Here is a 1148593-nt window from a genome sequence, read left to right on the forward strand (position 1 = left end):
CTGCAAGTAAATTTGAGGTCAATGTTTTCTCGGATCCGGAATAAGTGCCTTGTGAAAGGTAAAAAATAACTGTCGAGTATCACACAAGTCTTCCGGATCAAATGAATGAAAAAAAAAATAAAAGACAACAGGATTTTATTTCACAAGGGGAAAAATGCCATCTTTCCTCAGGGCAATACAGGGTGTTTCAGAAGTAGTTTTACAATTTGGATCATGCATATTTCAGAGAGATAGGTGAAAAGGTGCAGTTTGCAACACGAAATTTACACAGATCTAAAGTTTTAGTAATTGTTTAATAGAGTTTGTGCACCATCTGTAGCACGCAGTATATCTAAGCGATACTCCAGTTCCCCTATGTCTTGCCTAATACGTCCTCATTCACGTGTGCAGTTGCTTCTCTGATGTGAGCTCGCAGTTCCTGCAGGCTCCTCGCTGGATTTGCATCCTTCACAAAGCCCCCAAAAAATAATTTATTGAGGTTTGTCTGGGAAACTTGGGGGTCCTTCCTTGCCATCCTGTGACCTGGGAATGTGTCATCCAAAGCCTTCCTGTCCATCGAGGGCCAATGAGGAGTGGCTGCAGCGTGTTGTCAGGCTGCAGTTCCTCGAGGTGCGGAAATGCAAACCTTTCCAATATATCCAGATACTCGAGGTTACAGGCATGAAGCTTCAGTTCTTTATGTAGCATACTGTGCACCGTGGTTGGCTGAAGCTGCAACTGTCGAGACGTTTGACGGTTTGATTTGCTTGGGCTCCGTATAAATATTTATTGCACCCGTTGCACATCTCCAACCTTCATTCTCAGACGCCCAGAACAAGTCCTCAAGTCCTTTTCATGACACTTCCAGTCTCCTTGAACCTCTTGTACCATAGTCTGATGGCCGAACGTGTTAGTTCCACTGTACCTGAGTATCAGGTTTGGTCTCTATCAACCACTCCACACACTGTACCACCTGCTGGGTGATGGGTGACAATTTCGCCAATAACTGATCTACAAAAACAAAGAATTTTATGACGCAAACTGTATCAGTCTACCCATCCCGGTTTCTGAAACACAAGCGATCAGAGTTGTAACGATTATTTCGGAACACTCTATGCAACTGTCCATAAAGGCGGTTTGTCGAAGAGGAAAACTGTAGGATATGAAGTATGAGTTCTAGGAAGATTTCTCTCGGTTACCAGATTTTTACCTACCACCCAGTGCGAAGAAGTTTCTTGCTGGAAAATGTTTAAGGTTTACCCATCTATGAACAATTTGCAGACCTCTCATTACCTAAGTTCGAGGATGAAATCCACCCGCTTGAAAGAAAATTTGGACTAAGTGCTTTGGCCTTAAAGAAGGATTGAATCGAAAAGTAAGTGCATATTTGACTAAAAAACGGTTGTTTTCTTTAAAGCAGCTAATTTTTTATCTTTTACTGGCAAAAAACATCAACAAGAATACTTTATTACCCAATTGATAGGAATACATCTCTCTTAAGATATCGTCTATCAAATGGCCTTCGTAAAAATTAAAAATTTCATTAGAGATTACTGCAGTGATGTAGCTGGAACCATCGTCGTCGCATTCTATGACATCGCGTTTGCAGGTGATTACCACCAGCACCGACGGCACTCATTTATACAGTTGTCAGAAATCGATGTCGTGGTGGCCAATGCAAAGAAGGAGCACTCGAAATAGCCTACTCATTATCTCACAATAACCGGATTCCAGAGCTCACTGATGGGGTGTCAAAGAAAGGAATGTTAGGGTTCAACTTCGTGAAATATCAAATTAAATCGTTATGCTATGAGCCGAGTGTTGCAGTTGCGAGCTAAAGGCCCCTCGACTTTTGCTGGATTGTGGATAACGGCACTGAAAACTATTCCGCTGAAGAAAAATATTTCTGCAGATAGCCTCACACTATCATCTAGTCTCTTTGTGTGGCGCGTGATTAAGTAATTGCGAGACGTATTACTTGTTTCCAAAGAATACTGGACACAGAAAACTGTTGGTAAAGTAGTGACTGCACAGAGCGCTCAAGGCCAGATCATACCGCGCTCATGTATCTGGTACTGCGCATCTTTTACTTCCTAGGGCAGAAAGGACGGCGTGAACCGCAAGACGCCTGGCAGAAAGAGACACGCACGCAAGCTAGCAGCGAAAGCGGCTTCACTCAGTGCGATGAAGATTGTCAACAACAGCTACTGCAACGCAAAAACAACTATTGTTGATCTCTCCCGTTCTCATTTCCAATCTTTGGCAGTAGCGGAGAGTATCGTACCTTGGAACTCTTTTCTTATTCCATTTTTAAATGATGGCGTAGAATATCGTCGACGTACCGTTGTGCTGTAAAGGTGCCGCAGATGATAGCCTAAGGGGGTGTGCTATGACAAAAATTGGCAGCCCAGATCATCATTCCTAGTTGTCGAGGCGTATGGGTGGCGAGAGTCAGTATGGTATCCCGCCGCTTTCCCGAGCGTCTCCAGACTCGTTTTCAGCCTATAATCTCATTGACTGGAGTATAATTGTCTTCAAAGGTGAGTCCCGCTTTGAACTGAACCCCGAGGACCAGTGAAGACGTGTGTGGAGACGCCCCAGACAGCGGTGGGATATCGACCTTACTGTTGCTCGCCATATGGCCCGACACCAGGAATGATGGTCTACGGTGTCATTTTATTTCACAACAGGACCCCTTTGGTTCTCATCCGCAGCACTCTTACAGCACGGAGGTGCGTCAACGATATTCTACGCGCCGTTTTGTTGCCCTTCATGGCAAGCCATCCTGGGCTTACACTACAGAAAGATAATATCCGCCTTCACCCAGCGAAAGTTTCTACTGTTGGTCTTTGTGCTTGCCAAACAATATTTTAATCACCAAGGTTGCCGGATCTCTCCCCAACTGACAACATCTGGAGCATTACGGTCACAGCCATCCAACCACCTCGCGATTTAGACGATCTAACCTACCAATTGGGGAGAATTTGGCACAATATTCCTCTGGAGGACGACAAATAACTCTATCATTCAGTGCCAAGCCGAATAAATGCTCGCATTACGGACAGAGATGGACCAACGCATTATTGACTGGCTCAATTTGTGAGGCTCTTTCTCTCAAATAAATCATTCCATTTTTCTGAAATTGTAATCATTTGTTTGTCTGTGCATGTACGTCACATCTATCTATTTCCTTCCCATTCGGATAATTTCTTCGTGGTGAGTCTTTTGATTTCGTCTTAGAGTGTATTTACAAAAGCTGCACAAAACGCAACTAATGTCTCACAATAACAAAAACAGTACAAAATGCCGGAAACTGCTTATGGCGGTCTCTAGTACGCATTCGTTCTAAAATCGGTCACTATACTGAAACACCGAGTAGAAAATGTCATGCGTTCTTAAGTGCAATATCCTCCAGGTACAATTCTCTCCTCTACTGAACTTGAGTCTAGCTGCTTTACAATTCTGTCATGCCTTTCAGCTTGTATAACTGTCAGTGGTTCGATTGTCTATTGTTTGTGCTCATCTCGTTATTGAAAAAATACACTTATTTCAAGGGGGAAGAAATTTTATCCTGTTAGTACATTATGTTAGACATCAAGTTAATATGTATTTGTTGGACTAAGCGTTGGTAGTTTCCCATCTGTTTTACTTTGGCTCATGCAATCTGATACTCTGTATTATATTATCTATAAAGGTGTTTAAAACTTGTGACGTACTCGTATTTACGTCCACGCAATCCTCATCCACTTTCCACTTCCACAGTTTTCTGCGCCAATATACTCTTCTGTGTGATTATTGTAATTTCGGAACATTCGGCACGAAAATCCCGAAAATTTAGATGAAACTTCTCACACAACAATGACTGTTTCTCGTCACTGACACGCAACTGGTAATTATTAATCACTTAAGCCACTTCAAACTCGAACGCTACTTTCAGGATAACTCATTATTACAATCTTTTCCTCTGGGTTCGTTGTTGATATTCTTCCTCATTTCACGTTTCTCCGGCTTACATGTCGTCGACATTAGTTTCAAATTATTTTTCATAAATGTTTCACTTAAGTCTGTTTCTTAAGCCTATTGTTGCCTCTACAAGGTTCAAATGTCTCACTAATTAGAGAAAAATACATGCGTGCTCGTATCCAAAATTTCCCGTTGTGACTACTACAAAGTCCAGTTCATGTTCATCTTCCAAAATATTTGGTCCCCTGTAGATAGTTAAAAAGAGCTTCGAGACTGGATTAATAAAAAAATGTGAAAAGCTGAGCTGGTAATTTTAATGCTTCAGGTGTTCCACAGTCTCCTCCCACTTGAGCACAACGCACAGAATGTTCTTATAGCCGTGCGAAACTGTCAGGAAAGTCTTTTTTTATGGGATGTTGTTCAACTCGCTCATCATATTAGCATGAATGTTGCGACGGGGCGGTAAATAATGTGCTTTGGCAAAATACTAGTATTTAGCACCGTTTCATGATGTTAACACTGTGTAAATGACTGGCCGTTTCACGAATGCAAATAAGCATGTCAGTCGACAACTTCATCAGTCCATACCTACTAAAGGTAGTACTAGGTTTCCTACTTCAGTTTCATTAAAAAAGGAAAGTAAACACACATGCGTATTTTTGTCTATACGTATTAGATTGTGTAAGGAAATATGTAAATCTTTTTGTAGGTAATGGAGATACCCGTGTATAAATTGACAAGAAATTGTTAAAATTAACAGGTCGTAAGAAAATTCTTGAAAGCAAGGAAGCGTTTTGGATCGCATTACACTACGCATCATGCGAGTATAAACGAGGAGTTAATTACAGTCTCTAGCGGGTACTGGTGTAAAAGTGTTTTGCCCCATTGAGTAATCTTTTACTTTCCCTCCCCAAACGAAGAATTAGGAAGTAAAGTACTGTTGATATTTATTAGGAACAGAAAATAAGCACAACACAGGATGTAGCGGTGGTATATAGCCGAAACTGATCAGTAATTGCGTTTTTTTGCTGCTTACAAGGCCATGTATGGAAGTGAAACATGGACGATAAATAGTTTGGACAAGAAGAGAATAGAAGCTTTAGAAATGTGGTGCTACAGAAGAATGCTGAAGATTAGATGGGAGATCACATAACTAATGAGGAAGTATTGAATAGGATTGGGGAGAAGAGAAGTTTGTGGCACAACTTGACTAGAACAAAGGATCGGTTGGTAGGACATGTTCTGAGGCATCAAGGGATCACCAGTTTAGTATTGGAGGGCAGCGTGGAGGGTAAAAATCGTAGAGGGAGACCAAGGGATGAATACACTAAGCAGATTCAGAACGATGCAGGTTGCAGTAGGTACTGGGAAATGAAGAAGCTTGCACAGGATAGAGTAGCATGGAGAGCTGCATCAAACCAGTCTCAGGACTGAAGACTACAACAACAACAACAATAAGATAACTTGTGCTAGGTGTAATTTAAGATATGGACAGAAGCTAAAGAAGAAGAAAGGCTAACAGGTGGACTTGCAGGAGGAATAAATGTCGCAGGTGGGAAACAGAATCTCCAAGATGCACATTTTGATACCTGGAAAGCACAGCAGATAAAGACGATAGGTTGATGTGGAGCACAGCCCTTTCGCGATTCACCTTCATTTCCCCGTGAACAAGGTGTGACATGTTTATTTCATTACGTTTCCCGCCTTTATGTGTACTTTAAGGAAATGTTTGTTTGCGGGATCTCATTCGAATGGGACACCCTGTATTTGCCAAGCATAGTTAAGTTTGATCGTTTTGATTACCTGGCGCAATTGAACAGTCGGGACGTGACATATTGGGATCGCGGCTCACTGTCATTTGGTAGTACGGCTGTGTAGATTACACCGTTGGCTTGAGATGGAAGACAGTACAGAATATTTCATCTGTGAGGGTGAAAAGCGTTAATTGATAAGGAACGTGGAGTATGAGGAATATTGATATTAACTGCAGAAAATTAAAGTGAAGGAGGTATTCATTTCTAAATTTTCATCGGACACTGGAGGCAAAAGTGCTTCAAAGAAGACGATTGGTCAGCGTAGTTGACAACAATGATTAACAAACTAGACATAGACAATATTTTCGTTTTTATGAAACGATGAAGCACAGAATAATATTTTGAAGAAGATTACCTCATATGCCATGGTAGATGTCCCTCTGTGCTGTTAAAGTAGTCTGAAAATTTGTCACGAACACTGTTATCATCTCTATGCGTTAGTGTTGGGTCTGTTGACACGTAATCATAATTGCCACGAGTTCTGGAAATCAGGGAATATCAGGGAATTTGAAATATGTCAGGAAATTTGAAAAAAACACTGGAAAAATCTCGTTTTTTGTCTCAGTAAGCGAAATGGTTTGTTTACTGAGATGTCATGCACTGTCACTGGCTGCGCACAGCTGAGTATGTGCACTGGTTCCCTGCTTCCTTTCCTACAATTCCCCTCAGCTTGCAGTCAGTGCTGCACCTGGCAGCTGCCGGCGAGACGCAGGTAGGCTTGAAGAGTGGTTTGTTTGCATCTGATATTCAGAGACCGTAGACGCAGCGGCCGGAGACGGCGGGTTGTGTGCATGAGTTGTGTCTGAATGATACAGTGAAAGTGTGTGTGCTTTTGTTTTCTGACAAAGGCTATGGCCGAAAATTTACTTGTGAGAATGTGATTGTCTTTTCTACGTTCCTGTCTGCGGTTCAGCGATCATCTTTACGTTGAGTTGCTACCTGTCCTCGTTATTATTGATTCTCAGAGTATTCGCGCAAGTTATCTGTTGCATGGATTGATCACCGCGGTCTCATTTCATCAACATGATTTCTGTGACACGTGAATAGCTGCCCATACGAGTAGACTTCCACGACGGGCCAAAACCGCAGGCCATTTCTGCGGGTATCTCTTAACGGGTCGGGCCTGCCTGTCAGAAGCCCATCGTTTCCCACTAGTGTGCAGGCCCTGCCCGTCGGATCGAGTCTCACCGATCAGCCCGCAGGTCGGGTCTGTTTGTGTGTGGCGCAATGCGGCGGATTTTCGTCATGGACCCACGACTGCGGTGCTCCTCGCAGGCCAGATGCCATGGCCAATGGATTTCAGTAAATGCGACTGTCTCATCGCAAGTACATTGTACGCTGCGGCGTTTTATAGACATTTTATTTATTCTATCACATTTTGGTACTTTGAAAGTAGTCCATAGATTAGAAAGTATGGTCAATTAGGAGAAGAAAATTGTGGCAGTCACAGGCGGTTTGTACGCTATGTACTCATATATTTCTCGTAAGAAAAATCTAAAATGAAATGATCGTGTGGCATTGATGGCCGGGAGGCCCCATCCGGGGAAGTTCGGCCACCGAGCCGCAAGTCTTCATTCAATATTCGTTGATCCATTATGGACCGCGGTACAACAGCTGGCATGTATTACTTGATGCAATAATTTACCAACAGCTGTATGTATTGCAAAAATTTATTTTATGAACTTCTTACGTGCTACCAGTTTCGGCATTACACAGTCTGTGTCGCCTGGCCACCAAGAGTTGTTGCATGACGATTTGATTCACGGATCCAATTATATGGCTCCTTCTGTGTATAGCGATTTTACGACTATGACGATTGGGGCCTGAAGATGGCATCAATGTAATGTCGAAACTGATAGCACGTAAGAAGGTCATAAAATAAATTTTTGCAATACATACGGCTGTTGGTAAATTATTGCATCAAGAAAAAGTCTTCAGTCAGGTGACACCACATTGGCTGATTTGCGTGTCGGTGGTCATGAAATGATGGTGACGGCAACACAACCCCCAGTCCACGAGCGGAGAAAATCTCCAGCCTGGCCGGGAATCGAACCCGCGCCCGCTATATGGTAGGTAAACAAGTTACCACTCAGTTAAGCATGCGGACACACAATATCACTAAAATAATAGACATAAAACGGTAATAACTGACAATAACGAACATAGCATTTCCATCATTTTATTGGCGGTCATTTATAGTGTTGGTTTACACAACTCTTCCTCGCCTCATACATTTCTTTCAAGAAGCGTACTTTTCTCTGAGGTTATTTCTAAAATCAATGAAGGTATTTTAAACCCTCATGCCACTCCAAAGAAATGCGTATTTTTGTCACCAAATGCGTTTCGTTTTATTGAAATAATATAACATCAGTGGTCTTAATGAAGCACATTTACCATTGGGCCTTCTTTCTCCATCTGAATACAGTTCATTGCAAAACATGTTGATGTTAGTACTTAAGATTGTTGCTCACACGTTTGGAGACACAGAAGTTCGTACTTTTTTTTGTTAACTTACGTCTTTATTCGCCCTTGAAATCTAAAAATTTGTCAGGGAAGAATGCTAAAACTTGTCTGGAAATCAGAGAGATATCAAGGAATTTCATTTGGGGAAACTTGTGGCAACCCTGGTCATACAAACCACTAGTAATTGACGTCTCTTTATGTTGTATCCGCCTCGATTATATAGAAAATTGTGCAATATACAGCATGTTTTTATCGTATCTTCAGCAAGCTCTGCAGACATATTCTTCAGCAAGAACGGCAAAACTACACTCAATATATCTTCCAATCTTACAGAGACTTTAGCTGGAAACTCTCTTTTTAACTGATAAGAAATTGCCTCCGTATAAACGCAGTAAGAAAGACAGCGTACTGAGATCCGAATCCTCAGCAATTACAGGAAGAAAGTAACCACAATCTTCATATAGATGCCTGATGCGAGGAAATTTAATTTAATTGTCGAGCAATGACTTCCTGAACACTGATGAATCTTACGATCTTGCATTTCCATTACGTCAATGAATATGAATCGTTAGCGGGTATCACACATGGCCAAGAACAATATCGAAAAAACGTTTTTGTTGTAATAAAGCAATCCACAGTCAGCTTGTTTGACGGCACGTACATGTTTACTATTTACAACCGACACACAGTTGGAGAAATTGGCAGTTAATAAAAGTAGGATTATTCTTCCTTCCACGAATGATGGTATCCAGGATTTACTTTCAAAATTTCTTCATTTTGGCTTCTTATTCAGTAAGAGAAGTAAATAATAGGCATCCTGCTCAACAGACTCCATGACGGAACCGAAATGCGATAGCGCGGCAACTCAAAGCGGTACAGCGCGAGAAGAAACGGACCGCTCCCCTTCACAGTAGCGCCGCACCGTGGGAAGGGTCTGCGCGCAGCAGAGACAAGCTCTCCGGTGACTTCGTGTGAAGCGAGCCTTAACCACGTTGTCTCTGTCATGCTGAGGTTTGAAGCCAACATGTAAAGGCCTCTGTAAATAATCAAACATGTTTGACAAAATCGCTCTTATCTAGCCATGGATGTGTCAAACATGTGCGTGCGCGTACCTAGAAATTTTGTCAATTTAACCTTTCTTTTTGAAGCAGGCGCTCTTCGGGTATGCTGTATTTTGGCACTAGTGGGAGTGGCTTTAAATGGACATAAATCATTTCTAACAGTGTCTCTGCCTTTGTGTTAAAGAGGAAGTAAAGAAGACGCTAGCCTGGAAATAGTTTAAAATGAGAGACAATTATACAACTGAAAACCTGTTAATGGAAATGTTACAGTCAGAATATGATGATTACGTCAACTTCATGTGGATGGAAAGTGAAACGTTTAATAACTTGTTTAATGTTACTTCGCCCTCACATTGAAAAAGAAGACACAAATATGCGAAAATTTATTCTCTTTTACTTGGTCCTGTAACGATAGTTCATTAAAATAACACAATGTGGGAACTTCGATTTCTTTCACTTCATTCCAATCTTGCTTGTATGTTATTATTTGCGTAAAACACTGATTTTGTTCATAACCTTTTCGTACGTAATACATGGCTGGGAAAGATGTGGTACCTCTTGCCATTTTTGCAACTGTCAGGGATACTTTGTTTTTATACTTGATCACAGTTTCCATAGTCGTGGAAACTCATTACACGGTTAGATAAATTGCCATAAAACAATTTTTCACTAAATATATTGGCGAAACGTGGACGCTAACACCGTCCGCCATTTTGGAAAAAACGACACTTTGTCAACGGAGTGAGTGATGGAATATTTTGTAAAATTTTTGGTTATTTATAGACGCAATCACGTTCTTGTGACTTTGTCATAAGAATGTGATTGAGTCTATAAACGTCCACCATCTTCTTATACGTTCCGTCACTCAAAATTTCCCACTAACACGTCAGACACGATCTGTGCTTGACCAACACGCCAAGCAGAACCGTACACGGTCAAATATTTGACAAACAAGTTACGTTTGACAATATATTTGATCGTTTACGGGGGCCTAAATGACGTGACGAATGGAATGAGGCCCAGTCACCGTTATTACGCGTCATACGAAATGGAACTGACACAATTTTTCTCTTCAGTAGGTGAAACGAATCATTATTTTAAGAACCGAGTGACATACAGTATTAGAATTTATTTATAAGTGTAACAATAATTAACGCAATATCTACGGAAATTCCAACATTATTGTGATATGTCCTGCGGGTGAAAAAGGAACAAAGAACGTTTGAAACACTCTATTTACAGTACTTCCTCAGTATGATTTTGTACAAGGCTCAGAGTTACATTGTCTTCTCTGAATTTCTCTTTTTTGCTACAATGTGCGTCATTTGGCTCACCACTTCCACAGGATTATAAGGCAAAACATATTTTTGACGGGAAATATGTATGTGATTTTTGAGCTTCAGCCACGAACTATTTAGAAAGGAAATATTTAGTTTTCAGATAATTCATTCCTTTAAAAAACATATAAATTATTTTATGTTATTGCAAGAACTTTCAACCGATTTCGTCTACCACACCAAATCGATTAAAATACTAATGATGCAGCTTACACTTCGTTTTCCGATGTAGCGGACACTTGTTATCGTCACCTTACAGTGAAAACCTCGTATCTTAGGAAACACAGGTTTTACATGGGGGAAAACTGTTTTTCAACGTATGTTATAAAATTTAATGCATTACAATTAGTATTACATTTATTATGTTGCTATTTTTCGCGCTTTTGGTCTCTATAATTTCATTTGAAAATCACCAATTTTAGTTCAACTTAATCGTTTGTAATAAAAACCACATTATTCAACGCGCTTTATGTGTGCACCCTAACAACAACTCACATTTGATTATTCTGAAAAATATTTGAATTACGAGTTTTTTATTCTAATAATATCTGATATAACTTTTTACTTGGTTTTTACATAATCTAATTTCAGCATTTTAGAGGTAAAGTGATCGGGATACTGATTAAAACATCTCATTGGCTTACTAATAGTTGAGATACGAGGTTTTCTACACAATAAAGCAATAAAAATATTTTTGATTTTTTTTTAGGAATGAGCTTTTCATTCTATGCTAGTGTTGTATAGTTCTGTGTATTGGCGGGTTCCTCAATTTTTTTCATGCCGAGGAAAAATAAAAAGAGTTCGTGATACGTCACATGGCTTCTGTTTCGTTCCGCTATCAGTAGCATGAAGTAACAAAACATTCAGGTGCATAGCTTTGTATTGTCGTTTGACGTAAAATTCGCTCTTTCCAAAGCAAAAGTCCAAACATTTCTTCATACTTTATCAGTGGGAAAACTGTTACGACTGAGATTACATAAAAATAACTTACGTGGATTGCGTCATGAACAGAAAAGAACAACTGTGCCATGAATATATCGTAAGTTTCGGCAGACTTTTTACGAGACAGAGCCGCTCGGAGTGGCCGGAAGGTTGGAGGCGTCATGCCACGGATTGCGCGGCCACTCTCGCGGGAGGTTCGAGTACTCCCTCGGACATGGGCGTCTGTGTTATTCTTAGAATTAAGTTAGTTTAAGTAGTATGTAAGTCTAGGGACCAATGACCTCAGCAGTTCACACACATTTGAACGAAACAGATTTGTACTGTCCTTTATAATTAAATTCGTAATGTCGATACACAGTTAAACACTCTCTAATAGAAGAACATTCGTATCTGTTCATTGATGGTACCGCTCCTTAGCGCCTGTGTAAAACTCATTGACTTGTTTTCGAATTTTACCTTCGTAAATTTTGGAATTACAAAACAAACTTACCTGTACCTGTGCAACAAAATATTATTTCCTTTCACATATTTTGTGAGCGTTCGAACTCTTAAAAAGCATTCGCCATGATAATCAAAAAAGCCTTTCTTAAAAGTACTTCAATAAAGAAAATGTAATGTTTAATCGATAAGCCGTCTATTGAGAAATTTCATCCAGTCAAGCAACCAAATTAAGGGGAAAATTTTTCGTGGACGCAAGTTTTTGTACAGTGGTATGGGGCAGTGTCGTGAGCAACATACTAAAAGTCCTGACCGGTGGGGCATGAACGTACGGTGGAGGGAGGAGGGGAGAGGGCATATAAAGGTCACTTTCGGAAGTCTAAAAATCGCAGATTATTAAAAGTAGTTTTTTAATGGCATAAAATTGGTGTTTATTGTTGAATGAAGTGTGTTAAGAACAAATATTAAATGTTTGTAAACACATCTAAGTGCACTAGAAGCATATTAAAGGGATAAATTGTGTTCCGGGCCTGCAACGAGGTGGAAAGGTGGGGCAGTTAAAAGCGCGACGGACGGTAGGTCGCGGGATTGTGGTCTTACACTTCCCTTCTTCACAGATCTGCATAAACAAAGAGCGTGCAGGCAGTCCCCATCCTCTCTACAGCACAAAACGCAACTGCAGGGTGTTTCACAAAGCTAAACCCACCCTTCCACAGCTCGCTTTATGAATCACTGGCGACGCAGTGTGCAGACAGGCCCAGGAGTGTTCATTTTCAACAAAGAGTGTTCAAATTCATTGTTCTTCAGTCCTAGGGTGGGGGATATTGACTCTTAATCATCCTGCGTTCATCAAATGTAGTGTTCTTCCAGAAAAGGCAACTTTACTCTTAGTGCTGCTCATTTTTCAGTTTTACAGACATTAGATCTCCCTAGCACTTCTTGTCTGGTTCCCTCATGTGATGATCTCGCGGTCGTGTTCTCGCTTCCCGAGCACGGACTCCCCGGTTGGATTCCCGGCGGGGTCAGGGATTTTCACCTGCCTCGAGATGACTGGGTGCTTGTGCTGTCCTCATCATTTCACCATCATTCATGAAAGTGGCGAGATTGGACTGAGCAAAGGTTGGGAATTTGTACGGGCGCTGATAACCGCGTAGTTGAGCGCTCCACAAACCAAACATCATCGTCTCTCATGTGAGTAGACAAAAAAACTTCATTGAGCCTGTGTTTGTATAGTGGAGTTATTTTTTTTTTCAAATCTTATGGGACTTAACTGCTAAGTTCATCAGTCCCTAAGTTTAATCAGGTGTATAGACATCAAAATATTTCTCGTCGTTTCATTAGGCATTTCAGTAAATATCATAAATTAAGCGCTCCACAGTGTTATCATAGGTTTTCAAGTTTGAGCATGTCGTATTTGCGATGCTGTCTACAAAGGAAAGTCAATAGCGAGGATAATGTCCCCTTTTTTTTTCTCCACCTGTGCCTCTGAAAGGCACACACTAATGGCTTTTTTCCAGGCGATTGTCGTGCACCTGGGTGCCCACGATGCATTACGTGAAGGTGGTCACTTAACTTTCTTACCGAAATATTTACGACAGCAGTAACAGTCTCATATAAAAATTTCACAGGTCGATAATTTGCGTTACAAATGTGTAGAAACAAAATCCTATCAATATAACAGAGTCCAAAAAATTTTTGGCGGCATTGTGATACATTCACGCATGTACACAAAATGGTGCAAATGGCTCTGAGCACTATGGGTCTTAACATCTATGGTCATCAGTCCCCTAGAACTTAGAACTGCTTAAACCTAACTAACCTAAGGACAGCACACAACACCCAGCCATCACGAGGCAGAGAAAATCCCTGACCCCGCCGGGAATCGAACCCGGGCGTGGGAAGCGAGAACGCTACCGCACGACCACGAGATGCGGGCATGTACACACATTGCATAACTCTTTAAAGTACGATTCTCAGCTTATAGATCATAAACGTACCTCAACAGCATAATACACATCGTCATCACAATAATAACATCATAACAGACAAATCACATCTCAGAATCTTCGCAGCTTCTTTCAATAATTTCAAGACCTTCAATAAGGCCATCTACCTCAAACGTACTTCAAAAATCATAATCCCTTACGAAATACATCATTCTAAGCTCTCATATTATCACAATGGTTCCGAAAAAATATGAACAGTTCACAAAGTACAGACAAAAATACAATTTCATAAGTGTGAAGTTATCCAACAGTGTAATTGCGTAAACATGTGTCACTGATGTAGTAAAAAAAATGTTTATCTCTCAGTTAAATGATCAGATAGCTGTGTAATTTGTGTGTTAGAGAAATATGGTACTGATGTGTAAAGTTGTATAAGCAAATACCATATTAGCTAGGGTCCCTTGTGCTTGCCAAACACATGGTACACAAAGTAAGCGTGTACCCCCCTGAGGATAAATGTAATTATACCCTCAGGTGTTACAGATTACAGCAATGGAATGAAATGTAGTGCAGAAAACTTTCTTTGTAATTCAAAAATCTTGAAAAATAAATGGTTTAAGTACAAAATTAATCACTCAAATGCGTGTCCTGTAGCGTTAAAGGTGCGTCTTGCTGTAAGATAATTCTGTGGAACTGTCGTAGTTATCGTCCTCTGTAAGCAAAGTTCTGCTGAAGTCAATGTACTTACCTCATCATAAACGAAAGTGAAATGCTTTGCGTATAGATATCGTAGTTATTACGTACCTTACTGTGATCAAGGAAGTACTATAATGTAACGTATTGTTGTGCTACGAAAAAGGCTATCTCATTGTAGTTATACCACAAAAGTTACTACTAAAACATGTTTTACTTTCCAGAATAATACAGAAAAACTGTGCAGATATAAAACAGATACAGCGCAAAAGCAATAATATAAATTGTGCCACTCATTAGTAGCGTCGTGATATAATCGTGTAGCTGTCAAAGAAACCTAATACTAAGTAATCGGTAATCTCACATAAAGTACTTTAAATAAAGAATGTCTTTTCAAGTAAACCAAAATGTTGCATTAAAATCTCATTAACAGTATATGTTCTAAGTATGTAAGCCGTATATTCGTTATGTAATCGTGCAACTAACAAAGAAGAATGTACAAATAACAACACTGTGTCGTCTGTTCACTATAACAATGCATTCGTAATTACTTGTCTAAGTTCCCTATGTTCTTGACTGGATAGTTAACATTAAAACATAGTTGCATGTTAACAGTTCGTAAGTGTGACAAAGAGTACCAGTAACGTGAAGTGAAAAATTTTATAGCAAAGACTAAGTTAAAAAGCAGATTATCATTCAAGAAACGGTTTTACATGTGAAATGTGGTGTAAACCTTTACTCTTCCTAGTACGCAGAGTTTCAACTTCAACGCAATTATCATGTAGTATACGTCGGATTCTGTAAGGTCCATTGTAAACTAGAAAGAATTTGTGGCTCAAGTGTTTCTGCTTATATGACAATGAATGAGCTTTAATGAGAACTTTCTGACCAATATATAATTTCTTTGGATTTGCTTTACCGTGTAGTTTTTTTCTTTTGTCTGCTGCAGATTCTATATTTTTAATAGCCAAATCAATTATGTCTTTGTGTCGAAGTTTACGTGTATTCGGGAAAGGTACAAGCTCTCTGATTCTGTTCGGTGGTTCTTCATTCTTCAGTACAACAGTAGGTGGTAAAGCAGTGGAGTCATGAGGCATTTCATTCAGCACGTTTTGAAATAAGTGTAAATATCTGCCCCAATGCTGATGCTTTCTGTGACAATAAAGTCTGCAAAGCTTATTGATTTCTTTAATAATCCGTTCAGATGGGTTACAATGTGGTGAGTACAATGAAATAAAAACAGGTTTGATTTTCTGGTGCCGGCCGGTGTGGCCGTGCGGTTTATACGCTTCAGTCTGGAACCGCGTGACCGCTATGGTCACAGGTTCGAATCCTAACTCGGGCATGGATGTGTGTGATGTCCTTAGGTTAGTTAGGTTTAATTAGTTCTAAGTTCTAGGCGACTGATGACCTCAGAAGTTAAGTCGCATAGTGCTCAGAACCATTTGAACCATTTTGATTTTATGGTTCCGAAGCACGCGTGACCAAACAGCAGATCTGAATTGCGGTCCATTATCTGAAATGACTTCAGCAACGTGGCCAACTTCACGTAAGGAATTTTTAACAAAGGCGTTGGATACAGACCGTCCAGTGGCTTTACGTAACGGAGTGAAAGAAACAAATTTTGAAGTAAGTTCAACAGCGACTAGAACGTACGAAAATCCATTCGATGTTCTGACAAGGGGTCCCAAGAGATCAACTGCAGCAAATTCTTTTAATTTAGAAGGAATGATAGGAAACAACGGAGCACGATGTGAGATAGTAGATGGTTTCGTCTTTTGACAAAGTTTGCAAATAGATAAGACTCTTCGAATTCTCTTTTCCATATTGTTAAAATAACAAGTCGTTCGAAGAATATAACATTTTCGTGGACCAAAATGTGCGTAGCTGAAATGAATGTACCAAATGAGCTTATTAACAAAATCGTCTGGAATGCAAAGTACCCATAGCTTGACATCAACAGTGCAGCGTTTGAAGAGTATGTTGTTTCTAACCAGATAATAATGCCGAATCTGAGTGTGCGTCTTTTCATGCCATTTACTTTTGATGTCTTTCCAAATCGTATCTTTATCTTGCTCATGAGCAATGTCCTTTAAAGATGTGGTGATGAAGTTTTCAAAGGCGACTTTCTGAATGTAAAGAATACTGAAATTTTTCTCGAGGTTGCCTTCTGTGTTACTTTTCTCAAGCCCAGCCGGTGCGCGTGACAGTGCGTCCGCAACAATGTTCTCCTTGCCGGGAATGTAGACTATTGTGAACTGGAATTCTTGCAGAAACAATGCCCAACGTTTTAACCTGTCATGATTTAATTTTGAAGACATAAGAAATTGTGATGCACGATGATACTGTATACTTTTACGTGCTTACCAGAAAGAAAGAAACGGAATTTGTTAAATGCCCAAACGATAGCTAAAGCTTCTAATTCAGTAACGGAATAATTTTTTTCAGATTTTGTTAGCACTCGGCTAGCAAAAGCAAAGGTTTTCTGAACAGTAGTGTCATTTTCTATGGCTTCTTGAAATAAATGGGCACCAAGACCGACTTTAGAAGAATCTGTGCTAAGGCAGAAATCTTGTGACAGATCTGGATGAGCTAGTATTGGCGCGTTAAGTAGGGATCCTTTTAAAGAATTGAATTCCAACTGTGCTTGTTCGTCCCAGTTCCAAATAGTATTTTTTCCAGTGAGAGAACAAAGTTTTGGTGTAACTAAAATTTACATATTCAGAAAACGACGGTAAAAATTTACGAGACCTAGAAAACTGCGGACTTGTTTTTTTGTGGATGGAACTGGAATGGCTCTGATTGCTTCTAACTTTTCTTCTTCTATCTGCTATCAGAATATCGTCCACATTTAAGGTGATGTGACGTTTTAAGAACTCAGGTAATATGGAGTTTAGCCCGCGAATGAATGCTGCCGAAGAAATGTTCAAACCAAAAGTAAGTTTCCGAAACTGATAACAAACGCCGAAACAAAGGAAAGCTGTGTATTTTCTACATTCTGGATGAAGTTCGATCTGATAAAAGCTGGATCTGAAATCAATAGAAGACAACACTTTTGCACCATTAAAATTTTGAAGAAGTTCTTCCATCGTTTGCGGCCTGTCTGTTTCAGGAATAATGATAGTATTGATTTGTCTCGAATCTAAGACAAGTCTGATCGATCCATTTTTCTTCTCAACAACATGTAAATTGTAATGGATTGTTGTATGAGCTTACTGCAGGCTCAATAATGCCCTCGTCGAGCATAGATTGTATTTCTGTTCTAACACGGTCCCTATAACATGCTGGAATTACGTATGATCTAACACAAAATGTAGTATGCTCACGAACACGAAATTGGTATTGAAATCCCTTGACTGTTCCTGTTTTGTGAGTAAAAACTGTGGAATGTGCTTGTAAAATCTCAAAAAGGTCTTGCCTATCAGTGTCATTACAATTCTCAATTGTTTGAATTTTATTCTGAATTAACTCATTAGTATCAAATATGTCGTCGATATCATCCCTGTCAGTACTTGCAGAGTGATTGTTAGTGTCTAGTTCCGTAGAAAATTCCGAACTGTTGTCTAACAGAAGGTAAAGCCGATTAATTTCCTCGTCATGGTTTGAGAGCCAATCTTCAAATTTCAAAGCTATTGACTTACCTTCTTTCTCTAAACTTATTTCAGCATCGTGAAAGTTTAAGATTGCTTTGTATTCATTCAAAAAGTCTACTCACAATATAATTTCCGTCGACAATAATGGAACAATAAGAAAGTTCATAGAGAAGCTATGGCTTTGACAAAAGAATTCTACGTTGGTTTGTTGGCGTACATCTACACTTTTTCCAGCGATCGCACCTTGCAATTTAATCTTACGTAACGGAAGTGTGGGGCAATCGTTCGATTTGTTGCATTTGCTAAAGGCTGTTTCACTAATTACTGAAATGGGACTGCCAGAGTCAAGTACTGCCGTAAATGTTACGTCATTTACTGTAATGTGAATCACAGGATATGCAATGTTGTTATGTTTTACGTCGTGTTCCTGGAGTAAGATGTCCCTAATGTCTTCCATTTTTACGTAATTACTAGCTAAGGCAGCTGCGTTGTCAGTTTCAGAAGTACGTTTTGTGGCTGCCAGTGGTATGAGTCATTGCCTATTGTCTCTTTGTTGGCGCGCGTCGTTATTGGGATTTGGAGACCTAACTTCCACAAATTCACCTTGTCGAGAGGGCCCCGCCCTGTTTGAATCCCGCCAGTGATGCAATTTAGACCTGTCGTTACGATCATATCGTCTGTCGTCATGTCGGTAGATTCCATAGTTTCTTTCTTGTCGGTCACATGGTGGAGAATTTCTCCCTGAATCGTAACTGCGCGCTGGACCGTTGCGTCTAAAGTTATTCTGTCTCCCTTGATAATAATTATTTTGGTTCCCATATTGTCTGTTTCTCTGATTGTCTCTGTGATAGTCACTCCCGCGGAGAGGTGATCTTTCCCTGTAATTATTACTACTCTGCCAACGGTTGTCATACTGGTGATGTCTGTTTTGGTCACGATTTGTGTTGTGAGAATAGCCTTGTCGTGTCCAGTTATTATTTCTTTCATCGCGGAATTGCGAAGGATGTGACCTGTAATTGTTGTGTTCCTGTTTTCGCGTTCCGCGATTGTCAGTGTCAATTTCTAATTCTTGTAAGAGTCCCTGAAAAGCTTCAATATCGTCTTTGCAACGTCCTGCCAAAATAATATGTCGTATATGTTCAGGTAATTTGATTAAGCCAATGCGGATGAGTTCTGAGGGGCTGTATGGGTTTGACAGGTACTGATTCATGTGCAACATGTCTTCAAAATATTTCACAAGACTGGAAAATTCAGATTGTTCGAAATGTTTCATCATTATGATGCTATGTTTTACTCGGTCTTGTGTAGCTTGAGACCAATATGCTGAGAGGAAGGCATGATAAAATTCTCCCTCGCTGTGGCAATCGTGAATGACCGATCGCATTCTTACAGCTGGTTCATTCTCTAAATAGCCACACATAAATTCTAATCTGTGCTCTAATGACCAGTTGGGGGGGGGGGGGGCGGGTAACAATGAGAGAATTGATTGAGCCACGCTTGTGAATGAATGTCGTTGCCAGAATTCTTAAATGTTTTGAATTTACTTGTAGTAATGTACAGCTTCTAGTCAAAATCATCGTGTCGGCGAGTAGCATATCGGTCATTGTTACGGCGTGTTGGCGGTTCCATCTCAAAATTCGGTGTACCTTGCCAATTTATTTCATAATTTCTGAAATGCCCTGTGTTATTATTTTGCAGCTTTTCCGTATTTCTAAGTCCCTCTTCCCGTGTTGGAGCCCAAGTGTCCTCTGAAATACGTAATTCTTGTATTACCTGTGTCTGCTGATCTTGTACTTCCCGGATTTCTCTTTGGTGTTGAATATTAATTTGATTCTGATTTTGTTTGAATTTCCTAATTTGTTCGTACTCTTCTGTGTCATTAAAGACTACCGGTGTTGCGTCATTCAGATTATCATCTACCTTCGTAGATAAATTATTTAGCTGATCCGAAAGTCCGACTACTTTCTCTGATAGTGAACTAATTTCCTCCATGTGTCTTTCTGAACCAATTTTCAGAGTATCTACTGTGTCCTTTAAGTTTTCCTGAGTTTTTGCAAGTTGCGTAACCGAATAGGTAGATGCAACTGAGTCAATTTTAGCTTGCAAGGTCTCATGATTTTCATGAACAATAGTTTGCAGTTCTTTTATGGTTGCTTCGTGATTCTGTAATGCATTTTCATGCCGCGAAAAAATAGGTTGAAAATGCTCACAAATTTGTGTTTTTACGTCATTACAGACTTTTTGACATTTCGATTCGATTTTATGTAACTCAGTAGTTAAAGCTTCACGTGTTTGTTCAAGTGTATGTTCCACTGAGTCTAAATGTTCCACTGAGTCTAACTTTTGAAGCTTTTGTTCCATTGTGTCTAATTTTGAAACTCTTGCTGTGTTTGTCTCTGATTTTGTTTCATTGTGTCTAACTGCTGCAGTGTTTGTCTCTGATTTTGTTTCATTTGCTGCATTAATTGCAATAATAATGTATTAGTGTCTGGAATCTGTTCCTCTATGCTTTTCGGCAGTGCATTTGCACCGGCAACATTTACATTTTGACGAGCAGAAAATGTGTCTTGACTTATTTGAGAAAATGGTGAGGACCCAAAATCTGAGTCTACAGTATTTGCAATATTGTGTTCTGTCGTTTCGGATTCCTGAGGCGAGCTGTTGCCGACCGATCGATCGATAATGCTTCCCTGTTCACTACTTGTTTCACTGTCTACACCATTATTTGCCGCCCGCTCCATTTCCCTATGCACAATTACCAAATTACTACTTTGAATGTCTGTTAATTCATTACACAGTGGTGCTTATAAGCTACGCTCGTCGTCACTATTATTTCTCAGTTTACTTTGGAGCCTAGTGTTACGTTTTTCACATGCCATTATTGTTACAATATTTCACTCGATAACACAGAAAAGCACAATTTGAAGAGCAAAAATAAGAGAACACATTAACATAGCACTGAAAAAAATATCTAGTTAATTGCAAGCGCAGCTGCGAAATACTTGGTGCAAATTTACATGCATGCCACAACTGTTTTACTGTACAACAATGAAAGACTGCAACTGCAAAGGAGATTCTCTCTACAATTAAGCGCTATCAATAAACTGACATAAGAAACGTCCCCTTTGAACAATTATACATGACTATCCTTAAACTGACAGCCCGCATCTCGTGGTCGTGCGGTAGCGTTCTCGCTTCCCACGCCCGGGTTCCCGGGTTCGATTCCCGGCGGGGTCAGGGATTTTCTCTGCCTCGTGATGGCTGGGTGTTGTGTGCTGTCCTTAGGTTAGTTAGGTTTAAGTAGTTCTAAGTTCTAGGGGACTTATGACCACAGCAGTTGAGTCCCATAGTGCTCAGAGCCATTTTTGAACCTTAAACTGACACACAATATTTTTTAGCGCAACGCAATCTGACTTTCAAAAATCCCTACAAAAGAATGGCCCTGACTAACATTAACCTATACGTTTCACAAATCACTTACCTCACAAAAATCTTGGTTACTCGAACTACTGCAAAACAGCGGGCGCCACTACTGCCAGCTAAATAAAAGATTCAAACTATGGAAGGCACTAACTACTGATAGGCATAGTTAGCAAATGAAATATTTTAATAGAGAACAAACAATGTATTTACCTTAATAGTCATCAAAAGTCATAATATATATAGTAGTTCATGACATCCAGTCTTACAAATTTCAAAACTCCGCCATTTCTCTCTCCACATCCACCACTGCTGGCGGCTCACCTCCAACTGCGCAACGCTACGCGCTGTTAACATCCAGCTGCCCAACACTACAATGGCAGACAACAATGCAAACTAGCCACAGACTGCACACAGCACAGCCAGTGATTTTCATACAGACCGCTACGTGGCGTTACCAATAAGAAAACCTAAACAGTCTACTTACAAAACATCAGCACAGCAATCTATTAAATCACTTTATGTTGTCTTACTGATATAACTGTCATATTTTGAGTAGGACTGCATCTATATCTGGATCCCGCTCCAGCTACTGCCGGGTCTGGGTGCTGATGAGTCCTCTTCATTAGGCTCGGTCCTCCCACCACTTTTCTTCCTCCACTTGCTGCCAGGTCAAGCCTCTCCTTTCCACAGATGTTCTCACTCCCGTTTTCCACCCTGTTCTTGGGCGTCCTCTAGGTCTTTTTCCATTCATCTTTAGTTCTTCCATAATTTTGTGAAGTCTCTGCCCACCACATCCTCTTCACACGTGCATACCATCTTAATCTCTTTTTTTTTCAATTTCTTCTCTCATACTTTCTTGTTTAAGGCCCCTTCTGATATCTACGTTCCTTACCCTGTCCGTTCTTGTTATTCCCTTAACTGCTCTGAGGAATTTCATTCCCCCTGCTTGCAGTCTGCTCCAGTCCCATTCTGTCATTGTCCATGTTTCTCATCCATAGGTGACAATAGGAAAGTAATAACTTTTAAAAATAACGAGTTTTGCTTATTCTGAAACTTCCTTATTCCAGATTAGGTGTTTTATTGTTTGGTAGAAATTGCCTCCCTTCTGTAACCTCCTATTAATTTCGTTGGATATTCTTCTATCACTAGATACTTTACTCCCTAAACAAGTGAAACTGTCTACCACTTTAACGGGTTCTCCATTCAAAGTAATATTTCCGCTGATCCCTTTGTCTCTTCCAAATACCATTACTTCACTCTTATCTTTATTTATTTTTAATCCATACCTTTTTATTATTTCCTTCCATGCAACAAGTTGTAACTGTACATCTACCTTTTTATTGCGCCATATTACCATACCATCTGCAAAAATCATCTTCCTGTCTTTTTCTTTTACTATATCTTTAACTGCCCTATTCATTCCCTCCATTACAACATTAAAAAGTGCAGTAGATAGAATACTTCCTTGTTTAAGTCCTTGTCTTATTTCGAAGTATTCAGAGTTTCCCAGTGATGTTCTAATTCTACAATTGTGTCCTTTATACACTGTCTTTATTACATTACTGTATCTATCTTCTATATTTATTTTCTTCATTTCTTCACAGAGTCTTTCCCTGTTAACTGAGTCATATGCCTTTTCTGTGTCTATAAAAACCATTATCATCCTTTCGTTGTACTCCCAACTTTTTTCCATCAGTTGACGGATAGAAAATATCAGATCGATTGTGCTTCTTCCTTTCCTAAACCCATTCTGTTCTTCACTCAGCTCCTTTTCTATCTTTTCACTTACTCGATTTAGTAAAATTCCTTCAAAAATCTTGGCTGTATGACTCATAAGGGTTATTCCTCTGTAGTTTTTACAAAGTCTTTTATTGCCTTTTTTGAAGATGGGAACAATATCTCCCCTTCTCCAATCGTCAGGTATTGTACTATTTCTCCACATGCTTGATAGTACTCTATATAGCCACTGCATTCCCACTGGACCTGCTGCTTTTATCATGTTCACTGATATTTCATCAAGTCCTGGGGCTTTCCCCCCATTCATCTTCCTCACAGCTATTTCCATTTCTTCCCGCGTAATTTGTCCTAGTTCTGCTTCCCAACTTCTCTCAATTTCTCCATTATTTCTTGTTTCCTCGTGTACCTGCTCCTCAGCGTTTCACAGTTTCTTAAAATGTTCTTTCCAGAGATCTTTTATATTCCCTGGATCTTGAATCACAGTACCATCCTCTGTTTCCATCTTTACTGGTACTTCAGAAGCCTTCCTTCTATTTTTCATCATTTTATAGAACATTTTCTTATTGCTCTTCACATCTTCTTCAAGTTTTTTTGTAAACTCTTCCCTTTTTCTTTGCTGTTGCCACTATTTCTTTGCATTTATTCTTTTCCTCGATATATCTTTTACGTTTCCCCATGCCCCATTTTTTTCTGACTGCTTGGTTTGTGGTATCATCCCAACAACTTGTCTGTCTTACTTTTTCCTTTCCAGATGTTCTACCACATACTATTTGTGCTGCTTCAACTAAAGTGTCTTTGAATAAACTCCATTCTTTTTCTACATCACAGAAAACTTCTTTTGGAAATTTGTGTGTGATTAATTCTCTATACTTCTCAGCACTTTCAGTCTCCTTCAGTTTCCAGTCCCGTATCCTCATCACTTCGACTGCATATGTCGTATTAATATTTCATCGCCTGTATCCACTCAAAATTTCAGTAAAGCACGGAAGTTTCCCTCTGAAGTCAATTCCATCTCCTGATTGCCTTCACCTAGTATCATCTCTGTATTCTGAACTCCGCATAACGTTATTGTTTTTCTAATTGGAATTAGTTGTTTTTCTTTTTTGTCCATTTTTCTCTTCCTACTCTCATCCATTCTTGTTAAAATGTCCGCTCGACCTCCCTTCAGTCACATGTAGGAAGTTCTGCCAGGCAGCCATATTCCTCTTCTGATACTCTTTCTCTCTGTGACTGCGTATAATTTCAATTGCTTTCTTACGCATTTTCATTGGTTCATCCAATAGTCTTCCTAATTTTACATCATTGTTGTCTCCTTCTGCCCTACTCAAGAGAACGTAAGCTTTACAAAATCCGCCACTTAAGTTGTTGCTGTAGGCCAGTCAAAAATTTTCCTCTAGCCGTTTCCTCTGGAACGATCGTATTTTGTTACCTTCTGCAACATGTTGGAAGTAAAATTTGGCTGAGGTACCCAAATGCAGTTTAATCACTGAAATATTTCTTCGAACGTCAACTGTCGACATCTGTTCAATGACCTATATCACGTTCGACCACAATAGTCTCGTCATCACATAAAGCGCTCATACTACAGAGGAATTTAGTAGAACGTGAATCCACAATCGCTGGAAGTGATGCCTCTTCCCCAACATTAATTCCACTTCTACCTTTTAAGCTTTTTTTTTTTTTAAAAAAAAAAAAAGAAGAGTGAAGTGTCTTTTGTCGCGTTAGATGCACTCATATCGTCTCCTGTTTAACGCACAGCGGGAAGCAGACAGAATAATGTATGCTTAAATCAATTGCTGAAGTGATCATGTTCATTCCACAAGTAATAGTTGCCAACCTTGTTTGATTAAATTGTACTGAATAGGAATAACAGTGCCTCTACTACAACCACCTACCGGCCGTAGTTGCAAATACATATATGCAAAATGAATACAGTGTTCCAACAAGCGCCGTTTTATGTTTTGTATGTGCCCCTCTGCCCCTCCCCCCTTCTAAATCCGTCATTGATTGGTACGATGTTTCATTATTTAAATCATGAATGCTATTTCTGCTAAAGATCGTCTCAAGCCTAAGTTAAGATTTTTAATAACAGGCGACAGCTATTCCAGCTTGCAATATTGTACTCGAATCTCCATTTACCATTTTACGCATCATTCCAGAAATATGTGAATCAATACATAAATCATCTAATGAGGAATTTATTAAGGTTAAGTAAGGTTATTTAGTGTAATTTACAGTACAAACAAGTACACTTATTTCACTTACGTACACCATGGGCACAAATGTCTTTTGATATCTCCATCTCATTCCACATCCTTTCTTTTTATATGTAAACTTTACACAGCAACTCCGAATGCAGCTAATTACTGTAGCTATTTCTTTATATGGTTCTAATAATTTGTTACGGTTTTTGTAGTCAGCGTGCTTTGTGTTATGAAGAATTTCATATTCTTGACACTTTGGAAAGACCACTGTAGGGCCAGCCACGCTCCAAATGTTCTTCGCTATTTCATAGCAGCCGGCCGATGTGCCCGAGCGGTTGTAGGCGCTTCAGTCTGGAACCGCGCGACCGCTACAGTCGCAGGTTCGAATCCTGCCTCGGTCATGGATGTGTGTGATGTCCTTAGGTTAGTTAGGTTTAAGTAGTTCTAAGTTCTAGGGAACTGATGACCTCAGATGTTAAGTCCCATAGTGCTCAGAGCCATTCGGACCATATTTCATAGCTTGAATGCACCAAAGCAAGCGAATTGGCATGTAAACAATGGTCCTCCCTCTATCTTTTATCAAAGGTCTTTATTAAAAGCTTGTCTGCTACACTGTCAAAGACTTGACCAAAGGGCTTTGATGAGTATTTATCGATGGCCTCAAACACTACATGGAGACGTCCCACAGATGTGTGCTCAGGCCTGTATTTATCGTTGGCCACGAGTCGGCTTTCGTCGAACACCCCCGCGTGTCCTGTACTATCTGCAAACTAGTTTCCAATAAGCATATTGCCTCTACTCTGACGACTAACCCTGGTACGCTGCTGTGTCTTCACCAATAGACTGCTTAGGCGTGAGCCGCATAATGGGCTTTCGAACATGCAAAAACATACCCAACTATATGGTGAAGCTAGCCGACACGGCACACTCCCGCCACTTGCTGAAAGTAAAGTTCCTCCTTCACGTGGCCGTGACAGCAGAAGTATACGAAACGTTGCAACTCCCCAAACAATGCCATCGCTGCCAGCGATTTAGTCACGCTGAAGCTGAAGCCCGTTGCCGAATATACGCGCGCAACGACGTAACGCAACACTGCACACAAGGCCAAACAGACCGACGCAAATGCGCTAACTGTAATGGGCCCCCATGTGACCAGTTACAAAGGGTACGAAGTATACAAAGAGACGCTGAGGCGCAAAAGCGCCAAAAACATCCAAACAATCGCCAGAACAGTTTCAAACCCCCCTCCCCCTGCGCACAGTGTGGAGCGGCGGCTCCGTTGTTGCAGTCGCTGGCACTAGCAATGAGGGAAGGGCAGCGGACCCTCAGCGCCCGCCACAGACTCATCCAACACCTTTTCAGAAAACACAATCCACTATACCTGCACTGGCTGCAACACAGACACCTTAGCACAATACAACCCCAACTCCTCTAGTCAAAGACCGACACACACACAACCACGGCAGATGCACTAACACAAGGGAAGCTCAAAACCCAGAGTAGGGGAAGGGACATCAACAACAGAAGAGGAAACACCACCACACCACAACAAACACACCAACAACAGGCTATCTACACACAATCACTCAGTCAAACATGCAGCGAAACCCTGACCCGCAGCACTCTCCCCCACCCCTCCTCACCACAGCGACAACACAGGCGCCACCACCAATGCTCAAGCTGGCCCATCCACACACCAGAATCAGAACTAGCAGCCAAAAACACACCCACTGCCTCACTGGCCAACACAAACAACATCCTAACAACACTTGGTGGAGTGGTGGAGTCACCGTTTGCCAATCATGCGTGGCTCAAAACCCTCGTGAGCCTCTTAAGCCTCGCCACCACACAGTGCACACAGCTCTTGGCAGCCACACCCAGTCAGTGCATGGCTGTAATACAAACTCCTCTCACAGCACGTATGGCACTTTTCCATGGATAATATACCACACCCACCCCATTACGCACCCTTACGTACCCTGACAAAGATCCTGTTTTGGAACGCCAATGAGATCTACAACAAAGTCCTGAACTAGATGCATTCATGGAGAGAAATGGCATCTGGATCACTCTTGTGAATAAGAAACTATTAAAACCACACAGACAGCTACGCATTTCAGGTTATTGCATCTATCGTACCGACTGATCAGGTGACAGGGTGACAGGCACCACAGCAATCATCATACACAAAGACTTTGAGCAAACGAACATAAAGCTCCCTGAGCTCGAAGAATACAGGGGCCAAATTCAATGGAGCATACTATGCACTGATGTCGCTATGCGATCTGCCACAGCACAGCAAGCATAACATGCAATATCAGCACATTACTCAGTATATCACTGCGAGACATCACTGCTGGAGGGCTTAACGCAAACCACCCACAATACTCTTCTCCAAAAAAAAAAAAAAAAAAAAAAAAAAAAAAACTGTACGAACATTCACTAGGCGGAAACTGCATCATACTAGGGCCAGATGTACTCACATTTGCGCCCATAAAGAGGTGACAGAAGACGGATGTCATAGACAGCTCTCACCAAGGTCATCACAAGCATACTATGCCGGCATAGTAGCTCAGTGTGTTGGGTCAGAGGGTTAGCTGCCCTCTGTAATAAGAAAACTGAGTTAATCGATTAACAACGAACTTAAAACGGATGTCTTACGACGTCCGCCCCGAGCAGATGCAACGAACAAATGCGACCAAAATGAGATTTTAAAAAAATAAAAAAAAATAAATAACCGGTTTAAGGCGCTGCAGTCATGGACTGTGCGGCTGGTCCCGGCGGAGGTTCGAGTCCTCCCTCAGGCATGGGTGTGTGTGTGTGTGTTTGTCCTTAGGATAATTTAGGTTAAGTTGTGTGTAAGCTTAGGGACCGATGACCTTAGCAGTTAAGTCCCATAAGATTTCACACACATTTGAACTTTTTTTTTCTTTGGTTTTTTTATTTTTTTTTTGAGAACGATATGACCTCCTACCACCTACCACTAATACTGCACAAGAAAGAGACACTGCAGAACATCGAACCTCATTGGATATTGAACCACAAGTATGTGAATTGTGCACTGTTGGAGGAAATGCTCGATAGTTGTTTTCCAGACATACATGAAGTTATGCACACAGAACAAATATATGTATCTGTTGAGGCACTCACTACTGCTGTGCAGGACGCAATGACTGACGTCATTCCACTTCCTACAGCACCACAACACTCAACAGCCCTGCCCCAAGAAATCCTGGGCTTCGTTTCAATGAGAAACCGTCTCAGGAGATACTGGCAGTGTAGGGGCCGCCCATTGTACAAACGGCACATTAACAGGCTCTATGGAGTTATAGGGAGAAAATACAAACATTTAAAACTATACAATGGGACCAGAAACTCGCCGGTATGGATATCACTCGACCTGGCATGTGGAATCTCACACGAGACTTCACCATGGAGAAACACTGCACGCCTAGGACCAGACAGCCCCGCATACTCTGCGGAGGAGAAGACAGAGCTCAAGGCCAGAACACTTTTTGCGTTCTTTTCACCGAATCTGGTTCCCTCAGACCATAATTCACACTTTAAATGGACCATGAAGTTACTCAACTTGTAGCCCAGCCTGCGCACCACGATATTGGACATGCTAGCACACACCAAATTGCATGGGCTACTAAGCACACCACAGCGAGAAAATCTCCTGGTCCCGATGGCATTCAAGACTGCGCACTCCAGGAGTTCACAGGTAAGGCCATAGAATACCTTACACACATCACAAATGCCATCCTGTGACACCAACACTCCCCTGCCTGTTGGAAGGCAGCCAAGGTCCTGATGTTGAGGAAGCCAGGTAAAGACCACTCCCTCCCACAAAATTACTGACCCATCAGCTTCCTAAGCTCGCTGAACTAGGCTGTTGAGAAGGCAACACTGAAACGTCTCACTAGGCATCGCATCAACAACACCCTGAGACTGGTGAGACTGGAGCAATTCGGCTTCAGCAATCACCTCTTTGCAACATAACAACTACTCCGTGTAGTAGAACGCATAATAAACGGCTACGACACCAACAAAGCAACAGGGGCTGTGTTCCTAGACATCGAAAACACCTTTGATCGTCTCTGGCGCAATGGCCTCATACGCAAACTTAGCGATGCTGGTTTCCCCAACGATCTGGTATGTCTCATACGTTCGTAGCACACTAACGGATGCTGACGTTTAGGGCAAAAAGTCAACACAACGTGGTATACAAGCTGAAATACCCCAAGGCAGCATCCTGGGCCCCCTCCTGTTTTACCTCTACATAAACGATCTACCAACTACACAAAATACAATGGTTGCCACCTGCGCAGGAAACACCGCCACCATAGCGCAATACTGGAAAGAATCAAACGTCAACTCACGGCTACAGACCTCCCTCAGAGTTGTCAAGCCTTGGTTGGAACGATGGCGTGTAAACGTCGACGAATGCGACGCAGTGCTGTTTCCTTGTAGACTGAAAGAACTATGCAAACATTTCAGACAAATAACATTAGACACACACCCAATACGTTTCCATGGGAAAGTCAGGTACTTACGCGTCTGAATGGACTGAAAACTACCATGGAATAACCATATACAATATGTCACCAACCAAGCACACGCGAGACTCAGACAACTGTACCCAATGCTGAACAGGCAAAATACACTGAATAGCCCATATACAAGACACCTGATGACATATGCAGCCACAGTCTGGGGATACACAGCTCCAACATGCCTGCGCCGCCTGTGGGCCATACAGAAGAATGTGCTACGTCAATGCTCCACAATACACACGCACTGTGGACCTTCAAAATTAATACCGTCTATAAACTCTCTCGGACGTATTAAAAAAAACTCGCCACACGACTATACAAGAACTCGAGACATTCTAACAACCCCTTCATCCTGAATCTGTGAAACTCTGACCACAACTATAGGTAGAAGCACAATCGACCAAACACACTCCTTAGTAGAGACACGTAACCACCTATGGCAAGCTAAGGCACACAAACAACGCAAATAACGGCGAACCAATTCATTACAGCAAAACTGTCAACGCCAGATGAATGACACAATCGCTCAGCCACCCACAGCAGGGAAACCAAATCTTGCACACTAAACAGAACGGAACTCACACAGCCTCCTACAATGTGCGATCGATTGTGTGAACAGTCGACCACTAGCTTTTACAGGGGTGCAGCTGCTGCAACTGGCTCATGACATATCGTCGGTACCCAGTGCAGCAGTACCTCGCTTCGATTCTGATTGATATTCCTATGACGAACCTATATATGACGCTGGTACTGAGCATTGCACGATACCGAATCATTAACCAACCTTACCCTTACATGATCTGTCACAGACAACAAGAAATCCCCTAGTGCTCTTAGTACGTGTCCAGAATGTCGCAGAGGTTTTCTCCCTTTGGCGCTTGCCTTGGCACTTATTTCCCTCTCGCCTTCATCACTTTTCGTCCACCTCTGTCACCTCGATGGGCCCATGATAGTGGGTAATCCTAACAAGACACGCGGACAGTATCATGGCCCTACATCCCGTGAACTCTTCGATTTGCAACTAACAAACAATACGGAGGTGACAGTAGATCTATTGAGATGGTCACTACTTCGATGTGGGTGTGGAGGAGCTCCAGTCTATATGAAAGCATGTCAGTAACACGTGCCTTCATCTACACACACTCCTCATCCTGACTCAACGCAACTTCAACCAACTCCCTCTCCCAGACAATGAGATAAGCATAGATATTTATCCCTCCTATCAATAACATTATCTTGGAACTCTTCCATTTGGTCGGTTTTTGCATATAAAAACACTATATGGGAATTGTGAGTCAGCCTTGATGCAAAACACTTTTTGTTGTTTGTTTACTTATTTATTCCCCAAACTAGTTTCAGCGAAAAATATCGGCATCATCAGTGGGTTCTTTAAATCTAAAACATGCGGAAAATAGCATAATATACTCAAAAAACAAACAGTAAAAATGTTATGATGTGTCAAAGTGCTTTGCATCAAGGCGGACTCACAATTCCGATATTGTTGTCCCTCCTACCAAGTTAAACTCTTCTCCACCTATCCCACTCAGCATCAGGACTCCTCTCTCCTTTTCCCTCTTCACTCACCCCTATCCCTTTTTCCTTGCACCACTACCCTCCCCACACACCATTACTCCTCCTGACCCTCTGTCTTTTCCACCATCTGTATTCCCACTACCCGCTTCACCTCCTGCTTATCATCTCCATAGTTTCCCCACCTAAAAAACAGACCCCTACGTCTTTACAAACAACCCCCAATCTCTGTGGAGCATGTTATCTCACAATACTATACAATACAACAGTGCACACTAAGTGCGAGTCCTTCAGATTTTAAGTGCAAGTGCAGTGCAGTGGTCGGTGTTTTTTTTTTTTTTTTTTTTTTTTTTTTGTCAGATTCGTTTCAAATTTCTGTGATGTGAAACTTCCTGGCAGATTTAATCTGCCAGGAAGTTTCATATCAGCGCACACTCCGCTGCAGAGTGAAAATCTCATTCTTCTGTGATGTGTTTTGAAGATGCATATATTTTCGTTTTTTTAACTGTCTTTGATTTTAATTTAAAATAGAACGACAGCCACAAGTTATGTTTATCATTCTATGTTTTTAATTAGTTTGGATAAAGAGCGGAAAGCACACTCAGTGCCAGTCCTTTTTCTTCAGACACGTTTCAACTTTCTGTGTTTTGAAAATGTGTATATTTTCGTTTTTTAGCTGACTGTCTTTGATTTTTAGTTTAAAATGGAACAACATCTGTAAATTTTGTTTCTCATTCTACGTTTTTTAATTAGCTTCGCTAAGGAGCGGAGTATTGTACCGCTGACAGCTCACTTCCGGTCCAAATAGGCCGTGGGGAATGAAATAACAATGAAGAAGTGGAAGAGCCGGCTTGTACGCAAGCAACATTTCGCGAGCCCTCGCTTCCGTGCAAGGCCTCCAGGAAATCAGAACGTAATTGAAATGGTACCTACTAAAGGTCTTAACATTGTCGTGTGCTATCGAGAGCTTGCATGTATTTAAACGCGCAGAGAAGAATTATTAACTCGTCTGAAATAGTTACTCGATCCCCATCGAAGACAGCTGCTGGCAGAGCAGTTCCTAGACGTTTTACCGCCCTAGGCGAGAACTGAAAACTAACGTCTCTTGTTTATTACTACCATCGGTCTCCCCGATAACCGCCCCCCCCCCCACCCCAACCCTCTAATCCACCACCTCCACCGACATCCAACGGCACAACAATGCAAATCTCCTATTACACTTTAAATCATTACACTAATGTGACTAGACGTACTCATTTTCTTGGGGCAGTCCTCAGTTTTCATGTTTTGTTCTCAGTTCCTTTCAAACTGATTGAGAACAACAAATGTCCTTAATACTTATTTTTTGTCCTCAATTTTTGAAATTTCGCAACAAACTGAAAAAGAATGAACGTGCTGGTTGTTTTAAATTACACTACTGGCCATTAAAATTGCTACACCAAGAAGAAATGCAGATGATAAACGGGTATTCATTGGACAGATATATTATACTAGAACTGACATGTGATTACATTTTCACGCAATTTGGGTGCATAGATCCTGAGAAATCAGTACCCAGAACAACTACCTCTGGCCGTAATAACGGCCTTGATACGCCTGGGCATTGAGTCAAACACAGCTTGGATGGCGTGTAGAGGTACAGCTGCCCATGCAGCTTCAACACGATAACACAGTTCATCAGGAGTAGTGACTGGTGTACTGTGACGTGCCAGTTGCTTGGCCACCATTGACCAGACATTTTCAATTGGTGAGATATCTGGAGAATGTGCTGGCCAGGGCAGCAGTCGAACATTTTCTGTATCCAGAAAGGCCCGTACAGGACTGCAACGTGCGGTCGTGCACTATCCTGCTGAAATGTAGGGTTTCGCAGGGATGCAGGGATCGAATGAAGGGTAGAGGCACGGGTCGTAACACATCTGAAATGTAACGTCCACTGTTCAAAGTGCCGTCAATGCGAAAAAGAGGTGACCGAGACGTGTAGCCAATGGCACCCCATACCATCACGCCGGGTGGTACGCCAGTATGGCGATGACGAATACACGCTTCCAATGTGCGTTCAACACGATGTCGCCAAACACGGATGCGACCATCATGATGCTGTAAACAGAACCTGGATTCATCCGAAAAAAATGACGTTTTGCCATTCGTGCACCCAGCTTCGTCGTTGAGTACACCATCGCAGACGCTCCTGTCTGTGAAGATGAAGGGTAACCGCAGCCACGGTCTCCGAGCTGGTAGTCCATGCTGCTACAAACGTCGTCGAAGTGTTGGTGCAGATGGTTGTTGTCTTGGAAACGTCCCCATCTGTTGACTCAGGGATCGAGACGTGGCTGCACGATCCGTTACAGCCATGCGGATATGATGCCTGTCATCTCTACTGCTAGCGATACGAGGCCGTTGGGATCCAGCACGGCATTCCGTATTACCCTCCTGAACCCACCGATTCCATATTCTGCTAACAGTCATTGGATCTCGACCAACGCGAGCAGCAATGTCGCGATACGATAAACCGCAATCGCGATAGGCTACAATCCGACCTTTATCAAAGTCGGAAACGTGATGGTACGCATTTCTCCTCCTTATACGAGGCATCACAACGTTTCACCAGGCAACGTCGGTCCACTGCTGTTTGTGTATGAGAAATCGGTTGGAAACATTCCTCATGTCAGCACGTTGTAGGTGTCGCCACCGGCGCCAACATTGTGCGAATGCTCTGAAAAGCTAAACATTTGCATATCACACCATCTTCTTCCTGTCTGTTAAATCTCGCGTCTATAGTACGTCATCTTCGTGGTGTAGAAATTTTAATGGCCAGTAATGTAGAACTCAGCTGAGTATAACGGTGCAACCTAATTTGGCATCAGTTACTTGCTTTATTTAACTGCAAGAAAATGGATTAGTAAAGGTGTGTAACTATTTTATAGTGCAAATGAATTTTTCTTTGAATTTTGAAATTGTGCTATGTTGATGGGAGACGTGTCGAAGCGTCAAACTATGTCATCTGGTTAATCGTGTTGTCATTTCGTTTCTGTTTCAATTGAAATATTTTTAGGATGAGGAATAAATCTTTTTCATCTTCCACTTTCTTGCGATTAAATAATGCCTTGTTTGCATTTTATATCGAGAATTTACGACTTTTATTAGCTGCGCCGGTGGCGCAGCCGTCTAAGCGATTGTCCTCTGTTCATTCGTCCGAGATGTCCCCGTGTTCGAATCCCGTGAGGCACGAATGTTGTGACGTACTGGCTCTTTCCCTTCCCTGGAGTCAGTGGCCCTAACTTAAGGGCGGGCCACTGCTTATAGTCCACTGAGTTGTTCACTGTGGTCGTTAAACCTCAAATAAAAACAACTTTCATTAAGTACATTTTTTCCTTAAACTGTTTGTTCAAGGAGAGGTAATCAATTTAGAACTTTCCGTTTTCTGTACAGCAAATTCTTGGCTTCAGATTTTTTCTTGTACAGTATTACAATTAAGTAACAGTACGGAATCAAAATTTAGTTCTGTTTTTCTGTGCGCTATGAGTAAGATGTAAAGTTGATCAGAATTAATGCTCTAACTGATAGTACTTTATTCTTATTTTATACTTATTTCACATGAAAAGTACCACTTAGATTCTTCGTAAGTTTTCATACAGTCTTTGCTAACCTTCGGCAAGCCAGCGCTCGACAGAGATGAACAACGATCATGTTTTTTTTTTTGTTTTTTTTTTTTTGTACTCAGTAACGGCTGCTCTAGTTTTTAAGTAGATGCAGGCAATGTGTTTACTTTCGTCAAAGAAAGTAAAGACTTATTAAGTAACTGTTCCGTATGCTTTTGAAAACAGTTCTGTGTTTTGGTTTAACCTCATTTGCTCAGTTTTTTTCGTTTTTTCATTTGAAACCTTTTTTTTGCCCCCTTCCGCCCCTAAAACTTTGCTGCCCATGTCGGCCTCCAAGTCCTGCCTGTAGTACGAACACCGACTCAAAGGAAGGCCTCGGCGCTTGTTCGTGACGTCACGTCAGCTAGGCACGGTGAACGCCAGGTCTGTTGCAGGCATACTCATAATGGTGGTGTCTCCCTCTCTGACACAGGAAAATGTGAAACTATTGGCGGTAGTTGACCAACACACATTGTTCTGAGAAATTTCTGCAATCAATTAATTGTGCAATTCATTACAGTTCTTAACAAATAGTGTACTCCTGAACTTAAATTTCCACCTGTTTTAAGGATTGACATACAAAAACAGCTTCATGGTCCAGCAGCAACAGAATTCGTGTTTCTTTACCTTATTTGTAAATCTGAGGATGTTACGTTTGTACTGGGTTGCTTTTAAGAGAAACTGTGAACATATTGTCGCTCTTCTTTAGGTATCTGGGTTGACTATGGGGTGAGGAGCACTGAATGTTAATGAAATATCTTGCGATTGTACACGTTGGGGGAGGGGGTGGGGGACAGAAGAAGAGGCAAAAGAGAGATACTTGTTTATCAAATAATTTTTTTTATCTTATAAAGTTTCTCCTTTCAGTTGCAAGAGGGAAATACTTATCTTTTCTAATGTGCATGTTTAAACAAGTTTAAGCTCAGCAGTATTTTCGATGTATGAAGCTATTTTGTTTCCTGTTTAGAATTCCTTTCGTTGAAAACGACTGTAATCTAATGACTGGCAACAGTTGGACATTTACACATGTAAATTAGTTCACATTTCCAGTGACGATGTCAAACGGAAATAAATAAATAAATAAAAGAAACGAGTTAATTATAAGGGGTGGGGTATGTTTCGATGGCAAAATGGATCAAGTAAATATAGTTACTTGAATGTAAAATTTCCGAAGCTTGCCATGGGGCAAAGCATCTTCTCATATTGATCTACGTTTGTTTCGACAGGATTCAGCAATACAGAACTATGATCTTCATTTGTAGCTTTACGATAGTAAGAAAATCTTTCATCTAAATAAAACTGCAGAATCCAAAACAATACCAAACATTTTTTCCAAAAATAAGAGATTTATAGTGATAAGCACGCCCAGGCATTTCTGCCTGCAACAGACCTGGGGTTCGCCGTGCCTAGCTGACGTGACGTCACCAACAAGCGCCGAGGCCTTCCTTTGAGTCGATGTTGGTAGTACAGGCCCTGGCTGCTGGCACTCGTGTGACGTGCTGTGACGTAAGCGCCACGGCCGGCCTTTCTCTTGGGCCTTGCTGACGACCGAGTCCCACGAGAAGTATATCTCGTTGTCCCAGGTAGTCACTGTGTGACGTCACCAGGATGCACGCAGGCCTGTGGTCCAGGTGGTGGTAGTGTATGTAGGCAACGCGGTCGAATGGGCAAGGCGAGATGCTGTCACCTACTGGCGCACGTGCACGTGCCGCGGCGCCCCGTGTGTTGTGTGCCGTGTCTGCTGCAGCAGGCCGAGGCAGTGGCGGCCTGTGGGAGGGGCAACAGGCAGCTGACGGCAGGCGGCCGCGTCTCGGGCCCAGCCGCCGCTTCGCGCCAGTGACGCCGTGGCAGCGGCAGTGGCAGTAGCGAGCGGCGACAGCTACCAGCAACCAGCATGATAGCCCTCAGCGACGCCAGCCAACCTGCACCTCCAGCCGAGCCCAGGCCCCCGTGAGTACTGCCGCTCTATTGCTTCGTGTTTTCACTTTACGGTTCGAGTCGTAAAGGCTCCGTATTTTCCGTCACGAATACCGGTAATTTTATGTCAGTTCTTACACCTGACAAGTATTTCGCCCTACATATACAAATCAAAGCGTGCCGCTGTGAAGCTTACGGGGTGAAGTCGAACTCCAGCGATAAACTTTCGAAAGTTGTTCGGAGCTATTTTCTGAGTATTTTGGCATGAGATACGTGTGCCTCCGGTGGCTCGTTACAGACTAATTGCATTCCGTTTGCCCTCTCACCTCCATTTATCTTGGCATCTGCATTGCGCTGAGAAAGTTTCGGCACAACAGTGAGAATGTCGACGGTATGCGCGCTTTGTCTCTCGTTTGGAAACAAACGTTATTCCATTCACTTACAGTAACTGCAGTTAATAAAAGTAATGCCCTCTTTAATCTTCGTCCCAAAGCTGGTATTCAGCAATGTTATGTTCTGCTGTTCGTTAAAAGTAATACTTTGCAGCATGGGTAAGTTTACTGTTGAAGAATTGGCCGATGTGCACCTAAGTGTTAACCAAGTGTTATGGAAGAATAGCACAACGACGCTAGGCTAAGAAGGCGACCGTACGAACTTCTCCTCGCCGATTTGATTCCTATCGACGGACTGTGTGGGGCACGACTAGGATTTCAACATATATAAATAGCAAGACGCAACTGTCAACAGTTTCTGAAAAAGTCAACTGTGAACATTTTGCGCTTGCTCACATACTTAACATGGACGCCACTAACCAAGGATTCCGCAGCCGACAGAGTAAATGCTTAATTTCATAAGCCCGAGGTCTGTAGATCGAATCTCGCTTCTCGTGCTCTTCTGTTTATTTCATTCCCACGTAATTCTAACAACAGCTATGCGTGGTACGCCGCGAAATTGTGTGATGGCCCAGAACCAGTTACGAATGTAACCCAAGGTTGTTTTGGAACCGTGCACATGCGAGGATTCTCTTTCATTATGAGTGCTGTATGCCGCAATAATTACTGTTTCCCATGTTTCTGTGATCAGTATCATCCCGATCCTTTCAATGCTCCAAAGGCTACACGCTATACTTGCCACACATGTAGATAAAATAATATAAACAAAATGACTATGTTGATTTGATTGAAAGTTCTTATGTATCCATTTTTTCAGTTCCATTTAGAAAGTTGTTTTTCCCTTTTTCGGGATAAAGATTACGAAAATAATAAATGAATAATTTAACGATGACAGTTAGCACAGTCATAATAATTATGTGAGAAGAAGAAAAGTGCAGGCAGGAATATTCGGTTCATGGTCCTCGCGATCCTGAAACTAACCACTTAACACGCTGGAGTGCAGACGTTTCGAGTACTAGCAACCAAACAATATATGTAAATACGCGTAAAATTTTCAAACACTATTTTCTTAAAACCGTTAACAGTTGCGTCTGATTGCTTACATATGTTGAAGTCGTAGTCGTGCCCTACACAACCTGTAAATATGAATCAAATCGATGACGGCAAGTTCGTACGATCCCCTTGTTATCTCTTCAAGTTGCGACGGCAACCACATTACAGCACTTTTGCATTTGTGTGAAAGTTGTTCTTTTACACTGTGTATTGTGCTGTACAGTTTGGTGGTTGCATATTGTAGACAATTTCCATTATTGTGCAGGTATTTCATAGGGGAAAAATAACTGGGGAAATAAAACCGAATAAATTATTATTACTGTGTGTTACGAGCAACTATAGACCATATGTTCCGTATACCAAATACATCCCTGGACAACTTCCGAATGGTCGGTGGAGATCGGGTTCACTGTATATCGCCTACCCCATGATGTACATCGTGTGTATTTCAAGTAGTGCGATATGACGCCGGTATCTTGTATAGCGTAGACGCTGCAAATCTTTAGCCACCAATTAAAAACTTCCTAATAAGGTTTTGGACAAGAAAGCACGAGAAGCATATAATTGTTCGCTATGTGGATAACCATCGCAACATTTTTATCAATAAAGATGCTGAAGCGACTACTCTACTTGTTAAACGGAACTATACGCTCTTTCTATGGAATTAGAGATCTCCTGCATGGCGCCAAAATATCTGTAGTGTGAGCATAGCATACTGCGTATGTCACCAACATCGAATGAAAAATGTCACGTGACGTCCGGTACAGCGTTGTTTGTTTACAATTTTCACTAAGGCCGAAACTTTAATATTAAACGCATTTGAGCTGTTTTTGTGCTTTTTTTTTATTATTAACAGCATTGCCGAATAACTCGTGCTTCTACGGATGCAAATTGAAGTATATGAAAGGATGGGCATCCACTTTACAAAGGTAAGTACCACAAAGTTAAGTCTGTGAGCACTGTATAACTTGGCGGCAAAAAAATCTGTTCTGTTTATCTGAATGCTCACAATGATACTTCTCTGCTTTAAGATCTGTTGCAAAGAAATTTTCAGTTATATCACTTTTATAAATGTTTGGAACAGAAACATGTGTAAAAAATTTTCTTCATCGAAACTTGAATCTATGTGCAAATGATGTACCAGGGTTTACTGTACCTGCAGCAATATTTCAGATTACTGAATGTCTTCGTGGTATTGTGTTCCGTCCAGCATACAGTGTATTTCAGGAGCGAACGGGATTGCCAATAGCTGATAGTATGATACCTATTGGTGGAAAATGGAATTTAAACGTAAGCTCTATGCTCAACAATTGTTTGAAAGAATCAGTAAGATACTAGAGAAGGAAGTTAATAAGTCGTTATTTGTGTTTTATCAGTTTCCCCTCGTAACTAATATTCTTTAATGTTATCTCAAACTGAAGGCAGGGCTAAATCCTCAGTTCCGATTCGAATACATGTGCGCAGGTTAAAACAGAAGTTAGACATAAGGTCCGTTTAGCAACTGTGCGTCTGCAAACGCGAACTGTAAAGTGAATTCAAGTCAGCGATAATAGTTTCGAATGCAACATATAAAAAAGACACTAAGGCAGCCAATAATTTAATGTCAACTGCATCATTTCCGCATCTACAGTTTCATGTAGCAGCTTTTCGGAAACTACTGACAACAGAGCACAAATTTTTCATTTTTCCTTCAACATAGTTCTTAATATTATCCGTTTCCATCTAAAACGCCCGCCATGTCTGAAGTATTCTCTAGCGTTGTTCTTATGAAGCAAATGATGTACGCCTATTATTCCTGATTATCTTAGTTGGATAGTGTCTCCAGTTACGACTAGGCTATATGTGTCAATGCTCAAAAGAACACATCGAAATGAGCAAATAGTCCCCTGTTTCGTATGACTTTGTACTTACTCCAAACCAACTTAGCATATGAAGAGTAACTCATATCTATCTTTCAATTTCTACGCCAGGAATGCTCTAGTTCTCCGGAACTCATCAGCTCCCTACGTGATCAATACCACACCGCCAGCCTTGCCCTCCAGATTGCGCACATTGTTTGTATCCGTTGTCACAATAATGGGAATCTACTGTGCGCTTGAATCGAATTCTTCAAAATAACACAAAATACGGAGGTGTTAAGCAATTCTTGGTTTACCACGGCGCGCGCACTGCGTAACCGCCGCTTGCTGCCATTCCGGAGTGGTTTCGGCTACCTGTTTCGCCTCCCATCTGGACGGCTCCTTTCGCAGAGATAGGCCAGGGATGCTTCCTTGAAAGCAGTCTGTTGTTCCGTTCGGTGAGAGATTCGCTGGGTAGTCGTAACGGCTGTTGTAAAACTAGATTCTTATTTTTTCAAGTTACTTTCGGCGCACTATTCCTGCCGAGTTTACGTATATACAAACTACGAATTCATGTCTACCAAAATAATTAAGACGTAATAATGGTTAAGAAACGAGCTTCGGTTTTCCATGCCTATTTACAAGCAACTGGGGCTACATTTTCAAGAAATGCGTTCCTAGGGTACATCTGCTCGGTGATTCCGCACTGAGATTTGTGCATTAAGTTTGGGGGTCTAGCTCGTAATTTGCGCATGAATCTTGGTTGCTTGCGTGTGTGTTGTTCGTGGCTATAGGCAAGCATCCTACCTTTTTTTTCCTTGCGTACAGCGTATGTTGCAGTACGGTCCCCACTAGCTACACTTTATATAACACTGTAAGCAAGCGTTGCCCGTCGTTAATGGCGTTACTTCATGTGCTTCTTTATAAGTTGCCTTCATGCAGAGGCGTCATATAAAGGGACGCAGAGAAGTGGCAGAAAAGTTTTGTTTAGAATACTCGGAACACAACAGTGATCATAGGTTTAATTGTTTTGTTGTTTTTCAAAGAGAAAATTAATCTGCGTCTTGATGACAAAATTACGAAAGAATAACGAACAAACAAATCCTCGTCATTTTGCATCTCAAATAGTTTCCAGTTGTACTACTGACCTTGCAACTACACACTTTGAATGGTCAGGCCATTACGGATGCTATGGCAAAGAATGAAAAAAGTTGGAGATACGTAAACAAACTGCGTTGTCTCAACAGTCTTAGAACACATCAGACATAACTATGTGACTTAGCAACGCTTGAAAACATGAGTGAAATGATCTGTGTGACACTTAAGTCGACAGAAGGTTGCCTCTGTTATTGAATTATAATTCACTGAGTTTTATGTGAAAAAGGCTGGATACGAAATTTAAAACTTTCAAGGCCCATAGAATGTTCTATGAAGTTTCGGGTGAACTTCTAGATGTCAGTATGTTGCTGCCACGATATTTCGGCTCAGAGTTCTCTGGTTAAGTGTATACTGGTTAAAGTGCACTAAACTCAATGTACTTTCATCAGCATAAACCTGAAGAAACCCAGAAGACATTCTGCCGAAATACCGTGGCAGCAAGTTACTGACATCCGGCTCGAAATTCTACTGAACAAGGCTTTACACGCTTCGCAGCTGAAAAAAAAACCTTTTCTGCAGTTTTTCTTTTACAATGAACTTGACACTCGTATATCCTGTAAATCTCGTCCAAAGAACTAAGTTTCAAACAGGTTAAGAGCAAATGAAAAAAGATATGAGCAAATCTTTGCCACTTCGCAGGTCACAAGCCCTGTTACAACAGTTATCCTAGAGCTCCAGTTTGTGTCAGGTGAAGTTAGGAATGTGCGAGGATGTACAATATCCTGTCAATGAATTTGATGTTTGGATTGTTAATTATGGGAAACACCAACAACTGAAATACATAGTGACTAGAAGTTGTAGTAGTTTCAATAATTACAGCGAAAAGTAGTAATTAAAAGAACATACGAGAATGTAATATACCTACGTTTTATGAAAATATTCTCGTGTACCTTGAATGTGAATTACGAAGTTGTAAGAAAATTGAGGCACAGTCTTACCTTTAAAACGCTGTCTCGCTAAAGGGGGTTAAAGTAATTGACAGTATTTAAATGTCCCCAGATGCTTATAAGACTAGACAGTGCTGACAGATTCCTTATTCGTGTAGGCCTCTACCATTATGAGAGTTCGGGGCAATGACTAGGAAATAGTCCGTGTTTTTGTACAGGCACTAAGTTCTACAACGTGCAGTAGAAAGTTTCCATGAAAAACGTAAGACACAGTGAAATCACCTTTCAATATGGTGTAAAAAAGCTTGGAATTGTGCGAGCAAAATGTTGACTTCCTAGTTCTACACAATGAAAAGAGAATAACGCAATGTACAGTCGGCACGGATTATCATAAATGTGTTCAGATGTTTACGATGAGCCACTGTGTCGCGCTTTCTGGGCCTCTAGGGAATACCGAGCTTTTTGAGTGTATACCGGTGAACGTCCAGCTCGGCAGCATTCCGGGATTCGGTTCTTGTGGTTCCGGCCAGCTTGCGGCGGCTGAGGCAGCGGCACTTTCTCCGTTATTCCCACACCAGAGGCGGGAGTGTTTTGTGGTCCGCTTCCTCTCAGCGCTGCCTGCATACGTGTGGCCGCCTCCCGCCACCAGCGGAAGGGTCACTGGGTAAGCCTCCGTCCACTACTCGCTTTCTTCTCGCAGCGTCACCGGGAACATTTATGCAAACACATGTTCTTGTTGTCTTCAGTCTGAAGAGTGGTTTGATGCAGTCATAGATACTACAGACCGATTAGAATTGTCAGTTGACACTTGAAGCGTTGGAGCTGGTTTCCTCCAATCAGCGCGCTCGACGTCACAACCGCACCGATCGCCGTTGCCAAACTGCACAAAAACTGGTCAGTTCACATCCAGTTCCTTGTCCAGCAGTCTTTGTAGATATATTTGGATCTAATGAAACACACGTCTCGTACACAGCAGTAACCAAACACTGCTGGAGATTTCCACAGACCATGCGAGTCGGCGTCATATGCACAGTTATCATAATCACAGAGATCGGCTTACATTAGATAAGCTTCGTACGGCATTTCGTGAAGGCAATTTTTTGAGGGTGCAATTTATCGTTGCGTTACGAATGTAAGTGCTTTTGCAATGATGTAGCGTAGCGCAAAACTAACATTTTAAAACTTCCTGGCAGATTAAAACTGTGTGCCGGACCGAGACTCGAACTCGGGACCTTTGCCTTTCGCGGGCAAGTGCTCTACCAGCTGTGAGGACGGGTCGTGAGTCGTGCTTGGGTTGCCGGCACGGTAGCTCAGCCTGTTCGGTCAGCGGGTTAGCTACCCTCTGTAATAAAAAAAAACTGAGTTAATGGATCAACAACGAACTTAAACGGATGTCTTACGACGTCCGCCCCGAGCAGATGCAACGAACAAAAAAAAAAAAAAAAAAAAAAGGTTGGTAGAGCACTTGCCCGCGAAAGGCAAAGGTCCCGAGTTCGAGTCTCGCTCCGGCACACAGTTTTAATCTGCCAGGAAGTTTCATATCAGCGCACACTCCGCTGCAGGGTGAAAATCTCATTCTGGTTAACATTTTAGCCTGACGTGTACAAGGTTGTTGGTTCGATCCTCGTCAACTGTGCCAGAATTTCTTTTATTTCTAAATCTAATCAAAAGATATTTTTATTTCGTTAATTGGTTTAAATGCAACCTATTCACTTTTCATAATCGTATTGTCTTTCATTTCCTTTCATTTTTCATCCTAACATTCTTTCTTCGTTTGGAATATGCCTGTGTCACCTATAAAATGCAACCAGGTGCCAACGAGTACCGATCACCTTTCGGTAACGCGGCGCTTTCTGTAGCCAGTGTGAGGACAGCTTCAGGTAACTGATATTTTTCAGTGTTGGGTTTGCTCGCAAAGGTTAGCTTTAATCGCCCTAAACAAAGAGATCGTGGCTTTAGTTCTGCCGCACATTGCTGACCGACGTTCTTGGGATATATTGCGCATCGCGAGGTTGTGATTAACGTGGGACATGAGTTTAAATTCAGAGCTACAAAACACGTCACGTGTCGTAGTTCACTCATTGGTCACTTAATCAGCAGTCGACAGTGCGTCTCCCATTTCCGACAAACCTGGCGGTGGCCACTTCCAATATTGCTTCGCGTTACAAATTAAGCTAATTTGTGACGTGACCCGCCGAGTTTGTGTGTCGCCCATAACCGAGCGGTAGCCGGCAGCCGATGTAGCAACACTATAGCAGCAAGTAACAGACGCCAGCTATCGAGTAATTTTAATCGGACTGTGGTCTACACTAAGGAAGCCTTTACATAGGTACTGTTTGAAACTGCTTGCAATGGTCAAGTCCTCGTCTCCCAATTACAGTTTTTATCTCCCCAACTCCCAATATTTCGCTCCATTACTAATCTGACGATTTCTTGATGCCTCATGAAGTATCTCATCAATCGATCGATTCTTGTAATCAAGGTGTGGCATAAAATTCTTTTGTCTATACCTGTTCAGCACCCCTTCATTTGTTATCGGGTGTACTCCTATAAGCTTCAGCATTCTTCTGTCGCACTACTCTTCTTGTCTGAGCTGTCTAATGTCTACGTTTCATTTTGGTATAAGGCGAGCCCCAGAGATATACCATCGGGTAAGACATCCTAACATTTAAATTTCTACTTGAAGTTAATGAAACCTTTAATTTTTGGAAATGCTTTTCTTGCTATTGACTGTCTGCATTTTATATCCTCTGTACTTCACGCTCTGCCAGCTATTTTATTGGCCAAATAGCAATATAAATCTATTACTTCTAGTGTTTCAATCCCTAATCTCATTCCTCAAGCACCACCTGATTTAATTTGACTACATTCTATTACCCTTGTTTTACTTTTTATGACCATCTTCTAATCCCTTTTCACGCCGCTATCCTATCCTTTCAAATGATATTCCGAGTCCTTTGACGTCTCACAGGATGTCAGTGTCATCAGAAAACGTCAGACTTTTTTATTTCTTCTACCTCGTCTTCAACTCTATTTCAAAATTTTTCCTTGATTTATTGTCCTACGTTCAAAGATAATTTTACTAACGGATTCTTCTCCTAATTCGTATCCGAACTACCAGAAGCATGACAGATTTCAAATTTTCATGGTCATTTTGCGAAACGTTTTGCTGGCGTGGGCCAAAGTTTCACTTTCTCCATCACTAATACTTTACGTTATTTTTGGATACTTCTCACTGTAAAACTGATTAATGTTTCATCCTGTTCCAGTCGCGTATGGAGCACGGGAGAACGAGTGCTTAAATGCATAGTGCACGCTGTAATTCGTCTAATGCCTTATGGCATTTCTGGAGACCAAAGATCTTTTCTGTTGGAGTCAACATGGGTTCTGAAAACGACTACGTGAAAGCTAACTCCCTCTATGCGCCCACGAAACACGGATAACAATAGATACTGGCGCTCATGTTGATGACATCCGGGACCTTTCGATAGCTACGCGCTGCCGCTCAGTGATCAAAGAACGAGTATCACACCAACTATCTGATTGGTTTGAACAGTTTCTAGCAAACAGAACAAAGTGTCATTGATCAAAGTGTCATTCTCAACACAGAGAAATCTTAAGACTTAAAAGTAACTTCAGGAATAGCCCACAGGAGTGTTACAGAACCATTACAGGCTGTGCTGCAACGCCAGAATCGTGCTACAGTGCTTTAAGAAGCGTGGCAGTGAACTCACGTTGATGCCTGGGCCATCAAATTCGCCTCGTCTGAACATGACGGAACACTTGCGGGACGCTATCGACCGCCAGCCCCACGCTCACGAACTACCGGCCAGTAATTTACGGAAGAGACAGCTGGTAACAATACCTCCAGAAACCTACCAAGGACTTGGAGAATCCATGCCACGCAGAATCACTGCTATGTTGTGCACAAACACATTTTTAAGCAAGTTGCCACAATGTTTTGGCTCATCATTGTACAGGTTGTAAAAAAAAAAAAAAATACTCGACAAGCTTTAGGGAAAGGTTCCTTACATCAAAATAAGAAAAATGCGCACCTTAACAGCTATGAGCACTCGTTCATCTTCGATAGTGTAAAATACACTTCTACCGAACAAGTGCTCATAAACTCTTAAGGTGTGCATTTTAGAGCCCATGTTTGCTAGACGTTTTTTCTTATATTGGTCCATATTACCTGCTCGAAAAATATGGAAAATAATGTCCTTGCAATTGTATCAAAGATGAGCAAGAGCTCTTAACTGTTAAGGTAGGAATTCTAGAACCCATGTTTACTAGAATTTTTTTCTCTCTTTGGCGTAATGAACCTGCCCCTAAAGCTTGTCGGTGTTTCTTTGTGAAGTTATCCCTTCAGGCCGTTGTGCAAGCAAATTCAAGCGGCCCGCCAGAGACGGTGTCGCCAAACGTGTGCTTTGATTGGTTAGGTAAAGCCGAACAAGAGACGAATACAGAAATTGGACATCGGACAGTAGTAACGATAGAACCCTAGCTAAAGGCTGAGCAGTATAGTGCGCCGTCATCTATGCTGTGAGAACAACTGACACTAATTGTATCTGGCGGGTTGCTTGGATTTGCGCACATAACGGCCTTATGGGCGAACTTCAACGGTAATTAACTCGGAACCGGCGCAACGTATCAAACGTTTTCGTAACTATTATTTCTCAGTATAAAATACTCGGGAACACCCTTCCCAGGAGGCACAGTGGCTAGCGCGCCTGCCTAGTAAGCAATAGACCTGCACTCGATTCTCAGCCCTGTTACAGATTTTCACTCGTCGCTTCAGTCTGTATTCATGAAATCATATCTGTATGAGAGTATAATCTCTGAATTTGTGTCATTTCATTTGTGAAATTGATATGTTGGGTTATTCTGTTAAGGGATATTTTCTGACGGTAAGTTATCGAACTTAATCGCAAATAAATAGTCATTTAGCAACTTCGTAGGGGTCGTGTGTTCTTTCTTAGAGTTAACGTTTTTCACGACAGACCCAAGTCGCACTGAGTAGGCTTCGTAGTCTGGTTTCGCTCTGTACGTTCTCATTTAAACACTACATTGACTTACAGCTCTAAATACATAAACTTCTTGCGCATGCTTATGTCCTGCTCAGCGCGAGCTATGGGAAATTTCCGTCTGAAGTTGATTTAAACCTGAAGGAATAGTTCTGGTTATGGAGTAGTCATGGATCCTTACTTTGACACTGTGGATAGCTGTGCAAATGTATCGGCCATAACAAGGAAACATCTTCTCTCTTCGCAGATTAACATGTGCATCGTGCGGCAGCAATGGCACTTAATATAAAATTGTACATAGTACTCACATATTTGACGTATCTGGCGTGCAAATGCGGCCCTTGGTGTGCGTTTCTTGTCGTTTATACGCATGTCAAACACAGTAGGTCGTTACGGCCACAAAATAACCGTAGAAAAATAAGACAAGTTTGTATAACACAGCTGTCAAAAAGGTTATATTTCCCGCGGGCACCATACTATTTTTTAACCACACTTGCCCTTAACTTTTCATGCTCGCGTAACCTAACGCACAACACAAACGGATCGAATTCGCACCGGGTCAACGCAGTTGCTCTGGTACACCGGTCAGGCTCAGTGGCTCCCACAATTCTTTTCTCTTAGGGTAAATACCGTGAAGATTCCCTTTCTCTGCCTCAGAAAAACGATGTACCTTTTCATCTCAGAGGAGCACTTGCAACTTACGTCCTAATTATTTTCTGGATGTATTCCAATCTCTGTCTCCCTCTACAATTTCCAGCCTCTGCAGCTCTCTCTGATATCATGGAAGCTATCCCATGATGTCTTATCAGGTGCCCTATCATCCTGTCCCTTCTTTCTCACCATTTTCCGTATATTCCTTTCAGTACTCCAAATTTTCAACATTCGTTTGTGTGGTGTCACCGCCAGACACCACACTTGCTAGGTGGTAGCCTTTAAATCGGCCGCGGTCCGTTAGTATACGTCGGACCCACGTGTCGCCACTATCAGTGATTGCAGACCGAGCGCCGCCACACGGCAGGTCTAGAGAGACTTCCTAGCACTCGCCCCAGTTGTACAGCCGACTTTGCTATCAATGGTTCACTGACAAATTACGCTCTCATTTGCCGAGACGATAGTTAGCATAGCCTTCAGCTACGTCATTTGCTACGACCTAGCAAGGCGCCATTATCATTTGCTATTTATCTTGTGAAGCATGTACCGTCAGACCGATGTTCACCAATTATGAATTAAAGTTAAGTATTCCAGTAGTTACTTACGTTCTTTGCTACTATAAATTCCCTTACCTGTTCCAGACCTCACGCCAGCCTGCGTGAGCTTAAACGCGTGCCTTTCGGCTACCTCACAGTGGATTGGCTGTCTTGCCAGTCCAAAACGGTTTGTGTTACAGCGTCTCAATTCTCTTCTGTTCCGGTTTTCTAACGGTCCTACCATACAACGACGTGCACCAAACGTACATCCTCAGAATATTTTCCTGAAATTAAGATCTACTGTATGTTTGAAATTAGTAGGCTTCTGTTGGCCAGGAATGTCCTCTTTGCCAACGCTATTCGCTTTTTATGTCCTCCTTGCTCCGTTCTTCATGGGTTATTTTGCTGCCAAGGTAGCAGAATTCCTCAACTTCATCTACTTCGTGATCGCCAATTCTGGTTTCTCGTTGTTCTCGTTTCTGCCACTTCTAATTACTTTCGTCTTTCTTTGATTTATTCTCAGTCCATATTCTGTACTCATTAGACTGTTCATTCCATCCAACAGAACCTGTAATACTTCACTTTCTCTGAGGACAGCAATGTTATCGCCGAATCTTGTCACTGATAGAATTTCACTCTGAATTTTAATCCAACTCGTGAACCTTTCTTCTTCTACCATCTCATCAGACAAACGTTCCCCTCGTGGACGACTACAGTGTACTCTTTCCACCTGACCGCTTTTTCCTCTGCTTTTAACAGTGGAATCCGCGTTGAACTTTTAATATAGCTGCTCTTGCTTTTAATTTTACCGAATGTCGTTTCGGCTTTTCTGCCTGCTGTGTCAGTCCTTCCGACAATAATTTCGTTTTCGATTTTTTCCTCAAGGGCAACTAACGATTATTGTGTTTGTCTTCAGCGTACTTGCCACATGAGAGAAATGAGGCCAAGAAAGTGTTAGACTTAAGAGCTGTGAAGCAATCTAGGCAAAACTGGTAATCTCCAGATTCTCGAGTTTGGATTCCGTTACGAACTAGAAAATCTGGACGCTATACGAGACTAGTTAAGAATGATTTTTGGGTTCTGCTTCTGAGACCCAGAATTACGTAATCCGCTATTTTTCGCCCTTTAGTTGCTTATAGAATGTTGTGTAGTTCTTAGTGTCACGCGTAGATTTATAAAAATTTATTCAACATCTCTGTTTAGGAACTTGTAGCATGCTGCAGTTGAAAAATAGGTCTTATAATTGAAATAAATGGTTGTAGCTTCTTCATAAGTTGCATTGAGAACTATCTTTTTCTTTTATTTCTTAGTGGTAACTAGTTTCGTACACCTGTATCCATTTTCAAAGCATCCGTGCTGTGTGACAAATACAAGCGTTGTTACATCGGCCATATACCGCTTTGATTACTGCAGGGGCAGTTTCTGTACATGGGATATCGCCTGTATTTGTCACACTTACAGCACGAATGGTTTGAAAATGGCTACAGGTGTCCGAGAAAAAAGAAAAAAAGATACTTCTTAATGCAGCTCATGACGAAGCTACAACCATTTATTTCAATCCCTGCTCAGATCGTAGAGGGACTTATTGTGTTCACCTAAATTTCGATCTAACGTTGCTAGATTTCAAGGCACATTCATTATGATTTGTCAGCTTGAATTATTACTATAAGCATCACAATATGATCTTTCATTATTCTTCGGAAACTCAACTGAGATGATACACTGCCATTACATTTTACAGGACTGGCATCGGTTTAGCCATTTTTACTACTTTTCCCTCGTCACAAGGCCCTAAGACTTGGGGAATTCAATGTCGCATAGCGTGAAGCTGTGTACTAGGTACGCGCCGAATATTAAGAGCGACCAGTCGACAGAAATATGACACATATACGCATCAGGGGAGTTGTGTGTGGCCAGCTGATGAGAGTTATCGCGTGATGAATCATGTTACTAGTGCGAGGCGACAAACCTAACTGGAGCACGTGGTAATGGAGCTGTTTCGTGCTTTTCAACGTCAAATTTTCTTCTGCCCATTCAAAAGCACAATTTCCTCTTAGATAAGAACCTGTAAGAAAACTAGAATGAAATTGTCGCATCACCACATTGCTTATATATACCGTGAATCAATGTAATGCATGCTCTTCCAGGCATGTCCGTACAAAATATTAGACGCACACTTAAAAAGAGCATACCATCCGTAGATGGTATACAAATTGTTCCAGCCGGTCATGTGACACTTCACAGCTGACGTAAGTCAAGGCAGAGAAGTGGTGTGAATGGGTCAGTCAGCTGTAAGGAAACGACACAGTAAGATGGGTCGATGTGCACACCTGACAGAAAGGCAGGAATTTCCGGGTGGTTAAAGTAAAGTGCAGCTACTGTTGGAGGTCCATTGTGGGCTGTAATTACTGTGCAGCAGCGAAACTTTCTAGATATGCCAATGCGTAAATGCGGAACCTATTTATGCTGGAAAAAAAGATTGGTTCCAGTTGTTGCTACCACAACCAAATCTGGCATTGTAAACTGTTTCTATGATGATGTGACATCCACATTGTCATTTGATAAGCCATAACGTGAGTGGACAGTATGGCGATCGAGAAGAGACACTGTACACTGTTCGTGGAACTGTTTTATGTGAACGGCAGCAAATAGAATGCTGCTTTGAAAGAGTATCGCTGACTAAAAGGTCTGAGGAGAGGCCCGATGTCATTAAATGGTTTAAAGAAGATTACAGTGAAATTTGAAAACGAGAGAGAGGTTGGTATGGTACCTGTAGGAGGGAGGCGTCCTGTCCCGGTGGATGTTATTGACGAGGTTGGTGCTGCTGTAACTGACCATGCAGCACGTGCCCGTCCCGTGGTCAACAGTACGGAAAGTTTTGCAGTCAATTTTACACTGGCACCGTAAAAGAACCTTCTATTTTACTCTGGCACCGTAAAACAACCTGACGGTGCGGCAACTGAAACCTCACGATAGGCAGCAACATTCTAAATTTACCCTTCGGTTCCTGGCAAGGATCGAACTTGATAGTGTGAAATGTTATGGGACTTAACTGCTAAGGTCATCAGTCCCTAAGCTTACATACTACTTAACCTAAATTATTCTAAGGACAAACACACACACACACACACACACCCATGCCCGAGGGAGGACTCGAACCTCCACCGGGACCAGCCGCACAGTCCATGACTGCAGCGCCCTAGACCGCTCGGCTAATGTTGATAGTGACGAGGTACATTTTACACTACAGGTTGCAGTGACTACACAGAACTACCGAAATCAGGGCAGTGTTAAACTTAGTCTTGTGCACGAACAGCCATTGCACTCACCGTATGTGACTGGTGTGGATTTACAAGCACGTTTATTCTCGGTCCGTTCCTCTTTGAAGAAAATTCACCCAGATGGCCTGTCAGGTGTTCCGTGACCGTGACGTCTGTACGCTATCAAGACCTTGTACATCATGTGATTCCTGATTTCGATGAGCGCAACTCTGTGGAAAACACTGTTTTCATGAAAGATGCAGCATCACCTGCAAGATCAATCGATCTTAACCCATGTGAGTTTTGATTCTGGGGATATCTAAAAGAACGCGTTTACCAGGAACACGTTCGGTCTCTGTCTGATCTGAAAACCAGTTTACAGGAACACGTTGTCCTGCACCACAGGAACTGTTGCGAGCAACTATTGGTGACGTCATTTTGCGGATTCGGCATCTCGTTGACGTCTCCGGTGGCCACATTGAACAAATTGCCAGCCGCGGTTAATTATAAAATCAACATTACGCCTCTCTCACTTGTTTGATCTTCGCTGCCCACGTCCCGTTCCTAATAAATTACACATGGAAAGATTTCTATAGGTCTTTCTTGCATTCACAGCGCTTGTCGGCCAAAACTGGAACTAATTTTGTCTAGGGTAAATAGATTCCGCATTAACGCATTAGAACTTCAACGAAGTTTCGCTATCGTACGACAATTACAGCCCACACTGGACCGCTGTGAGTAGCTATAATAGTTATAACCACCCGGTAGCTATGGTATTTGGACATGCCAGTGACCACGCTATGCATCAAGTTGGCTAATTTATTGGTATACCACTGTCCAATGGCGGTACAAAGGATGGTGTGACACTCGCAATTGTGACGTCAGGACATTGGTTGTAAAAGACATGGAGTGGAGACAAGTGTCACGCCGTGCCGGTGACAGATCCTCTCGAACTCGTCAGGAATTCTGTTGACAATTGTAACGCCCCAAGGACAGAAAACCCCAATTAACAAACTTTGTGGAAATTTAAAGTAGGGCAGTGAGTCATCTTGACAGTGACGGCAATTACTGACGATAAAATCTACACTGGTAATATTTTGATTAACACCTATATCATTCAAATACTGAGAACAGCACACAAAAAAAGGAGATAAAAGGAAAGGATTATCATAGATTCTTTATCAAATAACTATAGAATAAATTCAAAATCATATGAACCAAGGTTAAATCCATGAAAGTAATTCAGTCAAAGATAACATTTATCATGGAAGAGAGTTGTAGCCGCATCGAAAAGGAAATTCAATGCGACTACAATGCAACTCGGATACGGAAATGTTCAGTTAGTTGTTCTTGAGTCATTCTAGAGTACTTTTGCGATTGTTGTCCGGACGTAAACGCTATAGATTGTTTCTGTTTTGGAAGCTTGATAATTCGTGAGGTAGAGACTGAAGTATTACTCAGTCATTCGACTGATGAAAGTTAATCTTTGCCGTTCTCAACGCGACGGTATATTAAGACGAGTGTTAGACCACAATTGAGTGATATTGGTTTATCGCACTTAGCCTTCGTACTAATGAACAGTTACAAACTTTGAGAGCAATGGATCAATGACAGAAAAACATTTCATTGTCTTGAGTAGGACACAGTAAAACGAAGACACGAAGAAAAACAAGTACGCCGATTAATCAAAAGTTGTCGTCAGCGTCACGATTACTGAACTGAACAGAAGTTTATCTTGAATGACATATCGGTGTGCATATATTGTAGGGACAAACAATTAATTACAGAAACAACAATAAATTCTGTATCAAAAGATAAATCTTACTCTTTAAACATTTTAAGTGACTAAGTGAGTACATGAATAATGATTAGTTTAAACCAGTATTACGGCGTATTATTAAAGAAAAAAACCATTTACCCCAACTTAAGTTATCTCTGGAGTTACGTGGGCCGTTGTTAATAACTGGACGTAGCAACGGCATAGCAACGGAATGGTAGACAGCAAATTCCACCCTCGCTACGTATGATGTGAAAACGACCGTAATGTTGAAATCAAGAATGAAGATTTTATTTTATCACGGAACTAACCGGGCATAAAAATAAAAATAAACAATTGCAGTTTACCAGTTCGCACAAACTAAGAAGACTGTGCGGACAGATAACAGAATATTTCTGAACCACGCGAGGAGTTGTGTTCTCACGAGAGTTACAGGTGCTTTTCCAAATGTCTAACTATCACTTAAAATATATATTAAGCTATTAATTTCCTTTCCAGTTACATATCTGCAGTTCTGGACCACGCCGCAATAAACCCAAAACTAAATGAAGCAGCCTACCTGAATTTCTTCAGCTGAAGCTACTCGTGGTTACAGAGAGCTACCAAATGGAGGGATGTTGACCGCTACGCTGCACCCTCTGTTGGAAACAGTCCTAGACATTTTCTGTGGAACGAGATCGGTAGATTTAGCGAGTCAGTCGAGATGTGGTTAAGTACCTGTGTGTTCGTCAAACCTGGAACGAATGCATGCCACCCTGTGCACGCAACTCTGGTCACCTTGGAAGACGGAAGTATCCACTGCAAACTCATCATGAACATGTAGAAGAAAGGGCAACGTTGTCACTGAGGACGTTGAGATAAACATCTGGATCAGCTGACCCAAGTACGAAAAACATCCCCAAAAACGTCGAAAACAACTCCAGTCTCCCCTGCAGGTTGAACGCTTCATCGAACCGTCGATGCACTCTGTGCCGTGAATTATTTCAAAGGAGGCAAAATTGCAATTCGTCCGTCTATAGTGCACGCCTACTATCAGCCAAGTTCCGTTTCTGTATCGCACGACCCACTTAAAACGTGTACCACCATGTACTGATGTGAGCAATGGGATTTAGCGAGGTACCCTTCTCCAAATGTCCTTTGCATTCAAATTCTCTCGCAATGTTTACTGAGAAATTTGTTGACCACATGCACTGTGTGACGTCCTTTCCCTCCTCCTTCCCTCGAATTATTTTACTTTTTAAGATTTGTGTTAGAGTATATTCGTAAGTGTTAGTAGTTTCTTTATAAGTGCATACAAATCAGTCAGTTCCATGATAAGAAGCATAGACGTCGGCGAAAATGCGACCATACAGCGTGGTAAATAACTTGATGCGACAACTCACCGTTACCGTTCTCAGATCACTTATGAAATGACACGTGTGTACTCGTATGTTTGTGTGAATACATGTGCTCGTGCCAAGCAGTGTTTTGTTGAGGTCGTGTTCTCGTCGATGATTGCTCGACGTCCGTGTCACACTTTTACTAGCAATAGACGCATGCCCTCTCTCCCTGAGACACGGGTACAGACTTCGGAAATCGGAACATAAATTATTCGACTCCTCACCAAAACTTATACCTCATACGGCGGACGGCTTATTGTGAATGTTATCAGATACTTGTCAGAATTGAGCTGTACTTCATTGGAAGTATGTGCCAGTAAGAGGAATTTGTGCAGGCAGGTGTGAGAGTATAACAGTGGCAATAGTGTCACCTGAGGCGACGGAGCTGACAGATGGCTGCCTGCTTTGTCTGCCACAACAGGTACCTCCCACGCTGCTGCCTTGTACACGCAAACCGTTTGTAGCTGCAGAGCAGCAGCTAGCGGCAGAGACAGCGTATCAAATAGAATAACTTGCACTAGGCGGCCGGACAACCTCACACAGGTTCTCCCGGTCAGTAATGCCACACGATCATCTTTCGGACTGGCTGCATTCTGTAGTTTCTCATTGTACGTGCTCGCATGCTGCTGTCCAATTTGGTTTCTACGTCATTTCTTAATTACGAAGCTAAGAAATGTAAATACTTGGATATTTACATTCTATCGCTATTCTTAATGTGGAATTAATCTCTCATTGTGTTTTATACGACCGTGTTTTTTATGCGTTTCCCATTTCTCTCTACGGATCTTTCAACTTAGGAGACTTTAGTTTTACTGATATCACAGCGTATCGTGCAAAATGAGGCACATGCTAAATCACACTCCCTATAAGCATCTGCAGGTACGTATAAACCCCAAAAGCTATTGTACAACCCGTGGCAGAGGATACTTTGTACAGATATTAGCCTTTTACTGTCCTGTTCCATTAGGTTACTGAGCGAGGGAAATCTGACTAGATCTAAGTAAAAGTCTGCGGACACGCATTAGCAGACATTAGTAAGAATGGTTTGAAGTCCGCTGGAGACACTGTCAGTGAGGTGTCTGAATCTCTGTAGAGGGGTGTTATCTCATTTTTCCTCGACAGCCGAAACAGAGAAAGACGCTGTGTTCTGTAGCGATGTTCTAATTCACCCTAAAGATGTTCCGTCGGGTTCAGGTCGTGACCGTGAGCAGGTCAGTCCATTTCAGGAACGTTACTGTCCACAAACCATCGCCTCACGGACGCTCCTTTACGGCAGGGTGCATTGTCGTGCTGATACAGGCAGTCTTCGTCTCCGAACTGTTCCTTTACCGTACACAGAACACAGTGCTGTGAGAATGTGTTCACATCGTTCCACACTTAGCGCTTTCTTAACCTCAGTAAGAGCGACGAGACCCTAATCACGAAAACCACCACCATACAATGACACCAGCTCCTCCTCCGCACTTCAGTGTTGGCACTACATATGATGACAGGTAACGTGTCCCAGGCATTCGCCAAACTCTTTAAACCGCCTCAAGCGTCGCTTAGAACCGACTACTAAAATGTGTGGCATACATTCGTATGAGGAGTCGCTCGACCGTTGTACCCCATTCCTTTTAACTTCCTGTGCAAAGTCGTAACGCTAGTTGGAATGCACGTAGCACATATGATTGCTTCCAGCATTTTCATAATTTTTTACAACCACCCTCTGGAATTCTTGAAGAACAGTACATGACGTCTGCCTGGTTTTGGTTCAGTGAAGGTTGTTTCTTCCTTCACGATCACATCACCAACAATTGGCAGCGTCCGAAGGGTTGAAATGTCCCTGCTGGATTTGTTGCTCAGGTGACATCAAATGGTTACAACACGTTCGGAGCCATAGAGCTCTCCTAACCCGCTGCAGTCATGGACTGTGCGGCTGGTCCCGGCGGAGGTTCGAGTCCTCCCTTGGGCATGTGTGTGTGTGTGTGTGTGTGTGTGTGTGTGTGTGTGTGTGTGTGTGCGTGTGTGTGTGCGTGTGTTTGTCCTTAGAATAATTTAGTTAAGTAGTGTGTAAGCTTAGGGACTGATGACGTTAGCAATTAAGTCCCATAAGATTTCACACACAGTTGAACATTTTTTTTTTCTCCTAACCGACCCACTCTGTTGTTAAAGCATCTCTGCAGGCAACACAATACTCCCCGCCACTTTTCATACTGGCGGGTCCGTCTCTGGTCTAATGGGCAAATCTGTGTTACATACGGATGTCCGCACACTCTTGATCATCTCTGATACCTCTGTGCGCCGCCTAATATCGCTCTGTATTATGACCGCTATGCGAGAGACGCATAGTCTTCCTCGATGAAGAACGGTTGCGCTACAGCAATGTCGCCTTTCTTTCAAAGATACCCTTTTTTTAGCCCCCCCCCCCCCCCAGTAGCACGGCTATTACGGACCAAGCAAATTCGTTTACAGGTGTACCAGACTTTCCCAGATACTTCCAACAGATGGAACTCTTCCATTCACCTTCCCTAATGCGTCATGGATCCATTTCATGTTGCAGCTTTGTATCGCCAGTAAATAATTACACCATGTGACAGGATCCCGAAGTTTACCACTTATCTTGTAATCGCTTACTGCCGGGGCTCCTTTACCTTTATTGTTGGCATTATTTTGCATTTACCGACTTTTGGTACATGAAGTGAAAATTTTATCCAAGTGCTTGTTACTATCCCTCCGAACGTCCAGTGACAGTAAGCTGCAGCTCCGTCAGCGAATAAGCTTAGTGTTGCTGACGCTGCCTGATGAATCGTTTTTTTTATTTATAAAGTTAGTTGTCTTACTACGCTTCCTTGCGGCATACTCGATGTTACTGTGGTGTCTGTTGTAAACGTTTACGAAAGAACCACATTGGTACCCTACCCCGGTTTGTTTTATACATACATTTACGTACCATAAAATAGGGTGAATGGAAACAGTGTTCAACATTAAAAGAAAAAAAAAGAAAAATTAACTTCAAAATTATATGGGATTATCGGTTTCGTGTCTAATTTTAAACTTATAATTACTTTTGGGCCCTAATTCATGATTTTGTAGCAAAAAATATAAGAACTGCAAATTTGTTTTCCCCGTACTTAAATTAAAACAACACTGTTTAGACTGGTAGCTACAGATAAAGTTCGAAGTAAGCAAATTCAGTACCACATCCGGTCTTTGTCGTAGAGTAAAGAAAACATCAACTGAAATTCTTAATTCCCTCTTAGGCTGATTCACTTCCAACGTGCCGACCAGGGTGACCGAGCGGTTCTAGGCGCTACCGTCGGGAACCACGCAACCGCTGTGGTCGCAGGTTCGAATCCTGCCTCGGGCGTAGATGTTTGTGATGTCCTTAGGTTAGTTATGTTTAAGTAGTTCTAAGTTCTGGGGGACTGATGACCTTAGAAGTTAAGTCCCATAGTGCTCAGAGCCATTTTTTGAACTTCCAGCGTAGTGAAACAGATCTTTCACTGATATTGCCACTTGTCATCCGACACGATAACATAGAATCCTTTTGGAAGTCCTTTTCTATTCACCCCGTTTTACTATAATTTTATTGTGACATAGCAACACTGATCACTGCTGTAGCTAACATCCGACTGCGTGCCCCAGCGCGCATTTTTGCACGACACGAGCGACATTGTTCAGGATATCTTTTTCGTGTTTGTGCTTAAGTTACCTAACAGAAATAAAGCTCAGTTACGTGGATTTTTTTCTAGTACATCACATATGAAGTGTATATGCCATTCCATCTATAACTCCTTCCATCGCCGCGACAAGTGAATTCCCCGCTGTTTAGAGAGCGTACAGAATGGGACATGGTGGAGTTTGATAACAAGTAATATTTGCTGTTGAAAATGTGGCAGCGACAACAACGCAAGCCGGAGTTTCGTCACGGGGTGATCGCCCGCCGAGTATCTGCGCAGCGCTGGCAGACCGCGCCGCTTGCCGCAGCAGCGACTCAGCTCGGTTAAACAAACAGCAGTGCTGACTGAGGGCCGGCCTCGAGAGCCGTGCGGACAACGTCAGCGGCTGGGGCGCGGGCTGGACACTCGCGAACAACGGTACATCCCAGCACTCTGCACGGAGCGCCGCTGAAGGACTTTTCTCGCAAGGCTCCAAGGCTGCTGCTGGCTTCACGTGCTCATAGCATTGCCAGAGTTCAAAGCTGCTAGGTAAATCTGCGAGCACCGTACCAGAAAACCTTTCAGGTCATATGTATGTAGAACCATCGATAAAGGTACAAGTAACTTCTGGTGCTCCTAAAGAAAGTGATGATATTAAAAACTTTTAGATATGACGGAGAACAGTAAACGTATCAATTTGAGGTAACGGACCCTTTACCGAAAACGGCCGAGTCGCAAGTTCGTCTTTCGCTGGTCATAGGGGTTCAGTTAGTAATAGGACTCACCACTGAAGACAATTCTACTCCAGTCGACGCCGAAAACGTGTCTGGAGACGCAGAGGACAGCAGTAGGATACCGATCTGTCGCCTTCTATACGGCCCGACGACAAACAGGTGGTCTGGGGTGACACTTCATTTCATAGCAGGAGCCCTATGGTTGTAATCGGCGGCATCCTGACAGCACAGCGGTGCGTCGATGGTATTCTGCGCCACGTTTTGTTGCCCTTCGTGGCAAGCCATCCTGGACCCACATTTCAGCAAAATAACACCCGCCCGCACACGGCGAGAGTTTCTACTGCCTGTCTTCCTGCTTTCCAAACCCTACCTTGGCTAGCTCCCCAGTTCAGAACGTTGGAGCATTGTGAGCATGGCTCGCCAATCATCTCGGGATTTTGACCATCTAACGCACCAACTGGACGGTACTCGGCACGATATTCCTAACTAAAACATCCAACGACTCTGTTAATCAGTGACAACCTGAATAACTGCTTAATTAAGGGACGGAGGTGGACCAACACATTATTGACTTTCTCAATTTGTGAAACTCTTATACTGTGACAGTAGCGAAGATGAAAAAGTGTCCATGCCCCTTAAAGTATACACTTTAGAACTGTTGTTTTCTGGACACTCTTCTCGTGTTTTTTGTCCATGCTACCTCCCCCAAAAAATATGGGGACCAAACAGCTTACCGTAGAGGAGATGTGTTTCAAGGTACTGATGAACATGGGCTCGTAGCTTGTGGCGTTTGCATTTTAGAGAGTATGTTTACTGGATATGTTTTCCTTCTTTTCGTTCATACTATCAGCTCTGAAAGTTGCCTTCCATACAATCTTACCCCTCAGGGGCTCACCATTCGTCTGCTGAGTACGGGCTTGACGACCCCGTAGTTCCTGGACTGAGGACTGGTAAGCACCACCAGTCCAAAAAATGGTTCAAATGGCTCTGAGCACTATGGGACTCAACTGCTGTGGTCATAAGTCCCCTAGAACTTAGAACTACTTAAACCTAACTAACCTAAGGACAGCACACAACACCCAGCCATCACGAGGCAGAGAAAATCCCTGACCCCGCCGGGAATCGAACCCGGGAACCCGGGCGTGGGAAGCGAGAACGCTACCGCAGCCACCAGTCCCCTACCACGGTAAGCTCTGGTCATACTTCAGCGACTCCGTGCGGCGCAGCGGTGGAATTTTGTGTGTTTCGGAGAACGGGGGTCTTGACTTCACCACCGTCCGGTGTGGCCGAGCGGTTGTAGGCGCTTCAGTTTGGAACCAAGCGACCGCTACGGTCGCAGGTTTGAATCTTGCCTCGGGCATGGATGTGTGTGATGTCCTTAGGTTAGTTAGGTTTAAGTAGTTAAAAGTTCAAGGGGACTGTTGACCTCAGATGTTAAGTTCCTTAATGCTCAGAGCCATTTGAATCATTTGCATCTTGACTTCACCACCTGGACCGCGAGAAAGGTACACACCTCTATTAAAAAAAAGCCCTCAACGTCAAGGTGTACTCCATGCTGAGGAGGTGAATGGCTGTTGAGGAAAAACAGTCCATAGTAAGCAATCTCTGGGGCACCTGCCGCCCCCCAGTTGTATAAGGCATGCAGGGCTCTCCCTGGGTCGACGGTTGTTTCCCTAGCGTCTCATGGGATCCCTATGGAACTGCCTCATGAAACTACTACTCCTGGCAGTACGGGTGTACCATCAGGCAGTACCTACATCCACTCCTCAAAGAGAGCTCAGTTAGTCAGTCCTCCCGAAAAAAAGTCTCAGAATCATAGTAACAGGGCGTTAGTGTGCCGTAACATTTTCATTGTAATCAAGCGAGCAGGGGGAACCTTTGAGAAGATATCCCCCTTTCTATACTCATAAGGCATTGGAAGGTATTGCTGGGTCTCTCAAAAGTATCAAACGACTTCGTAATGGAACACTTTTAGTTGAAACTGCTAATTCCAACCAAATAGCTAAGCTTCTGGGATGTAAGGCCTCAGGTGACTACCCATTCGAGGTTGAGTTGCATAACACCCTTAACTTTAGTAAGAGAGTGTTTACCTGCTCTGATATAATGGAGGTGGATCCCGCAGAGTTACGTGAAGAATGGAAAAATATGGGAGTCACGGAACTGCAGAATTATGAGGAGAGTTAATGGCAAATTGGAAAAATGAGCAACATTTATTCTAACGTTTAGTACTCCAGAATTACCCGAAAATATCCTTGCAGGCTATATGTATCTTAAGGTTCGCCCATTTGTTCCTAACACCATGCAATGCTACAAAGATTACTATGGGATGTAACAGGAAGGTTATGTGTGGCAATTGTGGAGGCTCAGCTAACGAGTCAGGCACTTCTTCTATACTTCCTCCGAAATGTGTAAACTGCTCTGGGGACCACCCAGTGTGGAGCAGAAAGTGTGGGGTTTACAAGGAGAAAAGGGAAATTCAGGAGTCGAAAGTTAAGAGACGAATACCCTATGGTGAAGCTGAAAAAGCTTTCAAAGCTAAGCAACCACCAGTTTTTGCAACTTCTTTTGCATCAGCCCTTCAGACACCAATCACGAAGTGTGATGCCCCCACAGAAGCTGAGACCACAGATTCAAGTAAGAGCACATGCACTTGTCCATGTACCTGTGGATGAAAAGCTCCACTTGCAACTGATGTTCGGAAGCCGTCAGCAATAGGCCTACCACCCAGCCACATATCACTACTCCACATCAGAAGCCAACTAAGCCATCCCTGCAACCCAGGCAACCACCTCCTCCTGTCAGTAAAGAAACACATTCATCGAAAAGTAGTTCTAAGTCCAAGAAAGCGGTAGTTAAACCTTCGGATCGGCGATCTCGCTCCCTTTCTGATGGGGACTATGCTGTTGAGGATAGGACTTCCAATTGGAAGAATCAGAGTGCAAAAAACTGGCTAATGTTCCCCCTGGCCTCCTTGGTAAGTCACCACCTCCGAGGGAGAAAGAAAGTTGCAACCATCGCTAACTAATGGCTTCCACAGGGACTTCTGTGTTGCATTGGAATTTGAATGGATATCGCTCACATTCGGAAGAATTGCAGATATTGGTCCAGGATAAACCTTTGTGCATCTGCTTACAAGAAACTCATCTTAAAGTCACTGACACACCTGCATTACGGGGCTACCACACATGCAGGAAGGATGATACTACTGAAGACAGGGCTAAGGGTAGAGTGCTATTTTCCTTGATGACAGATGCCACTCCTCTCCTGTCCCTCTTACCATGACCATGCAAGCACCCTTTAATATCACAGTGTGTTCTTTGTACCTGCCCCTAATGATGCTTTGGATGAAGACGCACTGGCAGAACTCTTCTGGGCAATCCCATGCCCATTCCTCCTTGTGTGGGACTTGAATGCCCCCAGTGTGCTGTGGGGCTCGGCTACCACTTGCTCCAGGGGTCGGATGATCGAGCGACTCGTCCATTCTGAGAATATATGCCTTCTGAAAGCATGTCAGATGACACTTTTCTACAGCTACAGGGTATTTTTCAGCCACTGACCTTTGTTTTTGTTCCCCAGCTATTGCAGACTCAGTTCAGTGGGAAGTGGCTCCAGATTTACATTCTAGTGACAACTTCCCAGTGTGGATCCGTCTACCAACTAGGATGGTGCCCAACAGATCACTCAGGTGGACGATACAAAGGGCAAATCGGTTACAGTACAGTCGACAGGCTATTTTTGAACAAAAGGATTGTGCACAGGAGACGGTGGCCCATGCCGCTTGGTGAGATCCAAATGGCTGCCGCAGAGTTCATCCCCAGATCTGGTAACCACGTCAGACGATGTCCTACACCTTGGTGGAATGACGACTGTCGATTGGCAATCAGGGCCAGACAGACAGCTCTGCAAAACTTCAAACACTGTCCAGTTCCAGACAACCTTCATGCCTTCAGGTCTGCGAGAGCACATGTGAGGCAAGTGATCAAGGAACGGAAGAGGGTTTCCTGGAGAGAATTCGCGACTTCCATTAATCGGTCCACTTCCACTGTGCAAGTTTGGGAATCAATAAGATAGATTTCAGGCAAGGATAGTACATGTCCCCTTACGGCCTTGTCAAATAATAGGGTCTTGGTGGAAACGCCAGAAGACATGGCTCACGTTTTAGCTGAACACTTGTTTACAGCTACTACATCATCCAGACAAGCTCCCACTGTTCAGGTATTCCGTAGGACAGCAGAGAGGAGGAAGCTCAATTTCTTCTCGCATAATGCAGACACACTGCTCCAGGACCTGATGAGATACATTTTGCCATTCTTCATTATCTGTGCTGTGAAGTGAAAGGACAGCTCCCCTCTTGTTTGTCAGATATGGTTTATTGGACGGTACCCCACGACTTGGAAGGAGGCAATATTAATTCAGTTCTGGAAACCACACAAGGACCACAGCGCCCCTAACAGTTATGAGTATCACCTGTACCATTTGTCGGGGTAAGACTAATTGAACACATGGTCAACCGCCACCTTGTCTGGCTGCTAGAGTCTCGAGGTCACCTGGGCCACTCCCAGGGCAGTTTCAGGTGCTACCGTTCCACCCTTGACAACTTAATTCTCCTGGAGACAGCGATGCAGGAGTCATTCTTATGCCAAAATTATTTGGTTTGTGTGTTTTTTGACCTCAAGAAAGTGTATGACAGTACTTGGAGGTCCCCCTGCGGGTCAGGGGGTTAGATCAGGCCTGAGGTATCCCTACCTGTTGTAAGAGGCAACTAAAAGGAGTCTCACATTTTTCGGCCTTATAAGTTGAGATCCCATTTTATGGTTTGACCTTCCACTTTCCACATTCTACAGAAGTGTGGGCCATATGGGGAAGGACTCCTTACGTGGTGCATGAGCTATCCAGTGCCCTTAGATTCGATCTCCTGAACCTCTTGTCATGGCATTGCATCTCCACTTGCAATTCAAATATTTGGGTGAGGACACTTTTCAGGGTATGTCATCTTCTTCCATTGTCTCCTGCCCTTTTTCGCCCCGTGACAATACTGGATTTCTCTGCGCCCAGTATCCAGTATGGTAGCCAGTCCATTGTGGTGGGGCCATCATGTACCCATTTGGTGGTAGCCCCCTGACAACACAGGGATTGCACTGTTGATGCCTGAGCTGTAAACTCCCCACGTATGCCAAGGAGTAGATGGCTGTCTTCCTGGGGCATCAGGACTCCTGGCAATGGCCATCATGCCACATGGCCTTTGCCGTGGCTGAGTGACACCCACGGGGAGAGCCCCTGATCGGAGTTTGGCATCAGGGCAGATGGCCCCCAATGAAGTGGACTAAGTCATCTCTTGCTGGTGACTGTACAGCGCCAGCAGTCTCTAAGAAGGGCAATATCGAGCCCAATGCTGACAGATACGAACCTAAATCGTTTCCCTCTCTCACTACACCATGGGAGGAACATAAGGCTACAGAAAGATGAGAGCCATATTCGTCTCGATATTTAGTCTGTATCAGAATGGATGGGGACTCCTTTCTACCTATGAAGCCTCGATTTTTTGTTGAACACCTTGAGGTTAGGAATTGAAAGTGCTGTCCAAGATGAGAAGCGGTGCAGTCTTGATCCATACAGCATCCCCAGCCCAATCCTGGGCATAACTCGCTTGTGACCAGCTGGGTGATATTCCTATTTCTGTCAGTCCCCATAAAAGCCACAACATGGTCCAGGGAATTACTTTCCATCGCAGCCTCCTCTTGCAGTCTGACGACGAGCTCTGTGCCAATCTAAAATGGCGGGGGTGTTCATTTTATCTGGCGCGTTTACAGGAGATCCAAAGAAAAAAGGGCCACTACTGGTGCCTTCATCTTGGCCTTTGAGGGTGATTCATTGCCTAAAAAGGTCAAGGTGATGGTTTATCGCTGTGATGTTAAACCATGCGCCCCTCCTCCTAAGTGGTGCTTTAAGTGCTGGAAATTCAGCCACATGTCTTCCTGCTGCACTTCCAATGCAACATGTCGAGACTGCGGATGTTCACTGCATCCAGACACTCCCTGTGCACCTCCTCATACTTGTATCAACTCTATGGAGTGCAGCACTCCTCCTGCTCGCCAGACTGTACAGAATTCCAAAAGGAGTGGAAAATCATGGAGTACAGGACCTTGGACCAGTTGACTTTCAAAGAGGCTAAACGTAAATTTGAACGATTACACCCTGTTCAGTCGACATCCACATACACTGCAGCTACATTATTATCGTCATCACAAGCACCAGTCGTACCACTTTCTGTGCTATGAACAGTGGGGCCTCCTGAATACATCTGCCCCCCTTAGTCGTACGGGAAATCTCCTACTTTGGGAGCAAGGCCCCCGCAAACACAGAGAACACTGGTCCTCTCTCTTCCAGATGGAGAAGCAGCAGCCTCCTCTGGCTCCTCTCGTGCAGAAGGGGTCTCTTGGGACCCACTCTTCCAAGGTCTCCACTAATGCCACAGCAGAAACTCGCCATTGGCTAAACGAGCCAAAAGCTGCTGGACAAAGAGTTTCACAGTCTTCCTCTGTGCCTGAAGCTACTTCAGAGACGTCCTCCCAGAACACCCCTAATGAGAAGCGAGAGGGCGAGCAAATAAAAAAGTTTGCTAAGAAAAAGGACCCTCTGGTGGCCCCAGCACCACCACTCCCTACCAATCTTGCTTCTGCAAATGAGGTGGAGAACTCAGCATCCCCTGAGGACCTGGATCTCACTGACGCCTCATCCACAATAGGAATGGATACAATTACTCTATCGGTGGCAGTAGGTGACCCTGAGGCGCAACCTGCCTCCTTTCATGCTTCATGCCTTCCCAGCCTCATTGGAACTGCTGCAATTTTTTCCACCACCTGGCTGAGCTACAGCAACAGTTAAGATTTACACCTGCTTCTGCATTTCCCTCCAGGAAACCTGGTTCCCCGCAATGGGAACCCCTGCCCTCTGCAGCTATAAGAAATACTACAGGAACCGTAGCGACTATAATCGAGTGTCAGGTGGAGCTTGCGTTTATGTCCTGAACTCAGTCTGTAGTGACTCTATGCCCCTTCAAACCTCTCTTGAAGCTGTGGCTGTCAGAATAAGGACGACGCTGGAAATAACTGCAATGTATATCTTCCTACAGATAGTGCAGTATCCCTGAATGTATTAACTGCGCTGGTTGATCAACTCCCTAAACCTTTCCTACTTTTGGGAGATTTTAATGCCCACAGCCCCTTGTGGGGTGGCACTCTGCTTACTGGCCGAGATAGAGATGTCGAAACTTTCCTGTCTCAACTCGACATCTGCCTCTTAAATACTGAGGCCCCCACACATTTTAGTGTGGCTCATGGCACTTAACTCGGCCATTAATTTATCCCTCTGCAGCCCAGGATATCTCCCATCTGTCCACTGAAGAGCCCACGTTGACTTGTGTGGTAGTGACTACTTTGCCATTTTGTCACTCCCCCAGCACTATTCCACTGGACGTCCACCAAGATGGGCTGTAAACAAGGCAGACTGGGACTCTCTCACCTCAGCTGTCACCGTTGAATCCCCCCCACAATCGATGTGGTAGTTGAGTGGGTCAATAGAACGATTGTTTCTGCGGCGGAAAACACGATCCCTTGTTCTTTAGGGTGCCCCCGACGAAAGTCAGTACCTTGGTGGTCGCCAGAAATCGCTGACGCCATTAAAGAGCGTCGGCGGGCTGTACAGCGGCCACCACCCTAGAGCACCCAATAGATTTTCAACGGCTCCATGCCCTCGTTTGCCAGCTTATAGGAAGACGGAGAGGTGCGTATCGACCATTGGGTGCCTTACGTCACCTTCCCAAGTCTGGACAAAGACCAGACGTGTTTGTGGGTACCAGACCCCAACAAGTGTTACTGGCCTTAACATCAATAGCGTGTTACCTACCGACGCAAACGCAATTGCCGAGCACTTTGCTGAGCACTGTGCTCAAGCCTCCACGTCAGTGAATTATCCCTCAGCATTTCGCACCGTCAAACGGCGGATGGAAAGGAAAGCCTTCTCGTTCACTGAACATCACAGTGAACCCTATGATGCTCCATTTACAGAGTGGGAGTTTCTCAGCGTCCTTGCTCATTGCCCTAACACAGCTCCTGGGCCAGATCAGATCCACAGTCGGATAATTAAATATCTTTCGTCCGACTACAAGCGACATCTCCTCATCATCTTCAACCGGATCTGGTGCAATGGCGTCTTTCCATCGCAATGGCGGGAGAGCACCATCATTCCAGTGCTCAAACCCGGTAAAAACCCGCTTTATGTGGGTAGCTATCGGCCAATCATCCTCAACAGTGTTCTTTGTAAGCTGCTAGAACGTATGCTAAGTCGGCGGTTGTGTTGGGTCCTGTATTCACGGGTCCTACTGGCTCCATGCCAGGGCGGTTTCCGCCAGGGTCGCTCTATCGTTGATAATCTAGTTTCCCTCGAGTCTGCCATCCGAACAGCCTTTTCCAGACGCCAGCACCTGGTTGCCGTCTTTTTTGATTTACGAAAAGCTTGCAACACGACCTGGCGACATCATATCCTTGCCACATTAAATGAGTGGGGTCCAGGAGAATGGGGTCTCGCAGGGCTCTGTACTGAGTGTATCTCTATTTTTAGTGGCCATTAACGGTCTTGTAGCAGCTGTCGGGCCGTCGGTCTCACTTTCTCTGTATGTAAACGATTTCTGCAGTTCGTACTGCTCCTCCAGTACTAGTGTTGCCAAGCGGCGCCTACAGCAAGCCATCCACAAGGTGCTGTCATGGGCTGTAGCCCACGGCTTCCAGTTTTCAGCTGCGAAGTCGTGTCTGATGCACTTCTGTCGTTGTCATACCGTTAATCTGCATCCAGAACTTTACCTTAATGACGATCCACTCACTGCAGTGGAGACACATCGATTCTTAGGACTGGTTTTCAATGCCCGATTGACGTCGCTTCCTCATCTTCGTCAGCTGAAGTGGAAGCGCTGGCAGCACCTCAGTGCCCTCCGCTGCCTGAGCAACACCAACTGGGGTGCAGATCGCTCTACGCTGCTGCAGCTCTGCAGAGCCCTTGTTCAGTCTCGCCTTGACTATGGGAGTCAGGTTTATGGCTCGGCGGGGCCCTCAACGTTGCGTTTACTCGACCCACTGCACCACTGTGGCGTTCGACTAGCAACAGGAGCTTTTAGGACAAGCCCAGTGACCAGCGTCCTGGTGGAGGCCGGAGACCCGCCATTGAAGGTTAGGCGTGCACAAATGCTCGCCAGTTAAGTTGCACACATTCATAGTTATCCTGAACATCGAAATCACCGTCTCCTTTCCCCATCCACAGCGGTTCATCTCTCGCATTGGAGGCCCAGGTCACGGCTTTAAGATTGCAGTTCGTGTCCGATCTCTTCTGTCTGGAGTCCTTTACCACCTATACTCGAGGTCCATTCACGTACACCTCCATGCGGTACACCTAGGCCGAAGCTTCACCTGAACCTTTCACATGGTCCTAAGGACTCTGTTAACCATGCAGGTCTCTGCTGTCACTTCCTCTCGATGCATGAAGTGCGCGCATGAAGATACCACCGGGGATGTGCAGCCATGCCGATTCCGTTGCCGTGGACCGCTGCGGTAGGTTTCTCGGCTGACGATCCATGGCACGAACAGCCCGATCGAGGTGGACCACCAGATTCTCGGTTTGGTTTGAATCCGGAGAGTTCGGTGACCAAGAGAGCATGGGAAAGTTATCCTGGTGCTCTTCAGAGCACGCACGTATACTGCCAGCTGTGTGAGATCTTGCGTCTGCTGCTGATGTCATAGTTTCGTGGAAGAGCAAACTGCATGAAGGGATGGATATTTCCCTCAAGGATAGATGCATACTTTTGTTGATCCAGTGTGCCTTCCATAATGACGAGATTACCCATGGAACGTGCTCTGGCCTTCACCCTTTCGACGATTGTTGTGTGGTGTTTGCTTTCGGATGTTTCACGCCGTACACTCCAACAGCCATTGCCCGATGGAGCATAAAACGTGATTCGTCTCAAAAGGCCAACTGTCGCCACTCGGTGGAAGTCCAGGCGCGGTTTTGATGTGCAAATTCCAACCTTCATCGCCGATGAGCAGCTGTCAGCGTGGGTGCGTGAAACAACCGCCTGCTGCGGAGGTCCATCAGCAGCAACGTCCACTGAACGGCCATTGAGGAGACACTGTTGGTAGCGCCCTTGGTTGATCGGGGCGGTCAGGTGTCATCTGTGGCCAGCAGTACACCGCAGTTGCCTCACCGCCGGTTTTGGACAGTAGCACTTTGCCATGCACGGTATATGTGAACGACGGAGGCACGCGAACAGTTACCGAAATCAGCGTTTTGGGAAATGTTTCCATCGGTCGTCTGAAAGCCAGTGATCTGCTCTTTTGTACATCACATAAATCGCCTATTTCCGCATTACGACAAAGACTGCAATGTTTCCGCGTCCCACTGACGCACTTCATATACCCTGCACTGCAGGTGCTGCCGCCTGCTGTCTGTGAGTAGTTATTGCAAGTCGACGTCGAACTACGACGGTGCTCTCATTAATTTGACTGGACCATGTACTACCACTTAACCACGAGATCTAGGTTCTTAGATTCGGTGTGAATGACTCTCCTTTGCACACCTTTGCTTTGCTCCCGAAAAAACAACTAAGAAAAGGAGGCTACGAAGTGTGGTATTTACTTCAAATTTTGTACACCTTTAGTAGGCCATTAAAACAACGCAATGTACAAGTGGTAAGGTGTACTTCTCTGACAATTCCGAGAAAATCACAAGAGAAGTTTTACGCATCTGTTATATATCGGATTTATCTGTGCGCAGCTAGTCGTTATTAGAGTTCAGAGTGGTGAGGTGATTAGCGTCTGCCGGCCGTGGTGGCCGAGCGGTTCTAGGCGCTTCAGTCTGGAACAGCGCGACCGCTACAGTCGCAGGTTCGAATCCTGCCTCGAGCATGGATGTGTATGATGTCCTTAGGTTAGTTAGGTTTAAGTAGTGGGACTGATGACGTCAGATGTTTAGTCCCATATTGCTCAGAGCCATTAGCGTTGGAGCTTCGTAAGACGAACGCTTATGAGGCGATGGTTTGGCCCCCGCACACATTTTTGGTTTTTAATCTATATTTTTTCATCGCTGGTCATATTTAATTGGTATGACATTTGAGAGGTAATATAATCAAAAGAACACGTGTATTTGCATGAAGTAGTAGGTAATTTCATGTTATTTTGCTATTTACAATTTTTAATTAAATTTGATTGTTAGAACAAACAGATTTATAATTATCGACAAGTGAACGAAGAAACACGTAGTTTTCTCGAAAATGTATGCTTGTCGTTATTTGCGAAACCCTTTATACATGCAGTCTAGTAAGGTACCCATGACTACTTTTCACCTCGACGCTTCGAGCTGCAGTCACAGAGGGAGGCCCCATTCACCAGTTAACCTGCGTAGCGGTGAGAATTTGGTAATGTAGCAAGAACGAGTAATGTAGGTACAAATTTATTGAATATGACAGAATGTACACTTGCACTACAAAAATGAAGGTCTGAGCCCGTCGACTCATACACGTTCGTTTTACGAAGCCCGAACACTACCCACCTAACCACCATGACTCGCACAACTAGAACCTACGCACAGATACATCAGTTACGTAATAGATGCGTAAAATTTATCTTGCGATTTTCTCGGAATGGCCAGAGTAGTACACCTTACTACTTGCACATTATGTTGTGTACTAAAAGTATACAAAGTTTGAAGTAAATCCGTGATCAGAGCATCGTGGCCTCACCTTATAAGGGAGAAGATCAAACAGGACATAAGCAAATGTGTCACTGCTACAACCTAGAGAATACTCAGATCAATGAATACCGATTGGAGCTCTAGAATACAAGATACAGTCTTTTGTAATGATATTCGCGCAACACAATGAGGTTCACTGATCTGATTCTGTGACGTCATAGGCATATTCAAAGAGTTTTCCACTTTGTCCACATGAATATCTATGTAAAGACAGCTTTAAGAACTCCTAATTGAAATAATATACAAGTTGCTGGTATTTCGTCGTATGTGAAAGGCAGCGATATGTGAACTTCTTGACCATTAACATTATCGTTTCAACAAACAATAGTTTCAGCGTTAATTAAACATATGATACACCAATCCAAAAAGAGACTTCTCCTTCTTCCTCTTCTGTATCGTTTGATCGATGCCTATTGTTGCTGGCTGTATTATTTAATCTGGGTCTTATTTTCGAGTGTAGATAAAATACGCATTAGAATGTCTAAAAAATTTCGTGCATTATAACTACGCCATTTAAAAGACTTTTCATTGTCGACCAGAATAAAAAATAACTATTTGCAGTGAAAGTGAAATAGTTAAGTAGGAAACTTTTCGTTCGGTTCACGGTCATTTCAAAGGCCAATTTGTGGTAATTATCATTTAGAACCTCTAGCATTTATTTTCACGTTGTCCGAAAACATTTCTTAATAAAATTCTCCCGAAAGAAAAATTCGTTTCTTTTCACGGTCGTTGAAATACCAAACGAATTGTTTCAACCCTATATTTTTCGGTATTAAAGAAAGCATTTACGAATAAATCAGATATGTTTTGGCCCCAATCACCATCAGACAGAATTTCAGTAAATAATTTTACATGATGGTCAATGCTTTTGACTAACAGATTCTAAATTTAAAGTCTATTTCACTGCAATTATAGGCAACAATTGTTATACGTCTAGTCAACTTATGTGCAGGATCAATAACTTGCTATAAACAAACCTAGCTACTACAGAACTGCCCATGGCCGGACTAATAGGATGCAGAGGACGCGTTGTGTCTATGTTTCCCTTGTTATTTTGAGAAATGTCTGCGGTTATTCCACTCAGAATTTCGATGCTATAACACAAGCGTGCGGCGCGAAGGAACTGAATCGGACACTGTTTTCAGAGAGTGAGATCTGATCGCTGGTTTACTGGTATTGTGGACTGGCGGCTGAAGCATTCCTTGGTCCGCTCGCTTAGCTCCGCTTAAGGAGACGCTCAATCGATTACATCACGGGGACAGCTGCTATCGACAGCGGGCACGTTCTCTTCCGCCAGAATTTGTGCTCGAGAGGGAGATAATTTGAACCTGCTTGTAGATACAACTGTATACTGTGTGCGATATAAAAACTATCAGTTATCTTTCCTTCGCCTACATATAAAAAGCGTCAGGTTTACTTTTTTTAGTTTCATGACAACTGTATCGGAAGCGAAATATTATCGTACCTCACAAAGGCTGGCAGAATCTTACAATGCTCCATTTAGTGAGTGGGAATTTCGCAGTGCCCTCGCTGCTTGCCCTGATACCGCTCCTGGGCCAGATGGCATCCACTGTCAGATGCTGAAACACCTTTCAGTGGACTGCCAGCGGCGCCTTCTCGATCTTTACAACCGTCTTTGGGTCGAGGGGGAGTTTCCGTCGCAATGGCGGGAAGGCATTGTCATCCCCGTTTTGAAACCTGGAAAGAACCCTCTGGAGGTGGACAGCTACCGTCCCATTAGCCTCACCAACGTTCTTTGCAAGTTGCTTGAACGGATGGTGAGCCGGCGCTTGCATTGGGTACTGGAGTCTCGGGGCCTTCTGGCTCCATCTCAGGGTGGGTTCCGTAAAGGCCGCTCCGCCGCCGACAATCTGGTGAGCCTGGAGTCGGCCATCCGTACTGCCTTTTCCCGCCGTCAGCACCTGGTCGCTGTCTTTTTCGACATGCGGAAGGCGTACGATACGACGTGGCGTCATCACATTCTTTCTACGCTCCATGGATGGGGTCTTCGGGGTCCTCTGCCGATTTTTATCCGCAATTTTCTGTCGTGTCGTACCTTCCGCGTGCAAGTCGCCGCCTCGTATAGTGCCTCCCACGTCCAGGAGAACGGTGTGCCACAGGGCTCTGTTTTAAGTGTCTGTCTGTTTTTAATAGCCATTGACGGGCTTGCTGCGGCCGTGGGAAATTCTGTCTCCGCTTCCATGTATGCTGACGACTTCTGCCTTTATTACAGCTCTACTGGCATTGCAGCTGTTGAACGTCAGCTACAGGGCGCTATCCGTAAGGCGCAGTCTTGGGCTGTAGCGCATGGGTTTCAGTTTTCGGCAGCCAAGACCTGCGTTATGCATTTCTGCCGGTGCCGAACAGTCCATCCTGAGCCGCGGCTTTATCTTGCCGACGAACTCCTTGCTGTGGTGGAGACCCACAGGTTTTTGGGGGTGGTTTTCGATGCCCGGTTGACTTGGCTGCCTCATATCCGGCAGCTGAAACAGACGTGTTGGCGGCATCTAAACGCTCTGAGATGCTTGAGCAACACCCACTGGGGCGCCGACCGCTCTACACTGTTGCGGCTCTACCAGGCGTTAATCCAGTCCCGTCTGGATTATGGGAGCCTGGCTTATGGCTCAGCATCCCCATCTGCGTTACGGGTGCTGGACCCGATTCTCCACAGCGGGATACGCCTTGCCACTGGTGCTTTCCGCACCAGCCCTGTGGACAGCGTACTAGTGGAGGCAGGTGTACCTCCACTGCGGTTCCGACGCCAACGTTTGCTGGCCGCTTATGCTGCCCATGTTCTAAGCTCGCCCGGGCATCCAAACTATCGTCTCCTGTTCCCGCAGTCGGTCGTCCGTATGCCAGAACGTCGGCCCCGGTCTGGTTGTACAATAGCGGTCCGCGTCAAGGAGCTTCTCTCTGGGCTCCAGGGTTTCACTGTTCCACCTCCTTTCCGGGCTACTTTGCATACACCCCCATGGTGTATTCGTCGCCCTAGCCTTCGGCTCGACTTGGCACAGGGCCCTAAGGACTCAGTCCCTCAAGAGGCCTTCCGCCGCCGCTTTTATTCCATCCTGGCCACGTATCAGGGCTCTGGTGTTGTTTACACTGACGGTTCGATGGTTGCTGGTCGTGTCGGATATGCGCTCACTCTAGGGGACCTTTCCGAACAACGTTCCTTGCCGGATGGCTGCAGCGTTTACACTGCTGAACTGGTCGCCATCTTTCGTGCCCTAGAGTATATCCGCTCCTGCTCAGGTGAGTCCTTCGTTATCTGTAGCGATTCCCTGAGCGGTTTACGAGCTCTCGACCAGTGTTTCCCTCGTTCTCGTTTGGTGATGGCTATCCACGAGTCTCTGCATACTCCCGCCTGTTGCGGCCGCTCTGTGGTCTTTGTGTGGACCCCCGGTCATGTCGGTATCCCGGGTAACGAACATGTTGACCGCCTGGCGAAAGAGGCCACCAGTAAGCCATCTCTGGACGTTGGCCTCCCAGAGACTGATTTGCGGGCAGTCTTCCGCCGCAAAATCTTGGCGCTATGGGACGATGAATGGCGCGAACTGCCAATGCGCAATAAACTCCGTGCTGTCAAGGAGACGACGACTGTGTGGCGGTCATCCCTGCGAGCCACTCGCAGGGACTCAGTAGTTGTTTGCCGGCTCCGCATTGGCCACTCCCGGCTGACACACAGTTATTTACTGCGCCGGGAGGACCCTCCTCTATGTCGCTGTGGGGCAGCTTTGACAGTGGCCCACATTTTGCTGGCCTGCCCCCTTTTAGCAGTGGTCAGGCAGACATTTGCGCTGCCTGCTACGCTCCCTGCCCTTTTAACAGACGACTCCACTATGGCTGACTTAGTTTTACGTTTTATTCGGGCAGGGGGATTTTATCATTTACTCTGAGTGTTTCTGTTTTATTTTATTGTTTTGTGTTGATTCTGGCCTTTGGCCTATGGTTTTACACTGATTTTTTAATGTGTTTCTAAGCGGTTGGCCTTTCCTTTTTTATGTCTATGGTCGGCCAACCACCGTCACACTCTTTGTGGTTTTAGTTTTTGTCTTGTATTTGTCTCAGTATCTCTTGTTCTGTATCGTCTGTGATCTCTTCTGTTCCTCGTTTTTATTCTCTGTGGGTGTTCTTTGTCTTTGGAAAAAGGGACCGATGACCATGGCAGTCTGGTCCCTTTAATCCCCCAAACCAACCAACCACAAAGGCTGGTTTAATGAATAAAAACGATGAACAATAAACAGAAAACATGGACTACGCTACAGAAATTTTCCATAGAGCTAACGAGGGATCTGTGAAGGCAGCTTAGGAAGATACGGATGTAAACACGTTTTCTAACGTTAAGAACTGCTTTCCACATTAGTTCATTTCATTCATCGCTATTGCACATCTGGTTTACATCAATTACGGAACCGAGCGAGGTGGGGCCTGGTTAGCACACTGAACTCGCATTCGTGAGGACGAAAGTTCAAATCCCCGTCCAGCGATCCAGATTCATCTTTTCCGTGATTTCTTAAATCTCTGTAGGCAAATGTCAGGATGGCTCCTTTGACAAAGGGTACTGCCGATTTCCTTCCCCATCCTTTCGTAATACGAGCTTGTGCTCCGTCTTTAGTGACTGCCCTGCCGGCATCTCGTGGTCGAGCGGTAGCGTTCTCGCTTCCCACGCCCGGGTTCCCGGGTTCGATTCCCGGCGGGGACAGGAATTTTCTCTGCCTCGTGATGGCTGGGTGTTGTGTGCTGTCCTTAGGTTAGTTAGGTTTAAGTAGTTCTAAGTTCTAGGGGACTTATGACCACAGCAGTTGAGTCCCATAGTGCTCAGAGCCATTTGAACCATTTGACTGCCCTGACGACGGAACGTTAAACACTATAATCTTCCTTGCTTCACCGTTACGGGCAGTTATGTCCAGTCACATTAATGTGACCACTGCCTGTGCGTAATGTGACATTCGAAAGGGCGTGATCATTTGCTTTCGGGCCAAGATGGAAGCATGTACGAATCGGCTAAGTTTGTAAATTCTTCGCGTGCCGCCGTGGTAAAAGTATACCATGCATGGTAAAATGGCGCTATCCAAAATCGGCGCCGAGGTAACTATGGTGTGCCACGGGCTGTAGATGATAGGCATGAACGACGGCTGCGGAGCGAACAGACGTGCAACTGCTGAGCAGCTAACCAACCATGTCATCCAAGGGGCTACCAACAGTGTCTCTGCAGCAGGCGCTTGGCTCGTGCACCCTGACTGCTGTTCATCGACATCGAAGGCTGGAATCTCCACTCCAGTACCGAAACTGGAAGTCCACTGAGAAGCGACGGGTAACCTGTTTGGATAAATCACGTTTTATGCTCCATTGGACAAATGGCTGATGGCGCCTACTGCCCGAAACGTCTGAAAGCAACAATTGGAACGTTAAAGTATGGGGAATATTTTCATGGCATCCCGTCACTTTTGAAGGCACAGTAAACCAGCACAAGTATGTGTCCATGCTTGGGGTCCATGTCCACTCTAACAAGTAGTTTGTTTTTCCTCGGCACGATGGCATCTACCAGCAGGAGAATGCAACGTGTCACACAGCTCGCCGTGTACTTGCACGTTTCGAACAGCACCAGGATGAATTTACTGTACTCCCTAGGCCTCCAGACTCCACTTATTTAAACCCAATCAAGAATCTGTGGGACCACCTCGATAGAGCTGTTCGCGTCATGGAGCCTCGACCGTGAAACGTAGCGCAGGTGGCCGCGGAAATGTAGTCTGGATGGCTCCACATTCCTGTCTGTACCTTCCAGAATGTCACTGACTCTCTTCCTGCACGTCTAGCAGCGATCCGCGCTGCCAAATGTGGTTGTTAAAGTGTTAATGTGGTTGGACAGTCTATAAAAATATGCGCATTGGAGTCACATAATTCACAACTCAACTAACTTTAATTTCGTGTCTAGCAACTAGTGTTCAAAGTTACCGCTGCCAATGTCAAACAACGTGAAATGCAGCACCTTTTGTAATGTCTTTTTTCTGGACCTTAATTCTGACAAGAAGTCTGGAAGTCTAGCAATTTATTCAGTTGTCCGTGTCCACTAAAATCTCATAAACAACATATTTTTAACTGTCGCTATATGAAATAATATGAAACGTTGTCATTGGATAACCTAACACAAAGGGACTGAGCGAGCGAGCTGGCGCACTGGTTAGCACATCGGACTCTCAATCGGGAGGACGACGTTTCAGACCCGCATGCGGACATCTTGATTAAGGTTTTCCGTGGTTTCCCTATATCACTTCAGGCAAATTCCGGGATGGTTCCTTAGAAAGGGCACGGTCCACTTCTTTCCCTGTCCTCCCCTAGCCTGATGGGACCGATGACCTTGTTTTGTCCCTTTCCCCAAATCAACTAACCAACCAGGGTTAAGAGAAGGTAGCATCAAGTTGGATCAGAACGTCCTTAACAGGACGGTTGCAGATACGTTCTTAATAAACTAGTGCGAGCACTTTTGACGAAACTCCCTTAAAGAAGATTTGTGAAGAGAAATACATCTATTTTATGCAAGTTATCTGTGGAGAGAACTTGTAGAGCTACGATCAGTAATATCTTTGAGCGACAGCCGGCTGGAATCCCAGTTGTCGATAACCTGTCTTCCTGCTGGGATGTATCAATAAACGCGTCCTCCACGTGCTGATCGCTCCGTGCACTGCAGCGGGAAATTTTCTCATGTATTACGCCTGAATTGCCGTACTTATCAGGGGTAGATAGACACTGCATTCTTGGTATGTGGGAATTAGGTCCCCCGATCGCTCGTATTGCAGAAGCAACTGCCGTCTCAGACGTAACAGGTAAGTACAGACAGGAAGGCGAAAGACGCTTTTGTACTCAAACGACTCAGAAAATTTATGGCTGACTCGTCTCCCACATCCCTCGAAGACTCGAGAAAGTAGCCGGATCGTGGACTTCATATTAAAGATAAAAGAAGTGTCGTTTGTATTAAGACTAATCAGTCGTACTAGGTGTCTATAAGAAGGTTTCTTAGCGGTTTTCACATTAACTTTAGTCTGGCGTCTGCCGTTTCTATAAATAATTTTACGTGATAGTTTAAAGTTAAATAGCTCCGGTCGCATACCTCTAGATATGTTTTGGTTGTGACTGCAGTGATTTATGACCTCAGCCTAACTACACAAAATACATTATGTATGTTTGATGAACAGCTTTGAGCACGATCTCTCAATTTCTTCTTGAATTTTGCTACTGTTTCATGTCGATGGCAATTCCCTATACACAACAGTAATGTCTGCGAATAACTTCATCATTTATCTGACGATTAACTCATACAACTGTCGTATGCAGGAGGCTGCTTGCACCTCTGAAAGGGACTCCGCTTGTTAAAGACAACGTACTGAGTTCCATTTGCTATATTAATCATTACTGTCATTGTTTCGGTAGTTACAATGCGGGGATACATAGGTCGCCTTTCATAACTTAAAGGCCAAAACATTAACCTGAACTTAGATACTAGAACTGTCTGTGTCCCTTGGACGAACAGTCACTATTAGCGATTAAAAAGTTCCAACAGATGATATATTCAGCCGAGACGTATTTTATAATTCTACAACAAAATGACTTTATTTACAGCAGACTGTACCTTGTGTTCGAACTCTGACGCGTCATTCCACTTTCTACGTAGGGATCTTCCTGCTGTTAACAGACAGAATGAGGCTCTCGGGTAAAGGTCAAACGATGCAAGAAACCCAAATGATAAGCGTTCGGCCCCTACAAACGTTTGCACGTTTCTTACCAATTAACCTTGCCGCAATTTATGCAGAAGTCATACATTATGAAATCGGCACTCGCTTCATAGTGCAACAGCATGAGATACTTCATTATAATTGGTTCACAACATATCCCACCACAGTCTCGTATGCAGTAGGTCCTCTTTTGATGAGGTGTTACATGGTACCACGAATCAGTATCGGGTAATTTAACTGTCGGTTGATGCCCTTTCGTAAATTTTTCGCTGTTCACTTTTTGGAAAGCGACAACATCGCAGTGGTTCTCCACATAAACAGTGTGTCTTTGTAAAATTTTATAATGCTACTGCGTCCTACAGTAGGTTCCGAGAGTAACTTCCACGATCACTGGTGACTCATAGGTTGTAACGCCTTGTAAAATGCGGAACTAGCTACCGCAAAGTACGAAAAAACAAAGTCAGTCGATCCATCTACGGCGAACAGATTGCGTTGATAAGAAACAAGTTTAAATAGTTATAATCTGAGGTAGGATTTTTTAGGAGCGCATCTTTAACAAAAATCTTCATGGAGCTTGTTTACCAAGAAACCGTACAAAGAGTCAAGGAGAAAATGATTGAGATGTGGGAATCATTGTGGATGAAACCATAGACTCAATGGAACGATATGTTTTGAACATTTCAGTTTTTCTCTTAGCAGGGGAGAAAATGTCGTTAAAAATGTATGAGCTGCAGAAAGCCACTGCCAGTACAGTAATGCAACCAGTTACGGACTTTGCCAAAAACTCTGACCCCCCTGCGGGTTCGGGGATCAGAATAGGCCCGCGGTATTCCTGCCTGTCGTAAGAGGCGACTAAAAGGAGTCTCAAATGTTTCGGCCTTATGTGATGGTCCCCTCTCGGGTTTGACCTCCATCTTTCTAAATTATTCCGAAGAGCGAGCCAATTGGGGAAGGGCGCCTTACATGGTGCACTGTATCCGTCATGCAATTAGACCTTTAGCCGGATTGCTCGTCATTGCAATGGTGTCCTGCTCGTTTTCGATCTCTTGGGCGAGAATACGTCCCTGGGTGCGATTACCACGCTGCCCTCTGCAGTGTTTCTTTTAACTGCGACGACGACCTTGGACATTTTTGCACCTAAGATCCAGCACGGTAGCCAGTCCATTGTGGTGGGGCCGCCATGTACCCTCTTGGTTGTAGCCCCCTGACAACACAGGGATCGCTCTACTGCCTGCGCCGTTAACTCCCCACGTATGCCAAGGAGTAGATGCCTATCCTCCTGGGGTATCGGGACTCCCGGCAACGGCCATCCTGCCAGGTGGCCTTTGCTGTGGCTGGGTGGCGCCCGTGGGGAGGGCCCTTGGTCGGAGTAGGTGGCATCAGGGCGGATGACCCGCAATGAAGCGTGGTACATCATCTCTCGCTGGCGGCCAGCCGCCAGCAGTCTCTAAGCATTCTCGGGCTCAATTTAATGCTCAGAAGTACGATCCGAAAACGTTCCCCTCCCTGGCCACGCCGCGGGAAGAGCGTAAGTCCCAGGATGGAGGTAACAGTTATTCGCCCCGATTCTTAGTTTGTACGAGAGCTGATGGGGAGTCTTTTCTCTCCACAAAGCCTCAGTTCTTCATCGAGCATTTAGAGGACAAGTTTGGGGAGGTGGAGGGCTTGTCTAAAATGCGCTCTGGGTCAGTACTGATACAAACGGCATCCTCCGCCCAGTCACGCAGGTTACTTGCTTGTGACAAGTTGGGGGATGTTAACGTTACTATTACACCACATAAGAGTTTAAATATGGTCCAGGGTGTTATTTTCCATAGGGACCTCCTTTTGCAGTCTGATGACGAGCTGCGCGCCAACTTAGAACGTAGAGGTGTTCATTTCATCCGGCCCGTTCATCGGGGTCCGAGGGACAATCAGGTTGCTACCGGTGCCTTCATCTTGGCCTTCGAGGGTGATACGTTACCGGAAAAGGTCAAGGTGATGGTCTACGGTGCTTCAAGTGCTGGAAGTTCGGCCATATGTCTTCCCGCTGCACTTCCAGTCTCACATGTCGAGATTGCGGACGCCCATCTCATCCCAATACTCCATGTGCCCCGCCTCCCATCTGCGTCAACTGCGGGGAGCACCTTTCACCTTGCTCGCCTGACTGCAAAGTCTTTCAGAAAGAGCGCAAAATCATGGAATATAAGACCCTGGACCGGCTGACCTATACTGAGGCCAAAAGGAAATATGACAGACTCCATCCTGTGAGAATGACATCTTCTTATGCAGCTGCTACAACACCTGTGCTAGCCCCATCAGTTTCGAGACTTCCAGCCAGCTCGATAAGCAGTAAGACTCCTCCTGCCCCCTTGCCCGTGGGGGGCTCTACCCAACCGGTTGCTCCTGCACCACCTACCTCAGGAGCAACCTCCTCCCACCCGTCGGGGACGTCCGTCCCCGCTTCTCATCCGGAGAAGCGTCTAACTTCTTCAGCTACTCTCGCCCGTGAGAGTTCCCTTGGGACCCTCCCTTCCCTGGGTTCCACCAGCGGGAAGGATGACGGCCGCCAGTGGCATAAGTCCTCACCAGCGGCCGGGCGTAGGGCTTCACGATCCTCCTCTGTCCCAGAGACTGAATCGGTGAAGCCTTCCCAGCCGGTGAAACCCAAGGTTCAGCGAGAGAAGGCCAAGAAAAAGACCTCTAAGGCCAAAGAACTTGTGGTGGCACCAACCCCATCGCACCTTTCGCGCTCTGTGTCTGAGGATGAAGTCGAGATTCTAGCGTCCGCTGAGGACCTTGATCTCGCTGGTCCCTCAGACGCCATGGATGCCTCTCGTACGGGTACTGAATCGGTGGCAGTGAGTGAACAAGCGGCGTAAATTGCCTTCCCAGTCCTTTCACGCCTTTCTCAGCCATGGACAATATCATCCTCCAGTGGAACTGCGGCGGTTTTTTCCACCATCTAGCTGAGCTCCGCCAACTTATCAGCTTTCGCCCTTTCTTCTGCATTGCTCTCCAGGAAACTTGGTTTCCAGCAATGCGAACCCCCGCCCTCCGTGGCTATCGGGGTTATTTTAAGAACCGGGCTGCTTATGAAAGGGTGTCTGGTGGCGTCTGCATATATGTCCTTCACACTCTGCACAGCGAGTCTGTCCCTCTCCAGACGCCTTTAGAGGCTGTCGCTGTACGCGTGTGGACGCCACAGGCTGTTACCGTCTGCAGTCTTTACATTCCACCGGATGGTGATGTCTCGCAGCATGTCCTGGCTGCACTGGTCGCCCAATTGCCGCCACCTTTCTTGCTATTGGGCGACTTCAACGCCCATAACCCTCTGTGGGGTGGGTCAGTGGCCACAGGTCGAGGCGCCATCGTTGAGCATTTATTGTCGCAGCTCGATCTCTCGCTGTTAAATGATGGTGCCTTCACACACTTCAGTGTGGCGCATGGCACCTACTCCGCCATTGACCTTTCCATCTGTAGCCATAGCCTCTTACCGTCTGTCCAATGGAGTGTGCATGACGACCTGTGTGGTAGTGACCACTTTCCGCTCTTTTTGTCACTACCACAGCGTCACTCTTCTCATAGCCCTAGCAGATGGGCTATGAATAAGGCTGACTGGGATTTGTTCTCCTCCGCTGCATCTTTTGAGCATCTCTCTACTGATGACATTGATGCGGTGGTTCAATCGGTCACCACCGAAATCGTTACTGCCGCCGAATCTGCCATTCCCCGTTCTTCCGGGTCCCCTCGGCGGAAGGCTGTGCCTTGGTGGTCGCCTGAGATCGCTGAAGCGATTAAAGATCGCCGGCGGGCGCTCCAGCGTCACAGGCGACATCCCTCCTTAGCCCACCTTATCGCCTTCAAACGGCTGCGTGCGCGGGCCCGCCTCCTTATCCGCCAAGGCAAGAAGGAGTGCTGGGAGCGGTATGTGTCCACCATTGGCCTCCATGTCACTCCCTCGCAGGTCTGGGCCAAGATTCGACGCGTCTACGGCTATCGGACCCCTGCCAGCGTCCCTGCGCTCTCACTGAATGGAGCCGTTTGTACTGACTCCGACGTCATTGCAAATCGCTTAGCAGAGCATTTTGCTATGAGTTCCGCTTCTGCGAATTACCCCCAGGCCTTCCGCTCCATTAAAGAGCGGCTGGAACGTCGGAGTCTTTCGTTTCGCACCAACCACCCGGAATCTTACAATGCTCCATTCAGTGAGTGGGAATTTCGCAGTGCCCTAGCTGCTTGCCCTGATACCGCTCCTGGGCCAGATGGCATCCACTGTCAGATGCTGAAACACCTTTCAGTGGACTGCCAGCGGCGCCTTCTCGATCTTTACAACCGTCTTTGGGTCGAGGGGGAGTTTCCGTCGCAATGGCGGGAAGGCATTGTCATCCCCGTTTTGAAACCTGGACAGACCCCTCTGGAGGTGGACAGCTACCGTCCCATTAGCCTCACCAACGTTCTTTGTAAGTTGCTTGAACGGATGGTGAGCCGGCGCTTGCATTGGGTACTGGAGTCTCGGGGCCTTCTGGCTCCGTCTCAGGGTGGGTTCCGTAAAGGCCGCTCCGCCACCGACAATCTGGTGAGCCTGGAGTCGGCCATCCGTACTGCTTTTGCCCGCCGTCAGCACCTGGTCGCTGTCTTTTTCGACATGCGGAAGGCGTACAATATGACATGGCGTCATCACATTCTTTCTACGCTTCATGGATGGGGTCTTCGGGGTCCTCTGCCGATTTTTATCCGCAGTTTTCTGTCGTGTCGTACCTTCCGCGTGCAAGTCGCCGCCTCGTATAGTTCCTCCCACGTCCAGGAGAACGGTGTGCCACAGGGCTCTGTTTTAAGTGTCTGTCTGTTTTTAATAGCCATTAACGGGCTTGCTGCGGCCATGGGAAATTCTGTCTCCGTTTCCCTGTATGCTGACGACTTCTGCCTTTATTACAGCTCTACTGGCATTGCAGCTGTTGAACGTCAGCTACAGGGCGCTATCCGTAAGGCGCAGTCTTGGGCTGTAGCGCATGGGTTTCAGTTTTTGGCAGCCAAGACCCGCGTTATGCATTTCTGCCGGCGTCGAACAGTCCATCCTGAGCCGCGGCTTTATCTTGCCGACGAACTCCTTGCTGTGGTGGAGACCCACAGGTTTTGGGGGTGGTTTTCGATGCCCGGTTGACTTGGCTGTCTCATATCCGGCAGCTGAAACAGACGTGTCGGCGGCATCTAAACGCTCTGAGATGCTTGAGCCACACCGGCTGGAGCGCCGACCGCTCTACCCTGTTGCGGCTCTACCAGGCGTTAATCCAGTCCCGTCTGGATTATGGGAGCCTGGCTTATGGCTCAGCATCCCCATCTGCGTTACGGGTGCTGGACCCAATTCTCCACAGCGGGATACGCCTTGCCACTGGTGCTTTCCGCACCAGCCCTGTGGACAGTGTACTAGTGGAGGCAGGTGTACCTCCACTGCGGGTACGGCGCCAACAATTACTGGCTGCTTATGCTGCCCATGTTTTTAGTTTGCCCGGGCATCCAAATTACCGTGTCCTGTTCCCGCAGTCGGTCGTCCATCTGCCGGACCGTCGGCCCCGGTCGGGTTGTCCGATCGCCGTACGCGTCAAGGAGCTTCTCTGCGGGCTTGGGTTTTTCCCTGATCCGCCTCCTTTCCAGGCGCCTCTGCGTACACCCCCGTGGTGTGTTCCTCGCCCTTGCCTTCGGCTCGACTTGGCACAGGGCTCGAAGGACTCGGTCCCTCCAGAGGCCTTCCGCCGCTGCTTTTATTCCATCCTTGCCACGTATCAGGGCTCTGGAATTGTTTACACCGACGGTTCGATGGTTGCTGGTCGTGTCGGGTATGCGCTAACTCTAGGGGACCATTCCGAACAACGATCCTTGGCGGCTGGCTGCAGCGTTTACACTGCTGAGCTAGTCGCCATCTTTCGAGCCCTAGAGTATATCCGCTCCTGCTCAGGTGAGTCCTTCGTGATCTGTAGCGATTCCCTGAGCGGTTTACGAGCTCTCGACCAGTGTTTTCCTCGTTCTCGTCTGGTGATGGCTATCCATGAGTCCCTGCATACTCTTGCGCGTTGCGGCCGCTCTGTGGTCTTTGTGTGGACCCTCGGTCAGGTCTGTATCCCGGGCAATGAACATGTTGACCGCCTGGCGAAAGAGGCCACGTGTAAACCATCTCTGGATGTTGGCCTCCCAGAGACTGATTTGCGGGCAGTCCTCCGCCGAAAAGTTTTTGCGCTTTGGGACGCTGAATGGCGCGATCGGATTACACCCAATAAACTCCGTGCCATTAAGGAGACGACGACTGTGTGGTGGTCATCCCTGCCAGCCAACCGCAGGGACTCCGTCGTCCTTTGTCGGCTCCGCATTGGCCACTCCCGGCTAACACACAGTTATTTACTGCGCCGGGAGGACCCTCCTCTGTGTCGCTGTGGGGCAGCTTTGACAGTGGCCCACATTCTGTTGGCCTGCCCCCTTTTAGCTGTGGTCAGGCAGACATTTGCGCTGCCTGATACGCTCCCTGCCCTTTTAACAGACGACTCCACTATGGCTGACTTAGTTTTACGTTTTATTCGGGCAGGGGGATTTTATCATTTAATCTGAGTGTTTCTGTTTTATTTTATTGTTTTGTGTTGATTCTGGCCTTTGGCCTATGATTTTCAACAGATTTTTTTTTTTTTATGTGTTTCTAAGTGGTTGGCTTTTCCTTTTTTATTTCTATGGTCGGCCAACCACCGTCACACTCTGTGTGGTTTTAGTTCGTTTTGTCTTGTCCTTGTCTCAGTTTCTCTTGTTCTGTATCGTCTGTGATCTCTTCTGTTCCTCGTTTTTATTCTCTGTGAGTGTTCTTTGTCTTTGGAAAAAGGGACCGATGACCATAGCAGTCTGGTCCCTTTACTCCCCCAAACCAACCAACGAAAAACTCTGACCTACTGGCATCGAGTTTGAAAAACTTCTTCTGGTTACAGAACAGGCACCATACATGGTTTCAGCTGTTAATCAATTGAAACCTTTATTTCCTAAGTTGAAGCATGTGACTTGCTTGGTTCTTGCCGTTGACAGGGTTTTTAAATCCATAAGGAACGAATACAACATCGCAAATCAATTAATCTCTGCCCTGAAGAATATTCTACTGAAAGCTCCGATTCGTGTTGTTGCCTACAGGGAAACCACAGGCCTCCCGCTTCCAAATTTCCTGGTAATTACTCGCTGGGGATCTTGAATTGAGTGAGCTGATATGATGTGTGAGAATTTTGACAAAATTAGTGTTTGTGCCTTCTTTGGATCCATCCAACGCAGGAGCAGTTTCCAAAGGACAGCAACTTCTGTTATCGGAGAAAATACGTCTGTAAGCTATGATGTTCATTGTCCTTAAGCTACCTTCTGAAGAAGACGAATTTATATTTGTCGAAACCTAGGTAAAGAATTTCTTTATCCATTGCAACTGGTCGGCTGTTTATAATTTTATTACAGTACATTTCCTATACCTCGTTTAATTCTTCACGCTTGTAAAGGATTAGTTGTTCGCAACTTCGTACTGGAGGAGGATGGGTCACAGTGATGATAAAATCTTCCGTGTAGTTAAGTTACATAATCTTTTCTTCTTCTTCTTCTTGTTTACTGTTCGACCGCCGATCCCTCTGCTGGAATCTTCTTCAGGATTCTGCTGGTGTCACTCGATGGCTGAACACTGTCGAAAGACAGTGTCGTGTTCACTTATAATACTACTTTCCTGCACTTTTTGTTTGTTTTTTGTATTTTTTTGTTTTTTGCGAAGTGGAGTTACAGGGTAAAAATCTATCTTGCAGCTGCTCACGCTGGCCCTTCGTCATTGGATAAATACTGGAAGTAGATATTGACAGGGGAAGGCGGGGGGGGGGCGGGGTCGTACAAAGTACAATTGTTGCTGTGCCGCCTGGATTGTTCCCTGGAAGCGGTTTATCCTCCTTGGTCGCCGTGGCCGCGTGTTTACTTCCCGTGATAGCGGGTAGCCACGAAGACGGAAGCCGGCCGGTAACCGTCATCTCATTCTCATTCTTCGATATTTCGGCTGCTTCACGGACTTTCCTTCTATAAATATTACTTTCTCTGGCTAGCAAGAGTATCTCAGTGACATCCACAATTGGTCACATTCTTCTTGGAACTACGCTACCGCTGATTTTAGCTTTTGTCTTAAATGTGTGTAGCGTTCGTGCTATTTAAAGCTGTCATTTAATGTCCTTCCAGTTTCACCTATATATACATTGCCATAGCGACACGTCACTTCATACACTCCGTCCGTTTGTAGATAGGAAGAAATATACTGTTCAAAAGAGTTAGGGGTACACGGGTATCAAAGTCAGATACGTTAAATATATTTTGATGTAGGCGGTACCTGTGGTCTTACTGCATGGCTTGGTAGCTGCGCTTTCAATGTAGGCAATTATCTGTTGTCTGTGTTGTGCATTACAGTGTCAGGTGACCCGCTAGAAGTGAGTGAGTACTGGTTCAAATGGCTCTAAGCGCTATGGGACTTAACATCTGAGGTCATCAGTCCCCTAGACTTACAACTACTTAAACCTAACTACGGACATCACACACATCCATGCCAGAGGCAGGATTCGAACCTGCGACCGCAGTAGCAGCGCGGTTCCGGGCTAAAGCCCCTAGAACCGCTCGGTCATAGCGGCCGGCTGAGTACTGGTGTCCCAGTGTTTAGTGAGATAAACAGATAGCAGTTGTCATTTGTGAACGTCGTATTCAACCAAGCACATGCAGTGCGACATGTTAATGCAGTGCCAGTTGCAAGGGCGGTCTTTTTGATGGTCTTTCGGTCGTGTAACTGCAGATGCCAGTGCCACTCCGTCATCCATAGGTTGTGAACAGCCCCTGGGAAACCGGTCAGCACGCAAGTCGAGTTCGACAAGGCCGCCAATGCGTTGCAGCTTCGTATGGATACTGCCAAAGCACTGCAAGACGATCTCAGTAGGGCCGCTGTAGCCGCTGTGTCCGATCAGTCTGTAAAGAATAGGTTATGAGAAAGGACATTACGGCCCAAACGTCCTGTTCGAGTACCCCGCTTGACACGACAACATCTTGCAGCTTGTCTTCAGTTCTGCCGTTTCCATGTCAACTTGCAGCTTGGTCACTGGCGAAACGTACTTTTAGCAGAAGAGTCGAGATATCCTCTGACACATGGCGGTGGCCATGTTCATGTATGAAGATCCATAATGAACGGTACCTACCAAATGTTGTCCAGAAAATGGACCGATTTCCAAGGTACTGTAATGATGTGGGTAGGCTTCAGTGTTCATAGCCATACGGATCTTGTCTTTGTCCATGGTCGCTTATTGTCAGGGAGTACATCGAAAAGATCCTGTTGGAACATGTGGTGGCTGCTGCTTACGGTGGTGGCCATGAAATCCTTCTAATGCGGCCACCAGCAAGAGCTTCTTGCAAAGCCTAGACGTTGAAGAAATGGAATGGCCGGAGGTGAGTCTCGACTTAAACCCCATCGTGCTTACGTGGGACATGTTCGTGGTCGTGCCGTTCCACCACAGACTCCAAGAACTGTCATGGGCTTTCATTTACAGAACGGGAACGGATGCCAGAATGACGTCCACAGACTTGTGCGGAGCATGCCACGTAGGTGTCGGGCAGTGATAATCGCTCACGGAGGACATACACGTTATTGAGGCTCTGAGTCCACTGAAAAACACCCATGATGACGGGATGAATGATGTTTCATTTTGTTGTAGACACCTCTTGTACGTTTCAGTTTTTGTGTAAACGATCAATGATGTATTGATGTGTACCAAATTTGTGAAAGATAAAAGTATAATTGGGCAACATACCCAGTCTTCAATTATTGCTCAGTAGAGTATGTTAGACGCCCAAATTCATATTCCCGTGATTCTTTCGAGCAGTGTGTTTTATCGTGTGTTTATTGAAAAACACAGTCTTAAACAATTCTCCCTATCTACCTATGCGGTCGGTTACCGTTCCCAACTTGTAGCTTATGCTGAAATGCTCAGAAAATCTCCCTGAACAACCTAAAAGAAATTTGTCGTTGGACTTCGTGTTCATCCTTCACGTGTATGCACTGATCAGCTAGAACATTATGACCACCTACCTAATAGCCGGTATGGTCAACAATTGGCGACGCGTCGTGGCACTGAAGCAATGAGGCTTGTAGGCCGCTGGAGAGAGTTGGCACCACATCTGCACGCACAAGTTACCTAATTCCCGTAAATTCAGGGGAGGGTGGCAATAAGCTCTGATGCCACGTTGAATCACATCCCAGTTGGCTTTGATCAGGTTCAGATCTGGCGAGTTGAGGTGCCCAGCAATTGGAACTCTTCACTGTGTTCCTCGAAGCACTCCGTCACACTCCATGCCTTGTGACATGGCGCATTAGCTTGTTGAAAAATGCGACTGCCGTAGGGAAACATGGTCGTCGTGAAGGGGTGTATGTGGTCTGCAACTAGTTTCCGATGCTCCTTGGCCGTCATGAGCCCTTGCACGAGCTCGACGGGACCACTAGATGCCCACGTGAATGTTCTCCAGAGCATAATAGGGTCGCCGCCAGCTTGTCTCCGTCCTGCAGTACAGGTGTTGAGAATCTGTTCCCCTGGATAACGACGGATTCACGCCCTCCCAACGGCATGATGAGGAAGGTATCGGGATTCATCAGACCACGGAACGCTCTGCCACTGTTCCAACCTCCAGTGCCGATGGTCATGTGCCTATTTCAGTCGTAGTTGCTGTGGCACATGTATGGGTCATCTGCTGCGGAAGTCCATCATTAGGAGTGTTCGGTGCACAGTGTGCTCTGGCCAGCATTAAAATCTGATGTTAGTTCCGCCACATTTCGCCGCCTGTCCTGTTTTACTAGCCTAAGATGTCAGACACCTGTAATGAGGGGTAGCCGCTCAGCACCACGACCTCTGGACGTGGTTTCACCTTGGTTTCACCACACTTTGAAGACATCACAGCACTCTTCGAACACCCGACAAGTCGTCCAATTTCCGAAATGCCTCCGGGCTGCACAAACTGCCCTCGGTCAAGCTCAGATAGATCGCACGCCTACCCCATTCTACACATCGCGACAGCACGCTCGCTGATACTACATGCATCATGATTGTGTCTGACCAACAGTAATTCCACGTTATGTGACACTGCTGTCGCCTGGATTGGTTTATATCGATAGTAGGTCGGTGGTCATAATGTTCTGGCTGATCAGTGTATACGGCAGATAGAAGCACTATACCTCATGTCGGCGTCACTGGTGCACCTCGAGACATTCATCAGTTCTTGGAGAAACGTATAAACAGATGAACGTACCCGCACCAGGCTTCTCTAAAAAAAAAAAGAAATTGTTTTCTGTCCCAGCGTTTTCTGGAGATTTCCATTGGTTGCGAGGTAAATGTCCGAAATCAAATGCCTGTGTTCCATCGAACAGAGTCCTACAGCATTCAGAATTCTAAAAACAACTAGCGCTGCCCACATGAGTGAGCAAGGAAAAATAAAAACTATTTTTATAAAAGCAATGGACGTTAGTGTATCCTTCTCGACCACCTGTGAATTTCCCTCTTGAAATTGAGCAGTTACTGAGTAATAATGTATTTATGATGTATTCGATTTCTTACACCAATAACCTATGATTCTGTGAAAACACCTTCACATTAATGAAAAAGCCAGTAACATGCAATCACCAAAACTTAAAAAACACAAAGTAACGCAACGACCCTCGTGCGATACACGTACGCTGCGATGTGGTTGCCGCCGCTGCGAAAACAGCTCGGTTAGCTTCGTTAGCCCGCTATTTCATTGCATTCAGAAAACCATACTCGAAGTGCGTGTCGAATGGCTCTGAGCACTATGGGACTTAACATCTGTGGTCATCAGTTCCCTAGAACTTAGAACTACTTAAACCTAACTAACCTAAGGACATCACACACATCCATGCCAGAGGCAGGATTCGAACCTGCGACCGTAGCGGTCACGCGGTTCCAGACTGAAGCGCCTAGAACCGCAAGGCCACACCGGCCGGCAAGTGCGTGTCCCTTAACTCTCCATCAGCATACCTGTTCTTACTGCTGTGAATCATAGGAGTCTGCACCATTCACCAATGCTCTGGAGGTCATTCTGCAAATCGTTACTGTCTTCTGGCATTGTTGGTTTGTTATAGACAACCGTATCATCTGCGAACAGCCTTAAAAAGCATCCGACGCTTTCTGCTAGATCATTTATATGCATTATAAACAGTAACGGTCCCATCACACTTCTTTGGGGTACTCTGGAAATTATCTTTACATCTGTCGATTTCGTTCCGTTAAGAGCGGAGTGTTGACTTCTTTCTGCAAAGAAGTCTTGAATCCAACCGCAAATCTACTCCAATACTCGACACGCTTGTATTTTTTTTCATTAAACGTCAGTGTGGGACGGTTTCAAATGCCTTCCTGTAGTCAAGGAATACGACATCAATCTGAGCGCCATTGTCGATGGCGCTGTGGGTCTCATAGAGGTACAGAGCGAGCTGATTTTCGCAGGCTCTCTGTTTGTGGAATCTATGTAGACTTTCATAGAGATTTTCATTCTTCAAGAACGTCATAATTCTTGAGCGTAAAACATATTCCGTAATTCTACAACAGATTGACGTCAACGATATAGATACATAATTTTGTGCTACGGCGCTTCTTAAAAATGGGAATGACCTGCGCTTTTTTCCAGGCGCTAGGTGTCCTTTGTTGCTCAAGGGGTAAATTACTGCTAGAAGGAGAGAAAGTTCTTTCGCATAATCTTTGTAGATTCATATGTTTACGTCGTCTAGTCCTGACGCCTTCCCACTACTATGCGATTGTAGTTGTTTTTCTATTCCACGATCCGTTATCTCGGTATTCTGCTATTTCAAAGTTCGTACGACTATTGAAAGGCGGAACCGCGTTACGATCTTCCTCGATGAAATAATTTCGGAAGACCGAATTCGGTATTTCGGCTTTGTTTCTGTGTTCTTCCACTTCGGTGTCAGTATTATCACTGAGTGAATGAATATATGATTTTGACCCACTTACTGATTTTACATGCGGCCAAAACCTCTGACGGATTTTACTCAGATCGGTTGACAAAGTATTACTTCAAAGTCATTGAACGCTCTTATCATTGCTGTCCTTGGGACAGCAATCACACGAAATGCTTTGTAACGAAACACCCGAGACGGCTGGTCGCTTACATCGAACTGTCATTGTCGAAGACGTTACAGGGCTGCAGTCCCTTAAACCTCTTGAATACGCAGAAAGTTATCTGCGAATAATCAACGAAATTTTTTTCCTTGTAGTTCGGAGATCACCTTGTATATGCTCTTATTACTCTCGTTTAGAGCGCAGAGCTCGGTATGAGCAATTGCGCATCGTATCTTGGTGGAAAGAACATTTTCGCAACATTTCAGGAATAATAACGTAATATTTCCTTCTGTTCTTAACGGATTTTCAAAGCTGTCGGGAACCGCGCCACCTGTGTTTTTGACGTTTCCAGGACATAATGTAATATTTCGTCTCGTTCTTAATAGTTTTCAAACTTGTCGGCAAGCGCCAGCATCTGTGTTATTGACATTTCCAAAACATTGAAGCATCGCTGGTCCCTGAGCTCACTGCACAATTTGAAATTGTTTGATCAGGTGCAAGCAAACCGCGCAGCCAGCGATTTAACATCCAGAATCGTACCTAGTTCGCGGGAACCAGTTTGCTTCATTTTCTGGATAGCGGAAGGGTTACCGCACGTAAGCAGATTCTTAGGCTTCTGTTGCATGATTGCTTTGCTGCGAAGACAAACGGCAATATCGTCTACCCTTCTTTATACAGTCTTGTCCAGGAAACAAGTACAGTGAGAAAGCGCCTAAGGATTTTTACGCCTTGCCACTAGTTTTTAAATTATACGGAAGCTAAACCGCAGGTTCCTATGCAGCTGATGGAAGTGGTTAACCGTTAGCTTATCAGCCAAGGTGAAGGCTGCTGAAGCTCTCGTGGCCCGTTGCTAGCACATTTCTCTTTTAACTTATGTCCTCATATGATCATCCTGACAGAATAAATCTAACTTGTTGACCGATACTTCAGGCTGTGTAGGAACTTTATAGGAGCTGTGCTATTACGCAGAAGCAGTTCGGGGAAATTCCTGACAGTTTTCTCGCAAAACTACTAACCAGTGGCCTCAAGTTTGCAACGTCTCTCAGTTGTCAACACGTTGGTCCCGCGAAGTTCAACGAGAGGTGAAAGTTTCTATGCTTCACTACTCAAACAGGACGTAACATTGCAAGAAAGTACGCTTTTTTCGGAGCCTGATCAATGCACTTCCGTTAGTCATCGTTCCTGTCATTATCTAAGTAACCGCTCTTCCTTCCGTAACCCTTTATTGGAGGGTAGTAGTTGCTTTCCAAGCTTATTTTTGGGATAACTGTATGTTTCCCAAAGGAAGAAAATTTAGAGTTAAATGTGGAGCTATTTAGGTTACAATATCTCAGCTGGAATGCGGAAGGAAATCAGTGGTGTTCTGTTCGAAGCAGATATCAAAGTATTCTCTCAGTGACATTTAGGGAAACCATGGAAAAATAGATGTAGATGACTGAACTCGGATTTGAACGTCGCTGCAGGTGAAAAAATGGTTCAAATGGCTCTGAGCACTATGGGACTTAACTACTGAGGTCATCAGTGCCCTAGAACTTAGAACTACTTAAACCTAACTAACCTAAGGACGTCACACACATCCATGCCCGAGGCAGGATTCGAACCTGCGACCGCAGCAGCAGCGCGGTTCCGGACTGAAGCGCCTAGAACCGCTAGGCCACAGCTGCCGGCGCTGCAGATAAAAACTAGCCCATTGTGCTACTCTCTGCGCCACGTCGCTAACTGTGTACGATTCCCAATACAACAGACTCCGAACGAAAATGTGGCGTGCAAGATCTGTGATTTCGTAAGAGAGTGAGTTCGCGAGCTGTTAAATAAGCGAAAATTACGTTTATGTCCTTCGAGAAGGGACTGGTTGCTCCGAGGAGGAAACTTCGCGTAGTTCTGCGGGCGGCATCTTGTGACGTCGAGTAGGGCTTGCATCAGCGTGCGGGCGGAGTGTGGGAGTCAGCAGAGTACAGACCAGAGGGCGCGCTCGCGACCCCGCGAGGCACCCGCTGTACATGCCGCAGGCGACCCTGCAAGCAGCGCCAGGCGATTAATGGCTACACTGCCAGGCAAAAACACAAGGGGAGGAGGGAACTAAATGAAACTTCACGGCTCGAGAGGATACGTGAGGTTATTTCAGTAATTTCGAAATATTCAAATTTGCAGTTAGCAGTTTTCGACCACTTCCCAGTATGACGTTGCACCCAATCCGGTCTGGATGCATGCACTTTCTCTTTTGGGAAGGGTGCCGTATGATGCACTTTTGAGGCAAAGTGGCCCACAATTGTTCTAACTGGTCCTTGATGTCCTCGATACTGGCTGTGGAACGGAATTGCCGTCCGGGCTGGTTCAAATGGCTCTAAGCACTACGGGACAGAACATCTGATGTCATCAGTCCCGTAGACGTAGAACTGCTTAAACCTAACTAACCTAAGGACATCACACACATCCATGCCCGAGGCAGGATTCGAACCTGCGACCCTAGCGGTCGCTCGGCTCCAGACTGTTGCGCCTAGAAGCGTTCGGCCACTCCGGCCGGTCCTCCGAGCTGGTCCCACAAATGTTCTATCGGGGACAATATGGGGATCTTGCAGCCACAGAAATACCTCGACATCACACACTGTTCACGTCTCATGTGTCGAAGAGCATTATCCTTTTGAGCAATGGCACCGCGATATCGTCTCATTAGACGTGACACATGTGGACATAGGATGTGACATACCATTGTGCTCGCATGAGATGTAACATGAAAACACAGGTTGTGACATACGGTTGTGCCGTCAGTTCTCTCATTCACTATTATCCGTGACATTAACGATTGCCTCTCACACCACGTCGGTTGTGCCTCTCCAGACCATGGGTAGAATGAGACCTCTCCACAGATCGCCGCTATAATCGCCGACTATGTGCATCAGGGGTAGTGCAGAACCGGCATTCGTCGCTTGATACAATGTGACGCAATCAGCAGTCCATGCTGCTCGGCCACGGCACCACTGCAAACGCAGCCGCTTGTGTTGTGGTCGGAATGGCAGCCCAGACCCGCTGCTACTGGTCTCCGACCAGCTTTATAGGATTACACAGTGTTGCAAGGACTCCATTACTTATTCTCTAGTGGTAGCCGCGGGTGTGAACGTATTCATCCGGAACCTTGACAACGAGTATGCCTCCCCACAAGTTTCCGTGCAATATAACATCGGGTCACTGTCACTTCCGAATTCCTCACAAATCTATTGCTCGATCTGACGCGACCGCCAAATGTAGACCAACTGTCTCACATCAGCAGGCGACACATCCGTGTCCTTCACAGTGATCACCCAGTATATGACGCCGTTCACGTCATTAGGATGCCATAGCGTACCTGGTAACACAACATTAAACACGACCAAACCTAAAGCACTCTCGTGCCCATTCTACCGTTCACAGAGAATTACTGCTGTAATCATTTACATACCCGCCAATTGTGTGTGCATGTATACGAAGTTACATTGGTGTACGATCATGTCTTCTGGGTGCTTCACGTTTTTCTCAAGCACATATATTAAACCAATCATTTTCGTTCCTTTTCTACGGTATTCGCGAAGAACGGCTGACTGTACTCGAAACATCAGTTGAACGGAATGGATAGGTCCTTAAAACCTATTCAAAATGGACCTGGGTAAAATAACGGTAGTGTAATTTAGTCTAACTAAATCAGATGATACTGAGGGGATTTCATTAGGAAATTAGACGCTGAAAGCACTAAACCAGCAAAGTGACTGAAGAGGATAAAAGCGTAGCGGTTATAAAATGTAGACTGGCTATAGCAAGCAAAGGTTTCTTGATAAATACACAGACTGACAGCTATTAAACTACATAAAATAAAATCAATACATCTGAACGGTTCGCGTTAGGACGTTCAAACAGCACGGTTGGCCGCGGGGGTTGATGGGAATTAGTGTGCGGTGTATGATTTAGTTTAGCGACGAAGCCCACTTTCATTTGGTTGAGTTAGTCAATAAGCAAAACTGGCGCATTTGGTGGACTGAGAACACGCATTTCGCGATCGAGAAGTCGCTTCACCCTCAACGGGTGACTGTGTGGTGTGCAGTGTCCAGCCACAAAATAATCGGTGCGATATTCCTTAATGGCACGGCGACTACCGAACGGTACGTGAAGGTTTTGGAACGTTATTTCATCCCCACTATCCAGAGTAACTCCGATTTCGATGTGGTTCATGCAAGACGGAGCTCCACCCCATCGAAGCAGGATAGTGATTGGTGTCCTGGAGGAGCATTTTGGGCACCGCATTCTCGCCCTGGGGTAACCAGAGGTAGCTGACATGAGCTTCCATTGGTCGCCGTAATTTTGTGGGGCAAGGTGTACAGCAATAGCCCTAAAACCATTACTGAGCTGAAAACAGCCATTCAGGAAGCCATCAACAGCAGCGATGTTCCGACAGTTCAGAGCTCGTGCAGAATTTCGCTATTCGTCTGCGCCACATCATCGCCACAGATGGCAGGCATATCGAACATGTCATAACTTAAATCCGAATGTCTGTTGTGACGTTTACATGTTGAATAAAGTGTGTAACTAATTTAAGTTTTTTTCGTATAGTTCAATGATGATCCCTCTTTAAATTTAAATGTTAGAGTGTCTTTTCTGAAGAGTTTAACTTGATGTATAGCCTTATATTGAAGAGAAATATGGACGATGAAGAGAATAAAAGTGTTTGAAATGTAGTGCTACAGAAGAATCCTATTGATCAGAGGGGTTGATCGGTAACTGATGAAGAGGTAATGAATGAAATCTGGAGAAAAGAAAAGTGTAGCAGAACTTGACTAAAATAAAGTGTGTGTTGATGGTAAATGGTTTGAGGCACAAAAGATTTATTAATTTGATAGTGAAGGGAATGTTGGGGGGAGGAGGGAGACAGGGGTTAAAAATTGTGCAGAAAAAGGCTTGACGACAGTGAGTATGTTCATTAGACGTAGATTGCAATACTTCTGCATGTTTTCGTAGGTTTAGAATTTTCGAACTTAGAGCGTTAATTGAATATGGAAGAAAGTAATGTCTCTTGACTTACTTGGAAGGTTTCCCGCAGATTTTTTCAAAAAGAGCAGCTTTTCATGATGTAAAACATACTTGTTATTGTGTGTCATTGTTTCGAGATCCTCTCACGCCGACTAAACAAGTCCATTTCGAATCACGCAGCTTTCTTTATCTTCCGCTGATCTTTGTAAAGGTCTCAGATGATCAATCGTATTTTTCAGTTGCTCAGACAATAGTTCTGTAAGCCGCCCACTGCCCAAGTGAATTAGTCTTATTAAATCTTTTTGGCATCTGCATTTATTACTATATCATTATATCACTTTCTTTTAGCATGATCGTTTTTGTGCCATCCAGGCGCTATAGTGAGGGGAAGGGAGAGGTGGGACGCAATGTTTCAAGGGCTTACTGGCCTCTAAATCTTCGAACGCGGTAGACTCAAGAGTCAACGTTATTGTGACACTGTCCTCCTTCCCCTTACATGTTTTCTTCCAGGGATGCATTCGGCACTGACTCATTTTAATGGGTGACTCTGCGGGACAGCAACGCAAAGCGCAAGTGGAGGCTGTTTTGCAGCGAGAGAGTATTCGGCGAATCGACTGGCCTGCCCATTCACCCGACATTTTATTTTTAAACCTCATCGAGCACGTATGGGTTGCTTTGGGAAGACTTATAGCTGCACGTCCACATCCGTCAACAACCATCCAGCGCTGGTCAACCGCCCTCCTGGAGAACTGGAATGTCCTACCGCAGGAACTGGTTCAAATGGCTCTGAGCACTATGGGACTTAACTTCTGAGGTCATCAGTCCCCTAGAACGTAGAACTACTTAAACCTAACTAACCTAAAGACATCACACACATCCATGCCCGAGGCAAGATTCGAACCTGCGACCGTAGCGGTCGCGCGGTTCCAGACTGTTGCGCCTAGAATGGCTCGGCCACTCCGGCCGGCTACCGCAGGAGTTCCGTATTAACCTTGCAGCCAGCTTGGCAACACGTTGCAGAGCGTCCATTGCTGTCCGTGGTGATCACACAGTGTATTAAGAAATGAGCATTACATAGGGGATCATCATGAATCGAGGTGACTGCAGTGCAATTATTGTCTTTGCTCAAATGTTGTTCAAATGTGTCATTTGTGTTCGACTGACAGCGTATTTATTCCAATTACGTTCTGCACTATGCTGTAGCAGTTCTTTTTATGAATGGTTCGAGTTTTATCCAGCTATGCTACTTGGCACTAACACATCATTTGAAAGTTACTTTCGTCCTTTGCACACCAGTAGTTTTCTTACAATGCGACTTCTATACCTACATGGTATCCCTAATTGGCTACCTGCATGAGAAAATCTTCAGACGAGTTTAAGATTTGAAAAAATTCATTCTTTAGCCCTATAAATTTTAAAGTGTATGACAATCTAACAGTTACCCTTTTTGAAAGTAATCAGTAAAGATTAGAATTTTCCAAAAAGTTGCTTGTTAATTTTGTGTGTTTCACACTAGCTGATCATTTCAGAAAAGCATGTAAACGCGTGCTCTCTACTCAAACTGTTGTACTAATAAGTAATCTCTCGAGTAACTTCTGTATCATCTGCACAGTTTAGAGTGTAATTAAGCTCCATACTGCCACTGAAAGGCCACCTAGTTGAAAAATTACTGCTACATGTGCAATAAGTGAGATTAAGTAAACAGGCACACGCACACACACACACACACACACACACACACACACACACACACACACACACACACACCTGAAACCATGCATTGAAATTAATTGGATGAAACAGTGGTAAGTTCAATTGTACGGCTTAAGTGGAGGGATATTGCACTAAGTGATTCTACAACACTCGGTAAACAGATTTTCGTAACAGCAATTACCTTTGTGTGCGGCGGTTGAGTATACGTCGTAACCGCGGACTCACTTGTCTAGTCAGTCACGACCCCTGCTGCATTCTTAGACTTCTTAGACGCTCGTAAACTTCTACTCACCAAATGAATTACCTGTTTATGGTGATGTACATGTCAGCCCTGTTTGCGTGTCCTGGTGGTCTTACGAGGTCTTACTTAAACCAGAAGAGATCGTCACGCCCACACTAACTGGCGTCGCCACTAAGACTTTTGAGTCTGTGCCAGTTTATAAGCGTTAATACTAGTAGTCTTAAACGCAGCAAGTTAATTCCTTGTTTCAGAACCTCTCTATACACGTTATAGACAAAGGAATATTTATGACTACCTATCACATAAACGGTGTCGCCTCTATTTGCAGCAATGTCTGGATCTAAGCAGTGGACGCTTTCTCGCTGCACATTTAGTAAAATGATAGGAATTCCACCAGCTGATATATTTTCAATCTGGACTTGACATTACGTTTTTCATCGAGTGTTTATTGATAATGTGACACTTAAATCTGTTTCACGGGTACAAAAATGGTTCAAATGGCTCTGAGCACTATGGGACTCAACTGCTGAGGTCATTAGTCCCCTAGAACTTAGAACTAGTTAAACCTAACTAACCTAAGGACATCACAAACATCCATGGCCGAGGCAGGATTCGAACCTGCGACCGTAGCGGTCTTGCGGTTCCAGACTGCAGCGCCTTTAACGGCACGGCCACTTCGGCCGACTTTCACAGGTACATAAAGTGAAGTTGGTAACCACTATGAGAAAACAAAATGCGGTGATGCTATGATAAAATTTAAAACTGAAGAATGTAGCACTATTTTTTTCGTTTCGCTGATGTTAATAGTGTAGTGTAAACGTAATGTCTGTGAAGTGAACTTGTTGTAAGGGAGCTGCAAAATAAGAACCAAGAGGGAGTTCAGGTCAGAAAGCTGTCAGACTGACCAAAGTGAGGAAGCAAGGTAGCCATTAGACTATACGTTTCTTCCTCGTCTAGTGAGGAGGAAAACTATTCACAGAACACTCAGGCGGCTTTATGTCCTGGCTGTGACCTTCACCTTCAAACGTATTACATCATACTGAATTGTATTAACTAGTGTTCGTCGCATACGTGTTGACGATATCTGTGTAATCGTTTACTAGGACGGGGACGATAAACCTGCACAACACTGTCCGCTACGACAGAGAGAGAGAGAGAGAGAGAGAGAGAGAGAGAGAGAGAGAGAGAATCGCCCTTACAAGGACATGAGCGTTATCCAGCTAGCTGAGACTAGACGTTACAATAAGGACATGAGCTCTGTCCAGCTAGCCGAGACTAGACGCTACAACAGACTTCAGCCCAAACAACCACCGCTGAGCTGTGCTGGTGACTAGCCAAGACTTAAGTCATCGAGGAACGAACCAGGTTCCCCGAGGTCGCGCTCACAACAGCCTGCAATACAACACGTTTCACTTAAACTTCGCTTAACACAATACTAAGAGATTGGTCACATACATCAGCAACCTACTCGACGCACAGGATATGTCTACAGAATAGTTTCAAAGCGGTTAAACTGGAGGAGCAACAGTAATATTATCCACGATTCGAAGAAAACCTGCCGTCACTGCTGTGACCATTACAGAAATTAATGCTGCGCTGATCTTACAGGACAGAGTTCGTTCAAAAATATCGATTTGCTGTTGAAAGTACAAATACAGACTAAAAGCGTTTCAGAATAATATTGATCGGTACGCTAACGAAAGACTATATCTGCGTTAAGTAGTAAGTACTGACAAAATGGCTACTTTGCTTAAACCACTGACACACGAAACAAGTGAAAATAACAGCACGCAGGTGGATTTGACAAAGCGCTTCGTGATAGTTTTTTTTTATAGGAATGGATGGGGCGGGTTTCAATTTTAACATAGAATGTGAACGACAGTGTGGCTTGTCAGCTACAATGCCTGACATAAAAAGGTGATGCACCCAAAAGACAGCCATGCTGACGCGGGGTCGGAGGCTCCTTGCCGTGGTTCGTGAGACTCCCCTCCTCACCTGTCTGAGGTTCGAGTCCTCCCTCGATCATGGGCATGGATATGTGTGTGTGTTGTCCTTAGCGTAAGTTAGTTCAAGTTAGAGTAGTAGTATGTAAGCCTAAGGACCGATGACCTCATCAGTTTGGTCCCATAGGAACTTACCACAAATTTAAATTTAAAGTCTAAAAGACTTGGTCGGATGTCACTGTGACTTCGTACACACGAACACAGCGTTGGCAGTTGTGTAAATAATTAGAGTTGCAATTCGGTTTGACAGATCGGCTACCAGAGTGGGTTATTTTAGTTCGTGTTTAGTATTGTTACCGTACTTTTACGACTGGCTGGTTGAATCGTGCAATATCCTGATTTGTAGGGCATTTGGATATGACAGTAACCCGATGTTGGACTCCGTGGTATTTCACCTTGCTCCTGATGGTGTACGTCAAAAACATAAAGGCGTAACGCGTGCAGCTCGATAAAATTAGATTTATTCAGCTGCACACAGACAAGACTAACTTGACAATTATCAAAATAATATTAAGAGAAACTCCGTATCTCATGGCGGTGTCTTGCAGCGTGAAGGAAAAATATAGGGATAACCTCTGTAACTCTATTGGAAACAGCGCCGATCGCAATAAACTAGCAATAAAATATTATACAGAACATTCTTGGACGGTTAAAACCCCTTTTATTCATAAGTTGTGACCGGTTTCGACTAGATGTAGATCATTTTCGGACTACACTCTGTAACTGAGTACAACAGAATAGAGAGTAGCATGTAATGTAATAAACATTAAGTGGAATTTAATTTACACAATGTCATACCCAGTGATGACGTGTGGAGACGATGGCACGGAGCAGGAACTGTGGATACCGCCGTCTGATTTCGACTACTATGTGGCGATGGCATGGAATTAAATAGCAGAAGCTCTGCCCCTTGCCTGTCACCTTCATTGCGCCAGTGGCGTCCAGCCCCTGCCGATCTCATGATATGTGATTTTTATTTATTTAATTTTTTAGGGGTTTGTGAAGCATTCCTCCGGTGTTCCACCTCTTCCCATAGCGTCGGCTGAAATACACTCCTGGAAATTGAAATAAGAACACCGTGAATTCATTGTCCCAGGAAGGGGAAACTTTATTGACACATTCCTGGGGTCAGATACATCACATGATCACACTGACAGAACCACAGGCACATAGACACAGGCAACAGAGCATGCACAATGTCGGCACTAGTACAGTGTATATCCACCTTTCGCAGCAATGCAGGCTGCTATTCTCCCATGGAGACGATCGTAGAGATGCTGGATGTAGTCCTGTGGAACGGCTTGCCATGCCATTTCCACCTGGCGCCTCAGTTGGACCAGCGTTCGTGCTGGACGTGCAGACCGCGTGAGACGACGCTTCATCCAGTCCCAAACATGCTCAATGGGGGACAGATCCGGAGATCTTGCTGGCCAGGGTAGTTGACTCACACCTTCTAGAGCACGTTGGGTGGCACGGGATACATGCGGACGTGCATTGTCCTGTTGGAACGGCAAGTTCCCTTGCCGGTCTAGGAATGGTAGAACGATGGGTTCGATGACGGTTTGGATATACCGTGCACTATTCAGTGTCCCCTCGACGATCACCAGTGGTGTACGGCCAGTGTAGGAGATCGCTCCTCACACCATGATGCCGGGTGTTGGCCCTGTGTGGCTTGGTCGTATGCAGTCCTGATTGTGGCGCTCACCTGCACGGCGCCAAACACGCATACGACCATCATTGGCACCAAGGCAGAAGCGACTTTCATCGCTGAAGACGACACGTCTCCATTCGTCTCTCCATTCACGCCTGTCGCGACACCACTGGAGGCGGGCTGCACGATGTTGGGGCGTGTGCGGAAGACGGCCTAACGGTGTGCGGGACCGTAGCCCAACTTCATGGAGACGGTTGCGAATGGTCCTCGCCGATACCCCAGGAGCAACAGTGTCCCTAATTTGCTGGGAAGTGGCGGTGCGGTCCCCTACGGCACTGCGTAGGATCCTACGGTCTTGGCGTGCATCCGTGCGTCGCTGCGGTCCGGTCCCAGGTCGACGGGCACGTGCACCTTCCGCCGACCACTGGCGACAACATCGATGTACTGTGGAGACCTCACGCCCCACGTGTTGAGCAATTCGGCGGTACGTCCACCCGGCCTCCCGCATCCCCACTATACGCCCTCGCTCAAAGTCCGTCAACTGCACATACGGTTCACGTCGACGCTGTCGCGGCATGCTACCAGTGTTAAAGACTGCGATGGAGCTCCGTATGCCACGGCAAACTGGCTGACACTGACGGCGGCGGTGCACAAATGCTGCGCAGCTAGCGCCATTCGACGGCCAACACCGCGGTTCCTGGTGTGTCCGCTGTGCCGTGCGTGTGATCATTGCTTGTACAGCCCTCTCGCAGTGTCCGGAGCAAGTATGGTGGGTCTGACACACCGGTGTCAATGTGTTCTTTTTTCCATTTCCAGGAGTGTACTTCTCTTAGGCAACAATCAACAGCAGAAATATGTCGTAGTAAATACATGAAATTGTGCTGTACCATAAACTCATATTTATTCTGACTGGTTTCGGTCTTTGATCATCATACAGAGAGAAAGAGAAACGAAGCTTTCTCGTGTCATACATCCTGCAACGTGGGAGTAACATCTTTACTATAGTCACAATTATTGCGTACAATAGAATAACACAGCTTTCTCGTTTGCCACTGGATGGGCCACACCTTCTCGTTGTGAAGCTTTGTTATTGTGTTGTGCACAGCAATTGTGACTGTAATAAGGATATTAAACTCGTGTTGCAGGGTGTATGACATGTGAAAGCTTTGTTTTTCTTTCTGCCTGGATGATGGTCAAAGACCGAAAACTGTCAGAATAAATAAGAATTTACAAAATAGCGCTCTGTCATTCAAATTTGGGTGAGCTGCGACACCGCATGCCTGGAGCACTGAATGCCATAACTCATGACATGCTAAAGTATGGCAATAATTTGATTATCGTCTGGATGATTGATGTTCGTCCGCTGGGGAACACATTGAACCTTTGTCAAAGGCAAATGAAAACTTCTATCATAATCGTAATTGTAAAAGTACTCTAACACTGTATGTGCATGCTTGTTAAGGACACACCCTTGCAAAATCAGACGGTTCATTTGAAAATAAAAACTTAGTAGTTTAAGTTAAAAATTTTTCCTAAGTTTCTGTCGTCATTCTTGTAGGAGATATAGCCAGGTGAAATCGTATGGATCTTTTTGGAACACCGACCGTTCCTCTGCATGGGGGTGAAAAACTCAAGAAGCTTTTCTAATTCGATTAGTGCTCCGACACTGAAATCCATCCTCCTCCTTCCTTTACGTCCAGGCTCTTCTGTAACATCTACTGAACACACACTCATCACAGTCGACCTTCTGATACGCTGCCACGCATCAGACACTTCATTCACAATGCAGAGAATGCCAGCCTCTTCTAAGAACTAGACTAGGAAAGTATGCGGTAATCCCGCCTTGCACTCGCAGTATGGAACTTTCCTTTTCCTTTCCTGGAACGTAGGCCAACGCCAGAGTGACACGAACGTGAACGTCCAGCTCCTATTAAGGCGAAGCCGCGACAAGCGGGAATAGCGGAGTCCTCACTATGGACAGCTGTCAGAACGCAGTCGAGCCGCGCTCAATTGCGGCAAACACGAGAAGTGCCTGCTCGCAACCGGCAGAATTCTGCTCTTGTGATAGGTCGTACGTGGGCTGCTGCATAAGCATGTCAATATCGTAGTGAGACAAACTTCTTAATAAGAAATAGGCTTTCAGGCCCGTTGTCGGTTATGCTAAAAGTTCTTGGGCTTTGGTATCGCATAATTCATGTACAATCTTCTGATCCGATGTTTCGGCCTCCTCTCTGAGGCCTTCTTCCAAGAAGTGGCTGTATAGATGCCCCACAGTGTACAGCTAGGTTGTCCCACGAGACTTCAGTAGGAAGGCTGAAACGTTGAATCAGAAAATTCTACAAGAATTTCGAGGTATTAATACTCCAGAACACTTGACGCAAACTTGGAGTGCTTCAAACTGGCGACGGATCAGGAGAGTGTGTAATGTATCATCTGGTATACAGAATACAAATCTGTCAACGGTACTGGGGAATTATCGAATGAATGGGAAGGCACCACGCCAAAGACATGTATAACGAGGTTAAAAGAAATTATCTGGATTTTTTAGTAATTTATATCACTAGCGTTGTAGCAGGTTCTGTCACCAAATAAAAGGAGTACGTCATATTTGTTATGGCGATCTTCGTTATTTAAGAAGAGCATAATCTTCTCCGTTAGGACGAATAATACAATCTCGCGATTCACAAGCACTTTGACATGACATGGACACAATATAAAACCTGGACGGTTTCGTAATATTCATTGGGGTTGTTGGTCACTTTCGTGTGTATGAATAACAGTATGGATACCTAACGAGAGGATTAGGATACAGACTCCAGGAATCTCTAAGGGAATAATAATACTGTTTCACAGTTTACGTAATCAGTCGCGCAATAGAAATCACAAGAAACTTCTACTCGCTACTACAGGATAGGAAATCCTCATGATCAAAAATGAGAAATGTATAGTGGATGGAAGTTGGGTTCAAACGCTTCTGGCAAAATTACATTAAGTCTGATAAATTCCAAGTATTTGAAATACCTCCCTGCGTACAAGCATTCGTTTTGCTCAGGAAAATTGGTCCTATCGAAAGGAATTACTTTCTAACAGAAAACTATTGCTTTTGTTACATTTCGTGGTTGGTCACCACAATGGTAATATGGGGACAATGGTTATGTAATCATGACAAGATCAGTAAATAGCACACACGAATACAACTAATAAGTCACAGAGGATCAACTCTTTTGTGAGTACGTGCTTCGTACACATGGAGCCCCTTTCAGTACTCCATCCTTTTCCGTGCTACATGCCTGTCCTCCCACTATTCTTCCTCCCCTCCCTTGGGGATTGTCTTGTGTACACTCGGGAGACCAAAACTTGTGAAAGTGTCGGAAGACTTTGGTGAATTTCGGTTTTGTATTTCTCTCCGTTATTGTTTTGACTTCCCCTGCCCTTCCTCCGCTTCGGCGTTACAGGTCTACCTTTCTGTTTTTCTTCACCCTATGCGTGGCTGAACGCCGCCTTCGATGCGTACAGGTTGATTGGGTAATTCGTAACTCCCAGCACCTGGGTCGACAGGTAGGGACCGTGCATATCCTGGTAAAGGTCCAGGGAGGGCTGATTACCTGAGCTGTTACCTTCCCAGTTGACGGCTGGTCACTCTGCCTGTAGTTAGGGAGATGTGACCTGTGATTTGAACAATCACCTAAGATGGGTGTGCTCCCCTCTGTGGTGGCCCCTAGAAGGAAGGAGGCGCTGACAATCATGAGGGATTCACCTGTGATGAGTACATCAACTCCATCAACGCAACCTCCGTTTAATAAATGGAATTGAAATGAGGCGAAAAACACGACGAATATTCCAGTTGCGTGATATCGCGCACAGGACGAAGTCAGAACTTTTCAACGGTGAACCTGTTCGTCATTCAGAAAGTAGGCCCATTAATGCCCTGCACTCGCTTACACAATGAAACTTTGCTTCAAGAGATAGTTAGCGCCTTTCAAGCCCAAAAACTGCTTAAGGCTATGCTGCTGTATAGATACCATGTTCATGTAGAGACTCATACAACACTGAATTCTTCACGTGCTGCCATATGCACTTGGCTGCTTGACGGTGACTATGATGGATATACACGACATAATCTCTCTGATCAGGGCGTAGCCGCAGTTAATCGGGCTATGAAAAGGATTGGTGCAGAATTAGAGCCTACCTGCAACTTTTCTTAACATTTGATCGAGTGGAGCTCCCGTTGGAGATCAAAGCGGGCTATGAAATCATCATCAGACCCTGTATACCGAACCCAACGCATTGCTACTAATGTTAGCGCTATAATTATACTCGTATGTCCCGTAACTAAGCAGCCAAATGTCTATAGCAAGAATGTTCGTGAGGGAGATTGCCTGCCTCCTCCTCCCAGCTCCTCCTCCACTGGGAACCATGCAGCTTTGTCTCGCGAACGCCCTGTAACGCCGTTCAGGATTGGAGATCATCCTGACCAGGGGATATGACAAAAATTTTGGAATGCGTGTTGGAAAATGAGAGTTTTGCGTGTACCACAATAGCCTGAGCCATAGTTCCCTGGCATTCTAAGGATGGCAACAGAACGGAATGGGCCGGCCGGAGTGGCCGAGCGGTTCTAGGCGCTACAGTCTGGAACCGCACGACCGCTACGGTCGCAGGTTCGAATCCTGCCTCGGGCATGGATGTGTGTGATATCCGTAGGTTAGTTAGGTTTAAGTAGTTCTAAGTTCTAGGGGACTGATGACCTCAGACGTTAAGTCGCATAGTACTCAGAGCCATTTTAGAAGGGAATGGTTTAGGTTATGAAGGCATTCTGAATTGTTCAGCATTCGTTGATACACCACAGATGTAAGGGCGTTCTAGGGCCTAAGTCCCTGCATCTAGATCACAGGAGATGGACCTGAACGTCAGTGTTAGTTTCTCTCTCCTGGTCTTCAAATACTGTCTCCAAAGTAGTTGCTGCTCTCGTTTATAAACACAACTTCTCGGCAGCATCTGACAGGTGAATGGTGATGTTTGACGCGAGGCTGACGAGTAGCACCGTTTTCAGCAGCTTAGTTTCTGACAAAGGTTGATTACCGCAGCTACACTGGCCTGTCACATTAATGTGACCGCCTGTCAAAATCCTAAATAACCACCTTCTGCGGTGCGGACCGCCGCGATACGTGCAGGAAGAGTGTCAGTGAGTTTCTGGAAGGTAGCGCCAGGTATGTGGACCCACGTCGACTCCATTGTTATGGCCAGATGCGCTAGGTTTCACGGTTGAAGATCCATGGCTCGGACAGCCCGATCGAGGTGGCCAGGGCTTGCTGTTCTTCGAACCATACGCGTACGCTGCGAGCTGTGTGACACGTTGCATTGTCCTGCTGGTAGATACCATAGTGGACAGGAAAACCGAACTGCACGTAGGGGTGGACATGGTCACCGAGGATAGATGCAGCCTTGTATTGATCCAGTGTGCTTTCCAGAATGAAGGCATCAGCCAGGAAACGCTACGAAAACATTCCACTGACCATAACGCTCCGACGATTGTCGCAGGGAGTTTGCTTTGAGACGTTTCACGCTGTACGCGCCAACGGCCATGTGGCCGACGTGATTGACATGAAAAAGCCACCTATCGCAACTCAGTGGGCGTCCAGCTGCGGTACTGGCGTGCCAATTGCAGCTTCCGCCGCCGATGAACAGCAGTCAGCAAGTGTGCGTGATGAAGGTACCTGCTCCATAGACCTATACACAGCAACGTTCACTGAACACTCGTTGTGGAGACACTGTTTGTAGCCCCTTGGTTCATCCGGGCGGTCAGTTGCTCTACAGTTGCACATTTGTTCGCCCATATGAATCTCCCCAGCTGTAGTTCACCCTTGTCATTTATGGCCCGTGGTCCACCACAAATGCTTCGGTGTCAGTTTTGTATAGCGCCATTTTACCATGCACAGTATATTTTATTCACAGCGGCACGTGAATAGTTTACAAAGTTAGCCGTTTGATCATTAGCTTTCGGACCAAGGGTGGAAGATTTTCATACTATTCTGTACGTCAGATAAATCACTCCGTTTTCGCTTTATGTCAACGACTGCACCGTTTTCCGCGTTCTCCACAACACGCTTCATATACCTTCCACTTCTAGAGCTGCCACCTGCCTTCTGTGAGTGGTTATTGCTTGCTGACGTCGAACACTGTGGCAGTCACATTAATGTGGCTGTACCCTGTAATACTCTCGGCACAGCATTTGTTCTAATTGGTGCTGCGATGCTGGCCTTTGAAACTGCTACGTCATAAAGACGTCATGTGTTCTAAATGCTTGGATATGTAGATGATGCCAGCGCAACCACCCAAAGTAGGTAGGAATAACGCCATGGGTTCAAGAGGGACATACTCCATGTAGTATCTCAATGACCGCACGCGACTAGTGCCCAAGAGGATAGACATACTGTTCGCTCTACTGTGCGGGATTGTACAGCCAAGTTGCGTAGTTTGAATCAGGGAGAGAGCTTGTTTGCAGCAAGACGAGTATCCACACAGACAGCACAACCATGTCTGGAGCTCCATGACGTGTCAACACGACGAACATTGTTGTGGCCTCTACTGAAGTTGCAGCAGAGAGAAGTCGCGGCAGTGGTGCGCCCACGACACGACTATAGGAGAGTCATTGCATCATTTTGTCAGACGAATCTTCGTTATCCTGAAACATCATGTTGGATAAGTCCGTACTTAGAGGCTCCGAGGAGAGCGAATGTTGCCACATTGTATTCATCGCCATATTCGCCCAGCACCTGGAGTTATGGTACTGGGCACCATTGTGTTTACAATACGATGATCATCTCTGGTTCACATTGCCAATAATTTATGCAACGGCTGCTACATGTCTGACATCCTAAGCCCGGTTGGTGTGCGGTCATGACATAATCTTCCAACAAGATGCATGTTGCCCAAGCTGCCCTCACGTATCTACACTCTGTCTGGTCACTTGTTGCCGAGAGGCCAACCACGTCGGCTGGAAATTCTGGCATACAGTTGAAGCAGCATGAAGTGACGTACTCGTGCCTGTCATCCAATCTGAAATCGCCCCGATATCTGTAACGTATCGAGGAAGCATCAGAGAAAAAAGAAAATTTTCTTTCTTTCTTTTTTACGATAAACGTTATTATTTTGTAACCGCTTAATTTAAATTGTACATAGTAATAGGAACTAAGAAAACATAATATCTTTGAAGTCGAAAAACGGAAGTCGAAGACTACGCTATGTTCAATTTTTTTTTAGTTGCGTCTTTTGTCTTCACGAGTCGTTACTGGTATATGTTGAGCGAATCTGCCTTATTAACGCTCTGTAACAAAAATTCTACTTTTAAAGGGAAAATGTAAGAGCCTTTATGATTACAAAGTTATTCAACTGATTTCTTTATCAAGCCGACAGTAGAAAAGGATTTCTAGGCTACACGGGAACAACGCAAAATTCACTTTTGGCGGACTACGATTAATTTACAGAGACTGGAAGACAGCGGAATGAAGAGGTAAAATGTTGATCTTAGCTGTTTCCAGAAAAAAAACAGTTCTTATAATTAATGCAGATAGTACAACCCTTACAAATTTTAGCACTGTACAAAAATCTTTGTAGAGAGTTTTTTATTGTTCTTTCAGTTTTTGTAACGGACACATAAAAGGACTCAATGACTAACCTGGCTGCGTATATAGTTAAATGTTGCGCTATTTACCAGTCATTCAAGTGTTGGTAAGTAGAGCAACATTAAACTATATACGCAGCCGGATTAGTCACTGAGTCGTATAAACCAAAAAGAGAACTTTTTGTGGGAAGATTCTCAGAACAAAAGAGCATTCTCAGAAAAGGTTCTCGAATTCCTGTGAATAAAAAATTCGAAATATATTCTGCAACGATGGAGTTCTTCCTCACTACCTCTGCTCCACCTTCAGAAGGCTATTGCTGTGTGTCGTCTGCCACGTCCGGGACTGAACGTTTCATTCATCCCTCTCAATCAGGCAAAATATTCACTGTACAGATATGGAATTGGGATGAATGTATTCTGGAAGAGTTGCACTACGTTTCTATTGCACTTTAATCTGCATCGTAAATTATTAAGCCGACTACGGACAATTTACGGAAATGCATTTTAGACATGCGGGAGAAACGTTTTTCTTATTCAAGTTAGGTGAACACTTTATGCAAACGAAATCTTAAGAATACTTTACATTTTCATTTATTCCAAATCGGAACTCTTTGCGAGTTTTCTAACACGCAATATGACGCTCTCCTGTCAAGTATTTAAGCGGTCGCCCGTACAGTTTCGTTAGCAGAAACAGATCGCTAGGTTTGTAATAAACCAGTTCTTAATTTTTCTGATTCGCCTGCTTATTTCTAACATAACAAAATATATGATTTCTCCGTTGAGAGAACAAGATGATGAACTTCTGCAAACGTCAGTCAGACGCTTTTGTGATGTATACCTAAGGCTGCTTCTACACCAGCCTTAAAACCTGGGTCTGCTAAATAGCACATTTTCGCTTCTTTTGAAAGGTCGCTGCCTCTTCTTTCATGGTTTTCGATAAGGAAGTCCGCCAGTCAAATAATGTTTTTATTGCTAAACCTGTATAAACTTCTACAATTTCTCTCTACAGTATTTCTGCGGGCTACTATCTGTTTTGCCTTCCGAGCAACAGAAATTCTGTAATATTTACTAAAAGAACTTGGTATTACTTAATCTCAACAGAGGTTAATCACCTCGAAGTATTCTACAGAGTTCACTTCAAAAAACAGAAGATGTTCTCCACTTCCGAGAAACTTCTCTACTGTTAGTTGCACGAAATCGGACAATGTTCTTCGCCTTGAGCAACAGCACCCACCCTCTTACTCAAGCTGAGAACGTTCTCGGGTGCAGTGTACCCTCCGAGCCGCGTTACTCATGGGAACCTGAAAATATTCTCCGAAATTCCGAGAATAAAGTACATTCTCCGTTTTACCAATACGACCCATTGTTGCTGCTTGAGGTGGCTATTCAGTTTCGCTTCTGGTATAGTCCCAAACGCCCTACAGATTTCATCATATATGCTTCCCACTATATTGTACATCGATAATGACTGAATTTCGTTATTTTCTACCCTTCCTTGTAACTTTAATGGCCAAAGGTGTATATGTCACTGCTAGCGTGAACCACAATGACGAACAAGTGCACCTTTCTCGGACCACCGTCACATGTACACTGATGGGCAGCTCACACCTCAGTGTTACATAGATATTCGGAACGCGTTATCAGCATCCAGCGTCCTGAAAGACCCACCACAAGAATTCACTAAAACTGAATAAATTGTTCGAATAATGATCTATGTCATCCCAGCTCGTCCACAGTGATTGTGGGGCGAGGATAGGCTCAAACTGCCTGCATTTTACGGGCGTTACTTTTCGTTGTATTATCATTTGGGCTGTGGTTGAGATGGCTCGTCACAGGTGATAATTTTTGGAGCTTTAGATCAGCATACAGAACGAGTAACGCATATATAAATGAATAATTTATTTTGATAATTAAGTTAAATAAATTAAACTAGTCGAAGCATTTAGAAAAAGCTGTGAAGCTATTTACTCTGGGCGACGGTGAATGAAACACTAATAGATGACAATGTGGGACATGCAGTGACAGGATTATTTCTACTGTTGCCTAATCTATGAAATTCAGATACGACGAGGACGGTGATGGTGGTGGCGGTGATTATCATTCGTCAGATTTCGAAATCCCACATTTGTCAAAATATGAGCATATACCCGCACATTTAATCGATGCACTCTTGGCTGGTCCCGGCGGAGGTTCGAGTCCTCCCTTGGGCATGGGTGTGTTTGTGTTTGACCTTAGGATAATTTAGGTTAAGTAGTGTGTTAGCTTAGGGACTGATGACCTTAGCAGTTAAGTCCCATAAGATTTCACACACATTTGAACATTTTTTTTGGTGCACTCTTTTTTTCCGATACTGGATTCTCCCTTTGGCTTTGCTCTGTTATGACGATTCCCGTCAGGCACTGTAGTTGTCTCAAATCAAAACATTACAGCAAATCAAAAACACTATTCATCAAAACTACCTTCGTTGGTGATATCACTATTTTCCACAGCTGTGTCTATTGGCCGGCCGTGGTGGCCGAGCGGTTCTAGCCGCTCAGTCCGGAACCGCGCGACTGTTACGGTCGCAGGTTCGAATCCTGCCTCGGGCATGGATATGTGTGACGTCCTTAGGTTAGTTAGATTTAAGTAGTTCTAAGTTCTAGGGGACTGATGACCTCAGATGTTAAGTCCCATAGTGCTCAGAGCCATTTTAACCATTTTTGTGTCTATTGATTCGTCATTTCAAATGGCTCTGAGCGCTATGGGACTTAAATTCTAAGGTCATCAGTCCCCTAGAACTTAGAACTACTTAAACCTAACGACATCACACACATCCATGCCCGAGGCAGGATTCGAACCTGCGACCGTAGCGGCCGCGCGGTTCCAGACTGTAGCGCCTTTAACCGCTTGGCCACCGCGGCCGGCGATTCGTCATTTGCTGTTTCACTAGTTTCATCGTCCAAAGTATCTCTCTTGTTGTAGTAGTAGTCGTCAGACACTTTTTGGCGTGATATGCGGCCCTTATAGTTTTCAAAAGTCACAGCTGTAATACCTAATGAAACAGCATCAAAAGTAAAATGACCCTATAGTCTATCAAGAGTGGTTCTGGCTAGTAAAGCTGAGGTGCTAGGATTTTCCTGTGGTGGAAGTCTGGATGAGTTCGCCTCTGCCTTGTGAGGTCAACTGAAAAGCTACTAGGGTATAAAAGAAGCGAAACTGAGACGTACGTCACTGATGTAGCGTTACGTCAAAAGGCTTGCAGCAAGATAGTTGACACACAACACTTACTTATTAGCAGAAAAAAAATCATTTGTTATTTTCTCGGGGTACTTTAATCAGTTATGGATCTTATTCTTTGCATGGTTACAGATGAGTTCTATAATTTAGGTCTACGTGGTGTGACGGTAATAGGAACCATTTTCTTGCAAAATTTTGCCAAATAAAGAGGAGGAGGTTTTATTCCTTAAACACCGCCAAAATTTCCCTGGTCTTTATGTATTTTTAATTTTAATCTGTGCTTTTCTGCGTGATAGTCCGAAGTACTCCTATTACATAGATGAGAATAATTTGGCATAAACTTACTATCTGGAGAACGATCGTGATGCACATAATTTTTTATATAATTGTTTTGATAATACAGCTTTGTGAATAGAATTACCGGTTTCGGCCATGTGAATGCTATCTTTAGACCTTCTCATTCTGCTGCAATACAAAAAGTGAAAACATGTAAAAATGACGCGAGTGAAACTCGTGTTATTCATATGTGTTGTGACTTCAAGCATTGCAGCAGAATGATAGGTTCTAAAGATGACTTTTCCATGGCTGTAGGCGGTAAAACTATTCAAAAAGTTGTGCGATCAAGATAATTAAATTAAAGTTGTGTAGAGGAGAAGTGATCAAGGAAGGAAACCTCGCACAGTAACTAACCGTTGCCTGGTACTCTTCACACAGTGTCACTTGGCAACAGTTATTCACAGTGCAGTGTGTATGAATCTGCGATTCGTCTACGTAATCCAGGGCTTAAATATTTCGGCCGGAACGGCGTTCCGATACTTCCAAGTTTTTGTAAACTCGCTGGAATTAGTCGGCGCACTGAGAAGTCGACCTTTTTCCTGGCGCTCATGTCTCAGATCGACTTAGGCCTCCCTGATATTTAATGTTGTGGGCGGAGACAGAAGCTCCATCGCAAGTCAGAGCGATTAAAAGCTCTTTCAAAAAGTCATAGCCTAGAGCTAGTGAGTCTGCTTTAAAATTTCTTCCAAGGTGCCAGATGCTGCTATGTCATACGCCGAGCAGTTAGGATGCAACTATTTGAACGTTGCGGCTGGCAGCGGTTCAAAATGGTTCAAATGGCTCTGAGCACTATGGGACTTACTTGCTGTGGTCATCAGTCCCCTAGAACTTAGAACTACTTAAACCTAACTAACCTAAGGACATCACACACACCCATGCCCGAGGCAGGATTCGAACCTGCGACCGTAGCGGTCGCGCGGTTCCAGATTGTAGCGCCTAGAACCGCTCGGCCACTCTGGCCGGCGCAGTGGTTCAGAACATGACGTCATAGTCACGAAGACTACCGACTTGTGCCAAATGTATCGAGCAGAACTAGGGAGGAAAGCGACACTGCTACGGAGGCAGACGGAAGCACCTGCTGTTTATATTAAATCTTGTGGTTTTATTGTTTTGATTATAAGAAATTATGCTTTGAAAGCCGGAATTTCAAAACAATATTTTGTGAAAAATAATTTCTCATTGTAAATTTATCAAAGTTCACAAAATTCGAATCTTGTGATTTTTATGGTGGGAAGGGAAGGTAGAGGTTGGGGAGGGGGGGGGGATCGGTTATGTGATTGAAGAGGGGCGTTCAAGCTCCTAAACTTTTAAAAATTTTAAGCACTTAAATATACCACTGGCCCCTTCAATTCTGACTTAATTCTTTCTTTAAAGAATGTAACGTAATAAATGAATACCACCAGTTTGCTTTTGTTCTGCTAATAGTTGAGTCCTGCTTCACTCTGCATTGTGATCCTCTTTCTTTAACTTGCACGCCACTAATTTACCGAACTTCCCGTTCGCTAATATTTGCTTGCACCTTCTGAAGCCTCTACAATATTGTAGAACAAAAGCAAACTGGTGCTTCTCATTTATTATAATGTTGTTCTACCAAGAACCGACGGAAGATTCTGTTAAAATGTAACATAGTATGCTGTTTCTGCAAGTTTGTTCTCTCGTCCGCACATAATGACTCATTGGTTGTAGTACCTATTAAAATCAAAGCCCATAGATGGAACAGTTTTCCTCAGTGTCTCTTCGGCAGCCTTGAAATGCATTTCTGTGTGACACAGGCTGTGAAAGTTTATTTTAATAAGACCGGTATTACACTAACAAATTTCTTTGTCCAATATCTTTGTCAAAGATATTTGATAGTGTAATAGGGACTTTGTCAAATGTCGTCCAATATTTGATCAAATCTAGGGCGTCGCTGTATATTTGATCAAAGAAATCGCTTGTCTTCTGTTCACTGCAATGTGACATGTTACCACATGGAGCGCTAGCATCGCTGCAGCGTTTTGTCGTCTGTAGTGTTTCTATAACCATTGCTGGTAAATGCAATTGGTGTGTGCCGACAACTACAAAATTAATAGAGATGTCTGAAGCTGATGAGGCGCTTTACAACGTGAGGCACCCTGAATACAAAAATAGATTAAGAAGATTGGAGACCTAACATTACACAACATGACATAACATAACCGTCTCCTATAGCAAGAAATCGGAGTGTTACAGTGAGCCTGTCTTCTGAAGATGTAGCAGTTCTTAAGTGAATATTGTGCTTTGTGATAAGAGGATACATTTCATTGAGCACATACAGAGATGTATGCTCATCCATTCTTAAGTAATTTATGTACGACTTTACGTCTGCCACTGTAAGCTCACGTAACAAGTTTTGTTGAATGCTTTTATCGTGTCGTCGTAAAACCCACGGCTTCACCCAGATTAGATTAGTTTTTCGTTCCATAGATCCGTGCTGAGGAGATCCTCGTGGATGTGGAACATGTTGGTTTTTTTTAAAGCTGAAATAACAATACTAATAGTATGAATAAATACAATACATCATTTGTTTCTATTAAAAATTTCGCCAATGGAGTAGGAGTTGGCCACTAGTAAGTCTTTCAGGCTCCTTTTAAACTGATCTTCATTTCTAACTAAATTTTTTATGTTTGCTGGCAAATTATTGAAGATGAGTGTTCCTGAGTAGTGGACCCCTTTTTGAACTAAAGTAAGTGCTTTTAAGTCCTTGTGCAGATCCTTTTTGTTCCTGGTATTGTATATATGAACTGAGTTGTTTGCTGGAAAAAGAGATATATTATTTAGGACAAATTTCATTAAGGAGTAAATATACTGAGAGGCAGTAGTTAGTATACTGTTCTTTGAAGAGGTTTCTGCAGGACGTCCGTGAATTTACTCCACAAATAATACGTATTACACGCTTTTGGACTCTGAAAACTTTTGACTTCAAGACTTACCCCAAAATATTATCCCATATGACATTATGGAATGAAAGTAGGCAAAGTATGCAAGCTTCTTCATTTTATGTTGCCTATGTCTGCCAACACTCGAATTGCAAATACAGATTTGTTAAGGCGTTTCTGCAGTTCTGTGGTGTGCTCCTCCCAACTGAATTTATTATCAAGTTGTAATCCCAGGAATTTAAGACTGTCAACCTCGTATGTATGGTTCCTTTTTTTCCCCCCACTTCTTTTCCGTATGTGCACACAATGCAATTGCGGTACGTGCAACTGCTGCGGTTAATAACAAGTTGTTGTCAGCCATCTTGAACTTGGACGAAAAATTTGATGACAGCGTAATACCCCTTCTAGCGCTACGTCAAAGATCTTTGTCAAATATATTTGACGGAATATTTGATTACATCTTTGACCAAATCTTTGACAAAGAAATTTGATGGTGTAATACCGGCCTAATGACGTTTCCTTGTATTGTTGCCGATATTGTAAAAACTGCTGTCCAGTAAAGTAACAACGAATTTATCTATATCATCAGTGAAACATTTTTGCGTGTAATTTACTCTCCTTTATTGCTCACAGTTGAATCCTGCTTCACTCTGCATTGTGATTCTCTCTCTTTAACTTGCACGCCACTAATTTACCGAACTTCCCGTTCGCTAATATTTGCTTGCACCTTCCGTAGCCTTCTCAGTATGCAGCACTCACACACCTGCTCGTTCTCATTGCCAGTAAACTTAATGACGTTAACACAAAGTTGTCACAACTTCCCACGTAGATATTTTCCGCGATCGCTTTTCGTTCCTGCACAGCGTGGTAGCAACCCATGTTATCTTGAACTGAACTGCGACTACCTATGACCGTGACCAAGTTTTTACTACGGCAGGGTAGCCACTAACCAGTTATCTTCGTTGAGTAATAACTCTGGACGATACGCGCAGATGTCTCGTGTTTACGATCCCAAGGCAACACTCTTAGCGCGATAAATAGCGGCTAGATCGTGAGTGTCTGGCGCGTGGGACTCCCCCATCTCCAAGGTCGCGCAGAACTTTGCGTCTCCTGTGCGCCAAGCACGTACTGGGAGCACTTCGAATCCGAGAAGCGGCCGTCACCACAGACTCGGCTACTGTGTTGATGACAGGGATTGCCACGGCACAGTAAAATCATGAGATAACTTAATGGTAGACAAGAAATAGCGAGCAGCCATACGATGCTTGCTGTGGTGCACCAGAGCCACCGCGGCATACACGCAGTCCTTCTGACTGCTAGTCATGGGACGTACAAACAGCTCAAAAAAATTTTACTCCTCTCCTCCGCAAATTTTCGAATATGTGGGCTTTGATTCAAAAATCAGATGACTCTAAGCACTATAGGACTTGACATCTGTGGTCGTCAGTCCCCTAGAACTTGGAACTACTTAAACCTAACTAACCTAAGGACATCACAGACATCCATGCCCGAGGCAGGATTCGAACCTGCGGCCGTAGCAGCAGCGCGGCTCCTGACTGAAGCGCCCAGAACCGCTCGGCCACAGCGGCCGGCCGGGCTTTGATTCAAGGAAAACCTTATGAACTAAATAATTGGTCAGGTGCAAGTAGGATCGCGCACTGAACGTTCCGTACAAACTTAATTATGAATGTGGACGGTTCACCCATCCCGGGACTCGAGTCTCTCGACGAATTTTGCCTATTGTCGACGTTAATACTGACACGATATCGCTCCCGACTATTCCAAGACTTTCGAGAATGTTTCAATGTTAAGTTTTAAGTCGGATAAAACTGACAAAAATATTTTTTTCGAATAACATAATTACACATTTACAATTTCCGTTTTTTTTCCTTTTACTGTGAAACTTTCCTTCTTGCGAAATGTCTTGGTTCAGGGCCAACGGGAAGTAACCTATAGATTTTGACGAATGAGTTCGAGTATCAAAATATGTGACACAAATGGCCGTATCTTTTCATTGTATTCACTTAGAAGCTACAGTTTATTACGCAGCCAAGGGATCGTACACCTTAGTACAACATAAATCTCAACCTGGTGCATCCACTGGTTCCTGAGAAAGGGGGTTTTTGTTCAAAATGTTCAAATGTGTGTGAAGTCTTATGGGCTTAACTGCTAAGGTCATCAGTCCCTAAGCTTACGCACTACTTAACCTAAATTATCCTAAGGACAAACACACACACACCCATGCCCGAAGGAGGACTCGAACCTCCGCCGGGACCAGCCGCACAGTCCATGACTGCAGCGCCATAGACCGCTCGGCTATTCCTGCGCGGCAAAGGGAGTTTTTAACAGACCGACAGGCATACAAACGGACAAAAATTGAGTATACAAGGGTTCCGTTTTTGCCGATTGTCGTGCGGAAACCTAAAAATAGCTTTATTGTAAAATGAAAGCAAAGTAATTACCAAAATAACAGCAATCTGGTCGAAAGTACACATCTTCGTGCAACTGTGAAATCAAAATTTGCTGCTATATAACACGCAATATTGGTTAACAAGATGGTGCTCAAGTCTATCCCACTCTTCGACGGTGGCCTACCTGCCATCATCCCAGTGTGCGAGGTGTTCACTAGGTGGATGGGATGTGCTCACGCATATCGTCTTAACATACGAACCCATTTTCGAAATGCTGGCTGTAGCGCCAGTTGGATGAGGGTGCTTTGGTAATCGACATCCCTCGAATCACTCTCAGTACGTACTAAAAAACAACCGGCATCTGTACATGTTACTAGCCCCAAACATCACTGATCGTCCTCCACGCTGAACCAGGGCGAATGTCTGGCTGGGATGTTCGTTGTCACTTGGCCGCCACCAAATATTCGACCGTCAGACATCAGCCAAACCGTGCACCCGCTGGCGCTGACAACTCGACACTAATGACCTAAATTCCGTTCAAAATGTTCGCTTGCCCATCTTCACCGCACACCGGCGCGTTGGGAGGTTTGTAATGGACGTTTAGAGACCAAAAGGATCACATGGGGAACATTTTGTACTGTCCCAGTTGGCAGTCCTCCCACTCCTGACTAAAATAGAGCGCAGAATTCTGTTCCATTCTCTTCAGAGTACCTCCGAGCGATAATCTGCAGATAGCAATCACCAGTGGTGTTAGCGACAGGGTGTGACCACTCCGACGCAGATCTTCAGTGTTTTGTGTCTCACCATTACGGTTCAAAATTAAAATGACTCGGTGGGCAACTTCCCACGCAAACGAAATTTTTTGTCGTACTGTGACAGTGCGCACACCGTCACATCTTGAAATTACCCTGCGAGGCGTGTTGACAGACCCACAAACCGCGCTGCTCGTTTTTTACACAGTGGGTTCTACATAACCACATCACAACCCAGTTGAACCGTTCAGGTAGATGGTGAAAGCATTTTGTAAAGAGAATATACATATGCTATATAACGTAGCACCTGACACTCCTGCCATAATCTCTCATAGATGAGCGACGCAGAGAATTACTCTCCCATAACCTGCATCAGTTATTGCGTCGAGTCACTCCACAGGCGAATTTACCTTAAGCACATTGGAACACCACACTATCACTCTCGAATCACGTCGGAGTGGTGGAGACATGTTACTGGTTCGCACAGAAGAATGACACTTTCAAATAGTTTCTAGCTGCTGTGAACCCAGCTACAAAAAAGACAGTTGATTAATTGATCACCTTGAAAGTATATGAAAATATAAAGAAAACCACTCGCTTCGGTAAAAGCGACTTTGCTTTATACAAGCAAATTATAATCCACTCTAAAAATTATTAAAGGTCAATTGTGAAGACCATTAAACACTTAAAATAGATGACAATGATTGGAATTATTCATATTTATCTAAAAGCACGTTATGAAAGCCACTGTTAAATACACAGGATGGATTTTTTCACCATGTACAAACTCTAGGAATTGATCGATGAGAGGATAAGGAACAAAAAGGGTCTAATGAACTTCTGTCCGGAAGTGCATGGTTCCCATGTTAGAGATCATTTCTTCAGTCATACTTTGTTACAGAGACTGCGTCTAATACGCGCTGTACCATGCAGTCACAGTTACAGTATATGTGGTTTCCTCCTAGAGGGTGGTACTGTTTCTCATGCCCATGCCCTAGCGCCCTCTCCTGCCATAGTAACTGGGAATGTTGTGTCCGATTCACTTCTCGTGCTGACTCTTCTTGCAGTGGATGTGATACAGTGTTTTACACAATGTTTCCGTACTCGAATCGCGAGCTTGTCGACATGGTGTTTGCTTATGGAAAGGAAAATGCCAACGGGCGGCGGGCAACAAGGTGTATCAGAAGACCTATCCCCGCCAACAACCATAGCATTCAATGTTTGCAAAAGTGTTTCGCCGTTTGTCTGAGACGGGATCATTTCAGGAAGCAACAAATGATGGACGTACCCGAAATGTTCGGACACCGGTCTTGGAGGAAAATGTGATTTAACACCGTGGTAGGCGACCGCCATGTCAGTACCAGGCAGTTGGCCCACCAGTGCAGGGTAAGCCAGACGACCGTGTGGAACATTCTCCATGACAATTGTTACTACCCTTATCACTTATAGCATGTCCTGGGCTTACTAGCGATACACTTTCAACATCGTTCTACTGCCTTTGAATTTGTTCTAATTATGTTATCATGCTTTATCATGCGTTGGAACAATAACGTAATAAGAGTCCGTGCCGAATGGTAATACCTCCCAATTCTTTACGGGAAAACTTGTAAGGCTTTTTAAATAAAACAACCGTTGTTAACATTCCACATCTTTAGCTTCCTGCCTACTTAATTATTTCTCAACATAATCGTCCTAGCGACGAACACATCTCTGCAACAAGAGACCAGTTTGCTGATACCGCCACTGTAGAACGTTTGAATTTGCTGTCCGAGACGCAAAATAGCCTCTACTTGCACTGCTTCATCTGTATCAAAGTGAAGTCCTCGAAGGTGTTCAAGTTTTGGAAACAGACGAAAATCGGATGGGACCAAGCCGGGACTGTATGCAGGATAATCAATGACAGTTAACCCAACGTTTGTTTTCTTTAAGAGTTTACGCATAAAAAATTCAGAGACATTACTTTTCAGCATACCATGATATTTTCACGACACCTGACTCCGTAGCTGAGTGGTCAGTATAGATAGATGCCATGCGTGGGATCCCAGCTCGATTCCTGGGTCCGTGTGTCGACCACATACACTTCCATATGGCATCCACAAGACGCCAAATGACAAAGTATGGCACGGTGGTCGATAAACATTCCTTGGGGCTTTAGGACCTGGAAAAGAGCTCGTTTGCTTACACGGTGTTACGTGCTCAAGGTGAATTTTGTAATCGGATACTATCTGTTTATTCCGCTTTGCTCCATAACTGTATTTGATCTTTGACTTCGAAGGTTCACTACGGCGTTTAACTCTCATATGCTGCAGTCGAAGCATCTATACATTGTGCCGTGGTGTCAGACGCCCTGATATGTTTCTGAGCAACTCATCTGCACGCGGTTTGTATGCGTATCCACAATGAGAAAACAAATTTTCTATGGGCTCCATTACGTGAAACTATAGGTCAGGGAAGCAAGGTACACGTTTTACTTGGAAATTCCACGCCCTGTGTGGCCAAGCACTATTCTGCGTAAGTGGATCTGCCTGAATGAAGGTAGAGTTCTTCTATTACAGCACTGATGTAAGAGTTGCTCTTCAGATTGTCCGCAATGTGTGCAGAAATCGAGATAATGTGTTGTATCCAATTTCATCCCAATCATCACACTTGGAATTTGCCCAGCATGCTGCACATCTAAATCTGAATCTAAATTCAGCAAGCCGCCAAGCGGTATTTGAGGGAGAGTATTTCTGGCATCACTTCTCCTCCCTCCCCAGTCCAGTTCGCGAAGAAGGAATGTTGTTAAATCTTCGCTTTGCCATTTGTCATCACTCTTTTGGCTGGTTTGATGCAGCCAACGACATTCCTCCTTTATCAATTGCTTCATCTCTGAGTAACGCCTACACCCAACGTCATCGATATTTGTTGGATATACTCCAGTCTCTGTCTACCTCTAGAGCTTTTACGCTCTACAGCTCCCTCCAGTTATCCCCTAGCATCGTCACCCATGTTGTGGCATCCTATCCCTTTTCTATTGAGTGATTTCCACATATTCCATTTCTCGCCAACTTCGCGTCTCATTTCTTACTTTATCAGTTAGTTTCCAGCATCCTTCTTTAACACCGCACCTCAAAAGCTTCGATCTTCTTCTATTCTGGTTTTCACTTCCATACTATACTGAGCTCAGAGTACTGACCCCTTTAAATTTCCTTCTGAAGTTCATGCCTGTGTTTGATACCAACAAGGAACCCCCTATTTGCTCGTGCTAGTTAGCTTTTTATATCCCCCTTGCTTTGTCCATTATGGGTCATTATTCTTGCAATGTAGCAGAATTCCTGCACTTCGTCTGTCACGTGGCCTCCAATTCTGATGTTACCCTCATCGCTAACCTCATTTTTGCTACTCCTCGTTAGTTAGTCTTTCCTGTATTTACTCTGAATTCATATTCTCTGTTCATTAGATTGTTCATCCCATCCAAAAGGTCTTTTAATTCTTCCTAACTTTCACTCAGGGCAGCCACGTCATCAGTGAATCTTATTAGTGGTGCCATTTCACCCCGAACTTCAATCCCACTCCTGAACCTTCCTTTAAATTCCGTCATTGCCTCTTCGATGTACAGGTTAAAGAGTATGGGAGAAAATGACTTCTTACGTTACACCCTTTTTAATCAGAGCACTTCTGTCTTAGTAGGCTGTTCTTATTGTTATCTTTTGGTTCTTGTACTTATTGTGCATTACCGTCTTCCCTCCAGTACGTACCTCGAAACGCTTCTTTCGTCTTCGTGTCGGAGCTTCCGTGGCGTTGCATTAAGACACGGCCATAATCCACACACCCCTGCTGATGTGCGACGCGGGAGGCAAATCATGTGACGCACTGCTCTGCAGACGTAATAGGAAAAATGATTAATTCTCTGCGCTGCTACACTACCAATCATTCTAAATAAGGATCTCCAGCCTCGCCTTAACTCGCGAGGCGGGTTTAAACCTTTCACTTCTCCAAAGTCAGTAACAAAAGTTCTTTATCTACCTAACTACTTTCAGTAAAGATTCAGAGATCCGACCAGTGGATTGGAATATGGTCACCGCTAACAGTTCAATAAATTGCCCCCAAATGGTTTACCACAAATCCCCATCTATAACGGCCATAACAAAACAGGATTACAGTTCAGTGTCAGTGGGAAAATAGGAACACAAAAACAGCGAAAGAAATATAAGGTGTCTCAAAAATACTTTGGGGACAGGTTCCTTACATCAAATCTAGACAAAAAGGTCATACAAACGTACGTTCGAAAATCCTTCGTTTCCGAGCTAACAGTGAATGTTAAAAATTTAGGTGATCGGAACTCATCAGCACACAAACACATAATAATTGCCCGAAATGTAGTCTTGCTTCTAAACAAAAACGCTCTCGTCGAAATATGGACAGTCTCACCCTCTCAAGTACTCGCAAACTGTTTCGAATGGATTTGCAGGCTTCCAGGACACGTCGATGAAGAGTTTCTGCATCCGGATGGTCTGCTGCATAGAGCAGTTGTTTAAGGTACCCCCAGAAATAATGATCCAAAGGACTGAGGTATCTACCTATTCATCTATTCATCCTCCTCTAGTTATTCATCTGTCATGTTGGTTACCAGCCAGTGCATCTCGAATTCGGAGATTGAAATGTGGTGGAGCTCCATCATTCATAAACTACATGTTTCTTCTATTTTGCAGTGGCACATCTTCTAGTAGGTCCCGGAGAGTATTCTGAATAAAGTTCCTGTAGGCAGCTCCTACAAGACATGCTGAGAGAAAGTATGACCCTACCGGTCAGTCACCTACAATTTCAGCCCACACATTAATCGTAGACCGATGCTAATGTCTAACCCGTACCGCAGCATGAGGATAGCGATCAGACCATATGTCTTGGTTGTGGAAATTTGTTATTCTATCTCTTCCAAACGTTAAACAAAACAGAAGAGAGAAACAGTGGATTGGCAGTTAGCGCAACAAACCATCGGGAAAAGTTCTCTGTTGGTAGACGATCGGCAGGCGTAAGGCCCTTCACACATTACGATGGTATGGTTACATGAATTACTCTTGAAGTATCCTCCATGCTGAACTTGGCCACGTGTCTTGCGCTGATACCTGCCCGTAGAAGGCATTCTTTCTGGTCAGATGTACGAGGAACATGTAGCACCAAAGGTTGAGTGACTCGGCTCTCTTCGGTCCGGAAACGCCGTCTGATACAGCCGTGCCGTTTCGTGTCCATAATCATACGCGCGGTCGTACATGAAAATCATATCTGCCTGCTCACGAAATGAATATCCTACTACGTTTGAGTGGAACACTTTTAGTTAACTTATTACCTGTAGTATATGTACACAATGGACACGTTGAAGACAGTCGAATGACGAATGTAAGCTAGTTTGCACGGTAACACACCGCCATGTAGGATACAAAGAGTCAGACGGGTGCATAGATAAGTGGTGTTGCTGGGATGTACCGGGAAAGTCACTGAACGTCAGCTTTCATCAGTAACTCGAATACGAAGGGTTTTCGGACATACGTTTGTATGAGCTTTCCTTTTGGTTTTGTGTATGGATCCTGTCCCCAAAATTTGTAAAAGTATTTTTGAAACACGCTGTGTAATTTACTGGCTTCTACTAAACCCCACCAAGTCAATCTTGTTGAGCTATAACGCTAGCGTCTATTTAGCTACTGGCTTCGCGATCTGTCGCAAGCACTCTTGTCTAATCAGCACGTGCACGCTCACTTGAAAGCCACCCTTCCTAGAACGCTCGAAAGTTCGACTCAAAATCCACGTCACTGCACTGAAACGTACTTTCGGAACGTCTCAATTTTTAGTACTGCAAGAAATAACTGTTGTTCATCAAGTATAAAACTTTCCTGACTTGTAAACCGATACTCGCAGCGCAGAGGGCACACATCACCTATACCCTGAGAGCTGTCAGCCAATTTCTCGACTTCGCGAGCTCCAAAATGCATTCCAACTAATCAAATCGTGCTTCGCTTAATACGCCCTATGTAAGATAAAGCTTTGTGAAGGAACTTTTCTGTTTCTCTGCATGGATGTCTGAAAACATTATCATGGAAATCTGAAAGCTGTAAACCAACCATGTAGACTCTGGCAATAAGCCATTTAGGAGGATTAGGGAAAGACCAGCCAGTCACCTGGTTGGAGTATACCCCCTGCTCCCGGATACTGGTTTAACAAGACAGAAGAGCTACCTGTACAGCACACAGGCTCGGCCCGCGAATGATGTTACAACCTGTTTTTCTGAGACTTCCAATCTTCTTGTACCATTTTACGCTATCGAACATTTATTCTAGTTAGACAAATCCCATGAAAGTGCTATGTTTTTCTCGAGTCTTGCCTGTATTGTAAAGCAGAACGCCAGATCTCCCCTGGTACCTGTACCTTTCGTAAAGCCAAACTGGTAGTCATATAAACGCTGGGTGTGTGCTCTAATTTCTGTGCAATAATACAAGGTATGAGATAGCGGTCACCCCAGTAGCAGTCATGATTGTAAGCACACAAGTTGAACGCGACACTTCGGACGACAATACATTTTGCCACTCAGCACGCCAGCAATGGCATTCAATTGCTCGCAGCTAGCTGAGGTATTTGCAGTTTCTGGACAATGGACTGACGCAACGGCATGTGTGGCATCTGTCTAGCCCGCAGCAGACGCGTCGGGCCGCCGAAAGACATGTAGTAGTAGTAATCTTATTCATTCATAGATCTCTCTTTACGAATATACACTCCTGGAAATTGAAATAAGAACACCGTGAATTCATTGTCCCAGGAGGGGGAAACTTTATTGACACATTCCTGGGGTCAGATACATCACATGATCACACTGACAGAACCACAGGCACATAGACACAGGCAACAGAGCATGCACAAAGTCCGGCACTAGTACAGTGTATATCCACCTTCCGCAGCAATGCAGGCTGCTATTCTCCCATGGAGACGATCGTAGAGATGCTGGATGTAGTCCTGTGGAACGGCTTGCCATGCCATTTCCACCTGGCGCCTCAGTTGGACCAGCGTTCGTGCTGGACGTGCAGACCGCGTGAGACGACGCTTCATCCAGTCCCAAACATGCTCAATGTGGGACAGATCCGGAGATCTTGCTGGCCAGGGTAGTTGACTTACACCTTCTAGAGCACGTTGGGTGGCACGGGATACATGCGGACGTGCATTGTCCTGTTGGAACAGCAAGTTCCCTTGTCGGTCTAGGAATGGTAGAACGATGGGTTCGATGACGGTTTGGATGTACCGTGCACTATTCAGTGTCCCCTCGACGATCACCAGTGGAGTACGGCCAGTGTAGGAGATCGCTCCCCACACCATGATGCCGGGTGTTGGCCCTGTGTGCCTCGGTCGTATGCAGTCCTGATTGTGGCGCTCACCTGCACAGCGCCAAACACGCATACGACCATCATTGGCACCAAGGCAGAAGCGACTCTCATCGCTGAAGACGACACGTCTCAATTCGTCCCTCCATTCACGCCTGTCGCGACACCACTGGAGGCGGGCTGCACGATGTTGGGGCGTGAGCGGAAGACGGCCTAACGGTGTGCGGGACCGTAGCCCAGCTTCATGGAGACGGTTGCGAATGGTCCTCGCCGATACCCCAGGAGCAACAGTGTCCCTAATTTGCTGGGAAGTGGCGGTGCGGTCCCCTACGGCACTGCGTAGGATCCTACGGTCTTGGTGTGCATCCGTGCGTCGCTGCGGTCCGGTCCCAGGTCGACGGGCACGTGCACCTTCCGCCGACCACTGGCGACAACATCGATGTACTGTGGAGACCTCACGCCCCACGTGTTGAGCAATTCGGCGGTACGTCCACCCGGCCTCCCGCATGCCCACTATATGCCCTCGCTCAAAGTCCGTCAACTGCACATACGATTCACGTCCACGCTGTCGCGGCATGCTACCAGTGTTAAAGACTGCGATGGAGCTCCGTATGCCACGGCAAACTGGCTGACACTGATGGCGGCGGTGCACAAATGCTGCGCAGCTAGCGCCATTCGACGGCCAACACCGCGGTTCCTGGTGTGTCCGCTGTGCTGTGCGTGTGATCATTGCTTGTACAGCCCTCTCGCAGTGTCCGGAGCAAGTATGGTGGGTCTGACACACCGGTGTCAATGTGTTCTTTTTTCCATTTCCAGGAGTGTATATATACAAATCTTGGTATTACAATTTAAGAAAAACAACAGCAAAGTAATTCACATATACAGACACTTAAAGACTTGCAGACCTAGTAGACACGACAGGGACAAGTAATCGGCCGTGGCATTAAAGTAGGAACCATCCTGGCATTTGGCTGAAGAAATTTAGGGAAACCACGGAAAACCTAAACCAGGATGGCTGGAAGAAGATGAGTGTCTCTACCCTCCTGAATAGAAGGCAACTTTGTTCAGAACAGTGCTGCCTCATTCGATTTACCCCTAAAGTACAACGCTGCTTTACAAATAAGTTATTTAATAATGAAAAGGCTAGTTCTACGCTGTTCATTCGTTGCTCAAGCCCAGTCACCACACACACACACACACACACACACACACACACACACACACACACACACCAGACACAATACATACATTATCCATAAAACAATGCACGCTATCAGCTGGTATCAGGACAATTATATGCGCGGAGCTTAACATTTGCTAGCCTGTAAAACTGAGTCAGTATCCCTCTGTAACGAGTGAGATGTTGAGCTCAGCAAAAAGATGTGTTGTTGGTATTACAAATTGTATAGCTTTGGAAGTAACTTTTTAAGGAAATGGAGAAAAGGAGGGAAACAATGTACTTTGAAAGCGTTATGTGGCATGTTAAATGTTTAGTTATCATTATTATTTATTTGTGTCGAATTTTTCACAAAACCCCTAACCTGTGTTATCTAAGTAATTCTTCACTGTATAGTATGAATTACGTGAATGGTACTTTTTAACTGCCTTTTAAAAGAAGTTTTAGTAATTTCTTTAATCTCCTGTGGTAATTTACTGTACAGTTTTTCCGTGATAGAAAATGCTGTTTAGGTTTTATGTTTATTCTTCCGTGGTAAATGAAAGTTGATTCCAGATCTTGTCCCACTGTCACGGACAGAGCTGTTTGGGCAGTAATTGTCAATGCCATTTGTGATGTGAACACCTGATTGGCAAATGTATTCACACGGCGCAGCTAAAATCTCTAATGTTTCGAACAGATCTTTATAGTAAGCTCGACTACTATTTTTGGCTATTGTTGTTATTATGGTACTTTGTTCAGTTTGAAAATTGTGTTAATATTTTATGCATTTGTTTCCCAGAAACAATGCCGTAGTTACGAACTCAGTGTACACATGAACAGCACGCAAGAAAAAAGACACTGGCTGTTACATACTGATGACAAGACTAATGGCTTAACATACTGATGACATTGTCTTTTCAAGTACCTTTGTGTGTTCACACCTATTCAACAGAGAATCAATATTCATCCCTAGAAATTATGCATGTGTTAGACAGTCTGTAGAGGTGCCATCTAATTTAAGTGCCATTATCCTTCCTCGAACTGAAATTCATGACATTTCTTGTATTTTCAGTGACACTCTATTGCTTATTAACCAATTATAAATTTCCTTCAGAGTTTCATTTGCTTAGTCAGCAAGAAGTTCTCTTCTCAGGTACTACAATATTGACCGTCATCAGGAAACAGAATTTTCCCCTCATGACTAACACTGCTGAGAAAGTCATTGATGTATATCAGGAACAGTTTTGGTTCTATGTCGACAGCCAACGAGATGTGCCAACGTGGAGCCGGTGCACTCGGTTCCACAAACGTATCAATGTCGTAGACTTCGGTTCGCAGAAGGAATTCTGCTCGCTACATCCTCTTCTCCACACAAGTATGTACTCCTCAAGCTAGGTATTGGACTGTGCATGGTGGAGACGCACTGATGTTTGTGGCAATAGCAAGAGCTGCGCTAAATTTACCAAACTGAGCTTCGTCAGATCTACGTCCTCTTTCATCCAAGGATACCCATTTAAGTTCTCCGAGCTTTTCTGTTCCGCCGTATTGGACATATTGACATTTTAAGATCACAGCGGCGCGCCTCTGAATTCGTTCCCTGTCTGTTGTGATGCTTGCTTGATAAGCCGTGCAAACTCTGGAACAACACTCTAGAATTGGTGGCACTGCCATGATGTACGCGATTTCCTTTGCAGATGGACTTCGCTTCCTCATAAACATTCCAATAATCCTAGGTCTTCCAGTCCGATCCCTTAATACAGTTTTTATGTGTTCGTACGATTTTATATTGCTTCTTAGTATTGCCACTAAAGTTTACACGATATGATGGGCACAAGATGTTCACGGCTAATATTGTAATCTGGTATCATTGCGATCTTTCTCTTTGTTACAATCATTATTTTACCTACACTTGCGTCCGAAACTTAAGCATAATCATGAAAAGAGAACATGTTGCCTTATTAGGACGTCGGAATGATAACTCAACAAGCTACAGCTTAATCACGAGACATTTGGCATACAACAGTACCCGAAACATAACGTTAGAAAAGTTCTGATACATAAGATACTGTACACATTTGTAAGAAAATAACAACTGCGAAATCTCTTCAACAACAAAGTAAGCTGCTAATAGAGGATATGACTAACAGCCACACATGCTGCGCAGCAACCCGGCATGCCCTCTGCGACATCGTTGAAGAGCTCTCTCGGCAGTGAGCTGTGTGAAGGTGTGGAAGTGTCTTTGGTAGAGGCTGACGGGGTGCAATTCGCCTCCCTAATACATACCAGGCATGTCGTAGAGGACTCAGAATCGGGGACCACGCTGGCCAATCCATGCGACAGATTGTCTACGGCCAATCCATGCGACAGACCAATACACCTTCAAGAAATTCATCTACTAGGGCAGTTTGATGCGGAAGGAGTTATCGTCCATAAAGAGTAAGCATGCACAAATTGCATCTCCGAAAGAGCAAACATGTGGTAGTAATATCTCATCTGAGCGTTTACAGTATTCCTCCGACCACCAACGAACAAGTGCAGCTCTGTAAGACCATTCAGCATGACGCCCCCCACACCACGATGCAATCACTATCAAAACAGTCGTTTCCCACGATGTTCCTGGGATTGTATTGGCTGCCGGATTCTCTTCAGAGTAAGTGCGACAAGAATCATTTTGCAAACTGAAGCGGAATTCATCTGTAAATGGCACATCCTTTCATTCACTCATGGGCTAATTATGATGATGCCGACTCCACACTACAAGGGCCCGTCTCCGTGCTGGCAAATAGCCCTGCTGTTCCGAGCTTTCAATGCACAATTTGTGAGGAAATACCAGCTGCTAAGTTAGCTGCAAGCTGTGCAGCCACTCGTCTCGCTGGTGTAGTCCGATCGATTTCCTCGAGCAGTTGCAGCCAGATATTGGGCCTGCTGTGGGATGATTATTCTTGGTCGATCTTGAAGAGGCCTAAGACGAACACTTCTTGTGTCTCGAAACCCTCGCCAAAGCCTGGAAATGCACTTTGTGGCACACCTAAGGATGCTGAGTCTTCAGTTTCTGTCTGGTCTGCTTGCAGGAGGCAAACGGGATCCAAATGGCGTCTTTGTGGTATTAACGTTGTCAACTCCACCGGAGACTACACTCGACTCACTATGAACGGACAAACAAGACTGAGACATGAGTGGTCCCATGTACTGTTCGTGTTTACCCTTCGGTTACGACGCTATTCACAGCACGGAGTACTCCTTTTCTACGTAGAGCGAACAAGTAGAGTTCGTAGGTAAATATTTGTGATGTTCGGTGAGTACTCACCTTTTCTCTTTCATTTTCGTGTTTTCGAAATTATGCTTTTAAACTTTGGTCACTATTGCATATTTAAAGAAAGGTGCCGACCATTATACCAAGGTGAAATTTTGACAAAGCCTTTCTGTAATTCCTTACGTTCGTGGAACGGCGATATCTCCCTGCAGAAAGCGAAGGATCTTACAGTGCTGCTGATTCTATCTGGTCAGTCATTTATGTGTATTGAGAACTATTGTCAACAATCCTCAGTACATCTTCACACGAAGGCTGCGATAGTCCTCTGAACAAGATCTGGCATATGGTTCCCTAATGTTGCCAATTGAGCCACCGATCGGAATGGAGTCTTAGAGATCAGCAGTATTCATCTCCTTGCTCGCGCATCTCCCCATTTATAGAAAGTGTATAGGAAAGTCATCGACGACACGTAGCATATTGTGCGGTCCAACAAGCTGGTCATTTTTAAAGAGGGAACCTTGCCCAAGGCAATGTTATAGGCCCTTTGTTGTTCCTGATCTACATAAATTAATTAGGAGACAATCTGAGCTCTGTCTGCAGATGATGCCGTCATTTACCTTCATGTAAAGTCATCAGATGATCAAAACGAATTCCAAAATGATTCAGGAAAGATATCTGTATGGTACAAAAAGTGACGATTGACTCTAAATCATGAAATGTATGAAATCATCCACAAGCGCGATAAAAAGAATCCACTAAATTTCAATTACAACATGAGTCACACAAATCTAAATTGCTAATAACTTCACATGGATAATGTTGTGTGGAAAGCAAACCAAAAACTAAAATTCATTGCAGAACACTTGGAATATGTAACAGGCCTACTGAAGAGTCTACTTACACTAGGCTTGTCCGCCCTCTTCGGGAGTATTGCTGAGCGGTGTCGGATCAAAAAATGGTTAAAATTGCTCTAAGCACTATGGGACTTAACATCTGAGGTCATCAATCTCCTAGACTTAGAACTACTTAAACCTAACTAACCTAAGGACATCACACACTTCCATGCCCGAGGCAGGATTCGAACCTGCGATCGCAGCAACAGCGCGGTTCCGGACTGAAGCGCCTAGAACCGCTCGGCCACAGCGGCCGGCTGGTGTGGGATCCACATCAGCTAGGATTGATGGAGGACATCGAAAAAGTTCAAAGAAAGGCAGCACGTTTTGTATTATCGTGAAATAGGGTATGATACAAGAATTGGGGTGGCAGTCATTAGAACAAAGGAGTTTTTCGTTGCGGCGTGACCTCTCATGAAATGGCGATCACCAACTTACTCCTCAAAGTGTGAAAATATTTTGTTGGCGCCCACCTACATAATAAAATAAGAGAAAGCGCTCGCACGAAAACATTTAAGTGTTAGTTTTACCCGCGCGGTGTTAGAGAGTGGAAAGGCAGAGAAGTAGCTTAAAGGTAGTTCACTATGGATTGCAGAGAAGTCATGTAGATGTATTTATCCAGAAATACAAAGTTTCGACAATGTACGCGTCGTATCTTGAGAATAGTGGCGTCAAAGCGTCTTCGATGAACCTTGAAGTTCTAATTGTATTGCGAATAAATAGCCATCTGTATAAAGTCGACACAAGGACTGCGGAAGCCTTAATATTTTGAGTTGGGCGGTGAAATGATTATTTTCAAGGCGTAGTTCATATCTAGAAATTTGTATTAGGGCGCTGTGAAACGTCAGTTTAAAATTCTCAACAAACCCCTCCCCCTACGTCTACGAGATAATAATCCTTTTATACACCAAACCAAAATCATTCACAAAAAGTTATCTACATCATCCAAGTAAAACAAGAAATAAAGACAATTTTATGTTTCTTGCTCATCGATTGAAATTAGGTGTTCACACTAAACAACATGCCGATTTGGTATGAATATCTCCAACAGTGTTAACTTACGAACATTCTGAAGTTCAAAACTAGGTTTACTGAAAAAGAACTAAAACTAGGTACTGTGATACAGAAATGTTGCTACTCGATGTAAAAGTTCATGAAGGACGAACTAATAATGTGAGCTGGGAGTCACTTTTGCGTAAGTACTGTGCGACTATTCTCAGGAAATAATTATTTATTCATAGTGCTGCAACGTCTCATTAATTATAATTTTAATGCTATTGTTGACGTATCTTCTGTACCCTAACCAAATAGTTGAGTGTATGTTATTAGACGAATGAATCACCGCTCACCATGAGAGAATCAGACGTTACTGGTATCCCGGTCTAATCTTGCCAAGCTAGCAGCCAACGCCATCTGCTAGCAACTGCTTCGAACTATCGTAACCTGTTGTGGCGCACAGTACCGCGCTCTTTCTCAACATGCTGCCAGCGCCATCTGCTAACAACTGCTTGCAACTAGGTAGTACTGCGCGGCGCTACATTCCTGTCGAGGTTTGCGTAGGGCTTACGCCGAAAGCCTATACAGAATTAGCATTTTAATTAGAATAAAGGAGTAGCATTTTTGATCTGTAAAAACATTTTACAGGCAAAGGGAGAAATGTTCTCCTCTCCCTATTAAATGCAAGGTAATTATTTCGTTAACGAAATAACTAGCACTACTAATGTGTTCCCGGCGGGGTCAGGGATTTTCTCTGCCTCGTTTAAGTAGTTCTAAGTTCTAGGGGATTGATGACCATAGATGTTAAGTCCCATAGTGCTCAGAGCCATTTGAACTACTAATGTGCAGTGGCTGCCGTTAAACGTATTCAATAGAAGCCGAAAATGTGGTTTTGCTGCACTAACTGCAACTATCTCATGTGGTATAGCCTTATGGTCCTCTGAAGCCTCAAAGCTTCTGCGAAGATTCGTTATCCTGCCAAACATTAGACGCGTCTTGTAATGCAATACTTCATTATAAACTGAGAGAACCAGACAATTGCGTCATCAAAACTCTGTAGAACGAGGTCTCTAGTGCGATACCTCAGTTTTGTGGGACTTTCTCAACTGTTCCACTAATTATGCACCATGCACTCCCATCTGATCTGCCTCCTGTCCATAGTTCAACACGAGTTCTTAGTTCTACGCAATGACACAAGCGCTTCTTGGAAAAGGAATTTGCTGAGATTAAGCAACTACATGTAATTTTATCATTTTAGGAAAATGCGAAATGAAGACATGTAAGGAATTGATGTTTCGAAGCAACATTCATTTAAAGTGGAGAAGCTCTAGTCTTTGAACTTCGGTGCCACTGCAAAGCTGGAAAGAATCGGTACTAGGGCAAAAAGCCTTCGCGAATTTCGTTCCGTGTCTTCTGCTTGACAGTAAAGGCCGGTTCCCACTAGAGCGCGGCAGCGCGTCGTGCGGCAGCGGCAGCGGCAAGCGTTTTCCGCTTTGACGCGGCGGCTCGCGGAATTGGCGTTCCCATCTGGAAGCGGCAGATGCTAGCGGTAGCCAATGACGGACAGCCACTGAGGTACGGGGCAGGACCCACTGAAACGCGCGGTGCGTTTGATTAGCTATATCTTACACCTACATGAAGGAAAGACGAAGTTGGGTGAAGACATACCAATTTTTCATTTTCTGTACAATGTACTCTTTCACATATTTCATTATTCATGTTTTCTCATTTCACCATAAACAGATTTCATGACTACCGTTCACGATTGTTCACTATCTCCTAACACATTGAAACAATGTACGACAAAAGAGATTATTCAGATAGTTAAGCGAGACAAAAATTTAAAATGTGATACGGTAGCAGGTACACGAAAACAGTAAGAACACAAAGGCTAGGTGGAAGGGATGAAAGTGGAAGCCACCTGATAGAATTTCCCACAGAGCATAATGGAATCATCGCCAGCACCTTGCTTAAGAATCACGAAAGAATAATATATATTTGGAACAGTTTTCGAAACCAGATTTTAAATTGTAAGGCATTTCCTGGTGCAGACGCAAACCTGACTGAAGACTGTCAATAGCAAGAAAAGCGTTCTGAAAAAGAAAATTTGTTCACACCGAATATAAATGCTAATGGTTGGATACTATTTTACAAAGGTATTTGTGTGGAGTGCAGCCTCGTTTGTAAGTGAAACGTGGACGATGAACACTTCTGTCAAGAAGACAATGGACGCTTTCAAAACGTGGTGATTCATAAGAATGCTGAACTTTAGATACGAGGATCGTGTGACTAAAGAAGAGGTATGGAATTAAATAGAGGAGGAAGAGGAAATTACGGTACAACTTTGACGACAATAGGGGTTAGTTGACAGGGCGTATTGTGGGGCGTCAAAGAGTGAGGACAAAGGGGTTGGGTGATAGTATTCTGATAATAATCATCTGTTGAAATACTATTCTACTATTTTATCTATTAATGTAAGCAGTGAATTTACTCTTCCATGCACTCCTTAAAACATTTAAACCAAAACTGAAATCAGCTGAACACCAAATCTTTCAACCACTGTCTGACAACTACTGGATTCACTTTCAACTTTCTATAACTATCACTGGCTAGCCACACACACATACAGATATAAGGAGAACAAAAATAAACAAACATTAGTTTTCAGCATATAATTCTGCAGGTTGGCAACATGTACATAAACAAACCAGACAGGAAGGGACATGAGGTGAACACACTGTAGTTACGACTTTAAATCAGAGTTTTCGGTAAAACGTCTACTGCTAGTGACAGAAGAAAAAAGAGCGAACATGAAAATGTGCTTATGTTCCATAATCTAAGTTTTAGTTCAACCTCCAGCATGTGAGCAGATGAGGGGAAACGTATATGTCCGCCAAAAACTCAATTCACTGTAAGTAATCAGTCATTCACGTAAACAAAGATGTGAACTGTTTTATAATCTCCAAGTATCACAGATCAAAACAAAACTGAGTCATTCTAGATTCCACCGAAGATGCCTTAAAGTAAAAGGCGAAACGCGTCTTAAATCAGTAAAGTACACTGGATAAAGAAAAAAGAAAGGAAATAATCAATAGCTCTACATATTTAGTAAATTACATCTTATGACATACCAGCAAATTAGTTTCGGTTTAACTTCTCATTCGACATGCTATTAATGCCATTTAAAAAAATTCATCTATCCCTTCTGAAAAACTGTAGTTACTTTCATATCTTGGTAGATAAACAGATTTAGGATATTTATCATGCGACGAAATAGATGACTTTTCACATGTTATCGTTTGCAAAAAAAAAAAAAAAATTTCGATTTCTTGAACCGTTTACGAAATTTGCGGTTGATACAACCACATGGTTCACGACGAGCAGGACGAAGTACCGGTCGCGTCGCCGAGCAACCCGCGCGCGGTCACGGCATAGCCCGTCCGCCGACATATCAGACAATATCTCGAGAACGGTGATAGCTATCGATCTGCTCTCAGCTTTAAAAACAATTTCGATATGTTGACTAAATTTCATACGCAATAATGTATTACCTAAAATGAACTGTACGCAAAGTCCACGCAATGCGTTTTTACCTCTGCACACTCATTAAAATTTCGTGTAAAGGTTTACGTAAATGCGATACAGCAAGTAACCACGTCGAATAACGAAAAGAAATTCGGTCCTTTATCGAGAGAAGATATCAGGCTGTAACATGCCCAAGAATCAAATTTTTCTACCGAATAGTTTCCTTGGAATCGGATGATAAGTATTTCATAGCTGCCGCCGCGTCCGCGCCAGCGGTTCGGCGAAAGTTCGTGTGGCCCGGGAGTCCGTACCTGACGTCACGCTCAGCGCGTTCTGTGATTGGCGGCGCGCACCTGGAGCGCGGCACGCGGCAGCGGAAGCGGTTCGACATGGTCAAACCGCGACGCGGAGCCCGCCGCGCCTTGCCGCTGACGCCATTTCCATGGCAACCACGCCGCTGACGCGCCGTTTTGACGCGCGGCAGCCCTAGTGGGAACCGGCCTTAACTGCCTCGCAGACAGTCGCGTGAACGATATTCGCAGATATCAGCATTTGAGAGAGGATATGTGGTTGGCCTCAAAGAAGCCGACTGGAGTAATCGGCGAATCGCTCGACATTTGGATAGGAACGACGCCACTATTCGACGATGTTGGCAGGAATGGGTGAACCATGGCCGACAGCGGCGTCAAAAAGGAAGCGTTCCACCTAGACAGACGAAAGAACGTGAGGAACGAGCAGTCGTCAGAGAGGCTCTCAGAACCCGCATTCATCGTAGTCATCGATCCGACGTGCAACACATGGTTCAGAGACCACAGAGGCCATCAATGAGCGGCTCATAGGAAGGGGGCTGAGCTCACAGAGCCCTTTGCGCAGACTACCATTGAGCTCTACACACCAACAATCCCGTTTGCGTTGGTTTCGGGCGCATTTGGCCTGGAATCTCATTGACTGGAGTAGAATTGTTTTCAGTGATGAGTCCCGCTTCGAACTGAGCCCCGATGACTAGCGAGACGCTCCAGACAACTGTGGGATACCAACGTTTCCGTTGCCCGCGATAAGGCGCCACAACCAGGAGTGACGGTTTGGGGTGCCGTATCATATCATAGCAGGACCCTTTGGTTGTCACCGGCGGCCCCCTTAGAGCACAGCGGTACATCGACGATAATCTGCGCCGTCTTCTGTTGCCCTTCGTCACAAGCCATCCTGGGCTTTCATTTCAGCAAGATAATGCCAGCTCGCACACGGCAAGTTTTTCTACTCCTTGTCTTCGTACTTGCCAAACTCTGCCTCGACCAGCGAGGTCGCCGGATCTCTTCCCAATTAAGAACATGTAGAGCATTATGCACATGGCCCTCTAACGAGCTCAGGACATTGGAGGTCCTCCTGAGGCATATTGTGCCAAATTCTGTCCAACGGGCCCGTCAGATCGTCAGTGACGTATCAGTCCACCAGAGGGGACAAACGCGTTACTGAACTGCGTATTACAGCCACCGATTTCCGTCCCATTCGGATAATTCCTTCCTGGTACGGCCTTCCTTTTTTTCCTTAGAGCGTTTACACTTTTACCCATTAGAATTTCTTTATAATTTAGTTACTTGCTGGTGTATATAACAAAATATTTCGCACATTTCAGTTGCAACTCTTACTGTGCGTTACAAACATAGATGCTTTGCAAACAGACAACACGACCTCGAAAAAGAGGCACAGAATATTATACTTCATAAAGAACAAAAACTTAGCACCGATATCCTGTAACCACAATATCAGCGAGTCAGTTTTATCGATCAACTCATACAAATATCCGGGCGTAACAATCTGTACAGATATACACTATCTACTCAAAAGTATCCGGACACCTATTAGTAGACACCCTTTGGCTTTATGAAGACTTGAACCCTGCTGGAGACACCGTCAGTGAGGCGTCATTGTCTGTGGAAGAATGGCAGTCCATTCATCCTCAAGAGCCGAAACTAGAGCAGACAGTGATGTTGGACGCTGTGATCTGGAGCGAAGTCGAAGTTCTAAATCATCCAGAACGTGTCTCATCGGGCTCAAGTCGTGTTTCTGGACAGGCCAAACCGTTTCGGCAATGTTCCTGTCCGCAAACCATTGCTTCACAGACGCCACTTTATGAGGGGGTCCATTGTTACTCCGATACACTCATCGTCTTCAAACTGTACACAGTACACAGTGCTGCATTTAGTGTTTTCTTAAGCACAATGAGACTACATCCTAAGCATGAAAATCATCCCCATATTATAACACTACCTCCTCCAAAGTTCACTGGTGGCACTACACATGATGGCAGATAACGTTCTCCAGGCATTAGCCGAACACAAACCCATTCATCGGATTGCCATAGCTTGATTCATCACTTCCAATTACTCGTTTCCATTCATCCAGTATGTAATGGCGTCGCTCATTACACTGCCCCAACGACGCTTAGCACTGATCACAGAAATTTGTGGCTTACGACGAGCTGCTGGTCCGTTGTACTCCATTCCTATCCAACCCCCATAAAATTGTGTGCTCCTTTTCAACTTCGTAGCACATTTTGCTAACGGGACTGCTGATAGCACTTTGGAACTCTCTAGAATTTCCTTCCGTTGATTTCATGCGATGTTTTATAACCACCCTCCGCAATGCTCGGTAGGCCCTGGCCTCTGTTTCCACTTCACAATCACAGTCGAGTTGACCAGGTAAATCTGGCATGTAGCCGTTTGAAAATTAAAGAGAGATAAACTTAGAGATCCAAAAGTCTGCCGTGACGACAGAATCTCCATCTTTTCCGGCGAGGAGCTCACGAACGCACTTTAAATCCGCGTCTGCTTCCTGGCTCGCGAAGACAGACTTGAATGGCAGCAACGTTTGGAGGCGGCTCTCGAGTGCGAATCCCGAAAACGGCTCTCGAATGCGGATCTCGAGTTAAGAATCCTTGCGGAATCGGCGCCAGGCCGAGGAAACTCTGTTGGAACGAACAATTCTGGTCTGGCCCAAGCGCTGCCCTAAATATCACTCGACGCTAGGATAAAGCTGTTCCTGTTTCTTGTGGAAGAGAATGGATTCCAGTGGCCTACAGCCTTTGGCAGCACTTGGGTCGCCTCCTGGTGAACAGTCGGAGCAGGGCCGCCCATCTTCCGAAAAATTGTCTCCTGTGTGTTGGGCATCTTCGAAGCAGTGATGTGATATTGGTTGCTAGCACCGCAGGCCTTAAGCCTCGGTACAGCAGATTCACTAGTAGAGCACTAGGAAAACGTAGTGAGTCTACAAACGGATTATTTAGAAAAAAACTTGTAGGAGGCAGCCTAGAATATTGCTCAACTGACGGGACATATACCAAATAGGACTGACAGGGGATGTTGAACGTATTAAAAGGAGAACAGTACCAATAGCCGTATGTTCATTTGATTCACAGGGAAGCTTCACTAAGATTCTGAAAAACCTGATCTGGCAAAACTGGAAGATAGATGCCAACTACCGTGTGGAAGATTACATACAAAGTTTCAAGAAATGGTGTTAAATGGGTTGCCTAGTAATATATTACACAGCGCTCCTGTAGGTATTACAGAAACAAAATGTAATTAATTAAAGTGAGTGTCATTTCAGCTGCCATTCTTGGCACGCTACCTACAGTAATGAAAATGGAAAGAAACCTTAACAAGTGGTACAAAGGGTGTTTCGCACTGCCATGCACTCCACAGTGGTTTGCGGAGTGTAGATGCAAATGCAGAACAAGGCCATAGTAATTTAGTGATACCTTAAGTAAATCTTTCATGGCATGCTATAGAAGGAATGAGGTTCAATTTATCAGATAAACCATGGTTAGTTCATGTGTACCATCATAATAAGTTCTCAATGAAAGCCAGGTTTCTTGATGAATCAAATAAACCACCCATATTCAGCATATCATGTTAGCTGTAGGTTTGTGAAGTGCAGTTTTCTCTTCGGAAAGCCAGCCTGGTCTGAGATTACCTGCTGTTCAGCAACTATTGTCAGTCTCACATTCTAGTATTATCAGTTTGAAAATATTTTGGAAAACAGGAGCAGGCTTTCATAAAATCAAATTCATTGTGGATTGCACAATACACCGTGATACAAATATTTTCTGCAGATTAAAACTGTTTGCTGGAGTGATATTTGAACTCGGACCTTCTCTTTTCAAGGGCACTGTTGAAGCCAACTGAGCTATGCTGCCACAAATTTCATCCACCGTCGCAGCTTCAGTTCTGTCACTATCTATCCCTCACCTTAAAAAGTCTTGAGAAATACGAGAAGATAGATAGCTGAAAGTAATGGCAATAAAACCAGTAAAGCACGTCGTAAATCATGCCAGGATACCTCAGTTTTTCAAAGTATGGAACACAAAGAACTAGCCCCCCAGGGGGTCCACAACTCTTTTGTGGATACGTGCGTAGCAAGCACGAGACACCCGAGCTAATGTGGCCCTCCTTCCTTTCCGGGCTGCATACCTTCCTTTTCCGCATCCTTCTCTCTCCCCCATCTTCGCCCCTCCTCCCCTCACCTCTGGCTCTTTCCTTCCCTTTCTCCCCCTCTGGGAGTATGGTTTGTGCCTACGTCCGGAGACGGACGCTCGTAAATGTACCGCATTCTTCGCCTTCTCTGCTTGTATGTCTTCATTCTTCCTTTGTCCTTCTCTTTCCCTTACCTCTTCTCTTTACCCTTTTCTCCGCTGCGGCGTTTGAGATCTCTCCTCTTTCCTTTCCCTTTCTTTGTTTTTCCCTTTCTCTTTCTTCCTCCCTGTGCGTGTCTGAAGACCGACCCACGCATTTTTGTGCGTAGCCGGTGACGGGGTAACGCATAATTCCCCGCCCCGGGTAGACAGGTAGGACATGTACGTACCCCCTGGTAACGGCCAGGCCCAGGGAGGGGTAATTACCCGAGCTGATACCTTCCGAAAGTGCCGATTGGTCCCTCTGTCCGTTTGTCGGGAGGTGTGACCTGAGGTGTGAACAATCACCTAAGGCGGGAATGCCCTCAGAGAGGGCCCCCACAAGGGAGGAGCGCGCCATCTGAGACGCCGGTAATCATGGGGGATTCTTCCGCAATGGTTTCCTCACCTTCCACCATGTCTGCTCACAAGCGTAAGTTCACTGAGTCTCAGCCACAGAGAGTTCTTCCATCGTTGCCACAGTTCCTTGTTGTTTCTCGGTCTGACGAAGGTCACGACTTCTCCACGGTCACACCTTTCATTATTCAGAAAGGTGTCGACGCAACTGCAGGTCCTGTAAAGTCTTGTTCCAGATTACGGAATGGCACCCTGTTGTTAGAAACAGTCAGTGCCCTCCAGGCACAAAAATTGCTGTGTACTTCTCTGCTCCACACCTTCCCTGTCCGGGTTGAAGCGCACCGCACTTTAAATTCCTCGCGTGGAGTCGTTTATACACGCTCCCTCGATGGATTGTCCGACGAAGAAATTCAGCACTACCTGTCTGACCAGGGCGTAACGGCTGTTCATAGAGTTATGAAAAGGGTTGACACGAACATCATTCCAATCCGCACTGTCTTCTTGACATTTGACAATGTTCAACTCCCATCGAAAATCCAAGGAGGCTATGAGATAATTTCCGTTCGCCCTTACGTCCCAAACCCTACGCGTTGCTATCGGTGTCAGTGGTTCAATCACACCAGCCAGTCCTGTTCCAATCCGGCCAAATGTGTTACATGTGGCAAGGATGCCCATGAGGGTGCTTGTCCACCTCCATCCCCTCGCTGCATCAACTGTATGGGTGACCACGCTGCTTCCTCTCGTGATTGCCCCATTTTTAAGGACGAAAAGCTCATCCAGTAAATCAGAGTGAAGAAAAAGGTGTCGACCTTTGCTGCTCGAAAATTATTCGCCAGTCGACAGCCCACCGTGCCTCAGACAGGAAAATACAGCACTGTCCTTGCTTCTCCTCGACCAACCAAGGAGGCGGCCATGCAGACTTGCGACCTCACCTTTAGTGCCACGGTCGTCAGATCGTCCAGCGCAAAGATCGCCCGTTCAACCTCACCACTTTCGCCTGCCCACTCTCTGGCTCACCCTTCGTCAGGTTCTGCTAAATCTCGAGCCCAAAAGTCAGACACCAAGACTTCGAAAAAAGAGCGTACTCGTGAAGAGTTTTTACGTACCGCAACTTCACAACCATCGGTTCCTCCTTCATCTAAACATCATACTTCCAAGAAGGCTACAAAGAAACCCAGTTCCTCTCCTTCTCCGCCAAGGCGTGTCCCATCTACAGCACCACCTGGCGGAAATCGCCCTCGGCCGTCTTCTGTGTCGCCGAGGCGCACTGCTGGCGGCCGATCAACCGGCCGATCGCTGGTGGCAGGAGCTGCTCCTGACCAACCTATGGATCAGGATCTTCTGCTTTTGGCTGAATGCCGTTCCATGCTGTCGGTCGCAAGCTCTGAGCAGTCGTTGAGTTGACAGCGACCTTGGTCACATTCCTCCATTTTCTGTTCACCCTATGTCCATTATCCACTGGAATATCCGCAGTATTTGAGCCAATCGGGATGAATTGTCGATCCTCTTACGATCCTACTCGCCGGTCATCTTCTGTCTTCAGGAAACAAAGCTGCGTCCCCATGACCGCTTCGTTCTCCCTCATTTTCAGTCCGTCCGATATGATCTCCCCTCTGTTGAAGGCACTCCAGCACATGGAGGACTCATGATTCTTCTCCATGAAACTCTCCATTATCACCCAATCCATTTAAACACTTCCTTCCAAGCTGTCGCCGTCCGTCTTTCCCTTTCCGGATACACGTTCTCTCTTCGTACTGTATACATTCCATCGTCCACACCAATGGCACGAGCTGATCTCCTTCATCTTCTTGGTCAGCTTCCACCCCCCTATTTGCTGGTTGGGGACTTCAGTGCCCACCACCCGCTTTGGGGATCTCCACATCCTTGTCCACGTGGCTCACTATTGCTAGACGTCTTCCACCAAGCGGATCTAGTTTGCCTCAACACTGGGGTCCCTACATTTTTGTCTGCCTCCACGACAAATTTATCTCATTTGGACCTTGCGGTCGGTACTGTTCCGCTAGCTCGGCGCTTCGAATGGTTCGCCCTTGATGATACACACTCGAGTGACCACTTTCCATGTGTCCTTAGACTGCAGCCTCAACTGCCATATATGCGCCCGCGACGCTGGAAGTTTGCCCAAGCTGATTGGACACTTTTTTCGTCTCTAGCGACATTCGATGACCGTCACTTTCCCAGCGTCGACGATGAGGTCACACATATTACCGACGTTATTCTTACAGCTGTGGAACGTTCAATACCACGCACCTCCGAATTGCCCCGGCGCCCCCCAGTTCCTTGTGGGAACGAGGCATGCCGTGATGCAATACGTGAGCGGCGACGTGCTCTCCGCGTTTTCCGCCACCATCCTACTTTGGCCAACTGTATCCGCTATAAGCAGTTCCGTGCGCGATGCCGTTGTGTCATCCGCGATAGCAAGAAGGCAAGCTGGAAATTCTTTATTAGCTCATTTAACACCTTCACTCCCTCCTCGGAAGTTTGGAGTCGGCTTCGACGGTTCTCAGGCGCGCCTAGTTTCTCCCCGGTCTCTGGGCTCACTGTCGCGCATGATACATTAGTGGACCCCGTCGCAATTTCTAACTCGTTGGATCAGCACTTTGCTGAGATTTCGAGCTCTTCAAATTACCCGCCAGCGTTTCTCCCGAAGAAACGTGCAGCGGAAGTGCGACCTCTTGCTTTCTCCTCTCAAAATCGCGAAAGCTACAATACTGTTTTCTCCATGCAGGAACTCCAACAAGCACTCTCTTCTTCTCGCTCCTCCACCCCAGGACCGGATGGTATCCACGTCCAAATGTTGCTGCATTTATCAACCCATAGTCTGCGTTACCTCCTTCGCCTTTATAATCGAATTTGGACCGACAGTACTTTTCCCAGACGATGGCGGGAAGCTATCGTCGTTCCTGTTCCGAAACCTGGAAAGGACAAACATCTCCCCTCTCGCTATCGCCCCATTTCTCTCACGAGTAGTGTCTGTAAGGTTTTGGAGCGTATGGTGAATTACCGTTTAGCGTGGTGGCTGGAATCCCGCAGTCTTTTAACACCTGCCCAATGCGGATTCCGAAAGCATCGTTCTGCAGTTGACCATCTTGTTGCTCTCTCCACTTATATCATGAACAATTTTCTCCGGAAACGCCAAACAGTAGCAATATTTTTTGATTTGGAGAGAGCATACGATACCTGTTGGAGGACAGGCATCCTCCGCACACTGTTCTCTTGGGGCTTTCGAGGTCGGCTGCCCCTTTTTCTTCGCGAATTTATGGCAGAGCGCACATTTAGGGTGCGGGTGAACACTACTCTCTCCCGTACTTTCTCCCAAGAAAACCGGGTACCCCAGGGCTCCGTGCTGAGTGTTGTACTGTTTGTCATTGCCATAAATCCAATTATGGATTGTCTCCTTCCTGATGTCTCGGGCTCCCTCTTTGTGGACGATTTTGCGATCTACTACAGCTCTCAACGGACCAGCCTTCTTGAACGACGTCTTCAAGGATGTCTCGATCGCCTCCACTCTTGGAGCATCGAAACCGGCTTCCGTTTTTCTCCCAGTAAGACCGTTTGTGTTAATTTTTAGCGACGTAAGGAGTTTCTTCCGCCCTCCTTACATCTAGGTCCTGTCAACCTTTCGTTTTCAGACGTCGCTAAATTCTTGGGTCTTATGTTTGACAGAAAACTGTGCTGGTCCTCCCACGTTTCCTATCTTTCGGCTCGCTGTCTGCGATCCCTCAACACCCTCCGTGTCCTGAATGGTACCTCCTGGGGAGCGGACCGAGTGGTCCTTCTCCGCCTCTATCGCGCCTTAGTGCGCTCGAAATTGGACTGTGGAAGCATAGTCTACTCCTCTGCTCGGCCGTCTATTCTTCGGCGTCTCGACTCTATCCACCACCGAGGATTACATTTAGTGTCTGGAGCTTTTTACACCAGCCCTGTGGAAAGCCTTTATGCTGAGACTGCTGAACCTCCGCTGTCCAATCGGCGAGCAGTCCTTCTGAGTCGTTATGCTAGCCATCTGTCTTCCATGCCTGCTAATCCAGCCCATGACATTTTTTTCGACGCCTCCTTTGATGTAGGGTATGCAGGCCGCCCCTCCTCCCTACTACCACCGGGAGTCCGCTTCCGTCAACTGCTCCATTCTCTTTCCTTCCGCTTTCCTAAAACCTTCTTGACAACTTGAGATACAGCACCGCCTTGGCTCCGTCCCCGGATCTGCCTGCTCCGTGACCTTTGTCGATTTCCCAAGGATGGTACCCCTTCACTTGTTTATCGTCGGGCATTTGCTGCTCTATGTGTTCGGTTTATACTGCGGAGCTTTACGCTGTTCTCCAGGCTGTCCACTACATCCGCCGCCATCAGCGGATACAGTACGTTATCTGCTCAGATTCTCTCAGCTCTCTCCTCAGTCTCCAAGCTCTTTATCCTGTGCACCCTCTGGTCCACCGGATTCAGGACTGTCTGCACTTGCTCCACCTGGGGGGCGTCTCGGTGGCGTTCCTCCTGGCTCCCAGGACACGTTGGTATCTTTGGAAATGAGGCGGCCGACATTACGGCCAAGGCTGCAGTCTCTCTTCTTCGGCCAGCTATTCAATCGATTCCCTTCGCCGATCTACGGAGCGTTTTATGTCTTCGTGTTGTTCATTTAAGGCACGCGCATTGGTCGACACTTCCCCATAATAAATTGCGGGACGTGAAAGCTCTTCCTTGTGCTTGGACTCTTCCTCCCGAACGCGTCGTCGGGAGGAGGTAATTTTAACTAGACTCCGGATAGGGCACTGTCTTTTTAGCCATCGACATCTTTTAAGCGGCGATCCTCCCCCACTCTGTCCCCACTGCTCTCAGCTGTGGACGGTAAGACACCTTTTAATTGAGTGCCCCTATTTTAATCCGTTACGCTCCCGTCGATTTTAGCAGATGACACGCGCTCAGCCGACCGCGTTCTCAAGTTTATTAGTGCCAGTGAAATGACGTCAGTCATTTGAAGCTTTTTTTGGAGACAACCAACCCCTTTCTGTAGTGGATTTTTAAGCCTTCCTTCTGCTTTTAGTTTCTCCAATTTTATGACTTTCGTTCCCGTTGCTGCTGGTTTTCAATTTCGGTTTTTTACTGTTTCCTATGTCACGGACCGGGCGCTAATGACCATAGCAGTTTTGCGCCCTAAAAGCAAACCAAAACAAGCAAAACAAAGACCTAGGTTCGGATATCACTTCACCACAGAGATTACATCTATCGTGACAGGGGACAAACTGCTGCTGAGTGAAAGATTGAGCTGTCGTAATACACCTCTAGAGAATTTAGTCCTTGTTACAGCTTCCATTATAACTATTCATCTTTACAAAAGGATAAAAAATGCGTCGTTGCTCCAGGAGTTGTCTCCGTTAGTTGCTAGCATTCACTTTTGATGTATCTTTGACACATGTCAGGCAAAGTAAACAACGACAGAGACGTCGTTAACTCGTACACTGGTCTCATCATAATACGTAACATAATGCCAATCAGCTTCATGGGGCCTTTCAAAGAGCATAGACGATGAGAATATCAAATATCTCAGCTCGTTAACTCGGGACCTTGTGAGATCAAAGGCACCCTCCTACCCTCCCTTGCTCCGTCCCTCCCTCTGAAGAATCGCACTTTAATGTCGAGTCTAATAACCACCACCCTTACGTCTATAGGAGGAGACACCAGTTTTTGAATTGAGTGTGCCCGTTGTTTGTGTTTATGCCAGGAATACATACTGAAACGCAGATGCCATCCAAAAACTCGGAAAACTATTCCAATGGAGATGCTTAAACGTAAAAGGCGAAACGCGTCTGGAGCAAATAATAAACATTGTGGCGAGAAAAAGATGCTTCTTATTTACATAACAAATATTTCTGTGCTTGCTGTGGATGAACAGCGCGCAAATGAACTTGTTAATACACACTTTTGCTCAAATCATTTTACCTGAAGTACAACAGAACTGAAGTGGGCATCTTCAGGTGCTCCGCGATTGCGCATCGAATCCGCAAAAGTGGCTCTTCAAATAATTTATGTCCAAACGGTCGGACATTTAGACATGGATAGGCTGTGAGTGGAAAAATACGTCGGGACGCCTGATGCTGTTTCTCCAGTGGGGCACATGGCCTTTCTTTTCCGATCCGATCCGACCCGCCACTAATACCTCTCCTATGTCGCCAACGACCTCCCATCAGTGTACCACTTGCATCTAAGGTGTTCAGTTTTTATATTCCAATACTTAGCTTCCTGTACAGTTTTTAACCTCTTCTGCTCCCTCCAGTAGCATAAATATTTCCTGGAGTCTTAACAGATGCCACATCGTGCTATCTGTTCTTCTTGTCCTTGTTTACCACATACTTCTTTCCTCGCCGATTCTGCGGAGGACTCAGTCCACCTAATTTTCGATACTCTTCTGTAGCACCATACCTAAAACGTATCTAATATTTTCTTTCTTGTCAGTCAACCTAATTTTTAACATTCTTCTGTAGCACCATATCTAGAACGTTTCGTCTCTTCTTTCCCAGTTTACCCACAGTCCATGATCCACTTCCACACAACGCTGTGCTCCAGACTACATTCGTAGAAATTCCTTCCTCAAATTAAGGTCTATGTTTGATACCAGTTGACTTCTCTCGGCCAGGAATGCCCTCATTGCCTGTGCTACCCTTTCTTTTATGTCGTTCTTCGCTTTGTCCGTCGCGTGTTATTTTGCTTCCAAAGTAAAAGAATTCCTAAACTTCGTCTGATTCGTGGTCTTCAGCTTAGATATTAAGTTCTTTGCTATTCTCATTTTTGCTACTCCACATTACTTCCATCTTCCTTTCATTACTCTCAATCCATATTATGTGTTAGGTAGACAGTTCATTCCATTCACTGTGTTCTAAAATTCATCATCACTTTCACTGAGGATAGCAATGTCATCAGCGAATTTTAACATTGATACTCTTTCACCCGCCATTTTAATCCCACTGCTGAACACTACTTTTATTTCTTTCATTGCTTTTTCGTATCGACTGAATAGTAGGAGCGAAACAGTACATCTCCTTCTTACACGCTTTTTAATCCGAGCAGTTAGTTCTTGTTCTTCTTCCATCCCTATTTTTCGCTCTTGCTTTTCGTACATGTTGTGTATTACCCGTCTTTCTCTATAGCTTGCTCCTCTTGTTCTCAGAAGTTGAACATCTTGCACCGCTTGACGTTGTCGATTTCTTTTTCCAGATCGACAAATCCTATGAACGTGTCTTGATTTTTCTTACGTCTTGTTTCCATTACCCGGCGCATTGTCAGAACTGCCAACTTCGTCCCTTCATTTTTCCCGAAGCCAAACTGGTCGTCATCTTTAAGAGATCTTATTTTCGTCCAGTATTTTGCATTTTATTCATGTCAGCAACTTGGAGGAATGAACTGCTATGCTGACCACACACTATTTGTGCACTTACAGGGTGACAGTTACTGAACTATTTGAAATAAAATCGTCATAACATCTGAACGGTTTGCGTAAGGATGTTCAAAATGCAAGGTTGACTGCGGGGCATGATAGGAATTAGCATGGTTTGGTTTAGCGATGAAGCCCACTTTCATTTGGATGGTTTCGTCACTAAACAATATAGGCACTTGGGGACTGACAGTCCGCATTTCGCAATCGAGAAGTATCTTCACCCTCAAGGGGGGTGGGGACAGTGTTGTGTACAATGTCAGAAATGTTCAAATGTGCGCACGCACGCACCCATGCCCGAGGGAGGACTCGAACCTCCGGCGGGAGGGAGCCGCGCAATCCGTGACATGACGCCTCAAACCGCGAGGCTGAGCAATGACCCGTCACACAATAATCGGTGCGATATTACTTGATGGCATGGTCACTGCCGAACGGAACGTGAAGGTTTTGGAAAATGGTTTCATCTCCATTATCCAAAGTGATCCTGATTTCGACAAGCTGTGGTCCGTGCAAGACGGAGCTCGACTCCATCGAAGCAGGAGAGTGTTTGATGCCCTGGGGGAGCACTCTGGGGACAGCATTTTGGCTCTGGGGTACCCAGAGGCCACTGGCATGGGCCTCGATTGGCCACCATATTCTCCGGTACTGAACACGCACGACTCCTTTTTGTGGGACTATATTAAATACAAGGTGTCTTTAACCATTGCTAAGCTGAAAACAGACATTCAGGAGGTCATCGACAGCATCGATGCTCCGACACTTCAGCGGGTCAGGTAGAAGTTCGCTTTTCGTCTGCGCCACATCATCGCCAATGATGGCAGGCATCCCGAAAATGTCATAACCTAGTTCCGAATATCTGTAACGACGTTTACATGTTCAATGAAGTGTGTGCACGCCGTCGTTTGTAACTAATTTACTTTTTTTTCCATATAGTTCAGTAATTGTCACCCTGTACCTGCCCTTGCTACCGTCTGGATTGTCAGAATGGTGATCATCCGAGTCTCATAGATTCTACACATCAGCTTGAATATTCGTTTGGCTGCCACATCTCCCAACTATTTTAGAAATTGCAAATGAATGTTACCATTGCCTTCTGCTTTATTTGATTACAAGATTTCCTCAGATTCGTCAACTTCTGAATGTAGTTATTTATCCCCTACGTGTTCTAAATCGACTTCCATTTTTGCGTCTGTCACGTCAACGACAGGTCCTCTTGCTGGTAGAGGCTTTCAGTGTATTCTTTCCACCTGTCCGCTTCCTCCTCTCATTAGCAGCGGAATTCTTGCGCTCTTAATGTTGACACTTTTGCTTTTTATGTCACCAAAGGTTGTTTCGTCTCTTCTGCATACTGAATCCGTCCTGCTTGTCACATACGGGATACATCACAATTAATTGTGGAAACTGACATTGGTGAACATATACGATAGCAGAAGCAATAACGTTCCATTGAACTCTAATCCTCAAATGACAGATTTGCGGGGTAATTGAGAAGGTGTGGTTCCGATTCGCTACTGACTTCACTATGAAATTTACGGGTCAGAGCATTGAAACGATATATTTACAGAGAAATGGAAAAACTGGTAAAGGCCGACCTCGGTGAAGATCAGTTTGGGTCCAGAGAAATGTTGGAACATGTGACGCGTTGCTGACCCCAGGACTCATCTCAAAATATAGACGGAACAAAGGAAAACTCCGTTTGTGGATATAAAGGAAGATTTTTAACAATGCTGTCTGGTGCACATTCTTTAAAAATTTCGAAGGTAGCAGGAATAAAAGGCAGGGAGGGCAATGTTATCTGCTACTTATATAGAAAGCACGCTGTACTTGAGTCAGACGACACAAAATAGAGGCAGTAACTAAGAGGGGGGTGAGACAGGGTTGTAGTCGATCTCTGACAGTCAGTCTGCACACTGAGTAAGCTGTGATGGAAACAAGTGAGAGATCTGGAATAAGAATTAAAGTTCAGGAAGAGAATACTTTCAGTTATGCTGATGATGCTGCTGATGTGAAAGTTAAAGTGGCAAATAAAGGCAATCAGAGATGTACAAAAAAGTAGCACATAAATAATTTTATTTACAACTAAATGAGTACAAATGTTGCCTGAGTCTATACACATATTACAATCTTCTATTACTCCCTCTCCTCCTTCCACTTTTTCTAACACCTCCTTCACTTGCTCTATGTAGATCTCCTCTACCCTGTCTCTTTGTCCACTAAGTCTATGTCCCCACACTCTGTCCATCTCCTCCAATGCACATCTCTGCCTATCTCCTCCTGCCTCATCCCCCACTGTCCATCTGCTTCTCCTCCTTTGTCTGTCTGTTTCTCCCCCCCCCCCCCCCCTCTGTCGGTCTGCTGCTGCCCCCCTACTCTGTCCGCGATTAAAGTTAGTAATAAGGCGTAATACATTAAAACATCGAAGTTCACGCGGCAGTATTACTGCATGAGCAGCTAAAATGTACTACGCAAAAATTCTTTTTTCCTTTCACCATTTTGTGGGTGTTGTAAGTAAGGAAAAGTTTCGTTAAGATACGAAATTATGTGTAAAGTTTTCTGCAAGTCAGTTAGTGCTCTCATTCTCTGGATTGCTAAATTAACGGTATTCCCGCGTCGTGGGCCACACTGCTTTTTTACTTCGAAACCCACTCCTTTGACAAGTAGGTGGTCCTTACCGCCACGGCGGTTCTTTTCGGACATTAAGTGATGTGGGTATCAAGTCTGATTGAAATTGGTACAGTGGTTTAGGAGATGTGAGCATACAGATATACGTACATACATTTTTATAACATGTATGGATATGTACACTTCAGATAAAATGTAACTTGCTGTAGGTCCTTCTGTGGTGCTGAAATATACGTAATGATAGTAATGTCCTCGATTGAAAGAAATAGTATTGAAAGCTGATACAACCATATATCTCACTGCTTAATGGTGCCATGCTACGTCGATGTAATTACCTCACTGCAGCCTTACGTACTAATGTTGATATGAGTAAAAGATTTATTCTGAGTCTGGGAGCGAAGCTCTGAGAGCGGTCGCTTAAAAAGACGCACCAATATAGTGTGTAGAACTGCAAAAAGCTGTAAGCTGTACGTACAGGCATTGGACATTAAATTGTGATGTTTATAAATTTATATACATTTCGATGTTAGAATATGTAACATATGTGGGACTACGGTTCATGATAGAGCCAAACACCTGGAGTTATGCGGATTAAAATCCGTTAACTTGAACATTGGCAGTACTTTTAAAACTTACAATTGAGAACAAAAAAATCCTTCCCACACATTTGCTGAACTAAAATTTGGAATAACTTTAGCGACTTGTCATTGCAGTCGAAGTTGTTGCTCCTGAGTTAACATTCTAAAAAGTTTTATAAATTCCTGGATTGGACAAACAGGTCCTTGAGCTCAATACGTCTATCAGCTCGTGTTGGAAATAATGAGGTACCTGAGAGTCCAAAAGCGAGAAGGTCTGACAAATAAATCAAATATCAAATCATTCTTCGGAGAGAGAGTGTGTGTGTGTGTGTGTGTGTGTGTGTGTGTGTGAGAGAGAGAGAGAGAGAGAGAGAGAGAGAGAGAGAGAGAGAGAGAGAGAGAGAAAAGTTAAGTTGCCATCTGATTGGGCCTAAATTTCATACATGGCTCATCGATGCGGAATGTGGAACATGGGCGGGTACCAGCACAGTTTTCTGCTGATGTAAAAGAACATCATCCAATGCCCCAGTACAATCCAAGATGGATAGGTCAAGCAACACTCCCATCAGTACGGTTGTAGAACCGCGCCAATTAATTGTACAGTCTCGTCCAGGGGTGAATAAAAGAATTTGTAATTCGCTACAGAGACGAGTGCACTGTTACATTAAAAACCGAAGACAAGTCGTGGAACATCTCCTTTAGCAGGTAAGAGTGTACAGTGTATTCCAACACATAAGGTGCTGAAGTAGTCTTGTATTTCTTGTTAAAGCAAACCATGGGTGAAATTTGAGCTTAGTTAGTTTTAACATTTAATACAAAAATTTACATTTCAAATACATTTGAAATATAAACGTGTGAAAAAATGCTCCCATTGAAGCACAAAAAAAGAATACACTCGTTTTTAAAAGACCCTGACTGAAAAAAATTGGCTAGAAGCTGCCTCATTTTATTTGGTCAGTTTCGTTAAAAAATTTACCAAAAATTTTCCCTTGCGATCATATTCGCGCTCCTTTTAATATGCAACTCACCTTTCATTTCCACAAGCTCCCTAAATGTAACTCCCTTACACCCACTAGTCCGTCGCTGTAAGTCACTCATACCCATCCACTCCCAGTCGCCCACTCTCCCTCACTCATTCAGTCAGATCCATTGTCATTATCTCTCTCTCTCTCTCTCTCTCTCTCTCTCTCTCTCTCTCTCTCTCTCTCACTCACTCTCACTCTCTCTTACTGTCTGCTTCCTCAACGCCGTACTCTCCTTCGTTCTGCCCTACTTTCTCTTCTTACTCCCACTATCTCCATCTCGCCCTCTCTTACTGCTACTATCTATTCATTCCTTCCCACTGCTACTGTCCCTTCTCACTGGCACTATCTCTCTCTTCCTCGTTGTCATTGCCATCGAGTCTCTTTCTCATTATCACTGGCTGTCATCCACTTCTACTTTGTCATTCTTTTTATTCCTCTCCCGTTGGCACTGTCTGCTTCATTCTTTTCCTAAGCACTGTTCTGTGTCAGCTAGGTTCCATTGCCACGGTGTCTAACTTTTCCTCACACTGCAATTGTCTCCTTCGCTCTTTCTATACAACAGATACTTTCTACTGTAGCCCAATATTTATTACTATTCCGTCTCTTTGCCACTGCCACTCTCTTCTCTCAACATGAAACTCGAAATATGTTCGCATGCCAAAATTTTTGGGAAAAATCTTAAAGGTGCTGAGGCAGCTGGTACCCAATTTTTCAGTCATCTTTTAAACAGAAACATATTCGCCTTTTTGTGCTGGTTCCCTTCTTTCCCGTGCCACACCTGCCCATGTCGCTCATAAGAAAAGAATTTTATGGGTCAATAGAATTTTGATAGTTTACTTATGTGAAACTGAAATAATACAAAACGAATTTCACATCTGAGGCTGGACTTTTACGTGAACAAAAAAATTAGCATGTGCTTTAGTACTACAACATGGGGTTCCCGGAACCGTTCTTATGATAACTGAAACACTTCACAGCATACTTCTCTATACTACACTTTGTAAACTATGTTTTTGCCCCACTCCTGATGTTAGGTGCGTGTTTTAAGTGTACGTATAGGATAATTTTAAATCTATGTATGTCGGAAACGGATAAAGATACCAAGAAAACTTTTAAGATGGTTCGAGATCGGGAACTTAGGAATATATTGTAGAAACTTCAGCTGTTTACTGTACATAGCCGTCTTGGGAGCTGCTGCTCGGTTGTGGTACGAAAAAATGGTAAAAACCCTTTTTGTGGGTTTTCTAATGAACCGCCCATGAACTAATGGTGCTTCACCGTATATCACATAACATGCAAAAAGAAAGAACAGATTTGCTCCATTTGCCTAAGTAGGAGGAAGTTTGTAATATTCAAACTTTGACCCTGTAATGTAGGATAGTGACACTAAGGACGATTCTCGTGCTGGTTATACAAATGGTCCCTAGCTCAAGGGCTATACAAAACACTTGAGGCGCGGCGTTTGTGTTCCACATCAGGTAGAGTATGCTGTCGTATGCGAACCGTTACTGCAGCCGGTGGTGGCTAGACAATGGCAGTTAGCTAGCAAACGAATATTTACTGGAATGGTTTTGGGTCTATTATTGCATACTTTTATCCGTACCAGTTTTCGCTAGCAATTGTGATACATATTGAATATAAGATTGGTCGTGGCAATGAGGGTTGGGGAGCTTAAACCATTTCGTGCAGCTACGAGCTATCGTAGCTGGGTGCAAAACCCCAGATACTTTGTGTTTTTCGCACAAGAAAATATTCGAAACAATCAAGTCAGCGTCTTAGTGGTCGCGATTAAACTGCGTTTATATTTTCTATCAGCTTGAGAATAACAAATCTGTCGTGCCCTACATTGTGACACGACTACGAAATCGGTCCTGACTCGTAACATCACAGGGAGCACGCTTCGCACTTTATAGATAAATAGGTCAAGTTATTCTTGTGTGAATTTATTTCGGCTTTTTTATTTTCACTTTTATGACACTTGCATATTAGTAATCTTTTCGTCATTCCTAACCGACATCGTCCCTCTTGTTCTGAATAAGATAGTACACCTTCTTGCATGGAGTTGGAATACAAATCAGAGCTAGACGAGGTATAAGTTCTACACATAACTGCTACTCTGTCGTCTTGTGATACTGGATGCATATATGATCATTTTATCAACTATCTACTCATCGCATTGAAACATTTCAAATGACACCTGTACGGTCTGCGAAGGGTCTTTACAGGAGACAGAAGCTGTATTTTAACAGTGGCCAGTGAGAGACACCTCAAGAAAGGTGCTGTGCATTACCCCCCAAGATTATTCAAAGATGCGATTGCAGCAGCGGATTCTTATAACACCAATTTCCCCTTTCATAAATATAACACATGGAAATGGATTGCACAAGAAGTCGACATCCTTGCACAGCATACACGCAGGTAGAAAAAGAAAGTAAATTGTGCTGTCAGGATTCACCCTTCCCCGTAGCCGTGCCAGTTCTCCAGTAGTATGTTTGGAGCTGCGACTGTTATTACAGTAGATACTCTTATGCAAAATACTCTCTATGTTTTGACTTTGTTATACCAAAAGTATTGCGTTAAGAAATTTAAATTAAGGTGTAAATATATTAACAAAAGTAATGAACATATTAAACTACAGTGATCAATAAGACTAAAGAAGGAAAATTAATGTCATAGAAAAACTACACAAAATAGCGGTGAAAGCAGATCTCCAGCTATTTACATGGAAAATCTGCAGCAAAGTCGCAGGGAGGTTTCCTTCTAGATGGTATATGGTCCGATATTACAGGTGTCCTCTCTCAAATAGGCCGCCTCCGTGGGCGAACGGTCAGCGCGGCTGACTGTCATGCTGACGACGCGGGTTCGATTCCCGGTACTGCCTGGGACTGTTTCTTGGTGGGACGACTCAGTCTCGGGAGGCCAACTGAGGTGCTATTCGGCCGAGTAGTAGCGGTTCCAAGGTCAAGGAACCCGACAGCGACCGAGAGAGCGGTGTGCTGGCTACAGGCCCCTCCATACCGCATCCAGTGACGCCATTAGCAGAAGATGGCACGGCGGTTGGTCGGACCCGATTGGCCTGTCTAGAGCCAGAACGCGGAACTTTACCTTGCCATACCGCCCTCAAATACGTTACTTTTAGTCATTTTGCCATCCCGTTTGCACAGTAGTGCTAACTTAGAAAGAGCCATGATACTTCAAAACGCATTTGAAATTACTAAAACAAAACAGTAATATCGCTCAATGCGAAATGACCAGATGCGCTATATACAGGGTCTCTGAGCTATATGTATACAAAACATTTGTTTGTATTTCAGTACCTATTAAGGCTTACAACTTTAATATTTCTCCAACATTGTACACATAAGCTCACACCTTTTCATGCATGTCTGTGCCGTTTGTAGTTAGAGAGATATCGAAACAGTACTCCACTTCTCACCACATCTTCGTAACTATGACAAGTGTTATGGCCTCTGCTGTGTTGTAGAAACGTTGTCTCCTTTCTACCAGATCTCTAACCTTCATTCTGTGAATAATTTCGTTTATAAATTCCCATGTACCGCTATCCAGCAGAGTCAGATCGAGAGACGGTCGTGTTCAGGCAATGGGAGCCCGGCTTTCTAATCAGTCACTCAGGAAACGTGTCATGGAGGAGTGTGGTAATATCCCCGTGCACTTGGTCTCGCGGTTAAGGCGCTCAGTCCGGAACCGCGCGACTGCTACGGTCGCAGGTTCGAATCCTGCCTCGGGCATGGATGTGTGTGATGTCCTTAGGTTAGTTAGGTTTAAGTAGTTCTAAGTTCTAGGGGACTGATGACCTCAGCTGTTGAGTCCCATAGTGCTCAGAGCCATTTGAACCATCCCCGTGCACTTCTAGCGAATCCTTCGAGCACATGTTTCACGGGCTCTCCATTCACATGCGTTTTGAGATGTTTTCCTGCATCTGAAATCAAACTTCTTGTCTCGAAGAGTTCTGTCCCACTGACAAATGGATTTACGTGTGGGGAGACCCACGTTCCATTTTGGTCTTGCAGCCACTGAACACGTGCTACAGATGTTAATTCTAATCATTGCACACAGTGCACGTTCGTTCTGTCGTCCACATGTTGGCTGTCAGGAGTACGTGTGCATGATGCCCAGAAACCATATGTACACTTGCGTGCACATGGCCATACGAGTCTGCTGTTTGTGAAATGATGACGATCACATCTTGGAGAGTGTCTCTATCGCTGGCGTATTTAATAACAACATAAAATATCGACTTCTTTCGTTCATAACTGTTGGAGGGCCCTCTAAACTTGCAAATACTGAAAAACAGCGACGGAAAACGTTATGGCCCCACACAAGGTAATCAAATTTGAATGCAGAGGAGAACATTCGACTTAGATGTGCAAATGGATTAGTTCTGTATACCCGTGCACAAGAGACGCTTCAAATTCTATCATTATATTTATATAATGGACAACAATAAAATTCGTGAAAAGATTACTCAACATTGTCACTTCAAAACAGATCAAAAGCAGCTGCTTAGAAGAAAATAAAGAAGATTCACGAGACATGAACATCACAGGCGGAGACCTAATAAGCAGTCTAAAATTTTGAAAACTAGAATGGACCACTGATTCCTGGAAGAGTTCAAAACGATGACTGGAAAGAAATAACGAAAGAGAAACGTAGTGAATTCATGAAGAGGTTTTGGGAGTATAAGATCATCAAACCAGATAGCGTAGTCGTGGTCTTCTTTCCCAAGACTGGTTTGACACATCTCTTTATACCAGTCTTCATCTCTGAATAACTACTCAGATATATCAACTAGGCGGTTCTAGGCGCTACAGTATGGAACTGCGCCACCGCTACGGTCGCAGGTTCGAATCCTGCCTCGGGCATGGACGTGTGTGATGTCCTTAGGTTAATTAGGTTTAAGTGGTTGTAAGTTCTAGGGGGACTGATGACCTCAGAAGTTAAGTCCCATAGTGCTCAGAGCCATTTGAACCATATCAACTAGAACATGATTACTGTAGTCAAGTCTTCGTTTCACTCTACAATTTACACCCCCCCCCCCCCCCCCCCCGACTTCCTTCCATTACCATACTGACGATTTGTTGGTACCACAGCATACATCCTATCAACCGATTCCTTCTTTGAGTATTTCAGTCGTTTATCTCTAGTTGTATTCAGTACCTTCTTGTGAGTTTTCCGATGTAACCAACTAATCTTCAGCATTCTCTTGTAGCCTCACATTTCAAAATCTTCCATTCTCTATGCCCAGTACCATGTGAACGGCATCGACTATCTGAGAAAGTAATTTGCTGCCTATCTCTACCCATAGGTTGGGACACACTTCTTACGAGACTATGCCGGTTATTTATTTTTGAAACTTCCTGGTTCTTCTCGGGGTGACATGTTTTATAGGAAACCGCGCGAGGCTTTTTTTTTCTTTTTTCTTTTTTTTTTCAGGAAAAAAAAATTGACGAGGGATGCTACCTGCTGGGGCTTTCATATGTTTTAGGCGCGGTTTCTCGTGTATTTAACATCTTATATATCAGTAAGTTGTCTAAATATTTTTAAATTTTTAAAGTATATTTTGGACTTTTGGTGCATTAGACTGTTTACGGACTTCTGAATATTTTATCCGTCATAATTAGATATATTTTAGTCTTACCTTACAGGACAACCAACAGCGTTTTTTCAAATTCTGATCACGGCTGTTTCCTGCATGGGATAAGCGCGGCGTCCTGCGTGCTTAATACCATATTTGCAAGCAAGTAGTTGTTTGTTTTTTCTTGCTGGTCCAATTTTGCTAAATCGGAGTCGTGCCATTTATATGAAAGGTTGTATTTTTCTCGTAGACCAATTGAAAGATGCCTTGTGTAAGACGAAACGCGTCAGTGAAGGAGAAATAAAATAAAAAAAATTCAAGCCCAACTCACGACCAGTCCTTCAATTCTGCCAGGACTTGGTCACCTACCTTTCAAATTTCACAGAAGCTCTTCTGCGAATTTTGCAAATTTAGCGCTCCTGGGAGAAAGAATATTACGGAGACATGGCTTAGCCACAGCCGGGGGAATGTTTCCAGAATGAGATTTTCACTCTGCATCGGAGTCTACGCTGATATGAAACTTCCCGGCAGATTAAAACTGTGTTCCGCACCGAGACTCGAACGCGGGACTTCTGCCTTTCGCGCTCGGTGGAGCACTTGCGCGCGAAAGGCAGAAGTCCCGAGTCCGAGTCTCGGTCCGGCACACACTTTCAACCTGCCAGGAAGCTTCATATCAGCATACACTCCACTGCAGAGTGAATATCTCATTCCAAAAAATCCAGTTTTACAACCAAGGCTGTTCGTTCTCTTAAATTTTCTTCTTGTCTAAACTGTTTATCGTCCACATTTCACTTTCATACACTCCAGAAAAATACGTTAGGAAAGGTTTCCTAACTCTGAAAGTTATATTCGATGTTAACAAAGTTCTCTATTTTCAGAAACGGTTTTATATCCTCTTTACCCTAGTCATCGTCACTTATTTTTCTGACCGTATACCAACGTAACAAAAGTCATCTTCTACCTGTAGCGTCTCATTTTTCGCTGTAATTCCCTCATCTTCGTTTGATTTAATTCGTTTCCTTTCCTTTACAAAGACTACTACAGAGTGTAAAGGTACTGTTTAAGTGCGGTGAACGAAGAAGAAACGGCAAGCAGGCTATCCATGGTCCTTCTCATCTTAATCCTCACCAAAAACATGAAAGTCGTTATTAGGCCATAAAGAAGCAACTGCTGGAAAACAGTGACGGCAATACGACCTGCCCCTGCCTTAGCGGCAGCACTGATGATAGGACTGTTGCGCAGGAAGACTAGATGGAAGGGGCTCGCCATTTTCTTGGACACGTCCGTATCTTCTCGGGGCGAGTTTTAAGTCTTGAAGATACGTGCCATACGCTAGTTGCTAATCATTCTTCCATGTGTGTGTGTGAGATATTGTCATCCACTCCATCCGTGATCTGCTCCACCACCGCGGCGGGTGCGTGGGACGTACTTTAGGCTCTGTTACAATAAGTATTATTATTCCTGAGGGTCTTTGTTTCTAACAACTATACCTGTTGTCAAACCCAGATGCAACGAAAATCAATTTGTTTATAAAATTATATTATGCAAACAGTGTCGTCAAGCCAAACCATAGTACCACAACACCAGCAACTGAAAAGTACTATTATCTTTGTTTTCCCATCTCCATATTTTTGTCGACAAGTCTCCTTTAGCGCTGTATAGTGTTTCACACTGCACCGAAATAAGATTACAAAACCTCCAAATGTAGTTTTAACAACTGTGAGTGCAAACAAAGTGCAGTCAATCATCGGTCACCGATAAATATGGCGGAAATCATTTTACCCACTATCGCTACTTGTCTTTTTTTTTTATCCTACAGAAATAATATAACATGACGAGGAAGATGCTGTTCGGTACCAAGAAAAGGAACGTTGGATGTTGTCTCGTTGACGTCAAGTTCAGTAAAGGCATATATCTAGCTCATTTTTAAGATGAGTTAATGGTGTGTGGATGTGGGTGCGGCAAGTTTTTGGAGCCGTTCTAGTATTCATCTTAAGCGATTTAGGGAACGCTCGGAAACCTTTCGCCAAAATGGACGTTAGAATTCCGTCCATTCCAAATGAGTTGTGCTGTAGCTACTTCTCAACTCTCGGTTCTCGAATCAAGGTATCATCACTTCCCATTTCGGCAGGCCGCGGTGGTCTCGCGGTTAAGGCGCAAAGTCTGGAACCGCGCGACTGCTACGGTCGCAGGTTCGAATCCTGCCTCGGGCATGGATGTGTGTGATGTCCTTAGGTTAGTTAGGTTTAAGTAGTTCTAAGTTCTAAGGGACTGATGACCACAGATGTTAAGTCCCATAGTGCTCAGAGCCATTTGAACCATTTTTTGAACTTCCCATTTCACTGTGAACAGTATGGGGAGAACGAATAAAAGTTCAAAGACTGTTTACCAAGGCAAGCAACAGAAAACCTGTAAAGAAAGTTGCTCATAAATTATACTAAAACTTTGGATATTGTTTTTCCGTTGATAGAGACTACCTTCTGATATGTCTCAAACCAGTGACACTGACGTGAAATCAGTGTGCAGTTTGGCCAGTAAATGTCCTGCGTTTGCAGCGGAGCGTGGATACGAAAAGTAGTACTTCCATTATGCGAGACGGAAATCTACTGCTTCAGTACTTGAGATGTTGACCACTTACTTAAGAGTCCATTTAATGTCTTATTAATATTTGGAGTTTCATTGTTTGCATCTTCTGTTAATAAGACAAATTTGATGATAACTGTAAACATTCATATTTTGTGAAACATATTAACGGTAGTTTAAAGTGAAGCTGGTAAGACTGGTTTCCGAGCATGGGATATAATGAGTACAGTCACGATACTCTGAACTCGAGACTCTGGATAAAGTTTCCTATTTTTGATAGTTTACATTGCAGCCTTATAAATTCACAAGCGTACTTAAAAGATATTAAATTGCGCTTAATTTTCTTGCCTCAAACTTCGGAGGAATGTCCAAACAACGAATGGTAATTACCAGACTCACACATCACATCGCTGCTGTTGCCTTATTTAGCAGACCCAGGTAAGTATAATATGCTGTTTTACCGCATGTTCCTGTAGCTGGGAAACATTTAGTCTCTAGCATAGGTTCTTACACCGCACCTGCACGTCTTAGATGTGCACTTGTAGTACGTCTCAGATGTGGAGGAACTTTCAAACACTGTATGTAGATGTATCTGTGCTCCTTCTGGGATTTTCGACTGCTCTCAATCTTTATCTAGCGATATTACCATAGAAATAATTTTATAGTATCGTACGTATTGCGCTACGTGGAACATGAACACTTGCTGTTATAACAATAATCATAAAACACGGCAATTTCTGACAGACCCTTAAAATTGGGAAGGCCAGCGTTCACATTTATGATTTCAACTCTCCTCTCGGCGATGTTTTGTTCTTCTGCTGAGAATGAGTTTTAAATTACATGGTCACTTACGGTGTAAGGAGAAGATACGGCACGCCTCAAATCGTCGTTCAGCAATAAGGCAACGGGAACCTTGCTACACTGTTGCTTGTTTGCAGCCTTTCAACGATACATCACCGTGGACAGAAGAGGCTCGACGGCTCCCGACACCAGTCGGACAGAGATCTAAAAACGTGCAAAGAAAACAATGCCGCCAAAGGATAAGTCTCACAGCAGAAAATATCGGTAAGTACTTTTGACATTCAAATACTATAAGTTCCGTTGATCAAGAATTTGTTGTTTTTTGCTGTAATATTTATTTTGCAGGGTTGTAGCTTCGGTTTGGGATGTAATAGCTGCAGATCTTGGATAAATGACAACCTAATATCGAACCGCCCAGTCACTGACGTCGTCTTCAAAGCGATTGGTATGTAATACGCTTTAATTAGTTGCAAACTGTTAGAATAGTTTTATCTCAAGTAACAGGTGCATGGGGGGAGGGAGGAGTGACTGTGTAATGCACTTTACAAAATTCGGCACTGGTTCACCAAACTGACAGTTTCAGGCTATAGTTCAAACGTGAAGTGGACCTCAAAAACAAAGATCCTTCTATGCATTTTGAGTAATTGTTTTTTGGGACTAGAGGTTTTGTGAGTACTGTGTTATACACATCGTGCCCCACTAAAGAGCAAGCTTAGGTGACCCAGACGAGTTTTCATTAATTAACAAGGTATAGGATTTTTAACGATTTATTCCTAGGAACTGTAGCAGAAGAAAATACGAGAAACTGTGACGGTGACCAAAATGGTGAAAAGTAGCTCATTAACGAATTCTGCATACGACTGAAAGTATAAACCAGTAACATCACAGTTTACTGATGCTTTAGGACGCTTTCATCTTTAGTGTAACACGTTTGCAGCTTTACTGACCAACAGTATAAACAATTTGTTTGCATAGAGTATAAAGCCACAGGCCGTTCTTCCATCAAATGCATTTGTAGGTAAGTCAGAGAAATGATTATAATAAATAATGTTAATTTAAAGATTTTATGGCCGAAGATACTATTGCTCGCCGGTCAGAGAACGAAGGGAATTAACTTCGTTTTGTCTTCAGTTGAACGGTGATCTCTTAACAGTTTTTTGGGGGACAAATGTTTCTTAATAAAGGAGTAGGATCTGGGTAAAGACTTTTTTCTGAGCCTAAACTACTGAAATTTATTTCCTTACCTTTGCCGCCAAAATTTGGACTGGCAGAGAGTATCAGTCGCGCTTTAGTACACAAATACGCCGCTAGGTGCCACTGACGACTCGAAACGCTCAACATTAGAGGAGCAGTTTACGTCTTAATTTAATGCTCTTACAAGTTGAACATTATGATAGTTTGCTGAGAAAAGTTGGAGAATAATTAGAAAACTACAGGTTTGTTATTTATTTAAATTCTACGCGACTAATTCTTAGTTTTTTCGATGTTGGCAGTGACGTAGTTCGCACAATGAGCAGTAGAGGGCTCCTGGTTTCGCTGGCTGTTTCCAACGAATAAGAAGCTCAGAGATTCAAGCACTTGTGTGTTGTGGAGCTGTTCGGGCAGGTCGCGAACGTTAGCTGTGCGCGTCCGCAGTAGAGCTGAAGTTGCAATAGCGAATTTCCGATTTACACAATACGCGATTCGTGCCGGCGGTAGAGCGACTGTCTTTTACGTGATCGTTTCCTTTGCCTTGTTAGGCTTAAGCTAAGACATCCATTACTTGGTAAGTGTTCTGAAATAGCTTGTAGAATAACTGATAACTACTTCCAGATATGTTTATCCTTTGTTGTGATATAGGAAAATGTATTCTACAAATTTAAAAGTTTTGCCGTCTTTGAAATTTGGATGGTATAGGTGTCAGGAAACGACTTTTCGAGTTTGAAGTAAATACTAGTCGGATTGCTACCAGGTAAACTATAAACAGTTATTAGAAATTTAGGCTCATGAAAGACAGCAACATTTTTAATTCCATCTGTGTGTCTAAAGTTTTGATAAAGTGCTTGACGTCAGCATAGATGTTTTTTTATGTAACATTTCGTATACTGAAAAGCATGCTAAGCATGTTGCACAATCTAATAGTTGAATTTTTGTTGGCTGGTGTAATGATAGTGCAGATAAGCAGTCATTTAGGTTTTGAGAGCATGCTTTCAGATTACAGTACGTATAGTTCAACTTTTACTTTCTGGTTTGTTATATATATTTGCATTAGATATATAACGTTGTGCTTTAAATTTTTTCTTTGCGTGCCGCTTTCAGCTGTTGTCATGGAGGCACGCTTTTTGCTCGGAGTCACAGCATACCATTTCTCAACCAATATTTTTTTTTCTTTGTTAATGCTAGCTTTTCTGTTCTATTGCGAGAATAGCGGAAATAACAATAAGAAGAGACTGACAGCGTGCGCTTGACGTGCTACAATGCACGCTAGCACAGAATATACGCCGCACGTTTTGAGCTGAGAATATCCTGAACGGAGAGATAAGCATTGATAATGGAGGTTACCAGCCTTACTGCAGAAGTGTTGTGACGGTAGTTTCCATGGCGACGGTGACCTGGGAAGGCTGCCGCTCGATCGCAGTGACCAAGGCTGGGATGGGCGGCAGGCTTCTCTGAGAGCGGTACAAATGCTTTTTCTTTGAGCATGCTGCCTGGCCTTATTACGTTTTTGTCTGTGTTGTCTGGTTTCTCATATGCATTCCTTACTCTCAATAAACAAAAAAGCATCCTTGTACTTCCTTATCCCTTGTCAGCCTGTGAATCCAATACGATTTCAGGAGTTTAGAGGTCAAACTGTGATCTAAATTTTGGCCCCTGTGTCAGATAATACTGCATTTAGCCATAAGTATCAAGGGCTTGTTCCGGTGTCTTACCTTCTCAGAATATGCCTCAGAATTCCGGTCTCATTCATTCTCAGAGCATGTTCTTTCCATTTTATCTTCTTCTAAAACTGAGTGCCAAACAGGTAATGGAACCTGCCTTTTGCAAGGCAACTCGTTACCTGTTACACTACCCGAACATTCACGCAGTGCTAACCACGGCAATAAGAAGCCTGTGGTCACCTGCAGAAGCTTTCAGTCGGTGAGGTGGACATGTTTCGAGAGCGTAGTAGATATCACACTGCCTGGGAAATGCAGCTCCAGATTTGAGTATCAAGAATGGCGCATAGTTTGAACTTGTCGCTTACAATCTGGATAGACGCCCAAAAATAGCATAAAAATGGAAACTTTTCTGTAACTTCCTTCCTCTCCCGATACAGTTACTCTTGATTTTATCTACTCTACTGTGAAGAACTTTTCAAATGTTTGTATTTACATGGTCTTTTATACGTGGGGCCCAGCTCTTGTGAACCACATAATAATGTAGGGACTGTCATCATCTGTTAGAATTTAATTTGGGTCTTTTGCTCGCTCTCTCCTTGTAACAGGTTCTGCACCACTTTGTCAGGTAGGCATTAGTATTACTAAATACCTCTGGCGTCAGCATAAGTTACACACATTTCAGATACTGAAAATACGACAAGTAATAAAACAAATCCCAGTAAAATCACCAAATCGTGGCCGTTCATTTGTCACTTTTGAATATTTTTCCCATCTGTGCGAATTTTAATCGGAATTGCGGAGAGACGGGAAGATCAGTGCGAATTGTGACAGGTTGATGATGTACGCACGAAAGCATCAAGGTTGTGATTCACACATTGTAGTGGAAGTTCAGACAACCATCTGCACGACGTAGTCTGAAAGGCTGCTCTTCAAGTGTCGACAGCTTTCGTTATAGGCACATTCTTACGATCATGGTACACACCTCGAAACACTTGTTCTGTAAGCATCAAAATTATAAACTGCTAAAGAGAAACAATAACTGGTGTTTCATTCAACTATGCAGCCTTCGAAAACGAAAAAGAAGCAAATAGTGATGGTATCTCATATGTATGGGATATTTTCTTTCTTAGCTAATGAGGCTTGCTCTATGACAGCCAGATCACTAGGCAACTACCTTATTGACAAAAATATGCCAACAGAATGTGAATGGGAGGGGATGTGCAATTAATTCTGCGTGGTATTCGAAGAACATCGTTACCATTGACGGTCACACAAAGATTTCTTCGGTTCAAGACTTAAATTTACAATTTCAAATGGCCTATAATAGGGGCAGAAAATTTTGTATGTTATGAATATGAGAGTTATAGATCCGTAAGTCTGATGTTGTAATAGACTTTTAATATTTCCACGTTACCTATACTAATCGTTTCGCACATACTGACATAAACGTTATTTGTAAATTAATAATGCGATTTATCGTCTTCATTGTTTCCTCTCGCCTCTTGATTATCGCTTCTATGTTAATCTTCTTTCAGCGATAGTATTCTGCTACAAAACTGTTTTTGCTAATAACTGCTGTAAATTTCTCTTCATAAATTTCGAAAGATCCCTAATCTTGACAGCTTAAACTGAATTTTTATGGTGTATCAGTCCAGTATGACGGAAACATACACCAGAAAAAGCATTGCCGAGGTAACGAAAATATATGATGCCAACTAGAAGCAGGAACTGACTGAAGTACTTAAAAGTAATGACAGTGAGAAACATACATCCTGATTACAAGAGTAATGTAACTCTTTTGTTAAGTTTCATGTGTTGTGCAACCCAGTGATCTTATAAAAGTCCGATGAAAATTCTTACCGGAATTTAAATGACCCACCGCGACGTAGACTATTTTATTTTATGTATGTCGGATTCGTACGTTTCATCTGTCTTGAGCATGGTGGAGACTGCAAAAAATAGATTTTTTTTTCTAGGCTTGCAGCTTTCCGAACGTAACGGTCTTTACTTTTCTGTTGAGACCAGCGCGAGAAACCATTTGTAGAAAACTCTTCCACTATCACCACTTTTTTTTCATTCCATCCTCTAATACTGATAGTCAAAATGTTAGATCTCATTCAGGTTGCATTTACGTAGCTAAGGACATTTAAGTATTAGTCACAGAAGCAGCCGGAACAAGACTTTAGGTAAAGCCGTGGCTGTTTCCTTCTGCCATAATGACAAGCTGAAGTAGCATTTCTAGAATTAAAAGGATGTCAAAGTCCAAAACAGAGTGCAACGTAAATGGGGTCGAATCGCCTCTTTTAGTTTCCTTATGTGCCACTCTTCAGGACTATGCCCTGCACTTTTTATTAGTCCTTACATTCTGACGTAGTATGACTAGCACAGTTCGCCAGTCATCACACCATTTGCGACTTTATCATTAACGCTGCAGAAATGCGCTTTTTATGATGATGAACTGTGCGAGAAAGGAATGGGACGGGGTGCGGCTACACGCCCGTCGACACTGATGGCAGTTAGAGGTGAAATTCCTTAAAAGACTAAATAATTTAGTATAACTGTTTAGTAACGTCAGCGTTTTTAAAACGGTTGTAATGTTTACGTAGCATCCTGAATGTTTAAAAAAGCGATATTTCAGACCCTCTAAGATCTGTTGATGAAATAAATATTAACTACCGGTTTCGAACATAAAGTTAGCAACAGCCTACATGGCAACGTTCTTATTGTGGTGTCAAATAAAATAAAAGCAAACTTCAGTCACTTCCGTCAGTAGTAAAACGTTGCTGTTAACTATAATGCATTTTACCATTCAAGGCAGTTAACTCAGGAGGGCTTTTAATTTGTATGACCCAACAGTGAGAACATTACAACGTAGACTGCTGTAAATTATTTTGTTCCACCCGAAGGTAATCAGATGATAGAAACAAGCAACTAATAAAGTTTTATTTAATGATCAGCACTTGTCGGTTATAAACGACTTTTTGTAATACCTAAGAGTTCTAGGACAGCACCTGCTCAAAATACCTCTTCCATTGGCCCAGAAGACAGCAGATAGTCGGCGGATTGTCCTACAAGGTAAATTGGAAACGTCCGTTTGCTGTTAAACAGGCAGTACACCTCTAGTATACCGATTATTAACACAAAAATAGTGCATAATTTATAAAATCGTGGTGGTTAAGTGGATGGCAAAGCGCAACTACTTGCGTCGTTTTCTTGTACGTTCCCGAGTGAATGTGTATACGATGGGATTGAGCAATAGCCGATACCTGGTGCCACATTACGCTGCTCGGAAGTATTGCACCTACCGCTTAAAAGTTTGCTTCAGCCTTTATTTGCTTTTTGCTTTCATTTGTAATAATTAACTGTAGTATTTACGGCATTTGACACGATATTGCTGTGGTGTCAAGTGGGTTAACTGTGCTTTCATAGTGGACACTGAATCGGTGAAAACGTCTGAGTAGTTGTTACATTGCGGCAATATCGACTAGCTGCGAAATGCATGTGAACGAAAGCTCCTATCACTAAAGCCAATTGTTTGACTCTATTAGCACGATACCGCTTATTGTTTTCGGCACAAAAAACATAAGACGTTGTCTGGGAGTCGTAGTCTAACAATAACTAATTTTATGACCCCCCATATCTATCTCTCTCTCTCGCTCTCGCTCTCACACACACACACACACACACACACACACACACACACACTTGTTAATGTTTGCCTTCAGGTATTTTGAGCACAGACAGATTTAGGTTCCGCAGTAGCTCACTTTTCTTAAAAAGTACGAAGGAATTGATTGTAGAGCTGTAGATGGAACGATCAGTAACATTTTATGGACACAAAGGAAAATCTGTAAGGAGCTGAGGTACGGAAACTGAATCTTAGACTACCGATCCGCAGTGAATGTTACGGCGGCGCCGGCCGCGGTGGTCTTGCGATTCTAGGCGCTTCAGTCCGGAACCGCGCGACTGCTACGGTCGCAGGTTCGAATCCTGCCTCGGGCATGGATGTGTGTGATGTCCTTAGGTTAGTTAGGTTTAAGTAGTTCTAAGTTCTAGGGGACTGATGACATTAGATGTTAAGTCCCATAGTGCTCAGAGCCATTTTTTTGTTACGGCGGCACCTCTTTTTCTGTTGATATTTTTTTTACCGCGAATTGTGTTTACAAAACAAAATGACGTATCGTACCACAATTTGAAGGTACTAGATAACATCGTCTGAATGTGAAGGTGACACTAAAACTCTCAACGTATATTAACATTTGCTTGGCGGTGTAAGACGTGAGTGGCCTGTAGGCAGCATATCGAGGTGCAAGACCCGGAAACGGTCACGCGGCTTGCAAATCGTTAACACAGGTCACACGTGTCGATGCGCCCACGTACATTGTCCTGCGCTGTCGGCGCTCTCCAATACTCCAGCGCTTAGCGACACTCGAAACCTTCCACCAATCTGTGATGTCTGATTTAGTGAACAATTAGGGATTACAGTTATGAACAACATAAATTGCAACTATCAAATAGAAAATTCTGTGGGGAACACGAATTAAAGATTGCGATTTATTCGCAGAACATTCAGAAATTGCGACAAACCTGGCAGTCAGACTGGCTACTTCACGTTTGACTTTCTATTCTGGACTATTGCTGCGTAGTATGGGACGCTTAACAGAACGTTTGAAGAAGGGCAACTCGTTTTATACTTCCACGAAGTAGGGGAGAGAGTGTCAACGAATACGGTACGCGACCTGGTACGCTAATCGTTTAGTAGCTATGGTATTTTGCCTTACGGCAGGTCTTGTCATGGGTTAAGCCTCTTCCATTTTTGTCTGTCCGTAGCCAGTTTTTTCATTTCTGAATATTTGCCTCCTTTGATATTGTCCAGCATTTGATATTTTCTTTTTCCTCTTCCCCTTTTTCCCTCCACCATTCCTTCAATTCCTTCCTTCAATAAACAGTCCCTCCTCAAACAATGTCCAATCCAGTTCCATTTTCTCTTTCTGATGACCTTCAGCATGTTTTTTTTCTTCTCCAACTCTTATTAATACTTCTTCATTCCTTACTCGGTCTTCCTATTTCACTTTTCCATTCTTCTCCATACCCACATCTCTAGTGCCTCCAATCTTCTTTCATCTTCCTTCCTCAATGTCCAGGTCTCCGCACCATATAGTGCAACGCTCCAGATGTAACATTTGGCAAGTTTTTTCCTCAGATCTTTGTTTAGTGGTCCACAAAGTAATTTCTGTTTCGTCTTGAATCCTTCTTTTCCATTGCAATTCATTTCCTAATTTATGTTCAGCAATACATATCATCCATTATTACACTTACCAAGTCATTGAAGTTATTCACTTGCTCTATTTCCTCTCCCCTTATTTTCATACGCCATTTTTCCTCCTTTCCACCGATTACCATGCTTTCCGTTTTCTTCTTGTTAATCTTCATTCCATATTCTTCTAATTTTGTGTTTAGATCATCTAACATTTGTTCCATCTCTGTTGCACTCTCTGCAATCACCACCATGTCGTCTGCAAATCGTATACACTCCACTCTCCGACCCCCTATACAAACTCCTCTCCTTCCCTCAAAACTTTCACTAATAATTTCCTCGTTTAAATAACGGTGTTTTTCTAAAGCTAAAATATTTTGTTGACTTCCAAATGCTTCAAATGGCTCTGAGCACTATGGGACTTAACTTCTGAGGTCATCAGTCCCCTAGAACTTAGAACTACTTAAACCTAACTAACCTAAGGACATCACACACACCCATGCCCGAGGCAGGATTCGAACCTGCGACCGTAGCGGTCGCGCGGTTCCAAACTGTAGCGCCTAGAACCGCTCGGCCACCTCGGCCGGCTGTTGACTTCCCACCTATTTATGATGGAATGACTCTGGACACGAAATTAATCAGAACTTGCTCGGAAATATTTAGATGCTCATTTTCCCCATGTGCTACACGAGAGTGAAACGATATAGAAATAGACTGAAAGTGATTCTACGAACCCTCTGCCAAACACCTGATTGTGAACTGTGGTGTTATCATGTAGATGTAGATAGTGTTCTACTAATTTTTGACACGATTCAGGACGTTACAGACAGAACTCAAGAAGTTGTTAAAGGGGCGAAATCAACAGACGTAAAGGTAATTTACGGAGTACCCCACAATGTGTTACAGGATCGTTACTTTTTACAATACAAACTAATGATCTAGTGAAGAACGGCGTAGGCTCAATGAGGCAGTTCGTAGACGATGCTGTTATCGATACGAAGGTTGCAACGCCAGAAATCTGTAGCGAAATCTAGGAAGACCTGCAGAGTATTGAAAATTAATGCAGGACCTGCCTTCAAATAAATAAATGTAACTTATTGTGCATAAATAGGTCAAGGTATTAATTTCTGTTGGATTACGCTCTTAGCAGTATATCACTGGAAGCAGTGACAATCATAAAATACCTAGAGGTGACCGTCTGAAGCGTCCTAAAGTAAACCAAACAAACACCGACCGAACAAGCCTTGAAGGCCCAACGGTACCAATCGGCCGTCGTGTCATCCTCAGCCCTTAGGCGTCCCCGGATGCGGATACGGAGTGGCATGTTGGCAGCACACCGCTCTCCCAGCCGTTGTCAGTTTTCGTGACCGGAGCCGCTACTTCTCGATCAAGTAGCTCCTCAATTGGCCACACAAGGGCTGATTGTACCGCGCTTGCCAACAGCACTCTGCAGACCCAGACAATGACCCATCCAAGTGCTAGCGAAGCCCGACAACGCTGAACTTCGGTGATACGACGGGATCCGGTGTTACCACTGAGGCAAAGCCGTTTGGCTCCTAAAGTAAAACGGCCACATAAAAGTAGTTAGAGGAAAAGCAGATGCCAAGCTGAGAATCATTGGAGTAATCTTAAGGAAACCTAGTTTATGCACGAAAGAATTAGCTTACGAAACGCGTGTTCAGCCGATTTTTGAGTGCTGCGTGTCAGTCTGGGATAAGTAGAAGAGATAGAGAACATCCAACTAAGACTGGTACGTTTAGTCATTGTGCCGTTTAGTCGGTTCGAGAACATTACAGAGATGTTCAACAAATCCCAATGGCAGACTCTACAAGAAAGGGGATGTGCGTCATGAAGAGCTTACTGTTGACATTCCAAAAACTTACGTTACAAGGAAAGTCTCGCGAAGCGACCACGACGAGAATATAAAGTAAATTAGAGCTCGCTCTGATGTTAACGGCCGCTCGCAGATGGAACAGAGAAGGGGAAAAATGACGCTTGTGCCAGAATTGTCCTTCGCCACTTGCGAGATAGTCCATGTAGAGCTTATGCCGCTTTCGGATCAATGTTAGTTGCTGCAGACGGCACCAACCTTACCTCATCATGAACTGCATCCTCCGCAGCCTCACTCTTCTCCTTTTTTTCATTTTTTTAGTGTGTGCGGGTCAAAACAGTGAATAATAAAGCATAACATGGGAAGCTTAAAAAGAAGTGGAGAACGTTGAAAATAAACTCCATACAACTGTCTGTGTTAAAGTGAATTTGAAAAATTGCGCATCATTAAGCACGTAGCCCACGTGATGAATTTGATACAGTATCACCAACAGCAGTTCTTAAGTTCCACGGGATTTCCAGGCTCCCCGATAGTGATGCAGTGTTTTATGTAAATACGAATGTAATGTTTAATTATGTACTGAAACCAGTTAACACACTGAAAAGGTTCTTCGCTATATGGATACCAATTTTTCTTGTACTTAATGGAAATTCAGTAACGTCAAGCTTCACTGTTATCTCAAAGTGATGATCAAAAGCATGCGGGCCGCTGTAATTAGCGTTCCACAAATAAAGAATAAAGAAATATTTTATGGAGGTGGTGTGTACAGCTTTAATGGATGTTAAGAACCGCATTGCTCAATACACAGCTATAATGGTATATTTTATTATCTATTTCGCTGTAGGATCAGGCAGAATTGGGCATAATATTACAATATACAGCTAACATCAATGATGGGACAATGTACATCTTGTAACTGTTATTCCAATTAGGCAAATGCATAGCAGAGATGGTTTTTGACCCGATGATGGTCTAATACTAGACCGAAATCGACCATCTCTAATAAAATACACCGTTACAAGTGTGTACTGCATAATGCAGTTCTTAACAAGGGGTAAAGAGTTAATGGACCCAAATGAGGAATTTTGTGTTCTAAATACTGCAGTAGGTAGATGCGTACCAAAAATAAGTTTCACTGCTCCATGAACCATGAGAAATTAAGGCTTTTTAGTAGCATAAATATGTTCAAGCAGTGTGAGCAGAGAAACAAAACTAGCAAGTCTTTGTCGGTATCACTATTCACACGAAGAAAACGTCAATATATAAGAGTGAAAATCCAGCCACGACTCGGCTTTTCAGCGATAGCCTGTCAGGAAGATACACAATTTTTTCGAAATATTCCGCTTTTACGCCAGTGCAGCTTTTCGAACATTATTCTAGAGAACACTTTCCACGATCGCAGTGCGATTCTAGAGCTCTGCATAACACCCATCCACAGCTACGGCCAAACGGCTGTCGATGTGGAAATTCGAGGATTTCAGAAGCTCCCAGATCTCATGAGCAGGTAGGCTGTTCCAGCAAAACGACGTCAAATCCTCGAAACAATTTTGTGGAGAGGTGTATTGTCACGATAAAAGACCGCATCGTGCACATTCTTGGGTAGCTCTTCACGTGGAGATTCTTGAAGCGAATGCAGCGAGGTGAAGCAGTGGGGGAGACTCCTGGACACACCCACATTAAAGAGTTCAGCGATTCAAATCTGCTTCCGGCCATCCGTTTTTTCCTCTGTCGCTTCAGGCAAATGCCAGTTTCCTTCCCCGTACTTAGCTAGTCCTAGCTTGTGCGTCATCTATAACGCTGACGAGACACTAAACCCTAATCTTCCTTCTTTAGTATAAGAACGGCCACATTGGATTTTGCTGCCCATTTTTAACTATTTAAAATGAAGGAGCAAACTCTTCAATAAAACTTCATGCACATATAATTTCTGATGCGACAAAACTTCCAAAACAGTTTCATAAATGAACGATATTCCGGTTTACTTAAATGAACAAAATTCAGAGCATGCGAGTAATTTATTGCGCAGATAAATCGTAAGTTTGAGTTTTGCCTCTGTACCAACGAGGCAGTGTTTCATTGTATCAGTGCCATATCTGTAGCAAGACGTGTAATTTTTCAGCGTCGTTATATGTATAAAAACGCGTTAGTTCTTGTTGTTGCAGCTCCTCTCTCTCAGTAAACATCGTAATCGTGTGATCTTAGCAGCTTGGCCTTCAGGTAAAGTTCTAGAGAAAATGCGCAGAAGAATGAAAATGCTGTTAGGCTTTTTGGCGTACGAGGTTACAGAGGTGCCGCCTCATATTAAGACCCGAAGGTTCCTTAGCCTGCAATCTTCGCAGGGGAAACGAGATGCGTCGCTACTAATTTGGACAGCGCGCTGCAGCGAACCCAGAGAGAGGGTTCGGCTTGTGCGAGTGTAGCAGAGGCAAACTGTATGGGTGATGACTAAACTTTCTGATCCTTGCAGACAGAAAGATGAACACTGAGAGAAATTTGTGGAAATATAGTGAGTTTTGAGATAGAAGAGAAGCATTGTTTCACCGCGTTTTTCAAGTCTACTAAAATCCCGATATAGTTGCACTGGGTTTTTGTTCTTAAACTTACCTTGCCGTCTGATGAAACTGAAGGCAGCTTTAGTGATCTGATATTTATAAATATTTAATTTCGTATCACTTGTACATCTTTTGTGGCTTATGTAGCCTCAGTGGCTGGATACTTCTCGTCCCGTAATTGTTTTTGCACTCGATAGGCAGGAAATCGTGTCACCTGTGATTTGAAAACAATTTGGTTGTTTAGTGGCTGTTGTTTCATCTGAAATCGTTCCACTATACGACTTATTGTTTCTGTAGGAAACCGCTTCATCTCTCTAAACTCACGATTATTTCCCAGGTAGTAATCATTCGTCTGTTAATCGTACTAAATATATTGACCCGACGACTAATGCTTGTCATCCAGAAACGCATTTATGCTGAAATATATGCTAAGATAAATTTTCTGTTTCCTTAAGGGTTACTACTTGTCATATGACAATTCTTGGCCGAAAACTAAAATTGGTCAGGGTAAACCATGCTTAGACCAAAACATTTTTCAAGATTTTCGCTGAAATTAAGGAAGAGTTTAAATAAGTGCTGATACAGACAGTTAAGAGTAGTATTGGAGTGATAGTGACAAGTTAGCCAATTTTTTTTTCTGCGCTCTGACGGAGCACAGCTAGGACTATTAGGGACGTGGGAGCAAGTCATTGCCTCGACGGATGAGATTTACTTATTTAGTAATAGTTACAGTGTAGTTATTTCCGTGTAGATGTCGTCAACCAAAATGTTTGAAAACTGCGGTGCTTTACTAGGCGTGGTCATTTTGGGGGTGTTCTGCCATTTCCTTCCTCTGACCTTTCTGTCTACATCCATATTCTGCAAGCTAGCTTACGGCGTATGACGGAGGGAACTTCATATACCACTGTCGTTTCTCTTTTTACTGTTCTAGTCACAATTAGTACACTGGAAGAAAGATCTTTGGTAGGCCTCCGTGTGACTCGAATTTCTGATTTTATCATCATGGTTTTTTCGCGAGATATATAAAGCAATGTTTTTGTTGACCCTTGTAGGAATGTACGCTCTCTGAATTTTAACAGAAAGCCACACCGTGATGCTCAATGCCTCTCTTGTAACTTCTGCCACTGGAGTTGGATAAGCGTCTCAGTGACGCTATCGCGTTTACGCAACGAACCTCTAAAGAAACGCGCTTCTCTTCTTTGTGTCTTGGATGACGACTGCCTCAGACTAACGGGTAACGCTCATGTGACGGCCGAACGGGTATTTTGTAAGCTTCCTCCTTTGTGGGGTACACTTTCTAAGGATACCTCCAGTCTGTCTGATATTTGCCTTCCTGAAATTAGTTTTATGCTGGTTTCACTTGAAATCGCTCCCGAGTATTTAATGAAAATGACTGCTCCCAGTATTTGTTCTCCAATCGTGTAATCATACAACAACGGATATTTCTGCCCATTTTTTTCCCCACATCTATTCATTTTGAAAGGCAGCTGCCAATCCCTGCACGAAGCGTCGCCCCTCTGCAGCTCTTTTTGCGTGCCGCTTCAATTCTATGGCATTGTTACGCCTGTATATGCAACAGCATCAACGACGAACAGCCTCATGGCGCCTCCGAGATTACCCGCTAGTAGATCATTTATCTTCGAGCTGACGTACTCAACCTGGTATAGGAAACTTAAAATTTAACATAGACTTGAAACTACGGAACATCTTTATACTTTTCGCGTTAACACATTACAGAGACAGGTGGAAGAAGTGATCAATGACAGAAAAACTCGTAGGTCCGATCGGGGATTGAACTCCGCACTCTTGATTCGTAGTGTGGCAGTCACTGAGTCACCGAGCCACATTTCACAAATGTCCTGTAGTTGTTTGTGGTAAGAAGAGAGGGAAAACATCTGTCATCTACCATCTACCATCTGTCATCTACCACAGAATTCAAGTTCAGAGAGACTTTATGAATAGGGTAAAGATTCAGACACTAGAGATAATGCCAACGATGTAAAGCTGCTTGGAAGACCAATTTGTATCCGAAGTGGGACAGTGAAACTGCAGTCAACGAGAGAATACATGCTTCCCGCGTCATCACTCTTGATAGAAATTGTCCCGTTATTCAATACTAATCACAAATGATCACAAATCTGCGTAGAATATAATTCGTGATGATCTCGGCTATAGAACAGGCAGTAACCGATGGACACACGGCGGCTGTCGGACGATCACAAGCGTGCGCAGAACACTTATTAGGCGCACTTAGACCGTAATGCACGTCGAACTGTGACGTGAGAAGAGTCCATGGTGCAACATTATGAAGCACAGACAGTAAAGGTTAAGCGCACAGCATTTCCGGACAAGAAAAAAAAAATCAAGACATGTTCTTCCTATGGAAAATTTTACAGAGGTTGGGTTGGGATGGGTTGTTTGGGGAAGGAGACCAGACAGCGAGGTCATCGGTCTCATCGGATTAGGGAAGGACGGGGAAGGAAGTCGGCCGTGCTCTTTACAGATGTCTTTTGAGGTGTCCAGACCCTTAGTTTTGACCTTACAGAACGCCACGAGGCCAAAAAACAAAAAAAGAAGAATAAACACTTGCAACAGATAATTGCGCTCCCCTCCACGCGCAAACGCGGTCGCTCGTGCACACGCACAAATTTTATTATACCGCTAAAAGACACTCCTGGAATAAAAATATGAAAGATCCTCGAAAACAGACCAAGCCAAAAAACAAGTCGCACTTGAAATGCCAGCAAAGAGATTAGAGGGGACAAAATATCAAATAATTAAGAGAGCTGAGACAGATATTTTTGTCATTAGTCTCCCGACTGATTTGATGCAGCCTGCCATGAACTCATTTCCTGTGCCAACCTCTTCAGCTCAGAGTAGCACTTACATTCTACGTCCTGAATTATTTGCTGGTTGTATTCCAGTGTTCGTTTTCCTCTGCAGTTTTTACACTCTACAACTACCTCTAGGACCACCTTATTAGTGCTTTCCTTGTGTCCCTTTCTTCCATGGAGAACGGCCTCGTTTCTTATTTTAACAGTCCATTTCATTTTCAGCACCTGTCTGTAGCAGTACATCCGATTTTCCCACAGTCCACGATTCACTACCATATAATGTTGTGCTCCAAACGTTCATTCTCAGAATTTTCTTCTTCAAATTAAAGTCTATGTTTGATACTTTTCAAGTTCTTTCGGCCCAAGATGCTCACTTGGTTGTGCTTGTCTGCTTTTTATGTCCTTCTCGCTTCGTCCGTCAAGAGTTATTTTGCTTCCGAGGTAGCAGAATACGTTCATCTACTTCGTAGTCATCAATTTTGATGTTAAGCTTACCGCTATTCTCATTTCTACTGCATCTCGTTACTTTCTTCAGTCATAGATTTACTATCAGTTCGAATTCTGTACTCATTATACAGTTCATTCTATTCAACTGGTCCTGCAATTCTTCAGCTTTCACTGAGGATGACAGCGTCATCTGCGAATATTGTCACAGATATCCTTTCACACAGAATTGTGATCCCACCAATGAAACTTACTTTATTTGTGTCGTTGCTACTTCTATGTATAGACCGAACATTACCGCGGAAGACTGCATCGCTGATGTACACCCTTTTCAATCCGAACACTTCATTCTTGGTCTTCCAGTCTTGTTCCCTCTTGATTTATATATTGTACACTACCTGTCTTTCGCTGTTGCTCATTCTTATTTTTCTCGGGGTCTCAATCATCTTGCGTGATTTTATGTTGAAGCTGTCTTTAGTGCCATGACTTTTCATAAAGCCAAAGTGTTCGTCAAATAACAGGTCCTCCATTTTCCTTTCCATTCTTCTGTACATTATTCTTGTTAGCAGCAGCTGAGCGTTAAGTTAATTGTGCGATAGTTCTCGCACTTACCTGCGCTTGCTATCTTCGGAATTGCGTGGATGCTATTTTTTTTCTAAAAGTCCGATGGCACGTCACCACCCTCATAGTTCCTACACACCAGCTTGAAAAGCCGTTTTGTTGCCATTTCCCAAAGTGATTTTAGAAATTCTGACGGAGTGTTGTTTATCCCTTCCGCCTAATTTGATCTCAAGTTCTCCAAAGCTTTTTAAATTCTGACTGTAATAATTTCTCCGAAGGTTGTTTTGACTTTTCTATATGCTGAATCAGACCTTTCGACGATCATTTCTATGCCTCCACATTTTTCATGCAGCCATTTTGCTATGGCTTTCCTGCATGTCCTATTTATTTCATTCGTAAGTATGCTGTATTCAGATCTTTTCCTGGACGTTTATGTACTTCCCTCTTTCGTAGGTCGGTTGAGTTATTTCTTTCCTTACCCAAAGTTTCTTCGCAGTTACGTGCCATGTACCTATGTTTGTCTGTTCACATTCTGCGATTTCTCTTTTTAGAGATGTCCATTCGTTTCCAACAGTCATTTGTGGACTGATGACGGAGAGACCTACAACTCTGCTAGACCGTCAAGTAGTGTATACCAGACATTTATGCTCACGATTATGAGCATAACGTGGTTCAAATTTTAGATTTGAATCAAAGACCTCTATGGTCTCTAACACCGCTTTTGAATAGTTGCGGTTTTCATGTACTTTCCAGGCATTGACGTTAGAAAATCGCGGCCATTGGTACACGGCCGTGTCGAAAGTGAACAAAGGCGCTGCTCACAATCCAGAAGGTCCTTGGGGGACTAAGAGTACTGTTAACTCCAGCAGCAGCAAGCGACACAACAAAGGAACGGTGGCTCCCAGGTTAAGTGCTTTTGCCCTCCCTCACTGGCAGAGGCAGTGATTCATGCGTACCACCGATACTCTGCTCGACACTTGCGATATATCAGCTCACCTGAGCGTAGTCCACGACACACACACCCGCAGTCTCTGCATGTTTCGATACCCTTTATATTAAAGTGGCCCGCACATGACAGCAACTCCTACGAATGCTCTGGTAAATTACTATGGTAGCCTATCAAATGCGGCAAACACATTACGAACAGAACAGCACATATCTGAAACCGACCGCCCGTTAGTGAGCAATCACTCGCAGTATAAGAAATTTACGTCTCACCACCACAATGTGAGAATGGTTGTACAAAAGGCTAATCTGCACAGCTGGTGTTCCTACTACGTTCCGTGAGAAATGCAGAACGTCGAATCGAGAGTTGCACAGGGTGCCTGGGTGGAGTCAGTCTGCGAGGTACACATTACCGTTGTCTATTTTTTTTTTCCAGGAAGGAAAGTTAAAATTTAAGGTTCTGTCGAGGTAATTAGAAATGGGGGCACTACCTCAGTTCGCCATGAAATGTGTAGGGAATCAGATGACATTAGTCTTAGCATTCACTTGAAGAGATTCAGAAAAAGCACGAACAGTCAATCCTAGCTAGAACCTAGTATTTTATACTGCTCGGCAAACGTTCAACGGAGAGGCAAAATAAAAGCGTACTGCGTCTTGTAATGTTCTTAATACACATAACTATTTTAAGACAGTTGAATTTTTCACCTTATCTGTTACACAGATCAATCTTTTATACTGCAGGATCAGATGATTCGGCGCTATGCCATTTTCAAATGCTACTGCTATCGTTGTTATTTTACGAAGTCACACTGTGTGGTGTATACAAAAGTGCGTGCCATTTTTAATACGAAAGCTTGCTGAAAAGTCATGTTTCGATGTGAAAACTCTTAAAGCTTTCTAAATAAAAGGAACTTTATTAACATTCTATATATTTATTCTTCATATCTACATATTTATAAACATATTCACTCTGGCGAAGAACGAATTCGTTCCAACGAGAGACCAATTTGTCGATACCGTCACTGTAGAATGTTTGACTTTGTTGACGAAGCCACAACCTCACCTCTACTCGCATTGCTTCGTTACTATCAAAATGAAGTCCTCAAAGGTGTTCTTTAGGTTTTCGAAGTATACGAAAATCGATTAGGGCCAAGTCGGGAATGTATGGAGAGTGGTGGGTGACAGTGAACCCAAGGCGTTGGTTTATTGCAGATGTCGCACCTCTCGTGCGTGATCTGCCATTGTCAAGCTGACGACGGTACTCCATGTGTGGACTAACTCTCCGTATTCGAAACTCGATTACAGCACTCTGTTTCTCGTGTACCGACATAGCTACGTTAAACATCGTCATGTTTGTTGCATGCTGCAATTCTAAGCTCCCTAGCGATAGAGGACAGCAATTGAAGAATAAAGGTGTAGTGTGTGAGGCATGAGTTTTTCCCGGCGTATACAGTGATCGAATAACTTACGGGAACGCCGCAGGGGGACGTGACGTCGTCGACAATCGCCGATATTTCGACAGGTGCACACCCTGTCATTTTCAAGGAAAACTGCAGCAAGTAAGCCATGTGCAAATGAAATTAATACTTCTACGGCGGTTTGCAGTGAAACTACGGACCGATCTCACACACACACACACACACACACACACACCACACACCACACACAAAATCAGCGCCGCCATACAACTAAAGGTGACAGACGTCACGTGGTACGGATAGCGAACATTAATAACCAACAAGTGATGATGTAATAACTGTGACAAGGGAGCGAGCAGAATTCCACGTAGAATTCAAGCGAAAACATCCATCTCTATTTATAAGGTTACTTGCTAATTTAATTTTAACTGCTTGCTTAATAACACTATCCCAGTAGCTGGAAGTACGTGCGAAATTCTTTCACTGTCGATAACTCCTGACGTCGCTCATCTTTGTGTGGTGGCGCTAATGTTTACTCTCTCTCTCTCTGTGTGTGTGTGTGTGTGTGTGTGTGTGTGTGTGTGTGTGTGTGTGTGTGTTACCTTTCCGCAGTTGCATTGTAAACTGTGGTTTAAATTCACTTGCATACCGCTTAGTTGCTGCAGTTTTGCCTTGCAAATGACTTGATTCGCGTCTGTCGAAATATCGGCGATTGTAGACGACGTCACAGGGCTGCATTCTCGTTAGTTTTATGAACACGAATGTAGAATGTTACTAGCGTTTGTTCTATTCGTAAAGTGTCACGAGCTTGCAAATAGATTTGTAGACATTACTTTGAGCACGCGCTCGTACCTAACTGCTGGCGTAGTAAACGCGAGCGAGAACAACATACCACACTCGTCAACGATTTGAAGTAACATCACTGCCGAAGTGGCAGCTGATGAATATGGAACGCAGTTCTTATTCATGTCTACTACGACATCGGTTACTTATTAAAATGACACGGGTGCATATTTGCGTAGACCCACACAGGACGACAATAGACACTCCTGGAAATGGAAAAAAGAACACATTGACACCGGTGTGTCAGACCCACCATACTTGCTCCGGACACTGCGAGAGGGCTGTACAAGCAATAATCACACGCACGGCACAGCGGACACACCAGGAACCGCGGTGTTGGCCGTCGAATGGCGCTAGCTGCGCAGCATTTGTGCACCGCCGCCGTCAGTGTCAGCCAGTTTGCCGTGGCATACGGAGCTCCATCGCAGTCTTTAACACTGGTAGCATGCCGCGACAGCGTGGACGTGAACCGTATGTGCAGTTGACGGACTTTGAGCGAGGGCGTATAGTGGGCATGCGGGAGGCCAGGTGGACGTACCGCCGAATTGCTCAACACGTGGGGCGTGAGGTGTCCACAGTACATCGATGTTGTCGCCAGTGGTCGGCGGAAGGTGCACGTGCCCGTCGACCTGGGACCGGACCGCAGCGACGCACGGATGCACGCCAAGACCGTAGGCTCCTACGCAGTGCCGTAGGGGACCGCACCGCCACTTCCCAGCAAATTAGGGACACTGTTGCTCCTGGGGTATCGGCGAGGACCATTCGCAACCGTCTCCATGAAGCTGGGCTACGGTCCCGCACACCGTTAGGCCGTCTTCCGCTCACTCCCCAACATCGTGCAGCCCGCCTCCAGTGGTGTCGCGACAGGCGTGAATGGAGGGACGAATGGAGACGTGTCGTCTTCAGCGATGAGAGTCGCTTCTGCCTTGGTGCCAATGATGGTCGTATGCGTGTTTGGCGTCGTGCAGGTGAGCGCCACAATCAGGACTGCATACGACCGAGGCACACAGGGCCAACACCCGGCATCATGGTGTGGGGAGCGATCTCCTACACTGGCCGTACACCACTGGTGATCGCCGAGGGGACACTGAATAGTGCACGGTACATCCAAACCGTCATCGAACCCATCGTTCTACCATTCCTAGACCGGCAAGGGAACTTGCTGTTCCAACAGGACAATGCACGTCCGCATGTATCCCGTGCCACCCAACGTGCTCTAGAAGGTGTAAGTCGACTACCCTGGCCAGCAAGATCTCCGGATCTGTCCCCCATTGAGCATGTTTGGGACTGGATGAAGCGTCGTCTCACGCGGTCTGCACGTCCAGCACGAACGCTGGTCCAACTGAGGCGCCAGGTGGAAATGGCATGGCAAGCCGTTCCACAGGACTACATCCAGCATCTCAACGATCGTCTCCATGGGAGAATAGCAGCCTGCATTGCTGCGAAAGGTGGATATACACTGTACTAGTGCCGACATTGTGCATGCTCTGTTGCCTGTGTCTATGTGCCTGTGGTTCTGTCAGTGTGATCATGTGATGTATCTGACCCCAGGAATGTGTCAATAAAGTTTCCCCTTCCTGGGACAATGAATTCACGGTGTTCTTATTTCAATTTCCAGGAGTGTAAAATTACGGTGATAGCGATAGCGTTTGAAAATGTCACCGCGCCGAAATCAGCTGATCGCATAATATGCATGACACGCATGTGTAACAGCCAGGCTGGAGAATAGAATTTTCTTTTAATAAATTTGTAGTTGTCGTACCTATTATCAAAAATTACTTCTTACATTTATCAGACATATTATTTGCCCACTATGCTGTTCGGTACAGGAGATCACGGCATTTGAATTATCGTAAGGGATTACAAAAAACATTGACAAAATTTCCACGTGGCCACTCTCTTTAAATATGGATAAATGTATGTTAATGCCTATAACAAAGAGAGAGTGGGACAGTATCTGATTACAAGCTTATTGGTGAACATCTTGACCGTGTCACAGTACGTCGTATAAGTAGTTAGGAGTAATACTAAGAAATTATATGAAATGGGACTATTACATCAAGTTAGTACGAGGAAAGTTGAATCGGAGATATAGATTACTGGAAGGAATCTGGGAAGGTGCTGTATGTCTCTAAAAGAAATCGCACACAGGACTGTAGCGTCGACAGTATTACAGTATTGTTCCAGCATTAGGCGTCCTTATCAAGTAGGCGTTATGGGACAAATTGAGAGAGGGGCTACTAGGGTCGTAACAAAATGGTATAACCAAGATGAAAGTGAAACTGAAATGCTCGACCAGCTCATATGGTACTTCTTGGACGAAAGATGTCAGTCCAAAAGATTCGAGACTGGATTAATAAAAAAGAGAATTTTAGACAATGATTTTAATGCTCCACGTGTTTTACCAGGTGGTTATAAATAAACTGACTGTGTTCAGAGTGCTGCAGTGTATACAACACAAGACGGTGAAACATTATTCGTTAGTCGGGGTATTTGCAGAGTGTGTTGAAGGGAATAATAGTTCAACTTTCTGCTGCAGTTACTTCTGTAAGCAGTCAGAATGTGGTGTCGGTGCAGGGAAAAGGGAGGAACGATGAAACAAATAACGGTGGTCCTGGCGCGCGTATTAGGATACGGCCAACAAGTTACAACATGTGTTCAGCATGGTCTCCTGACTCAGGAACATGTTGCATCTCGAACACGCCATGGTTGACAGTTGCTTGCAGCATATCCGGTGTAATCAGAGCGGTATTTCATTGTATACTGTGTTTCGGATCAGGAAGAGCCCGAGTACGTCCCTAATAGGCAAGGTCTTTATGATATCTCCACAACCAGAAGTCACATGATTTAGGTTGGCTGATCTGGAAGGCCCCATATCTTAAAATTGGCTAGAGATGATGTGGTCATTACTGAAGGTTTCTCGAAGCAAATCGTTCACCTTAACCCGACATGCTGTGTTGCCCCATCTTGCGTGAAAACAGTATTGTGAACACAGTTGCGTTCTTTCAAAGGTAAAATCGTGATGCACAAGGATGTCTAGCTGTCACTATAGCTACGCCTAACAGGCCTGCGAGGTGTCATGTCCTCGAAGAAAAACGAACCGAGAACGGAGGAACTTGTGAAACCACATCTCAGTCACATAAGCTGAGTGCAGTGGGTGTTCCTGCACAACATGTGGAGGAGTAGAACCGTATATGCGATCGTTCTGTGCAGAATAACATGCGCTTCGTCCATCCAAAGAGTGCGCTACATGCCATAGATTTCCATGCGTGCCAAAAAAAGTCACTTCTTTATAGCTTGTCTTGAGGCTTTATTTGCGGTGCACTTTGAATCTTAGCGATACCAATGTAAAATACGCCGCAAAATCTCTTGAACTGTTGATCAGGGTGAAGAGAATTTCTGTGACTTAGCTCGAGCACTGACTGTAGAATTTGAGACATTTGCTCTTATAGCTGCAGCAACTTCAACTACTACCAAGGAAATGGGCCTCCTCCCTCTCCTTGCTGAATACCTAATTCACTTGTTCCTTCAAATTTCTTTACCATATTTTTGAGCATTTATTGACATGAGGCCTTTTCACAGCCGTTTCTGTCAGCGATATTCTCACAATGCAGCGCTACTATTACAGCCATTCTGAAAAAACAACTTTACCAGCAGAGCACAGTCTTTCTTCTCAATAGCCATTGTGTTTTGCACGGAAAGCTTGACCTTCTTAAACCTTTAGACAAAGAATCACTTCACAAAAGAAAACAACACGCGTCACAAAGCGACAAGTAACATATTGATATCAAAATAGGAAACAATTCACCTTCTGACTGTTTACTACGCCATATTTTCACTTTGTGGCAGAAGGTGGAACCATTATGATTAATGAACGTACTTACGATGTTTCAGCTCTTGCGGTGTATGTAGCCCGCACTACAGCTCTCCGAACACATTCAGTTTATCTTGGGTATTAATAACCGCTTCAGCTGTATGTAGTCCTATATTACTGGTTCACTACCGGTTTCGTGGCACTTCATGGTTTTTCACTCTAGCCCAAAATTAGGTCTTAATAGTTTCCATTTATTTGCTTCTTACCAATAGAACCTTATGGTACGAATTGTGTAGGACCCATCCACTATATAGGAATCTAACTGTTTTTATTCTAGAACATACCGTCTGTTAGCGTTGTTTTGTTTTGACGGACAACGAATGTTGGGTAGAAAGATTCCGAGCTCTACCGCTCTAATGTTTGTCATGTGAGTACTAACATTTTGATGGTCTCATGTAATTTTTTTACATTTTTTAAAAAATAGAATATTAAAATAATTTACAATAGCATTGTATGTCTCAGGGTTGTTTTTCCTTCTGGATTTTTGGTATACAGATATTCACCTAAAGATGTGGCTTTTAGTGCCACGAAACCGGTAGTGTAGTGATCCAATAATATAGGACTGCATACAGATGAAGCGGTTATTAATACCCAAGCTGTGGTTGCCCCACCTACAAAGTTGTCTGCCCTTAGAACAGCACAAGCGTACGCACCAACAGCTAGTTCTGAGAGAAATGCGATTAACATTTCACTAAAGGGCGTATGCGCCAAAAGCTAGTTTTGGAGAACAATGCGATCAAAGGTTTACTGCACTTTATTAAGAGAATAGACAAAGACATTAAGAAGTTTTCAGATGTGAACTTATAAAGTAAGATTGTTAAATGTTTTTTGACAGATATTGCAGGTTGCATAATACTAATATCATCATCATTGTTACTTGCCTAAAGGTGCATTCTTGCGTGTGATAGCCGAAACGCTTTTCCTGCGACGTTAACATTTTGCAAGAAATGATCTAAAATTAATGACTAGTGCTAGTATTAAAGGACACGCAATAAAACATAATGAATAAACCAATGAATGTGAAGAAATTCGTAACCATATTTAAGTGTAGTGCACCAAAGACAACTAAGTACTGGTCCAGGTTGGGTTGTGCTGTGAGGAACTATGAGTATGTCAGTTAACTCAGTGTCCTCATCCACTGCTGCCTATTCTTCTCCCTCTGGTGTGTGGTGTGTTTTCTTGATCAGTAAATGTACTTGTGAACTATGCATGATGAAGTGAGCGAAGATCTGCAAGTTTGGTTCAAATGGCTCTGAGCACTATGGGACTCAACATCTTAGGTCATAAGTCCCTTAGAACTTAGAACTACTTAAACCCAACCAACCTAAGGACATCACACACACCCATGCCCGAGGCAGGATTCGAACCTGCGACCGTAGCAGTCCCGCAGTTCCGGACTGCAGCGCCAGAACCGCACGGCCACCGCGGCCGGCTCTGCAAGTTTGTCTGGTGAAATAACGACAAGTTTAGTGTACTTATTCGGTAGGCTGACTGTAGAAAGATTGAAATTATGATCGTAGCTCTTCAAACGTCCTTTTTGCAGTTGAACTTGGTAAGGTTCTCGCCTGTATGTACGGTTAATGCCAAATCCCATTTTGTAATTGTTGGAGAAAACAAAAACTCTTCTCTATGAAAACTTGGTTCCCGGAACTTGCCGCTTCGTTATGTGCTGTTGCGAAATTCCTCCATCTTTTAAATGGTCTCTCGTTACCATAATCACATCAAAATAATTCTGCACTCTGCAAATTATTGTTTGTTGGCCATACTGAATCCCGGCAAATACTTCTCCTAAAATACAATTCTGTATTCCCAAAACCAAGATAAGAGTGGCCAGGAACTATGAAGACATGTTCAGTTGTTGAGAAGCGGTATGCATGGATGTATCTGAAACATGTCACAATCATGTTCATGCTTTTGTTCTCGCCATTACAGTTATCGCTGAAAATACATAATGTCTTTACTTCTGGTGATATTTTACTTTCAGTGTGGTGCATGAGGCAACTTGCAGTTTCAGCAGAGCCTCCTTTCCCAGTACTTTCATTGCAAAATTACATTGAAACTGTTCTGTCCTGTATACTGTGGATACCAAATATAAGGGCATAATTTCCTCTTGTAAAATTGGATTCCACAATTTGAGTGTGGGGTTGCATGTCTAGGGCAAGAGCAGCAACTGCTAGATCTTTATCAGGCATTTGTTTGAACAGTGTTTGCGTCATCATAGCCCTGCATTCATGCAAACTCTTCCGGTTTTAATTCTGTTGTTTGTTGGGAATCGATGTCTTGTCTCAGTGTCTCCAGTTGTCGCTTTTTGTCACAGTAGCCGCAGGAGTAGTAAATCCAAGATTAAATTCTGTGTCAAAGATGTGACGGTAAAATGACTAGACTATCATCAGCATGGTTTTCAACAATAGTCACAGTAAGCCTCGTACATATTGGAAATATTTAAATCAGAGGTTAAGTTTCTCCTGTGGACTTAAAGCTCAACTGTAGTGGCTGGGTAAGACAGGGAAACTGTTAATATGTGCCTTTACTTTGTCTTTGTTTGAATCAGGTATTCTTAATGTCTTTTCCTGATTCACACGATGATATACGTCAGTGGTTACAGTTCCTGTAACATTGTCACGAGCAGTACGCAGTCGATTTTCACTCATACCTTGTGCGTCGCCAAAAGCAACTGCGCAGGCGTTGTAATTATTATTTCCAAGAATCACTTCATAATCTACTGTGCGTAATCTACGAGAAGAGCTGTCTTTTACAAGCGATATTTTTACATCCACACGTGTAATTAGTTTATTTAAATAACTATTCTGCATGTAGCAATCCCTACGTCCGAAAGTGTTTGAAATATTTCATCCATTTTATCTTGACCCAGTTTCTCAAAGCAACCATACCGATATGCAGGCCCTAGTTCTTTGGCCTTTTGTTATCACACTTACGTATTCTTTACCTGTATTTCTCTTCTACTTGGCCACGTTCATTTTCCATTGGAGTTGCTGTTCGCAGAGGTTTCTAGGATGGCTTGCATGACGAGACGTAGAGTAGAATCACGGTCTGTATCACTCGTTGTACTTAACAAAAGTACATCATGACGCTAAATACACGAAAGGTTTGTTGAATGGTATCATCATTACACATTATCACTTTCGATGCACGATACTACATGCACTCATTAAAACTGTGCTATTCTTGCAATTCAACTCCAGCCGGTCAGGTTGTTGTCAAATGGTGAGTTCGTGCATGTCCAAGGCTTATCTTCCACTCACATTTAGGCGGATACTCTTCTGCTATTCGGCAGATACCCATTCTGCACATTCTCCTTCCGTGCCATGTAAGAAACTTAGATGGTTCATATTAATAAACACACGTCCCGTCACCCGTGACTGATTTTTGCAGAAAAGAACTTTCCGAGATTTTCTTTACAATTAAGTCGCCACAGGGCTCCAGGGGTCGTTTAGTTCGGGAGTGAAGATGTACACACACGTTTTTCTTTTTCCAGATGTTCCGGAGAATGTCTTCAACACTTGATTTAGAGATACTCAGTTCGATACTCCATTGCGACATGACATAACTACGTAGACACACTACGATCACACGCCCGCTACTTGTCACTGTCTGCTCAGAACTAACTGATCGAAGTCATATTATAGTTTACGGTTTTGACCTCAAGTGACCACCACAGTTACTGAGCTGACATTGCTTATACGCTAAGAATAATATCAGTCTCCGATTGGGCGTTGTAGATGTCGGGATAAATTTGGAGCTCCTGTGTCCGCGTCCTAGTCAGCGCATCTGACTGCCACGCAGTGGGCTCGGGTTCGATTCCCGCTCGGGTCGGATATTTTCTCCGCTGAGGGACTGGGTGTTGTGTTGTCCTCATCATTTCATCATCATCATCATCGACACACAAGTCGCCCGATGTGGCGCAAACTGAAACGACTTGCACCTTTCCAGTTGAACTTCCCCAGGTGCGGACTCCCGGCCATCAATGCCATACGATCAGGTGACCAGTACTCGAAAAAGACTGTGCGTCCATTATGCTGCCACAGTCGTCTGTTTCGCGTAGTGATCATGAGAATAAGAGAAATTAGGGCACAGACACAGGCAAATAAACAGTTATTTTTCCTTCGCTGAGTACGTGAATGGAATGCGGAGTACGTTATGTAGATGTAGATCCAGATGGTTAGTTAGTGATTTCCTCTTCTCCGAATTTGTGTCCGGGTTTGCAACTTTCGCGTCACGCGGTTCTGAAGTGTATCAAGGACCGATGCGAGTCCCGTTGAGCAAATCTGTTATTAATCCGGGTGCCGGTATTGGGTAAGGAGAAGTGGGCGTCGGCTTTCTAGGAAACGCGACGCCGCACCGGCGTTAGTCATCGTTACGGTCTGCGGAGGAGCGGGCGGCTGATTGAGTCGCCCGCAGGCGAAAGCTGCTGCGGCTGGCCTCGGCGGCGCGCAAGCCGAGCTGTCTGTGGGCGAGGTGGCGTTGATCCCTGTTTAACTGCAACACTCAAGCGTCAGGGCGTCGCAAGAGTAGATCGGTTTGTGCTTGTTCCCATACCTTTCTTTTTTCCGGAGCCACATTTCCGGTATGATAAATATTTTTCATGTAGACGATACCTGTGGCCTTATTGCACGGCTTGAGACCTTCGCTTTGAATGTAGGGAACAGTTAACATTGTTCGTTAGCTATTGGTTGTGTTATGCATTACTGTGTCAGGTGAGACCTCAGAAGGAAGTGAGCACTGGTGTCCCAGGGTTTTGTAGGGAGGTACACAGATGGCAGTCGCTACTTGTGGGCCGGACGAAGTGGCCGTGCGGTTAAAGGCGCTGCAGTCTGGAACCGCAAGACCGCTACGGTCGCAGGTTCGAATCTTGCCTCGGGCATGGATGTTTGTGATGTCCTTAGGTTAGTTAGGTTTAACTAGTTCTAAGTTCTAGGGGACTAATGACCTCAGCAGTTGAGTCCCATAGTGCTCAGAGCCATTTTTGAGCTACTTGTGGACGTTGTGTTTAATGAAGCACATGCAATTGGAAGGCTGAATGCAGTGCAAGATTCAGGGGCGGTCTGTCTGATAAAAAAAGGACGGACTTGCAGTCGTGTTGCTGCAGATGTTAATGCCTCTCCGTGTGTCGTTCATAGGTTGTGGACACGCTACAGCGAGACAGGTCATTAGACAAGGCGAGTTGGACAAGGTCGCCGACGCGTTAAAACCTCATGTGGAGGCTGATAATTGGCCATCTCTGCGTTGCGATTTAGGATATTGCCAGAGCAGTGCAAAACGATTTCAGAAGGGCCACTGGAGCCGTTACAGTCCGATCAGACTGTAATGAAAAGGTTGTAAGAAAGGATCTTACCACCCAGACGTCCCGTGGGAGTAACCCGCTTGACGTGACATCTTGCAGCTCGCCTTGATTTCTGCCGTTCCCATGTCAACTGGCAACTTCATCACTGGCGCAGATGAGTCCAGATATCTTCTAAAGCAAGGTGATGGCTGTGTTCGTATGGGAAGACCCGTGGTGAGCGGTGTCTGGCAAATGTTGGCCAGGAAACCGACAGATTTCCAAGGCTCTGTGATGTTTCGGGGAGACTTCAGTGTTGACAGCCCAACGGATCTTGTCGTTGTCCATGGTCGCTCTGTCGTCAGGCAGTACATAGAGCTGATCCTGTTGGAACATGTGCTGGCTGCTGCATACGGCGGTGGCCCTGAAATCGTTCTAATGCCAGGGCCCATGTGGAGGGCGTCAGCAGGGATGTCTTGCGAAACCTGGACATTAAAGTAATGGAATGGCCGGCGGTGACTCGCGATCTAAGCCCCATTGTGCATTTGTGGGACATGCTTGGCAGATTATAACCACAGGGCGACCTCCATATACTTACACGGAGTATGCCACATAGGTGTCAGGCAGTGTCAAACGCTCACGGAGGGCTTACGCCTTATCGTAGCTCTCGAAGTGCAATGAAAAACATCCAGATTGACGGTATTAATGATTTTTTTTCCACCTTGTTTTCAACATCTGTCGGACGTTTCAGTTCTTTTTATGCAAACTATCGAGGATTTCTGATGTTTTGTCAAGTATTTAAGTTGTGAGGATAAAAGTATAATTTCGCAACGTACCCAGGCCTCAATTGTTGCCCAACGGAGTATGGCAGACAAAGTCAGGTTCTTCCACTTATTTTCAATAGTGTACTTTGTCGGGAGAGCTTACGTGTTGAAACACAGAGTAATGCTTCCGAGGTGTACAGTGCTTTACAGTAACAGCATAGTAAGAGTGTGGCTAAGCAACGGTGCAGGGGTAGTTAGAAGGTGTGTGGTTTGCAACGGGCCGGCCATTAACATCGGGATGCTAAGCACTGCGGGGGCTCCGCACGGGGCGCCTAATGCCGTCTCGAAGTCCGACCTCCTTCTTTGTAGGGCGACGTAGGGGCGCCCAGTTGTTTAGAGAAAGCCTGGCGACGCTTTTGGCAGCGTTTCCTCGTAGGGGAGCAATACGTGACAGCGCACACGCCCTAACCTATTCCATAAGCGGGACTGCTGCCGCCTCCACACACCCAGTGTGCAATAGACTGGATCCAACAACAATCTCATCTACGTATAGGGTGCGTAATAATTTAAAGCGAAAACGGGCGTGGGTGAAAGCATACAATAATAGAACCAAAAACTTCCCATTGAGCTCAAATTTCACCCTTGGCCTACCTTCAGCACTTTACACGTAACAATTTACTGTATACTCAGACTATTAAGAGACGTTATACGAGACATTGTAATTGTGAGAGATTTTTATATATTTTTAGAAAAAGTATAGTTGAAAAAATTTTACAGGATATTATCGATACACTTGTTGAATATTTTCCATTTACTCGCCATCCCGTTCAGTGCATGTGGTGAGCCGTGGCACAAGCTTCTTTATGTCCTCCTCGAAGAACTCACTCGCTTCCTTATCCTACTTCGTCACCTCTTTGTGCAACTGCTTGTCGGTTGAAAATTTAATTCCATTCGTGTGTGCCTTCAGGGAGGTGAAAAGATGATAATCTGAAGGCGCAAAGTCAGGGGAATATTGGGGTGGTTCAAAAATCAAACAACCAAATAAGTCCAAGAGCGCCTTGGTGGAAAAGGCTGTGTGAGAACGGGTTTGTCGTGCAACAAGCGGTCCTCTCGTCGGCATTCCCCTCCTTTTGTTCTGAATGCTTCTTTTGAATTCTTTCCTTCAATTCTCAGTGCTCCGTTGGGGTCGTTTCTGGGGTTTCATAATATCGTTGTGCATTGATGGTCTCCATTTGAGACAGAAAATCGATCAAAATGATTCTTTTTCCGCCCCAAAACACTGAGGCCATGATTTTTTTTGCCCGAAATTGTGGTTATGAATTTTTTGCCGATGGAGAATTGGTGTCACGCCACCATGTATTTTCTTTCTGTTCGTCTCAGGTGTGTAATGAGCTACGCACGTTTCATCTCCAGTCACAATAGAGCTAAGAAAATCCTCACCTTATAATTCAAGTTGTTGAAGAAACTCGCGGGCGCTATTGACCCGAATTTTCGTGTTCTGCGCTATCAGCTTTTTTGGGACCTATCATGCGCACAGTTTACGATATCCCAGCTTTTCTGTGAATGTCTCGTGTAATGGAGTTCTGTAGAGTTTTCCAAAACATAGCAGAAATTTCATCCACTGTCAATCGGCGGTCTTCACGAACAGTTTCTTTGACATACTAGAAGACAGCCCCCCCCAAAAGTACGGTACGGGAACACGCAAAGAACTGATCTCTTGTGACACTTGAGTGTTGCAGCTGGACAAGGATCAGTTGCGGTTTGCACCAACTCATCAGTCAGAATGGAAGATCCTTCACTCCTATTTTCGCTATGTCATCTGTTCTGCCTCCAGTAAAATCCGTACACCACGTAAACAACTCGTACTGTTCGTAACACTTACTCCGTAAACCGTTTTGATTCGCGAAATAATTTCTGTTGGTGTTACCCTTCCGCGAGTAGGAAACGTATCACAGCACGTGACTCGCACTCGGCTGGATTCCTTGCCGACGTCTTTCACGCAACTGGACACTACAACGTGAGTTTACGTATTACCGTGTTCTCACAATGCTCGTTCTTGTCAGGGGGTCCGCCGCTACCACCAACAACGAACAAGAAACCACAGCCTGTTATGGTCACAGTGCACTTAGTTTCTGAACATGCCTCATACAACGATTCGTCCTCGCATTTGGATGCGATATTGTGCTCTTCTCTGCAATTTCTTTACAATATCGCAGGACCATCCCGTAAATCTTGACAAGGCTGTACAAATCGTAGCTCCGGTTCCTAAACCTTATCAATGGGAGTGCTACGCGTTTCACGAGTCCATACTGAAAAATCCAGAGCATTAAGGTCAGGTGTTCTTGGAGGGTAAGGTACGGGCTCAGCGCGACCTATCCATCTTGGACCACATTGGCGCGTTAATTTTTAATTCGCCTGATTAGCGTAGACGGCTGCCATTCGCAGGTCCCGGGTTCGACACCCGGTACTGCGAAGCATTTTTAGTTGTTGGGAAAACTGGTACAGGTTGCAGTCAGCCTCGTGATGCCAGTTGAGAAACTACTAGAAGGAGAAATAGTGGCTCCACGGTCTGGGAAGCTGGCAAAACGTACAGAAGAGAGGTGTGATGACCATATGCCTCTCGATACTGGTCGACATCCCCTGGGCATTCAAGGCACTGGAGAGGAGATGCCTTCTTACATCAATACAAAAATTTGCCTGTGCCCCGTTACGTATGTAACACATTTCCAAATCATAATTTGGGCCTAATTATATGGGGACTTCATCGATAAACTTACTTTCAAATTTATGTATACTAATTAGAACGATATTTCATACGGGTAAGCAAGCACATATTCGCAATTACCTCGCAGATGCTCACTTGCAGATCCGTGTTTGCTGGAACATTTCTACTTCTGTTCTAGTTTAATTTCATTCGTGTCAGCTTTCGCTATTAATTATGATACAGCCTGTAGAATCTGCAAACGCCTCTGCGGCGTATACCAGTATTATTTTCGTCGTATTCCAGTATTATTTTCCGCTGCTCCCCCGTTTCTATTTGTGAACACTCTCTATCTCGAAGCCAAAATTTACGGTTTTTTAATTTCTGGGCCTTTACCCGAAATGTGTGAGCAAGTAATGTTTTATGGCTTGTTTTGGCATATCCGCTCTCCGAATGTTTCGAGTAAGCTATTACGTGATATAACTTTACGGTCGCGTCGCCCATTGGAATTTGTTGAACTTGTATGTTCGTCACAGATCGTCAACTCCTCAGAAACCTCTCTTATTCTGTTAATCAATATTGATAAGGGTCTCAGATAGACAAAAAGTTATCAGACATCCTTTATGGATGATTTCCCCTTTCTTAAATTTCTTCCAGTAAATATGTATATCCCGGAGACAGTAGTTCTCGATGACCCTATTGCAGACATTTCAGCAGTGTATTGTACAGGGCAGACTTCGTTGTTGACATTGGTTTACTGACCGCCTGCAAGCGTTAAGGTTAGCGCTCCTGTAATTTTTATCAGCTTTTTAGCTTTGAAACTTTTTGATACGTGTCCGTTTCGCGTCTCAGATTATGATTTCCAGCGATCTTTGTTTCATCTGCGCAGATTTTACAGATCACACCTATTGGCGACAATTTTTTAGCAACGTGGTTTGCATGCGGGTGTCGCAGTGCAGTCGCCAAGAATACATAATAGGAAACAGATGATTCGGTACAGTGGATCTAGACCGTCCAGTACGTATCAAGTTAACAGAGACAACCTGATTTCTGAACGAATGGCTCTTGTCCCCCAGAACTGTTACCGACGGAAGAAATAAAGCAAATGAAAGGAAATGATCGTAAACAGGATATTAATGGCTAATATCATACAGACGTTTACTATTGCTTGCTTTAAGAGTTGAAGGTCCTCTAGTAGGCGTTGCGCGTCATACTGCCCACATTATCGTTTGTTCAAAAAATGGCTCGGAGCACTATGGGACTTAACATCTGTGGTCATCAGTCCCCTAGAACTTAGAACTACTTAAACCTAACCAACCTAAGGACATCACATACATCCATGCCCGAGGCAGGATTCGAACCTGCGACCGTAGCAGTCCCGCGGTTCCGGACTGAGCGCCTAGAACTGCTAGACCACCTCGGCAGGCCCATTATCGTTTGTACTGACACGTTTATCGTTTGGTTTCGTGAAGAAGACAGCAAACATTACTCGACTTTGCGTTTCTCGTCAATATAAAATTTTCAGTAAAATACATCCAACTTTGGTTCAGAGCCTCGCAGACGCTTTTGTTTCTGTTTATAAGGAAGAAATCAACAGTATTCATGTTTTTCCTGTTTCCGTCGAGTAGCCCTATGTAGCCTACTGTCTTTTAGCCTATTGTCTTTTAGCCGCTGTTTAGGTCTTCCATTCATTTCTCGTTTAACATTCCGTTAAATTCGCAGTTAGCGTTGTAGCGCTTGTAACTAGAAACTTCCTAGGGCTTTTAGAACTATGTTTTGATCAATGTTTCGAGTCTTTTCTTACTACTGCGGAAAGAGAAGGCTAATTCACTTAACAGCCGAATATCCTCTCGTAAACATAGGAACTAATAGATGCCACTGTTGCTAATTCTAATGAATACAGTTGGCTTATGAAAGGAAGAGTTGACATCGGGATTGTTAAATATGGCGAAAGATATTGGAAGAGTCTGTCTTAGCACTGTTAAAGAAAACACGCACACATTTCCTTGAAGTGGAACCATGAAAAACCAATAACAATACGGCCGGAGAGGAAATTACCACCGCCCGTCTCGAATACGGACCCAATGACGTCAACACGGTGTGTTTCCTCTCGTTTCAGATCATTAGAGATGACCATAACTATGCGAAAAGGAAAGGAAATATCAAATGTATTCCACGCAAGCCGCATCACTATTTGGTGGAGGGGACTTCAGGGAACACTGTTTCCCCCCCTTCCTAGTTTCATTCGCCGATGGCGCGTGGGGAGAATGACTGACGATAGGCCTCCGTATCATGAGCGCCAAGTGACTTCTTTGTCTAGTCGTAGTCATTTCGCGAGATCTATGTGGGAGGAAGCAACATGGTGCTCGACTCCGAACGTACACGGTCCCAGAATTTCGGTAGTAAATCTCTGTAATACAGATCGTCTCTTGTTGCGTCTGCCATCGGATTTCGCTGAGCATCTCTGTAAGGCTCTTAGTTATACCTTTTCTCTCTCTCTCTCTCTCTCTCTCTCTCTCTCTCTCTCTCTCTCTCTCTCTCCCCCCCCCCCCCTTCCCCCCTATTATTTCAACATAGTGTTTAGAATAATAAACAATTCTCAAGAGTCAGTTGAACTAGTGTTTTGTAAGCCACTTAGTTCTTGCATGAATGACTTTTCCTTAAGGTTCCCTCCGTGAATATGAGCCGTGCTTCTGCTTTTCGTGCCAGCACCTCAACAGATACATGCTTGAACATTAACACAGGTGTTACTGACCACGAACGGCACTAGTGCAATGTTCTCAAAACGTAGGACGTGTAGTAGTCGTCAGAACGCTGTTCTATGTGGCATATAGTGCATTATGTCGGTGCTAAGTGAATTCGGACGTGAGCAAATTGGTGGTGCTCTCGTAACCAAGGTATCCTAAGCGTTCGGTGTTTAAAAAAGCAGATTTACACCGCATACAAGGAAAGCTGGAAAACATTGTCCTCTAAGTCACAACGTTGACGAAAGTGGGTGCCGGGCGATCAAGATGGGCGGTCATTGAAGAGGTTTGTGACGAGAAATGAGAGGACGACAGCTGCAAAAGTTACTGCATAACTGAATGTATGAAACCTGTCAGCACCAATACAACACGAAGAGAGCTCCATAAGCAGGGAATTGCTGGGCAAACTAGAATTCCAAAACCACTCATAAACGTTGCAATTATCCGTAAGAGGAAAACACGGTGCCGAAGCCATAAAACATCAACTCTGCAGCGACGAAAGAAAGTCATTTTCTCGGATGAGTCTTGTTTCCAACTTATGTCCGAGTTTACGTTCCAAGAGTGAAATATGGCTGGAATTCGGTGATGATTTGGGCGAACATATCGTGGTATTAAATGGGCCCAATCGTTTTTATGTAAGGTTAGATTATTGCCAAGGTTTATATATGCTCATTTTGGCTCATCAGTTCCATCCCAGGGTACAGTGTTTGATCCCCAAACGTGATGTTGTGTTCCAAGGCGACAGGATTCCCGTTCACAAGGCTTGCATGGTCCATGACTGCTTTTGTGAGCACGAGGATGAGCTGTGCACTGTCCCATCTCTCCTGGCCAACATTCGCCAGATCTCAGTATTATTGAGCCTTTTTGGTCAACTTTGGAGAGAATGCGTGATCGCTACACACCTCCATCATCGATACCTGAGCTTGCCACTATTTTGCAGGAATAATTGCATAAGATTCCCTTAAAAACCATACAGGACCTGTATTTATCCATCCAGAGCTGATTTGAATGCCAATGACTTACCTATCTCGCATTAGGTATGGTAATATGGTTTGTGTTTTTGCCCACCCTGCTCGGGTACGACGTTTGTACTGCGTTGATACGTGTCCTAAACAGAGGCTACCCACTAAATGCGAAGCACTGATGCAGATTTTACGCGTTTCGAAGGACGAATACATATTAATTTTGAATAAAATACTATCTGTGGAATGTCAGCATGGGTTAACAATAACAATAAACGAATATAAGGGAAGTTTCGGAGTCATGTGGCCTGACCACGATGTCCTCTGCTTAACGATACAGGCTTCTCTCCCCTGCCGCAGTCAGATTTCGACATAGACCCCCCCCCCCCCCCAGTCCTATTTAAACTAGCTGCAATTCGACATCTAATGGGCTGGTCTGCTTCCGCCAATATATAATATATAAACCGCCAATGGGAGCTCCCACTGTGTTGTCAGTTTCACTGCGCAAAGCATTATCTTCGCCGGTTCTCAGAAGCCTGGCCATTGACTTGGTTAGGGACACTATAAAAATCAGTAGCATACGTTAATTACAGAATTTTTACATGATTTTTGCAAGAGATACACGCTTTAAAATTAATACCTGTGACGAGTTAGAAGCAGGCTATGTTGGGAGGGGGGAGGGAGAGGCAGGGAGGGGGGGGGGGAGGGAGAGGCAGGGACGGGGAGGAACATGCAGCAGTTGCTGGAAACTTGTACAAGCAAAAGCAATGCGATTCGCAACTTTGAAAACAGATGTTGGCGAACGAGATAGTCTGGTAATCAACGAAATGAAAGTATTTCAGTGAGGTCAACAGTTTTGGAGAAATGGTGAGATAAGTTTGAAGATGTTTCGCTGAAAGAAAAATATCACGTGTTTTAAAAGAATTTCGTTGGCCCTAATTAAAAATAGAGGTGTGACCTTTTAGAGACATTACAGAAGTTTATACCGTACATGATTTTTGTACAAGACAATGTCCTTAAAGCGATTTTCTGTCGTCTTGAAGCGCTGTTGCTTCTGGGTGCAGATAGTGCAACGTCGTATCTTTGAAGATTAAAATGTCAGATGCCAATTATAGTGCAGCAGCAAGCGCACATTTCTGTGTAGCGGCTGTGGGCTGGGGTTGGGGTGACATGTCGGGAAGGCATTGTGTTTGCGCGAGACTGGGCTTCTAGGTCGAGGTGCGAATGTAGGTGAAGAGGCGACCCGGGTGGAGCAGCCGCCGTGTTCCGTTGTGTCACGACCACCAAGAGCCCTCCCTTCGATTTGTACCTTCGGTAGTATGAAGCGACTGTCATGTTGTACTTCGGCAGATCTACTACTAGTCGCTAAAGGGTTGTGGCGATCAGTAATACCTCTGTCGATCTGTTGTTAATGATGTAGCTGTCTTGTTAAATAAGAAGCATTTTCTTGATGGCTGCTTCTGTGGTCTAGTTATTAGCATTACTGGCTTATGACGGGGAGATCACTGATTTGACTACCAAAAACCACCTCAGTATTTTTTTCTGTGGTGAAAAATTGTGGAACGGAATACATCTAGTCTTGTGAGGCTAAATAAAGATCTTCTTGATCAAATAAGCAGCGAAACTGACATGTAAGCCGCTGAAGTGACATCAACTCGAAAAGATAAGAGCCAGACGACATTTATACTTCCTTGATGTTCTGCAAAATACATAGTGTTCTGGTTATATATATGTAATAACTTGAGGGGCAATTGAGATAATTATTGGTAGTTTGTTTCTACAAATATGGTAGCTCAGAAAGTTTTCTGCATTTGCTCGCGGCACCGCGCGCGCATTCGCGTAACTGCTTCGTTCACTTAAACGCTGGTCAGTAGCCATGTGGAGCATAACAGAAGGTCTTCTGTGTGCTTTCTCTCGCGGAGCTAAAGTCCATTACTCAGGTACAACGTAATATTCGGCGTGAGCATGGAATGCGAACAACTGAAGACATTCCCACGTAAAAAATCAAGAAATGTTTGCTTTTGATATCGGGCCACCATGCCAAGCACGCAGTTCCTCCCAGCGGAGCCCGCCTAAGTCAAGCAAGCAAGTGTACCAGACATCAGTTCGTGATCTACCAGATCTGCCTCATCACATTTGTGCAGCTACCGGAGATGTTACGCCTGCAGTGCTGCAAAACATTTCGAGAGAATTGGAATAGAGATCAGATGTCTGTCGCGCCAGCAGTGGTGCCCATATCGACGAGTATTAGGCCTGTAAGAAATAGCCTGACGGCTTGGCCGATGGCAGGTGTGATTGCTTGCGAATGGGGGCTAGGACCCCGGAATTAGTAGCAATTTTTTTAAATGAAATAATAATAAAAGTTTATTAAACACACAGTTAATTCAACACCCGGCCAGAGAGTCGCCGCTTCCGGTATTCGGGCAGGTGCGCCGGCCCCGGATCGAACCATCCGGCGGATCAACGACGAAGGTCTGCGTGCTGGCATACTTGTATGTAGTTTTCAGGCGGTTTCCCACATTCCAGTAGGCGAATACCGGGCTGGTACCCAAGTACCACTCACGTACACAGTTCCCAAAAATTTCGAAAACGTCCGCACACCTTCACGTGGATACACTATACACAGACAGTTCGGATACACATATTCCGTCCCGGCAGGGTGAGAGGGTTTGGAGGGGGGGGGGTGATAACGGGATAGCGACTGGACGCACATGAGGCCATCCCTTAAATCAACCAACTGACCCCGCGTAGTTGCGGGCAAAGCCTCGTTCGTCCGGCTGCTGCTTCTCTCTTCCCAGATCCTGATGCACTTTGTTGTTGCGTCTTGATTTTGATAGGAGAAAACGTATACCAAAAAGTATCTGTGAGCGCAATTCGGGGTCCGCGCCGTAGATTTTCCTTGAAAACGTCAGAATAAATTCACAACTGTTTTGTATTAATCTATAATGTCAGTTTATGGATGTCCATCTTCAGCTGATGTTATTTATTACCTGTGGTGGTACTCTTTCTGGCTCAAATGGCTCTGAGGACTATAGGACTTAACATCTGTGGTCATCAGTCCCCTAGAACTTAGAACTACTTAAACCTAACTAACCTAAGGACAGCACAAACATCCATGCCCGAGGCAGGATTCGAACCTGCGGCCGTAGCAGTCGCGCGGTTCCGGACTGCGCGCCTAGAACCGCTAGACCACCGCGGCCGGTGGTACTCTTTCTCATATAATCTGTAATTTGTCAGTCTCTTGTCCGCCTCAATAGCTGAGTCGCCAGCATGGCAGAATAACGGTACATACAGGTAATTCGTAACAAAAACACGCCTGTGCTGGTACGGTGACGTCATAGGGAAACAAATAGTGGGCGACAAATGCATATAGACATGATATACCCTTTGAGGGCTCAGCCATTCGTTATGTATTATTAGTCTGGTAGTTATTAGCGACTCAAATCTGAAGGTATTGTGTCACACAAGAAAGTTCGAAAGATGGGCGAATAGACGTTTTCACGTCCATAAAAGCAGTGTAGCTGTGGAACTTTGTGGTCCTCGGTCGAAGTGATGGACGGAAGGGGTGGTGGGGAGGAAGGGGCTTGTTAAAGACACTGTAAGAGGTAGGCTCCATTCCCCCCCCCCCCCCCCCCCCCCCAATCCTTAAACGGCATCTCCCGCCTGAGCCGCCGTAGTGAATCACGCGGCGCTCGCCTTGGGCATTGGTGAGGCGCCCCCGCAACCAGTTCCCTCTCGTCTTCCCGTCCCTGGCGGCCGCAGCGCCGCGACCTGTTCCCGTTCACACCAGACTCGCAGCGCCGCTTGCCGCGTGCACGCCGCCGCCTGGCTAACTGGCTCGTGTTTCTGTTTGCCTGCTGTGCACGGCTCGCCTCACCTCGCGTCTCCACTTGGCACTCTCAGCGACTCCGCTGGCCGACATGCCGACTGGGCTAGGGGCGTCCTACAGGTCGCTATCCGACGACGTGTACAAGACGACGACTGTGGCCGAGAACAGGTTCAGCGTGCTAGAGTCTGTGAAGAAGGCGTTCAGCCTGGCGGGCGCGGGTTCGGGCCCGCGCCGCTCCGAGCCGCTGCTGTCCGCACAGGTGCACGGCCAGCCGCAGCCGCACGCCGCCGCGCAGCACGCCAGGTAACCCACACTCTCTTTCTCTCCTACTAACTAGCCAAGAACGCGCGCCTCCGGTACAAGTAAGTATTCCTGTTTGTGGCATCACACGCGAAACCCTTGTCAACTTCCTCGTTGCCATAGTTCTCATCAGCTGCTTTAATAGCTATAGTTCGGTTTAAATTAGTCGGCTCGACTGCTTCCGCCACTAGTTACCAGTGATAGAAGCAGAAGGAACTTTATGTGTGCCCCAGGGAAGCATGTTGGGACTCTTCTTGCTGATGCTGTAAATTAATGACGGTAATACTTGTAACCTCAGACATTCCGGTTATGATGCAATTGTCTACAGAGTGATCAAAAAGTCCCATTTGCATGTCCACATATTAATAGAAGGTCGCATTGTATCAATGTGGGATCATGACAGAGGACAAATTTGAGATGGTATGACTATTGTTTATTCCTGAGAGTATGTGTGTGCACCATCGTTTTAATAAGAGTACGATTTTCTTCCGTGTACAATGGGAAATTCTCCTGAACATTGTTGGCGTCATTACAGTAAATGCATGTCCAAACAGTCATTGAGATAGTCTCAATGGCTATAGCATACTTGGCTGGTGCTCTGTCCTGCTGGAACCATTTGCGAACGATCGGCCCAGATCTTGCAGGTGTGAAATAAACTAATCACTTAAGGTGGTGCAGTACCCCAGTGTGTCTCACAGTACCGTCAAATAAGAACCTACCAAATGAGTTGCAGACATTGCAGCATAGATCATGACATGTGGTAGATTGTGTTCAAGCTCTTCATAAATGTGTTTTATTTACTCCAGAAATAAATTTCTCGCTTAAGCACTTTGATAAATTTCACACTTGTCTGAGAAAAACACTTTCCCCCTGGAAGTGAGGGTTGTAAAGACATTGAGCATTCGCCCCCAATCCTGATAACATTTTTGCACGTTATCACTCACTTCGTCTACAAAGGTTTAAATGCCTTAAACTTCAAATCATTCTTCATATGTTTTTTTTTTTTATAATGTCCAATATGGAGCTTCCAATTCCTGTTACCTCTTACAAATGAACTTTAGGTGAACATTTGATAGATACTGCAGCCTCTACACATGTTTCAGTTGTGTTTGTGGTCATCGTGAGCGAGGCTTGTCTTTTATGTAACCAGATGCAACGAGCTATTTCGCCCACCGTAAAACTGTTGGCTCTTCTTGGAAAGCTGTAAAACTTAACAGTAAAATGATGTTCAATATCTGTCATTGATTTTTCTGTGTGGGATCATTAGTGAGCCCATGTGCTCATTACAATATGTTCCTCCATGGTGTATGTTGTTTCTTATTGTTGAAGGTGCTGATTTACATAAATCCCTCTTCAGTTGTAAATTTCTTTATTCTCACATGACCGGTTTTGGACTGTTATAAACCCATCCTCCGGTGTTGTAGCTGTGTTGTAGTCCCCGAGCGCCGCATGTACCAGGCGCGGTGTGCTGCCTATATGCGCAGAACAGGGAGTCATATTGGGCATAGAGGCTTTGTGATCACTCTGCATAACGAAGTAGTGAACGCCGTGCAAGTATCCACTTTAATTTCGATAAGATTTGAAAGTGATACAAAAATTGACAGCTTGTTTAGAATATATAGAAATGTAAAATCGTGCACATTACAAAAGAAAAAAAAATTCAGTATCCTATGACTACATCAATTACATACAGTTCGTGCAAGTGAACTCTTGTAATACCTGAGTGTGACAATACATAGAGGTATGAAAGGGAATGTTCCCATCAGCTAAACTGGAACTAAGACAAGTGGTAGGCATTTCATTTTTCCAGTATCCTGCCTGTCAGTGTACAAAGGAGAATGCTTGTGTATCACTCATGTGTCCATCTTAAAATATTTTTAAATTGTATGAAACATACACCACATATCAATTACAGCAAATTTTGAATGTGCACATGAATGACGACAGGTTTCTTTGACTCGCAGGAGAGTGCCAACTCTGGTTTTTCAAAATTTTTGTGACACTCTTGCTATTTATGTAGACACTAACTATCCCATGAAAGTCCAATTAAAAAGTTTAACAATCAGTATTAGGTGAAAAATCCAAGACCTATTCTTCAGCTAACTGCATATAGCCCCCATAAGAATCATGAAGACAAGATTAGACTAAATGGCAGATATTTATTAATTTACCATAGACAAAGATACGTTCACTATAAAGTGCTTGTGTATTACAGATGAATTTACGTACTGTTTCAGGTCTTCGTAGTCCATTCCATATGAGAGAATTCACTTTATTGTGGTCAGCCTTTCATTTGATGTTGCAACTTCTCTTGTAATTTTACTCCATTTTTAAATAGATGTTGGTGTGAAAGATACTTGGTTTAAATAAGCAACACCTAGTATTTCATGCATTATCACTTCACAAAAACCCGTAGATATCTTCAACTACTTATATTTTATAAGATATTACCTTCATATGTTGGCACCATTGATGTGTGAAACTTGCTGTTTCTCTTTTCAAGTACCCAATGACTTCCTTGTAGTTAAACACATTCCATAGTTCATCAGCACAGTGACTAAAGTACATTTTAACTAATTGTAGTTACGTGCAAAAGTCTGATTTGCCGTATAGGTCCTTACTTAATCATCAGTCCATGGCAATCTTCCTATGGCAGAAAGTTAGAGCTGAACAGCTTACTAAGTGTGCAGTAGATGCCATTTCATAACACACTTAGGCACTGAAACTAATTCCTTACCCCTATGAGGTACTTTGATGAGTGTTAGTGTGAGCAAGCTACCATCTACATATCCACAAATTAGCCACTGCTAGTTGAAATCCAGTTGTATGCCACTAAGCAAAGACTTCAGTCTGACAGAAGCTGCATGAAAACTATTAAGTCAGGATGAATGGACAAGTCTTCCTTCTGTGTGACATATAACTTTGTTCACAGACAATTATGCTACCACTTTCTACATCTATATTCGGCAAACCACTGTGAGGTGCATGTCCAAGGGTACATCCCATTGTACCAGTTAATAGTGTTTCTTCCCGTTCCATTCATGTAGGGAGCATGGTAAAAATGACTGTTTGAATGCCCCTGTGCTTATAATAATTATTCTAACCTCATGATCCCTGTGTGAGTGATTCTTAGGGGCTGTAGTGTATTCCTTGTCATCCTTTAAAGCTGGTTCCTGAAACTTTAATTGACTTTCTCAGGATAGTTTCTGTATCTTAGTCTTCCAGTTCAGTCACTTCAGTGTCTCTCTGCGCTCTCCCATGGGCCAAACAAATGTGTAACCATTCATGCTGTCCCTCTGTATACATGTCAAATGTCCCATATTAGTCCTATTTGGTATGAGTCCCACAAACTTGAGCAATATTCTAGAACTGGTTGCAAAAGCGATTTGTAAGCAGTATCTTTTGTTGACTGGTTTATTGGTAGAGTAGTGGGGAAGCGCAATCAAAGTCTACCACCTGCTTTACCCATAACTGATCCTGTGGGATCATTCCATTTCATATCCTTACAAAATGTTACACCCAGTTATTTGTACAAGATTGGTTTGAAAAGTTCTCAGAACAGAATAGGAAAAAATTACGTACGTCACTGAAACATTTATTTTTCAATGTAGTCTCCTTGTAGATTGGTTCAACAATGTTCCAGTGCCTTGATCCCATCTGGAAAAAGTTTCCCCCAGGCCTGCAAAATAGTTGTCAGCTACAGCTATCAATTCTTCGGGGAAGTGAACCTTCGTCCACAAAGAAAAATTTTCAGTTTTGGGAAGAGATGGAAGTCTGACGGAGCCATATCAAGTGAATAAGGTGGGTGTGGCAAAAATTCATACCTTAATTCATGTAATTTTGCCACGGCGACGGCATCTGTGCAAGCGCACGGTGAGTCGCGGCACCCACTTGCAGATAATTTTTTCATTTCTAATTCTTCAGATAAAATGTGATATACCCTATCAGATGACATCTGGCAAGCATGAGCAATTTCATGCACTTTCAATTGGTGATCATCCATGACAATTTTGTGCACTTTTGTAATGATTTCTGGAGTAGTGACACATCTTGGCTGACCACTGCATGGATCACCAAATTTAAACTCATTTGTCCGCTTGGAAATAACTGAATATGGAGGAGTGGAGGAGAAGAGACCCCCCCCCCCCCCCCCCCCAGTGTATTCTGGAAATTTGCATAAATATCCTTTGCTTTCATACCTTTCTTTATGACGTACTTAATCATTGCTCGGATCTCTCCCCCCCCCCCCCCCCCCCCCATCTTCACAAATCACTACGCGTAATTGACAACAGAGCCACATCATTGCCACAGCTCTCTTCAAAGAGCAATGACATGGCACGTGTTTACAGGCAACAGTCTAATGAGTATCATGTGAACAACTCGTTGCGCTAGCACTGACCTCTTGTGATGATGCCGAGAAAGTTTTAAACCACCCTTGTATGAGTTAGTCGAATCCAGCATTGTCTCATTGATAGGGTAGTATGTTTTTTCATTTTATGAAGTGCACAATTTTACATTTCTGAATGTTTAAAGCAAATTGCCACCAGTCTTTGCAGCACTTTATAATATTTCAAAGATCTGACTAAATATTTGTGCAGCTTCTTTCAGACAGTACTTCATCATAGATAACTGCATCTATTGCAGAAAGTCTGAGGTTACTGTTAATATTGTCTGCAAGGTCATTAACATAAAACATGGACAGCGAGGGGTCCAAAACACTAACCTGGGGCACAGTCATCTGATGATGACTGTCCATCCAAAAATAGCATGCTGCATCCTCCCTACCAAAAAGTTCTCAATCCAGTTACAAATTTCACTTGGTACCCCATATGATAATAATTTTGACAATAACCATTGGTGTAGTACTGACTCAGATGCTGTTCAACCAAGAAATCGTGCATCTACCTGACAGCTGTGATCCAAAGCTTTCAGCATGCCTTGTGAGAAAAGTGCGAACTGGGTTTCACATGATAGATGTTTTCGGAATCGATGCTGGTTGACACTGAGGATGTTGTTCTGTTCAAGATACCTCATTATGTTTGAACTCATAATATAAGATTCTACAAAAAATCAGTGTCGAGGGTATAGGACAGTAGTTTTGTTGATCACTTCTGCTGCCCTTCTTGTAGACGTGTGTGACCTGTGTTTTCTTCCAATAACTGGGCACAGGTTTTTTTTTGTGTTTTGGAGATCTATGATAGAATATAGATATAAATGGGACTAACTCAGCAGCAAATTCAGTGTAGAATCTGATATGAATTCCATAGGGGCCTCGAGGTTTGTTCAGTTTTAATGATTTCAGTTGTTTCTCAACACCACTGACACTAACACTTATTTAATTCAGCTTCTCAGTGGAATGTTTTTGATTGCTTTATCCTTTAATTTCTATGAAATGTAGGTCAGTTAGCACTGCTCTGAGCACCATTTGTTTCATATCTAGGATTTTATTTGCTTCGCTTGATGGGTGACTTCTAATTTTCTGAACCATATGAAGTTTGTGCTTTTCATTGCATAAGTAACAATTGTGCACTTGGAAGGAATGTCATCTCTTACTGGAATAAGTCATTCTGTATATGCCCATAGCTTCGCAATTACATTTCCTCTCCACTTCTCTTTTAGTGTCAATAAGTTTGCGTTGAACAGTGAGTCTGAAGTTCCTTTCTCTCCAGTTTCTCTTCCTAATTATGAAGAGTTTGATAAAATTTACAAAACCAACTTGCATGTGAAAACAGCTGTTCTGTAAACCTAATTGGTGTAGTAAGATCATATCATGTTTCTAGCTGGCCAAATACAAAATGTTAATATCTGTACGTAATTTGAACTTCAGTAGTTAATTCATTGTGTAACTGACATGGTGCCTTGTTAAAATAAGTTGGCCAGTACACTTTTAACTTGTTTACAGTATTCTGCTTTCCTTTGACGTTAGCTATATGTTGAAGATACAAATTGGCACTTGATAGCTGTTAGTTAAGGGTCATTACCACATGCAGGCCAAAACTGAGTCCCCTAAACAAATTCTTGTTTACTAATTTCTTAAGTACTCTTGAGCTAGTATCATTATCGAATTATTTTTTATCAGATGAAGTGTTAGACTGTAGTTTTTGCAAGTAAAAGTCTCAAACCTTTCTTCCGTGGCCACATGCAGTAATAGCAAGTTGTCCAACTGTTGTGCATTGACAAGTTTTAACACTGAAATGGGGCACCATTAAATGAAGTACAGTTTTCTTCAGTGAATGTTATTTTAGACATAATGTTTGTATTTAACTCACCCCATCTATAGTGTGGATTAGTGTTGTTTGAATTCAATTCTTATTTCACCATGTAGGCATGTTTTCTTTAAGTGTATCTGTCTACTGATGTATTTTCCTTTGACAGTTCACACAAATAAATCCTGGTACACTGCTTTACTTCTATCTAAACTTCCTCCCATGATGCAAAGACAACATGAAATCAGTTCTTACCTTCATTGATCTCTGAATCATTCTCTGAAAAGAAGTATGTATATAGTTTATATAGTGTCACTTAACATTTCCTGTTGTAGTTTGCAGTCCCTAACAACTCAAATGATTGATGATTTGACATTCATCTTAGTGGGAAAAACTATGAACAGTGTTTGTGTATGTGCTAGCTGGTGTCATCTGACTTTGGTCAGTCACTCTTACTCTCGAAATATTCTCACCTGTTGAAGTCCATGTGAATCAGGGATGTGGCCTTCACTGAGATTCTGAACCTGCCTCAAAATTGTAACAAAGATTAGAAAGTTAAGGTTTTTATGTCTGCTTCGTCTAGGAGGGTTATTAAGAAATTGTGCAATAGCATCAAATTTTAAGAGTTAACATGGCATTCATACCAGTGCAGAATAGTCACTCGTCCTGTTATCGTATAATCATGGGTCTTACCACCTCATAGATACACACCATTGAAATTAATTTTCAGTGCAAGTATCAAAAGAACTATTTTTCTCCTTAGGGATAGATGTAATTGTATTTTTGTATAAAGTGCATTGAATGACGAGGCGGCATTGCTGAACAGCTATGATTTCTATTATTTGTTCATATTCATATAAAAATAACAGTTTCTTTTCTAATTCTTCCTTAATTTCATTGCTACTAATGATTGGAAGAACCAATACCCATTACTCTTCCAGGTTTGGTATATGTTAGTACGCTAAGCTGTAGAAGGCCTTAATGCTTGATATCATATTGTATTCAGTCATGCTGTTGTTACACGTACTTTATCTAATGCAGTTATTCTGCTTTTTATGCATGGAGTTTTCTTGCTGATTATCATTAAACTTGTTATTTAGAGAGATTACTTTGAAGTGACTTTATATCTAAATAGTAATATTGTAGTGTTAAGTTTTCATGCCTGAGGATTCCTAATCTGTGATAAAGAATTTGTATAACAACAGCTACAAATTATCAGAAAATGGAAATTGACCTTAATTATTTGTCTCTGTTGGCTGAAGTTAATCTGATGGGATTGTGGAACCATGCTATCACCAAGAGAGGAATCCTTAGATACTGAATTTAGTGTTTTTCGCTGATTAGTAGTACTGGCCCCTAGTTTGAATGCAGCACTAGTTTGAGACGTTAAGTTTCAAAGGTTACCCTCCCATGGAAGTGAGGTATGCTTTGGCTCCACTGCTGTTTGTCACACACTATGGTTTGATTTTAGGGACCGCAAAATGCCGGCATCTACATCGGCTGAGGAGACAGCACTGCTGGGGTAAGGAACATGCACTTTGTGTTAAGTGTATCATGGTGGTGGTTTTAAAGGGACCGGTTGAAAGTTCCATCGGTTTGCAGATCTGTAATACTGTACTGGCACCTATTAAACATATTCAAGTGTTTATTTTCTGTTATTTGCATCAGTTACATACACATTGTTCATCGTTCCACTATGTACTTTCTGTACATCAGTATTATCAAAACAATCTTTCGAACTCAGAAACACCATAGTTTCAAATTGAATAAGCATTAAGGATGTCTACTCACAAGGAAACTTAGAATAAGATAATTAGCTTGCCTTATGACACTAAGAAGGAAATTATCTGCATTCGATTTCTTTTTCTGAAGAGAAGATTGATTTTAGTAGTAGGACTCTAATTTTAGAGAACCATTTTCTTCAAATCTTTCTTTCATAGTACTTCATTGTAGCATGGACACTAACTAACATAAATTATTTAGATCTTCATTGCTCAACTACCTTTGTAAATATTCCACAGGGAGGCTCATAAATAAGTATAATCATAAAATGCATGTCATCTACTCAAATTTTCATTATGGGTCATTCAGCATGTTATGCAACATACTGGTAGCGGGCTTCTTGTTAGTCCTTACATGTTTGAACACCTATTTTTTTATTTATATAAAACATAAGTCCTCTTTTTACTTTCACATGTACTGAATTTGTTTTTCTTTGTATTTTAGTTAAATATAGTGAGGAGAATGATGACCGCTGTTATCATATGCCACCAGAGGAGAATTGCCAGTTCTTTGGGAAATTTTAAACTTCTACAGTGAATGTTACCAAACAAGAGACAAACATGTAAAGACTGATGAGAATCTCACTGCACTAGTAAGGTTTGCCCAATTCATTGCGAGTTTTTGGACAATAAAGGCTTCCTCTCAGTTAGGAAACCTTGGAGTAACTGCCTATGTTGTTGTCTTCGCAGACTGACTGAAACTTCATGTTGACCCTGGTGTCTCTGAAAGTATTTTTGTATCTTCATTAGGAATTGTTTTTGTGTTTTCTGTAGTTCCTGGTATATTTTATGGAAAAGATCTGTATCACTGGTTATATTAACTGGAATAAAGATCTGCATATATAGCAATTTTTTCAACAGCTGGAGGTACACAAATAACATGTGATAAGATTATGTACTTTGAATTTTAAATAATAGTGTTTGAGTATAACAGTCTGTTCAATTGTCTTAAACAGTTACGGAGAGCATTTCTGTATATTACTTTGTGTTATGTGTGTTTTATCTACTATACAGGTTTTTTTTATTTTTATATTTAACAATTTGTAGCCTAAGTTAATTGCTGTATGATGAGATATGATGGAAACGTGGACATTTTGAGCTACACAGTGCAAATTTGTGCTGGAACATGGCTCTTATGAGATGGAAAGGATACTGTGCTTTATCTACTAAAATAAATGAGGATGATACTATATTTGTTATATAAAAATTATCAGTGTCATTGGCTGCCCAGTTTTCACATATCTAGTTACACTCTTATAAAATTACCTGTTGTTAATTTATATCACTTCTCAATGATATTTTTTGCAATTGTTTTCCTAATTCATTAGCAAATTCTCTTAATGAAAAAAATTCAAATATACCTGCTGTCTTTTATTTATATTGTGAAACTGGAGGTTAATTTGATTGAGAATAAATAATAACTTGTGAAATGGAAATTGGGCTATTTGAAAATGTTAGGAAGACGACTGTTAAAGCAAATTTGAATTTTTTTTATATGTCATTTGATCCACTAAAATGTGGAAGTTTGATTTGTGATGAAGTGTCTTACTTTTTTTTAAATGATGCCTGTTTCAAGAGCTGGGTGATAACTTGATTGTATTGGTGAACATTAGTTTGATTTTTAATGCAGCCCGGTGAATTGTGCGTATTTGAAGCTTAGCACGAAAGTAAGCTGATATCATGGGATCTAAGTGCTACTTAGCACTAACTTGAGTAATAATATTTATAGTAATTCAGTATTACTGTCATGTTCATTATCATATACTGCCTGAAAGTATGATTTTCTTTGCTTCATATTGAAGCAATGAATTGACTGAATGTTTCTTATTGAAGTGAAATATTTCTGCTCAACACGGAATTTATTTTGAAATTTTGCTATCCTTTTATTGTATACGTTACACATTGACATGTAGTTCTGCATTTTTTACTGTTAACAAAGAAAGCATTGAATTTTAGATTACAGAATGCAATACTGTGACAAGCTGACCAAATGATTTTTTTAAAAAAAGAAGTTTTTTAGTTATATCATATGCTGTTTTATGCCAGCATGTACTTTATTAAATAAGTGAGCTGAAGGATAATATGTTTATTTGCGAATTTGTTCATCTGAGAATACAGTTTATCAGACATCGATGTTTTTGTACTGTCTTCTAACTTATTTCTGCACCCCAGCTCCAAAAATTGGTATAAAAACAGTGTTACTAATCCTGTTGTGTTCTTATCAGCAGGGTGTATTATGTTCCACATGCCAATCTATCAAAAATAAATTTTACAGAAATAATTTTGACTTCATTTATTATTTGATAATGAACATCACAAAGTAAAATTCAATTCTTACGTTTAAAAGTGATAACTATGAGCTGGCTCAGCTTATTGTCATCAAGGAAAGATGTAAATTTTAATGAAAGTACCAGCAAAACTTTTCTGTGTGTTCAGAGACTCATTATATAGTACACCACCTCTTTTGCTTCTCATTTAAATAGTCAAACTGACACAATCTTAAGAGTGCCATTGTAAATGAAACTTGAAGAAAACCCAGCTTATTGAAAAGTTTCTTGAATATTGCACTTCCATATTCTTGCACATAAAAATAATACAAAGCAGTCTAAAGATCAGTTGCTAGTTCACTACCAGAGACAGAGACTACATAATTAACATATGTTGAAATTATAGAGCTACAGGGGATTTGAAATACTCAAGAATAAAGAAATGTCCTTTGCCATTGTATTTGGCTAATGACAACTCTTCGTTCTACTTCGAGCTTAATTTATATATTTTTCTGTGGAACCAATAGCATTCAGCCCTTTGCTGTGCTTGTTTGCCTCAGCATAGAGTAATGTTATGTTGAGTAGGTACATTTTAAGCATTCATCTGCTGCTAACTTCACTAAAATGTAACTATTTCAGTTAACTCCTGTTACATTTTTTAGTTGTTTTTATTTTAGAATGATGTATATGTCTGCTTGATGATGAGACTTTCTTGAGCAGTAAATGCCGCAATTTCTTATTACTTAAGTCCTACAAATGGATTACATTATTTATGCACAAGAGGACATGAATTTTTACTTGAGTATGCAATCATTTCCATTTAAGTCTTTACCTTGTGTTCGTTAAATACAAAGTGATTATAAACACATTTGTTACATATATGTAATAGATGAAAAACTGTCTAAAGCTGTACTACACAATCAGTGTTCCATCAAACCTTGAGATTTTGCTGATCACTAAGTGGAGCTCATGGTAAACAACATAAAATAAATTAAAAAAAAAAATATTTTGTGAAGGAAAAGGAAATAATAAAAGTCAAAACTTCTTTTACTGGAAAACTAGCCTGACAAGAAATTATAATTTACTGTTGCAGGATCTGGAAGAAAAAAAAAAAAAAAAAAAAAAAAAAAAAGAAAAAAAAAAGAAAAAAAAACACATGCATTTAGTTTGCAGCGGCCATTAAAATTACGGGATACATATAGGATTCCATCAGGACGGTAACCAAAAGACGTTTGTGAATCATGATCTAAAATATTGTAGTTACCACATTTTTGTGAAGTAGACAAAAAAAGGTAGCATCATAGACCAGATAAAGTAGAATCAATCTACAAACATCCAGCATATGATGAGCTTGCTGTGCTGTTGATGTAGCTATTGCAGAGCCTGAAGCTCTGAGAAACTAGTCAGCACCTACTATCTGTAAATGACAGATGTGTTGGCACAAAGAAGCTTTCTGTGTCAGCAATTACCTCAGTTTACTAAAGTTGTGGCTGTTCTTAAGTAAAAGCTGTGGTATCCAAATTGGCGTATTTCCTCTACCATCTTTCCAATGCTATATTCCAACAAGACAGTTTGAAACAAAATTTCTCTGGAAATCTGCCATTTTTCCACCACAGTATTACCTAATAGTTCACTACCTTCTTATTTCAGAGGTATTTTACCATCATATTATGACTTATAAGTGTCTAATGAAATGCAGCATCAGTAACATGGGGATTAAGCCTTAGGCATGTGACCATTTCCATTTGTATGCTCATAGCTCTTATTGAATCTGAAGGTAGTTTTGCAACATATCAGTTTTTGCCATTAATGTGGTTTTTATGTAATAGTTGATTGCATCTTGCACATGGATGTGTAGCTTCCCTCATATATCATCTTTGTGCAGTAGCCGGCCGTGGTGGCTGAGTGGTTCTAGGCGCTTAAGTCCGAAACCGCGCGGCCGCTACAGTCGCAGGTTCGAATCCTGCCTCGGGCATGGATGTGTGTGATGTTGTTAGGTTAGTCAGGTTTAAGTAGTTCTAAGTTCTAGGGGACTGATGACCTCTGAAGTTAAGTCCCATAGTGCTCAGAGCCATTTGAACCAATTTGTGCAGTATGAGAAATGTTATTTATAATGCAAAGACAATGATCACAGCAGCTACATCGAGCTTTGGAAGAAAGTACTGTAGGCTATACTCAAGCTGATAATTAGAGAATGAGTGGACGACAAAGCAACAAAAGTCCTAGTGTATCGGTATTAAGATGACTACAAAGGTAGTTATAGAGGTGTTAAAATGTGTAAGTGCAAATATTTTTTGTTGGTAACTGAGGACATATTAGTGAACAACATTACATCAGTATTTATTTCAGTTGCGTACTAATAGTTATAGCTATTAAAAGTAGTATGTTTTCAGGTTGTTTAGTGCTTCCAGGTACATGTGCCACAAGCAAGCCACAAAAGTTTTCCGCTGATCACGCATGTGAAATGGGTGGTCTATACTGATAGTAGAACCCACTTTGCAGTGCAGCTATGAATACACAGAGAGAGATTTGGTAGTAAGTTATATGATGTGTCTTTACACACACACACACACACACACACACACACACACACACACACACACACAGAGAGAGAGAGAGAGAGAGAGAGAGAGAGAGAGAGAGAGAGAGACAACTAACACCTAACACGCTGAAGTGGGTACATACAATTATCGTAATTGCGACTTACCAAGATGAATTTTTTGCAGCAGGGCTGGAGGAATGTGAAATTCAATGTTAAGTGATGGATGTCCTCATCTTCATCTGAGATATAATTGAACATTTTCAGTATTACTGAATTGGTGGAAATGTGGTATGTAATATAGTGTGTTTGCAAGGGTACATTTGGTGACAGCTAATACAATGAAGAAGAAAAAATCTGGAAGACCAAGTACTGATGTAGAAAGAGTACATTTTCAGTTGCAAAAACAATTTCTTAAGTGCAGAAGAGAAAAGATCAGGAAAACTTAAGTGCCAGGCTGTCAGTTTCACCTTGTTCTAACAGATTAAAGTGATGCTCTACACACCTTCTTCCCATACTGACCATAAAACGTTTGTGACTGAAGACAACCTCCTAAACCAAAAAAACAAGACACTTACTTAACTGTCTTCATGCTAGTTGCTATAACTTTGTCTGAGATGTTCCCTGTGAAAACAGAGTATTTTTATGTACTTGGAAAGCATGACTATGAAAGTGAAAGTGAAAACTACAAATCACCCTTCACCGTAAATTTAAATGGATTTATGATAGGCTCTGAAGTGTAAAGGAAACCACTTCCTTATAGGGAATAAAGTAAGATCCTTAAAGAAATTGGAAATACCTATGAGAAATATTCAAGCTGCTCTTCCAGGAATTTCCATAGTAGGAAATTCTGAAGAGTTGGCATGTTCTCATAGATTTCTTCATTAACTCTAAAATTCTAATACCAAGAAATTAGTTTCATTTTAGAGGAAGCAATAGCACAAGATAAAGTATGTGGGAAGAAGTGGCAGCGGTATTGTCAAAAGAACTCTGCTGATATTAGGAGGGTATGTCCCAGGAACACCCACAAGAAACCTAAAGATAGCAGTTCACACCCTCTCATTTCCCCATGCTGGCATAATGTTTCCATATCTAGTGACAAAGTACAACAATCATGTTCTCCCTCTACTGCTTCACACAGTTGAGTGACATCTGCATCTTTACTTCACAAGTTCTCGTGCAGTGCATATAAAAAAGGCACATAATGTAACAGATTTGTCTCCCACCCCCCCACCTCATCATCTATTTCATTGATTGATGGTGTGCAGGAGAGAGGACTGTTGGTACCTGTCCATGAGAGTTTTTCATTGTTGTCATTATGGCAGACTGGAGGAAGCAGTATGTGTATTGGTGCATAGTCACTCAGAATTTCATGAGTAAGGCTTTCTGCATTGCTTACGGTCTCTCTTGAAATGCCTTACAGTGCAGTTTTTTGGGTGTTTCCAAGCCACTGTCCTCCTTGTGATGAGTCTAGTCACAGACCACAGAAATATCACTCAAGAACTGATCAGATGAGGTAGTGACTCAGAAGAAACTTCTTTAGAGCATTAATTACACTTCCTCAGAATTATTCCAGTTCAATTGTGGGGAAGGTGGAGGCAAGAAAAAGATTGATTTATTTAACAGGGAAAAAGGCCAGAGAGTCATGCGATTTGAGATTTTATTTTTAAAGCTAGTTTTGGCAATTCAAAAGTGTTGTTATTGGCATAGTGGAACAATCAGTATCTGCATGTAATGAATGCTCAAGCTGAGTCTTAGAAGAAAGCACTTGAAATATGACTTCATGACATCCACGAACTGACGGCTCAAGTATGCCAATATGGATTCATATGGGGCCTGAAGATGACATATTCAGATGCTGAAACTGGTTGTGAAATTACAATAAAGTAACTACTCAAATCACATGGCTGTATCTTGATTTTCTTTGTTAAATATTTGACCAGTTGCTGACTTGGGTTCACAATGAATCAACAGAGATCAGACTGATGTATGTGGGCACTAAACTTCAAATCCATGCTTTAGGAAGGTTGCAACACCAGAACACTGCAGTGAAATTCAGGAAGAGACACTGAGGACTGACAGTTAGTATAGGGACTGACAGGTGACTATTACCATAAATAAATGTGACTTACTGTGCATACATAGGTGAAGAGATCCACTACTGTTGACTATTGGCAGCAAATCAATGCAAACATTAACTACACTTAAACATCTAGGAATAACTGTCCAGAGTGACCTAGCTTGCAATGATCATATAAAAGTAATTGTAGAGAAAGCAAATACCAGACAGATTCACTGGGGGAATCTTAAACAAACTGATCCATGAAAGAAGTGGCTTGCAGAACACTTTTCAGGTGAGTCTTGAGTACTGCTCGTAAACTGGTACTCTTCCCACATTGGATTAATAGGAGACAAAAAGAAGCTCCAACAGCACAGCATTTTTAAGTTAATGCAAATGCGAGAGCATTAGAGATGCTCCACAAGCTCTAGTGGCAGACACTAAGAGTTGTATTGTGCATTACTGAGGGTTGACTTGAGATTCTGACAGCATACACCACAGAAAGATTAGGACAACGTATTATTTCCTCTCGTGTACATCCTGCGACATGACCACGACAAGAAAATCGGAGAAATTAGAAGCTATAGGGAATGCCATACGGAAGGGGCTTACAGAGTAGGAAGTGGAAGCAGATACTTGAAGGCCGTGACTGTTGAATAGGAAGAACCGTTTGTGAACGGCAACTTCCCCGCCGAGAGAATGCACGGCTTCACCCACAAGGAAGCGTGTGAAGTATCCGGCTGGACTGCTTTTGTGAGCCCGTTGGCTGCAGAGCGTCCCCTTGCCGTCTCTCACGTTTGCCGTTACCTGGCGGCGAGAAGCCAGAAGGCACTGCTAACGGGCGGGGATGCACCGTTACCGATGTCCGCGCGTACACGGTGTGTGTGGGCGTAATACTCGTCTGCCGCGGATTTCCTGTTAGCTACGTCTGCTTCTCCGTGTTGAGACAGTGTTTCACAAAGTTAGCAATTGTCCCATACTGGATGTAGCCCTCTCAAAATAGGGGACTAATTATTCGCTATTTTGCAAAACGGTGGCCGGGAGGCAGTAAAGCCGTTCCCACACTGGACGAGGCGGTTAACAATAACGTGGAAGCGGACGGGAAATCCAACTTCACGAGACACAGCGCCCGTGTCACATGTGACTTGCTAGAAAACACTTTGGGAGACCAATCCCGAGGATAGCTCGGGCCACAACGTTGTGTTAAAAAGATTGCGCCCGAATACAGGCCGGCCCGCGATTTTCTCGATATGCGGGCTACCCATTGCTCGAAAACTTGGAAGGGGGATCGTGAATTGTGCTCGGGAGACCACTTGCTATCGAGAGAAAAGTCTCTGGTTCGGGTCCCCGTCTGATGCAGTTTTAATCAGCCAGGAAGTTTCATTTCAATGTTATTTTATCGACGCTACGTCTTATTGAACTCCTTGGCTGTCAATCCATTTAAAGACTGTTGAGGGAGATTGCATATTAAAAGAAGACACCTAAGCAGTTCAGTGGCGTGCTGCTCGGTAGGTTCGATCAACAAGCGAGTATTACGGGAACGCTCTGCGAACTCAAATGAGGATCTTTTTAGGAGGAGGAGGAGGAGGAGGAAGATATTTTCGCGAAACACGGTTGAGAAAGTTTCAAGTACCGACATCTGCATCGGACTGCAGGAACGATTCTACCATCACCAAAGTACATCTCGTGTAAGGCCTGCAGAGACAAGTTAAGAGAAACCACATCTCGTACGGAATCATGTAGATTGTCTTTTTTTCCTCGCTTCATTTGCGAGAAGAACAGGAGCGGAAAGACTAACAGTAGTACAAGTTACCCATCACTGTGCGTCGTATGGTGGCTTGCGGAGTATGTATTTCAGATATTTTACGAGATTTTTGTAGAAGATACAGACATGCATGCGATTTTCCATTGCCACGGAGCACTGCGGTGGTGCTTGCAAACAGTACTTGTCGCAGAAATGTCGCAACTTTGGACTTTAAACGTCAGATACCAACTAATTTAAATCTGACTGTAACGCAGTGTTCGCCGATGTTGACGTACCTGCCGTAAGTGAAGCCAGGTGCGGCCATATTCACACAACCATTTGCCAACAAAGCATCGCAGTCTGACGGCCAGCATCAGTCGGCAGATGCTCTTCTACTGACAATCGAACCTCCGCTCAGAGGAGCAAGAATACGCTTACTATTTGAATCTGTGTGTGTCAGCCTTGAGATGGGTACGGGTTCCTCAAGTGTGAGAACACGTGGAAGGCTGGGACTGATTTTAAATCCTGAAACGAAACATAGCTTTGCTTACGGCCTGAGACGTTTTTCTGTTTTGTTACACAACATTTCAGTTTCTCAACTGAATTAATATATTTGATTAAAACAACTTTTGAAAAAAATCACAGAAAGAGTGAATATTTTATAGGGGTTATATCATTTCATTTAAAAGTGATAACTTGTATGTTAATAGTAATTTTCACTTGCACCACAAGCGCAAATTTGTTGTTTTATAGTGTACTAGCTACAGCAAAGAAATTTCAGGTAACAGTGAAAAGCGAGAATGTCAGGACACGTACACATTTGAACAGAACAGGTCTCTGTGTGTTTCGTAATTCAAATAAACTAGTTGCGTAGTATTTAAAAAAAGGAGCAGGGCTCAAATTCTCATCAGACCATCCAAGACTGCCCCTTGGTTTCCCTAAATCTCTCGATGGTATGATGGAGTGTTTCCAATGAAAAATCCACAGCCGGTTTCCTTTCCAATTCTAACTTGTGCGTCGTCTGTGATGAGCTGGTCGTTGTCAGGACGATAACACCTCTCCCCTTTTCTTCGTCCTTTATTATTAACAATGAGTAAATGTCCGCCTCCGTAGCGCAGCGGTAGCATTACCACCTAAAACGCAAGGGGGTCCGGGTTTGATTCCCGACAGGGACTGGATGTTGTGAGTCCCTCATCATTTTTATAATCATTGACACGCAAGTCGCCGAAGTGGTGTCAACTAAAAAGATTTGCAATACGGCGGCCAAACCCCGAAGGGAATATCCCGACCAATAAATGCCATACGATCATTTCATTTGCAGCGAGCAAATAAGATACTGCCGACACGATGGTGGAAATAGTGTCGCACAATTCTTTCGGATACAACAACCTATTTTTCTGATGACACAAGTTATATTATTCTACAGAAATTAAGTTGATCAAATAACTAACGGGGATATAGGACGTTACCCGGCTGCATTTCCTGGTGTTATTTGAACATTTGATATGCTGGAAGAAGCCCAAGTTTAACAGAAGTTGGTAAGACGAGAGTTTGACAGTATGGGAAAAAAGTTTATCGCGGGCAGGAACTTAGCTGAAAAAATCTCGGTATCACTGTCCAGACGAATCACAACAAAATTAGAAATTTCAACCCAATAATGGAAGTGGTCATTAAAGGCATGAATTTTTATTCTAATTTGACAAAGCAAGAGTGACGAAGGTATTTTGCACAAGATTTTGAGAGGCTCACTGCTTAAATTCGTAGCGGTCTGACAAAGTTCGGCCGATCACGGAAAACTGTCGAGGAAGGTATTTGATGATGGAAATGTAGTCAAGATTTTGAACTTAATTCTGGAGAGGAAAAAAGAAAGAAAGAAAGAAAATTGTCCATCGTGAGTTGTAATACTAACACCCGTGTTTTGCAGCGAAACATCACACATGGAGCGCAATATTAAGTAGTTGTTTCTCAGAACAAATGCATCATAGGCTAGGCAATATAGTCACCCGCCTTCACCATCGTCCATGGTGTAAAATACGTGGTATTGTCGAAATGGCATAGGCAGATGATAAGCTTATTATGTAGTCAGTTACGCCCATGTAGTCACCGTTATGACACTTGGTCGCAAGTCCCCTGGATAACGGTCGTACGTCGAGTACAGGAAGTGCTGGTTCCAATGCACATCGCAATTCCAGCCGACGGCCGTGGCGGGTAACAACTTGTGGCTTTTGGACGCCTTGGCGAGATTTAAAGTTCATTTATAGTAGTACCGGTTGCTGTTTACAAGATCGCTAACTGCAGATACCACACTTTAGGGTACTATTTTAGACATTCGTATCGTGTGACACAATCAGCGTCGCACTTACAAGAAACACAATTTTGCTGTCCCTTTTAGTCTCAATACTAAAGGTATTCGCCGCGCGCTTCGAAGCGAAAAAATGGAGCTCAATAACTGGGTGCAGAATGATGAACGCGTAGGTTCCCAACGCTAGCAACACTCCGAGAAAGCCACGCCTTCAGATCTGTTGCACTTTTTTTTAATTTTCACAAAATAGCAATGACATTCTAAGTAAGTCCTTTCAACATGTTTCAGAAGGGGCAGCAATATCTGAGGTGATTATAGAACTAAAAAAATGGCTCTGAGCACTATGGTACTTAACATCTATGGTCATCAGTCCCCTAGAACTACTTAAACCTAACTAACCTAAGGACATCACACAACACCCAGCCATCACGAGGCAGAGAAAATCCCTGACCCCGCCGGGAATCGAACCCGGGAACCCGGGCGTGGGAAGCGAGAACGCTACCGCACGACCACGAGATGCGGGCGATTATAGAACTCCCCAACTCCCATGTCAGCGAAATCATGTGATACCAAGCGTGCTATGCACATTTAAAACATAAGACTGTATTTCACCAACTTCAACTAGTGCACAGAAACGTCAAGATCCCGAGCGTTATGGTGCAGCACTTCAAGCAGTGGACCCAAATTTATTTAAAGAACTAGGCTCAAAACCTCTTGATCAGCTCTTTCTTTACAGCGAGTGCCAGAATGGTTTCGTAAAAAAAGTGCTAATTACCACTGCAGTCGAGCCTTACCAACTAAACTAGTCCTGGTTCTCTAATGAAATCGATGTACGATATCTTGAACTCTTTACTTTATTTGCATTAAATTTGCTCTGGAGCCGCAGAAAGAACCGTCACATGTACCTCTTAGCGTTGTTATTGAATCTGTTGTCACGTTGTGGATGAAAGATATGGGCGCTACTAGACTTTCTCTGTATACTAAATTTGCTTTCGTCTTGGAAGACGTTATGCATCACTGTAGTATACTGGTTGAACATTCTGTTCCGTTTTGAAACAGAGCGTAGCAATTTTCGTGTCTAGTTTTTGTCAGAGACTGCTTCACAAAAATACTATCGTTCAACTGAACTGTTGCGTGAAGAACGGAACAGTGGAATTGCCTAGGTGAAAGAGCTGTTCTGTGAATAGATTTGATCAGCGACGAGTTGTGGGTACGAAGGTGTTCAGGGGTCATAAATGAGAAACACTGCAATAATGTATCCCTTATCCTTGCGATAACATGAAGAGTAAAGCCAGCAATCAGGAATATTCTGAAAACGTGTAGTGACGTCCCACGTAGCTATCCCAAAGAGCAGTACTAAAGAGAACTTTTATGAGAATGCAGTCGATGGCTTACCTCGTTCCCCTTCCGCGATAAGACCGCAAGTACACTGATAGCAGCATTCCTTTAACACGCCTAAACAGTGTCTTAAATAAGGTACTGTGGGAGTGCATTCCTTGCACTTTTAGTAGAGGTCGCGCAGCTGTAATTCGTATGATGTTTCCGAAACACTCCTAACACTTCCTAGACTGGACTACCCAATGTTGCGTCTGACTGTCTTAGCCTGTACTGCAGCAGTATAACAAGAATTTCACGGTTATCTAACTACACAACTTCATTTATCGATGCATTACTCCTAATATAGATATCGTTTCAGAGGCACAATGGCAAGCGTACTTCAAATTGCGGTCCTACTGCGTTGTTTGTGTTGACTGATCGATCGAGATCACTTCAAAAGAATCGGAGTATGCTTCCTCCGGTGTGTCCTTGGGCTGTTCGACACGGCACATATATTCAGGCAGAGGGAAAGGTTCAAATCCATGTCCGACTACCTTGGTTTCCTACATGACGAGTATCAGGATAGTGTCTTTTTACACGCTGCAGGCGGGCATTAGCAGTTTGCTGATATTTACGCTTATTATCTTCAATAGCGAATAAATTGTTTTTTCATTATCAGAAACAAAACGCGTTTTCGATACCTAATTTATCTTTAAAAATAGGTGACTTAGTTCAAGACCAATGTAAGCACAGAATTAGAACTTGCAGTCTTATCTTCAGAAACTACGAAATACATTGGACTTGTCTTGAGTTTTCATTCTAGCAAAATACACTATGACATTGAAGTAGGCAATGAGATGCAGTCGAGTTAAAAATTTGTAAGCTAATAACGAATAATTGACTCGTATCTGGGTCCGAATGTCCCTAGTTTCTCACAATCCCATTTTGCATAGGACGGTACCCGCGGAAGACTTCCACATACTTGTTGGTAGTGAGAACTGTTTTATTGAATTGGGAGGTTCCGGTGTAGGGTGAGTACATTTCAGCCAGCATCTGAATTTCGAAACTATTGTTAACCTAGCAGCACGAATCTCACCACATTTGTACGTAATGGGAAATCTGACGATCAACCTATTTTCGGACGTGTTCTTGTTCCGACAATCTAACTACATAGGTCTAAACGGCGACTGCTTCTACGTCACACATGGTCTTGAAGGATTAAGAAGTTAGGAACAAGAGATAAGCAAAAACACACAGCAAATAATGATGCGACACTCAAATTAAAAAAAAAAATTGAAAACAAATTTTTGTTTTAGTATTATTTTTAATTTTTCGGCTTTTTAACTATTTGCAGTTATGAGGTTAGTTTGACTTACGAAAGGGGTTGCGATCTTGCAGCAAATATAGGAGTCGCCTTAAACAAATTTCATCTATTTCATTACCGGTTTCGAGCGACGAAGCTGATAATGGTATGGTGTGGGTTCTTATACATAGATGTAAGGCACTTGTTGGAGATAGTCTGTACTTTAACTGAGGCGACAAAGAAATATTTTGATCTGCAATTGTCAGGTACAAAATGCAGGCCGAAAGACTGATGACATTCAGTAAATAATTAATGTCTAGCTATTTTTCACATGCTTGAAGGTGTACTAAAATAGTTTGTGTCACTTCAGGCTAAATATTGAGGCCCTTCCACATGTGTAACAACAAAAATGCGAGCCAGCTAGTGAGTTTTGTTACGCGAAATCGGCAAAGAATGCTTAATGTTGTTTTACTATTTTATCATTTGTTTATTGAAATCAAAAACGTCACAGGAATAAAATTCATTTTAAGTTACACAACTTTGGATATGAAACTGGAAGACGCATTTTAGGAACGTGTATTGGCTTCTTTAAAATTATAAGCGGCGTATTAATATATAAGGTGAATCCATGATGATGATACAGACGTTTATGGATAATGGAGTGGATGAATTTATCAGTGTGAGTGAAGGGAACTTTGTCCGGAAGCGACATAGTCAAAAGTTGTAAGCGAAAATCATTCTGATACATATGACAGTCGACCTCTGCTACTGCAGACTCTTTGCTTTTCCATATTTTGGAAGGAGGTAGTATGGACCAAAATAGAAAAAAAAGTCTAGGAACCATCGGCTTTAAAATGCCTTCCTTAAGACCTGTGAGCACTTGTTCAGTAGAGGATATGTTTCACTGTAGTAACACTGAACAAGTGCTCAGTTCTGAAGGTATGCTCTTTAGAGCCCCTGTTTATTGGCCTTTTTTGTGTATACTACTTTCTTTCAAAATATGGGAAGCAAAAGGGGTTGCCGTTGCAGACATCCACTGTCAGAAGTATCAGAAAGATTTTCGCTTACAACTTCCGACTCGGGCGTTTCCGGACCAGAGTCCCTCACCTCGAATTGACAAATTTACCGTTCTACATCATGCCTGAAAGTTTGTAACATTGTGCAATCACTCTGTACATGTGGTTAATTGCTGTCCATGTTGGTGCTCTTCTTATTTCTCTGAAGAAACCAATGTCGACACCATTCGCCGGTTTAAGAGAAACGTGAATATTGTGTAGGAAAAGGTCCAGATAGCAGCCAGGATGTGACAGCAATCGTGATAATCCCTATGTACGGGTGTTGCAAGGGTCCCTAGTGTAAATTTGGCACAGAGTTGAACTTCAGCATTTAATGTCCGACAAAGACAGGAGATTGAAGGAAAGCCAGTGAAGGAATAATATGCACGGATCAGGATAAAAAAGTAGTTGACAGCTGTTTGTATACTGCTGTGCTTTCTGTACTGTTAACAATCTGGGAATCAGCTCTATTACGACTACTGTTCTGTTCGCCGTTGCCATCTCTCTCCGCTACCTCGACTGATGGTTACCAGTAATTGGAGCCTCTAATATTTTCTTTGTTTCCTGTGTTTCTCTGTTAGATATTTTTATTTTACGCACCATAATGTCCGAAGTTGCACAATTGTTTAGTTCAATCTCGACATGATCTCCAAGGGGCGTATAGATTGGTATCTTGCTGTAAATGTTAAAAAACGAAAAATTTTGCACTTCATGAAACGTAAAGAAGTACTATGCTATCACTACAATACAAATGAGTCAATATACAATTATCTGGCTGTAACAATTTGTAGGGATATCAAATAGAACGAGCGTAGGCTCCTTATAAGTAAAGCAGTTCGCAGACTTTGGTTCATTGATGGGACACACAGGAAATGAAGACAGTCTACAAAGGAGATTTCTTACAAAACGCTGCTTAGGCTCATCCTAGGATATACTGAAAACACACAAAGAAGGGGAGCACGAATAGTTAGATCTTTGTTTTCACCCATAGGAGTGTGTCACGGAGATTAAAATCATGAACTGACAGAGGGTTCAAGATAGGCAGCTGTGCCCAAAAAGTCGAACCATCTTTGTGTGCAGGTAGTGTCTGTAGACAGTCTAGCGATTATGTATATAGACAATTGAAAGACATTTTTGTGTACAGACACGCGTTTGCAATAAAATCGCAGAACCTTTGTCTCTTGTTTGAAATGAGAGACATGAGGCAATTCGTAATATTGCGGAACATTTCGTAGTGTGGGCGTGTTGGTAGACGTGGCACCTAGTTATTCTCTTTGCGCCATGGAAAACGCTCTGTTGGTTTTTTACTATTTTTTTATTAAAAAAACATAAATTATCACGATATGGCCAACGGAGGAAGTGTTGTAGCTGAAGATTTCCGCACGGCACCATGTTTGAAGTCAGTAATGTCGGCATACAACAGGAAATGTCCTTGACAGACTAAGAGACTGACTCATCATCGCCCAACCCAAACCGCTAAGGGTAGAAACTGGAAATTTGGAGAGGGTGTTGATCTTACGCTGTAGGCGTCGTTTAGGAAGGGATTTTTCGAAATTACATTCCGAAGGGGGTGAAAAGGGGACGAAATTTTTTATGAAAATATTACATTAAAACATTTAAGGGTATATCTATGAATATTGGTATCTGGTTTCTTAAAAAAATGTTTTAGGAGATGAACGTTTTTATTACGACGTAAAGTCAAGCGCCGGCTCGCCAGTTGAGAACGACAAAGCAGAGTAGCCAATTGTACGCTGACCGACCTCCCTTCCAGATAGACAACGTAGCGGCCCCTATGTGAAGAGGACATAAGCACCGCGCCTGACTGGTGGGGCCCCAGTTCAAGAGCAGCTTCAAGAATAGCGACTTGCATAGCAGCGTCAATGTTAGGCACTGCGATAGCTGTATAGGAAAGACTTGTCAGTTAGAAGTCTGCAGTCACTGCAAAGACTGATTATTTCGTATGTCGCCATTTGCTTGCGACACATCTGTGTAATTGCCAAAGTTAAGTATTGTATTTGGTTAATTGTAATATAACTCATTAATATGAGTTGTTTGATGGTTTGTCTAGCGAACCGATTACGCAGGATTCCTAGACACTACAGTTTTTATGATAATATCTCCTCAAGAACCCAATAACCAGGGTTTAATAAGACATCCGATGTTAGCCAGCTATCAGAATTCTTTTTGGTCGGGAGTACATTAGGAAAATCATGCTTCTAAGGCCTTAATTAGCTTCAAAAGTTGAGATGATTACCATTTGCGATCAGCATAAAAATTCGATTAAATACAAATGGCTATACAGTCTAGGCGAGTGAAGCAGCGGGAGCTAATCTAGTTCCGTATATAAAAGCAGCATCAAAAAGAAGTTGGTTATCCAAGAGCTGGGCAAAAATATACGCACCATTGAGTCATGCTGAAAAAACTTGCTGTCTTCTGCTTCCAAATCCTAAAGTAAATTACAGACTTTATCTAGGCCCCTCCACAAATAGTTTACGTTTGCACAAAAGCCTCCTCTGTCAATTTCTTTTCTTGTCCATTATTATCACTGTAGAAGCCGCAGTCGCAACAAGGTCTGCCGTGTTAGCAAATTTCGAGGAACAAGGCATTCAAGTGTGTACAGGGAACAATGTATCTAGAATGCTTATGAATATTTCCTAGCAACATACCCTATAGACATTCTCTCTACAATGTATATATAGACATGCAAGTGTGTACTTGTCTTAAAGTTCGCGAAGACGGGATTAGACTAATTACAGCGTGCAGAGAGCCTTTAATCATGACATTTCCCGCAGTCTATACGCGAATGGAATGGAAGCAGCCATAATAAGTGGTGTAAAGGGAAGACCCCTGTGCCATGTGATTCACGGTGGTGTCCAGAGTATAGCTGCAAAATGAAACCGCCTAGGAAAGTGGTGTACTGCGTGCTAACGTAACGGCGAACAGACGACATAGCCCCCGTACCATACTCAGCTCTCAATGACAGTTACTCTGGTCTGGGTCCAGCAGGTTAGTCCAGGCGATGGGCAGTGGACCTTTGGAGGCAGCTGCCACAGCAAAACCGCTGTCGGCAGGTCGAGACCTGCCGCTAGTAGTGCAAATCGCTGCACGCCTGCGCGCCGTAGGAGGGCCCGACGTCACGTGGCTCGTATTCCGGAACACCTTGGTTTAAGGCCTTTCTGCACGAGCAGGTGCGGTTCCAGAGTTCGCTTGTGCTGCAGGTCTCGGTCTGTTCGTGACTTAGGGCGCTGTTCATCATTTTCATCTATGGCATCTGTTAGAGGAGGGGCTATGGAAGTGACGCCTACATCCCTCCCGAGCTTTTTGCCGCTGTTCAGTGTGTACGCTACTTCCACAGTAGATTATCCGTGCCCGCAGTGCCCTTTCTCACCCCCCCCCCCCCCCCGCCTCCCCCAAATAACCTTGTCATTACCTAAAGTTTTAACATGCCACTGAGTGAGGATACCTAGGATTTTAATCATACTTACAGTAACACTGTGTTAATACAATTACGTATTTCCGTCAGTGTTTAATACATCACTATAATACAACGTCGAAGTAATTAACTTTAGAAAAATACATCATTTTAAAAGTGTTCATCTTAAAATTTAACACGCACCTGTTCGTGTGCCATGCAGTTGATATAAGAATTGTAATAGCAACGCGCGACCGCTACGGTCGCAGGTTCGAATCCTGCCTCGGGCATGGATGTGAGTGATGTCCTTAGGTTTAAGTAGTTCTAAGTTCTAGGGGACTGATGACCAAAGTAGTTAAGTCCCATAGTGCTCAGAGCCATCTGTAATAGCAACCAATTTTCAAATTATAACACGGCATAAATCGAGGTAGATACTCAGGATTATCAGCACTGCATTAAGCACTAAGTTTGTGAGTACAGGTCTGCAGTCTGTGGCTATGCTAGTCTATCAATGGGGAGAGAGCTACTTCGTTTCCGCCTTCGAAAAGGTAAACGTTTCTGTTATTATTTTATTAGTGGACGAACAGTCCCCTCGGTATATTTCATTATTCAGTTTCCTCGGGGAGTTATATGCCGCATTTGCTATTGGCACAAAGTACGGTTAACCCGTGCATGGACATTTTCGGGTGGCTGGAATTGTTCTGTGCAGGCGGTCAGTCTGCAAGCTCATCCACATAAGCCTACCCCTGAGGAACGCTACCACGAACTAGAATTTCTTGGCGTTTTCAAGACCCTTAGGTCTTATTCATAGTAAGCTGGGTAAAAAGTTTGGGAAATGAAAAGAAATACCAAATAATTTAGAAAATTGTTCTTTGCGGGAGCTCAAGACACCCAATGACCCTCCACTTGGATTCCCGCCTGTAGACGAGCGATTTTCTTGAACTATTGGACTACTAGTGACAAGTAGCGCCCCAGGCGTATTATTCCTATAACGCGACTCGCTTATGGCGAATGATCACCTTTGTTTGCACGTCGACATCGGAACTGCGTCCTTTCTGAGTGCTGTGCAGTTTGTAGTTTGAATGTAGGGATTGTGCTTCTTACAAAGAGTCCGAATATAGCTGGCATAAATAGGCAGTAAGGGCGGTTGCCTAATGATTACAGGGTTACAGAACAATCACTGTTGCCGGCCGGAGTGGCCGAGCGGTTCTAGGCGCTACTGTCTGGAACCGCGCGATCGCTACGGTCGCAGGTTCGAATCCTGCCTCGGGCATGGATGTGTGCGATGTCCTTAGGTTAGTTAGGTTTAAGTAGTTCTAAGTTCTAGGGGACTGATGACCTCAGAAGTTGAGTCCCATAGTGCTCAGAGCCATTTGAACCAATCACTGTAAGCAGCAACATCCATAAAATATCCAGGAGTATGCGTGCGGAGCGATTTACAGTGGAACGACCACATAAACCAATTCGCAGGTAATGCAGTTACGAGACTAAGATTTCAAGAATCGTTAGGAAATTCAGTGCCCGCGAACAAATGAGCTAGGTTACTAAACTCTCGTTCGACCAGTACTTGACTGGTATTCGCCAGCATGGGATGTGCAGCAGATTGGACAGACAGAGGAAATAGAGAATATCCAAAGAATAGCAGCGCATTTTCATTACAGTTTCGTTTTCGAAGTGCGAAAGGTTTACGGAGATGCTGAGCTATCTCCAGTGGCAGGAACCACAACAAATACGTTCTGCTTCACGATGTGCTTCACTATTAGAATTCCAACAGCGTGGAGAGTCGTAGAAGAGTCAATAGACATATTTCTTCCTCTTACATATATCTCGCAAAAAGCCCATAAAGATAAAATTAGAGATATTCGAGTTCACAAGGAGGCCTACCAGCACTCGCTTTTCCGCGAACCAAGAAAAGTGGGAACTGACACTGGTACACAAAGTACCTTCGGCTACACACGGTACATTGTCTTAGGAAGCATAGATGTAGATAAAAAAGAGATTCTTTAAATTCCCACAATTTCGCGAATTGCAATCAAGAACTTATTATAACTTCCTTAAATATGCGTTTCTCCCGTGGTGACATCTCAATGAAGGTCCTTTGATAACAACGGAAAGCGTGATAATGAAGCGGTGCTTCGGAAATGACACTGTCGAAGTAATACGCGCTGTCGGGAAGACAGTAGTCGTATTTGATGATTAAGTTTTCCATTCTTTCACCGTCTCACTTTTGCCAAGAACAGCCACCATGGTCAGCATGAAAATAATAGTGTCTGTTAATCACCAAAGCAAATTCGTAGTGAATGTTTTAGACTAATGTTGTATGATAGGTTCTGCTGAGAACTGGAAAAAAAAGGAAAAGTGTCGTCCAAACGTTGCTTGTGAAAATGTACGCAAACAAACGAAGATATATTTAGATGGCAGTTTGTCCCTTTTCACTTTTGCGTTTGTGTATTGTTTTCTTTCCAAGTATCAAATAAGACCCAGAACGTATGTTATCGGATGACGCAATGGTCCTCTGTGTCTGGGCATGCGGAGTCTTCAGCATACTCAGGATTCAGTTACTCATTAATGTTACTGATCCACATGCGACGTGGTTACCGGCTGACTTAAGCTGGCTTAAGCTGGCTTGTGACGCACACCCACCACGAAAAGTCGCCTTGGCCAGAAAGTCGTTGGTAAAAAATCGTAGACGCGTAAGCTATCTCGTCCAGGTCTCTAGCAGTTTCGCTATCGGCAGCTGGGAAGGTACGTTGGAGCCTTGGCATTTGCCAGACTGACGCCAGACTGCGAACTTCGGGGTGCCGTTTCAGGCGCTGCTCACCAGCGACCTTGTTAACTGCTGGAGCTCGGGTTCCAGAGCGGTCGGCCTCCAGCGCTCACCGGGCGCAAGGGGAACAGGACTTCCGCCGTTCTGAGTCAGCGCGTGCGCTTTCTGCTGCCGCCCTGCCGTATTACCTCACCCCCTCACGTCATCCACGCGTCACTCGCCGCTAACCATTTGTTACCGGCTCCTGCGCGAGGCTGCTGTCAAATGCTGCACAGATTCAGAACGGCATGATTTGCCATTCTACCCTTGGTGTAGCTCTGCGTTACTCTTGGTCTTCTTACGCAATTGGTGTCAGCACAGCATTCGCATGTACAGGCACTGCAATGTTCTCAGCATCTCTTCTCTACATTTATAAACTGAAAGTGCTTGCTCGCGCCTGTCCGTATATCCAGGCTACTGTCAAGAACTTCTGCAGGGATTTTGATCCGATTTTGACTAATAGGTACACTGATTTACAAGGAAGGTTTCCGTCATGACTCGAGAGAGCACCAGTGTCTGACAATAAATCATGAGTGAACCGGGAACCTGTAAAAGTGTGTACTAATTTTTTCCAGCATGTATTATCATCCATGCACATTTTACACAGATTTATGAGTTTAATTGGAAATCACAAGTCTTTCATTACATTTTACAGGCTTTGCGTGTGGATGGAATCATAAAATTTCATAAAATCGATGAACAAGTAATATATGTTTTGTCTGTATTCCAATTTTTTTTTCATTTTTTGTTTTGATTGCAAATCTTTTGTCAGTAGTGGGTCTATTTCTGTGAAAGCCATTTTGACAATCCTCCGATTGTATTTTTTCGGCCTTGTTTCAAGTGGTTTAGCAATAACAGAAAAACATTTTGTGGGCTGTGTTAACTATTGATACCTCCGTATAATTTCTGAAGTCTTCGCTGTCTCCTTTTTTTATGTGTCAGGACTATTAACGATTCTTTCCATTCTGTTGGTACAGTTTCAGTTTTCCAGACTGCCTGTGTCACTTGAAACAATAATCTATTTCAGTATCTAAACTGGAATTCCATCAGTCAGCCGGCCGAAGTGGCCGTGCGGTTAAAGGCGCTGCAGTCTGGAACCGCAAGACCGCTACGGTCGCAGGTTCGAATCCTGTCTCGGGCATGGATGTTTGTGATGTCCTTAGGTTAGTTAGGTTTAACTAGTTCTAAGTTCTAGGGGACTAATGACCTCAGCAGTTGAGTCCCATAGTGCTCAGAGCCATTTGAACCATTCCATCAGTCCTAGTTGCCTTGCTACTTTTTTATATACTTTCCTATACCTCTTCATATTCCGGTTCCGGAATTTCGTTCTTATTAGGGCTGCTACTGAAATCTGTAATTTGTAATTGGTGAGTCTCGATCAGAACTGATCAGTAGATTGTCAAAGTATTCCTTGCATGATGATAAAATTTTTCATGGTTCAGTAATAATATTGCCATCCTTATCCTTCATCACCTTAGATTTGTAATTAAAACATCTTTTGTTGACTGTGCCATCCTTTTTCCGAATGAAAGTTTATCCATTATGGATGTGGGACACTGTAACGCATGATGAATAATTGTTTTCAGACATTATTGCAGCTAGTCGCCTTTTGTAATTCTTCCATTTTTATTTTCTTCAAAATTGAAGATTTACGAAAGGCTACTATCTGTAGTAATTTATCGAAACCTTTATTTCCTGAATGTTATTATTTTGATGATATTCGTGAGTAGATTACTAATCGTTTCTTTTTCTTGCCATTTATTTTATTAGACTGTTTTTGTGCTTCCCGAAAGGTAACTTCTATTTCAGGATTCTTATTTGCGTGTAATCATTTCCTACGTGAATTCACAACCTTTCCTTCAGCTTCCTCACATTCCTCATCAACCATTTCTTCCTGCCGTTTTTTATTCTCTGTAGGTCATTACCCGCAACTGTGAATATGATTTCTTTTTATTTTCTCTTACTCATAATACGCCATTTCATGGTTTTCTCCCGTGCTACCTCAAATCTATTTCAGACTTCAAATTTGTATTTTAGTATTTCTTTTATTCCTATTACATTATTACCTTTTCCAGATCAAATTGGATTACGTTTCGAAGTCTAATTTTCGTTTTAGGTGCTGTTTTCAACTTGATTCTCATTGCACAGGGTGTACCAAAAAGAATCATCCTATTTGGCACGTCTATATTGCTGAAACTAATAAACATATACAATGAATTTTGTTTTTTGAGGAACGGGAAACTCAAAAAGATTTTTTTCATACCTTTTCATAGGTGTTCAATATACTCCCCTTGAGATGCACGGCATATGTCAATGCGGTATTTAAATTGTCCTCACACTGCAACGAGCATGTCTTGAGTTACAGCTTCCACAGCTGCTGTTATGCGATATCTCAGTTCATTCATTGTTGTTGATAACGGAGACTCATAAATAGTATTTTATGAACCCCCACAAGAAATTGTGACATAGTCAGGCCTGGTGACAATGTAGGCCAGTAATGTAAAGCTGAATCGTTTGATCCAGTGCGACCGATGCATCGTTCAGTAGACCTTTGATTTAAAAATTTCGTCACTTCCAGATACCAGTGTGGCAGTGCCCCATCTTGTTGGTAAATGAAGTCGTTTGAATCAGTTTCCAACTGTGGGAAAAGAAACAAAGTTCTCAAGCATATCGAGATATGTGCTACCTGTAACAATGTTCTCAAAGAAAAAAAGAAGAGTCCGTACACCTTTTCCCATGAAACTGCACAAAACACATTAAATTTTGGAGAAGGCCTCTCATGCTGTACAATTTCATGTGGTTGTTCCGTACCCCATATTTTCATATTATGACTGTTCACTTTTCCATTTACATGGAATGTTGCCTCGTCACTAAACACTAAGCGTGGAAGAAAACTGTCATCCTCCATCTTGGCAAGAACGAAATTACAGAACTCCACACGTTGTTGTTTTGTCACCTTCACGAAGAGCTTGCAGTAGCTAAATTTTGTATTGTTCCATGTATAAACGTCGACGCAACACTCGCCAGATGGACATCGGAACCATATTGAGCTGTCGAGCTGCACGGCGAACGGATTTCTGCTTACTCCTTGTGAAACTATGTTCGACGTCTGTCACACTCTCGGGGACGGTCCGGCGATTTGCCTTTACACTAACAACCTGTTTCTCGGAATTATTCATGCCTTTGTACTCGCGCTGAACAGTTATTACTGACCCGCACAACACAAAACGTAGAGCGCAAAACGCTTTCTGTTGTCCTCACACCATTTTTACTAGAACTGAAGTGGGCGCACACTCCTGCTACCTAGCGGGAACCACGTAAAACTCGAGAGTTTGCTCTTTCCAACAGTACGTTGTTCACGCACATACCTCAAATAACATAATAGTTATGATTTTTTTTAATCGGACGATTCTTTTTGACACACCCTGTACTTATTACCAGACTATCTGTTATACGCGGCTGCGCTCACGTATCAGTATGTTTCGATCAATGGTGATGAATAAATTAGCTACTGTACGTGCAATAACATCAGCTGCCTTCGCGTGACTGCCTGTTTGGGTAAGGATAGCTTGTGATGTGCGCACCGTTCTCTCCGTGCCGAGCGGTGCGTACAGACGGGCAAGGGCAGGAGCGCGCATCTATGCATCGCACTATTGAAGTAGCAGCTACAGATTATACAACTTTTACATTATGCAATAAATAGTGTGGAAGTATAGATTAAACACAGTGCAGATTGTGTAAGCATTGTATTCATTACTTTAAATCGTATCACCTAGCACATGTCAACCAATAAAGCAGATTCACAAATATGATAAAGTTCAAAAGTCAAAGTGTAAATAGCTTTTTCAAGGATACATATTTTACGTAGTACGCGTAATATTCTTCAAATGAATAAGTATCTTGTACTACACAGTTCCTAAAGCAACGTATATTCTTCCTCAGGATTTAAGCTTTCTCCATACCAAAGTTCATCATAATCGATTCAGCGGGTCTGCTTTGAAAATATAACAGGCAAAGTTACTATCGCATTTATAATGTTAGTATGGATAAAACTTTCTGTTACGATATCTTTTTTTTACCGTGATCTCACCTGTACGGTGGCGCAAGTTATGCCCAAGTTACCTGTAAAATTGGTATAGTGGTTTTGGAGAAACATATTCAAACAGAGAAACAGACAGAACTGGCATTTTTGCAGATTTATTTTAGTGTAGATTTTGGGCTGACCTAATTTACGCTCCCCGGAATGATCTACATCTCTAATAGCCTTTTAGTGTCTGTTGTCTATGAGAATGTGCTCAATTTGATTTATTGTTGTCTTATCACTTGAATTCCAAATTTCTTTTGTGTATGTTTGTGAGGGAAAGTAGTGTTGCTAAAATCATGCCCGTTGATGTAGCACAGTTATTTATCAATGTAGAAACAGACAGAACTGTCATTTTTGCAGATTTATTTTAGTGTAGATTTTGGGCTAACCTAATTTACACTCCCCGGAATGATCTACATCTCTAATAGCCTTTTAGTGTCTGTTATCTATGAGAATGTGCTCAATTTGATTTATTGTTGTCTTATCGCTTGAATTCCAGATTTCTTTTGTGTATGTTTGTGAGGGAAAGTAGTGTTGCTAAAATCATGTCCGTTGATGTAGCACAGTTATTTATCAATGTAGCCGGCCGAGGTGGCCGAGCGGTTCTAGGCGCTACAGTCTGGAACCGTGCGACCGCTACGGTCGCCGGTTCGAATCCTGCCTCGGGAATGGATGTGTGTGATGTCCTTAGGTTAGTTAGGTTTAAGTAGTTCTAAGTTCTAGGGGACTGATGACCTCAGAAGTTAAGTCCCATAGTGCTCAGAGCCATTTGAACCATTTATCAATGCAATGACTTTTTTATTACTTTTCTCACGTATAATTCCATTACCAACAATCCTTTTCTTCTTCTTTTGCATTAAAATTCCATTTTACTATCGTGAGATGGTGTTTTGGTATTTTGTTCCTTAAGTTTGACTGGTTTTCGTAGAAATTCTTTAATGCTTCATCTTCGTCATTAGTTGGTGTATGACAGTTTGTTTGTTAGTCACATGTTGAACCACTTGAACCTTACCTTAAGATAGCAGAATGTTTCGTCAGCTTCTTCAGAGGATATTGCTGTGGACAGAAAATCATTTCGTACGCAGAAGGCTGCTCAAATGCTGTGGGAATACAAATTATTTACAGATTACAAGTGAAAGGAAACGCAATGGCTTGAAAACAGTTTTAGTATTAATTCAAAGACCATTTTTTTCTCTCTTGCTTGCGGTGGTATGTACATTTTCTTATTTCAGTGTGAAATGGTTAACGAGGGGCAAATTTGGAGGCTGCAGGGGCCATCAACCTCGTAGGGTTTGGTCTAAAGGCTATTTAACGTTCGTGACATGCAACTCTCATAGGTGTCTTCTGTATCAACACTGCTTCGAGAGAACGTTAGAACAATGATTCAAATGCGTCTAGCATTAGATGGATAACTGAATTGTCAGTAAGTCTTGGTTCAGGAACTAAGATACCATTTGATTGGATAAACGTAGAAAACTACATGGGCAGTGTTGTCTTACTGGTATGCCGTATGTTACTGGGGTGCATACAAGCCATTCTCGTGCGGGCAAGATCAAGTTAACACACGACTCTTGAGTTCTTCACAACATGCCACTTCGTCTTCTATGATTTATTGCTCCTCATTCGAATTGTTCGTTGTTACCAATATTTTGTGTCAGCTAACACAAGTTTCGCTGTTGTATTAGTTAACATACACTAATCAGCCAGAACATTATGACCATCTACCCAATAGCCAGTAAGTCCACCTTTTGGACCGATAACAGCGGCGACGCGTCGTGACATGGAAGCAGTGAGGCCTTGGTAGGTCGCTGGAGGGAGCTGGCACCACATCTACACATACATGTTGTCTAATTCCCGCAAATTCCGGGGAGGGGGCCGATGAGCTCTGACGCCACATTTAATCACATCCCAGATGTGTTTGATCGGGTTGAGATTTGGTGAGTTGGGGGGCTAGCCACTGTGTTCCTCGAACCACTCCATCACTCCCCTGGCCTTGTGACATGGCGCATTATCTTGTTGAAAAATGCCACTGACGTCGGAAACATGATCGTCATGAAGGGGTGTACGTGGTATGGAACCAGTGTACGATACTCTTTGGCCGTCATGGTGCCTTGAAACATAGTGGAGACCCCGCCAGGTTGTCTCTGTCCCACAGTACAGGTGTCAAGGAAATATTCCCCTGGAAGACGACGGATTCGCGCTCTCCCATCAACATGATGGTTTCGGGATTCACCAGACCATGCAACGCACTGCCACCGCGTCAACGTCCAGTGCCGATACTCACGTGTCCATTTCAGTTGTAGTTGCCAATGTCGTGGTGTTGACATTGGCACGTGCGTGAATCATTGGATGCGGAGGGCCATAGTTAGGAGTGTTTGGCGCAGTGTGTGTGTCCAGATGCACTTGTAGTCTGCCCAGCATTAATGTTTGATGGTAGTTCCGCCACAGTTCGTCATCCGCCCTGTTTTAGCAATCTGCCCCGCCTTCGATGTCCGACGTCTCGACGTGGTTTCACATTGGTTTCACCAAGTGCTGAAGACACTCACCACAGCACTCCTCGAACATCCAACAAGTCGTGCAGTTTCCGAAATGCTCGTGCCGAGCCTATGGAGCACCACAGTCTGCTCTCGATCAAACTTAGATAGATCGCTCGCCTTCCCCATTCTACACAAGGACAACACGTTCACTGACACTACATGCACACATGTGTGTCTGACTAGCAGTCATTCCTCACCGGGAGACGTTTCTATCACCTGGACGGGATTATGTCGATAGTAGGTCGATGGTCATAATGTTCTGGCTGATAAGTGTATCTTACGATGACGGTGGTGCCACATGTTTCGGCAGGAAAGGAAGACTATTGTTTTAGGTTCTGTCGACGACGGGATCAGTGTGGACGGAGAAGAGCTTGGGATTGTGTAAGGATGGGTACGTTAATCGGCCGTGCCCTTTCAGATGTACCATACCGGCATCTGCCTTCAGCAGTTTACGAAAACCTAAATCTGGATGGCGGATCATGGATTTGAACCGACATCTTCCCACATACAAGTTCATAGCACTGCGACCCCTCGCTGTGTGATGTGGTTGGATCTAACCTTAAGTGTTCCTCTTTCTGGTAGTACTGTCTGAGGCACGTTGTATGTGAGCCTAGTGTTTAAATGTGTAGCTGTTTTCATAAGGATGACACGATCGACGTGTTTTGGACTGTACGTTTCTTGCAAGTAGTACGTGGGTCTTATTTTGAGGTGATGCCACCAGATCTTGTTAGAAGCCTTTCAGGGAAGAATGATGCTAAAGATCATCGTGTCCTCAGTAATGTTAAAGTTCTAAGACATAAGGCGTTTGGCTTTAAATGTTATTGCTATAGAAAAGTGTTTTTTTTTTAAATCAACTTTATCTTAGAATTTCATGTCCACTGATAAGCTATAATAGGACGAAATCTGAGAATTAGCTTGTGTTTCTGTGGAATCGGCCCAAAACTTTTTTAGGGTCGGGAATAATTCTAGCAGAATCAAAATACAGTTACAATTTACTGTCTAGAAATATTAATTTTTGTGCATTCGAGCGCCGGCAGGTTCACCTAAAAACACACATTTGAAAGGAATAAAGCACGATTGGTTGTTGGTTCTACTGGAACTGCAGCGTTGGGAAACATCCGCAATATATTGACTAAACTGCGTCCGGCCTGCGTGGTGAGTTAGTACTCTCTGCTATTCCAGTAATCATATCGAAAAACAGTTCTAGCGAATTTCTGCAAGCTCATGAAGAGGCACTGACTTTTCAAGGAAGGCAAGATGACTGAAACAATTTTTGTTCAGGGAAGGGAAATGCTTTCAAGTTAGCGTTGTTACTGCTCGTACAGTGTGTTTACATTTGACTCAGTTCTACGGTCATAACCATGAACATTACCTGCTCTTGACAGCCGACTGGAGGCATTCGTGGCGTTTATTATCTGACGTTGTGTTCAGACCAGCTGAGGCTGTTGTGTTGGTGAGTGAGTAGATAAATGGTCTCTGCGGCTGGCATATCTGTGCAATCACGAGCTGAGGCGAGAGCTCCACTTCTACATCTACTTAACACCGCTGTTGCCTACCACCAACCTTCGACCTCGAAAATGGTATCTCATTTCTATCTGAAAATGAGTTTCGTGAATAGTCATTGTAATGCCTTTTAAGTGTGCATTTCCGAGAGTAATACCACCGGAAACAGTCCCTTACTTCTTCATAAACCTTCAGGCCGTCGCCTTGTTTCGCTCGTTTTCCTTGCTCATAGTTTTAACAGTCTGTTAACTTCGGAAAGTACATATATTATGCTACAAAATAAAGTTTCCGTAGCATCTATCAAACGATATGGAAAAACGTTTGTTTTCTTTTAATTCGAGGGAATCTATAAGTCTTCTACATTATGTGGAATTTTGTCTCCGTCGCCAGATTCCCTATTTCATTCAACAGATTGAACACCATGCAAGAATAACATGCAACAAACAGAAAAGCTCAGTACTTTCTCGTAGTGAAAGCGATGTTGAAGTCTCTAATAAGGCGGTTCAAATGAAACTTTTTTGTCGAGCCCTGTCAGCTATATAATTGCAAGATTAATGATTTTATATCTCACAGTGAGAAAATCTTTATTCTTAAACGAAATTATCGGTCCTGCGGAAACCTAGCTAGTCTCCTACTCGTATCACTTGAAAGGAAGGATCCCATCATTTTCATGCCTGAGACTTTACAAATGGTATCGTCATCTGGATTTTCGTTTCGGAATGTTCTTCTTCTGCAAAAGAAGTGCGTTCGAAAGTGGAAAATTACTCGGAGGTAGTGAACAAAAGAAAAATCTTAACTTTCACAAAAAAAATACTTTGTTTACCGTTCCCAGAAATCTAATCCTATCCCTGGACTTAATATGACGACGTCTTTTCATAGATTCAGTGGGTACATCACTTTTAACTAATAAAGACAAATTGAGAAACTGGAAGGGGGATTTCAGGAAGACCAAATACATTATTGGTGAACTATGAATTTCGTACGTTGTAGGCAGCCGTATTTTATACTGATTCTAAAGCTTTCATCCATCCATCCATCCATCCATCCATCCAGCCAGCCAGCCAGCCAGCCAGCCAGCCAGCCAGCCAGCCCTTCTTAGCCTCTAGCCGTTATGTGAACTCATGAGGAAGAGAGGTATTAGCTAGAGCCGTCTGAGATTTTCCTCCACCTCTGACTATAGGCAAACGAGATTGTGGTATCATTTTTTCTGTGTGCAACTGACTGTCTCAATTTCATACAGATTTGTGTTTATGTAACTGAGAAGCGTGACGAAAGTTGGTGGATGGTTCTTTTCGCGAGGCCACGTCGGATTTCTTTTCCAGCCCAGCCATTAAAAGCAGCTTCCTCGTGAGAAAAGCCAAGCAGTAGATACGTCCTTATCAAAACAATTAAGATCCAGATTTACTGCAAAAAATAGGGAATCTTAAATTTCCGTTAAATGTACACTCCCTAGAGTGTAGCATGAGACATTATGCAGTTGAGACGACTGGTTCTGTAGTAATGTGGGAGACGATTTGCTTCTCTTCCTTTTGAATGTTGCTGTGGAGGAATACTCCATCCACACTCTTTGAACTATTACAAAACAGAAAGTAACGATAGAAATACGTTTAGTAATACTGTGATCTAACGCTAAGTTATTAAATAGCCAGGAAGTTACGGCCACGACAGTGTTAGATCGCTGCCTCTTCTCCTCACGTCCCTGGCTTCATATCTTTCTCCTTTGTCCCCTTTCTGTTTCGTCTTTGTCCACCTCTTCCTCTCCGTAGCATTTACTCATCTTGACCATCAAGCTTGTTTTAGTCACTGTAGCTCACTATTCCTTAGTTGTAACACATCATGAACGTAGATGTACTTAAGTGTATTCTGTAGCAACAGACACACAATCAAAATTCACATAAAATATGTGCGTGTCATTTGTTTTCATACAGTTACAACATTAATTTCGGCGAACGCACAACTAATGTCTATGGGACTGTCGTGCGAGGACTCCTTGTTCGTTACACCTGTCTGCCATAAAATGGGCTTGATTGTAGTGTCATTATGCAACGTGAGATATGTTTGGGCAATAAAAACTTTCATCAGGAAAGACAATGTTCGTAATAACAACAATGGAGGCGAAAGGCTCAGCAGTACTATAGTATGGTCAGTACAATAGTATTGTCTCCTTTTGTATTTCCTGATTGTTTTCTCCGCGTGGAAGGCAAATGGAAACGCTATCTTCCTGCGCATACATTAGCACCTCAAATGGGCTTCTACGGAAGTTGCGCTAAGTGAAGTTGTGTCACGACCAGAACTAGGATCAGGTTGAGAGAGCAGTTCGTCGCCACTTGCCATTTGGCGGCCGGTCAGACGCGCCGCCGCCTCCGCCACTGCGCGCCACGGCTCGTTGGTTCAGGGCCGGGCCGCAGGCCACTGAACGGGCCGCGACTTGCATCCCGGCTCTGGCGTCATCCAGGCCGGCAGCCTGGCCCTCACTCACGGCGCCCCGCATTTGCTGTCTGCCTTCGATTTACTGTCATGTGCGCTACGGTCAAACGTTTCTCTCGTCGTCGGTCCGAACTGTCCTGGCCGACTGCCACCGCCAACTTCGAGTTTAGTGCTTTTTGCCGCGAAAGGTCGCACACGTCTTGTCAGTTCGAACTGCTTTTCAAACTGAAACAGTGGCATATTAGACACTTCGTAAAGCGGCTCCACGTGGGATGTGCGACAGACAGTCGGTACATACAGCACATAACGACGAATAGAAAGAAAAATTTCGTAAATTCTCGTTTATCGACATACCTACACTGACGTGACAGAAGTCATTGGATAGTGATAAGCACGTATACAGATGGGGGTTGTGTCGCAACACAAGGTGTAACCGTGCAGTGCATTGGTGGAGCTGTCGTTCGTACTCAGGTGAACCTGAGGTAAACCTGTGGACAGGATTCCGACGTGATTGTGGTCGCATGACATATTCTTGGAATGTGGTTCGTCAATGCAACTAAATGAAACCTTGTTTTCATAGTGCCACTCGCGTCCCCCCCCCCCTTTTTTTTATTTGCCAGTCACTTTCAGTGGCGATTTACAATCTTATGTACTTACAAGGGGAGGCCAGGATGGGATCACAGATTTACTTTGTACACCTAAATAGTCTATTACAACAACATAATGTGCACGTAATAAGGTGCACTAATCTGGCAATTTCCAGAAATTATAAACAGAAGCTTTATGCGTCTATTATTTAACGTACGTATCCGTGCGTAGATACTGGATGTTAGGAGTTCGTGGTGGTCAAGTGGTTAGCGTTCGTGGTTCCGTAAGACGAATATGTATGAGACAACGGTTCGACCCCCGCTCAAACCTTGATTTTTGTAGTACAGGTATAAATGCTGTGATATTCAAAAAATTTGCACCTACCCTACTCGTTCTTGGTACATTAGCAACTTCTCACCTCTGTGCAGGTTAACTGCCAAATGGGGCACGCCTCTTTGTCTGCAGTTGAAGCGTCGAGGTGCAAAGTAGTTCCGGACCTGGATAAGGGATTTCGCAAATCGCGACAGGCATACCTGCGACAGGCATACCTTTTCAGGAAAACTCTATGCGTTTCTTCATTTACTTATCAACAATTATAAATATGTTTATTCTAATAATTAAATTAAATTTAATTAAAAATAGTAAGTAGTCAAATAACATGAAGTTCACTAAACTTCATGCAAATAAGTGGTTTTGAAAAAATATAGATTAAGAATTAAGTCTGAGCGGGACTCAAAGTGTCGCCTCATACACGTTCGTCTGACGTAGCTCGAACGCTAACCAACTTGTTACAGCATCTACGCACAGAGACCGAGCGAGGTGGCGCAGTGGCTAGCACACTGGACTCGCATTCGGGAGGACTTCGGAACAATCCCTCGTCCGGCCATCCTGATTTAGGTTTTCCGTGATTTCCCTAAATCGCTCCAGGCAAATTCCGGAATGGCTCCTTTGAAAGGGCACGGCCGACTTCCTTCCTCTCCTTCCCTAATCCGATGAGACCGATGACCTCGCTGGCTAGTCTCCTCCCCCAAGAACAAGATCTACGCACAGATACATTCTTACTTAACAGATGCGTAAAACTTCTATTGCTATTTTCTTGCCAGAGTGGTGCATCTTATTACTTCCACATTATCTTGTATCAATGGCCTACTAAAGGTGTAAAAAGTTTGAAGTAAATCTGTGATAGCAATGTCGTGGTCTCCCATTGTTTGTTGGTTGTACGCACCCAGGATGCCCGATTTTTACCGTTTTACGAGCACCTCACTTCCACTGTTCTCTCAAGATTTATGTATATTTTTCTTCTTTTTTGAAGACGCAGGACAATGGAATCTTTTTTAATTACAAACATAGCATTCACTGCTTCCTCCTTCATATGTACAGGAGCGTCCCTTTCAAACCTCCCACATTTCAAAGTCTCAGGAAAAAAAACCTACTGTAGAGGTAATGGAATTGCACCATTTGCTAAAGCATCTCAAAGATTTATATAACGATCGTCAGCACACGTCTTCGTAACACGAAGAAGCAAGTCTTATGTGACAGTTTACAAATAGCCTCTAGGTGTTCAGATACGCTGACCCATTCACTCTGTTTTCTGCAAAGAAGAACGGTCTAATAATCCTGTCGTACATTAGCCCGCACCAGACATTCAGTTTAGGGCTATAACGAACACGTTCAGTGATAACGTGCACATGCTGCTGGCCCCAGTGGCCTGCGGCCCGGCCCTGAACCAACGAGCCGTGGCGCGCAGTGGCGGAGGCGGCGGCGCGTCTGACCGGCCGCCAAATGGCGTTTTCCGAACATCATGCCGATTAACCGTTCCTGCATTTTCCGAACATCATGCCGATTAACCGTTCCTGATATATGGAAGGTTGCCTCACCTTTCCAGGAAGGTGGCATTCATGCCAGTACGCTGCAGCATGTCCGTAGCAAATGGTTGTCGTCATGGTTTGTCGTTCGGCATCAGATGTTGTAGAATCTGCGCTTTGTAAGCATACAAACGAAGACGCTGGCGTACTGCACGATGCTTTGTTGCTCGTGGTACATTAAGTTACCTTGATAGGTGCCGTATTGGTTTAAAGTGGCCTTCTGAGAAACGCTTGTCTTGTTTCTTCCCTGTCTCTACCGAAACTAGGACGTGTACTACCAAAATGTTTCTGAAGACTTCCATTTGCCAGAAAATTTCACATCAGGTGAAACATATGCATACGACTTACGATAATTTCTTTGCACAGTAATCGGCGATTTTGTTCCTACAAAGCACACTACTACTTGCGTGCGCTTTACTTCGTGCGATCACGCTGGATTCTCGCGACAATAATTGGCACGTCAGACGTCGGAACGTAAATTCTTTGAGATGCTCTTTCATATTGGCGCCGATGTCGACCTGTATTGTTTAAACTTGTTTCGAAGAGCTATCAAGTGCCCCGTCCGTAAGAATAGCTCCAGTTTCACACAGGATTTTTTTTTTCCGCTTCTTCACAACCGAGCACCAGAATTCCTTAGTTAGGGACAGACCCACCGTCAGTTTTCAAAAAAAAAAAAAAAAACTGTTACCTGCAGTTAATTTCAAAATGTCTTCGCTCAGGTGAATTGCCTAACTAGAGGCAGGGTTCTGCGTCGTTCTAATAGCTCCTCTTCTTGCTCTGCGCAGTGCAGTCTTGGAGTTGTTATAATTTGCAACGAAATGTAAACTTTTAATTTCCAAATTGTGAAATGGCTCTTTAAAAAAATGTCGTTTCTTCGCGGACTCGTTCCTTACAATTTCAGTCTGCACACCTGTTTCGTCAGGTGGGCAAGGACGTTTCTGTTCAGCCATCATTCTGCCATTTGCAATGTTTAAATGGCCTCTGCCCATACTCGGCTCGTATACTCATCACGTTTTCTGTGCACCCGGTAACGATGACCATCCCTGAGAAGACACGACTTCCCTTTCGTTGTTGTAATTATTTCCGTTATTCACAATATCTAGATCTCAAGTACCGTACGAAACTGCACGGAAACGAAGCCTGTAAGTGGTGACGGTGACAGTACATCCGCTCCTGGCGAACGACTGGCGTATATCAGCAGTGGGGAAGTTTCTAGTTGGAAGCAATACGGTAAAAAAAAAAACAGTTAGGAGCAAGTGCCAGGGTACCTGCAGCACCTGCAATCGGGTCGGAAACGCCACGGTCCAAGTCCAAGTAGGTAGTTCGGATTGGTAATGGATGAGAAGGGAACAGTTTATTTCCTTTTTCGGAGGAAGAGTCCCAGCATTCGCTCTAATCGACTGTGGGAAACCACGGAGTGCTTAAATGAGGATGGCCGGATGACGATACAAACACCATTCTTTCCAATTGAGAGCTTAGTGTACTGACCACTGTTCCACCTACAAGCCAGTCGACGCTAAGAGACGGAGCACTATCGTAAGTCCGGCAAGGACGGCTGTAGCTTTTATTTGAAGATACCAGCCTGACATTTGCTTAGTGCTTTATGTAAAACCTGTAGAATGATGGGCTCCTTGATTGAAATGGGAGAGTCCAGTATCTTAACATTGTATAACCTTGCTCAGCCCGAAATATTGCACCTTTTCACTGTACGAAAAATTACAAAGGCTCATGTTCATTGATAACATTCGATTTGTTTGTTTGTTTGTTCACGTATTAGCCTCGTGAAGTAGTATGCTACGGAAAAGATTTTTTTTCCAGTTCAGATACGGTAAACTCGAGTCTTCCCTTTGACACACACACACCAAAGTGTTGCATTCCGATAAAACGGAATCGCGTAATCGCACAGCTATTTACCCTACAACACGCGTACACACGGAAGTGAGTCTTAGTTTTGGCGGCTGATCACTTCTGAGAGTTCCTAGTCCCAGGACAGTGCCTGAGTTACTGTGCCAGTGATAACACCATCGTTTTCTACAACCAAAGGCATAACCTACAGTGTTGCGCCCGCTTTGAGACTACGTTTGCTGCTCTGTAAGCCGCACGGCATCGTTTTGGCGAATGGTAAGCGCTAATGACATTAGCGTTGGCGGTTAACACCTCACCGACACGCGCGCTGTTTGGAAACCACTATTTGTGCTCGCTAGGGGCAAGGGGCGTGTAAAATATAACGCAGTCTTTGTTTAGAGTAGTCGAAGCGTTCACCGAAAGTGAGCCGCGAAACATTCACAAAAACTGAAATAAAATATTAGAACTTCGGCTCAGCCTTCATCTTCTCGTAGTCACACTGTTTCGCCTTTCGCAGCAAACAAAAGCGCAAAGTGTAGTTAAACGCGCTGGGAAAAAAGAAGAATCGTGAAACGTTAGAATGACTCCGAACGTTATTATGGCTCGCCACACGTTGGGAGGCGCTAAAATGTGTTTGTTGCCTGCAATTGTGGCATTATGATGACGCCCCTGCTAACATGTCTTGCCAGGCTGGTTTACTTCAAGGAAATGAAAATAAAATAAATACTCGTATAGTATGATTGGCTGGAAATCCCTCAACATCTGCCTCGTGCAAGTCTTTCAATTGCACGTCATTTCGACCATCGTGCCCCTAACCTAATGCAGTGTGCATACAATTCTGAAAGAGAGGTGATAGGAATATCATACGGAAATATGGATTGTCTGATAATGAAATACTTAAGTTCACAAGTACATTTATTGATTAATTGGAAGCATAAACAGAGTGACTAAATCCTCTCAGGAAAACAAAAACAGACCGGTTTCTCATAGAGCAAATTTCTCCTTCTTTATTGGCGCCGTTACAGCAATGTCCTAGTATCATTTAATCAGCCGAATAATTTCCTACAAAACCATCTGCTGGATTCTGAGGTTAATAATCAGTCGTAGGAATATTTTGTTTCCAAACAGGGTTATTTTTAATCACCAGAAAACTACTGCAAAATCCGGAGAGACCTGCAGTGGATGGGTCATCATGTGATGGGGCACCTGGTAACATAACCTGTACAGAAACAAATATGAAATAACACTTGTAATTCGGTGGAAGTCCTCGGTATAGTGCCTTGTACCCACAGGACTGATGGCAAGCATTAAGAGTTAACAGCAAGGGAGAGTTTTACAAGCACAACAAGGGAAAAGTTACAAGGCAGGCAGGCAGCACCAGAGCACGACAACAGGCTTACATAAAATGTCAGATGCTTCAAGTCGCCTAGATGCATGCCGTATTGGGACTTACGTGGGGTTCTTTTCAGCTGGTGGCGCGTCCCTCCACTCAGCTTCCGAAAAACAGAGTGCAATTAGAGCTAATGAGATGGCGAAGGCCCTTCGACATTACGCCAAGTCCGGGCTGGCGGGGTCGACGAGGAAATTGATCAGAGCTCTGATGCAGATGTTCCGAAAGGAGAGTCGTGGCATTTAGAGCAGAAAGTACAGATACGACAGGCAAGTCGTAGTGGACGTGGAGAGACGGCAGTATTGGTAGAAACAGCCGGTGTTAATAGCCAAGCAGGGCTGAGCAGTGTTATCTGCAGTCGTTCGGAACAGTATATGGAGTTCTAGCTGGGCAGCTGACGTGTCGTCAGTGCAGACGCAGATGCGGTTAGTAGTGACAGTTTCTTTTCATAGACGGAACGGTGCTAGTTAGTCATCGTAAATGTGCAGAGACTTGGTCTTTCGTGGATTCAGCTCATTTAAAGCAAATATATACTAGGTTGACGGTATTTTCTGAATAGAGTCAGAAGTTGTAAAACACTCAGTGTTCCTCATTCTGTACGAATTCCAATTCTGACCTTTTGTAATAAAGAAATTTTAACGACATAATCACGTCAAGACTCGCTCTCACTTAGACCAACCTGTTATTTCTCTTTCTCCCTGAACCCTGTCACCCAATTATTCTTAAGCAGTGGCCGGATGTTCCAATGCTAACAGGTAGTTATAGAGAGGAAAGCTGAAAAATCTAATGGCAAACTGTACGATTTGTGACTTTTCAGTGTGGGCGTACGGAAAGCTTTGTACTTTCAGTGAACAAATATTATTTTAGTGGCTTTCCTGGAAGAGAAACGTTAAACAGCCTACTGCTTTCCCTTAGTTACGTCCTCTGAAGGACAGCAATGAGGAAATTACAGGAATTAGCAGAGACTATGTTCTAAGTTCTCAGCCCTGCCTTGCGATTTCGTCTGACCCAACGGTCCACAGATAGAAAACTCTAGTCTGTTTGATACGATAAATTATTCAGTACATCAATATTTTAAATGCCAATGTTCCAGCTTTTTCTGAATTCAATACACCGCCGATTGCACTGATTTTGGTTTCCGGAACAACTACACACTCAGAATAAAACATATCGTTCAGTTATTCGACTAACTCTTTCGGCTTTTGTGTTTCTTCCTTTACATGTGTGGAAATATTACACTACTGGCCATTAAAATAGCTACACCACGAAGATGACGTGCTACAGACGCGAAATTTAACCGACAGGAAGATGATGCTGTGATATGCAAATGATTAGCTTTTCAGAGCATTCACACAAGGCTGGCGCCGGTGGCGACTCCTACAACGTGCTGACATGACGAACGTTTTCAACCGATTTCTCATACACAGACAGCAGTTGACCGACGTTGCCTGGTGAAACTATGTTGAGATGCCTCGTGTAAGGAGGAGGAATGCGTACCGTCACGTTTCCGACTTTGATAAAGGTCGGATTGTGGCCTATCCGTGGTCGTGCGGTAGCGTTCTCGCTTCCCACGCCCGGGTTCCCGGGTTCGATTCCCGGCGGGGTCAGGGATTTTCTCTGCCTCGTGATGGCTGGGTGTTGTGTGATGTCCTTAGGTTAGTTAGGTTTAAGTAGTTCTGAGTTCTAGGGGACTGATGACCATGGATGTTAAGTCCCATAGTGCACAGAGCTATTTGAACCGTTTTGTAGCCTATCGCGATTGCGGTTTATCGTATCGCGACATTGCTGCTCGCGTTGGTCGAGATCCAATGACTGTTAGCAGAATATGGAATCTTTGGGTTCAGGAGGGTAATACGGAACGCCGTGCTGTATCCCAACGGCATCGTATCACTGGCAGTCGAGATGACAGGCATCTTATCCGCATGGCTGTGACGGATCGTGCAGCCACGTCTCGATCCCTGAGTCAACAGATGGGGACGTTTGCAAGACAACAACCATCTGCACGAATAGTTCGACGACGTTTGCAGCAGCATGGACTATTAGCTCGGAGACCGTGACTGCGGTTACCCTTGACGCTGCATCACAGACAGGAGCGCCTACGATGGTGTACTCAACGACGAACCTGGTTGCAGGAATGGCAAAACGTCATTTGTTCGGATGAATCCAGGTTCTGTTTACAGCATCATGATGGTCGCATCCGTGTTTGGCGACATCGCGGTGAGCGCACATTGGAAGCGTGTATTCGCCATCGCCATACTGGCATATCACCCAGCGTGATGGTATGGGGTGCCATTGGTTACACGTCTCGGTCACCTCTTGTTCGCATTGACGGCATTTTGAAAAGTGGACGTTACATTTCAGATGTGTTACGACCGGTGGCTCTACCCTTCGTTCGATCCCTGCGAAACCCTACATTTCAGCAGGATAATGCACGACCGCATGTTGCAGGTCCTGTACGGGCCTTTCTGGATACAGAAAATGTTCGGCTGCTGCCGTGGCCAGCACATTCTCCAGATCTCTCACCATATGAAAACGCCTGGTCAATGGTATCCGAGCAACTGGCTCGTCACAATACGCCAGTCACTACTCTTGATCATCTGTGGTATCGTGTTGAAGCTGCGTGGGCAGCTGTACCTGTACACGCCATCCAAGCTCTGTTTGACTCAATGCCCAGGCGAATCAAGGCCGTTATTACGGCCAGAGGTGGTTGTTGTGGGTACTGATTTCTCAGGATCTATGCACCCAAACTGCGTGAAAATGTAATCAGATGTCAGTTCTAGTATAATATATTTGTCCAATGAATACCCGTTTATCATTTGCATTTCTTCTTGGTGTAGCAATGTTAATGGCCAGTAGTGCGCTGTGGTTGCCTGCCTTATCTTTTCTAAGTCGGTCAGTAATATGCCTCCAGGAATGAGCTAGAAAAATATTGACACTATTAATTTACGAGAAGGTGTCAAACTCAACCCAATTTTCTCTTGTCTATTGACCCAGATACGATGACAATCCTTTCAGCTGTAGATCAGCGTCTTCAGACGCAATTATGAGACGCTGTCAAGATGCTGTTAAGGCCGCGGAATGTACGTAACGGCATTTAAGTAATAATTTAAAAAATGCGACTCACAACCGGAGTTCAGTTTTACGAATACATTTTTTCCAAACTTTATTTAACATTTTAACACTTTGACAACACATCGTGTATCAGAACATATCAGGAAGCAAAAGTCATTTTATAAACAGTTATATACTCTGCAACACATTCATGTTTAAGTTTTCAATACGGAGATCTGTCAGAAATAGTGAATTGTTTGCACGTGGGTACGATGAGTCATAAATCGTTCAAATTAACTTCTCCTGGAGATATTCTATGAAACTGCCCTGTATCCACCTAGTAATGTACACAAAAACTGCTTCACGCTAAAGATAGGATACAAATTTCATAGAGAATGTTAGATTAAACTGGTGTTGAAGTTTAGGATTCGAAAAATTTGGTAATAGGAAACAATGAAGTCTTACAGTAAACGAAAAGAATTGCCATGTCGATGCAACGTAAAACAACTTATTGGAGTATTGGAGCAAACTTCCCTCCTATCTGCGTACAAGACAGTGTTTGTGATGGACTGATTAACTCTTTCAGAACTGAATTTTTTTCTGGGGGAAGGAAAATTTTTCTTTGTGTGGTAATGCTCTCAGATGTTTTTTTTAGTGATTTTAGATGCAAGATTTATTCAAAAATACGTACCCGCTTTCAAAAGATACGTTGTACACTTGACTTCATTTTATAGATTAGAATAAATAATTGCGAAGTATTCTCTGTTGTAATAAACAGTAAAATGATCATTCAACAATTGCCATGCAAAGTAACAATAACAATATTCAAATGCATAGTGGAATATAGCAAATCAACCACATCCGTGAATTGTGATCGTCGCGAGCTGCTGCGCTCTGCTGCATTAACGTGTTGATTATTTTTGTAGTGATGCCCAACAGTTTGCAGCACTTGCGGATGATGAAAAGATTGCACATTCACAAATGTGTACCTCAGGTTTCCATTGGTAAAAAATACTTCTGTTGCAGCTGAGACATAGTAAAATTTAACCCACATAATTGTAGCGACAGGGTCTGACAGCGTTCAGTAGTTTCTACCAGCTTTTAAAGAAAGGATAGACCGTCTGAGACAAATTTTTATTTGAGGCTGCTGTTGATATCGGACCCAAACGCCAGGGGCTTAGTTCCCGAACACTTTTAGAATTTTTGCCTGTCATTTATCACTTCTTTCATCTCCGGTAATGTTTGTTGATGTGGAAGATGCCGAATTGCACCATGGTTCGGAGTGCACCTCCCTATAATTGGTTGGGTGAGTTACAAAATACTATCTGCAGTGGAACCACAGCTAGTAAAGCGACGTGGCGTTTTTTTTTTCCGGTGACTGCATTTTGTGCAGTTCATCTCGATCTTTCTTTCAGCTTTTCTAATAATACCGATGAAATAATTGAACTAACAGAATGGCAGACCTTCCGTCCCTCGTTTTCTTCGTGTAAGGGGAGACGTATCCGATGGTCTTGTAACGGGTTGCACAGGAAGTGTCCGCGCTGTCTGTTAGCGGCCTACTCAAGGACGACGGTCCGCTATCCCGCCGACGCACTGCGAGTCACAGCACTGCGTGAAGACAGTGTCGTCTTAATAATGGCTCTGCGACATGGACCCCGTATTTACGAACTGTATGTTCTAAGAGCAATAACGCTTTGATTCGCATGCAAAGGGGGGCTTCGCAGACTCCTTCTCAATACTAGCAGTGCTTAAAAGGTCGGTCGCTCCCGTTAGTACAACAGCAAAAATAAGCAATATAAATATTCAAATCAAATGGACCATCTCACACTATTTAGATAGTCTACTTGTTACATCGTACATATCGTCAGTCCAGATTCATGAGCACTGCGACTGTGTCGTCAATGGACGATAATTCTTGAAGACGTGGCAAATACTAGCGATTTATTCGCTTGAAACTATTGTTTCGATTATACAGCTTTCAGACCTCAACTGGTTCGTGGTCATACGATTGCTTTTTCTGTACATTACATCGTAAAGCACTCAGGTGGTGGCAAAACGTGGAGCGAAGTCCTAGAAGCAAGATGGATGTCCAAAAGTCGATATTAGCCTCAAATAAAAATGCACCAACAAGATCAACTTTTTGAATCACCGAGGATAAGCCGTATACGAAAAATACCGTGTGCTATTCGGACGCTGTTTACGCACACAATGCGGAAAAATACTGAAAACATTGCGATTGCTTGGTTTTTATGGTAGAAATATCACATTCTCTTCCTTGTCTCTTAATAGTATGTAACTGTGAATTTATTGTTACGTTTTTCTTTATCGTTCAGTGTTGGAAAGTAACAACAATTGTAGCTTAGCAAATGTGTGTATCGTGCTTCCTTATGTACAGAGTGCCTTGTTTCAGCTTGAGTGTTAGTTATGTACTATTCAAAACGGAAGAAAGATGAGGATTTTAATTGGAATATTCAGTTCAGAGAAACTGCAGGAATTCAGGAAGACCCGCAAAGGATTGCACCAAGGATGTGGCAGTAGACCTTCAGCATAAATAGCTCTAACCTACTGCGCGCAAATGGGCGGAAAGACTCTTTGGCCGGCCCGAGTGGCAGAGCGGTTCTAGGCGCTACAGTCTAGAACCGCGCGACCGCTACGGCCGCAGGTTCGAATCGTGCCTCGGGCATGGATGTGTGTGATGTCCTTGGGTTAGTTAGGTTTAAGTAGTTCTAAATTCTAGGGACTGATGACCTCAGCAGTTAAGTCCCACAGCGCTCAGAGCCATTTGAACCATTTTGAAAGACTCTTTATCGTGTATCAGACCGTTGCGCTCAAATACTGGAAACTACAATCGTACAGTAGTTTCGAGCATCCGAGCAGAGCGATCTGAAGTCCAACGTTGTCGAAGAACAGTACCGGATGTACTGAAAAGGGTCATCCTTTTTTGAGTCATCAGTATTCTGACTGGTTTGATGCGGCCCGCCACCAATTCTTTCCCTGCGTTAGCCTCATCTTACAGTAGCAGTTGCAATCTACATCCTCAGTTATTTGCTGAATGTATTCGAGTCTGTCCTCCTCTACAGTTTTTACCCTCTACAGCTCCCTCTAATACCATGCAACTTATTCCGTGATTGATGTCGTAACAGATGTCCTATGCAAGTTGCTCCGTGATCGATGTAACAGATGTCCTATCACCCTGTCCTCCTCCTTGTCAGTGTTTTCCATACATTCCTTGCCTCGCCGATTCTGTGTAGAACGTTCTCATTCCTTACGTTATCAGTCCACGTAGTATTCCAACATTCCTCTGTCCTCAGTTTTCTTTTCCATTCTACCGTATATTACTCTTGTCAGCAAGTTAGATGCATGAGATGTTAAGCTGATTGTGCGATGATTCTCGCACTTGTCAGCTTTTGCAGTCTTCGGAATTGTATGGATGATGTTTTCCGAAAGTCAGATGGTATATCGCCAGACTCATACATTCTACACACCAATGCGAACAGTAGTTTTGTTGCCACTCCCTCAGTGATTTTAGAAACTCTGATGGAGTGTTGTCTTTCCCTTTTGCCTTATTTGACCTTAAGTTTTCCAAAGCTCGTTTAAATTCTAATACTGGATCCCCTGTCTCTTTTATATCGACTCCTGTTTCTTCTTGTATCACACCAGACAAATCTTCCCCCTCACGGAGGCCGTCAGTATATTCTTTCCACCTCTCCGCTGTCTCCTCTGAATTTAACAGTCGAATTCCCATTGCACTCTTAATGTTACCACCCTTGCTTTGAATTTCATCGAAGGTTGTTTTGACTTTCCTATATGCTGAGTCAGTCCTTTCGACAATCATTCATTTCTTTTTCGATTTCTTCGCATTTTTCATGCGGGCATTTCGTCTTAGCTTCCGTGCTCTACCTGTTTATTTCATACCTCAGCGACTTGTACTTCTGTATTCCTGAATTTCCCCGAACGTTTTTGTACTTTCTTCTTTCATCGATCAACTGAAGTATTATCCATGGTTTCTTCGCAGTTATGTTCTTTGTACCTATATTTTTTGTTCCAACTTCTATGATTGCCGTTTTTAGAGATGTCCATTCCTCTTCAACTGAACTGCCTGTGGAGTTATTCCTTATCGCAGTATATGTAGCTTTAGAGAACTTCAGGCGTATCTCCCCACTCCTTAGTACTTCCGTATCCGACTTATTTGCGTATTGATTCCTCCTCACTAATCTCTTAAAATATGATTCAAATGGCTCTGAGCACTATGAGACTTAACATCTATGGTCATCAGCCCCCTAGAACTTAGAACTACTTAAACCTAACTAACCTAAGGACAGCACACAACACCCAGCCGTCACGAGGCAGAGAAAATCCCTGACCCCGCCGGGAATCTAACCCGGGAACCCGGGCGTGGGAAGCGAGAACGCTACCGCACGACCACGAGATGCGGGCACTAATCTCTTAAACTTCAGTATACTCTTCATCACTTCTAAATTGTGATCTGTGTCTGTATCCGCTTCTTGGTATGCCTTAGAATCGAGTATCTGATATCCGCCTGACCGTGATGTAATCTAACTGAAATCTTCCCGTATCATCCAGCCTTTCTTAAGTCTACCTCCTCCTCTTGCGATTCTTCAACAGGGTATTCGCTATTACTAGCTGAAATTTATTGCAGAACTCAGTTAGCCTTTCTCCTCTCTCATTCCTAGTACCAAGCCCATATTCTGCCGTAATCCTTTCTTGTTGCTGTTTTGTTGAAAACTGACATTCTGAGCCCGTGGCTGAGAGCAAAATATAGGTTGACTCTTATAGAGAAGACAACAGCAACCAGCAACTTTTTACAATGCTATTTATTTTTGTATTTAAATAGCGCCTTTACCGGTTTCGAACTGAAAGGTTCATCTTCAGACGGCTAGTTCACATTAAGATTACATTAGCTTTCACTTTTTGTTTTCCCAAGTGATGAAATTTCCTTGGGTGCTGGTGTCGTTGGAAAAACCGCGCCATTACGTTCCAGTGCTGACTGTTTGTAATCATGCAGCAGCGAAGGTTGTATGATGCACTTTTTTAAGTATATGTTTAAAAATAATCTGAAGCACCTCTCACACACCAAGAAGTTTCACCACATAGAAGTATGTACACAAAGATGGCGTTTCGCTGTACATGGAACTATACAGGAGAGAAGGAAGCAGTTTTATTTGTAAAATTAAAGCAATAACAGTCCTCGGTCGCAGAAATTAAGTCTTTTGACCTAGGTTTCGGCACTACTGTGAATGCCTTCATCAGAAGTAAAACATTCAAACTGGCCTACAACGTAAGTACAAAAATTATGGGAATTTTTTTTATATAAGTACTGACTAACAGTACAAGAAAGGAACTATTTCCATGTCACGTATAAAATAAATATAGACCAGTTTGAATGATTTACTTCTCATGAAGGCACTCATAGTAGTTCTGAAACCTAGGTCAAAAGACTTAATTTCTGCGAACTTTACTTTGTGAACGGTCGCTGACTACGGAGCCATGTTTGAAACTTTTTAAGTTCTGCTAGTGTACTGTGGACCATAATAATGATTTCCTTCTCTCCTATATAGTTCAATGTAGAGCGAAACCGAAAACCACTTTACACTACAGCCCTGCATTAGTACGAAATCATGGTGAACATATTTTAAATCGACGGGAATAGTTTTTATTGCTGATAAACATCCTAAAAACAATACTCGTTGGAGAAAATATGCGCCATTGTCACAAATAGTTGTAGGGTAGCCTGGTTGTGTTAATTAACAATACAAGGTAACGGCACGGCGTACAAACTGCCAGAGCGCGGAAAAGTTCGGCCAATTACAAAGCGATAATATTTTGACTCAGTGGCTTCCTTCTGGACGTGTAGCTAACTACGAGAGTTTGTGCGCGTGAAAACACAGTTCGACTTACTGTGTGCATTTCGATGTGACAAATGGTTCAAATGGTTCAAATGGCTCTGAGCACTATGGGACTCAACTGCTGAGGTCATTAGTCCCCTAGAACTTAGAACTAGTTAAACCTAACTAACCTAAGGACATCAGAAACATCCATGCCCGAGGCAGGATTCGAATCTGCGACCGTAGCGGTCTTGCGGTTCCAGACTGCAGCGCCTTTAACCGCACGGCCACTTCGGCCGGCTCGATGTGACAGTTTGGAGTATATGCCTACTGGCTACGGTGGCAACCATCATTATTTTCAATAAACAGGGTTTCTGAAATTGAGCCTTTAACTCCCTGAGACTCAATTACCCCATCCTGTCTCCAATTCCCAACTAACTCGATGGATCCCTGTTATCACGAGAGCGTCACAGTGAGTAACGTACCGGCTCAGTCTGTCTGTGAGTGTAAACCTTCCCCACCTTTTCTTGTAGAAAAATACACTTATAGATACTTGCACGAGTTCTTCCAACATGTAAAGAATCCCGCATATTATAAGTATTGAATGACACTGACGAGACCAGCTTGAAGCTTCTCCTTTCTTCAGAAATTGTTTTTAATTGTTATATTTTTGTAATGAAAGTAGAGGAAGAAGAAATAAAAGCTTTGAAGTTTGCCAATGGCATTATAATTCTGTCAGACGCGGTAAGGACTTGGAAGAGCATTTGAACGGAATAGACACTGTGTTGAAAGGCGGATATAAGATGAACGTTAACAAAAGCAAAACAAGGGCAATGGAATCTAATGGAATTAAATCAGGCGACGTTGAATAAATTAGATTGGGTAACGAGACGCTTAAAGTAGTAGAGTTTTGCTATTTGGGCAGCAATATAACTAACGATGTCCGAAGCAGGAAGGATATAAAATGTAGACTGGCAGTGGCAAGAAAAGCGTTATTGAGGAAGAGTAATTTGTTAACATCAAATACAGTTTATTAAGTGTTAGGAAGTCTCTTCTGACGATATGTGCTTGGAGTGTAGCCTTGTATGAAAGTGAAACGTGGACGATAAACAGTTCCGACACATGCTGAGACATCAAGGGATCGCCAGTTTAGTACTGGAGGCAAGTGTCGGTTGTAAAAATCGTAGAGGGACACCAAGAGATGAATACAGTAAGGAGATTCAAAAGAATTTTGGTTACAGTAGTTATTCAGAGATGAAGAGACTTGCACAGGACAGAGTAGCCTGGAGAGCTGCATCAAACCAGTCTTCGGAATGAACGTCGTAACCCAACATATTTCCGTAATTACGATTTGTTACATACGAAGTAAGCACATACGGCTTTGCATTGTAATGACAATGGTTACTAACAGTACTAACGATAATAATAAAAATGATCGAGTACTTTTGTAGCTGTCGTCAGCCACAGATTGTAAATTGCTGCATCCAATTTGGAAATTTATCCGGGTACTATTATGCGTGTACGGGGAGTGTTGTAGTTTTTGTAGTCGTGCGCTTAATTTGTTAAATATAGCTCGTAGTGAGGAGCGAGAGGAGAGTACCGCTAGGTGACTGAAAAGTCGGTGTGTAGGCTGCGACTGTGGAGGGCCGCAGAGCGTATCAGAGAGCGGACTGCTCGGCCGGCGGTGGTGAGCTACCTTACTGGGTCCGCGAATCAATAGTAGCGCCTTAATAATAGCTACGCTGTCTGCGGGAAACTACGACTGCGGCTACCTTCCGTGGTAGTGCTTGGCAGTGCCCGGCGCCGACAGTTACCAATACTCTTCAGCCGTTGTCTTGCTGGAGGCTGGCGTCTTCCCCATTTCGGAGAAAGTTCTGCGCATTGACCGTTCCGTTTTACGGTTACCAGTTCTTATGTTTCGCCTATTCCGTTATCCTCCCCAGTCTTCATTATGTCTTTAGCTGTAGCCCAAAGCTACATTAGCACTGAATACACGCGGTTCTTGCAATCTGAAATCTTAATGAATCTCTTGTTGTGTTTCATTTACTTTAACTGTCAGTACTTACGTCGAACATCACATTTGGCTTTCCATTATAATGGCGACGATTATTAATAGTAGCAACGACAATAATAACAATGATCGAGTACTTATGTTGTTGTCGTCAGCCACAGATTGTAAATTACGGACTCATGAGCCCCTCAGCGTTCGAATTTGGACGCTGTCCACTTCTCTTGCGGGAGCTCACAGCGCTGTTGGAAATTGTAATAAATGCGTTAGATCAAGAATCGGTAAGTTCCAAGAGTACACGGGGGATACAACGGAGCAGAGGTTAGCGTCATGGACTCACATTGCGGAAGAGCGGGCTTCAAATACTTGTACGGCCTTCCTCCATCCGCTCCCCATGGGTTCCCTGAATCACATAAGGTTAATAACGGGATGTTCGTCTTCATCCTTTTCAGTTCGACACTCTGCTCCACATCTGCTTAACTTCTAAATCGACGAGATGTAACTGCTGATCTTCCTTTATTCCTCCTCTTGTTTCTTAAACACAATCTAGCATTCTTGCAGATTCTGCGTGGAATGCCTTACATTTAGGCGTCAGAAGACATTCAGCCATTTCAGTCGTGAATGCTCTGTCTAACTAGTTGCGAGTAGTTGGCTCTACTTGTGAATCTCTGATAATGCATCGAGGACAATGCGACAGCAACCGGGCATGAACTACCCGAATTATGAAAATTGAACCAACATCGGTATTGCAATTCAGCTCCGTTTATTCAAAACATGCTACCAGTTTCGGCACACACATTCAAACACACACACACACACACACACACACACACACACACACACACACACACACAAAAGCGATGTCTTCGGGCCCCAAGCGTAATCTGCCATAAACGTACCAACCACAATGACAAACACCAATGGAATCTACAACTGAAACAGAACAACTTATTAAGCATGTGCAACTAACAGTCTAGTGCAGCGAAGTCGCTTTTACTTGTCGAAACTGGTAGCATGTTTTGAATAACCGACGTCTGCACTACAATACAGATATTGGTTTCAGTTTTCATTAAACAGGTAATTCCAGTTGTGAATGGCGCTGCGGCCTATGTACCATCCTCCTGACCCCAAAACACTACTGTCTCAACGTTTTTCTTCATACCGCCATCAGTGTAAAAATGTGCTTTCTGCTCCTGTTTCTGATAACTGGCTGACAGGCACTTGAAAGCGATGATAAAGTTGTTCGCTAACGACGAATTAATTATTACTGATAGTGCAATCGCTCTCCGTAAAGTAATTCGTGATTAAAGTGTAGCTGCGAAGAATTGCGGCTGATAAATTCGACGCACGCAGTCTATTACTATTCTCGTCATCAATCGATACTTTAACGCGGAGACCTGAACATCTGGTGGCGTATTACCAATTCGTACCCCAACTCTGTCTTGTACCTCTTGACTCTTAATTGTGATGCTAGACTGGAAGCTGGCATTACTCCAGCTGGACCTGTTTCATTAAGAGTAAGATTCTGGTCTCGTATGCGGAAGGAGCGGTGTGCCATTGCCCATTATGTGTCCACTTTAAGTTTTTCTAGTGGTTTCCATAAACCATTCAAGATTCGTGATAAACTGCGTCCACATCTATACTCTGCGAGCCACCTTACGGTGTGTGGGGGCGGGTACTTCGTTTACCAGTGTCACTCGCCCCCTCCTCCCCTCCCGTTATCCTGTTCCGGTCGCGGATGGTTCGCGAGAAAAACAATAGCTCTTAAGCCTCCATGTGAACTGTTATCTCCCTAATCCTACCGTTATGGTCTTTTTAGTGATATGAACGTAGGAAAAGCGGTATACTGGTTGACTCTGCTAGGAACGTATTCTACAGAATTTTAACACTAAATCACACCCTGATGTGATCGGCCGGCCGATATTAATCTGCTTCTTTCTCGCAGTTGAATTAGTACATTCTGTAAAGATTTTAATGCCGAAGGGTTGTTCCTTCCTCCTTTCCTTTCTTCATTTTCTTTCGTGTTTTAACAGCTCTCCGTAAGTTTGTGTTTACGAAGGGTCTGTAACATTTAAGAGCAATGTTTTGTTTCAGTGGATTGCCGAAGTCCCTTGTAATTGTACAAAGCTATATGTGTACTGCAGATGTTCTTCAGTTGGATGAAATCACTTCAATAATAATTACTTGATCGTTAGCATACAGTTTTTCTATCAGATAATTAACAGTGTATCAAGCTTTTTTTTTCTATCTTACATTGTGACGGACGCGAATCTTTCAGATACCTGGCGCTGAGTGTAATGCTCGCCGCGTCCAGAGTGACTCTGACCTGCATCTGACCGCTGGGCTGGGTGGTGCTAAGTGGCGAGCACCCCAGGGACCTCAGCCAGCATAGAAATGAAATAATCGAATGACTCTATTGACCCTCGTCTATAATCGTTCGGCCGCTTTTGAAGTCTTTCTGTTTGGCACCACTTCGGCGACATGCGGTTCGATGAGGATGGGATGAAATGGCGAGGTCAGCACAAACACCCAGTCGCCGGGCGAAGAAAATCTCCGACCTGGCTATCAAGGGACAGCGACGCTAATCACTAGACCACCAGCTGTGGACAGCCAGTATAGACTTGGTTCAAGTTTTCGCATACCCGATGTTTTCAAGCAGGGGACTCATTAGCTCCGCCAGTTCTGTATTAATGTCTCCATACACCTTTTGGAAGCGTAAATAGATTTCAGTTGTTGGAATATGTTCACCAGCGAATAATTCAGTGGAACGTTTGTTTTATACTCACCTCGGTGTCACACGCCGTTTTTGGATAACTCCCCCGCTGGTTTTATCTTTTATAGAACGATACAAACAAGACAGTAGCGGAAAGACTTAAAGATTACTGTTGTTCCGACATGAACTGGTTCGGACACTCAAAGAAGGAAAAAAATGAAGGTGCATTGGATTCGGTGTTTGCTACCTTGTGTTATCGAGCACTAGCTCGGAAAACACACAAAATCTTCGCCGTATAAGAAGAGGTGGTGCGGGTTGTTTGCGATAGGAGGCTCTTCAGAGGCTTGAGAGGGGGTGGGAGGATATGGCGCCTGGCAGAGGCGACACAGGAAGCGGCGGCGACGGCGGCGGCTGCGTGGGCGGCAGCGGTGACGGCGCAGGAAGCGGCGGTCAGCCACCGGCCGGACACGTGCGCCGGACTCCCCTCCCCGCCACAGCACACCGCAGCCACACTTAGCTGGCTGGCTACACAATAGACGCGACTCCACCTTTCACGAACCGTCTCGTGTTCTTGTGTGTAAGGCGCGCAATAATACCGACTGGTTTCCAGCCATGTATCTGGTGAACTTTGGCACAAAAACTATGTAACGAAGCTGAAGAGTCGCCAGACGCATTTTCTCTCGTGTTCCGGCAGTTATTTTCAATTTCGTTCTTGCAACATGCATCTCGACAGCGTAAACAAATACTGCTTTTCAAATCCTTAAAGCGACGGCCACTACCAATGAAAAACGTCAATTTCTTTTCCGTCAAACAAAATAGTTTAAAAAACGGCATTTTACGCGCTCATTCGATTGAACGGTGTCAAATTAGTCTAGAGCGATATTCTGTTTAGATATATGTATTAACAGGGGCCCGCATCTCGTGGTCGTGCGGTAGCGTTCTCGCTTCCCACGCTCGGGTTCCCGGGTTCGATTCCCGGCGGGGTCAGGGATTTTCTCTGCCTCGTGATGGCTGGGTGTTGTGTGATGTCCTTAGGTTAGTTAGGTTTAAGTAGTTCTAAGTTCTAGGGGACTGATGACCATAGATGTTAAGTCCCATAGTGCTCAGAGCCATTTGAACCATTTATTAACAGGGACAGTGAAACATAGTAAAATCTTAGTTCGCCACGTTTTCGTTGCCCGATTTCCCCGTCTCGTGTGCCACCCTGGCCAGCGCACTGGCTGCTTCGGTCGTGCAGCAGCGCTACTCAGTCGCTGCAGCATTTTGGTTACTTTTCTTGTTTTTCTGTCACTGTAAAAACGTGTCGATGAACCAGGTATCGCACTAGACTAATTTTGGACCGCGCTATCAGATGGGCACGTAAAATTCCACTTTAAAAACTAGATCTCGCATGAAATATGCGATGACCAGTATTTGTTGGGGCCGATTCGATCTACACAAAGCAAAAATTCCATGGCAAATATCTGCCGAAACACCAGAAAAAATTAGCCTGACGACTGTTAGGAGAGAGAGAACAGATAACTTGCTAGGTTCTACAGTGGCTGCAGCACAAATAAAAAATTAATTAGTCGAGGCAATGAATATCAAAAAATGGCTCTAAGCACTATGGGACTTAAAGATCTGAGGTCATCAGTCCCCTAGACTTAGAACTACTTAAACCCAACTAACCTAAGGACATCACACACATCCATGCCCGAGGCAGGATTCGAACCTGCGACCGTAGCAATCGCGCGGTTGCGGACTGAAGCGCCTAGAACCGCTCGACCACAGCGGCCGGCAATGAATATCAATTGCCACTATGCATATAGATTTTTTTTATTTTATTCAGTCAGCCACGCAGAACAAAGTACATAAACATATTGTGCAAAACTATGGTACAGCGAGGGTTATTTCAGCGTAGAGAAACACACGAGAGAATTTCCCATTGCAAGAGCAGTAAAGAAGGTTCACCATATGTCCCCACAAGTATTTATACCAGTCCTTGATGTGGCTATGTCCCAACTTATTTGCAAAAGAAAAGGGAATTAGAATGTATGGAAAGAGACTCACTGACTTGGGGCAGCCGCAGTGGTACAAGTCCATTTTGGAAAATGAAGAAAGCCCCAGAACAGTTGCTTAATCTACTGCCTTTTATTGGATACAAGATCGGTTTAGGAACAGTATCAGTTCCATCTGAGAAGGGACAACAAGCGTTTTCCCTTTGTCATTACAGATGACTGTGGCATCATTATTATAGGTTTTTTATTAAGTGACTTAAGTGTTTACCGTTCTCCCCCTCAGTTAGTTCTAAACATTGTGGACGGAGATTAAAGAAATTAAAGACCTGGCAATTCCAGATCAGCTCTGGCAATGCATTTGACTGATAACCAGCATCAGCTGCAGCATGTTAGCCATAACTTAACACTGCTAAAAAAGGTCGGATACAGAACATTCTGGAAGAAACTGAAATCTTGAGTTCATTCCCATCCTCTCGATCTAATCAATGAACGAACAGACTTGTGTCGCAAAAATATTTTAGTTAACTATGATAGTATCCAGGTAAATTAAGGTGTCCGTATAACGTAATATTTGCCCTTGTTTAATTAAACGTACAACTCCTCTCTCAACGTTGTGATGGTTTCTCGCCCTTTCTGCTGTAACTCCCCGCTTTTCCACGTTAAACAATTGACCAGTCTCATGTTTGTTTCGTAGCGCTCCTGCGCTTGGGTTGCCGGCTTCAGTACTCATGATTAGTATTTACTTTCTTTCTTTTCTTTCGCTTACGCTATAGTCCCGCAGCGATCGCAGGGTCGGAGCGGTTACAACGGATTTGGCAATGTTAGTTTTTAGGGATGGCCGGATGCCCTTTCTGCCGGCGTCATGGTTAGTATTTACTATTACATAGTTTTCCTGTTTGTGTTCCCGAGCGCACAGCATGGGGAAGTGCTGTTATGGAATTTTTGTAAATAGTTCCATGCAATATGTGATTCTCCCCTCCCCCCCCCCCTCCATTTTTATTGCATTTTACGTGTTTTATTATTTTGGTAACTTTTGGTGTCCGATCGTGGTGTCTGTTTTATCGGATTGTTTTAGGTCTCTTTCACTCTTAACGCACTGGACTCGCATTCGGGAGGACGACGGTTCAATCCCGCGTCCGGCCATCCTGATTTAGGTTTTCCGTGATTTACCTAAATCGCTCCAGGCAAATGCCGGGATGGTTCCTTTGAAAGGGCACGGCCGACTTCGTTCCCCGTCCTTCCCTAATCTGATGAGACCGATGACATCACTGTTTGGTCTCTTCCCCCAAACAACCCCCCCCCCCCCCCCTACCCGCCTCCCCCTCACTCTTCACACGGAACTATTGGTTCCATGACATCATTGGTGTGAGGATGACCTCAGATGATTAAGGGCTTTTGGCTGTAAGTAACGTCGTACTCTCGCTGTTTTAATTTGTTTTAATTTTGAAACTTTAGCCGCGTAGTCCTCGCCTGATGTTTCGGACTTGAAGATCCCCTCCCTTTCGCGTGTAACGGAGCATTGTTACTGTTGCAGTTTACACCAGACGATCGAACCGTAACTTTTCCGAAACCGTGCGTGTACCCAATACAAGGCTGTGGCTTAAGAAACTCTTTTGTGGTTTTCTTCATTTTTCAAAACGAACTTTGCCTTCGATTCAAACGAGATTTGCCTTCGATATAGCACTCCTAACCCAACGTGTGATAGAATAACAATCCTGTATAAAGGATTTGTCAGCTGGTTGCGAAAAAGTGCGCTTTGAGATAAATCTGACCAAAAGAAATGTCATACACAACAAGTGAGTAACTGCAAGATAAACAACATTGAACAACAAAATGTTAACGAATATATTTATCCGGGGAAGTTAGCTAGTATGCAAGAAGACTTAAAACTCGGGTAGGTAGGAGGCATCACGAAAGAAACGCAACCGTTTTTAAATCTAACATTTCGAAAAACGTAAGATTGTTTCGAACAGTTCGTTCTTCCCGTACTAGCAAACGGCGATAAAACATGGATTTTACACGAGTTTTTCAAAAGAAAGTCCGCTGCTCGTGGTCTCGCGGTAGCGTTCTCGCTTCCCGAGCAGGGGGTCCCGGGTTCGATTCCCGGCGAGGTCAGGGATTTTTCCCTGCCTCGAGATGACTAGATGTTGTTATGTCGTCTTCATCATCATCATCATAATTCATCCCCATTGCGGTCGGAGGAAGGCAATGGCAAACCACCTCCACTAGAACCTTGCCTAGTACGGCGGTGTGGGTCTCCCGCATCGTTCCCCTACACTCTGTCACGGAGTAAGGGACTTCATCATCATTTCAAAAGAAAACTTCCGACAGCTGAGGGAATTATGGAGAGGTCACTCGTTAGGGCTCACGAAGGAAGATAGGAAAAGAAGTGAAGACGTAAGACCAATAACAGGAGTTCTGGACGTCGAAAGGGTAAAGGCTCTGAAATGCAAATGGGCAAGACGTATCCCACGAAGAAACGACGGAAGATGGACAACGGCAGTACTAAAGCCCCAGAAAAAGACAGAAACCACAAGGTAAACAAACAGGCCGCTAGAATAAAGAATTGAAGAAAGTTGCTGGATTCAACTGGCAGGAGACAGAGAGACATTGAAGCAACGATTGACATTGTATATTTTAGCTTAAGATTAAAGGGGCTACACCTTGTTCTGGTTGATTAGCTGAAGTGTGTGAACTGTGCGTAAACACCCGGTGCCTCATACCTCCGGAAACGTACCAACGACTCGTCGGATCCATGTCACGCTGAGCTGCTGCTGTACTGCGTTCCAAAGATGTGCGTGTGTGTGTGCGTGTGCGTGTGTGTGTGTGGTGTCGGTGGGTGCATAGATGAGTGCTTATGAACAGTGTGCCAGCACCAGCATTGTACTCTTGCAGATCTCCGGCTATCCTGTTTTATAGAGCGAGCAAGACTCCGACCTCCACATTCTGTGATCAGGCACGGACGTTCAGCACCTTGTCGCTCACAAACGCTCACGACAGTAATACGCGAACAGCTGACCAGCTTCGGCGTTGCTATGCGCCGCCCCATGACTATCCTCTCTTTTTTTACGTTTATGTAAGTGGGTTTTTCCCTTTGCGGCCCGTATCGTTGCCAGAATGATTGTTTATCCGTCTTTACCCCGCTTTTACACTTTCCTTACCGCGCCTGCAACGCCCCCAGGCGGGCCGATCTCGTGGTGGGCTGTGGTTGTGAAGTTTTTCCTCATCGGGGTATTCCCACTCACCATACACCAACGCAATTTATTGCCCATAAATAGACTGCGTTATAATGTGGTTGCACTATTGCCGAACAGTCATTGGAAGCAGTCGCATCAATTAAATATCTGGGAGTATGCGGCCGGAGTGATTTAACTAAGTTGAGGAATCCTTGATGCCTCATGATGTGCCCTATGAACCAATGCCTTCCTTTAGTCAATTTGTTCAGAATTTCTTTTCTCCCCAAATCGATCCAATACCCCTTCATTGGATATCCGATCCAGACGTCTAATCTTCAGCTTTTCCTTTGGCGACGGGTAACCATGTCTCCAATACAGGGTACAATTTCTTCAGTGCTGCCATGTCGTAACATCATGCCTGCTTTAATGATACTTTAACCGAAGCCGGTGACCAGAAATTAAGTAAACTACGCGGTTTGTTTTAAGAATACAATACTATATTAAGCCGAAAAGTATTGAGTAAAAAAAAATATTAATTCGCATACCCCTTCCTTGTACACGCTACATACTTGTGTTATTCCATCCTGTTATGCCCCTTAAGTCACGGGCTTCATTACTATGTTGGTAGTAAACGCGCTTTCTCCGTACTAGAATTAACTACAATGTCCCAGTACCGACATATTAACCTAAGAAGTTTCTGCACTTCATACCCTTGCGCCTTGTTACCAGCAGGTATTTACGCGACGCGACTGCCGTAACTGCAGTTGGTGCTCGTCAGGTGTGCTCTATCCGTAAGTAAGGCTGCCAGTTGGTCGAGGACCAGCTTGGAGAACGTCGGCAGCGGCAGAGGGCGGGCCGTGTCTCGCAGCATCGATCCCTGTGGGAGCGGCAGCGGCAGCGGCGCGCCCGCTGGTTGTCTGCCAACTCCCACCCTCACCGAAACTCCAGCTGTCTGCCTTCTGAGTTCGCAGCTGATCTTCCTGTCTGCGCGTCCACATTCCGAAAGTTACTCGGCAACGCCGACCGCCATCGGCATCCGTCGTCTTATTTTTATTTTGTTCTCAAGGAAAAACAGTGTCAGCTTACGTTTTAACATTAAATTAGTCATATTCGAAAGGATCCCAAGGCCAGTGATATCTGGCATGTGGAAAGAAGTCAAAGACGTACATTGTATTCAAATGAAGTACTGTACAGTGAAATGACTTAACGTAAGGTTAATGTATTACACTACATTTTGGAAAAAAAAAAAGAAAAAAAAAAAAGAAAGAAAGAAATACACGTACAAGCGCGCTCACACACACACACACACACACACACACACACACAGTCCGGACTTGGCTCTGTCTGATTTTTACCTCTTTGATCGTCTGAAGGCCCACCTGCGCGGTAAAACATTTGATAGTGACAAAGACCTTATTTCCTGTGTCAAGTGATGGTGTAAAAGTCAATCCCCAGAATTTTACCAAAATGCATTTACATCATGGAAAGAACGTTGGGCCAGATGCGTCTCAGCTGACAGAGGCTACGTTGAGTAGGCTCAATGTACAGCTAAATGTTCCAAGTATGTTCACAAAAAAAATTCATTTTCCTCCTGCAAAGCCGGCCGAGGTGGCCAAGCTGTTCTAGGCACGTCATACTGGAGCCGCGCGACCGCTACGGTCGCAGGTTCGAATCCTGCCTCGGGCGTGGATGTGTGTGATGTCCTTAGGTTAGTTAGGTTTAAATAGTTCTAATTTCTAGGGGACTGATGACCTCAGCAGTTAAGTCCCATACTGCGCAGAGCCATTTTTGAACCTCCTGCAAAAAATAACAAAATTAGAGACGACTGTGCAAAACGTTTTGAACGCCCTTTGTAGTTTCGTCGCGCGTTCTGTGTATTCCAAAACATCCTCCCTTGCGCCCTCAATAACACGTGACAATATGTAAAATTGTGTGCAAGACATTAACAACAATGATGCTGAAATTGCAAGTAATGTGTAGCGCATGTAATGGAGGTAAAAACAACACCGCTTGTTTTGCTCTCAGTTCCTATAGCAGGCGTGGACTGGTTGTGAGTTCATCGATCATGACCTTGGGGAATTTCAGACTAATGAAATAACGGATCCATGACTGGCGAAGATGGAGGTACCATGAATGTACTTTGTGAAACAAATTATTGTACTCAACTTCTAAAAGACCACGCTATAACAGCTTATCTCTACTTGGTCATGTTGAGGCAGTGGTTACAGGTCAAATGCAAGAGGATTTGATAAATTCTAATTTGAACAGGTCGGTGTTTTTGTGCGTACAACAATGCCGATCTGCGTAAGCTATGAACTTGACAAATGGTTCAAATGGCTCTGAGCACTATGGGACTCAACTGCTGAGGTCATTAGTCCCCTAGAACTTAGAACTAGTTAAACCTAACTAACCTAAGGACATCACAGACATCCATGCCCGAGGCAGGATTCGAACCTGCGACCGTAGCGGTCTTGCGGTTCCAGACTGCAGCGCCTTTAACCGCACGGCCACTTCGGCCGGCTATGAACTTGACACATTGCAGACGGGTGTAGAAATTTCATACATTGGTTTCCACTATGTTCATATCTGACCTCATGTATCTTTTGTTCAGATCTTACCTTATGTATCATTGCCAAATATCCTTAAATATTTGGTATCTCATGCTAATTAGTACTCGAGATAGTGGGAGGGAGAGGGGGCGGCACATTTGGAGCGCGAGCAGCACAGTATGTTAAGAAAGGTAGAACGTGAACTTGCTTATTACGTGGACTTTTTTTGAGTTATGTAGTTTCCACCTCCAAATGTGTGCTAGAATGCAAGAGGGAGGTAACCCACAAATTGTTAAAATAAATTATTGACTAGTTGTACACTCATAAATTTATTATCCCACAATATGTGAATAATTATTGCTCACCCTTACTCTTCCACTCAAGAGAAGAAAGATCTTGAAATAGGTCTGAATCGCAATAAAACTCAAAATATCTCAGTTACTTGTCTATGTGGATTAACTCCCTCTCGCATTGTATACTCAGATGTTTTAAGCAAATGGAAAAGATATCTCGGGATTTCCTTTCAGAACGACATGTACATGAAGTTAATATAGTCTGCAGTTCTTACAGTACAAAATATTTCAGTATAACGGAAAACCAGCCAGAGTTGCAAATTTCATTTTTTTATTTACTTGATGGTTAGTTTCGGGCCGGTGCCGATTTTCAAATAATCCTACAGGACCGAAAACCAAATTTACAATCTTGTGCAATACGGGTATTACCAAATTTCTTAAGCTCACACCAAGAATACACAACGTATTGTATCAAGATTTGCGTACCAGATAGTCAAAATGGTATTTCAAGAAATATAAGAACTATGTCAAAAATATATACGTATTATAAAATGTATTTTTGAAAATGCAGTTAAGACTAACTCGTGCATAAATCTTGAAATGATATGTTCTGTACTTTTGGCGTGTGCTTAAAAATTTGGTAATACCTGTATTGTACATGATTGTAAATTTGGTTCTCTGTCCTTTTAGGATGATTTAAAAATGGGTCCCGGCCCGAAATTAATCATCAAGTAAATAAAAAAATTGAAATTTGTAACTTTGGATGGTTTTCCCTTGTACTGATTAACAGAAGTTGCTGAGCTGCAATTATTCCTGCATGCTGGAAGTTCGTAAAGTATTTCATTTGTTCCAGGATTGTAGCAGTAGTTTGCGTATACGCTTTGCTGAAAAGAACTGAATTTTTGACGCTCAATTTTTTGCTTGACTGGAAAGCGTATGCCGGTAAAACTCTGTCACAAGGAATGAACAAACTTTTCACAAACTGAGCAGCTCTTGCTTTTTGTTGACCTAGATTCCGAATGTGAACTGATTCAATCAGGTGAACAGCGAATGGCGAACATGATTTGCACGAGTGTGTTTGTTGTTACATACGTAGGTACACTGCACTGCATAGGAACCGTTTTAGTGAGCGACAGTTGACGGTTACCTTTATCGTAAAAAAAATAAAATAAAGAAGGCAATACTTTCGTATTACTAGTATATAGAGGCAATAGTTGATGTGATCGACTGCAACGATTTATATTCAATTTTGTAATCAGTCGGTGTCGCCAAAAGTCCCAGTCCTTTGTGTTTGGGAATATCTGCCAGTAAATGCACGGTTTTTGTCCTTTACGTGACGGAAGTGGTGGGAGTGGCTGAGCGGAAGTTGGGGAAGCTTGGGTTGGTGGTGGATGCCGAAATTAGTATTTATTTGCATATCTTGCTACCTTCGTCGGTGCATTGTACCTCCTGATATGCTTTGGCCGTTCCTAATTGTGCCACACTTTGCGGAACGCTGTGACGTTTAATGAGGGCACGCCGACTCAACGAAGGATGGCATATAAGCAAGACAAAGGGAACTTTTGTTTTGTTTTCAGCTTTATATTATAGGGAACGTGCTCTATAACTTGTAATCTCAAGCCCTCTGGGAAACTAGCCGTTGCACTCTTTCCCGTTGTATTTTTGGCGAAATTAACGCTTAAAATTATGCTGATTTACGTGATTTCCTGGCACTGTGCTGTGAAGTAGACGCTACTCTAACACGAGAAGGAAATGATCAAAGTAAGTATACAGTGGTTCTCACTATTATGAAAAGGTATTGATGTCTGATGCCGTCAGATCAAAAATACGTGTATGAAAAGAGAAAAATAATTTATTGCGTTAATTGGTCTTCAAGGTCTACAGCAGAAAACAAAAGAAAAAATTACACTGCAGGAGGAAAATAAAGACAGCTACACACTATAAATAAATTAAAACGGAACAAAAATACGTAAAGCACAATAAAAGGCGTCAGTCAATCACAACTGAGGAGCTATCTATTGCAAATGGTTGTCCGTCGTTGCCGATCTCTACCTTCATCTTCTGCTGCTGTCAGCTCCACTTGTCTCAGGATTGTTAATACTCGATCCTTCCACCGCGTGCTTAGACGTCCCCATTTGCGTTTTCCAGCAGTTTGGGAATGGAGGACTCTGTATGGGAGGGATCCATCACCTCGAAGGATGTGACCAACCCACTGTAGCCTCTTCTGCCCCAATATTCGGCCAATGTGCGGCTTTCCAAACCGCTGGTACAGGTTTTCTTTCGTTCTTCGTTCCCTTTTACATCCAACAGTATTGTAGACGGGTCCACAGGGTCCCGAAGGCAGAGATTGCTTCTTCAGTTATTGCTGATGTCGCCCAAGTTCACAACCATGTAAGTATCAGACGTACTAGGATAATGTACAACTGAATCTTATTGTCCTTTGATATCAGACGTGACTTGAAACAACTGTTATACTAAAGAATTTGCGATTAGCGTGTGTTATTCATTGATACATCTCTTTCGTTATTTGACTTTTTTTTAGTCAGTATGGATGTCTGTTACTTGAATTCTTGAACTCGTTCGAAGGTATCGATTTCAACAACAGTGCATGGAAGGAGAGGTTGACGACGCGATGCAACGAGATATCTTATCATCATTCACCATCAGCCCAGTTTTATTTGCATTGTGGCAAAGTATCAGCGCATACTTGCTCAAGGGTGTCGCCAAAAATCACAATATCGTCAGCAGATGCCACGATTGTGTCTGCTCCTACCATCTCCATTTCTCTAATTCGACCAGTGTCACGGCTTACTTTTCCCAAGGCCAAGATGAATAGTATTGGCGCCAGTGGATCTCCTTGTCTCAATCCATTTCGAATACTGATTGGTGGAGACAGTTGGTTGCCAAAGTTAGTCGGATGTATTCGATAGGAGTCAAAATCCTCTAATGTTTTCCATTACATGCAGCGGTCAGTGTTGTCATAAGCTTGTCGAAAATCAATGAAGATGAGGCGTAATTCCATATCGAACTCGTAGAATTTTGCTATCAGCTGTCTCAATTTAAATATGTGTACAAGAGTCAACCACCCAAAGACGATGCCACAGTGATAGATATAGTGGTCCAAATGGCTCTGAGCACTATGGGACTTAACTTCTGAGGTCATCAGTCCCCTGGAACTTAAAACTACTTAAACCTAACTAACCTAAGGACATCACACACATCCATGCCCGAGGCAGGATTCGAACCTGCGACCGTAGCGGTGGCGCGGTTCCAGACTGTAGCGCCCAGAACCGCTCGGTCACTCCGGCCGGCCTAGATATAGTGATAGCCACATTATTGTATAATATAGATGAAAAGACAATGAAGAGTGAAGAGTGAAGCTGAGTACTAGACACACCCAAACTCGTGCGCTTACTGGACAAACTCCGGCGAGTTCGTCACTAATTTGTGTCATCTTATGGCCGTTATTTGGAAAATGTTGTTCGGCTCGAAGCCTTCTTTTCTGAATGTGACCTCAGTATCAGGCAGTCTTTCTCCACTCTGTGTTTATGTTAACAGTAGATATACTCTCGGATGCACTGTATTGTTAGGAAAAGTTTATTGTGCCTCCCGCTACAGAGTCTTGATTATCTGAGGTTGTCCGTGGATAGTGTCCCGTTTTTTTAAATTAACCTTCAAGTTCAGAACGAGATTTTTCCTACTTTTTACAAAACTTCACGCATTTCAAGTCTTGTAAATGTCTACCCCATTGCAATATGAATAAATTTAAATAACTTGTTTATTATTACAATAAGCGTCATGATGGCTCGTTGGATAACACAGGGAGTGCCAGAACCTACGAGTTTTGTACAAGGGGCATCTGTAAAGTTCAGTGAATGACACCCTAATAATAAAAAAAAAACATATAAGTAAAATACCTCTATTTCCTTCAAGGCAAACTCCACTTCCCACTATACATTTTTGACAACTTTTTATGAAGCTTTCGGACTCTAGTCAGCCTAGATTTCTTTTAGGAGCAATATCATCATCAGTCTGTGGGTATGCGGTATGTATGCAAACCACAGTTCCGTTCAGGATTCGGTTGACTTTGCGATAGTATTAATAGTCAGCAAGCACGAAATCTAGGTAGTGCGGTGGTTGTTAGAGAATAGAGCAGAGTTTAGCCAAACTGGTAGCGCACACGGATCATAGCGTGCTGGCAGAAGTAGCGTAGCAGACACCATTTCCCAGTGACGTACAACTCTGGCAGAAGAAGTAGTATGTGTAGGTAAGAGACGCGTAGTAGCGACGTTATCGATGCACGCTCCTAGAATTGAGCGTTCACAGCACAGGCACAAGGTCCCGGTTGATCTTTCCGTTCCTGCTTGAAATTACAATTGGTGTGTATCTACATACATACGTATTCCGCAACCAAACAGTACATGATACCAATAGTATCAGTTTTGTGTCATTCTTTCATTTATTGAGCTAAGGAAAAAATATTTGTCTGTATGCATCTGTACTACCCCCCCCCCCCCCCCCCCGTCCCCCACCCTCCTTTACCGAGCGCGGTGGCGCAGTGGTTAGCACACTGGACTCGCATTCGGGAGGACGACGGTTCAATCCCGTCTCCGGCCATCCTGATTTAGGTTTTCCGTGATTTCCCTAAATCGTTTCAGGCAAATGCTGGGATGGTTCCTTTGAAAGGGCACGGCCGATTTCCTTCCCCATCCTTCCCTAACCCGAGCTTGCGCTCCGTCTCTAATGACCTCGTTGTCGACGGGACGTTAAACACCACTAACCTAACCTAACCCACCCTCCTTTATCTCTGTTATTTTATACTCCCTCGAGCCACATGCGAAATGTACGATGGTGTCAGGAAATTCTCTTCCTCGACTTCATGTGTGTTTAGAAAGTACAAAGTTGTCTTTCTTCTCCGGGCATCTTTTCTGCCATTTTGTATGGGCCATGCCAACCTGTTACGATCAAACAAGCACGCCTCCGAACTTATTCGATTCTTCTTGTCGTGCCTACTTTATAAGGGCACTAAAAGCTGAATGAACAGCGTCCTTAATGCGATTCCCTTTACAGATGCACTGCAGTTACCCAGAACCCTTCCAGTAATCTTGTCTTCTGTTCGCCTTCCCTATTACTGGTTTTACGTGTTCATCCCATTTATTACAGGTGCTTAGTATTATCAATAAGTATTTAAATGAAATGACGTGCTCAGAGGTTCGCTACTAATCTAGTGACCGGATGCTATCGAGGTTTTTCTCTTTGCTATCGGCATTTATTTCATTTATCCGTGTTTAAATGAGTGTTTCCGTACTTTACACCAATCGGAACATTTTCCAAGTATTTTGGTATTTGCATATGATAATACAACAACGATACTTTTGCTCCATAAAATAGCATCAACAGCGAAAAATCTGATAGTGCTGCTGATCCTATCAGATAAATCGTTTACATATGAGAAGGAAGTAGAGGTCCTGTTACGCTTCCGTGGGGTACACTCGACGTCACATTCGTTTGTACTGAGCATTCCCACTCCTAGGTGCTACTAGTTACAGTGTCCTCTAGCCAGTTACTGTAACTGAGGCGATACTTGGTACGGTCACATCCCGGTCAGCAGTCTACCGTGTGGTACGGTGTCAAACGTCTTTCGAAAATTTAGGAAGACGGAATCCACCCGTTCCTGTGTGTCTACTGTTCGCATGAATGAGGCACGATGTGTTTCATAAGAGTGGTTGTTCTTGAATCCTTGCTTATCTTTTGCGAAATATTTCTTTTCCTCTGAGAACGTCTCAGTGTTTGAGTTTAGAGTGTGCTTACGTCGTCTTATTGAATTTTTAAGGTGGTTGTGATGCGAGGAAACTAGTGGACACCATTCATCTGAAACCACATGTGCCAATGAAATCACGAGAAATTTCCGCACTGTTGCCTTCTACACATCAGCTGATTTTAAAATAGTGGTGAGGAACAGGAGCGGATCTTGCTCTTGCCATAATCTTAGTGAATAATGGTGCTAACACAACCCTTACTGACACCCAATTCTTATGATTCACTGGTTTTCTGCCATTATCTGCCACATTGCGTCAGTGTTGTATGGCGTTATCGTTGTTAGCAGTCCACCCGAACGTGCGTCATTGTACACTTCGGCGGTGGCGCACTATTTGAAAGTAGCCAGTGTGTCTTGATGGTAGAAAAAATTTTCAGCGCAACTATCTGACCGACATGGGGAAATGAATTGGCAGCCTACGCTTTCTCATTCCCATTACGACAAAGTCGTGGGTTAAATTCCAAAACTCTCCACTGTGTCTCTTGAAGTGAAGCGATGTGACACTGTTGACAGCGATTCGTCCGCCTAGTTAATCTAACCTATCCACTCCCCCCCCCCTCCCCCCTCCCCACCAACTCTACCCCACACGTCCCAAAAAAAATTTGTTACTCGAGAAAAGTAGGCTATGGTACGGCTCCCCGCTTCACCCTCTCCCACCGGTTATCTTCTTCATCATCATCATCAGCAGCAGCAGCAGCAGCAGCAGCAGCGCTTTACTTTTTATACATAAAGTGATTGAACAAGTTCTAAAAACGTTGTATACTTACACCTTCAGTTCCACATTCTTGCACCAATACCGCACTCGTCTTCGTCGGAGCCTCTAGTAGTTGATATCCAAATTTTATAAACATACGTTGCTCTCTGCCTTAGCTTGTAACTTGTATCCAAATTTTATATTCATACGTTGCTCCAAAGCACAGTGGCAACAATCTTCACAGTGCCGTCTGTTCGCAGCACTTTTGCTTCTGCTTAGTATATTCTATGTTAGCTCACACTTTTAGCCATTTCTCAAGGCACCTGCACATGTACACGTTGTTCAATATTTTTTCGTACTTCTTTTTGATGGCGCGATGACATAACAATCCATAGATGAACTTTGTAGATTCATTTTCGTGTTGGAGCTTGTAAAACTGTTTTCACTTCAGTTAAAACTTTCGTGTTGAGAAACCATAGTGAATAGGATTTTTTGTCGCCAGCTTGCCTGTATCTAACCTTTCCCAGTGATCATATCAGTGAAAAACGACCTACAGTGTAACGTGGCCGGCCGTTGTGGCCGAACGGTTCTTCAATCCGGAACCGCGCCGCTGCTCCGGTCGCAGATTCGAACCCTGCCTCGGGCATGGATGTGTGGGCTGCCCTAGATTGGTTAGGTTTAAGTAGTTCTAAGTCTAGGGGACTGATGACCTCAGATGTTAAGTCCCATAGTGCTAAGAACCACTTGAACCATTTTTAAGTGTAACGTGAAATCCGAACGGGTAAATGCTAGAGTGAAAGAGGCCCGAAAAATTTTCGTGGTTCGACCGGGGTTCGAGCCCACGACCTGTCTGAGACAAGTCACGCGTTTTACCACGAGATCACCAGACCCGACACTGACTGTGAATACGATTCCTATCTCACTACAGGACCTACCGTAAAGATTCGGATCGCATACTGTCAACTGGAGCTCAGTATCATATAGTCAGATCACTATAACCTGACCCCGCTTCTCATAATGACATGTGTTCTTGGAGACATGCATGTAGACATCAGATAAATAAAGTTTCTCCAGTCTTAGCCGGCCGTGGTGGCAGAGCGGCTCTAGGCGCTTCAGTCGGGAATCGCGCGACTGCTACGGTCGCAGGTTCGAATCCTGTCTCGGGCATGGATGTGTGTGCTGTCCTTAGGTTAGTTAGGTTTAAGTAGTTGTAAGTTCTAGGGGACTGATAACCTCAGATGTTAAGTCCCATAGTGCTCAGAGCCTTTTGAACCATTTTTATCTCCAGCGAGTCGGATACATGCCACTAGGGAAGTTGCAAGCGCACGGTAGCAGGGCAGGGCTCGTCGACTTCCTGCCAGTTCCGTAACACGGCGCACTGCAATGAATGCGGTGCAGAACAATGCCTGTTGTCTAATAGGAAACTGTGCTCGGAGCGATACCTCTACGAACAATGGTATCGCAGAACGCTTAATTTTCAGTCCAATGATAGCATGCCGGAAAATATACGTCAGATCATAGCTTCCTGTTTGATTATCGACGTTTGTTACCTCCTCGACTTACAGTAATACCTTGACTGTCTTAGTTTTTTGTAATTTTTCTCGTGTACGCTGTAACAAAGTTGTATTTCTTTCCTTCAGTACCGTGAGGTATTTCCATAACGAGTGCATTGTCTTACAGGTTTATTATTCATCTCGTCGGTGTATTCGGTACTTGAAGAGTAAACTCATTTATCTGTTTTTTCTTTGTATTTTTTTGTTTTTTGTTCTTCCAGGAAATATTTTTTGTGCGATATGACACAGTGGGAAAACAAGAAGTATATGTATAGTCATATTAGGGAGACAAGGACCGCGACTCAAATCCCCGACAGCCCGTTGAAATGTACGTTTTCCTTAACTATTTATGTTCACGTATGGCAAATAACGAGATGGTTCCTTTGAAAATGACACATCCGTTTTCGTTCTCCTCCCTTTGCCAATCGGAAGTCATGCTCCTGTATTATGATCTCGTCGATAACCGGATGTTAAACCTTAATCTTACTGGTTTCTAAGTAATTACTTTTAACTGTTTACCCTAGTCTCAGTTTTTGATGAGTTAACATAATAATAAAATGTGATTTAAATGTTGATGTAATTTGACAGGTGACGTGGCAGCTTTTGAGATTCGTAGCTGAAGATGATTAAGCTCTTTGGTATCAGTTGATAGAGATCCAGTCATGTTTCCGATTATTTTTCAACACGTCATGATGCTATGAGTGTTCTATACCCTGTCTGGAATCTTCAACAACTGACGTGAACTTCTGGTGCTGTAATAAAATCGACTTACACGTGATGAAGGACAAACGTATATCATTGTTACGTGAGTAATAAGATGCCCCTGGAAAACATGTATCAAGAAATAACTTACACTACTTACCGAACAGGAATCTGTACCTAAAAGAAGATACTGGGAATCACGACGCAACGCCTATTAAGTTTTCGTCGCCCTACATACATGATCGGAGGAGGAGATTGTTTGAGGTTAATGTCCTGTCGCTGTAGAGGTCATTACTTTCTGAGAACAGGCTCTGATTAGACAAGGATGGAGCTGGAAATAAGCTGTTTCCTTTTCAAATGGATACAGTTCGGCGTAAATGTGAAATTAAGCTACATTGCAAGCAGGGAAGAAATGAAATAATAATGGAGGATCCATAAAGTTTTGTTTCCATATGCACCTTGTATCTTAGCCAAACAGACGCCCTCAAGCTTTTTAGAATGTACAGTCGTTGCAAGCGCACTATTTTTCTAAGGTGTACAGACTAGGCATACTACTTCTTCTGAGGATCTACAGTTCATTGTGAACGTTTGCTTCTTCAGCTACTTTCCGTCAATAAAACATTCTCGGGTTTCAAGCCTCGTCAAGTGGTTTACTGCCCACTAGCTTTCGGCAGAGATCTCCTCCGCCATTATCAAGTGGATGACTGTCGTGTGGTTGTCATTGCCGTGCTTATATAGCCGCGCCGTCGCTCGTGACGTCACTGGTGCTCGGTCCCGCACCATATATGGTAATGTTTTGGCCGCGCAACCGCCAGGCCCGCTTCAACTCCCTGAACACCGGATCCCACGCAGTACTCAGCTGCAATCCACCGTCTCTATTGAAGGTGTCAGAAATTATAATCTCTATGGCCTCGCTTATCACGCTATCCCAAAAGCCATTAGTCCGTTTAATAATAGACGTCTCATCGAATGCCATTCGGTGTCCGTTTTCCAGAGCATGTTCTGCTACAGCTGACTTTTCGGGATAGCGCCGACGGTAACACCTTTCATGTTCTATGCGGCGCAGTTCAATAGTGCAGACAGTCTGGCCGACATAGAACTGCCCACATCCTCACGGTATCCTGTAAATTCCTGGTGTTCTGAGGCCTGCATCGTCTTTCACAGATTTCATTAGTAGCCGGATCTTTGCCGGAGGCGCCCGGGTTCCCGGGTTCGATTCCCGGCGGGGTCAGGGATTTTCTCTGCCTCGTGATGGCTGGGTGTTGTGTGATGTCCTTAGGTTAGTTAGGTTTAAGTAGTTCTAAGTTCTAGGGGACTGATGACCATAGATGTTAAGTCCCATAGTGCTCAGAGCCATTTGAGCCATTTTTTGCCGGAGGCCTGAACATTGTGTCTATTTTATGTCTCTTCAGGGGCCGACTAATCTTCCCTGTTGTCGAACCACAAAACGGTAAGAATGCAACCTGCTTGGTGTCTTCTTCAGAGGTCTTCTTCCTTGGAGGCTTGGATGACATTGCTTGTGAGATCTGTTTGTTGTTGTAACCGTTTTCCTTAAAAACTTTGCGTAAATGGCTCAATTCTCTCTGCAAGTTTTCAGCGTCTGAGACGGTTTCAGCTCGATGTACTAAGGTCCTCATACCTGACTGTTTCTGTGCTGGGTGATGGAAGCTGGTGGCGTGCAGATACCGATCCGTGTGGATAGGCTTGCGGTAAACGCTATGACCTAGAGACCCATTGGGTTTACGGCGGACAAGCACTTCCAAGAACGGCAGGGAACCCTCCTTCTCTACTTCCATTGTGAAGTTGATGTGGTCGAAGATGCTGTTGAATTGCTCCAGGAACTCTTGTAACTTTTCTTGTCCATGTGGCCAAATGACGAAGGTATCGTCGACGTAGCAATAAAAACAGCTCGGCTTTGCAGGGTAAACAGTGAAAATTTTATAATTTTTGGTTATATATTTCATCCTCAGGTCATACAGATGGTATTATAACAATTTTCAACTGGTTACCAAGTCATTATCAGATGATCTAAATGCGTTACGTAGTAACTCCTCACTTGAACAGGCCTGGAGAGGCGCTCATTGCATACCTCTCCGGGCCCCTTCAGATGAAGAGCTACTGTGTAATGTTTTCAAATCATCTGATGGTAACTTGTTAGTAAATCAAAATCGGTTATTATACCATTTGTGTTAACTGAGGCTGCAATATTCGAAGAGCGTTCAGTAATTAATGCAACACATTTTTTCAGGAATCAGGTTGGTTTCAATCAGAATTCAAGTATACCATACTATTTCCCATTCTTTTGGCTACTCACTCCAGTTTTTCGATATAATGTTCGTTCATTGCGACGGCCTTACACCATCTTCCTGGGAGGGCCTGCGTGCGCGCTGGTACCACTCTACTGGTCGACATCGGAGCCATCGCCTTGCTGCATCTATAACCTGCCCATCGTATACGTACTGTTTCCCGCACAGTGCATCCTTCATTGGGCCTCACAGATGGGAGTCGGAAGATGTGAGATCTGGGCCGTAGGGCGGATGATGAAGAACAGTCCAATGAAGTTTTGTGGGGTCCTCTCGGGTCCGCAGACTTGTGTGAGGCCTCACATTCTCATGGAGAAGGAGAAGTTCGTTCGCATTTTCGTGGCAGCGAACACGCTGCACTCGTTTCCTGAATTTCCTGGGGATAGCACTGCAGGAGGTACAGCTCTGTGCGGTCGGCCGGAACGCGGGAGATCGCTTAGGTTTGAGCGACCTTGTTGTTATGATGATAGCACCTCGTCCGACGACTCGACGTGCTTTCGTTCTCAGCCTCGTCTCCTTACATACTATGTCAGAACATAGGCTCTGATTTTCCGTCAAGAGAAACTCGATGACAGCTCTCTGCTCGGTACGCACCTCGGTTACAGACGCCATTTTGAAGGCTACGTATGGCGTCGCCACCTATCGAGGATTCGTTAAGCTAAAGGGGCTTAACCGAGAATATCCTATGAATATTTTCCACCGAAAGTGGCCGAGAAAAAAATTTGTTGATTCACTTATTGAATGCTCCTCGTATAATTTGAAAAAAAAGAAGTTATTGTTATATCTGCAGAACGTTAGATCACTTGTGTGAACTCGTGGAGGTGCAAGGCTTACAACTGCACTGTTTAGCTTATTTGTGCAGGGAAGGCAGAAGGCAACAGCAGGGAGACGTCACACAGGATGAAGCCGCGCACCACAGCGCGCAGCCAAACGTAAGCATTCCATTGGCTTCTGCAACCCACAAACACTAATGACCCGCCACTCGAGTTCCCAGTGCTACCGCTTCCAGTGCGCCTCATCTCCCTTCCTTCTTCAACGCCCGGGGGGAAATAACAGCACACGGCTGTCTCCTAGAGCGACTTTCACACTTTCTTGGTACCACAGTTTAATGTCGAGTCCGCCTCATCCGTAAAGTCGGTTCCTTAAACACGACCGTACAGCTCAGAAGTAGAGAAGTGCTTGATTTTAAACGTCTCGCCGGGTAAACGCATTTGAGGTAAGATCAGCAGTTTCGAAACGTGGGCTTGCAGGATGTGGCTCACATCAGCGAAAAGACAGCGCTCTGTGAAAGAAGCACACTGATTCCTGGAAGATTGCGAGTTCTCATTCGTGTTTGTTTTGGTCGCCTGCGTTTGACTTTGCGATAAGAGCAGATAGCGCGTTATCAGCTGCATAGCCAATTACTCCGGGACCAGCTGCCTCTGTAGTACGCTAGCAGGAGCTCCAGATTGCTGTTGCACTGCCGCTTCCTTAAAGTTTATTTTAGTGCTGCTTGGGAAAGATGCATGGGAGAGGAGACTGGGGATGGTCGACGCGTTTGCTTTTTTACGCAACATGCGGGAGTGGTTTGGAATGTTACTAGCGTGCGAGGAAGACGTGCGAGATAGCAGAAGAGTAATTAGGCGCCCGTCTCGTTATCGACGAAAATTCCTCGAGACTCAGACTGAACCGAAGAGTTTAATTTGCGTGTGGTTTGCTTGGATCACTGAAGATGGTATGGACGAATAAGGGAATAAGGAAGATTGCGGTTTAACGTCCCGTCGACGATGAGGGCATTAGGGCCGTCCACAAGCTCGAGTTGGTAAAAGATGAAAAAGGAAATAGGCTGTTTCATTTTAAAAGGGATCATCCCGATCATTGCCTAAGACGATTTAGGAAAACCACGAAAATAAGTCTGAATGTTCAAACGGGAATTCTAACCGCCGCCAACTCGAGTGTGAAGCAAGTATTTGAACACTGCGCTACCTCGCTTGGTAGTGAATCAAGTTGATCATCAATCCTTTTCGCGCGTTCCATCAATCATAAATGACCTCCAGTGTGTTGAGCTTCAGCGCGTTCCATTCTTGGCTACAGAAATTTACGAGAACCGAGCTGATATTACTCTCAAGCGGAAGAAAGGCAAGAAATGGGAAAAAGTAGTCTGCAGTCGCTAACACCGTTGTAGCCGTGTGAGTACAGTGTGGGAATCTCGCGTTGACATTGTAGGCAAGGCCGTAGTGGAGACGATTATGCATCGTCTTCTTCGAACGGTCTGAATACGTACTTGCAGGGAAGCAGATATTGAGGCACGACCCGGCGTTCGATTCTCTGAATTTACAGGCATTCCAAACTTATGGAAATACAGACGGATATCGTCCTTGACACTCCCAAAAACATACTTTTTCATATTATGTGCATTTTGCTGCCACCTACCGCCAGGTAATCCATATCAGCGACCTCAGCAGTCATTAGACACCGTGAGAGAGCAGAATGGGGGGCTCCACGGAACTCACTGACTTCGAATGTGGTTAGGTGATTGGGTGTCATATGTTTCATACGTCCGTATGCGAGTTTCCCACACTCCTAAACATCCCTAGGTCCACTGTTTCCGATGTGATATTGAAGCGGAAACGTGGAGACGTAAAGCACAAAAGCGTACAGGCCGACCTCGTCCGTTGACTGACGGAGACCGCCGACGGTTGAAGAGGGTCGTAATGTGTAATAGGCAGACACCTATTCAGACTATCACGCAGGAATTCCAAACTGCATCAGAATCCACTGTAAGTACTGTGACAGTCAGGAGGGACGTGAGAAAACTTGAATTTCATTGTCGAGCGGCTGCTCATAAGGAGCACATGTCGTCGGTAAATGCCAAAAGACGCCTCGACTGGTATAAGGAGCGTAAACATTGGACGATTGAACTGTGGAAAAACGTTGTGTGGAGTGACGAATCATGGTACACAACGTGGCGATCCGATGGCAGGGTGTGGGTATGGCGAATGCCCGGTGAACGTCATTTGCCAGCGTCTGTAGTCCCAACAGTAAATTTCGGAGGCGGTGGTGTTATGGTGTGGTAGTATTTTTCATGGAGGGGACTTGCCACCCCTTGTTGTTTTGCGAGGCACTATCACAGCACAGGCCTACATTGATGTTTTAAGCACCTTCTTGCTTCCCACTGTTGAAGAGCAATTCGGGGATGGCGATTGCATCATTCAACACGGTCGACCACCTGTTAATAATTCACGGCCTGTTGCGAAGTGGTTACAGGACAGTAACATCCCTGTAATGGACTAGCCTGCAAGGAGTCCTGACCTGAATCCTATAGAACACCTCTGGGATGTTTTGGCAGGCCTCACCGACCGACATCGATACCTCTCCTCAGTGCAGCACTCCGTGAAGAATGAGCTGTCATTCCCCGACAAAACCTTCCAACACTTGACTGAACGAGTGCCTGCGAGAGTGGAAGCTGTCATCAAGGCTAAGGGTGGGCCAACACCATATTGAATTCCAGCATTACCGATGGGGGGCGCCACAAACTTGTAAGTCATTTTCAGCCAGGTGTCCTGATACTTTTGATCACATAGTGTATGAAATGTTCACGTAAAAGAAAAATGTCGCTGTTCATTGGCTCACATTCCTGTTGCCTAAGAGATGATATGGTGTTTGGTGCCAATTATCGAGCTACTTCATGCTTCTTTTATGCATATGTAGCAAGTTGGGCTAAAAGAAAATCACTGTTAAAATAAATACTTTCTTGCTATCACGACTGCACTTCAGGACAGCTCTCAGCGGAAAGATACCGAGCAGTGACGGGAGAACATACTGGTTTCAACAATTGATGGGCCAGTCAATCGTTAGAATGAAACTCGTCTCTGCAGTGACGTCAGTTATGTGATAGTTTCCCACGCACTCCTCTGATTTCAATGACTTCACTTAACTCGAGATAAGAGCCTCATCTCTGAGGTTACGTCAGTTACATGAATGCTTTCACTCTGTGTCTAGGTAGGAGTGAGTTTACTTACATACTTATGCAGCGTTTTCGACTACACATAAGCAATGACTAGTGTTACCAACCTTATAGAGACAAATAACTTTTCTTATTTCAAGAAGAGATAAAAAAAAGCATATTTGTAAAAATGAAGTATTTTCAAAATTTATGTGTTTCTTTACTTCAGACCTCAACAATGAATTATTGGTTGGATTTAAAAGATAAGTTGTAAACTTAAATTTATGTTGAAATAAATGAACAATTTCTTTTTCAATTTAAATTTACCGAAGCTATATGTCTCTCTTACCGCCAGTTTGCGCTTATGCCGCTAATCCTGTTTCGATAAATGCTGAACTGACGTGAACACAAAGCATATACGATGCATTTTGTTTCATTGTATTGTGACTTAATCACTTGATTCGTAAGCATAGGCTGCCACTTTTTCGCGATAAAGGTATGTCATCATTTGTTAATTTTCTTTGCATGGGTAACCAGCCCAAACATTCGCCGAGACGAGTGTAGGGAAACACTCTAAAAAGCGTATTCAGACTGACAGCAGAACCGACAAAAAGACTGCAGGCTCTTTGATCTGAAAGAATGAATAATTCAATCAATATGCAAAACTCCAACAGGCCGTAGCTGTTGTTTTCATTCCCTTGCTTCCACAGACGTGTTTCACTCGAAAGAACTGAATGACTAATAATCGAACTGGTGTACGAGTATGAAACTACAATCGACTGTTTTCATTCTGCTGTTCCGACGGACTGGTTTAACTCAAAAGAATTAATGACTAATTAAACCCGATACGTGAAACTACCAGCGACTGAATCTGTTTTCTAACAACCTACTGAATCGAATGTTTTCATTCAGCTGTTCTCATCACTACCTCCAAACATGCGCTGATTGCGTCCAGAAAGTATAGAAAACGGCAAAAACCTTTTTTTTCACATTCTGGCATTGTGAGAATGACTAATATATAGAAGAGTATTAATTTGCTTGTTTGTTTGTAATTCATACAAATCCACAGTTTTTTTCCGATCTTAACAAAATTTTGCACACTTTACCTTCAAGAGAAGAGGCAGATCAATCTCTACGTAAGATTTATTAATCGGATTTAAAACATATATGCATGTAATCTAGAAAGAGGAAAGGCTGTTACCAAAAAATCTATAAGTTCTTGGCCGATTTACTTCAAATTCCTACATTAATGTGAAACAATGAAGAAGAATATTAATGACAATTAAATGCCTAACAAACTAAATATATCGTGGTAAAATGACCGTAATTCCTATCGCGAGAATAAATTATAGAGGCAACACCTCATCAGAAACTTCCAGAACCTGACAGAAACGTGATTGCAAACTGTCATTTATTGATTAGTTGTTGTTGTTAAATATGGCATATACCCTGTAAGATATTTCAGTCCGTGTTTCACAAGTAATTACAGTGACATACAAATGCCGAGGCAAGTTGTGGATATAGTGCCAAAACAAAAGTCCTAGATCGCGGGCCGATCAAAAGATCGGACAGAGCCCGAGATTTCCAGACCTTTCGAAGAGTTCGAGTCGTGCTCAAACACAGCCCTACTTCAAATAGTGAAAACTGAGCTGAAACAATAGGAGACGAATTCTTCAAAAACACAATGAGATACTTATCGCAAAATGTAACAACAGATGGCACAATTAATTATCTTTTCACATATGTGAAGACGTATTTATTCGTAGCATTCCCTTGACACAGTGTAAGCCGATAGCAATTTCCCATGCCGCTATCGTTCCCTATGCGTATCAACAAGGTACAGGGCCAATCACTTTGTGTGGCACACATTGAACATCCCGGGCAACGCCAGGCACTGTAGCTATTTAATCATAAAGCTAAATCTAGTCATATATCCTTGACATTGTCAAGCTAGGGAGCGATCTAATGCAGAAACGGAAGAACAAACAGCCTTTACTGTGATAATCATTTTCAGCAAACTACGTTGCCATCATCAGATCTTCTGCACTACATTTCACTGAATCTTGACCAAATGCATCTTATATCGTTATCATATCACATAACGATGTTTCATGAACGTGTGAATAACAGTATATCAGCAAATGGAGTATCAAATAATTACATAAAACAACGTACATATTGCACTGTTTATACAAGCTCATGTTTGTACAGTGGCAGAATGAAGACTCCATTCTGCTAATATATGAACATGGGCTTGTATAATCAGTTCTCATGTTCATGAAATATCGTTCTGTGATACAATGCGATATAAGATGCATTTGGTCAATATTCGGTGAAACGTAGTGCAGAAAATCCAATGATGGCAACGTAGTTTCTTGTTATTTCTTGTTACCTGTCATCACAGTAAAGGCTGTACGATAGCGATTTTGACCGTTTCAAGTTGTACTTCTGTTTCTGCTAAATTTAGTTCTTGTTTATGAAAAACGATTATCCCGTTCTACTCATTAGGGAGAATTCTAGATAGCCCATGACGCAATGGTTACAATCACGCTCGGAATGCGGAAAGCGCTCAGAACTCCAGGTGGAAACTGCTGAGGCACAACTGGTATTAGATCTTCAGAGTCTCTGGAGGTACTGTCTGCTAAAAGTTAAAAATATTATTGTAATGCTATAGTGAAAGCCCTTATTTTCAAGGCATAGATGAAACGAGAGAGAGCTGCGCATAACCATTTAAATGCTAGTTTGGGGGGGGGGGGGGGGGGGGGAGGGGGGGGGAGACTGAGCCAACCGAATAGCGACGTATCTTCTACCGTGTGGGGTCGCTAGTTAGGTAAATGTTTAACTGCAGTGTAAAAGAATTAGGTCCTGCGACTCTGCCATGCCGTTAGTAAAACAGCTGCACTGCGCGTCAAAATGTCCGGTAGATGTGCTGTCGGTTGACGGGAGAACCCTCGGGCATGGGTGTGTGTGTGTTTCTCCTTAGGATAATTTAGGTTAAGTAGCGTGTAAGCTTAGGGACTGATGACCTGAGGAGTTAAGTCCCATAAGATTTCACACACATTTGAACATTTTTTGACGGGAGAACGGCATTTTGGCGCGCAGTATTACTAATGGCATGGCAGAGTCGCAGGTCCTAATTCTTTTACACTGCGGCTAAAGTGGTGCCGTGACCAGGATCCGCGATAACCCAGGCGACATAAAAACATAGAATGATTGACATACAGAAGGTAACAAAACAAAGAATAAACCCAGTGCCTGTGGCGGCGCGCACGAACTACTGACGCACGCGCGAAAAGTTTGACGCGCGCGCGCGATTGTTAGACCGCTGCGGGTCGCTACACGTATATGTTGTCTTTCTGCGTAAGTTGACTTTTGCTTTCCTGGTTGGGGTAGGTCCCTGAGGGTTTAAACTGCCACACATGACTGCCTCTCGTTTCATTTGTGTCTTGAAAAAGACTGGATGTAAGTTATTTGAACATTCAGTACTTTCGGAGAAGCTCAGTTTCATATTCATAAGGCTGGTGAACTTTTTTTTGTCTTGCTGTCTCTTGGCGAGTGATATAACTTAATATCGTCGGTTGTCCTCCACGATTCGGATACGCCGTAACTTGCCGGACTTGTGACAGAAGTGCGTTCGACGGCTGTCTGCTGGTGTTGAGTTGGACAGATCTGGCGCGTCCTTCCTGTGTTCAGCTTACGTAACTCTGCGAGCTACGGGCGCATTTGTTTACATAATGCTTGCGTAACTGGAACAAGCAGTATATTTTCCCTCCGCGCCCGCGATTGCGATGTTAACAGGTAGAAGTGCCGGTGCTGCAGTAACTCTGTGCTTTCGCCAGTCCTTTGAAGACGTTCCGTGCTGCCGCAGAGACCACAGAACGGTGCTGTGCTCCTGTTGTCTTGTAGGACATTCGGAGCCGTCCTCGCTATGCTCCGGAAACTTCCAGCGCTCAACCCACGTAGAGCTGTTTTGTTGCATGCGAACAGTCTGGGCCCTGGGCTAAATCTACTGTGGCTGCTCCAATACTTTCTGCCTCTGTGACAATGATGTTCGGTCTCGCATTTTCCTCCGTGTCATCTAACTTTTAGCAGGGTATTCACCAAGTCTGGAGCAATGTAGCTACAGGAAGAGAATATTCATAATTTTTTCCTTATGATTATTTCGTCAAGGAGGGACGTAAGATACTATTCAAATAACTACCCTACTGATACATCGTACAACTGCTTGCACTAGCCTAATTATATGTTGCTCCACGACTATCCTAATTATATGCTGCTCGGTTCAAAATGGTTCACATGGCTCTGAGCACTATGCGACTTCACTTCTGAGGTCATCAGTCGCCTAGAACTTAAAACTAATTAAACCTAACCTAAGGACATCACACACATCCATGCCCGAGGCAGGATTCGAACCTGCGACCGTAGTGGTCGCTCGGTTCCAGACTGTAGCGCCTAGAACCGCTCGGCCACTCCGGCCGGCTCACAATCTACTTTGGGCAACCCTTAAGCATGAAACTCAATATACTATAGCCACTATAAATATGATAGACAACAAATTATAGGCAACTAACATGGTGAAGGGACAGACAGGCAGATAGCCAATACGACAGGTTACTTTTTTTATTGTGATGTTGTTCCTAGTTAGGCGCACGTGGCAAAGGCTGGAACGATTTATTTTATTTTTGACTTGGACATAGCTTTTCTGGTTTCTGACCTTTCCTTTTTCGCAATGTAATTTTACGGTTTATCAAAATTTCATTCTTAGGTACATTGACCTAGTTTTCGACACCTACTAACAGTTATTTGCAACCGGTTGGCTTTATAATTCTATGTTGAAATTAATATACGGTTGCTGAGTAACAGCCATGTGTAAAAGTATAATATTTCTCTATTTACTAATGACTGTCAATACTACGGCCTCACAAGAAGTGATGAATACAATTCTCGTATTCCTGTCTCAAACATAAATACACCCTCTCGTCTTCCATCTTATTCCGCTGACTGTGGTCTCTCTCTCTCTCTCTCTCTCTCTCTCTCTCTCTCTCTCTCTCTCTCTCTCTCTCTCTCTCTCTCTCCATCTCGTGCTATCCGCCCCCCCCCCCCCTCTCCCCACTAAGCCCATTCCCACATCGCACTTACTGTCACTTTGCAGTAGGTTGTGTTTCATTTCAGTTATCATCATCTTCATAGCAAACATTCGTAGTCGAGTAGGTTTGTCTTCCAATCATCGGAGAGTCCGGACGTGACTGTACAATTCAGTGCGAGAGGTACACAGTTTGCCGCATTGATGACTGGCGTTCCTAGGTGGAGTATCGTCTATTCTTTCATTTAATCTCAATATTTGCTATCCTTTTCTGCTGTTTCCTTGAAAAGAAGTGCCCCCGATGGACTAGTGATTTCCAGGATGAACGGTCAAGGGCTGAGGACTCCCAATTGTTAACACTAATGTGACACATCTTCATGTTATCTTAAACTGATGTTTAAATTGTTTCCTCAGGCCTCCGACACATCGTTTGCCCCCTGTTAACTCAGAGTAAAACACTTGTTTGTGAGTGCTATTATTGAGCTTACGGGCTAGAAGTCTTGCTCATCGTAACTGGCACTTAAAAATCATCACTTGTATACCAGTTGTATATTCAAGGATGCTGGCAATGGCGCGTCGATCTTGCTGTATTGTACACAGAATCCTCCTCAGGCATCCTGCTGTTGATAATGTTCGAGCTTTCTGAAGTGCCATCTGTAACAGATCCAGGCTTTAGATCTATGAAGCAATGTGGGAATTAAAACTGAATTGTATAAAAGTTCCCGGGCACATAGGGAGTCGCGAAAGCGAACTGGCTGATGCGGCTGCCAAGGAGGCTTGCTTCCTGCCACCTCCTGCTCGCTGTTCAGTCCCCATGTTGGCCGTCACTTCAGCTTCACTTGTGACCAGGAAGGCCAAGTGTTGATGGGAGACTCAGTGGCTGGAACTAAGGGGTGATAAACTACGCTCCGTAAAACCGTCAGCGCGAGCGTGGTTTACAACCTTCCGCCCGCGACGGCCTGAAGAAGTAGCCCTTACACGACTTACAGTAGGATATTGCCTGTTAACACATGCCTTCGTCTTCTGTCGCGAGGAACCCCGAGTATGTCACAGATGCGGGACACAGCTATGAGTACGACATATTTGAGTGTGTTTTATATGACAACCTGAGGGTTGATCTGGTTCTCCAACAGATCTGTCCTCTATTTTAACTCATAACGAGGCGAGTGATGTTAGTGTTTATTCTGCCGTGTCACGTCGGTATTTTATTACGGGCTTGTCTGAAGCTCACCTTATCGGGGTTTCTTCCAATTCTTGTGGGGGAATGAAACTTAATTTCCCGCTGTAGTGTTGTTTTTAATAGATTTTCACCGCGCCCGTCGGTACAACATAAACGGAAGGGCGCTCGTGATCTCGCTGTTAGCGCCCTCAACCACAAAACATCATGACTTGTATACGAGGAACTGTGTTTTAGCACTGACATCGTGGTTGTGAATAATCTCGCAAAGGATGGTAAAGTTCGATTATTTTTGTATTGAGTATCCAAATAGTTTCACTTGTGAGAGGATACTGACCTGGTATGGAAAGGTGTTAGTCACTTGAAGAGGCACTCCGCCGATGGTGACACTGATATTTCTTTGTCCTATCTAAGGTGCTTTTGGATGAAGACTCTGTGATTTGCTGGTATTCGGTTTGAGAACAATTTTTTTTTGTAGACTGCAGGAAACGCATTCAGGATTAACACTATTTTTTCCTCCGACTGAGCTACAACCATATAATCAGCAGCATACTGTAACTCAACGAATGCTGCAGAAAACTACTTTCAGACGGCTCAGATTAAACAGTTTCTCATCCATTGTCTTATTTAACTGTATTCCTTGTGGAAGATCATCTTTGCCTATCTACGTGACGTACGAGGAAAATAACACGGGGATAATCACGCATACTTAATGAACGCCGGTGTTAAAAATGGAATGAATCACCAACGGAGTCGTCATGTGTGCATAAACTAAAATAATATGATGTTAATACTTGATTATAGTCTCACCAAGTATAAATTACACACTATGCAATAGAAGCTGTAAATTATAACGAGTGTTTTGAGTCACTCTGTATGTTAAAAGTATGTGAAATCTTGTGTTGATTATGTACGGGTGTCAACCAAAAATTGTTAACTGGCACTCGACTACGTATTTCTTTATTTTATTTCGTCAATCTATGTAAACGGAAATAATACGAAATTCAGTACTACATCGCGTTACTGTAACATAGGTTAAATATGTTTCATTTGAGTCATGTAGTACTGCCATAAACATACTATATCGTTTCAGATGTAAGGGAGAAAGTGAAACTTTTTCTCTAACGCAGAAAAAGAATGTTGTGTGGTCAGACACCGGTAATATGTTACAGTACTTTTGTCTCGGTAATCCCGACTGAGGCAGTACTCTCGTAAGGCAGACAGCTGCGTCGTTCTGCTACTGTTAGGTGAAAAATGAAGTAGTAGCTCTGAAACGCATTTGGACAGAAATGTTCTTAATCTCTATATATAAAAGGCTATGTCCCGACTGACTGACTGACTCATTCATTCACCCATCATCGCCCCGCACAAACAACTATGGATAGAAGCTTGAAATTTGCAGAGGATGTTGATCGTTCAAGAAAGTTTTCCGATATTTCACCCCTACATGTGTGAAACGGGCGATGAAATGTTATAAGAAAATATTTCACTGTGAAAGCATTTTTAGAGCTAAATCTTTGAAAATTGGTATTTGGCTTCTGTTCGAAATTGAAAAATACATGTTTCACTGTTTTTGAAAATTCAACACCTAAGGGGGTGAAACACGGCCATATTGACTCCCTGACACATCATTGCCCAGTCCAAACCTCTAAGGATAGAAACTTGAAATTTGGAGATGTTGTTCTTATACTGTAGGCATTGTTGAAGAAGGGATTGTTGGAAATTCTGTGCCTAAGGCGGTGAAATAGGGGATGAAAGGCTGTTTGAAATTTTAAAACAATTTTGAAGTTAGAGCTACAAAAATTGGTATTTGGTTTCTCAGTCAGAAATAAAAAGAAATACGTTTAGGTAACCACTAATGGAGTATAATAGTGGGTAAGCGTCTATTTGAAAATAAATCATTATTAAAGAACCACTAAAAGCATTTTAAAAGCTACACCTAAGAAAATTAGTATTTTACTTCTCGGTTAGAAATAAAAGAATACGTGTTTCACTATTTTTCGAAATTCAACCCCTAAAGAGTGAAATAGGGGACGAAAATTTTTAAGAAAACATTTCGTTATGTTAAAAAAGTTCCAAAGCTGAATCTTCGAAAATTGTTGTTTCACTTCTCTGTTATATATAAATAAATATCAGAATCGGTTTTTGGACAGAAGTGGATTCGGAAAGACTATGCTTCCACGTCCTTAGCTAGCATGACTACCTTAGAAGGTGTTGTAGTTTGTGAAGAACATAAAAATTCGATTAAAGAAAAACAAAAAAACTCGCTGCAGACCATCCAATCTACGCGAGCGAAGCAGCGGGTGCTAAGATAGTCAATACATGGCTAACTTATAAATAGAGATGAACAACAATGCGCGCCTCAAGGCAATCCGTTGTTCTTAAATATTAGAACCCCCGCCCCGTTCCGTTTCCTTGCTCCCGCGCCTCTTTTGTTTTATCGAGGCATCCTCATCTTGCCTGTAATATGGGAAGCATTCGACATCAAAGGTTCTCTTGCACGGGATCGCAAACATGACTATGTATCTTTTCATCGCGTAGCCGCCCCTTTTCCTCGTTTCACACACACACACACACACACACACACACACAATCTTCCGGAACCGCAGTGCCGCCACGCGCGCTCCGTCTACGGCGGCCATCGATCCGGAGGTTGGTGACGTCACGGCGAGGGCTCCGTGAGTCACGCGCCCGGCCCGGCTGGCGCGCAGCCAGAGAGAGCCCAGGCGTGCCTGGAGTACTCCACGGGCTGCTGGAAGCCACGGCGCGTCAGCTGGCGAGCCCCGCGGCTGTCACACTCTCCGCCATTCATATGTGCATAGCTGCACTCCCTTCCCACGGTGTACGTTTACAAGCTAAACGTCACGGTATGCCTTTGTACCGACCGTACGCCCACCGGAGAAAATACTGGTAACCTCTTTTAAAAGGCTGGTCACTATGAAGTGCTGTGCATGCTTAGAACTGGCAACAACCCGCCATGTGACCCGCCACCGCTGATGTTAAGTCGTAGCAGTCAAGTAATATGTTCGTGCCAGTCGGTTGTATGGAATCATTGGAGTAAGATGGCAGTCCCCCCATGAACCATGGGGGAGGCTTGCGTGCCTCAGCGATACAGATGGCCATAACGTAGGAGCAACCACAACGGAGGGGTATCTGTTGAGAGGCCAGACAAACATGTGGTTCCTGGAGAGGGACAGCAGCCATTTCAGTAGTTGCAGGGGCAACAGTCTGGATGATTGACTGAGCTGGCCTTGTAACACTAACCGAAACGGCCTTGCTGTGCTGGTACTGCGAACGGCTGAAAGCAAGGGGAAACTACAGCCGAAATTTTGCCCGAGGGCATGCAGCTTTACTGTATGGTTAATGATGATGGCGTCCTCTTGGGTAAAATATTTCGGAGGTACCCCCATTCAGATCTCCGGCCGGGGACTACTCAAGAAGACGTCGTTATCAGGAGAAAGAAAACTGGCGTTCTATGGATCGGAGCGTGGAATGCCAGATCCCTTAATCGGGCAGGTAGGTTAGAAAATTTAAAAAGGGAAATGGATAGGTTAAAGTTAGATATAGTGGGAATTAGTGAAGTTCGGTGGCAGTAAGAACAAGACTTCTGGTCAGGTGAATACCGGGTTATAAATACAAAATCAAATAGGGGTAATGCAGGAGTAGGTTTAATAATGAATAAAAAAATAGGAGTGCGGGTAAGCTACTACAAACAGCATAGTGAACGCATTATTGTGGCCAAGATAGACACGAAGCCCATGCCTATTACAGTAGTACAAGTTTATATGCCAACTAGCTCTGCGGCTGACGAAGAGATTGATGAAATGTATGATGAGATAAAAGAAATTATTCAGGTAGTGAAGGGAGACGAAGATTTAATAGTCATGGGTGACTAGAATTCGAGAGTAGGAAAAGGGAGAGAAAGAATCGTAGTAGGTGAATATGGATTGGGGGTAAGAAATGAAAGAGGAAGCCGTCTGGTAGAATTTTGCATAGAGCATAACTTAATCACAGCTAACACTTGGTTCAAGAATCATAAAAGAAGGTTGTATACATGGAAGAATCCTGGAGGTACTAGAAGATATCAGATAGATTATATAATGGTAAGACGGAGATTTAGGAACCAGATTTTAAATTGTAGGACATTTCCAGGGGCAGATGTGGACTCTGACCACAATCTATTGGTTATGAACTGTAGATTAAAACTGACGAAACTGCAAAACAGGTGGGAATTTAAGGAGATGGGACCTGGATAAACCGACGAAACCAGAGGTTGTACAGAGTTTCAGGGAGAGAACAATTGACAGAAATGGGGGAAAGAAATACAGTAGAAGAAGAATGGGTAGCTCTGAGGCATGAAGTAGTAGTGAAGGCAGCAGAGGATCAAGTACGTAAAAAGACGAGGTCTAGTAGAAATCCATGGATAACAGAAAAATATTGAATTTAGTTAATGAAAGGAGAAAATATAAAAACGCAGTAAATGAAGCAGGCAAAAAGGAATACAAACGTCTCAAAAATGAGAAAGATAGGAAGTGCAAAATGGCTAAGCAGGGATGGCTAGAGGACAAATGTAAGGAGTAGAGGCTTATCTCACTAGGGGTAAGACAGATACTGCCTAAAGGAAAATTAAAGAGACCTTTGGAGAAAACAGAGCCACTTGCATGAATATCAAGAGCTCATATGGAAACCAAGTTATAAGCAAAGAACGGAAAGCAGGAAGGAGTATATAGAGGGTCTATACAAGAGCGACGTACTTGAGGACAATATTATGGAAATGGAAGAGGATGTAGATGAAGATGAAATGGGAGATATGATACTACGTGAAGTGTTTGACAGAGCACTGAAAGACCTGAGTCGAAACAAGGCCCCGGGAGTATACAACATTCCATTAGAACTACTGACAGCCTTGGGAGAGCCGATCCTGACACAGGGACCAATGACCGTAGCAGTTTGGTCCCTTTAACCCCACAAACCAACCAACTGGTCCTGACAAAACTCTACCATCTGGTGAGCAAGATGTATGAGACAGGCGAACTACCCTCAGACTTCAAGAAGAATATAATTCCAATGCCAAGGAAAGCAGGTGTTGGCTGATGTGAAAATTACCGAACTATCAGTTTAATAAGTCACAGCTGCAAAAAACTAACACGAATTCTTTACAGACGAATGGAAAAACTGGTAGAAGCCGACCTCGGGGAAGATCAGTTTGGATTCCGTAGAAATGTTGGAACACGTGAGGCAATACTGACCCAACGACTTATCTTAGAAAATAGATTAAGGAAAGGCAAACCTGGGGGAATTAGATCAGGAAATGAGACACTTAAAGTAGTAAAGGAATTTTGCTATTTGGGGAGCAAAATAACTGATGATGGTCGAAGTAGAGCGGATATCAAATGTATACTGGCAATGGCAAGGAAAGCGCTTCTGAAGAAGAGAAATTTGTTAACAACGAGTATAGATTGAAGTGTCAGGAAGTCGTTTCTGAAAGTATTTGTGTGGAGTGTAGCCAAGTATGGAAGTGAAACATGGACGATAAATAGTTTGGACAAGAAGAGAATAGAAGCTTTCTAAATGTGATGCTACAGAAGAATGCTGAAGATTAGATGGGTAGATCACATAATTAATGAGGGGGTACTGAATAGAATTGGGGAGTAGAGGAGTTTGTTGCACAACTTAACAAGAAGAAGGGACCGGTCGGTAGGACATGTTCTGAGGGATAAGGGATCACAAATTTAGCATTGGAGGGCAGCGTGGAGGGTAAAAATCGTAGAGGGAGGCCAAGAGATGAATACACTAAGCAGATTCAGAAGGATGTAAGTTGCAATAAGTACTGGGAGATCAAGAAACTTGCACAGGATAGAGTAGCATGGAGAGCTGCATCAAACCAGTCTCAGGACTGAAGACCACAACAACAACAACAGTCTACATCGTCCACTCACATTAACCTATTAATTACCAATTTTTTCTTCAATCTACATTTATTTCTAGGTTGCATTATTGACACGCAGACTGTGAAACGGACTGTGAAATAAGAAAAAAAGAAACTTGAAGAAATCTCTATATTTTAAGCGATCCATATTTCAGTCTCTTTTTACACCTTCATTTATTTTTTGTGCCAAAGAACAAAGGATTATATATGGAGCCCCACATTGCACACAGGGCATTGTTTCTATGAATTTTCTTGCAAATTTCACATTTCCTTTGTGACCCCAATGTCCAGCGTTCAATCACGTGCCCTGTTCAAGACGTCCTGGTTTCAAATGGAACACGTGAAGTGGATGGATGTCTTCGGGTATGATGGATGTCCTGGATCAGAAACAGCATAAGACTGAGCACTAAATGGCCTTGTCAGTATCCTTCTGAAGTAGAGCAGTGGAGTATGATCATTCGTGAGGTAGTAGATGACGTTAAGAGTTCATCGCCCTTAGTTTGAATCCCAAAACTCACTGGTTTCCCGCAAATGAATTGTTTTAAATAATGGTGTCCGTAATATCGAACCATACATTTATCAACGCTTAGGCTATGCAAAAAAAAAAGAAAAAACTTGAAATTTCACTAAATTCGTATTCAGCAAATCCATCTTGGACGAATTTTAAAAAGCTTATGCCTTTCGTCAGGTAGTATTCTGTTCAGGTGTGTGTTGTTATTGAAATGAAGGTGGCGCTGATTTTCTAGATATCTATTGCGGCTCATACACTGTCGTACGCACCTTATATCAAAATCCTCTTTTTCACTCCAGTATGCCTGTTGGATCATACCTGTGATTATTTTCCTGTGTATAATACTGGACGTTTCCAATGTAAATGAGGGTCAGTTCTTGTTCATCAAAACAATTCTTCACAGCAATCGACTGCCGACTTTACTGTTAGTGCTGCTACCAAATGGCATTGGAGCTTTCCAGTTTCTGCTAGATCGTCATGGGTTTTACTGTAGGTTGCTTCTTCTGCTTTTGAATTAGCAGTGATATTAGCTTTCATTTTTTTCTTGAGGTGGACTGCGCCCTCATCCTCACTTTAGTATGTACTTCCAAGGTACTTGGAACATCAGCTGGAAGACTATCTTGAAATATATTTTCGTCGACACCATCACTGTCAGGCATCTACTACTCCCTCACCATCAGGAGGCATGAAATTGAGGGCGATTTACAATGTCTTAAATTTCCGGTATAGAAAGTGCTTTACAGTGACTCATTGTGCCTGGGGAGAAAAGAAAAACCAAACGTTGTTTTAGGCCGAACTAGGCAAGAGCCCCAAATATGGATCTCTCATAGGAAAATAAAACAGCCTTTGGAAATAAACAATCGATCAACATAAAACCATTACAGGAGATGCCAGTACACACATTCCCACAGTTATTTACATATTAATACAAGTTACGCTGTTTTGAAATTGTTCAACATTTGTAAAGCTCAGAAACTTCTTCCTCACTCAAACAATCCTAGCAATCAATGCACAAGCCTGATAAACGTCTAGACAACAATACAAGATAGTAACAATAAGAGTTTAACCAACATAATTACGAATGCAGAATTTTCATTACAAAGACAAATCTCCAAATGGGGATCATGACAGTTAATGGGTTAATGTGACCAACTGTCAAAGGCCTGAATAACCAACTTTTGCAACAAGGACCACTGCGATCGTGCAGGGTGCAGGAAAAGAGTCGTGAGGTTCTGGAAGGTACTGACAGGTATATGAAGCCGTGGCCATCTGCACCAGCTTTCTCGGCTAGCGATGCGATCCATGGCGCGTACACCCTGATCGCGATTTCTGACAGATCCTCGACTGGATCTAAATCCGGGGAGTTTGGTGGCCAGGGGAGTACGGTACACTCACGCTGCCGCTCTCCGAACCACATATGTGCACTGCGAGCTGTGTGAGACGTTGAATAGTTCTGCTGGTGCATGCCATCGTGACAAGAAAAAACAAACTGTTTGTAGGGGTGGACATGGTCTTCAGGGATAGATCCATACTCGTGTTGTTCCATTGTGCCTTCCAGAGTGACGATATCACCCAGGGAATGCCACCAAAACATTTCCCACACCATAATACTTCCTTCTTCGGCCTAGACGCTTCCGACGATTGTTACAGGCTGTTTGCTTTCAGACGTCACTGTCCAAAGGGGCATAAAACGTGAGTCGTCTGAAAGGACCAGCTGTGGCCACTCAGTGGACGTTCCGTTGCGGTATTGGCGTGCAAACAGCCTTCGTAGCCGATGAACAGCAATCAGCAGGGGTGCATTAACAAGGCAGGCGCCTGCTGAGGAGGCCAGTACGAGCAACCTTCACTGAGGACACGCTGTAGGTAGCCCCTTGCTTCATCTGGACGGTCAGTAGCTCAATAGTTGCACGTCTATCCGCGCGTGCACTTCTCCGTAGCCGTCGTTCACCGATGTTATCTACGGCCCGTGGTACATCACAGTTGCCTCGGCGCTGGTGCGTCAGCATATACAGGGTGTTACAAAAAGGTACGGCCAAACTTTCAGGAAACATTCCTCACACACAAACAAAGAAAAGATGTTATGTGGGCGTGTGTCCGGAAACGCTTAATTTCCATGTTAGAGCTCATTTTAGTTTCGTCAGTATGTACTGTACTTCCTCGATTCACCGCCAGTTGGCCCAATTGAAGGAAGGTAATGTTGACTTCGGTGCTTGTGTTGACATGCGACTCATTGCTCTACAGTACTACCATCAAGCACATCAGTACGTAGCATCAACAGGTTAGTGTTCATCACGAACGTGGTTTTGCAACCAGTGCAATGTTTACAAATGCGGAATTGGCAGAAGCCCATTTGATGTATGGATTAGCACGGGGCAATAGCCGTGGCGCGGTACATTTGTATCGAGACAGATTTCTAGAACGAAGGTGTCCCGACAGGAAGACGTTCGAAGCAATTGATCGGCGTCTTAGGGAACACGGAACATTTCAGCCTATGACTCGCGACTGGGGAAGACCTAGAACGACGAGGACACCTGCAATGGACGAGGCAGTTCTTCGTGCAGTTGACGATAACCCTAATGTCAGCGTCAGAGAAGTTGCTGCTGTACAAGGTAATGTTTACCACGTCACTGTATGGAGAGTGCTACGGGAGAACCAGTTGTTTCCGTACCATGTACAGCGTGTGCAGGCACTACCAGCAGCTGATTGGCCTCCACGGGTACACTTCTGCGAATGGTTCATCCAACAATGTGTCAATCCTCATTTCAGTGCAAATGTTCTGTTGCTGTGTGTTTCCATTCCATGATTAATATGATTTGAAGAGATGTAATAAAATGAGCTCTAACATGGAAAGTAAGTGTTTCCGGACACATGTCCACGTAACATATTTTCTTTCTTTGTGTGTGAGGAATGTTTCCTGAAAGTTTGGCTGTACTTTTTTGTAACACCCTGTAGAAAAGTCAAAACAGCCCTCGGTGAAAGGAAGGGTGGTAACATTAAGAGTGCAATGGTAATTCCACAGTTAAACGCAGAGGAGAGAGCAGATAGGTGGAAAGAGCTCATTGAAGGCTTCGAGGAGGGCGAAGACTTGTCTGACGACGTGATAGAAGAAGAAACAGGGGTCGATGGGGAAAAGGTAGGGGATCCAGTGTTAGAATCAGAATTTAAAAGCGCATTGAACGATTTACGATCGAATGAAGCAGAAGGGAAAGATAACATTCCACCAGAATTTCTAAATTCATTGGGGGAAGTGGCGACAAAATCTCTATTCAAGTTGGTGTGTAGAACGTATCGCGATATACCATTTGACTTTCGGATAAACATCATCCACACAAATTAAAACTGTGTGCCTGACCGAGCCTAGAACTGTAAAGTTTCGAAAGTAGGAGGCGAGGTACTGGCAGAAGTAACGCTGTGAGGAAAGGGCGTCAGTCGTGCTTGGGTAGCTCAGATGGTAGAGCACTTGCCCGCAAAAGGCAAAGGTCCCGAGTTCGAGTCTCGGACCGGCACACAGTTTTAATCTGCCAGGAAGTTTCATATCAGCGCACACTCCGCTGCAGAGTGAAAATCTCATTCTGGAATCATCCACACAGATTGTAAGAGCTGGCAATTGCGTGCATTGTCACACAAACAGCTTAACAGCTCATGCATCCGGCCGGCCGTTGTGGCCGAGCGGTTCTAGGCGCTCAGTCTGGAACTGCGCGACCGCTACGGTCGCAGGTTCGAATCCTGCCTCGGGCATGGATGTGTGTGATGTCCTTAGGTCAGTCAGTTCTAAGTTCTAGGGGACTGATGACCTCAGATGTTAACTCTCACAGTGCTTAGAGCCATTTGAACCATTTGAGCTCATGCATCCAAGTTTCTGACAATAATATACAGAAGAATGGAAAAGAAAATTGAGGATCTGTTAAATGACGATCACTTTGGCTTCAGGAAAGTTAAAGACATGCCGGAGAGGCACTCCTGATGTTGCGGTTGATAATGGAAGCAAGACTAAAGAAAGATCAAGACTTTTCATCGGAATTGTCGACTTCGAAAAAGCGTTCGACAATGTAAAATTGGGCAAGAAGTTCGGAATTCTGATAAAAATTGGGGTGGTGTATAGGGAAAGGCGAGTACTATACAATATGTACAAGAGCCAAGAGGGAAAAATAAGAGTGGAAGACTAAGAACGAAGCGCTCGGATTAAAAAGGGTGTAAGACAGGAAAGCTCCTGCTGTTCTATGTATATGTCGAAGAAACAATGATGGAAATAAAAGAAAGATTTAAGAGTGGGATTAAAATTAAAAGTGAAAGGATATCAAAATAAGATTCGCTGTCATAAGTGAAAGTGAAAAATTGCTGGATCTACCGAATGGAATGAACAGTCTAATGAGTACAGAACATGGATTGAGAGTATATCGAAGAATAATGAAAGTATAAGAAGTAGCAGAAATGAAAACAGCGAGAAATATAACATCAGGATTTATCATCATGAAATAGATGAAGTTAAAGAATTATTCTACCTAGGTAGCAAAATAACCCATGACGGACGGAGCAAGGACATCAAAAGCATACTAGCACTGACAAAACGGGCGTTCCTGGCCAAGAGAAGTCTACTAGTATCAATCATTGGTTTTAATTTGAGGAAGAAATTTCTGAGAGTGTACCTTTGGAGCGTAGCGGTGTGGTAATGAAATATGGACTGTGGGGAAATCGGAACAGAAGAGAATCGAAGTATTTGAGATGTGGTGCTACAAAAGAATGTTGAAAAGAAGGTGGACTGATAAAGAAGGAATGAGGAGGTTATCCGGAGAATCGGTGAGGGAAGGAATATATGGAAAACACTGACAAGAAGAAGGGAAAGGATTGTAGGACATCTGTTACATCATCACGCAAAAAGTTCTACGGTAGCGGAGGGAGCTGTAGAGGGTAAAAACTGTAGAGGAAGACAGAGATTGGGATACATCCAGCAGATAATTGGTGGCATAGTTCGCAAGTGCTGCCCTGAGCAGAAGAGGTTGGTACAGGATAGGAATTCGTGGCGGGCCGCATGAAACCAGTCAGAAGACTGGTGACTCAAAAACAGTTAATTATCAGCGGGGATCAAGTGAAACTAGCAATAAAATGCAGAACAGTTATTATTTTCCGTGTGAGAATCAAACTACATGCAACATTAAAACGGTTACATATCTTAAGAAAGGCAAAATATGAGGAGAAGAAAACGTACATACTTCTGGACCAGAATTTGGCAACCTCAAGAACTCTAATTGTAGTGTTCGTTAATTTTGCTATGGTACTCTAAAGTGTGTACTAGTGACACTGTAAGAAGTGAGGTAAAGTCTACGAAGCCCCACATTTACAAAACAAAGCTCCACACTCAGTCCCCATCACTGGAGGCTAGTTTAGCTCTGTCTGACTTCAGACCTGATTCAGTTCCGTGTTTTCATATAGTTTATCGTTCTGGCCATGAGGGAGTGCTTATTCTGCTAACGTTTCTATTTCAAGATGCTGGGTAGTCGCCTTTGCTGTGATGGCGCTGTGAGTGCGTCAGTCCTGTTAAGAAAACTTCTCAACTTAAGTCGTGGACGTGCTTAGGATAAGAAATAAACGGAGGATGAACTCCAGATGTTGTTATTTTGGTATTTCCTTTCTGGCTATTCTTTCTCGTCGAATGCCAGGAGAGACTCTAGCGAGATAATACAACTTCTCCAGAGGAGTGGGTCAAGTTGCTTCTGGCAACCACTGTCAGCTTGATGTTCCCACATTGCTGCTTAAAAAACAAGGCGTGATCCAATGTAATATGAAAGTATTTTGCAGCTGTGGTGTGTTCCTGTGCCTTCCTTCACATATAACTCGGGAATCCATAACATCTCGAAAATCGTTTGAGGTATCTAAAGAAATTTGGCAACAAGTGACATTACGCAAGGTGTACGGTATTTTCATATGTGTTTAAGAGTTGGAATTTTTTATCTTCCCAGAAATTAATGCAAAACCGTCTAGGTTCCCGGAATGGTATCACTTTTTAGGGCGTTGAAGAGCATCTGAGAAGAGGATTTCAGTGATATAATTTCCTTTAATTTTCAGAATGAATCTTCCACTCTGCAGCGGAGTGTGCGGTGTTTTCAAACTTCCTGGCAGATCTAACTTGGTGTTGGTCTGGGATTCGAACCCAGAACCTTAGCTACTGCGAACAATGCTCTACCCGACTAAACTATCTAGGCCCGTCGTAGCTATACTTCCGCCATAACCCTTGTCCAATCCTTCAAACGTAACAGAAATTTTCGTGAATACCTTGCGGAACTTCCACGTCTGGAAGAAAGCATACTGCGGGGAAATAGCTTATCTGCCAGGAAGCTTCAGCCTTCATTAGTGTTTGCGGTTTAAGACGAAAGCAACCGGCTCAGCAACTTTTTCCTATGTTTCATTGACAGTGGAGGTGAACTGCGCGTAGCCTAGGCGCTTCTGCCTCGCATTTAACACACTTGGTCGAAAAGCGCGAGGGACTCATGAATAGCGATGTTGGTGTGTGTATGGAAAGTGCTTCCGATGACTGGCATGTGCTGCAAATTGCCTGCCACCTAACCTACTTTTCACTCACTCACTCACTGCACATACGGCTATTTCATAGATGACTGTGCCTTTGTACGCACCTTAAACAGGAAGAGATGAGACAACGCTAGATCGAACGTCCATATATGTACTGCGCTAATGGCGGACTCGTGCCCTCTGACGTGGCATCTCAGGCGCGTAACAGAATGTTGTACTTAGTCAGGAATTAGTCACGTCGCAGATGACCAGTGGAACAGGTGAATGACTAAGTCCTGGTCGCTGTATGTGTCATTGACAGTCAGACAGATTTCCGATGCTAGACCAAGCTTCCTGCAAGTGTAAAAGATTTTTACCCTAGGAAACAACAATAAGCGATTAATTCCTGCAGATTCTTTTATTTAAACAGTGTTTCGCGTTGGAAAAAAGCCGTCCACAGGCGGTTACTACAGGTTCATCAGTGAACGAATCTTGTCCTGTTGTTTTTGGTTTCCGAACCCTTATGCATGGTCACTTTCATTAGGTTTTCCCCTCTTACAATGACGTTTTCTTCTGAGGGCATCACAGTTTCAGCTTGAGATCAGATAATTACGTATGGTCTTTTTTTTCTCCATGTTCTAAACTGGTCGTTGTGTTTCTTGGAGCAAAAATTTTTAACTCAGTTTCTGACTCGTAACTCTTTAGAAGTGTAGTTTCTTACATGATGTCTATATTCAAAATTTGTCTCAAAATGTCTGGCGTCAATGAAAAAGCGTCTCTGTAAGTAGCTGTGTAGCGGCGCGCCTTCCGTACCCGGCTATCCGAGCGGGTGAATCAAACAGAGCACACAAGGCGTTTGAGAACCTGTGACGCTACCTTTATCTCGAGAAAGGCGTAGCGAGTCGTTGGGAGCAGCCAATTCGATCAGGTTTCGTGGAGTTACGACGTGGCGCAATACCAAGCCAACGACCACATAAATTTCATAGCAGGCGGCGCAAATGTCAGTCTGTGTCTTCGGCGGAATACTGTGAAAATGTCGCCCAGAAAAGGTTACGACTTCTTGGCAACCACTGTAAATTGTCTTAGGTTGAGAATCCACAAGTAAGAAATACAGAAAGTTTCGCGGTTCGCCTTTTCAGTTTACACAAAAGGAAGAAAGTTAATTACATTGCAAGTAATGTAACTCGTATCTTTGAAACGTCTGGAAAAATAAAGCTACCTATTCTGTAATAATTCTGCGTAAAAGGAAAGTACTGCGATAGAAAATCCAAAAGCCGATTCGAGCACCCCAGTAGTTTACGAGGCATTGTTTTATTGGAGGAGTGCTATTGCTTTCCTCCGATAAGCAAACTGACCTTACATACGGTTATAGAAAGCGCACTTCAGCGTCGAATTTCAAAAATGGTTCAAATGGCTCTGAGCACTATGGGACTCAACTGCTGAGGTCATTAGTCCCCTAGAACTTAGAACTAGTTAAACCTAACTAACCTAAGGACATCACAAACATCCATGCCCGAGGCAGGATTCGAACCTGCGACCGTAGCGGTCTTGCGGCTCCAGACTGCAGCGCCTTTAACCGCACGGCCACTTCCGCCGGCTCGTCGAATTTCAACCAGTGTGCAGATTCGGATTTTTGATATATATAGAGACAGAGAGAGAGAGATGGCGGTAGTATCGCGTACACAAGGTGCAAAAGGATAGTGCAATGCGGCGTTGTCATTTCTACTCAGGTGATTCATGTGAAAAGCTATCCGACGTGAATATGGTTGCACAACAGGAGTTAGCAGACTTAGAACGCGGAATGGTAGTTGGAACTAGACGCTTCGGACATTCCATTTCGGAAATCGTTAGGGAATTCAGCATTCTGAGATCCATAGTGTCTTAAGAGTGTGCCGAGAATACCAAATTCCAGGCATTAACTTTCACTGCGGACAACGCACGGGCGGACAAACTTCACTTAACGACCGAGAGCAGCGGCGTTTGCGTAGAATTGTCAACCCTAACAGACAAGCAACACTGCGTGGCAGAAATGAATGTGGGATGTACGACGGACGTATCCGTTAGAACAGTGCGCGAAATTTGGCATTAATAGCCTGTGGCAGCAGACGACCAACGAGAGTGCTTTGCTGACAGCACATCACTTGCAGTGCCTCTCCTGGGCAAGTGACCGTGTCGGTTGGACCCTAGACGACTGAAAAACCGTGCCTGATCAGATTAGTCCCTATTTCATTTGGTAAGAGCTGATGATAGGGTTCTAGTGTGGGGCAGACCCCACGAAGCGATGGACCCAAGTTGTCGACAAGGCACTGTGCAAGTGGGTGGTAGCTCCGTAATGGTGTGGGCTGTGTTTACGTGGAATGTACTGGGTGTTCTGGTCCAGCTGAACCAATTATTGACAGGAAATGGTTATGTTCGGCTACTTGCAGATCATTTTTTTTTTTTGTTCCCAAACAACGATTGAACTTTTATGTATGAGAAGGCGCCATGTCACGAGGCCACTATTGTTCGCGATTGGTTTGAAGGACAGTCTGGACAGATCGAGCGAATGGTTTTGCTACCGCCATAGCCCCATATGAATCTTATCGAACAATTAGGGGACATAATCGAGAGACATAATCGCGCACAAAATCCTGCACCGGCAGCATTTTCGCAATTATGGCCGGATATAGACGCAGCGTGGTTCAATATTTCTGCAGGGCCTTCCAACGATGGTCGAGATGCTGCACTATGCCGGCTAAAAGCGATCCGACACATTATTAGGAGCTGTCTCAAGACTTTTGTCACCAGGGAAAATTGCTACAAGTGTAGGAAACAGCCTAACACTGACATGCAATGAGCAGTAGTATTACGAAGTAAGATGTACGGAATTTGATTTATGGGGGATTCGTAAAATTCTGGGTGTCTCAAAAAGATTCAACCTATTTCATAAGACTAAATTTTCTACATGGGTTGTTGTTGTTATGGTCTTCAGTCCTGAGACTGGTTTGATGCAGCTCTCCATGCTACTCTATCCTGTGCAAGTTTCTTCATCTCCCAGTACCTACTGCAACCTACATCCTTCTGAATCTGCTTGGTGTATTCATCTCTTGGTCTCCCTCTACGATTTTTACCCCCTACGCTGCCCTCCAATACTAAATTGGTGATCCCTTGATGCCTCAGAACATGTCCTACCAACCGATCCCTTCTTCTGGTCAAGTTGTGCCACAAACTTCTCTTCTCCCCAATCCTATTCAATACTTCCTCATTAGTTATGTGATCTACCCATCTAATCTTCAGCATTCTTCTGTAGCACCACATTTCAAAAGCTTTTATTCTCTTCTTGTCCAAACTATTTATCGTCCATGTTTCACTTCCGTACATGGCTACACTCTATACAAATACTTTCAGAAACGACTTCCTGGCACTTAAATCTACACTCGATGTTAACAAATTTCTCTTCTTCACAAAGGCTTTCCTTGCCATTGCCAGTCTACATTTTATATCCTCTCTACTTAGACCATCATCAGTTATTTTGCTCCCCAAATAGCAAAACTCCCCTACTACTTTAAGTGTCTCATTTCCTAATCTAAGTCCCTCCGCATCACCCGACTTAATTCGACTACGTTACATTGTCCTCGTTTTGCTTTTGTTGATGTTCATCTTATATCCTCCTTTCAAGACACTGTTCATTCCGTTCAACTGCTCTTGCAAGTTCTTTGCTGTCTCTAACAGAATTACAATGTCATCGGCGAACCTCAAAGTTCTCCATGGATTTTAATACCTACTCCGAATTTTTCTTTCGTTTACTTTACTGCTTGCTCAATACACAGATCGAATAGCATTGGGGAGAGGCTACAACCCTGTCTCACTCCCTTCCCAACCACTGCTTCCCTTTCATGCCCCTCGACTTTTATAACTACCATCTGGTTTTTGTACAAATTGTAAATAGCCTTTCGCTCCCTGTATTTTACCCCTGCCGCCTTTAGCATTTGAAAGAGAGTATTCCAGTCAACATTGTCAAAAGCTTTCTCTAAGTCTACAAATGCTAGAAACGTAGGTTTGCTTTTCCTTAATCTGTCTTCTAAGATAAGTCGTAGGGTCAGTATTGCCTCACGTGTTCCAACATTTCTATGGAATCCAAACTGATCTTCCCCGAGGTCGGCTTCTACCAGTTTTTCCATTCGTCTGTAAAGAATTCGCGTTAGTATTTTGCAGCTGTAACTTATTAAACTGATAGTTCGGTAATTTTCTCATTTGTCAACACCTGATTTCTTTGGGATTGGAATTATTATATTCTTCTTGAAGTCTGAGGATATTTCGCTTGTCTCATACATCTTGCTCACCAGATGGTAGAGTTTTGTCAGGACTGGCTCTCCCAAGTCCGTCACTAGAATGCAGTCTACTACCGGGGCCTTGTTTCGACTCAGGTCTTTCAGTGCTGTGTCAAACTCTTCACGCAGTATCGTATCTCCCATTTCATCTTCATCTACATCCTCTTCCATTTCCATACTATTGTCCTCAAGTACATCGCCCTTGTATAGACCCTCTATATACTCCTTCCACCTTTCTGCTTTCCCTTCTTTCCTTAGAACTGGGTTTCCATCTGAGCTCTTGATATTCATACAAGTGGCTCTCTTTTCTCCAAAGGTGTCTTTAATTTTCCTGTAGGCAGTATCTATCTTACCCCTAGTGAGATAAGCCTCCAGATCCTTGCATTCGTCATCTAGCCATCCCTGCTTAGTCATTTTGCACTTCCTGTCGATGTTATTTTTGAGACGTCTGTATTCCTTTTTGTAAAAATACAAATCTGTGGTGAATTTTGTCCTAGACATCGAAACTAAAAGCTTGTCTTGAACCACTGTAAGCTGCCAGTTCTTGCAGTTGTCACTAGCAGATTCCGTGGTGCAGCTTCTTCGCTTGCTCTATTATTGAAATCACGTACATGGATATGTTGGAGATTTGCCTTTCTTCTTAGTAGCGAGATTATGCCGAAACCACCGCACTGGAGCCTGCATGTAAGGTTCTGAACATTGAGCTGCCTAGAACGCATAGGCCGTAAGAGGAGCACAGATCCAGCATTATACCACTGGTCTCCAAGGTCGTCTGTTCTCACGGTTTGCGATTTCTTTTTGTCGAGGTTTGTAAACACTTTCCTGCCCCCTATCCTTTCAGGAACTGCAACGCCGCAGCAGCAGCAGCAGCAGTAGAGCAGGGAATGTAGTAATTGTAGACATATTCTCAAACATATGGGACGAGTAAGAATATCATCTGCAAAATGAGACGGTTCTTCTGGAAATAAAAATTTTGTAGTCGTATACCTAAGGTAATCCCAAGTTTCTATCTTCATTCGTCTGGAAAATGAAAAGACAAGGTGCAGTCAGGAACCCCACAAGTAAGTGCGATAGGACCACAGTAATTCTCGATATACGTAAGTGATCTGACGGCCAAGGTGAGCAGCAATGATGCTGTGGTGTAACGGAAGGTGTCGCCGTTCAGTGATTGTAGGAAGGTACAAGATGACTTATACAGAATTTCAAACTGGTGTGTTGAATGGTACCTAGCACTAAACGTATAGTAATGTAAGTTAATGCGAATTAGGACGAGAAACAATCCCGCGGCCTTCCACTACGTTAGTAGTGTGCTACTTCACACAGCCATGTCTCTTAAATATGCAGATATAACGCTGCAAAGCGATATGAAATAGAACGAGCACATAGAGAGGATAGTAGGGAAAGCGAATGGTTGACTTCGATTTATTGGGAAAATTTTTGGAAAGGGTGGTTCGCCTGTAAAAGCGACCGCGTTTAGAACACTAGTGCGGCCCATTCTTGAGTACTGTTAGAGTGTCTGGGATTTCCAGCAAATCAGAGGCGGGCTGCTACATTTGTTACCGGGGGTTCGATCAATACACGAGTGTTACGGAGATGGCTCGTGAACTCAAATGAGAATCCCTGGAAGCAAGGCTACTTTCTTTTCGCGGAACACTATTGAGATAATTTAAAGAACCGGAATTTGAAGTTTACGGCGGAACGATTCTAATGCCGCCAGCGTACATTTCGCCTAAGGACCATGAAGACAAGATAAGGGTCTCATATAGAGTCATACAAACAGTTGTCTTTCCTTCGCTCTGTTTGCGAGTGGAAAAGGGAGGGAAATAACTGGTAGTGGTATAACGTACCCGCCGCCACGCACTGTGCTTTGGTTTGCAGAGTAAGTAGATGTGAATGAAGAAGTCTTGTGTAAATGGATGATTCTGTCTGATACGCCCTGCAGAACGCCTAAAAGCCTATAGTGCAGTCTCCATTGTTTTCGGGTATTTTAAAATTCCGCCTAGGACATTGCCAACAGTGTTGTAAGCTTAAAATCTGATATATCGAGGATCTTGGAGGGAAAATAAAAAAAATATTTTCGATCTCTGTCTATTCATTTGGAACTTTCTGACATTACAAAGAAGACAGAAACGACGACTACATAGTGAAGAAATTATTGGGAAAAACCTGATGCTTCATATTACTGCTTGTGATACAGTCATTGATTCAACTGACCGTTTACTACATGTCCACTGTATTTCGGTCATAAGGCAGCTTCGTATGTCCAACGCACGTGGGTTATTACTTCTTTCGTCCCTTTTGTCAAACAAGATTGCTGTAGCAAGTTGCGGTTTCTCAACTGTCCTGTTAGTAACTCCGTCTTGACCTCAACATTATGTTCTTGATCTGCTAGCCAGGCAGGACGATGAGCTGCGACCTTGCGCCTCGCATAACAGCTTTCTAAGCACTGCCGTCACAGCTGGAATCGATCTGTTAACGCCCTGGATCATAGCTCCGCCATTCCAACGCGCGTTTGCTACGTGTTACAGGCTGTTGACGTCTAGCGCAGTGGCACATGTTTGCTTGTCTGAGCGAGAGGCTAATGGTTGTCTGGAGAAGGTTAAGCGATGCGTTGCATCCTGGCGCTATCGTTGATAGTCTCTCATTTGTGACGACTCGAGTTCAGAACCCGGTCCGGTCTATAGAGTTACGTTGCCGCGGTGCCGCTATAGTGCTTAAGACAATTTCCGAGACGGTCCATTTCCTTCTACATTACGGACTTTTTCTCTGTGTCTAAGGACCTCGCTATAGACGGGACGCTACCAATACATCTACAATCTGCCAACCATCCGGCGTGTACTTCGGCGATCGAGAAGAACGGCCGTTCAAATGAATTAAAATTATTCTTTTTTGCGACCTGAGAGTGGTGAAGAAGCAGTCTGTTGCCTTGAAATGTACGCCAAAAACTGACGCACGGTGCCTCTCTTTAGCGCCTGTCATTGTATTTACTGGATTTTGTTCACGCTATTTGCTTTTTGCAATGCTCTGTGTAAGACAGAGTATTTGTTTATTTTTTAATATTTTTCTTACAGGTCTTATTGCTTCTTACTCTTCGCATTCGTCTTACTTGCTCTGTTCTCGTCTGGATCTTCTCTTATCATGAACAGTAGTACTGCATTAGAATTTCTCTCTGATCAAAAAGTCATGCTTCAAACATGTGACTTTATTGCTCGTAATATGACGCGTTTCGGATTTAGCCGTCTTCAGATATGCAGGAGCAACATACTGCACGTAGATTCGAAGTCTACAAGATGTGTGCTTACGATCGTTACGCACACATCTTATAACCTTTGTGTATACGTACAACGTCTTGCTCCTAGATATCTGCAGATGGCTAAGTCCGAAACGCGTCATATTACGAGCAATAAAGTCCGTCTATGTTTGAAGCATGACTTATTGATTAGCGACCAATCCGGCTTTTTGCTCATTTCCAACATGGTTGCCTGCTTCCTAAGCAACTTTATGTCGCAAGTGTATTGCTTCTCTATCATCTCTTATTCTTTCGTGGTCTCAGAATAATGAAAAACACTGAAGAATAGTTCCAACGACAGTTTTGTAAGTTGATTTTTATAAGGGTGAATTACAATCTCTCAGAATTTTTCCAGTGAATCTTAGCCAGGCATTTGTTTTTCTAAAACTACTTTTACGTCGTCGTTCTGCTATAAATCGCACAATTCGCACACTCGTAGGTATTTGATGTTTGTGATTCTTTCCAGCCATAGGCCGCCAATCACAGAGTTGCATATTTACGCGCAAGATGTTAAATTTTCTTATGTTAAGGTTCAACTATCAGTCCCTGCACCAAAGGTCGATCTTCTGCAGGTCTTCCCGTATTTATGTTCAGTATTACAGCGTTACAATTAGACTATACACTACAACTTCATGGATCTTATGATGCTATCCCTCAGATAATTCAAGTGTATCGTCAACAGTGATGGTTCTCTAATAGTCCATCGTGGGTACTTCAGAAATTACCATCACAACTCGAAGTGTTAGCTCTGGTGTGCTCCCTTAAATTTCTCAATTCTTCTGCAGGCGATTAGATTCCCTCAATTCCATAGACTCTGTCCTTCTCACTAGAGCCCTTGCTGCTGCTTCTGGTGATCGTGCTCCTTGGCCATAGATCGCTTGTTACTTGGTCTTATTACTCGATTTATGTATTTTCGGCGTTTTTAATATTTTGTTGTTGCTGTTGTGGTAATAATAGTTTTCAGTCTGAAGACAGGTTTGATGCAGATCTCTGCACTAGTCTATTATGTACAAGCCCCCTCATCTCCGAATATCTACTGCAATTTGCAACCATTCGAACCTGCTTGGCCGCGCGGGGTAGCCGAGCGGTCTTGGGCGCCATATCACGGTCCATGGGGCTTCCGCCGTCGGAGGTTCAAAGTGGTTCAAATGGCTCTGAGCACTATAGTACTTAACATCTGTGGTCATCAGTCCCCTAGAACTTAGAACTACTTAAACCTAACTAACCTAAGGATATCACACACATCCATGCCCGAGGCAGGATTCGAACCTGCGACCGTAGCGGCCGCGCGGCTCCAGACTGAGCGCCTAGAACCGCTGGACGTCGGAGGTTCGAGTCCTCCCTCGGGAATGAGTGTTATCCTTAGCGTAAGTTAGTTTAAGTTGGATTAAGTAATGTGTAAGCTGGTTGGCTCTGAGCACTATGGGACTCAACTTCTGAGGTCATTAGTCCCCTAGAACTTAGAACTAGTTAAACCCAACTAACCTAAGGACATCACACACATCCATGCCCGAGGCAGGATTCGAACCTGCGACCGTAGCGGTCTCGCGGTTCCAGACTGCAGCGCCTAGAACCGCACGGCCACTTCGGCCGGCAATGTGTAAGCTTAGGGACCGATGCCCTCAGCAGTTTGGTCCCATAAGACCTTACCACAAATTTCCAATTGAACCTACTTACTGTAGTCAGGCCTTCGTCTCCATCTACAATTTTTCCTCTGCCCCTTTCCCAACACAAATTTCCCTCCATTACTAGCTTGACGATTCCTTGCTCCCTCTGGATATGTTCTATCAACTTGCCTCTTCTTTTAGTTAACTTATGACATAAATTAGTTTTGTTCTCAAGTGGATTCCGTGCACCTTCATTGGTTGACCGATCTACATCAATACTCCGCAAACCACCATTCTGGGTATGGCGTAGGGTAATTCTGATATAAACAATTGACCAGCGGTTCCTCCTTTCCCTATTCCACTCGCGAATGGCGCATGAGAAGAATGATGGCCAAGCCCGTTCTAAGCCACTTTTTTCGTGGATGTGTTACATTTCCTTAAGATTTTTCCTGTGAATCTCAGTCTAGCATCAGCTTTTCCTACTATTTGTATTATGAGGTCAGTCCGGTTAAGATCGTTCTAGACCGTTATTCCTAGATATTTTACGTTGGACACTGTTCCCAGTAATTTGTCATCAATAGTGTAGTTGAACAGTAGTGGATTTCTTTTCCTGTATATACGCCTCAACCGCCAGACCCCGCACCATTTATCAATGCTCTGTAGGTCGTTTTACGTATCTATAGCATTATTTTATAGCGTCGCATTGGAAAAGCTTTTATACTGATTAACATTAAAGTTTCATATACATGTAATGTTACAGATCAGACAGATACTTTCAGATAAGCTTTCGTAACACTAAAATTTGTATGTAATGTTAACGAATTTCTCTTTATCAGCAAGTGTCATTCTTGCTATTGTCAGTCTCCGTTTTATGTCCTCTCTATTTCTGCCGTCGTATGTTATTTTGCTGCCCAAATAACAAAATTCATCTACTCATTTCCGAATTTAATCGCCTCAGCATCGTCTGATTTAATTGTGCAACTTTAAATTAGCCATGTTTCACCTTCAGTGATGCTTGCATCTTGTATAGTACAAATTTTCGCTCGTTAATGCTCAAGACACTTTGTTGAGCTCAGAAGTTTCTACACTATTTAGTTCGAGTAATCATTCACTCCTTGGGAATGCGAAGTTATACACCAGACCAGTTCCTGTTCGATGACGTAATGGCGCAAGCATGCGGGTCCCTCATGTAGAGAAGCGTTTCTAGTATACAAATGACACAAGGCCACATGCTCCGCTGCACACAAGTAGATACGTAAAAAAGGCGATGTCAGTCATGATACCAACAGTACTTCCGCGTCTGTGGTGGACAGGAACAGTAGGCGATATTTTAATTTGACTACCTCTCTTTATTGCAAGATAACGGGTCAGCTGCACTAAATTTATTTAAAAATTCCTGAAATACCAAACTATATCCCACTTTACGTCAGTCGAAATGTGTGTTTTGCCTGATGGCATGTAGCGACATGTTAATCCCTTAACCAGAAACGGCGGAGCGAACGTTATTATAACCAATTGGCGTATATAGCCTGCGCGTTATTCAGACTTGCATTTGATAGCTTCTTTGAAGCAGCCTCATGTCAGTGTTGCACCCCCTCCTGACCACGCCACAAGAGAGCGTGAAACAGGAGGGCTGATAAAGAATAAAAACCCTTTCCAACTTCGGATCTTATTTCGTCGAATGTTTTTGGATGGCTTCTAGAGGTTCCACCCTGTATGCCGGAGCAAAAATTGCAAAATGGTTCAAATGGCTCTGAGCACTATGGGACTTCTGAGGTCATCAGTCCCCTAGAACTTAGAACTACTTAAACCTAACTAACCTAAGGACATCACACAAACACCCATGCCCGAGGCAGGACTCGAACCTGCGACCGTAGCGTCGTGCGGTTCCAGACTGTAGCGCCTAGAACCGCGCGGCCACCCCGGCCGGCGCAAAAATTGCAGTCGCACTTCATTACGAAGAGGTCAGATCACGTCTGTTGGGACTGCAGCTCCGCGGTGTCCTTAAGAGTAGGTTTGAATTATTCGGGAGGTGTCAGCAGCGTCGAACGTTGCGAAGAACATTGTCCTGTTGATCATCGAACATCAAATCGTCGTTTGCGACGGTGAAATCTGTGGGAATGATCGTCCCAAGGGACACGATTATTTCATTTACGGCCTTTATGCTACCCCCTGAGGCCTTTTCGTCTGTTCTGAGCGGTGGTGTGTCGGAAATGTTTTCTTCGGCCATCCATAAGAAAACCGCGTGACTTTAACGCTGGGTGTCGCGGTTCTGGCCTCCATCACAGAGGTGTGAAAAGAACGGGTGAGCTGTGGGTGAGAGGGGGTATGACTACCTTATCAACTTGTGATAGGTCCGCGATGGCGTTGGACACAATTGTGGCGAAATTTGGTGCCAACGTGATGTCGTCGGCCAGCCTTACAACTGATACGAGCCTCTGAGCCGTGGCATTATTTTCGCATGACACCCTGCTGTTGGAAGCGTCGCCGAGTCTGATGGTGACGTCGCTGGACGCCACGCTTTTGCACCAGTACAGAGGAAAGTTTTTGGCACCTTTGGACCACATTTCAAACTTGTGAATCACAATGGGAGGAATGTTCGGCTTTTCGGAAAAGTGTTTTTTTTCTCTTTTTTGCGCTGTGTAGATTATGATAAAGTTACTGATTACACGTTAAGTAACACTGAAGCTCCAAAGGTATTGGTCTAGGCATGCGTATGGAAATATAGCGATATGTAAACGGGCAGAATACGGCACTGCGATCAGCAACGCCTACATAAGACGAATGTCTGGCGCAGTTGTTAGATCGATCACTACTCCTAAAATGGCAGGTTATCGAGATTTAAGTGAGCTTGAACGTGATGTTATAGTCGGCGCACGAGCTATGGGGCACGACATCTTCGAGGTAGCGATTAAGTGGGGATTTTCCCGTACGACCATTTCACGAGTGTACCGTGAGTATCAGAAATCCGGTAAAACATCAAATCTCCGCCATCGCTGCGGCCGGAGAAATATCCTGCAAGAACGGGACCAACGACGACTGAAGAGAATCGTTCAACGTGACAGGTTCAACGTGACAGAAGCGCAACCCTTCCGCATATTTCTGTAGTTTTCAATGCTGTGCCACCAGCGAGTGCCAGCGTGCGAACCATTCAACGAAACGTCAGTGATATGGGCTTCTGGAGCCAAAGGCCGACTCGTGTACCCTGAATGACAGCGCGACACAAAGCTTTACGCCTCGCCAGGGCCCGTCAGCACCGACATTGGTCTGTTGATGACCGCAAACATGTTGCCTGGTCTGATCAGTCTCGTTTCAAATTTTATCGAGCGGATGGACGTGTAGGGGTATGGAGACAACCTCATGAATCCATGGACCCTGCATGTCACCTGGGGACTGTTCAAGCTGGTGGAGGCTCTGTAATGGAGTGGGGCGTGTGCAGTTGGAGTGATATGGGACCCTTGATACGTCTAGATACGACTCTTTCCGATGACACATACGTAAGCATCCTGTCTGATCACCTGCATCCATATCCTGTCTGATCACCTGCATCCATTCATGCCCATTGTGCATTCCGACGGACTTGGGAAATTCCACCAGAACAATAGAACATCCCACATGTCCATAATTGCTACAGAGTTGCTCCAGGAACACACTTCTGACTTTAAACACTTCCGCTGGCCGCCAAAATCCCCGACATGAACCCGACATGAACATCATGCGTGCTCGCGGAGACCCTACACGATGTTAGGCAGGTGTACCAGTTTCTTTGGCTCTTCAGTGTATAAAGAAACAATTGGAATAACGTAAATCTGCATTTTTAGTGATATCTCTTATCAGTGTGTGATGTGGGTATCACATTTTAAAAATCACTCTATGTAACATTCATTTTTATCATCTGGAAACACTGAAACTACTTTGAGGGAAACTGAACTTTCAGACTACCCCCTAGAATGCTATGTCTCAAAAACTAGTTGTGACTATAGAAAGATGTTTCTTTCGTTTCGGAAATACAATGGCTTTTTGAAGACGTCTGCATTCCTGTGGTCCCAGGCAACTTTTGTGTAAACCGTTAAGTGATCCGCTAAGAACAGCCTGGGCAGTCAAGTGTGGTTTCTGGCAAGATTCCTACACTTGCTAAGTAGTCAAATGCTGGCAGCTCGGTATGTTTTCGTCTGCCTTGTTTCTAGGCACCTGTCAACTGGGTGCAATGGTACATAGTATCTGACTTGCGAGTTATTGTTGATTTGGATTACGTTGCCTTTGAAAGTGACGTAAGGTTCAGACTTTGGAACTACACTGAGTTATATGTAATGTATACGCATTTTTTATTAAAATTGAAAGACATATTACGTGATATTTTAAAACAGGTTATACATATTACAGCTTTCGTTTGTCATATTATATAGTCCTTTTGTTTTGTTTTTATCTGTAAGATTTGACAGGGAGTTAATATTTTTTTTTAAATGACAGATAATTTGAGGTTGAAATATAAATAATTCTGTTATTTTAAGAAGAATGTAAAAAGATGATAGGACAGATGTGAGATTTCTTAGTGCCATCACCGATTGTGACTGGCGGTGAATACATTGGAATGGTCTGTTTGAGCTATTGCCTGTCAGTCATATAAAAATATTTTATAGTTAGTAGCAGAGAAATTGTACACTAAGATCAGGTATTCATACATGTGAAGCATCGGATGTTTTCTTGATTAGAATGGCAGCATTTTACACTACATTTTATCTAGTATTCGCTATCCTTAACTATTATTTGGCTGATTATGTCAGAGCATTTTGGCTTGCTATGACAGATTAATAATTCTAGGTATCTTATTTGCTATTACTTCTCATCCTCCTCCTGCTCCTCGTTCTCCTTCTTATCAACTTTAGTGTCACTGTTGTCGCTGTCCCCTCTTTGGAGATTGTTGTTACGTTGCATATAGGTATGTCTGTTACATGTTGTTTTTGGAATACTGTCTGTTAATGTATTTAACTTGCACATTGTTTCTTGGTCTATTATTGCTGTATATATACAAGGTGCTTCAGAACTCATGTTACACACTTTTAAAGGTTGTGGAGGTGACATAGTAGATCAAGTTCTATATAGGAACCCATGTCAAGAAACGGTTCGTTTTCATGTTACGAGAAAAACAAGAGCTAGATGTCTCTAACGCAGTTCGCCTGTTATGGTATACGGCCCACTTTCATGAATGGTACGACAATACGACGTGCCGGCCGCGGTGGTCTCGCGGTTAAGGCGCTCAGTCTGGAACCGCGCGACTGCTACGGTCGCAAGTTCGAATCCTGCCTCGGGCATGGATGTGTGTGATGTCCTTAGGTTAGTTAGGTTTAAGTAGTTCTAAGTTCTAGGGGACTGATGACCACAGAAGTTAAGTCCCATAGTGTTCAGAGCCATTTGAACCATTTTTGAACAATACGACGTCACGCGGTGCCCTCTGTTTCCATCTGCCTTGACTTCGTGTTTTCCGGTAATGCATCAGTTGACACTACAGTGACTAACACTGCAGTGACAGGATGCCTGAGTGCACGTTCGCTGAAATCATCGATATGTTGTTAATTTACGATGAAGCTCGGCGTAATGGAAGAGAAGATCAATATCTCTGCCACGAGTAAATTTCAAATCGTGTGTCCCAGTCTCATTCTGTGTTTATCATAATAGAACAACGGCTGCGGGGAAGCGGGAAATTCACTAGCGGTAGGGCAAACTATGGTGCTCCAAGAAGGCGGCCCACAGTCTTTATAAGAACGGAAAGTTGAAGAGAACTCATCGACGAGTACTCAGCCCATTGCATGTGACAAGCAAGTGTCCCACTCGTGTGTCTGCCGTGTTCTGCGTGAAGAGCACCTCCACGCATATCACCACCAGAATGTAAACGCCGTGCTCCCGGAAAATTTTTCTGGCACCTGTCAGGTTCTACACTCGGTTTTTACACCGTTATATGAATTTTCCTCAGTTTCCTAGGCGAATTTCGTTCACCGAAGAAGCGCGTTTCAACAGGGAAGACGATTTGAACGCTGCAAATATTCACATTTGGGATCACGAAAACCCCAAAACCACGTGTACACAAAAGATTTCAGCACACTTTCGGCATCAATGTGTGGGCAGGTATCTGCAATGGTCGTGTGAGTGGGCCATATATCCCTCCTCCCTACTTAACGCGTGTCAGGTACTTGATATTCCTGCAACAAGTAATAGCAGAGTTTTTGGAGGATGTGCCACCGGACATTCGGCAAGAAAAAGTTGTGGTTCCAGCAGGATGGCGCGGTATTACATTTCGCTGTTCGCGTTTGACACCAGCTGAACGTAGGCTACAGGGACAGATGGATCGGTTGTGGTGGACCACCTGCTAGCCCACCTAGATTCTCAGATATAACCCCTTTCGACTTTTTCTTGTGGGGCCATGCGAAGAGCCTTCTTTACGCCGCGCAGGGTAGCCGTGCGGTCTATAGGGTCTTGTCACGGTTCGCGCGGCTCCCCCCCCCCCCCCCCCCCTCCCTCCCGGTCGGAGGTTCGAGTCTCCTCCCTCGGGCATGAGTGTGTTCGTCCTTAGCGTAAGTTAGATTAAGTAATGCATGAGCCTAGGGACCGATGACCCCAGCACTTTGGTCCCATAGTCCTTACCACAACTTTCCAACTTTCTTCTTTACGAGATACCTGTCCAGGCCGAGGAAGATATGGTTGCATGGATCGTGGCAGCGACAGAAGTGATTAAGCATATGCGAACTTACTGCGCAGATACACTGTGTGCACCGAACACGGTGGTCGTCAAATTCAACAACTTCTTCGTCTAAATCATCGTATGCTGTATTTTCTCCATACCTAATTTCATCTGCAGCATCTTTGCGAAACATTGTCCTTATACTATTACTCTTATTAACATTAAAAACGTTTCCTCGTTCCGCCATTTCAATATCGTCCACTGGTCCTGGATATAAAGTTCCTCCGTCGTACTGTATTGAACCATGTTGTCCCGTGCTTAAATACTCATTTAACCAAGACATTGTGCTGACTAAATAAATGTTACTAGCTTCTGCATTTATATACGTAACAGCAACATCTGTCACTGCATGCCGCGAATGGCTGTGACCGATTACGCGCGATTTCTTTCTGTCGCCAACCTTATGCTGGCGTGGGTGCTTGCCCAGATAGCCGGCTTGAAAAGCCAACTATCTCAGCACCACAGCCACAGGCGCCATGGCGACCTTGGGACCAAAGGACCCGGGGGGGGGGGGGGGGGGGGGGGAGATCGAGTGTATGGTCAACATGAATCATGACGCACTTGCGGCCGCACATGTGCGTCGATTCGTTGGCGGCAGAAAGAAATCGCGCGTAATCGGTCACAGACATTTGCGCCATGCACTATATAAAGGGGTATGTTAGGGTCTTAGGAACCATGTCTTCTGACAACTTACTGATCATTGCGTCTACCTCTGACCACATATACATATACATAGGGGCGATATCTGTACGTCTTGTTTGCCTTGCAACACGGAAACAAAGCATTTCCGGACATAGTTTCCCCACGGAAAGCTTGATCTGCTAAGTCCCCTCTACAGCCTCTAGAACTGGGTAACATGAATTGTGAAATACCCTGTATGTAGTTCTGCCTATAGATCGCATGTTGCCCGCAGAAGATAGTGTGTTCTGGGAACCTTCTTCCCCGCAAATGCATGTATATGTCAAGCTGTTTCAATGCGCGGTACAAGGTGCATGTCCAGTTAAGAATGTGCCATACGGCGACGGGGATTGTATGTTTCATTCTCAACCGCTCCACTGAGATGCAATGCAGTTTCCGTTATGTATATGCGGAATGTGTAAAAGTGCAGTAAAACATAGTGAGCAGCGAGACAGAAATCAGCTGCGAGTGACGACGTATAGGGTGGCGGGTTTTGGGGTGGTGGCTGCAGACGGCACTGCGCGGCATTGATTGGCACGCGTGCGCTTACGGCCGCGATTGAGGTTAGGTCAGGCGTTGCCGGCGCCACCTTGGCCTGGAAACCCGCGCCGACTCCAGCCGTAGCGTCACTGCCGGTACGCACTCTACGGACCCGTTTCGTCAGATGTGCGCATTTGCATAACTCTCACTCGCTTATTTGAAATTAGTGCTGGTCACCAAATTCCCCGTACCGCTATGTATAACGCTGTTTACCTGTAATGCAGAATCGCATATTCTGCGAATGGATGTTTTCAGTAGCAGTTACGCAGTAAACCGAAATATAAAGTTTGCGTCATACTACCAAGTGTGTCGTTCCGCAGTAGCTTTCGGCGTTTCACCACGCCCAAGTCTCTCGGAGAGGGCTGAAATAGTATATGATAACTCCATCCCATGTGCAGACAAAAATTACGCCACGAATATGTGTTTATAAAAAGTCATAGTCTTCAGAGTTTAGCTGTAGAAAATAAATTATCTCTTTCTGACTGTTTCTAATTAGCTAATTTGTAGACTCGAAAGTCAAAATGCTTGATGTAAAGGAAGTAACACTACAGAGCGCACTTTTGCAAATCTAGTCCAAAAAAATCGCATAGTTTAGCATAAAACTTTTCGTGTTACTATTATGCCAATGGACTACTCGCTGAGGTGCCAAAGTTATGGGGGAAGTCCCCTGCATAAATATTCAGCTATGCTTCCTCTGCAGCCGTCCACAATTGCGGAAGTGTTGCCGGTGCTGAATTTTGTGCGCGAACTGACCTCCGAGATGAAACTTCCTCACAGATTAAAACTGAGACTCGAGTCTCGGTCCGGCACACAATTTTAATCTGCCAGGAAGTTTCATATCAGCGCACACTACGCTGCAGAGGAAAATCTCATTCTGGACCTCTGAAATCCTCGATGCGATTCATGTCGGGCGATCTGGGTGGCCAAATCATTATTCGCTCGAATTTTCCAGAATGTTTTCCAACCAATCGCGAACAGATGTGGCGCGTTGACATGGCGCATTGTCATCCATAAAAATTCCGTATTTGTTTGGGAACGTGAGGACCAAGAATGGATAAAAATGGTCTCCAAATAGCCGAAGACAATTATTTCTAGTCAGTGATCGGTAAAGTTGGACCAGAGGACCCAGTACGCTCCAAGTAGACACAGTCCACACCATTATGGAGCCACCACCGGCTTGCACTGTACCTTGTCGACAGCTTCGTGGCGTCTGCGCCACACTGGAACCCTACCATCAGCTCTTACCAACTGAAATCGGGACTCATCTGACCAGGCCACGGTTTTCTACTCGTCTAGCGTCCAACCGTTATGGTTGGAGACGCGCTGCAGCCGGTGTCTGCTAACAGCAAAGGCACTGCCGTCGGTCGTCTGCAGCCACAGCCCATCAACATCAGTTCCGCGACGAATACGTTTTTCTGCGGTTATTTCACGCAGGGCTGCTTGGCTGTTGGCACTGACAACTCTACGCAAACGCTGCTGCCCTCGGTCGTTACGCGATGTCCATCGGCCACTGCGTTGTCCATGGTGAGAGGTAATGCTTGAAATCTGTTATTCTCAGCACACTCTTGACACTGTGGATCTCGGAATATTGAATTTGGTAACGATGTCCAAATGGAATGCCCAACTACCTTTCCGCCTTTAAAGTTTGTTAATTCCCATTGTGCGGCCATAATCGGGCACTTTTCACATGACTCACCTGAGTACAAATACTGCCATTTAATACTTCGTGTACACGATACTACCATCCTCTGTACATGTGCACATCACTCTCCCACGACTGACGTCACTGCTGAGAGTAACCAGTAACTGTGGCTCTATGAAGTAGTAAGATATTCTCAAACAGCATGCAGACTCGTATTTGACAAAATTCTTCAATCTCTTAATTGTCTACCGGCATCACCTCTTTCGGTCAATTCATCTTTATTGCAACGTTTATAATAAGATAAAGTAATCCTTTGTTACTTGTTATTTCCTGTTTCCTTCTTTGTACTTACATTGCGTAAAATGATGCAGAGTCATTTTTCATTGTATTGACTGTTTACACCTGCATCATCACCAAACATTTGTACTAGTATATGCACGGGGTCGTCGAAAACATGCAACATGCGAATAATATTAGATGAATTGACCGTTCAAACTGGTGACAGCAATATAAAATAAAGTGAATTCATGGATATAGCGCCTAGTAGCGGTATCACTACAACTTACCGTAACATTTCTTGAATTTTTCCAAAGTACCTGTTTTTATTGATGTGGTCTTCAGACAGAAAATTGTTTGTCCGAGCAAAACGCTAATCTTTTCTACGCAAGTCTCTTCATCTCTGCATAACCACTGCAACCTAACTTCATTTGAGCTTGAGGCGATGCAGTACCGCCTCATTAGATACTCGACTAGCTACACTTATCTTCAGCATTCTTCTGTAACACAAGAATTCAAAAGTTTCTGTTCTCTTCTTGTCTGAAATTTTTTTAGCTCACATTTCACTTCCTTACAAGGTTACAAACACACAGCGAAATTTAAAATCGATCCATATTAACAAAATCCCCAAAAAACAAAATTTTCTTCGGGCCAGTGAAAGAGACAGATGCAGATTTTAAGATTGGTGCTTACAATGTGAGGCCACGACGTTGGGATCACGGATTTACTTCAACCCTTGTACACTTTTAGTAGGCCATTAAAACAACATAGTGTGCAAGTAGTAAAGTATACTAATCTGGCAATTCCGAAAAAATCGCAAGAGAAGTTTTGCGCTTGTATGATGTACTTGATGTGTCAGTGCGAAGTTGGTGGCTGTAGAAAGCCATTGTGGTTAAAAAACGGTTATCGTTTGCGCTTCGCAAGAGTGTCGTGGACGGGGCGACGGTTCGAATCCCGCATTTTGTTCGTCAATGGTCACATTATTTATTTTATATGACATTTTCATGAAGTTGTAGTGAATTTCATATGTTATTTGATTATTTAATATTTTTTTTACCAAACTGCTGAGGTCTTCGGTCCCTAGGCTAACACACTACTTAAACCAACTTACGCTAAGGACAACACACACACACACACACACACACACACACACACACACACACATGCCCGAGGGAGGGCTCGAACCTCCGACGGCGGGAGGCGCGCGAACCGTGGCAAGGCGCCCTAGACCGCACGGCTACACCGCACGGCTTACTATTTGTAATTAAATTTTCAAGGAAGAAGGAAAAATATATGATAAAAACAAATAATGAATAACGATGCGAATGACGTTATTCACAATCAGTAATTTAGTAAGTCACAATGTGCCAGATCACATGAGTAATGTACAATTACTCGTCGGATGTGCTGTCGGCATAATACGTTACGGGGTGGTATTGTCATACAGACATGGAAAACATAAATTGGAACTTCATGTAGACACAAGTGTTTTATTTCATTATATTATCTCTCGTATGTTACGTAAATTAAATAACATGGCAGTGATGGAAAAAAATACATTAATAATTAAGTTTGAGCGGGAGTCGAACTGTTGCCTGATACACGTCCGTCTTACGGAGCTCGAACGCTAATCACGTGACCGCCATTAACTCCGATGTCTAGCACCCACGCTCAGGTACGTAATCCACGTAACAGACGCGTTAAACTTCCGTTGCGATTTTCTCGGAATTGCTGGAGTAGTGCACCTTAATACTTCTACATTATGATGTTTTAATGGCGTACTAAGGGAGTACAACGTGTGAAGTAAATCTGTGATACTAACGTCGTGGTCTGTCGTTGTATTTCCCTCACGAAACATTAACCATATCGGTATCGCTGTTGAAGTGTCACTTTTAATGTAATGCATTAAATGTACCAGCAGCACTGTAGCGTCACAGTTAATTTCTGCGGTGTCCGGAAAGTGGAACCCCAGATCACATAAGAAACTTCCGTGATCTGGGATGGAACATTTCCGCGGAGGCAAGCGACTTTTCAAGGCAGCGGCAGTCCGGTACTCCACATGTCCTCCTGTCTCCTCAGCGGTCCCGTTCCGCTCTCTTCCGCGAGCGTTTTCCAGGTAGCTGGAAGCTCGCTCCGGAATGTGGACAGCGCCACCGGCCGGACCGTACGGCACGCACGGCTGTTCCCCGCGTGCCCGCGCGCTGCACATCGGCCGACGAGCGCAGCCGTCCCACGGCGACGCGACAGCCTGCTCACTGACCTAGACCAGCGCTTTGCCCGACAGGGAAGTCCGCCTCAGACGCTAATGGAGGAGCTAATCACCTTGACCCGTATGAGAATCCGCCTCTCCGTTGTAGTCTCTGCTGCCACTCAAATTTGGTATCTCGTTTCCGGTCCTGGAATTCTCGTAAGAAACACAACAACCTGCATGTTAGAGGCCGGGGTCGTCAAGCTAACAATGTCGTAACGTGTGAGAAGGGGACCACGCGAAATGGTCAGCACCTGTACCGTCCAAAGTTAAGGCATATGCAGGGCTTGGCTGGAAATAAAGTGACTGAAGTGAAGGTGGCCGAGTGATTAGGAAAAATAACATTTCTGTCAGCGGGTGGGTCGGGCAAGGTTCAATAGTTCAAATGGCTCTGAGCACTATGCGACTTAACTTCTGAGGTCATCAGTCGCCTAGAACTTAGAACTACTTAAACCTAACTAACCTAAGGACATCACACACATCCATGCCCGAGGCAGGATTCGAACCTGCGACCGTAGTGGTCGCTCGGCTCCAGACTATAGCGCCTGGAACCGCACGGCCACACCGGCCGGCGGTCGGGCAAGGCCTGACCCATTTACGTTGATGTAGTGTCCCAGGTAGCGGTTGGCATTAATGGCTCACCTCCTTCCCGACCGGCTCCAAAAACTATGTTTTTCTTTTTAATAGCTCGGCCATCTGGAACTCCCACTTCTGCCACTTTCATTTCTGGCGAAGCCCTGCATACACCTTAACTTTGGACGATATCGGTGCTGGCTAGTAGGCGGGTCACTTGTGACTGATTTGATGCGGCACACCACGAGTTTCTATCCTGTACCAACCTTTTCATGTCAGAGCAGTACTTGCAACCTACCTCCTCCATTATTTGCTGGAGGTATCCGGAGTAGACAACATTCCATTGGAACTACTGACGGCCTTGGGAGAGCCAGTCCTGACAAAACTCTACCATCTGGTGAGGAAGATGTATGAAACAGGCGAAATACCTCAGACTTCAAGAAGAATATAATAATTCCAATCCCAAAGAAAGCAGGTGTTGACAGATGTGAAAATTACCGAACAATCAGTTTAATAAACCACAGCTGCAAAATACTAACACGAATTCTTTACAGACGAATGGAAAAACTGGTAGAAGCCGACCTCGGGGAAGATCAGTTTGGACTCCGTTGAAATACTGGAACAGGTGAGGCAATACTGACCCTACGACTTATCTTAGAAGAAAGATTAAGGAAAGGCAAACCTACGTTTCTAGCATTTGTAGACTTAGAGAAAGCTTTTGACAATGTTGACTGGAATACTCTCTTTCAAATTCTAAAGGTGGCAGGGGTAAAATACAGGGAGCGAAAGGCTATTTACAATTTGTACAGAAACCATATGGCAGTTACAAGAGTCGAGGGACGTGAAAGGGAAGCAGTGGTTGGGAAGGGAGTAAGACAGGGTTGTAGCCTCTCCCCGATGTTATTCAATCTGTATATTGAGCAAGCAGTAAAGGAAACAAAAGAAAAATTCGGAGTAGGTATTAAAATCCATGTAGAAGAAATAAAAACTTTGAGGTTCGCCGATGACATTGTAATTCTATCAGAGACAGCAAAGGACTTGGAAGAGCAGTTGAATGGAATGGACAGTGTCTTGAAAGGAGGATATAAGATGAACATCAACAAAAGCAAAACGAGGATAATGGAATGTAGTCGAATTAAGTCGGGTGATGCTGAGGGTATTAGATTAGGAAATGAGACACTTAAAGTAGTAAAGAAGTTTTGCTATTTGGGGAGCAAAATAACTGATGATGGTCGAAGTAGAGAGGATATAAAATGTAGACTGGCAATGGGAAGGAAAGCGTTTCTGAAGAAGAGAAATTTGTTTATATCGAGTATAGATTTAAGTGTCAGGAAGTCATTTCTGAAAGTATTTGTATGGAGTGTAGCCATGTACGGAAGTGCTTTTGAAATGTGGCGCTACAAAAGAATGCTGAAGAATTGATGGGTAGATCACATAACTAATGAGGAAGTATTGAATAGGATTGGGGAGAAGAGAAGTTTGTGGCACAACTTGACCAGAAGAAGGGATTGGTTGGTAGGACATGTTCTGAGGCATCAAGGGATCACCAATTTAGTATTGGAGGGCAGCGTAGGGGGTAAAAATCGTAGAGGGAGACCAAGAGATGAATACACCAAGCAGATTCAGAAAGATGTAGGTTGCAGTAGGTACTGGGAGATGAAGAAGCTTGCACAGGATAGAGTAGCATGGAGAGCTGCATCAAACCAGTCTCAGGACTGAAGACCACAACAACAACAATTCCAATCTCTGCCCCACTCTATAGTTTTTAGCCTCGATAGCTCCCCCTACTGCCACGGAAGTTATTCCGTGATGTCGTAACAGATATCCTACCACCTGCCTCTTCTTGTCAGTGTTTCCTCGCCGATTCTGCGTAGAGCCTCCTCATTCCTTACCTTCACCAAATTTTCAAGATTCTTCTGTAGCACCACATCTCAAATTGTTCGAGTCTCCTCTGTTCAGGTTTTCCCACAGTCCATGTTTCATGCTGTGCTCCAAAGGTACATTCTCAGAAATTTCTTCCTCAAATTAAGGCCAATGTTTGATACTAGTAGACCTCTTGGCCACAAATGTCTTTTCTGCCAGTACTAGTCTGCTAGCTCCGTCCATCAAGGGTTATTTTGCTACCTAGGTGGCAGAAATCCTTAACATCATCTACTTCGTGATCACCAATGTCTTCTCTTTTCTGCTACTTCTCATTACTTTCATGTTCCTTCGATTCACCCTCAACCCATATTCTGTACACATTAGACTGTTCATTCCATTGAACTGGTACTGTAATTCTTTTCCCCTCTCACTGCGGATAGCAATGTAATCAGCGAATCTTACTTGTGATAACCTTTCACTTTGAATTTTGATTCCACTCTTGAACCTTTCATTTACTCCCTGCATTGCTTCTTCGGCGTATGGATTGAGCAGATGGGGCGAAAGAGTACATCCCTTTCTTAAACTCTTTTTAATCCGAGCACTTTGTTCTTGGTCTTCCACTCTTAATATTCCCACTTGGCTCTTGTACCTACTGTATACTACTTGTCTTTTGCTATAGCTTACCACTGTTTTCTCTCAGAATCTCGAACATCTTGCACGATTTTACATTGTCGAACGCTTTTTCGACATCGAGAAATCATGTGAACTTGGAGGATCGCGCGGTAATTAGTTTTCTCTACGAGTGGTATTGTCACAGATGTGTCCCGCGAATGCACACGGCTAAAGAAGTCATCTGGCAGTGTGACGCGGGGTTTTGATGTGTCCCGGACTTCAGACATTTACCTACAAACGAACAAAAAATTAAGTTTATTTTTTCTAGGTGATAGTCAAATTTTGACTACATTGCGTACATGACATGCTTTTGTAAGTAAAATTATTTCGTCGCAAACCACGATGTCAAGCGGTTTAACCTTTTAAAATTGCTAAAAAAAAGAAAACTGACTGTGTCATAGCACTCGCAGAACATGTTTGGGCGATTGTAAAACGAAATGTTTTGATTAACGTAAACGTTTATTGTCGATAATACTTGAAACTCGTGTGACATTGCCGCGCAGCTAACTCTTACTTGCCGCTATTACTTATCAGAACGATAGTTAGTTATGTACGTTCATTGTTTGGCTCTTACGCACCTAGTGTGGGCTGCGTGACTAGGAAGGCCGGTATGCGGCAGTGAAAAAGACTGTGTACGCTCGGGGCATTTTTTCCCCGTGAGCGGGCCGGCTCGAGTTCCCACGCATCTTCAGCTCTGCTCGCGCGATCGTGCCAACTCCGTCAGTTACGCAGGCTGGCGGGCTGTCAGCATTTCTTTTATGTTGTGCATCGCACGCGCAAGCGAGAAGCCGCAGGGAGCAGACGCTGCTCCAGTTAGTTCCCATTAAATGTCGCGCTTTAACGCTACGTCATGTGAATCGGACCTACGTTGTAGCAGGTACTAAACAATGCAGCAATGCTCCTTGTTTATGTACCGGGTGATCAAAAAGTCAGTATAAATTTGAAAACTGAATAAATCACGGAATAATGTAGATAGAGAGGTAAAAATTGACACCCTTACTTGGAATGACATGGGGTTTTATTAGAACAAAAAAAATACGAAAGTTAAAAAAATGTCCGACAGATGGCGCTTCATCTGATCAGAATAGCAATAATTAGCATAACAAAGTAAGACAAAGCAAAGATGATGTTCTTTATAGGAAATGCTCAATATGTCCACCATCCGTGATGACTGGGTGTTGTGTGATGTCCTTAGGTTAGTTAGGTTTCAGTAGTTCTAAGTTCTAGGGGACTGATGACCATAGATGGTAAGTCCCATAGTGCTCGGAGCCATTTGAACCATTTTTTTGTCCACCATCATTCCTCAACAATAGCTGTAGTCGAGGAATAATGTTGTGAACAGCACTGTAAAGCATGTCCGGAGTTACGGGGAGGCATTGGCGTCGGATGTTGTCTTTCAGCATCCCTATAGATGTCGGTCGATCACGATACACTTGCGACTTCAGGTAACCCCAAAGCCAATAATCGCACGGACCGAGGTCTGGGGACCTGGGAGGCCAAGCATGACGAAAGTGGCAGCTGAGCACACGATCATCACCAAACGACGCACGCCAGAGATCTTTCACGCGTCTAGCAATATGGGGTGAAGCGCCATCTGCATAAACATCGTACGTTCCAGCAGGTGTTTATCAGCCAGGCTGGGGATGATGCGATTCTGTAACATATCGGCGTACCTCTCACCCGTCACGGTAGCAGTTACAAAACCAGAATCACTCATTTCCTCGAAGAAAAAAGGCCCGATAACGGTAGATGTGGTAAATCCAACCCATACCGTGACTTTCTCTTCGTGCAATGGAGTTTCCACGACAGTTCTAGGATTTTCGGTAGCCCAAATTCTGCAATTGTTGGCGTTGACAGACCCTTAGCGCGTGAAATGAGCTTCGTCGGTCCACAACACGTTACTCAACCAATCGTCTACTTCCGCCATCTTTTGAAACGCCCACACCGCAAATGCCCGCCGCTTCACTAAATCGTCAGGTAACATTTCACGATGCCGATGGATTTTGTACGGATAGCATCGGAGGGTACGCCTAAGTGCCAACCAAACAGTAGTGTATGGAATGCCGATGCGACGTGCGACTGCACGAGCGCTTACTTCCCCGTGCGCCGGCCGGGGTGGCCGAGCGGTTCTAGGCGCTACAGTCTGGAATCGCGCGACCGCTACGGTCGCAGGTTCGAATCCTGCCTCGGGCATGGATGTGTGTGATGTACTTAGGTTAGTTAGGTTTAAGTAGTTCTAAGTTCTAGGGGACTGATGACCATTTACTTCCCCGTTCATAGACGAACCCGCTACAGTCTCCATTTCTTCCTAAACTGTCTCAGCAGCATTACGCCTTGTGCTCGGTCGGCCACAACGGGGTCTATCGTCTAAACAACCCGTGGTTTCGAACTTCGAAATCATTCTCGCCACAGCTGCATTTGTCAACGGACCTTACCCGTTCGAATCCCCTTCCTATGGCGATAGGATCGTAACGCTGAACTAGCACATTCCCCATTCTGATAATGCAGCTTCACTAAAAGCGCCTTTTCAGGTAACGTCAACATGCTGCGACTGCTGGCGCATCTGATTCTCTCTCTCATTACAGCTTCTTTTATACGTGATTGTCATGCGCAGTCACTGACATTTTGCTGTCCAGCGCCATCTGTCGGACATTTAGTGAACTTTTTTTTTGTTCTAATAAAACCCCTTGTCATTCCAAGCATGTGTGTCAATTTTTACCTCTCTACCTACATTATTCAGTGGTTTATTAAGTTTTGAAATTTATACTGACTTTTTGATCACGCAGTATTTATTTTATGTGTCCAGCACATTAAATCATTACAATTGTGTGTGTGTATTGTGTATTAAACAGGGGACTTAGAAACGACGGACAGGCTTCGTCCCGCCGTAGCCCTCAGTGGTTCACAACCCCACAACAGGCCACAGCAGTCCACCCACCGCACCGCCGCTCCACACCGAACGCAGGCAGGGTTATTGTACGGTTCGGTCCCCAGTGGACATCCCCCTCCTCCCCCCCCCCCCCCCCCCCCCCCTCATCCTCCTGCCCGGGAACGTTTCATACCAGAAGAGTGTAACCCCAAATGTTTGCGTGGTAGAGTAATTATTGTGCACACGTACGCGGAGACAATGCTTGCGCAGCAATTGCCAACATAGTGTAACTGAGGCAGAATAAGGGGAACCAGCCCGCATTCGCCGAGGTAGATGGAAAACCGCCTTAAAAACCATCCACAGGCTGACCTCGATACTAATCCACCGGGAAGATTCGTGCCGGGCACGGGCACGCCTTCCCGTTCGAGAAGCAGCGCAGCTAGCCGGGTGGGCAATTATTACAATACTGTAAGAGTGTTAATAATAGAGATAAACTACCTGCAAAGTATCAGTTACTGAGAAAATTCATTAAATACTGACGGAAAGTAATAACAATAAAAATACAGAGATTAATGTGTACAATACTTTCTGAACTATAGACAGGAAGATAAAAGAATTAGCCAGGGCGCGAGTAAGACTGAAATGTTCAAATGTGTGTGAAATCTTATGGGACTTAACTGCTAAGGTCATCAGTCCCTAAGCTTACACACTACTTAACCTAAATTATCCTAAGGACACACACACACACCCATGCCCGAGGGAGGACTCGAACCTCCGCCACAACGAGCCGCACAGTCCACGACTGCGGCGCCTTACACCGCTCGGCTAATCCCGCGCGGCGCGAGTAAGACTCGTGCACTGGAGGGTTACGTACAAACTTAATTATGTGTACACACAGTTCATCTATTCTTGACCATTTTTGCCTGTTATCAGCATTGATACTGGCGATATATCGGTCCCAGGGATTCCCAGATTTCCAAGAATATTTTAAATCCAGTGATATACATCAGACATAAATACATGCAGTAGGCAGGCGACTGTTGTTATAATAATCAGCAAGTCTCCATTCAGGCTGAGTTACCAAGTAAAAGTCAAACATCAGGCAAGGAATGGCTTTATTGCTTATATGAGGCGTTTCGGAATTTATCCATCATCAGATATCCAGCAGCTGCGTTTCAGGTTGGACGTAAAACATAAAATTGCAGACTGTTCCACTTGAAATGCCATACCTACGTGCAGTAATCGCCCCTGGATATATGGATCAATTTTGGAACGCGTCATATAAACAACGAAGTCATTTCTTGCCTGATGTTTGACTTTTGCCATTGCGACCCAATCAGCCTGAATTCAGAACTATTCATTCTTTTAATTTCAAGTTTGATGTCGGATAGTAAATGACAAAAGAAACATTTTTGTATGATGTAATTACAACTTAACCATTTTCGGATCTTTTCCCTTACTTGTTCTGTGAAATCTTGCCTCTTGCGAAATTTCGAGATTGTTGATCAAACTCAAAAGTTTGTGATGAGTTAGTTTTTCGAGTATTAAAATATGTGACATAAATGGCCGCATCTTTTCACTGCACTGACTTAAACGCTTCACTTTTTTACACCACGGAAGCATCATAGACCTCGGTACGTGACGTAAAGTTCAACCTGATGCTCTACCCTTTCCTAAGAAAAAGGGTTTTTAACAATCGGACAGACAGACGACCAACAAAGCGATGCTAACGGGTTCTGTTTTCACCGATTGACGCATGGAACCCTAAAAAACCAGCAAATGATTGTCTTCCCCCAGTATTCGGGGTTTTTGACTGCTGCTTCTTTAGCTGCAGAAAGATCACCAGTAGTACAGTTATCCGACACGTTTCTGCAGACAAGCAAATGTTGATCCTGCAGATTACCAAACTGACAAATTCCATCATGATTGCTGAAGCCGCATTTCCTAACGTTGACTTTGCTTCGTCGCAGTCCAGTTCTGAGTCTGTTCAGCGCCTTCCATGTCACTGAGGTGTGTTGTGTGCCTCCGGCTGATTCCTGCTTGACATTTGTTCGGTGTGCCTCGCCAAAGTTCCACTCGGCTGGAGATGGAGCGAGTTGTGTGCATGAAACTCTTTCTTTATCTGTCTTGGTTGTTGAGGAGGTGGAGGCTGTTTGGCATGTACAGAATTTTGCCAGACTGGTGCAGAATATTCTGATACGGCGAAACATAGTGTCAGAGCAGAAGTTCGAAGCACATTTAGTTGACCGCCCCTGTTGGATACTGTAAGTTTATGAACTGTGTGATACTTTGAGCTTCATTTTTTTCGCGGTGGGTTTGAATGTAGGGGAACGGTACATCTTTACCCGAAAGTATATGGGACCGTCGCAGCGGAATAGTTGTTCTCTTCTACAAGTTAGGTTCAGTTTTCTTTTAGCAAAGTTCCTGGTAAGCATCATTAATGCAGACACGAGACTCCGCGAATAACTGAAAAAAGGATAATCCAAAATACACATATTTGCCGAAAAATGCTACATACTGTGTTTACGAAACATGCAACATGTTACATTTGAAAGCCTACTGCATTCCTTTCGCGTTAAAAGCCGAAGACTGACCACTTTTTACGGTATTACCCTTAAATGTACTGTATTTCGTATCCTTTGCTTCCAGCTCATTTTCGGGAAATAATCTTCCAGTTTTTCTGTTTCTGTTTTTGATCCATTCTGTCTGATGATGGTTCTCATTTTCCATAGAGTGAAAACATCATTTTAGTCTACATTTTTTGTCATATATACTCTAATAACAGATGAACGTATTTCAGTGGCTCGGTGGCGTGGCATCGCCTCTTATGCGGCCTCTTACTCTACCAAATAAACTTTGCACATTATATGTTTCCAGAACTACAGTTTGATAGTAATGAAGCAATGCAAGCAGAGGTGAGGTTGTGGCTCCGTCAACAAACATTCTTCGTGACAGTGTCAACAGAGTGGTCTCTCCTTGGGAGAAATGTGTTTGTCGCCTGGCTGGTTACATCGGGAAATAAATATATAGACATGAAGAATAAAGATGTAGAATGTTAACAACGTTTGTCTTACAAATCAGTTGGCATTTGAAACCGATCGGACTGGGCTGACCCAACCACCAGCAGTGCACCAATGGGGGCACGGTATTGTCTGCTCCCACTGTGATATGATCATCATCGCTGCGCGAAACACTGTGATGTCAATTAGTTCGTGAAGCGGAAGTTTCACCTATTCAAGAAAGACCTTCACTACAGCCTTAATAAAACTAGGAACAGATTTTTGACATTATAAGAGACGTTATGGAGATCTATACCAAACGTGAAATTAATTTTTTTTCATGTGATTTTTTGTAGGGGATGGACTGCCAAACAATTTTCTATCGCCACAGAGAGAGAAGCACCGTGGTGGCTGCCCGCAGACAGTAGGCTACGTGTTGTGCCAACGTCACAACTTCGGAGTCTAAATGTTAGGTGATAACTAATTTAAATCGTACTATGGGTGCAAATCACCTGTGTAAAATAAAGAAGTTTCATTACATTACACATAATATCTTTTATTTAATGAAAACGGGTGTACATAAACGCTAATTTGTGGGCGGTGAAGAGTGTATTGTACAAATTAAATAATTTAATATGTATTCTTTTTATGTAGAAATGGTGACATTTCGAGGTAAACGTTGTAGACTTACTGTTTTCTTTCTTTAAATAAGTGAACACGAAGGAATCATTAGCGAAGGAATAAAGAGAATGGACAACATGTAGCTGTCCTCATAAGTGTTCTCTTCGGTGAACTCCTAAGTTTTAAAGTAAACTTGACCTTCAGCATTTAAATGCGTGTCAAGTAGAAGGAAAAGCTTTTGGACTATGTAGCAATGTGTGTGTTCAGGGCAGCCGCTTAATTAGAACGCGACCTCGTTTAGGAAGTAGCGTCGCGTTAGGTGGAAGTGCCCGGCGGCCAGACAAAGGGATCTCGCCGAGCAGTTTGCTGTAATTTGCTCGTCTCGAGCGAAGTTTTGCATCCTCTTTGTACCACGTACTAGTTGGATCTTTTTTTCCCCTCTTCTTATTTTCAACCTCAACAAGAACGCTGAGGAGCTAGAAGTTTGCTCACGATGTTAGAGGCACTACTAAGCGACGGCAACAAAAACCCATCTCGGCAAAGAAGTAGACGTTGAGTTTTAGAAGACAGATGTCGCGTTTCTGCCGATACTTAAAAAGACGACACGATCTATAGTTCAGCCAAATTACTATCTATCTAGGATTCATTCAGAAACTACAAAGTCAAATGTTTACACACGATTCCACAATCTCACGGTGATGTGATTGTAAAATGTTATTAAAATTTAAGCCGCGTCGCATAATTTAAAGGGTACGATATTTCAACAAAATTCTTACATGTCGGTTTTCAGATGACAGTCAAACTGTGGCAAACACCGTCCTTATGTAGGCCTAAAGTCTTGACAGCTTTAATAAGGTCACCGCGTAGTCGTCTTATAAGGCCATACAACGGTCGCGCGTCTGCAGCTCATGCATTCACTTTATCATGGGAACGCTTGCTCCCAACAACACAATGTCAAAATTTCTCTCAGGTGCGTGTAAAGAGAAAATCTCATGTTTTGTCAGAGAGAAAGCGTTGATACCAGTGACTTTTTAGTTGGCAGAATAATTTGGCTTTTTACAGTGGGCGTATATTTTCCGTTCAAATGCCCGAACACGAAATACGCACCATCCTTTTCAGTTTTATTTATTTGGTGTTTTTGCTATGTGGCAGTCAAACGCCAAACGAAACTCGTACACAGTTGGAGAACATTTACAGAGAGCCTGTTCCTTCATTTTCATTGACTAACGTATGGATAGATCACAGTGCTCCATATGGACTTCTAAAAAATGAAACTACACAGGGTTTAGTCATACCATAAGAAAGAATAGGTTGTTGTTGTTGTGGTCTTCAGTCCTGAGACTGGTTTGACGCAGTTCTCCATGCTACCCTATCCTGTGCAAGTTTCTTCATCTCCCAGTACCTACATCCTTCTGAATCTGCTTAGTGTATTCATCTCTTGGTCTCCCTCTACGATTTTTACCCTCCACGCTGCCTTCCAATGCTAAATTTGTGATCCCTTGATTCCTCAGAACATGTCCTACCAACCGGTCCCTTCTTCTCGTCAAGTTGTGCCACAAACTCCTCTTCTCCCCAATTCTATTCAATACTTCCTCATTAGTTATGTGATCTACCCATCTAATCTTCAGCATTCTTCTGTAGCACCACATTTCGAAAGCTTCTATTCTCTTCCTGTCCAAACTATTTATCGTCCATGTTTAACTTCCATACATGGCTACACTCCATACAAATACTTTCAGAAACGACTTCCTGACACTTAAATCTATACTCGATGTTAACAAATTTCTCTTCTTCAAAAACGCTTTTCTTGCCATTGCCAGTCTACATTTTATATCTTCTCTACTTCGACCATCAGCAGTTATTTTACTCCCCAAATAGCAAAACTCCTTTACTACTTTAAGTGTCTCATTTCCTAATCTAATTCCCTCAGCATCACCCGACTTAATTCGACTACATTCCATTATCCTCGTTTTGCTTTTGTTGATGTTCATCTTATACCCTCCTTTCAAGACACTGTCCATTCCGTTCAACTGCTCTTCCAAGTCCTTTGTTGTCTCTGACAGAATTACAAAATAGGTATATTTTACATGAAACGTTTCAAGTACCCGATCTCTTTGTGGATCTGAGTGCTGCATATTTCGAACTGTGACCGAAGAAAAGTACAAAAACCAATTCCTCAGCAGTGGTAGAAAGATCTGAAAACAATTTAAATAATTTTATTATGTTTGTGAGAGACGATTCCACAGATCACATCATAAAAGAAACAGGAATTCAAGCTGTAATTGGAAACAGCCGGCTCTTCACCAGGAAAGACGAAGCCGATGAAAATACTAGGAAAGAAGCTCGTGCTTGTACAAGGAAAAAATAATCTTTCATGGGTACAATGTCGGTGCTCACGAGGGACCCTTGGCAAGTACGCATAGTTGTGCATACTAGCGTGTGGCACCATGTAACGTCCATCCGTTTCTAAAACGGGCGATTAAAAAGTTTCCATTCGAAGACCACATGTCGGTTCCTATACACTGAGGTGGCAAAGGTCATGGAATACCTCCTTATATCGTGTCGGACCTCCTTTTGCCCGGTGTACTGCATCAACTCGACGTGGCATGGACTCAACAAGTCGTTGGAAGTCCCCTGCAGAAATATTAAGTCACGCTGCCTGCATAGCAGACCATAATTTCTAAAGTGTCGTCGGCGCACGATTTTGTTCACGAACTGGCCTGTCGATTATGTCCCATAATTGTTCGATGTATTTATGTCAGGCGATCTGGGTGATCAAATCATTCTCTCGAATTGTCCAGAATGTTCTCCGCATCAGCCACGAACAGTTGTGACCAGATGACATTGCTCAATTTCATCCACAAAAATATTCGTTGAATGGGTTCAAATGGTCTCTAAATAACCAGGACTCAGTCCATTCTATGTAAACACAGCCCAAACCATTACGGAACCACCGGCGGCCTGCACAGTGCCTTGTTGACGACTTGGGTCCATGACTTCGTGGCTTCTGCATTAATGGTTCAAATGGCTCTGAGCACTATGGGACTTAACATCTGTGGTCATCAGTGCCCTAGAACTTAGAACTACTTAAACCTAACTAACCTAAGGACATCACACAACACCCAGTCATCACGAGGCAGAGAAAATCCTTGATCCCGCCGGGAATCGAATCCGGGAACCCGGGCGTGGGAAGCGAGAACGCTACCGCACGACCACGAGCTGTGGGCAGTAGTAGCAAATTCCTGGGCTACACTCGTCACACTTCGCCCTTCTTAAAGTTTCCCAACGTTTCTTCCTCGTGCGAAGTCATCCAAATGTAGCTCTGGGCCATCATGTAATGAAGTCCACCACCGCAGTGTGCAGTAACTGTTCGTTGACTGACACAACACACTTTTACCGTTCCTTCAACTGTCTCGTGTTCCAGGGTTCAAATGGTTCAAATGGCTCTGAGCACTATGGGACTTAACATCTATGGTCATCAGTCCCCTAGAACTTAGAACTACTTAAACCTAACTAACCTAAGGACAGCACACAACACCCAGCCATCACGAGGCAGAGAAAATCCCTGACCCCGCCGGGAATCGAACCCGGGAACCCGGGCATGGGAAGCGAGAACGCTACCGCACGACCACGAGATGCGGGCGGTCGTTAAGTGAAGACCGTCTGCCGTTGCGTTGTCCCTGCTGAGAAGTAATGCCTGAAACATGGTAATCTAATTACACTCTTCACTTGTATCTCAGTATATTGAATTTCATAACGATTTTCGAAATGGAAAGTCCTATGCCTTCCGCGTTCAAAGTCTGTTATTTTCCGTCGTGTGGCCATAATCACATCGAAAGTCTATTCATACGAAACGCATGCGTACAAATGACAGCTCCGCCAATGCACTGCTCTTTTATACCTTTTGTAGGTGATACTGCTGCCATCTATATAAGTGAACGTCGTTATCCCGCGTAGTTAGTCACGACAGTGTATACCCGCATTAGAGGCGCGCTGGGTTGCATACACGCTCCAGCAACGCTCTCAAAAGGAAACGTTTTGATCGCCATTTTATGTCTATAGACATTTGAATTAGAAACGGTTAGATTTCAATGAATATAAATTATTCCATACCTAGATGGACCCCAGGAACGCACTCAGGTTTGCAGTATGCGCACTGGAGAAAATTTGAAGTAAGCGTGTTGAAATTAAATGGCACGTCGTCCAAAAAAAGGGTGTTTGTTACTTATAACATGTAGACTACTGCTCACAGTTTACGTTATGTGCATATGTCTCACGTGTAGTACACGAAAATGGGTAACATACTTTGGCAGTCGATAGCGATTACAGTGTGACACAGTGGTGTTCCGTCTGTGTTAATCTTTCAGGTAATCCTTAGAATGTCAGTTTAGCTGCACTTGAGCGGGATTTCTTACCACGGCATCTCGCCATGCTCCGTTAACGAACACAGACTGCGTTGTAAGATCTCCGAACGACTCGGATGCGGGTCTTCCAATTCCACCGTCACGTTTTCGCCTCATACTCGAGGGTATACGCCATAATTTCCATTGACTCAGTGGTTGAAACCCAAGGCTCTGTTTCGAGATTAACGATTTTAGAGTTCCAATCTGACTATCCTGAATTATACTTAACACGTTTTCTTTTGATCATGTCATCAGATGGTGGGATAGTTTACAGAACCAGAACATAGTTAACCCTCTTGACAATCAACTTCCTTTACAATTCTCATCCAGTTTACTCGTCAGCTTCGTCTCCAGTGACACAGGTGTCGATAGAAGGTTCCAAAATGGTTCAAATGGCTCTGAGCACTATGGGACTTAACATCTGAGGTCATCAAACCCCTAGAACTTAGAACTACTTAAACCTAACTAACCTAAGGACATCACACACATCCATGCCCGAGGCACGATTCGAACCTGCGACAGTAGCGGTCTCGCGGTTCCAGACTGAAGCGCCTAGAACCGCTCGGCCACACAAGCTGGCTAGAACGTTCCCTCGTGCGACCTCGTCTGCCAGAAATACGATGTCACACAGATCATTATTGAGCCGACGTCAATCTTTTACTCAGCAGTTGTCATTGTGAGAGCTGGCGATTTGACTTTGGACAGGGAGTTCGAGTTGCTTGACGGGATGTCTCGTCTGCCTTGTCAACGGGCCTGCTGGAGACGGATCGTTGAACACAATTTACGCATAAGAATCGAGAATGGTCCAAGTGTCATTCTGCAGTGCCGAGAGGACATCGGCATCTATTTTGTTAACGACTGGTTCCGTTGATTTGTTCTGAGGATTGTGAATTTGGCTTCCTTCTATTTTTTGTTTTGTTTCGAAGCGCTGTCGCCGCATCGAACTACGTGTTGCTATCTCTGTCGATAATCCCTCCAAAATCATAACCAGCGCGAAAAATCTGTACGTCTTGTCACTCGTGGATAGGCAGACAAGACAGAGAATGGCAGACAGCGACGGCCTCAGAGATCATTTTTACATTGTTAGTGTTAAGTATATTGTGTGCGGCGCACTTGTCTTCTCCAAATGTGGCCCAGGTAAGCTAAAAGGTTGGACACCCCTGAGTAGAGGATCAGTTTGCTAGTTTTCGGTCACGCTGTTCACAGAGTATCGCCTTCAGTTTCCGCGAGTGTAATTTTGACGGTGGGAATGAGTTGGCAAGAGATCCGCCTCTGTCGAACACCCCCGCGACTGGTGAGCCTGCGTCTTCTGTGTCCGCGCACGCGAGCAGTGTTTACTCAAGTCTCGCGCTCTGCTGCAATCTTCACTGTTGCTCCAAAGGTCGGCGCGGCACAATGTGAGAGCGGAGGGCAGGATGCTTTTTACGACGCTTCGTCTCCAGACGCTGCTCGGGGAACACCGACGGCATAATCGTGGAGCACATCCCAGTGGTATCAATCGTTGCACAGGTTTAGAGTGGAACATTCCCGCAGAATTTTGCTGCCAAACTGAGCTACGGAAATGATACTTTCTCACAGCTAATTAGCTTCTAAGTGTGGGGGTCCACATTCATGTACAATTTTTTAAAGGACACCATATTTGCCGTTGGCCGTAGAAATTCACAACTACAATTTCGGCCTGAGGGCCATTTTCAAGTTGTACTGCAAAAGATTTTGCTTCAGCACATGTCATATACATACATGCCTTGGTCAAAAGTAAGTCTTCTTACACGTGTAAACAATTTGTTAGTACATTTATTTGTAGCAATTTATGTGAAGGATGTTAACGTCGTCAAAAGGCTTACCTTTGGCCATGACATGTATGCATGTCGGAGGATTTTAAAGTATGGCGTATGCTGAAGCGAAATCTTTTGCAGTACGACGTAAAAATGGCCCAAACGCTGAAATTACAATTGTGAATTTCTACAGTCAACGACCAATATGATGTCCTTCAAAAACCTGTATCACTACGTTTAGAGATTTCTGCGACTAAACAAGAGGCGTTTCGAGCGCTCTTCAGTTGCCTATAAGCATCCGAGGGACATGCTTCATCGGTGAAGATACTGCTCTCGCATTCGGTGGGTTCGAATCCCTGCCCGACCAGCCAGATTAATGTTCCCGTAGATTTCCAAAATCGCTTAAAGCAAATTTATGAATGTTTCTTTTCAAAAGGACACGGCCGATTTCCTTCTTTACTCTTCGCTAACTAGAGTTTATTCGGCACTTTAAAGCGTAATCTTGCTTCTTACGGTGCAGGCCCTTTTCCACCGAAACGATACTTCTATATTTTGTCGTGTGATATGCCTTTTGCCGGCCGTTGTGGCCAAGCGGTTCTAGGCGCTTCACTCCGGAACCGCGCGTGGCTGCTACAGTCGCAGGTTCGAATCCCGCCTCGGGCATGGATGTGTGCGATGTCCTTGGGTTGGTCAGGTTTAAGTAGTTCTAGGTCTAGGGAACTGATGACCTCAGAAGTTAACTCCCATAGTGCTTAGAGCCATTTGAACCATTTGATATGCCTTTCAAGGAAAAGGGCGGACAAAATCGTGCACTTTACATTGCCTGAAACTCAGAAAACGAATTCCGCTTCAGAATTTCAGTTAGAAACATGAATAAGAACTGACAGCGTTGAAAAAAAAATCTCTTTAAAACTGAACATTTTTTGTATATAAAGCTTTTCTTGCGTCGTTTGGACGATAGCATCAGAATATCTCTTCCAGACGCTGACGATCTGAACGGTCCTTTAGCAAAGAAAACGGAAGGTCTAGAAATTGGACGTGCCACAGTTTTAAGCTGGGTATTTTACTTACAGGTGTCTGTCTGTTTCTGAGGCTATCTAGTGAGTACAGATCGATTTATCGGTAAGGCGACCTGTTGCCGTTGCGGATTTATATAATTAACAGATAGTAGCTGGTGTGGATATAGTGGAAGGAGGCATCAGTAGCACCAAGAGAAATATTATATCGGAATGTGAAGCAGTAGGGAACTTGAACGGCTGTGCTACATTGAATATTGTTGTACTCGAGTTGGTATGCCTTCATGTTCCTCCGACATAGGAAATCGCTCATGTAGCTTGTTGCAATGGGGCCACAAGTCGAGTGTGGAATCCGAAACAAATCAAAACTTGATATTTTCCGCATGACGCGTTGCATGGATAGGAGACACGAAGAATGGTCGGAAAATTGTAAGTCTTCCGTGAGATAGGTGCCTGCACACTGCAGTGTGACTTGCAGAGCCAAAAGCCGCAGGATGTCGCATAGCACATTTTATTTAAAATTTCTTCATAGGATCCAGCTGCATACAGAAGCTGGACTGATCATGATATCTGTTCTCTAAGGGAAATGTTTAACCAATTTCGTGCTCAAAGCACTGGCTATTAATGTTATTATCGCGTGTGAATTCGATGTACAAGAATATACACTACTCTGCCAAATTTGAGGACGAGATAGATAAAGTAACATAGTGCATTAACAAGTCCGAGGAAATGAATAACATGGCCAAGAGACAACATTTGGATGACTTCACACGGGGGAGAATCATCGGTAAATTGGAAAAAGTACGAAGTGTGATGAATGTAGCCCAGCAGTTTGGCGCTGCTCACAGCACGTGTATGGAGAACGTTCCGAACTACAGGCACTGCTGCTTCAAGGAGAGATGGCGATCGACAACGGTCAACTACAGCAGCAGATGACCGCTAAATTGTGCAACAGGCAAGAAGGGACCCACTTCAAACAACGCGTGCAATTGCAATCACATTTAACAGGACTACAAAGCAATGAGTCTCACGCTCTACAGTGGCTCGGCGACTGATCTATAGCGACACGGCAACTGCATGGCCGAAGTCTCTTTACCCGACGACCAGTACCTTGTGTTCCGTTGGCAACAGCACACCGGCGGTACCGTTTGCGCTGATGCCGAATACACAGCAACCAAACGAACGAGGTGTGAGGTCGTGCTGTCTTCTCTGCTGAGAACAGATTCTGGACCTATCCTCATGTGGTCAGAGGTGTGAAAACGTAATGCACCCACGAACATTGGTTTTAGTGGTCTGGGCGTTATAGTATGAAGAGGGATAAGGTTGCATGGGCGTACTGACCTCGAGACATCGAACACTATACTCTTAGCGGTCAACGTTACTTTGTACACCGTCCCCATATGCGTCTTTTCATGGGTGCATTCGGACCTGACTTCAATTTCATGGATCACAATGCACGGTCGCTTCGAACAACGTAGGTGCAGGAGCTCTTAGAACGAGAGAATGTTCGGAGAATGTAGTGGCCTGCTCATTCACCTCTTCTAAATCCCATTGGACGCGTATGGAATGCGTTGGGAAGACAAATTGCAGCGCGTCCATATGCACCAACGCCTATTCACCAGTTGTCAACCGCACTAGTCGAGGAATGGAACGCCCTTCCACAAGAACTCCTCACCAACTTTGCTGCCAGCGTGGGAGCACGTTGCAGAGTGTGCACTTCCGTCACACACGCCGTTAAAAACCACGCCCCGCATTTTGTAATGTCCAGGGGACCAACATAAATCGCGTATTTCTTTCAGTTATCTTCTGTACTATGCTGTAGCAATTCTTTCTATTAAAATGCTAGTCAGTCTTGATCGCAAGGATCTAGTAAACATTAATAATCACACGCCAGCATGGTAACTGGTTTAGATTTTATCAAAAATCAGCTTTAGACCGTGTCTAATCAGAGGTGAAGAGAGGCGACGGCTGGGTCATTGGCAAGTGTGTGACAGCACTGGAAGATGCTTCAAATTACATCGAGCTGTGTTTGGCAGTGACACATCATTCGAAAGTCTCTTTCGTTCTTAAGTTTTGCACACAACTGTGTTGTTATTGCTGTTGTTAATGCAACTCTCCATGCAAGTCTGCCCCGTGCCAGTCTCTCTTCATCTCACCCAGCCGGAGTGGCCGAGCGGTTCTAGGCGCTACAGTCTGGAACCGCGCGACCGCTACGGTCGCAGGTTCGAATCCTGCCTCGGGCATGGATGTGTGTGTGTTATCCTTAGGTTAATTAGGTTTAAGTAGTTCTGAGTTCTAGGGGACTGATGACCTCAGGAGTTAAGTCCCATGGTGCTCAGAGCCATTTCTCATCTCAGCGTAGCTGCTTCAACGAAAATTTGTTTGAACCTGCTTATTGTGTTCATGTCTTCGTCTCCATCTTCAGATTTTACTACCACAATCACAATCCTTTCAATTACCGAATTGACTATAATGTTTCAGAAAGTGTCCTGTTGGACTATCACTTCTTTTAGTGAGGTTCTGCGAAATTTTTGTCATCTGATGTCTGCATTGCCGTAGGAAAGTTTATAACTATAAATTTCCTGTTATTTAAAAACAATGGATATTTTACATGTCCTTTTATAAAGTTGGCACAAATTACTTGAGAAAATTTTTTGTGTGAGTTGTCAAAGAAAGAAATGAACAGTGACGTATCTCTCGTAGAACGAAATTAAATGAAAAAAATGTCCAGTTTTGAGGTTAACAACTTTTTTCAAATAAGACTCAGACTTTTTAGAGTACTAAATTATCGATATCCTGTATACGATGTATTGTCAGCGTCTATGTCATTCACGCGATGTGTCGTAAAGTCTGTATATCGATACTGCAGAATGTTTTCCCATTTCTAATAGTAAATAAACTGTACAGATCGAATACACACTGTATTTAAGTTGTGTTAGTGTAATGTAATGAAAGTGTGGACATTTTAACATAGTAACGAGAATAAAATGCCTAAATTATGCTACCAAGAACCTATAAATCCCAATAATAATATTATAGTTGTATTACTGTAGATGGACACAGTAATAAACACAACAGCCTGCCAGTTTATTAACAGAAATGCGTGTTATGGAACCGATCTGTCGTGGGCCCCCTCTGCGTGCCTTTCTTACGGTGTACATGCGGGCAGTCAGCTGTCGGGCTCGGTACAATGGTACGGCTGGGACCCCGCGCCAGCAGATCGCGTCAGCTGCCTGCTCGTACCTATTGGTACAGAGCGGAGCCTGGAATCTTAGTAAACATCCAGTAACCAGACGCCGCTGGCTGAGTCCGGCACGCGCCGGTTAACACTTTCGCCTGGAGGGAGACTTTCCGCCGTCGTGGTCACCTTCCGCGTCCTTTGCGCGTCTTGCAGACTATCCAGCTGCTGCCACTAGCAGCCAACAGCTGCCGCGTTACTGCCTTGTATTCTGCCAAACTGCTGTCATTGTTGGGCCCACTCAGTCCATTAACTCCCACGGTACTGTCAGCGGCTACGATTGTCCTTCCTGTTGAAGGGACGCGGCAGTGACTTGCCGGTTTGAAAAGACGGTGCATTGAAACCTCGTCCTCTTCTTACCTGTCATGCACCCAAAGTCGTAAGACATGGCCGCTAATATTAACGGAAACGAATTATTGATAGAATCACATTAATAGAACCATTCAGCATTCTAAGTAATTGTATCTCAAGTGGAAGAGTGAATGAGGTGGCCCAGTGGTTAAGTTAGTGGACCAGCATTCAGGAGGAGATTGGTTCAGATTCTTTCCTGGACATCCTGATTTAGGTTTACCGTGATTTACATGGTGGATGAAGATGAATTCCGCGATCATTCGTCTGAAATGGACACTACGGATTTCCATCCCCATCGCTGTCGCATCCGAGCTAATGCTTCGCCTCTGACGACATCTTCACGGGTAGGACAAAAGGGCAATCTTAACTTTCTTCCCTTCGTAATTAAAAAGGTTTAATCGTGATTTTGATATTTGTGTTAAACATTGCCCATCCCTAGGTATGGGGGGAATCCAGAAGGCTCACATATCCAGATAAATACAATATGTCCAGAATTGTAAACTATAATACAACGTCTTTGCAGTCACAGGATTTCCACCAATAGGCTTTGGGAGACGTTATGACTCTTTTACAAGAAACGTGACAATCCAAGAACCATCATTTCCATGCAATTGGAGACAAATCCCATTTTAATGCTAATAGAAGATGGCTGGCATGTTAACCAGTACCTGAAGAAGGATCGCAGCAGTAATAGGCAACCAAACGTAAAGCAAAAATCACACACTAAATAAAATGGACGGGAGAACCAGAAGGTTGTGGATCAACACAGTCAGAACACACTGAAGAAAAGCCTGTAACAAATTCTCAGGGAATGCTTCGTTAAAAAGAACTACTACGACTGATAAAGTTATGAGATTTTCATTTATTATCGCTGCTATTGAAATGGGTAGAGGGAAGTGTATATTTACCAGATTTCGTAGAATGGAACAGCGTCCTCACAGTAAATCCGTGTTTAAATAACGTTCAATTTTGTAAGTACGTAATAGCACAAATGACAATATTACTGGCATTATGAAAATAAGAGTCAAGATTGTTGAGGCATCAGGAATGTAGAAATCGCAAATATGCCCTATAGTGCACTCTGCATGGCGATATTTCGACAAGTACTCATTCAAAGGGTACGTACAGTGTTGCAAGCGATATTTTGACTCCATTAAAGCTCTCACGACGTTTCAAGCAACATTACGTTCTCACAGAAGTCGTCCAAGCGAAAAGACTTCCTGAACTGGAGCATTTCTGAGGAAAGTGTACGGTACATTCTTCTTAAAGGCGCGAGGAAAGTGTACACTTTTCTTAAATGCGCAGGGGTACAATCGAAAATATTTTGGCCAATTACTGTATTTATATCGCAGAATGTGAGTCATGTTGCAGAAATTAATCAGTATGTCATCTGGATGCTCTGAAGTGTAATACTTAATTGATTTAGTTTGTTTATTTTTTGACTAACATGTTGTTGTTACCTTACTAGAGTAAATTTTACGCTGTCAGTACATGTAAACTACATCTACAACTACCAGTGTCATTTCCCCGTTGCCTCTCCTGTCGACGAATGGTGCGTGCGAGGAATTACTGCCGGTAAGCTCCCACATCAGCTAATTTTTCTGATTCCTTCCGTCGGGATCATTTCGCAAGAAGTACGCAGGAGGACATAGTATGTTGTCCGACTCTTCTTGGAACATACGCTCCCCGCATTCTGACAATAAACGGATACACAATGCCTCTCTTGTATCGTCTGCCACTGGTGTTTGTTGGGCGCAACGCTCTGACAATTACGGTAAGAATCCGTGAAGAAACACACCACTGCTCGTTGGATCTTCTCTATCACATTTATTAAACAGGCGCGGGTTCAGGATCCAGTTCTGGGATGTTGTTCTCACAGTTTCTTACTGTCCCTGCCTGCTCCCCTCCGAAATTTAATTAGTTTTCACCCCCACTTCTAACGTGCTATGATAATAACAGTAAAATATATGAAATATTTTAATTACCAGAAAAATATTTTAATGTAATAATAAATATTTGTCATCATCAGTGAATAGTTCACGAGTGAACTGACGACGAGCAAGCAGAGATGCGCATGTGGCCACCCACTGATTTTTGTAATTTTGGCTTAGAGCATTTCCTTACCCATACAAGCGATCTTTGAATCTTCCCCAGATGTAAACGTCGCACAATGTCAGAATAGTTACAGTCCATCACGCATTTGTCAGTTCTCGAGTACAGTAATGTGGACCATTGTGGATTAATGCATTTAAACGATCTTCATCAAACCCAGAAGGTGTTCCTGAACGTGGGGGTCACTGTTGTCAAAACGAGCCTCCTTAAAACGAGAAAAGCGTTTCCTTGCCGTGCTCTGTCTAACGGCATTTTCCCCGCACACGACAAAATTGTTTCTGGTTGCTTCCGCTGCTGTCACCCCTCTTCTGAACTCAGACAGATGAATACGTCGGAAATGTTCCGATTTCTCCACGTGGCGAATCATTTTCTATCGTCCACAGCTGCACTTACTGTCTCCAGATGACACAATGAAAACATATAACCATGAATGCATTACGTAGCTAATGAGCTGCAAACGGTAAATTGTTTAATAGTGTTTATTAATTTGAAAGAAACTCTAAATTGTTCCTATTTTATAGGTACCATCAAATAAGCTCGCTCGATTAGCCGTCCGGTCTAACGCACAGCTTTCCGGGCGGGAAGGCGTGCCAGTCCCCGACACGAATCCACTCGGCGAATTAGTGTCTGAGGTACGGTGTGCCGGCCAGTCTGTGGATGGTTCTGGAGGCGGTTTTCCATCTGCCTCGGAGAATGCGACCTAGTTCCCCATATTCCGCCTCCGTTACACTACGTCGGCGATTGCTGAGCAAAAACTTTCTCCACGTACGCGTCCACCATAATTACTCACCCACGCAAACATTGTGTTTACAATCGTCTGGTGTGAGACGTTCCCGGAGGGTCCACTGGGGGCTGAACCGTACAATAACCCTGGGTTCGGTTTGGGGCGGCGGTGGGGTTAGTGGACTCCCGTAGCCTGTTGTGGAGTTGTGAACCACTGAGAGATGCGGCGTGAACGAAGCCTCTCCGTCGTGTCTAGGTCCCCAGTTCCATGCAATACCATACAATCCTGCCCTAAACGTACCCAGTAATTACTAGAATTTCTTGCCAGTTCAGAGACAGTGTTCATGCTACTTTAATCTTCGAAACTTAGCTGTGAAACCTGAAAACTGATATATGAAAAAAATAATCCACATATTTGAATGTCTTTTATATGCGGGGGGAGGGGGGAGAAGGGGGGCCCGCTTACAACAGGTATGACACCCCTACACTTTCCCTTTTGGATCGGTGCCTGCTTTTAAACAAACCTGGTTACCTCTGCGGCGAACATGGGTCTCAGCTTATCAGCGGCTGTGGCCCGCGTTTATGTATAAATCCCAAAGGCGAATCGCCGCGTGCGTCCCGCAGGCTCAGGTGAGCGCTGCGTCCCTGTGGCGTCGTATCGCGTTACGTGCAGTGGACGCACTGTGCCGAACCACGTTTCCGCTTCCGCCGACCCCGGAACTCGGTCACCACCGCAGTTCCTGACTTCCTGCTACTCCCTCACCCTGCCACATAACCACCGACAGCTCATCCGCGCTTGGAGCCTGTGAGTGGACCACCGTCGTGTGCTCTTACTAATGTTGTGATCCATAAAGTTTGGTCAGAGGCCATGACCGACGAGGGGTTTATGTTGTGGATGCTTTACTGCTGTTAGAAAGAAGCTATATAACAGTTTGTTCTCTGTGCTCTCCATCTTTTGAGGGTGCGCTGAGAAATACTGAAGAGCCAAAAAAACTGCTACACCTGCCTGATATTATATAGGACCCCCGCGAGCACGCAGAAGTGCCGCAATACGACGTGGCTTGGACTCGTCTAAAGTCCGACGTAGTGCTGGAGGGAACTGACACCATGAATCCTGCAACGCTGTCCATAAATCCGTAAGAGTACGAGGGGGTGGAAAAATCTTCTGAACAGCACGTTGCAAGGCATCCTAGATACGCTCAATAATGTTAGTGTATGGCGAGTTTGGTGGGCAGCGGAAGTGTTTAAACTCAGAAGAGTGTTCCTGGAGCCACTCTGTAGCAATCCTGGACGTGTAGGGTGTTGCATTGTCGTGCTGGAATTGCACAAGACCGTCGGAATGCACAATGGACCCGAATGCAGGTGATCAGACAGGATGCTTACGTGTCACCGGAAAGTCGTATCTAGACGTATCAGAGGTCCCATATCACTCCAACTGCACACGCCACACACCATTACAGAGCCTCCACCAGCTTGGACAGTCCGCTGCTGACATGCAGTGTCCATGGATTCAATAGGTTGACTCGTCCCAGCAGGCAACATGTTTCCAGTCATCAACAGTCCAATGTCGGTGTTGAAGGGCCCTGGCGAGGTGTAAAGCTTCGTGTCGTGCATTCATCAGGGGTGCAGAAGTGGGCCTTCGGCTCCGAAAGGCCATATCGATGATGTTTCGTTGAATGTTTCGCACGCTGACATTTGCTGATGGCTCAGCACTGAAATCTACAGCAATTTTCGGAAGGGTTGCACTTCTGTCACGTTGAACGATTCTCTTCAGCCGTCATTGGCCCCGTTATTGCAGGATCTTTTCCTGGCTGCAGCGATTTCGGAGATTTGATATTTTTCCGGATTCCTGATATTCACGGTACACTAGTGAAATGGTCGTAAGGGAAAATCCCCACTTCATCGCTACCTCGGAGATGCTGTGTCCGATCGCTCGTGCGCCGACTATAACACCACGTTCATACTCACTTAAATCTTGGTAACCTACCGTTGTAGCAGCAATAAGCGATTTAACAACTGCGGCAGACTCTTGCTGTCTTGCCGACCGCAGCACCGTATTTTTCCTGTTTACACATCTCTGTAATTGAATACGCATGCCTATACGTTTCTTTGGCGCTTCAGTGTAATACATCCGCTCGTGACTTTCTCAAACATCCTAACCAGCAGCATGCTCCAAATTTTGTAAGTTATTCCGAGGACTGGGGCAATCGCAAAGTTCTCATCACCGTATGAGAAATTAAAGCAAATGCTGCCGTATCTCTGAGGTACTGTGGACTCTGTGGACTACTGCTATCTCTAGGGGGCAGAAATGAAAACAAGGCAAGTGGGAAAAAAATATCAAAAATGTTCACTGTTTGTAAAGTAATCTCCATAAATGTTAATCCATTTACCACAGTATGAGTCCAGACGGTCAATGCTTTCGTGGAAAAATGTTTGCTGTTACCTACAGTATCATTATTGTACATGGGCGTGCACCTCTTCGCTCGAAGCAAATCGACTGCTACGATTGTTATAACTTTATAGAGGTAACTGCGCACAACGGTCAGAAATTTGAAGTAAAGAATCTTGTGCCTTCGGCTGTACATGTGCAACTTTATTTCTCAACCTATTTCACTTATTACATGTTCACGGGAGGAAAAGCTGTACAGAGAAAAATCAAAACGATGTTAACTTAAGTAGAGCGTGATCATATGTTCTTTATAAGTAAATGTCCTGATGAAGTTGTTTGTATGCACTTCATCTTGACATATATGGTGTTGCTGTTGTGGCCTTTAGCCCAGAGACTGGTTTGATGCAGCTGTCCGTGCTACTCTATCCTGTGCAAGCTTCTTCATCTCCAAGTGCCTACTCAACGTACATCCTTCTGAATCTGATTAGAGTATTCATCTCCCTCTACGATTTTTACCCTCCACACTGCCCTCCAATACTAAATTGGTGATCCCTTGATGCCGCAGAACATGTCCTACCGACCGATCCCTTCTTCTAGTCAAGTTGTGCCACAAATTCCTCTTCTCCTCAATTCTATTCAGTATCTCCTCATTAGTTACGTGATCTACCCATCTGATCTTCAACATTCTTAAAAAAAATGGTTCAAATGGCTCTGAGCACTATGGGAATCAACTGCTGTGGTCATCAGTCCCCTAGAGCTTAGAACTACTTAAACCTAACTAACCTAAGGACATCACACACATCCATGCCCGAGGCAGGATTCGAACCTGCGACCGTAGCAGTCGCACGGTCCCGGACTGCGCGCCTAGAACCGCGTGACCACCGCGGCCGGCTCAGCATTCTTCGAAAGCTTCTATTCTCTTCTTGTCTAAACTATTCATCGTCCATGTTTCACTTCCATACATGGCTACACTCCATACAAAAACTTTCAGACAAGACTTCCCGACACTTAAATCTATATTCGATGTTCAAATTTATCTTCTTCAGAAACGCTTTCGTTGCCATTGCCAGTCTACATTTTATATCCTCTCTACTTCGACCATCATCAGTTATTTTGCTCCCCAAATAGAAGAACTCATCTACTACTTTATGTGTCTCTTTTGCTAACATAATTCCCTTAGCACCACCTGATTTAATTCGACTACATTCCATTATCCTAGTTTTGCTTTTGTTGATGTTCATCTTATATCCTCCTTTCAAGACACTGTCCATTCCGTTCAACTGCTCTTCCAGTTCCTTTGCTGTCTCTGACATTTATTTATATGTAACATATTATCAGGCCCTATTTCATGTTAACGTCGTTTCGACTTTTCACTCTACTGCTTTTCCACCAGTGATGATGCTTGTAATAAGTGAAACCGGTTGAGAAAATGAAGATGCACATGTACCGCTGAAGGCACAGCTTTACGTATTAAAAAAGAATGGCACGAGTGTCTCCTTCCAGGGCTCAAAAAATATGGAAATGGCATGGGGAGAGATCGGAACTGTATAAATATGTGTGTTTCTCAGCAAAACTAATACAGTGTAGTCGAAACAACAGCACGCCAACTCCGGTAAAGTCATGATGACCTTTTTCTCTGACTGCAAGGGCTCGCTGCTCATAAACTTTCTGCAACACGACGGCACAGTTAACGCCTGGGTACAATCATGGTTCCGTAGGCAATCGCAAACATTTTTCCGTGGAGACATTGACCGTCTTGTCGCACAGTGGGATAAATGTATTAACTGGCAATTACTTTTGAAATAATAAACAGTTTACGTACTTTTAGTGTTCCGTACCTCAGTCGATAAAAACGGCACCCTTATAGGATCACTTCGTCGTCCATCTGTGTGTCTCTCTCTGTCTGTGTGACTGACTGACTATCAGAAACCCTTTTTCACAGCAACGGATAGACGTATCAAGTTGACACTTGTCACATACTGAGGTCTATAGTCAGAACAACCAAAAGATGTGGTCATTTATGTTACATATTTTGATACTTTCAGTGTGTCAACAAAACCTATAGGGTACTTCCCGTTGGCATACTTACATGAAATTTATCAGAAAGCAAGGGCTTGCAGTACGCCAAAAGAAAAAATCGGAACACTGTTAATTGGTAATTATGTTACACGAAAAAAACATTGGTCATTTCTTGTCAGGCTGCCGGTCTGTCCGTCCGTCTGTTAAGACGCCTTTTTTTTTCAGGAACGGCTGGACTCATCAAGATGAGATTTATGTCACATACCGACATGTATGGTTCTTTGGTGGTTAGCTTCTAAGTCAAAGCGAGCAAAAGATACGTCCGTTTATGTCAAGTATTTTGATACTCGCAAACTCACTCATTAAAACCTGTTGACGCAGAATCATGGAATTGGGCAAGAATTCACAATACAACTAAGGGAAAAGAATCAGATAAGTGTTAATTTGTAATTACATCACACGAAAAAATACTTCTTTTGTCATCTGTTATCCGAATCCAGACTCGAAACTGTAACATTCTCGAAAGTCATGGAATCCCTGGGACCGATATCTTACGACTATTAATGTCAAAAAAATGGTTCAAATGGCTCTGAGCACTATGGGAATTAACTTCTGAGGTCATCAGTCCCCTAGAACTTAGAACTACTTAAACCTAACTAACCTAAGGGCATCACACACATCCATGCCCGAGGCAGGATTCGAACCTGCGACCGTAGCGGTCTCGCGGTTCCAGACTGTAGCGCCTAGAACCGCTCGGCCACACCGGCCGGCTATTAATGTCAATAACAGGCAAAAATAGTCAAGTTTGTACGGAACCCTCAGTGCGGGGGTCCTACTCACACCTGGCCAAGTGTTTTTCCATTGGACTCCTCCTGATACCCAAGACTGACGAGAACATGACCAGCTTTACATTCTATAGTGTTCAGAACCCTGTGTTTGAATCGCACATCTCAAGTCGATGCTACACTTCAGCAAGAGGACCATAATGTATGAGGCGTTGTGGAGGTTTGCATTATCACCTCAGAAAAACATCACGTCTTTGTGATGTCTTGTCTTTCAAACGCTGGACTTGTGTTGCTTGCTACAGACACCTCACCTGTGCCTGCTGCAGGGTACAGACGTGCCGGCATTGAAAAACGCTTAGACGCTTCCCCGGAGCACTGTTCTTATGACAGCGGTTGTTTCTTTTCTCGGGCATAATGGTGGCGGTGGCGGAACGGCTCAGCGCGCTGACGTCACCGCTGCACGCGCGGCCTTCGGCGGCGGCGCTGCTCAGATTTGTATGTGTGGGGAGGTCGCCGCTCGATCGCCGTCCTTGGCCAGCCATTGAGCCGCGCGCTGCCTTTTAACGTGAAACACCGGTTACACATCAACAGTCCGACGCGACGTCACAGATAAGCAAAATGTGTCAGCTGTCACGAGAGTGGAAGGAAAACCATATCCGATCACCCAGAAAGCGTCGCATTGCATTCACTGTGAAATTAAAATAACAGTTTATCATCTGGTCAGGACGCGGGGGGAAGAGTAAGGCCTAACGATCAAATTCTAAAAAGAGTGCTGGTGTTGATATATTCATACTAACATAATCTATGTCTCACGTTACTTCTCTTCTGACATAGCGTCTGCTCTACCCTTCTACACCCATCTTTGTTTATGTTCATGACCAAATATTCTGTGCCTTGGTACTATCTTCTCTGAAAGGTTTGAGTTCTAGAACACTACTATCTCCTGCAAACGCTAATCGGATGTCAATTGATGGTGGCTTAATAAGCGGAAAACCGGTTCGACATAAACATATGTAAGTAAAGCAAAGTACAAGTTCTTTCCTTTTCAACGTTATAAAAAAGGAAATAAGATTTAGCGAATAGAAGTAATCTTTAAAACGCTACGGTTGCAGATATAAGTGTAACTATAAATTGAGAGGAGTGTCGTAAGTGATAATGCGTTATAAAAGATCCAATTTTTCATAAGGATTAAGCCGGCTGCGGTGGCCGAGCGGTTCTAGGCGCTTCAGTCTGGAACCGCGCGACTGCTACTGTCGGAGGTTCGAATCCTGCCTCGGGCATGGATGTTTGTGATGTCCTTAGGTTAGTTAGGTTTAAGTAGTTCTAAGTTCTAGGGGACTGATGACCTCAGATGTAAAGTCCCATAGTGCTCAGAGCCATTTTCCACTATTTACAACAATCTGCCAACGCTGGGGTAACTTTTCGATTCCATAACCGTAGAAATCACATGGTTTTGAGGCGAAGAACTCCTCTAGCCATGTTCGGAGCGGATTTTCATCCGGAAAGGAAAGCTCTTGAAGGATGGTCGACAGAGATCGGAAAAACTGAAAGTCCGAGGGCGCAAAATCAGACGATTAAGACGGGTGCGGAATGGCTACCCAATCCGACACCCCTGTGGTGTTTTTTTTTAGTCATTCTGCAAGAATGCGGACGGGCGTTTATCGTGGAGTCGTGGAGTAGCCTCACTTCACACAGTCTTCCTGCCGTTGTTCTTTAATTAAAGCTACGGTCGCAGGTTCGAATCCTGCCTCGGGCATGGATGTTTGTGATGTCCTTAGGTTAGTTAGGTTTAACTAGTTCTAAGTTCTAGGGGACTAATGACCGCAGCAGTTGAGTCCCATAGTGCTCAGAGCCCAGCCATTTTTCTTTAATTAAATCTGGAAGACATCTCAGTTCTTGACAGTGAATGTGAGCATGATGGCTACACCTCGGGGAAGCAATTCGTATTACACCACACCGTCGCTGTTCCACCAGATGTTTAACATTATCTTTTGTGGATGCACGCAGGTCTTTCTGCGGGTGTTGCTGCTTTGTTTGGGCGCAACCACTCCTTTCGTTTCCTTACGTTAGCATAAAGATACCATTTCTCATCACCAGTAACGACATAGAATAGCAATGGTCGCTGTTGTTCACGAGCCCATTGTTGACGAGCAAGCAGAGATGCTTACATGTCCGCCCACTGATTTTTGTGATTTTGGCTTAGAACATGCAGTTCCCATACACGCGATGGAAACTTCCCCATTGCAAGTAAATGTCGCACGATGTCGGGATGACTACAGTTCATCACATTTGCCAGTTCTCGAGTACAGTGATGTGGATCATTGTGGATTAATGCGTGGAAACGATCTTTATCAAACACAGAGGGTCGACCTGCACGTGGAGAGTCACTACTGTCGAAACGACTCCTGAAAACGTGAAAACTGTTTTCTTGCCGTGCTCTGTCCAATGGCGTTATCCCCGTACATGCCGCCAATGTTTCTGGCTGCCTCCGCTGCTGTCACCCCTGTATTGAACTTGACAGGAGAATCCGTCGGAAATATTCTGATTTCTCTCTCCACTTGGCAATCCATTTTCTAGCGTCCACAGCTGCACTCACTATCTCCTGATGACACAATGACAACATATTAACTCAAATAGTAACAGTGAACGACAAATAAAAGACTACAATCGATAAAAAAAGCGGTAGTAATCGTAATACCAACATGCAAAGCAAACACGCTTCGAAATTGTGCACCAACGAAATATTCTTGTGCAAACTGATTTTATTTCCCATGGTCTTTCGATTATAGATGAAATTTGATGATATCCCTGATAAATCTGAAAGAAAGACAACATATTCCAAGCACATATTTGTTGATTGACAACTATATCGATATTGTCGTGTATTTGGTCACTGGCCACTACGGGATATAGTTTTACTGGACAAAGACAACGTGATTTTATGCAGATTTTATACAGATGACCATTGGCAGAAATTAAAATGTAAGATCACAATTGTCCTAAATACATTTATTTTTTCTTTTTTGTGTGTTTTTGTATGTACTCGGTGGATTTACTTGTTTATTGTTATTTTAAGATTAGATAGGAGTTGTCAGCTTATGGTTTTAATGGAGGTAACTGAAAACTTTCTGTACTAACTATGCATATAAAAGATGTTTAAAAATGTGTATGTGCTATATTTTGATGCCCGCACAAAGATGTACAGTCTAAAAGCCACCAGTTGTAGACTCTTCAATCTAGCGTATATCTCTGTTCTTGCTTAGGTTTATTTTCTGGAGTGACTGCAAGGAAGTACGCACATCAAAAAAAGTAGTGCATCTCCTCGGTTCCCAGAACTCCTCAAGATAGAAATTGACTGTGGATATTGTATCGCAGACGCAGTCCCTTTGACCGTTCAGAGATGTCATTAAACCCGCCGAAAGATGTAAACAACCATGCATGAGCAGCGCTTATTAGACGGATGGGGTCCGACAGCCGATCAGTTCCAGTCATTTCACCACGAAGAAGGTACACGGCTGGTGTGGTCTGTAGTTATACCATGCCTAGATGGTCAATACCGCGGTTCAATCGAGTCCACATGGTTACTTTGTGCCACGAAGGGCTCTCAACAAGGGAAGTGTCCAATCGTCTCTGAGTGAAACGAAGCGATGTTGTTCATACATGGAGGAATAGAGACAGTAACTGTCGATGACCTACCTCGCTCAGCCCCCCCCCCCCCCCCAAAGTGCTACTACTGCAGTGGATGACCGCTACCTACGGTTTGTGGCTATGAGGAACGCTGACAGCAACGTCACCATGTTGAATGATGGTTTTCGTGCAGCTACAGGACGTCGTGTTACTCAAACTGTGCGCAATAGGCTGCATGATGCGCAACTTCATTCCCGACGTCCATGGCGAGGTCCATCTTCGCAACAACGACACCATGCAGCGTGGTGCAGATGGACCCAAAACATGCCGACTGGACCACTCAGGATTGGCATCACGTTCTCTTCACCGATGAGTTTCGCATATGCCTTCCACCAGACAATCGTCGGAGACGTGTTTGGATGCAACACGGTTAGGCTGAACACCTTAGACATGCTGTGCAGGGAGTGCAGCGAGGTTCCCTGCTGTTCTGGGGTGGCATTATGTGGGGCCGACGTACGCCGCTGGTGGTCATGGAAGGCGCCGTAACGGCTGTGCGATACGTGAATGCCATCCTCCGACCGATAGTGCAACCATATCGGCAGCATATTGGCGAGGCATTCGTCTTCGTGGACGACAATTCGCGCCCCCATCGTGCACATCTTGTGAATGACTTCCTTCAGGATAACGACATCGCTCGATATGAGTGCCCAGCATATTCTCCAGACATGAACCCTATCGAAAATGCCTGGAATAGATTGAAAAGGGCTGTTTATGGACGACGTGATCCACCAACCACTTTTAGGGATCTATGCCGAATCGCCTCTGAGGAGTGGGACAATCTGGACCAACAGTGCCTTGATAAACTTGTGGATAGTATGTCACGACTAATACAGGCATGCATCAATGCAAGAGGACGTGCTATTGGATATTAGAGGTTCCGGTGTGTACAGCATTCTGGACCACCACCTCTGAAGGTCTCGCTGTATGGTGGTACAACATGCAACATGCAATGTTTTCATTAGCCATAAAAAGCGCGGAAATGATGTTTGTGTTGATCTCTGTTCCAATTTGCTGCACAGGTTTCGGAACTCTCGTAACCGAGGTGATGCAAAACTTTTTTTGATGTGTGTAGTATTCAGCTGGGTATCTTTTTGTATTTCACGACAAGTTCGTCTTATTCTACAGTTTCGTTGCGAGATATCTAGACTCAGAAGGATCTAAGTGCTGTCCCAATATGATCCGTGTCCAAAAAGTGCAAGCTTTTTTCTTTAAAAGAAAATAACGCGTTTCAAACCCTGGAAGTTTAATTATACATATAATCTTAAGTGAGCATAATATTTCCCTTATTAAAAATCTGTATATTTTTAAGGAGCTAGACAGAACACAAAGTTTTTTTTTTTTAGTACTAGATACGGCTATGTTGCAAATGGTAACTAAACATACACAGTTTTTTTAAATCCATAAACATCGGCGTGTACTCAGTTTGTCGCTCGTAGAGCGTGCAGGCGATACTCGTGTATTTCTCTCCTTGTCTTTGCCAACATCTGTTCGGTTACTGCCTCTACAGCGTCACGTGCCGCAAGAGTTTGCGCACCAAGAAATACTGAACACTTTATCCTTAACGTGACCCCGCAAGAAAATAGAGAGGGGTTGAACGTGGTGACCATAATGTTGGAGCGTCTCCACCGATCCTTATGGTTGGTTGGTTGTTTTGGGGGAAGAGACCAAACAGCGAGGTCATCGGTCTCATCGGATTAGGGAAGGACGGGGAAGGAAGTCGGCCGTGCCCTTTCAAAGGAATCATCCCGGCATTTGCTTGGAGCGATTTAGGGAAATCACGGAAAACCTACATGAGGATGGCCGGACGCGGGATTGAACCGTCGTCCTCCCGATCCTTCTGTCCGTAGAGGTTTAATCCAAGAACTGGTGTACAAGCAACCCCCATTGTGACGGTGCATCATCTTGTTGAAAAGCTACCCATGGTAACGAGAGAGAGAGAGAAAGAGAGAGAGAGAGAGAGAGAGAGAGAGAGAATAAATGAAATGGTGGGAGTGTTCAGCCGGCCGGAGTGGCCGAGCGGTTATAGGCGCTTCAGTCTGAAACCGCGCGACCGCTACGATCGCAGGTTCGAATCCTGCCTCGGGCATGGATGTGTGTGATGTCCTTAGGTTAGTTAGGTTTAAGTAGTTCTAAGTTCTAGGGGACTGATGACCTCAGTTGTTAAGTCCCATAGTGCTCAGAGCCATTTGAACCATTTTTTTGGGGAGTGTTCATATACCAAGATGTGTATGCATAAAATCTTCATGAGTTAAGCTAACGTTGCAACAAATAGTACAGGTGTATCTGAAATATTTCCTAAAAATTATTATTATTATTAGTATTGTAAGCAGGGAAAGGCTGTATGCTCACCCTGTATATTGGAGTGTCATCAGCAGAATGTGCAGCTAGATGAACGAGGAATGTTCACATGAACTAACGGTGGCAACATGGCATCGCCCATTGACCTGTTGTACGAAGTATGTCTGTGGGATACTAAAGAATCCAGCCTATTGCCTTTGTTGTAAGATGTGTACTGTTTAAGTTTGTTGGCTGTCGCAGACGCAGGCACTTACTATAAAATTCTTCTGTGTTGTAGACCGCGTAGTGCTGTGAAACGTCCCGACATTTCGGATTCCATTGCGCGCCGCCTTCGTGACGATTCTAAATACTCCAATGAAGGCCACTTGTAATGGTGCCCTAAACGATGGTACATTTTACGACACGACGCAGACACCAACACAGAAGAAGCTTACGGAGATTTATTGTGTGTTGGTAACAATTACCTTAATTTTTGACACGCGAGAAAGCTAGTGGTAAACGCTGGCACGTTCAACCACACCATTGGTCCTGGCGCTATTAGAAAGTATCCTCTACCATTGAATCTTGTCCGGGGCGTCTGTAGCGATTTGGACAAGTTAAAGCGATTCTGGCATGAATGGGCGCTCTGCCAGCCCAGCCCGTCTCCTGTCTGTATTCAGGTCCACGCATTTGGCAGACGCTCCAGCGGTCACACGTAGATGTTATCGCGACGGTGGCGCCGCAACGACAATCCGCTATTGTGCGACAAAACTTGTAACACCCGTGACTGATGGCCCGTGTCCAATGACGGAAGCGTTAACTTCTGTGGGATACGTCATGATAATGACATCAGAATCTGAGTTCGTACTGTGATGCGTTACGTATCTCGCAAGCCCCATCGTTTTTCCTGCACTACACGATACCTCAATCACGTGAAAAAGACGATGTCTAATATACTTGCAGTAATAAGTATAGAGACAACCACTTTCTTCGTAATGGAACTCTATTCGAGGGTTCCAAACTGTAAATGAATGGAAATTTATAACAAATAAAATAAAAAATCGCATCTTACAGTAATTCGATAATTATCGGTACATAATCAGTGGCGCCAAAGTTGCTGTATGAAATCTTGAGTACTTTCTTTGTGTGTCAACCATGTATCACACTTTTTGATCAAAAAAAGTATCCGGACACCCTACTGCGATCGTATATTTTACGAGGTTCTAGGGTTACGTGCATAAGGGGACGACACTCCATCCATGGAAAAGCACACCCACACCGTAGCGCCACCGCCTCCAGACTTCACTGTTATCACTATACTTGATGGCAGGTAACTTTCTCCAGGCATTCGCCCAACACACGCCATTATATCGGATTGCCGAAGGGAATAGCGTGATTTGTCACTCCGAATCACTCGTTTCCACTCATCCACAGACCAGTTGCGTTTCCCTTTACACCACCTCAAGAGTCGCTTAGCTCTGACCACAGAAATGTGTGGGTAACGAAGTGCTGCTCGACCACTGTTAGCTATTCTTTTGAAGACCTTACGCACCGTCACTGAGCCGGTTGGTCTGCTGGTAGCGTTTTGGAACTCGCGAGTTATTACTTGCCTTGATTTCCTGCGATTTTCTACAACCACCCTTCGCATTGCTCGACGGTTCCTCTCCGTCAGCAAATGAGGTCTTGCAGGGGTCTCGGTTTAGCTGTGGTTTCCAAAAGGTTGGAATGTCGCTGATCGATGTGTTGCTTGTATAACATGCAAAGGCTTGTCCTCGTTCCTAGTCAGTGAGCTCTCCTGACGGACCATTCAAGGTGCATGTTCTGCAAGCACCTCCTTGTAGTGTAAAATTCACAACGATAGAATAAAAGCGTTTGCCCTCGGGTCTGGTAATCGCTACTCCGAGTCTCGTTTCAGCCATTATTTTTTTCATTTTTGTCATTCAATTGAATTTAAGTGTAAAATTAATCTGATATATGCTAATTAACACTTATCTAATCGGCATGTTTATGAAAAGACAACGTCTTCGTGTTTCGAGACGTTGTTTCTAGTTACATATCACACACAACAAACTAGTTTTCAATGCAAATATAAATTCTTAATTACCACCGTTCTGTAAAAGGTTGTTGATAAAGTTTGTTTCAGTTGCAGAAAACATTATAAATTAGTTTTTTATCTTCATGTATTTTACTTTTCACTGAAATGCGCGTAGAACATACACCTTCGTTTAAAAATTTATTGCGGGTAGGTATCGAACCCGGGCCACCGATTTGTCGAGCAAGTACTCTACCGTAGCGTCATGCTGCCTGCCCAAATATCGATATTACTTTAGGACGTTTAAGGCAATCGTTAAAATTCAAAGTCGATTTTCTCGAGAATTTTTGACAGTTGCATCGAACTGCTTCGTGTGATTGTCATTAGGATTCCGATCTTCACGTATCATAGTACAAAAAATTTCAAAAATCCGATTGCCTTGTGCTCTCCTTGTCGGTTTAGTATCCATTACTGTGTGATAATTTTTATCCTGGAGGTATGGAACACCTTCTATGTAACGAACAGGTAGCGAAGGACAAAACGAAGACTGGTGTTTAACGTCTTGTCGAAGACGAGATCAGTAGATATGAAGCACAAGCAAATGTGTCCTGTCAAAGTATCCGTCGTAGCATTCGCGTAAAGCAATACAAGGGAATTGCCTAAATATGGATGGCCAGGTGGGGATTTGATGAGCCGTCCTGGCGAATACGGTTAACTTCAATGAAATCCTCTCGGATCTTTTGTCGCGTCAGTCCGCTAAGTTTCGGAGGGCGTGTTCTCTGCTTCCATCTCCTGACGAGGTGCCAGAGTCCCTCTCTCTCTCTTTCTCTCTCTCTCTCTCTCTCTCTCTCTCTCTCTCTCTCTCTCTCTGGTACTATTCGTTCTCCACTACTAAAGGTAAAGCAGGCTGTTCCAGGGACTTTTCAGCCAAATACCAAATCAATTCTTTGTTGGTCAGAGGGAATCTCAGTTGGGAATATTTGGGAGAGCATTTACAGTTTCGGTATTGCCCTACAATCAAAGGAAATCTCCCGAAAACATTGGTCAGAAACAGGTGGTAGAAACTATTTTTAATTTCTGGGACGATATGTTCAAATGGTTCAAATGGCTCTGAGCACTATGGGACTTAACTACTGTGGTCATCAGTCCCCTAGAACTTAGAACTACTTCAACCTAACTAACCTAAGGACGTCACACACATCCATGCCCGAGGCAGGATTCGAACCTGCGACCGTAGCAGTCGCGCGGTTCCAGACTGCGCGCCTAGAACGTAAGACTCTTCACTTGGAGCACATAGACATAATGTTAGGAGTTAAAGTTCGGCTTAAGATGTGAAATACACTGGTGTCCTATTTAAGACGATACTGTCGTCTCAGTCGTTGATCACGAACTGAACTAAGCATTCCTCTTCTCGGTTGTATCTCGGCGGCACTGCGAAACTGAGAGAGGGCGTGGCTTCGCCGTCGCCTCTCATTCGTCGTTGCAGTATGCAGCGAGACGACATTATCTTCTGTAGTATCAATGCGAAGTGCTGACTTACGGCACCGTGATCTTTGGACGCTACCACAATGAGTGCGGCAGTCAGTGTGTTACATTCTCGCAACGGCCGTCTCGGAACTATGTAAACGTATCAGCGCTGCGTTAACGTGGCCGGCGCACCTAATCGCTTTCAACAGCTGCCTCACACAATTTAAATTGCTGTCGCTCCCGTCTTATAGTTCCTAATGAAGATTGCCAGTCAACATCGCCATCAAACCCCTGTCGCGATTAACGAGACTCGGTGTAACTTGTATTCGGTTGCCTCCTTAATAACACAATTCCATAAACCATTTGCTGGGCACAAAACAGTCGTATTTCAAAACAGAAAGTGTAATCCTCCGTTAAGCAGTACTCGTGTAGTGCTGGTTTTCCTTCCTGGCCGAGTCTTGCGCTGCTCGTACCAAACCCCAGCAAGGACAGTGACACAACTGAAAAACGCAGTACATGCGAAAACTCGCACTCAAGACCCAATTTTATAAAATTTATATTGAAATAGTATAAGCATAGTCTAATATGACTGTGGTAAGCTACCTTTAAATTTCAAGTAAGTATTGTTGGCAATGAATCCCTTTTTTCGTGCACATTGGAACACTTCATATGTATTTTTTATTGACGTAAAGTAAAGATGCCGTTTTCCGACTTTTACTTTTTTTGCCGGGATGTGTCGTGCTCAGAGAAACGCACGGAGACGTAACGCTGTATCTGTCCTACATATGACTTTCTGCACTGGCAAGGAATCCCATACACTTCAGATGTTTCAAGGCCTACGTTATCTTTCACGTTGCCCAAGAGATACCTTACTTTGCAGGTGATCGGAAGACAGGCGTGATTCTGTCTTGTCTGGAGCTTGGCCCGTTCTTGGTGATGCTACGGTAGGACTGCGATTCTCTGACCCTTTCTTTGCTCTCGTTTCTGCATCTCCAGTGACTGCATTACGACGCGGACTGAGAGGCTCCGAAACTCCACGAGAAAATGAAAGGTGATAACACGCCGTCCGAAACGTCGCGGACAAGGTGCACATTGACGCGACAAGAAACCTGAAAATATTTTATTGCGTTTTCATGCTAAGAGAGCATTTGCACGAAACCACTTAGCTCAGTATACAAAGTTGGCGCTCCGTGTGAAGTGGCTACGAAGGCAACAAGACGTTAAGTTCCAGATTACTATCCTTCCTTCGATGCTAGCGCAGTACTGCGTGTCTAAGACGTCTGCCCTTCCCAATGTGGTTGTAAAGCGCCCCAGACACACGAGGAGGATCCCACCGACCCGTCGCATGGGCGACCGATCGCTTCGTCAGTCGCTCTTGTGGGGAAATCGCAGCGGTCGGTTCGCTGATGGTCGATCACAAGGAAATCCTAGGCAGTCTGATAGATCGTAAGCAATTCGTGCTTGCAATGTAGCTTCCTGGTCGTTTAGCAGCGATAAGTGGCAATATGTTTGCGACTCGTGTCTCCAATTATTAAGCTTGGCTGTACATTTCTGTTTCGTTTCATTTTTCCCACTTTGAATAAGAACTTGGCTTTAGAATCTTTTTTGTACAGGGACCGAAAACTGCTCCGAGAAGTGGATGTCGGAGTTGTCATTTACATTAAAAAGTAATATAAAATACTGTACACACTTAGTTTTGCAATGATTAGGACTTAGAAGCTTGTGCTAGAAGGAAGTTCATAGTAAAAGTAGCGATACGGTGGGCTCCATCTAACGATATTGAGTTATTTACGAAATAATTGGACGCATTATAAAGTTTTTAACTTGTAAACGGAATGGCATAGGTAATGTTAAAAGGACATTTGAATTTAAATGTTCAGGGCAAATCTATTATACAGCTATACTCAAGTCCTTTGTCATTTCATCTAATCTAACTCTTCCCCACACTATTTATAAAAAGAGTTATTGTATTAGCACACAGCAAAGATGTACACAACCACTTGGCATCAGTGAAAAATGTAATTATTCTCGAAGTACCCTCAAGTCCCAAGATATACGCTTCAAAACAAGTTTAATCAATTATGATTCTCGTTTGTTTTTAAACAAGTATTATTCGTGGCGATTCGGAAATCAACTGCAGCTGCTAAACATAGCTGTTAATTTTTCGTAGCAGAACTTCTGGACATAGTGGTGTTCTAAATGCCGATTGAAATTGCTTGTCCAATCGCTCGTGTGTGGGTTGTTGAGGCGACTGCGCAGCACTGGCCCACCGTCTGCGCGAGCGACCCGCTGTTGTTGGCTCGGCTGGCGGTGCGTTTCCGGACTACGAAGCGCGCGCCAGCTGTTTGTGTAGTCGTCTTGCGCGTCTCCCGCTGCCAGCCCACCGCACACGACTCTTCTGGAACAGGCGACAACCGCGCCACAGACTTCCTTCTTCACTCTGACGCCAGACTGACTTTTGCTGGCATCGCGCTGTTTCCCACGATTTGACTACTTGTCGAATCGATTTCCGGTCAGAATATTCATCTGTGCAAATCTCTGAAGACCTCTTATTTTCTGTCTTTTAGTACTCATTGGACCATAATGCTGAGTTTTCTTTTTAAGTGACTTTTTGTGCACCTATATGGCGATGAACAGACCTGCACGGGGTAAAGTAACGTGGAGCGCTGTATCAAACTAATCTACGTATTGACAACTACAGTAAGAACCGTATCCTGAGGTCGGATAGAAATATGGAAACACGGCGAGAAATGCATGCTTGAACGTAAATGCAGATGCTAGCCAATCCTGCAGGTTGCGTTGTTGTATTTGACTACGAGCGGCACCGCTGCAGTGTCCTCAATACGTTGAAAATGGTTCAAATGGCTCTGAGCACTAAGGGACTTAACTGCTGAGGTCATCAGTCCCCTAGAACTTAGAACTACTTAAACCTAACTAACCTAAGGACATCACACACATCCATGCCCGAGGCAGGATTCGAACCTGCGACCGTAGCGGTCGCGCGGTTCCAGACTGTAGCGCCTAGAACCGCTCGGACACCCCAGCCGGCTCAATACGTTGCAAGTGTCAGTCGTGGTCAGAACAGTGTTCTGTATAGTTCTGTGTGAATTAGTCGGAGTTAAGTGACTTCGGACGTGGGAAAATTGTTGGTGGTTGTATCGTGAGTGCTTCCGTAACCAAGTTTGCAAAACTGTTCGGTGTTTCAAAAGGCACAGCGAAGATAAATACCGCATACAGGGAAAGCGGGAAAAAATCCAAGTCATAAAACGAGCGAAGTTGTGTGTTGAGTGATCGTGACGGATGGTCATTGTAGAGGATTGTAACGAAAAATAAGAGGCCGACAGCTGCAAAAGTCACAGCGGAACTGAATGTCGTACTGAGCTCGAGAAGCAGGGAACTACAAGGTGTGCTGAAATCGAAAACCACTCACCAGCAATGTAAATGTCCGTAACAGAAAAAAGTGTTGCCGAAGCCATGAAACCTGAACTATGTACAAGTGGAAAGAAATCATTTGGTCGGATGGAATGAAATGAAATGTGAAATGAAATGAAGTGACATGTGCGGCTGGGGCCTCCCGTCGGGTAGTCTTTTTAGTTGACGCCAGTTCGGCGATTTGCGTGTCGATGAAGATGATATGATGATGAAAACGACACAACACTCTGTCCCCGAGCGGAGAAAATCTCCGACCCAGCCGGGAATCGAACCCGGGCTCCTTGCATGGCGGTCTGCCGCACTGACCACTCAGCTATCGAGGCGGAAATTTGGTTGGATGAGTCTTGTTGTGCACTTTTTCCAATTGATGGTCGAGTTTACGCTCCAAGAGCGAAACATGGTGGGTATTCAGTGATGTTTTGGGGAGCGATATCGCGGTATATTCTATAGTCCCCATGGTTACTCTGCAAGGTCACATTACTGCTAACGATTATGTGACCAATTTTTGAGATCAGGTCCATCCCGTGGTGCAGTGTTTGTTCCCCAATGGGGATGCTGCGTTCCTCGACAACAAGGTCCCTGTTCAAATAACGCGCACCGACCAGGACTGGTTTCGTGAGCTGGAAGATGAACTGCTGCTCGCCATCAGTCACCAGACTTTAGTATTATTGAGCCTTTGTGTTCTACATTGGAGAGGAGTCGTGTGCTCGCTATCCACCTCCATCATCGTTACCTGAACTTGCCATTATATTGCAGGAAGAATGGTGTAACATTCCCTTGAAAAAGATATAGCCCCTATATTCATCATTTCGAGACGACTGGAAGCTGTTTTGAATGTCAACGGGTTTCCTATACTGTATTAGGCATGGTAATGTGTTGTGTTTTTATATTTTCCATATTTCTGTTCAGCCTTTGTTCTTCTATGGGCATTAGTTTTTTCCGTCCACGTATACACTTCGTGAACGTTTTCAAAATACATGACAGAGAAGATGGTTACTCTCTTACCTTGTGCGTGTGATCATCACACGAATATACGAAGGAGGTAGTAGAAATGTTTCACAAATTATTTAAGACAATAATATATTGTTATCGTTATTTAACATGTAACACATGAATGTGAAGAATGTTATGCACAAATTGCGTTTCGAGAGGCAAGCTTCCATCATCTGGCTGTTTGCGTTCACTCCAACATACAGACGCATTTAAAAAGAGGCACAAAATAGTCATGAAATAAAATAAAAATATTTGAGCATGAAGTCCTCGTTTTACTTAAAAATCGGCAACAACTGATACTCTGTTTTTCTTCTTCATACTACGGGCTACACTCCAAAGTGCTTCTGTCTTATTGTGGTAACGCCGATCGCATCTGCTTCACATCAGCTGCCTTTCCGTTCACTCGCTAGTTCTGTAAACACCTGTACCGCTCCAACTGACTACACTGAGCCATCAACAGTTCCGCTGTATTCCAGAGATGTTACAGGACTCATCAAGAAACAATACACCAATAGTCATCTACGCTAACTGCTCACGTGCATTGTATTACTGCAAAACGCTTGAATCTATTGAGGAATATGTTACCGCTGCCTTCCGTTTGTATTTTAAGCACTTTATCAAATCTATTTCGGCGAATTGCTGTTTCTAGTTCTTCCAGTACAAGTAAACTAGAACAAGTGGGAGCAGCTAAATAAGATACAACGTGCATCATGTGACGCGAGTTATATAAAACAGACAAGAAAAAAGTTTTCCAGCAGGTACAAAGTGCTACATACACTAAAAGACTGGGCAATTACGGTAAATCTATAGCAGCTAGACACATACACAAGTGACTCGCTAAAAGGCACTAAAGAGGATGTAGTGGTGATGCGCATAACAAAGAAAGAAAGGAAGCTTGACATACATGAAGAACTTGATGTATCCAAATGAGCCGCTGAATAAAGTAACTGCCGGCTGCTGTGGCCGAACGGTTCTAGGCGCTTCAGTCCGGAACCGCGCTGCTGCTACGGTCGCAGCTTCGAATCCTGCCTCGGGCATGGATGTGTGTGATGTCCTTAGGTTAGTTAGGTTTAAGTAGTTCTAAGCCTAGGGGACTGATGACCTCAGATGTTAAGTCCCAGTGCTTGGAGCCGTTTGAACCATTTGAATAAAGTAGCTGCGCGACGACCATGTATTCCTTTCTCAAAAAATCATTGTGCAGAAGATATGCCACATACGCGTAATTTGACACCGTCCAGCATGATACGTCGATGGTCGTCCTAAAAAACCCTACAATACGATCTTGTATCAAAACAGGGATCTCAGAGCGTGTAATCCTACACCAACATTCGATATGGCACTGCCACTATTCGAGCGCCTTGAAAAGGGAAAAGAAAAACGTTGTATTTGAAGACATAACATCCTATTTCGAGGACGTAGACGTTTCTCCTCAATAAACGTTTCATGAGGAACAGTGAGTGCCTGACTGGAAAGCTACACGAATGGAAATATGTGAGTGCGGTTCAGAATGTGACTTCCCAGTGCGATGGAACTAGCGTATCCTTGTTTCCACCGGTAGTGCGTCCGTGTGACCGTGTTTCCGGTAGCGGTCATAACGCACAGATTTCACGCTTTGCATGTCTATGTCGGCTTCCGTCCTGCGGGACGCCGTATCATTACTAGTGGTATTTCCTTGTGTACTCTGCCCTCTCCATGCCGGTCTCGCCTAGCGCCTTCTCTTGTATTATTGTGAGTGGCTGTTCTCCTTAGCACAGAGAAGGCAGACATCGGGAGTAACGCACTGAATGTTACTGTGGGTCCCTTTGCAATGTGCCGCTAGCTACGTGCCAATGTACTGTCAACAACAGTGTAGACGCTGCGGAGCATCACCAGTGTCAGTGACTGCAATGCTGTCGCCCTGTACAGGACGATGATGTGCATCAGGACTCGCTGAATCTAATCGGGTTTGTATGCGCTATACTTGCCGCGGCTTATGCGCCACCTCGCCTTGATCTCAAGTTATGTCCTCGATAATTGATCAGGTTACGGATTGGCAAGCGGAAATTGGTAGTCGTGGTTGTGGACACGTTGTGTATGAGTTTAAAGGCTTTTTCGGGCGGTTTGCTTACTTTAGCATAGCCCCAAGATATCGAAGCATTTTCTTATGTATGATGGACGCCATCAAGACTTCGAGCGGAATTGGCGCGTCTAGGAAACCCCCTCTCGACACGAGAAGTTAATTTTCTTCTTAGTGTTTACTGTTTGCAGCGCTGTGTTTGTCCTCTGTTCTAGTTGATTTGTCACCTGCACACATATTGCTACCATGCAATGGATGCGATTACATGGATTAATAGAAAGAATAGCCTTTTTGCAGCTTTTACGATTCTTTTGATTTATCTTTGCGGGAATGGTGGGGCAAAGGTCAAGAAAAAGAGATCTTTTCTCGAGGAATGCATAGTTTTACCAAGAGTGAAGATATTTCACATTATATTTGTTCCATGCCAACGAGTTTGAGCATCGCATTATTTGACAATGTTTTGAGTAGCGATGTATATATAGAATCTTTTCATCCGAGTGCATTGCAAGGTCTCACAAGAGCTGTTTATCAGTGCTTCACGGGAAATGCAGAATCAGCTGCATTTTCGGGGCTCCCTTGATGGTCCCACGGTGAACTTAACGATGCCGGTAGTTAAAAAAAGTAGCACTGTTCTCACCACGTTTTTTTTTTTTATTTTTTTTTTTTTTATTTCGCAGCAGGACACTCCGCAAGGTATGGACCTGTTAGTCCTGATAACCGACCCGCACAATTACTTCTGGGTAGATTTGAACAACGCCATATCGGCACCCCAATAGATCGCCTTTTTTTTCTTTTTTTCATGTGGAAGTGAACGTACTGCGGTCAAAAACATCTGATCGTCTGACCTTTGCATTTGTCTGCCGCACGCGCAACTGCCATACCACTATTGCTAGATAGAAACAGACATGGCGTCATTTCGTTATCGCAAGCTAGACTGAGTTTGCTGAAAGCAAAAAACGCAGAAGGTGCTCATGAATTGTAAAAAATAAGATCGAGTTACGTTGCACAGTGGTTACGACATTGAAATCATACTCGTGGGGTGTAGGGTTCAAATCTCCGTCCAGTTGTGCAGATTTCAGTTTTCCATGGTTTTCCTAAATTACTCCTTGCGAATGTGGGGGTTATTGTCGTGATTTGACCTCTCTACGGAGTTCTTTACTTGCGTTTCATCCAAGCGCTTCGTCACCAACAACTACGCTGTCGACGGGGTGTCAATCGCTAAAGCTTTGTTCACATCGGAGCGAACACGAACGAACGAGAATTCCCTCTGGTGTGAACGGTAGACGACTGCGTCTGAACAGCATTCAGTCATGTCCGGTTCGCATTCCCTGGTGTTCGCTTGTTTTCCGCTGATTGTCGGTCATGCAGCGAACCGTCAAAAGAAGGTAGCGTCTCTCCGCTTCGAACACGGAGAGCATTCGTCTGCCGTTTTTACGTGAGACCTACTTTTATTGTTACTGTGTGTTGTTTGAATGACTGAAGTGAACGTAACGTTGTTGATAGAAGAGTGTGCATCGTAGATGCTGTGGGATCCACACCACACCGGAAGAAAAAGAATTGTGTAGATAATGACCGAAACACTCACAGATCCAACAGGAGACGCGAGAAAGACAAGAATTCATTAGATGCTTTCATCAAGTAGAAAAGTAGTCGATAAACACGTTCTTTTATATCTTTTTGTTAAAAACAAACAGCACGATATATTTCCTTGAGAGTAGACAAATAAGGATGTGTGTCTACTTTACGGAGAAAATTGAAAATATACGAAAGACCTGATCATTCTTATTCCGTACGTTCAAGGTAGCTGTAATTACATGACTAACGCATTACTGTTAATTCAGGGAAATTTGATGTAATATCCGAATAGATAAATTCGTTTTTCCACTATTACGCTCTTATCCTTCTAATGGACTATAAACCGTAGCAGAGTTTAATAAGTAACCTGTTTGACAGGTGTGTGTGTAAGAAACTGGTACAACTGCCTAATATCGCGTAGGGCCTCGGCGAGCACGCAGAAGTGTCGCAACACGACGTGGCATGCATTCGACTAATCTCTGAAGTAGTGTTGGAGTGAAATGACACCCTGAATCCTGCAGGGCTGTCCATAAATCCGTAAGAGTACGAGGGGATGGAAATCTCTTCTGAACAGCACATTGCAAGGCATCCCAGATATGCTCAATAAAGTTCATATCTGGGGAGATTGGTGGCCATCGGAAGTGTTTAAACTCAGAAGAGTGTTCCTGGAGCCACTCTGTAGCAATTCCGGACATGTGGAGTGTCGCATTGTCCTGCTGTAATTCCCCAAGAATGCACAACGGACATGAATGGATGCAGCTGATAAGACAGGTTGCTTTTGTACGTGTCACCTGTCAGAGTCGTATCTACACGTGTCAGGGGTCCCATTTCACTCCAACTGCACACATCCCACACCATTACAGAGCCTCCGCCAGCTTGAAAAGTCCCCTCCAGACATGCAGTGTCCATGGATCCATGAGGTTGTCTTCATCCCCGCACACGTCCATCTGCTAGATACAATCTGAAACTAAACTCGTCCGAGGCAACACGTTTCCAGTCATCAACAGTCCATTTTCGAGTTGATGGGCCTAGGCGAGGCGTAAAGCTTTGTGTCGTGCAGTGTTCAAGGCTACACGAGTGGGCCTTCGGCTCCGAAAGCCCACATCGATGATCTTTCGTTGAATGGTTCGCACACTGACACTTGTCGATGGCCCAGCATTGAAATCTGCAGCAAATTGGGAATGCGTTGCACTTCTGTCACGTTGAACGATTCTCTTCAGTCGTCGTTGGTCCCGTTCTTGCAGAAACTTTTCCCGCCGCAGCGATATCGTAGATTTAATGCTTTACCGGATTCCTGATATTCACGGTACACTCGTGAAATGGTCGTACAGGTAAAACCCCACATTATTGCTACCTTATTGCTACCTAGGAGATGGAGTGTCCCATCGCTCATGCGCTATGTCCCATTGCTCATGCGCTAACACCACTTCAAATTCATTTAAATCTTGGAACCAGCCATTGTAGCAGCAGTAACCAATGTAACAACTGCGCCAGACACACACACACACACACACACACACACACACACACACACACACACACACAGAGAGAGAGAGAGAGAGAGAGAGAGAGAGAGAGAGAGAGAGCGCATTACACGTAGTTTATTGACACCATCTTCCTAATATTTACCTTAATAAAATCCTGGAAGTACTTTGCAGAGTCACTGTGCAGACATCAGGAACTCTCTGAGATGCCGCAGCTGTTGAAATGTGAAACAATTATTAATGTAAATGTCTAGAGTTGCTAATAACCAGCGCGGTCACGAGGCTCGGGTGTTCTGGTTTTCAATTTCCTTATTTGTAATGAAAAACCAGCGAAAAGCATCAGCCGACGTATGTATGTGTGAAGTATTGGAGTACTGCCTAGGAAGCCAGGAGATTTAGATCGCTGTGCACCACCCGCACGCGCTTGACACCTGCCGTAAGGACACGTAGGTTCATATTTTCCTACGCTTCCTTCCTCCCTCAAAAACAGCGCGCTGGCCATGTAAAAATCATACCTGGACATGTAAGTTTAGCATTGTGGCGATAACTAGTGTCGTATCGAGTGAAACCTGAGTGACGATTATTAATGCCACAAAAACAATAACGCAGCTTTCGTAGGACTGGTTTTCCATGATCCTGCTCTCTTCCGTTCTCTCAGGTGAAACGCTTTTCGCCGGTACGAGTGAATTGTAGTGATCACTGGCGAATTGTCTGCGAATGCTTGTTCACTTGCGTTCAGATACATTCATTTTTGATGTAAACCAGGCTTAACCTTCAGTCCACAGAAAAGCAGTTCGACGCCAGTAATTGTTTCAGTAGCACAGGTGCCTTCTTTTGAGATAAAAAGAGAATAACATGAGTGACCAAAGAAATATGCAGTTAATAACTTTACTGTGGTGTTCATATTTTCGCAAAAAACAAAATGAATGAATGAATGGATGACAAAGATTTTGCTCAAATACCGGAAACAGAAGTTCAGAACGAAATTTGATATTCACAACGCTGACATTCAAAATGTTTGTATAGCTGTAATAAGATTATTGTAAGGGAGACTTGTCGATAGAAACTTAGCATATATATTGGAGAAAAATAATTTTGAATACGCGTGTGACGGTAGCGAAAAATGATTCTTTAAATGCTACTTGAAGCGTAATCTACTTTTTACGGTATTACAGTTCGTCTCATTTACATAATATTGGCTCTATACATTTTTAAAAAGTCCGCATGTGAAACATTGCCGTGTTCGGGCAGGTAATATTTCACGAAATGGCCGCGCATAAATTAACTAAGGCTTTGGTAGTAGGAAACTATCACCATATTTCACGCTACTCGTGAGCACATAATTACCGTCTGGTTTCCTTCCGGGAGCAAATTCTCCCTCGAGGTCCCAGTATAGTTTATAGAAAAGATGTAAAGAAGACAGTTGAGAGATTCATATCAAATAAATAACAAGAGAGGGGTCCGTCCGCACTCAACATACACCTTCCCTATACATCCTGCTGCTATAATTCGAATGAAAACAATAGCTAAACCACAAACAAATGAAAACTGTCACGCTTACCTTTAGACTACCAGACTTGTTAAAATCACAAACTCATTCTGCTCGCACACATCAGAGATGCTGCTACACCGATGTTTTGATGTTTCTTGAAGCATCCGTGACTGAAGCTTAGTTGTGCGATGGTAGGTCTGAAACTGCTTGAGCATCTCCATATGCGAAAGAGTGCTCATATACCTGTGAGTAAGCTTTTCCCCTAATTCTGGAAGACTCTTTCCGCTGTGTGTTCCATACTTCCCTGACTGAAGCTCAAACTCTTCGAGGGATCTCGGTAGCTGTCACTGCACAACGAGTAATGCCTCCTTAGCCAGAACATGCATAATGTCGGCACACAAACGAGCGATCATTATGCATACTACAAGGGGGAAAGCGCCGATAAATTCGATAATACGACGGTCGATTTTGCTACTTGTTGTCAAGAATAAATTTAAACACGACACATGTCTATCAGCTCTGCCGTTAGAATAGGTGACTTTGACTAAACCATTACTTTTCATTTGCTTTCAGTGATACAGTCCCAGAAAATGCATCATTAATCGATTAGCGATGTATCGGTGTGTATAGACCTGACACTTCTGCAATTAGAGCAAAAGGTTGCTATGTTTCTGCGACTGACTCCGTAAAAAGAAATGGTTTCCAGTGAGATTTCCGACTGGCAGGCTATGCGCTGATAGCTGATACCACAGCAGTGTGTTCTCTGGGCAGATCTGATTCTCATGAAGTAAGAGTCTGTAGTTGTGAACTTCCTCACTAGCGGGAGAAGGGATCTGTTCAGACAATATTCCGAAGTCAAAGAAACGTCGTTTAGCTCTCGAATGTTCGCTAAAACGTATCTTCTGTAAACTGCGTTTGTTTCTCAAAAATGGTTCTGAGCACTATGGGACTTAACAGCTGAGGTCTTCAGTCCCCTAGAACTCAGAACTACTTAAACCTAACTAACCTAAGGACATCACACACATCCATGCCCGAGACAGGATTCGAACCTGCGACGGTAGCGGTCGCGTGGTTCCAGACTGTAGCGCCTACAACCGCTCGGCCACCCCGGCCGGCGTTTGTTTCTCTATAAATATCATTCTTATGGTTAGTGAGTAGCAGCACGACACTATCAACTGAATCTTCCGTTACATCTGAGAAGGATTTGTGACAATTCGCTCTTATAATGAGCTTTAAAGCTCTACAGTGCCTATCCTTTACCTCCTTAAGACTACCAGAGCGATGATTAGATTTTGTGGTTTCAAAAACGCTCGTGGAAGCTCTCTGAAAAACGTCGGAACTAGTATAATCGCTTTGAAGTCCCTTAATACCCTCCTGTTTCCTCATTCTGACAGCAAAAACGCCTGTTAAAGTGACACACTGTGCTTTGCTTTTGTTTACTCTCGAACGCAAAGCCCGAAAACACAGAGCGAAATTCATTGGAGTAACCGTAAATGTTTGATAATGTGATGTGTGATGCTTATCGAGGATACGCATGGAGTCCTAAGCTGATATTGACGGCAGGTTGTTGGTCTCGCTATTAATAGTCGTTTTCAGCACAGTCGAGCACGAACGCGGGTGCATCGTGTGCGCATTGATCTGCGTACGTCAAGTCATCCCGCTGCTCTGAATGTCGCTACCTCTTCCTATTTTTGTTGTGCTTGTGACAGGGATAAAGGTGAGAAAAAGGTCCTTTATGTGTTTAACTTCCGGCTTGCGTCTCTGTCAATGGACGAAGTCTGTGCACAAATACTTTTAGAATTCTGGAGGTGGACAGTGTGTTAACTGTGAACAACATTTCAAAATTTCCTGTTGTCAGCTTCTAGCGTTAACAGGTGTAACATGAAGTCACTGAAGAGGTACGCTCGCTAATTTGAAGGTGGTATCTGTGCTATAATGGACGCTATAAAAATACACGGATGTCACAGGATGTGTTGTGACTACTTTCTTACTGACGCTTTTCGATTTGTACATCATCAAATTAATCAAGGTCAAGGAGAATACGTCGTACATAGATACGGAGCTATGTATCGTATCCATAAGATAGAGCAAAACTACATTGTCTTAATAGATACATGAAACCATACATTTTTATGACGTGTTCTTCTTAACCTTTATTAATTTAATGATGAAACGAGTCATTAAACAAGTAGTCACCACAGAACATGTGACTGCCATGTATTTTTATAGCGTCCCTTATGAACACTGATACAACAAATGGTTCAAATGGCTCTGGGCACTATGGGACTCAACTGCTGAGGTCATTAGTCCCCTAGAACTTAGAACTAGTTAATTCTAACTAACCTAAGGACATCACACACATCCATGCCCGAGGCAGGATTCGAACCTGCGACCGTAGCGGTCTCGCGGTTCCAGACTGCAGCGCCAGAACCGCGCGGCCACTTCGGCCGGCACTGATACAACATTCAAACTTCTGTTGTACGAGGGGGCGTTCAATACGTATGCAACACATGTTTTTCTGAAAGCAGATTCATTTTATTCAGGATTTCAATACACAGTATTATTCCTCACTCTTTTGGCTACAAAACTCTATTTTTCAGTATAATCTTCGTTCAATGCGGAGGTCTTACGCCACCTTTCTGGGGGATCCTGTATGCCCGCATGGGACTACTCTGCTTGTCGACGTCGCAGCCAACATCTTGCTGCATCAATAACCAAATCATTATCCGCGTACTGCTTTCCGCGGAGTGCGTCCTTCTTTGGGCCAAACAGACGGAAGTCGAAAGGTGCGGGATCGGACAGGTTCACGCGACCTTGTTGCGATGATGACAGACTCCTTGCCCAGCGACAAACTTTGCTTTTGTTAACTGGCACGTGTCAGTAGACATTCTGCTAGCGCTTATGGGTATCGGCTATGTTGTGGCTATCCGCCAAAAGAAACTCAGTGATAACGCTCTGCCTGGAACGAATCTCCATTAGAGACGCTATCCTGAAGCTACATATAGCGCCGCCACCTATCGGAACTTCATGGAACTATAGGGGCTGAAGGGAGAATATTCCACGATGTCCCACAACAAAGTCCGCTTATTTCCAATCGAAACTGGTCGAGAAAAAAATCGGCTGCATTACTTATTGAGCGCCCCTCTTAATAAGGTTTCTTTAAAATTGCAAATGCCAACAACAACCTCTGGATCATTTAGTAGAGGACGTACATAGTGCAGGAGAAGGCTCAGGACACAAGATAAAATATTTGCTCCTACAGTACTAATACTTTTGAAAATGTGCCACCACATGGTTGGTCGTTGTCATTGTCGTTGCTAAAATATGGTTGTAAAACAAAACATTACCATGCCTAATACGGTATAGATAACATGTCATCTGTCGTTTTCCGTTACAAGGAGATCAGGGGCGAAAGGAGGAATAGTTTTACTCTGGCCACACTTGCTGCTAGTCAATATCTAAAACATGTTCTGTCTTAGTTCAAACTGATACTGTATTGATTCTTTATGTATCGAGAGTGAATGTTTTCGGTTAGTGAATGTCGTAATTTTTTTCCCTGTATAGGGTGGGGGGGGGGGGTGGAGGAGATAGGGAGGAGAAAGCCGCACACTGTGGACTCCTGTGCTTCCTTGTGAGGTTTCAAGCGCCAACAAAAGAGCCACTTGCACCATTACACATTTTATCTTCATTGTGACTGCTCATGTCCATAAACGGCACATAGCTACAGAAACTGTTAGTAAGTACACACAACGTAATGGAAAAGAATGGCCTATAAGGTCGTGCCATTCAAACCCGATGTGCCAATGAAAAAAGTTAAAGATAAAGAATACCTGATGGCACTTTAATATACCGGGTGGTTATAATTAAATTAGCTACTGACGGAGGTCAAGTGATGGCTGTAATTATCATATGACAGCGAAACTTGGTAGATATTCTAATGCGGTAATGCGGAACCGATTTACACTGGAAAAAAAATGGTTTCAATTTTGGCCACGAGATACAAATTTGGCGCTGTCAATGCAAAGGAAGACCTTTGGGAATGTTTCCACGTGTGATGAATTAGGGGCGGGATGAGTGAGAAAGGCGTAATGTTGATTTTATTATTAACAGCCGCTTGCACAATTTGTTCATATCAGCACCGGAGACGTCGATGACATGCTGCATCCGTAAAACAACTTGATTAACGGTTGCTCGCAGCAGTTCCGGTGGAATCTGAGCAAAGTGTTCCTGCATATTGGTCTTCAGCTCGAACAGAGCCCGAACGTGTCCCCAGTAAACGCGTTCGTTTAGATATATCCACAGCTGAAGGTCACATGGCTTCAGATGAGGTGATCTTGCAGGCCTTGCATCTGGAAAACCATCTGGAGATAACACGTGCGTGGTATGTTGCTTTAAGCAGATCTTTCATTGGGCGAGCGACATTAGGTGCTGCCCATCTTGTAATAAAACAGTGGTTTTCACACAGCTGCGCTCTTCCAAAGCAGGAATCACACGCTGTACAAGGAAGTCTCGGTAACGTGCAGGCCTCACAGTGCACCTGGCAGCACCACTGCGTGTTTTCTCTTCACAGAGGAACAGACCAGAATAAAGGTACATGTGAATCCACGCCACACAGTCACATAAACGGGGAATGCAGTGGCTCTTCGTGCATATCACGCCGTTTAACAGCACCCCAAATTCGGCAGTTCTGCCAAATTAGACAGTTCTGTGAATTCACTGCATGCTGAAGTATAAAATGTGCCTCATCACTCCATCAAATATTGCCCGACCACATATCAACAACTTCGATCCGCTGCTCTCCGCCATCTGGATCTTGTGCGGGTACCAGTGTAAAAAAGACCCAAAACTTTCCGTACTGTCGACGATGGGATTGACAATTCTCGTGGCACTATCCTGGTCACGTGCCGTGTGGGCAGTTACAGCAACAGCAGCTTCGTCAATAACTTCGGGGTAGGGCGTCTTCATCTTCTAGGTGCCACACCAAGCTCACCCGCGTTTTCGAATTTCATTATCGTCTTCTTTATACCATTTCACGACATCGGGCTACTCCTCAGACCTTTCAGTCGGTGAGACTCTCTCAATGGGGCACTGTAACAACACCGACTCAAAGGAAGGCCTCGGCGCTTGTTGGTGACGTCACGTCAGCTAGGCACGGCGAACGCCAGGCCTGTTGCAGGCAGAAACGCCTGGCCCAATCCCCTTACAATGAACTTGTTTATTTATTTATTTATTTATTTTCGTTTGACATCGTCACTGGAAAAGTGAACTAATTTACATGTGTAAATGTCCAACTGTTGCCAGTCATTAGATTACAGTCGTTTTCAATGAAAAAAATTCTAAACAGGAAACAAAATAGCTTCATACAACGAAAATACTGCTAAGCTTAAACTTTTTTGAACATGCACATTAGAAAAGATAAATATTCCCCTCTTGCACCTGAAAGGAGAAACTTTATAAGGTAAAAAAATGTTATTTGATAAAACAAGTATCCCTCTCTTTCCTCTTCTTCTGTCCCCCACCCCCTCCCCCAACGTGTACAATCGCAAGATATTTCATTAACATTCAGTACTCCTCGCCGCATAGTCAACCAAGATAGCTAAAGAAGAGCACCAATATGTTCACAGTTTCTTGTAAAATCAACCCAGTACAAACGTAACTTCCTCAGACTTACGAATAAGATAAAGAAGCACGAATTCTGTTGCTGCTGGACCATGAAGTTGTTTTTGTATGTCAATCCTTAAAACAGGTGGAAATTTAAGTTCAGGAGTACACTATTCGTTAAGAAGTGTAATGAATTGCACAATTAATTGATTGCAGAAATCTCTCAGAACAATGTGTGTTGGTCAACTACCGCCAATAATTTCACATTTTCTTGTGTCAGAGAGGGAGACACCACGATTGTGAGTATGCCTGCAACAGACCTGGCGTTCACCGTGCCTAGCTGACGTGACGTCACGAACAAGTGCCGAGGCCTTCCTTTGAGTCGGTGTTAACTGTAATCGCTGCCATTGCCGGCCGGGGTGGACGAGCGGTTCTAGGCGCTACAGTCTGGAACTGCGCGACTGCTACGGTCGCAGGTTCGAATCCTGCCTCGGGCATGGATGTGTGTGATGTCCTTAGGTTAGTTAGGTTTAAGTAGTTCTAAGTTCTAGGGGACTGATGACCGTAGAAGTTAAGTCCCATAGTGCTCAGAGCCATTTTTTTCGCTGCCATTCACATAAACTATTTACACTGACAGAAGACGATCTCTCTCCTCGATAGCTATACTGTTCTCTCATGATATTGCTTGTCAAATGACTTCGTCGATACATACCATCATACAGTCCGCGGCTTGTGGTCTTGCGGTAGCGTTTTCGCTTCCCGCGCGCGAGGTCCCGGGTTCGATTCCTGGCGGGGTCAAGGATTTTCTCTGTCTCGAGATGACTGGGTGTTGTGTGTCTTTCATCATCCTCAGTCACTCGCAAGTCGCCGTAGTGGCGATAAAGAACTTGTGGAGCGGCGGCGGAACCGCCCCGCGAGGGGTCTCCCGGCCACCAATCCCATACGCGCATTATTATACCATCATACAAACAGTGTACAGCGCCAGATTTGCACCTGCTTTCCAAAACTGGAACTTTTTTTCCACCGTAAATCGGTTTCATATTAACGCGTTGTCACATATAACAAGTTTCGCTGCCCACGATAATGACCGCTCACACTGGTCCTCCCTGAGTAGCTGCACTTTACATATAACCACCTGATATCTCTCAGGTTTACTAGACGTGATTGGCTAGTGGTGTGCTTTAGGCTGTTACTATCTAACTCACTAGCAAACGTAGTTGTATGCGAGTCCCACTCCTCACAAACTAAGGCAGCGTGGAAAAAAATACTTTTAATAGATGCCAATTATATTGCTTAAAGTAATTTACATCCCTGTTACAACAAGTGGTTCCTTATTACCACGAAATACTGACTGCTGTCGACAGACGATCCCAAATTAATTCCATATTGCTAGATTTCCAAGAGCTTTTGAGAACATTTCTCACAAGCGGCTTCTAATCAAATTGCATGTCTATGGAGTATCGTCTCAGTTGTGTAATTGGACTCGTGATTTCCTGTCACAAAGGTAACACTTCGTAGTAATTGACGAGAAGTGACGTTTGGCGTTCGCAAAGGAAATGATATTGGTCCTGTTCTTAATCTTCGCAATCGATTTAGGAGACAATCTGTGCAGACCTCTCCGATTGTTTGCAGATGATGTTATTGTTTACCGTCTAATAATGCCATCAAAAGGTCAAAACGGATTGTAAAATGATTAACACAAAATATCTGTAGGGTAGGAGACTAGGAAGTTGACCATAAATAATGAAAAATTTGAGGCCGTCTGCAAAAGTACTAAAAAATTTGTTAAGTTTTGGTTACATCACGAATTACACAAATTTAAATGTGGTCGATTCAACTAAATACGTGGACGTGCTGAAAAGTAATGCCTCCTGAATTTTTTGTGTGAAAACTTTTAAAACTTCTAAAATAAAACAAACGCTGTTAACATTCTACATCCTTTATCTTCATGCCTACATATTTACTTCTCAGCATAATCATTCTGGCCTCGCTACGGTCGCAGGTTCGAATCCTGCCTCGGGCATGGATGTTTGTGATGTCCTTAGGTTAGTTAGGTTTAACTAGTTCTAAGTTCTAGGGGACTAATAACCTCAGCAGTTGAGTCCCATAGTGCTCAGAGCCATTTGAACCATTTGAACCATTCTGGCGACGAAAACATTTCTCCGAACGAGAGACCAGTTTCCCGATACCGTCACTGTAGAATGTGTTTGCCTTTGTTGACGGAGCAACCACCTCACCTCTGCTCGCACCGCTTCTTCAGTATGAAAGTGAAGTCCTCGAAAGCGTTCTTTAACTTTTGGGAACAGATGAAAATCGGATAGACCCAACCATGAATTCTTCGAATTCGAAACTCGATTACAGGGCATAGTTACGTTAAACTCCGTCATGTTACACGCTACAGTTCGGAACCCTATAGCAGCGCAGGACTGCTATTATGTAGATATGAAGAATAAAGGTGTAGAATGTTAAAACAGTTGTTGAATTTAAAGAGCCTTAAGAGTTTTGACATACAACATTTGGAGGCATTACTTTTCAGCAAGCCTTCGTACTTTTAGAGATTACGATTACGAACAGTTTAAATTGGAAACAGCATACAGAAAATGCTATAGGGAAAACGAACTAAAGACTGCGTTATATTGGCAGAGCATTTCGAAGATGCAATAAGTCTACTAGAGAGAGTGGATGCAAGGTACATGGAAAAAGGAGGTAAACAATTCCGGTCCCTGGCGAACAATAAATTCGCAGACGTCTTTGGCGCGTTGACGTCATATTGAAGAATGTCATGGATGTGCGTTCAGCTTAACACGGCAGTCATGGTGTGCATCAGTGTCAAGCATGGCCGGAGGTCACTATTCCTGAGCCGCGCCATAATGCGTTAATACTGCTCGAAAGACGAAAAACGTTGTCATGAGTTCCGTAAAGGTGAGCACTTGAAAAGTGAATGGATAGTTCGGTGCAGACGCGCGAACAAAGTGAATGTGAAAAATGCATGTATGTCTTCAGTTCATTTTCGGCCTGAAGATTATGAAGGAGATTTGAGAAACGAACTTCTAGAGTTATCTTTGAGAAAAAATACCCAGCGTAAATATTCCTGACGTCATGGGGAAGAAATTACGGAAAGCAGGATGCAAGCGAAAAGGTGAGAAGTCAGCATCTAAATAACACTCAAAATAATTATTAATAAAAACTTATCTTAAAATAAACCCTTTCACATGAATTTAATGTTTTTTTTTTCACGCAGTACTGGACCACTCCACGATAGTGAACGACTCTCAACATTATGCTGCTCAGGTTTATTAGCTTTGGACTGGAAGTGCTAGGCTTCCGTGTCATGTTATGGAGAACTGCCGCACGGTATGGCATCCTTAGAAGATTCAATTGATGGACATTGAAAAAAATTGTAAAAGATGAGGTCGTTTTGTATTACCGTGAAGTAGGGAAGAGAGTGTCACAGATATGACACTCGAGTTTGTATGTCAGTCATTAAAACAAAGGCGTTTTTCGTTGCGGCGAATTCTTTTCATTAAGTTTCAATCTCCGAATTTCTCCTCCGAATGCGAAAATATTTTGGTGACCTAGCAACGGTAGGGAGAAATGACCGTTCTCATAAAATAAGAGAAATCAGTGCTCACGAGGGAAGATTTGGGTGTTCATTTTTCGCACGTGCTATCCGCTAATGGAACAGTCGGGAAATAGTCTGAAGAGGTTCGATGAACGCTCTGCAGATTAGTCATGTAGATGTATGTTTGGGAGTAGTGACTATTCGGCTCGGAGGGATGCGCAGCCTCATCACTTAGCTGTTGCGACGGCACGCCTGACGGTGCCATCGCCGTCACATTAAGTCCGGGACGACAAAGCATCGTCATCAGCGACGCGAGGAGCGAGTGGTGATAGCGGGGGTGTCGTAATGAGCTCGGCGAGGCTTTGTGGCCGAGCATCGGCCGGCAGCCGGCAGCAGCTGGCGGCGGCGTATCGACCGCCGAGGAGGCGGCTGCCGGCAGCTGCGAGATGGGCGGGGCCGCGGCCGCAGTAGGCCGTGGGCGCGGCGCTCTGTCTGTCTTCCAGTGATTACACCCAGCCGGTACCGGCGACTCGCGAAACGTTTCCGCTTAGTGCCGAAGGACGCACAGAGTAGGTAGCCAAGTGGCGAAGGGGGATAATACGAGGGCTATCCGGAAAGGGACCACTAATGTTGCCCACTCTTTATACCTACATCATTAAACGGCTGACCCGAGGCACGGAACCAGATGCAGGCTGCCTGTGTGACGGCTTCCGAGAGCAAGAAAAATGTGATTTTCCATATTTAAAATTTCTTCCATTCCATCGTTGCGGCTGATACACCAACCAGTGTAAGATTTGAGATAAAAATACAGTATTGGTTGATGAGGCTTTCATTTTGAAATTTCAGTGACTCATTTCACCTGTCGTAGGCATCTTCAGATTATAGAAACTGCTCACGGCGCCTTAGGGTATTGATACCTGGACAGGCGTTGGGAATTTACAACTTTTTTGTGTTCTGATAGCATTTTAACGATGTATTCGCATCATGTAATCTTTTCACAGACGACGTGCGCTGTGGCCAGTTTCCGTAATTTGAAGATGCCTACCAAAGTCGAAGCGCGTCATCGAAATTTGAAAACGAAAACCTCTGCAACCAAGACGGTATCTTTACCATTTCCATCTTTCATACAGTTCTTAACCTAATTTAAAAATTTAGAATTCTGTTCTACTGTTTTAAGAGCTGTCTACATATGCATCTGTGTGATGACTCTGCAATTCACAATTAAGTCCTGGCACAGGGTTTATGGAACCACCTTCAAGCTACTTCTCTACCGTTCCACTCTCCAACAGCGAGCGGGATAAACCAACAAAATCTTTCCGTGAGACCTCTGATTTCTCTTATTTTATAATGATGGCCATTTCTCCTTGTGTAGGTAGTCCCCAACAAAATATTTTCAAACTATGAGGAGAAGGTGGGTGATTAAAATCTCCTGAGAACGTTCTGCCGCAGCCTTGCTTTTAATGACTGCCACCCCAGCTCGCGTACCTTCTCCGTGCTACTCTCTCCATATTTCGCAATAATACAAAACGAACTGCCCTTCTTTGAACTGTATCGATGTCCTCTGTCGAACCTATCAGACGTGGATCCTACACTGCGCAGTAATATTCCAGAAGAAGACCTAAAAGCGTAGTGTAGTCAGTCTCTTTAGTAGACCTGTTGTATTTTCTAAGCATTCTGCCAACAAATCGCAGTCTATGGCTTGCTTTCCCCACAAAATTATCCGCGTGATAGTCCCAATTTAAGTTATTCGTAATTGTATTCCCGAAGTATTTACTTGAGTTTACAAACTTTAAATTTGCGTTATTTATCGTGCAACTGAAATTTAGCAGATTCCTTTTAGTACACATGTGGATGACTTCAAAATTTTTTTTTATTTTTTTGGAGTCACTTGGCACTCTCCGCACCATAGAAATATCTGATCTAAATCACTTTGCAATTGGTTTTTATCATCTGATTTATGAGATGGTAAATGATTGCAACATCTGGAAACAACCTAAGAAGGCTGCTCAGATTGTATTGTAAGTAGTTCACATAGGCCAGGAATAGTAGTGGCCCTGCAAAATTTCTTGAGAAACGCCACATATCACTTCTGTTTTACTCGATGATTTCTGTCCTTTACTACGAACTGTGACCTTTCTGGCAGAAAATCACGAATTCATTCGCACAGCAGAGACGATACTCTATATTGTCGCAAATTATTTAGAAGTCGATTGTAAGCAAGTGTGTCAAAATCCTTCTGGAACTCTGGAATCAATTTGATATCCGCTGTCAGCAGCACTCATTACGTAATGTGAGTAAAGAGCTGAGTTTAACAAGGACGGTTATTTTCTGAATCCGTGCTATTTGCCAATAAATCGTTTTCTTCGAGGTGCATCGTAATGTTCGAGGTCAGTATATGTCCGAAAATCCTACTGCAAATCGATGTTACCGATATGGGTCTGTAATTCAGCAGATTACACCTATTACTGGTGCGACCTAAGGAACTTTCCAGTGTTTAGGTACGGATTTTTCGGCGTACGAGCTACAGTCTTACGTTAAAGGTTTAACACATTAAGTATTAGTTAGAAACTGTGTATATGTTTTGAGACAACGTAACTCACAGCGCGCAAATATCCAGGCTATATCATCCCGTATTTGAGAATCAGAGCACTTTGCGATCTCCAACAAAGTTTTATATCCTTTCGTGATCTTTTCTCACTGAAACCCCCTTAAAACGATGAAAAGAAGAAAAGTTTATAGCTTACTACATTGTCGCTGTTCATGCAGTAAAACTGCAACTTGAGGCATAACATTTTAATTTGTTACTGTTTTTTTACCAACTGTATGTGCAACACAGTCTGCAGACAGTACCCAAATATACCTCTGAATGTATCTGCAAAATTATACCGTTATATGCCACGTAGTTCGGAAAGTACGACTTTTATACGTGGGAGTTTGTTTTTTAAAGAACCGGGTGTTGAGGTTTTACTTGTATGAGACTACTGCCTGAATGAATACATGACGGAGTTGAATCGAACAATTCTGTCTTTGACAAAATAAAAGACACAATACATCGAAACACAGAAATGAAAGTTACTGAAAGTTTAGTAGTAATGATTACGATTTATTTAGGAAAAATAGCGTATTAGAATGAAGTTATTTCTTTACGTTTCTACTCTGCATGTTTATTGAAAATAATAAAAAAATACTGTCACTAACATAATGATCCAATATACTACCAAGGATAATAAAATAGTGAAGTCAGTGCCTTTTAGGAGGAGGAGGAGATTAGTGTTTAACGTCCCGTCGACAACGAGGTCATTAGAGACGGAGCGCAAGCTCGGGTTAGGGAAGGAAGGGGAAGGAAATCGGCCGTGCCCTTTCAAAGGAACCATCCCGGCATTTGCCTGAAGCGATTTAGGGAAATCACGGAAAACCTAAATCAGGTTGGCCGGAGACGGGATTGAACCGTCGTCCTCCCGAATGCGAGTCCAGTGCAGTGCCTTTTAGAATTCTTACCATAATATAATATTTTGTTGTTGTTCTCCGAAGGAAGTACTTGAGAATTTACGAATCCAGAAACATAAGGCCCCAGTAAGCCAATATCGATTATTTTTGGGAGGTGCATATGACGCCTGAAGGTGACATATTGAATTTCCGGAACTGGTTGCGAAAATTAAAATAAAATAACCTCTCAATTGCACTGCTGTTTGGCGAATTTCTTTGTTCAATATTAATTTTGGTCTTCCCTCATCAGATCGAAATCAGCGACCAAAGGTATATTTTCATGGCAGACATTTAAAGTACCCGCAGTGTGTCTCTTATGTAGCAAGCACATACTGCTAGACCAGAGACATAATGTACAAATCCTTCCCTCGTTGCTGTTGTTGTTGTTGTTGTTGTTGTTTCTCAGTCCGAAGACTTGTTTCATTCAGCTCTCCACGTCAATACCGGCGCAAAGCCTCTCCATCTTTGAATGACTATGGAAACTTTTATACATTTGAACCTGGTTACTGTATTCATCTCTTGATCTCCCTCTGCTGTTTGTAACCCTTCGCTCTCGCATCTCACACTCACACTTCGCTCCACTATCAAACTGATGATTCCTTGATGCCTCATAATGTCTCCCATTATCCGTTCCTTACTTTAGAAAACTGTGACAAAAATTTCCGATTTACTTTCAGCCCGATTCGATTCAGTACCTCCTCATTAATTACGCGATACCCGTCTTAATCCTTAGCATTTTTCTATAGAACTACATTTCAACAGTTTCTGTTCTCTTCTTGTCTGACCTGTCTATCGTCCATGTTTCACTTTCCTACAAGGTTACACTCAGTACAAATATCTACAGAAAAGACTTTCTAACACCTAAATTCATATTCGATGCTAACAAATTCCTCTTTTTCAGAAATGTCTTCGTTGCTGTAGCCAGTCTACATTTTATATCCTCTACACTTCGGCCATCATTTATTTTGCTGCCCAAATAGCATAACTCATCTAAAACTTTTAGTGTCTCATTTCCTAACCAAATTCATTATTAATTCCCACAGAATTACTTGATCTGATTCCACTTTCACTTAAAGCACCCGTTCTCAAACTTTTTTGGCTACTGAACTCTTTTGAAGTGCTGAATATTTTACACAGCCCTAAAATAAGCAAAATCTAGTTTTATGTTCATTCTTTAATTATAATCATTTAATGAAAGTGCTACAAAAATTGTTACAGTATACACTACTGATTTCTGCAATATCCACACACTAACGCAATACACAAAATAGCACTGTATTGACTCCACTGTAAATTGATAAACTTGATTCCATTTAATTGAAGGTATGAGGTCATTTTTATTTTTGACCAGTTATTTAATATCCGCCTTGATAGAAGAGAGCTGAAGACGCATGTCGAGTTGAGCATCCATTCTACTGCGGTATTTTGTCTTTGTAGCTGCGTGTGCTGAGAGTCCCGGTCACACAAGTATGTTGCTGAGAACGCGAGAACAGTCAGAGCCTGTGTGTCAAGTTGTGGATATTCATCACGAAACCAGCACCAAAAATGATAAAGTGACTTTGTTTTGAACAATGATTCGACGCTTGAATCTGACGGCATTCCTCAAATGAATTCATAGGTTTCGTTTGAAATATTTTCTGGCTTCTATAAATTCAGTACAAAAGGATTAAGCCAACGCTTCATTCTATTTTAGAAAATCAACAGTTTAATTTTACAATATTATAAACATGGAATAATATCGCCATAAGATATTGAAATTTACAACTGGAGTCAATAACAAACACTAATCGAATACGCTACAGTCCGAGAACGCTACACTTCGTTATTCCAGAAATAAAATAATGTATTAGTTACGTCACATTTATTGGAAAAATCTTGAAACTACACCTTTGAATTGCTTCTCTCCATAGTCACCATTCAGATTTAAGCATTTGTCATAAATTGTCACGAGATGACAGATCGCTTCTGCATAGAATTCTGCAGCCAGCCCTTGTCAGTATCGTGTCCTTCGTCGCATTCAAAGCACAAGGAGTGAAGTCACACTCTTGTGTGCACGAAGAGGTGGCAGTCACGTTGAGCCAAGTCCTGACCGTGGTGCGGATGTTCCTATTTGAAGTGACGCAACAATTTGTATATTTGCCGGGCAGTGTAGAGCGGAGCGGTGTCGCACTAAGCACGACGCCAGTAGTCGAGCGGCCGCGTAGATTGTTCTAAATGGCTCCTCTCCGTTTTCTTCCATGTCTCACAATATGCTTCAGATTTGATTTTCCTGATTCGTTACATATAATCGACAATTAGCGTCTCTAAAAACGGTAGACATAACCTCCCTGGCTAACAGTCACGTTATTGTTGGTTCGTTTGCTAACGCGGTGAGGTCTACTGCCTCGCCCTCCCCCCTGCCCCTGCCTCCAAAAAAGGAAAAACATGACTCTTAGCCAGGAAGATTATATCCACCGTTTCTAGCTGCTTAACTGAAATTGATAGAAAATTGATTTAAGTTGATTTGTACACAATTGATTTAAACTGCTTTGTACACAGTTGATTTAAATACGTAAGATACATGAACGAAAAAAGTGCCTTCTTTAAAAAAAATTGTAACTCTTTGCTGTAACTCACTGGAAAGTAAAAGCTGAAGGAGATAGTACTGTGATTGTATAGAACTGTACACTGAGGTGACAGAAGTCATGAGACGCTTCCCAATATCGTACTGGACCTCCTTTTCCCCGACACAGAGCAGTATCTCGACGTGGCATGGCCTCAATAAGTCGTTGGACGTCCCCTGCACAAATATTGGGTCATTCGACCTCTATAGCCACCCGTAATTGCGAAATTATCGCCGGGGCAGGAACTGACCTCTCGATTACATCCTTAAAATGTTCGATGTGTTTCACTTCGGACGATCTGGGTAGCCAGATCGTTCAGTCGAATTGTCAGGAATGTCCTACGAACCAGTCGCGAACAACAGTGGCCCGGTGATTTGCAGCATTGTCATCCATAAAAAATCCATCGTTTATTGGGAACATGAAGTCCATGAATGGTTGCAAATGGCCTCCATGCAGCCGAAAATAACCATGTCCAGCCAGTGATCGATCCATTGCATTCCATGTAAACACATACCACATCATTATGGAACCGTCACCAGCTTGCACAGTTCCTTGTTGACAACTTGAGTCTATGGCTTCGTGGGATCTGCGCTACGCTCCAATCCTACCACCAGCTCTTTCCAACTGAAAATTGGATTGATCCGACAGGGCCACGGTTTGCCAGTCGTCTAGGGTCCAACCAGTACTGTACTGCAGTGCCCGTTTTATTCCGATTTACGATGCGAGGTTCCTTCGGACATGCAAGCGACTTTCGTAAAATATCTCCCCTGTACAGGAATATATTGTACATAATGGATGTAAGAGTACAGGCTGTAGATACATTGTTAACTACAAATGGAAGTTTGCGTCTGGCCGTGAGTCGTGCTCGGACAGCCAAATGGTAACGCGACCGCTCGCGATAAGCAGTAAATCTGGGTTCGAGCCCCGGTCCGGCACAAATTTTCACTGTCGTCATTCCCTTATACGGCTGATGGTTATCCATATTCGCAACTGTGAATAAATTTAACGTATATATTGTGGTAACGAGCCCAGGAGAGGCGCTGCAGGTGATGTCGTGCTGCTAGCAAAGACACTCGCATCGGTCGTCTTCTGTCATAGCCCATTAACGCCAAATTTCGCCGCACTGTCGTAACGGATATGTAAATCGCACATCCCACACTGATTTCGGCAGTTATTTCAGGCAGCTTAGCTTGTCTGTTACTGAAGGACGCCGGCCACTGTGTTGTCCGTAGTGAGAGGTAATGTATGAAAGTTGGTGATCTCGGCACTCTCTTGACACCGTCTATCTCGGAATACTGAATTCCCTAACGATTTCCGAAATGGAATGTCCCATGCGTCTAGCTTCAACTACCAGTTCGCGTTCAAAGTCTGTTAATTCCCATGTTGCTGCCAACCAGGTTGGAAACCTTTTCACATGAAACACTTGAGTAAAAAAAAAAACAGCTTCGCCAATGCACTGCCCCCTGCCCTTTTATACCTTGTATACACGATACTGTCGCCATCTGCATATGTGCTTATTGCTATCCCATGACTTCTGCCACCTCAGTGAATACACACGGACATTGTAACCATCAATGACGTATCCATGCCTCGACTGGCTAATATGACTATATAATATTTGTCTCCCCGTGCGGGAACCACATATTGCGCGAGCATAAGTGTTATGACTACGTAACACATGGGAGTTTGGCTCGGTCCTGGAGGCGCACTTAGATACCCGAAGTGGTTACCGCTCGCAAGATAATCGGGGATCGAGTTTTGGCCCGGAACAAATTTTCAAATGTCGCAAGTAGCTGACGTCAGTGCATAGTCGCAGAATAGGAATGTATATAGTAATAAATAAACTATGCCCACAAGTACCCAGAAAGCAACGTTTACCTATCTAAATAAATATTCCTTTCACTAATTATTTTGAAAGTTACCGATACATGAATGAAACATTTTATCTGTGGTTATTTCGTGGCGTGACTGCTCGGAAGGCAGCAGTGGCAGCTGGGCTACCTGCAGCTGATCGGACGCTGCCGATATTTCACGGCCCAGGGGACATGCGTCTTTGTCCGGGAGCATGCGACAGCCACGCCAGGGAACGCATTGTGTGCTGCCTTCGGAGATCCGTTGTGTCCACTTGGCCGGTAATGGGCACAGCTGCAGACAAATTGTAAAGTCTGCGCTTTCCAGTACTCGTTTTTCACGACGAACGACTGTAGTGACATTACTGATTACGTGTGTGTGTGTGTGTGTGTGTGTGTGTGTGTGTGTGTGTGTGTGTGTGTATGCGCCTCTGTATGAGACTAGTCTTTATTTGTATACCCTTTCATGAACGCGTACGCTAGTAAACATTGCAGAGATAAATTACTCGTTGTTAGAGCTGCAGCTAAGAAACGAGAACTAATCGCCTGTTTATTACTACTTTCACTATACTGGGTAATTCAAGTTTACTATGCCAATTACAAGTGGCTGTAGCTACGCTGCCTGACAGAAAACGTGAAATACCCAGAGGACATGGTCCGATGTCAATGTTAAGTATCTAAACGTACGTACTATCGGCAGGTATGTAAATGGTAAGAGCTGCAATTCTCTGTGAAGGCAGAATGGCCACCAGAGTGCATTAGACGTGCTCGCGATTAGTGTTTTTACCATGCTTGGCAGGGTGTGAACCGTGTCAGATGTTGGGTGATGGTCGACAGGGTGGCTGAGCGGTTCTAGGTGCTACAGTCTGGAACCGCGCGACCGCTACGGTCGCAGGTTCGAATGCTGCCTCGGGCATGGATGTGTGTGATGTCCTTAGGTTAGTTAGGTTGAAGTAGTTCTAAGTTCTAGGGGACTGATGATCTCATAAGTTAAGTTCCATAGTGCTCAGAGCCATTTGAACCATTTTTGTTGGGTGATACACGTACTCATGTGAGACAGTTATCAGCAGCTAAATACTTTGAAAGAGACCTTACTGTGGCTATTCATTGGGCTGGCTGGTCGAATCGTGCTATAAGCAGATTTGTAGCGCATTCTGATGTTACAATGCTCCGATGCTGGACTGCATGGGAACGTGAGGACAGGGATATTTGCCGTCAAGTTTCTGATCTACAAAGTCTGACCACAGCAAGGCGGGATCGCCGTAATGTGCACCATGCTCATCGTAATCCCTTCACATCCATCCTTGGCATCCTTGAACATCTAATGGAATTTCTACACCACTCGTCGGGGACTAGCAGCAGTCAGACTAACAGAATTAGCGACGCTGACGCAGTAACACAAATGGCTGCTTTTGAAGTGATGCCGTGACCGGAAAGAATGGACAGCTGAGTAATGGTGTCGCATTGTGTCCAGAGATGAGTCGGGATTCTGCACTACTGCGGATGACCATCGTGGGTATGACGGCGACCTGGGGGCAAGTCCGATTCTTCAAATCTTTTGGAGGTGCACAGTGGTGTTACGCGTGTCGTCATGGTGTGGAGAGCCAATGGGTATGAATTCATACTGGCTGGCAGTCATTAGGGAAGACTACGTCACAGGCAGCCTGCATCTCCATGTTTTGCCTCACATGCGGCAGTATCGTGGCGCCATTTCTTTTCCAGGACAATGCTCGTCCACATATGGCACGTGTCGTTATGAACTGTGTACGTGGTTTTCAGGTTCTCCCGTGGTCAGCTATATCCTTAGATCTGTTCCCAATAGAAAATGTGTGGGACGAGCTCGAACATCATCTCTGTAGCTGTGCCAGTACCCACGGTCTCAAGGACCAGTTACAACAGTCGTCGACCATCTTGACTGAAGGGAGGATATGACGACTGTATAACACTCTCATCAACTGAATCGGAGCATGCATCCAGTGCATAATACTGATAGGTGGGCTCATAATGCCAAGTTCTTTGTAAATTTGTCTCGATTTTGTAATTACTGAAATAACGTCACATCTCCTTTCCACACATGAAATTTCGTTTTTTTTATACCAACGAGTGTGTGCCGTATGCCGACTCTGTCTGGTGTCAGGTGTTTCAAAATGAGACTGGAGTGCCGTACGTGGCCACAAGGTTTCTATGGGCTCCAGTTGATTGAATTTGCACTGAGGTATGTTTCGTAACGAGGGGCCATAACCGTACAAAAAAAAAAAAAAAAAAAAAAAAAAAAAAAAAAAAAAAAAAAAAAAGAAATGCTGTGTTGGAAAATGATTTGGAGCATTGTATAGTGCTCAGCTTCAGTTCCGAATAGGAACAGTCGAAAACATAAAGACAAAATAAAAATAAAAATTAAATGGCTTAGGATGTTAAAAGATCTGCTTGGAGAAATGGGGTTTCGAGGTCAGGAGGAGGTTACGCTATCTGTCGGGGTGAATTTGTGTTTGTCGGTGCGGCCGCAGCGCGGCGCCGGCCGCGCTAGCTCTCGTGCGCCCTCTGTGTGTCGCAGAACGGCCTGGGTCGATACCCAGCCGGTGTAGCGCGGCGCGGCGCGGCGCGGTGGGCCAGCATGGCCGGCTACCTGCGGCGCCTGCTGCGTCAGGTGGGCACCGCGCTGCGCAGGTAAGTGCGGAGCACATGTCAGCAGCGGTCAGCGGCAGGACGAGCCCGCTGACACCTCCCTGCTGTGCCGCCTGGCTGCTGACCTCACCTCGACCGCAGCCTCCGGAAGTATCTGTCGGTCGCCGCCTCAGTGGTCCATCTACCTGTCATCGATTCGCTTCCCACTCCCTTCGGTCCGCTTCCAGCAATAAAATTGTTTGTGAACTCGCTGCGGCGTGTGGTACGGCAGCTAACACCACTCGTGGTGAAAATATTGTGTGTACTTCATTCTTAGTTTCCTCTCACCCAATCTACACCTTTCTCCTTTTCACATCTCGCCGCTGCCTCGGTAAATGTCAATGGCAGCTCTCTGTCGCAAATACGTCAGCTGTTTCTCACATAATGGAGGGCACCAAACCTTCGAACTCGTCAGTTTGTTTTTAACCTCCACGCGCGCTCCCGCTTTCGCGAACAGCAAAGATTCTAGTCACTAACGTGCGACACATCGTTGCCTTACGCCATAGTGTAGCCCCTCCCGCTAGTCAGCAACTTCCGCAGCTGCACTACGTTCATTAACGTATGTCGTTCGGATTTTGCGCTTAGTGTCTTTCAAAGTTCCTATCGTCTCCAGCTAAGAAAATTTAATAATAATTAAGCATATTGTCAAGTGTGTATAATGTGTAGAATATACAGATTGTCGAATACTACCATTTCTTTCGCCTTTAATTCAATGTAAATCATTTTTTTGAACAGAATTGGACTTAAACTGGAAATAGCGCGGCCATATTTTTATTCTTGTTTAGCTTTTCCATGATGTTCTTAAAATTGTTTCGGTAAAAAAACTGCACACTTTTCCTGTCAGTTCTTAATATTTGGGCGCAAAGATTGCCAATTACTTTAAACATTAATTAATGTAAATTTGTGCAGTTCACAAAACGAAAAAAATAGTATCCTGTTACTACAGTATCAATGAGTCACAGGTGGAATCAGTGAACTTGCATCATTAGCTGGTGTGACGATTTCTAGGGACGTGAAGTGGAGTGATTACATAGCACAGTCGTAGTCAAAGCAGGTGGCAGACTTCGATCCGTTGCTAGGATACTTGGAAAATGCAATCGGTCCACAAAGGAAATTGCTTACAAAACATTCGCGCGACCCATCATAATAATACTGCTGCACTGTTTGTGACCCATAAGACCATAAGGCGATACTGATATACAAAGAAGGGCAGCATCTGTGCTCACAAGCATGTTTCACCCATGCGAGAACGTCCCTCTGAACTAGCAGACACTTGAAAGTAGACGGCAACTAGCTCACAAAGGCAGCACTTTTGAAGTGTTTCGCAAAACTAAAGTTTTTTTGCAAAATTGGCCCTTATCATCATAGTAAGCACCAAATAAAAGAAGAAATTGGCAAAAAGTAAACAATTAATCGATTTAGCGAGGTTTTTTCACTTACGAATATAATTTCAATATTTTGCACAGAATTTAACTGTATTCTAATAGTAAGCAACGAATACAGGAAGAAAATGGCAAAACATGAACAATAAATTGTTTTAAGGAAATGATTTCACTTTGGAACCACTGGGACATACAGTTTTCAACCACCCATGGTTTCAAGAGATATATTTGAAAGCAGTTACGCATATTTCCTGGATACAATCCCACACCTGAAACTTCCATCAACTCTCAATTCCTAAAACAAACTATAATCCTAAATAACAAGTAAAAATTTCTGCAAAATATAATAAATTTGCGTCGAAAGTACATACTGTACCCTGTGGTTTCATTTCGAAACTATTCGTAGATGCTGTAGTACAAACTCAAATGTATGTTACAATAACTTAAGTATACTTACGTCCACTGTGTATGATGTTCTCAGTATGATCACCATATAAAAAAAAGAAAGACATCGTGTGACACTCTCCTACAATCACGTAGCTCGGTCTTCGCGTCGACTGTCCGACTGTTGCTTTGAATGATGTAAGTGAATGCTGCAGTGCAGTACATTGGTGGAAGTACCTCAGGGTACCACTAGATGTCTCTGTCTTGCAATGGTATCGCTGGTTTCATGCGAAACGCAGTGATGCTTCCGTACTTCCCTCCCCCGTAAGAACAAAAGATAAAATGATGGCTTGAAGCAGAAACCAATCATACTCAAAGTGTTAAGTGACGACTCTAAGAATATACTACGACCCCCAACATATCTGTCCCCTAGCGACCGCTTAGACAAGGGAAGACTAATTTTAGCACTAGCAGAGGCATTTAAGACGATCACTGATCCAGCGCGCCGTACGTGATTGGAACGGAAAGAAAAATGCTACAATGGGCAGTACCCTTTGCCATTTACGTTTCCAGAATTTAGATGCAGAATCAGTTCATGCACGTCCAAGATGGTTCCATCAACGAGGTCAACAATTCTCATCACTGTTGTACCATCCAAGTTAACTTTCCATCTGTAACAACCCAGTTTTTGAAGGAATTTTGAATGCTAACCTTCTTCCCTTCATTTGAAGGTGACTGCAGTATAAAATATTGCTATCCAACTTGTTTTTGTATATAATCTGTACGACGCATTTCTTCTTATGTGGTACGCCGTGATTCTAAAAACGAAATACATTATCACCGACAAGTATTTTTCATGACTTACGACTTTCGATGCGTGCAAACACAAGTAGCTTCGACACATCAAAAGCTGTGGTATTAGCATCCAGTTCCTCAGTCTTTTCTGAACTGGCTTAAAGTGTGAAATTGTTAGGACAGCGGCTATGACACTAAGCTACAAGTCTTCTGTTTGTGGTTGTGGCGTACCTGTGCTGTGTTGTTTCTTATTATATGTGACAGCAGGTGGCTGCTTCCTGAAATAAATAAGCCTTTTCCATCATTCTGCAATGCAGAAGGCGACTGGGTAGTAATTGTTGGTCTCATGTTTATAGTGGATTTAGACCAGGTGAGCAACATGAAAACGTTGTCTCTACAGCCGCAGAATCCACTGTCGAGGATGATCAGTTTGTAATGCTGCTATGTTACAAATACGAGCACATCTCCAGTTATACATATTCCTTTTGCCAGTTAAACGTATCGTCTGCTGTTCCAGGCGTCGCAAAACACTGTTCCACGCTGATAAATTATTTCAGGTATACACATCCTCTTTCGGGTAGTAAGGTGGAATGGCAATCGTTGGCTTCGCGTGTTAGCCGTGTGGTCACAGGCACCGTGCTACGGTTCGCGCTGCTCCCCACGTCGGAGGTTCGAGTCCTCCCTCGGGCATGTGTGTGTGTGTGTGTGTGTGTGTGTGTGTGTGTGTGTGTGTTTTGTCCTTAGTGTAAGTTAGTTTAAGTTAGATTAAGTAGTGTAAGCCTAGGAACCGATGACGTCAGCAGTTTGGTTCCATAGGAATTTACCACCACCACCACCACCACCACCACTGCTATCGTTGATTTACTTATCCAGTGGTTTCCGAGGTAATTGGCGGAGTGTTTAGCACACTGTACTCATATTCGGTAAGAACGTCAGTAATTTTTCTGCCCAAATGGCGAATTTATTACACTTGATCTTCTTTTTTATCACTTAGGGTATGCAACAGGAGACACCTGACTGAGTAGAAAAAGATACCCACTGAATAATTTGTTCTTAGTTCTTAAAAACAGCGTGCAATAGCATGTGAATTTCATTAACTTGCACATTAACAAAATATTATTGAGTAACATCAGAACAACACTATTCTAGTTCAGTTAGATGCAGAATTTTGCTGATGTTGGCTGACAAGTGATGTCGTTTAGCGTTAATGGTCGCAGGAAGTCTGGGAACCACTGGTATCGGCATGTGAGTGCTTAGTCTCCAACTTGTAGACCAATAGGAGGCGATAGGTATTGGCCGGAAGCCGCATTTGTGTGTGCTCCATGACTTGCAAACCCTGCCGCCTAGTTTCCAGCGGAAATCTGTCGTGTGCATGAGCATCTGACAAATCTGGTGAATATCCGTCAGAATCTGGATACAATGAGTACTTGAATGGCGCGAAGTTGTTTGTCATATTCTCGCAAGTCATATCTCAGACAAAGTAACAATGACGACGTATCTAGAGAAGGCAGACCACGGGGGAAATGATGGCGGAGGGACTGGGGCGGGAGGGGGGGGGGGGGGGGAGACAGACATTATCGTTATATTATCTCGCAGTTAACCGTATAACTGCTTTCTGTCAGCTGGCCCTGGCAGCAATAAACACAGTAGCTGGTGCTCTAACGGACGCTACTGAATGGAAGTATTACGTAACGGAGAGTGTGATCCCACCAGATAAACTCTCAAGAGTCTGTGCTTGAACGTACGGGGAAACTCGTGAGGTGTAACAAGTCAGTTGGATACGCGCGCAATGTAACACACACTTGTGGGTTTGCATTAAGTGAAGCGACAGTGCTCGATCGCCTTTAGAGATAACTGGGGCCAGAGCGTGCCCTACATCTGGTTTCATGTAAAAATTATTTTATACATGGTGACTGTAGGCTAATTCAAAGATAGTCAGTCATTCACAATGTATTTTATTTTGAAATATTGTCGAAATAGCTCAATTTTTAAATAAACATCATTACTTAAATAATGATTTCTATGGATGATTCGTGCCCAAATAAGCCATATACATTTTGTTGACGTCATCCAGTAAGTAAATCTTCCATAGTATAAATAAGAACGGCGAACTTCGTGTTGATCACAAGATTGACTCTTGGACTCACATACCGCTGCAGTAAAGAAGAAAAAAACCTTTCAAACGGACCTCTTGAAAGACGAAAAAAGTAAACTACAATAACAACTAAATTTTAAAAAAAGCGAATTAGATACGTGATGCGAACAATTTGAAAATTGTATTAAGAAGTGAAGTTTCAACAAACGGGTGAAATGGACGAAATTTTCGTTTATTTCCCCTCAGATTTGCTGGAAGCACAACACAGTTTAAACAGAAAAGAGAGAAATGAAGTTCTCTCGAATGAAGTTTTTGTCAAAACTCGAAGAGCTGTGTATTATTTGAACGTGGTGAGATGTCTGCGCTAAATGACTGCAGGCAGCGTTCTTTAGCACAGGTCTGTTCCATCAACTTACTTCTGTTAGTGTTAGGCGGGTATAACATTTCTACCAATAGTAGTTGCGATGAGTGTGATCTCTTACAGGCACGGAAATAAATGTATGGAAATCCGCCGGCGGTTGGGAAGAAGATCGTCCGGCATTCTGTCCTGCTTGTTTCCTTGGTTTCTGTAGTACAATGACATAGTTAGTAGGGAAGCAAAGAAGAGTTCTTTCAGCTTTGAGAAATATCATCCAGGTCTCCCCCTATCCCATGACTGTTGCTAAGAGCCTTTGGTTATCAAAAGTGGTAACGGAAGTTGAGGATTGGAATAGCAAAGGAAAGTCTTCCTTTTGTCATTATTGGCCTACAGATAGGATCTAGACTGAGGAGTGCCGGTTATGCAACGGAATCCTGAGATATACTAGTCAGGAAGAGCGGTTGCCGTCGTGAGGCAATTGCGTTCGTAATGGAGGCAGAGGCCCGTAACTAGTGCAAATCTGTTCCACCAGGGACGCGGAGCTGCTCCAGGGGAGTCCTTGGCTTGTCACTGCGCAAGGGACAATGGCTGTTGTTGGCAGTCACCGTCTGTTATGCTACTCCCTTACCATTCTCCTTCCGTTTAGGGGCTGCAGACATTAGGCTCTCTCATACACCAAGTAATGATCGTAATGCCTAATTGTTTCACATTGTACATGACTAAAATAAAGATTCCCATAGTTTGCATGAACAATTTCTCTTCGTAATTAAACGTGCTTTGACTGATGATAGGTACTAACCATGAAAGCAGTTAGCTAAACGAAACTTTGCCAGCGAAAATATTTATCGCCATTTTCAAGAGTGACACAGCTTACACCTGCGACAAGTGTCGAATGTTGAGCCTCTCAGGTTTCCTTTTCAGTGCAGCACGAACCACTTCAGTCCCTTCGAACTGTTATAGACAGTTGTTAATAAGTTGGAGGAAGATGAGTGTTCCCTCCACTGCTGAACTGCACTGCATGTGACATTTGCAAATGTGGGTGGCACAGCGGCATGACCAGTCTGCAGGATAAGCGTAAGCGCTTGAGCGGATCGTCCGCCCCCCCCCCCCCCCTCCCGCCGCCCCCATTCCTCCCCCCTCCACCACCACCCAACATGGAAAGAAAAAAATCTTTGCAAAGTGAACTCGCGTTATGCCATACTAAACAGACAGATATATTAATTTAGTGTAAGTTTGCAGAAGACCAGGACGTGTAACGGATATCGACTAGTAGCAAGTGTGCCTAGAGGCAGTTGTCATGAAATGTCATAACTATTTCGTTATTCCAGGATGAGTTTTCACATCTCAGCGGAGTGGCGCTGATTTGATACTTCCTGGATGATCAAAACTGTGTGTCAGATCTTTGCAAATGTCTCAAGTTAAGAGTCCGAAGTCCAGCGCAAAATTTTAATATGCCAGAAAGTTATATTATAGCAAAAATAAAATGAGTTACCACGCATCCTCCCAGCCACGCTATTGGACAAAAAATGGTTCAAATGGCTCTAAGCACTATGGGACTTAACATCTGAGGTCATCAGTCCCCTAGACTTAGAACTACTTAGACCTAACTAACCTAAGGACATCACACACATCCATACCCGAGGCAGGATTCGAACCTGCGACCGTAGCAGCAGCACGGTTCCGGACTGAAGCGCCTAAAATCGCTCGGCCACAGCGGCCGGCTGCTATTGGACACAAGTAATGGGAACTTTTCCAAGTCTAATAGTTATGAATGATCTTTATGCAATGCAAAAAAGGTGGAACTGCATGATTGTAGTGATATTTCTGCATCGTTATTCAAAGAATTTCGTTTTAACTGGAGATTGTGGCTATAGGCCGATATTCAGTAACCGTAGCTATTGGTAAGCCCTAGATACTAAAACTCCCAGACGTTGATAAAACGAGTGAAAATATACCTGGCCGAGTTTAGTTTGCTTTGAAGACAGAATATTAAATACCAATGTTTTTTCTACAGCGATACTCTTCGACTAATGAATAAATTTGCGTGGAAGGATGAGGCTAAATTTCAGAGCTACAGCTTCAGTACAATCCTTCACGTATTACTCTTCTGTTGCCATACCGTCTCTGCTATCGTTTTTCGTAGCTCTGGTAACTCTTATCACACTTTAACACGTAAACGGGTGTTGGTGTTCATGAAACATTCGTGTAGATAACCTACAGAGGAGCAATTGTGTGACCCTACACAGTCGTAATCCAAACTGTTGGGAAGTTCCTCGAGGAGGAGGAGGAGGAAGAAATTAGTGTTTAACGTCCCGTCGACAACGAGATCATTAGAGACGGAGCACGAGCTCGGATTAGGAAAGGATGGGGAAGGAAATCGGCCGTGCCCATTCAAAGGAACCATCCTGGCATTTGCCAGAAGTGATCTAGGGAAATCAGGATGACCGGAAGCGGGATTGAACCGTCGTCCTCCCGAATGCGAGTCCAGTGTGCTAACCATTGTGCCACCTCGCTCGGTGCTCGAGGTGGAGTACATACATCTACATCTACATTTATACTCCGCAAGCCACCCAACGGTGTGTGGCGGAGGGCACTTTACGTGCCACTGTCATTACCTCCCTTTCCTGTTCCAGTCGCGTATGGTTCGCGGGAAGAACGACTGTCTGAAAGCCTCCGTGCGCGCTCGAATCTCTCTAATTTTACATTCTTGATCTCCTCGGGAGTAGGGGGAAGCAATATATTCGATACCTCATCCAGAAACGCACCCTCTCGAAACCTGGCGAGCAAGCTACACCGCGATGCAGAGCGCCTCTCTTGCAGAGTCTGCCACTTGAGTTTATTAAACATCTCCGTAACGCTATCACGGTTACCAAATAACCCTGTGACGAAACGCGCCGCTCTTCTTTGGATCTTCTCTATCTCCTCCGTCAGACCGATCTGGTACGGATCCCACACTGATGAGCAATACTCAAGTATAGGTCGAACGAGTGTTTTGTAAGCCACCTCCTTTGTTGATGGACTCCATTTTCTAAGCACTCTCCCAATGAATCTCAACCTGGTACCCGCCTTACCAACAATTAATTTTATATGATCATTCCACTTCAAATCGTTCCGCACGCATACTCCCAGATATTTTACAGAAGTAACTGCTACCAGTGTTTGTTCCGCTATCATATAGTCATACAATAAAGGATCCTTCTTTCTATGTATTCGCAGAAAGAAGGATCCTTGGATAGAGCTGCACTGTAATCATATTTACCATAAAAGAAACAAAAAAAATCAGTGAAGTTTGTTATCATGAGGTAATATCAGGAACTACTACTCAGTTTTCCCATGGTAAGGAAATATGCTGTCCGGATCATAACGAATACTGAACTACAATTTCCTTACATAACGATGTGCATACCTTGCCGCGAAGCTAAACGGAATCTCCGCCACTACTTGCCACTGTTACCAACAGTTACTTCCGAAAGCGCTTACGCGGCTAACATGAAACTTCTGTACGGCAAACGCCTGTCATTCCTTCCCGAATTTGTTTCAGGCAGACGTCACTCAGACACCAAGCGATGTGGCGAACTGCTTTACATGTTAATACAGGGATCTGCCTTGACAACTTAAGTTTCAGGTACACCGTCCAACTCACGTTTTTCGGCCTTTACTGTCTTCAGAATAGCGTTCAAAAAAGACATCGAAATACTGTATCTCGTCACGTTTCTGTGTATTAATGTCCCTTTTAAACGGTATTCTGATGGTAGCCACTGCCGAAATGCGTATTGTTGTGTTTGTATGTAATAAAAGTGATCGAGACTAACATTGTACTAATGAATGCTAATCGAAGACTCGTAGTCGTGTTTCATTTCCTTTATTAGTTTGCGACATGCGACTTAATCGGGGGGTAGCGAGGTACGAATCTGCAGTTGTGATAGTGGCACTGAATCTACTACTCCGTGGCTACTATGTACAATGAAGCTGAGCAGGAAAACAATCCAGTACGTAGCTTACATGTAATCAGCTACACAACCATTGCTGACATTCAGATGTATACATAAATACTGGAAAAAACGTTTGGCAGAAAATAGCCAGTGATGTTAGTAAGGAGTTAGTTTATTGGGACATTTTTAATAAACTGTGGTTCATCTCTACATAAGGCCGCTAGTAAAACACTTGCGCAACCCATTCTTCAGTACTGCTCTAGTGTTTGGAATCCCCACCAGGTCGGACTGAAGGAAGACGTCGAAGGAATTCAGAGACGGGCTGCAACTTTGCGACCAGTAGGTTCGGTCAGCACTCGAGTTTTACGAGATGCATCGTGAATTCAAACAGTAATCCCTGTTGGGAAGAGGACGTTGTTTCCGCGAAACACTACTGAGAAAATTTAGTGAATCAGCATTTGAAGTTGACTGCGGGACGAGTCTACTGCCGCCAACCTACGTGTCGCGTCAGGACCACGAAGATTAAGAGAAATTAGGGCTCGTACAGAGGGAATAAGAATGGAAGAGCAAGAAGGAAGTGCGATTAAAAGGGTGTAAGACAGGGATGTAGTCTTTTGCACCTACTGTTCCTTCTACACATCGAAGAAGCAGTGACACAAATAAGAACAACATTCAAGACTGGGATTAAAATTCAAGGTGAAAGGACATCAATGATAAGATTCGCTGATGACATTGCTGTCCTCGGTAAAGGTGAAGAAGAATTACAGGATCTGTTGAATGGAATGAACAGTCTGTTGAGTACAGTATATGGATTGAAAGTACATCGCAGAAAGACGAAAGTAATGAGAAATAGCGAGAAACTTCACATCGTAATTGGGAATCAAGAAGTAGATGACGTTAAGGAATTCCGCAACCTAGGCAGCAAAATAACCCATGACGGACGGAGCAACGAGGACATAAAAAGCAGACTAGCACTGGCGTTTCTGTGCAGGAGAAGTCTACTAGTATCAAACGCTGGCCTCAATTTGAGAAAGAAATATCTGGGAATGTACGTTTGGAGCACAGCATTGTATGGTAGTGAAACATGGAGTGCGGGAAAACCGGAACAGAAGAGAATCGAAGCACTTGAGATGTGGTGCTATGAAAGAATGTTGACAACTAGGTGGACTAATAAGGTGAGGAATGAGGAAGTTCTACGTAGGAACACTGACAATAAAAATGGACAGACTGGATAATAGGGCATCTGTTACGGTATTAGGGAACAACTCCCATGGTACTGAGGGAGCTGTAGAAGGTAAAAACTGTAGAGGAAGACAGAGGTTGGGATACATCCAACATCCAGCACATAACTGAGGATGTACGTTGCAAGTGCTACTCTGAAATGAAAAGATTGGCACAGGAGAGGAATTCGTGGCGGGCTGCATCAAACAAGTTAGAAGACTGCTGACTCAGAAAACATAACCATATAGATAGTCGTTTTTCTCTCACTCTTTTCGCTATTGGAACAGGAAACGAAATGAATAGTAGTGGAAAAGGTACCCTGCGCCATACCCCATAAGGTGGCTGGCGGAGTATGTATGTAGATGTAGAAATATTAATATTGCTTGGCTGGGTTTCAGTCACATAAATTTTTTTTAGAGGCAAAATCGACATCTTTAACCGTTATAATTATTATTTATCAAAACCAATTAAAATTTTTACATGTGCCGAAGCACGAAATTTTCCCTTTGTGTCACTTGAATACGGTTAAAGTCCGAAAGCAATTGTGGATTTTTATAAATCTGTGATTTTATTGGTGAAAGAAGAAGAAGAAGAAGATGTATTTAAAATGGTTATAAATATTGCATATAGCAGCGAGAGCTGATAGTAAGTCGAATATCATATTTATTCAGTACAGCCACGAAGCTTGGTACAGTGATTAAAAAAGTTACATAGAATTCAAATGGAAAGATAGCTTCCGCTGGGGTCTGCTATTTGGAGTTCGTAGCCGTGCGGAGCAGGGTGGTGCACACTAGTGTGTGTGTGGGGTGGGGGGGTCGGTGGCGGCGGCGGCGATGTTACCTTGCTGAGCACGAGGAGAGGCGAGGAGAGCCGCTCGTTAGGCCCTTGTAAGGCCGCCGCAGGCCTCCGCGCGTGCCGGTACCAATACCTTACCGAAACTTCCGTCAACGTCACCGTTCTACGTTAGATCTGGGCTTTCCCCAAAGCATAGGACATTTAGACGTGTTTACACATGACTCACGATGCGAGTGGAGATTTCTAATTAAATGTATTGAAGAATTCGTCGTAAATGTGTGTGGCTGCTGAGCTGTCAGCTCAAAAGTAGCTCTGAGCACTATGGGACTTAACATCTATGGTCATCAGTCCCCTAGAACTTAGAACTACTTAAACCTAACTAACCTAAGGACATCACACAACACCCAGTCATCACGAGGCAGGGAAAATCCCTGACCCCGCCGGGAATCGAACCCGGGCGCGGGAAGCGAGAACGCTACCGCACGACCACGAGCTGCGGACTGAGCTGTCAGCTGCACTAACAACTGCAAAAGTGGTTTTCGTATATTTAGATTTCCATGTGATCACAAACGAAAAAAAAGAAAGAAAGATGGGCCATAAATTGCCGGAGAGGCAGCAGGGAACCGGGAACCAATACCTGGCGCTCGGTGGTGTATTGCGAGTATATGTTAATCATAGTCCGCCTCCGGTAGCTGAGTGGTCAGCGCCACCGAATGTCAATCCTAAGGGCCCGGGTTCGATTCCCGGCTGGTCGGAAATTTTCTCCGCTCAGGAACTGGGTGTGCTGTTGATCTAATCATCATCATCATCTCATCCCCATCGACGCGCAAGTCGCCGAAGTGGCGTCAAATCGAAAGACTTCCACCAGGCGAAAGGTCTACCCGACGGGAGGCCCTAGTCACACGACATTATTATTAAAATAGTTATAAACATGTAACCAACTGTACACAATTTCCTTTCTTGCCCCAGTTGAAAACTGTACTGAAGCAGTTCGTCTCAAAATTTTTCGATTCCTGAGATATTTCCATAACTGACAAAGTGGAGAGGTATATTTATTGTGATGAATTTATACGTCGTTATCATGAACATACATACGCGAACTGAATAATACTTAATCGCATTTCGTGTATAGGTACTTTTGGACGAGTGATAATTAAGATTTTTAATAGCGAATTGGTCATTGAGGTTTTACTAAATCTCAATAAGCTACAAAGTTTCTGTCTCATTTTTCTGTTAATGATAAAGACATTCAACAAAAGTGTGAAAGTAGTGATTGAGGTGAGGGAGTCCTCAGACCTCCCTGCTAGGCGAGAACTAAATTAACGTAATTACCAAAAAGGTAATATAAAATGTTAGTGTTGTGTAATATGCTCCCATGAACGTATGAATAGGGTTGAGTTCATGCGTCGTACAATTCCTCCTCTGTACAAAAAAACTGTCGCATTTCTCAAAGTACCTACTTATGATTAAAAAGTAAACACTGTCACAAATGCCTAAATACGGGCAAAATGTAATAAACAGGCGCAGGTTGTTACTGCATAACACCAATATTTGAAGCCATTGGTACCGAGTTATTAAATTTAACGTTCAGAAACTACCACACAAGACCTGAGCCTACATTTCTACAGGCGTGCAATATTACATTTCAATTCTTCTGTTATATGACGAGGGCATACCGAGTATCTCTATGCACATTAATTACTGTTCTGTACACCTCATGCCTCCAACATCAAATACTTTATACGAAGTATTGTAATAAGTTTCGCTAATAGGTGAACCACCCACAAGATAAACTTTGCCGAATCCTCAGAGTTGGGGAAAACATGGAGGACGATTCAGCCCATTACGCAGGAGCTCTAGCTCTAAGCCTTTTAAAATTAGGCTATGGCCCGCTTCAATGTGACCAAGGTATCGTTTCTGATGAGAGATATTCAAAATTTCCAGGTAATTACTCTACTGGTCATTAAAATTCCATTACCGTAAGGATAACAAATGATGAAATTTTATTTATTGTTGTACTCAGTATAGTAGCAAAAATGCATGATTCCATTTGCTACTGATTTCGTAGTATGAACGATGCGAAATTAAGTTCACTGCCATCTCTGGCATAAACAACGGCTTTAACCCAGCTGGTCATCGAGTCGAACAAAGGGTGGATGACAGATACGGTTTTATCTTATGCCGAGCTGCTTGAATTGTGTGCCACAGTTCGTCACTCAGTAGCGAGAATCTCTGACGCGTGGTTTTCAATGGTTGAGGGATGTGGAGACAGATCAGGACAGCACGGCCAGGCTTTCATGTCACAATAGGTTGACAGAGGCGGCCTAATTCCTAGCTACAACATTTGCCCCGGACGCCGTCGTCCATCGGTACGCTACTGTTGACGAGGGTGAATACAGTCCGTGTTATTCCGGTATCCGACTCGTGTTGCTTCGGTTTCGCTGTACTGTTGTGGGGCTTTCCAGATGTTGCGCAGGAGTTGCGCGGCGCTCGCTGTGAACGAGAGCAGCCGTGCTGATGAGCCGCTTCCCGCCGCGGTGTGGCCACGCGCGACGTGGCTCGAGTGGAACGGATGGCGTGCTGCGCCTCCAGACCTCCACTCCTACACCTAAGCTCTTCCTCTCAGCCGCTCGTCATAGCCGAGACGCCAGCGACTCCATCCGTGCTTCGATGTTGTCTAGTCAGGCAGGGCGCGGCATAAACTGAATACTAATCCCGTCGAGGCAGGTAACATTGCGCACTCAGTAGTAATACATTCGAAGGAAGTCCGTTTATTGAGCTAGGGTTCAAGCTCCACCATACTCAGACCTACTTGTCTCCAAGCATTCTCAGTGTCGGAATACAGCGCCGTCTAAGGTCTGCAAATCAATCCAAAGTGCTTAAATTTTGGTGGCTGTGGACAGCCGAAAACTTATGTATGTATATGGTGTGCTCAGAAACTTCCGACACTGACTTTATTCTTGGCTGTCCAAGTAGGCTGGAATGTGGTAGAGGGAATCCCGGAGGGAAATATTTAGGAATGGGGTTGCAGTGCCAACATTTACCTGTCTACCGAGGAAAACCTACCGAACACCATGGTCGAAACGGGGGGAGTGAAATTATTCTATTTTATTTATGACACAATACTATCCATTCTCCCATAAAAAATTAGTGGATGGATGCATCTGTGTTGTTGCTGTTTTGCTGGTATCCATTACATAAAAAACACTAGATGACTACACTATACATGTACCTCTCCCTGTGTTCAGTAGCACTCTCTAGACCAGGAGTAGTTGCCATCTACGACATAGTGATAAAAATAACTAAACAAAAGTAATTTATATGTACAGGGTGTAATATATTTGTAAGTGCAGATATTTCTGTTGGTGATTGAGAACGGCATACCAAACAACATTACATCAGTACTTGCATCATTTTCAATTATAGCTTTTAAAAGTGGTATGTTTTTACGTTGGATGGTACCTCCAAAGACGAGTGGCAAGAGCAAGCCATTAATGCTTATTTTTCCCCTGGGCAGCAGGTCAGGTGTTGAAGTGTTGACATGTGGAAGCAAAACGGTTAGTGTATACTGACAGGCGCAGTCCACTTAGTGATACAGTTATGACCATGCAGAAAACATCAGATCATAAAGCTTGTGACGTGTTTGTGGGAAGACTGTTCCACTCATAGAAAAACAACAAACACACTGATGTGTGTTCATGTTAAGTAAGGTACACATATAAAAATGTTTTCTTTTATACCCGTTACATCCAGTATACCGCATGTTCACAACAGTTTATATATATTCACAGAAAAATGTAACAACAATTAATGATCTATGATAGCAATGTTTATGGTTTGCTAGCAATAATTATTCTATTACTGTCGTAAAACTTGAATCTACACACTCAATGTTATTACATTATCTGCTCAACACCTTAATTAGTATTGGCATTCTTAGTCCACATTTTATTAAATGTGTACTAGGAAGATAATTCTATGGCGAAATGTTCGAAAACCAATGAAGGACCAATAATAATAGTAATAATAATAATAATAATAATTATTATTATTATTATTATTATTATTATTATTATTATTCTACAGGCGTCATCGACGACTACTGAGGCCGCTGGCGGCAAGCAAATAATCAAAGATCATATTTTGTCTGACAACATCAGAGATCATACGCTACATAGCATACATGATTGTGATTCCTACGAATCTTGATAAGCTAGCTGACAGAAATTGTTTATGCAGCTCTCTAAATTATAGTATAATAACATGATTAAAAGAGTGATACAGCAGAATGTAAATCATTAGCGCTAAAAGAAATTAGAGTGTCTTGTCTCCTCGTAATTTCAAGCAAACCTACCAGTAATAATCGTGTATAAGATGACACTCTTCCACATGTGTCAAATGAAGTGTTGAATACAAAGAACACATTCGCATAAAAGAGGGTGTCTTTTACGAAATTATTTTAAATAACACGTGCTGTCCTTTATGACACTAATCGTACATTACTTGTAGAGAAAGTATGAACATTGTAAATTGCGTTATAAAACTTTAAGGCGCGTATAGCGATGTATCCATTCACTCCAAGGTGCACGGATGGCAAGAAACTACTATGAAGTTTTTATCGCTAAAACTTCATTTAAATACATTGCTCTTTGTGATGCACTAGAATACTTATGTATAACCTACAAGCATTGTGGGTATAAAATGCCTATTGCAGTACACATTTTGCTGTTGACCGTGCTAACATTTTAACCGACGTAGTTTCTTTACTTTCTCTGTCCCACTGTCGTGCGTACGTGTCGTTTGTATGCGCTGTGAAAATGTATGGAACGTTTCTGTGTAGAGTGTTTTATGTGCGCGGAAACAGAAACAGAACGCGGATAAACTGGCCACTCCTGTCTGTAAATATTGCCCTTAGTCGCTTCTGCGAAATTTATAGGACGCTCTTGTTTCACACATACGTCATACATATAAAACATCACTTCTCTGCGACACGCGTTTTGCTGTCCATTTCCTCCCCTTATACTTTCAGCTTGGTATCCTCTGAAGAATATTTTCTTGTGTGGCCGCTGTTTGCCGTTTTTAAGAGTCACATATATTCGGCATCAGACGTTTTATCTGTCGACTGTTATGGAAATGAGCGTTTGGCGTCATTGGCCGGGAGGCCCCTTACGGGGCAGGTCCGGGCGCCTTGGTGCAGGTCTTATTACATTGGACGCCACATTGGGCGACCTGCGCGCCGGATGGGGATGAAATGATGATGAAGACAACACAACACCCAGTCCCTGAGCGGAGAAAATCCCCGACCCAGCCGGGAATCAAACCCGGGCCCGTAGGACGGCAATCCGTCACGCTGACCTTTCAGCTACCGGAACGGACTATCGGCTGTTATGATATGTTCACACTGAAAGTGCTGTCTAATCCCCGCCTAGCGCTGATCTCTGTGACCGGTGGGTTGGGCAGCGCAGCCGCCGGTTCCTGTATCAGATTCGATGCGATGTATGGCGTCAATACCAGTAACTAAAATTGTATAGATACCTCGATGTTATCGGAAGAAAAGTATCTGTACCGTAAATATCGCAAGATACTGTTTACCCTTTTTATTGGTATTTTTAGCCTTTGTTTAGCAAAAATCTTATTTAGGATGAAAGAGAAAATTTGCAAATTACGCTATGTTCTCATGAATCATAATGAGTATAAAATGAGAAAAGCTTAAACATTAAAGTGTATGTATTGCAAACACAAACAAAAATATGACGCCTAGATGTATTTCATGCTGCTATCACGTGTTATTATTACAAATGGCTCTGAGCACTATGGGACTCAACTGCTGAGGTCATTAGTCCCCTAGAACTTAGAACTAGTTAAACCTAACTAACCTAAGGACATCACAAACATCCATGCCCGAGGCAGGATTCGAACCTGCGACCGTAGCGGTCTTGCGGTTCCAGACTGCAGCGCCTTTAACCGCACGGCCACTTCGGCCGGCTGTTATTATTACAAGCAAAACTATCTTTGTAATGAAAAGTTAGTTTCCTTTCTGCCTAGAACTTTTATCTTTGTCCTTTCAGTACTTAAACCACTTTTCCAAGGTAGCGTGTACATATTTAATTAAAATACCAGATTTCAGTAACCTATATTATTATCATTATGGTCTGCACATGGCATGTAGTTTGTATTGCAATCCATGTTTACTTTATGCTATGCGTATGCTGTATAGATAACTTCATCAAATTAGTATCGAAAAATTATGATTCTCCGACCACATCATCCTGTATTTTCAATACTGATGCTGATGATGTCATGGTGGATCCTCGAATATCACATACCTGAGGAATCCACCATGACATTAACACCGCCCTCGCTTGTATACACTCGATGTCTCTTGATAGTCCAAATGGTCTCCCACACAACTTGCGCAGTATTTCATCACGTGTCGTAAAACTGAGGTATACGTACCAGTGGCTTTCGTAAACGAACTGCAGCTTCTCAGTATCCTTCTAATGAATCGAAATCTGCTATTTTCTTCAGTTGTAACTGACAGTTTTGAACATAGCTATTCTTTGAGCAACCGTATATAAGTATCAGGAGAGAAATAACACTACCAAGCGGTTGCAAATAATTGTTTAATACACTGACCTAGGCTTCGACACCTGTAAGGATGTCTTCATGAGAATGAAAATTTAAAAGCCGTATTAAGTTACATGGCGAGAAGGCAACAGTCAAAGTTTAGAGCTGGCATGCTCATTTGAAAAATTAAAAATGTTCCAGCCTTTGGTACGTACACGTTGCAAAGAGCAATATCAAACTGACACAATATTCTACGATGGTTGGACGAATGTTTTGTAAGCAGTCTCCTTAGTAGACTAATTCCGCTTCCATGCATCCCGCCAATCAACTGAAGTCTGCCACCTACGACTGAGCATGTGTAATTGTCGCATTTCATATTCCTACATACTGTCACACCCAGTTGTTTGTATGATACATACTGAATTTGTATGAGTTGGTTGATTTCTATTGTGACTCGTTAGATACTACGTTTCTTCGTTTTGTAAAATTAATAGTTTTACATTTCTGAACATTTAGAGTACGTTGCCGATTTTTACATCTCTTTAAAATCTTATCAAGGTCTGCCTAAATACTTATGCAGCTTTTGTGAGCTGGCACTTCATTATAGATGGCTGCACCATCTGCAAAAAATCTGAGTTTACTTGTAACAAAACATGAAGAGTAAGTGTCCCAACACATTATATGACACTCTAGTTAGCAGATGAAACAGCAAACAAACTTGTAAACAAGCCAGATAAGCGGTACAGTCTCGACGAGGAACTCAGTTTTTACATAGCCGACCTTGCGCAGTTACTTTTTAGTGAAGCATGAAGGAATGCCATAGTTAAAAGTCGACGTGTGGTTATTAGAGACGGGCGCAAGCAGAAATGAACAATTATGAGGAAAGAGGGGGGGAGGTGAGTTGTCCTCGCTCCCACCTGGAATTTATCTGAAGTGGTTTAGGGAAATTTTACTAGGGTCTGCTGGAAAATATCTTCGAATTTTTAATGGAAAACTCTTAAAGTTTTTTAAAAATAAAACAAACTATAGTAACATTCTATATCTTTATTATTCTTGTCTATATACTTATTTCTCAACGTGGCCACCTGGCGACAAACAGATTATTTCAGCGACAGACCAATTTATTGATACTGTAATTGTACAACGTTCGACTTTTTTCACGGAGCCACAACCTCTCCTCAGCTTGCGGCGCTCAAGTCCAGTCCTCGAAGGTGTTCTTTAAATTTTGGACACAAGAAGAAAATCAGATGGGGCGAAATCGGGACTGTATGGAGGATGAACGATGACAGTGAACCCAGACCGTGGGATAGTTGTGGACATCGCAGTGCTCGCGTGTGGTCTGGCAGCATCACGACGCTCCATGTGAGTAGGAACTCTTCGATCTCGAAACTCGATTACAGCAAGCTGTTTCTCAAGCCCCGACATAGCTACGTTACACGCCGCCATGTTACACGTTACAATTCGGAGCGCTCTAGCGACAGAGGACTGCAAATAAGTAGGCATGAAGAATAAAGATATAGAATGATGATAGCGTTTGTTTTGTTTTAAAATCTTTAAGATTTTTCGGATAAAAAATTCGGAGGCATTACTTTTCAGCATGCTCTCGTAAGAAACGAAAATCAGGATGGACGGACAGAATCTGAATCCAACCCCTTCCCACGTACTGGTTTCGCCGAAAAATCTAGCCAACGAAAATCAGGATAGGCGGACAGTTTCTGAATCCAGAAATTGCAGCACACTGGGTGACCCACAACGATGAGAATCTGTTGGTCTTCATTGAGTCAGTGCGGTCTAATATAGCTAATTTGACCATCTAGTAAAATAGTCAGCGTGTGTGGTCTTGTGCCGTAACAGCGTACGCTTATTTAGTCAATTAATAGATGGTATTTTAACGGCACATCTATGAACAGCACCCTCGCCATTGGTGGTTCCAGGAAAGACGGCTGGCTAGTAAATTCCTTTGAAGATCAGGTAGGCGCAGATCCCTTCTCGGCCAATGCGTCTTTTGTGGCACCGCAGGTATGTGGGAAGGGCGGCCGCTGCAGGCAGTCGGTGGAGACGGCGCTCTGTATGGTACGTCCGCGGCTGCCAGCGAGCGCAGCACAGTCCGCGCTTCCTTCACAACACAAGCCGGCGCTGATACACGTGCTTGACAGTTTAAAGCAGATTCACGTAATTAATTGTTAACAACGGCGTTTCTCTTACACTTACGGCAATGGAAAATGTGACTCCATGAAGCACCAATTTGATATTTAATAACATTGGTGAATGTGGGCACCACATAACGACTATTAAATCATCAAACATTCATTCTTTTCGGAACAGATGTCCATCATCAGTATCAGAAGTGTTGCCCCCTTGGGCACCATTACACCGTAGTATTCATAATAGCACGGGAATTATGACTGTCATATTCAGGAATTTCTTTCCGTGCTTGAAAAGCATGTTGTCTTAGTTCTTGCAGATTGCTAATGGAGGCTCGTATGAAAGTAAAAACCTTCCTCACCGCATCCCAGACATGACAAATGGTTTACAAATCAGGGAACCAGGCAGGAGGGTCTTGGATCCAGCATTCCTGTACGCGTTTGTTATGTGAACTGCACGTGAAGTCTTGCTTTATTCAGCTGGAATATGTCATTTGGTACCTTGGTCATGAACGGTATGACAACAGGCTTTGCTGTTCTTGCCATACCCTAGTGAGAATTCAGCCTCCCTTGAACAATTACAAAATCAACCATGTTGTTATATGCAACAGCTCTTCAACAGCACGACTCCATTTGGATAAGTATGGGCCTGGAGAATCTTTGTTTCCAGTGACATTACATAAGGTGGTGTACGGGCACGTTGGTGTCGACGTGAGCGTCACGTACAGAAGTGAGACTCATCGCAAAACAATACAAAGCGGTTCTACTATATGCAAGTGTCTGTCGCCCGTAGTATGGTTTCAGCGCTACACGGCGGATGGAAACTGAAGACCTCAACCACTTCCGACCGAGCGAGGTGGCGCAGTGGTTAGCACACTGGACTCGCATTCGGGAGGTCGACGGTTCAAACCGGCATTCGGCCATCCTGATTTAGGTATCCCGTGATTCCCCTAAATCGCTTCACGCAAATGCTGGGATGGTTCATTTGAAAGGGCACGGCCATCCTTCCCTAATCGTATGGTACCGATGACCTCTCTATTTGGTGCCATCCCCCGAATCAACCAATCACTTCCGAGTAACTGTTCCCTAAAGTTTGTGGCGACACTCTGCCGGCAACTGCAGCCAGAATTTCAAATTTCTCCTCCATCTGTTCGTCAGAACCAGTTTAACATTCCTATGGTCTTTTCGTAGCGCTGTCCTCCTGAAAGGACCACTGCTTACTCATTGTGGCATACTGATGCTCTCAGTCCGTCTCGTCATCACTCTTTCTGTAGTAATTGCAGAACAGCCAACCAACTGTGTGTGCAATCTGTCGGTGTGATGCTCCCATGCCCCTCATCCCATGATTCCAACTCCCCCAGGTGCCGATACCTCTGAACATGCTATGTAGCCATCCTTACCTGGCAAGTCGCGGAAACGTTAGACGCACCCAGTAGCCACTATGTATTCACACAATTCTTCATTTCCACGAATGTTTTTTTTATTAGGCTCATGGGATTCATGTTGTAATACTTTACATTTCCGACACCGTGTTAGTGGCAAAAATCAACGAAACAAAATGTAAATTCGCCATCCTATTGGCTCTTTCGTCTCCCTGCACATAATGAAATTCTCACTAGTAAGTTTTGCCCACGAGAAACTACGAAAAACGATTAGAATGCAGCTTAGTGCTATCACTTGGTGCTCTATATGTTTAGTCACCATATTCTGTTCTTAACAACACCATGAACAAATAGTTCCTTATCATAGTGTGTTTTCTAATACGACGTATGTTTCCACTGTAAGGGCATGCAGGAAAACTTAGAGATCTGCGTTGGAGTAGGTCATTGTAGAAACCCGTGCCAGACTTTTGCCAGTCACATCCGTGCCCCCCTCTCTCTCTCTCTCTCTCTCTCTCTCTCTCTCTCTCTCTCTCCCCCTCCCTCCCTCCCTCCCTCCCCCTCCCCCTCCCTCTCCCTCTTCCCGTGTCCCACCACCCGCACCTACTGTATCTGAAGCGCTGAATAGTCACATGTCCATGCAGCAAAAGTTGAGTAATGGAACAGAATTCCAGTTTTCATTCTGCGAGAATTGTGTGGTTGTGCGTGCAGCTGAGAAACATCAGAAAGGTTCTTAGTACGGCCTTAAAGTTAATTTCAAGAATATGGCGACACTCTTTCAGCTTTACTGAGAACAAGTCTGTTCTTGATTCCATTTTGGGAAGTTTAATGAGCTTTCACTGTGTAACACGCGTTACTATAGATATCTGTTAAGCAAACTGCGTAACGAGGTGTTGTTGCGTCAGATAAAATGTAATTTAACAAGAAAATTTAAAAAAAAATACGCAAAGCATTAATGGATTGTGTTACGTTTATCTTTTACACTAATTTTGGTATGTATATTCTTATAAATAGCGTTCTTCCTTTAAGTCTTCCTGCTGATTAACTTAAGCTTAAATTTGTCGCTTGGTGTTTCAGCGGGTGTCGGGCTACAAATCTGGAAGTTCAAGGCTTGGTCTGTGGGCAGTCCTAAGAGTTCTGCTGGTGCCTTAGCTGAATAGATCGCGTTTTTTCTTAAAATTTAATGTAGTTCTATAACGTGCGTTTGAAGCTAAGAATATATGTGGATAACTAATATACTGTAATTTGGTCTCGTGGGCGTATTCTTTTCACATATGGCATATAATTTCATGGAATGATTTTTTTTCTTTTTTTTCTTTTTTTTTACCAGCAAGAAACATCGTATTTGTACTTTTTAGTTAAGCAGCAGTTTTATCCGATTTTCGCTTAAGGATTCGGAGACAGTGAAGGCATAAACTGTTTCCATCTTCGTCTCCAGTTATACCCTCTAACTGGGACGTTCAGGAAAAGGCTGCAGGACTCCAAACTCGCCGTGTTGAACCTGTTTCCCCGGCCTGCCTTGCCATTGTGGGTAATGTAAACTGGACACTATATACGAGTAAATGCCTGACTTTTTCCACCAAAATAGTTTTCACCACGAGAATCATAGGCGGCCGCAGTGGAGTACTTGCCTTGTCGTGGAATCTGAAAACAGTTTTTTTTTTTTTTAATTCATTACACAATTCCTATGAATTAATAGCAGTGGGTTGTCTCAGAGTCTACTAAACGGCAGAATTAACATTGCCAAGCACGACCGGAAATATAGTGGCTTTAGGAATTACTACACGGGGTGTTTCACAGTTCCTATTACATGCTTCTAGGTGCAACTTAATAGCTGAAGTTCTGATGAGTGGTCCATGTCCGGAAATGTACAGTTTTGGTATAAAATAAGCTTGAAGATCGGATCGCTTTCAAATATTCCGTTTCACGGTAGGCACATCGTTGGTCCCTGTTGTCATTATGACGTGACATACCATTTTGGTCTGACTACAACAATGGCTGCGAAAAACTGGTAGGTTGGTAAGTAGGAGGGTTGACAGTGGTGTTCCATGGACGCGCCGCTCTCTTGAATTTGTGGAGGACGTCCCTCGCCGCGTAGAGGAGAATCCGAAGACGAGTACTCGAACCATTGGCTATACCGTGGGCTCCCGTTGAGTGCACTGGTCAGAGTTCACCGTTCTTGCTGTGTGCGTACCGTGAAGCAGGAGATTTAAAAGTGATTCCACCTTTATCCTATATGCAAGCAATATGAATTGCTTATCAAATCTTTGTCTCCTGAGTCCCCTCTACAACCTGCAGAAGCTCGTTATAGGAATTTTGAAACAACCTGTTTGTTCCCCCCGCCCCCCCCCCCCCCCCCACGAGAAATATTGTCATTATTTCGTACAAAGTCGGTATCGGCGCACTACTACAGTCAAAATGATTGTAGACCGTTACGAAACCGATCCGAAATAGCGTCCTCAGTCTTTTCTGCGTCACTCCGTCGTACAGCACTTACCGAAGTGCAGGAAGGGCTGGTCCAACGGCTATATGCGAACACTCTTAGCGCAACATACTAAAGGGATGTATATCAGTTATTAGAGATACAATAACTTCTACACTGAAGCGCCAGACAATGTGGTACAGGCATGCGTATTCAGACACAGAGAGATGTAAACAGGCAGAATACGGCGCTGCGGTCGGCAACGCCTATAGAAGACTAAGTGGCGTTACTGCTGCTACAACGGCAGATTACCAATACTTAAGTGAGTTTGTACGTGGTGTTACAGTCGGCGCACGAGTGATGGCACACACCATCTCCGAGGTAACGATGAAGTGGGGATTTTCCTGTTCGACCATTTCAAGAGCGTACCGTGAATATCAGAAATCCTGCAAGTCATCAAATCTCCGAAATCGCTGCGGCCGCAAAAAGATCCTGCAAGAACGGAACCAATGACGACTGAAGACAATCGTTCAACGTAACAAAAGTGCAACCCTTTCGCAAATTGCTGCAGATTTCAATGCCGGGCCATCAACAGTAGACAGCGTGCGAAACATTCAACGAAACATCATCGATATGAGCTTTCGCAGCCGAAGGCGCACTCGTGTACCCTTGATGACCGGACGACACGAAGCTTTACGCCTCACCTGGGTCCGTCAGCACCGACATTGGACTGTTGATGACTAGAAACATGTTGCCCGGTCGGCCGAGTCTCGTTTCAAATTGTATCGAGCGGACGGACCTGTACGGGCATGGAGACAACCTCACGAATCCATGGACACTGCATGTCAGCAGGAGGCTATTTAGTCTGGCGGAGACTCTATAAGGGTGTGGGGTGTGTGCAGTTTGAGTGAAATGGGGCCCCTGATACGTCTAGACACGACTCTGACAGTTGACACCTAGGTTAGCATCCTGTCTGAGCACCTGCATCCATTCGTTTTCATTGTGCTTTCCGACGGACTTGGGCAATTCCACCAGGGCACTGCGACACCCGACACGTCCAGAATTGCTACAAAGTGGATCCAGGAACTCTTCTGAGTTTAAGCACTTCCGCTGGCCACCAAACTCTCGAGACCTGAACATTATTGAGCATATCTGGGATGCCTTGCAATGTGCTGTTCAGAAGAGATCTCCACCCTCTCGTACTCTTACGGATTTATGGACAGTCCTGCAGGATTCATGGTGTAATTTCCCTCAGCACTACTTCAGACATTAGTCGAATGCGTGTCACGTCGTGTTGCGGCACTTCTGCCTTCTCGCGAGGACCCTACACGATATTAGGCACGTGTACCAGTTTGTCTGGCTCCTCAGTGCATGTGTACTTCTCGACGACCATACGATACGTTTTCCCCCTCTTGCGAAAAGTTCTGTGGACGCCCATGCCATTGATTCCATTTTAATGTTAAGTAGGCCTCATGTTTGAATTAATCTTTTCGTGAACTAAACTTGTTATTATTTGTAATCAATATTTCAATAATAATAATAATAATATGTGCAGGTTTAGCACCGTATTTCCCTCACGAAATGCTCTAGTACAGACACTGTTAGTAAATTACGGAGTCAATCCGTGGACCAGCCGAGAGTCGATCCGCTGGACAGGTATTTGTAGCCTGACACTTGGCCCCTGGAGATGTGAGTTGTGGAGGTGTGGTGTGATGTGGTGTGGACGTGTGGCGGGTACCTGCTGCAGGGCGCTGCCGGGTGAGGCGTCGGGCGACGAGGGCGCGGCGGGGTCCCCGGCGGGGCTGAGGCTGCAGCAGCCCGAGGTGCGGCTGGCCGTGCCGCGCGCGCTGCCCTCCTCCTCCTCTGAGTCCTCCAGGTCGTCCGCCTCCTGGCAGGACAGCCCGCCGCTGCCCAAAAGGTGCCTGCACGCCTCCTACCCTCTCCTCGCTGCAACGCCGAGGCGACTGCCATTATTATAAGCACACCACACAAAAAACTGGTCAACCTGCAAGATCTCCTCACTAACCGAACCGCCGTATGTCTTCCTCCGAACATACTCGGTTCAGAAAATGGTGAGAGGAGCTGTACAGTTACAATGGTCTTGCCTTTTCACCCGAGACTGCGAGGAAACGATAAAGCTTTCTGGGATTACCTTCGCGAAACGATGCACAACACTTCTTCCTACCTGTTCTGTGCAGTATCTACTCTCGTTGCTGTCGTGCTGCACAGCAGTTATTTTACCACACAGGAAATCTTCTGGTCTTGAAAAGTTCTGACTGTGCGGCTATGATTGTATGTGGAGAATAAGTAACGCAGTGCCGGAAAAAATGCAACACTCTTTAAGGAGAAGGTCATTTTATTGACAATTGAGGTGACAAGTAGTTCATAATTGTAGGACTATGTGATAACAGATTCATAACAAATTAAGCAACCTGTCACAGTAAAGGATGCCTAAGTAGTCGCATAAATACACCGTGCAAATGATCGTGAAGGTGCCGAATGGCATCCTGTAACAGACTGCTCCAAGCACCTTGCTCCTTTTGTTGAAAAATCTGGCACTGGGTCTTTTCAGTCCTCGACAAGCAGTAAGTTTCCGCTTCGTCGTGTCAGTTGACGACAGATGTGGTGAGTTGCTCGTCACGGCAGTTGTATACTACGGAGAGCGCGTTGCGTCGCAGCAGCCGTGTGTGAACGTGCGATGTCCCGCTAAAAAAGCACGTCTCCTTCCTCTTGGTAGCACGGTGAGAACAACCTGGTTAGCGTACGCCGGTTACTTCATCCTGCAGAAACGCTAAATGTGACCGTGAGTTGTAACTAATTGCCTTCCACACCATGAAGCCCGGGATGGAACCTGCGTGTCGTGAGAGAATGCACTCTGGAGTAGCGGCTCACCTGGTCTACGCCACACACGTCTTCATCCAGATATCTCGCACACAGACAGAGCCTACCCTCATCACTGAAAACAACAGAACGACTACTCTCTAGTCAACTCTTTCACGTTTTGGGGGTGTCGTGGTGTGAGTGATAGCCTGCCCAGAGGCACGTGTGATCTTAATCGTGCTGTTAGCAGGCAGTTCCCAATGGCCCCTAATGATAGAGTATGTGCTACATGTGTCCAGATTTTGTCCCTGGATGAGGCTCGGTCGACTACCTCTGCTCGCACAATACTTCGGTCTTCACGTGTGTCTGTAATACTTAAATGGCCAGAACCTGCTCGATAAGTGTGAGAATGTTCCACAGACCACACCTCCTATACATTGTGTCCAACATGAGCAGCAATCTCTCGATACGTCCACCCAGCTTTCCCCGTGTCCACAGTGCGAATCCTTTCAAATGGCTGAACTTATTCAACAGGAGCACATCCTCGTCGGTGCGGAATAGTTGTATCCTAGATTGGATGTGGCATATAATTTTCACCTCTAAACTCAGCACAGCTACCGCCGGCTGAGTCACAACAGAGGGTGCATAGACGGGCTTCCCGAGCTCTCATCTCGTCGCCGATGACCGTGAAAAATGAATTATTAACACAACGCCCTCTCAGTATCCATCTACTATACCCTGGTACCTCAGAACAGAGTCCTTTAGGGTCTTGTATTTTTTCCCGGCATTGTGGCGGTCAGTGCACTCCATGCCTTGTATCATTTGAAAAGATACAAAACAGGAATTAGTCGGAACAGACTGCACAACTCCAGCCACCCTCTGCCCAGTTACGGTGTTGTTTGGTCTGTTGAAAAAGTTACAGATTCATGTGCCGCTGTGAACATTGTTTGTTTGCGAGATACCCGGCGCCGAATGACGATTTCTTCACAGTTTCCTCTCACATACTCTTTAAGAGAGACCTGCTTTCGCTGACAGCAGCGGTTTCTGTAAGGTTTGTAACCAGTGCTTACTGACAAGGCGTAACAGTTGTCACTGTCGCTTAGAATCTTTTTACGGCCACCGTTCTTGCGCCGTGTTACATTGCAGTGAGCGGTACACCATCGCTTGCAGACACGGTTGGCACTTCCCGTTGACACACCGAATAATTGAGGAACTTCATTCGCTGTATGGTCATAGGCGTATCCAAGTGCCTTAACTACTTTCGGTTATTCTGTCACACCTTCAGATCGACGGGTCTTACTGCTCTGACTGTATACAACCGATTGGTACATACACGCCACACCACTGTCATGTGTTACGTCACATCATTGCCTCGTAGCAGCTCTACTCCCCCGCAACGCGACCAGTGTGCAGCTTTGATGAGATGATTAATGTTTTGTCCAGTGAACAATATCAGATGTAGAATGAAACAAGCTGTCAATAAAATTATGAGTAGTAATATTGTATAAGTACTGTTTTACATATTTGTGAGAAATACCTAGAATATGGCCCAAGTGGACTACTGTGTATTCACGCATATTGTTGGAAAAAAGCTTGCACGCTAATGGATTAAGAGAAGGCAAGAAAAACAAATTTGTATCACCAGCAGTTTGAACTCAAGATCGCTAAAGATAAATTAATGGCACTGTTACTGCGTTGATGTACACACCAAAAGTAAAGTATGACGTGTCAGGCTGAAAAGTTTAAATCTTTTATTTCTTGAAGATGGTAAAATTTTGTCGTTCTGTTGATTCAGTGTGTGCAAGCATATGTTTGTATGTTGTTTTCTAGCTTCCTGCGACGTCCCTTTACAGTCGCCTGCATCACGCTTTAACACTCTTCGCCTCTCTACAGCTTCCTTGTCTTTTGTTATCTGCGTTCAGAGATTCTATTCTGAGCACTGTGGTGTTTTACTCCCGGTTTTACTGTAGCAGTCTGTAGTGGTTCGGCAATTTTATAGAAGTGTTTCCTTATTCATTTCTTATTTGTTTCGCATGATTTTATGTATTTCAAAAGAGAATGTGGAGGGTGATTAGAACAACAGAACTCTCTATTATAGGCGTAGAGATGTAGCAAAGATTGCGTTTATGTGTGACCTTGTTTAAGTGTGACGACTGATGCATGCGAAATGTGTCTTACAGCGTGAGCACATCAGCTTCCATACGCATTACCGTTAATCGAGGAAAAGGAGTGTATCTTGGCCAAGGAGATGGTGCAGGAAATTAAAAAGTTCGTTCTTCTGGGAAGCGAGTGTAAGCAAATACAAGTTTTTAAGCTTTCCTTAAACTACATTTCTATTACGTGCACCGGTTACTTCAGGATGAATTTCTAAAATCACACATAAATGATACCAGTATCGCTAAGGCACATCGACATTCTCCTTATCGAGGCTCTGTTTTTGTAACTCTCCGTGACTTATGATCTCCAGGCTATTTTCGTGTAGCATTGTCTTTGGTCAACGTTCAGATGATGTCTATGGCAAGGATGTTACAGTAACAAAATTGTGACAAAATGCGTAAATAAACCTAGAGTTCGTTACCGTACGACGCTAGCAAAAGACAGGCATGTGGTAAAGGTTTCTTTCACAAACTACATGCATTTTACTAGCTGACAGCATGTGAGGATGTCAATTTACGAGTATCTTACAGAATATACCGCCTTGTGAATGATAGTATCTAGTGTCTTCAAATCGAATGAATTCAGTTGGGAGTACAAAGAGAACGCTGTCTTGCGAACACCCTCACAACGCTTCGAGCATAATTAGAGGTGTGCAGCGAAAGTCAAGGCCGAAAACTACGGACCGCCTCGGTAACGGCTCCCCGTTGAGTAATTGGCGCAGCGGGTTACGAGGTAACAACACGACTGTAGAGCACTGACGCGAAGTTTGGCGTCAACCAGTGGTTTCGACAGTATTCTGAGCAGTGAAATCTCTGCAGGTAGGAGACATATTATAAAAGGTTTTCATTCACTTCTCCTAAAGGGAGAAAACGTTCGTAGGAGGGTTGCCTCCTGGTGACAATGTGTGAAGGAAAGCTTTGCTTCTACAACTGCGAAGTTATTTCTGTCTCTGCCTTATATTCCTTCTTCGTTCTCGTGACGACACACAGAAGCATCAGACAGTGATCCAAGTGCACAGAATGATATAATTAATTGCTTGCACTGGAGATCCCCGGCCTTGCTATTTCTATATTCAAAAAAATACGCTCTAGGCTAGAAAATGCGTTCTTGATTCTCTGAAAATTTTTATTATTTACGAGAAAGTAGCTGAAACTGGGCACCTACACCCAATACATTGCGAAATTAGATCACAGGTATCTCCGTATTGGATCAGTGGCAACTGGCTAAAAAATACGGCTTTACGAAATCCAGTTCCTGCTCTCATCTCTGTTACCGAATGAAAGGTGGGAAAGGAAATCTAAGGTTGTAGCACTATATTTAAAATACGAATCGAAAATTCTAATAGAAGAGTTAACGAAATTATGTGTAAAAAATATTAGTTTTCGTCGTTTAATTATTTAAAAGATAGTTCACGAGCACGGGTGCTTTGAATGTCATTTTTCAGGGAAAAGCGGAGTAATAATTTTCTGTAAAGAACAATTACTGCCTTAGAGTCGTTCACGACATCATCAAAGGTGGCTGGAAAAGTTTTGCACGTTCAAAAGTGCGTCAATCGTTGGTAAAGCAAGTGCATCGTATTCTAGTCACGTTTTAAACATAAAGTTCTTGTATCCCTTGCGGAAGCCGTGCGCAGTAAAAACTATAATTGCTGCAGCGTTCACACTGTGAAAGAAAGACTGTATGAAAGCTAACCATACCAGACCAAATGTTTTCTGGTTCGTGATCGTGAAGCATACAATATGTTTCACAGAGTGGAGTTTACGGTGCTAATCTCTCACTCTATTATGTTATACTTAACTCTCTCTTTACTTCCTTCGTGTGGTTTTACTCGTAACTTTACATGTGATAAATTACTGTTGTACTTTGTGTGTGTGTGTGTGTGTGTGTGTGTGTGTGTGTGTGTGTGTGTGTTTGCGTTTACTGGATGACGAGCAACAATTGAACAATTGGACGTGAGAAGCATTGTGAGTTTTACATATTCTGTATAATAGTTATGATCCGTACAGCAGTTGGGGTAACCTTTGCATTGATGTAACTTGGAACAGTGTCAGGCAAGCTAACACACTTAGCTTGTCCTCAGACATCACTTTGGTTGTCACCTACTCAAGGGCCTTACTTAGTGGTGCTAGTAGCAGTAAACGGTGTTTTTAAGACCCATTCATACTGTTTTGACGATTTCAAATTTGAATAGCACACAAACCAATCGTGAAACCAAGCTGAATATTTTACAAGGCTCAACATTTATTCAAGTTTACTTATGCAATATTACATCGGACATATGACGATCATTCGCGGCTACAGAATACTCCAGGCGTTTCAGCCAGTTTTTGAACGCATCTTTCATAACTGTTGGAGGAATTCTGGAAATTTCATCGTGAATTCGATCTTTTAACTGTTACAAGCTTCCCTGCTCGTCGGAGTACGCTCTCGTGTCTAAATAATCATATAGGTAAAAGTATGGCGCGGTTAAATCGGGCGAGCGAGGCGGTCATTCGATACAAGCGCGTTTGGAAATTATGCGGTGCGGATAATAATGCAGATCACACCGGATTACGCTATGAATGGATGCCGGTGAGGTGATCAGCGTTTGGACACGTTTTCATAAAGAACGACGTTACCGGTAAACTGGTACGCTCACGTTCGAAGTTCTCGAGAGTTCGGACTGTTTTCCGAGGGCCGGTTGACTTTGGAATAGATGCACTGGCTGATCCATGGAAGTTTCTTACCCAATTCAGTATTGTTCTACCAGCAGGAGCCAACGTCCTTGCCGCAGTGGCAACACCGGTTCCTGTCAAACCACCGAAGTTAAGCGCTGTCGGGCTGGGCTGGCACTTGGATGCGTGACCATCCGGTCTGTCGAGCGCTGTTAGCAAGTCGGGTGCACTCTGCCCTTGTGAGGCAAACTGAGGCGCTACTTGATTGAGAAGTAGCGGCTCCGGTTTCTTAAACTGAGATACGGCCGGGAGAACGGTGTGCTGACCACATGCCCCTCCATATCCGCATCCAGTGATGCTTGTGGGCTGAGGATGATACGGCGGCCGGTCGGTACCGTTGGGCCTTCCGAGGCGTGGTTGGACGGAGTTTAGTTTTCTACCAGAACTAGGTACCGCGGCTGAATCTTGAAATACGTACGAAAGGCACATTGCACGCGCACGGCTGATTCGCCGTAGCGAAAATAGCATTCCATCGGAACGCACGATGTCGGTTCGACTAGCACATGATTACTGACCTGTATAGGGGGTGAAACGTGGCGCCCCGATCTGCTAATAGACGGCGCCACTGTCGCTGTATTTTGTTTGTAGCCCGCGTTATTCAAACTCGAAATCACCAAAACATTGTGAAACACGCTGTATGTTGGTAGACTCGCCTACAGAAATCTTTGATCTCTGTCATCAGTTGTGGTAGACCGGAGCGAGAGCGCCAGTGCGTCACAAACGGACGTCTGATACGGTCGATCAGTGGCACAGTGAGGAGACGCGGTGTGTGAAAGACTGCCGTAGTGAACGCGGCCGTTCTGCTGTGTGTTGCAGCACGATGCCGTCGGACAGCATGGACGACATCGAGCTGCGCAGCATCCAGCTGCAGTTCCCGAGCGCGCGCTCGCTGTCGCAGGAGGACGCGGGCTGCGTGGAGGAGCGCGTGCCCACCGGCCAGGGCGACGTGCTGGTGGCCGTGCGCGGCCGCCGCGGCCGCCCTGCCATCCTCACCTACCACGACCTCGGCCTCAACCGTGAGTACACCAGGCTGCCGGTCACACGTTTCCGCACTATCTGATCAAAACTATCCAGACACCTACAGGTTGGACATTAATATGGAGCAAGCAAACACAGAAAACATTTTGAGTTACCATACTTGTAGAAGCAAACCGCCAATAAATATCTCGTTTACGTCTCAAGTTATTACGTTTTATATTATTATATGTTTAACCCGAACATGTAAGAATGAAGCAATTGCTTTCCCTTCGGACGCAGCCTGGCGTGGAGAGAAGCCGTGGGTCAGGAGAGGTCGCAGTCTGCCCTGACTGTGTTCATGGCGTCAGAGGCAATTTTTGTATTAATCGAGGCATCCTGGTAAAAAAGTTGAGGTAAATCAGTCAATGAATGTATGCGAACGAAGCTTCCATGTTTTATGATGTACCGGGTGATCAAAAAGTCAATATAAATTTGAAAACTGAATAAATCACGGAATAATGTAGATAGAGAGGTACAAATTGCAACACATGCTTGGAATGACATGGGGTTTTATTAGAACCAAAAAAATACAAATATTAAAAAAGTGTCTGACAGATGGCACTTCATCTGGTTAGAATAGCAATAATTAGGATAACAAAGTAAGACAAAGCAAAGATGATGTTCTTTACAGAAAATGCTCAATATGTCCACCATCATTCCCCAACAATAGCTGTGGTCGAGGAATAATGTTGTGAACAGCACTGTAAAGCATGTCCGGAGTCATGGTCGTCGGATGTTGTCTTTCAGCATCCCTAGAGATGTCGGTCGATCACGGTACACTTGCGACTTCAGGTGACACCGAAGTCAATAATCGCACGGACTGAGGTCTGGGGGACCTGGGAGGCCAAGCATGACGACAGTTGCGGCTGAGCACACGTTCATCACCAAACGACGCGCGCAAGAGATCTTTTTACGCGTCTAGCAATACTTTGTCTTTTTTTATCATCTAATAAAACCCCATGTCATTCCAAGCATGTGTGTCAATTTTCACCTCTCTGTCTACGTTATTCCGTGGTTTATTAAGTTTTCAAATTTTTGATCACCCGGTATATAGTTGTGTATAAAGAAAAGGAAAAATATTTTTTCACGTATCTTGTCACAACAAAGATACATACACGAATCTGACAAAATCCGTCCTGTGCACAAGCATGCAACAACTACGCGCAGCAAACAGACAAATTACCAACTGTGTAAGCATTCACTTGAGCACGAACAACTGCTACAGTTCCGCACTGCATTGATAATGACCTGACAGGTCGAAATCTGATCTGCGTTGTGAAATTTAAATGTCATATTAAAGCAACTTAATTCTACGACTGATTGCTGCTCTATCTAACCCAAATTACCAAAAATCTTCGATTAATACAAAAATGTCCTTTGGCGCCTCTAGCACGGTCAGGACGGCTGCGACCTCACCTGACGCGCGGTTTCTCTCCACGCCAGTCTGCGTCAGACTGCTCTCAACAACCGTTCGCTCGCTACCACTCGCGGTAGTAATATCTCAGACTCAGAGTTAGTATATGCGCGCAACAGCAAAATCTATAGCCAACTTTTCAAAAAAAGGTATGTACGTCCAACTTTCAGCGCCATGTTGTGAAGCTAAGTAATGTTGATTGCAGTTATTGGTTATAATAACATCTGAATGCGACATTAGCAGTTATTTTAATAAAGAAAGCGGTTTTATAGTGCCATCTGCAGGCATGTAAATAGAGTACTTTACAATTTTGTTGTTGTAAATGTCTGGTCAGTTTCAGTTACCGTTTACACAAGATAATTATGAGACAATTCGTATCTTTCAGTCACTACGAGTAAAAGAAGGAAAAAAGTTATATCAATGAAAAGTTTTCAGGGTCGATTTTAGTAGGCTTTTCGTCTTTACGCCTACTACTCCGACGAGGCGATTTTGTGAACTGATCCTTTGTGACTGAAGTTCAGTGATCAGGCGTCAGTTTCCTAAAGCATCACGACACAAAAGTCACCTTTGGAGATTATAAGATTTCATATCGCTGTGAAGCATAAAACAGATTTAGGCTATTAACACAGCCTCCGATAAATAAATTTGTCACATAAAATCGTTGTAATCGCTACGTCACTAGTTCTGTGCCCACTAGTAGCAAAGATTTTTTTTTTAATTCCATGAAAAAACGTTATTTTAATTAAAATGTGATTCAGTATACGCTAATTAACATTTTCATTTTATATTAAATATAAAATTAAAATAAAATACTTTTCTTTAAATTCTGACCTTACCATAACACCACGGCCTCCGAATTTCACTGTTGGCACTACACAAGCTGGCAGATGACGTTCACCGGGCATTCGCCACACCTACACCCTGCCACCGGATCGCCACATTTTGTTACGCTCCTTACACCAGGGGAGGCATCGTTTGGCACTTACCTGCGTGATGTGTGCCTTATGAGCGGCCGCTCGACCATGAAATCCAAGTTTTCTCACCTACCGGCTGTCATATTAATTGATGTGCCTCTTGATGAAGTTTGGAATTCCTTTGTGGTGGTCTGGATAGATGTTTGCCTATTACAGTTTACGACCCTCTTCGACTGTCGGCAGTCTCTGTCAGTCAACAGACGTGGTCGGCCTGTACGCTTTTGTGCTGTACGTGTCCCTTCACGTTCCCACTTCACTATCACATCTGAAACAGTGGACCTAGGGATGTTTAGGAGTGTGGAAATCTCGCGTACAGACATATGACAGATGTGATACCCAATCACCTGACCACGTTCGAAGTCCGAAAGTTCTGCGGAGAGCCCGTCCTGCCCTCTCACGATGTCTAATGACCACTGAGGTCGCTGATATTGAGTAGTAGGTGGCAGCACAATGCACCTAATATGAAAAACGTATATTTTTGGGTGTGTCCGAATACTTCTGATCACATAGTGTATTTTGAAATCCTGTGTTTAACTGCACGCAAATTGAATTTTTCTTCTTCCTCTCCATCATACCTGTACGTCAATTTGATGTTACAAAGATAATTTACTCTATAGTCAATCATAAGGCCACAGTAGACTTCTTTCGAAAAATAAGTGCACTTTATACTTTGAAGAAGTCTAATTAAATGACGACTCTTCGACGTGAATAGAAGAATGGTGTTCTCTAGAGATAGTGTTCAAGGTTAGTTTAAAATGCGTATCAGAAAAGAAAGATGACAGAAAATAAGAAAATCTCTAGGCTCCGCTAGCGTAGCTTAGCGAATGTCTGAAGGCATTTTTAAGTGCGACGGGACTGTCAGTTCTATAGATCTAAATATACTGCATATGATCAGATCCAAGTTGAGTAATACAGGACTACGTGTCCAGGCACCTAGCACGGCCTCTGCAGCACTGCTCATCGTATCTTGATGTCTTTAGTACAGAAACCTCACAAGATCCAAAGGATGATGCATGGTGAGTGGTTTCTTCTCAATTGATGTGTTGCTGCTATTTTAGTTATCATTTCATGTAACAAAAAAAAATTGAAGAAGATTGATCACGAGTAGCTCAGAAGTACCAATGTGTTATATCGTTAAGGTTCTTCCTCGTTAAAAAACGTCCGAGTTGCTTTGTGAACGAACAAACCAACTCCAGAGATGCTCTATATCTAGAGCTTTCGTCTCACTGCCCAAACCACTTCACAGTGATTCGATTCGGTACTTCGCACCGATATCAGCGATTTCTTAGAGGGAGTGAGAGAAAAGAGACTGTCTATATTCCTCTATACGCACTCTCATTGTCTTTCATCTTAATCTCACAATCTGTTCGCGATGCGTGCGATGTAAGCAGTCGAAACGTTCCTCTCATGGAATATCAGTTCTGCATATTTAACGAAAAGGATTTGATGAGAACAGCGCCATCTTTCTTCTAGCGATTCCCGTTTGTCTGAAATTACATTTACATAAATCCCCCAAAGTCAGATTTCATAAACCGATTTCCCAGTACCATTTCTGGTTGGTCATGTAAACATGGCAATATCGATTCTGGAAATGGGATTCAAGTTCCGGATTTCCTCTTCCACAATCGATTTTCGCTTCTGTGTAAACACACAACTGTTTTTGAAACGTGCTTAGTTTGCAGGTTACGTCTTGTTTTAAAACTTTTCGGCTAGTGTAGACGAGTGACTTTTTGCGCAGTGGAGGAGAAGTAGAAGTATTATACTGAGCATGAAGTTTTCTACCTTTGATGTTTACTTGAGGAGGAACCGCCATGGTGTTTACTAAATCAAAAACTGGAACAGCTGATTTCCAGAGGCCGTTTGTGTGCAACAACTGACGACCGGAAAACCGACATTTGAACGGTACAGCACACCGTTTCAGGCCTTACCATGTAAACACAACAGCGAAAAACTGCTTCCGAAATTCTGTTTTCGTCTTCCGGAAGCTGTCCCTCATGTAATCGTAGCATGAGAAACACTGTAACATCTTTGTATTTGACTCACTTCAATTTTTTAGCATACTTCTAGCTCATCATGTAAAGTGATATAATTTCGCCCTAGGTAATAGCACACGAAACAGTTATACAATAGTATATTAATACAATATTTTTATGTATATACTGTATAAAGCGACACACCGTCAGAATGTAGAGAAAGAATTACGTAAGACGTAACACCCCTTTTATTTCGTGTACAGTTACACATATCAAAAATCGGTTTTCGGCAAATATGAGAGCGCCGAGGGGCACGTATGGTTTTGTTTGGTTAATGTTTTTAGCACTGGTATCAATGGAGATATTGAAGCAAGTACGTTTTTTAAATGGCTCAGTGTACTTTTTTATAATAACTGCTTTCGACTAACTGTCAATAGCCATTGCCATAGACGAACTCAATTAGTACCTCTCATGCATTGGCTATTGACAGTCTTGTGGCGCCCCGGTAGGCGTGATGTGTTATGTTATGGGAACGATGTTTTGGCGAATTGTGATGCACACGCATCAAAAAAAGTTTTGCATCGCCTGGGTTCAGAGAGTTCCGGAACCTGTATAGAGAATTGGAATAGAGATCAACATAAACATCATTTCAGCCCTTTTTACTGCTCACGAAAACCACACATTGCATATTGTACCACCATACAGCGAGACGTTCAGAGGTGGTGGTCCAAATTGCTGTACGCACCGGTAACCTCCAATACCCAGTAGCACGTCCTCTTGCAGTGAGCATGCCTGTATTAGTTGTGGCATACTATCCACAAGTTCATCAAGGCACTGTTGGTCCAGATTGTCCCGCTCCTCTACGGCTATTTGGCGTAGATCCTTTAGAGTGGTTGGAGGGTCACGTCGTCCATAAACAGCCCTTTTCAATCTATCCCAGGCATGTTTGATAGGGTTAATGTCTGGAGAAGATGCTGGCCACTCTAGTCGAGCGATGTCGTTATCCTGTAGGAAGTCATTCACAAGATGTGCACGATGGGGCCGCTAGTTGTCGTCCATGCTGACATATGCCTCACCGATATGCTGCCGATATGGTTGTACTATCGGTCGGTGGATGGCAATCATGTATCGTACAGCCGTTACTGCGCCTTCCATGACCACCAGCGGCGTACATCGGCCCCACATAATGCCACCCCGAAACAGCAGGGAACCTCCGCCTTGCTGCACTCAGTTGGATAGTGTGTCTAAGGCGTCCAGCCTGACCGGATTGCCTCCAAACGCGTCTCCGGTGATTGTCTGGTTGAAGACGTATGCGACACTCATCGGTGAAGAGAACGTGATGCCAATCCTGAGCGGTCCATTCGGCATGTTGTTGGGCCCATCTTTACCGCGCTGCATGGTGTCGTGGTTGCAAAGATGGACCTAGCCGTGGACGTCTGGAGTAAGTTGCGCATCATGCAGCCTATTGCGCTCAGTTTGAGTCGTAACACGACGTCCTGTGGCTCCACGAAAAGCATTATTTAACATTCAGGATTACTCCGAGCCATAATCCGTAGGTAGCGGTCATCCACTGCGTTAGTAGCCCTTGGGCGGCCTGAGCGAGGAATGTCATCGACAGTACCTGTCTCTGTGTATCTCCTCCATGTCCGAACAACATCGCTTCGTTTCACACCGAGACGCCTGGACAATTCCCTTGTTGAGAGCCCTTCCTGGCACAAAGTAACAATTTCGGACGCGATCGAACCACGGTATTGGCCGTCTAGGTCTGGTTGAACTACAGGCAACATGAGCCGTGTGCCTCCTTCCTGGTGGAATGAGTGGAACTGATCGGCTCTCGGACCCCCTCCGTCTAATAGGCGCTGCTCATGCATGGCTGTTTACATATTTGGACGGGTTTAATGACATCTCTGAACAGTCAAAGGGACTGTATCTGTGATGCAATATCGACAGTCAACGCTGTCTTCAGGAGTTCTGAGAACCGGCGTGATGCAAAACTTTTTTTGATGTTTGTACATAGTAATTTTAATTTTGACGTGCCGACGTATCACTTATTTCTTTTTTTAGGTACCTGGAAATTCAATGGGGAGATTTTACGCGTAGATGGCACAAGCTGTTTGTAATAAATAACCTTTATGAAAATGTGTATATGACAACTAGTTTTACCGAAACCGGTTACCTACAATAAGTTTTTATAGCGATTTCGGCTATTTAGTTCTTGTTCTCCTAAGCAATTTCTCATCCGCTTTTTTGGGTATTTCCCGATATTTTCGACCCCATGTGTCTTGTCTCAGTGTCACATATGTCGCTGTGAAGGTTTTTAAACGTTAATAAGAATCACCCCGTATAAAATCCGCCCCTCCTAGCATGAAATATATTTTACGGTGGATGCGTTCCAGGATACGTAGTTAAATGTAGTGCAGATATTATAACAGTAATTTGGACAATTGAGTTAAGACAGGATCTGGAAACACAGTTCTTAATGGAATTAGTGTCATTTGTAAAATGGTAATAGCAATGTTTTCATTTTTAAAACATGTTGAGGCTGTGTACCCTTCACAAAAATGAAATCTAATAGATTTTATATACCTTTTTTCTTTTAATTCTTCTCGGATACTCGTACAGCAGCGGTTGAGTATGCGATGTCTAATGATTTATAACTCAATAACTTCTTATAATTAACTTAATCAGTCTTAATTAAATTTAACTACGTCAGCTTAATTGTGCAGTTCGATACGACTCTAAACCACTTGCGTTCGCTTGTTTCTAATGGCCGATTCGAACTTCCTCTCAAAAAGTGGATGCAGATCGACTTGCTTTACGTGGGGGAAAAAAAGGAGACAGACACATATGTAAATCTGAGCCTCATTTGTGACTTTGTGTAACATCACTTCGTTCCTACTCGTGGAATTACTACTTTAATATTTTATTTAAAAACTTACGACATAACATCTACCCACAATGGGTGACAAAAACATACGAGATGTTACACTTAACCATTTTGCAGGATGCTCTGGAGTTTCTGCAATTTCCATTCCCAACAGTTATGCGGTAGAAGTGAAGGAGTTGAGCGATAACCCTCAGATTTTCAAGTCTAAGTTGAAATTAAAAAATGGTTGAAATAGCTCTGAGCACTATGGGACTTAACATCTGAGGTCATCAGCCCCTAGAACTTAGAACTACTTAAACCTATCTAACCTAAGGACATCACACACATCCATGCCCGACGCAGGATTCTAACACGCGACCGCTAAGTTGAAAGGCTTACGAATGGCAGTCTCCCTTTTTTCCCACACGAGATTACCTTGCCTTGGTTAAAGGGCTTTTCTCGTTATGTGTAACAGATTTGTAGGAGGCCGTTCTGAAAAGTAATGCTTCAGAATTTTTCGTATGAAACTCTTAAAGCTTTTTAAACTAAACAAACGCTGTTAATATTCTTTATCTTCATTCTTCATGTCTACATTTTTATTTCTGAATGTAGTCACCATGACGACTAATACATTTCTCCGAGAGAATGGTTTGTTGATACCGTCGCTGTAGAATGTTTGGCTTTTGTGGCGGAGCCGTAACCTCATCTCTGCTTGAAACATTTCGTCACTGTGAAAGTGAAGCCCTCGAAGGTGTTGTTTAAGTTTTGGAGAGATGTGAAAATCGGATGGAGCAAAGTCGGAACTGTACGCAGGATGGTGGATGACAGTGAGACACTGTTGCAGATGTTGTAGCGATTGTATGTGGTCTGGCATTATCGTGCTGAAAGACAGGGTGCACAATCTGTAGACGGACTCTTCGAAGTCGTGGTTTCAGTTTTCTGAAGGATTACAGCACGTTGTTTCTCACGCATCGACATAGTCACGTTACACAGTGCCGCGTTACACGCTGCAGTTGGGAGCTCTGTAGCGGCATAGGGCTGCATATACGTAGACATGAAGAATGAAGATGTAGATTGCTAATAAGGTTTGTTTTATTTAAAAAGTTGTTACTGTCACTGCCGTTGTCAAGCATGCAACACAAGAGGAACATACACGATAAGCACACACAGCTGTCGAAACTTTTCAAGCTAATGTAATTATAAAGACACTGTCGAGCGTGACACACAAGCTGTAAAAGCGGCCACAGAGCTCAGGAAGAAATTAAGAGACACGGATGGTGTGTAAGTTGCGCCACATTCTTATCGCTCACGGTGAATAAACTCTACTGTGCGCCTCTTCATGTATGGCGAGCCTGTGCGTAATACGGCTAGCTACCGAAAAGGATTTAGACCAAAAAACAAAACTTTCGAAGTGCGCCATCAACTACGCAAGGAAAGAAATCAATCCACATCATTTTTGTCGTATTTTCTTCGCCATTATTGAGCACATAAAATTGCTCTGTATTAATTTGCACTTTAGTCGGAAGCCCTTCGCATACTCACATACATAGACGGTCGTCATTTCAAAGAAAGGAAGGACGATTTTACGGTTGGTGGTAACCAGCGTTGCCAGTGACGTCGACTTCTTTCGGGCGCAGTTACAACCATAGGAACATCCTACTAGCAGGCAACCCGCAATGTATGAGAGTCAGCGGCATTGCGCTAGGCTGGTACTATCAAATTTCTTTGACAACAAAGTTGCTTTGTCAAATACATTTGACGCAGTGTAATAGGGAACTTCTGTGAAACGTTGCCTTTCGTCAAATTTATTTGACCAAATGAAACCACAAGTTTACTGTTACCAGTCAATGTTCGCATTTAAAGTTATTTGACCAAATCTAGCGATCGCCTTCCGTTTACTGCAAGCGGTTGGCATGTGAAAGGACACACTGTGAAACCATTGCGTGCTGTAAATACTGTATATAGTGAAGAAACATTCAAAATGCAAAGGAGGTCGTATTTCGGAACTTACTGTCATGCTATAAATAGGGAAGCACATTTTATAATCTGTCATTCGGATCTGAAGAGGCTTGCACAGGATAGAACAGCACGGAGAACTTCATCAAACCAGTGTTCGGACTGAAGACAAAAACAACAACAACAATCTGGAGTGAAATATTTTTTTTCCTTTTTTAGGCAGGGAGATGGAAATCCACTTTCTTTCTTCGAAACAAATTAGCATGGTCTGCACAGACAGATTTTTATATAAGAAATCAAAATCAGGAAAGATGTAAGGCAAATTCATTGACACCACTGATGTTTATTTGTTCTCTGAAAAAGAAACTAAAGAATTATTGCTGTATGTCAAAGACAGAAAATTAGCACAGTATGATTCATTGATAATGCAGCAGTGACAGCAATCGAGTTATGTGCTGAACATAATGGATAACGTCCTTGCTATAGGTTAATGTATGCCAATAAAGGAGAAAGCGTCACAGGTAGAGGACTAAATCTTGCAGCTGGGAAAGAGAAACATGATACGTACGTGCAAGGCATAGAAGCTAGGACAAGGCCAAAAAGTTTTTTATAAGAATAAATAGCAAGTAACATCTAAGAACAGCCGCGTGGTCTAGGGCGTCTTGCCATTGTTCGCCCAGCTCCCCCTGTCGGAGGTTCGAGTCCTCCCTCCGGCATGAGTGTGTGTGTTGTCCTTAGTGTAAGTTAGTTTAAGGTAGATTAACTAGTGTGTAAGCCTAGGAACCGATGACCTCAGCAGTTTGGTCCCATAGGAACGTACCACAAAATCTAATAATATAAAAATCATGCCTAGTTTTGAATGTATTAAAATGAGTCCGAAGTCGGTAAAGAAATTCGCGAATTGAACTACAATTGGCGTAAACCATCAGAAAGCAGTCGGAAAGCACATGGACATACTCATAATCAGTTGGGTTTGAACTTAAAACACATCATATCACAGCTCATGATGCGTTTAAAACTCGGCGGCTGTGAACTGCATACAATACATTGAACTCAGATTTTATTATTTTGTTATTATGTTAACATTAACAGGAGGAGGGTATTAGTTTAACTGCTTTTTGTATTTGTGTTGAAAAAATGACTGCCTCGTTTAGAGACCGAGAACTGTGAAACTAACAGCAATAACAATAGTAATTTTTCAGTTAATATCATGCGTTTCTTCTGTTTACACATGCCAGCCATTGTGAAGGAACTGTGACAAAATATTTGATGACAGTGTAATATCCCTTTTTACACGACGTCCAAGATCTTAATCAAAGAAATTTGATGAATATTCGGTCAAATTTCTTCGTTATGGAACTCTGACAGTGTAATCCTGATCTTAAAGCATCCCTTGATGATGGGAGCACGTTTGCCATTTAGTTCTGCTCTTTGTAAAAGTCCATGGTCTATAGATTTCTGGATAAGTCGTGCTACCGTTTACCATTTTAACATTGAAATGCAGTAGCGAAAAATGAATTACGAGCTCCCTGGGGCAATGGCCCCGTATTATACAAATTTCGTCTACATAATCAACAGCTGATAAACCTATGGACATTCTGTTTCGCACAACAATGTAGATTGTTTCCCTTATACCTGGATCCGCAGCACTCGAATATCTGTTAAAAAAGACTTCAGGGTTCCCCTGTGTGCGTCTCATTTGAATAAAATGTTTTATAAAATGTGATCGAAATTGGCCAATAGTTTCAAATAGTTTGTTTTATTCAAATAAGATTGCTTCAGCGTAACCATTAGGTAATTTAAACAACCATCTCAGGCACCTTCTACCTACAAAGCTATGCTGCAATCATCCAGAGAGATGATAAGAGAGGAAAAGGATGTAGAAACTTCCTGTCAGATTGAAACTGTGACCCAGAGCCATGGGGGGATAACAGTCGGCAAGGGCGTTGACGGCCGAGTGCAAAGCCCCAGGTTTGACACCCGGTCTGACACACAATTTAAACCTGTCAGGAAGTTTCAAACAGCGCACACTCCGCTGTCAAAGCGAAAAACTAATTCTGGGGAGCATCAGTTGTCAATTGAGAAGGAAGTGTATTTTCGGTAATGCAGGATGGAACCTTCCATAATGTCATGTACAAGCTAAACGGCTTGGTGGTCACATTGTGCATGGAAAATGTTGAGCACCTTGGAGACAGCGTTACCAAATTCCACAGTATATAAGGCATCGTACAATTGAAAGACAACATCCCCACGAGTTAATGGAGACGGTAACAGCATGGACTAGACAATATTCTGGATGTATCGTGCACTACGCAGTCTCCCTGTAACACCACCATAGTTGCACGAGTATAGTAGGCTACAGCTCTCAATTCTATGATCCCTGTATTTGTTCAAGCATTTGGTTGCCTGATGCACTTTCTCCTTGCTGATGTTACAATCATAGACGAGTATCAATGACGTCAAGACAGATCGTGCTTTCTTCAACGAAAGCAACTTCGCGCAATTCATCCCTCTTTCTGCATCTACAGCCATGCTCCACAAGCCACCTTTCAGTCTGTAGCTAGGGATTATGGTACAACTATAGTTTATTCCCCTTTGTGCTCCAATCGCGAGTGAGGTGCGGGGAAGAGCGATTGTCAGTAGACCGCCTTACGAGTTCTGAATTCTCCGATTTTTCCCGTCGTGGCAATTCCGCGGAAAGTGCGTGAGAGGAAGCAATATTTGAATGACATCATTTTCGCTTTTAACTGTAACGGGTTTTATTGCTATTTCGCCTAATGTGCCATTGCCAAGTTTAAGATGCGAAATTACAACATAGTAATAGCTTAAAAAGAACAACGACCTTGCAGGGCTGCTTCCTCTAATGGTAATAGTCAATGACCTGAGTATATCTGTATTATTTACGAGCAGGTTTAAGTGAGTCAACGTGGGGCACAGATAACGTCTTGACTGACTTCAGCCTGCTTGTAAATAACATAAATCTATTAATGTCTTTGATAACGGCCATTGTCTCTGTTACCATCACGAGTGACACAGCCTTTGAAGAGCGTTGTTATTTTAATCTATTTCTGTACCATAATTTGAGGTTTTAACCTGTTTCTATAACATCAAATTTTACACTTGGCAGTGGCTCCTAGGAAATAATTGCAATAAAAACTGTTAATGCTGGATTGGTTACACTAAGTAGCTCGCACTGGCGGCGTCTGAATCAAATGTTAGCACCACTCAGTTAAGTCTTAAAGAAGAATGTGGAGCATTCGAATAATCTGTACTATTACTACTACGGAAAAATTTAAGCTCATAAACGCTGTCGGAACAAAATATTCCAGAATGGAATCGACAGCAGACCATTATGGACACTATATTGTAGAGGGAGGTCACGGACTAAAAACAGTAAGCGGGTTGAAATGGATGTGGTCCGCAGCTCGTGGTCTCGCGGTCGCGTTGGCGGTCGCATTCTCGCTTCCCGAGCACGGGGTCCCGGGTTCGATTCCCGGCGGGGTCAGGGATTTTCACCTGCCTCATCATTTCATCATCATTCATGAAAGTGGCGAGATTGGACTGAGCATAGGTTGAGGATTTGTACGGGTGCTGATAACCGTGCAATTGAGCGCCCCACAAACCACACAGCATCATCATCATCATCATCATCAAATGGATTAGGTTGCAGTAATTCAGTATTTATGCAGAGATGAAGAGGCTTGGACGGTATACGCCTGAATAGAGAACCGCATTGGACCGATCTTCCGGCTGCAGACAAAAGTAACAACAGTAGTCTCTATAGTAATAGGACGGAAAATAGCTGCACCAAGCTGAAACGCATCATTTATCTCACGGCAAACTTGTCTTCAACAAACTAAAACACTGCGTGTCCCTGACGAGTGAGTGTGTGCGCACGAGGGGCACAGGAGATCCCAGAAAGAGCACACGTCACTGCAAGACGATCCGAGCCCAGGATAGGCCCATCGAGCCGTTACCGCTGATGTGATGAGGCGGACTGATGGCCTCAATCGGGAAGACCGACGAATCACGGAGGATGAAACTCTTGTTCGGGTAGGCATTTGCCGTGTCTCTGTGCATGCCATCATCAAAGACCACTTACACTGTCGCAAAATTTACGCGCATTGGGTGCCGCGTCACCAAACAGAGGCACAAAAGACGGACAGAACGGCAGGTGTGAGTCATCTGCTGCGGTAGCACGAGGAAGCGCTTGCCTTTTTGACCCATATTGTCACAGGGGACGAAACGTGGTGTCACTATTTCGAGTCGGAGGGCAAACGGCAGAGCCAACAGCGGAAACATCCCACGTCTCCCAAGCCAAAGAAATCCAAATCAGTTTTTTTACACACAAGTTACGGCAAGATCGTGATGACCTCCTCCTTCGACTCCAGGGGCCCTCTGTTCGTGGAATTACTCGAGCGTAGGACCACAATCAATGAAGACACTTTGCAGAAACTGTGACTCACCATAAACTCAAAACACACAGGAATGCTGTCGGGCGAAACCGTTTTGTTGCGCCATTACGCCCGCCCCCACACTGCCAATCGGACGAAGGGTACGCCTCAGCGATTTGCTTGAGAAACACAACAGCGTCCCCCGTGCAGGCGGGATCTTTCACCAGTCATTTTCACATCTTTGACGTCCTGAGGAAAGACGCTTGGACGTCGGTTTCAGCCGGACGAGGAAGGGGAAGGCTGGTTGCGGTTGTGAAGCAGTCGGCAGCCGACCGCGTTCTACGAAACAGGAATTGATCATCTTGTCTTCCAGTGGAACAAAAGTCTTAATGCGTATGGTGATTGCTTTTGAGTGGAACCATTCCACAGACCCGTTTTGACGTGTGTTCAGTTTTCATTTGAGTGCCCGTCATACAAGTACACCAACGTAAATGCTACTCCTGTACGTTTTTGAACAGGTTTGACGGTTGACTGTTTGACCGGTGTGCATATTCTTAGTGTTTGTCATTTGTTTACTGTCAGTTCGATCAAGTGGATGAGTTACGTTAAGCTGGATTCGGACACTGTGTGCTAGTACAGCATTGTCAAAGTCAATTTTGTGTTACATTATTTTTAAAGTCGTGTTTACGTGAGTCGTACATTGTGATACTTTTTGAACTGGTCTACGGAAGAGTAAGTGGGACACAAAGAAAAAATATTGCGCGCTATTTAAAAAAAGAAGTATGCTATCAATATTTTCGTAACGAGCAAAACAGTCATCGTGGTTAATGTGCCTCTGGTAACTAAACTAGATTTCATTGTTTCTGGACAAAAAGCTGTTTTCGGTGGTCAAGGTCCGCTCTTTTTTTTTTTAAACACACACACACACACACACACACACACACACACACACACACACACAGACAGACACAGACATACACCACGAAGGAATTACCCGAATAGGACGGAAATCGGTTAATGTGATGTGGATTTACGGACAAACAAATGATTACAGTTCCAGAAGAATATGGTGTTTTATTCAATAGAAGAAGCATCACACATTGAGCAACTCAATAACGCGTTGGTCCATCTCTGGCCCTAATGCAAGCAGTTATTCGGCTTGGCATTGATTAATAGAGTTGTTGGATGTCTTCCTGAGGGACACCTGCAAAGCTCTCTCCAGTAAGCGCGTTAGGTCGTCGAAAACCCGAGCTAGTTGGAGGGCCCAGCCCATAATGCCCCAAACGTTTCAATTTTGGAGAGATCTAGCGACCTTGCTTTCGCTCAAAGGTAAGCCTAGGGCGGCTTGCCATGAAGGCCAACAAATCGGGGTGTATAATATCGACGACGTACCACTGTGCAGTGGGGGTGCCGCGGATCACAATGCTATGCAATGAAGTGGTACCCCAGAACATCACTCCTGGTTGTCGGGCCGTATGGCGGACGACAGTGCGCCGCGCGGGACTAGCCGAGCGGTCTAGGGCGCTGCAGTCATGGACTGTGCGGCTGGTCCCGGCGGAGGTTCGAGTCCTCCCTCGGCATGGGTGTGTCTGTGTGTGTGTGTGTGTTTGTCCTTAGGATAATTCAGGTTAAGTAGTGTGTAAGCTTAGGGACTGATGACCTTAGCAGTTAAGTCCCATAAGATTTCACACACATTTTTTTGACGACAGTGCGGCTGGTATCACAGCACTGTCCGGGGCGTCTCCAGATATATCTTCGCTGCTCATCGGGGCTCAATTCGAAGGGAAGCTCATCTCTGAAGACAATTCTACTCTTGTAAAATGTCAAAATCCCAGACAGAATGTGACCGACACCACCGCAAACGGGCTTGTTGGCGTGCAGAGACCAGCGGTAGTCGGCGGAAGGGGCGCCATGAGCTCAGCCCATCTTTCTATGAGCCACCTATTAACGGTCCTTGTGGTCATTGAAGCACCAGTTGCACGTAGGATCAGTGATATTGATGAATTTGGGCCTCCGAGTAGCTCTAACGATTGCTCGGTCCTGACGTTCTGTCGTCTCTTTAGATCGATTTTACACCCCGGTATCGACAATTACCCTGCTTGCTGTCCTTTCCGTCTGTATAGTGAAACTGCGCTGCAGCTTCACACATTTATCCATCCGCAGCTAAAGTTTACAATTTTGCGTTTTCTGTCGATATCTGAATTAATATTAATTTGTCACCGATTTATATAGTCCGTGTGTGTGTGTGTGTGTGTGTGTGTGTGTGTGTGTGTGTGTGTGTGTGTGTGTGTGTGAGAGAGATAGAGAGAGAGAGAGAGAGAGAGAGAGAGAGAGAGAGAGAGAGAGAGAGAGAGTTGGAGTGTGTTTTTCACAATCTAAATGTGACGATCTTTTTCGTATGCTTCTGAAGATTTCTTCCCTCCAGGAAAGATGAGAGGAATTCTATTTGACAGGAAGAATAACTCCAGTCACAAAGACGGTCCAGTATTCTGCATAGGCTAAGCCACTAATTTGTTCACTAGGCCAATGCATAACTGAGGCGGTGCTTTCCGGAAGTCAAGGAAGACATCACTACCTACTGCGATGTGGATGTATTGGACAAAAGGCGGCGAGCTCCGTTTCTAATTCTTGCAGAGGAAATTTCAGGTCACCAAAGTGGACGAACTACGCAAACATGAAGCGGTTCCATAATTCTACACTAAGTTGTCGTTAGTAGTATAGGCTTATAGTTATGGAGGTCTGCTCAATGACCCTTATTGAAAACGACAGTTATCTACCTCTCTCTCCAATCTATTGGACTCTTTGTCCCCAAAGCAACCTAAGATAACTGTTCCTAGAAAAGTAGCACTTTCTTTTGAGTACATTTATCCCATCAGTCCAGTGAACTTTCCCCTAATTGAGCGATTTTACTTTTACTTGTTTTCCTATTCCGCAGTCATGTCTATATTGATGTCCCTGCGGCAAATGAAAATGGAAAACAAGGGGCATTATTCTTCAGTGAGAGAATTTCGCAAAACATAATTTAGTACTTCTCATCTCTCTGGCGTCGTGATGTGGCACTATGTCGTTCCCCTACCACAGCGGCGACAGTATCGAAACGCAACAACAATGGGGCCACCTGCTGCACAGACCGTGCGTTATGACTAACTCACACAAACCTTCAGCTGAAGATATGAATTATAAAGTGCAAGAGAATAAATGTGTGAATTAATAGTACACGAATTCGAATATCGTAGAGTGTTTTACACTGATACGGTAAACACGACGACTGGAGAGAATTTTAAGTAGTGGTTTGTGGCGTGACACCATTCGCGGGTCCCTAAAGGGAGCTGGGTATTTTCGCGCGTATGATGAGCGACTGAGACGATAGATGACTTCGTTCTCTTGACTGACCTTCTGTAAGATCTTAGAGATCTGCGTCAGTTCCCTAGGTAAAATGGTGAATTCTAATTGATAAAACTTTTCACATTACTCTCCTTGGGCTCATTTTCTCATATTTATTTGTCAATGTGACTTCAGCTTTGTTTAATTTTTTGTGTTAGCTATTGTACACGGCGCGAAAGCTGCGTGTGCTGCCGTTGCTGCAACGCGAAAAATTTTCCGTTGGCTGGGAGGGCAAGGGCCGTCAGTCAGAAAGTGAACCGCCCGTACATCAGCTGCCAATCGTTTCCCTCAATTGGCGTCGAGGACGCTCTTCGGGCTGTGCCCTCAGTGCCGGCCATCGCCCAAACTTCTGCCGCCGCCCGTGCAATAGTTCCTCTCTGCTCTGCGGCATCCGAGTCGCGCAAATTTTCGTTAACTCATTGCTTTAACTGCGAAAATATTCTCGACACTAGCGGAATGAAATATAGGGTGATTAATCAAACTTTCAAAACGCTGTAGAAATAACACCACTGGTCAGAATGACGTCAAATTGCAAAGGAATGTTATCGGAGAAGGGTGAAAAGACGAGGCAGAAAAAAAGAGTGAAAATTGATCAATACATGGCGCTGTATGTGTCACAGCATGTAAATGAAAACACCTGTCATGCGCAAGGCCCATTGAAGTTGGTATAAACACGCCGGGTACACGGCTTTTCCTCCTTTCGCGTCTGGGACGTTCGCCATGATTGTCTCAATGCAGGATCGCGCTCTGCTTATAAAGCAGTATTACAAGAATGATAACTGTGCACACGTCGCGCTGCAGAAGTTCCGGACACTGAAGGATGTGAAAAAGGCGTTGGTCCGATGACTGCCGTCAGTCTGGAGAAAGTGATTCGGAATTTCGAAAAGACGGGTTTTTTGGTGAGCAACCTGGTAGAGGTGGCGGAAACGAATTGATTCTACCTCGGTGGGAGCAGTGGCCACAGCAATGCAGGAGTAGACGAGTGGTGGCGTGCAAACGTGTAGTGCACGGAGAATTGCCCGAACATTGGACATACCCTGAGTACGGTGTTTGCGCAACCATTTCATTCCAACTCTCCGACGGCGTGGATGTGTGGATGGGATCATTTTTATGCAAGATGGCGCACCTCCGCACATGGCAAATCCAGTTAAGCAGCTGCTGAAGTGCCATGCTAGAATTATGAGCCGCCATTTCCCTACAGCCTGGCCGTCCCGATCATCTGATCTTAATCCGTGTGACTTCTGGCTGTGGGGCTATCTGAGAGATGTTGTGTTCAGTGTTCCGATTGCAAACTTAGCTGCATTGAAGACACACACTGCGCAACACATTCTGAACGTGGCACCGGAAACATTCGATCAATTGTGGAACATGCTGTTTATCGATTTCTACTTGTTACAGAAAACGGTGGACAGCATACTATAACATGTTTTGCGCGAGTCACATGGAAATTAATAATCCGATTTGATTTTGATTGATGCTTTTTATGCAGTTTTTGGCCTCAGGACATTTAAAAAACGATGTGAGTGACGTTTTTTTACACGGTTTTTGGCCTCAGGACACTTAAAAACCAGTTTTTCCCATCCCATTTGATATGACTTGCCGTTGTGGATGGGCTTACGTAGCTAACAGTATCACACCTGTGTTAAATTGTGATGCATATAGCGCCATCTATTGCTACAGTTTGTAACTATTTTTTTTCTGCCATACGTTTTCCCCTTTCTCCGACAATATTCCGTTGCAATTTGACGTCATTCTGACCTGTGGTGTTATTTCTACAGCGGTTTGAAAGTTTAACTTTAATTATAATCATTATAATAATTGGGTGATTCAGCTGCTCCTGTCGATGTCGTTTTATGCAACCCGCAATGTCGTAGCTGCCTTTCATAAACCACGCGCGAGATTTTAATATTCTGTAACTCGCTATACGCAAACTCTTACTCTTGCAGAAAAAATGAACAGGACCTTTTTGAAGGAAATTTAATATAGTTAAATTTTATACTCGAATGAGTTGTCGCTAGAGGGCACGGGGTTTCGATTTATTAAAGAAAAAACGTACAAAAGTGACCTTAAACGCACATCTACCCTCACACTCTACCCTCACCAGTCAGGATTTCTATTATGTTATTCGTGGCACCCGCTCCTACCACTGTACAAAAATGTCCGACAACGCGTATTATTTCCGACATTCAATCTTTTTTGGCCTCTATTGACAGAGTTATTACATCACCAGCATTGTTGGCTATTTCGTTAACATTATTAATTTAAACGTGCCCTCAAGGATAACGAACTAAAGACGACTTTTGTAAACGTTACACTAAAATTAATTAGGTTGACAGTTCGATCCAAACTTAATCCTTACAAGCACATTAGTTTCGTAGTCAATAGGCCTCGCGTATACAACAATGTAATTGTTTATTTTATGCTGTTAAAATTCAGAAAATAGGTAAAGTTTAGACTAACGCCAATTTTAAAACATGTAAGTGCTCGATTAAGCCCGTGGCGTAATAAGACCATTAAACGAAGAGCAGAAAAAGGTCGAATGTGGAAAAAATTCGTACAGTCGTATATATTTGTACAGTGACAGGAGGGAGTGTCACGCACATCATGCTACGTATCCTGACCGATGGGGACTGAGTGTGGGAGTGGAGGTGTGTGACGGTCACTTCCGTACATTTTACTTGAATAATTCGAAAGTTACAGCCTCTAGCATAAACGTATCCCAGTACAAAATTTAGCTACATAAAATTCCGTACAAAAAAAGTCCAGTTCTTTTTTTCTGTAGGACTAATACTAGTAATTTGCGTGTAGCGAGCGAGAGAATATCATAAGGTCGCACTTGGTTTATGAAAGCCAGCTATAACATCGCGGATTGCATAAAACTACAGCATAGGGGGAGCTGAATTACCCTGTACAATACCTTTTTTTTTTTTTTTTTTTTTCCAGGGACCATACCGTGCGTGACATTATTCATCTCTTTGTTCCACACGTATTTTATTTGACTGTCAGTGGCCTGAAATATGTTTGCCGTTATGTGAAACACTGTATTTACAGCTATTTTACAACATATCTAAGGTACCGATACCTGGTGATGCAAGAAGTATGGTTCACCAGCATTCGGAAGGTAAAGAGAGGAGAAATGTTGTCGAACACCCGCGGTGTCTCGCGGAGTGAAGTTCTGAGGTGTGTTGATGTCAATACGTCGGTCGTAAGGGAACGTGAAGTCCTTATCCTTCAGAGCTATCAACAGTGGAATGGGCTACATGTCGACGTTAGGTTTTAGCCTTTCCCTTTCGTCCATTACCAGCACTATAATCATCAGCGGCAATTTAAAAATAATGTCACATTTCGCAAATTCTAACCAGTCATCCACTCTGTGCGGTTACACACCTAACGTGTCATCCGTAGATCTGAAGAGGGCGATGCTAATGTATCTCCACCAGGACGTAGCCAGATGAACAATACGGGACAGCCTGTATTGTCAGCACATACAGTAATAAACGGGAACATTCAATCAGATGAGTTCTGTTTCAAAAATGTTACAGGTATGTACTTCATTTCTACATAATTTTAATGGTGCGATGCTCGTCGATACAGGATGTGGCTTCCTCAGAATCAGGACAGGTACGAATGAGCAGTCGTTATCGGAAGTCACTCACTCTGGCAGGAGATTTCTGTCGGATTATCATGGTGATACTTTCAGCCAGATGCCGATAGCAGTGCTCAACACATCGCTAGACGTGGTGATTAAAAATGTGTGCCGGCCATTAAGGAGAACCGGGAGCTGTACTGTAATTTTGATCCTGCAGCCATTATGAAACACAAAGGGATTAACGATATTAGCTGCCAGTGGGCGTTATTTTAAAAGGGGAAAGGTAAAAATATGTGTCGGATTGGAATTCAAACCCGCGTCTCCTGCTTGCTAGGAAGATGCGCTGACCATTGCACCATCCGGACTGAGTGGTCATCGCAACTGCACGGACTGCCCTAGCACGCCTCCTGTCAGACGCAAATTCTCAACTTAGCCACACACTACTGACGTAGTGCCGCTTGCCCATTATCCTCATTATTCCCGGTCCAACACAAATTTTCAAATTACTGATCACTTCAGTGCGGGTGCACACCACACTCAAACTCTTAACGGAAATCGGCTAAATACCGCGAGTAATGAGGACAATGGGCAAGTGCAGAGTGAGATTTTCACTCTGCAGCTGAGTGTGCGCTGATATGAAACTTCATGACAGATTAAAACTGTGTGCCGGACCGAGACTCGAACTCGGGACCTTTGCCTTTCGTGGGCAACAGCTCTACCATCTGAGCTACCCAAGCACGACTCACGTCCCGTCCTCACAGCTTTATAGCTGCTCAGATGGGTAGGTCAGATGGTAGAGCACTTGCTCGCGAAAGGCAAGGGTCCCGGGTTCAAGTCTCTAACCGGCACATAGTTTTAATCTGTCAGGAAGTTTCATATCAGCGCACACTCCGCCGCAGAGTGAAAATATCATTCTGAAAACATCCCCCAGGCTAGGCTTAAGCCATGTCTTCGCAATATCCTTTCTTCCAGTTCTGCAAGGTTCGCAGGAGAACTTCTGTGAAGTTTGGAAGGTAGGAGACGAGGTACTGGAAGATGTAAAGCTGTGAGGACGGGGCGTGAGTCGTGCTTGGGTAGCTCAGATGGTACGGCACTTGCCCGCGAGAGACAAAGGTCCCGAGCTCGAGCCTCGGTCCGGCACACAGCTTTAATCTGCCAGGAAGTTTCAGTGGGCAAGTGGAATTACACCAGTAGTGTGTGGGTAAGTCGAGAATTTGAGACTGACGGGAGGCATGGGAGGACAGTTCGTTCAGTTGTGATGACCACTGTGTCCGGATGGCGCAGTGGTCAGCGCATCTGCGTGGTAAGTAGGAGACGAAGTACTTAGTTGTGATTTTGCACTTACCCACTGTCAGAGTTTCACCACCGAGAACTACCACACTTCCTGCATCTGTATATTTTAGCAGCACCTCCAGTCTCCTATGTAGGCTATTTATTGGCTCTAATTCAGCCGCTACTGGACCATAGTAATATGCTGCGTTATCAACAGAGAATGAGCCCGTCAGACGTCTTCTTGCCTTAGCAGCCCGTGCCAGAATCTTCCAACATACTGTTTCTTGCTGTCGCTAGTGTACAGTCAACAATTAGGGATACCTGGCGAACCAGATATTGTCAATATTTAGTAAGCGCAGCCCTCTCATAACAAGTTGACAAATATTTTGCAGGACATGACCGTTCAAAATAAATATAACGTTTACAAATACCTGCAACACGTTAAATGCACTGCGATACATTGATAAGAAAGACTGAGAATGGAGAAGAAAGTTCAATTTCTTTTACATACTTTGTAGGTGTTCGACATGATTCCCCATGGTTACACGGACATCTAAGCGATAATCCATTACATGCCATACATTCTAAAGCGTATGTAGGGTCACCGACGCGAACGCATTCGGAATGAGTATTTTGAGTACTGGAATTATTTTATGAAGAGGAGAAACATGCACAAGGTCATTCACATAACCCCAGAAAATGATATCTGTGGGTGTCAGATCCAGCGATATCATATCCAGTACAACCGATCTAACAGTTTGGAGGTTCTTAGTTACTTACTCCTTGGCGCTGCAGCCCCATGTGGGGCCTTGACCTCCTGGACAGTTTCCGCTCACTCTTCTCTGTTGGCTGTCTTGGATCTTCATCTAACTACCATTCTTCTCAAGTCCTCCTCCACTTGTCTAGCCACCTGCTCCTTCGTCTGCCCCTTATACGGCGTCCACCTTGTTTTCCTGTGAAAACTTTCTTCATTGTGCTGCTCTCCACCATTCTTTCTACGTCTCCCAAGCAACATATTCTATTACCCTTTATTTCTGTCACGATATCTGGTTTGTTGTACAACTCTCTGATCTCCTTATTATTTCTGATTCGCCAAAAACCCCTATCATTCACTGGCCCGAAAATTTTCCTAGTATCTTCCTTTCCCATCTCTGTAGCAACTCCTCATCATTTTGCGTCATTGTCCAACTCTCTGAGCCATACATCACCACAGGTCTCACTACTGTACGATACACTGTCAGCTTCAGATTCCTATTCCTCTCCATATCTTTCTAATTGTTCAAGCTTTCCTTCCAGGTCCTGTTTCCTCCAGGATAACAAGTCAATATCATCTGCATATGCAAGATCCTGCGTCACTCTATTAAACAGTGTTCCCCAAGGGTTGCCCCTTTGTGTCTTTCGCATTACCCTCTCCAAGATGAAATTAAACAGAATAGTGGAGAGTACATCAACCTGTCGTAATCCTTGGTTAACTTAAAATGCCTTTGATAAAGTGCCCTCAGCTGTGCTTTACATACTGTTGTTCTCAAAGTCATTTGGACCAGTCTAATTAGTTTGTTCGGCAGCTCCTGCGTCTTGCATTGCCTTCCAGAGTTGATCCCGTTTGATACTATCATAAGCTTGTTTGAAATCAATGAACAGCTGGTGGACATCGATGTTATAACATTATTCCAGGATCTGTCTGATGGTAAAAATCTGATCAATAGTGGATCTATTAGTTCTTAAACCACGCTGGTAGTATCCTACTGTTCTACATACGTACTGAGTCACCACACCATGATTTTTCCTAATACTTAATATGCTTTACAGAGCAGTGCAATTCCTTTATAATTTGCACAGTCAGCTTTGTCATGTTTCTTATTTATAAGTCAGAGTATAGCTGTATTCTACTGTTCCGGCATATTTTCTTTTCGCCATATTTCCACTCTAATCTCATGCAAAACCCTTATTAGTTTTTCTCACCATATTTTATCATTTCTCCTGTAGTACTGCCTTCTCCCGGAACTTTATTGCTTTTAATTGTATTGATACTAATTTTAACTTCTTCCAGTGTACGTTCGTCGACAGTTTCCCCGTACTCTTCTTCTCTGTTTACTTCCTGCTCCACCTCTTCTACCATAGCAGCATCTACTCCACCTACGTTTTCCGATTCTGTATGCAATAGTTCACTAAAATACTCCACGCATCTGTCTAAAATCTGATCTTTTCCTCCAATCAGATTTCCCTCCTTATCTTTACAGAAAACTGCTGTGGGTTGGAAACATTTCTTTACATCTTTCATCTGCATGTAGAATTTCCTTGTTTCCTTAGCAGTCTCTCTCTCTTCTAATTCATCAATCTACCGTTTTTCGAATTCTCTCTTTTTCCTCCTACATTCCTTATCTGCTTCCTTTCTCTGCTCCTCTGCAGCATTCTTTTTCTTGCCTCATTCCTTTCTTCTGTCTTCCTCCTATAGTCTTCATCAAAACTTGGGTTCCCAATCGCTTCTTTTTACCCAGTAAAGCTTCAGCTGTCTCCTGTATTACACCTTTGATTGTCTCCCATCTTTCTTCAATACCCTCTCCTGCCCGATTTTCTGCTTCATTAAGTCTATTTGCCAAAATAGTTTTATACTGTTGTACTGTATTTTTATCATTTCTTAACATAGCATCATCAAACATTGACACAATAGATTTCTTGGTCTGCGTGTAACTGGCTATCCTCTGTCTGTATTTGATTCTAACCAAATAGTGATCACTATCTCCATCTGCACCACGATTACGCTTCTAATATATCTGAAGTATGTCGTCGCCGCGCGGGATTAGCCGAGCGGTCTCAGGCGCTGCAGTCATGGACTGTGCGGCTGGTATCGGCGGAGGTTCGAGTCCTCCCTCGGGCATGGGTGTGTGTGTTTGTCCTTAGGATAACTTAGGTTAAGTAGCGTGTAAGCTTAGGGAGTGATGACCTTAGCAGTTAAGTCTCACAAGATTTCACACGCTGTTTTTTTAAGTATGTTGTCTATCCATGTCCAGTTCAACTGATCTTACAGTCTGGAAGAAGTTGATCTAAAAATGTGCGGACTTCGCCACTTCAATGCAGGGGTGATCGATCTTGCTGAAAGTCGTAATCGGCGAAATACATATCAACTGTGGTATCGCCCATTGCTCAATCATGTTGTTGTGGTTTTCAATCCTGAGACTGGTTTGATGCAGCTCTCCATGCTACTATATCCTGTGCAAGCTTCTTCATCTCCCAGTACCTACTGCAGCCTACATCCTTCTGAATCTGCTTAGTGTATTCATCTCTTGGTCTCCCTCTATGATTTTTACCCTCCACGCTGCCCTCCAGTACCAAATTGGTAATCCCTTGATGCCTCAGAACATGTCCTACCAACCGATCCCTTCTTCTAGACAATTTGTGCCACAAACTCCTCTTCTCCCCAATTCTATTCAATACCTCCTCATCAGTTGTGTGATCTACCCATCTAATCCTCAGCATTCTTCTGTAGCATCACATTTCGAAAGCTTCTATTCTCTTCTTGTCTAAACTATTTACCGTCCATGTTTCACTCCCATACATGGCTACACTCCATACAAATACTTTCAGAAACGACTTCCTGACACTTAAATCAATACTCGATGTTAAAAAATGTCTCTTCTTCAGAAACGCTTTCCTTGCCGTTGCCAGTCTACATTTTATACCCTCTCTACTTCGACCATTATCAGTTATTTTGCTCCCCAAATAGAAAAACTCCTTTACTACTTTAAGTGCCTCATTTCCTAATCTGGTTCCCTTAGCATCACCCGACTTAATTCGACTACGTTCCATTATCCTCGTTTTGCTTTTGTTGATGTTCATATCCAAGTAAATTTTTGTGGAAACGCGTTGTTCAGTGAAGGAAAAATGAATCGTACAGTTCTTGTGCCAACATCGCGCGGAACACATTAAATTTCCATGAGTCACGCTCTAATTCATTTACAGACGAAGGCTTTTCTGTATTCCATATTCAAATGTTGGGCCGGTTAACCTTGCCGCTGACGTCGAAGTTTGACTCATCGCTAAGAATGAGACGTGCACCAAGTGTTTCATTCTCCATGGGTTCCAGCATTGTTGGAAGATAATTTTTAAGTTTGACGTGGTCTTCATATTCCAGTTCATGTAAAATTTGAATTACTTGCTGTATCATTCTCTGCTTCGTTTTCAGAATACGAAAAACAGTTGTTTGCGGCATATACTGCTTCCTAATGGATTCGTCCATCGTTTTCTGTGGATTACGTTCAAACGAAAGGCGATTTCTTTCAAGGTTTCGTACTGATACACGTGGCTGGCCGGTACTTTTCCTTTGTACAAACAACCTGTTTCTTCGAATGTTGCTGGCTTCCGGAAGTACTTGACTGTATCGCTGACGAAATTTTCTCTTCACTGTGAAGACAAAAAGACAGTTGTTAATCTCTAAAACTCGGCAGTCCTTTTATACGGGATCCGTCATTTTCACTCATGATACGAAACTTTTCAGTACAGAGCGAAGTTGCGCAGTGGTTAGCGCACTGGACTCGTATTCGGGAGGACGACGGTTCAAACCCGCGTCCGGCCATCCTGGTTTAGATTTTCCGTGATTTCCCCAAATCGTTTCAGAAAAATGCAGGGATGGTTTCTTTGAAAGGGCACGACCGACTTCCTTCCCCATCCTTCCCTAATCCGATGGGAACGATGACCTCGTTGTAACTTTCTTTCACATTATCTGTCATTCTTATAGGTGAATCGCAGTGCATTAAACAGTTATAGATATTTGTAATCGTTATATTTATTTTGAATTGCCCTGAATGTTCTTTTACGTGACACTACATATTAAACTGTGTGCGTTATGATGACAAACAGCAAATAAAGCACGATCGTTTACAGTTTCATATCCTAATAATGGAAATACATTCCTTCAGTTACAGATTATGTTCATGAAATTGAACACAAGTAGTTAAAACAAGCCATTGAAAGGTGGCACGATCTACTGACACTCTGCACATAGATTGCACGTACCGAGATGATGAACAAAGGCACTGTAGTGAAATGAGGAAAAAATACCGATCATTAAGTACAAGCAATTAGTATAATTACTGAGACGTTACAAATGGAGAAATTCCGAAGAAAGTGCACATACCTAAATGGGTATTACGTCAAAAAAAAGTGCTTTCTTCACGGTAAACACTCGGTCTTTCACTGCAGATTGAAAATTTTTACCTTTCTGGCTTTGGTACATAGGGCGTTGCAATAGCATTTCCAGGAGTGGTCCAACCATCGTAGTATATAGACTTCTTGACGTTCTCCTAAGGTAATAACGGCACAATTGCGTAATTAATGTCACAGTCCTTTACTTGAACTGTCGCTCTCCAATTCGTCAAGTGCGTCATCTCCAGTACCTCACTATCGACAAACGCTAATTTTTCTCAACATGGAGGTCATTTTAGAATGATAGCAACCTAATTATAGACGAAGTTAGAAAATGAAATAAATCGACTCTTACCTTGCCTTGTTTAAGTAACTATACCGATATCTATTTTAGTGGTTTAGTAAAACAAAACTCCACGTAGGAGTATCAATAATATTTCATATACCGAGCCAATTTACGCATCCTTCTCCGTAGTACAAATAGAAGTGTACCGCTATGTTTTCACATGACGGTTGTACATCACCACATTCCAAACGAACTCCACTCCAAGTATTTGCGTGAAAGTCGCGATCGACATTGCCGACAAGGTTTTTGCTTCGATAACTATTGTGGGAGAGTATGTGAGAAGAAAATGTTTGCGGAGGGCAGTGTGGAGGGTAAAAATCGTAGAGGGAGACCAAGAGATGAATACACTAAGCAGATTCAGAAGGATGTAGGTTGCAGTAGGTACTGGGAGATGAAGGAGCTTGCACAGGATAGATTAGCATGGAGAGCAGCATCAAACCAGTCTCAGGACTGAAGACCACAACAACAACAACAACAACAACAACATCGTGAATGTCATCTTTTGCGAGTGCAACTAAAATCTTATTTAGACCATAAATGTTACAGTTTATTTTAAAGCATCTTCAGTGGAGAGATTTTTTTTTTTTTTTTTTAATTTCCTGTTTCGTTCCTAATGCTCTTCTGCACGCAAGTGTTCGATTATAGTACACTGCACGTCACCCACGACATGAAAACGGAAATATACTCCGTATGAGTGAAGTTATTCTGCTAAAATTGAATATTTATGTGAAAAATAACTGATCGCAGAAAATGCTTTAAAATAAAGCGAAACATGTAAGGTCTTTAAGACCTTTATTACACACACAAAAGAAGTTTACTATTTATATTATTTACAAAACTAAATGTTCTTGATTTACTGTATTTGCAAGTTAAAATGTTCCGTCGTTTCTCGGAATCACCAACAATGTAGCTACTTCTAGATTGCAAGATATATATGTAAAATATTCAGAGTACAAAGATAGTTATTTTACTATAATTTTAGTTGATGTTCACAAAATAACCTTCTATCGTTTTATTATAGCTGTGTGAGTATACAGGATGCCCCAAAAGTCAGGACCGGGCTAAGTATCACGAAAATGGCAAGCGTCAGAAACGGGGTGGATCCGGATGTAAGCAGAGGGGGTGGGGGAAACCTTTTTTGAGACCTGCGAGAACGTCCGCCATCTTGGTATCCGCTATATTGGATTCAGCTCACATTTATTGAATGGGAGGGGATAATATGACACATTCTTTACTGGCAGAATTTGACGAGAAATACAGTGGCGAAGTCTGTTTTACAATACCTTTCATAGGTAAAAGTTATTTGGCATTTGTTACAACGTAATTCATTATGAATCACGACACGAATGGCGTGCAACACATTCCAGAACGAAGTGCACTTTAGAGAATGTGTTGCACATGCTGTCCAGGTACTTGAGACATTTCCGTATCCTTCGGTGAAAGTTTGCACGGACACGACGTAACACAGGACAGTACTACAGGCCTCGGTAATCAATTGTTCCAGATGCTGCACATCAAGAATCTGCACGGAATACGCCACGGATTTCAGGAACTCCACAGGTAGAAATCTATGGCGGGGGTTGAGGGAGGCGCAGCTCAGATGAACCCCCCCCTGCGGGTCCGGGGGTTAGAATAGGCCCGAGGTATTCCTGCCTGTCGTAAGAGGCGACTAAAAGGAGTCCCTCCCCCTCAAGGGGGTAGTTAGCGCCTGCGTCCGGAGACGGACGGTTCCACTACCTATATTTGTGGTCATTTTGGTTTTTCACTTCTTCTCGTTTCTTCCTTCCTTTGGTTGGTTCCTTTCTTTGTTCTTCTCCATATCACTGTCTTCCTTACTCTTTCCCTTGCCTTCTTCTCCTTGCCTTCTTCTCCTTGCTTTCTCTGGTCTCCGCCTCGGCGATTGAGACAGTCTGTCCTCTCTCTCTTCTTTCTCCTCTTCTTCCTTCCTCCCTGTGCGCGCCTGAAGGCCGACCCACGCGTTCGCACGCGTAGCCGGTGACGGGGTAACGCGTAATTCCCCGCCCTGGGTAGACAAGTAAGGCACGCACGTACCCCCTGGTAAAGGCCAGGCCCAGGGAGGGGTGATTGCCTGACCATGCCGATTGGTCCCTCCGTCTGTTTCTCGGGAAGTGTGACCTGAGGTGTCAACATTCACCTAAGGCGGGAGTGCCCTCTGAGAGGGTCCCCACAAGGAAGGAGCGCGCCATCGGAGACGCTGGCAATCATGGGGGATTCCTCCGCAATGGATTTCTCTTCTTCTTCTCTCTCGACTTCTGCCCACAAACGGAAACTTGACCAGCCACCAGTGACAAAAGTACTACCGCCTGCCCCACAGTTCCTCGTCGTTTCTCGATCTGAGGACGGAAAGGATTTTTCCTCTGTCAACCCTTTCGTTATCCAGAAGGGCGTAGATGCCATAGCTGGAACTGTTAAGTCTTGTACCAGGTTGCGTAATGGTACCTTGTTACTAGAAACTGAGAGCGCCTTTCAGGCACAAAAACTGCTTCGAGCCACACTCCTGTACACGTTCCCTGTCTGGGTGGAGGCTCACTGAACTTTGAATTCGTCTCGTGGTGTGGTTTATACTAGATCACTCGACGGATTGACTGACGAGATGATTCAGTCTTTCCTCGCTGAGCAGGGCGTGACGGCTGTCCATAGGGTCATGAAAAAGGTCAACAATGACCTTGTACCGACCCGGACACTTTTCTTGACCTTTGATAGTGTTAAGCTGCCATCGCGAATCAAAGCGGGCTACGAGGTTATTTCTGTTCGCCCCTATGTCCCGACACCTACGCGCTGCTACCAGTGTCAGCGTTTTAATCACACTCGCCAGTCTTGTTCCAATGCGGCTAAATGTGTCACTTGTGGCAGGGATGCCCATGAGGGTGACTGTCCACCTCCGTCTCCTCATTGTGTGAACTGTCAGGGTGACCATGCAGCGTCCTCCCGCGACTGTCCCATCTATAAGGAAGAACGCTGTATCCAAGAAATTCGGGTCAAAGAGAAAGTGTCCACCTCGGCTGCTCGCAAGCTATTTGCTAGTAGGAAGCCCACGCTGCTCCCAGCGGGGAAATACAGTACTGTCCTCGCCTCTCCTCGGACTACCAGGGAGGTGACAACCCAGACGTGCGATCTGACCTTCAGCACCACGGTCGTCCGTTCGGCCAGTGCTAAGATCGCGCGGTCGACGTCTCCTCTTCCTCCCGTCACCCCACAGACACAAGCCCCTTCATCAGCTTCTGCCACGACGAAGACCCAGAAGTCAGATGCACGGGCCTTCAAGAAGGAACCGTCCCGTGCAGACTTCCTACGTACCTCGAACTCCCAGCCATCGACCAGTACTTCCACCAAACGACCTTCCAAGAAGGCTCAAAGGAAGCACAGTTCTCCTTCTCCGCCACGGGGCTTTTCTTCTCCTGCGCCACCCAGCGGTTGCCGCCCCAGGCCGTCATCCGTTTCGCCTGGCCGCACCGCTGGTAGCTGACCAACTGGCCGTTCACCGGCGGAGGAAGCTCCCCCTCCCGGCCATCTTACCAAGATGGCCGATGAACCTATAGAACCAATGGACGATGACTGTCCGCCTACTGATAGCGGCGGCAGTGCTCGCTCGAAGCCGGGCCCTCAGCGGCCTTCGAGGTGACCCCTTCTTTCATCTTCCTTTTCTTCTTGCGATGGCACTTATTCACTGGAATATTCGCAGCATTCGCTCCAACGGAGACGACTTGAAGTTGCTGCTCCGCTTGCACCGTCCGCTCGTCGTAGCCCTCCAGGAAACGAAGCTACGCCCATGCGATCAAATTGCCTTGGCACACTACACCTCTGTGCGTTTTGACCTACCCCCTGTGGTAGGTATTCCGGCTCATGGAGGGGTTATGTTGCTGGTCCAGGATGATATTTACTACGATCCCATCACATTGCACACCGGCCTGCAGGCAGTTGCCATCCGAATTACTCTCCCCACTTTTACATTTTCCATTTGTACCGTTTACACTCCATCGTCGTCTGCCGTTACCAGGGCAGACATGATGCAAATTATTGCTCAGCTACCTGCACCATTTTTGTTAACTGGAGACTTCAATGCCCACCATCCCCTTTGGGGCTCTCCAGCATCCTGCATGAGGGGCTCCCTGTTAGCAGACCTTTTCAACCAGCTCAATCTTGTCTGCCTCAATACTGGCGCCCCTACTTTTCTTCCGGACACATCTCACACCTATTTCCATTTAGACCTCTCTATATGTGCTACCCAACTTGCACACCGGTTTGAGTGGTATGCACTTTCTGATACATATTCGAGCGACCGCTTCCCGTGTGTTATCCATCTCTTGCAGCATACCCCCTCTCCGTGCTCATCTAGTTGGAACATCTCAAAAGCAGACTGGGGGCTCTTCCCTTCCAGGGCGACCTTTCAGGATCAAACCTTCACGAGCTGCGATAGTCGCACACCTCACGGAAGTCATTCTCACTGCTGCTGAATATTCCATCCCTCACCCTACTTCTTCTCCACGTCGCGTACCGGTCCCCTGGTGGACCGCGGCATGTAGAGACGCTTTACGTGCTCGTCGACGTGCTTTACGCACCTTTAAACGCCACCCTACAGTGGCGAATTGTATCAATTATAAACGATTACGTGCACAGTGTCGTCGTATTATTAAAGAAAGCAAGAAAGCCAGCTGGGCTGCTTTCACAAGCACCTTCAACAGTTTTACTTTTTCTTCTGTTGTCTGGGGTAGCCTGCGCCGTTTATCTGGCACTAAGGTCCACTCACCAGTTTCTGGCTTGACGGTCGCGAATGACGTCCTTGTGGCCCTTGAGGATGTCTCCAATGCCTTCGCCCGCTTTTTCGCAGAGGTTTCGAGCTCCGCTCATTACCACCCTGCCTTCCTCCCCCGAAAACAGGCAGAGGAGGCTAAGCCACCTAACTTCTGCTCCTCGAATCGTGAAAGTTATAATGCCCCATTCACCATGCGGGAACTCGAAAACGCACTTGCCCGGTCACGGTCCTCCGTTCCAGGGCCTGATTCTATTCATATTCAGACGCTGAAGAACCTTTCTCCTGCGGGTGAAGGTTTCCTTCTTCGTACTTATAATCGCATCTGGATTGAGGGACATGTTCCCGCATGCTGGCGCGAGTCCCTACTTACCAATGTACAATGTGGATTTCGTAGGCGCCGCTCTGCTGTTGACCATCTGGTTACCTTGTCGACCTTCATTATGAATAACTTCTTGCGGAAGCGCCCGACCGCGGCTGTGTTCTTTGATTTGGAGAAGGCTTACGACACCTGTTGGAGGGCAGGCATTCTCCGCACCATGCATACATGGGGCCTTCGCCGTCGCCTCCCTCTTTTTATTCGTTCCTTTTTAATGGATCGACAGTTCAGGGTACGTGTGGGTTCTGTCCTGTCAGACACCTTTCGCCAGGAGAATGGGGTGCCACAGGGCTCAGTTTTGAGCGTCGCTCTCTTCGCCATAGCGATCAATCCAATAATGGGTTGCCTCCCAGCTGAAGTATCAGGCTCCCTTTTCGTGGACGATTTTACCATCTATTGCAGCGCGCAGCGTACATGTTTCCTGGAGCGCTGTCTTCAGCGTTCTCTTGACCGTCTTTACTCCTGGAGTGTCGCCAATGGCTTCCGTTTTTCTGCCGAGAAGACGGTCTGTATTAACTTCTGGCGCTACAAAGAGTTTCTCCCACCGTCCTTACGACTCGGTCCCGTTGCTCTCCCATTCGTGGAGACAACAAAATTTTTAGGTATTACATTTGACAGGAAACTTAGCTGGTCTCCACATGTGTCATATTTGGCTGCCCGTTGTACCCGTTCTCTAAATGTCCTCCGCGTTCTCAGTGGTATATCGTGGGGAGCGGATCGAACCGTCCTACTTCGCCTATATCGGTCGATCGTCCGCTCCAAGCTGGATTATGGGAGCTTCGTATACTCCTCTGCACGGCCATCCATCTTACGCCGCCTCAACTCCGTACAACATCGGGGTTTACGTCTTGCGATCGGAGCGTTTTATACTAGTCCCGTCGAGAGTCTTCATGCTGAAGCTGGTGAATTGCCACTCACCTACCGGCGCGATATACTGCTTTGTCGGTATGCCTGTCGGCTACTGTCAATGCCCGACCACCCGTCTTATCGTTCCTTTTTTGACGACTCTCTCGACCATCAATACGGGTTGTATGTCTCTGCCCTGCTACCCCCTGGAGTTCGCTTCCGTCGCCTCCTTCAACACCTTGATTTTTCACTCCCTGCAACCTTTCGAGTGGGCGAGAGCCACACGCCACCTTGGCTCCAGTCTCTGGTTCGCGTTCACCTTAACCTCAGCTCGCTCCCAAAGGAGGTTACCCCCGGTTCGGTATACCACTCCCGTTTTGTCGAACTTCGTTCGAAGTTCATTAATATGACCTTCATTTATACAGATGGCTCTAAGACCAATGACGGGGTCGGGTGTTCTTTTATTGTCGGGGCACAAAGTTTCAAGTACCAGCTCCATGGCCATTGTTCGGTCTTCACAGCTGAGCTCTTTGCCCTCTACCAGGCTGTTCTTTACATCTGCCGCCACCGACATTCTGCTTGTCATCTGCTCCGATTCCCTGAGCGCACTCCAGAGCCTCAGTGATCCGTATCCGGTTCACCCTTTCGTGCACCGGGTCCAACGCTCTCTTCAGCAGCTGGTGGACGACGGTTCTCCGGTTAGCTTTATGTGGATTCCTGGCCATGTCGGTATCCCTGGGAACGAAGCTGCAGATGCCGCGGCCAAGGCTGCGGTCCTCCAGCCTCGGACAGCTTCTTGTTGTGTCCCTTCATCAGATTGTAGCAGGGTCCTTTGTCGGCGCATTTTATCGCTGTGGCATGCCGATTGGGCTGCATTTACGGACAACAAGCTTCGGGCCTTGAAACCTCTTCCCGCGGCTTGGCCGTCCTCCTCACGCCCTTCTCGGCGGGAGGAGGTCGTTTTGGCCCGGTTACGAATTGGCCACTGCCGGTTCAGCCATCGCCATCTGCTGACGGCTGCGCCGGCGCCGTTCTGCCCATGTGGGCAATTGCTGACGGTCCGCCACATTTTAACGTCCTGTCCGGATTTTAACACACTGCGTCTTGATCTTGGCCTGCCATGTACTGTAGGTGCCATTTGAGCGGATGACCCACGAGCAGCTGCTCGCGTTCTTCGTTTTATCAACTTGACAAACCCCTCTAACGACATTTGATTATGCTGTTTTTTTAATCCTGTGCCTGTCAGTCTGTCTTTTATCGTGTTTTCCCTTTTAGTTGCTGTTTTAAACTTGTGCCTCGCGGTGCATTCCTAACGTAGACTGGGCGCTAATGACCGTTGAAGTTGTGCGCCCTAAAACCACAAAAAAAAAAAAAACAGATGAACGTGGAGGCCACTCCACGGGACCACGACGCCCACCACAACAACCGAGGAACTACGTTTCAAGTCATCCCCATACTCAGGCACCATAATGGAGTAGCGCCCCAGCCTGGTGAAAGTACGAAGGGAATGTCATATCCCCGTTGAGAACCATAGACATTACCACTTCATCCAGCATCTCCAGACAGATCGCAGTATTGAGGATTCCTGTCAGAAAGTTAGGGCCAATGAGACGCATTCCCCAAATGCCGCACAATTCCATCACTTTGCACGGCTTTGAGCCTTACAGGGAGACATCCACTTGGGTTGTCTAATGACCAGTATCGCAAGTTTGGCTTGTTGACCTGCCCAGTGAAGTCAAAATTCGCCTCATCAATAAAGAGTATGTTGTAAGCAATATCATGATCGGTGGCGTGTTGTGTTAACATCCACTCACAAAACTGCACCCTCCACTCAGGTTCGTCTTCCGCCAGATGTTGTTGGAGTTGCATTTTGAATGCATGCCACTGCTGTCGCTGTAGGATTCGAAGTATACTGCACCATGCCTTTGGGCGAGTCGCCTGACACCTAGGACGAGACTCGTGGCCACTGCTACTGGTGTTGCCGTAGTCGCAGCTTTATCAGTTGCTGTGCGGGGACGTCCAGTATGGGGATTATCTGCCACAGATCCCATTCCTTGACACTTTGTGATCAATTTCCTTATGGCACTTGCCGTGACGGATGCTCTGCCAGGGTGTCAGTGGTTGAAGTTCCTGGTAGTTGCCGTGGAACTTCGGCCACCAGATAACAGAATTATTTCGATCCTCTTTTTTTTGTGTCAGTGGCATGTTCTCCTTCATATTAATGACACATTTGTAACGACAGGAGCAAAACTTGATCAGGTTTGAGCATGCTGTATGACAAATTACACATGTTACAACAAATCATGTGTAACTTTTTACCTATCAAAGATATTGCAAAACGGACTTCACCGCTGTATTTCTCGTCAAATTCTACCCTTAAAACAGGCATCACATGACCCCCTTCCATTAAAGAAATGTGAGATGAATCCAATATAAGGGATACCAAGATGATAGACTGCTCTCGCAGGTTACCCAAAAAGTTTCCTCCGATCCCCTTTGCTTACATCTATTCACCCCGTTCCAGCCTCTTCCCATTTTCGTGATATGTAGCCGGGTTCCGAATTTTGGGACACCATCTATATGAAAGGATTTACTGCAGTAATAGTAGTCATCAGTCCAAAGAGTAGTTTGGTACAGTCTCTGTGCTAATTTGTCTTGTGCATGTCTTTTCATATCTGCATAGCTGCTGCACCCTACGACCATTCGAAACTGCTTGCTGTTTGCAAGCCTTTGTCTCCCTCTACAATTTTTAACCCCCACTCTTGCCACCGTTACTAAATTAATTACCTTGATATCTCAGGTTGTAATAAACATATCTCTTCCTTTGTCAGTTTTTGCCATAAAGCTCTTTTTTCCACAGTTCGTGTGTATATCTCTTCATAAACTACTCATCTATCCTTCTAAACTTCTGCATTATTCTGTAGCACCTCATTGCCAAAGGTTTAATGTTCTTCTTGTCTGTACTACTTATCTTCCACGCTTCGCATCTACATAAGGGTTCCTCTTCTCCTCTTGTGTGGCGGTTGCCAACAAAATACTTTGGACTTTTCCTGTTCATGACCTTCTCCAATATATCATCGCGATATGTAGATATATAAAGGAAAATGATTAAGTTCGCTGGTGTGCGAAACTGTAACTGTCGCATGATCTGTCACTGCCAAATAACACATCTCGATGAAATTTGGACCGTACGTAGAAAGAGAACTCCTACAGCATACTGCTGAATGTAACTCAAAGAAATACACTATGAGACGAGTAGAAATGACACTTTTATTCAAAGACATTAATACAGTGAAGACAGCGTGATTTATGTTGGTCTCCTGGACATTACAAAAGACGGGACACATGCTTAGCAGGGTGTGTGATAAGTACGGACAGCAATGTATGCTTTGCAACGTGCTCCGATTCTGACCATAAGATTGGTAAGCAGTTCTTATGGATGGCGTTCCATTTATCCGGCAGTGCGGTTGTCAACTGCTGGATGGTCGCTGGTGCGTCTGAACGTGTTGCAGTATGTCAGCGCAGTGCACTCCACACATGATCGATGGGGTTTAAGTTGGGAGACCGGGCAGGTTAGTTCCTTCCACCGAGTAGCCCCTCGTTCCAAGAGTTCCTCCGCCTGTGCTGTTCGACGTGGTCTTCCACTGTCATCCATAAGTCAGGGCCGAATGAACCCCGAAAAATATGGACATGAGGCAGAAGTGCTGTATCGGAATGTCGTTGATCGGTAAGAGTTCCGTGTTTAATGATTTGGAGGTCAGTACGTCCGTGCAATATTATGCCTCTCCACACCATAACACCTGTACCGCCAAAACGATCATGTTAGACAATGTTCCTGGGAGCATTACGTCTTCCCCCCTCTCGCCATATCAGAGTATGCCGAAAATGATAATTCAGACTGAATTGGCTTTCATCCGAGAAGAACATGCGATCCCACTCCTCGATGGTCCAGTCCACAGAAAACAACGTACTGGTCTCCGGACAAAGAGCCCACTACCGTGCCGTCACCGTGCCACTGTGGAGCGTGAAATTGCGAGCCTTGCAGTCCTATTGAATGCGGTGGCAAACACACCCGCTGTTTGACGTGGGTCCCATCTGAGCAGTAGCAAAAAAAAAAAAAAAAAAAAAAAAAAAAAAAAAAAAAAAAAAAAAAAAAGGTTCAAATGGCTCTGAGCACTATGGGACTTAACATCTATGGTCATCAGTCCCCTAGAACTTAGAACTACTTAAACCTAACTAACCTAAGGACATCACACAACACCCAGTCATCACGAGGCAGAGAAAATCCTTGATCCCGCCGAGAATCGAACCCGGGCGTGTGAAGCGAAAACGCTACCGCACGACCACGAGCTGCGGACAGTAGTAGCAAATTCCTGGGCTACACTCGTCACACTTCGCCCTTCTTAAAGTTTCCCAACGTTTCATCCTCGTGCGAAGTCATCCAAATGTAGTCTCTGGGCCATCATATAATGAAGTCCACCACCGCAGTGTACAGTAACTGTTCGTTGACTGACACAACACACTTTTACCGTTCCTTCAACTGTCTCGTGTTCCAGGGTTCAAATGGCTCTGAGCACTATGGGACTTAACAGCTATGGTCATCAGTCCCCTAGAACTTAGAACTACTTAAACCTAACTAACCTAAGGACATCACACACATCCATGCCCGAGGCAGGATTCGAACCTGCGACCGTAGCAGTCGCGCGGCTCCAGACTGAGCGCCTAGAACCGCTAGACCACCGCGGCCGGCGTGTTCCAGGGCCATCCCCATTTGGCGCTATAGTCACAGCTCCCTGTGTACGAGTAGGAGACATCTGGCAACATGCTACCACACTCTCATAGATTTTCACCAAAATAGTTAATATGTTATGTTGATTTGTATATGTCGTCCCTAAGTTCTGCACAGCCGTGTACGTAATGTAATAGTGTGCGTAATGTTACTCTTCTCTCGTTGAGCTGTTTTTGGCCAAGGTGAAGGAGGACATTATGACGATTAAGTACCATTAACCCTGTCTGCAGCTCGTGGTCGTGCGGTAGCGTTCTCGCTTCCCGCGCCCGGGTTCCCGGGTTCCCGGGTTCGATTCCCGGCTGGATCTGGGATTTTCTCTGCCTCCTGATGACTGGGTGTTGTGTGATGTCCTTAGGTTAGTTAGGTTTAAGTAGTTCTAAGTTCTAGGGGACTGATGACCATAGATGTTGAGTCCCATAGTGCTCAGAGCCATTTGAACCATTTGATTATCATTAACCATAAACTCAGCTTTCATCATTACTGACAACGTTTGAAAAAAGTTTGGGTCGTCTTGAAGCAGTTCCCAGGAGTCTTCCACGCGATGTTTGCTTCGGCTAGTGTCGACGCAGTCGTGGCACAAACTTCGCTGCTGTCTTTGCCCTGTTCAACTACTCTAACAGAATACGTTTGCACGTGCCATAAACTATTCCCGAGGTCTTGCAGAGGTCTTTGATGATATATCTACGATCTTACAGAATCAGATTCCTCACTTTCTGAACATTTTCTGGTGTGATACCTGTTGACGGCTGACCAGAACGGTCTTCATTTTCTCAACGTCCGTCCTTTTTGAAACGCTTATATCAGTCTTTAAGTTTGTGTCCGACCTAAAGCGTTGTCTCCCAAAGATTGCAACAACATCTGGCGCATTTCTGCAGCAGGTTCTCCAGATTCAAAACGAAATTGTATAGAGACACAAACGTTCTTTCAGGTCCCTCTTAGCAAAAGGGCGTTCTCGCAGAAACAACGACACTGAAATATGCCAAGCTGTAACTAGCCGAACCAATCAGCTCGCAGGCACTTGCCGCATTGATCCAAGAAGGATGTAGCGCTTTACCGTGTATTGGTAACCATATGCTCGCAAAATTCAAATTTCGAAAACCTTAGGATACCGTCTCGTATACGTATTTACACACATACTCCACAAGCCACCGTACGGTGTGTGGCAGAGGTTACCTAGTACCATTACTAGCCATTTCCTTTCCTGTTCCACTCGCTAATAGGGTGAGGGAAAAATGAGTGTCTGTATGCGTCCGTATGACTCCTCATTCCCCGTATCTTTTCGTCGTGATCCTTACGCAAATTGTGTATTGGCGACAGTAGTATCGTTCTGCAATCAGCTGCAAACGCCGGTTCTCTAAATTTTCTCAGTAGTGTTCCTCGAAAAGAACGCCGCCTTCCCTCCCGGGATTCCCATCCGAGTTCACGAAACACGTCCGTAATACTAGCGTGTTGTTCGAACCTACCGGCAACAACTCTAGCAGCCCGCCTCTGAATTGATTCGACCTGGTGCGGATCCCAAACACTCGAACAGTACTCCAGAATAGGTCGCATTAGCATCCTATATGCGGTATTCTTTACAGATGAATGACACTATCCCAAAATTCTAACAATGAACCGATGTTGACCATTCGCCTACCCTACCACAGTCCTCACATGTTATCACTTTGCCATCTTACGCCCAGATATTTAAACGACGTTACTGTGTCAAGCTGGACACTACAAGTGCAGTATCCCAACATTACGGGTTTGTTTTTCCTGTTCATCTGCATAAGCTTACATTTTTCTAGACCTAGAGCTAGCTACCATTCATCACACCAACTAGATAATTTGACCAAGTCGTACTTTTACATCTGACGATTTCGACCGGTCTGGGACGACACGTTTAGTTGTTTTTGTGTCTGGTTGCAGATGTGTCGAGCTTCCAGGCGTTCTTCAACTTCAGCGAGATGCGGGCGCTGCTGGACAGCTTCTGCGTGTACCACGTGAACGCGCCGGGCCAGGAGGAGGGCGCCGCCACGCTGGCCGAGGAGTGAGTAGGCAGTCCGCAGTCGCAGCCGCAGCGTAGCAGAGCGCCCTAGTCTGCCCTTCCGTTACAGACGAAAGCTGCGGCGTAAAGCAGACCCCTCCCCCACGTTGTCTGTGATGTGTTATTATTTAAAATGTAAGCGCAGGTCATAAGTATAGGATGAAACTTCCCAGCAGATTAAAGCTGCATTTCGGACTCTTAACTCGGGACCTTTGCATTTCGCGAGCACACGTTCCACCGACTGAGATATCCAAGCTCGGTGGAGTGATTCACGAGGGAGCTTTGAGTGCATAATTTACAAATATTTCGTGTCAATTAGCAGAGCTATGATAAAATGAAGTCCTGTTCCTGTGAAAACGGTGCCTTTGTCATCTAGCCGTGACAGGCATATGGCCGCCCAGTTAACGTGCTGACAGTCTGTGCCAACGACACGAACAGCATCTGTAACGTTTCAAAGCAAAATAATGCTCGTAACTGATGTAGGATTGCACTTGTATTATTTCTGATAAGGTTCTGATATCCCATAAAACACGCACTGAAGCGTTCCACAGAACAACTAGAAATTTTCGTAACAACAGTAGTCCTACTGCCATCTGTACCATTTTCTTCTCAGGAGACTTTTGTCAAATCTTTCTATTTATTGCAACAGGGACGATAGCAGACTAAGTGAATGTATTTTCAGGTACCAGTTAGTATAAAATGTTAATGTAAATCCAAAATTGGAAAAAAATGAAAAATTACTATAGCAAATGTCTTCTTACACAAAAATTTAAACTTAAAACTTTTTATTAAAACATTGTCAGTTTTTGTGCCACAGATGATACTTGAACCAGGCTCTCTTTGCTTCGAAGGCAGGTGTGCAAGCCATTACACCACTATAGCAGTATAGGTAACGCCCCTGCACAGACTATATTATTCTAATTCCCTCCCTAACACAAAACTTCACATCTTCAGCTTATTTTTCCCTTCTTCAATCGTCACTATTGACGAGTGAGAGCATTGGACTAAGGTAGTCTGTGCAGCTATGTCACCTATACTGCTACGGCGGTGTAATGCCTAGCACACCTGCTTGGTAAGCAAGGAGAGCCTGGTGCAAGTCCCAGCCGTGGCACAAATTTTTAATTCATTTCTTCAGCTTCTATCATTATCTTACATATATTGAGACTCAAATGTCTCAACGAAAATTTAATTATGTCAGACCTATAAACCATTCTCGAAAGTCTTGGAATTCCTGGGACTGATATCATGCCAGTATCGATATCGATGTCATGTCGATATCGACAAAAGGCATAAATCGCCCGGATTCTTGATTCACAGGATGGGTGAACTATCTATAGCCGGCCGCGGTGGACGAGCGGTTCTAGGCGCTTCAGTCCGGACCCGCGCGACTGCTACGGTCGCCGGTTCGAATCCTGCCTCGGGCATGGATGTGTGTGATGTCCTTAGGTTAATTAGATTTAAGTAGTTCTAAATTCTAGGGACTGATGACCTCAGCAGTTAAGTCCCATAGTGCTCAGAGCCATTTGACCCAACTATCTATACAAATAATTAAGTTTGTACAGAACGCTCCGTTCGTGAGTACTACTCTCACTTATCTTCACTACTCTTCACAGTAGGCAAAGATCCCGAGTTCGAGTCTCGATCCGGCACATAGTTTTGATCTTCCAGGAAGTTTCACTCTTCACAGTACTTAACTGTATCTGTTTTCAGTATATGAGATCTACCTGGACTTGGTTCAGCTTCGATTGTTCCTTCCCGTTTCCACTTCACATCACCAAAAGTCGGCTTGGGCAGATTTAAAGTGGTTGAATTGTTCCCAATGGATTTGTTACTCCATCCATTTGTTACGACATCCAGCATTTAGTCCACGTTCGAAGTCACTGAGTCATCTTGACTGATCCACGTTGCTAATGACAACAAAATACTCCGTGCCCCCTTTATATACCGGTGGGTCTGCCTCTCGTGATACCTAGTGGTCAGGTTAGCATTACATGGGGGTATCCACATACTTCTTATTGGACAGTGTACACTGTTGGACATTAGAACTGCAACACCATGAACGATAGAAAATACGAAATTGTATTTACAGTGCTAAAACAATATAGTGGGAAGGATGCACATATAAATTCGTAGGTGGTTTAAGGGTGTACGAGGTGCGAAATTTAGTACGTAATGCTGCCACCCATGGCAACGATAACAGTTCTAACCCGGCTGGGCATTGAGTCATATTGAAGGTAGGTGATGGTTACTGGTATGTAATTCCAGGCTGCTTCAACTTCTCACCAGGAGTTCATTAATGATAGTGGCTGGCGTGTGGAGACATGCCATTCTCTCGGCAAGCAATGGTCAAATGTTTTCAATGAGTGGATGATCTGGAGAACATGCTGGCCAGGGGTCAAACTCCCTCTGTATAGAGTAAGTCAGGGCAACATGAATAATGCACTGATGAGCCAAAACATTATGACCACCTGCTTAATAGCTTGTTTCTCTGTCTTTGGAACGAAATGCATCACATTCTGCGTATCAGGGATCCAACAGCATGTTGGTAGGTTTGCAGAGTTATGTGGCGTTATATGTCAACGCTCAGGTCACGTAATGTGCGTAAATGTCAGGCCGCTGATTTTCGTATGTCACAGAGACCTCGAAGATCGCCACTGTCCTTAAAACGTCGGAAATTTAACGACTGCTGTCCAAATGACCGCTTATGATCCAGAGGTGATTGTGTTGTGTACCCAATGACTCTCCAGGTGCTGGGCCCGTACGACGATAACGAAAATGTAGCTGTGTTCGCTCTCGTTCACATGCCGATACGTCCGTCGTCATACTTGGCCCTGAACTGTTACTCGTCTGAAGGGACAACGTGTTGTCGTTGGGCGTACCTCTGTCGGCTCGCCTCTCTCTGCTGCCGCCAAAGGCGCAAAAATAATAGCCGTGCTGATAGTCTCACATGTTCCAGATGTTTCGCCCTCGCCGTGTGGATACTTGTCATCCTGCAAAGATTCAAGACACGTCACGTAGCCATTCGTTCCTGCACATCCGAGCCAATAATTTTTGTTCTCGCGGACGCTGTTCGCATGGGGTCCGTGAGTTGCTGCGTGACATCTCCATCATATTGCGCCTGCCACCTAACCGTGTGTGGCGGAGGGTACCTCAGATACCACTTACTGATCCTCTCCTTCCCAGTTCGACTCGCGAATGGCACGTGGAAAGAGTGGTTATTGCTAAGCCCCGTAGTAACTATTAATTTCTCGAATTTTCTCGTCGTGATCGTTTCGTGGAGTGTATGTGGGAGGAAGTAATATGTTATCCGACTCCTTCCGGAAAGTGTTCACTCGAAATTTCAGTAGTAGATATCTCCGTTATGCACAACGCTTCTCGTGTAACGTCTGCGACTGGAGTTTGTTGAGCATCTCTGTAACGCTTTCGAGCCCACTGAATAAACTTGTGACGAAACGCGCTGCCCTCCGTTGGATCTTCTATCAGTCCTACCTAGTAGGATCCCAGACTGATGAACAGCACTCTAGAATAGGTTGAACAAGCGCCTTGTAAGCCACTTCCTTCGCGCGTCAACAAAATTTCCATAAGATTCTTCCTATGAATCTCAGTGTTGCATCTTCTTTCCTTACGTGATCATCCCACTTTAAGGTCGCTCTGGATATTTACTCCTGGACATTTTACGATAGATATTGTTTCTAGCAACTTGTCATCAGTGGTGTAGTTGTACAGAGGTTGATTTCTTTTCCTATGTGTGCACAGCATGTTACATTTATTTACGTTCAGGGTCATTGCAAGTACCAGATTTCCCTCGGAATTTGTTTATCCACTGCCACGTGTTTCCCTTTATAATAATTAGATTTGCTGCCATGGTAGCAACAGTTTCTAGGCATTCTACCAGTATAAAACAATACGAAGTTTCAAAAACACATCTCGTCTTCTCAAACGACCGACTCATTAAAACAGCTAATTGTGTTCCCGCTAGTTCTGCGGTAAGGCGTTTATTTATCACGAATGCAGTGACTGTAGTGTTTACCAGCAGGAAATGTGTTACATATCAACCCTTGAAACGTCCAAGTAGTATTAAGTAATACATTTGACGTGCAAAGTGTCTATTACAAGAATACTGCACTACAGTAACTGCTGTATATATCTGCAAGAAAACGCCTAGCCTTGTACAAGCTGTACCGCGGAAGCTGACGATAGTCAGCGCACTCCTCCCTGTACTTCCCCGTCAGCAGAATATTCGTTGTTGTCGCTGTTCCAAATTTTTGTTCTTAATTGTAGTTTAAGTAGCTGTTCCATTATTTATAGCTTACAACCTGTATGCATACACGCCCGAAGATGAAGACAATAGTCTCGAAATTTGTCACCATGTATTAAATGGAATGTAACGCGAAAACGAGGTAACTGGCTGCTGTAGAATACAAATGAATAAAGCTAGTGAAATGTCATACATTGAACTATCTGTTTGTGACTGAAGGGTGTGAGCTAGACAAGCGTCCGGTACCAATCGGTAGAATTATAACTGAGGAAGCCATTCCAGATTGACCATCGTTATGCAATTTCTTCAGTGACGCTGCGCCAAGTCTCCGTTCTTTCTGGCGACCTTGCTGCGGAGGTGGCAGTGACCTTGTTCTTCAACTCCCCCGCGCCCCCCTCCCTCCCCTGCACCACCGCCTCCCACAACTACCGTACAAAGGAGAAAAACTCCCATCGATATCCGGTTCAAAAATTGCTGGGAAAACACGTTACACGGCGAGCTCCACTAAACCTGTGACGTAGTAGACTAATACGCTGCCCGTATCCACAGTTACTACTAAACCGACATTGCGGTTACTGGTAGTCTATGTGTAGTGAGAGAAATAATAAAGGGGCGCCGGCTGCGGTGGCCGTGCGGTTCTAAGCGCTTCAGTCCGGAACTCCGCGACTGCTACGGTCGCAGGTTCGAATCCTGCCTCGGGCATGGATGTGTGTGATGTCCTTAGGTTAGTTAGGTTTAACTAGTTCTAAGTTCTAGGGGACTGATGACCTCAGATGTTAAGTCCCGTAGTGCTCAGAGCCATTTGAACCAATAAAGGGGCATTTCCCTATCGCCCATACTTCTTTATTTTTCGCTGACTCGACTTTTCAAATTACATCTCTGCTCATCTTCAGGAGCGAAACTGCAGTAAGATAATATTGGTCATATTTTCATCATGTAGTATTTCTCAATCAGTATAACTTCGATAATCACTAATAGTCATAAAATCACCAAGGAGAAATTGGTCTTCTTTATTCGTTTCTGCCTGTTGGAGACAATGATATTCCTACCGTCTGGTAACCTCGTGCCTGCGGCATTTGTTCCCGGGATTGTTCTTTCTTCAACTCTGACCACGTTTCTCCAGTTTTTTCATTTATTTTTAACTGGAAACCTGAGTATTCTAGCTGTTCCGTAGTAAGTGATCCACTTTCTTAGGTGCCCTCACATTTGATCCTCATCTGTCGTATGTCTGTTTCTACTTTGTTAAAACAAGTTCCCGTCGTTTTCTTATCCAGACAGCTAGTAAAAGCCTGTTACGATAGTGGCAATGCGTTCATTGGAGCCACGTATCCATTTAAGACTGCAGGCCTCGTGCACAGCGTGCCCACTGTCTTTTGGATACGTGTGTTGCTCATGACTGTCTTCTGTACCGAGCAGTGCTTTGATGTGGAGCCATGATTTTCTTTACAATCCTTTTTGCTTTGCTGTGCGTGAAAACGATACTCATAACGGTTCTGTTCTCGGATTTAACGTTGTAAAATGTCTTAATTGGAGTATTCGCATAATTATTCATATTTAAGAGATGTGGAAGAATATTGTAAGCGATCCACGTTCACAACAACCGGGCGCGGACTCACCTAATACAATGCCTTTGCTGACAGACATGAGAACTCCCCAGTTTTCGTATTAGGTATCATAATTCCTCGTTAACGTATAAATCTTTGTGATTCATTAATCTGAGATAGCAAAAAATTGCCGTACGATAATGCAGTACGATGCAGCAGCCTAGCTGCTGTTTTTAACATTTTGTTTTATTGTAGTCTTTGACACTGTTCGTTGTGATTATACTCCAAAAAGACATTGGCGCATTTTGATCGAATCGGTCGATAGCACTTAATACCAAATTTGTTTGCGTTGCCTGTTTAACGCGAATCACTTATATCAAAATATCCATAGCGACTGGTACAGTACACGGTCATACTCGAACCTAACAGTCGAGAGATTTCTGTGGCGGTATACCTTGTTAAAGTTATTATCAAATCGGTACAATACTACGTATCCATCGAATCTGCCCACGCCCCACTTTGCAGTAAGTACAGGGGGTGGACAAAAATATGGAAACACAAAATACTCCGTGCATAATACGGTGTAGGAAAACAATTGGCTTTCAAAAAAGCTTCCAGTCGTCTCAGAATGGATAAATAGGGGTCCTCTGTGGTTTTCAAGATAATTTTATACCATTCTTCTTGCCAAATAGTGGCAACTTCAGGTAACGGTGGTTGAAGTGGATAGCGATACGCATCGTTCTCTGCAAAGTAGACTACAAAAGCTCAATAATAGTTAGGTGTAATGAGAGTGGTAGCCAGGCGAAAAGCGACAGTTCATCGTGGTGCTCACGAAACCAGTCCTGGGCGATGGGAGCTGTGTGGAGGGGGCCCAACTGTCATGGAACAGAGCATCACCATAGCGGAGCAAACATTGTACCATAGGACGGACCTGATTAGCCGAAATGGCCACGTAATCCTTGGCAGTAATGCAGTTTTGCAGAGTAAGCAGAGGGCCCAAGAAATACCACGATAAGGTTGCCCACAATATCACCGAACCCTTGCCATATTTCCCTCTTGGCACGCAACTCGGCCAGAAGTTGGAACCAGTGTGAAACAAGACTTATCCGACCAAATGACATTCTGCCATTGCTCCAGAGCGCAGGTGTTATGGCCTCCTCACCACGTTTTCATGTCGTAGGCATTTACATCACTGATGAATAGGTTTGGAATTCCAGCTCGCCATGCAATTCCGTGGATATGAAGTTCTTTTCGTGTTGTTTCGGTGCTGTCAGAGCTCGCGAGTCCGACGATACACAGTTCTTCAGTGAGTTTTGCGACTGTCATCCTCTCATTTCTCGTCACAGTTCTCCTCAGTGACCGTCCGTCACACACTCAACACACACTTTTGTCTGCGTTGTGACTTAGCAGATGATGTTTTTCCGCTGTATGCGGTATACATCTTCGGCAAGTTGGCTCTTTGAAACATGTCCGCAGCTCGTGGTCTAGTGGCTAGCGTTGCTGCCTCTGGATCACGGGGCCCCGGGTTCGATTCCAGGCTGGGTTGGGGATTTTCTCTGCCCGGGGTTTTGGTATTTGTGTTGTCCTCATCATTTCATCATCCTCATTCGTGACAGTAGGTAGATTGAACTGTGTGTGTTAAAAAAAAAAAAACTGGACTGTGTAAGAATTGGAACTTTGTACGGGCGATGATGATCGCGCAGTTGAGCACCCCACAAACCAGTCATCATCATCTTTGAAACAACAAACGGTTCGGCTATCTTGGTTGCGAATGCACTCTCCATATGAGCACCAACAATTCGTTAACATTCGAATTCCTTTAGCTCATAATGCAAACAGAACACTGTTTTGACCACGACCGATACTTGCAACATTGCACAGGAGCCGTTCGTGGTTAAATACAACGCAGCCTGTGGACTTTACTAGAATCTGCATTATGTTCAAGCATGAATTTCTCGCGGTGTTTCGATATTTTTGTCCAGTCCTTGTATGTTGCATGTACTGCCCAAGCTTAGTCGCCAGTTAAGACTGACCGCGCTGACAATCCACACGCATCCCTCGAAGTACAGCTGGCTGAGTCAAAAAGCAAGTAGACAATGCAGGCTTCCGCACTCATGGTCGATGAGACAGTACAGGCATAAAATTAAATTTGTTAAATGTTAACATTAAATAGACAGTCAGAAAAGTGAAGGGGTTAATTTTTTTAAAGCAATAAAATGAAGGTGGCGGCTGTATGTACCGAGTTCCATTATAACAAGAGTATTAATAATGGAGTTTTCGATTTAAAAAAAGCACAAATATGTCAATCGTCTCAGTGGGGCAAAACTTTTTTGAGCAGTTCATTACTTTTTAGCCATCTTTATGTGAAAATTAGAGAAATTAAGACGCACAAGCACTTGTTCTTTCTGCATAGTATTGCCATTTTGTCTTCAGCCTAAAGAGCGGTTCGATGCAGCTCTGTACATAGTGTATCCTGTGCAAGTTTCTTCAGCTCTGCGTGACTACTTCACCTTACATCCGTTTAAAACTGCTTTCCATGGTCAGTCCATGGTTTCCCTCTTCGAATTTACTCCACACACTTTCTTCCATTACCAAACTGACGATTCTTTGATTTCTCAGGATGTGGCATGTCAATCTCTCCCTTCTTTTAGTCAGCGTTATTTGTTATCCGATCTACCCTTCTAATTTTCTGCATTCGTCTGTAGCACAATATTTCAGAAGCTCCTACTTTCTTCTTGTTTGAACTGTTTGTTGTCCACTTTCGCATCGATTCAACTCTATACTCTAAAGAAATACCTTCAGAAAGTAGTTTCTAACATTTCAATTTATATTCAAAGTAGCGCCTCACGACATACAGGTATCTACGACCGAATGATTTGTCTGTCGTAGAGATAATAAATTATAAGCACAAATATTCCTCGCGAATCGTCCTACCCATCTTGAGATTATCTTTCACATACAGAAAGAAAAATGCGGCAAGAGACTTTAATTTATGATATGCAGTATTATTAAGAAATTTCCCTTTTTCAAGTACACATTCATGTTAGTCACTCTGCACTTCATATCCTGTCTACTTCATCCGTCGTCAGTTATTTTGCTGCCCTAGTTGTGAAGCACATCTATTTACCATTCGCGATTGTTATCGGAGAGAGAACCACTTTTCTTGGTTAACTCATATAGACTAATCGCAGTTGACGTCACCCGATAGAAAATGGACAAAAAGATACAGGGACATTATACAGATTCCACCAAATACTGTAAGAAGGCTTTCATAGCTCAGATGTAAGTGTAAGAAATGTTTAACTGCGGGATTTGCACGGAGTGGTCCGTACGCGGAAGCACCTTCCACGACTTTGCAAGCTGTCCCAAAAACATACAGCTGCAGTCTTTCCGCGCGAGTCGATGGTGGGGTTTCGTTCAACGGATACTGTAATCATTTCTGCTCATCACATGATCTGCAGTTAAATTTAATGCGCTATGCGGCTGGACACTTCGCATCCTGCCATTGCTGGCGCCATGCCGAGAAGGCAGAATCTGCTGTGGTATCTCGGGAGATATTAATGGTGACGACTACATCCATTTTTGAAAACTCGACCCGTTTGAGATAGTGTTTAAAGAGCCAACCGAGGTAGATGTAGACATTCGTGCTAATCAACTGCTTGGAGGAACACAAATATGGATGAGCTGCTCATCAACCCGCAATGTCTACGACATTGTAAGTCAAAGTCTGCTACTGGCTGGACCAGACTCCAGCGCATGATCGAGTCCTAGAAAGACAGACTGACTGCGAAAAGATTATACTCACTTGCAGTGTCTGGTAGCACGTGACTAAGATGTGAACTTGTCACGTTGATCCTAGAGGGGTTGGATAAAAATATAGAGACAGCGAGAAACACTTGCTTGAACATAACAGCAGATGCTAGCCAAGCCTGCAGATTATGCTGTTATATTTGACCATGAACGGCACCTGTGCAGTGTCCTGAATATGTTGCAATGTGTCAGTCGTGATCAGAACAGTATTCTACATAACTGTGAGCGCATTATGTTGCAACTAACTGAATTCGAACGTTGGCAATTTGTTGATGCTCATACGGTGGGGGCTTCCATAACTGAAGTGGCCTAAGTGTTCGGTGTTTCAAGAGACACCATATCGAAGATTCATACCGCATACAGGGAAAGCAAAAAACATCATCCGCTAAGCGACAACGTAGACGAAATTGGTGTTGAGTGATCGTGACGGATGGTCGTTGAAAAGGATTGTGGCGCAAAATAAGAAGACAGCAGTTGCAGAAGTCACTGCAAAACTGAATATCGCACTTTCAAATCCTCTCAGCACCAAAACAACCAAAGACATCTCAGGAAGCGAGGAACTCAAGGGTGAGGGAATTCCAAAACCACTCATCAATGATGCGAATGCCCCATAACAGGAAAACATGATGCGGAAGCCATAAAACCAGGGCTAAGGAGCAATGAAAGAGTGTGATTTCATTGTACAAGTCTTGTTTCTCATTGTTTCCAACTTCTGGCCGAGTTTACGTCCCAAGCACGATACATGGCTGGAGTTTGGTGGTGATTTGAGCAGCCATATCGTGGCATTCCTTGGGCCCCAAGGTTATTCTGCTAGGCCAAGGATTATGTGACCATTTTGGTTGATCACGCCTATCCAATGGTTGTTCCCCAGTGGTGATGCTGTGTTCCAAGGTAACAGGCCCAGTTCACAAAGCTCACATCACCCAGGACTTTATTTTGTGAGCATGAGGATGAATTGTCACATTGACCGTGTACACCACAGTTACCAGATCTCAGTATTATTGAGCCTTTGTGGTCTACATTCAAGAGAAGGGTAGTGATCGTTATCCTTCCATCATCAGTACAAGACTGTAATGCTATTTTGCAGGAGAAAAGGTATAATATTCCTCTGAGAGTCATACAGGACCTGTATTTAACCATTGCAAGATGATTGGAAACAGTTTTGAATGCTGGCGAGTTTCTTACACTGCATTAGGCATGGTAATGTGTTCTGTTTTTGGTGTTTCCATATTTTTGCCCAGTCCCTGTAAGCTCTGAGGTTCAAAAATTCGCAGGGTGATTCCGACTGCTATGAACATAGTTCTGCCAACATTTAGCATCTTTTGTGTGTCTGGCCAAACTCTTCGGGCTCTGGTAGCCTTCAGTACCATTGACATTTTTGACTTGTGGGATGAATGTAGGTCAGTATACTGATCCAGGGGAGCTGAACATTGGGGGCAGTCCACTGAAGAAATTCAGGCAATGGGTGTAGTCCGGTGCTCACTAGCATGCTACAGAAGGATGCCTGAAGCACAATTAAGAGAGATAGGCACAGTGCTTTAGTTATTACCTCATAAAAATTAGACTGCCGCAATGAAATGTGTCATGTTAGTTTCTCAATATTCACCCTTCAGTAAGACAGTTTTGTCTCAATGATAAGACACTTTGGTTGTAGAGGTCTGCATTTTGTCTGTGTGGGAAATGTTCCCCTTCAAAAATCATCTCCTCATCATTCTGGAAATGCCTGCCATGCAATGGTACTTCATCTGAAGAGAGGCAGAATAAGATGGGGGAATTGTTGTGGAACAAAAACATCCCCTCCAACAGCTTCCGGCAATGATTCGCCTTGACGACCTCGCTTACCACATTCTTTGTAATGGTATGCCCCTTATATTATATGCTAGCACCAGATCATTGCAGACCCAAAAATATTGTCACGTTGCCTGACAATGGTTGGATCATCACCTTCTTTGGCAATAGTGAAGCCACATACTTCCAGTGCTTGCTTTGCTCCTTTCACTCAATTTGTGCTGGGACTGGATTCCTATCTTGTGATGGCATCTGACTTCAAGTTGGATTACTGAAAGGTCTACTTCTCATCTTGTCTACAACTACGTATGTATTCTGCAAACCACTGTGAGGCACATGGGAGAGGCTATGTCCCATTATACCAGTTATTATAGTTTCTTCCTGTTCCATTCAAATATGGAACATGGGTTCAAAATGGTTCAAATGACTCTGAGAACTATGGGACTTCTAAGGTCATCAGTCCCCTAGAACTTAGAACTACTTAAACCTAGCTAACCTAAGGACGTCACACACATCCATGCCCAAGACAGGATTCAAACCTGTGACTGTAGCGGTTGCGCGGTTCCAGACTGTAGCGCCTAGAACCGTTCGGCGACTCTGGCCGGCAGAACATGGGAAGTATGGTTGTTTGAGCACCTCTGTGCGTGCAGTAATTATTCTAATTTTATCCCCACGATTCATATGTGAGCTATACAGAGGGAGTTGTAGTATGTTCCTAGAGTCATCATTTAAAGCCAGTTCTTGAAACTTTGTTAACAGACATTCTTGGGATAGTTTACACCCATCTACAAGAGTCTTCCAGTTCAGTGCCTTCAATATCTCTGTGACACTCTCTGATGCATTAAACAAACCTGTGACATTCGTGCTGTCTGTCTCCACATACATTCAATATTCCTTGTTAGTCCTATCTGGTACGGGTCTCACACACTTGAGCAATATTCTAGAACTGGTCGCATGAGTGATTTATTAGCAATCTCCTTTGCAGACTTATTGCACTTCCCCAATGTCCTACCAATTAACTGAGGTCTACCACCAGCTTTTCCCACAACAACCTGTATGATCATTCCACTTTATATCCCAACAAAGTGTTACACCCAGGTGTTTGTATGAGCTAGCTGATTACAACAGTGACTCTTTGATATTACAGTCTTAGGATACTACACTTTTTTGTTTTGTGAAGTGCAAAATTTTACATTTCTGAACATTTTGAGCAAGTTGCCACTCTCTGCACCACATTGAAATCTTATCAAGAGCTGACTGAATATTTATGCAGCTTCTTTCAGATAGTACTTCATTATGGATAACTCCATCATCTGCAAAAAGCCTGATTTTACTATTAATATTGTCTGCAAGGTCATTAATATACAATACAAACAGCAAGGGCACCAACACACTCAAAGTTACTTCTACATCTGTTGATGACTCTCCATCCAAGATAACATGCAGTGTCCTCCTTACCATAAAGTTCTTAATCCAGTCACAAATTTCACTTGATGCCCCACGTGATTGCATTTTTGACGATAAGTGTAGGTGCAGTACTGAATCAAATGCTTTGCAGAAATCAAGAAATACTGCATCTACCAGGCTGCCTTCACCCAAAGCTATCAGTATGTCATTGAGAAAAGTGCAAGTTGGGTTTCACATGATCAATATTTTCTAAATACATGTTGGTTAGCATTAAGGAGGTCAGAATATTCAAGGTACCTCATTATATCTGAGCTCAGAGTATATTCTAAGATTATAAATCAAATTCATGTCAAGGATATTGAATGGTGGTGTTGTGGATCACTTCTACTACCCTCCTTGTAGACAGGTGTGACATGTGCCTTTTTCAAAGAACTGGGCACAGTTTTTTGTCCTAGGGATCTACAATATCATATAGTTAGAAGAGAGGCTGACTCAGCCACAAATTCAGTGTAGAATCTGACAGGGAATCAATAAGGGCCTGCAGAACTTAGTTCAATTTTAACAATATCACCTGTTTGTCAATACCAGTGACACAAATACTTATTTCATTCAACTTTTCAGTGGTAAGAGAATTAAACTGTGGCAATTATGTTTGGTTTTCCTTTGTAAAGGAATATTTGAAAATGGAGTTCAGCATTTCAACTTTTGGTTTGCTACCCTCAATTTCAGTTTGTCTCGTTTGCTAGGGACTTGACACTAACTTTGGTGCCACTAACAGCCTTTACGTATGATCAGAGTTTCTTTGGGCTCTAAGGATGTTGATTCACACTGCTCATTATAAACAATCAGATCTATTTATATCAGATGGTTTATCAATGGTTGATCCACACCTATGTACAATGTTACCACACAGCCTAGGTCGACAACAGTTAATTACGTGTGACCTCTACCATGATACGGGGACAAGAAGATTAGAAAGAAACATAGATTAGTTCAGGTCTCAGCATTTGTTCCTAAACAAGCTAAATGAGATATTTGCAAATGTATTGGGAAAAATGTTCCTGATGCAGCTGAAGACCTCTTTAACTAATATAATGCAAGTTGTAACTAATAGTAGTTGCCACATGGGATGTTTCAGTGAAAAAGGCAATTGTTAAGGTACTTTTGGATACTATGAAGCTGGGCAACTTTAGACATTTTTTGCACTTTTTGTAACATAACCTTATTCAAATATACAATGTGATGTTTAATTTCCATGTATATGGACTTTTATAAGCTTTATCCTTTAATTTTAATGAGTTTTTATTTGCAATGAGGCATTCTGAATATGGAATAATAATTGCCACTGTGTTAACCCCTTCCCATCTCCCGAAGACCACAACAGCATTGTGACCTGAAGTCTTAAGGTTAAATGTATCTATCAGAAAGATGGGCTGACCTAGTGTTCCTTTATGACAAACAGTTATAAGTATTTTACAAATTTGACCAGTATTTTGACTTTTGTTATATGCATATACAGAAAAACACTTGTCACAAAGTTTACTGATTTACTGGGAACTATAATTACCTGACATACTCAGTGCTGTAGGAGATGATCTTGTAGTCTTCTTTATGAAAACTTTTTATTTGCCAAGATTGCAAGGTTAGATACATTGATTACTAGTTTTGCCCAGTTAAGTGCCATTCTTCAGATCACATAATAGAAAGCAGTGTCTGCATCGACTACTGAAATAAGTTGTTTTATCACAATCACATTTACAATACCAAACTCAATAATTGTGGTCACATTATATATGTATAAATGCATTGTGCACCATTTCATTTTGCACAGTGAAAAAATATGTAGGAATATATATTGTAACCCCAATTTTTGAGTTTGGAATTTTAAACACAATTGTGCAAAGTGTTTTGATTTAGTAATACATGTAGACACTGCTTTCTGTTGTTATCTGAAGATGTCAATTTAGCTGGTCAAAACTAGCAATCAATACAGCCACCCTTTTCCTGGGAAATAAAAAGGTTTCCCAAAGAAGACTTCAGTATTTTGTGATATTTGTTTCTCTGATAGTCTTAAAATACAAATAATTTAGGCCTATCCTTATTGAAAACCAATGGCCTTGCCACATTGGTAACACTGGTTCCTGTCAGGTAACCAAAGTTAAGCGCTATCAGGCTTGGCTAGCAGTTGGATGGGTCATTGTCCAGGTCTGCTGAGTGCTGTTGACGAGTGGGGTGCACTCAACCTTTGTGAGACCAATTGAGGAGCTACAGTTGAGAAGTAGCGGCACCGGTGATGAAAACTGACAACAGCCAGGAGAGCAATGTGCTGACCACCTGCCACTCGATACCCGCATCCAGTGATGCATAAGCTGAGGATGACATGGCAGCTAGTTGGTACCATTGGGCCTTAAAGGCCTGTTCAGATAGTTTTTTTGTTTGTATCCTCATTGAAACAAAATAAGAATGAAAAGAACTAAACTGTATCAAGCAAGATAATTAAACAAAACCTTTATGTACTTATTTATGTATCTGTTCTGTGGAAACATATGAGGAAAAAATGGATCATAAGACTTACATGTAACATAATATTGTCTAAGCAAGGTAATTTATTCAAACAAGTAGACACTCACATGCAACATGATAAAAAAACAAGTCATAATACATTCAACAAAGTGTTCTGATCAGCTGTTATATTTAGAAAGAAACTTATAATGGAAAATAAAGCATTTTCGTTTTTACTAAACCATTTACAAATGAAAATAATTTTGTTAACGATACTTGTTTTCTATAGTTTCAGTTATCACACTTTTTGCTACTGGTATGTGTGCTGTAAGAAAGTTACCTCTGAAATATATCAAAATAACTTTTATGCTTTCAATGTGCTTAAGGAAATGTTTGTAAAATTTAACTCTTATACATATCTAAAAAGAAAGATGATGAAACTTACCAAACAAAAGCGCTGGCAGGTCGATAGACACACTAACAAACACAAACATACACACAAAATTCTAGCTTTCGCAACCAATGGTTGCCTCGTCAGGAAAGAGGGAAGGAGAAGGAAAGACAAAAGGATATGGGTTTTAAGGGAGAGGGTAAGGAGTCATTCCAATCCCGGGAGCGGAAAGACTTACCTTAGGGGGAAAAAAGGACAGGTATACACTCGCACACACACACATATCCATCCACACATACACAGACACAAGCAGACATTTTTACATTAACTCTTATACAGAATGATCTGCACATTTCACTTATGTGTATCAATTTACCTTCATTTAGTCAGTTCTTCAAAATTATCTACAGTAGCAGTAAGTTTCCAACTGTTTTATCACTGGCAATGAAATGGCTTTATGACGAGTTTAAGTCTAATGTACATACTTGTAGTTTTCATCACTAGTGGGAGAACTATGCAAGAACACATTGTAGCAGAGCTATATGTTGAATGGTGACCCAAATTATAGTAGATAGGGATAAAAAGCTGGAGAACATTGTTGTCAGTACATCAGTACATCAGTTACCAGGTTTCACAGAACTGGTACATCAAAAGGTGTTGTTTATATGAAGAAATCAAAAGAAAAGAAAACCTCTAGTGGAACAAGGTAACTATTAGAGAGAAGGCGAGAGTTTCAAATAACCTACAGTAATAACTTGATGTAATATGTTAAACTAAACTATTTGGAAATGTCTCCAAGAGAATGCAAGGAAAAAGGAATGAAAATTTAATAGGAGAGATAATTATAAGAGTATGAAATAACCAAACAGAAACTTAGGTGTGATGGATACTGCATATTAGCATTTAAGATCATAGGTAGAATGGTATCCAACAATAGAGATGAAATTACATAAGAATGCTAAGCTTTCTTTAACGTCCATATGGGTCAAGAGATGCATTAGATATACAGGCAATTCATAATAACAACAATGACATTCTGTGGGTAATGTCAGTTGAGCTGTATCAAGCAAACTATGTAGAAAAGGTCTTCAGTGGAAGACAATTTTCAAACACTGTAATAACACTACAGTTGTTTTGATGCTCACTAAAGGAGAAAGACAAAACAAATTACAGGATGTACCAAACATATACTGGGAAACTTCAAGGGTTTATTGACTGGCTTGAGAAACAAACTGAAAATGTGAAACCATCTCCAGAAACATTAGCTGATGACATTGTTGTGTGCAGGAAAGTATTGTCATTGCATGATCATAATGAATTACAGAAGTGACTTAGACAAAATTTTCAGTAGGTGTAATGAATGGGAGGTGTCTTCAAATGCACGTAATTGTAAGATAATGTCTAACAAAGAGAAATAATCTGGTGGAAACTGATTACTAAATAAGTGGTGAACATCTTGAGCAGGAAACATCATATACGTACACAGGCTAACAAAAAAAAATTGAAGTGTTGTAACCATGACTAGACTGGTCGCAGCGTTGCTGAGAATGAAAGCATGGTGGGACCAAATGGAAGCAGCTCATGAACAAACAAAACAAATGGGAAAGAATGGACAAGAACAATGATGGACAACCGAGCAAGACCTTACAAGCAACAACACACAAGAAGCAACAGGGTCACAAGCAAAAAACTCTCAAATCCACAATGTCCACTCGTACATGGAAACAAAGTAAAGTAAACATGTTGTCTGTAGGCAAGATGTTGATAGATTCACGCAAATATCAGACTGCCTCACTGGGTGAGAGGCAGGCACTTAAATACATGATAGGGTATGTCATTATTGGCTGCTGGAACCACGTGCTCCACTGTGGCACCCTCACATTATATGCGCATGAAGCCACAGGTTATGACGCGACGGCTGCAGAGACCTCTAGTGGTAATCGAGGTCCATGTCATCTTGCACGAATTTGAAACCCATGGCGCTCGGTACCAGATCAAGCACCCAGAGTATATGGTCAGATCTCGGTGCAACTTCATATACATACACACCATCCCTGAATGTGTAAATGAAAAGAGTTACAATTCTCTGTGACAGGTAGAATAGCAACCAGAGTGTATTAGTGTTGTAAGCAGACATGATAGCATGTATAAAGGATCTGAATAGTATCAGATGTTGAGTAATTATTGTGAAGGACATGGAGATGCTGCCTATTCATGTGAGACAGTGTTATCAGTACTCTGACAGAGTTTGGAAGGGAGGTCATTGTAGGTCTCCATTTAGCTTGCTGGTCAAATCATGCAATATGAAAATTTGAAGGGCATTTGGATGTGGCAGTGGCCCGATGTTGGACTGAGGGCAGGCACACTCGTCGTCAAGTTTCCGGTCAACCACATTTGAGCACCGCGAGGGAAGCTCACCCTATTGTGAACCAAGCACATTGTAATCCCGTCACATATGCAACTGCCAACGAAGAACAAGTAATGGACTCCCTGCTCATTCTACATCATCTCTCACCGTTTGTTGGAGACTAGCAGCAACCAGCCTAGGAAATAACCATCTCATGCATAAGTTGCTGTTGACATCACACAACAAATGGCAGCTTTTGGATTGGTTCTGTGAATGGGAAGCATGGACTGCTGATGAATGACGTCACATTGTGTTCAGTAATGAATCATGCTCCTGCAATATCCCAGATGACCATCATCAGGTGAGCTGGGGAGAAGTCCCATTTGTTGACTGTTTTGGAGAGACACAGCGATGTTACTTCTGGCATCATGATGTAGGGAGCCATTAGGTGTGTGACTGAAGGTCATGGCTGGCAGTGACTGTGGGAACTCTTGAAAGCACAATAATGCTACACATACATCCTGTGTCCTGATGTGTTATCTCCAGTGCTTAATTTCTCAAATTTTAGATATCAGAATGCACCTCTCCCACCATTTCCAACTTCTCTTCTGGGCGCTTCATGTTTTATGTCTGGCAGTGTGTTTAAAGTAACATTAAGACGCAATGTGAAATGGGATGATCACATAAAATCAGTATTAGGGGAGGCGAGTGGAAGACAGACGTGTTGGAAGGGTTCTGAGAAAATTCAGTGCATCTGCAAAGAAAATCACAGACACAATGCTGGTGTGATCAGTTCTGCAGTGTCTAGTGTCTGAAGTTGTTGTCAAGTAGGCATGACAATAGACATTGAATGAATTCAGAGATGTGCTGCTCAGATTGTAATAGATCCATGTAGTCTATACAGAAATGCTGGGGGAATTTAAATGGATATCATTGGAAAAAAGACGACATATCTCTGATGGTAGTACATAGAGTAAATTTAAAGAACACACATTCAGAGAAGAGTGGGCAACTGTTATGCTGTATCCGACAAACATCTCGCATAGGGGTCACGGGAACAAGAGAGACTAGTTTGTATACAGAGGCATATAGATACACATTTTTCCCTCACTCAATACGCAGATGAAATAGGAAAGAAAACTTATAATATCAATATGATGTACCCTCCACAATGCACATATAGTAGCTTGTGGAGCACACGTATTGATGTGCATGTTATCAAACAATGCTAGAAAGCATCAAAGTTACTGTGGAAAATGCTTACTGCTAGGCCAACTTTTTGGCACTCAATGTGAGTTGTAACACTGACACCACAGATTACCATGTAGGTTGACTCCTCTGCTGTCATGGTGCTTAGCAGACTATACAGTATTGTTGTGACAGGTGTCAAATCATTATATGCCATCTGACATCCTGAGTAATACAAAATGGTTGATGCTTTTGTGGTCACTTTTTGACAAATTGAGTATTGGCTTTTGTCTCGGGATCTTTGGATGACATTGTTTAATGATTTCTCTAGCCCAAGTGGCTAGCATTGTTGAAGATTCACCCCCATTGTTGGTGACAGAATGGAGTTGAGCACACTTCCAGAGATTATTCATACCTGCTGTGCCATTGTCTAAAGGCTTTTCCCTGATGATTACCACTGTGCTTCTTCGTTGAGGAAAACCACACTGATCACTGTACAACCACAATTTTGGTTACCTTAAAACTCTTAACTGTGTAAAAAATTTCAAGCTTTTACTTAATGCTTGAAATTGGCTACTATTAGTCATGTACTGTCATTGAAGAAGAAAGATTAGGGTCTTTTCTTTCATTCATTCACTCACTCACTCACTCACTCACTCACTCATTCATTCATTCATACACTTATTTTGCCATTGCAATACATATACTCCTTGGGAAATGACCAGAGGAACTCCCTCAGATGTGAGTGTGACAGGTACATAAAATCTCCAACTGTGGACTTGATACAAACCTGCCACAATTAATGGAGGATAAATCTCTGACAATGTCAGCCACGTGTGCTGGTGAAAAATCAGAAACATCATTTAACAAACATTGTTCAAAGATCCCAAGACAAAAGCCAAGAGGTCATACAACATCCTGCATATTGTCAAGTCCATTACAAGGAATCTGACATATAGTTCATCACATTTCCATTTTTTAAAAGAAGGATGATAGTGAATTAACATTTGCTTGGAGTAAGTCATCATAAACTTGACTGTTACAAACATGAGAAGCTGCATTGAGTGACAACATTCATTCACAAAACTTGCAAATGCTGCCTTCTTACCTAGGTGAGGATTGTCGAGTAAGTGGTACAGTGTTCGGACACTGACCCTACATTCAGGAGGATGGTATTTCAAACAGTATAGGTACTTTTCTCAGGGTAGGAGTTTTATTATTAATTTACTGAATTAAATCTAGATGGCATAAGTGTAATTTGCTTTAAGCACCATTGTGACAGTTTATTGTTAATGCAGAGTAATTGTTAAGTTCCTATAATTCCCTTGTCTTTCGTTAATGTATACCTTGACTCGTTCCCCATCACTGAACATTCTATTTTTTGATGGCATCTGCAAATCATGATGAATGAATAACCAATGAATGAATGAATTAATTAGAGAAAGAAAAGACCATAATCTCCTTTCTTCAATGATGGTCCACAGCCAACAGGAGTTGACTCACAATCTGGTCAAGTCAGGTCTCAATCTCCCTTTAAATCTTAAGAATTTTTATGCACTCAACATTGTGACTGTACAATAGTTGGTTTGTTTCTCACCTTTGATTATTCACACTGGTTCATTACATTCTTCAAAAAGTTACCTGGCGCAGCTCTCGGCACTGGTCTATCCTGTGCAGGCCTCTTCAGTTTTGCCTAATCAGTGCAATATACATCCATTTGAACTTGCTTCCTGTAATCAGTCCTTTGTCTCCCTCTACAATTTTTAACCCCACTACCAAACTAATTCTTTGATGCCTAAGATGCGTCCCATCAACCAGTCTCTTCTTTTAGCCATGTTGCAGCATACATTTCTTTCCTTGCAGATTCAGTTCAGTTCCTCATCGTTACTAAGCTGTCCATCCAATCTTCAGCTTTTTTCTGTAGCTCAATGTTTCTGAAGCTTCTGTTCTCTTCGTGTCTGAACCAATTATCATCCATGTTCTTTTCTTTATAAGTCTACACACTCTGAACCATTTATTGTCCATTTTCATTCTGTTCTAGTCTACACTCCAGTCAAATACTTTCAAAACCATTTTTTAACACTTAAATTTATATTTTCAGAAGGTACATATCATCTCTACTTCATCCATCATCAGTTACTTGCTGGCCAAATACTCAAACTATCTACTACTACTTTTCTGTTTCACTCCCTAATATAATTCCCTCTGTATCACTAAATTTTATTTGACTACATTCCATTATCTAAAATAAACCTTCCATTTAGTGCCACAATCTGACAGATCACTTGTAACCTAATTTGTAAACAAAAACTCGCTGTGTCAAGCATTAGCTCCAAAACTGCTAGCAAAGTATTTACACTGGATTCAAAATTTCCACAAGTGTCGCAATATGCTCGGATTTAGGGAAAACCCACTCCTCAGTTCAAATCTGCCAACAAAGGAAGTAGCCCTGCTCCTGTGTGGCTTTGCAGGTCTCCCAAAACTCAACTGATGCTCAACACTAATATTGGTGACTTCAGTGTCTTTCACCATTAATAAAATGTTCTGGGCTATTATGCTGTGATCAAATGGAATGTAACATCTTATCTCCATCTGTGGCAGATATTTTCAAGGGGATTGTATCTTCTTATGTCTGATTCACACCATGGTTTGCTGATGACTGCAGCAAAATTCCTTTACATGTGCTTCTGTACTGTGACGTGACATCACATGTTCTGAATACCATAGTACAATTGGGAATTCAGTTTTAATATCACATTCAAAATAACGATCTGGAGGCTGCAATGCCCCACATTTTGATATCTGGAGTTGCTCCTATTCATCACTGCCTGATACACTCTGGCAATTGTGGCTATCCTGCTTGATGCTGCACTTTCATTCACAGATAACAACTACCTCCTCTCTGATGCTGTCATGACTACACATTCATACCTCTATTGACAGCAATTACTTCACCATTGGAGATGAGCTGCAGAGTAAGTAACCTCCCCTCCCCTTGTATCTTTTTAGTTTGTGGCACTCAGACTTGGTTAAGGGATGCTTAGCAGACAGAACATGATTCATTGCAAAATCTAACATTGTTGTCTAAAACAAAAACATGTCTCTTTATTTTATGGAGCTAAAAATTCCTAAAATTTTGGTGGAAAAATCGTGCCTTGAAAGCCTAACAGGACTTACTATTTTACTTTGTTTATTGATTTGATCAGTAACACACTTCCTAGCAATGTGTAGAGCCAAACATTCTCATATTATCAGTTAAATTTTATATCCACTATCACACTGAAGTTTGACATTGGTGTATTACTTTTCCAAATTTATCTTTCACACTATGACAGTCCACATTAGCCTTTATACCTGTCGGGCGCTGATGACCTCGATGTTGAGTGCCCATAAACCCCAACACACACACACACACACACACTTTATACCTGTCCAGACTTGTCTTGTGAGTAGATGATACTGAATAAGGATGAGGATACTGTTTTGCACATTCTTTTCAAGTAAACTAAATAATCATTCACTATGGCTCTTTCATTTGATTCCATTACAAACTTTTCAAATAACTTTTGTGTGGCTCAACAGCTTGTAACCTCTCTGCACAAAACCCAAACAACTCTTACCGTGCATTCAGGTGCGTGTCTTGACAACCTATTACACAGGTACCCCTCTATGGTTTTGGTGTGATTCATAGCATTTGAGCATTGCTGAGTGCAATGGCAAGACTATATCACTATGTCCCTGCCAGAAAGAGGCATGCTCAGTTCCCAAAGCTCCAAAGAACCAGTGATGCTTAAGGGGTACAGTTTACTATGTCATACTGCTGTCAATTGTAGAATCCCTTACAATTGGTGACATGTACAAGAAAGTTTGATGAACAGTTATGTCTGATGCCTGCACATCAGTCCACAGTATTGTGTAAAGTGATTAAAAATTTTGCAAGTGACTCACCTTGAGAATGGCTGTACGGTTGTCAGCTGAATTAATAATATCACAGCTGTACACACGAAAAATAATGGAACAGTACCCTTGCTTGATGCCTAGGTGGTGACAAACACTTCCTTATGACCCTAGCTGACAATTGTTGCAAGATATCAAATGAACAGAGATACAAAAGTAAATTAAAACAGTAACATACCAGCCACTTGATCTACATACTATGTAAATATTTGTGTACTAGGTTTTCAAATCTTTATTAGCAATTGATAAATCAATTACCATTGCAAATACCTTATACAATAATTTGAAGAAAGGGGAAAGTGAAATTACAGTGGCCACAATCATGCTCAGATGTATGTAGTCAGCAGCATGTGAAAATATAGGCCATATTTCCGCTGAAAAAGTTTTGTTTCAGTAAAATGAAAGCCATATGGTACCAAAAAAGGCTTGTCAACACTTCAGTTGATGGAATGCAGCTGAAGTACAGAAATAACAATGCACTTTTTGTGCAAGCTGTTGGGGTGGCCGGCACTTGGATGGGTGACCATCCAGGCCACCAATGCACTATTGCCATTTTTCGGGGTGCACTCAGCCTCATGATGCCAATTAACGAACTACTCGACCGAATAGCAGTGGCTCCGGTCAAAGAAAATCATCATAATGACTGGGGGGAGCAATGTGCTGACCACATGCCCCTCCTATCCACATCCTCAGCTGAGGATGACGCGGCGGTCAGATGGTCCCAATGGGCCACTTGTGGCCCGAAGACAGAGTGCTTTTGTGCAACAAAGGGCAGGTTCCATTTAAGTGCAGTAGTGTTAAAACTCTAACTGTTTTATAACTGATTTAATACCTGTAGACACCATATTTTGAAAGAATCTTAACATAGTCATATGTTGTGTAAATGTCAGGACTGTTATGGACAAACAGAAAGAGAAGTGGCTGTATGCATCAAACGACTCAAATGACAAAATAATCGTGTGAGTTGTTTGTTCTTCCATAACTCATTTGAAAATACAGCTCACTGTTGTTAATAGGCATGTGTTATATGTGCGACATGAATTTAGTGTCTCACAATAATTAAAAAATGTATTTATGTACCTTTGTGTTTCAGTTATGTATACCCAACAATGGATGAACTAGCAGAGCAGCTAAACTTCGTGATGTCACACTTTGGCCTAAAGTCATTCATTGGTTTTGGTGTTGGTGCTGGAGCCAATGTACTATGCAGGTTTGCCCTGAATCACCCTGAAAAGGTTAGTTCATCAATATTTCTCAGAATACTAGTTATGTATTGTATTTTCATAGATAAAATGTTTTATTGGTGTTGTAATATCGCAGTTCTCAGTAAATCGTAACTGTCCAGATACTCTCTTAATAATGCATGCTGATATTTTATATTTATTGGGTGTGTCTGTGTGAATTCCAGAAAAAATAGGGCAGAAGATGATACTTCAAATACAAAATAGAGTTTTAATGGAAACACGTAACAAAAATCTAACCATTTTTGAAGTTTGTTAGTTTCACAGTTTATTTCCTACTTCTTTCCTACTGTCATTGTATGTCTCGCAGCTTTTCTCCCAGAGAGATTTCATTCTGAAATTTACATGGTTTGTATAGGAAGTGAATATTTCTAATAAAAATAAAATAAAAAATAATTTGCCCCATTGCTCTCAATGTTTTTTCCTCTTCTGTCTTAATAATATGTCAAAATTTTCCTTATACTAATTGCACTATAACTGTGTACAAAAAGTTAAATCAGAGACAGACTCTGACGAATGCTTGGATACAGAATTGAACAGCACAATTACCACACTTACGTTAAGTGACTGCATGCACCATGATGTGGATGTTTTGTGTACTCTATTTAAATGGTTCTGTAAGGCAATGGCTTCTCCTGTTCTTTTCCTTAATGCTGCACAATAAGTGATTTGTGTGATATTGAGAATGAAAAGTGAACTCTTGAAAATAGTTGTATCCTAAATAAATGATGTAATGTTGGTTGTTTGGAAATAATTAGTATCAAGCTCCTGATTTTCACTTAATTGTAAAACTAAATAAATATCTGGATGAAATGAGTTCTGCAGATGACAATAAAGTTTAAGAGTTGGTGTCAAAGTGGCTGAAAGTACGATTGTGACACTAATGCAATATTGACAGAAATCAAATGTTTCCAATGGGAACATAAAAAAATATTTTCTTTACTTCCAGTATCAACTTGGCAGAAAGCCTTTGGAGATAGAATAGTGTGACATACATTATTAGTTCAACTCTATACACAAAGGCAATGTGCTCATTTTATGAAAGGAACAAAATGCACGGGGGAAGTGTTGTCAGATAATTAAATGGTCTTGGAAAGTAATAATATGGGCATGATATATATGGTTACCCCCCATGAACCATGGACCTTGCTGTTGGTGTGGAGGCTTGTGTGCCTCAACGATGCAGACAGCCGTACCGTAGGTGCAACCACAACGGAGGGGTATCTGTTGAGAGGCCAGACAAACGTGTGGTTCCTGAAGAGGGGCAGCAGCCTTTTCAGTAGTTGCAGTCTGGATGATTGACTGATCTGGCCCTGTAACACTAACCAAAACAGCCTTGCTGTTGTGGTACTGTGAACGGCTGAAAGCAAGGGGAAACTACAACCGTAATTTTTCCCGAGGGCTTGCAGCTTTACTGTATGATTAAATGATGATGGCGTCCTCTTGAGTAAAATATTCCGGAGGTAAAAATAGTCCCCCATTTGGATCTCAGGGCGGGAACTACTCAAGAGGATGTCATAATCAAGTGAAAGAAAACTGGCGTTCTATGGATCGGAGTGTGGAATGTCAGATCCCTTAATCGGGCAGGTAGGTTAGAAAATTTAAAAAGGGAAATGGATAGGTTGAAGTGAAATATAGTGGGAATTAGTGAAGTTTGGTGGCAGGAGGAACAAGACTTTTGGTCAGGTGAATACAGGGTTATAAATACAAAATCAAATAGGGGTAATGCAGGAGTAGGTTTAATAATGAACAAAAAAAATAGGAGTGCAAGTAAGCTACTACAAACAGCATAGTGAACAAATTGTTGTGACCAAGATAGACACGAAGCCCACACCTACTACACTAGTATAAGTTTGTATGCCAACTAGCTCTGCAGATGATGAAGAAATTGATGAAATGTATGATGAGATAAAAGAAATTATTCAGATAGTGAAGGGAGACGAAAATTTAATAGTCATGGGTGACTGGAATTCGACAGTAGGAAAAGGAAGAGAAGAAAACATAGTAGGTGAATATGGATTGGGGCTCAGAAATGAAAGAGGAAGCCACCTGGTGGAATTTTGCACAAAGCATAACTTAATCATAGCTAACACTTGGTTCAGGAAACATGAAAGAAGGTTGTATACATGGAAGAACCCTGGAGATACTAAAAGGTTTCAGATAGATTATATAATGGTGAGACAGAGATTTAGGAACCAGATTTAAATTGTAAGACATTTCCAGGGGCAGATGTGGACTCTGACCACAATCTATCGGTTATGAACTGTAGATTAAAACTGAAGAAACTGCAAAAAGCTGGGAATTTAAGGAGAGGGGACCTGGATAAACTGAAAGAACCAGAGGTTGTACAGAGTTTCAGGGAGAGCAGAAGGGAACAATTGACAGGAATGGGGGAAAGAAATACAGTAGAAGAAGAATGGGTAGCTTTGAGGAATGAAATAGTGAAGGCAGCAGAGGATCAAGTAGGTAGAAACACGAGGGCTAGTAGAAATCCCTGGGTAACAGAAGAGATACTGAATTTAATTGATGAAAGGAGAAAATACAAAAATGCAGTAAGTGAAGCAGGCAAAAAGGAATACAAACGTCTCAAAAATGAGATCGACGGGAAGTGCAAAATGGCTAAGTAGGGATGGCTAGAGGACAAATGTAAGGATGTAGAGGCTTATCTCATGAGGGTTAAGATAGATACTGCCTACCTTTGGAGAAAAGAGATGGAAACCCAGTTCTAAGCAAGGAAGGGAAAGCAGAAAGGTGGAAGGAGTACATAGAGGGTCTATACAGGGGCAATGTTCTTGAGGACAATATTATGGAAATGGAAGAGGAGGTAGATGAAGATGAAATGGGAGATATGTTACTGCGTGAAGAGTTTGACAGAGCACTGAAAGACCTAAGTCGAAACAAGGCCCCAGGAGTAGACAACATTCCATTAGAACTACTAACAGCCTTGGGAGAGCCAGGCCTAACAAAACTCTACCATCTGGTGAGCAAGATGTATGAGACAGGCAAAATTCCCTCAGACTTCAAGAAGAATATAGTAATTACAATCCCAAAGAAAGCAGGTGTTGACAGATGTGAAAATTACCAAACTATCAGTTTAATAAGTCACAGCTGCAAAATACTAACGCAAATTCTTTACAGATGAATGGAAAAACTGGTAGAAGGTGACCTCGGGGAAGATCAGTTTGGATTCCATAGAAATGTTGGAACACGTGAGGCAATACTGACCCTACGACTTATCTTAGAAGAAAGATTAAGGAAGGGCAAACCTACATTTCTAGCATTTGCAGACTTAGAGAAAGCTTTTGACAACGTTGAATGGAATACTCTCTTTCAAATTCTGAAGGTGGCAGGGGTCAAATACAGGGAGCAAAAGGCTACGTGCAATTTGTACAGAAACCAGATGGCAGCTATAAGAGTCAAGGGACATGAAAGGGAAGCAGTGGTTGGGAAGGGAGTGAGACAGGGTTGTAGCCTCTCCCCAATGCTATTCGATCTGTGTATTGAGCAAGCAGTAAAGGAAACAAAAGAAAAGTTCAGAGTAGGTATTAAAATCCATGGAGAAGAAATAAAAACTTTGAGGTTTGCCAATGACATTGTAATTCTGTCAGAGACAGCAAAGAACTTGGTAGAGCAGTTGAATGGAATGGACAGTGTCTTGAAAGGAGGGTATAAGATGAACATCAACAAAAGCAAAACAAGGATAATGGAATGTAGTCGAATTAAATCAGGTGATGCTGAGGGAATTAGATTAGGAAATGAGACACTTAAAGTAGTAAAGGAGTTTTGCTATTTGGGGTGCAAAATAACTGATGATGGTCGAAGTAGAGGGGATATAAAATGTAGACTGGCAATGGCAAGGAAAGCGTTTCTGAAGAAGAGAAATTTGTTAACATCGAGTATTGATTTAAGTGTCAGGAAGTCGTTTCTGAAAGTATTTATCTGGAGTGTAGCCATGTATGGAAGTGAAACATGGACAATAAATAGTTTAGACAAGAAGAGAATAGAAGATTTCGAAATGTGGTGCTACAGAAGAATGCTGAAGATTAGATGGGTAGATCACGTAACTAATGAGGAGGTATTGAATAGAATTGGGGAGAAGAGGAATTTGTGGCACAACTTGACTAGAAGAAGGGATCGGTTGGTAGGACATGTTCTGAGGCATCAAGGGATCACCAATTTGGTACTGGAGGGCAGCGTGGAGGGTAAAAATTGTAGAGGGAGACCAAGAGATGAATACACTAAGCAGATTCAGAAGGATGTAGGCTGCAGTAGGTACTGGGAGATGATGAAGCTTGCACAGGATAGAGTAGCATGGAGAGCTGCATCAAACCAGTCTCAGGACTCAAAACCACAACAACAACAACAACAACATATATGGTTAGAGCTCAATCAATCCAAAACCCAAGGGGTACTAGTTGTTCATTCTAGGGTAATTAGCCCAAAATATCAGTAAACTTTACCATCTTTAATCCTAAATGAGGCAAATATCATCTTCTCTCATTCAGCAAAGAGTTTAGGAGTAATAACAGATGAAAATTTAAATTTGACTGAGCACGAACACAGAGATTTCCATAGCCTCTGTCTTCTCAACTGTCTTATCAACAAACACTGCCCCTCATACCTTTCCTTGGCCTTAAGGCTCTTACCTGAACAACGTGGCAGAAACACCCATCCAGTCAAAGCAAAATTCTTTGTGTCCCACTCAATCATTCAGCCACTTTCTTGAAATCTTTCTCAGTAGCAGGTTCCTGATTCTGGAGTGATCTCCCACTTTTTATTAGTGAATTGAATAATATCTCCAGGATCAGAAGACATTTAATGACATGTCTACTAAAGCAACAATAGGGATTACCAATGCTCCTCTATGCATTCATCAACCATGTATATCCTTCTCTCCAACCAGATACCTCTCTTCCTAGTGCTGTTAGCTGGTGCACTCTTCGTAAATTTAATTTCGCAAGGAATTGCTACACTATATCAGAAAAAATCTATCTTGTACATCTGTAAATTCTTCTTATATCTGCCACTATCATCATTGTTATTATTGACATTATTGTTGTCATCATCATCATCATCATCATCATCATCATCACCACCACCATCATCATCATCATAATTACTACTACTACTACTACTACTACTACTATATTGTCATTATTACTGGCAGTATCTGCTGCAATACAAGTGTTGCCACTATTAATTTTACTAGTTCATTGTCAATATTATTTACTCACATTGCCACTTCTGGCACTCAAATAATTTTAACACTATTTTTAATATTAATTTTTTTTTTTAGGAAACTGTGATGTAAAGAAGGTGCTGTATGTGTGAAACCCTGGTCTGATGTAAGGGAAAGCCTTATGGCCCTAATTAGATCAGGTTAAATAAATAAATGAGTAAAAACACAATTAAGGAAGAGGAAACAGGCTTGAAATGCATACAGCACAAAATAAATAATGATTAAGAAAATGGTTCAAATGGCTATGAGCACTATGGGACTTAACTTCTAAGGTCATCAATCCCTAGAACTTAGAACTACTTAAACCTAACTAACCTAAGGACATCACACACATCCATGCCCGAGGCAGGATTCGAACCTGCGACCATAGTGGTCGCATGGTTCCAGACTGTAGCACCTAGAACCGCTCGGCCACCCTGGCCAGCAAATAATGATTAGGAGAATACAGTCTGGTTATTAAGAGAAAAATAGTTTTAGAGGTATGAAATTTTCACTCTGCAGTGGAGTGTGTGCTGTTATGAAACTTCCTGGCAGATTACAACTGTGTGCCAGACAGAGACTTGAACTTTGAGACCTTTGCCTTTTGTGGGCAAATGCTCTACTAGCTGAGTACCCCAAGGCACGACTCACGACCTGCCCTCGCAGCTCTAATTCCGCCAGTACCTTGTCTGCTGTAAATGGTGAATCTCTTTTGTTGTATCTTGTTTCATTACAAATCCCTGAAGGGGTAGAGAACCCCTTCCGAATTGTACAGGACAGAGTGTAATTCATTACATAATTTTCATACAACTTGAGAAGTGATTTTCCCTGATTCCAGTATGTCTCTCATTTATCTGGTTGTAGCATTACATGGCTGATTGCAATGAGACAATACTCATTTATATAAAAATGGCAATTTTTGAGTTTTGCCCCCCCCCCCTCCCCCCACATAAATTTCTGTGGATGCCCATGCCTGTAGATTCTCCTTCTTGATGGTATCTACAGAATATTACAAATGAATGAGTGAGACATTATTAATGGTATTTTTAGATTTTGGAAGTAAATAGGAGATAAAAGGAAACTTGGATAGTAAAGTAGAGATTGAATGAGTGTGCAGCAAATTTAGTGCAACAGATAAAAATAGTAAACTATGACATTTATTGTGAAACACTTAGTATTCTACTTGTCATTTCACCCAAACACCAGTTATGTGACACTAAAAAGATAATCTGAGTGCCTTGTATAGTCTTTTCTTTTAACCAAGTATACATTCAAACATATAAATGTCTGTGTTCACATATCCATCAGCCTTCCCACTTCCTACATTCTCTATTGTTATTGGACCTTTATGTTCATACTTTCTCATTTTTACAGGTGGAAGCACTTTGTTTGGTTAATTGTGTATCGACACAAGCAGGCTGGATTGAATGGGGGTATCAAAAACTGAATGCTCGTCATCTTCGCTCAAAAGGAATGACACAGGGTGTACTTGATTACCTTATGTGGCATCACTTTGGAAGAGTAAGTTCATCATTCTAAAGGATAGTGTTGCATTTATTATAAATCAAAATAAAGTAGCTGCAACCAAGAAAAAGAGTAATCTATTCATCCAAAAGACAAATCATTTGTTATAATTACAGATTGGTATGAATTCAAAGTAGTATAAACTGGCAGGCTCGATGATGTTAGTGTAGTGCTTTCATTTACAAATGTGTTGCAAAGGTGGAAGTTAGTAACCAACAGTTACTCTTCCATTTACTTTTTGTAAATCAGGCTGCACTGCAGTACAGATTCTATGTACGCTGAATAAAATGATCACTGACAGTTAAAAAAACACCAGTGGCATTATTCCTTTCTCAGGTAGTGATTATATTAATGCAACAATGACTGTTACTGGGAGTAGGCAGTACATTACAAAAAGATACAAATTATAATGTTGAGATGCTTCAGAAATATAATGGTATTATTATGCCAACTTAGATTGCACATAATTATGTGAATCAGATTGAATATTTGCTGTTACTTCATACAACCGGTGTACCAACAAAGAATTTTATAATGTGGGAAATGAATATGTGTAAAGTATTCTTTAATAACTCAGGGAAGCTGTACAAAAATATATCTGTTGTCTCATATAGTTCTCCCAGTTTTTAATTATTAATTACCAAATACATTACCAATGCTAAGAAAATTTTGTAAGTTATATAGAATCACCAATTTTAAACATGTAAAACTAGAGTTACTGTTGAGTTATTATTAGTTGATTGCTAAGTATTCAAACTATCAAGTTGCTTGTGCTATAACTTCCAAGTGCTATACAAATAAGGTTCGCCATGAGTCTGTATTTTTGCCACTATTCTTATCACACTGGACCATCTAAAGCTCAATTGTCAAATTTATGTACCTCATATCCCAAATTAAGTTCTAGGCTACATTAATTTCTCAAAAGAAAATTTAATCCAGCCTTTTGGATTGCTGTGCTTGTTACATTAGTGAAACAAGAAGAAATAATTGCTTTCATTGCTTTAAAAATTCAGAGTGGGAATAAAAGTGTTAAGTATAATGACAGGGATATAACACACAGGACTTCCAGACATTATATAAATACAATACCATAATTTAATGGAAAACCCTCTATGTACACCCCAAGGGAGGGGGAGAAAAAGATAGACAGAGAGAGAGCTATAGATTAGTTGTTAGTTTAATGACTATAATAGAATATGTGTAACATATCTTACCTTTGTGCGGTGTAGTAGCAAAAAAAGTGATTAATTTTAAAATTTCAGGGCACAGAAGAACGTAATCATGACTTGACGCAAGTATATCGTAGTTACTTTGAACATCGTGTCAACCCTGTGAACTTGGCATTGTTCATTGATAGCTACATTCGCCGCACAGACCTCAACATTGTACGTGAACTTGACCCAGCTCGCAAGAAGGAGACGCGCACACTGTCAATGCCTGTCATGAACATCACAGGTGCTCTTTCACCCCATGTGGAAGACACTGTCACACTTAATGGAAGACTGGATCCAACTAATTCCTCTTGGATGAAGGTAATCACTCTGTACCATCACATATTTTGTGGAAGACATTAACATTGGTAGTTAATAGTTTGATGCTAAAGTATAGCCTACAATATAACGATAGATACTCTTTAATGCTTTATTCATTAATTTAATTTTGCATACAATACACATACATCAGTAGCCTGAAATAAATTGCTGGGAACATAAATGTCACACTACTTGTGTACACACGCAAAGAGAGAAAACGTCATCTCAGAAAAGTCCTGTTACTATATTCTAGACAGACAAGTTTATAAGCATTGCCTGCATAAAACTCCCATTCATCTTTAATTCTAATTCTTATGTCCTATCCCACCACTGTCCTGCCCCTCTCATCTTACCAGCATTAAAATTTCTGGGATCAATTAAAATCAAACAATTCTTTTATTTTTCATATAATTGAGTGTGCCTAGAAGTGAACTCTCTTGTACCTGGTGATACTTTCTTCATATCAGAGTTTCAGTTTTCAAGTCTCAGAATGACTTAAATCATAACCCACCCTGTCCAGGGTTAAAGAGAAAAATAATTTATCAAATAGGCCTATTGACCTAGTCAACATGAGACTCGGTGATCATCACTGTGCTTTCATTAAAACTGCTACAGTCTAGGTTGCTTAACCTCACTCTGCTCACACTCAGCGTGCCAGAAATCTGCACACATATTCTGATACAAACTATCTTGTTGCAAGGTATACCTATACACAAGATACAGTTCACTAATAGACATTCTATAATTGGGAAGTCACTGTAGTGTTGTCTGCATGATTACAATAATAATCACAATTCTTGGGCTAATAAGGATGGTGTTCCCAAAGCTAACTTACATGACTCATTCTATTACTGTAATAATAATTTACGATTTCCAGATAATAATTTTACAACACTGGTAGTCAGAAATTTTTATCATAATTTATTTTATATGAGGCACTGTGAACCATAAGGGTCCAAAGCACAGACGCAAGTTTTGAGAAAAAATAGATTTTTCTGAAAATCAAACTTGTAGACAAACTGCCGGTCTCAAGGTCTGACTTGTTTTTTAATCATGTCCCAACATTCTATATTTCCCAAGAGAAAATAGTGTACCCACTTTTTGTTATGAAATATTAATTAACATTTAGTGTTATGTGTATTATTAATGTTAATCACAAAATTTCTATTTATAAATTAGTGATAATAGTGTTTTTGACAGCTGTGAAGTGTGTAATTAATGTGAAACTAAAATCACAATATAAGAACAGATATTAAATGCACCGTACACACAATTATGATCTGTTCTAACACTTCATGGGCCTCATTATCACCAATTTCATTAAGTATGTTTTGTGCATGAAGTTTAGATAAAACTGCCAAAATACCTCCAATTACAAAGTACTACTTCATGCATGTTGTAGACACTAAATTATGTTGGAAACCTTAGATAACAAATGAGTAGCACAGAGCAACAAAATTATTCTTTGTGCTTTGGGCCCATATCAAAGTGAATATCAGAGAAATCGGTGAGACACCTTTCCATTTGTATGTACGATATGGGCCTACAGCATAGGCAAAACTGGCTTGCCATATGATTAACAGATGCTACATCCTCAAATTTGACGATGGTGTGCTTTACACCCTTGTGATTCTCAGCACCTCATATAATATTCTGTCTTGCTGTAACTAATGCTTTTTTATGATTGGACTTAGCATTCCTCTGCTCACTAACCTATTATTCTGATTTCTTCTCCAAGCTTCTACAATGAAGCCAGTTCTTTGTGTGTAATTATCCAGCTAATAATAAAACATTCTGTGTTACTTTGAACTTATTTGATTACATCATACTTACATGTAAATTGAAATTTTTACTATTAAATGTAGTTGTTAAAAGTTCTCATTCCTGTCATCACCATCTACATCTTTACTTTTTGGGAGTAAAATAGCATGACTATTTATTCATCATTTTCAGTTGTCCAAGAAAATTTATGTAATTAATTTATGTAACTGATTACAGCAGAGTAAGTTTGCTTTATATCTATACACTCAAACTTTATCATTGTTGAGAAACACTTTTGAAACACACTTAAGTGCTTTGTAGTCATATATGCTCCTGAATGTATGTAGTCTTTCATTGTTTGGCTGCTTATCTTATAGCGAGCAGAGCATTCCACCACATTTTTCTTCATAGATTTGTTGTAACTGGATTATTATTTGAACATGCCTTTGACTATGCTCATGAACTTCATTAAGATTAAACTTATCATTTCAAGATTTTATATTTATTAGTAGAATAATGTAATGCAATTTGCTTTATGATAATTATAAATTTTACTACCATTTTGGAAATGCTTATTTAAAATCACCACACTTCATCCTATTTCTGCTACAGAACTTCATATACTTGCAATATTAATGGGGATGCAACAGAAAATTATTTTTATCTGACTGCCACAAGTCTGAGCCCATAAGTTGAATTAGTAGTTAAAAGTGGTTTTGTAACTGTATTTGATACGAGTTCCACACACTTGAGCAGTATTCTAGGATGAACAGCATGATTGTTTTGTAAGCAATCTCTTTTGTAGGCTACTGCTTTTCTCCCAACATCTTACTAGTGAACCAAAGTTGCCACATGCTTTACCCACGATTGAGCCTATATGATCATTACTATTTCATATTCCCACAAACTGTTCACCCAGATATTTATACAAGTTGACTGATTACAAGAGTCACTCATTTATGTTGTAGTCATACTAAATTTTTTTTTTTTTTTGTGAAGTGTCACAGTTTGATTTATCTGAACACTTAAAACAAGTTGGGAATCTTTGTATCACTTCCATATGTTTCCAAGATCTGACTGGACATGTATGCAGCTTTTTTCAGGTACTACATTATTATAGCTAACTGCATCATCTCAAAAATTCTTAAATTGTTGTTAATATTTCCTATCAGACCATTAATGTATAATATGAACAGAAAGGGTTCCAACACATTTCCCTGGGTATGCCTGAAATTACTCCTGCATCTTATGTGACTATCTATCCAAGATAACTTACTGCATCCTCTCTAGTAAGAAATCTGAAAATCAATTGCAAATTTTGTTTGATGCCTTTTACAGTTTTCATTTTGTCAATAAGTGCTGACATGTAACTGGGTCAAGGGTCAAATGTTTTTTGGAAGTCAAGGAATACTGAATGCATCTGATTACTTTCATTCTTGGCTTTTAGAATGTCGTGTGAGGAAAGCACGAGTTTGGTTTGAAATGACCGACATTTTCAGAGTCTGTGCTAGTTAGCATGGAAGAGGAACCCCATTGATTAACTCTACATAGTGCTTTGCTGCACCATTGCTGAAGAGTAATTACCATCATTATCATGTTACAGCTGCCTCCAAATCTGAAAAGTCTCTTATATTTTGCATGTACTTGCCATATTTCATAGCTAACTTTTAGAAAAGATGCAAATATGAATGGCATCCTAATTTCACTTATTTATTCATTGCTAGTTATCCTTTACAGTCAGGTGTCACACAAGCTTGAATCTGACAATATAGTGCAACTTTCTTTCTCATGATGCTTTGTAAAATGAACTGTCATGAACATGGGGTTGTCCTTCACATTGGGGGAGGGGAATTAGATGGAAGAGTGAATCAATGAATGAATTGAATTTGGTGGCCAATGATTCTGAAGTGTTAATATTTCTGCAACTAATGAATTTCATTTACACCATTATTCTTATTTGCCTTTTTTATTTATATGTGGAGTCATGAATGATGATGGTTGAGATAAGCCTTGTTATGTGCATCTACATTGTGCATTCTTTAACAGCCATTGAGCATTCAGTAGGGTTCAGAGTGTTCTGCTGTGAATGTTGCAGCCAATATGAGAATTAAATGGGATTGTAGCAAATTATTTAGTAAATTTTTGTTACATTTGTTGTGAGTTGTCACTGATGTTAGTGGTAAGCGACAAATTCTATGTAAGCAAATGAAAGACATAATGTGCAGAATGCAAGCCTCCTTAAAAAGTGCAAAGCACATGTAACACCTACCACATTTGTTACTTGTAACCAGCAACACTACAATCCCCATCAGTGTCTCGATCTGGGTGAACTGCCATCATTCATGAGTTGGACAGTGGTAATGCTAAAGATCAATTTTTTTTACCCCTGAGTTGCTCTCTTGCTTTGCATGTGTTCGACTTTTTCAAAATAATAAACCAAAGGATTTTAGAGAATTATCAGGCTAATAAATTATTTTATAAACATCAGACAATTTTTGTTAAAGACTATTTTTATATGAAACAAATCAGAAAAAAGATAGAAAGATCTATTTATCAGACAGCTCTAGGCATACAAACAAACAAAAATATAGCAGTAAGGCTTGTGTTTTGAATCAGTTGTTGCTTGCCTGACAGAAGATGGGACTGGAATGGAAGCTTAAGTCCTTGTCCCACTAACCTAAGTCAGTTCTGTGTTTAATTGCTGAAGAGTAGAATTTCATCTAGCATTGAACCTCCACTTTTTCAGCTTGTTTGTGGTTAAAAAATTGGGCATTTTCTATCAATTTTTTGTTTCTGTGTTAGTTTACTACAATTTTTCAAGCATAACTTTTCTAAGCTTATTTGGCTGTAATTTAATTTTTGTGATGCTTATTTTTGAAGATGAATTGGCAAATAAATTCATTGCACTCTTCAGTCACTGTTATGTGATCTAAATTTAGCATACTAAGAGTCAGTAGAATGACGTATTTAGATATCATGTGTAGTCTCCTGCTACCACAGAAGTGAGAAACTTTGAGTAACCCTCAAATATGTACTTCAGTGACAACATTACATTTGTTCTCTTCTATGTTGACAGATACAAGACTGTGGAATGGTGTTAGAAGAACAACCGGGGAAGGTCAGTGAAGCATTCCGTCTGTTCCTTCAGGGGCAGGGATATGGTAAGTGATGGGAGCAAATTTCACACCCATTAACCTTCAGCTAGTCAAAATACCTTTATGGACTACCTTTATTTTTTAAATGTAAACTTTGTGAATCCTCAGAATCCAGATCTTTGTTTGTTCCTTAGTTCTTTCTGCCTGTCAGCTGAAGTTTACACACAGTTCGTATGTGAACAGTGTGTATATCAGCCTGAGATCTTGTATACCAAAAGAATTTATTATCATGGCAGTCATTTGGTGTGACAGTCAAATAACAATATTCTGCTATGAGAAATTATAAAATTATCTGTGTCCTCAGAATACTCGAAATTGCAGTCACAGAAAATAATAATACTGAGAGCTATAAATTTGAAACTTAACTGCAACAGAGAGGGTGAAAGTGGAATATTATTGTTTTATGTAGTGAGACTAAAAAAAGTAATGTCATACAATTATAAAAAGACCCTAAATCATAGTGCAGCTTCTAGTCTGTTTATACAAAATAAACTGAATGCTAGTACTCCAGAGGCAAAAAATATTTAAATTAAAGCACTTACCAACAAACTGTCAGGAACTCACTAATGGTGAAGAAGACATTATTCTCAGTCACACACCATAAACAAGTTTCAGATGGAAAAATCAAACTGACAAATATAGTATAGAGATGAACATGTACTGTTAGAAATTTAATTCATTTACAATTTTCTGTCTGCATTTACCAGCTGCAGCATTTAACAGCCAGTAATTATCGAAATGACTAACACAAAGTAGAGAAACATGTCTGAAATATGTTATTTCCCACATTAAAGTGAAAATGTACGTATTATACATATATCATCACTGAGACAACCCTTATTTAAAGTTAACTTACACTGATATTGATTTTAAATTTAGAAACATTATTATTAATTTTTTTTAAAATTCAACCTGTTTCATCCCCTGTTATGAACCTGCTTCCTGAAGTATACTGAACTGCTCCCTTCACATGGTAGTCATTTCTTTAACAATGATACATTCATTTAAATTTCTGCTTTGCTAAGATCAGAAACGTCAGTAACAATATTTGCATTTGCATACCTCAGGCTTTTTTCTCTTAAAATTTCACTTCTAAAAATCATGAAAAGTTGTCACATGTCAGTCCTTTTTACAGTAAGGCTCTTTCTCTTGATACAGGCAAATAGCAAACCTTTTGATCACATTTCTGGAAATTCTATTGTGATAATTTTCTTCTGTTTCTCTTTGTGAATATTCATATTATGTTATTCTCTATGTTTGCTTGAGTTGCTACTGTTTCTTGCTGGATATGTGTTACAGCTTGACAGTTGCCTCTTTCACAATAAGAATAACAAATAGGCTATGTCATTTTTTGCCATATGTTTTGGTCTTATTCCTCATTTAGTAGTCTCAGTGTCTGCAGTTGCAGGAACATTGCAGTTTCTCTTCCTTTTGCCTTATCGTTTAATTTCTTTCTTTACATAGTTACTTTAAGGAAGCAGAAGTCTTTTCTCTAGATTCAGGTATTGAATAGTACTGTACGTTGTAATTGTCTCTTCCACTTTTCCCTCCTCCTTTCCTCGTGCCTTCTTACTGGCGTTGATACAGCTTGTATACCTTTCAGAGGAGCTATGACCATATCTGTTCATGTTACAATTAAAACTTGTTTATTGAGTTGCTTCAGTGCTGTTGAAAATTTAAAATTTTTATTCTGATCCTATATTATGTAATGATAGTGTGTTTGAAACTGGGAAGTTCCTTGTGTACTGATTACACTTAATTCTTCAGATCTGTTTACATAAAATGTAAATTTTGGAATGAGTAACTGTTTTTATATTTATGTAATAATTTAAACAGTTATATAAGGTGTAATATTTAAGAATGCACTGATTTTTGCATTTAACACTACAGTGGAGCCAACATTATATAGAATATTCTAAATATGTAAGTAACTGATACACTATTATTTAGTAATTTCTATTTTGTTTAAGTGCAAGTACTTTGTAGCATGCAAAACTGATATGTATTGTGTAAAGGATATGTTTGTAATGGCAAGCTGCTTTCAATAAAATATTAATAAATCTTAATCTTCTAATTCACAGCATTACTGGTACTTGTGCTCTGTTTAGTTAGGTTCCATAATGCTGGTTTTACAATGGAAGTGAATCACTTATTTCTTGAGCATGAGAGAAGGTCCTCAGTATCTTCTAAAATGGTATTATCTCTCTCTTGCCTTGTGAATCTGTGTTGTTCTTTGTGAATGAGAAATAATAAGGATATTCATGTTAACTTCTTAAAATAAATTCCAGACTACCCATACAAATGAATATAGTATACAATGTATAATTATTTCTATTACAATCTTTTCTTGAAGGTTCTTTTTTAATAGTAGTAAAAAGAGTGTTGATGTGTAGAAACATAACAAGTGTGATTTATACTACATTAATGAATGATACTACATTAATGAATGAATGGTAGACCATAGATGTTGCTCTGAATTGCCACATTCTGAACTGCTTCATGAGAAAGTAAATATGCAGCCTATGAAAATAAATCGCTGAAAAGAAAGGTGAAAGAATATAATCAGTGGGTTACAGCAATTATCAGTATGCAGAAGGAATAAAAAATTCCTAGGAGTATTGAAGACAATGTTTTGAAAATGCATTTTGTGCAATAAACTCCCTTCTTGGGTCCTTATATGGGTTTCAATGCAACATTTGCACCATTATCAATTTCTGTTATGTTTTCCCTTCATGGGTGCTTATATGGGTTTCAATGTGCCATTTGCACCACTATCAATTTCTGTTATATTTTCTGGGTATTTTGAGGTAAGAGATCCATGCTCTCTGATGGTTCATTATAGAGTAACTGCATTTCATTTGATTTCTTACCTTAATTATTATGTCTGTATTGCAACAAAAATATTTGCACAATGCGTCAAAGGTCAGTAGTATGCGCTCTGTCTCTTGTTTAGAAAAAGACTTGTTTCATTCATTCACAGTACTTCCTGTTGACAACAGCTATGACCACTTTACTTGTCACCTTTAGGGTTACATTCAGTACGCCTGAGTATGCAGGGTTAGTTGATACACAGCAATGTGGGTAGGTCTGCTGCTCAAGACACAGCTGATATACACCTTGTGTATGGCTTCACTGAATGCAACTGAAGATCAGTGCAACAAAGTTATACTGAGCTGATCACAAAGAAATGGCAATGACATCTTAGTGCTTTTACATCTGTACCTAGGCACCTTTAAGAAAATAGACACTTTTGTATTGCTTTCTCACTGTTACAATGGCATTTTCGAAGAAAAATTGTAACTGGGATAATAAACCAATTGAATTATCATTGCACTATTACTCTGTATTGAGCCACCAAAATGCTCAGAAAAGTTTCCTGAACAAACTTCGAAATTTTATCAGTAGTGTTAGGGTTTATCCTGTGACACATCAGTAAATTGCTCGTATACTCATAATTAAGTGAATTCCTCTACAGAGCATGAATAACACCTTTTGTTCACAGTGTTATCTGCATACAATTGAATCTTTTCTACAAGGCTACAAGTCCTGGTTCATATTATTTGTAAAGTTCCTCAGTTTTTGATTCCAGTTTTGCTCACTAGAACATCAGGAATGTATATATTGTCTGATTTATGCAATTTCTGTTTGAAGTGCAGCGATTTAGTGTTGATGTGACTGTGGTAGCACTTTATAATTTGAAGAGCACTGCGATGAAGTAAATATTTATATTGATTAAAATGTGGGAAGCACTCTTCTTTTAGCCCAGTATTTGCTTTGTAATGGTACACTGAAGCACAGTTATTGTCAGGCACATTCGAATATGTGTTTGTTCATCTTACAGAGATGAATGATTAATCACACATATTAAGATACATCAAATTTAATATAGACTAGTGTATAGTGTATTGTATTAAGCCCAATACTTCTGAAGTTATAGTGGCAGGAATATGTGATATGTGATAAAGAAAACTGTAAGAGAGATTATTGAAGACTGAGAAGATCACCTCAAAAAACTTTCATTGATTGAGATTTGCAAGACAGTTTTTCACAAACCATTTAAATAAACATTCAGGAAGCAAACAATTAGGTCACTGCTGCAATGTATTCATGGAAACATCCAACTGATGAAGCCAGTGCTATTGTGAATAACATACTGTAACTTGAGCCGTTACCAATAGTAGCAAACTATTGTTGTTTGGGAGAGGGGGAACAGGACAGAAGGTTGACATTAAATCTGATAGTCATATTAGTGCACATAAAGAAGGTCTTTATAAGGCAAATTTATGGACAAATGATCAACTGAAAATCTGCTGTTTCCCAATAAAAATGCAGCTTTATGGGGAAGAATACAGTGTATTCATTCAGATGGATTTGGATTGAAGGACACTGAGATCACTTTCAGTGTCGTCCATATCCAACTCAATTACCCAGTTCAAAAGTTGTTTATCTGTGCTAGTCTTGTTTCAAAACTGAAAGTATTATCCTTACTTTTGGAAAGAATTTGATTCTCTGGTTCATGAAACAATGCTTATGAGTTTTGTGACACATCTTTCATGAAACTTCATTTGTCCTGTTTATTATTGTTCTCATCTCCCTTAACTGGGTTACTGATCTATGCTTACAGCAGGTCATGGCCAGTAATTGTGCTGCTTGTCACCTCTTCCCACATCTGACTAAGCAATCAGTTGAACATCAGTGTGCATGTTATCATATGAGAGACGCAGTCAGAATGAATTTTCATTTCACAGCCGAGTGTGCACTGATCTGAAAATTCCTGGCATATTAATGCTGTGTTCTGGATAGGGACTCAAACCTGGGAGGTTTGCCTTTTGTAATCAAGTACTCTACTGATTGATCCATCCTGTGTGACTTATGACCTGCTCACACCTGTTTACTTGTATCAGTACTCCTCTCTTACCTTCCAAACTTCTCAGATGTTCTGCATCTACAGTAGAGCTTGAAAACTTGTAATATTTATGTTGTGACACAGAATGTAATTTTGCTGATAATTAGACAAGTTGCTCCTGTATCAGTTACAATAAGATCTGAAGATGGTTCTTGTTGAATTAAAATCAACCATTTTAAAAATGAAAGCAATGTAGAGGGCAATAAAATCTGTTGTATAAAAGTGATTACAGATTTTCTCTGAAGACTAAAACGTCAATTTTTGCGAAGTTTGTATTTTATATCCTTTCTAGTTTCAGATACCTTCAGTTATTTTGCTGCCCACATATCAAAACTCATCTACTATTTCCTAATCTAATTCCCTCAGTATCGCCTGATTTAATTTGAACACATTCTATTACCTGTCTTTTACTTGTGTTGATGTTCATCAAATGACCTCTTTCTGAGACACTACCCACCTGTTCAACTGTTGTACCATGTCCTTAGCCATCTGTGACAGAATTACAATGTCACCTGCAAATCTCAAATGTTTTAATTTCTTCTCCTTGAACTCGAATTCCCTTTCCAGATTTCTCCTTGGTTTCTTCATAGCTTGCTCAATGAGAAGAATGAATAACATTGGAGATAGGTTACCTCTCATTCAAATGATGATGAATGTGAACCAGCATGTTTATTGTGACATTGCAAGTCAAACCTACTTATGATGCTATTTTTGAGATCCAAGACTGAAAAATACAATAAAAGAGTTTAATTTACAAGTTGGTCATTGTGTTCACCTTAGGCAGTATGCCTAGCCGACTGATACACAATACATTCAATTTGGGATGTATGACACTTTCCATGTAATTGAGTGAGGTGGTGCAGATTGTAAGGCATAAAAGTCATGTTTAGGAGAACGGGGGTTCAACTCTCTAGGGTTTCCTGCATTTTCCAGAAATCACTTCATGGGAACAAGTGAGAATTAAAATAAATAAATAACAACAAAAAAATTAAAAAAAAGAAAAGTCAGCTATTTCCTGTAACTTTTTTGTTGAATCCAAGCTCTGTGTCTAATAAGTGTGTTAATATATATTTCTTACATTTTTCTTCCACTCTGTATGTCATGTGTACTCATATAACAATATTCCTTTTCTAGTCATTCACAACATTGAATGTGAATTACCTTTGTGGCTTTTGTGTCAAATTCATGGCTTTTGTAAGTCATGTTCTGATGCAGATCCACTCTAACTAAAATTTAAGTTCTGTCATTTTCTTGCATTCTAAAATCTGTTTGACTGAATTAAGGTCCCTATCATCTAATTGGAGCTTGATGACTTCTTATGGAAGCTCTCATTTCAACAATTTAGTTAGTTTTATTCCTCTTATACCTCTCCCCTCATATCCTCTCATACAGTCTTAGGTGTAATGTTGGTGGCACTTTTGCATTTGAATAGAACAAGGGACTAACCAATTCCCAACCTGACTGTTGCATGAAAAAGGTTTACTACTGTGTTCCAACTTTTCTCAGTCTTTCATAAAAGATTAAAAGCAACATACACAAACAATAACTTGAGTAGTATCTTAGTAACAGAGCATATGTTGACAGACAATATAAATCATTCATATATGTTAGTAAAGAAATGTTTTCCATGGGAATTACATTGCTTCTGTCAGGTATAGTGTTATGCCTATTGCAGAATACCGATATTGCGTAATATATATACTATCTCATCTTAAGTATCCAGACACCCCTATCTAATGTAAAATTCACTGCTACATGTCATGAAATGTGAACCTGCCAGTATAAAAGGAGATGGGAAGTACTGTGTCATCAGTAGAGAAGCTGTAACAACAGGAGAGCTTAGTGACTTCGAATGTGGAGCAGTCATTGGATGTGACTAGAGAAACAAATCCATGAGGGACACTTCAGCCTTTCTAAAACTACCCAAGTCAACTCTGTTGGTGATGTAATTATGAAATAGAAATGTGAAGGAATAACCGCATCTAAACTTAGTAGACCTTGTGTACTGATGGACAGGGACAGTTGAGCATTATGGTGGGTGGTTGTAAAAAGAAATCAGCAGAAGGAATCAATTGTGAGTTGCAAAGCACTACCGGCAGGTGAGCTAGCACTATGACTCTGCATAGTAAGGAGAAAGAATGAATTTACAATGGTCGAACAGCTCCTCATAAGTCACTAGTCACTGCTAAGCAATGCTTGAAGTGGTGTAAAGAGTGATACCACTGGACAGTGAGTGACTGATAACAAGTGATTAGGAGTGATGACTCACCCTGTATCCTATGACAGTCTGATGGAAAGCTTCAGGTCTGGAGAATTCATGGAGAATGTTATGTGCCATTGTGTATAGTGCCAACAGTGGAGTTCAGAGGAGGCGGTGTTACAGTATGGTGGTGGTTTTAGTGGCTTGGGTGTTGTCCTCTTATTGCACTTACAAACCACAATGCTAAATTCAGAAAGAAATGAATTCATTTTACAGCATTGTGTGCTGCATACAGTATAGGAACAGCTTGGAGATGATGATTGTATAAGCATGATAATGCACCCTGTCATAATGCAGTATCTGTGAGGCAAATGATTTATGGCAATAACATTCCTGAGATGGACTGGCTTGTCCAGAGTCTTAACCTTTGTGATGAATTAGACAGTCAACTTTGCTCCAGATGCCAGCAATCAACATCACTACTTTCTCTGGTTTTGGCTCTTGAGGAAGAATGGGCTGCCATTCCTCTGTAGACACTCAGACACCTCACTGAAAGTGTCCCTAACAGAATTCAAGCTGTCTTAAAAGCCAAAGGGTGGATAAATCCCACATTAATATCCACTAATAGGTGTGTGCATACTTTGGAGGAGGAAGTGTAAAATATTTTTCATTAATTGTCTAAGTGCATAAAACAATATTTTTTATGGTTTAGGATTATAAAACAGTGAGACCTTAAGTACAACTTTTAATAAAGAAGCAAGTGTTACGTGCAGACCTTTTCATATGTTGTCTTTCCAAATAGCATAATGCTAACAACGTGTAAAAAACAGTGTACTGAAGCTTTTGGAAGTGCTATGTTCTTTCATAGAAATAAGTGCAGATATTGTACAGAGTAAGTTATAAAGTCCATTGACCAATATACACTCCTGGAAATTGAAATAAGAACACCGTGAATTCATTGTCCCAGGAAGGGGAAACTTTATTGACACATTCCTGGGGTCGGATACATCACATGATCACACTGACAGAACCACAGGCACATAGACACAGGCAACAGAGCATGCACAATGTCGGCACTAGTACAGTGTATATCCACCTTTCGCAGCAATGCGGGCTGCTATTCTCCCATGGAGACGATCGTAGAGATGCTGGATGTAGTCCTGTGGAACGGCTTGCCATGCCATTTCCACCTGGCGCCTCAGTTGGACCAGCGTTCGTGCTGGACGTGCAGACCGCGTGAGACGACGCTTCATCCAGTCCCAAACATGCTCAATGGGGGACAGATCCGGAGATCTTGCTGACCAGGGTAGTTGACTTACACCTTCTAGAGCACGTTGGGTGGCACAGGATACATGCGGACGTGCATTGTCCTGTTGGAACAGCAAGTTCCCTTGCCGGTCTAGGAATGGTAGAACGATGGGTTCGATGACAGTTTGGATGTACCGTGCACTATTCAGTGTCCCCTCGACGATCACCAGTAGTGTACGGCCAGTGTAGGAGATCGCTCCCCACACCATGATGCCGGGTGTTGGCCCTGTGTGCCTCGGTCGTATGCAGTCCTAATTGTGGCGCTCACCTGCACGGCGCCAAACACGCATACGACCATCATTGGCACCAAGGCAGAAGCGACTCTCATCGCTGAAGACGACACGTCTCCATTCGTCCCTCCATTCACGCCTGTCGCGACACCACTGGAGGCGGGCTGCACGATGTTGGGGCTTGAGCGGAAGACGGCCTAACGGTGTGCGGGACCGTAGCCCAGCTTCATGGAGACGGTTGCGAATGGTCCTCGCCGATACCCCAGGAGCAACAGTGTCCCTAATTTGCTGGGAAGTGGCGGTGCGGTCCCCTACGGCACTGCGTAGGATCCTACGGTCTTGGCGTGCATCCGTGCGTCGCTGCGGTCCGGTCCCAGGTCGACGGGCACGTGCACCTTCCGCCGACCACTGGCGACAACATCGATGTACTGTGGAGACCTCACGCCCCACGTGCTGAGCAATTCGGCGGTACGTCCACCCGGCCTCCCGCATGCCCACTATACGCCCTCGCTCAAAGTCCGTCAACTGCACATACGGTTCACGTCCACGCTGTCGCGGCATGCTACCAGTGTTAAAGACTGCGATGGAGCTCCGTATGCCACGGCAAACTGGCTGACACTGACGGCGGCGGTGCAGAAATGCTGCGCAGCTAGCGCCGTTCGACGGCCAACACCGCGGTTCCTGGTGTGTCCGCTGTGCCGTGCGTGTGATCATTGCTTGTACAGCCCTCTCGCAGTGTCCGGATCAAGTATGGTGGGTCTGACACACCGGTGTCAATGTGTTCTTTTTTCCATTTCCAGGAGTGTATCCTTAATTCTACCCTGTGCATGGACATAAATGGCTCAGAACCACTTTCACACCAATATATCTGTGACTGTGTGAGGACTTGGATGCAAGGAGACAAGGGATTGAAGGAATTTCCTGCGAAATAGAAACAAAGCAATAACCAAAATAAAGACACCATGTTTCAAAGTGTACATTTGTGAAATCAAAATCTGCTGTTGGGTAACCTTCAGTACCTCATTACTCCATACTTGCACCCTTTTTGGCATGCTGTTTGCAAGGTGGTTGAAATATACTGCTCAAACCTATATCACTGTTTGATGGCAGTCATTTTGAAATCAGCCTATGTATGCCAATGACACCTACAACAATGCACTGAATGTTCCAGCTGGTCCGCAGTGTGATCAGTTGGTTTCAAGTCAGCAGATAGCACAGGCCTTGCAATCCCAATGACTAAGGCCTCCTGGAGAAGGGTGTTCATGAAGTGGATGGATTGTTCTTGAGCATTATTATTTTGAAAGATGAATCCATCTCCAAAATAATGTTTTTGTGGCTGGACAAGAAATTGTGGGATTCAGTTCTGATACCCCACAGGCACAAATTACCATAGATCGTGACAAAAGAAGTTTGACATCTGTACATGATAGCATGATGGCTGACTCACCTCCCTGATGATCCCTCAGTACTGCATGCCTGAGATGGACATTGGTATCGGACTGACGCCACACTCTTCTATGACAAATCCTACAGTCACTGATGAAGAGAATCCAATGCTGTTAATCCATGTTGCCAATCTTTCCCATGCACCACAGTGCTGGAAGGTTTGTACTATTTTTCGTAAATGCCTACTGACCAAATTAGTCATGTGCAGAGGGTTGCATACATTCTGGGTCAACACCATCCTCACAGTTGCCTCCAAAATGGCAATATGCAGTTTTTCTGCATTCTCCTCAAAATGCCTGCAAGGTGTATTTTGTATATAGTGGTCATCAGCTGGTGTTGTTAACCATGGGTCATCACTAATAGACAAAAGCTTTGTCACTTTGTGTCTCATGATAGCGGCTTCATGCCTGAATGATGTTGCTGCACTGAACACCAGTTTGGTGAGCAGCTTCCCCTACTGACAACTGTTCTTTCCAAAAATGACAATTTGATCATGGTCTAAGCTTCAAATCACTTTTTGAGGTATTTTGATAGACAGAATTGTGTGCAAAAAATTCATTGTCCTCTCTACAATTGGACATAGTGTGCACTGCTGAACTGCATTGTGAATTTAGGTTTATTTATATCTGTGTTTCATAGGTGACTGTAGGCAGCAATTTCATGTGGACAGAAGAGAACTGAGAAAGAAGTTTCTGATGAAAAAACCAAAACTATGCAAGCCATGAAGGCCATGTAAAATTTTGAGTTGCTTGTTTGCCTTTCAGAGGCGAGTACAGTGAAAAGAAAATACTAAGTTTCAGGTTCTGGTCTGATACATGATTTTAATGTGGTACGAGGCTCGTATGCTTTTCAAACTCTCTTTTCTGTTTTGCTATTATATAATCAAATTTTAATTTTGTTGCTTTAGTTTATATCTGATTATTTTGAATTTCAGTAATAGCCATTGTGATAGTAGTGTTGCATATGAAATAATTTATAACAGTTTTCTTTGTGTATTTCTTGATCAGTTCTCCATCCCTGAAGGTTCTACTTCATCTACATCTACATCGATACTCTGCAAATCACATTTAAGTGCTTCGCAGAGGTTTCGTCAAACCACCTTCACAATTCTCTGTTATTCCAATCTCGTACAGTGTACGGAAAGAACGAACCCCTATATCTTTCTGTATGAGCTCTGATTTCCCTGATTTTATTGTGGTGATCATTTCTCCCTATGTACGTTGGTGTCAACAAAATATTTTCGCATTTGGAGGAGAAAGTTGGTGATCGGAATTTCATGAGAAGATTCCAATAAAATGCAGCCTTTAGTTAGCCTTCCCCACAACATTTTCTGTGTGTTCCTTCCTTCATGCTGGGATAAATGAATACTAATAAATCTCAAAAGTTCAGAAAATATTCTACTTTTTTTCAGAGCTTATTGGTCTCATTTTCTTGTAATATCAGTATATGGTTTCATTTAATGTTTTGCCATTTGGCAAACCTTTCTGTGTACATGATTAGCTACATGAAAATTTGAAATTTTTTGCAGGAACATTCATTCAATCACTGATCATGTGCATGATACAGGTTTTGATACGTATACAATGATAACATTTTTTGTTAAAAATGAGGCATTATATTTATATTTTATATTTAGTTTTCAATGTTTGGTTTAGTAGACCACAATATTATAGTATTTGATGATGTGTTGCAATGAAAAATTCAATAAGCATTACAGAACTGGCATATGTAGTAGGGGAACTATACTTGTTACAGTAAGATGTCTATACAATCATTTCATCATTTTATGATCTCCCCCCCACTCCCACCCCTCCTTTCCCTCATCCACTCCCTCCACAATTTGGGCAATCCCCATGCAGTGTTCCAGATTTTAGTTTCTCTAAATCTGTCAAGTACTGCCAGGATAGTTCCTTTGGAAAGGGCTTCATTGATTTCTTTCCATATATCTGTTAAATCAAAGTTTGTGCTGTGTCACTAATAACCTATTCATCTGAATGACTTACAGGAAATGATATTCATAATATATGTCCACAAGTGCATTGAATGGTTGCTGATCATTTATGAGCACTTTTTGAAGTGGCATTGAACAGCAATGTGAAATAGTCATTTAGATGTGATATCAGTAGTGTGAAAATCTTAAGTTTTTTATAGTGTTTCAACACACCCAATTACTTCTCTGTTATACATACTGAAACTAATGGAAGAACAGCATGGGGAAAAATTAAAATCAACACCCTCCTGCAGCAGATTGATGGATGATGTATCAAAACATGTAACAGATGACCGCCCCCGGTAGCTGAGTGGTCAGTGTGACAGAATGTCAATCCAAAGGACCCAGGTTTGATTCCTGGCTGGGTTGGAGATTTTATCCACTCAGGGACTGGGTGTTGTGTTGTCCTGATCACCATCATTTCATCCCCATTGATGTGCAAGTCGCCAAAGTGGAGTCAAATCGAAAGACTTGCACCTGACTAACAGTCTACCCAACGGGATGCCCTAGTCACATGGCTATTCATTTCATGTAACAGATCACAAAATTGCACTAGTCCTTGAACTTTCACTCTGTTTCCAATCTAAGTACACACAATTCTACATGGACACAGACAGATACTGAGAAAACACTCACAGCTGCAGAAACTCTCAGAAAGTGTCAACACAGCTGCTGAAAGAGAGGGAGAGGGAGAGGGAGGGAGGGAGGGAGGGGGGGGGGGAGAGAGAGAGAGAGAGAGAGAGAGAGAGAGAGAGAGAGAGAGAGAGAGAGAGAGGGAGAGAGAGAGAGAGATCATGAATATGGAGTGTGTGGGAGGTGGGGAGGGGAGGAAGATGGCTGTGACAGTGTATACTCAGGCTGGGAAAAAGAACAAGAGTTTAAATAGCTAGAGTCACTATCAAATAATTTTGTGCATGTGTGTGTATGCACAATTCATAAACAGTAGTATTTGTTTTACTCCAGGGATTTTCACTATATACATACTGTCAGCCATTCATGGTAGTGTGTGGGACTAAGGTCATCAGTCCCTAAGCTTACACACTACTTAACCTAAGTTATCCTAAGGACAAACACACACACCCACGCCCGAGGGAGGACGCGAACCTCCGCCGGAACGAGTCGCACAGTCTGTGACTGCAGCGCCTTAGACCGCTCGGCTAATTCCGCGTGGCTCCATGGTAGTAGTCATTCCTAAGTCTATAAGGGGAATCTAAAAAGGAGCTCTTAGGAATTCAAAATGTGGTTTAGGGCAGACATGCGCGATGTTTGATGATCCATGGGATGGATTCAGGTACTCACCTAAGCTCGTGGGTTGCCTTATCATGTGATGCGGCAGCTAGAACTATAGTATTCCATGATATTAATTTTCATGGAGTAACACATTGATATGAATGGCACCTCTTTCCTGACATATCACCCCAACAAATTATGCCTCAAAACATGTGTTTTTAAGAGTACATTTATTTTATATTCATTTATTTATTTATTTATCATGAATATTGTTTCTTTCCTTATGACAAAATCAACAAACAGCTAGCACAGAACTTTATGTGTGAACTGTCAACAGATAACTGGTTCATTCACAAAGTTGTGGCCTGTGCTGCCATTGTTTAAATTGGAACCTTTTGTCACCTACTAGCAATGTTTGCAATCTATCAGTGTGTAGCATAGGCATAAGAAGTAAGCAGTAAATAATGTGTGTTTTGTCAGCAGTGATCCAGGGGCAAAAAATACTTCTTCCCACACCTCTTCACAGTAGTGAGCTGTTTCCCCCATTCTCCACATGCATGTGAGCTTGTTGTTCAAATCCAATGACAGTAAAATGGCATTGCACACATGCAGAGTAAGCAAAACTCTCACATGCTTGTGTCATTAGCTGAAAACCCAAGGCGAGCTGAGAATGAGTGGAAATATTTGAAAATGCATCCCTGGTGAAGTACAGAACTAGCACCAGGCACGCTCTGCTAAATTTCTTCCTTGGTCTCTTAATGATCCTGTACAACAATACACTGTGTATATATTAAATATGCCTGTACACAGGAAGCTCACACTCCATGTAAGTAAAAATTGTTCATTGTTGTTTTCATTTCACTTCAGCTTTTTATAGAATATTATTTGCTGAATATGGAGTGGGCACCAACTTTTGATTTTATTTGATAATCTATCATCAGTTTTTAGGTGACATGGATGCTAAATAACTGCAGTAATATTAAAAATTACATTACTGGGGATTCCAGTCTGAATAATTTTAAGCACTCAATCTCAACCTTTCACTTGCAAAGTGATGATCGCATAATGTATAAAAAAGAAAAAGAAAAAGTAGAGGAACTTGATAAACCATTAGTAAGTCACAAAAAATTCCTGTCATTGTAAGATGAAATAAAATTGTTGAAATCTTGAGAAGAATGAGGGTTAGTCAGACAGACAAGTAATGAAAGTGGTAAAATAAGTATAGGCAAGTTTATGTTTAAAAAATTATAATCTGAGGTTGCAGCTCATTGACACTGCAGTTGATCACATTTGATGATTAGACAGTGAGAAAAGGAAAGAAAATTGTAAGTTTTATGTTCATGCAAGATACAAGGGAGCTTTTGCCACCCCCACCCTCCCTCCCCAGTCAGAATCTGTAGTACAGAATTTAGAATTTTTATCCATTACAGAATTCTCAGGCACTTCTAGAGATGAGCAGATAACCATCAAATCTCTGGGATATAATTAGATTTTTTGTGTCATTTATAAAATTTAGTTCTTGTGACATTACATGTTTCAAAAATGACCAATCATTTACATAAATTTAATTCCTATAGATGGCCATGGATACAACAGACTCTTCCAGCTAAAAGAAAGGGAAGATGACTTAGAAGAATTTCTGAATGTAGCCCTTCTTCTTCTGCTGCTGCTTATCTATCAATGGATGTTGGCAACAACATGTTGCATCTTTCTTTTGTGAACTGCAGTACGTAATAGCTGGTCTACACTTCGTAGTCCTGTCCACTGCTTTATATTGTCCAACCATGATGTTCTTCTTCACCCTTGTCTTCTTTCTCCTTCCATTTTTCCTTCTATTATTAACTGCAGAAAGCATATATTTGGTGTTCCATACTATATGTCTTAGGTATGCAGTTTTTCTTCTTTTAAGCACTGTCAACATTTCTCGGTGCTTGTTCATGCTTTCCAGTACTTCAGTGTTGGTTATTCTTGCAGTCCACGGTATTTTAAGCATCCTGTGATAAATCCACATTTCAAAGGCCTCTAATGTCTTCATTGTTGTCCTTCAGAGCCATGTAGGAGCACAGGCGAGATGTAGCATTTTACAAGTCAGTCTCTACGGTTTAGGTCTAGGTCTGTGCTTGTAAGAATATTCTTAAATTTTATTTTGAAGTCTGTTTGCCAGTCTTCACAAAGCTAGGTTCCAAGGTATTTGAACTTGTTGACTCTTTGTATAATAGACCCTCGAAATCATACATTTGTATCTTTAAATGAGCCTGACTCTCATGTGACAATCATAAAATTAGTCTTTTTGACATTAATGTTTAGACCTAGAGTACTGCTGTAATTTGCTACTATGATGATGACTTGTTGAAGGTCATCTAAATTATCAGCTATCAATACCGTGTCATCAGCATAGTGAAAGTTGTTGATATACATTCCGTTAACCTTTATGCCTTTTTCTACTTCATCAAGTGCCTCCTGAAAAATATTCTCAGAGTATAAGTTAAATAACAAGGGTGACATTATACATCCTTGTCAGACTCCTATACATATATTGACCATATCTGTGCCCTCATTATCAAATTTAACCTGTGCTGTCTGATTCCAATATAAATTCTCTATACAGTGGATATCTTTCTCATCTATATCAATTCTTTTGAGAATTTCCACGAGTATATGATATTGTACTCTATCAAATCCTTTTCTGTAGTCAATAAAACGGAAGTATACATTTTTACCCTGATCATAGCAGTTTTGTACTAGAACTTGTATTGTGACTATTGCTTCTCTTGTACCTAAACCTTTCCTAAATCCAAACTGTGTCTCACTAATGAATTTCTCACATTTTTCATATAACCATTGATGGATGGCTCTCAGAAATAGTTTCAGAGAATGGCTCATAAGACTAATGAGTCTGTGATCTTCATATTTTCTCACATTCCTCTTCTTTGGTAAGAGAATGAAAGTTGATAATAGCCATTCATCAGGGTAATGAATAAAGTGTCGTAAATTTTGTTAAACAATTTGTGTAAGACTTTGATACCTTCTTCATCAAGGAGTTTAATAAGTTTGATTGGAATTTCGTCAGGCCCTGTGGCTTTATTGATTTTTGAGTTTTTGATGGCATTCTCGATTTCTTCTTTCATGATTGGAAATCCTGTTAAATTATTGTTTGTAGAAATCTCAAAATTTGGTCTATCATCTGAAAAGAGGTTCTTAGTGTAGTCTTCTGGTATCTCTCTCTTCTCAATATTTTTGGTTAGTAAGGAGATGTTTTTTCTTCTCTACATCCCAGCAGTTTCTTTTAACTTTTTATGTAAGTTAAAATCGTCATGTGCAGCTTGCAAGCTTTCAATTTCTTCACATTCATGTTGTAGCAATTCATTTTTTGCTGTTCTGATCTTTGATCTTACGAGTTTCTGGATATTATTGTACTTAGTTTGATCTAACTGGGCTTTATACCTTTGCCATTCATCCATCAATGGAAGAATTTCATCATCATCCATTTCTGTTTTTGATCTCTTGTTTTATGTCCTATTGTTTCTCGAGCAGTGGTTAGCATAATGTTTTTCGTTTCTTTCCATACTCTGGTTCTGTTTTCTTGGTTAGTTAGAGGTTTCATTGTCACTGTTTTATAGTTGATGTCCTTGCTAACTTCACTTCTTAGTTGAGGCTGTTTGAGTTGGTTTTTTGCATTTTACAAGGTTTTTTTAAAAAAAAGAGAAAAGAGAGAGAGAAGCTACTAGTAGTTTATGGTCAGATGGAACATCTGCTCCAGGATAAGTGGATGCTCTTGTAACTGAAGTTCCAAAATGCTTATTAATTAGACTATATTTTATATGGTTATGGACTATGTTGTCTTTGTTGTCAGCTGGAGATTTCCGTGTATAAGGTCGTCATGGTGGTAATTTGAACCATGTATTAGTGACTTTCATGTTTCCTTCTTGGCAGAATTGTAGCAGATGATCACCTCTCTTGTTTCGTGTTCCTAAACCAAAAGGACATACGAGGTCCTCACATCTGCCATTTCTCGGCTTGGAATTGAAATCTCCCATTTTTATATTAATTTTGTGATGTTTTGTAAGGGCAGACACTTCTCTGACATGGTCATAGAAAGAGTCCACTTCTTGTTCATCTGCATCTGCAATTGGAGCATATACTTGAATAATATTGAGGTTAACGGGTTTGGCACTGAGTTTTAACAAGGCAACTCTATCGAAAAGTGACACAAAATCCGTAATGCTCTTGGAATAGCGCTCTGAACAATAATGCCCACTTCTCTTCTATGATTTCAGTCCTGATTCCCAGAATAAAATACAGGGCGTTTCAAAAAGAAAGAGCAGATTTCAAACATTTATTTCTCAAAAACTACAAATGATAGAAACACAATTCCAACGGTCCTTCACTCAATATGAGTACCAAATGTTACACAACAAATATCAAAACTGTACCTCAATATGAGCACCATTTGTTACACGACAAATATCAAACCGGTATCTCATTTCTTGCCACACACGACGCAACTGGTCTTTAGTTACCGAATTCACGGCCGCAACAATTCGATGTCGTACCTCTTGAAGAGTAGCGGGCATAGGTGGGACATAAACACAGTCCTTTATGTACCCCCACAAATAAAAATCGCAGGGAGTAAGGTCTGGTGACCTGGGAGGCCACAGACGATGACATTGATCTTGTGCTCCTGCTCTTCCAATCCACCGTCCTGGAATGGTGTTATTTAGGTACCGTCGTACAGGTTCAGAGAAGTGTGGTGGGGCGCCATCTTGCATGAAGATGAAGTGATTTGAATCTTCCTGAAGTTGAGGAAATAGCCAGTTTTCTAACATGTCCAGGTAAATGGTTCCTGTGATAGTTTTCTCCATGAAAAAGAAAGGTCCATAAACTTTGTTTACCGAAATTGCACAAAAGACGTTAACCTTTGGTGAGTCTCTTTCATGTTGAATAACGTCCCTCGGAGTTTCACTCGCCCAAATTCGTACGTTATGCCGATTAACTTTACCAGAAATGTGAAACGTTGATTCATCTGAAAAAATTAATCGTTCGGCAAAATTGTCCTCTTCCATGTCCTGTAGAATTGCAGTTGAAAATTCGAACCTTTTGTTGTGGTCGTCAGGACGCAATGCTTCCAATAACTGCAGTTTGTACGGCTTCATGTGCAGACGGTTACTCAGAACGCGCCATACCGTTGTTTTAGACATGTTTAGTTCGTGACTTGCCCGTGCCGTGGATTTTCTAGGGCTCCTTTCGTAAGCTGCACGGACACGCTCGACATTTTCATCCGATGTGCGTGGACGACCCGTGCTTTTTCGCTTGCAGATGCAACCATCTTCTACGAATCTGTGATGCCACTCATAAATTTGCTTATGACGAGGCGGCTGTTTGTTGAATTGACGGCGGAATGCACGTTGCACACCAACAATGGACTCTAACTTTGCAAATTGCAGCACACAAAATGATCGTTCCTGTGGTGTCGTCGCCATTTTCCTACAAACAAACGCCAGCGCCACTGCGGATTTGCATGGAACTTCTGCGCGGACCATTGACAAACTTTGAACCTTTCTCTGACAAGAAACGTTTGAATTGTGTTTCTATCATTTGTAGTTTTTGAGAAATAAATGTTTGAAATCTGCTCTTTCTTTTTGAAACGCCCTGTACTGTACATCCAGCTGTAGAACACATTCCACTGTCAGGCCACCAAGTTTCTGCTATACCAAGAATATCAATACTTAGTTGTGTCATTTCTTGGATAACATTTGCTAATTTTCCTGCTTCATATATACTTCAAACAATTCAGCTCCAATATTAATTTTCTTCCTTGTGTTCGTCTTTAACATGGATCCATTCAGAACTGTTCCCCCCAGAGATCCGACTGGGGAACTATTTAAAACTCCGGAACATTTAGGAATGAATGTATCCTTCCAGGTGGTTCTCTAGTAATTCTGTCAGCATGGTATTCTGTTGCCTTCCGCCAAAATGTCAGCCACTCCTAACTTGGAGACAGATGCTGTTAGCAGCCGCCCACTGTGGATCAGATGCTGCTGAGCCTGTTGGTCTGCAAGAAGTATTTGATTTCCCTCCTACCACCTACATCTGGAAGGCATTCCCCTATCTGCCACCCGGGGACGCACCCTCCAGGGGTTACAGGCTACCCCATGGCGAATTTAGCACAGATTTTGTATTAAGGATACATACTGACCAATCAAACAAGCTGAAAAACAGGTACAAATGAAAATGAGCAAATTGTTAAACCAAGGCAAGACATAGCAGAAGTATTGAAAGAATTGTGCTATTGAGGAAACCAGATTTTTCATTATAGCCAAAGCAAGGAAAACATCTGAAACAGAGTGGAATTAGTGAAGAAAGCATTTTTTCAACAGGAGAGCTGTACAAGCATTAAAAGTTGACATGGAATTGAGATAAATCCTTTGGGATGGTACTTGCAGTGAAACACAAGGTGGAAATGAACTATGGACCATGGAAAAATAAAGAAGAAACCAGAACTACGTGAAATACAGTGCTGTAACAAGTTGTTAAAAATTAACAGATAAAATGCAAAATAAAGAGGAACCAGAATACACATCAGTGAAAGAAGTGTGTGTAAATCTTTATCAGAGGAAAAGATGTGTTGTGGGATATGGTCTAAGACATTACAGCATAGTTAATTGAGATTGGAAGGTATTGTATGAGTAAACAAGGACTGGAATATTTAAAACAGATTTAAGTGGAACTGAGTGTAGCAAATGTTTTGAACTGAAAAGACTAACACTGCATAGGAAAAGATGAATAATATTGAAAAGTTCTGTTAAAGACAGAACTATAAAAGAACTAATTGCTTGCATGATATCCTATAATGAAACTGTAACCTGCAAAAATAAATAATTGTGTGTGACTCAATGGCCTCATGCAAATCTTCCTATTGGATGCCATTTTGGTGCCTTGCATGTCCCTAACCATGGTAGGTTAGGGACATGAAGTCACCAAAGTGGCATCCAATAGAAAGATTTGCATCAGGCCATTGAGTCAGGAAAAGGGACCTACAATTTAACATGGAATCCAAACCACATGTTGTTTCTGGCAGCTCCTCACACTGTTGAAAGGCGAAGGCTAGGTTAAAAGAAAAACTGAGAATCCATGGTGTGACTGAGATTCAATCCAGTGACCTCTCGGTTTGCAGGCATGTTGATTTACCAATAGACCACCAACCAATATACTGTAACCTGTAACTTATGAGATTTGTAAAACGGCTATTAATAACCACTGTGAATTAATCCTTTACCATTTCAAAGGCAGAATACTTCCAATTTTAGAAAGTTTCTACTATAAACTCAGTATCTGACATCAAGAAGAGCTGCTGCAAATGTTTTATGACTTGTAGAACTAGTGCTTCGTAGCTGAAGAAGCTTCTGAAATTATTACATTATAAAGTTTTAAGCATAATTAGGTTTATTGAGTTATTAATGTGGTTGTTAACTGTACAGTGTGGAAGATTTTTCTGTTCCATTGGAAAGTATAAAGGCATTTCTAAATTATTTTTATGTATTCTGTGAAGCTGGTATCCAACTGAACTCATCAAATCTAGAGGCCAAGGAGAGATGGAAGTACTACATTTGTACAATATTGTCTATGAGGGACCTGAGCAGCTAGATTACTTCACAGAAAACATTGATGGTGCCAATGCTAAAGAAAACTAATGCCACACAAAGTATAGAATATAGGTCAATGTGTTTGATATCTCATTCTACTAAGAATAATGAGTAGACAGTTGCAACTTAAAAATGATAGAGAACTGGCAGAAGAACAATTCAGCTACAGAACAAGCAAAGGTACAGGAAATGCTGCTGGATTGATTAATTGGGAGAAGATACCTAGAACAGGTAGAGAAGTTTGTGGAGTTCTAGTTGACTTGAAAAAAATCTTTTATAGAGTTTGGTGGGAAAACTTTTAGATATCCAGAAGAAGATTCATGTTAACAGGAAAGAAAAGAGACTGATAGGTAATCTATATGTGGCACAACAAGTACAAGTAAGAGTAGGAGATAAGATGACATAAGGCTTTAAAATTGGAAGGGAGCTCTTTCGCATACTCTGCTCACATATGAGGTCTGTTCAAAAAATTCCAGAACATTCGTGATTTCATACCAAGGGTGTGTTGAAGTGAATACAGTCAGCATCCCTGCACATGCTCTTGTTTAATATGTAACTGCAGGAAGTTTCATTGTTCTCTGTCTGTTAGTTATTGTTCATTGTGGTATTGAGTAGAATGTCGTGCCACACAGTTTGAGAATTTCGAGATGGCAGAGAGAGAGAGGAGCAATGCGTCTGCATTAAATTTTGCATGAAACTCAATAAAGAATTTACAGAAATGCACCAAATGATGCAGGAAGACTATGGTGATGAGTGCTTAAGCCATACCCAGTGTTATGAATGGTTCACATGGTTTAAAAATGGCCAGATGGAAGTTAAAGATGACCCTCATTCAGGACACCCTTTGACATGTATTGAAGATGCTCATGTCAGGGATGTCAATCACAGACTGACTGTCTGGAACACATCATGTTGCCTCCAAGTTCCTCCCAAGGCTCATGAGTCAAGACCAGAAATATCTTCACCTTGCAATCTGTGAAGAGCTTTTGGATCGCAGAAAGATATGTTCCTTTAGAGAGTCATGACTGGTCATCAGATGTGGAGTCTACGGTTATGATGTTGAGACCAAGGTTCAATCTTCATAGCAGGTCAGGAAAGGTTCTCCAAGACAGAAAAAAGCTCCAGGTCAGGTCAAATGTCAAAGTTTTCTTTGACTTTTGGGTGATTAGTTCATCATGAATTCATGCCACAGGGACAAAATGTTGATCAGTGGTACTATTAGGATGCATTGCGACACCTGCAAGAAAATGTGAGAAGGAAATTACCTGAAATGTGGTGAGACAATTCATGACTCTTGCATCATGATAATGCACCTGCACAATCATCCCTGTTTGAGCGTGACTGTCACACAGAAAACAAAATCACTGTGGTACCCCATCCTCCGTACTCTCCAGACCTGGCCCTTGCAGACTTTTTTTTATTTCCAAAGTTGAAAACCCCATTGAAAAGACAAAGCTTTGCAACAATAGACAAGATGAAAGAAAATTCGCAGACGGAGCTTCGCGCGATCCAGCGGGAAACATGCCGAGACTGCTTCCAGAAATGTAAATAGCATTGGGAGCAGTGTATCAGTTGTGGAGGAGAGTACTTTGAAGGAGACCATGCACAATAAGTAAAAGGTAAGTGCAGAAAAAATTTATGGAAAAAGTTCCAGAATATTTTGAACAGACCTTGTATATTTCGATAATTTAGTTAAAAACCGCTTCCAACAAAAGAGTGTCTGACAGCTGCAGAGAGGATAATCAGATGTTTCAGATTTGCTGTGGCATGGTATAACTAAGTGAAAATGGAAAGGCAGTTAACAATATGTTAAAAGAATGGACCTCAGCAATAAGAAATATGGAATGAAGATAAATATGAAAACAGCCAAGACAATGTTTTTTTTCCTTTGTTTTTTTCAAAGCAATCAAGGAAGATAAAAATGAAAACTTGTGATGAGTCATTGGATCAAATCTAGAAGTACAGGTACCTGTGATGATAAATAGTGAGTAACATGACATGTAAGCAGGATATATAAAAACATGGATAGCTACTGCAAAAGAAAAGTTTTACAGGAGGAGAAGTACTGTCTGTGGTCCATGAAATAAACAGTTAAGAAAACAATTAATTAAATGTTTTGTGTGGAGTGTTTCCCTCTATGATGCCAAAACATGAACACTCTGAAGGAGATATGAGAAATGCTTAGAGGCTTTTGAGATGTCAGTTTGGACAATAATGAGTGTGAAACAGACAGATAAAATAAAGGATAAGGTAGTTTTACACAGGGTGAATCAGAAAAGCAAATACTGGGAACAATTATGAGGAGGAAAAGAGATTGGATTAGATAGTAGATGACAAGAAGTCACATAATGAAGTATTTAGTAGAAGGAATGGTGACTGGGAAGAGGAGCAAAGAAAAAAGAATATCCCAGATAACTGACAACACAGTATAACTGCATCACATACAACTATGGAAAGGATGGCGTGAATATGAAAGGATTAGAGAATACTGAACTTGCAGTGACAGACCCGCCTAATGGGCAGAACACAATGTCATCATATCATAGCTGAAGATACATGTTGAAGTACCTGTAGTTATCAATAGATAAGTTTGGAAATGCAACAGTAAAATACCTTGTTCATTAATGAAGAGACTATTTTATGAGTTACAAGCTACTATTCTAAGTTTTGCATATACCAATGCTAGAATGGTTCCTTGCAAGAAGGGTCTTCCATTTAATTTGGACAATAGATTCCTTGTCAGTGACTGTGATGATGAAATTGAATCAGAGTACTGGATTACCAATAAAAAATGGAGAACCCTTCAGCATACTTATGTAGCACACAGTATGTATTAGCACATTACTGCAAAGCTTTAAAGTTTTTATGAAGAGTTTCTTTGGTTATGGGATTACTTACAGTATTTTGTGAGCATTTTTTTCAAAGTTAAAATTCTTTTAGCTCTAGGGATTCTACTGAACAATGTTACTCTGTATGGCAGTACTGAAAGTACCCAGTATTGAATACTATTTGGGTGTTTACGACCCCCAGAAGGTCAGATTAAAAAAAGACAGCAAAGCAATTCAAGGGTGGGCTGCTGGATTTATTATCAGTAGATTCGATCAACAAGCAAGCATTAAGGTGATGCTTCATGAAATCAAGTGGGAGATACTGGAGGGAGAATGACATTCCTTTCAGAGGATACTGTTGAGAAAATTTAGATAATCAGCATTTGAAGCTGATTGCACAATGATTCCACTGTTGCCATTTTATATCTCATGTAAGGACCATGGAGATAGGATAAGAGAAATTAGGGCTTGTACGAAGATATATAGACAGTTGTTTTTCCCCTGCTCCATTTGCGAATGGAACAGGAAACAGAATGGCTAGTAGTGATTCAGGGTACTCTCCGCCAGACTCTATATAGTGGCTTGTGGAGTACATATGTATATGTAGATGTAGATGCTATGTACATGGACATTCACTTCCAGTCTGCTGCAAATAGTAATGTAAGTGACCGTATGTGACAGTCCTTTGATGTGTCAAAAATAGTAGTTATGAATCAGTATCTCCGTGTAATTGACCAGTTACATCTAGGAGCATTTAAATTAATTTCTTATCTTTCTTTCAAGGGTACTGACATAGTATGATTTAAATAAAAAGAATTGAGTTGAGTTAAAAGGGTCTCGAATTGTGACAACTTCAAAGTGCAGTTGAATACATGCACTGTGTGGCAGCTTTTGTGTTTAGCTCCTACTAAAACTAAACAGTTGCATAAACTCTTTATCTTAAATAGTAACAAAAAAGCTACATTTAATAGCATGAATTCACTGGATATCTCTCCTCCGTGGCTCAAATTCAGTGACATGCATAATTATGTGTGTTTCAGTGAAGATATCAACACAGCTTTCTTTCATAAGGGATATTTGCCCATTCTTCCAGCATATCAAGCTCAGAAGCTTCTTTTTTCTCTGTTTGTATGTCAAGTTTGTATTTTTCAAATATTTCACCAGTACTGCCAACACACCAGAATGTTATGAGCTGAACTGTAGTGTATTGTGCCTTTTTCCCCTGGAATGGCTCTCAGCTTTTTTTCTTCAACAGTACCAGAACTCTTTCACTCCATTCCATGAACATAAATGTGAATAGGTGGTGAGTAATATGAAATACAAACCTGTTGTTAGTTTGCTTTCTTTGTCTGTTATCCCTGTATACACCCACTTTGTTCCAATGTTAGGTGGTAGTTATAAATGTGTTAAGCTTGCTTCAGCTCATCACTCATATTGCTACTGAGCATTTTTTTAGCTGCTGAGTCTGTAATCCAAAGCTTTACTGCCTAATAACTACAAAATGTTTAAGTTTCTAACATTTGACTGTTATTTTGCATTTTAGTTTCAGTTTAGTTGTAAATTTGCTTAACAATGATCTTGCATCTTTTGATAGTTGCATAATGTAGATTTATGATTTCTCATATTATTTTGTGTTGACCACTTTTTTTTTGTTTCCTCTCTCGTTTAAGCTGTGAGACTATCCCGGAAGACTTCTTCAGCACAGCCTGCAGGTAAATGTAATTAGCAAATGATGTGTCTGACCAAGCCAAGATAATACCACTTGGGGACACAACGTAAGTGACTGTTATACTGATTGTTTGACCATGCATGATACTCATGACCAGACTTATTGGTGTGAAAATTGATTGAAGTGATCAGTAATAAACACAGATAAATGTTGTCATAAGTAATTCAAATAATAATCCAGATGGCAGGAACACTGTTTGGTTGTTGGTGCAGTCGCAAAAAATTGTATTCATGATGCCCTTTGTCAGGAATTGGGACATGAATCATAATCAGAGAATATGCATGAATCCACAAGTTATTCAAAATTTCCAAATATAAGTTCATTAAGATTTCCGATTATAAGTTCATTAAAATGTTGTAATGAAAAAAAAGAAAGAATATAGTGTAATCAAGAGTAGGGAAACTATAGTGAAACCAAGAGACACAATAAATGGGAAGAATGCCAATACATGATGACATAAGAGGAGTTAGCAGAAAATACGACAAATAATATTTTTGGGAGTTCTTACTGAAAACATATCTGTCAACAACATATTAATAGAAAGAGTATGGAGAATAATATTGCCACAGAATAGATATGTCAAATGATTGAAAATATTGGGAGGAATAGGCTCCTCTGATATAAAAGACTTTCACTTGATCAGGCCAGACTATATGTTGCTTGCATTGTGTGCTGTATAAGAGAAGCATTGTAATTTCCAACATTTTGATTTGCACCAAACTATACTATTATGAGCTGACTTGGTGAAGCTAGTGGTACAAACCATTCTCATAAGCTTTACTGTCAGCAACTCATTATTTTGACATATTTCACCTGCCAGCCTGGGTAACTACAGTCAGAGCTCTACAGTTCTTCTTAAGCCCTCCATTTATGGCAACAATCAATATATAAATTCATTCTTTAGAGAACTTCCTTGATTTCTTTGGATGCAACATTATAAGCAGACTTGAAGAGCCCATGTATGTGGTGTACTTGTAAGCATGTTCTATGACAACCATGTCTTTATACGATAATGTCCTAACTGTGCTGGTAGTTTTCTGTTTTCTAGAAATAATTTTTACATTCATGAAAGGTAATAACACAATTTGCAGAAGAAAAAAGAATGCTTTTCATGTTTGTCTGATTTCTCAAAATTGCTAAGATAAGTGTGGAACTTCAGTTTTGAATGGGTGAGGTCCATTAAGTCTGGGAGTCATGACCTATGGATATTATCTGTAACAACAGTGTGTAAGTAAATGTTCTAACATTTGAGTTTACCACTGCAATTTGGGTTACTTAACATTCTGCTGTTGCAATCCTGCTCCTCCACAACAACATTGCTTTCAAAGCAGCAAGCACAACAAAAAGACAATGAGGCACTTAAACAATGAGTCATTACACAAACAGAGTTTCAAATGGCATTATCAAACCAGTGACCTTCATCACAGGCATTGGATTACAGCTTTTGAAAGGGAATTAAGTTAACTGAGATGTAATGTATCTTTTTTGTTTCTTATGGGTCTCAATTAAGGGTTTGAGGCAGTAGTTAGTAGATCCAAATTCTGTTGTTCTTCTCAATATACCTGAATGATGATATTAATTATAAGCACATTTGAAGGATATGAGTGACAGTGACCAATAGTGAGCTGCATAGTAACAAACTGGTTATCAAAATCATTGACACTGTAAGCAATAATGAAAGTTCCAGCAACAGTTCACATACTGTTGATATTTTTTGTTGATTTCATGTGTTTAAATTTATCTGTAGGAAACCAATCCATTTTTACTCACTTTTGCCATACCTTCCTTGATCTTTCATATTTTGTGTTTACTGTAATTTGAAGTACAGCATGGAAAATAAAAGAGAGAATACTGACAATCACTTGGTGTTCCTGCCACAAAGGTTGAAGGGTAGCTATAATTTACTATAGCTGTGTGTTGATGGGTGATACTTTTCTTTTTCACTTTATTGCATTTAATTTTAATGTAGCTGCTCATGAAGTAGAATGCTATAGTCACTCTTATGCTTTAGTGTGATAGTTCACAGTTTCATTGCTTTAAATGGATTTGAAAGAATCCCTTTCCTTTTAATAGCACATCCTTGTAGTAGTATTGGCTTATTATTTTACTTCTGCTACAAAATAGCTCATTCGTGTTGTAATTAATAATAAGTTTCCTTATCTTAACAAAAGCTTGCAACTACTTTGTGTATATGTGTGTTTTCTTTAGAAAGTAATATTTGTGTGTACAAAATGTTTAGAATTATTGAGATATGTAGTTATACATAAAATAGACATGAAATTCTCTCTCTCTCTCTCTCTCTCTCTCTCTCTCTCTATCTCTCTATCTCTCTATCTCTCTATCTATCTATCTATCAATCAATCAATGTTCACCTATTAATTTCAGAGGAGTCACTAAATCATCTCAGTGGCAAATCATGAGCGTTTTTTAGTTATTATTTGGGAGAAATTGTAGTAATTGAGATGTTTTTTAATAATTATTGTACAAATATTATGATATCAATAACCCCATCATTTTGCAACTCCTTGCATCGAACAGAAATTTTGGTTGATGAGAAAACTGTTAAAATTATGGAGACAGAATGGCTGGCCAGTACTTATTTTCAAGAGACAAAAAGCCTAGTTTTGTTGATAGGTAAATTTAAAGCAGGAGATAGTAATGGCAACTTTTGTAACTTCTATGTTCCTTCTTCAGGGAGAAAAGAAAGAGTAGTTCAAGAATCTTGACAAAAAAAGAGGAGGTCACTCAAGTCCCAGTTTGAGAGCAGCACAGATGTTGTCCCTTTCAATCTAGGGGCAGGTTACTCAGACACTAGGTTGAGAGGGGCAGCATTTGGTCCCCCCCCCCCCCCCCCCCGCCCCTCCCCCCCCCCCATCTGCCCCCTTCTCACACCTCTCCAACCTTCCATAAACAATGCCTTTTTCTGAGGAATGAATATACACCAGACATTCCAAAAGCTAGATTTACTGTTTTCTACAGTAAGTGTTTTTATCATTTTGTCAGCAGTACTATGAATTTTGTTTTATGAAGATAAGTACCAGCTAGTCATTTTACAGTTTCTGTGAATATACAGACAACTGATTTTTCAAGTTTTTTATGAGGGGCAGTCAAATGAAAATTGAACACTAGCCACAACAGGATCGTGGAATGGTTCCGTTTAAGATATAATCACCATATGGTTAAGACGTTTATCTGATTTGGAGATGAGACAATCAATTCCTGTTTCATAGAATGCGGTCAGCTGCTAATGGACCTACAACACCACCCACTCTTGCACCTCCTCATCTGTCTCAAACTGACATCCACGCATGTCTTTCTTCAGGTCACCAGAGGTGAGAAAATCACATGGCGAAAGATCCAAGCTGCATGGAGGATGCTGCAGAGTTTCCCAATCAAATCGCTGAAGCATAGCCTTCTTCCAATCGCCAGTGTTGAGGGCAGGCATTATCGTGTGCAAGGATGGTTTCATCCAATACATTCCTAGGTGATTTGACTTTATGGGACATCTCAGTTTCAGCAATGTTTCTTCATAACACTGTGCATTGATTCTGGTTCCTTGCTCAAGGATCTTGATGAGCAGAGGGCATCTGCAATTAAAAAAGGAGGTTGTCATGAACTTACTGGAACTGATGTGAATAGCTTTGGATTTCTTTGGCTTGGGAGATGTGGGTTGCGTTTGTCGCTTGCCCTCGGGCTGTCAGAGTGCTGTTGGACAGAATCGTCCTGTTGCATGATAACTTCCACCCCCACACTGCAAATCAGATGGAAGGTTATGCTTCAGTGATTTGACAGGGAAGCACTGCAACATCCTCTGTACAACACTGATCATTTACTGTATGATTTTCACATCTTTAGTGACCTCAAGAAAGACCTTCATGGACATCAGTTTCAGACAGACAAGGAAGTGCAAAGTGGATAGGCTTGTGGACCCATCAGCAACTGACCACATTCTACAAAACAAGAATTGATCATCTCGTCTCCCAGTAGTATAAATATATTAATTTGTGTGGTGATTACTTTTGAATGGGACTAATCCATGGTCCCATTGTGCGAGTGTTCGGTTTTCATTTTACTATCCCATATAAGCTATTAATTATGATGATCAGTTTAGGACTTTTTCTCTTCAGTTGTTTTACATAAAATTTCTGTATCATATCTTTTATGAAGAGAAAAAATATGTTTACATAAGGGGGGAACTGAATAGTTTGAACAATTTTTGTAAACATTTTTGGAATACAGTGATCAATTAATTGTTATATTTAGATTAAAGTTCAGTCTTGATCACGTTATGTCTGTTTTAATACAGACATAACGTGATCAAGACTGAACTTTAATCTAAAAATAATGAATAGTTTGACTTTAATGACTGATGGATGGAATTTTAGATGCCAGTGAAGTCAGTTTTGCTTCACATAGATCATGAAAGAGATGTTTACATCAGAAGTTTAGGAATTTGATGGTTCACTGACTTAATGCCTAGTAGTCTGCAAACATTGAATCTCTTATTCACAAAGGTTTATGTAGGACATTACAATGAGGTGACAGAAGTCATGGGATACCTCATAAGATCGTGTCGGACTTCATTTTTCCAGCATAGTGCAGCAACTCAACGTGGCAAGGACTCAACAAGTCATTGGAAGTCTCTGCAGAAATATTGAGCCATGCTGCCTCTATAGCCATCCATAATTGTGAAAGTGATGGCAGTACAGGATATTGTGCACAAACTGGCCTCTCGATTATTTCCCATAAATATTCGATGGGATTCAAGTTGGGTGATCTGGGTGGGCAAACTATTTGCTTGAATTGTCCAGAATGTTCTTCAAACCAACTGCAAACAATTGTGGCCCAGTGATGTGGCAGACTAGCATCCATAAAAATTCCATTGTTGTTTGGCAACATGAAGTCCACAAGTGGCTGGAAATAGTCTCCAAGTAGCTGAACATAAATATTTTCAGGCAGTGATTGTTTCAGTTGGACCACTCCATGTAAACAAAGCTTGCCACCATTATGGCGCCACCACCAGCTTGTACAGTGCCTTGTTGACAATTAGAGTTCATGGCTTGATGGGATCAATGCCACACTTGAACTCTACCAACCACTCTTACAAACTGAAATTGGAGCTCATCTGACCAGGCCACAGTTTTCCTGTCACCTAAGGTCCAACTGATAGAGTCCCAAGCCCAGGAGAGCTGCTGCGGACGTTGTCATGCTGTTAGAAAAGCCATTCGTGTCAGTCGTCTGCTACCACAGCCCATTAACACCAGATTTTGCTGCACTGTCCTAAAAGACACTTTGTCATATGTTCCACATTGATTGCTTGCAGTTATTCCACACAGTGTTGCTTGTCTGTTAGTCCTGACAACTTTATGCAAACACTGCTCCTCTCGGTCATTAGGTGAAGGCCGTTGGGCACTGTGTTGTCCATGGTGACAGCTAATGCCTGAAATGAAGCATTCTCGACACACACTTGATGCTGTGGATTTGGGAATACTCAATTCCCTAATGATTTCTGGAATGGAAGGTCCATATGTCTAGCTCCAACTACCATCCTGTGTTCAGTCTGCTAATTCCTGTCCTGTGGCCATAATCACACCAGAAACCTTTTCACAGGATTATCTGAGTACAAATAACAGCTCCACCAATGTGCGGCACTGTTGCACCTTGCACATCTGACACTACCATCACCTGTGCATATCACTATCCCATGAATTTTTCACCCTTGTGTATTTGTAGCAACCTCAAAAATGTACCAAATTAAATTGAATTCAAAAAGTAATGGCTGATGGCTTGCTTTGTTGTGTGAATATCTAAATAATCTAGAAATAATAGTTGTATAATATTTAACACTGTATCATCCATTTAGAGTAGAGACAGTACATTTCAGAATAAACGTTTCTTCTTCAGTAACTCTCTCTTCTCTTTATCTATTTTTCTGCCTCATAATTGATTTTTGGTACTTCAAAAAATTACTTGTTGCAGGCAACTTTTTCATTTCTCTCTATTTTTAATATACTTCTTTCCTTTTGAGATTCATGTGTAGGAATAAAATTGGATTAATTATAAACTAGAAGAAAAATTTACTTAGTCCATTACAAAAATTAAAGAAAGAACTGTTGTTGTCTACTTCATGTATAAGAAACCTTCTGCAGTGCTTTTTGTATTGGGGTCTACAGAACTACAACCAGCTTTCATTCTTATAATAGACTCAGACTTAAATGGAAATTCTTTGCTTGGTTTTGGCTCATTATATTTCAGTAAGGTTCAAAATTTGAATCAAGTAGCATCTGAGAAAAAGTAAGAAAATGAAACAAATGCTAGAAGATAGTTTTCAAATTTTGGCTAAATTTAGCTTGCTCCAGACTGATATACTCGTATGCAATTAAAATCATTGTGCAGATAATGAATGCCACAGGTATTAGATACTTGTAAAGTGGATTGTAGCTGGCACAAATCTTCAGATTGCTCTGACATTGAAGCTGAGTCAGTTGTTCCATGTCAATATAAAATTTCAGCTACAAATTAAGTCATGGTCACATGCGTGCTAAAAACTAAAGGAAAAACATTTCTAAATGATTAATGGAAAATCTCATATAAAGATGTGAAACAAATACTAACAAAGAGATAGAAGGGCTGGCCAGTACTTACCTCAGCTCAGTACAGCTGATAGATACACACAAAACAGAACCAAAAATTTATGTTCCTAGCTTTCCGAACAAATGTTCCTTCATCAGGGAGGAGAGAGGGGAAAGAAAGGGAAGAAGGGAAAGTAGATTCAGTTACTCACAACCCAGGTTATGTAGCAACAGGGAAAGGAAAACAGGGAGGGTAGCAAGGATGGAGGCATGGTTGTCAGAGGGAAACCAAAGATATTCTACTGTAAGTACTGTGCCAGCTTCAAACCAAAGAGGATGCATACAGAAGTAAAGAGGTATATAGTATAAAGATAAACACAACTATGTAGGATGAAAAGATGTGTGAATGGCTAAAGAGGAAAGGGAAAGAGGAGAAGACTGAAGAGTAAATGGGAGTGAGGTGGTTTAACGTAGGTTCAGTCCAGGGGGATGGCGGGATGAAAGGATGTGTTGGAGTGCAAGTTCCCATCTCCGCAGTTCAGAGGGACTGGTGTTGGGTGGGAGAAGCCAAATGGCACATACAGTGTAGCAGGTTCCTAGGCCCCTAGAATTATGCTGGAGGGCATGCTCTGCTACTGGGTATTGGACATCTCCTAGGCGGACAGTTCGTCTGTGTCCGTTCATGCGCTCAGCCAGTTTAGTTGTTGTCATACCGATGTAAAAGGCGGTGCAGTGCAGGCATGTCAGTTGATAAATGACATGTGTAGTTTCAAATGTGGCCCTGCCTTGAATTGGCAGATACTTTTGCCACGAATACCTAGGCTGTAGGGAAGGGAGCGTTTGATGTGGAATGGATGGCAGCTATCAAAGTGAAGGTACTGTTGTTTGTTTGTGGGTTTGATATGGACAGAGGTGTGGATGTGAGCTTCAACAAGATGAAGGTCAACATCCAGGAAGGTGGCTTGGGTTTTGGAGAACGACCAGGTGAAATTCAGATTCGAAAAGGAGTTGAGGTTATGGAGGAAATTAAGGAGTGTTTCTTCACCATGAGTCCAGACCACAAAGATGTCATCAATAAACCTATACAAGGCCAGGGGAAGCAGCTGTTGGGTCTTCAGGAAAGCCTCCTCCATGCGGCCCATGAAGAGGTTGGCATAGGACAGAGCCATCCTGGTTCCCATGGCCGTTCCCCTGATTTGTTTGTAGGTCTGGCCTTCAAAAGTGAAGTAATTATGGGTGAGGATGAAGCTGGTAAGTGTGATAAGGAACGAGGTTTTTGGAAGATCTTTGGTTGGGCGTTGGGAAAGGTAGTGCTCAAGGGCAGAGAGACCATGGGTATGTGGGATGTTTGTGTAAAGGGATGTAGCATCTATGGTGACAAGAAAGGTTTCAGGTGGGAGAGGAGTGGGAATGGATTTGAGGCGTTCTAGGAAGTGGTTTGTGTCTTTGATGTAGGATGGGAGTCTGCGGGTGATAGGTTGGAGGTGTTGGTCTACCAGAGCTGAGATACGTTCTGTTGGGGCTTTGAAGCCTGCCACAATGGGACGGCCAGGATGGTTCTCTTTGTGGATTTTGGGTAATAGGTAGAAGGTAGGGGTACGTGGCTCAGGTGGAGTGAGTAAGTCTATGGAAGCCGTTGTGGGGCCTTGTGAGGGACCTTGGATTTTTAGGATTTTCTGCAGCTCAGTCTGGATGGAGGGAATGGGATCCTGGGTAACAGCTTTGTAGATTGAGGTGTCGGAGAGTTGACGCAGTCCTTCTGCCACATACTCCACACAGTCAAGTACGATAGTTGTGGAGCCTTTATCCGCCGGGAAGATGAGACACATGATCACACTTACCAACTTCATCCTCACCCATAATTACTTCACTTTTGAAGGCCAGACCTACAAACAAATCAGGGGAACGGCCATGGGAACCAGGATGGCTCCGTCCTATGCCAACCTCTTCATGGGCCGCATGGAGGAGGCTTTCCTGAAGACCCAACAGCTGCTTCCCCTGGCCTGGTATAGGTTTATAGATGACACCTTTGTGGTCTGGACTCATGGTGAAGAAACACTCCTTAATTTCCTCCATAACCTCAACTCCTTTTCGAATCTGAATTTCACCTGGTCCTTCTTCAAAACCCAAGCCACCTTCCTGGATGTTGACCTTCATCTTGTTGAAGCTCACATCCACACCTCTGTCCATATCAAACCCACAAACAAACAACAGTACCTTCACTTTGATAGCTGCCATCCATTCCACATCAAACGCTCCCTTCCCTACAGCCTAGGTATTCGTGGCAAAAGTATCTGCTCCAGTGACGAATCCCTCAACAATTACACCAATAACCTAACCAGTGCTTTCCTATCCCGCAACTATTCTGCAGACCTCGTCCACAAACAGATCTCCCGAGCAATACATTCCTCCCCGTCCAACAACAACGTTCCTATCCCCAGACCACACAGAAGCATCCCCCTTGTCACCCAATATTATCCTGGCCTCGAAAACATCAACAAATTACTCCGCCAGGGATATGACTTTCTCAAGTCAACCCCTGAAATGAGATCATCCCTTGACAAAATTCTCCCCACACCACCCAGAGTTGCCTTTTGTCACCCCCCTAACCTCTGTAACATCCTTTTAAACCCTACAATATTCCCAGACTACCTTCTCTACCCAGTGGTTCCTACCCCGCTGCAAAACATGCCCCATGCATCCCCCCACAACCACCTACTCCAGCCCCGTTACTGGTAAAACATACACAATTCAAGGCAGGGCCACATGTGAAACTACACATGTCATTTATCAACTGACATGCCTGCACTGCACAGCCTTTTACATCGGCATGACAACAACTAAACTGGCTGAGCGCATGAATGGACACAGACGAACTGTCCGCCTAGGAGATGTCCAATACCCAGTAGCAGAGCATGCCCTCCAGCATAATTCTAGGGACCTAGGAACCTGCTACACTGTATGTGCCATTTGGCTTCTCCCACCCAACACCAGTCCCTCTGAACTGCGGAGATGGAAACTTGCACTCCAACACATCCTTTCATCCCGCCATCCCCCTGGACTGAACCTACATTAAACCACCTCACTCCCATTTACTCTTCAGTCTTCTCCTCTTTCCCTTTCCTCTTTAGCCATTCATGCATCTTTTCATTCTACATAGTTGTGTTTATCTTTATGGCTTCCCTCTGACAACCATGCCTCCATCCTTGCTACCCTCCCTGTTTTCCTTTCCCTGTTGCTACATAACCTGGGTTGTGAGTAACTGAATCTACTTTCCCTTCTTCCCTTTCTTTCCCCTCTCTCCTCCCTGATGAAGGAACATTTGTTCCGAAAGCTAGGAACATAAATTTTTGGTTCTGTTTTGTGTGTATCTATCGGCTGTACTGAGCTGAGGTAAGTACTGGCCAGGCCCTCTATCTCTTTGTTAGTATTGGAAAAACATTTCTTCCTTTCCTGAAATATATTCCCCAGACATTGATGTTCTGTTCTCACCTGTCATCAATGTCTCTGTAAACTATCTTGAGGATAAAGCTCTGTATTGGTACCATTATATGGAGACTGCAGTTGGCTGTATGTTGAGGACAATTTGCACCATTTTCTCTTGTAGCTCCATTCAACGTGTTCACATGTTAATTTCATTATTTCAGTAATTCCTGCACAATATCTTTGCACTGTGTCATGACCGAAGGTAAGCAAACAGTATGAACAATAGATTGCATATATTTGAATTTCTGTGTAATAAACAAGACACCATATCTTAAGGCCATAAGAAAGACTGACTATGGGGACGATTGACTGAACTGGCCTTGTAGCATCAACTAAAACAGCCAAGCTGTGCTGGTGCTGTGAATGGCTGAAAGCAAGAGGAAACTATAGCAAAAATTTTTCCAAGAGCATGCCGCTCTACTGTGTAGTTAAATGATGATGGCACCATCTTGGATAAAATGTTCCAAGGGTAAAATAGCCCCCCATTTGGATCTCCAGGTGGGGACTACTATGGAGGATATAGTCATCAGGAGAAACAAAACTAGCAATCTACAGATTGGAGTGTGGAATGTTAGAACCCTTAATCAGATAGGTGGGTTAGAAAATTTAAAAAGAGGTACATATAGGTTGAAGTTAGACATAGCAGGGATTAGTGAAATTTGGTAGCTGCAGGAGAAACAGGACTTCTGGTCAGGTGAGTACATGGTTATCAGTACAAAATCAAATAGGAGTAATGCAGGAGTGGATTTAATAATGAATAAGGAAACAGGAATGTGTTTAAGCTAATATGAACAGTGTAGTGAATGCATTATCATAGCTAAGATATATATGAAGCCCATGCCTACCACAATAGTACAAGTTTATACGCCAACCACCTCTGCAGATGATGAAGAGGTTGAAGAAATGTATGATGAGATAAAAGAAATTATTGAAATAGTTAAAGGAGATGAAAGGAATTTAATTGTGATGGGGGAATGGAATCCAGTAGTATGAAAAGGAGGGGAAGGAAAAATAGCAGATGAATATGGCCTAGGGGAAAGGAATGCAAGAGGAAACTGCCTGGTAGAATTTTGCGCAGAGCATAATTGAATCATCGCTAACACTTGGTTTGAGATATATAAAAGAAATTTGTGTGTGAGGGAGAGGTTAGAGACACTGGAAGTTTTCAGATTGATTGAATAATGGTAAGACAGAGATTTAGGATCCAGATTTTAAATTGTAAGACATTTCTAGGGGCAAATGTGGACTCTTACCACAATTTATTGGTTGTGAACTGTAGATTAAAACTGAAAAAAAAAAACTGGAAAAAGGTATGAAATTAAGGAGATAAGATCTGCATAATTTGAAAGAATCAGAGGTTGCTGAGAGTTTCAGAGGGAGTGTAGGGCAATAGTTAACTAGAGCAGGGGAAAGAAATACAGTAGAAGACAAAGGGCAGTTTTAAGAAATGAAATAGAGAAGGCAGCAGAGCATCAAATAGGTTAAAAGATATGGTGTAGTAGAAAACCTTGGATAACACAAGAGATACTGAATTTAAGTGATGAAAGGAGAAAATATAAAAAATGCAGCAAGTGAAGCAGGCAAAAGGAAATACAAATGTTTAAAAACTGAGATTGACGGAAAGTGCAAAATGGCTAAGCAGGAACAGCAAGAGGATAAATGTAAGGATATAGAAACACATATCATGAAGGGAAGTATAGATACCACCTATAGGAGAATTAAAGAGTCCTTTGGAGAAAAGAGAAGCAGCTGTAAGAATATCAAAGGCTCAGGTGGAAAACCAGTCTTGAGCAAAGAAGGGGAAGATGGAAGGAGTACATGTAGAGTCTATACAAGGGAGATAAACTTCAAGGCAATATTATATAAAGGGAAGTGGATGTAGAGAGAGATGAGAAGGGAGATATGGTACTGTGAGAAAAATTTGATAGAGCTCTGAAAGATATAAGTCAAAACAAGGCCCCAGGAGTAGACAATATTTCATCAGAACTACTAATAGCCTTTGGAGAGACAGCCATCACAAAACTCTTCCATCTGGTGTACAAGATGTATGAGATAGGCAAAATACCCTCTGACTTAAAAAAGAATTTAATAATTCCAATTCCAAAGAAAGCAGTTGCTGACAGGTGTGAAAATTACCAAACTAGCAATTTAATAAGTCATGCTTACAAAATACTAACATGAGTTCCTTACAGAAGAATGGAAAAACTGGTAGAAGCCAATCTTGGCGAAGATCAGTTTAGATTCTGGAGGAATGTAGGAACATGCAAGGCAATACTGACCATACGACTTATCTTAGAAGATAGATTAAGGAAAGGCAAACCTATGTTTATAGCATTTGTAGACTTGGAGGAAGCTTTTGGCAATGTTGACTGGAATACCCACTTTGAAATTCTGAAGGTAACAGAGGTAAAATACAGGGAGTGAAAGGCTATTTACAAGTTGTACAGACACCAGAGAACAGTTGTAAGACTCCAGCTGCATGAAAGAGAAGTAGTGGTTGAGTAGGGAGTGAGACAGGGTTTTAGCCTATCCTTGATGTTATTCAATGTGTACATTGAACAAGCAGTAAAGGAAACTAAAGAAATTTTTTTGAGTAGGAGTAGAAGTTAAGAGAGAAGAAATAAAAACCTCAAGGTTTGCTGATTACTCTGTAATTCTGTCATTGACAGCAAAGGACTTGGAAGAGCAGTTAAATGAAACGGACATTTTCCTGAAAGGAGGAGATAAGTTGAACATCAAGAAAAGCAAAACAATGATAATGGAATGTAGTCAGTTTAAATTGTGTGATTAGATTAGAATTAGGAATTAGATTAGGAAATGAGACACTTAAAGTGGTAGATGAGTATTGCTATTTGGGCAGCAAAATAACTAATGATGGCTGAAGTACAGAGGATAAAGAATGCAGACTGGCAGTGGTAAGAAAAGCATTTCTGAAGAAGCGAAATTTGTTAACATCAAATATATATTTAACTGTTAGGAAGTCTTTTCTGAAAGTATTTGTTTGGAGTGTAGCCATGCGTGGAAGTGAAACATGGATGGTGAACAGTTTAGACAAAAAAAAAAAGCCTTTGAAATGTGGTGCTACAGGAGAATGTTGAAGATTAAATGGATAGACCACATAACTAATGAGGAGGTACTGAATAAAATTAGGGAGACAAGAAATTTACTGTGCAACGTCAACAAAAGAAGAGCTCAGTTGATAGGACACATTCTGAGACATCAAGGGACCAGCAATTTAGTATTGGAGGGAAGTAGGGGGAGGGGGGGGGGGAGGAAGGGGTAAAAATCATAGAGAGAGACAGAGAGATGAATACAGCAACCAGATTCAGAAGTATGTAGGTTGCAGTAGTTATTCAGAGATGATGAAGCTTGCACAGGATATAGTAGCATTGAGAGCTGCATCAAACCAGTCTTTGGACTGAACCCCAACAGCAGCAGCAGCAACAACAGCAACAACAACAATAACACTCACACACACACGCACACACACACACACACACACACACACACACACACACACACACACACACACAGGGCCATACACCTGTGCTGATGTCACATCCAATATTATTGTAAATGCCAAAGGACCCGGGTTCGATTCCTGGTACTATGAAGAATTTTTCCTTGGTGGCAGAGTTGGTATTTAATGCATTCAGCCTTATAATGTCAATTGAGAAGCTATTTGAATGAGACGTAGCAGTTCTGCAGTCTGCAAAGTTGGCAGTATGGGTGGGAAAGTGGTTTGTTGACCCCATGGCATTCCATACCATATCAGCATGATGCTGCAAATTAGAGGATGACAAAGTGACCCGTCAACATCCCTTGGACTTTGCTGGCATGAACAAGGGGCTTGTAATAACATTAGTATTGCATCACAAAAGAATTAATAAACAGTCTCAAGAAAGAAGCCATAGCATTCCATGACCATAAACTTGGTAAAGCACATAATCCACTGTTTGGTACACAAGAACGAAAAGAATAAAACTTATTCCATGCAACTTAAGTAGAGATGAAAGTGGATCATGAGAGTTAACTATACATTTATGATACCATTAATGGGACAGTGGATGTTAGCATCATCCTAGCCATGAATTGGTTGTTTCACATTTGTCCCAGTCAAAGAAATGACAAAAAAATCGCTGCTCATACATTTCTTTGAGGAAAGAACATTCTGAACTCTTTTCACAGATGTTGGCTATAGAGTTGTGTCCTTGACCTCTTCCTCTCTTTGACACGTTCCCCTTTATCTTTGTCTCCCCTTGGTCTCCAAACAAGTGGGTGCCTCATGGGGTCTGAGTGACGTGAAAATTTCATGTTCTTTCTCTTGTGTCTATTGGCAGTACTACATGTTATTTTCTTCCAAATGATATGTGTGTAAGTAAAATCAGTATTGAAAACAGACACCACTGAATGTGGATTGAATTGGGAAACAAGACATTCAGACTTAGCCTACAGCTTTTAAGTTTAGAAAAGCTTCATGCTTGGATATGAAATAGACAGAAAATGAAATGGGTGACATGTCTCACTGGCAAAGAAATGGAAATATCTGTCAGAATATGATCAGTTAGGTCCTAATAATCTATTCCTATGATCCTGTTGTTATTTCAGTTCATCTCCATTGCCATATGTTATACACTTTCTTACATCAACCCATCAAATTATTAAAGACAGTTACCGTTAAGTGATCACTTAGCAAGAACAGAGTCTTTGTTTCATATTGCCTACCAAGAATGAATTTTGATACAAACATTGTATGGAAATGAAAAATATTCCCAACAGAATTAAGTGGAAATAGAGAATGATCTAATAAATAAATTTTATTTGAAGAGAGGAATGACAATTAAATTCCGAAATGAGATGAGGAAATAAGACATTTGGAATCAAGATAAAAAGAATGAGAAATAATAATAAAAAAAGAAGCAGAGCTCCAATCCATTATCTGTTTATAACGACATGTTTTCTACATGATCCAGCAACATAAGCCACAAGTTTCTAACCCTGATGTGGTATATACACTACTGGGCATTAAAATTGCTACACCTAGAAGAAATGCAGATGATAAACAGGTATTCATTGGACAAATATATTATACTAGAACTGACATGTGACTACATTTCCATGCAATTTGGGTGCATAGATCTTGAGAAATCAGTACCCAGAACAACCACCTCTGGCCATAATAACGGCCTTGATACGCTTGGGCATTGAGTCAAACAGAGCTTGGATGGCATGTACAGGTACAGCTGCCAATGCACCTTCAACACGATACCACAGTTCATCAAGAGTAGTGACTGGCGTATTGTAATGAGCCAGTTGCTCGGCCACCATTGACCAGGCGTTTTCAATTGGTGAGAGATGTGAAGAATGTGCTGGCCAGGGCAGCAGTTGAACATTTTCTGTATCTAGAAAGGCCCGTACAGGAACTGCAACATGCGGTCGTGCATTATCCTGCTGAAATGTAGGGTTTCGCAGGGATCGAATGAAAGGTAGAGCCACGGGTTGTAACACGTCTGAAATGTAACGTCCACTGTTCAAAGTGCCGTCAATAGATGTGTAACCAATGGCACCCGGTACCATCATGCCGGGTGATACGCCAATATGGCGATGATGAATACATGCTTCCAATGTGCATTCACCGTGATGTCACCAAGCACAGATGCGACCATCATGATGCTGTAAACAGAACCTGGATTCATCTGAAAAAATGACGTTTTGCCATTCGTGCACCCAGGTTTGTCGTTGAGTACACCATCGCAGGCGCTCCTGTCTGTGATGCAGTGTCAAGGGTGACCGCAGCCATGGTCTCCGAGCTGATATGCCATGCTGTTGCAAATGTTGTCGAACTGTTTGTGCAGATGGTTGTTGTCTTGCAAATGTCCCCATCTGTAAACTCAGGGATCGAGACGTGGCTGCACGATCCATTACAGCCATGCAGAAAAGATGCCTGTCATCAAGACTACTAGTGATACGAGGCCATTGGGAGCCAGCACAGCATTCCATATTACCCTCCTGAACCCACAGATTCCATATTCTGCTAACAGTCATTGGATCTCGACCAACGCGAGGAGCAATGTCGTGATACGATAAACTGCAATTGTGATAGGCTACAATCCGCCCTTTATCAAAGTCGGAGACATGATGGTACGCATTTCTCCTCCTTACATGAGGCATCACAACAATGTTTCACCAGGCAATGCTGGTCAACTGCTGTTTGTGTATGGGAAATCGGTTGGAAACTTTCCTCATGTCAGCACGTTGTAGGTGTCGCCACCAGTGCCAACCTTGTGTGGATGCTCTCAAAAGCTAATCATTTGCATATCACAGCATCTTCTTCCTGTTGGTTTAAATTTTTCATCTGTAGCATGTCATCTTCGTGATGTAGCACTTTTAATGGCCAGTAATGTATTAAGAACAATATCTAGAAGTCATGTAAAATTGAAAATAACCTATGACAGTACTGGAACAACGTTAAATATAAACTAATGTTACATGAAGGATGTGATTCAGAATGTGTCACTGCAAGTGACAAAATAACATTGAGAAAAATGAATGAATGTATATATCTCCGATACACCTGCACTTATCGCACTGAAGCATATAGTTTCTCTGTGGTAAAAAGGAAACCTGAAAAGTATGTTTCGATCAAAAGAAGCAGCACTGGGATAGCAAGGAATATAGTAGAGTTAAGAAAATCAACTGCAAGGCTCTACAGTTCCAGTTAGGAGAGAACAGCAAATAAATATTACTAATAAGTGGCACAAAAAAAAGCAAAAAAAATCAGAAAATCGCACTCACTTTCAGTTTACAGTAGCACTCATTTTCTTGTATTAAGTACTCTCTCTCCCACCCCCCAACACCCCCCCCCCTCTCTCTCTCTCTCTCTCTCTCTCTCTCTCTCTCTCTCTCTCTGCCCCCAAACCTCCCCCCACCTCACCACCACCACCACCACCACCACCACCACCACCCTCTTTGGTGATACCGATAATTTAAGAATGGTTATTTAGGCAGACAAAAGTGAGAGGAGGAAATGACATCTACACCTGCATCGAACAATTGTGAAATCCATGTCAGAGGATACTTGCATCGTACCAGTTATTATGGGTTCTTCTTGTTACATTCACGTATGGTGTGTGGGAAGAGACTGACTGTGTAAATATCTCTGTGCACACTGTAATTAATCCAATCTTGTCCTCATGATCCCTATGGCAGTGATATGTGGAGGAATGATCATTTGAAGCCAGTTCTTGAAACTTTGTGTGTAGGCATTATTGGGGAAGTTCACGTCTACACTCTTGTGTCTGCCAGTTCAGTTTCTTCAGCATCTCTGTGACACTCGCCTATGAGTCACACAAACGTTCGACCATTCATGCTATCCTCCTCTGTATACATTCAATATCCCCCATTTGTCCTATTTGGTATGGCACCCACACACTATAGCAGTATCGTAGAATGACTTTGAATTTTGAGCAATCTCCTTTGTTGCATTTTCCTAGTATTCTACCAATAGACCAGACACTGCTACCTACTTTACCTGTGACTGAGGCTGTGTGATTGTTCCATTTCCTATCCGTAAAAAGTGTCACATCCGCGTATTTGAATGGGTTAACCAATTTCAACACGTAGATACTCTCTCATAGAATATATGTTTTTCATTTTGTGAAGTGAAGTGGACAGTTTTACATTTTCGAACATTTAAAATAAGTTACTAATTGTTGCACTACCTTGAAATCTTATCCAGATCTGACTGAATATTTGTGCAGCATTTTTCAGACAGTACTTCACTATAGATGACTGCTTCATCTGTGATAAGTCATAGGTGAGTATTAATAGTATGACTGGGTTCACTGTTAGGGTATATGAAGTGATCCTCAGCAGCAAAAGCAAAGTACAAATAGTTCTGTAACAATAATGAATCCTCTGTGTAAAATAAATGATAAATAGAGAGAAGGAAGTGAGGTAGTTTGGGAAAGGTTGCAGGGGAGGGGGGGGGGGGGGGGGGTAATTTTTGGTGATATGGTGCGCTCAGCATGCTCAGTTTTTTGCAGTTCCCAACAAACAATTTGGTTATGGCCGTCTGGTTAGCAGTCATACACGCAAACAAAACAGTACAGCGGATATACAACATGGTTTCTTTTATCCTTGGCCCTACCTCTGATCATATACTTAAGCTCAAAGTAAGTGTGATTTTCTGTTCTATAATGTGTATGTGTGTGCCAACCATTACTCTTCTATCAGGAGGTGGATGCTTTTATGAGCTGTTGTTTCAATCTTGGAATTTCCATTATGATGAACTCTCTCTCTCTCTCTCTCTCTCTCTCTCTCTCTCTCTCTCTCTCTCTCTCTCTCTCTCTCTCTCTCTATCCTCTATTCCCCCCCTCCCCCCCCCCCCTCCTCTCCATCTCTATATTTATAATGTATTTTTAGTAGATTGAACATATACACTAGGTGAAGGCAGAAGCTTCTACGACCACAAATGACAATTATTGCTTGACTGATACATGGTGTTAATTGTAATTACAGGAAGTTCAATTTAACTTTCTCCCATTTCCTTTGTTTCCAGACAGGAAGTTAATGATAAAAATTACATTTCATGTTATGTAATTCTGTCGGAGGATACAAAATAGCTTTTGCACCTAGGAAAAGTCAGTAGGTAAACATAAAATTCATGCATGTGATAATCAATCATGATAAAAACAATAGTAAATTATAAAGCTATCAAAGAAACACAGCACTTTTGGCATAAAATATTTGAAAAGTTACAAGAAGTACAAATAGATTATGTAAACACATAAAACTGCTACCAGTTACATTTTTTGAAATAGTTATTTATTATTCCACGAGCTGGTTTTCAGATCCTCTCAGGCTCAACTTCAGAGGGCTTTCCAGAAGTTCCACATTTATGCTGATGAATTAAAGCATGTTTCATCTTCTTGTCACAGAGCTAGCACCCAGCATTATGCCTTGAATAGATATGTAATTCTGGAGAACTGTCTGAAGATGAGACTGAAAAAGTTTGAAAACTGTTTCATGGAATAATAAATAACTATTTCAAAAAAATTGACTGGATGCAGTTTTGCGTACTTAAATTGAATAAACAGTCACCTGTTATAAAACATCCGTAATGGATAAACATAACAAATAAATTAGTCAGTATGCTAGGATAACAAATCAAAAAGATATTGACTGCTTAAGTCATGATTAAGACTGGATGATGAATATGAAAAGAAGCAAAATGTAGGGAAAACTGATGTTTTATGAATGATCAGAAACTTTGTTGTTAGTGATAGACCACAAGCTAGGACTGGACAATGATAGGCCACAAAATTGGCAATGACCATTTCAAAGGAATCAATCCACCATTCTCCTAAACTGATTTAGGAAAACCATAAAAAACACAAATTAGAATAATCAGATATGGATTTGAGCACCACTCCTGATCAGATATGGATTTGAGCACCACTCCTTCCAAATGTGAGTCCAGAGCCTTAACCACAGCTGCAGTCAGGATTTGAGTTCAACCTTTATAAAACTATCTTGAAGATACTAAGTATTGATGGAGGGGGGGGGGGGGGGCGGGGGTTTATTTGCAGTCTGTAGTACTTTACATCACCGAATGGACAAAGTAGCATGATTCTGGTATGGGTACAAATAAGTATCATCAACAATACCAGTTGCTGTAACTGCAGACACTTCTAATGGCAGACTCTCGTTCACAAAGCTGTAGAGAATGAAGTCATACTTTCTTCAGCACACTCCATGCATGGAAAAGACAACCTGGAATTTTCAAGCTGCCTTTGTTGTGCATCAAACTGCTGTATCTATTTGTCATACCATTATAGCCCCTGGCCTTTTAGTTGACTTGAAGCGATGTAATATGCATAACACGCCTATCTTCTTTGATTTTATGTCACGATGTACAGTTTGTACAGATTTTGTTAAACATTAATTTTGTAACAGCAGTATTATTTTGTTGATGTGTATCTCATCATTTTGTAAGAAAGGTTAAGTTCATGTGTAATCCAAACAACTAAAAAGTCTGTTGATGTCAACATGTTACTAACCTACATAAAAAACTGTATTATTTTAGATACAAAAAAAAAGAAAAAAGTACTTAATATACCACAACTGTAGTGAAACATGTTTGCGCAATAAACAAAACAAAAAATAGTATTCTTGTAAGAATTTTAATTTCCATATAATTTCTGCAAGCATGTGAACAGAACTTAAAATATGATTATGATGTAGCAGATTGACATGAATTTTTTCATTGAGACATTGAACTGTAATTTTTTTTTCCAGTTGTGATTATGGTATTATTATATTCCCAATGAATTTCATGATGAAGGTGTATTTTAATGAGGAAGAGAAGGTTTCTCTTCAAGCTCACATTGACAAACTGTAGAGTTCATTTTTCATCATCATCTTCATTTCATCAAACTAGCTTGATATAGATTGTAGTTATCCAAACAAAAGGACTTTTCACACTGATTAATAAGCATTCAGCTAAAATTAATCTAACGTTTTTTGACAGCTTTCAAATTTCTTCTGTCTTTCAGTGGACGCAGTGACTTAATAAACTAAACCAACTGTAGTGCCATTTGTTTTTTGTACTGAGACACATAATATGTGTAATTGTATGCATTGATTATGTTGCTTTGTTACTCAAAGACTTCTTGGAGCTATTTTAAAATTCATTAGATTTTAGTAATTTCAACCAACGTATAGCCACTTTTGTTGTAAACAAATAATTGACATAAGTTTCAAGTCCAATTGAAAAAAGGGGGGGGGGGGGGGGGGGAGAGACGTGTCCACCAGAACACTGCACTATGACTTCACTTTATTCAACAAGTAGTTTCAGTAGAAATACCATCATCTGATCAAATGTAATTGAGTGTGAACACTTGTCATCAAGTGAACCATTACACTTTACAAGCATTTGTATATGTATCTGTGTAACAGGTATAGTGTATGAAAGTTGTGAATTTTACATTGAATAGTTTCACTTTAAAAAAACTAAAATACGTTACTGTTACCTGCAGTTTATAATCATCTTTTTAATGATGTAGCTCTTTTTATTTCTGTGTTTGCCAAGAAAAAGCTGGAAAGAAATTCTGCCATATGCAAGACACCATTGTACAGTTTTGTTTTTACCTAGACATGTTTCAGCACTCTGTGTTCTCTTAGTGGGATTTTTGATCATTTTCTTCCTGAAGAAAATTATTGTTACATGTTAACCTCTTCTATATAGGTTTTATAAAATTTTTACATTTGCAAAAGGAGTGATTATGAAGTATCAAATATTCTACATTAGCCTACATATAGTATACGGTTAACAGATATGTCACGGAGTTCAGACATTGTAATTTATACCTTTACATTTTGCTTATAACATTTGGCCTTCAACCAAATTAGCAAACCTGGCAGTGCTTCACAATAGCTGAATATGTACAGGCATTGGATATGTGGCCGGATGTCCTGCCCCTTCCCACTCTCTTTGACCATCTCCTCCTTCCCTCTCCATCTGTTCATATCACCCCCCACCCACCCCCCACCTCACCAACCACGGTCCATTTTCTCTCCCACCCTCTCATTCATCTGAGTCTTGTTTATTGTTATAGCCAATGGAACCTGTGTTGGGAATTGAAGTCACTTAAAATAAATGGGTAAATTGGTTGTGTTCATTTGTATTGGGGCATAAGAGACCTGTCCTGCTGCTAGATCTGTTAGGTTAGTAATTTCACTGACAATATTTCACAGTTTTCATCTGCAGAAGGTTAAAATTATAAAGATTTGGATAATTCAGGTTCCATAGTAGCATTCTATTCACATGCCCATATGCCAGAAATACAAATTTCCCATTTTCTTTTAAAACTGACTGCAAGGAAGAAAACAGGGCAGTACATAGTTGTGTATACAATTTTTGTTTAAAATTACTTGTAAGAAGAAAAAATACACTGATGAGCCAAAACATTATGACCACTGCCCACTGCAATGCACTGGCGGCATTTGGGCACGTGGGCTGGAAACAAAAGTATGTAAGTGGAGCAGAACGGACCGGGGATCAGCCTAATGAAGATATGGGCTGCAAATGAGAAAATCCATTGAGATAAGCAACTTTGACAAAGGGCAGATTATTATTATGCAGAGCCTGTGAATGAGTATCTCAAAGATGGCAAACCTGGTTGAATGTTCATGTGCTACTGTCTATGGAAAGAGGTAGGAGAAATTACTATTGGGTACTAAATGGTAGGGTGTCACCAACGCTCCATAGAACATGAGGTTCAGAAACTTGTCTGCTGTGTAAGGTGGGATAGGTGGTGATCTGGGGCATCTCTGCCAAAATGAGCATAATGCTGGTGCACGCACAAGTGTTTCAGAGCACACCATTTATCATACATTGTTGTACATGGAGCTCTGCAGCGGATCACCCCTACATATTCACATATTGACCCAACATCATCAATTACGATTGCAGTGAGCACGGGACCATCGGGATTTGACCATCAGTCAATGGAAATGTGTTGGCTCTTTGGGTGAAACACATTTTTGCTACACTAGGTCATTGGTCGTTTCCACAAACACCACCATTTAGGTGAGCGGTAGCTTGAAATGTGCAGCACACCATGGAAGCAGGCTGGTGGGAGCGGTATTATGATATGGGAGACATTTTCCTGCACTTGCATAGGACCTGTGTTAATAATCAAAGACATTCTGACAGCTGCAAACCATGTGCATTGCTCCATACTTGATGACTTCCCCAAAGGCGATATCATCTTTCCGCAGTATAATTGTCCATGTCTCGAACCAGGACCATGGTACAGTGGTCTGAGGAGCATTACAGTGAACTCAAATTCATGTCTCAGTGACCAAATTCACTTGATGTAAATCCTATGGAATCCCTCCGAGTCACTGTCGGGTGCCATCAGCACGTATGAAAATCAGCAGTCTGTTATTTGAATGAATTTCACAACCTGTGCACAGACATCTACCGCCACATACTTCCACAAACCTACCAACAAATTGTTGGATCCCTAATACGCAGAATCAGTGATGTATTTTGTTCCAGAGATGGAAAAATAAACAGTTAAGCAGGTGTTCATTATGTTTTGGCTCATCAGTGTCTACGTGGGAGAAACAATTTGTCTAATTTTTTAAATGCCCTGCTATCGTAGTTAAAACGGACTATGGGAAAGACAAAGAAACTGCTTATTTTCACAGTATGGCATAGCCAACTTTTACAGAAAACCTGTGTATTGTTGTTTTTAAAAAATATATATATAGCTTATATCAGTCTGAATGTGTATTACAGTTTTATGTAAAAATCTGCAGTAAGGCACTCAAGAAATTCTATCTCTCTCTCTGTACATGCTACCATAATGTAAAGTACAGTCTTCATTTAACATTGCTACCAAAAATCTCAAAAAGTATTTGACTGAATACTTCATATTTTTACATCATTCTCTACTACACTCACTCACTTATGTACAATATATATTAAAAATATATATTGCCTGTGTCCACTTGAACATTTAGCAGAGTATGAAATAAAAATCTGAAGTAAATAGGTCAAGCACTTTTTGAGACTTTTTTTAACAATGTTAAATGACGACTTGCCTTTTTATAGTAGTAGTATAGATTTGGTAGTAATATGGATACATCTTTGTTTACATTGCAAACGTCAAAACATTTTCTATTTTTTTAAATTTTTTATTATTCTTGTGTTTAGAAAGCATTTTGTTATTTGCAGTTGACAAGCTGTAAAATTTATAGTAAATATAAAGCTACCTGCACACACAGCCAGTAGTGTTGAAAGAGATACATAAACAACTGTTTTTCAATGTTATTTCCAAATTTAACATAAGACCAACACCTATAAGCAAAGTGTAAATGTACAACATATAATGCTTCAACTCAGTGTTGGATGTCTGTACTACATGTAAACTAATGTAAAATATTGGACACCTAATAATCACTCCTTTTGCAAGTGCAAGTTCTTTTGAGCACAAAATCCATACAATCTACACAAGAGATTAACATGTAACCATAATTTTTCAGAAAGAAAATACACAGAAATCCAACTGAAAATAGGAGAAATTGCTGAAACATGTTTGGGTAATAACAAAGCTATAAAATGGTATCTGCATGCGGCAGAATTTCTCTTAGTTTACATGTATTATGTAGGCTCCTTGCTGCCAAACAAAAAATTTCTAATTGTTGCAGCTTTAACATTCATTTTGAGCCACATGGCAGTGTATTGTGTAGTGCCAAGTGGCATACATTCTATGTGTAAGTTACAATAATGTATTTTGACTTTTAAAGATAAAAGCGTTTATTTTTAAGTTCACAAATTTCATAAATTTTACCAGTTGTGCAGGTACATGTATAAATGCTTGTAATATGTACGGATTGTCCTTGATAGCTAATTTGACCAGATGAAGACCTTGTTATTGAAAGCAGTTATCAAATAAAGTCAAGTCATATTGCAGCTTCCTGGTGGGGTTTTCCTTTTTCAAATAAAATTTTTGGTTATATTTTGTACTGGGTGTAAAACTTTGCTTCTGCTGTTTTTTTCCCAACATCTGAGGCTTTAATGAAACAAATTGGTTACACATGTATCAATCAAAGTATTTCCCACCATTGGCCCTTTTGAGCAGTGTACGAATCCCACGTTAAAAAAAAAAAATTGTTGATCTTTTGAAGCGATCCAAAAATCGATCCAATTTGTGACTGCTTCATGAAATCGGAAGTGTTGGTCAGCCAGGCCTTGCGCCATTGATCTAAACAGGTGATAGTCAGAGGGAGCACTGTCTGGAGAATATGGTGCGTGGGGTAGGACAACCCGTTTTAATGTTTACAAGTATGTTTTGACCTCTTTTGCAATGTGTGGCTGAGCGTTGTCGTGCTGCAAAATCACTTTATCATCCTCTCGCTATATTGTGGCCATTTGTCTTTTAATGCTCTGCTCAAACACATTAATTGCATTCAATAATGGGCACCTGTGATTGTTTCACTTGGTTTTAACACTAGTGCACAAAGCCGAGCTGGTCCCAGCAAATGCAGAGCATGATCTTGGAGCCGTGAATATTCGGTTTGGCCGTCAACGTGGAAGCATAGCCGCGATATCCCCATGAGTTTTTGCATTTAGGGTTATTGTAATGAACCTATTTTTCATCCCCAGGCACAATGCAATGCAGAAATCCCTTCTGTTGTTGCCTTTGAAGCAACTGTTCACAAACACACAAACGCCATTCAACTTCTCTTGGTATCAGCTCACACGGGACCCAAGTTCCTTCTTTCTGAATCATGCCCATAGCCTTGAGACGTTTTGAAATGGCTTGCTGTGTCGCCCCCACTAATCATGCCAATCTTCTTGAGTCTGACACGAATCTTCACTCAGCAATGTCTCCAATTCTGTATCTTCGAAAACTTTCTCTCTTCGACCACTGTGTCGGTCTACGACATTAAAATCACTGTCATTGAAGTGTTGAAACCATCCAAGAGACATTCTTTCACTAATAGCGTCCTTACCATATGTACTCAAGATCATTCAATGAGACTCAGCCGCTGTTTTCTGCATATTGAAACAAAACAGTAACACCTCCTGCAAATAACGAGAATTAGGCTCGTAAACCGACATTTTCAATCAACAACAACTTTATGATTCAGACGTAAATCGACTAATGTTTGAATGAGGTTATGTTGACCAAGGTCCAAGCTAACTGCCTGACATCTGCGATCTATTTCTTTCCACCGCTACTTACCGCTGTCGCCACCTGTCGGCAAACGGTGGAAGCAAGTTGTACACCTTGTAACATTTCCAAATTTTACAGCAGAGTCTGTGGTACTATGCATGGCATCTGAGAAGCACACACGTAAGAGCGTCCTTAAGCCTGCTGTTTTCACTTACCCAATTGCCTCAGTTAACTTTCACCAATAGGTAACCTACTTCATTAGTTGATGTACTTGTTATAGTTTATCACCCACAAGTTGACATACAGCAACTTAAAATTAATTTACATTGTCAATAGACATTGACGTTTAAATGTTTTAAAAAGATAAGCCAATGCCAGATCAGTTAACTACAAATTATTTGGAGTGAGTTCCTTCTGACAGAGAGCAAAATAGTGATTAAGTTCTGTTGTTACAGGTTATTTGTCTTGAGCTGACTGCAATGTAATTAAAAAGAATTACACCAGACATGTTTCACTTCTATTTATAAAGCACCTTCTGTGGCAGTCTGTAAATTGGATACAAACGTTTGTACATTTATTATTTAATTCTTTTAGGTTAAAAACAGTGTTTTCTTTATGAAGGTAGTCTGTAAGCTACTTACGGTGTTTCGTTACATAGTCTGCACCTTCCCCTCTTGCTAGCAGTGGTTGATATCAACAGGCTTCACTTCACATCTGCAGTTTTTTGCATTTTGTGTTATTTCCTGCACTGCACTATTTACAATTGACTTTCTTAACTGTTTTTCATTCATCATTATGCCTATTCATTTGTTTTCGTTCACGTTGTGAGTGTTGTCAACCGATGAAATGATTTTGTGTGTGTGTGAGAGAGAGAGAGAGAGAGAGAGAGAGAGAGAGCGAGAGAGAGAGAGAGAGAGTGAGAGTTAGTGAAATTGTCTTGTATGTAGAGAGAGAAGTGAGAGGGTGTCTTTTTTTTTTTCTTCCCAAGGGGGGTGGGGGTGGGAAGAACAACAGGGATGGCCTGGACAGTGATTATGGGGTAGACCTGGGAGAAAATGGTAGTGGGAAATGGAGCCTGTGGTTATATTTGTACATTTAATGTTATATTAAGTGGTCAATTAGTTTAAAGAATGTGTGCTCCCTCTTACCCACTTGCAAGATACATGTTGAAAATCTTATCAGAAAACTACAAATTACAAAAAGACAGGACTATAAGAAACACCACACAATTGATTCAGTATATAAAAGACATACAAGTTCCAGACACAGCCACCCTCCTATCATTTGATGTTTAGAATATGTATTCCAATATAACAAAAACTGAAACAATAAACACAGTACATTTCCACATGAATACATCAAAGAAACATCAGACTTCTAGAGCTAATAACAGGACAGAACTATTTTCAGTTCAATAATAAATTCTATTTACAAAGTGAAGGATTACCAGAGGGATCTCCAGTGTCTGTAACCATAGCAAACATATTTATGAACCACGTAGAACAGATTATATTTAACAAAATAGTGCCAAATAGGTACAACATCCTATACAGGATGATATCTTGTGCTTGATAGATGAACCAAACACACTGGACTCGCATTCGGGAGGACGACGGTTCAATCCCGTCTCCGGCCATCCTGATTTAGGTTTTCCGTGATTTCCCTAAATATTTTCAGACAAATGCCGGGATGGTTCCTTTGAAAGGGCACGGCCGATTTCCTTCCCAATCCTTCCCTAACCCGAGCTTGCGCTCCGTCTCTAATGACCTCGTTGTCGACGAGACGTTAAACACAAACCACCACCACCATGAACCAAACAATAAAATTGACCAGTTACATACAGACATAAATTCTGTTCATGATAAGATACATTTTACAATAAAGAGAGAGCAAAATAGCCGGTTAAATTTCTTGGACATCACCATAAATATTCAAAACAACTGACACACATTTGCCATATACCGAAAACCGACAACAACAAACACAATTATACACGAGACATCACAACACCCCAATTCTCAAAAACAGGCAGTACTTAGATACATGCTCCACAGGCTAAACACAGTACCATTGGATACAGGCAATTACAAAAAAGAAATGAATACTATAATAAAAATAGCCACAAACAATGGATACAAAGAGAACTTATTAACAAAGCTGAACAATAAAATCAAGAAACAGAAAAGAACTAACACCCAACTGCCACAAACACATGGACAAAATCACACATAAAGAAATACACTAAATACAAGAATAGAAACAGCACAAAGTGTGAAAGAAACAGAAAGTAAAAGATGGTACACAATGACATACAATCACAAATACACAACAGAATATCCAATATTTTCAAAAGACAATGCAGAAAAATAGCACACCAAACCAACAACTCCATTCAGAAATACTTCCCAAAATCAATAGGAAAAACTGATCTGTATCAGAAATCAGGAATATACCAACTGAAATTCAATATATGTGATGGAAGATACATAGGTCAAACCAGGAGGACATTTGACACGTGATTTTTTTTTAAAAAAACATTTAAGAGCATGGAAGTATAGGACAAATCATTCAACATTTGCAGAACACTTACACCAACACCAACATAAAATTACAACCAGAGAGATAAACATGGAAATCATAAGGGTAAACAACAACAAAAACACCTCCTCACCTTACAAGAAAACTACCACATCCAAAAAACCATAACAGAAAAGACAATTTATCTCTCTCTCTCTCTCTCTCTCTCTCTCTCTCACACACACACACACACACAACCACACACACACACACACACACACACACACAAATTGTTTCTTAGGTTGGTAACACTCACAACATGAACGAAAACAAATGAATAGGGATAAACACTGAAGCAGTGATGAAACAGTTAAGAAAGTCAATTATAAATAGTGCAGTGCAGGAAATAACACAAAATGCAAAAAACTGCAGATGTGAAATGAAGCCTGTCAACATTAACCACTGCTAGCAAGTGGGGAAGGTGCAGACTATTTAAAGAAACACCGTAAGTAGCTTACAGACTAACTTTATAAAGAAAACACTGTTTTTAACCTAAAAGAATCAAAAAATAAATGTACAAACATATGTATCCAATTTACAGATTGCCACAGAAAATGCTTCAAAATGCGTCTGGTGAAATTCTTTTTAATTACATCGCAGTCAGCTCAAGACAGAAACTATAATAACAGATGTTAACAGCTGCTGCGGAAGATGGCCACACAAACAAATGTATAAGTGATTAAAGTACAACTAGAAAAGTTTGAAACACAAAATGCTGTAGGAACTGCTGTTGACATGAACAGTATGCCAGTACATGAACAGTATGCCAGTGTAATCATATTGTAGCCAAGAAAATGTTCACAGCAATTATTTCATTAAGAATATAAAAACACATTATAAAGACAAGTTTGACTGCCAAACAGCAAAGTGCATAATTGACACCTCACTGAAATGTGAAAGCAATATGATGTAGAGAAGGTGTTGAACATTCCTAAGGAATAAATAGGATGATAGATTCAACAGGAACTCTTAACATTTTAACTCATGGAAGTATAAGGCTTCTCCAAGGTGGTGGCTCAGATACTCTTATTCACTGTGTTTGATGGGGAAGAAACTGATTCCATAACTGCTTCAGTGTGTGTATATCTTTGTGCCCACACGTGTGCATGCGTATGACTACTTTTTTTGCCCTGCTGTACTAAAATTTTTAGATTGAGTGTAATAGCTGATGTAGTGTCTCATTCTGTTTCAGTTGCACCCTTGACTGAGAACAAAATGGCCACCTATCGGCAGGTATCCCTCGAGCGATTAGATTTAGCTAGCAAATTGCAAAATCAAGTGCAGGTTAACAGTCCTGTCTGGTCAGCCTCTGCCATAAACATAACTGAGAATCCAATATCTGAGGCAGTAGTGTGTTGAAATAGATAGGGAAAGCATGAAGTTTACCACTATTGTTAAGCAGAATCTTTTTTGTTATTTTATACCACTAGTGGCAAATTAGTTCGATAACTTTTGACTCCAGATTCTGTACGAGTCATCAAAGGCACAATGGAAAAAAAAAAAACCATAACTTCAGGTAACTTGGAGCACAAATCTCTCGTATGTTACACCTCAAACCTGGAGTTATGATTTCAGAATAGTATTGATGGTAACTGTCTCATCTTTTTTTTTAATATTTGTGTGTATTTACCCGCTTCTGTCATATTTTTGCTAGTACTTAAGTTACACTCAGAATTTTAATAGTATAGTTAAGTGTACTGTTATTAATTTTTGCCAGTGTAACTTTATGTGCAAAAGTTGCTTTGACTGTAGTTTAGTTAGATATGTGTGTGCAGTGCAGACACATTCTGTTTCCTGTAACTACAACTGTGTAACAGAGCCAGAGCTTTTATTGTGCTGGGCATTTTTAAGATAACACAAATCTGTATAATCAGTGCCTCATTTAATTTCGGCAGCCATGTAGTCTTAGACTAGGTTGCACTACCAAATGTGATACAAATTACTGAGCTAAATTCATGGAATAGTGTAGAATTAAGAACACAATTAGGACATACGTATAGTGGAAAATTTGAGATACACTGCTATTGACAGACATTACTTGTAGTATTTCTAGATCAGAGGCAGGCACTTCAGATTAATTACAGAGTGCCTAAGAAAGCAAGTTTGTCACTATATTAAGTGTAGATGGAAAGCTAGCAGTGAAAACAAAAAGGAAAATTTATAATACATGTAGTGCAGGCCAGAGTACTGCTTTTGTTATGATACTGCAGGAAATATATTTTAATGAAATTTTGTAAAGATGCAATGTTGACAATGGACATATGTACAGAATTTACAAAAAAGTGTAATATTTGTGCAGTTTGTAAATAGAAAATTATATAAAATATTTTGTTTTGTAGGTGTAGATAGTTGTATTGTGTGTTAGTATTTTCATTTTTTTAAATTTTTGTTTCTTGCATTAGAATTCTCTAGCCGATACAAAATGTTTGATGGTATTATTTGTTAACTTTCTCTTGCTCAAAATATACAGGTAACTTCCAATTTGTTTAAAGTAGTATTACATTTGAAAATAAATGTTATCCTTCTGGAACCCAAGTGAATTATTTTTCATAGCTCTATTTGCTTATAGATCCTTTTGCTAGCTTCCTGTCGATTACAGTCATCTTTTCTGGTTTTTATTTGCAAAGGGTTTCAGAAAAAGCAGCAGAACAACATGCAAGGTATGATTATCCATTTTGGTTTGTAACGCACCAGTGAAATTTATTTTTAAAATTGTAACGTACTCTACAAAAAGAGTGGGAGTTCATTTTCTCTTGGATAAGGAAATATTTCTATGCTAAATGACCTTTTCCACCTCATACACTGGAGTGAGCGAGGGGTATCTTAAATTTCAGCTTAATCATATATGAAACTTTTACCCAAAAACACACTTGTTCGCCTGGTGTGCAATAAACTGGGCGCTAGAACTTGAGGTAATGAATTCAACAGATAAAGCTGTTAATGATTCTTGTCACTATTTTCTTTCAATAACCGACCTAGTATTGCAATTTCTTTACAGTTGCATCTGTGGTGTAAGGATGGTCAGCACAATTTTGATAACTGGAAGAATGCTGTGTTGATTGAAACCTTGGTACAACTAATCATTGTTTCAAAAATTATGTCAGATTTGGTTCTTTTTACTCAATGTTGCAACCAGTCCCATTCCTTCACCATACCTGATATATTGGCAATGTTTTACTGGTGTCAATAGTGGAAACACAACTGTATATGCATAAATGAAGTTTTCAGTCCTCTTAACATGTCAAATTAGAGTAAAAACTTGAGCTGCTTGATGATTAGTCTACCTCCATAAGGAGCAACTGTCTGTCATGACTGCATGTGTATGGGATAATAAATTTTATTGAAAACAATACATTAAGAATTTGTCTTTGTGTTTCTTTACCTTTCCCACCAGTAATGAGCACTAATAAATTATAGTAATTTTCTAGGAACAAAACAAACAACAGTACAAAAATACTGTATACACAATTGTTTCCACTAATACAACACTAATTATTATAATACAGTCAATCAAGAAGGACACAGCCATGTTTTTTCAGTGTAGATGCACAGATTACTAGACGACTGCAACACCTACATCTCTTTGAGAAACAACTGCAACACCAGGAATAAACCACAATAAATTAAGTTAGTATATGGTATATAATGGTTATGTTGTAACACATAACTTTGGTAAAGTGATGGACTATCCAACATCTACCTGACCAGTGGATGATGATCATGACAGATGAAATAACTTATTAGTTAAGTAGTTTAGAACCACAAACTGTTGGAAGTTTTTCAGTAGTTTGTGCATGTAAGCTAGTATGTGCATTTTACTGTGCATTGCAATACCTGCTGGTTTGCCATTTATTCTTTGTTTCGATGTCTTGGCTTGGAGAAGTAAGCCATGCCACTGAATAAAAAGCGTGCTGTGACATCACCGAGGACAAGAGAAGAAGACACAGTTAGTATTCAGTTGTTATATTTTGAGCTGTGAAGCTCACATTTATAGTGAGGTTGAGAGATTGTGGTGTCCCTTATAAAGAGATGTTAATCTGAAGAATCATTGTATTTGAAGCCAAAATATAAATTCCATCTACTGTACAAATGTTGTATTCATTTTTAAAACTCCGTATTATTGTAAACCAAGGACTTCCAGTGCCTGTGGTAGAATTTGGAAACCAAGTCAGAGCTTTTCAAGATTGGCAGTCGTAAAGAAATAAAAAGGTGCACTAACCTAATGTTCATAAGTTATAGCTCACAAACAAATTAGACATTTACATTGAAAGGAAAATGTGTGGCACAAAGAAATGAATATATTAACAGAGCAATAAAGCAATTGTATGTTCTGAAAGACATTCTAGTTAGCTTCTCTCAGAGTTCAGATGCCATGTTCTTTTGTCATAACAGAAGTATTACGTATAAACTGCTGATTCGTCAAATCTCTCATACATTCAGAGGCACGCTACGGAAGAAGTGTAGTGACAAGTTTTAACACACACATCATCCTGTTGAAATAACCCCAAATACATCGAAGCAAATGATACTGCTTGAATATCCTCCCTAAAATCCCAGTTAATGGCTAGAGTGTGGAACAGCTGTGATAATTTCCGATACTTAGTAGTAGTGCCTCAAACACTTATGACACACTTTCATGCTGGATAATGTATTTGGGAAGATGGAATTCAAAGTTATAAATGCCTTGTGCAATCTTGGTTATTACTATAGTTCAAAATGTAGATATATTAATTGAGAAAGACTTTTTGGCAAGTGGGATGCCACCGTATTTAATGAAAAGCTTAATGTATTTGAAGAAAACTAATCCGGTATCAACAGTATGATGTGCAAAGATATACATGTTTGCAATTCTTGGTGTAAAAGGCACCAGCAAATAGCAGTGGTTTACAACTGCACACTTGTAGCAGTACACCAACACACTGCATGGATCTATGGGGTATTCCTACCATTCAGTTGAGGTATCTTGTCAGTCATTTTTGACGACAAATTCTTTGGTCCATAGGTGTATTTTTGTTGACAATGCAGTATCTCTACAAACTGTAATGTCATGATATAGGCAATGCGAATGTATGGAAGCCAAGTATTTTCCTATCTTCAGACACTTCAGTCTGGTCACTTGGTACCATGTGGGAGCACATTGATCAGCCAGAACAGTGTGACCATCTATCTAACAATCGGTATGTCCACCTTTCGCATGAATAACAGCAGCAAGGTGTCGTGGCACGGAAGCAGTGGGGCCTCGGTAGGTTGCTGGAGGGATACACTGGCCTTGTGAAATGGTGGATTATCTTGTTGAAAAATGACACTGTCGTCTTGAAACACGATCGTGATGAAGGTCATGAAGGGGTGAACGTGATCTGCAATCAGTGTATGATACTCCTTGGCTGTCATGGTGCCTTACACGAGCTCCACTGGATCCGTGGATGCCCACCTGAATGTTCCCCAGAATGTAATGGAGCTACCACCAGCTTGTCTCCATGCCACAGCATAGGTGTAAGGAGCTGTTCCCATGGAAGAGGACAGATTCACATTCTACCATGATGAAAGTATCAGGACTTACCAGACCGTGTAATCCTCTGCCACTATGCCAACATCCAGTGCTGATCGGCTGCCCATTTCAGTTGCAGTTGACGATGTCACAGTGTTAACATGGGCATAAGCCTGGGTCGTTGGCTATGGAAGCCCATCGTTCGGTATAGGTACTCTGCGCTCAGACACATTTGTACTCTGTCCAGTACTAAAGTCTGATGTTAGTTTTGCCACAGTTCACTGCCTGTCCTGTTTTACCAGTTTGCCCAGCCTACAATGTCTGACATCTGTAATGGGAGGTGGTGCTGTCCCATGACATCTTAACGTAGTTTCACCTTGATTTTGCCAAATGTTGAAGACACCATAGCACTTCTCGAACACCTGACAAGTCGTGCGGTTTTCAAAATGTCATGCTGATCCTTCGCGTCATCATAATCTGCCACCGATCAAACTTGGACAGATCACGTGCCTTCCCATTATACACATGACAGCAAGCTCACTGATACTACATGCACCATGCTTGCGTCTTCCTTAACATTTACTCCTCGCCAGGTGAAGCTTCTATCGCCTGGATGGGTTTATGCTGAAAAGTCGGTCGTCATGTTCTGGCTGATCAGTGTATCTCCAAAGTCCACTGCATTCAGTATTTACCTACACCTTTTCAAATCTTTTGTATTTCAGTAGGAAATTTACACACATTTCAAGCTAATAGTTTGGGCACTTCTGAAGAGAAAACAGCTATGCCTCCAATGGAAAAAAAAACTAATTATTTAAAATATTTACATCATACATAGGCTCTTGCAATTAATTGTTTGAAAAATGGTACGTCTGAGACCTGCATTTTTTTTTTACCTCCAGTATTAGTATACAATTACACCTCGCTCTTTACGACCATACAATTTAGAAAAGGACCTTCCTTGAATATGAACTAGCAAAGCTGTCTTGATCTCTTAATATTATGTTTCAACTCGATAGGATCATATTCAGAATATTTGATTTCTTCAGAAAGTAGACTTTTTGATAATTTAATAGATACATGGTATTCAGGTTAGTTGCAATCATAAGAAGATTCGTGTACCTGTTGTATATCTGGAACCAGGGATAATCATTTACTTGGTGGCAATTCATTACTTAGATTTCTCAGGTTTTCTTTGAGAGTATTACTCTTGGTTTGTGAGGTAATGGGAGAGTTGTGGCGCCTACAAAATATTCTAAGTTCAGAGTTGGTGTGGCCGCGGCTCATCAGCGGCCGCATGGTGCCGAGCATCGGCCGAAGCAAGAGGGGTAGCCCCAGCGTGCGGTTCAGGCCAACCACGTGGGTAGGAATTCCATGTTGACGCTGTGACGACGACTGTGCTTTGTGTTGATGAAGGAGACTTGTATGCCGGGAGTGCCAAAGATGGCAGACTTTATGAAACCATAACAGCAGACATTTCACAGCTCATGTAGAAATTAATAGTAGCCACAGGAATCACGATACCTTAAAGAGAAACACATACATTACCATTATTTGCACGAAGTTTCTGATGGTGTAATCAGATTTTCAATATCTTTATTCATTCAAAGTTTAGTATCTGACTGTAAATTATACAAGTAACACCCAACAACGAATTTCCAAAATCTAAGCAGTTCATCCGATTTTGTTGATCGACGTGTGTTTAGAAAGCTATTAGTGTAAACCTAAATTGGTATGAATTGCAGGCATGTAACTTGAATAGTACACGAGTATTGGAGGTCAAAGTGGCTGATTACTATTGATTGCGTGAGGCCATAAGCACTCCACAGTTACATGAAAAAATGGTAACAGCATGCTTATTTATATTTATTCGTCTGTCTGTGTTTGTATCCGATATATACTACTCATGAAGAAATTGGTCAAATATTGATTCTGTTTTAGAAAGAACAGAGGCATAGGCTACCACCCCACTTTTATTTCTATTCCTTTGATATATGTTTATTTGATTTGTTTCTGGATTTTGTAATGTGTGTTAGAGCGTGTTTATGGTCCAGCCTTAGGAATATTTATTTAATTTCAAGTTATTTAAATGTAAATGTAGTAGTTTGTATGTGTTTCAATATGTTTGTGAGTATGCATTGGCTTGAAGAAACAGCGGGAGCACTCTAGCCAATCACAGCACTCGTTAATGGGGAGACTGGATGGAAGTGGGGGTGGAGTACTAAACTGTCGCAGAGGACACAGGGGAGTGCTGGATGGATGGTCGCGGGAATTACATGGAGAGTGGGGCAGCTTGCATGTGGTTGCAGGAGACAGAAATATTTCATAGTGCTGACTTGTGAGATTTCCGTGGCTTCTGCAGTGAAGGCGTAGTATGCGTTTAGGAGTGAATATCTCGCGAGCTATGTTGTTGTTCATAACTAATAACGTGAAGTAGGAACCTATTGTTTCCCCATTATTCAACTTATATTTTGTTTAATTGCTGGACCATCAACACCAGTAAGTGTTTTGCAGTAATAAACGGCATTCTTAAACATATTTCTGCTATCATACTCATCATTTAAAGTTGTTAAAAATAGTACCTGCAGGTTTTATTTAATTGGAATCTTTTATTTACAAATTTCTATGTCACATTCAAAATTCGCAACTACAGAGTGAAAGGAACCTTAGACCATTCGATTCATGTGTATATTCATATTTTATACCAATATAATGGAAGGAAACATTCCACGTGGGAAAAATTATATATAAAAACAAAGATGAGGTGACTTACCGAACAAAAGCGCTGGCAGGTCGATAGACACACAAACAAACACAAACATACACACAAAATTCAAGCTTTCGCAACAAACTGTTGCCTCATCAGGAAAGAGGGAAGGAGAGGGGAAGACGAAAGGAAGTGGGTTTTAAAGGAGAGGGTAAGGAGTCATTCCAATCCCGGGAGCGGAAAGACTTACCTTAGGGGGAAAAAAGGACAGGTATACACTCGCACACACGCACATATCCATCCACACATACAGACACAAGCAGACAATACAAGATGTCTGCTTGTGTCTGTATGTGTGGATGGATATGTGCGTGTGTGCGAGTGTATACCTGTCCTTTTTTCCCCCTAAGGTAAGTCTTTCCGCTCCCGGGATTGGAATGACTCCTTACCCTCTCCTTTAAAACCCACTTCCTTTCGTCTTCCCCTCTCCTTCCCTCTTTCCTGATGAGGCAGCAGTTTGTTGCGAAAGCTTGAATTTTGTGTGTATGTTTGTGTGTCTATCGACCTGCCAGCGCTTTTGTTCGGTAAGTCACCTCATCTTTGTTTTTATTCATATTTTATACTGTAGATTCAGCAGTATTTGGCTTGTAATGCGGCAACTACATATCCCTGCCTCTAAACAACGAAACCAGCCAAAACTTTCAATATTTCAACTCTGAGTCAGGGCACATAGTTGAGGGCCACTCATCGCATTTCATTTTTTTGAAAGCCCACAGGTTCTCTTTTTAATGAAATTTAATGTATTTAAAGCTTTGGGTGTATATTGTCTCAATATCAATCTGAATCTTCAATAAATCAATTAGACCTCAAATAAGAGAAATTCTTTTGCATGTAAATATTGCCTAGGTGTCGTCATTTATTAGCTTGAAGGATACAGAAATTTACACTCGCAAATTGCACTTAAAAAATCAGTGCGTATTTTTTAGATTAAGACTGACAAGGAAATCCACAACTTCAAAATGACATTACACATATTAATTATTCAATTATTTTATTAGTATTACAATTAAATTTTTACAAAGATTTGGCGTCAGATGTCAGCAACATTGAACGTGGGATCTTCTTGCAATTGCTCTCTGCCACAAATGTGTTGGTGGCCACAGCAGAAATGCTGCTGTCTAAATGTTTCATCTTTTGTATGCTCTGTGAAGAATATGTTTCTACACAAATAAAATATAATGTATATTAAAGTGATGTAACATGTATTTTATAATTACCATTAGCTCTTCTCACTTGTCATTGCTTTGACAGATGGAAATAAACTGCAACTGCCGATAAATTTTGTTGCTATTTATAATTTAAAGAACACCTGTAACACTAATTTAAAAAAGATGAATTTTATTGTGCCATACGGGTTTTACCTTTATTTTTTTGAAAGTCATTATCAGTGACAAGGTTTCTATGTGCTGCTCTACATGAGTGCTCCCTTTGCTGGTTTTTGCTTCCAGCCTTACAAATTTTCTCTCTCTCTCTCTCTCTCTCTCTCTCTCTCTCTCTCTCTCTCTCTCACACACACACACACACACACCACTGAGAATACAAACATATATTCCCTTCATGTCATGTTTTGAGTTTGATTTAAAACTTGCATGTGATTGATATGAAGTTCTGACACAGACACAACAGATCGCTGATACAAATACATAGATCTGAGAATGATAAAGAAAGATCAAAGCAGATCACTTGTTAAGAAAATGTGCAACTGAGACTGAATAATAAATGAGAATTGCTTTAAATATTGATAAAATTGCTGTTCTCTCATGGTAAACATGTCAGTTATAGTCAAAATAAATGAATGTTTTACCACTTTCAAATGTACTAGTGTGGCAAAAGGAATATCGGGCTCTGACGCTCACCTTTGTGGGTTTGTATCTGCAGATGCTCAGCTGCCAACATCTTTCACAAAGCTCAAGGTCTCAAGTTGAGTGATACAAATAACCTCCTGCACAATTTTTTACAATTGCAATCAGTGTTCCGAAAGAGTGTCATATCAAATCAGGATATCTCTATAACACATTACCTTTGTATGCTGATACACCACAGAAAGAGGACAGGGATCTAATAAAATAACCTTTCCCTCTTACACGAGATGTATACCTCTATTAGGGGCTGTGACGGACAATTCACAGACCTCTCAAATTCTGCGCTGGACTGGTAAACACTAAGACACAGCAAAGAAACTGTGTACTGATCATCAGTTGTCCACTTGTATCCTTCGGCTAAAGAAATGTGAGCAGTTTTTATTTCCAGAGACGATTCAGTGCACAGGTGCTAGTCAATCAAACAGGGGAAACACGGCAGATGATTTAATTGAGATGTGATATTGCATTCACATAATGGATTGAATCAACATTGTTCTTAACTTTGTTTTCAATGTGAGCCTTCATTGACAGACTACCACCAGTTTGAATGGTAACCCATCTGATTAAAATCACTGCAGAACCTTTTTTTCCACCACAATGAAACAGTATTATGTTTTGGCTGCACAAGTGCATCGTGTAAACTATTTTACTCAATAAAAACTTTTAAAGCATCTTCTTACCAACAATTGTAAGCGTCACTTAGTTTAAAAACAGCAACATGAGAAAGCCTGGGTGCAGATCATAATCTCTGTCTGCAACCTGTCTTGCTCAGAGTATTGTGAGGGAATCGAATTCACAATTTTTGTGACAATACTCATAAGCACCATTTTCAAAAATATGTCCACAAAGCACCTGCTGGTGCACAATACAATGATACTTGAAGAAGGGCAGGAAAGGTCAGTCATTTGCACCCAAGGTAACAAATCCTTTGTCTTTACTTACCAAAGAAGGTGCTCCATCAGTAGTAACAGACACACGTTTCTGAATTGGCAAACCCTTTTCAGGAAGATCAAAATTGTAAGCACAGCTTCTGTTAAACTGAAATTTGAAAATATCATTCTTACAAAAATCATCACATTCCTTAACAACTGTGCCATCATCAAATGGTTTTGCATGTTCCATCAGCACTTCTGATATATGAAATAATGTTTTGTTTGATGAAAGACTTTTTTCTACAGGCTTCACAAGAAACTATTACTGTGATGGTAATTTACTTTTAAGGTCAGAAAGTTTCTTCGTCCTCAATTCACTACCAATAGCTGCTTCTGATTCGAAGTCTTCATGACTGTTCTAAATGAATTTCTATATTTCACTTTTTTGGTGTGGTTAAAGTAACATTACATATCGACCAGATAAACATATCTTCATGTAATGTGACAAAACTGTTCTTCCCGTCTTCCCATTCACAATGGAAGTGGGACTTTTCTGGTGTTTAACTTCACTCATTTTTCACAAATACATTAAAAACAGCTCATCAAAACAGAATTTGGACAAAGATTTTGTAAGATTGACTCATAAAGCCATGGGCTGAGCATTCCTGCTCTACACAAAGGAAACTTATTGTATCATGATACCTTTGTTTAATTGTTACAGTGAACTCCCAGACTAAATTGGCCAATGTGAAATACTGATTTCTCATTGGTTTCCTTTAATTTTTACAGAGCTTAGTCTTGTATATTGATAAACTGTATTCTATGAGCGAAAAAAGTAACCATCCTTAAACAGTTTTGAACAAAAGTAAGTATGATCATTTTCTGAGAAAAGAGATACAGATACATGTTATTACTTCAGCTCAAATGGGGTATGTAGATCATGAGAAGAAAAAAATAAGAAAACAGGAAAAAGTTGTATTCATACGGAGCTAATGACACAAACTGATGATTCGGCAAGGCAACGTGAAATTTTCTATATGGTGAGGCAAGTAGTGAGTGAGAGCAATCATAATTATCAATAGCTTCTATATCCAAGTTCATATTAAACTGAAGACTTTGCAAAAGAATGGCAGACTCACCTATTGAGTGCATGAATAAACATGTAAACTTGCAATGCTTCACTTGAGGTTGCAAATTGCACCAATCCATTTTCTATTGAATTACATTTTTATGGAAGTCGTTATTTTCTGAGTGTTTGTTGGCAACTGAAAATACTTTGTCTATTTCAAAATACATAAACTGTTGATCAACCATAAAAATGTGTAAATTATGAAATCACTTACATCATCTCCAGTACACTTTCAAAAGAACCTCAAAGTTAATTCCAATGCCCTAGTGATATGTGCTGATTTACAATTATCAGTACTACTTTTTCGCGTCAAAATATAAAACTGTATTAATGTGCATGAAAACAAAGATACAACACGAGTGAAACAATTTATTTTTAAGACGGTTCTAAGACAACATACTACTAAACAAGATTTATCTGGGCTTCTGACAAAAACTGGAATATCTTTATAGTGAAGTTTGGATTAAACTTTTCTGCTGCATCACACAGGCATAATAATATTGACACCTCTGAAAAGTGAGAAAACCTTTATTAGAAGTTACAGTTCGTATCCAACATCGAATGCACAAATAGGAGACACACAGAAGTCGCAGGGATACGTACCTGTTTCACCACAAAAATCTCAAGAACTGAGGACTCTTCCTCGGTTGACATAATTGTGTAGCGTGTCCCTTAAAATACTGCACTGAGGTGCAATTACATTCAGATCAGTGGACTGAGGGTTAAAAGTGACAGTGTATTTTGTCATTGTGTTATTTAAAGTAATCTCAGTTACTTTCAGAGATGTGAATGAAAGCATTATTGTCTTGGTAGACACATCATTCACCAGTGAGTACAATGGGCACCACTGAGATGAGTATTGTCCTAAATAGTGACAACCTCATCTTGTAACCTTACACGAACCAAGACTGCAATGCAACATTATGACCCACAGTCTCACTGACCCCCAATCGTTATTTACAGCAGAAAGGAGACAGGCATCATGACAGGCTTCTGCTGGCATTCTCTGAATGTAAACACATCCACTGGACAGTTTGTGCAGCCGGTTTATGTGCTTGTGTGCCTTATTGTTTCAAAGTAGTGTGTGGTACAGTCAATTGTTTCATAATACACAATTTCGTTTATTAAAAAATTAATTATTTTTGTAACATAAACACTATGTCTTGTCATAAAATAATTTAATATTATACAATGTAACAAAGTGGAGATATAACAACACACATGAACAGTTTATGAAGAAATAATTAAAGCTCATCTTCATTTAGTAACATGTTTGGAATTCCTTGATTTATTGGAAACTTCCTCCCTGATTCAGGGCAGATCAATTCTCCATTGATTATTTCAACCTGAAAGAAAAAAAAAATTAGTTCTCAGTTATAAATACAACAAAAATGAGAATATAAGATTATCAAGACAGATTATCTGATGATGGCCTACAAATTAGAGGAGAACGAAAAAAATGTACAATGGAATATGCAGAAATGAAAGCAATGCAAATACCTGGAACTACTTCGTAAGCCACTGAGATGGCCCTTATACGTCTAGTATGTGTATGCGGCAAAGAAACAATTTCACCTGGATGATTAGCTCATGACAAACAAAGCACAATGTTTGACAGGATGGGAAATAAAATAAGTTGTGTCTTTTCTACAGAACCATCCTGGGATTTGCCTTAATACGTATAGGAAAACACAAAAGAACCTAAATTTGGATGCTAGAATTGGGACTTTAAACCCACTCCTTCCAACTCAAAAAGGTCACAGCTCCTTGCTTACGAACTACCTAGGTTCAAACTTAACCACATGGCAACGGAAGGGAAAAATCCATTTAGTACCCAGTAACGGATATGCAAGGTTTTAACCACTTAATCTTCTTTAACATGTAATCCATTCACAAAATAGTTCAAATATTGTAAGTGGTATTCTAACATTCAGAATCATAGCAGACCCCCTAACAAATCAAAATTTTTATTTAATAAATATTTTTCAACAAGGAACAATTTCATTACAAAATTAGTTCACTAAATTTTGAACAGGTCTGGTCACTGATTACCCGACAGTAACAGAGACAATGGACAATAAAAGGCATGCTCTAATCACAAAATATTGGGTTGATACATAAGTCTGTAGCATTTTCCGCAAGTTTCATAAACACAACATGTACACACAACTGTGGCTTTAGTCTTCAATAATATATTTTCCTTCACCACTAACAACGGTCTGACAATGTTCGGGAACTTTTCGATCCTGCAGCTGTAGAAATTATGTGATTTTGAGATGAAGAACTTGTTGAGCCACATTCAGAGCACATTTTCATCCAGAAAGGACGTTCCTTGGAGATTACTCAAAAGAGAGTGGAATATGTGAAAATCAGAGGATGCAAGATCAGGTGAATAACATGGGTCCAGAATGACTTCCCAACCCAATTCCTGTGTAACATTTTCTGTTGGGCTAACAGAATGCAGGCAGATGATATCGTGGAGTACCATCACTTCAGGCAGTCTTCCTGGTCATTATTCTTGGATTGTGTCTGCAAGACATCACAGTTGTTGACAATAAATTTCAAGAATGATGGTTATAGTTCGGGGAAGCAATTTGTAGCACACCACACCATTGCTGTTCCACCAGATGCATACCATTATCTTCTGTGAAATGCGCAGGTCGAATTACAGGAAGTTGCTGCTTTGTTTGGTATCAAACATTCCTTCCTTTTCCTTACATTAAGATGAAGCCACCATTTCTCATCACCAGTAATGATACAGGTAGGAATGGTTGGTGTTGTTCACAAACCAAATGATGACGAACAAGTAGAGATGCACATATGGCCACCCGCTGGTTTTTATGAACTTGGCTTAGAACCCTGCTGTGTCTAGCACTCTCTGTCTCCTATTTGGGGTACCATGAACTCCACCAGAAGCCATCATCTTCACATCACTCATTGCATTCAAGTGTTCCTATAGTAAGTATTTCTCAAGATGCTGCACATCAAGCCACACCACAGATCTCAGGAGACTGGCAGTGAGAATACATTGATATTGCATAGTGCTACTAATCTTAGCAGCTAGCCAGTTGTTGTATCTTATACCCACTAGCAAGCGAACCAGGTTTTATAAAGGACAATTCAGTTATTGATGTATCACAGCACCACACAAGCACTCATAGTATCCCTGAAGTTATGTATACAAAGATTTCAACTTGTACAAATTGTAAATTAACGTGTTAATATTTTATTCTTTTTATAGATGTTACCTCAAACTACAGACAACACATAACATAGGTGAGCGGAGGGGAGGACTGCCAAGAGGGAGCTCCATGCACACATGCAACAGGGGTAGGGTTGGAAGTCCTGGCACAGAGTCTCTAATAGAAGCCCACTTGGTCGGTCTATTTTTGGGTAAATCGTAAACATTCTGAACTGTGGGCTGTAAAACAGAGTCTAATGTCGATGTTTAGGTGTCTGGTTGATTGTGACCACACAGCCAAGAATTCCTGTCATCTGATCCTCAGTGTTGGGATACTAGCTTCCATCAGGAGGCTGTCTATGGGGCTTGTATGGCATGTGCCAGTTCCAAACTGCACACTACTGTGTTGAACTGGGTTTAAGCAGCTCAGTACCAACAGTGATGCGATTTCCATAAAGATTTCATCCAAAATCTAGGTGAGATAATATCAAAGCTTTGTAAACTCCCAGAAGAACTGTCAATCTGTTCTCCAAGAGGTGCTGCTGAAAAACCTGAGGGCATTAAGTTCACTCATGCAATTTGCTTTTAGCTGGCATATGTACGGTAACCATGTGTACTATTATCAAATAAAGGGGCAAAAAATTTGCAATTTTCAAAGACTTCAGGTAACTGATTACCTAGGTAAAGTTCTGGGTGAGTCAACAAAGGTGCACAGGGCAAGTTTTTGTAGGAGAAAATTAATGCCCATGATTCAGTGCACAGCTTTCCACTTTCTGTAATCTCCCTGAAGTTGGTGATCTATGATGCACAATAATAAAGAAGTGCAATATAGGCTAAGAAGATCAAAATACACTGAGGGTGAGACCACAGATCACACTGCCACTGACTGCCTTGAAGAGGTGACACTCAAAACTGATCCCTGAGGTACTCCATTTTCCTGTACACACTAGTTGTTGAGGGCTGAACCTACCTGGATCTGGAACAATTAGAGGGATAGGAAATTCTAGATAACAATTGCTAGGCAATTCTGGAAACACCATTCATGCAGCACAGACAGGATGTAATGGCACTAGGTGGTATCATACACCTTCAGGAAATCAAAGAACGCATTGATCAGGTGTTGGTGATGCATGAAATAGCTGCACACTGCAGATTCCAGATGTATCAGTTGATTTGTGGTGGATCAGAGCACCTGAAAGACACTTTGAAATTTAACTACAAGTCCTCTGGCTACCAGACTCAACAGTCATCAGTTACTCATTATTTCAAATAATTTACACAACCCAGTCATTAAGGAGACTGGCCAAGATCGAGTCAAAATTTGCAATTTTTTTTCCAGGTTTCAGGATAGGAATAATAATACTCGCTCACCACTGGAAGGGGACTCCCCATCTCACCATGAGTGGAAAATTCGAGGAAGTGTTTTATGGTGTCAAGGTTTTTAAGTATTTGACTGTGGATTTTATCACAGCCAGGAGCTGTGTCTCGACACTCTGCTAAAGGACTGCAGCACTCCCATTCACTAAACAAAACACTGTATTGTCATGTCCTGGAATAGGACCAATCACCAACTCTGGACGAAGGTGTGGTCTGAATGATGCAATCAGGACATTGATGACAATGTGGGCTGCGGTCTATGAAGTTACTTTTAAAGGAGTGAAAGGGAAGAAAATCTCCTTGGATGCTTAGCAGAGGTGATTTTGCAGTGGAGAGGGGAGGTTGTTGGCTTCATATGAAGTGAATAAGGGTGCGAACACTTGAGGATTCAGTTTAAGAACAATTTTTACTTTCCAATAGTTCAGCCTTATCTGGAGAGATGTCTTACAGTGTCTTCATATCTTTGCAAATCAATGAGTACACATTAACATGGTACATGTTAATCCATTCCAGCAATTCCCTTTCCTTGAGTTCTGCCTTCTCCTATCAGAGACGAGCGCTCTGCTTGCAACTCATTCCGACAATACAGAATAAATATTTCAAGCACAATTGGAGACAAGTTCGAGTTGGTGCTTGTTGTTCTTTCTGTTCCAACACACAGAAAATGTCAATTATTACCCACTGCTACTACTAGTGAAACTCTATGGAGCTTGTTCTTCATCAACAGGCAGAAAACTTAGGATGAAAATGTTGCTGGATACTTATTGTAAACTCGGTTGCTCTCCCTAGAATGTGTACGTACTTCTTGTGATTTTTTTTATCACAGCAGCATCAAAGTGTCACTCTGAGGTTCAGCTGTAGTACCTCTTCTTCTGGTTCCTGGTAGTGACTGTCTTGTGTCCTGCACTGGCTGTTTGTACACTTGTTTTTCAAGGACTTTCGTGTGACTTTCTCCCATAGAGATGTTTTCCCTGACTCTTCTGATGGTCTTCCTAAAGATTCTTCCAGAACCTTCCACAGGTTTCTCAAACTTTTAGGCTGTATTCCAGCATCACCTAGATGACCAAGGCTGTTGTCCTCGCCATTACTGCACTGCAACTTTCTCAGCAGGTTGTCAACAAATTTGACTTCATATGGAGCCCTGGCCCACTTTCTGATATCTGACTCACATCATGCCTTGTCTGGTGTCTTAAATATTACTCTTAATAAATAATCTTTATCAGGTTTAGCACTACAACTGACGTTAATGTTAATGAAAGCCATTTCAGCTCTACAAGGGGATATGCCAAAAGATTTAGCACAAGCTCAGAAATTTTTTTTATTTACAACATAACTGATACAACTTTTCAAACACTCTCTAAGAGCACTTACACATTCTTCCAGCCTTTGAAACCACTTCAAAAATGTTTCAGTCCAAGCTTCTTCAGAGTAGTAACTTAAGAGCGTTGCCATATGTGGTGTTAGCCTCTTCACTGGATGGAAAATGCTGCCCATGATTTTTTCCTTTGTCTTTGGGAGCAAGAAGAAGTCACACAGAGCCAGGCCACGTGATGGGGGTGGGTGCAGCAACACTTGCACTTTTATCTTCTCCAAGACATCCATCGTTCTGGCAGTCGTGTGGGCTGATACGTTGTCGTGATGCAGAAGGTGCTTAACCTTCTATTTTTGGTGCTGTGACCACCACGTGGCAATGACTTTTGGCAGCAATCTTTAGTCGCATACCACTCAGTATTGATTGTGCAACAGGTGTCTCAAGGTCACAGGTGTAAGATGATCCACCTTTGTGAAGAAAGTGGGCACCATCATCTTTCCAGAGCTCTAATGTCTGAACTTTTGTGAGTGGTCCCTCACCTGGAAAGCACCATACTGAAGACTGCCTCTTAATTTTTGGGTCATACTGGTACATCCGTGGATCATCACCTGTGACAATATTGAGAGTCTTTGGACTGCCCTTTGTCGAATTCTTTTAAGCATAAAACACCAATCCGTTCTTGGGTGTTTTGGGCTTCTGTCAGGGAATATGGCTCAATGGACCCTTCTCTTGTTTAGGCTTAAATGACAGTTTGCACCACAGTTGATCCAGTATTTAGGATTCCTTCAGTGTCACGAAATGCAAGATGTGGATCACTTTACATCATTTTTCTCACAGCATTAAAGTTTTTTTGGGGGGTCAATGCCATTGTTATGTGACCAGAACAAGGTTCATCATCAAGAGACTGGTGACCCCCTTGAAAATTCATGAACCCAAGTTCCAACAATTGTTCCAGAAGGGGAAGACTGAGCATCAAAAACACATACCATAGAAGAGTGGCATTCTTCTGCAGTTAACTTTGTGATCACTGCACAAAACCTGTGGCGTGACAGATCCATGATGCACCGTGTCTGACTCAGCACTGCCTGCTTCTCCACTCGCCATTCACATATGGTTTGAAATCCATTGTGGGGGAACTGTCGCAAACCCTTCATGATTGAAAAACAATGTTCTTTCAAACTGAAATAATCCCATTCTTGTTAGACTTCTGATGTAAGAGTTATTAAAACCATTTGGAACAGCCCTCATATCATTATACTTTTATTGTGTTTAGATTAGTTTCATCATTTTACATCTTCAGGTTGCCCATTTTAGTTTGGTCCATTGAACTGCCTGAGCAGGCAAAACGAGCAGCTCTTGCAGTTCAACAGCCAAGATGAACTCGCAACCTGGAGATGTTCAGTGAATGAAACTGGTTGTAAAACAATAAATCTATAACAATATGTCTAAGGTGGTTTTCATTAATAATTCACTATTAATAAAACTTTCTCTCCTTTGCTCATAACCATGCCACTTCTTACATTAACAAAATTATTTAGCCATGACAGTATGATTTAAGACCTTATGCATGCAAGGGTAAGTAGTTTTGATTTTCCAGGAGTTTCTGGACCATACTGACCAGAACAGCAGAGCCTTGTTTCAATTTTGATTTTTCCTTTTCGTCTCCGTGAGGTTTCAGTTTCTGCAAGAATTTTCATATCTTGACTTCTGGGCCAGGAAACACACATTCTTTTCTAAGGCAACCCTTGGCTCTTTCTGCTAATGGTTAGTGGCAGATTGTTTGTCCATTTCACCCTGAGATGGGGCACATTGGCAGATGTCCTCTTCCCTGGTTATACCAGGAGAGAAAGAGGCATCTCTGGCTGTGTCATTGGGGTACTTTCCACTGGTGCCGTGGGTCTGAGGGTGGTGGTGTCCTTTAACTCAACTGAGAATCATGTGGCTAGGTCCATGAGCTGCTGTTTGAGAGCATGCTGTCACTGTGCTAGGAGTGGTTTTTGTCAATGTTTGTGTAGCTCAATGTCATGCTGATTGTGTGAAGTTGTTCAAACTTTTTCTTTGCATCTTGGTATGACAGCCATTATACTCTGTTAATACCTGCATTTTCTTCTTCCTCCTCGAAACTAAACGTGTTAGCGAATGAGGAATAGGGAGGGTGAGGGTGTTTGTGTGTTGTTCTGGGCAGTTTATGCATATAAACCATAACCCATGATCTTAACTTTCTCACGTAGAACATTTCCATTGAAGGCACAAATGAAAGCTCAAGTTGGTTGGTTGGTTTAAAAGAGGGGGGAAGGGACAAAACTACGAGGTCATCGGTCCCTTGTTCCTAATAAAACAATGCCACAAGTGTTACAATAAAACAAACTAGACATATAACACCAAACAAAAAGAAAGGAAACACCACAAATGAAGGAAAGGCAAGGAACACTAAAAGAAACAAAAAGAGGACAAGAAAACAGACACCAGAAACAGAAGAGAATAAAACAAGAAAGCAGATTACAGTGGCTGGCCGACCATGAGAATTAAAAGGAAAAGCCAGCCACTCTGCAACACATTAAAACCTCCACCCTAAAAGAACTAGGGTGGAGGACACAGAGGGACAAAGGACATGCGCTAAAACTTAGATCAAATGATAAAACCCACCCTCCGAACAAAACGTAAAACTAAATCAGCCAATAAGGCGTTGTCAGATAAAATGAGCGGCAATGAGTCTGGTAACCCAAGATTACATCGCTGGGCAGTCAAACTGGGACAGTGTACCAGAATATGGGCCACTGTCAACTGGGCACAGCACCAACACTGAGGCAGGTCCTCACGGTGCAAGAGGTAACCGTCGGTTGCCCAATCATAGCCAATGCGGAGCTGGCAGAGGACAACTGATTCCCAGTGAGAGGCCCACATGGAAGACTTCCACACATTCATAGTCTCCTTTATGACACGCAGTTTGCTGTGCGTACTGTTTTGCCATTGTCTCTTGAAACCGAAAAACGCTGCGGCGTAAGTCAGAACGCAGGTCAGGTTCAGAGATACCCATCTCCAGAAGTGATGTCCACTTAGCCTGTTTGGTCAGCCTGCGGCAAAGTTCATTGTTTGGGATGCCATCGTGTCCTGGGGTCCACGAAAACAACACTGAACGATGGGACGGGTCCAGGGCATAGATGGACTCCTAGATGGATGGCACCAAAGAATGACGAGGGTAGCACTGGTTGATAGCTGTAGACTGCTCAAGGAGTCAGTACACACAACAAACGATTCCCCGGGGCATGAACGGATGTGTTCAAGAGCACGAGATATAGCCACCAGCTCGGCGGTGAAAACACTGAAGCCATCGGGCAAGGAATGCTGTTCAATATGTCCTCCACGGACATACACAAAGCAAATGTGAGCATCAGCCATCGAGTAGTTGATGTAAACCACTTCGTGGCCTCTGTACTTCTCAAGAATCGGGAGGAAGTAGCAGCGGAGAGTCGCGGGGTTAACTGAGTCCTTAGGGTCACGAGAAAAAAGGTCCAGGCGAAGCTGTGGCCTTGGTGTACACCATGGAGGTGTACGTGAATGGACCTCAAGTATAGGTGGTAAAGGCAAAGACTCCAGTTCAGAAAGAAGGGATCGGACATGAACTGCAATTGGAAGCCCTGACCTGGGCTGCCAAAGCGGGAGATGAATGGCCGTGGGTGTGAAAAGGAGACAGTGATTTGGATGCGCAGGAGAACTATGAATGTGCGTTATGTAACTGGCCAGCAGATGTGCATGCCTAACCTGCAATGGAGGCACTCCAGCTTCCACAAGGATGCTAGTAACCGGACTCGTCCTGAAAGCTCCTGTCACTAGGCGAACACCGCAGTGGTGCACTATGTCGAGTAAACAAAACGCTGAGGGCTGCGCCGAACCATACACCACATTCCCATAGTCAAGGCGGGATTTAACAAGGGCTCTGTAGAGCTGCAGCAGCTTAGAGTGATCTGCACCCCAATTGGTGTTGCTCAGGCAGCGGAGGGTATTGAGGTGCAGCACTTCCGCTTAAGCTGACAAAGGTAAAGAAGCCAAGTCAATCGGGCATCGAAAACCAGCCCTAAGAATCGATATGTCTCCACTACAGTGAGTGGATCGTCATTAAGGTAAAGTTCTGGTTCTGGATGAACAGTACGATGCCAAGAGAAGTGTGTAAAAGTGCGGCCGAAAACTGGAAACCGTGGGCTAGAGCCCATGACTGTGCCTTGTGGATGGCTCCCTGTAGGCACTACTCAACAACACAAGTACTGGAGGAGCAGCACGAAATGCAGTAAACGTCTGCATACAGAGAAGGTGAGACAGACGGCCCTACAGCTACTGCTAGACCATTAATGGCCACTGAAAATAGAGATACACTCAATACAGAGCCCTGTGGGACTCCATTCTCATGGGTATTGGGGGTGGGGGACTATGGGAGGCACCAACTTGGACACGGAACGCACGAAGCGACAGGAAATTCAGGATAAAAATCGGGAGTGAGCCTTAGAGACCCCACTCATATAATGTGGCAAGGATATGATGTCACTAGGTCATCTCAAACTTTTCCTAAATAAAAAAATACGGTAACCATGTGTTGGCATCTGGTAAATGCTGTTCGGATGGCAGACTCAAGGGACACAAGATTATCAGTGGTAGAGCGACCCTGGCGGAAGCCGCCCTGACATGGAGCTAGTAGGCCACATGAATCTAGGACCCAACAAAACCGCAGACACACCATACATTCCCGCAGATTACATAGAACGTTAGTGAGGCTGATGAGCCGATAGCTATCCACAACAAGTGGATTTTTACCGGGTTTGAGTACCGGAATGATGATGCTCTCCCACCACTGTTATAGAAAGAGGTCATCGCACAAGATCTGGTTGAAGATCACGAGGAGATGTTTGTAGTCAGGTGAGAGATGTTTCATCATCTGACTGTGGATCCAATCTAGCCCAGGAGCTGTGTTGGGGCAATGTGCAAATGCACTGAGGAGCTCCCACTCTGTAAATGGGAGGTTATTGGGTTCACTGTGGCGTGTAGCGAATGAGAGGATTTTCCTTTCCATCCACCATTTGAGGGTGCGAAAGGCTGGGAGGTAATTCTCCGACACAGAGGTTCGAGCATAGTGCTCAGCAATCGCATTTGTGTCGTTAGGTTATGTTAACACCGGGAAAACCTGTTGGGGTCTGGTACCCGAAAACATGTTTGATCTTTGCCCAGACTTGGGAAGGTGACATATGGCACCCAATGGTCGAGACATATCTCTCCCAGCATTCCTGCTTCCATCATTTGATAAGTTGGCGAATGTGAGTACAGAGCTGTTTAAAGGCTATGGAGTACTCCAGGGAAGGGTGCCACTTATGTCGCTGTAGAGCTCACTGAGGCTCCTTAATTGCTTCAGCAACTTCCAGCGACCATCAAGGGTCTGTCTTTAACCAAGGGCACCCTAAAGAGTGCTCTCCAGTGTATAAATGGGAGAAGTTCTGGGCTGCAAATCAATGGCCGAATAACTATCTCGAGCCACACTGAAATGTGTGGTGGCCCCAGTATTTAAGAGGCAGAGGTTGGACTGAGACAGTACAGTTTTGAAATCTCTGCTTCGGCCAGTAAGCACAGTGCCACCCCACAAGGGGTTATGGGCGTTAAAATCTCCCAAAAGTAGAAAAGGCTTAGGGAGTTGATCAATCAGTGCAGCTAATACATTCAAGGATACTACACCATCTGGAGGAAGATATACATTGCAGGCAGTTATTTCCTGTGTCATCCTTATTCTGACAGCCACAGCTTCAAGAGGGATTTGAAGGGGCACAGTTTCACTACAGACTGTGTTTAAGACATAAACACGAACTCCACCTGACACTCTATTATAGTCACTATGGTTCCTGTAATATCCCTTATAGCTGCAGAGGGCAGGGGCCCGCATTGCCGGGAACCAGGTTTCCTGGAGGGCAATGCATGAAGCAGATGTAAAGCTCAACAGTTGGCAGTGGAAAAAACTGCCGCAATTCCACTGGAGGATGACGTCTTCATTAGACTGGGAAGGCATGGAACATTCAATGAGGCAGTTTACGCCTCGGGGTCACCTGCTGCCACCAACTTTTTGCCTGAGCAGTCTACATCCACTTTGTCTGAGGGTTCGGAGTGATCTAGGTCCTCAGCGGACGCCAGAATCTCCACCTCATCCACAGACGCAGAGCTTGGAGGTAGTGGTGGTGTGGGTGCCACCACAATTCCCTTTGTCTTGGGGACCTTCTTTTTGAATTTCTCTCGCTGTTCCTTGGGTTTCCCTAGCTTGGAGGACTTCACTGATTCAGTCTCTGGGATTGAGGATGAGCGTGAAGCCCTATGCTCAGCTGCTTTTGGGCACTACAGTCACTGACGGGCGTCTTATTTCCCACTAGCAGAAACAAGGGAAGGGAGTGACCCAAGGGACCCCTTCCTAGCGAGAGCAGCCAAAGAAGTTGTACACTTCTCTGGCTTAGAAGTGGGGACGGACATCCTTGATGTTTGGGAGGGTGTTGGTCCTGAAGTAGGTGGTGCAAGAGCTACAGGGAGGGAAGTGACCTCCATCATCAAGGGGGCAGGTGTAGTCTTCCAGGTCTGAGAGGTGACTGCGGTTGGCGGAGCTGATGGGGCTAGAACTGTTGTAGCGGCGGCGTAAGATGATGTCATGCGTACAGGATGTAGACATTCAGATTTCCTCTTAGCCTCAGTGTAGGTCAGTCAGTCCAGGGTCTTGTACTCCATGATTTTCCTTTCTTTCTCGAGAACCCTACAATCTGGCGAGCAAGGCGAATGGTGCTCTCCACAGTTGACACAGATGGGAGGCGGGACACATGGAGTATCGGGATGTGATGGGCATCCACAATCTCGACATGTGATGCTGGAAATATAGTGGGAAGACATAGGACCAAACTTCCAACATTTAAAGTACCACATTGGGGGAGGGATACAGGGTTTTACATCATGATGGTAGACCATCACCTTGACCATGTCGGGTAATGTACCACCCTCGAAGGCCAAGATGAAGGCACTGGTGGCAACCTGATTATACCTCGAGCCCCGGTGGACATGCCGAATGAAATGTACACCTCACCGTTCTAAACTGGCGTGCAGCACATTGTCGGACTGCAAAAAACAGTCCCTGTGAAATATGATACCCTGGACCATATTTAAACTCTTATGGGGTGTGATGGTTACAGAAACATTCCCCAGCTTGTCACAAGCGAGTAAAGCCCGTGACTGGGCAGAGGATGCTGTTTTGATCAAGACTGACCCAGCTCTCATTTTGGACAAGCTCTCCACCTCCCCAAACTTGTCATCTAAATGTTCAACAAAACAATGAGCCTTCATCATGATGACAGATTCCGCATCAGCTCTTGAACATACAAGGAACTGGGGTGAGGAAGAGCCGCTGTCATCCTTAGCATGATGTTCCTCACATTGTGTGGCCAGTGAGGGGAATGATTTGGGGTCATACTTCTGTGCATGAATTGAGCCCGTGAACGCTTAGAGACTGCTGGTGTTTGACCACCAACAAGAGATGATGTACTACACTTCATCGCGTGTCATCTGTCCTGATGCCACCCACTCCAACCAGGGGCCCTCCCCACGGGTGCCACCCAGCCGCAGCAAAAGCCACCTGGCAGGATGGCCATTGTCGGGGGTCTCAATGCCCCAGGGGGATGGGCATCTACCCCTTGGCAACCCGGGTACATGACAGCCCACCACAATGGACTGGTTACCATGCTGGATATGAGGCGCAACCAAGCGAAGAAGTCCATTGTCATCGTCAGTGTAGAAAATGATACTGCACAGTTGATGGTAAAATATGCACCCAGGAGGGTGACCTCACCCAACGGTTGGAGAATGAGCAGAAGTGCAGATCCACGTCGAAGAATGATGCGATAGGTCTCAGCACATGATGCACCATGTAAGGCGCCCTATCCTAACTGGCTTGCTCTTTGGGAAAATTTTGAAAAATGGAGGTCAAACCCTTCAAGGGACCATCACAAAGGCCAAAACGTGTGGCACTCCTTTTAGTTGCCTCTTACGACAGGCAGGAATGCCTCAGGCCTATTCTAACCCCCGGACCTGCAGGGGGTGAAAGCTCAAGTGGCCAACTTATTAAGCTTAGAGCCTCTCTGAATTTTGAGGACGAGTTTTACTCCACACTACTCTAGGTTAGCATGTAGTTCATCTGTTTGTATTGACAGATTTCAATGGAAGGAGGAGAGATGGTAACTGCTTTATCCTCAAGCTTGTCACAGGCCAGATGTGCCTGTGATTGGTTAGCATTCAAAGCTTTGATCAAGAGAGATCCATTTCCCATTTTCTCTACTGCAGTGGCTTTTCCAAATGTGCCCTCAATATTTTCAGAAAAACAATGGCTTCTTTCTTTTCCCAAAAGATTCTGGAGCACACCAAGAATTAACTGATCCGTGTTTCCATGTCTCCTTGCCTGATCCTCAACCCATGGGGTGGCCAAAGGTGGAATGTCATGGAACTTTATACCTCTCTATTGAAATCCTGATTTGTAACTGCTGAGATGGTCATGTTTGCACAGATGTTTTATTACAAATTGTCCATCCTGATGCTATTCTGAAGGCTCTCCCCAATGGCACCATTCTGGCACAGCAAAGGCTACATGGCACAGTAGCCATCACCTGGAGTCCTGAATCGGACACACAACTAATCCTTGCCATACATGGGGAACTCGACAGTATAATTCTCACATTGTCTGGTGGCTACAAACGTAAGGGTACATGAAGAGTCACCCATGATAAACTGGCTACCACACTATTTCAGGTGCAAATGTAAATCCAATTAAATAGCAAGTGCTGGGAATCACAGTACACAATGAACAGATTACACACCACATAACGCCTCCTTTTCTGAGGCACTTGCTCTTCTGCAGAATTTAGAGAAGTTGAGGTCAAACACCAGAAGGTGACCATAACTAATCAAGCCAAACATGTTGAGGGAAAGGTTGTGATGTGAGCTAAAACTGACAGTCAGCCTGATGAACACCGTGTCATCAACGTGAACACTTGAATAGGTACAAGATGCCTTCTAGTTGCCTTTTACATTGGGCAAGAGTTATCACAGGTCTGTTCCAGTCTCCAACACCACAATGGGTATTCTGTGAAGGTGGTGGTGGTTGTTGGGATGTTTAAGGGGGACTAAACAGCGAAGGTCATCAGTCCCCCATTCCCAAAAACAGGCGAGCCGAAAATCGGCAAAGCAGGTAAAAACCAAAGGGGGGGGGGGGGGGGGGGGGGGGGGGGGGGGGGGGGGGGGAAAGGGGTGGGGAGGAGACGCCCCCCAGGCGCTAAAAGAACACAAATGCAGCAACAAACACTACAGACAAGAAGAGTACAGAGGAACACCAGACAGAAAGGAACAGAAGAAAATAAGACGGCCGGAGACTGGTTGACTGACCACAAGGGAAAGAGTCAACCATCCGACGACACACCAAAACAGCAACAAATACTGAGAGACATGAGGACAAAAGACACAGAAAGGGAAAGGTGCAGGACCGCCCTAAATGGAACCATAAAAAGGACTGCCACGGATAAAATTTAAAACTTTGTCAGCCATGGAGGCATCGTCACATAAAACCAAAGGGAAAGTGCCCGGGAGATTAAAAGACTGCCGGAGGGTGCGCAGTCGGGGACACTCCAGCAAAATGTGGGCGACCGTCAGCCGGAACCCACACCAACACAGGGGGGGGATCCTCCTGACGCAAAAGATGACCGTGCGTCACGTAGGTATGGCCTATGTGCAGCCGACACAGGATGACAGAGTCCCTGCGAGAAGCCCGCAGGGAGGAGCGCCACACATCGGTCATCTCCTTGACAGCCCGCAGTTTATTCGGGGATGTCATGCCACGCCACTCAGCAGTCCACATCCCAAGCACCTTACGGCGCAACACCAGCTGCTGATCACGAGCCGTGAGGCCGATTTCCAAAGCTGGGGCGTCGATCGCCCCTTTGGCCAGCCTGTCGACACGTTCGTTCCCCGGGATGCCAACGTGACCTGGCATCCAAATAAAGACCACCGAACGACCAGAGTGGGTAATGGCGAAAACAGACTCCTGAATAGAGGACACCAGAGGAGAAGAGGTATAGCAGCGGTTGATGGCCTGGAGGCTGCTCAGGGAGTCACTGCAGATGACGATGGACGTACCTGAGCAGGAACGCATATGCTCAAGAGCGCGCAATATGGCCACCAGCTCTGCAGTAAAAATACTGCAGCCAGCCGGCAAGGAGCGCTGTTCAACATGGGCAGCGCGAGCAAAAGCGTAGGCAGTGCGACCATCAACCAGAGAACCATCAGTGTAGACAGTCTCTCAGCCCGAAAAGGAGGCGAGGAGCGCAAGAAAATGGTGACGGAGGGCCACAGGCGGAACCGAGTCCTTGGGTCCCTGTGCCAAGTCCAGACGGACGGACGGCCGGGGCAAACACCAGGGAGGCGTAGGTGCATGGACCCGGAAGGGAGGCAGAAGAGGGAATGACCCCAGTTCCAACAGCAGGGACTGGACGCGGACAGCTATGGAAAGCCCAGACCTAGGTCGCCGTTCGGGCAGATGGAGGACCATGGTAGGGAAAAGCAGGCGACGATTGGGATGGCCCGGCGAGCAATGCACGTGGACAGCATAGTCGGCGAGCAGTCGATGGCGGCGAATCCGCAGCGGGGGAACCCCGGCCTCCACCAGTAGACTATCCACGGGGCTCGTACGAAAAGCGCCAGTTGCAAGCCGAACCCCACAGTGGTGTATGGGGTCTAACAACTTCAACACTGAGGGTGATGCAGACCCATAGGCCAGGCTCCCATAATCAAGCCTTGACTGCACAAGGGCTCTGTATAATCGCAACAGTGTGCAGCGATCCGCACCCCAAGAGGTGTGGCTCAGGCAGCGGAGTGTGTTGAGGTGCCGCCAGCACTTTGGCTTCAGCTGAGTAATATGAGGAACCCATGTGAGCCGGGCATCAAAGACGAGTCCTAAGAAGCGGCAAGTGTCCACCACGTCAAGCAGGTGGCCGTCGAGGTAAAGTTCAGGATGAGGGTGGACCGTCCGACGCCTGCAGAAGTGCTTAACTCGAGTCTTGGCTGCAGAGAACTGAAAACCATGAATCAGAGCTCATGATGATGCCTTGCGGACGGCTACTTGCAGCCTGCGTTCGGCGACTCCCGTAGTTGTGGAGCGAAATGAGATGCAGAAGTCGTCGGCATACAAAGAAGGAGACACCGACAACCCCACGGCTGCAGCCAGACCATTAATGGGCACTAGAAATAAGGAGACGCTCAACACCGAGCCCTGCGGGACCCCATTTTCCTGTATATAAGATGAACTAGAGGCGGCACCCACTTGCACCCGGAAAGAGCGGCGCAATAAAAAGGTTTGAAGAAAAGCCGGGAGCTGACCACAAAGACCCCACTCATGTAACGTAGCAAGGATGTGATGCCTCCATGTGGTGTCATACGCCTTCCGCAGATAAAAAAAGACAGCAACGAGGTGCTGACGTCGGGCAAAGGCCGGACGGATAGCAGATTCCAGCCGCACCAAATTGTCCGCTGCAGACCGGCCCCAACGGAAGCCACCCTGGGATGGAGCGAGGAGACCGCGCGACTCAAGGATCCAACACAAACGCCGCCCCACCATACGTTCGAGCAATTTGCACAAAAAGTTGGTGAGGGTAATGGGACGATAGCTGTCCACCGCCAGTGGGTCCGCACCGGGTTTCAAGATGGGGACAATAAGACCCTCTCGCCATTGCGACGGGAACACGCCCTCGCTCCAAATGCGGTTAAAGATGGTGAGGATGTGTCTCTGGCAGTCCCTGGAGAGATACTTCAGCATCTGTGCGTGGATGCAGTCTGGTCCTGGTGCTGTATCAGGGCAATCGGCGAGGGCAGCGAGGAATTCCCTCTCGCTGAAAGGAGCATTGTATTTTTCAGAACGACGTGTGTGGAATGATAACGGCGTCTGCTTGGCTCGCTCCTTGAGAGAGCGAAAGGCGGGGGGATAAGTTGCAGTCGCAGAGCTCTTAGCAAAGTGCGCAGCAAGGTGTTCAGCAATGGCGGCAGCGTCCGTGCAGACAGCGCCGTCCAAGGAGATCCCAGGGACACCCATAGGGGTCTGGTATCCATAAATCCGCCAGATCCGGGACCACAGGATGGAGCGAGGGGGAGACACGGGAGCCCAAGGATGAGACATACCTCTCCCAGCACTCCTGCTTACGCCGTGTAATAAGACGACGAGCCAAGGCACAGAGCCTCTTAAAGGCGATGAGGGTCTCTAGAGACGGGTGCTGCCTATGACGCTGAAGGGCCCGCCTACGGTCGCGAATAGCCTCAGCGATCTCCGGCGACCACCGGGGTACAGCCTTCCTCCAAGGGAGTCCAGAAGAGCGGGGGATGGCAGCCTCGGCCGCCGAAATGACTGACGTGGTTACGACACGGACCACCTCGTCAATGTCACCCTGTGGGGGAGACTCAATGGTTGCAGCGGAAGTAAAAGCCGGCCAGTCAGCCCTGGGGAGAGCCCAGCGGGGCAGGCGCCCAGAAGAATGACACTGGGGCAGTGACAAATAGATGGGAAAATGGTCACTACCACACAGGATAGGATGCACTCTCCAGTGGAGGGATGGGACAAGTCCAGGGCTGCAAAGAGAGAGATCGATGGCCGAGAATGAGCCATGGGCCACACTGAAATGCGTGGGAGCACCGGTGTTCAAAAGGCTAAGGTCGAGCTGAGCCAACAAATGCTCCACGGCACGACCGCGGTCATCGGAGACAGTCCCACCCCATAGAGGGTTGTGGGCATTGAAATTGCCCAGCAACAAGAAAGGTGGCGGCAATTGGGCTATCAGAGCAGCCAGGACGTGCTGCGCGACGGCACCATCCGGTGGAAGGTAAAGACTGCAGACGGTAACAGCCTGTGGCGTCCACTCCCAAACAGCGACAGCCTCTAAAGCTGTTTGTAGAGGAACAAACTCGCTGTGAAGAGAGTTAAGGACATATATGCAGACGCCACCAGACACCCTTTCATAAGCTGCCCGGTTCTTATAATAACCCCGATAGCCACGGAGGGCGGGAGTTCGCATTGCGGGAAACCAACTTTCCTGAAGGGCAATGCAGAAGAAAGGGTGAAGGCTGATAAGTTGGCGGAGCTAAGCTAGATGGTGGAAGAAACCGCTGCAGTTCCACTGGAGGATGGTGTTGGCCATGGATGGGAAAGGCGTGAAGGGACTGGGGAGGCAGATTACGCCTCCTGGGCCCCTGCTGCTACTGAGTCACCACCTGTACAACAGCCATCCATTGCGTCCGAGGGACTGGCAAGATCCAGGTTCTCAGCGGACGCCAGAATCCCCACCTCATCTTCAGATGCAGAGTGAGAAGGTTGCGGTGGGACAGGTGCCACCGCAATGTCTGTATGCTTGGGAGCCTTTTTCTTGGTCTGCTTTGCGCGCTGTGCCTTAGGTGGTTCTGGCTGGGAGGGCCGCACCGGGTCAGTCTCAGGGACTGAAGACGACCGTGACGCCCTACGACCAGCGACCGGTGGTTGTTTCAGAAACTTGCGGGTGTCTGCTGTGCCGCTGGTCGGAACTTGTGAAGCGAGGTCCCCAAGGGACCCCTTTCTTGCGAGAGTAGCCGAAGAAGTCTTACGCTTCTCCGGCTGGGAAGGGGGAATTGATGTCCCCGATTGTTGGGGGGGGGGGGGGGGGGTGTTGCTCCTGAAGTAGATGGAGCAGGAGCAACAGGTTGTGAAGTGCCCCCCACAAGCAAGGGGGCTGGTGGATGCTGACCGATCTTAGAGCCGAGTCGTGATGATGGAAGAACCGTCGATGCAGCAGCGGCGTAGGTTGACGTCATTGCCACAGGATGGAGCCGCTCGTATTTCCGTCTAGCCTCGGGGTAGGTCAGGCAGTCCAGGGTCTTATACTCCATTATCTTCCTTTCTTTCTGGAATATCCTACAGTCCGGCGAGCAGGGGGAATGGTGTTCTCCGCAGTTAACACAGATAGGAGGCGGGGCACATGGAGTATCAGGATGCGAAGGACGTCCACAATCCCGACACGTGATGCTGGAAGTACAGCGAGATGACATGTGCCCGATCTTCCAGCATTTAAAACACCGCATCGGAGGAGGGATATATGGCTTCACATCACAACGGAAAACCATCACCTTAACCTTTTCGTGTAAGACATCACCCTCAAAGGCCAAGATGAAGGCACCTGATTATGACCCCGATGGACGCGCCGGACGAAGTGAACACCTCGTCGTTCGAGGTTGGTGCGTTAATTCATCGTCGGACTGCAGAAGAAGATCCCTGTGGAAGATAATACCCTGGACCATGTTGAGACTCTTATGCGGCGTGATGCTAACTGAAACATCCCCCAACTTGTCACAATTGAGCAACATCCGGGACTGGGCAGAGGATGCCGTTTTGATGAGCACAGAACCAGAGCGCATCTTGGACAAGCCCTCCACCTCCCCAAACTTGTCCTCTAAATGCTCCACAAAAAACTGGGGCTTGGTTGACATAAACGATTCCCCATCAACTCGCGTATACACAAGGAACCGGGGTGAATATTCTCCACTGCCTTCTTTTGCCAAACGTTCCTCCCATGGAGTGGCCAGGGAGGGAAATGATCATGGTTCGTATTTCCTGCCGTTGAGGTTAGACCTCGATCGCTTAGAGACTGCTGGTGGAGGCCCACCAGCGAGAGATGATGTACCACACTTCATTGCGGGTCATCTGCCCTGATGCCACCTACTCCGACCAAGGGCCCTCCCCACGGGCGCCACCCAGCCGCAGCAATAGCCACCTGGCAGGATGGCCATTGCCGGGAGTCCTGATGCCCCAGAGAGATGGGCATCTACTCCTTGGCATACGTGGGGAGTTAACGGCGCAGGCATCAGTAGAGCGATCCCTGTGTTGTCAGGGGGCTACAACCAACAGGGTACATGGCGGCCCCACCACAACGGACTGGCTACCGTGCTGGATCTTAGGTGCCATAAAGTCCAACGTTGTCGTCGCAGTTAAAAGCAACACTGCAGAGCGCAGCGTGGTAATCGTACCCAAGAGATGGAAAACGAGAGGGACACAATTGCAACGACGAAAAAGCCGGCTAAAGGTCTCAATGCACGACGGATACAGTGCACCATGTAAGGCGCCCTTCCCCAATTGGCTCGCTCTTCGGAATAATTTAGAAAGATGGAGGTCAAACCCGAGAGGGGACCATCACATAAGGCCGAAACATTTTAGACTCCTTTTAGCCACCTCTTACGACAGGCAGGAATACCGCGGGCCTATTCTAACCCCCGAACCCGCAGGGGGAAATTCTGTGAAAAAGAAACCCATATATCCCAAAGTAATGTCTATTGTTCTTTATTTTTGCACATGTAGATGCTTCATTTGTAATGCATCTCTTGAACGTAAGCTCTGACCTCACCACTGATCTCTCTCTGAATTTAACAAGTCTCAAAAGAGAATTTTCCTTTTTCTACAAAAATGTGCTATTTCATTTTAGCAACCAATACGGAATGAGAGCAGAATTAATATTTAATTTGCGCTCTGCCATTTGGAAATGGCTTCACATGGTTTAAAAAAGGCAATTTCATGCCCAGATAATGCCTTCGAGTTTCTTGTCATTTATGTAGACAACTCCCATTCTGCATGTGAAACTATATAACAGCAGAACTGCAGCAAATGACTACATAATGTAGCATTGGGTATGGTGTAATAGTTTTAACATGACTAACTGGGGTAAAAGGAATTATGATTCATCTGAGGAGATACTCCACCTAATGAGATACTCATGTCTTAATGCATTTTCAGGGAACTTCAACATCTTGAGTAGTATTCTTTAGGGAGTTTCTGATAACTTCTTAACAGCTCATTTTTTCCCACGAAAGAATAAACACAAAAATGAAAACAGCTGTCGATGGCTAGAGGTCTCCGGTGAGTGTCATTGATATAGAGGAGTCTTTTATTGGGCTGAAATCTAGAATAAAGACGGTACCAGCAAGGGTGTTGTTTTCTCTACAGCACACAGGTTGGAGAGGGGGAGATTAGTGTTTAACATCCCATCGACACCGAGGACATTGGACATGGAGCACAAGCTTTCATTAGGAAAGGATGGGGAAGGAAATCGGCCACACCCTTTCAAAGGAACCATCCCAACATTTCCCTGAAGCGATTTAGGGAAATCACGGAAAACCTAAATCAGGATGGCGGGCACGGGTTTGAACCAATACAAGTCCAGTGTGTTAACCACTGTGCCACCTCACTCAGTGGCACACAGGTCGGCAAGATCAGTTTTGCGTAGGCATCGATAGGGCAGTTTTAGGCAACCAACATGAGGAAAAAATTACGTAGTTTGAGCACCAACATTAAATCATTTAATGTTATTCATGATTTCTTTACATTTTCTCAATCACAGCTTCAATATTCTTTACTACCCTTTCAAAAGAACACTGTTATGACAGACTGATATTTAGCATAACCCATCATCTAGGTTAGGCTGAACCATGATATGCTTGTGAAATGATGAAACCAATGAATGTCAGACTAGGACAAGGAGCTAAACATTTACTGAACAGTTCAATTACTTATTCAGAAGAAAGTCAACAATCACAGGTGAAGTGCAACTCACTTTACTCTGTTTCGGTATTTAACCATACATCAAAAGGTACATCTTTATTTTTATTGTTATGGCAATTACCTTGCTTAATTTTGTGATTATGATAACTGGTTTTTAACATGCTGGACACTGTGTCTTTATACCAACATCCAGAAAGTCTTGGAGAGTGGTTGGTGGATGCTGACATGATGCAACCTGTCTCCCAAATGCATCTCAGACATACTCTATGAGATTCAAATTGGGAAAGCGAGCAGGCCACACCTTGCATGCAATATCTTCCATTTACAAAAAAACATCAATTACCCGTGCTCTATGAGGTCGAGCATTACGGTCCATCGATACGAAGTTTGGGCCCACAGCACCCTGCAACAACTGTGCATGAAATCCCAAAACCTCCTCACGGTACCTGGTGGCAGTTAAATCTTGCCGATTTACCCATACAATTTCATGAAGAGGTGTTTGATTGGTCAACATAATCCCTGGTTACACCATCAGGGATCCACCTAAATATCAGTCTCTTTCCACAATATTTGGGTCCCGAAATCATGTTCCATGTGCCATCCAGATGCAAATCCATCAACAATCACACTCCAGACCAAATCGGGACTCATCTGTGAAAAGAACATTGGCCCACTGTTCGACCGTCCAGGTAGCATGTTGACTGCTCCATTCTAGATGTTCCCTTCAGTGAAGACATGCCAGAGTAAACAGACAGCATGTCTCCAACAATAAAGGCCACTATGCAGGAACCTTCTGTACACCTTTTGCCTCAGTACAACATGTCCAGGGGATGATGCGAGGTTAAATGCCAGTTGCAGTGGAGTACTAAGGCAGTACTGTCGTGCCCTTGCAGACAAATAACAGTCCACTCTTTCTGATGTCACACATGTTTGGCCCTGTCCTGGTCTCCGGGATACAGTTTCAGTCTCTGTAATATTCCTATGGCCCTCCAGCAGAGAGTCTGTAGGCATCTCCTCTGTGCCCTACTGCACTGTCTGTGGCTGCGTACACAGCAGATTTTGGATGTGGGACTACCCTACAAACACTACCCTGCTTGATAGGCGCTCTGAAGTCATTGCTGGCGTGGTTGTCCGTTGATCGGAATGCCATCTTCCATGCAGAACATGATTGTAACGGCTTATCCTGACACTTTGTATGACTATATTGTGAATTGGACACAGGATGGGGAAATAGCAGTCTGTTGCTTTAATTTTGGACACCAGTGTATTTTCCTTTTGACAAGTAGTCACCACAATCTCTTAACATAGCAAAAAGTGTGTGAGCATTACCTCATTAACAACTGATTAAACAGGAACCAAATTATTTTATAGAAAAAAATATCAGTTATTTGGATTCAGAACAATAGTTGTGTTTTTCTCTGTTCTTTCCCCTTTCTCCATGAATCAGTGTTCCTGACACTTTGTATGACTATATTGTGAATTGGACACAGGATGGGGAAATAGCAGTTTGCTGCTTTAATTTTGGACACCAGTGTATTTTCCTTTTGACAAGTAGTCACTACAATCTCTTAATATAGCAAAAAGTGCGTGACCATTACCTCATTAACAACTGATTAAACAGGAACCAAATTATTTTATAGAAAAAATTATCAGTTATTTGGATTCAGAACAATAGTTGTGTTTTTTTCTGTTCTTTCCCCTTTCTCCATGAATCAGTGTATTGCCAGTTAATTCATCACTAAAAACCATTGTAATCTAAGAAACATTTGCAAACTAGTAACACTACTACACTAAATATTTTATAAGTAGCATAAATAAAAGGAACTTCAGCACATTTTTGTACAGAAAACTTCAACTGACCTTTATTTTATGCTCTATTTTAAATTGCTGATGTGTCGTTTATCACTGGCTTAGAAAGTCTACAACTTTTACAATACATACCTCCAATAAAACATGGTGTACTTTTTTCAAAAATTCTTCATTATTTTCAAAATCCTCAATTAAAGTCTGTGGTAAGTCCCCTGCATGCCCAATCTGGAAAATGAAAATTATAGCCACTTGCAATATACTGCAAACTGTATTAATAGGATGAAACACGAACTAAATTTAAAAATTATTATCTTTAGTCCAAGTAATGTCAAGACTAGTTTGATGTTTGAAAGGAAAGGTGATCATCCTGCAGGCCTAGAAAGGGACATATAATGCAGCAGTTACTCTGGTCAGTCTTAAGTACTAGTATTACTAACAGTGAAAATATTATCATTATCCAAATAATTTACAAGTGTTATGTTTCCTACAAACAACTGTGAAATTCAAAGTGTGTCTTAACTGTAAATATTGCTACTTACCGTAAAGAAGGTATGTTAAGTTGAGGACAAGCACAATTGAAAAAGTTACATTACGTTTTCGGTCACAGACTTCATCGGTTGGTTGGTTGGTTGGTTGGTTTAAAAGAGGGGGAAAGGGACTGAAGTAAAGGTCATCGGTCCCTTGCTCCGAAGGAAACAATGGCACAAGGGTGAAAATAAGACAATTAGACTTACAACACAAAACAGAATGAAATGAAAAACCACAATGACTGACGGGCAACAAACACTTAAATGGACAGAAGGGGAGAAGAAAACCACAAAGACACAAGAAACAGGCAGAAGAGGTTAAAACAAGAAATCAGATTACCATGGCTGGCTGACAACGAGGATAAAAAAGGAAAAGCCAGGCACTCAGCAACACATTAAAACCTCCACCCTGAAAGCACTAGGGTGGAGGACACACAGGGACAAAGGACATGTGATAAAACTTAGGGCAAATGATAAAACTCACCCTCACAAATAAAATGTGAAACTAAAGCTGTTGCTGAGGTATTGTCGCCAAACACCGAAGGTAGGGTGCTGGGAAAGTTAAAAGGCCACCACACAGCGGCTAAAAGTGTGCACTCCAGCAAGAGATGGGTGACTGTCATTTGTGAGCCACAGCAACACTGAGGTGGGTACTCATGACAGAGGAGATAAACATGCGTCAGCCACGTATGGCCAATGCAGAGCCGACAGAGAACCACAGAGTCCCTGCGGGAGGTGTGCACGGAGGTCTTCCACACATTCGTAGTTTCCTTAATGGCAAGCAGCTTGTCATGCATACTTAGGTTATGCCATTCTGTCTACCAAAGCCGCAAATCCTTGTGGTGTAATACTGAACGCAGGACAGTTTCAGCAAAGCCGATCTCCATAAGCAGTTTCCGTGTAGCCTGTTTGGCCAGCCTGTCAGCTAGTTCGTTAACTGGGATTCTGAAATGACGTGGGGTCCAGACAAACACCACTGAACGACTGGACAATTCCAGGGCATACATGGACTCCTGGATGGTCGCTACCAAAGGGTGACGAGGGTAGCATTAGTCGATAGCTTGTAGGCTGCTCAAGGGGTCAGTACACAGGAGAAATGGCTCACCTGGACATGAACAGATGTGCTCAAGAACACAAGATATGGCTGCCAGCTCTACATTGAAAACACTGCAGCCATCTGGCAAGGAGTACTGTTCTATAGGTCCTCCAGGAACATAGACAAAGCCAACATGACTATCAGCCATTGGTGTAAACTACTACATGGCCCCAGTACATGTCGAGAATCGAGAGGAAGTGACAGTGGTGAGTCATATGGTTAACAGAGTCCTTAGGGCCATGTGAAAGGTCCAGGAGAAGCAGTGGCATAGGTGTACACCATGGAGGTGTTCGTGAATGAACCTCAAGTATAGGTGGTAAAGGCAAGGACTCCAGTTCAGAAAGAAGGGATCGGACATGAACTGAACTGCAATATTTTTTTTTTTTTTTTTTTTTTTAGGGCGCACAACTTCAACGGTCATTAGCGCCCAGACTACGTTAGGAATGCACCGCGAGGCACAAGTTTAAAACAGCAACTAAAAGGGAAAACACGATAAAAGATCGACAGGCATAGGATTAAAAAAAAACAGCATAATTAAATGTCCTTAGACAGGTTGGTCAATTTGATAAAATGAAGAACGGGAGCAGCTGCTCCTGGGTCATCCACTAAAATGGCATCGAGAGTACATGGCAGGCCAGGATCAAGACGCAGTGTGTTAAAATCCGGACAGGACGTTAAAATGTGGCGGACCATCAGCAAGTGCCCACATGGGCAGAACGGCGCCGGCGCAGCCGTCAGCAGATGGCGATGGCTGAACCGGCAGTGTCCAATTCGTAACCGGGCCAAAACTACCTCCTCCCGCCGAGAGGGGCGTGAGGAGGATGTCCAAGCCGCGGGAAGAGGTTTCAAGTCCCGAAGCTTGTTGTCCATAAGTGCAGCCCAATCGGCATGCCACAGCAATAAAATGCGCCGACAAATGACCCTGCTACAATCTGATGAAGGAACACAACAAGGAGCTGTCCGAGGCTGGAGGACCGCAGCCTTGGCCGCGGCATCTGCAGCTTCGTTCCCAGGGATACCGACATGGCCAGGAACCCACATAAAGCTAACTGGAGAACCATCGTCCACCAGCTGCTGAAGAGAGCGTTGGATCCGGTGCACGAAAGGGTGAACCGGATACGGATCACTGAGGCTCTGGATGGCGCTCAGGGAATCAGAGCAGATGACATAAGCAGAATGTCGGTGGCGGCAGATGTAAAGAACAGCCTGGTAGAGGGCAAAGAGCTCAGCTGTGAAGATCGAACAATGGCCATGGAGCCGGTATTTGAAACTTTGTGCCCCGACAATAAAAGAACAACCAACCCCGTCATTGGTCTTAGAGCCATCTGTATAAATGAAGGTCATATTAATGAACTTCGAATGAAGTTCGACAAAACGGGAGCCGTATACCGAACTGGGGATAACCTCCTTTGGGAGAGAGCTGAGGTCAAGGTGAACGCGAACCTGAGCCTGGAGCCAAGGTGGCGTGCGGCTCTCGCCAACTCTAAAGGTTGCAGGGAGTGAAAAATCAAGGTGTTGAAGGAGGCGACGAAAGCGAACTCCAGGGGGAAGCAGGGCAGAGACATTCAACCCATATTGACGATCGAGGGAGTCGCCAAAAAAGGAACGATAAGACGGGTGGTCGGGCATTGACAGTAGCCGACAGGCATACCGACAAAGCAGTATATCGCGCCGGTAGGGCAGTGGCAATTCACCGGCTTCAGCATGAAGACTCTCGATGGGACTAGTATAAAATGCTCCGATCGCAAGACGTAAACCCCGATGTTGTATGGAGTTGAGGCGGCGTAAGATGGACGGCCGTGCAGAGGAGTATACGAAGCTCTCGTAATCCAGCTTGGAGCGGACGATCGACCGATATAGGTGAAGTAGGACGGTTCAATCCGCTCCCCACGATATACCACTGAGAACACGGAGGACATTTAGAGAACGGGTACAATGGGCAGCCAAATAAGACACATGTGGAGACCAGCTAATTTTCCTGACAAATGTAAGACCTAAAAATTTTGTTGTCTCCACGAATGGGAGAGCAACGGGACCGAGTCGTAAGGACGGTGGGAGAAACTCTTTGTAGCGCCAGAAGTTAATACAGACCGTCTTCTCGGCAGAAAAACGGAAGCCATTAGTGACACTCCAGGAGTAAAGATGGTCAAGAGAACGCTGAAGACAGCGCTCCAGGAAACATGTACACTGCGCGCTGCAATAGATGGTAAAATTGTCAACGAAAAGGGAGCCTGATACATCAGCTGGGAGGCAATCCGTTATTGGATTGATTGCTACGGCGAAGAGAGCGACGCTCAAAACTGAGCCCTGTGGCACCCCATTCTCCTGGCGAAAGGTGTCCGACAGGACAGAACCCACACGTACCCTGAACTGTCGATCCATTAAAAAGGAACGAATAAAAAGAGGGAGGCGACCGCGAAGGCCCCATGTATGCATGGTGCGGAGAATACCCGCCCTCCAACAGGTGTCGTAAGCCTTCTCCAAATCAAAGAACACAGCCGCGGGTGGGCACTTCCGCAAGAAGTTATTCATAATGAAGGTTGACAAGGTAACCAGATGGTCAACAGCAGAGCGGCGCCTACGAAATCCACATTGTACATTGGTAAGTAGGCGCCGAGATTCGAGCAGCCAAACCAAACGAGAGTGAACCATGCGCTCCATCACCTTACAGACACAGCTGGTAAGCGAGATGGGTCGATAATTGGAAGGCAAGTGCTTGTCCTTCCCCGGCTTAGGAATCGGTACAACAATAGACTCGCGCCAGCATGCGGGAACATGTCCCTCAATCCAGATGCGATTATAAGTACAAAGAAGGAAACCTTTACCCGCAGGAGAAAGGTTCTTCAGCATCTAAATATGAATAGAATCAGGCCCTGGAGCGGAGGACCGTGACCGGGCAAGTGCATTTTCGAGTTCCCGCATGGTGAAAGGGGGCATTATAACTTTCACAATTCGAGGAGCGGAAGTTAGGTGGCCTAGCCTCCTCTGCCTGTTTTCAGGGGAGGAAGGCAGGGTGGTAATGAGCGGAGCTCGAAACCTCTGCGAAAAAGGGGCCGAAGGCATTGGAGATATCCTCAGGGGCCACAAGGACGTCATTCGCGACCGTCAAGCCAGAAACTGGTGAGTGGACCTTAGTGCCAGATAAACGGCGCAGGCTACCCCAGATAACAGAAGGAGTAAAACTGTTGAAGGTGCTTGTGAAAGCAGCCCAGCTGGCTTTCTTGCTTTCTTTAATAATACGACGGCACTGCGCACGTAATCGTTTATAATTGATACAATTCGCCACTGTAGGGTGGCGTTTAAAGGTGCGTAAAGCACGTCGACGAGCACGTAAAGCGTCTCTACACGCTGCGGTCCACCAGGGGATCGGTACGCGACGTGGAGAAGTAGTGGTGTGAGGGATGGAATATTCAGCAGCAGTGAGAATGACTTCTGTGAGGTGTGCGACCTGACTATCGCAGCTTGTGAAGGTTTGATCCTGAAAGGTCGCCCTGGAAGAGAAGAGCCCCCATTCAGCTTTGGAGATGTTCCAACTAGCTGAGCACGGAGAGGGGGTATGATGCAGGAGATGGATGACACACGGGAAGTGGTCGCTCGAATATGTATCAGAAAGGGCATACCACTCAAACCGGCGTGCAAGTTGGGTAGTACATATAGAGAGGTCTAAATGTGTGAGATGTGTCCGAAAGAAAAGTAGGGGCGCCAGTATTGAGGCAGACAAGATTGAGCTGGTTGAAAAGGTCTGCTAACAGGGAGCCCCTCGGGCAGGATGCTGGAGAGCCCCAAAGGGGATGGTGGGCATTGAAGTCTCCAGTTAACAAAAATGGTGCAGGTAGCTGAGCAATAATTTGCATCATGTCTGCCCTGGTAACGGCAGACGACGATGGAGTGTAAACGGTACAAATAGAAAATGTAAAAGTGGGGAGAGTAATTCGGATGGCAACTGCCTGCAGGCCTGTGTGCAATGTGATGGGATTGTAGTAAATATCATCCCGGACCAGCAACATAACCCCTCCATGAGCCGGAATACCTACCACAGGGGGTAGGTCTAAACTCATAGAGGTGTAGTGTGCCAAGGCAATGTGATCGCATGGGCGGAGCTTCGTTTCCTGGAGGGCTACGACGAGCGGACGGTGCAAGCGGAGCAGCAACTTCAAGTCCTCTCGGTTGGAGCGAATGCTGCGAATATTCCAGTGAATAAGTGCCATCGTGAGAAGAAAAGGAAGATGAAAGAAGGGGTCACCTCGAAGGCCGCTGAGGGCCTGGCTTCGAGCGAGTACTGCCGCCGCTATCAGTAGGCGGACACTCATCGTCCATCGGTTCTATAGGTTCATTGGCCATCTTGTTAAGATGGCCGGGAGGAGCAGCTTCCTCCGCCGGTGAACGGCCAGATGTTCGGCTACCAGCGGTGCGACCAGGCGAAACGGATGACGGCCTGGGGCGGCAACTGCTGGGTGGCGCAGGAGAAGAAATGCGCCGTGGAGGAGAAGGAGAACTGTGCTTCCTATGAGCCTTCTTGGAAGGTCTTTTAGTGGAAGTACTGGTCAACGGCTGGGAGTGCGAGGTACGTACGAAGTCTGCACGGGACGGTTCCTTCTTGAAGGCCCGTGCATCTGATTTCTGGGTCTTCGTCTTGGCAGAAGCCGATGAAGGTGCTTGTGTTGGAGGGGTGACGGGAGGAAGAGGAGATGTCGACTGCGCGATCTTAGCACTGGCCGAGCGGACGACCGTGGTGCCGAAGGTCAGATCGCATGTCTGCGTCGCCAGCTCCCTGGTAGTCCGAGGAGAGGCGAGGACAGTACTGTACTTTCCCGCTGGGAGCAGCGCGGGCTTCCTACTAGCAAATAGCTTGCGAGCAGCCGAGGTGGACACTTTCTCTTTGACCCGAATTTCTTGGATACAGCGTTCTTCCTTGTAGATGGGACAGTCGCGGGAGGACGCTGCATGGTCACCCTGACAGTTCACACAACGAGAAGACGGAGTTGGACAGTCACCCTCATGGGCATCCCTGCCACAAGTGACTCATTTAGCTGCATTGGAACAAGACTGGCGAGTGTAATTAAAACCCTGACACTGGTAGCAGCGCATAGGTGTCGGGACATAAGGGCGAACAGAAATAACCTCGTAGCCCGCTTTGATACGTGACGGCAGCTGAACACTGTCAAAGGTCAAGAAAAGTGTCCAGGTCGGTACAAGGTCATTGTTGACCTTTTTCATGACCCTATGGACAGCCATCATGCCCTGCTCAGCGAGGAAAGACTGAAACTCCTCGTCAGCCAATCCGTCAAGTGATCGAGTATAGACCACACCACGAGACGAATTCAAAGTGCGGTGAGCCTCCACCCGGACAGGGAACGTATACAGGAGTGTGGCCCGAAGCAGTTTTTGTGCCTGAAAGGCGCTCTCAGTTTCTAGTAATAAGGTACCGTTACGCAACCTGGTACAAGATTTGACAGATCCGGCTATGGCATCTACGCCCTTCTGGATAACGAAAGGGTTGACAGAGGAAAAATCCTTTCCGTCCTCAGATCGAGAAACGACGAGGAACTGTGGGGCAGGCGGTAGTACTTTTGTCACTGGTGGCTGGTCAAGTTTCCGTTTTTGGGCAGAAGTCGAGAGAGATGGAGTGAAATCCATTGCGGAGGAATCCCCCATGATTGCCAGCGTCTCCGATGGCGCGCTCCTTTCTTGTGGGGACCCTCTCAGAGGGCACTCCCGCCTTAGGTGAATGATTACACCTCAGGTCACACCTCCCGAGAAACAGACGGAGGGACCAATCGGCATGGTCAGAAGGTATCAGCTCAGGCAATCACCCCTCCCTGGGCCTGGCCTTTACCAGGGGGTACGTGCGTGCCTTACATGTCTACCCAGGGCGGGGAATTACGCGTTACCCCGTCACCGGCTACGCGTGCGAACGCGTGGGTCGGCCTTCAGGCGCGCACAGGGAGGAAGGAAGAAGAGGAAAAAGAAGAGAGAGAGAGAGAGGGAGAGAGAGAACAGACTGTCTCAAACGCCGAGGTGGAGACCAGAGTAGGCAAGGAGAAGAAGGCAATGAAAAGGCAAGGAGAAGAAGACAAGGGAAAGAGTAAGGAAGACAGTGAGATGGAGAAGAGCAAAGAAAGGAACCAACCAAAGGAAGGAAGAAACGAGAAGTGAAAAAGCAAAATGACCGCAAATAGAGGTCGTGGAACCGTCCGTCTCCGGACGCAGGTGCTAACTACCCCCTTGAGGGGGAGGGACTCCTTTTAGTCGCCTCTTACGACAGGCAGGAATACCTCGGGCCTATTCTAATCCCCGGACCCGCAGGGGGGGAACTGCAATTGGAAGCCCTGACCTGGGCCGCTGATGTGGAAGATAAACCGTCGTGGGTGGGAAAGAGAGACGGTAATTCGGATGCGAAGGAGAACTAAGAACGTGTGCAACGTAACTGGAGAGCAATTGCGCACTCCTAACCTGCAATGGAGGGAATCCGTCGTCCACCAGGAAGCTGGTCACCGGACTCATCCTAAAAAGCTCCTGCCGCTTGGTGAACACCACAGTGGCGCACTGGGTTGAGTAAACACAAAGCTGAGGGCACCACAAAACCATAAACCAGACTCCCATATGCAAGGTGGGATTGAACAAGGGCTCTGCATAGCTGCAGCGTAGAGTGATCTGCACTCCAGTTGGAGTTGCTCAGGCAGCGGAGGGCACTGAGGTGCTGCCACCACTTCCGCTTAAGCCGACGAAGGTGATGAAGCCAAGTCTTTCGGGCATTGAAAACCAGCCCTAAGAGCTGATATGTCTCCACTACAGTGAGTGGATCGCCATTAAGGTAAAGTTCTGGTTCTGTATGAACGGTATGACACCGACAGAAGTGCATAAAACACAACTTTGCGGACGAAAACTGGAAACCGTGGGCTAGAGCCCATGACTGCACCTATGGATGGCTCCCTGTAGGTGCCGCTCAACAACACCAGTACGGGTGGAGCAGCATGAAATACAGAAATCTGTCTGTATACAGAGAAGGTGAGACAGACGGCCCTACAGCTCCTGCTAGACCATTAATGGCCACTGAAAATAGAGATACACTCAATACAGAGCCCTGTGGGACCCCATTTACCTGGATATGGGGAAACTACGGAAGGCAACAACTTGGACACGGTAAGTATGAAGCGACAGGAAATTTTTGATAAAAATGAGGAGCAGACCATGGAGACCCCACTCGTATAATGTGGCATGGATATGATGTCGCCAGATCATGTCATACTCTTTTTGTAAATCAGAAAAGACGGCAACAAGGTGTTGGCACTGGAATGATGGTGCTCTCCTGCCATTGCAATGGAAAGACGCCATCGCACAAGATCTGGTTGAAGATGACTAGGAGATGTTTGTAGTCAGGTGAGAGATGTTTCATCATCTGACTGTGGATCCAATCTGGCCCAGGAGCTGTGTTGGAGCAACGTGCAAATGCACTGAGGAGCTCCCATTCTGTAAATGGGGGGTTATGGGGTTCACTGTGGCGTGTAGCGAATGAGAGGATTTTCCTTTCCATCCACCATTTGAGGGTGCGAAAGGCTGGGAGGTAATTCTCTGACACAGAGGCTCGAGCATAGTGCTCAGCAATCGCATTTGTGTCGTTAGGTTATGTTAACGCCGGGAAAACCTGTTGGGGTCTGGTACCCGAAAACATGTTTGATCTTTGCCCAGACTTGGGAAGGTGACATATGGCACCCAATGGTCGAGACATATCTCTCCCAGCATTCCTGCTTCCATCATTTGATAAGTTGGCAAATGTGAGTACGGAGCTGTTTAAAGGCTATGAAGTGCTCCAGGGAAGGGTGCCACTTATGTCGCTGTAGAGCTCACCAAGGCTCCTTAATTGCTTCAGCAACTTCCGGGACCATCAAGGGTCTGTCTTCAACCATGGGCACCCTAAAGAGTGTTCTCCAGTGTATAAATGGGGGAAGTCCTGGGCTGCAAATCAACGGCTCGAGCATATTGCCCAGAAATCGTGTGTGTCGGCAGATAACATGCCATTGACGTTAATGCCAGGGACACCTGTCGAGGTTTGTTAAACGAAAAGATGTCTGATCTTCACCCACACTTGGGAAGCTGACGTATGGTTGAGATGAATCTCGACCAACGCTCCTGTTTCTGTCTTTTGATAAGCTGGCGAACGCGGGCACGGAGCCGCTTAAAGGCTATGGGGTGCTCCAGGAAGGGATACTACTTATGCCACCGTAGAGCTCGCCAACATTCCTCAATTGTCTCAGTGAGTTCCAGTGACCACAAAGGGACCATCTTTCGCCGAAGGGCACAATAAAGAGTGAGGGATCACATTTTCCACCTCAGTAGAAATTGTTGTAGTCACCTGCTCAACCATCACATCGATGTTACCATGTGGGGGTGAGTGAAGGGTGACCGCGGAGGTAAAAGTTTCCCTGTCTGCCTTGTATAAAGCCCATCTGGACAGGCGCCCATGGGCATGAGGCCGGGGCAGTGACAGGAAGAAGATGGAAAGTGGTCACTACCATACAAGTAATCATGTGCTCTCCAGTGGATAGGTGAGAGAAGTCCTCGATTGCAAATGGATAAATCAATGGCCGAGTAACTACCTCGAGCCACAATGAAATGTGTGGTGGCCCCAGTATTCAAGAGGCAGAGGTCGAACTGAAACAGTAAAGTTTTGAAATCTCTGCCTCAGCCAGTAAGAACAGTGGCACCCAACAAGGGGTTAGGGGCGCTAAAATCTCCCAAAAGTAGAAAAGGCTTAGGGAGTTGATCAATCAGTGCAGCTAATACATTCAAGGATACTACACCATCTGGAGGAAGATATACATAGCAGGCAGTTATTTCCTGCGTCATCCTTATTCTGACAGCCACATCTTGAAGAGGAGTTTGAAGGGGCACAGTTTCACTACAGACTGAGTTTAAGACATAAACACAAACTCCACCTGACACTCAATTATAGTTACTATGGTTCCTGTAGTATCCCTTATAGCCGCAGAGGGCAGGGGTTCGCATTGCTGGGAACCAGGTTTCATGGAGGGCAATGCAGGAAGCAGGTGTAAACCTTAACAGTTGCTGTAGCTCAGCTAGGCGGTGGAAAAAGCCGCCGCAAATCCACTGGAGGATGACATCATCGTGAGACTTGGAAGGCATGGAATATTCCATGAGGCAGTTTATGCCTCAGGGTCACCTGCTCCCAGTGACTTAATGCTTGAGCAGTCTATATTCATTTTGTCTGAGAGTCCAGCGAGATCTAGGTCCTCAGCGGATGCCAGAATTGCCACCTTTTTCCCAGACACAGAGCTTATAGGTAGCAGTTGTGTGGGTGCCACTACAATTTTCTTGGTCTTAGGGATCTTCTCTTTGGACTTTTCTTGCTGTTCCTTGGGTTTCTCTGGCTGGGAGGGCTTCACTGATGCCGTCTCCGGGACTGAGGATGAAGCCCTATGCTCAGCTGCTTTTGGGCACTACAGTCACTGACGGGCATCTTATTTCCCACTAGCAGAAACCTGGGAAGGGATTGACCCAAGGGACCCCTTCTCGGTGAGAGGAGCCAAAGGAGACTTACGCTTCTCCAGCTGAGAAGTGAGGACTGGTGTCCCTGATGGTTGGCGAGGGGGAGGGGGGGGGGAGAGGGGAGGGGCAGTGCTCCCAAGGTAGGTGGTGCGGGAGCAACATCAGGGGAAGAGTCCCCCCCCCCCCCCCCCCCATCAAGGATGCAGGTGTAGCCTTCTGGCTCTGAGAGCCGACTGGATAAATGAGAAGGTCATAGCTACAGGATGTAGGCGTGCATATTTTCTCTTAGCATCAATGTAGGTCAGTCGGTCCATTTTATTGTATTCCATGGTTTTATTCTCTTTCTGTAAAATCCTGCTGTCTGGCGAGCAAGGTGAATGATGCTCTCTGCTGTTGACACAGATGGGAGGCGGGCCACACGGAGTATTGGGATGTGATGGACGTCCACAATCTCGACAAGTGACGCTAGAACTACAGCGGGAAGACATATGGCCGAACTTCCAGCAGTTAAAGCACAGCATTGGGTGAGGGGTATATGGCTTGACATCACAGCAGTAGACCGTCACCTTGACCTTCTCGGGTAAGGTGTCACCCTCGAAGGCCAAGATGAAGGCACCTGTGGCAACTTTATTATCCCTCAGACCTCAATGGATGCGCCGGACGAAATGAACACCTTGCCGCTCTAAAGTGGTGTGCAGCTCGTCGTCAGACTGCAAAAGAAGGTCCCTGTGGAATATAATACCCTGGACCATATTTAAGCTCTTATGTGGTGTGTTGGTAACAGAGACATCCCCCAACTTGTTACAAGGGAGAAAAGCCCGTCACTGGGCAGAGGATGCTGTTTTTATCAAGACTGACCCAGAACGCATTTTAGACAAGCCCTCCACTTCCCCAAACTTGTTCTCTAAATGTTCTATAAAAAAATTGTGGTTCCACCGAAACAAAGGAGTCCTCATGATGTCTTGTGCATACAAGGTACCGGGGTGAATAAGGTTTGCTGCCATCCTTAGCCTGGCATTACTCCCATGGTGTGGCCAGGGAGGGGAATGATTTAGGGTCATACTTTCTTGCATTGAACTGAGACTTGGAATGCTTAGTGACTGCTGGTGTTTGATCACCAGCAAGTGATGACATGGTACACTTCATCGCACATCATCTGCCCTGATGGCACCCACTCCGACCAGGGGCCCTCCCCATGGGCCCCAACCAGCCGCAGCAAAAGGCACCTGGCAGGATGGCCTTCGCCGAGAGTCCCAATGCCCCAGGGTGACGAGCATCTACTCCTTGGCATACACAGGGAGTTAATGGCGCAGGCATCAGCAGAGCGATCCCTGTGTTGTCAGGGGACTACAACCAACTGGGTACATGGCGGCCCCAGCACAACGGACTGGCTACTGTGCTGGATATGAGGGGCAAAGAAGTCCATGGTCATCGTCGGCACAAAAAGTGACATTGCATAGTGCATGGTGGAAAATGTACCCAGGAAGGTGTCCTCACCCAAGAGATGGAGATCGAGCTGGACTGCAGTGCAATGACAAGAAAGTGGGTTGAAGATCTGAAGGCACAATGGATACTATGCACCATGCAAGGCGCCCTTCCCCATTTGGCTCAGTCTTTGGGAAAATTTTGAAAAATGGAGGTCAAACCCTACAGGGGACCATCACATAAAGGCCGAAAAGTGAGTGACTCCTTTTAGTTGCCTCTTACAACAGGCAGGAATACCCTGGGCCTATTCTAATCCCCGGACCCGCAGGGGGGACTTCATCAGTTAAAGAGGGCCTGGAGTTGGGCAGTCACATGTGTATGATGTGTGCTTTCTTGTGTGTATGAATGGCTTGTGTGTGTCATTTACTGACAAAGGCTGTGGCCCAAAGCTTTATGTAAGTGTCCTTTAATTGTCCTTGTCTGCAATTTAAAATGTCTTCTTTACGCTAAGTGGCAACCTGTCTTTCCCTGCATTTGCATGTAACTGCAATTTTTTTTAAGAGCAAATTCCACAGGCACTGGAATCCAACTGTGTGAACTTCAGCAGGACACTAAATTTTTATTCCTACTGTTGGTTTTTTTATTTTAGTATTTAGCAACACTCCTAGAACCAATTACAAACAGGTAGTTCTGTCACTGAACAACATCATCACAAGTTGTAGGCAACAACTATCAAGTAGCAGGTTGTAATGAACACCACATGATTCAGTTCACCTTTCAGCAAGTAACCAAGTGTGTGTTATGAGATACAAGCAGGAGTCGAATTTAACCCTCAACTACTACGGACTGCCTCTCTACGATTTTTTGTCTTATGACATTTCACACACCCCGGAGATGCAAGATGGCCTCTTCTGTGTACCTTCCTATTACATGGCAAGCTACAAGTGTCATAACTCTTGCATTGTTGCTGCTCTGTTTCTTATTTATAGGTCTTGAAAGGTCTCACAGATGTACCATAGTGTTTGTGTAGTAGTTCTGTTGCATGCTACTGTTTCTCCGTAGTGGGGAAAGCTGGATCTTCTATGAAACGTGTTTTTTGTAGGACAGAGGTGTATGTTCAAGAACATCTCAGTGAATCCTTTGGTGAAGACTTTGACGACAATGATAATGACCCTAAATTTGAGATATTTAGTGATAACGACACTAATTCAGAGCAGGACACTGAAACTGGCGAAGATGTGACGGCACATGATGATGGGGTCATTCCACGTCATATCATGCAGGTCATGTCACCCATCACTTCAGATTGTCATGAAACTTTGCACATTTGGTTATATTTATAACATAAGAACTTCTGCAAAATCTTTTTGCTCTCAGAGTAAAACATTTTTTTATATTTAATTTTATGTGTAGTGATATTCTGATAACTGGACTCTGCAAGAATGTCAATGCAAAATGGTACTTATCTACATAAATGCCCTTAACTCAGGTGTTTATGAAGCTTTTGATTTGAATTTTTTTTTCACAAGTTAAGAGAAGCACATACTTAATAGGCATGTAATTATTTACGCAGTAAAGTTACAAAGAACAATACAAAAAATTAATGTGTGTCACTTTCCAATTTCCCGAAAAAGTACACGCACATTGAAGGATTCTTATATCACATTTCTCCAGTGTGGTGGGAACTTATAATTAGTCTTACATAAACCCAAGAAAGTACACATTGTAATAAAATTATTAATAGGTTGTCTATGAATGGACTCACAAAAAATTTGAACTCACAATACTTTGTGTTGCAAAGAAAATAATAATAATAAATATCATCCATACCTGACGCCCACTGCTTTAGACTTTCACGAAGCTTTTTCTACTTGTTGCTTTCTGCATTGCGAAAGTCAGCACAATATTTCTGCTTGAACGTCATGTAGTTTGAGGGGGAAAAAATGGAATTTTTTTACAAATGTAAATGCCGCAACTGAAATTTGTCATTTGGATTGCATTACTTCAGACAAAAACAATAAAAATTATTATTATTATAATAGAAAGTATCTTATTTTCAACACATTACTGCCATATTTCCTCAAATGTCACAGAAGGGATGTATCTTTATTGGGAAAAAATATAATAACTATTCTTATGAGAATACAAAAATCAACTTAAGCTGTTATGGTGCAAACAATGATTTTTAAATATGTAGAACACTTGCTGACAGCTGATACATCATTTATTTTTATCAAAACTATGAAATTATTAGAAAAAAATGGTGCACCATGAGTTTTGATAGATATTGGATGTTCATTGAACATATGTCACATCATTGTTCAGAAGATCATTCAAATCAGATTATGTAAACTGACAACCTATGGTAAGACTGCCTCGTGAAAGTACAAAGCTAAAAGTTACAACTTCAATTGAAACATTTTCACTACACAGGTTAACTTTATTTAGAGTGTCAAATTAGCATCTTTAAACAACAATTATTCTAACAACACTAATGTTAATTTAAAGTGTACATTTTCAGCAGTGAGGATTCCTGAAACTATCAATGAAACTTCTTAACATCTCTGTTTTTAGTCCATTGTGACAAATTATATTGTGTTAACTTCATATCTTTTTCATTGGAGCAACACATTCTGCCTAATGATGTTGACTTAGGTACGCCAACAGCACATAAAGTGTTTTCCAAAGGCACATAACTAGACTCTTCCTTCTCAGGCCAAAAGAATGACACTGCTGGTCCAGGTGGGTGCAAAAAAAGTAGTTCAATGTCTCCATCACAGACATTTCTGACAAAGGCAAAGTACCATCTGTCATCATATACAGCTGCTACAAAATAATATTTTTGAAGATGAGTGCATGTCCATCGTAGGGCATTTGCACTGAATGAAAGGGGGGGGGGGGGGGGGGAAATCAAGGAAGGCGAAGTTACTCTTCTGATCTCTAAAAGAATCACATGAATGTGGGTAAGTGGGTTGTAATGGTGAAAATTCCTGGTACCAGGTATTGTGCAGGTTGTCGAAAATCTCTTCCAGGTTTTTGTATAGGAAATCTACATTGATTTTCTCAAAATAAATTGTCAAATTTGCAGAAATCAAACACCAGATGCAGTTGTTATTTGTCCACCACCAGCTAGTTGAAGACTAGCTCTTCTTAATATACATTTTATAGTTCCTCCCAAACGATCATAGAGGAAATTACCGTGGCTAGTAGCAAAAAAGAAATGCTCAGCATAAATAGAAAAATCGTTTCTGTGCTCTCACATATTTTTAAAGCTTTTTCTATTCTCACACTGAGCAGCACATCTATCAGTGAAATAATGCACTTTCTTTACTTGTGGGCAACGCTTTGCAAGCCACTTAACCATTTCTTTCTGAACAGCATTTACAAATCCTACATAATGTTCCATATCATCAATTATAAAGCAGTGGTTCACTATTGCCAATTTACTTTCTTCATTTACCACGTAAACACACACGGAATGTATTGCACAGCTGCTTCTTGTCCAGTGGTAACTCAATTTCATTCTGAATTACTAAACTGTAGTTTTCAGCAAAGTCCATTAACAGAATTACCGTACATTTTCCGGGGTTAGAATTTCTTTCAATTTTTTCCAATGATTTTGACTGACAGATACAAATGAGTGTGGTTCAAGTGCCTGTAATTTTTTTACCAATAAGTATACATGCTCACCAACAGTTGCACACTGCTTCACTTATTCTGACCAATGATCTGTGTTTATCCACTGGCTGAACTAAATTTCACCACCATCTTTGTAAGCTAATTTTGTTTTAATAGTTCTGACACTGAATGAGTGCTGGCAGCACCAGCTAAAGTACACCATAATTTAGAAAGACTAATGTTAATGTTTGGATTCTCCCATTTAGAACAAGAGTTCAGTTCTCTTAAGTTGCAAAGGAAGTGTTGTTTTTGCATATATACATTCTTCTGAAAGCCAACTGTCTTTTCCTCCCGTAACATTAAAGTATATTCATCATTTTGGTAACAATCAGTGACAATCTTTTACACTTCATCAGCAATAACTTTCCCCCTTTTTGTTTAGGGATTGATAGGATACCTATTTCTGTTTTGTTTCCTTACTTGTCAAACCACATACTCACTACCACTGAATTCTGACATGGTTTTCTTTTGGCCAAGAGGGTGGGGTTGAAGTTAAAATTTGAATTTTTTTTAGGTACTCTTACATTAGGCATTTTTTCTTTCATTAACAATATCATGGCATCAAAATCTTTGGTTTCTTAGCAATTTTATGATCAAATTTTTCTTCTCTACAGTCAGAATCTTCAATACTGCAAACTAATGCCCAGTACACTTTTTTTCCAAAACATGCTTCACTTTTTCTACCCTCTTTTTGCCACAAGAAGCCTTCCTGTGATTTGTAACGGAGTAAAGTTCTAAGGGAGACCACACTAAATCATGCAAAGATTTATTTGCATCCTTAGCACTTTGACTTTTTAGTACTTATTCTTGAAATGTCACCTCTGGGTCAAAAATGGTTTAAATGACTCTGAGCACTATGGGACTTAACATCTGTGGTCATCAGTCCCCTAAACTTAGAACTACTTAAACCTAACTAACCTAAGGACATCACACACATCCATGCCCAAGGCAGGATTCGAACCTGCGACCGTAGCAGTCGCACGGTTCCGGACTGAGCGCCTTAACCGCGAGACCACTGCGGCCGGCACCTCTGGGTCATCTGCATCACTCATTTCTATCACTGATGTCAGTTTTCTGTCCACAAATCTTACTATGTGCACACTTTTTGGCCTGGTTTTACACAACAAAGACAAGCAAACTGACCTCGAAGATATTTCAACTGTTGTTCTTGAAAGGATCACAAGAAATTCTTTGACGACTTTCAAAAACTTAAGTAATAGTACATACGATGTCCACATGCAGCACCACTTTCTTGATCTCATGGAAAGCTTACAATGGATCGCAGCAATATCAAATCTCATTGGTCTTAACTTAGCTCTTCTATTTTTTGTAGAGTTTATACAAAGGTATAGCTTGTCAAATGATATGGTGTTTATAGTCCTTTCCAACAGTGCATGAATTCACATTTTCCACTGCAATTATCTGAACACTAATTCACTAAAAACATACCTTATACAATGATTGGTGCCGCACCACAAACAGTTATAATCTATCTCTCAAAAATTCAACGAGGAACCGAGACCAAATAGACTAATTGTTGCATGTAACTTATTCTCAACAATGAATTTCAGCAATTGTTGCATTGTTTTCAGGCCTATAAAGGTTTCAAACAAGCTACTGCTGCCTAAGAACTTTTTTTATCACTATGAGCAGTTGATTGGGTCAACACATTAATCACATATATTTTAGTCTTTAAAATATTACTGAATTAGTCAAGTGAAAGGAAATAAATTTCCACTAATGTTAACTTGTCTGCCTAGAATGAGTTATTCTTAAATATATGCTAATGTGATACCCCTGCATCTGAGGCAGTGTGAAAGTGAATAGATGAACTTCCTTACAATGACCCTTTTCCATTACAGCAAAAAATATTTTGATTTAATCTGTGTATGTCCATTAGTAGAAAACCCATTAAAATTTGTATTTTATTAGAAAGCTTACAATCTAGGGGTTCTTTGAGACCAAAATCAGGTTCCCTGCAGGTTGGAGAAAAATGATATAAGCATTTTCCCACATTCTCGGAATTTTTCTGAAATCAAAAATTGACATATACTAATATATTTTTTTTAAAACTATCTTTGTACCTTTACTGCTTCAATAACTGGATACCTATTAATTATATACCTTACTTCTGGGGGAGGGGGGGGGGGGGGGGGAATTTGAAAGCTTCATAAACACCTGAGTTATGGGCATTTATGTAGATAAGTACCATTTTGCATTGACATTCTTTCAAAGCCCAGTTACTACATTTAAAATTCGATAAAAAATAAAGTTATAGTTTGAGACCAAAAAAATTTTGCACGTGTTCCTGTGTCGTAAGCATGAGCAAACGAGCAAAGTTTTGTGAATATCTGAGGTAGAAGGTTACAAATCCTTGAATTACTGTGTGTTTTGACATGTAATGACCAGATGGAGAATTTACTTCTTCAGTAAGAACAGATGTTTTCACTGGGAGGAACAGCAGACACCACCTAACGTAAGAACAAGGCACCGCAATATTGACTTGCAGCTTCCTGGGCTGTGACAGTCTGCAAAAAGTCTTTGAGAAAAGCCTTTGGTTTTGCATGTATGGAAACTGTTCGTCACCAAAGATATTCTAGACGAAATCATTCTATGGACAAAAATACCTGAACTTAGAGGACAGTATACAAATGATTGTTCCATATCTACAAGGAGCTGATGCTATTGAATTGAACATGCTAATTGGCCTATTAGAGTATTCAGCCATTTTCAGATTAGGGAACAAATCGGTTAACAGCTTGGTTGAAACCGATGGAACAGGCAGAGATGTTTTCATGCAGTGTTAGTAAATACAATTATGATCAGAATGGGAGAAAGAAGGTAGACAAGTCCGCAACAATTTCACAAATTTGTGTGTTTCAGGTGTGTTCAGAAAATATACGCCAAAGAAACGGGCAAAATTCGGGTTGAAGATTCAGTGCTTGACTGATGATCATACAATTTACTTGTATAATGTGCACATTTATTCCTGAAAAGACAGTAATGGTCACATCCTTTGTATAAGAAAGGTCGCAGTATCCCACACAGGTTGTTCTTCGACTAGTGAAACCCACTGAACACACATGGAGAAATATTACAGGTGACAGCTGGTATCCGTCAGTAGAACTAGCCAATGAACCACAGAAAAAAGGCCTCACATACATCAGTACGGTGAAAATAAAAAAAATAAAAAAAAAAAAAAGAGATACCTCAGCAGCTTCTACCTAATAAGAAACAAGATGTGAAGACAACTGTTTATGGTTTTACAGGAGACATGACAGTGATTTCCTTCATACCCAAGAAGTCCAAAGCTGCAATACTGTTTTTTTTCTGTGCACCATGCAACAAACAATGATCCTGAATCAGAAAAACCTGAGCTCATCCTGTTTTATAACACAAGAAAATCTGGTGCGGACTGTCTCCACCAGAGGTGTGCACCTTATTCATCAAGTTACCCCCAAGAAGTTGGGCTTTGGTCATTTTTTTCACATTAGTGGATGCTGCTTGTGGTGTGAATTCTTATGTGATACATGAAGATTATCCAAAGCCAAAAGTAATGACAAGACTGATCGCCAGGAAGACTCAAGCAAGAGATCTTTCTGAGTCTCGTATGAAACAGACTTTTTATTCAGCACTTGCGACGAGAGGTGAGTGACAATATTAGAAGTATAATTTGCATACAAAATGTGCTTCAGACATCGAAAAAACAGACGCAGGGACTCATTATACTTGGTAAGTAGCTCTTACACTTTCTCTTGAAAGTAAAATATGGCAAAGTTTCTCTCTTTATTGAATTATGGAGCGCAATAGTCACTCTATATTGAAATGACAAGCACTAAACTCGAAACTTACTTTGATTACAATTACTCATAAAGGAATCGTTTTTTCCAACTATTTATATTGCAATTCTGTAATCTCTCTCTGATGATAATCTGTGAGTGAGTAGAGAGCTAACTATCTAGGCTTACTGTTATTTTTGTAACACACAAATTAAGAATATTCTGCAAATTTTGTTGTGTTTTATGCATATAAATGTTTTAGATCCTGCATTGTTTAAAAACATATAAATTTCCACACAATCTACTTCTAATAAGTGTAATGACGACGGGATGTCATGAAAAAAATATTCAACGGTTTCGTACATAGTACATAAAAAGTTGGTCTGAGAGGCTCTCCATAGTACCTATATTCCTACAACGTCCGTAGTAGTTAATGGTTAAAGATAACATAATGTATATAAATTTAATTGGTGTTCGGCTTATGAGAGTACTTACGCTGTCGGCTGCATGCCACAGCGTATTCCAGTCCAACTTCGGTATGAGCCGGGTCACAAATTCTGAATTAAATTCAGATTCTAGAATTTTAATGTCCTTAGCCTTGAACGAAGAAAATTTTGTTGTGAGCTGATCAAATATCCACACAATTAAGTATTCAAAAGCTGTCATTTAAATTACGATAGATTAACTTACCACTATTCCGAGAGGATAACCTACAGTTACGCCTTTCATACACCGCGATGTCAACAAGTTATGAGTTAATAGCTTCATTTTCAGAGCCTGCAAGGCTGTTTATAACAGTTTCACAAACAAATAAAAGGAAATAAAAAGCAGCTCTCTAGTCGAGAGACAATACAACACCCCACGTGCAGAATTCTCTCGGCCTGTCACTGGATATTGGATTCAAAATACAAATGTTGTCACTCCGATATTTCTTATGTTAAGGTCTTTGAAATATTATCGATCTTCGTGTGAAAGATAGTCATCCGCCGCCAACGGCAATGACAGTAGTATCTTTGCATCTGTCAGTGTCGCCAGAGATGTAGACCAATGTTTTCGCGTAGGAGTCTGTGCTGCATAACAAATGTGTTTTGTTGAAATGTCATGTAATCATATGTGAGTGTTATTTTCAAAAACTGTAATTCAGCTTTATGTGGAAGGATTTTCACTGCTTGCGATAATTGTTGCATACTTGATTTTATAACATGACAGCAGAACAATGAATTATTAAGTGCATTATTACTGCAGTCATTGGGTTACTAAATAAAAAAGAAAATATGGCACAGAGTAGCTCCAGTGGCACGTCGTCTAGGCGGCACGGGAGGAGCGATCACGATACAGCATCATTAACATCAAGCAGATATGCCGACGCCGAATGGGAAGCCAAGGAGGTACGTATTCTTGTCAACTGCTGCATGGTACAGTACAACAGTACATGATGAAGTTGACGGTTTAGCCTCATTTATTTTTGCATTTAAAGGCATTACGGCAGAGAGAATTGGAGGAAGCAAGAGCTCGCGCAACCCAGATGGAAAAGACGATGAGATGGTGGTCTGATTGTACTGCAAACTGGAGAGAAAAATGGAGCAAGGTACATAAAATATAATATTTTTTGCTAGTATTGTATTGGAAACTATCTGCTCAACATGCATCTACTGTAATTATGATTTACCTGGAAAAAGAGCTAGTATTGTTCAAGTAGGTGTTTCATATAGTATTTTCCTATCACGTTTGAAAAGAGTATGAAACAGTACATTGGTACTTCGATGGAAATGTCAACAAGTCAACGTGGACTAGTTCTTCGTGTTAATGTGTTAGGTTCAGGAACCCAGACATCTAAGAATTGTTTCCTTACAAGCTAAGCAAGGAAGTAGGATAGGTATTCATATACAGAAAAATCAGCTTGTGTTTCTAGAATATACTGCATAGTGTATTGTACTGCTTTCCTAGTCTACTCATAGTTCCGTAAATGAGTTCCCAGACTCATCTCTGTATGACAGTGCTAAGAGACTGGCAGGCGGTTCTGCTTTGATGAAGATTACTTTATGATGTGGTGTGAGATGCAGATTTTCTACTTGCCAATGTAGGCTTAGTATCTATGTGTCATGTAAATCAGATCAGTTAGACAAATTCTGAAAAATTGGTAACTCATACATAAATATGTCTTTAGGATGACTCAATTAATGAAATGAAATGTCAACCCATTGCTCCTCAGTTTGGACCTGATTAGAGACCTTCTGTTTTTGAAACTTTGCTCCTGAACATTTCCTTTTCCATTACTCATGCTTGCCATATGTTGTTTCATTGTAAGTCTTTCTTGACTATTGAATTCAAGTGTTTGTGGACTGATTTTTTTCCCCATAAATATTTAAGTCTTGCTGTTCGTCAATTGTCATATTTCCAAAGTTTCCTCTTCGTCAGCATTTCTGACTTTTCTATGTTCTGATAAATTTTGTTATTCCTTTTTAATTTAAAAAATTCTGAATTTATATGGAGGATGTAATATATTCCTTGCATAAATTTTCATTCTAATACTTAAGCATTCACGAGCGTAGACGATAGGCATTCAGATTTCACCAGCGTGTTTTAGTACTTTATTTTAATATACATCTACATTGTCAAATTGGTTGATATTCCATGTGACTAAGTATCTTGTATATCACCTATGTGTGTGTATTAACTGTCACCTAACCAAGCACTATTAATGCAGCTTTAATGAAACTGGTTTGAAAATGAACTTGGGAATTTGATATTAGTTGCCAGTGTGATAAAACACAACTATGACAGAATTACAACAAAGAATTTATTATCGAAGTTGTTGGTGCTGTCCCAACATCATGTTGGAAATACACATTCTTCGTGATTCTTAACTAGCCATTGTGGTCCATAAAATTTTTGTTCCAAATTATCACAATTTGTTCCAAGATGCTATTGAAAAGGAGTGTATTTATTTTGAAGTGTCAAATGCCCTACCCATAAATTTTGAGGTTTAAGTTTTTCAACTTAAACTTGACTCCACACATACAGATGACTTTTCTCAGGTTTCTGTGTCAACAGAGTCAAAACCTTTTATACAGTTAATGAATGTTACTATATCTGGAGTATGTATATATTACAAATTGTGGACGTCAGTTTGAAAATCTCTTCGAAGCAGGATGTACACTATCTAAACACACACACCTAAACACACAGTGATATCCATTTAGTTGTTTGTCATGTACAAATACCTTGTTCAATAATAACGGAAACAATCAGTTATTGACAAATTGGAGAGAGAAAAAAATCTACTCACCAAGCAGCAGCAGAACACACACATAAAAGATGGTTGTAATTGGCAAGCTTGTGTGGCCAGTGGCTCCTTCTTCAGGCAGAAGGGTTGAAGGGGAAGGAAAAAGGGTGAAGGAACAGGACTGGAGAGGTCTAGGAAAAAGGGGTAGATTTCAGGAAAGTCACCCAGAAACGTGAGTCAGGGGAGACTTACCCTACGGTGTGAGAAGGAAAGACTGATTGTTGGGGACTGTATCGGACAAGATTTGAATGCCTGAGACTGCTTTTCTCTTGTGCATGATGTTTAAGCAGTAATATCTGTCTGCATATTACCGTGTCTTCCACCTTTAAGCTCTCAGATTTTCAAATCTCATCCTATGGAGTCCCCGACAATCATGCATTCCCTCTCATCCTGTAAGGTAAGTCACCCCTGACTCACAGTTCTGGGTGACTTTCCCGAAATACACCCCTTTTTCCTAGACATGTCCAGTCCTTTTCCTTCACACCTCTTCCTTCCCCTTCAATGCTTCTCCTGAAAGAGCAGCACCTGGCTCCAAAAGCTTGCCAATTACAACAGTCTTTTATGTGTGTGTTCTGCTACTGCTTGGTGAGTAGATTTTTTATGTATCCAATTAAATAATTTTGTTCAATAATGTTGAGAAGGCTATGTTTTCTTAAATTTCTTTTAAGATTATTTGTATATCTTCAACAATTTTTCATATAGACTATTTTAAAATTTCACCTGTTAAAAGAGTCTTCCTCACTGTTTTTTATTGCTTTCCTAATTTATGATTTTGTTCTCGACAGTTCAGAAGGTCTTTGAAATGTTTTGCAGAAGTACTTCACAGTTCTTGGGGATGTGTGTGGTCAGTTTTGCCATTTAGATCACTGAAGCAAAAACTTGGTGCTTGAAGGCTATTTATGTTGTTCTTGAAGGTCTGACAGACATTTTGTGTGTTATTTTTTGTGTGATCGTCCTGTATCTTCGCTAGGTGTGATTTTTGGAAAATATACTTTTTGTTTCTTTTATTTGTAGCTTAAATAGCTCATAATGTTAACTCCTTGAGAACATTTCCATTTTTTCCATTCTTTTTGTTACTAGTATCTCACAGATGTCATTCTGTCAGCTCTTTTCTTTAGTTTCAGCTGATACATTACATTATTATTTTTAAATAATTTTTGTCATGTTGTTACAAAAGATCATATTTAAACATTGAGTTAATAATTAAATCACTAAAGACCAAGAACTCTCATGGATATGACGGGGTATCTAGCGGAATACTGAAGTATTGTTCTATGTATGTTAGCCCAGTACTTAGCCATATCTGTAACTTTTCCTTTAGGAGTGGTCGGTTTCCTGACCGATTAAACTACTCGATAGTGAAGCCACTTTATAAAAAGGGAGACAGGGATAATGTTGACAATTCTAGACCTATTTCTATGCCATCGGTGTTTGCTAAAGTTATCGAAAGGGTTGTATATACAAGGTTACTGGAGCATTTAAATTCACATAATTTGCTGTCAAATGTACAGTTTGGTTTTAGAAATGGTTTAACAACTGAAAATGCTATATTCTCTTTTCTCTGTGAGGTTTTGGACAGATTAAATAAAAGGTTGTGAGCGCTAGGTGTTTTCTTTAATTTAACAAAGGCTTTTGACTGTGTTGACCACAAAATATTACTGCAGAAGTTGGACCATTATGGAGTAAGGGCAGTAGTTTACAATTGTTTCACTTCTTACTTTAAGAACAGAAAGCAGAAGGTGATTCTCCACAATATTGAGAGTGGTAGTGATGTTCAGTCCCAATGGGGCACTGTTAAGTGGGCCGTTCCCCAAGGGTCGGTGCTGGGGCCACTGCTGTTTCTTATTTATATAAATGATATGCTTTCTATTATTACAGGTGATTTAAAAATATTTCTGTTTGCTGATGACACCAGCTTGGTAGTGAAGGATCTTGTGTGTAATATTGAAACAGTATCAAATGATGTAGTTCATGAAATAAGTTTGTGTCTTGTGGAAAATAATTTGATGCTAAATCACAGTAAGACCCAGTTTTTACAGTTTCTAACGCACAATTCAACAAGAACCGATATTTTGATCAGACAGAATGGGCATATTATAAGCGAGATGGATCAGTTCAAGTTCCTAGGTGTTCGGATAGATAGTAAGCTGTTGTGGAAAGCCCATGTTCAGGATCTTGTTCAGAAACTAAATGCTGCTTTATTTACCATTAGAACAGTATCTGAAATAAGTGACAGTACAACATGAAAAGTAGTCTACTTCGCATATTTTCATATGCTTATGTCATATGGTATTATTTTTTGGGGTAATTCTTCTGATTCGAAAAGGGTATTTTTGGCTCAAAAATGGGCTGTTCGACCTATGTGTGGTGTAAGTTCGAGAACCTCTTGTCGACCCTATTCAATAGTCTGGGAATTCTGACATTGCCCTCACAGTATATATTTTCTTTAATGTCGTTTGTTGTTAGCAATATTAGCTTATTCCCAAGAGTTAGCAGCTTTCACTCAGTTAATACTAGGCAGAAATCAAATCTACATGTGGAATGCACTTCCTTGACTCTTGTGCAGAAAGGAGTGCAGTATTCTGCTGCATCCATTTTCTATAAGCTACCACAAGAACTCAAAAATCTTAGCAGCAGCCCAAACACTTTTAAGTCTAAACTGAAGAGTTTCCTCATGGCTACTCCTTCTATTCTGTCGAGGAGCTCCTGGAAGAGCTGAAAAATTAAGCAAATTCCAGTGTTACATTGTTGATTTTCTTTATTTAAACTTACGATTTGTTGCCTGAATATGCTACTTATATTTCATTTTATCTGTTTCTACTATCGTGTTATAATTTCATGTATTGACTCGTTCCGTGACCATGGAGACTTCTCCTTAATTTGGTCCCACGGAACAATAAATAAATAAATAAAATAAAATGATGAAGGATGAAGAGGACGTGGTAATAATTGTCAACATTTATTTGAAGATTCTGAATCAGAGATTAATTTTCTTTGACCTGAGGGAAATTGTATCTTAAGGAGAGAGAGTTCGGCACAGTGAGGTCGATCGCATTTCAGTAATATCCACAGTTAGTTATATGTTCCAGTGATCATTTACCCTATTTATCATAATTTCATGGACCAAGTCAATTTCCAGGCCTGTTGGATGCACAAAATAGAAAAACATAGATGTGGAAAGTATTTGCACTCGGGAAAGTTTTAATTAGACATCTACCTAGTGGAACATGGCATCCCCTTTTTGCCATAGTGATAGTAAGGGTTACTTCAAACACAAAAAGTGATGGAGAGCCATCCTGATCTATGATTGCTGAGCCACCACCTGTAACTCGTGGAGCCCTCAGAGGGCGTACAACTCCTCTGTGAGTACATCACTGGTGAATACAGGGTCACAAGACTATGCAATATTGTTTCCCTTTCCCTGTTGCAACTAACTTCTGATTGTCCTTTACACTCCCCATGGGGATTCAGTCAGTGATGATTGGGTACAGGCATAGCAAATCTGGTATTCTTGAGCTGCGAGCTGGTAAACGCTATCAGTCTGTTATTACCATAATCTCTTGCATGTTTCAGTGACCATTGTACAGGACATGATGCCTCAATGTGAACGACTCAGGTAATGACCCTGGTCGGAGCAGGAATTTTCCAACTTTTTTTTAAGAAAATTCGGGGATTTGAAGTAACTTAGAGAGTACTCTGCTGCATTGGCTCCTTACTTAGCTTGCATTTATCGCGAATCTCTTGCCCAACATAAAGTCTCGAGCGACTGGAAAAAACCGCAGGTGATGCCTGTATATAAGAAGGGTAGAATCACGGATCCTCAAAATTACAAACCAATATCCTCAACATCGGTTTGTTGCAGGATTCTCGAACATATTCTCAGTTCGAATATAATGAATTTCCTTGAGACAGTGAAGTTGCTGTCCATACATCAGCATGGCTTTAGAAAGCATCGCTCCTGTGAAACGTAACTCGCCCTTTTTTCACATGATATCTTTTGAACCATGGATGAAGGGTATCAGACGGATGCCATATTCCTTGACTTCCGGAAAGTGTTTGACTCGGTGCCCCACTGCAGACTCCTAACTAAGGTACAAGCATATGGGATTGGTTCCCAAGTATGTGAGTGGCTCGGAGACTTGTTAAATAATAGAACCCAGTATATTGTCCTCGATGGTGAGTGTTCATCGGAGGTAGGGTATCATCTGGAGTGCCCCAGGGAAGTGTGGTAGGTCCGCTGTTGTTTTCTATCTACATAAATGATCTTTTGGGTAGGGTGGATAGCAATGTGCAGCTGTTTGCCGATGATGCTGTGGTGTATGGGAAGGCGTCGTCGTTGAGTGACTGTAGGAGGATACAAGATGACTTGGACAGGATTTGTGACTGGTGTAAAGAATGCAGTTAACTCTAAATATAAATAAATGTAAATTAATGCAGATGAATAGGAAAAAGAATCCCGTAATGTTTGAATACTCCATTAGTAGTGTAGCGCTCGACACAGTCACATTGATTAAATATTTGGGCATAACATTGCAGAGCAATATGAAGTGGGATAAGCATGTAATGGCAGTTGTGGGGAAGGCGGATAGTCGTCTTCGGTTCATTGGTAGAATTTTGGGAAGATATGGTTCATCCATCTGTGAAGGAGTCCGCTTATAAAACACTAATATGACGCATTCTTGAGTACGGCTCGAGCGTTTGGGATCCCTATCAGGTTGGTTTGAGGGAGGACAGAAGCAATTCAAAGGCGGGCTGCTAGATTTGTTACTGGTAGGTTTGATCATCACGCGAGTGTTACGGAAATGCTTCAGGAACTCTGGTGGGAGTCTCTGGAGGAAAGGAGGTGTTCTTTTCGTGAATTGCTACTGATGAAATTTAGAGAACCAGCATTTAAGGCTGACTGCAGTACAATTTTACAAAGATAAGATAAGAGAGATTTGGGCTCGTACAGAGGCATATAGACAGTCATTTTTCCCTTGTTCTGTTTGGGAGTGGAACAGGGAGAGAAGATGCTAGTTGTGGTACAAGGTACCCTCCGCCACGCACCGTATGGTGGATTGCGGAGTATGTATGTAGATGTAGTAGACTTGCACATACGTAGACAGAAAGAGAACATAAGGCCCTGGAACCACCTGTTTTTTCAATTTATTGTGCTGTACTCTGAGAAAAGCTTTAGTCACAGTCAGTGCTCCCACATAAACAGAAGTAATACATATATGCAGTTGTAATGGTGTTGAGGAGACTGCAGAGGGGAGGTGGTTCTCTGCTGGGGGTGGATGGAAGCATAGACGATGAAGGCAGCCAAATGTTGATGTAGTTCAATATTGTTAAAAGTAAACAAATGTAGTACAACACACCCACGCTAAACAGACAGAAAGCAGTGGGCAATGATTGCCGCATCCAAGATCAGTAATGTGAATGTGCTGCTTTCAGCATTTATCGAGGAGGCAGTCCGGTAGTGAGCGGCCGTCTGCTGCTGAGTCAGGGTGGCGAGATCATGTCCCAGCTTGGGTGGCCAGAGTAAAGCAAGCTGGTAATGAACCTAGTAGGTGATAGCGGTGGTATCCAGATGACAAACCCTGTGCTGATGGCTGGTCCATTGTCTGATGACATTAGGAGTGGCAAAAAGTTGGGACGACCTCAGTTCATGCTTCAGGCCGTGAGGTGATGGCAGAGTTCTCATGCAGATGGGGACAAAATGAAGGCAATTTGATGCTCATCTCATAAGGGAGGATCACTGGTTTGCAGGCTGGCTGCATTTATGATAGCTGGGTCAGAAGAGTGTCTACATCCACAAGCCACCTTATAGTGTCTGCAGGGTTGTCATAATTTCTGGAAATCCGGGAATATCAGGAAATTTGAAACATGTCAGGGAAATGTGAAAAAAAAAACTGGAAAAAAACTTATTTTTGTCTCAGTAGATGAAATGGTTTGTTTACTGATATGTCACGAATTGTCACTGGCTGGGCACAACTGAGTACGTGCACTGCTTCCCTGTTCCCTCAGTCTTATTGCTTGTGCCCTTCTTACCATTCCCCTCAGTTTGCAGTCAGTGCTGTCACCAATTCTTGTTGCTAACCTAACAACTGCCGACGAGAGGCAGGGAGGCATGAGGAGTGATTTGTTTTGATCCAATTGTCAAAGACTATTGACGCATGTGGAGATTACGGTCATGTGTGCATGAGTTGTGTCTGAGTGATTATGTGGAAGTGTTGTGCTCTCGTTTTCTGACAAAGGCTATTGCCGAAAACTTAGTTGTGAGAGTGTGATAGTTTTTTCTACGTGCCTGTCTGTGGCTCAGCAACTATCTTTATGGTGAGTTGCTACCTATCTTCATTATTTTTCTTTGACATTTGTATTATGTAAGTTATATTCTCATCAACTAGGCAGAAACAAATTATATTGAGCAATTTTAACAAATGTTGAGCTTACAGTTCGCTGTAACCTTAGAGAAATCTTTACGTATTATGTTCCTTATATTATTTTTAAAAAAAGCGTTAACAACTGTATACCAATAAGATTGTAACAATGAGAAGTCTTTGCTGTTAGATTTAGAACCATCTGACCCAACTTACCTTTCAAGGTCAAGGTGGTGGGTTGCTCTGTACTGTTAATGAAATAAATACATAAATGTTCTCATTAGTATTGGTTCTCAGAGTATTCGCACAAGTTATCTGTTGTTTGGATTGATCACCACTGTCTCATTTTATCAACATGGTGCTTGTGACACGTGAATAACTGGCCACGTCCAGTGGACTTCCACAACAGGCCAAAACTGCAGTCCATTTCTGTGGGTATCTCTTAACGGATCGGGCCAGCCAATCTGAAGCCCGTCATTTCCCACTAATGTGCATGCCCTGCCCATCAGATCTAGTGCACCAATCTGCCCACAGGCTGGGTCTGTCTGTGTGTTGCATAATGTGGCAGATTTTCATCATGGAACCAGGACTGTGGTGTTCCTCTGCAAGCCAGAGGCCACAGATGATTGATTTCAGGAATTGTTACTGTCTTACCACAAGTACATTGTACAGTGTGGTGTTTTATAGACATTTTATATATTGTAGTACATTGTGGCACTTTGAAAGTAGTCCATAAATCAGAAAGTATGGAAGATAAGAAGAAGAAAATTGTGGCAGTTGTTGGCAGTTTGTATGCTGTGTACTTATATATTTCTTGAAAGAAAAATCACACAATGCCTGTTTAGTGAAATGATCATGTGGCATTGACAGCCAGGATGCCCCATCCAGGGAAATTTGGCCACCGGGTTGCAAGTCTTCATTCAGGAGACACAACAATGGCTGATTTACGTGTCGGTGATCATGAAATAATGATGAGGACAGCACAACACACAGTCCACAAGTGGAGAAAATCTCCAATCCAGCTAGGATTCGAATCTGGGCCCACTATATGGTAGGCAAACACGTTACCACTTAGCTAAGCAGGCGGACACACAATATGATGAAAATAATAGGCATAACACAGTGTGTAATAACTGACAATGATGAACATAGTAGAACCAACATTTTATGGGCAGTCACCTATACTGTTGGTTTACACATCTCTTTCCCACCTTATACATTTCGTGCAGGAGACCTACTTTTCTCTGAGATTATTTCTGAAATCAATGAAGTATTTTAAATCTGTCTTGCGACGTCAAGGGAATGCATATTTTTGTCACCAGATGTGTTTTATTTTATTGAAATAAAATAATATCTGTGGTTTTAGTGAAACACACGTACCACTTGGCTTGCTTTTCCATCTAAATAGTTTATTAAAAAAGATTTTGATGTTACTACATAAGATTTGTGCTCATACTTTTATAAATACGGAATTCCTTACATTTTTTATCATGTTATGTATTTATTCACCCTTGAGATCTTTATCTTACCTGGAAATCAGGGAAATATCGGGGAATTTGACTTGGGGAAACTTGTGGCAATCCTGGTCTTGCAGAGGGTACTTTGTGTACCTGTCACTTTCCCCTTTCCCTGTTCCAGTAGCATGTGACTTTTGGGAAGAAAGATTCCTGGTGAGCCTCCATGTGGACTTGAATCTCTTTAATTTTATCATTGTTGTCTTTTCATGACATATATGTAGGAGGAAACAGTATATTGGTTGATGCTTCTAGGAATGTACATTCTCAGAAATTTAACAGTAGACCCTGCCATGATGCAGAATGCCTCTTATTAAGAATCTGCCACTGAATTTGACTGAGAATCTTCATGACCCTTTTGTACTTATGAATAAACCTTTAAGAAAACATACTGCTCCTCTTTTGACCTTCTCTATTTCCTTGATCGATCCTATGTGCCACGGATCACAGACTGATGAGCAGTACTCCAGTATTGGTTGAACGTGTGTTTTGTAAGTTTATTCCTTTGTTGATTAGGAATAAAACAAATGCAATGTAAGATTATTCAACTAAGATAAGTAATGAACTATAGACAAATTACAACAGTTGTACACAAAGGAAAATAACTGAACAATAAACTTTGGTTATTATTCCAAACACATAGCTGAACAAAATAATCTGGCAGCCCTGCAGCCAGGCAACTAGCGCGAGTTTTCATGTTCTTGTAAAGATAAGTCATTTTAGATTATAATAATATTAATTTATTACTGATTATGTGATAAATAGGTGTATTACTGTGCTTTTTAAGCGTACCATTAAAGGTTTCATTTTTCTTTAAGTAATATAGCAGAAAATGGGAAAATATTGTACAGTCGGGTTATGGTCGTATTTTCTGTTTACGTTTTGCTGCAGAAAATCTATAGATTTCCGTTTAATTGTTCTTCGCTCTCTCCAGCAATTTAACTGTAGTGTACCTCTTCATTATTTAACTCAAATTTCCGGAAAGTAGTGTGAAGTGTAAGTTGTTGTTTCAGAAACTTTGCACTGTTGTTTTTGTTTACATACAGTTGCATGTAGGCCAAATTTGAGGAGCCATATTTTCGTTTTTATCTGTAATTTAACTGACTTGTTCTTAGTAAATTATTACGTTTATCATATGTGAAAAGTGCTTGACTTGCCATAGAATTGTTAGATCGGGGCTTTAGTGTGACAGGTGCTGTAGTTTTTTCCATGTGGGTGACTGTAGTGGCTTGGGAGTAGGGGAAGTGAATGAGACTCATCAGTGGTTTTGTGGGATATGTAGAAGAGATGGGAAGATACTATAACAGGAGGGGAAAATTGCTGCCATTCAGAATGAGTTAGACAAAGCCAGGGGAGATCTTGACAGGTTAAGGAGGGAGAAGGGTAAAGAGAGGTGGGAAGTGGCAACAGGAGGAACAGGCCTAGAGCTTTGTTTGACAGCTTCGTGGTGAATGTGGAAAATAGATTTGACCTGATGCTTCAGTTAGAAGCTGGTGAGCCTCAAGCAGCTGCAGGTGTAGGCAGGACACAGCAATCTTTCAGCAGCAAATTGAAAAGTAAGAATGTAGGGAAATCATTAAAGAGAAAGAAAGTGTTGTTGTTACGTAGTTCCCATGGAAGAGGTGTTGGCTAACTTTTGCAGGGTGAACTAGGATCAGAATACCAGGTGTCCAATTTTTTTAAACCTCGTGCTGGTGCAGAGCAGGTGACAGAGGATTTAGGATTACTTTGCACAGATTTCACTAAGGAAGACACTGTGGTTATAGTGGGTGGGCCAGGTAATAGTATTGACAAAGATCCTGGGTGCAGTATAGAGTTTGACCTGGCAAAGATTTCATTGGCATCGAAGCATACCTGTGTTGAGTTTGTATCTGTTCTTGGGCGCCATGACTGACCTCATTTGAACTCTTCTGTCAGGAGAGTTAATTTGGAGTTGGAACAGCTGCTTTTGTCTGGTGCAGGTTCCTGTTGATTCTCTCAATAGGTGGGTTTATACTAAGCATGGCCTTCACCTCGAAAGGAAAGGGAAGGGTAAACTGCCTGGGAAAATAGCAGGAAAGTTGTAGCGGGGAAGCACTGTCATGAGTGATTAAATACTAGTGCTTATAGGGTTCAGAAAAGACCCTATTTTAGGTTATGGAGGACAGAAATAAACCAAATTTAAGAGAGATTAGGATTGAGACAAACCTAGCTTATTTCATCAGGATAAACAGCTGTTGGTTAAGAATTTTCAGCAATCAGCAGAAATTTCAACTCTACACAATCTTAACTCAATCAATGTGAAATGTCAGTTACTTTTATTACAAGGACTGAGGAATAAAATTAATGAATCTATTATTTGCATAGATGAATTAGAGTCCTCCAACCCAGCTGACATAATCTGCCTCTATAAACATCACATGACCACTGGTATAGAACTTTTAAGTGTTACAGAATTTATGTTAGCATCTCACTTTTATAGAACAGAAATGGAGAAAAGAGGAGTTGCCACATTCATCAGGAACTGTCATAAATTTAAGAACATCGACATTCACAAATTTTGCTTAGAACAGCATGTGCAACATAAGTAGAACTCCGTAAAAAAATCCTTCATAATATTAAGTGTACATCGAGCACCTGCAAGTAATTTTAATCTGTTCATAAACCACCTTTGAGCTATACTCACCCATTTAACAACCAAAAACAAAGAAATAGTGGTTGCTGGTGACTTCACTGTGGATATCCTCAAAGACTCTCCCAATGAGAACTTATTTGTGTTATTAACACTATCATTCAACTTAATTCCCAGTATAAAGTTCCCAACTAGGGTAGCCAATTGCTTACAAACAGCCATTGATAATATCTTAATAGAAAAGTCCGATGAACAAAATTATATTACAAAACCAACAATCAATGGCCTCTAGGACCATAACCTTCTGTTATATGTTAGTACTGAACAGGATATAAAATATGTTAAATCTGAACTCAAGAGGGTAATCAATAAGCCAAAAATTGAGCATTTTAGGACACCCCTCAGAGACATTCACTGGAGTGATGTTTACAGTGCTCACAGCATGAATGAAAAATGTAACACTTTTGCTAATAAAGTGCTTACTTTATTTGAACACTGTCTCTCCCCCCCCCCCCCCCCCCCCCCCAAAACTAACCAAGGTTAGAGCAAAGTCTACAAAGAAGTCATGGATTACTCAAGGAATAGAGGTGTCTTGTAAAACAAAAAGAAAACTGTATCTGGCAATCCAAAACAGTTCTGATGTTGATGCTACAGCTCATTACAAGAAATACTGCAAAATATTAAAGATTATTATATGGACATCAAAGCAAATATATAACAAAGAAAAGATAGTCATATCAGATAACAAAATAAAGACAATATGGGATGTAGTGAAGGACGAGACCGGTAGAACCAGACATGAAGATGGGCAAATAGTATTAAGAGTAAATGATACATTGGTGACAGATGTGTATAGTGTTGCAGAACTTTTTAACAAACATTTTTTAACTGTTACTGAAAAGATGGGTTTCTCAGGTTCTGTAGATGCTGCCACGGGATACCTCAGACCATACATTTCAAGTAACTTCCATAATATGAATGCCCTCACTACCCCAGCAGAAGTAATGTCCATCATAAACTCTTATGATGAAATATCAACAAAGTTAATTAAAGAATGTGATTCTGAGTTAAGTAACATATTAAGCTATCTGTGTAACCAGTCATTTATCAGTGGAATATTTCCTGAATGGTTGAAATATGTTGAAGTTAAGCCACTGTTTAAGAAGGGAGATAAAGAAATAGTGTCCAATTTCACATTTGCCAGAATTCTCAAAAATTGTAGAAAAGGTAATGTACAATCAGCTTTATAACCATCTTATCACAAATAACATACTGTCAGAGCCACAGTTCGGATTTCCAAAGGTTTCTGATATTGAGAAGGCTATCTACACTTATAGTGAAAATGTACTTAATTCACTAGACAAAAAATTACAGGCAACTGGTATACTTTGTGATCTGTCAAAGGCATTTGGCTGTATAAATCACAGTATCCTTTTAAGTAAATTAGAATATTATGGTGTAACAGAAAATGGTGCAAAATTGTTCAAATCTTATATCTCTGGCAGGAAACAAAGGGTGTTATTAGGAAAGAGACATGTATTATGCTATCAGGCATCATCCAACTGGGAGCTAATTACATGTGGGGTCCCACAAGGTTTCATCTTAGGGCCCTTACTTTTCTTGTGTATATCAATGATCTTCCATCAGTAACATTACCAGATGCCAAGTTTGTTTTGTTTGCCAATGATACAAACATTGCAATAAATAGCAAATCAAGTGTAGTCTTAGAATGAGCCGGCCGGGGTGGCTGAGTGGTTCTAGGCGCTACAGTCTGGAACCGCACGACTGCTACGGTCGCAGGTTCGAATCCTGCCTCGGGCATGGATGTGTGTGATGTCCTTAGGTTAGTTATGTTTAAGTGGTTCTAAGTTCTAGTGGACTGATGACCTCAGAAGTTAAGTCCTGTAGTGCTCAGAGCCATTTGAACCAATCTTAGAAAGATTGGCTAATAGAATATTTGTGGACGTTAATCACTGGTTTCTAGCTCATTCTTTGTCACTAAACTTTGAAAAAACACAGTACATCCAGTTCAGAACTTGCAAGGAGTGTCCCATGAGTATATGCGTAACATATGATGACAAGCAGATAGAAGAAGTGGACAGTGTTAAATTCTTGGGATTACAGCTTGATAATGAATTCAACTGGGAGGAGCACACCACAGAACTGCTGAAGCGTCTAAACAAATCCCTATTTGCAATGCGAATTCTGTCAGATGTAGGAGATATAAAATGAAAAAGCTGGCATACTATGCTTATTTTCACTCCATAATTCCATATGGGATTATTTTTTGGGGTAAGTCATCAAGCCAAGCCAAAGTCTTCCAGGCACTAAAACGTGCAATAAGAGTTATATGTGGTGTGAACTCAAGAACATCCTGCAGAGGCCTGTTTAGGGAACTAGGGATACTAACCACTGCTTCCCAATATACACTCCTGGAAATGGAAAAAAGAACACATTGACGCCGGTGTGTCAGACCCACCATACTTGCTCCGGACACTGCGAGAGGGCTGTACAAGCAATGATCACACGCACGGCACAGCGGACACACCAGGAACCGCGGTGTTGGCCGTCGAATGGCGCTAGCTGCGCAGCATTTGTGCACCGCCGCCGTCAGTGTCAGCCAGTTTGCCGTGGCATACGGAGCTCCATCGCAGTCTTTAACACTGGTAGCATGCCGCGACAACGTGGACGTGAACCGTATGTGCAGTTGACGGACTTTGAGCGAGGGTGTATAGTGGGCATGCGGGAGGCCGGGTGGACGTACTGCCGAATTGCTCAACACGTGGGGCGTGAGGTCTCCACAGTACATCGATGTTGTCGCCAGTGGTCGGCGGAAGGTGCACGTGCCCGTCGACCTGGGACCGGACCGCAGCGACGCACGGATGCACGCCAAGACCGTAGGATCCTACGCAGTGCCGTAGGGGACCGCACCGCCACTTCCCAGCAAATTAGGGACACTGTTGCTCCTGGGGTATCGGCGAGGACCATTCGCAACCGTCTCCATGAAGCTGGGCTACGGTCCCGCACACCGTTAGGCCGTCTTCCGCTCACGCCCCAACATCGTGCAGCCCGCCTCCAGTGGTGTCGCGACAGGCGTGAATGGAGGGACGAATGGAGACGTGTCGTCTTCAGCGATGAGAGTCGCTTCTGCCTTGGTGCCAATGATGGTCGTATGCGTGTTTGGCGCCGTGCAGGTGAGCGCCACAATCAGGACTGCATACGACCGAGGCACACAGGGCCAACACCCGGCATCATGGTGTGGGGAGCGATCTCCTACACTGGCCGTACAACACTGGTGATCGTCGAGGGGACACTGAATAGTGCACGGTACATCCAAACCGTCATCGAACCCATCGTTCTACCATTCCTAGACCGGCAAGGGAACTTGCTGTTCCAACAGGACAATGCACGTCCGCATGTATCCCGTGCCACCCAACGTGCTCTAGAAGGTGTAAGTCAACTACCCTGGCCAGCAAGATCTCCGGATCTGTCCCCCATTGAGCATGTTTGGGACTGGATGAAGCGTCGTCTCACGCGGTCTGCACGTCCAGCACGAACGCTGGTCCAACTGAGGCGCCAGGTGGAAATGGCATGGCAAGCCGTTCCACAGGACTACATCCAGCATCTCTACGATCGTCTCCATGGGAGAATAGCAGCCTGCATTGCTGCGAAAGGTGGATATACACTGTACTAGTGCCGACATTGTGCATGCTCTGTTGCCTGTGTCTATGTGCCTGTGGTTCTGTCAGTGTGATCATGTGATGTATTTGACCCCAGGAATGTGTCAATAAAGTTTCCCCTTCCTGGGACAATGAATTCACGGTGTTCTTATTTCAATTTCCAGGAGTGTATTTATTCCCTAACTAAATTTGCCATTAAAAATATATCACTTTTTCAAACCAACAGCTCAGTTCATGGAATCAATACTAGAAATAAGAATAATCTTCACAAGGGTTTAAAGTATCTTACTCTTGTACAAAAAGGTGTGCATTGTTCAGGAACACACATTTTCAATAACTTGCCAGCAGCCATAAAAAGCATAACAACGAATGAAATTCAGTTTAAGATAAGCCTAAAGGATTTATTGGTGGCCAACTCCGCCTACTCCATTGATGAATTTCTTAGTAGATCCAACTGATTGTGTCTGTGTGTGATATATAAAGTACAATGTTCTGTTATATGTTTATTACCTTGCAAATAAAAAAAAATCAAATTTTAAATTCTGTGCATTAATGTGATATTAGTAAATGAGTGTTGTAAAATGATCCTTTCATATAGTGTGAATAAAAAAATTAAAAAAAAAATCATTCCACTTGGGACCTGTGGAAGATACATCAGCTTATTTGTTTTAGTTGTAAATATTTGTCATGTATTATTTTTTTCTGACATGTTCTGCATCCTACAGGACCACCTCGCTATGGATCAATAGGAACGAAAGTAAATCTAATCTAATCAAATGGACTAAATTTTCCAAAGATTCTTCCATTGTGCCTTAGTCTGGTATCTGTCTTACCTTTGATTAATTTCCTGTGGTCATTGCACATCAGACTACTCCGTATGCATCCTTCTAGACATGTGGGTGTAACTGCTTGCAGTGATTGTTCTCCAATCATGTAATCATTCAGCAAATGGTCTTCCTGTCTATATATTCACAATATGTTACTTTTGTTTATGGAGACAGTCAACTGCCTCTCACCACACCAAATGTAGATCCTCTGCAGGTCTTCCTGCATTTCACTACAGTTTTCTAGTGTTGAGACTTCTCTGTATACAACAGCATCATCCACAAAAAGTGTCATGGAATATCCAGTGTTATCTACTATGTTGCAAAGTAATTGCCCTATAGCACTCCCTTGGGGTATGCTTCTCTCTCCATTCAAAATCACCTGCTCTGTTCTGTTTAATATAAAATCTTCAAACCAACCACATACTTGGTCTACTATTGCACATACTTGCATTTGTTTTGCTAGGCAATAGTGCGGAAGTTGAGACACAAGGCACCTACTTGGATGCTTGTATCTACTGCTTTCTTGGTCTCAATGGCAAACAGAGTGGGCTGAGTATCACACAATAGTTATTTTTGGAACCCATGTTAATTTCTACAGAGGTGGTTTTCAATCTCCAGAAACGTCACTGTGAACAAGCTTAAAACATGTTCCAAAATTCTAGTACGCGCTATCAAAGATGTAGGCCTATTGTTCGACAACGGTTCTTGAAACTGGAAATACTGTGTGATTTTTTCCAATCATTAGGAGTGGTTTGCTCTTTTAGAGGCCTATGGTACACTGCTCCTAGAAGAGGAGCAAGATCTTTAACATACACTCTGTAGAATCAAATTAGTATCCTCTGAGGTCCTGTGACCTTTCCTCTGTTGAGAGATTTCAGTTGCTTTTCTATCCCTTGGCCATTTATTTCGGTATTGTCATTTTGTAATTCAGTGTGAATATTTAAAGGGGGGGCGGGGGGACTACAGTGTGATTTTCCTGTGTGAAAAAGTTTTGGAGAGAAACATTTAGTATTTTGGCCTTTCCTGTGTCATCTCCTGTTTCAAGGCCATTGTGGTCATAGTGTGGCTCGTTATTGTAAGGAAGCCCTCGGGAAAATTACGTCTTTGTGGCGATTTCAAGGCCACCATTAATTCCCAATTGGTGGTGGACACCTATCCTTTGCCTCGTGCTGATGAATTGTTCTCCTCCGTGGCGGGAGGCCAATATTTTTCGAAAATCGATCTGTCGGAGGCTTATCATCAGATACCACTTGATGAGGACTCCAAACGGTTGGCGGTCATCAACAACCCGTTTAGCCTTTACCAATACCAGCGGTTGGCCTTTGGAGTATCCAGTGCCCCGGTGATATTCCAGCGTTATCTTGAGCATGTCACGTCGACAATTCCTCATTGTATTGATTACCTGGATGACATAATTGTCACAGGCCGCAGCATGAAGGAACACTTGCACAACCTTCGCACCCTCTTTCTCAAATTCAGGTCTGTGGGCTTGGGTTGCAACCTGCATAAGTCAACCTTCTTTCAACCATCCGTTGAGTATGTGGGCTACACCATCTCTCGGCACGGTATCCAGCCACTAGGCAGTTTGGTCCAAGGTATCGTCAACCTTCCTCGGCCCGCTTCGCTGAAAGAGTTACAAGCTTTTTTAGGCAAGATAGCCTATTACCACCGGTTCATTCCCAGGGCTTCCACTATAGCCCACCCCCTGTATTGCCTTCTGCACAAGGGTGTTCCTTTTGATTGGTCGCCTGCATGCGAGTGAGCGTTCACCTCGTTGAAGGGCCTCCTCATGTCAGCCCCTTGTTTGGCTACTTTTGATCCTCATAAGCCGTTGGTCCTGGCTACAGATGCTTCGCAGTATGGGGTGGGGGCGGTCATGGCCCATCGCAACGCAGATGGTTCCGAGCAACCACTGGCGTTTGCGTCTAAAACGCTTAGTCCCACGCAGGCCCATTACTCCCAGGTGGAAAAAGAGGCTTTGGCCATTGTCTACGCTGTTACCAAGTTTCACCCTTTCTTGTATGGCACGAAGTTTCAGTTAATCACTGACCATAAGCCGCTAATATCGTTATTTGGCCCCGCCTCTCAGATTCCGGATAGGGCGGCCCACAGACTACAGCGCTGGGCCTTGTTCCTCTCTAAGTACCATTATGACATTCATTTTCGCCCTGCAGGACAGCATGCCAACGCTCTTTCCCGTCTTCCGGTGGGCCCGGATCCTACGTTCGATCGAGAGATTGTGTGTTTTCATTTGGATGAGGTGTCCCACCAAGCAGTTGATGGCTTCCCGATCACTAGTTCTCGAGTTGCCAGGGAAACGGCAGCTGACCCGGTTCTCCGGCAGGTAGTTCGCCTCATTCAGCAGGGGTGGTCATCCCGCCCTCCGGGCCGGGCCTCGGACCCTCTTCGTAATTATTTTCTTCTACGGGACCGCCTCTCGGTCTTGGAAGGCGTTCTCCTTCTGACTACCGATGATACACCTCCTCGCGTGGTTGTTGCTGCAAGTTTACGATGGGAGGTCCTCACGTTATTCCATGCGGGGCACTGGGGTGTTTCCCGTACTAAAACCTTGGGTCGCAGAAATGTGTACTGGCCCGGTATTGACAGAGAAATTGAGCACTTGGTGGCCGCCTGTTCCCAGTGTGCGAGCCAACAAGCATCTCCCAGGGGAGCGTTCTCTTCATGGCCGCCGGCAACCCAAGCATGGGAACGTGTTCACATCGATTTTGCGGGCCCGTTTCTCAATGGTTTTTGGCTCATTGTCATTGATGCTTATTCCCGATTCCCATATGTGGTTCGCTGCTCCTCAACCACTTCAGAAGTTGCAATCCAGCCACTAGCAAAAATCTTTTCTGTGGAAGGTCTGCCAATCACCCTGGTCTCGGACAATGGACCGCAGTTTATTTTGCAGACCTTCCAGGATTTTTGTAGGCGCTTCGGTATTCGGCATGTTTGCTCTCCCCCCTTCCATCCACAATCGAATGGGGAAGCCGAGCGCATGGTGCGCACATTTAAGACGCAGATGAAAAAGTATGTGCACGAATTTCCTGCGGAGGAAGCATTGACGTTTTTCTTGACGGCATATCGGACCACACCAATGGGAGAACGCAGCCCCACAGAGCTCCTCCATGGGCGTCAACCTAGGACTCTGCTGCACCTCCTCCGGCCTGGTCCTCGCCAGTCTTCACAAAACGGAGTATGTCGGTCTGGGCCCGTGGGTTTGGTCGCAATCCACGTTGGATACCAGCGGTGGTCCTGCACCGAAATGGCCGCCGGCTCTATACCTTGCAGGCGGGGACCGGGTGGTATGTCGTCACCAAAATCAGCTACGTCCGCGTTCGGGCACCCACCCTCCGCTCTCTAGGACACCAGCTTCCCCATTGCCGGCACCTGTGTTGGTTTCACAGGGGCCGTTGCCTCCTCTCCTCGCTGTGCCTCTGCCGCACTGCGATGGTTCTCAGCCTTGGCAGCCTCCAGTAGCTCCAGCACCGGCATCGCCATCGTTCGAGATGCCCCAGCGAGAGCCGGCCCCCCTAGCAGGCCCGGTTTTTCAGGAGGTTGGTTCACCTGTGGTCGTCCCTTCCCCTTCGTCCCCGCCACTGGGTCTTGCCCCTCCCGGGGTGGAACAGGATCCGGAGTTCGACAGCTTGTCGCCCGTTCTGTCCCGGGCTCCGGTTGTGGGACGACGGGGGCCTCTTCGTGTGGGTCACTTCCAGCTGTATTCGAAGGTTCCGCCTCGAGGGTTGGCAGATCCCCTCGACTCCGGCCATCCAATGGATGTGGAGGTCATCGCTCCTGCCCGACGCTCCACCTACCGACGCAGTGGATCACAGTGGCTTCACCCCCCGAAGGAGGAGGAGTGTAGTAGCCACCAGAAAGATAGCGGGAGGCGCACATTGGCACGGCGTGTCACGGACGGTAGTTGCCGTAAGTAGAGTCCCGTCCACCAGAGGGCACGTGAGAATTCGGACGCGACCTCTGCCGGCATGACAACAACAACAACAACTCCGGCAGCAAGGGCTGTGCCCAGTCAGTTAACATCGGGCATGCCTAGGACACAGTCCCGATCTAATCTAGGTGAAGTGCGACGTAAACGTGAACATTGTTACTACATATATCCTTAAAAATCCACAAGTGCATGCCAGACATACTCCACTGACCTGGTAGCCGCTTCTTGTGTTTGTGTGTATGCCTGTTAATGGGGGCCTGTTAGTGGGGGTCTTCCATTTCTCCACCTGTTGGCAGAGGTCAAGGAATCCATGTTATGCATGTTGGCAATCTCATGGCAGCAACTGACCCATGCAGTCGTCAGTATGTAACCCAACCATGCCAATGGCATGCTTGGTTGGCCCGGGGTCATATATGTGGTCAAAGAGGCTCTGCTAATGCAGAAGACAAGTACTACTACATACTTCTGTGACATTTGAACTTCCTGAAGACTGACCATTGGCCACAGATTGTGGTAGCTATTGAGGAAACTGCTGGTGCAATGAAATGCTGTGTCAGGTCATTGCCACGGGCGCCGACTTTCCAAAATTTCTGTGGATACGTACAGTGACAGAATGTAGCATATGTTTTTCTGCAGAGTCTCGATATTTTTTTAAAAAATTATTACCTTTCATTTATAATCTCTTATGAACACTGCCTATGTCACAAAGATCAGTGCTGTGATAAAGTAAACATACAGGTACTATAAGCGTACAATGAGACTGCCCTAGCTCACTCGATAACACAGCTGACTTCAGAGGAACAGAAATGGGGTTCAAATGTAGTTGCATGAGCCCACTGACCCAGGGTCGTGTAATGTATGCGACATTTGAAAACTGAGAAAATTTTTGCTTGGTGAAGGGCTTTTGCTCCACGCACTCTCTTCTTTATTAATGTGGTAACACCCCTTCGGTCTACAATATAAGCTCCCACATTCTTCAAAGCCATCATCTCAACAAACAAAATGGTAACAATCCAGATTCCCTTAAAACCGTACAAGTTTATCTAAAATAATAATAATAATAATTGAGATAATCTGTAACGTTCAGCTTACTTGTATCTCGGATTATTCTTTATTACTGCTCGAAACTGGCGAGTAGATATTTTAAAACAATTGTTGACGAATGGAGTGGGCATATTGTAGCGTGTCACTTGTAAGGAAACATGAAAGCAAGCTGAAAAGACAGGATTCCATTCGCAGTATAGTGAAACTGTTATTGTGGGGAGTGCCTTTGACTTGGCTGAAGAAGTCAAGGAATGAGGGAGTGTGTTGCTTGGTTGCCTTTGCACAAAGACATCTGAAACAAACAGATATGTTTTGGAGGTAAGAAATTTTACCTTCCATCTCAGTGTTTCAGTATTTCATTACTTTTTTGATAAAGGCAAGTGAGAAATATTATTTTATTTTGTTTTTATCAATCTAAAAATGCTGTGGATGCAGCAAACCCACATGATTATTTATATGGGTACTCAGCCCTGGCGCACACACATAGTCAACACCGGGCTCCTGTCTGAACCTGTTCCATTATATTTCCTCCTTAGTAGGAGTAATGTGAACTACCATTTTCCTGTTTCAGAAACTGGCTGTAACAGAAGCATTAATATATTTACAATTGTTTACACTTTGCATCCTCGTGCTCGAGCCTGGAATAACCTTTCTCGAGTGACCTACTCCTTTTGCTCTCCTTTTTCCTATATTTACACTATTTTCCCCATGTTACTCCTATGAGGTGCAGGCACAGAGTCTTTAGGTCCTGTTTTGCACTACCCCACTTCAATTCTTTGTGGCTGAGTTGCCTCTTCACTGGTTCTGTCACTTCTGGTATGGACCCACATGTTGTTGGACAATAAGGGTGGGATTCAGAAACTCTATGCTTGAGAGAGCAGTAAACACTACCTATTATCACTAGAACTACCCAAGCAGTTGATGGGGTAGTTCCTACGGCAATGAGTTTGTGACTGTATTCGACACGATATTTTTTCACACAGTTGAGAAGGCATTCCATTATCTCACAGTCATTTAGTGTGCCCATCATCTGATCCAGGAAGGGGAGAAGAGTCAGGTCTATTTAGGTAGATTTGATTTTCTGTGGGTAGGAACTCGAAGAGTAAGTCCTGTGGGTGTATAAATTTGTTGTCATTAATCAACAACCCTTGCCTCTGCAGTTAAGTCACTGTGCACCACCAAAATGACCTTGTTGTCCTGCAAATGATGACAAATGGATTTCTTCCCGAGAATAGCCATTGTTGCCCTGTCCTTTGAAAGTAGTTGATTCTACTTATTATTACCTCTATAGGCCACACACTTTCAGGCATTTCAGAACAGAGCAGGGTGAGCTTGCCTTACCCAGAGGCTGTATATACATGTTTTGTGAGGCAGGCAGTGACTTGCTCAGTTCAGCTCTCTAGTAATTCCTTGATGGGGAGAAGGACATGGGACTTCCCATCAGATGCTAGCAATAGTACTTTTGTGTAGCCTTAAACACAAAAATTTCTGCAGAACTTCTGCCGCTTCATAACTAGACAACGGGCTCGACATCATCACCATGAAGATGCTTCTTACTTTCACATACCCCTTTATCTTGCGCTTGAAGACTGGAGTTGGGGTTGTTACCCTTTGTTCTCAGTTAATCGGTTCTAGGTTGGATCTGGACTGTACACTATTGGAAGAGGAAATCTACTGTTAGTTTGCCTGTCCACTTCGTGATCTAAGGTCATAGTGATGGATTGAAGTAGCTGTAGGGGTGTCCCACTTCACTTATCTGACCTTACCTTTCCTTTCTTTTTCCCCAACCATGCCTTTTCTTAAGTTAAAGTGTAACAGGTTTTGCTAGTTCTGTGGATTTCGAAACAAACTTTCCACAATAATTGGTGAGGGCTAAAAATACCACAAGTCAGTTCATACACCATCTCTGCCTATAATATGGCCTAAATAGCGAACATTTAACACAAAATGACACTTCTCTTAGCTAAGCATCAAACACACTGCAAATAAAAACATCTCGTGAATGTACCATGTGCCCTTGGATGTCTGTGGAAAATACAGTGATGCTTCCCACATATACCACGCATTCTTTCAGTTTCAGACCCCATAGTATCCTGTTTAATAGGTGCTGACAAGTTGCCAATGCATTTTTCAAATCAGATGGCATCTGATGGTACTGATACGGACCAGATGGAAATGTAAACACTGTCTTGGGTCAATTCTCAGGTGATATCTCTTAACTCATGGTACCCACATCACAGATCCATAGTTGTGCAATAATAGCCCTTCCCTAGCTTGTCCAAGATCTCTGTGATCTTAGGCATTGGGTAAAAATTCATGACTGTCCATTGATTTGAATTTCTGTAGTCACAATGAAACCTATAAGCTGTATTGCCATCTGAGGGCGTTTTGGAACAAAGACTACTGGCAATCCCCAAGGACTCATACAGTCTTCTGTAATTGCATCATGAAATTTCAAGTTGTAGATGGTGTGGAAGCCAAACCAGTTTTTTTTTGTTTTGTATTCAGGTGGTTCATTCCCAGAGGGAAAACTGTGCTGCATCAGTGATGCAACTGGCAGTGGTACAGGAGGATTAAATAATTCTGCGTAATCTTATAATAATCTCTTCATACCCTCCTTATCATGTCCTTCCAAATGTGTGACATCTTCTCCCTTGATGCGGCTATGACAGGACACTGTCCAAGCTTTGAATATTCTGCACTGAAATCCGTATTTGAATCATCTTCCTCTGACACTTCCAAATTAGCTATCAGTGCTTTATGTGATAGCTTAACTTCTTCTGGATTAAAATTGTCTACACAGATGGGCACCACTTGGCCTCCTCCTATTTCTCATACGTAGAATAAACTACATCTTATAAAACATTGTGCTTGATCCAATTCTTCATTTTCTGAAAGGAGCTCAGCCACACACAAGAAATTAACTGGTGGATCAGCTCCACCCAAATCAGCTTCTCTGTACCTTTCAGTATTACATTTTGCAAGTCGACCTTAAGGGACCATGTAAACAGTTTGGATTCTTGCCTTTTGTCTGTTGATGTGCTTTGTGGCAGCAGCCATAAAAAATGAGATGTAACTGTCTCCCATCCATTTCTACTATGTACCAATCTAGATTGCTTTAGCATGATATTTAATCAGAAATCCAGCCCAAATATTATGATATAGCAACTGCCAAATCTAGGAAGTACTTGTGTACAAGTCCAGAAGACTTTTTGTGCTGCTTGAAGACCCAACTGCGAAACCCGACATTGCTATATAAAGCGGGTGAACATAACCCCCACCTACGCCACATAGCTATGCCACATAGCTTACAATAGGATTGCTTCAGATTTATTACACCAATTACACCCTAACCTGACTTACCACAGATACCTGTGATCTCACTCCAAATAAAAACTTGCACAATTTTCCTCTTACCCAGCCAATTAGACAAAAGTCTGCCACTGATTCTGCACTGGGATGTCCTGTGCTCAAATTTACTTGAAGTGCTACACAGTGTATACGTTGCCTCCATCCTATTTATGGCTGGAGCGTGAGCTTTACCCTGAGTCCACCTTCCTGGACATTCCTCATTGGTGTGTCCAACCTGCTTACATCTTTGATGTTGTGGTTCCTTATAATACCACTGTATTTTTCTATTTCGACTTGGTCACCACACCAGTCTCAGCCAAAGCTGCCGTAGTGGCTACTGCTTCATTTGGAGTTCTTGTGAACTTCTTGAGCACCTTTTCCTACATTTCAATTGGTAGACCATGCAAAAATGCATCAAGCGCCCTTTGTTCAGCTTTATGCAAAATGGCCGTATTGGCACTGTCATCATAAGTCAACTCATATGTGTTAATATTGGTCTTCCTGATATGATCTGCAAAGGCTTCCATTGATTCCCCTTGTTTTTAAACTATGCCATTATGCAGCTCCCAATAATATCTAGATGTATTTTTCCTTTAGTAACACTACTAATCATACCCATGAGTCCACAAAGGGGTAAATATCCCATAACTTCTCATGTCACATCACAAAAACCTTAGCATTCCCTGCTAACTATAAGTGAGCCACACTTAACAACCGCTCATCATTCCAGTTCCCTAAATTTGCAGCTATATGCAAAAAAATCTAGGAAAACAAGAATATCTTCTCCAGATTTACCAGAAAATGGTACTAACACCTGAGACAGTTATTAGGACTTGACCATTCCCTCCTTTTCTCCTGTAACCATTGTATTTCTCTGTGTAATTCCACATTATTAACTAGCACCTGAGCTACCTGGTCCAGCAAATGCTGAATTGCTTCCTTGGTTGACATTTTTTCATTCCCATACATTTTGTGTATCTAGTAAAATCACAACCATACGATATACCCAAGCACAAAAGAAAGGAACAGCAAAAAAAAAAAAACCACTATACAGGCCATAAAACTTAAAGTTGGCACTTACTTGTGTTTCTGTACTGAACACTGCTGCTGCTGAATCATTCCCATTGCTGCCCTCAGTTGGTAAACCATTTCAATCTCCCAACATATCTTCTTCTGACCACTCCATCCTCCTCCTGATGTGAAACATAATAGTTTTGGGGCGAGTGGTGTGGGTGAGTGGTTCTTTGCTAGAGGTGGGTGGAGGCATGGATGACGAAGGTAGCCAAATGTTGTCAAAGTTCTTTATTATTATCCATAAACAGACGTAGTGCACCAAGCCCGTAGTAAGCAGACGACAGGCATTAGGTGATGAAACCTGCACCCAGGCACAGTGTGTGGACGTACATCTACATCTACATGATTACTCTGCAATTCACATTTAAGTGCTTGGCAGAGGGTTCATCAAACCACAGTCATACTTTCTCTCTACCATTCCACTCCCGAACGGCATGCGGGAAAAACGAACACCTAAACCTTTCTGTTCGAGCTCTGATTTCTCTTATTTTATTTTGATGATCATTCATACCTATGTAGGTTGGGCTCAACAAAATATTTTCACATTCGGAATAGAAAGTTGGTGACTGAAATTTCGTAATTAGATCTCGCCGCGATGAAAAACGTCTTTGCTTTAATGACTTACATCCCAACTCGCGTATCATATCTGCCACACTCTCTCCCCTGTTACATGATAATACAAAACGAGCTGCCCTTTTTTGCACCCTTTCGATGTCCTCCGTCAATCCCTCCTGGTAAGGATCCTACACTGCACAGCAATATTCTAACAGAGGACGAACAAGTGTAGTGTAAGCTGTCTCTTTAGTAGACTTGTTGCATCTTCTAAGTCTCCTGCCAATGAAACGCAACCTTTGGCTCGCCTTCCCCACAATGTTATCAATGTGGTCTTTCCAACAGAAGTTGTTCGTAATTTTAACACCCAGGTACTTAGTTGAATTGACAGCATTGAGAATTGTACTATTTATCGAGTAATCAAATTCCGACGGATTTCTTTTGGAATTCATGTGGATCACCTCACACTTCTCGTTATTTAGCATCAAGTGCCACCTGCCACGCCATACAGCAATCTTTTCTAAATCGCTTTGTGCAACTGATATTGGTCTTCGGATGACCTTACTAGACGGTAAATTATAGCATCATCTGCGAACAACCTAAGAGAACTGCTCAGATTGTCACCCAGGTCATTTATATAGATCAGGAACAGCAGAGTCTATTACTACTAAGTGCGACCTTCCTGATAGGAAATCACGAATCCAGTCGCACAGCTGAGACGATACCCCATAGGCCCGCAGCTTGATTAGATGTTGCTTGTGAGGAACGGTGTCAAAAGCTTTCTGGAAATCTAGAAATACAGAATCAACTTGAGATCCCCTGTCGATAGCAGCCATTACTTCGTGCGAATAAAGAGCTAGCTGCGTTGCACAAGAATGATGTTTTCTGGAACCGTGCTGATTAAGTATCAATAGATCGTTCCCTTCGAGGTGATTCATAATGTTTGAATACAGTATATGCTCCAAAACGCTACTGCAAACCGACGTCAATGATATAGGTCTGTAGTTCGATGGATTACTCCTACTACCCTTCTTAAACACTGGTGCGACCTGCGCAATTTTCCAATATGTAGGTACACATCTATCGGTGAGCGAGCGGTTGTATATGATTGCTAAGTAGGGAGCTATTGTATCAGTGTAATCTGAAAGGAACCTAATCGGTATACAATCTGGACCTGAAGACTTGCCCGTATCAAGCGATATGAGTTGCTTCGCAACCCCTAAGGTATCTACTTCTAAGAAACTCATGCTAGAAGCTGTTCGTGTTTCAAATTCTGGAATATTCCATTCGTCTTCCCAGGTAAATGAATTTCGGAAAACTGTGTTCAATAACTCCGCTTTAGCGGCACAGTCATCGGTAACAGTACAATCGGCACTGCGCAGCGAAGGTATTGACTGCGTCTTGCCGCTTGTGTACTTTACATATGAACAGAATTTCTTCGGATTTTCTACCAAATTTCAAGACAATGATTCGTTGTGGAACCTATTAAAGGCATCTCGCATTGAAGTCTGTGCCAAATTTCGCGCGTCTGTAAATTTTAGCCAATCTTCGGGATTTCGCGTTCATCCGAACTTGGCATGCTTTTTCCGTTGCCTCTGCAACAGCGTTCGGACTTGTTTTGTGTACCATGGGGGATCAGTTCCATCTCTTACCAATTTATGAGGTATGAATCTCTTAATTGCTGTTGCTGCTATATCTTTGAATTTGAGCCACATCTCGTCTACATTTGCATAGTCAGTTCAGAAGGAATGGAGATTGTCTCTTAGGAAGGCTTCTAGTGACACTTTATCCACTTTTTTAAATAAAATTATTTTGCGTTTGGTTCTGGTGAAGTTGGAAGAAACGGTATTGAGCCTAGCTACAACGATCTTGTCATCACTAATTCCTGTATCAGTCATGATGCTCTCTATTAGCTCTGGATTGTTTGTGGCTAAGAGGTCAAGTGTGTTTTCGCAACCATTTACAATTTGCATGGGTTCGTGGACTAACTGCTCGAAATAATTTTAGGACAATCTCGGAAGATGTTTTCTGCCTACCACCGGTTTTGAACAAGTATTTTTTGCCAACATATCGAGGGAAGGTTGAAGTCCCCACCAACTATAACCGTATGAGTGGGGTATTTATTTATTACGAGACTCAAATTTTCTCTGAACTGTTCAGCAACTATATCACGGAGTCTGGGGGTTGATAGAAGGAGCCAATTATTAACTTAATTTGGCTGTTAAGTGTAACCTCCACCCATACCAATTCGCACGGAGTGTCTACTTCGACTTCACTACAAGATAAACTACTACTGACAGACACAAACAAATTCTGCCTAATCTATCTTTCCTGAACACCGTCTGAGACTTCGTAAAAATTTCTGCAGAACTTATTTCAGCCTTTAGCCAGCTTTCTGTACCTATAACGATTTCAGCTTCTGCGCTTTCTATTAGCGCTTGAAGCTCAGGGACTTTCCCAGCACAACTACAACATTTACAACTACAATTCCGACTGTTCCTTGATCCAAGCACGTCCTGTATTTGCCATGCACCCTTTGAGATTGCAGCCCACCCTGTACTTTCCTGAGGCCTTCTAACCTAAAAAACCGCCCAGTCCATGCCACACAGCCTCCGCTACCCGTGTAGCCGCCAGCTGAGTGTAGTGAACTCCTGACCTATTCAGCGGAACCCGAAACTTCACCACCCTATGGCGCAAGTGAAGGAATCTGCAGCCAACACAGTCGCAAAACCGTCTGAGCCTCTGATTCAGACCCTCCACCTGGCTCTGCACCAAAGGTCCGCAGTCGGTTCTGTCAACGATGCTGCAGATGGTGAGCTCTGCCTTCATCTCGTAAGCAAGACCGGCAGCTTTCACCAAATCAGATAGCCGCTGGAATCCAGAGAGAGTTTCCTCAGATCCAAAGCGACACACGTCATTAGTGCCGACATTTGCCACCACCTGCAGCTGGCTGCACTCTGTGCTCTTCATGGCATCCGGAAGGACCCTTTCCACATCAGGAATGACACCACCCGGAATGGACACGGAGTGCACACTGGATATCTTCCCCTCCTTAGCCGCCATGTCCCTAAGGGGCCCCATTACGCATCTAACATTGGAGCTCCCAACTACCAATAAGCCCACCCTCTGCAATTGCCCGGACCTTGAAGGCTGAGAATCATCCTCTGAAACAGGGCAGGCAGCTGCATCTGCGCTTCTCAGGGAGGCAGCCTGGTAGTGGGCAGCCAGCTGCTGCTGAGTCTTGACAGCATGACAGTGTCCGAGCTCGGTTGACCGGGACAAAGCAGACCAGTGGCCATCCTATTGGGTAACAGCAGTGATGTCCGGATGACGAACCCTGGACTGTCAGCTGGAATGCAGTGGCGTTGCATCTCAGTGACATATCTTGGACCATGAGGCTGTGGCAGAATTCCTAGCCAGTGGTCTTGTGAAGATGGCAGCAGAGTGAAGGCAACCTGATGGCTAGGCAGAGACAACATTTAACTACAAAGCTAAATGCACAGAGCAGTTCAACTTTACACAAACAGCTTACATCGCAACAACAAAAGGCGAAATCTACACCCAAAAGCACTCGGAATCCAAAGAAACATTACATGAAACCATCAGTTAGAAGGAAGTTAGCTTGAACCAATGAAGCCAACTTTTAAATGGAATTGGATACATATGTTGAAGAGAGATGTACTACTACTCCATTCACTGTCCAACATGTCAACAAAAATGGGGATAAAGAAACCCTCTGATTACTGACTCCTTCCTGCAATGGAATGTGAAAGGTTTTGGAACATATATGGGAGAAGTAAAGATTTAAATACAGGATAACCCTTTGAGCAAGTTTGTATAAGAGATGCATCTCAAGCTTGTAGACAACCTTTTATCTGTCTTCACCATCAACAGAAAGAATGATGTAGGTGGTGACTTACACTAGGATGAAGTGATGGTTCCATGACACATGGCATGTATTGTGGAGATACTGCCATTCTATACATTTTACCCTCAACAATCACTTTCAAACAGTAGCTGTTCACGTTTCCACACCATTAACAATAACTATGCGTTCTCTGTTAGCTCGCACCTTATGAACATGTCTTTGAGACCCTCATCCAGTAGCTCTCGCATCACTTTCTCCTCCTTTGAAATTTCAGTGTGCTCACATACAGTGGGGCTCTACACACAGTTTTTGCTAGAGGTCAAGTAGATACAAATTTACCTGCATCTACCTGTACCTTAGGTAATTGGGCTCTTTTTGAGTCTAGCCGCACATATCTGCTTTCATGCCCAGCAGCTGACTTGCTGCAAATAATAATCTGTAGCTGTGAACCTGCAATCAAATATTGTTTGCATTGTCTAGAATTGCGAACAAATAAAATAATTAAAAATTTTAAATGAAAGATACATGAATAATTAATAGAAAAGCTCTATAACAATGTCTGAAGTTGATACAGACAATATTGGAGAATTATGTTGAATAATGTTTATCAATTGGGACATCTCAAATAAATGGAAAGTGGTCCTGTGATCACCAGTTATAACATTGACAGAAATTGTGTTAAGTGCATTACAAGAATGGCAACAAAATCCCCAAGCTAAACAGTCATCCAAGACATGCAAAAAACTAAGTCCATTTCATGAACACAATACATGAAATATCTGCCTGCTCAAAATTCTTCAGAGTTCAGCATGGCAGTTTACTTATTAAGACATGAGAAATAGCAAATAGGAACTCGTACTCTGTCTATTCTCAGGTCTGTAATGCTAGCGGAAAAGCTAAGGTTCAGCACTAGGGGCACATTCAGAACTCGCAAAAGCTAAAGCCCTTTTGAAAGTTAAAGTATTTTAGCAGCTGTTCACTGCCCTAAATGTATCACCTTTCTGGCCACCCTGACAAAAGTGTCTTCAGTCATTCCCTTGAGCACACCACTCCAAAAGTGTCTGTTTGCACTGTACTCCAACAGTGTCCTGCCACTGCCTACTTCTCCATGGGCTGAAGGCCACTCCCACCAGAAATATATTGTTCTTATGCTATACAGACAAGATTTAAGTTGACCATTTTCTGCTCTAAACTAATGTATTATAACAATATTTAAATAAAATAATGTTGTAAATGTTTGGTCACATGCACACCATTACAATAAATGCAAATAATAGTTTGTTCATAAATAAACAAGCCAGGATTCCTGTGCATATGCCCTCACATTAAATAATAATAAAGTGCCTGCATATTAGAAGTGTCTTTTAACCTAACACATGCAACTGACCGTTTTTAAATTACAATGACTGTTAATATAAATTGTAATCAACATTTAAATATAGTTAATGCCAAAAATAATAACATATTCCATAAATAACTACACAGGTGTAAGAAGATATGAGGTTTTCATGCTGTATTCAGTGCCTTAAACCCTTAAATTTCTGTTGATTTGCTGCACACACTATGCCAGCAGCCAGTGTCCAAATTCACTGCTCTGTGTTTTACGCATTTCCGCCAAATGTTGTTCAACATTGTACCTGCGTGACCAGTATTGGCCACTTGGCAGGACCAGATACCCTGAGCCTGGGCTCTGGGGCCACCTTGTAGTGTTCAGCCACGCAGACCAATTCATTTTACCCCCTTCCAATTCTATGCAGCTGAATAACTCAGCTACATATACATAATCTTACGTAGTTGGAAGCTTTCTCTTGTCAAATGTTGTCTGTCTGCCTCCTCAGTACATAGAAAGCGTCACATTTTAATACTGCAGGTGGAACTTCCACAGGCTGTCGACACTTGCTCTCCCTCACTAGTTAATACTACCTTTCGTGAAGTGACAGAGAACTTGCACTCTGGTGAGCATTATCCCATATGGATCCACCTGCCAGATATACGTCAGCACCTGCCACCAAACCACGCACACGGATGTTAAACAAAGCCAATGTGGTGCTTTACAGCAACCTGGGTGTATTCCAACATCAGTCCAGCATCCTCAGTACATGGATATCATCACATTTTGGTACTGCAGGTGGATCACCCACAGGCAGTGACCTGTCACTTTTCTCTCCAACAGTAGTTAATACTATTCTTTGAGAAGTGTTGGAGGACTTGCAAGCTGGTGAGCATTTTGCCATATGGACCTACCAGCCAGATGTACATCAGTATTGCTGCCAAACGACATATATGGAACACAGAAAGATGAACAACACCCATTATATCCATTGTTGTGTCCAAATCCAAAGAGAGAGAGAGAGAGAGAGAGAGGGAGGGAGGGAGGGAGAGAGAGAGAGAGAAATTAGTCTTATGTTTCACTTGTGTTTCCACTTTGTGTGCCATTTCTTCAGTGTGACTGCAAATTGTTCTCTATGAAAGAACAGGGGTGGGCAAACATGCTGTTGCAGATGCGAGTGCCCACATCACTTGCCTGCGAGTACTGTCAGCTAGCAGTTCCCTCTACACCTCTCTGCTAACATTGGTTGTTTGTTACTGACGCACGCTGCAGGATGGTCCTGTTTACTTCATGTCATTAGCATTGTCGGTGTCGAGGGATCTTTGGCTTTCGTGGTAGCCACAAATTAGTGAGAGGAAAATGGTTGAGGAGGAATTAAGATCCACAGAATGAAGATTGATCAAATCCTTACATTTCAAACAACAATGGCAAGAAGATTAATTTTTTATTGAAACTCAACTCAACTCTCAGTGTCTGTTTCGTAATGCTAGTTTATTGGTATGGAAAAAGTAGAATGTGAAGTGCCATTTTCAACTTCTTCATGAGCAATTCATGATCATTTTGGATACTGAGGAGTGGAAGGCCATATTTCTCAAGCTAAAACATGAAAGAGAGAAAGAAGTAAGTTCATATTCATATATGTCATTTCTTCAAAATGTTTCTATTATTTATAAAGCATTATATGGTTTTGCCCTTGATTTTATCTCTCCCTTGTACCATATTTACGGGAAGAGAAGGTCATATTTGCCAATAATGTTTACCAAGCAAGAAAATTTGTCATCAGTCATAGTTGTACCATGCATTGGCACTAAATCAAGGAGTTCCTTCATTAAGTTGAACTCAGTGTCAACACTTCTCGCAAATACAGCATCCACAGTAATGGTACACTCAGAGTAAGCTATCACATAGCTGTCTTAAAATAGCCAAATCGGTATGTCACTTGAGTGATAAAGAATTTGCTAAAGTGTGCTTTGTTGGTGCTGCAGCGATCTTGTGTCCAGTGACTCTTATGGTTTTTGAAACAGTTCCTCTTTTGTAGAGAAAAATTTGCAGTCACATGAAAGAAAATGGCAAGCAAAGTGGAAACACAAGTGAAAGATAAGACTGAAGATTTTTTTTCCTCTCTTTTTGATTTTGGACGCAATATAACTACAGCTGATGACAAATTTTCTTGCTCGAGAAACATAATTGAAAAATATTACCTTTTTTGGGGAAAGCTTTCATTGATTGTAATAGGTGGAGCTCCTGTGATGATTGGTCAATAGTCAGGTTTTAGTTGCTTTGATGAGGAACAAGGTGAAAGAAGGTGGTACCCAGCAGGGTATACTTGCAATACACTGCATCCTACATCACATTAATCTGCTGGCAAAACGTGCCAAAATAAGGGCCATTATGGACATTGTTGTGAAAACAGTTAATGAACTGATTTTGCACTCTCTGGGACATCGGCAGTTTAAATCCTTCCCGACAGGCTGGGTTGTGATTATAGTGGCATGCCTTATTTTTGTGAAGGATGCTGGTTGTGTCAAGGTGTTTTGTTTTAGAAAATTTTTCTCAACTTGTTTAGACATGCAAAGCTTTATGAGACTAGATGGCTCATAAAGCATGCACACTAGCCTAAATTTGTTTGCTTTTCTTGATGACAGAGTTGTTATAAGCTAATCGTTATTACTTAGTTAAAATGCAACAGAATCTCACTAGGAAACCAACTGTTTCAAAAAAAGTAGAAAGTAAGAGGAACGTTATGTTGCTAGGTAGCAGCCATGGAAGAGATGTGGGCCAGATTTTGCAGGAAAAATTAGGTGACAGGTACCAGGTCACAAACTTTTTCAAGCCAAGTGCATGTCTTAGCCAGGTGGTAGAGGATATAGGTTCCTTGTGCAAGGGTTTCTCAAAGCAGGATCATGTGATGATAGTGGGTGGAGTGGGAAACAGTATTGATAGGGATCTGGGTACAGTATTGAGTGTGGCCTGGTGAAAATAGCCTCTGCAACGACCCATACCAATGTTGGGCTGGTGCCTGCTTTCGTGCAGCATGATCAGCCCCAGTTGAACCGCTCTGTCAGGAGGGTAAATATGGAGTTGGATCAGTTGCGTAGGGTGGCCACTCTGACAAACATTGGATTGTGGTTCCTATCGAGGCTACTGATAGTGGTGATTTCATAAGGCATGGCTTACACCTCAATAGGAAAGGGAAGGGTAAACTGGCAGGGTTGTTAGCGAAATCCATAACGGGGGACACTAGTACGCATGAATGTACCTCTTTTTTAGACTAATATCACTGTCTAATGAGAAGTTCAGGCAGGTAGGTGCTAAAGAGGTCCAAAACTCACAAGATTCTCACAACAGTAAAGTAAATAATAATGTTACCATATTTAACTAAAATATTGGTGAATTAAAGAAAAAAGTAGACTCACACAAAAGTAAAGTAAAAAATAATGTTACCATTTTTCACCAAAATATTCCAGGATTGAAGAATAAAGTAGATGAGCTGGTTTGTTTAGATGACATTGAATCTGATAATGAATAGATATATTATGCCTGTCTGAGCATCACATTGTGTCTGATATGGAAAAGCATCTATGAGTAGAGAGAATAAGGTGAGAGGTGGAGTTGCCATATATGTCAAAAGTTATCACTGTGTAAAAAAGCTTAGATACAAAAAAGTTTTGTCTAGAGCAACATATAGCAACATGTAGAAGCATGTGCCTTTCAACTTAAACTGAAGGAGGGCTCTTTTATAAGTGTAACAGTATATATGTCCCCTTCAGGAAACTTTCATTTATTCCTGGAAAACTTGGATGCCTTGTTGTGCCCTCTGTCACATAGGGGAAAGCAAATTATTGTTTGTGGGGACTTCAATGTTGATTCACTGAAAGAGTGTAATAGGAAGAATGACCTGGAAGTCTTGCTCGGTTCTTTCAATTTGACATCCGTCATTAATTTTCCTACTCGGGTAGTGAGGGACAGCACCACATTGATAGATAACACTTTTATAGACTAAGATAAGTTTAAAAACATAAATTCTTGTCCTGTTGAGAATGGCTTTTCTGATCATGGTGCTCAGCTTATTACAGTATATGATATAGCTCCATTCAGTAATTCAAAACTACCCTCCAAAGCTGTGCATTCAATTAATGACTCAACAATTAGAAATTTCAGGAAAAATCTTCAGCAGCTAGACTGGGGTGAGGTGTACAAGAAACCCGATGCTAATTTAAAATATAACTTATTTCATGATACACTTGTAAGAGAATTTGAAAACTGTTTCCCCAAGAATGTAGTTAAATCTAATTATAAGAAACCATGCAAAAAACCTTGGCTTACTAAAGGAATAAAAATATCTTGTAACCACAAAAGGGAACTGTATCTAACAACAAGAAAGAGTAATGACCCAGAAAAAGTCAAATATTATAAAAACTACTGTGCTACATTAAGAAAGGTTATTAAAAAGTCCAGAAGCATGTACATCATGTCTGAGATTAACACCTCTGATAACAAAATCAAAACAATTTGGGATATTATTACAAGGGAGACAGGGCAACCAAGAGTACAGGATGGCAGCATTACCATCAATGTGAATGGAAACTTGACAAACAACAAGAAGGAAGTCGAGAACATTTTGAATAATCATTTTTTAAATGTTGTAGAGAAAATAGGATCTAAATGTTCATTAGAAGAAGAAGGCAGTTAATGGAATAGGCCGTACCCACACAATTTGACATAATTGAAATTCCACCCACCTCTCCTTCTGAAATTAGGAAGATAATAAACTCTCTCAAGAATGAAAGCTCACATGGAATTGATGGCATTTCCAGCAGGATAATAAAAGCTTGTTCCCAAGAGATAAGTGGGATTCTTAGCCACATATGTAGTAGCTCTCTGAAGCAGGGTATTTTCCCAGATAGACTGAAGTATGCCATTGTTAAACCACTGCCTTAAAAATGGGATATGCCTGATGTCAACAACTACCGCCCAATCTCTTCTGACTGCCTTATCCAAAATTCTTGAAACAGTAATGTATTGTACAGTAGCTTCTCATCTTTGTAAAAATAAAGTTTTAACAAAATGTCAGTTTGGTTTCCAGAAAGATTTTTCGACATAAAATGCTATATATACTTTCACTAATGAAATATTAAATGCTCTGAGTAATCGGAAGTCACCCGTTGGGATTTTTTGTGATCTCTCAAGGGCTTTCAGTTGTGTAAATCATGGAATACTTCAGGATAAGCTCAAGTACTGTGGTATGAATGGGACAGTGCTCAAATGGTTTAAACCATACCTAACTGGTAGAGTGACGAAAGTTGAAATAAGCAGTTTGCAGAATATGCAAAAAACTGGTGATTTCTCAAACTGGGGAACAATCAAGAATGGGGTGCCGCAAGGTTCGGTCTTGGGTCCTCTGCTGTTCTTAATATATATTAATGACTTACCATTCTATATTCACGAAGATGCAAAGCTGGTACTTTTTGCCAATGATACAACTATAACTATCACACCCAACAGACAAGAATTAACTGATGAAATTGTAAAATATGTTTTTCAGAAAATCATTAAGTGGTTCTCTGCAAATGGGGTCTCATTAAACAGTGACAAAACACAATAAGGACGGGTATACACTCGCGCACACACACACATATCCATCCATGTGTGTGTGTGTGTGTGTGTGTGTGTGTGTGTGTGTGTGTGTATATATATATATATATATATATATATATATATATATATATATATATATATATATATATATATATAAACATAATAGAGGGAAACATTCCACGTGGGAAAAATATATCTAAAAAGAAAGATGATGAAACTTACCAAACAAAAGCGCTGGCAGGTCGATAGACACACAAACAAACACAAACATAGTGACAGGATAGTAGATGGACCAAGTAAGTCCTTTTGGAGATACATAAATAAGGAGAAGATGATCTAATGGACGGCAGGTAGATCTCATTCGAAAACATGGAATCGTACAGCTAAAGACCGTAGAGCATAGTGAAGTCTGGATGGATTATGACTGAGGTTCCACAGTGCTCCTCGCCTGTCCTGCCGTGGAACTTTGGCTCGGAAGGGGGTAAATTATGCTGCCACAAAAGTCTTTGGTCACATACCTAATAGCATCAAAAGTCTTGCAGATAGTCATATAGCATTTAAAAGGAAATTAAAAGAATTTCTGAATGGCAACTCCTTCTACTCATTAGATTAATTTTTGAATATAGTAAGTGGGTAATTTCCCCACCCCCCACCCAAAAAAAAAAAAAAAAAAAAAAAATTAAGTGTAATGTAATATATTGTATAGACACCTTTTATTAACCTGACATGTTCCACATCATTTCGAAGTGTCATATTCATGATCTATGGAACAATTACTAATCTAATCTCTAATCTAATCTAATCTGTTCATTCAGTGGCTCTTTTGTGCAACACGAGATTGGTCTCTTAGGGGTAAACTTCTGAAAATACTATGCACATGTCATATTGTGTCATAAGTATTTATTGCATTGTCATACTTCAATAATTATTATGATAAGCAATGAATACTAATGTGACTATAAACTCTAGCATCAGGTGTCGATCATGTACTATTGGCAGTCTTCAATTCTGTTCACCGGTAAGAGAACTCGAGCTGTATGTGCATAGTGCTCTCATGGCGATACCAATATTAATGCCTATGTTCCACGGCAGGACAGGCGAGGAGCACTGTGGAACCTCAGTCATAATCCATCCAGACTTCACTATGCTCTACGGTCTTTAGCTGTACGATTCCATGTTTTCGAATGAGATCTACCTGCCGTCCATTAGATCATCTTCTCCTTATTTATGTATCTCCAAAAGGACTTACTTGGTCCATCTACTATCCTGTCACTATGCTACTGGTCCTGCCCACCCCCATTTCCAGTACAGTTATCTTCCAGTGCAGTCTGTTCCTCTTCGTTTTTCCTGCCTCTCCTGCTTATTCCTAACATGTATCTCTCCATTCCTCATTGTGAAACACTTATGTTTTCAAATGCTTTTGTCTCTAAAATTTCATGTCTTACAACAGAATTTTGTAATGTGTTACTCTCGACTGAGGACACCCTATCCTAGGTATTAGGCAACATAGGCACTGGGGCCATGAGGAGCAGGAATATGTAAACAGTAAGTGATCTCCACCTGTTTATTCCCAACTATAGGTTACAGTAATATGCTCACTGCACCAACTGCCATCATTGTGCCTATAATTTTATATAACATTGTCAGAGAACAGCAATCGTATTGTGATAAAATTATTTAAAAGCAGTCTTGATCATAGCTAATGTTAACTTCTGACCAGTTTCGGCCTTTTAATTATGAGCCATCATCAGAATTTGCACTGTAATAACAAAAGTAACATTTCTATATTATATAGAGAAGCCAGTGTTGTAAAAGTATACTCTAAAACGATTTATCATCACCAATCTGGATGACAGCGATGGTGCCTGACCCGCTGTGGATGCCTCAGTTACTATAACTGATGCTGATGGCTAAGCAGCCACGAATTATATAGAGTAGAGAGAGGGCACTCCAGAGCTTAAGGAATCACCATCAGACAACAGGGAATGATGTACACATCGTTTTGAGTCTTCATTCTTAAATATTTATCTTATAAATTTAAATAATCAAGAAGTGAATTTATATTCATTGATTGTTCACAATCTATATCACAGCCAACCTCATAAAATGCATGACAATCTAGTGTAATTCATTAACGGAGGTACAGAGTATCATCTAGATGAAATAATTAGCATTATAAGATCATTAGTTCTATAGCTACTGCTATTCATACATATTGAAACCAAGTGTATGGAATATTAATATGAAAATTATACATATTGATTTATTTGTGTTAGTAGTCAGTTATCTAAAGTCTTAAAAATCACTAGAAAAACTAAATGCATTGTTGTATATGTGTGCCATCTCTTAGCACCTGTAATAACTTACTAGGATGCCCTTTCCATGGGTACTTCCAGGTTGATGTGTCTCTCAGTTGTCAAAGATGTACTTGGCACTTGTATAACACTGGAGGTAGAGATCACTTGGCAAAAACAAAAGGAGCATTGTTTACAGAAGTGGCACCAGTTTAGTCACATTGTGTTATTGTAGATAATCTGCTATACATCACTGTTCACAAGAGAAAACAATTATGGTACAAATAATTTAGAAACATTTGGAGCTTAGAATAAAGATACATCTTAAGAAGAGCAGTAAAAATGTGGAAATTATGTACATATGTCATTTTTGAAATCATTGAAGTTTTGGTATTATAAATTAATATTTCTGCTTCTGTCACACATTTTATATCAGGAGAGAGTCACAACTATTGTAAGATTTCTCATCTCGCAGTGTAGCCTCAGCTGTCAGAGGCTGCAGTTTGTGTGAGGTGCATTTGTGTGTGTGTGTGTGTGTGTGTGTGTGTGTGTGTGTGTGTGTGTCATCTATTTTCGACAAAGGCCTTGTTGGCCAAAAGCTTATATAGTGACAGTCTTTTTCTTGTGCCTATCTGCGACTCAGCATCTCCGCTATATGGTGAGTAGCAACTTTTCTTTTCATAATGTTGTCCAGGTTGGATTTTCCACTGTTTATTTTAATGGAAAATACCAGAAACTAGTTATGCTGATGACATTGTATTGTCTGGACATAGGTCTAAGAATCAAAACCAAACCAATGTATAATTATACTAAAAACAGTAAATTAACAACAAAGTCATAGAGCCAGCTGGTGAGTTTTTGTTTTTGGAAGTGTTGAATAGTTCCTGTTTCTCCAACTGCTCAGCCAATAAAAAAGTTCCTTTTTTCATCCTGCCGTCTCAGCATCAGTGCACATTGTCTCCCTGGATCTTTTTCTGAAGCTTATCAATTTGTGCATCAACTCAGAGGTTTTGAACTGATGTGTTGAACTGGAGGGCTAGTCCCACAACATCAATGTTGCTGCTCCTTTGAGTACGAACTTACAAATGATTCCACAGGTTATAGTTACCACGGCCTAGTTGAACTTTTGTTTTTCTGTTAGCAGACAAGAAATCAAATCCAAGTACACCATTTTAGTGTGTTACCTTACTTGAAACTATATGTACTCTGACTGTCTATTTGTCTTGGCCTAAACACATTTCTATGTCAGCTTCTACATTGGTATGTAGCTTTCCATTGTTTAACCCTTTCATCTGTGCAATACCACATTAGTGAGGTCTCTGCTCCTGTGTCAATAAGTAGGCTGATTTTTCTTCCACAATCTTTAAGATTTAATTTTTGCTGGAACTAACAGTATCTAATACTGTCTCTGGCAGGGGTTGTGTGGTGTGGTGGCCTGTATGTCCTTGTACTCATTTCACTATCTGCTAAATTTTCTGTTGCTAGCATTATTTTTCTGTTCTTGTGGACAGTCGCTCAGTATGTTATTCTGTGTCCTGCAACTGTAGTGGATTGGTTTCTCATTACAGTTCTTACTTTTGTGATCAAGCTTGTTACTTCTGTAACATTTTACAGTTGTGTTGAATACATTTTGCTCTTGTTGTCAAATTTCATTCGGCAGTCTTAATGCTTCCACAAAGCCAACAGCTGTGTCTGCTGCTTCCTGAGAAATTTGTCAATCTGATTGCCTCGCTCCGTACAACCTATGGATGAATGTGTCCACATGTCTGGTCCAATTCAAAAAGATGAATTTGATTCTAAATATTGTCTTCTACCAGCTGGTATGTTTGAGTGTTAATGTTTTGATTCTGTTGGCTTATTGCTTAATAGATTCATCCTGCTGTATACACAGACTATAAAGATGCTTTCTGTAGAATATAATTGCATTCTTGTGTTTAAATCTCTGAACAACTATCTTTTGAACTCATTATTATGGTCTGATTTCACACAAGAGAGCTCAGCTATATCTTGTGCTTTTTTTTTAACTTATCAGAGTTAACGTGGCAGCCCCTTTGAGTTTCCAAAACAAGGCTTTCACATCCTCATCAGATTTTCTGCTGAACAGTGGAACTGATTACAGTAACAAGAACTTCTTTATTGGGCCAACAGTGCACAAGTTATCTTTGGTTGAGTCAGTCAGCGTGCAACACTTAATTTTGTCTGTTTTCACCTACCGAATCTGTCTTTGTAATTTGTTTATAACAATTTGGAGATTGATCATATTACTCTGACTGGATTTTGCCATTTTGACTGATGTATGATGACAAATCACTCAAGCACAGGAACCAGATTTTGACTGATCAGCCTGAATGCCAACATTGGATGGCTCTACGGTGTCAGATTATGTCCAGCCTGTTGTTGCTGTGGTTTGTGCTGTCCGCTATTTTGCCATCTTTGTAGCAGGAACTTGGCACTCCATATAAGTACACATTTTGGTGTGCCTCCTCAGGACTGTAGGATTTCCAGAATTCGTTACATGCTGACGCCACTTCAATAATCTATTATTCTTGGCTGAGGCCATCAGTTGCTAGTTATTTGGGCAACATAGATGTTGGTTCCCTGAGGAACAGAAATACATAAACACTAAGTAAGTTTCACCAATTTATTTCCAGATACAGGTTGCATAACGTGTATGCCATTCCAACCCATCGTCAGTGTGTCATTTTGCCCTGGTCTGAATAATTACTGACTTACGAAGACTCATGTCTGTGAACTGAAATAGACTGACACTTTGTCTGATCTTTGGACTGTTAAACATAGTTTCCATTGACAATTTACCATGTGCAGGCAATGAGCAACTGACCTGTGAAAGCATTTTTCAGCAGGCAACCACCTGTATTAACCCAAGTTGTTGGACAGCATTTCGGAGACAGTAGCAGCTAGGGGTGTCCTCATGAGTTCCTGGGTGCATGTCTTTTGAACTTACACTTTTAAATTACTCATTTTGGACATATTGAGAACATCATTTTGAAAATTCAGAACAAATTTTTGAAAGTTCTGTTTAAATAACCAAAAAGTCCTCCACATATTGTTTTACTCTTCCCTTTATCTCTTTTGCTGTCCATCCAGAAGTGGTATTAAAAAAAAAAGAAAAAAAAAGGCTGGCGCTATGACTTTGTCGTTAGTTGTTCATATTTTTATATATTTTTATTATAATTATACATTAGTTTATTTTCGATTTTTAGACCATGTCCAGACTAGCTCTGTTAATAGACAGTACAGTGTCATCAGCATAACTAGTTTCTGGTGTTTTTCATTAAAACAGTGGAAGAGAGAGACTGTCAAAATATAAGCTTTTGGCCACCAAGGCCTTGGCAAAAATAGACGAGACACACACACACACACACACACACACACACACAACCGCAGCCTCTGGCAGCTGAGGCCACACTGCAAGCAACAGCAGCAGTGCATGTTGGGAGTGGCAACTAGGTGGGGGCGGGGAGGGGGAGGGATATCAGGGTAGGGATGGCGGACAGTTAAGTACTGCTTCGGAGTGCACAAGGATGAGCTGCATAGGGCCAGCTAGTTGCAGACGGGAGGTTAGACAGTGGGCAGGGGAGAGGTTATGGGGGGGGGGGGGTGGGGGGGGGGGGTGCAGAAAACGAGAGAAGTAAAAAGACTGGATGTGTTGGTGGAATAAGGGCTGTGTAGTGCTGTAATGGGAACAGGGAAGGGGATGGATGGATGGATGAGAAAAATGACTAACGAAGGTTGAGGCCTGGAGGGTTACAGGACGATAGCATGTATTGTATGGAGGGCTCCCATCTGCGCAGTTCAGAAAAGTTGGTGTTGGTGAGAAGGATCTGCATGGCACAGGCTGTGAAGCAGTCATTGAAATGTAGGATGTTGGGTTGGGCAGCATGCTCAGCAACATGGTGGTCCACTTCTGTATTGGCCACAGTTTGTCGGTGGCTATTCATGCAGACAGCCAGCTTGTTGGTTGTCATGCCCACATAGAATGCAGCATAGTGGTTGCAGCTTAACTTGTAGATTACATGGTCGGTTTCACAGGTAGCCCTGGCTCCGATGGGATGGGTGATGTTTGTGACCATACTGGAGTAGGTGGTGGTGGGAGGATGTATGGAACAGCTCTTGCATCTAGGCATGTTACAGGGATATGAACCATCAGGTAAGGGGTTGGGAGCAAGGGTTGTGAAGAGATGGACGAGTATATCATGTAGTTTTGGTGGACAGCAGAATACCACTGTGGGAGGGGTGGGAAGGATAGTGGGCAGGATATTTCCATTTCAGGACATGATGAGAGGTCGTCGATACCCTGGCAGTGAATGTAATTCAGTTGCTCTAGTCCTGGGTGGTACTGAGCTACAAGGGGAATGCTCCTGTCAGACTGTGAGACTTTGAGAGGCTGTGTCAAACTGGAAAGATACGGCACATGAGATCTATTTCTGTACAAGGTTGGGAGGATAATTACAGTCTGTGAAGGCCTCAATAAGACCCTCGGTATATTTTGAGAGGGACTGCTTGTCACTGCAGATGCGACAATTACAGGTAGCTACGCTGTATGGAAGGGACTTCTTGGTATGGAATGGGTGGCAGCTGTTGAAGTGGGGAGGTATTGTATATGGTTAGTAGGTTTGATATGGACATAGGTACTGATGTAGCCATCACTGAGGTGGAGGTCAACATCTAGGAAGGTGATTTGTTGGGCTGAGTAGGGCCAGGTGAAGAAAATGGTGAAGAGGCTGTTGAGGTTGTGGAGGAATGTAGATAGAGTGTCCTCACCCTCGATCCAGATTGCAAAGATGCCATCAGTGAATCTGAACCGGGTGAGGGGTAGAGGATTCTGAGTGCTTAGGGAGGATTCCTGTAAATGGCCCATGAATAGGTTAGCATAGGATGGTGCCATGTGGGCGCTCATAGCTGTGCCCCAGATTTGTTTCTAGGTAATGCTTTTAAAGGAGAAGTAATTGTGGGTGAGGATATAGTTGATCGTGGTGACTAGGAAGGAGGTTGTTAATTTGGAATTCATCGGGCATTGGGAAAGGTAGTGTTCAACAGTGGTAAGGCCATGGGCATTAGGGATGTTAGCGTAAAGGAAGGTGGCATCAGCGGTGACAAGCAGTGTGGTAAAGCAACAGGAACTGTGGAGAGTTGGTGGAGGAAATGATTGGTATCTTTTTTATAAGAGCATAGGTTCATGGTAATAGGCTGAAGGTGTTGGTCTACGAGAGCAGAGGTTCTCTCAGTGGGGGCACAATGGAGTGTCCTGGGTTGTTGGGTTTTCGGACTTTAGGAAACATGTAAAAGGTAGGAGTGCGGGAAGTGGTAGGGGTGAGCAAAGAGATGGACTCCAGGGAGAGGTTCTGAGATAGGCCTAAGGATTTGACGAGATACTGGAGATCCTGCTGGATTTCTGGAATGGGGTCACTGTGGCAAGGTTTGTAAGTAGAGGTATCTGACAGCTGGTGGAGTCCTTCTGCCAGGCAATCCTTGCCGTTGAAAACAACGATGGTAGAGCCTTTGTCTGCAGGTAAGATCATAAGGTCAGGACCAGTTTTTAGATAGTGGACTGTGGTTATTTCAGTGAATGTAAGGTTAGTTTGTGTGTTGAGGGATTTGGGGAATGATGGTGAGACAAGGTCGAGGTTAAGAAATTCTGGAAAGTTAATAGGGGGTGATTTGTGGGCAGTGGAGGTGGATCACAGTTGGCTGGAGGAGTGAACTGAGTCAGGCAGGGTTCATCATTGGTCTTTGGTTGAGTCTGATTGTAGGGTTGGTGGGGAAAAAGTGTTTCCACTGTAGGGACCGAGAGAAGGTCTTTAACAAGTCCTACATGATTGAATTTGGGAGTGGGGCAAAAGGTGAGGCCTTTGGAAAGGACTGATGTTTCTGTGGGGCTAAGGCTTCGGGAAAAAAAGGTCCATGACTGTGTTTCGGCTCTCTTTTCCCCCACCCAGTTGCCACTCCTATCATGCACTGCTGCTGTTGCTTCCAGTGTGGCCTAAGCTGCCAAAGTCGTGTGTGTGAGTTGCATTTACATGCGCGCATTTGTGTGTGTGTGTGTGTGTGTGTGTGTGTGTGTGTGTGTGTGTGTGTGTGTGTCGTTTGTTTTCAACAAAGGCCTTCTTGGCTGAAACCTTATATTGTGACAGTCTTTTGTCATGCCTATCTGCAACTCAGCATTTCCATTAAAGCAGATTTATTTCAGATTATGGATTTCTGGGGCAGCTGAATACTTTTTGTAGTGTGAAATCTCATGTATTTTTTAATCTGAATTTTCTGTTCTGATAAGTTAATTGCAGTATATATTCTTTATTTATTAAAATCGGTTGGATGCATGCTTTGTTTTCAAGACCTGTTTGAATGAATTGTGTTAAAATTGATTTAAAAAGCTATCTTTAAATCTGTGAATCCCAAGCAAAGTGATAATTCTTATGAATTGCCCCAAAAATACAGAGATATAAAATGGCTGGTCAGTACTTACCTCCAAGAGGCAAAATTCCAATTCAGCTTATAGATACATTTAAAGACAGAAAAATTATTACCTAGCTTTGGAACTATTAGTCATTCGTTGTGGAGGAAAGAGGGATAGGTTTGGGGAGGTTGGAAAGGAGAGGCAGATTATTAATATCTCAGATTGTGAGGGGATGAATTTTGACAGCTGTCACGCTACTGACACTAAACACGCCCTTCCCTACAACCTAGGCCCCTGTAGTAAACATATCTGCTCCAGTACCGAACTCCTCAACATTTATGCTAACAGATGTTGAGGATGTGACAAATAGGAGTGTCACTTGCAAAAAACTCGGAAGCACTATCATTAATCCCTGAAACGTGGTTTTCTCTCCCTGATGTCCTTCCCATATCACTCATGGTCACTTTCTTTGCCCTCCTAACCTCTGTAACATCCTTGTGAAATCATATGACATTCACAGACTGTTATCCTTACCGATTGGTTCCTACTCTATGCATCATGCAGATCTCCACTATCACTTAGCCCACCTCCACTGCTAGTAAATGCTATAATATTAAAGGCAGTGCAACGTTTGAAACTACACATGTTGTTTACTAACTAACCTGTGTCCACTGCATGGTGTTGTACACTCATGCTCATAACTGAAGGACAATTGCAGAATGTGGTGCCACACAACATGGCACTACACAAAACTGGCACTAATAGCATAGGCACATAGGGAACACACATGACACAGATCTGTAAGTCCATAGTATTGGTGATAAATTGAGAAAACCGTCCCCACACACATGTGCTACGAAACGCCACTGTTTCCTGTGCATGTACCTCGACGTCAATATGGGATATGGTCACCATGCACACGTACACAGGCCGCACAACGGGTTGGCGTATTCTGGATCAGGTGGTTGAGCAGCTGCTTGGGTATAGCCTCCCATTCTTGCACCAGTGCCTGTCGGAGCTCCTGAAGTGTCGTAGGGTTTGAAGACGTGCAACGATACGTCAACCGAGAGCATCCCAGACGTGCTAGATGGGGTTTAGGTGTTGAGAACAGGTAGGCCACTCCATTTTCCTGATATCTTCTGTTTCAAGGTACTCCTCCACGATGGCAACTCGGTGGGGCCGTGCGTTGTCATCCATCAGGAGGAACGTGGGACCCACTGCACCCCTGGAAAGGTGGACATACTGGTGCAAAATGGTGTCCCGATACACCTGACCTGTTACAGTTCCTCTGTCAAAGACATGCAGGGATGTACGTGCACCAGTCATATAATCCCACCCCACACCATCAAACCACGACCTCCATACAGGTCCCTTTCAAGGACATTGAGGGATTGGTATCTGGTTCCTGGTTCACACCAGATGAAAACCCAGCGAGAATCAATGTTCAGACTATACCTGGTCTCATCCGTGAACATAGCCTGGGACCACTGTTCCAATGACCATGTACTGTGTTCTTGACACCAGGCTTTACAGGCTCTCCTGTGACCAGGGCCCAGTGGAATGCACCTTGCAGGTCTCCGGGCGAATAAACCATGTCTGTTCAGTCATTTGTAGACTGTGTGTCTGGAGACAACTGTTCCAGTGGCTGTGGTAAGGTTCCGAGAAAGGCTACCTGCCGTGCTCCATGGCCGTCTGCGGGCACTGATGGTGAGATATCGGTCTCCTTGTGGTGTTGTACACTGTGGACTTCCCGTACTGTAGCGCCTAGACACATTTCCTGTCTGCTGGAATCGTTCCCATAATCTTGAGATCACACTTTGTGCCACACAGAGGGCCCATGCTACGACCTTCTGTGTTTGACCAGCCTCTAGTCGCCCTAGTATTCTACCCATCATAATGTCATCAATATGTGTTCTTTGGGCCATTTTCAACACACAGTCACCATTAGCACATCTGAAAATGTCTGCACACTTACTCGCTGCACCGTACTCTGACATGCACTGAACATATCTGCGTTTGTGGACTGCTGCCAGTGCCACCGTGCGATGACCGCAGGTCAAATGCACCGCATAGTCATACCTCGAGGTGATTTAAACCCGCAAACCACCCACCAGAGCATTGTTTCACCATGTATCAGCATTATCCTTAATTTATGAGCATGAGTGTATATAGGAGTGAGAGGAAAAATTGACTGAGCTTATGAATCTTCACAGAAGAACTGTCTGCCTTAGGGACGCTTGGATACTCAGCTTGCTCTACAGGACGATTGCAGGGGTCTGAGTGCATGCATCAAACTTAGGATCTCCTCAGTGTTAGTAATATGCTCTCCAGCTATATTATCGCTTCCCTTCACCATCCTGAACTCAACTTCTGCTAACAACCCTCTCTCCCTTCTATCCCCACTTGTTTCATTGGTAGTATTTCTTTACTTTCTCAGTTTCTGCTTCATTTCCAACCTTCCATACATCTTTTTTACTGTTTTGTGAGTGTGGTTTCAGTTGCCTCAGACTGCAGTTGTGTGTTTGCGCGCGCGCGCGCGCGTGTGTGTGTGTGTGTGTGTGTGTGTGTGTGTGTGTGTGTGTGTTGCTGACAAATGCCTTAATGACTGAAAGTTTTAATTGTGAGAGTATTTTTGTTGTGCCTATCTGCGACTCAGCATCTCCGCTATATGGTGAGTAGCAGCTTTACTCATAATATTATTTTTTACTCTTTTTCTACTTTCTTCTCATTGCTTATTTGCACTATTCTTTCCACATCTCATTTCAATTCTTCTTAATCTCAGTCCTTAATCTAAGTCCTATTGCCATCTCCGCTCATTTCAATTTAGAGTTGGTTCCCTCTCGACTTGAAATCTGAGTAACCTACCCTGAAGAAAGTGCTAACAGTTCCGAAAGCTCGGTAATAGTTTTTTCTCTTTTTAAATGTATCTGCTGGCAGTAGTAGAATTCTATCTCTTGCAATTTTTGTCTGTCTTTGTGTGTTTACAGTTTTCTGTAGTAAAATCGTGCTTTGATTATATTAATTACTCCATTCTGTAGTATTTTTTATCACTGTTGTGCTATTTCACAATTTTGTCATTATGTCAAGAAAGGCTCATATCAGAATGACTTACAAGAACATATTAGGCATATGTCATTTTGTACAATATATGGGTCTTGTTTTTGCAGTAATTTTCTTATGTTATGATGTTCAGGTACGTAATGAACGTAACAAAGCCAGAGAAGAATCGAAACAGTTGAGGATACGACTAGAAGCAGCAATGAAAGATGCTGGAACCTGCAGGAGGGAGCGCCAAGAACTAGAAACAGAAAATGAGCGGCTAAGGCAAGAGTTAGAACAAGCACACATGTTACTACTGAAGGGAGCAGGGAAATCAGGCAGTGCATGGGCACCAAATAGTAATTTGCCAGGTATTGTAATTTTCCAGATTTTACCAATTACTTCAAACATACATTTCTGTTTCCATGGTTAAGTGATTTTATATCCGTGTCAAGTGACAATGATATTCTACTACCCTGATTTGAAATTGAGCAGTGCCAAGAATTATCTTACCATTAATAAAATTTCTTCAAAAGAATTATTTGAACTTCTAGCAGCTGTGAATTATCTTTATTTTTTGAGTTTGTTGTTAATATCATTGAGTATTGTCTTTATTGTTTCATGAGTGCTTCACTGTCTGTTATTGCAATGACAAACTTTCATGCTTTCATTTAAAGAGTCCATCTACCAGACACTGTGGATTGCAGAGTAGTCATGCAGTTGTTGGATGTTGTTTGCAGGAGGAAGAAGTCTGTTGATTGTAATGTCAAGAGTGTATAAATATGTAATTTGTGTCAAGTGTGAAATTATTGGTAAAAGTCAAAACTTCACATCTCCATTGAGAAAACAGCAGAACTAAATTAATGTACACTACTGCTACCATTTTTATGCCAACTCTGTATAAGACTTTTAACTGTTTTTTTTCCCCTCTTAAAATGATTATGTCAGTGTAAGAACAATGTAATGAGTAAAGGCAGACATTCACTTAGATACATCTCAATATTACTGGTATTAGTAGGTATCAATACTTACATTTCAATACCTATTTTATCAGTATTGACACCAAGTTTTCATTAATTTTATATCATTATAAAAAGTTTCAAAGGATCAGTATTGGAAGTATCAAATGGTGTCTAGGAAAGTATTTACCTTTCACTACTAGTTTCATGAGACTTAAAAGGTTAGCAGTAAGTATCATAGCATACATGAATCGCAAATGCTATTGTGAAATATATATACAATGCGAAGTCTGTGATATATCGATACCAGTGACATTAAGTAAGTATCTATCTATAACTTTGAAATGTCCTTTGAGGATTGATTTTGTACTTGATTTGGTTCATAAGAATATGGCGTAGTTCCAGTATTTAGCCTTGTAATTACATTGAGTGCTTTTATATTGGAATTTTTTTTTTTTTTTTTGTAATGAGGGCTTTTGTCCTTAAAATACTTGCAATGATGTACTGTGATAGTTGCATATATGGGATCATAAAATTTGTCAAGGCCAGTGTTTTGTTTGCAGTTTAAATATTTGTCATTAATTCCTTATATTTATAGTTGACATTACACCCAAGTTGGTCTCTGAAAACTTCCTTATTTTTGTGTTGCATTTTAAATAACTCATTTTGCATTCGAGAAAAGCTTTAAAGTACTCGAGCAATCACTACCTCACAGTACTGTCTGTATTGATATTTTGTTGAAGTATCATTGTCATGTTGATACAATTTTAGGTACTGGTATTGTCAACCACAATCAAACTATGGTTAAGTGTAAAATTGATGACTCAGTCAAGCATCTGACTAAGTGATAAAATAGCTTTCTGTTTATATCCCAGAAGATATTAGATATCCAGTTCTGTGCTCACAGGAGTGTGTGTGTGTGTGTGTGTGTGTGTGTGTGTGTGTGTGTGTGTGTGAGGTTTTGTGCAGGAATTTGTGTACTATTGCTGGAAAAAGAGCCAGTGCTTGAAAGCTAGTGTGAATGCTGTTTTTTGTTACGTGTTACTGTGCTCTACGCATCAATCTGTTATAGCCGAGTCATTGCCTCTCCCTCTTTTACGTATTGCTCCATCCAGGTATTTCTGTTATATAAAGAACATTTATTAGCTTGCAGTTTTTTTTTTTTTTTTTTTTTTTTTTTTTTTTGCTGTGATCTTACTTTTAACATCATGACAACTCAGTGTTTTAAATTTCATTAACCATTCCCATACTGCACTTAACACACATGACAGCATTCCCTATAACTGAAAATGCAGTGTAGGGATGGATGTGTAATAATCATTCATTATAATCATCAGCATGTGAATTTGAATTTAAAAATGTATTCAAGCATGAGACTACCACCATACCAGTGTTTGACTGCTGCGCAAACTCACCAGTGAGAGACATAGCAATTAACACTACTTCAAGCAAACAATGCACTAGGCCTTTCCCAGATTATATTTGTCGTGAGTCCATTGCTCAGTGATTAATCCTATATGGCTGTAAGAGTACAGATTACTCCTACAAAAAGGATAAAAGACCAGATGCACAGAATTAAACCTGGGTCATAATAACAAATTGATTGACAGTATTTGTTTAAAGGACATCTACCATAGCAACAACCAATCAAGGAATGTGTTTGGTCACACCTTCTGTTCTGTTCAGCATTGTCATATCCCTCCTGTATCTCAAATGCTGGGTACCACAGCTTTAGACCAGTAATGTAACAATGTGTGTTTTTTTTTCCTTCTTTATGTTGCTTATCTATATAGCATGTTTATTTTATGAGATGTTTATTTTATGAGACAGAATGTAGGAAATTAGTTGTGAAGTTAGCAGGAAATTGGTAAGTCTAAGCCAACTAAACTCATAGATGGGGGAATGTGAAGTAGACAGAACTGAAGTGCACAGCTATTGCTGCCATTGTGTACATCAGCCAATCCGAACTGCCAACATTGCCCCTTCCGTGCTTCGTTGTCAATCAGTTTGTTGTTTGAAGTATACAGACCATACCAGTGATGCCCATTTGTTGCAAAATCCTAGAGCATATTCTTAGCGCAAACATTTTAATGTTCCTGTAGGAAAACTAACTCATTTCAAAGAACTAGCACGGATTCAAGAGCAACCACTCATGTGAAATACAACTTGTTTTTATTCATACACATCTTGCAAGCAACACAGAGAGGTAGACTTGTAGGTTCTATCTTGCTAGATTCCAGAGGCATTTGACTTATATCCCATTATCATCCAGTGACCAGTATAATCATACAGAGTATATCTGCCTATATGAGATTAGCTTGGGAAATCTTTGACTAATAGAACACAGTGCTGTTTATCAGATGGTACAATAGTAATGTCTGTTGTATACCAAGGAAGAGTAGTGGGACCTCCAGTATTTTCCGTAAACTTAAACAATTTGTCAGACAAGATCAGCAGTACTACAAAATTGTTTGTTGACGATGCAGATGTGCACAGGAAATTACTGCCGTTGGACAATCTGGAGGAATTGCAAAAAGACTTAGACATAAATTTCCGCTTTGTGCAATGAATGATAGCCCACTTCAACTGTGGACAAGTGTAGGATAATTCCTGTGACAAAGAGAAAGAACTTTATGGTTATGAGATTTGTGAGACAGATTGAGCCTGCCACATCATCTAAGAATTTATAGGTAATACTAAGAAGTGATATAAAATGGGATGGTCATGTAAAATCATTATTAGGGAAGGCAAATGGAATGGATTTGTTGGAAGGTTTCCAATAATGTGTTGTGTGTATAAAGAAAATCACATACAAGGTGCTAGTGCATCCACTTCTAGAATATTTATCCAGTGTTTGGAGTCCTTATCATGACAGTTGGCATTAAATTAATTCAGATGTGCACTGCTAGGATCTTAACAGGTCGGTACATCCCATACAGAAGTGTAAGAGGAACGCTCAGGGAACTTAAATGGGGATCATTGGAAGAAAGATGACATAGTTCTCATGAAACCATAGTTCTCTTGAAATCCTGTCGGGTTAACTTGCCTCATGAAGGGCTTGTGAGAAAAAGAAGAGAGAGATTAGGATGCCTACAGAGGCATTTAGTCATCCTTTTTTCCCTTGCTCAATATCAAATGGATTAGGAATGAAAGTAAATAATATTGGTATGGTGTACCTCCACCATTCAGTGTTTGGTGGTTTGCGGAATATGTATCCAGATATAGCTCAACATGGTTGACATTAGTGGCCATTTCTCAACTCACCCCTTCAATTCTCTTGGCCGTAGCCTCTGCTATTGCTTGTTGTATTCCTATGTCTACCCTTGTTCCCATTTCCTGCCCTTTCAAACGTTCCCTCTTCCAAAGACTTCATACTTCTCTTTGTTCTAATGCTAGTCCTCTTCCACTATATTTTCTAAGAGATCTCATTCTACCATCATCCCTTTTCCCTTCCTACCAATTCAAAAATGCCCTCACCTTTAATCTTGTGAGCAGAGGGACCAAGAGAAAAAGTTTGTTGGCTTTACTCATTCTGTTGTTCGTATTCTGCTTCAGATGCTGCACTGTCAGATTTATTTGAGTGTATCTTGTTTCAGATTATGGTTTTCACAGTTGTTAATTTGTGCCTAGCATTAAACCTTTGTTTTGTATTTCTGTATTTCTCAAAACCAGCCGATGACCATGAAGCAGAGGAGTATGTTCTTCCTCGGCACACTACAGAACTGTGCCATGCAGGAGTGGTGGGGCGTGAAAATGCAGTTGATGGAGATGCTCAAGATCCAGCAGCTGTATCAACAGGATTGTCAGCATCTGATGCAGCCTTGGGTGATATGGACCCCACAGCAGCCCTAGGACCACGTGACCCTGCAGCAGATGGTGGAGAAGATCTGGATCGTGATCATGACTGCATGTTGCAGAAGATGTCTATGCTACAGCTTAGATTAGATGAGGCTTCAAAGACTATACAGATTGAGAGAGAGTAAGTAACTAAAAATATTATGAACTTTGTACATTTGAAATTTTTTTCAGTTAGCCATAATATCAGAAATATTGATAACACTTTAATCACTCACATTCTTCAACCAAACGTATTTTCCTGAAAACTGTGTCATAGTCATTTCATTCAGAAAATACAATATCTGTATTGTTTCATATGTTTCAGCAATGCCAAAATATGAACATTATATCCTAAGTATAGTTTGCCTTTATTCAGTAGAGTTCTTTAATGAACACGTAGTAAGTCACACCTGCTTTGTTCTGTGATCGCGAGTTACAGATCTCCAAAGAAACTAACAGTATAAAGATGTTGCAAGGCAAACCAGTTGTTATCCATACAACAGCAATGAATTTGATGCAACAGTGGGGCACACAAGAAGAATATAGAAGATCTGTAATTTAGAAATCGATGTTAGATAAATAAGAATACAGAAGATCTGTAATTTAGAAATTGATGTTAGATACATAAAGACCCCCCCATGAACCATGGACCTTGCCGTTGGTGGGGAGGCTTGCGTGCCTCAGCGTTACAGATAGCCGTACCGTAGGTGCAACCACAACGGAGGGGTATCTGTTGAGAGGCCAGACAAACATGTGGTTCCTGAAGAGGGGCAGCAGCCTTTTCAGTAGTTGCAAGGGCAACAGTCTGGATGATTGACTGATTTGGCCTTGTAACAATAACCAAAACGGCCTTGCTGTGCTGGTACTGCGAACGGCTGAAAACAAGGGGAAACTACGGCCGTAATTTTTCCCGTTAGCATGCAGCTTTACTGTATGATTAAATGATGATGGCGTCCTCTTGGGTAAAATATTCTGGAGGTAAAATAGTCCCCCATTCGGATCTCCGGGTGGGTACTACTCAAGAGGATGTCGTTATCAGGAGAAAGAAAACTGGCGATCTACGGATCGGAGCGTGGAATGTCAGATCCCTTAATCGGGCAGGTAGGTTAGAAAATTTAAAAAGGGAAATGGATAGGTTAAAGTTAGATATAGTGGGAATTAGAAAGTTCGGAGGCAGGAGGAACAAGACTTCTGGTCAGGTGACTACAGGGTTATAAACACAAAGTCAAATAGGGGTAATGCAGGAGTAGGTTTAATAATGAATAGGAAAATAGGAATGCGGGTAAGCTACTACAAACAGCATAGTGAACGCATTATTGTGGCCAAGATAGATAAGAAGCCCACACCTACTACAGTAGTACAAATTTATATGCCAACTAGCTCTGCAGATGACGAAGAAATTGAAGAAATGTATGATGAAATAAAAGAAATTATTCAGATAGTGAAGGGAGACGAAAATTTAATAGTCATGGGTGACTGGAATTCGAGTGTAGGAAAAGGGAGAGAAGGAAACGTAGTAGGTGAATATGGATTGGGGCTAAAAAATGAAAGAGGAAGCCGCCTGGTAGAATTTTGCACAGAGCACAACTTAATCATAGCTAACACTTGGTTTAAGAATCATGATAGAAGGTTGTATACATGGAAGAACCCTGGAGATACTAAAAGGTATCAGATAGATTATATAATGGTAAGACAAAGATTTAGGAACCAGGTTTTAAATTTTAAGACATTTCCAGGGGCAGATGTGGACTCTGACCACAATGTATTGGTTATGACCTGTAGATTAAAACTGAAGAAACTGCAAAAAGGTGGGAATTTAAGGAGATGGGACCTGGATAAACTGAAAGAACCAGAGGTTGTACAGAGTTTCAGGGAGAGCATAAGGGAACAATTGACAGGAACGGAGGAAAGAAATACAATAGAAGAAGAATGGGTAGCTTTGAGGGATGAAATAGTGAAGGCAGCAGAGGATCAAGTAGGTAAAAAGACGAGGGCTAGTAGAAATCCTTGGGTAACACAAGAAATATTGAATTTAATTGATGAAAGGAGAAAATATAAAAATGCAGTAAATGAAGCAGGCAAAAAGGAATACAAATGTCTCAAAAACGAGATCGACAGGAAGTGCAAAATGGCTAAGCAGGGATGGCTAGAGGACAAATGTAAGGATGTAGAGGCTTATCTCACTAGGGGTAAGATAGATACTGCCTATAGGAAAATTAAAGAGACATTTGGAGATAAGAGAACCACTTGTATGAACATCAAGAGTTCAGATGGACACCCAGTTCTGAGCAAAGAAGGGAAAGCAGAAGGGTGGAAGAAGTATATAGAGGGTCTATACAAGGGCGATGTACTTGAGGACAATATTATGGAAATGAAAGAGGATGTAGATGAAGATGAAATGGGAGATATGATACTGCGTGAAGAGTTTGACAGAGCACTGAAAGACCTGAGTCGAAACAAGGCCCCGGGAGTAGACAACATTCCATTAGAACTACTGACAGTCTTGGGAGAGCCAGTCCTGACAAAACTCTACCATCTGGTGAGCAAGATGTATGAAACAGGCGAAATACCCTCAGACTTCAAGAAGAATATAATAATACCAATCCCAAAGAAAGCAGGTGTTGACAGATGTGAAAATTACCGAACAATCAGTTTAATAAGCCACAGCTGCAAAATACTAACACGAATTCTTTACAGACGAATGGAAAAACTAGTAGAAGCCGACCTCGGGGAAGATCAGTTTGGATTCCGTAGAAATACTGGAACACATGAGGCAATACTGACTTTACGACTTATCTTAGAAGAAAGATTAAGGAAAGGCAAACCTACGTTTCTAGCATTTGTAGACTTAGAGAAAGCTTTTGACAATGTTGATTGGAATACTCTCTTTCAAATTCTAAAGGTGGCAGGGGTAAAATACAGGGAGCGAAAGGCTATTTACAATTTGTACAGAAACCAGATATCAGTTATAAGAGTCGAGGGACATGAAAGGGAAGCAGTGGTTGGGAAGGGAGTAAGACAGGGTTGTAGCCTCACCCCGGTGTTATTCAATCTGTATGTTGAGCAAGCAGTAAAGGAAACAAAAGAAAAATTCGGAGTAGGTATTAAAATCCATGGAGAAGAAATAAAAACTTTGAGGTTCGCCGATGACATTGTAATTCTGTCAGAGACAGCAGAGGACTTGGAAGAGCAGTTGAACGGAATGGACAGTGTCTTGAAGGGAGGATATAAGATGAACATCAACAAAAGCAAAACAAGGATAATGGAATGTAGTCGAATTAAGTCGGGTGATGTTGAGGGTATTAGATTAGGAAATGAGACACTTAAAATAGTAAAGGAGTTTTGCTATTTGGGGAGCAAAATAACTGATGATGGTCGAAGTAGAGAGGATATAAAATGTAGACTGGCAATGGCAAGGAAAGCGTTTCTGAAGAAGAGAAATTTTTTAACTTCGAGTTTAGATTTAAGTGTCAGGAAGTCATTTCTGAAAGTTTTTGTATGGAGTGTAGCCATGTATGGAAGTGAAACGTGGACGGTAAATAGTTTGGACAAGAAGAGAATAGAAGCTTTCGAAATGTGGTGCTACAGAAGAATGCTGAAGGTTAGATGGGTAGATCACATAACTAATGAGGAAGTATTGAATAGGATTGGGGAGAAGAGAAGCTTGTGGCACAACTTGACCAGTAGAAGGGATCGGTTGGTAGGACTTGTTCTGAGGCATCAAGGGATCACCAATTTAGTATTGGAGGGCAGTGTGGAGGGTAAAAATCGTAGGGGGAGACCAAGAGATGAATACACTAAGCAGATTCAGAAGGATGTAGGTTGCAGTAGGTACTGGGAGATGAAGAAGCTTGCACAGGATAGAGTAGCATGGAGAGCTGCATCAAACCAGTCTCAGGACTGAAGACCACAACAACAACAACAACAACAACAACAACATACATAAAGACAAGGAAACGAACCAATAGAGAGAGTAAAAAACCACTCAGGAATATGAAACTGAAGTGAGACAGAGGCTAGTGAAAAGAAGAGGGACGTTGCTTTATAACCCTCATTTGAGAAGCAACACGAGATGGTAAAATAGCAATGAGCATATAGTAGATAACATACAGATCGTATGATATGTTCTACATGAGACACGTCAAGTTTAGCAAAAATACAATGTCTAATGATTTACAGAAATTCTTTTTACACTATTTCAAGAATAATGCCAATAAATTTTGTTGTACACAAATAACACTGCAATATTAGCTATAGATTTTTGTTGTTCATAGTGTCAGAATGTCTTCCATGAATTCTTCAATGATGTAGTAACATTTCTCTATTAAAATATTTTGTAGTAAACTTTTCAGTGAACCAAGGTCCATTGTTAATATGTTTCTTCCTTTTAATTTGTTGTATATTTTTAGTCCCATGTACAGTGGTGTCTGAGTATAAAGCTTTAAGTGATGTGAAGGAAATTTGAAGTTTTCCTTGTGACAAGTACCATAGCTATGCTTAAAATGGAACTTTTCAAGATTATATTGATTATTATATACAAAAATAAAAATTTCAAAAATTTACTATTAATTGAAGTAATTGTTAATATTTTTAATTTCTTGAACAAAGGGTGACATGACTCATTTTTGTGGGCAGCACACATGTTTCTAATGATTTTTCTGAAGAATTAGTAGCCTTGTACTGCGTCTAGAGTTTCCCCAGAAAATTATCCAGTGCCAAATAACATATTCAAAGTAACTGTGGTAGACTGTCTTTCTTGTGTCCATATGAGTGGAAGCAGATAAAATAAACATTGCAAAAGCTACAGAATTTAATTTATTTGCCAGGAAGTCTATATGTGTCTTCCAGTTAAAACTTTTATCAAGGTTTAGGCCCAAGAATTTCACATGGTTCACTTCTGTCATCAGTTGATTATTATGGGCTATTTGCACAGGACATATTGGTGACGATTTAGAGACAAAATGCATTTAGCTTTGGTCCATTTTTATGGAACCAGGATTGCAGTTTGCCCAGAACATTTTCTATACTATCTGGAATCTTCTCTGTTGTCTCATTTTCTATCAGGACTGATGTTTCATCTGCAAACAAGACTGAATGAGCATCAATATTTAATGGTAAATCATTTATATACAACAAGAAAAGGTAAGGACCCAGCATTGAACGCTGCAGAACACCTTGGGAAATTATTTTCCATTCGGAGTAGTATTTAACTGAATTTGATGTTAAAATAACTCTTTGTGTCCTTTCTGTCAGATAAAAGTTGAACCACTGTAATGCAGTATCTTCGATCCCATAGCTCTTCATTTTGTGAATTAATAATGAGAGGTTCACCAAGTAAAGGCTTTTATTAGATCACAGAATATTCCTGAGACTTTCGTATCCTGGTCTTGTGATGAGCTTATTTTTACTGTAAATTCTCTGATGGCATTTATAGTGCTCTTTCCTCTTTGAAAACCAAAGTGATTTTTAAAAATAATGTCATTTACTGTAAGGAAATTTTCTAGTTGTTTTGCCACAAGTTTTTCAAATATTTTAGAAAAAACAGGAAGGAGGGAGATAGGCCAGTAGTTTCCCATCTTTTACTGTGTTGCATTTGCAAATTTCTTCCATTTGGTTCCTTGGACTCAATCCAGTTACTCGAAACAGTTTTTGTATCTTGTTATGCGTGGTCGCTGTGGCAACTCAAAATATCTTCTTCCCATTTCCGTCTTGAAATTCCCGTTTTCTTCAAGTCCTGTCCCTTAGTTCACTATGTCCTAACGTTTTGACAACACAAGAAGTGGTGCAAAACTGGATTGCATTTACAATTCACTCCTCACTCTCACCAGTTGACTTCCGTGATGTGTGTAGTCAGTCCTCTTCTCTGGATCTCCCAAAAACTTCTTCTCCGAAGACGATTGCTGGTTATAGGAATTTATTTGACTATTTCTCTACTCTTGAAATAATTGGGTACTCTCAGAATACTTTCAGTTCAACTACGATATATTTTTAACTTTCACAGGAAACAACTTTACCACTTCTCGTACAATCATTTAAACTTCTGCAAATCAACTTAGTCATCAAACATTAGACTCAGTTAAACACTTTCATAATTGCATTGGCTTGACAACCAAATAATTTGTGAATATCACATGCGTCTTGCCTTGTTCAGAACTAAGACATGAATTAAGTTAAAAGTCTGTATTCAGTTGTTCGTTTTTCTTTTTTATAATAATCACAATTCACTAACACAGCAAAGAATAGCATATAACTACTCTGTGTTCTTTCACACAGCATCTGTGGTGCTAGTGGCAAACACTTGTCGTCGTCGGTGGACCGCCACTCTTATAGCCTTCTCATAACAAATTTCCAACCTGCACGCAGAAACAGGTGGCACAGTAGATACACTTCCACTCTACCACTTATATTTAAAATATCGTGTGTTTGAGATGGTAGAAGGATCAGTGGTTCTAGAATTTACGCAGAAATTCTTGAAGCACTACAACCCATGTTCAAAGGACTGGTTTACAATAAGTCAGTGGGTGTGAAATAATGTGGCATACCACCTTGATTACCATGGAAGGTATTCCGTCCCATCCATCTGAAGTTTTGTTTTTTAATGATAATATTATGTCTTCCACATCTTTCTGAGTTTTTTTAAAACAAATGTTTTGTATGTCATCTCTCTGCCTGAAAATAACATTGTCCTGATGGGCTATCAAGTCTACATCAGATTTTGCTATATTGACAAAGAAATCATTGAAGCAGTTTGACATTTGAACATGATTTACAATAGTATCACCCTGAAACCTAATTTGAGAAATTTCTTGACTTTTAACATTGACTCCCAACTCTGATTTCACAACAGACCAGACTGCCTTTGTTTTATTTCTTTCTTTGTTTATGAATATCACTTTTTTGAATGTAGCCTTATAGCACTTAACAAAAGTCACAAAATTTGGGGTTCTATTTACTTTGAGCTTATTGTGCAGCTGTCTTTTTCTGGCACTTGAAATTTTTATGCCTGGGGTAATCCAATTTCACTTATTCCTGACTCTATTTTGATAAGTTTTTGGGGGAAATAGTTCATTGAATACACCCAAGAAACAATTTAGAAATTTATCAAATTTTTTGTTGCTTGAATCACAGTAGTCTAAAGGCTAGCTTATAACACTTAACTTATCACAAAATAACTCTAAATTTTCTTTGCTAAAATTCCTTCTTATATACGATTCAGATTTTAGTTTCTCTGTTTTGGGGAGCTCTACAAACAAAGCCGAGTGATCAGATATCCCTAGATCTAGGCAAAACTTCCTTGTATCATCAAACTGATAATTTGTAATAATATTACCTATACACGTTGCTGAATGGAAGTTTTCTCTAGCACGCATAGTAAAGTTTAACTTGAAACCAGATTTTTTGATTAAATCACGAAATTTTTCAATGACACTGCTTTCAATTACTGTATTTAAGTTGAAGTCTCCTGCAATCACAATCTTTTTCTTGCTTTCTTTTTTTAAGTTTAACTAAGAGATATTGAAATTTTTCTAAGAACAACTTAGTAGCAGAACTCCCAGGAATTCTGTAAATTGATATTATCACACTATTTAAATCGCACAGCTCTACACAGCAGCTTCCAAAAATACATGCTTCATTTAGATAACTAAAACCTTCTTTCACTTTAAAGTTTAAGGAGGCATCCTGTAAGATACAGGAGTCTCCACGAGATTTGTTTTTTCTACAAAAGCTGCTGGCAAGTTTGAAACTACTAATTTTATTTAGAATGTCTACGCATTCTTTTGTGAGCCAGTGTTGATTTATGCAGACTACCTTTATGTTTGCCAGTTCATAAAGTATAACTTACAGTTCATCAATTTTAGAATAACCTAGATTTGGACATTTTTCTGTTAAACCGTTTATATTTAGATGCATCAAGATAGAATTTTTGGGTTTGTTTATAATCTGAAGAGCCTCACTTGTTCCATTATGTTTATAGTTTCCATTTTGGATCACCACTTTTGCTTTCTCACCACTTTCGAAAGTTTTCAGTTTCCCTTGCTTTTAATGATTCTGCGGATGTCTACGACCATTTTGCTGAAAGTCATTGAACCTAACCTATCCAAGTGTACCCCTTCCTTTCCCAGTCACTTACTACTTACAAATTTATTTGAGTCTACAAAAATTGCACCCAGCTTGTCGCAGTGTTCCCTGATTCCAATGTTTATCTTATTTATGTATGTATCGCTTACTGACCTTCTGTGTAAAATTGCACTACGACAGTTTTTGAATTTGCAAACACACTTTTTGCTGAGCGATCAAGTTCTGTGTTTCACTGATCATTTCTTCCTCACTGCTGTTCTGGATGGAATTTGTTCCAACACACCTTCGTATTTGTACTTTTAAACCATTTCCGCTTTCAGTTTCAAATTTAGAATATTTTGAAAGTGTCTGCTGATCTGATGCAATCGGATTCCAGGACGAACATCAATTTCACAGCCTGGAGCTGTAACATTTTTCAGTATGGACTCACCAACAACAAGAAAGTCCATTTTTTTCAGTCGGTTTTGCTGCGGCACTTCCACTTTTGTCCTTTTTGTAGATCACTGTTTCCCATTTATATTTGTTTACAGATAGTCGGGTGGGTGGGTTTTCTACATTGTTTTTGATCACATTTCGCACACCATGTGTGTTTTGCAGGTTTTGTTTCGTACTTGGCTGGTGTTTTCCAGAAGCCCTGGATTCTGTTTCGCTTATTTCCGTTTGATGGATATCTCACACACAAAAATGTTTTTCTTCGGTTAATGTATCATTTTCTTTCTTTGTAGTCAGTAATTTAGTTTTCAATGCTGCAGTATCCTTATGTAGCTTCTTTATAATTTTATTTTTTGTATCTTCTTCAATTCCCATTTCATGTGCATAGGCCTGTTTTTCCCATATTAATCTATCTTTTTCTTTTTTTATAGTCATTATTTTGGTATTTAATGCCTCAATGTCCTTTTGCAGCAACCTTATAAATTCATTTTTTGAGTCCACTGTACTTACAAGATCGGGTTTTTCGACTCGTAAACAAACGTAGCATGTCCATGGAATATCACCACTGATGAATTTTAGGTTCACTTTCATGCATTTTTTGTGCAACCAGTAATTGCACTTGACACACAATATACCCTTCATCACTCGCTTTTCACATTCTCTACACGAAAAACTGTTTGTTTTTGACGAGAGCGAAGTATTACTACACTTTCCTATCGGCGCCATCTTGGTGGCTCAAAGACTTCTTGCTCACCCTCAAAAAGATCAGATGTTATGTAGTATACATACATAGGTGACAATATGTGACATAACTGCAGTCAAGTATTTAGAAGCACCAGTGCACAGTAATTTAAGGTAGAGCAACCACATAATCAAGTTTCTGAAGCCTTTACTAAACAGATATTCATTGAAAGAGTTGTGAAAAACTGTAATTAATCCACTTACAAGAACTTTGGTCTTTTCATATCTGGGTCAGTATTTATTAGTAGAATTAATAGGAGAAATAGGGAAAATTCAAAGGAGAAATGCATAATTTACCACAGATTTATTTACTCAGTACAAGAGCATCATATAAATGGCCAACAGTCTCCAGCAAGCAACACTTCAGGAGAGATATTAATGTAAAGAGAACACATAATCCAAGACAAGTTCGATATATACTACTCTTTCTCACATATGTTGACAATGACTGTAAGTAAGTCATGCTTAGTTGATTAAGCACTGACATTTATTCTTGCACACCATTTTCAAATAGATTAGAAAGAAGGTGAAATGGCAATTGTTCGTTGTTGGGGTCTTCGGTCCGAATATTTGTTTGATGTAGCTCTCTCCATGCTACTCCATCCTGTGCAAGCCTCTTTATTTCTGAATAACTGCTACAACTTACATCCTTCTAAATCTGCTTACTGTTTTCAACTCTTGGTTTTCCTCTGTGATTGTTATCCCCCACACTTCCCTCCAGTACGAAATTGGCAATCCTTTGATGTCTCAGAATGTGTCCTATCAAGCAATCCATTCTTTTAGTCAGGTTGTGCTGCGAATTTCTTATCTCCCCAATTCTATTCGATAGTTCCTAATTAGTTACATGATCTATCCATCTAATCTTCAGCATTCTTCTGTAACACCACATTTCAAAAGCTTCTACCCTTTTCATGTCTAAACTGTTAATCATTCACGTTTCACTTCCATACATGGCTAAACTCCACATAAATAGCTCCAGAAAGGGCTTCCTGACACTTATGTCTGTTAGCACAATGGACTTGCATACAGGACAATGACAGTTCAAACCCATGTCTGGCCATCTCGATTTAGGTTTTGCGTGATTTCCCAAATCGGTCCAGGCAAATGCCTGGATGGTTCCTTTGAAAGGACACTACTGACTTCCTTCCTCATCCTTCCTTAATCCAATGGGACTGATGACCTTGCTGTTTGGTCCCCTCCCCCAAGCTGATCCACCAACCAACACTTAAGTTTGTATTCAGTGTTAACAAATTCAGAAGCATTTTTCTAGCCATTGCCATTCGTCACTTTATATCATCTTTACTTTGGCTTTCATCAGTTATTTTGCTGCCCAAATAGCAAAACTCGTCTACTGCTTTAAGTGTCTCCTTTCCAAATGTAATTCACTCAGCATCATCAGATTTAATTGAACTACAGTTTATTATCCTTATTTGGCTTTTGTTGATGTTCATCTTATATCCTTTCAAGACACTGCCATTCTTTTGAACTGTTCTTCCAAGTACTTCGTGGTCTCTGACAGAATTACAATGTCATTGGCAGATCTCAAAGTTTTTATTTCTTGTCCCTGAACTTTAATCCCTACTCCAAAATTTTCTTTGGTATCCTTTACTGCTTGATCAGGGTACAGTTGGAATAACGCTAGGGATAGACTACAATCTTGTCTCACGCCCTTCTCAAACACCTCTTTCTTTTCATTATGTGCCATTTTGGTTCACTTTGTGCTGTCTGTTGGATTGTAGGTGTAGATTTATTTCAAGTTCCTTTTCTTTCTGGATCCCTGTGTTCCAAGTAAATTCCCTGGCCATTCACAAATTGTATGACATTTCTTAGTTATTTTACTTTCACTGTGATCCACTTTGCTTTCCAGGAATTTCCTGTTTATGATGGCAAACATCAACTTACCAATAGCCATTGAATTTTATGCTTCCTGAAATGTTAGGTGAAGGAAGCCAAGACAGGTCTTACATTTTGTGATGGGTGATCATACCACAAAACTGCAAATGTGTAGTTACGTTGCTAGATAGATCACATATTTTCATTTTCTTGGTTTCATTTCCTTAACTAAAAGTGAAACATTATTTTGCTTTGCTGCAAATAGTTCACCGATTTCTAATGCCCCCCCCCCCCCCCCCCCCCACCACCACTTCTGTAGTGGACCTCTTCCATGAAGGAAAATCTATGGTAGTGTCAGCGGTTGTACGCTGAGCCTTCCCAGTCAACTACAGAGACAAACAACTGTATGAGTATAACCGAGAGTATCATTCAAGTGACCTGTTTTTCTGTCTTCCTTTTCTGTTTGTGAAGTTGTTCTGAATATTTTCAAAAGTGGAGGATTACATCACCTTAATGTTATATAAGAACAGCGAGAAACTTAACATCAGGATTGGTGATCACGAAGTAGATGAAGTTCGGGAATACTGCTAAGTGTCAAAATAACTCATGACGGACAGAGCAAAGACGATGCTAGGACATCTATTAAGACATCATGGAATAACTTCCATGGTACTACAGGAAGTCGGTAGAGGAAGTCAGAGATTGGAATTCATCCAGCAAATATTTCAGGATGTAGGTTGCGAATGCCACGCTGAGATGAAGAGTTGGCACAGGAGAGGAATTCATGGTGGGTTGCATCAAACCAGTCAGAAGACTGTTGACTCAAACACTGTATAGTGTTTTCTCCAGGAACAGAGATTCAGTACTAGAACACAAAGAACATCACCCTTAAAAAAATACCTGCATGTCAGTCCAGACTTCCAGGAAGTATGGTCCACTTCTGGCTTAGATTATATCAGTGCAAAGATATGCTTATTAAATTGTGTACACTCACCATATAGCAGAGGCGTTGAGAAGCAGATAGGCACAGCAAAAAGACTGAGTGTGGGTACTGTTGCCCGAGACTGCAGTCATGTGTATGTAAATTGCTTTTGTGTGTGTGTGTGTGTGTGTGTGTGTGTGTGTGTGTGTGTGTGTGTGTGTGTGTGTGTGTGAGGGTGCGGGTGCGCGTGCGGGTGCGCGTGCGCGTGCCGTCTATTTTTGACAAATGCCTTATGCACCAAAAGCTTTATTTGTGACAGTCTTCTTCCTTTTCATTATATTGTTACATTCTGTCCTGGATTTTCCATTGTTTGATTAAATTGTGTACACTTTTACAAGTGTATGTATCGAGTCTGTTTAATTCTCTTGGTAAATGTATTGGCATTAATGATGTTATGTGTCACTGTGAACAACAAGCCTATTTCTTAATTTTGTATATCTTCTATAAAGAGGAATAATTGCACAATAATTTTCATATTAAGCGGTGTTGCATGATAGTTTTTGAATGGTGGAAGTCCACTAAAGAGAAAAATAGGAGTTTGAAACTAAAGCAAATAAATCAATGTACCATAGTTCCATTAATTATGTAGAGAATTTTTTTTCTGTTTCAGAGAAAAAGGAGCACTGCAACGAGCTTTGGACAGGTTACGCGGAGATCTGGCTGGTGAGACAAGGGTGCAAGACGGTGGTATAGCAGGACGACTTGCGCTCCTTAGAGCAGAGGTAAGTAGCATTCATATTTAATACTTAATGCAGACTTACTGTATTCCAACCGAGAACAACATTCAATTGAAACTTCCTGACAGATTAAAACTGTGTGCTGGACTGAGACTCAAACTCTGGACCTTTACCTTTCGCAGGCAAGTGCTCTACCATCTGAGCTACCCAAGCCCCATGAGTACAGGGCGTGAGTTGTGCTTGGGTAGCTCAGATGGTAGAGCACTTGCCCACAAAAGGCAAAGGCCCTCAGTCTGGCACACAGTTTTAATCTGCCAGGAAGTTTCATATCAGTGCACACTCTGCTGCAGAATCAAAATCTCATTCTGGAAACATTCAATTGAATGTACTCGCTGTGTTGCAGAATATTATTATTATTAAATGATGTAGAAGTATTACTTGTCATTGCGACTAGTGTGTGTTGATGGTCCTCTAGTGTGTCATACAGTTATCTCGGCTACACAGAAGTGGATTCCTACCACCACAGATTCTTATACACTGTTAGCTATTAACATTACAACACCAGGAATCTTATTAAATAACAAAATTTTACCTGTTATCGATGTACAATATAGCAGGAAGATTATGTGATTAAATTGCTAGTTGACCGGGTGATACACAGGATGAAAAATTTAGTGCACAGAGCTGCCATCTCTAGTAGCAACAGTAGTTGTTGACCGGCGAGGCATTTAGTTGAACTGAGCATGAATGATACTTACTGGTACATTTACTTCAACTCTCTGTCAGAGTTCGTCAGTCATAGTGGTGCCAACCAGTCTCTCAGCAACACATGCTCAGATGTTTTCAATGTGTTTGAGATCTGGAGACTGTTTTTCCCAGGGCAACAGTCTGACAACTTCTGTATCGAGGCAAGTCAGGACAGCAGGGGCAGCATAAGTATTGCATAATCTTGTCAAGAGATAACATCACAGTGACCTTGAGGTAGAGCACAGCTGTTGAAATTTTGGAAATGTAAAGGGTGCTGCCTAAATTAGCAACTGTGAAAACGAGAGGTGATCGTATTGTGTACCCAACAGCACCCCATACCCGTAAGCCATTTGCTGGGGCTGTATGGTGGTGATGAGTGCAATCTTGGCAGCATTTGTTCTTTGTATACAGAACTGGAACTCAATGAAAAGACTCTAGTGACACTCCTGCAAGTCGTTGGGCACACTACTGTTATCAGGCCTCTCTCTGATGCTGTTCCGAGGGAAGCCACTACAATGCTCACTGTGCATACATTGTTGCACTGTCTGCCTGGCTGCTTGCCTTGCTGAAAATGAAACCATTTCCTGGCTCAGGGTATTTGATGTGGCTGTACAATTCTGCACAGTTGAGTAACTAGTATATGTGTCCTCTTGATTGCTAGTCATGTGAGCTGTTGAAATCCTGTGTAACAATGAGTATGCTCCACCTGAACCCATCAAGTCCATATCTTCATGGCAGTCATGGAGTACCAGTCAATACGAGTAGCAGTGTTGCAGGACAATAAATCATAGTCTCGATAGGCCACAATCGTGCTACTGTTGTATTCAATGGTGCTGGTAGATGTTTCCCCTGTAACACAGTGCATAACACAGTTTTGTTAAAAACCAGTGACATTTGAATGTCATTGTTATGAAAAGGATAGATTACTACTCACCATATAGCAGAGATATGTGGTGAGGGTAAGGAGGAGGGGGGGGGGGGGATAGCAGGTATGGGGGTGGGGAATGGTAAAGTACTGCTTGTGGGAGTCCACAGAGACAAGGTGGAGAGAGGATAGGGCAGCTAGGTACAGTTGTGAGGCTAGATGGTGGATAGGAGGGGAAGGGGGAGGGAGGAGGATTAAGGGAGTGGAAAAGGAGAGAAGTAAAAATATAAGACTGTGTAGTGCTGGAGTGGGAGCATGGAAGTGGATGAAGAACAGTGAATAACAAAAGGGAACAGAGACCAAAATTACATAAACGAAATTACCCTCCCAACCTTGTGCAGAAACAGATCTCCCTTGCCTTATCCCTCCAGTCACCCACCACCTCCCAAAGTCCCACCGTCCAGTCACAGAACAGCATACCCCTTGTGACTCAGTACCACCCAGGACTTGAGCAACTGAATCACATTCTCCATCAGGGTTTTGGCTACCTCTAGTCGTGCCCTGAAATGAGGAATGTCCTACCCACTATCCATCCCACTCCTCCAACAGCGGTATTCCGCCGCCACCAAAGCTACACAATATCCCTATCTATCCCCATTCCACCCCTGCTCCCAACCACCTTGCCTCGTGACTCTTATCCCTGTAACAGACCTAGATGCAAGAACTGATTTATCCTCCTACCACCACCTACCCCAGTTTGGTCGCAATAATCACCTGTTCCATCAAATGCAGGGCTACCTGTGAAACTAGCCACATGATTTACAAGCTAAACCAGCAGACCCCGTGCTGTGTTCTATGTGGGCAAGATGACCAACAAGCTGTCTGTCTTCACGAATGGCCGCCGATAAACTGTGGCCGGGAAACAGCTGGACTACCCAGTTGCTGAACTCGCTACCCACCACAGTGTTCTTCACTTCAGTGACTGCTTCACAGCCTGTGCCGTCTGAATCCTTTTTTGCCGACACCAGCTTTTCTGAACTGCACAGGTGGGAACTCTCCCTGCATTTCTGTAACCCCCACCCCTCGCTCTCAGCGTACGTTAATCACTGGTTACTGTCCTTCGTCCCATTCTCTGTCCCCACTCCAGCACTACACAGTCTTCTAGTGCACCAACACACCCAAAGTCTTCTTACTTCTCTCCTTTTCTGCTCCCTCCGCCACCCATATCGCCCTACATCTTAACTTCCCAACTGTACCTAGCTGCCCTATGCTCTCCCCATCTTGTCCCTGTATGCTCCTACAAGCAGCACTTTACTATGCCCCACCTCTAATCTGCTACCTCTCCCCCTCCCCACCCCAGCATCTTCCTTACCCCCACCACCCAGGCTGCTTCTCCCTACATGCACAGTTGCTCGCAGCCTGGCCTCAGTAGCCAGAGACAGTGGTCACATGTGTCTGTGTTTTTTGTCAACTCCACAGAAGGAGGTCTTTTGATCAAAAGCTTACTTGTTTAACAGTCTTTTTGTTGTGCCTGTCTGTGACTCAGCATCTCCACTGCATGATGAGTAGCAATGTATCCTTTTCATAATATTGCCATTATTCCATCCTGGGATTTCAACATTTGAATGTGTTTTCTGAATGAGACCTGCTGCATAATCTTTCCTGATATACAAAATGCTGATGGTGTTACAATTATCTGCCTCGTCCAGTTGTGCTGAAATGCTAATCATTTGCATATTCAAGCATGTAGCATAATTCATGCCAATTTGATGTTTGTTTTCTGCCAGTTTCATTGTTTTGCAATTTTGATGGCTGGCACTCTATGTACTTTATTATCCTTGTTTAATACCATTTTTGCTGTCTTTGAATACCAATATCCAACCACACAAACTACAGTAGAAGGCTGATATAACGCAGTTGTTGGGGGGGACATGTTTCACTCCTGAGTTATAGCGTACCTGCGGTATGTCGAGAGGAAGACACGTAATGACAAACTGTGCATGGAAAGTTTGGAAGAACTCATAAAGCAGTATTATACATACTGTACTATATTGTATTTAAATTTAAAGAACATTAGAAGTAAAACATTTCAGAAACTTACCAAACAAGTTACAGCAATTAGATAATCAAGCATACTGTAACAGAGTTTCAATTCTGTATATAAAGTACACTATCAAATACAATATGATAATTTACAACACTGCCTGCAAGCTACAGTATGTCATTATTATGCTGTTTCTGGTGGGTTATTTCACACAGTTTCTGTAATTCACATTGTTTTCTGCTCATCAGGTGCAATAATTCAGTTTGGTTTGGTTCACTTTGTTGTTTCTTCCACATAATCACTTTATTTCTACGGTAGTCTCCAATAGTTCACGTGTACTGACAATGTCATCTGTACCTTCTTCTTCAGCTTCATCATCCTCAATTACTTCACTACTCTCATTTCAGACAGGATCAATAATGTCCTTGTCATCAATAATCTCTGAAATCAGTTCTTTGTTGTCAGCGACTACGCAACGGTTCAAGGATTTGAGATCAGTATTGCATCACATGCAACTGGATGTCACTGCTGTTAAAATCTATGTTACTACAACATTCATCTGTCGCATTTTCTTCAATAGAGCACTTGTTCCAGCAATTCCTTGTAGTGGTTGGACCAGTGCTTTGCCATGCAAGGCCTACTAAATACACAATATTTGTTAAGATTTACAGATTTCAAGAACATTTTGATTTTGTCATCTGGCTTTACTATTGAAGTGAACAGTTTGTGGTGATAATGAACCTGAAATTCATGTATAATGCCCTGATACAGTGGCTGAATTAATGCCATCATGTTTTTTGATAAAAACAAAGTTTTTATTTTTCCATCTCTTGATTGATATGCATCAGCAGGTGGATGAGCTGGACATACCAGCATCACTTTCAGTTCTACAAAACTTGTGATTGTCCCTTCTGGTACACCACAGTCGCATGATACATGTGCTTTAGTTTCACCATTCTTCACACAGTCAATAATTTTTAATTTAAAACTCACAAAATATGCTTTCCGTTTCTGTGACATCATAACAAGCAGGCAGAAATCTGGACAGTGAATGAATAATTTATGGTCAACATGGGTACGCTCATTTCTATTATTGCCAAGCACTGCTGCACTTCATTGACTGCATCAATAGTGAGGGGTGTATCAAAAGCTTCTGTCTAGCAACAACCCTAATTTGTTAGTAAGACAAAGCAAAGATTGAGTTTAAGGTTGCAGTAGTAAACCATACTGCAAAAAGGCTACTTGCAGACTATAATAACATTTTTTCAAGTTTATAAAATATGCTGAGAGTGCAAAAATAATTCAGAAATGACATTTTATTTTGGGAGACATACTTTGTACCACTTTATATCCAAATCCACGGTATTTCGGTCTGCGGTATTTTTGGCTTCTACTGTATTAGTGTTTGATCTTTCATAATGACACACACCTTTAATTTCTTAGTTTCATCTCAGGGCTAGTGTTCACAATGCTGGTATTTTTGCCAGGAGGAGATTATCTGGTGTCTTTGAAGTACAAAATCATTCTGCTGCAGGTGCTATCGAAGTTTTATGCCGATGTAAGAAGTTCCTGGGGTGCTGATTTTGTTGGTGTTTCACAGAAACTGTTTCTGAAATATGACTGAGATTACAGTTTTGTGGTCCACTCTTAATATGATACATCTTCTTCATAGCGGAAAAATGCTGCATTCGTTTAATTTTAATATAATACTTATATATGATTTGACCATCAGCAGCTGTGTGAAATATTAGTCCAAATTATTCACTGAATGCAAACTTCATGTTATCAACTGCTGTGGGCATAGCTATACTACACAATTGTGATATATGAAAATTTGTGCTGGACCAGGGCTCGAACCCAAATTTCCCACTTACTGGAAGTGCCTACCTGAACCATTCTGGCTGTTCATGCACACACCCCGGCCAGATCCAAACCATCATATGTCACTGCATGCTTCTTTATATCTTAGTCTCATGTATGTCTCCTTTCAAGCTCACAGCAGTATTTCATTCCTACTAATGGAGAATGACACTATCACAAGGAATCAAGACCATTTCTATCTTTGTGCACACCGTCTCTGATTATGATACTAACTTATGTGTGGGAATCAAGCAATGTTGCTAGCTTAAAGCGAGACATATGTAAGACTACCATATGAGGAAATGGACAGTGACATATGGAGGTTTAGATTGGGCCAGGGAGTGTGCACAAATAGCCAAAATGGTTCAGATGACCGATCACTACAAGCAGAAAAACCAAGTTAAAGTCGTAGTTGGTAGATCCCCTCACTTTACTAAACTTCCTGAAGTGTCTCAGTCTTGCTAGTGAGTCTGTAGAAGATCGTATGAGAAACATACAGTACGACTGGCCTGCTTTTCCATCTGATATTTGCAGTGCTTAAGGCAATCCATCCTTGAGTTATCTTATTGAGTTGTCACATAGGATTTGCTCTGCCTGTTTAGCCATGAAGCTCGTGTGTTTGGTTTCCCTTGCAGAAGCTATAGCAGCTCCATCGAATTCTCTGGGAAGTGTAGTTCTACACCCTGTAATTCTAAGTGACAATAGGGGTAGCTGTGTTACTTGAAACACGTCTGTGAATGCCATTATGAAGTGTTTATTTGTGAAAACACTAAACTGATCATGATGAAACAACATGTCACTTATTAAATCAAAAACTAGCAATTTTTGAGGGCATGGTTTTAACTGCAGAACTCGCTCGGGAGGCTCGGTATTGGCGACTGGCAAGTATGGCACTCAGTCAAGATCTTGTACTTACAGTTGTGAAACATTGTAGCTGTTTGTACAGATTCATTAGCTTAAACATTATTCATGTGTTTACTGAAACGACTGATTTCTTGTGTAGTAGTATTGGTGTAAGAAAGTGCTTAGGACTGGTAGGCACCTCGTTATGCCTGTAGTGGAAAAAGTGGCTTTTATTTGCAAATAGATGTGTACACACACTGAAATAGATGAATGTCCTAACCAAGCTGAACATCCAGAATATTTTCCAGTCACTGCTATGTAACATACAAGCTCTTGAGGCTCTTCACAGGAGCTTCACTCAGTAGTAATGGTCCACATGAAGACTGCTGAAAACATAAAGAAATGTGCTTACTTTGTAAGTATTTTTTATAATAAATTTGTACCTCTACTTCCGATTATTGATGTTTCCAGGAGCATCTGTGTATGTAGTTTTGATAGAAAGTAACAAGAAAATAGGATCTTAGACTTTTAGTAAAACTTGTGTTATACAGCTGTTTCTCATAATGGAGTTTAAAAATCTATATCATTAGATTGTTTGAGTGTAGATATATCTTTTTCTCCTGCAACAGGTTATGTTTTACCCCCAATTCAATAATTCATTGAGGTGAGAAATATTTGGATCCACATTGTGAACACATTTTGATTTTATGTACTATTTTGTAAAAGAATCAAAGCAACGTGATATTTTCATTACCCCCCACTATCCCCCATTTGGAAAGTGTGATGATTACAGTTTCTTTCCCTTTTATGAATGGTTTACCATAGTGCTTTTCTCAAATGATTAACTAATATACCTGTAGTGGAATGTCATTTGCACTGGGATTATTACTTTAAAGAAAAATAAAATTTTATGCAGCTCGAACGCATGCAGGCAGAAAATTCTGCTGAATGGAGAAGAAGTGAAAGCCTGGAGACTGAGAAACTTGCCTTGGAGAGAGAGAACAAAAAGCTACGAGCTGAACTTCGTGATGCAAATGAGCGACTTGAACGTATGCAGCGCAATGTTGCAGCAGGCCGTTTGCCTTTGCCTTCATCATCAGTTGTGGAAACAGAACTGCGTGAAGATCTTGCTGACAGAGTTAAGGTAATCTAACTTTTTCTTTATATTGATGTGGTGAAATCCCAGATTTTGATCTCTCTAAGAATCAACAAAACACATTTTGGTATTTTTATACATACTTTGTATTGTATAAAATAAATGTTTGTTTGTGCATGTGTTTTCTGAACTCAAACTGGTCCCTCCCCCCTCCATATCAGAGTCAAAAATAAAAAGCAGGTACAAACAGTAAATGAGTTCACTGAACTAAGGTAAGATAAGATACAGTTCTGCGTTGTGGCCCCAGACGGGCCATTCCCGGCGGGGTCAGGGATTTTCTCTGCCTCGTGATGACTGGGTGTTGTGTGGTGTCCTTAGGTTAGTTAGGTTTAAGTAGTTCTAAGTTCTAGGGGACTGATGACCTCAGATGTTAAGTCCCATAGTGCTCAGAGCCATTTGAACCAGACAGGCCACTCGGACCCAACCAACCACTCTTGTCATCCTCTTGCATTGGCATTATTGGATGCATATGTAGGGGTATTTGGTCAGCTCACTGTTGTTGGGTTTCTTGACTTTGGAACCGCTACTGATCAATCGAGTATCTCCTCTGTTGACCTCATGAGGCTGATGACACCCCGTATCAGCCCTCCAACAGAGGAATTGAACCTGGATCCTCCACACGGCAGACAGGCATGCTGACTGCTCAGCTTCGGAGGCGGACTCACAGATGTGAGGACAATATTGAAAATAGTGGAATATGGCAAATATTATTTCACATGTCACAGTTTTTGCTTTTCACATAATCTATGGAAAAACACTTTTGCACCAACCTCGTGACTAATTTTTTTTCGATCAGACCTGTCTCTCATTACTCTTTTAACTACAGGATTTGTGGCATACAGTCACCTGTGTAATGGAGGTAAAAGTAATTCTGCTTTCTTAGTGTAGTTCAGTAGTATGTGCTGTGCTTGAATTGTGAATGGGTCAGTGTCACTTATTTACACTCTTCAGTCTGTCTCCACACCGCAAAGAGTCATTTCAAGCTTGGACCAAGCTTGCATTGTAATTTTGTGGTAAGAAGTATTGTCAGAATGGGAAGTTGCCACTCAGTGTGTATACTCTACAATGATACTATTCAGACATAAGGTTGCTATTGTAAAACCACAAAAATTTTAGGTCTGCCTTTTAATGGTCACCTGCAGTGAACACCACCAACAGATAAATGACACCTACATATTGTCGCTTGAATGTTCCATGAGGAGAATACAACTGAAATGCGAACTTGCATTTTTGGTGCAACTGGGAGGCTTTGTTGATCCAGACAGTATGCAACTGTGTCCACACAGTCAGTTTGGCCCCTAGGCATATGTTAATGTTAATAACAGTAATACAGCCCTGCCAGCAATGAAGTGTGCAAAGAAGGTGGGCAAAAGAACACCTGGAATGAAACTCAGATCAGTAGTGTATGGTTCTCTTCACTGAGAAGTGTAAGATTTGTTGGACACATGATGATCATCCGAAGAAGCATGGGGAGGGTACCAGGTACCAATGCATGATGCAGACATGCATTCTGAAGCCTTGAGGAGAACATAGGTTAGTCATGTTGTGGGCCAGTAAAATGTATGTATGTCACACGTCACTTGTTGCAATTGAGGATACCCTTTTACACTGGAAGTGAGTAGTGGGACAGACTTCAGCAGCAACATCTTGACCACCTTCTGGACATTGTGCAAAAGGGGATACAAGCAAGTCACAATCTGTGGGGTGGAGTTAGATAATAATTTCAAAAATGTGAATTTTGAAAAAGACTTTCTTGTGGCAGTTATTGTTTTGCTTTTATTTCGAAGGAAAATTATTTAATTTAGTTTCATAAGGTTTATCCTTTCATTCTCTTCTCCCCTTGAAAACTGCTGCCTCACACCGGTTCATAGATATACAGGTGATGCAAAACTTTCTTGGTCAGATTGCTCATTTTCTTTGCCCATACTTAATCAGAACCATTACTTTTATGCTGACCAAATACCCCTACATATGCGAACAAAAGTAATAAATTATTGACAGTATAATGTAAATGGATAATAAAAAAAATCTACACTCCAAGTGGTGGTGTGGAAACAGATGCACAAAAGGTTTTAACTTTTACATGCTTTCGGAGCCAGCAGCTCCTTCTGGCAGAAGAGATGAAGAGGAAGGGAGAGGGGTGAAGAAAAAGGACTGGATAGGTTTAGAGAAATTAGTGCAGTTCAGGAAAGTCACCCAGAACCCTGGGTCAGGGGGGGACTTACCAGATGGGTTGAGAAGAAAAGACTGATTTTTGGGGACTGCACCAGAGGAGATTTGAAAATCCAGAGCTTAAAGGTGGAAGACAGGGTAATATGCAAGACAGAGATTACTAGTAAAACATTGAGCATGAGTTAATAAGAGTGAAAAGGTAAGTGCATTGCCTGTAACAGATGTGGAAGGGGGATGGCAAATAATAGGCAGGTCAGAAAATGAGTGAAGAAAGGAGCAGGTACTGTGAAGAAATGTTGAGACGGAAGGAATTAACATAAATTAAGGCTGGGTGGGTGGAGAGAACCAAAGACATGTTGTAGTTTCAGTTACCACCTGTAGAGTTCTGGGAAACGGGTGTCTGGGGAAGAATCCAAATGGCATGTGTGGTGAAACAGGCACTGAGGTCATGACTGTCATGTTGCATAGCATGCTCTGCAACAGGACATTGCCTCTGTACTCGCTATGCCCATTAATGCACATTAATCCCAACTGATAACTGGTTCTTAGTCATGCCGATGTAAAAGGCTGAAAAGTGTTTATATAACAGCTGGTATATGACGTGTCATCGTACATGTGGCTCTCGCTTTGATAGTATATGTTTTGCCAGTAACAGAGCTGGTGGTAAGAGGGTGCATAGGGCAAGTCTTGCAGTGGGGGCAGTCACAGGGGTAAGAGCCATAGGGTAGTGAGATGGGTGCAGAAGGAGCATAGGGTCTCACAAGGATATTGCGGGGATTGGAAGATATTCTAGGTATGGCGGGCAAAATCTCAGTCACAATTGTTCTCATTTCTGGGCATAATTTTAGGAAGTCATGGCCTTATTAAGGTAGCTGATGAATACATTCAAGACCAGGATTATACTGGGTGACAAGTGATGTGCTCCAAAGTTGTTTTTTGAAGGGATCAGCAGTATCAGAATTGGATTTGATGGCCTGGGAAATCTGCTTGTGAACTAGGCTGTTCGGATAATTATGTCCAGTGAAGGCTGAAGTGAGAGTGGTGGTGTATTGCTGTAAAGAGCCTGCAGCCGAACAAATGAGTTTGCCTCGAATGCCAAGGCTGTATGGGAGGGAACATTCGACATGGAAAGGATGGCAATTGTCAAAATGTAAGTACTGTTGTTTGTTAGTAGGTTTGACATGAACAGAAGTGTGCAGCTGGCCTTCAGTGGGGATGAGATCAGCACCTGCAACCCATAGTACAAAGACTTCCCTCCTATATTAAACATACCAACCATTTCCTAGATCATCTGAAATCCATGAATGTCCCACTCCCACCACACACCTTGCTTGTCGCGACTGGTGCCGCCTCCCTCTATACCAACATCCATCACATACATGGTCTGTCTGAGTCTAAACATTTTCTCAGTCAATGCCCACCTGATTCGAAACCTATGATATTCTTCTTGCTCACCTTAATCAACTTCATGTTTGAGGAGAAGACATTCAAACAGATGAGGGGTACAACCACAGGAACTAGGATGGCTCCTTCCTGTGCCAACCTTTTCATGGGTCACTTGGAGGAGGCTTTCCTGGATCCATAAGCCTTCAGCCCCTGCTTTGATTTAGACACATTGATGACATCTTTGCAGTATGGACTCAAGGTGAGGCTGACCTGTTAAAATCCCTAGAATCTCTAAATATCTTCTCCCAATTAAATTCCACATGGTCCTATTCTGGATCTCCCATGCCACTTTCTTTGATATTGATCTCATCCTCAACTACACACTTCCATCCGCACCAAACCTACTAACAAACAACAGTACATACATTTTGACAGTTGCCATCCTTTCCATGTCATCCTTTCCATGTTCCCTCCCATACAGCCTTGGCGTTTGAGGAAAATGTATTTGTTTGAATGCACTCTTTACAGCAATAAACCACCATTCTCACTTCAGCCTTCGCAGGATGTAATTATACCAATAACCCAGTTCAAAAGCAGATTTTCCCAGGCCATCACATCCAATCCTGGTACTGCTGATACCCCCAAAAAACAACTTTGGAGCACACCACTTCGTAAAATCATGCTCTGAAATGAGATCAATTCTGTCTGAGATTTTGCCCATCACACCCAGAATAGCTTTTCATTGCCTCCCAATCTTCGCAATATCCTTGTGAGACCCTATGCTGCTCCTGCACCCATCTCCCTGCCCTATGGTTCCTACCCCTGCAACCATCCCCACTGCAATACTTGCCCCATGCACCCTCCTGCCACCATCTATTCCAGCCCTGTAACTGGCAAAATATATACTATCAAAGGGGGAGCCACATGTGAAACAACATGTCGTATACCAGCTGTTAAGTAAACATTGTTCAGCCTTTTACATCGGCGTGACTACCACCCAGTTATCAGTCAGGATGTATGGGCATAGATGGAGGGCAACATATAATATCCTGTTGCAGAGCATGCTGTACAACATGACATCATGATCTCAGTGCCTATTTTACCACACATGCCATGTGGGTTCTTCCCCCAGACACCAATTTCTCATAACTACACAGATGGGAACTAATAATACAACATATCCTTGCTTCTTGCCACCCATCTAGCCTTAATTTACATTAATTCCTTCCATCTCACCATTTCTTCACAGTAACTACTCCTTTCTTCACTCCAGTTTAGTTTTCTACATCTTTCATTTTTTGAGCCCTCTGTTTTATTTGCTATCCCCCCTTCCACCTCTGTTACATGCAATGCACTTAGCTTTTACTCTTATTAATTCATGCACAATGTTTTAATAGTAATCTCTGTCTTGCATATTACTCCGTCTTCCATGTTTAAGCTCTCAGGTTTTCAAATCTCATTCAGTGCAGTCTCCAGCAATCAGTCTTTCCTTCTCATCCTGTCTGGGAAGTCTTTGCTGACCCGGGTTCTGGGTGATTTTTCTGAACCGCACCTCTTTCCCTAAACCTCTCCAGTCCTTTTCCTTCACCCCTCTTCCTTTCCCTTCAACTCTTCTGTCAGAAGAAGGAGCCTCTGACTCCAAGAGCATGTAAAAGTTAAACCTCTTTTGTGTGTGTGTGTGTGTGTGTGTGTGTGTGTGTGTGTGTGTGTGTGTGTGTGTGTGTGTATGGTGAGTAGATTCTTTTATCCATCCATTGACATTGTTTACATAGTTGATATAGTTCATACAAGACTGAAGCTTCTAATCAAAATATGAAGAGCAGAGCAAATGATATGGAAATTTCATTTCCTTAGTATCATTCTGGGGCTTTTGAGTTAGTTCAGAATGAGGAACTTTACATGTGTAGACTACTTTAAGTGATTAACACTGTAGGGAAATACTGAGGTAAAAGCGGGTGGCACACACTAAATGGAAAAAGGAAAAATGCAAGCAAGACACAGGAAGAGGAAAAATTAATGAATGAGACAGCTGTAAAGAGGCCTGTATTAAACAGTTTAATAGTTTTGGAAATGACGGTGATAAAGTATATGTACTGTAGTGTGATTCCGTGATATGGGAATATCTGTTTATATGTTTGTGATCATCACACATTGTAAAAACATTGTTTCATAGACAATATTGGTCTGGACATGTTATGTGAGGTGAGGTGATAAAATGAGGTAATTTGATAATTAAATAATGTTAAACTGAAATCCAGTGGTTGAGTAGGTAAGTTGATAAGGAAATTGTATTAAGATTTCACTGATTTAGGTAAAATAATCTTATCTTTTTATGTAGATGTAGTGAAATAATAGATTGACCTCTTTAAGGAAAAAAAAAAAAAAATTAAATATTTTTCGCACATGCTTTGTGCTGTGTAAAATAAATGTACGTATGTGTGTTTTCTGAACTTGACTGTTTTTCGTTCATAACAGAGATGGTCAATTATCAAGTCTAAGAATATGTAGAACAATGTATGAGCAATAGGCGATAAATAGTGTGAGAAGATGGTGTACACTTAGGACCAGCTTTGCTCTCACATGTTTGGTCAGAAAGACCAATGTTGCAGCAGGGAAATTCAAGACATCATATGACAGTGCAAAATTTTGCTTTGCCGTACTGTATGCACTCATCATCATTGTCTTTTAGTTTCCAGCCACTGGCTGGATCTATTTGAAACATAAGCCTCTCCAGCTTTTCCTGTCCTCTCATCATGTTTCCCTCGCCATTCTGTCTCAGTCCTCTCCTCTCTTCTACACACATTATTTCACCCCGATACTCTATGCCTCTGTCTATCAGCCTTTAAGTCTCTTGCCTTCTATTGTTGTTTCATGAGTCACTGTATAATAATGCTTTATTAAATGATATTTTTAAAAATTTCCATAGTTTATGATCAGATCCAACACATCATAAAACAGTGTCATCTGATATAAATCAAGTTACAAGCCACTTCAAATTGAGCTGTCAACATTCCAAGCAATTCCTCAAAAGGCTGGTGTGCAACAAAAGTAAGACACAATGCCTAAAGTGTGGAGTAAATTTAGCCAATCTGAATACAAATTTCAACATGTTTTGGCCACATTAATAAGAAGTCAGGGCTAATAACCACTATACGCTAAAAGAACACAATTCATTGTGAGGATGAGTAAAAGATGTAATCTATCCAAAATCAGGCTTCACTGGATCAGAGAAGCAATGAAGTGATCAATAGGGAAGATGCGTCAATCTGCTTGCTGATCAGTTAAAACTCCTATGAATAGCCAGACTCACCAAAATTACATGATCATAATTTGCTACTGAAAGTGTTCAATGATACCTAAATCGACATGAAAAGAAAATTTATGAAAGTGGCAAAATTTGAAGGAAGGGCACAGAAATTTCCACTGCTGATTGTGAATGCCAGAAAGACAATTACTTTATTTGGAATCATTCAAATTGAACACTGGCGAAAATAAATCAGCTTTGTCAAATCTGGTGAGCAACACGAATTTACATAAAACTATCAAAGAAGCTTATGAAAATGTGGAGCATTATGAAGGCAGTGAGAAAATTTATCAACTTGGTATGTGAAGGCATTGATCGCAATGAAAGTTTGTTGTATTTATATTGGATTGTGGTATGCAAATAAAGTAAGTTGCATGTCAGTTTTATCTGCGTAACTAAATTGTTTATAAAGGTTTTTAAAATGTTCGTATAAATGAATAAACTGAATACCGTACATGGAGGTCTATAATGAGTATGATGCTCCACTTTCAACAGTTAAAAAAAAGGAATGGCTGAATTCAAATATACAGGGTTATTACAAATGATTGAAGCGATTTCACAGCTCTACAATAACTTTATTATTTGAGATATTTACACAATGCTTTGCACCCACATACAAAAACTCAAAAAGTTTTTTTAGGCATTCACAAATGTTCGATATGTGCCCCTTTAGTGATTCGGCAGACATCAAGCCAATAATCAAGTTCCTCCCACACTCGGCGCAGCATGTCCCCATCAATGAGTTCGAAAGCATCGTTGATGCGAGCTCGCAGTTCTGGCACGTTTCTTGGTAGAGGAGGTTTAAACACTGAATCTTTCACATAACCCCACAGAAAGAAATCACATGGGGTTAAGTTGGGAGAGCGTGGAGGCCATGACATGAATTGCTGATCATGATCTCCACCACGACCGATCCATCGGTTTTCCAATCTCCTGTTTAAGAAATGCCGAACATCATGATGGAAGTGCGGTGGAGCACCATCCTGTTGAAAGATGAAGTCGGCGCTGTCGGTCTCCAGTTCTGGCATGAGCCAATTTTCCGCGGGCTACGCGTGAAACTTGCCCGCACGCGTTCAACCGTTTCTTCGCTCACTGCAGGCCGACCCGTTGATTTCCCCTTACAGAGGCATCCAGAAGCTTTAAACTGCGCATACCATCGCCGAATGGAGTTAGCTGTTGGTGGATCTTCATTGAACTTCGTCCTGAAGTGTTGTCGCACTGTTATGACTGACTGATGTGAGTGCATTTCAAGCACGACATACGCTTTCTCGGCTCCTGTCGCCATTTTGTCTCACTGCGCTCTCGAGCGCTCTGACAGCAGAAACCTGAAGCGTGGCTTCAGCCGAATAAAACTTTATGAGTTTTTCTACGTATCTGTAGTGTGTCGTGACCATATGTCAATGATTGGAGCTACAGTGAATTTATGAAATCGCTTCAATCATTTGTAATAGCCCTGTAATTGTACTAATCGGGAAGGTACTCCATGTGAAAGACAACTCAAAGGTGCAACCATAGATGAAAATATATTTAAAATTCACAATATAGCATTTGGTGATAAACAGTTTAAAGGACCAAATAACTAATGTTATTGGCATATCAAAGGAAGGGATACATTACATTTTGTATGATAAATTTGTTGAATGCTGACCAACGGCAAATGTAAGAAAGAATTCTTGAGGGTTTGATGTATAAACTGCTGGAGCATCCACTCTATTCGATGAGCTTGGCAACCTTTGTTGTAATCTGTTCCCACATATAAACAAATTTTTCGGTGTAAATTCTTTTGAGTTCGATGCGGAGGTTATGGCAGCTGTAGATGAGATTTTTGCAAACTTTTCACAATCACTTCAGTGATTGAATCCATTGACTGGAAAAATGTTGGATGAACAGAATTGATCTAATGATTGACTATTTGAAAATATGTGTATTTTTTGCCAGAGGAGAAAAAAACAATGCTATTCAAAGAACTTTTCTACTTGCACAGGGCCACAACAATTTTTTTCTGGCCATCTGCACTCATGAATAAAGTCAAATTGGAAACTGGCAGGTTTACTGAACAAGGCGTACAGAAGCATGTAAAAATTATTGTGCTTCTCCAGTCATATCTGTACCAAATGCAGATAGATCCATTCTTATTTCTCATGTTTCTGAGAGTTTGGTTTCAAGATCTGTACATATGTTTCAGAGGCTTGTGACTGACAAATTTGTCAAAAGTCATTTTATTGAATGTTGTGCAAAGAATTAGGAAACCTAACCGTTGTCAATAATTCAAATTTCGGTAACTTCCATTTACCATTGCCAGTGCTCCTGCTACTTATCAGCTATTTCTGAAACAGATTACACATGCCATACTTGGAAGCTCTAATGATACGAGTAATGCCCTAATCACAGCCACAAATCCAGAGCAAAATAAAATAATGTGGACTAGATTTTGCAATAAAAATGCATAATTTTTTAAATGTAGTATAATGTGTAGACTGTATCATTGATGCAAATTGGATAAACCAGATATCAATGTGAGAGCTATCAAAAAAACCTTCCTCTTTCGGAAAATATTGAAATATTGTACTCATTTATTTTAAAAGCATAAATTGGAAAACAAGATATCAGTGTGAGAACTATCAGAAAACTTTCCTCATTTCGAAAATGCCAAAATATTGGAATCATTTATTTGAAAAGTACAATTATACTTGAAGTTCATTGATAAATGTAATCAAATATTCAGATTGCTGAGACATTTCAGAAAGAAAAATATGAAATTTAAATCGAAAAAACTTTCAACAGTGTGTTTTTCAGAAGCTGAAAAATGAAATTAACAACTGAATGAAATTAGGTATTCACTGAAAAATCCAGGATGGAACGTAACAGTATTATGAAAAGAAAAGTTGCTGCTCACCTTATATCAGAGATGCTGAGTCGTAGATAGTCACAACAAAGACCATGATGGCCAAAAGCTTATATTTTGATAGTCTTTTTGTAGTGCCTATCTGCAACTGAGCATCTCCGCTATATGGTGAGTAGCAACTTTCCTTTTCATAATATTGTTAGGTATTAATTGACGTAGATCAAATTGTGGTATTGGCCACTAATGCCTCATTTCATGACATTGGGGCTGTTGTTGCATAAATAGAAACAGATTGAAAATGAAGTTTTTGTCAGTAATTTGTGGGGCAAAAAACCACACCAAATCTTATGCTGTACAAAACTTAAGGTTATCACAGATTATATATGCCACTGATTTCCATATTTCATCAAGAGAACCAATTTCCCAGTGTACTAGATGAGAACTCAAAACCAGAACCTTGACTTTTGTGGGTGATGCACAAGGGCATTTCATTTGGAAGGCAAGGTTCTGGATTTGTGTCTCAGGTTGTCACACAGTGTTATTCTGTTAGGAAGTTACATAGGATGAGACACAAGCTGAAAGATTAATTCTAGTAACAACCTCTAGGGCAGGGATAGGCATGAGAGTTGCCTACTTCACTGGAAAGGTCAGTGCCAGGGAGAGCATGGCATTTTCTCAGCCTGTCTGTGTCAGAGCAGAACCTTCCCAGTGACTCCATCTGTGCTGCACATCACAGGTGGGAAACACACATCTATTTCGACCTACAGAATTAGTGTACTAAGTTGTGAAATGTTCAGACACATGTTTACAGACATGATCACATATAAAATACATGCATGAAATAATAAGAAAAGAACACAAACATTTCACTTAATCTTACACAGAAGTGTGAAGTTCAAAGCAGGTCTACTACATGTGAAAAAGAAAGAAACACTTTTTTACATGAATCAAGTTTTTAAAATTAATATTATTTTTTGTGAACTTCTCGTTGTTTGGACTGGAAGTACTGAACGCCAGATGGGGTGCCCCAATCAGGTGAACATAAGTATGACTACACCTAAGTTTTGATTTCATTAATTTCATTACTGGGAAAAGAAAAGAAAAAAAGCTTTCACATACACTTATTTCATTCTGAACATACTGCAGACTTGTGCAGCATTTTAAACAACCATAGGAACTGAGCATGAAGAACATTCTCATAGAAGATATCCAAATTTTCTGCTGTGTGAAGCTTCTCCCTCTCCTCTGATTGCAATGACAGTCAGTGAGTTGTTGCAGTATTTTAGAAGATGCCTTTACAATGTCCATTGCAGAAGTAATTGCAAAAATATTAAAATCAAGTTAAAATTGATTAAGGCCATGGCTCCATTGCTAAAGTTTTCTTTTGGAACAGCTAGCACAGTAACAAGTCCATTGAAATGTTCGATCTGTGTCCCCTTTACAATATTCATTCCACTTACAATTAGACTAACATTTATAAAGTGCACACCCTAATATCCTGAAAGTTTCTTTGTCTTCAACACAAACTTGTAGAGGAAACATGAACTAATTATCCAAGTACTTGACATTATTTTGGTTTCAGGAGAAAATTATACTGTTGCACTTGCTTGGTCAGTTCAGTAAGAGCTAATACCAACTGACAGTCATAAAACTCCTTAACTGATTTTCCTTTCATGTCCATGAATAGTGCCATATCTTCACCCTTGTTGAAAATACATTGGAAAATATCATCTCTTCTCAACAGCTTACTTCAGAGAAAGAAGGTACATTGTCATATCCACAGTCACTTTCTTCCAGGAAATATTTAAAAGGCCAGAGTATCAAGCCATGCAATCTGGGTCACAGGGTGTCCCAAGAGCAATAGTCAACATTCAGGGATATGACAGGAACAGTTACTAGAAAGGCAAAAAAGGCTAGTAAACATGGACTCTAAAATGCATACTGTAAGAGCTATGAGCACTTGTTCATCTTTGCTACCGTGAAACATGTCTCTTCTGCTGAACTCTTAAAGTGTGCGTTTTAGGGCCCATGGTTACAAGATTTTTTTGCTTCAAATGGTCATTCTTGTCATATCCCTGAATACTGACCAGTCCTCTTGGGACACTCTGTATTATTTGTGATTTACAACAATATATTTTGCTAGAGATTATTGTGATATAGAATGCAGTGTATTGCTGGTATTTTCTGCTGTGTACTAATGTGTTTCATCTTTTTTCCTCTCCAAAGAAATGACATCAGACTGATGACCAGTGATTGCCGAAGCTCCACCCATTAATGATAAACAGAAGTTTTTCCTAGCAAATGTCGTACTTGTAAATTATGTTTCTAAGCAAGGAAATATTCCATTAGTTGTAATTGTGTCATGCATTGGGACCAGATTAAGTTTTCCTCTGTGTTGAATTCAGTGTGAGAACTCTTAGAAACATGGCAAGGTGAGCAACATGTTACACCATGCTTCCAGTCAAAAACAAAAGGGCTTTTAATTCCTGTCTTTCAACTAAACTTCCACATTGTTCATCATTTATTCCATAAGTCAACACACCGCTCCCATTGAAAGAGGAAGTATTTCGAAAAGAGGAATTTTCACTGTGCATAAAATTTTTGCGACAGTCACAAAGCATTATTTCAAATTCTATTAAACATTTTTGGAACAGTGATCAAAAATTTTAAAATTTTTCTTTTTAAAATTCAGTCTTGATCACATCATGTATGTTACAAGAACATAGGTGACCGGTTTCGGTCATGTCACATGATCATCACCAGACCCATGGCATCCTTCGAAGATGGTAGGTGGAGCACACTTCTCAGCTGCTGTGATGTCAACTGGTCCAGTTCGAATGGTGCCATGGGTCTGATGATGGTCATGTGATATGACCGAAGCCGGTCACCTATATTCTTGTAACATACATGGTGTGATCAAGCCTGAATTTTAAAAAGAAAAATTTTGTTATTTCAAAAATTCTCAGTCACTGATGGGCCTACTGCTTTTGCTGTTTTTATTTATTTTATTTCATTTCATGTTCCGTAGATCCTGGTAGCGAGTGAATCGCAAGGATATAGAATGTGTCAGATTCTACATAGTTCAAATATAATGTGTATAAATACAATAAAAAGATACATTGTAAATAAAAATCAACTAAACAACAGCACAATCAATTAACAGAAAATTGTGTTTCACATGTTAAGGATGAGTAATATATTTATGATATGGAATGTGTCGTATTGTACACAGTTGAAATATATCTTGCATAAATAAAAGATAAAATGTAAATAAGATATCAGCTAAACAACTGCACATTCAGTTAATAGAACATTCTTGTTTCACATGTTAAGGATGTGTAATATATACAGGAGTCAAGATAAACTAAATATCCAAAGGAAATTGTGGGCTTTCATAGACAAAAAATGAATGTGGTGTGGCCCTCAACTACGTACCCTGAGACTCAGAGTTGAAATATTAAAAGTTTTGACTGGTTTCATTGTCTAGGGGCTGGGATACGTAGTTGCATTACAGGCCAAATACTGCGGAGTCTACTGTATACAATATGAATATACACATGAATCGAATAGTCGAAGGTTGCTATTACTCGGCAATTGCGAATTTTGAATGAATAGACAATTATAAACAAAAGATTGCAATTAAATAAAATCTGCAGGGGCTGTTCTTAATGACTTGAAATGGTGAGTACGATAGTAGACGTACCTATAAGAATGCCGTTTATTACTACAAAACACTTATTGGTGTCGATGGTCCAGCAATTAAGTAAAATATAAGTTGAATGACAGGGAAACAATAGATTCCTACTGCACGTAATTAGTTATGAACAACAACATAGCTCGTGAGATATTCACTTCTAAACGCATACTACGTCTTCACTGCAGAAGCCACAGAAATCTCAAAAGTGCACAAGTTGGCACTACGAAATATGCTCCACTCTCCAAGTCTTGCCAGCAACTGCCCGTCGCACCTCCTTGTCCAGCGCTCCCCCGTGGCCTCTGCTGTACAGTCTCTCGCGCTACACTGTTCAAACTGCCTCGTGTCCTCTCCGGAAACGACGCTCCTCTCCAACCTCCATACATCTCTCCACATGTCTTTTTTGGAAATGATTGTTGTGATCAGCTAGAGTGCTCCCACTCTGTCTCCAAGCCAACGCACACTCAGAAACATAATGAAACACATTTGAAATACTGGATTTACATTTAAATAACTTGAAAGTAAATAAATATTCCTATGGCGGGACCATAAACACGCTCTAACACACATTATTAAGCACATAAACAAATCAAATAAACATATATCAAAGGAATAGAAACAAAAGGTGGGCCAATAGCCTAATGTCTCTGTGATTTCTAAAACACAGTAAATATTTGACCAGTTTCTTCATGAATAGTATATATCAGATATAAACAAAGACATAGATGAATAAATATATTTATAAGCATGCTGCTACCGTTTTTTCATGTAACTGTGGGGTACTTATGGCCTGACGTGATTGATAGTAATTGGCCACTTTGACCTCCAATAACTCATGTACTATTCAAGTTACATGCCTGTAATTTATACCAATTTAGGTTCACACTAATAGCTTTCTAAAGCCATGTCGAACGACAAATTTGGATGAACCGTTTAGATTTTGAAAATTCGTTGCTGGGTGTTACTTGTATAATTTACAGTCAGATACTAAACTTTAAACTAATAAAGATATTGAAAATCTGATTACACCATCAAAATTGTCGTGCAAATAATGGTAATGTACACGTTTCTTTTTAAGTTATCATGATTCATCTGGCTACTATTAATTTCTATACGAACTGTGAAATGTCTGCCATTATGGTTTCACAAAGTCTGCCATCTTTGGCACCCCCTGCATGTCTCCTTCATCGACACAGCGTCACTGTGGAATTCCCAACCATATGGCCGATGGACCATGTGGTCCAGCCATTGTGCAGCATCACCCGGTTGCTAACGAGCCGCGGCTTGCCGAGCAGCCCCAGTGGCGGCCACCGATTCTGAACTTAGAATATTTTCAGGGCGCCACAACTCGCCCGTTACCTCACAAAATACAGGAATACCAATAATAACTGTCACACGCCTATGATAATACTCAAAATAAAATAAATTATACTAAGTTTATAACACTTACAAATATAGTGATTATATACTTTTTCTTTCACATATTCGTCAATTGTATAAAAAGATTTCTCTATCAAGTACTCCTTGAGAGTTTGTTTGAATGCTGGCAACCTTTTGTGAAGGCATTTGATGTGTGGTGGGAGAGCATTAAACAGCTTAATGCTGGAGTAACAAGTTCCGTTTTGAACCATAGTGAGGCTTTTTGGTTCAATGTGCAGACTGTTATTGGTTGTTGTGTTGTAGTCATGAAATTGGCTGTTATCTTTGTAGATAGAAGGGTTTTTACAGACAAAGGTCTACAAGGAAAAGATATATTGTGAGGAGGTGGTAAGGATGCCCATCTTTCAAAACAAGGGCCTGCAAGAGTGCCTTTGATGGACATCACTCTTTTTTTTTTTGGTGCAGTGAAAATTTTCTCTGTGAGAGGTTGGTTCCCCCAGAATATAATAGCATATGGCAGTAATGAATGAAAATATCCGAAGTACAAAGCCTTGATGGTGCCTTCTTCAGCCACTGAAGCAGTAACCCGTAGTGCAAAATATGCTGAGCTAAGTGTTTTATAAAGATGAAGAATGTGTACTTACCAGTTACATTTGCTGTCTATATAAGCACCCAGGAATTTTGTAACCTCAGCTTTTTGTATTTCTTGATCTCTGCACTTATGTTAATTTCTTCCAGATTTCTTTGTGGAGTATGGAATCTCATATAAAGGGTTTTATCTGTATTGAGTGAGAGACCATTTGAAGAAAACCAGTTTACAATATCATTGAAAACTTTATTTGTAATTGTTCAAGATTGTTGTCTGTAAAATAGTCAATTAGAATTGTAGTATCATTTGCAAAAAAAGTAAATTTACTGTTTGTATCAGAAAAAAAGTAGGAGATAATTAACAAAGATGAGAAATAGTAGTGGACCCATTACAGAGCCTTGTGGCACACCACAACTTACTGAGCCCCACTCAGATGAGGCAGGTTCTCTGGATGAGCCATTCAGCATTACAGTCTGCTTTCGGTCCTTTACGTATGATTGGAGCCACGAACCAATGGTACCACCCAAACCATAATATTCTGTCTTTTTCAGAAGGATTAGATGGTTACACAATCAAAGGCTTTTTTTTGAGAGGCCACAAAAAATTCTTACTGGAGACATTTTTTTGTTCATGGCTTCCAGAACTTGGTTGGTGAAACAGAATACTGCTTGTTCTGTAATATATGGTTCAAATGGCTCTGAGCCCTATGGGACTTAACATCTGAGGTCATCAGTCCCCTAGAACTTAGAACTACTTAAACCTAAGGACATCACACACATCCATGCCCGAAGCAAGATTCGAACCAGCGACCGTAGCGGTTGCGCGGTTCCAGACTGAAGCGCCTAGAACCGCTCGGCCATACTGGCCGGCGCTTGTTCTGTGAAAGACTGTTTTGACAGTTATGTGATCACTCCGTTTTGTTGCAACACCATTATGCATTGTATGATTTTCTTCCTTTAAGTAGGAGGAGGAGGTAAATTTGGAGACAAAACCATGTTATGAAGTGAAGTGTTGATAGTCAAGGTGGCCAAATAAGACAATCAGACTTCTGCAAAAAGGTAACACATTTATAAATATATTTACAATATGTTGATTTAATAATTGAGACATAGATAACTTGAAATGCTGTAGGATCCTCTGTGGTGATGAGTCATATAAAATTAGAGTAAAGCTCTTGACAGAAACGAATAGTCTTGAATGTTGATGCGATCAGGTAAGTCACTGGTAACTAATAATGCTTAATAGTGTCATGCTAATCTATGTAGTTTCCTCACTGCAGTCCTCTGCACTGAGGTTGATAATTCTGTAGAGTCACTGAGTCTGGGGTGAAGGTCTGAGTTCAGCTGTTAAAAAAGACATGCTGGCGAGTCAGAGGTACAGGCAGTGGGGTCACATCAGTTGAGCATCTACCGGAATATATGTGTGTGTGTGTGTGTGTGTGTGTGTGTGTGTGTGTGTGTGTGTGTGTGTCGCTTGATGATAGAGAGCAGTGGAAGAGTGAGCTCACTCAACAGTGTGCTGCTGGCAAGCACTGCGACTATTTGGTAGTGCTTAAATTTTCACATTTTCCCAGCCCTGCCATAGCATATGGGGAAGACATTTCTCCACCATATTCTTTATTCTCTCAGCCTTGCCATAGGGTATGGGTAAAACATTTCTCCGCCTTATTCTTTCCTCCATGAGTGTCAGTCTTTCAGGGAATGCAGAAGAGTTTCTGATGAGTTTGGAATATTGAAGATGGTTATTGACATTCTGAAAATGTGAGGTAGGTTCTGAGGCGCTCACGGATAATAAATTAGTATGAGCATTAGCTGCAAAAGATGAGTTTTTGGGATCAAGTCCCATTCAATTTCAAGCAGTTTTAACTTATCCAAATGTTTCATTATAGTGCACATGTCAGATGTCACTGTAGAATCAAAAGAGTCATTCTAGAAACATCATTATACTGTAGCTGAGCCATTTCTCTGCATGTTCTTTTTCAAAGAGTAGTAGTCCAACAAGGTACATATTAGAAATACTGTGGAGTCTGGAAAGTAAGAGATGTTTACTAGGAGCTGAAAGCTGTGAGTTACATCTGAGTAGTCAGTTGGTAAGAACATTGCCCATGAAAGGTAAGATTCTGGGCTTAAATACTTGTCCATCTCAAAGTTTTAATCAATCAGATATCGGTATAATAGCTCACACTCCACTAATGAGTGAGAGCAGGTTCTAGGCAAGACAGTGTAGGACCTACATACGTGGGCAATAATTTTTTTGGTGTTACAATTATAATATTTTTACTGACCCATAGTGCCATGGTGGTCTAGTGGTGGAGCACTAGACTCCAGCCGTGGAGATCTTGCGCACAATCTTGGACAGGAACAAGGAATTTTCCTTGTCCCATTTATTCTAGGATAGCTCCAGGTTCACTCAGCCTGCTATCACATTTAGTGTTTGTGGTGGTCTTTCCTAGGGGAAGAGGGGAGGGCGTGGGTGAAAGACAGCCAGGATAATTGGCTCACAATCATTGCCCTCCTCGTGCCACAGTGGAAAAAAAAGGTTGCAGAGTACCTGCAGTCAGGCCAGAAGCCTGTTCATGGATTGAGCACCACAGACTTCACTCATGCTGACCCATAGCTAAATGTACGAGCCTGAGGAATCATGTTTCCACAAAGATGGAAAAAAGAAATAAGTGAAATGTTCATATCGTTTCCTGTTGGCTTCAGTAAAATTCATCGAGCCATGACTAAGAATGGATTCATTGAAGCTGGCGTTGGGTGAGGTCAAATTTAAATGATTTACCAGAAATCAAGAAGTTTTTACAATAAGCTGCAGTCACTACCATTCATGGTTTGTTATTGTGACTGACATTTCGTGAAAGCGTTTATACTAAGAATGCACAGAAATAATATTTTGAATAGACAGCATAGTTGCCATTTAGGAATAGATTAAATGAAGCAAATGGACATATAATATTGTGGACAGCCAAAAATAGACAAAAAAATTCAGCAAATGGTTTCACAGTATAAACCATTAAATTAAGTTCACCATGGCATTTTCATGTTTCGCTGAAAGCAGTGGCAACCATGGGAAAGACTTCACGTTGGTTATGGTGGACCGCTATGGGACTTATCAGGACTTGTAAGTTTTGATGTAAATCGATGATTTTCATACATAATGGAGATGTCATAAATAACTTCTTAATCCAAGTTATTTGAATTGCAGAAAATGTTAACCATGGAATGACTCTCCTAAATATTGCTTTCTATTGACACACAATTCACACTAAAGTCTTAAAAGAATTTTATAGCCTAAATGGCATGCGACATTTGATTGCAGTTCATTTTCAGTCAGCTTCAGTGAAGGAAGGTGAAAGATTTGTTTTTATTTTCAAATAAACCACAGAAAAATAGTAACAGGTGGAGAGAGTAAGAGAAATACCTCGCAGAATATGCTGTCTGTTCAAACAATTCTGAATCCAATAACTGTAAAGTCCACAGTTGAATTATTACACACAACAACCAAGAATTTGTTTATCACATGTTGTATCGCCAAAGAATGAAGATAAGTAAAAAAAGAAAAAAGGCTGTACTTCAGAGTTCAGCTTGATTATCCCATTCATACTAAAATCTGTCTATGAGGACTGTGTAAAATGATATCAGTGGTTGCAGCACACGCTGATGATAATCTTTTACAGTTTCCTATTTTCCTTCTTCCTTCTTATCACTTCACCAGAGAAAGACTATACATAATGTACTTACTAGTTGCCTTCACATTTTTTATGGACTCTATAAGATATGTATAAGGTGTACAATATGTTTTTCCTTTTTCTAGGAGCTGACTGAACTGAAACAGGCACACTCAAAGCTAAAAAAGGTATTTCAAGAAAAGTCAACAGAACTTGCACATGCAGCAAGACGGGCAGAACAGTACGAGGCAGAAGTAAAGAGACTGCGTGCTCGTGTTGAGGAAGTGAAAAGGGAACTAACAGCAGCAGAGGATGAAGTTGATGCTGCCTCAAACAGCATACGGTAAGTTACAGTTTGATTGTCTTTTCGGCACACACTTGCCCATTTTATGTGGATGAACAAGCCTCTGTCTCTCTCTCTCTCTCTCTCTCTCTCTCTCTCTCTCTCTCTCACACACACACACACACACACACATGCACATGCGCAAACACACACACTTTTTCATTTTATTCTGACGAAAGCGATGTGAAATCTCTTGTTTGAATACATTTTTGTGTTGTACAAGACATCATTGATTTTAAAAGGCTGTGTCTATTCATTTTTATCTGAATACCCACCTTAAACATGGAGACAGTTACTTGATAAGCAAACCTCTTTGCCTTTACACATGTCTGCCTGTGTCTGTATATGTGCGGATGGATATGTGTGTGTGTGTGTGAGTGTATACCTGTCCTTTTTTCCCCCTAAGGTAAGTCTTTCCGCTCCCAGGATTGGAATGACTCCTTACCCTCTCCCTTAAAACCCACATCCTTTCGTCTTTCCCTCTCCTTCCCTCTTTCCTGATGAAGCAGCCTTGGGTTGTGAAAGCTTGAAATTTGTGTGTGTGTTTGTGTGTTTTTTATTGTGTCTATCTACCAGCGCTTTCTCGTTTGGTAAGTCACAGCATCTTTGTTTTTTAATATATTTTTCCCACTTGGAATGTTTCTTTCTATTATATTTATATGGATATAGTTGTTTTGATATTAACAGTTTCATAGCCAAATTAGACATTGTAATGCTTCAGTCAGTTACCGTATTTGTAAGTAAATATAAAAAAGAATGCCAAAGTATCTACATCTAAATTGACATCTACACTCTCCAAGCCACCATGAGGTGCATGGCAGAGGGTACGCACCATCGTACCAGTTATTAGGGCTTCTTCCCATTCCATTCACATATGGAGCACGAGAAGAATGATTGTTTGAATGTGTCTGTGCAAGCAGTAATTATTCTAATCTTATCTTCACGATCCCTGTATGAGCAATATGTAGAGGGTTGCAGTATATTCCTAGAGTCACCATTTAAAGCTGGTTCTTGGAACTTTGTTAATAGACCTTCTTGGGATTGTTAATGTCTATCTTTTTAGAGTATTCCAGTCAGTTCCATTAGCATCGCTCTGACGATTTCGCAAGAATTTAACACATCTGTTACCATTTGTGCTGCCGTTGTCTGTATACATTCCATATACACTGTTAATCCTATCTGGAATGGGTCCCAAACAGTTGAGCAATATTCTAGAACTGGTATCATGTGTGATTTGTCAGCAATCTCCTTTTTAGAATGATTGCACTTTCCCAGTATTCTACCAATAAAGCATGAACATTCCATTTGATATCCCTACAAAAAGGTTACACGCAGGTATTTGTATGAGTTGGCCGATTCCAGCAGTGACATGTTGATATTATAGTCATTGGATACTACATTTTTTGCTTTGTGAATGGCAAAATTTTACATTCCTGAAGATTTAAAGCAAGTTTCCAATCTCTACACCACTTTGAAATCTTATCAAAATCTGACTGAATATCTGGGAACTCCTTTCAGATAGAACTGCAATATAGATAACTGGTGGAACTCCTTTCAGATAGAACTTCAATATAGATAACTGCATTATCTGCAAAAAGCTTGATGTTGCTCTTAATATCGTCTGCAAAGTCGGTAATATTCAACATGAACAACAAGGGTCTCAATACACTTCCCTGGGGCACACTCGAAGTTACTTCTATATCTGAGGATGACTCTTCATCCGAGATAACATGTTGCATCCTCCCTACCAAAAAGGCCTCAATCAAATCACAAATTTCAGTTGATACCCCATATGATCGTACTTTTGACAAATGAGCATAGGTGTGATACTGTGTCTGGTGCTTTTCGGAAACCAAGAAATAGAGCAGCTACCTGATTGCTTTGATGTGAAGATTTCATTATGTCATGTGAGAAAAATGCGAGTTGGGTTTCACATGATTGATATTTTCGAAATCCTTGCTGGTTGGCATTGAAGAGGTCATTCTGTTCAAGATACCTCATTATGTTTGAACTCAGAATACATTCTAATATTCCACAACAAATCCATGTCAAGGATACTGGACGGTAGTTCTGTGGATCATTTAAACAACCCTTCTTGTACACTGGTGTGACCTGCAAGAGGGATTTATAACAGATTATATTTGGAAGGCGGTCTAACTCAGCCTCAAATTCAGTATAGACTCAGACAGGGGTTCCATTGGGCCCTGGAGCTTTGTTCAATTTTAATGATTTCAGCTGTTTCTCAACACCACTGGCACTAATACTGATTTCATTCATCTTTTTAGTGGTGCAAGGATTAAACAGGGGCAACTCTCGTAGATTTTCCTTCATAAAGGAAGATTTGGAAATGGAGTCAAGCATTTCAGCTTTTGTTTGCCACCCTCAATTTCATTTCCTGTCTCATCCAATAGGGACTGGACACTAACTTTGGTGCCACTTACATATGACCAGAATTTCTTTAGGTTCTGTGAAAGATCACGTGACAATATTCTGCTGTGGTAGTCATTGAAGGCTTCACGCATTGTTCTCTTGATAACCAACCACGTCTCATTCAGTATCTCTCTATATGTTGCCCTACGCTTTGGTTTAATGTCTGTTTCTTTAGAAATTTCTTTACAGTGACTGTAGACCATGGAGGTTCCCTCCCATTATGAAATGTTCGGTATATATCTATCCAGGGCATGGTCAACTATTTTTTTAAACTGGAGCCTGAGTTCCTCTACATGCTCCTGCCCTGTGTTGAAAGTTTCAAGTTCCTCATTGAGACATGACACAACTGACTTTTTATCTAGTTTATTGAACATGTATATCTTTCTGCTTGTTTTAGTTGTCCTTTGTACTTTGGTGATCATTGTTGCCACAACTGCATTATAGTCACTGTTACCAGTTTTGATGTGGACATCCACAAAGAGGTCAGTTGTATTTGTTGCCATTAGATTCAGTATATTTCCGTCATGAGTGGGGTTTGTAACTATTTGTTCTAGTAGTTTTCATAGGAGGCATTTTGTAAAGTTTCACAGGATGTTTTATCACTCTCGCTGCTAACAGAAGTGCAATTTTCTCAATTAATTGTTAGATGATCAAAGTATCCACCAATGATTTCAGTATGACTGGGAACTTAAGTACAAGTGAACTGAGGTTTCTCTAAATTTTCGGTTACATCAGGAGATGCGCCTGGTGGGCAATAGAAGGATCCAATTACCCTTTTATACATACCCCTGATACTGGGCCTTGCCCAAACAATCTCCCATGCAGGTTCAATCTCTACCTCGATGGATTTGAGTTTCTAGGCTGGTGTGACAAATATGCCATCTCCATTTCCCATTTGCCTATCCTTTCCATATGCACTTAAATTTTCCCCAAAAATCTCACTGCTATAATTTCAGGTTTTTAACCAGCTTTCTGTATCAAGTATTATGTGAGATTTACTGCTTTCTGTGGGAACTTCAAACTCTGACACTTTGTTGTGAATACTTTGCCAGTTTACCATTAGGATTTTAATACTCTGACCTGTGGAGACTATTATTTTGATCGTTATGTGGATTGTACGGATAGTCACTTCATCTAAAAAAAACCTTGTGTGTGTGCATCCCATACACTGTCAGCTACCTGAGTGGCAGCTTCTGGTGTGTAGTGCACACCGGATCAATTTAGGGAGACCCTACAGTTCTCAACCATATGGCGCAAGTTCAGGAAGTCACAGTCTAGCCTGTCACAGAACTTTCAAAGTTTGTCGTTCAGTCCTTCCTTTTTGACTTAGAACCAAAGCGTCACATTCAGTTCAGGGGACAATGCTGTTTAGATTAGATTAGATTAGATTAGATTAGATTAGATTAATACTAGTTCCATGGATCATGAATACGATATTTCGTAATGATGTGGAACGAGTCGAATTTTCCAATACATGACATAAATTGTGAGATTTGTTGAAACTCCATGCGCAAGGCTAGTCTTCTCAACCTTATCTGCCAGTCGCTGGGATTACTCGAGAATGACCTTGGTGCCCAGACGACAGTCGTCATTTGTTCGAATGTGCCCTACAATCTGCAGGTACTGGAATAGCCTCTTTAGTGTGTTAAATGAGGCCCCTAGACATACATAATGAGTGCACCTGCTGTCCTTTCCTGTCCCTTGCTGCCATTTCTGTAAGGGGTACCATCATTAACCATACATTTGAACTGCCGACAATTAATAGACCGGTACTCAATTTGTTTGCCTCCTCCTGACACTGGATGAAACAGATTTTCCCAAAACAGGTGAAATGAGTTCCACTGGCTCAGTTTCAGTGAAAGACAGGACTTCAAACTTGTTGGTAGGGAGGATCGGTACAACACCCTTAGTCCTCACTGGTCCCCATCCACCCTGTACAGGATGCATAGATCTGCCACTGACCTGCCACCCACCATCAAGTGGACAACTAATGACAGATTCTGTAGTTTCTGCAGAGGAGACAAGATCCACGGGAGAGGCTAGTATTCTGGTCCAGGTATCATAGACACGCAACTCATAGGAGCTCTTCCAAAACACAGATTTGCAGCAGCTACCAATCGTTTGAAAGTAGCCAGGGTGATTTCCAGCTGCTCATGAATGTCAACCAACTTATCCCATATTCAAGAACAGCATTCACAATGGGGCTGCATTTTTGCTGGTGCAATATTGTATAAGACAGTGAACAAGTAACTTTAAATTAAGCCCACTGATTATCTTTTAATCTGTTGAGCTAAAATGTTGCTAGATCCCTATAAGAACTGAAGCAAATACACATTTTTATTAAAACAACAACAAAAAAACTATGTGGTAAAAACTACTAGTTTACTAAAATGTTTTGAGGCTAATTATAGTTGTTTTCTCACACAAAAACAGAGTTAATTTATGGTAAATGCAGATAATATGTAGGGCTATTTTTCTTTAAAGGGAAAGTAGATGTAATGCAATATGTTTGTTTGAAAATCTGCTACAGTGACTAAATCGTAGGTCCTGATTTGTTACAAATTGCTCGTAGATTATGAAAGGGACAATGGTAGCTTCCAAAAATTCTCAAAAATACATGTTTATTGGTGTTGATATACAATAAAGTTCAGGGGTGATGTAGTTTTTGGCAGAACTGTGAGCCACAAACACTGATTTGCTTTGAAACAAATTACGTATCCAAAATACTCGAACCAGTAACTTATGGAAATATAGTTTTGTAACCGTCCAAAAGTTCTCAAAACTATCTATTTCTCATACAATTGTGCAGTGAAATTAGAGAATGATTGTTTTGAATGAGGATAGGCCTACTGTTCTCAAAAATTTTAAAAGAGCACAATTAAGTTTAATCCTACAATTAATGATAACTGTATGATGAGTTTATTGTGGCACATGTGAATGTTCAAATTTTCGCAGTATATCACAGTACAAATGGATATTGATACAATCAATGAAAGATTATGTTTTGTTTTGAAAGCAGCTGTCTGTCCGTTTAGTAAGCCAGCCAGTCAGGCTCCAGCTTACAATTGATATACAACTACAGAACGGCAAGTTAAGTGGTTATCTTTTTTATGACTTACTCGTAGTATATTTATTAAATTTTGTGTGTGTTTTTCTGTTATGACATTTAATCTCTCGTGTTTGTAAATGTAAATTCATTCACTCTGTAACGCAGTAGTTACTCACTGAACAGCCAGCTACATAGCTTATTAAGCATCAGCCTCAATTGATGACACACCATGAGGGTAGCAGGTCACATATCTAGACTTCTGTCTGCTTTTGTTGTTAACCTCTTCAGTCAGTCTTCCAAGAATGGCTATGATGAGTGCTTTATTTGTGCGGACATAGGAGGAGCTGGCCGCAGTTCGCGAACAGCTGAATGGAGTTTTGGCTACAGTAGTCACCTTAAGGCTGCTGCTTCGAGGGTGTAGTGGTGGCGGAGTACGTGATATTTCACATGGGCCACCTCAAGTGTCACTTGTTTTGCCCATGGTCTCTGCTTCCGAGTTCCGAGGCACCTCCTGGTGCACCCGATGCAGTGAATTCTCCCTCACAACAGGGTGAGTGGCAGGTGGTAACGCATTCACGTCCCTCGAGGTGGAGGGCCAATGTGGAGAATGGACACGACCTCGCCCATTCACCCTGTAAGTGGACAGGTCAGCAGGATCCGAGCAGGTACATGTGGAGAGGGGTTTACTAGTTATTGGGGGCTCCAATGTTAGGTGCGTTATGGACGCCCTTAAGCAGATAGCATTCAGGGCTGGAAAGAAAGCCCATGTACACTCAGTACATCTGCCGGGGGGTGCTCATCCGAGATGTGGAGGCAGCCTTTACAGTGGCTATCAAGCATGCAGGGTGCAGTCATCTGTGAGTTGTGGCTCACATCGGCACTGACGATGCCTGTCACATGGGTTCTGAGGCCATCCTCAGTTTGTACAGGAGGCTGGTGAAAGTGGTTAAGATGAAGGTGGTTAAGACTGCTGGCCTCACACACAGGGTGTAAGCAGAGCTCACAATTTGCAGCATCATTCCCAGAGTTGATCAGGGTCCTTCGGTTTGGAGCCGAGTGAAGGGTCTCAACCAAAGGCTTCATCAACTCTGTGACGCTCTTGGCTGCAGATTTCTAGACCTGTGTTATTGTGTGGGGATTTGGTGGACTCCCCTTGATAGATCAAGAGTGCAGTACACAAAGATAGCAGTTACTCAGGTAGCAGATTACTTGTGGTGTGCACATGAGAATTTTTTAGGCTGGGCAATAGATTGAGGTGCTCTGATGAACACTCGCCAGCCAATATACAGCAAGGGAAGTCAAACAGCATTCAGAATAATGACAATTCGACTGCCATATTTTAGCAGTAAATAGTCGAAGTATTCATAATAAAGTTCCGGAATTACAGCCCACCTGGAAAGTTCTTGTGCTCAAGATATTCTTGGGACCGAGAGCTGGCTGAAATCCGAAGTGAAAAGCTCTGAGATATTTAGCAAGTTATGGAATGTGTACTGGAAAGACAGATCAGAGATCGTAGTAGAGGGAGTGTTCATTGCAGCTGACAAAATTATCATCTCTAGTGAGGTCAAAGTTTAGTGTGACAGTGAAGTTATCCGGTCATGTATAACAGGTGTAGATGAAACCAAATTAATTGTTGGATGTTTTTACTGACCACCCAACTCTGCTGTGACAGTTCTCAAAAGTATAGGATCAATCACGTGTAAATACCAGATCATGCCATACTAGCTGGAGGTGACTTTAACTTACCAAGATACACTGAGATGTTGATGGATTCATTGTAAGGGTACAGACAGACAGTCATGCAAAATACTTTTGAACGCATTTCCTGAGAAGTGTCTTGAGCAGCTAGCTTGGCAGCCCTCACACATTGGAAATATCTTAGACCTTGTAGCTACAAATAGGCCAGACCTCATTGACAGTGTCAGTATAGCTACGGTGATTAGCACTGTGATGTCACTATAGCAGCTATGGTTACGAAAGCTAATAAATCAGTCAAGAGGGCTAGGAGAGCATTTCTGCTAGATAAGAGTAGATAATCAGTTATTGCGAGGGTAATTCCAAAAGGAAGGTCTCCTATTTTTATTATAAGTACACAGACCTGTTTATTTCTACAATGGTTTACATCAGTTTACAGCTTGAACATTTAGCTATGTATCGGCATAATCACCATTTCTGTCAATGCATTTTTGTAGATGGTGTGACAGTTTTTGTATGCCCATGTCATACCAGCTTGCCGCCTTGCTGTTCGGAAAGTTGTTGCTTGGTCTCAGGTGTAAAGTGGTATGCCAAGGTTTCGTCACCCTTGACAATTAAGTCCAGAAAGATGTCCTGTTCGGCTGCAAGGCAATGAAGAAATGTGCGGGAAGCATCAACTCGTTGCTCAACTCATTGCGGTAGTTCAATGTTTCCGTTAAAATTCTGTGAATGGTGCTTCGGGAGACCCCAGGAACCAACGTGCAGAGATCTTCCAGGGTGATTCGCTGATCTTCATGCATGCTTTGCTCAACCTTCAGCACTGTCTCATCAGAAACTGAAGGTCTCCCGCTTCTTTGTTCATCGTAGGTTTCGGTCCAACCTGCTGCAAACACTCTACACCACTTTTGAACATTTTTGACATCCATGCACAACTCACCATACACTTTCATCAATTGGCAAAGGATTTCAATCAGCGCTGTGCCCTTTGCTTTCAAAAACCGAATAACTGCTTGCAATTCGCACTTGGCGGTAACATCCAACGGGAGCTCCATTCTCAACAGCTGCCAAACCAAGACTGAGCGCCTCAGCGCGACGTGCGCATGTTTACACACAGCGCATGAAGCACTCTTCATAACAGTGTGACCAACTGCCACACAAACAGAGTTCTGTACTTATAAAAAAATAGCAGACCTTACTTTTGGCATTACCCTCGTAGTATTTCACTTAGACAGTGAATTGTCATCGATTAGTTCCAGTAAGATGGATGTAGAGAAATTATTGGCAAATTGTAAGCAGGTTGTAAATCGTGGTCTGCCAAGTTATGTGGCTAGTAAGTGGATAAAGGATGGAAGAGACTCACCGTGGTTTAATAATGAAATTCTGAGGATGCTGAGGAAGCAGAGGCTGTTGCACTCTTGGTTCAAAAGGGAATGCACAAATGATAACAAGCGAAGGTTAGTAGAGATTCGGGTGTCTGTGAAAAGATTTATCTGCAAAGCGCACAACATTTACCACCGTCACACCTTAACCAAAGATCTGGCGGAAAACCCAAGGAAATTCTGGTCTTATGTAAAGTTGCTAAGTGGGTCTAAGGATTCCATTAAGTCCCTTGTTGACCAGTCTGGTGTGGTAGTTAAGGATGCAAAAGGACAGCCAAAGATTTAAATTTCACATTCAAGAAGTCGTTCACATTGGAGATTCATACAAAAATAGCATTATTTGAGCATTGGACAGACTCCCATTTGGACAACATAGTAATCAGCATCCCTGGTGTAGAGAAACAACTGAAAGATTTGAAAGTAAATAAATCACTAGGTCCAGATGGAATCCCAGCTCAATTTCACAGAGAGTACCCTATGGCATTGGCCCCTTACCTGCATTGTTTTTATCATGAATCTCTCACCCAGCACAAAGTCCCAAGCAGCTGGAAAACGCCGCAGGTGACTTAGTATATAAGAAGGCTAAAAGAACAGACCCACAAAACTACAGACCAAACTTCTGTTTGCTGCAGAATCCTTGAACGTATTCTCAGTTCAAATATAATATATTTTCTTGAGACTGAGAAATTTATGTCCACAAATCAGTATCTTTTAGAAAGCATTGCTTGTGCGAAACTCAGATTGCCCTTTTCTCACATGATATACTGTGAACAACGGGTGAAAGGCAACAGGCGGATTCCATATTTATAGATTTCCGGAAAGCATTTGACATGGTGCCTATTATAAGCTGTTAACAAAAGTACAAGCATATGAAATAAGTTCAAAGATATACAAGTGGCCCGAAGAGTTCCTAAGTAATAGAACCCAGTACGTTGTCCTCAATAGTGAGTGAGTATTGGAGACAAGGGTAAGGGTGTTGTCAGGAGTGCCCCAGATAAGTTTGATAGGACAGCTATTGTTCTCTATATACATAAATGATTTGGCAGACAGCGTGGGCAGCAATCTGCAGTTGTTTGCTGATGATGGTGTGGTGTACAGTAAGGTGTCGAAGTTGAGTGACTGAAGGAAGATACAAGACGACTTAGATAAAATTTACAGTTGGTGTGATGAATGGCAGCTAGCCCAAAATTGGAAAACTGTAAGTTAATGTAGATTAGTAGGAAGATCAAACCCATAATGTTGAGATGCAGTATTATTAATGTCGTGCTTGACGCAATCAAATCATTTAAATATCTAGACGTAATGTTACAAGGTGATAAGAGATGGAATAAGCGTGTGAGAACTGTGGTAGGAAAGGCGAATGGTTGACTTCGATTTATTGGAAGAATTTTAGAAAAAAAGAGTGGTTCACTTGTAAAGGAGACCGCACATTGAGTACTGCTCGGGTGTTTGGGATCTGTACCAAGCCTGGTTGAAGGAAAACATCGAAGCAATTCAAAGGCGGGCAGCTACTTTTTTTTGCGGTAGGTTTGACCAACACGTAAGTGTTACAGAGACGCTTCGGCAACTCAAATGGGAATCCCTGGAGGGAAGGTGACATTCTTTTCGAGAAACTCTATTAAGAAAATTTAGAGCACTGGCATTTGAAGTCAACTGCCACATGATTCTATTGATGCCAACACGCATTGCGCGTAGCTTTTCCCTCACTCTGTTTGCAAGTGGAACAGGAAAGAAAATGACTAGTAACGGTACAGGGTACCCCACGCCATGCTCTGTGTGGTGGCTTGCCAGAGTATCTATGTAGATGTAGATATAGATGTAGATGTAGATGTAGAAATAACGTGAACATTAAAATATGTGTATCTGAAATTTTAAAAGGGCACACAATCTTGTACACGCAGTCTCACAAAACGAAAATTCCAGAGTTGGCCATCATATATAAATAAATGTGCTTATTGCACGGATTTTTCATTTAGGTGATTTGTGCACACTTCTACATCTACATCTACATCTACATTGATACTCCGCAAGCCACCCAACGGTGTGTGGCGGAGGGCACTTTACGTGCCACTGTCATTACCTCCCTTTCCTGTTCCAGTCGCGTATGGTTCGCGGGAAGAACGACTGTCTGAAAGCCTCCGTGCGTGCTCTAATCTCTCTAATTTTACATTCGTGATCTCCTCGGGAGGTATAAGTAGGGGGAAGCAATATATTCGATACCTCATCCAGAAACGCACCGTCTCGAAACCTGGCGAGCAAGCTACAACGCGATGCAGAGCGCCTCTCTTGCAGAGTCTGCCACTTGAGTTTATTAAACATCTCCGTAACGCTATCACGGTTACCAAATAACCCTGTGACGAAACGCGCCGCTCTTCTTTGGATCTTCTCTATCTCCTCCGTCAGACCGATCTGGTACGGATCCCACACTGATGAGCAATACTCAAGTATAGGTCGAACGAGTGTTTTGTAAGCCACCTCCTTTGTTGATGGACTCCATTTTCTAAGCACTCTCCCAATGAATCTCAACCTGGTACTCGCCTTACAGGAACAAGTAGAGACGCTGCAGGTACAACTTGAACATTTACACTCCAGGTGTGTAATATGTTATGCTATGATTAAAAAGCTAATCTTGTTAGTATGTATTTGTTCATTTCGTTTGTTTCTGAATGTAAAAGAACTGACTGATTTCCCTATTCCCTACTTTCCCCTACTCCTTCCTCTCCCACCTCTTCCCTTCTACATTGACGTCTCAGAAGAACAACACTGTAATGTGAGTTTATCTTAATCAAAATTGCTAAAATGTGCAGCACCACCAAAGCACATCTTTTGTCTGTTGCAGCTAACAGTAGCAGCTGTTGTAAAATTTTAGATTGCCAGATTTCTTGTACTAGTCTTTCTTTATCCATGTATTTTAGATGTTTGTTTATTGTTTTTATTTCCAAAATTAGGGCATAAGTGACTTAAGTGGGTGATAACATCATCATTCTGTACAGAAGTTTTTGAATTACTTATTATTGTATTGTTTGGGTTTGGGATAGTATGTTTGCTTTTTCTTGTAGAAGTACCACTAGTAATTCATAATCCTTATTCTAAATATTCCAATAACTTTGAATAATATTGTTCAATACTGGAAGAATCAATTCAGCTCGTGTGTAGCTTTCTCAGTACATTGACATTCAGATGCTTGAAAATTACATAATTTGTTCATACAACTACTTTTTTTTCTAGAAAACTCCAGAGAGCAAATGATGAATTACAGGAACAAGTAGAGACGCTGCAGGTACAACTTGAACATTTACACTCCAGGTGTGTAATATGTTATGCTATGATTAAAAAGCTAATCTTGTTAGTATGTATTTGTTCATTTCGTTTGTTTCTGAATGTAAAAGAACTGACTGATTTCCCTATTCCCTACTTTCCCCTACTCCTTCCTCTCCCACCTCTTCCCTTCAACTTCCTCCTGCCCCCTTTTTTCATGTGTGTGTGTGTGTGTGTGTGTGTGTGTGTGTGTGTGTGTGTGTGTGTGTGTGTGTTTGTTTGTTTTCTCAACAGTAGTTAAAGCAGATTGATTTGACAAAAGACACATATTGATCATATTATTTAGTTGGCAGGTGAACTTAAGAAAAATGTTTCTTCAGATGAGAAATGCTCACTGGAAAGAGAAAAATGTTTCCTTCAAAATTGTCAAGCTGAGCTCAATGTATGGTTTCTCAAGTCTGTCAAGCTAATTAAGAAGAAGGCTTCTTTTAGAATGAGATTTTCACTCTGCAGTGGAGTGTGCCCTGATATGAAACTTCCTCGCAGATTAAAACTGTGTGCCGGACCGAGACTCGAACTCGGGACCTATGCCTTTCGCGGGCAAGTGCTCTGAGCTACCCAAGCACGTCTCACGCCCCATCCTCACAGTTTGGAAGGTAGGAGATGAGAGACTGGCAGAAGTAAAGCTGTGAGGACGGGGCGCGAGTCGTGCTTGGGTAGCTCAGTTGGTAGAGCACTTGCCCGCGAAAGGCAAAGGTCCCGAGTTCGAGTCTTGGTCCGGCACACAGTTTCAATCTGCCGCGAAGTTTCAAGGCTTCTTTTGTTTGAAGAGATATCTGAAGTTATTCAAAACACTTTTCTGAAAATCATAAAAAGCATATAATTTAGGAAACTGTTGATGACTGAAATATATTTCCTGAGATTCAAAGCTGTCATCATGGCAAAGTTACTGCAGGACTGGTAAAATAAGTAGACAGTTTTCATCTTCAGTAACTGTACCAGTAGACTGCCATGTCATACCTATTAATATTGTCTGCTAGGTGACTGGTGTGTGAGAAGTGTCCGATAAGTAAGTTTCCCTGTTTTACACATTACTCAGTTTATCATGTTGAAATAATTTTATTGCCATCATTCAATATTTTTGTTGCTTATGTATATAGTCACCATGTTTTTGCAAGCATTTTTGGTAACATGACAAGCTTTTCCAAACCAGTGTTGTACCAGATCAGTTCCTTTGTTCTTAATCCAGCTGACAGACCCAGGTCTCATCTCCAGTGACAAGTCATTTCAAGAACAGATCTCTGCTTTTCTGATGCATTTCCAGAAACATTCTGGTTGACTCCATCTGTTGCTGCTTGGCAGATTAACTGTTCTTGATTCCTCAGAATGAGTCATATCATCCTATCCCTTTTCATCAGTCTTAACCAAGGATTTGTGTTTGGCCTTGTCTTTTGCCTTGTTATTCCTCAGCTGTCTTGACTATTTCGTCTCTTAAAATTACCTGTTCAGCATCTGTTGTATTTCTTTCACATATTCACTCAGTTGTTTCCTAATGTTTCAGTTCTGATTCTCAACAATATCAAGTCATTGTGACATACCCAGATCCCATCTTAATTTCTTACTTTTATGTGGTTTTTTATTAAAAAAAATAAAAATAATAATCAGCAGTTTGTAACATTGTTTGAGTCCACAGCTGTGCCTGGGAATACAGGGTGTATCAAAAGGAATCATCCAGTTTAAAAAAATTGTAACTGTTGTGTGAACAATGTACTGTTGGAAAGAGCAAACTCTTGAGCTTTACATGGTTCCCTCTAGGTAACAGCAGTGGCACCCACTTCAGTTCTAATAAAAATGGTGTCGGGTCAACAGAAAGCATTTTGTGTTTTATGTTTTGCACAGTGCGGGCCATTAATAACTGTAGCATGACCTCCGTACCAGATATGGTGCGGATTCTCCTACAGCACAGAGCATTAGACAATGGCATGAACAATTCCGAGAAACAGATTTTTTGTGTAAAGGCAAATCACTGAGCAGTCACTGAGGATCTAACACGAAAGTCGAACGCATCCACCATATTTTCGCAAGGAGTCCATAGATATCTGTTTGCCTTGCAGCTCGACAGTTCAACTTGCCCCGATGTCTGTCAGGCATGTGTTGTGTTGATGTGTACACATGAAACCATGCAAAGTTCAGCTACTGTAAGCTCTTCATGAAGATGACAAACAACAATGTGTGGACTTCTGTAATTTTGTTCTTCGCCAGGTGGAGGATGACTATTTTCTTCCATTCTTAGTGTTTAGTGATAAGACAACATTCCATTTAAATGGAAAGGTGAACCGTCATAATGTGAGAATATGGGGTACGGAACAACCACATGAAGCTGTACAACATGAGAGGGACTCTCCAAAATTGTGTGTTTCTCTCAGTTTCATAGAAAAGATGTATGGTCCATTTTTCTTTGCTGAGTACACTGTTATAGGAAGCACATATTTCAATATGCTTGAGAACTTACATTTCCCACAGTTGGAGACAACTTGATTTACCAGTAGGATGGGGCACTGCCACACTGGCATCTGGAAGTGTAGGAATTTCTAGATAAAAGGATTACTGAACGATGAATCGGTCGCACTGAACCAAATGATACAGCCTTACATTACTGGCCTCCAAGGTCACTGGACCTGACTGTATGTGATTATTTCTTGTGAGGGTTTATAAAAGACTCTGTTTATGTGCCTCTGTTACCAACAACAATGAATAAACTGAGGCATCGCATAACAGCAGCTGTGGAAGCTGTAACCCAAGACATGCTCTCTGTATTGTGGAAACAATTTAGATACCGCATTGACATATTGACGTATGCTGTGCATCTCAAGGGAGGGGGGGAGGGTGAAAACAACCTTTTTGAGTTTCCCATTCATCAAAAAACAAAATTCATTGTATATGTTTATCAGTTTCAGAAATGTAGATGTGCCAAATTAGATGATTCTTTATGATACAAGCTGTATTTTTGCAGTTTAAAATCTTGCTTCCAAATCTCTCAATTACTAGTATATAATTTAATCATCTTATGATTGTCACAGTTCTTCTTATTTCCATGCTTCCTAAGAAAATTGAAGAAGAATTGTGCCTTATAAAAGCCACTTTTGTAGTTTTCAGCCAGATTTGTTTCAGCACACAGGACAATAGACAATATCACAATAGAAAGTGAACACACCATAAAGCAACAAGGAAGACTGGACACAGCTGAATTCAATGCAAACTTAACAGAAGAACTATTGAGAACAAAAACACCACAAAAGAAAACAAAATAACACATGAAAAAATCCTTCAGAAAGATACAGTAGAAATTAACCCAAGAAAATGCCATAATCACAAAATCTGATGAGGGCAAATTAACTGTGCTCATGAAAGAAAAGGATTACATTGACAGAACAGTAGAGTCCATCCAAAGCAACACTATCACAGAAGTAACAAATGATCCAACCAACTGATATCAACGAAGCTTACAGAAAACCCTGAAAAACATAAAAACAATTTTCAGACACACACAGATTAAAAGAATGATATAGAAAAATCCCAAGGCCCCCATTCTAAAATCATTGCCTAAAATTACAAACCAGGTACACAAATAGCCCTGTGATTGACTTTACCAAAGCACAAACTACTACTTATTGTCTAAAATTATAAACCAGGTACACATATAGCCCTGTGATTGACTTTACCAAAGCACGAACTACTACTTAGCCAACCAAACACACACACACACACACCGCTACAGGCAATATAGAAACACACTGAAAACAGTAGTCTGAAGAAACTCAAGTGACTTAATAGAAGAATTTTTTTTTTAAATGAAAACATACCAAACATAGCAACATTAATTTCGCTTGACATAAATTCCATGTACACACACATTCCAACAGAAGAAACCATCACATCATGGAAAGAAATCTCTAGCTACAAGGGAACACACCCACAACAAACGTACAAGAAATATCAGCTGTACTTCAGCTCATCACAGAGCAAAACTACTTCAGATTCAACAACAAATTTACTCTCAACAAGAATGGCTACCTATGGTATCCCCAATCAGTGGCCTCCTACCTGAACTTTTCATCCATCAGATAGAAAATCAGCTCTTTGATGAAATAGTAAAACAATAGTAAGGCAGTACAAAATAAAATATTGGTACAGATACGCAGATTTAAAAAAAAAAAATTATCTTTGTGAGTACATAAACACCATCCACCACAAATAACAAATATAGTTCACTACTGAAACACAAATGAATGAAAAACTCAGTTTCTTAGATCTCATCATTCACAAGAGAAACAACAATATGAGTTTACAATTTATAGAAAACCTACAACTGCCAGCACCATCATTCATAACCAGTCCAGTCATCCCATAACTCATAAAAAAACCAGCTGCAAATATTTACTACATAGACTGAACAAACATGATTATGTAGAAGAACTGAACACAACAAAACAAATTGCACTGGAGAATGTGTGTGAGACAAAGACTGTAGGTAAAATAAACAACAAAATACAAAAACGGGAAACACACACACACACACACACACACACACACACACAAATGTAAACACAACTCACACACATATGACCACAGTCCTGACAGAGACTGTGGTCATGTATATGAGAGTTTCGTTTTCATGTTCTAATGGTTTAATTATTCCGTGTCCTCTCACACAGCGTCTGTGGCTCTTGCGGCAAACACTTGTCGGCGTTGTTCGACTGCCCTGCTTATTGTGTTCTCATTACAAACTTCCAACCTGCACACAGAAACCGGCGGCGCAGTAGATACATTTTCACTCTCTTACTTACTTTTAAAATATCTGGTGTTCGAGACGGTGGAAGGCCGAGTGTCTCTAGAATTTACACCGAAATTCTCGAGTCACTACAAAGAGTGTGTGTGTGTGTGTGTGTGTGTGTGTGTGTGTGTTTTGTCTATTTCTGACAAAGGCCTTGTTGGCCAAAAGTCATTTTGTGACAGTCTTTTTGTTATGCCTATCTGCGTCTCAGCATCTCCACTATATGGTGACTGGCAACTACTATTTTTGTAATAATGTTACACCTACCCCAAAAACACATATGATCAGCTTCTAAAAAATACATGCCTATCCAAAACTCTCCTTACTTCCCTCCCTCCCTCCTTATCTTGGAAAAGCAAACACACACACACACGCACGCACACACACACACACACACACACACACACACACACACACACACACACACAAACTAACTAACTAACTAAATACCAAAAAACAGCAACACTTCAAATCTGCACACTACATCCCAAACAAGCAAAGACAAATGAACACTACACAATCACAACAACACGTAAAGGTGTTGAAAACTCTGTGCTTGGCAAGAAATCATATTAAATGAATGCGTAATGACAAAAACAAAAGAAAGAAGTGTGTTATCTCTACGCAAAAAGTAACAACACCACAGCTTAAAAAAAATTATAAGTAACGTGACAAAAACACTTTAAATAGTGATTCTCTGTTGGAAACGGTAATAAATAGAAAAATAAAAAATCATTTTTCTGTTTGCAGATGACAAGCTGTAGATGGTATAGTAGACGTAAAGCTACTAGCATAAATGTCCAATAGACCCATGTGAGGTACAGGAACAAATGCATACATCCACTTTATTTCCAAATGTCCTATAAAACTAGAAACTTTAGACATATCATAAATAAACAACATAGAATGCCGCAACTCAGTTATACACATCTCAGCTCTGTACTTTATGCAAACCAATGTAAAAACATTTGAGAACAGTTGCTCATTTTATGAATGTAAATATTTTGTACCAAAAGTTTCTTTATGGCTAACATGTAAAAATTTTGCAAAAGGAAAATAAACAAATCCACTGAAGATAGCACAAAAGGTGCTGAAACATGTCTGGATGACAACAAAACTACAAAGATGTATTGCATAAGGCAGAATTCCTCTCCAATTATATTATTTATCTGAAAGCTGGTGTCTTCATGTATCTTGTACATATACAACCATCTTTTATGAATCTTAAACCAAGAACTAGCAGTGACTAAATTGTGCAGTGCAGTGCAGTCCAGTGCAGTGCAGAGTTCTGCCCGTTGGCATTCTCTTTCCTCTTCCCCTCCCCGCCCCATTCCTTTGCCGCACAGGGTAGCCATGCGGTCTGAGCCGCCTTGTCACGGTTCTCGTGGCTTCTCCCATCGGAGGTTCGAGTCCTCCCTCGGGCATGGGTATGCATGTTGTTTAAGTTAGATTATGTAGTGTGTAAGCCTAGGGACTGACGACCTCAGCAGTTTGGTCCCATAGTCCTTACCACAAATTTCCAATTCTTTTCTCATTCCTTGACCTGTTAGTTTTCCTTCACTTTCTATACCCTGAGTCAAAATCCAAACCCTCCATAAAAATTAAATTTCATCTCTCTTACTACTCTGAATAATTTATTTTACCTCATCATACATTTTCTCAGTATCTTCATCATCTGCAGAGCAATTGAGATTTATATTTCTAGCACTGTGTAGTGTTGTGGCTTTGTTGTTCTTAGTAGTTCATAAACATGTCTGTTTTCTTTATTTTTATTACAGCTGGTACTGTTTTACCCCAACTTTATTTTGAGTTTGCAAACCTGTTCTCATGTGACCAGAAGTTCTTTTCTTTCTGCCCAGTATTCCATTAATTCCTACTATACTTAAATCTACCTGTTTTTCTTTTAAAGTTCTCTAATCCCATTAAGGGAGCCATCATTTTATTCTTAGATCTGCAGAGCAGCATTCCCCCTCCCTCTTGATGACAACATTGTCCTTCTCGTAGTCTTTGTCTGGAGATCTGAATGAGAAACCTGTTTTATCTCTGGAATATTTTAACCATGAAGATCTCATTAGGTGCTTGTCATTTGGAAATACAATGGCTTTTGTTTCCTCTTACTTTCAACCTTGCAGCAGTAGCATAGCTATTTTGAGCAACGTTACAAGGCCAGATCACTCTCTAATCGTAGCTGTTTCTTCTGCAACTACAGAAATAATACTGTTCCTCGTCAGGAACCATATGTTGTTCTGGCCTCTCCACAAATATCCTTATGACACAGTCGCACCTGCAGTATGACTATATGCGTTATTTACACATGCAAAACATTCTACAGTGGCAAGGTCCATTCTTCATGAGGGTCTCTGTGCAGCATTGGATAAACGCCTTTCCTAGAACATTTCCTCCACTTTTTCCAGTTCAAAGATGCACACAGTTTCAATATGATGTTATATTGCCTCAGTTTTCAGAAATGTGGAGAGACCACAGTAATGTGCAGTTACATTAAAGATGGGTTGTTCTTGATGGGCTTGTTAAATGGCTAGATTGATCCCCAGATGACTGGACAGATGTGAAGCGCCTTGTACATGGTGACCCCAGTTGACACTACCAAGGGATTTATTGCAGATGTTTAAAAATTGTATCTGTTCCTTGAAATCTGGTAGAATGAGCAACAGTCAATAATACTTTCCTGTCAAGATCACAATTACAAAAATTGAACTGTTATGAAAAGAGAAAATATTAATTATTAAATGATCAAAATGATTTTAAGTTGCCCTACATGGACGAAAAGACTTTTAACTTGGAGGTCACAGTATCAAATTACCAGACCAGGAGCTACTGAAGACCACACAATATCTTATATAATATCAGAATATTATATTGTGTCCAAATATTTGTAATAGTATCTTGATAATAAATGTGTCCTAATATCTCATTGTAGTTACTTGGTACAATTGCAATTTATGCTCTGTAAAGACTGCTGGTTACCTTGCCGGTTTGAAACAGTGAATGAAATGATCACGCTCCATAATTGAATACTGAAGTATGTGTTTTCTGTGTTGTGATGTAAATGATGTGGATAATGTTCGTTGTCTTTTGATAAATTGTCCATCTTCAGAAGAAGACCAGTCTTTAAATTATGTTCTACAAAGAGAAAGAACAGACAGAAATGTCAATATGCCTAGTTATCTAATTCGTAGATATCTGTTTCTTTGTAGCTAAATATTTTTAAATAGAAAAAAATATTTAAATTCTTTGTACAAAACTCAGTTGTAGAGTGTATTAGATTTTTTCATATTATTTGTCATGTTGACATCTAATTTTTTTGAGACAGAATAATTAATCTATAATGAATCAGCTGCACAAATTCTTTGAACTGTTTATGATATTCGTCAATGTGATCTGTTGCACCATGCAAACTTTTTTTTTGCTGGAAGAGTGGAGTGTCAAGCAGTACGAAATGAACTCAGTAACCAGAAATTTGGTATTAAACTGAAATTCAGTAGAGTTAATTTAATTATAACTTCATAAGGGTTTGGGAAAGCTAACTCATCTTGTACAGCAGCCAAGCAAGAGAGTGGGATTTTTCAGAGACAGCCTGTGTCTTGAGGAGACCTCCTGAGAGCATGCTGTCCCTGCCAGCGAAGTTCTTGGCAGGGTCCTCTATGGCGACAGCACTGTAGGCACACTCTGAGTGTGTTGCCAGGTAGTGTCATTACACTGCATGCTTGTAGTCACATGTGCTGAATGACAGCTGTTTAGCTGCGATGATTTTTATTTTCCCCCCAAGCAAGTCTCTACTGTATTAGGAAGGCAGTGTTTTTGTTACTGCTTATAAATCTCAGAAATGTTAGTAGCGTTTTTACTGTTCCTTTTAAGTGTGCTAAAATATATTAGATATATGGGCCTTAATAGGTATGCTATAGTGTGGAACAATATGAACATTTTACCAACAAAATATAAATAACATCCACCCAAAAGCGTTCTTGTATTCTAGAGCTTTTAGTGTTTTGACTGACTGATGTGTGATCGGCATTAAAAATATTATATGTGCTTTAGCTTTATTGCTGGCATGTCCAGGGTGCATGTAGTTGTTTTCCGTCTGTCAGAGTAGCATGACAGCACATTTCAAATTCATTTCTCTGATGCAAGTTCATGTTCTGGTTGGCAGTAAATATACCAGCTCTGTCACTTTCCTGTGAAAAATGTGGGATGCACCATAATGGACTACTTTCTTACCAGCTTCTGTTAAATGATTACTTGGTAAGTTGTTAGCTGATGCATTTTCGATGCGTGATACTTTATAAAATCAGTTTCTATTCATCTAAATTTCTTAACTGTAGAACACTGTACACTGTTTCAGATTAATGTTATTAGTATCTGATGTAGGCATGGATTGTTGAGGAGTCACAATTAATTCACAGAAGAAAGTGACAATAGCAGTAAATAATTTAGTAGATAGTTTTGTTTATTGAACCTAAGCGTTTGAGTTGTTTACGTTCCTTGTTCAGTAGAATCAGAATCATCTGTAATAATAAGAAAGCTTTTCTTAGTTTGTTGTAGTGAATGTTGGTGATAATGGTGGTGGTCAGTGTGATGGTGGTAGTTGTGGTTGTGGTAGAAATAGTACTCCTGCATGCTAGTTCATATCCATACAACAGATGTCTTCCTTTTGGTATGCTGTGCTGCTGGCTTATCTTGAGGGCCGACTCCTTACATGTCTTTGTCAGTCATATGAAATGTTATAGTACCATGTGTTTATGTTGTTGATGATTGAACACAAAAACAAAGAGAAATTCATCATGGCCTAGTAGAACAAAAGATTTTGCACCATAATAGGTTTATGCAAAGTATACTGCAAGAGAGTGGCTACATTCTTTCTATGTTAAACAGTAATATTTTCGTAATGCATTGGGCAGTTCATGTATTTCATTTTGTATTCTACTGGTTCCTGCTTTAACACTCAGTCCAAAGACTGGTTGGCAGCAGACTTTCAATCTGTATCTCCTTCAACCTTCATCCTTTTTTTTATTTTTTATTTATTTATTTATTTATTTTTGAGAAGGACTTCAATTCTGAACTTGTCTTTTTTGCAGTGGTGATCCATAAATTCCACGATCTTCCACTTTTAATGACTTTGTCATTAATAATGCTATATGTCCGTCTGATTTTTGGGAAATCTGGTTATGTACTCCTGTTGAACTAATACATTGGACAAACTGTTAAACTGTGAGAGACATTCAAAGACACCAAAAAATCATGTTAGATTTTCTGTGAATATGTTAAGGAATGTTTTAGAATGATTCATTTAACAGTGCTGCACTGCATTAGTCCCTATTCCTGTCCAACTGAGCTGAACATGGATTATTAAACCCCAGGAACATTTTATTGATCAACAATCATTTGCCATAGTGTCTGTTCCAACATTTAGAAAATAAAATCCATTTACTTTGCTGGTATTTATGTTTTGAAAAAGAGTGTAGAGATGTGAACACTAGTAGCTCTTGAATGTAATATTTTTAACTCAAGTTTTTAGTTTTCTTTTCTTTTGTATAGCATGTGTGTTACCCACTTTGTGCCATTGTCCAGTTGACATTTATTTTTGGTTGCTTTGATATTTAGAGTTCTTCATCATATCACACACTGTTTTTGACTGCTTTGTTATCCGACTGAACTAATAAAGTGGTGATGAAATAAAACACTGTATTGCAGATTGCATGTGTTATTTTCTAATTAAGAATTCTATTTTTTGTATGCTCTGGTGTGCTGGTTATTATGTAGTTCATGTTTGTTGTAAGATGGTACCACATTAATACTAGCATGATAAATTAAAAACACTGGATTGTAGACTGAAAAAAGACTGTTCTTTGTGAATTGTTTTTGAGAACAATCAAAGTTCTTCTGTTACCACATAAGTAACAAGATTACCATAAGCAAAGAGTATTTCAGGGTTTTTTTATTTCAAGTAAAATGATTTGGTAATTTTTTCAGTAATTAAATATTCACATTAGTTTTGACTATAAAGTGTTGATTGTATCATTTATAAGATAGAAGAGGTTCACTCCATTCCAAAATGGAATTGTAAACAGTGATTCCATGCCAGTTGGATAATGAAATGTATTTTGTTACTGCTTTCAGCCATATACAACAGGAATAACAGTGGAGTAGATAGTGGCTGGTGGATACACAGGACAATTTCCATGGTGGCAGTGGTTTTAATGACAAGAACCTTATGACAAAGTAACAGAATCAGAAAGGGCTTAAACTGTTATTGCAATGATACAGAGATTGGGAGGGTGGTGAAAAACTACTAAAGTAATACATGGAGAATATTGAATAGGCTGAACCTCATTTCAAGCCAGGTCAAGAAAAGTTTAGCTCTTGGGCAGAACATGACTGATGTATTCTGGGTCGGAATGGTATTGTGAAACAAGGGAAACACATTAAAGTAATTTTTGAAGCAGTCTTCAGTTATGAGGGTTACTGAGATAGCGTGGGACATAGTGCTGAGGAAACATGAGACTTGCATACATTAGTGAGATTGAAATGGTAAAAATATCAGCATTATTTTGGTACTAAATGAGGAAGTGGTGGTCACTAGACTGCAAAAAATCCATTTCTAAGTAAATATAATGAAAATGACAGTTGCTAATCACCATATAGCGGAGGTGCTGGGTTGCAGAAAAGCACAACAAAAAGACTGTCGGAAAGTCAACTTTCGGCCAACAAGGCCTTTGTCACACACACACACACACACACACACACACACACACACACAAGCACACACACACACATACACACAAGCACAACGGTCCCTGGCAGCTGCCTGTGTGTGTGTGTGTGTGTGTGTGTGTGTGTGTGTGTGTGTGTGTGTTGGCATCTCTGATTTATGGTGAGTAGAAACTATCTTTTCCATTATATTGTTACATTCCATCCTGGATTTTCCATTCTTTCATTTCTAAGGAAACTGTGAAATAGTTGGCATGCTCAGAGGCCATTCAGATTATGTTGTGGTGAGAGGAAATGTGTAACATTATGTCTTGAGTTTTACTCAACATTTTACAGTTAACTTCCATTTTCTCGCTGTCAGCACTTCAGTATTTGCAAGCGTACTGCCCCCATCCTAAACTGTGGCAACAATGAAGCCTAGATAAAGTTCTTAGTTTACCCATATCCCATAATTAATGATAAGATAATATAATGAAAATACATTTGCTCACTTATAATTCTATACTGTTTATTCACGTCGTGATAATTCCATATCCATAAGTCAAAAGTTTGGACCTCATAGTCAAATTGTTTATTATTGTTTGTTATTTTATATACCCATTGAGTGAACTAAATTATGGGCTTTAAACTCACGAGTGCTTAAATAAATTGTTTTTCAAATGTCAAAGGACTCATTTTTCTGTGTGTACCATGAACAAAAATGTCCGTAGCTTCAAAACTATTGATCCTAGGATGCTGACACTGGTGTTACTGTAAAAGTCCTCTAATTTGATATGTAACTCAATAATGCTGTAGTATTTGCTTGATTTTTACTAAAATCCAGAAAAGTATGTTTAATTTTACAAAAAGTGGTTAAATTTGAAGATGGATGAAGAATGGATTCTTGAGGTATAAAATTAAGAATATTATATTATACAAAATAACTAAGAGATTTTAATAACAAACTGTGAAACCAATACTTTCCTTCAAAAATCAAGCTGAAGTATTTGGCTTACTAAGAACTGGATTGTATATTATTAATCCTGCATTATAAACCTGATGATATATTTACATAATAAAAGTTACCGGAAATGGAAACAACTCCAGAATGATTACTATAATGAACATAATTTGCATATTTATATGAATAGTTTTAAGTTATCTTTCTGACAAGAGGAAAAAATAAAAATGCTACATAAAGCAGTCAGTTGAACTATGTTGCCTGAAGTCCCTCTTGTGTGGTACCTATCTACATCTACATACATACTCCACAAGACACTGTACAGTGCATGGCGGAGGGTACCATGTACAACTACTAGTCATTTCCTTTTCTGTTCCACTTGCAAGTCCTCCCAAGGGCTCACAACTCTTTTGTGAGTATGTGTTTGGCTGTCACAGGGCCCCAGCCTTTGCAGCATTACTTCTTGTCTGTGCTGCATACTTATACTTCCAGTATTCCTTTCTCCCTCTGCTTCTCCAACAGATGGTTTTCTTGGTGCTGACCCTGCTTGGACCTGGCTTATGATTGGCCCTTGAGTTACCACTTGTAGAGTATTCTACGCTTTTTCATCAAATAAACACCTAGTCTCCATTGTTGGGTTTAACCTGCCACCAATTTTCATAAGTATGAATCATACGAGGAAGGATGCCAATGTGGTGTGTGCTCCACCTTTGTGCCTTTCCAACTTTGCACCCTTCACTTAAATGCAGGAATAGACCCTAAACCCAGCATAGTAGCCATCCCATTGGTGATGTTCATCAAGTACCTGCACGGTGGTAGCCCCTTGACCGTGCAGGGATCGCACTGTTGGTGTCTAAGCTGAAAACTCCCCAAGCATGCCAAGGAGTATTTCCTTGTCATGATTGGGGCACAGGGACTTTGAGCAATGGATTAGTGACCATTGCTGAGGCTGGGTGGCACCCATGGGGAGATCTCCAGTTCGGAGTGGGTGACACCATGGCAGATCAGTTGCAAATGAAGTGGATGAAGTTATCTCCCACTGATGGCCATTGGGCCACAGCAGTCTCAATGAAAGGCCAGTCCCCTTTCCATGCAGAGAGATATGACCATAAAATGTTTTCTCCCCTAGCTATGCCATGCAAGAAATGTAGGGCTAAGCAGCAAGCAGAGCAATACTCCCTGCAATACTTGATTTGCACAAGGACTCATGGTGATTCCTTCTTGGCCACAAAGCCCTTGTTCTTTGTGGAGAACTTCAAATACAAGGTTGGTGAAGTGGCAGCCATCTCTAAAATGAAAAGTGGGTCAGTTCTGATCAAAATGGCATCTCCTAACCAGCCATGGTCACTGCTCACTTGTGACAAGCTGGGTGACATACTGATGACTGTCACTCCCCATAACTGTCTAAATTTAGCTCAAGGCATCATTTTCCATAGAGACCTTCTCTTACAGTCTGATGATGAGCTGCACGCCAATCTGGAGTGATGGGGTGTACACTTTGTCCGTCGTGTACGTAGGTGGTCAAAAGACAACAAGGTTGCTACCAGTATATTCATCTTAGCCTTTCATGGTGATTCATTGCCTGAAAAGGTCAAAGTATACCGATGCGATGTGAAACTGTATTCCCCCTCCCCCTTGCGGTACTTCAAGTCCTCGAAATTTGGCCGTATGTCTTTGCATTGCAATGCTAGCTCCATCTGTAGAGATTGTAGATGAGTGCTGCATGCAAACGCTTTCTGTGCACCCCCAACCCCCTCCAAATCTGTGTCAACTGTGGAAAGCACCATTCTCACTGCTCACCAGACTGTGCTCTTGTACAAAGAGAAAAGAAAATACAAAAGTACAAGACCCTGGACAAACTCAGTCACCAAGAGACCAAGAAGAAATATGAGCAGTTGCACTCAGAATGTCAAATAATGTTATATGCTACAGCTACAACAACATCGCCCCCCTTTGGCAACTGTACTCCCACGTGTTACACCAGGGCTGCTCAACCATGCCTGCCCCCATCATCATTGAGGGCTCCCCTCTCGCTGCTCCCCCACATGTACTTTGGTTTCAGTGGCTTCCCACCCACCAGGATCATTGGTCTCCATTTCCCAGCCAGAGACAAATCACTCTCCACTGGTGTCTCTCACCAGGATGGGGTCTCTTGGGACACTTTCTTCCAAGGTATCTGCCGGCCTACAACCAGACACCAGCCAGTGGCTGAAGGAGCCACAGACTGCTGGTCACAGAGCTTCGCAGTCATCCTCTTTACCTGAATCTGATTCAGAGAAGCCCTCACAATCATCAGAATACTCTAAGGAGAGGGAAGACAAGAAAATATCCTTTAAGAAGGACATTCCACTGCCCCCCCATGCCAACAGATCCTACCTGTTGCATTCTTGTGGCTGAGGCGGAGATTTTGGCAGCCCCTGAAGTCGTGGTTCACTCTACACAACAGGACTTGAAAATATTGATGCCATAACCCCTCAACCAGTGACAGCAGGTAACCCTAAGGCATAATCTGCCCCCTTGGTCTCTTCATGGTCTCACTGTATATCAACAACATTACTCTCCAGTGAAATTGTAGTGGATTTTTCCACCACTTGGTTGAACTATGATATCTTTTAAGCACGTTACCCGACTTCCGTATATAGCCCTTCGGGAAACTTGGTTTCCAACAAGGCAGACCTCAGCCCTGGAGATATTGTAATAATCATGCTGCCTATGATAGGGTGTTGGTTGGAGTTTGCCCATATGTTATTGACATTCTATGTAGCCAACTTGTGCCTCTTAATACACCTTTGGAGGCTGTGACTGTTTGGGTACGGGCATTTTGGGATATTACTATCTGCAATCTTTTCCTCCCTCCTGATGGTGCAGTGTCCCGGAACATACTGTTTGCTTTGGTTTCTCAGCTACCCTGACCTTGGGTGATTTCAACGCCCATAACTCTTTGTGGTATGGAACCTTGATTACTGGCTGTAGCAAAGACCTCGAAATTTTACCGGCACAACTTGACATTTTCCTCTTGAATGCCTGGTATACCCACATACTTCATTGTGGCATATGGGACATTCTCGGCTATAGACCTTTCCATTTGCAGCCCTTGTCTTCTCACACCCATCCACTGGAGGGTCCACGATGGTCTGTGTGATAATGACCACTTCCCGATCTTCCTGTCCCTTCCTCAGTGTCACTCTCATGGCTGCCTGCCCAGATAGGCTCTCAACAGTGGTGACTGGGATGTTTTCGCTTCTGCTCTTGACCTTGGCTCCCTTCTGCATGGAGATATCGATGAGGCAGTCCAGAATACAACTACAGCCATTCTTTTGGCAATTGGTTTAGCAATCCCCTGTTTCTCAGGCCCACTCTGGTGAGAGACAGTACCTTGGTGTCCTCTGAAATCGCAAAGGCCATTGAAGGTTGTAGGCAGGCTCTCCAATGCCATAAGCAGCACCCATTCATGGAGTACCTCATTGCCCTTTAAGTGGCTCTGTGCCCGGATCCACCACCTAACAATAAGATGGAAGCGAGAATGCTGGGAATGGTATGTTTCAACCATCAGATCATGTACCTCTCTTTCACAGGTTTGGGCTAGGAAAAGGCGTCTCTGTGGATACCAGACACCTGCTGGTGTACCTGTTATTACCTTTAATAGCACTGTCTACACTGACCCAGATGCCGTCGCCGAACATTTTGCTCTGCACTATGCTCAAGCGTCAGCATCTGAGAATTATCAACCTGCCTTTCATGTCCTAAAACAGCAGTTGGAGTGAAAGCAATTATCTTTTACTACACGCCACCTGGAGCTGTAGAAGCTCCATTCAGTGGGTAGGAATTCATCATTGTCCTCGCTCACTGCTTTGATACAGCTGCAGGGCCAGACTGCATCAACAACCAAATGATCAACCACTTACCAGCGAGTTGTCAGTGTCATATTCTTGCCATCTTTAAGCATAGCTGGGGCAAGAGCAAGTGCCCATCGTAATGTTAAGAAAGAATCATTGTCCCAATACTGAAATTGGATAAGCACACTCTAGAGATGACAGTTATAGCCCAGTGTTCTCTGTAAGTTGCTCGAATGCATGGTGAGCTGGTGGCTGTGTTGGCTCCTTGAGTCTCAGGGTCTCCTGGTTCCATCCAAGGGTGGTTTTCACCAAGGCTGTTCCACTACTGCTAATCTGGTTTACTTGGAGTCTGCCATTCAAAGAGCTTTGGCCTGACATCAATACCTTATAGCTGTCTTCTTCGACCTGCAAAAGGCTTATGACACCACTTGGCGACGCCTTGCTACCTTATGTGAGTGGGGTCTCCAGAGTCTGCTCCCAGTTTTATCCAGAACTTCCTGTTGCACCGTACATTGCAGGTTTGAGTTGGTGCTTCCCACAGTATCCCCCATATCCAAGAGAATGGGTTCCTGAAGAGAATGGGATCCTGCAGGGCTCTGTACCGAATGTCCTTAACTTTCCAGTATTCATCAATAGTCTAGCAGCAGCTGTGGAGTCACCAGTATCACCCTCCTTGTATGCTGATGACTTTCACCTCTACTATTACTCCTCTAGTGTGGGTGTCGCTGAACATCGACTGCAAGGCCCCATACAAAAGGTGCAGGCATGGGCCCTCAACCATGGCTTTTGATTTTCCGCCGCCAAGACTTGTGTCGTGCACTTCTGTCGACATCATACCATTCACCCACAACCAGAACTTTACCTTGATGACCAACAACTCAATGTGGTGGAGGCTTATCACTTTTTAGGACAGATCATCAACTCTTGGTTGACATGGATTCCGCCATCTTCACAAGCTTAAGCGAAAGTGCTGGCTGCTGCCTGAGGAACACCAGCTGGGGAGCTGATCACACTTCTGCAGCTTTACAAAGCCCAGATACAACCCTGCCTTGATTATGAGAGTCTGGCATACAGTTCGGAATCATCCTCAGCATTGCAGACCCCACAGGGGGCTCACCGCTCTTTGGTGAGTATGTGCTTGATGACCACGGGGCCCCAGCCCTGGCAGCACCACTTCTCTTTCAGTGCTGCTTGTCTCCTCTTCTCCTGTCCTTTTCCCCTCTCTTGGGGAGATGTCTCATGCCTCCATGGGCTCTTGAAGCTCATGTGCGTTGGTTTACTTGTAAAACTCTTCTCTCTTGTACTGCTCTTTCCCTATACTGTTCCTTCCCTGTATCGCTCTTTCCCTATACTGCTCTTTTCCTGTATCGCTTTTTCCCTGTATCGCTTTTTCCCTACACTGCTCTTTTCCTGTATCGCTTTTTCCCTGTATCGCTTTTTCCCTACACTGCTCTTTTCCTGTATCACTCATTCCCAGCACTGCTCTTTTCCTGTATTGCTCTCTCCCTGCACTGCTCTTCCCCGGTACTGCCCTTTCCCTGTCCTGCTCTTTCCTCGTTTTGCTCTTTCCCTGTTCAGTCTTCCCTGTTCCGTTCTTTCCTTGTTTCTTTTTTCCCTTGTTCTGCTCTTTCCTTGTTCTGATCTCTTTTTCCTCTGCTGTGGCGTTTGAAGCCATTCTTTCTTTCCTCATTTCCATCTTCTCTCTCTTCTTCTCCTCCCGGTGTGTGCCTGACGACCATCCACACATTTGCCGCGTTGCAGGAGACTGTGTAATGAGTAATTCCCAGCCCCGAGTTGCCATGTGGGGCCCGCACATACCCCCTGGTACAGGCCAGGCCCAGGGAGGGGTGATTTCCTGAGCTGTTACCTTCCTCCTCTGCCAATTGGTACCTCCATCTGTCGTTCGGGAGGTGTGACTTACGGTGATGGCAATCACCTAAGGCGGGGGCCCCGCTTTGGAGGGCCCCTGCTGGAAGGAGTGCACCATCAGAGATGCTGGCAATTATGGGGAACTTCTTCCCAATGACTGATTTTCCTTCTCTTTCTCAAAGTGTTTCCCATAAACGTAAGTGGTATGAGGCTCCTGCCTCAATGTCTCTTCCTGTTGCGCCCCGATTTCTAGTAGTGTCATGTTTGGACAAAGACTAGACTTTTGCTACTGTTAACCCCCTTGTTATACAGAAAGGCGTGGATGGCATCGCCGGCCCTTTGAAGTCATGCTCTCGTCTCCGCAATGGTACTCTGCTTTTGGAAATTGATAGTGCTCTCCAGGCCCGGAAACTACTCAAGGCCCAAATCCTCCACGAATATCCTCTAAAACTGGAGGCTCACAGGACACTTAACTCGTCCCGCAGTGTTATCTACACCCAGCTGTTGGATGGTTTGACGGAGGACGAAATAACTAATTATCTATCAGATCAGGGCGTTACTGCTGTTCATAGAGTTATGAAACAGGAAGCTGCCGATTTGGTGCCCACTCGCACATTGTTCCTGACTTTCGATAGGTTAACACTTCCTACCAAGATAAAGGCAGGCTATGAAGTCATCTCTGTGCGCCCTTATATTCCCAATCCATTGCAGCGTTATAAATGTCACCAGTTCAGTCGTTCCAGCATGTCATGTAAAAACGCAGCCAAATGTGTCACTTGTAGCAGGGATGCATACAAAGGCACCTGTCTACCTCCTTCCCCCCCCCCCCCCCCCCCCCCCCACTGCGTTAATTGTCATGGAGACATGGAGACCAAGCTGCTTCTTCCCGTTCTTGTTCCATTTATCAAAACGAGCGGGCTGTTCAGGAGATAAGGGTGAGGAGAAGTTACCTTTTCCTGTTGCCCGGAAACTGTTGGTGAGCTGTAAACCAGCTACAGCTACAGCACCATGTTAGCCTCTCCCCGTCCCATGAAAAACATGGCTACGCAAACTTGTGACTTGCAGTTCAGTTCGAAGGTTGCAAAGTCGCCTCGCCTTCAAGCTGACATTCCATCTCCCACTTCCCTGGCTGTAGATTCTGCAACCCCTCCTTCGCCCTCACTGGTGAAGATGGTCGCAATGCAGCCAGCGAACCGTCCATTCAAAAAGGAATATTCCCGGGAAGATTTATTGCGTACCCTGAGTTCGCAGCTGTCTGGCTCTTCTGCCAATCGCCAAAAGCCAAAACAATCATCCGAAGGCAAACAGTCTTTCCCCTCTCCGACTCATCAACCCTCTTTGACTCATCGGTCCCTTTCAACTGATCAACACCGGGGAAGCTCCATGTATCCCGCTGAGTTGATGGACGAAGATCCTCCACATGTGGATTGTAGTTGCCGTCCTCCCTCGACGGCTCGCCCTAAGCAGCTGTCGAGGTAAGGGTTTCTTCTTCATTCTCCGGTGTTCCTAAATTTGATGGCCCTTTTACAATGGAATATCCATGGCCTTCGGACTAACAGGGAGGACCTCCAGCTGCTCCTGGGATCGCAGTGTCTGCTTGTAGTCTATCTCCAAGAAACCAAGCTACGTCCTCAAGACCATTTTGCTCTTTCCCATTTTACTTTGCTACGGATGGATCTTCCCCTTACGGGAGGGATTCCTGCTAATGGTGAGGTTATGCTGCTTCTACAAGATGATGTTTGTCATCATCCTATCGCCTTGCACACCCACCTGCGAGCAGTTGCTGCCCATGTTTTCCTTCCCGCATTTACCTTTTCCCTCTGCAGCATTTATATCCCTTCATCTTCTGCTGTCACTAGGGCGGACCTGATGCAGCTTGTTGCTCAACTTCCTCCGCCCTTTCTGCTCCTCGGTGACACCAGTGCCCATCATCCTCTCTGGGGCTTGCCTGTCGCCTGCCCGAGATGTTCTCTTTTGGCAGATCTTCTTAATCATCTTAATCTCGTGTTCCTTAACACCGGAAAAGCCACATTTTTCTCTGATTCCACGCACACTTATTCCCATTTAGACCTCTCGATCTGTTCTGCCCAGCTCGATCCATGTCTCGAGTGGTGTGCTCTTTCCGATACTTACTCGAGTGACCACTTTCCTTGTGTGACTCGCCTGTATAATCATACACTGCCACAGCTCATTGGAAATTCCCTCTTGCTGACTGGAGGCTATATTCCTCCTTGGGAGTCTTTGACGACCAACTGTTTCCCAGCTATGATGATCAGGTCGAGCACCTCGTGGACATTATTCTCTTGGCTGCCGAATCCTCTATCCCTTGTACTACTACTTCCCCCTGTCGGGTCCCAGTCCCTTGGTAGACTGTGGAGTGCGGCAATGTGATTCGTGCCCAACGACGTGCGCTTCGTGTCTTTCACCGTCATCCTACGTTAACGAACTGCATCCGCTACAAGCAACTATGTGCGTAGTGCTGTTGCACTATTAAGGAAAGCAAGAAAGCGTGCTGGATTTCTTTCACTAGCTTGTTCAATAGTTTTACTCCATCCTCTCTCATTAAGGCTGGCCTGCGCCGGCTTTCCGGGACTACTTCCCACTCCCTGATTTCTGGTCTGACTGTGGCGGGAAACGTCATAGTGGACCCTGTCGCTGTTTCCAATGCTTTGGGTCATTATTTAGGAGGTTTCAAGCTCCACCCACTACCATTCTGCCTTCCTTCCTCGGAAACAGGCGGATGAGGCTCGTGCAATCTCTTTTCTCTCTTTGAATCGAGAATGCTACAATACTCTTTTTATTGTGAGGGAGCTCAAGCATGCTCTCTCCTCATCCAGGTCTTCTGCTCCTGGGCCCGAAACAGTCCACGTCCTCATGCTGCAGAATCTTCCTCCTGTGGGAAAACGCTTTCTCCTCTATACCTACAACCGTATTTGGACTGACGGTGTATTTCCCACGCTTTGGCGTGAAGCTACTAATGTTCCCTACCTAAGCCTGGTAAAGATAAATCTTTTCCTTATAGCTATCATCCAATTTCCCTTACCAGCAGTGCGCATGGTCAATGGTTGGTTAGTGTGGCGGCTGGAGTCACACCATCTTCTCACCAGTGTGCGATTTGCAGGGGGGGATGGGGGGGATTTCCCCCCCCCCCCCCCCCCCCCCCTCCCCCCTCTGCATCAGACCATCCCCTCCTTTGGTTTTAGTTTATGGATCCCAACCTGGGGTGTTTATTTCCCACGGACTGGACTAAACTTTACATATAATTTAAATTTATGGAACCGAACACTGAAAGTTTACTATTAATACTATTAATATGTTTTCTTATTAATTTTGAAAAAGTGTTATGTAGTAGTTAAGCATTTCAAAATATTTAGAACTAAATGACAAGACGACGCACGCCCCATTTCCGTAGCATGCCACAATGTTGCAAGACGTCGCCCCAGCGTAAACGAGGCTTTAGAGCCAGGTCTGTATGGTATGGTGGATGTGACATGTTGCGTACGAAACTAAAACCTGCAATCAGATCCAAACGACGTGGAAAACTATGAAGAGGTGTCATCCTGCAGCAAGATAACGCTCGCCCACATTCTGCCCAACAAACAGCCGACGCAATAAAGGAGTTGAGATTCGAGGTGCTGGAACATCCATCATACAGTCCAGACCTGGTTCCAAGCGATTTTCACATGTTTGGACCATTGACGGAAGCACTACAGGGAAGAAGATTTGAAAGTGATGATGACGTCATTGCTGTGGTGCAAAATTGGTTACAGATGCAACCGATAAACATATTTTCTGATGAAATAAAAAAAACTCGTAAAACGTTGGGAAAACTGCATTGAAGTCCTGGGAGGTTACGTAGAAAAATAACGCATGTTTCAGTTTTCTGTCATCAGAATAAGTACAGTTTTTCACAAATGTGCCTTTACTTTTTGAATTCCCCTTGTATACCTGTATGTAGATGATTTTGTAAATAAGCTTTACCTATAATGTACTTTTAAAGATATAAGAAGGGATGGCTTTACTGATAGTGCATACGCGTGAATAGTGAGTTTCGGCATAACTGTTTAACCATGAGTAACGCCACGGTCCAAGCTAGTAACATATATAATTATACTAACCCCCTAAGACATCCCCCCCCCCCTCCCCCGCCCACTGTAAAAGCACAAATCGCACACTGCTTCTCACTAATGTTCAGTGTGGGTTCTGAAAGCACCGCTCTACGGTTGATCATCTTGTCACCCTGTCGACGTTCATCATGAATAATTTTCTATAGAAGTGACAAACAATGGCCATTTTCTTTGATTTTGAAAAAGCCTATGATACATGTTGGCGGACAGGCATTCTACGTATTATGCACACACGGGGCCTCCACTGTCGTCTTCCCACTTTCATCTGAGAATTTTTAATGGACCAAGTCTTCCGGGTACGTGTGAGTGCCTCCTTATCCCACACCTTTTCACAGGAGAACGGGGTGCCTCCGTACTGAGTGTCATGCTCTTCGCCATAGCCATCAACCCTATTATGGACTGCCTTCCAGTTGGCATTTCCGGCTCTCTTTTCGTGGACAACTTTTCTATTTATTGCAGCTCCCAGCGGACGTGTCTCCTGCAACGCTGTTTTCAGCATTGTCTGGACTGTCTCCATTCGTGAAGTGTCACAAATAGTTTCTGCTTTTCTACTGTCAAATCCATTTGCATCAACTTCTGGCAGTACAAGGCGTTTCTTCCACCGTCCTTGCAACTGAGCCAAAATGCTCTTCTGTTAGTGGATGCAACAAATTTCTAATGGCTTACGTTCGATAGGATCTCAGCTGGTCTTCCCACATGTCCTACCTGGCTGCACGCTGCAGCTGGTCCCTTAATGTCCTTTGTGTATTGAGTGGTACCTCTTGGGGAGCTGACCATACTGTCCTCCTCTGCCTCTATCGATCTCTTTTCTGCTCCAAGTTGGATTATGGATGCGTAGTCTACTCCTCTGCAAGGCCTTCTATCTCATGCCGTCTAAATACAATACGCCATTTGGGGATCCGTCTCGCCACTAGTGCCTTCCGTACTAGCCCAGTTGAGAGTCTCCATGCAGAAGCCGGTGAACTACCACTGTCATACCGGCGCGAAATCCTACTCAGTAGGTATGCGTGTCGGCTTTCTTCCATGCCAGGCCACCCAACCTTTGATCCATTTTTTGATGACATTCTTGACTGCCAGTACAAGATGTACGTTTCTTCTGTGCGGCCTCCTGGCATCCAATTTCGTCACCTGCTGATTGAGCAGCTGCAGTTCACACTTCCTGCCACTTTCCGAATGGGGCAGAGCCCTTCACCACCTTGGCTTCAGACAAAGATGTGTGTTTGTCTTGACCTCGGCTCATTCCCGAAGGATTCAACTCCCAAGCTGACCTATCACTGCAAATTTCTCGAACTTCGCTCACAACTTGCTGATAGCATATTTTTGTACACTGATGGTTCAAAGTCCGCCCATGGTGTTGGCTGTGCTTTTGTCATCGGGGCTGATAAGTTTCAATACCGGCTTCTCGACCAGAGCACAATTTTTACATCAGGGCTTTTTGCCCTCCATCAGGCTGTTCACTACATCCATAGACACCAGCTCACTCACTGTATGATCTGCTCTGACTCCCTCAGTGCCCTTCAGAGTCTAGATGATCCCGATCCAGCCCACCCCATCGTTCGACAGATCCAGGACTGCCTCCATTTGTTCCCGGATGGGGTAGCCCAAATGATGTTCATGTGGGTTCCTGGCCATGTTGGTTTGCCTGGGAGTGACGCTGCTGATGCTGTAGCCAAGGCCGCCATCCATCTCGGTTGGCCTGCCTCTTACTCTGTTCCATCACAAGATATTCATACTTTTCTCTATCAGTGTATCACGTCACTTTGGCATGACCATTGGTGCTCCCTTCATGGGAACAAACTCAGAGAAGTGAAACCTCTCCCAACAGCCTGGTCGGCTTCCTCCCGGCCGTCTTGCCATGAGGAAGTAATGTTAGCTCGGTTGCGAATAGGACACTGCCGCTTTAGTCACCGCCTCTTGTTGAGTGGCTGTCCTTTCTGTAGCCAACCATTAACAGTCAGACATTTCCTGATCCTCTGCCCCTATTTTAGCCACTCATGTCTCAGGGTCAGTCTGCCGCCCGCTTTGCCGGTCATTTTAGCAGATGATGTGCAAGCTGTGGCTCACGTTTTAAGTTTTTTAAAAAGCATTAATATGGCAAAAGTGATTTGATTTCTATCTGGTGACTCCGGTTTCTTGTCGATGTCTTTTAGATACTCTTCCGTAATTCTTGATGTTTTAGATTTGTTTTTTTCTTTCTTTTTGTATTGGACCTTGTAACGGTTTTTTCCTCTCGCGGTCCCAGCATTCCCTGGTTCTTTACTGGGCGCTTATGACCTTGGCTGTTTTGCCCCTACCCCCCCCCCCCCCCAAAAAAAAAAAAAAAAAAAAAAAACACCTCAGCTTTGCAGATACTGGATCACTGGATCTGATACACCACTGCGGGATTTGACTTGTGACAGGAGGCTTTTGAACTAGCCCTGTGAACAGCTTATTTGTGGAGGCTGGAGTCTCTCCACTGTGGATCAGGTGCCAACAACACCTTGTCAGATAAGCTACCCACATTCACAGCTCCCCTATGCATCCAAACTACTGTCTCCTATTTCCAAACATGGTAACCCATCTCCCTCAATAGGTCCTGATCAGGGATTACGATCGCAATTTGCATCTGGGCTATCCTCTCTGAACTTCAGTTGTTTCCTCTTCTACCCCTTATCTGGACCCACTTCCATACATCTCCGTGATGCATCCCTCAGCCACAGCTTCGTCTTGACATGTCACAAGGTCTGAAAGACTCGGTTCATCCTGAGGCCCTCTGCCGTCAATTTTTCTCCATCCTTGGCACGTCTCAGGGTTCAGAAGTAGTCTACACTGATGGCTTGGTGGTTGCTGGTCATGTAGGTGCTGCTTATACTCATGCAGGATGTACTGAACTTCTGTCCTTGCCAAATGGGTTTATTTTTTTCACTGTGTGGTTGGTAGCCATCTCTCATACTCTTGAGCATATCCATTACTGCACTGTTGGATCCTTTCTCATCTGGAGCAACTACTTGAGCAGTTTTCTCGTCAAGGGTTACCCTCGCCATCCCTTGGTTATTGCTATCCAGGATTCCCTGTATGACCTTGAGCAGTGTGGACACACAGTGACCTTCATCTGGATTCCAGACCACATCGGGATTCCAAGGAATGAACTCGCTGATAGCCTGACCAAATTGGCTACCGGTAAACTGACTTTTTGAGATCGGTTTCCAGTAATAGACCTCTGATTGGTATTATGCCATGAGATATTTGGTGCCGGGAAAACAGAATTGCTCACTCTGACTTCATCAAACAAACTACAGGTGATAAAGGAGACTGTCACTCTGTAGAGGTCCTCCATGTAGGCTTCTCGTAAGGACTCCACTATCCTACTGTTGTTGTGGTGCCCATTTGACAGTGGTCCACATTTTGCTGGACTGTCCCAACCTAGCCAATTTGTGGTGGTCTATCTCCCTGACTCAATACCCCTGGTCTTAGGATACGATGCCTCAGCGACTGACTAAGTTTTATTCGTGAAAGGGGCTTTTACCACTCACTTCAAGAGAGGGCCACTTAACATTATTGGCCCATTATTGAGGATTTGGCAGAACAATGTGTTGCCTTCTCTGCCTAGACCAGGGTTCTATTACTCTTCTCTCCTCCCCCCCCCCCCCCCCCACCCTCCCAATCCCCTTCTCATGTGGTCTGTTAGACTTGTTCGTCTTTCATCTCTCTGTGCTTCTCCTGCTCTGTCTGTGTTGCTAATCTTTCCAAGGCAATCTCAGAGTACAGTACCTCTGGTATGTGGCAGGGACTGGGGTTGTATGTCCACTCATTGCACGTGCTTTCAGGGGCTTTCGGCTGCACCCTAAATGAGGCACCCTGCTTGCTTTTTTCCTCTGTCTCCCTTTCTTCTTTTTGTCCTTACCACAGCTTCGCTGACAATCGTAGACCTTTAGGTTTTCTTCTCCTGGGTTTTGTACAGTGGGCCCCTCTGATCTACAGTCATATAGACCTGTCTGTTCAAGGACAAGCGGACTGATGACCTAGTAGTTTGGTCCTTTTTTACCCAAATAACCAACCAGCCAACCATTCGCATGTAGAACGAGGGGAAAACGACTGTGAATAATCCTCCATACGAGCTCTAATGTCTCTAATCTTTTCTTTGTAGTCCTTATGCTAAACATATATTGCCAGCAGTAGAATCGTTCTGCAATTGGCCTCAAATTACACTACTCTAAATTTTCTCAACAGAGCCTCATGAAAAGAATGTTTTTGTCCCTCCAGTGATTCTGTTTTGAGTTCATGTAGCATATCCATAATACTTGTGGGCTGATTGGACCTACCAGCAACAAATCTAGCAGCATGCACTTGAATTGCTTCAGTGTCTTCCTTTAATCCGACCCAGTAAGGATCCATTCAAGCAGTACTCAAGAATGGATCAGACGAATGTTCTGTATGCCATCTCCTATATAGATGAGCTACATTTACCCTAAGTTCTCCCAATAAAGTGAAATTGTCCATTCATCTTTCCTGCTACCAGTCTGACATGCTTGTTTCATGCCATATCATTTTTCAGTGTTACATCTAGATATTTAATCAAGGTGATTGTGTCATGCGGCACATACTAAAGCTGTATTTGAATGTTATGAGATTCTTTTTCCTACTCATCTGCATTAACTTAACATTTGTTGACAGTTAGAGCTAGCTGTCATGCATCACACTAACTACAAATTTCGTCTAAGTCATTCTGTGTCCCCCTACAGTTACTCTATGATGACAACTTCCCATACACCACAGCATCATCAGCAAACAGCCATAAATTGCTGCTCATCCTGTCCATCAAATCATTTATGTGTATTTAAAATAAGAGCAGTCCTATCAAACTTCCTTTGGAGCACTCTTGACCATACCCTTGTTTCTGATGAACACTTTACATTGAGAACAATGTACCGGGTTCTGTTACTTAAGAAGTCTTCAAGTCACTCACATACCCGGGAACTTAATCCTTATGCATGGACCTTCAACAGTCTGCTATGGGGCATCCTGTCAAATACTTTCCAGATATCTAGGAATATGGACTCTGCCTGTTGCCCTTCAACCATGGTTTGCAGAATATTGTGTGAGAAAAGGGCAAGTTGAGTTTTGTATGAGCAGTACTTTCTAAATTCATGCTGATTTGTGGACAGAAGCTTTTCTATCTCAAGGAAATGTATTACATTCAAGTGCAAAATATGTTCAAGAATTCTGCAGCAAACCAGTATTAACAATTTTGGTCTGTAATTTTGCAGATCCATTCTTTTACCTTTTTTTATGTAAAGGAGTCACTTACACTTTCCATTTGCTTGGGACTTTTCAGTGGGTGAAAGATTCATGATAAATGCAAGCTAAGTTCAGTCCCCCACAGTCGTTTAATGAACAAAGTAAGAGCATATGGACTATCCGACCAATTGTGTGATTGGATTGAAGAGTTCCTAGATAACAGAACGCAGTATGTCATTCTCAATGGAGAGAAGTCTTCCGAAGTAAGAGTGATTTCAGGTGTGCCGCAGGGGAGTGTCGTAGGACCGTTGCTATTCACAATGTACATAAATGACCTTGTGGATGACATCGGAAGTTCACTGAGGCTTTTTGCGTATGATGCTGTGGTATATCGAGAGGTTGTAACAATGGAAAATTGTACTGAAATGCAGGAGGAGCTGCAGCGAATTGACGCATGGTGCAGGGAATGGCAATTGAATCTCAATGTAGACAAGTGTAATGTGCTGCGAATACATAGAAAGAAAGATCCCTTACAGGATCATTTAGTGATCGCGAAAGCTTTACGGAGATGATAGATAAACTCCAGTGGAAGACTCTGCAGGAGAGACGCTCAGTAGCTCGGTAAGGGCTTTTGTTGAAGTTTCGAGAACATACCTTCACCGAGGAGTCAAGCAGTACATTGCTCCCTCCTACGTTTATCTCGTGAAGAGACCATGAGGATAAAATCAGAGAGATTAGAGCCCACACAGAGGCATACCAACAATCCTTCTTTCCACGAACAATATGAGACTGGTATAGAAGGGAGAACCGATAGAGGCACCAAGGTACCCTCCGCCACACACCATCAGGTGGCTTGCGGAGTATGGATGTAGATGTAGATGTAAGTAAGGAGCCAATGCCACAGAGTACTCTCTGTAAAACTGAATTGGGATTTCATCTGTACCTGGTGTCTAATTTGTTTTCAATTCTTTTTGTTGCTTCTCTGTACAAGGGAAGCCTTCTTCAGTGATCTCCATGCAAAAGTCTTTGTGACAGTCAAATGATGTTATGTTTAAATGATCCTCCTGTGTGAGTGATTTCATAAATGTGAAATTGAAAACTTCATCTTTCCTTTTCCTGTCTTCTACTGTCACCCCAGGCTGGTCAACAAGTGACTGAATAAAAGTCTTAGACCTGCTTAGTGACTACAATTTTCTCAGGTTCTTGGCAAGGTGCAACAGTTGAAGATGTATGCTTTATATGTTGTTGTTCTTATGAGTGCATATATTTCTACTAAATTTTGCCTGGAGACATTTGGGCTTTCTTTTTTGAATTGAAATTACCACAGTCTCTACTTCCTCAGCATTTTCCACATTTTAATATTAAACCACGGTGGGTCTTTTCTATCCTTAATCCACTTACTTGGCATGTGTGTCTCTAGGCTGTGATTAACAATCAGTTTAAACTTTGCCCCTAATTCCTCTATTCGTATCGTGTTGAATGTAAATAATGTGGATTCGTTGTCTAAGTGGAATGCTGACAATTGCTTATCTGCTTTTTCTACCATAAATGCTCTGCTAACCCTCTTGATGGATTTATTAACTTTAGTAACCATTGTCGCTACAATTACATTATGATCACCAGCCCCTTCTCTATACTCACACTGTTGATAAGTTCAGACCTGTTTGTAGTTACAAGGTCTAAAATATTTCCATTGTGTTTGAGTTTTGAATCCATAGATGTCCCAGTCTGTACTCGGTAGATTACAGTTGCCCCTTACTAATATTGCCTCATCCGGGTATTTCCGCATTACTGAGTATAGACCTTCTTTGAATGGTTTGACAGCTGTTACTGTGGAGTCGGGTGGCCAGTAAAAGCACCCGATAATTAACGTGATTTCACCTAGGCCTACTGCTCCTATCCAGATAATTTCACAATCAAACTCAATTTTGACCTCAATAGGCACAATATTTTTGTCAATAGCAGCAAACAACCCACTCCTATGGCATCTTATCTGTCTTTTTGATATACATTCCATGCCTCACTTTTTTTCAGAGCTGTCGCATTCACATTGCCTCTAGCTATTGGTTCTTGGAACTTGAAAAGACGAGTTTCCACTGAAAGATTATGGCTTAAATGCAGCCCAAAATTCAGACATTCACTAAGTGTGTGTCATGCGAGTCTGTTTGATGAGTTTTGAGTTTCTGAATTGGGACAGTAACCTTATTTCATTTTACTGGTGTTCTTCAGTTGTACATAATTCAAAATTTGACAGCACTGGTTTCATGAGCAAAACTATATAGCTGCTTGGGTGTCATGATTTTGTTTTTAAATAACCTTTGTAAACTATAGAAGTAAGTCATTTTGATAATTTCACCAAGTCTATTGCAAGCACTTTTACCATGTGCTGTGAGAAAATATATCATTCTGCATCAATTTTATAATTAGTCTTATGATTCATGTGTTGAGAATTTGTGTATCACTCCCATCAGGAAACCATAATATCTTTTTAATGTTCAGAAATTTTTCCTTTGACGCTAAGATCAACGTTGACTGGAAAGCATTAAATGCCATTGTGTTGTGACATAATTCAGATACTCAAGTTCAGCATTATAGATGTTGAAGTACACAGCAAAAGGATGCAGAATAACTCGGCTAATGGTCCAGTGGTAGGACTGCATTTCATCTTGAAGCACAAATGAGTAATTTCCACCAAAATCTGGGTTTTAAGTACTTGTTCCTCTTGTAAGTTATTTTGTATAGCCAGAAAACTGGTTTGCCTGACTTTGGAAACCAAATGTGACCTAACAACAGAAATTTAATTCAGTGATGGTAAATTTAACATCATCAATGAGCACCTAAACTAATTAAATTACACTTCAGATGTTAAAAGTATCCCTCTCATATATGAGGAAGTTCGCATATTCACTGCAGTTTACCAAATAGTTTTTGCCATCCATCTCCTAATGAATAAGATTACTGAGAAGATAATTTATGTTTTTCCACTTTGGGCTCAGTACATGTCATATAACAGTGGAATAAAAAGTTCCATACTTGTTTGGTGTAGTGCTATATTTGCAAATTAATTTTTCTTCCAGCACATCCTTTCTCCAATTTCAACTTTAGGCAAACAGAATTATGAAAAAAGCAAATATATTTTTTGAGGCAAAACAAGACAGCAGTTTTGAGAATTTCAGTAACAATTTTTAGATTTGTTCAAGATTAAGCTCGTTGCATATCAAATTAAAGCACAGTTACAGAGCTTTATAATCACTCCCAAGTCAGTTCTTAGCTTCAGTAGTTTTGTAGTTAAGCTCAAGTTATGTCTCACGCCATTTAGAAAGTTGGACAATTTTTTGTGTTTTGAAACCCAAAAGCAAAAAGCTGGCAGTATTTGTTAACTGCTTAGATACAGTTAAACAACAAAACATTGAACTCTGGAACATCAGGGTCCAAAAAGTAACGAAAATTGATTGATTTGACATGGAATCAAGCTTTAACAGTAGTGAACTGGCCTCATCACAGTCTGACTCATTACTGATCAAAGTACACGCTCCAGTTAGATTAATGTAACCACCAACTATGTTTTATGTCAGCATGCAGTAATCACTCACAGACAGCAGATGGCAGCACTAGCTGTGGAGGGTATATAACGCATGTCAGGTGGAGGGGGGGGGGGGGGGGGGGGGCAGGGGTGGAAAACCGTGCAATCATTGTCTTAATGTGGAAATGAAGTGATCGATCTGATTTCCAAAAGGGCATGGTCATTGGCTTTTGGGCCGAGGGCGGAAGCATTTCCAAAATGGCTTTGTTTGTGAAGTGTTCGCATGCCATTGTGCCTTTAAGTATACTGTTCACAGCAAAATAGTGTTATCCAAAACCAGTGCTGAGTCAACTGTAGTGCACCATGACCATAGGTGACAGGTGTGAACTGGCTGTGGAGACATGTACGGGTGAATAGATGCACAACTGTTGGCAACTGACTGCTCAGGGGAAACAAGGGGCTACCAGCAGTATCTCCTCAGCAACTGTTCAGTGAATGTTGGTGCGTATGCGTCTCTTCAGCAGGCACTTGGTTCACGTACCCATGCTGACTGTTGTTCATTGGCAATGAAGGCTGGAATTTGCATGCCAGAATCACAACTGGATGTCCACTGAGTGGCGACAGTTGGACCTTTCAGTTGAATCACATTTTAAGCTCCGGTGGACAGATGACTTTGACATGTATGGCATGAAACATCTGGAAGTATACATCCCGCAACAATTGTTGGAAGAGTACAGGCCAGAGGAGGGAGTGTTATGGTCTTGGGAATCTTTTCATGGCATTCTGTGGGTGATCTCATCATTCTGGAAGCCACAATGGATCAACACAAGTATTCATGTATCCTAGGGGACCATGTCCACTGCAGTCGTGTGTGTGTGTGTGTGTGTGTGTGTGTGTGTGTGTGTGTGTGTGTGTGTGAGACGTTTATTTTTGACAAAATCCTTATGGGCCAGCAGCTTTATTTGTGACAGTCTTTTTGTTGTGCCTATCTGTGACTTAGCATCTCCACTATGTGGTGAGTGGCAACTTTCCTTTTCATAATATTGTTACATTCCATCCTGGATTTTCCATTGTTTGATTGAAGGACTTAATCTGGTTGCTAATAATATTTACCAGTCTACTTTCAGTGTGTGTTTGAGTTATGCACTTGTAAATGAGTGTATGTTTTCCTTTGTCTTTATCTGAAGAAGGACAGTCCGATAGCTAATAATATCTACCACTTTGTTTTTCAATGTGTCTGTGTGCCTCTATGTGGTGAGTAGTATTCTATCCTTTTCATATTGTTTTTACTCAATCCTAAATCTTCTGATGTTTGCTATGTGTTGTCAACGTATGTGAATGGGATGGTTACAACATAAATTAATAAATTTTCTCAAAAGCTGCTTGTAAATACTTATTAAATGCAATATTTATTACCTTTACTGCAATACGCCCACATTTCCAATCAGTTGACAATGCAATCCAACAAGCAGTCAGATTGTCCTCTCTCTTTTTTAGGATGGCTATTGTTTTACATTCTTGATTTTGAGAAGTAATGTAGAAAATATAATTGATTATTCATCACTAATGATATGATTAATGAAATGGAGCTAATAGCTTTAGGGGGTATGTATAAGGCAATGTGTTACATTATTGTCCCCATACGGCGCACTACGATTGGAGCAACACCATACGTTATGTAAGAAATTTATGTCAGTGGAGGACGTTAGTATGTTTTTATTAATTGTACCTGGTTAAATTAGTCTCATCATGTTCATCTTCCGTATTTTACAGTGATGTTACCAGATCTTCAAAAAAACAATCTGTATGAACTTTTATACAGGGTGTCCGAAAAGTCTTTCCCTGATTACATAAATTGATACCTCAGGCTAGAAGTTAGATACAAGTATGAAACTGGTGTCTAATTGCTTACAAACTATCAAAGTTTTTTCACCCATCAGTAAACTTCCACATGAGCACCCTTGGTAGCACGTAGCACATCTAGGCGATATTCAATTTCTGTCCACGCATTAGTCAATATCACTGGAGGGATCGATTCAACGACTGTGTTTATCCGTTGCAGCAGGGTTTCAAGATCTGGTACACGTGTTCGGTAGACCTCGTCCTTGCAATAACCCCATAAAAAGAAGTCTAATGTGGTTATGTCAGGAGAGCGTGGAGGCCAAACCGTTGGCCCATCACGACCAATGCATCGCCCAGGAAAGGTCATATCGAGATAGGCACGGACGACCAAACCCCAATGGCGCAGTGCACCGTCTTGCTGAAACAAGACATTGGGGTGATACTGAAGCAGCTGAGGAACAGCATACAGTTGCAACGTGTCCAGATTCACTGCAGATGTGATGGTAGCCTCAGCGAAGAAGAATGGACCGATAATTCGATCATGCAATAGCGCGCACCAAACATCCACCTTTGGACTGCCTCTGGTGCACCCCACGACCTCGCCAGGGGGTTGTGAACCCCAAATGCGCACATTATGGCAATTCACTATTCCACTGACAAAAAAGGTCGCATCGTCGGAAAAGGCAATTCATCTGAGATAACCATCATTGTCCTCAATACGTGATAGCATTTCGACCGCAAAGTCATATCAACGTGTACTGTCATTGGGCAACGAGGCCTGAACAATTTGCACTTTGTGTGCACGAAACAATAAACATTTGTGTAAAATGCCATGGAGGGAGCTTTTTGGCATCTGTAATTCATGTGAGGCCCTGCGCACCGATTTATTCGGACTTTGCAGAAAAGACTGCCTTACAGCTTCCACCCTGTCTGCTGAGGTTCTTGGTCGACCAGACCTCGGAAGGTCAGCAACCGATCCTGTGTTCTTGAACTTCTCATACCAGGCTTTAATGTTCTTGACATCAGGTGAATTGCTTCCAAATGTTGTCTGGAAGTGTGTCTGCACTGTGGTTGGTGATCGTGTCTCATGGTACCACAGGACACACTGTGTCTTCTCCTGATTGGTTAACATGGCTTCTTGGGCACTGCACCTCATCCACTACTTACGTACTGCAAACCTAAAACAGAAAAAAAACATTGATAGTTGTTAACAGTTCGACACAAGTTTCATATTTGTATCTTACTTCTAGCCTGAGTTATCAATTTATGTAATCAAGGAAAGACTTTTCGGACACCCTGTATTTCTCTTAATTATTTAGTGGTTCACATAACCACTATAGTACAAGTGACTGCACTAGACATCAGATTATTGCTGGTTTTCAGATTGGTATGTAACTACATTTTAGCAATATGATCTTCAGTCTTTTTTTAAAAAAAATTATTTGTTATGTACCAATTCTGTTTGGATCATTGTATGAAACAATTAATGAACTTTTGCATGGATCACTTCACCGCTAATGTACACTGTGTGATCAAAAGTATCCAGACACCTGGCTGAAAATGATTTACAAGTTTGTGGCACCCTCCATCGGTAATGCTAGGATTCAGTATTGTTTTGGCCCACCCTTAGCCTTGATTACAGCTTTCACTCTCGTCAGGTGCTGGAAATGGCAGCGCGTTCTTCAGGGAATGCTGCACTGAGGAGAGTTATTGATTTCTGTCGGTGAGGCTTGGCACGAAGTTGGAATACCAAAACACCCCAAAGGTGTTCTATAGGACTCAGGTCAGGACTCTGTGTGGGCCAGCCCATTACAGGGATGTTACTGACGTGTAACCACTCTGCCACAGGCCATGCGTTAGGAACAGGTGCTCGATCGTGTTGAACGATGCAATCATAATCCCCGAATTGCTTTTCAACATTGAGATGCAAGAAGTTGCTTAAAACATCAGTGTAGGCCTGTACTCTGATAGTCCCATGCAAAACAACAAGAGGTGCAAGCCTCCTCCATGAAAAACACAACCACATCATAAAACCACCACCCCCGAATTTTACTGTTGGCTCTACACACGCTGGCAGATAACGTTCACCAGGCATTCGCCATACCCGCACCCTGCCATCTGATCACCACATTGTGTACCGTGATTCGCCACTCCACACAACGTTTTTCCACTGTTCAGTCATCCAATGTTTACACTCCTTGCACCAAGCGAGGCATCGTTTGACATTTACTGGCATGATGTGTGGCTTATGAGCAGCCGCGCGACCATGAAATCCAAGTTTTCTCACCTCCTGCCTAACTGTCATAGTACTTGCAGTGGATCCTGATGCATTTTGGAATACCTGTTTGATGGTCTGGACAGATGTCTGCCTATTACACATTACGAACCTCTTCAACTGTCAGCGGTCTCTGTCAGTCAGCAGACAAGGTCGACATGTACGTTTTTATGCTGTACGTGTCCCTTCATATTTCCACTTCACCATCACATCGGAAACAATGGACCTAGGGATGTTTAGGAGTGTGGAAATCTGGCATACAGACATATGACACCCAGTCATCTGATCACGTTTGAAATCCATGAGTTCCGCAGAGCACCCCAGTCTGCTTTCTCATGATGTCTAATGACTACTGAGATCGCTGATATAGAGTACCTGGCAGTATGTGGCAGCACATTGCACCTAATATGAAAAACTTATGTTTTTGTGGGTGTCCAGATATTTTTGATCACATAGTGTATGAACAAACAAATTGTATGTTGACATTGCTTAATGTGTTTTAAAAAGTAATCTGCAGCTATACCCACTAGTTTCATTTTATTAAACAAAGGGTTTAAAACTACTACATCGGAAAGAAACAACTTTGATTAGTTTGTAAAATAGGGGGCATTACTAGCACTACATGACACCTACAACAACTACTACTACTACTACTAGTACTACTACTACTACTACTATTACTACTACTACTTCAGTTTCCTTCTGCCTATACACCACTAAAGTCATATGGTGACATGCACTGCTTTGAGTTTGTCAGATTATAGTTTACTCAAATGGCATGTTGACTATGATGGATCATTGCTGTTGGATAATGTAGTATTTTACATATTGTTTTATATAATCAAGTCTGATTCTGTAATTTCCTTATATTTTAACAATGGAGATGGCTATTTATAGCTGAAATCTGGATATGCAAGAATAATAAAAAACCAACGGAATTGTGACTGATGGCTGTGTTCCTGTCCTTCCTTACAAATGAAGTGTCACATTCTTCCCGGTTGCTAGGTTGAGACAAATAATCTACAGAAGTCATCATGGAACTGCTGTATTGATGATCATTTAGTTAATACTCTGATACACATTTGGAAGGAAACTGCTTTTACAAAAGTAATCCCCAAAATTGTTTCATAAAAGTAGTATGGTTTGATATGAAGACAGTTGGATGCACTGCCCATTATTTTCTGTGGCCATGCCCTACACTATTAGGCAGCACCACCACATCAGTTACATGCAGCACTGTCCTTTAATACTTGTGCTTCTGTCTTGAATTCTTATCTGTTTTTCTACAGTGTCTTATGTGAAAAGTGTAAAATACAGACATGAAATAAAAGAATAAGTCTCCCTTTCTCTTCTAGCTTACCTCACACCTATTATTAATATTACCATTTCACACCAATAAATTTTAGATACTTTGCTGTACAGTGAGCAACCCTAAGTCTTGTAATTCCTGAATTCCAGTTCTTTCACAAGTTACATATGCTTACTTCTCAATTGTTCAGTAGTTATTAGTGAGTAAAAACAGGAAATTATCATCAACCGGCTGCTTATTTTGTATACTGCCCTCCTTGACTGCGCATAGCCCTGTTGGAGGTGATAATGTGGTTGCTTTCTTCTGACTTGAGAATTGCCTCATCCAGCCAGTTAGAAAGGACTTACAGTTAATGAGGAATCTGAATCAAATTGTGATTTGGCTTCCTTTACTTCCACAAAGCATTGCAAGATATTAGAAGTGGATTTTGTCACAGGAATAGTTATATCTGCAAGAGATTAGACTCAGATTTGCAATCTGAGACTTATTCGCTGAGATAAACTGTGACTGTTGGTGAATATGAAATTGAGAAAAATGAAGAGGATGGGAAAACAAAACTGTACTGGATGGAGTGTAGGTTGATAACCTGTTTAGCAGAAGAGTAAAGCCCGGTCCACACGCAATGATCTGTCTGCGCAGACATCGGCGCAGATGTCTGTACATGCAAAAGATCGCTGCAAATGTGGTGTGTTCACACGACACAAACCCCAATCTACTACTCGCCCGCCATCTGTCGGTGTAGAAAAGAAATATTAGTGGCAAGCGACTACGCTCCCCGTAAACGTCAAACACTTAATTCAGTTATTTTCAAATATAGAAATGGAGGAAGTCCTGTTGTGGTCTGTGTTCGCAACTTGTGTTGCAAAAAACATTCAGACCAATCGCAGAAAACAGAGAAAGCGGGCAAAATGGTGTAGACAGTGGCTGCTAAAACGAAAGCAGTTTTTTTCACGTAAATTTACTGAGAGAGTTGCAGGACGAACCTAACGACTGGCGAAATTATTTGCGGATGGATGTCGAAACTTATAATTATCTCTTAAAGCTTGTAACCCTTCATATTATGAGAAAAAATACTTGTATGAGAAGGGCAATTTCTCCTCACGAACGGCTGGCGGTAACATTGACACTCCAATTTCATCTTCAGTTGTACTCCTGCTTGGTCTTGGCGTTTCTTGATCACTAAGAAAGCCAAGCAGATCAAAATACCACAACGTTGGCTGGTATACTTGATCTACTCCTACACCAGATCTAGATTTCTGAACTTTGGATAACTCAATTAGAGCATTGTATGCTGCAGTCTTTTTGTCTCGGTCACTATATTCTTTACTTTTAATCTTCCACAAACATGGGTGGTTTCTACATATTTCAATGAATTCACTAACAAACTCTCGAGAACACTGACGAGTATCAGCCATTTTAACGCCCTGTGCGCACAAATACAAACACTAGACTGAGCAAACAGCTGTTTCGCGCCAGATTTGCGGCGATCTCCTGTCCACACGCTCCAACTTGTCTGCGCAGATGTCGTTTGAACCCACAGATTTGAGAGGTTTCGCTCAAACCTCCAACTCCAACTTCCAGGTTTGCACACACCTCAGGTTGGTGCAAATCTTCTGTCCACACGCAACGATCTGTCTGCGCAGATGTGATGTGCGCAGACATTTGCGCAGACAGATCGTAACGTGTGGACGGGCCTTAACAGCTGGTAGATATTCGTACCTGGGAGTAATAGGGTGTTGTAAAGGAAGTGGGATGATCTCTTAGGTTCATAATGGGTAAAGTGAATAATAGGTTTCTGTTTAGTGGTAGGTCACTGAGAAACACCAGTTTGTCTACAAAAGAGATGTCTTAAAAGCATATGTTGCTTGTATTAAAATACTGATAATATAAGTGGGATTCACATCAGTGTAGATTAACAGATGATAATATGCACATACAGAGAAGGGCCATGCGAAAGATCGTATAGCTGTTAGCAAGGGAGTGTAACAGAAGTACTAACAAATCTCACCTGGCAGACACTCAAAAAAACTTTTCATGTTTCATAAAAACTCACTCAGAAAATTCTAGAAATTGGGTTTTAGGATGGAAAGTATGAATATTCTCCTGCACTCTATGTTTCCCTTCTGAAGAAAATGTGTAAATTAAAATAGACTTAACAGCTTTTATGGAGGTATATAGGTGATCATTAAAACTTTATAGTAATTCACAGAGTATATATGTATGTGGAGATAACATTGGTACAAATAGAGTTGGTACAAGAGAAATACAGGATGGCAGTGCCACTGATTATATATATATGGTTATAATAGAGGGAAACATTCCACGTAGGAAAAATATATCTAAAAACAAAGATGATGTGACTTACCAAATGAAAGTGCTGGCAGGTCGACAGACACACAAACAAACACAAACATACACACAAAATTCAAGCTTTCGCAACAAACTGTTGCCTCATCAGGAAAAAAGGAAGGAGAGGGAAAGACGAAAGGATGTGGGTTTTAAGGGAGCCAGCTTCATCCTGACCCACAACTTCTTCACTTTTGAAGGCCAGACATACCAACAATTAAAGGGAGCAGCCATGGGTACCAGGATGGCCCCTTCGTACACCAACCTATTCATGGGTCGCTTAGAGGAAGCCTTCTTGGTTACCCAGGCCTGCCAACCCAAAGTTTGGTACAGATTTATTGATGACATCTTCATGATCTGGACTCACAGTGAAGAAGAACTCCAGAATTTCCTCTCCAACCTCAACCCCTTTGGTTCCATCAGATTCACCTGGTCCTACTCCAAATCCCATGCCACTTTCCTTGATGTTGACCTCCACCTGTCCAATGGCCAGCTTCACACGTCCATCCACATCAAACCCACCAACAAGCAACAGTACCTCCATTACGACAGCTGCCACCCATTCCACATCAAACGGTCCCTTCCCTACAGCCTAGGTCTTCGTGGCAAACGAATCTGCTCCAGTCCGGAATCCCTGAAGCATTACACCAACCACCTGACAACAGCTTTCGCATCCCGCAACTACCCTCCCGACCTGGTACAGAAGCAAATAACCAGAGCCACTTCCTCATCCTCTCAAACCCAGAACCTCCCACAGAAGAACCACAAAAGTGCCCCACTTGTGACAGGATACTTTCCGGGACTGGATCAGATTCTGAATGTGGCTCTCCAGCAGGGATACGACTTCCTCAAATGAGATCCATCCTTCATGAAATCCTCCCCACTCCACCAAGAGTGTCTTTCCGCCGTCCACCTAACCTTCGTAACCTCTTAGTTCATCCCTATGAAATCCCCAAACCACCTTCCCTCCCCTCTGGCTCCTACCCTTGTAACCGCCCCCGGTGTAAAACCTGTCCCATGCACCCTCCCACCACCACCTACTCCAGTCCTGTAACCCGGAAGGTGTACACGATCAAAGGCAGAGCCACGTGTGAAAGCACCCACGTGATCTACCAACTGACCTGCCTACACTGTGACGCATTCTATGTGGGAATGACCAGCAACAAACTGTCCATTCGCATGAATGGACACAGGCAGACAGTGTTTGTTGGTAATGAGGATCACCCTGTGGCTAAACATGCCTTGGTGCACGGCCAGCACATCTTGGCACAGTGTTACACCGTCCGGGTTATCTGGATACTTCCCACTAACACCAACCTATCCGAACTCCGGAGATGGGAACTTGCTCTTCAATATATCCTCTCTTCCCGTTATCCACCAGGCCTCAATCTCCGCTAATTTCAAGTTGCCGCCACTCATACCTCACCTGTCATTCAACATCTTTGCCCCTGCACTTCTGCCTCGACTGACATCTCTGCCCAAACTCTTTGTCTTTAAATATGTCTGCTTGTGTCTGTATATGTGTGGATGGATATGTGTGTGTGTGCGAGTGTATACCCGTCCTTTTTTCCCCCTAAGGTAAGTCTTTCCGCTCCCGGGATTGGAATGACCCTCTCCCTTAAAACCCACATCCTTTCGTCTTTCCCTCTCCTTCCTTCTTTCCTGATGAGGCAACAGTTTGTTGCGAAAGCTTGAATTTTGTGTGTATGTTTGTGTTTGTTTGTGTGTCTGTCGACCTGCCAGCACTTTCATTTGGTAAGTCACATCATCTTTGTTATATATATATATATATATATATATATATATATCAAAAAACAAAGATGTGGCAGGTCGAAAGAGGTTCCATATATATATATATATATATATATATATATATATATATATCAGGGAAATAAGTTACATAAGTTGATCAACCAAACTGAAATATATCAAAAGTTTATTTTTGGGACACACAGCGTCAAAGTGGCCAAGGGGGTTAGCGTCATGTATTTGCAGAAGATAGGTATATGTTCTTTAAATGGACTATAAGAACTATTAACAGCTATTTTGCTTAGGGTGTTGTGTCTTTGCCACATCCTGATGGTTTTAGTACTGTTTATACATCTGACTGAGCAAGTGAGATGTCTTGATGCTAGACATTTTAATTTAACGTATCATACAATGGATGTAGGCACTACTCCATATACTCCTATTGGCTAAATACCTCATCTGAAGACCCCATTCTCCATTGGAGATGATGTTCTTAGCACAGAGGAACTAAGGAGGTTGTTGTTTGGCATTCCTTACTTTAGTACCATTGTGGAGTCACAAGATAAACATAATAAAACGTTTTTCTTATAAGAAATTCCTGAAATAACTATAGAAATTGACACTGTGGAATGTGATGTGTCAAGTTGGGAATAAAGGTGAATTTTTCTAGACATGATTATCCTGGATTTTCCATTGTTTAGTTTGATAGATATAGCGAGACATAAGAATATTGCTTCAGTTTGTGGGGATTTTTGAACAGTTATAAGTATGTTTGTAACATAAGTGCTACAACAGTATATTAGTGTATAAGTAATACAAATGCTGCCCTAGAAGAACCCCAAGTGCAAAATCAGCAAACAATAAAGGTATCTGAAACTGTTGATGTTATTTGACTGAAATCCAGTTTATTAATAACACATTTTTTCTCTGTTGCATAATGATATTTCTGTTTGAATATCTGTTGATTATTAAATCATGGAAAGCTTGTTTGTTGTATAGGTGGTGTCATATAGTAGCAGTGGTACCTTATTGCCAAACTTTATTAATTTTCAAATTTTTACATTGAACCAGTCATTTGATGCCTTTCTCAACTGAAGCACATGTCGTGAATTTGGTGGACAATGTATAAATGTTGGAAGGTTGCCTTTTGTATGAAAAGAGGAAATGATAAATAATAACACACATAATGACTTTTTTTGATAATGCAGAAGAGATTCAGAGGTTTTCATTGCAAATAGAAATTACATTGCATTTGTGACCTGCTTACTCATAATGGTAGTTTTGTTGATGCCTAGTTTGTATCAGATGTGGTAGTGAAGTTGCGGTTGTCTTTCTAGTCTTTGTCGTATGCTGTAATCTTTAAAAATTACTAGTTGATGCAATGTCTAACTGTTCATTAACTTCCAGGTTCCAGGTTCCCAGTTCTTCAAGTTCTCACCGTAATGGCCAAGATTTTGCCTTTCGTGGAGAACTGAGTGATGATGAAGTTATATATTAAATGATTTGTGGGTATTTGTCATTGCACTTCCATTTCTGGTAACTTGTGAAAACATATTGCAACACAACTGTATAGAAATGGCATTTTTTCAAAATAAGTAAATAACAGTTGAATTTATAGTAACTAGTAAAATATAGCTTCAGTGAAGCATATAGTATTTTTCTATATATTTGACTGTAATTCATGGTGGAATTGAATGACTGCATTCCATTGCATATTTGTGCTATTAAAACTGTAATTAGACAAAAAGTGGTTGACATATTGAATGATGAATTAGCAGTTATGATCATTTGTCTGAGCTCACTTCAGCACTTACAATTTAGAAAAAAATAACGGCAAATATTTTAGGAAAAAGTAGCTGTCTAACAAAGCTCACTTCTCAGATCTTGGGTGCTCTTTCATATCTGAACATTCAAATGAAGCAGACAGGATGCCAATCATCTGTCGATGAACTGTGCAGCTTTATAATAGACACATAATGACAGAGGTAGTTCCCCTTCTTAAGATCTAATCGAACTTGTGGGGATGCTGATAATGGTTCATGGTATATTTGGCTAGAACCTCCCATGACTTAGCTCACAGGTGAGTAGCAGACCGAATTGACATGGAAGATTCTTTTGTCCCAGTCTTGAGCCCATCAAATTGTTGGCTCTCCTGTAGCTTGAGGTGCTAGTATTTGAGTTGCTCCATTTTGTACAATAGATGACTTCTGTAAATGTTCTGCTTGTTATTGAAAAATTTTACTTAGGAAGTGGCATTTTGTATTTTAGTGAGTTCAGTTTTCCTATGTACAAATGTGACTACAGAAACATATATTTATTTATGTAAAGGAAGACTTGTGATATATCAACTCATGTAATTAATGAATAATATAATTTAAATTTACTAGATCCCTTTCTGTAAAAAGTGATGCAAGTTTTTATATTAAAAAATCGCGTGAGGTAACTATTAAATTACAAAGAGAATGTATGGCTGGCCATTTCGTTATTCACTCAATTATTCCTGTTTTACTGTTTGGATCATCATATTTTCCTCTCCTTTTCCTTTTCTGCCCCCTCCTCCTCCTAGTTATTAGTTACACTTTTCATACCACTTGTCATTTCTCTTGTTTTTAATCCATCTCACTGTTCTTCTGTCTTGCGTAGGCTTGAAGCTTCCACAGTGCTGATTGGTGTACTATATTTGAGCTCTTAGTGTCTCTGATACCTCCCACTTCATCCATATCTGTCCCAGCCTTATTACATGTGATTCTTCTGATTCTTCTCTACCTGATGTCTGAGTGATCTGCCTCCCTTTTCTAACCTTCCCCACCATATTTCTCTTTCCTCCCTGAGGAAGGAACTAACAGTTCTGAAAGCTTTATATATGGGTATCTATTGGCAGTACTTAGAATTTTGCCTCTTGAAATAAATACTGACCAGCCATTCTGTCTCCTTGTATTGATATAATTATTTAAGTGATAGTAATTTTTTACAGAAATTGACATACAAGTTTGTGTGTTTACTCACAGTTCTGGTCTGTGAAGAGTTATGTGTCTTGTAAAATTTAATGTTATAAAGCAGTTTGAAATGTCAGAAAGTTGTTTCTTTTTCTGTTAAAACATGAAATGATGATAGAAAACAGAGTTATCTGTTTTCTTTATTGATGCCATTTTCCTGTACTTGCCTTTTGAGAATGGTATTAATATTAATTCCTACTGAATCTTGAAGTTTTATTACATTTGTATCATTTTATAATTACAGTGCTACACTGTCTGCATGTATCTGTGTAATGCGTGTATCATGAAAGGATAAGGATACAAGGCAGAAGTTGTCTGTCACTAGCCTGTTCAACAAATAGATAAATAAATAAAAGGGGACATAAATGGGGATATGAACATCAGCAATAAACGTGTGAATGGGAACAGAAATATTCAATGGTACTGTGATAGAACCTCATTCATGCTTGTTTTTCCTTGATACTTTCCATACAAATTTGGGATGTAGGGCTATAGCTGCATGGTTAGAGTTTCACTGCCTTAACTCTACTCACAGATATTAAGAATGATCCAGTCTCATTTTTTGAAATTTCAGTTTTTGCTGAAGAGTGAAAAGTGAGTGGGAGGGGTTAGACAGAGAGAAAGAGTTCCACCCCCCCCCCCCCCCCCCCCACCCCTCTCTCTCTCTCTCTCTCTCTCTCTCTCTCTCTCTCTCTCTGTGTGTGTGTGTGTGTTCACAATAAAGCTGGCTGTGGTGGAAAAATGGTATTGATGCTCATTACTGAATTTGATGATTGAAATGTCTCTTCCTCAGTCTTTTGCTGTGTATCACAAACGAAATTTACGTTAAATAATTAGTCCTTTTACCTGTAACATTGTGCCCAATGCTTTTTTTTTTTTTTTTTTTTTTTTTTTTTTTTTTTTTTTTTTTTTTTTTTTGTGTAGTACATTAACAGTGGCCTCTCAGATATACGTAACTTTTTACTGATTAACATTATGATTAACTTAAGCTATTTGCCTACTTAACTTATTAATTATTTCACTTTTTTGAGCTGTTGGGCAGCCTGTGTTCCCACTGCTCTCGCTGAGTGCCTGTGGGCGCAGTGATCGAGTGGGTAACACACATGCAGTACATGTGCTGTAGAACTACCCCACATGCGCATGCTGATGGTAGAGCTGGTGGCTGCTGCAAACCAGTCTTTGGACTGAAGACCACAACAACAACAAAAACAAAATCAACAACTTAATTTCTACTTGTGGCGTGTTTATCTCAGACAACAGAATTTCTGAAGTGTTAAGGCTATTTATTACAGTCATACAAATGGATCTCAGTACATCATGCTAATGGGGAGTATGTGAACACGTGCAACATAAAATTGTGCAGCTATTGTCACTATGACCATTATGTTTGTCGTAGTAATGCTGAATTTATAACCACATCTCCATCCATGCACAACTATGTTCAACTGTGGATCATTTTCTAAAATGCATGCCCCGCAGGATATTGGTTATTCTTGAAATTTTTGTTGCTGATAATAAAAGTCAACTACAGCTGAACGTTTTCTTTAAGCACTTTCCCCACCCTAGGATATTGGCTACTCTTGAAATATTTTTGTTACTGGTAATAAAAGCCAACTTCGACTGAACTGTGATTTGAAAAATCAAAATACAAGACACAGAAGTAACTATCATTTAGACTTTACTTTCTTATCTAGGATTTAGAATGGAGTTGTCTACTCTGATGCAGCAATACTCAGTAGTTCTCGTGTAACATAAAGCCTGAAATTGGGAATCCCAAATGAAGTTGAAAACAAGCCTTGTTAGCCACTCCTTTAAATTATGTTGTTATATAGATTCAAGGATTGAGAATTCTTTTAACAGCATAGAGGGTATCAGTGTCCACTGTAAATGTGTGTGACGAGTAGTAGTGGATTATTAACAGGCCTCTGTTATGCAGATGATGTTAACTATTTTCTTTGCAAAATACCAATTTAATGAAGTGACCAACAGAAGATAAACAATAAATATGTAATGTTACTGAGAAAGCAGCATCTTTTTTCAAAGTAGTGTAGAGATTATGTTTCTAAGAGTTGCTTGTCCATTAATGTTGACTTTGACTTGTCCCATGTCCCTAGTCCCTAAAGATCCTCTATTTTGATGGACTCTGTGGAATGTGATAAATGTCTGAGTGAATAAAGATGTTTGCTCAGTTGAGAGTTAAGATTCCAATAAGCTGTCACAGCTTTTTCCTTCTTCTTTATAAACAAGTGTTTCTATTGTGTGTTTGTTGATAGACAAAAAAAGGGTGCAGGCAACTATTGGTGCGTGAAGTAGATTAAACTTTTCATCTCCACACACACACACACACACACACACACACAGCTCACCTCTGCTGCAGTATTCATGATAGGTGATGAGGTGATGGTGGTGATGATTGATGATGATGATGATGATGATGATGATGATGATGATGATGATTGCGAGTTGAGCCAACGGGTCACAGTGATTTAAGTGGAGGGGAACAGGGAAGGGCTATGGGAGGAATGAGGAGTAAGATTTGCAGTGCAGGAGGAAATGATGAGAGTCAGGAGGAGGGAAAACATGACCTTCAACAGTGGTGGTAAAATGTAGGATACTAGTGACATCTTTCAATTGGGGTTGGATGGGAAATGTGTCTCAAAGGAAAGGAAGGAATATTAGAGCTTAACATCCATTGATGATAACACCATTTGGAGACTTGGCACAAGCTTATATAGGATAAGGTTGTAAATAGAAATTGTTTGTGTCCTTTTCAAAGGAGCTATCGTGGTTTTCACTCTTAATCGATTTGCTGCCATTTGGTGAGGAGAGGATGCAAGTAGGTACAGTTGAATGTTGGCCAAATATGTAGGTATACAGCTAGTTAATTGCAAGATCTCATGTTATGGCAGCCCTGTGGTATATACTTCCAGGTACCTAACCAGTGTCTTAGGTTGTCTTGGCACAATATTTCAACAACATATTGGTAGGTGCTCCTGACTGTACATGAGAAATTGACTGCATACCTGAGAGATGGTCATGTATATTCTTAATTGTCGTAGCCATATAGGACGTAGGATAGTAGTTGCAGCACAGCTGGTAGCTGATGGTTGCTTTCGTACATAACTATCTTTGATAGGAAATGAAATATTTGTGACAGAACTGAAATAGAAAAAGGTGTGTGGATGCATGGAACAATTTTTCCACTGTGTGTATGTCTAGCCTCTCAACAGAGAATAATCCATGGGGAGGGGGAGTGACAGTTGGGAACAGGAATGATATAGGAATGGACTAGGATACTGCATTGGCATGGTGGGTAATGGAATACCACTCGTGGAAATGAAGATAGAGTTTGGAATGTGATATCTCTCGCTTCTAGGCACAGGAGGTACCTGGCAAATTGTGATACTGACTTTCTTAAGGTCTCTATAATATTCAGTGATAAAGGACGTACTTATCAGTGCCTTGTTACAGTGGCAACAGATTTGTTGGAGTTAGAGCAAGAAATGTTGCAGGAAATTGTTTGTGGACTACTTTGTCACAGTATTGTCCACCTGTAAATGCTGTAGCAAGTTTAATAATATGTTGAGATAACTTCTACATGCCACTGCAAATGTATTCTTGCACTGCCTTGAACATTTTTAAAAATTTCTTCTATGCTTTGCAGGTACTGTTGGTGCTTGGTGAATATGGTATGGACAGAGATTTTTAAAACCCTTACAGAGGTGGAGGTTAACATTCAGAAAAGTAGCTGACTGAATTGAAAAGGTCCTGGTGAAGCAGATTTTGGTGGCAAGGAAAGAGCAAAGGGTGCCCCTGCCAGAGTCTAGATCATGGAGATATCATCAGTGACTCATAACTAGGCAGGGAATATTTTTTTATTAAATGGTTTAGGTGGAAGTGATTAAAAAATAAGTTTACATAGTGCAATGCTTTACATATACTCATCCAAGTTTAGGGAACTCATGTTGTTTGTAGCTTAGTGCATTGAAAGGAGTAATAATTATAGGTCAGTTTTGGAAGGAGGTAGTCTGTTTGGTATTGGGTTTCACTGATAAAGTTCTGTTGAAGCATAGCTATGTACATGGGAGATGATGTTTACAGGGACCTAGCAGCCAGAGAGATAAGAAAAGGGGTCTAGCAGTAATCAGATAGGAAATGCGGAGAAGTCAGAAAAGGAGGTCATTAGTGGTCTATGGCTAGCATCTTTCACTAGAGATCAAAACGTCCTTGGCCCAGGGTTTGAACTCTGCATCTTTAAATTTTGAATGAAAAGTATCAGCAAAGGCAGCTGAAGACTTGTGGTGTACGAAGTCACCCTCATTCTGCGGACATTGTCAGAGAGGGCAGAGAAGTGGACAGAGGTTCACAGCACTCTCTTGCCCTTAGGGTGGGAAACTGCCCTGAAAGGTGCAAGAATTGGCATTGATGAAAGGCCTGAGGATTCAGAAGGTAATAGAAATCACTGTATTAAAGACACACAATGTGTATCCACAGGACACAAGGCTAGTAACTGAAAAAGTGTCATGATGATCTTTCCATTGGCAAAAGATTCCAGACTGATTCCCTGTTTGGATCTCTGGAAGGAGACTGCCAACATGAGGTGACCGTGAGAAAAAGATTGAATAATCCAATGAAAGGATAACATTTTATGAGTTAGGGTGTGGAATGTCAGATGTTTGAATGTGGTAGGGAAGATAGAAAGTTTGAAAAGGGAAATTCTAAGGCTCAGTCTGGACGTAGTTGTGGCCAGTGAACTGAAATTAATGAAGATAAGGATTTTTGGTCAGATGAGTATAGGGAAATATCAACAGCAGTAGGAATCATTATGAATTGGAAGGTAAGGCAGAAATTGAGTTAGCAGATGAAAATCTAATAGTACAGGGTGTCCCACTCAAACCTCCCTGATTTCAAAGTCCCAGGAAAAATACAACAACAACAACACCCACAGTAGATATGACAATGAAAAATGCACCACATTGTAGAGCATCTCAGAGAATTTATTTATTTATCATCAATACACCTTTACATGTCAACCATTTGTAGCACGAAGAATATAGAGTCTATATTCAATTTCTTTCCAAGTTCTTTGTAACATTTCCTTTGTTATTGCTGCAATCGCCTTAGAGATACGATGTCACAATGTAGGAATACCGTCCACTTCAGTCGCATACACGTGGTCCTTCACGAATCCCCACATCAAGAAATCAAACGGTGTAATGTCAGGTGAATGTGATGGCCAGGCAATGGGTCCTCCGTGTCCGATCCAACGATTGGGAAATTTCCTATCCAGGAACTTGCGAACAGCCGTTGACCAATGTGGCGGAGCTCCATCTTGTTGAAAAATGATGTTGGGTTGCAAGTCTTCTATCTGAGGGTACTCAAACTGCTCCAACATGTCCAACACACTGACCCATTCAGTGTTTGTTCCGCAAAGAAGAATGGTCCAACAATTCTGTCATGCATTAGCTCGCACCAGTCATTTAGTTTAGGGCTGTCACGAACATGTTCAATGACATTGTGCAGATTTTGCAAAGCCCAAATCCGAACATTATGCCTATTAACCCTTCCTGATAGATGAAAGGTTGCTTCATCTGAGAATAAACATCTTTCCAGGAAGCTGGCATCCAAATCAGTACATTGTAGCATATGTGCAGCAAATTGTTGTCGGCATGGTTTGGCGTCAGATGTTGCAGAATGTGCATTTTGTAAGCACACATACAAAGACGCTGGTGATCTACATGATGCAATGTTGATCGAGGTACATCAGGTTGTCTAGATGCTTGACGAATTGACTTACATGGGTTTCTGAGAAACATTTGTCTGATGTCCTTCACTGTCTCTTCTGAAAGTCTGTAATGTGCACTGCCAGAATGTTTCAGAACACTTCCTGTTGCCAGAAACTTCCTATACCATTCCTTAATTGTTTTCACATCAGTTGGATCACATTCATACACATGATGATAATTTCTTCGCACAGTAATCGCCGATTTTGTTTCTGCAAACCACACTACTGCTTGCGCGTGCTGCTGTGGAGTCACCATTTTCACGTCATCAGACCATGCTGCACTCTGTTGGCGATACTTGGCACTTCTGATGTGGGAATTTAAATTCTTTGAGATGCTCTACAATGTGGTGCATTTTTCATTGTCATATCTACTGTGCTTTTTCTCTCGTGCGTCTTTAAAGTCAGGGAGGTTTGAGTGGGACACCCTGTATTGGGGGAACTGGAATGTGGTTGTAGGGGAAGGAGTAGAAGAAAGGGTCATGGTAGAACGTGGGGTTTGAAGTAGGAATGAGAGAGAGGAAATACTGTTTGAGTTCTGCAATAAATTTTAGGTAGTAATAGCAAATCATCTGTTCAAGACCTACTAGAGGAGGGGGTATACTTGGAAAAGGCCAGGAGATAAGAGAAGATTTCAGTTAGATTACGTCAAGGTCAGGTAGAGATTCCAAAATCAGATATTCAATTGCAAGGCATGCTCATGAGCAGATATATACTCATATCATAATTTAGTAATGATGAAGAGTTGGCTGAAGTTTAAATGACAAGTCAAGAAGAATCAATGCAAGACAAGTGGTATTTGACCACATCCTACTTAAGACTTATGGGTTTCTTTTTCTTCCATTCTTCCCAGTACTTCATTTTCTCTCCAACTGTTCATCTGTCCTCACTCTCTTGAGTCGAGGTTCTTCATAGTTTGCGTTTTCTATCTGTAGCCTGAAGTGATTCCTGTCACTTATTATTTCTTCTGCAACCCCTGTTTTGTTGGCACCTTTCTTTACTGCTTCTCTCCATCCTAAAGTTGTTTTCAGCTTACTAATGTAATTAAAAATGTTCTTTGTAATTTGTGTCTCTTCCGTTCTTTTTAAATGTCCATAAAATTTTTTAATCCACCTGTTTTCGTTGTTTTTCTCAGGACCTAGAATTTTTATTAGTATTTTTCTCTGTCTTTTTTCTAGTTCTCTTAATTCGCCTTTCTTATTCAATGTTAGGCACTCTGATCCATAAGTTGCTTGCCTCCTAATTACTGAATTATAATGTCTAATCTTTGCTTGTATGGACATTGATTTCTTATTGTAGTAGTTTTGTGTTAATTTATTTGCAAATTTTAACTTTTTTATTCTTTCTTTATTTGTTGTGTTATCCAGTCCATTGGCTTGGATCCACTCCCCAAGGTATTTGAATTTATCAACTCTTTTCATTTTTCCATACTTTGTTTTCACGGTCTTTTCTGTATTATGTTTGTGTTCTATATAATCAGTTTTTTCATAAGATATTTTTTGCCCAGTCTTTTCAGCAGTCTTGTGTAACAGATCAAGCATACCTGTTGCATTTGTTTGGCTTTCAGTTATCAATGCCATATCATCCACAAAGGCTAAACATTTCACTTCAAATTTGATCTTTCCTTGGCCCATGCTTATACCGTGTGTGCCCTCGTTTTTTTTTTTATGTGTTTTCCCATGTTTTTACTATTTTATCTAAAACCAAGTTAAAGAGAATTGAGGACAGTCGATCTCCTTCTCGAACTTGAACCCCGAAGGGGATATCCCGGCCAAATGCCATATAATCATTTCATTTCATTTCCTTTTTTGATTTTGAATGGTTCAGCAATTTCATAAAGTATCTGGAATAGCGTTTGTCAACTGAGTCGTAGGCCTTCTTGATATCTATGAAAGTAACTACTGTATTTTTGTTTTGCATAGCTCTCACTCTCAAAATTGTTTTTAAATTAAGAATCTGTTCTGCACATGATCTATGTTTTCTAAATCCTGCTTGATAATCTCCTATATTAGAACCTGCTTGTTCTTCTATTCTATTTAAAAGTGCTTTAGACAGTATTTTGTATGTTACTGGTTACAAGGATATACCCCTGTAGTTGTTGGTGTCTGTTTTATCTCCTTTTTTGTGGAGAGGACGAATCAGTGCTTGTTTCCAGTCACTGGGTGTGATTCCTTTTGTCCAAATGTCTTTAATTAGCTTCTGAATTTTATGATTCTTGCATTTGTCAGCTCTTGCAATCTTTTGAATTGTGTGGACGGCATTTTTCCAAAAGTCTATAATGGTGTACCATCACTCTCATACATGCTACACACGAACATGAATATCTGTGTTGTTGCCACTTCCCCCCATTATTTTAGAAATTCTGAGGAATGTTATCTATCCCTTCTGCCTTATTTGATCTTAAGTCTTATAAAGCTTTTTTGATTTCTGATTCTAATACTAGATCCCCTATCTCTTCCCTGTTGACTTCTGTTTCCTCTTCTGTCACATCATCAGACAAGTCCTGCACCTCAAACAGCCCTTCATTATACTCTTTCCACCTATCCACTCTCTCCCCTGAAGTTAAAAGTGGAATTTCCATTGCCTCTTAACATTACCACCCTTGCTTATAATTTCACCTAAGATTGTTTTGACTTTCCTGTGTGCTGAGTGAGTCCTTCCAACAATCATCTCTTTTTCGATATTTCAATTTTTTTATGTGGTCATTTTGCTTTAGCTTCCCTGCACTTCCTATTTATTTCATTCCTAAGTAACTTGTTTTTCTGTATTCATGAATTTGCCTTAACATTTTCATACTTCCTTTTGTCAATCAACTGAAGTATTTCTTCTATTGCCCCTGGTTTCTTTGCAGTTACCTTCCTTGTACCTATGTTTTTCCTTCCCACTTCTGTGATTGAACGTTTTAGAGAGGTCCTTTCCTCTTCAACTGAACTGCTTATTTCCTTAGTATTTTCATATACCACTTATTTGTGCACTGTGTGATACTAAATCGTGATACGAGTCTATATCTGCTCATGAGTATGCCTTGCAATGACTATCTGATTTTGGAATAAAAAGAGAGAGAGAATGGAAGAGAAAATTGTATTTCTGTTAGATGATGATCAGTTTGGCTTCAGGAAAGGTACAGGTACCAGAGAGGCAGTTATGTTGGTAATGGAAGCAAGACTGAAGAAAAATCAAGACTAGTTCATAGGATTTGTAGAGCTGGAAAAAGTATTCAACAGTGCAAAATGTTCAAAATTCTGAGAAGACTACGGGTAAGTTATTGGGAAAAATGGGTAAAAGACAGTATGTGCAAGAACCAAGAGGGAACAAAAATACTAGGAAACCATGTGCGAAGTGCTTGGATTAAAGAGGTTGTAAGACAGGGATATAGTCTTTCAATCCTACTGTTCAGTCTATTTATTTAAGAAGCACTGATGGAAATAAAGAGAGGTTTAAGAGTGGTATTAAAATTCAAGGTGGAAGAATATCAAGGATAAGATTCACTGACGACATTCTAATCCTCAGCGAAACTGAAGAAGAGTTAGAGTATGTGTTAAATGGAATGGACAGTCTAATGAGTACAGAACATGGATTGAGAATAAATTGAAGAAAGATGAAAGTAATGAGAAGTAGCAGAAATGAGAACAGCGAGAAACTTAACACAGAATTGGCGACCATGAAGAAGATGAAGTGAAGGAATTCTGCTACCTCGGCAGCAAAATAACCCATGACGAAAGGAACAAGGACAACATAAAAAGCAGACTAGCACTGGCAAAAAGGGCATTCCTGGCCAAGAGAAGTTTCCTGTGTGTTATAATAATTTTAATAAAATCTATATGAATGGAAAAAAATTTAAAGGATAATACAGTTGCATTATTAGACATGGGCAGCCGACTTCAAGGACACCAGTGCATGTCAAAAAAATAGAAAATCCTTCTTAACTTGGCTCCACTTCACTTCCATAAAAATACTTAATACTGTTGTTAAATATACTTTTATTTATATACACATATGATGCGTAGCACTTGTAATACTTCATACCTTAAGTCGTACATCTTTATCATCCTTCTACATATAAGAGAGTGAAAAACAAAATCATGTACAAAGAAAAATGAATGATGGTTTTGTTTTTCATTTGTCTGCGCCTTACCGCACATTCATAATTAATGTCTTTGCCAACACTTATGCTTGATTAGTGTTTCACTTTTTGTTTTTAATAAATTTTAACTTTACGATACCCTGGGGGTCTTTCAGTATGTAACTACACACCTGGTATCAAACATAGGCCTTAGTCTGAGGAATGTATTTCTGAGAATGTATGTTTGGAGCACAGCATTTTATGGCAGTGAAACATGGGCTGTGGGAAACTGGAACAGAAGAGAATTGAAGCATTTGAAATGTGGTGGTACAGAAGAATCTTGAACATTAGGTGGACTGATAAGGTAAGGAATGAGGAGGTTTTCCGCATAAGTGGCGAGGAAAGGAATATGTGGAAAACACCGACAAGAAGAAGGCACAGGATAACAGGACACTTGTTAAGACATCAGGGAACAACTTCCATGGTACTAGATGGAGCTGTAGAGGGCAAAAATTGCAGAGGAAGACAGAGATTGGAATACATCCAGCAAATAATTGAGGACATAGATTGCAAGTGCTACTCTGAGATGAAAAGGTTGGGACAGGAGAGGAATTCATGATGGACCACATCGAACGATTCAGAAGACTGAAGACAAAAAAATGTGAGAAGGGAGACTGCAAATTTTGATACACAAGGCAGAGTATCTCTCTGTGGAAACATTGTAATCAACCACAATTGCACAACCTCTAGGAAGACCAATGGAGCTAATTGTAACTAGCTACTATGAGGCAAACTGTATGTTGACCTGTGAAGTTAGATTTGTGGAACTTTGGTTGCAAGTTAAAGGTGAATGTGTAAGGAAGAAAGTTCCATAACTTTATAACTGTTGGGGATATGTTAATGAACGTATGGTGTAAAACAGAAACAAAACTTGTTAAGTTGATCTCATAAATTTTGAAGCAATCATACTCATTATTGAGTGTTTAAACATAATGACAGGGAGACAGGCAGTCTCTGAAAAATTCCCAGGTAAACGATTCAAACTCTGCTCTTCCAAATCACACAAATGGCACCAGCTTGTTCCAAAAATCTCCAAGTTAAGTAATCTCCATTGAATATTATTTAAATAATTGTGTAACTGATTAATTTGACTCGTTGATTTCAGTTTAGATGCACTTTAAGATAGTTTAATAGCAATAAAGAGGCTGAAAGTACTTCAGTATGAGTGTGGCTGATTCTTGCCACCAACCCCCCTCCCATCTCAATAGAGTGGTTACTCATGTCTTTAATCGTTGGATCATGTAATCCTTAGTCCAATTCAGTAGACTCTTGCAGCTTTCTCACTTTAGCTTATTTATTATATTTGTGCTTCATTTTAGATCTTAGAAATTTTTCTAATCAAGACAGTTACAGAAAGTTTTTTCTCTCAACAATTTTTACCTGTTTGGTTTTATTATGAAAGTGTAATTGTATTCTGATTCAGTATGGTCAATTTATTTGATCTGATCTCCACATACAATGAAGTCATTTTGTCACAGTTGGCACTATAAGCTGTGATTGTGCTATGAGTATTACTACTGTAATGTGTGATAAAGAAAAGTTGTCATCAACATGAAAGTTGGTTTGAACACAGCTGTCGAAAGGCATAACTTTTAAAAGGTGGTATGCCCTACCTACAGTTTGATATGAAGCCCATGCCACTATGCATTTAGGCTCATTTTGTGCAAGCAAAGTACTGCCAGCTGTAATGCCAGATTAACTGCCAGAAAAGGTCTTATAACAAAGTACAGAGTGAACTCTAACCCTTGGAAAAGATAACCTGAAATTTACCACTCCATCCACCAAGCCAGAAATGGAGAAAAGTGTTTGAAGTTAATTTTGTTATCCATTAAATTTGGTGGTGAACTATTTTTTATAGCTGAATATATAACTTATTTTCGCACAACACTTAGGCTGAGTGATGGGTAGTGCAAATCATTTTTCATTCTAATCTTTTGTTTATGAATGTTACTGTTGTTTTCAAACTGTGATTGATAGCTGACAACAAATGTCATATACTGTGATGCTGTTGTCAGTATATTTAACTGTTTGAAAAGCTGTCTACAAGAGGTTCTAGAATGGGCACCACACATTATTCTTATTAAGCTCTTTTGTGTAGCAAACACATTTTTCCTTGGCAGTGAGTGACCCCAGAATATGATGCTATAAGACATCAGTGAATGAAAACAGGAAAAGTAAGTAACTTTTTTTCTACATTTTTACCTCCATATGTGAAATTATCTGTAATGCAAAAGTTGCAAACTTTTAAGATCTGTAACATGTGACATTGATTTCAGTATTTTATCAATATATACACCCAAGGATTTATAATATTCTGTTTAATTTTTTGATTTACCCTCATGCATTATTTCTAAAGTTGTGGTCACATATTATGCAGTACTGAGAAAGTAGTTGACTGAGCTTCTTGCAAAAAACATGTGGTGGTGACCAGGGAGGGGCAGGGGTGTCAGAGAGGTACCTTTTTTTAGTTTAGAATCAGAGTTCAGCCAGCCTAATAACTGAAGAGCCCCACAAATGCTTAGGAATGCACATAAAAATAAGGTTAGCTCATTCCATCTGAATATTAGAAGTTTGAGTAATAAGGTAGAAGAGGTCCCTCTCTGTTCAGAAAATTTAGAGTGCTCTGAAAAGATAGACATCTTGTGCCCATCTGAGCACCACATAACCACAGGGTTAGACAAGTTAAATGTAAAAGATTACGCTCTAGCAACTTACTCAAGTAGAATTAATATGGGGAGAGAACGAGTTGTTCCTTATATTAAGACAAACACAAGTTCAAAAACATTGAGGGAAGTAGATTTTTTAGTGATCAATACATAGAAGTACGGTATGTGCTTGTGAATTAACACTGAAAAATAATTCACTTTTTGTTGAAACTGTATAAACACCCATGAAATTTTGAATTGTTTATAAGGAATATAGATTCCTTACTGTGCTGTATGACAGACAGCACCAGGCAGTTCTAAAGGATTCTGATAGGAAAAATGACCGGGAACCCTATTTCTATCCTAGAATTTGATCTCAGCGATTAACTTTCCCACACGGATGGATAAAGACTGAAGGATCCTAATTGATAATGTTTTCTTTGGTGAAGCTCAAAGTAAGAAAACAATTGCATGCTGGGTACCACAGTTTCTTCATTTGTAAGCACCAATCTCAACCTACAACTAAGACAAGTATAAGGTAACAGCCCTCTTACAATATTCCCATGATGAAACTAGTTAACCAATGGCAAAGCAGACAGACTATGAAATACTGGAAATAGTTAAAACTGATTCAAATGATCAAAGCAATTTCATTCACTTCAGGCTCTCAATAAATTATATAAAAAAAATCTGAATTGTCTATCCACACAACCTGACATTATTATCTTAACAGTGTATCTGTTCAAAAATAAAATTTTTACTCGATAAAAAATTAATTAATAAAATTGATCAAAAATAAATACAAAATTTAATTACTTAGGCTCTGTGGACAAGAATCACAATATACATAAACCAGATATGACACACACACACACACACACACACACACACACACACACACACACCCTGTGGACATCATCCAGTACAAAACACACACGTGCAACACAATTGTTATTGCCCTCTGCACTGGCGTATCATGCCAGCATTGCAGTTTAACTCATTACTGCCAAAACACCACAACCCAAACAAATCACACTGTGATATTTGATGGCTGAGCACATCTTAAGATAAAAGTTATCCCAAAGAATTTGTGCTTAACAGCCTTACTCCAGATGTAAATTATCTTAAACCAAGAAGTAAACAATACTTAATTTACCATAGTGCACCACTTCTAAGATTAAAGAGGTGGCCCTTTGAGATATCAGTGATTCTAAATCTTTTATTTTTTAGAATTTGAATATACACTGACCAGCAGTGAAACAGCATGCTGGCACACCTTGTCTTAAGCCTCGATTTTACATAGAACAATGTGGGAACCACTATCACATCCTTAACGTTTAATCCCTAAAATCCTTATGGCAAATAACAGCTTAACCAAGGTATGATTACAGATAAGACTTTCACTGCGTCACCCATATGGGGCCAGAGCCAAATGCTTCAATAATTTAACAAACTTGGAAAGCTCTTTGCACAGACGACACACTTTGGGAAGATGTGTGTAAACACATTCCCACGTAAGGGTGTAAAGCAACACTGCTAGTCCACACGACAGCGAACAAAATAGAAAAAAAAATGAACAAACCACAACTTTCCATAACTTTGGGAAACAAGACCAGTAGCAGCAAGTGCCATGTCGATGACAGAACAGTTAAATGGTCCACATTTCATGATATTGCTTCACATCAGTTTAAAACAACACCAACCTCATTCCATGCCACTCAGTGCTGCACAAAACCATAGCATCCAGCAGTATCTGTTGTGTAGTGCCAACTTTCCAGCAGTTTATGGAATTCTCAATGTTGACTGTCGGTAATACAATCAGATCACCTTGCACTACCAATCCATATTCTACATAAAAGGTGAACACTCGGAGACACAATGAATCACATTGTATTTAAATGCATCTGTTCGCATCACCCATTATCACCTCAGAAGCTGTGCCTGAACCAATCCGACCAACTGCTACAAAGACTTTAAGAACTCTTGCTGGCAAACAGTATAAATCACCAATCAACTACTACACTGAAACTTCCTGGCAGAATAGAACTGTGTGCTAGACCGAGACTTGAAGTCGGGACCTTTGCCTTTCACGGGCAAGTGCTCTGCCATCTGAGCTACCCAAGCACGACTCACAGCCCGTCTTCACAGCTTCACTTCCGCCGTTACCTCGTCTCCTACCTTCCAAACTTTACAGAAGCTCTCCTGCGAACCTTGCAGAACTAGCACTTCTGAAAGAAAGGATATTGTGGAGACATGGCTTAGCCACAGCCTGGGGGATGTTTCCAGAATGATATTTTCACTCTGCAGCGGAGTGTACGCTCTTTAATAATTTTCATTGTCTGAAAGAACATTACATAGTCTTCATTCGTATCATACATTAATTTTGGTAAAGAATGTCTTTTCTGTTACCACAATCATTGTCATGGCCATGTTCAGCACAACTGCACACATTTTCCATTACTTTATAAAGTGTGTCAACTTCTTACAGCCTTCCATCAACTCTGAATGTTATATTTTAAGCAATGTCCTGTTAGCACACATTTTGAATTCAGGAACCCTACAGAAAAATAATCAGACACTGATAAGTTTAGTGAGTAGAGTGTCCATGTAACATGACCAGACATGGAAACATGGTAAAGTGCTCTGGAAAAATTCTTTGTAAATTTGCTGTGATCATTCTAATTTTGTGATTAGTTGCAGTGTTCTCCCAGAACTACATGATTGCACATGGTTGTTCAGATGGTTCATATTATGAATATATGGTCTGTTCAAAAAATTCTAGAACTTTGTTCGCAAAATTTTTCTGTGCTTACCATTTACTTATTGTGCATGGTCTCCTTCGAAATACTCTCCTTCAAAATTGATACACCACTCCCAATACTGTTTCTACTTCCGGAAGTAGCCTTGGTATGCATCTGGCTGGATGACATGGACCGCTGTCTACAAATTTTCTTTTATCTCGTCTATCATTGTAAATCTTCATCCTTTCAATGGGGTTTTCAACTTTGTAGATAAATAAAAGTCTACAGGGAACAGATCTGGAGAGTATGGAGGTTGAGGTTGCACAGTGATTTTATTTTTTTTATGCAACAATTACACACCAAGAAGGATAAATATGTGAGTGCATTATTGTGATGCAAGAGCCATGATTTGTTTCGCCACATTTCAGGCCGTTTACTTCTCAAATTTTTTTGCAGGCATCACAGCACATCCAGACAATGCCATTGATTAACAGTTTACCCCTTTGGCACAAATTCATGATGAACTAGTCCTTCGGTGGATGTCAAAGGGTGTTCTGAACAAGGGTCATCGTTAACCTCTGTCTGACCATTTTTAAGCCACTTGAACCATTCGTAACACAAAGTACAGCTTAAGCACTCATCATTGTATGCTTCCTGCATCTTTTGGTGTGTCTCATAAAGGTTTTCTTGAGTTTTGTGCAATATTTAATGCAGACATGTTGCTCCTCTAACTCTGTCATCTTGAAATTCACAAACTGTGTGACACAACTTTCTACTCAATACAGCTCTGAACAATAACTAACAGACGTACAACAATGAAACACAAGCGTGTGTATTTCACTCCAACACACCATTGGGGTGTAATTACAAATGTTCTGGAATTTTTTGGACAGATCTTGTAGTTGCAGCATAACAATTGGCTGTGAAAAAAAAAAAAAAAAAAAAAGGGTACTCCACAACGAGATTGATGTTTGCCATATTAAGTAGATATTCCTGAAGGTGATACCATTAGTTAGCCCCTGATGTTTTATTTGTTTACATCATCCAGGTGGTTTGTTGTTTGATGCAGATGCTGTAGGTCTGAACTGCCTGTTTGATATCATAATCACATCCTGTGATGGATCATGATCATTATGGCTGATGTTGAAGTGTTACCAAAACAAACCCTGACTCTTTTACAGTACTCACCACAGTTAAGGATTCTTTCCATTGAGAAATCTTGGTGTTCACTCAACCATTACTTAAAGCTTAGTATTATGTATGGTTTTGCATGAGCACTGCTTTTAACTACATTTTCTAAACATCAGCTCTTTTGGAAGCTGTGGCCGTCAGTTGTGTGAAGTGTTTTTTCAAGCAATACTTAGTTCTAATTCATCAAACACAAATATAGTGTTTAAAAGTGTATCACTTTTTCTGTCCGCATTCTACATGAGCCTTTCAGTTAATGCTAATAACTACACTGACATCCACACCTAATCCAAACAATTAGCCAGAAACTATTTGCAACATTGTTAAACAAGAAACAGACAAAACTAGTCACCCAAATGATATTGTCAGATCATAACCACAATTGAGTCCAAATCCAAAAGCAAGGACTGAGCAAGGTGGTGCAGTGGTTAGCACACTGGACTCACGTTCGGGATGATGATAGTTCAATCTCGCGTCCGGTCATCCTGATTTAGGTTTTCCGTGATTTCCCTAAATTTCTTCAGGCAAATGCCGGGATGGTTCCTTCAAATGGCCATGGCTGACTTCCTTCCCTATTTTGATGGGACTAATGACCTCACTTATTGGTCCCCTCATCCCAAATCAACTAACCAACCAATAGCAAGGTCATCAGTGAAGTACAACACTTAGCACTGAAAGCACATTTGTTATGAACACTGGTGAGCAGACAGAAAAGAACTGAAATCCACTATGGAATGTTCTGTTATTTATACAAGCATAAAATATTCTGGAATATACAAACACAAGAAATTTTGAGAACATTCTGGGATTGATAAATACTAAGTAACAATTTCTGGTTGTTGGGTTTGAAATTGTGAACCTCAGCACACCACCCATTGATGCAAATTGCTACACCATGTTATACACACCACAGCTTGTGCCTTTGATCCTCTCATGGAGAAACAGTGATCTGCAATTTCAGAAGCTCTCTTTCGAGCCAGCTACAGTATCCTGGATCTAGATCTTGTCAATGGTCTTCTTTATGGCAGTACTGGCAGATCATCGCATTCTGGACATGCTGCCACATCCAATTCACTTTGGTGATCTCCTCACTTTGATGCTTTGAGGTTGTCAAGTGTGTCTTCAGTTTAATTGCACAAGAAGCTCTGTGCCGTAAGACTGTAGTAGTGCTCCATACAAAGAATATGGATAACTTCTCAGTGCTTTCATATTTTCAGTGGAGGGTCATAATGCTCAACTCCATATGTGGCAGCCAACAAGTGACAAAAGATACGACAGGGCTCTAATAGCACTTTAGTAACTTTTCCTATAGTCCCACTTTCCTCACAGGCATAAATATCCATGCTAAATCTCCTGGGATGTATCTCACTGGTTGGAGCTTGGCAACATAACTCTCCTGGTCCAAGCCCGTATTCTCGGGCTTTGCTGTATTGTATACAAATGACATGATGGACAGTATTGAACACCAATCTCTCTATTCAACATTGGCACACATTGAAAGCACAGCTGCCAACATCTTATTAAAGCATTCTGTGATGCCATTTGTCTGTGAGTGGTAGGCAGTTGTCATCCTGTGAGTGATGTTTCAGTGTGAAATGATCTCTGATACTAGCCTTGACTTGACTTCTTGCACATGACAAGAGATCATTATTTAGGGTGTTCCATGCTTCAGAATTACGTCTTCTACAAGAAAACTTCAATTTCCAGTCAGCACAGCTTTGGTGACAGCATAATGGCTGATTGTTAGTACAGACTATTATCTATCTATTCCCATGTCTTGGCTTTGGGAATCTCCCTAAGAGATCAATTTCAGGTCAACACTGCTGCTGGTGGAATGGATACCAGATGCCCCACAGGTGGCTCGCATGGTGTCTAATGGATCTGTAAAAACGTGGCATGTGATATCTGCATCTTTTATTTATTTATCCATCCATCCATCTGTAGACAATAAATATTGTACGAATGTTGTTCAAAGGTACATGTAAATTTATGGGAAACAATCTGTGCAAAAGGAAAATACAAAATTTTACATTAAGTAGTACAAAGAATAATACATACAAAATTGTCCAAAAAGTGTACTAAGAATAATACTTGGTCATACAACACACAGTAATACAACTTTTTATACATGTATACTAACAGTATTGTAACTGCATAGTTTGTTTGTCCTCGGGCTTTACTTTTGTCTTCCCTAAACAGGAAGCCCTTATATGCACTACAATAATTCAGTAAAGATTTTACCACACTCAACAGCTGTCCATCAGATTTAAAAAATTAACAGAGACTTTAGGGGATGAAAGACAGTGTTTTCAGTTTTGCCTTAATATAAACATTTTCAGAATTATTTATTGGCTTAAATAGTCATTTACCAAATAAAAACATTGTTCAAGTGGAAATTCTTTAAATTCTATTTAAATCTGTTTTCATCTTCTAACTTTCTGATATTGGCTGGCAGTATGTGTAGAGTTTTGTACCCGTATGGCTCACATGCCTTTGTTTGTGTGCTCTTGTTCACTGAGAATGGAGTGCTGTGCTATTTTGAGTATTGTAGTTATGCAAGTCAGCATTTGTCTGAAAATCTGCAAGGTGGGCCCTAACATATAAAACACGTGTGTGTGTGTGTGTGTGTGTGTGTGTGTGTGTGTGTGTGTGTGTGTGTGTGTGTGTGTGTGTGTGTAAGGAAGGTATTGTTAGCTTGTTGAATAAGGGTTTGCATTGTGCCTGTGGATGACTGTGTGTTATTATTCAGATAGCCCTCTTCTGTAACAGAAAGATTTGTTTCAGACGGCAAGTGGTGGAACCCCAAATATTATTCCTTATGTTGCAAGAGACTGAAAATAGCCAAAATATGCCATCCTGGCACCCTCTACAGTACAAACATTTGCAATAATTCTAAGAGCAAAACAAGCTGAGTTAAGTTTCTGCACAAGTTTCATTACATGATCATTAAAATTAAAATTTTCATCTACATGAATCCCCAGCAATTTTTTGATGCCACTCTGTCTATGGCCTTGTGACCCAACAATGGATCATGATTTACATTTTGACATATTTTTCCAAACTGCATATAATTATGTTTTATTTGCATTTAAAGTCAACCAGTTTGCATTGAACCAAGTGTGGACATTCTTTATTACTTGATCAGTAGTTGTTTGTAGCATTTGCCTTGGTGCACCTATTATCACACTAGTGTCATCTGCAAATAGTATGGCCTTTGCTGCTCCCTCTGAGGTGTGAAAGTCATTCATGTAGACGAGGAACAATGAGGGAACTAGAATACTGCCTTGTGGCACTCCTATTTCCACTTTTTTGCATCTAGTACTAAATTTATTTTGTGGTTTGAGTAATCTGACATCAGTCCTACAATCTGTGTTCTGTTTTGTAGGTATGATTCAGACCACTTTTCCCCTGTCCCATGGATACCTAATGCTCCCAGTTTTTCTAGAAGAATGCCATGATTGACAGTGTCAAATGCTTTGGAAAGATCTAAATTTATTCCTACTACACTGTTGTCTTTTTCTAGATTTTTGATTATTTGTTCAGTGAGCACATTACTGCTGTTTCTGTATTTTTACCTGCCTGGAAGCCATGCTGATTTCTATTTAGTAATTTGTGTTCATTTGGATATTTGTTGATTCTGTGCTTCATTAATTTTTCTATTTCTTTGGAAAATGCTGGAAGGAGGGATATTGGCCGACAGTTTGCTACCTTATGCTTGTCACCTTTTTTGAATAATGGCTTCACTTTTGACATTTTCATCCTTTCTGGAAACACTCCTTCACTAAATAAGGGCCTTGCAATTTGTGCAGCTGTCATTGTTATGATATAAACAGGCACCTCATCTACTCCTGCTAACATTTTAGGTTTCAAGCTTTTTATTACTTTGAACACTTCATGTTCATTTTATTGGGTCTATCATCATGCTACAAGAAGCTTTTGGAAATTCAGGTTTTTCTTGGTTTGTAAATTTTGTGTTTAATGAAGTTGTTGCATTTATGAAATGATTGTTGATGTAATGTGCCAAATCTTGTTTTTTAATATTGAAATTTTCTGTGTTTTTGAGAACGATATCCTGGTCTTCGCATCTCTTTCCTATCTAGAGCTTTCATGAATTCCAGATGACTAGATGTCGGAGTGTCATGGAAAAACTTCAGGATAGCTGGCCATAGGTTAGCTGGGATGCTGGACAACTATTTCTATCCCATTCGATTATAGTTTGTTATATACAATGTCCCATTTATTAATTGTAATCTTCCTTTGGTTAGTTCCTCCTCTTTCAAGGCTTCTGTGGGTTTCAGCAATGCTGGATCTTCCCTCTGTTCAGCTGTAATGACATTTATTGCAGCAATGACTGAGATTTTGTCCACACTGCTTTGTTCTGCCATAGGATTCATTGAAAGACTTTTAGCATCATTGTGTTTGTGCCTATTTTTGTATAACACTGTGAAGACATAATCCTGAAGCCTCAGTGTCCATCATGCCAGTGGACGTGATCGACCCATCAGGCTAGTCAGTCAGCACAGAGAATAGGGGTCCATCAGAACTATGAATAGTTTGCCAAATAAATGTGACTGTAACTTATTAATGGACCAAATAACTGCAAGGCACTCTTTCTCAGTTGTAGAGTAGTTCATATCAGATTTGGAGAGAGTACTTTGGAAACGTAAGCTATCACCTTCCAACAAATACCTGAAGTTCTACAAGAACTGCTCCTGTCTCAAAACTGTTAGCGTTGGTGTGAAGTTCTGTCTCAGCATTCTCATCATGCAATGCTAGGATTAGAGAAGATGGTAGCACCTCCTTAAGGACAAGGAAAGGTCTTTCTAGTACCTTGTTCAAAGAAAATTTGGCATCGCCATGCAATAGTTCTTGCAAGGGGTGTAACTTGGTACAAAAGCCCTGTATGAACTGCCAGTAATACAAGCACATGCCTACATAACTTATCACATCATGAATGTGCCAAGGGTTAAGAAAATCTATGAATGCTCTTACTTTCCATGAATCATGATGGATTCCATCACCATTAACTTGGGGCCCCAACTTTTATATTTCTTGCGCAATGAAGAGGCACATTTATTCAGGCAGAGGCCTGCAGTCTGAGTGCATGTCAACATGGTTGTCGGGTGGCTTAGATGTTGTTCAGATATCTTTGAAAAAATGATGTCATCGAAGTAGCAAACACATGTCATTCATTTAAGGTGGCTAAAAGTATTAGATAGTCCAAATGGCATAACTTTGAAGTCATCGAGGCCATCAGGAGTTATAAAAACAGTTTCTTCTCTGTCAACCTCGATGTGCGAATAGCTTGTCTGCATGTCCACAGTAAAGAAATACTTTGCTCCTTCAAGCATACAGGGTGTCAGCAATGTGCGGCAGTGAGTGTGTAGACATCTTTCTTTGTGATTTTCTTCAGTTGCCTGTAGTCATTGCATAAACTCTATGTGCTGTCATTCTTCTTCGCTAGGGCCACAGGAAAGGACTAAGGATTCTCTGAACATTCACTGATGGTGTCACCGTGCAACATCTTTTCTGCTTATCCCTGAAGCATGTGTCGTTCCATCAGCAACAACCTATATGAATGCTGGCTAATGGGTGGATGATCCACGCTTTTGGCTACTTGGCCTATGTTTCCTCCATTTTGGATATTAAAGCATCCAAAAACTGCTGCGGAACTGCAAACATTTGCTAACATTGTTCTTCAGTGAGACCAGATCCTGTTGGCAGTTAGTAGCTTCCTCCACTGTGTTGTCTGTAATGATAGAAGAGCACATAACTTCATCAGTGACACTGAGCTGCCTGACCTGGGCTGGTTTATTTGTTCCTGTGCACATACCTTTAGGGATGAGTTGTGGTTGCTTGTGATAGTTAATTATCCAAAGCTCTCTTTGGCCACTTGTGATGCATAACATACGCTGCTGTGTTTCTTCTCTTACTATCTGGTGTATGAGAAGGACGAGCTCGTGTGGTCTTCCACATCTGCTGTAGGGACCACATTTGGCAGTTGATCATACCTGATTTGACTAATTCTTTTCTGTTGCATTTCATGGATTCGCTGGCACCATTGACGAATTCCTCTGTCATCACAAGATCGTTTATCAGAAGAGCTTGGTACATATCTTCTGTAACTCCTTTCATCAAGTGTGAGATCTGGCCTGCTTCTGTCATATTCAGTCACAATTTGACATAGGGCCAAAGCATTCTGTATGTACATTGATGTGACAAAAGTAATGGGATAGCGATACACACGTATACAGATGGCAGTAGTATTACATACTCAAGGTATAAAAGGGCAGTGAATTGGTGGAGCTGTCTTTTTACTCAAGCGATTCACGTGGGAAGGTTTCCAACATAATTAAGGCTAAATAACAGGTATTAACAGACATTGAATGCAGAATGGTAGTTGGAGCTACACACATAGAACATTTCATTTAGGAAATCGTTAAGGAATTCAATAATCCAAGATCTAGAATGTTAAGAATGTGCCGAGAATATCACCCTTCAGGCATTACCTCTCACCATGGACAACTCAATGGCTCACGGACTTCACTTAATGACAGAGAGCAGCGGTGTTTCCATAGAGGTCGGGTCAGTGCTAACAGAAATGCAACACTGTGTGAAATAATCGCAGAAATCAATGCGGGATGTGTGACGAACATATTTGTTAGGGCGAAATTGGGCATTAGTGGGCTGTGGCAGCACACGACTGATGCCAATGTCTTTGCTAACAGTATGACGTCACCAGCAGCGCCTCCTCTGGGTTCTTGACCATATCATTGGGATGCTATATGATTGGAAAACTGTGAGATGGTTAGATGAGTCCCGATTTCAGTTGGTGAGAACTGATGGTAAGATCTGAGTGTGGCACAGACTCCATGCAGGCATGGACCCAAGTTGTCAACAATGCTCTGTGCACACTGGTTGTGGGGACTATATTTACTTGGAATGGACTGGATCCTCTCGTCCATCTGAACCGATCATTGACTGGAAATTTCCATGTTCGGCTATTTGGAAACCAAATGCAGCCATTCATGGACTCTGTGTTCCCAAACAATGATGGAATTTTAACGGATGACAGTGCACGTTGTCACCATGCCTGTTTGCAACTGGTTTGAAGATATTGTGTACTGTTTGAGCGAATGATTTGGCCACTCAGATCATCCAACATGAATCCCATCGACCATTTACGGGGTATAATCGAGTTCGTGCACACAATCTTGCATCAGCAACACGTTCTCAATTATGGAGGTCTGCATATTTCTGCAGGGAGCTTCGAACAACTTGAAGAGTCTGTGCCGTGTCAAGTTCCTACACTATGCCGGGCAGGAGGTGGTCCGACATGATATTAGCGGGTATCCGATGACTTCTGTCAGTTTAAGACTCTGTTATTTCCCCATGACCTTAATCACTGATCTTCAATTTTTCCAGCACACAGTTCTAGGCGCTTCATTACGGAACCGCGCTGCTGCTACGGTCGCAGGCTCGAATCCTGCCTCGGGCATGGATGTGTGTGATGCCCTTAGGTTAGTTAGGTTTAAGTAGTTCTAAGTTCTAGGGGACTGATGACCTCAGCAGTTAAGTCCCATAGTACTCAGGGCCATTTGAACCATTTGTTCCAGCACAAAGCAAACACTGCTGATTGTCACCTAACGTTTTCTTCAGTTCAGTGTGGAATTTGTCCAAGTTATTGAGCTTCTCTTTGTTGTTATCGAACCAATGCTGGACTGTGCTGTTCAGGTAAAAGAATACATTTGCCAGGCACGTCATGTCATCCCACCTGACGACTCAGTCGAATCCTTTTAGCATTTCGTCGAGCCTTGACCAGAGTCTCCAGAAAACACAAATGGATGCTTGATGTGCAGGTGGCATGCTGTTGTTTTGGAATCCATCCGTGTCCTGAACGTAATGATCTTAGGAACGATGTACTACTTGTGTTCCAATTCCTGCCCGAAAAAGCGACGGCTTTTATGTTGCTTATTTGGTGCTATGGTGGTGTAGGTGTATTGAAGTACTTGGTGCCTCCGCCAAACAATGTCATATCGTAACCACAATCAAGTCCAAATACGAAGGCAGGGTTATCAGTGAAGTTCAACACTTAGCACTGAAAGCACATTTATTACTGACACCTTCGTACAGCCAAAGAAGACCTGTCCCCTTGAACGGTGCTACATGACACAGTGGATAACTCTCTGGAGCTATCCAGATTTAGTTTTTCGATTATTTCCCCAAATCACTCTCGGCAAATACCAGGATCGTTCCTTTGAAAGGGAACGGCCGATTTCCTTCCCAACCCTTAAAAAATAACGGGAGAGCTTGTGCTCCGTTTGTAAGGACCTCGTTGTTGATGGGCCGTTGAACCTTAACCTTCCTTCCTTCCTTTCTTTCCTTATACTGCTGGATGGAGAGTGGCGATATTTATACAGACATCGAATACTCCAGAACGTATAAACATAACACACAATACATTTCGAGAACCTTGCAGAAACGACAGATAATAAAACATATTTTCTGGTGCTCAACTTTCCCCTTCTGACACGGAGCGCGCCATCCAGCTAGCATCGTAACTTACGACAGTATGAACTTTGTTCGCATGTCGTCCGACATCCCATTTACTACTGCAAGTTGCTTAAGTTCACTATAATCTACGGTGAGTGTGAATTAATTTGTTATGTACTAGTACCAACAGACGCTGAGTTTTCAAATAGTTCAAAAAAATGGTTCAAATGGCTCTGAGCACTATGGGACTCAACTGCTGTGGTCATAAGTCCCCTAGAACTTAGAACTACTTAAACCTAACTAACCTAAGGACAGCACACAACACCCAGCCATCACGAGGCAGAGAAAATCCCTGACCCCGCCGGGAATCGAACCCGGGAACCCGGGCGTGGGAAGCGAGAACGCTACCGCACGACCACGAGATGCGGGCTCAAATAGTTCAGAACGTTCTTTTCTGCATACGAAAGTCAGTGGAGGTAACTGTTTGTCTCACATCCGCAAAATTTTTATCCAGACCACAACAATACATTGCTCAAATCCAAAAGCTGAGGTTAGAAAACGTGAAGAAATTCTACAAACATGAGCACGCGAATCACGCTGCGTAATCGTGCAGTCAGTCACATACATGCCATGAAATGCATTTGTTATGTAGCCAGTTTAAGGATTCGAAAAACAAAATCTTTACTTCCATCCTCAAGACTTGTAAAGATGAGGTTCTTCTGAGTGTATTTTCTTTTCGAAAAATACAACGTTTTGGAAATAATTAACGAAATTCTGAGTTAGGGAGAGGTGCTTCCACGAAAAACTATGAAGCTGATTCGCTAAATTATATTCCATCCATTTTGAGAGGAGAACGATAGTCTGTTCTAGAAGTAGGAGAATTTGCTGTCGCTCGTCTCGAGGACTCGTGAGTGAGCCTCGGTAGCATGAAGACTAGTTATTCGGTGTTCTGGTAAGTTTATAAAAAATATTGTAATTTGCTTTTGGTCAGACGATTAGTGGTTAGAAAACTAATGAGCTCTGTTGTAAATGGCGTTTCCAAAAGGTTCGTGATTAAAAAAAAAAATGTTGACTTTCTTCCTACAGGCTATATTATTCCGTGTAGCATGCTGTGTAGTCTTATTTCAGAAACTTCAGATTACTGAATATCGAGGAACTGCGTATTACTACGTGAACATACTAAACTGATGAACACTGTGTGAACTTCCCAACTGTTTACTGACGGAGAACAGTTGCTGCCCTAGAGAGAGAACATGCTATGTTAGTGAACGGAGTAGTGCAAAGTACGTGCAAGTATACGCTTTCGCTTCAGGAACTGTGTGCTAGGGTGGACTTGATAGCAGCACGTGTATTACTAAAGTGAGGGTACAGTACAGACATTTTAGTCAAGAACTTGTTTTATTTGGCGGCTTTAGTCAGACCAGATAGAACGAACCTTCCAAGTTAAGCGACAGAATAATTGATCCAGCCTTTCCTTTAAACAGCTTTTCCAGGTCAATTCACACTATGCGGCTTCAGTGCAGAGCGTGGATGTAAGGAGCGGACTAAGGTATGAGAGTCACTTTCAGAAAAAGACCGACACCACGGCGCTATCACGTGTGTACCAAGGAACATAGGAAACCAGCGCGCATTGTCATTGACAGCTGTCTGTCGTCAGGTTGACGACGCGATCGCGCCTTTATCTTGGTTTGGTGCCTAACTTCGAGGCGGTTTTGCTTTCCATGTTGGTATTCCGGTTGCTATGAGTTTAACTGTCGATTGTCATTTTTTATTTGTTGTTCACAATTATTTGAGTTAACATATTGTCATTTTGAGATAATGAGTAGAGCTTGTGGATGTTAGAAAAAGGAGAAATCAGAACATTTCCGATGTGTTCTTCCGTTGGAGTTCAACAGAGGGGTGACAGCAGTGGAGGCAGTCAGAAGCATTTGCGCTGTGTGTGTGTGGGAGGGGGGGGGGGGATAACGCCAATGGACAGAGCACGCAAGAAAAGGGTTTTCTCACTTTGAGGAGGAGCGTTTTGGCACTAGTGTTTCTCCACGATCAGTAAGACCTTCGGGGTTTCATGAAGATCGTTTAAACTTAATGACCCACGTCAGTGCGCTCGAGAACTTGAAAATGTGATGAACTGTGATCATTCCACCATCGTGCGACATTTGCGTACAGTGGGGAAGGTTCGAAAATGTGATGCATGGGTACCAGATGTTCAAAGCCAAAATCACAAAAATCAGTGGGATGCCACACGTCTGTCTCTGCTTGTTCTACATCTACATGGACACACTGCAAATCACATTTAAGTGCCTGGCAGAGGGTTCATCGAACCAGCTTCACAATTCTCTATTATTCCAATCTCGTACAGCGTGCGGAAAGAATGAATTCCTATATCTTTCCGTACGAGCTCTGATTTCCCATATTTTTCGTGGTGATCGTTCCGCCCTATGTAGGTCGGTATCAACAAAATATTTTCGTATTCGGACGTGAGAAGATTCCGTCGCAACGAAAAACGCCTTTCTTCTAATGATTTCCAGCTCAAATCCCGTATCATTTCTGTGACACTCTCTCCCATATTTCGCGATAATACAAAACGAGCTGCCTTTATTTGAACTTTTTCGATGTACCCCGCAGTCCTACCTGGTAAGGATCCCACACCGCGCAGCAGTATTCCAAAAGAGGACGGACAAGCGCAGTGTAGGCAGTGTCCTTAGTAGGTCTGTTACATTTTCCAAGTGTTCTGCCGATAAAACGCAGCCTTTGGTTAGCCTTCCCCACAACATTTTCTGTGTGTTCTTTCCAATTTAAGTTGTTCGTAATTGTAATACCTAGGTATTTAGCTGAATTTACGGCTTTTACATTAGACTGATTCATCGTGTAACCGAAGTTTAACGAGTTCCTTTTAGTACTCATGTGGATGACCTCACACTTTTCGTTGTGTAGGGTCAACTGCACTTTTCGCACCATTCAGGTATTTTTTCTAAATCGTTTTGCAATTTGTTTTGATCTTCTGATGACTTTATTAATCGATAAACTACAGCGTCATCTGAAAACAACCGAAGACGGCTGCTCAGATTGTCTCCCAAATCGTTTATATAAATAAGGAAAAGCAAAGGGCCTATAACACTACCTTGGGGAACGCCAGAAATCACTCTTGTTTTACTCGATGACTTTCCGTCAATTACTACGAACTGTGACCTCTCTGACAGGAAATCACGAATCCAGTCACATAACTGAGACGATATTCCATAAGCACACAATTTCACTATAAGCCACTTGTGTGGTACAGTGTCAAAAGCCTTCCGGAAATCCAGGAACGCGGAGTCGATCTAAAATCCCTTGTCAATAGCACTCAGCACTTCATGTGAATAAAGAGCTAGTTGTGTTTCACAGGAACGATGTTTTCTAAACCCATGTTGACTGTGTGTCAATAGACCGTTTCCTTCGAGGTAACTCATAATGTTCCAACACAATATATGTTCTAAAATCCTGCTGCATATCGACGTTAACGATATGGGCCTGTAATTTAGTGGATTACTCCTACAACGTTTCTTGAATATTGGTGTGACCTGTGCAACTTTCCAGTCTTTGGGTACGGATCTTTCGTCGAGCGAACGGTTGTATACGATTGTTAAGTATGGAGCTAATGCATCAGCATACTCCGAAAGGAACCTAATTGGTATACAGTCTGGACCAGAAGACTTGCTATTATTAAGTGATTTGAGTTGCTTCACTACTCCGTGGATATTTACTTCTACGTAACTCATCAACTGGTTCGTTAACAACACCGATCACCCCTACCATGCGTCGTCACGGTGACGAGAAATGGTGTCTTTGTGCTAATTTAAGGAAAAGAAAGAAATGGTTGAGCCCAAACAAGGGAGCAACTCCCTATAAAAAGACCTGCACGCATCCATAAAAGCCACGCGGAGTAGCCGCGCCGTCTTAAGCGCCTTGCCACGATCTGCGCGGCTCCCCCCGTCGGAGGTTCGAGTCCTCCCTTGGGATGGGTGTATGTTTTGTCCTTAGTGTAAGTTAGATTAAGTAGTGTGTAAGGCTAGGGACCGATCACCTCAGCAGTTTGGTTCCATAGAAACGTACTACCACCACCCCAAAAGATAATGCTATGCATCTGGGGGAACAGCAGCGTGTGGTGTTCTACGAGTTGCTTCCCCAAGGTGTAAGCATCACTGCTGACAGTTATTGTCAACAACTGAGACGTTTGCAGACAGAATCCAAGAACAACGACCAGGAAGAATGCGCGAATGATACTACTCCACGCTAACACCCACCCGTATTCTGCTGGACTGACAAAAACACTATACTGGAGTTGGGTTGGGAAGCCATTCCGCAGCCACATTATTCACCTGATCTTGTGCCGTCAGATTTTCATCTTTACCACTCACTATAGACCAAAATGCAAGGACCTTCCTTTCCGTATGAAAATGCGTTGCGAGCATGGCTCGATGAGTTCTTCGCTTGAAAACCACGAGATTTCTGCAGCCATGAAATCTAGAAGTTACCCCAGCGTTTGAAGATTGTTGTAAATAGTGAAGGAGACTATCTTATTGATGACTAAAATCTGTTATGTGTATCTGTTGCGTTTATTAAACTTATGGAAAAACGCTATGAACTTACGCACTAGCCTAATATTAGAATTGCGGTAGGAGCTGCGCCGAACACGTTACATGTGAGAACACAAAGGACCTAGATCGTTGCCTTCACGGAGGTCTCGCTCAGCCATTCAATGTACCGATACCGCGCACCGCGAAAAGCAGATACCTGTGGTAAAGGGGAATCTCGTTCGGGGTGGGGGCGGTTTGAACCCCGAAAACTTCCTCTTCCGTACACCCATACAATAGGGCCACAATGAAGGAAGTTATTTTCCACATTTCATAACTACTCTGTTAGGGCATGTAGCACGAAAAACCAAAATAACTATTCCTCTCGTAATCTTCTGCACAACGCAGTACGAGATCGACTACCGAAAAATTCCGGACGGTGTTTGGTGTCACTGCTTGGAAGGAAGGGGGTCTTTGATTGGGAAATGTTTTGCAGTTTTCTGCTGCTGTTGCGTCAAGGCCGATGTCTATTCAAGATTAGTACAAGGTCTTTTAGCCGAATTTGGCAGAGTCACTGAAGGCCTGGGGCGACGCACTGGGGGCGATAACTCCTGACCCGCAGGTCGCGCTCCACTCACCCAGTCGTTGTGCCGCTTCCTGTATGAAGGATTGCAACGAAGTTCCGAGAATATTGCGGTATCTTGGACGATACCGGTAGCATATTTTTATGCAGCTACCCAGCGCTGTACGGGCTGTAACAGTAGGCGGAAGTCTGTAAAATGTATTTTTATAGAAATAGAAAGTGTTACACCATGCAGCACCAGTCTGATATTAATCAAAGTTTTCGGAGATTCTCATCACATAACCGATATTAAATCATTTAATTTCATTCCAATATTTTATTATTGTACACTAAACCTTACTTGCCAATGGCCTTGCCGCAGTGGTAACACTGGTTCCCGTCAGATCACCGAAGTTAAGCGCTGTCGTGCTGGACTAGCACTTGGACGGGTGACCATCCGGTCTGTCGAGCGCTGTTGGCCAGCGGGGTGCACTCAGCCCTTGTGAGGCAAGATGAGGAGCTACTTGATTGAGAAGTAACGGCTCCGGTCTCGAAAACTGACATATGGCCGGGAGAGCGGTGTGCTGACCACATGCCCCTCCATATCTGCATCCAGTGACACACATGAGCTGAGGATGACACGGCGGCCGGTCGGTACCATTGGGTCTTCATGGCCTGTTCTTGAGGAGAGGAGGAAACCTTACTTGTTGTATGCCCTGAAATACGATCGAGTCTGAGACTATCTGCTGTAAAATATCTAGGATGAATCCGTGATGTGTTACAAACTTTCAGAGATGATGGAGAATGGTTAATGTGTGTTAATTCTAAGATTTTAGAACAGGCAGTCCCGACGAGCACTTAAGTGCAGGTTGGGGCAAAACTCAACTAATCCAATGCAGATGGCGTACTTTGTACTGACATGGGCAATCATGGTATACAATGTCGGTACTGCAGTAGACCGCAGTCTGCGTTTACAAGTTGAAGTACTAAAGTCGATAAGCCCTAACTAAACGGAATTGTACCCAGTGGCGGAACTTGCAGAAATGATTTTCATGTATGGGCAAGCATATGGAAGCAGGAAACATGCGGAAAGGTTGTACAGGACCAAATATTCTCATAGAAGACATCCGGCTCACACCATGTTTCCAAGACTTGCAACGATTAATTGAAACGGAGCACTTGGTATTATAGTACAATGAACAAGGAAGACGATGAATTACACGAACTCCCGACTTACAAGATGCAGTGCGTGCTCGAGTGCGTGAGGCGCCTGCAATCAGCACTCGATCAGTTGCACGTGAAATGAATGCTTTGGAGAGTATTGTGTGGCGAGTATTACGGGAAATGCAGCTATACCAGTACTATCCACAGAAAGTGCATGCTTTGCCTTGTGCTGACTTTGGTTCTCTTGTCGTGTTCAGCCAACGGTTCTTGTAGTGCCTTTAAGTCGATCCTCCCTTTCCTGCACAAGTAGTTCTCACGGATAAAGCTTACTTCGCCAGAGACAGAATGCTAAATAGTTACAATAGTGATGTTTGGGCCGATAAAAATCCCCACGCTACAGTTATGAAGAGCCACCAACACAGATTATGAGTCAGTGTATGGGCAGGCATCGTCCATGATTACGTACTATGCCCGTTTCTTCTCCCTCCACCAGTGAACACAGTGTTTGTCAGAGACTTACTACCCATGTCCCTGTAAAACATCTTACTTGTTACTCGACAGCGGATGTGGTTCCAACATGATGGAGCCCCACCTCACTTTGTACCTTCTCGTGAACACCTGGAGAATCAGACTTTCGCTGAAAAGGGGGTAGGAAAGTGAGGTCGTGTTTTGTGGCCAGCATGTTCACCTGGTCTCATTCCACATGATTTCTTCTTGTGGGGCCTTGTGAAAAGTCTTGCGTACGAGACACCTGTCGACACTGAGGGGGACCTCCTGGCACGAATTATCGCTGCCTGTAACACTCTTCAAACAATGTGCATATTACAAAGGTTACAGCAGAACTTTGGTCCGTTACACTGCTTGATTACAGACAGATCACGAATGAGAAGCCTGTGCTGGTAGTAGTTGCCCACCGATAAAGACACGTTTAACGTCTTTGGAGCCAAACATTACGTAGGCTTCGGTCACGGCTTCTATGCTCGGCCACCATGACTGGTGCGGGCAACCTATCCAGTTAGGCCGCACCCGTCCCGTCCCGCATTTTGTGCTCGCTTACTCGGTCATCCGAGACTTTCATTGATTCCATATTGAGCTTGTGGCGTGTCGGGAAACCTTGGGCCTGTTCGAACCGAGAATATCGTTTTACCACCCTTAGTGTCAACAAGTGGATAACGACGAACCATTATGAAGCACTGGCACGAGTCAGTAGACCCAAGCGACTCAGCGGTAGCTATTTACATTTACAAATAAAAAATGCTACAAAAAACAATAAAAGAATAAGCAGGACGAGTTGAGATCTCGTTTTACCAAGTCGTGTAGGTCACTATCCATAAGCTTGAGAATTTTTAATCTGCCATCCCAGCACATGCACTTCCTCATTAGATCGGGAGTTAACGGCATCGATGAATGAAACACAGAACTGTTCCTGATTAAATCTGATCCAAAGACAGAAAGCTAATAGCACACTTTAATATTGCAGCTCAAACGTCCTGAGAGCCACACGTGGATTTCCTCAGGGTTTCAGGTTTGGGCCTTTGCTGTTTATGATTTAAATAACTGACTTGCGCAATACTATGATGATAAGTCCATGCTTTATGCAGATGACTGTTTTTGATACAGCTGGAGGAGACTTAGAAGCACCGACGCAAGAAAGCGAAGAACTCCTCAAAATCTCTAATATACAGGATGTGTCTCCTAAGGGTCGTCAGGCGCATTTTCTCTAGTGTTTTGGCAGATACCTGCAATTTCGCTTTCGCACTGTGTAGCTGAATTCAGCCCAAACTGTTACCACTCATCACACCCAGTATCGGCAGAAAGTGTCGGTTTGTTTCCCGTTACAAACAAAATTCTTTTTAGAGCGGAATTTTTCGTGCCCATTCGATATGGCAATAGTCTGGTGCGATATTTATTTTGTCGATATGTATGAAAAGGGAAAGTAAGACACGAGGAAAAAACAGTGGTCCAGCAGCGACTGGGTAGCGCTGCCAGTTCAGCGGCAGTAATCAGCGCGGGCCAGTGCGCCGCTGGAGCACTCGTTACTCTTCGAGTTTTACTGTCCCTGTTAACACATATCGATAAAACAAATATCTCGCTGGGCAGATCTGGGACTGCTCTATCGAATGGGAACGTGAAATTCCGCTTTAAAAATCATTTCGTTTGTAATGGGAAGCAAACCAACACTCTGCTGACACTGGGTGTCGCATAAAATTGATGATGAGCAGTAATTGTTTGGGCTAACTCGATCTGCACAGTGTAAAAACGAAATTACAAATATCTGCCGAAACACTAGAGAAAACGAGCCTGATGACCCTTGGGAGAGATACCTAGTGTATTCTTTGGAGTCAATTAATTTCAATTTAGCTATTCGGAAATTATAAATACTCTTCTTATAGTAATGGCAATGTTGATAACTCTTCACCTTGGCCCAAAACTAACTTGAGAAAATCACACATACTGCATATCTGCTAAAGTAGCTCGAGTCGCCTATACGCTAACCATACTTAGGACTTACTTAAATGCGAGTGTTTAAATATTATACCTTTTTCGCAGGCACATAACCTTTGGGTTATTACTATGGCACAATTTCTCGTAAGAACAGTGTTTTTATTTTGCAAGAAAAGAGACAGGTACATCTGTCAAATGAGATATCAGGAACACTGCAGACCAAATAAAAAAAAAAAGGAAATACTGATTTTTGTATTTCTACATACACTTAATCGTTAGATGCTGACCAAGGGAAACTAATAGAACCACAAACAGCGACAGTGTATACACAACTGTAACACACATCGCAAGCTGATACAATTATTTAACGTATTACGGACACGAGCGCAAGGAGTTTCACTGAATGCCTTAGAACCACTACACAATGATTACTTAAGCAGAAAGGATTTTACACAACATCAGAATTTAAACATGTGGTAAAAGTGATCCTCTGCATCTGCGTCTGTAACTCTAGTTGTTAGTATTACTGATTCCTTTTTTTTTTGTTTTGACATTTTAATACTTTACTGTACTATTTGATTCTTAATGTACATACTGTCTAGTACGGGACTGTACCGTGCTTCAGTGCGGATCTAGCTGATAGTCCTGGCAGCTTCATGCTATCATGATCAAGTTTTCCCCGATCTGTCACCGAAGCAGAAGTAATGTATTTAGGTGTTCATGCAACAGGCATGGACAGTTTAGTGGACTTGTGTACCGTTTGTTTGTATGTATGTATGTATGTACGAAACCGGGGACCTAGAAACGACGGAGACGCTTCGTCCGTCGTAGCCCTCAGTGGTTCACAACCCCACAACAGGCCACAGCAGTTAACCCAACCCACCGCCGCCCCACAGCGAACCCAAGGTTATTGTTTATTGTGCGGTTCGGCCACCAGTGGACCCCCCCCCCCCCCCCTACCACTTCCAGGGGACGTCTCATACCAGACGAGTGTAACCCCAATTTTTGCATGGTAGAATAATTATTGTATACGCGTAATTGGAAACAGTGTTTTGGCAGCAACAGTGTAACAGTGTAACTGAGGCGGACTAAGGGGAACCAGCCCACATTCGCCGAAGTAGATGGAAGACCGTCTTAAAAACCATCCACTGGCTGGCCGGCACACAGGACCTCGACACCAATCCGCCAGGCAGATTCGTACCGGTCCGCTCGGGAAGCAGCGCATTAGACCGCGCGGCAGCTAGGTGTGCTGTGTACCGCTTAGTATTCGTCTTACTAGCTACGGTCAACTGTTTGTTCAGTTCTCCAGTCGTCTTTCGCACCTTTCGATGCAAGTGTTCGGTCGGACTTTTATGCACGCAGTCCTAAAAGTTTGTTTGGTTGAGAAAATTAAGCGTTGGCGGTACAGATCGCGGCTGAAAGTGGGAGCGATGTTGGTTTGTTCTACTTGGTTCACATTATTTGTTAACTTTTTTTGAAATGTGGAAATGCTGTTTAGCCTCGGTTAGGTCTACCAGCACCAGATTAGAGCTGTTGCCTTTGATTGGCAGCTCACTAGCAACTGTCGGTGTGCTTTTGTAGGGAGAGTAAAAGACTTGTGTGTTCGGGAATCGGGTATAGCTCCATGGGGAGTGTTTCGCTGTGATGTACAAGCAGGGATTAGGTACACAGGTATCGGGTGTACGTTGGTAGTCTAATGGTTAGAATCTTTCCTGCGGTCGGCACCCACAAGCTGTCGTTGGAACCGGTTTGCAGCAAGTATCGATAGCGTATGTGTTCCTCGTTTGTTGGGGTAGCGCATCATGAATCGATTATAGCTCCAGGACGAGTGGTTCCACTGTGGCGTGTAATCAGCAATGAGGCACACATGTGTCTTGTACAGGGTGACAATTATTGAACTATATGAAAAAAACGTAAATCAGTTACAAACTAAGGCGTGCACAACATGTAAACGTCACTATAGATATTCAGATTTAGGTTATGACATGTTAAACATGCCTGCCATCATTGGCGATGATGTGGCGCAGAAGAATAGCGAAATTCTGCATGACCTGCTGAGGCGTCGGAACATCGATGCTCTCGATGACCTCCTGAATGATTGTTTCCAGGTCAGCAATGGTTTTGGGGTTACTGTTGTATACTTCGTCTTTAATATAGCCCCATAAAAAGGAGTCGCATATGTTCAGATCCGGCGAATATGGTGGCCAAATGAGGCCCATGCCAGTGGCCTCTAGGCACCCCAGAGCCAGAATGCGGTCACCAAAGTGCTCGTCCAGGACATCAAGCAATCACCTGCCTCGATGGGGTCGAGCTCCGTCTTGCATGAACCATATCTTGTCGAAATCAGAGTTACTTTCGATAATGGGGATGAAATCATCTTCCAAAACCTTCACGTAGCGTTCGGAAGTCACCGTGCCATCGAGGAATATCACACCGATTACTCAGTGAGTGGACACTGTACACTATGCAGTCACCGTTGAGCGTGAAGAGACTTCTCAATTGCGGAATGCGGCTTCTCAGTCCCCCAAATGTGCCAGTTCTGCTTATTAACGAACCCATCTAAATAAAAGTGGCCTTCGTCGCTAAATCAAACCATACAGCGCATACTAATTGCTATCGTGCCTCGCGGCCAACCTTGCAGTTTGAACGTCCTAACGCAAACCGTTCAGAAGTTATGACGATTTTATTTCATATAGTTCAATAACTGCCACCCAGTATGTTTCCTAGTTCAACCACGTGAAAAGTGGTGGCGTATAATTTGCCTGTCTGTTGTGTTCTATTAGCTTGTGCAAAGACCGTGTAGCTTCTATCTGAAATCTAGCTGACTCGGTGTCTTAGTCATATGGCACGAGCAGTTTTTACTGTAGAGGTAATAGCACGTTTCGGAGAGGATGTACGGAAAGTACGTCGTCCGTGTCCTGTGCGCAATACCAGTCACTAAAGAAAGACAGGAGGGTCCGTTAGTTGCATGATCTGAGGACATGTTGTTTGTGACAGCTATGTTGACACAACATTATACTTTGTTGTATTTAGTTTGCTGTGATCTTGTTGTTCCTGACTGTACTTGTTTAATGGCGTCGCTCTCGAGTTTCCTTGTACTGGTTTCGAGTGTTCCCGCTGTAATTTTGGGATGACTGGTCTATGACATGACATGTGGTCTCAGAGTTGCTGTCGTGCATTTTGAGTTTCTTTTTTTTTTAAATACCAGGGCCTTATGGCTTGTTGTATGAACATTTTATGCTTGTCCATGCTGTTTATGTGGTGGCTGTCTCCACAGTTACGTATGTGACCTCATGTAGTGCAAAATGAACAACGGATGTGTGTCTGTTGTTGCCGTAATCCGCTTCTTTCAGTGGCGACCTTACGTCTCTTTCCCAAAATCTTACACCAAGAATGATTCTCACTTGGTGGTGACTGAGTAACCTAAGGTTCATCTTACTAGTGTAGCGTGTTTGCTTTTCAGTCATGACTAGTTCCTGTTTACTTTTAAGGGGTTTAGGTCCCCGCCTTATATAGTTCGCTGTAAGGGCCTATTGACTTAGTCCTAAGAGGTGCCGAGCTAATTAAGGTACTAATTGTGAGTTCACCAGTTTGAGTAATATTGGCTTAGAGCCAACCTTGGCTTGGCTTAAAACTGCCGCTGTTTGCTTGTTATGTGTACTAATTACGATTGCCAACAGAGCACACAGAGAAACTTTAGCTCTATAGCTGTTTGATGGTGAACGCTCGTTTGTGTCCATTCTCTCTCTCTCTCTCTCTCTCTCTCTCTCTCTCTCTCTCTCTCTGTGTGTGTGTGTGTGTGTGTGTGTGTGTGTGTGTGTTCTTTTTAATGTTAAAAATTTGCTGTGACCAGATTTTTATTAATGCATTTCCAGTTTACTTCTATGAAAATGCTTGACGGTTTGCTCAATACCAAATATGAGGTCAGAATTTGTTGAAGTTTTCCGACTAAATTGTGTGGTAATGCTTCAAGTAATGTTTCGCTCTTTCGCTGTTTAAAAAAATGTCGTCGGACAGTGGTGTTGTGCCGTGCAATGTGACATAGTTACTTATTCAGTCTCTATTACAAAGCAAGATTGTCCCGCATTACCTGCGTCTTGCTCATGCGCGCCGGAACTGTCGGTACGAGTCCTTGCTTCAGGCATCCGGATCACTGAAGGGACATCGGGTGTTGAAATAGGCGCCACATCCAGCAAACTACTGATGCACTATCGTAAAAGAGAAAAGGAAAAAACATCAAGGTAATAGTTTGTTTCAGCTCTGAACAGTCTCAGTCGCAAACACGCAGATCTCTATCTCCTTTCCCACGCTCCCTGCTCATTTCGTACAGCTGATCAGCCTTATCAGGCAGATATGCACTATGCATATGTTTAGACATCATTGTAGTAACTCTTACTTCTTACAAACTACTATGACATCAATAGCGTGAACAATACTAGAAGGTGGATAAATGAATAACCAGGAAAAAAAAGCTGTTAGACACTGAATGTGGAACGTTTCTGGCAAAACTGCAGTTGTTCATTCACATAACGAATACATTAAACTGGGAGCATACTTTATAACGTGCTAGAAGGTAGAGACGAGATATCACAGCTGAATTTAGATTTTGCCATGTGGCAGCAACCCCACCGGAACAGGTATTTTGACGTTTGTACATTAAGCTATGCGGATGAAACTTCCTGGCAGGTTAAAACTGTGTGCCGGACCGAGACTCGAACTCGGGACCTTTGCCTTTCGCGGGCAAGTGCTCTACCTTCTGAGCTACCCAAGCACGACTCACGTCCCGTCCGTTCGAGTCTCGGTCCCGCACACAGTTTAAATCTGCCAGGAAGTTTCATACCAACGCACACTCCGCTGCAAAGTGAAAATTTCATTCTGGAAACATCCCCCAGGCTGTGGCTAAGCCATGTCTTCGCAATATCCTTTCTTTCAGGAGTCCTAGTTCTGCTAGGTTCGCAGGAGAGCTTGTGTGAAGTTTGGAAGGTAGGAGACGAGATACAGGCAGAAGTAAAGCTGTGAGGACTGGGCGTGAGTCGTGGTTGGGTACCTCAGATGGTAGAACACTTGCCCGCGAAAAGCAAAGGTCCCGAGTTCGAGTCTCGGTCTGGTACACAGTTTTAATCTGCCAGGAAGTTTCATATCAGCGCACACTCCGCTGCAGAGTGAAAAACTCATTCTGAAGCCTTGCGGCTGACTCAGGTGCGAGAGCAAGTACCTAGCTTTCAATGACAAATTCCGAGGAGTGAGGGGGAGATCTAACAAGGAGAGGCCACGACGTTCAGATCGCGGATTTATTTCAAACTTTGTTCTCTTGTAGTAGTTCATTAGGGTAATATAATGTGCAAATAGTAAGGCGTACTACTTGGCCGTTTCGAGAAAATCGTCAGTGATGCACCGGTGCGTAGCGGCCCTGAGCACGAGTTGGCGGCGGTAGTGTGGTTAGCGTTCAAACTCCGTAATCGGTTCATCGCAGAATCGAATCTCGCTCGTCTCTTTCTATTTTATACGTTTTTCAACACTACTCATATTATTTCGTACTTATTACGTTTGAAAGGTAATGTGATGGAAAGACAAATGTATTTGCACGAACTTTTATTGGATTTCAAATGTTATATGGCTATCTACCAATTTTTATTATTACAACAAATATTTATTTCTAGAGGCAAGTTAAAAACTTCATCAGGTGCCTTCAGACTTGTTTGTACTTGATTAACAACGAACGGAGAAACTGCTTCTCGTGAATATATTATAAAATACATTTAATCGTTCATCGCCAATTTTCGGCACCGATATTTACGAAAATGTTACGTTAAACATAGTTCACATTCAGACTGTCGGAAGAAAGACTGTTTTTTCCAAAATGTCAAAAATATGTGTGTGTGTGAAATCTTATGGGACTTAACTGCTAAGGTCATCAGTCCCTAAGGTTACACACTACTTAACCTAAATTATCCTAAGGACAAACACACACACACACACACACACACACACACACACACACACACACACACACACACACCCATGCCCGAGTGAGGACTCGAACCTCTGCCGGGACTAACCGCACAGTCCATGACTGCAGCGCCTTAGACCGCTCGGCTGATCCCGCGCTACAAAATGTCAAGGAAATTTGTTTTTTCTTGGAAACTCTGCAGATTCCTTGTGCATGCGGGAAACTTGCGTTTATTTGATGTAGTAGATCACATTTTAATTTATCTTTCTGTAAGAAAAATTTCATCCTACAATTTTTACTAGCGAAAGCACTTCTGACGACTGGTCGTACATTACCCTCATATTCTGACATACTGTAACTCATTGTCTTATTGAGTAAAGTTATTTATACCTTTATTTATCGATGTTTGACTTGGGCTTTTCCAAGCCTGTCCCCCGTCCTTGAAATGTGTGTCTGTAGAACCAAGCAACCAAGTGGAAAGTAGTACTCGGTCCTTATCCTATTGGAAGATAAGGTGAGGTATCATAGATCGATAGCACCAGCATCTCACAGCAGGCAACAGAAACGCACGTTTCCAACAGACAGCGATAGCGGTCGTGCAGGGACCTGGCGGATCCAGTGATGAGCGCCCACTGAGCCACACCTTCAGTGGCTTGACTACGAGTGCCCTCTGTCACTGCGTTTAGGCTACACGGCCAGTCTCAGTCGCAGTATTCGATAGTCTTCAGTCTTAGTCAGCCTTCGACAGTTCGGTCCTGTGTTAGTAGCACTAACCTCACACTGCGCGATGCGTATTAGTTTGTTTCTTGTAATAGCTGGACTCTGCTGCTGTTTGTTCTTTTGAGAAGTTTCTTCACAACGCTTGGAGAACGCTACAAGTTAAGTAAATCCTCTGATTACTATATTTACGTTTCGCTCATCATTTCTGCTTCTGTCCAGCTTCCCAACGAAGACAGTTGTTGCATCATTCTGTGGCCGACCTCTCCATACTGTTGTGCGCAAAGTAGTACACAACAGAAGAGATTTTGGAAATCACAACAGACATACATTTTCAGAAAATCTTTGTGTGTTTGTTCGTTTACTTGTCGATAGTTATAACATTTGTTGTAATAATGAAGATTAGCAACCACCAAATAACACTGAAAACAAAAGTTCATGCAAATACGCGTGTCTTTTTTCCATATTACCTTCCAAATGTAATACGTATGACATAATATGGTTGGTGCTGAAAAAAATGTAAACTAAGAAAAAGATGAGTGGGACTCGATCCTGCGATGCACCGATTAAGAGTTGGAAGCTAACCACATGACCGCCAGCAGCTCGTGCTCAAGGTCGTAGCGCATCACTGCATCATTGACGTGTAAATCTTGTGATTTTCTCGAACTCGCCTAAGTAATGTGCCTTATTACCTGCTTCAAACTGTGTTGTCCCAATATACTTCTAATAGTGGACAAGGTTTGAAGCAAATCCTTGATCCGAATCTCGTGGCCTCCCCCTGTAAGCCTAGAATGTTACTGTTGCGGCGTATTAAAGACACAGTAACATTGCTAGCTTATGAAACGACTGATATTCAAATTGTTTTTCGGAGTTACTTACCTTGCTGCCCGCATCTCGTGGTCGTGCGGTAGCGTTCTCGCTTCCCACGCCCGGGTTCCCGGGTTCGATTCCCGGCGGGGTCAGGGATTTTCTCTACCTCGTGATGGCTGGGTGTTATGTGCTGTCCTTAGGTTAGTTAGGTTTAAGTAGTTCTAAGTTCTAGGGGACTTATGACCACAGCAGTTGAGTCCCATAGTGCTCAGAGCCATTTGATTTGAACTTACCTTGCTGCGTCTCTCTAGGGTTCACTTATAGACGAGTCGGCGCCTGGGTGATTTTCAATCAAGTGGTACTTAGATCGTACCTTAATGCTACACGTCAAACAGGTTCTGTTCAACTTGGTCTAGTGGCCACGTGAATCGTAGCATGGGCTACGAAAGTGCTCTCTTGTAATTCTGGAGTGTTGTATCTCGTTGACTTTAACAATAAAACACTACATTTAAATTCACGAAAATGCTTACCAGACTTATAATTTGATCAAATAATAAGGCTGGCTGCACAACAGACTGCTATTCTTGAGACGATTGTTAATTTACGCATCCAGCTGCAGAGGAAAGGAGAAAAGAAGATAATTATTGAGACAACCGTTACCTGTTGTGCACCAGCTGAAGGGTAACATATGCTGTTAACAACATGCTACACCCAGTGAAACAAATCAATCAGGGCAATACTAAGGCTGAGTAAGCACGATCTAGTGGCAGCTGTGGATCTAAGAGGAGAGTGGGAGGGGGTGGGTCATGAATCTCGCCGCTGCCACCATCACCACCGCCACAAAAAAGAAACCTTTTAATAAATGTATTTATATTTTTATCTGCATAAGTTTCCAAATTTCTTTCGGAGAACAGAGTAGTCTGAAAACATCGAGTATCGAAAATGGCAAAGAATTCTAGAAGTTATAACCTACCGTTATGTTTAACATTGGATACCTTTAAGTTACTTGTTGAGGTCCTACACTTTTAATGCGATTGCTGCTCGGCCTCCTGCAGAGAACATTCCATCCAGAAAAAGACGCACATTCACAGGGTGACAGTTTTTGTTTTCTCTAATACACACATCAAAAAAAGTTTTGTATCACCCCAGTTCCCAGAACTCCTGAAGATAGGCGTTGACTGTGGATATTGTATCACAGACACAGTTCCTTTGTTCAGAGATGTCCTAAACCCGGCCACAGATGTAAACAACCATGCATGAGCAGCGCCTTTTAGACGGAGGGTGTCCGACAGCTGATCAGTTCCAGTCATTTCACCGGGAAGGAGGTACACGGCTCGTGTTTTCCGTAGTTCTACCATGCCGAGACGGTCAATACCGCGGTTCTATCACGAACGCATTGTTACTTTGTGCCAGGAAGGGCTCTCAACAAGGGAAATGTCCAAGCGTCTCGGAGTGAACCAAAGCGGTGCTGTTCGGAGATGGAAGAGATACAGAGAGACAGGAACTGTCGATGACATGCCTCGCTCAGGTCACCCAAGGGTTACTACTGCAGTGGATGACCGCTACCTACGGATTGTGGCTCGGAGGATCCCTGACAGCAACGCCACCATATTGAATAATGCTTTTCGTGCAGCCACAGGACGTCGTGTTACGACTCAAACTGGTCGCAATAGGCTGCATGATGCGCAGCGTCCATGGCGAGGTTTGCAACCACGACACCATGCAGCGCGGTACAGATGGGCCCAACAACATGCCGAATGGACCGCTCAGGATTAGCATCACGTTCTCTTCACCGATGAATGTCGCATATGCCTGCTGTTTTGGTGTGGCATTATGTGGGGCCGACGTACGCCGCTGGTGATCATAGAAGGCGCCGTAACGGCTGTACGATACGTGAATGCCATCCTCTGACCGATAGTGCAACCATAACGGCAGCATATGGGCGAGACACTCGTCTTCATGGACGACAATTCGCGCCCCTATAGTGCACATCTTGCGAATGACATCCTTCAGGGTAACGACATCGCCGCCTAGAGCGGCATAATCCCTATCGAACACGCCTAGGATATTGAAAAGGGCTGTTTATGTACGTCGTGACCAACAACCACTTTGAGGGATCTACGCCGAATCGCTGTTGAGGAGTGGGACAACCTGGACCAACAGTGCCTTGATGAACTTGTGGATAGTATGCCACGACGAATACAGGCATGCATCAAGGCAAGAGGACGTGCTACTGGGTATTATAGGTACCAGTGTGTACAGCAATCTAGGCCACCACCCCTGAAGGTCTCACTGTATAGTGGTGCAACAGGCTATGCGTGGTTTTCATGAGCAATAAAAAGGGCGGAAATGATGTTTATGTTTAATTCTATTCTAATTTTCTGTACAGGTTCCGTAACTCTCGGAACCGAGGTGATGCAAAACTTTTTTTGGTGTGTGTAAATCAGCGCAAACTGATTAATACATACTGCTGGAAAAAATGCAATACTCAAGGACTGCGTTCAGTGGCACCAGGGTATAAATATGCATTCTGAGGGATTGTAGTGATAGTGGTTCATTTGACATGGTCATTAGCGATCATATGACACTCAGGAGGTCTATCTGTACACTCTGCGTTTTGACTCTAAAGGCAGTAACTGTTCTGAGTTTAGAGGCAAACAGTGTTTGCAACACTGATTCTATGATACAATCATGCCCCACCGATGAGTATCTTCAGTCATCTAAAGGGTGTCACGTTACGTGCCTGCGGGAAGCTGGATGGACGTATCGACAGACTGATGCACGTGTTGGACACGATGTATCGATGGTGTGTCGCTGCTTTCAACAAAGGTCTGTGGAACTTCCACCGCACCTGTAGACCACGTTCTGGGCGTCATGATCGATGCTGTGTGCGAGCAGCGGTCACCTACCGAACATCATCCAGGGACGAAATCCGGGCACGTGTTGTGAGTGCTGTATAATCAGGGAACATTGGCAAGCGCCTGCTTGCAGCAGGATTAAGGTCGCGTATGCCTCTGGCCAGGCTGCTAATGTCACAATGACACCTCCAAGCATTATTATTCTGGTGTCGAAAGAATTGACCGGAAAGTGGACTAGTGGTCTGTTGTCTTCAGTGATGAGAGTAGGTTCTGTCTGATACGGATGATGGACATACACGAGTATGGTGTAGACCGGGTGAAAAGCCTATTCCGGACTGCATTAGCCCTTGACACGTATGTCCCATCCCATGTTTCATGTTGTGGGGAGCCATCAGTTACAACTCGCGCTCACATTTGGTGTTACTGCAGGGTAAAGTAGTCAGTGGCCGCCACACTGCATAAGCTGTTATCCTGGTGCTGCAATTATTTCTTCGACATGAAGATGATGTGTGTTTTCAGCAGGATAATGCATGTGCACATACAACTGCTGCGACGCAACGTGCTCTTCGTGGTGTACAACAACTGCCCTGGCCAACAAGATCACCAGATCTCTCGCCAATTAGACACGAATGGGGCACGATGATGAAGGAACTTACTCATTCTCCGAGGCAAGCAAGAACCATTGCTGAAATACAACAAAAGGCGCAAGATGCTTGCTTGGGGCAGTCTATGGCAAGATGCCATTCAGCTCTTTATGATCGTTTGCATGCGAGAATATGCACCTGTCTTGCAACCAGAGGGGAGTACACAGTGTACTGATGCAACTGTTTGGGCACCCTTTATTGTGACGTGTGTTTCGCTTGGTCTGAATTTGTTACCATATACTTCTACAATGATTAACTACCTCTCATCTCACTTACCAATAAAATCACCTTGTCCTCGAGGCCGTAGCATTTTTGCGGGAGTGTACAAGTAATTCCCATAATATTCAGTAGAGTAGATTAGTACCGGACTCGTATCCGGGAAGACAGTGTTTCAAAACCTGGTTCGGTCATCCAGATTTCGGTGTTCCCTGATCTCCTTAATCGCTTAAGGCAAACGCTGGGACGTTGCTGATAATTTTTGTTTTAAGGGCATCAGGCCATGGTCCAATGCATATTTATCTGCCCAACGTTGCGTCTTCCAATCCTGGAGACGCTATCAGAGGCATTGGAAGACGAAACATTAGGCAGATAAATATGCCTTGGACCATGGCCTAACGCCCGTGAAACAAAAATCACCAAAAACACAAATGCCGATCTTGACAGCCTGCATTATATGATTATATGCTGGGATGGTTCCTTTAAAAGAGTTCGAACGTAATTTTCCTTCCTTTCGTTTTTTTCTTTCAATCTTTGGGTATCACATGCTGTCGACATCTGTCCTTTTGGGAACAACTTATTGGCCTACAGAATCAGAGTAACGCTATCTAGAAACAACCCAACGAACTTGAAACAGAGCTCAATAGCAAAAGCTTCCAGAACCATTTTATAATACGAGTGTTCTGTGCTAATACGAAGGTACTTTTTGTGTATTGAATTGACGTACGTGTGGTAGCCGACCTGTGAAGTCACTACTAGTGACGCTCAACGGGATGGCTGAATGGAAATTGCATTCACGTTCGCTGCCATCAGCCAACACGCCGAGTGTCATCTTGCATTCACTTCACTTGTCGGCTACCGTACGGGCATTAGTTCTCCCATAAACAAAAATTACCTTTCTATTAGCACGAAACACTCGTACCACAAAATGATTCTCGAGACTTTTGCTATTGTGCTCTGTTTAGACTGCTTGTCACAGTATGTCTCTCGACGGAGTCATCGGACGCATTTTCCCTGGTGTATGGGCAGATATTTGCAAGTTCGTTTTTGCAGTGCAGAGATGGAGTCGGACCAAGCAAATACCGCTCACGTTATGTTTCATGCGACGCCCGTTGTCAAAGAAAAGTGTCGGTTTGTTTGCCGTTACAAACGAAATGATTTTTAGAGCGGAATTTTGTGTGATAATTCGATACGGCGGTCTCAAATTAGTCTAGTGCAACATTCGGGTTAGTGGTATGTGTTAACGGGGACAGTAAACCAGAAGGTTAACAGTAACTACTCCAGTAATTACTGAGAAGTGCAGCTGCATTGCGGTAGCAGTCAACGCGAACCACAGCGGTACACGACTCGCTGATTCGCTGCTGGGGTACTGATTACTCTTAGCGTTTTAATATTCCTCTTAATACATACCGAAAAAACGAATATCGCACTAGACTAACAAACAGATGCTTGTCGCTGACATTGGGCTTTGCGTGAGAGATATGAGGAGCAGTGTCTGTTTGGCCTGTCTCTAGCTACACACTGCGAAAATGGCATTGCAAATACCTCTCGAAAGACCAGAGAAACTTCCCCTGACGACTCTTGGTAGATACATCCCATATAAGATTCGTTGTACAAATAGTATTTTGTCTAGCTGGCATTCGAGGTTGCTGGAAATTAACCACAATGGCCTAGTATTTTCGTGCCACATCGTGCATCTAATAGTCCATTACTGCGCAGGAACAGTTATGTTCCCTCCCAATAGGCTTAACTTTATAGCGACTTGTAACTAAGTTACTGAAAATTTGCAGGCAAAAATTCTATTGTAAGTGTTCAAAGGTATTAAATGGTACAATCAATAACCTTACCTTCAATGAATCCAGAGAAGTGCTATTGTTTCCATGTCTTTCTTGCTTTTACAAATATGTACAGCTACAGTCACAAGATAAAAGAAGGTAGAGACAGTCGATCTATATGGATTCTCTGTACTAATGAAACTGCCAACAGCTGACAAATAAATACAGAACAATGGTAATGTTAATGTACAGTTTATTTCTTTACCTCAAATCCTGAAGCAATCCATGAGATTTATTGGTAACATATAGTTTTTGTTTGGTTATAATTCACAACATTAGACAAAATACTGCTTATTCATTACAAAACTGTGGACTGTTTGACATTTTAATGTCTAATCGATGTCACAAGTGTATTTCACTGCTTTATGCTATATGCATTTGGCAGTATTATAAATCACAGGACACTTAAAATTCTCTACTATAAATAACGCAAAGTGGCGCAAGTGTACGTTAGTCAGTGGGAGACTGGTACAAAACTCACTGCACTGAATTATGTGGCAGTACTGAGTTCATAGTAAACAGACAGTAAAGTAGTTTAATATAAAAATGTACATTAACTACATTTCTATTCTATGTCAACTAAACTTTTATAAAAATGTTCGTTGATTTTCCTCTAGCTTTTATTGTGTGATGGACACAGAGGACGCTAGTCAGTATGATAATAACACAAACTAGTAACATGATTTCTTCCAACAATTCGAAGCGGAATCACAGATGACAGCACATATTTTATGAGATGGTCGGCTGCGTATTGCTATCAAATAAGCGTGCTTACCGTCTGGCTCTTTAACGGATTAGTAAATTATGCAGATGACTGTTCCACGATCAGAATAAAATTATGTGGCAGAAATTTAGTGCTGCTCCGTAATGAGCTCGCACACGCACGAGACATAGGGCAGGGATATGTGCCACTCTGTATTCCCATTTCTGAGCATTAAATATAAAATTAGAAAGAAAGCATATGCTACTTTCTGTAGATATGCTCTGCGCTGTTGCATGATGAAACAAAAGAGACGTGGAAGGAGATGGCATTTGCCGGAGACTGATTTTTCACTTTTAAAGAAGAATGCCGTACAGTAACTTGTAACGTTAATATGATGGTACAATGTTTCGAAAAGCAAATATCACGAGTTAATCAAAATGGAGATCAGTTAAATATTCAAGTGCAAAAAGCTTTCTTACAGAAACTTTCAACGATCGCATGCGTACAGGATGAAAAACGAACATAAAAAGAATATTGGAGCACCTAAATAACGAGATTCAGTTGGCATGTAACGATGTGGATCAGAAAAAGGAGACACTGCAATCAGACAAACGAAGAAACTAGTAGATTACGGTCCATCTGAATGTGCTACACGTTCTGGACCGTAGCACTAGTTAAGAAACGTTCAGAGAATCAGGCAAAAATAAAAAGAAGTGTAAGAATTATGCGCAGAAAAATCGATCTCTACGACACTTTTCAATGCGCTCGTGATAAAAATGATGACAAGCGAATGTAAATGAATGGGGCGCACTACTGCAACGAAAAATGCGATCTGCTGAGATCATTGTATGAAGATGACATGTAAGACAGAAACAATGATAACCGTGGATGCATGTAGGTAAAATGTAGAGAGAGTACGCTAGAAAGCTATTGTGCATAAGAAAATGATAACAACTGTGTTCGACGAAGCCTGCGTCATAAATGTGATATCTTAAGTCTACGAAGAAAAATATATAAAAAAAAAAAACAGAATCACGAAAGGTGATTACAAGCGTCAAAATTAGCGTCGTATATCGATTAATTCGTAACTGAATGTCTAAGAGATGCCAGAGTATTGATAAACTAGTTGAAAGGTAGTCAGATAACGTAATCCAGCTGAAAAAATAAATGTATTCGGTACCGAGAAAGGTAGGTATCGTTTCCTGAACCAGTTGCTTAGTGAATTGTTTAGTGTGGACACTATTGAACGTAACGGAGAATTCGTACTGAATATTCTGTTACATGTCCCAGATAGCAAAAATGAGATCATATACTTGTTTCCAAAGTATCAGTTAAGATGAAAGCGTCCGCATTATTTTTATATGTTTTTTTTCTGATAACGCAGATGTTTCTCCGACTGGTGCTACAATTCAGCTAATGCAGTTACGTAATAGATTTGTAAGCACTGTTTGAGTATTGCCAGAACTAGTATGAAATAAGAGACAGGGAACAGTACAAAAGTGGAATCTCTCGAGCTGCGTTTAGTGGACGGCGGAGCAGGTGTCTAGCAGCAGCACGGCGTGCCGTCTGGGTTGGTGGGCGGATTGGGCTTGCAGATCTTGGTGCGGCCGTTGGAGCCGTAGACGACGTTGCAGGAGAAGGTGAAGTAGCCGCACGTGGAGGACTTGGAGTAGTAGGTGTGAGTGTACTTGCCGCCCGAGGCCGCGGGCTGCCCCGCGCGCCCCCTGGAGGCGGCGCCGCCGCCCCCGCCGCCGGCCGGCGCCAGCTGTCCCGCCACGCTGTTGGTGACGGTCACGAAGCTGTCCGGCACGGCGTCACCGGAGCGCACGCGCGGCCTCAGCACCCGCACCGTCTGCGTCTGCGACCGCCCACCCCCGGAGGCGGAGGCGCGCGTCGAGTCGCCCGCTTGCGACGTCGCGCCGGAGCCCGAAGTGACGCGGCCTCTGAAGCCCGCCGGGATCACGTACCTGTTGGCAGGGACACCGCTTACAGGGTGGTCGCGAACTCCTGCATCTGCATCTACACCTGTACCCCGCAAGCCACCTGGCGGTGTGTGGCGAAGGGTATTGTATTGTATTGTATTTTAACCGGGGACCTACAAACGACGGAGAGGCTCCGTCTCCGCCGCAGCCGCAGTGGTCCGCAACCCCACGACGACTAAAGCAGTCCACTTCACCCCTCCGCTGCCCCCACCGAACCCAGGGTTATTGTGCGGTTCGGCCCCCGGTGGACCCCCAAGGGAACGTCTCACATCAGACGAGTGTAACCTCTATGTTTGCGTGGTAGAGTAATGGTGGTGTACACGTACGTGGAGAACTTGTTTGGGCAGCAATCGCCGACACAGTGTAACTGAGGCGGAATGAGGGGAACCAGCCCGCATTCGCCGAGGCAGATGGAAAACCGCCTAAAAACCATCCACAGACTGGCCGGTTCACCGGACCTCGACACAAATCCGCCGGGCAGATTCGTGCCGGGGACCAGGCGCTCCTTCCCGCCCGGAAAGCCGTTGTGTTAGACCGCACGGCCAATCGGGCGGGCGTGGCGAAGGGTACATTGTGTATCATTGTCGCTTCTCCCCTTTCCTGTCCCAGACGCGAATACTTCGCGCTGTATTGGAACCGGCCAATACCGCTCGTTTGGTGACGTTAGTAGCACACGATAGTCGAAGTATTGGACCTTGCGATATTCGAAGTTTAGGACTTCACGATACAGAAGACATTTTTTCTGGAAATATACTAATTCTTTGTTTTTTTTCTCCTAACAAATTATCTTGTCTACGTAAAAACGTAAAAAACACCTTTTAATTACAATGTTAACTAAAACATTTGCTCATTTATGTCTTACCTTTAAATGTCAACTACGTCAATAATCACTATCGATAAAGTTACTTATTCCACATTTAAATCTGAAGAAGTGACATAAAAATTGAAATGTAACATATACTTTTGTAAATATAAGTTCGAAAATCGTTGTATCGCGTTATTATCTTTGAACTTGCGTATAACGCAGCTTTTTGTGTATCCGAGTGGAGAAACGCATGGCCCATTCTGTTGTTTGTTGGGATTAAAGGTGGGTGTATCGAGTTCCTTGTTCATTTGTGTTTTTATTAACGAATGTGCATGTACCAACTAGCTGATGGTAACAGAAGAATCAAATGAAATTTAAAAACGCGACTTACATCTGAAACAATTTTTTGTGTGATTGGTTGGTTGATTTGGCGGAGAGGACCAAACAGCGAGGTCTTCGGTCCCATCGGATGATAGAAGAATGGGGAAGGAAACTGGCCGTGCCCTTTCAAAGGAACCATCCCGGCATGTGCCTGAGGCGATTTAGGAAAATCACGGAAAATCTAAATCAGGGTGGCCGGACGCGAGTCTGAGCCGTCGTCCTCCCGTGCTTACCACTGCGCCACTTCGATCGTTTTTTTGTGTGATTAGATGGCACAGGAACGCAATACCCATCATTTTTTGCAACCAAGCAAGAATTAACATGCTCGTAGACAAAACGAAGCCAACATACTTCATTGAGATGATTTACAAGATTCGACCAGAAACAAGCTAAGTGAACTGATTCATTACTGTACAAATAGAATTACCGTGGTAAACTTTCGTGTACTACTAGGTTTTGCACGAATGTATTTAACCTAAAACTCGCTGTAACGGCGAATGCTGAAATGTCGTGAATCTGATTAAATTTCACCCATTAGTAACAAACGAAATAACGACAGGAAAAGGACCTGGTAAGAGCGGGAAGAACGATTGCCGGTAAAGCCGTCGGCACATGGGACGAGATAGTTAACTTTGACCTGGCGCTCTACGAGTTTTGTGACTTCACTTCCTGCTTTACTTCGTTGAGGAGCCATTTTGTCACGTGAAACACATAAGAAGTTCTGCGGTATTTCGGCAACGTGCCACATAAAGTAGAACCAATAGGAACCAAAAACGCTCCCTCCGCCACAAGCAGAAACCAAGACGCCATATTGTATTTTTGGTAGGGGGAAGCCGCATATTTGTTGACTTTTCTAGGAACGTACGCTCTCAGAACCTTAAGAATAAACCACAACGTGATGCAGAACGTCTCCCTTGCAATGTCTGCCACTGCAATTTGTTACTCATTTCTGTAACTCTTTCGTACTTGCTAGGTGAACTTGAAACGAAACTTGCTGCTCTTCTTTAGATCTTCTCTGCGCCTTCCGTCAGTCCTGCCTGGTAACGATGCTACGCTGATCAGCAATATTTAAGTATCGGTCGAACGAGTTTTTTGTAGGCTACTTCCTTTTTGCTGATTGGACTACATTTTCTGAGAATTCCTCCAATGAAAGTCAGTCTGCCATCTGCCTTACTCGCGATTAATTTGATTCAGATCGCTCTGTACGAAGACTCCTTGATCTTTGTAGAAGTAACTGCTTCCAGCGATTGTTCTGCAGTTGTGTTCTCATACAATAAAGGGTTTTCTGTCTATGTATTCTCAGTACGTTATGTTTCTTTATGTTGAGGGTCAGTTGCCACTTGCTGCACCAAGTGTCGACTCTCTGCTTGCCTTCCTGCATTTCGCTACAGTTTTCTAGAGTTGTCGCTTCTCTGTATAAAACAGCATCATCTGCGAAAAGGCTGATGGAAGTTACGGTATTTTCTGCTGGGTCATTTATACATGTTATGAAAAGTAATAGTCCTTTAACACTTCCCCTGGGGACGCCCGTAGTTACTGTTAAGACTGAAGACTTCTCTCCGTTCAAAGCGACACGCTATGTTTTATTTGCTAGAAACTCTTCAGTCCAGTCACGCAGTTGTTCGTGGTCTGATAATCCACACGCTTGTATTTTATTCATTAGGCAACAGTGCAGAACTATATCGAATGGGTGTGTTGGACTCAACCACCTGCTGCCAAACTCATAATATTAAACAAATTTGTAAGAATCAGTGTAACAAAACAAGCTGAAAAGTATAAACTTTCCAATGTGGTAAGGCTCCCATGCTACAGAATATGTCCTACTACTCACATACGCTTCTGTCGCGAAACCCATGGGATAGCGATATGTGCATTTACAAATGACGGCAGTATCGCCCTCACAAGGTATAAAAAGGGCAGTGCATTGGTGGTGCTTTCATTTGTACTCAGATAATACATGTGAAAAGGTTTCTGATGTGATTATGACGGCACGACGGCAATCAACAGGCTTTGAACAAGGAATGATAGTTGGAGCTAGACGCAAGGGCAATTACATTTCGGCAATCGTTGGGGAATTCAATATTCAGAAAATCACGGTGTCTAGAATGTGTCGATAATACCAAATTTCAGACATTACCTCTCACCACGGACAACACAGTAGCTAACAGCCTTCACTTAACGACCGAGAGAGCGGCATTTCCGTAGAGCTGTCAGTGCTAACAGACAAGAAACACTGCGTGGAATAACCTCAGATATCAATGCGGGATGTACGACGAACGTACCCGTTAGGACAGTGCGGCGAAATATGGTGTTAATGCGCTATGGCCGCAGACGACCGACGCCGGCGCCTTTGCTAACAGCACAACATCGGCGGTAGCGCCTCTCCTGGATTTGTGACCATATCGGTTGTGCTCAAGACGACTGGAAAAGAGTGGCCTGGTCAGATGAATCCCAATTTCAGTTGGTAACAGCTGACGGCACAGACCCCAAGAAACCGTGGACCCAAGTTTTCAACAAGGCACTGTGCAAGCTGGTGGTGGCTCCATAATAGTGTGGGCTGTGTTTACATGGAATTGACTGGTCGTCTCGTCCATCTGCACCCTTCATTGAGTGGAAATGGTTATGTTCGGCTACTTGGAGACCATTTGCAACCATTCATGAAGTTCGTGCTCCCAAACAATGATTGAATTTTTATAGATGCCAACGCGACATGTCACCAGGCCACAAGCAATTCGCGACTGGTTTGAAGAACATTCTGTAGAATTCGAGTGAATGGTTTGGCCACCCATAAACATTTATGGGAAATAATCGAGAGGTTAGCTGGTCCACAAAATCCTGCACCGGTAACACTGTCGCAGCTGTGGACGGCTATAGAGGCAGCATAGATCAATACTTCTGCAGGGGACGTCCAGCGACTTGTTGAGTCCATGCCAGGTCGAGCTGCTGCACTACGCCGGACAAAAAGAGGCCCGAAAGGATATGAGGAGGAACCCGTGGCTTTTGTCACCTCAGTGTAAGTCGCTGATGACAGTTTTACTCGCCCGAGGTAGGGATTGTGTCTACCCTGCGTAAACTTTGATTTACGGCGAGATGTCACACAATTGTCATAGGTCGCTGACAAACTGACTGGGATGGTGCTTCCTCTGAGAGGCTTTCAGTGTCTGTTGTCAAAGGTTGGGGCCAAGGGTTCAAACAAAATCTGCTTGGAACTGGATCTGCAGACAAAGAGTTTGCGGCACAATACGAGCGCCCCAGCTGACGTCACAACTGAAGGATCAGATGAGATTCCGTCTGACAACAGGACTGTGACTACAAGCAGAGGTTTACGGGAGATTACCGAATATCGGACCAAAATTGTGACTGGATTCAAGGCTTCCTTGCAGACAGAACTCAACACGTCGCTCGTAGCGGAACAAAATCAATCGACGTAAAGGTAATTACCGGAGTACCCATAGAAATGTGATAGGATCGTTACTGTTTACATTGTATGTAAATGGTTCAGTAGAAAGTGTCGGAAGCTCTTCAAGACTTTTCGCAGCTGATGCAGCTGTCTGTAAGAGATTAGCAACGCCAGAAGGCAGTATCGATTTGCAGAATGACCTACAGACGATTGATGAATGGTGCAGAATCTGGCAGTTGCCTCTGAACATAAATAAATGTAACATTTGCGCACGTATAAGGAAAGAAATTCACTACTGTACAACTACACTACTGTAGACAAACTGCTGAAAATAGTAATCACCGTAAAATATCTAGGACTAATTATCCAGAGCGACCTTAAGTTGAATGACCACACAAAATAAGTAGCAGGAAAAGCAGATGCCAGACAGAGATTCATTGGAAGAATTTTAAGCAAGTGTAACTCATCCACGAGGGAAGTACATTACAAAGCGTTTGTTCGACCTGTTCTTGGGTATTGTTCGTCGATCTGGGACTCTTACCAGGCAGGTCTGGTAAAAGATACAGAGAAGATTCAACGAAGAACAGCGCGTCTCGTCAAGGGATCGTTTGGTCGGCGCGAGAGCCCTACAGAAACGCTCAAGAAATTCCAGTGGGTGACGCTACAAGAGAGGCGTTGTGGACCACGGGAAAGTTTACTATTGAAATTTCGAGAGAGCGCGTTCTGGGAAGAGTCGGGAAAAATATTACTTCCTCCACACAAACGTCTCGTCCTACTACCACGATGAGAAAAATCGAGAAATTAAGAGCTGGTAGAGAGGCTTACCGACAGTAATTCTTGTCACGCGCCATCCGCGAGTGGGACAGAGAAGGGGGTATCAGTTAGCGGGACCAGCCACACATCGTCAGTTGGCTTGCGGGGTGTTGATGTAGATGTAGGTGTACGAAGTTGTCATCGAGACAACAGCTGAGAGAGGTGGAGAAACCCGACGAACCATCACCCAAAAGAGAGTGGGGAATATTTTGAAACCTCAGCTGTGTCTGAATACAGAACAAAACCCTGCACAGCATTCAAAAGGAAGAGGACTAATTTGAACTTGATATTTTGGACTCGAAAGTTCCTTTGTGGTTGTATCACTCTGGCTACTAAATGAGTTTCATGGCTTTCACCAGTCTCTCAGCGACACTGTGGTTTTCGATGCTCGTCATAACACGCTCTGTTGTACGAAAGAGGAGTCTTTCATTCACCGCAACGCAGCTACAGGGAGTTGTGTAGTGAGTACCGACGACCCTGCGTTGTCTACAATGACTGCCAAATGATATTCGCCTTGCAGTTTCTTTCAAGCCATCACGACCGGAAGATGTAATTCGCTTACAAAACATGCTCCACCCTTCAGACCTACGTTAATGCCTTCAGACAGAGTTCTCAGCTAACCTGCCAAACTCGTCATTAACTTTTCCTGTCTTGTAAATTATGTCATCTTTTGATGGCTAACTGCAATTTCAGTTAGTTGAAATTTTTCGTTTTTGGAACAGACATTACACTAATTGAAAATGTTTCCTAAAAGATAACAATTATTTCCAGGACATCACATAAAATTATGTTAACTCTTTTACCAACAAATGGCGCCTAGTAGTTCCATCATATTAACTATTTTTTTTATAAATAAATTCACAAGGTCGTGGGCTCTATATAATTGTTGTTTCTTAACTGGATGGTCTTATCCAGCAGAAAACGTGTGGAAGTATTTGGAATGTTGGGTGAATCGTAGCAAACAACATCTCCACAATTCTGTTCCTGTACGGGATCTAATCACGAACGAGTGACTGCAGCTGAATATGACAACTACTGGACCATCTTTCTCGTCCAACTGAAGCCATTATCAAGACAAGACGTGGTGTTTTACGTTATTAGCGCGGTACCTCCTCGTGATGACTAATTTTTTTCTTTGCTGTGAGTACATTAGCTTACAGATATTGAGGCATGGTAAGGCTAGGCGCAAATTGAGATGAGTATAGCGCGTGTGGCGCGACGCAGCGCAGCGCGTGTTTTTGTAACATCACAGGTTCAAATGGGACCGCGCAAATTGCGACGCGACGCGACTGGGACGCGACACGCGCCTGCGCCAGGTCGCGCGGCTTGCGGTTGAGGCACAGTTTCTCGCGCCGCGCGTCGCGCTTGCCTCGCTAGCACCGTGGGAAATTTGAGGCGGGGAGCGGAAAAGTAGCACGGCCATATGCTCACATCGGAACGGCGCATATGAGCAGTGGTAATATTGCCCATACGATAAATTTTGCCTTAATGTGTACTGAATTTTATTGCCTTTGGGTAGTATTTCGTTTTTCGCCATTTAAACGCTCCAGCTTTCTTCGTTAGCACGTTATACTTTTCTGTTACTTATATGTGCATCGTTTTGTTTTGTTTTTCTTCTGTCAAGAAAAATGTATACTTCAGTAACTGATGAGCCATTGGCCACTGGAATTGCACCATATTGCCTCCGCGATGTTTTCAGATCGCAAGAAGGGACTGAGGGTAGTGAATAAGGAAGCAAGGAATATTATAAAATCATGTGATTAAGAATCAAGGCAGGAAAGTAAAGCAAGGTTATCTTCTCGCTGCCTAGTAAGCTAGCGTATCTGCACGATCTGTTACAAAAATTTAGAAAGGGATAATCTCCACAGGTGTGATCCCTTTGTGCATCTGGTAAAAAGCGTCCAAAATCTGAAGTATAGAAGTTTCACTGTGATTACTCTGACATGGATGTAATAATGTAATACGACACATTGTACTACATGCATGTGAGCAACATATTTCCACTGCAAGCTAGAAACAGTCGAAAAGAGGTCACAGATAACAATGTTTTAATTGGTTTGCCGTGATGAGAAAAAGCATTTCAGTTGTTGCATGGACATTATCAGCATTAATAAACTAATTATACAACAACAGGCTACACAAATGAAGAAAATGGTCGGTATTATTACGAAAGTAGGAATATCCTAAAAGAGTGTTATGATTAGATATATTTAATTTGTTGAAACGTGCTGCTGGCAAAGGCAGATCTACTTTCGTGACAATGTTTTTCGAACTCCATCTCACAAGGCACACATGGCTAGCTTGTGCATTCCTGTCGCGCGCGTTGTCCTTCGCTGCTGACAATACACTCACCATCGTGTTGTGCGACAGATCAATTACTTATTTTTCTCAGTAACAACTATTTTATTCGCGATCACGCATTGTCAGTTTGGCAAGCCCTAGGTGAGTAAACAGTATCTGGCATGTGCCTATCATTCCGCCTGAAGGAACGCTCGTCACTATTTTAATACTGCTCAGATCAAGAGAAGGAATAAAATCCTTTGGTAAGTTTCCATTCCAGTCGCTCAGTGTTAAAAATACGATGGGTTACGGGGATTCCACCAAAATTCCAACAGAATTGCCAATCTGTTTTTATGTGAGTTGTTAACTTTTTCTCATTCGAAGAAGCATCACCATTTATGAGTAAAGGCCACATTTCTCTTGGTGAGTGGTTTAATTGTACTTCCTTTGTCACAATGTAATTTGCCAAACTCATCTCACATCAGCTATTGAGACAGAATTCCGAAACGGAGAGCCTCATTAAACAAGTAATTGGCAATCACAGAGCTCAATAGCTTACGAGAAACCTCGTAGTATCGGTTTGCAGTAACATAAAAGAAGAAATTTCATTTCTATTTTCATACTAGGAAGCTCTTGTTTCGCTTGCTGTCGATAACTCTTAAAAAATTACTGTCACTGGAGTGAAATAAATAAAAAAAGAAGTATAAGTAGTGATATATCGCCACAGATAAGAAAGTTCCGTGTGTTTAATAATTGGCAAAATACTCTCCTCCCTATGTGCTATCATTCGCCAAACTTTCGTTTCGATGTCTCGAGCGGTTTAGGAGATATGAGAAACGTCGCGAGTATTTCATTCTCGTGGGCGTGAGATCGGAAGTGAGCGCGCTACATGGGATCCAATTTCTCGAGATCGGAGGCAGATAGAGATCTCCTCCCAAGTCTAAACAAAAATTCAGCATGTTAGCTGAATTTCATACGCAGCAACATATGGTGTAACATGCACCAAACGCAAAATCATAGCGACCCCTAATTTTCGTTGCAAACTTTTTGAGTTTTGCGTAGTGTCTCACTAAAATGTGTACATCACAATAAGAATGGTCATTAGCGAGGTGATGGGCACTTCGTCACGAAGCTGACATATAACCGCTACGCCCGCATCTCGTGGTTGTGCGGTAGCGTTCTCGCTTCCCACGCCCGGGTTCCCGGGTTCGATTCCCGGCGGGGTCAGGGATTTTCTCTGCCTCGTGATGGCTGGGTGTTGTGTGCTGTCTTTAGGTTAGTTAGGTTTAAGTAGTTCTAAGTTCTAGGGGACTTATAACCACAGCAGTTGAGTCCCATAGTGCTCAGAGCCATTTTAACCATTTGATAACCGTTACAAGTAAGGCAAAAATCATATATTTTCAGAGAATAGTTTCTGTTAAGTCGTTTGAGAAAGATAAGAGGTTGCGTGCGCTTCGGTTCAGTCAGTGCAGAGCGTCGCCAGTCGGCGCGTGCGAAGTATGGTGTACGCGTCTCAATATGCGGTGGACCCGCGCGACCCGTGCTGCACGTGCGTTTCGCACTGTAGTCTAGTGTCACGTCACACGTGCTATACGCTTCTCAATTTGCGCCTAGCCTTTGTCGCTCCTGTCTAGAGCCTGTGTATCGGGAGGACGACTCTTGCGTGCACAATGGCAGATGCTCTGAAGCGGGCTCAGTCGAATACGTAGTTCTAATGTTCATCCACTAGAGTACAGTAGCGGACAGACACTGTACAGAAACATGTCAAGAGAATGTTTTTGTGAATTGTTCTGTTTATTTCTTGAAGGTTTTTTTGTTTGTTTATGTTTGTACAGTTTTGTATATGCTTTTAGTAGTGTGAATGAAGCGTGGTTCAAAATGGTTCAAATGGCTCTGAGCACTATGGGACTTAACTTCTGAGGTCATCAGTCCCCTAGAACTTAGAACTACTTAAACCTAACTAACCTAAGGACATCACACACATCCATGCCCGAGGCAGGATTCGAACCTGCGACCGTAGCGGTCGCGCGGTTCCAGACTGTAGCGCCCAGAACCGCTCGGCCACTCCGGCCGGCGAATGAAGCGTGAATGTGGTCTAATGTAAATATGTAGATCATTGTTCTCATAATGAACACTGTAGTGTGAGAAAGTTTTAAGATAGTGAGAACGCAAACGACGGGGAATCTTGTGTCATAATATGTAAGTTTATGGTAAGAGAAAAGCTACTTTGACTGCAAATCAAAATAGTTAATAACGTAAAGTATAAATAAAATATCAGAATGTTAAATATTAACGTCGGAAAAAACTACGGTTCGAAAGTGTGTTATTTTGTGATTGGTTAGTTATGAAAAGTGCGGACTAACGCGGGAGAATAATGTTTTTCTATTGGCCTTAAAGAAAACTGACCAATCAGAACGGAGTATTCTTCGCACGTCTTTTGTCTTGGAGATAGAGAGTGCATACAGCAGCCCAGCCTTTCAATGGTATGGTCGTGTGTAGTATGAGCTCCGAAGGAAGTTATAGTTTGTCGGTTTCAGTTGTTTTGCACGCCTCATAAGTGCTTGAAAGTGAAGGCATATTTATTCCGGTGCGTTTTTTTAGACAGTACATATTTTTAAGTAATTTTGTGTATGAGAAAAGACAGTAATTCCACGTGGCATATTGAGCAGAGCCGGCCGAAGTGGCCGAGCGGTTAAAGGCGCTACAGTCTGGAACCGCACGACCGCTCCGGTCGCAGGTTCGAATCCTGCCTAGGGCATGGATGTGTGTGATGTCCTTAGGTTAGTTAGGTTTAAGTAGTTCTAAGTTCTAGGGGACTTATGACCACAGCAGTTGAGTCCCATAGTGCTCAGAGCCATTTGAACCAACCATATTGAGCAGATCGGTGACCAAAAAGTTGAGTGTATTAGACATCGATAAACTTAATAGTGTGGCGAGAATTTTCATTTAGGAACAATCAGTTTTTAGAAGCTGTTCAGATTTCGGAAAATACGATACCAAAAACTTGCTAACGTGAATGAAAGGGTTTGTGCATGACTGTTAGGATTAGAACGGGCTTGGCAGGGAATGTATAATTCTCAACTTCAGAATATACCGAAGTTATGCCAGTATTTTCACCTTTCATTCAAAACTCAGACTTTTTTTCCGATTCTAAGAACGATTACGATGTATGCAGCCCGGTGCGAGTTGCAGTTCCTGCTCGGCTTCCTTACCGGCGATCTGCTGCATGGAGTTCACAGGTAGGTGCTGGTAGATAGCACGAAAGGAACCGCTACGCCGCAACCTGATGTCACGCTAATATGCGATGTTGTTCATTGTAATCCAAAGGTTGGATAAAGTCAGAGGTGAGTTCTATTCGTACAACAGGATGTACCAATTTCTCTATTTCTGTAGATAATCTTTGAATTCAGATGGTGCAGTATTACTTGTAAGCTGTACCATATCCAAAGAGTTTCAGTAAATCAGGTAAAGCGGTGTGTCGAGGTACCGTAAATAGGAGTAACTTTATGACTAGCGTGGAAACATCGTGATGGTAGCGCTGCTATACATTTCAGATTTCGCCTCGTCTCGCTCTCGAGTTTTTCAAGGTTTTCGCTATGTGTGGAAGAGCCCTAGAATGTGCTGCAATCTGGTGACGGGCATTTGAGTTACTTGCATTTCTAGTGCCGTTCTGCATCGCAATTGTTGTGAATAGAGCCGAAACTTCCATCTACTTATAGGCATACAAAAGCAACAGGACAGAGGCAAATAAATATTATGAATTGGCGACCAGCTCCGGCTTCGCACAGGTGGCTCAAGTATCTATGGCTGGATGACTTGTTCCTAATATGTAGTGAGGAGCGGAATAATCCATGAAGCTGTAGATAAAGAGTCACGTGATTCCTCGCTTTTGGAAGGAGTTTCCAAAGAGCGAATTAAAGTCTGATATCTTCGAGCCCCAACAAGTCTCACCTCAAGATTTTTATTGGAGTCTTAAGACGCATAGTCCTCATTGTTTTAGCAGTTGTAGTGTATCGAGAACGATTCGACTGTTTTCTAGACATTTTTATTTGTAAACAACGAAATCAAAAAGTAATTAGTACGCACTAAAAACACAAAGCAAACACAATAAATTCCGTGTTCCTAGCCAAGAAGTCAAATACAGATAAAACCTGTCGAAAGATGGAAAGTAATTTCGTTAAGTTTCTAACACACAAAGCGAAATCGATAAATCTGAACCATCCTATGCAAGTAAATTTAGTGTTACTTTGTATTAATAAAGATAAGATTGCGGCGCTTAATTCTGTCACTGACGTAGACCTCCGAAAAGACTTCCGTCACTGAGGAAAAAAAAAAAACTAACACCGCCGTCTAATGGTTCTTTGATGTACTACATCACGACGATCCTGTGACTACGGGAAACATCCGAATTATTAAGCTGAACAGACTTCTGAAACTTCAAATTAAGATATCTTTTTTACATGAACTGATACTTATGAAGAAAGCCTCTTTGATGCCCCAAACTGCGCTCAAGTTACGTGTGAAAATCCCGTGAAAATTCGTCTAATAGTTTCGGGGATCGGCGTATTCAGACAGACAAAGTTTCTAAAAATAGTCTTATTGTATCCTCTTACACTCCCTACGTGACCTCCAATCCGTTTATGGCGAATATTTTCAGTTAACAGATACGGTGGTTTTACAATTTAATTATTAACATAAATATGGAAGGTACAACATATTTAGGCGTATGAAACTTCCAGTCGGATTAAAACTGTGTGCCGGACCGATACTCGAACTCGAGACCTCTGCCTTTCGTGGACAGGTGCTCTAGCAGCAGAGCTAACCAAGCACTCGCTCTCGCTCGTACATAACTGAGGTTCGAAACCTCCACTGGTGTTGGAGTGCTAGCGCCTCTGGGGCGCTTCTTGTTCTGGCTTGATGTGGTGTGGGGGAAATTGCACGGTGGTGCTGAATTGGGCTTGGCTTTGTGCTGGTGCTAGCCAAGCGCGGCTCATGCTCCGTCCTCAGAGTTTTACTTCCGTCAGTACCTTGTCTCCTAACGTCCAAATTTCACAGTTTTAATCTGCCAAGAAGTTTCATATCAGCACACACTCCGCTCCAGAGTGAAAATTTCATTCTGAATATTTAGGCGGACGTTTTCCTGAACAAGAGATACGTGTACGCTATAGTTATCGATACACACGTACGAAAGCCATTTTTCATAGATTTGCTCTCACAAAGTTACTCCATACATAATTTCGCAGTTTTAAAATTCCATCTAGTTTTACTTTGACAAGAGACAAAGATTGTACAAGCTTACGAATGCTGCTCTTGCGTCCGTACCAGCCAAGAAGACGATTCCACGGCGTAACCGAGAGTGCTATTGGTGATGGGCAGAAATATGGAAACACCAAAAACGCAACACATTACGACGCCTAACACGGCGTAGGAAACCTGTCAGCATTCAAAACAGCTTCCAGTCGTCGCGGAATGGAAAAATACGGGTCCTGTTTGGTGTGCGAGTAAATCTTGTATTATTAGTCCGGAAAAAAAACTGTAGCATGTTCAGGTAACGATGGTGGAGATGGGTAGCATTCACGCACCCTACTCTCCCAAATGGAATTCAAAGGTTCAATAATATTGATGACTGTTGACTGTGGTGGCCAAGTAATATGCGGAAATTCATTCTCGTGTTCAGAAAAGCAGTCCTGGACGATGCGAGCTGTGTGAACAGGGGTCCTGTCGTCTTGGAATACAACACCACCCTTGGGGAAGAAACATTCTGCCTCGAGATGACCCTGTTAACCAAAATGGTCGAATAACCCATGGCAATAATGTAACTTCGCAGAGTAACAATGGGTGCCAGGGAAGAGCACGATATGGCTACCCAAATTATCACCGAACCTCCGCCATGTTTCACTTTTGGGACGTAAAGACGTCCAGAAGCCGGAAACAGTGTGAAGCAAGCCTCATCCGACCACATGACATTCTTCCATTGCTCCATTATCCAAGTTTTATGGCTTCGGCACTACGTTTCCCTGTTAAGGGCGTTTGCATCACTGATCAGTGGTTTTTGAATTCCAGATCGCCCTGCAGTTTCCTGCTCCTGGAGCTCCCTTCGTGCTGTTTTGGTGGTTGGAGGGTTCGCGAGTGCGACATTCGGTTCTGCAGTGACTTTTTCAGTGGTCGTCCCTTTTATTGTCCATCACGATCGTTCAACACACACTTACGTCCACCGTCTGACTTAGCGGATTATGTTTTTCTGCTTTTCCTGAACGTGGTACAAATGGTCGTTACGGTACCACTCGAAACGCCAAACATTTCAGCTACCTAGATTAGGTATGCACACACCATACGACCTTGTATCATTGGAATTCACATAGCTTCGACATAATGCACTCATAACTAAACAGAAAACTCTTTTGAGCATGACTGATGCATGCAACGTATTGAGGGCATTGCACAGGTGCCGCTAGTGGTAAAATACAACAGCGTAACCTGCAGGTTTAGCTAGGATCTACATTTATGTTCAACCGTGCATTTCTTGCTGCAGTGTTTCCTATTTTTGTCCAACCCCTGCACACTGAGATGACAAAAGTCATGCGGTAGTGATATGCACATATACAGATGGCTGTAGTATCCCGTACACAAGGTATAAGAGGACAATGCATCATCGGAGCTGAGAGTGATTCATGTGAAAAGGTTTCCAGATGTCATTATGGCCGCACGACGGGAATTCACGGTCTTTGAATGCGGAATGGTAGTTGGGGCCAGACGCATGGGAATCGTTAGGGAATTCAGTATTCCGAGACTGACTGTGTCAAGAGTGTGACGAGAATACCAACTTCCAGACATTACCCATCATCACAACAACACAGTGACCGACGCCTTTCACCTAACGACTGAGGGCGTTTGCGTAGAGTTGTCAGTGTTATCATACAAGCAACACTGCGCGATATACCCGCAGAAATCAATGTGGGACTTAGGACGAAAGTATGCACTAGGACGGTGCGGCGAAATGTGGCGTTAGTGGGCTGTGGACGCAGGCGAGGGCGTTGCCTAACAGCATGACATCGCCCCAGCGCCTCTCCTGGACTCGTGATCACATCGGTTGGACCCTAGACGACCGTGGAGTGGTCAGGTGAGTGCCGATTTCAGTTGGTAAGAGCTGACGATAGGCTTAGGGTGTGGCGCAGATTCCAAGCAGCCACGAACCCAAGTTCTCGACAAGGCACTGTGCAAGCTGGTGGTGCCACCATAATGGTGTGGGCTGTGTTTACATAAAACGGATAGGCGCTCCGGTTCAACTGAATCCATCACTGACTAGAAATGGCTCTGTTCGACTACTTAAAGACCATCTGCAGCCATTCGTAGACGCCATGTTCCCAAACAAGGACGGAATTTTTACGGATGACAATGCGCCATGTCAACGGGCCACAATTTTCCGTAATTGGTTTGAAGAAGTGGAAAATTCGAGTGAATCATTTAGCCATCCAGATCGTCCGACATGAATCCCGTCGAACATTTATGGGACGTAAATGAGGCGTCAGCTGGTACGCAAAATCCTTCGCCGGCAACACTTTGGCAATTATGGACGGCTATAGTGGCAACATAGCTCAATATTTCTGCAGGGGACTACCGACGACTTGTCGAATCCGTGCTACATCGAATTGCTAGCACAATGCCGGGCAAAAGGAGGTCAGACACGGTATTAGGATGTTTTCCTTGACCTTTATCACGTCAGTGTATGTTGGACAGAATAAAGGCTTACCCTGGGGAGCCAGGCACGCTCTGTCCCGGCTGCAGCAGCACCTCCTTGCCCGACGACGACGAGGACGAGGACGAGGAGGAGGAGTCCTGTCTGACGAGCACGGTCTTGCCGCCGGAGCCCGCGACGTAGATGCCCTGCGCCTGGCTGGGTGCGCCGCCCCTGCCGCCCGCCGACACGACGGAGCCGCCGCCACTGCTGCCTCCCAGGTGGACGTTCTGCGTCTGGCCGCCGGGCGGCGCCTGCACGCGTCGGCTGCCGCTGCCCGCCGTCACCGTGCCGTGCGGGCCCGCCGACAGCGTGCGCTGCCCGCCGCCGGCGCCGTCTCCGTTGCGGAACATGTGCCGCGAGGGCGCCGACGGCCCCGACGCCACGTCCTCGTCCTCGTAGTCGCCGGAGCCGTCGTAGTCGCTACCCTCCCCGGCCCCCGACTCGGGGAAGCCGCCGCCGGAAGGGGGCATCGACTGGCCGCCGCCAGACGGAGGTACGGCGTGTCCACCGCCCGAAGGAGGCACGGCGTGCCCGCTGCCGGAAGGAGGCACGGCGTGTCCGCTGCCGGAAGGAGGCATTGCGTGCCCGCTACCAGAGGGAGGCATGGCGTGGCTCCCACCAGAGCCGGAGGGCCCGGAGTAGCCACCGCGACCGGAAGGAGGCATGTACGAAGAGTCGGCCCCCGACGGCGCAGAGGTCCCGAAGCGGTAGCTGCCACCGCCGCCGCCCCCGCCGCCCCCAGTAGTCCCCACCGTGTGTCCACCGGCACCCCTCACACCGCTCGTGTCGAGGTGCGCCCCGCCAGCGTGCCTACCGTTTCCTGCACCCATGCCGGCGCCGCTTCCGCGTCCATTACTGGTCGGCATTCCCAGACCACTACCTATACCGCCTCCGCCGCCTCCAACTCCTCCACTGCCTCCACCCATGCCGGCTCCAACTCTTCCACCGCCTCCACCCATGCTGCCTCCGTTGAAGCCACTGCCTCCCATGCCACCTCCACCCGTGGTGCCTCCGCTCAAGCCACTGCCGCCGCCACCCATCGCGCCTCCAGTCGAGCCAGTGCCACCTCCGCCACCGCCGCCGCCAGCTAGTGCTCCGCTCCCGGCGTCACTACCCACCGCTGCACCTCCGAAAGGCAGCTGTCCACCGCCGATGGCGCTGCCGAATGGCCTCCAGCGCTGCTCCTCGGGCGCGCCGCCTCCGCCTCCGCCTACAGCCCCGCCCCCGCCACCGGCGCCGGCGACCGCCGCCCCCTGCCCTGCACTGGATCCTGCTTGCGCGGCTCCAGAGTAGCTCAGTCCCTGGCGGAACGAGCCCTGCACCTGCACATCATATACGGCGTAAGCTGTGGAAACTAAATTACGATCAGTATTACAAGTATAGCCGGCCGAAGTGGCCGTGCGGTTCTAGGCGGTGCAGTCTGGAACCGTGAGACCGCTGCGGTCGCAGGTTCGAATCCTGCCTCGGGCATTGATGTGTGTGTTGTCCTTAGGTTAGTTAGGTTTAACTAGTTCTAAGTTCTAGGGGACTAATGACCTCAGATGTTGAGTCCCATAGTGCTCAGAGCCATTACAAGTATATGAATGCGTGGTGTTTGCCATTTCGGACACCACGAATACATACAGTGTGTTTGAAAAAGAACTCCTTAGCTTTAATGTGTCCTAGAATCTGTGCAAAGTGGCATACACTATTCCAGTTCGTAATGTTCGATTCATTTACTCTCCAAGTTTGTCTCCCCTGCAGTTGGCAGGTCTGCTTCACCTTGAGACGGCACCAGAGCTGTTTTTTTCCTCTGTTCCCTCAGTTCAGTCCAGGTGTGCGTGCAGTGCAGTGCAGAGCAACTCAGCAACAATGTGTACTCCACAACATAAAGTACAGTGTGTTATTTGGCTTGTGAAAACTGCGTCAGTTATAACAGTACAACGTAATTTTAGACGCCAGCATAGTGGTGAACCACCTACAGCATAAACTATCTGTCATTGACTAAAGTCTTTTAAGGAAACCGGTAGTGTTTTATAAGGAAAATCACCAGGTAGACCGAGAACTTCTGAAAATGTTGTTGAACAGATCCGTGTTTTGTGTGTTCAGAGCCCGAAGAAGTCATTGGCCAGACGTAGTCTACAATTAGGAGTGCCTAAGGTACTGTGTGTGATGTTGTGCGTAAAAGACTTTAGTTGCGTGCCTATAAATTGCAAGTGTTACATGAAACAAAACCTACCCATAAAATCGAAAGGTATGACTTTGCTGTCGACTTTCTGCACAGAATTGATGATGATGTCATTTTTCTAAAACTATTCTTTTCTAATTAGGCTACATTTCATTTCAGTGGAGCAGTTAATCGACATAACTGCAGAATTTGTGGGGCAGAGAGAGCATCCACATGAAATTAATCAGCATCAACCCCACTGGACTTCTTCTTTTGGGGCCACAGAAAAAAATGTTGTGTGCAGTGAAAAGATCAGAGATATCAATCATTCACGGGAAAGAATCGTCGAGGAGGTTGGGACAGTTACACATGAAATGTTGGTGAATACGTGGCGAGAAGTGGAATATCGTCTCGACGTGTGCAGGGCAAGAAATGGATCCCATGTTGAAGTCTACTAACATTAAACAAAACTTGAAGGAATTCTCTTTCATGATATGTACTCATTGATGTAATTTTTCATTAATTTCCCCATTAAATTTATACTTAAAACTAGGAGTTCTTTTTCAAACACCCTGTATAATTGACTCGCTACGACGGGCAGTGAATCCACAGTCTTCAGTGTGGGTGCACATGGAAGTTCCATCTCCAGCGGTAATCTAAAATTAGCGACCACAGAGGACACAGACAGGCTTCAAATGGCTCTGAACACTATGCGACTTAACATCTGAGGTCATCAGTCCCCTACAACTTAGAACTACTTAAACCTAACTAACCTAGGGACATCACACACATCCATGCCCAAGGCAGGATTCGAACCTGCGACCGTAGCAGTCGTGCGGTTCCAGACTGAAGCGCCTAGAACCGCTCGGCCACCCCGGCCGGCTCGGACACAGACAGGGACTGAGGATGGGTGGCTCTGGGTGGGAATGTGAGTCGACAGGGGGAACTTGCCGAGATAATCCGCGCATTTGCCATAAACACGGTGTTTGGGTGGTGCAGTGGTTAACGCAACTGCCTAGTACGTAGGAAATCCTGGGTTTGAGTCCCAGTCTGGCACACATTTTCACTCGTCGCCGCTGATTTCACATAAAGTCTCCATGAAGCTGATATCATTAGTTCCTTTCCTTTCCTTTCCTTTCCTTTCCTTTCCATTCCTTTCCCTTCCTTTCCTTTCCCTTCCTTTACATTCCGTACCTTTCTCCCCCCTCCATCTTCTATTTACATAATATTACAAGTCCATTGCATGTATGGAACCACCGTCGCTGCAAATTTACTGAGGGAAGTGAAATAGCCTCACTAACTGTGGGAGTATTGCGTGTAATTGTTCGTCGAGCTGGCAGAAGACTCGGAAGATACAGGTCTTCGTTCCATACGTATATTGTGGCAATTTTGTGACTCAACCTCGTTCTTGTTGTGTTTTGGCTGGCTCTTTGCTCCCTCACACACGTAATATGCGGCTTCACCATTCGCTGCCTTCCGTCAGAAATTTTTAAAGCTTACCTTGTCTCCGATATAAGAATATGTCACTTGCGAGATTTTCTGCAGAGCTTTTAGTTTAGGCATAGGTAGTAATGACTTTGACCCAGTGTTTATTACTTTTGTTTGAACTACTGTTATCCCTCTGAAGACACAATCGAGTTGTTAAATTCGCTGACATATATGCCATTTGATTTTTAGACGTTGATCGTTTAACGTGCAGTTTTATTTGAAATGTGAACTAAAGGATTTTAATTTAGTTTACGCTAGTACAGTGACAAACCCGTAGAAGGGTTTTTTTCATTTTACTCACGAAATTCACGTCTGTGAAACTAAGTTTCAATGTCATTTGACGACAATGCTAAATGTAATTCATATTTTAACGTTTTTTGTGCTCACTACTGATGTACGATGTCTATTCAAAAAATTCTGGAATGGTGTGTTGGAGCGAAATGCGGTTGGCATGCCTGCACACGTCTGTGTATAATGTGTAACTGCCGGAAGTTTCATTGTTGTACGTCTGTTAGCTATTGTTCAGTGTTGTACTGAGTAGAAAATTGTATCGCACAGTTTGCGAATTTCGAGGTGGCAGAGTAAGACGAGCAACGCTTCTGCATTAAATTTTGCGTGAACCTCAAGAAAACCTTTACAGAGACACACCAAATGATGCAGGAAGCTTACGGTGATGAGCACTTAAGCCGTACTCGCTCTTAAGAATGATTCACACGGTTTAAGAATGGCCGGGTGGAAGTTACAGATGATCCTCTTTCAGGATGCCCTTCAACGTCTACCGAAGACGCTCATGTCAGGAACGTCAACGGAAGTGTGCGTGCCAGTTGGAGAATGGCCCTCCGAGAGATTTCACAAGAATGTAACATTTCAGTTGGATCGTGTCATGAAATTCTGACACAGCATCTTGGAATGCGTCGTGTTGCCGCCAAGTTCGTCCCACGGCTCATGAGTCAAGACCAGAAAGAAGAGCCTTTGGATCGCGAAAATGAGAAGGAGATGTTCCTTAAGTGAATCATAACTAGTGAGGAGACGTGGGTCTGCGGTTGTGATGTTGAGACTAAAGTTCATTCTTCACAATCGGCCGAGAAAGGTTCTCCAGGTCCAAAAAAAGCTCTCCAAGTCAGGTCAAATGACAAAGCCGTGATGATAGGTTTTTTTATTTATTTTTATTTTTTTGAAGCATTAGTTGGTCATGAATTCGTGCCACAGGAACAAACTGTTAATCGATGGTACTATCGGGACGTTTTGCGTCGCCTGCGAGAAAATATGAGAAGGAACGGTCTGAAATGTAGCGGGACATTTCACGGCTCTTGTATCACGATAACGCACCTTCACATTCATCCCTATTGGCGTGTGACTGTTGAACGAAAAACGAAATCACTGTGCTGCTCCATCTTCCGTACCCTCCAGACCTGGCCCCCTGTGGAATTTTTTATATTTCCAGAGCTGAAAACCGCCCCGTCGATAGGACGAAGATTTGCGACGATAGACGAGGTAAAAGAAAATTCGCAGACGGCGCTTCGCGCGGTCCAACAAGGGGCGTACCAAGACTGCTTCCGGTAGTGGAAACGGCGTTGGGAGTGGTGTAGCAATTGTGGAGGAGAGTATTTCGAAGAAGACCATGCACAAGAAGTAAAAAATAAGAGTAGAAAAAGTTTCTGGATAAAGTTCCGGGATTTTTTCAATAGACCTCACATATAAAAGTTGTGTCCCTTTCCACCATTTTGATAAGTAACCTTTATTGGGTATGCCATTAGATGGTGCTTGTTCCTCGCAGTAATGTGCAGAAGATATAACACGAGAACACAGTTTTGCACTCTGACGGAGGTGTGTAAAAAGTTTTATGTTCATTTCTGACCTTATTTTCCAGTCTTGAAGCTATTGTATCTTTTGTCGTTTGCTTCACTACCAGGTGGCTTGTAAATTCCCAAGGGGGTGAAATTAGGTAATTGTGCGAAAGCATGAAATAAAGTGTTTATTTCAAAAATGAAAACGGTCTACGCGGGAAGCGGCTTCCCTCAACAGATCACTGTTACGTTGATCATACAATGTAGTACGACATCATATCTACAGTGCGATATTACAGTTATTACGAAATACGATGCAAACAACTACAATGAAAATACGTGCCGGACTGAGACTGGAACCCGGATTTCTGCTTATTGCGAGCGGTCGCCTTACAATGTGGCTATCCGAGGACGACTCGCAGCCAAACCCAAACTTTGATGTATCGTCAAGCAGATGTCTACAATCTGTACTGGTACATCCATTATGCATCTTCCCGTGCACGACAGACATTTTACTAGAAGGTCGCTGCCCGGTGTCGGCGGATAAATACGGTATTGCAGTGCCTGTGTCACGATGTAAAGTTCCGTCGGACATGTAAGCATTGTATTAATGTTTTATACTGAAACGTATCATTTTCTGCCCACGTCGATTGACTTCATCGTTGGCTATCTGGTTTCTGATACCTGAAGCACGGAGGTTCAGGCTTTTGCCCTGCCTGAAGATGATGAATCGATATTTCTGTAATCTTCCTAAATGGGTTGTGACTGGGGCCTACTACGCTGCCTTTGAGATATTAATTAGGTGGTCGTGATTCAGTGATACTCTGTATGTAAAACACCAATTACTGATACAGTTGTAAATGGATTGATTTCTTTGTCCCTGCATATCGGCAACGTTGACTGGATATGCCAGCCGGAGCTGTGTGGGATAGCCGCGCGGTTTAGGCGCCTTGTCAAGGTCCGTGCGGCTCTCCCCGTCGGGCATGGGTGTGTGTGTCGTCCATAGCGTAAGTTACTATAACTTAGATTAAATGGTGTGTAAGCTTAGGGACCGATGACCTCAGCAGTTTGGTCCCATAAGACCTTACCACAAATTAAGGCTGACCAACAGGCTACAGCAGGGTAACCGGCGAGCTCGCACACTGACCCACAAACAAATCGCAAACATCACCCTACACTGTGCATCTGATATATGACCTATCGGACACAAAACGATGATGAACCTAACTGTCATGTTCGAGTATAATGACTGTTCTGGAGATTAGAAATCTTCTCTGTAGGAAGCAGCATGGGTTTCGAAAAAGACGGTCGTGTGAAACCCAGCTCGCGCTATTCGCCAACGAGACCCAGAGGGCCATAGACACGGGTTCACAGGTAGATGCCGTGTTTCTTGACTTCCGCAAGGCATTCGATACAGTTCCCCACAGTCGTTTAATGAACAAAGTAAGCCCGCATCTCGTGGTCGTGCGGTAGCGTTCTCGCTTCCCACGCCCGGGTTCCCGGGTTCGATTCCCGGCGGGGTCAGGGATTTTCTCTGCCTCGTGATGGCTGGGTGTTGTGTGATGTCCTTAGGTTAGTTAGGTTTAAGTAGTTCTAAGTTCTAGGGGACTGATGACCTAAGATGTTAAGTCCCATAGTGCTCAGAGCCATTTGAACCATTATTTTTGAACAAAGTATGAGCATATGGACTATCAGGCCAATTGTGTGATTGGATTGAAGAGTTCCTAGATAACAGAACGCAGGATGTCATTCTCAATGGAGAGAAGTCTTCCGAAGTAAGAATGATTTCAGGTGTGCCGCAGGGGAGTGTCATAGGACCGTTGCTATTCACAATATACATAAATGACCTTGTCGATGACATCGGAAGTTCACTGAGGCTTTTTGCAGATGATGCAGTGGTGTATCGAGAGGTTGTAACAATGGAAAATTGTACTGAAATGCAGGAGGATCTGCAGCGAATTGACGCATGGTGCAGGGAATGGCAATTGAATCTCAATGTAGACAAGTGTAATGTGCTGCGAATACATAGAAAGATAGATCCCTTATCATTTAGCTACAAAATAGCAGGTCAGCAACTGGAAGCAGTTAATTCCATAAATTATCTGGGAGGACGCATTAGGAGTGATTTAAAATGGAATGATCATATAAAGTCGATCGTTGGTAAAGCAGATGCCAGACTGAGATTCATTGGAAGATTCCTAAGTAATTGCAATCCGAAAACAAAGGAAGTAGGTTACAGTACGCTTATTCGCCCACTGCTTGAATACTGCTCAGCAGTGTGGGATCCGTACCAGACAGGGTTGATAGAAGAGATAGAGAAGATCCAACGGAGAGCAGCGCGCTTCGTTACAGGATCATTTAGTAATCGCGAAAGCGTTACGGAGATGATAGATAAACGTCAGTGGAAGACTCTGCAGGAGAGACGCTCATAGCTCGGTACAGGCTTCTGTTAAAGTTTCGAGAACATACCTTCACTGAAGAGTCAAGCAGTAAATTGCTTCCTCCTACGTATATCTCGCGAAGAGACCATGAGGATAAAATCCGAGAGATTAGAGCCCACGAACAATACGAGACTGGAATAGAAGGGAGAACCGATAGAGGTACTCAAGGTACCCTCCGCCACACACCGTCAGGTGGCTTGCGGAGTATGGATGTAGATGTAGATGTTACAGGTATGCTGACGCTGACCGACATATCAACACCGGCACCCAGGGGCAGTCGCCGAGTAACAACACCGCATAACGCCAAAGGTATCGACCTTTTTCCCTCTCCCCTTCAAACGGCTACCCTTCATTCGGCTTTCGACCCAGTCTATCTCCAGATGAGTGCGTATTAAAGTTCAACCTTGACCAGATGTACACAAACATCGCAGTACCCACATCCTGCGACACCTCACTTTAGTGAAAACCAACCCTTATGCATAGATGGCATTAGAGATTTTGAGTCGGCCGTCGTGCCGACGTGGGCGTGGAGGGGCTCCACCTCTATTTATTGGATTGATTTCTGTTACTATTGGTTTTACCCTTTTCATATTTAGAGATGAGGTTGTGCTAGACCTGTACACTGGTAGAACGTACATAGCGGACAATGAAACACAACAAGATTGACAATGAAGTCTGGTAGTAAGAAAATACTTTTCCCGTCGCCAGTAACACAGAGCATGGGCTACCAGGGGGCAAGCAAAAGAAAATACACCGTTCACCCATCAAGTTACGACGTAAAAGCGGCGTTAGCGCTGCAGCCTCGGTGGCAGCTTGAACTAACAACTGTAACAACAGATGTGCATTCGACCACTCAGTTGCGAACAGGCGGTGTCAACTAGTGGACTTGCGATCATAGCGTATCGACGTTATGATGCCACAAATCACAGCGGAGCAATATCTGTAAATGAAGTGTTCAAGACGTTCTCTGGAATGTCTGAAGAAGATAAAAATGTGTGCAGAGATTAGCCCGTACACCTTCACTAGCACACGAAAACAACAATGCTTGGTCGGCTGCCTACTACGACTTGATTGAAATGGAAATCTCGCAATATTATTTTCTGAAAAAAAAAATCATCAGGGTTGAGGAGACTTGGTGTCATCCATCAGCGTACCACAGAACGACAAAGTGCAGAAACCCGAATGAAGACTTTGACGACGTAACTGACATTCAACACCCCAAAGAAAAACTTCCGACAGTTTTACAAGTTTCTGTGCCTCGTTCTGTGTATTGGATTCAAGGGGGGGTGGGCGGGGGGGGGAGGAGACCATGTAGAAGCATTAATACCACCATTGTAACTCTTACCTTAATCCAGCCTTGATACTTTTTGGACTAGCGGGTATGAGGAGTGAAATCTGTTCGTCTATTCGTACGTGTCTATACAGGGTGGTCATAAACAGGCTGAAAAACTGTGAGGGTGTTGAGGATAGGCTATGCTGAGGAATAATGGTTGCACCGTTTCCGAGGTAATTAGCGTCGAAGTTACCCACGCAAATTCAAGCGGGCCGCTAGATAAAATTAGTGTCAGTTATCCGCATAGCGTAGATGAGTGCAAGAGACTGCTCAGCCTTTGGCTCGGGTTCGATCCTTACCACCGTTCCGTGTCCAATCTCTGTACCGCTCTCTAGTTCGGTTGTAGGAAACCAAAAGAAGAACACGTTAAGCGACTCAGTTCCTGGCAGTCTGAATTTGCGAGTGCAAAGGCCTGCTTGGATAACTTTAATGCTAATTAACTCGGAAACGGCGCAACACATCGAATTTTTTTCTTAACAGTTACACTACTGGCCATTAAAATTGCTACACCATGAAGAAATGCAGATGATAAATGGGTATTCATTGGACAAATATATTATACTAGAACTGACATGTGATTACATTTTCACGCAATTTGGGTGCATAGATCCTGAGAAATCAGTACCCAGAACAACCACCTCTGGCCGTAATAACGGCCTTGATACGCCTGGGCATTGATTCAAACAGAGCTTGGAGGCGTATACAGGTACAGCTGCCCATGCAGCTTCAACACGATACCACAGTTCATCAAGAGTAGTGACTGGCGTATTGTGACGAGCCAGTTGCTCGGCCACCATTGATCAGACGTTTTCAATTGGTGACAGATGTGGAGAATGTGCTGTCCAGGGCAGCAGTCGAACATTTTCTGTGTAAATGGTTCAAATGGCTCTGATCACTGTGGGACTTCACATCTGTGGTCATCAGTCCCCCAGAACTACTTAAACCGAAGTAACCTAAGGACACCATACACATCCATGCCCTAGGCAGGATTCGAACCTGCGACCGTAGCGGTCACGCGGTTCCAATCTGAAGCGCCTAGAACCGCACGGCCACACCGGCCGACAACATTTTCTGTATCCAGAAAGGCCCGTACAGGACCTGCAATATGCGTTCGTGCATTATCCTGCTGAAATGTAGTGTTTGGCAGGGATCGAATGAAGGGTAGAGCCACGGGTCGTAACACATCTGAAATGTAACGTCCACTGTTCAAAGTGCCGTCAATGCGAACAAGAGGTGACCGACACGTGGAACCAATGGCACCCCATACCCTCACGCCGGGTGCGCCACTATGGCCATGACGAATAGACGCTTCCAATGTGCATTCACCGCGATGTCACCAAATACGGATGTGACCATCACGATGCTGTAAATAGAACCTGGATTCATCCGAAAAAATGACGTTTTGCCATTCGTGCAGCCAGGTTCGTCGTTGAGTACACCATCGCAGGCGCTCCTGTCTGTGATGCAGCGTCAAGGGTAACCGCAGCCACGGTCTCCGAGCCGATAGTCCATGCTACTGCAAACGTCGTCAAACTGTTGGTGCAGATGGTTGTTGTCTTGCAAACGTCCCTATCTGTTGACTCAGGGATCGAGATGTGGCTGCACGATCCGTTACAGCCATGCGGATAAGATGCCTGTCATCTCGACTGCTAGTGATACGATGCCGTTGGGATCCAGCACGGCGTTCCGTATTGCCCTCCTGAACCCACCGATTCCATATTCTGCTAAGTCATTGGATCTCGACCAACGCGAGCAGCAATGTCGCGATACGATAAACCGCAGTCGCGAAAGGTTACAATCTCACCTTTATCAAAGTCGGAAACGTGATGGACGCATTTCTCCTCCTTACACGAGGCATCGCAACAACGTTTCACCAGGCAACGCCGGTCAACTGCTGTTTGTGTATGAGAAATCGGTTGGAAACTTTCCTCGTGTCAGCACGTTGTAGGTGTCGTCACCGGCGCCAACCTTGTGTGAATGCTCTGAAAAACTAATCATTTGCATATCACAACATCTTCTTCCTGTCGGTTAAATTTCGCGTTTGTAGCATGTCATCTTCGTGGTGTAGGAATTTTAATGGCCAGGAGTGTACTTCTAAGCACAGCGTACACTGCAAAACCCTTAGAAGCTTTTCAGACTTTTTCTGATGACCCTGTTTACGCGAAAGTAATATCTGCTCATGACCCTTGTACGGTTACATTCATTAGAACAATATCATTAATAAATTAGCAACAGCGGCAGCAGTGCAGTACCTGCGTCTGGCTCTGGCCGGAGAGCGCGCCGGTCTGCGCGGAGGCGCTGCCGCCGCCCAGGAAGGGCGAGCGCTGTCCGCCGCCGTTGCCGCCGCCGGCCTGGGCGCCGCGCGGCGAGAAGCCGACCTGCGCCTGCGAGCTGGTGGAGCCGGCGCCGCGCGCCTGCGCGTCGGCCAGCCCGCCCGCCTGCCCCGCCTGCACCTGCGACGACGTGCCGTGGCCCCAGCCGCCGCTCTGCGCCTGCGCCGCCGTCGCGCCCGACGACGACCCCACCTGCACCTGCGACACCTCTCCCACGTCCAGCACTGCTTTGTCTAAAAGCCTAATCGCCGCAACAAATCTGATTTAAAGTATTCGGACTCCAATTAGTGGACATTAGTATAGGGTGTGTTCACCTTTCGCCTTTATGACGGTTTGAACTCCAAGCCGACATTTTCAATTAGGTGTCTGGTATGTCTTAGGAGAAGTGGCAGCCCATCCCCGCTCAAGAGGCGAACCCAAAGAAGGTAGTGATGTTGGATGCTGGAATCTGGAGTGAACATCCTAACTGATCCCATAAGGGTTCCTCTGGGTTCAGACCGAGACTCTGGACAGACTAGTTCATTTCAGGAATCTTTTTCTCCGCAAACCATTGCCTCACCGATGCTGCAATACGACAGAGTGCACTGTCCTAGCTGTTCGTCTACTGTAGGCTACATAGTTCACAATGCTGTAAAATGTGTTCATATCCTTCCACAATTACTGTTACCTTAAGCGTAGCATAGGAACTGTATTCTATCCACGAAACACATATCTACACCATAAGTCCACCTCTTCCGTAGTTCACTATCGGCCCTGCACCTGACAGCATACAACGTTCTCCAGGCATTTGCCACCGAGCGAGGTGGCACAGTGGTTAGCACACTGGACTCGCATTCGGGAGGACGACAGTTCAATCCCGCGTCCGGCCATCCTGCTTTAGGTTTTCCGTGATATCCCTAAATCGTTCCAGGCAAATGCAAGGATGGTTCCTTTGAAAGGGCACGGCCGACTTCCTTCCCCGTCCTTCCCTAATCCGATGAGACCGATGACCTCGCAGTTTGGTCTCCTCCCCCAAAACAACCCAACCCAACCCAACCCAGGCATTTGCCACACTCACGCCCTTCCATCGGACTGCCATAGGATGTATAGCTTGATTCATCACTCTAGATCACTCGTTTCCGTCATCCACAGTCCAGAGGCGTCGCTCTATGTAGTATCTCAAACGTCGCTTAGCACTGACTGTAGAGATGAGCTGCTCGACCAATGTACCTTTGCACTACCTAGTCACAGTCGTTGTGTTAGTTGGACCGCTGGCAGCACTTTGAATTCGCGACTGATTAATTCCGCTGTTTTTAAACCACCTTCCGCAATGTTCGAAGGTACGAGAGGTGTGTCTGGTCTCGGTTTAGCTGTAGCTATTTGTTCACAATTCCAGTTCACATTCACATCGCCGACGTTGGACTTGAGTGGGTTAAGCAGGGTTGAAATTTTCCTGTTGGATTTGTTACTCAGGTCACATCCAATTACTAGTCCACGGTCGGAGTCACTGATGTCTCCTGACAGACCCATTCTGCTGTCACTACCTCTCTATTGTGTGTATTGAACTGGGGACCTAGAAACGACTGAGAGGCTTCGTCCAGCCATAGCCCTCAGTGGTTCACAACCCCACAACAGGCCACAGCAGTCCACCCACCTCACTGCCGCCCCACACTGAACCCAGGGTTATTGTGCATTTCGGCCCCCAGTGGACCCCCACCCCTCATTCCCCACCCCCGTGGAACGCGTTTCATTCCAGACGAGTGTAACCGAAAATGTTTGCGTGGTAGAGAAATTATGGTGTACACATACGTGGAGACAGTGATTGCGCAGCGATCGCCGACGTAGTGTAACTGAGGCAGAATAAGGGGAACCAGCCCGCATTCGCCGAGGCAGATGGAAAACCGCCTTAAAAACCATTCACAGGCTGGCCGGCACACCGGACCTCGACACTAATCCGCCGGGCGCATTCGTGCCGGGGACCGGCATGCCTTCCCGCTCGGCAAGCAACGCGTTGGACCGCGTGGATAGCCGGGTGGGCTGCCTCTCTATTGACAACACAGTACTCTGTCTCTCCTTTTATACTGGCAGGCCCGCCTCTCATGACATCTAGTGGTCAATTCCGCATGACAGAGGGGATCCGGATTTTTTTTTTTTTTTAATCAAGTGGTGCACGTTTAAGGTCAGGCTACAAGAGTACTGCCTGTAGCAGTCAGATTCGATAAACTGTATTAATGTTTTATTCTGAAATGTATCATTTCCTGCCCACGTCGATTGATTATATCCTTGGCTATCGTGTGCGCCATAGATAGTTTCTAATACCTGTGGTATGGAGGCTTTCCTCCTGTGGAGATGGTGGATCGGCCTTCTTGTAATCCTCCCAAATGGATTGTGGCCGACGCCTACTACGCTGGATTCAGACTGGGCGATGTTCTCTTGATAGTAAGCATTTTCGAGCTGCCGTTGGAAATAAATTTTGAAATAGTGTGGTAGAAGGCAGCTCTTTGCGGTAGAGTAGCAAATGGCCAACGGAAATACCTGAACTCTGTTTTGAAGCTGACAGTGTGAAGGGCAAAATGTTAAAACAAATAAGTCGGCCGGCTCTTCTTGCGCGGTGTAAGAGGCAACCCTTGTGGCCTTCAGGCGAAGGTGGTGTTTCTAAGTGTATTTCTGCAGTCAGCGATATTTAGTGATCAATGAAGTTGTTTTTAAAATATAGAAAACCTGCAAGAATCCGAAATGCGTTCCAAAAGCAGGCGTGGAACTCTGACTGCGGCACTTCCAGTATTTTGAGTGAGTTGTGTGGTTTAGTTCAAATGGTTCAAATGGATCTGAGCACTATAGGACTTAACTGCTGAGGTCATCAGTCCCCTAGAACTTAGAACACATCCATGCCCGAGGGAGGATTCGAACCTGCGACCGTAGTGGTCGCGCGGCTCCGAACTGTAGCGCCTAGAACCGCTCGGCCACTCCGGCCGGCGTGTGTTTTAGTGAATGAGTATACGCTCAATAGAAAAAATTCAAATCCGATCGCAGAGCCAGCAGCTAGTTTAATGTGATGTTGGATAAAAGTTATGGGCTCAGGGAGATTCAGTTGAGGCCAGTAAGTTTCTTTGTTTCTGTGGAAACTTCAAATGCGGGCTCTTTTGAGCAGTTGACTTTGAACTGTATTCCTGTTTTATTGTCGTACAGGTAACCAGCAAAAGTCGCTAACAACCAGCTGAAGGCACTGTATGAAATGCTGCTGTGGCGTGCAAATAAGAAGGTTAGTATGTTATGTTCTGAGGAGAGAGGGGTTGAGAAACTTTGTGGCATCTCCAGAGTGTTCTCTGTTTTTGTCCTATGCCACACTTTCCAGGCTTACCTGCCACACTGTTTCTGCTTCTGACTCTCCCAAGACAGATTTACACTGAAGAGCCAAAGAAACTGGTACAGCTGCATAATATCGTGTAGGGCCACCGCGAGCACGTAGGAGTGCCGCAACACGTCGTGGTATTGTCTCGACTAATGTCTGAAGTAGTGTTGGAGGGAACTGACACCATGAATCCTGCAGAGCTGTCCATAAATCCGTAACAGCACGAGGGGTGGAGATCTCTTCTGAACAGCACGTTACAAGGCAGCCCAGATATGCTCAATAATGTTCATGTCTGGGGAGTCTGGTGGCCAGCGGAAGTGATGAAACTCAGAAGAGTATTTCTGGAGCCACTCTGTAGCAATTCTGGACGTGTGGGGTGTCACATTATCCTGATGGAATTGCGTAAGTCCGTCGGAATGCACAATGGACATGAATGGATGCAGATGATCAGACAGGATGTTTACGTACGTGTCACCTGCCAGAGTCGTATCAAGAGGTATCAGGGGTCCCATATTACTCCAACTGCACACGCTCCACGCTATTACAGAGTCTCCACCAGCTTGAACAGTCCCCTGCCGACATGTAGGGTCCATGGATTCAAGAGGTCATCTCCATACCCCTACATGTCCATCAGCTCGATACAATTTAAAACGAGACTCGTCCGTCCAGGCAACATGTTTCCAGTTATCAACAGTTCAATGTGCCCAGGCGAGGCGTAAAGCTTTGTGTCGTGCAGTCATCAAGGGTACATGAGTGGGCCTTCGGCTCCGAAAGCCCATATCGATTATGTTTCGTTGAATGGTTCGCACTGTGACACTTGTTGGTGATCCAAAAATTAAATCTGCCGCAATTTGCGAAGGGTTGCACTTCTGTCACGTTGAACGATTCTCTTCAGTCGTCTGTGGTCCTGTTCTTGCAGGATCTTTTTCCAGCCGCAGCAATGTCTGAGATTTGATGTTTTACCGGATTTCTGATATTCACGGTACACTCGTGAAATTGTCGTACAGTAAAATTCCCACTTCATCGCTGCCTCGGAGATGCTGTGTCCCATCGCCTGTGCGCCGACTGCAACACCACGTACAAACTCACTTAAATCGTGATAACCTGCCATTGTAGCAGCAGTAACCGATCTAACATCTGCGTCAGACACTTGTTGTCTTATATAGGGGCTGCCGACCGCAGCGCCGTATTCTACCTGCTTACATATCTCTGTATTTGAATACGCATGCCTATACCAGTTTCTATGGCACTTCAGTGAATATACAACCGTTATCACTTAACATAATACGTGTCACGTTTATGTTTTATGCCCCCCCCCCCCCCACACACACTCAATAATGAACACCACGGCTTTTAAATACCCTCGCAATGGCTACCTAGCTTGAAAGTCAACGCTAAAAGTGGTGTGCGCCCTCTGCAGAGCACCGTAGTCAGACGCAGCAGAATGACGCTGTTGGTTAGAGCGTCACACAGTACACTGCCCCTTGCCTCTGCATATCACCCTCTCATCCTCCTCGTTACACGCACACCACCAGAGCGGCACTTATTTTCCAGTCTAATGGTGAGATCTCAGAATATTTTTGAAAGTAGGTAGAGCGCTACAGGGACTTTATTAGTAGCACGTGAGGAGTGAAAATTTAACCTTGTCCCGTGGATGAAAACGAGCCTGGCGAGCCTTCTTTATATCGATTCAATGGTGTAGCAGTGTAGAGAATTAGTCCGACTCTATCAGTACACGTATCCGAGTAAATCTGCCGATATGATGTATTCGCGCGCTTCATTCAGAGCGTGTTTATGTCGTACGTGGTCGCGACTGGCACGCAGCGCAGCACGATGCTTGATGTACAGAAGAAGGGAACGTTTCAGCACAAATGTAATGTTCAGCTCTGTATTGTCTACTACATTTTCCAAAATTTGCGTAAGATGTTATAAGACGAAACTCATAATTATCATCATCATCATCATCATCATCATCATCATCATCATCATCTACATTGATGGATTAGGTTCGAGGAACCATTCCGACCTTAGCTTCTTAGCTCCGTCGTTTTGTGGGCCGACCTACGTCCGTGACGCCTTTGGGTATATATGACAAAACTTTTTAGAATATCTGCTTGTTGCATTCCGTTTACATGTTCCTTCCATGTCTTTCATATGTATGAATTTTTTCTGTTATTGCAAATATTGTAAGCTCATTTGTAATATCTTCTTTCTCGATCTATCAATTGATCTGAGAAATTTCATTTCTGACACTACTATTCGATTTATGTCTTCCTTGTTTGCTATTCATTCTGAAATTGTGATTTTGAGCAATTTGGTTTACTTTAAACATGTTTCTTTGTAATTGTTCTTCAGAAATGGCTATTACAGCATAAGTTAGTGTATTTATACAGGGTGATTTCATGATGATGTTACAAACTATGAGGTATGATGGAGAAGAATTAAAGTATCAATTTGAGGTAAGGGACTCTATTCGGAAACGACCGAGTTGAAAGTCATAAGCGAAAATCTACTCAAATTACACCTTAGCCTCGCGCAGTGCTCGAACAGAGGGGCCCCAACTTCGGAGCCCTGATAACGACGTACAGAATTCCCGCTGAATACTTCCCAATACCATCAGATAATTTCCCCTGTTAAGGGACTAGTAACGGTGCACGTAACTTGATGTCAGAGGGCTCGAAAATCCTACGACTTCGGTACAGTAACACTAAATTCCATTTACCTGCACAAATTTCAAAAGCTGCAATCCTTTACAACAGTTGTTCAAAATGGCGACCCCAAGTGCCAATGCAGACGTGGAATTGCCACACAGTGTTCTGCCGTACCCGTTTTAACATCGCCAGTGTCGTTTGACAACGGGAGTTTTTGCCAGGAGATCCTTCGTCAATCTAATCAGGTGTCTCGTATACAAGAGTTGTCACATGGCCCCGCAAGAAGTGGGGTGAGTTCAGGTGAACGTGCAGGTCACGAAACTGGGCCTCCTGTGCCTATACACTCTTCAGGGAACGTCTGATCCAGATTTTTGACGACCCTCAGTCTAAAGCGAGGTGGGGCTTCATAATGTTGGAACCACATTCTTGACAAATAACAAGTGGGATATGTTCCAGAAAACCTACAGTATTAGTAACGACAGCATTGGTATATGTATTCCACTGTCAAAATTGTCGCAACAATTTTCGCTTATAATTTTTACTCGGTCGTTTCCAGACCAGGGCCTTACCTCAAATTGATACATTTTCCCTTTTCCATCGTCCCTGGAAGTTTGTAACACCGTTGAGGAATCACGCTGTATCGTAGCCCCTATTTAGTTTTATTCCTTTATTATTGTTGTTTCGTCGTTCCACTACCTCATTTATATATGAACTGAATAGAATTGTGGAAAGACTGGAAGCTTGTCTCACTCCTTGGTTAGTTATATTGACATTCTTACTTGTTTTGTTTCCTTTTTAGGGTTTCTTACCTCAGTCGGTAAAAACGGAACCCTTATTGGATCACTTCGATGTCAGTCTGCCCGACTGTCTGTTCACCTGTTAAAAACGCTTTTTTCTCATGAACGGGTAGACGCTTCACGGTGAAACTTATGACGCTTATTAAGGTACACGGTCCCTAGGCACTATAATAAATGTACGCTTCTAAGTCAACTCAGTTTGCAGATACATCTATTTATATCACATATTTTGACACTTGCAAACTCACTCATCAAAACATACAGGGTACTTACTTTAGATCTGGAATCATAAAATTGGCAAGAAACGAGGTTTCACAGTACAACTAAAGGAAAAAATCAGAAAGTTTTTAGAATACAAGAAATTTTTTTTCTCATTTGTTATCTGACAGTCCATCCGTTTGTTAAGACCCCTTTTTCTCGGGAAAGTGTAGACATAACAAATTTAAATTTATGTCACATACTAAGTTGTAAGGTCTCTTGGCATTGTAATAAATGTAAGCTTCTAAGTCTGTGCAATTAAAACATTCGACGAATTATATCACACATTTTGATACATCAAAAAATGTAGGGTACTTCCCGGTGACCTAGAGTCACGAAATTTGGCAACAGGCAAAGCTTCACAGTACAAGCAAAGGAAAAAATCCGAAAGTTATCAATTTTTTATTATGTCAAATAAAAATATTTCTTTTGTTATTTATTATTTGACCTCAGATTTCAAATTGAAACATTCTCGAAAGTCTTGAAATTCCTGGAAGTGATGTCTCGCCAGTATCAAAGACGATGACAGGCAAAAATTGTCGATATTCTCGATTCCTGGAATGGATGAACTCTCTCTATATTGCCCCCTGCGTGCAAGTCCTAGTTCCATCTCGCCAATTTTTTGTTGCAAATTTAATTTCATTATTTGTCTCATATTAAGTATCACTTTGGCGTTGGTAGGGAGGCTTGCTTGCCTCAGCGATAGAGGTAACCGTACCGTAGGTGCAACCACAACGGAGGGGTATCTGTTGAGAGGCCAGACAAACGTATGGTTCCTGAAGAGGGGCAGCAGCCTTTTCAGTAGTTTCAGGGGCAACAGTCTGGATGATTGACTGATCTGGCCTTGTATCATTAACAAAAACAACATTGATGTGCTGGTACGGCGAACGGCTGAAAGCAAGGGGAAACTACAGCCGCAATTTTTCCCGAGGGCATACAGCTTTACTGTATGGTTAAATGATGATGGCGTTCTCTTGGGTAAAATATCCCGGAGGTAAAATAGTCTCCCATTCGGATCTGCTGGGGGGGGGGGGGGGGGAGACTACTCAATAGGACATCGTTATCAGGAGAAAGAAAACTGGCGTTCTACAGATCGGAGCATGGTATGTCAGATCCATTAATCGAGCAGGTAGGTTAGAAAATTTAAAAAGAGAAACAGATAGGTTAAAGTTGCATATAATGGGAATTAGTGAAGTTCGGTGCAGGAGGAGCAAGGCTTCTGGTCATTTGAGTACAGGTTTATAAATACAAAATCAAATAGCGGTAATGCAGGAGTAGGTTTAATAATGAATAAATAGATAGGAGTGCGGATATGCTACTTACAAGTTTATATGCCAGCTAGCTCCGCAAATGACGAAGAGATTGAAGAAATGTATGATGACATAAAGGAAATTATTCAGATAGTGAAGGGAGACGAAAATTTAATAGTCATAGGGGAATGGAATTCGATAGAAGGAAAAGGAAGAGAAGAAAATAGAAGTTTGCACAGAGCATAACTTAATCATAGCTAACACTTGGTATAAGAATCGTGAAAGAAGGTTGCATACGTGGAAGAGGCCGGGAGACACTAAAAGGTTTCACATAGATATGTAATGGTACGACAAAGATTTATAAACCAGATTTAAAATTAATAGACATTTACAGGGGCTGATGTGGACTCTGATCACAATTAGGTATGAAATGTAGATTAAAACTGAAGAAACTGCAGAAAGGTGGGAATTAAGGAGATGGGACCTAGATAAACTGAAAGAACCAGAGGTTGTTGAGAGTTTCAGAGAGAGTATTAGGGAACGATTGAGAAGAATGGGGGAAAGAAACACAGTAGAAGAAGAATGGGTAGCTTTTGAGAGATGAAATAGTGAAGGCAGCAGCGGATTAAGTAGGTAAAAAGACGAGGGCTAGTAGAAACCCCTGGGTAACAGAAGAGATATTGAATTTAATTGATGAAAGGAGAAAATATATAAATGCAATAAATGAAGCAGGAAAAGGAATAAAAATGTCTCAAAAATGAAATCGACAGGAAGCGCAAAATGGCTAAGCAGACAGGGCTAGAGGAAAAACGTAAGGATGTAGAGACATACATCACTAGGGGTAAGATAGATACTGCCTACAGGAAAATTAAAGAGACCTTTGGAGAAAAGAGAACCATTTGTATGAATATCAAGAACTTACATGGAAACCCAGTTCTAAGCAAAGAAGAGAAAGCAGAAAGGCGGAAGGAGTATGTAGAGGGTCTGTGGAAGGCCGATGTACTCGAGGGCAATATTATGGAAATTGAAGAAGATGAAGATGAAATGGGATATATGATACTGTGTGAAGAGTTTGACAGAGAACTGAAAGACCTAAGTCGAAACAATGCCCCAGGAGTAGAAAAAATTCCAATAGAACTACTGATAGCCTTGGGAGAGCCAGCCCTGACATAACTCTACCATCTGGTGAGCAAGATATACGAGACAGGCGAAATACCCTCAGACTTCAAGAAGGATGTAATAATTCCAATCCCAAAGAAAGCAAGTATTGACAGATGTGAAATTTACGGAACTATCAGTTTAATAAGTCACGGTTGCAAAATACTGACATGAATTCTTTATAAACGAATGGAAAAACTAGTAGAAGCCAACCTTGGGGAAAATATGTTTGGATTCCGTAGAAATATTGGAGCACGTGAGGCAATACTGATCCTATGACTTATCTTTCAAGATAGATTAAGAAAACGCAAACCTACGTTTCTATCGTTTGTAGACTTAGAGAAAGATATTGACAATGTTGACTGGAATACTCTCTTTCAAATTCTGAAGGTGGCAGGGGTAAAATACAGGGAGCGAAAGGCAATTGACAATTTGTACAGAAACCAGATGGCAGTTATAAGAGTCGAGGGGCATGAAAGGGAAGCAGTGGTTGGGAAGGGAGCGAAACAGGGTTTTAGTCTATATCCGATGTTATTCAATCTATATATTGAGCAAGTAGTAAAGGAAACAAAAGAAAAATGTGGAATAGGAATGAAAATACATGGAGAAGAAATAAAAACTTTAAGGTTCGCCGATGACACTGTAATTCTGTCAGAGACAGCAAAGGACCTGGAAGAGCAGTTGAACGGAATGGACAGAGTCTTCAAAGTATGATATACACTACTGGCCATTAAAATTGCTACACCATGAAGAAATGCAGATGATTAACAGGTATTCATTGGACAAATGTATTATACTAGAACTGACATGTGATTACATTTTCACGCAAATTGGATCCATAGATCCTGAGAAATCAGTACCCAGAACAACCACCTCTGGCCGTAATAACGGCCTTGATACGCCTGGGCATTGACTCAAACAGAGCTTGGATGGCGTGTACAGGTACAGCTGTCCATGCAGCTTCCACACGATATCACAGATCATCAAGAGTAGTGACTGGCGTATTGTGACGAGCCAGTTGCTCGGCCACCATTGGCCAGACGTTTTGCATTGGTGAGAGATCTGGAGAATATGCTGGCCAGGGCAGCATTCGAACATTTTCTGTATCCATAAAGGCCCGTAGAGGACCTGCAGCACGCAGTCGTGCATTATCCTGCTGAAATGTAGGGTTTCGCAGGGATCTAATGAAGGGTAGAGCCACGGGTCGTAACACATCTGAAATGTAATGTCCACTGTTCAAAGTTCCATCAATGCGAACAAGAGGTGACCGAGACGTGTAGCCAATGGCACCCCATACCATCACGCCAGGTGATACGCCCGTATGGCGATAACGAATAGACGCTTCCAATGTGCATTCACCGCGATGTCGCCAAACACTGATGCGACCATCATGATGCTGTAAATAGAACCTGGAGTCATCCGAAAAAATGACGTTTTGCCATTCGTGCACCCAGGTTCGTCGTTGAGTACACCATCGTAGGCGCTCCTGTCTGTGATGCAGCGTCAAGGGCAACCGCAGCCATGGTCTCCGAGCTGATAGTCCATGCTGCTGCAAACGTCGTCGAACTGTTCGTGCAGATGGTTGTTGTCTCGCAAACGTCCCCATCTGTTGACTCAGGGACCGAGACGTGGTTGAACGACCCGTTACAGCCATGCGGAGTAAATGCTTGTCATCTCGACTGGTAATGATACGAGGCCGTTGGGATCTAGCACGGCGTTCCGTATTACCCTCCTGAACCCACCGATTCCATATTCTGCTAACAGTCATTGGATCTCGACCAAGGCGAGCAGCAATGTCGCGACACGATAAACCGCAATCGCGATAGGCTACAATCCAACCTTTATCAGAGTCGGAAACGTGATGGTACGTATTTCTCCTCCTTACACGAGGCATCACAACAACGTTTCACCAGGCAACGCCGGTCAACTGCTGTTTGTGTATGAGAAATCAGTTGGAAACTTTCGTCATGTCAGCACGTTGTAGGTGTCGCCACCGGTGTCAACCTTGTGTGAATGCTCTGAAAAGCTAATCATTTGCATATCACGGCATCTTCTTCCTGTCGGTTAAATTTCGCGTCTGTAGCACGTCATCTTCGAGGTGTAGCAATTTTAATGGCAGGAGTGTAAAATGAACATCAACAAAAGCAGAACGAGGATAATGGAACGTAGTGTAATTAAATCAGATGATGCTGAGGGAAGTAGATTTGGAAATGAGACACTTAGAGTAGTATATGAGTATTCTTATTTACGGAGTAAAATAACTGATGATGGTCGAAGTAGAGAGGATATAAAATGTAGAGTGGCAATGGCAAGAAAAGCGTTTCTGAAGAAGATAAATTTGTTAACATCGGGTACTGATATGAGTGTCAGGAATTTTTTTCTAAAAGTATTTGTATGGAGTGTATCCATGTGTGGGTGTGAAACATGGACGATAAATAGTTTAGACAAGAAGGGAACAGAAGCTTTCGAAATGTGATGCTACAGAAGAATGCTGAAAATTAGATTGATAGATCGTGTGACTAATGAGGAGTACTGAATTGAATTTGAGAGAAGAGGATTTCGTGGCACAATGTGACTAGAAGATGAGATCGGGTGGTAGGACATGTTCTGAGGCATCGAGGGACCACCAAGTCAGTATTGGAGGGCAGTGTGGAGGGTAAAAATCGCAGAGGGAGACCAACAGATGACTACACTAAGCAGATTCAGAAGGATGTAGGGTGCAGTAGTTACTTGGAGATGGAGAAGCTTGCACAGGATAGAATAGCACGGAGAGCTGAATTTCTTGTATTGTTGAGCAGAGTTCTTGCCTTGTTTAAACTATTAAACGCCTTGACAAAGTCAATCATGGCCACGTGTGTCTTATTATTAAATTCTCTTTTCAGTTCTGCAAAGTGAATATATTGTCCACTGTTGTACGTCCACATCTAAATACACTCTGATCGCCAGTTAAAATTGTTTCACCTATCGGCCATAAACTTAGAGTTAAGTCATTAGCACTCACCAAACTAAAACGATAACTTAGCGAGAGCAGTGTGGGGTACCTGCGCCTGCGCCTGCCCGCGGCCCGCGCGGCCCTGCGCCGTGGAGCGCGCGCCCTGGCCGGCCGCCTCCACCTGCCCCTGGGCGCCGGTGCCGCGGCCGCGGTCTCCCGTCTGCGCCTGCGCCTGGAAGCTGCCCCCGGCGCGGGCCGCGCCGCTCACCTGCGCCTGCGCCTGCGCCGCGCCGCCCGCCAGCGCCCCCTGTGCTGACGCTGCCGCGCGCGTCTCGTTCTCCTTGCGGTCCACCGTCGTCTGGGCCTGAGCGTCGCCTCCCGCCTCTCCCGGGTAGCCGGGGACGCGCGCCAGCTCTCCCGGTACGACTCCCGGGGGATACCCGGGCGCGCCGGGGACACCCGGAACTTCACCCGGCCTCACTCCCGGAGGGTACGCTCCCGGAGGGTAACCGGGTACGGCGACGCCGGGGGGATAGCCCGGAACGGCGGGAATACCCGGGTACACTCCGGGCGGGTAACCAGGTGCGCCCGGAGACACTCCAGGTGGGTAGCCGGGCGCCCCCGGAGGCACTCCGGGGGGGTATCCGGGGACACCCGGTACTCCGGGCGGGTATCCGGGAACGCCTGGAACGCCGGGAACGTAAGAAGGGATACCGGGTACTCCGGGAGGGTAACCGGGGACACCCGGTACGCCGGGTACGAGTCCCGGTGCGACGCCGGGTGGGTACCCCGGCACGCCGGGTCCGGTCGGTACTTCTCCGGGTCGCGGAGCAGCGGGGTATCCCGGGACGCCCGGTCGGACACCCGGCGGGTAACCGGGTACTCCCGGTACTTCACCGGGAGGATAAGGTGGGACGCCGGGTCGCTCGGCGGGAGGTGGCCGGATACCGGGTGGGTATCCCGGAGGGACACCGGGTACTCTTCCGGGAATGCCGGGAATTCCAGGTCGAATTCCGGGAGGGTAACCGAAATCTCCCGGTCCGACGGGAATGGGTTCTCCCGGACGGTAGCCCGGTAGCTGACCTGGGATTCCGGGCACTCCCGGATAGACGCCTGGTGGTACTCCGGGTGCTACACCCGGAACCCCTGGCACAATTTCTCCCGGATACATCCCTGGGCGGCCTTCGGGTACCCCTGGTGGTGACGGAACTGCTCCCGGCCTCAATCCCGGAACACCCGGAATCCTCTCTCCGGGAACAGTGCCTGGATATCCTGGAGGATAGCCCGGTACTGCCGGTGGCCGCATTATGTCGCCTGGTGGGTAAGGTGGCTGTCTGGGGGGACCAGTCGGATATCCTGGCACTCCTGGAATTCCGGGGATATATCCTGGCACTCCTGGTACACCTGGCACAGCTTCTCCTGGTCGGACACCTGGTGGATATCCGGGAACACCTTCTCCTGGTCGAACTCCTGGAGGATACCCAGGTACACCTTCTCCTGGTCGAACTCCTGGAGGATACCCAGGTACACCTTCTCCTGGTCGAACTCCTGGAGGATACCCGGGTACACCTGGAACAGCCTCTCCTGGACGGATTCCTGGTGGATAACCGGGCACACCTGGTACAGCTTCTCCTGGTCGAGCTCCTGGTATGTAGCCAGGTACTCCAGGTACAGCTTCTCCCGGTCGGACTCCTGGTGGGTATCCAGGTGCACCTGGCACAGCTTCTCCTGGTCGGAGTCCGGGTGGGTACCCGGGCACGGCACCTGGCACAGTTTCTCCCGGTCGAACTCCTGGTGGGTATCCGGGCACACCTGGCACAGCTTCTCCTGGTCGGAGTCCCGGTGGGTACCCTGGCACGGCACCTGGCACAGTTTCTCCCGGTCGAACGCCTGGTGGGTATCCGGGCACACCTGGCACAGCTTCTCCTGGTCGGAGTCCCGGTGGGTACCCAGGCACGGCACCTGGCACAGTTTCTCCTGGTCGAAGTCCTGGTGGATATCCAGGTACACCTGGTACTGCTTCTCCCGGTCGGACGCCTGGTGGGTATCCAGGTACTTTTTCTCCTGGCCGAGCCCCTGGTGGGTATCCTGGTCTACCTGGCACCATTTCTTCTGGTCGTACTCCTGGTGGGTATCCAGGTATACCTGGAACATATTCTCCTGGTCTGGCACCTGGTGGGTATCCTGGCCTTCCTGGCACTACTTCCCCTGGTCGAACTCCTGGTGGGTACCCAGGCACACTAGGTACAGCTGCCCCTGGTCGAACACCTGGTCGGTATCCTGGTACACCTGGTACTGCTTCACCTGGTCGGACTCCCGGTGGGTACCCAGGTACGCCTTCTCCAGGTCGAAGGCCTGGCACAGCTTCTGCTGGTCGAATTCCTGGTGGGTATCCAGGTACTCCTGGTACTGCTTCCCCTGGGCGAACTCCTGGTGGGTATCCTGGTACAGCTTCTCCTGGTCGGACTCCTGGTGGATATCCAGGTACACCTTCTCCTGGACGAATCCCTGGTGGGTATCCTGGTGCTCCTGGCTGAACTCCTGGTCGTACTCCTGGAGGATATCCAGGTACACCTGGTACGACTTCTCCTGGTCGAACTCCTGGTGGGTATCCAGGTACACCTTCACCTGGTCTGACGCCTGGTGGGTATCCTGGTACTCCTGGTTCACCTGGTATGGGTTCTCCTGGGCGCAGTATTTGTGGCTGTGGAGGGAAGAGCCCTGGATAGCCGCCACCGAGAGGGAAGCAGTCTGCACAATCGCCGGTGCCAGACTGGCTCTGGGCCTGACCCATGCCGCTGCTTCCACCTGCAGGAGTAACGGTAATGAGTTTCCAGTATATGACTGTTGCAATCTATTATAGATTTACATATGATCAAGTTATCATATGACATAAGACTTTTGCTATGTTGTATAATGATTTAAAAATACTTCTTTTCATTATAGTTCCTGAGAGCCATGAACACTTACGTATGATAAGACAAATCATGATGCACATTGCCAATATGTTTACTGAACATGGCATACATTGAGAGACAAAGTAACATCATTCTTCTAGTTCAACTTGTTCTTCTGCCGTCATCACCAACATCCACTGTTTGTGTGGACATATAGTTGAATGGTTCACTAGAATTAGGGTCTATGCCTTGTGCAGTTAGGTTAGAGAAACAAGCAATTTTTCTAAATTTCAGTTTTCATCCGACACGTAAGTTGAACAGAATTTAGTTTTGGTACAGCACTACTGAACTCATCAACAAATCCGTGGGAATTCGTTTTGAAATTGTCCATCGTTTATTGTCACCTTTCAAACCTCTCACACATAAATTCATAGTTCAGAGATTCTGTGAAGATTTATAGTTGATTAATTAAACAGCTTTGTTGACTGAAGTGGCAAGTAGACAGATTTAGTATTTTGAAGAAATGGGTTGGGTGTTAGTTGTTAACTCGTTTGGGCATCTTTGTGCTGTTGTTCTGCCGAAAACGTAGTGGCTGCAATAGGTATGGTTAAGTGACTCCAAGAAAATCAGTTCACCGTCAAGCGTGAAAAATGAGTATTCGATGAAGCGCTATACACCGAATCTAGACCGAAGATTTTCTGAATGCCTATAAAACCGTACACGAGAACTCAAAGTAAAACCTTCTGGGTGACTGGGCTGCGTTATATTGCAATTCAGACGTCTCTGCTGGTATCTTCTTCAGGAGCCTTTTGGTGTTCAGGGGTGGCTGAAAACTTCACGAAAACCACTGTCGTGTCCACTTATAAGACGATGTTTCCTCGCGCTTTTCTGGTGAAGTAGAGTTATTGGGTAAAATTCCACGCCCGGGTTCCCGGATTCGATTCCCGGCGGAGTCAGGGATTTTCTCTGCCTCGTGATGACTGGGTGTTGTGTGACGTCCTTAGGTTAGTTAGGTTTAAGTAGCTCTAAGTTCTAGGGGACTGATGACCATAGATGTTAAGTCCCATAGTGCTCAGAGCCATTTGAACCATTTTTGGTAAAATTCCATCGTTACTGGGTCGGTGCTGATAGCTGTAAGTGAAAGTTTTCAAAATAATGTCGTTATAGTGCCGCCTCATTAGCTTCCTAACAGTTCAAATGAGAACCACAAATCTTTTCAGTCTACATAAACAGTTTATCTGGAGAAGCGTAAGTTGACATCAGACGTTTCGGGTTTAAATAAATGATTTACTACATGGGTTGAGCAGCCATCTTAGGTTGTTGACGGACGCCACTGAGTGGTTGTAAATAACCATACGCTGCCTGGCAGAAAAAGTGAAGTTCCTGGAAGACGTTGTCAGATTGCAACTTCGTACATGCGCACACATTCGGCTCGTTTGTCAATGGTTGGAACTGCACCTCTCCACGTCAGGCAGAACTACCTCCACAGGGCACTGGAGCTGCTCTTGTTCAGCGTTGTTATCAGTCGTGGTGGGGCATATAAGGGGCGTGAACAGCGTTAGATGTTGAGCGATCACTGTGAAGTGGGAAGAAGTGCTATCAGCAACTGACACAGTTTGAAAATTGTGGGTCTGTTTTTAGCTGGCTGGTCGAATCGTGCACTATCGAGATTTGTGGGGCGTCCGGATGTGATAGGGGTAGATGTTGGACTGTGTACGAAATTGAGTACAGGCATACATGTCGTCAAGGTTCCTTTGACCATCGTAAGGAATGTTACACCGTCGTGGCTGTGCCTGCAGTCCGAGAACAAGTGATGGACCGAAACTTTCTGGCAGATTAAAACAGTGTGCCGAACCGAGACTCGAACTCGGGACCTTTGCCTTTCGCGGGCAAGCGCTCTACCATCTGAGCTACCCAAGCACGACACACGACCCGTCCTCACAGCTTTAATTCCGCCAGCACCTCGTCTCCTATCTTCCAAACTTCACAGAATCCCTCCTGCAGGGGAGCCTCTGTGAAGTTTGGAAGGTAGGAGACGAGGTGCTGGCGGAATTAAAGCTGTGAGGACGGGTCGTGTGTCGTGCTTGGGTGGCAAAGCGCTTGCCCGCGGAAGGCAAAGGTCCCGAGTTCGAGTCTCGGTCCCGCACACAGTTTTAATCTGCCAGAAAGTTTCGTATCAGTGCACACTCCGCTGCAGAGTGAAAATTTCATTCAAGTAATGGACGCCTCGCAACATTCTGTATCGTTCCGCACCATTAAGCAGAGGCTATCAGTAGCCGGATTAGAGAATTACCATACCATATGTGGTTTCTCTTAGCAGCAAAACGCATACGGCGGCGTTTAGAGTGGCGCCGTGATTGCCTAGCATGGACTGCTAATAACTGGCATTGCACTCTGTTCATCGATGAATCGCGATCCTGCACTACTCCCGGATGACCATCGTCGGTAAGTATGGAGGCAAGGTCACGTTCTGCCAATGTTCTCGAGAGGCGCAGGGGCTTTACTCCTGTCCTCATGATGTGGGAAGCCATGGGATATGACTTGAGGTCACGGCTGGTAGCAGCTGAGGGAACTGTGACGTCACGGACACCCTGCGTCCTCATGCACTACCTCTCATGCGACAGTATTGTGTTGGCATTTCTCAACACGACAATGATCGTCCACATATGGCACGTGTCTCAATGAACTTCCTACGTGATGTTGAGGTACTGTTTGTCCCAGTGCTAATGCACAGGATACCAAGAAACAATTAAAACAGTTGTGGACCAGCTCGCCTCGGGAGAGGATACGACAGCTTATGGCACACTTCCCAAGCGAATCAGTGCATGTATCGAGGTCAAAGGAGGTACAAGTTGCTTTGTAAACTCGGCTCGATGCTGTAATCACTGGAACAACATCACATACCCATTTCAATCTGATAGCTTTCATTTAGTTTCCTCTTTGCCTTTTGGGTGCTTCACAGTTTTGTCCGACACTGTAGAACAACTGGTTGTATCGCATAGAAACTCACCTTAAATGTGGATGAATAGTAGAATGGTTCAACATCAAAGTATTCAGATAAATATGTGGACCCTCTCACAGTGTTAAAATACCAAGAGGTAACACTCCAAATCGATATGCAATGGAATGGATAGGTGAAATAGTTGGGTAGGAAATGCACATGGAAGACATATTTGTTACAAGACTGCAATACTTGGCGTTCTCACCGTGTCAGCCTGGAGAAAGACCAGCTAGGGCCGTAAAGAATCGGAATAGTTCATATTACATTGTGACATAGATGCTCAGGGATCTTAAGTGTGAAATTTTCTAAGAACGGTAACATAGCTCTTGTGAAAGTCTGCTAGTTAAATTTACAGAACTGCTATTCAAAATGAATTGTACAATATTATTAATATCTTTATTGATTAGAATGAAATATTCACTCTACAGCGGAGTGTGCGCTGATATGAAACATCCTGGCAGGTTAAAAGTGTGTGCCGGACCGAGATTCGAAATCGGAAGCTTTGTCTTTAGCGGGCAAGTGCCCTACCATCTGCGCTACCCAAGTACGACTAAGGCATCCTCCTCACAGCTTCACTTCCGCCAGTACCTCGTCTCCTACCTTCCTAACTTCACAGACGCTCTCCTGCGAAACTTGCAGAACTAGCACTCTCACTCTGCAGCGGACTTGCCGGCGAAAGGCAAAGGTCCCGAGTTCGAGTCTAGGGCCGGCACAGATTTTTAAATTGCCAGGAAGTTCCATATCAGCGCACACTCCACTGCAGGGTGAAAATTTCATTCTGGAAACATCCGCCAGGCTGTGGCACAGCCATGTCTCCGTAATATCCTTTCTTCTAGAAGTGTTAGTTCTGCAAGTTTCGCAGGAGAACTTCTATGAAGTTTGGAAGGTAGGAGACAAGGTACTGGCTTAAGTAAAGCTGTGAGGAGGAGGCGTGGGTCGTGCTTGGGTAGCTCAGATGGTAGAGCACTTGCCCGCGAAAGGTAAAGGTCCCGAGTTCGAGTCTCGATCCGCCACACAGTTTTAATCTGCCAGGGAGTTTCATCTTCATTGTATGTTTGGCGTAGAAATCTAAGATTATGAAGATTAGGGCGTGTAAGGAAACGTACCGACACTGCTCGTTTACCTTAGCCCTACTTCACAAGGGAACGGAATATGACCGGGAATAGTTAATAATAGTGCAGTGTACCCTCCGCCATGTTATATCCGACTGTACAAAGTGTACTGAAGAAAAAAAAAAAAGAAAACACCGACGACGCTTAGTGTGTTTTGCTGGAATACTTGACTAACTCGTCGCTGTGTGGCGCTGTGTGGCGCCGAAGTTTGACGGCTATGGCGTCAGTGTTTCATCGGACTGTTGGTGGTAGCACAATTCTGACCGCATCCCTGCCCATATACGGCATCTTTTTTGTTCTTCATTCCCGCCACAGCTGGTTAGCTGAGCTGTGTACCAGTGCAGTAGAACTGTGGAGAACATTAACACGTGTACCAACGCATAAGTACTGTAACAAGCAAACGGCAAAGTTGATAGCAATGGCAGAACTGCAGCACTATTGTATAAGGACTGGTTTCCTCAACAGAAACATTCCGCATCATTGGAAACCCTCAGCAATTGAGAGAAGACTACGAGAGATTTGAAAGTTGCAAGTTGATACCGTGTTTTTCACTAGATCCTTCTTTTACAAAACTGAAGCATATGTGTGCCCAAAAATGCGTTTTCTGTGCTTGTTACGCTGGGCCTTCGGCAAGTAATGCAACACTTTTTTTCTGGAAGCATGTTTGTTTTACTCAGGATTCCAATACACCATATTATTTCCCACTCTTTTGGCTACGAAACCCTACTTTTAAACATAATCGCCGTTCAGTGCCTCGGCCTTACTTGACCTTAGTGGGAGGGCCTGTGTGCCCGCATGGTACCACTCTGCTGTTCGGCGTCGGAGCCAACATCTTATTGCATCAATAACTTTCCCATCATCCACGTACTGCTCACCGCGAACTGCATCCTTCATTGGGCCAAACAGACGGAAGTCGGGGGGTGCGAGAACCGGGCTGTAGGGTGGATGAGAGAAACAATCCAATGAAGTTCTGTTACCTCCTGTCACGTGCGCACACTTGTGTGAGGCCTTTGTCCTGGAGAAGAGAAGTTCTTTTGCATTTTTGTGACGACGAACGCACTGAAGTCGTTTCTTCCGTTCCCCGAGTGTAGCACAATACACTTCAGAGTCGATAGTTGCTCCGTGGGGTAGGACGTCAAACAGAACAACCCCTTCAGTGTCCACGAAGACCACCGCCACGAGTTTGCCGGCTGAGGGCGCAGCTTTGCACTTTTCCTTTGGGAGAGACTTGGTGTGGCGCCACTCAGTGCACTGTCGTTTTGTTTCCAGTTAGAAGTGATGAACCCATGTTTCATGGCCTGTGACGATGTTCGACAAAAATTTGTTGCAATCAGCCTCGTAACGCTCAAGCAATGCCACGCAGATGGTCCTTCGTTGCTCTTTATGGTCTTCTGATAGCCGGCGAGAAACCCAGCGGACACATACCTTCGAGTACTCCAACTGGTGACGAGTGTGCCAGCACTGCCAAAAGCGATATTCAGTTGTGCAAAGAGGTTTTTTGATTGTGATCCGTCGATCACCTCGAATGTGAGTGTTCACACATTCCAACACATGAAGAATCACAGCTGTGTGCGACCAGCTGGCGCGCGGAGAATCGGACAGGTTTGTGCGACCTTGCTGCGATGATGACAGACGCATCGCCCAACGAATCACCGTGCTTATTTTCACTGCCAGGTATCCGTAGACATTTTGCAAGCGCCTTTGAATATCTACGATGTCCTCGTTTTCCGCCAAGAGAAACTCAGTAATAGCCCTCTTCTTGGAACGCACTTTCGTTACAGACGCCATTTTGAAGGCTACGCCCCGTATAGGATATTTGTATGAAACTATAAGGGCTGAAGCGGCGATATTCCACGACGGTCCACAACAAATTCCGTAATTCTTCAGGCGAAACTGGCCGAGAAAGAAATATGTTGTATTTCTTATTGAACACCCCTCGTACTGTGCGTTAATGAAAAATTTACATGTTCCAGAACCCTTGGAAGGCAGCCTCACGGTTTGTGTCGAAGGATACTTCTGGAACAGTTATTTTTTGCCCACTTCTGTCTTTCATTCACGAAGATTAGAGATTAGACTTGTACCTGTTCCATAGATCATGAATTCGACACTTCGTAATGATGTGGAACGTGTCAGGTTAATAAAAGGTGTCTATACAAGATATTACATTACACAAAATATTACGTGACACTTAATATTTTTAATTTTTTTGGAGGGGGTTGGGGAAATCACCCACTTACTATATCCCAAAATTCATCTAATGAGCAGAAGAAGTTGCCATTAAGAAATTCTTTTAATTTCCTTTTAAATGCTATATGGCTATCTGTCAGACTTCTGATGCTATTAGGTAAGTGACCAAAGGCATTTGTGGCAGCATAATTTACCCCGTTCTGAGCCAAAGTTAGATTTAACCTTGAGTAGTGAAGATCATCCTTTCTCCTAGTGTTGTAGCCATGTACACTGCTATTAGTTCTGAATTCGTTCGGATTGTTAATAACAAATTTCATAAGTGAATATATACATTGTGAGGCTACAGTGAAGATCCCTAGCTCTTTAAATAAGTGTCTGCCGGATGATCTTGGATGAGGTCCAGCAATTATTCTGATTACACGCTTTCGTGTAATGAAAACTCTTTTACTCAATAAAAAGTTACCCCAGAATATGATGCCATACGAAAGCAGAGAATGAAAATAGGCGTGGTAAGCTAATTTACTGAGACGTATATCGCCGAAATTTGCAATGACCCTAATAGCATAAGTAGCTGAACTCGAAGTATCGGCAAATCTTCAGCGTGTTTTTTACAGTTCAACCCCTCATCAATGCATACACCTAGAAATTTTGATTATTCTACATTAGCAACCGATTTCTGATCGAAGTCTATATTTATCAATGGCGTCATTCCATTTACGATGTGGGACTGTATATACTGTGTTTTGTGAAAGTTTAATGAGAGCCCATTTGCAGAGAACCACTTAATGATTACCTGAAAAATATCGTTTAGAATTACATCGCGAATGGCGAGTGGGTAAAAGGGATTGTGAATGAACCTCCGTATGGACTCTCATTTCCCTTATTTTTTTGTCATGATCGTTTCATGAGACGTATACTGATACCCGGTCGCCTCCACACCTAGGACGATTGTGTCACCTGCACTCGTTCTTGAAGAGAACCCGACGCCATTGATTCAGTTTCCACTCCAGCTTTTCCCCAGTCCACAATTTCCGCACGCTGCAATGTGGGGAGGGGTGGAGGTTTCTCGTACATTCTTCTACGAGGCATTAATTGTAGGCAGCGGTTATCAACTGGCGTTGTGGGACAAAGGCGATGTTTTGAGTTGGTGTGGCGACTGGACGTTCTAATGACAGCACTGCGGTATACGCCGGTTCAGCAGCGACTTCCCATGCTGAGTACCCGTCTTGCTATAAGGTAATAATGAGCATACGATCTTAGATCGAATTGACCTTTCAAGCCACGTTGGCAGATTAAATAACGAACACAAGACGCATTGCCTCGTTCACAAATCTGAAAATTTAGCGTGGTCTAGTAAATTCTTGTTGAAAATGTTGGTTTCACGTTTACCTCCATCACACAGCGATTTCCAAAGTTCAAATGAGTACTGACGAAGAGGTTTCCAGTAAGAGAAAAAGACTAACTTTGCAAATAAAGAGGTTGGAATAACTCGTTTTTTTAGACACAGGGTGTCCACATTAAACATTTATTAATAAAAATGTAATAACTTAAGAAGTAATTGAGGAACTTATTGACGGCACGTTTCTACAAGTATGGTAATTCAAAAAAATTTTGACACCTAATACGCCTCGATATGCGCACTATTATTGTCGCGACAGACATCTAATCTGTATTCTACTTCTCTCCAAGTGTTTTACAACATCGCAGTCATAAGATTTGCGATAGCTGCACGACAGCGATGTCGCAGATCTTGCGGATCACGAACTGGTGTCTGGCACACGTGATTCTTGATTAATCCCCCATAGGAAAAAAATCAAGTGGCGTAATGCCTAGGGTGTCAAGCCATCGAAGGATTGCCTCTCCCAAGTCGACGATATAGGATCTCATGACCCAAAAAATCTCTCACAACATTTGCAAAATGCTATGGTGTCCCATCTCGTTGAAAGATCACGTCACGAGGAAGTTGTGTGAAGGCACACAGAACATTTTCTGCTGTAGAGCCAACATGGCACTGACGCACTTTTACATGAAAAAACAGTTACTCACTTTCCCGCGTCTTGCCAACTGCCGAAAGCAAACGCAGAAAACATTTTGAGTTACCACACTTGTAGAAGCAAACCGCCAGTAAATATCTCAATTACCTCTCATTTGTTGCATTTTATATTATTGTATTTTTAACCCGGACATCCTGTATTTAGAAGCGACGAATGATTTTTACTAGTGTATAGCATTCTCTTGGAGATTTTACCGAATTGTTATGTCTTCTTGGTGCAATATTTCGACAACGTAGCTCGTAGTCATTGTCAGGTACTATCTGACGTACTGAAGCTTTTTGGATTCGCGCTGGTTACCTGTCGGTACACTGCTCTTTCTCTTACCCCTCCATTTGCCTTTCGGCAGCCGTGGCTCCGCTGCCCCTCGTTCCTTGTTCCATCCTATCCACAGCCTGAGGCGCTTCGCACGTAGTCCTCTGTCACTGGCGGTGACTGCTGTGCAGGTGATGCGTCAATGGCTGACTTCCCCCTTTGCAGCCTGAACTGAGCTTCCTGGTGCTCTTTTGCTAATATTAAGAAAGGGTCTCAGGTCTTGCTCGGATTGTAACCGACATTTATGTTGATAATATTTCTTCCAATTTAATATCAACCGTGCTGCTAATAACACTGTCCCAGAACTTAGGCAGCTGTATAAGGATTTTTGTAATACATTAACACGTAGGAGTGATTAAGTTCTAGGAAGTGCTAGGCGACTTACTTGGTTGTACCAGATGTGTGTGGTGTTCGTGTTTCCGTTATCAGTGCTCCACTATGCTAATTGTTTCACCGATGTATGATATACTACACTGACATGGGATGCTGTAAATTCCTAGCTTATGTAAGCCTCGAAGAAAATCCTCTGCTGACACATAACCAAGAGGGATTCCAATAATATTCTTCTTGTGAAACACAACTGACCCTTTATTCAAATTAATTTATTATTGTTTTCGACGAGGGATCTCAAGATGATTCCATATTTCTAGATTTTCAGAAGGCTTTCGGCACCGTCGCTCAGAAGCGGTTTCTAATTAAATTGCGGCCTATGGAGTATCGTCTAAATTGTGCATGATTTCCTTTCAGAAAGGACGAAGTAGTAATTGATAGAAAGTCATTGAGTGAAACAGAAGTGTTACTTGTCATTGTTTTCCAAGTAAAATTTTGCTATTTTTACCCATATGCAAAAGATTTGAGAGACAACGTGAACAGCCCTCTTCTGTTGTTTGTTCTTTCGTTTACCGTCTCGTAAAGTCATCAGAAGATCAAAAGCAAACGCAAATTGACTTAGAAAAGAGATGTGGCAGTTGATCCTGAACAACAGAGAGTGTGAGGTCCAACACACGAGTATTATAATATTTCGTTAAAGCACACAAATTAATAGGTTGCAGGTTCGACTAAACACGTATAGATTGCAACTACAAACAACTTAAATTTGAACCATCAAGTAAAAAAAAACTATTCTTGTCCTTCCTTCTGCCGGCCGCGGTGGCCGAGCGGTTCTAGGCGCTTCAGTCGGGAACCGCGCGACTGCTACGGTCGGAGGTTCGAATCCAGCCTCGGGCATGGATGTGTGTGATGTCTTTAGGTTATTAGGTTTAAGTAGTTCTAAGTCCTAGGGGACTGATGACCTCAGATGTTAAGTCCCATAGTGCTCAGAGCCATCTGAACCATTTTTTCCCCTTCCTTCTCTAGAGTACTGCTGCGTGGTATGGGATCCTTACCAGATAGGATTATTGGAGGACCTCAAAAAAGGTCACAGAAGAGCATCTCATTTTGTATTACCGCAAAATTGGAAAGAAAACGTTACCGCAACATTGGAAAGAAAATGTTACGGATGTGATACGCTAGTTAGAGTGGCAATCATTAAAAGAAAGGCGATTTTCGTTGAAGTGAAATCTTTTCATGAAATAATAATCATCAGCTTTCTCCTCCGAATCCCTAAATATTTTGTTCCCTTGCGTACTATTAGAGAGCGGAAAAGTCAAGGAAGAGTCTGAAATTGAATCTGTGAATCCTCTGCCAAACACTTAAGTGTGAAGTGCAGAGTAACCATCTAGATGTAGATTTAAATGTGGATGTAGTAGTCATCTCTAGAACCTGCTGACAATGCACTACACTTTGGAAATATTGTGCCCAGATAACACAACAATCCGGCAACATACTAGCGAGAACATTATACAAGAGGCATTCATTCAGTTTTACTCAAAGTTTCAAATTAATTTTTTGGCTGTTTGCAGTTACATGTGTGCAGTTGTGGTACGCAATGGACTACCCGCGCCACAGTACCGTAGCACGGCACTAGAGAAGCCAGAACAAAACTGTGCAGCCCATTGATAAACTGGAGTATCGGGTAGTAATTAGTCTGGGTTTCAAGGGGAAAAACGCTGCTACAATCCATACTCATCTGATGGAAGTGTACGACAACAATGCACCCTAATATGACACAGTAGTTAGATGACGCCGACGCTTCCATTGTGGTGAAACAAGTCTGAATGACGAAGAACAATATGGCAGACCAGCGCTCTAGGAAGAACTGGGAATTACAGGAGACGTGAATGCCCAGCTACTTGAAGACCGCCGTACCATAATCTCGAGGTTAGTGGCAAAAGTGAACTATCGGTCATGGGCCAATTTTTAACATCTTGTACGACTTTTGATCATGGAAGATGTCGCCGCCCACTGAGTTTCGTGGCTGCTCACACCCATTTCTATAAAAGACCATCGAAACGAAGAGCAAGAGAAATGTTGCAGCTGTGTCTGGCCAATCCAGACGACTTATTTAGACGCCTTATCACCACGAATAAGTACTGGATTTATGACTATGACCCCAAGACAAAGGAGCAAAGCAAGCAGTGGAAGTATGTTAATTAATCGCTACTCAAAAAGGCGAATTTCCAATCCTAGTTTTCGTAGGTACCAAACGTTCACCTGGTACCCAGTGACGCGGTGTCCCGTGGAACAAACGGCAGTTTTGAATGGTTGACAAGGAAATGGTTGACTTAGTGAACAGCTGCTTAGAAACGGAGGCCAAAACGCAGCACAGTCGTCGTAAGTGTACAAGAGCAGAGTGAATACCGAAAGAGAGAAAACACAGACAATAATTTAACACTATATCAAATGGTACGGTCTGAAGGCTTTATGTGGTAAAATGTAAGTGAGAACTGTGCCGCAGGATAAGCCCAAGGAACTCTCGGCTACTGCCGTCTGCAGAGCCACGAGGAACTACATCTACTAACCAGTTGTAGTATCTGAAACTCGATATTGGTACTGCAGCTTGTCGGAGGATAGAACTCTTAACATCATCGGGCGAGGTGACGCTATTTTTTGGGAATGCCATTGTGTGGTGCTAACAGATAACGCTCGCACGGGACAAACCTTCACAGGAGCATACTATCGAAATCTCTTGACGAAGTTACCGGAGGCTGACAAGATGAAACATAGGTGGATTCTGTCCAAGGCAGAGTTTCTGCTTCACGACAGTGCCCCAGAAGACATGTTGCTTCTTTTGACTAAAATTGTGTCCCCACATCCAATATTCTCCTGTCATAACACGCAGTGACTTCTTCCTTGAATGAAGAAATCATAGCATGTCAGGCATTTCCAGAGTAACGACAAGACGATATTGGAGGTGGAAAGGCTTGTGGACGACCCAAATCCAAATTTATACATTCAATGTCTCCAGCAAACCAAACAACGTTTGAAAAAATGAGTCTCATTGACGGATAAGTATGTGATGAACGACAAAAATCATCATAAAGTTTCACAGTCGATGCTTGATTCTTTTCCGAAGTGAGACTGTTGCTCTAATATCATCAGAACCGTTAAAATATGAGATCTTACATTTGTTTTTCACAGGGAGCACAAATATCGCCTGCAGAGTGTCCAACGACCATTATAAATTAAAACTGTAGAGCAGCCACAAGTCGCACGCCAGACGTAAAATTCTATTTCTGACGTCGGAACTACATACAAAGGCAGAGTCTTTGCGCCAAACGTCGGGGCTCATAGATCACGTCATGAGCAACAACTTTTCTTACTGACAAAACTTTCACTGAACCTTTTCAGCGGCGCTAGGTGTCTTTTATAATTGACTAGCGTTCTACCTGCGGCTTCATCCATTTACCCGTGTGGCATATATAAAGCACACATCTCCTCCTCTCTCCTCTCTCTGTCCACCTCCCTCTGTCTTTCCGTCTCATTCGCCCCTAATTTCTCTGACCATCTCCTCCTCCATCCCTACATCTCCTCTTCCCTTCTCTCTGTCCCTTCCTTGCTTCCCCTCTTACCATATCTTCCTTCCCTCTCCCTCTGTTCATCTCCTCGTTCCCACTCACCCGACCATCTCATCCTCCCCCTCTCTGAGCATTTCCTCCCCCCTTCCTCTGTCCAACTCCTCTTCCCCAATCTGCCCCTCTCCTGCTCCTCACTTTCTCTACTCCTCTACTCCTCCCCCCTTTCTGTCTCTCCATCTCCTCCTCTCATCTCTCTCACTCTCCATCTCACCCTTCCCTTTCTATCTGCCCATTTGCTCCCTCTCCATTTCTCTCTGTCAATCTGCTACTCCCACATTTATCTGTCCATCTTCTCCTCCTCCCTTTCTCTGTCCATCTCTTCCTCTCTGTCTCCCAATCTGTCCCCTCCTTCTGCCATCTGTCACCCCTGCTGTGCCCTTCTGCAGATGTACTCCTTGAAACAGTTTCTGAGACTAGCTCCACAACATGCCAGTCGTGTGGGGCAGCCTAGATATCAGCCATTACCAACGCTTTTTCACCTCCACTCTCACCCCTATGGGAGCTAGGTGGTATTTACCCCACCAGACAGTAAGTATTTTGTGTACCAAATATCTCTGAAATTGATCCAGTGGCTTATGAGGATACACACATAAAACGATATTTTTATATATACACTGTGCAACAAAACTGAAGAATCACTTTTTCGAAACCGCATAATTATCTTCCATTGTGCTGCACAAGGTTGAAATTTGGCTCAAAATGTAATGGTAAAAATGCTTGGTGCCTGCAACGTCACCTTTAGGCTCTGTGACGCTCCAAACAGCTAGGTGTCGATACATGCAAAAAAAGGCCACAATTCGGAAGTTCACGTGAAGTTAACGGTGATTTACTGATGCCGCATTGGCACCATATTTCATCACAGTTATGCCCAACGCCAACGTGGATATCTCACACGATGGGAAGGTCGTTACAGCCCGTCTTACTAACATTTCACCCATTTGTTTTGGACGTCTCTTGACGGAGGTCAGAACAGCGATACCCAGCGTTGAAATCACGTGGTTATAGTATGGGTGGCTGCGGAAAATGTTTCAGACACACTGCCGCTCAAAATCGACACGAAAACGTCTCAGGCGGTGGCATAAGGGGCGTCAATGAAACCAGCCCTTTCCCTGGATTGTTGATTCCCAAACATTTTGCTTTCGAAAACGACAGTTCGTAGTGCTATGAGCAACAGGAACATGTTCTTTACAAACTTTGTCATTGCTGACACCCTCTGATGGTTCACCCTGTCTCTAAGGACATTACGGTGCTACATCCATATTGAACGTGATGGCACCCCTTTGGACTGCAGCATAACCGCAATTTTTGCTCTCGTGTACAGGCTGGTACAACTAGAGGCTGTTCAAAACCCTTCAAGGAAATTTGAGTGTGATCCGAAGAAGCAAAGGGTACTTATGATTTTTCATCCCTCTTTTTTCACGCCTTACTATGGCGTGATCATGGGGAGGAGGGTGTAACATAAACATGCATATGAATAAAACGGCAAAGGGTCCCTCTAAGACCCCCCAGTTCGGCAACATCTACGATGCCGCCCAAGAACCTTTGTTGAAAGTGTTACTTCCGATTGGTGTCGAAAGGGTTGCCTAATCATCAGGCGCTAGAGGAGCCGGACTGGTGTCAATGTTTCTGACAGGAAAGTTGTACGCGATTGATAGCAGCTCTTCAATTGCATTTGGGCTTGTGTCGTTAACAAGTGGACGATATAAAGGAGGGTGGTACCCACCGACGAAGGCCCTGGACAGGTCGGGCTTGGACTCGGCCTCGGCGCGGCCGTCGCCCTGCCCGCCGTTGGTGTGCAGGTACTGCGACTGGGTCTGGCCGCGGTGGCGGCGCGGCGGCTGCTGCGGCGCCTGCCTCCTGGCGCGGCCGTGTGGGGGCCGCAGGTCCAGCGCCAGCGCGGCGTCCAGGGACTGCTTGCCGGCCGCCGGCGGCAGCGAGTTGCCGCGCCGGGCCGCGCGCACTACGAACACGCGCAGCCCCGCGCAGAAGTCGTATAGCCGCGGCCCGGCGAACGACAGCGCCTGCGTATATATTAAAGTAATATTACATTTATATTTTTACTACGCGTAACAATATTATTTAGTTTAATTCTTTTGTTATTTCGCTGTCAGAGTGCAGCACAAGCCAGACACTGTCTCCCACATAGCGTTCTTTAATTTAGCTGCCACCAGGAGGAAGTGCTTCCGCTTTGCCTTCGATTCTGGCCCACAGATGGCATAAGCGTCCGCTTTCTCTACGGTTGCGCCTTGACTAAGCCTGGCATTCACTAGACGGCCCATTGTCACATTACACGGTCTTATGCCACCTTACTGGAAGGGCTTGTGTTCTGTCATTGTACCTCTCAACTGGCCGACGTTGGAACCAATGTTTGCTGTATCAATAACCTCCCCATCACCCACATACTCCGTCCCACGGAGTACAACCTCCGTTAGGCCAAAGAAATGGAAGTCTTCGGTTAGGCGGCGATGATCCCAGTGGGCACACAACTTTGAGTACCCCAACCCGTGCACGAGTGTTTCAGCACTACCAAAGGAGACGGCCAGCTGAGCAGCGTGATGTCTGATTGCAGTTTGTCGCTGACCTCGCATGAGAGTGTCCGCACATAGCAATACTGCAGAAATCACAGCTTGTGTGCTGCCAGCGGGCTCCAAGGGAGATCAAACAGGTTTGCGCGGCCTTGTTGCGATGATGACAGACGTCTCGCCCAACGACTCAACGTGCCTTTGTTCACAGCCAGATTTCCGTAGACGTTCTACGAGCGCCTATGAATATCTGCAGTGCTCTGGGTATCTGCTGAAAGAAACTCAATGACAGCTGTTCACGTGCTTCCAGCCAGTTGGTGGGTTGATTTGGGGTAGGGGACCAAACAGCAAGGTGATCGATCCATTAAGTAGGATGGCAGATATAAAGGGACAAACAGCATAAACATCAGGATAACGTAAGGGGAAGGGATAATGTTCAAACAGAGGGGGAAAAAAGATGCCAGGGCAGCAGGAAGAGTAAAGAACATAAGGGGGCTGAGCAGGGGTGTCCCAGAAGTGCTACGTCTGGTGAGGCACCAGCATTGCCGCTGAATGATCCCGACACACACCGTAACACGCCATTATCACGATATAGGGGAGACAACACCAGGGGAAGAAGACACAAGAAAAAGGGGAAATAAAACAGCACACAGAAAAGACGAAATGTAGAGAAAGGTGGGGAGAAGCTGGCGGGTAGGGACGCAAGGTTGAGGCCTCCATAACCAACGCCTACACTCACTCAAATTCTGGATGAAAATTCAAGAACTTATTTCTGAGGTACAAACAACTTTCGTGAAGAAAACTAAGTACAGATGTAACCATGCAAGGGTCGTTCGTTAAAACCTCAGACAAGGAAGGTGGGAGGACATATTTAGTGCAATGGTCCAAAAGGAGGGGACAGTACAGCAAAATATGGATTACTGTAAGTAGAGCCCCACAACTACAAAAGGAGGGGGAGGGGGCATGGGGAGGGTGCCCCCCATCCCCTAGCCAGATGATCAGTAAGTTCATTACCCAGGATACACAAACAGTCAGGAATTCAAAGGAAGTCGACCGAATAAGCAATATCACTAAGATCAGCGAGAAGATCGTGGATGGCAGAGAACAAGTACAAAGTGGTTCAAATGGCTCTGAGCACTATGGGACTTAACATCTGAGGTCATCAGTCCCCTAGAACTTAGAACTACTTAAACCTAACCAACCTAAGGACATCACACACATCCATGCCCGAGGCAGGATTCGAACCTGCGACCGTAGCAGTCGCGCGGTTCCAGACTGAGGTGCCTAGTACCGCTCGGCCACCATGGTCGGCAGAGAGCAAGTGATAGTGGAGAAAACAACAAGCGATAGCCTCAAGGAGACTCATTGAGTCCGTACATAACAAATTAGGGTGAGGGAGGATCATTTAATAAAACGAGGGGACCCGATAGGTGGCCATCAATTCCCCAGTAAAAAACTACACATGGCAGGCGAGAGATGGCGTTCTATGCCAACAAAAGATGTGAAGGCATATTCCACATGATCAGCGGATTTAGAGTCATCAGTGTAAAAACAATAGCATTTTGAGACTGCCATAAGAGCATTCGGATCAAACAATGGAACAGTGTTGGAACGACTGAGGCTTTCAAACCCTGGAAGAGATCCATCTGAATCCACGCCTGAGGAACTAATCAAGGGGGGGGGGGGGCTAGTCAGGAGGGAATATGAGGAAGAGGGCAAGGAGGGTAGATAGAAATCATGGGAGGGAAAAGCGAGGTGGAGCCAACAGGTGAACCCACCCAAGAGTGGGCAGCAGGCCAGCGACGGCCCAAAGCTATGAAAAGAGCAGAATAGGAGGAATGAGTAGGGGAAGAGCGGATAATTATGGCATAGAAAACCAGGTTCTGGGATCGCTGAATCGAAAGAGGAGGGATTCCAGCGTCAACCAGAAGACTATCAACAGAGATAGTGTGAAAGGCATCGATGGCTAAATGGATGCCATTATGGTGAACTGGGTCCAGGAAGAGGCGTGTAGAAGGGGCAGCTGATCCATAAACTTGACAACTACAGTCCAGACGAGACAGAACTAACGTCCATCAAAGGAGAGGAAGGGTCGAATGATCTGTGCCCCAAGAGGTGTAGGCAAGGAAGTGAAGAACATTGGGTTCCTGCAAACAGCCAACCATCAGGTGACAGATATGGGGCAAATAAGTAAACTTGTTGTCAAAGAGAAGACCCAATAAGCGCAACTGGGGGACCAGTCAGGCGTGGGGCATCGAAGTAGAGCTCTGGATCAGAATTGCCCATAGTACAGTGACAGAAATTCACTACCCTCAACTTAAGGGGAGAAAACTGTAAACTGTGCGAGAGTGTCCACATGGAAGCTCACCAGATGGCACCTTGGAGCTGTTGTTCCACAGTGGCCACTGAGTGGGAGCTAGCCCAAACACAGAAACTATCCACATGTGGAGCATGGGTGACCAATAGTCTGGAACAGGCCATAAGTCCATTAACAGAGATTAGGAAATGAAGAAAGGCACTTAATACACGAACCTATGGACTTCCATTCGCCTGGGTCGGCTGAGAGCTGAGAACAGTGCCGACCTGGACTCTGAAAGACCGGTGGGACAGGAACTGGCGAATAAAAACTGGAAGAGGGCCCCAAAGACCCTACTCATGGGGCGTAAGGAGGATACGATGGTGCCAGGCTGTTTTGTGGGCCTTACAAAATTCAAAGAAAACTGCAACAAAATGGCGATGCTGAGAAAAGGAATGCCGAACTGCGGTTTCCAGTCAAAGCAGATGATCGGTTGGGGACATCTGTCTCAAGAGCCACACTGGTAAGGAGATAAAAGGTCCTGAGATTCAAGGACCTAAATTATGCTGATGAGACACCATCCATTCTAGTACGTTTCAGGGGACACTGGTCAGGCTGATGGGCTAGTAACCAGCAAGGGACATGGATCCTTGCCACACTTAAGAATAGCACCCACAATACTGTCCATCCACTGAGAGGGGAAAATGCCTTGGAGCCAAATACTGTTAAATGACTGGAGGAGATACTGGAATTGTGGAGGACTGAAGTGTTGAAGCTATTGGCTATTGATGGAATCAGGGCCATGAGCTGAATTATGGGAAGAAAAGAGGGTCAGAAGAAGGTTCCACTCCATAAAAAGTTCATTGTAGGATTCTACCTGACAAGGGGTAAAACAGAAACAGAGCCCAGAATGGAAGATAGCTGCTAACAACCATGGAGGGTGCAGAGTGTAGTGCACACTCGTAATGGAGCAATAGCAGAACCTAGAGAGGAGACAAACTGTTCCCAACACACCTGTTTGTTCCATCTGATTAAGTAATGGGCCTTGGCGCGAAGATGTTTGAAGGTAATAAGACCAGTGAAGGATGAGTGCCACTTAAGATGTTGCAAGGCACAATGATGATCACAGATAGTGATAGCAGTGGTCATGCTCTATCATGGAACTGGCCAATGGAAAATAGGCCCTGTCAAGTGGGGAACCATAATGGCAGCAGAGTGGATGGTCTTATCAGACAGATCACGAACGACTTCATCAATACATCCTCACAAAGGGGGTGGAAACATGAACTGGAAGGTATATAGAGGTCAACATGATGGAAAGCCCAGTGGGGTAACCTGGTCAGTGGAAGGTGGGAAGTGCACAGCAGAGTCAACAGGAAGTGGCCAGTATCACAGAGTTCATTGTGTGGTGACCAGTGTATGGAAGAAAGAAGAGGAGGCAAAGGGAGTGAAAGATTAGTGGTAGAAAAAGTGCCATATGCAACACTAAAATGAATAGGGGAACCCTCATTAAGAAGGCACAGGAAATTGGTCAGTGAGGAGCCCCCGACTAGGTGAGGAAGCACTCCCCGCAACGACGATGGACATTAAAATCTCCAAGGAGGAGGACCCCACAACAGTGATGGACATTAAAATCTCCAAGGAGAAGGATGGGAGCGGGGTGGGTTGCTGAAGGAGGTCAGTTATGGTGGCAGATGTATGTGGCCTGCCAGGAGGGGTCAGAGACTGTGAACCATGACGGCAGAGTCTAAGTGCACCCGAGCAGCAACCGCTTCCAATGGGATACAAAGTGAGATCAATATACTAACAATATCAGTATGGACTTAAGTGCAGACGCCACCAGAAGCCTTCAAAGGGTTGACCCTGTTCCAATAGAAAGCACGTTATCCACAAAAAGATCCTTGAGAACAACACAAGCTGCCAAGTAAAAGGCAATAAGGGATTGCCACTCTGGGAAGCGATGGTACTATCCATTACAATTCTACTGAATAATCATGAAGCAGGTATCCAAATAGGAGGCGAATGGGCTGGAGCCAGTCATGCCACCTGGTCACCATCCATCACAAACGAGGACGGGGTAACATCCATAAATAAGAAAGTTGTCAGACTCAGATTTCGAGGGGGAGATGGCTCCTCTGGGGGCACTGGGGAGGCCTTGTCCTCAGACTTATTTTTCTTGTTCTTCTCTTTCGTAAGTTGAGAAAGACATGGCACAGAGGGAGAACAGGACCAAAAGAGAGCAGGCACACAGTGTGTCTCATGGCTGAGTTGAGGTAGCAGGCCTCTGGCTTGAGAGACACCGGGGGAAGGAGTCCCAGGGGAGAGCCTCATCACCGGAGGGTGCTGAAGAAGGAGGGAACTTCTTTGGTTGGTGAGGAGGAGCACCAAGCAGAGGAGAGAGTGTGGCAACCTCTGGGGAGAGGGAGAGGAGAGGGGGATGGGTCTGGGGTAAGGAAAAGGAAGGAGGGGAAAGGACAAAACAAAAATCATCGACACAGGATGAAGTCGGTCAAATTTCTGACAAGCCTCAGTGTAAGATAAACGATCTAGGGACTTACACTCTTGTATCTTCTTTTCTTTCTTATAAGCCAAGCAGTCTGGTGAACATGGAGAGTGATGGTCATGACAATTTACACACATGAGTTGTGGAACACAGGGGCTCCTCTCACGGAATGGGTGTCCACAGTCACCAGTAGAGGGTCGGCCATACAGTAGGAAGATATGTGCCTGGAAGGCAAGCTTCACGTCACACCGTTAACACATAACCTTGACCTTATCTGGGGGGCGGGGGGGGGGAATCTGCCTTGAAAGCCATAAAAAAGGCGTCAGTATCAAAGCGGTTGTCCTTACTATCTTTCTGCACACGACAAACAAAATGAACGCCCCTGTCATTACATAGTGGCCCAGAGTTCCTCATCAGTTTGAAGGATATGGTCTCTATGAAAATGACTCCCAGGACCATATTTAAAGGCGAGAAGGGTGCAATGGGCACCAGGATATCGCCAATATGATCACAAGCATGAAGAGCTACGAACTGGGTGTCAAAAGAAGTTTTGATCAACAGGGAAACCGACCGCATCTTACTGAGGGACTGCACTTTGCCAAACTTACCTTGGATATTTTCCTCAAAAAATAACGGCTTTGTGGCGGTGAAAGTGTCTCCATCCGTCCTAGTACAGACCAGGTAGTGGGGAAAGTGTTTCATCCAATGCCGGAGAGCCTGGCCCTCCTCCAGGATGCAGCCATGGAAGGAAAAGCCACAAGGTCATAAGAAGCAGTATTCAATGATCCGTTACAACTCAAACAGACGGCCATAGGATATCGGTCAGATTGTTTGGGCGCTTAGGCAGGAAAGCATGAGGGAAAAGAAGAGGAGGGGGGGGGGGGGGGGAAGGAATCCACGCAGTTGACACTAAGGAGGGAGTTCTCCAAATGGCTCACATTACAGACAGAAAATCTAGAAGTGGAAGTCAAATCCCAAGGCGACCAAAACCGCCAAAAAGGAAGGATGAAAGAGAAAAGGCAAGGTGAACAAAACCTCGAGGAAGACAGAAAACTAGGTGGAGAGCCAGGTGGACATAAGTAAGAACACCGAGAGAGAGGAAGGAGGGGGCAGAGGGAAAGGAGCGAGAATGGGAAGGGAAGGGCATGGGGAAGGAAACGCACCCCAGGATGGAAGAATGGGCTGCAACAGCTCGGGGTCCCGTGGGAACCATGCACAAACTCACGAAAGAACCGTGAGCCCCCTGGGGGCTCTCAGTAAGTTCACAGCGTTAGAAATCGTTTCAGTGCACGCAAGGTGACATGGCAGCGATAATCGTACAATAATACTAGATTCGAAGGGAATCAGTATTGACGTTGGCAGAAGAGAACAGGTGGTGATTGCACTGAACTAGCTGAAATAACAGAATGTACACTGACCAAAAAAAGTGAAATATCCAGAAAACATTGACCGACGTCTATGTGACTTCGTACATGTACACACCATTGATCATAGGATAGCAACAGCAGGACTAGGTCATTACCACTCCACGTGTAGGCTCGCAGTAATAGCAAAACACAAACGGCTGCGTTCGGAATGATGCTGTGACTGGGAAACATTGATGAACGGCGTCGCTTTGGTTTTCAGTGACGTATCGCGGATCTGCACTACCCTGAGTAACCACTGTTGGCGAGTATGACGGCGTCCTTGGGAGATGTCCCAATCTTCAAATCTTTTGGAGCTGCACGGTGCTATTACCGCTGGCGTCAAAGCGTGGGGAGATATAGGGTATGACTTCAGATCATGGCTATTAGTGACTGATGGGATACTCACAGTACAACGGTACGTCTCGAGCATCCTGCGTCCTCATTGTTACTTCTTATGCAATAGTATCGTGGTGGCATTTTTCAGCAGGACAATGCATGTCCACACACGGCATTGGTCCCCAAGAACTATCTTCCTAGTGTCGAGGTACTCCTAGGGCCAGTAAGATTCTCAGATTTGTCTCTTAGAGAATGTATGTCAGACTAACTCTGACGCCACTTTGTCCCAATGTCAGCATCCAGGATATCAAGGACCAGTTTCAACACCTGTGGCCCAGCTTGCCTCAGGAGAGAGTACAATGTCTCCATGACAATTTTTCCAACCGAATCAGTGCATGCATCCAGGCAAGAGGGGTGTTACGTCATGCTAATAGGTGGGCTCATACTTCCAAGCACTTAGTAAATTTGGCTCGATAGTGTAATCGCTGAAATAACTTCACATATCCTCTGAACCCATGAAGTTTCATTTCGTTTCCTCTACCCCTTCTGGGTGCTTCACTTTTTTCAGGCAGTGTATTTTAAATTATTATTGACTGAAGATTTGTATATTCAGATGAAAGGGCTCTAGCCAGGAAACAAAGCATTTGCTGGTTAGGGCTAAGTTTGAATGGCTACATTAGAGCAAAAACCGCACTACTACAACATAAACGCAAAATTGTTTAACAATGATACTTTTCTACATCATTCATCTCCTGATCCGGTTTGGCAGTAAAAACGTCACAAAACTTTTCACACATTTGAAACTTTGTGGCTCTATTTTTTGTTTTATCGTGGTAATTCTTGCGAGATGTCCCCCCCCCCCCCCATTTCATTTTACTTCTTCACCTCTTTAACAAACAATTTCACATCCAAATCGGCTACATCCAAGGAACATAATGGCAGTATTGTTAGAGCTAGGAATACATGTGCACTCACCAATTCTCCGACGACTGTTGCTTCGCTATGATCGGCTCGATTGCTGCCAAAAAGCAGTGGTTGGCGAACACAGTTCTATCGCTGCGTCCCGGCTGCGAGTTAGAAGCTTCACTGACATAGTGTATGCGGCTCCATTGTTTCACGTGTGCTGCTAAAATGCGTGTGAAAATGAAGCTGCGAACTCGCGGGAATAAATCGTTTGTATGCATCTAGCCTTAAAGCCAGTTAAAGAGGGGAGAAACGTTGTTAAGTTGGTACTCCATGTTATACATTCTTGGACGCAGCGTGATTCCCCCAAATCGCTTCACGCAAATGCCGTGATGGTTACTTTGAAAGAGCACGGCCGACTTCCTTCCCCATCCTTCCATAATCCGATGGGACAGATGATCTCGCTGTTTGGTCCTCTCCCCCGAAATCAACCAAACAACCACGGGCGCAGCACCGTTCAAACTGTATATCCCGACAGCGCTGCAGAGCGAGACAGTTGGGTGATGTGGAGGGTCTTGCTCTCGCCATGGACAAGGTGGGAGGGTACACACCGCCCTTAGACAGTATTCCGCTGGGGTTGGATTGTATAGCAAGCTGGCCGCGCGGGGTAGCCGTGCGGTCTATTGGCGCCTTGCCACGGTTCACGTAGATGCCCCCGTCGGAGGTTCCAGTTCTCTCTCGGGCATGGGTGTGTGTGTTTACCTTAGCGTAAGTTAGTTTAAGTTAAATTAAGTAGTGTGTAAGCTCAGGGACCGAAGACTTCAGCAGTTTGGTCCTATAGGAACTTACTACAAATTTACAACAAAATTTATAGCAAGCTGGAGGCCGGGGTTCCCAACCAGTTGTGACTGAGATAGCGCGAGATGCGTTCACAGACTAGACGTTGCAGACTTACAGGTGCCTACGATGCAGCCACAGAATGCTGTTGGCGTTCACCCGTGACATTTACTCGTATTACGGGTCGTTTGTTGGGAGTAAGACTATTGGTTAACTCATTTCCGTTGTGGCATCAAGTCACCAGTTACAGTGCAGACACAAGCAGCAGTTCCTTGCGTTAATACAGTATTGGTAAAATTCTGTTTATGTCTTTGTTGAAATTATTTTATAACGACTGTAATTAGGCTGTTTCCCGAGCTAATCTTGTACATTAGGTATTTGTTGCTGTTACAAGAGGCTGCTAATTCGTCGCTAGTTAATGAGACGAGTCGTCATCATTAAGGCAGTGGTTTCATTCTGCGTGTTAATCCTTTTAAAATTAAATTTTGGTCTTCAAATATTTTTATTATCATAGAACCCATTACTCTTGAATGGAAATTGTCATTCTAGCAGGGATGAATAAGAGGGCGTGCTGAAAAATAATGCCGCAGAATTTTTTTATTCTGTTCTCAGTATCGACTGAGATATTACACGCCATCCATATTACCCGGTCGATTTGCTGAATTCAATGGAGCCAGTTGCAACCTTTGCCGCTAGAGGACTTCGAATTGTAGAGTGTAACACTGCTGCGGGTAACGCAACTATATTGGTGTTTCAGAAACAGCTCAGAAAACTGAAAGCACGGGTTCGAAGAGTTCGTCCACACATGAAGCACCCCATCCTTCAACATGACAATACCGGAGCACACACGAGCATTGTGACATCTGCAACAGTTCGACGCCTTGGGTCTGTCATCGATCATCCTCCATACACTCACGACCTGGGCCCATCCGATTTTCACCTGTTTCCAAAGCTTAAAGAACACCTTAGTGTACTTTGCTTTGGCAGTGATGAAGGCTTGCAAGCAGAAGTGAGGTCGTGGCTTCCTCAACAAAGTCAAACCCTCTACAGTGATGTAATCAACAAACTGGTCTCTCGGTGGGAGAAGGTGTTCGTCGCCAGAGTGACAATGTTGAGAAATAAATATGTAGGCGTTACGAATAAGGATGTAGAATGTTAATAAAGTTTTTTTATTTAAAAAATTTCAAGAGTTTTCACATAAAAATTCAGAGGCATTAGTTTTCAGTACGCTCTCGCATGTTAATTTGTTTGAAGGTTACGATTTTGAGCAAAGAATGCCATCCAGCATAAAAATATTATTAACCATTTGTATTGTTTAGTGCTTAATGAATCAGTTATTGTACAATATACTGCTTGCAATCACCCCCCTTTCACCCTGTGTCGATATAAACATCCTTTTAATTGATATACACTCCTGGAAATGGAAAAAAGAACACATTGACACCGGTGTGTCAGACCCACCATACTTGCTCCGGACACTGCGAGAGGGCTGTACAAGCAATGATCACACGCACGGCATAGCGGACACACCAGGAACCGCGGTGTTGGCCGTCGAATGGCGCTAGCTGCGCAGCATTTGTGCACCGCCGCCGTCAGTGTCAGCCAGTTTGCCGTGGCATACGGAGCTCCATCGCAGTCTTTAACACTGGTAGCATGCCGCGACAGCGTGGACGTGAACCGTATGTGCAGTTGACGGACTTTGAGCGAGGGCGTATAGTGGGCATGCGGGAGGCCGGGTGGACGTACCGCCGAATTGCTCAACACGTGGGGCGTGAGGTCTCCACAGTACATCGATGTTGTCGCCAGTGGTCGGCGGAAGGTGCACGTGCCCGTCGACCTGGGACCGGACCGCAGCGACGCACGGATGCACGCCAAGACCGTAGGATCCTACGCAGTGCCGTAGGGGACCGCACCGCCACTTCCCAGCAAATTAGGGACACTGTTGCTCCTGGGGTATCGGCGAGGACCATTCGCAACCGTCTCCATGAAGCTGGGCTACGGTCCCGCACACCGTTAGGCCGTCTTCCGCTCACGCCCCAACATCGTGCAGCCCGCCTCCAGTGGTGTCGCGACAGGCGTGAATGGAGGGACGAATGGAGACGTGTCGTCTTCAGCGATGAGAGTCGCTTCTGCCTTGGTGCCAATGATGGTCGTATGCGTGTTTGGCGCCGTGCAGGTGAGCGCCACAATCAGGACTGCATACGACCGAGGCACACAGGGCCAACACCCGGCATCATGGTGTGGGGAGCGATCTCCTACACTGGCCGTACACCACTGGTGATCGTCGAGGGGACACTGAATAGTGCACGGTACATCCAAACCGTCATCGAACCCATCGTTCTACCATTCCTAGACCGGCAGCGGAACTTGCTGTTCCAACAGGACAATGCACGTCCGCATGTATCCCGTGCCACCCAACGTGCTCTAGAAGGTGTAAGTCAACTACCCTGGCCAGCAAGATCTCCGGATCTGTCCCCCATTGAGCATGTTTGGGACTGGATGAAGCGTCGTCTCACGCGGTCTGCACGTCCAGCACGAACGCTGGTCCAACTGAGGCGCCAGGTGGAAATGGCATGGCAAGCCGTTCCACAGGACTACATCCAGCATCTCTACGATCGTCTCCATGGGAGAATAGCAGCCTGCATTGCTGCGAAAGGTGGATATACACTGTACTAGTGCCGACATTGTGCATGCTCTGTTGCCTGTGTCTATGTGCCTGTGGTTCTGTCAGTGTGATCATGTGATGTATCTGACCCGAGGAATGTGTCAATAAAGTTTCCCCTTCCTGGGACAATGAATTCACGGTGTTCTTATTTCAATTTCCAGGAGTGTAGATTCCTCGTAACCGGAAAACTACTACAAACTCGTTTGGTCTTGTGAATGTCAAATCATAACAGATACTATTACAGTGTGCTTGAATTCATTACTGCTCGGTCCTGTCTCAGGTTTGCTTGTCAAGAAATGTTATCGTACGTTGACATTGGAAACCAGCAGTTTTGGTGAGGGCGTATTACAAGATTTCCCACTGTTGTGAAGATATTTCCACAAAAAGAAGAGTAATTGAAGTAACAAACAAAATAACTGTAATTACATTATTATTCTCTGGGCCGTCGGTGACCACGAATCAAGATGTTGCTTAAAACTCAGAACTAATAGCCGTGAAGTTTTTGGGGACATTTTGAGTGCATGTGGAAATGATAGGCTAATAGGAAATGGAGATGGCATATTTGTTGCCGTAGATAAGAAACTCAAATATACACAGAAAGAAATTCGAACTGCATGCGAGACTGCTCGCGCAATACTCAGCATCAACGATGGGCACAAACTTATAATGGGGATCTTCTATCGTCCACCATTCTTACCTTGTGGTGTAACAAAACATTTCAGAGCAACTTTCAGTTTGCGAGTACTTAAGTTCCCCAATCATACTGTCATCATCGGAGTACATCAAATCAAATGGGCGTGACAAGACGTCCTGCACCCTGCGTCAAAAAACTGCCTACAACAGGTAGCTTGCAAAGCCCACTCAAGACGAAAATATGTTGGATCTAATGGCAACAAATAGACGTGACTTCTTTGAATATGCCTACGTTGAAACAGGTATCAGTGACCAAGATGCAGATTTTATAACAACGACTACCAAAGTGAAAAAAAGCAACGAAAACAAGTAGAAGGATTTATATGTTCAGCAAACTAGATGAAGAGGCAAGTGTGGGGTACCTCAGTAAACAATTTGAAACACTTAGCTCTGGAGCGGAGTGTTATAGAACTGTGGCTCACGTTTAAAAGAATAGTTGACTCGTGGAAGAGGGTCACATAGGTGCTGAAAGAACTAAGCTGACAGATGCTCAAAGATAGACGCAAACTATCCCGCGTAGCCCCACTTACAAAGTTTCAAGAAGTAGCTTGAAGTGATATATCTAGGGATAAAATGCAACCTCTTACGTATCACTCCCTTGGGATCGTAGGACAAGATCAGGCTAATTACAGCTCACACAGAGACGTAATCGTTATTGCTGTGCTTCAGACATGAGTGGAACGAGAAGAAGGTCTAATAACTGGTTCAATAGGAAGTTCTGTCGTTCATGTAAAATGAAGTTTTAGACAGAACTGTTCCCTATACGTCACGAGAAGTTTCGCATATCAAAAACGTCACACTAGAGCTATTTCGCTACACCAGTGTAATGTGATTTGAAAGGAAGGTGACGTGTCCGACTCATGTTGGACGTCTGTCGGGCCACTGTTCTGACTCATACGGCAGCCTATAGGCGGAGCCCGACACGGGCGGCTGAACACAACACTCGCTGATGGAACGCGGGCCGCTGGCCTCATTCTTTGGCCCGTCTGAATACCTTCGGGCGTCCTCTCGCGCCTCCATATCGGTCACAGTGTCTGTGCTGCGTCGTTTAAAGGCTAGTTCACGTGACAACATTAGGTTTCACGAAACTGATTTCGTATATGACGGAATGACACAACGACACCAGACTGCACTTCAGTATCATCGTATGTGAGTGCCAGAGTCGTCTCCGAAATGAAAGTTTTGGCAGCTGCACGAACAGTAGCGTAATTAAGTCGTGTCTGTATGAAACCGATACATAAGTATAAGAGTCGTGTTGGGATACATGATTGTATAAAAAGACAGGTCAGCTGGGTTTCTCAGCGACCTTGCTGCGAGAAGTTGTGGTGGAAGACTAGAGAAATCATTTCAGCCACCTGAGACCAGGTCAGACTTAATACTGTTAATGATGAAACAAGGAAGGAAGATACTATAGTGCCTGATGTATTGTCTTCAGAACTGAAATTATAGATTACATAGCGTTGGAGCGTGGAGATTCATAGTCGGATTTACAGTCAGATGTTTTATTTGTATATATATTTCGCAGCTCAAATATCGTAAATCGTTCCACGTTCAGATCGTGTATGACTGCCCTCAAGTTCAGCAACACATCGCTACTTTTTCTGCTGTCAGTATCACAAAAAATCCCCTATACTACTATGCATAGCATTGATGTCCTGGAAATGAACGATTTGCTCCGTTCCTCAAAAAAATGGTTCAAATGGCTCTGAGCACTATGGGACTTAACATCTATGGTCATCAGTCCCCTAGAACTTAGAACTACTTAAACCTAACTAACCTAAGGACAGCACACAACACCCAGCCATCACGAGGCAGAGAAAATCCCTGACCCCGCCGGGAATCGAACCCGGGAACCCGGGCGTGGGAAGCGAGAACGCTACCGCACGACCACGAGATGCGGGCTCCGTTCCTCACTCCACATTTAAACTTCGTTGGCGCGCTATAGACGCAACACATAACCTCATGCCCCATGCAACTACTAGTTTCGTGTTGCCAAAGTTGTAACAAGCCGAAACTGTTTAACTCCGCCAGCGACTTGTGCAAGCATGCTCCACACAGGCGCTTTGGTCTGTAACGCTGTTTCGAAACTCAGATTCGTAACGTAGTGTCGTCATGTCCACTAGCCGTAATATAACCTCAGAGGCTTCATCGAGAAGTTTTTGCATATTATGCCGTATTGATACATGGAAAAGGAAGCAAAGCACGGCTGTTCTGGCTACAAACGGACCAGTCGGGCCCGAATGAAAGCCGTGCCATTCTCTGCCAATGGCGTCATTGGGTGCGGTATGGCGGGACATGTAGTCACCACCGCCGCTCTCACGGTCGTTGTCGGGTTGCTTTACCTTGGAACCGCTGCTCAATTACTGAGCGCCGAATTGCACACTCCTGTCAAAATTTACGAGATGATTCAGGATGTGTTTAACCCAATTTCTAATTCAATATATAGACGAGCGCAATATTACATCAAATATTTAGGTTAGAGCGACATCCTCTTGCAATCAGTTATGAACAGCTTGCTGAAATCGCTGATAAACCACCGATAGTATTCTCAGACTACGTTCATCGTCGCAAATCATAAATAGAAAGTAACAATGTGACATTACTAAACTTCAGGAGTATCAACGGTAAAGTGCCAGAATTAGTATGGCTTATTAAACCTAATAATGCCCAGATAGTATTAGGAACAGGATGTCTGCTGAAACCTTTAATGAGCAGCAAAGAAATCCTGAATATAGACTGGAAAATATATGGCAAGGATAAGTTAGACGTCTTTGGTGGCGACGCCTTTATTGCCATAAAGAATTGTATAATATCTGATGAGGTTATTACGGATTCCGTATGTGAAGTAACGCAATCTGGGTCAAACATGATAGTCGGATATCAGAATGCAGTGTTTCGCGGTGGTAACATTGAATAAAATGTTCACGAGCTTCCAGCCGCGTCAAGTACTTCAAAAGCCGATAGCTTTCGATCGAACACATCTTTGCCGTTGCAAAGTGGAATGACTGATGACAGCCTGCCGATACGACCTTATATACCCTAGCTGCTGAGTGTGACGTCACTGCTGTTCACGGTATCGCCATATATGGGCAGACGTTGACTTCGCCTTCGAAGCGCTGCTTCAACTTCGCGATCGCTTGATCCCACGCCGCGCAGAACTGCAGGTTACATCAGTACCTACTGTAGTGATTTTTATTTCGATAGCTTCTTTAATTACACAGTCCCAGAAGCCGTTAGTTCCAGTCACGACAAAGGTTTCGCCAGACTTGATCCGGTAACAGTTTCCTAGTGCATGCTCAGCTGAAACGGCTTTTTCAGGGTAGCGTAGACAATAAAACTTCTCATGGTCCTGCCTGAGTTGTTCTGCAATGCGTATTGTTTGTCCGATGTAAGAATGGCTACACTTGAAAGGTATCTTACGCACTCCAGGTGTTCTGAGATCTACTACTTCTTTATCTAGTCCCAGCAATTGCCGGACTTTTGACGATCGATTTGATTTTGTGTCTTTCAAGCAGGAGAGTTGCCTTCTTTAACGCAACAAAAAAGAAAGTTTCTTTTCCTGAGTGTCGTCGATGGTCTTGCTTGAGTTCCCTATATTTAATTGTTGATCGTTGCGCTCGTTGTTGCTGAAGACCTGGCGTTGTTGGCTCAACTCTTGGGGTGTGTTGCTGGATTTTGATACAGCTCTGCACGATGTAACAATATTCATAACACAGCACGCCTCTGTGCCGGGAGTTGATGGCTGACGGCGTGCAAGTACAGATCCCTGTGCGTAGGTTTTCTTTACACGCTGTGGCCAAGGCAACATTTTCGTTTGCGGCGGACGAAGACTTCGAGAAAGACCAATGTATCTTCTTCTTCTATTTCCATAATTAATGGGATGTTACTTTTAATACTGTTGAGATGTTCCAACAACTCTTCAGGTATTTCAAATCCACGGGGTCAAATGACGAGTGTGTCGTCAAAGTATCTAAATAAACTAGGCTTTAACGCGTCCTTATCCAAATTCCTTGAAATTCTCCATAAAGATACGAGGGCTGGAACTTAAATAGTGCAACTTTTTATTCACAACCGATACAAAAGAGTTACATGTTTTCACCCGTTACTGTCCTTCAAAGTAGTCACCAGCGTTGTGTAGAACCCGTTGCCAGCGATGTGGAAGGCGTAGTATACCGTTAGTAGAGCCTGCTCTATTGATGGTGCAATAATTCTTGATGGTGGGCCACTTGGTAGCTTCCGGTAAGTACTTTCATCTAGTTGCGAGTACATCTTCAGACCGTTGTCCACGTATGTCATAATTAAGGCTGCTGTCAACAGGAAGAATCTCAGCGCTTTGACCAATGCGTTCAGCCCTGCCATGTTGGGTGCTGGTAGCATTACTTTCTCGAGAATACGGTTCGTTTGACGCCGTATTTCGTCCGCCGTTTCACCGTGGAACTTCCGGACTGCCTGTTGGAAGTCGCTTATTATTGCACTGACGGGAATGTCCTGCGATGAAGGTGCGACGTTAAAGTCCTTTCTTAAGTACCGACATGGCACTTGAGCCTATGACTCTCGCCGTCATGTTGATGACGGTGACTTCGGAGGATCTGTGGTCCGCACCATGTTGCTACGAGATCCGGCTGTACTTCCGTTTCCGCTTTTCCGTAGATCTGTGATAACCTTACTTGGGAATACAAGAATATGTTCGTGACCCGGGGGAAGGGGGGGTGTCCCACCTCATACAGCTGTTATTGACGGGCAACAGCTTCGAATGTAAAGGAGTTTAATCATTTAATACACGTAGAGTAACGAACATCTCCATGAAGTACGATAACTATCGGACTACTGCTGTAACACCTATCGCTTCCGTTAGTATATCCATGTGATACTGAAAAAGAAATTTATTTTAGTTGAAGGACACCTGAGAATGTGAGTAACTGTTCGTGTTTCACCTGAGGCTCTTCCTTTCTCAGAACCTATATAACATTGAGGAAGGGAACTATAACTTCCCACTAAACGTTCCAGCTTATTTCGATGATGTTTTCGCAGATCTTGCCTTGTAAATATCGACATTTAAATGTTTCTGTACTTTATGCCTTGGTTCGATACGCAAGACATATTCTTATATCGCGTATATTTGGTTCCAGCAGACATCGTTTACTACAGTAAGTACCGTAGCTCAGTCAGTCCTTTGTATGGAACAAGTCACATTTTAGAAAAATATTACCTGGTCCAGGTATCAAACACACACACACACACACACACACACACACACACACACACACACACAGAGCCACACACACACACCTTCTTTTTTGACACTTAATCCTCATATGGACTGAAGAGAACGGTGAGGATATAACTCTTTGTTGCAGGTAGTTCGTGTTGCCTGGGATTGTCACACTGTTCCTTGATAGCTGCCTCACATTCGTTCCATCAAACTGATGAACTGTCGTAAGGGGTGAATGAAAAGACCTAACTTAGCTTATGTTCAGCTCTGCTACCATTTTGAAAAAAATCAAGAAAACTGAAATTGTCCTTGTAATCTTTTTCTTTTCGACTGTAATGTCTTTCTTTTCGAATAATCTGACCAGTTGCCTTGTTTAAAATTCCATTTATACGAGGCGAAAGCTATACCTCTGACTTAAAAAACTATGCATATTACAACATGTAGTGGAACTGATGTATGGTACCATGTATATTAAGATATATAGTTGAACAAAGCTCTGCATCAACCTCCACATGATGACTGTAATTCACAGTCAAGTGCCTGGCAGAGGGAATAACCTTCAAGCTGTTTCTCTACCGTTCCACTTTCGAACAGCGTGCGAGAAAGACTAACACTTAAATCATTCCGTGCGAGTGCTGATTTCTCTTATTTTATTACAGTGGTCATTTCTCCTTATGTAGGTGGGCGCCAAAAAAATATTTTCGCATTCGGAACAGAAAGTTGGTGATTGAAATTTGATGGAAACTTTGTACGGCAACGAAAATTAGCTTTGTTTTAATGTCTGCCATCCTAACACGCATATCATATCCGTGACACTGTCTCCTCTACTTTGCGACAGTACAAAACGAACTGCCTTCTTTGTACTTTTTGGATGTCCTCCGTTAAACCTGTCTCATGCGAATACCACACCGTGCAGCAGTATTTAAGAAGACGGAACACCGTAGCGTAGGCAGTCCCTTTTAATAGGCACGTTCTGTCAGTAAATCGCAGTCTTTGGTTCACTTTCCACACAACATCATCTATGTGGTCGTTCCAATTTAAGTTATTACTAATTGTAATCCCTAAGTATTTAGTTGACCCATCTACCTTTAGATTTTTAAGATTTATCGTGCAACTGAAATTTAGTGGATTCCTCTCATGAGAATAACTTCATGCTTTTCATTATTTCGCGTCAACTGTCACTATTCGCACCATAGAGATATCTTTTGCATTTGGTTTTGACCATCTGATGACTTGACCAGATGTTAAATACTAGCATCATCTCGCGAATAATCTCGCCATGGATGGGGACTCAGTTAAGAGGTAAATCTACGTCCACTGACTCTGCCGGACCACCCAGCATCGACGAGCCGCTGTATCATCCTCTGCCACTGGCGTTCTCCTGGTGTGGCAGACATACTGGTTAATGAGAAAACTGGATGCTTTATTGAAACTGAATACAGAATGGAGATTACCAGTGTTCACGTCAACCGCGGCGACCGTTATTGGAGTGCAGGGTATTATGGATTACAGGGTTGCCGTTTGTGTGTATCATCAGAACAGCGTGTGTTGACATTTATCAGTTTACTTGGCCTGTGTTGAGAGCAACCATGGATAATCTGCAAGACGGAGGAGTGATTCTTTCCCATTGTGTCTGAAAGGATACGTTGCCCTACGTGCGTGAACATAACACTGACTTTGATTACCATAAATCTTACAGTTTTAATCCAGTTTTATTACGCAGCCAAAGTTTCGTTGTAAGATCTCCCTTTTCAAAACCGATTATTCTTCCCCATTATTAATTGGGAATGGTACATCTTGCAAACGATGACTGAACAGAAGAATTTTTCTATTCACTCCCGTGAGACATCAAAGCAACCTTTTCAGTCTTCTGTGGAACGATAATTGGATGTACGGTGTTTCAGTCGTAATAACATTCGTGTAGAGAGAGGCATGATGTGAATAAGTAGCCTCCTGTAGTTCCTATTCAAAATTACCCTTCCACACGCCCTTAACGACGTTATAAATTGTAAATTATCCTGACTAACACTTTAATGCAGCTGTTCTCCATTGCAGTGCCATCATTGTCAAGTGATTAATTTAATCAAGATTTATAACTATACAGTACATCACTATAATCAGATTCGACATTTTAAAGCACAGTACAACCTACGATATTTTGCTGGATATAGTATAACGAATTTTCGATGTGCAAAATATGCTCCTTCTTAAAGTCGTTAGGTTCCTGTAAGATCACAGAACGATTTATGTTTTCCCGCTAACTAGCCTTCTCGGCATCTTTAACAAACAGGCTCTACTGGAAGTGCGTACCAAGGACGGAGGACGATACATGAAAGTAACAACGGCTGTTGAATCGCAAGGCCGAACTGTTCAAAACACGATATGTCATTTTATCAATGAAAAGCTATGGCAAATAAACAGGAGAAGAACAACAAACAGGGACCACTTCGTCCGATGTCATTAATCACACTTGCCACAACACATGAGGCCCTACTTCTGAGGCGACCAATTTAAAGCACTCCTAGAAACTTAAGACACACTGTTACAAGAAAAAATACCATTTCGGTAGACAATCAGCAGCAACAGGAATTCGAAAACAAATAACGTGATTCGTTTCATACACATGTATGCACAACTTAAAGAGCTGAAATAAATTATATACCTATGCTGGAAATTAATATGACTCTTGATGAATGAAAGAATAAATAAAGGCTACCCTCATCTGAAAGTATTTAATAACAGATATGTGAAACATGTTGGCTCTCTCTCCTTTCTTCAAGTATTTTTATACACCAACAGGAAGAGGTCTTGTTTACCTTGCTTTCAATTGCCAAACTTTATTATCACCAAGAAATTTCTTTATACACTAAATGAGGGGCGCGTGTTATAGGAAAATTACCGAATATTGACATGTTCAACATTCCAGCTGCCACTGTCCAAATAGTGCAAATTTTAAGACTATTAAAACAAACACAGAATTCATTTTTGTGTGTACCCTAAACTCACATGAGATGGCCTGTTAACCCCTTGTGCTGGACAGGTAGCTGGGTGGCATTCGCAATCTTTCTATGGTGCTGCGTTGGTGGCACTACTTGGAATACGTAATTAATTCGGTACAATTTTGGTATCATACATATACGAAATAGCAGCGCCTGTGTTCGTACTGCTTAATAGCAAAGGCACTGTTATACGTCAATACCAGGGCCTCGACTCTCAATAAATATGTCCTTCCTGGACTCATAACATACGAGTACAGGTTGTGACACATGAGCGACGACAAACGGAAGTTTGTCTCTGTTAGTGATTCGTTCACAGATAGCCAAAGCTGTTACGGCGACCACCCGCACAAAGCAGAAATTCCGGATTCGAGCCCCGGACCAGCGAAAATTTTTACTATCGTCATTCCAGTATACACTAGTGGTGTTCATATTCGCAATTGCGAATACATTTCTAATATTTCTGCGTCATTTCTATTGGGATGCAATGTCTACTGCTTCGGAAATTTTGGCACAGCTACCAAACTGAATGTGGTAACAGTTTATCACCATCCTTGACAGTAACTGCTGGTCTGAGTCTCTCATCTGCCAGAGACACAGAATTTGCAATCAAGGAAATAAAAAGCAATGTGCAAAATACAAATTGTATGTATAAGCACTACCACTAACATCTACTCTTGTTTTCAGCAATAATCTGTTCTGGCAGATCACTGGTAGCTCCTTGTTCAACGTGGGCATTGATAAGAATGAAGCCACTAACCAAGAATACGTGGAAAGAAGTTTACAAGCAACATTGAATGATGTACGAGCGATGCGCTGGTTATATCCATATCTATATCAAATTAGTTCAGTCAGTTTAAAGTCGGTTGTTGCATAACGTACAGCAGCCTCAGAGGTCGTTTAAATAAAGAAAAGGAATGAATTTTGTCCCTGCAGCGGAGTGTACGCTGATTTGAAACTTCTTGGCAGATTAAAACTGTGTGCTGGGCCGGAACTCGAACCCATAACCTTTGACTCCCGCGAACAAGTGCTCTACCGACTGAGCTATCCAAGTACTACGCAGGACTCACCTCTCAGCATTACTTTCACCAGGACCTCACTCGGATCTTCCAAATTTCAGAGACGCTCTCCTCCATATTCTGCGGAACTAGCAATCTTGAAAGCAGAAAACTGCGCAGATACGACTCATCCAAATCCTAGAGCACTTGCCCGCGGAAGACAAATGTTCCAAGTTCGAGTTCCGGCCAGGCACACAGTTTTAATTTGCCAGAGAGTTTCAAATCAATGCATACTCTGTTGCAGGGTGAAAACCATTCTGAAAACAATCCCCTTGGCTGCGACTAAGTCATTTCTCCGCAATATCGTTTCTTCCACGAGAGCTAGTGTCTCAAGGTATGCAAGAGAACTTCTGTGAAGTTTAGAAGGTAGAAGACGTAGTGCTGGTCGAAGCGAATCTTTGAGGAAAGGTTGTGATTCGTGCTTGGAAAGCACGGTCAGGGGAGCACTTTGTCGCCAGAAGCAAGTGTCCCAGGTTCGAATCCCGACGCAACACACAGCTTTAACCTACCAACAACGAAAAAATTAGAAGTTTTTCAGTGTATTGCTAAAGAAGCATAGTCACCAAACCATAATGAACCGATATTCGTCGATGTCGGTATGCAGTTTCCACAGTAGCAGTTACATTGAAGTGAGGCTTATTCTATTAAGATGTCAAATGCAATGAAATAATTCTCTTTGTTAAGTATTTTGGTGGAAAAGACTATAAATTAACTGTCAGATCTGCAAAACGTTCATTTCGCGTATTCACATACAGTTTTAGTTTCTAGTTGCAGCCATTTTCTGTGCTTATTACTACGTGTGCTTTATTAGCTTTGAAAAGCTTTAATAACGTCGATGTTACAGTGTTACCTCAAATCACTTTTCAAGTATGGAGGACAATTTTCGAAATTAAAATCGATATGCTATAATTTTTATGTTATAAATGAGCTTCCCTACACCTCTGAAATGATGTGATACATAGCGAAGGTCAATTAACGTTATCTACTGAGCCTTAAACTCAGTTGCTGAACAGGGGATGCGTCCTACAACATTTATCTAAGACTCGTCCGACATTGATTGTGTCTATGAAACATTCTCCGTCTAAGCTAATCTGTTGCATTCAGCATTTCGAGTTCGACAAGTCATCGATGTACCTCGATATCCAATATAAACGTACTTTCACTCACTGACGACGTGGCGATTTTTTTTATAACACTTCGAGAAGACGTGTCTGTGGTTTCTAAATCTACATCCATACTCCACAAACCACCGAACGGTGCGTGGCAGAGAAGACCTTGTACCACGGCTAGTCATTTCGTTTCCTGTTCCACTCGCAACGACTGCCTATATGCCTCAGCAAGAGCCACAATTTCTCGTATCTTATCTTCGTGGTCCCTATGCGAAATATATTTTCGCATTAGTAGAATCAGCCTGCAATCACTTTCAACTTTCGGTTCTGTAAATTTGCTCAACACCGGTTTTTGAAAAAATGTCGCATTGAATCCAAAGATTTCTACTTGAGTTTCCGAAGCACGTCCGCGATAATTACGTTTGTTCAAACACCTTTTTTTTCTTTGGGTGATCAGTCTTCAGACTGGTTTGGTGCGGCCCCCACGAATTCCCCTCCTGTGCCAACCTCGCCATCTCAGAGTAACTCTTGTAACCTGCGTCCTCAATTATTTGCTGGATGTATTCCAATATCTGTCTTCCTCTACTGCTTTTGCTCTCTGCAGCTCCCACTAGTACCATGGAACTCACTTCCTGATGTCTTAACAGATCTCCTATCATCCTCCTTGTCAATGTTTTCCACATATACCTTTCCTCTCCGATTCTGCACAGAATTTCCTCATTTCCTATCATAACAGTCCACCTAATTTTTAACACTCATCTTTAGCACCACATCTCAAATGCTACGATTTTCTTCTGTTCCCATTTTTCCACAGTCCATGTTTCATTACCATACAATGTTGTGCTCCAGTTGTATATTCTCATAAATTTCTTCCTCAAATTAAGGCCTGTGTTTGATACTAGTAGATATCTCTTAGCTAGGAATGCCCATTTTTCCAGTGCTAGTCTGCTTTTGATGTCCTTCTTGCTCTATTCGTAATGGGTTGTTTTTCTGCGTAGGCATCAGAATTCCTGAACTTCATCTACTTCGTGACCATCAATCCTGAAGTTAAGTTTCTCCCTGTTCTCATTTCTGCTACTTGTCATTACTTTCATCTTTCCTCGCTTTACTCTCAGTCCATATTCTGTACTCATTAGATTGTCAATTCCATTCAGCATGTCTTGTAATTCTTCTTCACTTTCACTCAGGATAGCAATGTCATCAGGAATCGTGTCATTAATATCCTTTCATCTTGAACTTTAATCCCACTCATGAACCTTTCGTTTATTTCCATCATTGCTTCTTCGATCTACAGACTGATCAGTAGGGGGGAAAGACTACATCCCCGTCTTACACCCTTCTTAACCTGAGCGCTTCGTTCTTGGTTTCTACTCTTATTACTCCCTCTTGGCTCTTGTACATATTGTATATTACCCGTCTCTCCCTATAGCTTACCCGTATTTTTCTCAGAATTTCAAACACCTTTCACCATTTTACATTGTCGAACACTTTTGCCAGGTGGACAAATCCTGTGAACGTGTCTTGATTTTTCTTTATTCTTGCTTCCATTATCAACCGCAACGTCAGATTTGCCTCTATGGAGCCTTTACCTTTTCTAGAGCTAAACTGATCGACATCTAGCACATCCTCAATTTTCTTTTCCATTCTTCTGTATTTTATTCTTGTCAGCAACTTGGCTGCATGAGCTGTTAAGCTGATTGTGTGATAATTCTCGCACTTGTGAGCTCTTGCAGTCTTAAAAATTGTACGGATGATATTTTTCCGAAAGTCGTTTGGTATATCGCCATATCAATACATTCTAGACACCAACGTGCATAGACGTTTTGTTGCCACTTCCGCCAATGATTTTAGAAATTCTGATGGAATGTTATCTATCCCTTCTGCCTTATTTGATCTTAAGTCCTCCAAAGCTCTCTTAAATTCTGATTCTAATACTGGATCCACTACCTCTTCTAAATCGACTCCTGCTTCTTCTTCTATCACATCGCCGGCCGGAGTAGCCGTGCGGTTCTAGGCGCTACAGTCTGGAACCGCCAGACCGCTACGGCTGCAGGTTCGAATCCTGCCTCGGGCATGGATGTGTGTGTTGTCCTTAGGTTAGTTAGGTTTAAGTAGTTCTAAGTTCTAGGGTACTGATGACCTCAGAAGTTGAGTCCCATAGTTCTCAGAGCCATTTGAACCATTTTTTTTCTATCACATAAAACAAATCTTCCCCCTCATAGAGGCTTTCAATGTATTCTTTCCACCTATCCACTCTCCCCTCTGCATTTATCAGTGGAATTCTCTTAATGTTACCACCCTTGTCCTTAATGTCACAGAAGGTTGTTTGAACTTTCCTGGATATTGAATCAGTCCTTCCGACAATCATTTCTTTTTCGATTTTTTCACATTTTCATGCAGATATTTCTTCTTAGCTTCCCTGCACTTCCTATTTATATCATTCCTCAGCGACTTGTATTTCTGTATTCCTGATTTTCCCGGAACATGTTTGTACTTCCTCCTTTCATCAATCAAAAAAAATGGTTCAAATGGCTCTGAGCACTACGGGACTTAACATCTGTGGTCAGCAGTTCCCTAGAACTTAGAACTACTTAAACCGAACCAACCTAAGGACATCACACACATCCATGCCCGAGGCAGGATTCGAACCTGCGACAGTAGCAGTCGCGCGGTTCCCGACTGAGCGCCTAGAACCGCGAGACCACCGCGGCCGGCTTTTCATCAATCAACTGAAGTATTTCTTCTGTTACCCATGGTTTCTTCACAGCTACCTTCTTTGTACCTATGTTTTCCTTCCCAACTTCTGTGATGGCCCTTTTTAGAGATGTCCATTCCTCTTCAACTGTACTGCCTACTGCGCTATTCCTTATTGCTGTATCTATAGCGTCAGAGAATTTCGAACGTATCTCGTCATTCCTTAGTACTTCCGTATCCCACTTCTTTGCGTATTGATTCTTCCTGACTAATGTCTTGAATTTCAGCCTACTCTTCATCACTATTATATTGTGATCTGAGTCTATATCTGCTCCTGGGTACGCCTTACAATCCAGTATCTGATTTCGAAGTCTTTATCTGACCACGATGTAATCTAAATGAAACCTTCCCGTATCACCCGGTTTTTTCCAAGTATACCTTCTCCTATTGTGATTCTTGAACTGAGTATTCGCTGTTACTAGCTGAAATTTGCTACAGAACTCAATTAGTCTTTCTCCTCTCTCGTTCCTTGTTCCAAGCCCATATTCCCCTGTAATCTTTTCTTCTACTCCATCCGCTACAACTGCATTCCAGTCCCCCACGACTATAAGATTTTCATCTCCCCTTACATACGGTATTACCCTTTCAATATCCTCGTATACTTTCTCTATCTCTTCATCTTCACCTTGCGACGTCGGCACGTATATCTGAACTATCATTGTCGGTGTTGGTTTGCTGTCGAATCTGATAACAACCCTATCACTGAATTGTTCACTGTAACACAGTCTTTGCCCTACCTTTCTATTCATAAGGAATCCTACTCCCGTTATACCATTTTCTGCTGCTGTTGATATTACGTAGTATTCATCTAGCCAAAAATCCTTGTCTTCTTTCCATTTCACTTCACTGACTTCTACTATATCTAGATTGAGCTTTTGCATTTCCCTTTCCAGATTTTCTGACTTCCCTACCTCATTCAAGCTTCTGAAATTCCACACCCAGACTCCTGGAACATTATCCTTTGGTTGATTGTTCAATCTTTTTCTCATAATCACCTCCCCCTTGGCAGTCCGCTTCCGGTGATCCGAATAGGGGACTATTCCGGAATCTTTTGCCAATGGAGAGATCATCATGATACTTCTTCAATTACAGGCCACATGTCCTGCGGACATACGTTAAACGCAGTTGTTTCCATTGCTTTCTGCGTCCTTGTGCCGTTGATCATTGCTGATTCTTCCGCCTTTAGGGGCAGTTTCCTACCCCGACAAGATAGTGCCCTGAACGACTGTCCATTCCTCCGCCCTCTTTGACAGGGCCGTTGGCCTTACCTACCGGTAACAAATGTAGCAGCCCGCTTCAGAGATGCTTCGATGTCTTCTTTTAATCGGACCTGCCGCGGACCCCAAACACTCGAGCAGTACTTAAGAATAGGTCGCGCCCGCGTCCTATATGCGATCTCCTTAACAGATGAACCACACTCCCGAAGTTCCCCGAAAAAATCGAAGTCGACCATTCACCTTGCTTACTTTTACTCTACAGTTTGAGAAAATAATTTACGTTAACTATATACTGAGGTGACAAAAATATATGGGATAGCGATTCGCACATAAACAGATGGCCGTTTGTATCGCATATACGAGGTATAAAAGGGCAGAGCATTGGCGGGACTGCAATGTTTGTTCTCACGTAGGTCATATGAAAAGTTTTCCGACCTGATTATGGCCGTACGATGGGAATTAACAGACTTTGAACGCGTAATGGTAGTTCGAGCTAGACGTATGCGACAGTCCATCTCCGAACTCGTTAGGGAATTCAGTATTCCGAGATCCACAGTGTCAAGAGTGTGCCGAGAATACCAGATTTCAGGCAGTGGTCCACGGCCTCCACTTAACGACGAGAGCAGCGGCTTTTGCATAGAGTTTTCAGTGCTAACAGACCAGCGGCATTGCGTGAAACAACCGCGTAAATCAATTTGGGACGAACGAAGAACGTACCCGTTAGGACACAGCGGCGAAATTTGGCTTTAATTGGCTTCGGCAGCAGACGACCGACTCGAGATCCTTTGCTAACAGCACAGCATCGACTGCCAGACACCTCCTGGGTTCGTGACGATGTCGGTTGGACCGTAGACGACTGGAAAACCGTAGCCTGGTCAGCGCCAATTTTCTGTTGGTAGGAGCCGATGGTATGGCTCGAATGTGGCACGGAGCCCATGAAGTCATGGGCCCATGTTGTCAACAACACACTGTGCGACTGGTGGTGGCTCCATAATCGTCTGTGCAGTGTTGACATTGAATGGACTGGGCCTCTGGTCCAATTGAATCGATCATTCGCTGGAAATGGTTATGTTCGGTTACTTGGAGGCTATTTGCAGCCATTCATGAACTTCATGTTCCCAAACAAACATCGAATTTTTGTAGATGATAATTGTTCGAAATTGATTCGAAGAACATTCTGAACAGTTCTAGCTAATGATTGGGCCACCCAGATCGCGGAACTTGAATCCCATCAACATTTATGGGATATAATCGAGAAATGAGCTCGTGCATAAAATGCTGCAGCGGTAATTATGGACGGCTACAGAGACAGTATCGCTCAGCATTTCTGCAGGGGACTTCCAGCGATTAGTTGATTCCATCCCACGTCGAGTTGCTGCACTGCGCCGGACAAAAGAGGGTCCGACGCGATGTTAGGAGGTATCCCGTGACTTTTGTCACTTCGGTGTTTTTGAACTATCAAATTTTGCCTCAGCTCCAACACTCCTGACATTTCACGTAGCGACTTTTTCCTCTTTCCTCAATGGAGAGAAGTCTTCCGAAGTAAGAGTGATTTCAGGTGTGCCGCAGGGGAGTGTCGTAGGACCGTTGCTATTCACATTGTATATAAATGACCTTGTTCACTGAGGCTTTTTGCAGATGATGCAGTGGTGTATCGAGAGGTTGTAACAATGGAAAATTGTACTGAAATGCAGGAGGATCTGCAACGTATTGACGCATGGTGCAGGGAATGCCAATTGAATCTCAATGTAGACAAGCGTAATGTGCTGCGAATACACAGAAAGAAAGATCCTTTATCATTTAGCTACAATATAGCACGTCAGCAACTGGAAGCAGTTAATTCCATAAATTATCTGGGAGTAGGCATTAGGAGTGATTTAAAATAGAATGGCCATACAAAATTAATCGTCAGTAAAGCAGATGCCAGACTGAGATTCATTGGATGAATCCTAAGGAAATACAATCCAAAAACAAAGGAAGTAGGTTACGGTAGACCTGTTCGCCCACTGCTTGAATACTGCTCAGCAGTGTGGGATCCGTACCAGAGAGGGTTGGTAGAAGAGACAGAGAAGATCCAACGGAGAGCAGCGCGCTTCGTTACAGGATCATTTAGTAATCGAGAAAGCGTTACGGAGGTAATAGATAAACTCCAGTGGAAGACTCTGCAAGAGAGACGCTCAGTAACTCGGTACGGACTTTTGTTGAAGTGTCGAGAACATACCTTCACCGAGGAGTCAAGCAGTATATTGTTCCTCCCTACGTATATCTCGCGAAGACACCATGAGGATAAAATCAGGGAGGTTAGAGAGCACACAGAGTCATACCGACAATATTTCTTTCTACGAACAATACGAGACTGGAATAGAAGGGAGAAGGTACCCTCCACCACACACCGTCAGTTGGCTTGCGGAGTATGGATGTAGATGTAGATGAAGAAAATATTGCCTAGCCGGTATTTCCAGAATGACGAGGGTGTGGGTGTGGAGGGGTGATTCTCGGTGTGAAACGTTTCCTGAACAGGCAAAATGCAGAATTCTGCAACGAAGGTCTATGCCAAGTCATCCATCTTCGCGTAAAATGTGTCACATAAGAGGGTGAATTCGTAGAAGTGGACTACTGACAAGTTTCATGATTGCTGGTTGACTTTTTTGTGTGAGGTGATAATTAGAAAGTGCCACCACAGTGGCAGTTTGCCAGTCAGTTGCTCCTGCCAAAGACGATGCAGGTAATCATCGAAACATCAGATCTTACGATCAACTGACGCAGTAATAAGTCCGAGAATGTTTTATGTAACAGAGCCGTCGCGGAAGACTACGCTCTCAAGACGTCGTTCTGGTGATATAAAATGGAAATGCCGTATGGCTAGGGTCTCCCGTGGGGTAGACCGCTCGCCTGGTGCAAGCCTTTCGAGTTGACGCCACTTCGGCGACTTGCGTTTCGATGAGGATGAAATGATGATGATATGGACAACACAACACCCAGTCCCTGAGCGGAGAAAATCTCCGACCCAGCCGGGAATCGAACTCGCGCCGTTAGGTATGACATTCCGTCGGCTGACCACCCAGCTCCCAGGGGCGGACAATGGAAATGCTGTGTGGCTAGGGCCTCCCGTAGGGTAGACCGCTCGCCTGGTGCAAGTCTTTGGAGTTGACGCCACTTCGGCGACTTGCGTATCGATGAGGATGAAATGATGATGATGATAAGGACAACACCAGCCCCTGAGCGGGGAAAATCTCCGACCCAGCAGGGAATCGAACTCGGTCCGTTAGGTATGACATTCCGTCGCGCTGACCACTCAGCTGCTAGGGGCTGATGTTCTGGTGGTGATTAGAACTTTGTGACGCCCCCTCGAGTTTCCAGTGCGGCTGTTGCCCGGCTGCTCACCTGCATCTTGCTGAGTTGCCAGTGGGGTACGAAGAAAAACCGGTCCGCCGGATCTGTGGGTGCGACGGGGTGCCGGCCTCCCAGGCGGTGTAGGTAGCAGCGGCCCGCCGGAACATCGCGGTACGCCACCAGCTTCTGCAACAGCAGGCAGCGTCCACCCTTCAGCAGACCGGGTCCCTACGCCGCCCTCAGCTCTCAGCAGTGGTGGGTGTTCAGTACTTACCCTGTCGTAGTCGAACAGCGACCGCGTGGCGACAGCGCGGGGCGAGGCCGGTGGCCGCGCGTAGTACAGCACGCCCTCCAGCCGCTCCTGCAACACCAGTTCACGTGCCGCTGCAGCCACTCCAGTCCCAAAACAATTGCTAAAGGTGCGGCCAGACAGGGAGCTGGTAGTCTGCGCGTCAGTCCCTGGTCTGCATAATTTCTGTGGCACCGACTCGGTTAAACGGACCGCTCCCGCCCGCGACGGGCAGCCGGCGGGTTGTGAATATTTACAGAAACCGCGGAGGCCAGGTGTGAGAAATCTCGGAATAAATCGAAAGCTTAGTTGATTTGGTGTGTGCAAACGTACTGGGTGGCTATAATTAAAAAGCAGCAACTCCAGTGTGTGCTGTAATTATCGTATGCCAATGAAACTTGGTAGATATGCTAACGCGTTAATATGGAACAGATTTACGCTGGGAAAAATTAGTTCCAATTTTGGCCACCAAGTGTAAATCTGGCGCTGTACAGCATCTCGTCGACGTCTCCGGTACTAGTATTGAACGAACTCTGTAATAATAAACTCGACATTTGTAAGTAGGCTGTTTAGGTTTTCTCTATGTAAGTAGGCTGTTTATGTTTTCTTATTGGCAACGTTACGTAGCGCTCAATACGAAAATCACTGGCTGTGCTGTGTGCAGTCTGTGGCTGCTTTGCATTGTTGTAATACTCGCCATTGTAGTGTTAGGCAGCTGGCTGTGAACAGCGCGTAGCGTTGCCCAGTTGGAGGTGAGCCACCAGCAGTGGTGGATGTGGGGAGAGAGATGGCGGAGATTTGTAATTTGTCATGAACTGCTATATTTATATATGATGATATCAAGGTAAATACATTGTTTGTTCTCTATTAATATCTTTCATTTGCTAACTATCCCTATCAGTAGTTAGTGCCTTCAGTAGTTTGAATCTTTTATTTAGCTGGCAGTAGTGGCGCTCGCTGTATTGCAGTAGCTTGAGCAGCGAAGATTTTTGCGAGGTAAGTGATTTGTGAAAGGTGTAGTTTAATGTTAGTCAGGGCCATTCTTTTGCAGGGAATTTTGAAAGTCAGATTGCGTTGCGCTAACAAAATATTGTGTGTCAGTTTAAGCACAGTCATGTACAATTGTTGAAAGGGGAAGTTTCATATGGCGACCCTGCCAGGATACCTCACTGGAATCTTCTGATTCTTCTTGTAGTTTGTGTAATTAGTGTAGATTTTGTTTATTGCTAGCGCGTAACTGTAGAGAGAATCTCCTTTGTAGTTGCAGTCTTTCATTGTTGTACAGTAAAACAGTTGTGGCATGCATGTAGATTTGCAGCAAGTATTTCGCAGCTGCAATTAACTAGATATTATTTTCAGTGCTATGTTAATGTGTTCTCTTATTTTTGATCTTCAAATTGTGCTTTTCTGTGTTGTCGTGTGAAATACTGTGACAATAATGGCGTGTGAAAAACGTAATACTAGGCTCCAAAGTAAACTGAGAAATGACAGTGAAAATGAAAGCAGTATGTTAGCGCCACCGAGTAATGAATTAACTGATGTTCAAAGTAGTAATTTGGTAATTGTGCATAGGGAAATGGAGCGGGCGGCAAACAATGGCGTGGACAGTGAAACAATTAGTGAAGAGGGAAGCATTATCGATCGATCGGTCGACAATAGCTCGCCTCAGGAAGCCGAAATGACACGACACGATCTCGCAAATACTGTAGATTCAGGTTTTGGATCCTCACCGTTTTCTCAAATAAGTCAAGACACATTTTCTGCTTGTCAAAATGTGAATGTTTCCGGTGCAAATTCACTGCCGAAAAGCACTGAGGAACATGTTTCAGACACCAATGCATTGTTATTGCAATTAATACAACAAATGGGACAAACACAGCAAAAGCTTCAAAAGTTAGACACAATGGAACAAAATCAGAGACAAACACAGCAAAAGCTTCAAAAGTTAGACACAATGGAACAAAATCTTAAAAAGTTAGACGCAATGCAACAAAATCTTCAAAAGTTAGACTCATTGGAGCAAACTCTTGAACAAACACGTGAGGATTTAACTACCGAGTTACATCACATTGAATCGAAATGTCAAAAAGTCTGTAATGACGTAAAAACACAAATTTGTGAGCATTTCCAACCTATTTTTTCGCGTCATGAAAATGCACTACAGAATCACGAAGCAGCCATAAAAGAACTGCAAAATATTGTTCATGAAAATCATGAGACCTTGCAAGCAAAATTTGACTCAGTTGCATCTACCGATACGGTTATGCAACTTGCAAAAACTCAGGAAGACTTAAAGGACACAGTAGATACGATTTCAACACAAATGGACACTCTGAAACTTGGTTCAGAAAAACATACAGAGGAAATGATTTCACTATCGGATAAAGTAGCCGAACTTTCGGATCATGTCACTAGCTTATCTACAAAGGTAGATGATGTTCTGAATGACACAACACCTGTAGCCTTCACGGACACTGAAGAGTATGAACAAATTAGAAAATTCAAACAAAATCAAAATCAAATCAATACACAGTACAAAAGAGAAATCCGGGAAGTGCAAGACCAGTTGGCACAAGTAGTACAAGAATTACGTATTTCAGAGGACACTCGCGCTCCAGTATGGGAAGAGGGACTTAGAAACACGGAAAAGCCGCAAAATAATAACACAGGGCATTTCGGAAGTTATGAAAGAAATTGGCAATGTGCACCGAATTTTGAGATGGAGCGGCCGACACGACCTAACAATGACCGATATGCGACTCGCCGACATGACGATTTTGACTATAAGCTGTTCATTACTACACGTAAATTCAAAACATTTAAGAATTCTGGCAACGACATTCATCCACAAGCATGGCTCCATCAATTCTCTCATTGTTTTCCTCCCAACTGGTCGTTAGAACACAGATTAGAATTTATGTGTGGCTACTTAGAGAATGAACCAGCTGTAAGAATGCGATCGGTCATTCACGATTGCCACAGTGAAGGAGAATTTTACCATGCCTTCCTCTCAGCATATTGGTCTCAGGCCACACAAGACCGAGTAAAACAAAGCATCATAATGATGAAACGTTTCGAACAATCTGAATTTTCCAGTCTTATGAAATATTTTGAAGACATGTTGCACAAGAATCAGTACCTGTCAAACCCATACAGCCCCTCAGAACTCATCCGCATTTGCTTAATCAAATTACCCGAACATTTACGACATATTATTTTGGCAGGACGTTGCAAAGATGACATTGAAGCTTTTCAGGGTCTGTTACAAGAATTGGAAATTGACACTGACAATCGGGGAACGTGGAAACAGGAGCACAACAATTACAGGTCACATCTGTCACAATTCCACGATGAAAGAAATAATAACTGGACACGACAAGGCTATTCTCACAACACATATCGTGACCAAAACAGACACCACCCGTATGACAACCGTTGGCAGAGTAGTAATAATTACAGGGAAAGATCACCTCTCCGTGGTAATGACTATCACAGAGACAATCAGAGAAACAGACAATATGGGAACCAAAACAATTATTATCAAGGGAGACAGAATAACTTTAGACGCAACGGTCCAGCGCGCAGTTACGATTCAGGGAGAAATTCTCCACCACTTAACCGACAAGAAAGAAACTACAGGAACTATCGACATGACGACAGACGATGTGATCGTAACGACAGACCTGAATTGCATCAGAACTGGCGGGATTTAAACAGGGCAGGGTCCTCTCGTCACGGTGAATTTGTAGAAGTTAGGTCTCCAAATCCCAATAACGACGCTCGCCAACAAAGAGACAATAGGCAATGACTCACACCGCTGGCAGCCACAAAACGTTCTTATGACACTAACGACGCAGCTGCCGTAGCTAGTAATTACGTAAAAATGGAAGACATTAGGGACATCTTACTCCAGGAACACGACATAAAACATAACAATATTGCATATCCTGTGATTCACATTACAGTAAATGATGTAAAATTTACGGCAGTACTTGACTCTGGCAGTCCCATTTCAGTAATTAGTGAAACAGCCTTTAGCAAATGCAACAAATCGAACGATTGTCCCACACTTCCGTTACGTAAGATTAAATTACAAGGTGCAATCTTTGGAAAAAGTGTAGATGTACGCCAACAAACCAACTTAGAATTCTATTGTCAAAGCCACAGCTTCTCTATGAGCTTTCTCATTGTTCCATTATTGTCGACGGAAATTATATTGGGAGTAGACTTTTTGAATGAATACAAAGCAATCTTAAACTTTCACGATGCTCAAATAGGTTTAGAGAAGGAAGGTAAGTCAATAGCTTTGAAATTTGAAGATTGGCTCTCAAACCATGACGAAGAAATCAATCGGCTTTACCTTCTGTTAGACAACAGTTCGGAATTTTCTACGGAACTTGACACTAACAATCACTCTGCAAGTACTGACAGGGGTGATATCGACGGCGCATTTGATACTAATGAGTTAATTCAGAATAAAATTCAAACAATTGAGAATTGTAATGACAATGATAGGCAAGACCTTTTTGAGATTTTACAAGCACATTCCACAGTTTTTACTCACAAAACAGGAACAATCAAGGGATTTCAATACCAATTTCGTGTTCGTGAGCATACTAAATTTTGTGTTAGACCATATGTAATTCCAGCACATTATAGGGACCGTGTTAGAACAGAAATACAATCTATGCTCGACGAGGGCATTATTGAGCCTGCAGTAAGCTCATACAACAATCCATTACATGTTGTTGAGAAGAAAAATGGATCGATCAGGCTTGTCTTAGATTCGAGACAAATCAATACGATCATTATTCCTGAAACAGACAGGCCGCAAACGTTGGAAGAACTTCTTCAAAATTTTAATGGTGTAAAAGTGTTGTCTTCCATTGATCTCAGATCCAGCTTTTATCAGATCGAACTTCATCCAGAATGTAGAAAATACACAGCTTTCCTTTGTTTCGGCGTTTGTTATCAGTTTCGGAAACTTCCCTTTGGTTTGAACATTTCTTCAGCAGCATTCATTCGCGGGCTAAATTCCATATTACCTGAATTCTTAAAACGTCACATCACCTTATATGTGGACGATATTCTAATAGCAGAAGCTTCATGGGAACTACATAATCGCATCCTCAACAGTTTGTTACGTATTTTTGCAGAATCTGGAATTACAGTTAACTTGGAAAAGTCTGAATTCGGTAGGTCAAAGGTGAGGTTTTTGGGACATATTATTTCTTCTGAAGGCATTCAGCCGGATCCTGAAAAGTTAGAAGCAATCAGAGCCATTCCAGTTCCATCCACAAAAAGACAAGTCCGCAGTTTTCTAGGTCTCGTAAATTTTTACCGTCGTTTTCTGAATATGCAAATTCTTGTTACACCAAAACTTTGTTCTCTCACTGGAAAAAATACTATTTGGAACTGGGACGAACAAGCACAGTTGGAATTCAATTCTTTGAAAGAATCGCTACTTAACGCGCCAATACTAGCTCATCCAGATCTGTCACAAGATTTCTGCCTTAGCACGGATTCTTCTAAAGTCTGTCTTGGTGCCCATTTATTTCAAGAAGCCATAGAAAATGACACTACCGTTCAGAAAACTATTGCTTTTGCTAGCCGAGTGCTAACAAAATCTGAAAAAAATTATTCCGTTACTGAATTAGAAGCTTTGGCTATCGTTTGGGCATTTAACAAATTCCGTTTCTTTCTTTCTGGTAAGCACGTAAAAGTATACAGTGATCATCGTGCATTACAATTTCTTATGTCTTCAAAATTAAATCATGACAGGTTAAAACGTTGGGCATTGTTTCTGCAAGAATTCCGCTTCACAATAGTCTACATTCCCGGTAAGGAGAACATTGTTGCGGACACATTGTCACGCGCACCGGCTGGGCTTGAGAAAAGTAACACAGAAGGCAACATTGAGAAAAATTTCAGTATTCTTTACATTCAGAAAGTCGCCTTTGAAAACTTCATCACCACATCTTTAAAGGACATTGCTCATGAACAAGATAAAGATCCGATTTGGGAAGACATCAAGAGCAAATGGCATGAAAAGACACACACACAGATTCGGCATTATTATCTGGTTAGAAACAACATACTGTTCAAACGCTGCACTGTTGATGACAAGCTATGGGTACTTTGCATTCCTGACGATTTTGTTAATAAGCTCATTTGGCACATTCATTTCAGCTACGCACATTTTGGCCCACGAAAATGTTATCATATTCTTCGAACGACTTGTTATTTTAACAATATGGAAAAGCGAATTCGAAGAGTCTTGTCTATTTGTAAACTTTGTCAAAAGGCGAAACCATGTACTGTCTCACATCGTGCTCCGTTATTTCCTATTATTCCTTCTAAATTAAAAGAATTTGCTGCTGTTGATCTCTTGGGACCGCTTGTCAGAACATCTAATGGATTTTCGTACGTTCTAGTCGCTGTTGAACTTACTTCAAAATTTGTTTCTTTCACACCGTTACGTAAAGCCACTGGACGGTCTGTATCCAACGCCTTTGTTAAAAATTTCTTACGTGAAGTTGGACACGTTAGTAAAGTCATTTCAGATAACGGACCTCAATTCAGATCTGCTGTTTGGTCACGCATGCTTCGCAACCATAAAATCAAACCTGTTTTTATTTCATTGTACTCACCACATTGTAACCCCTCCGAACGGATTATGAAAGAAATCAATAAGCTTTGCAGACTTTATTGTCACAGAAAGCATCAGCATTGGGACAGATATTTACACTTATTTCAAAACGTGCTGAATGAAATGCCTCACGACTCCACTGCTTTACCACCTACTCTTGTACTGAAGAATGAAGAACCACCGAACAGAATCAGAGAGCTTGTACCTTTCCCAAATACACGTAAACTTCGACACAAAGACATAATTGATTTGGCTCTTAAAAATATAAAATCTGCAGCAGACAAAAGGAGAAAACTACACGGTAAAGCAAATGCAAAGAAATTGTATATTGGTCAGAAAGTTCTCATTAAAGCTCATTCATTGTCACATAAGAAGAAACACTTGAGTCACAAATTCTTTCTAGTTTACAATGGACCTTACAGAATCCGACGTATACCACATGATAATTGCGTTGAAGTTGAAACTCTGCGTACTAGGAAGAGTAAAGGTTTACACCACATTTCACATGTAAAACCGTTTATTGAAAGATAATCTGCCTTTTAACTTTGTCTTTGCCATCAAACTTTTCACTTCACATTTCTAGTATGCTTTGTCAGATTTAGAATCTGTTAACATGTAACAATGTTTGAAGTGAAATATCCAGTCAAGAACCAAGAGAACTTATTTAAACAGAAATTACGAATGCATTGTTATAATAAACAGACGACACAGTGTTGTTAATTGTACATTCTTGCTTGTTAGTTGCACGATTACGTAACGACTATCAGGCTTACGTATTTAGGACACATACTGGTACTGCTAATGATATTTTAATGCAACTTTTGGTTTACTTGAAAATACATTCTGAGTTTAAAGTACTTTCTGTGAGATACCAGAGGACACAGTGGTTAGTTTATGTGACAGCTACACGATGTTATCACGACGCTACTAATGAGTGACAATTCACAATGTTGCTTTTGCAGTGTATCTGTTTTATATCTGCACAGTTTTCTGAATTCTTCTAGGAAGAAAAACATGTTTTAGTAGTAACTTTTGTGGTATAGCAACAATGAGACAGCCTTTTTCGTGGCATAACAATACGTTACTGTACAGTACTTTCTTCATTACAACAATAAGCGTAATAACTACGATATCTATACGCAAAGCATTTCACTTTTGTGTATTTTGAGGTAAGTACATTGACTTATGCAGAACTTAGCTTTCGGAGGACGATAACTACGACACTTCCACACAGATTATGTTGCAACAAGACGCACATTTAGCGCTACAGTACACGTATTTGAGTGATTAATTTTGTACTTAAAACATTTATTTTTAAAGATTTTTGAATTACAAAGAAAGTTTTCCGTGATACATTTCATTGCATTGCTGTAATCTGTAACACCTGAGGGTATAATTACATTAATCCTCAGGGGGGTACACGCCTACTTTGTGTACCATGTGTTTGGCAAGCACAAGGAACCCTAGCTAATATGGTATTTGCTTATACAACTTTACACATCGGTACCATATTTCTCTAACACACAAATTACACAGCTATCTGATCATTTAACTGAGAGATAAACATTTTTTTTACTACATCAGTGACACATGTTTACGCAATCCACAGTTGGGTAACTTCACACTTATGAAACTGTATTTTGTCTGTACTTTGTAAACTGTTCATATTTTTTCGGAATCATTGTGATACTATGAGAGCTTTGAATGATATATTTGGTAAGGGAGCATGATTTTTAAAGTACGTTTGAGGCAGATGACACTTTTGACATGAGCAGAGAATTTTTTTAATTATTGGAGGAAGCTATGACGATTTTGAGATTTGACTGAGGTGTTATGATATTTTTTACGACGACGATGTGTATTATGCTGCTGAGGTATGTTTATGATTACTAAGCTGGTGCTATATAAGGAATTTGGTTATGCTATGTATTTATTATGATGAAATATTGAAGTGTCGTCGCAAGGTTGACGTGTCGACGAATATAAATATGTGTAATAAGGTAAGGAGTAATGAATAGTGATTAGGGACTCTGACTTATGGAAAAGGATGTTGGAAACCAAGAATCGTACTTTAGAATTATGAAATGTGTGTACATGTGTGAATCATGTGTGAATGTATCACAATGCCACTGAAAATTTTTTTGGACACTGTTATATTCATAGGATTTTGTTTCTACACATTTGCAAAGTAAATTCTCGACCTGTGAAATTTTGTATATATGACTGTTACTGTAGCGGAAACTGCTGTCGTAAATATTTCCGTACGAAAGTTAAGTGACCACCTGCACATAATGCGTCGTGGGCACCCAGGTGTGTCAGACGCCTGGAGAACAAGCCATTAGTGTGAGTGCCTCGTCAGAAGCACAGGTAGAAAAAAAAAGAAAGGGAAGGCCATTGTCCGCGCTACTGACATCTCCTTGTTGAAAGCATACTGTGGAGCTCGTAATTTATGATATTTACTGAAATGCCTAATGAAACGATGAGAAACATTTCACAGCTATTGCCTTGCTAGTTAAGAAAAATGCCATATGGCTTGCTTTATGTATTTATTTACACATTTTGTTTAATATCAAGTTTCTAGCTGCACTGCAGCATTGGTTAAAATAAAATTTTATAGATGTACTAATATAAATATTTTCTGTCTACAGATCGAGTATATAATAATTGTTTTCAAAAAAATGAGGGAGCACAAAGCGACATTTACCTTCACAGGAACTGCATTCATAATTTTCTTTTCAAGTACTTGGTAATTTCTTTTGTAGAATAAATTGTGATGCATCACTCTAATGTTAAGATGTGACATAGGTATTAGACATGGCCATTTTAGTGTAATATTTTTTCTGCTTGCGCTATGTCATGTTTAGGTATAAGTTGCTGCTGTTTGCCAGGCATAGTGTTATTGAATTTGACTTTTGCTAATTTATACTGTAGCTTGCTTTGCAATTTTCCATTTTTTTCATTGCTGTTTATAATAATTGTTTTACGTGCTGCTGCATTGCCTCGTCCCTTAGTTTAGCATCTGAGCTCAGTAGATTTAAGTTAACTTAAGAGGGGGTAGACTATATGAGAAACTGACTATGGAGAATAGGTAAAGAATGCATTGCGAAGTTATATAAAAAGGATTTGGGCCCAAATGAGTATTGTACAATCAGAAATAATTATTTTGAAAGAAATATGAACAGAATACAGAAAGCATGCTTGGATAAGATTTTTTTGGTGGAAGCAAAGGTTGAAATAAGACGAAAGATCTATAGAATGAAGTTTTGGGATGGACTGCAGTACCAAATGTTACACTGAAAACGAACCCTGTCCTTTCCTTTTGTGTTATCCCAGTACGTGTTTGTGTACCCTTGTGTATTTGTTTTCTTCCTGTCTCTGTGTAGTTTCATAGAATTTTTTTCTCTTTTAATATTAAGCTACATTCACTATGATGAGGAATACTGTTATCCTCAAATATAATTGGCATTAATAATATGTTATTTACTTTGTAAAGATGTTAGACATTATTCATTCTGTTTAAATGCTCATGTGTGAAGTTGATGTTTCAATAATTATTCTGATCTTCTATGTATGTACTCATGTCATAATTCCTGTAACACTGACGTATATGTCTATTTCTATTCTTTTGTAAAGCCCCTATTACTACAAATTTTATCTATATTGTTATGTTTTTAATGATGTATTGTGTACCTTTGTTATTGTATTCTCATGTTATAAAATTGTAATTGTTACCAGTTCTTCAAATTAAGTAACATTTCACTGCACACGTTTCTGTTGGTCATAGTATATGGACAATATGTGAGAAGTAGGGACTGTTAGTGTTTGCACGTGTGTTAATAATTCAGCAAGGGACTGGATAACAGCATTGCTGGTTCTAAGGACAATTCCAAAAACTTTGTGAGTGCACAAGTGGTGGTTTATGGACTTGCTATATCATCCGCAAGACTCTTCAATGGTGATTGTGCACCTGCACAGTCACAACAGATGGCTGCTGGCTATCTCTACAAGGACTACAGTGGGTCTGCATCTTTGATGACCCACCAGTACCATTATTTCTACAAGGACTACAGTGGGTCTGCATCTTTGATGACCCACCATGCCATTATTTCTACAAGGACTGCAGTGGGTCTGCACCTCTGGTGGCCCACCAATACCGTAATCTCTACCAGGACTACAGTGGGTCTGCTCTGTGATGACCTACCTACCAATATTCTTCCAAACTTCGAATGACTCTGCTGTGGGTTTGCTCTGTTGTGGCCCATTACCTGTATGCATGTCAAGAGTCAGCACTGTCTTTCCGTTGGAAGGACAACACTACTTCTTCAAGACTGCATGGAAATCCACTACTTCTGTGTGCAATTTCTTTTACTAATGAGACTTTGTGAAAAAAACCTGTAATTACTGTTATGATGAATGATCAGGACTATCTTTATGGACTGTGAGAAATTTTTAGCTTTTGACCAACATTGTATCAATAAGTGTGTGCATTTGATTTCTTTGTTATTGTAATTATGAAAAATTTTTTTTCAAATCTGTATTGGCCACTGCCCAATCAAATTTGTAAAATTTTTTGTGGGGAGCATGGGGGCTATGTAAGTAGGCTGTTTAGGTTTTCTCTATGTAAGTAGGCTGTTTATGTTTTCTTATTGGCAACGTTACGTAGCGCTCAATATGAAAATCACTGGCTGTGCTGTGTGCAGTCTGTGGCTGCTTTGCATTGTTGTAATACTCGCCATTGTAGTGTTAGGCAGCTGGCTGTGAACAGCGCGTAGCGTTGCGCAGTTGGAGGTGAGCCACCAGCAGTGGTGGATGTGGGGAGAGAGATGGCGGAGATTTGTAATTTGTCATGAACTGCTATATTTATATATGATGATATCAAGGTAAATAAATTGTTTGTTCTCTATTAATATCTTTCATTTGCTAACTATCCCTATCAGTAGTTAGTGCCTTCAGTAGTTTGAATCTTTTATTTAGCTGGCAGTAGTGGCGCTCGCTGTATTGCAGTAGCTTGAGCAGCGAAGATTTTTGCGAGGTAAGTGATTTGTGAAAGGTATAGTTTAATGTTAGTCAGGGCCATTCTTTTGTAGGGAATTTTGAAAGTCAGATTGCGTTGCGCTAACAAAATATTGTCTGTCAGTTTAAGCACAGTCATGTACAATTGTTGAAAGGGGAAGTTTCACATTATGTTTTTCTCTCTTGTTTGACCTTTTCTGCCCACGTCCCGTTCCTAACTGTTACATTGCGCAAACATTTCTATACGTCTTTCTTGCATTCACAGCGTCAGATTTGCACCCGAAGGCCAAAAAGCCGGCCTCTGTGGCCGAGCGGTTCTAGGCGCTTTAGTCCAGAACCGCGCTGCTGCTACGGTCGCAGATTCGAATCTTGCCTCTGGCATATATGTGTGTGATATCCTTAGGTTAGTTAGGTTTAAGTAGTTCTGATAACCTCAGATGTTAAGTCCCATAGTTCTTAGAGCCATTTGAACCATTTGAACCGAAGGCCAAAACAGAAACGATTTTTTTTATTTTTATTCCTGGCCTAGATCGGATTCGTATTGACGCATCGGCTCATCTACCACGTTTCGCTACCGTATGATGACTACAACACTGGTCCTCTTTGAGTAGCTGCACTTTAAATATATCCACCGGGTACTTTTGAAAGATACCGAATATAAAAATGTCTCGAAAAGTTGTGAAAGAAATATGCGCTAGTCTGCATCAGGTAGCTATTAGTTTATTCCATACTAGCTGTAGTGCCCGGCGTCGCCCGGAATGTTTAATATCTGCCACACAGAGTAATTGTCCCTGTGCCTTGATACTCTTAACAAATGCAAGTCGCACGGGAAACTGCAATCACTTTAAATTGAAGAGCATATTTGAACCACTGGGTGTCAACGAAATGCAGTGAATTAACACGTCCTCACCCGTACACTCATAAAAACCAGGTTCTAGGCTGACAGTTGATAATCCAAGCTAACACCCACGCTTCGTAACGTCCACACTAAATAACCGTCATATAATAAAAGCTGATTTAAAGGATTTTAAAACTTGTGCTTTCGGAGCAAGTTGAGTTGTGCTTTGTTATCAATATTTGATAAACTGAGCTTCGATAATCCGAGCTTTGATAAACTGAACTCGATATTTCTGCTGAACTTCGATAGGAACAAAATGATTTTCTATTACCATTTTTAATTCATTTCTTCGAGCAAATTTTTCCTGAGCGAGAAGATGATTAGTTTCATCATCTGTTGTTACATTTTGCGGGAAGTATCTCATTGTGTTTTTGGAGAATTCGTTTTCTGTTGTACCGCTCAGTTATCAGTCTTTCAAGTAGGACTGTATTTAAGCACGACACGAACTGTTCGAACAGTTTACGTCACGCTGCGGGAAATTTCCAGCCCTGTCCGATCTTTCCATCAGTCCGCGATCTAGTGACTTTTGTTGGTACTTTACCACAACCTGCCTTTGCGTCTGTACGGCACTGGATTTTAATAATGAAAACAAATGTCAAACACGGACTAAAATATCTTCTAGGTTATATGTCATGTGTAACAATGGAAACTAATCAATAAATAAAAGTCTGAAATATTGTTTACGCCAAGTTCTCTAGCTTTCGCTGGTTCAGAAATTAAGTGACGTCTGATGGTACAATCTCGAAGACGAGTATTATCGCTGAAATTTATTCTCGTGATAGAAATTACAATTAGTTAACGCTCTGTATTTCATTCGTTCGGCATTTATTTTCTTAATTATTTCACCTGAACGCAAAAATTTGAAGTAAATCGATCAAGTACTTTTCGAGATGTTTGGCATTAATGTTTCTCCTTTATATGTTTTATGTATATGTAGGTACTGTGTGTATTAAAAATATATAGCCTCTGTCCGCCCAAACGGTCGTTAGGGGATCGTGTAAAAATTTGAAGTAAATCGGCCAAGAACTACTAGAGAGTTCTGGTAACAACATTTCCCATTTAAGTATTACATACATATATGAGTCAAGTCAGATTACAGAATCCTATGTAGACAGTGATCTTCCTCTTGTCTTGAAGGTAAAGTACGTACAATTTCATCAAGATCGGGACAGAACTGTAGATCTGTATGAATTACAAACAAATAAACACACACTCTTCTTTATATATACATATATTTGTAAATAAATGCATACTCGTATAATACACATAGTTATTATAAATATATCTGCGCTTCCAGAAGAAGACTGCATGAAACACGACAGACAGAAAATAGAAGCATGCCAGTGGATAGAGCGTCTCTACAATTTTTTAAACTTACATTACAGGTAATCAATGTGGGCACCGTTTGTGACGCGACAAACGTTAATATGTGTGTGCAGTTCATTGAAGTCGCTGCTGCTTTCCTGGGAATTGCAACAGCAAGCAGCCTGCTTTGGAAATCTTGCATCGGGTTGCCTTTCTGCAGCCGTGAACTCATTACGTGGGGAAACAGGGAGCGAATGTTTTTTCTACATGTTCTGGCAAGCCTGTCGCTAGTGGGAAGCTCGGCAACTACGCCACGGTGCGTATCACGAATCGAAACATGGAGGGATTGATGTGTGTCCATTTATTGTGTGTCTTGTAGCTTTCGCGTAGTCATATTCGGAAACCCGGTAGGTACTTTTGGATACAAATCTGTTTTGACACTGTAGTTTTATTTATATACGGTTTGTAACGGATATAAGTGCAGATAAATTTATATGTGGTACCTTAATATGTGCACACATCAGTGTGTTGTTTTCTCCCTGCATCAAACACTCTTCCCATACATTGACGATATTCTACCCTCCGTTTTGTTGCCTTTCATGGCAAGCCATCCTGGGCTTACACTTCAGCAAGATAATGCACGCACGCACACGGCGAGAGTTTATACTACTTGTTTTCGTGCTTGCTAGCCTCACCTTGGCAGAAATGTCGCCAGATCTCTTCCACTGTGAGAACGTTTGGCGCATCGTGGCTAGGACTCTCCAACGAACTTGTTATTTGGACGATCTAACGCGTCAGTTGGACAGAATTTTGCACGATTTTCCTCAGGGAGATATCCAACAACTCTATCGATCAAAGCCAAGCCGAATAAATGATTGCATAATGGCCAGACCTGTATCAACGTGTTATTGACTTGGGCAATTTGTGAAGCTCTTGCTCTTGAATAAATCATCCATTTCTTCTAAATTTGTAATAATTTGTTTACCAGTACATTTACAGATCGACAATTATTGAACTACATGAAAAAACATATATTAGTCACAAACTACGACGTGCACACACTTTATTCTACATGTAAACGTCACTATAGATATCTGGATTTAGGTTATGACGGTTTAGATTTGCCTACCATCATTGGCGATGATGTGGCAAAGACGAATAGCGAAATTCTGCATGACCTTCTGAAGTGTCGGAACATCGATACCGTTAATGACTTCCTGAATAGCTGTTTTCAGCACAGCAATGGTTTTGGGATTATTGCCGTACACATCGTCTTTAATATAGCCTCACAAAAAGGAGTCGCATGTGTTCAGATCCGGAGAATATGGCGACCAATCGACGCCCATGCCAGTGGCCTCTGGGTACCCCAGAGCCAGAATACGATCTTAAAAGTGCTCCTCCAGGTCATCAAACACTCTCCTGCTTCGATGGGCTCGAGCTCCATCTCGCATGAACCACATCTTGTCGATATAAGAGTCACTTTGGATAATAGGGATGAAATCATCTTCTAAAACCGTCACGTACCATTCGGTAGTCACCGTGCCATCAAGGAATTTCGCACCGAATATTTCGTGACTGGACAATGCACGCCGGCCGGGGTGGCCGAGCGGTTCTAGGCGCTACAGTCAGGAACCGCGCGACCGCTACGGTCGCAGGTTCGAATCTTTCCTCGGGCATGGATGTGTGTAATGTCCTTAGGTTAGTTAGGTTTAAGTAGTTCTAAGTTCTAGGGGACTGAAGACCTGAGAAGTTAAGTCCCGTAGTGCTCAGAGCCATTTGAACCATTTTGACAATGCGCACCACACAGTCACCCAATGACGGTGAAGAGACTTCTTGATCGCGAAATGCGGATTCTCAGTCCCCCAAATACGCCAGTTTGGCTTGTTGACGAACCCATTCAAATGAAAGTGGGCTTCGTCGCTAAACCAAACCACATTCACATCAGTCTTGTTCGTCAGTTCTGTGGTCAATAGTGTTGGCGAAACACAACCGCTGCTCCATGGCCCTTGGGCTTAATGGCTGATGGGTTTGAATTTTTAATTGGAAAAGATGCAGGTATTCAACAACAATTTGTCACAGTGTCTCTTGGTTTACTTCCACTTGTTCTGCAGCTCGTCTGGTCGATTTTCTGGGGCTGGTTTCAAAGACAGTGCGTGTCTTCTCCATGTTTTCAGTCGTTTTCACCCTTTCGGACGACCGAATTGCCAACACTGTCATCACAAACACTACCCGTTCTCTCAAACTTGTGAATGAAATTCTTGATTGCTGGCACACTCGGACCGGTTGTCTTCAGCTGGAAGTCGGTCGCAAACTTTCTTTGACCGCAGTTAGGCTGTTATTCCTCACATAGTAGGCCTTCACAAGCGCTATACGCTCAGGCACGTGTACCGTGACATTTTCACGTGCAATCTTCGTACATCCATAGTTGAAATGGAGGACCGTGCGACATAAGCTGATATAAATGTATATTAAAAATGAAGAAATTCCTCCATCTGTATTTTAAGGGTCGATTTTATTTTGGCAACTAGTTTCAACGTTGTAACAACGTCATCTTCAGGCCCATAAACTGTTGACGTCAACTGCGTGCGGCTGATAATAGAAGTTCACGTGCAAGTGGCCGACAAGACGCGTGTGCATGCGCGTATTAATTCCGATCATGCCTTGCGGCCAACCTTGCCGTTTGAACGTCCTAACGCAAGCGGTTCAGAAATTATGACGATTTTATTTCATATAGTTCAATAACCGTCACCCTGTACATCACATCTACCGATTTTGTTCGCATTTGGGTAATTAATTCGTGGTACCTCGCTTTTTTTTTTTTTTTTGTCTTTGAATGTATTTTGTTTGGTACAAATGAGTACTTATGCCACCTTTTTGGAATTTTGACTATCACTCCTGACTGAATCTCCTGCTGTTCTTGTGTCACATTCTACATGAGCCACCCATGCTAGCTGTTGATAGAGAATGTGGGAGAGACAGACGGTGCTCGAGTGAGAGGGAGAGATCGGGTCCAGTACTGGCTGTGTATGAGCGTGGGAAACCGCCTAAAAGTGACGGCGTGCTAGTCTGCATCCGGCCACGCCGGGGTGGTCGTCTGCGGCCGAGTCACCGGGGCGATTCCCGGAAAGGTGCCTCCTCCCAACCATTGGCCGGCTGTGGACTCTGGCCAGCACGTGCGGCCGCTGGCCGCTGCCCGCCGTTGCCGTAATTGGCGGACGGAAGGCCGCGACGGCCACTAATTAGCCCACAATGCTCGCAATTACTCTGCTGCACTGAGGGGGGAGGGGGGAGGGGGCAAAGTGCGCCGCAGCTCGACGCCCGCCGCCGGCTCCCACACTCCCGATCCATGGGCAATCTACACTACTGGCCATTAAAATTGCAACACCAAGAAGAAATGCAGATGATAAACGGGTATTCATTGGACAAATATATTATACGAGAATTGACATGTGATTACATTTTCACGCAATTTGGGTGCATAGATCCTGAGAAACCAGTACCCAGAACAACCACCTATGGCCGTAATAACGGCCTTGATACGCCTGGCCATTGAGTCAAACAAAGCTTGGATGGCGTGTACAGGTACAGCTGCGCATGCAGCTTCAACACGATACTACAGTTCATCATGTGTAGTGACTGGCGTATTGTGACGAGCCAGTTGCTCGGCCACCATTGACCAGACGTTTTCATTTGGTGTGACATCTGGAGAATGTGCTGGCCTGGGCAGCAGTCGAACATTTTCTGTATCCAGAAAGGCCCGTACAGGACCTGCAACATGCGGTCGTGCATTATACTGCTGAAATGTAGGGTTTCGTAGGGATCGAATGAAGGGTAGAGCCACGGGTCGTAACACATCTGAAATGTAACGTCCACCGTTCAAAGCGACGTCAAGGCGAAGAAGAGGTGACCGAGACGAGACCCCATACCATCACGCCGGGTGATACGCCAGTATGGCGACGCCGAATAGACGCTTCCAATGTGCATTCACTGCGATGTCGCCAAACACGGATGCGACCATCGTGATGCTGTACACATAACCTGGATTCACCCGAAAAAAATGACATTCTGCCATTCGTGCACCCAGGTTCGTGGTTGAGCACACCATCGCAGGCGCTCCTGTCTGTGATGCAGCCTCAAGGGTAACCGCAGCCATGGTCTCCGAGCTGATGGTTCACGCTACTGCAAACGTCGTCGAACTGTTCGTGCAGATGGTTGTTGTCTTGCAAACGTCCCCATCTGTTGACTCAGGGATCGAGACGTGACTGCACGATACGTTACAGCCATGCGGGAAAGCTGCTTGTCATCTCGACTGGTAGTGATACGAGGCCGTTGGCATCCATCACGGCGTTCCGTATTACCCTCTTGAACCCACCTATTCCATATTCTGCTAAGAGTCATTGGATCTCGACCAAGGCGAGCAGCAATGTCGCGGTACGATAAACCGCAATCGCGATAGGCTACAATCCGACCTTTATCAATGTCGGAAACGTGATGGTACGTATTTCTTCTCCTTACACGAGGCATCACGAAAAAATTTCACCAGGCAACGCCGGTCAGCTGCTGTTTGTGTATGAGAAATCGGTTGGAAACTTTCCTCATGTCAGCACGTTGTAGGTGTCGCCACAGGCGCCAACCTTGCGTGAATGCTCTGAAAAGCTAATCATTAGCATATCACAGCATCTTCTTCCTGTCGGTTAAATTTCGCGTCTGTAGCAAGTTATCTTCGTGGTGTAGCAATTTTAACGGCCAGTAGTGTATTTTTAATTACTCGATTGTACACTGAGATGACGTAAGCCATGGGAAACCTCCTAGTATCGTAGCGGACCTCCTTTGGTCCGGCGCAGTGTAGCAACTCGACGTGGCATCAACTCAACACGTCGTTGTCAGTTCGCAGAAATATTGAGCCATGCTGCCTCCGTAGACGCTAATAATTGCGAAAGTCTTCGTGGTGCAGGATTTTGTGCACGAACTGACCTCCTATGTATGTCCCATAAATATTTGGTGATATACATGTCGGCCATTGCGGATGTCCATATCATTCACTCGAACTGTCCAGAATGTTGTTTAAACCAGTCGCAAACAGTAGTAGCCCGGTGACACGGCGCATTGTCATCCACAAAAATTGTGTCGTATTTTGCTGCAAATAGCCTCCAAGTAGCTGAACATAACCTTATCCAGTCAAAGATAGGATCAGTTGTATCAAAGAACCCAGCCCATTCCATGTAAAACCACCCACACCGGTACGGACCACCACCAGCTTGCATAGTGGTCCGTTAACAACTTGGTTCCATGGCTTCGTGGGGTTTTCGCCGTACTCGAACACTGCCACCAGCTCTTACCAACTGAAAACGGAACTCATCTGACCAGGCCACGTTCTTCAGTGTCTGGGGTCTAACCGATATGGTTACGAACACAGGAGAGGCGATGCAGGTGATGTTTTGCTGTTAGCAGAGGAACTCTGGTCGATCGTCTGCTGGCACAGCCAATTAATGAAAAATTTCGCCGCTCTATCTAACGGGTACGTTCGTTGTACATCCCACATTGATTTCTGCCGTTATTTCACACAGTATTGTTTGCCTTAAGCAGTGATAATCCCTACACAAACACCGCTCTTCTCAGTCGTTAAGTGGAGGCCGTCGGCCACTGCGTTGCCGTTGTCTGTCGTGAGACATAACGCCTGAAATTCGGTATTCTCGGCACACTCTTGAGACTGGATCCCCTAACGACTTCCGAAATGGAATGTCCCATGCGTTTAGCTCTAGCTATCGCTCCTCGTTCAGTGACTGTTAATAACCATCGTGTGGCGCTAACCACATCGGAAACGTTTTCACACAAATCAGCTGAGTACAGATGACAGCACTGCCATTTTATATCTTATATACGCTATACCATCGCCATCTGTATGTGCGCATGTCGCTATCCATGACTTTGTCAACAGTGTATTAATTACTTGTTTATTGAGCCAATCGCATATCTGTAAAGATACTCCGTTTGCCTATGAGCATCTTTTCCAATCCGTTGTTGAAGAGATGGTAGACAGACTTTTTATTTCGAATTTTAAGCGGAAGTCAACATGTGACTCTCGAAATTTTGGTGCAGAAGTGGTACAAGATGTACACTACGGGCCATTAAAATTGCTACACCACGAAGATAACGTGCTACAGACGCGAAATTTAACCGACAGGAAGAAGATGCTGTGATATGCAAATGATTAGCTTTTCAGAACATTCACGCAAGGTTGGCGCCTGTGGCGACACCTACAACGTGCTGACATGAGGAAAGTTTCCAACCGATTTCTCATACACAAACAGCAGCTGATCGGCGTTGGCCTGGTGAAATGTTGTCGTGATGCCTCGTGTAACGAGGAGAAATGCGTACCATCACGTTTCCGACTTTCATAAAGGTCGGATTGTAGCCTATCGCGATTGCGGTTTATCGTATCGCGACATTGCTCCTCGCGTTGGTCGAGATCCAATGACTGTTAGCAGAACATGGAATCGGTGGGTTCAGGAGGGTAATACGGAACGCCGTGTTGGATCCCAACGGCCTGCTATCACTAGCAGTCGAGATGACAGGCATCTTATCCGAATGGCTGTAACGGATCGTGCAGCCACGTCTCGATCCCTAAGTCAACAGATGGGGAAGTTTGCAAGACAACAACCATCTGCACGAACAAATCGACGACGTTTGCAGCAGCATGGACTATCAGCTCGGAGACCATGGCTGCGGTTACCCTTGACGCTGCATCAGAGACAGGAGTGCCTGCGATGGTGTACTCAACGACGAACCTGGGTGCACGGATGGCAAAACGTCACGTTTTCGGATGAATCTAGGTTCTGTTTACAGCATCATGATGGTCGCATCCGTGTTTGGCGACATCGCGGTGAACGCACATTGGAAGCGTGTACTCGTCGTCACCATACTGGCGTATCACCCGGCGTGATGGTATGGTGTGCCATTGGTTACACGTCTCGGTCACCTCTTGTTCGCATTGACGGCACTTTGAACAGTGGACGTTACATTTCAAATGTGTTACGGCCCGTGGCTCTACCTTCATTCGATCCCTGCGGAACCCTACATTTTAGCAGGATAATACACGACCGCATGTTGCAGGTCCTGTACGGGCCTTTCTGGATACAGAAAATGTTCGACTGCTGCCCTGGCCAGCACATTCTCCAGATGTCACACCAAATGAAAACGTCTGGTCAATGGTGGCCGAGCAACTGGCTCGTCACAATACGCCAGTCACTACTCTTGATGAACTGTGGTGTCGTGTTGCAGCTGTACCTGTATACGCCATCCAAGCTTTGTTTGACTCAATGCCCAGGCGTATCAAGGCTGTTATTACGACCAGAGGTGGTTGTTCTGGGTACTGATTTCTCAGGATCTATGCACCCAAATTGCGTGAAAATGTAATCACATGTCAGTTCTCGTATAATATATTTGTCCAAAGAGTACCCGTTTATCATCTTCATTTCTTCTTGGTGTAGCAATTTTAATGGCCAGCAGTGTAAATATAGCGTATGCAAAATGCTGTAACTCCTAAAAGCATAGCGAATCACTGAGAAGAGTTGTGTAAAATGTAAACTTCCAAATTAACTGTAGTTGCGCAAGAGCATTTTTAAATCAACATCTTCCAAACAGTGGGATATGTCATAGTGGACATGACGACTGTGTGTTCTGTTTTTGGTCACCTAGATCTCCGGACCTGATAATCACAGATTTTCTTAATGGGGTTATGTAAAAGAGATTACATATCTCCTTTGCCGGACGCAATTCCACATCTACATTATACTCCGCAAGCCACCTAACGGTGTGTGGTAGAGGGTACTTCTGGTACCACTATCTGATACCCCTTTTCCTGCTCCACTCGCGAATGGTGTGTGGGAAGGATGATTGTCGGTAAGCCCGTGCGTTGGCTCTAATTTCTCGAGTTTTCTCGTTGTGGTCATTTCGCGAAATGTATGTGGGGAGAAGTGCTCTCTCTGAATTTCAGTGGTAGCCTCTCTGTGACGCACAACGCCTTTTTTGTAACGCCTGTCAATGTATGCCGTGAAGAACCACGCTGCTCTTCCTTGCAACTTCCCTGGTGCTTCTATTAGTCCTGGTAAGTATCCCATATTGATGAACAATACTCAATAACTGTCGAGCAAGCGCCTTATAACCAATTTACACTGTGGATGATGTACATTTCCTTAAGAACCCATTTCAATTGTGAATGATTTACATTCTTTAAGATTCATCTTACGAATCTCAGTCTGGCTTCTGCTTTTCCTACTATTTGTTTTATGTGGTCATTCGACTTAAGATCACTCTGGATATTGTAGATACTGTTTCCAACAGTTTAACATCAACATTGTAGTTGTACACTGGTGGTTTTTCTTTCCTATGTATGCGTAATATATTACATTTATTTACGTTCAAGGTCAACTGCCAGAGCCTGCACAATTCATCAGTCCTGCAGGTCATTCTGCAAATCGATATTGTCTTTGGGTGTTGCTACTTTGTTAGATCATTTATACAGGGTGGTCCATTGATTGTGACCTGGCCAAATATTTCACGAAATAAGCGTCAAACAAAAAAACTACAAAGAACGAAACTTGTCTAGCTTGAAGAGGGAAACCAGATGGCGCTATGGTTGGCCCGCTAGATGGCGCTGCCATAGGTCAAACGGATATCAACTGCGTTTTTTTAAAATAGGAACCCCCAGTTTTATTACATATTCGTGTAATACTTAAAGAAATATGAATGTTTTACCTGGACCACTTTTTTCGCTTTGTGATAGATGACACTGTAATAGTCACAAACATATGGCTCACAATTTTAGACGAACATTGGTAACAGGTAGGTTTTTTTAAATTTAAAGACAGAATGTAGGTACGTTTCAACATTTTATTTCGGTTGTTCCAATGTGATACATGTACCTTTGTGAACCTATCATTTCTGAGAACGCATGCTGTTACAGCTTGATTACCTGTAAATACCACATTAATGCAATAAATGCTCAAAATGATGTCCATCAACCTCAATGCGTTTGGCAGTACGTGTAACGACATTCCTCTCAACAGCGAGTAGTTCGCCTTCCGTAGTGTTCGCACATGTATTGACAATGCGCCGACGCATGTTGTAAGGCGTTGTCGGTGGATTACGATAGCAAATATCCTTCAACTTTCCCCACAGAAAGAAATCCGGGGACGTCAGATCGGGTGAACGTGCGGGCCATGGTATTGTGCTTCGACGACCAATCCACCTGTCATGAAATATGCTATTCAATACCGCTTCAACCGCACGTGAGCTATGTGCCGGACATCCGTCATGTTGGAAGTACATCGCCATTCTGTCAAACAGTGAAATAATCTCGTAGTAACATCGGTAGAACATTACATAGGGCCCGCATCTCGTGGTCGTGCGGTAGCGTTCTCGCTTCCCACGCGCGGGTTCCCGGGTTCGATTCCCGGCGGGGTCAGGGATTTTCTCTGCCTCGTGATGGCTGGGTGTTGTGTGCTGTCCTTAGGTTAGTTAAGTTTAAGTAGTTCTAAGTTCTATGGGACTGATGACCATAGATGTTAAGTCCCATAGTGCTCAGAGCCATTACGTAGGAAATAAGCATACATTGCACTATTTAGATTGCCATCGATAAAATGGGGGCCAATTATCCTTCCTCCCATAATGCCACACCATACATTAACCCACTTTTCGCAGCCATCGTGGATTTTCCGTTGCCCAATAGTGCATATTATTCCGGTTTACGTTACCGCTGTTGGTGAATGACGCTTCGTCGCTAAATAGAACACGCGCAAAAAATCTGCCATCGTCCCGTAATTTCTCTTGTGGCCAGTGACAGAACTGTACACGACGTTCAAAGTCGTCGCCATGCAATTCCTGGTGCATAGAAATATGGTACGGGTGCAATCGATGTTGTAGCATTCTCAACACCGACGTTTTTGAGATTCCCGATTCTCGCGCAATTTGTCTGCTTCTGATGTGCGGATTAGCCCCGACAGCAGCTAGAACACCTACTTGGGTATCATCATTTGTTGCAGGTCGTGATTGACGTTTCACATGTGGCTGAACACTTCCTATTTCCTTAAATAACGTAACTATCCGGCGAACGGTCCGAACTTCTGATGTGCGGATTAGCCCCGACAGCAGCTAAAACACCTACTTGGGTATCATCATTTGTTGCAGGTCGCGGTTGACGTTTCACATGTGGCTGTACACTTCCTATTTCCTTAAATAACGTAACTATCCGGCGAACGGTCCGAACTTCTGATGTGCGGATTAGCCCCGACAGCAGCTAAAACACCTACTTGGGTATCATCATTTGTTGCAGGTCGCGGTTGACGTTTCACATGTGGCTGTACACTTCCTATTTCCTTAAATAACGTAACTATCCGGCGAACGGTCCGAACACTTGGATGATGTCGTCCAGGATACCGAGCAGCATACATAGCACACTCCCGCTGGGCATTTTGATCAAAATAGCCATACATCAACAGGATATCGACCTTTTCCGCAATTGGTAAACGGTCCATTTTAACACGGTAATGTATCACGAAGCAGATAGCGTCCGCACTGGCGGAATGTTACGTGATACCACGTACTTATACGTTTGTGACTCTTACAGCGCCATGTATCACAAAGCGAGAAAAGTGGTCCAGCTAAAACATTCATATTTCTTTACGTACTACACGAATATGTAACAAAAATGGGGGTTCCTATTTTTAAAAAAAACGCACTTGAATCGGCAGCGCCGTCTAGCGGGCCAAACATAGCGCCATCGGGTTCCCCCCTTCAGGCTAGACGAGTTTGGTTATTTGTAGTTTTTTCGTTTGATGCTTATTTCGTGAGATATTTGGCTCGGTCACTATCAATGGACCATCCTGTATACATGGTGAACAGTAGCGTCCTATCACACTTCCTTGGGGTATTCCGGAAATTACCTTTACATCTGTCGACATTGTTCCGCTGAGAGCGACATGTTGAATTCTATCTGCAAGGAAGTTTGGAAACCAATAGCAAATCTGCTCAGATACTCGATAAGCTCTTATTTTTTTTCACTAACAATAAATGGTAGTGCAGGACGGTGTTAAATGCCTTCCCGAAATCAAGGAACACGGCACAATCCCGAGCGCCGTTGTCTACAGCAGTACGGATCTCATGTAGGAAAAGAGCAAGTTGAGATTCGTAAGTTCTGTGTCTGCGGAATCTATGTTCATTTTTAAAATGCTTTAGCATAAAACAGGCTGCATAATTTTATAACAGGTTGAAATCAACGATACGCGTGCATCTGTCCTACGGCCCTTCTTGAAAACGGGAGTGACCAGCGCTTTTTTCCGTCTCTAGGTACCCTTCGTCGTTCCAGCGATCTACGATAAACGGCTGCTAGAAGGGGAGCAAGTTCTATTCCGTATTATTTGTAGAATCTTATAGGTATCTCATTTGGTCCTGGTGCCTTTCTACTAATAAGCGATTGTAATTGCTTATCTATTTCGCGATCGGTTATCGCAATAAGTGTCATTTCGACGTTTGTACGATGACGGAAATGTGGTACAGTACTAAGATCTTGCGCGGTCAAACAACTTCGGAAGACCGAATTCAATACATCCGATTTCTCTGTTACCTTCCGTTTCGATGCCTGGTCTGAGTGAATGAACAGATGATTTCTAATCGCTTACTGATTTTACGCAAGACCAAAAGCTCTTAGAATTTGTATTGAGATCAGTTGACAAAGTTTCACTTTCAAAGTTACTGGATGCCTCTCTCTGCTCTCCTTACGCTGAATTTCGTTTCGTTCAGTTTTTGTTTGTCAGCTAGGCTTTGACTTCTCTTTGAGACGAAGCTCTCATTGTTTACGAAGCAGTTTTCTAACACTGCTATTAAACCACGGCGGATCTTTCCCACTCCTTAGGACGTCACTCGGAAAATACTTCTCTATGGCGTGTTGAACGATGTCTTTGAATTTTTTCATTTGTGCTCCACATCTTCTTTCTCATGAAGGATGCTGACTATTCAGATACTCTGCAATTTGTGTCCCGTCACTCTTACTAAGAAAAATATCTTACTACTTTTCTTAACATTCGTTGTAAAGCCCGTAGTCATAGTTGCTTAGTTGCTATCACTGATACCTTCGACTACGTTAATTTATTTGATAAATTCAAGTCTGTTTGTTGCTAAGTAGTCTGTTACCTTCACAGGTTGGTTCTCCACTTGCTCAAAGTAATTTTCCGACAAGACATTTAGAATAATCCTTGTCTTTGGCACCAGTTGATCGCATGACTCTCTGAATCTATACACAGCAAGTTGAATTAACCCCATCCTGTCCCATTGCAATAGCATGGGGCGGGGAGGTGACTTCATCAGCTTTCCACGCATAGACTGGGAGAGTCATTCCTTTGAGCAGATTTCAGAACTCGAAGTGCGCATTTATAATGCTTTTGTGTCCGTTACTCCACGTATACTTCGCAATGTATGGAGTGAAATGGATTATCGCTTAAATGTTGTCTATGCTACCACCTATAAAGTGTATAAAAATTGATCTGAAGTATGTAAAAAAATGAACCTTTTTTACATTCTCCATAATTCTTATCGATGTAGCACTATGCATTAAAGAGTTACAGTCGTCTGAATTCTCAAAATTCATTTTGAACTGCATTATAGTGGACGGCGTATATTCAATAGAAACGACTTGTATAATGACCTTTGCTCCTCTGGATGTTCTGGGAAACTACTGCAGATACGCGCCTAGGACATGTTTTATTAGATTCATAAGACCAATAACAACAAAATAAATGGAAATCGTGCTTTACTTTAACCTCGTACAATTTTGTGATGGCCTCATATTGGCGAAGTTGCTAAATTTCGGGCAAAATCTTTTATTAGCCGTAACTCTGTAAGTAAACATTTGCGGACCTATGTTTATATGAACTTTTTCTTTAGTCTTACTTGTAGAACAACATATTAAAATATTTTCTTATCTTCGTGACTCACCCTGTATACGTACATACGGACAATGCTTTCGAGTGGATAACACCATCGCCAACAAACTACCTGACCCTATCGGATCAATCGTTTATATAAACATAAATGACTGATCCGATAGAATCAGGTTATTCACTGACGATGATGTTATCCACAGGAAATCTATTGTCCGCGGACGATCGTCAGAAAGTGCATAAAGCTTTGCGCAAAGTTTTCACTTGGTGAAATTAATGGCAGCTCTGTTTCAATGAAGATAAATGCAAGATAATGCCTGTGTGAACAACATCCGTCAATTTCAGCATGGCAGTGCTTCATACGCTGAGACAAGTTACTTGGCAAATATACGCTATGTCTACTACATCGTCACCTCAGGATGCGTGCATCTCAGTACCTCGCATCACAGATTAGGCGCCTGCTATCTCATCATAATCGAAACACCATATCTCACTTATCTAGTTTCCTCAACTGCGCCTATGTAAAAAGTAAAAACATTCACAAACTCCTTCCCTGTAGCCACTGTCCGTCTTTGGAACAAGCTACCTGCATTATGAGCACAATGCAATGCTCTGTTGCTTTTAAAATGAAGCTAAATGGATAACTTCCCTGAACTTCATAACTATTCCACAAAATTTACGTATGTGGCAAGTTTCCCTGCGTCAAATAGCAAGGTAAATGCTTCCATGTTCTCCCAGTAACTCTTTTTTTCCGTTTTTATTCCTCAGTCGGGTAGGCGAGTCACTTCTCCCCCATGTTCTTTACTTGTGTCTCATCACGTTCGTCTTCCTATCCCTCTCCTACTTCTCTCAAGTCCATCGGTGCTAGTGCTCATAGTTTAAGTCTAGCTGCGTGTAATTTGTCTTTATTGTTGTACTTGTCATGGACGACTACAATTTTTTTGCACTATTTTTGTCAATGTAATTTCTAAATTGAAATAAATGGTTGTACCTCCGTCATTAGTTGCATTAAGAAGTATTTTTTGTTGTTGATGGTGACTAATTTCTAACACCTATGTCCATTTTCAAACCATCCTAAGTTACAATTGGCATGACAATTTTACACAAACGAGGCATTCATATTTGTAATACAAATATTACGCTAATTACAAGTAAGATATACAAATTTGCCATGGTCAATTCGTTTTATGAGTTGCCTTACTAGTTAAGTTACATATCGTTCCGTAAGCGTTACAATACAGGCAGAAGCCGATATACAAAAATTACACCTGAAGTGAAGATCAAAGCGGCACTATGGCCGACTCAACAACAGTAAATAGGCCACATAGGACGAGCATAGGGCAACTGGTGTGCAGAGACTCAAATGGTCGCCAGCTAAAATCCTAGAGGCTGCTGACAGCCGAGTGCATCGAAGATAAAATGTTTATTGACGAAACAATACATTCTTTTTTATTTCATTAACCTAACATAGGCTCAAAAGCACTACAATGTCAAAGAATGTTTTGCTAAGACCACTCACTGGTCTCCAGTGGATCGACTTACATAAAAGTGCTATGCATTACGTCATGACACGTCATCTGCAGAAGACGCTGCAGTTTCGTGAGCTACGCCCAGTAGTAATACTGTTATGAATTACATATAATTTATGTCCGGTCCCAAAAAAATTATATGACTTTAAAGCAACGTAAAACCAAAAAGTGTGGCAGCCCCCGCTCCAAAAATAAATTAACCAACCAGTTTCAAAAAGACTGCGCCCTAAGCAGATCAACTCAACAGTAATATATTAGTTTATATTCAATCCTCTAATTGAGAAGAGAAGTGTCTTACTTTTATATAAAGCGTAGTAAACAATAGTAAAGTGAGCAAAAGTTACATTTGGACTATAATAACTTAAAATTACAACGAGAGGCATTATGCACAAGTACTAAAAAGTAGGAACAAACAACCAGTGTACAGTGAATCACACATAGACAAGCTATTTATAACAAATATACTTAGTTTTACATTCTTTGCAGTAATGAGCAAAAATTACATTTCTTTTTGTTACAAATTAATTAGTGTGACAGCACATCCAATACTGAAACGATAAGCACCGACGTCTGAAGAAAACCAGATGAAATAGCAAAATAATTTAAAAAAAAATTAAAAGTAAATTAGAAAAATAACGAATCTTTACTTTTTACAGATTAAGCTTCTTATTATGCACAAAGTCTAAAAATAACAATCAGCATGCCACGCATAGTTACTTGTTTGTTTCTGCTTTTTAATCTTTGCGCGTAACGCACGTTGTGATTTTAAGTTATTGTAGTTAAATGTAATTTTTGATCACTGTATGTAAAAACATTTACAGCGCTCTATATGAAAGTAAGACACTTCTCTTCTCCATGGAGTTTTATATATAAACTAACCTGTTATTGTTGAGATGATCTGTTTAGGGCGCACTCTTCCTGTAAATTAGCAGGTTAATTTATTTTTGAAGCGGGGGCTGCGTTGTAGTAAAGTCGTGTATCTTTTAGGGACTGGACACAAATTATGTATAATGCATAACAGCATAACTACTGGGTGTAGTTCATGAAATTGTAGTGTCTTCTGCAGATGACGTGTCATGACGTAAAGCATAGCACTTTGGTGTGATTCGACCCAATAGAGACCAATGAGTGGTCTTAGAAAACAATTTTTTTTATATTGTAGGCTTTTCAAGTCTACATTAAGTTAATGAAATAAAAAAGAATGTATTGTTTAGGCAGTAAACATTTTATCTTCGACGCACCCCGTTGTCAGCAGCCTCTAGGGTTTTACCTGGCCGACACTGGTGTCTCTACAGAACAGTTCTCTTATGTTCGTCCTATGTGGTCTGTTTACTGTTGTTGAGTCGGTCATAGTGCCGCTTTGATCTTCACTTCAGGTGCAAATTTTGTACATAGGCTTTCGCCTGTACTGTTACACGTTACGATACGTAACTAGTAACTAAATACCCGTGACAAATTTGTATGTCTTACATGTAATTAATGTAGTATAATTGTATTGCAAATATGAATGCCACCTTTGTGTAAAACTGTCATGCCAATTGTAAGTTTCTTTGTAGGATGGTTTGAAATTGGACATATTTGTCAGAAATTAGTCACCATCAAGAAATAAAAAAAGGATACTTCTTAATGGAATTGTGACGGAGCTACAACTGTTTACTTCAATTATGAAATTAGTTGCGGACCTATTTTTCACCTGCAGCATGGTGCAATTTCGTAATTTATAAATGCTGGATCCTACAAGGTGCGTCTGAAAAATTCCATGAAAGCTATCAGAAAACTAAGAAATCAAGAGATGCAAACAAAGTGCATTTACTGGCCTTCAAAGCAATCACCGTTGGTTGCAACACGCTTCTGCACCTGTCGCAAACCTGTTGGAAATTGTCAGCAAGCGCTTCTTGTTGATCGCTAGAAGCATCGTTGTCACGCGTTTTGGATAGCCGCATCATTACAGGAGATGAGACCTGCTGCTACCATTACGTTCCGCAGACCAAGCAACAATCTATGGCATACTGTTCATCGTCTTCCCCGTCTCGCTCGAGTAGAAATTCATGCTGGATCATGCCCTTGTTGTCGAAAAAGGCGATCTTAAACTTGAATTTTGTCAATCGACCTTTTCTTTTGGGATCTGGTTTCAAGGAAGATCGTTTTGACGCGAATTATTCGCAATATTCACGAAGAACGAGCTTTGATGAAAGACGTTTTTGCGGCTTATCACTTCTTCCATCCAAATCTTGGCAAATCTGATGAAGTACGATCATTTAATCTTCGTGAGACACTGCATTCAGTGGACGGTGTTGGGTTATACCATCCTCTCGACGACGAGGTGTGAGAATGAAGCAGTAACTAGAAACTACCATTTGGAAGGACGGCTAGGGGAATCAACTGAGACCATTCAAGGGAAATATCCCAGCATTTGCCTTAATCGGTATAAGGACATAACGGGAAATTTAAATCAGAACGGTCAGATACGTATTTGAATCACACTGTGCTAGCTCCACAAAAAAGTATGGTTAGTCAAATAAAAAATATCTGAATCAAAGGCTAGAGCGAGTTCACAAAACGTAATGTTCTGCATATGGTGACACTAGGAAGGTGTTTTGTGTTACGAACTGCATTCGAGTGGTGAGTTCATCGCAGTTGGAATTTTTTGTCAACAAGTGAGATGCCTTGCGATCGCAATAGAAGAAAACTATCAAGGAATCTACGTCAAGTATTACTAATGTGCGAAAATCGTCCGTCTGCACTCTGCTCGTTCCACTTACATAGAAACTGGTGCAAATAATTAACTATGTTATCATTGTCAGTTACAATGCACAAGATTCATGCAGTAATAGTATGCTTGTACATGTCTCACTGGGCCAACTAATTATAATTATACAGCAGTTGTATTATACCTACATGAACAGTTACTGACCATCATCACTATCACATTCCAGAAATCAAATAAAGACTATAATTGTAACTAGAATAATACACATACATGGAGTGATTTTGCTCCTTGTCAGTGCCGCACCTGTGTCGATGATTTGTGACAGGCGCAGATTATGTTCACAGCTGATTACGATTTTCAGTCCAGCAAAGAGATATGTTACGAATGCCTATATCAGGTGAGATGATAATCATAGGCTGACAGAAAAGAAACGTTAAACGGAAATCGTTCAGAAGCTGTTCGTGAAGCTCATGAAGCACCAGCACTTTGGTATATTCCAACAGTAAAACTCACACATAAAATTCCATAATTCTATTTTATGAAACCATATGATATAGGTTGCAGTAGCTATTGGGAGATGAAGAAGCTTGCAAAGGATAGAGTAGCATGGAGAGCTGCATCAAACAAGTCTTTGAACTGAAGGCCACAACAACAACAACATGATAATTTCAAAGTCGAAAAAACATTAATGACACATAATGGAAAAACGTACTCTGACTTACACCCTCCACATACGAGTACCAGGATTGTGCGGTCATTTGTCACACTGGGAAGTTCAGTATTTCTGTGGGGGTCTGTCATTACCTGATCTAAAATCTGCCTTGCCAGTTATTACGTACTATTAGGCTTAAAAATATCCGAATGACACCCGCCAGATTTGTATGCTACCCACATAACGTAGCATCCTTGCAGGTCGTTTAATCATCTTTCGGTTCAGTCTTTTGAACATACAAGATAGTAACTACAACAGACTATTAGCGAACAATGCTCTGTAAGGCTATCAGTCCAGTTACAAATTAATACCAGCTTAGCTGAAAAGCAATCCATATACCACTTATTCTTCCGACCTTGGAGCTCAAACTTCACGTTTCTTGCTCTTTACCGAACAAGCAAGAAGAAAATTTCTTTGTGGATGAAAACGTACATTTCACTTGGATTGATGTCATCTTTATGTCTGAACCAGTAGCTTTCTATAGGAGTAGCACCCAAAAACTGTCTGATCATTAATTTCTCTCTTATTTTTGTCTATGTAGTATTAAAATATGCACTCTTCTAATACTAACGAATATAACTTATCACGGAAACATTACGACTAATGTCTAATTTAATAAAATAAATAGTAACGGTAATACGAGACTGCCTGAGACTTTACTCATTAGTAAGATATTACGCAGTTTTGACCTCGATAGGTTCTCTGTTTATATGAAGTCCCGTGTCCTGCAGAAGAAGCATTTTCAGACTGCCATGTAAATATGTTAACGTGACAGTGAGAGTAAACCAAAAACGAAAAACAGTTACCACATTGTTCAATGCCACACATAAATCAATCAATTTTTATATTCACAAAAAACAAAAATTACGTCAGTATAAGCAGAAAAATGCCGCAATTTCTAAACTTTTTTACCTTTGTTTGTACTGGGTACTAAAACAAAGTTTTGAGAAGAGTTGAAGATAGATAAGTAAAGATTTCCTTACTGATTTTCGACCTGGAAGTTTTAAGCTCCGTAAGAAAAATGGTAAGAAGATGAATAATTGTCTGTCTTTCCTGGGATACTGCAACGGTGAGCTAGGCTAGTAAGCTCCCCTTTCACAAAGCAGCCACATTACCTCTTAGTACTGCCTGCAGCACTCTTTCACGGCAATTTGATCGTTAACAGATAATTTGCAACATAAGATGTAACACTAGTTGCAGGTTCTATGTGGAACGACGCTCCTAGAATCAAGTCAAAATTTTGATAACCCAATTTACATCTTAAGTGAGAATCATTCTGATTACATATTGCAAATTACAAGAAAATATCAAGTTAATTTAGCAGAATAATTCTGTACCACTCCAGGAAATAAATGAATGGTCACATGATTGTCAAACATATTCTATAAAGTTGCCGATTCTCCATTAGACGACCGACAATGAGGAATACGTTTGCTCAGCCAGTGTGTTTCTCGAGCTGGCTAACACTCGGGAAGCTTGGAGTCGATGACGTGGCAGGCTCTGGTGCCACCACATTGACTGGAGCCAAAGTAACCAAGGTACAGGCCAACGAGATTATTCACATTTCTGGAAATATGATTTTGGTCTAAGGTTTAGTTACAAATTATATACAGGCGCACCGACTCATTAACCGGAAGTGACACGCTTTTTTATATTGACCAGGTGCTGTCAACATTATTAGTTAATGGCCCTCGTTTTAACATTATACACTTAAAACAGTTTTCCTTAAGAATACTTTCGTTACAACCGCCTCTAACACACAATAACACAATTGAAAAGAAGACATAACACTGATTAAAAAATACGAACATGCACAAGGTCCATTAGGACCTTGCCTAGTACAGCGGTGCGGGTCTCCAGACGCTCTGTCAAGAAGCATGCGACTTCATTTCCATTCCAATTTCAAGTTGAAACTTGCTTCCTGAAATGTTATTTACTGTAATAAATTTGAGTTTTCTAGTGTTAAGGATTGTGTTAGATCAAATAATAATGAACGATTTTCCTGAGATCTGCATCATCGTGGTATTAATTTGCATCTGGACTGATTGCCATACAGAGCAATGTTCTGTAGTGGTCTATTGTAGTAACTATTTTGTATGCTGAAACGACTGTACGGAAATTAGAAGACCTGCAAGAAAGTTACGTTATTTGTGTTGCTTACAAATCAGGTGGAACGCAATTCATGAATTCATGTCGTTCGGATACCTTTGAGCATTATAGAACCACTAAGACAACTTTTGCCCTGTTGTGGCAAAACAAGCGCGGTATCATTTGAGCGATACAGAGGCGAAAGAGAGTGCCGGGACTTACCACAGTTCACTGCTACTAGAGCCACGTCATCATAACGCGCTCGTGCGTAGCATACAAAGTATTGTGCCATAATATAAGGATGAAATTTAAAAAATTAAGGTAGCTTTTCCAAACTTTGTTAATACAGGCTTCTGTATATTAATGTTTAAACTGTTAAATCTCAGAGTGATCAGATGAATATATTTACCTAAATACATCGTTTAAAAAAAAAAAGTGGCGCTAAATAATAAAGCTAGAGAGCCAAGAAATGCTCAGAATGTGCATATGTATGTCGCAATCAACTGTGAAAAGTCTCAACTTGATCCGTGCAATATTTCGGTCAAAATCGGTGTTTTTACGAAAACTTGAGGGCGCTAAATATTAGACTCAGAAATATGACAATTTGTATGAAGCTTCAGTTTGACATAAAAAACATTAACTATGTGACCCTATTATGTCACCTCCAATAGTTTTCAAATAATCTACCGAAAACTAGATTTGGGACAAAAACGCAGTAGTAGATTAAGTACCAGTTATATTAACGATAGACAATTCTGGTTACAGCACTTGATTACATCCAGTAAATAATAAATCTATAGCAAGTTTCAAGACTTTAATCTGAATACCAATCAATACAAGGTCTCTTAAAGTTGTAATTCAGAGGTCATGTTCTACTTTCAGTTCGGTTCTGAAAATTCTAGCCGGCAAAGTTTTAATGCAGTCGAGCTGAAACATTTTCTGTAATTAAAGCCAACTTTACTCCGTTCATATAGAAAATACGAAGCCTGAAATTTGTACACAACAGTGTTATGAAACAATATGTGTGAAAAAAGCGGCAATTTAGATGATGCTACCTGGGTATATAGCAATTATTTTGGAAATTTATGGTAAGTTCCTTTGGGATCAAACTGCTGAGGTCTCGGTCCCTAGGCTTACACGTTACTTAATCTAACTTACGCTACGGACAACACACACACACTCATGCCCGAGGGAGGATTCGAACCTCCGACGGGGGGAGCCGCGTGAAGCGTGGCATGGTGCCTCTGAGGGGGTATAGAACAGATGACGGCAGACGATCCCTTCGGCCGTCCGCAGCGCCCATATATAAATAAGGCCTGAGAGGCGGTGACATCCGCCTCCTGAAACTCCTGTCCGGCCGGACGAGGGGTCTGCATCCTTCCACCATCCTTCACACCTACAAATCCATGATCAGCCCCATCCTTTGTTATGTCAGCATCGCTTGGATTTCCGCCCCTCCCCGGTTCTATAAAGCCCTCCAAATCCTCGAACGCCATGCACTCCGCCTCGCCTTCCGCATCCGCCTTCCGTCCCCCACGCGCATCCTCTATGACCTCATCCCCTTCCCCCACCTTCTCCTTTTCCTTGAACACATCCGCACACTATATATTGTCCACCGCCTTGCTCCCCCTCACCCCCTGGTGTCTCCCTTCCTCTCCACTCCCAACCAGTTGCCGCGCCTTTACCGTTGTGTCCCTCCCTCTCTCCATCTCCACACCCTCCATCTCCTTTCCCAACACAACTTCCACCGTCTACCACTCCCGGATGATGAGCTTCGCCCTGACATCTACCCTTCCTACCAACTCTAACCCCCTCTTCCTGCCTCCTCCTCAGGGCTCCCTCTCCTCCCCCTTCCTCCTTCTGAGCGGATTTCCCCTCCTACTCCCCGTCCATCTCTTGTGCCTTCTTTCAGTGTCTCTGCGCTCCCTCCTGCCCTGTCTTCCCTTTTCCTCTCCCGCCCCATGTGTCTCCTGCCTCTTCGTGAACCCACGGTTGCCCCTCCTCTCTTCATCTCGCCGCTTCCCCAGCTGCCCCATGCTCTCCCCTCCTTTTCCATCCTCTCTGACCTTTCCCTCGGCAGGTCCCGCCTGGTAGTTTTATTCTTCGTCGTGTGTGCTCCAAGTGGGTTTTAAGTGTGTTGTTTCGGAGTGTTTTTAATACCGTGGCCAACTTTTAACCTGTGCATGCGCATCCAGTGTCTTCTCTGTGTTTTAAGAATCGCCAACTGTGTTTTTTAACTTTCTGGTGACTTTTTTAACTGTTCCCAATGAACTTTTCAATGACAGTGTATTTTTACCTCCATTTTCTCCCCTTACTCTGTGTTTATGTTCCCCTTTTTTATCTCCTTATGTATGTATTAATTTATTCTTGTTTTAGTTATCATGTCACTCGGCTGAAGAGCGGCGGATTGTGCTGCTGACAGCCCTCCCCTGGCCATATGGGTCAGGGGCATGAAATCACAATAAAGAGAAAAAAAAAAAAAAGGCGGTGACACACACATTTCGCACCGAGCTATCACTCCGTCTGCGACAGTCAAACGGCAGGGTACGCGCTGCCTCGGTTGACGTCACAGCCAGGCTGCTGGTAAATGCATGTTTTCGGTACACATAGGAAGTGAACTTGCGAGGACTGTACACCGTCTTGGATCGCTTAGATTTCGCGGAAGTAACTGTTTGTGTGCCGCCCGTGATGTTAAAAACACCGCGTGGCAAGTGGTGAGATTATTTTCCACCTTTGTGGCGAGCAATTAACTTCTGATATTAGAAGTCAGGGTGAAAGACCATTAAATGGGAGCTTACCGTAGAGGTCGTCTCTGAACTGCTCATAGTGCTGTTTATGGTAGAGGCACTATTATTATTATTATTATCAGGAATATTTCTATGATGTGCGTGTGAAATTTTATCAGAGATATGAATCAGTCACAACTCAAACTTTCATTTGTAATCTTAGTTCCTCATCCCGTTGAGTAAATAGAGAGTGGAAACATTTCTTTCACTGAGTACAAGAAACATATGGACTTGCAGACTGGAAATTATGGTCAATATGTTCTCCATTGCTTTCTGGCTGACAGCAAAAATAGATTTCAGGCTGTCGTGAAAGATGGCGACGAATGAACAAATACAATATTCCTTATTCCATTGTTCCACCAGCCAGCCCACACTGTGAGAATGGTATCAAAATAAAAAGTATTTTTAACATACTCCAATCACCATTCACAAGTTGTTTTAGCTCTTTTTATTAAAAAAATAAAGAAATAAAAGTAAACAGTGTTTCCGTTTTCTGGCTTACATAATTTTACACTCAAAACGTATGGTGTGTACTTAATAGGTGTGTTGTGGTAGCGCATGCAGCAACTATATTCATGAGATGTGTAATAATGATTATGAAATTCGAGATTGTGATACAAATTTATGCTAGAGTAGAATTTACGTGACATGACTGCTGGAAATTTTGTTTCAAAGTTTTTCACCAATTACTAACATTCACATTGTTACTGAAGCACGCACAATTAGACACAGTATTCCACATTCTTCAAGACAATTCCTCAACAAAAGCTCTAGTTGCTTAACCTACGGTGACACATCTGTAAAACAGCGTACCATCCATTTTAAATGTAAATGAGTGTAAGCCATCTGAGATGAATTTTGTCAATTGGAAACAGGTACAGTGGTTTTAAATTAAAATAAAATTAGATTGTGTCTGGATGCTGCTGTACGTTATAAACATTCTGTGCCACACAGCAACCAACATTTTACAAAAATGACCACCCTTCGCAAAATAGAAACAGTGCAAGTATTTCAGTGTCGACGAATACATATCACGACATCACAGACATCCTGCGTCCTCATGTGTTACCTCTCATGTGAGAGTATGACAGTGTCATTTTTCAATCGGTTAATACATGTCCATATATGCATGTGACTCTATGAACGATTTGCGTGATGTTCAGTCATTGCTTCGATATGGCTAGAGCCCACCCAAGATCACCTTACAGACACTTATTTAAGGAACTAGGGCTATTCACAGTACCTTCGCAATAGACACACAGAGGAGCCAAAATATCATGATCACCTGCTTAATAGCTTGTTAGCCGGACGGTGTGGCCGAGCGGTTCTAGGCGCTACAGTCTGGAACCGCGCGACCGCTACGGTCGCAGGTTCGAATCCTGCCTCGGGCATGGATATGTGTGATGTCCTTAGGTTAGTTAGGTTTAAGTAGTTCTAAGTTCTAGGCGACTTATGACCTCAGCAGTTAAGTCCCATAGTGCTCAGAGCCATTTGAACCATTTGAACTTATGAAATTTGTTCTTGATAAGCCATCACTGTTCCCCAAAATAATAGCGAAGTGCATAGCTGCAACACTAGACGAAAGGATGATATTCGCTATCCAGGGTTAAATCTCACTTTGGCACAGAAAATGGTGAATTATGCTGCCACGAAAGTCTTTGCTCATTTAACAAACAGCATTAAAAGTCTGACAGCCAACCATTATTTAAAAACAAACTAAAAGAATTTCTGAATGGCTATGACTACTTGTTCTACTCAATAGATGAATTTTTAGATACGAAGAAGTAATTGTAAAAAAGAAAAGTTTGATTTAACCTACACCGTGTAAAGGAACCTTATGCTAAAGTGTCACGCTCTACATCATTGCGAAATGTCTTATTCGTGATGATGGAGCAAGTATGTAACATTGAGATATTCCCATTGGGCAGCAAGATCCCCTGGTCTCTCCCCCAATTGAATACGTGTAAGACCAGCTCGGAGGTCAGCTTATTTCCCAACCAAATCAGTGCATGCTTCCAGGCAAGAGGGGGTACAACATCAAACTGATTAGTGGGCGCATACTGCCAAGTTATTTATAAATTTGATTCGATTCTGTTGTTAATGCAGTAACATCAATTTTAAAACTCACATCATTTACCCTCTCAAGCAGGTAGGTTTTATCTCGTTTCCTCCTCCCCTTCGCCGTGCCTCACTTTTTTTGCTAGGCAACTCTAATCAGTTTGACAAACCGTCAGCCGGCATTTCTCCGATCTTATAATATCCGCCCGAAATTTTCCTGGACAAACAATTTAAAGAATTCAACGGTAGGTTTGTTTATAAATAAATAAATCTTCTGCAACCAGTCACGATTTTCTTTATTTTACTATTCGCACGACGCGTTTCGAGAAATAATTCCCATTTTCAAGTGCGTTTTTTTATGTGTGTTAAGCCATTTCTTTTGATGTTGTCAGTGTGTGTGAGTCTGCTTCATTTTGTTGACTTTTAAGTTTTCTAATGGTCCATTTGTGTAGAGAGTCACACACACTTAACATCACACACAACTTGTACATTTCACACATCGAAAATATCTTATATAAACAAAACAGTTACAAAGATCTTTGTAACTGTTCTGCTCAATAGATGAAAGATCTTTGTAACTGTTTTGTTTATATAAGATATTTTCGATGTGTGAAATGTACAAGTTGTGCGTGATGTTAAGTGTGTGTGACTCTCTACACAAATGGACCATTAGAAAACTTAAAAGTCAACAAAATGAAGCAGACTCACACACACTGACAACATCAAAAGAAATGGCTTAACACACATAAAAAAACGCACTTGGAAATGGGAATTGTTTCTCGAAACGCGTCGTGCGAATAGTAAAATAAAGAAAATCGTGACTGGTAGTAGAAGATATATTTATTTATAAACAAACCTATTGTATCTACAGTAGCAGGCTTTCAAAAACCATTTATAATGGATCAAATCAGAATTCAACGGTAATCGCTAGGAAATGGCCAGGAAGCCTGTTACGTAATAAGATGACCCGAGGAGCAGACAAAATTGCTCTGGCCGGTGAATCGGCTTCGGCTTTGTTCCACAGCGGACACGGGCAATCACAACTGCAGCCAAGCGGCACGCCGCCCGTGACGTCACACCGCTGCTGGCAGCTCCGCGCGACTTAAAGCAACACCGACTCAAAGGACCTTTGAGTCGGTGTTGCTTAAAGAAGCTGATGCCAGACGAAACACATCAGTGCGTCCAGAGTTTGAGAAGAGCTGCTACTGCGACAGCGTCTTCACTCTATAGTAACCATTCCTTGACACATGGTGTAATTTAATTTTAGGCATTAATATTCTCCTGAGTAGACAGTACCGCAGCTAAAAAATAATAAAATCTATTATGAATATAGGGTGGCTCAGATAAAGTAGCTCCCGTAAATTCAAAGGAAATGCAGCTAAACTGAAAAATACAGTGATAAATACATTTATAGAAGATGCTGAAAGTGACACCCTACAACATCAATACACAGCTATGCACGTCTACATATTCAGAGACTCGCGGCTAGGGTTCAGATACTGATGGCGGCAACTTCACAGCTGATGTTTCTTTCAGTTCCTCTATTTTGTGTGGGTTTATTTCATAGACCTTGCTCTTCAAGAGTCCCCACAGGAGAAAATCACATGTTGTACATCCGGCAAACCTGGTGGCCATAAATGTTTGCTGACAGTAGTACGTTCCTCAGTGAGGACATCACGGAATTCTTCCAGGGATACCTCGGACATGTGACATGTTACCCCATTTTGCTGGAAGATGCAGTATTGTCTTTCATATTCAGTGAGTTGAGCACAAAATGTATCAAAAATTCCCGTATATGCAACCGTGTTGAGAGTAGTGTTAAAAACTTCGGTCCAATTATGCGTGTTCCTTTTAAACCGGACCAAACGCCGATTTTTTCATCAGGCAGTTCCCCGTTGCCCAGTGCTTCGTGTTCTGTGAATTCACCTCACCAGAAAGATGAAACCATGCATGATGTAATGGAAAGGGTCTAACAAACATCGTTGTATGTTATTCAAAAGCCACGTGCAGTAATCTACACGTTTCTGCCTGTCATCCTCCCGTAATTGCTGCACAGTCGTCAGACGGCATGGCTTCAGATTAACACTTTTCAATTTTCGCTGACAACACCCCCTACTTACATGTGCCTTTTGGGCAAATTTACGAGTAGACTTCCTTGGGCTCTGAATAATTCTTCGGTGAATGTCTGCAACAACTTCTGTTATGAGAACTGAAGGAATTCTTTGTCATTTTACATTTTGCACAGATCCGTAGGTGAGCCAATTTTTATACAGACGCTGTATTGCTCTCTTTGCTGCTAGTCCTCTATCCGGGTGCTTGACTCCGAAAATTTCGCGAGTTTCCTTAACCGAACCTGTTTTCACATATGCTTCCACAATTTCAGTTCTTTCTTCTATCGAGAAAGTCATTTTGCCGACCGCAAAGAGAAACATCAAACTTCAGTGATGAAATAAATTGAAATACTGATAATCGATTACTGCATGAAACTATCCATTGTTGTAGCTGTTTATTCTGTTTCAGAACTGTTTATCCTATTTCAAAAATCGAAATATTGCTTTCGCATTAAAAGGCGTGGTGGTCACACGGTATAATAAACTGTCGACAAGGATGAAGATGTCACAGCCACATTCTTAGATATTTCTAAGGCTTTTCTTGCTATTGCCCATAAGATTCTACAACATCCTCCAGGACCCTTATGAAAAATAGATGGAGCTACTTGTTCCGATCATACCTTGCATACTGGATACAAATAGTAATGGTAACACAAACCGCAAATTAGGTTAAACCTTTAATGAAACACTTACTACTACCAAAATACCTTAATATGGGCGTTTATCAGGGTATTATGTTAGTGGCATTCCTATTTCTGACATAAATCAATGACTTTCCTAATAGTGTTAGTCATGAGCAAAAATTCTGTTCGCTGATGAGAGAAATGTTACAGTCACTGAGGAAACTTAAAAATTCCTTGCAGAGAAAGCAAATGAAACGATGAAGGGCCATTACAAGTGAACAGAATCCAATAAAGATACGTTGACCACGGAGAAAACAAATGCTATAAACTTCAGCTTGAAGAGGGTAAGTGACACTGTAAATTTAAATGAAGATGTTACACGTACAGCCTGCGTTATAAATACGAAATTTCAGGGAATGAATATTCATTCTCATTTGAAGTGATGCGAGCAGCCGGCCGCGGTGGCCATGCGGTTCTAGGCGCTCAGTCCGGAACCGCGCGACTGCTACGGTCGCAGGTTCGAATCCTGCCTCGGGCATGGATGTGTGTGATGTCCTTAGGTTAGTTAGGTTTAAGTAGTTCTAAGTTGTAGGGGACTGATGACCACAGATGTTAGCCGGCCGAAGTGGCCGTGCGGTTAAAGGCGCTGCAGTCTGGAACCGCAAGACCGCTACGGTCGCAGGTTCGAATCCTGCCTCGGGCATGGATGTTTGTGATGTCCTTAGGTTAGTTAGGTTTAACTAGTTCTAAGTTCTAGGGGACTAATGACCTCAGCAGTTGAGTCCCATAGTGCTCAGAGCCATTTGAACCCATTTGAACCACAGATGTTAAGTCCCATAGTGCTCAGAGCCATTTGAACCATTTTTTTTTATGCGAGCACAGGAATAAAACTACGAACAAAATGTCAACAGCATATCACACCCTTAGAGTCCCGTCATCAGCGTGTTATAGCCAGTCTACTCACTTCTAACATGTACGCTCAATTCGTAGGTATGGAATTCTGTCTAGTAGAAAACAAATGTAGAAATGCACAAAATATGAACATAACATTCAAACTACAGAAAAAGGGTCGTAATGGGAGGCCGTGCAAAAAAGTAATGCCTTCGAATTTTTTATGTGAAAACTCTTAAAGCATTTCAAATAAAACAAACGTTATTAACATTCTATATCTTTATTCTTCATGTCTACATATTTATTTCTCAACATAGTCACCCTGGCGACGAACGAGAGGCCAGCGTATTGATACCGTCACTGTAGAATGTTCGACTTTTTTGACGGTTTTACAGCCTCACCTCTGCTTGTACCGCTTCATCACTAACAAAGTGAAGTTCTCGAAGGTGTTCTGCAAGATTTGGAAAGAGATGAAAATCGGATGGGCTCAGGCCGGGAGTGTATGGAGGATGACCGATGACAGTGGGCCCAAGACGTCTGATTGTTGCAGACATCGCAGCAGTCGGGTGTGGTCTGGCATTCTAATGCATGGACGAACTCTTCGAATTTGAAACTTGATAACAGCACGCTGTTTCTCACGCACCGACCTAATTACATTACACACCGCCATGTTACACGCTACAATTCGAGGTCCTCTAGCGGCAATGGGTTGCAAATAGGTAGACATGAAGAACAAACATGTGGATGTCTATACAGTTTGTTTTATTTAAAAAGTTTTAAGAGCACTTTTCAGCATGCCCTCGTAACAATAACAACAAATATACATCGCGTTCATTGCAAACATCTGTTCAAAATATTGGAATTTTGATTACGCCGTGTGAGTATATTTGCCAGTCGATTATGTACATAAAAATGACCTTGATAATTATTACATAAACAGCTCTGTCCCTGACCATGTGACGAAATATCAACTCAATTTAGATCCATCAAGTGAGAATAAACATAAAGCCTAAAACAGCATTTACCTTCAAGGAATGAAATTGCACAATAAATTACTCAGGAAGAGTAAATAGATTAATAAAATGAATTTATTTAAATAGGTAGTTAAAAAGTGCTTGTTAAGCAATCTTTATTATACAGTGAAGGATTGTGTAGATAACAGAGAGTAGGCGTTTAGTGAAAAAAATGTTAAAACAAGTAAATAGTGACAATATTCTCTGACATTTCACACCACACTTTCGCACTATAATTTTTTCTTTTTTTTCCTGGAAAACCTTGCTCCAAAACTCTGTAAAGGATAATACTAAGTCGTGTCCTCTTTCTGAGCTCAAGCTCTCACTCATTATGGGCAGATGCTGACTGAGTTTACCGGGAAGCAAATAAGAAGGACACAAAATGAAAACTAAATACGGCCGCCATGGTTCTTATGTAAGCTGATAACGAGTGTAGTGTTACATTACCAAAATGTGCGTTCAGTATTAAAAATGTATTAAGAGGGTACCATTAACTTATTACGTTATTAAATAATTTTTTTGCAAAACAATATTGTAAACTAGAGATACACCGAATGAGGTAGCGGCGTTTTACATAAACTGGCCTTGTATCGAGACGGTGGACGAAAGTAAGCTGATTTTGTGTCGATTTCTTGGCGACACCACTGTGGCTTCATTGCATTAGGACACGTAAAGAGATCTGAAGATGGTCATCGCTGACCGGAACTGGTAGTCTAAGGACCCCAAAAGTTTTGTGACGTTGACGGAAAGAAAAGAAATTTATTTCCATTCTCTGTTCGGCCTTCCTGAATTAGGTTTTCCTTGGATTTCCTTTATTTCTTCAGGCAAATGTCTCGATGGTTCCTACTATAAGGCTGCAGTTGGTTAACTGTCTCATCCCTATGGAACTGGGCCTTTAACACACATTTGCACTATTTGCTTTTTATTTTTATATAATTTTACTTTTGACAAACCTGTGTATAATGTGCTATGACGATAGGCCATGAGTGATAAACTTATAATGGAACACGATTTATAACCAAAAATTTTTTGAAGGTCAGAAGATGATAGTTTCAACTGTCGCAACTGGTCGTAATTATTAATTACGAATAATACGACCTTCGCCATAAATATTGTTTTCATGACAGAAAAGATCTGCGTGATGTCCAAGATTACAGCAAACAACTGAGTTATGATGAAGCCCGTGGAATAACATTTCACATACTCTTTATTTGATACATAAAATTTCTAAGACTGAACAAGTACTCTAAATAGATGGCACTAGAGTATAGTATGCCTTTCTCTTAACGGATTCACTACATTTTCCTGGAACCATTCCAAGAATTTAAATCACTATTAATTTCACATTTTCATCCCATGTCACATCGCTTTTTAGTCGATCTCTAAAACAGAGTAAAAGCCGTTCTCAAGACTGTAGATATGAGTACCTACTAAAATGCCCTACTAGGGAGTTTCCTGTTGTAGGTGTTATGCCTTTGCCTTACACTTTGAACTACTTTACAGAGCAATGTACTAGGGGAACCTACAATTTTGACATGCATTTGAACCAAAATATCACCTTTTCCCCACGTAACAAACAAACGCCGTCCGAACAGGCCTTGAAGGGCCAATGTTACCAACCGGCCGCCGTGTCATCCTCAGCCTTAGGCGTCACCGGATGCGGATAGGGAGGAGCATGTGGTCATCACACCGCTCTCCCTGCCGTTGTCAGTTTTCGTGACCGGTGCCGCTACTTCTCAGTCAAGTAGCTTCTCAATCGGAATCACAACAGCAGCCGGCAGACCTGGACGGTGACCCATCCAAGTGCTAGCCAAGCCCGATAGCGCTTAACTTCGGTGATCTGACGGGAAACGGTGTTAACACTGTGGCAAGGCCGTTGGCTATTTATTCTCCACATATATCAACCATTTCCAAACGCAAAAGAAGCAACAAGAAACGGCCTGAACGATGTGTAGATTCCAAATGTTCGCCACTCATAAAGAAATCTGATACTACAGAACTATCATTGTTGCTGCGCATTACCTTGTACAGGGCGTTTCACATGTGACAGAAACGCTGTGTCTGGCTTTGCTCAAAAGGTTCCGCTAGTTACATAAGGCTCGTTCCTCTGTCCTGGTAGTTGCCATCTCGTTATCCGGAGATCTACATCTACATCTACATGAATACTCTGCAAATCACATTTAAAAGCCTGGCAGAGGGTTCATCGAACCACCTTCACAATTCTCTGTTATTCCAATCTCGTATAGAGTGCGGAAAGAATGAACACCTAAATCTTTCCGTACGAACTCTGATTTCCCTTATTTTATCGTGGTGATCGTTCCTCCCTATGTAGGTCGGTGTCAACAAAATATTTTCGCATTCGGAGGAGAAATTGGTGATTGGAATTTCGTGAGAGGATTCCGTTGCAACGAAAAACGCCTTTCTTTTAATGATGTCCAGCCCAAATCCTGTATCATTTCTGTGACACTCTGTCCCATATTTCCCGATAATACAAAACTTGCTGCCTATCTTTGAAGTTTTTCGGTGCACTCCGTCAGTCTTATCTGGTAAGGACCCACACCGCGCAGCAGTATTCTGAAAGAGGACGGACAAGCGTTGTGTCGGCAGTCTCCTTAATAGGTCTGTTACATTTTCTAAGTGTCCTGCCAACAAAAGGCAGTCTTTGGTTAGCCTTCCCCACAACATTTTCTAAGTGTTCCTTCCAATTTAAGTTGTTCGTAATTGTAATACCTAGGTATTTAGTTGAATTTACGGCTTTTGGATTAGACTGATTTATCGTGCAACCGAAGTTTAACGAGTTCCTTTTAGCACTCATGTGGATGACCTCACACTTTTCGTTATTTGGGGTCAACTGCCACTTTTCGCACCATTCAGATATTTTTTCTAAATCGTTTTGCAGTTTCTTTTGATCTTCTGATGACTTTATTAGTCGATAAACGACAGCGTCATCTGCAAACAACCTAAGACGACTGCTCAGATTATCTCCCAAATCGTTTATATATATAAGGAACAGCAAAGGGCCTATAACACTACCTTGGGGAACGCCAGAAATCCTTCTGTTTTACTCGATGACTTTCCGTCAATTACTACGAGCTGTGACCCCTCTGACAGAAAATCACAAATCCAGTCACATAATTGAGACGATATTCAATAAGCACGCAATTTCACTACGAGCCGCTTGTGTGGTACAATATCAAAAGCCTTCCAGAAATCCAGAAATACGGAATCGATCTGAAGTCCCTTGTCAATATCACTCAACACTTCATTTGAATAAAGAGCTAGTTGTGTTTCACAGGAACGATGTTTTCTAAACTCATGTTGACTGTGTGTCAATGGACCTTTTCCTTCGAGGTCATTCATAATGTTCGAACACAATATATGCTCAAAAATCCTGCTGCACATCGACGTTAACGATATGGGCCTGTAATTTAGTGGATTACTCCTACTACCTTTCTTGAATGTTGGTGTGACCTGTGCAACTTTCCAGTCTTTGGGTACGGATCTTTCGTCGAGCGAACGGTTGTATATGATTGTTAAGTATGGAGCTAATGCATCAGCATACTCCGAAAGGAACCTAATTGGTATACAGTCTGGACCAGAAGACTTGCTTTTTATTAAGTGATTTGAGTTGCTTCACTACTCCGTGCATATTTACTTCTACGTTACCCATCTTGTCAGCTGTTCTCGATTCGAATTCTGGAATGTTTACTTCGTCTTCTTTTGTGAAGGCATTTCGGAAGGCTGCGTTTAGTAACTCTGCTTTGGCAGCACTGTCTTTGATAGTATCCCCATTGCTATTGCACAGAGAAGGCATTGATTGTTTCTTGCCGCTAACATACTTCACTTACGACCAGAATCTGTTTGGATTTTCTGCCAGGTTTCGAGACAAGGTTTCATTGTGGAAACTGTTATAAGCATCTCACATTGAAGCCTGCGCTAAATTTTGAGCTTCTGTTAAAGATTGCCAATCTTGGAGATTTTGTGTCGGTTTAAATTTGGCATGTTTGTTTTGTTGTTTCTGCAACAGTGTTCTAACCCATTTTGTGTACCAAGGAGGATCAGCTCCGTCCTTTGTTAATTTATTTGGTATACATCTCTCAATTGCTGCTGATACTATTTCTTTGAATTCAAGCCACATCTGGTCTACACTTATATTATTAATTTGGAATGAGCGGAGATTGTCTCTCAGGAAGGCGTCAAGTGATTTTTTGTCTGCTTTTTTGAATAGGTATATTTTTCGCTTATTTTTCGAGGATTTGGGGATTAAAATATTCAAGTTCGCTACGACAACCCTATGTTCAGTAATTCCTGAATCGGTTTTGATGCTCGTTATTAACTCAGGAGGTCAAGTGTGTTTTCACAACCGTTTACTATTCGCTTGGGCTCATGAACTAACTGCTCGAAATAACTTTCAAAGAATGCTTTTAGCACAATTTAGGATGATATTTTATGCGTACCTCCGGAATTAAACATGTATTTTCGTCAATATATCTAGGGTAAATTAAAGTCACCACCAACTATTATCGTATGTGTCGGGTACGTGTTTGAAATCAAACTCAAGTTTTCTTTGAACCTTTCAGCAACTGTATGATCTGAGTTGGGAGGTCAGTAAAAGGATCCAATTATTATTTTATTCCGGTTGCCAACAATGACCTCTGCCCATACTATCTCACAGGAACTATATCTACTTCAATTTTGCGACAAGATAAACTACTTCTGACAGCAACAAACACGCCACCGCCAACCGTGTTTAGCCTATCCTTTCGGAACACCGTTAGATTCTTCGCAAAAATTTCGGCTGAGTTTATATCCGGCATTAGCCAGCTTTTAGTGCCTATAACGATTTGAGCATCAGTGCTTTCTATTAGCGCTTGGAGCTCTGGTACTTTCCAAACACAGCTACGAAAATTTACAACTGTTATACCAATGGTTTCTGTATCTGTGTTCTTCCTGTGTTCAGCCTGAGCCATTTGTGACTGAAGCCCTTTTTGTGTTTTCCCGCGACCTTCTAACCTAAAAAACCGCCCAGTCCACGCCACACAGACCCTGCTACCCGTGTAGCTGCCTCCTGCGTATAGTGGACACCTGACCTATTTAGCGGAGATGGAGAAGACAAGCCTGTTGCTCGGTACTCTTTATTGACAAACCACCAAAACCTATGTGTGTGTAATGAAAGTGTCTTGAAATGCCTCGACGAAAAGTTCGATGCTGCTCGTCTGTCATTTGCTGTATATAACTCACAAATGTGTTTAATTCAAGTCCTCTTAAAAAGTGATAAATACTGCGGCGATACTGTAATGTTCCATGATAGGCGCTTTCGAAAGCTTTTGTGATAATTTATTTTTAACGTAAAATATTTTTCAGCTAAAGGCAGCGCATTGGGAGCAAAACTGCGTTTCTATTTAAATACTACCAACACACTGCTCACCGTTACCAGTCCGTACGTGGATTGCAGGCGCGAATCCAAACACCGAAATCATTTCCGATGTTTTGTAACAACATGAAGGCGACGGCTTGAAACCGGCTTCAGGCTCAGCAACTAGCTCTTTTGCTAAAGGTAATTATAGTAGTAATGTTATGCAAATGACATCACCCTAGAAAGAGTTAGGACAGTACATATTTGTCCAAGTAATCAAGCGATAGCAGTTACTAAAAAATCTAAGAAGAATCATGAAAGTTGTATGTCTTCGGGATTCATGAACGATAATGATGACCTTCAGTCCATTATAGGCAGCTAAGTTTTCCCAAGTAATTTCCAACAGCTCCAGATGAAGTGGGTCGTCATTTGGAATCTATTCATTGCGATTTCAAAGAAAATGTTTTCAATCCTTAAAATTAAAAAACTTTTATGCATAAATCATAAAAACAGTGAATTAAAAACAGCTGGGGCTTGTTACATAGATTTCAGGTAGCTCAACACGTTAGTCTACCCAACTGCGAGAAATCTTATTAGACTTTCCGCTATGGAAATGGTAAAATGTATGCTAGGTGAAAAATCAGCAAAATAAATAGCCAAGATCCCATTTTCGAATGAAACGGAAGATCATTGTATCAGAGAATTCAGCAGCCACTACAAGGGATAAACCCAGATTTTCGTCTCAAATCACGCGTATTTTCATTACAAATGACTGAATGTGACGATGTAACTGGACGTCAATATTAATTGTAATAGTTAGGCATCAGCTCAGCAAGAAAACGCCTTACTGGAAGGTCTTATATGCAAATTCTCATCAGACATACTACTGGAATTGAAATTTTAGGTCTGTTACTTTCTTGAAGAGAATGAAATACCTCGGGACAAGTATATTGACGTCTATGTCGATGGAGCTAAGGCCATGAGTGGAATAAGTAATGGAGCTCTGTAGCTTGTTAAAAACATCGTCAAAAACGGTTCTAGTAACCACTTTATGATCCACAGGCAGGCATTTGGTGCATAAAAGTTATCTCGAAAGAATGATCTTAATCAGGTCAGCAGTGTAATTAACTTCATAAAACCACAGCCTAAAATATCGTTTATTCAAAATACTACTTAAGGACATAGGAAGCTTCATCGGTATAGACAAGTAAATCTCTTCTTCTACATACTAAAGGCAAGTAGTTTTCTCAAGGAAAGATACTAAGGCGAATTTTATCTGAGGGACGAGGTTCTTGATTTCTTTCAAGGAGAAATTCGAATTGAAATGTCGATTATTTGATAGAAAATGATTGCCTCAAATTTCTGGTTTAAGGGAATTTTAACAAAGGTTAATGAATTTAATTTAAACTTTCCAAGCAAACAAGTAAATGTGTTTACTGTACACGAAAAAATTTTCTTTCAAGCAAAAGACAGAATTTCGGGCAATTTGTTTTTTTTCTCTCATGAATCTTACTGCTCCCCCCCAAAAAAAGGAAAAAAAGATTTTTAGAAGGGGAAAGGGCTGAAACAGACATTCATAGAAGAAGCGTTTCATAACTTGAAAGATTTGAACGAAGTTTTTAATCAGTATTTTCAAAAAGAAAAGCAAATTTAATATCAAAATGAACTGTGAATTAAAAATCCATTTATTATGACTGCATGAGTTTCAGTCATGTAGGAAATATTTATTGAACTGGTCTCATTTGTCATTGGAGGACAAATTTAAATTAAGGCAGCCACGGGAATTGTGGTGTAGTTTTAAAGATGAATATCCTTGCAAAATGCTTCTAAGTTCACGTGTAAACAAAAAATAAATATCGAAACTGACTTGATGCCGAACCCATCTTGAGAATTCAGCTTCTATCCATAAAGACTAACATTAAACATATCTGCGAATAAAATAAGCAACAACAGTTATCACTGAAATCTGACATACTTTAAGAACTGTTGAGTTAAATTTGTAATTAGGTTTGAAGCAAACTAATATTTTTTGAAATAATTGTTATTTTCGTTGTACAAAATTCTTTACGGAATGCTGTATTGAGAACACACTAAAGAAAAGATCCACAGGTTCCACAACCTAAATGGATACTAAAAAGGGGTCCTCGTATGGAAAAAGTTAAGAAATACTGCTTTAGATGTTAATTATGTGTTGTAGCAGTACAAAGTTCGAAACAGAAAGATGTTTACGAACGGTATAAATTGAATACGCATTGACTGAGATCGCCGGCCGCTGTGGCCGAGCGGTTCTAGGTGCTTCAGTCCGGAACGGAGCTGCTACTACGGTCGCAGGTTCGAATCCTGTCTCGGGCATGGATGTGTGTGATGTCCTTAGGTTAGTTAGGTTTAAGTAGTTCTAAGTCTAGGGGGCTGATAACCTCAGATATTAAGTCTCATAGTGCTTAGAGTCATTTGAACTATTTGACTGAGATCGGCGTAATTTGATTCACAAACAGAGAGCACCAGAAACACAACTCAGCATCTGCGTAAACCTCATCGTTAGATACTTCCTTGTTTGCTTCCATCGCAGCAGCTGAGCCTCTTTCGACCGAACCGTGGGAAGAAGTTACTGGCGAGGTCACTGCAGACAGGGCATCTCTGTTTGTGCTGAGGTCACGCTAGGCGGAGCAACTTTGTTTTTAAGGACTTACGTTCCAGGAAGAACTCATCATTCCGCACTCTTGTCAGATCCACCAAGAAACAAGCACAAAGAGAGGGGTTAACGCGAGATGTCAGATGCAATTAAAATGCCGTGCTCAAGAAGATTCATTTCTGTGTAACTGTCCATGGACACGTCGCATAGACATGTAGAGTGTGGTTCTTTCCTCCATGCAGATCAGAAATCTACTCACACAGTCGTTTTTGTTAATTACAAAAACAGAACCTTGATAGTGGCAACTTTGTAATAAGATCTCCGAGATCTCGCGGAAGGCTGAGAACTGTCGATGGTAGAGGGAGGAAACAAATGCTCACTGTTCTTCCTTACCGCATAATCACAGTTAACCACACAGAAAAGACGACGATAATTATCAGATGCAATACCAGTTTGAAAGAATATCTGGTTTTGGAATTAACTGGTCATGTGAATGCGATACACAGGACTGAAGCAAAATAATTTAAGAAAATAAGAAACTCAGTTAGTTAGTTAAATATTTTCGTGTTCTATGAATTATACACTGCTTGACAGTTGCAAAGGGATAGAGACAATGAAGGTCAGTAATAATCACAGACTATGTAGGACGACATGAAACACTGTATGTACGAAGTGTAACGAAAAATGGTAAACATTTTACCACATAGGAAAGGAAGATAACATACATAAATAGCGTTCATGTTGGACACCAGTCAGATTCCGAACATAAAGGTCAATATCGGACTCTCAGTAAGAATACGCTCTCCTCGGGCACTAAAGCACATTGTGCACCTGTCGACCGAACTGTTGGGGAGTCCTTGGGGGATGATATCCAATTCCTCCCTCAAGGCCGTTTTAAGTTCTTGCACGGTTTGTGGAGGGGATGTTCGCTGCAAAACACGTTTGCCAAGATCATCCCAGATATGGTCTACAGGGTTAGGTCCGGGGAGTATGCAGGCCATTCCATACGTTCAATATCTTCACTTTCCAGTGTGTCCGACATCTCATCGGTCCCGTGTGGTCGGGCATTGTCGTCCATAAACAGAAAGCTGGGACCCAGTGTACCCCTAAAAAGACGGACATGATGCAGAATAGTCTCCGTGTAATACCGCTGTGCTGTAACGGTAACTCACGCTTTAGCATGCAGCAGTTTTCGGCCACTGTGCATGATGCCTGACACCACCATAACGCCATAGGCCACATCGATCACACTCGTGAATATTCTGTGGTGTTTAATGTGTTCTCTCTCTCTCTCAACGCTAACTGGCAGCGAGAATCACTCGAAACAGTGATGCGGGTCATGTCGGAGAACATCACTCTGGGCCATTGTTGCTGATTCCGAAACAACACGCTGAATATACCGACGAACTCTTTCTCGACGATTGCATGGATGAAGTGAAACGCATTTAACAAGCTCCCGGGCATAGACAGCAGCGTGAGTTAATAGCCGCGAAGTGGTTCTGGCAGAGATTCGTATACCGGTAGCGGTCGCAAAGTTTGCAACGATCAGCCTAGGAGTGACATACCCGTTACCTTCAGCCACTAGGGCTACGTATCAGTCCTCTTACGGTGTGGTGATCCGTCTACGATCATTGGCATGCTTCCGCATTGCATTTCCACCTATTAATCCCTTGATGATACTTTCGGAAACACCAATTATTGTGGCCACAGTACTGACACTTTGATCGGCTTCGAGCCGTTCAACTGCTCTGCCATTATCGTAATCACTCAAGTGCCGCCGTACCACACGCAGTATCGCACTACGTGAAACACCGTACTGAGAGAACTGTTGAATACATACAGAGCTTCGCTGCAGTTAAAATGTCTCGCTCTATACATTTCCGTTTACTAACATTGGTAGGGTATTCCGTAGCAGTTGTCGGTTGTTCCGCAGCAACTAGTGGTCGTTCCTTAGCAAGTGTCAGTTGCTCCTTAGCAACTGTCAAGCAGTGTAACTGAAATTCTCTATATAAATTAGATCGAGTCAGTTTACATTTATTATAAACTTCCTCGGTGAAAATAATGGCAACATACTGACGATGTAGACTGTTTACATTATTGTATTTAACATTAATTTTAAGTCCTGTTCCTTATTTTACTTTTTTATTTAACTAACAAGACGACCATTAGACCTGTTAATAACGGACTTTGATATATATATATATGAATGATCAAATACATGTGTGGTTTGCATCGTACTTGCTCGAAAAAAGTACACTCATATAGAATTTAAACTAACTGTATACACACATCACTTTCGGAAACATCGTGCAGTGAATTTAATGGGGGAATTCGGAAATTTTTTTACATCAAAAAATTTAGGAGAAAAATTAATAAAGACAACTTGGATAGTGAACTGGCTAATTTGTTCAAATATTTGTCTTTTGGACCTATATAGTAAATATGGATAACCATAAACACGTTCAAATCTTCACACATTACTCGCTTAATTACCAACTATAACCTTCAAGAAAAAAATCCTATGCAAATAAAGTAAAAAAATTAATGTAATTCATTCATATTATTTTGAATAGTCGTGGTTGTTACTCTAGCAGCAGTAAGCAACAACGTAAACGCAAATGTAATCCACTAAAACAGAACATCTTTGACTGTATACAAACTCTTTGGAAAGCAATACTGTCGCAATATCTTTGTACTGTGTTACGAGTTAGCGTAAAGCAAACAGTGCAAATGACGCGTTGCATGATCGTTAATTTCTGGCTAATGTGGGAGCCCAATACCTGTAAGTTGATACACAAAAGTTTTATTTCCTAACAATGGCATAAAAAATTCGGTAAAATTTTACTTTCGGTCACGGCGGCTTAGTATGCTCATGTTGGCAACGACCGGCCTTAGTAAATAATTATGTTGTTCCTTCTCTATGGTTGATAGATTCTTGTATGTATCCTTGTCCGCTCAGTAAATTAATTATCCTCGTAAACAGACCATTTCATACGGAAACGTTTACGTTAGACCATTTCATAGGGAAACGTTTCCGTTAGTATGGAATACACATAATATCCAACGTTCAAGGGTCTCGGTACACTACGTTGCCGCTGCCGTACGAAAATTTTAAAGCCAAAAAAGGTAAATTCAGAGACGTATGTTTTCCGATTTCAGTGAGACTATAAACAGACAGCTGCACAGCCAGATAAGCGAAACAACACGCTCGCAGACGTAAGATCCAGTACTCCACAAGCACTTGAAAATGGGATTAAATTCCTGAAACGCGTCATGGTGCATTTGCGAAAACGCAAGTGTTGCAGTACTTTGTTATTTAAATCATAAATTGAATTTATTTTTTCGGTATTCCGAACGACAATACGCAAATATTTAACTTTCTAATGAGTAGTCAGAAAATACAATATTTTGCGTCCTTTAAGGCGCATATGTCACGTTTCATCGTACTGAGATTCACCAGCAGATCTTTGTGCAGGTAACCTGCACGTCTTCCTACTGTGATGTCCCTATATCCCTATGGGAAAATACAAAGATAGTCTTTGAGATACTGACGGGCTAGAATTTGCTCAGGATGTTGAGGTCAACTGCTGGAATTTATGCAATACATTCTCATTCAAGGGATGTGAAACTTGATTTCGATCATAATATGTTTCCCGAACGAATAAAGACACTTGTGCTATTTTATCCGATCGGTACGGACGCAAAAAAACGCAAGTTATACGTATTGTTTATATCTAACAAATTGGATAGCAAGTCATTAACTGTGAATCACCTGCTGCACTCATTTTAAGTATAGCAAACTTGGTGAGGCCATTGCTTAATACAGGTGTGCATTATTTGGAGAAATCAAATCTAAGTCACCACTGGAGCTGGTAAATGAAATTGTGCCGTTTTGACAGTTCTGTTCTTATTGTTAGAAGAAAAGAAACATTATCCCCTCACAGTTGACATTTTATTACATCACCATTTTCTCTTTTTTGTGGGAACATAACAAATGGGCCGTAATGGAACAATTTTTATAACAATAAAGTAGTTATACTGCTGACTTTTGATACGATTTGTTTAAATAATTCACATATTCATGCAAATAATTGACTCATCGAGTTTGTTTTATTTAATATAATTCGCAACAAGTCATTCAGAGTTATTGATTTTGCAATTCAATTTGTTAGTCATTAATTTTACTTGGAGTGTACGTTATTTCTGGGTCAGTACTGATTGAATAAAGCTGCAGAAGTGGTTTTATTCGTTCAGGAAACATATTATGGCTGAAATTAAGTTTCAGGTGTCAGGAATGAGACCACATTGCAAAATTTCAGCGATTGAGCTAATCGCCATAAGCAAATTTTAATTCGCCGAGGTCTAACAGATTGTCTTGCGGTGATATTACGTTAACTGATTTGCATTCCCATGAAGATGTGGAGACCTCACATTGCCAACACCACCATACTGTCATAATGAATACAACGTCATATGTGGGCAATCACAGAGGATGCTGTATTGCGTTCTCTGTGGCATGATGTTGTCTCTTTAGACACACATTCAAACAAATATTCCGAAAATAGGTATTTTGTTTACTGCCCTGTTAATAGCGAAAAGTGTGAAAGGTTTTCAGGAAGGTAAGACCCAGCGAGGGCACCCTTTCTTCCGTTACTAGTTACCTTCGAATTTTAACAAAGCTAGCTTGGACGGTAGGCATCGTGTAAAACAGAATAATATCTGACTTTCTGCAAGGGAATGTTATAGGCCCTCTGCTCTACCTGATCTACGTATACGGTTTAGGATACAACCTGAGCAGCGATCTTAGATTGTTATGATGCTGTCTTACTTTCTTGTACAGCCATCAGATAATCAAAACCAATTGCAAAATGATTTATATAAGATATCTGTATGGACTGAAAAGTGACGATTGACTCTAAACAATGAAAAGAGTGAAGTCATCCTTATGAGGAATCCGATAAATTTCGATTACACAATATATCACACAATTCCAAAGGCCGTAAATTCAACTAAGTACTTAGGGATTACAATTACGAATAACTAAAATTGGGGCGACTACATACATAATGTTGGGAGAAAGCAAACCGTAAGACTGCGATTTATTGGCAGAACGCTTAGAAAATGCAACAGATCTACTAGAGAGACTGCTTGCGCTATGTTTGTCCACCCTCATCTACATCTACATCTACGTCCATACTCCGCAAGCCACCTGACGGTGTGTGGCGGAGGGTACCTTCAGTACCTCTATCGGTTCTCCCTTCTATTCCAGTCTCGTATTGTTCGTGGAAAGAAGGACTGTCGGTATGCCTCTGTGTGGGCTCTAATCTCTCTGGTTTTATCCTCATGGTCTCTTCGCGAGATATACGTAGGAGGGAGCAATATACTGCTTGACTCTTCGGTGAAGGTATGATCTCGAAACTTCAATAAAAGCCCGTACCGAGCTACTGAGCGTCTCTCCTGCAGAGTCTTCCACTGGAGTTTATCTATCATCTCCGTAACGCTTTCGCGATTACTAAATGATCCTGTAACGAAGCGCGCTGCTCTCCGTTGGATCTTCTCTATCTCTTCTATCAACCCTATCTGGTACGGATCCCACACTGCTGAGCAGTATTCAAGCAGTGGGCGAACAAGCGTACTGTAACCTACTTCCTTTGTTTTCGGATTGCATTTCCTTAGGATTCTTCCAATGAATCTCAGTCTGGCATCTGCTTTACCGACGATCAACATTATATGATCATTCCATTTTAAATCACTCCTAATGCGTACTCCCAGATAATTTATGGTATTAACTGCTTCCAGTTGCTGACCTGCTATTTTGTAGCTAAATGATAAAGGATCTATCTTTCTGTATATTCGCAGCACATTACACTTGTCTACATTGAGATTCAATTGCCATTCCCTGCACCATGCGTCAATTCGCTGCAGATCCTCCTGCATTTCAATACAATTTTCCATTGTTACCACCTCTCGGTACACCACAGCATCATCTGCAAAAAGCCTCAGTGAACTTCCGATGTCATCCACCAGGTCATTTATGTATATTGTGAATAGCAACGGTCCTATGACACTCCCCTGCGGCACACCTGAAATCACTCTTACTTCGGAAGACTTCTCTCCATTGAGAATAACATGCTGCGTCCTGTTATCTAGGAACTCCTCAATCCAATCACACAATTGGTCTGATAGTCCATATGCTCTTACTTTGTTCATTAAACGACTGTGGGGAACTGTATCGAACGCCTTGCGGAAGTCAAGAAACACGGCATCTACCTGTGAACCCGTGTCTATGGCCCTCTGAGTCTCGTGGACGAATAGCGCGAGCTGGGTTTCACATGACCGTCTTTTTCGAAACCCATGCTGATTCCTACAGAGTAGATTTCTAGTCTCCAGAAAAGTCATTATACTCGAACACAATACGTGTTCCAAAATTCTGCAACTGATCGACGTTAGAGATATAGGCCTATAGTTCTGCACATCTGTTCGACGTCCCTTCTTGAAAACGGGGATGACCTGTGCCCTTTTCCAATCCTTTGGAACGCTACGCTCTTCTAGAGACCTACGGTACACCGCTGCAAGAAGGGGGGCAAGTTCCTTCGCGTACTCTGTGTAAAATTGAACTGGTATCCCATCAGGTCCAGAGGCCTTTCCTCTTTTGAGCGATTTTAATTGTTTCTCTATCCCTCTGTCGTCTATTTCGATATCTACCATTTTGTCATCTGTGCGACAATCTAGAGAAGGAACTACAGTGCAATCTTCCTCTGTGAAACAACTTTGGAAAAAGACATTTAGTATTTCGGCCTTTAGTCTGTCATCCTCTGTTTCAGTACCATTTTGGTCACAGAGTGTCTGGACATTTTGTTTTGATCCACCTACCGCTTTGACATAAGACCAAAATTTCTTAGGATTTTCTGCCAAGTCAGTACATAGAACTTTACTTTCGAATTCATTGAACGCCTCTCGCATAGCCCTCCTCACACTACATTTCGCTTCGTGTAATTTTTGTTTGTCTGCAAGGCTTTGGCTATGTTTATGTTTGCTGTGAAGTTCCCTTTGCTTCCGCAGCAGTTTTCTAACTCGGTTGTTGTACCACGGTGGCTCTTTCCCATCTCTTACGATCTTGCTTGGCACATACTCATCTAACGCATAATGTACGACGGTTTTGAACTTCGTCCACTGATCCTCAACACTATCTGTGCTTGAGACAAAACTTTTGTGTTGAGCGAACAGGTACTCTGAAATCTGCTTTTTGTCACTTTTTCTAAACAGAAAAATCTTCCTACCCTTTTTAATATTCCCATTTACGGCTGAAATCATCGATGCCGTAACCGCTTTATGATCGCTGATTCCCTGTTCTGCGTTAACTTTTTCAAATAGTTCGGGTCTGTTTGTCACCAGAAGGTCTAATATGTTATCCCCACGAGTCGGTTCTCTGGTGTACTGCTACGCGGTGTGGGATCCGCATAAGATAGTCTTGACGGAGGACACCGAAAAAGCTCAAAGAACGGCAGTTCGTATTGTATTATCGCGAAATAACGGAGAGAGTGTTACGGAAATGCTGAGCGAAGTGGGGTGACAATCATTAAAACAAAGGCGTTTTCCGTTTCGCCTGGATCTTTTCACGAAATTTCAAACACCATCTTTTTCCTCAGAGGGCAAAAATATTCTGTTGGCGCCAGCATATATAGGGAGGAATGAACATTATAATAAAATTAGAGAAATCAGAACTAGCACGGAAAGATTTAAGAGTTCCTTTTTCCCATGCTCTCTTCGAAAGTGGAATGCTAGAGAAATATCTTGCAGGTGGTTCGATGAACCCTCTGCCAGCCACTAAATCGTGAATTGCAGAGTAATCATGTATATGCAAATGTAGATGTTTGAGTCAACCGGGAGAGACGGAGTACTGACGCGAGGCGCTTGGTCTCGTTGAAGATGTGTAAGTGGATGTAACGCAATTATTTAACAGGGGACCGACGAAAATATATCGTGAGTGGTTTATGTAGAACGTATCTTAGGCTAATTACTTCAAGTAACAGAAAGAACTATCGCTGGTAAAATCCTGAAGTATGTGAAAAGTAGAACTGTGATTTCAGCGGTGTGTGTGCAAGAGCTAGAAAGAATACGGTTCATATATGGCAATAAATTCCAGCGTCGCTAAACATTATTTCAGCTGTTATTAATCGGTAGCATCTCAGTCATTAAGAGTACACAATCTTAATAATCACTTTAACCGTGTTCGTTTGGGTAGAACATGCTCTCATTGTTAGAATGCAACCAACAGAAGTGAATTCAGCTGCTAATTAAAAACTGAGACTGCCGGAAATTAATTAAAGTGTGGTAACAATTTATTCTACACTGAAGAGCCAAAGAAACTGATACACCAGCCTAATATCGTGTAGGGCATCCGCGAGCACGAAGAAGTGCCGCAACACGATGTGGCATGAACTCGACTAATGTCTAAAATAGTACTGGAGGGAACTGCAGGGTAGTCCATAGAGCCGTAAGAGTACGAGGGAGTGGGGATCTCTTCCGAACAGCACGTTGCAATCCATCCAAGATATACTCAATAATGTTCATGTCTAGGGAGTCTGTTGGCCAGCGGAAACGTTTAAACTCAGAAGACTATTTCTGGAGCCACTCTGTAGCAATTCTGGACGTGTGGGGTGTAGCATTGTGCTGCTGGAATTACCCATATCTGTCGGAATGCACGATGGCTATGAATGGATGCAGGTGATCAGGCAGGGTGCTTACGTACGTCTCAGTTGTCAGAGTCGTATCTAGACGCATCAGGGGTCCCACGACGCTCCAACTGCACACGCCCCACACCATTACAGAACCTCCACCAGCTTGAACAGTCCCCTGCTGACATGCAGAGTCCATGGATTCATGAGGTTGTCTCCATACCCGTGCACGTCCATCTGCTTGATACAATTTGAAACGTGACTCATACGACCAGGTAACACTTTTCCAGTCATCAACAGTCCAATGCCGATGTTGTCCGGCCCAGGAGAGGCGTAAAGCTTCGGCTTCGAAAGCCCAGACGCTTGTTGACGGCCCAGCATTGAAATCCGCAGCAATCTGCGGAAGGGTTGTACTTCTGTCACTTTGAACGATTCTCATCAGTCGTCGTTAGTCCCGTTCTTGCAGGATCTTTTTCCGGCCGCAGCGATGTCGGAAATGTGATGTTTTACCGGATTCCTGATATTCACGGTACACTCGTGAAATGGTCGTACGGGAAAATCCCCACTTCATCGCTACCTCGGAGATGCTATATCCCATCGCTCGTGCGCCGACAGCAACACCACGTACAAACTCACTTAAATCTTGATAACCTGCCATTATAGCAGCAGAAAGTGATCTAACAACAGCGCCAGACACTTTTTGTCTTATATAAGCATTGCCAACCGCAGCGCCGTATTCTGCCTGTTTACATATCTCTGTATTTGAATACGCATGCCTATACCAGTTTCTTTGGCGCTTTAGTGTAGTAGAGAGCATACACAACGAAGTTGACATCAGTCTTAGCGCTGTTTTCTGTAACCTTCTGGTTTCAACGAACAAATATAGTGAATAAATTTTGCGACAGTCTCATAAGACTGGATGTTCCTTTTGTGATACTGCAGAAAGACTTGGCAGGAATGTAGTCACTGCACATGATGGTTAGCAGCGGTGGGCACCAGAACGTAAGAAAGATAGTAGACGGGGCTCTGGGCGGTCACGTGACAATACCGATTCCAATGATGCCACTCCATAAATGAAAGTCACGGCTTGTGTTCGGTATGTGGCTCAGGCGCATCGTAATGCATCTGCGACTCTTTTTGTTCCGGAATACTGCAATTAATTTCTAATTATGCCTGAGTCTTCATGAGAGAGTAAATGTATTGTCAGGTTGTTGCCGGTATGCCTATTTTTTTAAATAGTTGCGTACCAGAAGTTCTAGCATGCACACCAGCATCATAATAGTGCATTTCTGACTCAGGAAATTTCTCCATATACCATGAATAAATGGAAGTATGCAAAGTAATCTAATTTTCTAATGGTACGAACCAAAATCGGAAGTTATGCGAACAGCAAATATTGCTAAGTTCCAACATTTAAGAATGTTTGTAATAAGTGATTCCTAATTTAGGTACTGAGCGATCTGCACATCCAGGAATTTTGAACAACCTGTTTTTCACACATACTTTCCACTATGCTGTATTATTATTGATGATAATATGCCTTTTACAGAATGGGATGAACTGTGTTTTTCTAAGTTAAGCGATATATTGTGTATCGAGAATAATTAATAATGCTTTTCAATATCTCATTTTTGCTCATTTTGTTGTTGTAGCTCTGTTGAACTTGATTATGAAGCTTGTATCATAAGCAAAGAGCACTATTGCTGTTTTATCAGTGTAAGATGGAATGTCACATATACACAGCAAGAACGGGAGTGGTATCAAAATTGAATATTGTGGACTGCCAGTAATAGCTTGTGCCAAAGATTCGTAAAGAGAGCTACATGAGCTCAGCAACATGCCTCTTCACTCCCTAGAATTTATAAACGAAGTCAACCACTTACTCATTACACCTCAAAAGCCATAAACATTGAACTTATCTAAAACGATGTGATTCGCTCAGTCAAATTTCGTAAGCAGATCACAAAAGATGTTGCTAGGATATAACTCGTAATTCAGATATTTTAACACACGGCCAGGGCAACAGTAGACCGCATGTTCGTTGGAGAGCGCTGGAATCTAAATTGTAACTGACTCAGAATCTCATGTTTGCAGATACGCATCTGAAATACATTACTTGTTCCAAAATATTTGAGGAGGAAGTTAGTAGTGGGACTTGATGATAGCTCTATTAATAACTGTTCTAATACGTTTCTACCACTAGAACAGACTACTAGTGCGCAGAGCACTAAAACAAATTTCTCTGTTGGTTATCACGTTATCCCAAAATCATTTCTGTGTGAAAATTTCAATCTAATTTTCTTCAAAATCATGGTTCCAACATTTAGAAAATCTATTTAAAACAAAATGTAGTTCTTTTCAGTTGAAACTCTCTTATAGAAACATTATGTAAACTTATATTATATGCAAATGATATATCTTTCAATGATTTGCGTCATTCACTACGTGTATTCGTGCTGCGAGTCAGAAATAGTACAACTGAAGGCTGCTGAATTTCGTTTGCTTGTTCTCGCAGACATTACTTTTACTTTGTGACCAATAATTGTATTCACTGACACTTTTTTCTTAAAACTATGATGCCACTCCATTAATGAAAGTCACGGCTTCAACAATTGTGAGGACGTGCTTTGGTTCGCCGACATGAACCGCGGCCAGTGTCGCGTTTGTTCATGGCTCGCCGTATGTTATTCTTTTTCTGCCGACTCATAATGCTGAGGAACATATGAGACGAAATATATTATGTAGTTAAAATGGTTCAAATGGCTCTAAGCACTGTGGGACTTAACATCTGAGGTCATCAGTCCCCTAGACTTAGAACTACTTAAGCCCAACTAACTTAAGGACATCACACACATCCATGCCCGAGGCAGGATTCGAACCTGCGACCGTAGCAGCAGCGCGGTTACGGACTGAAGCGCCTAGAACCGCTCGGCCTATTATGTAGTACCGTATTTATTTAAACGTGAGAGCTTGTTTGACATCTGCGTGTGAACGTAAGTATACTGAATCTACATACACTGCTATCGTTGTAAGTTTAAGAACTCTTTTGGAAAGAGAAAAATATGTAAATATTGTTGCGATTATTCTACAAGCAAATTATTTTTTTCTCTGAAACGGGCGTGTTTTGTAATATAATGTAGCAGATTTTTATTACGCGATCGCCGTAGTGTTTGAGATGCCTCTATACTATTTGTTTTACACTCCCACACAGTTGCCAAGAAACAACTGACACTTGCTAAGGAACAACTGACAACTGCTACGCAACACTCTACCAATGACAGCATAAGGAAATATAAAAGGCGGGACGTGTTAACTGCAACGAAGCGTGTTCTCTGTAAGTGTTCGACTGTTCATGCAGCACGGTATTGTTATGGAACCGATTAGTGCGACATTCCATGGGTACGGAAACACGTCTGCAAGACATCATTTGAGTACTTGCGATGGTGGATGAGCAGTTGGACGGCTCGAAGTCGGTCAAAGTGTCCTTATTGTGGACACAATAATTGTCCAAAAGCGTCATCTCCTGATTAAAAAAGTCCGCTGAAGTTGAAAATGCTATGCGAAAGGTTGCCGGCGGTCGTAGATGGACCACTACACCGCAGTAGTGTCGATCCGTAGACCTAGTGGCTGAAAGTAACAGATTTCTCACTCCTAAGCTAATCGCTGCAGACTTTGCAACCAGTTCCGGCAGGCCTTCACGTGACTGCCAGAACCACTTAGCGGCGATTAACTCATGCTGGTCTCTGGATTTGTTAAATGCATCCCACTTCATCCACACAGTCGTCGACAAAGAGTTTGTCGGTATACTGAGCATGTTGTTTCGGAGTCAGCAACAGTGGCCCAGAGTAGTATTATCCGACGAATCTCGCTTCACTGTTTCAAGTGATTCTGGCCACCAGTTAGTGTGGAGAGAGAGGTACGCATTAAATACCACAAATATTCACGAACGTGATCCGTAAGGCCTAGGGCGTTATGGTGGTGTCAGGCACTGTGCACAGTGGCCGAAGACCGCTGCAGATCTTAGCGCGAGGTACCGTTACAGCACAGTGGTATAGTAGGGAGATTATTGTAAATCATGTCCATCTGCTTACCACTGAGCTAGGCCGCGACTTTCTGTTTATGGAAGGCAATGCCTGCCCACACATGACCGCTGAGGTGTCGGACACAGTGGAAAGTGAAGATATTGAACGTATGAAATGGCCTGCATACTCCCCGGGCCTAAACTCTGTAGACCATGTCTGGAATACTCTTGGCAGACGTGTTTCTCAAGGAACACCCCCTTCCCGAGCTGTGCAGAAGCTGAAAATCGCCTTGAGAGAGGACTGGAGAATATTCTCCAACGACTCCTCAACAGTTTGGTAACCACCATGAATAACAGGTGAACAGTGTGCATTAGTGCCCGAGGAGCGTATATCTCTTACTGAGAGTTCCGATATTACCTTTATGTTGGGAGTTTGATCTATGTCAAGCACCAATGCCATTTATGTATGTTATCTTGCTTTAGTATGTTATGAAATGTGTACTATATATCGTTATAAATATACTACTGCACCTCTACTACGTATGTGCAGTATTTCATGTCGTCCTACATTGCCTGTGATCATTCCTGTTCAACTGGGTCTCTGTTCCTTGGGACTTGTCAAACAGTATTATAGAAGGTATTGCGTTAGTCTTGAATTAATGTTTCGATATGCGCTGGAGCGTATGCTGTGAGGCTACTTCCTGGTGTGTTGTAACTTCCACATCACCCTTGAAGAACAAGGATCGCAGTCAGGCAGAGACGGTTAATGTTTCTGAAACTTTTATTTAATTCTTGTTTGTTTCACTCTCCATTTTAATTGACCATATCAATAGACATAACTTACAACAAACATTGTTTAAATGTTTTTACTTTCTCTGACATTGATCTGACAAACATTCAGCCAGATTACGTATTATACTATAGTACCATTGTTGACTACATAAGTTCAGAATAGTTTAGCTCGCTAACTTCTATCATACAGCTAACCCTTTTGACCTTGAGAAAATTCACCGATTTCCATATATTATGGCCTGTAGAATCAGGTAAAAATACTGAAAAATTCTCATGGTAATGGTTCGTTCAAGAAGTCACTAGCATGATAATACTACTAAACAAACAAACATGAACAAAATCCAACTGGCACTTCATGCATATTTTTGACACGTTTTATATGTAAAATGAAACATTTCCAGTCCAAACATTTGAGTTATTTCCTTGAAATACACACCTCAAAACAAGTTTTGCATCATCTCGGTTCCGAGAGTTCCGGAACCTGTACAGAAAATTGGAATAGAGATCAACATAAACATCATTTCCGCTCTTTTTATTGCTCATGAAAACCACACATTGCATGTTGTACCACCATACAGCGAGACCTTCACAGGTGGTGGTTAAGATTGCTTGTACAAACCGGTACCTCTAATACCCAGTAGCACGTCCTCTTGCGTCGATGAATGCCTGTATTCGTCGTGGCATACTATCCACAAGTTCTCAAGGCACTGTTGGTCAAGATTGTCCCACTCCTCAACGGCGATTCGGCGTAGATCCCGCAGAGTGGCTGGTGGGTCACGTCGTCCATAAACAACCCTTTTCAGTCTATCCCAGGCATGTTCGATAGGATTCATGACTGGAGAACATGATGGTCACTCTAGTCAAGCGATGTCGTTATCCTGAAGGAAGTCATTCACAAGAAGTGCACGATAGGGTTGCGAATTGTCGTCCATGAAGACGAATTCCTCTTCAATGTGCTGCCAATATGGTTGCACTATCGGTCGGAGGATGGCATTCAAATATCGTACAGCCGTTACGGCACATTCCGTGACCACCAGCGGCGTACATCGGCCCCACATAATTCCACCCCAAAACAGCAGGGAACCTCCACCTAGCTGCACTCACTGGTCACTGTGTCTAAGGCGTTCAGCCTGACCGGTTGCCTCCAAACACGTCTCCGACGATTTGTCTGGTTGAAGGCATATGCGACACTCATCGGTGAAGAGAACGTGATGCCAATCACGAGCGGTCCATTCGGCATGTTGCTGGGCCCATCTGTACTGCGCTGCATGGTGTCGTAGTTGTAAGGATGGACTTCGCCATGGACGTCGTGAATGAAGATGCGCATCATGCAGCCTATTGCGCACAGCTTGAGTCATAACACGACGTCCTGTGGCTACACGAAAAGCATAATTCGACATGGCGGCGTTGCTGTCAGGTTCCTCCGAGCCATAATCCGTAGGTAGCGGTCATCCACTGCAGTAGTAGCACTTGTGCGGCCTGAGTGAGGCATGTTATCGACAGTTCCTGTCTCTCTGTATCTCCTCCATGTCCGAACAACATCGCTTTGGTTCACTCCGAGACACCTGGACACTTCCCTTGTTGAGAACCCTTCCTGGCGCAAAGTAAAACGCGGACGCGATCGAACCGCGGTATTGACCTTCTAGGCATAGTTGAACTGCAGACAACACGAGCCATGTACCTCCTTCCTGGTGGAATGACTGGAACTGATCGACTGTCGGACCCCCTCCGTCTAATAGGCGCTGCTCATGCATGGTTGGGTGAATTTAGTGACATCTCTCAACAGTCAAAGGGACTGCGTCTGTGATACAATATCCACAGTCAACGTCTATCTTCCGGAGTTCTGGGAACCGGGGCGATGCAATACTTTTTTATGTGTGTAATTAAAGGTAGGAAAATATACCTCAGGGAGACATAGTTATGTCTTCTCGTTGAAGTTTGAGACGATCTGTAGCGCTCTGGTGGTCACAATATGAAACAAAACCGCTGCCAAACGGTAGCAGAAACTCGCACAGCCGTTGCAGTCGGGAGTTGCGCAGAAACGTTATGTAGTTGAGTCGCGACAAAATTAAAACCAAACCCAAATGGTTGTACGGGCCAGGGTGGATAGCGACACATCCCCTCCCCTTCTCGACCTACACACACACATATATCATAATTCTTATTGTTACATTTCTTATACGTAGATTATCAGAGAGTTTTATAGGGCATCTATCCACAACCTCTGTGCTGAGAAAGTTCGGTAGCTGTTTTAGCAGTTTGAAGACCCTTACACCGTGTATCCGTAAGCCTTGTGATTCCGTGACGTTTCCTTTATGCCAAGTTCAGCAATTGACCAAGTAGGATCCAGAATGAATTTTCACTCTGCGGATTACGCTGAGGTGGAGAAAGTCATGGGATACCTCCCAATATCATCTTGGATTTCCTTTTGCCCGGTGTAGTGCAGCAACTTGACGTGGCATGTACTCCCCGGCAGAAATATTGAGCCACGCTGCCTCTATAGCTACCCATAATTGTGAAAGTGTTACCTGTTCAGGATCTTGTGTTCGAACCGACCTCTCGATTATGTACCACAAATGTTAGATGAGATTCATGTTGGGTGATATGCGTGGCCATTCATTCGCTCGAACTGCTCAGAATATTACGCAAACCAATTGCGAACAACTGAGGCCCAGTGACAATTCAATCGTTGTTTGGGAATATCAAATCCTTAAATGGTTGGAAACGGTCTCCAAGTAACCGAACATACACTTTTCTAGTCAATGATTGATTCAGTTGTATCAAAGGACCAACTGAATTCCCTGTAAACTCAACCCACATCACCGTGAAACGACCACCTGCTTGCACATTGCCTCGTTGACAACTTGGGTCCATGGCATCCGGCGGACTGCGCCACACTCAAACCAACTAAAATCGGGACTCATCTGACCAAGTGACGATTTTCCAGTCGTCTTGGGTCAAACCGATGTGGTCACGAACCCAGGAGAGGCACTGAGGCGGTGTCGTGCTGTTAGCAAAGCCACTCGCGTCGGTCGTCTATTACCATAGTCCATTAAGGCCAAAGTTCGCAGCACTGCCCTAACGGATACGTTCATCGTACGTCCCAGATTGATTTCTGCAATTCTTTCACGCAGAGTTGCTTCTCTGTTAGCACTGACTACGCAAACCATGCTGCTGTCGGTCGTTACGTGAAGGCCGTCGGCCATTGCGTTGTTCTTGCTGATAAGTTATGCCTGAAATTTGGTATTCTCAGCACACTCTGGACACTGAGGATCTCGGAATATTGGATTCTCTAACTATTTCCAAAATGGAATTACTCATGCATCTAGCTCCAACTACCGTTCCGCGTTCAAAGTCGGTTAATTCCCGTCATGCGGTCATAATCACGTCAGAAACGTTTACACATGAACCACCTGAGTGCAAATGACAGCTCTGCCAATGCACTGCCGTTTTATGCTTTGTGCACGCGATTTTACCGCCATCGGTATATGTGCAATTCGCTGCCCCATGCCTTTTGTCACCTTAGTGTAAGTTTGGAACGTAGGAGAAGAGTTTCTGGTGGAGGTGAAACCGTGTAGCGGGTGGCGCTTGGTGCTTGCATAGCTCGGTCGGTAGATCACTTTCTCGAGAAAGGCAGGGGTACCAGGCTCGAGGCTCGGTCCGTCATAAAGCTTTAATTTCATCACGTTACCTTCCATTCAGATGGCTGTTGCATGCAGCGACTGTTATATTGACTTGTAAACAATATATTTCAGCTATCAGTCGTCCTTTTGAAATTTTATTGGCAGCTCTAGATTTCAGCTATAAACTAGCCATTCTCAATGCACTATCATTTTTGATCAGTGCATATAATGCCTGTTGGTCGGGCTTCATCCACAGTTCATTGAATTCAGTGCGGATGAAGCCCGACCAACAGGCATTATGCATTGATCAAAAATGATAGTGCATTGAGAATGGCTAGTTTCTAGCTGAAATCTAGATCTGCCAATAAAATTTCAAATGGACGACTGATAGTTGAAATCTATTGTTTACAAGCTTTAATTTGTCAAGTAGGATTTCAGCTGCTGCCAGTCGAGCTCATGCTGGTTTGTGTATTGTTGCGGATCGGACATTGCAGTTCCGTGCAGATGTTGCTTAAGACGTCCATGACTGAAGTTTAGGCGCGTCGTTGTTACTCGAAATCTTCGTGGATCTTCTGTTTACTAGACAGCGGAATGCAGGTAGGGAGTAGATGTGAGTGTAGATAGTGTCGGAAGTTCCATGCGGCTTTTCGCGGATGATGCTGCAGTATACAGAGAAGCTGCAGCATTAGAAAACTGGAGCGAAATGCAGGAAGATCTGCAGCGAATAGGCACTTGGTGCAGGGAGTGGCAACTGACCCTTAACCGAGACAAATGTAATGAATTGCGAATACATAGAAAGAAGGTTCCTTTATTGTATGATTATATGATAGCGGAACAAACACTGGTAGCAGTTACTTCTGTAAAATATCTTGGGATATGCGTTCGGAACGATTTGAAGTGGAATGATCACATAAAATTAATTGTTGGTAAGACGGGTGCCAGGTTGAGATTCATTGGGAGAGTCCTTAGGAAATGTAGTCCATCAACGAAGGAGGTGGCTCACAAAACACTCGTTCGACCTTTACTTGAGTATTGCTCATCAGTGTGGGATCCGTGCCAGATCGGGTTGACGGAGGAGATAGAGAATATCCAAAGAAGAGCGGCGCGTTTCGTCACAGGGTTATTTGGTAAGCGTGATAGCGTTACGGAGATGTTTAGCAAACTCATGTGGCAGACTCTGCAAGAGAGGCGCTCTGCATCGCGGTGTAGCTTGCTGTCCAGGTTTCGAGAGGGTGCGTTTCTGGATGATGTATCGAATATATTGCTTCCCCGTACTTATACCCCGCGAGGAGATCACGAATGTAAAATTAGAGAGATTCGAGCGCGCACGGAGGCTTTCCGGCAGTCGTTCTTCCCGCGAACCATACGCGACTGGAACAGGAAAGGGAGGTAATGACAGTGGCACGTAAAGTGCTCTCCGCCACACAGCGTTGAGTGGCTTGAGGAGTGTAAATGTAGATGTAGATGTAGATTACATGTGGATGTACACGTCTTGCACAAAAACATGGAAACACAGCGATAAATGCTTGTTTAGACATAAAAGCAAATACCAGCCAAGCCTGCAGGTTGCGGTGTTGTGTTTGATCATGAACGGCACCTACACAGTGTCCTCAGTATGTCCAAGTGTAGTCAGAACACTGCCTCGCGTAGTTGTGCGTGTATTATGTTGGAGCTAAGTGAATTTCAACGTGGGCAAGTTTCTGGTGACCGTATGGTGGCTGCTTCCATAACCGAAGGAGTCGAAATGCTTGGTGTTTCAAGAGGCACAATAGCGAAGATTTACACCACATACTGGGAAACAGGAAAAACATTATCCACCAAATCACAACGCAGACGAAAGTGGGTGTTGAGTGATCGTGACAGACGGTCATTCAAGAGGATTTTCATGAATAAGAGGACGATAGTTGCAAGACTCACTGCAGAACTGAATATCGTCCTCGTGAACACTGCCAGCACCAAAATAACACGAAAGAAGCTGCATAAGCAGAGATCAGGACGAGCTGGAATTCCAAAACCACTCGTCCGTGAAGCAAATGCCTGTAACAAAAAAACTGTTTGCATCTTGTGGCTGAATTTCCGTTCCAAGTTTTGAAACATGACAGGGGTTCGATGATGATTTGGGCAACCACATCGTGATACTCCATGGGCCCCACTGTTAACCTGCTAGCTTGCATTACTGTCGAGGATTACGTGAACATTTCCGATGGACAGGTCCATCCCGTGGTACAATATTTCTTCCCCAATGGTGATGCTGTGTTCCAAGACGACTGGGCCTCTGTTCACACAGTTCGCATCGTCCAGGAGATCGCATCGTCCAGTTTTAATTTCGCGAGGGGACTTAACTACTAAGGTCATCAGTCCCTAAGCTTACACACTACTTAACCTAAATTATCCTAAGGACAAACACACACACAAACACCCATGCCCGAGGGAGGACTCGAACCTCCGCCGGGACCAGCCGTACAGTCCATGACTGCAGCGCCCAAGACCGCTCGGCTAATTCCGCGCGGCCGCGAGGATGAACTGTCGCATCCTCCCGGCCACCAGAGTCACCAGATCTCAATATTATTGAGCCTTTGTGGTCTATTTCGAACAGAACGGTTGGTGATTGCTCTACACATCCAGCATCGTTACATGAAGTTGTCACTACTTTTCAGGAAAAATAGTAGAAGTTTCTCTTGAAAATCATACGTGATCTGTTTTTATCCATTCCGAGACGACTGTTCTGAATGCCAACGGTCTTCCTGCACCGCGTGAGACATAGCAGAGTGTTGTGTTCCTTGTCTTTCTATATTTTGGGCCATTCCCTGAATTTCAAAAATGGTTCAAATGGCTCTGAGCACTATGGGACTTAACTTCTGAGGTCATCAGTCCCCTAGAACTTAGAACTACTTAAACCTAACTAAGCTAAGGACATCAGACACATCCATGCCCGAGGCAGGATTCAAACCTGCGACCGTAGCGGTCGTGCGGTTCCAGACTGTAGCGCCTAGAACAGCTCGTCCACTCCGGCCGGCCATGAATTTCACTCCAGCAAAATTTTCTGGTAGTGCTCTATCTTTCTAGTCAGTCTCATTTGTTTCTTAATGCTCCTTCGGATTGGATTACAACATTTTGTTGCGCGAGTGTGTGGTGTAACCGACGCCAAGTAGTGAAGTACTTGGCGAGAGATAGCGCGACAATGTACGGGCAAACACTTTATTACGTCCGTGTTTGAGCAATTATGGTGTGAGTGAGACCCGAGAAACTGCACGTTCTCGATTAGCGGAGCATTTGGTGGTGCAGAGTAGCAGAAATAGCTGTGTGTGGCGCCCCGGCCGCCGGCAGCTGCGGTGGCCGCTGACCGCCACTTGACCTCATCAACGGGCCGCGCCCTCCCGCCGCCGCCGCCGCCGCTCGTGCGCCGACCACCACGATTCGGCAATTCCATCCACCGCTCTCTGGGTCACACAGCCAACAGAGACGCTAAGGAGCACTGCAGCTACGAAACTATTCATACTCGAAAAAGAAAAGATCATGTTTGAGGCTTTCCCCGCTGATCTGTTGGGGCGCACGCGCGGAAGGCGTATCTTCAGCTTTCGGGTGGCGGCACTATTTTCGTCCGTCGAACAGGGATTTCACATACGGGGACATATTGCAGCATTTCGTTGCCATAGCGCGCGATCTGTCTGTGAATCACACGGTCCAGTCATATTAACGTGACAGTCGCCTATGTTCAACGTCAACTTGCAGTAACCACTCACAGAAGGCAAGTGGCAGCATTAACAGCGAAGGGTCTGTAAAGCGTGCGGAGGCGGGGCGGTGGGGAGAGGATGGAGGGGGAAACACGGAGAAGAGGACAATCACCGTCGTGGAAACGGAGCGATTTATGTGAAGTCAAAAACGGCATTATCATTAGCTTTTGTGCCAAGGGTGGGAGCATTTCTGAAACGGCTAAGGTTGTAATCTATTTGCGAGCTGCCATGGTTAAAATATGCACTACTGGCCATTAAAATTGCTACACCAAGAAGAAATGCAGATGATAAATCGGTATTCATTGGACAAAATATTATACTACAACTGGCATGTGATTACATTTTCACGCAATTTGGGTTCATAGATACTGAGAAATCAGTACCCAAAACAACCACCTGTGCTGGGCGGAGTGCCCGAGCGGTTCTAGGCGCTACAGTCTGGAACCGCGCGACCGCTACGGTCGCAGGTTCGAATCCTGCCTCGGGCGTGGATGTGTATGATGTCCTTAGGTTAGTTAGGTTTAAGTAGTTCTAAGTTCTAGGGGACTGATGACCTCAGCAGTTAAGTCCCATAGTGCTCAGAGCCATTTGAACCATTTTGAACAACCACCTCTGGCCGTAATAACGGCCTTGATACGACTGGGCATTGAGTCAAACAGAGTTCGGATGTCGTGTACAGGTACAGCTGCCCATGCAGCTTCAACACGATACCACAGTTCATCAAGAGTAGTGATTGGCGTATTGTGACGAGCCAGTTGTTCGGCCACCACTGACCAGACGTTTTCAATTGGTGAGAGATCTGGAGAATGTGCTGGACAGGGCAGCAGTCGAACATTTTCTGTGTCCAGAAAGGCCCGTACAGGACCTGCAGCATGCGGTCGTGCATTATCCAGCTGAAACGTAGTGTTTCGCAAGGATCGAATGAAGGGTAGAGCCATGGGTCGTAACACATCTGAAATGTAACGTCCACTGTTCAAGGTGCCGTCAATGCGAACAAGAAGTGACCAGACGTGTAACCAATGGCACTCCATACCATCACGCCGGGTGATACGCCAGTATGGCGATGACGAATATACGCTTCCAATGTGCGTTCACGCGATGTCGCCAAACACGGATGCGACCATCATGATGCTGTAAACAGAACCTGGATTCATCCGAAAAAATGACGTTTTGCCATTCGTGCACGCAGGTTCGTTGTTGAGTAGACCATCGTAGGAGCTCCTGTCTGTGATGCAGCGTCAAGGGTAATCGCAGACATAGTCTCCGAGCTGATAGTCCACGCTGCTGCAAACGTTGTCGAACTGTTCGTGCAGATAGTTGTTGTCTTGCAAACGTCCCCATCTGTTGACTCAGGGATCGAGACGTGGCTGCACGATCCGTTACAGCCATGCGGATAAGATGCCTGTCATCTCGACTGCTAGTGATACGAGGCCGTTGGGATCCAGCACGGCGTTCCGTATTACCCTCCTGAACCCACCGATTCCGTATTCTGCTAACAGTCATTGTATCTCGACCAACGCGAGCAGCAATGTCGCGATACGATAAACCGCAATCGCCATAGGCTACAATCCGACCTTTATGAAAGTCGGAAACGAGATGGTATGCATTTCTCCTCCTTACACGATTTATCACAACAACGTTTCACCAGGCAACTCCGGTCAACTGCTGTTTGTGTATGAGAAATCGGTTTTTTTTCCTCGGCACGATGGCATGTCACTAGGACTATGAACGTGTTACACAGCTCGCTGTGTACGTGCGTCGTTTGAAGCGCACCAGGATGAGTTTACCAAACTCTCCCGTCAATCAAACTGTCCAATCAACCAAACACCCCGACATCACACCTAGTCGAGAATCTGTGGGACCACCAATATCGTGCTATTAGCGTTTTAGGTCCTCGACCGAGAAACGTAGTGCAATTGGCCAAGGTGCTGGAGACTATATGGCTCCGAGTCCCTGTCGGAACCTTCCACAACCTCACTGACTCCCTTCCTGCACGTTCTGCTGTGCAAAAGTTGGTCAGTCAGGCTTCTGGCAGGTGGTCGCATTAATGTGACTGCACAGCGTAGACGTCGCATGGAACTCGTGGCTGCCAAATTCCTCAAGGTCGGGTTCAACCCGCCAGGGTGTTCTGCCTCCGAGCACAGTGCTCCCTTTCCTTCCGGATATATGGGAGTTACGTCGTTTGAGTATTCGTGGAATACACGTGAGTGTGATGAATGCGTGTATAGTATGACGCGTGTTGTATGATGATGAGAAAAAGCAGAAGGTGAAACGTGGTGCTGGCACATAGTCTAGACCTCTAGAAGAGTACGAAGGGCGCCGACGAGGTTAACGACTCTATCCCACAGACAGATCACCATCACCAGTACTACAAGTCCTCACTCACACGAGACCCTGCGGAGAGGTCTCTAATTAAATACAGGACATTGGCGCAAAGACTGGTGACCAAAAACTTCACGCCACTATGTCTCATCCCCTTTTCACCCAAATACTGACAGTGAAAATTTCATCCACCACCACGATGCGAACCGGCCTACCTCCGAGTGGGCAAACTGCAGATCCCACCGATTAATCGTTGATCGCCCGCAGCTCCCATCAAGTCTGATGAAGCCTACAGATCGGCGTTATCTGGCAAATGAATCGTTTGTCTGGTAATTAACCATGGTTCTCTATTTTTGTTTCGTTTCCCTTTGTGCGTGTGGAGCAAGAACTTTATACATTAGATTTTATATTCAGGAAGCATGACCCGCTCTGAAAAGTGAAGCTGGAGCTAGATTTGTCGCTTTAAGTTAAGAAGTAATTTAAATAGAAAACCACTGATATCCTCAATTTTTGCAGTGATTGGCACTTTGAGGCTTGTGCGGTAAAATCAGAAACTCGTGGGAAGTGCATAGTAAGAGTGACAATATACTGGACCCCATCTGGTGGTTTTGAGTTACTTTGAAATGACAGTGGCTATGGTGGTCCAGCGGGTAGAGCACTAGACTCCTGTCCTCAAGATAACGAGTTTCGGCCTGGATAGTGGCGGGGACTTTTCCTAGTTCCGGTCCCTCCAGAACGGCCTCGGGTCCACTCATCCTGTTATCAGACTGAGTACCGGGCAAAAGGTGGTCGGGGTGATTGGTCCGCCACCAACCCCTCTTAGTGTCGTGGCGAAAAAAGTTTGCACTGCAGACAGGAAAAATATCGTGCACAGATTTTACTTTGCCTATGAAACAACTACAAGCGTTATTAAAGTTTTTGACTTTTAAACAGAATGAGATAATTCTGAATGAACACTTTAATTTAAATGTTTAGGCCATACCTTTTCTGCAGCTGTACTAAAATCCTTTTTATTACGTCTAATCTAACCCTGCCTAAAAGAAAAAATACTAAACTCCTCCCGAACAAGCCTTGAAGACCCAACGGCAAGGACCTGCCGCTGTGTCATCCTCAAGTCACAGGCGTCACTGGATGCGGATTTGGGGGACAGGTGGTCAACACACAGCTCTCCCGGCCGTAAGTCAGTTTCCGAGACCGGAGCCGCTACTTCTCAATCAAGTAGCTCCTCAGTTTGCCTCACAAAGGCTGAGTGCACCCCGCTTGCCAACAACGCTCGGCAGATCGGATGGTCACCCACACAAGTGCTAGCCCAGCCCGACAGCGCGTAGCTTTGGTGATCTGACGGGAACGCTGTTAACCACTGCGGCAAAGCCGTTGGCCCAACGGTAAGTAACGTGCGGGAAAAGCTACAACTTCTACACCGATTAGCCAGAATATTTTGACCACCCATCTACTATTGATATAAACCCGTCCAGGCGATAGCAGCCTCGCCTGGCGAGGATTGACTGTTAAGTCAGACGCATGCACGATGCGTATAGTATCAATGAACGTGTTATCCGAGTGCAGAACGGGGAAGGCGCCTGATGTATCTCCGTTTGATCGAGGGCAGATTGTTATAGCCCGGAGGCTCGGCACGAGCATTTCGAAAAATTGCGCGACTTGTCAGGTGTTCGAGGAGCGCTGCGGTGAGTGCCTTCAACACGTGGCGAAACCAAGACGAAACCGCGTCCAGACGTCATGGGTGTTTGGCGACCACCCCTCATTACAGATGCTGGACGTCGTAGGCTGGGCAGACTGGTAACACAGGAGGCGGCGAATTGTGGCGGAACTATCATCAGACTTTAATTTTGAGCAGCGACAAGTGTGTCTGAAAATACAGCGCACCAAAAACTCGTAACGAAGGGCCTCCGCAGCCGACGACTCATGAATGTGCCAATGTTATCAACACGACATCAGCAACTACCAATGAAATGGGCACTAGACCATCGGCACTGGACATTGGCGCAGTGCCAAACGGGTATCTTCAACCTGTTGCATCGTTGGAGTGATTGCCTCATTGTTCACAGCGATTTTACCTGAACTGTGTGGCCATCCAGTGAAAAATTTCTAATCGCCTCTTGACGTACCGATTCTGAACTGTGTGACCATCCAGTGAAAAATTTCTAATCGCCCCTTATACTCCATCTAAACCACAAAACAGTATTAAATTTGCTCATATCTATATTTCAGCTACAGAACGCAGAGTAACATCAGTTAAATCTAGCATGTGTAGATTTTTTAAAAAAGAAAAAGGTAATGACAAGTATTTAATACGGAAGAGAAAATGCAATTCTATTAACACTTTTCTATGCCGCTCTGTGTGTGATTCCTCATATTAATCTCCAAGATAAAACCAATCCCAATCAAAGCTACAGAAAATACACTCGCACCTCCAACCTGTAGCTAATACTTCAACCTATAAACTGCAAATGTATGGGTTGCTGTTATCTGAACAGCAGAGAGATAAACAGCGATTATTGACAATATGTAGGACAGTGTCCAATTCGCTAATTGGAAGTCTTCCTTATCGGTGTACTTATGACATAGTTTCGTTCATAAACGCAGGAAGGCAAGAAATAAAACTCGCGTATCCCGTAGCACGGACTGGCAAGAACCGCACTCTCCTGAATGATTTAACATCAAGAGAGGAATGTGTACTGTGGGGAAAGTGGTAGAAGAAAAACGGAAGATGAGGTTATTAGAGTTGAGCACTAGCGCGCATTATGGATGAATAAGGAAAAACTATCTCGGCTTTCGGAATAAGTGATTTAGGAAAATGACGATGGAAAATCTGCATTGCCTGATGGAGACATGAATAGCCACACCTCCGAATGTGACCCCAGCGCGCGCGACCGCTACGGTCCCAGGTTCGAATCCTGTCTCGGGCATGGATGTGTGTGATGTCCTTAGTTAGGTTTAAGTAGTTCTAAGTTCTCGGGGACTGATGACCTCAGAAGTTAAGTCCCATAGTGCTCAGAGCCATTTTTTTGGTTTCTGAATTCATATTGCTACCGAGTGCAATGACAGAGTGGTAAATAAAATAAAATAAAATAAAATAAAATAAAATAAATAAAACGGGACTCCCATTCGTCGAGATGGCTGTGGGTCATGACCCCATCCGTCCATCCAGATTTAACTTCTCTGTGGATTCTCAACATCAGTTAACGAAAATGCTATGATGATTCCTTTCAAAATCTCATTGCGGAATTCCTTCTCTGCACTTTTTCAAACAGACCTCGTCGTCGTTTCTCTCTTTTCTAATCTTCTTTCCGAGTTATCACCATGGAATTTTATTCTGTACACTTACGTGAAGGGTTTAGTGTTATGACACATTTGTCATCAGACGTGACATACCTAGGAGCATCAACAGTGCTTTCGAACGGACTGATAAGAAAACGTTGCGTGAGAGTGGGAGACTCCATATTTGTGGACTCACCAAGGCACATTACAATGGGCACTTCTAGTAAAAACTTTATGAATTTTCCTGAATGCGAAAATTTCCTAATGTTTCAAGAAACAGGGCTGCGGTGCATTAGTAAAACATTTACTGTCGTATTAATTAGTCCGTATGTTATGCAGCGTGTGTAACTGGTTACGGCAAGAGTTTAAGCTATGAAGAAGAAATGGGGCCATGTATGTCGGCAGAATATTCCCTACAAATTAGTCGGAATCGCGCGGAGGCCTTTGGCAGTGCACTCTTAAGTGGCCTCCCAGACTCTTCAGTTCAATTGCGGCCGTTGAAAAAGCGGCCTCGGCGGCGGCGGCGGCGGCGGCGGCGGTGACGTCACGCGGTGCCTCACGGCCGCTTTTAGGCAACGTTTGCCCTGCCGCTGCCCTCATCGTCGTCTGATGGCCATTCCGTTACGCCAGCAGAAAATCCTGTCGACGCTTCGTCTGTTCCACTACGGGCTCTTCGTCTGTTCCATTACGGGGCACTCTAAAGATACGTTGTCAGTGATATTCCTTACCCGGTGTTCTCACCATCAAAACTCTGAGATTTGTTTATGGTTGATTGGGGAGACTTGATTTGACAAAAATCTTGTAAGATACTTGGCATAATGAATATTTTCCTCTCGAATCAGTACTCATATCATGCTCTTGTCTGTGTCTGGCCTGAAAATCGTCTTATTGAGTCAGTTACCGTGGTACTCTCACTTTGATGTGAAGTTGAAACCACTCCCGTTTTCTGCTTTTTCCACTAACATAAAGCTTAGTCAAAAGCGAAAGTGACTCCAGGTTCCGTACAAAATTCGAGAAGTTACCAGAATCGAAGCTCATTCAGTGACTTTGTAGTACGACATTTACCAAACGAACTTTTAAGTCCTTTCATCGTACAATAAGAAAATAAAATGAACGCAAAACTGGACTAGAAAATTCATCTTAAGAAAAACAACAAAAGCAGCACGATTTGAGTCTAAAATTGGCATTAACAAAGTATTCTGAGGTACAAAATTTAAACTCTCGGCTGAATGGATCACAAAATTGTAACAAAAAAAGAAAGGCTACAGAATATAACTTCAAAAAGTAGAAACAAGATATCAGTTAACAAAAAATATTTATAGTGAAGTGGCTTCCCTGGAACTGTAGCGTCTAATGTTAAACAACGGGCACAAAAAGAGACGCGTTGTGTGACTCAGTGATATTTCCTCTCCAGTATTATGAAACACTAGAATAGCAATTAAAATTAACAGAAAGTAAGATTATGGATACTACTTAGGCCAAGAGCAAAATCCTTAAACAAAACATGATGTATGTATGTGTGTGTGTATATTTGTATGTCCAGCATCTCCTCCCCTCATTGGATCGGCTTCAATGAAATGTAGTACACATACTGCTTGCTACATGAGAATAATCAGTGTGGGCAGAACCTCTTTGCTCCCACAGGAACAGAGAGCCGGCCGGAGTGGCCAAGCGGTTCTAGGCGCTACAGTTTGGAACCGCGCGACCGCTACGGTCGCAGGTTCGAAACCTGCCTCGGGCATGGTTGTGTGTAATGTCCTTAGGTTAGTTAGGTTTAAGTAGTTCTAAGTTCTAGGGGACTGATGACCTCAGAAGTTACTTCCCATAGTGCTCAGAGCCATTTGAACAGGAACAGTGATATTGGAGAAAGAGTTTTTTTTAACACTTGCCATATAGGCTGCGCCAATGGCCATGCCGCGGTGGTAACACCGGTTCCTGTCAGATCACCGATATTAAATGCTGTTGGGCGCGGCTAACACTTGGATGGGTGACCCTCCGGGTCTGCCGAGAGCTGTTGGCAAGTGGGGTGCACTCAGCTCTCGTGAGACAATTGAGGAGCTACATGACTGAGAAGTAGCGTCTACAGTCACAAAGAGGTCAGGAGAGCGGTGTGCTCACCACAGGCTCCTCCATATCCACGTCCAGCGAGGCCTAACAGTCGAGGATGACACGACAGTGGAGGGGTACCGCTGGATCTTTTCAAGACCTGTTCAGATGGTGAAATGTAGGCTGCCCTGCACAACAGGTTTATTGTGTGGGTATTACTGACATATCTTTTGGGGCTACATCTAGGGATGGACAGGGCTGAGAATAAAGACGGGTAGGAGATGGACATAGAGGGAGAGGATTAGATGGATGGATAGAAAAAAGATGAAGACTAGGAGATGGGCAGAGAGAGCGGAGGAGGAAGAGATGAATAGGGAGAAATGGGACGAAGAGGTAGGCAAGGATACGGGAGAGAAAGCGTTGGATAGAGATAGGTTGGAGGGAGGGTTGTCCTGAGAGGGGGGAGAGGAGATGGACAGTGAGAGAGCAAAGAAAGACAGCTGTGATGAGGAGATGGACAGAGAGAGGGTGGAGAAAGAGTTGGACAGCGATAGGAACAGGAGTTGGAGATACAGGCAGGGAGGAGATGGACTGAGAGGGGGGGAGGAGATGGACAGTGAGAGGGCAGTGGAGGAGATGGCCACAGAGAGGAGTGAGGAAGAGATGTACAGAGAGAAGGGGAGGGAGAAGGCAGACAGAGAGAGGGGGATGCAGTGATGAACAGAGAGATGGGACAGGGTATGAGCTCTAGAAGGCCAGAGGCGGACATGGACGTAGAGGGGGGTGAGGAGGAGATGGACATAGAGGTATGGTAGGGGAAGATATACAGAGAGAGGGGGTAGGAGGAGAGGATCGGAGGGCGGGGGACAATGACAGAGCACAGGAGAAGATGTATGCAACATATGTGCCACACACGTACGCGAGCGAATTCGTGAGGAAAAAGGCTATAAAAAACCAAATGTACCTACAAAATTATGCCACTGTACAACACGTAGTTGAGCAGATATGACGTCATAAACACTGAGATGCGTGAATATCTGCCGCACCAGACTTGACGTTTCAATTTATTACTTATTTATTATTAACTCTACTTGTCACATATTTCGCAAAATATCCACATACACCACTGAATCTAACTGCAAAATTATATCAGTGTATGACACACAGTTCACGAGATCTGATGCCATAAACACTACGATGCGTGAAAACCTACGTTTCCTTAAAACGCAGCGCAAATTACACAGGTTATATTTATCCAGTGTTTGATATGAGAGCACTTAGCGACTTCCAACAAACTTTAAACATTATTTCAAACCTTTCCTAAAATGTTTCTCATTTACATTCTTAACGTCAATTATTTAACGTATTAACTCATTTATTAAGTAATCAGACGTTTGAAGCTTTTTTTTATATAGGGAAGTTAAATTCTTTAAAGAATATTGAGTTTATTAGTTACTTACCATTTGGAATGAAACATTGTGGATTTAAGAACCACCTACATCCTTTAGGGGTGGGAATGAAAAGGGGGTCACACTGAAGCATATGTCAGGTACACGTGGAGCGATTGCAGCCAAATTTGTTAGGTACATATTATTTGTACAAAAATTCCATAGGGGTAAGATTGCCCACTACAACTAGGGCTGAGGGTGGATATGTGACAGCGTGACGTGAAGAAGTCCGAAAACGACCTGCTCGTATTTATTCTATGTATTTTGTTGGCTTAGAATAGTTATAAAAGTATGAAGTAGAATATATCCATTATTGTGCTGTTCAGTGCGTCAGCCAGGTCGCGAGAACGAGCACTGCAGCAAGCCAATAGTTTGCTTGCGTATTTCGTTACCTAAGATCAACACACGCGTCTGAATACCACATTGGGTGGGGTTGATGATGGGGTGACGCACAGAGAAGGGGTGGAGAAGGAAGTAGACAGTGAGGGGGGCAGGGTGGAGAGAGACGGAGAGAGGGGGCAGGAGGAGATGGACAGAGAGGGGAGGGAAGAGGAGATGGACTGATAGAAGACTGCAATAAGTAAGTACGCAAGCAGCGCTGCGTCTCTCAGCTAGGATGGAATATGTCTCTCAAAAGCGCACAGACAAATCCCTTTAGAACGTATGCGATGAATTCAGCTCACGGGACGCGTAGAAAGTGTGCTCTGAATCCAGCTAACTCTTTACATTCTCATATTATTTAAAAATAAGATTACTAGACTCCACCTGGGTGCAAACAGGAAACGCCTTAAAGAATTAGGATTGTCAAATTTGTAGAACCGAGATGCAAACAGGAAAGTAAATCAAACACGGGATTAGGAAGAAGAGAATAGGGCGCGGACGGAGCAACGGAAACTCTCTCACTAGAGCATGAAGGAGTACTGGGCTAATATGAAGGCCAACAAGCGTCGATTTCACGTGGTTTAAGAGACCGATTCTCGAAACAACAAGAAGGAGAAATATTGATGTGAGGCACAATTTAGTCGCAAATCGATGAAACTGCTAGTTTGGTGTTCCGGAAAATCATTTAGAAAACACTTTTGTAAGTATGGAGGCCCGGAGATAACACTATCAGCGGTAAAAAAAATATTCTACAAAAAGTTTTAGAAACAGTGAAATACAAATTTACAGCTCAACAGATACTGTTGCAATCTTCGTTGTTAGACAGTATACTGCAATTTCAAGAGAAATTTCAATGAAATTAGATCAGCTCCAACTGTTAGCGGTGGCCAAATTATTCCTGTTTTCACGAGTATCAAACGAAATGTCATCTTCAGTTTTATTTTAAATGTAAAGCTGAAGTGTTATATTCAGAAATAATAGTCCTTCTAAATCTTAGAAGTAGATATTAAAATCCAATAGTTTAATGCAAACCAATCGGTGCAATAACCCATTAAAATTTCTTCTTCCAGTCATTTCTAGCTGTACCTAAGCCTTTCGAGTTGTGTTAGGCACAATTGGATTCAGTCATTTCAATAAGTTCAAGCGTATTTACTTCAAATAAATAATACTGTGTGCCCTGTTGAATTAGCACTCATACGCGGAAAGAAAGCTTGTCTGCTGCATACAGCGGGTTCATCAGAGTTTGAGCGACTGCAGTACTTTGTGCTCCATGAACACTCACAAAAATCTGGATTCCGGAGAAAGAATCGAGACGAAATTGCTCCTGTGCAGAAGCTATTACATGTTATCTGAAACCTTCACGTCACTAGGCTCAGAAGAGATAAACTAGAGCAACAGCCGTGTGCTGCATTAATTACACGTGGGTAGACAGACACAGAAAAACCAAAAATAATCTCAAGAGTAGATAAATAAACACAACTGTGTTCACTCTGTCTTTTTGCGTATGTGATACCAATATACAGGGCGCTCAGAAACAGACTAAAAATCTTGTGAGAACGTTCCAGGGGAGACTGTGCTGAAAAATAATTGTTAGGGCAAGGAATGGATACGGTGCGCCGTTTCCGCATTATTTAGCACTGAAATTAGGCAATCAAGCCTTTGCACGCTCAAATTCAAGCACCTGCCCGCACTAAAGAGTGCTAATGCACAGACATCTGTGTGTCTGTGACCTATCAATTGTTAAAATGCTCATTGCCTTTTTCGGAAGTGATAGATTTAAGCTAAGTGAGCTTCAGTACTTCGTCGAGGTTATATAAATCATGTTTCTGTTATTCAGAAACAACTTTCGCACTTATCAATGACAACAGGAAACTCTTGCCTTTGAACATGATGAACATTCCATGAAGTACAAAAGTAACGACAATAATTATGTAGACATATTTATTTTTGTGTATGTAAACTGTACTTGCATCAATAGTAATCACTTTGGTTGCATAAAAAAACAGAAGTTACGCTATCACCTAATTTTTATTACCTATAAAAGGCATGCCGGGATGGTTCCTTTCAAAGGGCACGGCCGACTTCCTTCTCCGTCCTTCCCTAATCCGATGAGACCGATGACCTTGCTGTCTGGTCTCCTTCCCCAAACAACCCCCAACCCCTATAAAAGGTAATTTATAATTTGTAAGGACATAAAACACGACTAACTAACACTGAGCGATATGCGTTTCTAATTATGTGCAAAAGGAAATCTTCGGCTCCCAGTTACCATCTCACACATTCATTTACGTTTGTTTTCCTACCAATACTGCCGGTACTGCTGTTAATCCTACCATTTACTACACCATTTATGTGCTGTACCAAAACTACCGAATCCTAGGTATGTTAAGACAGACATTCGAACATATTCAACAAAGAGGACGTCTCGTTAAATGTTACTATCCGATGAAGAGATTGACTCAAGAGAGATTGGGTGGCCACGTCAAAGCAGCCGCAAGACTGACGACAAAGAAACGTTTTCTTCTCGGCTGAGCAATATTGGGCATTGAGGGGATATGCTCATTGTACAGGGTGATTCAAAAAGAATACCACAACTTTAGGAATTTAAAACTCTGCAACGACAAAAGGCAGAGCTAAGCACTATCTGTCGGCGAATTAAGGGAGCTATAAAGTTTCATTTAGTTGTACATTTGTTCGCTTGAGGCGCTGTTGACTAGGCATCAGCGTCAGTTGATGCTAAGATGGCGACCGCTCAACAGAAAGCTTTTTGTGTTATTGAGTACGGCAGAAGTGAATCGACGACAGTTGTTCAGCGTGCATTTCGAACGAAGTATGGTGTTAAACCTCCTGATAGGTGGTGTATTAAACGTTGGTATAAACAGTTTACAGAGAATGGGTGTTTGTGCAAAGGGAAAAGTTCTGGACGGCCGAGAACGAGTGATGAAAATGTAGCACGCATCCAGCAAGCATTTGTTCGCAGCCCAGGAAAATCGACTCGCAGAGCTAGCAGAGAGCTGCAAATTCCACAATCAACTGTATGGAGAGTCCTGCGAAAAAGGTTAGTTATGAAACCTTATCGTCTGAAATTGGTTCAAGCACTGTCTGCAGCTGATAAGATTAAAAGAATCGATTTCTGTGATTTTATCCTTGCTCAAATGGAAACAGATGAATCTTTCGTTTCAAAGATTGTGTTTAGTGATGAAGCAACTTTCCACACTAACGGGAAAGTCAACCGTCACAATGTCTGTATATGGGGCACTGAGAATCCGCGGGAAACAACTCAGTATGAATGTGACTCGCCTAAGGTGAACGTTTTCTGTGCCATTTCAGTCAATAAAGTTTTTGGTCCCTTTTTCTTCGAAGGTGCTACTGTAACTGGACTACAGTATCTGGAGATGTTAGAGAATTGGCTGTTCCCTCAGCTCGAACAAGAAGCACAACAATTCATATTTCAGCAGGATGGAGCGCCACCACATTGGCACTTATCTGTCCATAACTACCTGAACGTCAACTACCAGAGGCGATGGATCGGCCGCCAGGCAGCCCGTGACAGAGCACTTCATCACTGGCCTCCAAGAAGCCCTGATCTTACCCCCTGCGATTTTTTCTTATGGGGGTATGTTAAGGATATGGTGTTTCGGCCACCTCTCCCAGCCACCATTGATGATTTGAAACGAGAAATAACAGCAGCTATCCAAACTGTTACGCCTGATATGCTACAGAGAGTGTGGAACGAGTTGGAGTATCGGGTTGATATTGCTCGAGTGTCTGGAGGGGGCCATATTGAACATCTCTGAACTTGTTTTTGAGTGAAAAAAAACCTTTTTAAATACTCTTTGTAATGATGTATAACAGAAGGTTATATTATGTTTCTTTCATTAAATACACATTTTTAAAGTTGTGGTATTCTTTTTGAGTCACCCTGTATTTAGACTGGTGGCTCCCAACCTTTATGAGACCATTATCCCTGAGTGTAAATAGAGACTGTACGATGTCCCCCCTCCCCCTCCCCCCCCCCCCCCGCCCCCCCTTACACACACACAAATCATCAACATTTGGCCTAACTTAACTTTATAAAGAAAAGAAATCTGTGACTTATACTTTTAAAATAACGAAAGTTAATGGTATTTACTTTTTGTATGTGTTTTATTACACCGTGAACTAATGAATATATGTGACAGTTACTACTGCTTGTTTCTAAAAATCATTTCTTTTTTTTAGAATGATGACCCAGTTCTCAGTGCTTCGCGGGTGCTACCGACAGCTCCTTCTCAGAAAAGAAAACCAACTATCCACAATGAGGGTAGAGAATTGTTACGAAACATACTCCCTCTGCGCCACTCCTCTCCCTAGCGACACTTGCTTCGCCCATGTCTACTATCCCTATGTAAAATAAACCAACTTAAACTGTGAGCACTATACTTATTGTCTGTAAATCGTCATTGCCACTAACAGTAATAATAATACAGTGTGGGCCCTACAGCCGTGCGGTAACCACCACAGGGTTACTGTTGCGTTTTTCTGTCAATTAGTTCGTTTGTCTGCTGCGAAGTGAGTAATGAAATAATTTTTGGTTTATTGCGAGAAACAGAGATGAGTCGCACAGTGGTTAGCGTACTGAGCTCGCATTCGGGAGGACAACGGTTCAAACCCGCGCCCGACCATCCAGATTTAGGCTTTTAGTTATTTCCCAAAATCGCTCCAGGAAAATTCCGGGAGGGTTCCTCTGAAAATGCATGGCTGATTTCCTTTCCCCTCTCTCATGACCTTGAGGTCGACGGGACTTTAAACCCTAATCTTCCTTCCTTCATTGCAGGAACTATCCACGACTCCGAGAAGGCACTTTAATGAATCGTTTGAGGATATGTGACGTGCATGTCTGATTTTTATTGTAACAGGTGGTACGAAGTGTAACAGAACTATGGGAAGAAGATATTCTTCATTCATTCGTTTTACAAGCTGCAGTCTCCAGCACATTTTGTCACACGTTAATGTTAGTATTTGAAAAAGAAAAGTAATTGTTGGCAACTTACGTAATCAGTATTATAATCTTATGAAGTAGTGGTGATCTTTTAAAAATAATTTAGTTTTGTGATCGAAACATAACTGAATCCTTTTGATTTTACTGCTCACAAAATTTTCTTTTCTCCGCAAGGGGTTCTAGCCCCCAGGTTGGGAACCACTGGTTATACGAAACACTAATGTGCTGCCGGTTGCAGATATCGCAGGTGCTCCGGTGAACTCTTGCAAGCTTATTACATCGATGTTTAATTCCACAAGAAACTGAAGACATCAGAGACCGTTATAGATGTGTCAGTGGGATATAGTTGATTGAGTGAAGGTTTATTAATGACAGTACCACATCACATACGAAGCAAAAGAAAATAAAATTCTGACGCTTTAGGAAATTATCGAGCATCCAAAACTAAACGAAACTCGACTGTCCTGCCGAACAACTGCTACTTCATCCTCACCCTAGGGCAACAGTGGTCGACAAAACAGAACACTCGTTCAGTACGCTGTTATCCCGGACGTTAATATCGGATTACGGAATCGGAGTTACTACAGAACTGCATAACAACACTCATTATGAGGAAATTATATCTGTCGGTGTGAGGGTCCGCGGTGTCTGTGGTTGCTGTGGTGTGGCGTGCAAGATCAGCTGCGAGGTAGAGATAGCCCAAAGGACGGATCGTTGTCTGTGCGCAGCGTGGGATACTGTGGAATCTGTCGTAAGCTCCGGTAGTTTTGTGAACCTGTATAGTGAAGGTGTCAGCTCCTCACCTCTTCCCATACATTCTTACAGAAAATTCTCGTATGTGCGAACATCTGCGAGTGTAATTGACGGTCATTGGCAAGCTTGCGACTCGTTAGCAGTCGTAATCCACCAGACGGAGTTGCACGTTCCGGGAATTGACTTGCTTCACACCGAGTCCAGTACAGAAGAATATAGCGCTGCTATATATATCAGCTACGCTTCGGACAAATAGAGCCAAAGAAACACATTTTACCGAATGGCTCGCTTATTGTATTGCTGATTTTTATAACTCCCCTGTAAGTTTTCTTAAAAGAGATTTCAGCTAGTTTCACAGTTTCAAGAAACTTTAAAAGTGTAGCTTCCTTATTAATTTTTAACTTAAAGTTCGTGATTTATTACAAGAAAAATTGTAATAAGCGACCATTATTTGAAGGAACGGCTGTTTCTCAGTTTGCGCCCGAGACGCGCAACATGACTGCCTCCATGAAAGATCAAGCGCTGCTGGTAAGGCTCTTTTACAAGAACGGTGGCTGTGTGCCAGTGGCCCTGTATAAGTTCCAGCCACTCCACGGTATGAAAATATGGCAATGGCCCGACGTCTGCTAAAAGCCTGGAGATGATGATTAAAAATTTCGAAGAGACAGGTTCTTTTGAAGTGCAGTGTGGCAGAGTGAAAATGTGACCCAGCACTGCAGGAGGGGTCGAGCAGTGGTGCGCAAACGTGGAGTGCACGGGGAATTGCCCGAACGTTGGACACGGCAGCGAGCACTGCGCGTAAAATCCTACGAAACATGCTGCATTGCTGTCCATGCAATATCATCCGTGTTCAGGAGTTACTTCCCACTGATCTTCCAGCAAGACAAACGTCCGCTCAGAAATTGCTTGCTCAGATGGGAGTGGACAACGAATGACCAGGGAACATTCTGCGGACCGACGAAGCCCATTCCATCTCCAAGGATAAGTCAATACACACAACTGCAGAATATGGGCAACGAAAAATCTGCACCCACATCAACCGATACCATTTCATTCTGCAAAGGTGGCTGTGTGGTGTGGGTTGACGACTTCGTTTATCGCAGGGCCATATTTTTTCGAAGAGATGAGTCCTGCGGGTCCTGTTACCCATACCATCACTGGTAAACGCTATAAGAGTCTTTTGCGAAGCAACATCATTCCAACCCTTCAACAGCGTGGATGTGTGGATAGGATCATTAGCATGCAAGACGGCGCTCCTCTGCACTTTGCACAGTGAATCGGCTGCTGCAGAGGCATTTCGTAAGTACTAGAATTGTCAGCCTTCATTTAGCTACAGCCTGGCCATCCATATTTCCTGATCTTAATCCGTGTGCCTTCTGGCTGTGCGGTTATCTGAAACGTATTGTGTTCAGTGCTCTAATTACGAACGTAACTGAATTGAAAGCATGCATTGTGCAATGTATTCTGAACGTGACCCCTACGAGACTCTGATGTAATGTGGAACATGCTACTTCTCAGTTTCAACTTCTGGCATGAAATGATGGACAGTATACTGAACATGTCTTACATCAGTCACACGACAGTTAGAACCAATTTCATTTTTGTTTTTATGCGGTTTTTGGCCCCAGGACAATTAAAAACCGATATCATTCTGCTTTTTACTCGGTTTTTGGCTTCAGGACAATTAAAAACCGATTTTTCCCTTTAAATATGGTGCGACATTGCCGAGATGGATTATGGAATAGGAGGCAAATTTTTGCAAGCAATTAAAGGTCTTTACATAGATAGTTAGGCAGCAGTTAGAGTTGACGGTAAATTGAGTTCATGGTTCAGAGTAGTTGAAAGGTGGCTACACTGAGCCACGGCGCCAGAGATTGCGCCAAAGAGTATTATTCAGCCGCCTCCACAGGCAGTGCTTGGGGAGAACTCGTAGTAGAGTGCTTGTTGAGATGTGCTAGTGAAAAGTGGTTGTTGAGATGTCGTAGGGAAGAGTGCTTGCTGAGATGTGATACTGAAAAGTTCTTGTTGAGATGTGGTAGTAGCGAGTCGGTGTGGAGAGATTGTAATGTTTAGAGTGCTTTTCATCAATATAAGCGAAGGTAAAAAAAAAATTTTTTTCTTTCTCTCTCATTATTTCAGTGTCCTGAATAATGCGTCATTACAGGTTCAGTCAACAAAGCATCTGGCTTGTGTTCTTGTATTACAGTAGAATTCTGCTTTCCTTACGCAATTATAGTATTTCTATTTTTTAATTACTTCAGTATAAAGGATATTTAAAATTTCTTGTCTTATTGAAGAAGAACCGTGCTAGATGTGTACGTTGAGTCATACTTCCACACACAGAACAGTTATACTTGTGCTTTGGTTTCGTAGGTTTTATAGTTGCTGGGGACTTACTTAATTAATTGTGTTAACGAAAATTTTCATTTTCATTCTTTGTTGTTGTTCTATGCAGTCAGATTGCGTAATAATACTAGTCAGGGCCAACCGTTTACGAGACACAGCGTAATCGGACATACAGCTACAAAAAATTTAAAAAGTATTTTCATTTTAATAATTAAGCCCCCATGCACGTGGACACCAATGCTTCGGATCGTCCCTTGGAATCTTCTGACTGTAAAAATAGTAGACAGTAGTATTGTTGTAGTAATTTGTAGTTTAGTAATTGTAGTCTATTTTGCATGTGTAGATTTGGTAATTGTCATTCTTCTAATGGTATTTTTTCTCAGAATTTGATTTGTTGTCTTGTATACGCATTTGACAATTTAGTGCAATTATTTCAATTGTTCGTTAATCGTGTTTGAAGGAAACATTTCGTGTGAATGGTATTGTTGGAGATAAAGTGTCATTGTGTGCAATTTTCATATAGTGATGAGTTTTGTATATTTTGTAAATGATTACGCGATCAATGAAAAAGGCAAAAATTATGAATAGTGAGAATGACGAAATTGTTAACATGGCGAACTCGCCAACACAGGAGACCAGTGTGATGAATACTGAACTGGAAAACAATTTAATAAGTCGGGAAAATAGTCCGGAACCATTTCAAAATTTTTCTCAATCAGAAAATTCACAGAATACGAGATTAACGACAGAAGATTCTGTAATAGTATCGAACACAGATGGCCTTACAGCTATGACAAAGGAAGCTGGTTTTGTGGGAAATGTTAGGGGCGAAAGGAATTTTGAAGTAGTTCATACGGAGCAGTTGATGGGTGCAATATTAAATTTGGGAACACGGTTAGACTCACAAATAGGAACAATTAAAACTGAGATAGGAACAATTAAAACTGAGATGGGAACAATTAAAACAGAAATGAAAGCAATGACAACACGGTTATGCTCACAAATAGGATCAATTAAAACAGAGATGGAAACAATGACAACACAGTTAGACTCACGAATAGGGACGTGTTTCAAAAACATGAAAGATGAATCAAAGAAAGAAAGTAGAGAAGAAGTACAACCGATTTTGAATGCTCACAATAATAGTTTAATTTCAATAGAAATTAGACAAGAGGAACAGGACAGAGAACAGGAAGAAAGAGATCGCGTGATAGTACAAAAATTTTCAGAATTAAATTTACAACGTGCACACGATAAGGAAGAAATAATTGAAAGAATCGAGGAATCCGCACCAAATGACAGAATAAATAACTTAACGCAACAGTGTGAACAGTTAACTACTAAAAGTGACAACACCGAAACCCGAGTCGCGACATTTACAGAAGACGTAAATAAACAGAAAGAACAATTAAGTGACTCATCGGAAAGAGTTGAGGAGATCTCAGATAAATTGACAAGTGTTAGTTTAGCAGAAGGGTTTAAAGAAAATAATTTGTTTCATTTACGTGATGCAACAAGAGAGCGCCAGGCGCGTGAATTTAACAATAATCGTCATTGTGACTGGGACAGACGCGGTAGGTCTTTGTCGCCACGAGGCGAAAACTTTGACTATAAACACGTCTTAACTGTTCGGAAATTTAAGATCTTCCGCAATTCTAAGAATGACATACATCCATGTGCATGGTTAGATCAATTTATGTACGCACTTCCACCAAATTGGCCACTAAGTCACAAACTGGAAATTATGTGCGACTATTAAAGTCCTCAGGAGATTCACTACTCTAAGTAAATATGTGCCGTAGCGTGCATAGGGCCCCGAGCTGTAGTGGTGCTATTTCCCTTTTAGTTTTCTGTACCGCTGCCTACTCTTTTACTATTCTTTGCATCTGTCAAAACAACTCTTCGACTATCAATCTATCTAGAGAGTAAGTAAACAATAACTGGATATGACTATTTTACCTAAATGTGATTTCGGAAATTACCGTTTGGACTTACTGTATCTTCATCAGCATTCATTCGTAGCTTAAACGAAATTTTACCTGTTTATCTTCGTAACAATATTACTTCATATGTTGACGATATTCTTATTGCTAAACGTTCTTGGAGTGAGCACAACAAAATTTTGGATTCATTATTACGTATTTTTGCAAGAGTTGTCATTACAGTGAACTTAGAAAAATCTGAATTTGGTCGTTCTCAGGTGAAATTTCTCGATCACATTATTTCTACAGAAGGTATCCTTCCTGATCCAGAAAAACTAGACGCTATTCGTAACTATGCTGTTCCTACCACAAAACGTGATGTTCGTAGTTTCCTTGGTGTCTGTAATTTTCTTAGACGCTTTTTTAGATTGGACAGTTTGGCCACACCTCGTTTTTGCGAACTGTCTGAAAAATTCCTTTCAAACGAAAATCGGTCAACAACTCTGTTTGGTTAGTTTGTATTCCTGATGAGTGGGTTAATAAGCTGATTTGGTATACGCATTTCAGTTATGCACACTTTGGTCCCAGAAAATGCTTTCATAAATTACAGGAATATTGCTGCTTCAGTAATATGGAAAAACGTATTCGATCTGTTCTGGCCAAATGCAAATTATGTCAAAAGGCTAAGCCGCCAACAATTTCTCACAGAGCACCGTTGTTTCCTATTATTCCAGCGAAATTAAAGGACATGGCTGCAGTCGATTTGTTCGGTCCAGTGGTTCATTCTACTAATGGTTTTGCGTACATTTTCGTAGCAGTGGAGTTGACATCAAAATATGTGTTTTTTACACCATTACGCAAAGCAACAGCTCGTTCAGTATCTAATGCTTTCATTAACCATTCTCTTAAAGAAGTTGGTCATGTTGATAAGGTTATATCAGATAATGGATCACAGTTTCGTTCTAAAATTTGGCTTCGTACTCTACGACGTCGTAAAATTAAACCAATTTCCATTTCACTTTTTCACCCTCAATCTAACGCTTCAGAGAGATGGATGACGGAAATCAATAAATTGTGTCGACTTTATTGTCATCAGAATCACAGAACTTGGGATCAGTATCTTCATATTTTTCAAAACATTCTGAATGAACTTCCTGACTCAACTTCTTTACCGCCTATACTGATATTAAAAAACAAAGCACCGACAAATCGCATATCTGAAATCGTTCCTTTTCCGCCTACATGGAAACTGCGGCATTCTGAAGTTGTGAACCTGGCTCTGCGAAATATTGCATCTGCGGCTGTTAGAAGAGAGAAATCAGCTAAACATCCTGGTCGTTTTAAAATCTTGTCAGTTGGCCAAAAGGTGTTAATTAAGTCTCATCGTTTGTCTCACAAAGGAAAAGGCTTGTGTCGCAAATTTTTTCTGCTTTATAACGGTCCATATAGGGTTCGCAAAATCATTCATGATAACACTGTTGAAGTAGAAACTCGTAAATCTCGACGCTCTAAGGGAATACATCATATATCAAACGTTAAAATTTTTGTGGAATGATATACTTTTGCAAAATTTTTGTGGAATGACATACTTTAGAGAAACTAACAGCTACATGTAAACATGCAGAGAATACAAGGATACCGCGCTGTGTTTTGGCGGCGGCATATACTCAAAGCAAAAGTCAAGTCTGTGCGCCGCACAAGGCAGTCGTTGACCGCAAACAATTACTTCCTACGTCACGCGCCTACAGCTGATCGAGCGCTCAGTGCGAATGCACTGACAGCCGTAGACAAATACACAGTCTAATTTCTCCGACTAAATTCAGTATAAAGCTATAGTGAGTTGATGAATTATGTTATTAACGTTCAGTATTTTTCAGGATACGATTGTATAAAATATTTAAGAACTTCAGGTAAATTCTGTGCGTGTCCGACGTTAAGACGACTTGCTATCGAGAAATTTTCAGGAAGAATGTAATTTCGAAGAAGAAACTAATAAACTAAAAAAGGTAACTATTAATTGAGTTCATTTTTCAGGTAACATATTTCCACTTAGCTACGTACTTTAGACGTAATTTGCTGCTCGCCATTACGTGATTCATACTTTGTGCTAATTTCATGTTCTATGAATTTACTTGTGAAGCGACGTGCTTGCGTACGTTAACTGATTTTGACAATGATTATTAATGAACTGGGTTGTAACTTGTGTATATTATGCATCGCTTGGCTGCACTGCTTTCTCACTGATGTCATATTTTTTAATTATGTGCCTGCTATGCTTATTTATTTAAATTATAATTGTCACCTGATTGGTTGTGCTGATATGTATGTAAGTTATACTTTGTGATTTATCTGCTTTCGCCTTCATGTTTACTTATTAAGATGACATATGAACATTTATTTACTTATGCTGATATGATGCTAATGACCTGTTTATTACGTAAGATATATGTTTACTGCTATGCGTATGGATTGCATATTTATACATTTCTGTTTGTCGTCACAACTACTCTTTAATTTGGTACATAGCAATGCTGATGTACAGTGTACGAACATAGAGTTTAGGTTACACTATGGTATTAGTTACAGATTGTTCGCTTGGCAGAGCCTCGTTGTAAGAATTGTGCTGCATCCACTTGTTGACATTCTGTTCACTACTGGTATATTTACTCGCTATTGCATGTTTTGCTTACGCTCAGTGCCTTATATTTTTAAGATAAGAAAATGAACTGCTATAATTCGACGAACAACATTAGTACAAGAAACTTCATAGAAGTCACATGAGCTGGAGGTTTTATGGAAGCTGTATAAATGTATGCTAATAGGAAGGAAGCTAACGACATGACATACCAAAACTAGGTTTAGACCATTGACAGTTATTACACTGCATTTTTCGTGAGCAATTGAAATAGGAAGTGACACTTGACACAAGAAATACTCCACATGTTTGCTTCTGTTTGCCATAATTCTTGAAGTGGTGTACACACTGTGAAATATTATGATCATTCACACTCCGTAATCGTACTTAATTACTGAGAACCCGAACTAAGTCTGTTAGAGGTCATGTATGCATTTCTTTTGTTTATAATTCATAATGAGTAGAAGATTTGGGTCAGATGGATTACACAGAGGTTGTGTGTTGACAATGTGTCTTCGGATTGTATAGGATGATGAGGTTTGCATTAGGATTTTATCTGTACTTGTTCGAGGAGACTGACTAGAGGAGAGAGTTGTTATGGAAGTGAAATGATATTGGCGATAAGGTTTATATGTGTCGACGTATTGAAGAGATATTATTGAGGTATTGAGATTATATGAAGTTGATGATTATTGGAGTTTTTGGTGGACAAGAGGTAAGGTAAATGATATTGATGATAAGATTTATATGTATTGACGTAAGAGGTATTATTGAAGTATTGAGATTATGTGATGCTGATGATTATTGGAGTTTTGGTGGATAAGAGGTAAAGTAAGTGAGGTGCATTTTTGTTTTTGTTGGTCTATATGGAACAAGGAGGATGAAGATAGCAGACTAGAACACTAAAGTGGAAGGAAGATTGTCTACACACACTTTGTTAAATCACTAAGCAGTATATACTTTTTTTTTTTTTTTTTTTGGAGAGAGGAAGTAATTGCATATCTTGGCTCACTGACAGTTGTTCAGCAACCGTACATTTTGATCTGGCTTGGCATACATTGGTCTTGACATGATGACTATGACGTTGATTAACTATTATTGACTGTATACATTGCTGCCACTACTACTTGATACACATGATGAACATCAAATTTTGACAGAATTGCATTTACACAGTTAACACTATTCAATTACACAGTAGTACTTAATGTGGATGAAAGATGAGTGAGTGTGTTTTGCGTGTTTTCCTTTCCTAATCCTACCCACCTATCTCCTAAATATTATTTTATTTGTATGTAGTGGCTTGCACTGACACCCATAAATATTATAGGTTTACTGATATTTGTGTATTTGTAATAGTTAATATGACAATTATCTGATATCATTTGTGTGTTTATTAGAATTTATATGTTTAGTGTGTAAAAGCATTTGTATGTGTATTCAAACTATTGTTCATGCCTGAACTGTCTGATTAGTGATGGTGAATATTATGAACTGTTACCTGCACTTGTTCAACATAATGGGTGCCACTGATGGACTGTTTCTACTGAATTGTTGCTGTCTGCACCTGCTCAACATTGCTGGGTGCCACTGATGGACTGCTTCTATTGAAATGATGTCACTTGTTGGTGGCTGCACCTGTTCAACAATGCTGGGTGTCACTAAGGGAACTGCTTCTGCTGAGAAATGTGACTTGTTGCTGTGTGTACCTGCTCAACATTGCTGGGTGCCACTAATGGAACTGTTTCTGCTGAGTGATGTCACTTGTTGTTGTCTGCACCTGTTCAACATTACTGGGTGCCACTAATGGAACTGCTTATACTGAAATAATGTCACTTGTTGGTGTCTGCACCTGTCAACATTGCTGGGTGCCACTGATGAACTGCTTCTACTGAAATAATGTCACTTGTTGGTGTGTGCACCTGTTCAACATTGCTGGGTGCCACTGATGGACTGCTTCTACTGAACTGATGTTGCTTCTTGCTGTCTGCACCTGTTCAACATTACTGGGTGCCACAGATGGAACTGCTTTTACTAAAATGATGTCACTTGTTGCTGGTTGCACCTGTTGACCATTGCTGGGTGCTACTGCTGGAACTATCAACTACTGGTTTTTTTTTTAATCATTGAAAGCATTTTATGTGAACATTTGTATAAACTGATTTTTTGTGTATTGTGTGAACTATTATGTAAAGTCACATGTATGAAAGAATTTGTATTGCTTACTGTATTTTATATATTAGGTTATTGAAAGGTCAGTGCAAAGCCAAAATTTTAACTAATTATGTGATATTTAGGTATTAATATTATCTTTTATTTATGTCTGTATTTTTGTGGACGAATTTGGTGGTATTTTCACCACCAATGCTGGCAAAAATACCATCAAATTCTGGCCCGTGGAGGAGTGGCATATGAAAGGTGGCTACACTGAGCCACGGCGCCAGAGATTGCGCCAAAGAGTATTATTCAGCCGCCTCCACAGGCAGTGCTTGGGGAGAACTCGTAGTAGAGTGCTTGTTGAGATGTGCTAGTGAAAAGTGGTTGTTGAGATGTCGTAGGGAAGAGTGCTTGCTGAGATGTGATACTGAAAAGTTCTTGTTGAGATGTGGTAGTAGCGAGTCGGTGTGGAGAGATTGTAATGTTTAGAGTGCTTTTCATCAATATAAACGAAGGTAAAAAAATTTTTTTTTTCTTTCTCTCTCATTATTTCAGTGTCCTGAATAATGCGTCATTACAGGTTCAGTCAACAAAGCATCTGGCTTGTGTTCTTGTATTACAGTAGAATTCTGCTTTCCTTACGCAATTATAGTATTTCTATTTTTTAATTACTTCAGTATAAAGGATATTTAAAATTTCTTGTCTTATTGAAGAAGAACCGTGCCAGATGTGTACGTTGAGTCATACTTCCACACACAGAACAGTTATACTTGTGCTTTGGTTTCGTAGGTTTTATAGTTGCTGGGGACTTACTTAATTAATTGTGTTAACGAAAATTTTCATTTTCATTCTTTGTTGTTGTTCTATGCAGTCAGATTGCGTAATAATACTAGTCAGGGCCAACCGTTACGAGACACAGCGTAATCGGACAAACAGCCACGAAAAATAAAAATTATTTTCAAAAATAATAATAATTAAGCCCCCATGCATAGTTTCAGGGGTAAGACAAGCTATAACCTGTCTCCACTGTTGTTCATATTATTTATGGATCATATGTTGAAAACAATAGACTGGATGGGTGAGATTAAGATATGTGAACACAAAATAAGCAGTCTCGCATATGCAGATGACTTAGTTGTGATGGCAGATTCGATTGAAAGTTTGCAAAGTAATATTTCAGAGCTAGATCAGAAATGTAAGGACTATGGTATGAAGATTAGCATCTCCAAAACGAAAGTAATGTCAGTGGGAAAGAGATATAAACGGATTGAGTGCCAAATAGGAGGAACAAAGCTAGAACAGGTGGACGGTTTCAAGTTCTTAGGATGCATATTCTCACAGGATGACAACATAGTGAAAGAACTGGAAGCGAGGTGAAGCAAAGCTAATGCAGTGAGTGCTCAGCTACGATATACTCTCTTCTGCAAGAAGGAAGTCAGTACCAAGACTAAGTTATCCATGCACCGATCAATCTTTTGATCAACTTTGTTGTATGGGAGCGAAAGCTGGGTGGATTCAGATTACCTTATCAATAAGGTTGAGGTTACGGATATGAAAATAGCTAGGATGATTGCAGGTACTAGTAGATGGGAACAATGGCAAGAGGGTGTCCACAATGAGGAAATCAAAGAAAAACTGGGAATGAACTCTATAGATGTAGCAGTCAGGGCGAACAGGCTTAGATAGTGGGGTCATGTTACACGCATGAGAGAAGCAAGGTTACCCAAGAGACTCATGGGTTCAGCAGTAGAGGGTAAGAGGAGTCGGGGTAGACCAAGGAGAAGGTACCTGGATTCGGTTAAGAATGATTTTGAAGTAATAGGCTTAACATCAGAAGAGGCACCAATGTTAGCACTGAATAGGATTCAAATGGTTCAAATGGTTCTGAGCACTATGGGACTTAACTTCTGAGGTCATCAGTCGCCTAGAACTTAGAACTACTTAAACCTAACTAACCTAAGGACATCACACACATCCATGCCCGAGGCAGGATTCGAACCTGCGACCGTAGCGGTCTCGCGGTTCCAGACTGTAGCGCCTAGAACCGCTCGGCCACTCCGGCCGGCTACTGAATAGGGGATCATGGAGGAATTTTATAAGGGGGACTAAGCTCCAGACTGAACGCTGAAAGGCATAATCAGTCTCAAATGATGATGATGATGATGATGACGATGATGATATTTCCCCTTGCGTCAATAATATGTTGTTCAAATTTGACGTCTTTCTGAAAATTAGTTATCCTTGTACAGCGACTGAAGCCGGAACCTTAATTATGGACACCCAGTATTTTCTCAGTTAAGTTTTAACAGTTTTGAAGTATTTCGTACTGCTATTAGTTCTTAGCTATGCAGATAAAGTAGCAGTCACACACCATTGCTCTCCTACAACACACACCTTATGTTTTTGTATGGCGACCGTAACTTTTGTGCCAAATTAACTTCGATGAACTCGGTGGCTAGAGTAGTTCCCATGAGTTGGGTTGGAAAAATAAAAGATAAATATTCAAAATAACAGACTGTAATAGGATTCGTGCCGGCTTACGGCAATCGCGCAGACAAGAAGTTTATGTCATTCTGAGCGATAATGTTTCAGGCATCCTATAACAAGGTACCAAATTCAATAAGATTTTTCATTCTTGTGAAGTAGAAATCGACGCCACTGCGAGATTTTGAAGGAAATTGTATTACATATCTGTATATAAGCCAGTGAACAGATAATTCATGTTACTAGAAGAATTTCATTGACACAAAAGTCAATAAAAGGTTTTTCATTTCAAGAAGGTATGTATTTATTCCACAATTGACGTAAACTTCAATTATGTTCTATTAATGAATACAAGCTCGAGAACATTTCCGACGGGAGAGTTCAGTTCTAATTAATAGTTTGATGCTTTCTTCGGAAAAGGAGTAATTTCACGGATCATTTAAATCCACCAGTGTTAGAACTGAAAGCAAATCTGATTGCTGTGCAACAGAGCCCAGACGAATATTTCTCCGCAACTTCGATTAACACTTTCAGCTTCAATACAGCGTCTGCAGCAGTTGGAGCAGATCGCTACAACAACGGAAGCGTGTTGTGTGAAAGCGGTTTCACACATAGCCCTGTATCAAACCAACGGTGTGAGTATTCGACACAACACAGCACACACAGTCACTCATACATACAAAGACAAACACAAGGCGGTGTGGGAAACATATAGAGAGAGACACTCACTCAATAGGTGCTCATCAGAGAGACTTTACAGTTGGTTTTCTAAACATGACATAGTAGACAGACCCAGTGAAAAATGGTTCAAATGGCTCTGAGCACTATGCGACTTAACTTCTGAGGTCATCAGTCGCCTAGAACTTAGAACTACTTAAACCTAACTAACCTAAGGACATCACACACATCCATGCCCGAGGCGGGATTCGAAACTGCGACCGTAGCGGTCGCTCGGTTACAGACTGTAGCGCCTAGAACCGCACGGCCACTCCGGCCGGCAGACCCAGTGAACTTTGAGATCAGTGTGGTTTGTCAGTACCCAAGTGGATCGTGCACTGTGGGATCGAGCATTACCCGACTGCGAATTCTTTCCGGGATTTGTAGGAATAATTATGGAAAACATGGGACTACACAATAAAATCGCGTAGTCGTATCAGTTTACATTTAAGGAATCATCCACAACCAGTAGAGTGATTCTAGAGCCTAAACCGATAGCAATCCAAAGCATAGCTCTTGGTAAGCTAAAGTACTTCACTGAACAGTATGGATAAGAGAATCATTTTGACCAGCTTACTGTGAGGTTCTGGTACATTCGCTCTTGCAGTCTATCGTGAAATCTGATTCATCTGAAACTGCAATGCAACGCCGTTACTACACCACACAAGAGGCGCTTAAAAGACGGAGTGGAATGGGACCTGTTCAAACGGGAGAGTGTTCGTAGCGTAACTTCATTCACTGACGTTCTCTGGAATACACGTGACGCAAGTATTGACTACATCGACTGTAGACGTTCTTAAGAAGGAGTAGATTGATCAGTTCTGGCAAATAGCCAAATGTGCTCCTCTTTGCGATCTGTAATGCGAAGATAGAGCCCGGAGCCTTGCTGGCGTGACTTCCTTGTCTCACATTCTAAGTGCCCCGCTAGTTTGGTCAATCTATGTACACTATGACACGCTGTTCTAAACGCACACCAACCGTATTCGACCCTGCCCACTGTAAGTCGCTTCCCTAGCAAGTTTGTATGTGTATAATCTGAACTTTAATAGCGATCTGGATTAATCTGATGTTTGACACAAAATCTCCTACATCCATCTCCCGACGGGTCGTGGGACGACAGCTGTTACTATATCTACGGAGTAGAGATGACACCTTCAGTTGCGTTTTTGTAGGTATTGTTTCATTTGCAATCTATTTTTGTGTTACATTAAATCACCTTATTGCCCTCTGTGATATCAGATGATCGCTACACATGTTGCAGAGGGTACAAAAGATCTGTGAATGCTGTGCTGAACGTTCTTTCCTGCTTATGGTGTAAATGGCGGCACCGTTCACTCTATAAGAGGTAAAGAATGTTCAGCAAATTTCATTTGATTTATTGCACATTTAAAGACCTGCTAACTAATATTTTAAAAGAATATAATACATTTTTTCAGTTTTACATGTAATAATACATTGCTCCACACTACTAGCAAAATCTGTTGTGAGCAATAAAAAGTAGAGTAATAACAACGAGTCACAAAGAAACTTAAATAAGTTGAAATAAACGAAGGGTGTAAAATAATAAATATTAGTGCCGTACTTTAGAGGGAAATAATCGGAATACAGGAAAGGGACGATCTGTAGATTTTTTTGCAGTTAAAATAAAACATATAAATTATGGCTCGTGTTATTGCTATTGCAGGTGGGTGGGCCTCGGCAGAAACATACAGCGTGTCCCACCTGAAGTAGTGAACAAAATTATGTTTTCTTATATTATTAAATGAAATACATCATGCCACAGGTAGAAAGTGAGCCTCGGAATTTAAACTTTGAGATTCTCCTCCTTGTACTGCGTATACCCTAGATGTAATGATTGTCTTACTGCTTACGTTAGTTATTATCCTATACATTATTTAGTTATGGTATTTAAAGTGCAGTTTCGATACTTGGACCAATACTTGTTACGTGAAGATGGTATCTGTTCTTTCGGCAGCTCTCGAAGAATGAAATCCCGATCATTAGCTGCTTACAGGTGTTGAAATGAAATGATCGTATGGCATTGTTGGCCGGGAGGCCCCATTCTAGGAAGTTCGGCCGCCAAGTTGATGAATGTCAACGGGGACAGTTGAAAATGTGCGCCCCGACCCGGGATCTCCTTCTTACACGGCTGACGCTCTATCCGACGGAGCCACGGAGGACAGAGAGAATAGTGCGACTGCAGGGTCTTATTTCTGGCACGCTCCCCGTGAGACCCCCCACATTTTCCAACTTACTGTCCACATCTATATTTGTTGTGCCCCTGCCCACTATAATCGCGGCAGTCAATCTACCGATTCCCGTAAGAGTTTGAGCAATGTGACTGCATCTGCACTGAAGATGATCATTGGACAGTTAGCCTTACTTATATGTCGACGGTATCTGTTCTTTCAGACGTGTCCGAGCTGTCGTTCTTATTCTGCCTTGGCTCTTTGCAGTGTTTTCCTTTATCACGTGAATCTTTCGGTAGTCTTGTGTACTCTGTAGGCCATGGTAGTTTATGTTACCGCCCGGTGTTCGCTAGTGGAATGGCTGCTGGCCGCGCTCTTTGGAATGAGTCTGTCAAAACATATGTTTTGTAGCCTATGCTACTTTGGACAGCGTATAGCGGAAAACCTTCTGCTATGACTCCAATTTTCTGTCAGTTGACCCTACCTAGAAGTAATTGCTGATGTTGTGAGGTCCTGCTGTGCGTTCATGCACGTGCCTGTGTTAATGATTGTGGCATCGTGGTCACTGTGTGTTGCTTTGTCCAATATTTCCCACATTTTATGTGTGCTGTTCAAATGCGTGTAGCCGGCCGAAGTGGCCGTGCTGTTAAAGCCGCTGCAGTCTGGAACCGCAAGACCGCTACGGTCGCAGTTTCGAATCCTGCCTCGGGCATGGATGTTTGTGATGTCCTTAGGTTAGTTAAGTTTAACTAGTTCTAAGTTCTAGGGGACTAATGACCTCAGCAGTTGAGTCCCATAGTGCTCAGAGCCATTTTTTGAACCAAATGTGTGTAAAGTCTTATGGGACTTCACTGCTAAGGTCATCAGTCCCGAAGCTTACACACTACTTAACCTAAATTACCCTAAGGACAAATACACACACACACCCGTGCACGAGGGAGGACTCGAACCTCCGCCGGGACGAGCCATACAGTCCATGACCGCAGCACCTCAGACCACTCGGCTATTCCCGCGCGGCTTTTATGTGTGCTAATGAGTTTTTGTTTGATAGTGATATATCTAGATTACTGACTCCTCCAGCGTTGCCACAATATGTTGTTGCTTGTCCTGCTATGTTTAATAAAAAGAGTTGGCACTCATTTATGATGTCAACTAGTATTTGTCCTCTGGTATCTTCTATCAGCTTAACACAGTATTGACCGGGTGTTAATGTCTGTGGGTATAAGTAATCTTCTCTCCATAGAAAAGTGTGCAACATCTCTGATTAGGTCTGCGAAAGGTTCAGGGTTGTAATATTATTGTGAGTACATCGACGTGGTTATCCACATGAGGGACTGTAGCTGTCGCTATGTGCTCCGACCAAAGCTGTGTAATCTTTGTTAACGTGAAGGTCGTGTTTATTATTTCAATTGCAGCCTTTGTGCCTTTTGTCCCATGTGACTGTCATGTAATATTTTGGGAGCCCTGGAATTTTTCCACCACTCATATATTTTCCGCGAGACAGAGTAGGTCCCTACATCGGCTCATACCTCGTGCAGAATCGTACCAAGTTCTATGCCTGCTAATGTACTCCTCACACAGTTCAATTGTATTTTATTCAGAATGCATATTTAGTGTAAGCGAACCCTTTGGTGTAGTCTCCTTGGGGTTGAAGTAGGCACGTCCGTGAGCTCTTAGAAAGTCCTTGTAGACTTTCTCTAAGTTTAAGCCCTCTGCGCTTCCTGTGCATGCTACTCCCAAGAGATTGGAGAATTTCACGTTCGTCGATTTGAAGGCTTACGATACGGAGGATCATACGGTCTGTCTACTCAGTTGTCCGTTAGCAAACTGAGTGTACATTTGGATGATTGAAACGTCTAACTAAGCCTAGTGCCGTTTGAAATATTCGTATAACTTTATTTTCGAGCTTAATAATACGTAGGTTTCTCTCAATGTCATCATAATCGATCACATTTACGTATAATCCCACGTCCGTGTTTCTGGTCTTCGTCAAGTGATGTGACTTGATGGTTGTCTTTATTATTGGTTTGGTGCATAAGTTCGTTGCGTTTTCCTATAAGTTTAATAAATGCAACAGATACACATAACAGAGACTTTAGTCACCGATAACATACTCCTCGTCACTATTTACAGTAGTCTGCCAACGCTGCGGTACTTCTCGTTTCTGCGACTGTAAAATCACGTGGTTTTGAGGTGAAGAACTCCTCGAGCCATGTTCTGAGATCATTTGTTCGATAGGGACCAGAAAAGGCGAAAATCTGAGGGCGCAAGATCAGCTGAATAAGGAGGGTGCGAAATGACTTCCCAACTCAGCTCTTGTGTAGTGCTTTTTATCAGTCTAGTAGAACGTGGGCGGGTGTCATCGTGGGATAGTATCACTTCACATAACATTCCTGGTCGTTGTTTTCGGACTGCGTCTGCAAGACTTCTCAGTTTTTGATAATAAATGTCAGCTCTGATGGTTATGTCTTGGGGAGGCAACTCTTAGTACATCACACTGTTGGTGTTCCACTCGATTCATAACATTATCTTTTGTGGACGCGACCAAGCCTTTGTATGGGGAGTTGCTGCTTTGTTCGGGCTCAATCATTCCTTATATTAGCATAAAACACCTTTTCTCGACACCAGTAACGATATAGAATAGGAATAGTCAGTGTTGTTTACGAGCCAATTGATGACAAGCAAGCAGAGATGAACACCTGCTGATTTTTGTGATTTTGGTTTAGAGCAAGAGGTACCCATACACTCAATTTTCGAACCTTCCTATTGCATGCAAATGTCACACGATGTTGGAATGATTACAGTTCATCACATTTGCCAGTTCTTGAGAACACCGACGTCGATTGTTGTGGATTAATTCGTTTAAAGGATCTTCATCAAATCCCGGAGGTCTTGCTGAACTTGGAGAGTCACTAATGTCAAAACGATCCTCCTTAAAAAGATTAAACCATTTTCTTGCCATGCTCCGTCCAATGATAATATTCCCAAACACGGTACAAATGTTTCTGAACGCCGCAGCTGCTGTCACCTGTCTACTGAACTCAAACAGAAAAATATTGGAAATGTTCCGATTCCTCCACTTGGTATTCCATTTTCTACCTTCCACAGCTCCGCTCACTATCTACGTATGACAAAATAATAATGTGTAAACTCAAATAGAAACAGTGAACTACAAATAAAAAGTGACGCTCGATAAATAAACCCGTAGCAACCGGAATACCAATAAGAAAAATAAAAACGGTACGAACCTAAGCGCCAACGTAATAGTTGTGAGTGGGTCTGCGGAATTTATGACTGGTTCTGGTTCAGCATAGCCACCATTTTGTTATGTTGGTGAACGGATTACTATTACAAAGTCAAAACAGATACCACGAGAGTGTCTCATTTTTTCTTTCAGCGCTGTAGAAACGTTGCAGTGCTACGTACATGGTGTTTCAAAAATGACCGGTATATTTGAAACGGCAATAAAAACTAAACGAGCAGCGATAGAAATACACCGTTTGTTGCAATATGCTTGGGACAACAGTACATTTTCAGGCAGACAAACTTTCGAAATTACAGTAGTTACAATTTTCAACAACAGATGGCGCTGCGGTCTGGGAAACTCTATAGTACGATATTTTCCACATATCCACCATGCGTAGCAATAATATGGCGTAGTCTCTGAATGAAATTACCCGAAACCTTTGACAACGTGTCTGGCGGAATGGCTTCACATGCAGATGAGATGTACTGCTTCAGCTGTTCAATTGTTTCTGGATTCTGGCGGTACACCTGGTCTTTCAAGTGTCCCCACAGAAAGAAGTCACAGGGGTTCATGTCTGGCGAATAGGGAGGCCAATCCACGCCGCCTCCTGTATGTTTCGGATAGCCCAAAGCAATCACACGATCATCGAAATATTCATTCAGGAAATTAAAGACGTCGGCCGTGCGATGTGGCCGGGCACCATCTTGCATAAACCACGAGGTGTTCGCAGTGTCGTCTAAGGCAGTTTGTACCGCCACAAATTCACGAAGAATGTCCAGATAGCGTGATGCAGTAATCGTTTCGGATCTGAAAAATGGGCCAATGATTCCTTTGGAACAAATGGCGGCCCAGACCAGTACTTTTTGAGGATGCAGGGACGATGGGACTGCAACATGGGGCTTTTCGGTTCCCCATATGCGCCAGTTCCGTTTATTGACGAAGCCGTCCAGGTAAAAATAAGCTTCGTCAGTAAACCAAATGCTGCCCACATGCATATCACCGTCATCAATCCTATGCACTATATCGTTAGCGAATGTCTCTCGTGCAGCAATGGTAGCGGCGCTGAGGGGTTGCCGCGTTTGAATTTTGTATGGATAGAGGTGTAAACTCTGGCGCATGAGACGATACGAGGACGTTGGCGTCATTTGGACCGCAGCTGCAACACGGCGAACGGAAACCCGAGGCCGCTGTTGGATCACCTGCTGCACTAGCTGCGCGTTGCCCTCTGTGGTTGCCGTACGCGGTCGCCCTACCTTTCCAGCACGTTCATCCGTCACGTTCCCAGTCCGTTGAAATTTTTCAAACAGATCCTTTATTTTATTGCTTTTCGGTCCTTTGGTTACATTAAACCTCCGTTGAAAACTTCGTCTTGTTGCAACAACACTGTGTTCTAGGCGGTGGAATTCCAACACCAGAAAAATCCTCTGTTCTAAGGAATAAACCATGTTGTCTACAGCACACTTGCACGTTGTGAACAGCACACGCTTACAGCAGAAAGACGACGTACAGAATGGCGCACCCACAGACTGCGTTGTCTTCTATATCTTTCACATCACTTGCAGCGCCATCTGTTGTTGAAAATTGTAACTACTGTAATTTCGAAAGTTTGTCCGCCTGAAAATGTACTGTTGTCCCAAGCATATTGCAACAAACGGTGTATTTCTATCACTGCTCGTTTAGTTTTTATTGCCGTTTCAAATATACCGGTCATTTTTGAAACACCCTGTAAATAGCTTGCTGTTGTGTCGTGACGAATAATTGACTGCAGCACCGTCTGGGGACGGGTCGCTTCCGCGTACTACGCCGCCCACACTCGGGGAGGCGCCCGTCTGCAGCTTCGCACATGTTTTTTTTCTCCTCTTCCTACGCACGAGGGTCACAGTCTGCGGCACTTTTCGCGTACATAAACAGCAACGAACCTCAAGTAGGCCAGACGTCTGTACTCTTTTTTTGGTCGTACGTTGCTCCACTTAGCCACTAAGAGACGAGAAAAAGAGCAACGCTTGCACTTTGCACTTGCCTGCCCCTGAGATAATCCGTTCTGGGCAGTTAATAAACAGATAGCGCCGCATGTGCTCCTAATGTAGACCTACGTCTGTCGCCCGCATACACGCGCGGCCAGCAGACTTCCGCCTATGACCGCCTTACGTCAGTTTACGAGCTGACCGCAGAACGGCTACAGAGCCATTCCCGTACATATTACTTCACTCGCGGCTGGCACATGGATTTTATTGCAAACAGACTGAAGAAAATGGTTAGACGTGCTGTCCTCCTTTGACTAGAGCAAGAGGAACAAAAAAATCAATGTTAAGACCGAATTCAATGTCACATACGTAGAACAGAAAACACCGAGATGACAAAAGTCATGGGATATCTCCTAATATCGTGTCGGGCCTCCTTTTGCCCGGCGTATGACAGCACCCCGACGTCGCCTAGACTCAACAAGTCGTTGGGAGTCCTCCGCAGGAAAGTTGAGCCGTGGTGCCTCTATAGTCGTACATAACTGCGAAAGTGTTGCCGGTGCAGGATTTTGTTCACGAACTGACCTCTCGATTATGTCCCGTAAATGTTCGATCGGTGGCCAAATCATTTGCTCGAATTGTCCAGAATGTTCCGCGAACAATTGTTGCCTGGTGACATGGTGCTTTGTCATCTTAACAATCCCATAGTTGTCTTGGAACATGAAGTTCATGAATGGCCGCCAAGTAGCCGAACATAACCATTTCCATTCAATGATCGATACAGCCGGGCAAGAGGACTCAGTACATTCCATGTAAATGCAGTCCACACTATTTTGGAGCCACAGCCTGCTTGCACAGTACCCTGTCGACAACTTGGGTCCATGGCTTCGTGGGGTCAGCGCCACACTGGAACCCTACCATCAGCTCTTACCAGCTGAAATAGGGACTCGTGTGACCAGGCCACAATTTTTCAGTTGTCTAGGGTTCAACTGAATTGGTCGCGAGCCCGAGAGAGGTGCTGCCGGCGATGTGCTGTTAGCAAAGGTACTCGCGTCTACATTCTGCTTCCATGGCCCATTAACGCCAAATTCCGCCGCACTATCCTAACGGATAGGTTCCTCTCACGTTCCACATTGATCTCTGCGGTTATTTCACGCAACGCTGCTTGTCCGTTAGCACTAATAACTCTATGCAAGCGCCGCTGCTCCCGTTGTTAAGTGAAGGCCTTCAGTCACTGCATTGTTCGTGGTGAAAGGTAATGCCTGAAATTTGGCATTCTCGGCACACTGTTGACACTGTGGGTCTCGGAATATTGAATTCTGTAACGATTTCCGAAATGGAAAGTCCCACCCGTCTAGCTCCAACTACCATTCCGCGTTCAAAGTCTGTTAATTCCCATCGTACGGCCATTACCACGTCGGAAACCTTTTCAAATGAAACATCTGAGTCAATGATAACTCCGCCAAAGCACCGTCATTTTATACCTTGTGTACGCGATACTACCGCCGTCTGTATATGTGCATATCGCTATCCCATGACTTTTGTCACCTTAGAGTACATTTTTTATATATAGGGTAACTATATAGTGCATGAAACGTCTGTAAAAAAAAAATCTGTACAGATAAATGGCAAGGAAAATGTAAGAAATGATACAGTATATGAAACAGAAACTCTCAAAGTTTTTTTTCCATGTTTATAAACATTTTATGCGTCCACCCTTTGTCAGATGGCACACGTCTAATTCTTCTACTGCCGGCTGGAGTGGCCGAGCGGTTCTAGGCGCTACAGTCTGGAACCGCGCAACCGTTGCGGTCGCGGGTTCGAATCATGCCTCGGGCATGGATATGTGGATGTCCTTAGGTTAGTTAGGTTTAAGTAGTTCTAAGTTCTAGGGGACTGAAGACCTGAGAAATTAAGTCCCGTAGTGCTCAGAGCCATTTGAACCATTTAATTCTTCTATTCTACCCGGCCCTGCATATACGGAGTACGAACAGCTGCTGCGATATGGAGCTGCAAGTCTTCGACTTCGTGCAATAGGCGCGGAACACAACGCTATCCTTGATGTAACGCCATAAGGAAAAATGACAAGGCGTCAAGTCTCGCAAGCGCGGCGGTCACTGGAGTAGCACAAACTCAACGGCTGCAACACGACCTATCCAGTGGCATGGCAACGTCTCATTCAGGTTATTTTGTACACAATCTGTTGGCTGAGGGATCTTCAATTCTGTACTAACTTCATAAGTAGGCTTTTAGGGACTTTGTAACATCACATCCCAAAAAGGGTCCGTTATCTTTTCTGACTGGCCCGATCGACTCGAACGTTTTACATCGCACAATCATCATCCTCGAATTTCTTGTAATACTTCGCCACACTGTTGTAAACTGGTGATGTCTTGTGAAAACTTGTCACGGAAAACTCTTCGCACACTCACTGCCTATTGGCAATGAGCAAATTGTAGCACACAAATGATTCTCTGCCTGGTTCGTCGCCATTTTCAGCAACTACGATCGATGGTTGTCTAGACTAACTTGTCGGCACCGTGAAAAAAAAAAAATTGAGAGTTTTTCTTTCACTTAGTGCGTGATTTTGCTACTGTATATTAGACATTTACCTATACCTAATTTTTAAAAATATTCTATGGACTTTAAATACCCTATATAATACCACAAATCTGCTAAAATGTTTATCACGCTGCAACTATTTTCAACAATACTTCACCATGTGACAGACTTTTAGAGTTTAAAATTGTTTATCCCTAATCTTAACGACAGCACTGGACAAGGGAGTTGCAACACTACATCTTTTCAGAGGAGTTCTGTGTAGAGTATCACAATGGACGCATCTGTGTGTGAATTCTCTCTTCAGGACGAGCACTGTCAGACTGCATTCGTCATCATTCGGGTCCAGCATCTGGCGTGGCGGTATGGGGTACCACTGAGTATGTAACATGCTCACCCTGGTTCTGACGTGGCTATACCCTATTCTGACTCTCAAAATTTGAAAGTTAAACCTTTTCGTGATGCATAACTCCTCTTGTAGCGACTGCCACTGGCGTTCATCACCGTTATGCTCTCGCCCTTGTTAGACTGTCACATGACGAATCGTGTAGTTGTTCTTTGGATTTTCTCAAACACCTTCTTTATTTCTACGTGGTAAGCTCCTAAAAATGGTTCAAATGGCTCTGAGCACTATGGGACTTAACATCTGTGGTCATCAGTCCCCTAGAACTTAGAACTATTTAAACCTAACTAACCTAAGGACATCACACACATCCATGCCCGAGGCAGGATTCGAACCTGCGACCGTAGCGCCTAGAACCGCACGGCCACATCGGCCGGCGGTAAGCTCCTAGACTGAGGAGAAATACCCAAGATCGATAAAGCGATTGTTTTATACGTACTTATTTTGTGGATGAATTACATTTTCCTAGCATTCTTCCAATGAATCTCAGCCTTTTACTTTTACAGTTACTTTTACATTGTCATTGTACTTTAAGTCGCCTAGATATCATTCCTTGTTACTGTTTCTAGCGACTGATAATAGAATAATAATGGCTCTTTCAACTATTTATGCGTAACGCGTACATTTATTTATGCTGCGTCGCAGCTCCAAATTTCGATCCCTTACAGATCTTCCCGCATTTCGCTGCAATTCACTGGCAATGTGATTTCCATACGTGTAAAAATCACATCCGTGAACAGATTATTGGAGTTTTCTGACGTCAGCCACCAGATCATTTGTATATATCATGAACAGTAAATGATCTATAACACATCACGAAGGACTCCTGAGCTTCTGGGTGTTCTAAAGAGTTATAGTTTCCATTTTACGCACAATATTCCGACAACTATCCAGCCGCCACTTCAGGTGCTGCGAAATTTTCTGCATGGACTGTTTGCAGCCCAGGCAAACAGTACATGCAACAATAAAACTCACAGGACCTGACGAGTGCGGCTGGATCGGTTGTCGAAATGTTTGCATAAAATGGAAACAACGTCTTGGCAGAACACCTGGGGACACACTAAATCAGTCACGCTGCGAAAACCTAAGAGATCACAGCACTCCTAAAATCTTTTTTACATCTTTCGATTTCATCCCGTTTAGAACACTGTGTTAAGTTACATATCTGTTAGAAAGCCCTGAATCCAGGAGCAAAGCTAGACCGATATTCCATAATTTCTAATGACTTCTCTAAACGGTAATTAGAAACTGTGTCGAAAACCTTCTGTAAGTCAAAGGCCAAATGTAAGCAGCTTGATTTTATTCACCATCTCACGTGTTTCTCAGTTCTGTTATTGGAACACTTATACTACTTTCCTCTTCGTATTCTGTTGAGAATCGACCAGTGAACGTCGTCCATATTCGTTGCACTGCTGACTCAACACTGCACGCTATGTTGCCTTGTGGCATGCTATACTCGCTCGTAGCCGGAGCTTGATCTTTGAGTGCACTATAAGTCAGTTACAATACACGTTCTTCGCGTTACAACTTCATCTTAGCACCTCATCTAAGCAACTGCTTTGCTGAAGAAGGCCTAGCATAAATTTCTTTTATTTTCTTCAATGAACACAAAATTTTTGGTTCTGTGGCTACCGGATTTGGTTAGCAATGACCAGCTTCACATCTGTTTTGTAACATGTCCCAATATAATGAAGCCATAGGGACATCTTCATAAGATCCAACGATGCCACTTTGGCTTCATTATATTAGGACATGTCGTAAAACATTACTGAAGATGGTCACTGCTGACCGAAACCGGTACTTCAGGACCAAAAGTTTTGCGATCGTTGACGGAAATAAAAGAAATTTATTCTACACTTCCTGCATCACTATTTTAATCAGCGACTATGTCGCAGTGTGTGAAGTCCATGCATTTGTCGTAGGTAGCACATCTGATAATTGGCCCTCCAAGTGGAAAATAGACAAAGACTAAACGAAAAATCCCCTATACCCAAGTAGCTACACGTCTAGCCATTAAAACTATAGCACAATGAAAACGGAATACAACAAACTTCAAATTGGCATAAAGTGTGCTACATACTTGAATACGCAAATCATTAGCATTTCTGGGCATTTTTTGCAACCGCACAAAGAATGTAGGAGCAATTCCTCCTATAGGGAGTAAACGACAACTGTTTGCAACGTATTATAGACGTGCAGGGGAAGCCGAGACGAACAGCTTTAATATAGGACATTTGCGGTCTATCAAGCCTTGAAGTAACCTCAAAGTGGGCTGCAAAAGCCGCCGAAGCTGTAGCGCAAAAGCGTCTCAGATTTTCAATATCCTCTCGCTCTCTTATGCCACCGGATTAGTCGGCTGTTTCATTAACATTATTAATTTACTATCCCTTGAGGGTAATGAAAGAAAAGACTTATGTAAATATTATACAAAAACTAATTACTTTTAGCTACAGTTTGTATAAAAACACTGTGAGACACAGCGGCCATTGGATACACTTAAACACTTTGTGATATCTTGATCATAATTTTATTATTCCAACATGCCTTACCCGCTTCGACGTCTGTCATTAACAAAGACTAATAAAACACAAAGACAAAACTGGTATCAATAGAAATACAATGCGTATTACATCTTCACCATTAAATAGAATCATGATACGGAAAGTAAAATTTGGTTAAAGCTAACCGAATATTTAATGTCATTATTGTCAGACGAAACTTGTCCCAATGGAAACATGGTATCTAGTCAACATGCCATAACAACTAGCTCCTTACTCGCATGAAGTGTTGAGTGCCATTGACAAGGGATTTCAGATCGATTCCGTATTTCTGGATTTCCGGAAGGCTTTTGACACTGTACCACACAAGCGGCTTATAGTGAAATAGCGTGCTTATGGAATATGGCCTCAGTTATGTGATTGGATTCGTAATTTCCTGTCAGAGAGGTCACAGTTCGTAGTAACTGACGGAAAATCATCGTGTAAAACAGGGGTGATTTATGGCGTTCCCCAAGGTAGTGTTATAGACCCTTTGCTGTTCCTTATGTGTATAAACGATTTGGGAAACAATGTGAACGGCCGTCTTAAGTTGTCTGTAGATGACACTGTCGCTTATCGACTACTAAAGTCATCAGAATATCAAAACAAATTGCAAAACGATTTAGAAAATATATCTGAATGGTGCGAAAATTGGCAGTTGATCCTAAATAACGAAAAGTGTGAGATCATCCACATGAGTACTAAAAGGAATTCTTTAAACTTCGTTTACACGAAAAATTAATCAAATCTAAAGGACGTAAATTCAACTGAATACCTATGAATTACAATTACGAACAACTTAAATTGGAAGGAACACACAGAAAATGTTGTGGGGAAGGCTAACTAAAGACTGCGTTTTATTGGCAGGACACTTAGAAAATGTAACAGATCTACTAAGAAGACTGCCTACACCACGCTTGTCCGTCCTCTTTTAGAATACTGCTCCGCGGTGTGGGATCCTTGCCAGATAGGACTGACGGAGTACATCGAAAATGTTCAAAGAAGGACAACACATTTTGTATTATCGCGAAATATGGGAGAGAGTGTCACTGAAATGATACAGGATTTACTCGGTACCCGCAAACTCACTGATCAATACCGGTAGGGTACTTCCTATTGATATAGAATCATAAAATTTGGCAAGAAGCAAGATTTCACTGTACAACTAAAATAAAAAATCCGAAAACTGATAATCTGTAATTGTAGTACGCGAAAAAAATATTTTTTGACTTTTGTTCTCCGTTTGTCTGCCTGTCCTTTTTTTTAATAACTGGGATAGGTATCAAGTTGAAACTTACGTCAAACACTGATATCTATGTTTCCTTGGCGGAGTAAGTAATTTAAGCTTCTAGATCAGTGCAGTCAAGCGGTAAGGCCATACAAGTCACATATTTCGATACTCTCAGACTCTCTCATCAAAACCTATAAATGAACTACATACAGCCTACACATACACCTCGGGCCGATGGCCTAGCGGAAAAACGCGTGCCCGGACACCGAGCAGTCGCGGGATCTAATATCGCGTAGCAGGAGCAGAGATGACGTCAGACGTGATCCTTTTTTTTTTTGAGTGTGTACTCAATTTAGCCATCGGCAATACATAGTGACAATGTACACATAATTGAATAAATAAACACAGAAATGCATATTTACAGGAATAAAAAGTTTAACTGTTACAGTTTTGTACATACTGTTTTAAAAATTGTATTGAATTGAATTGGAAAATAATTAAAAGTGTCTTGGCTTACAATTCACACCAATTCTGAAATATCTTCATCAGCAAGACATATTTATAATTGACGTACACCATTAAAACCTACAGATTGTGACCAGTACTCTTGATGAAGTTAACGATCACTTTATATAGACGAACGTCTTTAGTACACAAAAGAGAAGAAGCTGATTGAGGAAGATGGTAGCCCATACTCAGCAATGTCTTCAAAAAGACCAACCGTTCACGGTCAAATTTGGGGCACATAAATAAGATGTGGTTGACATCAGCTTCCGACTCAGGATCACACTCACATGCTGGTGAACTGTAAACGTTGATACGATGTAGATGTGGGAAAGAGGCATGATTGAAGCGGAGTCTTATGATGGTAGAAATCGTGGATCGGTCCAGATGTGTCCTCATGAACCACGGCTGTGAAGGAATCCGAGGTTGTAGCACTGCGTAATAACCGCCTTTTGTCTGTTGAGAAACGTTCCACATTTCCTGCCATTGTTGTCTTGCGTGATCCTTGACTGCACGTAAGTAGTCTGTATAAGGAAGGTGCAGATCCAGGACGGTGCCTAACGTTGCCGCTTGTTTGGCTAATGCATCAACTTCATCATTATAGAAGATACCAGAGTGGGAAGGTACCCACAACAAATGGATCGTCCGGCCCGTGCATGTGCAGCTAATGTATTCAGATATCACATCCAAGATATAACTTTGGTCGTTTTGTTCCATCGACTGTACTGAATGTTTTTAAGAACGCTTTGCGAGTCAGATACTATCAATATCTTGGGGAAGGAAGTGCTAGAGACAAACTTAAGTGCTTCCAAAACTGCCACTGTCTCCGCCGTAAAAATAGAAGTGTTCATAGGCAGTTTGAAGGTTTTGCGGATCTGGATCTGAGGGCAGAAAAAAGCGCATCCTGTACACTCTTCTTGCGGAATTTTGGAGCCATCAGTATATACACAGAGAAAACCCGGCCATTGTGCTTGAACGAGACGATTGAAGCCAACGTTGACATTAGTACTGTCCAGCCAGGTCGTACTTAAATAATGGACTGGGGTCTGGGAGCAGAGCGTTTGAAGATCATATTCAAAAACAGGTAGATGCGCTGAACGCCGTATAGAATGTATGACAGGTGACCAAGTGTCAAAGCTGGCACAAACGGCTGGCACTTTATTCCTTCTGTGGGATGCAATCCACAGTCGATAAATGCAGTCTCTACTTTGATAGACGGAACTGTCCATAATGGCCATGCCTTGAATGTAGAATTTGTCCGATAACATTTGGCGCCTAATGCTCAAGGGCATCTCCCCTGCTTCTATTAAAAGGGCGTTGGTGGGCGTCGATCGCATGGCTCCAAGACAGGTACGAATGGCGCTCTTTATTGAAGAGTATCTACTTTGGAGAGATGAATCTTTGACGCAGTGTGGTAGAATTGACAGCCATAGTCTAATCGAGATCGAATTATCCCTCGGTACATGGCGAGTAAAACACTCCGGTGCGCTTCCCACCAGACACGAGTGAGTGATCTGATTACATTTAAACCTTCTTCACACTTGGTAACGGTGGATCGGATGTGGGGCGCCCAGCTTAACCGAGAGTCAAAAATCATCCCCAGAAATCGAACGTGAGATTTTATTTGGAAGGTGTACTTGCCACAGGTAATGTGATCTTCAGTGCGAGCTGTCGTCGACTTGGAGAAGGGAACGACTGCTGATTTCTCAGCCGAAATCTCCAGCCCATTGATAGAGAGCCACTCATCGACGTGTGCGATGGTTGTGGTTAATGCCGTTATGGCCTGAAGATATGAAGCAGCAGAAGAATAAACACATATATCATCAGCATACTGTAGGATTTTTGTGGGGGGAGTAAGTATGCGTTCTAGGTCGTGCGTATATAGAGTATACAGGAGAAGACTTAAAATTGCACCTTGCGATAAGCCCTGGGAGACATAAAAAGGTCCGATCATGGTACCTTTGAAACGGACGTAGATCGTTCTTTGAGTAATCAGGGTACTGATACCGTAGATCATCCGTGAAGGAATTCCGAATCCTGCCAGCTTGTCCAAGAGTATCGGTATTTGTACGTGATCATATGCACCCTTAACGTCAAGAAAAGCTGCCACTACTGTCTCTTTCGTTTGAAAGGCTGACGTGATATCCATATTAAGCAAAAACAGGTTATCCATGCTCCCTTTGCCTTTTCTGAAGCCGTATTGACTCCGAGGCAACAAATTACTTTTTTCAAGCCACCATTCTAGTCTCCTTTTTACCATTCGTTCCAGTGTTTTTGCAACACACGACGACAAGGCAATAGGTCTATAATTAGTACCGACATTTGGATCTTTACCACGTTTGAGAATTGGAATTATTACTTGCGTCGTCCATGTTGATATGAGGTCTTTCTTCATCCAGTACTGATTAAAAATGCCCAAGAGAAAGTCTTTCGCTTCTATAGGCAGGTGCGCAAGCATAGAGTAATATATATGATCAATGCCAGGGCAACAACTATCGCTCGATACGTTAATAGCTTCGTTGAGTTCTTCTATAGAGAAAGGACGAAGGAGAACATGATAGCGATGGTTTAAAAATGGCACCGTGGGAGGAGCGATTGTATCTATGAATTCCTCTAATCAGGCCGTGGTAGCAGGAGGGGAGGAAGACAGTCTTCTTGTTCTAAAAGCTTTTATTTTATGCCAGATGCTTGCCATACTGGTTTCATTATTTAGGGACAGGCAAAATTGTTTCCAACTGTCCTTCTTGGTTTTCTTCAGGAATTTGGTAACTCACGCATTCACTTTTTGTATAGCCAAGAAGTTGTCCAATGAAGGATTCTGACGATAGGTTTTCAAGGCGAGTCGTCGCTTCGCAACTTCCCGAGAGCACTCAGAATTCCACCAAGGAGGAGAACGGTGCTTCATTACTGTGAACTCTTTTTTCTTAGAGATGCTGATGCCAGCCGCGACTTTCATAGCATTGAGTAAAACTGGGTATGCATCTTCGTCCCGTAAGTCACGTCTCGTATTTGCGAGTGCCCGCCGAACCGTTTCCTTATAAGAGGCCCAATTGGCTTCCTTGATTTTCCACAAAAATGTGAAACACTTCACGATTTTGCATGTCATCCATGCGCAAGGGCCATGCTAATCTTCTCTGTATCGTTCGAATTTTAGTATATGTACCGCAAAAGCGAGTACGACGTGATCCTTGGAAGCGAGCACTAGGGGTGCACGTCGACTGCAGCCGGGCGGCGCGTCGACATGTGTGTGTCTGGCGCGTGGCCGTCGGCGTGTTTGCGTCCTCTCACAGAAATTATCAAAGCGAGAGGAACCTTGACCGGCGGCTTGCGTGGTCCACACTGCCAAAATAGCCAAATATCGGTCGTTATGTAAATGCATCTCCTGCTAGGGCGGAGGTGGGAAGCGGTCACGTGCTCGACTTCCTTCGCACTGTCTGCAGGCCTGGCTGCTGCTGCTGCTTTCAACGGCTGCAAAACATGTCCAAATCGTCTCCTGACAGTGATGGCACGTCTCAGCGGGAGGCTCGTCATCTTTTCGGAAAAATAACAGTAGGAAGTATTTTTATGTGAAACTTTACAACAAGCTCTCGGCACATTCGAGCACAAGTAAAGCGTACCCGAAGAGTTCGATTGCAAAGTTGGAAGATTATTAACGGGAAAAGTTCTTGCAAATGTTTAATTTCGTAGTCGCCGACAGGTAACTGATGATTTTAGAAAATCGGACTGTCTTATTACACACAGTACGTTATTTTGGAAAATGTCGTTGAAGCTGTTTTGCGCGCAAGCAAATGCGTAAGTTACCTCTGCACGTTAATGACACTCAAAACGGCCAAGTTTTTCACGAATATAGACGACGGCTTCGACAAAGTGGACAGCAGTTCCTTCTGGAATGATAATCAGCCTCGTACATCACTCACAACAAGATGACAAGCAAATTCAGAGGCTTTAGCTCGAGATTGGATGGCGCTTAAGGCGTTGGTCGATCCCTGGCAATCCAGCAACGTAACTATGGAAAAAAATATATATTGTACGAATAGCTCTGTCAACGTTTTTGAGAACCTGGTCATAGTGTATTGACCACTGTGCTATCTCAACTGGTGAGGTCCGCAGCTCGTGGTCTAGTGGCTACCGTTGCTGCCTCTGGATATCACCGTCCAGGTTCGATTCCCGGCCGGGTTGAGGATTTTCTCTGCCCATGGACTGGGTATTTGTTTTGTCCTCATCACTGCATCATCATCAACATCACTCGTGACAGTGGCTGGATTGGACTGTGTAAAAATTTGGACGTCGTACGGGCGCTGATGACCGCGCAGTTGAGCGCCGCACAAACCAGACATCATCGTCAGCTGGTGAAGCATGAACACCACCTACGTATGCTAATATTAACTGTAAAATGACACGACATTGGAACATCTCCTTTCAAAATTACAAGCTCAATTCGGCTATTTTCTACTACCCTTCACGCTAGCCGAACTAGGTGACGCAATGAGAAGACATTGGACTCTTATTCGGGACGACAGCGGCGCCCGCCTATCTACAGTTGTTATTTTACTGACTCCTCTTAATTGTTTAACATAAATGTCAGGATGGTTCCTTCGAAAGGACAGGGCCGACTTCCGTTCCGAGACCGATATTGTATACCGTCTTTAAAGTCCTCCTCGTCCAACTGGATGTTAAACTCATTTCTCCCTTTTTACTTCCTTTCGTTCCATTATAAATTTCAGAGAGGAACACTTCAGTAAAATTACACAGCTTTTATATTTCCACTTAATGCTATCTTACAGAATTATATATGGAGTGAATCACATTAATGAAACAAAATTTTCATTCTTCAGTAGCGCATCGTAACATCGACTTGTAGTCCACTATGTAACTCTTTTAGTACCATTGGTTTCTGCCTGCAACCACCATTTTATTATTATTTTTTGATGTACCAATGCCTTTTAGTATGAAACCACTGTTGTAAGATAGAGACATCAAATGTTACACTGACGTACTCCTGCGAATATATTGCGTTGTAGTAGTCATTTACAGCGTTTAAATCGACAGTCGCCACGGAGGTTGTTTCAGGTGATTGTAGGAGTTTGTGACATGCGCTTTTTTTTACCGTGGTTACATTGTGGAGATCATTGTCAGTGAAAGGAACTATATTGTAACGTAAATTTGAGTTTGTACTCTTGATTTTATGAGTGGTCTCGAAATGAAACCACTGAGACAGTATATAGTTTTCATACAAAATTTATTAAATTTCAGGTCCAATTTTTGATTTTTATTGAAAACTAATTTGTATCAGGCGTTATGAGTTCATGAACATTTCTAGATGTGGACTGTGTCTGGCAAAAAATTCTAATTTGCATTCAAATATATCACACGAAATGATGAGTGGTTGAAACTTGTATGTCCTAGTGGTTCCAAAGAGAAACCCCCTCCTTAAAGCAATTGATTGTTTACTTTTTGCCCGTTTCTTCTTGTATCCGTTGCATTATACGATAGTAAGGTTAATTTTGCGAAAAATTTTAAAATTATATTTTACCAATTCATTCTTGTATTGATTGGTTAGTACGGTAATAAAGGATACTGTTATGTTTTCATATTCTTGCGACGAAAATGGTCGAGCAGTATCAGAGGTTCTCGATTCGCATTCGGGAAGAGCGTGGTTCAAATTCCAAACGGACTTCAAGACTTGGGTTTTTCCCAGTTTCCCTAAATCGCTTAAAGACAGCGCCGGGATGGCTTATGAAGAGAACACGTTCGACTTTTTCCTCATCCTTGTCGATGGAACGTTAAATCATAATCTCCGTTCCCTGATGTAAATTGGAAAGCAAATGCACCGAGGTAGTTCCTTGCTAGATACTAAGAACTAAATAAGACGAAGACTACAATCTGTTGGATGGAAAGTAATATACAAGGTGAAAAAAAACTACATTTGAAAAATTTTAGAGTGTTGAGAGGAGATAAAAAGAAACATCATTGTTATATGACAAATGTCACAAGTGTATCGTTTCCCCCCCCCCCCCCCCACCCCCACCCCCCCTTGGAGCCCATAAAGATTTTGATGCTAGTGATGTTCAGGGACAGACTTCAATATGCCGTGTGTCTATCGGCGTCTCGCACACCAAACGCTTCACCCCCCCTCCCCCCTACCCTCCCTCCCCTACCCCACATGAAGGTAAATCCATACGAGGGCAGAAAAATCTCTAAATGTTCATCACACGGTAGTTTGAACACCTTCTCTGAACATCACAACCGTCAAAACCTTCGGGAAATGATCCTAGTGTGACATTTTTTTTTTTCGCCGGCCGCGGTGGTCTAGCGGTTCTAGGCGCGCAGTCCGGAACCGCGCGACTGCTACGGTCGCAGGTTCGAATCCTGCCTCGGGCATGGATGTGTGTGATGTCCTTAGGTTAGTTAGGTTTAAGTAGTTCTAAGTTCTAGGGGACTGATGACCACAGTAGTTAAGTCCCATAGTGCTCAGAGCCATTTTTTTGACATTTTTGTCACGTAAAACATGTTTCTTTTTATCTCCTCTAATCACTCCAATAAAATTTCGTATACGTAGGTTTCTAACATCCTATACAGGGTGAACAAGATCTCTACTGAAAAACTGTCAGAGGTGCTACTACGGACCTAAACAAGAAAAAAAAAATAACAACTGAACATGGGCTCTAAAATGCATACGTTAAGAGCTATGAGCAGTTGTTTATCTTCGCTACTGTGAAACACCTCTCTTCTGTTGAACAAGTGCTCTTAGTTGTTAAGGAATGCGTATCAGAAAAAATTTTTGCTGGACATTTTTCTTGTTTTGGTCCATACTACCTCCTTCTAAAATATGACAAGTAAAAAGCTGGCAGTAGAAAAGATGTGTTTCGCAGTATCGAATGAACAGGCACTCTTAGCTCTTAAGACATGGATATTAGAGCTCGCGTTTAATAGACTTTTTTCTTGTTTTGGACCATAATACCATCTCTGATAGTTTGTCAGTGGAGCCTGGTTCACCCAGTGTACGAGAATATCTGGAGTTTTGATCTAACCGTCTTTACTTTGACTCTACAGCTTTGGGCAATCACCGGTCATTAGATCAGGGAGTTGTCTTCGCCTGTGGTAGTCACATCAGTCCACTTTGCACTGTTGTGACGTAAAGACGGCCGCGCCACTGTCTGTTTGCGCCATAGAAGAATAGCGTTACGCAATCCGTTGTTTTGTGATGTAAAGGTGCACCAGAGGGGGAAATTCATAGAAGATTTTCAGCACGTACGAGGACAATGTCTTGTGACAGCGAAGTGTTTATCGTGGGACTGAACAGTTCGAAAGTGGACGAACGAGTGTGAAGGGAGAGAAAAGGGTGGGTCGTCAAGCCGTATCCACGTACCGCCGAGAACACCACTCAGACGCTTCAGACGCAATGTTCCGGCGTGTAGGAACATCCTGCATAATGTCCCAATCTCGCTCTGTCGGACGACCATCTGTTTGGTCCATTTAAAGATGCTTTAAGAGGCCATCTGTTCAGCTTCAGTTAACAGATGAAGGAAGCGGTGGGTGCATACGTGGCCTGCTGCGCAACAGAAAACATTTTTGCAAAGGGTATCAGAAAGACTGTGCAGCGGTGGACCAAGTGCATTGAAATGCGGGGTCACTATATTGAAAAATGATATCAGTACTGATTGTGTACTCCTGTTGTAATAAATTATAAATATTCGTTGCAGATACATATTGACTTACCCATGTATATTTATCAATAATCCACTACAGTTCCGTAAGGAGAAGAATGTCTGTAAGTATTAAGGCAGAAGAAACGATAACCATTATTCTCTAAAACTGCCTTCCCTTAGAATGTATAAGTAAATCTATTTAATCTTTGATATCTTTTCCAGTTACATAAAATGCCTGACAGAAACAAAGCTTACATTTGCAATTTAGTAAAATTCTTTCACTGAACTAAATATTTTTACTGTAATGGTCAGAAGCAGTAATACAGGGTTTTTCAAAAAGATCCATCCGATTTCACACGACATCTTCTACAGGAGTGGAAATATAAACTTGGTGTAAATTTTGACGTACACGTCGAAATCAAAAGTTTATGTTGGTTATTTTTATAAGTTGTTGGTTCATGTGGTTGCCGGCAAGGATTTACGTGGTGCAGCTAGCTCCTTCATTCACAGCTCAATGAGCACCGACTTGGGATGGCGACAGCCCAGAAACAGTGTTTCGCGTTCGCTGTTCGTCAGGTGCAATGCACATACAGCTCTGCGTTGTTTTTGCGGAAAAGACGTCTATAAGAATCGGGAACCTAGTTACGCCGGATATGTGCCTTTTTACAAAACTGCGAGACAACGCCGAAAATTTTTCAGTAGCACTGATCTTCTCTTAACGATGAGCTACGTCAACGATAGATATGCTATAAGGGGCACCATTGTCCCATCGACGAAAGGTAGTTGTAAAAACACCTTGTACTTTACTATTAATCATGCTGAATAGCCTGTAAGGTAATTCATTCCATGTCATTACGATCTATCGTACAAAATGATCCCTGGAACACGAAACAAACTAAACCGAACCAACCAGCGAGACGAAAACTTCTTTGAAAACGGAACTGTTTTGTGCGACCCGTCAGTTGGGTGGTGAGTCCTGCAGTTGTCTCTGCGACAGTGTTTACGATGTTTTTATCTACCATTGAAGAAGAGATCCGAGGAGGCTGCGCCAGCGACCCGGAAGATGGCCGTGTCCTCTGCTGGCCCTGATAACAAGTCGCCCACTGCCGCGCCCCACCAAGCAGCTAAAGCCTTTCATCCGTCTTCTAGGTCCACGTGTTTCATCTGGCCGCCAACTACCGAGTTTCTGCAAGACTCTTCCCGAAATTATTCATACTTCTCCATTACTGGAATTCTCTTCGTGCCACCCTGTTCAAGATTAACCCTTTCCTGCCCAGTGAGACTTAAAAGTCTCTTCCTCTTTACAGGCTCATAAAACAGTATGGAGTCGAATTCATGCATCTGAATCCTGTCTGGACACATGTGCCCCTTTGCTGCAGCACAGGAACTTGTTCGCTGTGATAGTTCAACATCTCTGCCCACAGATGGCAGTAAAAGATAGTACTTGTCCATTATGCCGTAATAAATTTTTCGTACCTGAGTCCTAACAAAGTTTCAATACCTTTTTCCATATTTATTTATTTACTTTCGTACGATTTTGAAACACAAAATTAAATATAATACAGATAATAACACATTTAATTTACAGACAGACATCTAAATTTTTAATATAATCAACTGCGTCATTCGTTGCATCAGGAAGTCGTCGAAAGTACCACGATAGGCCCCAGCACTTTTCAGGAGTCGGACAACATATAACTTCCCCCTACATACATCACAAGTATTGACCACGAGGAGAAAATTCGAGAAATTAGAGCTAATAGCTAGCTGGTGAAGTATGATGTAGATGTAAATGGGACCATGTGGCGAACGGTTCTCCTGGCTGCTCCACAATTATAATTTGGCGATAGAGCCTTACCCAATCCACGAAGAGAGTCCACGCTTCTGTCATGACTGGTGCGTTTTCAGTTAAACATTGTCCGTGTTCTGCGAAACTGGTCAAACGCAGGGGTTTCTTTTCTTATGCAGGACAATTTCTGGCAATGTGGAGGGACAGCCTCTGTCCAGTCTCGTTCCCATAAGAAATTAAACGTGTGCAGTTCCATGGCTGTATCCATGGATGCTTTTCTTGATTGAAGCCGGTTTCTTTCTAGGGTAGCCGAATCTTGATGGATAGGGAGTTGCGGGCTGTCTTATAAGCGTTTAAAAGCACAGAGCAGAACTGCTTTTCGTCAAAGTCCAGGGACGGAGTGTGGCTCAATATGGACAGCCATTCGACAGTTGTTGATCTTAGCGTATCGATGATAATTCTCATTGTGTTGTTCAACTGTACTTCGAGAGTTTATGTATGTATCCACTGTTGAGCCATACAGGAGCATCACCGTATTCCTCAGAGGAGTCCAAGTGCTGAATTGCGCAGCATTTCGGCAGCGGAGCCTCAGATTATTTCGCACAGCTTATGTAGGATGTTGCTCCTAGTTCGTATCTTCGCAGCGGTGTTTTCCAAATGCTTTTTGTAGGGTAGTGCCCGGTCCAATGTAACCTATTTCCATAAGCGTTACGAAGTAATGCATCTGATCAGAAATGATGATTATATCCTGATGGCATTCAGAAGTCCCACTTGTGTTTCGTACATAACTTTAAAAAATATATGTATGACAAAGCACTATTCTATTTTCAGATTCTTTAGTAAAATTCTCCCCAAATTTTAAATATTTTGACACAGTATTTTACAATTTGGGTGGGAAAGAGTTCAGTGTAATTTGAGCCCCATTAGATAGGGGGTTTAATCGAAAAATTTGCATTTCAGGTACATGTGTACTAAGACGTTTCACAATTATATCGCAGAAAGCTCGTTTGAGAACAAATGTTTACTGCACCGCTTTTACTTCTGTAGTCTTATTACTTTCATCCATATCAGTATACGCCCTGAATATCGTACAAAAGTGAATTTTTTACTACTTTATTCCCCAAGACCAACGTTTTACCAAGTATTAGCTTTTTTGAGTCATCAGTATTCTGACTGGTTTGTCGCGGCCCGCCACAAATTCCTCTCTTGTGCCAACCTCTTCATCTTAATGTACCATTTGTACCTTACGCCTCAATTATTTTTTGGATATGTTCCAACACCTGTCTTCTTCTACAGTTTTTACCTTCCACAGCTCCCTTTAGTACCATGAAAGTTATTCCTGACGTCGTAACACACGTCCTGTCATCCTGTCCCTTCTCCTTAGCTTAATGCGGGTAATTTCATTTAGATCAGAATGAGGATAGAGGCAATATAGAGCATATTAAAAGCTAAAAGTACCGTTTTTCCGATTTTGTCAGCAGAAACTATATTTAACTGCAACTACCAACTTTTAGAAGGAGATCAACACACTACTGAAGCTGCAGTAGACTCTATTCCGGTAAAAGATTTCTTGGGACAGGCAACTTGCGAAAGAGACTATGTGGAGAGTAGACAACTATTGCCGTGTAAAAAGTTTCAGAATCAAGCTGAAATATGAGATTGAACGATGTCCTAGAAACACAACTGTATTTGCAGCTGGTCTGTCTACTCAATGGAAAAGGGGCCTCAGATAAAATGTAGCTTTTCATGTCAGATGCTCTATAACTGAGTTAAGTTGATCTACTACTTTAAAAAAATTACGCAGGACCAATAAGTTTCATAAAGCTTTTTCGCTGCTTGCGTGAACAGAACCAGTCAGGGAGCAAATCCTGCTAGCATCAGCTGCAGATAGCTGTCGCATGATGGGCTTCATCGCTAAATTTAGTGGCAAATCGTTTGCCTCAGCTATTTGGCCGAAAAGGGAGAAGTAGGTAGTGGTGCACAATTTATGATAAGAGTAAGTGAGCCAAGTGGGACTGTTGTTGGATTTGCTCAGAGGTTAAAGGCTATGTAGGTACTTCATGCAATTTGTGTAGCCATTCATAAAATTGTAAAGACTATAATAAGCTATCGGTCATCAATGACAAACGCCCATAGTGTTTCCCCTCTTACAACTATATCTGCCTTCCGCAAGACACCGTGCGGTATGCGGTGCAGTCTACTTCTCGTACTTCCTTCTTCCAGTAGCAACGGTGCGTAGGGGAGAAGGAGTGTCAGTAAATCTCCATATAAGCGCTAATTTCCCTGTGGTCTTTTATTGAGTCTTGCTGTTGTTGTTGTGGTCTTCAATCCTGAGACTGGTTTGATGCAACTCTCCATGCTACTCTATCCTGTGCAAGCTTCTTCATCTCCCAGTACCTTCTGCAGCCTACATCCTTCTGAATCGGCTTAGTGTATTCATCTCTAGGTCTCCCTCTACGATTTTTACCCTCCACGCTGCCCTCCAATACTAAATTGGTGATCCCTTGATGCCTCAGAACATGTCCTACCATCCAATCCCTTCTTATAGTCAAGTTGTGCCACAAACTCCTCTTCTCCCCAATTCTGTTCAATACCTCCTCATTAGTTATGTGATCTACCCATCTAATCTGAAGCATTCTTCTGTAGCAACACATTTCGAAAGCTTCTATTCTCTTCTTGTCCAAACTATTTTTCGTCCATGTCTCACATTCATAAATGGCTACACTCCATACAAATACTTTCAGAAACGACTTTCTGACACTTAAATTTATACTCGATGTTAACAAATTTCTCTTCTTCAGAAACGCTTTCCTTGTCATTGCCAGTCTACATTTTATATCCTCTCTACTTCGACCATCATCAGTTATTTTGCTCCTCAAATAGCAAAACTCCTTTACTACTTTAAGTGTCTCATTTCCTAATCTAATTCCCTCAGCATCACCCGATTTAATTCGACTACATTCCATTATCCTTGTTTTGCTTTTGTTGATGTTTATCTTATACCCTCCTTTCAAGACACTGTCTATTCCGTCCGTTCAACTGCTGCCCCAAGACCTTTGCTGTCTCTGACAGAATTACAATGTCTTCGGCGAACCTCAAAGTTTTTATTTCTTCTCCATGGATTTTACCGAATTTTTCTTTTGTTTCCTTTACTGCTTGCTCAATATACAGATTGAATAACATTGAGGAGAGGCTACAACCCTGTCACACTCCCCTTCCCAACCACTGCTTCCCTTTCGTGCCCCTCGACTCTGAGTCTTATGTGGGACGAAGTAATGTGTTGCCCTGTTCTTCTTCGAACGAACGATTTCGGAAATTCAATTCAGCAGCGATATACAGCGTCTCTCTCGTAGGTCTGCCACTGGAGTTTCTTAAGCATATCCGTAACGCTCTCGTGCTGAGAAAACTACTCCGTGACGAAACGCACTGCTCTTCTCTCTCCTCTGTCAATCCGACTTGGTTCCATACTGATGAGCAATACTCAAAATACAAAGAGTTTTGTAAGCCAGTTACTTCGTGGATGAATTACACTTCCTCGAAATTCTTCCAGTAAATTACAATCTCGCATCAGCTTTTCCTAGAACACAAACAAAAATCGATGTACGCATGTGAGTATTTCCCACATCTTCTCCTAAACCAGTGGACCGTTTTCATCCAAACTTGGTACACATATCTCTTACTCTCAAGCAACAATCGCTGTGGAGGTAAGAACCACTTACATATCTTCGTTCAGGAAAAACGACGTCATATACAATGATACGCGTGAAAAACTGCCGCATCACGCATAATGTTTAAATTTATTACTGCTGTGCTCCTAACCCTGTCCGCAATAAATTTTCCAGACTGAATCGAAATAGGCCACTAAATGCATTACAAAATTATATCATGGTATGGTACATAGTTCAGGAGATCTGACGTCATAAGCAATGATATGCCTGAAAAAGTGCCGCATCATGCATGACGTTTAAATTTATAACTTCTGTGCTACTAACCCTATTCGCAACACATTTTCCGCGTAGTATCCACATCTGCCGCTAAATACACCTACAAAAATATATCATTGTACGACACGAAGTTCAACATATATGATGTCGTAACTATTAAGATGCCTGAAGAAACGCCGCGTCATGCATGACGTTTTAATTTATTATGTCTTTACTACGAATACCACTCGCAAGAAACTTTGAAGACAATAGCGAAAGGAGATGGACTCAGATAGTTGGAGGAGGAAGTGAACGGAGAGAGGGGGAGGGGGAAATGAATAGAGAAAGGAAAGAGGATGAGATGGAACGAGAGAGGGGCGATGGGGAAATGGACAGAGGGGGAACTTAGTTAGTTTATATGTGTATTCCACTGTCGACCATTCCGGATGGCTAGTCATACGTATTTTACATTAGTTGCTATATCCTGTGATTTGTCGCTAATAGCGCTATTGACTAATAATGGATCACTTCGCTTGTTTTATCCGCAGTACGCTACATTTATCTGCGTTCAAGGCCAACTGCAAGTCCCTGTACCTACCGTCGATCCTGTGCTGGTCTTCAGGGACTTCGATTTCCCTGCATCGTCCACGAATATCTTCATGGAGCCTATAGCGGTATCCGATATATCATTTATGTACAGGTTGATTCATAGGCCCCTATCGATGTCGTTTTATGCAAACCGTAATCTTATACCTGGCCTTCAAAACCCACGCATCAGATTTTCATATTCCCTCGTTCGCTACGCGCAAACTATTACTTGTACAGAAAGATGAACAGTACATTCCCTAGGAAATTTAATTTAATTAAATTTTGTACTTGGATACATTTCGGGTGGAGTCTGTTGTTTTCGATTTATTCAAGAGAAACGTACAAATGTGATCTTCAAACGCACCCTGACTCCCACACTCAGCCCCACCCCAGCGGGTCAGGGTTTCTGTTTGTTGTCCCTCTACCACTGCACAAAAGTTTGTGACAGCACGAATTACACTTTAAAACAAAAAAAAGACGCAACTAGGAAGAATTATCCGAATACGACGGAAACCGGTAGGTGTGATATACAAGTACAGGCAAATAAATTATTACAATTTTAGAAAAATTGTATGAGTTATTCAAAGGAATGAGCTTTGCAAATTGAGCAAATCAACAACGCGTTAGTCTACCTCTGGCCCTCATGCAAGCAGTTACTCGGCTCGGGCATTGACTGATAGAGTTGTTGGACGTCCTCCTAAGGCATATCGTGCCAAATTCTGTCCAATTGGCGCGTCAAATCATCAATATCGCGAGCTGGTCGGAGAGCCCTGTTCATAATGCTCCAAACGTTCTCAATTAGGGAGAGGTCCGGCGAACTTGCTGGCCAAGGCAGGGTTTGGCAAGCAGGAAGACAAGCTGTACAAATTCTTACTATGTGCGGGCGGGCATTATCTTGCTGAAATATAATCGTAGGGTGTCTTGCTATGAAGGGCAACAAAACGGAGGTCAGAACATCGTCGACGCACCGCTGTGCTGTAAGAGTGCCGAGGATGACAACCAAAGGGGTTCTGCTATGTAAAGAAATGGCAACCCAGTCTATCACACCTGGGTGTCGGGCGGTGTGGGGGGCGACAGGCAGGTTGGTATCCCACCACTATCATAGGGGTGTCCAGACACGTCTTCGGCATGGAATCACATTGACTGGAGTATAATTATCTCCACGGAAGAGTCCCGCTTCGAACTGAGCCCTGATGATCAGCGAAGTTGAAGTTAATTTGTCAACAAGTGTCAAAAAAGACACACAAGTATCATTTGAAAAAACAGTTATACGGTCAGTTGAGAGTCTGAGGTAGGTTGACGTTCACATTCACAATTCTTGTTTATGACCTAAATTTAAAGATACATTTGATGATTATTGCCTATTTCGGGGAGCAGAAATAAATAACGGCTCAGATAATAGAAGTCTTTTTCTCAAAGATGTGTATTTACACAAACGACGTTAGTTGGAGACAGCGCAGTGAGATCACAGGTTTACGCTATCCAACAGCAGTAGTCGGCGATTGTAGCAAATCCTTTCTCGTGACGACGAATTGCGGAAGATTAGTTAGTCAGTTTGGAGGAAACAATTCGAACATTTACGCTACGCTTACCTGGAAGACTTTCGAGCAGTTTTAATCTGAATTTTATCTGGTGTTTCTATTTTGCCAGGAATAATGTCTATATTCAACAACGACTTTTGATTTTTATTTTATCTTCATACTCTACTGTTGCATGGACCAGAGGTTCCCACACTTTTCTTCTGGCGGAACTCCCGGAGAATGCTGGTACTTATTGGAACGCCTTGTTTATTTTGAAAGTTAACAACATTTTAAAAAATGAGAAATAATTGTTTTAATCAGAGATTACTTCAATTTCAAATAATAATAATAATAACACAGAAATCATAAAATTAAAAAACGCATCAGTTTCGTCAAAATATCCAAAGAAAAGACTCCATGCTATTAGTAGTTTTTCGTGGAGCATTTACTAAACGCGGACCAACAGTGTTCTGCGGAACACAGTTTGGGAAATCCTGCCAGAGAGTATTTGAAACTTAAGACGAATGCCATAATTACATTTTACAGGGTGTAAATACAAAATTTACAAATAAAGAAGTGAAGGGATTAGTAAATTAAATAATTTACTAGATGCGCTCAAAAATGGTTCAAATGGCTCTGAGCACTATGGGACTTAACATCTATGGTCATCAGTCCCCTAGAACTTAGAACTACTTAAACCTAACGACATCACACAACACCCAGCCATTACGAGGCAGAGAAAATCACTGACCCCGCCGGGAATCGAACCCGGGAACTCGGGCGTGGGAAGCGAGAACGCTACCGCACGACCACGAGATGCCGGCACTAGATGCGTTTCTTATGCATAATACTATACATAACAGGGAAAGGTGTTGTCCTTCGGGACACCCTTCAGACTTCCTCCTCTAGTCAACTCTGCAGTAAAACTTTAATTGTAATTCTTATTCCATTTTAAAATCGCTGCATTCACTTTTCACGTGCTGCAAATTTTAGAAAAATTTCAAAAGTTTCTCCGGAAAATAAATGTTTTCCCAAATGTAAAAACGTTCCAAGATATAAAATGGTCAAGCACCTACGAAAAATAATCTACTGAAATTTAAATGCGTTTCAATCGAGGAAATCTCGTCACTGTTTAGTCTTCTATTATTACATCATTAATCTATCGTACACGAAAAATCAGTAAGTGAAATCAAATTAAGCGCAAGTATTATCAAGAATTAGTTATGGCCTGCCAGGGTAGTTGAAAGCGCAAATCCACTGCTTCCTGGACTCAGGTAGGTGCCTCGGCCCCAGATCGAATCCGTCCGGCGGATTAACGATGGGGCCGTATGCCGGCCAACCTGGATGTGGTTTTTAGGTGGTTTTCCACATCCCGCTAGGTGATTACCCGGCTGATCCCCACGCTCCGCCATAGTTACACGACTCGCAGACATTTGAACACGTTCGCACTATTCCATAACTTACACTAGATGCAGACAGCTGGGGTACACTAATTCCGTCCAAGGGGGTTCGGGGTGGCGGCAGGAAGGGTATGCGGCCACCCTCTGCAACTAACACTGCCAAGTCAATAGTTAACAAGGCCAGCCTCACGTTGTAGCAGGACAAATGCGTCAAGAAAGAATTATCAAGAACTAGTGACAAAGTAAATACATTTTGAAATCAAAGCTACTGGAAACTAACAAAAATTTTCATTTCCAAGAGAAATGAAACTGTTTAGACATTAACGAAAGTCAATTAATTTGCAAATATTCCATGTTTCATAGTAAAAGACTTTCTTCCGTTTCAAGGTACAAGATGGCGTACGACCGACAATGTATAATTTTACCATCCACATGTTATGGATTAATTTTTAAAATATGTAGAAATTTACTTGCCATAAAATGCTGTGACTGAAGAACTAATAAGATTCTTCACTTTCTCCCGGCATATTTCTTGCTGGAACAGTCCACGGGTGTACTGCCGGTCCATAGTTTTCAACGGGCACAATATTTCGGTGATCAGACATGTCGCCATCGTCAGTGCGCAGACGACATGTCTGATCGCCGAAATATTGTGCCCGTTAGACACTATGGACCGGCAGTACACCCATGGACTGTTCGAACTAATAAGATATTCTAACTAGCTTTCATATTTTATACAGGAATGTGTAGAACTCAAAATATTTACAAGTGCTGCACAAAACACAAGCTCATGCCTACGAACAACAAAAACTGTAGAAAATGGCTTAAACTCCTTATGGCGATTTCTAGCGCGTATTCCCTCATGTGATTCTGAAATCAGTCACTAGGCTAAAGTACCGAACAGGAAAAATGTGTTCCTGGGTACATTACTCTCTAGGTACAATGCTCTCTCCTACGGAAATTCAAAATTTTTGCGTAAATGTAAAATACTGTTTTGCTGACGGTACTAGTTACCACTCTTCCTTAGCAGAACATTGCCCCAAAGAAATTGTAAAAATGTCCTCTAAACTTACTCGCTTATTCGACGTATGTAATACAGATTTTTTAAAGCCTGCCATTTCGATGAGATTCCGTATTTCCTAACTGACCGTTCCTTGCCCTTGTGGCCCTTTCAGAGAGTGTTTTAAATAGGGAGAAGAATAGGTTTGTATCTCGCCGAAATTTAGACTATCTAAATTTACGTGAAAGCGTTCCAAAGAACACCGTAGTTTTCCCATTTAGATTCCTTCGATGACTGCCATAATCTTGTATTTGGACTAACCAATTAGACAGTACATTTTAGTATTTTACTATCGGTCTGCCAAATTCAACACTGAGGAACTAATCGTACACGAGGCTTCTTTGAGGTCTACTGAACAGACGTGGTGCATTTTCCCCCTAAATCGATGTCTTCCATTCGCTCTGTACCCTAAGGCAACGGTTGGTGCGGGCTCTGCCTATTTCATGCCCGGTCGGTTTCATTATTGTCATCCATTTATACAGCTAATGGTTGTACATATTTGTATCTGCGGATACATTTAATGTATTTCATAATGGCTGTAGTCGCCGCATTGCCTGTTCCTTCGGACAGTTCCAAAGGAACATTGCATCGTAATTCAGACTAATACAGGCACTGCAATATCGCAATTTGTGGTAGTTTTCCGACTTGATAGATCTGGATCGAAGTTCGTCTCGAATTTCTCTACACTGCTATGGTACGTTGTAAAAAAACTATCAGGTGTACGGTGTATATCCCATAAAGAATGTATTTCCGTAAATAAATTCGGTATGGAGCTGTGTCAAAAACTTTTCGAAAGTTAAGAATCAACGCATTCGTCCGGTTGAATCAATCCATAGGTCGGAATGCTAGTAGTCAGCAGCATTCCTGAACGACTGAAAATGTCTTATGTTAACACTCCCGAAAGAGTTTTGCGTTCCTTTGGAGTGTTTGACTGTAACACTAAGTCGTACAACTTCTAGCAATGACTATCGATATTACATGACTCGAAGCAGCATAGTGCCACAACATGACACAAGCAGCTGGTTCTATCTTAAATCAAACAAATTATAGGTTATAAATTTCAGAGTTTATCCCCGTTTTCACAATTTTAAGGCGAAAACTATTCGGCTTGGCACAGAGATGGCGTTTATATCGCTGAAACATTGCGTTTTGTTTTTGATGTATCGTTGCATGTTGCCCACTAACTTAAGTCAACTGTTAACTTGTATGGAATAGTTTTGTTTATGCCCATGTTTCCGTTAGTGGTGTAGTACGTGATACATGCAGACTACTAAACTGGGAACCCAGTCATCATATAAGATAATTATTTGTTTTGGACGCTTTATTGCCACTACAGTCGATCTTGCTTTAGTGAAGGTTTTACATCGGTTTTTCTGCTTCGATTTCAGCAGCTACGAAACAGACGTCTCAGTTAAGATTTTCGCATCTATCTTGAAAGTAAGCCACGAGGATGACGTTCCAGAAACTGCAACCACAAATGAAAACATCGTCAAGTCGCATAATATGGAATTGCAGGGTAGGTAGCTAAAGGTATACGCAATAATTGACGTCCTGGGCATATCACGGGACAGCGTGCTGTACGTTCCCATGAAGAACTGAATGTGAGAAAGCTTTCTACAAGATCGAAGTTATATTTGTCGAATGCTGGCCAAAAGCAGAAGCGAGAAAATCTCTCAATAAATTTTAAATCGCTTTAGAAAGAACTCAAAAGATTTAATGTTAAGAAAGACACCATTTACAGAAAGGCTGTTCAGGTAGATGAACAATTTGAAATGCACTTTATACGCCGATTTGTTTTTTGTAGATGAGGCACGGACCCACCACTTCACTCTAGAAATGAAGCAACAAGCAAAGCAATAAATGGAAGTCGACGGCCCTGCTCCAAAAAAGGATCACCGGTCGGATAGATTAAGACAGCGGGTCACGGGAAACAAACGGGATTCTTGGATAAATGTTTGTCGATTTTCCAGGCCCGCCTGATTTGCTTGTATACTGAAGCTATCAATGATTTCCTACGCTTTCATCGTCAGTACTGTCGTACTCATAGGCCGTGTTTTACTTCCGTATGTAGTTGGTCAAATTGTATCATGGAGACGTCACAAACTGACGGAACCTCTATTTGCTAGTACAGATTATGTCTATGTCTGTCATGAAGGAATATTAGTAGCATATGGAAGTTTCGCGGCTTCGTGACGCCTCCATGAAATAATTCGACCAACTATATACGAAGGTACAACAAGGCCTATCAGTAAGACAGCACTGAAGATGACGGCATAGGAAATCGTTGATTGCTTGCGCATATAAATGAATGTGGCAAGGCAGAAAAGCCGAGAAACATTTATCCAAGAGTATTGCTTTGAGAAACTACCTAGTGATACCCAGATACTTCTTCGACAACAACTCACAAAGTATTCGAGACGAATGGAAAAACAAAAGACTTGAAATATGTGTTCCAAAATGGCAAAAAGTATTCTTGCGTCGGTACTATGAAAAGTGCTTTGGCAAATGGGAAAACTGAGATGTTCAAATTACAGTAACTTCCAACTGCACCTCGTAACATCTAGATATTCCCATATCTAAAGAAATTTGTGAGTGGACAGCTATTAGAGTGCAGTGTGGAGTTATGGAAGTCGTAACTATATTTTCCAGGAGTAATTACTGACAGGGGAACCTTTCGACCCAGTACTCGTACATTGATTCAGTTGAAAAATTAAGTGGCTTTCTTTTACGTAGTGTTGTGTTTCGGTGGAAGCAGCCAGCTTGCGGACTCACGTGCGGGTGGGCGGCGCGCGCCAGCAGCAGCAGCAGCAGCAGCGGCAGCAGCAGGGGTGTCGGCGCCATGGCGTGCCGGCGGCGACTGCGCTCGCGGTTGGGCCAGCCGCGCTGCCGGCCGAGCGACACTGTCCGGGTAGGAGTGGGGGGAGCAGCACGATAAGAGACAGGGCAGGGGCGGCGGGGACACTACAGATCCCAAAACGGCTGCTACTGGCCTTGCCTTAAGTAACAGGGTTTAAATAGTAGCCAGCGGAAAAATGCTACTATCGGAGCAAAAACAAAAAAGGCGAATGTGCTCCAGTTTAAAGCAGTCTGAGGGTGAAAAATGGGTAGCAGCTACCTCACTCTACCTTCTTCAGTACCTTTAAAAAAAAAATTCCAAAATTTTGACATGCGAACATATTCACGCTGTGTTTAACATGTAACTCACCTCTGACTCCCACAGCTCTCTAAACTATGACGTACATCAATTAGTCCATCGCTTTAAGCTGCTCATCCCCGTCCACTCCCACATGCTCTTTCCCACTTATTGATTCAGCCCAACGCGTCTTTGACTCTCTCCAACTGTCACTGCCTCCTGTCTCGCAGCCTGGGTCACTGTTCTGTCCTGTCTTACTGCTACTACCTCACTCATTCCTGCCCATTGCTGCTCTCTCTTCTCACTGTCACTACCTTTGTCACTGACTGTCACCCACTTCCACTTTCTCCTTCTCTTTCTTCTTCTCTCACTTGCACTGTCTCCAACACACTTTTCGTAGCACTGTTCTGTCACTGTGAACTATGTTCCACTGCCGTTGCGTCCCTCTCTTTCTCGCAGACTGCCATTGTCTGTCATTTTCGCTCTTTCTATACCACAACCACTGTCTGGAATTGTCCAGCACAGCATGTATTACTTTTCCCTCTCTTTCCCATTGCACTGTCTCCTCTCACAGCTTAAACAGCACGTATATGTTCGCATGCCAAGTATTTGATAAAAAATTTAAAGATGCTGAGAAAGTAGAGTGAGTCACTCTTTTAAACAGGATCATATTCGCCTATTTTGTGCTCCGATATGAGCATTTTTCCGCTGTTTCCCTTCTTTTCCCTGCCAGAGCAGGACATGTCACTCACATGAAAGAAACTTTATGGATCACTAAAATTTTGATTGTTATTATGTGAAATGGAAATAATGCCAAATTAATTTTACACCTGGGACCGGATCAATAATGCGCAAAAAATTTTCAATACTACAACACGGTTCCCAGATGATAACGGAGTCCTTTTACAACATATTTCTCCGTGCTACTTCAGTATATAAACAACTTTTTCATCTCACACCGGATTTTACGTGGACAAGTAGGGTAAATTCGAACCTCTGTATCTCCAAAACGGATAAAAATATCAAGCGACCAACCGATTTGCTCCATTTGCCCAAGCAAATCCTGCACTGTAGGACACTAACACTAATGCGATTCTTCTGTTGAGCATACAAATGGTCCCCAGCCCAAGGACTTTCCAACACACTTGACCCTGCCTTTCTATCGTGAACAGAACCCGAGGTACGAGTCCTGTAAGGATCCAGTTTTTATGTGCGGAGATTTGGAACATACTGGTAGCGCATGCTGTCGCATGCTTACTGATAAGCACGGGGGGCAAATAATTAATCACCACCTCTAGCCTTGATAATAACCTCATTTTGGCGAGGGACAGAGACCACAAGTATCTTCTGGTATACCAAATTCAGTAGAAGCCGCTCTGTGGCCCCGTTCAGCCGCACAGCTATCAAGCTGCAGGAATGCTCCAATAGCCCCAGACATTACCAATGGCATTAAGATCGAGTAATCTAGCAGGCCAATCGCCGTTTCGTAGGGTGCCTGAGTGATGTTCAAACCAGGAACGAACGCGTGCAGACCAGTGATCGCTGCTGTAGTTGTCTAGAATATCAGAAAATCCACAGCGTGGTCACCATAAAGATTGTAATGTTATGTGAGCCTCAATGCCCCTTTTTTTAACCAATTTGTGTCTGATTTTATTCTGAGAAGCTCAGTAATGTATGTAAATACTGTAAATGTAAATTTGATTCAAAAAGTACTTGAAGTGAAGTGAAGCGCAGCTCGACAGCAACAAACTCTTTAGCGCGCAATCCCTGCAACGATAGTAGTTGTTAATCTTTGAGTATGGACTCTAAAAGAAAAGACAATTGATTTATTAGAAGAAAAAGAGAACTGTTAATCTGTACCTTGTGGGAAGAGGGCGTGTTGCTGGGCCGTCGCTCAGAACGTATTGGTACATTTAATGAAAATTGATATCTTAGTGATAAAACCGAGTAAAGTATGTGTATGAGTTGCCAAACATTTCTGTATACAAATTATCTGGAAGTGAAGAATATAAATATCTTGTTTTTGGAAAAGGAGGTGAACTTCATTGTCGTCGCCGTCTATCAATCGACAGAATTGTAAGTGTACAAAGGTCACTAAAATACAGGAAAAGAAATGCATTCTCTATAGTTTTCATTCAATAAGTAACAACCTCTCCTAATTTCTTAATTACAGTAATTGGATTACGTTCTTGTACAATAGTATGGTACTGAACTCCACTGACCAATTTTGATGTAGCTGGACGTGTAGTTTGAAGGAAGTTTGTGAGCTAAGCAATCTCCTTTTCTCATGAAAACCAGATTGCTGTTTGATCTTATTTACTTACAACAGTGGTCCCTTAGGTATGAAAAGCTACGGAAACTTGGGCTGAAAGCTATCCGCAATACGGCCAAGTAACTAACAGAGTCGTATTTTAAACCTTAAAGAACAATAACTTCCTCTAAATTGTAATACGTGACCAACTGGTGCAGAAGCTAGCTGATCATTCAAGAAGGCAGCAACCAAAATTCAGGTACCAGTTACGACTTAAAGTAAAAATCTCAATCAAAAATCAATCTCTCTCTCTCTCTCTCTCTCTCTCTCTCTCTCTCTCTCTCTCTCTCTCTCTCTCTCTCTCTCTCTCCAAAAACATATATAAATATTCATATTATTAAAAAGAAAAGTCATTTTTATAAGATGCAAAAGAAAGGGCAACGTTTAGTCACCGAGAAAGTTGGGATATACATTCTGGTCCATGTTCATGTTAATATAATGCCACAGCCCAATGTACGGCAGAAAAATACCCCCCTTAACACCACAGATGTAAATCCAACAACAATCTCAACCAAACCGTTCACACACACACTGTGGATTAAAAGTCTCATTGTGTCGTTTGCGCACTCGATGCCTTACCTAAAGAGGGAAAATCCCCACCGCACTGCACGCCTCCAGTCAGCTACTGTCCAGTTTCGGTGTTGTTTCGCTGGACCGTCGAAGATGCGCTGGTTCATGTGTTGCTGGGAGCAATGTTTTTTATCGAGATACTAGACCTCAAATTTACATTGCATGCAGACGCTCACAATGAACACATTGGGCTCTTCATGTGTCAAGCGCGTGCCGTGTGTGCGTTACCGAGCGAGGTGGCGCAGTGGTTAGCGCACTGGTTTCAAATTCGGCAGGACGACTGTTCAAATCACCGCCCTGTCATCCAGATTTAGGGTTTTCGTGACTTCCCTAAATCCTTCCAAACAAATGCGAAGATGGTTCATTTGAAAAGAGCACGACCAGTTTCCTTCCGCATCCTTCCATAATTCGAGCTTAAGCGCCGTCTCTGATGACCGCGCTGTCGACAGGACTTCAGTTCTAATAGTCCTTCTTTTCATGTGTGCCTTGACCGGGGCAAAACAGAGGCAGCTGGAGAGCCGTGAGAAACGGCATTTTAATGACAGGAATAAAAGAAAGGAAGAAAATAACTGAATGTTCTGTGGACGACGACGAGATCGTCAAAGATGAGACACTATCTCAGATAGCGTATAGGTGGGGCGGTCAATCGATCACATTTTCTTCAAAGGAACCATCTACCTTTTAATCTTAACCTTCTCTGGGAAACCACGAAAAATCTATTCTGTCTGGACGGGAATCTGGAGGGCTCCAAATTATGACTTAGCTGCCTTTCTTAATACACCAATTCGCTCGATGCGGGTTGCCATTTACTGCTGCGAATTCTAAAAGCGGATATATTTTCCAGAGTGTAGCACTTTGGTCGCTATTTCAATAATGGACATGAAAAACCAGCGAGCTGTCATATCATCTGATCCACATCTTTGCTGCCGCGGAAAGAAGCCAACACCCCATACCTGTACGTCTGCTTACTGCTTTATGATTAACAGGGGTCAGTCAACGTCTGCAGTATGGACGAAATCATCTGGTCTGATGAATCAAGAGGCATGTTGATATATGCCGATAGTAAAGTACGAGCATGTTGAGAACCAGATGAGTCGATACATCTCACTTGCCACTGTTCAGCCCAGTGGTTTTTCTTTTGGAGAATATTCACATGGGAAGAGATGGCTCTAAGCACTATGGGATTTAACATCTGAGGTCAACAGTCCCCTAGACTTAGAACTACTTAAATCTAACTAACCTAAGGACATCACACACATCCATGCCCGAGGCAGGATTCGAACCTGCGACAGTAGCAGCAGCGAGGTTCCGGACTGAAGCGCCTAGAACAGCTCGGCCACAGCGGCCGGCGGATGAGATGGAACCGCTGACAGGTTTATCATAACCTCTCTCTGGCGAAAGATACAGTTACCTTCTTGTGACATATCATTACAGGCCCCACCCAAAAGAATGTGTCAATTTGGCTATTGTAGGCGTTAGAACTGGGTTCCAGTGTCTGGGAGAATGTGGCCTTGCCCATCCTGGAAAGGATAATCTTACGAAATAGATGTTAGTCTGTGACCAGAAAGCAGGCTTTAGAGCGATCGGTTTTCTCCTAATGGCACCTGTTGTCCAGTGCCTGCAGGAAATAAACTTTCAAAAGCCTTTGAGAAGCTGCATCTGGAAGAGGAGTGGTATTAACGCGAGTGGTAAATAACCAATGGAACTGCCTATATTCTGCTCCCGAATCTGATTGGCAGAGAGGCCTGGATGTTAACACAATTTGGGGCTCACGACATGGGGTGTCGGCCGGCAACCGTCGTTGAATGTAGGATACGAGTTTTGTGTCCTCTGGGCTGGAGCTAGTGTTTCGAAGTGTAATTCGAGAGGTGGTTGCCAGATATCCGTGATTTAATTTCGTAGAAACTACATTCCAATATTAGAACCTTTGTCTCAACAACGGAACGAACTAGAAAAATATACAATAAGATGCACTAGTCGAAGTTTTAATCATCACCTCGCAAAAATCAAGATGCAACCATGAGCCCTGGTGATGGCGCTAGTCCTCCTCCATGTATTCAGCCCTCAACGCGACTTATTTTTATCAATGATAGATGATTTGGTGGACACCTTGGTTGTAGAAGTCTGCGTTTTAACTGTTTGGGAAACGTCTGACCCTGAAATTCCCCTGGTCGTCTTTCTGGAAATACCTGCAATGTAAAAATTTCCTCGCCCGAGGAAAGAGGAAGAACTCAGTGGCTGCCGTTCAAAAAGAATACTGTATAGGAACGGAGGCAAAATGTGACAGCCAATGATGCAGCGCATTATGAGCTGTGCCGTTGACGTGGAACAAAGCGCTTCAGTTCACTTTGACAACCTCAAATAACTTCATCAGGAGATTTCGGTAATACACAGTCCAGTCACATCAACATGACTGCTACTTATGTCAAAGTACAATAACCACTCACAGACGACAGGTGGTAGCACTAGCAATGGAGGGTATATAAAGCATGTTGGGGGGGGGGGGGGGGACAGAAAACAATGCAGTCATTGTCGTAATGTGGAAACAGAGATTTTTATCTGATGTCCAAAAGGGCATGATCATTGGATTTTGGGCCACGGAAGGAAACATTTCTGGAACAGCTAAGTTTGTAAACTGTTCGTGTGCCACCTTGGTTAAAGCATACTGTTGTTGTTGTGGTCTTCAGTCCTAAGACTGGTTTGATGCAGCGCTCCATGCTACCCTATCCTGTGCGAGCTGCTTCATCTCCCAGTACTTACGGCAACCTACATCCTTCTGAATCTGCTTAATGTATTCATCTCTTGGTCTCCCTCTACGATTTTTACCCTCCACGCTGCCCTCCAATGCTAAATTAGTTATCCCTTGATGCCTCAGAACACGTCCTACCAACCGATCCCTTCTTCTTCTCAAGTTGTGCCACAAACTCCTCTTCTCCCCAATTCTATTCAATACCTCCTCATTAGTTATGTGATCTACCCATCTAATCTGAAGCATTCTTCTGTAGCAACACTTTTCGAAAGCTTCTATTCTCTTCTTGTCCAAACTATTTTTCGTCCACGTTTCACTTCCATACATGGCTACACTCCATACAAATACTTTCAGAAACGACTTCCTGACACTTAAATCTATACTCGATGCTATCAAATTTCTCTTCTTCAGTAACGCTTTCCTTGCCATTGCCAGTCTACATTTTATATACTCTCTTCTTCGACCATCATCAGTTATTTTGCTCCCCAAATAGCAAAACTCCTTTACTACTTTAAGTGTCTCATTTCCTAATCTAATTCCCTCAGCATCACCCGACTTAATTCGACTACATTCCATTATCCTCGTTTTGTTTTTGTTGATGTTTATCTTATATCCTCCTTTCAAGGCACTGTCTATTCCGTTCAACTGCTCTTCCAAGTCCTTTGCGGTCTCTGACAGAATTACAATGTCATCGGCGAACCTCAAAGTTTTTATTTCTTCTCCATGGGTTTTAATAGCTACTCCGAATTTTTCTTTTGTTTCCTTTACTGCTTGCTCAATATACAGATTGAATAACATCGGTGAGGGGCTACAACCCTGTTTCACTCCCTTCCCAACCACTGCTTCCCTTTCATTCCCCTCGACTATCCGAAAATTACCTCGAGCAATTAAACAGAGAACCGACTCGTGGAGATAACATCTTGGACCTACTGATAACAAACAGACCCGAACTTTTCGACTCTGTATGTACAGAACAGGGAATCAGTGATTATAAGGCCGTTGCAGCATCCCTGAATATGGAAGTTAATAGGAATATAAAAAAGGGATGAAGGTTTATCTGTTTAACAAGAGTAATAGAAGGCAGATTTCAGACTACCTAACAGATCAAAACGAAAATTTCTGTTCCGACACTGACAATGTTGAGTGTTTATGGAAAAAGTTCAAGGCAATCGTAAAATGCGTTTTAGACAGGTACGTGCCGAGTAAAGCTGTGAGGGACGGGAAAAACCCACCGTGGTACAACAACAAAGTTAGGTAACTACTGCGAAAGCAAAGAGAGCTCCACTCCAAGTTTAAACGCAGCCAAAACCTCTCAGACAAACAGAAGCTAAACGATGTCAAAGTTAGCGTAAGGAGGGCTATGCGTGAAGCGTTCATTGAATTCGAAAGTAAAATTCTATGTACCGACTTGACAGAAAATCCTAGGAAGTTCTGGTCTTACGTTAAATCAGTAAGTGGCTCGAAACAGCATATCCAGACACTACGGGATGATGATGGCATTGAAACAGAGGATGACACGCGTAAAGCTGAAATACTAAACACCTTTTTCCAAAGCTGTTTCACAGAGGAAGACCGCACTGCAGTTCCTTCTCTAAATCCTCGCACAAACGAAAAAATGGCTGACATCGAAATAAGTGTCCAAGGAATAGAAAAGCAACTGGAATCACTCAATAGAGGAAAGTCCACTGGACCTGACGGGATACCATTTCGATTCTACACAGAGTACGCGAAAGAACTCGCCCCCCTTCTAACAGCCGTGTACCGCAAGTCTCTAGAGAAACGGAAGGTTCCAAATGATTGGAAAAGAGCACAGGTAGTCCCAGTCTTCAAGAAGGGTCGTCGAGCAGATGCGCAAAACTATAGACCTATATCTCTGACGTCGATCTCTTGTAGAATTTTAGAACATGTTTTTTGCTCGCGTATCATGTCATTTCTGGAAACCCAGAATCTACTATGTAGGAAGCAACATGGATTCCGGAAACAGCGATCGTGTGAGACCCAACTCGCTTTATTTGTTCATGAGACCCAGAAAATATTAGATACAGGCTCCCAGGTAAATGCTATTTTTCTTGACTTCCGGAAGGCGTTCGATACAGTTCCGCACTGTCGCCTGATAAACAAAGTAAGAGCCTACGGAATATCAGACCAGCTGTGTGGCTGGATTGAAGAGTTTTTAGCAAACAGAACACAGCATGTTGTTATCAATGGAGAGACGTCTACAGACGTTAAAGTAACCTCTGGCGTGCCACAGGGGAGTGTTATGGGACCATTGCTTTTCACAATATATATAAATGACCTAGTAGATAGTGTCGGAAGTTCCATGCGGCTTTTCGCGGATGATGCTGTAGCATACAGAGAAGTTGCAGCATTAGAAAATTGTAGCGAAATGCAGGAAGATCTGCAGCGGATAGGCACTTGGTGCAGGGAGTGGCAACTGACCCTTAACATAGACAAATGTAATGTATTGCGAATACATAGAAAGAAGGATCCTTTATTGTATGATTATATGATAGCGGAACAAACACTGGTAGCAGTTACTTCTGTAAAATATCTGGAAGTATGCTTGCGGAACGATTTGAAGTGGAATGATCATATAAAATTAATTGTTGGTAAGGCGGGTACCAGGTTGAGATTCATTGGGAGAGTGCTTAGAAAATGTAGTCCATCAACAAAGGAGGTGGCTTACAAAACACTCGTTCGACCTATACTTGAGTATTGCTCATCAGTGTGGGATCCGTACCAGATCGGTCTGACGGAGGAGATAGAGAAGATCCAAAGAAGAGCGGCGCGTTTCGTCGCAGGGTTATTTGGTAACCGTGATAGCGTTACGGAGATGTTTAATAAACTCAAGTGGCAGACTCTGCAAGAGAGGTGCTTTGCATCGCGGTGTAGCTTGCTCGCCAGGTTTCGAGAGGGTGCGTTTCTGGATGAGGTATCGAATATATTGCTTCCCCCTACTTATACCTCCCGAGGAGATCACGAATGTAAAATTAAAGAGATTCGAGCGCGCACGGAGGCTTTCAGACAGTCGTTCTTCCGCGAACCATACGCGACTGGAACAGGAAAGGGAAGTAATGACAGTGGGACGTAAAGTGCCCTCCGCCACACACCGTTGGGTGGCTTGCGGAGTATCAATGTAGATGTAGATGTAGATGTAGACTCTTATAACTGCCATCTGGTTTCTGTACAAATTGTAAATAGCCTTTCACTCCCTGTATTTTACCCCCGCCACCTTTAGAATTTGAAAGAGTGTATTCCAGTCAACATTGTCAAAAGCTTTCTCTAAGTCTACTAATGCTAGAAACGTAGGTTTGCCTTTACTTAATCTTTCTTCTAAGATAAGTCGTAAGGTCAGTATTGCCTCACGTGTTCCAATATTTCTACGGAATCCAAACTGATCTTCCCCGAAGTCGGCTTCTACCAGTTTTTCCATTCGTCTGTAAAAAATTAGTGTTAGTATTTTGCAGCTGTGACTTATTAAACTGATAGTTCGGTAATTTTTACATCTGCCAACATCTGCTTTCTTTGGGATTGGAATTATTATATTCTTCTTGAAGTCTGTAAAGCATACTAGAAATGGTAAAGTGGCGCTACCAACAGAGACGCCGAGGCAAGGGTGGTGCTCAAATGGTTCAAGTGGCTCTGAGCGCTATTGTACTTAACATCTGAGGTCATCAGTCCCCTAGAACTCAGAACTACTTAAACCTAACTAACCTAAGGACATCACACACATCCATGCCCGATGCAGAATTCGAACCTGCGACTGTAGCGGTCGCGCGGTTCCAGACTGTAGCGCCTAGAAGCGCTCGGCCACTCCGGCCGGCTAAGGGTGGTGCACTACAGACCATAGATAACAAGTTGAACGACGGCTGTGGAGAAATGTACAGGCGAACACTTGTGGAACTGTCGAGCAACTGACCGCCCAGATGAAGCAAGGCTACCAACAATGTCTCGTCAACGAACTTTCAGCGAACGGTGGTGCATATGGGCCTCTGCAGCAGACGCCTGGTTCACGTACCCATGCTGAATCCTCTTCATCGGCACTAAGGCTCAAATTTGCACGCCAGTGCCGCAACTAGATGTCTACTGAATGGCGTTTTCAGATGAATCACTTTTTATACTACATCGTGCAGACTGCCATTGGCGGGTATAGCGTGAAAGCCTGAAAACAAACAAAGAGAGGCCCTTATGGTCTGGGGAGTGTTTTGTGGCATTCCCTGGGAGATCTTGTCATTATGGAAGGCACACTGGATCGACACAAGTATGCATCTATCTTTGGGGACCATGTCCAGTCCTACACGCAGTTTGGTTTTCCTCTGGACGATGGCGCCTACCAGCTGGACAATGCTACGTGTCACACAGTTTGCAGATTATGTGCGTGGTTCGAAGAGCACCAGGATGAGTTTACCATGCTTAACTCGCCACCAGACGCCCCATATTTAAAACCAATCGAGCATCTGTGGGACACGTCGATCGGGCTGTTCGCTCCGTGGATTCTCAACCGAGAAACCTAGCGCAGCTTGCCACGACACTGGAATCAGTATTGCTCCACACCCCTGTCGATACCTTCCCAAACGTCACTGACCCTCTTCCTGTACGTCTCACGGTGGTATGCGCTGCAAAACGTAGCTATTCCTACTTTTGACAGATAATCGTATTAATGTGATGGGACAGTGTACGTTCACTTTACAATTTACCCCTTAGGCCGGCATTACAGTATCATATTTCTTCGACAAAGAAATATGATCAAATATTTGTCAAATTTCTTTGACAAAGATCTCTGACGTGGCACTGTCGTTATATTTTTTGTCAAATTTCAAGATGGCGTATAACAACTTGATATTATGTGCTGCATTTGCTCGTACCACAACTGCATTGTGTGTGTATTTGGAATAAAAGTGGTGGGAAAAAAGGAAACATACTTGGATGAATCCATAGGTGTTACCCCGAGATAACAAAAGCATTCAGCAAAAATTGTTATGAGAGCTGCAAATGGAGGATGTCAATTACTCATGAATGGATGAAAGTGTATTTCAGTATTTACACAGCAAAGTGGCTTCTCATATTACTGAACAGAATGCTCTCTTGAGGAATGTTATACCTGCAGAAGACAAGAAAACTATGGCACTGGGATTTCTTGATACAGGAGAGAGCTGCTCTAGTTTACAACACAGCACCCGAATATCACACTTCACATTAAACAAAATAATTTCAGAAACGTGTGAAGCGGTTTATAAAGCACTGAAGGGAGAATATGAAAAGTAAATAAATGTTTAATGCACTATATGGACAATAAGAACTATATTTATTTTTGAATAATTTAATTAATGGAATTAGTGTTCCAACAACTGCATAATTAATAAGAAGTGCGAAACACATGAATCGCTTTTTAACTTGTGGCGTCTAAAGTTCAAAAAAAGACAAAGTAGAATGCAAAGTTACGAAGAATTTTTTATTTTAGAGTGTGACCACATCCTCTGTTCTGGCTTGCTGTAAAGTTGCCTCGATGTTTTCAGAAGTAGAGATGGATGGCTGTAGCTGTGATTGTGGACATATGTCGCCTGCAACACATTCCACCTGCCCATCAACACACAATTAATAGCATGCACTGTGCCCCTTGCCATCCTAGTCGAAGCAAGCTTATTAAAAATAAATAAATAAATAAAAATTTTAAAAAAGAAAGTGTCGAAGGAACACGCCAACTTTGAAGCCATGTTTACACACTCCAAAGATGTAAAACAGCTGTAGCGACGCCAGCGCTCCAAGTGGTTACATTTCACATTGCAGTGAACAGAAGACGAACGGCTTTTATGATCAAATCTACGGCGAGGCCCTAGATATGATCATATTTATTTGACGACAGGCGAGATTTGACAAAGTTCCATATTAAACCATCAAATTTCTTTGACATAAGTATTTGACATATCAACTATGACAAAGACATATTATAGTGTAATACCGACCTTAGAACCATAAGCTATCAGCGCCACACCACGGCAGTCCTGAAAACACTCCGCAGCCCCTAGACCTATTATAGTTGGGCCTTCGCCTCTTTCAGCAGTGGTTAAGGTAAGCTCCATCCACAGGCTCTGGTGGGCCCACCGGTACCGACCGACAGACGTGTTATCCTCTGCCAATGGCGTCACTGGATGCTGTATGGAGAGGGGTGGGGTCAGCACACAGCTCTCTCAACCTGTGTCAATGGTAAATCTACGTATCTCTCCTGCTTGCTTTTTCAATGGGCAGTCATGGGACCTTGCGGAGACTGTCACACTCGAAATGTAGTACATGATGCCCTATATGTGACTGACTCCCACCTTTTCCATGATCGTCTCGATTGTGATACACCTGCTTTCTAGCTCCAGGACGTCTACATCTTCCACGATTCTCGGCTGTTCACAGAGAGATGGTCTGCCACTTTGGTCTTGGTCAGTCAGACTTGGTTGACCACACCGAAAGCGCCCATGCTGACTAATTACAGTGTCATATAATGGTTTGTTATTGCCGTACACTTATATTAACTCAGCAAGGACTTCTGGAGCGTTGTTCCTCTTCAAATACAGAAAACAAAGGACCACACGATACTTCACTATGTTAATGGTATGCTCTCTTTTGTTTCAGCTCCTCTAGCAGCGTGCTACGGTACTGTGTCACAGGGATTTCAGCATGCACCAGGACTGCATACATTACCTGCTAACAAGCGAAATATTTAATTGCATGTCATTATTTTTTCGAGGTGCCAATTAAAACTTTATGACTACCCCTCGTATAAGCCTCACAAGCGTAAAGAAACTTTATTTTTTCAACAACTTGACGACATAGTTCAAGCTAATAGTCAGAATATTATTGCTGTTGAAAATGCCAGTTTTTGATCAATCAACTGCAAACAGTGCCAAGGTTCATGCATGGAATCGATCAACAGTTACACTACCGGAAAAAATAAAAACGGCTTGAAAAACGATGTCGATTTTCATCCGATGACAAAATATGCTACCTGGAGGACTGTAGGTGAAATGATAAGAGTTTCAGCGTTGTCCGCCAGCAGGTGACGTAGTGCTGTCGCTACCAAAGCGCCCTCTGCATCTATACTTTAAAAGGCATGCAAATTAGCCGCAGTGTGGAGCAGACGTAAAGCTCGCAGGCATCATGGCGCAGGGCCACACTAGTGCTTCTTCCTACAGCCAACTTAGACAGTCTGAGAGGGGTCAGATGGTGGCCTTTCGAGCTGCGCGATGGTCGTTTCAGAGAACTGGCACCCTTGTATTGTAAAGGCAGCAATGGCAGACCGTACAGTTTCCATACTGCAGGTAAGAGCAAATATGAGCCCACAAGTATGAACACGAACTGTTCCATACTGGCTAGTAGCAGTGGGACTATGGCCGCACACATCTCTCGCTCGTCTTTCTCTCATGCCACAGCATTGCCTGGTTCCGTCAGAGGATCACCTGAAAGTTGGAATGGCGTGCAGATTCCACTAGCAGGCAAGTGATAGTCATACAACTTCCCTATCCAGCACCATCGCCGTAATCGTCTCCAACCGAGCACGTGATGGTAAGAGAAGTGATGCGCGTGAATCGTCCCCCCACAACTCTTACAGAGCTTCGCGACAGATCGGGCAGCTGTAGAATAACGTATTCCAAGGCAGTATTCTACATCTACATCTACATTCATACTCCTCAAGCCACCCAACGCTGTGTGGCAGAGGGCACTTTATGTGCCACTGTCATTACCTCCCTTTCCTGTTCCAGTCGCGTATGGTTCGCGGGAAGAACGATTGTCTGAAAGCCTCCGTGCGCGCTCGAATCTCTCTAATTTTACATTCGTGATCTCCTCGGGAGGTATAAGTAGGGAGAAGCAATATATTCGATACCTCATCCAGAAACGCACCCTCTCGAAACCTGGCGGGCAAGCTACACCGCGATGCAGAGCGTCTCTCTTGAGGAGTCTGCCACTTGAGTTTGCTAAACATATCCGTAACGCTATCACGCTTACCAAATAACCCTGTGACGAAACGCGCCGCTCTTCTTTGGATATTCTCTATCTCCTCCGTCAACCCGATCGGGTACGGATCCCACATTGATGAGCAATACTCAAGTATAAGTCGAACGAGTGTTTTGTAAGCCACCTCCTTTGTTGATGGACTACATTTTCTAAGGACTCTCCCAATGAATTTCAACCTGGTACCCGCCTTACCAACAATTAATTTTATATGATCATTCCACTTCAAATCGTTCCGCACGCATACTCCCAGATATTTTACAGAAGTAACTGCTACCAGTGTTTGTTCCGCTATCATATAATCATACAATAAAGGATCCTTCTTCCTATGTATTCGCAATACATTACATTTGTCTATGTTAAGGGTCAGTTGCCACTCCCTGCACCAAGTGCCTATCCGCTGCAGATCTTCCTGCATTTCCCTACAATTTTCTAATGCTGCAACTTCTCTGTATGCTACAGCATCATCCGCGAAAAGCCGCATGGAACTTCCGACACTATCTACTAGGTCATTTATATATATTGTGAAAAGCAATGGTCCCATAACACTCCCCTGTGGCACGCCAGAGGTTACTTTAACGTCTGTAGACGTCTCTCCATTGGTAACAACATGCTGTGTTCTGTTTGCTAAAAACTCTTCAATCCAGCCACACAGCTGGTCTGATATTCCGTAGGCTCTTACTTTGTTTATCAGGCGACAGTGCGGAACTGTATCGACGCCTTCCGGAAGTCAAGAAAAATAGCATTTACCTGGGAGCCTGTATCTAATATTTTCTGAGTCTCATGAACAAATAAAGCGAGTTGGGTCTCACACGATCGCTGTTTCCGGAATCCATGTTGCTTCCTACAGAGTAGATTCTGGGTTTCCAAAAACGACATGACACTCGAGCAAAAAATATGTTCTAAAATTCTACAAGAGATCGACGTCAGAGATATAGGTCTATAGTTTTGCGCATCTGCTCGACGACCCTTCTTGAAGACTGGGACTACCTGTGCTCTTCGCCAATCATTTAGAACCTTCCGTTCCTCTATAGACTTGCGGTACACGGCTGTTGGAAGGGGGCCAAGTTCTTTTGCGTACTCTGTGTAGGATCGAATTGGTATCCCGTCAGGTCCAGTGGACTTTCCTCTGTTGAGTGATTCCAGTTGCTTTTCTATTCCTTGGACACTTATTTCGATGTCAGCCATTTTTTCGTTTGTGCGAGGATTTAGAGAAGGATCTGCTGTGCGGTCTTCCTCTGTGAAACAGCTTTGGAAAAAGGTGTTTATTATTTCAGCTTTACGCGTGTCATCTTCTGTTTCAATGCCATCATCATCCCGGAGTGTCTGGATATGCTGTTTCGAGCCACTTACTGATTTAACGTAAGACCAGAACTTCCTAGGATTTTCTGTCAAGTCGGTACATAGAATTTTACTTTCGAATTCACTGAACGCTTCACGCATAGCCCTCCTTACGCTAACTTTGACATCGTTTAGCTTCTGTTTGTCTGAGAGGTTTTGGCTGCGTTTAAACTTGGAGTGGAGCTCTCTTTGCTTTCGCGGTAGTTTCCTAACTTTGTTGTTGTACCACGGTGGGTTTTTCCCGTCCCTCACAGCTTTACTCGGCACGTACCTGTCTAAAACGCATTTTACGATTGCCTTGAACTTTTTCCATAAGCACTCAACATTGTCAGTGTCGGAACAGAAATTTTCGTTTTGATCTGTTAGGTAGTCTGAAATCTGCCTTCTATTACTCTTGCTAAACAGATAAACCTTCCTCCCTTTTTTATATTCCTATTAGCTTCCATATTCAGGGATGCTGCAACGGCCTTATGATCACTGATTCCCTGTTTTGCACTTACAGAGTCGAAAAGTTCGGGTCTGTTTGTTATCAGTAGGTCCAAGATGTTATCTCCACGAGTCGGTTCTCTGTTTAATTGCTAGAGGTAATTTTCGGATAGTGCACTCAGTATAATGTCACTCGATGCTCTGTCCCTACCACCCGTCCTAAATATCTGAGTGTCCCATTCTATATCTGGTAAATTGAAATCTCCACCTAAGACTACAACATGCTGAGAAAATTTATGTGAAATGTATTCCAAATTTTCTCTCAGTTGTTCTGTCACTAATGTTGCTGAGTCGGGAGGTCGGTAAAAGGAGCCAATTATTAACCTAGCTCGGTTGTTGAGTGTAACCTCCACCCATAATACACTTCTGGAAATTGAAATAAGTACACCGTGAATTCATTGTCCCAGGAAGGGGAAACTTTATTGACACATTCCTGGGGTCAGATACATCACATGATCACACTGACAGAACCACAGGCACATAGACACAGGCAACAGAGCATGCACAATGTCGGCACTAGTACAGTGTATATCCACCTTTCGCAGCAATGCAGGCTGCTACTCTCCCATGGAGACGATCGTAGAGATGCTGGATGTAGTCCTGTGGAACGGCTTGCCATGCCATTTCCACCTGGCGCCTCAGTTGGACCAGCGTTCGTGCTGGACGTGCAGACCGCGTGAGACGACGCTTCATCCAGTCCCAAACATGCTCAATGGGGTCAGATCCGGAGATCTTGCTGGCCAGGGTAGTTGACTTACACCTTCTAGAGCACGTTGGGTGGCACGGGATACATGCGGACGTGCATTGTCCTGTTGGAACAGCAAGTTCCCTTGCCGGTCTAGGAATGGTAGAACGATGGGTTCGATGACGGTTTGGATGTACCGTGCACTATTCAGTGTCCCCTCGACGATCACCAGTGGTGTCCGGCCAGTGTAGGAGATCGCTCCCCACACCATGATGCCGGGTGTTGGCCCTGTGTGCCTCGGTCGTATGCAGTCCTGATTGTGGCGCTCACCTGCACGGCGCCAAACACGCATACGACCATCATTGGCACCAAGGCAGAAGCGACTCTCATCGCTGAAGACGACACGTCTCCATTCGTCCTTCCATTCACGCCTGTCGCGACACCACTGGAGGCGGGCTGCACGATATTGGGGCGTGAGCGGAAGATGGCCTAACGGTGTGCGGGACCGTAGCCCAGCTTCATGGAGACGGTTGCGAATGGTCCTCGCCGATACCCCAGGAGCAACAGTGTCCCTAATTTGCTGGGAAGTGGCGGTGCGGTCCCCTACGGCACTGCGTAGGATCCTACGGTCTTGGCGTGTATCCGTGCGTCGCTGCGGTCCGGTCCCAGGTCGACGGGCACGTGCACCTTCCGCCGACCACTGGCGACAACGTCGATGTACTGTGGAGACCTCACGCCCCACGTGTTGAGCAATTCGGCGGTACGTCCACCCGGCCTCCCGCATGCCCACTATACGCCCTCGCTCAAAGTCCGTCAACTGCACATACGGTTCACGTCCACGCTGTCGCGGCATGCTACCAGTGTTAAAGACTGCGATGGAGCTCCGTATGCCACGGCAAACTGGCTGACACTGACGGCGGCGGTGCACAAATGCTGCGCAGCTAGCGCCATTCGACGGCCAACACCGCGGTTCCTGGTGTGTCCGCTGTGCCGTGCGTGTGATCATTGCTTGTACAGCCCTCTCGCAGTGTCCGGAGCAAGTATGGTGGATCTGACACACCGGTGTCAATGTGTTCTTTTTTCCATTTCCAGGAGTGTAATTCACAGGAACTATCCACTTCTACTTCACTACAGGATAAACTACTATTAACAGCGACAAACACGCCACCACCGGTTGCATGCGATCTATCCTTTCTAAACACAATCTGTGCCTTTGTAAAAATTTCGGCAGAATTTATCTCTGGCTTCGGCCAGCTTTCTGTACCTATAACGATTTCAGCTTCGGTACTTTCTATCAGCGCTTGAAGTTCCGGTACTTAACCAATGCAGCTTCCACGGTTTACAATTACAATACCGATTCCTGCTTGGTCCCCGCATGTGCTGACTTTGCCCCGCACCCTTTGAGGCTGTTGCCCTTTCTGTACTTGCCCGAGGCCATCTAACCTAAAAAACTGCCCAGTCCACGCCACACAACCCCAGCTACCCGTGTAGCCACTTGCTGCATGTAGTGGACTCCTGACCTATCCAGCAGAACCCGAAACCCCACCACCCTACGGCGCAGGTCGAGGAATCTGCAGCCCACACGGTCGCATAACCGTCTCAGCCTCTGATTCAGACACTCCACTCGGCTCTGTACCAAAGGTCCGCAGTCAGTCCTGTCGACGATGCTGTAGATGGTGAGCTCTGCTTTCATCCCGCTAGCGAGACTGGCAGTCTTCACCAAATCAGATAGCCACCGGAAGCCAGAGAGGATTCCCTCCGATCCATAGCGACACACATCATTGGTGCCGACATGAGCGACCACCTGCAGATGGGTGAACCCTGTACCCTTCATGGCATCCGGAAGAACCCTTTCCACATCTGGAATGACTCCCCCCGGTATGCACACGGAGTGCACATTGGTTTTCTTCCCCTCTCTTGTTGCCATATCCCTAAGGGGCCCCATTACGCGCCTGACGTTGGAGCTCCCAACTACCAGTAAGCCCACCCTCTGCGACCGCCCGGATCTTGCAGACTGAGAGGCAACCTCTGGAACAGGACAAGCAGCCATGTCCAGCCAAAGATCAGTATCAGCCTGAGACAGAGCCTGACACTGGTTCGTCAGACAAACTGGAGAGGGCTTCCTTTCGGCCCTCCGGAATGTCTTTCACCCACTGCCACACCTCGAGACGACCTCTCACTCTGCCACAGGTGAGGGATCAGCTCAATGTGGGCAGTATCCCGGGCAGCCACAGTCGTAGTCCGATCGGGGGATGCGTGGGACGAGCTAGCCGTCCCCGACAAACCCCCATCTGTACCCCCACAGTGATGCCCATTGGCAACAGCCTCAAGATGTGTGACTGAAGCCAACACTGCCTGAAGCTGGGAGCGAAGGGATGCCAATTCAGCCTGCATCCGAACACAGCAGTTGCAGTCCCTATCCATGCTAAAAACTGTTGTGCAAAGAACGTCTGAACTAATCTACGGAGAGCACAAACAATTCGACACAAAATTTAAACGGTTATTAAAATACAAGATTGCCTAGTAAATGCAGTAATGCTGCTACTTGCGCACTGCTGACACACTGCTCGGCGACGGAAGGAGACTACGCGATTTTACACTATTCAGGTACTAAAACGCGATGCTACAACTCTCAAATACTTTTATGACCGACTGCATGCCAGGATCAGCGCCTTCATTGCGCCCGTGGAGGCTACATTGCACACTAAAATGGGTGTTTCAGCTTGGGTCCATACCTTGTACCTTAGAACTGCTTGAGCTATTGGTCTGTAAAGTGTAAACAATTCGTGTACTCCATATGTATTCTTTCTATAGTAAATTTTCGGCTAACTGGACACTATCAATTGGTATTCTAATTTACTTTTTTTAAACAGTATATATGAGAAAGACAACTTCTTCTGAGCGAGTAGAAAAAGCCGTGAAGAAGCGAGAGTGAATCGAATATGAGATTCAATAATTAATTAGATGCATGTTTATGTACTTGTAGTGTATACCTTATAAAAAATATAACTTAAAAATAAAATAAAAGAGATCTTCTACTGATTAAATATGGTATTTTTTCATTTATTTCGTTCGTTTAACTTGCTACATAAAGGAGGAGGTACAATTTGTGTCTAGAACTCTCGATGAACAGGATTTCTGTCCTGTGTTAAAACATCAGTTTTTACCCCACTGGCATTAAATACGGCCACTTTTAGAGGTGCATGTGTTTGGATTTAAAATATCTGGAGACATTCATGAGTGACGATACCAGTCTTGAAAAAAATATCAAAACTTTTGGACTGGAATCGATGATAATACATTCCGATTTGAAAAAAAGCTCAGAAAGGTCGATCTGCGATTTTGTTAGCGGCACTTTGAGAGACCAGCAAGACTAGACATGATTATACCGAAATTGTAGAACGAGATGCGACATCACTTTTATCGCAGCACTATCTGGTGGAACAGTTCTCTCCGTTCTCCATGGGTTATATATCATGCAAGGAAGATGATAATACCGTTCCATTGCTTGAAAATGTTTATGTTCCATGATGAATTTAAATTGTAACCGGAAGAAGAGAGCACAATCTATGCTGTTTGTATTTTTCTTATTGCAACATATGTCTAAGTATGGTTCTGTGGCCCCTCTGAACTGAAAGCACGGTGTTCAGATTTCATAATTCTTTCATAATTTATGAATACAAGTTTGGCGGTCGTGGTATTTCTCATGTGGCTGTACTAAAACAGAAAAAAATATTTATAGTACATCTTTACTAGTCTGTCAGCTTGACCGTCCTGATTCTAGTCAGGGTTCTGAATAAAAAAATGAAAATGGGCAATGCAATGAATCGTAAGGCAAAACCATCTGACAAAAATATGAAAAGGATTAACGTAGGAGTCGAACGATATGCAGAAATTATCACCAATGAGGGCGAAAATTTTATTTCTCATAAAACGAGTATTTTTACCATATTTGATCTTGGTGGTAAGTTCCTTAATACATATTTTTCGTAGTGACATAAAAACGTAGATTTCTCAACATTCTATAGCCAGTTATTTAACTAAAAGTTGTAAATGATCCTTCTGTGAGAGGTGTCAAGCTCAAGGAGGCTTGCAATAAAATTTCAAAAACCGAGAAACAAGCAATATATATGCATCTGGTTGTATGTGATATCGCCAGTAGTAGCCTGGGAATAAATGAGACTTTTTGAAATAAGAATTTGTAAAAGAAAACTTTATTTTTGTCTAAAATCGTTACACAGGCGGCTTTATATATTGTATTATTGAAAGTACCACAGCAGTATTAGTTATTAAGTTGAAAGTAAAAAGTTATTGGCCTATCCACTACTTCAGAACAATGGTTTTTTGAGATAAAAAAATAAGAAAGATTTATACGCTATTTTTCGATTTTATTTTGAAGTGTATGGCCGAAGTGCAACCTTTCTTATTTTTCTATTGAGTTCAAATTACATGTACATACTACTGATCATAGGCGTCTGGTGAGGGGGGGGGGGGCGATAAGAGGTATATAGTTACAGCCTTTTAATTCATTACATAGGTGAAAGTCGGGAAAGAGTACGTACTGAGTATTTAATCGCTCATATCTGGTACATGAAACGGTTAAAACAAATTTTTCTTATAACAATTTATTGCTGGTTTATTTAGGAGCAACATACTCGTATATCAGTTGTAACTGGACAACTTTTAACGCAAATCTTAAATGTCAACATATGTAAGATATTGCTCGTTCGTACTCTTAGCTAGATCGTCTGGTAAGAGTACACATCATCTAGTCAGAGAGATCGCACTAACATAAATCACAAGAAAATTCTCCATGCCATTCATAAACTGTGCATGCTTCATACGACCGTTGGGAACAATTACCACTTAAACCAGTCTTCCATGATAGGCTCCTTGTAGACTTCACCATATCCTGGGCAATTCGAAACATCAGATCCCTCCTTGGATTTGGAGCTGTTTCTTCCTGAAAATGATGGCGCAGTTAAGTCCTGATTAGCCCTACAGATTTTGCGGTGTTCGCCGACAGTATTTTATCTCTTCTTGGCTTTCTCTGGTGTAGCATGTTTGTCTAATAACGCATTTTTATACAGAGACCAAGACAAAATCTCGGATTTTTAGCCATTTAATTCTTTTTTGAGGGTCGACTGTATTTTTGGCAGTGGATAAATACTGGACAGGCCTACACCAGTTCGCACGTCAGCACTCTGAATGTTTTTTTCCTGGTGGCTGCACAGACAAATCATCTGTCACTGACGAGCAGCACTTGTCCATGGGCTCCTGCTGAACTCCTTTGCTTTCTTCAGTTGTTGGAAATTCGGCTCTCTCAATTATTTCTGATGGAGGAAAATCTTCTGCTATGAAGACATCCAGATTGAATGGGGATATTCCAGTAGACTCGAAGGATTTCTCAACTGTTTGGATTGCGGCCACTCTGGAATATGCAGCTCGAAACAAAGCACTCACATCTGTCTGCCTAAAGGGTTTTCCTGGATTAATTACCCTTAGAAACAAAGGAGGAAGTGGTAGCGACGGGGGGGAGACGGCTAAGACGACGCGTGTAGCTTTTCCCGCTATCTAACACATATCAAAAAAAGAATCACAAATGGCAGTTAGTGCTTGGTTCTGCTGTTTGTTGTTCGGTGATTTGTTCCTCACAGAACGGCAATTGTTTTCGCAAATAATTTTATTTTCTAGTGCATACCTAGATAGTGCTTATTGCTTACGATATACAACTTAAAGATTCTATAATTTGAAACAAAAACTTATATTTACCTGCTATAAACAATAATCCTGGCTGAGCTCTTCAAGATTACGTATGATGGCGTCGCTGTAGAAAAACTGAATGTAGTTTTTCGTCGTCGGTAAGTGTTGCCAACACTGAGAAAATGCCACTGGAAACTCTTACCAGATGCGTACTCTTATCCGACCTTACCCTAATTCTCGTATATTTCTAACAATGATTAACAGCGACTATACTGAACTGCATATTTAACATTGCTGTGCCCGTCAGAAAGTATTGTGATTTTAAAGATCATACACGAAGGGACTTCAAAAAGTAATTTACACATAGTTATGGCAGGCTAAGTAACTTATGTTGAACTCTGCACACCACTTCTTAGTGACACAGATACATGACTATTTTCCAACAGTCACGAAGTCTGTGTAAACAACGGTAAGCACATACGGCCAAACGTTCAGTTCCTCAACGATAGAAATACCGCTACTACGTCACGGATCCATTCGAAAATCGTTGTGAGGACGCCCTCGTCGTTGGAAAATCTGTTTCTCGAGATGCTCCTTCAGTCTGCCGAAAAGAAGGAAATCGCATGTGCGGGATCTGGACTTTTTGGTCAGCATTAGCCGCGTCTGTACCGCCGTGGTCAGATTATTGGTACCATTTCATATGGCTGGACGCGACACTGCATTTGGTCCATTTATCACCAAAATTTCACTGTTACTCTATGAACCATTGAGACAAATTGGCCACAATAATCTTACTTGGGCGTACGTGTCCAGTTGCCACGCCATTTCCTTCCCACATTTTGATGTACTATTATGCTCAAAGTATTCGAACGAACTGAATTGTGTTCCGCCTGATTTGTATGCAACACACGTAACGTAATTTTCTTGCAGGCCCACTACTCTCATTTCGGTACAGTCGTTTTAATGTACAAAATAGAGACCACTAAACAACACTGCTCTGCATAGTAGTCAGTCCAGATTCAAATTAATACCACGATAATATAAATAACAGGAAACATGGTACTGGATATGAAACAGTCTTTAATGATTGTAAACTCGAATTTATTACAAGAATTGACATTTCAATAAGCGATTTTCAATTTTCAATCACATGACGAAAATTTTGCCACGGGATTTCTATCCAGTTCACAGTGGTGAAATAAATCGATGTTTGAAGTCTGTTCATGGCAAGAAAACGACAACGAGATGAAAGGTGTCGTGTTCGATCCTGGTAAATCACAACTGTTAATTAACCACGAAAGATCTTAAACATGATTTCATTCACAAAGAGCAAAATGTGTGCATGTTTAGACTTGAAATGACATGACGCAAAGTTTGTGTTGGAAACCCAACACTTAATCGTATTGTTAAAGAAGCACAACCAAATCTTAGAAATCGAAATTTTTCACCAGTAGTGAAATGATCGAAAGGAAATCACGAAACGAGGAAGTTATGATTTACCGGGGTTCGGACACGACACCTTTCATCTCGTTGTCGTTTTCTCGCCATGAACAGACGTTAAACATCGATTTATTTCACCATTGTGAACTGGAAGTAACACGATGGAAGTTCTGTGTTAACTAGGAGTCGAACACCGAAAATATTGATATGATGAAAAGTACTGCGTCTGACGTAGTCGGAACAGGCGTCTATCGTTATTACGGACAAAGCACAACAAATGTTTTTATAAATAATAATCATTTATCACCTGAAGTTTGGCGTGCACATACACTCAAGTAACACGATGAAAACTTTTGTGACAAATCAGGATTCGATCCCAGACAAGCGCCTTTCGTGGAAATCTTGAGAAGGTTGGAATCTTGGGGAAACAACAAAACGATTGAATTTTATGTATCATCCCGAAGGGGTCGAATGCGAGAGCGGAGATATGAATGCGAATCTCAGTCCAGCACTAATATTTTCTCAACATCTCAAGTTCAGATACAATTAGAAATAAGTGACCTGTGACACTACATGACAACTGATTCATTAATAACATGAAGTATCTTATGTAAGAAAGCTTACTGGCGCCGTGACGTCCGTTTCAATCATGGCCCATCCTGCAACGGCACTTCTCCAGTCGGCAGCGAAGGCCTATCGTGTTTACTGTGGATTTGCAACACTATGTTGTTCAGTTGGTGATGACAGAGGTAAAGAGGGTTTTCTTGTGTTTATTAAAAATGGTTGCCTTAAGCAAAGCTATCACTCCAACAGACCACAGAACTACACAAATGACTGGGTCCTGACTGTCGTAATGAAGGACGCTCCACATTGGATGAGAATTCTTATTCCCTGCAAGTGGATTACGGCCTGTTCAAAACATTCATTTCCTTGCTCTGCAGCTATTCATCAGCGGCCTCGGCCACCCAGTGAACACTTTCGGCTTCATTTCGTAATCACTGAAACAGAAACACATAACGGCCACCTCCAAGAAGTAACAACACAGTAGAATGCAGAGATTTGTACAGAAACTACTGCTTTCCACTTGAGATGCTCCGTGTTTTATGTGTTAGTGGTCTGCTGGCAAAACGCGGTGTAGTGTAAAATTATAGCCAAAATAGGAGTACGTTGAACTATTTACTTTGTTTCCACATTTCACCTGATACAGTTGCATAGGCAACAGCATTGTGACCATTGCTCGTGCAGGATATGATGTGAAGAATGTTGATGTATGCTATCTACCATAGGTGGCAAAAGTTGCCTGGAAAAAGTAGATTGATGCATTACATAGTGGAAAGTTTGTCTGGTATGCTGTCATGCATATTATTAAAAGTTTATCAACCGTTATTTTTTTATTTGAGGTTCTGGAACTATTCTTGCAGTGACTTATTGAATGTGGCATAGTTGAAGGTTATGATGAACGTTGTGTAAATGTTCGAAAACAGAGCGTGAAACGGAAAAAAAGTCTAGCATTTGTGACATTTTTTTCTGTTTGGATTTGGTAGAGGGCAGTAGAGGCAACTGGAAACATAGTGCAGTGTGTGGGGTAAGAGTTTTGCAGAGATCACTTTTGAAATGGGATCATTTCGACGTGAATTATTTTCCATTTTCAAGAAGATCTATGGGCTTTGCAGTTTACCACTAGGGTCCACCAACTATATTCAAAGGTGATGAACTGAAACTTCGTGAGACACTTGCATTCTTTGGACAATGTTAGGAAAGAACAAAAAGGAAAATTAGGGTTGAGTGCCCCGTCAACTAAGAAATCACTGGACACCGAACAGAAACAGGGATTGGGATGGATGGAGAAAGAGATCGGCTGTTCCCCTTCTTAAGAAACATCACAGTATTTATCTTAATAAATTTCAGAAAATAACAGAAAACTTAAATCAGGATGGTCAGACGGGAATTTGAAAGAGCTTATGTTAACTTCATAACAAGAAAATAATAGCAGGCCCCAAAAAAAGATATCTGAAGCAAAGAGCACCGTGAGTCCTCAAAATGTAACATTATGCGTCTCGTGGCACAGGAAGGACGTTTTTTGTCATCGACTGCATCCCAAGGGGTGTGTCCATCGCAGTTGGAACTTGTTGCCAGCAACTGGGTAGCAATATAAGAAAATCAACCAAGGAAACTGCATCAGTTCTTAATACTACAAGAGTACGCTCTGCTAACTTCACGAGAGACCATCCAGGAGCTTAGCTGGAAAACGATCCCTACAGCACATATTCTTCTAATATTGTGCCAGCAAACGTGCCTTCTCGCTCCTTCTCTAACAACAATCACTAAAATTCCTTTGTGGACGAAAATCCACTTTAAACTTGGATTGACATCTTTATCTCTGAAGAAGTAGCCTTCAACAAGCATTGAATCCAAAAATTGCCAGAGCATCATTAGTCTGTTTTAGTTTATGTGAGAGAATATATTGTTGATAATTAATTTCTCTCATATGTTCTCCTATTAACATTCAAAAAACCAACGAGAAACGCTATAAAATATGCATTGTTTTAATACAAATGAATTACAGCTGATCTTGGTAATCTTATAGTCATAGTCTACTTAAATAAAGCTGGTAGTATTCATAATACGAGTCACTCCAGTGCTTTACATATTAGTATGATATTACGCACTTTTGTCCGCAATGTGGTCTGTGTCTACGTGAAGTCGTACTCAGGAAGCATTCTGGAAATACTACTAAAAATGTAAATGTGTCAGTGAGAATGGACCCAAAAAGAAATCAAGTCAACAAATTATTCAAGGCTAAATATTAATCAATAAAACTGTGTATTCACAAAAAACTAAAATTAAACCGACATAAGAAAAAAAGTCTTAACAAGGGTGCAATGTCACAGTTTCTTAAAATTCTGCCTTTACATGAAGTGGTGCTATATCGCGGTTGGAAGAATACTTAAAGTGGACGAGATAAGAGTTATTTACTGATTTTTTATCTGAAAGACTGCAGCTCGGGAGAGAAGAACTGAAAAGTTGACAAACTGCCTAGGTCTCCAATGAGACTGCAAACAACGGGTAATGAATGCAACATCCCCTTCACAATGTAGCATGTTACCAAAAAAGCGAGCCAGTACTGCCTGCAATATACTCTCATTGTCACAGTGACTAATACCAAGGATGGACTGCAATGTAAAATACGAGATTTGTAGTAGATTCTGCTTGGAACGGCGTTCCTGTAATCAAATCATAAATTTGACAGCTCATTGTTACGCCTGAAAAGAGAATCATTCAAAGCATTTGTGAAAAACAAGAAGAAAATATCAGGTGAATTCAGCAGGATAATTTTCAATCAGTCCGGAGTCCAGGAAGTAAACTGTTGATCACACAGCTGCCGAATGTATTCTACAGTGTTGTCAACTCTCAATTACACTAGCGACAGTAAGAATACGTTTGTTTAACTGGTATGTTTCTTGAGATCGATAGTACTTGTGAAATTCTTGCGTCGACGATGCAGCGGTACAGACTGACACAGAGTTGATTTAAAGTCAAAATACCTAACGTATAGGCCAATGAGTTTCATTCGCATTTCTGTAACTATAATTGGGGTCTAAAGGGCACTTACGAATAATACACTGATGCACTAACTGCAAATAACATTGTAACATTCGTTTCAATATTATACGCGCAAATATAGTTTTCCTTAACAATGCTTTCATTGGTACCGCAGCTAACACACAATAGCACAAATGAAAAGACAACGTAACAGCGATTACCAAACTGAAACAACCGCAAAGAAAGCATAAGTTGTAAATAACATGTATTTTGAAATCAGGAATGCAAACTGTACAAGAAAATATCGTGTATCAACCGAGAAATAGGATTCAAAAAGCCATGAAAAATTAAACAAACGAATGTGTGCAGTGCAAGTGCAATTCTAAATTCTGATAACATGGAAGGAGAAGCATTTTTGATGAGTTATTCAACAAGTAACACAAAACGCTTATAGCAATCTTTTGAAAATGTAGTTCTTAAGCAAAACTGTTATTCAGTCTATAAAAACCAAAGTAACGAAAAATATCATCTACTCGTACTGGTTACAATACAACGGCTGGGGACGCTTTGCCAATAAAAGTAAAATGCACCTGATGAAAGAGTTTTTCAGTTTTCAGGCAACATAAGACAGAGAGAAACCAAAGTAGGGGGAAGAGATTAACCTAGATGAGCGAGGAATGGAATTCCTGTGCAACTGCTCGCAGTCGGGGCATTTTGTTCGTTATACTGTATACACTGACGGTAAAAAAAAAAAAAAAAAAAAAAAGCACAACACAAAAAGGAATTGTGCGACATAAACAAAAGTTGGTAGGCGTGTTCCGACAACTGAAAGATAACGTGTATTCAGATTTCGAGCCAGTCCCGTAAGAGTTGCGCTTGTAGTGCCACTATAAGGATGCAAATCAGGTTTGCTTTAAATACTTGCCGTAAAGGTCGTGGGCGTTTGTTACTTTGAGATTGGACGTGGTGAGTTGATGTTAGTGAAGAATGGCTGTAAGACAACAAATACGTTATTATCAACACTTCACTGAATTTGAACGTTGTCGTGTAGGCCCTAATACAGCTACAAGAAGCTGGATATTGATTTTCAGGTACAGCAGAAAGATTAGGCAAGAATGCAGCCGCTGTACATGACTGTTGGCAGCGGTGGTAACGAGAATTTACGGTTACAAGAAGACCAGACTCTGGATGGCCACGTGGCATTACCGAGAAGGAAGACCATCATAGTTGGCGTATGGCTATACTATATCGTACAGCATCTGCTGCAGCAATTTAAGCAGCAGTTGGCACCACGGTGACACAAAGAACTGTTACAAAACGGTTACTTTGAGGACAGTTTAGAGCCACACAACCATTGCGTGCACTCCACTGAACCCAAACCATCGCCATTTGCGACTTCAGTGATGTCAAGGAAGAGTTCACTGTACGGCAGTGTGTAGCTCTGTTTTGTTTACTGATGAAAGCTGGTTCTGCCTGAATGCCAGTGTGTTGATTTGGAGGAGGCCAGTTGAGAGCCAGCAACCAACTTGTCTGCATACTAAACATACTGATCCTACACCTGGAGTTATCATCAGCGGTGCTATTTTGTATGACGAATCTGGTGATTCGAACTATTGTGGTACCAATCAAGAACAGTATTCCAGGTTGTGTTTCCCAACAGGATAATTCTCTCCCACATACCACTGTTGTAACAAAACAAGCTCTACAGAGCATCGACATGTTGCCTTAGCCTGCTCAGTCACAAGGTCTGTCTCCACTCTACATCATTGGACAACAACTCCAGCATCCTCCTCAAACAACGCTAACCATATCTGTACGGACTTACCGAGTGAAACAGGCATGGAACTCAATCCCACAAACTAATATCCGGCACCTCTACAGCACAATGGATGCACATTTGCAATGGTTTATCTCATGTTTACATTAACCTGTGTTCTTACAATATTAACTACTTAAATATGTTACCTAGCAAAACGTATTCCCAAAACTTCTTTATCGTAGGTTAATTGTTTTTTGATGTTGCAATTCTTTTCTGTCAATTTAGTTCCTGGTTATTTCACCCTAAAGACACTTCTACGTTATTAGAACCTTCATATGAGAATTATCAAAGTGTAACTGTTATAACAGACTGCCACGTAAAATACTGCGATACTTGCAGACGAATCTGAGTCAGTGGGCAACGCTATTAGCAACTACATTTTTATCTTGGAGATTACTGGAAAGGCGTAATTGCACTCTCAGAATAGCCCGTGCACACATCAAATTGTATCCTCATACTATTGTTCATCAGCTCTTACTTAACAAACAAAAAAAACTGGAGACACATAAATTGGGCAAAACCAAAATCACAAATCGACATGAAGACTAGATATCTAATCGCTGAGATGACTATGGAATAACTCGAAACATAAGTTGGTAAGACAAGGGATGTAGACACAATGAAACTGATAAAATAAATTAAACATGTCGAGATCAGATCCAATTCATCGCTTCCTTGAGTATTCTGAATGCCAAATACATATCATTGAAGATCTCTTTAAGGCGTTTCAGGTGCTTGCTATATTAACTTAAGGTTTGGGTAGGAAGTACCTGCCGCCTATTACTATCGTCACTGCAGCCACAATGTGATGCAGCATGTGATTTCAGTACATGAAGTATTTATGCCATTACAGGAAAAATTTATTGGCAGATACGGATCAATTCCCTTCAACTCGGTACTAATGAAACACTTTAGGTAAGGCTCACGAGTCTAACCTTGATCCGTGAATCAAAGATAAACGTTACACTCCATCTAGACCAGATGCATGCACTGATTCAGTTGAAAAGGGTGCCATAAAACCGTTATATCCTCTCCTGAATCAAGCTGGCTAACTATTTCTTGATATCTCGCATACTGCTGCTAGGTCGGAGTTTATATCCGAGCCGGTTCATCACATGCTCTATGGGGGACTGATCTGAAGATTTTGCTGGCCAGTCAGTATCTCAGCATTGTGCAAACCATTCACAGAGACTCGTGTCATTTGTGAGTGAGCATTGTCCTGATTAAAAATGACACCATAATACTATTGCAGTAGAGTAGCACACGAGGATGCCGCATCTCCACAATGTATGGCTGTGCTGTCAGTGTCCCCCCTGCCACTACCAGCCTTGACCTGAAGTCATACTTGATGGCTCCCAATACCATGACACCAGGAGTTACATTGCTGTGCCTTTTCTAAATGTTGGAAGAATGGGGCATCTCCCAAGGCCGCTGTCATACTCGCTTATAATGGTTATGTGGGATATTGTAGAACTGTAATTCATCACTGAACACAATGCAACATTCATCAGCAGTCCATGCTTCCTGGCCACAGCACCACTTCAAACACAGCCATTTGTATTGTGGTGTTAAAGGCAGCCTACGCACGAGATGGTAGTTCCCCAGCTTGGCTACTGCTAGTCTCCAATCAATGGTGCGGGATGACACAGAATATTGAAAGGTGTCATTCTCAAATGGTAGGTACAAATGTGGGCAGTTTATGATGTACTTGGTGCACGATGCAGCAATCCAACATTGTGATGCTCAGACGTGGTCAGCCAGAGCCCGGATGACAAGAATGCTGCCCCCACATTCCAATGCTGTCCAGCATCAGCTGCTGTAACATTCAAATGCCCTCCACCCCCCAAAATATGTAGGGTAACTTGGGCAGAACAGTAACACAAACATTAAAACAACCAAAAGCTAAAAAATTCCTCAAGACATTCAACACATACTTTAAACAGTGAAAGAAAGCAATCTGATGTAAAAGCACACAGATGAACATTTAAAAAAATTTTAAAAAGCTGATAATTGATCTGTTGGACCCCAGGATTGGGGCAGAAAGGGACCACATTCATAACTTTGATACAGTGTAAGGGCCGTTACTAATTTAGATTTCCTTACAAGTGCTACATCAAATTCTAATCATATTTCCTAAATTCTACAGAACCACAGTAAGCATATGAGTTTACAAGGAGCAGATGAATTCAGTTTCATTGTATTCAAAGTCAGTTTCAGCCCAAGAGTTGTGTGCCCATTTATGACACTAAACAAAAGCCATCCAACCTTCAGTCGACCTTGTTCATAAATCATTACAGTAAAAATTCTCAGTGTTAGTCCCAAATGCTCCACTTACGACATATTCTTTACTCTTATTTGAATTCTTCATGTTACTTTTTGTTTCCTCAAGAACGAATGTCTGTTTCATCCTGCTCCTGCTTTCTTTTGTTAGAATTTTCAACGGCTGTCTGAAGTTCATTCTTATAGCTTGACAAAGTCAGAATCACAGCATGACCTTTCATTTTTTTTCTTTTTTGTAGCTCTCCTTATTTTCACATTAAGTTTTTGAATGGCGAACAGGGAAATGTTGTGGAACTTAGAGGAGAAGTTGTTTCTCCACCAGGCCTATTTATGTCTCCTCATGCATTCTGTTTTGGCAAATTATTCGATTCAGGAGTCGTTCTACAACAGCAACATATGAAATTGATGGGCTTGACATCTTGTCTTCCATAGAGCGATCAGTTGGTGCTACTGATAAGAAGCCTGCTTCAGTGAAGACACCCATGTTATTTTTAAAAATGGCTCCTCAGAACATGGAATTGGATATGCCATAATGAGATTTTCACTCTGCACCGGAGTGTGCGCTGATATGAAACTTCCTGGCAGATTAAAACTGTGTGCCAGACCGAGACTTGAATCCAAATCCTTTCTTCCAGGAGTGCTAGTTCTGCAAGGTTTGCAGGAGAGCTTCTGTGGAGTCTGGAAGGTAGGAGATGAGGTACTGGTGGAAGTAAACCTGTGAGGACAGGGCGTGGGTCATGCTTGGGTGGCTCAGATGGTAGAGCACATGCCCGCGAAAGGCATACGTCCCAAGTTCGAGTCTCGGTCGCGCACTCACTTTTAATCTGCCAGGAAGTTTCATATCAGCCCACACTCTGCTGCAGAGTGAAAATCTCATTCTGGAAACATTCCCCAGGCTGTGGCAAAGCCATGTCTCCACAATATCCTTTCTTCCAGAAGCGCTAGTTCTGCATGATTCGCAGGAGACCTTCTGTGGACTTTGGAAAGTATGAGACGAGTTACTGGCAGAAGTAAAGCTGTGAGGACAGGGCATGATTCATGCTTGGGTAGCTCAGATGGTAGAGCACTTGCCCGTGAAAGGCAAAGGTCCCGAGTTCAAGTCTCAGTCTGGCACACAGTTTTAATCTGCCAGGAAATTTCGAACTGGATATGTATCAACCACGATTTGGGAATTAACTTTAATATTTCCACATAGGCTGATGGAGACGTTTGGTTTCTATACCGCTACTATGGGGACACCCATGAACCAGGGAGGTAGGTGTGATCACTTGTTTTTGCAAGCAGTTGAGTTCTTCTTTTTAACATCCTCATGCAGAATGTGGGGAAAAGGTTGTCCCATGCAAAATGAAGGACTGCATTGCCTGCCCTGGGAAAAACAAATCTGAAAAATGTATGCAGAGATCTTTAACTGCTGAGAAGAGAACTGTAGTGGAAACAAGATGTACTGTCTCACTGATGGAAAATTCAAATAGATTAAATGCATCTGTTGCAAGGGAACTAACAACTATAAAGGTTCTGTATCGTGGCACACATTTGTATGTCACCTTTGTTTGACAAGTCCCTTGAAACTGAACTTCGTGTCTACCGCATGAAGTAACCCTTTTTGGATAAGTTTGCAGCAAAGTGTGATGAATCAAGCTGGATCTCTTTACTTCCTCTCTTGATTTGCCATCTGCCTCCTTAAATTCATTTTATTTTCATTTTTGCCTAGTTAACATTAACATGCTTGACTATAATCTGCATTTCAATAAAAGAGAAAGGTTGACCCTCAGTGTTAAGTAATATAGCACCAGGTCTAATTTTGAGGTTAGTTTTGTGTATGTAATTAATTTTCTCATTTATTTTGACCATTCCTAGTCAATATCTTTTGTTATAGGGTGAGATCAGTAATTGTTTCGTGACTTAGATTCTATTGTTGACTTACAAAGAAATATAAATTCTGTACTATTGGGACCCACCTCCTCTTTCTCAAAATCACCCTCTCCAAACCTTCCAGGAATTTCTCACTTCCAGCCTTGCCTCTCAATCCTTCTTAAAAAACCTTAATCCTACTCCCAACATCACCACTGCTGAAGCCCAGGCTATCCGTGATCTGAAGGCTGACCGATCCATCGTCATTCTTCCGGCGGACAAGGGTTCCACGACCGTGGTACTTGATCATCGGGAGTATGTGGCTGAGGGACTGCATCAGCTTTCAGACAACACTACATGCCAAGTTTGCCAAGGTAACCCCATTCCTAATGTCCAGGTGGAGCTTCAAGGAATCCTCAGAACCTTAGGTCCCCTACAAAACCTTTAACCTGACTCCATCAACCTCCTGACCCCACCGACACCCTGCACCCCTACCTTCTACCTTCTTCCTAAAATTCACAAACCCAATCATCCCGGACACCCCATTGTAGCTGGTTACCAAGCCCCCACAGAACGTATCTCCGCCTACGTAGATCAACACTTTCAACCCATTACATGCAGTCTCCCATCCTTCATCAAAGACACCAACCACTTTCTCGAATCCTTACCCAATTTGTTACCTCCGGAAACCATCCTTGTAACCATTGATGCCACTTCCTTATACACAAATATTCCGCACGTCCAGGGCCTCGCTGCGATGGAGCACTTCCTTTCACGCCGATCACCTGCCACCCTACCTAAAACCTCTTTCCTCATTACCTTAGCCACCTTCATCCTGACTCACAACTTCTTCACTTTGGAAGGCCAGACATACCAACAATTAAAGGGAACAGCCATGGGTACCAGGATGGCCCACTCGTATGCCAACCTATTTATGGGTCGCTTAGAGGAAGCCTTCTTGGTTACCCAGGCCTGCCAACCCAAAGTTTGGTACAGATTTAGTGATGACATCTTCATGATCTGGACTCACAGTGAAGAAGAACTTCAGAATTTCTTCTCCAACCTCAACTCCTTTGGTTCCATCAGATTCACCTGGTCCTACTCCAAGTCCCATGCCACTTTCCTTGACGTTGACCTCCATCTGTCCAATGGCCAGCTTCACACATCCGTCCACATCAAACCCACCAACAGACAACAGTACCTCCATTATGACAGCTGCCACCCATTCCACATCTAACGGTCCCTTTCCTACAGCCTAGGTCTTCGTGGCAAATGAATCTGCTCCAGTCCGGAATCCCTGAACCATTACACCAACAACCTGAGAACAGCTTTCGCATCCCGCAACTACCCTCCCGACCTGGTACAGAGGCAAATTACCAGAGCCACTTCCTCATCCCCTCAAAACTAGAACCTCCCACAGAAGAACTCCAAAAGTGCCCCACTTGTGACAGGATACTTTCCGGAACTGGATCAGACTCTGAATGTGGCTCTCCAGCAAGGATATGACTTCCTCAAATCCTGCCCTGAAACGAGATCCATCCTTCATGAAATCCTCCCCACTCCACCAAGAGTGCCTTTCTGCCGTCCACCTAACCTTCGTAACCTCTAGGTTCATCCCTATGAAATCCCCAAACCACCTTCCCTACCCTCTGGCTCCTACCCTTGTAACTGCCCCCAGTGTAAAACCTGTCCCATGCACCCTCCCACCACCACCTACTCCAGTCCTGTAACCCGGAAGGTGTACACGATCAAAGGCAGAGCCACGTGTGAAAGCACCCACGTGATTTACCAACTGACCTGCCTACACTGTGGAGCTTTCTATGTGGGAATTACCAGCAACAAACTGTCCATTCGCATGAATGGACACAGGCAGACAGTGTTTGTTGGTAATGAGGATCACCCTGTGGCTAAATATGCCTTGGTGCACGGCCAGCACATCTTGGCACAGTGTTACACCGTCTGGGTTATCTGGATACTTCCCACTAACACCAACCTGTCAGAACTCCGGAGATATCCTCTGTTCTTTGTTACCCACCAGGCCTCAACCTCCGCTAATTTCAAGTTGCCGCCACTCATACCTCCCCTGTCATTCAACAACATCTTTGCCTCTGTACTTCCGCCTCGACTGACATCTCTGCCCAAACTCTTTGCCTTTACAAATGTCTGCTTGTGTCTGTGTATGTGCGGATGGATATGTGTGTGTGTGCGAGTGTATACCTGTCCTTTTTTCCCCCTGAGGTAAGTCTTTCCGCTCCTGGGATTGGAATGACTCCTTACCCTCTCCCTTAAAACCCACATCCTCTCATCTTTCCCTCTCCTTCCCTCTTTCCTGACAAAGCAACCGTTGGTTGCAAAAGCTTGAATTTTGTGTGTATGTTTGTGTTTGTTTGTGTGTCTATCGACGTGCCAGTGCTTTCGTTTGGTAAGTCACATCATCTTTGTTTTTAGATGTACTATTTATTTATTTATTATCATCCCAATGATCACAATTGTGATATAGGATTTGTCAGGGTACATTTTAACAACTATATAATATCTTTACAAAAATTTTATCTGTGCTGAATTCATATTAATCTAGCTTATGTTTAATACAATATACAACTAATAAGTGTTTTTATAATATAATTTCTTATGCACTGATGTAATTTCGTTTGTCACATTAACTTAAACATATATTGTTATAAGTTGCGCAGAGATATTAACTTATGCTGTAATAACATTTGTCAAGCATGTGGTTCTTTATAACAGTTTTAAATTTATCCTCATTTTCCAGCTCTTTGATATGTTGTGGTAGTGCATTAAAAAGTTTGATACCTTGATTACATACATGTTTCTGACTTTGGGTCCTTGTTACAGCTTGTATGTGGAGATCTTTACATTGCCGTGTATTGTAATTATGGAAGTATGTATTGGTTTTCATTTTGTCCTGATTTCTTTTGATCACCAACAGACATTTCAGAATGTATAACTAATTATAAACATTTAGAAGAAGAACTAGTAGGATTCTTAAAGTATTTATTTGACTCTATTCAAAAACATGTTAGCAAAGCCAGCCTTTGATTAATTCTTAAATAATTAACAGGTTTGTGAAAAGTATTGTTTGTACAGCTATATCTGTTAATTACATTATGTAAACAAATAATTTGGCCTAACCTTTGTGGTAGAAGGAATTGTTAAAAACGAGGAATTTTTTGATGTATTCAGTTAACTGAATGAATTATGTGTTAACTGTAGTTTCTGTAATGTAAACATCGAACAGTGTATAGTTTCAGTGCCTATTATTGTGAGAATGTATAAAGGACCAATTTTTGGTCCTGAGACGGACACTCCACAGCTGATTTTCAGACACGAAATATGTATATTGGTTGGAGTAACAACAATGCACCAACTTAACAGTGGAATAAGTGTAACACAAATAGGCTGTGTGTTAGAGCAATTAATGACAATGTCTGTTTAATTTATTTGAAAAATAGTGTCACACATACCATTTTATTCTGCAAGAACTGTGAACTATGCAGTTAGGTTTTTACTGCTCACAGATGTTCAACAGCAAACTATTATAGCAGTATCCTGATATTGCCTGCAACCTATTAATGAGGCTTATCCACATTTACCAATAGTCAACTGGCCATATAGTCATGTAGTATTGAGGGTTGTGAACAGTGAAAGTAAAGAACCGTGAAACCCAACTGTGCAACTGTTGGCTATATCATTTACAATAGTCAGTGTTGAACTTCCACCCCCATTTTTCAGCCAGTATAACAATGCAGTATGTCAACACCAAGGACTATCAATGAAGAAATAAAGCAGGCAAATGTCACAAACACTGAACCCAGCTCAGTGTATGTTTCCAGTCTATCAGAAAAGTTGGGCACTGCATCAACTTGAAATTAGTCAGATTGGCAAAAATTTTCAATTCAATTAACAACTTCCATAGTATGCCTATCTCAGGAGTGTGACAGTTTCAATTTTATTTAGCAAATCTTGCTCTTGGTGACTTGCAATCACTTTAGGAAGGAGGAACTGCAGACACTACCCATGTGGACACATTTTCGTCGTGGAAAGCACTGTTCATCACTCCTTTGTTATTGGTGGCTAAGGTGGGGTCAAAAACTATCTGGACAAGATGGCAACTGCCATTTGCAGTAGGTGGGCATAGAAACAGAGCTACAACCAGAAGATATGACTCTGACTTTGAACCACACTGACTGGAAGTTGTTTGCATATGCCACTGCGAGTCTTGCTGGGGACAGGGCTGTTTACTAGTAACAACACATGCTGTTGGCTGTGCTTCACTGACCAAGCTGGATGTTTGTCTGTCATTGCCAAAATAAGTGAGGAAACTACAGAATGGTTTTACCAATGTTATTTGGTTTCATGTTACATGTGAAGATGCAATGCCAACTCAAACATTTTAGTTCTGTATTCTATTTCTGGTATGGTTTGAAAGGTTATTTGAAATGCCAAAGCAATTCAACACCCAACAGCTTTGCCACAGTGGTAACATTGGTTTCTGTCACACCATTGAAATTATGTGCTGTCGGGCTGGGCTAGCACTTGGACAGGTGACAGTCTGGGTCTGCCGAATGCTGTTGGCAAGTCGGGTGCACTCAGACCTTGTAAGGCCAATTGAGGAGCTACTTGACTGAGAGGTAATGGCTCCAGTCACAAAACTGGCAACCTCTTGGAGTACAGTGTGCTGCCACATGCCCCTCCATATCCACATCCAGTTATGCCTGTTGGGTGAGGATGACACAGCAGTTGGTCAGTATCATTGGCCCTTCCGAGGCCTGTTCAGATCGAGTAAAGCAATTCAATCCTAGTGAACACTGTACAATAGTAATCAGATAACGGTTCATAATTCTAGAAAATGATAGACTACCTGTATCGTCTAATGGGTGGAACTTATGAAGCAAGCACAAAATTTTGTACAAAGACCAGGAGAAAAAGAAAACTTTTCAATTTCTGCAACACAGACCTTAAATGCTGCAAAGTGATGCCATAGCTGTTAGAAGATTATGTTCCAATAATCCTTGCCACCTTGGAAACAGGAAACAGGGGGCAGCACTCACCATTGAGGCTGATATTGGACATGCATATCAGCTGTTGGTTTTTCAGTGGGGTTATTGAAAACAGGTTTTCAGATAGTGTAGGAGATGCAGATGAGTTATATGTGGGTGAGGAGGGGTGGGATTGTGATGAGATGGCAGAGGAGCCATGAGGAGAATGTTAAACAGACACAGAAAATGAGACGGAGTGCATAGTGTTCAAGGATTTGGAGAAACTGATATAACTTTGGAGGGGTGGCTTGTTCTCATTGTGCTGGCAGCTTTATTATGCTCTGGAGACCACTGTATCATGCCACATGACATCTACATCTACATCATTCTTCACAAGCCACCTAATGGTGTGTGGTGGAGAGTACTTTTTGTACAACTAACTGAGCCCTCCAACCCTGTTCCACTGTCGAATAATGTGTGGGAAGAATGACTGTCAGTAAGCCTCTGTATTGGCTCCAATTTCTCGAATTTTCTCCTCATGGTCATTACACAAGACATATGCAGGGGAAAGTAATATGTTGTCCAAATCTTCCCAGAAAGTGCTCTCTCAAAATTTCTGTAGTAAATCTCTCCAAGATGCACAATGTCTGTCTTGTAACATCTGTCAATGCTGTTTGTTGAGAATCTCTGTAATGCTCTCATGGCAACTAAATGATCCCACGATGAAACGTGCCACTCTTCATTGGATCTTCTCTATTTCTTCTATCAGTCCTATCTGGTAGGGATCCAAGACAGATGAACAATACCCAAGAAGGGATTGAACAAGCACCTTATAAGCCACTTCCTTTGTGGATGAGTCACATTTCCTTAAGACATGATGTGACAGAGGAGGGCACATGTTTAGCTTGTTCTAGTGTTCTTGCCCTCTGATGTGGGTATGTGACACCACAGGTTGTGGGAGCCAGTAAATAGTCTCACTGCCAGAGTCACTGGCTACAACACCTCCAAGCTACAATAAAGGCTTGAGAACATCACAATAAGTTCTATTGTGTCCATTCTAACTATACTCCCATTTTTGGTTATGCCACAACTAGTTATGATTTTTCCATGAGAAAGTTCTTTACTTGGACAAGATCTTTCACATTACTGCATAAATTGATCAAGTAAGGCCAGATAAAGGTAAGACCATTTCAACATTCAAAGAAAATTCTCTTACAAAATCCATGTCCAAACTGTACTGGACACCTTACATACAACCTGCCTTACATTGATAGATAACCAGAGGGATGGTCTCTAGAATTTGGCTTCAGGTACAATGCACACTGTTGAATTTAATTTGATACTGGTAGTGTAGGATGAGTGGCTATTAAATAACTGTTCAATCTTCCTGGCAACATATCAACTACAATTCTTTGTTAATGCATTTAACATCTGTGACATTGTTATTTACACCAGTCTGCACTCAACACTGAACCAGAAAAAATTAGTTTCATTGGTGCAAATAATGCTGGAATAAACCTGACATTTAGACAGACATTCGGGTAGTGAATGCAGGATGGTTTTAGTCATGATTTAAATACACCATATTGTTCCCCTATTCTTTAGCTGGAAAACCTTGTTTTTCAACATAATCTCTGTTCAGTTCTATGGCCTTACACCACCTTCATGTGAGATCTTGTACGCTGTCATGGTAAAACTTTACTGGTCTGCATCTTGGCCAATATCTAGCTGCATGTATTACTTCCCCATCACTGCTGTAGTACTTCACACAGAATCCATCATTCAGTAGGCCAGAGATGGAAGTCAGAAGGAACAAGGTCCTGACTGTAGGGCAAATGAGGAAGAACAGTCCATCAAAGTTTTGTGATCACCTCTTGGTGTGTGATCTTGCGTTATCATGGAGAAGGAGAAGTGCATTCACGTATTTATGTCCATGAACACACTGTTAATCACTGCTTCTATTTCCTAAGAGTATCACAATAAACTTCAATGTTGTTCATTCAAGCATGAGGGAGGACTTCAAACAGAATAATTCCATCAGAGTTCCAGAAGATTATAGCCATGTCTTAACCAGCTGAGGGTACTGAACTGTTCTGAATTTCCTCTTGAAATGAGACATTTTGAGGTGCCACTTCAAGTATTGCCATTTTGTTCCAGGTTCAACCCATGTTTCATCATCTTTGATATGTTTGAACAATAAACTGCAACTATCATCCTCATAATGAGTAAACAATTCATCACAGATGTCCCTTCTTTCTCCTTTGTGTTCTTCAGTTAGGCTTCAAGGAGCCCAGTGAGTACAAACCTTTGAATATGCTAACTGGTGAGCATGTACATTGGCACTCCAACAGAGATGTCAAGTTGAATATCGAGTATCTTGATTGATATTTGTCAATCACCTCAAATAAGTGCCTTCATACATTGTAGTACTGCAGACATGACAATTGCATATTGCCGTCCTGCAATTGGAAAATCAGAAAGATTTCTTTCTCCTTGTTCTGTAGATCAGAAATGCTTCTCCTAGCAACTTGCCATGTGTCCAGCCACTGCTTGGTTTCCATAGACATTCTGTGAGTGCCTGTGAATGTTTATGTTGAACTGGTTTTCCGTCAAAAATATTCAAATAATGCTCTTTGCTTGGAATTTACATCAGTTGCAGACACCATCTTGAAGACTGGTTATAGCACTGGCATCTATCAAGAGCTATGGGCAATATGAGATGTTATGATAATGTTTAAGGATGTTGCAAACAGAATTACAATATTTAATAAAAATTTGATGAGAAAAAAAGTGTTGCATTACTTATTGAATACCCCTTGTACAAGGTGCATTCAAGTTCTAAGGCCTCCGATTTTTTTCTAATTAACTACTCACCCGAAATCGATGAAACTGGCATTACTTCTCGACATAATCACCCTGCAGACGTACACATTTTTCACAATGCTGACGCCATGATTCCATGGCAGCGGCGAAGGCTTCTTTAGGAGTCTGTTTTGACCACTGGAAAATCGCTGAGGCAATAGCAGCACGGCTGGTGAATGTGCGGCCACGGAGAGTGTCTTTCATTGTTGGAAAAAGCCAAAAGTCACTAGGAGCCAGGTCAGGTGTGTAGGGAGCATGAGGAATCACTTCAAAGTTGTTATCACGAAGAAACTGTTGCGTAACGTTAGCTCGATGTGCGGGTGCGTTGTCTTGGTGAAACAGCACACGCTCAGCCCTTCCCGGACGTTTTTGTTGCAGTGCAGGAAGGAATTTGTTCTTCAAAACATTTTCGTAGGATGCACCTGTTACCGTAGTGCCCTTTGGAACGCAATGGGTAAGGATTACGCCCTCGCTGACCCAGAATAATGGACACCATCATTTTTTCAGCACTGGCAGTTACCCGAAATTTTTTTGGTGGCGGTGAATCTGTGTGCTTCCATTGAGCTGACTGGCGCTCTGTTTCTGGATTGAAAAATGGCATCCACGTCTCATCCATTGTCACAACCGATGAAAAGAAAGTCCCTTTCATGCTGTCTTTGTGCGTCAACACTGCTTGGCAACATGCCACACGGGCAGCCATGTGGTCATCTGTCAGCATTCGTGGCACCCACCTGGATGACACTTTTCGCATTTTCAGGTCGTCATGCAGGATTGTGTGCACAGAACCCACAGAAATGCCAACTCTGGAGGCGATCTGTTCCACAGGCATTCGGCGATCCCCCAAAACAATTCTCTCCACTTTCTCGATCATGTCGTCAGACCGGCTTGTGCGAGCCCGAGGTTGTTTCGGTTTGTTCTCACACGATGTTCTGCCTTTATTAAATTGTCGCACCCACGAACCCACTTTCGACACATCCATAACTCCATCACCACATGTCTCCTTCAACTGTCGATGAATTTCAATTGGTTTCACACGACGCAAATTCAGAAAACGAATGATTGCACACTGTTCAAGTAAGGAAAACGTCGCCATTTTAAGTATTTAAAACAGTTCTCATTCTCGCTGCTGGCAGTAAAATTCCATCTGCCATACAGTGCTGCCATCTCTGGGACGTATTGACAATGAACACGGCCTCATTTTAAAACAATGCGCATGTTTCTATCTCTTTCCAGTCCGGAGAAAAAAAATCGGAGGCCTTAGAACTTGAATGCACCTCGTAGTAACAAACAACCTGGGGTTTGGGGTGAAGCCTCCTCATTAGTGTGTGTCTTAACTGCAGTCCACTTATTTATATAAAACAGCAAATTGTCATATAAATAATATGTACTTAGCATAAGCTGCTTTTTGATGGTAGTTTATTTTACCAGACTAGTTTCAGGAATTCACCAGTCATTGGGGGTATCTTATATGTACTGTTTTTAGCATATGCAGAAGATGATGTTTCATAATAATCATATAATTATACAATTATATGATTTATATGTGCAATCACATAAGAAATATTTGATGAGCATATGCAGTTGCATATGCTTCTGCATCTCTGAGTGGTGGTTCTTTTTTTAATGTTGTTGACAGAAGATACATTGAACAGGAAACTGAGTTTGAAGTCCCCAGGGTGTGGCGTTTAAGTGTGGGGCATATATTTACACCAAACCAACCTCAGTAAGATGACATATATATGCATATATGAATCATATTACTGTATGATTAACTAATCAAAATTATTTTTTGTGTTGTTCCAGAAATTTTATTATGATTACAGCACAACCTAGGTTTCGGAATATAATCCCATTTTCAGGTACATTACTGATTCTAAAGATGATACAGCAAAGATAAACATGATGATAAGGTGAAGATGAACATATCAACTTCTTAATTTACTGATCCTTGGCTTAATGTAAAATTACTTCAATGACCATTTTTTGACAAATTACTTATGGAATTATGCAATTCAGCAACTACACTAACATGACTAAACATAGTTAAAACTTCCGGGCTGAGAGGCATTGGTCGATGTATAAAATTTCCACCTGACGTTTTGTCTCCATCTTTGGGAGACATCTTCTGCGGTCATCCAGCTACTGCCACTGAGGCTCCAGGTGCTCTTGCATTTATAGAGTGCATAGAGGGCACCACCATTCGTCACGTGATGCCAACGGTATGCATATCTTTGGAAGGCGTCATCATTCTCGATTAAGAGTAATCAAATGTCATTCTGCTGGCGCAACATCTACATCCATATTTTGTCTAACTTTAAAACTTCCTCTTTTCTATTAAAATTGTTATGGTGTTTGTGAATCTCTATTGCTTCTCTATACACATGATAATGGGGTGTTTGTGCTAGAACGCATGTCTCATTAAATTTAATTTTGTGGTTCCCATCTCGAAAAACATGCTCAGCTACGGCTGATTTTTCAATGTGTCCTAAGCGACAGTTTCTTTTATGTTCGGCTAAGCGGGTGTTTACGCTTCTTTTTGTTGTTCCAATATATACTTGTCCACAACTGCATGGAATTTTGTATACCCCAGGTGTTGCTAGGGGGTATCGGGCGTCTTTTGCAGTTCTTAAATATTCCTTAATCTTCTTGGTTGGTCTGAAGATTGTTTCAATCCCATACTTGGCCAGAACTTTCCCGATACGATCCGTGACTTTATTAATGAATGGTAGGAAAACTTTTCCAGTAGGTACCATTGTTGCTCTGGACTTCTGGCTTCTTTTCTTCTTTGCAACACTCATTCTAATCACTTAATGAAAATTCACCTATTCTGTTGAAATTTGCCACACTTACAACCCAAATGTAGAAGTAACTTCAGGCACGCACCAGAATAGTGTGATCAGTATGCGATTTGTGCTTTTACCAGTGGGGGGGGGGGATGTCTTAGGGGGTTAGTAAAATTATATATGTCACTAGCTTTGACCGTGGTGTTACCCATGGTTAAACAGTTATTTATAATATGCACTATCAGAAAAGCCATCCCTTGTTATATCTTTAAAAGCACATTATAGGTGAAGCTTATTTACAAAATCGTCTACATACAGGTATACGAGGGGAATTCAAAAAGTAAAGGCACATTTGTGAAAAGCTGTACTTATTCTGATGATAGAAAACTGAAACATGCGTTATTTTTCTACGTAACTTCCCTGGACTTCAATGCAGTTTTCCCGACGTTTTACGAGTTTTTTTATTTCATCAGAAAATACGTTCATCGTTTGCATCTGTAACCAATTTTGCACCACAGCAATGACGTCTTCATCACTTTCAAATCTTCTTCCATGTAGTGCTTCCATTAAGGGTCCAAACATGTGAAAATCGCTTGGAGCCAGGTCTGGACTGTATGGTGGGTGTTCCAGCACCTCGAATCTCAACTCCTTTATTGCGTCGGCTGTCCGTTTAGCAGAATGTGGGTGAGCGTATCTTGCTGCAGGATGACACCTCTTCAGTTTTCCATCTCGTTTGGATCTGATTGCAGGTTTTAGTTTCGTACGCAACACATCACATCCACCATGCAATACAGACCTGGCTTAGAAAGTCTCGTTTACGCTGGGGCGACGTCTTGCAACATTGTGGCATGCTACGGAAATGTGGCATGCGTCGTCTTGTCATTTAGTTCTAAATGTTTTGAAATGCTTACCTACTACATAACACTTTTTCAAAATTAATAAGCGAGCACAATAATAGTATTAATAGTAAGACTGTATTAAAAACTTTCAGTGTTCGGCTCCACAAATTCAAATTATATGTAAAGTTTTACTCCAGTGCATGGGAAATAAACATCCCAGGTAGGGATGCATAAACTAAAACCAGAGGAAGGGATGGTCTGATGCAGAGGGGGGGGGAAATCCCCCCCCCCCCAATCCCCCCCTGCAAATCACACACTGAGTGTGATAGGTCACTTAGTGAACTGTTCTACATTAATGACATGACAGACAGTATTAACAGTGGCACTATTACACATTAAGAAACTCTGGTCTAGTGTGTTACTGGCACATTTGCAGGGAAATGGATGAACTGAGAGAGTCCTCAGGACATTGGGAAAAATATTGAGTTACCATTTTAACAGTCATCACAACTTCAACACCCTACCCCATTACGTAGTAGTGGCATGTGACTCAAACAAGCACAAGACAATAGTATTGTTTTCAGTCAGAAGATGCTGTCATCTTTTGAGCTATGTAAACCCCTTCTAGGAAAAGATACATCATCAGATTCAAATTTCTCAAAAAGTTAAAAAGTATTTGGCACTAAGTTAAAAAGATGAACACTAAGGCTTGAAACAAAAGGAAGGTACTCATAATAAAAATGCAACACTACCAAAGTATCATTCCAGATGCTAACCAACCTCTGTGATCCAAAGACAAAGACTAAAAACTTTGTTACACATTACCAAAAACCCTAATGTTAAATTACAGCTCCCAACACAGGCTACAGTAGTGCATGTAAGCTGTGTTTGCCTGTTTAAAGGAACCCCAGAGGTGCTACCACCTTTCCTGGCAGCACCTTTAGAAGGAGGGGAGGGGAGTGCCTGGGAGGAAGGAAAAGGATAGAATCAGGAAATGGTACTCCAACAGTCATTCCAACCCATCAGTATGCACTTGTGACATGAGGAGGAATTATGAGTTAATAAGAGGATTTCCTCTTTCTTTAGGGAACAGCCTAGTTCCAAACCAGGATAAGAGGTAGCAATTCCAGCATGAGGCATCAAGCTCAGGACAAAACAAAAAATAATGGTGGTAAGCTACGTTGTACTACACCTGCTCTGCTGTGCAGGTTAGCAGAAGTCTTCAAGCTATGTCCTTTAAGAAGCAACATTTTGTTCACATAACAGCTGAACATAGTAATGTTAGAGCATCAGTGGACCTAAGGAGTGACTATAATGTATGGGTAATGTAAAATGAAATTCAGTGGTTAGAAAATACTTTCGGCAAACTGTAACTAATGATGAACATTCAGACAAAGTTCAACAATACATGAGGATCGTATCAGTTGCCACAGTCCTGGAGCTCCCTGGGAGAGCATGTTGACTTCTAAATATTAAGCTGCTTAGAGCAGGTGCTGGAGACCCAGCCATGGACCACCAGGTAGGAGCAATACAAACCCCATATCACCTGCCTTGACACCAACAGGGTGCATGTGGTCGAAGTTCCACAGCCCGTGGCCAGTATAATGAACCATGTGATGCATTTGACTTATGCAGAATAAATTATTTTTAGAAGTCAGCCTCTCTGCTGAAAGAACAGCTTGGTAGGATGTTGTTTTTTGCCAGTTACACTTTTTCAAGAAAACTGGAGGGTGCCAGGCTGGTCGAGTGATCTTCATCTCTGCTTTCTCATTGTAGGTTCAGCAGCTATGTATTATTAAAAGTTTTTTCTTCTCCTGTTGTGAGGAAGAATGTGTGACAGATGAGTATTACTCAGCATGAGTGAGATTTTCTCTCTTTCACCAGGTGAGAAAGTAGCTTATTGGATGATCTAAGGAAATATCTGTAAGTCATAGTTTATGATGCCATTTTCTAGAAATTTCTTATGCACGAAAATTGCTCACCTGGTGACATAAAAAGATACCTGAGAATTGGGAGTTTGGAACTTGTTTTTCTTAGAATTGTACATGTGAGAAGGCAGCTCATTGGACAACTTATGAAACATTTGCTAGTTGGTTAAGAGGAAGTGTGATTGGACAGTGTCTACTGAAGACTTATGATCAGTGAAGTATCTGTTGCATTGGTTTTTGGACAAGCAAAGATGGAATTTTCAGACCCTCTGGATGGAGATGGGGAAGGTGACACTCTGGTTTCAGAGATGGGAAGAAGCTGGCACTCCAGATATTGACGAAAAAGATGACACACTCTGACACCGGGGACACAACAGAAGGCAGACTTACATTTTTGGGGGCAGCCCATCACACAGCAGCTGATGAGTAGTGGTCAACAGCAGGTCTGCGCGTATACAGGACTCATCTCTTCAACTCAACTATGGTCAGTATATCTTACAGCACAGGCTAACCAGAAGGCAGAACAATTAGACATTTTTAGGTGTGTTGCTTTTTTAACTTGATTAGGTCCCATTAATTAACACATGATGAGGCATTCCACGATCGAGCAGGCTTCATCATTTGCACGCGGATTTTCTGCATTTTTGTGGCATGACCAGGTCCATCGCTGCACACTGTAACAGAGCATCCTCCTCTAGCATTACCTTTCCTCAACAGTAGTTGTCGATACCAGCAGTATTTTTCAAATTTTGGAAAGGTCATTATTATCTCAGTTGCTTTTCTGAAAGCTTTCATATAATTTTATACACATTATATTATATTTCAAGCTAAAATTTATGAAAAGGAGTTACTTTATAAAACAGTTTAGTTTTGATCTTATAATCTATAAGTACCGTACTAGTGAAAATTATACTTTTTAGAAACATTTGAAATTACAAATAATTTGCAGACTTAAAATTTATATTATTAATTATGCAATCATCTACTGTTAATTACGTCTATTTCTGGATTCATTTATGAAATACTAATAAAAAATTAATATTGTAAAGAAAACTAGTAGAAATAAATTTGTTAAGAAAAATTGTAAACCCTTTGGAATATGTTTATTTTCGCAGAGTGTGAGAGTCATAAGCATGCCTCTGATGTGATCAGATGTATTTTTGTGCCAACAGTGTAATTTCACCATTGTAAATGTGAAAAATCAAAATACTGTATGACATATTAAAATGTGAGAAAATATATTTATGTAAAAAAAAAAATGCTGTAACAACAATCTTCAGGTTTATTTAGTTAAAACTACACATGAGGACCTGATGTGATATTTTAAGCTTCAAGAATAGACCCCAAGACAAGAAGAACTGAAGCCAATACTACATGACAAGCTCAGTAAATTAGAAAGTTTATTGTAATCTTCGCTCCTCTCAAATCTTCATAAAAGACTTTGCTTACTAATTACTTGGACTGGACATTGTTTAATGTGGACAATAGATGGAAGTTGGAAGGAAGGGGGGACTCATCTGGGACTCATCCGTGATTAATTGACTAATAATGAAGTTATGTCTGCAGCAGACATTTTTTTATTTCATTGATGTTAAAATTTATGTACAAATAAATTTTCAATCACATGGAGCAAAATTGAAGGCTGATCAACGAAGGACCTGTATACCAACAGTGACGATGCACTACCAATCTACGTCTACATCTACATACATACTCCGCAATCCACCATACGGTGCATGGCGGAGGGTACCTCGTACCACAACTAGCATCTTCTCTCCCTGTTCCACTCCAAAACAGAACGAGGGAAAAATGACTGCCTATATGCCTCTGCACGAGCCCTAATCTCTCTTATCTTATTTTCGTGGTCTTTCCGCGAAATGTAAGTTGGTGGCAGTAAAATTGTACTGCAGTCAGCCTCAAATGCTGGTTCTCTAAATTTCCTCAGTAGCGATTCACGAAAAGAACGCCTCCTTTCCTCTAGAGACTCCCACCCGAGTTCCTGAAACATTTCCGTAACACTTGCGTGATGATCAAACTTACCAGTAACAAATCTAGCAGCCCGCCTCTGAATTGCTTCTATGTCCTCCCTCAATCTGACCTGTTAGGGATCCCAAACGTTCGAGCAGTACTCAAGAATAGGTCGCACCAGTGTTCTATAAGCGGTCTCCTTTACAGATGAACCACATCTTCCCAAAATTCTACCAATGAACCGAAGCTGACCATCTGCCTTCCCCACAACTGCCATTACATGCTTGTCCCACTTCATATCACTCTGCAATGTTACGCCAAAATGTTTAATCGACGTGACTGTGTCAAGCACTACACTACTAATGGAGTATTCAAACATTACAGGATTCTTTTTCCTATTCATCTGCATTAATTTACATTTATCTATATTTAGAGTTAGCTGCCATACTTTACACCAATCACAAATCCTGTCCAAGTCATATTGTATCCTCCTACAGTCACTCAATGACGACACCTTCCCATACACCACAGTATCACCAGCAAACAGCCGCACATTGATATCCACCCTATCCGAAAGATCATTTATGTAGATAGAAAACAACTGCGGAGCTACCACGCTTCCCTGGGGCACTCCAGATGATACCCTTACCTCCGATGAACACTCACCATCGAGGACAATGTACTGGGTTCTATTACTTAAGAAGACCAGAACAAATTAAAGTGAGGAGGACTTTACAGCTACAACCACTTACATTAAAACGGAAAGATAAGTACAAATTATTTGTGAAGGTAATTTGTTTGTGGACTCGTGTACTTGTTAACAAAATAATTAGGGATGGAAGCAAAAGTGAAGTAGAAATGAAAGGTGCAGTATCCAGTCAGGACACGTTCGAACTGAGTGAAATCATAGTCAGCAAAGAAGCAGTAAATACTGATGTTTTGCATTTAATTTTAGCAAACCTAGAGAAAATGATGACAGATAACAATAACAAATTTAGTGCAGTCAACAGTCATTTAACTGAAATAAGAACAGATAATGATAGAAAATTTGTTTTGCTACAAGGACAATTAAATAACTTGAAAACTGGAAACAATAGTAAAATGGACAGGGTACAAGATCAAATAGGTCAACTTAGTAATCAAGTTTCTGAGTTTAAAAAAAAGTTGATGTTTTAGAAAATAAAATTTATTGTTTTGGAAAATGAGTTAGTAGCTGAGTCAGTGAAACAATCAAAGACTGTTGATGATGTCAGAGTTGAGCAGAATACCGTAGCAGAAAACCTGTGTGAGTAGGAGCTACCACCCAACAAAATGTCACCAATTTAAAACAAAAAATTTTAAATGTAGAAAACAATATGCAAACTAATGTAACTGTTTTAGATCAAAAAATTTCAGTAGTTCAGGAAAGTTGCATTAACAGAAATCTGTGTGCAAACAATAGTATTGCATGGTCCAACACTCCTATCAAAAGTTTTCCATCAGATAATTTACATCCAGTGGATTTTTCACACCACTGTAGAGATAGCTTTGTGTTAGGCATGAATGACAATCAAAAAATTAAATTTGTTAAAAGGTTTCTTGGAGGCGGAGCTCTATCATGGTTAAATTTAAATTTATGTCAGTGGAAAACATGTCAGAGTTTTGAGAAAAGTTTTTTAAATAAATTTTGGTCAGAAGCAGAACAGGGAAGAGTCAAAAGTGAATTTTGGAATGGTCCTAATTATAAGAATAGGGATGGCTCTTTGAAATAGTTTTGTAAGAACCAACTTAAAAAATCAGCACATCTTGACAAACCATTTGACGAAATGACCTTGATTGATGCACTTAAAAGGAGATTACCAGAAAGATTGCAGTGAGACTTGTTACACGGACCTGTCAGTTATCTTGAACAGTTTTTATGATATGTTGACAGGAACTCCGTCCATACCGGCCTTTGAAGGCCACCATGTCAGACACAATCACAGCAGTAACTACTCAGGAAATGGCAGTTCATCTTAATGAAACTCCACAGTTTTGGGGCAAGGAAACATAACAAGCACACGACCTATAAGTTACACTTGTAATTAGACAGTAATAGTAACATTAATGATATGGCACATGTATGTAAAATTGCACAGAAAGAACATCAGATTTCTCATTTATGTTTTGATCGAAAGGTTTGGGATACTATGTTTTGTTATTGTGATGTAGGTGCTAATCACAAACCAGAATGTGAGAGTAGTGAGAATTTTGATGTAGTATGTACTAATGGTTTCTTCTCTTGGGTGGGAAACAGTGTTGTTGATGCATGTAAATCAGGTATGGATCTGAACTAGCTGGTATTTTTGATTTAGATGTGAATGAGGGCTGTGAAGTAACTGAGCTTGGTATGTCTGAGACTGGTGACTTGTTGCAAGTGAATGTAGGTGAGGTAAGTGACTTTGATGGAGATAGGACTTGTGTTGTCACTGATGTTGATGAAGTAATTTTGGAGGTATGTGATGATGAGTATCAGGTATTTGTGGAGTTTATGAGTAATGAAGTTTCAGAGTTATTTGTATGTGACGTTGACAATACAGGTAAGATAAGTGATGTATGAGATGTTGTAAGTGAGGGTCATCGAATACCAGTCCAGTCGAAATAGTTTTTCATTAATGTCAGGCAGAGTAATGGCCCAAACAGTGAAGGTGAGGTATCTGCAAGCCTGGAGAATAAAGGCGAAAACTTTTTGAAGTTTGTTTTGGACCGATTGATGATGACTTAGATAAAGGTGCATTCTGTAATAAATTAGCTGTGGTTAGTCAAAATTTGTACTCCAATTGGTGGGATGAAGTGAAAGGGGATCAAACCAGGAAGTGTGATTTTGACAGTAATGTGTTTTGCGTTCCTTATGAAACAAGTGATGTTAGTTGTGCCATGTGTTCAATCTTTACCTGACAACATGAGTAATCAAAATAATTTTATGATACCTGTAAAGTTGATAAAACCTTATGAAGACAATGTGGATGGAGCATTTGATGAAATTGAAGGTGATCTTTTGCATGCAGTGTCTGTCAACAGAGAGGACGGTTCAGATTTTGGGTGTCCTTACATTAAAATTAAGCCTCATCATTGCGAAGGCAACTGTTTGATTGATACAGGTAGCCCAATTTGTGATATATCTGTACAATTTAGAGACAAGATTATATACAGTAATCATTCTGTGGAAATGCCCATTGTAGGCATAAAGATAAGAGGAGCTACCAGTAAGCAAAGCAAATTGGTAAAATCTCTGGTACTTTTAACTTGTAGTGTAGAAGACAAAACATTTGAACTTGGATGCTTAGTGATCCCTAGTCTGGAAGAAAATGTCACTCTTGGTATTGATTGGATATTGAAAGTTGATGCTTGTTTTGGATGGAGTTCTAAAGAATTGTTTATTTTGGAAACTAAAAGTCATACATATGTAAAAACTGATTTCCGTATTTTACACTGTGGGAAAAGTTGCAACTATTTGCAAAACATTGTGAACTAAGGTGATTATCAGATATTTTATGATGATACCAATTTTGATGAGACAGGGATTCAGGATTTTGAAAGTGTAGTAGATTCTAAAGTGAGGGAAGCTAAAACTCTTAATGACCAACAAAAGGAACAACTTAGGAATTTGTTATTGGAGTTTAAAAACATTTTCAGTGAAAGACCGGGGAAAGTGAAAGGCTGTCAGTGCATGCATTAACTTAGAAATCATCAAACTTTCTTTCTCGAGCCATATAGTATACCGTTTTTAAAGGAAAGATATAGAGAAAGAAATTTAAAAAATGGAAGCATGGGGAGTAATTGAGAGAAGTAGGAGTGCTTGCAATAATCCTTTGGTTGTGGTAAGTAGGAGAAATCATGAAGTGGGAATTGTTGTGGACTCTAGACATCTTAATATGTTTCTTATTGGAGAAGATTCCATTTGAAATTAATTCTAGAAAGTATACTGATTTTTGTATGGAGGTAAATGTCTTCAGTACTGTGTGGTGCTATTTGGGATAAATATATTTGTAGCTGAATTCATAAGAGCTCTGGATTCTATCTTAGCAAGTGAAGTGAGTTTAAAATTAATTGTGTATGTCGATGACGTTTTGGTCACTGAAAAGACTTGGGAATAACATTTGTATCTGTTAAGAGATGTGTTTTCAAAATTGGAATCAGGAGGAATGACTCCGAAAATAGGTAAATGTAAATTTGGTGTGGAAGAAGTAAAATTTTTAGGACACATTATATCTGAGAAAGGAATTGCACCTGATAAAGAGAAACTTGGTGCTATTGTTGATTTTCCTGCTCCTCAGAAAAAAAAAACTGAAATCATTTTTTGGGTTAACTGGATTCTATAGAAAATTTTGTAGCAGCCAAGCTTTGAATGCTTCATGCCTGTGTGAACTTTTTAAGAAGAATACTGTTTGGGACTGGAATCAGGAATGTCCAGATGCTTTCAAAGAGATCAAAGGACAATTGTGTCAAAGTCAGATATTGTTCAGACCAGATTTGTCTCTTCCTTTTTGTATTATCACAGACAGTAGTCACATTGGTTTGGGTACTCATTTATTTCAGAAGGTTGACATTGGTGTTATTGAATGTAGATCACTTTCATTTGCTAGTAGAGTATTGCAGAAGCATGAAAAGACATACACTGTAACTGAGAAGGAACTTTTGGCTGTACATTGGGCATTCAACAAGTTTAAAAATTATTTAATAGGTCACAAAGTCATCACCTATACTGATCACAAAGCATTCTGTTATGTCCAGAGTGTAAGCTGTACCATAACAGAATTACTCATTGGGCCTTGTTTTTACTGCAGTTCAGTTATGAAATCAGACACATTAAGGGCACAGACAATGTAGTTTTCACTGCTTTGTTTAGGCTACTGTTAGGGAGTGACTCATCTAACAACTTTGGAGAAGGAGGGAAAGAGTTTAAAATTATGTGCTTGAGAGGTGTGAAGGAGGGAAAAAGAGGTCTTGAAAATTTACAAAGACATCCGCAGGTATCAAAATTGTGATCAAAATTGGAAATCGGTGAAGAGCATTTTGGCTAATAAAGAAGGAGAAAAGACTGGGCAGTGTTATAAGGTACACAAGGGTATTTTATTCAGGAGACATAAGACTGACTCAGATGATTGGAAGCTGTGTTATCTAGAACAGTGTATTGATACTTTAATTACTTATACAAATGAGAGATTTGGTCATTGCGGATCAACCAAATTACGCAAAAGATTCAGGAAAGCATCTATTTTTATAGCATACGAAGGAGAGTCAAGGATAAGAAATCCAGCTGTGGCAGATCTCAAAGAGTGAAGGTAAGTAGCCAAACAAGTAGAGGTCAAATGCAAAATGTACTGCCTAATAGTAACCTTGTGTCTGTCGACGTCTATGGACCTTTGCCCAAGTCTAATAATGGAGGTTTATTATGATTTTGTGATGTCTGATGTCTTTTTGAAGTTCATAAGGCTGTTTCTTCTTGAGGAAGCCACCAGCAAGCAAATCATTTCTAAGTGTGAAAACACATATTTTAAACAGGTGGATATTTCTTAAACAATTTCATCTGACAATGGTTCTCAGTTTACATCACAAGCTTGGAAGGACTTTGTTGATCATGCTAAAATAAGACACATTCTAACCTCTGTGTAGCATCCATCGAATAATCCTGCAGTAAAATATATGAGAGAAATTGAAAGACTGTTTAGAACGTACCAGTTGGACATATTATGTTAGTGACTTTGAGGATATTATGAAAGCTTACTACATTCTTCAACAGGTTTTTCACCATTCTAAATGATGTTTAATCACACACCAGCTAATTTTATTTCTGGGAATGTTGAGTTTCCACCATGTAAAACTCTGTCACCATAAGAGAGAGAAGAGTGTGCCAAAGAGATGATGAAAAAGCAGGGGGATAGGAGAAAGCAGAGACATTATGGTAAAGGCAGATTTTCTAAGTTAGAGGTAAGAGATCTTGTGTTGGTGAAAACTAAGAGAAATCTGAGGTAAAGAAATTCTTCAATATTTATGTAGCACCATTCAACATTCTTGAAAATCTACACCCTAATACATACAGACTTGTGTATCCTAAATCTAAGGAGTTGTTTAAATTATGCAGTATCACTGAACTGAAAGCTTATAGACATGATCCATAAATATCTTTTGTCTCTCTCTCTCTCTCTCTCTCTCCCTCTCCCCCCCCCCCCCCCCCCCCCCCCCTTTGTCAGGAATGTAGTATGTAAGATGATGTGATATCTAAAGATCTGTTTTGTCTATTGACTGAGTTTAAATCTATGCCACACTATATTTGCAGATTCATACAACTATATATGGTAATTCTGTTATGCAATAGATTTGTGCTTTAGATTTTGATACATACTTGCCACCATGTGACTAAATGGATAGATCCTTTGACAATTTTGAAATGTGACAATTCCATTAAATATCTAGTGATAAATTTCTTATTTTAGAATGCTATTAGTGTTAAATATTATTATCATTCTTGTGAACTCTGCAGAAAGTGATTTAATTTAATTGTTATGAACTCTTTTGGGTAAAGTCATGGGTGTTGTGGTAAATTGAGTGAAGACTTGTTTTAGTCACATGTGCTGTAAATATTGGGAATAGTATCCTGAAATTTCGTATGTGCAAACCAAACACATGTATATGTTAAACACGGAATTGTTATGTCAGTACATCATGGACTATGGTGCATACCTCATTTTGAAGGCATTTGTTGGATGCTGCATCAGTGCAGTACAACTTGTCTTGCTTGTATACATAATTTCTTTTAATTTGCTAATTGCTAAGTAAATGTTGCTTTGAGATATATTTAGTATATATGTGTATATTACCTTAATAGTTCATTTTTTCATTGCATTTAGCTCTTTATTAATGTGCCATAGGGGTGAACACTTTTTAATCCATTCTAACATAAACCCTGAATACTATTTTTTTTTTCAATATAAATAGCCAAACATATGCTGTGTGATGTGAGACAGGTATTAAACATCATACTTAGTGCATAAAACAATGTTCCAGGTTTAGATGTGAAAGCTGGGCAGGAAGTTACCTATCTGTTGAAGTGTGTGATGAGAAATCTAGGAAGGAAACTGAAAGATGTGGGTGGATCCACTCCCACACTCCTGTATGGCTGCACCTTTGTTAGAGCAGTTAACTTTCAAGAGATCCTAGATGCTGAATAATGTACTGTCAACTACATCAGTCTTGTGACTGAAATTTGTAAATTGTTACACATGAAATTATCCTATATGCAAAATTCTTGTACTTATATAAATTTCAAGGAACTTTTTATTTAGAAAATAAGTCACTGCTATGGACAGTTTTATTCCACATAAATGTATATTTTTTCAAATCGGGGATTAACTACCCAATACGTTATGTTACTTTAAATATTGTCGAACTTTGGTATAACGCGGTGGTAGGTTGATGCTCTATGACTGATGATTTATTATGTTCAACACAGAAATGTGAAAACATAAAAATTTCAGGAGTATGTTCTATGAACCATGTTGTAAATAATTGTCAGAATTTGATAAAATTAGGCACTGTTAGGTTAGTAACCATACATTTCAATGAACTTTCTTATCTCAACACTCAGTATGTTTTTTTTTTTTTCAGTTGTAAATGAATCTTCTGAGTTTCTATGTATGTAGGTTAGTTTGTATGAACAGTTAGCTAATAGTGTAGAAGACATTTACATTTGTGATTATAAGTTGTGTATACACTGTGTAATAAGATGTATACATTCCTGGTTTCACACACTGATTTTGGTCCTTATGCTACTCGATTATGTCATCATTCAGAGCTATGAATGACTCTGATTACTTGTATTTGCTTGTTATTTGGTTATGCTTTTTCAAGAATGACAACAGTCACGTCTATCTCAGTTGTTCCTTGCATACTTTGCCAAATCAGCTGAGCTCTGATTTAAGTTTGTTTCAGTGTTTATAATTCATAGTTCCCTTCACTTTGCTTTTTATTAATCACATTAATGTTTAATTATTGCTTTCTTGTTTATGTATGTGCTCACAAGAAGTAATTGTAATAAATTGGGGTCATATTGGGCCAAGATTTTTATTTTAGTTATAAAATCCTCATACAATTATTTAACTATTACTTTTTGTAAGAACCAACATCTGGGAGCTTGTCGTGTTCCCCCAAAAGATGCTTTGTGGAATATCATCAGTGGTATCATGAACAGACATAAAGATGCAAGGTATGTATGAGATGTTCAGGGGCACTACCAAGAGTACTAGTCAAGAGAGTGAGACTTATGTTCAGGTCAGAGCCATGAAAATTAAACAAATGGCACGGAATGATGTAAAGCAGTTGTGGGATCATTAACAAGTATAATTGTAGACTTGTCTTGTGGAGGTTGTGAAACTCCAGGAATGCCTGTAATTTGTGTCCATGACGTGTAGCTGTGGTGAGCATTATAGCCTGAAGGGGTTTGTTCAGAAGCAAATTCCCAACATGTTTGGTGCTATAGGGTGAGAAACAAATTCTTTTTATGGTGCAGACTGTTCAGCAAAGTAAAGAGAAAGCAAGGTGCAAATGGCCGTGCAAAAATGCAAAGGGACTGTATTCCTTGCACATTCAGAATTGGCCATAGTCTTCATAAAATGACACCAAGTCAGACAACTAGTGTACAGGGCAGCAGCACATACAAGCTCAACACTTGGCAGCAAGTGAGACAACAACTCCATCATGAGGAGAAATAACTTGTCCACATCAGAGTTGACCACTTATTGAGAGTGTTTTAGTGCAGCAACAGGCACCACAGAGGAAAATATTGTCCATATGTGTTATGGATGTGAGAACCCCATATCCCCAGCCATTAGCAATGTTCACTTCCTCTTCAAATTTCATACTGCTATCTAGACATTTTTGCTATTCTATGTCTATGGGAGTGTGTCTTTCTTTTGCAGTTTGTGTGTTAGATGTAAGGGATATTTTGAAGTTGGTTTGTTATTGGGAAGAGAGAGCAGGTGCCCACAGTATTATACAGAAAACTTTGAACCTCCACTGCATATTCAAGGATAAACTGTGAGGGAAAGAAGTGAGTATATTGTTTTCCACAAGCTGTGGCATATTGTAGGCTCATTTGAGAAGAAAGAAGTAATTGTGTCATGACTGTGATAACAGCTGTTTAAGAGAACAGTTGAGAGAATTTTGTGGATTGATGTATCGAGTTATGCTGTATTAAAATTAGCATGAAGATTAATGGTGTTGAGTGGATTTCCCCACAAACATTGGTTGATGCATGGAGATATCTTTTCTTGTGGTCCATGGTGTAATTTGGGCAGTAACCTGAGAAATATTAATATGTGCTGAAGATTTAGGGAGAGATATTGTGTCAACAACTGCTATTTATGAGTGCATCAATTCCATCCTAAACCTGAGGGACAAAAAGAAGAATCAATAGGCATATTTACTGCCTTGTCAAAAGCTTTTGACGTGGTGGATCATAAAATTCTGCTACCAAAGCTTGAAAGATATGGTATTTGAGGTCTGTCCAACAAACGGCTCAGTTCCTTCCTGACTAATTGTAAGCATTGTGCATCAAGCAGACAAATATTGAACTAAAAACTGTATCTGAACACTCATCTCATTATAAACAAAGTAAATGTGGTGTACTCCAAGAATAAGTAATGGGACCCCTTCTGTTCCTTCTGTACATAAGTGATCTAAACTTAAATGTTGTTTCACATAAAACATTCATGTTTGCAGATGACACCATGATTCTACTAAAACGAGACAACAATGAACAGTTACAGCAGACAGTAAACACAGTCACAAAACAACCTAGCAGTCATGAAACAACTTAGCAACTGGGCACAGAGTACTCAGCTTGTAACAAACAGTAAAAAAAGCCCTTGCACTAAAATTCTACAATGTTCCTAACAAGGACAGTTTTATCCCATCAGTTTTTGTTAATGATGAACCAGTTGGTGACAACACAAAAACCAAATTCTTAGGACTTTGGCTGCAGATGGAATAAGTATATTGAATATCTCATTTCAGAACTGAGCAAAACACATTACCTTCTTTGCTCATTAAAATCATGCTGTAGTGAGAAAACAGTAATAAATGCCTGCTTTCATTCTCATCTTAGATATGGGGTCGCCTTCTGGGGAAACTCTAAAACAGCTAACAGCACTTTTAAACTACAAAAAGGGCCATTAGAATCTTGTTTGGGTGCAAGCCTAGAGACTCTTCTAAACCTCTGTTTAAGAAATCTGATATTCCTCCATTACCATGTGTATACATTATGGAAAACCTTTTGTTCTTTAAAGTAAATGTAATAGATAAGGACTGCAGACTGCAAAAAAACTGTGATATACATGATCACTTTACCAGACAAAACAGAAACTTACAGATAACTCAAATCAGCACAGCTCTGTGCCAAAAAGGTAGTTTTCACATGGGAGTTAAGCTTTATAAAAAACTTCCTGAAAACATAAAAGCCATTACTGAGGTCAATATCTTTGGAAAATCTCTAGTTGTATTTACAGCATCACTGCATTTACTCCTGAATGAGATTTTCACTCTGCAGTGGAGTGTGCGCTGATACGAAACTTCCTGGCAGATTAAAACTGTGTGCTGGACCGAGACTCAATCTCGGGACCTTGCCTTTCATGGGCAAGTGCTCTACCATCTGAGCTACCGAAGCACGACTCACGCCCTGTTCTCACAGCTTCACTTCTTCCAGTACCTTATCTCCTACCTTCCAAACTTTACAGAAGCTCTCCTGCGAACCTTGCAGATCTAGTACTCCTGAAAGAAAGGATATAGCGGAGACATGGCTTAGCCACAATCTGGGGGATGTTTCCACAATGAGATTTTCACTCTGCAGCAGAGTGTGCACTGATATGAAACTTCCTGGCAGATTAAAACTGTGTGCCCAACCGAGGCTTGAAGTCAGGACCTTTGCCATTCATGGGCAAGTGCTCTACCATCTGAGCTACCGAAGCACGACTCACGCCCTGTCCTCACAGCTTCACTTCTTCCAGTACCTTATCTCCTACCTTCCAAACTTTACAGAAGCTCTCCTGCTAACCTTGCAGAACTAGCACTCTTGAAAGAAAGGAGAGCTTCTGTAAAGTTTGGAAGGTAGGAGACAAGGTACTGGCAGAAATGAAGCTGGGAGGACGGGGCGTGAGTTGTGCTTGGATAGCTCAGATGGTAGAGTACTTGCCCGTGAAAGACAAAGGTCCCGAGTTTAAGTCTTGATCTGGCACACAGTTTTAATCTTCCAGGAAGTTTCATATGAGCACACACTAGACTGCAGAGTGGAAATCTCATTCTGGAAACATCCCCCAGGCTGTGGCTAAGCCATGTCTCTGCAATAACCTTTCTTTCAGGAGTGCTCATTCTGCAAGGTTCGCAGGAGAGCTTCTGTAATGTTTGGAAGGTAGGATACGAGGTACTGGCAGAAGTGAAGCTGTGAGGATGGGGCATGAGTCATGCTTGGGTAGCTCAGATGGTAGAGTACTCGCTTGTGAAAGGCAAAGGTCCCAAGTTTGAGTCTTGGCCAGGAACACAGTTTTGATCTACCAGAAAGTTTCACTGCACTTACTCCATTGAAGAATATTTAAATTTGTGAAGTGTGTTATATAAATACTTATGTATTAAGTTATTAATGTACTTTCAACTGTATATTTATAACTTGACTTGTCCAATGTCTTATGCATAACCCGCTTTGTAGACAACAGGACCAATAAAAATACAATACACTACATTGTTATGTGGAAGTAGTTCACTGATGCTGGGCACACTGTAGCCCATGTAGTGGAAAGCTTTAGTGAGATTTTATATAAGAGATTGCTAAGAGAGGATTACTGGAGAGGATATCTTACGGAATAATTCCCTCAGAAGTTTGAGGATTGATTGTCAAGAAGAAGCAAGCACAGGTGAGTTATTGATAGTGAGGTGACACATTTGATTTTTCTTCTTTTTCTTTTTTTTCTTTTTTTTATTATTACATTAGAAGTATACATATCGTATGATTCTATGTCAGTTGGAAATTTGTAAGGAACTATTTGACAAATTAAAAGAGCCCACAATATATCATTGACATTTTAAAAAAAAAGGTATAGAATAGCTGCCACCACAAGGTAATTATAAGAGTTGATTGGGAAACAATTGAGAAGAGAGTGATGGAATGAGAAAGAAGACGTTCCCTTTTGTGTTAAGCCTTGAGAAGTACTGCTGAGTTTTTCATATTTTCTCTCTTGATTGAGGCTTTTAGGCATCTATTTTCTCTTGTAATAAGCTGTGTACAGGAATTTTTTTGCTCTTCAGTGGTAAAGTTTTTTTTCCTTCTTGGACTGTTTTTATAATTAATAGAAAAGAGTGTGCTGTTCTAGGAGTATGCCTTGCTGCTTGGTCATATAAGGAATGTGTCAATTGGTGAATCAGTGTGTGAACTGATGTGTGTGAATGTTGGTTGACAAGAGTTATGAGGAATGTTTCAGCAGACTCGATGAAACACGGTTGGTAATAAGGGTGTTACTCATTATAAGTGCACAGTTTGGCTGATTAATAACTGTGTGTGCATTGTTTTTATGTTTTGATAGTGAAATTATTTCGGTTAGTATTCTGTAGTTCTTGTGTTTATCCTGCCCATAGTCTTTGGCTCCTGTATTTCTTACTTGCTCCTGGGATTAATGTGAACCAGAGCTTTACTGACAAAATTTTGGAGTTTGTTCAGGGAGTATTTTGCTATGGGGACATGCAGTCTCCAGTGACTCATTATAAAGTTACAATGTAATTATGACTTGTTTGGCTTTGTTACCAGAGTTATCTTTGTTTCCATGAAAACATTTTCACAACAGTGAAAAACCCTGTAATATCAAATCAGCAAAACATAATAACATGAAAGGATCCAGTTATTCATTGACACTTATGTACAGATACAGAATTGCTATTAAGCTATTGATTTCAGTGTGGGAACAGATGAACATATCATCATCACACTGTTTTTCCATTGGGCTCAGTGAATCAATAGAAGACATGCATATTAGCCGATTCTTTGTCGGTAAACCAATCCATACTGTTTGTATCACTATCAACATACAACTCACACTACCAAGGAAACCAACCGTAGACTGGATGAACAGTACTGAATTCAAGCTTGAGGGCAAAGAGTAAAGAAGACATTACTGTTGCCAACAGCAAGAACCATGAGTTAACAGAACAAGTTTGTTTTCAGACATGGCATGCAGCACACCTCATAAACATTTTCATGTTGTGCAGGTATTGTCAGTGCAATACTACATTACACCAGACTCCCCCGACAATCACTGAAAGTTTGTCAATGGAGTTTTGATTCACAGCACCCTGTGTGGGCTTGTGTGTGTGTGTGTGTGTGTGTGTGTGTGTGTGTGTGTGTGTGTGTGTGTGTGTGTGTTTTGGTTAAATCAGCAAGGGCTGAGAGTAAATTTTTGTCTTATTTTCGGAAAGGCAGTTATATGACCTAGGGGTTGAGAGAAGTGTAATAGATGGATGATATACCATGGACATATTTATGGCAGGCTTGGTGCCAAATGGATATTTGTTTTTCTGACAGACTTTATGGAAGAAGTCAAGATTTTGAGTTAGTTCTGCTGTCTTACATATATAGTCAAATGTGGGTGTAGGGTGTGCTTCAATCCAGTCCTTGTGGATGTGATGTTTTCTTTTATCTGCTATTTTATTATGTTCCATATTGTTTTTGGTTTATGATACCCTTAGAACGGAGGAAGAGTTGAGTTATGTCATCATTGTTTGGGGCTGTTGTGTTGTATTAATGTCAACACCAGATGAGCATTTGGACCGTATTGTTAGTTGAAGTATGAGGGGATTTTTTCTTAGCATAATGATGCCCAATGTCATTTGCCCTATATTACAGAAGCCTGGCATTCTTTGAGTGATTTTTCTAGGAGCTCAGAATGAGTGGGGATTTGTATTTTTTGTAGGCAAGGTTTCACAGTTGAGAAGAGATGGTCAGGACTAAGACGTCATATGCAATTTAGGAGTAAGGTGAGCAACAGCCTGTGACTAAATCTTAGTGGAATTAGAAGTTTCCCCCCACCCCCAAGAAGCAGCTTTGTATGAGTATCATGATGAGAGTGGGAGTAGAGCCATTGGAGGACAAAGCTTAAGAGTGGAAGAATATATTGAGGAGTAAGTGAGTAGAAGCACAAACCATCAATGGAGAGAGATGCTGAAAATTAAATGGAAGTAATTACCAAAGCAAGTAATAGCTGGAATACAGAAATTTGAGGTAATGATATGTGAGTATGTGAGTGAATACATTGATTTAAGAGGCTCATTTGGTGTTTTCTGTTGTCTACTATGTCTTGGCTGAGTGTTTCTCTTTTCTTTTTCGCACATAATTGATTGCAGATCATGTAATTGTTAAGTTTGGTACAACCTGAACTGGCCCAATGTTTTCATCTGACAACATAAAAGAAATTGAGGGAAAAAATTGAATGTGAATAAGGAGAGGAAGGAGGATGAGAACAGGGAATCTGACCAGAGCAGTGGATGCCGTCTGGATAAGGTTTAATGGCAGTATGAGTGGTGTTCTTTTTCTTTGGTCTGGCTTGGTAGTTTTAAAATTACATTGCTAAAGAAATCCATGGGATTTATATCTGAACCTTGGAGGCCATGGCACAGCCCCTCCTCTACCAATCCAATATTGACCATACGTCCAAGTTAGAAGCCGGCACACTCATAAATGAAAATGTGCTGGAACACCATCATGCATGTACCACATGTTCAGGCACTGATTCAGAGGGACGTTATCATGTACATCTGGAACTACAGTCTGCAAAAACTGCATTTACTGCTGTCCAGTTAGTCTCTGTGGTAGGAAGTGTGGTCCAATTATGCTGCCTCCAATCAGTCCTTCTGAGACATTCAATGAATAACACTGTTAATGTTGTGATACATGTGCTGCATTAGGATTGACATTGGTCCAAGTGTGACAGTTATGATAGTTAAAAATACTGGTAAATCCAGCCTCATCTGTGAATAGAATACCGCTTACAAACAGGGTATTAAGCGTACACTGTTGTTGCACCCATTGGCAGAAATTCTCTCCAGGAGAGAAGTCTGCATTGTTGAGGACTTGCATTCGCTGAAGATGATATGGATACAGGTCTTGCCAATGTAAAATCTGCCACACACTGCTATGACTGAGGACACCCTCATTGGTAGCAATCCTCCTTTCTGAAGCACTTGGATGTTCGTGTGCAATGCATAACACCCTTTCCTCAACATTGGGTGTTATGGATCTGGGCTGATCTTAATGTACATGATGCACAAAACGTCTGGTTTCTCTAATGCACTGATGTAACCAGCTAAATGTACACCTGTCAGGCTGCTTGCAGAGTGGAAAAGCTTTTCCATAAAATTGTGCAGCCTCAAGGGCACTGCTATTCTCTTTGCCGTACATAAAGTGCATGTCAGCATACTCTTTATTTGTGTCCATAGTGCCTTCATGTTCTTAGATGACTGTGAGGCTGATATGGCACAGTGCATGGAGGGGCGATGGGAAGAAGTTGCACATGCATAAACAAACAGACAGTCAATCCCAAACCTTGAGATACCAACATAAATACTGCAGTATCCAGGGGTGTTTACAGTTGGTTCCCAACTTGAATTAGTGTGATTCCTCAGTAATGGTTGATTTGTGGTCCCATGTTTGTTGGAGTTCTTTAGCAACTTTTGGCCTGCACATTCCCTGTATGTACATCAATAAAAAAGAATCTTGGATAAACAGACAAGCCACCTGCATTGATGTTAGGGTTAAGATTTTAGTTTTCATTTCAAAAATATTTTTTCCTTATTTGTACATAGATCCATGTAAATACAAAACTATCATATAAAACAGGTTAATCTTTATTTAATTACTATTCATATCTGTCTTTAAGAAACTTTTATAGTAAATATTTGTTTGCATCATCACAGGGACTGTTTGGATTTAAATAGTAACTGTGTTTAATGTTGCTCTATAGGATAGGAAATTTGTCCTTTATTAAGATGTGAAGTATTATGTAAAATAGTGTTAGTGACTATGATGTTAAGTGCTGTGAAGACAGTGTAACATGAAACAACTTGTGCACTGGCAATCATGGGAGGTGAGCATTGTTCTCCGACATCTGATGGGCAACCTGGTACAACAAGGTGCCAGTCCACGACGAAAGCAAGACCTTCGACTGACTACACATACAAACAAAGAGATAGAGTGGCCACATGAGGAGTCCAATGGCCTGAACACTTTCTGTTGCAAGCGGATAAACAATAGAGGCGCCATGCCATCTGGATGAGGGATCCCACGGGCAAGGCACTTGCTGATTGATGAATTTATTTGGGGTCAGGAACACACCAGCTATATTACTGCAACTGCATTCCCTCCTGCTGGAGGTTCAAGTCCCATCACAGAGCACAGGTGCATTAACTCTTGGCATCATAGTGTGCCACAACGCACCTCCCTCTTCAGAGAAATACAGTCCCCAAATTAAACTTAGTGCTGCCCTGACAAATGCTAGGTAGAACAGACACTCAGATACAATTAGAAATGGCAAGTCTCTCTATAGTTCATATTGTTTCAGTGACAGGCTCGTTCTGTAACTTGTGACATGGATCTTAGTATATCTGGTACATGCTACTACACTTGACTCCACTGGTTATGTTTGTCCACGTTATTCATGCTTCAGTCCACTTTTCAGAATTCACTCACTGCTTCCCACAAAAATTTTTATGCTGTCCCTCTGAGATCTAGTTGAAGCTAGTCCATCAGACACTTACAGTCCAAGATTCACTTGTTCACTGAGCAGCTTCATTTAATCATCTCATAAAGGTATGAGTGTGGGGATCGGGGAGGCATCCTATCACATAATGAAATATGTACCAACTCTTCATCACACACTATCCTCCTTGACTCTTATACTTAACCTTAAAAATGTATCACTTACCCTAACCTAGGTATCACACTACACAACATGATCAATATTTTGCAACACATAACATCAAAGCTTCCCTCCCATACTAAATTAAACATTCTAAGTTTCCACCACACACATCACTACATCATAATCCCCCATAATGAGACATCTCACCTAGAAGTTCATTTAACGTAACACCTAATCACTTACTTTCACTACAGCAAACTGTCTCCTTAATATGCCTATGCAAACCTTTTGCATTAATATAACACCTTTTACGATTTGAACCTCAGCATTCCTGAATGCATTCAAACATTCCCATGACATATATACACTCCTGTATGAATACCAAATGGATTACAAGTGAATGTCATGAGATGAATAAAATGCCATTCACAAAGTTCACACACATGTTCAGACGAACAGTTTAGCCTAAACTACTCAAAATTGTAATCTGTGGCAGAGTCCCTATGGTTGCATTATAAAGCCCATAAGACTCAGAGAACCATCACTTGAACTTTAAACTGTATTTCTCACCATGAGAGCCCTGCTCAGTGTATCATGCTGCATGAGCTCCTCAATATCAGTGACATATTTGACCACAGGTGGTTTACCATCTACAATCTGTGTCCCTTAACACTACTCAAAAATACTCTATGATACTACTTCATTGTAGCTCCTACCATCATCATCACAAATTCTCAATACTTCATAATAAAACTCAATGTCTCAACTCACAGTTACCTGTGAAACTAGTACCAAATTCCCTTGGCATCACAGCATGCTGCAACATTGATAATAAACCTTCCAATTTTTGTGAGCTCAGGCAGTCAGTAATCTTAGTGACAATGTAGCAGGTGATGTATTCAGGGTGCATTACTCACCATTTATTTCCATTTGTCAACTTGGGAAACCTTGCCAAAATGTCAATTACAATTAAGCAAAATCAGGGAACTGCTGGGAGAATGGTACAAAATGTCTTGAATGCTTCTATCAGCATTCATTACAGTGCCTTACATAATGTTTGACAGATCAGTTGAGGTCTATTCAAGATACCACCTCTGATTCTATTAAGGGTCCTTGCAATTTGAGATGTCTCAAAATTACCACAAGATAGGACATTCAGTTCAGTGTTAGAAGCAACCAAAAACACACACTGAGAAATAAACATGTATAGTGTTTTAAAAAATTTTATTTTATCAAGTAACTCTAATTAAAATGGACAGTTTAAAGAACTTAAAAACAGCAATAAATGCCACTCTGGGAGACGACTATTTTCATTTAAGACATGTACAATGTAAACATTAAAGTAGACACACTTGCTCTGTGAAATCCAATTGCTCATGATAGCTTCAAAGTAACTGCTGGATCCAGCCTCCTAAAGTCCAGAAGCTGTTTCAAGTAGGTTAATTAAAATACTCAGAGAACTACACTCCTCAGTAATCTAAAACAAATGTAAAAAACAGTTGCAACACATCTTAAAATGGACTAAGACACTACATACTTTAAATGCTAAAGGAAGGAAAACATTTTCTTGATTAATGTAATCTGAAAAACAAGTACTGGAACTAAAACAAATCTTAAATCTGGAGTCACATTGAATACAATGCTACTCTTAACTATGACTTAAATAATGTGATGTTACCAATTCTTGGACAAATATCAGTCATTAGAAGATTAAAACAACTTTGCCACAACATGATTTTGAAAGCAGTTTGCTTGACATGAATCACAGTTCAGCCAAAATCTCTCTCTTTAAGGACGACAGATCACTAATCTTGTACATGACAAGAGCTATAAAATATATTTGCTTTTAAAAGAATTTAGAGAAAACCACTCAGTAAGGCAAGGAGCCTGCACACATACATATATTTGGTAACTAGACCAGTAAGCATCACATTAGTGCACAAAACTTAACGTCACTCAGACAAACCTGAAATGCAAAAATCGTGGAACCATCTTGGCATAAAGCATATACCACTCACAATACAGACTTCAACAGAACACTCTCAAACATCACAAGACTCTTAAATGAGATTAATTGAAGACATACATTAATATAAAAAAAATTCAAATGTTTGCAAATAAAACTGTTGATGAAAATCCAAAGGCAATACAGCAACATTTGGCCAGATTACAGGAAGACCAAGCCTACTTCAAGCATATACACATTCATAATCTTGACAGTGAATTACCTGTGCCAGCAAGGATAGTAGCTTAGTTTAAACCCCAAGTATAATTTGAACTCCACTTAACATGAAGATGACCTTGCAAACACCTGCCATAAATGCTGCTACTGAACTTCCATCCAAGGTAACACTGTGCCAAACTTGCAACATCAACTCCACATACTAACAGCTCCCCCATTGTCCCATAAGACTCACTCATTGTGGCGTTTGTTGGAGATGAAAAGACTATGAGCCAATGCATGTACAGTCCCTTAAAGCCTCATCGCACAATCCTGCCACTATCTAGTGGGACATAGTGGAAGGTGTTACCAAGAGACACAGCTCCGATTTTTTTGAAACTGATAGCAGACCAGCTCAGAAAGCACATGTCCTCTAATGTCAGATCATCCTGAAACTGCTTCAGGATGGAATGACAAACAACCATTTATGTCCCAAAAGATTCTATTTCTCTTTCTATAGCATTCCATCTATTAATCTGAATTTTCATTTTACAGCTTCTTCCTTCTCTAAAAGCTGTAAAGTATTAACTTCTGTAACATTCCTCCAATGGACTGAGTGAAAGGCAGTCAACACCCTTGTGTCTGAATTCCTTTTTGTATATTACTGTGAGGTCACATTCTTGAGGTTTGAGTGACCATCTTGCTAGCTGTTCTAATGGATCCATCAGACTTGTCGACCAGCATAAGGAATGCTGGTCTGTCACAACAGTGAATTGACTGTCATATAAACAGAATCAGAACTTACTGATTTCCTAAACAACTGTAAAGTATTCTTTCTCAGTTGCAGAATAATTCTCTTGGAGTAGGAGAGTACTCTGAAGAGGTAAGAAACCACTCTTTCAGCACGTTTCTGGAATTTCACTGGAACTGCATCTATTCTTTAACAGTGTGTAGCTGTGCAAACCAATGCAAGTTAGGCCAATGCCACATGTTGCAATTAGAATTACAAGCATGCAGAAAGCTTACATTGCAAATAGTAGAGCAAACCCACAAGATATTGCCTCACCTCATATGAATGAGAGGCATGAATTGTAAACTCAGCAACATGACCTCAGTGGGGAGAAGACATAACATCATTTTGGTACCATAGCTTCATTTCTCAAGAAAGAGTAAAAGTGTCCAGTCTGGTGTACTCAGACACTGTGAGCTGCCAACCTCTTAGCCACTGAAGAGAAGACTTGTAGACTTCTACATCCACCTTCCTGAGTGAAACTGGTGCTTTTTGGTGCACCATCAACCTCTCACAGTATTCAGGAGATGCACTAAATGCTGCTGCCCTCAACTAGTACCTGTAAGCAGTCATTGACATCCCTGGCCTATGCTGCTGTTCATCTTCACAGCGTGCAGAACTGCTAAGAGATTACCTGAGCGCACCACTTCATTGCCCATGAGAGTGCTCTAGTAATATGCGTCCACTGTCCCAAGCAGCAGTACCTGTTGTGCAGGGTATACTGCTGCCAGCGAGACCTGCCAGTGAAATGTGTTCTACTATGCTGTGGTAATAATTGATGGCAGGGAGTGTATGACTTTGTGAAGGATAATGAACTGAAAAATGGAACATAATTACCATTTAGGTGAAGTCTGTGGCTGAAATACTTTGTGTTTGTTTAGAAGTTACTTTCTAGTTGATGACTGTAAGAAAGTTAGTCTACAGTTAACATGGTTTGTTACAAACTGAACACTCACAGTGAATAAGAATTTTATTACTGTGATGTGTAATTAAAGGAACATTTAACTGTAGCAACTGAAGTCAATTTCACACATCAGCTTAATTTTTTATTTATTTATTTATTTATTTTTTTTTTTATTTATTTTTTTTTTTTTTTCAGAGGAATGAGTACTGATGAAATTTTAGGCAGCTTCCATCATTTCAGCCACAAATATACATTGACACATACAAATTCACAACAGTGAATTGCCTGCCATATAAACAGGATCGGGACTTACTGATTTCCTAAACAACTGTAAGGTATTTTTTCTCAGTTGTAGAATAATTCTCTTGGGCTAGGAGAGTATTGTATTGTATTGTATTTTTATTGGTCCAGGCAATCATAGTATTGTACAGCTGTACATATGATATTGGACAGGTCAAGAGAGCTATTTACAAGTAATTTTTACAAATTGATTTTTACATTATTTTGTAGCAAGGAAATTATCTATCTTAAACAAAACAGTTAATACAAATCATAGAATTGTAAGGTTGTACATATGATATTGGACATGTCAAGAGAACATATTTGCAAGTAATTTTTAATAAATTGATTTTACATTACTTTGTAATGAGGAAGTTAGCTATCTTTAACAAAACAGTAAATACAAATGTTGTATGGTAAAATACAAACAGCCAATACAAATGTAATAGTAAAATAGTCTAGTATATTTCATAGACATGCACAGTATATAATAATCCAGTATATTTCATAGAGTACTCTGGAAAGGTAAGAAACCACTCTTTCAGCACCTTTCTGGAACTTCACTAGAACCGCACCTATTCTACAACAGTGTGTAGCTGTGCAAACCAATTCACTTGATTGACTAGAATACAACTTGTGGCCAACAGTAAAGGGAGAACTGTGAAACTAGAATTAAGAGTACACATAACAAGACAGATCCAATCAGTCAGCCAGAGAATAATATATGTGCTTTCAATCACTGTCCAAACTCAGCACTTCCCACACAGCTCCCCACAGCAGAGTGGAGCTCATCAGTCTTCTGACTCATTTGAAGTGATCCACCAGAAATTCCTCTCCAGTGCCACCCTTTTCATCTCAGAGTAGCAGTTGCAACCTACTTTCTCAATTATTTGCTGGATGTCTTCCAGTCTCTGTCTTCCTCTACATTTGTTACCCTCTACAGCTCTCTCTATTACCATGGATGTCTTAACACATCTCCTGTCATCCTGCCCCTTCTACCTGTCAATGTTTTTCATGTACTCATTTCCTCACTGATTCTGCAGAGGACCTCTTCATTCCTTCCCTTATCAGTCCACCTAATTTTCAACATTCTTCTGTAGCATCACAACTCAATGCTTCAATTCTCTCCTTATTCAGGTTTTCCCACAGTCCATGTTTCACTACCATACAATGCTATGCTTCAAATGCACATTCTCAGAAATTCTTCAAATTAAGGCCTATGTTTGATACTAGCAAACTTCTTTCATCCAGGAATGTCCTTTTTGCCAGTGCTAGTCTGCTTTTTATGTTCTTCTTGCTCCATCCATCATGGGTTATTTTGCTTCCTAGGTAGCAGCATTCCTTAACTTCATTTACTTTGTGATCCCCAATTCTGATGTTAAGATTCTTGCTGTACTCATTTCTGTTGCTTTCATTACTTTCATTCCATTCAACAGATCTTGTAATTCTTTTTCACTTTCACTTAGAGCAGAAATGTCATCAGCAAATCTTATCATCGACATCCTTTCATACTGAATTTTAATCCCACTCTTGAACTTTCTTTTTTTTATTTCTGTCAGTACTCTTTCAACATTAAGATTGAACAGCAGGGGCAAAAGATTACATCCCTCTCTTACAATCTTTTTAATCCAAGCACTTTATTCTTCATCTTCCAGTCTTATTGTTCTCTCTCAGTTCTTGTACATAGCTTATATTACCCATCTGTCGCTTCAGGTTACTCTTATTTTACTCAGAATTCTGAACGTCTTGCAACATTTTACATTGTTGAACGCTTTTTCCTGGTTCATTAATCCTATGAACATGTCTATAGTTTTCTTCAGTCTTGCTTCCATTATCAGCCTTAATGTCAGAACTGCCTCTCTGATGCCTTTACCTTTCATAAAGCCAAACTGATTGTCATCTAACAGATCCTCAATTTTCTTTTCCATTCTTCTGTGTATTATTCTTGCCAACAACTTTGATTCATGAGCTGTTAACCTGACTGTGCAATAATTCTCAGTCTTATCAGCTCTTGCTATCTTTGAATCATGTGGATGATGCTTTTCCTAAAATCTCACAAATTCTACGTGCCAACATGAATAGTCATTTTGTTGCCACTTCCGCCAATGGGAATGCTATCAATCCCTTTTGCCTTATTTGATATTAAGTCTTCCAAAGCCCTTTTAAATTTTGATGCTACTACTGAGAACCCTATCTCTTCCCTGTTGACCCCTGTTTCTTGTTCTATCAAATAATCAGACAAGTCCTTCCCCTCATAGAGGCCCACAATGTATTCTTTCCACTTACCCAGTCTCTCTCCTGCATTTAACAACAGAATTTTCTTTGCAGTCTTAATGTCACTGCCCTTGCTTTTAATTTTACTGAAGGTTGTTTTTCCTTTTCTGTATACTGATTCTGTCCTTCCAACAGTCATCTCTTTTTTGATTTCGTCACATTTTTCATACAGCCATTTCATCTTAGCTTCCCTACAGTTTCAATTATTTCACTCCTAAGTGACTTGCATTTCTATATTTCTGAATTTCCCTAAACATTTTTGTACTTCTTTTTTCCATCAATCAATTGAAAAATTTCTTCCATTACTTATGGTTTCTCCACAGATACCTTCTTTGTGGCAGAATAAAATACAGGGAGGGAAAGGCTATTCACAATTTGTACAGAAACCAGAAGGCAGTTACAAAAATTGAGGAGCACGAAAGGGAAGCAGTGGTTGAGAAGGGAGTGACACAGCATTGTAGCCTATCCTTGATGTTATTGAGCAATCAGTAAAGAAAACAAGAGAAAAATTTGGAGCAGGAATTAAAACCCAGGGAGAAGAAATATAAACCTTGAGGTTTGCTGATGACATTGCAATTCTGTCAGAGACAGCAAAGGATTGGAAGAACAGTTGAATGGAATGGATAGTGTCTTGAAAGGAGGATATAAGATGAACATCAACTAAAGCAAAACAAGGATAATGGAATGTAGTCGAATTAAATCAGGTGTTTAGATTAGGAAATGAGACACTGAAAGTATTAGATGAGTTTTGCTATTTGGGCAGCAAAATAACTGGTGATGGTTGAGGTAGAGAAGATATAAAATGTAGACTGGCGATGGCAAGGAAAGAGTTTTTGAAGAAGAGAAATTTTTTAACATCATATATCGATTTAAGCATCAGGAAGTCTTTTCTGAAAGTATTTCTATGTATGGAAATGAAACATGGACAATAAATAGGCACAGACGAGAAGAGAATAGAAGCTTTCGAAATGTGGTGCTAGAGAAGAATGCTGAAGATTAGATGGGTAGATCATGTAACTAATGAGGAGGTATGGAATAAAATTGGGGAGAAGAGAAATTTGTGGCACAACTTGACTAGAAGAAGGGATCAGTTGGTAGGACATGTTTTGAGGCATAAAGGGATCACCTATTTAGTGCTGGATGGAAGTGTTGAGGGTATAAATCATAGAGGGAGACCAAGAGATGAATACACCAAGCAGATTCAGAAGAATGTGGGTTGCAGTAGTTACTCTGAGATGAAGAGGCTCGCACAGGATAGAGTAGCATGGAGAGCTGCATCAAATCAGTCTCTGGACTGAGGACCTCAACAGCAACAACAACAACAACAACAATCTATCTTTTTCTTTCCAACTTCTGTGATTGCCATTTTTATAGCTATCTATTCCTCTTCAAACAAACCAGCTACTGAGCTAATCATTATCACAGTATCAATAGCCCCAGCAAGCTTCAAGCACTTCCATACGCCACTTCTTCATGCACTGATTCTTCCTGACTAGTCTCTCAAACATTCAGTCTACTATTCACCATTATTAAATTGTGAATTGAGTCTATATCTGCTCTTGAATATGCCTTACAATCCAGTATCTGGTTTCAGAATCTCTGCCTGACCAAGACGTAATCTAACTAGCTCATTAGCATGCCTTACAATCCAATATCTGATTTCAGAATCTCTGCCTGGCCATGATGTAATCTAACTGGAATCTTCCCATATCATCTGGCCTTTTCCAAGTATACCTCATCCTCCTGTAATTTTTGAACAGAGTATTCTAGCTGAAATTTGCTACAGAAGTCAATTAGTCTCTCTCCTCTCTATATATTCTACTTCCAAGCTCATAGTCTCCCATAACCCATTCTTCTGCTCCTTCTCCTACAACCACTTTCCAGTCCTCCATGTCAATTAGATTGTCATCTGCCTTTACATACTGAATTACCTATTCAGTATCCTCATATACTTTCTCTACCTCTTCACCTTCTGCTTGTGATGTTGGCATGTATACCCGAACTACTGTTAGTGGTGTTGGTTTGCTGTAAAATCTGATGAGAACAACCCTGTCACTGAACTGTTCACATTAACTCCCTCTCTGCCCTGTCTCCCTATTCATAATTAATCCAACTCCCATCACAGCATTTTCTGCTGTTGTTGATACTATCCCATACTCATCTGAAGAGAAATCCTTGCTTTTTTTCTACCTCATTTCAATGACATATCTATATCTAGATTGAGCCTTTGCATTTCCCTTTTCAGATTTTCTAGCTTCCCTTCCACATTCAAACTTCTGACATTCCACACCCCAATTCATAGAACATTAACCTTTCATGAATTTTCAGTCTTTTTCTTAGGCCACCTCCTCCTTGGCAGTGCATTCCCAGATTTATGTCTGAATGGGTACCAGTCAGGATCTTTTACCAGTGGAGAGTTCATTATGACACTTTTCCAATTACAGGCTACATGTCACATAGATACCCATTATATGTCTTTAATGCAGTGGTTTCTTTTGCCTTCTGCATCCTTATACTGTTGATCACTGCAGATTCTTCCGCATTTGGGGACAGTTTCTCACCCAAAGGGCAAGATAGTGCCCTAAACCTCTGCTGCTCTTGTTCCACCTTTGACAAGGCAGAACAAGGGTATTTCTTATGCCAGACATCTTTGGCTGGCATTGCTGATGATTTTTATTCAAAATTTTAGCAGTGGTAAGGTTTAAGCCTGGGACTATAACATTCTGATTTCTAATGAAAGGTGCTATCCCAAGACCACAAGTGCTCCTGACACATGTGGGTATTTATGTCATACCGATCGAACCACCCTTGTATAGGTTACCTTATGTTTGGCATTTCCTGTGTGCTTGTTTGCTGAGCTGAGGGTGATGCTGGTGTTGGCTGACCACTATCACTACCCAGTTGGTTCAAAGTTGCTGGTGTAGTATCCAAGGTATCTGGTTACTGTTTGTGCATATTTGAAATGAAAAAATATGCTGTTTTTGCCATCATTGTCTCACTGTCATTGGCTTGTCATTTGACATTAATTACTTTATATGTCCTCCATGTTTTAGCACCTGGAAAGGTACAGAGTATGACAACAGCTTCAACAGTGAGCACACCGCATCTGTTCTTAGCATCACATGTGTGTGCTCATTTTAAGGTCCTTGTGGATGAACACTCTCTGTTCTCCATTGACAGTGGTGAAGGGTGCAGCTTAGCTACTTGGATCTTGACCTGTTGCAACATATATGGTAGCTCTGGTTCTGTTTGCATCAGTTTTGCCCCAAAAAAAGAAAAAAAAAACCTCAGATGACAAGCCCTACCTCTTTCTATAAACCACCTCTGAAGTGGATGTGGCAATGTATATCTTAAAGGCTGTGTGAATTCCCAGCAAAACTAATGGTAGTGCAACTGTCCAGCTATTCTCATGGTTCATAAGTGCAGCTTTCAATGTTCTATGCCAGCATTCTACCATCAAGTTGCTTACAGGGTGGTAGCTGGTCATATGATGGTGCTGGAACCCGCACTATCCAGACAATTTGAGAAATTTTGAAATGGTCTCCTTTAGTCCAGGGTGACATGACCTGGACAGCCAAAATGGGAAATCCTCACTTTTAGGAAGGCACTTGATGTGATTTCTGCTGCTATGTCACCAAGTGATATTGCCTCCACCCAACCTATCAATTGCTGTAAATATCCCACTGATGGTGGAAGAGGGCCCACGAGGCCTGTGTGAATATGAGAGGAATGATTTGTTGTTTTAGGAAATTTTTCCATTGGCTTGTGTACAACTCTGATGACTTTGCATTGTTGAAATGCTACACATGCTCTCGACCACTAGTGGCAGTCTTTTTTAATACTGGGCCATACAAATTTATCTGTCATCAGTTTAAGCTATCTACTTCTACATCTACATTGCTACTCTGCAAATTACACTTAAGTGCCTGGCAGAAGGTTCATTGAATCACCTTCACACTAATTCTCTATTATTCCACTCTCAAACAGTCCACAGGAAAAAAGAATACTTATATCTTTCTGTATGAGCTCTGATTCACCTTATTTTTTTATGATGGTTGTTTCTCCCTATGCAGGTTGGTATCAACAAAATATTTTTGCATTCAGAGGAGAGTAGTGGCTTTTGCACAGGAATGGGTGAAGCTGTGAACACTGTCAAAAACTTCTCATAGTGTTTTGAGCATGAATGGTCTAGGTGAGGATCTAGATACATTACACCAAGTAAGCTCCTTTGTTTGAGCTGAAGAGCTGTTGAAGCATCTTACAAATATTGTTGCAGCCACACTTATCTGTAGCTTATGCTGTCCAAATTTGATGGTAAATTATTGCTAAGGAAATTGTTCTGACACTAGGAAAAAATCAGCCACTACATTTTCTGCCTCTCTTATGTGTTTTAAGCCAGTTGTGAATTTTCCAATAAACTTCAGTTGGAAAAACTGCTGGGGTGAGAAACCTTACATGATGTTGTGAAAAGATAAAGTGATCAGCTTATGATCTGAGTAGATTGTAAATGGTCAACCTTCAACATAAGGATAAACGTTTCATACAGCTTCATAAATGACCAGCAGCTCTCAATCATATGCCTCCAATTAGTTTTAGCTGCCATCAGCTTCCAGGAGAAAAACCCCAAAGGTTTCCAACTATTCTTTTACATATTAATGGAGAACTGCTCAGATAGCCACTTGGCTATTGCGAAGGGTGCATTATTGAGCATGTGGGATAAGACGATTGCTTTTTGTACTAGCCATTGCCTTTTCAAAGCCAGGGGATGTCTGCCCATAGCACTGTTACGTGGCAGTGCATCTGTGACCAGAAACTCCATCTCTGCTGCTCTGGGTAGGTGACATTGGTAAAAGTTGATGATCCCTAGGAATATTCTTAATTACTGATAATCCATGAGGAATGGGATAGTGGCTGTTGATTGTCCATGTGTTTGGAGCATGGCAATCCTTGCAGGGCCTCCAGCTGACATCTCTCTTTTTAATGAAGTAGAATGGTGTTGCCCATGGGCTGTCACACCTTTGTATGATGCCCACTTATAATGTCTCCACAAATTTTGCTTTCTTTACTGACAAACAGCCAGGTGCTAGCCTCCTTGGCCATTGAGAGACCATATGCCCATGTGTTCTTTGTGTGATGCACTGTGGTATACAATTCTTTCTGTAATTGGCTGACAGTCTCTTGTCTAGCTTTTGGACTAACCAAATTACTGGGTGATGCAATGGCATACTTTGCACTTCTGCCTATGACACCCATTTCCACTCCACTATAAACCTTAATTCATGTTTTACTAAGCTTTATTTTCAGTCCCTCATGGTGTATGAAGTCTGCACCTAGTATTAGTTCACTCACACTTTCTGGTATGAACCCCTGCTTGACTTTTTAATTAAAGTCCAGTTCCACTGTCTCTTCACACTCACCATAAGTTGTGGTCAGTGAGTTGCTAGTTGCGGTAAAGTGGAGAGTTGCCTTTGCAGTCTTACTTTGCCTGACCAACTGCACACTTACATCTGAGCCTAAATCAATGAGGTAGCAGTGATCTGCCTTCCCGTCTTCCACATACAAACAGCATGATCATGTGAGCAGTGACACCTATTTTGCTGTATGTGTGGACATAGTTGACTTGTCTTGATTAACCGGGCCGATCTCGAGTGGTGGGTCTTGGCTACTTCTGATCATGCTACGACTGGTGTGTTTGGAAGTAGCAGCAACTCCCTCATCTACATTTTGGCACACTTGAGGAACTGTGCAGCTTGCTACACCTACTACAGACTGCTCAGGCTATTTGGGGTGTGCATCCTGTGGCCTGATCCCCAACATGCTTGTGCTACCAACACTCTCCGTGATATGGTACTCCTTTCATCATCTGGCCATTTGTTTGATTCTTCTGTAAAGATGGATATTCCTCTTGTCTTTAAGGATGGTGCAGTGATGAAATCACATGCCCAGCCCCAGGCACAATGCTCTACACGAGCATAAGACAGTAACAATCAGTGAAACATTTATGCTTTAAATGAACATTTTATATAAGTATGGGTAAATGTAAGGTCATGACAGAGTGACAGGAGAGTGCAATAATGTTTGGCCACGCTCATGGCCATGTTGTGTTGGAACACTGGATCTGTTGGTGTTCCATGGCAGACTGTTCAATATGTCTACAAGGAGCTGTATAAAACATGTGGCCATGAATCACAATGACAGACCATTAGAGAAGAATAGCCAAGTAAGAACTCAGCTTTGCAAATTCTATGAAAACCTTGCAAGAAAAAAGTTAGTTAAGTAATATCTACTCTTCCCCTTACCTGGATGAAGTGATGTTGGCTAGTGTGTTTCAGAATGTTGTCTATGTTGAAATAATGATCAATTGAATGTTGTTTTGTTGCTTTCTTGATTTTATAATTATTTGAGAAGTAATTATTTGGAGATAATGATGCATTATAGATTTATTGTGAGAGATATGAATATAATGACGTGTTAGGGTACTTTGATAATAATGATGATTACATGGATTATGATGATGATGATGATGATGATGAATTTGATGCTGATGTAGCATGATGAAACTGTGGTCATGGACTTTTTATTATAGAACATCGAAAATCATCTTCATGCAGTCATGTGGGATGGATTGATGGTAAAATGTCAGTAATTCTGTGAGAATAATTAATGAAAAAATTGTGACAAGAGAAATTGTAATTAAGTTATAATTAACTAAACTGTTGCTTAAAATAAAAATGTTGTACTTACAATATAAATCTTTAACTCTGAAAGTGAAGTAGATACATATCTTAATAAACAGAAATTGGAATCTAAAATGATATAATCTGAGAAATAAGGGGTTACAGTGACTGGTTATGAGAAATAGTAATTAAAAGAAAAATATGGAAGACATATTAATTAAGATAGTATACTTTGTAATTAACTATTAATCTGACATGTGTAATAATGGGGTCTACTGCTGGATGTTTGTGTCGCTCTGGCACAATATTTTGGCCACGTAACTCGTTGCCTTCTTCAGGTGCTACTGAGACTGCCGTATTGGAGGATCTTGTCCAGTATTTATGCCCAGAGGGCGTTGGGTGCTCTCCTTGCCATCCGCGCCCACCTGGCACTGCTTGTAAGGTGTTGTCTCTTGCCCGGTGCTCCCTCGGATGTCCACACCCGACTTGGTCGCCATCTGTGGCAGCTCTCTGAGGCCTGTCCTGTGTTGGGCATTCAGTTCATGGTCCGTGCCCACCTGGTGCTGCTCCTGAAGTTTTGGCCCTTCCCTGGTGCTCCCACAGACGTCCGTGCCCAGCTCGTCCACCATCTGTGGTCATGGCAGCTGTCTGGGGCCGGACCCGTGTTTGGCATTCCGTTCATGGTCCGCGCCCACTTGGCGCTGCTCCTGAGTTGTTGGCACTTCCCTGGTGCTCCAATGGACGTCCACGCCCACCTCGTCCACCATCTGCAGTTGTGGCAGCTGTCTGACACCCATCTCGCGTGGGGCGCTCTGTTCATGGTCCGCGCCTGCCTGGCGCTGCTTGTAAGGTGTCTCTTCCTCGGTGCTCCCTCGGACGCCCGCACCCGACTTGGTCTCTGTTTGTGGCAGCTCTCTGAGGCCTGTCCTTTGTCGGGCCCTCCGTTCGCGGTCTACGCCCACCTGGTGCTGCTTCTGAGGTTTTGGCACTTCCCTGGTGCTCTAACTGTCGACCATACCTGGCTCGTCCATCATCTGCAGTTATGGCAGCTGTCAGAGGCCCATACCAGATCAGGAGTTGCATTTGCAGTCCGCGCCCACCTGGCGCTGCTCCTGCGGTGTTACTACATTCTTGAGGAGTTTCTTGGTTCCTTTCGTTGGGCCCTGATAAGCTCCAGAGCCGGACTCCATGCCGAGCTGAGCTGGTAATCGCTGTCTTGGTTTATTAGGTTGTCTGTGACCTTGATCTTGATGGCCTCCTTTATGACACTCTCCCAAAATCTTGGCATCTGTGTCACAATTTTGGTGTTGTTGTAGTCCATTGAGTGACCGAGCTCCAGGCAGTGCTCCGCTAAGGCAGATTTGCTTGCCTGTCCGAGTCTGGTGTGCCTCTGGTGTTCTTTGCACTTGATGTCCACCATCCTGGTTGTCTCGCCAATGTATGACTTTCCACACTGGCACGGGATGTTGTAAATGCCTGGTTTACATAGCCCCAGGTCATCTTTCACACCCCCTAGCATTGTCCCAATTTTGGAGGGTGGACAGAAGATACTCTTTACATCATATTTTGAAAGAATTCTGCTGAACTTTGCAGAAATAGCTCCAGCATATGGCAGGTATGCCACCTTCTTTGCCTCCTCTGGCTCCTCTTCTGTACCCTGTGGTTGGATGGTAGCAAGAAGTGCCCTTTGGATGCTGAACACCAGCTGTAGATGTTCTATCTCTGTGGCCAGACTTTCCGTATCCGACAGAGCTCAAGCCCTGTGAACTAATGTTTTCAAGACTCCATTCTTCTGTGCCGGGTGGTGGCAGTACTGGCTTGAAGGTATAAGTCAGTGTGGGTGGGCTTACGATACACACAGCCCCAGAGTATCATCTGTCTTCCTCTTGACCAGGACATCCAAGAATGGGAGCTGTCCATCCTTCTCTAGCTCCATAGTAATTTTTATACTTGGGTGGCGTGAATTTAGATGTTCCAAAAAGTCATCCAGCTACTCCCTGCCATGGGGCCAAATGACAAAAGTGTCATCAACATAACTAAGAAAGCACTTTCCATGAAAAGGTTGGCTACCACTGGTGATAAAGGACTGCCCATTGACATTCCTTCTGTTTGCTCATAAAATTGACTACCAAAAAGAAAATATGTTGAGGTCAGTACATGCTTGAACAGGTCGAGCAGGGCACCCTCGAACCTCTCTCCAATGAGATTGAGTGAATCGGTGAGTGGCACTCGTGTGAAGAGCGACACCACATCGAAACTGACCATGATGTCAGAGTCCATGGTGTATAGCTGCCTTAGCCATTGTAGGAAATCCTCTGAGTTCCAAATGTGGTGTGCACATTTGCCCACATTTGTCCATCAAGGTCACAGACAACCTAATAAACCGAGACAGCGGTTACCAGCTCAGCTCGAAGTGGAGTCTGGCTCTGGAACTTATCAGGGCCCAACAAAAGGAACCAAGAAACTCCTCAAGAAGTAGTAACACTGCAGGAGTAGTGCCAGGTGGGCGTGGACTGCGAACAGAGCGCCCGATGTGAGACGGGCCTCAGACAGTTGCCACAACTGCAGATGGTGCACAAGGCAGGTGCGGACATCCGTTGGAGCACCAGAGAAGGGCCAAAACTTCAGGAGCAGCACCAGGCAGGCACAGACCACGAACAGAATGCCTGACAAAGGACAGGCCTCAGAGAGCTGCCACAGATTATGACCAAGTCTGGCGCGGACGTCCGAGGGAGCAGCGGGGAAGAGACAACACCTTACAAGCAGGGCCAGGCGGGTGCGGACGGCAAAGAGAGCACCCAGCGCCCTCTGGGAGTAAATACTGGACAAGATCCTCCAATATGGCAGTTTCAGGTACCATCTGAAGAAGGCAATGAGTTACGTGGCCGAAATATTGTGCCAGAGCGACACAAACATCCGGCAGTAGACCCGATTATTCCATATGTCAAGATCTCGCCGGGAAAGCCTGAAGAGTTACAGCTATTAATCTGTTGCCATACTGTATGTACAGTAGCATTTAGCTGTTATTTCTAGTTTATGAATTTTGACAAATCTAAGCCCCCACAGTCCAAACAAAAAGAAAATACCAAAATGATGTAATTGAAGATTTCACATTTCTTTGTCAGAACTATCTGACATGTTAACATGTAACAGTATGTGATGGAAAGCTTGTCCATAAACAATTTTAATACTCATCTTTATTATCTGAAGAATATGTGGCTTAGCTCATCATCAAAATATATTTTGGGTCACCATTGTCTGTAAAAATTATTGCAATTTTGGCCTTTGAGTCATTTTCAAGTGGTACTGCAAAAAATTTTGCTTCAGCACATGTTGGAGGATTTTGAAGTCTGACATATGCTGAAGCAAAATCTTTTGCAGTACCACTTGAAAATAGCAATTGTGAATTTCTACAGCCAATGGCAAATATGAAGTCCTTTAAAAAAGAAAAAAAAAAAAAGAAAATAATAATTTGCAGCTGAAAAAATCATAGTTTATGGCAAGTCCAACTTTTCCAACAATTAACTTTTAAATTTTTATAAAGTTGCTAAAAAGAGCCACCTTTAAATACATATTGATTTCATAACCTTTACTTTTCATAACTGTAGAATTACAAAAAAATTTACTTTCATGTTAAACAGTGTTCACAGTGATCAATCCAACAAATAAAAATCCACTTTGCCTTACATGAAAGCAAGTCCAAGACTAACTTATGTGAACACTGATCAAAACCTTTCTCTCCAAATACTAAACAAAGACACTACCACTCTTTGATTCTGAGCACTAGTTATTGTTTTCACTGCAAGCCTGACTTAACATTTAGCAATAAAACAATGTTCAGGATAGAAACAAAATTTAGGAAATAAAAAAATTATATCTTTTTGAACAAAATTTTAGAATTCAGTTTTCATGAGCAGGAATTTTATAGGATAATAAACATTCTTAAAAGTCAAAGATATAAACGGATTTCCAAAATATTACAGAAAATATAAAAATGAATTACATTCATCAGTTTTCTGCTATATTAGCAGGTCCTTTGCCTCTCCATTTTCTGTGATCCATTGCTTCCTTCTTAAGGCTGCTGTATGTTGTACTGTCCATGACATCATCCAGAATCTGAAATCTCTTCCTTCCTCATATCCTTTTCCCTTCTACATAAGCTTCTAAAACTGTTTTTCTCAGTCTGTCATTCCTTCTTAATATATGCCCAATCTAGTTTCTTTTTCTTCTTTTTATTACATCTAGTAACTGTCTTTTCTCTACCACTCTTCTCAGTACCTCTTCATTTTTTACTCTGTCCATCCAAGTTATTCTTTCAATGCTTCACCATATCCACATCTCAAAAGCCTCCAGCCTTTCTCTGTCTTCCTCAAAGTCCATGTTTCAGCACCATACAGAAGAACACCCAATACAAAACATTTTCTGAGTCTTTACCTAAGTTCTCTGTCCAGACTGCTGCAGAAAATTCTCCTTTTCTTATAAAATGGCTCTTTTGCCATTGCTATCCTTGTTTCAATTTCTGTGCTGCACTTCCAGTCGGTGTCTATCCTGCTTCCAAGATACTTAAAATTTTGCAGCTGTTATAATATTTCTCCATTCAGCATAATTTTTATTCCTTTATTTCCTCCTACTGCCAATACTTTTGTTTTCTTTGTGTTAATTTTCATTCCATAATTTTTTTCCATTAGCTTCAATGGTGTCCACTAAATCCTGTAATTCCTTTTCCCATGTGGCTAGAAAGGCCACGTCATCAGCAAACCTCAAACACCGTACTTGTCTTCCTCCAATTTCTACTCCTCTACCCTAAAGTATCTAAATTTGCAAAAAGTGAAGAACATGCAGCAGAATTAATTGTACGTAGCTTTTTGATGTTGAAGTTTTGATGGTAGTCTCCCAGGCTGCTATTTCTTCTTCTTGTGTAAGCTTGTAAAAAAACATGTTCTGGTAATAAGTTTATGCTGACTTCTGCTTTTAAATAAATAGTCTTAGCCATGATATGATTTTTGACCAGATGGTTTAATTCCATATTGTGATACACTTTCACAACTGATTACAATATTCACATACGTTAGTGATGACAACAATTGATGCAGTGATCCTTTAACACACATCCACTTTCTAACATCCCTGACAACCAAGTGTGCCATCTGCATTGATACATCAAAGAGCTCATAAAACCTCCATATTCAGGTTGGAGTTGTCATTCTGGTTTTTGTTTACACACTTTTGAGAAAGGTTAATACCATTACAAAAACTAGAAGAATGTAGAATATGCTGGTTGAGACTAATGCTTACAGTAAGTATTGGTAATTATTTATGGGAATATTATTTTTATATTGTGTTGGCAATGGTATACTTGATTTGTGCATATTTTTCACTCTGATTGTCAAGCAGGTATTTTGCAGTTTTGTGTTTTTCTACAGATATATTACATCTGTTTTATGTTCTGTATCAGGATTTACAAATAATAGAAGTAATTTTGGTGTGAACGGTTTTGTGAATCAACTGTACTATTTTGCAGTAATGACTTTTGTATGCAAATTATTTGAGATGTACAACTTTTAATTATAATTTTAGTTATGCTCTTACCTAAAAACAACACTACGTAACATTGTGATAGTTAGATGTTATACATATTCTGGCAGCAGCACCCCCAGGCCACTTCAGTTCAGTATGGTGTTTGACAGAGCCTGATTTTAGTCTGTATGGAATGGGTAGTCCGTGTTAGTTGCATCCAGATCAAAATTGGTAAAGTAATGTCTTCCTTTGTCTGATAAAAGTGGATACAATAAATGGGAAGAGAAATTTTAAAATGGTGTTTGGGGTATGATTATTGCAAGTACCAAAAATCCAAGCAGAGTTCCACTTTTCCCCAAATGAGTACCGGTATATGTTTTAAAATTGTTCCTAGATCTGCATTTAACATCCAAGCTTTTGTTGCCTTATGACCAACATGGGCAGTTGTTCCAATAGAATCACCTGTAGTTTTACAAAGATCATTATTTTCAATGATTACAATGATTATTATTTCATGATTTTTGTATGACAGATGTTACAGCCCCTATCCAAAATGATGTAGTGTGGTGAGTCAGCATTTTTCTGTTGTCCTTTCTGATTGTGCTATAGCTTCTAGACATGTTGAGTCACAGGGACATTAATTCCATGCTCAAATTATCATTTGTTAATTTGCAGACTTCTCATTGTTTAGTTGAAATACCTGAAAAGTATAAGCGGTCTGTTCAAAACATTCTGGAACATTCGCAATTTGGAACGAAATGCAATTGACATCACTGCACGCGCCTGTATTTAATGTGTAGGTGCTGGAAGTTTCATTGCTGTAAGTCTGTTAGTTATTGTTCAGTGCTGTATTGAGTTGACTGGTGTGTCAAACAGTTTGCGAATTTCAAGATGGCAGAGTTAGAGGCACAATATGTCTGCATTAAATTTTGCATAAAACTCAAGAAAACCTTTACAGATACACACCAAATCATGCAGGAAGCCGATAGTGATGAGTGCTTAAGCTATACTCGCTATTAGGAATGATAAACATGGTTGAAGACTGGCCAGATGGAAGTTACTGATGACCCTTGTTCAGAACGTCCTTCAACATCTACCGACGACACATATCAGGATTGTAAACAAAATTGTGCGTGCCAATCAAAGACTGACTGTCCAAGAGATTGCAGAAGAATGTATCATTTCAGTTGGATCATGTCATGAAATCCTAGCACAGCATCTTGGAATGCATGGTGTTATTGTCAAGTTTGTCCCACGGCTCATGCGTCAAGACCAGAAAGACCTCATCAGGTCAAATGTCAAAGCCATGATTATAGTTTTCTTTCACTTCGAAGGACTAGCTCATCATGAACTCGTGCCACGGGGACAAACCATTAATTGAGCTGTGGTGTGGCAGTTGGAATCAGGAGGGGAAGAAGACTAATGAATCATCTGTGGAATCAGTTTCAGTGGAATCTAGAAGATTAATGCATAAACATATGAGCTGACATAAAGGGCAGCAGTTGATGCAGTTATCTTGCATGAAGCTGAAAATAGAGCTGTCACTGTTTTCTTATGGTGTGTCCCTGCTGACATGTCATGGAGAGTCGGGATGGAGAATCCATCTGACCTGGCCAAAATTATTAGAATTGTCACATGGCTGGAAGAAATCAATATTACTACAAAAGGGTGTAATGAATGTTAGATCTTCACCTCTGAAGTAAAGTGGATGTAAGGATCATCTGCAGAAGCAATGTCATCAACCAGATTGTTATGAGTTTTGTTGAGTTGGTCATAAGGCACAAGAGTGCAAAAATAAGAAACAAGGGAAACATCACTAGGAAAAGTGTCCATTAAACACAAATGGGAATGCATCACCTATCAGAATTCATTCCTAGTAGAACAAAACACTGCACATATACATGCAGAGACAGAATACTGCTTGTTGGGCAGTGTACAGGACAAGGAACATAAGTTTTTAACAGGCACAGATGCATGTTTGTTACTCATTAGTCTGGATCCCTTACACAGAAAGAGACTTAGGTCTCCACCATACAGGTTATGTGAAGTAGGTAACAATAACATGAAGTCATCAGGGACAACACTGCTTAACTTTAGCATTGGAGCTAAGGATTTTTGAGAATATATGAAAGTGTTGCCAAATGTTGGTGAAGGTTATTCTGCAATTCTCAGACTAGACTTCCTTGATAAACATCAAGCCAAAATCAAAATTTCATGTTGTTCAGTTGGATTCAGTGGGACGTTTTTTCCACTGTGAACAACAATTTCAAGGGAGATATTGTCATGAGGTGCACCAATCATGAAGGTATTGCCAACTGAAATGTGAATACATATGCTAAAGATTGGTTACCATGGTAACATAACACCAGGTACAGGTAAATTGATTTGGATTCCTGAAGATGCCAACGTATGACAATAAATGGTGTGTGTTTGGTAGCACCACTACAAAGTACCAAAGATTTAGATAAAATGCATTGTTTTGTGTCCAGAAACATTTGTAACATAAGCATAGTTTACGGTTACAGCTAGCCTGGATAATTTTAGTATGGACAATGTCAGTCTGCTAAAGGGCTTGAGGATTGTCAGTTTAGATGTTCTGGGTGAAGAAAATAATCACAGGGCGTGTGGGGACCAGGGCTGCAAGCAGACCATTAGTGCATCTGCATTACACAAGAATGTGAGGTCACTTGCAAGGAAGTGACTGACAAACAACAGAAGCTTTTTTTACTATGGTTTTTAGACTTGTTTAACACAAATGGTCCATCATCAGCAATGCCTGCTACAAGTCACCATACACCTACAGGTAATAATGCATCAAGCTATAGGAACCCATACTGTGTACCTAAGCATCTGCAACTATTTATGGAGAAATTTATTGATTAGAAACTTTTATCAGGAATTATAGAATACGGTGATAGTCAATGGAGTGCAAATTTCATCACTGATCTGAACAAATCACCTAATGGTACTAACAATGGAACATTTACCAGGTGCAAATAAATGATCTTGATGAAATCTGTGGGGCAATATAATACAATTCATATTTTTTCATTTTTTTCCAGTTTCATTTTTAAGGGCTAAAACACACCCCAAAAGGTGATTGGCATATTAGATTAAGAAAGAATATCTTTATAACCACGATATATAAAAATGTGTTTCATATAAAAGCTGAAAGTAATTAACATTTTTGTAAACAGTATAATCAGCTTTGGTAATAATTTGAAATTAGGCAAAATGCCCAACTACTATTAATTTATTTTGAAAAATGAAAATTTTTGTTACAATATAAATTATAGATGCTTTCATGCCACATACATCCAAGTGTTATAAGACTGATTTCTGAGGTACTATGTTTGGTAAACAAACAATTGTAATGATACATCAATTTCTTTTCCTATATATTACAAATGATTCTTAAATTTGTGTATATTTTGTATTATAAATGCTATTTAACATCTTTCATGCATATGGCCAGAGAAGGCAACTTAATATACATATATCAGTAACCAGATAAAAATCAACATAATGTTATCTCTGAATTTTTGTAAATTGTTCATCAACTCTCCCTCTTGTCTTCCTCTTTTTGTTAGCCTACTCTCTCGTGCCTTGGACACTGCTTATGTAAGTGTTTGTAATCATTAGATAATAATAATTGAGTTAACTGAGAATGGAGCACATGCCTGTAATGTAAGACTCATTACCACCATTTTCATAGCTGATAGAGCAGGTGTTTGGTCTTCCTGTAAGTACTTGTAACACTTTCCAGAATAACTGCTTGCTGACTAAAATTTAGCAACCATTTTCTACATCTTATGCAGATAGCTACTAAGGGTAAAAACTTTTTCAGAACCTGTAGTTATTACACTGCAAGAAAAAAATTAGTACACTTGGAAAGATGATATCAGTTTTGATCCAATGATGGCATATGCCACCTGAGGGATAGTAGATGTACTGGTAACAGTTTCAGCACTGTCTGCCAGCAGATAGCATAGCTGTGTCTACCCTTTAATAGGGAATTGTCATAGCCAGAAGGCTCAGTGTGGTGCAAACGTGTGAAGAAAGCAGGCACCCATGCCACAGAGATGTACTTGCGTTTCCAACAGTCAGCTGGATGAATTTGAAAGGGGTCAGACTGTGGCCTTCTGTTTGACAGGATTGTGCTTTCAGGAAATTGCCAAAAAAGTTGGACGTGCTACATCAGTTGTGGTACTGGAGGTCATGTGAACATTCTCACACCCACAGATGAGGTTTGAGATGTCCACACAACACCGACACCCACCAAGATCATTGCAGTGTAAGGGCAGCAGTGACAGATCATACAGCCACCAAAGAACAGTCAACATGAACTGTTGCAAATCTGTTATTAGCAGTGGAACTATGGGCATGCTCATTTCTAGCCCATCTTCCACTCCCGCCATAGCATCACCATGTATTGCTCGACAGATGCCATCAGAGGATCACTAGGAAGATGGCATGTCATGCTGTGGACTTCAGCAATGAAAGCAGATTCTGTCTGCACACTAGTGATGGTCATTTGCATACATGATGTAGACCTGGTGAGCACTGTCTTGTAAAATGCATTTATCCAAGACACAAAGGTCTGAGGTACAATAAGCTACAACTCTCATTGACCTTTGATGTTTCTGGAGGGAACACTAACTGTCACTTGGTGTATACAGTATGCTGTTAGACCCATTCTTTTGCCATTATTGCAATAGGAAGGTGATGAGTTGTTCCAACAGGATAATGCTCACTCATACACTGCCCATGAAACTTACCATGCTCTGCAAGATGTGCAGCAACTTCCCTGGCCAGCACAATCTCTGGACATGTCTCCAATTGAAAATATTAGGAAGTGATTTGTGGGATCATGAACCAACAACTCTTACAGAACTACATGAATAGGTCCAGCAGGCATGGCATAAGGTATCTCAGGACAGTATTCACCAGCTATATGATAATAAATTAAAAATATATTTAAAGAAAGACAAAGAAGACACAAGAACACAACAGCAATATAAATATTATTCATTCAGATTTCTTTTCATCAGTGTTGGATTGTGGTAACAAATAATAACATAGTCTTTTTTCACTTGCTTCTTTATCACATTTCACTAATTACCCTGCCGCTTGGGTTCTGAGGCCATCCTTGGTTCCTTCCGGCGGCTGGCTGATTTGGTGAAGACAACCAGCATCGCACGCGGAGTGCAAGCTGAGCTTAATATCTGCAGCATAGTGCCCAGAGTCGATCGCGGTCCTCTGGTTTGGAGCCGTGTGGAGGGTCTAAACCAGAGGCTCAGACGACTCTGCGACTATAATGGTTGCAAATTCATCGACCTCCGTTATTGGGTGGAGAACTGTAGGGCCCCCCTAGACAGGTCAGGCGTGCACTACACACCGGAAGCAGCTACTAGGGTAGCAGAGTACGTGTGGCGTGCACACGGGGGTTTTTTAGGTTAGAGGGACCCCCCCTTGGGCGAAACGATAAAATACCTGACGGCTTACCAGAGAGGACATTATCATCATTGATAAAGAACATCCGTCCTCAGAGACCAAAAACAGGAAAAGTTAACGTAATATTGGTAAACTGCAGGAGTATCCAGGGCAAGGTTCCTGAATTAGTATCTCTTATTGAAGGAAATAGTGCGCATATAGTATTAGGAACGGAAAGTTGGTTAAAACCGGAAGTGAACAGTAACAAAATCCTAGACACAGAATGGAATATATACCGCAAGGATAGGATAAACGCCAATGGTGGAGGAGTATTTATAGCAGTAAAGAATTCAATAATATCCAGTGAAGTTATTAGCGAATGCGAATGTGAAATAATCTGGGTTAAGTTAAGTATCAAAGGTGGGTCAGATATGATAGTCGGATGCTTCTATAGACCACCTGCATCATCAACCGTAGTAGTTGAGCGCCTCAGAGAGAACCTGCAGAACGTCGTGAAGAAGTTTCGTGATCATACTATTGTAATAGGGGGAGACTTCAATCTACCAGGTATAGAATGGGATAGTCACACAATCAGAACTGGAGCCAGGGACAGAGACTCTTGTGACATTATCCTGACTGCCTTGTCCGAGAATTACTTCGAGCAGATAGTTAGAGAACCAACTCGTGAAGCTAACGTTTTAGACCTCATAGCAACAAATAGACCGGAACTTTTCGACTCCGTGAATGTAGAAGAGGGTATCAGTGATCATAAGTCAGTGGTTGCATCAATGACTACAAGTGTAATAAGAAATGCCAAGAAAGGAAGGAAAATATATTTGCTTAACAAGAGTGATAGGGCACAAATCGCAGAATATCTGAGTGACCACCATCAAACGTTCATTTCTGAGGAAGAGGATGTGGAACAAAAATGGAAAAAATTCAGAAACATCGTCCAGTACGCCTTAGATAAGTTCGTACCGACTAAGGTCCAAAGCGAGGGGAAAGATCCACCGTGGTATAACAATCATGTACGAAAGGTACTACGGAAACAAAGAAAGCTTCATCATAGGTTTAAGAGTAGTCGAATCATAGCTGATAAGGAAAAGCTGAACGAAGCGAAAAAGAGCGTAAAGAGAGCAATGAGAGAAGCATTCAACGAATTCGAACATAAAACATTGGCAAACAATCTAAACAAGAACCCTAAAAAGTTTTGGTCATATGTAAAATCGGTAAGCGGATCTAAATCCCCTATTCAGTCACTCGTTGACCACGATGGCACCGAAACAGAGGACGACCGAAGAAAGGCAGAAATACTGAATTCAGTGTTCCGAAACTGTTTCACTGCGGAAAATCGTAACACGGTCCCTGATTTCAGCCGTCGCACGGACGCCAAAATGGAAAATATTGAAATAAACGATATCGGAATTGAAAAACAACTGCTATCACTTAGTAGCGGAAAAGCATCCGGACCAGACGAGATACCCTTAAGATTCTACAGTGATTATGCTAAAGAACTTGCCCCCTTTCTATCAGCAATTTATCGTAGATCGCTGGAAGAACGTAAAGTACCTAGCGACTGGAAGAAAGCGCAGGTCGTTCCCATTTTCAAGAAGGGTCATAAATCAGATGCGAATAATTATAGGCCAATTTCGCTTACGTCAATCTGTTGTAGAATAATGGAACATGTTTTGTGTTCTCGTATTATGACGTTCTTAGATAATACAAATCTCCTTCATCATAACCAACATGGATTCCGCAAACAGAGATCATGTGAAACTCAGCTCGCCCTATTTGCCCAAGAAATTCACAGTGCCGTAGACACTGGCGAGCAGATTGATGCCGTATTCCTGGACTTCAGGAAGGCATTTGATACGGTTCCGCACTTACGTTTAGTGAAAAAAATACGAGCTTACGGAATATCGGACCAGGTTTGTGATTGGATTCAGGATTTCCTAGAAGAAAGAACACAACATGTCATTCTTAACGGTTCAAAATCTGCAGATGTAGAGGTAATTTCGGGAGTACCGCAGGGAAGCGTGATAGGACCTTTATTGTTTACAATATACATAAATGACTTAGTTGACAACATCGGTAGCTCCGTGAGGCTATTTGCAGATGACACGGTTGTCTACAAGAAAGTAGCAACATCAGAAGACTCGTACGTACTTCAGGAGGACCTGCAGATGATTAATGCATGGTGCGACAGCTGGCAGCTTTCCCTAAACGTAGATAAATGTAATATAATGCGCATACATAGGGGCAGAAATCCATTCCAGTACGATTATGCCATAGGTGGTAAATCATTGGAAGCGGTAACGACCGTAAAATACTTAGGAGTTACTATCCGGAGCGATCTGAAGTGGAATGATCACATAAAACAAATAGTGGGAAAAGCAGGCGCCAGGTTGAGATTCATAGGAAGAATTCTAAGAAAATGTGACTCATCGACGAAAGAAGTAGCTTACAAAACGCTTGTTCGTCCGATTCTTGAGTATTGCTCATCAGTATGGGACCCTTACCAGGTTGGATTAATAGAAGAGATAGACATGATCCAGCGAAAAGCAGCGCGATTCGTCATGGGGACATTTAGTCAGCGCGAGAGCGTTACGGAGATGCTGAACAAGCTCCAGTGGCGGACACTTCAAGAAAGGCGTTACGCAATACGGAGAGGTTTATTATCGAAATTACGAGAGAGCACATTCCGGGAAGAGATGGGCAACATATTACTACCGCCCACATATATCTCGCGTAATGATCACAACGAAAAGATCCGAGAAATTAGAGCAAATACGGAGACTTACAAGCAGTCGTTCTTCCCACGCACAATTCGTGAATGGAACAGGGAAGGGGGGATCATATAGTGGTACAATAAGTACCCTCCGCCACACACCGTAAGGTGGCTCGCGGAGTATAGATGTAGATGTAGATGTAGATTACAAAGGACAAAGTCCGCAGCTTGTGGTCTTGCGGTAGTGTTCTCGCTTCCCACGCACCGGGTCCCGGGTGTGACTCCTGGCGGGGTCAGGAATTTTCCCTGCCTCGAGATGACTGGGTGTTGTGTCATCTTCATCATCATATTCATCCCCATTATGGTTGGAGGAAGGCAATGGCAAATCACCTCCACTAGGACCTTGCCTAGTCAGGGGTCAGGTCTCCTGCATCATCCCCTACACTCCTCGGAGTATGAGACCTCATCATAAAGGACAAATATCTTTACAGCAAGGTAAAGATGACATCATAGCACAATAACAATGGTAACATTACTTATTCAGTTGTGTCACTGTCACTTTTGGACTGCAGTAACATATGAGGAATTTTACCACAGTCAAAACAAAAAGGTTCAAAGTGCATCACACAGATTGGCTTTTGACACATTTTGTAACAATATTTTGTCAGTCTTTTCTTTATTGTGCAGGTATTACACCTTTTCCTCTTGCTTACAGTTGTTTTTTCCCCTTTTCTGCTTCTGTCTCCTGCTGTATCTTCACACGTTGACCTATAATGTTGTAGCCTCAGTTTAAGATCCCTGTGAACTCCTGTGGTGTCCAAACTTTTTCGAACCAAGTGAGCTTGAACTAATGCATGAGATAGTTGTTTCAGGAATCCTTTTCTTCTGATACAGCTCTCATTGTTGCAACAATAGATTACTTGTGCATTGATTCCACTCATATTGCTCACTGCAAAAAATATAACCATGGGCCAATGACGTACGTTTCTTGCAACATTGTACGAAGAGGTCAACTTATCTGTAGTGTCAACTCCGCCTTTGGTTCTATTATAAAATGTTACAATCAATGGCTTTAGCTTATCTCTAGTGTCAGCATCTATTGAATTATTGTCATGCAAACTTGATGCTAGGATCACACACTTCCCCTTTCTAGGAACAGGAAATTAGAGTACATCCTTTCTTGAAGCCAAAAAGTGAACTGTTGGCAGCCCTTCCCTTACTGGTAGCAAACTCTGGAGGAATCTCACGCTTGTTTTTCTTCATAGTTCCAACAAAAGAAAGATTTTTCCTTTGTAACTCTTCTATCACGCCAATACTAGTCACATTTAGACCTGATTGATTTCAGCCACAGAACAACATCAGAAGGTTTATTGCTTACGTGATATAATCCTTCTGGTTGCAACGCAACATATATTTCCAAATTATACAGGTAAAATACTTGGGAATCCACTAGAGCATATATCTTAATCTCATATTTGTTTGGTTTGCTAGGTATATATTGGTGAAAACTGCACCTTCCACAGAATCCTTCCAGTTTCTCATCCACTGTAACATTTTCTTCAAGGGTATAGGATTTCTGGCAGTTCTGTATAAATACAGAAAATATTTCCAAAATCGCTGTTATCTTGTCTAATCATCTCCATTCATCACGAGTTGTATGTTTGTCAGATGTAAGATTGGTTCAAATGACTCTGAGCACTATAGGACTCAACTGCTGTGGTCATAAGTCCCCTTGAACTTAGAATTACTTAAACCTAACTAACCTAAGGACATCACACACATCCATGCCCGAGGCAGGATTCGAACCTGCGACCGTAGCGGTCGTGCGGTTCCAGACTGTAGCGCCTTTAACCGCCCGGCCACTCCGGCCGGCCCCAGATGTAAGACACCGCATAATGAATACGAAATGTTTTATGGTCATTATGAGGCAAAATTTCTCAATGACATCCCAATCAACTCCCCACAGGGTCTAAGCTTTGCCTGTTGCTTTTGTTTACTCCCGCAAAAAATAAGAGATCGATGAAGGCTTTCAATTCAATAATGTCTATTTGTTTTTTGTCTCTCTCTTGCTGAAATGAAGCTTTGACGCTCTCAATATACTGATTTGTACACAAAACTATAATAGACAAAGTTTTGTCATCTATGAGGCAATTCTTATCACTGCTTTTGCCACACCTATAGGTCCAGGAAACTTCCAAATAATATTGAGAGCCCTGAATTGTACTCTCTGTGATAGAACACTATTCCATTTTGTCTCTTTGTCCCTTCCAATATAGTAATGGCTGTTTTCTTCAAGTACTTCCTTGTCATCTTCTGGCCGGACTTCACCTATGTCATCACCATCTGTGTCCACTTCATCTTCAAAATCCTCTTGAAATTCATTATTATTCTCTTTGAATAGCTTCTTTTGGATTTCTGCAACATGACTTGGGTCAAGGAGGTTATATGTCTTACTGCAGCCTGCCATCATGAAGTATATTCCACCTAAAATCATAAAATTCCTATTAAAATGTGATTGGGCGTGATGTATCAATTTGATATTTGATATTCAGACAACTGTAAAAGACGATTAAATGCTCCAAAACGAACATAAGTGCATTTTACATTCTAAATTAGCTTTCTACTACTTACTAAGGTATGTTGATAATCAAAGAAATTACCTGTTTAAATGTAACAGAAACAGGTGCAGTGTATCAAACCGAGCACTCAGCAAATATCTTTACAACAGAGCAGTCCCATTGATACTGAAACACACAACAATGAAAAGCATTTGGAGAAGGAAAGCTACTAGCGAGAAGGTGCCAGTGCTGCCAATTGCTGACAAATAAGTTACAACAAATTCCAATGTGTATCAGTCTGAACAGCTGCGCCTGATGGAAGTTTAACCATGGAATGAGATCTGGTCTGTGACCATCAGAAAATCTCATGTTTCCACATAGACACGGAATGGAGTCAAAACCTTGGACAAGTTTCCCATTATGGCTGTGCAAATCACTGCAGACATGCACCACTACCCAATCTTACAGAAAAAAACCCTCTGCCAGGTACTTAATTTTGAATAGCAGAGTAATTTGTAAGGGAGGGAGGGGGGGAAGGGAGAGAGAGAGAGAGAGAGAGAGAGAGAGAGAGAGAGAGAGAGAGAGAGAATCATACAGTCACAAGGTACTGTAGGGGTATTTTCTGCATACCTGATTAAAATGTCTTTATGTTCTGATTATTTATTTTACTTATTTCTGCTTTATGATTTAAACTGTTATTTTACAATGTACATGCATGGTTCTTTTTTTTTTTTTTTTTTACTGTTTCGCATGCATTTAATTTGTTAATTGAAAGTAATAAGTAGCTCTTCATTATGATACAAAATCATTACAGTAATGACAACCTATAAATAAACACTTAAAACATAACTTTTTTTACACCATGCACATAAAATGAATGAAATTTTTTCATATAATACACACGATGGACAACATAATATAAAACAAAATTCAGCAGTATTTCAAATTGTGGGAGGTGATCCTCTTGTGGATTTTGATTGGGTTGTAGCCCAAGGAAAACATACTTAATACTACCCACAGGAGGGCCGCAGTCCAAAGACTATTGTGACGCCAAAATGCTGTCTTGAAAGTGTGATGCCACTGTTCTACCAGTCCGTTTCCTTGGTGGGGGTGGTAGGCAGTTGTGTGACATTTGTTTATACTACACAGCTGGGAGGGTTGGGAGAAGAGTGCTCATTCAAACTGCCAGCCCTGGTCAGTGGTGATGGTAGCAGGGCAGCCAATGCAGGAAATCCAGGAAGAAAAAAAACCTTGGCCACAGCTTCGGCAGTTATGTTGGTGAGAAGTACAGCCTGTATCCACTGAGATAAATGATCATTGCAAGAAAGAACATAACAGAAGCCCTCTGAGGGAGGAAGGGGGCTGATGAGGTCCAGGCATACATGGCAAAAGCAGCCAGATGGAATGTTGAATTTGCAGAGAGGTGGAACAGTGTGCCTGGTGACTTTGCTGCACTGACAGGTGATGCCATCCCAGACCCAGGTCTGACAATCGTACTTCATGTCTCACCACATGAATTGTTAGGGCATGAGGTAGTCGATGTCTTAATTCCAGGGTGTGCTAGAGAATGTAGTGTGTCAAACACTGAATGGCAGAGGGGGGTGGGGATGAGGGTGTGGAGGGTGCCGGTGGAGGAGTTGCACCAGACCTCCTCTCGGATGCAAGTGAATTTTGCTTGTTGTGAAAAAGACAGCCGAGTGGAGGTGCTGTTGAGGAGTTGCTGTGTATCCTCGTCCTCGTCCTGTTCATGAGGTCAGAAAGGTGGACGACCATTGAGATGGTGCTAATGTGGGAAAGGAAATAAAGGAAATCTGCAATGATGTTGTCGGCACCTTTGATATGGCAGACATCAGTCGAGAAATGAGAGATGAAATCGAAAATTGAAATGCTGAAAGCGACTGGAGGGGGCGGGGGGGGGGGGGGGGGGGGGGAGCAAGAGGGGGGTTGTGTATAGCATCTGCTACTGGTTTATGGAAGGTCAGGATGTGGAAAGGTCAGCCCTCGATGTCGTGGCAGAGGTGTTTCACCACCTCATAAACAAACGCTAAAAGTTTGCAGTCTAAGGCTGAGTATTTTTGATAAACACATGAAAGCTTCTTCAAAACAAACTGAAGAAGCATGGCGACATCATTGTGGCATTGTTGTTGGACCATGCCTACCGCGGAGTCACTGGCATCCATGGTGATGACGAATTCACCATCCAAGATTGGATGAGCAAGGATGACGACTCATACGAGAGAGTCTTTCAGGGCCTGGAATGTTGTGCACATTGGTTCAGTCCATGGAACAGGGCGGCACATCCCTAAAGTTTGGTTGCCAATGTGGGTGTTAGTGATGGCAGCCTGGGTGTCGGCTGCTGCAAGCCAATGACGACAGTATTAGTTTATCATTCCCAGGAACTGATGGTGCTCTTTGTTTGTAGTAAGGAGTAGCTTGGATAAGATCGATTGCACCTTTGATTCAGGGAAGTGTATATCGTTGGCCAACTCCAAAAATTGGACAGATTGTTGGCATAGCTGCAGTTTGTCAACTCCGTTAGGTGAGAGAGCGTCCTTTATTATCACGATGTGGCATTCGTGGTCTTGCGCAGATTTTCTGATGATCAGGATATCGTCAAGATATATGAAACAGAAGTTGAACTGGAGCAAGAGAGAGTCAATAAATTGTTTCCATGTCTGGGCGGCGTTTTTTAACCTGAATGGCATGAAATGGTATTTGCACAAGCCAACAGAGGTGATGATCACCATTTTTGGAATGTCGTCGGTGCGGCTGGGATTTGGTGATAAGCGCGTGTGCAATCCAGTACGCTGAAAATTGTAGCACCCATGAGAAGGTGAGTGAAGTGGGAAATGTTCAGTACAGAATAATTGTCCATTACAGTTCTATCTTTCAAGTGTCCGTAGTCGCCACACATATGAAAGGAGCCGTCCCGTAGGGTTGAGGTGTATGGTTGACAACCAGTTACTATCGGAAGGCTGTAAAATTCCTGCCTCAAGAAGTTCCTGTATTTGCTGGCAAGCTGAGTGTAACTTAAGGTGGCATTAAAGCGGCGAGCCTTGTGACAAATAGGTGGGCCCTCAGACGTGACAATGTGGTGAACAGTTCTGTTCACAGTGGAAATTGAAAGTTCAAAGACTGCGTGTGGACGGGGCGCAGTGTTGGTTGAATTTTTAGGGGCGTATGGCTTGGAAGCAGTGTAGTTGTCTGCTCGAGAGGGGAATGGCAGTGAAAAGGTCATGTGTTTGTTATGTTTACGCCAATGTGGATGGCAGTTTGCCAAGCATGTGGCAGGTGCAATCAGTGCGCATAGAGACTGTTTATTGTACATAATGCGCGAGAGATGCCCGCTTGGCAGTGGCGGCACGCTGGCGCAAGTGGAGCTCTCAAGCAAGCTGCGCAAGAAGGTGCAAGAGGGGGGAATATTTATCAACACACTGGGTGGGTGCACACATGGTGGTTGGGGGTGTGGTAGGAGCCCAGACAGCTGGATTGTCATAAGCCGCATGTCAGTTTGCAAAACAGACGAGAGAGCCGTTGAGCGGAACACACTTGATGGGGTCGGGGGAGGCAGGGGTGACACTGTGTGGTTGAAACTGGAGTCACACGAGATATTTGTGGTGTTGCTAACGTATATGCCATTGTTGGTGAAGCTATCAGGTGTGGCAGATGAAGGCTCGCATGTCGGCACTGACAAGCGATGTGAATTGATGTGGAAGGTGATCATGGCAAGCTCGTCCTCAACATTTGCAATGTGATATTCCAAAACAGCACTCTCATAGCAGAGGGCACAAGTCTTGACACTTTCCACCAGGATGCGATCCATGGTACCACAAGTCCTGCTTGCAAGAGCCTCGCACTGGTGCACTAAACAGTTAACAGCATTTACATTCGGAGAAGATGGCAGAGCGTGTACACATGGGATGTGATAGTTAGAGGTGTGGTGAAACAGAGAACCACGAACAACATTTGGAGACAGGTGATGGTGTGATGAGAAGTCATTTCCTGAGAAGTCAATTCCCAGGATTGGTTCTGCGATGTCCACCATGTTGTAGATCCAGGGCAGCGAGAGACCGTTAGAGAGGTGGAGTTGAAGCTCAATGGAACTGCAGGTCTGGAGTGTAGATGAGTTCACAGCTTGCAGGAGAGAACGTGTGTGTGTGAGGGGTCATGTGACCATCAACTTAGGTATGATTGAGACATCAACACCAGTGTCCACGAGGAAGTTGCAACTCAAAGAATAGTCTTTGATGTAAAGGCAGCCCTGTGACGGGACAGAGGTGAGGATGAAATGTAGTGTGAGTTGGTGCTTATCATACGGAGGGTGGAACTTTTTAGCATCATCGCCGAATATGGTGTGGTAACAATAGTGAGGGTACATTGGGAGAGAAGGCAGCCAATTGTCCTCAATGTGTTCAAGTTCGTACTCTGGGGCATACAGTGCAGGCAAAATATGCAGCAGCTCAGTGGGTGGAGAGTGTGCGTGCTGGGTGCCAGGTGGCACAGCAGTCTGAGGAGCAGAGAGCAGCCTGCCCCTGCCAGTGACTGGGCAAACTACCGGTGCAGGAGTGCCAACCTGTTGTTTGAGCTCCTGCTGATGGCGCTGGTGTGTGAACAAATAGACCCAGTCAGCCATCCGCATATGTGAACTGATGGATTCCAAAGCATGAAGGAGGAGATTAGCCTGGGAGATCTGCAGGCAGTTTTGATAACCACATCGACCACAGTGTTTTGTCCGCCATCATCTCCTCACTGACCAGGAGGCATAGCCAGCACCAAAGCTGGGACAGGGTGTGGTCGCCGAGATGTTCTTTGTACAATATTAACAGAATAACCTCTCGTGGGGAATGCGAGAGGCACTCGGTGACAGTTTGTTTTGCAAAATCGTACTTCGAAGTTAGCGGCGGCATCAGAATCAGGTTGCAGATCGGGTCTGTGTCCCCATACGGATGAGTCATGTGGCACAGGAATTTGGAAATGTCATCAGTGACATGGTACAGTTTGAATAAGTTCTCCACCTGTGCAAACCACGTTGCTGGGTTGTCCTCAGATAACAGGTGCAGGGTCGGTAAGTGGCCTGGTGGTGGCAATGAGGGTACAACTAGTTCTGTATCCGAGTCCCTTGTATCACTCGTATGATGTGGATGCTGGACTGGTGCGGTCAATGCAGGTGGTACCGCGTAGCGTGCGAGCGAGCAGTCTGTCGGAGAGTACAGCACCAAAGTACTAGGTAATGATGCTATAGAACTGCCCGGTGCAACATTTGTGGTGCAGAAGTTCGATGCAGAAGGCATGGCCGGCGCCATGTGAAAAGTGAACAGCTGCAGCTGAAACCCCCTGAAAGTTTACTTGTTGTGGCGGGGAGAGTGAAAGAGCAGATGTGCATGGAGGAGCACAGTTAAATGTTTCCACAGGGCAGTCAACATGATGAGGTGTGGAAACCACAGTTAGTATCACTATGCAGCACATTGTTCACATTAGGCGGGGACCCACAAAGTGCACTGAGGGGCAAAATTGTCACTGGTTGCAGAAATGATCCTGGAGATGTTCATGATGTATACTGGGCATTGTCCTTTTGTAAACTGATAAAGCGGTAAAGCACTCAGAAGTCACAGGAGCATGATCTGAACACATGGTCTGTCCTAATGAAGGCAAGGTTGCACACAGCACTGTTGTAATGGTTGCTCAGGCGACTGGCGTGTGATACAGAGTTTGTGCATGAAATACAGAATCCATGTTAGCATGATAAAATGTACGAACATTGCTCAACTCATTATCATTTTTGAAATGCACATGTTGATGCAAACTCGCTGGAGAGGCAAGGCCTGAGTCTATAGTCACACGTTGCACTGTCAAATGGCAAACTTGTTGAGGCGACAAAACTGCAGCAAAAGTGTTGTAGAATCCACGTGGTGGTGAAATGATGAAATGTCCCATTGTGAGTGCAGGAACTTTGATATCCACATGCTGTGTGGCAGGATAAAGGCCAAGCAGAACAAACATAGGTGTAAACAAAACCAGCATGGTAGACATGAAAATACTTGCACTACGGGGAAAAGGCAAGTGAATTCTTACTTGGGGTCACCACAGTGAGACTTCTGTTGGGTTGTATCCCAGGTAAAACATACTTAATACTGTAAGACTTGATATATTTCATATCAGTAAGTACAAACATCCACATTACAGCAAGTTATACAGTGAACTCAATAAGCAAGATGGCACAGGCCGTTATGTTAAAGAGTCAAAAATCTTGTGATAGCAGAGATATGTTCTTCATACTTGTTGATGCCACACTCTGAATATCCTGATTTATACCAGACTTATTTCAATACACTTGGAAATCTTAGGAAAGAGAATTATTGGTTATGTGCTGGAAACTGTAGCTACGTTATATTGTTTCTCAAGTGGAGATTGAGATGATAATCATTCAGTAGAACTAGATCTGAAAATTTCTCACAAACTTCTTCCAACATCGAATGCCATGTACAACACATGCTATACCTGTGTCGTTGAGTCTTTTAGGATCACCAGATGAACAAGTTCCTTGTCCTCATGCATAACCTTCACCACCTTTTCACAGTTTTAAAAGAAACTAATGGAGACAATCTCTTTTTGAAGCCCTAAATGTTCTTGTGACAGCTCAAAATCTGGTAAACTAACACCTGTCCATGTCAAAAGTTTTTTGAAAGAGCTACCCAATCATGACTCATGACCCATCCTCATAGCTTCAATTCTGCCAGTATGTTGTCTCCTACCTTCCACATGGTAGAGCACTTGCCCACAAAAGGCAAAGGTCCCAAGTTCGAGTCTCGGTCCGGCACACACTTTTAATCAGCCAGGAAGTTTCATATCAGTGCACACTCCATTGCATAGTGAAAATTTCATTTAGGAGAACATCACATCATATGAATGACATTCATTCAGAGTTTGTTCAGTAAAGGTAGAATCTTCCTTTCTCATTCTATATTATTGGTCAACCTGATTATTTATTTGTAATAATTTTTACTGCATGAACTCTTTAAATGAGTAAACAGTACTTTTCGTATATTCACCTTAAGGTGCATTTTAATTTTAACAGTTCTTTATGTCTTTCATATCTTTTGGCAATTTATTATACAGCAAGACTCCTCGTAAAACACAGTGGCTTGCATCTTTATTTTCAGTTACAAACAAACACTGTATTCATTTTAATAATAATAAATGGCAATGCTTGCTTCATGTTGCCCAGTGTTTTTATCTATAAAAACTCTAAGTTGAAGATACACTCGCTTGAAACTGTCCATTTTTTAAATAGGTCATAGAGTTAGCCCTTTTGATATTTGATATTTATTGCTCATCAGTTTTATCATACAGATAATTAAATACATAAACAGAATCATACTAATGCAGACACAAATCATACAGATAACCAAATATGACTCTAACAAATTCTAAGTTTACATTATATGCATTGACACATGGCTACATATAATTTAGGTTACAAATGTCCTTGAATTCATAAAATTCACGTACTCATCAACACTGAAAGTACTTCACTTATAAGAATTTTCTTAAGGTCATTTTTAAAAATTTGCAGCTTTGATATCTGTATAATTCTTAACGGAAAAGCACTAAAAAGAATTTTGCAATGATATACTACACTTTTATGATATTGGGCTTTCTTATGTACTTCTCTATGAAAGCCATTTCTGTGTCTAGTTTCATAGTCATGGTAATCACTGTTAGAAGAAAAGAAGTGAGGATGGGATTTCAAAAAGCATATACTTTCATAGGTATATGTTGTGTTGGCAGAAGAGTCAACACCGTTTTACTAGAGGAGGCCGAAATGCACGCGTTTAGCTCACGCAGGCTGGCATGAGGAGGGAAGGACTATACTGATGTGAGGTCTGGAACATGACAAGGAATTAGAATTCAGAAAGTGGATGTAATTAGTTTGATACTTAACTTTAATCCATTAATAATGAACATCGCTCTTGACAATATTAACTGTTTCAGAATACAGTCATAGTAACTGAATATGGCGTAGCTGAAGGCTATGCTAAACTGTCGTCTCTGAGAAAGAGAGCGTATGTACGCAGTGGACCATCACTAGCAAAGTTGGCTGTACAACTGGGGCGAGTGCTAGGGAGTCTCTCTAGACTAGACCTGCCGTGTGGTGGCACTCGGTCTGCTATCACTGATAGCGGTGACACGCGGGTCCGACGTATACTAACGGACCGCAGCCGATTTAAAGGCTACCACCTAGCAAGTGTGGTGTCTGGCGGTAACACCACAGTATATATGTAGATGGAAGAGTTATAACTTTCAGTTCTTTGAATCTTCCCCAGGGTGCAACCCTTTTTATCATTGTTATTGCTAATTTTTGAATAGTAAAGGAGTGTTTTACTAGACTTGAAATACCCAAAATAAGACATTCTATAGCACTAGACTATGATGAACACATAACAGTCACTCATCACTGTTTCTTCACTGCAGGAATTTTTGAGCATTCTAAATATGTAACAGCATTTACTTAATGTTTCATTCAGCCATTCTATATTTTTATCCCATTCAAAAGCTCACCTAACCAAATTCCTAAAAATTTAGTATTTGAAGTTTGCAGTATATTCTGTTTACCTAACTTCACTATTATATTAGGGTTTACTTTATTTGACGTATGCCTGAAATTCATCCACAGCATTTTCTTCTCATTAACAAATAGACTGTTATCTCTAAACCATTTAACTGCTTCTTCAGTTGTTATTTCTATTTTTTGTGTAAGTCAGCCACATACTGAGCTTTAACAAAGAGACTAGTATCACCAGCAAACAGGACATCATCATCTTGTGTTAACACATTGACTGCCATGGTATAGTTGGGTTACTGACCCCTTGGGGCCATTTACTTTTTTTCAATATCCTGCTTTAGTTTGCTCCAAGTAAACTTGTTAAGTGCAAATAAAGTGAAAATATGGCATTTTAGTACCTTTTTTTTATTTTTTTGTGTGAGTTACATATGATTCACATGGTCCCCAAGTAAAAGTACCAGGTGTGTAATTTTCTATGTCACTAATAATTTTAGGTTTGTACTCCTGTCAGTTTTTCATTCCACAGCATTAATTTTGTACAATTCCATTATTTATTTCCTGCATTGTTGCTACAGTCTTTATTCAGTGTTGTTTGCTCCTTAACAAAGGGATATTGTGACACAAGAAAATGTCTCATTGAAGTTATGATGATGAACAAAGTCATGTACAGCAGCTTTTAGATGAAGTTATGAACATAAGTGATGAAGATTCTGTGTCTTTATTTGGTAATAGCTCAGACGAATTTTTACCAGAGGAGACTGGTAGCAAAACCAGAAGTTCTGGTGATGGAGTCATATCTGTGAAGGTAGGAAGAAGAGTTTTACGTCCACATTCAGCCAAAGAACCAGACTTCAAAGCTGTAAAAACCAGGCAACAAAGCACCTCTAACTGTGTTAGTGCCATAACTACTGCAGTTGATTCATGTTCAATTGAAGTAAGTGTAATATCAGGAAGTTCTGAAGATGAAGATGACACACTTAGAACCAATTCTAATGATATTGTCTTGGGGCCAGCTACGGTTGAAAATATGAAAAACTTTACATTTATTCATTCCAGTTCTTATGTAAATGCTTCTGCTGCACTAACTCTCAAAGAAAAGACACCATACAATTTCTTAAAATATTTTGTAACTGACGAAATTTTAGAACATGTGACTCAACAAACTAATTTATATGCAAAACAAGTCTAAGAATGTCATTCAGTAACTGTTAATTCATGACTGAAAAGGTGGACTGATGTCACCAAAACTGAAATTGAACAATTTTTAGGATTTTTGTTATGGATGTCACTAAATGTAAAACCGAGGATTCCAAATTATTGGTCAAGAAATATGTTCTGTCACAACAATATAAAAAATGTTATGTCACGCAATCGTTTTTAACTGCTTTTATGCATGTGGCATTTTTCCGATAACAACCAGTGCCCATCAGGAAACCGCTTATTCAAAATTCAACCTCTTATTGATAAATTACTGCATAGATTTCAAAGTGCTGAAGAGAGAAGTTTGCATTGACGAAACACTTGAGACATTTCGAGGAAGACTAAGTTTCACTCAGTATATAAAGAATAAGCGCCATAAATTCGGAATCTTGGTGTTCCTCTTGCCACTTCTGTTGTTATGAGCCTTATGAGTGGATTACTAAATGAGGGCAGAATCTTATATACAGACAATTTTTACACAAGTGTTCACATAGCACACCAGCTTCTTGAACAATCAACACATTTAGTTGGTACTCTAAGATCAAACAGGAAACTGAATCCCCAAGATGTTGTACAGGCAAAACTGAAGAAGTGGGAACTCAAAGCAAAGGAAAGTACCACAGGTGTAGTAGTACTGAAATGGAAAGATAAGAGGGATGTTCTGATGCTGAGTACTGTTCATGGAGAAGAAGCAGAAGTTCAAACCAGGAAGGGCACAAAGAAAAAACCAGCAATGGTAATTGACTGTAATCAGCCAAAGTTGTTTATAGATCTTTCTGACCAAATGAATTCATTCTTGCATTGTCTAAGGTGGGGTGTGAAATGGTACAGGAAGCTTGCAATTGAATTGTTGACAGGGTCAGCAATGGTAAATGCTCGTGTGATTTACCGATACATCAACAACAAGAAGGTCTCAATCACAGATTTCTAAGAGGAAGTGACTCTGAGACTATTCCATACAGATGATGCCGATGAGCCTGAGATATCTCTCACCAAAGCCACTGCATTACCTGCAGATTGGCCACTTGTGAACATGGAAGCAGCCAGACGTAGGTGTACAGTGTGCAATGAAAAAATGAAGAATGAATTTGGACGAGAGCAAGCTGTCCATAAATGCAAGCAAAGTGCATGGAAATGTAAGAATTGTGACTACATTTTTGTGTAGAGTGTTTTTCAAAAAGCACAGTGCATACAGGTGTTAGAGAAACAGAGTGGGATGACCTAAATTTTTCAGTTTCATTGTTGTTGCAATTAGAGTTGAAAAATGTAAATAAAACTGTATGTGATTTGCAATCTACTGTGTAAGTAATACGTCAAACTAAATAATAAATAAAGATGATGTAACTTACCAAACAAAACCGTTGGTATGTTGATAGACACATGAATAAACACAAACACGCACACAAAATTTTATTGATTGGCGACTCCATAGTGTCCTGTGCACTACAACCAGATAATGGGTATACTTGAAAGGAGAGACAGCATTGGTCGTATATTTTTGTTTATTATCGCAAAATCGATTTTCGGTCACTCAGTGACCATCTTCAGTGCTGTAATATATAACTTAAATTAGTAAGCACTGGTGTCAATAAGCTTACGGCGATCACATAGATCACAAAGACGCACACAAAATTCAAGCTTTTGCAACCCACGGTTGCTTCATCAGGAAAGAGGGAAGGAGAGGGAAAGATGAAAGGATGTGGGTTTTAAGGGAGAGGGTAAGGAGTCATTCCAATCCCGGGAGCGGAAAGACTTACCTTAGGGGGAAAAAGGACAGGTATACACTATCACACACGCACATATCCATCCGCACATATACAGACACAAGCAGACATTTGTAAAGGCAAAGAGTTTGGGCAGAGATGTCAGTCGAGGCGGAAGTACAGAGGCAAAAATGTTGTTGAATGACAGGTGAGGTATGAGCGGCGGCAACTTGAAATTAGCGGAGGTTGAGGCCTGGTGGGTAACAGGAAGAGAGGATATACTGAAGGGCAAGTTCCCATCTCCGGAGTTCTGATAGGTTGGTGTTAGTGGGAAGTATCCAGATAACCCAGACGGTGTAACACTGTGCCAAGATGTGCTGGCTGTGCACCAAGGCATGTTTAGCCACAGGGTGATCCTCATTACCAACAAACACTGTCTGCCTGTGTCCATTCATGCGAATGGACAGTTTGTTGGTGGTCATTCCCACATAGAAAGCTTCACAGTGTAGGCAGGTCAGTTGGTAAATCATGTGGGTGCTTTCACACGTGGCTCTGCCTTTGATCGTGTACACCTTCCGGGTTACAGGACTGGAGTAGGTGGTGGTGGGAGGGTGCATGGGACAGGTTTTACACTGGGGGGCATTACAAGGGTAGGAGCCAGAGGGTAGGGAAGGTGGTTTGGGGATTTCATAGGGATGAACCAAGAGGTTACCTATCAGAACTCTGGAGATGGGAACTTGCCCTTCAGTATATCCTCTCTTCCCGTTACCCACCAGGCCTCAACCTCCGCTAATTTCAAGTTGCCACCGCTCATACCTCACCTGTCATTCAACAACATTATTGCCTCTGTACTTACACCTCGACTGACATCTCTGCCCAAACTCTTTGCCTTTACAAATGTCTGCTTGTGTCTGTGTATGTACGGATGGATATGTGTGTGTGTGAGGGTGTATACCTGTCCTTTTTTCCCCCTAAGGTAAGTCTTTCCGCTCCCGTGATTGGAATGACTCCTTACCCTCTCCCTTAAAACCCACATCCTTTTGTCTTTCCCTCTCCTTCCCTCTTTCCTGATGAAGCAACTGTGGGTTGCGAAAGCTTGAATTTTGTGTGTGTGTTTGTGTTTATTTGTGTTTCTATCAACATACCAACGCTTTAGTTTGGTAGGTTACATCATCTTTGTTTTTAGATATATTTTTTCCACGTGGAATGTTTCCCTCTATTATATAAATAATAAATAAATAACAAAAAGAAGAAAAGTCCACTACAACTGAGCCATGTGAGTTATATATAACTCATAAATTCAAATGTCAATAACTACTCTTGAGCTCTTGAAAACCGTAGGCCATGAACATGATTTGTTACTGGGGCCATAACCTACTATAACAACAAGTCACAGCACGCTCCTGTGAGTTACAACTGCACCACCGAGCTTTAAATGGAAAAATGTACATGGGTTGTATTTACTTCAAGTGGCCCAAATAGAAAACTTCCTGTGAGTTATATTAAACTCATGTGGCAGTCAATGTGTTAAATAACTTGTTAAGTCATTTATGAGTATCAAAAATAACAGGAGTTCTAACACCTATCCTTAATCCATGAGTAATTTTCTCATATACAGAAGACTAGGATTTACCTTCATGATCTATTCCTAATTGATGAAGCACAGAATCAACAAATATCTAAATGATCATAGGTTACTAATTAGATATCAGCATGGCTTTCAGGCAGGTAAAAGTACAGAAATAGCTCTAATGTGCAACACTGAACATATAATCAATAATCTAGAAAAAGACGATTGTGTAGTAGGAATAAATTTAGGTTTATCCAAAGCATATGACACTGCCAATCATGGCATTTGTTCAGAAAAGCTGGAAGCGTTAGGTATTCATGGGACAGGGAAAAAGTGGTTCCAATCATACCTACAAAACAGAACACAGATTGTATGACTGATGTCAGATTACTCCAACCACAAAATAAATTTAGTATCAGATGCAAAAAAAAAAGTGGAAATAGGAGAGCCACAAGGCAACATTCTAGGCCCCTTATTGTTCATTATATAAATTAGATTCACACCTCAGATGGAACAGCAAAGACCATGCTATTTGCAGATGATACTAGTGTGATAATAGGTGGGCCAAAGCAAATGCTGCAAACAACTACTGATCAAGTAATAAAGAATGTTCACACATGGTTCAATGCAAACCAGTTGACATTAAATGCAAATAAAACAAATTATATGCAGTTTGGGACAATATTTCAAAATGTAATTATTCTGCTGTTGGGTGACAAGGCCATAGACAGAGTGTCATCAACAAAATTGCTGGGGATTCATGTAGATGAAGATCTTAATTTTAATGAACATGTAATGAAACTTATGCAGAAACTTAACTCAGCCTATTTTGCTCTTAGAATTACTGCAAATGATTGTACTGCAGAGGACATATTTTGGCAATTTTGGCATATTTTGGCAATTTTCAGTCTCTTGCAACATACAGAATAATATTTTAGGGCTCCACCACTTGCCGTCTGTAACAAATCTTTCTGTTACAGAAGGGGGCTATCTGAATAATAGCACACAGTCATTCACAGACACAATGCAAACCCTTATTCAACAAGCTCAAAATTCTAACAATACCTTCCTTACATATATACAAATGTGTTTTATATATTAGGGCCCACCTTGCAGATTTTCAGACAAATGCTGACTTGCATAAGTGCAATATCTGAAACAGCACAGCACTCCATACTCAGTGAACAAAAAGACCACAAACACTAAGGCATGTGAGTCATATTGGTACAAAACTCTACAACACACTGCCAGCCAACATCAGAAAGTTAGAAGATGAAAACAGATTTAAAAGTAGAATTTAAAGAATTTCTACTTGAACAATGTTTTCATTCAGTAAATGACTATTTAGGCCAATAAATAATTCTGATAATGTTTATATTAAGGCAAAACTGAAAACACTGTCTTTCATCCCCTAAAGTTTCTGTTAATTTTGTATATCTGATGGACAGCTGTTGATTGTGGTGAAATCTTTACTGAATTATGTTAACAATTCACAGAAAGGCACAGCAGTTGTGGAACAACAAACACCAGAAATAAATGAAACAGCAGCAGCACCATCATTATCATCAGTAGCAACAACAGCAGCAGCAACAACAGCAAAAACAACAAGAACAGCAGCAGCAGTAGCAGAACCAACAACAACTGGAGCAGCAACACAGCAATGCTTAAGGAAGAACCAAAGGAAAAATATATCTGTGGCATTCAGTGATAATTTTTTATGGTTTCAAGCCAAGAAGAAAATAAAAATGTGAAAAACCAGCCTGCTAACTTACAAATAAGTCACAGCAACATCTTATTTTTAAACATTCAGGGTCTTGAAAGTAAAGTTGAAATTCTGGAGGAGTCATTGCCACAGAATAAGTATTATTTCTTATGCCTATCTGAACATTGGCTTAAACCAGAACAAATACAATACTATGTACCAGAAGGTTATAACCATGGAAACAGTTTTTGCAGATCTCAGTACCATAATGGTGGTACTGTTATCTATGTTTCAAATGAAGTAGAGTGTAGAGCACTAGATCTTAGCTGGGCATGTGTAGAGAAACGCTTTGAAATCACCGGGATCATATGTGATATAAAGAAACTTATCATAGTATGTATCTACCATTGCCCTCACTCAGATGATAAAACTTTTTTTAGATAATTTTGACAGTGTACTCTGCTACATAACGAAGTGGAAACAATATGTAACTGTAATTGGGGAGACTTTAATTCAAGCTTTGATGTAACATGTAACAAACCCTGTGTAAATAAGTTACTGAATATGCTAAGGCAGCACAACTTCCATCATGTAAATTCAGAACCAACAAGACTAAAAGTGTACTTGAATAATGCTTTTGTCAACTGTGCTCATGATACGTACTCCACCAAGGTAAAGGAATTTGTTTTCTCGGACCACTCCATGTTAACACCAGAGTTAAGATGTTTTATAAAAGGGGATGAGAGCAAGGCTGCACAAAAGTTAACAAAATCCAATAACTTAATATTAACAAAACACAGTCTCAGAAAACTAACACACCAGCTGAGCATAACTAACTGGGACACATTATTTCAAAACTGTGATTCCAGTGCCCAGACAGTTTATGAAACATTCCACAATTACTTAATAGGTTCATTAAAGGCCCATCTTGTTCAAAAGAAATATCATAAAACAAAAAAGGGTAAATTGTAGTACACTAAAGAACTGGAGACTCTAAAAAATAAGCTACTGCTGTTGAAGCACCTTGGCAAAGTAAATAATTCTAATGAAATTAAGGATCTCGAAAAAACCACTAAAAAATGTATAAGAAAGGGTTACAATTGGCGAAACAAAGATACAACACACATCTCATAAAAAATAGTAAAAACCAATGCAAAACAGCCTGGTCAGTAATTAATACTGTTAATGGTGAAGTCAGAAACTTTGACAAGACAGTCCCAATACCAGCAGATATAATCAACAAATATTTTGTAAGCTGTGCTGATGATTTTATTTATTTATTTATTATCATCCCAATGATCACATTTGTGATATAGGATTTGTCAGAGTACATTTTAACAACTATATAATATCTTTACAAAATTTGTATCTGTGCTGAATTCATACTAATCTATCTTATGTTTAATACAATATACAACTAATAAGTGTTTTTATAACATAATTTATTATGCACTGATGTAATTTCATTTGTCACATTAACTTAAACATATATTTTATACAGTTGCGCAGAGATATTCACTTATGCTGTAATAGCATTTGTCAAGCATGTGGTTCTTTAGAACAGTTTTAAATTTATCCTCATTTTCCAGCCCTTTGATATGTTTTGGTAGTGCATTAAAAATTTTGATGCCTTGATTACATACATGTTTCTGGCTTCGGGTCCTTGTTACAGCTTGTATGTGGAGATCTTTACATTGCCGTGTATCGTAATTATGGAAGTCTGTATTGGTTTTCATTTTGTCCTGATTTCTTTTGATCACCAACAGACATTTCAGAATGTATAATGATGGAATTGTTAAAATTTTCAATGCTTTAAAAAGGGGCCTACAATGTGTTTGAGGTGGGCTGTGGGTCATTATCCAAATAGCACGTTTTTGCAATTTGAAAATCTCATTTAGACGACAATTTGTTTTTCCCCAGAATACTATCCCATAGGATGCAATGGACTGAAAATAGCCAAAATATACTAATCTGGTACAGTCATTACTACAAACTCTTGAAATTATTCTAAGCACAAAACATGCTGAATTTAGTTTTAGTGCTAAGTTCACCACATGGTCCTTCCAATTAATCTTCTCATCAATGTGCATACCCAGGAATTTTGCACACTGTACTCTTTCAAGTTGTTTGCCCTCCATGGTAGGATTTAGGTCGTCCTGTTCACTTATTTTTCCATATTGCACATAATTAGTTTTTTTTGCATTCAGTGTTCGCTTGTTAGCACTAAACCATTTTTGTATATCTTGTAGGACATCATCCACAGTACTGTGCAATGACTGCTTCGTATCACTAACTATTAAACTAGTATCATCAGCAAATAACATGATTCTAGCTTTTCTCTCTGACACCTGAATATCATTAATGTAAATGAGGAACAGCAAGGGGCCTAATACACTTCCTTGAGGTACTCCTACTGTGACCTCCCTTGGATCTGATCTTAGTTTAATTTTTTGATTAATATTTGGTGCTGTAATTTCAACCACCTGCATCCTCTTTTCCAGATAAGACTCAAACCACTTTTTTACCGGTCCTCTGATACCTATAGCTTCAAGCTTTTTCAAAAGTATGCTGTGGTCAACAGTGTCAAAGGCTTTTGACAAATCTAGATTTATCCCAACTACACTATTTCCCTCTTCCAATTTAGTGATTATTTCTTTTGTGTATTCTAGTACTGCTGTTTCGGTACTTCTCCCAGCTTGAAATCCATGCTGATTACTGTTTATCAGATTGTGCATATTAAGATGATGTGTGACTCTATATTTCATTAGTATCTCTAAAACTTTAGAGAAAGTTGGGAGGAGTGAGACAGGTCTGTAGTTTTCTATTTTAAGTTTATCACCCTTTTTCAACAGGGGAATGGCTTTAGAAATTTTCCGTTTTTGTGGAAACATGCCCTCAGCCATTGACAAGTTTGCTATGTGCGTCAATGGTTTCGCTATCTGATTAGCTGTTTTCTTTACTAATATTATTGGCACCTCATCTACTCCAGCTGACATCTTGGGCTTCAGACTTTTAATCACTTTTAAAACTTCTTTTTCGTTTGTTGGAACTGCCATCATACTGCTGGCTGCCTTGGGTGCTTCCATCTTAATCTGCTCCCCAAGATTCCTGCTTAATGTCTGGGGTACATTTAAAAAGTAATTATTTATATAATTAGGCATGGCATATTTATCTACCATTTTGTTCTCCTCATCTTTTAGAATAATTTCC

The 1148593-nt window shown here is 42.5% G+C and overlaps 4 protein-coding genes, 1 non-coding gene and 1 pseudogene across 12 annotated transcripts; 3 read left to right on the forward strand and 3 right to left on the reverse strand.

Annotated features, from left to right (window-relative positions):
* The first annotated feature begins 37167 nt into the window (after positions 1-37167).
* Positions 37168-560864, forward strand: LOC124612891 (protein NDRG3). 7 transcript variants are annotated; one of them, XM_047141345.1, is made up of 11 exons: positions 164454-164665; positions 202670-202898; positions 210573-210623; positions 425731-425930; positions 465935-466055; positions 490338-490479; positions 497078-497224; positions 498490-498759; positions 503597-503681; positions 529127-529168; positions 558705-560864. In XM_047141345.1, the coding sequence occupies exons 2-11, from the start codon at positions 202687-202689 to the stop codon at positions 558869-558871; spliced, it is 1437 nt and encodes a 478-aa protein (XP_046997301.1). In that variant the 5' UTR covers positions 164454-164665; positions 202670-202686; the 3' UTR covers positions 558872-560864. The 7 variants fall into 7 exon arrangements, with proteins under 7 accessions (XP_046997304.1, XP_046997301.1, XP_046997303.1 ...); XM_047141347.1 differs by having other exon boundaries at positions 529127-529231; positions 558705-558879; XM_047141346.1 differs by lacking the exon at positions 529127-529168.
* Positions 560865-570724: 9860 nt separating this feature from the next.
* On the reverse strand, positions 570725-614743 carry LOC124612785 (multifunctional methyltransferase subunit TRM112-like protein). Its single transcript, XM_047141182.1, has 4 exons — positions 614618-614743; positions 614423-614524; positions 594048-594140; positions 570725-570973 (listed from the first exon to the last, which is right to left on the reverse strand). The coding sequence occupies exons 1-4, from the start codon at positions 614693-614695 to the stop codon at positions 570872-570874; spliced, it is 375 nt and encodes a 124-aa protein (XP_046997138.1). The 5' UTR covers positions 614696-614743; the 3' UTR covers positions 570725-570871.
* A 187-nt stretch (positions 614744-614930) lies between these two features.
* LOC124612786 (coiled-coil domain-containing protein 102A) lies at positions 614931-764735 on the forward strand. 2 transcript variants are annotated; one of them, XR_006979570.1, is made up of 10 exons: positions 614931-615315; positions 615405-615515; positions 664876-665092; positions 669353-669659; positions 682195-682306; positions 689537-689764; positions 708960-709156; positions 720938-721015; positions 729970-730061; positions 762968-764735. XR_006979570.1 is itself a non-coding variant. In XM_047141183.1 (9 exons), exons 1-9 carry the CDS (start codon positions 615202-615204, stop codon positions 763056-763058), a joined length of 1455 nt encoding a protein of 484 aa, XP_046997139.1. In that variant the 5' UTR covers positions 614932-615201; the 3' UTR covers positions 763059-764734. The 2 variants fall into 2 exon arrangements, 1 of the variants encoding a protein (XP_046997139.1); XM_047141183.1 differs by lacking the exon at positions 729970-730061 and having other exon boundaries at positions 614932-615315; positions 762968-764734.
* Positions 764736-795006: 30271 nt separating this feature from the next.
* On the forward strand, positions 795007-795124 carry LOC124614595 (annotated as a pseudogene).
* Positions 795125-811458: 16334 nt separating this feature from the next.
* On the reverse strand, positions 811459-1035978 carry LOC124614009 (collagen alpha-1(III) chain-like). The gene is made up of 8 exons (XM_047142823.1): positions 1035898-1035978; positions 900923-901009; positions 900700-900834; positions 870532-870829; positions 853399-856097; positions 840832-841110; positions 829397-830706; positions 811459-813952 (listed from the first exon to the last, which is right to left on the reverse strand). Exons 1-8 carry the CDS (start codon positions 1035964-1035966, stop codon positions 813529-813531), a joined length of 5301 nt encoding a protein of 1766 aa, XP_046998779.1. The 5' UTR covers positions 1035967-1035978; the 3' UTR covers positions 811459-813528.
* Positions 1018268-1018374, reverse strand: LOC124614511. The gene has a single exon (XR_006979737.1). It is a non-coding gene; the product is annotated as a U6 spliceosomal RNA (small nuclear RNA).
* Positions 1035979-1148593: the final 112615 nt, after the last annotated feature.

Source organism: Schistocerca americana, chromosome 4, assembly GCF_021461395.2.
Source record: "Schistocerca americana isolate TAMUIC-IGC-003095 chromosome 4, iqSchAmer2.1, whole genome shotgun sequence".
Classification (NCBI taxonomy): Eukaryota; Metazoa; Arthropoda; class Insecta; order Orthoptera; family Acrididae; genus Schistocerca; species Schistocerca americana.

Excerpts from the sequence above, each read along its gene's own strand:
- LOC124612785 (XM_047141182.1), bottom strand. The coding sequence starts at position 614,695 with ATGAAGCTATTAACTCATAACTTGTTGACATCGCGGTGTATGAAAGGC. Across the intron at positions 614,525-614,617 it reads GTTATCCTCTCGGAATAGTG|GCTAAGGACATTAAAATTCT; the intron begins GTAAGTTAATCT and ends TCTTCGTTCAAG. Across the intron at positions 570,974-594,047 it reads TACACCATGTTTTATTGGAG|GTTGAAATAATCAATGGAGA; the intron begins GTATGTATTGTA and ends TTTTTCTTTCAG.
- LOC124614009 (XM_047142823.1), bottom strand. The coding sequence starts at position 1,035,966 with ATGGCGCCGACACCCCTGCTGCTGCCGCTGCTGCTGCTGCTGCTGCTG. Across the intron at positions 901,010-1,035,897 it reads CGCGCGCCGCCCACCCGCAC|GAGCGGCTGGAGGGCGTGCT; the intron begins GTGAGTCCGCAA and ends CTGGTGTTGCAG. Across the intron at positions 813,953-829,396 it reads AGCGTGCCTGGCTCCCCAGG|GTACGTGATCCCGGCGGGCT; the intron begins GTAAGCCTTTAT and ends CCCTGCCAACAG.
- LOC124612786 (XM_047141183.1), top strand. The coding sequence starts at position 615,202 with ATGGCACAGAGTAGCTCCAGTGGCACGTCGTCTAGGCGGCACGGGAGG. Across the intron at positions 669,660-682,194 it reads ACTATACAGATTGAGAGAGA|AGAAAAAGGAGCACTGCAAC; the intron begins GTAAGTAACTAA and ends TTTCTGTTTCAG. Across the intron at positions 682,307-689,536 it reads TTGCGCTCCTTAGAGCAGAG|CTCGAACGCATGCAGGCAGA; the intron begins GTAAGTAGCATT and ends AATTTTATGCAG.
- LOC124612891 (XM_047141345.1), top strand. The coding sequence starts at position 202,687 with ATGCCGACTGGGCTAGGGGCGTCCTACAGGTCGCTATCCGACGACGTG. Across the intron at positions 466,056-490,337 it reads GCCGCCACGCTGGCCGAGGA|TTATGTATACCCAACAATGG; the intron begins GTGAGTAGGCAG and ends TTTGTGTTTCAG. Across the intron at positions 529,169-558,704 it reads TTCTTCAGCACAGCCTGCAG|TTGCACCCTTGACTGAGAAC; the intron begins GTAAATGTAATT and ends ATTCTGTTTCAG.